The sequence below is a fragment of the Perognathus longimembris genome, chromosome 24, assembly GCF_023159225.1.
Source record: "Perognathus longimembris pacificus isolate PPM17 chromosome 24, ASM2315922v1, whole genome shotgun sequence".
NCBI classification, from domain to species: Eukaryota; Metazoa; Chordata; class Mammalia; order Rodentia; family Heteromyidae; genus Perognathus; species Perognathus longimembris.
In genome coordinates this window covers 23,119,242-24,272,674 of record NC_063184.1, presented here as the reverse complement: position 1 = coordinate 24,272,674, position 1,153,433 = coordinate 23,119,242, and the positions used below count along the sequence as shown (strand labels likewise).

At 36.4% G+C, this 1,153,433-nt stretch overlaps 4 protein-coding genes, 2 long non-coding RNA genes and 1 pseudogene across 7 annotated transcripts; 3 read left to right on the top strand and 4 right to left on the bottom strand.

Annotated features, from left to right (window-relative positions):
- Window positions 1–62,394: 62,394 nt before the first annotated feature.
- Window positions 62,395–127,209, bottom strand: Snca (synuclein alpha). Of its 2 annotated transcripts, none has more exons than XM_048333651.1 (6): window positions 127,142–127,209; window positions 125,504–125,653; window positions 118,535–118,576; window positions 116,701–116,843; window positions 64,510–64,593; window positions 62,395–62,930 (listed from the first exon to the last, which is right to left on the bottom strand). In XM_048333651.1, exons 2-6 carry the CDS (start codon window positions 125,622–125,624, stop codon window positions 62,898–62,900), a joined length of 423 nt encoding a protein of 140 aa, XP_048189608.1. In that variant the 5' UTR covers window positions 125,625–125,653; window positions 127,142–127,209; the 3' UTR covers window positions 62,395–62,897. The 2 variants fall into 2 exon arrangements, with proteins under 2 accessions (XP_048189608.1, XP_048189607.1); XM_048333650.1 differs by lacking the exon at window positions 127,142–127,209 and adding an exon at window positions 126,763–126,819.
- Window positions 127,210–151,860: 24,651 nt separating this feature from the next.
- Window positions 151,861–187,037, top strand: Mmrn1 (multimerin 1). Its single transcript, XM_048333605.1, has 8 exons — window positions 151,861–152,656; window positions 157,530–157,646; window positions 160,343–160,449; window positions 168,303–168,410; window positions 170,884–171,057; window positions 174,632–176,614; window positions 184,996–185,148; window positions 186,219–187,037. The coding sequence occupies exons 1-8, from the start codon at window positions 152,106–152,108 to the stop codon at window positions 186,638–186,640; spliced, it is 3,615 nt and encodes a 1,204-aa protein (XP_048189562.1). The 5' UTR covers window positions 151,861–152,105; the 3' UTR covers window positions 186,641–187,037.
- A 108,140-nt stretch (window positions 187,038–295,177) lies between these two features.
- On the top strand, window positions 295,178–966,853 carry Ccser1 (coiled-coil serine rich protein 1). The gene is made up of 12 exons (XM_048333671.1): window positions 295,178–295,256; window positions 295,688–295,925; window positions 378,054–379,418; window positions 383,005–383,189; window positions 410,226–410,319; window positions 435,989–436,112; window positions 523,482–523,689; window positions 556,633–556,710; window positions 591,673–591,756; window positions 650,286–650,363; window positions 739,519–739,563; window positions 965,435–966,853. The coding sequence occupies exons 3-12, from the start codon at window positions 378,095–378,097 to the stop codon at window positions 965,921–965,923; spliced, it is 2,709 nt and encodes a 902-aa protein (XP_048189628.1). The 5' UTR covers window positions 295,178–295,256; window positions 295,688–295,925; window positions 378,054–378,094; the 3' UTR covers window positions 965,924–966,853.
- On the bottom strand, window positions 301,158–302,358 carry LOC125341618. The gene is made up of 2 exons (XR_007209025.1): window positions 302,100–302,358; window positions 301,158–302,019 (listed from the first exon to the last, which is right to left on the bottom strand). It is a non-coding gene; the product is annotated as an uncharacterized LOC125341618 (long non-coding RNA).
- LOC125341616 (transcription initiation factor TFIID subunit 13) lies at window positions 354,950–356,332 on the bottom strand. Its single transcript, XM_048333672.1, has one exon. It carries the CDS (start codon window positions 356,314–356,316, stop codon window positions 355,942–355,944), a length of 375 nt encoding a protein of 124 aa, XP_048189629.1. The 5' UTR covers window positions 356,317–356,332; the 3' UTR covers window positions 354,950–355,941.
- On the bottom strand, window positions 364,086–379,439 carry LOC125341617. The gene is made up of 3 exons (XR_007209024.1): window positions 379,429–379,439; window positions 369,489–369,496; window positions 364,086–365,082 (listed from the first exon to the last, which is right to left on the bottom strand). It is a non-coding gene; the product is annotated as an uncharacterized LOC125341617 (long non-coding RNA).
- Window positions 592,134–592,225, top strand: LOC125341741 (annotated as a pseudogene).
- Window positions 966,854–1,153,433: the final 186,580 nt, after the last annotated feature.

The following is a 1,153,433-nucleotide window of genomic DNA, read 5'->3' as shown; positions in this document are numbered from 1 at the left end:
ATCTAGTACTGGCCAGCTTTCAGTCAGTAAATGGAGGACAAAAGGGAAGAATAGTCACATGGAGAAACATTTCAACTGCCTCATTGTAATCGGAAGAGGAGAATAGACAAATACACAGGTGAGCACCAAAGTATCCATGTATACATGGACAGCTAGGATGTTTCACAGACCAAGGGACAATGGTAAAGCTCTGTAATGGATCCTGCTGAAATTGGCCGTCTCAGTGTTGGTTTGATGAAAACTGTTTTATAGGACCATTTCCTTTTACTGTCTCAATAGGAAGGCTTAGTCAAGCCTCTTGTTTTGAATTTGTGTTTCCTTGTACACTAAGGAACATTTCTGGGAAACTATCTTCTGGCACCAAGGAAATCACATGGGAATAAAGAAATTTCTTTGACATCTTGACTTCCTAGTTTCTTTGGATATATATCTAGAGGTGGGATTGGTGAAGCATACATTAATTCTACTGTGAAATTTTTGAAGAAATACTCAAACATCAAATCCCTCTGGTAGTGGTTGCGAATTTAGTACACATTTATTGGGAGAAATACATATTGGTTAGGCACTAATATAGCTCAGATACTCATTAGATCACTTTGTCTTTTTTCTTTTTATTAATCATTAAAAAATAGTAGTAGTTCTCTATGTGAAGTGTAATAGTGTGTTGTCATGTTCCCTTTCTTAAAGTAACTCAACAATCCCTTCTTGCTTGTGGCTTAGGATATAGCACACACGAATGTCAATAAGAATAGCTTCTCATGAGCCCTGTTTACTCAAAACACCTGGGCAACGACGTCATATTACTTGATTTGATTAATAAGGACTGAGCCTCAGAGAATGATCTAGTTCTTCTTGTTTCCAAGTACATTCAATCTGAAGATCTGATTATCTGATATTTCAGACCTGAGGGATTGGGTTGGTCAAGAGCCCAGGGAACCAACATAAAGGATAAAATAGGTCCCATTAGAGATCAATATTATAATTGATATTTATAATAACGATACTGCTGATTCTACAAGAAAGGCTTATTAGTAGGCAGAAAACTTTGCCTAAAAATGTAAGAAAATGAATAATACAACCTTTTTAAAAAGATTACTTTTCACACAAATAGAATATTTTTAGGAGAGAGTTGATGGTTAAATAAGCTCAATCTTTAAGAACCACTCTCCTCTAGCACTTCCTTTCCCTTGTTAGGGAATCTATTTATTAGCTGTGAAATTTGTTTATTTGGTAAAGATTATGATAGCGGTTTGAAATTGTGAAGGGACTTTGTAGATGTGTGACTCCACTGGAATCCTAGATTTGCCTACATAACACAATGGCGTCTCCTCCTAAGGAGGAGAGACTAGACTTGCTTCAGGAATACAGGGGTGAGGATCTGTGTGGAATATTATTTCCTTTGGTTCCATTAGCAATCTACATTCCTCAGACTTACATCTACATCGAGGATTATTGGGAAAGGTCTGTTATATAAGTATCCATTCTCTCTGGTAAGATCTCAATGTGGTGTGTAGATATGATCGATTTCTGGAATGTAACATTTACCTGGAGCTGGAATAATTGGTATGTGTCCAAGGACTTTTTCCAGTTGGTTCTTTGCATAATAAGTAAAGTAGTTGCTTCAATAAATATGTTAAGCCAGACCTTTATAAATCCTCCATTACTCCAACTAAGTTCTAAATAAAATAAACATAAACTCATGAAACATTGGCAATGAAAATAGAATCCTAAATCCTCATGTCTGTGGTCTCCTCATGTCTTTCCAGGTCCTGTTATTTACATTCTGACAGTGAAAAAGAATCAAAATCAACAGCAATGAATGCCAAGGTAAAGGGCAGTACTCAACATTTCGAGTGTCTATAAAAGTATTCATGTAATGCTGATGCATATGGACACAGGCACACATTTTTCTTCCATATTTCTCCTTCTAAGAAAGGTTTAGACTCAGCCTGTAGCCACTGAACTATACTCATCTTACCCCTGGGCTTCTAGGATTCGCTGCAAAACTGTCAAAGACAGCATCTTCATTTAAATTGTTACCTCATAGTTTTATTTCTTGTTTTGAATCACTGAAAGCACAATAGTGGCAGACAGAATCTGACTTATCTCACTTGATGACCCTTACTAGTCGGCATATTTAATTATAACCTTCCTCTTTTTTGATTATAGTACTTGGCTAATCTGAATTTCCACCTAGTCCATTAATGTAGCTTGTGGCATCTCAAAAAATCAGGAATCCATGGTTACAATTTTAATTATAGCATCCATTTTACAGATCTCTGTTATCCATCTCCAACGACACTCTCCTTTGTGAGAAGTGTCATGAAATTGGAGTCCTTCCTTTGACTTAATGTTGCCTTCCTGAAACGTAATGAATACCTTTGCTGACAGCATCCCTTCCTTGTCATGCTGGTAAGAATCATGAACTGCACTAGGAGATATTTTGCTAAATGCAGGCACTGGAGCAAATGTGCCATTTATAAATGTCGCCGTGACATGTGGCAGTTTTTAAACAAGAAAAGACTTTACTGTCTAACTAGCTAACACAAAAAGCTTTCTAAAAAGAGAAAATACTAACAAGACGAGTGAAAAACGAAACTAGGTAATATGTATCAGTCATAAGTACATGCTGTTGCTTGTGGGTTTTCTTTAAATTTTACGTTCATAAGTATAGGCAGTTATTTCTTTGGATTTTACAACTTCAGAAATTTAAAAAATTTTTACCACTGACTTTGAGTCATTAAACAAAATGGCATTATTTGCCAAAGATGATAGAGTTCTGAGATTGTATAAATTTGAGTTTCATAGTATTATGATATAATAATCAAACAAGGTCATTTCTAGTGTCTGCTAAGCAGAACTAGGTGAATTGTCTATTTCCAAGTCTCATTTACTCTTATGTCTCTTTAAAAGATAGCTACTAGTCTCCAGCTTTGAGTAATTACAAAAACTGTAGCATATCAAGATTCTCAGTAAAAAGTTTTGACTGCAGGGATTCAGTATAGATAAAATAATTAGTTTATAAAGCTATAAATCAATAGGTGTGAGCCAGAGTCTCCATGGTCTAGCATGGGGATGAATATGTTGGCCATTGTAAAAGACATACATGTGATCCCATCTCTTTAAATCCCTCTACCCATTAATGTGCCCTGCCAGAAAGTTATAATTGTGTTACTTTTGGTAGCTCGGAATAACAGATATCATCTAGGAGTTTTTTCATATCATTTATAATATTCTATTAATCAGTCTCACCTGGAGTCTGACAGAACCACTTCAGGTCCCACAGCTTGTAGTTGTTGTTAGCTGTTTGAACTTGAGCAGTTTTGAAAAGATTTTCCATGATTTGGTTGTAAAATTATGGGTAATGATAACTTCTACCTGACAGGTTTGCAGTAGGAATTTAATAAATGAAACTAAGTAATACATACTAAGTGCTTACAACACTGTAAGTTCTCAGATGGTAGTTATTATCTGTAGTGGTATTACCCACAATGCAGGATGGAAACAGGGAGGTCATGATCGTCAAGGTTGGTGCTGATTCCTACTGTGTGCCAGCATTTATACTGTGAGTGCTTGAGGCACAGGGCAAAGGAGAAGGGATTAGAGGGAGCTGGAAGGCTGAGAACAGGGGAAGATGATGTTTCTGCTTCCGGTTTGACAAATCCTTCTGGCTATCTTCTATGGCAGATGTTCTCCTATGGCTCTATGTTAGTTCTCTCAGCTCTTGAATATGAATTTTTAGTTATCATTAGTCTATTTGGCTAATGTTCTGTCTTATCCATAGTAAAGCAGGAAAAAGCAAGAACTTGCTCTCATGTGCAGGGTTGTTTTCTTGGGTCGTGGTGAGCACATGAATGGCTTTCTCTGTAAAACCACTTGTGAGGATCTATTGCTTGTTTTCAAGGAGACCTCTCTGAGCAGGTTCTCACTTTCCCCAAACCTCCTTCTTCTCTCAGTCTCCTTAGAAACCCCATTTGTCATCATCTTTATTCTTATACAACTCTCACCTATTCTATTGCTCTATTTTTGAAAATAGAGGAGTTCAAAAACCACAGGGAAGACAAACTTTATTATATAGGAAAGGAGCTGTTAGTAGCATAGAATACAAAATAATCAAAACTATGAATCACAAATGGATATGCTTAAGACTGTAATGTGTGTGACCAAATTATTCATTCAGCAGGAACAGCGGGGTTTTTATGGATAAGTCATGAATTTCATTTTAGATTATGTTGAGTTTCATGGAAATGAGGGAGTTAATGGTTCTTTCTTTCCTTGGACACTGAAATGAACACAAGCTTTGCTGTATAGGTGTGCTGGTTCTCATTGCTCCTAAAGAGGCCATGTCAGGTCTTCTGCCCAGTGTTCTTGGTAAGTATTTTTACCATGGACAGTTGTTAGGTTCATCTACCAGGTTCTAGATTACCTGTCAGGGCTGTGTTAAGGTTCTATCTCCTTATTCAAGCCTTTCCCAGTACACTCAGCTTATTTTAAAATGCATTCCTTCCACATTGTTAAGATATTACAATATTTATTTTATTATACCATACATTTCTATTCATATGTGTGTTTCCCCCACTCTTAAATGGCCTGGAGTCTATTCTCTATCTCTTTATTCCAATGCTAGCCCAGAGCCAAGTAAATATAATATAAACACTCCATAAATGTTTGAGAAAGTAGTCAACAAATGTCGAATGTTTTCTTTATTGATTCTTGGTATCCACCAAATGATGAAATTTAACTTCTTAATCAGCCAGTTATTTCTAAATCAAGTATAAAACTATCAAACGGGGGAGATCATTTCATGGTTCATAGAATTATATCTACAATTGCAAGAATGAGTATCTACTGGGCAGGTTATAGAAGCTGAGACTTGGCAGTAAATCAATGGCTATGAACAGCCTAAAGCTAATATTGTCATTAAAAGGAACATGAAGATTACATTAATCATGTAAGTAAAGAGCACTTTATACCCTGAATACGTGGGCTTTTCTGTAAATTATTATACCAAAAGTCTGTGTGATCATGCCTCCTTTCTACCCAGCAACTGCCACTTCAGTGACTTTAGTATTAAATGTAGCTTGAGTCAAAGAAATCGTGCTTCGCCTTGGACCAGGATTGGTCTTTGATTGTGTGATTGTGAGTGATTTGGGAATCCTTATGAAGACACTTCTCAAACCTAAGACAGTACATCTTTGTATAGTGATGGACAGTCTCATTGAAATCGCCCTTCACACAGGTCTGTAGAAACTAAGGGTCTGACCCATTATCATTCCCGTTATCTTACATTGTTCTTTAAGTTCTGGCGACAGCAACAAACTATGAAATAGAAGCAACACATTGTAAATGTCACAATAAAGGTATGCAACTAACTTATGATAATAAACATTAAAAAAAAACTAGGAGTGAAACATCGTTAAAGAGGACAAGATTATCACTCTTTTGCAGTACTATGCTTTTATGAGAGGAAACTGAGCAATGAAGAGAAAAGTGCAGGTGTGATCGCTTCTTTTTTTTTTTTGGCCAGTCCTGGGCCTTGGACTCAGGGCCTGAGCACTGTCCCTGGCTTCTTCCCGCTCAAGGCTAGCACTCCGCCACTTGAGCCACAGCGCCGCTTCTGGCCGTTTTCTGTATATGTGGTGCTGGGGAATCGAACCTAGGGCCTCGTGTATCCGAGGCAGGCACTTCTTGCCACTAGGCTATATCCCCAGCCCTAGGTGTGATCGCTTTTGATAGACAGTGTTCCAGCGGATTTAAATTCCAGGTTAGAATATGGTATTAATAGATTATTTTGTGTGTATTGTATTTGTCAGCAGAAACAATCTCAGGGCGAGTAATGTCATTTGCTTAGGTTTCATGTAACAAATATTCCTTTCAATTCAGAATTGTGTAGTAGACACTATGCCCTCTGCCAGCGAGGGGGGAGAGCTCAGGCAACTGATCCTTTTTTCCTAATCTTACTTTTTTTTTTTACACTCTATAAAGGTTATTAAGGTTAACAAAGACTTTTTATATTGTGATAAATACCACTATAAAAGCAAAATAAGATGTGAAGAGCATCAAAGAAGGTGAATTCTGACTTTCTTCAATGAATTAAACCTTTTCTGTTCTTTTTTTTTTTTAAATCAAGAAACAATCCATTAACCATTGGGGGAATCCACAGCTTTTATTTGTTTTCTGTATCCTTTTAAAAATTAGCAAATAATACCATGCTGCATTTCCAAAAATGTTTTCAACTATATCTCTTTAAGCTATCTCTTGGTATAAAGCATGAGAGAAGATAATAGCCACCATTACAAGATATGTGCTTTTGAGGAAAAATGATGTTTAATATTTTTTTATTACCCGCTGAGTAATGCCTGAGTCACATGCCTTAAATCGCATGCAGACTTAGGGCTCCTGTCACCTTTGAATCTGCTATTACTGTACAAACCGCTGATGATAACACCTTGAGGCAGATCACACAGCACTGCACACAACACGAACCTCACACAGCACTGTACACAACACGAACCTCTACTCAGCTTGTTTCTAGGATGGTCCTTGGGCCAGATAGGACCTGGCTGAGAAACCAGATTCCAGCTGTTTGAACACTGAGGTCAGGTGATTAGATAATTGAGGAAAGACAAACTGGCTAAGTCTGAATATATCCAAACAAGTCTGTGTGTGCCCACCTCAGACAAAGCATCTTGTCTTCTACTGATGCAGAAAATGAAGAATGCTATTAACCCAGATCTCAAGATTTAGTTAAACTCCTTTGCCAAGTTTGCCATGAATACTGAAGAGGTATGGCAGTATTTATGCCAGCAGAGTTGCTAGTGGTGTGCTATTTTCCAAAGACCTTTGAATAGAAACTTTCTCACAAAAAAATTCTCTCCATGGAGCTGAGAGACAACTGTCCATTTCATAAAATTAAATATTCATGCATTTTAATTCTGTAGCATTAAAAGTTATGCAGCTGGCAGGTTGGTTTGTGTAAGTCACTAGATGGCAGTACCAACTAGCTAGTAGGATGTTACAGTTTTGATACAGATGCCTTTTAAACACTAGAGCCCAAAGATGGGCCGGGAACAAAATTCAGTGATGACTGGGTAAGGAAGGCGTTGGGTGTGGGGTGATGGTCTTCTAATAATCGTGGTACAGGGACAAGGACTTGGGGTAAAAGTGGTAGATATTGTCAAATGGGAAGCAAAGTCTTGGCTGGTAGAACAAGGTATTTTTCTTTGTTGTGTTATGGTTTATCAGGACTTTCAGAAGCATTTTTCTCATTTAATTTTTGCCCTTGTGTTGGGGATGGACAAAAGGTTTGTGTTCTCTTAATCTTTGCCAGGAGGTTCCAGAGTCTCTTCAGTTCTAAAATGCTGGGAAATTGAGGCAATTTTGATTATTATAAGGATGGAGTATCAGGTCCTGGATTTCCAACAGTTTGTAGGTAGATGTGAAGGACAGTTTATATGCCACATGGGAAAACTCCCACCTGAGGATCTTGCCATGACTTCTCACGATCACAGAGACACTGATGTTCATAATCTGTGAGCTTAACTCAATTAGAGTATTTATGAAGTTTTAATACTATGTTTTCAGGAATTGGACTACCATGTAAGTCCAAAATGCTATCATACAAATCTCTTTGTCATGTCCTAAGTTCTTGCACCTTTTCCCGTTCATTTTAAATTTCTGTTGCTTGATACCCTATCACCTTAATGAAATGGCTGGTCTAAGCCATCTACATGAGCCCACATGTGGTTGATGGGTTTATGACCCGCTTTATAGAGATAAACATCTGGCCATGTAATGTAATCTTCAGTATTTATATCCAAGTAGATATTATTTTTATTAGTTGACCAAATTTTGAATTTCTTCTTTTGGTTATTTATTTTTTGCCAGTGGTGGGGCTTGAACTCAGGGCCTGAGCACTGCCCCTGACTTCCTTCTACTTAAGGTTAGCACTCTACCACTTGAGCCACAGCGCCATTTCCAACTTTTTCTATATATGTGGTGCTGAGGAATTGAACCCAGGGCTTCATGTATACAAGGCAAGCACTCTTGCCACTAGATCATATTCCCAGCCCCTTCTTTTGGTTATAATTAAGGTAAAGCATTGATTTACTAAAATAATGGTTTTAAGCAGGTTATGCTACCTATGAATTTAATTCTAGGATAGTAAAAGGGCCTTGGAAAATAGTTGTTCTAATAGAAGATTTAGATTTAATGGAGCCGAAACCTGCTGGCTACGTTTAGGTAACACTATTGAATGAGTGTATATTACAGCTAGGTGATTTTATTGTGGAATTAGAGCCCCCTGAAGCCCTGGTATTTTATAAAGAGTTTAGGTACACTATCTCTGTAGCTTTTTCTAAAATATAAATACCACTGAAATATCTTTTCTCTCCCTATTACATTTTGTATGTGATTTGAATTTTATTGTAGGAACTATTTGAATACTTTGATGACCTAAGCATTATTTATTGTCAATTTGTAAAAAAAAAAAAATGTCTACCAAAAGAAGCTGCTATATCTATTTTCTTCTGAGCCAACTCAAGTCAACTTAGCAATTGGCCTGGCAAAAGCCAGGTAGCATTTTGAGTACTAACGGTGAAAGGTGTACCAGAGACCTTTGAGCAGTTCATGACTGTACTAACAAAACAGGCAGGATACTCTAACAGTAACACAATGTGATAACTGCAATATTAACAGCTTGAGCAAAATGCTAGGAAATGCAGAGGCCTAAGCGATTAATTCTGCCTTGGGGGAAAAGCTTCACAGAGCTGCAAACATAAAAGGGAAGGAAAAAAAAAATCAATGCTCTGATTTTTTTTTTCTTCTGAAGGTCTTTTAGTCTGCCTTCAAGAAATATAAGGAAAGCCAATGCTCAGAAAAAAATAAAAACACCACTATAAACATTAAAAGACATCAAGCAACCTTTGAAAAGAGAATCACCTCTTGTGGCAGTTGCCTTAAGGCAATTAACTACACATTGAAAATCATATTAACTATAAGTAGAACCTGGTGGCTTATACATCTTTTGTGGCTCTTCAAAGAGAGGCTGTGTGCATGATGTTCATTATACTGAACCGAATAGATACTATCTGTGCAATTGGATTTGAATATATAATCCCTAATTAGCCATGTACTGGTCAATGTTTGTTAACAGGCTCATTTACAGACAAAATCCTTGTTTAACAGCATTTGATCATTTCTGTGTGTGGATAGTCTTTCCATGATTGCTTTTAAGTATTAAATAATGTTAAATAACTGTTGGTGAAGTACTACTGCACAGAGCTGGCTCTCATCAACCAGGACAAGCTTCCCCATGTGATAAAAGCAATGATAAAATGATAAAAGTAATCAGTCATTCTAATTCACACATTGTCACCAACAAGCTGTGACACAAGCTTTTGTCACTACTGATCTGTTCTAAGGAAGTCATTAAGCAGTGGAATTCCACTTGCTTACAATTCTCTGGGCTTCTCCACAGGGTAGCATATCAGGTACTTTCTGTTGTTTTGCATCCTTTTCACAACTCTGCAAGGAAGCTTGCAGATATTAAGAGACTTTTGTTTCCTGATGCAATAATGAACATGAAAAATATGAAATGCTACACATGTTGGAATGACTTTCTGGTATAACTTAAGGATGTTGTTGCCATCCTGACTACGGGCACTTGGAGAGTGAGCCCAGTCTCAACTAGTGTACTGTTTATCACCCTGGGAAAAATGATTTAAATCATCACTACAGTCTGGGTATTCATAATATTCTGTGCGTTTAGTCACCCAACCCTCCCACTCATATTACAATGAAGGACTTGTTCCTCCAGAATAAAACTATTTCAAATGAATTTGCTATTGCTGGCCTCCTTAAGAATAGACACAGTCTAGCATTCTTTCTACTGTTGAAATAAAAGACCTGGTAAAGGGGCTGGGTACATGGCCTAGTGGTAAAGTGCTTGCCTTGCATACATGAAGCCCTGGGTTTGATTCCTCAGCACAGCATACATAGAAAAAGCCAGAAGTGGCGCTGTGGCTTAAGTGGTAGAGTGCTAGCCTTGAGCAAAATGAAGCCAGGGACAGTGCTCAAGCCTCGAGTTCAAGCCCCAGGAGTGTCAAAAAACAACAACAAAAGACCTGGTAGAGCAAACTTTCATAACAATCTAAATATATGTTTGTACTCTACTTAGATTCTCTCTCATGTGCCAAAACATGAATATATTTAAAAATCAGAAACCATTAAGTTTTGTTCCATATGATTCATAACATGTGATGATGAACAGTTAAATGACAAAATGAATGTGGTCTTCCATTTTTATTCATCTCATAGTTATCCACTCAAAAGAATGCATTTTTGAAAATGCTCCCTGTTTTTTTTTATTTCCATTTCCAACTTTGCCTTGGTGGTTTTTCTTTGAAGTAAGCTCCCTGGGAGATAGGGTGAAAGTATTTATAGTTTCCTATAATGGTTAACCTTTTCTTCTCTGCCTCACTGCAAGAGACATCCATCTCTGCTGCATTTGCTATAAATCAAAGGACTGTCTAAAGTTTCCTTCTAGTTATCTACTTATTGCCTATAGTATCAAATAGTCTAATTGTGTGTGTTTATATGTGTGTGCGTGAAAGTGTGAGAGAGATGTTTCATGTATGACACTTTATTTTTACAGTCATGTTAATGACTTTTTTAGCCATGAGGCATTCATTATATTATGGTAGCAAAAGTGTTCAAATTGAGAAATAATTTATACCCTACCATGCCCAGGCAGCATTCATTTTTGTACTATTATGGAAATAATGTAGAATTGGATGCTTTCTTGTGACATAGTGCTTAATAAATTATAAGTATTATCCTATCCGATCAGACAGTGGTACATAAATGACAAAATTAAGGATCATTTGCAATATCAGGTGGCTTGTGGTTCAGCATGAATATATATTATGATTTCATATGAATAGATAATACCCAGTATTAAAGATTGTTTATGCCATTATCAGCAAAATGAAAAGTGCGTTAGTGATTTCAACATTCAAAAGTCAGAGTTTAATAGCTGCATTAGATTCTTCATAGGCTACGTGATTGGTTTTAAAGCTTCATAGATTTTAAGAGGTGAGTAGCAGACTCATTTCAATCGCATTAAACCACAATGAAAATGGATCCTTAGACACCATTTGGCCACTTATCAAAGCATACAAATAAGAACATTTTCACACTTACAGATCCTAATGGAATGATTGCAGAGTAAAAATACTATGCTAATTATTTTTCTTTAACCTTAAAATTTGTACCTTTCCATTTAACCACAATGTGACTGGACAATTACTAATACCTTGCAAAGTAATCTCCAAGTAACTTTACTCACTCATTCTATTTTCTGGGTGAGAAAACATTGGTGCAGAGATGGGCTCAGTACCTTACCCAAGGTTATATAGCTAGCTGATGAGGGTGACTCACTTTTCTGGATTCCTTTCATACATGGGCTGTGCTTCCATAGTATTAAAAGAAGAAATACATTGTCATGATTACAAGTCCTTATATTTGGGACATATCTTTCCTAATATCTTCAGTGATCTGTAATGTTCACAAGTGACTTCACATAATAATAATAACAACAGCAGAAATGTACAAAGCCCTTTGTGAAAGATTTTGTGTGTTCAAGGTAGCCCTAAATTCTTGAAATTGCTCTGTAAACTAGATATCGATACTCTCATTTTACAGCTGGTAAAGTTTAACTTGGAGCAATTTAACAAATTGCTCCCATTCAGACAGCAAGTGAAGAGCAGAGCTCAGCCACAACACCTGTCTGCACATTTACCCCTGTAATCCAAGGCCGTGAATCAGCTCAGCATTTGATTTGCCTTTGGTGATGATAAAATGAGCGAATGCTCTTCCATTATTCTCTGGATTCTTGACTTACACTGGTTGATCAGGTGTTCTGTGGAGCACTTCTAGGGGAAGTACGAGTTGGAAGGGAGTATATATTTTGATAAAATGGGAGAAAAGGTAGAAAGGATCACAGGAAAGTGAAGTTCTTTAGCCTTTTGAATTCGGTTTCTTAAACTGAAAAAAGTACGTGAGGGCAGGAACTTTAATCAATAACACATCTAGACAAAGGCAGAGGTAGAGAGAGGGCAAGTGTGAAGATGTCTTCCCTGTGGCAGCCATGAAAGTATAAGATACAGAAAGCAATATTCTGTATTACATTATCACTCATTGAATTTTGCATGCTAAGAAGTCTTAGTTGGATCTTGAGTGGAGGGAGAGATAATTTGTGTGTGTGGGATGACAACTTTGTAATCTATTGTTGCACAACAAACCACCTTAAAGCCAGGCTCACATCTGTAATCCTAGCTATACAGGAGGCTGAGATCTGAGGATTGTAGTTTGATTTTTTTTTTTTTTTTTTTTGCCAATCCTAGGGCTTGGGACTCAGGGCCTGAGCACTATCCCTGGCTTCTTTTTGCTCAAGGCTAGCACTCTACCACTTGAGCCACAGCGCCACTTCTGGCCATTTTCTATATATGTGGTGCTGGGGAATCGAACCCAGGGCTTCATGTATACGAGGCAAGCACTCTTGCCACTAGGCCATATTCCCAGCCCCAGGATTGTAGTTTGAAACCAGCTCAGGCAGAAACATCCATGAGATTCTTATCTCTAACTAATCACAAGAAAGCTGCAAGTGGAGCTGTGGCTCAAGTGGTAGAGTGTGAGCTGTGAGCAAAAGAAACCCAACAACAGTGCCCAGGCCCTGAGATCAAGTCCTAGGACCAGCACACAAAAAAAGAAACAACCACACACACACACACACAAACCCAAAAACACCCGCTTTAAAGTTGCTATGAGTTAAGAATTCTAATGCAGGTTAGCTGAATGGGTTCTGGTCAGGGTCTCTAATGAGCCTTCAAATGTTGGCTGAATGTGGAGTCATGGTGAAGCTTTGCTGGGCAGAGGGTTTCCAAGATGGCATACTTACATGGCTGTTAGCTGTTTCCTCTTTTCACTGTCCATCCTTCTGTTCCAAGACCCGTGGCTTGCCTCTGACATGCCTTCTTCCCCTATCTCCTGGGACCCAAGATATACCTTACTTAGTCTTGTATTTTCAGTACTGGACACAGAGTCTTATTCATGAGACTCACAGGGGAAAAAAACCATAGTAACCATGATGTCACTATTTTACAGGATTATGAAGTGTATCTGTCATTTTTTTGAAAAATAACTGAGTTTAGTTTTGCAACCAACGTTTTAGGACCATTTACTATGTCAACATGGAGTCTATAACTTTTGAGCCAGACTAAATTTTTAAGGGTTTGAGAAATTGCTTCATTTAGAGATAAAACAACACTTTATTTATTAATTTACTATTCAGTCTCTGGTACCTTTTAGTCCCATTGAGAGTGACATGGATAGCAGACACCTGATGTCTTTGCCAGCCAATAGGAGATATAAGCCATGCATTATAGAAGAATCTTGCACTACTGGTCATTGCCACGAGGTGTCCTCTGTCAGTTATCCAATTCTATCTCCAGTAGTTTTGCTTGGTTTCGATCCTTTTGATCATCTTGGACTCAACAAATAGATCTTAATATCATTTATAATCAGTCTTCCAAGATACTGACAAATACACCATTGAAAGTATTGAGATACCTGGATTAAATAAGGACATGAGAGGTATTTAACTCTAAATATTGCGAGCTATTTTGGAGCTATTAATAATAACTTTTAATAGCATAGTTTTACCCAAGTAGTATAAAATCTTTATACCTGGTTTCTTTTCCCTCCATATTCATTTCTTTCTTTCTTTATAGAGATGAAGGGGATATGGCCATTAAAATGGGACTGTGTCTATTTTATGCTTTTGGCTTTGAAAATTGTCTTTTTTGCCATGTGCTTTCTAGAAATAGAAATAATTGGGTATTTCTCTCTAAGTCAAAGTACATCTAAGTAGTTCATAAGCACAAAGAATGGTAAATTGCAGCGAGACATGCCTGCTCAGGGTAGATAATACTCAACTGGTACTTCAAAGTTCTAAGTTCTGTATTCAACTGAAGATTAATTTCATTTGTGGAGTTAGGAAAAGACTGCTCACTTTTAACAAGTCTCATTAGATATATTTACCCTACACTCATAACCTCCTAGACTATCTTTAGCATAAATCATTGTGTAACTTTCTTAATATTTCAGTCCTAGGATTAAAGACTGTCAATTCGGTTTCAATAAGATTTCCAATGAGATTCTGTAAGATTCAACCTACCATGATTTTTTTTTTGTTCTTGCAAAGAATAGAAACCCACCCAGGTTAACACTGGCAGAATAGGAGAGAGAAACTCAAGGTCACTAGGAGTGTACTGGGAGAGAACACTCAACACTGAATTTGGTCTAGAAGAGACAGCCAGTATACACAATTCTTTTGTCTATTACACTTTATTTCAAATTTCTGTCCTCCTCAGCTCTGCAGGTCCTGGTAGCAGTGACTTACCTTGATATGGCGCCTTTGTATGCTGAAGGAGTTCATCCACCTGACCACCAACATTTTTCTTGGGTCTAGTGTTGCTAAGCTTGTTTACTTACTATCACAGCTAGATAAGGAAGTACCAGAAGGCAAGTCTGGTGACTTCCTGTTTTCTACAAGGTGAATTGCTCTTCTCTGCCTAATACTTGGACCATCATAGAGACCAGCTCAAGTCCTTAGCCAAGTGACTGTGGCTTGTGCCCTCTGAAACCATGTGCCAAAATAAACTTTTTCTCCTTCAAGTTGTCTCTCAGACTTTTTGTCACAAGAGTTGGCACTCTCACCGACTTCCTGTTGGTGCCCCTTCCTACTTAAGCTATGTATCTATTCTTAGAGTATGGCTCACAGATACGAATGGATTTAAGTGTTCATCTGCCAGAGGTACTCAGGACAGTATTGGATTGAGTATGACAGCTGGAATCTTTAACTAGTGGACAGAATTCTTAGATAAAGCATACTTACTTTCCCCCATTGGAAGCTATTCATTCGGACTAATCTGAGGCAGAAGAGACTGAGTTTAAAAGGCAGGTTACAGCCTCAGTCTATAGCTCCATCACTTTAGAACTATGTGACCTCATGCCAGTTAGCTGGATTTGCTTTGCTTCTTCATAGAAACGGCCTTATACATCTGTGGGAAGGATTAAATGAGGTATTGTGCACACAGCATTTCTATCACTGTCTAACTTCACAGTAAATGCTTACTAAAGATGAAGTGTTATTGTTCTCATTTATGCAGCATCACACACTTGGGAATAACAAGAATAGAACACAGCTCACTCTTGAAGTTCAACAATTACCTTTGTTGATCTGATTCATATAGTGAAAGGTTAAGTAATGACTAGATTTGAATGGCCTGCACTTGTGTTTTCTGGCCCGGTTGCCTGGGATTCGGCTGCAGGGCTCTCTTAGTGGCTGCAGATTGTGCCCTGCGTCATATGAAGGGACCAACTGTTGGTTTGGAGGCTCAATGTGTGCCTGTGAATGTGAGGAGAATACTATTATTCTGTGCATGATGAAAGGCAAAATCAGCTTTTATATTGAAGCTTGTGCATCATAATGAACAGAACAACTAACTATTCACCCAGCCTCTTATTCCTAGCTTATGTTAAGTGGCTGATTTAGTATCCCCTTTTCTAAAACCCAGTGTAGATTCTAATGTCTATTCTTTGCTTCGCACAGTTCACATACTTTTGCAAGAGTCTTACATTAACCTTAAGGTGTAAACAACGATGAATTATTTATAGGTAAATGCATGGCACTGATAAAAAATACAATAAATGCAAATACTATTAACTATTTTAGTGTTGTATACTTGCTTTATTCCTAATAAGTCAGACTTTGTTGATTGCCTTCATAGACCCATATGTAGTATTCCTGGAAAAATTCATACAAATAGTTTTCCACTTAATTTTCCTATAAATTTTGATGATGGCCCTCTGGAAACAAAAGGTTTAGAAACATATAAGAAACAAGAAAATTCTTCCATTTAAAAAATACTTTTCTTTAGGGGCTTTGTTATCAACATGAATGAGGAACAAAGAATGTTGTAATGACTAAGACCTTTTATAGCCCTGAGGCTATAAAATGTACTTTATTTTTTGTGATTCAAGTAAAAAATGCATTAATTCAATAACTACTTTCAAGTTGGTTGATCGATGTTGCTTTGACATTGATTAAATTCCTTAACAATAAGGCCCAGAGCCTGGTTTGAGTCTTTCTTGGAAGCTGTGGTTATGAAGAGTGGTGGTAACTCTTTTTGGTGCTAAATATGAAGTGGTTAAATATTGAAACTACTTCCAGAAAATTGGACTAAAACGCATTGTTCCTCAAGAAAAGGCACTCAGCAAGCCTTCAAGATGTCAAATCAATGTTGCTTTTCAGATAATGGAATGTCGGCGCTGGGGATATGGCCTAGTGGCAAGAGTGCCTGCTTCATATACATGAGGCCCTGGGTTCGATTCCCCTGCACCACATATACAGAAAATGGCCAGAAGTGGCGCTGTGGCTCAAGTGGCAGAGTGCTAGCCTTGAGCAAAAAGAAGCCAGGGACATTGCTCAGGCCCTGAGTCCAAGCCCCAGGACGTGCCAAAAAAACAAAAAACAAAAAACAAAAAAAAACAAAAAAACACACACACACAAAACCCAGATAATGGAATGTCAAAGGAAGATTATGATGTAATATATATGAAGTAGAAAGGGACACTTCTTTTATTTCTTCCTTAAATAAGAATAATATAAAAAGAGAATAAAATGCAAGAAAATCTATAAAAGTAAAATGATATCTTTCTCATACAATATTCTTAATTATATTCAGAATGGCTCCATCTATAATAAAATAAATACAGGGTGAGTAAAACACCTAAATGTGGCAAATAAAATGAGTTATATTTAGAACACCAAGTAGACATTGAAATTCATGTCAGATTTCCCCGCATTTATTCAGCAGGAAATGAGTGGAAGTTCTTTAGGCAGCTAGATTTCTTCTAGTGCTTGGTAGACATTATTGGTTTTTGTATTAAGGATGGTGTAGGTTAATTTGTTTTAGGAAGAAACAGGTATAGATAGATATGAAGATATTAGAAAACCCTCTCCACAAAATAATTTGCCTATGCTTCCATTTTTACTTGGAATTTCTTCAGTGAAATATTGTTCTGTCTTCACCAATAATCAAGACTCCTGAAGGTGAACTTCTATTGCCTAGCAAATTGTCCATTTATATTTCTAATATTTTTTTCTTTTTGATGATCTGGAGTACTTCTGTAAGGCAGAACGATGTTCTCTTGGTGTTGTTGCTGCTTGAAAAATACGAGTATTCCCTTTGCTTCTAACTTTGGGTTTATATAATATTTCTCATAAACAAAAGCATCACACTGCAAGTGGTAGAAACCATGTAGGAAGGTCTTTGAGCTGTATCGGAAGCCTTTTCTACAGCAGGCTTGGCTCAATCCTGCTAACATCAGGGAGTTCTTGGGTTCTAAGTGATTGATTTGTACTCCTTCAAGGGTCAAATACATGTCTCTTCTGGTCACAGGAACAAAGGTTTCTCTTCTGTGCTGGCTGCTTTCATTTCTCTGAAGCCCTTGTGTACTGTTACCACTTGACCAAAACCACAGGGAGTGTAATTTTCAAAGAATCACTCCTTTGTGGGAACTCTTAAGGAAAAATTCTCTCATTCTGAGATGAGATAGCAGATGCAATGAGCTCCCTATTCACTCCATAGGACACTAAACAACATTAAATTGAATTCTCTCTAGTGCAAGCTTAGGAATGGATTTTTTTTTCCAGCTACAAAATGAATAGGTCATATTCACATAACCACATCACATTAAGGGAAGAAATTTTGCTAATCCATTCTTCTGTCATCTTGGAAGAATTTTACATGTCACAATGACTTCTCTTGCTGCTCAACACACACCCTAGCCATTCCTATGGGCAACATTGGTGCACGTCAATGCTTTTTGTGGCCAGGGGTAATATATTCAGATGGTTTGGGGTGAGGATAGGATACATGTCATCATGTACCACAGTCATTTGCCAAGATTAATATTACTTGAAACAAATGTACTTTAGGATGGGAATCTTGGGCTAATATGGAGATTTATATACCAATAGATTTTTGGAAAATTGAGTCCAGTACACAGTGGGCATCTGTTGTCTCTTCTGATCATGATTGCAGTCATTTAAGTTAGATGATTGGGTTTCATAGTCAGAGAGGAGAAAAGGCCTTGGGTTAAGAGCTTTCCCAATATTACACACTGGAAAGCAAGAGTCAGTGCATGGCCTTTGGCTCACTTGATTCTTCCTTTTGGGTATATTCCAAGAAGATTTTCAACTTATATTAGTATAATGTCCATGATCATTTCAGCAGGTGAAAGATACAGCTGTATCTCAAAATTCAGACGTCATCAAACCAACTTCTTAATTGTGGTTTGAAACACTGAAAATATGAGAACACAGAATTCATTGGTGAGAGGACTGTGTCTATGGTTCTCAGAAGAAAAGAATTAACATTGATGACACAGACCAAGGGGTAAAGTTGACTTTGTTTTTAAGGCACAGACATTAGGTTGAATAATTGATGGGAATAACACTTTGATATTTTCTTAAGAAATATGACCATTGGTGTAATGTTCTAGTTTGGCAGTTAGGGTGATAAGTGTATACACACACACACACACACACACACACACACACACACACACACACACACACACACACATACGCCCCACATAGAATGTTGAATTCCACCATCTTCAAAGTCTTTTTCCCAGGGAGCTGTAATTGTGAGTATCCTGGTTTCATCATTTACTATATAAATGAGTCTGTGAAAATTATATATGATGTCTAACTCATAGGAACTATATTATAGAATATATGTGTTTTCAAGAAGTTAAAACACCAGCTAAAGAAAGTAAGTTTGGACTCATGAAATTGAATATTCCAAGAGTGGCTCTAGTTTGAGGTATGGCTAAAGAACTCATAGATCTTCAGAATCTAATGTTAGGGTCTAATTCCTTTATATTTTGGCTCCAAAATTAAGCACAGTAGCCCTCTGGAAGATATTTATTATAGTGGTTTTAAGACTCCCAAATTTACTGTCCAGTAGAGACCATGTGAGCTGATGCTCTAAAATTCCAAGATCAATTAGTAAAAGTCAATCTTGAACTAGCTTTCATTAGATGTTCATTTCAGAATCAATTACTGTGACCAGTTGATAAGATACCCAGATTAGTTTTAGCCATTACATTATTCAGAAAGCATTCAACTGTATAAACATCTTGACGTTATTAACATTTAGATTATATAAACTCATTGAATTGGATATAATCCAAAGAAAGAAAGATCAAGGAGGGACTGAGGCCAGAACTAGAGCACAATAATCCTTTAAAAGGAAGAGGCCTCCTTAAACCAGGATTCTCAGATTCAAGCCTCCTGAGTAGCTAGGATTACAGGTGTGAACCACTGGCCTCTGGCAGTACTCACATTTGGACCATTTCTTGATATTAAAGTGATTACAATTCTCTAGATCATTTACATCTTTGAAGCTGATAATTGAATCAGAGGATTTAAAAAACATAATGCAATAAAAAAAAGAACTGTAGATCAGGTGAAAATGCACCTGATGAAAGCATAGATAGGAGACAATGTAATTGTTACTTTCTACTAAATATAACTACCACTACTTGGAAATACTTTCTGTATCATGAGGTCAGTTTGTTCTGTGGTGATTAATGGCTAGGGCAATTTTTTTTCCATTATGCAGAAGCTAATATTAGATTGCCTCTACTCAAGAGTAGGCAGGCTACTTTGAGCTCTCCTTTCAGATCTGGGCCAGCTCTCTAGAGACCCTGGCTCCCATATATGGAGATAGATCTTTTCCTCAGGCTCCTCAGTAAAAGAAGGAAGCTCAGGTCTTATAAGATGTTGGGGGGGAAGAACCCAAGTGTTAGTTCACACCACATACGGACATTTCTTATATTTATATTATAATCGAGTGCAGAATCTTTCGATCCTTGCAGTATATTAGAGTGTCACTTGTGAATTTAGACTCAGGAATGATTTAGGGTTCTGCTGTTAGGATAGCCCTAAGCAAGACATTTTCTTTACAATATTTAAGGAATCATACAGATGTCCCTTATGTCTTAGACATAGAATGTCATGTCCTTTTTCTTTCCCTTTCCTTTGGCTAAAGGGAACCTAGAAAGTGCTATAGCCACTTAGGTGGTAATGATGGGGAATTAAAAAAAAAAAGATGAGAAATATTTTTAAAGCCTAAATGGTAGCTTGCCAAGACAAGCAAGAACCAAGCAGGCAGGAAATAGGAAAGTCAGTGTGAAACTTGTCCCTTTTGAAATATCATTGAGGCTCCTGCCTTAAGGCCTTAATAGTGTTAAGATAAGAATCTGTCAATCAGCTCAATGGGAAAATAGGATTACCCTTTGACCCACGGTTAGAGGAGTTACAGAATCTCTTTCAAGACAAGAAATTCAATCTTTAAAAATTCAATAAATTCAATTCTTTCTTGACATGAGGCATAAATATTCTCTAGCCCCTGCCCACCCCCTCTTTATTACATATAATATACTATTTCTCTATATGTACGCATATCTATATGTGCATATATGTATACATAGATACACATGTGGATATATGTATATAAAATATGCTACATTTTCTCTTCTCTTGCATCAGTGCCATTGTGCTTGTATGTCACACAACTCTCAAAATACTGCTTCTCTGTTGTCAGTGGATACAATCATCACACGATGCTCATGGAAACTATGAGGATGCTGAGCAGTGGAAATCTGTTTCCTACCAGTTGCAAGGAGGTAATGAGTCTCTCTAAAATGATTTTAAAAAAAAACAAAATTCTTCTCTCTAACTGCATGTTACAAGAGGCAAGCAGAAATACAGCTATACTCATGAGCAAAGGGAAAGGAAAGCCAATCCAAGGATTAATGAATACAAATATTCAGCAAGCAATTTGCAGAGCAGATGGTTGGGGGAAGCTCAGTCTTTGCCGGTATCATTTGCTAATGCTTAGCCTTTGAAACAAACTGAACAATAGTACGAACTCAACAATAAATGTCCTAGCATAGTAAAGTGAAACCCTATCACAAACAACATGCAATTTGGGCATTGACTTGCACTGGAAGAGATAGAACCCAGAGGGAAGAATTCTTACAAATACCTAATTACAGTGAGGTTTCAATTATTCTTTAAGAATTCTTGGTGTGTTTACAATATCCTTCTAGGTATTTTGAAGTATAAGTACTTATACTGGGTAGCTTACTCCTACTGATTTTAATAAGTGCTCTGAATTAGCAAAATTAAGCAACCAGAACCTTGATAGGCCAGAATCCCTTTAGAAGACCAGAAGTCTAGCAAAACTAGGTTCATTTGGGGAGTTCTTAGAAAAGCAAACATTTTTAGAAATATCAATAGGAGAGATCAGAAAGCAAGGTCTCCTGAGTTCTAACAGTGTGGTGTAATAAGAAATACATACTTATAGTGCAGATTCCTGTTCTGCGCTCTGAAAGTCATTCTGAGTCATAATAGCAATTATTCATACCAAGCCCCCTTTCTTTGTGTACAACACAAAAAAAATATGACTAAAGAGTGATCCAATCATGCCACATGTTTAGAAAAGGTTCCTCAAACAATTGGCTTTTCCAAAATCATTATCCAATTACATTTTCTCTTGGTGCAAGTATATCTGTGAGGCTGACATAAAGGTATATGACCAATTGTTCTAATAATCATCCATGTTTGCAAACAACACCAAACCCAGGATAGTAGGTAAATGAAGACTTGCTTTTTCAAATCCCCTGTCAGGGCTGGGAATATGGCCTAGTGGTAGAGTGCTTGCCTTGCATGCATGAAGCTCTGGGTTCAATTCCTCAGTACCATATACACAGAAAAAGCCAGAAGTGGTGATGTGGCTCAAGTGGTAGAGTGCCAACCTTGAGCAAAAAGAAGCTCAGGACCAGTGCTCAGGCCCTGAGTCCAAGGCCAAGGACGGGCAAACAAAAACAAATCAAGTCTCCTGTCAACTAAATGGGAAAGCTCCATCACCAATAGGAAATATGTCTTATTCCAATAGCATCAGGTCTTATTTGAAAATGGGTAACACAAATAAATGGCATTCCTGGTATCTGTTACTACTGGCTAGGATTTTTTGGTGTATTTTTTAATCAGACTTGCACTAAGTTGTAGGAAGTGCTATTTGAAGCACTCAGAGGCGTGAGAACTGATGCGTGTGCCTTTGTTCTTGAAGAAATAATTTCATGGCAGATTCAACTTCTTTTCTGAAGGTTGAGTTGTAGAGGATCATTTTAGAAGAGCTAACGTGGTTCATTAGTATCTTGACAGTGACTATTGTACTGGTAGGAATCACACAGAATGGACACTGTGACTCTACTCTGGGAAGTGGCTGAGATGTTGTCAATGACCTAAATGTTCTCATGCTGACTTTATTGAATGTTCTCATGCTGGCTCTTCCTCTCTCCATCCTCTCCCCTCCCCCAATTCTCATAATATGCCTCAATATATAATGCTTACTTATTATTTTATTCTATGGAGAAATAATATATAAATATAGCTTCCAGAAGAAAATAATTTGAGCTATCAGGAGAGGGCAAGGGAAATGAATATTTAGATATGTCAAACATCAATGTTAGTAGATAATGAGAATGGCAAAAAGAAGAAAGGAGGGAGGGAAAGAAAAGAAAGGAAAGAAAGAAGGCAGACTGGCTGAAAATGGATTCTAACTCTAACATTTGAACAAGAATATCTTTTATATTTGACAGACTGGTAAACTCTATTTTTGATGGTTTAACTGCTCAGTTTGGGTGTAAATGTTCATTAAAAAATTTAAATATGTGTCTCTCACCAGACCTTTCATAATCAACTTGAAGATAAATGTAACATAACTTCATTATGCTAAGTGATGTGATAGAATTGTGAAGAATTTTATTCAAATGTCAGAGACATAATGCATGTTACCCGTCCATTAAGTGTGAGGAAAAGAAATAGGAATAAAATCCCAACTACATTCTTTACTGCTTTTAGTGCCATAAAAGAAAATATATCTCTGCTATGATTCATACAGTGCTCTCAGGATGGCTTATAGACTGAATAAATTAGGCTTGATAATGCAGGAACATGCCACAGGTGTTCTAAAGAAGTACTCATCTAGGCTTAGACGTTAACTCCCGAAGGCATGAGCCCCAGGTTTGCTTTCATATGTCTTGGCAGAAATCAGCTAGAAACATTTTTCTCCGTCCTTGAAAAATGTTTTAAAATCGGCTTTCAAGTTTCATCTTGCAGATGGGCACCCGTGAGCAGGCCCTGCTGAGATGGCATAGTCAAGACTTAAATATGCCTACAGTCTGCACACGAAGCCCCCAGGTTGATAATAAATATTTAAAGACTTGCCGGTGTGCCATGAAAACAAAACTGCACCTTGTGTCTATGTGGGGTAAAATATGAGTAAATCTGTTTGACACTTTTTCTCAGCCTTTGTTAAAGAGGCTGAGCCAGTTGTATTGTCAAGGGCTCACCAGCACCTTGAGACAGAGAATCAAGTCACATGGCCTGTTAGAAGCCCCCAGGAGATTCCAGAAGGTTCTGTGGATGCTGCCATATATGCATTTGTGCTTCCTGTAGAAAGCATGGACATACGGCCATCATAGGCAAAAACGACTGCACTTCCATGCAGTAAGACTGTAACTTCATTTGCTCACTCATATGAAACACTGATGTAGCTCTTCCTGAATTCTGATGCTACAAAAATGAGCAGGACACTTACAATCCTCATAATATTTATACCAATATGGGAGGAGCCAATTTCACTCATTGAATAATCACTCTCTGTTTGGCATTTGTATTATTAAATCCTCTCCAAATTCTTTAAGATAGATGGAGATTAATTTCAAGGTTTTTATTATGACAAAATTTTCAAAGTTGAATTTTACTGTTTTTATAATTTCACTCCAGATCAATTACATTGACAATAGATACCTATAAAATTGACTATAAATGCCAGCATTGGAAGTGGATTTATGCCATATTGAATGATGTGTGCCGATGTAGGAAAGAATGGGTATTAGGTGCAAAAATGAGAAGAAAGTGGAAGAGAAAAGAAAGGCAGGACTCTGGGTTCAGCTCTTAAGTACATAACAAATGGTACAAAGGAATGGAGTTCTAGTTCTTTGTCACTTTTCTTGAAATTTTTGAGCTTCAGAATTGCCAAAGACATTCAGGACACACGCACGCACACACACACACGTACACACACATGCACACCAATGTTAATAAATGTAGATGGCCCAGCTTTCTAAGTAATAGTGACCAAAAAAAAGTAGTAAAATGAGTTCTCTTCTGAGTATAATTTTATTAAAATTTAGACTTTTTGAACATATTCTTATTCCTGGTCAGTGATCCAATTAGGTATTACAAAACAAAAAGCATGAAGGCAATAAAAATAATTTAAATTCTAATTTAGCTTAATGATTTGCATCCAATGTTTACTTTGGTACAGTAAGTAGAAGCAAATATGATAAGGCATTAATTCAAATTTGAAAATGATGTCAACTTTTAAAGTATACAGACGGGAAACACCTTACAATTTCCAAACAAGTCAGAAGTCTCAAGAGAAATTAACAAACAACATCATAGCCCTATCTTAACAAATAGCATCACAATCTATTTCTGTTATAATTTTTCTAATTTGATCAAATAATCTGCATTTCTCTGAGGTCATCCAGACATTAAAAATTAAAAAATTCATTCTTGTATTTTAAGATAAATTTTTATTGACAATTAGGAGTGCTACATTAACTCCTCAAATTTAGATATTGGCTGTTGAATTTAGATAGTATAATAAATCATTTTATTAAAGGCCAACAAATTATAAACCTGTGGTAAAAAAATAAATTCATCTTTTGTAAATAACTACATTACTAGTGTCTGTGAATAACATCTAACAATCTCTCTTGAAGTCTAACTATAGGTTCATCAGACTCCCTATTTTATTCATGTGTTATTATGAAAATTCTTTCATCATTAATAGGGTTATTAATCCCATTAACTTTTGCCTACTCAACAAGATGAGAAACTACCTTTAAAGTAAAATATAATCAAATTGTTAACATTCCTTTGGGTGCTGAACTTTGCAATTAATTACATTGCCTGCCATTCTAAATTCTAAAGAAAAGCTCCCCTCAAACAATCAAGATGTTGACTGCCAATTACAATTTCTTTAGATGTTCAGAGCATAAAGTATATGATGATCACAGATAGTATCAGAATGCGTACTGTTATTCTTTTTATTCTTTAGTCCTGTGATTCACTAACACAAAGCATACACATTTCTATGAGGTTTAAATTGCAGACAGATGAAATGCTTGTTTAAAGAATTACAGAAATTACCCAGTGTGATGGGGCACAACTGTAATCCTAGCATTCAGGAGACCTAAGAAGTAAGATTATGAGTTAGAGGCTAGCCTGGATTCTAAGTACACATACACACTCTCTCCCTCTGCTTCACATCAGAAGCTTGAATTACAGTTTACAGTCATGAAAAAATAAGCGATATATACAGTCTGTATCAATAGCAAAACTTCTTATGGATCCCAGAATTTTGCTGCATTTTGCACTGATTTTCATGAATAGCTGAAGTTACATGTATCTTCTAATTCTTCTTCTGTTCCCCAATTCCCTCATTCTATTGCTTGTATTGCTATTTATTTAACCCTTCACCCTTGAAAGGTAATGAAAGTCATCCTGATCTGTTTCTCTTTCATTAATCAAAATAACCAGTTCACAGTAGGCACACCATTTCTTCCAAATGGCTCTCAGGTGCAACTTCTTTTCCCTACATCAACACACTAAAAGAAAGGTTTCTGAGTTCTGACCATGTTATGAAATCCTGAAAGACACATGTTGAGTCATTGTTTAGGGGGCGTTTAGACATCTCCAGCCACACCAAGTCCTATACAATTTCTTAAGGAAAATCCTCCTTGAAAATGTCTCCTCATTACAGAGCAAAAAATGTGCTCCTTCTCCTTGGAGCAATCCTGGAGCGTTGATGCGACCAGTTTCATTTTCCTCCTAATACCTCGTATAGCCTGTCTGAGGAACCCAGAACAGGACTTCGTAATTACTTTCTGCAAGTTCTCTTCACTAAATTGTGCCCTGCTCTCTAAAGAACACAGGCTTTCAGCTTTACCTGGGAAATGGGAAATTCAATCCTTTTTCTTGATTCCAATGTTAACAGAAAGAATATGAGGCACATACCAAATAATGTTTTTATAACATTGTTTTTTTTTTTTTTGGCCAGTCCTGGGCCTTGGACTCAGGGCCTAAGCACTGTCCCTGGCTTCTTCCCACTCAAGGCTAGCACTCTGCCACTTGAGCCACAGCGCCGCTTCTGGCCGTTTTCTGTATATGTGGTTCTGGGGAATCGAACCTAGGGCCTCGGGTATACCGAGGCAGGCACTCTTGCCACTAGGCTATATCCCCAGCCCCATAACATTGTTTTAATGGTGGCTCTACTTCTAAATTTAAAGTGCAAATTTCTATTGCTTCATTGATAAATCTGTGTATTTCACAATAGCCATTGTTCTGATGACATTACAAATTTATACTGATACCATTTTAAAGTTAGAAAAGAAGCATCCTCCACTTTCAACTGAAATCTTTCTCTGTTCGATACCAGTATTATGCTAGAGAACTTATAGATTAAAATTTAATTTTTTCCTTACTACATGTCAAGCTGAACTCAATATTAAGATAACTTTGATAAGATCTCACAGTCAATGCAGTTTAGTGCTACAAAAGGAAGGGGACTACAGGTTTGGGTCAGCGACCCAACATTATGTAACTAAAACCAAACAACTACTCAACATATAAAGGTCAAAAATTGACCTCTCAGTGGATCACAATAGCTCAAAAGCTATGTATGTACATTCATATAAGACTATTGTCAGCATATTGTCTATTGTTGACATTACATTTAAAGCCCTAGGCGAATTTTCTTGGGCGTAGGCCACGTGGCTACTGTCTATGTTCTTGGTACATTGTGTATTGTATATATATCTACCTGACCTAGGGAAGGGAAAGAAAAACAGGGTGTAAGATATCACAAGAAATGTACACACTGCCCTACTATGTAACTGTACCCTTTTTCCCTTTTTGCAAACACCTTGTAAAAAAAAACTTTTCTTTAATTAACACATAAATTACAAAAAAAAAAAAAAAAAGGAAGGGGACTGGGGTCCCCTTGTGGCTCAGTGGTAAGTGCTGGCTGAACCTGTGCAAGACTGGGTTCAATCCCCAGCACTGCCCCAAACAAAACAAAACAAACAAACAAACAAGCAAGACAGCTACATGGAAGGAATTGAAGGTGGTTTGATGAAAAGCCAGCTAAGGTCAATGCCTCAACAGGACAATTTTTTATAATTGTTCAAATTTGTTTATGCACACTTAGCGCACCTGGTCATTTTCTGAGCTAGATCAGACATCCTTGGAAGAGCCAGAAATGATGGTAGTGCTAGAAAATTCTGATTACTTTTTAATGCTTATAGATAACATTTTTCAGCTAGACAATAAATTCTGATATGGTGTTGAATTTTATTATTTCCTTTGTTTGTCTTGACAAGATATTTTACAAGGTGTCTCAAAATCTCCTTAGAGATAATGTCCCCAGTACAGCTTGCCTGTTAATGTAATAAGGACAAAGCAAGTGCTTTTATTTTTCACATCAAGAAGTCATCCATAGGCTGATTCCAGTCTGTTACCATTGTGCCATTGCTTATAATAAGGAATTAGATCCCCTTCATTATGTCTCTTGACTTATTGCACTTGCAAGGAATTCCAGTACTGTATTGAAGAGGAGTGGAGAGAGTGGAGATGTTTATCTTGTTCCTGATTTTAGAGGAAACGGTTTTAACTTTTCACCATTAAGTAGAATGCTAGGTGTAGGTTTGTTATACGCAACCTTTATTCCTGGTTGTAGCTATATACTGCAGAAGAGATCAGAAGAGGAATAGACAAAGCTCTTAGAAAGTACATTTCAAATGAATTACAGTTTTGTCTTTTTCTTTTTCCCCAAAACCCTAGAAACAAATTGAAGAAAAAAAGGAATAAGCACAGGTGGATAAAGCAGAATAAATAAAAGATCTGTTTTATTCCTTTAAATGTCAGTTCAAGGTCAATCAATGGGGAAGGGTAGCTGCCTCATAGAAACAGAACCAACCCAGAAAAGGATAAGAAGGCATTCCTGACAAACTAAACATAATTTATGAAGCACGCAAGTGCAGAGTCTCCTAGGCTTTTGGGGCAGCCAGAGATCTTTCAAGGGAAGAAGGTCTATAATGAAACAAATTGTTGGTACTTTATTCCTGGTCCCTGGAACACAGCTGCTCAGAATACAGAGCTGTTAGGAGGTTCGATGTCCTGCACATTGCACCATGCTAATTCAAACAAGGACAAAGAAATGAAAAGGTGACAAATTGATGTACATGCATGTATATGACAGAGCATTATGTAACCAAAAAGAAAAAAAATGGAATTGTATTATTAGCAGGAAAATAGATGGACTAAGAACATCATGTCACTCCAGATAAGAGAAGCTCAGAAAGACAGATATGATACATTTTCAACATATGCTGAATCTAGAGCTTAAAGAAGATGAAAACATGATGTGGTTGTAATGGGGACTACTTTGGAGGGAGAAATCAGAAGGTGGGAAGAGAGTGATAGAGATGAATATTTTGGAAGTATATTATACATGTACGAAAATAACATGATGAAACCAATCAAAATCTGGTAAAAAAAAAAAAAAGAGGGCAGGGGCAGGGAGGGTATGTAAGAAAACAACATAGATGGAATGTATTTGATACAAGTCTATTATATACATGTTGTGCATATCACGATGAAACCTCCTTGGTGCAATTAGTTTATGCTAATAAGAGATAAAAACAAGACAGTTGGGTTTTTGGCAGCTCTAAGTTCAAGAAGGAGGCATTGGAGCAGCGGATTCTGTGGCAGCTTTCTATCGGGCTTGGGGATGGCCCCCTGTTCTTGGTGTCCTCGTGTTGTCTTTCTGTGGTGCACTAAGGACAGAATGCTGGTGTCTTTCTCGCTTCTTACAGCAACATCAGTCCTTATCTGTTCCCCTGTGACCTATCTAACCTTAATTGTCTCTTTAATGGCCCATTGGTTATATAGTGTATTTACACAGTGAAGTTATAATACAGCAAAGGTTATAAATGTGAACTTGAGGGGGAGTTCATCACAGGGGTAGTGAGAATTTACGTGCTGCAAAATCAAAGAAACTGCTCTCATACCAAAAATAGACAATTGCAAAGTACAATCATGATCCACTTCCGGTTCCCCAAAGGAGTGTTGTTTGAAGGCTTGTTCCATGTTGTTTTGCTTCATTAAAACATTTGCAAGAAATAGACCGTTAGCAACTTCCATTTTTAATTAAACTTGGGGAAAATTAGAATATCATCAAGTAAGAGTTTTTCTCATTGGATTTTCTTTTCTTCCCTGAGGGACAGAGGGATTCAAATAATAATTGAGAAAAGGCCTTTGGCTCTCCTGTTTCAAATGTCAATTTTCAGCAGTGTTTATGACAGAGCTGTGGTATAGCACATCCTGCCAGCCAAATGCTCTCCTGGCCATAGAGAAAATGTTTGATTTTTAATGAAAAGGCTGGACAATTGTTCTGCTGATTGCTTAGGTTGACTGGGGAGAGAAACAGCTTCTTGCTACTTGAGTGAATGCTTTTCTGGACCAACTGCCAATTTCAAGTGGCCCGTGGGGCTCCTTGGCCTGGATTGCAAATACCTATGCACGAAGCAAAGGTGTGTGAGGCTCGAGTCGATGGACTCTGAAGCACGCAGGGTTGTTGATTGTTGAGTGTCTCTGCTACTCGAATAAGAAAATGAGTCTTGAATGTTCCGACCTACATTTTCTATCTCTTCATGCCCTTAACAATTCGATAGAGATGTAGATTTTATATAAGTATATGACATTTTCCTTTTCGCAGGTTAGTGTCTTCCTCATATTTTATTCAACTTTATTTGAACAACTAAACTTTATGGTCATCTTAATTAGTCCCAAATCATATTTCCTTCCTCACAGACTCATGTGCGGTTAGAGATGAAAGGATCAGAATTTTCAGATTTTTCTCAAACAATTTGATATTTTTAATAGTTTGTTTCCCATGTATAATTTTCACCCTCAACCCTGATGATCCTAGATAGAACTGATTAAATTCAACACCGTATAACCTTTTTGTTCAATGAAATACTTTCTTAAAAGATGTAGAAAACCAGTACACTGTGAAAAATACCTTGTTCATCTACTCAAACATGACTAATTTTGTTTTCAGGTCCTCAGGCATTTACAGAGATGCTACTATTACTGAACTGCAACAGCTGTGTGTTTCCTATCCGGAGTTTGCTCCTAGCTTTCACCATCCTTGTATGTAAGCGTGGAAATCAGTGAACTGAATGAGGAGTGACACTATCATGCCCACCATTTCAATCTTGCACCACTTTGTCTTTGTAACAAAACACAACCAGTAGGTGGCGCTAATTATCTCCGTGAAAATAAGCACACTTTCAGTTTGCTATAAAATAAAGCTATTAATTTTAGAATGTGGAAACCAGCGGAATTTCTCACACCTTTTTGTTTGTGAAGAAGAGACTACAGAGGGCCTGTGAGGAAGGCGCCAAAGGTGTGAAGCCAGCAAGACCCACTTGCTACAAGAGTTTGGGAGAGGCACCCAGATCTAAACAGCCAAGGTTAGAGGCATCCATGTGCTTTAGATGCCAGGGCATCAGCAGCGGCGAGCCTCTGGCTTTCACAGCTTGGCACCACAAACCTCTACTTCTCAGGCCTTAGAGCCTAAAGCCAGTGGAGTTGGGAGGCCAGCCAGTGAGCCTCTGGAACTCAAGAGTGTCAATGCTAAGGGAGCAATCCCTCTGTCTAGCTGTCATTTCTATCTGGATAAGAAACAAAGTATGGCCAGCCAGTGATTTGTGACCAGCTGCGACACAGTTGCTATCACTCACTGAGGCCAGCAGGCAGAATACCCTGGCCCATTATTTCTCCCTCTGCCACAGAAAAACTCAGTTACCTTTCCTCCATTTCCCCAAAATGTATCCAGGGTATAAACCTAGGCTTTCTGGGATTCCCTGTGTCTGGGTCATTGGGCAGATCACGTGGGATCCAGTCAGTTCGACATTACTTGATTTGCAGAAGGCCTACAAGCAAAGATGGATTCTTCCTTCCATGGCCCTGGGGTCTTTCTTTAATAATGCATCTGCTCTGAGATCAGGTTTGAATTATTAATAACCCCATTCCTCTTGAGGACCTTGGAGCAGCTCTCGCTCTGTCTCTCTCTCTCTCTCTAATTATTATATCTCTTAATATATAACCTAATTTTAAGGCTATTTTCTATTTTCAGGAGCCAGATATTATATGATATGAGTCAGATATAATGGAAAGTTTAGAAAAGCTTCTTTTGGGGTCTCCTTTCTCAATTCATGAAACTTATTCTTAGACTCATTCCATCAAATGCCTAGAATGCACCTGCTAATTTTGTGGCTGTATTGAGTCTCTGAGATCACAATCTGTTCCATGTCCACCCCCTTGGTAATAACCATGCCAACAACTTACAGATATGTGAGGATGGAAAAGTCAATGAACTAAGCCTAATGGAGATATTTACATTTTAATTAAAGATATAGAAGACTGGAAGGTCTGATAATTTCAGAGTAAATCTTTAAGCCAGGCACTGGTGCTCATAGCTGTCATCCTAGCTACGCAGCAGGCTGAGATCTGAGGATCTCAGTTCAAAGCCAGCTTGGGCAGGAAAGTCCATGAAACTCTCATCTCTAATTAACCACCAGAAAACCAGAAGTGGAGCCGTGGCTCAACGTGGTAGTGAACTAGCATTGAGCAAAAAAATGCTCAGAGACAGTGCTTAGGCCCTGAGTTCAAGCCCCACTAGCAAAATAAAAACCTTTAAAAGTACAATTCAAGCACAGACAGGATCAAATAAAGAGACTTTTAAGGTTGAAATTGGTTGAATGCACTGAAAAAATGGGAAGTAACTGATTTTAATGTACAAATTGGAAATAAATGATTTCAAAAGCCCTATGATGACTCACATTATTTTGATGTCCAATATAGAATTATTGGGAAAATGTATTACTTCCTCATTCTCACGATCACTACAATATGGCATTCTACATGTGAACCCAAGGCTTCCTCGAGCAACTAGCATCTGCTATATAATGGAAACAAAACAAATAAACTGATTTTTATCACTTCTTGTAGGTCAAGGAAACAAACAAACATGTTTTTGCACAGTAGATTTACAGGAGAGACACAGAATACAATTCAATAGACCAGGGTGCTTACTTGTGTTCATTACATTGGAATAGTTTTCCTTTATTTTGGAAGAAATCCCAGGAAAGGAACGGCTGTGATTCTTTACCTGGTGAATTAAAACATCCATCTGTTTCCAAAAAATAAAAAGCAATTTCAGAGCATCCGGCAGAGATACAACAATTGCAGCCAAGGCTGGTATTTACAGCAATTGTAATTTTTATTGGAATGATTCCTTTCTGTCACCCTTCAAAGCACAGCACATTCTATTTTTCCCCATAAATGTAGTCATTTTTCTTTCTTTTTATTAGACCTTCTATAAAACAAGTATCATATTTCTATACAAATGTGTCCCTTACACATTTACAAACGAACCTCCAGTGACCCAATTACTAGAAACAATTTAAACATAATTCCCCAACTTACTTTCTCCTTACAGATGATATCTAGTCTAATAGCAATCTTCTGGTAAAAATTACTCTTCTTGCTCTTAGTTCTGGAGTCTGAATTCAGGGTTTTGTACTGAGGAGGCTTAGACACAATATCACTTGAGCCATACCTCCAGCCTGACTTTTGGCTGTTAATTGAAAAATGAAATCTTGTGGACTTTCCTGCTCATGCTGTCTTCAAAATAAAGCCCTCAGATCTCAGCTTATGAAGAGATAAGATTACAAGTGTGAGCTGTGAGACCTTAGCCAAATGTACTTTTCTTCTAACAAATACCAAGCCAGATCAACCAGTGACTGACTTCTAACATGTTTTCCTTGGTAGAACAAAACGTAAACTAGAAGAAATGAGTAATTTGTGTATGTCTATGCCAGTCTTAGCATGTAAATACCAGCAACCATAGTGAAGTCTGAGGAAAAGCAAGGCTTACCAACTACAATGCCTAGCTTTGAAGCATTAAGACTCAGAATTTGAAGTGAAACCTAAGAAAAGATGGCCAAGGTATTGCTGCCTTGAAGTGTGGGAAGATTTCTCAAAGTGTATAAAGCAAGGGGTAGGACATTAGTGCAAACCAAATGCCTTCGTAGCCACAAAATCTTCAAGTGAACACTAAAAGAAATAGGCTATTCACATTGCTAGGGGAATATGCTAGATCTTCTTCTTTAGAAGTGAGGAGCATTTCTTGTGCATTGAGGCACTTCCTGCCCTTCCTCTAGTTTGACATCCTGATGACTGAAACCCAAAGAGCTAGAAGAATGCTTTCAGTGCTGGACCACGAGGCACAGCTGGCATCAGACATAAGGCAAAAGTGACAAATACTGTCTGGTCTTTTGAATGCCCCTTGTCACTAGGAAGTGATGACGAGTCCACTGGGCATGAGAAGAGTCTGCCCTCCCAAGCATAGCAAGAGAGAGCTCAGGTGGTTGGTAGACATTAGCTAACCATCCCATTGCTTTTCAGATTCAGGGAGAAAGTGGATATAGGGAGGTATGCAAGTGAAAATTCTGCACCTGTGAAATGCTATAGCTAGCAGGTGCAGGCCTTGGATGGCAGTGAGCGAAGACCATAGCTCATGCTTACACTAGACTAGCCATGATAATACAATGATGTGTCAGCCATCCACCTCTGTTACCACAGACAAGAGAAGCAGGTAAGGAAATCTGCCTTCAAATGAAGAGCTGGTCAGATTGTCTACTCTTTTTCTGGTGAGTGGATCTAAGTAATAGACTCCTGTGTATTATTAAGGGATTGTAAGCAGATGAGAAAGATGGCTAAGACATCACGAGTATTGTTTGGAGACTCAGAGCCATTTGGTTTTTATATACTGAAGATGGCAGTCTGTAACCCAACCTGGTAATAGAACAAATTAGGTAAACAGGTCCCTTCCTATAGCATCAGTCTGTCTATTTTTTTTAAGTTCACATAGTGTACACAAATCTGTCTACACAGTAGGTTGCAAGTACAGCAGGTCTTAAACTTCAAAGTAAAAAATGTGTTTTACATTATGAAGCAGAAACAGAAATGGTAGCTTTGCAAATATTTCAGACCTTAAACTCCAAATAAAGAAAAACACATCTTACACTGTGGAGAAGAACTCACATATGCACCTATAAAACAGAAGCAAAACCTTCCCCAAGCAATACTTGCTTTGATCATATGCGTAATTTATGTTGGTGTTTTCTCTCTTATTTATTTAAAATATTGGCACCTAGGTTGTTAGCTAAAGTCTAAAGTTCACGTGTCTTTGATGAGCAGGTAGGAGTAGGTGTACATGCTGTAAAAGAAGAAATATCGGCTTCACAGAATCATCTGATTTACAAAGTGCTCCTTAAAAATCTTTATGATATACTGTTCTAGAATTCCCTTGTGATGAAATTAGTATGACTTACAAAATTTGCTCTTTTCTTTCATTAAACATGGAAACTTTAGCCTTCCCCTCCATTCTGTGCATTTCACACTTACTCATTTCTTCAAATTTCTCTAAGTCTGGTTGTTGACAATGACTACTTTCTTTGATACTTCATTTCCCCTACCTATTTTGTTTATGTATCTAGATCTCATTTCAGTCCAAAGGTATCAGCTACTCAACAATACTTTCTTTTCTAACCTCTAAAAAGCTATAGCTTCTTCTCCACTTTCCAGTTGAATTCATTACTACAGTCCTCTACAATAAAATACTTCATATTTAACCTAAAACAATGAACATTAAGGCATATGATCATTTGATGTTCTCATAATTCATACGACATTGTTTCCTTTGGAACTGTCATTCACATAACCCATTTGGTAATTACTGCTTTCCAACTATTTAATATGAGATGGAAAAATATTTAAATTGTGTCATTTAACATGTGAATGCCAATGGTGGTAACGTTCCCAAACTATTTTTTAATTTTTGGGAAGGATAAATTGGAGATAGATTTGTATCATGCTCTTTTGTAGAAAAAAATGGTGGTGGTGCATGTCATCTGAGTTATGCAACATAAACAGGAGGATCAAAGCACAGGGCTAGCCTGGGCAAGAATTGAGACCCTATTAAAAAAAAAAAAGATCGAACAAAAGCCAAACAGAAAGGCTCTGAGTTCAAACCCTAGTTAGTTGTGACTTTACTTATTTGCCCATGGGAAATGTAGAGATTCAGTGGGAGATGCTAAAGTAAGCAGTTTCCTTTGACCTTCCCCCTTTTCTCACCTGTATCATTATTTCACCAGTATTCCTTAAGCAAGGAAAGTCATTAGCTATAAAGACATCTTGTACTTCCACCTGAAGATATTTCTGCATCCTTCCCAAGGTTGTGGCCCCAGCACTGTATTCTAGCCTGAGGACTGTGCTCTCTCCTTACTGAGTTCCGCCATGTTAATGGAATCCCTGTTCTCATGTTTGATATATGAATTCTTCCTCCTCCAATTTCTATGGGCAGTAAGAACTTTAGCCTCTCTTTTCACAAAAGAAGGTAATTGAATTAAATTGAGCAGTGAGAGAAATACATATGTGTCACAATGATTAAATATGAGCTTGCTGCCCAAGGAGCTTGATTCATGCCACCTCCTATATTTCTCCTCTCTCTGGGGAATGGACTCAGTCACGTGACCATTGCTTGCCATGATGCATTTATATCTAGATCTGAGGCCTATTGATGAGATATTTGGGGACAAAGAATACATTTCTTTGTTTTTAAAGTGATGCACAGAGGGGTTATAGTTTCATAGGTAAGGCAATGAGTGCATTTTTTCCAACTTGTTACCTCTGCTGTCATTCCCCTCCCCCTCCCCATTTCGCTCTCCCCCCATGAGTTGTATAGTTGGTTTACACCACATAGTTTTGTGGGTATTGTTGTTGCATTAGTTTGTCTAAAAACTGTTATATTTCTAAAGGAACTCACTGCTTATTCCAGTTAAAACTCAAAACTGCAATTCAAACTAAAATCGGTAGCTGCTTCTACATTTATCTGCAAAGAAGCCACTTGACAAACTGTCATGTAACTATCAATCTAAAAGCAATATAAAATAGCAGGTATTCATTTAGCTCACATACCTCCAAACTGGAGATGTGGACTGAGCCCAGCTTTGTGTGTGTGTGTGTGTGTGTGTGTGTGTGTGTGTGTGTGTGTGTGTGTGGAGAGAGAGAGAGAAAGAGAGAGAGAGAAAAAGAGAGAGAGAGAATGTCTCTGTATTTTCAGGAATAATCACATGAGCAGGGTCTGACAGTGGTTTAGCTGGGAGCTGCCTGGTCCGGGATGGCTAAGCTCTTTTCTCCTTCATGTGGCGTCTCATTCCCCAGCAGGCTCCACAGGGCAGAGAGGTAGGGAATTCGATTCCAGGTATTGATGCTATGAATTGGAAATCAGTTGAAAAGGCATGAGAGGGGACTGTGGCCATTTTGGCAACGTGGCATGCTTGCCATTGGCCAGGGAGATGGGTTGTGTGTCAACACTGATAGCAATAACCAGTGACTATCCCATTCAGGTAAGTGATTACTTATGAGATGTGAAGCAGAGAAGAGCCTGCATGTTGGGTTCCATGTTAGCATATTTTACTGTAATTCGGGTGCTGTTTTACTGTTGCCTCATTATTGAGGACAAATTAGAACCATTTCTGAAACCTTACAACTCTGCACTTCAGTTAGCTTTTAATAAAAAATTCTCTGAAGCAAAGAAAGAGCAAGACAGAACAAAATTGTTCTACTAAATTACCTCTGTTATTTCAAACTCTGTCAAGTTTATGATTCATTTGGTTAGTGCTTGTTTTTGGCACAATAACTAAACTGTTGCTTTCATCTGCCATGTTCCCTTCTGTTATTCTGATTCCTCCTCTTTATTATTTTTATTCAAACTGTGCTGAATTGAAGCATGAAATGAATTGTCTTGAGCATCAACAACAACAGAAATGCTCTGGGTCGGTGTCATTTTGCATTTTTGATTTCTGGGTGTTCATTTCTTTTAGTGATCACGTTGGCAATAACCTGAATTTTTTATTAGATATCAAATTACGGAAGAGGCAAATGGAGACATATTAAGTTAGCACCTTTGCATGCCATGAAGGAATCACAGTCACCAGTAAAAGCAGTGCGTCTGGTGTAGATCTTCCAATACAGCTATCAAATTAACAATGCAGGATTTGTGAACGCTTCCAGGCACGTGGCTATGATGTCTGAGGTGCATCCTTCAGGTAGGAAGCAAGACATTGAAGCACACACATCGTGAAGTAGGTGAGAGGGTAATCCCAGTAGTTATCAGATCAGATCAAGAGGAAAAGAAAAACAGCCAGAAAACTCAAGTCACAGAGTTCCAGCATCCTCAAGAATAGCCAGCTGATGTGGCTGTAGAAAAAGTGAGGGAGAAAGAAGCAAAAGATTAAGACACAGGGGGAAGGAATCCTGTAGACAGTATAGGCCAACCACTGTGATGAGCCTTTCCCTGGGCAAGATAAGAAGTCAATTATTGGACGTGGGGTAGAAGAGTGAAAGGACTCGTGTTTGGCTATAAAAGGATCACTTATACCTACCCCACTGATGTGTATATTAGGGCCTGGTGTTGGATAAACATCTATAATAAAAGGACAAGCTAGGAAGGTTTCTTTTTCTTCCCCCAATTTTTTTTTCTTCTTCTTCAGATTAGATCTGTAGCTTAGAGATCTGATTCCCATGAGTCCATTTCCTGGACCCCCTCGCTGTCTTAGCTTTAAACTAAATTTGACCCAGGACAAGCACTATTGTAAAGTTAAAGTAAGAAGGCAAGGCAAGCCCAGGGATTTCCCCCTGTGTTGGTTTTGAACTGTTTTGCCTGCATGCTCATGATGATCAGACCTGATCCCTAGCATCCATTACAGAAAGGAAAACCAGCTCTGGTCCTTGCATTTTTTTTGTGTATAATTGCTGGAATACAGAGTAGAGCAAGAGTTGATTTTCCTTTGCGTGCTGGTTCATTGCACCGTGTGTTTCAGTCTGTTGGTCATGTGAGCTCCCACTTGCTGGATAGCTCTCTGCCTTTGTGTATGCCTTTTGTATTGGTGCACCACACACATGGGCTGTGCACACCATGTCCCACTAATGTGTCTAATCCTGGGGGAAACAGTGTACTGAGTTCTGCCCTACTGGCAGAAGAACTGAGGTACTCCAGTGCTGTGCCTTCAGGACTGAGTTCTTTTCGGCCCTGCCTAATAGCTCATCGCCCTGTCAGAAGGATGATGCTAGAGGACATTGTGTGAGGGCTAGGTGCTCAGTGCTTGAGATCTGTCTGTCTGACAGCAAGCCTGCAAACCCATCAGATAGTTCCTGAAGGCCAGGCACTCAGTGGCAGGCTTGTTGCTGATTCTGTGGTTATTCTTAGACACTAGGACTTGGCCTAGGCCAGGGGAGCGTGTGTGCGTGTGTGTGTCTTATCACTGTACCTTCACAGCGTCTGGTGTGGCTTTCATTTCCCCACTTGCCTATTTCGGATCCATTCTTCTCCACGGCCTGTTCTTGTGCTGCCTAAGTGATCCGGATCACAGAATGCCCTGGGCTGTATTTGCTCCTTGATTATTTTTTCAGGCCTTTGGGTGATGCTTAGAAATGGGAGTCATTCTTCTCAGTAGAGCTTTGACTTTATACTACATGCAGGGATCAAAAGATTTATGTTATTTAAAATTATTTTCCTTTCCCAGATGTCTTGGGGGGGGGGGGGTGGGACTGTCTCATCCTTCCCCATCTCTTTGTGATGCAAACATCAGTGTACTCCAATAAAGTTTGAAAGCTCATGTACTTTTTCATCTATCCCCCAAATTTTGTTTTCATTTTTATTCTTTCAAGAAATAAAGATATTCAGGGAAAGATATATCTTATATTATATATATATATATATTATGTATTAACTAACTCAGATCTTTAATGAAGTAAGACAATGGAGGAGGAAACAGTGAAAAATGAAAAAAGATAATGGTCCACAGGCATTTGCACAAAAGAGTGAAACACAACCAGATACTTGTTTACTGAAGAATTTGAGTATATCCTACAAAAATATCACATTTTTTGCAATAAAAAAGTAAAACAACAAGAAAAAGCTGTAAAAAGCAGAATAGAGGAATAATCCTGATATTAAGCAAAGTAAAATGTAACCTGACTTTGAGTGTTTCTTAGGCTATCCTAATGCATGTGTATTATATATCTATAGCTGTTACTCAAGTCATGGCATTGAGCTATTGGGAGACACAGTGGTGTTAGTCATAAATTCACAAATACTTTTGGGGTTTGAACATCATATTAACTATTTGACTCAGAACAGATAAATTAAAAAATAATGTTATTTTTTTTATCATTACCTCTAAGTAGTTGTACAACTGAATTATCATTTAACAAGAAATTTATGAATACAATATATCTTGATCGATGTCATCCCTTTTAACATTCTCATCCATCTCTCCCCTGCCAACCCCTATCCTTAGTCTTTGTAATTTTGTAGGATATAGATTGGATTCTTAACTGCATTCTCTCCATATTCTCCTCTTCATTCATCTACTCAACAAAGGCACCCAGATGGAGCTTTGGACAAAAGGGAAATGATATGACTAAATCAACATCTAATGTTGTAAGGAGGAAAAATGCCTTAGAAATGTTATTTAAAACTTCTAAAGGAACCACAGATGAGTTAAGAATACTCTATGCAGTATGAAAATGACAGTGTCAAACTGAAAGGGTGAGTTAGTATGATTAAATCCTCATAGTTGAAAAGACGAAGCAATGTACAATGCCTAAAATTGTTAATCCAGAAAATAGAACTGTAATTATTTTATTCAGCATTAAAGAGATAACGACAAGAACAGTGGAGAATAGAAATAGTATAAGTGAGTTGCCTCTGGGAAAGATGATTATGGATATTATATATATTGTACTGTCAAAATCTGCTTTTAAGAACGAGAAGTTACAATGGGAACAACTTTTTATTTGAAATTTACATCCTGAGGGAATGCCAAGAAATTACTGTACCCACAAAAGAACAATAACTGCTATTTGAAAGATGGCCTTTTATGAAAGTGAAAGCAGTCATGGCTGTCTAAGGGTTTTTTTTTTAAGCTTTGATTTCTTCTTTAATCTGAGTTATTTAGAAGAGTGATTATTTCAAATTTAGAAGTTTTATTATATTATTTTCTGTTTCCTCTATTAAAATGCTAGAGATTTACAGTACTCTGATGTTTTCCTGCAGTGAAAGTCTACTTTGGAAAAAAATATTTAAAGAGATTTATTTTCTTTATAGCTAAAGTGATTTTTCTAATTCTAACTCGGGGATTTTTTAAAATGTAAATTACTCTTTTGACAAGCACAAAGAGTTCTGAAATCTAGAATATTTGAGGCTGGTACAATGATTTCTTGGAGTAGTGCTTAAAAGTCTTGTATTTATTTGTTTATTTCTTCCTGTACCTCTGTTTCTTTCACGGGCATGATTTTTTGGAGCACCAAAATACAAGTGAGGCTATTTTTATTATTATAGAACAATTAAGAAATCTTGATAAAAATAGCTGGCTTTATGTTGTGCACCTACTTGAGGTTGGTTCCCCCCCCCCCACCACAAATTCAGCCCAACAAGAGTCTTGGAAACAACTGATTCATGACCAAGGAATCAAGAACCTGGCAGCCACTGGGAAGAGCTTGGAATCCTCCCATCCCCTTCCCACTTTGCCGTTACTCTGTGACCCGCGTGGATGCCCCTTGACCAGCTCATCCTCTCAGGGCTTTCTCTGTGAGGGCAAGCAACCATTGGTAATTGTGTAACATCTCAGATGTCTGAGCTGGACACACAACTTTAGGGATGGGAAGGGGTTGATTAAGAGACAGAAAAGGTTAAACTGAGACATGACAGGCATGTGGAGGGTTTTGAAAAGTTCTAAATATTCCTGGGACTGCGACCCAGTATAGGGAAACACGAGCAGGACATCTCTCACTTAGGTGGCCCTTGATGTGCTGCCTCTTCAGGAAGTAAGGGTTAAGGAAGAGCTGTAAACGGACTGAGTGTTGACTGAGCTACTACTTTGTGCATGGGAAAAATCTCATCCCTTCACTCATTGATGACAAAATTAGCCAAGTAATGATTTAAGTGGTAGAACAAGGCAGTGAACATAGGCTTTGGAAAAACTAGTCCAGAAAAGCCACAAATGTGAGGGAAAGTCATCAATTGAAAGAAGCAACAATGGAGAGTAGCAATAGCAATCATTCTTGGGGTGAAGAGAGTCTGATTTCTACTTCACAGTCCCAAGAGTATATTTTCTTTTCTTTTTGGTTCATCAAGTTTATGTCGTTTGAACTTGGACCGTATCGGCAGGGAGATGCTCTCCAATTTTACAACTTGATCCTGGCTCCTGATCTTTGCCTTTTTTTCTTCTTCTTCCTTTTGGTCACTTCTTAGGTATGGCTCTGTGTTTTTCCTGTACTTTCCTGGATCAGGATGTAACCACTTTTGCCATCCACCTAGCTGAAATCATGGGCTTAGATCACCATACCCAATTTGTTGATTTAGATGGGTCTCAATAACTTTGTGTCCAGGTTGGCCTCAAACCACAATCTTTCTGAACTCTACTTCCTGAGAATCTGAGACTGCAGGACTAAGTTCCCACATTGAGCTCAACAGGATACTTTAGATGCCTAATTTTCAACAAAACCCTATAAGACATAAAGAAATGAGAATAAAGTATGCATTGTATAGGATAGACTGCCCCCCCATCACACCCCAAAAGGCCATTGGGCTGCTAAAATATTGGAAGTACTAGGTAAAGAATTTAAGTTGGCTGTCATAAATATCTTCCACAGCTACAGAATCATCTAATATGGAGATTCATTCATATTCTAGGTATAACTATGCCTTTCAATATGACAAACGCTAGCCTCAAACAGCATTTAGATGAAAGAAAAGTTACCTCCAAATACCTTAAGTGTGCTAACAACTTGTCAAGTGCTCATACACAGCTGTGAGTGAATAGAGTGTGTGCGGATATGATGGTGTAACTTATTTAAACATAGATGACACAGGGCAATTACTCAAAAAGCCTCCTGAAGATATCAGGAGACAGGGTAGAAACTAGATAAGTCTGCTGCCAGCATGAAGCATGACACACTATTCTATAATAACTCATTTTTCCTAAGTAGGAGAGAACACTCTAAACTAGCAATGGAAAATAGAGCTAACCCCACAACATCATTGTTTTCTTTATCAAAAATTATGTCCTACATATAGTTACATAATAATATTATGCACAATAATTTTATTCAACTGGCAGTCTTGCAGGTTTGTCTATACCACCATCACCACAAAGCATGTGAGTTATGACGCTACTAAATCATACCAATTTTTCAACTCCATTATACTTTTATGGGACCAAGGTCATAGAGGTAATGTTTCAGTAACTGAAACAATATGCAAGTATAACTGTCAAATATAAAGTGATGTTGTGAAATGTTTATGTTCATATGAAGAATCACAACGGTTCAGCAGAAAATTACAAATTTCTGTCACAGGTATAGACACAAATATGAGCTTCCTCAAATTGTAACATTAAAGATATCTGGAAGACTTGTTAAAAATGCTTTTAAGTCTGTGTGTGCTACTTTTTTTAAACCACTGGGAATGGAAACAATGTTATAACTATGTAGTGTTCAAGGGACTTAACTTCCATGGGCATCTTCATATCATTGGTGTAGTAATAGGGACTGCATAGTTCAATTTCTAACGCTTTCTCAGGTATTCCACTATACAAACTGAGCCTCTTTTTCCCTCTACAGATTTTTCAAAGCTTTTATGGGGCACTTAGGGATTCACATGCAGTTGTACACATGCCACATACTCTACCCTGTTTCCTCTAATAGAAACATTTTGAAAAAAATATTTAGTCCAATATCACAACCACAATATCATTCAGTTAAGATGTAGAACAGCCCTCACAGAGTATTTGTTTGTTATCTATAAGTGGTTGTACAAAGGAGTTGTCATTTGACGAAGCAGTTGATGAATACAGTGCACCTTGATCAAGGTCACCCCTTTCAACCTTCTCACCCACCCCTCCTGGCCCACTCCTTCCCTTATTTATCATAATTATGGGTAATGTATTGAATTATTTTTTGGCCATTTAGCAAAGCACTTTGTATACTGTGCATCTTGATCAGGGTCATCACTTCAAAGCTTTCACCCCCTCCCCCACCCACCCAGTCCTTTTATTTCTCAATCCTGTCATACATACAATGAAATTTTATCTGCATTCTACCTCTTTCCCCTTTATTCCTCTTCCTCTCACCCATTGGCCTCACTCTTCTTTCTTGCAAGTGCCCATTTCCCAGTACTTACTTTGTTGGACTTTGACTTCATCTTTTAAAAGAATCACACTACTTGCACGCTCCCTAGACTCTATTACACTTCACTCAGTTCATTTGTAACCATTTGCTACCACCCAGTGTGTTTATTCATTGATGTATAGGCATATTCTAGCTACCACAAGTGAGGGAAACAACACAACCTACGTTTCTCTGGGTATGGCTTACTTTGCCTAACATAATTTTTTCCAAGTCTTTCCATTTCCCTTCAAATGGTAGGTACAATATCATTCTTCCAGATAGATGAGCAGAAGTCCATTGTGTATATATAGCACTTTTGTTGGTGAGAATTCTGCATGGTGTGGATTATATGTCTTATTTCATTTAGTTATGACCCCAGGACATTTTAAAGATAAGACTCAGCTAAAAGTAGAAAGTCAGGTTCTGTGGCTGACATCATGGCTCTTCTTTCTGCTCAGAGTGCTTCCCTTGAAACAAACCTAAAAGATCCTTATCCTTGCTTCCCATTGCATTAAATGGTGCTGCACATATCACTGGAAATACAGGTGCATTGTGTGCATCTATTTCCCTCAGCAGAACTGCTAACCCAGCTTTGCAGACTGCAGATTTAGGGAGATTTAAAACATAGCCAGGCCTAGGTCACCTAGCCTATCCACTGTGCCAGGATTGAATTTGTAGTGTCTATCTTAGAATACGCTCTTATCTGTCCACTCCTTTTTAGACATTAACTTCCTTCTCTGAATGACAAATGATAGCAAAACACAGCACAAGGAGAATCAGGGACTCACTGAAATTTATATGGTCCAAAGTGGGGAAAAATGTTCATGATACAATCAGCTCTGTAGGGATGAATTATTTATGTATTTAGATAGGAAAAAGAACGAAGAAACAAAACAAAAAGCATATACGGGTCCCACAGAATTGAGAATAATGCTGCCAGAACAATCTTTGACTCTTTCTGCCAGTCTCCAATGGTGTTCCTGAACCTTCTTAATATGTCTTGAGCCCACTGGACTTGCTAACTTGTCATGAGGAATGAAGGCATGTGGAGAGGACATGTAAGTGGACCAGCTGAGGTCCCCAGTTAAAGACTCAGTGGACAACCAGGACTAACCTCCAACACTGGAGTAACAATTACATAAACTACATTATAAATATGTATCGAGGGCTTACCATGTGCAAGAATTAGAACACTGGGGACATATGGTGAACCAAAATGACACGATTCTTTCATAATGAACGTGGAATAAAAATAGAGTTTGTCCCTCATATCCACAGGTTCTGCATCTATGGATGCAACCAACCTCAGAGAAAAAATATTCTGGGAAAAAAAGGAATTGTGTCTGTACTTGCCATATACACGTTTTTCTTGTCAGGATCGTCCAATGTGTTAAGTAACTATGCACAAATATTATACTAGATATTAGGAACAGTTAAAAGGTTATTTAAATTGTGCTCCTATGGATTTTCTACAGGGGGATTTCTGTATTTAGCTATTTGTACTTGGTTGACATATTTACCACTTCTTGCACATTTTGTCCTGTTGTAGGATATTGTCCACATAGCAAACCAGAGTGATGTTCTGTAAATAGTGAAGCTGCATGGATCACTTTAGAGTCTGCTAAGAATGATGCAACAGTTATCATTCCTATGCTGAAACTACAGAACCAGATCATTGTCTGTACAAAACCATTGCACACTGATTCTGCTCCCCTCACCCCAGCTTTACGATCTCACTGTTCTGATCTCACGTTATTTCACCTCCAACCCAACAAACAGACCTGATCTGGTTGATGAGTGAATTAATTTGGGACATTCGTAAGCCTCATAGATGGCACTAATCTCTGCCAGTCCCTGCAAAATGTAGTACTCTTTTGGGATTAAGTTGACCAATCAGGAAGGATGTTGGTGAAGCTCCAGCTTCGGTGTGGCCTTTTGGCCCTGTAACATGTGACCAACTAGGAATGTGTATAGGACTTCTCATGACAACCCAGGAGAACTCGACTGGTTGAACAGTCCACATCCAGGGCCAGAGAAATGACCACCAGGTGGTTCTTGGGACCCAGTTCACCTGCTACAATGACAAGTGAAGCAGTACTGCATCTGTTTTATGCTCCTTCAGCATTAATGCCAACTTGGACCCAGTATCCAAACATGCTTGAAATGTCTTTGTATACTCCTCTTTGCATTCTGTGGCTTACTTGAGAGACTGCAAACCTAGCTGGGTGCTGGTAGTGCACACTTGTAATCCTAGCCACTCTGGAGGTTGTGATCTGAGGACAGTGGTTTGAAGCCAGCCTGGGCAGGAAAGTCCATGAGACTCTTTATCTCCAATTAATCACCAGAAAACCAGAAGTGGCACTGTTGCTCAGATCAATAGAGTGCCAGCCTTGAGTGCAAAAGCTCAGGGACATCGCCCAGGTCCTGAGTTCAAGTGTCAAGACAGACTGGAAAAAAAAAAGACTGTAAGCTCTTTGAAGATGTACTCTGGGAATCAATTTTCTTATAGAGAGTCAAGTGGATCTTTCTTCCTGTGATGCCAGTTTGTGCTTTAGCTATCAAGTTTTAGATATAGAAACTATCAAGTACTTCAAGTACTGTATTGATCCTGATGCTACCCAGCCTCGATTTATTTTGCTTCTATGGGTTAAACAATCCATATAATTTGAAGGTTAGCAATCTTTCCTGTCCTTAGGAGAAATCCATTTTATTAACCATTCCTAAGGACAATAAAGATGACAGGATATATGGCAGTCATCTCTGATTTTCTCACTGATGCTGTGTGTTGCTCCTTACCAGGTCGTAACTTACAACTTATGCAAAGAATTGGCCTCTGCCTCTGGCCAGATGGCATGTTTTCAAAGGTCACATTAACATCCATATTAGCAGTCGTGTTTCTATTTCTATTGCAATTGCAATTGTTCTATTTCCTCTTTTCCCTTCTCCTCCTTCTCTCCCTCTTTCTCCTGCTTCTCTGTCTGTCTCTCTGTCTCTCTTTGTCTTGGCTGTACTAAGCTATTAGTACACTTAAGCTATTTAAGGTTTAGTTATTTTTCAGGTCAGGTCTCAGATTTGAGGTTCGGAGTAGCCTCGGACCACAGCCCTCCTCTGCATCTCACATGGCTGAGATCACAGGATATGTCCATCCCCAGTTGTTCCATTTCTTTGCCACTCACTGTAGGTCACTGGGGTTCCCCAACTTCTAAGCTCCATTCAGGCTTCATATTTGCATCCTCACCTTGAGTTCTTGCTGTAGTATTGGACCTTGTTTTGTAAGAGACCAACACCATATTGACACATACCCTATTATCCAGATTCATGCTGTATCCACTCCCTCATTCTTTCAGCCTAGTACCTTTAGAATTCATCAAGTCCCAGACACTGTTTTGAGATTCCTGCTGGGATGTATGGGCTGGATTATGAAGCTAGATTATGAAGTTGTGACCTGCTCATTTCCTGTCTTCTACTCCTGGAACTGCACTGGTCAGTTCATGGTGTGGTTTGAAGGTACGGGTCTGATGGTAGAGAAGGAAGTTGCGGTAACTTTCTAGGTGGGGTGGCAAGCTAGAGACCCTTGTCTTATCATCATGTAGAGAAAGGAATGGTGTTTACCAGGGAGTTGAGGGCCTCCCCCCATCTATCTAGAGGGTCCAAGAGAATCTGGGGCTTTGTCTTTTTCTGTCCCATAGTCCCATTTCACATTTAGAGTCTCACAGCTTTTCAACACAACTTTTTAGTGCGGTTGACATTTAGTGCAACTTCTCTGGAGGTCTACTCAGGTCCCTAGCCCTCTGCTTTTCTATCTAGAGCTCTAAAAGATAAAAGTTACTCTGTGTATTGCCAACCAGGACCTCTGACTTTCTTATTCTGCTTTTGATCTGTGATTAATTACCCTCAGTTCTACAGTGTCTTTCCCCAGTGCATCAATTATGCATAGCAAGAGCCATCTGACTCTATTGTCTTTGTAATTAGTACTTCCACTGAACCTCCCAAAAGCCTGATGCTGTACCAGCTTGTGCAATTCCATTTTCTGGTGTTTCATTCTATTGCAACTGAGAAAGTTTAATAAGCAACACTCACGTTGAACTCCATCCCATCTCCAGATTGTGTGATACCTTTTTTCTCTAGTAAGCAATATTGAAAATGAATTGCAAGTCTTTAGTTCACTGTCTGGTGCAAAGTCATTACTAGATTTATTGGATATGTAAATATTAGATCTTTATGCTCTGCACACTCATTTTTTATGAAGTCCAGTAATTGGTTGCTTGTTCATATAATTCAAGTACAATAAGTCTAATTCTGCCACGTTGACACTAGGTTCAGTCTGCTGAAATTAATCTTATTTACAATAAGTCATAGATTGCAGCTAAGCTGATGGGCATCATTTATCTACTATTGACCTCATCAGGCTAATCTGATAGGATGGAGTTCAATCTAGATGGTTCTAGAAGAGTCTACAATTATCTGTAATCATAGGAAGTAGACTTTTCATTCTTGGCTGAGGCCTTTGCACGTAGATAGTGAACCATTCCACAGTCAGAGCTCTGGGTTATTTTCAAAATCAGTGTGTAAACATGAGTGCATACATGGCTTTACTTGCATGAAGGAATCCTCTTTACACACCCACATACTCCCACATATATATGCGCATGCCGGTGAAAATCCTGTGACCAAGCTCACAACAAATCCCACTTCTTTTCTCCAGTACCATTCTATTTATGGCAGGCAGCATGGCCCTCTCTGTCAGAAGGAGTGTCACTGGAGCTTCTTTGCAAGGGCTCCAAATGTTTTCCATCTTCCAGACAGAAAGGACAAGAGAGATGGAGCTTTGTGTGGGCAAGCCTGTCCTCACGGACATTCACGCTTGCTCCCTGTCTTCTCTACATGGCCGAGAATCTGTCTGGCCTCAAATCTAAGCATGCCACGAATGCACAAAGAACTCTGTTGTATGTTTTGCCACTTTTGCTTTTGCTTGAGCCCTCTTGTTGTTAACTCCAGCTAGGCAGTCAGCTGTTCAGACAATGAGGGCTTGTCTCCTGAGCATGCTGTTTCCTGCCCTCCACTCTCCACTCCCAGGAGCTAACAAAAGGAATTCATTAAAGGCGTTAAGTGCTTGGTTATTATCAGAAGAGAAAAAGCTAGCATCTCTATGCTATTTTTGACCCAGAAGTCTTTTACATCAGTCACCTTTTAGTGAACTATAACCATGAGGAATCACCCACGATCTCTGCTGTTCACCTCACAAGGCCTCCATGTGCTGATCAGGATTTTGTTATTTTAAAATCAATAGCAGATAAACAATTATTTGAAGAATCTAGAGTTTTCTTTGTTCATGTATGCCAATCGAAGACACAAGTAGTGGGAAGGGTTAAAAATGAACAACAAAAAAAACCAAAACAAGAAACAAAAAGCAGATTAGAATCAATATGGCCATATTGGGAAAGAATAGTTAAAGGTCCAGTGTTCAGACTGACATATTCAGGAATCAGGACCAGGAATTTGGAGTTTTTATTTAAAATCAAGACCAAGAATGGGGCTGAGATATGCATAGATGAGCGAGTACAAGTCAGTTAGTCCAGCTTGCGGTCTGATTAAGCAGTATTTCAGCTCTGGTTCTCTAAGGACTTGTAGAGATGTTCTTATTACTGTTGCTAGATTATACTTGCTATCTCCCCCCCGCCCCTTTTCCCTCCAGTTCTCTACCCTTCCTCCCTTCCGAAGATAACATACATAAAGGAAAGAATAAAAAATCATCAAAAAATAAAAATCGCAAGAGAGAACTCGTGTTTCCATATCTTGGAGTTAGTTTTGATATATCTATACATCTTATTTTATATAACTATAGAAAGGCACGTAGGCATTGTTTCTTTGTGTTTCTCTCCTAAGAACTTTGGTCTTTTATGATCAAGGTGTATATCAATCATTCTCCTCCTTCCTGGAACCTAACGTGACTGCAGGAAAGACTCAGGAGAAAATAGTTAAAAGAGGTAAAAAGTCAGAGCTTGACAGGGAAAGATGGAGTGGTTTTTGTTTACTTGTTTAGGCTGTTTCTGTGAAATTCTCTGACATCATCCTAAAATAAGTTTATATTTGTTTAATGTGGCCCTAGTTGGTTGTCTTCAAAGAAAAGAAACTCAACTAATGTCTGAGTTCTATTTTTATCATACATTGATATTTGTTTTTACACAGTGAACATTAATTTCATTTTGTTTTTCTCCTGCATGGATGGAACAAATTCTTTTCTCTGAAAGTTCATACTCAGATTAAAATGTTTGTATCAACCACAATGAAACAAATAGTCAAGGATCACCGATCTAAAATAAAATTCATATTTGGTATTATAGTTCACTGAAACTACATTATTATATGTATGCCAACTCAAAGTAATATTTTTAGAATATGCTCATATGAATGTTAGAATATGTCTTTAACCTAAATGTAGAAAGCATTCTGTCAAAATAGAATGAGTTTAAACAAATTCAGTTATTATATTTTCAATATAGTAACTCATTTCTACTATTCAGTCATACCCCATTAAACTTAGATAATTCAGTGTTCTGGCTAATGACAATAGTGGAAAGACTAGTTTATCAAGGACACAGCATAAGAAAGATGAGCCTTGCATTTTAAACATTCTTAACTTTCTGACACAGAACATTTTGGCAGTACTGGAATTCTGAGCTCAGGGTCTCAGTCTTGCAAGGCAGGCACTCAGTCACCAAGCCACACCTCCGGCTTCGTGTGTGTGTATGTGTGTGTGTGTGTGTGTGTGTGTGTGTGTGTGTGTGTGTGTGTATACTGAGGTAGGGTCTTGCTTCCTGCCCATGTAGTTTTTATTTCATGCTTCCCATTGTAGCTGAGATGACAGGCCTATGCTTGATGGTGATTGTCCTACCTTTTCTATCAAAGCTGAGATGACAGATACATGATATCCTGTTTGACCAACTTCCCTCCACGGAGATGGAGTCTTAAGGGCCTTTCTGCACAGGCTGGTCTAGAACTACAGGCCTCCTAATCTCAGCCTCCCATGTAATTGAGCAAGGCAAGCATTCACAACCGCTCACAAGTATGTGTAGAAAAGGCATCTTGTGAATTTTTCCATTCTGGCTGGCCTTGAATTCATTATCCTCCCATTTTCAACTTTCCAAATCACAAGAACCAGAGGCACAAGACATCAGGCTTAACACGGGATTTTTTAAAACAATATAGATTTCCTAGAATGTTCATAATTCATAATTTATTTTAAATAGGCAATCTCTTGTCATCTTACAAATGAAGAGTAATATCTGCTTCCATGGCAACCCTCAGGTAATGTTTAAAACAGCATTTTACAGATGGAGAATAATCAAGTTAGAGAGGCCATATCTCATTTATTACAAAAGAAAAAAGAGATACTTACTGAAAAACTCATCTTATTATTGAGCAGTTACTTTTTGTCTTTCACTGTAACCCTTGCAAGATTTCCAGCTTCCTTGGGTCTTAGATAAAGTCTTCCCAGATGCATTATATTCCACGTCCTGATCATCATGAAGAGGCCATAGTTATATATTCTATGAAAATTTGCCTCTCTGGGAGGCTAACAAGAAACAAAGATAGACATAAACAGGATGCCCACACTGGAGCAGAAGATGGGAACGCAAATATCATTAGTGGTAGCTGAGGGAATAAAACAAAAATACCAGTTGCCAGCCTGGGTGGATAGAACTGAGCAGCTGATAAAATAGATAGGAAGGAAATGGATGACCTTCAGCCTTATCTTCTTTATTTAGGTCACAGCTGTGATTTTTAGTAGAAATACGTTGCGTTTCTTATTTATTGATAGGCACATAAGTCATAGAGGTTTTCATGGCATTAGAGAAACTGTTGTATAGTAAGCCCGAGGAAGCATGGTAGTGCAAATTCATTATTTGCTCATCCAAGCAGCAGCAAAAAAGTTTGGTTATTAATGATATTTCAATGTTTTACAAATATTATTTGGGTAGGATCTTGCATTTCTACAGGTTGCTGGCCTTGGGCTGTGCTCACCCTACTTACCCCTGACATGTAGCTGGAAGATAAGAACACTACACTTAGCTGGGTGACTGTGATCAGATCTGGCTAACCCAAATGCAATTGTCCTCAATAGTGGATATGAAAGATCCACCAGAAAATGCAGTAGTTCTAAACCATTGTCTTTCCAAGTATTTCTCTTGGATTATCAGACACTGGCATTGCAACCTTGCAACCTTGAGTTAGGATGTGTCCTCTTGAATGGGCGAGCATTTGACATTGTCTGTTGTCATCTATTGTGCAACACCATATGTTCATTGTGCTCCTGGAGGAGAATAATGCCCACGTATTGGTGATGGGTGGAAAATACTGATGTGTAGAAGCTTAGTTTTTTATGATTCTTTTATCTATTTAATTTCCTGGGAACTCATGTTTGAAGAAACAGATTATGGGAGAGGGATTTTTTTAAACTTTTTTCTTTATTGTCAAAGTGTAGTACAGAGGGGTTACAGATTCATATGTAAGGCAGTGAGTACATTTCTTGTTCAACTTGTCATTCCTTCTGATGGAGGCATAGAATTCCATTGTGTATATGTACCACATTTTCCTTATCCACTCGTCTGTTGAGGGGCATCTGGGTTGGTTCCATATTTTAGCAATAAGTTGTTCTGAGATGAACATATTGGTGCTGGTGTCTTTAGTATGGTCTTGCTTATAGTCTTTTGGGTAGATGCCCCAAAGTGGGGCTTCTGGGTTGTAGGGGAGCTCTATGTTTAGCCATCTTAGGAACCTCCACACTGCTTTCCAGAGGGGTTGAACACGTTTACATTCCCACCAACAATGCAGTAGGGTTCCCTTTTGGCCACATGGAAAAGGATATTTTATTTAGTGATTCTGAGACAGATCTAGTGATTAATTACACAATAACCTTAGCTACTTGGGAGGCTGAGATTGAGAGGATCAGGGTTCAAAGTCAGCCTGAGCAGTAAAGTTCTCTAGACCCTTTCTCAGTGGATTGGTGGTTGAGGTGCCCTGGGCCTATTTCCTTAGCTCCTAGGAAGCCTGACCTAGGAAGAAAGAAGTGACACTCTATTTCAAAAATAACCTGCAAGAAGCAGGACGGGAGCTGTTGTTTAGTAGTGAGCACCTGCCTAGCAAGTGAGAGACCTTGAGTTCCAATCCTAGGTTCATCAAAGGTAAACAAACAAAACAAAACAAAACAAAACACCTAGATAATGGACATTTAATTTGACATGAAATTCAAATTTCACATATTATTTAAAGTCATATATCTGAATCTTTTGGTTGACTTATAAATTAAGCTTCCTTCATGAAACCTTTATCACAAGGTGTGTTTAACCAGGATAACATAAGTTTGGCCATTTTACTTCTACTTGTATCTAATGAATGATATGCTTCCATCCTTTGCCCTAGCCCTTTCGAGTAACTCAAGAGTAATAACAAATGCAAGGACAGTTCAAAATAACTGGCAAGTATTCAGAGTGACTAATGGCAGCTGAACTGGGCGTCATGATGTGGAAGTATTGTGAGCAATCTGCCGCTAGTCAATTTCATCAAGGTGAAGATATCATCATGTGGACCAATATCATATGTGGACCCACCCACAACACGGCAGTCCAGTCCCTTGGTACAGAGTCTCCGTGCGATCAAGGAACATCATAAGCCACCAGGTTCCTCCCTTTGCTCTAGATTTCTTTTAGGATAAGTACATTACGCAATCACAGAAGTATGGTCGTCTAGACATGCACATTCCTACCAACAGGAGACTTGTAATAATGTAAGTAATGGGAATTTTTGAACTCTCTTATACCTTTCGGAACTACGGTTTAATGTATAGTCTCATTAACTACATTCAGAGCTGATATCTCTCTCTATATCTATATCTATCTATCTATCTCTAGAGAGAGAGAGAGAGTTGGTTGTCTCTTACCACTGCTTTCCCATGCTTACCAGCCTTGTCCTAGGATCTAGATCCATGGTTTTCCACATAAAAATACTCAGTGAATTTTACACACACACACACACACACACACACACACACACACACTTCAATATCTTTTAAAAATTAAGTCCATTTGCCAATCTCAACTGTGGAAGACAGTGTGTGGTCTTCCTAATTTGGAATCTTGTCTCTTGAATAGCTGCTGAATTCACACCTGCTGCTTCTCCATCTGCTGCAATTTTAGATCAGGAAGACCTTCTTGAAATACATGGAAAATGTCAAACATAATCTAAAAAAGAAAAGCACTGTCTTCTTTTAAGCTCCCAGTGTCCTGAGATGACTGAGTGTTTTCTTTTCCTAAAGATCAGTGACATCCTCTTTTTTCTCCCTCTACCACTGACCTGAAGTCTCTTTATTTAAAACTCAAGATAACTTGGTTATAGTGTAAAGAACAGAGACAATATTTCGAAAGTAAATGTCACAGTCCTTAATGGCCATCCCTTCAAAGGTCATCCATCTAAGGCGATATTAATCATATACTTGAACAATATAACCAGCTTATGGATGTTTTCTTTAAATTCAGCAAATGTGCAGATGAGGTTTTTTTCCTCTTTCAGTCTAAGTATATCCAATAGACAGAACAATTTCATTTTAGAGTATTATCTAATGGCTTCATTTATTTGTTCTAATATTTATTTTGGGCAAGATACTACAGTAACTGGAGTATGAAGGAATCTAGTGGAAGAAACTTTTCATTTTAAAATATATTCAGAAGAATATATTTATTATGGAAAATAATCTAATGGCTTGAGTTATTTAGCTTGATATTTACCCTGAATAAGATACTATGGGAGCTGCCAGTGCTCACTGTTTTGATATTGATGTATAGAACTACTTAGATTGATTTTTCTCCTTACATGATGTTAGAACTGATTCTTAACCTGGATTCACTCCTAATTTCTATCTGTCTTAACAAAATCTGTTCTAACTTAGTTGTCATTTGGGTAGCGCATTCCCAATTCCTGTCTGAATCAATAGAATACACACATTCATCACATATAAACAAACAAACAAAAGCTTATCTAGGTTTGCAAGTCCAACTGGAAACCTGACCTATTTTTATTTTATTTTATTTTTTGCCAGTCCTGGGCCTTGAACTCAGGGCCTGAGCACTGCCGTTGGCTTCTTTTTGCTCAAGGCTAGCACTCTACCACTTGAGCCATAGCACCACTTCAGCTTTTCTATATATGTGGTGCTGAGGAATCGAACCCAGGGCTTCATGTATTTGAGGCAAGTGCTTTACCACTAGGCCATATTCCCAGCCAACCTGACCTATTTCTAATGTGTGCTTTGAGGACAGTCAGAATGGACAACAGTGATTCGATTACTTCCTGGAATTTGCATATTGGACAAGGGACTTTGATTTTTCCCTGAAAGAAACAAAACAGAGCAGCCAGGTACGGAGATACAGAGCTATAATTCCAGCACTCGGGAGACTGAAGAAGAGAGGTTGGGAGTGCAAGGCCAGATTGAGCTACAGAGGAAGATTTTTTTTGTCAAACAAGACACCCTAAATCAATAAAAAGTCAACTCAACACCTGAGAGATCACAAGGCACCACCTACCTGGTTAAATAGTATTTTTCATGTTTCAGCTTCACTGTGGTTTGGTTCTAAACAAAATTCTCAACAGCAGCAACAGTCATTTTGGAAGGTTTTAATGTCTCTGGGTATCAAAGGCATGGGAAAGATTTGTTTTAGAGTTTTGCTGTATGCCCTGTGAGTCACCACTGACATGCTGGAGTATCATAGTTGACATGGCGACTAGGCATTTTTATGGAGTGCTGATGGCTGTTCTCTGCAGAACCACATCATTTGGTCTGTAACCTGATGATGGATGAAGTTACCCATTCACCAGGGCCACTGCTGAGCTCATGGCTCAGGATGGGCTGGGTGTAGCTGCCTGCTGTCAGTCACACTTCCCCCATTACCTGTGTCTAGTACTTGCATCTAGTACCTGTGTCTAGCACCTGCCTCCATGTGCACAGTGCTATTGTACCCGAACCCTTTGGACACTTCTTATTGGATCTCCAATGCTCTATCACTTGTCCCATACATTTTCTCTCTTTTGTCAATATCTGGATTCTTCTGAGATTTTCCTGCCATGTTTTCCCTCATAATATATATCTTAAAATGCACTTTGTTGCCTGGGCAGGCCTGGACTGCCATCCTATTTATGCTTCCTGCATAGCTGGGATAACAGCTGTACATTACTGTGCCCAGCTTTTCATTGGCAGGCATGGAGTCATGTGAACTTTCTGCTTAGACTGAGCTCGAACCATGAGCCTGGCTTAACCCTGGCTGCAGATATGTCATTGATTATAGGGCATTATGAATTGAGAGACTGCCAAAGGGAGCTGTCAAAGAGAGCTCTGTTTTAAAAGGACGCCTGGTAATAAGTTTCTATTAGATATTAAAAAGGGACTAAAAAGCGATGCTTATGCCCCTATGCAAAATAATAAGTACAAATAAGAAAATATCTTTTTCCTACATACACAGAAGCTATGTCATCTTTGTATTGCTCTTATAGATTGAGAAACCTTGATCTAAATGCAGAATTAATGTATTCTCACAAACAGTATTGTGTGTAGTCAGATTATTTTCTTATCTATAAATGTTTCCTTATCTTCAAATAATTCAACACAGTCCAAGATAATGTTTCTTGTAAAGTAGCTTGCTTGTTTGCTTTATTGTAGGGTAGGGTGTTATTTGGAGGTAAGGTGGATTCATATTAAAAAATAATTCAGAAATGAGAAACAATAGGTAGACTCTAAACCGAAGAGATTAAATACCAGCATATCCATATTTAATTCTTCCCATAATTAAATATGAAAATGACAGATTGTTCTACGTGAAGCTTGTGTGGGGGAGATTTAAGAAAGTGAAAGTTGTCAGTTAAGAAACCACTCAAGAAATTCAAGTTTATTACAAACTGTCAATAGGCGTTATCATGTATAAGAAGGATCTATTATGTGAAAGTGATTGTTATTCCAGACAGAATTACTTCGAACAAGCTGTTTCTGGCACACCCAGGAATTGCTGGCATGAGAATAACCAAATGCTACATCTAATGGCTTGGAATCAGGTCTGATAGTGAAATGCTGGCCAAGAGTGACATTTGAATGCTTATTCTTACCATGGACAGAAACAAAGCAGTCAGAATATCAATGTACTGACCTAGTCTTAGAGGTTGGTGGTGTTTAAATCCTTTTCAAATAGAACAAGTGACCACCAGTGCTTTGCCTCCAAACATTGCTGTTATAACTAAAGTTCAAAAATATACTATTACCATGGCATCATTAAGTTGTTTGTGTCTATGTTTGGGTTAGATTTGTTGAGGTTGTGGAAAGGTATTTATTTCTACATTTATTCTTTTTAGTTTTTTTTTTTCTTCTGGGCCTCATGATCTCACTAATTTGGTGATCTACAACTTGAACCACATCTCCAGTGTGGCTCTTTCCTGGTTGATTGTAGGTTGTATCTCTGCCTGGCTTGGCTTTGAACCTTATTCCTCTGGATCTTATCCTTCTTGAGTAGCTAGAATGACAGGCATGAGCTACCAACTCCTGGCTTGCAATTACCCTTCTGTTCATCACACTCTGGAAATGGCCTTACAAAAATCATGGCCTGAGTTGCCAAGGTTGCCCAAGGCTGATGGCCAGGGAAGTCTGCCAAGAAGACTTGCCAGATTTCTCAGCACTGGAGGCTGCACTCCATCTTCAGCAGCAGGCGTCAGTGCTGCTAAATTACAAAGATTTGGCAGCCTCTCAAGACTCGTCTTAACCATTTCCGCAGAGACTGAGGCCATATACAAGAATAGGATGTTCTGTATGCTCATCTCTGAATGATGAGGGTCTTTTTTCTTCAGTTCCTAGTTCTCATTGCTGGGATACAATGTCCAGAGGTTAAAGGGGCAAGTTCTCTCTGTCCGGATGATTGATGTCCAACATTGCTGCCAAAGATAATCTGACAGAGTGACACGACGGAAGGTATCTCAAGAGCTCATTACCTTTTCATGGTCTTCAGAAGCTCAATAAAGGCATAAAAGGAAACAAAACATACTTTCTCTAGAAGCAGAATCGCTGTTGCTTCTAAGGTAATGTAGAGCTTGTTTTGAAAACCTTTCAGCTCAAAATGATATTTCAAAGCTGAGTGTGGAGGGTCACGCCTGTAATTCAAGCAACCCAGGAGGTATACGTAAGTGGATCATAATCCAAGGACAGCCCTGAAAAAAAGTACCAGAAAAATATCTAAAAGCATAACAAGCACAAGCCCTTATCTCAAAATTCCATACTCTGACAGAGAGAGGGAGAGAGGTTGAGAGAGACAGATAGAGAGGAGAGGAGAGGAAACAAGAGAGGAGAAGAGAAAAGAGGGAAGGAGAAAAGAGAGAAGAGAGGCCAAGAGAGGAACGGAGAGGAAAGAGATTTAACCAGATGGGAGGGTCATGGGGAAAGGTAGTGGACAATCAATTTGACTTGGGAAATTAAATGCCATTCTAGTAGCTCATATTTTGATAGATCAATGAATTTGATACCAGCAAATTTTATAGTTATTTATCATTTCCCTCTCACTTTTTCTAATGACCAGAGCCATATTCAGTGAATGCATAAAACATTCTCATCTGTCTGTCTCTGGTTGTCTATCTACCTACCTACTTGGTTCACTTGGTTAAGAAGGTGAGTGTGTCCAAAAATACATGTGTTCCTTAAATAAAAAGTTTATAGATGCATCTACACCTCTTAGTAAGATCTTTTATTCTTTAGTGCTTAGTGATGGTCTGCTAATAAACACTAGTATAGGAATATTACTAATGAATCTGAGAATGATCTAGAAGCTACCTGTATGTAATCTCTGAACCAAGTCTCTCAAGTACCTCTACTTTCCTATCAACCTTGATTACTGTGTTCTACTAAGAGAAGACATATGTGTTATATATGAATGTTACTGGAAATTGCATCTTTTACCTTTCAAAATAAAGAGCATGACACTCCTAGCAATAGCATTGTTGATTCATTGATCTTTACCTATCAGCCAGACACTGTCTTCTAAGCATTTGACTTAACCCATTTATTCCCCATCCGAATGCTATGAGATACTGTCATTATCATCCTCAACTTCAGACAAGGAAACAGAGGTGAGCAAAGATTAAATAGTTTGATCCAAGACACATGAGTAGTGATTCCTAAAATCAGTCCTACGCCATCCAGATTCAGGGACCAAGCTCTTCACTTTTCCTCATGTTAGCCTTATTACACAACCATCATGGAGTAGTCTGAGCAGAGTGTTCAGTTCTTTCCTAAAATAAACACCTATTCTTATTACTATGTTTGTTTAGAAAATTGACCTTACTGGAGCCCAGCCTAGCTGTGACATTTACAGACATGGGTTGACTTTCATCTCAGTGCAAGACACAAAGCAACCTGGTATTTAGTCTACCTGCAAAAGGCTCTTAGGAAGCCCTAGAGGAAGCTAATTACAATGCAGCACATTTCCAAGGCACCCTATCTTGCTGTGTTGCCATGGTAACGATGGGAATTTCCGGTCTCTGACCTTTGAGGGGATCTGAGGATACATTTTCATAGGGCTCAGAAGAGAAGACAACTGAGTGGACTGCACTGACCTAAAGGTGCAGGCTCAACACGCAAAAAATCCCCTCGATAAGCCTACGTGATTTTAGAATTAAATTATATTAGCAAAACTGAGGGAGACTCAATCTAGAACTTTCTTTTTCTGTCAGAAATGTGTTTAATGTTTTCCAATATAAGGCTTAACATAATTAAAGATACAGCAGTATCAGTTTAAAAAAAAAGTAAAGGAAATATTAGAAAGTTGTTATTGGAAGTAAAGTCATGTTGAGCTACAATTTTAGTTTTTAGCATCTATTGTGTTTTGGATTCTTCAAACTTAGGCTTACTCAAAGGATAAAAATATGGCATTATTCATCAAAAATGTACTTAGAAAATAAAATCTTATGCAATATTAAAGTATGGTATTGTTTAAAAACACAACTTCTTAGGTCATGAACTTACAAACAGTCATTCCATTACTAAATAAATAAACATATAATTTTAAATCCTTATACTTATTTACCTTTTCCTTTGACCACTTGGCCAAAGTAATGAATCAACATGGGAAATGACACAGTTTGCCTTCCTATTGCTTGTGGTTATTATGACATCCATGTGTTAACTTTCTACTGAAGGGTGATAACTTAGCTCTACCATCATGATATGCATAATTTAATTGCAAGGAACTATCTATCTATTCAGGGCTGAGTAATTTCCCCTTAAATAAGTAACATATCATAGAAATATCACTTTCACATACACACACACTTCTGAAGAAAAATAAGAATGTACTAGTAATGGCACTTAGAGAAAGACACTGCTCCATTTCTTAGACTTCTGGAAGGTTCTCTTTTACAGCTGTATGTCTTTACTCTGAGACACCATGTGGTTTTACTGTGATGAGACTCCTGACTCTGACACTTACTAGCTGTGTGGCTTTAAGGAAGTTCCTGGGCCTGCACACATGCTATTTTCTCATGAGTAAAATGTGAAAAATAATGGTACCTTTTAGTCCTGTTCTGAGAATTAAATGACCTAATATGAACAAGTCACTCACATCTACATTTGACACAAAACATATATTTATATATATACTTTTTTTTTGGCCAGTCCTGGGGCTTGAACTCAGGGCACTGAGCACTGTCCCTGGCTTCTTTTTGCTCAAGGCTAGCACTCTGCCACTTGAGCCATAGCATAACTTCTGGCCATTTTCCATATATGTGGTGCTGGGGACTCGAACCCAGGGCTTCATGTATATGAGGCAAGCACTCTTGCCACTAGACCATATCCCCAGCCCCACAAAACATATTTTTAAGTATACTCAAATCCAAGGAGAGAGCCAGCATGAGAATGCCAGCCCTGCATACATATACATATATAGTGCAAGAATTCTATGCTTCCACTAGAAAGAATGACATTGCCCCATATGTAAGGAAATGGAAGGACCTGGGAAAAGTACATAATTAAGCGAAGTAAGCCAGATCCAAAGAAACATAGGTGACATGGTTTTCCTCATTTGTAATAATTAGAATGTGTATAAATCTATAAGTAAACCCAGTGGATAATAAAAAGCAAAGCATACACTTGGACGTGATAAATTAAACCGGACTCTAAACATTCACACAGTGAGAGCGAAGGAGGATAATCTTAGGAGAGGATCACAAAGGCCCAACACTATGTGCAAATGATCATATAATATGAGCTTTATTGCAATGAACTCCAAGAAGTGGAAATGAGAATTTTTTAAAAAATTTCCCTTTTTGAGGTTTTTTTCCCCTCTTACTTCCCCCCCACCCACCTTTTGTGGCCATCTTTGATTTCTGTACCTTTTGTCTTGTAGGTAAGTTTATTAGATTTGGGGAGGGGATGGGGAAGCACAGAAACAATAGGAAAAAAGGGTGAACTAATTGAGCAGTGATACTCACCAGACACTATTTTGGAAATGAAATATATAACTTGTAGGGTCAAGGGGTGAGGAGGGAGAAAAACTGGGAGAAAATGACAGAAGGGGTGGTACTGTTCAAAAGAAATGTACTCAGTACCTCACTTATGTAACTGTAACTCCTCTGTACAGCACCTTAACAATAAATCAATGAGAAAACAACAAATGCTTTATCTTCTGTACCTTTCCAACACTCAGTATTTCCACAATGCTTCACCTCTGCCACTGAACATGAGGTTTTGTTTTTTCTAGTGAAACATTCTCTAACTTTATGCAGAGATCAAATAAGTATCTTATAATTAGGATCAGAAATTTTCTACCTACAGTTGGCATGAACACACAAATTAAAGGCTAAGTCCTTACTGCCAAAAGAAAGGCCAATTTTTTTCTAAAGAATAATTTAGGGATTCTTTCGTTGTTTAAGGGAAGTCATGAGATTTTTTAAAAAATAAATCGAGGGCTGGGAATATGGCCTAGTGGCAAGAGTGCTTGCCTCCTACACATGAAGCTCTGGGTTCGATTCCCCAGCACCACATATATGGAAAAACGGCCAGAAGGGGCGCTGTGGCTCAGGTGACAGAGTGCTAGCCTTGAGCGGGAAGAAGCCAGGGATGGTGCTCAGGCCCTGAGTCCAAGGCCCAGGACTGGCCAAAAAAAAAAATAATAATAAAATAAAATAAATCGAGACTACTGATAGAGTTGAACACTACTTGATGTGTGGCACTGAACCCCAGTTTTCATGATGCATTCCACAGGGATGTGTGAAGTCATTTCCTGTGTGGGAATGGAGATTTCTGAGGATTACAAAAATATCGAGAGAAATGATGACTGAAGTCCCTTCTCTCAGAGGCGTTAATGCCCTCAGAAGGGGATGTAATCAGAATGGTTATCTCACCTTATTCCTTCACATTTGCCTTTGTTTTTGCAGTAAGGTCTCCCAAGGCCTGCATGGAGACCAGAGCCCCTTGCACTCTGTGGCTTCAGGGAATTCCCGTGTAGAGTTACTGTTTCAGCTCCCCTGACTCCTTTCCAACTACCCCCTTTCAAAAGTAGCTCTGAAGAATTTTAAATTGAAGCTCACTATGTCAGTCTTCCTTTCATACTATTTATAAGCATGGCTCTATTTATTCAAGAGAGATGAGACAGACATATTTTGTACTGAGATAATATTTTAATTTAATTTTCACCACTATATACAAACACAAGTTAATAAAACATCACGAAACAGTGAAATTTCATAGTTAATATTTATAGGTGCATAGTTTCATGCTCACATAGTTTCTTTTTAAATATTATGGTTATCAACAGATTTCACAAAACATCATTATTCTTAGAATAATCAAAGACACTTGAAAATATTCGACTATAGGATGGCAAATCACTCACAACTTTCTGACAACAGCGACACCAACAACAATCACAAAAATCAGTGAAGGTTTAGAAATAAGTGGTAGTCACTTAGGTGTTTTTAATGGTTTGAACATGATAAGATTTGAAGCTACAATGTCCACGGCACACAAAGACCCTGCTACCATATATTCATGTCAGTGAGGGGAGCACCGAAATGCAGAGTGAGGGCAGGGACAAATATTTCAATCACTGCTGATGGAAGACTTCAAAATACACTGTACAAACTTTGAGGGAATGTCACGACTGGGCATGTTGGAGCTGAGCACTTGCACAGGATGGAACATCTGTCGGCAGATCTCAAGAAACTGGGTGTGCCATGTGTCTTATGCTTCAGGTTCGTAGTCTTGATAGCCTTCCTAACATTGGGGAAATCACCAAGAGCATGCAGTGTTAATGGAAGGGACCAGCCATCAACATTTACAGCAAATGATCTAGGACATCATTCACCACTGAAGAGTAAAATTTGTACTTTTCACAGTTTCTTTTTAAACTATTTTGCAATGAGCAGTCCTATTTGCAATTGTTCTTGGCACACTTTTCATGTAACAATGGAATTACAGAAGTTATGGTTAGCCTATCTGGATTCTATTTCTAGATGGGTCATTTAACCATCATGGGACTTAGTCTTAAATGGACATGTGAGCTGGCCTTGGTTTTAGTTTCCTCTCTATGAACGTTGAGGGTCATGTCAAAGTCTTTTTTTTTGGGGGGTGGGCAGTCCTGGGGCTTGGACTCAGGGCCTGAGCACTGTCCCTGGCTTCTTTTTGCTCAAGGCTAGCACTCTGCCACTTGAGCCACAGCGCCACTTCTGGCCATTTTCTGCATATGTGGTGCTGGGGAATCGAACCCAGGGCCTCATGTATACGAGGCAAGCACTCTTGCCACTAGGCCATATCTCCAGCCCCATGTCAAAGTCTTATGAAGTCTCTTTCAGGACTAATTCTTGGGAGGAAATGAAGATATTTAAAGATAAGACACAGTATTTTTCTCCTTTCACTCAACTGAAAACTTCACCTTCATGTAAGGCTTCTATGATTATCCATGTTCTTTCTTCTTTTTCTTCTCCTTGTGTTGATACTATGGCTGCAACTCAGGGCCTGGGTGCTGTCTCTTTTTTGCTCAGCATGGAGCTCTACCATTTGAGCCATAGCTACACTTCCAGCTTTTTGGTGGCTAGTTGCAGATAAGGGTCTGACAAATTCTGTGGCCCTGGCTGCCTCTGAACCTCTATCCCCAGATCTCAGGCAACTGAGTAGTTAGGATCACTGACATGAGTTCTTGGCACCCTCTCATAATTGCGTTTATTTTTTTCTACTTGAAAGCCAAGCTACTAAATTTCGAATAACATCCACAAACAAAAATACTGATGGTTGTAACTAACCAGTTCAAGTCAGTTTGCCTAAAAAGTACATCTCTAATAAAATCAGGATTCTGCTAAAGATAAATGTACCTTCAAAAACTCAAGTTGTGTTTTGAAGAAAGTGCAGACAGAAACAGCAAGGTCGTTTTTGTGCTGTACAATTTGTAACCTCATTCATCTCTTAAACCTGTGTCTCACTATTCTCTATTTCTTTCTTATGTTTAACACATTACTCAATGGTTCCCAGACATAGCTATGAACACAGATATGTATGCCTTTGCTTCTAGTATTCCCATTGTCAATATTCTTAGGAAAACATTCTAGGATGACTGCATTCTAGAGCATTCTGGATTGTTTTAGAAAAGTATTCTTCTAGATTGTGCTACCAAACCAATGTGTGTGCTCATAGTCTCTCATACAGAGCAACACAGCCTCCACAGCAAAACTTCTGGTTGACTAATACAGTTTCTAGTATAAGTCAAATATGAGAGCAACCAAGTTCTGGATCTACCTATTAGGAAGATCCAACTAGAATCCTGAGGTTCATTTTGTCGCTTGTGTCTATAAACGTTTACCTCGGAAGGCATTTCATAGGCCTCGTTGTCAGGATGCACGGGCATGTCTTCTAGAATTCCTTCTTGTGGAGATCCCTCTTCACTCTGGTATTTAAAAGAGAGAGCATGAAACATGTGATGAAGTCTTATCTTCTCACTTTTGAAGTCAGTTGAAGAAAATCTTACATATGATACATATGATATGATATGTGGGATACAGCAAAGAAGATAGTCCTAAGCCATAAGCCAAAGCTTCAAAATTCACATGATCTGTGAACTATGAAACAATCGTGTGACTTTGCAAGGCATGGTGGCTCACACCTGTAATCCTAGCTACTTGACCTGACTAGATAGTAGTTTGAACTCAGTCCAAGTGAAAATTTGCAAGATCTTATTTCAACCAATGAAAACTATGGGGCATGGCAATGAAACTCTTATCTCAGCTATATGGGAGAAATAAATAGGAGGAGTATGCTCCAGGCTGGGACTATTTGAGAGAGCCTATTTGAAAAAGAACTAAAAAGCAAACAGGCCTGAGAGCATGACTCAAGTAGCAAAGTAAGTAAAAACCTATGTTGATTTCAGATGTGAAAGAAAATGGATGGGAAGAAAATCCAACCATATATTCAAAGCATTTCTTTGGGCAGTTGCTTTTGCTACTTTTATTCTTTTTGAATTTTTAAACAGAGATCTATGTGGAAAAATTTAGAATTAATTTTCAAGTGATAAAAAGGAAAGGAAACCCTTTCTAAAATTTACACTAGAGAGAACTGAGTCTGTATATAGTAGAAGAAAATCAAATACATGCTTAGATCAGTTTTCTAGGTCATCTACTAAGAAAAATAGGATACATAAAAACTTCAGCCCCCAAATACCCATGGATTTATTTATATTCTTTATCAGATACCAATTATAAACAGATGAAGTTCATTGATATTCTAAGAACAGAGATACAACAACAGCCTAAATGGGCTTGCTTGCAGAGATCTAATGGTCCCTTAGCTTATGTTCAAAATCATGTCAGATGTAAATAATATCTCCCACTGCTTTAATCAGGAAGGCGGAGGGATGTGGAAATGGCTGAGAGTGAGAGAAGTTCAAGCTGAGTAGATCAACCTACCCTGCCCAACTGTTTTCTACATTAAAAAGTTCCAACTCACTTATAATAAACCATGCCACACCACTTCACTTTCAAATGCACAGAGAGATCCTGCTTCCCCATCTTGATGCAAGAATAGAAGGTTCTGTGGTTATGTACGCTGAATGTGTCACAGGACTTGAGTTCAAATTCTAGCTTCTCCAGAATATTGATCTTTGGTAGTGTTGGTCTAGTTCTTTATGTTTCTTGTATGTTAACTTTAGTGATAAAATGGAGCACCAATGGCATATACATATGCATATATATATACACATACACATATATGTGTATATATACAAATACATGTATAGGCATACATGTATATATACATATGTGTGTATATATAGGCATATACATATGTGTGTGTCTTTGTGTGTGTGCGAAATCATTAAGCCCCTCACTGATGCTCAGATAAGTACTGGTGACAATCATATATGAGAAAAATATGCTAAATTTCTTGTTTATACACATTTTAAATTTGACAAGTAGAGGTTTCATTTCTTTTAGGGAAATTTGCTCAGGGCTTTTTTTTTTTTAATGTAGACTCAACTAGTCAATATTGGCAGGCCTGGCCTGGTTTTTGCTGACTAGCATTGGCAAAGTTGCTCCTGTGCAATTCCTACGGGTGAACACACCTAGTGTGAATGTGTATGCAGCTGGGGCCGTCAGTGTGTGCACTTCAGTGTTCTTTCAGGTGAGATCGAGTGTACCTTGCTCATTCTTTATCCAGATTGATCACATATTAGGACCAACTGAAGCTCATCTCGTTAATTGTAAATATTGCTTCCCTCAAGTTGCCAGTACAGAATGCTGACGGATACCCATGAGTGCAGCATGTATATTTCTGAGCACACAGTTTCCTAATCCTTTTAAAACTGAATTCTAAAGATCCACAGCCAAGGAAGTACCACTTGCTTGCTTTGAACCAAGAGCAAAGTATGAAAGTTGTTCTCTTGTGTTTTCCTATTTAAGTAATCACAGTTGTTCACATCTTCTTGAGAAATGAATCAAAGTTTTGGAGAGTTCAAATATTGACTTAATTGTGAGCAAATGTTTGAGAAAGCACGGTGGAACTGCAAGTAGAGTAGGAAAAAGTTTAAATCAGTGATATAAAAGATGGTTAATTATGAGAAAGATGGGACACAGATAATGAAGAAACAAGGAAAATCCAATTAAGAAGAAATCCAAATAACAAGAAGGGACAAATATGAACCTAGGATGAGTAATAATTATCGCAGCCATGCCAAGAGACCTATATTATCAGAAACATCTTACTTGTTCAAGAAATAGGTACGATTTTCTGATAACTGAGAGGGTTGTCTCCTTCGATACAAAATCTGCAGATGCTCAAATGAGGTCCCTTAAATATAATGAGATAGCATTTGTATACAATTTATGTCCATATTCTTTTACAGCTTAAATCATTTCTAGATTACCTGCAACACCTAATACAATGTCAATAATATCCAGGTAAATAAATAAATGAGAATTGTATTGTTTAGGAGACACTGGTCACGGAGTGTGGTCATGTGGTATTTCCCAAAGGCCCTTGCTTTAAAGACCCATTGATTGTTGTTTTGTAATAATACTGGGAGGTCAGTTTAGAGAAAGCAAAAATGAATCTTTATACTCAATCATAATTTATACACCTGAAAGTAGTGTAAAATCATTTCTTAGGAAAGGAATATTATTCTATTTGAAATCTTGACTCTCTTCTGTTAGCAGCTCATTGCCTGACATACCAATGGCAGAACCATGTAATTAGCTGAGTCACCTAATAAGGAACCATGGCACCTCAACAATTGCTAGCTCTTTTTCCCCTGTTACATGAATACAGATCTTGTCGTAAATACTAATTCACAGTGAGGAATCTGAGAGTAAATTGTCTTCGTTTTTGTGTGTGTGGCACTTAGGATCAAACTGCCTTTTCTCTTGGTGAAGAAATATTATTATGTATGTGCACATATACACTTGAGTTGGTTTATTATTTTATGCTTACATGGGAGGCTAGATTATTTTTTAAATTATCTTTAGTTGTGCAAATGAGTTACCACTTCATAAAGCAGTTTATGAATACAATGCATCTTGGTCAGTGTCATCCTTTTCAATATTCTCACACTTCCCTCCCAGCTCCAACCTTGCCTTACTTTTCTTTTTTTTTTTGGCCAGTCCTGGGCCTTGGACTCAGGGCCTGAGCACTGTCCCTGGCTTCTTCCCGCTCAAGGCTAGCACTCTGCCACTTGAGCCACAGCGCCGTTTCTGGCCGTTTTCTGTATATGTGGTACTGGGGAATCGAACCTAGGGCCTCGTGTATCCGAGGCAGGCACTCTTGCCACTAGGCTATATCCCCAGCCCCTTACTTTTCTTAATTTATAGGCTATGCACTGAAAATTTGAATGGATTTTTCTTCCTTTCTTCTCTTTATTAGTCCATCCCATCCTTTTCAAGTATCCCTTTCCTGGTGCTTATTTTGTTGACCTGTGATTTAGCCTTTCTAAGGAATTACAATGTTGCATTCTCCCCTGACTCTATTGATTTCTGTTAACACATCTGTATGCACTTATTTACACACCCCCAAAGTATGGACTTATATTTTTATAACCTGATTCTAGCTTCCTCAAATGACAGAAAACATGTAACCACTGTCTCTTTGGGCCTGCCTTACTTCATTTAACAATTTTATCCAGGTCTTTCCATTACTTTGCAAATGATGCAATACCAGTCTTCCTAATGGATGAGTAAAATTCCATTGTGTATAGATATTACATTTTCTTGATTCTTGAAGGTCAGTTTGTTGGGCAGAGATGAACATGGCACATCAAGGTAAAAGTAGGAAGGTCTATTTTGTGTTGGACTGAAGACTAGGGAGTCATTTTCCACTTTGCAACAGGGCAAAGAAACTGTTGATAGGGTAGATTTTACCAAGTATGTATTTTAGAGAGACCTAGGGAATGCTAAAAAGCTTTCAGGAAATGACAGGCACAGGCCAACTCTTAATTATTTGCTTTAAAAAATAACAGGAAATGGGTCTTACTTTCTACCTGGGAGAAAATACTTGAGGTGAAACTAACTGTTCCTATGTGAAAAGATGGGTCAGCCTTAAGGACTCTGAGGTTTCTGGGAAAGGAGAGCTTCAAGTCAACTGATACTAAACCAAGAAAAACCTGAAAGTATAAGAGAGAAAGATGTGGCTTCCTTACTAAGCATAGAACGTCTGTGCAGGGATACTGGCAGGTGATAGATCAGCCTTACCCCACAGGTGCCAAGAACCTCCATATTGTAGGAACAAACACTAAGAGAATTCTGAAAGACTCTCAAGATCTGGAAGGAATTTTCTTCAAACAGGCCTTGTGTCTTCAAGATAGAATTTGTCTATCTCGTTCAAATAGCTGAGGTATTTCTACTATTAATTAGTGTTCGTTAGCATTTAGTAGAAAAAAAAATCCGGAAGACTAGAGAAGCTGTGTGTGAGTGTGTGTGTGTGTGTGTGTGTGTGTGTGTGTGTGGTGTGAGATGTTTTGCAAAAGCAAAAAATAGACAGCATAGGCAGTCAGGCACTGGTGGCTCACGTCTGTCATCCTAGCTACTCAGGAGGCTGAGATCTGAGGATCTTGGTTTGAAGCCAGCACGGGTAAAAAAGTTTGTGAGACTCTTAGTGCCAATAAACTATTCAGAAAAGGACGGAAGTGGTGTTGTGACTCAAGTGGTAGAGCTCTAGCCTTGAGTGCAAAGAGGCTCAGGGACAGCGCCCAGGCCCAGAGTTCAAGCTCTAACTCCGTGGTAATTAAATCTGCAATCAGTAAGATGATCACCTGTTACTTGCCAAGAGAAAACAGTTCATTAGAAACCCAGAGTGACTATTACCTGAGTAAGTTAGAACTTGTTACTAGATGGTGCTCTACAGTTCTTAGATATGGTTTGAAATATCATCACTTGCATTTCCTACTTCACCCCCGATGATGACTGGTGAAGTTTTGCCTGAGCCACAGGCCGCATCTTTTCTAACTTTATACCGAGGACAATTATTCTTCCTCAGCCTTGGCCTCACATTGATGTTCCTTTCCGTTACCGATGTAAGGCACAATGATCTACCAAGTCCACAGGCAGAGGTTACATTTACATAGTCAGGATGTTTACTTATTTAATAGGTATCAGGGAGATGCCATAGCACAGAGAACCTGAGAGAAATCAGTGATCATTTCCTCATCGCAGTAGCATTTACTTCCTGTCTTTTCTGTTTGGTACTGAAGGTTTATTTGTATTCTGAATGGTACTGAACGATTTGGTACTGAATGATCATTTGTGTTCTTTTAATTATTTTGAAAACAGCCATTGTTTTGTGATTCAACTCCAAATACATCAATACAGTGTTGTGGTTTTCATCTCATCCACACATCTCCTTTCTTCAACTGGGTTTTATTTATTTATATCTCCTTTTGTTGTCTGTGGACTAGGAACTCCTGATTTCTGTTTCTAATGGAGAACAGGAGGCACACAGAATCCTCTGTTGTAAAGATCTTTAACTCGCTCTATGGTCTCTGTGCAGCTAGGTGCAATGGAAATGGATGGATTGGGGGGGGTGCTCTCTAAATACGACATTGTGGAGGAAGGAGACTAGTTACAACAATCGCTCTAAATATTTTCTAACACTGTTCCCTTCCACCAACAGTTGTACATACAATGTCTTCCGAAGACCGGGATACAATTCACTTTTAAGATCACGGAATTTGGTAGCAGACTGAAAAGTGCTTCTATGTCAACCCAAGTTAATGTAAATGTCTCACGTGGGAAGTGGTGATATTTCTCAGAAGGCTGTTGTGAGTACTAAATGAGATGGCACATATATAAAGCAGCATTGAATGACCAGCATGGAGTTACAGTAACCCAGAGATTCACTCAGCATCTATTATGTGTTAGGTTGTTTGAATCACTTTAACTATCCCAATAAATGCATATCATATATGACCTCATTAAAGATGAACCACTGAGCTTATTCATTCATGGATAATTTTTCTTTTTTGACAATGTATGTTTTCTTGGAATAGGTTGAAATAAAAAATCCCTGTTTGTCAAGGATGGAAACATTGTAGCTTATTTCTTCAGCTTGCTCAGCTCAAATCCCCAGTGGCATGCCATATCAGCCTTTCTTGGCTTTCTCCAAACCATTACATAGTTTCTATTCCAGCCCCTTCTTTAAGCTGCATGGGAATAGAGTGGTGAACATCCTGTTATCACAGGAGAGTAGTAACCAAACAGATGCAAGTGCAGGTCTCCAGTCTTCTGAATGCAATGCTTAGAATCAGAAGCAGGAAGCTAATATTGGCTATACTGAGAAGGGAAAGGAGAAATCAATACTTACAGGTGAATATACTTTTGTTGCATTGTTCCTTGGTGATACTGAGGTTTGAGATCAGGGCCTGAGGCTTGCTAGGTCAAGTGGTCAACCACTTGATACACAATCCCAGCCTTCGCCCCACTTTTTTTTTTTCTCTGTAGTTATTTTCAAGGAAAAGTCTTGAATTTTTTTTATCAGGGTTGATCTGGCTCAATATTCTCCTACCTAAGCCTCTTGTGTAACTGGTATGCTCTACCCCATAATGCGCTTAAAACAAAAGAATAAATTGACAGTTGTCTGACAATTTAAAACACTTTTATATGAGTTTTTTTATTTCTCTTTTCTTATGCATTTTATACCTTGTTCCCTTAGAAACCGTTTTGCTCACCTCCTAGTTTTGTTTAATGTTGATCACTCAGAATTTTAAGGAAAAGGAGTGACTCAATCTTTGCTAGCTCTATCTTTTCCTGACTTGGGTTTTCTGATCCTATCTTTCACACCTCAAACAATAACTGGGTGTTGAGTACCTATGCATCCCATCTCTATAGAAACCAAGTGAAGGAAGTAGAAAGATGGTTTCATTAGAAAGTCCAATAGAGTAGAAAAGCCATTGCACACCATTTACTCTCCTGGCAGACTCAAGCAGAGTTAACATGGGAAGACTGTCTCCTGAAGTTGAATTTTCTTAGGCAAATGAAATAACTGAAAACCATAAACGTTCCAAACCAAACAACAGCAAGGCTGCAGAACTATGCTGATGTTTTGCGTGTTTATGCCAAGACAATAAGCAGGGCAGAGCTCTTTATGATCAGGTGTCATTCCAGTTTGATAATTCTTGCTCATTATGATAACGTGATTATCTGAAATCATCACACAACCATCTTCATTTTCAAAATCATCCTCATCCTCATTATCATCATCACATAATTATTATTAAGTACCCCAAAAGACATATTTTTTTCAGAAGACATTTTCAAAGAAGGCTCTGTATAAGTATATTAAAGTGACTTTTTCTTTTCTTGGTTGGTCCTGAGGCTTGAACTCAGGACCTAGATGCTGTCTCTGAGCTCTTTCACTCAAGGCGAGTGCTGGACCACTTTGAGCTATAGCTCCATTTCCATGTTTCTGGTGGCTCATTGGAGATCAGAGTCTCACAAATTTTCCTGTCCTGGCTGGCTTCAAACCACAATCCTCAGATCTCAGCCTCCTGTGTAGATGGGATTACAGGCCCAGTTGTAGTGACTTTTTTCCCATCATTTTCTTCCCCTCTGGTGGGAGACTTAGATACAGCAAAGAAGTCTCTAGGGCTCATTGGAGAAGTGTGGAAACAACCCTGATGAGTTAAGTAAGCATCTATGTCAAAAAAGGAGCAAACTTATTACATCAGGCGACATCCAATATAATGGGGGAAATCATAAAACCTGAGGTCATTTTCTTCATCATGAGTAATTTGTTATAATTTGACAGAATATTCAATGGTATCTACATACTTGTCCAATGGAGATGTTCAAACCACATAGAACACTGGTGATGTAACCAAGCATTCAGTGAGTGTCCAAATGAGAAGGCTTAGAAATTTGTCTTCTCCATGGCCTAGCACAATACACCGTCAATGAGTTCATCACACCAGATCACATTCCCACCAGAAATCATTGCTATACCAGTTATTTAAAGGTGAATGTGCACCGATGTGTTATGTGACTATTTCACCACCAGTTCTTCACCTAAGTGCTAAGGAGTGTTCCTTTCTCCAGGCCTCTCTTTAAATGCCACAACTATTTCTAACAAGTGAGATGACTACCCTGTGAGGATGAATATTCACCATTGCAGAGAACAAGACATCTGCAAGGAAAGGCTGCATAAAGAAGAGAAATAACAGGGCTGGAAGTACAGTAGATGTGCCTCTGTCTACAGATAACCTAATCCATAAAAACAAATAAGAAGTGTTTAGAAAGCATAGTGTTATCTAACCTGCATGCTGTGAGCCTTTCATACGAAGCAGGGTTGTTCTTTCCCCCTCTCATGAAGGACGATTTGAAACCAAGAGCTCAGTCTCCAAGGACAGTTCATTGCTCAATCTTGAGGCACAAAGAGGTAACATTTACCACTTTCAGAAAGCAATGTCATAATTCAGGTCAGAGAGATGTCTTGTGGAAGATGTTTTACACTTTAAAAGATCACAGGGATAAGAAGCCTAAAATACTTCCACGCAGTTTCTGACTAACTGAATTTATAAAATCTAGGGGCTCACTGAAGTCTATGGCCCTTTTTGTTTAATTGCAATGGAGGAAAACTGGGTATAATTTACGGGATCAATTGTGAAGTTAAATCAAAAGGAAATCTAGCGAATGCAGAACTTTAATATTCATGAATATGAGAATTCAGCAAGGTTTTTTTTTTTACAGCATTTTTCACCAAGAGCCACTGATTAACAATCACATTTAGGGATGGAATAAATTGCTGTCTGTTATTAATTTTTTGGCTAGTAGTTAACACCTATACTTTGAATATTTTTAATTTGAATTCACATTTCTCTATTCATTTCTACCTGAATATTTCTCATTTATTTATTTACCTATCTATTAACTTGTTTGTTTGTTTTATGCCAATCTTGGGGATTTAATTCAGAGTCTGGACAGTGTCCCTGAGCTTTGTTGCACAAAGCTAGCACTCTACCACTTGAGATACGCCTTCACTAATGGCATTTTGGTGGTTCACTGGAGGTAAGAATCTCATTGACGTTCTTTCCCAGGCTGGCTCTGACTTTGAACCATGATCCTCAGACCTCAGCCTCCTGAGTAGTTAGGATTAGAGGTGGGGGCCACTGATGACCAGAGTGAATATTTCTTAATTTTGTTTTGATTCAGCCTTCTTACTTTCACCATTTAAAAAGTTTGCTTCTTTTCTATTGCAATACTTCACCTGAGATTTCAGTCAGGTTTTCAGTCCCAGGGATTTGTGTTGACTTTGTCAAGCAAAAAAATTAAAAATACAAAAAATAAATCCACAGGAAAGAATTTTTTTTAACAATAAATGGCCCAGAATTCACATAAAAGGTCAAGTTCTTCAGGATGTTCTGTGCCTTGAATGTCTTCCTACTGTAATTATTTGCAGCTCTGGGTTGGATAATTACTGTGGGACTTTGCCATCATCCATGTCCTCTACCCAGACCACCAAAGTAATTAAGATAGCCTCACTGGGGACAGATCACTGTTCTTCACCTTCGCATATTTTTAAATCCTTAAAGACAGACAAAACACATTCAGGAGCAGGATTGTCTCTTAGACATATTTTCTGAGGCACAGATATTCTTCAGTACAGAAAAAGAAAGAACAGAATCTTCTAGAATGTGCTCACACAGCCTTATTTCTGCACATTTTTAAAAAAGGAGGTCATTATGAAATTTGCACATCTTGTCTGACCTGCCACGTGCTTCTCAGATCCAATTTCATCTGAGGGAGTAGAGAAATGTGAATCAGGTGCTGGCTGTAAGCGAGAAGCTAAAGTTGTATTCACACAACATCACCATGGCCAGGCGTGAACTACAGTGAGGCAAAGACGCAAACTGATAATTGATCGGCTGGAGACTGGGACAGATTCACACAGGGGTGGAGTTCTTGGAGGCTTCTTGGGCCCAGGCCGTGGTGGGAGAAGTTGGCTTCTGGCCACAGAAATGGTAGATACAGCATCTCTACCCATAGTCTGCTTTACAATAACAATACAAGCAAGAATAAGCAAACGGAGTGATGAGAATTGCTTTTATTTCCTCACCAATTTCCTTATCTACCTTCATCCGAGGCCAGCTCCTAAGCTCACTAGAAGAAAAGGGACCTTAGATCTTGGAATAGGTAAGCACTTTATAAGTGCTGAACAATCAGTGAACAACTCTACATTTTTGATAAATTCTTCCTTGATTATCTTCCAGGTTATCTTTCCTTTGTGGCCCCTCAAGTGCTGTCTGTGGATCTACTAATTCAGTGTAAATGGTTATGGTTAGAGAATAATGGCTTCTACTGGGAGGTGAGGACCTAAGAATGATTAGGTACCTTCAGCAGGTGTTTGTTCAGCGACTGGCAAATAATGCTAGTTAGAACTAGAAAACAAAAGAATGTATGTATATATATATATATATATATATATATATATATATATATATATATATATATATATGATACCAATGCAGGAAACAAAAAATCCAGAGTCATGTGTTAACTTGTAGATTTCTATGCAGTAGGAAAAAAAAGCTCCATCTCACTGCCCAGTAAACTGGTAACCATTGTAGGTCTGTTCCTCAAATCAGTTTGGAATTCCTCCTGCTCATTCTTACTATCAATCCTCTGTGCTCAATGTTTCCCTCAAATCAGTTTTTCCATCTTAGCGTTCTAATGCTAGTCATTTAGCTGGATGAAATCTCTTGACGTGTATATTTTAGTATGGAAGTCCTGTTCTTAGTCAGGTATGGTGGCACCTGCTTGTAATCCCAGGATTTGGGAGGCTGATGTAGAAGGATTGTGAGTTTGTGGCCCATTTGGGATACAGAGAAAGTTCAAGATCTGCCTAGGCTGTAGAGAGAAATCTTTCCTGAATACAAAACAAACAAACAAAAAAGAAAACTCAGAAAGAATACTTTTTTCTTTTCACTTTTGTGCCAGTACGGGGGCTTGAACTCGGGCCTGTGTGTTCTATTCTGCTCTCTCACTCACAACTGAGACTCTACCACTCAAGCCATGCCTCCAGTCTGACATTTTGCTGGTTATTTAGAAATCAGGTCCCCAGGACTTTTCTACTTAGGCTGGCTTCAAACAATAATCCTCAGATCTCAGCCTTCTGAGTAGTTGGGGTTATAGGCATGAGTCACCCAACACACAACTGCTAGGTTGTATTGAGCCATCTTTCTGTTTCATCACGCTATACAATTTAAAGTTACTTTAAACACCAGCAAATATTTTAGGCTTGCTTATACTTAGCACCTTCCTAAATAGTATGATTTATTACCTAAATTGGGTAAATTTCCTTGCAATGTTCCATAAACAATGTTAAATACATAGAAAAGGAAGAAGCTATTTCCTAAGATCTCCAAGCTGTTCTCTCCATCATGAAGCTCAGTGAGATTATGTAGATTTAAAAACAAAATAAAACCCATATCCTAGGGGAGGATGCTGTAAGTAGTTTTTATAAATTATATCGTGCCTTTCATTTCTCTTTTAGTTTGCAATACATCATATTCTTTGGTGATTTTTACATAAAACACATGACTTACTCTAAGCCTCTGTTCTAAAAAAATCAGGTAAATGTCCAGTCAAGACAGAAGAAATCATCACTGTCCACCTGATCACGTGACGTCAGATGGACAAAGGCCAATGGGTTTCAAGCAACCATGGAGTCCCACCACTGTGGAAGCTCTTGGGAAAAGGCTACTCTATATCCCTTTGCAAAAGCCTTTTATGCTCAACACCCAACTGCTCTCCTGAAAACAAGAATTTACCTCCCAGGCAATTACCTTCCTGAATTCCTACTCCACTCTGTACACAAACCCAAAGAGATTAATTAACACTTGCTCCAGGAAGAAATAGAGACAATAGCATCCAATAGCAGACTATTCCTTTGTGAGTCAATATAAAACTTACAGAGAGGAAAGAAAATGTTTTGAGAGAGCTTGGGGGGGGGGGGCGGGCATTGGACTTTATTGCTTAGAGCCAAAAGAAATTGTTATTTGTGGTAAGACAATAAAATTTTATACAGAGTATCTGCTGGATTTATAGAAATGATCTGTTAAAAGGCTTACATAAAATACATCCTCTATCTTTTTTAAAGTTACGACAGCATATTTTGAAGATTTAAAGAAGTTCAAATACCTGTATAGCTCCAGAAGAAAAGCATGAATAGACTGAAATTTGTGTATTGTATAAATAACATTACACAATACAGTTACAGATACAGTTTGATTCTTGAAAGCAAACTATAGTTAGCTTTTAGCTCTCTCTATAACAGACAGTTGGTAATTTAAATTCAATATTGAAGAAATCTATCTATAAAGGCAAATACCTTGGAGAACTTGAGCTTATAACTACAGTCCATACTAACTGCCAAGTGATGATCTCAAAGCATTTGCAATTTATCAATTGCATCTGTTTATAGAATTGAAAGTATTTCAGGGCTTTTTCTAACAATTTCTTCTTAATTTTTTGTTGCTTGTGTATTATAGAAACCATGAATAAGCACTATAATTATGTCCCCAATAAGCTTTAATACTAATAAGCACATACTTATGCAAATATATTCTGTAAATATATTTACATAATGGTTTATATTATAACATTATATACTATATTATAACATAATATATAGTATATTATATATAAGTATATATAAATACAAATTTGACAATGCTTTTCAAATTATCAAAATGGATACTTACGTGTTCTGTGACCCACATTATCAGTCCCATTATTATTGTTGTTGCTGTTGTTGTTATTATTGTTGCTATTATTATGTGATTTCTTTCTGGCATACTTCTGGGTATAGGTTAAGTGTGATTTAAGAGGATGATGTGAATATCTTTGTTGCTAGAATTCACACACATACACACAAAGCCTAACGTCTCACCACATCCTAGTTATTATGACCTCTTTTGTGCCATTAAAAACACTGGATTCAGGGCTGGGAATATGGCCTAGTGCTAGAGTGCTTGCCTCATATACATGAAGCCCTGGGTTCGATTCCTCAGCACCACATATATAGAAAACGGCCAGAAGTGGCTCTGTGGCTCAAGAGGTAGAGTGCTAGCCTTGAGCAAAAAGAAGCCAGGGACAGTGCTCAGGCACAGAGTTCAAGGCCCAGGACTGGCAAAACAAACAAGCAAACAAAAACACTGGGTTCTCAGACCTTTATTTTACTTACTTCATATTAATTAACATTTACTAGGCAATACTAAGATTAGAACTCACAATCTTATGCTTGCTAGGCAGGTGGCTAAACTATTAAATCCATGCCCCCAGCCCTTTTGGCTTTAGTTATTATTGTTATTTTTTTTTGAGTAGGATCTTACATGTGTTTTTTCACAGACCAATCGGCTTCAGCTCTCCACTCTCCAATCTATGCCTCCTATGTAACTGGAATTACAGACAAGAGCAACCACATCCAGTTTATTTGTTCCGATGGAGTCTTTTTCATTCTTGTTGCTCAGGCTCATGTTGAAACAGGATCTTTCTGATCTCTGTCTCCCTAGTAGCCGAGATGACAAATGCGACACCTGTGCCAGCCAGATATTCCGATCTTCAAAGCCTTCTCGTGTAAGATGGTTTGGTCTTGGGTACTTCAATCTCACATTTTTAATAACCCCACCCCCCAATCCTTCTCTTTCCTATGACATAACAGGACTCTTCTCACCCTTCTGGTCTTAATTTAAATATAATCTTCCTGTATAAGCTTTGCAGAAGCTGGCTGACTCGATTCAAATGGGTAATTGATTTGCCTTCCTAGGACATGGTCACTATGCTCCTATTTTAAGATGGGTAGATTGGATACAGTGGAGGCGGGGACTGCAAAGAATGGTGCTATGGTGTAGAGAGCTGGGACACAGTGTCATTTCCCCTGCCTGGCTCTCCCGAGACAACACTGGTGTCCTCAGAGAGGAAGGGCAGCGGTAATTGCTGCAGCACTGTTTTGATTGGAGTGACTAGACCACTCCAGATGTAAGAAACAAGGTCACCCTCAAGGGTGGAAGTGGTGCAATTGACTCCTCTCTCTCGATTTGAAGGCAGCAGATTTTGAAATGGAAAGCCAAGACCATTCGAGTGAGCACATTTGGTTTTGGCCACATGGAGGCCTTAGATCTTCCAATATGTCACTTGGGATACTGGGGAGAAGCAGGCCAGCAGACAGAATTTTCCACAGAAAGAAATCATGTTTATCTCCAGGCCTGACAGCCTGGAGATGCCTGGGGTTAAGTCAGTGCCCTCTGGGATGGAGACAGTCAGTGATTGTTAGCAGTTTCAGATCTGTCTCCATGTCCAAACAGATACCAGTGTCCAGGAATTATCAAAAGCTACAAATCAATCTCAGTGTCTGGTCAGATGCTCATGTGCTGCTGTTCTCTCCTGTCCTTGCTACTTAATGGATGCGGTTTGAGCTGTCAAATAGACAAAAAAAAATGTGGATACATGTTGCTCCCCAATTTAGGATGACTCATTTGTCAGGCTTGATATTGTCAGGGAATTTAGTCTGCTTTTGAACTAGCTTTGTTTTTAGCACACCATAAATCTGCCTGTAAGTCTCTTTAACTTCAGTGGCTCAATACATTTATGCCTTTCATTTGACTTTCAGCTGTGAAAATTACAACTCATTTGATGGTAGGATGGCATGATTGTATGACTAGCATACATACAATGCAACCAAAAATGTGCCACTGTGTTCTTTTTCCTTGTGATATTCATGAGCTATCCTGAATCATCTTCTATTTTTATCATTCCCCCAATGGGTCCAGTATTTATGTTCAGAGATGTGGTAGATTTTGTGTTGACTGGCTAGCTAGATTTTATTTTTCCAATCATCAAGTGAATTAGCTTGTTTGGTAAGTAAGCAGAGTATAAATTCAATTACTGTTTAAAAAATAAATTTACCAGGCTGGGAATGTGGCCTAGTGGTAGAGTGCTTGCCTAGCATGCATGATTGCCCTGGGTTCGATTCCTCAGCACCACATGTATGGAAAAAGCCGGAAGTGACTCAAGTAGTAGAATGCTAGACTGATCAAAAAGAAGCCAGGGACAGTGCTCAGGCCCTGAGTTCAAGCCTCAGGACTGGCAAAAAAAAATTACCTATTTGGCATCATGTCAGTCAATAAAGAAAGCATACATGCTCTATAAAAGATAATAAAAATTAGTTTCAACTAAACTATAGGTTTAAAAAGATAGGCAGACATCCACTTCTGCATCTCAAAACAAGGTTTAGCACTAACTAGTGTACTTAAAAGATATTGAACATGTTCTTTCTTCACTACTACTTTTAAGCTTTAAAAATGCAAAAATATTTATTTGATTCCTTGTGTGTACTAAATTTTATCAAGATTTTATTTTTTTCTGGGAAATTTTATTTACTTACATAACCAAAACACCCAGGCTTTTAAGATCTCATCAGGTGCCAATTTAATGTCTACATTTTTATTAATTAACTCGTGAAGAAGATATTATGAGCTTCAAAGAAAGTGGCATCATCTGTGAATAGCTCTGTTTCCAGACTGCAACAAAACCACCAACCTATTTTCAGCCCTGTGACTGAGTCAGACAGGTTGTGCGTGTGCTCTGATGTGGCCATATTGTGTAGCAGTAGGGGTTCGCAATAATAAGGTTCAGTCATCCATTTAGGCTCCAAATGAAGCTACAGCAACGTCAATTTATGGTTATGATAAACCTCCAAACAAATGCACTGTTCGTAAACCCATGTTAAAAATTACACAATGGAACTAAACAGCTACACATTTCGAAAACACAAACGTGTAGAATATTAATTCGAAGGCTCCGGATGCTTGTTTCAAATCTGAGGATGATAAATACACATGCAAAATAGCAGAATATGTTTGTTATTGTTATAATTTCATTTAATCAATTCTACTAAGGCAAATATAGACAGCCCTCCACGTCTATGGGTTTCACAGCAGTGGATTCAGACCAACTGCAGGCCAAAATGTTTGGGAGAAAATTCATCTGTACTGAGCATCAACCCATAGTTTTTCCCCACTATGCATAGCAGTGTTACAACTAATTATATAGCATTCACCTCCTCTTACTTATTATCAGTCATATAGAAATGTGTTAAAGCATACAGGATGTGGGCGACATACAAATGTTACATTATTTAATATAAGGAACCTGAGCATCTGCAGAGTTCGGTATCTAAGGGATTGTGGAAACCAGTCCTCCACAGATGGATGACTTTACATGATGTTTTTGTGTGTTCAATTGATTTTTATCTCATTTGCTGGTGGTACTTCAGTTTGAGCTCAGGGCCGCATGCTTACTGGTCAGCAACTCTACCTCTTGATCCACATCCCAGCCCAATGTTTTATACAAAAGAAAAATCAAGAAGGTATAAATTTACTTTAAAAGATAATCGCTGGTAGCCAGGCTCTGATGGCTCACATCGGTAATCCTAGCAACTCGGGAGATTGAGATCTGAGGATCTAGGTTCCAGGTTCAAAGCCAGCTTGGCAGGAATGGCCATGAGACTCTTATCTCAAATTAACCACCAGAAAACTGGAAGTAGCACTGTGGCTCAAATGGTAGTGCTAGCCTTGAGCTGAAGAGCTCAGGGACAACATATAGGCCCAGAGTTCAAGCCCTACCGCAACCAAATACGTATCTGTCTGTCTGTTTATCTATCTATAGATTGACTGATAGACAGATAAAGAGAGAGAGAGATATAAAACTACTGGTTAAGATTTGTTGATTATTGGTATGAGAAACGTGAACATGTAAATATGTTAAGTATGAAAAGAATATTTCTACCTAAGATTATTGAACAAATAAATTAAAAACAGTTCAAAACTTGTTTTGTCAAATATTGTTGTAAATATTAAATATACATGAACTCAAAATCGACAATATTAACTTGTCCAGAATATCACAGTTTTCAAAGAATTTAAGCTTAAATATCTCCTTACATGCTTTGTAAGAATAATGACAACAATATAGAAACAATACTTTGCCGTCCTTGAAGGCGAGTAACAATTCTAAGTAGGAAAATACACCTAAATAAAGGGTACATGTGTAAACATTTGCTCCCATTATCAGTCATTTATTGTTCAAGTGTCTTCCAGGCACCAAATATAAGGACAACCAGAAACATGAAATCTGTGCACACAGTAGATCTTCCTAGTCAATCAATATTTGCACAGTAACAGAGGAAGGCCTGTTTGCTAAAACTAAGGCAATCTTAACTGCCCAAAGTTGCAACTATTTCAATCCAGTCCTTGAGAAAACCCCAGACATTTCCACTGGTGACTTAGATTATTACTTTTCTTCACCTCTCTATTTTAAGAACAAGTGTGCACACTTGCATTAATATCCTTACATAACACATTTCTGAAGGAATGAAAAAGTTTACAATACAAATGCTTGTTTCAAAGATGGTGAGGTGGCTTATAGAAATCCTGGCAGTAAAAGAGTCATGCAGCATGCAATTTATTTTAGGAAAGAACAATGTTATCTTTGAATCATAATAGCTGTGTGTTTTGAGTAGTTGGAATTTCTTTCATTGATACCTGACTCATAGATGACAGCTTTGACTTGAAATCACTTTTAAAAGAATGTCTACAATCATGTATTGATAGAAAGGGGTGTGTGGGAGCTGACCATGATACTTACATAATCAAAATGCTTATGGGAAAAATGGAAGATTTTAAGTTTAATTGTTAGAGTTGCTGTGTTATTTATTCTAAGCAATTGTTTTCCATGTCAATCTGTCAGCTGACATGGGGATAAGAAATAAAATAGAGAAGTAAATACATAAATAAATAAGCAAAATAATTTTAAAAAACTATGGGACTAAGAATTAAAAATAATGAGATAAAAACAAATATCAGGTGGTTTACAAATTACAATAAAACTTATTTGGGGAAACTTAATTTCCTAATATATGCATTGCCTGTAGTCACAAAATCTAATCAATAATCTTTTTGTGCATTTCTTATATTCTCATAAAGCATATTGTTTACTTGGTTCTTTTTATGAGAAGTACAAAATTTATATCCACATATAAAGAAAAATTGAAATTATTCCTGCTTCCAGACCTATGAAGGAATTAATTTTTAAACAAATGATTTTACTTAGAAATACTTTCATTTGTGACATAGCCTTTCTCTTCTAGTACAAAATATATGAGTACATGTGTACTAAAATCATTAATTATGTATTTATTGTTCCATACAGTTCCTATTTAATTTACCCTCTTATTTCCTCATTGATTTGCTAAAGTTTTAGTACAATTATATTTGTAATCAATAATTTTTAAAAATGGAAATGTTATCTATCATCATCTGGCAGGAAATATTTAAGTACTATGTAACTCTTGATTTCCTTATGCCAGGAAATATGCCAAGAAGCCCAGCCATAGGAACTTGACTGTCATGTGTGCTGGCTATTTTCCCAAGAGCTATGTGAAGTGAAGTGATGAAAAATGAATGGGTTGAGTGGTTGTCTCATGGGCTATTCTTCCTCATGGAACTGTCCTAGAATTTTTACTTCTCTTCACAAAGCTATATTCCAGCATGAAACTGGATAGACACAGCCTGTCACCGCCCAAGGTCCAGGTGGTATGAGGCAAAGGAATGAAAGACTTGATATTTCACCTGAATAGTACTGTTAAGGTAGCTAAGAGGGGCTGGGAATGTGGCCTAATGGCAAGAGTGCTTGCCTCATATACATGAAGCCCTGGGTTCAATTCCTCAGCACCCCATATATAGAAAATGGCCAGAAATGGCGCTGTGGCTCAAGTGGTAGAGTGCTAGCCTTGAGCAAAAAGAAGCCAGGGACAGTGCTCAGGCCCTAAGTTCAAGGCCCAGGACTGGCTTAAAAAAAAAAAAAAGGTAGCAAAGAAGAAGAGTGGAGAGTAGGCTGGACAAGTGTCTTGGTAGGGCTTGCATTGGAGCAAGGCCCAGACATTAGAAATACTAAGACAAACTGTTATTTGAAAACTGGGTCAGAGAAACCTATAATTACAGTTCAATTATAGTTACAAATAGCTCAAATATCGTTATAAAGCATTCATTCCTAAGAGCTCTATGAACAACAGTTCTTTCTCAGCTTCCAAATACATAAAATTTCCAGTGTTTTCCATCTAAGAAATAGTTAAATAGTCTTGTATTTCTCCCATATCTACTTGCTGCCTCAATGAAGACAGAAAAGCCATTCACATTTCATGTACATTTGTCCCAAGCCATTCTTTGCTTTTTTACTTAGATAAATAATGCTTGATAATGCTACAGGAAATCCGAAAGCTCAGAAAAATCAATAATGAGGATGGAAAGAGTTCACCATTTTAAAAGCTGGAGCTAGCAGCTACTTCTGCAACACCCCTCAGAATCTCTGGGGCTGTACAAACAGGGCACAACTGAGGAGAGAGCTTGATGGGGAGCAGAGTCTCACAGCCTAAGCCTGTAATAGCCATTCTTACAACAAACAAACAAACAAACAACAGATAAAGAGTGGTAACTGTATGCTTTGAAAAACAAAAATAGTCCTCAAATGTTCATTTTTAGCGACTTCACCTTAAACCCCTTTCTTATTTTTCTAAGTATCCTCACAAGGGTTTACAGACAATCTGGGCTGTAACTGCCACTGTTTTGGCTGAATTCAGTGTGCCATAGATTAGGCTCATGCCATAAACATTGGTTCAAGAAATGAGTGAGGGCTAATAGGAAATGTTGTGGCTGAACTTAAAGTGGGTTTAGTGATCATCTATACTCATTGAATTACTTAGGTTTAGCACCCTGACCTTTTCCACTTTCAAATTTCTTATCTCTTGTTCATAAGGAAAGATGGCATTGTCTATGGGTTTTTTTTTAAAACATGTAACTTTAAAGTTGACTTTAAATTATACAATGTGTAAGGCTGAACTACTCTATGTCCTCTTAAGGAGCTACAGGTCAATACACGTGTTCCATAAGCAAAAGCTTATTAATATGTATAACACCAATTTATTGCGATATAAATCATGTATATTGCTCCGAGAAGAAATCTATAAGGCTGCAATTATGCTTATAAAAACTAGGAGACATAAACAAATGAGTATACCTTTGAAAAAAGCTGATATTCAACTTTAAAAGAATGGTACCATGTAAAAATCAACCAAAAAATATAAAAAGGCCAAAGTTACAATATGCTTTTAATTTCTGGCTACTTACTCATATGCTGTAAGCTGTCCCCCAGGCAAACCCTCAGGCACTCAAGATCCAAGAACCCAGGCATGCCCCCAGGCTATACCCCTGTCATGACCCCAGGCTATACCACAGACACGCCCCCAGGCTATCCCCTCAGTCATGCCCCAGGCAATTCCCCCAGCCACACCCCAGGCTATACATCAGGCACACCCCGGGCTATCCCCTCAGGCAAGCCCCCAGGCCACACCCCGGGCTATCCCCACAGGCAAGGCCCCAGGCTATACATCAGGCATGCCCCCAGGCTATACATAAGGCATGGCCCAGGCTATCCCCAGGCGTGCCCCCAGGATATCCCCTAGTTATGCCCCCAGGCTATCTCCCCAAGTATGCCCCCAGGCAAGAACTCAGGGACGCCCCCAGGCTACCCCCCAGTCACGCCCCCAGGCCATACCTCCAGCCACACCCGCAGGCTATCCCTCCAGTCATGCCCCCAGGCTATTCCCCCAGGAATGCCCCAGGCAATCCCCTAGCTATGCCCCCATCTCCCCAGATATGGCCCCAGGCAAGAACTCAGGCACACCCCCAGGCTATCCCCCAGTCATGCCCTATACATCAGGTACGCCCCCAGGCTACCCCCTTCACAGCCCCAGGCTATCCCCTCAGTCATGCCCCCAGGCTATCCCTCAGTCACACCCCCAGGCTGTGCATCAGGTACGCCCCCAGGCTACATATAAGGCACGCCCCAGGCTATCCCCTCAGGCATGCCCCAGGCAATCCCCAGTCACACCCCAGGCTATCCCCCCAGGAACGCCCCAGGCAATCCCCTAGTTATGCCCCCAGGCTATCACCCCAGCTATGCCCCCAGGCTACCCCCAGTCACGCCCCCAGGCTATCCCTCCAGCCACGCCCCCAGGCTATCCCTCCAGCCACGCACCCAGGCTATCCCTCCAGTCACGCACCCAGGCTATACCTCAGGCACACCCCCAGGCTATACATCAGGTATGCCCCCAGGCAATCCCCTAATTATGCCCCCAGGCTATCCCCCCAGTTATGCCCCCAGGCTATCCCCCAGTCACACCTCCAGGCTGTGCATCAGGTATGCCCCAGGCTATACCTCATGCACTCCCCAGGCTATCCCCCAGGTGGGCCCCCAGGCTATCCCCTCAGTCATGCCCCCAGGCTATACCTTAGGCACCCCCAAGCTATCCCCCCAGTCACACCCCCAGGCTATACGTTAGGTACGCCCCCAGGCTATCCTCCCAGTCACACCCACAGGCATGATGATATACCATCAGGTATATCATGTGTGGGTCTGATTTCAGTGGTCTTTCGTAGAACCTCAGGGTTCTCTGAAGGGTGGACTCTCTTAGTGAGCTTGAAATAAAGCAGCAAATTAAAGAAGCCCCCAGCATGAAGACCTACACACAACCTCTGAAAGAACAGATGACCTCAGAGACAGGAGGGTAGACAGCGGGTGAAAACCAACATGTCTCCATACAGACATGCAAACACTGAGAAATGAAGCCTGCCAGGAATCTAAAGGAGCTTAGAAGTCAAGTCTCCAGAGGAGAACACACCCTGCTCAACACCCTGCTTTCAAGCCTTGAAAGACTCTTAAGCCGATGATCAAATTAAGCTACACAAGAACTACGAACCATAGATGGTGAGGTAAGATTATTCAAGCTGCTGTATTTACAGTAATTTGTTAGCAGCGGTGAAAAACGAATGCAACAACTCTGAGGTGAAAAAAAAATGTAATAAAAAGAATGTTCTAACTAGAAAAGAAAAGATTGACAGGATTTCATTAAGATTAACAGCATCTGTTCACAAAAGCCTCACCTATCAGAGTATCAAGCAAATGTGATCATTTATCTACAACCACGGATCCAAAGAAATGACTCAAATCCATAATACATACTAGTTATCCTTTATCCTTAGTTGTTTATGTTTGCTTTGGTTTGGGTTTGGGTGAGTTTTATTTTTTGTTTGTTTGTTTTGCCAGTCCTGGGGCTTGAACTCAGCCTCTTTGGGCTCAAGGTTATCACTCTATCTCTTGAGCCACAGTGCCACTTGGGCTTTTTCTGATTAGTCTCTGATTAGTTTAGTTTTTTTTTTTTTTTTTCAGATTAGTCTCACAGGGACTTTCTGCCCAGGCTGGCTTCAAACCACGATCCTTAGACCTCAGCCTCCTGAGTAGCTAGGATTACAGATGTGAGCCTCCAGCGCCCTGCTATCCTTAGTTTTTCTTTCCATGGTTTCAGCCTCTTTGTTCAACTACTTAATAATATTTTTAATAAGTCACATTCAAAAGAGGATTAACATAGGTAGAGTAAAATCTACTGAAGTTACTTTCAATGTAACTTGGCCTCAGGATGGACAAATAGAACAGAATACAGAATCTATTATGGGAAACACATTTATACAGCAACCTGATTTACCTTAATAGATTATAACTTGAATATGTCCAGAGGCCAAAGAAAGAGAAGACAGAAGACAGCACTAGCACTCTGCATGAAATGTTCTGAAAACACTTGAAACTTGAGAAGGAGTAGGTGTAAATCAGAGAGAATGGATATTCCCTCAAGAAAGAACTCTATAAAAAAGTTTCTTGAAAAGTCTGACTATGAATGCAGAAGGCAAGGCTAAATATATAGTTACGGAGCAGAGCCCATTCACGGAGGCAGAGAACACTTTCATAGGAGAACACTGCTCATAGAAGATAGTAAATGTATCAAGGAATAAAAGTTCTGTTTTTCTGGTAATGGGCCCTAGAGGAAATCTCCAGGGTACATACATTCTCAGAAGAAGGGAGACATCCTTATTGGCCTCATCACTCTTGAACTGATTCTACTTATCCTGTTCTTCTTTTCTTTTTATCTGATACTGGGGCATGAACTCAGGGTCTCATGCTCTCCCTTAGCTTTTTCACTCAATGATGGCTGGTGCTCTACCACTTGAACCATATACCCTACTTCCAGTTTTATGGTGGTTAATGATAAGAGTTTCATGGACTTTTCTGCCCAATTTAGCTCCCAATCAAGATCCTCAGATTTGGCATCCTGTAGCTGAGAGTATAGGCGTTAACCACTGGTGCCCAGCTGACAACATTTAATTTTAAAGTGACAATAGTTAGATTTTTGCCACAAGACAGAATGAATTGGGGAAGAAACTAATTTCATTGCAGGAAAATTATATCATATTGTTGAACTCCTAAGTCTATGGGAAATTAAATTCATGCATATACAATTGCTTTAAGATTTTGTTCCTTTTACTTTGGTCATCATAATTTTTTCATACCCTACAGTTCAGGAATAACTAACTTTGGTGAGCAATTTTTTCCCCTAATTATGTAGTTCCCTTTTCCTGAAATCTTCATATTCTCCTCATACTCTGATAGAAAAGAACAAACCTCTTTATTGTTTGCTTCAATTCCATAGTTTTGGTGACTTTTAAAATGCAATTTGTCTTAGACATAAAATATTTACTATTTTAAACACTTAGTTAATTTCTATTGACTCATTTTCTTCTAACTACTACCCTCCTGAGATTGTCTAGCCCATTATTTCTGAAACAGTCCCTACTAGAACACCTTCTCAGGCTCATTATTATTTGTTTTCTAAGGGGAAAAAAGAAGCTTTTTTGTCCTTGAGCAAAGTTATGATATTTCTTCGGAGACAGGTAGGTAAATAGGCACTAAGATAAACCACCAGACATAATTAAAGCAAGAAAAGATATTTTTGATGTACAGACAGAACATTTCAGAGTAGAATTTCAAAGGGCCCAAGATTAATTCACAATTGCAGATGTATTCACTGTGAACATGCAGAAATATTTATAGAACCAGTGAGCATGCACTGATATTACAGACAGACCCAAACACTATTCTCACAAAAGAACTCTCTTTTTTTGCCTTTCAAACTTTCCATCTATACACACCCAACGTTCTTGTACTTTGGAGCCACAAGGAAGAGTCTATTCATGCTCCAAGATTCCAATATATAAGAAAATCTAGCCATATCCTCCAAATATTCTCCAAGATGAAATACCAGCAACACACACACACACACACACACACACACACACACACACACACAGCAAGCCATCTAACAAGAAAAGAACCTTACTGCTGAAAATTCTTTTCTTTCTAATTAATTTTTCAGTAAACTCAGACACTGTGTAAGCCACATTCACTAACAATATGAACTAATGAACTGTGTTAAGTGTTCAGCACAGGAAAGGCACAACTACAGGCAATTCCCAAAGCTGGCACACAGGCAGGCCCCCAGGCAGGCAGGCAGGCATGTAGGCAGGCCAGCCCCCAGGCAGGCAGGCAGGACCCCAGGCAGGCAGGTAGGCAGGCAGCAAGGCAAGCAGATAAGCAGGCAGGCAGCAAAGCAAGCAGATAGGCAGTCAGGCCAGTAGGCTGGACAACCTGACCCCTTGCAGGCAGGCAGGACCCCAGGCAGGCAGGTAGGCAGGCAGGTAGGCAGGGAGGCAGGCAGACAGTCCAGCCCCAGGAAGGCACGCAAACAGGCAGGCTCCAGGGTGGCCCACAGGCTGGCCCACAAGCACGCCCCCAGTCGAGCTTCCAGGCACGCCCCGAGGCTGGCCTCCAGCCACTGCACCAGGCATTCCTGCAGGCAAGCCCCAGGCAGGCCCCCAGGTGCATCTCCAAGCATGCCTCAAGGCTCCGCCCCCTGGCAGGCCCCCAGTCTGGCTTCCAGGCACGCCCTCAGGCAGGACCCCAGGCATTCCCACAGGCATACCTCCAGGTGTGCCCCACACAGGCCCCCAGGCACGCCCCCAGGCATTACCCCAGGCAGGCCCCAGGCAAGCCCCCAGGCATATCCCCTGGTATACCTTCAGGCACGCCTCCGGGCATACCCGAGGTGCACCCCCCAGGCACACCCCAAGGCATGCCTTGGAGGCACGCCCCCAGGCAGGCCCCCACAGTCCAGAGAGTGTCCGAAGACATGAGTAACACTTGTAAATTGTCTTTCCATCAATTCCCAGGAGACCAGAGACTTCATTCTTCCTCCTACTGCAGATTTGTATTTTACAATCACATTTTATTTTACCTTCATCCTTAACCATCTTGTGACCAGTTCTTTCTTGTTCACTCTTTTGGTTATCAATTTTTAAAATGATCTTTAAGTTAGTTGTACAAAGGAAGTAACATTTAACAAAGCAGTTTATCAACGTAACACATCATGATCATTTCACCCCCTTCCGACCTTCGCCTTCCCTTCTATTTCTTAAGTTTTTGTGGTATATACAGTTGATTCTTACCTCATTCTCCTCCCCTTCCCCCTGCATTGTCCACCTTCTTGTTACGTCCCTCCCCTGCCTGTTTGCCGGTACCCATTTTCTGGTGCTGATTCTGTTGGACTTTGACCTATTCTATCTAATATATATATATATATATATATATATATATATATATATAATACTATTTGAGCTCTCCAGCTATACTTCAGATAACTTGTTTGTGACCACTTGCATCCCATGCATGTATTTATTTATAGATTTATAGATGCATTCTGTCTACTAAAAATGAAGGACTGTCTACTAAAAATGAAGGACACCATGCATTCTTTGTTTCTCTAGGTCTGGCTTACTACAGTAATATAATTTTAACCTGTAACTGAAATGTTTCCATCTATGCCTATCAGAATGTTACATGTGAAAATCAAGTCCATCACTTTTATTGTATAACAATAACTATCACCGAATTACTGTTGCCACGGGGTACAAACAATACTAAGTACTATATTAAGTTCTATGAAGTGGAGGCAGTTTTTATTCTCAACTCACTTGTGAAGAAATTGCATAAAAATGATAGTGCCTTTCCAAGGTCTCATAGCCAGCAAATCATCTGATCATTAAGCCTGAACTTTCACCACCTATAGTATAAAGCTTCTATTTTTTAAATTGCCAGAAACTGTTAATTGTGTGGTCTTGACATTCAGGCTCTTCATCTGCACATCTATTATGTATGTAGTCATGACACTAAAATTTGCATTAGAAAACTACTTTGCAGAAAAAAATTAGTGGTAGATGACAGAGTACCTGAATGTGATACTAAGATGTTAAGGCTTTATTTTTTCCATGAGTTGGGGGAATCAAAGGTTTTTAACCACAGATTGGCAGAATTGCATGTAGGGTGATCTAACCGGAGACCAGGGGGAAAGGTGAGGAGATTCTGAGTTGTGTTACTGATGGCAAGCTTGAGAGGAGACACCGAATCAGAAAAGACCTGGAGAGCAGGAAGTCTAGCCACCTGCGATTGACAGGACAGAGGGATAAGATAGATATAACTGCAGTTATGCAAAAAGTGTTTTGATTTCTGGAGCTTCTCTCTGTCCAGTGCTCCCAGTGATTCGTTCCTCAGGCAATAAAACCCCAATTTCTTAGTGAGCTAACATCAAAAGGGGAGAGAAAATGATGTGTTTGCCTGCATCCACTGATAAATTAGTCCTTGATAGGCTTACTTCAAATCATGTTATTGATGACAGAAATACAGTCAAAATAGGATTTAATGTTTTTTTTAAATATTTCCCCAGTAGAACTCCTTTTCATTTTAAAGCAGAATTCAGCATACTATGAATTTTATTAACCCAAGTGGAAATTTATCTTAACAATGCTTCCATAGCTTAAGGAGCTCGGGAACTTACTTAGACCTACATATAACTAAATGTTATGTAATTGAAATCATGTGATTTTTCAAGAGAGTTCAGGAGTTGCAGAAATAAAATAGGTGCCATGGCTCAACCTCCAGCACTTCAGTAGAAAGGCTAATTTTTAAAGACATTTTTCTTAGAGTTACTTATGAAATCCCATGGCAAGCTATATTTTATCAAAGAAAGGTTAGTCCAGGAGGGCATTTTCATTACATGCCCCATTAAATGCAAAGTGAAAATATGCCATGTGTTATTAATTGAACACAGACAGAAGAAATCTCAAAAAAAAATCAAATACTGGACAAGGATTTTTATTTAAAGTGTGTTTAGAATGTTGTTGTTTTTTTTTAAACAATGACTTTTTTATGAAGTTTGCCTTTTGGTTTGAAGAAATTTGATATCTGATATTGAGGATACAGTAGTGGAAAACCTAGGTTTGGTGTTGCAGTTGACTGAGAAGCTTAGGTTGAAGTACATAATTAATTACTACTAAGTGTTCCACAGAGCAAAGACCAATGTCTCGTGTCTATCATGTCGCTGACAGATTTGAACAAAAGGATATCAGATAGTGAGACTGACAAAGAAATAAGAGACACAAATTGGTAGTTACAAAAGTGACCTTAACCTCCTTTCCAATCTGTTGAGAATATATTTGATGTTTACATACAGAATTAATTGCTTTACTATAGAATAAAAATATGTAGGTATAAATGAATAAATGTTTAAGGATCAAAGGCTGAAGTATCTTTAACTCTTTCTACTTCATATATGCATATACATGCATACATATACATAACATTTGCTCAGAGGTGTACAAACTGATCATTAAGATTTATTTTTTCATATTGAATTGAAGCATTTTAGACAATGAATTAAAGGTGGCAGTAAGACTCAATGTAATAAAAAGGATTCATCTTTATCTGGGTGGGGTTATGGTTGCTATGGTAACAGCTATTCTCATCAAATGGATTGTTCCCAACAGAACATTTCAAAAGTGCAGATACTAAAGTAGGGCAATATAATGAAAGAAACTGCATTAGGGCCCCTTTCCCTCATGTCTATTTTAAATTGTAAGGTTGGTATTACTTTCAGAAACTTTCCAGTTTTTTAAAAAAAATACACAAACATACATCCATCGATCTAGAACACTTCTTTATGGAAGTAATCACTTTATTATGAAATGTTATGATGGACTCCAGAATAGGAAGCAAACCCTTTATTCTGCGAACAAGAAGGGTCCTACGACATAGCCATTCTGTGTCTTGCTTTCTGACACTTCTGAAGAGAATTCGGTAGCCAAGCCCCCAATATTTCTGCCATCTGGTCTGGACTTCATTTTGAAAGCTTGATACTAACTAAGCACAAACAATTTGGCACTTGGCTGCCAAAACAGGTTTGGAATTAATACTTCTTCCCTCAGCAACAGGATTCAAGTCAAACAATTTTTAACCAAATCTTTAGGCCCAATGTTCGTTTGTGCTACTGAGGATTTATTTAAAGTTGCTATAAAGACTCGGAAAAGAGTGAAATGTTGATACTTGTGAAATATCAAACCTTAAGCTCCAATTTACAATGTCTGTTTCTGAGTTAAAAAATAAAAAGACACAGAGGAAAGCAAGCAAACCACTCAAATTCTCTCTTCTACCTTTAAGTCCAAAAGGCTCTTTCATTGTTGTAATTTGTTTTGTTTTTAAAGTTGACCTGGTCTAAGACATTTTCTTTGTGGAAAGGGCTTTACCTGTGACAAAAAGCAATAAACGTTTCACAGAAGATTCTGAGGTTCAGCAGAATTTACTCATTTTGGATGATGTAGAATTGCAGTGTAAATGGGTACAAAGAAGCCAGATTCCTCTGTCAACGAAGACATATGCTACAAAGAAAGGATTTATATTTTCTGGTCCACAAATGAAGTGAGAAGTCACAAGAATTCTGCTTTGTTCCAAAGTAAATATTCAGCTTTATTTGCTCAATACTCAAATTTCCACCCTTTCTTTAAAAGTAGGCCTACACTTAGTCATTCTTCTCAACTCTCTCACACTTTTCTTACCCAAGTTGGTAACTTTCTTCTCCATTCTCACCAGAATTGTCTCAGACCTTCAGTGATCTCACTTATACCTGCATTTAAATTTCTTAAGTGGAATTCTTCTCTAATCTCTCCTCCTTTTTCTTTTTCTTTAAGCATTTGTTAATGGTTTAATGTAAGCGTTTTCATTACGACATTCCCATGTACTCATAAAATATACTTTGATCATAGTCACCTTCTGTATTTCTATTTCTTATAATCTCTTTCACTTCCTTTGTTGTTCTGAATCCCTACTAGTTCACCTCTTAGTTTCATGCTTTCTTTTGCCTTAGACTTTACAAAGGAGTGAAAGCAATACTTGCCTTTGTCAGATTGGCCTATCTCATGTCACATGAGATTTTTCAACCATTTCCCTGCAAATGAAATAGTTTCATTCTTCTTTATGACTGAATAAAAGTCCATAGTGTATGTATGCAATATTTTCTTCATCCTTTCACCCATCGATGAGTAGCTAGGCTGATTCTATTATTGAGCTATTATCCATAATTCCATGATAAATATGAACGTAAAGGTATATATCTAGTAAGCCAAGTTTAATTATTTGGGGTATATACCCAGAAGTTGTACAAGTGGATTATATGGGACCTCCATTTCGATTTCCACAGTGGCTCTGCTAATTTATGTTCTCATCAAATAGTGTATGAGTTCCTTTCTTCCCTCACCCATTCTCACCAACATTTGTTGCAGTTTGTTTCTTCTATGACAGTCCTTCTGACTGGAGTGAGATGGAAGCTTGGTGTAATGTTACACATGTTGGGAGTTTTCTTTATAAAACCCCAAATTGGTGTCACCAGGCCCTTGTTAAAAATCACCATCATCTACCTTGCACGCTGACTATGGAGCTCTGAGTAGCAAATAGAGAAACTTGATGTGAAGAGAAGCCTTCCGACAGGATGTCATCACTATCACACATCTTATGGATAACCAATGGAGAATAATCATAAATTTGAAGAAAACTCTTTCCTTCTACAATGAGCTTGGATTGGAATGTGTTATCGGTACATTTTAGTTGCTTAAAATGATACAGCAGACCCGACACTTGGACATCAGCAGCTGAGAGGGCCTTCAGTTATTCTAGAACATAGACTGCTTCATAGTAAGAATATCGCACTACGAAAATAGTATATATTCCAGTGTCTGTCCCATCATTATCCAGCTTTGGGACATTCAGTGAGTTATTCTGGGTCTGGGGATGAATTGAAAGATGAAGGACTTTTCATCAAGAGGAATGATAGTTCTGAAACTCCAGTTAGACCTGGAGTTACACACACACACACACACACGCTCACACATATAGTTAGACAGCACTTTCTATAAGTAACACTGCTGTGTATGTGCAGAGATATCTTTGTTGTAAAGTTCTCTTAAGATGGATGTCCCTCTAAAATAGTGGAACTCAGGAAATCTTAGAAAAAATTGTTTAGAACTGATGTCATTTATAAAACTTATGAAGCATGGCATTTTTCATCTTCAAAATATGTTTTCACTTAAAATATTTGTATGACTACTTAGTCATTTTCATCTACATATGTAAATATATCCTCACCTAGCGGTATTTTAGAAATACAGAATAAGATAATCGATATATTTCAAAAATGTTTATTCTTCTGAGTGCTTCCTCGAGTCCTGTAAGTTTGGGGGTGAGGTGGTAAAGTCTCACTAGTTCTAAAGCAACACACTATTCTTCAGAAGCAAGGGCACTTAATTCTCTGAATTTCTCCTTCTAGTTCCGTGATGTCCCTGGCATCAGATCACTGCTATCAATCAAATGCCTCCAGAAGATGGGATAAATGCCAAGTTATACTTTTGACAGGATTCCAAAGATTCTCTGATTTCCCCCTCACCCTCCTTTCTGCTTCAAAACTGTAACATATGAGCTCAATTTATTTTGGAGCATCCGTGAAAAACAAGTGAGGATTTTCTTGAAATTGGCTCTACTTAAGGGTAATTTTTATTTTGGAGACTTGTTCATGTATTTGTTCACTTTATTCCTTTTAACCTTTCTCATAAATGCACTTATTTTTATAAAGAGGGCTGGGAATATGGCCTAGTTGTAAAAGTGCTTGCCTCATATACATGAAGCCCTGGGTTCGATTCCTCATCACCACATATATAGAAAAAGCCGGAAGTGGCGCTGTGGCTCAAGTGGTAGAGTGCTAGCTTTGAGCAAAAAGAAGCCAGGGACAGTGCTCAGGCCCTGAGTCCAAACCCCAGGACTGGCAAAAAAACAAACAAACCAAACATATTTTTATAAAGAGCTTAGAATTTTACCGTGTGTTATATTACCACAAATTGTATACACTATGTTCAACTGAAAGTCAGTGGACAATACGTGCATTAGAAAAATAGTACTTTAGTCACTAATATCATGAACTATTAGAGCAAAACCATATTATTGAGTTATGAAACTGGATAATGAATGTAAACCAGTAAATTCTTCCTATCTGGGAGGAAAAAGATTCCTTATGCAGACACTAGACATTACAGTCGTCTGTCTCCAAATTAAGAGAGGAGAGACATGGAAAAAGGGAAATTGAAACCACTTCCTTCATAAAGAAATTAATAATAGTAATAAAATATATAGTGTCTACAATGCTTAGTGTGGTACTTTCAGACAGATCGACTGTCACAACAGTTTTGCTAGTATATCTAGACATGTATTCAGTTGTACATATTGCAATAACTGATATATGATTAGGTTCAGAGAGGGTATATGACACAAATAAGGTTCCAGAACTCTTAAGTTATGTGCTATCATATACTATTAATGTAACTGATAAATTATTTCTATAAAACCAACTGGCTTCATTGTCTTTAGAAGATTATATATGAAATATGATTTTACAAAAATTGGCTAACTGAATAGAGACCTTACATGTGTTTTCTCACACAAGAGTAAAATCAAGGAGGTGAATAAAATAAAAAATTTACTCAATATAATGAATTTATCATTATATGTCATATAATGTGATATTACACATATTTATTTACTAAGTACAATGTATTTATCATACATTCTGTTATCTTCATTATTCTGAGTGGCAGATATGGGTTGCCAATATTTACCTCAATCTTTTCTAAGCAGCAGATTTCCTAAGTAGCATCAGCAAAGATTTAATTGAAAGGATGGGCATCAAAACCTTATTTTTGGTCTATAAAACTCGAGAAAAAAATCGTTCATAAACAAAGGAGTGCCATACTATTTTTCAGTATACTGAGGCCAGATGGTCACATGATCTTATCCCAGGCACAGAAGCCATCAGAAACAGATTTAGACACAAATCTGCTTGCCGCCTCTAGATTTGGACACAAATCTACTAGTTGCCTCTCTCAACAGTTCCATACTAATAAGGGAATAAGTAAGCAAATCGATTAAGGCAGAGGCACAAATTAGGTTGGTATGCTGCCACATGCACTGAACAGTAGCTTATACGCTTGGTCTTCAGTACCTTCCCTAGGTCTTCATCTCTATCAGGAATCAGAGGGTTGTATGATATTCTGTTAAACCCCAAAACTGTGACTGCAAAGCGTCCCTGTCTGTATAACAACTGAAGAACTAAATTAAGTGGAGACTAAAATAGTTCATTGAAAGGTAAATTAAGTGGAGACTAAAATAGTTCATTGAAAGGTCTGGATAGATTAAAATCACGACTCCAATAAACAACCATTGGTTGCCTGAATATCTTGTGGTTGCTTTTGGGAAGCCGATGAGAAATGGCAGAGGAAACATAACTCCAGGGTAATAATTAAAAGAAATTCGAAGCTTACATTTACAGATAATTCCAATGCACTTCTGGCATTAGATAGTGCAAAGAATGGATTATTTCCAAGAAGCCAAGTTCAAGCTGGTACACAAGCTGTACATTAATCACTTGAAAAAATTCCCAGTAGGGCAATGTCTAAGTATACTTCAGTGAGAAAGTAGCATATAGATTTATTATATAGGCAACAGTCTAGCCAAGAGATTTTGTGACCTCCAAAATGTAGTCACTAATAAAACTCTAAGGGCAATTTGAATATAGTAGACACAGAACACAGCTCGGCCCTTGCGCATTTTAGCCGTGGCTGCATAGTTGGCTGGATTAACCTCAATGATCAATGCTAGCTAGGCAAAGCCATCAACAAGATTTATGGCTTGTGAAAAATGTAGCGAATGAAGTGTTCATGTGTTCTACTCTCTTTTTCATCTAATTGCCTCTTTTTGAAATTTTTTGTTGGCTAATACCAAATTGGACATGGTTAAGGGGTTTGTTTCATCATGACCTTTGTAAACATGCACATACTGTTCTTTGATTCTATTCACTCCCTCTATTGCTATTTATTTACTCAATCCCTCTCCTGTTGTGGTAGTAAAATGTTTAACTGGTAAATGTTTGTAGATGTAAATATATTTTAAAAAATCTAGATTTTACTATAGTTGTTCAATTCTACCACCAAAACATCTTCTGCACTCAAATCACATTTAAAGCCTGGCTTTAACTATTCCATGGAAACTCATTTATTTGTACACACATTCATCCTTTCTGAGATCACAGAAAGAACTATGTTTTTTGACAACATTTCTGTATCCTCATCTTCCACCTCATTTTCAACCAAAGGAAAAGTGTCCAATATATGTTGCTGAAAGGAAGATGACCTCGCCCCAGGTGTCTGGATATGGCGCTTAATAACAGGTCCATCAGAGTTGCCCAGTGGTCCAGTTCTCCCTTTGATGTCAGGGCATGTGGCTATGGACTACATCCTCCCAATATTTGCTATAACTGAGGAACATGTCCAGTATTACTTTGAAGTACGGGTGAATGAATGCCCTTGGAAGATGGTGAAGCTACAGTGTGATAGGAGTTGGGCCCCTCAGTCTAACTACAGAGGAAACTCACCCACCTGCCAGCAACACATACCATGGATTTACAGGAATGAGAAATAAATGTTTGATTGTGTTTCAGTATATTAATATAAGTTCATTTTGTGCTATTCAACAAGAGTAGATAGTTGAGGAATGAATGGGTTCTTTCTTTTTCTCTGACTTTTCTAAAAAAAATTAATGATGCATTCAAATCCACAGGAAAAAAAAGTCCACAGTTTTAATAACAGTACACAGCGTTTCCTATGTTTACTTTGCCCACAATCCCTAATTATAAGCATTTTACTGGATCTGTCACTCTGCTGTGGGTGTGTGTCTTATTTTTGCACAATGATGCATCGATTCTACATGCTTCAGTCTTTATCTCCTTAACCAAGGAGGCTCTGCTACACAGAAACAGCACAAGTCCCCAAACAACAATCCAATACAGATTCAACACAACCATTGATGCCAGGGAGGGCTGTAATTCTAGGTGGATGGTTGGTTCAATGATTTCTTTGGTATGGCAGGCAAATCTCAAAACCACTCTGGCCCCATCTCTGCATCCCTCTCTCCACTTCCTTATCTTTGGCTGTCGGACATGCTGCCCTGGTATGTGTGTCCCTCATTACCAGGCTTCCTCAGACACTGCACCCTGATGCTTAAATGTATCTACAGCAAGAGAAACAGAGAAAAAGGAGAACAGAAGAACAAGGGAAGATGGATCAACCGGATTCCTTTTCAATAGAATGCTACAGGAGACAACAGGACAGCCATTTCTCTTGAAAAATCCATAAGGACACCATGCCCAGATGCCTCCTACTGTGGACATGTAATTCACCAAGAAAGCTGGGCGCTGGTGGCTCATGCCTGTAATCCTAGCTACTCAGGAGAGTATGATTGGAGTATCATGGTTCAAAGTTAACCCGGGTGGGAAAGTCCATGAGACTCCTCCATCCAATTAACCACCAGAAAACCAGAAGTGGTGCTGTGGCTCAAAGTGGTAGAGTGTTAACTTTGAGCTGCAGATCTTAGGGACAGAGTCCAGGCCCAGAGTTCAAGCCCCACGACTAGGTCAAACCCTACCCCCCCCCCAAAAAAAAAGCCCAACCAAACAACAACAACAACAAAAAAAAAAAACAGAGTAGAAAGCTGATAAATTGGAGAGCTGCCTAAACTTCTAACTGGTCAGCATCCCTCTGCCACCTCCCTACATAGCAGAGTGAGGCCCACAAAGTTAACGGCAATAAGACTAAAATAAAAATCTTTCTTTTCATGTTGACTCTAGTAAAAAGTGTCTCCGCAGCTTGAGGCAGACTAAGGAACATCAAGTGCTCCTTTCAACTGTTTACTATCTTAAATTACGATGGTCTTATGTATGTGTGCCTAATACTTTTCATCTTTTATTACAAACCAAACACAGCTTACTTATGTAATGTATGGTTAGGCTACCATGATTTGTCAAAGCAAAGCTTCCTTTGAAATATAGTTACAGAAGAAAAGAGGTTTAGCTATACCACTTGGGGGATGGGTATTGGGAAGGACAAAATGGAGAAAATGAAGGAAAGGGGACACTGTTCAAAATGAAATGTGCTCACTACCTGACTTATGTAACTGTAACCCCTCTGTACATCACCTTTACAATAAATTTTTTGAAAAGAAAAAAGGTTTATGAGGAACATACAGCATGCATTCAGAAACATCAGGTCTCATGGATACTTCTGTATGTAGGAGGTTTAAGATTCTTGCTAAAAATACATCCCCTTCATTGAATATTCACAACAGCCTGCCAGAAGTTCTCACAAGTGAATAAAGACAGGACTGATTATTTCATACAATAATAGCTTAGATTTTTATATATTTCAACATCTATTCATTGCTCTAATGTGAAAAATCTCTTCATTAAGGTATTATGCATAACATTTATCAAGCACTTCATTGGATCAAGAAAGAAGGAAAGGTTTCCTTCAATATCTTTCATATTGGTATCAACTGGGGTGAAATACAATGAAAATGAAGATGTATAAAGAGCACATTATGAGTTAAATTGGTAACTTTATATTACTTAAAGGATTCTCAGATACTTTTGTGTTAGTGATTTCTAGTTTACTCTGTATTGATCAGAGCATATACTTTGTATGACTTAAGTCCTCTCCATTAAGTAGAGCATTATTGTGGTTCACAAGGAAAATACCAGTGGCAGTCATGCTAACTGATGTGGAAAGAACTTTTGTAGGCAAGATCGGGCAGTGTTAGTAGGTACCCAAGTACAAATTTGCAGTGCACAAAGAGAAGTACTTTAGAGGTCATTAGGCAAGGGTCTGGCTAGAATTGCCAAGAGGTTAAATATTGTTAAAATATATGCTGGGGGGCGGGGAGAAACCTTAAGGAGTGATGTGGGAATCTATACAGTGGATTAAAGGCTCAAATAGTGAAACTCAGAAAGAGCATCTGTGGAAACTGCTCTGGGAATAACTAGGGATGAATAAAATAGTGTAACATGAACTAGGCAGAAAGGTCAGATATGTTGGCATATGCAAACACATATGCCTACAAAAATGTCAAGTTTACCATGTTGCATGGCTGTATTACTATGCAAACCACAGCCTTTAAAAACTGAACAAATGGAAGCAAGAGATGATTATGCCTATGAAATCCTTTGTGCATACATCTCATTGTTTTAGGACATTCTTGCCCAGCTTCTGTGTAACAGACTGACTTTAATGTGATTATTCGATGTGTGTGGACTTCAAAACTAAATTCGTCTGTAAATCCCTCAAGGATTTCTCTAAAGACAAACCTGGCTTGCTAAATATTATGCACTCTGGGGTTGAGGTGAAGTAAGTACTATAGAGCAATATAAGATACATTTATGAAACTTTTAAATTTCCAGGCCATCTTCTGTCTCTCTTTTTGTCAAAAGCAGAGATGCAACCTAAGATTTCTCTGTATGTGCCCTACCATTTGAACCACACCTCCAGCCCTTTTGTTTTCAATTTGTTTCCCAATTGCCCTTGAACTCTGCACACCTGTTTGTGCCTCCAGAACAGCTGGGATTATAGGCATACACCTGGTTCCATCTTCTCTGTGTGTGTGTCTGTGTCTCTGTGTGTATCTCTGTCTGTCTGTCTCTCTCTCACACACCTTACATTACACACAGAAACTCTCTCTTCTCTCTTCATTGGGCCTGTTTTGGAAGGCCTTAATCCATGATCTCCTATTTTTGACTCAAAAATAATTCAGATTACAGGCATAAGCCACTGTGGATGACCTTGAGTGAAATCTTTTTGAATATGAAGATTTGTAGCACTCTTGAAATCAGTGTTTTTGTTTTAGACAAATTAGTACAAGCTATAAGAAAAAGAAGTTACAATGTCTTCCATGTGAATCTTGATCAATTTCAGAGTTGACTACTTTGCATCCCAAGATTCTTAATGGAATCTTTATTGCTGAAAAGTTGCAAAGAAATAAATAGAAGAGTCTTGGGTTTTAGCCAAACTCTCTCAGAGTTCCACATGGCTGAGGAGTCCAGGCAGTGACAAATGACATTATTCTTCAGTGTGCAGCCTCTCTCTCTCTCTCTTTCCCTCTCCCTCCTCCTCTCTTCCCACCTTCTTTCTCTCTCTCCCCTCTCCACTCCCCTCATCTTCTTGCAACTGAACACTATTACATGTCTGGAAGAGGAACTGACATTTGGTAACTGTCATCAAAGAAAAAAAAGGCAAATCATCTATCAATATGCCTAAACTTTCAATTTTGTATTTATATTCCAGTTACTGTGAGAAAGCATTGAATATGTTTGGATTAAAGAGATGTAAAGTTATTTTGGAAGGTAGTGCTTTTCAAAGGAAAGGAGAAACATACTGTACAGGGTTAAAAATGCTCAGATGCCATCTTTTCAAGAGCAATTGGAAGTGCCCTGCCTTAATATTCCTAATCTTCTTTCTGGCATCTTACGCTTACCAACTGCCTGGTACCGGATACATGTGGTCCTGCCCATCTGTCCAACAGTCATTCAAAGTTATGTGGTTTACTAAGACAATATTTCATGAAGAATAATGAATAAGATGTACTTTATAAGCATCTTCTAAATCTCCAAGATACAGCTCTTCTGCAAAATGGTTGCTTTGTTTTTGGAAGTTAACTAGATTATTTACAGGAATTTCACATATCCATGTATAAATAACTAGATTTGTAGTAATGGTGTGAGGAAAGTTAAGCTTTTGTGATCAATGTTAAAGAAAGTAAGATCAAGAATTGATAAGTAGGGCTGATTTAAACCCTTTTTGTACAGCAAACAATGAACAGAGTGAAGAGACAAGTATAGAACAAGAAAATCTTCGTCAGCTACTCATGTAACAGGGGACAATTGCCTAGATAAGTAATCTACAATACATAAGAATTATTATCTGGATTATTTATCTACATGTTCTAGTAATCTAGAATAACAATTCTAGATAACTATTATCCAGGTAACAACCTATATCATTATTAGATAATAACTTGGAATAAAATCTATACAAATAATCTAGAATCCAGAAGAAATATGAGCATCTTTTAATTTACAATTGTGGCAAAAGGAGTGGAACATTTAGCTCCATAAATTTTAAGTAATGTGGGATACTACAAGTGCCATACATTATGCTTTTGTTCTGAATTTAATATATACTTATTAAAGGAAATTGTAGAAATTGTACATGAGGAAAGGGAGATATAAAATGACAGTGATTCCTGATGCAGAATAGTCTGCCATTGACTGAATGGCAGAGCTTCCTAGAAGGCCTCGTGGGAGACCTCTGTGTGACTGTTGCAAAGCCTGGAGAGCATTCAAGGTATTTAACAAGTCAGGCCAGAGGCGTGTCCACATTCCATCATGCATGAGACAGTCTCCCATAGCAAAGAATTGTCTAACCTGAAGTGCAAAGATTGCTTCCTTGAGAAAAAAAAGTCTTGTGTAGTGCATTTATACGTACATATGTCACATACAGATTTTTTAAATGTTCATTTTTGTCTTGATCTGCATTACTTTCATTTCATGCAGCAAGAGTTCTCTGCTATTAAACTAATTCTTCTTGGCATGACATTTTAGTGTTCAATGTTGTGGCTAACCAGAGTATGGACATGGACGGATCCTAATGCATTGAATGATGTCACTATTGTCAAGCCTACAGACCTTTAAATTGCTTTTATTAAAACTATAGTCAATGCAGCAAAGAGCATCCTTCCATTTAAATTTATGATCCCTAAAATTCTTGCACATGAAATTGAGTCATTGAGCATGTAAGTGTATACAAGAAGGTCATAACAAAATCCATGATTTTGCCCAGCTAATATATATGCTTATAGGAAAAGAAAAAAAATGATTTTGGCGGTCCTGGGGTTTGTACTCAGGGCCTGGGGTCTGTCCCTGAGCCTCTCTGTTCTCAAGGATAGCGTTCTACCACTGAAGCCACACTGCCATTTCTGGCTTTTTCTAAGTAGGTTATTGAAGATAAGAGTCTCATGAACTTTTCCTAACCTGGCTGGCTTTGAACTGAGATCCTCAGCTCTCAGCCTCCTGAGTAGCTAGGATTACATGCATGAGCCACCAGCACCTAGCTAATTTAAATGTTTTCAGTGTAGGCTGGGAATATGGCCTAGTGGCAAGAGTGCTTGCCTCATATACATGAAGCCCTGGGTTCAATTCCCAAGCACCACATATATAGAAAACGGGCAGGAGTGGAGCTGTGGCTCAAGTGGCAGAGTGCTAGCCTTGAGCAAAAAGAAGCCAGGGACAGTCCTCAGGCCCTGAGTTCAAGGCCCAGGACTGGCAAAAAAAAAATGTTTCAGTGTAGATTTCCAATGAGGCCTCAAGGATGCTTTGCATCCACTTATTTTCCAATTGTATTGTTGGCAATGGATGGACATTCGCAACACACAGCTGCTGAAAAACATGACAATCCAGCATAAGGCACAGCGTCCCTTTCCCCTCTCCACTCTAAGTAGAAGCTGCAAGGATTAACATAGAACAAGCTTGAAACAGAAAACCCTATAACTCAGTGATAACTGTGCATGTGCCAGACATTTTCATGTTAATATAAAAAGAAAGAAGAAGTTTTCAGGGCAAAGAGATTTAAAGGAGTGCATAAGTGGAGTTTTAGAATTTGACTTTCTTTCCCCCAATTCTGGCCCTGTGGAGGCATATTTTGGTTTATGAAGTTTGCTGCTGCCTGAGCACCCAGATGACCTGCTTACCACCACCCTCCTCTCTCTCTCTTTCTCTGTAGTTGTTGCCTTAAGAGCAAGACCATGAGATCTCTCCCAGTGACAACGGAGTGTGAGCAGAAGGCCACCCAGAAGTGGGTGGCATGGATAGCATGGAAGTGCACCTGCTCTCACTCGCACCGTCCTTGGTGCCCGAGCCTCTGTTGCTGCATTCCAGGATGGAAATTCCATGCTTTCCCAAAGGCTTAGATCAGGCCTCAGGAAGAAGTGCAGTCCACGTCCTGCCAAGTGCAGGAGGACACGGCAGCGAGAGAAGGGCCTCATGGTTTCTTGGCTAAGCCCCTGACCTTGGAGGGGTCCAGGCAAGCACACTAGACCCTGTAATGTACTACATGGAAGAGACACCCGAGACAGGAGGAGTCATGAAAGTGAAAGTGTAGAATGAAAGCCAGACCTCTTGAAGAGCAAAGGTATTCCTATTCTTCTCCCATCTCCCTTTCCTCTTTGGCAGATAAACCATTCTGCTGTCATGCAAACTTAAGAGAAAGGGGGTTTTAAGCTTTTTCTTGGTGCTATTCTGGTTTTATGGTTTTTTTTTTTCAGTCTTTTCCAAAGTTTTGGCATGAAACATTAGCAGCAGAAACTCCCTGGTTGATGGCATTCCTGGTCCTGGTTGAGGGAAAGAAAAGGTCTAAGAAGCGACTCCAGCCCAGCATCACCACCATGATCTTGAGCCTGCCCCATCGAAGTCATCAGACATCTGCATCAGAATTTGGTACAAAATCTTACTTGAGGAGAGTCTTTTCATTCTTTTTGACTCAAGGAATTCGAGATGAGGATATGGTTAGACTGAGTGTCTTTAATCTACACCCAGCCATTATTAAGAAGAGAGGGGAAAGGGAGAGCCAGGGAGAGGTGTTAGTTGAAACCTGGTACTTCATGCCTGTGTGCCTCTGAATGCCAATCTAGCCTCATGATGTTACCATCAATGAAACCTTAGGAAAGACGACATCCCCAACATGCGCCACTAAGGACTCAGACTTTCTTCAGTTCGAAAGAGAGAAATTTTTAATTGGAGCCCAGAGCCCTTTCTAATTACACCATGTGTGTAATATCTAATGAAACTTCATGACTGGAGAAATAGAAGGAGATTAACACCACTGTGACTCATTTTATTCAGCTAAATCAAGAGGAATGTTCAATGGACTTGACTCTTCTTTACAAACATAATTTAATATAATAAAAACAAAATACCGCCAGGCACTGATGGCTCGTGCCGGTAATCCTAGCAATTCAGGAGGCTGAGATTTGAGGTGGTTCAAAGCCTGCCCAGGCAGGAAAGTCCATGAAACTTATCTCCAATGAACCACCAGAAAACTGAAAGAGAGCTGTGGCTCAAAGTGGTAGAGCTCTAGCTTTAACCAAAAGGGCTGAAGGACAGTGCCCAGGCCCCAAGTTCAATCCCCACAACTGACCAAAAAGGAGAAAGAAAACAAGTACAGAAAACCCCTTTTGTAATCATGTATCTAACATACCTACTAGAGACAAAGCAAGCTCCCCACAGAAAAATGCTATTAACTACAGTGCATTTTACTTTTTCCAATACACATTGCAGTCTGTTGTTTCTCTTTTGATTGTGTTACCTCATTGCACTCACGCTCTAGTCCTGTGCAGTTGGCTGGTCTGTTACAGATCAACAGCTTTGGTTTCAAATGGTTCAATGAGTTGCCACAGGTCTGGCAGTGCATAATTGAATAAGCAGACTGAAAATTCAAGCCATTAAACACCGATTCAAACGTTTTGAGCTCATTTAATTCAACATTTTATTTTACAGAGGAGAAAATTCAAGCTCAAAAAAGTGAAATGATCTCATTCAGCCAAGTGAGAGATGAGACCGATTCTATAGTTCCTGACTTAAAATCCCTGCCCTCCACAACCAGCCTACACTTGCTTTCCTTAGGCAGAACTAAACTATCCCCCGACTCTGGTATGAGGAAAAAGGTCTGTTGGGCACCACAGCTGGGTCAAGCAGTACAGATAAAGCAGCTTCAGTTAGAGCTCTTGTGAACTGCCTTTGTTTCAAACCCACAAAGCCTGGTTTCTATTTGCAAAAACACCGTGGTGGAAGGATTGCTGCTGTAAGTGAATATATTGGTATTTTAGTGGCATTTGCCTATGTTATAATATTAGGCATTAGGATGAAATCTTTTTAAATGACACCCATCCTTTGCATGACAATCATATCCAGCTCAAATTCAGTGACAGAAGCTGCAATCATGTGGCCTCTGTGTCAGAGAGAGCTAATAATACACCACCCAACTGAGCAAAATACAGGAGCATCAAGGCTAAGCGGTGTGGACATTCTTAGAAATTCTGTGTGGCCTGAAATTGTATACTATGTATAAAAAGAGAAAATATTCATTATTGGGTGAATTCTTAGAATTCAAATAGGGGGAAAGTATGCATGCAAGTGAGCAGGGGATAATTTGGCTTTATGGATTTGCAGGTTTATGTCACTGCTTTATAAGGATCAATAGCTAAGAGGGTTTTGAGAAGTCTCTTTTTAAGTCTTTAGCCCACTTGTTGAGGGGGCTGTTGGTTCTTTGTGGTTTTGTTTGGGAGGAAAGTAATTTTTTTAGTTCTGCATATATTTTAGATATGAGGCCTTTGTCCATTGAATGGCCGGTAAAGCTCTTCTCCCAGTCTGTGGGCTTTCTGTTTATCTTGCGAGCTATGTCCTTTGCTGTGCAGAAGCTCTGCAGTTTGATTCAGTCCCATTTGTCCAACCTTTCTTTGATTTGTAGCCTTTCTGGGTCTTTGTTAAGGAAGTTTCGTCCTGTGTCAAGGAGCCCAAGTGTTTCTCCTACTCCTTCCTTTAGTGTTTTCAGGGTATTTGTTTTAATTTTGAGGTCTCTGATCCAAATGGCCAAGAGACATATGAAAAAGTGCTCTACATCACTGGCCATAAAAGAAATGCAAAACAAAACAACATTGAGATTCCATCTCACCCCAGTAAGAATGTCCTGTATCAAGAAAACTAACAATGACAAATGTTGGAGGGGATGTGGCCAAAAGGGAACCCTACTTCATTGTTGGTGGGAATGTAAACTGGTTCAGCCACTCTGACAAGTGGTATGGAGAAGGCTAAACATAGAGTTCCCCTATGACCCAGCAGCCCCACTTTTGGGCATCTGTCCAAAAGACCACAAACAAGAACACACTAAAGCCACCAGCACAACAATGTTCATTGCAGCACAATTTGTCATAGCTAAAATATGGAACCAACCCAGATGCCCCTCAGTAGACAAATGGATCAGGAAAATGTGGTACATATACACAATGGAATTGTATGCCTCTATCAGAAAGAATGACACTGCCCTATTCGTAAGGAAATGGAAGGACTTGGAAAAAATTATGCTAAGTGAAGTGAGCTAGACCCAAAGAAACATGGACTCTATAGTCTCTCTCATAGGGAATAATTAGCACAGGTTTAGGCTAGTCACAGCAGAGGATCACAAGAGCCCAATCGCTATACCCTTATGAACACATAAGATGATGCTAAGTGAAATGAACTCCGTGTTATGGAAACGAGTGATACATCACAGTTGTAATTACTTTCAACATGCATGTGAAACCATAGCTTCTATTGTTGATGATCCTCTTGTATCTCCTTCCTGTGGTTGTACCTGCACTATCACTGTATCTTATCTGAGTACATTGGAAACTGTGTATACTGGTACTAGAACTAGGAAAGTGAAAGGGAATACCAAAATCGAGAGACTCTGGATAAAAAGACAAACGACTACAAAAGCAATACTTGCAAAACTGTTTGGTGTAAATCAACTGAACAACTAATGGAGGGAGAGGGAAAGGGGGAGGGAGAGGGGAGAATGAGGGAAGAGGTAACAAACAGTACAAGAAATGTATCCAATGCCTAATGTATGAAACTGTAGACTCTCTGTACGTCAGTTTGACAATGAAAAGTTTATTTAAAAAAGAGGGTTTTGATTTCCTTAAGGTTCACATTATTCCTTCCAATCCAAAAAACCAGAAGTAGACTCATTCATGCGATCCAAATTCCAAACATATGTCACACCAAGTTAGTGTGAAAAATATATTCAGAAAAGTAAGAGTATTCCCATCTCTTATCAGAGAGATAAAATATATGTGACTTTTTCCCATTTTGCATTTACTTAATCATTATTAATTCAGCTCTTTCTGGTTCTGTTCTCTGTTCTAATATATATATATGTATATATATATATATATATATATAAACAGCTGTAACAAAAATTAAATGTTACTTTTGTATTTTTTATATAAATATGTATATTGATGCCAGAGTCACTGGGGAGAGAGGGTCACATAAATTATAACTTAAAAATCCAAATATAATTAATAGTTTTGAGATAGGTTTCTGACAAAAGAATTATATATCTGCATTAACAAGTTTCATTTCTTTCTTGTAGAGGAACAGTTAGGCTGATAGAGATGTATTGTCCAACTCTGGTTATAATCATGGAAAACCAAAGTGTTAACTTATTTATCTTATGCCTGTAAATAGGAACATCAAGTAATTGTCCCATTTCCTAGGCTTCTAAACACCTTGAATATTTTGAAAAGAACAGGACCTCTGTTGACATTTTCCTTTAAGAAAGCAAACAATACAGTCAATGTCTCCTTGAAATTAGAACATCAAAAGTCTATGTTTGAAAGGTAAAGAATCAATTGTTTCTGTCTGGAGAGAAACAAGTGAATTACCATTGAACTTTGACATAAAACTATTTTTTTTCATAATATATAAACACATCTTATTCCATTTATGCCTGGTTCCTAAACATACACATGCTATGTAGGTTTATCATTTTATTCCATAGATGAAAAAGAGACAGAAAAATATTTGCCTTTTAGTTGAGTAAATCTAGAATTGTCATGTATAAAATAACTATAGATAAAAATATTGTGCACAGATATTTTGTCAAAAAGTAAATGCTAACAATTCTTAGTGAAAGAGAAAATGATGTAGGATAACAAGTACATTAGCTCATTTAAGTTGTAGGAATCATTCATTACGTATATATGTACCAAGAGAATATAAAATATATAATAATAAATAAATAGTCATAGTAAAAATATTTTTTAAATTTCCATAGTTTGAAATCATCTTAATGATAGGGTATCAAAAATACTATATCATTTTTGCAGAGACATTGTCTCTTCCAACTTATGTGAAGGAACATTAGTCATAGTTACGAGCACATCACAATGAAGATGGGTTGAACTATGGTCCTTGTTCTCATGTGGAATTCAGGAGAATTACATTCGATGTGAAGTCCTATGAAGAAATAAGCCAATTGCCTTGATATAATAGGTCTGCCCACTGGTGTGCTTTAAAGATGCTTCTAACCCAAACCTCAATGCAACTTTTAAAACAATTCTGTAGTAAACAGGACCATCATCACCATCAATTGAAGACTGAAATTGCAATATACCTGTCAATGGATATACATGCATATATGTGCTCATAACCATTTATAAGCCACTGATTCCAGTAGATGAGGGTAGAAATTTTATGTCCCCATGTCTAATCAGCTAAAATGTTATGGCTATCATCTTCATACATGTGAGATAATTTCGCATTCTTCTGATGTAACTTAACACAATTAAAAATATACTATTTGAATATGATAGTTGAGTGTGTATAATATTTATTGAGAGAATAAGTCTGTCTCTTTTTGAACCATCCCTTTTCAAATTTGCCTGGTGGCTGGTACATACTTGCTCCAAATGCATGTAGTCCTCAGTATTGAATTCAGTAATACTGAACCATAACAGTAAGTTTATTTTCCTTATCATGTTACACATAATTATACTGTATTCCCCTGTAAAACCTTAATACATGAAGAGTCATTAAGACTCATTGTTCTTCCTATCAGCCCTGTGAAATACTGCCAGCTACCAAGAGAGGCCATGATAAATGTGTTTCTAAATGAGGACCATTTATGTACCATTAGGAGACTCTCACATGAGCTGAAAATACTGACTTGAGCATACCACAATGAAAAACAATACTGACTATATATCTTGTGAAACAAATCAATTAGGTCAGTTATGGTTTTTTAGTCTCTTTAATTACCACATTTTGCTTAAGCTAAGATGAAAATGCGGTTCACATACACTGCTCTCACCACAAATACAATTTAATTTGTCACAAAGCTTTTATGTTAGATTTAAGTATACCAGATAGTCATGTTGCTTATCTTGGGACGGCAGCACAGAGACAACCAAACTCCTAATGAGTTGAGGTAATGCTTTATATCAGTTCTTATTAGGCATGTAAGTAGAAAACATACCATCAATGAAAATAGCTCATTAATTTTAGTGTTTGTTATTCCTATCTTCATATAAAGGTTACTATGATTCCTCTCACACTCTGTATGTGTTTCTTCAAGGAAGTATGAAAACTTATCTTTGCCTTGTGGCTTGTTATATAAGGATAAAAGGATTCACTAATGGCTGCATATGTCATATGATTATTAATCATTTAATCAGTCTCTGTGACATTCAAGTGTTTAAAAATTAATTACATGAAGTTCAAATATGACAAGCCTGATAAGGTAAAGGAAATAAATAGAAGGATGTTATAAATGTTATAGATCACAATGTCAACCCTGGTATTGCTTTTCATTCTGCCTTTGCTTTTTTCCCCTAGCACCTTTGTGGTTATCTGCCCTCTGGTGAATTAAGGCAAGATTACAGAGTACACATGATTTAACTCACTTGAAATCAAGGGGTTTAAAAATTGTTTTTGTCTATTGGGGGCAAAGGAGCTAAAGAGAGACTTCACAAGAGAAGAAATAAAAATGGCAAAGAAACATATGAGGAAATGGCTAACATCCCTGGTAGTAAAGGAAATGCAAATAAAAACAACCCTGAGATACCACCTCACCCCAGTTAGAATGGCCTATACTCTGAACTCAGGCAACAACAAATGCTGGAGGGGGTGCGGGGAAAGAGGAACCCTTCTCCATTGTTGGTGGGAGTGCAAATTAGTACAACCACTTTGGAGACCAGTATGGAGGTTTCTCAAAAAGCTCAATATATCGGGCTGGGGATATAGCCTAGTGGCAAGAGTGCCTGCCTCGGATACACGAGGCCCTAGGTTCGATTCCCCAGCACCACATATACAGAAAACGGCCAGAAGCGGCGCTGTGGCTCAAGTGGCAGAGTGCTAGCCTTGAGCGGGAAGAAGCCAGGGACAGTGCTCAGGCCCTGAGTCCAAGGCCCAGGACTGGCCAAAAAAAAATAAAATAAAAAATAAAATAAAATAAAATAAAAAGCTCAATATAGACCTACCCTATGACCCAGCCATACCACTCCTAGGCATCTATCCTGAACAGCAGGTCCCAATATATCAAAAAGACATTTGTACTTCCATGTTTATTGTGGCACAATTCATAATAGCCAAAATATGGAAACAACCCAGAAGCCCCTCCACAGATGAATGGATCCAAAAAATATGGTACCTATACAGAATGGAATACTACATAGCAATTAGGAATGGTGAAATATTGTTATTCGCAGGGAAATGGTCAGAACTCGAACAAATAATGTTGAGCGAGACAAGCCTAGAACACAGAAAACAAAGGGGCATGATCTCCCTGACATATGACTGTTAAGAAAGGGAGACGGAGAGACAGTAGAGACCAGGTCTGTGAAACCAAACACTGCTTGTCAAATGGTATTTCCCACAGGATTGGGGCAGCGACCCAACAGTATGTAACTAAAACCAAACAACTACTCAACATATAAAGGTCAAAAATCGACCTCTCAGTGGAATACAATAGCTCAAAAGCTATATATGTACGTTCATGTAAGACTACTGTTGACATAGTGTCTAATATCGACATTACATTTAAAGCCCTAGCCCTAGCTTGGCCACGTGGCTACTGTATATGTTCTTGATACATTGTATATTGTATATATGTCTACCTGAACTAGAGAAGGGAAAGAAAAACAGGGGCATAAGATAACACAAGAAATGTACACACTGCCCTAGTATGTAACTGTACCCTTTTTGCACAACACCTTGTCAAAAAAAATTGTGTTCAATTAATAAATAAATTAAATTTAAAAAATTGTTTTTGTCCATTGGGTCTATTGAACTATTACTTTTGTTTAATAACTTCATCTGGTGCTGAAGAAAAATAAACTGGATGTTTTAATGGTGGTGGGCTACAAAACTTACTGCCTGCAGGAGAACTGGTAATCATATGTTGGTAGTTCAGGGTCTTGAATGAGATATAATAATGAAACTGACCAGTATATTACAGGTCAGTCAATGACTTCACAGTTGTTCAGGCTTTTCACACCCTAAAAATTCAGAAAATTATAACTATTTTAAAATGTCAGAATTTAATTCCTTTAGATTCCTCCAAATAACATGAAAGAGGTACTTATATATTCCCAGCGGGTTATTTGAGCACTAGCCACAGGACAAACTTGATTGGAAGGACAGACTGAAATCAAATTTTCTAATGATTAGCTTGAAACATAGTGATACCTCAGAACAACATTGATTCTGGCAATCAGGTCTCCTCTTTCCCATTTATGTATGAAATACCACCGTCTCAATTAAAACAAAACGTTGCCAGCACATTTTTGTCATCTATTAAATGAATAGTTAAACTACTGCTAATCAAATGAAATGGGAAAACAAAACACTGATAAACTAGCTTAGTATCTGAGCTCATATCTGTCTACTATTATCGATGAAAAGTAGGTAGGCTACACCTAAGTCAGCATATACCAGATAGATAAATTTGCCAAACAGATAAATAAAAAAGTAAAAAAATGGAGTATTAGGGATTTAGGTTCCTATGAGAACTGAAAAAGAAAACAAAGGAAGGGGAGAGAGGAAATGAAGGAAGAGAAAAAGAGAGAGAAAAGAAGTCTTATCAGCTGTCCTCTTTTCAGCCAAGGATAAGCCACCAAAACCCTCAAAAGTATAAAGGGATAATCCAAAGCCATCTTGTCTTCCTGACTCTAAACACAGACACCAACCACCAATAGGTTGGCAGAGTCCCAAATCCATGTGTATAAGCCATATTTCTTAGAGCCCTACTTGTGAAATCCCTCATTTTCCAGTTTCTATCACACTGTGAGCAATCATTTCTTGAAGACAAATGAGTTTCTCAGTGGGGGTGGGAGGCCATTAGCAGTAGAGAAAGATAAAGGGAACAAATTCTTATTTCCAGTCATTAGGATCATTTTGATCAGGTCAGAAGATGAAATTATTTCTAACTTCATGGTGTGTGAATTCAGTGATTTTACTAAAAACTCTTTTAGCACCCCATACCTGTGACTTTAGCTATATGTACTTTAATTAGTGTATTCCTGAATTATTGTAGAAATTCAGAACTTTATTGGCAAATTGGGTTTTAACAATTTTCTAGTAGAGTTCCTTCATTATATAAGAAAAGGTCTTAAGAGATCTGCAAATGGTCATACTGACAATGACCCAGCAGGGAATGAAGATGCGTGATTTTTACTCCAGGCCATTGAATATTGTTCCATATTATGCAGCAATTTCTAGGCCCCATGGCTTTGGGTTTATATTAGGATTTTAAAGAACATTTATTACCCAAAGGAGAACTATCTCTTAATGGTTGAGTTTTGGCTCCTAATTAGATTTCTGTATTAAAACAGTAACATAGGTAAGTAGGGTTTCACGAAGGGTGGAAAACAAGCTTAAGTTTGCACCATTTACGATTTATACTAGCTATTTTAGATGCAGGTGGAAAGGGCATACACATCCCGGTCTCCTTACGTTGTGAAAGAGTAAAGCTTTCTAGTTCAATCTAGAATTTGACTTAGAAAGACCCAATGGAAGGTAAATATTGAGGATGTGGTTAGGGAAGTGGTATAGGGAATGGAGGAACTCTTACAGGTGACTGGTAAGCTCCAAGTGTTTGTGTAAACTTGACTGTCTATTCCCTCTGTGGACTACATTTTATTTTTCATCTATAGGGTCAGGACATTGCGCTAAATCATGTGGTCTATTGATGGATATCCCATTAACCCTTTTGATGCGTACACAAGAGCAAGCATCTTCCTAGGAGGAGATTCTATTGTTTCTGTGAAGACTGGCAAAATAACCTGGGGCATTCTTACAGTCACCTTTAAGAGTATCTGAGGTCCCTCCTATCTGTTTAAATGTGATAAAGCTACAATATAATTTTCACGGGAGGCATCAAGTAGTACAGTTATTATTATAAATAATGTTCTCTGAAAAGATTATTTTGCCCAAAGGATTTGTTGCTGACCTGGAGAACCACCTGAGAAGCCCAGGCTAGATTTTCCATCAGTTGCCCCACAGCAATTAAACTATACATGTAAAACCTAATAAAGCCCAGGTTTCTAGCTCACTCTTTGTAAACATCAGTGTTTTAATGAGCCAGCAAGGTAGTCCTATCACTTAGGATGAAACAAGGTAGAGAAAATCCAGAACATTCTGCTCACAAATATTGCTCTTTCCCAGTTCCTAGGAAATCCATCTCAAAGCCACTTTTGATGACTTTTGAATGACTGAATAGTCAAAGTTCATAATGCATGAATATAACATGCAGATGATTTTATAAAAGACACAGAAATGGACATTTCCTTCCTTTCTCCCTTCCTTAATTTAATAAATATCCATTAATTGTCTAACATGTTCTGAGAATTCTCCTAGACATGTAAATGAATCAATGAACAAAGTAAGTATATCCCATCCTTATGATATTTACATTCCAGAAGAGGAAAAAAACAACACTTAAAATTTAAGAGTAAGTAAATTATTATGGTTGTTGTAATTATTATTGCTGTCATTGTTATTATTAATGTCAATTGTGGAGCTTGAACTCCAGCCCAGGGCGCTGTCCTTGAGTTTTTCTGCTCAAAGCTTTAGAATTTGACTTAGAAAGACCCAAAGCTTTTTTTTTTTTTCATTAGCTTTTCTGCTAATGCTCTGCCACTTTGAGCCCCAACTCCACTTCTGGTTTTCTGGTAGTTAATTGGAGGTAAGATTCGCATGAATCACTTTGTACTATGATCTTCAGATCTCATCCTCCTGAGTGGCTAAGATTACAGGTGTGAGCCACTAGCATCTGGCTTATAAATTATTATTTTTAAAGGCAATAAATATTTGATCCAGAAAAAGAAGGGGAAGACTAAGAAGACTGAAATTAGGTGAGAAGAATAATTGCAACTTTAAGTAGATCAGGGCAGACCTCACCAAGAACACCTCATTTTACAAAGTCCAAAGAAGATGAGAGTTGTGCCAGAAAACGCTCTTTGGATAGATCATTGTAGGTATGAGACACAGAGCAAGCAAGGATATGCTTTGTTTGTTCTAGGGATATAAGGACGCCAATGTGACATGAAAAAAGCAAAATCATTCTACTGTTGCAGACAATTGGCAGCTCAATTGTCTCTCATTTCCACTTTGGGTGTGAAATCAGGAGCTTTAGTATAAATTCACTGGAGTCCCTTATTTATCAAGAAATGCAAACAGCTTCTGCTTGGTATGTATGCTAATTCTCAGGTCGCACGAACATTATTTAGTAATGAGTTATTAGATAATGCAGAAGTATTCAGAGAGGATGGCATCACCTAGAAACCAAGTAAAAGATCTTTATCTTAGACCTTTAGCGATTTGGCACCAAGACATCAGTTTTCTCTGACCAAAAGAAATTCCATAATCCTTAGTTAACATGAAAGCACCCATTCTTTCTGAAATGTCACTGTTCCTTTTGGCCTTTCCTTCATTGTTCATTTCCTTCCCTTCCAGAAGTTGAAATAATCAGGACGATTGTACAACTTGCATGGCATTTGACTGGGTGAATAGCATATAAAAAAATAAAAAGAAGAGCCCAATAAAAGCAGTACTTTTTTTTTTTAATCTGGGGGAGGGTCAGGCATCCTTCTCCCACAGTAAGCATCTTGTGTGTTTGTCTTGATTCACAAGAAACAAACCATGATCTGCGGCGTTGGTAAATATAGGATGCACACAGTCCTACCTTGCCCAGCTGGTCCTTTTTCACAAAGCCTGTAGCAGCTGCGATGTTCCCGGCTCCCTCCACTGTCTTCTGGGCCACGGTGGTCACGCCTGTCACCACTGCCCCTCCCACATTTGTCACCTGCTCCTTGGTCTTCTCAGCCACTGGAACAAGTCAAGAGTGACCACAGATGGAAGGACAGTAGAAGGAAAATGCACTTTGTCCATCTCTGCACATTTACATTTACAACCACCACATTCACTATAGGCAATGGAAGGGACCGGTGAAATAAAACCACCAAGGTTTCTAAGGGAGACTTTGGCTCTTGCTAGGATATTCTATTATAACTACACAGATATTAGAGGTGATTCAGGTTTAATTTTCACGTACATAGAGCCATGAGCCACTGGGGTTAGGTTTAATGAAGGTAAGTGTACGGAAAGCAATGCTCACAGGTGCAAGGACCCGTGAATATGTCTCAGGATAAAATTTATTTCTATTTCAATGTCAAATCTTTGATCTCATTCAGAAGCTCATTTCCATAATGCCTTCCAAGTAATATAGCACATATTACTTACAGGCTAAACTACCCTAATCCCAAAATGTCCAGAATTTGTATGTTCCAATATCTGTAAATTCTGAGCACAAAAACTTACTTTATCCAGTTCTTTTATATAATTTAGCAATAAGAACAGGTCGTTTGTTATGAGGCACTGTCATGGTTAATGCTTTCTGATCCTATGAATTGTATTTCTTTTTAACTTACTTACCTTTTGTTATTTTTCTAATAGTCTCTTTACATTTTTGCCCAGGCTGCCTGGACCTTAAATCTCTTTTTATAGCTGGAAGGCCAATTCCTGCCCTCAGCCTTTTTTTCACTTTGGTTTAGGTGAAGTCTGTTGAACATTTTACCTAGTTTGGCTCTTATGTTTCCTGTATAACTAGAAGGATAGGCGAATCCCTGCGATCAGCTGTAGTAAACGCTTTACCCAAGCTGGCTTCCAACCACAGTCCTCTGAATCTCAGCTTCCCAGGTGGCTAGGAAATGCAAGCAAGAGCCACCACTATCAACTATGAAGTATATTTGTGGTATCGCTCTCTTATTTTACCACACTTGCCAGCCACTGACAGTCTGTAGCCTACTTTGTTAAACTCTTCATGCCCTTTGGTTTTTCTGTGTTCATTTCTGTACCTTATCATCACACCTGTCATTTTTATTATTTTTGTCATTTACTTACTGTTAACTCTTAGAGAACTATGAAAATGCTTAGTAAAATTAGGCTAAGTAGAGATAAACACAGTAAATAATTTACAAGGGGATTTTCTAAGATGTTCCGTGAGTAAAGGAAATATTATCATTAGTTTAGTTTATGGTCAAGAGTATTTTAAAAAATCCTACAGAATGTTTTACTTCAATTCCTTGAAAAATAGCATTCTATGGAGGTGAGGCTATGGCTCAAGTTGTAGAGTGCTAGCCTTGAGCAGAAATGCTCAAGGACAGCACCCAGGTTCTGAGTTTGAGCCCATCCTACAAAAAAGAAACAAAAATAGCAATCTTTTCATTCCATTTATATAGCAGTCTCTTAATTTTTGTCCAAATACTCAAAGCCCAACTATTACAAAAGAACCACTGGTCAGTTCAGTCATCATTCTTGGAATTAAATATGATGTCCTTTGCTATCTATATATTTATCTATCTAAAACACCTCACAAATAGTCAACTTTACAGAGGCTCAGTATTCCTCTATGGGTACAGTGGGTGTTGACAATTTCATTCTGAATGCTCCATCTCAGGTCAAGACTTTTCCTCAGTGTTCTGTAAAACACCCCTGAATAGGGGGCTCTTCAAACTTACCTGTTGTCACTCCATGAACCACCCCTTCCTTAGTTTTGGAGCCTAAAAATCAGAAAGAAATTCAAGATATAAGTCTCAGCCTGTCCTTAGATTTTTCTGCTTATCCAGTTTAAAATACAAAAACCTCAGTCTCCAGAAGCCACAAATAATATTTTCAGAGAACATTATTTAAAAGTTAATGTTTAGTAAACCTAGTAGAATGATATTGTTCCATTCTTAAGGAAATAGAAAGACTTGGAAAAATTACATTAAGCCAAGGAAACACAGGTTGTACACTTTCCCTCATTTGTAGTAATTAGAATGTGCCTGTAAATCTACAAATAAATACAATGGATGATAAAAGACCAAAAATTACACTTAGACCTGACAAATTAAACAGGATGAAACATTCACACAGTGAGAACAAAGGAACATATTCTTAGGAGAGGATCACAAAGGCTCAATAGCTATGTGCATATGATTGTATTAAATTATCTTTATTGAAATGAACTCCAAGATATGGAAACGAGGTGTTTTTTTTAAATTTTTCTTTTTGTGTTTTTCTTTCACCCTTTTGTTGCTGTTTTTGATTTGTGTACTTTTTGTCTTGTATATAAGTTTATCTGATTTGGGGAGGGGAAGGGGAAGCACAGAAACGGTGAGACAAAGGGTGAACTAATTCAGTAGTGGCACTCACTGGACATTATTTTGAAAATGAACTATACAACTTGTGAGGGAAGAGAGTCTGGAGGGAAATATGGGAGAAAATGAGGGAAGAGGTGACACTATTCAAATAAAAATGAGCTCATTAGTGGACTTATGTAACTGTAACCCTTGTGTACATCACATTTACAATATAAATAAATATAAAAAATTTTAAAAACCCACTAAATTGAAGATGCCTAGTAAACCACAGCATCAGAAGAAAATGAAGCTGTCCATATGGTCTCTCTAAGTAGAGGAAGGATGGAAGGGAGGAAGGAAGGAAGGGAGAGAGAGAGGGAAGAAAGGAAGGAGCGAGGGAAGGAGGGAAGGAAGGAGAGAGGAAGGGAGAAATGGAGGGAGGGAGTGGCTAAGGAGAAGGAAGAGGTAGGGAGGAAATGTTGAACAATGAACGGTTGGATAGCAGTCAGCCATTGCATTATTACTGCTGCACAGCAGGGCAACTGTGTGCTGTGCATCTCAAAGATGCTAGGAGAAGAGATTTTGAATGTTCTGCTTAAAGGAGTGATATGTGTTTGAGGAGACAGTATAGGTAACGAATTCAACGCCGTGTACCTGTCCTGAAACAACACACAGCACCTATTCATACGTCCGAGTTTTGCGTTTTAGGTAGAGGTTAAAAATATTGTAACTTTTGTTTTGTTTTTTGCCAGTCCTGGAGCTTGAACTCATGGCCTGAGCACTGTCCCTGGCTTCTTCTGTTGTTGTTGTTCAGGGCTAGCCCTCTACCACTTGAGCCACAGCGCCACTTTTGGCTTTTTCGATATATGTGGTGTTGAAGGAATCGAACCCAGGGCTTCATGTATACTAGGTCATATTCCCAGCTCCAAATTACTGTAACTTTTGAAAAGGAAAAAGGGAGATGTCAGCCCAAGATGATGACTTTTCATCCACTTTCCTCTCACTCCTTCTAACACCTTCCACAGGGGGAAAAGTGGAGCTTTCACTGGAGCTGAGTGAGGAGACGGGGATGAAGAACTGTAGAAGCTGTAAGTGCACAGTGCACTGGGGTTATGCTGTCAACAAACAGGAAAGGAAGGAAGGCATACACACCTGCCCACTCCTAGTAAGCAAAAGGCAGACTAGCCCTCATCCATAAGCTCGATAATGTCTATTTAATACAGCTGTTCATGCTTAGCTCGCATAAGGCAATTAAAAATCACACTCGAATTGCCTGATATTATACATGTACTAATGGGTTATGAGCATATTCAAAGTAGGGTTCTCTGTAAAACCATTTCACACAAATCTTGACCATTACTAAGCTTGTACAACTAGGCATTACATATGATTAAAGATATGCTTTTTGATCATTTTAATCATGACTTCTGGAATGCTGAATTTGTCAGTATAATTCACAAATTTATTTAAATCAAAAGGTGTTGGGAAAATAATTTCACAGTACATTTGAGATTCAGCAAAAATAAAATTAAAACCATAGAATGAGCTAAAGAAAGAAGAATATAAGGGCATGATGATATAAAACTCAAGAATGACTTTTAACTATATATGGAAAAGAGGTATTAATTTACATCTCATTTAATTTTTACAGCATCCATTTACTAGAATGTAATATGCCACCTCATAAATGAGGAACTTAAAAATCATAGTTAAGGTAGTTAGCAATCCATAGGAATAGTTACTAACCTATAATACTTATCAATCTGTAGATTAGTTATTAACCTAAAAGAAAGCCTCTGGTTACTTTTCATAAATTGACATAAAATCAATTACTCTCAAAAGACTTTAAAAATGTCGATCATTAGCCAGGCTCTGGTGGCTCATGCCTGTAATCCTAGCTATTCAGGAGGCTGAGATCAAAGGATCATGGTTCAAAGCCAGCCTCAGCAGGAAAGTTCTTGAGACTTTTATCTCTAAGAAATCACCAAAAAAAAAAAAAAAAAAAAGGAAGTGGAGCTGTGGCAACTAGCCTTGGGCAAAAGCACTCAGGGACAGCATATAAGCCCTGAGTTCAAGACTCAGGACCGGAACAATAGCAACAGAAAGTATCAAGAACAGTTTAAACAGTTTAAACCTTCTGCGGCATAATACAGACAAGAATGGCATCAATTTATTTTTATGTCTAATGGCACTGCCATACTGCAAAGTTTGGCCACTATCACCCACTGTACTTTCAATGTCATATCTTGTCCCTAATTGTCTCTATAATATGTGGTGTTTTTGTGGACCACTTCCTCTGACACTCTTTCAACCCATCTATCCACAGTCTCCATCTTAGTTGACATATTTATCTTCAATAAGTTGGGCTGATGGGCTATTTTCTCTTGACGAATAGCAGTGACCATGTCTCCATAGTCAACTACTTCGATGAAGGAATTTGTGTCTGATTCAGATTTTGATTCTAGCATTTCCATTTCGTTTCATTACCCCATTTTCATCTTTGCTGTTGAGTTTCCCCTCTCTATTATGCATTCCTTTAACTTGTTGTCTGGGCCTACCGCAGGCTATGAGAATGCCACACAGCTGTAGATGTCACTGTCTGTATGAGCAGAGGTAAGTGACAAATGACCAACAAACTCTGAACCAAGTGTGAACAGTTGGTCACTGATTAGAACAGACTTCTGTTATTTATGTCAGAATCTGTGGGCTGCAAAGCTAGCAGTAAAACTTGTACTTTATGTAATTCTCTCAATTTATGGACCACAATAATGGAGATTTATATTGTGGTGCTCAAGACTAGTGTTTTGTTTTGTTTTACTAGAATCTGCACATACTAGGATTATATATGACAAGAACAGCCTATACTTAAAAATTATTTCTAATCTCTATTCTTTACCTCTGCTTCTTGTACTTCATATGTTTTTTTTTTTTTTTAAAAAATAACTCTTGAAAAAAATAGCGAATGGCTAGTCTGTGGTCTTTCTTCTCTACCTCTCTAGTACCTGAAAATTTGAACTTAGGTAAAATTATGGACCCAAGGAAAATGGGAATCTTGAAAAAGTTGTTATGTATCTCATCAATCTCTGCCACCATCATTAGCAGAAATTATCTGAAACTGATCATTAATCTTCTATTTCTGGGTAATCTCTAATTGTTAAGACATAGCTCCAAAACAGATGCCAAATGTCTATGAGCAAGCAAGAAAGCAGAGCTGAGGGACACTGGAAAGGAAGAGGGCTGGGAGCTGAGTTAGTCCACAGTCTTGTTTCTAGAGACCTGACTGGGGTGCAGAGCAAAGAAAGTCACAGGCAACACCTGTGAGCAGTGAGAACTCAGCTACACTGGGTAAGCTGAAGCATGCTGGGCCTTGTGGGTTAAGTACCAATCCCCTACAGCCATGGCGGCTTATTGATGCTAATTGAGCAGAGTGACATTGGAAGAGTTTTGAAGATCATTACTCATTTGAACGTGTCATACAATTTGGCACAATATAAAAAAGACCACCTTTTTCTGCTTTGAGATATGAATCTCAATGTATAATTTCTGTGTCATGTGACAAAGGATTTTGTCTATTAACACGAAGTATGTCCATATGTACGTATCAGAAAGGAAAGTACACGTAACAAATGAATTCATTATTAGGGGATTTCTCCAGTTGGCAAAGAGGGATACACAAAAGGGTGTTATCATAAAGGCATGAGCTATCTTTTCTCATTTGTTTTCTGCCAATCTTCTTCAGCCACAAGTGAAATTACAAAATATGCCTTGATCACTACTCATCTTTCAAACTAATTATTGATAATAGGTTTTGTAATGAAGGCTGAAAAAGATAAGAAGAAAACATATTAGCCAAGAAATTGCTCTGTTGGAGAGTTTATCTGATAATAACTATGGTTGTGATACATCCAGGCAAGCTCAATAAGTTCTGCATTAGGGCAACTTCTTACAAAAATTCTGCAAGGCAGCTGCATGTCTGTGATTCATATGTTTCCAAATTAAGAAAAGGATGCCCAAAGATGTTACATCACATCTTACAGAAAAGGTAAGAAATGATGCAGCATGGACTTAAACTTGGGCTTATATGACATCATGTTCTTTCTACTATAATATAGCCTATAGATCAGTGCAAGGCCTCCATCTGTTTTGATAACTAAAGTTTTATTGAAACAGAGGTATACTAGTAATTGTCTCTGATGTTTTCATACTTTAACAGGAGAGCTGCTAATCTCTAAAATCGTTTCATTTGGTCAATCTTCAATTAATAATGAACACAAGTGTTCCCAGGAGTGGTTGGGAAAGAGATTTTTGTGGCTCAAAGTGTTTTTCATGTATTCCCCCTTAATAAAAAGTTTACAGATACCTTGATTGTACATACTACTGTCTTTACATGGTTATTTTTCACCTTAAATCTATACATGCTTCCAGCTTTTAATAAGACCTCCAAAAAAACCCAATACATAATTTGTTAGTGTATTATATGATAGATACCATGGTAGAACATTGAAAATGATTTTTAAAATATTAGGCCTGTGAACAAATTACAATTTTAAAGAATTGCCTCACAGCAAATAGCAGAAGTAATCTTTCAATTGTTTCATTTGCTCCAATGTCAGTTAATAATGAACATAAACCAGTGTTCCAGATTATAAAATCAGTTCATTATCTGGTAAAAAGGTATTACATTCATATTTAACATTTTCTAGAGTTTTCTAAAAACTGATGGAATGAATACTGGCATCCTAAAAGTTCTTTAAAGTCACCAAATCCTTTGGTATCTGAAATAAAAGAAAAAATAGTTTCAAGTCTGCAATTGGGGAACTTGGAAAACTAAGGACAGAGAGAAAAACAATGAACATCTGCAGGCCACTGGCTCTGAATTCTGAATCCTATCTACAGAAATATAATTCCCATTTTGCACACTCAAAAATAACTGGCTATGAACTCATTCTTCCTCTGGTAACATTCACTATTTCCTAAAACTATGTTTTGAGGGAAAGAAAGAGTAATTTAACTGTAGATAGAGGGGAAGAGTAAGTCAACATGAAAAGAGCCAGTGAAGAATGAGAAAAAAGTAATCTGCTGTAAATTCAATGAGAGGCATTCATGACAAACCAATCTGGGTGTAAAATGTCCCCTGTTGATCTCTGTGAGACAGCACAGCTTTCCTTCACTCCAGACCTTACATTTCATTACCCTATGATGTCTGCCATCCAAATGCTCACTTTCCTCAAGGCTCACTCTGTGACCCCTGCTGCTACAGTAGTCTCTAGAGAAGTTGGAAGAGCTCAGGGGATCTCTCTCTCTCTCTCTCTCTCTCTCTCTCTCTCTCTCTCTCTCTTTCTGTGTGTGTGTGTGTATGCAGATAGATGAGTATATATACATATGCGTGTTTATTTCTTTCCCCAAAGAAATACTCGATTTAATACGGTTCAAGAAACAGAAGAGTTGTAGAGACCAAGTCTGTGAACACTGTATATGTTCTTGATACATTGTATATTGCATATGTGTCTACCTGACCTAGACAAGGGATGGAAAAACAGGTTGTAAGATATCACAAGAAATGTACACACTGCCCTACTATGTAACTCTGCACCCTCTTTGCACAACACCTTGTAAAAAAATTTATGTTCAATTAATAAAAAAAAAAGAAACAGAAGAGTTGAGAGTTATTGGTAGACTCTTAGGGGGAAAATGGGGGATGCTAAGTAGCAATCTCTCCATTATTTATCAAGTGTATCATTTGATAAATGAAATATATAGACATTTCTGAGACTTCTGTAGCAACCTGCACTTTGTTGATCACTTAGTCATGTGATCACAACGAGGTGCTTCTCTAGACTATTCTGTCCTTCCCACTTTAGGATGGTCTCTTTTTTCATCTTGCCTTACCATATATCAAAATCGTACTCCAAACCCAGAATACATTAGAATGAACAAATAATATCCACGACGAAAAAAGAAACCAAAACTCCCATGAACTCATCCTACATATAAAAAGCCATATTATGTCAAAACTATTTAAAGATAATCACAATGACTTAAAAAGTAATGTTCTTGATTACTTTAATAGACTTTCAGTTTTAGAAGCCATCCTCTAAAATATAGGCACTCATATCCAGAAACAGTAAAGAAATAAAAAATTAAATAATATGGAGAAATACAGAAAAGATTAGTTCTATTTTCTTTTTTTTACTATTAGCCAAACTATACACATTCACATTCACCCACCGACGACACATACACACGACAGTCCATCCTGTGTACAAGGGCTGATGATAGAAAACTGAATCAAACATGTCACACCAGTACTTAGAGCATCCTCAATCCCAACCCATGAACCTGGAATAAATACCCCAATTCACCTACCTACGTAGAGAACCCCCTCTTTTGTCTTCCCTGCAGCTTCTGCCACACCCTGTTTGGTTTTCTCCGCAGCAGCCACAACCCCCTCCTTGGCCTTTGAAAGTCCTTTCATGAATACATCCATGGCTAATGAGTTCTTTCACAGCAACCACACTGGAGAAGACAAAATAGGCTTTGAGGCTACGTCAAGAAAACAAGGTCCAAACCCCCAAGGGTGTTGTGTTGGTGTTTTCAAAGAGCATTCAAGGGGTTAGCCTCATTTCAACCATTAGATATTGGCCCCCCTCCACACCTCTTTTTCGGCTTTTGGCATTAAAATTTAACATCTCTCTCCCATCCATCTTGGTTGGTAAAAATCTGGCTGTCTACACCGGGGCTAGGATGAATCATCTGTGCAGTTCTCACTGCCTCTCACAAGTGGAGTTGCATGAAAACACGAACCCTCCTTTTTTTTTTAAACTTTCCAGGGCCCAAGATGACCACATAAGTAAGAAGAGCACTGCCACTTCCGAGAAAGAACACCACAGGTAGCTTAGGTGAGGGGCATCCTTTAAAGGAATCCCAGAAGTGGGCCACAGGGCTGATGGTGGAGAAGAAAGGGAGAGATCTATCCACTCTCGACGTGTGGCTTGTTAGGAGGTCCCCATAGACCATCCACCCCACGCTGGGCTATCTACCCAGAACACACATCCGTCCACACTGGCAGGCAATCTTTAGACCCGAGCCGCCTGCCCGTGGGGGTGAGGGTGGGGCGCTCTCTTCAGAGGAACCCACTGGAACCCTCTAGACTGAATCCCCCGGACTGCACACTTGTTAACCCCTTCCCACCTGTTGCCTTGCATTCCATCTCTCCCTCTCCCTCTGCGCTACCATTTAATTGTTTGTAAAGGCAGCTAGCTCCCTCACTGAGCGAAAAATCAAGGGGGTGTTCGGCGAGGAAACCGGGTTCCATCCGAGTCATGGAAGTTGGATGTTTACATTCAAGATCGTGTAGGGAAGCCTCCTGTTGGGGGGGGGGGGGGGGGCTTGGCGGGCCTGCCCGCGCGCCTCCGAGGAAGCGTGGGAACGCTGGACGCAGGGGGGCCAAGTCAGGTCATCCACTTCCCTGACTCGGATCAACCCAAGGTTCCCACGGTGGGCATGCCGCCTGGACGCCGCCGGTTCGAGCCAGACCTCCAACCCCAAACCCAAGCCGCGCAGGGCGGTTCCTCTCCCCAGTAGGTTCCCCAGCGCGGCTGATATTTAAATCTACAGGTACTTACCTGTGTCCCTCTGCCTTGCCAGCACTCCGAGCCCTCCTCCTCGGCCTCTAGTTTGTGGGGTTTTGATTTTGGTGTGTTATTATTATTTTTTTTAATTTAAACGATTCCCAAATAGGATTTAAGCGGGTAGAGGGAGGGCGCGCAGGAAGGGCGGAGGCGCACGGGAGGGAAGGATGCTCCCCCCGAGGGAGAAGGAGGCAGCTGTCAGCCCAACCAGAGGCTGGGGGGGGGGATTGGGGGGACGTGGGAGGCAACCCTCTCGTCGAATCCTCCCCCCCTCCCCAACCCCGATCGGGGTGTGGGGGGGAGGGGGCAGGCCGGAAGGGAAGGGGCCAAAGGCGGGGCGGGGTCCCGGGGCCACTCCAAGGCCAGCACGCACCTGTCACTCGGCGTCGCCGCGCTGGCTCGCTCGCCCCCCTCTCCGCCGGGCCCTTCTGGTGGTGGTGGTGGTGGTGGTGGTGGTGATGGGAGTCCTCCCGCTCTCGCTCCTCTCCCCCCCTCCTTCTCCACACCCCCCCCACCCCGCTCGCCGCCCCCACCGCTGATTTGTCAGCGCCTCTCCCCGCCCCTCTCCTTGCGCTCCGCGCCGCGTGCGCCCCGCTCCTGCTCTCGGGTGAGGGCGGGAGTGTGGGGGGGGCAGGCGGTACCCCCCTCCAGTCCGATCCCCCCCTTATTGGTCTTGGGAGGCGCCTTGGGTGCAAGTTTGGGGTCCTGGGGTGGGGGGGCTCCTGGGGACGATCTATGGGGGTCCTGGAGCTTGGGGTTGATGCCTCTCGCCGGTTCCCTCCCTGCCTGCCTCTGCCTTTCCGGGGGCTTGCTCACGGGGACCCCGGGTCAGGGTCACACGGAGAGCGGGGGAATGGGGAGATGGACCCCTAGGAGCAGATCCCATCCCCGGGCAGTTCGGGAAGGGTGCTGGCCCACGGCGGCTGGGGCGAGAGCACGCTTGGCCAGGGTTCCTGGAAGGGACCTGGAAGGTCTCCAGGGATGGCAGGACGTCGCGCGGGGGGTGGCTTTTGTTCGGATCTCCACGGGATGGGCGTTTGGTTTCAGGGTCGCAAGCGCCCGCCAAGGGTCCTGCGGGTGAAGAGGAGCCCACGGGGGGCGGGGAAGAGTTACAGGTCCGGGCGGCGGGAGAAGGCGCCCAGGTCCTCCGCCATCTTCCTTTCCACCAATCAGACGCTGCCAGGCGCTGAGAGCCCGCCCCCCCCCGCACCCCCCCCACCCCCCCACCCCCCACCCCCCCCCCACGCCTCCGTCTGTGGATCAAGGAATAAATATTCCCCAGCCGTCGAAAACAAGCGCCCTTGCAGTCCCTTCCGAAAGGCAGGTTCTGCACACTGCGCACCTGGTGCAGTCCGCTTCTCCTGGGGTGGGGGCGCGGGTGGGCCCCCCCTCTCCCCTCCTCTCCTCGGGCATTATTCTGCATGGGTTCACACACATGTGTACCGTGTCAGAGCTGGGTGGAAACCAACTGTTCCCGTACTCCAGCATGGAGAAGCAAGCGCCGCCTCCAAGCCCAAAGCTGGGCTTTCCGTGCCTGCGTTCTGAACGAGTGGTGGGCACCGAAGGGGAAGGAAGCAGGCGTTGTGTCTTCTTGATGGCTTTTTATTTTTTAAGTTTTCGCTGATCCTTGTACTCGTTTGACTTCTGAGATTTGAATCCAGTCCAGGTGGAGTCCTCAAAACAGCCTTTTGTTGGAAATCAGCAGGGACGAAAGGCAGCTGCTTGTATTTATGTAAAATATATACAGAAGACACGGTCCACATGTTCAGGAGAAAATAAAGGAAGAGTGGGAGAGGGTTGTATTGTTCAAGCACAGCCCTGTGCCCTCTGCCTTCTTCAGAAATCAGCCAGCCTTTCTGTAATGCAGGAGCTCATCCACTTGAGATAAGGAGAAAGTAGAAGTTGCAGCTGCTTCTCTGTCTGGTTTCAGGATCTTGAACGAGCTATAGTGTTCTTCTTCCCCTGTCTGAACTTTTGGAGAATAGGAAAAGATAGCAGGGCTTGGGTGATTCCTGCCTGTTATCTTAGCTACAGAGAAAGCTAAGATCTGAGAGGCTTGAAGCCAGCCCAGAAAGAGGGAGACTCTGAGTTGCAGTTAATCCCCCAAAGCAGGAAGTGGAGCTGTGGCTCAAGTGGTAGAACACTAGCCATCAGTGAAAAAGCCAAGGGACAACAACCAGGCTCTGAGTTCAAGTCCTGATACCAGCAAGAAAAAAAAAAGCAAAAGAAATGAATCAAGGTGATCCTGTCCCCCCAACTTTCTATTCTGTAAAATATTCAAACATAGCAAAATAGAATAAAGGAATGTCATGTGTGTATCACCCAACTTCCATCGGCTTACAGTGCATGGTTTTGTCTTATCTATCTGCCCACCTGCTATATCGCTACTCAAGTCTGCTGTACTTTCAGTAAACTCTAAGCTTTACATATATCTTTTTATCTGTAAACATTGCAGCATACAATCATAAAATACACAAAATGTTAAAGTAACTGTGGTCATCAGCTGCTTTTAAATTGCTGTGTGCTTTATATTAGTGAAAAGCTCAAATCTTAACGGTCCCTTTTTGTCAACTTTGGAGACCTGCATATGTGATAGTGCAGCCCATAACATTCTGAAGACACAGGACATTTCATCACCGGAATGTTCCCCTAGACTGTTGTTAATTGTGCATATGCTAGAAGTTCGTAAAGATAGGATCCCATAATGTGATCATTGCTTTCATCTGAATGACTTCTGTCATCTGGTGTAACGTTTCCGACTTTCATTCAGGTTGTTGCATGAATCCACAGTTTGTTTCTCTTTATTGCATTTTATTGTTTCTTTTTATTACTGCCAATGATACATGTTTCCCACTGTGACCCATCACATCTGCAGAGTTGGGTAGACTATGGTGACAATTATTTAATATATCGTTTTATCGGACATATTTATAGTTTCAGGGGGCCCTACTTAAAACCTGGTGCTTTATCCTAAGAGTGAGTAAAAAAGGAGAAACGTTTTAGGATTACCAGCAGACCAATGAGAAAATTGTCTCGGGATGTCTGTGGTTTTTATAACACAGCACAGTCCCACATTTTTGTTTGGCAGAGGAGTAATATACCAGATCATTTAATAATCAGAAGTGGGCAAGTTAAATTTTATGGAACTTTTTAGTGGGGTGCTAGTGGCTCACGTCTGTAATCCTAGTTAGTCAGGAGGCTGAGAGTTGAGGATCAAAATTGAAAGTTTGCCCAGGCAGGAAAGTCTGTGAGACTCTTATCTCCAGTTATCCACCAGAAAACCAGAAGTGGCGCTGTGGCTCAAATGGTAGAGCGCTAGCCTTAAGCTGAAGAGCTCAGGGACAGTGCCCAGGAGCAGAGTTCAAGCCCCACCACCGACCACAAAAATTATGGAACTTTTAAAGACAGGGAGAATCCTTGGCCACCACAGGCTGGAGTGGCTGGGCTGACATGACTTGGCTCCTAAAGGCAGAGCTGAGATCATGTAACAGACACAGTTCCAGAAAACACAATTGAGCCTCACATTGTCAGTTTCTGCATTGAAGACTCACACTCTGGGAGTGGTAAAGCTTGGGAAGAAATAAAGTGAGTGCTAGCTATGTTAGGAACAGCCTTTGGATGTGAATGTGATGCCGAGAATCAAAGATATCTTTTCTTCCAGAGCATTCATAGATTGCCTTTTCCACTTTAGTACTACTCCATAATAGGAGGGAGACAACCTCTCTCTATCTACACAAAGAAGGAAAAAATTTCTAAAATATTTTTGTCATTCTGAATGATAACTAGCTGTGATTTATTCTTTTCACTCCTCAAAGTGCTAAGAAGCATTCAAGGAAGTGTTAATTACAGACAATATCAATTCTATCTGTTTTGGTTTTGTTTTATTTTTGTGGTTCCTGGGGCTTGAACTCTGGTCCTGGGCACTGTCTCTGAGCTCTTCAGCTCAAGGTTAGCGCTCTGCCACTTGAGCCATAGCACCACTTCCGGTTTTCTGGTAGTCAGTAGGAGATAAGAGTCTTAGGAACTTTCCTGCCTGGGGTTCAACCATGATCTTCAGATCTGTCTCCTGAGTAGCTAGGATTATAACTGTGAGCCACCAGCACCTGGCTTACCTGTTTGTTGGTTTGTTTTTACTCTACACTCAGTGGGACTTGCTACTTGAGGACAAAGAAGAAATTAACAAAGAAATTAACAAAGGTTACTTTTTCTTTTTTTTCATCTTTGAGTGACAGCATAGTGTTGAGTAACTCATTAGCTCTCTCTCTGAATTCATTATAAGTGCATTGAATGGCCTATAGACCATAAGAAACATGAAGAATAAACTAGTCCCAATTCATTATTAATCTGCACAGTTGTTAATAACCGCCACATATATGTTTGGCCTCTCTTTGAGAAATGAAGTAATATTTCTGAGGTTAATGGGGTAATTTAAATACTGATTAACATTGAACTAAATGCATGCTTGGCCTAGACGTCCTTTGTTTTCCCCACAAAACAGCGAAAGGTGTAGGTATGCCACGTGCTAACCATGTGCTACATCAAAGAAGAAAATATGATTAAAAATGAGGCAAAACATTGATTTCAACCTTTGAGAGAGTGCTTTAGATCCTGCAGAGATATCTTTGGATTACAGTCCACATTTGTGGTGAACACAGGGGTTATATTAATGACCTTTAGGCCTTTTGCTTCTCTGTGTGCACCTTCTCTTCATTTTGGGAATTGGATGAGAGACTTGAGCTAGTGAGATCTCCACAGACATCATCTACCTTCCCATAGAGAATACAGGAGGTAAAGCCTAAGGTAGACTGTTTAAGGTGGTCCGAGTTTGGGAAAGCAGTAGGGTTCTTCCAAACAAATATAAAGAGCAGTGTTTTAAAGAGCAATGAAGAGGTGGTGTCGTGTTCAAAGATGACTCTGTATTCGAATCTGCTTTCTTGAGAGGGTAGAGTTCATTGGCACATTCATAGTGTTTCTTTAATGCCGTGGGCAGCAAAGAATAATACACTATCATATAAGCTGTGACTGCAGGAAATGAGAATGCTAGGTATGAAAGTATCAGGGGGTTATCACTGTAAAAAACCTCTGTGGATTTTGTAGGCCTGAGAATATGAGGACATATGAGGTTCCACGATGGAAGATGTTCACATCAGATAGAAGAGTCAGGATCTAAAAGCTGAACTGAATTTCATCAGAGTAGATTTCCACCTTGTTCTGGAATAGGTTTCAATCTTATTCTGCAACCTCCTGGCCCATTGGCAACACACCTCAGTTTTCAGGTACTCCCAGCAACACCTTTGCCCTTGGCCTTTGTTTTTCAGGTCTTGGAGGAAACACCTACTTCCTACATTTACTAATGTATGTGTCTTATAGTAAGTCCTTATGTAGATTAGTGCACAGATTTCTGAATTAAAGTCTTCCTATTGAAAACCTAGTATTATTCCATATGGCTAAGACCTTACTAATACAGTCAACAATTATTTATAAATATGTGCACACACATATACATGTGTATAGATATACATATGTGAATAAATGTATCAATACACATATATGGATATAAATATATGTGTACATATGTACATATATGTATAAAATTGTGCATATATATATGTATGTGTGTATTTATGATTAGTTCATTGATCTGTAGAAATAACAAATCATAATTTTTATTATCTGTATTTATTCCTAAATGGCCAGTCTTAGAGTAGTTTCATGGTTTATATATAATACTTTGTGAAGTATGGCTTTAATTAAGGATCCCAATTAAATTCTCATTTATGTGTAAACAAACCTTTTGTTTAATATCAGTTCTTGAGAAAAGTTTTAGCTGATGCTTTTCAGAAACAGTCATGCATATCAATATATGATATGATCATATGTTTCTTTAAACTCATTTTAGGAATTTCAGGGGTTGTTTGTTGAATGACTCAGTTTGGCCACATTATTTGTTCTTGCTCCTCTCTCTTAAAATAACAAATTATTCTTTATTACTTGCTAACAATGCACTGAACATTTTGATCTTGAAATATCTCATGAGTATTCTGTGACTAAGATTTTAATGCATTGCAGTATTTTACACCTGATTGAACCTCAAAGCAAGCAAATTGCAATAGTCTCAGAAAGCCATGAGGAGAGTTGACTTGCATTAACACTCTCTGTTTGCTTAAAATATGAGGAATTCCCACAGGACAAAGTGCCAGACAGAGGTTATTCAGGGAATAGGTGGAATTCAGAGGAACTAGCAGTAATGGTGTTGGATGCATAATGGTAGGTTTAAAACTAGATTTTTTTTCCTTTTAGAACTATTTATTTCTTCTTTTTTAATGGGCAAAAAACAAACAAACTCATTAACAGCAAAAGGACAAAGGAAGACATTTCAAATTAGCTGTCAATAGACTCCCTTTTGTAATTCTCAACCAGTTTTTTAAAATGGATTTTCAAATTTGCATCTACAACCAATCTTAACTTGGTCTAGTTTCAGAACATGAAAAACGACAGTACAGTTGATAAGTGTTGTTCGCTGAATCTGATATTTTTTGGGTAGGAGGTCCATCTCCAAAGTAGTTCTAACATTCTTTCCCTAGTCCCTCGACTCTACCTCCAAAAAGCAGGTTCGAAGCAGTCCTAAGAACTCCTGAAAGTCCTGAACTATTCTGATGTGTGTTTGTTGTTTTTTTTTTTTTTTCCACTAATGAGCGTAGCAGGCATTTCCTGCACCTTGGACAAAGGTGTCTTTGCCTTAGTTGGGAGGGTGGGCTGGGATAATTAAATGCCAGGGGTCTTCTCCATTCTCTGTGGAAACTTGCTCTACTAAGAGGTATCACTTACGGTGTGTTGCAATCTTTGCTTTTTATTGTTCTATAGAAGGCTGGTTGGTGGTAGAGTTAAAACTAGATTTTGAGTAACCAAAATGATAAAGGACATCTCTAACAATGCTCTCTGTAAACACAGAATGTTCACAGGAAACAGCAATAATATTTACAGTAGTTATGTTTACAGTTTACAGTAGGATGGTTATCAGCTAAAATAAGAATTCCTTGTGAAACTACTCAGGAACCTCTTTTATCCTGGCTGGTCTGTCATGGAAATGTCATCACGACATGGGGTCAGAGTCAAGAAGTATCTCTTTCTGTCTCTGTGTTCCTTCCCAGCTCATAATCACTTGACACTTAACCTTATTGTAAAATATCCTTTTGTGAATAGGACCAGTGCAGACCATTTTATGAACCACCTTTAAAAACATGAGAAGTATTGGATGGAGTGGTTAAGCTTTAAATAATATATTTGCATATTTAGAATAGCTAAGCTGCCACCATTGGTTTAATTCAACATTATCACCATCTATAGCTGTCAGAATTTTATACAGGAGAGCGTGCAAATTCTAAATATCACTAAAAATGTTATAAACCCTGAGTCTAATAAAGGCTAATGGTAGTTTACCAAACATCTTAGGCCCATTGGAATTAACTATTTAAGAAGAGTGTTTATTAAGAAAATACAGAACTTAGAATGTAGTATTATTTTCTAGTTTATGAAGCAACCCAATTCACAGGAGTCTTTTCAAAGACCCAGAGCCATTGAAAAAAAGGAGCAGGCACTCATATTGTAAAGAGATTTGCCAATACTTGGGATATATGCCTTGCCTTGTAACTTACCTAAATATTTAGACATTTCTTTTACCTTAAGTTCTTACCTTTCACATAGGAGAGTTCTCAAATAGCTAAACTGAAATGTGCTCCAAGAAAATCTCCCATAGTCAGGTCCAAAAAGGAAAAAGGCTATGATCTATTGTCCTGGCTCTCCTGTTTGCCTGTCTGGTAAACAGAATTGAATTTTGATGTGGATTTGCTAAAGTTGAATGAAGTACGTAAAAATAGTGAGTAGGATTCAGAGATTTCTCTCCTTCTCCATCCCTCTCTCCCTCCCTTCCTTCTTTCTCTCTTTCATTCCCTACCTTCCTTCCTTCCTTTTTTTCTTTCTTTCTGGAGCAAGGGCATGAACTGGAGCTTCAGGATTTTACTCATGATTAGTCCTTTACTACTTGAACCTTCAGCCCCAACAGAGATTTCTAAAGGCAAAAGAAACCCATTACAGAAGCTTCTGTAGGGTCTGTGCTGCTGTATGACTGTGAAGATAAAAAGACCATCTTCCCATTACAGTTCCCAGCAGTCAGGGAGCATGTGAAATAAGGCCTGACCATGTTTCCTGCTTTGGAGAAGAATAGAGGTCAGAGGAGGGCCTATAGGGCTCTGCGGTCACTGGCATGGGAGAAGTATTAACCCCATGGTAAGGATGACACCATTTTCCAGTGAGGAACAAGAGACAGGAGGAAAGTCTGACTCTACATAGAGAGCCGTGGGTCAGCCAGAGCTATTGGAAGCTGATGGAATGACAATTAAGTAAACTGAAACCAAAGATGTTCTCAGACCACTGTGTGGTCAGCCAATCGATACATTTCATGTCTGATTACTCCCAATGAAGGGTAGAGTGTCCAGTGGAGCTATGCATGAGGGATGCAGTGACAGAGAGGAGAAAGCTTTGAGTTGGTTCCCAGAGTGAAGATTTAACATTGCAATGTTAAATAATTGAAAATTGGCAGAGAGCTGTTGTTTCTACCCAGATTCTGTTAAAGGATGTTTAAGAGAAAGAGGAGGGGGGCGAGAGTAAATACACTATTATGAAGGCAACAAAGAAAATTACAAATCTTCATATTCATTTTCATCAGTCAAGTGTTCACTTGAGTTTGTATCTGAATTCTTGTTCTACACTTGGAGATATTGAGTCCAAGATCGTTCTGTCTGTGTGGAAGTCCTAGATCCCAGTGGAGAACCCAAAATTGTAAAAACAGACTAATAAATGTGGGGTATGGATGAATAACATTTCACACATTTTCCCATGATTTTAGAAAAAGCATCAAATTTAGATGCCCCTAACTAAATAGACATTTTATTCTTTTCACTCGCTGCAATTCTTGACTCATTCATAGTGTATTTTACTGTTGACAGTACTCTATAGTTTGAGACCCTCTGGATCTAGGTCTATAAAACATGCTTCTTTTCTGATTGTTTTCTACACCTCTATTTTGGGGTCTTTTTATTGGCATTTCAGTCTATGACTATTCATTGCCATCCCCCAATTTTTCTTCCTCATGTCCTTATTTGGGAAATGGCAGCCAGACATTCATTCTTCTTAAACATGAAATGTATAGTCATGTTTATTCACTATTTAATTGGTCAAAAAGTCAATCAAATTTACTTACTTGAGTAATATTTTGCCCTTCATTGAACTTCTCTTATTTCTCCCAGTGTACTATATAATTGCATCCTTTTTTGCTTTTCTGGCATTGCACCTACCTGGTCCCTCTTTCCTGATGCTATTCTTTCACTTCCCTTCTGTGAAGGTTTAATAGTTCCTCTTTTTGTGCCTTGGCAATATCTTAAATTCAATTCATCATCTTCTTTTGGGACTTTTGCCTATATTGGGTTATCTTGTTGTTTGGTTACTTTCTCAGCCTCCATGAATTGTCACGACACTGCCTCAGTTTTATTTTTTTGGAGTCCACGGCTACATTTAGTAAGTGAACATGTTGAAGAGAATGTCAAAACAATACAGCTATATGCAACAATTTGAGGATGAGTCACATAGAAAATGATTAATAAGAAAAACCAACTATTCAGAAATCATCATCAAGTGCCTATTCAACTGCCAATCACGGTGGTAAATAGCAGCTATGTGAAAACTCCACTCCAGGCATTCAAACCATACCGAGGTAATGCAACATGAGAACAACTTGATCTTGGCCACAGACTCATGTTATGAATAAAGACTCTGGCTGTAGGATTCTGGCATGCAGCAAGAGTAAGGAGAGAAAATGGACAGTCAACCACATTAGCTTACTATTAAGACAAGGACTTAAAGTGGAAGGGGATTTTACAAGTCATTAAATTAGGTCAGTAGGAGCAAAACTGGGCAATGTATTTGGAAAAGTGGGATGTATGATTATTCTGCACAAGTCTGATGAGGATGTAGTTTTAAAAAGTGTGACCAGATTATTGATTTTTTTTTTTCAGTCATGGGGCTTGACCTTGGGGCCTGGGTGCTGTCGCTGAGCTATTTTGCTCAAGGTTAGCACTCTACTTCATTTGAACCACAGTGCCACTTCTGGTTTTCTGGGGGTTAAATGGAGATAAGAGTCTCATGGACTTTCCTGCAAGGGCCGCCAGTGCCTGGTTGTGTGACCAGACTTGTTTTGCTTAAAAAACACTCTAATATTACCTCGTAGATGATTAGACAAGATAAAAACTAGAGTCAGGGTAAACAGATGCGGCAGATCCTCGGTATCTGTGAACATATGGTCACAAGGAGTCTGCTGCTAGGGAAAATTCACAAACGTTCAGCAAGCAGAGATAAAACCCCAGGGACAATAACTCAGGACTCCAGTGAGAGCAGAAGAGCTTCATTATGTCAGCTGAGCTGCAGAATTCATACGAGTTTGTTTGTTTTTTGTTGTTACTGTTGCCTGATTGTGTCTGATCAAAACCATATAGTAAAGAAGGAAAAGATGTGAATAAGTCAGGCTTACTATGGCATATTATATGTATCTTAAAAGAAATTATGACAGGTAGAGACAGTGGGAATGTAAAGAAAAATGGATTTGAGAACCACTAGAGGCACAGGCATCCTTTTATAGAATAGCTGAGGTAAGAGAAGTGAAGGGAGAGGAAACAGAAACATCCAATTGATTTGCTGACTTTTAGTGTTAAGCTTCTCTAAAACACATTGGGTCACATTTTTAACCTGATGGGCTTTTTATTTGAATTGAAGAATAGATTAGACAAATCTATTCATATTTTAACCTGATGGGCATTTATGTGAAGTGAAGAATAGATTAGACAAATCTATTTTGCTTCTGGAAAGATATCCTGAACTGATTTGAATAAAGCATGCTATTTATACAATCTGTGCAACACATGAGTATTCTCTGTTTGAAAACCTATTTTGCCGTCTTTAGACTCAGCTCTTCAGTGTTTTCCTTAAAAATGTTTTTTGATCTCACAAGTTGGCCTTAATATTCACAGCTGCCTCTATACTCTTCAACTGCTATGCCTGTGACATTTTATGCAGTGAATTTCATACAGACATCTTTCTGTGTGTATAATATTTGGGTGGATACTTTTTCAATATGCAAACAATATTGCTATATGTGCAGTGGTCATATTAAATTAATTATATATGTATATAATATAAAAAGAAGTCAAGCTAGGAACATACTGAAAAGAGACTCTAAGGAAAGGGAAATGGCTATTTCCCATGGAATGGCCAAAGAAGGCCTCCTGAGAAATAGTAGTTCAGCACAGAACATACCAAAGAGACTGAGTGAAGATGAATAAGTAAGGAGAAATGACTGTTTTAGACAGGAGGACCACTATTAGTGTATTAATTCACTTCCTGTTGCTATGACCAAGTACCTGAGGCAGAGTAGTTGATAAATGGAAGAGTCTTATTTTACTCACAGTTCTGGAGGGTCCAGAGCAGTGTAGTAGTAACTGCTCATCTTTGATGAAGGCCTATGGATAGGTCACAAAGTAACTGAGGGAGTTTGGAGTTTGTGTGTGAGAGGGAGAGATTCCATGGAGCAGTAGAGAAGGGCCAGACTTTCTCTCTAATGATCTTCATCAATACTAGCACTGATGCCTTCTGAGGACACCCCACCATCTCCTCACATACAAAGACACAATGACCTCCTACTTTGTCCCACGTTTTAAAGGTTCGGTGCCTCCCAATATCACATTTCCAACACAGAACCATGGAAGGCAGACCACACAATTTTCTGCCCCAGTTCTTACTGAGAATTCATCTTTGGGATAATGTTTTCAGAGATGGCCTGTAATCAAGAGTCACAAAGGAGTGTCCAGACAGTGTCAACTTGGAAAGAGAAGAAGGCTGTGAGGTAAGTGTGTTTGGATGGAAGGACAAAGCAGAGCAGGCCACACAGACTCCAGAGAAAGAGTTTTGAGAAGGAAGTGGGCAGGATTCTGTGACCCACAGGAAAGGGATATGGAATGGATTTCAGCTGATCCCAGAGTGGAATTTGTATTCAGGCTTGAGTATATCTTTAAACATAGAACGCAATACAGGAAAATGCTCTGTGAAAACATCCACACCTATATTTTTAGCAATTTAATCAGATCTGGTTTTTATAAGAAACATTTAAAGGTAAAAAAAGAATCTACTTATGAATATCACATTTATTTTTTCCCCCCTAAACTATGTGAAGTGTTTGGGTTGGATTTTCCTGAAATGTTCTAAATTAGTGATTCTTAGTGGGCTGGGGTTGGGGGAAAAGAAAGGGTTGAGAATTTGATTTTCTAACTCTCATGCCAGGTGATATACTGAGATTCTTGATCCAAGGACTAGATCTGCTGCTGTATTGCACTAACTGTTAGAAATATCTGTGTGGGGCTGGGGATATAGCCTAGCGGCAAGAGTGCCTGCCTCGGATACATGAGGCCCTAGGTTCGATTCCCCAGCACCACATATACAGAAAACGGCCAGAAGCGGCGCTGTGGCTCAAGTGGCAGAGTGCTAGCCTTGAGCAAAAAGAAGCCAGGGACAGTGCTCAGGCCCTGAGTCCAAGGCCCAGGACTGGCAAAAAAAAAAAAAAAAAAAGAAATATCTGTGTGGTTGGTGTCAAAAGCACATTAGAACAGTGGTCATTTTACTATGTAAATTTCTATTAATTTTAACACTTTAGGTGGCTATAAAAATTAAGTTTCCTTATATTAATGCTATAAATATGTAAGTTATGTTTCCACTGACTGGATGAAAACATGATTAATAACACCAATAGTAAGCATTCATCTATTGATCTCCTATTATGGTCCAGCCTGTGAACTAAGTACTTTAAATTAATTAGCCTCACTCAATCCTCTGAATTATGCTGGGGATGAATAATGATATTTGCTTTTCAGATGGGGAAACAATCCCAGAGGCCATAGGTGAAATCAGAGAATGAAGGCTTGCCTGACCTGAAGTCTCGTTCTCTTCCACCCACTTCTTTGCTCTGCCTTAGCTGAGGAAGTAGAAAACATATTGTCTTGTTTGGCAGCAGCACCATGAAACTCTGCATTGTTAATCCAACAAAAAGCACACTGAGCTGCGCGTTTAGATATTTAAATGGCACTGAGAATTGTGTATTTCATTTTTATGGCTCATGGTGTATTCCCTGAGCCATCGCAGAGCCTTGTGTAAATTCCTGCTTATGGGTTCTAGGGCACAGATTCCACTCTGGCTAGGTGCAATTCCTCAGGAATGTGTGGTAGAACTGTAAACTTCATGCTGCAGGCAACTCTGCCCTTTCAAGTCAGGGGGAGAGGGGTGGCTGAAAACAGCCATAAAACAAGTCTCTTAAACCAGGAAAGAACTAAGATTCAGCCTCTTCCACAGGGTTTGAAATCGGTGTCTTTAGAACATGCCGGACTACATTGTTAACACGACAGGCAGACACACACAACTGAGATATTTTATACCTTCATGTGGGTGTGTGAAGAGCTAAACATTATAATGTAAAAATAAATAGTTCCCTAAGTACTATTTTTAATAAGATGGCCAAACAGAAGGATAGAAAAGTGAGGTGGAAGGAAAACAAAAACTTTCTCTTACACAGATATACTTGGGAAAAGAGGGACAAAGATGTTTGCAGGTGAGTGGCAGAAATTAAAGTCCTGGTGACTATGAATTTACCCTGAATACACTTGAATATACCCTATGACTCCCAGGTTAAAAGATAGCAAATTAAACCACTAGACAATAAACAGCAAAATAACAGATGGTTTTTCTCGCTCCCTGAACAAGAGTGAGAAGAGCAAGAACTGAAAACAAGCAAGAAACTTCAAACCTATTAACTGGACAAAAAAAAGACCTCTTTTCTATTCTAAGTGTTCGTTGATAAAGCACTACACTCCCAGGGATCTATGCATTCTGGAATGTATTTATAAACTAGCTGTATGTATGGATAGGATGCCATTATTCTTGGCAATTATTCTTGCTTTGTTTTGTTTTGTACCATGGCTTGAACTCAGGGCTTCATTCTTGCTCAGTTTTCTTGTTCACAGTTGGTGCTTTACCATTTGAGCCAGATCTTCAATTTGGCTTTTGCTGGTTAATTTGAGAGGTAGTCTCTTGGACTTTTCTACTCAGGTTGGCTTCAAGACCCTGCCCTATACCTTACATGTGGATCTTACCAGTGGTGGGAGGCTCATTTCAGTTCAGTGCTGTGTAACTTTAACTCAGCAACAAGATAATACATTTCTGAGTAAGCTTTTCCTCTTGGGCATCTGAAAAAAATAGAGGCAGATAAACAAGGGAAGAGAGGCAGATAAACAAGGGAAGTCAACTCTCTTTGTCTTTTCTTCCATATTTTAATGTATCTCTGAGATACACTTCTTCCAGTTGACTAGCTTTGAAACCCACAAGCCACCATATTGTGTATTTTTTCTAAGACAGCCTAGGTAGGAACTAAGAGGTGTAGGGAACCTCATCATTGTCTGACACATAGTGAATCCTTGCTACCTCATGCTCCCGTAAACCTTAGCAGCTAGGTGGGACCATGTGCTCAAGTTGAGATGGGCTAAGGACTTCATTGAGGCAAAATAGAGAACACGGGAGGTGAGTGACAGGAAGTGACAGCTACAATCAAACTCAGTTTACTTTGACTCGTCTCCCTGCCTGGTTGTAATGTAATGCCACACCTCTAGGAGTACAGATATGAATTCTAGAACTAGGTATCTAATTTTCATGGATCTGTCACCAGTGAACATTTGAGTTGCCACTCCTGCTACTGCTCTTATGATGTGTGCACAGGAAGCACCAGTGATTCTGTGCTTCAGCCCCGCCCCTTCCTGACTGCCATAAGAACTCTCACTTTAGCTTGGACTCTCTTGGTTTTGTCCTAGTATAGTGTTTGTTTTGGTTTGGCCACACCTTTTCTTTTATTGTCTTTTGTTTTTTCATTTGCTTTGTTTTGTTTTATATCATGGCTTGAACTCAGGGCTTCATTCTTGCTCAGTTTTCTTGTTCACAGTTGGTGCTTTACCACTTGAGCCAGATCTTCAGTTTGGCTTTGTACTGGTTAATTTGAGAGGGAGTCTCTTGCACTTTTCTACCCAGGTTGGCTTCAAACTGCAATCTTCCAGATCTCAGCTTCCCGAGCAACTAGAATTACAAGCAAGAGCCAGCTCCTAGCTCTAGTTTGTTTTATCTGAGACAGAGACCCATACTGGCCTATGACTCACTTATTAGCCTAAGCTAATCTTAGACTCTCTTAATCCTCCTGCCGAAGGTTCCCAAGTGCTGGGATTATAGGTGTGTGCTACCATATCCGGATTGTTGGATTGCTTTTGAGAACATTATGGCATTCAAAAATAATTAATAAACCCCTGGGATTTTATAAAACTGGGAATGGTAATTAACTTGGAACAGATTTTGCTTTCCAGTTTTAGGAAAATACATGAGATAGTTTATAATATTTGAGAATATATACTCTTAATTTTATTCTCAGTGTTACTGCTCATAGAACACATGCATGCTACACATATAATTTACATATGTATATTATTCACAATACATGCCAAACAACTGAACAATTGTGTATAACTTCATCATACAAGTAGAAAGCAGAAATATATACACTGAAGTAGGATTTCTTCTAAGGTATCCTGGATGAGATATTCCAATATGGAAAAAACACACATTAAGTAGGATAAAACATTTTAGTTACATTCCAAATCTATTTTGCCAAGTAAAAATAGATTTCTAAAAGTACAAGTGGTTAAATGGGATAAATTATTAATAGTCTGCGAAGTGACAAGGACATGGATAGGTGGCAATTATTCTTTTTTTGGCAATTATTCTTGAATAATAAAGAAAATATGTGCACCTACACAAGAGCAACAGGATAATGAAATATATTTGAGATTAAATTCCAGACTGCTTCTCCATGGAAAAGATACTTCACACACTACTGAGGACTACACTATACTATATTACTGTCATAAAACACAAAAGCAGACGAGTAATCAAACTTGGTAATGTCAAAATCAGGATGTAGAGTAGATCAAAGCAGGGAAGCCATCAATATAAAGCCACTGATGCTAAATACTCACGGCAAAGAAAGCTGTGTTTGATGGCAAAACTCTGTAGTCCATGACTTTGATCTTCTGACATCAGACTAGGGAATCTAGCTTCTGGGAGATGATAAGATTGTTTCATCTTTCTTCCTTTGTCTCAGGACTTACCTGTATTTCTACCTTCGACTATATTTGTTGTGGAAGGAAAGCACACAAACATGTTGAGAGATTGGAAAAAGTGAAAAGTAAAATGGCACACAGAGGGCATAATATGTTTTCAGTTATGAAAGACAGTAGACCTTAATTTGTATTTCTAAGTTAAACACAGTAGTGACTTTTAGTTTTGAGTAATGAAGAACTGGACCTTAGTGTGAACACGAGACTACAGACACACCTAAGGACATGTTTTAGACTTGAACCTATATGATTGGTATGTTAAATATTGACTTATTTTGAAACTATGAATCATTGTAATTTTCTCTTTACCCAAAATTTCTTCAAATTCTTCAAATAGACATCTTGTGTATGCAGACAAAACTAAAGAAGACTGCTATTAATTCATTAAAATATTTACTCAGCATTTTTCATGTAAAATAATTCTTACAAAATCTAATATATATGTAATCTACTTAATTGCAACAGATTTTATTGTTACCCTTGAACAGTTTAAAATTTGTTAATAACAAAATCAACTTATATGAAAATTGCTATGTTGACAGGAAAAAGAAATTCATGCTGGGCACTGGTAGTTCATGCCTGTAATCCAGCTAATTAGTCTGTGGACAGATACTGGGGCTTGTACTCAGGGCCAGGGATCTGTCCCTTAGCAGTTTTGCTCATGCCTAAGCTACACTCTAGCTTTTGGCTGGTTACTTGGAGATAAGCAGCTCACAAAATTTCCTGCCTGGGTTGGCTTGGAACCATGTTTTCAAGCTCAGCCTCCTTAGTAACTATAGATGTGAGCCTCTGGCACCTGGATCTCTGTGGCTTGTCTTAATGCATTCCACAGGTGCTTGACATTTCATAATCAGCCATTTCAACTTAGCCTGAGGCACAGGTTCTTTTCATTAGGTTTTTAAATTTTCAAGTGCAATTATAAAACTACTTTTTTTTAAACTTAGATTCTTTGTATAGTTATTCTGAGTGCTCCTAAATGGTTAAAAAAAAAAAGAGGAAGCTTACCATTTTCTTTCATTAATGGAGAAATGTTCATCTTCCTGACATTATTTGTAACTTTCATAGGAAAAGATATCACATGACTATCCTTTTCTTCTCTTAATTTTATCTCTACAACAGATTCATCAGTGATTGAATTCAGAGGAATGAATTTACTTTAGAGTATTTGAAGAACAACCTGGTAAATCACTAAATGGATCTGAATGTTTAAGCAAATCTTCAGTGTGACATCTCTACAAGCGATAAAACCCCCAAAGGAAATTAAGCTAACACTCTTTCACTTCTAAGCTGCAATAACAGAGGATACATTTATTCGACTGTTTTATATTAGACTGAAAAGTCAGAAAAATGAATGACGCAAAAGGCTTTCTGGGTATTAAGTGTTAGTTGAGATTTCTGACACTCAGGACATGAATGAAATGCAGTCTGCTGGTTGATTCGGGTTATTATCTGGAGAAATGCTCGATGTGCAGGTAGAAAACAAAGAGATAGGGTTCTTTTGGGCTCAAAGGATAGAACTGGGAACCTGGAGAAGCCAATGTGGCTAGAATCTACTGGGAAACTACATTCTGGTGAGACAGCTTCACTGACCTGTGGAGGGCTACGCTCACACATGTAGTTGAGTCCTAATGAGAAAGTTCATGTGAATAAAGAATCTGAAGCCACTGATAGTCACACAGAAGATGCAGAGGAAACAAAATTCTAGGATCATGGAGGGCCATGAAGAGTGTCTGCTTCTATCCCACAATGCATCAGAGCGTCAGGATTTACTTTTAACTCAGGATGAAGGGAAACTAGGTTTTTCCAATTAAATGTTGCTCTAGTTATGCCAAAAAAAAAAAATACTGAATCAAGAACTGAAATCAACAGTTTAAAAATGAGTTAACCACAACCCAGAATGAAGCTGAGGAATCTTTAAAAAATATAAAAATATAGAGCAGTGAACAAGTACTTCAAAATGTCTTACACACATTATAAATATACTAGGCAAGCAAAGTTCAAGGAAAAAAAAAGAAAAAAAGGAGAACAAGGAATCAATTAAAAGTGATTCTGAGATGTTATTTAGTAGACAAAGGTAAATAAGCACGTTCAAGTTGTATTCTGTGTGATCAATGTAAGTATAGAGAAAGAAAAGAGAATGATGACCCAAGTCGAGCAACGTGTCAGATGAAAAATACATAATTGGGATTAATGTGCAGTAAGACATTACCAAAGAAAAGTTCAGTCAGTTTGAAGACTTAGTAGTAGAAATTGTCCAGAATGTAACAGAAGAAAAAGAATTGTAAGGGGGGAAAAAAAAACCCAAGTAAGAGCATCAATGAACTTCTAGCAGTCAGAGATGTGTGCATTTGGAACTTCAAAGATGGAGGAAGAAAAATGTATTTGATGAAATGATGCTTGCCATTTTCCCAAAATTGACATAAACTTTAACTACAAAGATGCAAGAACCAGAAGTGTTTTGTATGTTTTATATACAAATACAACAGCGGACTGGAGAGCATCTTAGTGTTACAGGCCTTCCTAGCATGCATAGGGCTGCACCATTTTCATTAAAAACAACCAAAGAAACACACACACACACACACACACACACACACACACACACACACACACTGGTGCACGTTTTATCAACCCTCTTGAAACTAGAAATAAAAAAAAATTCTTATAAGCAGCTAAGGAAAATATATATTATCTATTGAAGACCAAAAATAAGGATGTCAGTAGAGTTAATTAGTGTCACAATACAAGTTCAAAGGTGCTGGAGCATTATCTATAGTAATAAAGAAGAATATTAACTTGAGTTTGTTCATCCAGCCAAAATATCTTTCACAGAATTTGAAAATAAATCTTTAAGCCAGGAGCCTGTGGCTTACTTCTATAATCCTAGCTACTCAGGAAGCTGAGAATTGAGGATTGCAGTTCAAAGCCAGCCCAAATGGGAAAGTCTGCGAGACTCTTATTTTCAATACACCACTAGAAAACTACAAGTGGGCTGTAGCTCACAGTGGTAGAGGCCTTGCCTGGAGCGAAGAAGGTCAGGGACCATGCCCAGGCCCTGAATTCAAGCCCTGCAACCAACAATAAATAAATATCTATGAAACTCACTCTAAGAGCAAAATCTTTGTCTAATCTACATGCTTTGGAGTGTCAGTGTGGCACTTTGGCAAAATGCATAGATTATTTATAAATGGATCCAGAGTAAAGAGCCTATTAGAATACATATATTTTATTCCATTGTACATATAATTTATTCCATTGTACTTTCAAATACCACTTCATCTTTTACCTAGAGTATGAGATCACTTCCAGCTGTGTAATTCTGCCTACTCCTTCCTGCATCCCCCCTCCTTCTCTAGCTGTAGGAACTCTGATTATCCTGCAGTTTTACTTACACATGCTATTAAGACCAGCAAAAATGCTGTGTTTTTTTTAAATTACAACATATTTTTAAAGAATATTTTATTCATATGACCTGTTACTTAAACATAATAATGCAGTTTTGCCCGCATATTCAACTTTTCTTCTTTCTTGTATAATTTGTTTAGTTTGATGAACTTCTAAGTCTTATATAATGGGTCTTTTCAAAACAATGTTTCTCACGTTTTATGTTGTGATGTCTTATTTCCACCTTGTTTTGAAAAGATAATTTTATTATACACTAATTTTAAATGGATACATTATTTTTTTCCTTTGATGTCTTCAAAGCTGTAAATTCTTTGTTCTGTTTCTTGTATTTGATTTAATGAAGTCAGGTGCAATTATAATGTAATTAGATTTTCCGTATTGCTTTCAGCATTTTCTTTTTATCTTTTGTTTTTCAAAATTTTTCTCACAAAAATATGTTGAACTACTTGGGTGTTTGGGTGGATGAGTATTACCAATTCTGAAAAATCCTTATTATTTCTAAACATTTTCCTGTTGTATTGCCATATATGCATATATATATATAAAACATATATATACATGCATGTGAAAATGTGAAAATGTATAAAATTTATCCATACACACATATGTTAAGATGTATAAAATTTATTAATAGGTCTCAGACATTAAAAAAATTTTTTTGATCACACACATTTTCATGTTTCAGTTTAGGTTATTGCTTCTTGATCTACATTCATGTCAGCTGATTATTTCTGTAGTGTTGTGTGCTATTAAGCTATGAAATAAATTCTTCTTATGATGTCATGTTTTTTATTCCTAGCATTTATATGTATTTTCTTGAAATATCTTTGTCTCTGGTGAAGTTCTCTTTTTGTTCAGACGTGTTGTCCCCTGTTCTGCTGTAGTCTGGCACAGCCGTTTTAAATTCTCTGACACTTTTTATCTGGATCCTTCGAATGAGAAGCATTACATATAAAGAGAACAGCATGGAGTTTAGGAAGTATTTGCCACATAACCTTATCTTGCCTCCTCTCATGTTGAAGATGAGTAAGGACATTTTAATCAATGTTGTTAGAGTTTCAATTAGTCTAAACTCATCATAGTTTCCAAATACAAGGTCTCCATTAGGATTTTTCTTTCAACTAACTACCTTAGAGCTTGAAGTAAAGCATTGGTGAAAATCCTCCATGAGTTACGTGTGATAAGGCCCCCAAATGAAGAAGCCGTATTCTGTGCTGCCTTAGCATTCTCAAACTGGAGGCACAGAGATGTGGGGAACCACAAGTTCCTTTCCCTTCTCTGCTCCTGGGGATAAGGTTCTGAAGCCAAATGAGTCCCCTTATCTGGCAACCAGGCACAGTTCCTGTTTATCCTTGTGCAGTAGCCTCCAGCTCCCTGGCAGCATGAAGAATGATTACAGCAGGCCAGTCTCACCCTTCCCTGGGAGCTAGGAGACTTCACACTCCTGGTATTGCTAAGCCTGCATTCTGTAGTCCTTCCTTAACTCCTCCTGAGTGTGGCCTTGCGTGGGGTGTCTGACCTCCTCCACAGAGCTGTGAGTACCTGCATGATCTGCTGCCAGTCCCATCCACCCCACCCAGGCTTGGGTGTGAGTGCATTCTGCCACGTCCAGAACCCTAGTTTGGGATCCCCTTATGATGGAGTAAAGAGGAGGTGATCTAGATACGGTGATGGGGGAAGCTCATCTACTTTTCAGCAGAAAATCAGTCTCTGTAAATGTATTTGCTCTTTCCAAATTCATATGTGGATTTCTACATTCTAAGGGATCCTTCTCCATCAAGCCTTTGGAGACAAGGGCTTGCCATCCAGTCTGTCCCTGATGGCCCAGTGGGCCTCACGGCTACTTCAGACAGCTGGTTCTTGAACCAGCCTTCAGGAGTCAGTGGTGGTCCATTCAGAGACACTTCCTTCGGTTTGTTTGGCTTTTGGTTGTTGACTCTATGTAGCCTAGGTTGATCTGGAACTCTTGATCTTCCAACCTCAGCCTAGAGAGGGCTATAATCACAGGTGTGCACCTCTGTGCCAGACAAGTGGGACCTTCTTGACAATGCAATTTCTGGTTCCTGAGTTAGCCAATTCTGTCATGACAGCATAGGAGGACAAGGTTTGTGACACCTTGGTACAACCTTCTGAGATCTAGAAATCTAACTCGCTAGTCAGCCTTTCTGATAGGAGTGGGGTTCTTGTAATGTTTAGTTGAAGTAGACGCCTTCGTAATTAAAAATATTCCTACATTTTTTAGCATTAAAATTTACATTTTGTTTCAGGATCAAAACCTTGGACTGTTTTGCTTAGACATGAGTCATTTTGGAGGAGTTTATCTTTTGTGCTCATTTGTGTTTTCAAATTACCCCAGTATGAAAACCCCCTAGTACGCAGGCCTAGACTTGTGAGGCATAAAGAACACTAAACATTGTTCCTACAGCTACTTATATATTCAGCTTTCATTCTTCTAGAACATTTAGAAGAAAGAATTAACTTATTCTTTTTAAATTTATTTTTATTTTTATTTTTTAGAATTAACTGATTCTTCAGGCGGCCATCCTGGGTGTATTATTTTTCTCAAATGTTATCTAATGACTATTAATAACAGAAAATGAAATTCAAGGTTAGGCCTCTGACCATTTCTGTGGCACAAATATTTTATCTTTCCAATTAGTGGTTAATCCACACCGCTAGATTCATCAGATGAACTGGGGATCCTCCAAGGAGTTCTTAGACAAAATGGCTTAGAAATCAATAACGAGATACAGAGCATCCAGCCTTTGGATCACAAGGTCATGTGTAAGCTTAGATAGGGTCAAGCAAAAGACATCTTTGGTCAATACCTTGAAAGAGGTGAAATGAGTGATTTATTTCTATTCAGTTTTATTACCATTTGCTAGCTACTTGGTATTAGTAATAGAGCCAGTGAGTGACCTTTTCCTACTAAAGTTCTCTATTTTGAACAGGATCAAAGTGGTATTTAAACCATACAAGCAAGGAGAAAAATCAAGAAGGAAGGAAGGAAGAAAATGGAAGAGGATGGGGAGGGAGAGGAGGAATAGTGGAAGAGTAAAAGAAAAGAAGGAAAAGATAGGAGAGGAAAAGAAAAGATAGCAAGACAAGACAGAAAGGGGAAGGGAAGGGAAAGAAAGGGAAGAGAAAAGAAAGGAAAGAAAAGGAAAAAAGAAAGAGAATGGGAGGGGAGGGGAAGGGGAAAAATCTTGCAGTGCCATTATTCTGGTTGTTTTTCAAACATTTGAGATAGTCCCTTTAGCTACTATATATATTGACTACAGACCTACTATATATTGACAAGAGTCAATATAAGGAGCTGGATTTAAAATTGTACCCCAAATAGAAATACTTTAATACTTTACTTGGCGTTTTCTTAATAATTATTCTGCTATAAACAGAAAAACTAGTCGTGTCTATACTTTCTAGGAACAGAAACTACACTTTCTCGTTATATCAATTGTATGACAAACACTATACAGGTTCGTTCTTCTTTAATATCAAATTGCTGTGTGAATTTTATGTGCTGGATTTTTTGTTTTTATAGAGAGGAAGATTTGTGCCCCCCCCCCGCCTTTTTTTGTAGGTGCAGGGGCTTGAAATCAGGGGCTTGGGTCTGTTCCTGAGCCTTTCTGCTCAAGGCTAGTGCTCTACCACTTTGAGCCACAGCCCTACTTCCTGGGCTTTTCTTTCTACTCTCCATTAAGGTAGGGTTACTGATTATTGTGTGTTTAGCTTAAATCACTCTGCATCATCTACTCTCTAATAGGTCAAGGATATGTTCATAGAAATGAATGGCAGGAAGTGGAGCTGTGGCTCAAAAATGATAGAGCACTAGCCCTGAGTGAAAAAGTTCAGGGACAAGAGGCCCTGAGTTCAAGAACCATGACTGACAAAACAAAAATAAATAAAAGACTTTAGAAAAAAAGAAAGGAATGGTAAAGATAGAGAGAGGAAAATGTAGTACAGTATACTAACGGCATTAGTAAGTCCTAGATAGATCATATTTCAAATCCTGGCAATCTGAGTCCAGAATTAGGGTTGAGAGGCTTTTTCTACAGTAATGCATAATGAGACAGGCAAGAAGGTTTGAGTGTCATGTCTGGCAGAAAAACTGGCGGAAAGATTAATTACACATAGACCTCAGCTTCAAATAACATGTCATAGATCATGCACAGATTGACATCCAGAATATTCTTTTTTTCCCCCAAGCATATTCTTGATTTCCTTTAGAATCAGTGCCTAAAACAGAATACGTCATACAATTGGGAATTTGAAAGAATGAACACATGAATGAATGTAAAGGATAATAAACGAATATGTATCTGCCCAAAATATCTGGCAGGGAAAATTTCAAATTAGAGAGGTTAATTGAAGGTTAAAAATCAGAGATTTGCTAGGGCAATGAAACCAAATCATACATCCTATGAGGATTCTCTACCAGAAAAACAACCCTGGAAAGTGAATTGATGGCATTTGTTCTCAGTTATCTGCAATTAATAGGATGTTGTACCATAGTAAAGTATAAAATATTATGTACAATCATTTTAATATATTTTCATGTGGCTTTATTGTTTATTAATCTATTCATCAGAGGACACATTACTAACATCCTTTCTTAGAAAATGAGGGTTGAAAACAGAGAAAGCGAAATTCTATTCTATTGATTGTTATCACTGATGGACGTTCTAAGGGTCAATTTTTTAATTATTTAATTTTCATTATATTTAAGTAGTTGTACCAATGGGTTTTAATTCAACCCCAACCCCACCCATCTCCTCACATTGCTTGGTTTGGTTTTCACATATGCATATTGAATATTATGACTGTATTCGCCCAACCTTCCTTTGTCCATCATTGCACCTCCCTCCCCTGAAATCAAATACTGAAGTGAGTTTCTTGTATACCTTTGTAGTTTAATTATTGATCATTTCTTTTGTTATGACTTGTAATCATTGAAGTTAATATTAAGTAATGACACAACTGTGCTTATAAAAATAGTGATAGATGATAGATAATATAGAGATCAATTGATGAAGGACAGATAGATACAGATTAGTGTGTGTGTGTGTGTGTGTATAATGTTTCTGTTTATGTGTGTACATGTGACTATGCCTGTGAGTAAAATACAGTTGTCTGGATATGGCCCAGTACAAAAGAAGTCCAACAGATGTTCTCACTTCCTATGTACTGTACCAAAACTTTTGAACTCCTTCGCGTAAGCCTGTACAAACACAATTCCACACTCCCCATTGTCAAAGGGAAGTGTCTCTTCAAAGTCTGTGAAACACGACCCAGGAGCACACCTGGGAAGAGGAAAGTTACTTGCTGGTTTTCTCCTGTGTTTTTCCTGTGGATAATTATGTGTTTTCCCGTTTGCCTTTGGCTGCATCCTCGGCCCTGCAACATCTCCACAGATCCATCCTAGGTAAGGTCAGAGGCCACAAAGAACTACAGAAACAGGAAACCGAACTTCCCGAGTCAATTACCAAACACAGAAACCTGTTTCCTCTGTGAATCTCAAACTGGCAACGCTCTGTCTTTGCACCTTCAGTGTCCAAGTGGCTTTCCAACAGACGAGGACTTTGTCTTCCATTTCCACATGAACGGTTTGTGCTTGGAACTACCGAGATGAAAGGAGCCAAGTTATTTGTCCTGCTCTCCAGTTTGTGGAGTGCAGGTATTGGACTTAATGACACTACACATTCTTGGACCACACCTGAAGATGAAAACTCTCAAGAGAATGTGACCTCCCTAACCCAGATGCAAAGTCTCCAGAGGTTTTCAGCCATTCAGAACACCCTAACTGAAGAAACCACAGCTCCTGAGGTTCAGCCTTCAGCACGGCCTCCCTCTGAGGCAAGCACTCCAGAGGCGGTGAGAAATCCCACTCTCACCCCCACTGGGAAGACAGGAGAAGTGGTAAAGCTGCAAAGTCTTGCTGTCCCTAGCAAACCTAGCATCAAGCTCAGCCCTGGGGCGGAGAGCGTGGTCCTTTCCAATGCTACCCTGACATTTCTTCAGAGCTTTGCCAGAAAGCCAGATCCACAGGCAATCTCTCCAAAATCAGAAGAAGGTGTGGGAAATCGGTCTCCAAGAGAAACATACCTGAGCCGAGGTGACAGCAATGGCAGCCAAAGACCCAGCTATCAAAAATCAAGTTTTGAAACAACTAGAGGAAAGTAAGAAATGTTCTTATTTTTGTCTTCTCTAACTCTGAGGGCTTTTCTTCCCTGTTTGTGTCTCTGGATAGCAAGGTCTTTGGCATCAGGTGACAATAATACCTCTAAATGACCTTCTCAGCCTATGGGTTTCTGATTCTTCTGCATTCATAGCATTGCCTAATAATTATAATGAATGAGTGATCTACTTGCATATTGTGACAAATTTCCAGTGATAGCAAAATCTTGGGTTTGCGTTAGATCACAGAAAGTATTTAATTAAGCCAAATGTCAAATATGAGGGTCAATATGTGAATAGAAAGAATGCTCCCCAAAGATATACCATTTCTTAATTTAAAAATTTAGTTGGGGGGCGGGGCTGGGGATTTAACTCAGTGGAAGAGCCCCTGCCCGGCAGCGCAGCGAGCGCAAGGCCCGGAGTTCGGTCCTCAGCTCTGGAAAAAAAAAATCTATAAAAGACAAAAAAAAATTAGTTGTCAATTCCTCTTACTACTACTCCTCATAATAATTCTTGGTAAGCAAGAATACTTCTGTCTATGTTAGTTATTTTTTTTGCAACAAGATTTTCCTAGCATGATTGTTATCTCATCTTGTATTTTCTACCACTTTTTCAGATCAGGAACACTTAGCTACAGCAGAATTTTGATTTCCCGTCAATTATCAAGCCCTAGTACCAGGCAAAATAGGTAGTTAGTTAAATAGATAGATGATGATAGTCACAGGTTCCCGAGGACTGCCTAAAGGGAAATAAAAGTTGATTATAGTGAATATGACTATTACTTTTAGAATTTCATTTGTTATATTCTCTTGAAACGTATGTGCAAAGAAGTGTCCTCAATAATTTATGACTTCTGATTTAATGTCATCCAGAGTTAAGTTCTAGTTATCTCTTGTAAGCTATTTTTGAATTAAAATGTTAAACATTTCATTTCAAATTAGTTAAAAATTATAAAACCAAATAATTATATTAATCTTCCTGTCAATCAAAATATAATTTATGTGAATATTGAGTAGGTTTTTGATATAAAGAATCTGAGTATATGCTGTTTTGAATTAAGATCATGCACAGTTTGGAAAGTTACTATTGGACCTATTGTCATCCAAAGAGGTTATTCTCACATGTCATAAAATCCTAAATAGAAACATGTGCTTTGTATCTCTTTGGCAAATATATACACCTGTTCAATTATAGCCAGTGAGAACAAGAACTATACAATGGATTTTCCATCCCTCAATGTTTTCCCTCATTCATCATTTACTTTATTACTTTTGCTATGTTATTGTCCTAATATATGATATAATGTATACATATGTAATATCATAAAATATGATATAAATGTGTGTATATGTACATAATATAGTCATTTAGTATAAATATGTGTTATAAATATGAATAGTTGTATGCATATTATATATACATAAATAGTATACTGTATATTAAAATTCTATTATTATACTTACTTGTTGTATGTAATATAATTTCATACATGTGTATATATAAAAGTATACAAATAAGTATAAACATATGCAATTACATATAATTATGCTGTTTATACAATATATAAATACAATAATGTAAAGCATACAATATATGTGTGTGTATGTATAAATACAAATATGTTAAGTGCTAGAATTTAACAAATGCTTTTACAGCTCAGGTATTTGGAATTTTTCTGTCTTCCTATACCTTTTACTGTTCCAATTATGAAACTTCTTTAAGAAAGAGATGCTAAATGTTCTCAGAAACAAGTAGATTAATCGTAAAACCAAAGCCTCCCACCTCAGCTTGCATGCTGTCATGATTTGCACGGTGGTGAAGCCTGACACCTACTGGTATCAAAGCAGCTTGCAGTTTTCCAAATGTGAGTCGTCTGAAACGCGTAACACTGATCAAGATGCATTGTATTCATAAACTGCTTTCTCAAATGGCAACTCTTTTGTTTAACTACTTAAAAATAGTAAAATTAGGCACATATAAAATAAGAAGTGAAAAGGGATATATAAAAGTTTGACCTTAAAATCATTATTTATAAAAGTTATACTTGTATATTATTGATATGGCCATTTTATCTTACATTCATGGCATAGAGGCATAGATGGATATTAGTGGATGATATTAGTGGATACATATTAGTGGGAGGTGGTTATAATATTTGTTTCTTTGAGAGAGCTAATTTTCAGAAACAACCCTATTTGTCTTGTTTTGTGTTATTTTTTCTTGCTCCCCTTAGAATGTCTGAGTTTATCTTAACTCTTATTAAAATAAATAAGGTGGAAATTGAAGATTTTTAAAATTTTTCCAGTCTCCCCCAAACATAAAATCTCTAACATCTGAGAAGCAATAGTGTCACCGAGGCTTGGTGTATGCCGAAGACTTTTGCTGATGTATCTTGATGAGTGGGAATCCTGAAGACTTGGCACTGGTTCTCCTATTGTGTCCATTCTAGTCACAGGTTATCATTATGAGAGCTTTCAGTAAACAGTAATTGTATAGTGCGTGCTTTATTCATCTGAGTTCTATAGACTAGTATAACAGGACACTGCTAATTCTCAGATTGTTGCCCTCTGTTAGGGAGAGCAGCCTGGGCAGGTGTTCTTTCAAGGTAGCCTGGTTGCTTTCATCCATTTTCATTCAGGTCCAGATAGGAATAAATACGTATGACTTGCACATGAATTTTGCCAATGAATAGAACATTTTCTTCATTTGGTTTTTTTTCATGAGCAATATAGCTGGTGAGATTCTGCAATGTCAAAAGCATAGTAGATCATTTACAATGCCTCTTCTTAGTCCATCCTGAGAGTTTTATAAGGAAGAGTTAGAATCCTTGTCTACCTGCTGTTTTATGTATTCACCAAACTAGACTTTAACTCCCATCCAGAGATATCTGCCTTTCCCTAGACTAACCTTTTATCTAGTGACTTGGAAAATCCAAAGAATCAATATGAGCCGTTTTTTCAGTACATGCTGTAGCACAAAAGCAAGAGAATTATTACCTTTAAAGAGAATTGCAAACGCAGTGGACTGGGAGGAGGGTTATGACCCCATGAAAAGCTAAACACTTCAAAGTCACTGCTTCATCTAGCATCATCAGTTTGGAAAGGTACAAAGAGTTTCCAGGTTGGAACAAAATGCTTGTCAAGTATTTGCCTTTCAACTGTCTGTCACCATTTTGCCATGCTTACCTTTGTATTGTTAATCCTACATTTTCAGATAATTTGGTTTTAAAATGTATTGGTTTTTTTATGTTGTCTCTTAGTTGTTTATTTCATCAGCAGCAACACTTAATTATGAGTCACACCAGGGCCTCTTTTGTTGTGGCTGTTTCTCTAAATTTGCATGGACTAAAAATTGTTGGGCCATCAACAATCAATCTATTAATCTCATACTTTGCCTCCACCATGACTTTGGCCATGGGATCCTTTTACAAATTTAGGATTTTCAAAGGTCTGCGCAGGTGATGCAACCATTTCATCTTACAAAGAAAATATAGGGCCTAGAAAATATGTCCTACTCTATAAAAATGGCCATACTCCTTTTGTTATTTTCCTGCCCTCCATAATCACTTGGTCAGTGCTCTTGTGGACATCTTGCGGGAGTTCTGCTGAAGTTAGTCATTTTCATTGATCTATCACTGGATTTGCACAGGAATCTGGACCCTTTACCATAGACAGGGACATTTCATAGACTGCTATGGCAATAGGCACAGCTTTCTAAAGCTCATATTCTTAGTGTATTAGTAAAAAAAAATATTAGAATAAGGTGGCTAAAAATTCTAAGGTTTGAATGGCTTTTAAAGATTCCTTGATTTATAGATGAAAGTCACACTTACATTGGATTATCACAACTTGCTGGATTTTTCTCTCATCTTGCAATAAAGCTTACCGTTTTATAATTTAAATCTAATATTGCTTTCTGTTGGATTCTTTTCTAAAATATATTAGCCTTGTTACTTTTTGCAATTGCAAATTGTATTGTTAATGAATTTGTTGGTATATATAATGTGATTGATCATAACCTGTGGTCAAATAAATTTAATTTTCTCTCAATTATAAAATATTTTGTACTAAAAATATATTGCTAAATTCTTACAATAATTTATGTCAAGGACATTGTTGTTTTATTTATTTTTAGTCATATTATGTGTTGTTGCTGTTGCAAAATGGAGGCTTATTTCTCCATTTTGATCTTTACACCATTATTTCTTTATTATCATTCATTCATTTATTATTTATAGCTTTCTAATCATTATTCAACTTACTTTTTTCTTATTGTACATTAGCCAAAGTAATTGACATGTAGCTGAGTATCTGATCTCAGTGGTTAATGCTGGCTAATAAGAACAACATTAGATTTGAGCCTATGCTACATCTAAATGATGGAACTTCTGGTTTACCTTTGATTTTTAAAATCTGGCTATCTGTCTGTCACCTTTTTATTTAGCGCCTCTACTGGGTCTTAAACTCAGGGCCTGTTGCTTAGCTTTTTCAGCTCAACCCTACCACTTGAGCCACACTTCCATTTCCAGATTTCTGGTGGTTAATTGGCTGCAAGAGTCGCATAGACTTTCCTGCCCAGATTAGCATTGAAACCACAGAGCTCAATCTCTTGACTAGTTCGTTATAGGCATGTGACACCTGGGTCTGGCTAAACCTCTTAATTTTGTTCTTGTCATGTTGCTTTTCTTTCTTTCTCTGAGTGAGGTAATGTTTGATTTTGCTTTATATATAGGTATTTTAAATCTAGGCCTAATTCTTTCAGGGTATTTCATCTACAGTATTGGCAGAAGTAGGGATAGAGTTTCTGAAAATAAGATTGATGAAAATAATACTGCTGACAATGATTTTCTTCTCACAATAATGGCTTCTCCCTCAGGAACTGGTGTGCTTATGTACATACCAGGTTATCCCCCACAGCGATTCTGGACAACCAGGTGAATTACATTCCAAGTGGGAGAGAGCCCTGTGGATGGATCAGTGGCTGTCCTCAAAGGTATGTACTATTTATTGAAAATAGCCACGTTTTGCACTAAGATCATTTATGTCTGAATACACACAAAGTTGGCCATTCCAGGCACACAGGTGGAGTAGGGGTAGGAATGGGACCACACCTTAGACATACAGCCTTCAGGAAGGCAAAGTGTAAACACTGATAATATTTGTGCCACGTTGTGTTTTAAGTAGCATGGAATAATCCTGTCATATCCTTATCCTGGTGTCTGGAGCATCCGAAAACATTAACTTGTGCTGTTTGTCTCTGTTTCTTTTGACCTGACCAAACAGTCCTATCATTAGGATCCTTATGAAATATAGGGTTTATAATACTCTAAAATTTGTGAAGATGTGAATCACAACTGTACATAGAAAGCATCTGAGTGGGCCCTTTCTTTTCATGTGGGTTCTTTTCAATGGATACCCTGGTCCTAAGATGGGGCTTGAGTGCTTGATAATTCCTCTGAATTCTAGTATTCACAGTAGCTCAGCTGGTGATGTTTCTGAAGAGCCTGCAATAAAAACTAAAATTGCTCTTGGAGCCACAATGGCTGCTAATGTTATGCAAATTGTCATACAAATAACTCAGGAAATGAATCTGACACACCAGCAATCTGGAACAATGCACAGTAAGGATACATAAAATCAAGGTGTTCGTAGTCCCTTGAGTGAGCGCTCTAGTTCATGGTCCAGAGAACTAAGTACATCTTAGGGATTTAGGGGAGCTGAGCTCCAGTTGGCTTTCAGCAATTACACCCTTAGTGACAATTTTCACGTTGACAGATGACAAAACTAACACACTGTTAATTCTTTAATAGTGAAAACTACCACAGAATCCCCTTTCATGCTGTCCTTCTGAGTCCAAGGTGAACTTTCTTTACATTCTTACTAAACAAACTAGAAATATTTATCTTGATTCTCCTGTTTTTTGTATACGTTTGAATAAATTTCTCCCTTTATTCACTATTTCAGTACTTAGACAATATTTGTCTTACTATTCTCTTATTATGTCAGAGCTATGTGTGATGGATATTCAGTTTGACAAAACAGGCATATTTACCCCAACAATCATTCTGACAATGAAGCTGACCCCATACACTCCAAAGAAAGTTCTTTTTCTTATTTGCTATGAATTTTAACTATTGGACTTGAAAATGATACTTCATTGCTTGAAAAAAAAATGTAGGGAGGTGGCTTAGCATGGTTTTTGAAATGGGAAGAGTCCGGTCATTCATTTTACAATGGAGGAATCACTTCTGATACGCTTAGTTACCTCTGTTAGGCATTTCCTCCTTAGTTTCAAGCAGGAACAAAGTAGATAGACAAGCCCTAGGACTGTAAGACTCAGCCACAAGACTGGTTAAAATTCCAGTTTTATTGCTTTTGGGACATAGAGCTATGAATATATTATTTCATCTTGCTTTTCTTCAGATTCCTTGTTGGAAAATCGGGGCAATAATAGTTTCATTATAGAAAGAATGCAAGGAGGGCTGAAAATAGGGCCTAGTGGCAGAGTGCTTGCCTCGTATACATGAAGCCCTAGGTTCTTCAGCACCACATACATAGAAAAGTCCAGAAGTGGTGCTGTGGCTCAAGTTGGCAGAGTGCTAGCCTTGAGCAAAATAAGCCAGGAACAGGACTCAGGCCCTGAGTTCAAGCCTCAAGACTGGAAAATTTTTTTTAAAAAGGGAAGAATGCAAGGATTAAGCAAGAGAACATATAGAACATATGCTAGTTTCATAGACCCATTTGAGAACTATCATTCAGAACTTGAAGTCATATGGTAACTAATTTGGACAAATTGCCTTTATGGCATACATTTCTATATACAGAGCCCATAATTTTTACACCAGTCACTGATGATACTGATTATGATTTATTTATCTTGCATGACTTTTTAATCTATCTTGTATGATTTCACTTTCATTTATCTTGTATGATTTCATTTCAGAAACAGCCTTTTCTCACATTTTATCTTCTCTCTCTGACACATTGTTTGATAAAAAAAAATAGAGCATATACCTTTAAGACTTGGGAAATGAGTTGAAATGCTTATGATTATCTTAATTTCAGCTAGATCACTAATATTTATTTCAAGATGTTTGATAGTGATCTGGAGGAAATAAAGGTGTTGTAACTATAACTAGGAAATAGGGATTGAAATTGACTACATAATCACATTGTAACTTTTAAATTGGAATTAAAATAAGTTCTAACACTGGATTAGCTATAGTATCCTTAGGAAATGTAAAAACTGTCATCCATTTAAAATACCACATCAGTAATATTTTTGAGTATATTCAAAGAAGTCTAGGTTTGGAAGTTTTGAATACAATGTTGATGATCAACATTAAGATCATAATTATATCAGTAAACATTTACTAATGCTGACTTTATTTGCGGCATTATTCCAAAATTTTTTTTGCCAGTCCTGGGACTTGAACTCAGGGCCCGGGCACTGTCTCTGAGCTTCTTTTGCTCAAGGGTAGCACTCTACCACTTGAGCCACAGCACTATTTCCAGCACTTTCTGTTTATGTGGTACTAGGAATTGAACCCAGGGCTTCATGCACGGCAGTCTAACACTCTACCACTAACCCACCTTCCCAGTCCCTCCAAATTCCTTAGATATATAATTCCAACTGATTACTTAGCATGAAGCAAAAAATGTATTTTGCCCCATATGCTTTCTTTCCAGATCTCAGAAGATCCTCAGCCCTGTGTACAGGATGCAACATAAAATTGTCACTTCATTAGAATGGAGGTGCTGTCCGGGGTACAGTGGACCCAAATGTCAGTCAAAAGGTAGGTTCAAAGCCTAAATTCAAAACCAGAATTAGGAGAATAAAACTGACAGAGAAGCAACTGCTTCTGCTTAAGAAAATAATTATATTTTCTCCTTGTCCTGGTAAATTAACACATCGTCCAAATATTGAGTGTGTGTGTGTGTGTTGGTTGGTACTGGGGCTTGAATTCTGGGCCTGGGTGCTGTCCCTTAGCTTTTGCAATCAAGATTGGAGCTCTATCACTTGAACCACAAGACTCCTTTCATCTTTTTGGTGGTTAATTGGAGATAAGAGTCTCATGGAGGTAACTGCCAAGGATAGCTTTGAACTACAATCCTTAGATCCCAGCCTTCTGAGTAGCTAAGATTGCAGAGATGAGTCACTGGCACCCAGCAAGACTGTAACATTTAAAACGCTTCACTTGTTAGATAGCTACTATAGCACCCTAAAATATCCTAAGCTCTCCTTTACTTCCCCGCCCCCCGCCCCACCTTGCAAAGTTGATATTTTTAGTTTAACAATTGTTACCATGTTCCCCTAATATCAACTAAGGAAGCATGAGCAGACTAAAACAATCCAGTAATCAATCATAAATGGACCAACCTGACAGTCGCCATGGCATTTCTGTAACTACCACTATGGTTATTTCTAGAATCTATTACTATGATCATTTTTACAATCTTTTACTATGGTTGCTACCTAGATACAGAGAGGAACAATGGCTCCATATATTTTTAAATGTCAAACTACAAGGAACTAGTCTCACGGGTGGGGGTGCAGCCCTCTAGCATGGAGTCACCAAAAATGGAGTTATAGAAGCTAAGAGTAAACTGTAAGACAGTGAAATTTTACAAGCCCTATTGTTTCTAGGAGCTTAGGGGGCTACACTTTTCCTTGGTTTTCACAACTTGTACTTAACTAAATGCTACCGAGACCTGCCTGATTAAACATCAGGCAGGAATACTAGCTTTCTATATCACATAAATTGTTATTAGACCCTGCGTAAACATAAGAAGACCTTCTTGTTTTGTTCCAGCTGCATTATTTGAAAGAAATCTATATTAAACAATATCTCAAGTAGGCCATGAATAAGACTTTAAAAAATCCCAAAGAAGATTTTTTTTTTCAACTGAAATTTTAAGAATTTTCTGGTGGTATTCAGATCAAGCAAATGGCACCCCACTGTGGCCTTACATCCATGTAGCAATTACTTTGCTTTGGGCTTTAAACAGGTTTCCTTTGAAAAATAAGATATGGCATCAGTATACATATTTTGGGTGCATGAACATTATGGGGAAGGCCATTAGCAGTGTTGAGGAATTCAATCAAGAGTATAAGAGACTCTGATTAAAAATTAATGTAAGTGTGGAGAGACCATTATCATTCTCATTAAGAAAAAAAATAATACGAGAGCTCTAGGACTCTTGTGGTTTAGTTAGGAATATTATGCATGGTTTTGCTAGACTGTGCAATAAGCCCAATTTTGTAATATGTTATTCCAGGCAATTTCTGAACTACCAGTAGTTACATACCACTTAAAAAAGCTATTTCATAAAATTTGCAATCATGTGCCTTTCCAGCAGATGTCTCTCAAATATTCTGAAGTAGAGCAGGAAAATGATGGCTCGCTGTCAGGTCACAAAGGCAAGAGAAATTTATATTCAACCAGTGTCAAATTAGAGAAGATGAAGAGAAATTTCTTACCCATATGTTAAAAATATGCTCTTTCTTACTCCAATTATTTATACAAGTAAAATACAATAATAATATTTATTGAAATATGTCACAGATATTATGGATACTGAAAAAGATAGGAGCATATACATGTTTGGAAATAACCCCACTGTATGTTATATTCAACACATTTTTTTTTAATTTTGAAAATGCTGTGACATAATTCAATGTATTACGAAGCAACTATTCTAACATATTTTTATGGGAATCTGCTTTGTTCTCATAACTCCATGTTGCTCCCCTCTCAGTCTATTCTTTTTATGTATCCAAAGATCCTACTTAAAGGACTTGCCTCTCCCCGCTAGGCCCATTCTTGCTAAGTAGCCAGAAATGGAATATGAAGGGTTGTCCCCATCCTATTATCACAGGCACCAGGGAAAACCTCAGATATGCATAGACCTGCTTTGATGTGCAGACAGTGGGCCCAACAAAAAGGCCCCAACTTCCTAGACCTGAGGGCTTTCTCATTAACCTCTGCCACCTTGCTTAGACCCCGTAGAACCCCCATGCCAAACTCACCCTTTGCACAGTCTCCCTAGGGAATGTCTACTCTCACCCCCTGCTCTATCTCAATAAACAGTCCTTGCCTATGGAAGATGGAGTCCAGCCTGTTTCTTCCTTCCTTTCTCCTCCATTTTCCTAACATTTTTAATAGAAGCCTTCTGCAATATCATTATGGAAGGAATTGCAACCAACAGGAGCTGAAAATGATCAGTTTTAAAAGGAAAAAACATCTATATATTTTTTTTGCATTTTTGAAAAGCTATCTTCCCAGCAGTGTGGCAATGCTTTTCAAAAAATTATTTTAGTTTTTAAATTTAAATTTTATTGTAAATGTGATATACAGAGGGCTCAAAGTTCCATAAGTCAGGTGATGAGTGCGTTTCTCTTTGAATAGTGTTACCCCCTCCCTCATTTTCTCCTACTTTATCTTTTCCCGACTCCCCTCCCCCTCAGGTTGTAAAGTTCATTTAATGATTAAAAATTTTTTTTAAAATAAAGAGCATTTCTTCTGATAAGCATCTTGCTAGGTGAGACTGTGATGCACTTAATGAAAGAACAGGGAGGATCTGCCTTTGTTCTGTATCAAGGTATCACCTCAATATAACCAGTAAATCTTGGAAGGTATCCTGAGCACTCATCAAGCCAGTAAGTATTCACTGGATATTGCAAGATCAGCTGGAAACCTGTCTCATCAAGCCACACAGAAAGGCTTTCTGGCAGCTGAGGGAGAGAGAGAGGGAGAGAGAGAAAACATCCTTATTACCGAGCTGCCCTTAATGACTTCCTCCTATGGCTCAAAGGCCTGGAAGGGGTGTGGGGGGGGGGAGTTGGTGGGGAGAGACATAGAGATAAAACCTGTCTAATTAAAGAGGGGGGGGGGGAAATCACCTAATCAGGAAGTTGTTCTTGTTGACCTTGTTGACCTTGCCCCTTTAGTCCTTGATCCATGAAAGTCAGCATTGCAGGAGAGAGGAAAAAACAAACTAGTAGTATGTTAGAAGACAAAAAGAGTCCTACTTAAAACAAATTCATATTGCATTTAAAATATCTGCAGGATACAAATCTCTTAAAAAGCCTGCTGATTTAAAGAAATGCTCCTCTTTGGTTCATTTATCACTTAGAAATAAACCGGAAAGGGAGACAGAAATCTGCACCTTAAGGAACAAACCGAAAGCGCATGCGCGGATGAAAGGAGGCTAGACTGCTTGGGAACCAGATAGAGTGCATCAGACCTTGTGGTAGAGACTGCATTGAAGGGTGGGGGAGGGGACATAAAGATTGCTAACGGAAAAGAAACAACATTGATCAACCAGGCTTTTCATCACAGGACAGTCACTGCTGACTACCCTGTCAGAGATCCTATCTCCTCCCAGCCTCTGGTTAAACTCCAGGCAATAAATTGGGATGAATGCATGAATTGAACTCCAGTTGTCAAGCAGAGCTAAGAAAAGATAACGTGAACTATTGAATTTATAAAACAGGCATTTCAAGTTTTGAACAACCTTGGCAGGGAGATGCAATGACTCCAGAGCAGAGAGAATCACGTGGAAACTGGATCCCAGGGATCTTTGTGCCATGTTTAAGACATAGTTGTTTCTTTTATTTGGAGTACAGTTTTTCTCACCAAGTTCACATTTACACCTATGCATACAAACACAATTATATTCACTTTTTAAAAATCATTCAGTACTTTAATGTCCAATTACATTTTTTTTCAAGTCAGTCTTTTAAACACCTCAAGAAACTGAAAAGGTTTCCCCCCCCACACCATATATAAAACATATATTACACATACATATCCATGGAAAGAAGAATCTACCATTAGAACAAAATGTGTAATAAAACTAAAGACTTTCACTTGATAACGTTGAGTATTACTTTTTATTCTTTTCAATTTTCTTTCTTTCTTTCTTCTGCTATTGCTTATTTACTCCACCCTTGCCTGCTAAATCATTGACTTCAAGGACTTTTCTTACACTTTCAGATTCTATGTGAAGCTACTGGTTTTTTTCCTAGTATACTTATAGTTTATACTACAGTAGCATTTTTCTAGATTGCATAAGTGGCTTTTGTATTATTAATTTTCATTAGACTAATAGAAAAATAGACTAAAAGAAAAATTAATTCTGATAGCCTTCGCTTACCTCATTGCTATTCCTGACACTTTTTATGTCTTTGCTGAACTGCTTCTTACTTCCTGATGATTTAGCTTTTGATTCTGAGTGAAAGCAAGACTTGAATAAAATATATAGTATGTAATGAGCACAATTATATTAAGTAAAACATTATCATTTATACCAAAGCTTTAGCAAAGTATTTCACATTTCTGAAAACAATATCCATGGAAAGAGGAAGGGATAATGTTCAAACCTTAGTCCACTAACTCAGTAACATCAATGAGTTGATAAATCCAAGCATAAGAATACATTATTCGCACCAGGTGCTGGTTTCTCATGTCTGACATGTTAGCAATTTAGGAGACCGAGATCTGAGGACCCCAGTTTGAAGCCAGCTGGGGCAGAAAAGTTTGTGAGACTCTTAATCTCTAATTAACCACCAAAAATCTGGAAGTGGAGCTGGAAGTGGTCGAGCACTAGACTTGAGGAAAAAAGTCCAGAAGCAGTGCCCAGGTCCTGAGTTCAAGCCACAGGACTGTCATACACACACAGAAAGAACACATTATTTCCTCAACACATGTTATTTATGATAAATATAATATGAAACAATACTATATATCTGGAAATGATACAAGTCATTTCTTCTTGAATAATTTCCAAGGATTTTTTGTGATTTTTTAAAAAATTACTGGCATAAATTTTCTTTGGGTAAGAATGAAATGATTTATCTAGTGAACTACTAGAAGACTTCTCTATAAGATTTAGAACAAGGGGATGCTTGCCATTGCTACAAATTGATCATTTCTGCTATCATCAGTGATGAGAAATACAATACTCTAAAGGAATGATGAAAGCAAATAAGTTAAAAAAATTTATGTATTACTGGGGGCCAGTGGCTCATGCCTGTTAATTATAGCTACTCAGGAGGCTGAGATCTGAGGATTGAGGTTTAAAGCCAGCCTGGGCAAGAAAGTTCATGAGATTTATTTCCAATAAACTACTCAAAAGAAGCCAGAAGTGGCACTGTAGTTCAAGTGGCAAAGTGCTAGCCTTGAGAACAAAGAGGCTCAGAGACAGTGCTCAGGCCCGGAGTTCAAGCTCCAGGACCAGCAAAACAAAACACAAAACAAGTTGTTATGAAAAGAGTCTTTGAATAGTAAACTTGTTGGTATACACAAAAATAATAGAGACTTTGTTTCCACTCTTATTATATTTTTCTTTCCACTGCCTCCTAATCTATGGTACTGTTTTAAAATACACCAGCTCCTTTAGCATCTATGAGCTGGATCAAAAAAAAAAAGAAAAACGGAAAGAGCATTTGTTCATCTTATTAATGCCACCTGTTCCTATTGCTATTTACGGGTACTTGAACCCTAAGAGCTCAGAGAGCCCTAATGGCTCAGAGTCCATAGGCAGGATAGTAAAGAGGAAAGTAGTTAAAAAAAATGTATCTTGACATCTTATCCAGTGGCTCCCAAACTTCAGCAGGTAATAGAATCACTTGGAAAATTCGTCAAAAGACAGGTTGCTGTCTCATACCTAGAGTTTCTTAAATGAACAGGTATAGAAGCCTAGAAATTGTAGGTCCAAAAATCCCCAGGGGATATGATTTTGCCATTCCAGGCACTGTGGCCTGACAAGCACTATTTTATTCTCTAGCTACACTTTGGAGTAGACATAGATGTAAATGTCCACAACCAGTCTTTATTGTACCATTTAAGGAGGACCTGTGATAGAAAGCATGCAATTATTTAATTGATGTATATGAATTATTATTATTATTATTTTTTTTTTTTTTTGGCCAGTCCTGGGCCTTGGACTCAGGGCCTGAGCACTGTCCCTGGCTTCTTTTTGCTCAAGGCTAGCACTCTGCCACCTGAGCCACAGCGCCCCTTCTGGCCATTTTCCATATATGTGGTGCTGGGGAATCAAACCGAGAGCTTCATGTGTAGGAGGCAAGCACTCTTGCCGCTAGGCCATATTCCCAGCTATATGAATTAATTTGAACGTAAGCTATAAGAACTCTATTGCTAAGATTTAGTTAAAAAAAGTAATGCTTTTCCATACAAGCCCAGCTCCCAAATGCTTGTTTATCTTTCCAATTTGCACATGCTGTTCTTCCACTAAATACTTCAACAATGAAACAGAAGGTTCTATAATACAGCAGAAGAAAGGAGAGTAAAAAACAGCACCAAAATAAAAGCTATGGACATGAATGGAAATTCATTAATTTAGTTCAATTCCTTGAAGAAAAGCAATGCAAAATTCAATCTAACAATAGAGACTAACACAAATTAGTGCCAAGCCCATTATACATTTGAAGGCGTTTGGTCTCACAATCACACATGCCCCAGGGAGCAGGGAGTAAGGAGTTTCACTGGTACATAATTTCACATGTGAAGTAGCTTACTGGGATAACACTCACTAGTTTGCATATGTCTAATATGCAGACTTTAATAAGCAAATTTGTTCACACAAAACCTGTCTACTACAGACCTACATTACTTGACATGTTCCATATCTATAAGAAACCTTTTCTTGAGACTGGTTTTCCTAGAAAAACATTGTATTGCCATTGAAGGTATTACTAGATTTAGCTGGACACCGGTGGCTCACACTTGAAATCCAACTACTCAGGAAACTGAGATCTGAGGATTGACATTTGAACTCCATGAGATGTTTATTTCCAGTTATTCAGCAAGTGAAGGTGTGGCTCAAATGGTAGAGCACCAATCTGGAGCAATAAAGCCAAGGGACAGCACCCTGGACTTGAGTTTAAGCCCCAGTACTAACACATAAAATATACTCTGATATATGTATGTATCACACAGTGTGTGTGTGTGTGTGTGTGTGTGTGTGTGTGTGAATAAGCAGATTCATTAGGCTCCTGAAGAGTAGATTCAAGAATTCCACTTCTGAAATTTCACTCATTTTATAGTTTCCTTTCCTAGAGAGGTGCCCTTAATCTAGAACCAACCTATGTAAGTGACTGTATTCATGAAATAAATCCCTGTTTTGTCTTTAAGATGTAACCTGGTACTTTCCTCACATGTCCGGTAGTCATCAAATAGAAATTCCATTATTAAGCAAGCACTGTTTATTTCAGTTCCTCTATTGCTTTGAACATGGTGAATTTGAAAAGCCACTCCATTATGCAGGCAGTTTATATCTGCTAGTTGACACAGCCCATTCCTCCCATCCCTCCCCCCTCCTACTCTAAAAAGAAATTCACCAACAACCCTACCATCCATTTTCACCTAAAGGAATTCTGAATAATTGATTTTTTTTTCCAGGCAGAATTATAGTGGGGCGCTTCCCAACGGGTGCAGATCCCCATTGCCCTTTGCCCAGGGGCGGCGCTGCAATCATCTGACCACCACGCCTCAGTACACAGGAACATGAATGTCAACCACCACGTTACTGCTTGGGAGGTGGGGGGGGGGGGAGAAAACTGAGATGGTTCCAGTGCATAACACACTCTCTCTCCCTCTTTCTTTCTGTGTTTGCTTTCCTCTAGCCCAGGAACAGCAGCAAGTGATACACAGCAGCCAGTCTGAGAGCCACACAGCTCTGGACAGAGGGAACGCTGAGAGGCTCCAGCAGCAGCCAGACTGTGGCGACCCAGGTCACGGATTGTAATTACTATCATCTCCAACCCAATTATTGTCAACACCGTGCGTTTTAACTCCCAAACAAGCAATCTCGCCACTGTCAAATGTGTGCTGGGGACACAGTCACCTATTTGTCAATCCTTTTCTATTTATTTTCTGCTAGTTGCTGGGAGAACTAGCTTCTTCCCCCCCCCTCCACCCCCCCCCCCACCCCGTGAAAGGGCCGCATGTCATAATCACCTTGCGAAAACACAGGGAATTGAAGTCACTGTTGTAAGAGAAAGAGCAAGTTTCCAAAATCAAAGTAAACTTCTGGCTTCCCAAAAGTGCAGTGGGGGAAGACTCATGTGAGGTGAAATGGGTCCCTTTTTTTACTGGCTGATTTGAGATCCTTGAAGAGTGTTGATTATTGATGGAGGAAAATGACTACAGCACCAACAATGAGGACCAGAATGGAAAATGGATTAGGAAATCCAGGTGCTGGTGACTCCCACCTATAATTGTGATTCCTTGGGAGGCTGAGATAGGAAGGGTGAAGTTTAAAGCCAACCTGGACAGGAAAGTTTGTGAGATTCTTATCTCCAGTTCATCACCAAAAAAGACAAAAGTGGAGGTTTGGCTCAAATACTAGAACATCCACCTTGAACAAAATTAGTGAAGGAACAGCATTCAGAACCCGAGCTTAAGTCCTAGTACCAGTACAATAGATAGGCAGACAGACAGACAGACAGACTAGAGGTTGTCATGTACGTGCTTTTCCATTTTACCAATAACAATGTTTTGCCATTTCTTTTAGACTTAACGTTTAGCCTGTAGAAATGTAAAATAAGCTATTGCCAACATCTCTTCACTGTGTTTGACATAGATCTATGTAAGCAAGACAAGGCTCTCAAATTAAGAAATGTACCTTAATAGGATATCTTTTTAAATGCAGGTACATGTGTCTTAGAATCTCTCCTCTAATTCTTTATTTAGGGTATTGGGCCTCAGCATCTTTACGATTTTTCAAATCTTGAATTATTAATGTGTTATGTTCAAGGAGACAGTGACATTGCTATATAAAATGATTGAATCCAAATTCCCTCTATTTAGTTCTCATTAAAGAAATTCCCCAGTAAACACCACACTCAGAACACAGGAGGCCTGTGTGCAGCTGCACCTACCTAATGCGGGGCCACTGGCTTTAGAAGCAGTGGACCCATTAGCTCTGTGGCTGCAGGCAGCTTATGCTGGTTTTCTTATCTTCAGTATTTCTGTTTACTCACAATGCGACCATAACTCCTGGAGAAACTTGCAACATTTCAGAAATCAAACATTGTAATACTATTTATAAGTATCTACCTTTAAGTAACCTTAACATTTAGGTTGCCTGTTAGTAAATGAATGTGTCTCTATTCTCAAATATATTAATAAAAATATGGTTTATTTATATTTTCATTAAACCTATCAATTGAGTGTTTCTAAGCACATAACTCTCTTTTTTCCTTCCCTTCTTTGCTTTCCCTTTCCCTTCTTTCCTATCCCATCTTCTCCCCTCCCCCTCCCCTCTTCTTCCCTATCCTTCTTCTTCTTCTTTTTTTTTTTTTGGCCAGTCCTGGGCCTTGGACTCAGGGCCTGAGCACTGTCCCTGGCTTCTTCCCGCTCAAGGCTAGCACTCTGCCACTTGAGCCACAGCGCCGCTTCTGGCCGTTTTCTGTATATGTGGTGCTGGGGAATCGAACCTAGGGCCTCGTGTATCCGAGGCAGGCACTCTTGCCACTAGGCTATATCCCCAGCCCCTTCTTTTTGTTTTTGGCAGTACTTTGCTTTGAACTCAGGACTTCGTGCTTTCTGCAGATGTTCTACCAATTGACCCACAGCTCTATTTCTTTTTGCTCTTGTTGTTTTTGAGGTAGTGATTTATTTTTTTTTTGCCTAAACTGTCCATAGCCATGATCATCTTATTTATTCTGTCATAGAATGTCAGATTCACACTATCACAATGAGCATTTTCATGGTAAGATGTGTTTTGCAAGCTTTTTGCACTCCCAGGCTGGGCTGGAGTCCTGTTCCTCTTCATCTAAGCCTACCACATAGCTGGGATGAAAGATGCATCTCACTGTGTTCAACTATTGGTTAAGATGGGAATCATGCCTGTAATCCTAGCTACTCAGAAAGCTGAGATCTGAGAACTAAGGTTTGAAGCCAGCCCAGACAAACAAATATGGGAAACTCTGATCTCCAATTGGCCAGAAAAAAGCCACAAGTGGAAATGTGACTCAAATGATGGAGTGCCAGTCTTGAGCAGAAAAAGCCAAGCAAGAATACAAGGCCCTGGATTCAAGCCCCATTACTAGTGTGCACATGCATGTACACACACACTAGCCTCAACCATCAGTCTTCCTAATCTCAGCTTCCCCAATAGGTAGGGTTACAGCATGAACCAACCATTGGCAATTGATTAACATACACTTTATTGTTGCCAATCTTCTCCTCTTCTACATCCAGCTGTGATACAGAAATTGACTGACCAGGTGACCCAGGAGGCTACAAAACTGACTCTTCTGCAGAAGAAAGTAGACAATATCTCTTCGACTATAAATAATGTCAAGAGCACATATTCCTCCTTAGAAGAGAAAATCAGTGAAGATAAAGGGAGGGAATTTCAATCTTTTCTAAAAGGTAAGAATGAAACAAAAGAAATGAATGACTCATTTGACTAAAACAAAAGGCAAATGACCCATTTCTCTCTTCACAAGTCACTTTGGGATCTTTGCCTTATGTTGGTAAGGAAGTCTAAGGCATGTTGTAAATGAGATGTTTTCAATATTACCCAACTTGAAATATTTACACATTGTGTTGAAAAAATTTTTTCACTCTATACTTAAATCCTTGATTACATATTCCGTTGCACTGATTGATATTGTATACTTAGATACAATCTAACATGTATGAATTTTTAGTTAAACTGAATTCTCAAATCCATCCTGTTTTATATTCAGTTTGAGGATAAAGATTGTTGTGAAGGGCTGATTATCAAGTAAACTAGACACAAGGTTGTCTCAGTGTTATTGACAGAGAGATCAAGGACAATTCAGAAGTCTTTATCTCAGAAGGGATCTAAATTGTTGTACTTAATCAATAAAATATATCCTAAAACATCCTGGTTCACAGAAAGAACAGTTTTTAAAAAAATAATCTGCATTCAGTCTTGTATGAGTTATGTACTATTAAAACAATAAGCTTAAAAGCAAGCTGCATTCCTTTGTGAACATGATGGGATAATTAATTTCTGACTATTTTGATTTATTCAAAGAATAAAGCTCTTGCTTTCTTGATAGCTGTAAGCTGAGGCCTCCCTAGCTTCTAGAGGCTACCATACTACTCTTAACTCAAGATTTTCCTTCCCCATGTTTAAAGTTAATTACAGCTTTTGGAGTCATTTCAACTCTCTGACCTATCCTCCTCTTTCACTTTTAAGAACTAATGTCATTAGCACTGTCTGGATAATCAGATCAGTCTTCTGGTCTAAATGTCTGTCTGTCTATGTAGGGAGTGGTTTGTATTGACTGTGTTATGCAATTGATTTGCATCAATTCCAATATAAGAAGCCCAGGATGATGGTTAGGAAAATAAATTATGAGAGAAAGACTAGGAGTTAAGCAGGCAAAAGGGTTTTAGGTAAGGACTGGCTGTTGAAGAGAGTTTGTTTTCTTCCTACGATTATCTTTCTTCATTGGGCTTATTGTGTGTTTCCAAGTCTCAGGATTGCTGGTTTCTTTAGCATCATTTTATTCATTTAAAAATGGCTCATGATCCATTTGCATTTCTATCTACTAGTGATCTTTTTCCTCCAGCAGTATGTTTCACAGTTCAAAAGACAAATAGAGAGAGTTTTGGCATAGTATCTACTAGTATAGATATTTTGCAGTTCCACAGAAACTAATATTTTTTTAATTATCTAAATAAGCAGTGTTTGTTAAATTCTAAATCATAGAGCCTGTCCTCCATATCTGGTACCACCAAGTTTACCAATTACAAGTGATGAACAATTGTCCTCTGGGATAACAACATTAGAAAGAAGTGAAATAGAAACAGCATATAACTGACTATAACCATTTGAATGAAATTTGTTCAGCAGTTTGGTCATCATGACCTAAGAGAATTAGGGATGTAAACTACATTTTGTGACCTACTAACATACTAAAAATATCTAGCATTGACACAGTAAAAAGCAAAACAAAACAAAACAAAAAAAAATCAAAACAGAAAAAACAGTCCCAACAGCAGCTGAAACAATGAAATTTCCCAAAGCAGTAGAAAGGATTAATTGTGCTATAAACATAATCATTAATTATGAGAACAAGAGGACTTGTAGTTAATGGATATTCCTACAGGAAAATAAATGAATTAGTAAGCCCATCCTAAAGATGTTGCTGTCCTTGGCTCACAAAACCACAGCTTCCTCCATGTTTATTATTTACTTGCAATCAAAGGGAAGAAAGCTGCTCACAGCCATTGTTAGAAATTCAATGTTGGCTCCTCGCAAGACATTTGAATGTCAGTGACAGGGCCTATGCACACAACTGCATTATAGGCATGCACTTGTGTCTAAAAGCAAATATGTTGAAGTCAGCAAATGCAATATTATCTTTTTAGGAAAGTAGAAGGGTTATAGTTTCGTGCAAAAGAATCAAGAACAGTTTAGAACAATCTACCCACACAGATATTCCCAGAAGATATTTTGGCAAATTTTGGCAAAGTCAGAGTCATATGCAAGTATTTCTCTGGTAGCAAATTGTACACACTTATATCAAAAATTTTAGTTAATAAATTGTTTGGTATCCTTTTAGAATCTACTGTGATTTTGACCTTTCTCCATCTATTATTTTTATAAATATTTTGTACAAGTACAGCTGAAGTACCTATATTTTTCATTGTTTTCTAATTGCCCTGATGAAGATTTGATGCTGGGTCTTATCTGTTCTTAGAGAACAGAGACAGTGGTGTGTGTATTCATTTTTTTTTTGTCCTGTATTTCTTGCATCGTTACCTAGTAGCATTAACACATGTGGCCATATGCTATCCTACAAACCTTCCTCTTGAAAATCCTTTCTATGATGTTGCCGGTATGTTACATTATGCTCATTAGCTTTTTAAAAGTTTAAATAGATTTACCTTTCACTTGGGATGATTCTTAACTAGATACTCAGGTGTATGCTTTACGTGGGTGTTGGTTTTTTTCCTCCCTCTGGTGTTGCTCCTAAGAACAATGTTTTTATTTTTTACGTTTTCAAATATTGATTTTTATTTAAATAATTTAGAATATTCCAGTGCTGTTTTCCTCTCCTTTCTTTTCCATGATTTTTTATGTTGAAGACACAAGTAGGAGCTCTTCTCCATCTGATAAAACTAGTGGCACATTAAGATAATCAAGCATATGGTGAATTCCTGTTTTAATTGAGATTGACTTGTTCTGTGATTCTCCAACCTCTTACTTCATTATTTTATTGTTACAATAAGCCATTAGTTAAATCTAGTGAATATTCATATTTTTCTTCAACTCAAGAAGTCTGTTTATTAGCTTTTGTGAGCTTAAAACAAACTTCTATGAGCTCTGAACTTAATTACTAGAAATCTAATAAAACAGTCATGGGCCAACAACCAGTGTCATTTATTTACTAAGGCAACATGCTCAAAGTCATTTATTTTAATTGAATATTAGACCTAGAATTTTTTTCATAGAAGAATCTATTTCTTTTTTTTTTTTTTTTTTTTTTTGGCCAGTCCTGGGCCTTGGACTCAGGGCCTGAGCACTGCCCCTGGCTTCTTCCCGCTCAAGGCTAGCACTCTGCCACTTGAGCCACAGCGCCGCTTCTGGCCGTTTTCTGTATATGTGGTGCTGGGGAATCGAACCTAGGGCCTCGCGTATCCGAGGCAGGCACTCTTGCCACTAGGCTATATCCCCAGCCCAGAAGAATCTATTTCTGAAGTGAGTTTCTTCCTGTCTTCTGTCCATAGAATATTAGGTTTATAGTTCTAGTATTTTCTTTTTTCTGATTAATTTCTCCACTCAGATATATCGGTTCAGAAGATGAAAACCTTCTAGTAAATATACCACCAATCAATACACTGGGGAATTCTTTTTATTAGTACATTGTTTAGTCTCTAGCTGAAAAAAATTCTTCCTAGAGATATCTAAGTTTTTATACTTAAAATTATGTATTTTATTAGTACTTATTATCTCTTTCTTTAGGTCTAAAATCCAAAAGCATCACTGATCTGGTAAGGGACATAGTACGTGAACAGTTGAAAGTCTTTAAAAATGACATGCAAGAGACTGTTGCTCAACTTTTTAAGACTGTATCAAGCCTATCAGAGGATCTGGAAAACACCAGACACGTCATTCAACAAGTGAACGAATCTGTGGTTTCACTGGCAATCCAGCAAAAGTCGGTTTTAATGCAAGATGATAGGCCCACTTGGACTGATATAGTTGACCTAAAGAACCGCATGGTGAATGTAAGGCAAGAAATGACTTTCGTGTGTGAGAAGCCTATTAAAGAATTAGAAGCAAAGCAGACTCATTTAGAAGAGGCCTTGACACAGGAACACTCCAGGAGCATTTTGTATTATGAATCACTCAAAAACACCCTTTCTAAAGTGAAGGAAGCACAGGAGCAGTTCTTATCAACTAAAGAAGGATCAGAACAGAAGAACGTGGCAGCAGCTGAATCTGTGAGCAGTAATGTCACCACACATATGACTGGTCTACATGAGAAGATAAACAAACAGGCTTTGATGATGCTACAAATGTCTGATGATTTGCACATCCAAGAGAGCAAGATTAACAACCTCACCCTCAGTTTGGAGCTGCAGAAAATCTCTGTGAAAGGTGCATGTGAAGAAATGCTGGCTACGTGCAGACATGATTTTAAGTTTCAACTTAGAGACACGGAAGAGAATTTGCAAGTGTTAAACCAAACCCTAGCCGAGGTTGTCTTCCCAATGGACAGCAAGATAGAGCAAATGAATGAGCAGGTGAACGATTTGACGCGCGACATGGAGATGCTACAACCTTTGCTTGAGCAGGAAGCGTTGCTCCAACGGGTAGCCACACCTGAACAACCGAAGGAAGCAGTACTCATGAGGAAAAAAGTGGAAAGTCTCGTTAGCGCTATCAACAGTCTAAATTCTCTCCTCAAAGAACTTACTAAAAGACACAACTTACTTCGAAATGAAGTACAGACTCGTGGAGCTTCCTTTGAAAGACGCCTGGGTGAATTTGCCATGGAAATGGAAGATGGCCTAAATAAGACCATGACGATTATAAATAATGCCATTGATTCTGTTCAAGATAACTATGTGCGCAAAGAGACTTTACATACAGAATATAATCTGAAAGTCCATCATTCATGTGGCGAAAACATGGAAACCATTTTGGCATTTATTTCTCAGTTCCAACGCTTGAATGATTCTATCCAGATTTTGATCAATGATGATCAGAGATACAATTTTGTTTTGCAAGTTGCTAAGGCCCTTGCAGATATGCCTAAAGACCAGGATGACAATCAGTCCAGCTTTCAAAAGATTTATCACATGTTCAACGAAATCATCTCCCAAGTGAAAAAATACCAGCAAAACATAACTCATTTGGAAGAAAACTTCATCTCAGCCACTAATATTTCTAAAAAATTTGAAACTCGGCTGCAAAGCATGGAATCTAAAGTGACTCAGACACTCATACCTTATTACATTTCACTTAAGAAAAGTGGTAGTATGGCTACAGACGAGAGAGATCAAGCTCTTCAACTGCAGGTATTGAATTCCAGGTTTAAGGCACTGGAAGCAAAATCCATTCGTCTTTCAGTTGGTTTCTCTTTGCTTAACAAAACTGTCCAGGAGTTTTTGACAATGTGCCGTAATGCTTCTGCTGATGTATCTGAACTGAATGCTACCCTTCCTAAGTGGATGAAAGGTTTATTACCGGATAGTCAGCTTTCTCAGAAAGGTCTCATGGAACTCGTGGATTCAATCATTGAAATAAAAACTCAAGCTGCCCTATCAAACTTAACTTGGTATGTTGATCGGTTGTGGTCTGATGGTCTGGCAAATGTCAAGTCTCAGAAGCAAGTAAAATTGCAGAAGAAACCTAATGTGCTTAAGAAACCAGCAGTGAATCTGACGACCATCGTAATAGGCCGGACTCAAAGAAATACTGACAGCCTCATATATCCTGGTAAGCTATATCTGAACAATAACATGTAACCTCTCTGTTTTGTTCCAGTGACATTTAGCAATGAGAATAAAAGGTGTTTTCTGAGACCTAACTAAGTCAAGGAATGCAAAGGTCACTGACAAAGCACTGCAATCTGATTCTATGAAGGTTAGTCTTCAGTATACAGAAAAATACACTGTAATCCTATTGTACATATTTTTCACTATTTATGACCAGATCATTAAAGATAATTAATTTTTTCTTAAAGAAGACATTTCTCCATGAGTCCATAGTAGTCACCTCATAATAAGACAAGAAATTTATTTTGACATTACTGGCAAAAATATCAAATATATGAAAAGAACTCAATAAATGTTGCTGATCAACTTCCTTACAGTAAATGTCCAAGAATTCTGTGGACCATAGAAGTCTTGCCATGAATGTCAAACTAAGGCACTTACATACAATTAGATCAAGAATAGGATACCTGAACAATATCTGGAGCAATAGATGGAGTGCAATAAGAAGCATGATTCAACTGGACATCCATAGCTCCTGATTGTAATTACAGCTATCCAGCAGGCTGAGATCCAGAAAATAATGCTTTGAAGCCAGCTCAGGCAGAAAAGTTCATAAGACTATTTCCAATGAACCAGCAAAATGCTGCACTGTAGGCATGGCTCAAGTGGAAGGGCATCAGTCAAGCAATCTGGAAGCCTTGAGTTTAAATACTGATACAGGCACAAAAAATAAAGAAAAGAAAAAGGAATCATGATTCAGAAGTGTGAAACTAGCAGTGGTGTGTGTGCAGAATGTGACAATTGACTACTAGTTAGGACATCCATGAGTGTATGGTAGCAAAAGTATGTAAGAAAGAAAAGAGAGCTTGAGAAATGTGAGGGCATAAACGCCAGAGAAAGAGTGGAAAAAGTACTGACACGGGTATTAAACCATGATTCTAGTCTAAGTTGTGTGAACTCCCATTTTAGTAGAAAGTTTACTGTAACGATATATAGTAAAAAGTTGCCCTCTCACTCAAATCGAATCTTCATTCATTCCTTTGAAGGGATGGAATCATGGGTAACTTAATGAGGTGGTTGGAAGAAGTTATAGTCTACATCTTCCTAAAAGAGATACTACCAGCTGTTCAGAGCCAGGTCATGTGACTCTGGGACAAGAGGGAAAGGAAAGTTCTGAAGGTGAGCAGTGGGCAGACTGTGTTGGCACTTGCACAGATCTGTTAGCTACACGGGAGCCGCAGCATGCATTCTGGAGAAGGAACAAGTCAGTGGGATGCATATAAAAGACTTCATAGTCCCCCTGTGCGAAAGCTGTGGGTTTTTTTTTTGTTTAATGTTTCTCATATAAGTAATATCAATTAATATCCTACTGAAGCTATAACTGCTTGCTCTCACTGTGTTTCTCTCTATGCTCTGCTGGTAACTTATGTGCCCATGTGGATGTTTATTTTTTTTAAAAATTATGTTTCCTCCTAATTAGAGAAGGGTACTTATTGTCCCAATGCAAAATGACTCATATTTAAACTCCATATGGTTTATTTTTGGTAATATTAAAATTACAGACTGATCCAAGGATGCATTTTCTTGATGGTTGAGTATATTTTTGTATGGCTCCCACAAATTAGTCAGATCTAGTAGGATGGATCCTTACTCCCATAAGAACATGGATCAACCTGACTAGTGTATTTCCCAGGGAATTGTAATCTCTCGGTACAAGGTATTCTTTCAAGAACAATTATAGGGAAAGTAATGAATATATATTTCCATACTATAATACCTACCATGGATCTGTCTTCTTTGTGTATTCTCTGTAACATTAACTACCATGAAAATCTATGACACATGTGACCTTATACCAGGTAGTGCCATTTCTTTGGTTGAAAACCAGAAACTATCTGTATCTATCCAGTAAGTCTAAGACTTAACGTTTCTCAAAATTAACTAAAGTAAAAGAAATTCATACCTCACTAGAACTTATATACTTTGATAGTATACAGAATAAGCATTAAGAATTCAAATAAATTAGGTTTGATAAATAATGATTTACATAGTGTTAGATTTCATGGCTAATAGGAAATAAACCAGTTCTGATTCTCATTTTCCAGAGAAGCCATGATAAACTTTCTTCTTGGACCATTATTCACTCTGAGTAGAATGTCTATCAAAATTAATAAAATAAAGATTTCTCTTGTTTATATGAGTAAAGAGATGAATAACAATGTCAGGACAATAAAGATGTATTGGACTAGTTCTACGTGCAGGGGGAAAATTTACTTAATACCGATACCGTAGACATGGGCCAGCAGGCATGTAGGTTTTTGTATCTTTGAACCGGACCTGCTTCTATGAGCTGTCATCTAAGTCAGGTGGCATTCTCTAGACAGCTGAGTAAGTCTATGCAAGGTAATGAAACTAGTAAACTAAGCCTAATTTCTTCTGTAAGAATAAAAAGATTAAAAAGTACCTCCTGCTGGCCACCGGTGACTCACACCTAGCTAATCCTAGCTTCTCAGGAGGCTGAGATCTGAGGATTGCCCTTTGTAGGAAAGTCTGTGAGATTCTTATCTCTAATTAAAACACCAGAAAAAAAACAACCCAGAAGTGGACCTGTGGCTCAGAGTGATAGAGAACTAGCTTTGAGCAAAATAGCTCAGGGACCACACCATGACCTGAGTTCAAGACCAAGGATCAAGGGGAAAAAAGGTACCTGCTTTGACACTGGCTAAACTTGACTCTATCCTTTGACCTTTGTGGGATAGATAGCAAAACCACAGCACTCCCAAAGTTCATGACAACCAGAAGGCAATTGATCATCATGCTATTACTCTCATAGTTATATTTAGATTATAGCTACTATTATTTACAAAACAAATAGGAGGAATTGAGCGTGGCACATAAAAACTTCACAGTCTCTCTGCATGAAAAAGCAGTGTTCTTCAAATGTTTGTCATATGAGTAACATTAAATAACATTTTCACACTGAATAGAGAACATGTTCTCACAGTGTTTTTTTGCATATGACTATACAGGTAATTTAGGTGCCTCTTTGTATGATTTTAAAACTTTTAATTTCTATAAAATCTTCCAAATGTCTGATATTCAGCCTGGATCCTATTTTTTGCATAGAATCTGGGCCCAATGAATGAGGTTTATAGTCAAGGGTGGAAGGGAGTCAAGTTCTTATAAGCCACCCAAAGGTAAAACCTTGTAAGCGGGCCTTTCTAAACAACAGCAGTCCTTGGCCTGCTCTGTTGGTGTTTCTGAGCATCATTGGAAGGATATTCTTCCGGTCAGAGGCTTGTGCACCACGAGTGGCTTCCCCAATTTGTGTGTCAAGAAGACATATCCACGTTGAAGAGAATATAAAATGAACACTGCTTCCCCTCCCCCCCCATTGCTTCCTGGGAGAAGAAAAGATGCTTATCTTTCTGTATTATTCTCTTCATATGGAAGGATGACGACAGCTGAAAGGAGTAGGCAGACTAGATTGACAATCCATTTCTGTACCTTTCCTACAATAAGAGTTGCCAGGCCATCTGAGGTGAGCAGCCAGAAGCCTATGCAGTAGATGGACATTTTCTTTGAACCCAAATATCTAATCATTGGGCCAATATCAAACACGAAATGGGACAGAACAGCAAGTTCCATTTACATCACCACTGCCTCTCCTAAGCTCTTCCTCAATGAGTTATTTCTAGCCAAGATTTAATGTCCATGACTCAAAACTAAGTTTGATTATTAAGTACTCTACATTGATGGAGTCAATGTCTTCCTTATTGGTTGTTAATTACATCCACATTGCTGAATGCATTGTTTTAAAAGTACTGATTAGTGGTCTATTGTATCCATATACTACAGTTTGCTTATCTATTTACTAGTAAGAAGATATCTTGGTTGTTTCTAGTTTGGTGTGATTATGGATAAAGCTGTCATAAGCATTCACATATAGCAATTTGTAAGAGCATATGTTTTTATTTCTCTTGACTTAATAAATAGGAGTAACATCGTTTGCTTATAAGGTAAATCTTTCTTGGACTTTATAAGGAAGGGCCAACAGCCTAGCATTCCCATGAAAAATGAAGCAGAAGTTGTTTAAATGTTGATTGTCAATAGCTCTTATCTTATCATTTGAATCACTGTGTAGTTGCATCTCATTGTGACTATTTTGCGTTTTCTTAGTGCTTGAATGTTTTGAACAATGCTTCAGTGCATTTTACTGACAGTGCTTTTCATTCTCCCTTTTATTGAGGATTATGACTCTGAAGGAAGAGAAGGAGAAAACAGTTGATAATATCAAATAAAAATTTTTAATTTTCTAGTTCATGGTTTAAAATAACTAAATAATAATCTCATGGCAAAGGTCAGAATCGGCCTTCTGGGAGAGGGCTAATATGTTCGGTAAAGATTGCTGAGGTGATTAAATGTGCTTCAACATGGCATTTGAAGGGTCGAAAAGAAAAGGTCCCAGAAAATATTAACAAGAATGACAGATGTGACAGAAAAAGAACAAATAAAGAAAACACTGCTTTCAAAGAAAAGCAATAAAGATGATCACAAACAATATTTCCAGCCATCCATTTAGATGACAGTGGGCCAACTATGAGAAATTAGAATGTTAAACTTGAACATTTTATGTAAGCATACATATTGACATTTCTGGGAGTTGTTGGAAAACAGACGATGAAATATTTTGAAATATTATGAGAGGAATGGAAGGTTAGACCTTAGTTGATAGAAATAATCATGATAAATAGGAAGGCAGAAAAGGCACTGAGAGCTGAGACTCTATCCATAAACATGAGAGCACAAGTATTTTAGAGTGCATAGGAATCAAGATAAAACAGAAAGAAAAGTGCAAACGTTAGAGGAGTGTATTACCTAGGAGTACAACTCATGTTTACTACTGTGCATTAAAAACTCACCCAGAACTGAAATGACAGGTCCCCTTCCTAGCCTATTAGAAATCACATTACACTATAGGCAAGGATCACAGTTATCTGCCTTTGGCAATAGTATTTCTCTTCTATTTTTAGATACTTAGTACAAATTGATTACTTTCTCTTAATAACATTGCAATGGTATCTTTCAATGAAGGAAGTAATATAAATAAAAAGACCAATGAGTTGATATTATTAAAATATCGTCTAACAGAGTAGCCTATTGCTCACATAAAAATTACACAAATTTTATGTAACATGATATAAAAATAAATTAAGAACAAAGTATAAAACCACCACACAGTGTTGTTTCATTTATTTGTGAAATTCTTCCTGAGGAAGTTCTGAAAAAGATTAAATGGATAGTCAAAATTCAACCCAGGCCCCCTCCCCCCCCCCGCCCAATAGAGCTCTTATTATAATAAAGAATGGCAAATGTCAGCAAAGGCAGGGTGCTTTTGAAAACATAAGGAGCTCTGTCACCAGTTCAAATTTAACATGAACACTGATGGCATTTGATAGTAGGATTAAGAGAAATGTGTAACTGGCTTACATATTAGGATCCAGAAAGCAAAAGCCAGAACTAATTGAGATTTATGAAATATTCCATGACAATGGAAAAAGGAATTTTAGTCATGCTCAGGGCAGGGAAATTAATGTTGAAAGATTAGTCATGCTACTTGCACAGGATAGTAGAACACTGAGTTGGTAGAACTGTCCGACTAATTGCACAGATCTCTGTCAAAGAAAATTAATGGACTGTTACGGGCTTAAGGGGTTATCGAAACCCAAGGTAGGGAAAAGATTGTGGCAGGTTTGCTCGAAATAATTCCATGCCTCTAGAAATAATATGTGGACTCTGTAGCTTCATAATCTGTGTAAGTTTGAGAAACTCCAAAGAAGGGTCAAAGAGAATAAGAATGTGGCCATCCATTCACTGTTTATTGGCTCTCAGAAACACATCAGCACTTTCTTCAAACCACACACTGTGTCAGTCAATAGTAACCCAAAGTGTGAGAAATAAATGTTGAGTATGGGCCTCAGCAAAGCTCACATTCTACTTGGGAAGACACACTCACTGCTATGATGTTGTATGACTTTCAGCTCAATGACAGAATTTAGGTGGAGCATCAGACACTAACCAAAGGAAGTAACATAATTAACTCAAGCCTTTTGGATAAGGGAGGATGCCAAATGGTGATGTTTTATTGGAGTTTGATATTTGTTGTTAGTGTAGGAACACATAATTTATTGAGCCTTATTATCAGCAGATATTGATAAGATCACCTAATCGATTTTTAAAGTATGTAAATAAAGTAGAAAACAAGTCAGCATATATAAAAGCAGGCTGATAACTGTATAACAAATTGTAAACAACTTCAGTTGGCACATTGATACCAAGCAAGCTCTCTTGTCCAGTCTAAGGCTATGTACTTGACAGCTACCCATGAAGTATTTGTTTAAATAAATGAGTTGGATGAAAATGTGCAGTGTTAACTTGGACATGCTATTTGAGCTAAGAGGGATAGCTAAAGGATTTCATAGAAAACAGTGATAAAAGATTTCTATAGACAGAAATGGCAACTCAACTACAATGAGAGGCACTTAAATATTATCAATAATATGTATAGATATGTTTTAATTGAGATACACTTAATTAGCATTAATAATGTTGATATATGTATTAATTACTTTGATTTAAATTGAATTCCATTAAGATGGAGTTTTGGAGTCCTTCAACAGTATCAACATATAGTTGACTGTTAGAACAAAGTTTCATATGGACTGAAACCTAGAAAATGAGCACCTAGTACTTAGGTTACAGTAGTAGATGGCATAAATTATTACCTGTAACTGCTTTCCATAAGAAGAGATTGACATACTATCCCCAGTACTGAATGGCCACCGCATGACTAAAATGCAAACACTTGATCACCAGAGATACTTGTATAGCCAGAAAGGCTCTTCTCTCCAATTTACTATTAAGAATTTTCTTACCTAGTAACAAAAGTGAATACTTCAAAACAATCTTCGGTGAGCTATTCTGATTCTTGTTCAGTGAATGGCCTGTTCATACTATTTGCTTTTCTGTTTTTGTGGTACTGGGATTTGAACTCAGGGCCTTTATACTTTTAGTTTATTTAAAATTCATACAGGGACATACTAACTTTGCAGATCTGATCTCAGACTTGTAATCTTATCTCCAACTCCAATGTAGCTGGGATTGTAGATATGTACTACCCTGCAAGACAATTTTCCTTTCTCATTTGGATTTATCAGAGCCTAAGGATATTCACTGTTTGGTTATATCCATTAAAACTGATATCTCTTGATTTGTCATATACTGAACTTTTGATTTAGCTGCATTCATTTCAAATATGGTTTCATTTTTAGATGATCACATGTGAATTTATTTTCCTTGTACAGATTCTTTTTTTTTGCTTTGCAAAATTTTATAAAAATTTTAAAGTTTTACAAAAATTTTTCCTCTTTTACTTGGTAGTAATATACTTGGACTGTTTTCTGTACATTTGGAGTTTATGTTTTTATAGACATTCAAATAGTTAACACAGATAGAGATTGAAAGGACATTTTTCATGAGTTATGATTTGAAACAGTAACTTGATCATATTTCAGTTCAAAATTACATGTTTCTGCCTTTGGATAATTATGTTCCATTCTATAGTTGATCAAAATCTAGCATATGCTTGTAAACAAATGCTGTGAATCATGGAGTTAACCCCCAAATAGGGGAGAAGAATTCAGAACTAAGAAGTACCATGAATATATCAATCAGAAGATGACTTGAGCCCAGGGATTCATTTTCTTTCTTAAAAAAATTATTTTACAAGTACAAATGGCCATACAAGGGGATTATAGTTGCCATTTAACATGTTCATTTATGCAGAGGACGCATCTTGATTAGACTCCTTGCCTCCATCTTTTCCCTTCTTTTTCCCACCAACCCCATCTCCCATTAATCACAGTCTCCCACTTCCTTTTACACACAGGTACGTGGAACGTTATGACTAAATTCATTTATTGTTCCCTTGTCTATTCATCGTCCTTCTCCCACTCACCCCTTTCTCATTCAAGTCATGTCTCAGCTTCCAGATACTCATTCTTTTAAACTCTTGTTAGTCAAAGGGCTTACACTTTGGAATTTCACCCCTTGATGTATTATACTTTAGGGAGGTTGGTGGTATATATATGTATGTGAACTTGTGTGTGCTTACCTGGGGGGTGGGTGGTGTGTGTGGAAAATGTGTCTTTATCTTTCTAGGCTTGCTAACTTCACCCAGTATGATATTCCCAGATCCATCGATTCTAGGGATCCATTCTTCTTACTTCACAATGGGCATTTTACCTATTCTGCTGCAAACAATGGTTTGGAGTGATCAGAAGAGAGTGTTGTTTTAGTCTCTGTATCTTGATTGTCTTGCAGTCACCCAAGAATCTTCAGGCTGTAGCAGATTCCCATGCCTCAATGGGGGCACCTGCATAAGTGGGGTGTCGAGCTTCACCTGTGCGTGTCGACATCCTTTCACTGGAGAAAACTGCACTGTCAAGGTGGAGGACAAAAACGCTCTAGCCCCAGGTAAAAGATGGCAATGCTTGGGCTTGCTCAATAGCCTGGAGAGAACATTGTTCTGGAAATCCTTGCAAATGAACATTTAAGCCTATTTTAATCTGAATCCACATGATAAACTCATTTTTAATTCCAAGATGGGTTGGAGAACAAACCTGATTTACAAGTAGAAATGTCTTTGGGTCAGGGAAATTTAGATTTGAAGGTACTTGCTGAGATTATTTTCATATGTGTATAACAGAGAAAATTTATCAAAAGTTCCATCATCCTTACATTTTATGCAGAGTAAAAAGAAAAAAAATATATATATATGACTGGCAAAAACCTTCTTCAAACAAGCTAGTAAAGAAAGATATCCTTGATTCAGATATGGCATTTAAATGAAAATTTGTATTAAAATGCTTGATGATGTTGTTTTAATCATGCAGTCATTAGAAGATGCTCAGATATATTGAATAGACAAGATCCCTTTTTCTTTCTCTGCCTTATTTCATGGTCATTTGTTCTTTATTGCTTTAAATGTACTTTAGGAATGTGGTGCTTCTGAATTTTATACAGCATTTAAAACACATATTATCTTTGATGACAGCCTAAACCATAGTTCAAATTGGACTTTTCCTCAATATTTCAGTCTGTTTTAAAATCTGTTTTTAAGTGCATTGGCATTAATTGTAGCCTCAGTTCCTTCACGGGGTTATAAAACACATTGGCACACTGTAATAACCATTTGGGGCTTTAAATTCTTTTATCTCTGGGAAGAATAAAACAACATGCAAATGCATCTTTGAGATATTCCAGAAGGGATTTATCAAGCCTTACTTCATTCTATCCTGTTTGAAAGGGCAAAACTGAGACTTCAAGAAACTTAAGTGGTTTAGCAAATTTCAGCCAAGAAGGTAGGCCGGCAGGCATCTAGGCATTTTAGCTTTAACTAAACAGTTTTGCAACTGACACAGAAGGACAACAACAAACAAACAAACAAACAATAACAAACAAACAAAACAAACAAAACAAACAAAACAAACAAACAAAACAAGATTCAACCTGTGAAAACTAACTCAATATTTTTCCTTTAACAGATTTCTCCAAAGGATCTTATAGATACGCACCAATGGTGGCATTTTTTGCATCTCGTCGGAATGAAATGACCACACCTGGCCCTATTCTGTTTAATGAGCTGGATGTCAACTACGGAGCTTCATATAATCCAAGAACTGGGAAATTTATAATTCCCTATCTTGGAGTGTATGTTTTCAGATACACCATTGAGTCATCTAGTGCTCATATCTCTGGATTTTTAGTAGTTGATGGAGTAGACAAGCTCACATTTGAGTCTGAAAATATTAACAGTGAGATCCACTGTGATCGAGTTTTGACAGGAGATGCACTATTAGAACTAAATTATGGGCAGGAGGTTTGGTTGCGTCTTGTAAAGGGAACAATTCCAGCCAAATTTCCCCCAGTTACTACATTTAGTGGTTATTTGTTATATCGTACATAGTTAGCATTAAAGACAGAATACTGCCTTTCCTGAGAACTAGCCTATCTTCAGTTAGCTTTGCATGCACAACTGTTTGCAGTTTCCTACACTAAATGAAAAAAAAAACTAGCTTTCAAAATGATCTGCACGAAACTCTGTTTATTTTATGTATTCTTAAAGAAATTTACAGGCACAGAAAACCAAGCACATTTGTTAACATGAATATTTCTACCGTTGTTTTCATTTTATCTCATTTCAGTATACAATATCATTTAAAAAAATTTCCTCACATTATGTTGTTGGTCACAGTCTTTCTAATGAAACATTTAACTTTTGTTAAAATCTATAGATATAAATATGTAGCAAATATTTCCTAGAATAATACACTCAAATTAAAAAAATCAGACACAATAAGGTACTTTTTGGACTTTGATTTTTACTTTACTTTTCACTTTTACACAACACATTTTCATTTGTAATAAAAGTGAGATAGATAGAAATAGAAATGTGAAATACGTGTATTCTCCTATAATTGGAGGATGAAGTAACCAATGACATATATTCTGATGTTTATTCCTAAGTCTTCTAAGCTTACATATAGATAATCAGAATGTCAATTATGGGACATCCTATAACCCAGCAATGGAGAATTTATAATTCCATATCTTGGGATATATGTTTTCAAATATACCATTGGGTCATTTAGTGTTCTTGTGTACTGAAAGAAAAAAATAAACCTGTATATTATAAGAATTCTATTTCAGTACATGAAAATCTACTCCCTTTCTTATAAAGGTTGACTAAGAATTATGGAGTGCTTGCTATGCTGGGGTTACCTGTCAAACAACTCACATCTCATAGACTTTTCACACTAACTCATTGTTGTCATTAATTTTATAATTGAGAAAATGAAGGCATGGTGAGACTGGGAAGTAGATTGATGTCCACAGTCCCTACGGACTGACCTCGCCTTTGAATCAGGCCTTGTCTTGTCCAGAAATACCACCAGAAATACCACCTATCTTTCTTCTCTATCTTTTGCTTCTCAGAGAAGGACTAAAAATCTTTTAACAGCTCTTTATCTTTGAGCATGTAGACTTTTCCAAATTTTTATTATGAAAATATCATTGTAGTAAACATTTTTATAAAAGTATCCTTTCACTTGGACTGAAGGTTTCTGAAGAATAGATTCTTATAAGTAGTAGAAGTAGTAGTAGAAAAATAATAATAAATGAAATTCCGTATCATCAATGTTTTGCATGGGTTAGTTGACTTAATGCTCATTGTAGCCCTGTGTAATGTAGTGGCCTGTGCCAATACATATTGTTCCTTACATATTGCTACCCTCTTTCTGCCCAAGTAGAGGCTAAGGCAATTTCTTAACATTATAGCAAATAGAGACTGTCTAGAATACGATAAACATTACTTTCAATTTCATTAAGTACCATCCAACTGCCCTTAAAAATACTTCTACCAACTTGTTCTCTCATTAACATGAAAAAGAATATTTTCTGTGTGATACATAGTTTTCACAAGAACTCTTCTTCAAAGTATTTTTTTTTTTTTTGCCAGTCTCGGGGCTTGAACACAGGGCCTATGGGGTGTGTCTGAGCTTCTTGGTGCTAGCCTATTACCATAGTGCCACTCCCAGCTTTTGCTGAATAATTTATTGGAGATGAGAGTCTCGTGAACTTTTCTGCCCAGGCTGGCTTTGAACTGCGATCATCAGATCTTAGACTCCTGAGTAGCTAGGACTATAGGAGTGAGTCACCTGAGCCCAGCTCTTTATTACCTATTTTTTAAGATGAAACTTATATTTCTGTATAAATAGAACTTGGATTTTTTTTCAGATTTTCCAAAGTACAAAAGAATATGCCCATTACAAAAATTGTACATGAATGTTCACAGTATTAGTTCATAATATTGGCAAAATCTGGGAACCCTTACCTAACCAACAATGAACGAGCAGTTAGTTATCACTCATGTTATCTACCAAGTAAGAAAAAAGAATGACTACAGCATCTATGAGTCTCACAATTATGCAAGAAAGCCCTAGCTAAATCTAGAGACTAGACATCCAGTAATTTCCTCTTGTTACCTCTTGGCATCTGTAAATGCATCATTTAAAAAACAAAAACAAAAACACCACATTGGATGGGCTGGGAATATGGGAATATGGCCTGGTGTCAAGAGTGCTTGCCTCAATACATGAAGCCCCTAGATTTGATTCCTCAGCACCATATATATATATATATATATATATATATATATATATATATATATATATATATATATATAGAAAAGGCCAGAAGTGGCACTATGACTCAAGTTGGCAGAGTGCTAGCCTTGAACAAAAACAAGCAAGGGACAGTGCTCAGGCCCTGAGTTCAAGCCCAGCACTGGCCAAAAAACAAAACAAAACAAGAAATTATGTTTGAAAAGCTTTGATTCTTTCTTCAGTGCTTGCCTCAAAACTTATGATAATTAAAAAGTTTTTCATCTCTATTTCTTCACATAGTCATAGATTACTACAATATTTTTCTTTGCAGATATACTGTTCCATACCTATATATCTTAGTGTTTTTGATGAACTGCTTTATTTTAATCGTATCTGAAGGAAGTAAACCATAGCATTCATCATAGTCATGCTCAATACAATTCATTGACTTTATAATTAGATAATTAACATTTAGTGTTAAATGATGCTTCTGTGTTTGAGATCCTAATGATTAATATTGCTCTTTTTATGCATTTATAGAACATATTATTAAATAGCAAATTGCTCCCAATAGCCAAGAGGCAATGTAGCAACTTTAAGTTGCTATGAACTTGTGTGACTCTATTTTATAAACAGAACAAATATAATTTAAGGTAATTTAGCAATGCATTGCTAGTTGTCATTATCCAGCTTTTTCAGTGGAAAACAATACAGCACTGGACTATTTTTTGTTTGCTTCTGTGGTGATAGTTGACTACTGTCTTAGACACTAGTGTGTAGATTGGGTTTCAGAGATCTTTCTCTGAAGAAAGCCCTGCAAGTTCCCAAAGTGTGTTAAGAACCTAACTATGGGGCTGGGGATATAGCCTAGTGGCAAGAGTGCCTGCCTCAGATACACGAGGCCCTAGGTTCGATTCCCCAGCACCACATATACAGAAAACGGCCAGAAGCGGCGCTGTGGCTCAAGTGGCAGAGTGCTAGCCTTGAGCGGGAAGAAGCCAGGGACAGTGCTCAGGCCCTGAGTCCAAGGCCCACGACTGGCAAAAAAAAAAAAAAAAAAGAACCTAACTATGGCCTAACCACTGAAAACAATTTCTATTCATTCATGTATAGATGCTTCTGTTGTGATAGGCATAATAAAGTGTATATGACATACAATATGAAGCTCAATATCAAGTAGGTCAGCTCAAACACATGTTGAAATTAAAACACATACTTTAGCATGATACTTCCTAGATACTTTGCTAGAGGATGGAAATTTATTTTTCACAGCTAGTCTCCCCTCTTTTTCTGCACCTTCACCAAAATGGTACCATATTTTGTGTCCAGAGATTGAGCCTTTATTTTTTCTAAATTTGTTCTTTCTTTTATTATTTTGCCAATCAAAACTCTTACGTTGAAAGAATGAGCTAATATTCATGAGGCAATAAGAAATGGAAGTCATACTGGTTTTTGACTGGCTTGCCTATTTTCATCCTTTCAGAGAATATTGTCCTGTTATTTATTTCAATTGTAAATTATTAACCCAAGTGAGTCTAATTTGCCTAAGATCAGCTAAATTATCTATGTCTATATATCTCTATATTCACATACATATATTTTACTTATAATTGATGTTTATGTAATATATGAGGCCTATTTGAATATTGTGAATAATTCACACACATATTCTAGAAATAATCACGTATATATTTTTGCCTATTTAAGAATTGGGGTAAAATTATGTACCTAAAAGGATTTTATCGTGCACATTTCATTCAGTCTGAAGAAAAACATGGACAAGTTGGGACCCTATTGTTGTTTTACTAAGATCATCTTTTCACAATAGAAAAAATGTGTTCTTTGTCTTCATCAAAGGCAATTTGAAAGGCAGCAAAATTTTCATCATTAATCAAAAGTATTTGTCACAATCCGTTATGACCAGGTTCACATAGGACACGATTAAGCCAAACGCCAACCTGCCTTTGCTGGAGTTACTGTCCCGGTTGCAGGAAGAGGTATTTGCTGGCCCAGTCTTCTTGGGCCAACCAAGGTCCCACAACAAGCTGGGAACCGTTACCAAAAACGCTCCCTCGAGTGCTCTTGCACAGCTCAGTGAGAATCCTCCAATTGTGTTAGAGGAAATAAAAATAAAACAACAACAAAATAGTATTCCTTTCTCATCCTAATTGGACAATCCAAAACTCTGGGAAAAAGTCCAGTTTTTGCAGTTTTTATTACTTACACATGAATTGCTTCCTGAGCCATCAATGCCAAGTGGTCCTGTAGTTGCAGCGTGCCTTGGTCCGCTAAGTGCTAGGATTATAACAGCAGGCCACCAAGCATGGGCTATCCTCAGTCAGAAAGCCCAAGTGATCACTCAAACATATTCCAGATACCAATTCTCTTAGTTAGGCCACCATAATAATAGAATCACTGACTGCATGACTGCAACAAGAGACATTTTTTTTTTCCTGGCTGGTGGAAAGCTTTCTTCAGTTTCTTCCCATGGAGCTCTGGGCTTTAGGCTCTTCCTCTTTTAAGTGAAATCAGCCCATTATGAGGACTCAGATCTTATCTCAACCTAGTCCCCATCCCAAGACCTGACCTTCAAATCACATCACATTTTGAGTTAAGACATAAGAAGTTTCAAGGGGACACAAATTTGCATGCTAGATTACCAAGTATTACATGAAGTAATACTTAGAATGATGTTTTCAAACCTTATGTTCATAAGTTTTAAAGTATTAATCTTATTAGCATATTAATATGGTGGTCTAGATATATAGAAGATCTTGTAGAGAAAATGTAACAAGAAAGTATTGCTATCTACTCTAGTTGCCATTTTTTAAAACCAGTAAGATTTTTTTTCTTGTAAAAAAGTTATCTATTGTGAAATTTTTGTGAAATTGTTATTCTCTGAGAAAATATATTGTAGGATTTCAAGCTAGGGAGGATGAAGATAAATGTAGGTATTGACAAAATTTTAGATGCTGGTATATTCTCATTTTCTTCCTCTTCTTTCTTGAGACTTGGCAATTTTTCTAACAAGAGAAATACTTACCATTCCTATAAATATTCTCTTAATAGAGTCCTAAGTTAATTTCCTAGAATAATGAGATATCCAGTGTGTTTGTTCAGCATACTTGGTTAAATCACACCAGACAGCCCTCCCTGCATCTGAAAGCAAAAAGCACAAAGGGGTCAAGTGGTCTTGATTTTAATAAATAGAGCCCAAACCCCAGAAAGGGAATTGTTGGCATAGCTGCTAAATAAATGTTGGAGGCTAGCAAATGCACTTAAGCCTCTTCTGTGTGAATTTTTAAAATAGTTCTTAGAGTTGTGGTTTTAAAGCAAGTCTGCATTGAATTTAGTGTGCCCTGAATACAAAGTATGGTGTTTATAAATATTGATCAGCAGCTAATCTACAACATGGGTGCCTTGCTCTCCTCTCCAAACCCAGCTCTTAAAAGATGAGAGAAAAAAAAATGTTCACTACAGGAAAATGTATTGATTTCAGCCTACATTTGTTTTTCAAAATATGAGAACATGCATAAGAAAATGATTTAAGGAGACAAACTTGGGAATGGGATGGGGAATGGAGCCTGTAAGGCCTCAGAGAAGACACTATAGAGATATACTCATATCTTCCCTTCCCACTCCCTTTCTTTATTTCTTTTTCTTTTGTTTTCTTTTTTGTTGGTCATGGGGCTTGAACTCTGGGCCTGGGCACTGCTCTCTGAGCTCTTCAGCTCAAGACTAGTGCTCTACCACTTGAACCGCAATACCACTTCTGGTTTTCTGGCGGTTCATTGGCAATAAGGGACTCTGGAGATTTTTTCATCCCAGGCTGGCTTTGAACCACTTTCCTCAGATCTCAGCCTCCTGAGTAGCTAGGATTACAGGCATAAGCCACAGGGACTCGGCTCCTACTCCCTTTAATGCCCTCCTGGCCAGGTTATAATGACAGTTTTCATGTAGTGAACATTTAGCTGAGGCATCTAATCACAGCATGTGCCTTCTTTTGCTTTCTCACTTCTATTAGAAAAGGCAAAAGAAATACTTCGTTTCTTTCCTTGTTTCCATTTTTTACTATCCAGTGTTTCTGGACAACTCCTAACTGTTCTGGCTGTTTGTTTGTTTGAATGCTTCTCAGATTGTTTTCATGTATTTCACGAATGAGACCGTTCTGGGCCCAGTCAAGTGACCACGGCTGTACCTAAGAACCACCGAGCCCTCACTAGCTCTGGCCAAGTCCCAGTGGCAGGAACATGTACTCATTTTACATCGCATCCATTCCTCTTCCACCGAGGCAAGGCCTAAGGCTGATATCCTCTTCTCATTCCTCTGCGGCCGGGGGCTCTACCCCATCCCTAAAATGTCAGCAGAAGACTGTTATAAGTAGAAAGAAAAAACTTTGGTCTTTACATGAACAATCCTGTTTGTCCTTTTTCTATCTCCCTCCTCCTTTCTCTTTCCCCTTCCCTTTCTCCCCCTTTCTTCCTCCCTATCTTTCTTCTCATCTTTTCTCTTTTCTTCTTTTTGTTTTGTGTTTATATCTGTATTTTTCTCCTTTCACCTTCAACCTCTTGCTTCTGTTTCCCTCTTTCTCCTTCCCTTACACACAGTTTCATAAATCATCCGCCCCACAATCAATGTGTAGCTTATTTAAACTGGCTCTTCTTGCTCCTCTTTGTGTTAGCTCCCCATCAGGCATGATAATTATCCAAGAGGCATTCTAGAAATCGTTGCAGCAATTGTGAGATTTGTTGTCATTGAGTATATAGCATGAAACCATATTTTCTTTCTGAAAGTACTACTGTGCATGTGCTCTTCCCATAGGAATCTGTAAGCAGCAAAACAAATTAATTAAATAGCCAATGAGGTAGCTTATTTTTTATTTCAAATAAGAAAAACATCAGTATTTTAAAATGTGGTTTGAAAAGGAATTCAAGCAAAATATTTGTCCTTTGCAAAGAAAAGTGTAGTGACCAATCACAAACAGAATCCATACAAAGATAGACATTTTTATTACCATGTAATATGAGATCAAATTACCTATAATCAGGTCCAAAGAAATCTATAGAATAAACTAATCACTCTACCAAAAAAAAAAACAAAACAAAAAAACAAAAATGGTTTGGTCAAAAGAATCCTTCCTAAGTATCAGAAGCCTTTTAAATGTATAGAATTCATAGTAATGAAAACCAGTCCACTTCAGCTGATGCAGATTAAGCATGATGAATGCGTGATTGTCTCAGAAGAAATCACATGTGCTGACGGAACATCTGTTCCAGCCTCCCTCTTGTTATTTTATTGCAAATTTACAACCTATTGCAATTAAAATAACATGATTAAAATTGTAGACATTTGAATAAAGGGTAATTTACAGACATCCCTAAATAATCAACCTATTTTGCAAATGACTGAAATTTTGAAAAGCAAGATTTCTGAGTCTTATAGAGTGTTTTTCATTACAAGGAAATGAAAGAGGAATGTAACAATGAAAATGCAATATTACTACACTTAGGCATCGTGGCAACAGAAAAAAAGACCTGCAGAATATGTTATGTAGCAACCACAATGCTCACTTACAAGTGGCAATTATTAGATGTATTCCACTGGACTTAGTATTATTTTGTAATTTGTTGTTATGGTTATTTCCAAGATCAACATAGACATTTATTTGGTGTGTTTTTTTATATTGAATGCTTGACTTAAAAAGTATCAATGAAATATACAAATATATCATGCTACAGGGAGGGGGGACTAGTTAAAATAAATATGCCAGAAATTGCTATAGCGTGTGTGTGTGAGTATATATATACATACGTACATATATGTATATGTATTGCTATTTTTCTAACTTATAATTACACACTTATAGATAATAGCTTCAACCTAATGACCCTAGTTAGACTAGTGAAGACCTGTGTTTGAATCTTCTCATAACATGAAAGCTATCTCTTTTTAATTTAATTTTATTGTCAAAGTGGTGAATAGAGGGGTTACAGTTACATACATAAAGTAGTGATGACTATCTTTTTCAGAGTATTGTACCAACCATAGACACTGATAACAGGATGCTGTCCACAGTCAGACTGTTAGAGCTGCTTATTGTATTTTGTATTTGGCATGCTTGATCATAGGTCCTCATATTTTTAAAGGACATATATTATTGCCTTAAATAGGTTCTAGTGTTTTCTTGTGAGTATCTATCTATCTATCTATCTATCTATCTATCTATCTACCTACCTTTTATCTATTTGTCTCTCTATCATCTATTTCTTTACCATTCATAATATTGCTTAACACTTTTCCATCTGCCATAAATGACAATTAGATATAATTTTTGAATAAATGTGGCTCTGGAATTATTAAATCAAATTTATTTTTTCCCTCCCAAGACTCTCATTCAAAAGTACAGTTTCAGTTGACTTTATGTTGATGATATATGAGTTTATTTTTCATCTCTCAAAAAAAGCAGTTTAAAAATTGATTAAGTACCTGAGTGTCATTTGTAAAATAAAATTATGAGCATCCATCCATCATTTGAATGGTGCTTTATAGCTTTTGCTTTCCTATGAGTTATATTTATTCCACATCCATAGGGATACATTGATTCTTACATCTAGTTTTACAACAGGAAACTAACCTCACTGGAATTTGTGTGGAAATAGTTTGGTGCTTTACTTCTTTTAAATGCTTACAAAAGTAACATCTGAGAATAGCATCTTACTAAACTATTCTATAAACATTGACAATTTAAGAATCTACAAGGTAACCATTATTACCCTTATTTCAGAGGTGAATTTACTATCAGATATGAAAGTTAAATTATCAGCTCACTGAATTTAATGTCAGAGAAGACTAGGCAGCATCTTTGATGTCAAAATCCATTCTTACTCTATGGCAGTAACATGTAACAATCACTAAAATCATTCTAGTGGATTTGAATTCTCTGACTCATTTTGGTGAGGTTGATGCTCTTTAGTAAACCAGATGTTTTGAGTAGTTCTCCAGACTAACAGGTGGACTTGATGTAGGCATATATCCAAATGAACAGTGCATGTTCAAAGGGGCCCACTGCATTGCCAAAGGCAAATTCGAAGTAGAATATTTAACCACACTCACAGAATTGCTAACAAGTATTGACAAGGATGTAGAGGAATGTAATTCACCATGTTGCTGAGCACCACACATGTCCTAACTCACCTAGAAGATGTGATGGTTCTGATGTCAGCAATATTTGGAAATTATTCTTCAACACAGGCTCATATTTGAGAGTTCCAAACAGTATTGGGGATGTCCTAATTACTTTCCAATTATGCCAGTGTTATCCTTCATCCTTCCCGGTGATAGCATTGGGGGAGGAAAAGACACTAACTTGGCTGGATGTTGGTCGCTCACATCTAGAAACCTAGCTAATCAGGAGGCTGAGACCTGAGGATCATGGTTTAAAGCCAGCCAGGGCAAAAAAAGTCCATGAGACTCTTATTGCCAATAAAGTACTCAGGAAAAGCCAGAAGTGGTGCTTTGGCTCAAAGAGTAGAGTGTTGGGCTCCGGCTATACCTTTAAGGGGCAGTCCCGAGAGACCTGCCTCTTCTCCCACCCTGGGCTGCATGGCTGTTATCCACTCCTACCCTCTTCCAGGAATGGAACTGGAAAGGGTGGCTCTAACCAGCCCCGCCTCCCTCCTGAGGCTGCCTGCGCCAAGATGGCGGTGGGCGGAACCCAGAGGGCGGTCCTGTGGGATGTGAGGACCGCCTATAGAGGAAGTCCCCTGACGTCACTGTGATGGACAGCTCATAATCAGCCTATCGCCGCGCCTAGTTAGCCACTCCAAATCCCGCCCCTTCCTGCCACCATTACTGTTATATAAACTCCACCCCGGATTAAAGCCTTTGGAATTCCGAGAAGCTTTCCCAGAGGTAGCCTGTGTGTCCTGAGTCCTTGTTGAATGTAAGAGGGCGGCGGGGTGGGCGTCATCGCTTCTACACACATCCAAGGCTTTCACAGTAGGCCGCGCCCCAGCTTCTCCATCCGCGGGATGGGAGAGCCGCGCGAGGGCTAAAGGGCCCTACAGTAGAGTACAAAGAGGCACAGGGACAGTGCCCTGAGTTCAAACCCCAGGACCCCCACAAAAAACATCACTGACTTGAATTTAAATATTTTTTGTCCTGTGTTGTGGGTTCATTTGGCATATCATTGTCTACTGTCGTTTGATTTGATCACAGTGTTGTTCTTTAACTTTTTAAAACTATTTTCCCCTTTGGCTTGGAATCATAAAACAAATGGAAGATATGTTCATTTGGTTGCAAAATAAATTGGCAAGGGTGAATCCCTTGCCGGACTTCTCTGCTGCCTAAACAAGGAGGAACTGGACCATGTATGACTTAATTATTTCCTCCAGGTACTTGAGGAGAAATATATTTTGTTATTTGAACACTACTCTATACCAGAGGGGTACTATTTTTTTTTTCTCTTTCATTTTAAACACTTTCCTCCAAAAATGAAGTCCTCCCAAACCCTAGTTTTCCTCGCTTGGCTGAATAAGGAAACTTACCAGTTCTTGTTGTATTTTGTGGGTGTGTGTGTGTGTGTGTGTGTGTGTGTGTGTGTGTGTGTTTGTGTTTCTAGCTTTTTGTGCTGGCTAATTGGAGGTAAGGGTCTCTTTTTGTCTTCTAAGCATGATTCCAAACTGTGAGCCTCAGATCTCAGCCTCTTGAGTGGCTAGGATTATAGGTGTGAGTCCTCTGTGCCAGACTGCTTTCCATTTTTTAAATATGACAGTCATACAAACTTTTAAAAGATAAGTAAACGATTCCCAAATGCATATTTATATACTTATTTCTTGATATTTTAGCCATAGGCAATATGATTTTCAGTTGCTACTATGAAAGATGAGCCATTTACATTTCTGACCTAAGTCCTACTGACAGGCACCCCTTCCCCCAGTCTCCCCCCTCCCCCCAGCCAGGCAGACTTAACCACTGTAGCTAGATGATTTGTTTGATTAAATTGATACTTCATGTTTATATTACAATTATTATGCAAATGTTAATCACAGATGACTTTTCTCTGGAGTTAATAATCCTCTTGTTTTTGTTTGTTTGTTTTCTTAGTTTCCCCTGTATGAACCACTAATTCAATCCCAAGTCTTTTGTTAATTGTGTAAATCTCCTAAATGATCAGACTCATCAGTCATTCCATTGATTTCTTTCTTTTTTCTTTTTTGAAAATATCCCTCTTCAGCTTGATTGCCCTCCAGGCTGGTACACTGCTAGGAGCCAGGAACACTGTTTGTTTTATGGTGGGAGTCCTTCTCTGTCTTTCTGAATTAAATCTTCTGTCTTATGTTCCTAGTTTTAATGAAGATATAATAACTCTTTTCCCTCTGCATTACTAAAGAAAACCTTAATACCATCCCCATGCTTGACTGAGTCAAATGAATTCAAATTCTCAATTCAAAGCCATTTTCCTCCAGTAATATTAGGGTTCACTCCCTGACTTTCCTAACTTCCTGTGTGGCTATGAAAAATTCAAAATCATTTTTGCCTTTTGAGATTTATTATTACCCCTCTTGTCCCTGCCCTGCCCCGCCCCCCATGGAAGCTTTTTTTTTTTTTTTTTTTTAATATTTTGGCTTCACACTATGTACTTGGAGATGGATTTCTTTTTATTCATTAATCTGGACATTCAATGAAAAACAGGAGTAAGGGAGAGTACAAGAAGATATATTTGAATCTGGAATGGCAAAATGGAGGTAATTAGTTTTAGATTTTGTTTTCTAATTAGGTAAAATCTTCTACTAATGATTACAAAAATATTTGGAAAGTTACGAAGGTCTCTTGTGGGGGGACAAGGAAAGAGTACCTATTGGGAAAGTGTATTCTTATTCTTATGTAAGAAAATGCCATTCTGAGTCTTGAAGTTACCTGAGGGCTTCATAGTTTAGAATCAATAAACAAGTTGTAATTATGCTCATAAAAAATGTGCTAGACATGGATATACAATTGTAAATCTGTCAAACAGCATTTTTGCACACTTAGTGCAATAGCTTCGCCGTTGTTAGAACCTCTGTGAGTTTTTAAGGTGTGCAGATGGGAAAGAGAAGAAAGCATTTCTTGCAGGAGAGCCTCCCAGGACAGGCTACACCCACATAAGGACCCCACCCACCCTGGCGCAGGAGGAGCATTTACTCCTGGGTAGCAGATTGCTGTCTTCAGATCATGATGGCAATAACAAATGTTCCTGAAATCTTGTACAGCTAGGACTGAGATACATTGACCAGCTTATGTTTGTGTTCTAAAGATGAGCTGGAAATGTTTGCTTTGCTTCTTGCCATGGATTGTCAGTGCACTACATAATAAATATTCCTCTGCCTTTTGTGATTACTTAGCTGGTTTTCTGTTGTTCAGGGAGAGGCAAGGGGCCTGAACTGCCCTATCAGGTTGGGTTTCTGGCCCATCACTGCACTTACATTGGGCCCCTGGTCTCTTCCTCTTGTTTTTTTTTTTTTCTTGTGGCCATATAATAAGCAGCCTTCAATGCCCTGCTACTGTCATGACACATTGTGCTACTGTAATTCCACGGCCACGTGGCTGACTGTGGGTTGTAACCTCTCAAGTGGTGAGCCACAATAAATCTTTCCCTTTTCATTATCTCACGAATTTTATTACAGCAATGGAAAGCTAGCACACACAGATTGGCACTATTGCAATTTCACATTGTCCAGCCCTGCTCTGCTGTTCCTTCTTTTGAGGGTAATTTCAGTCCTTTGTCATAAAGATGTTATTGAGGAGTAGTCCTGTCCTTCCTGGAATACAAAGTGATTACAAAAGAGAGAAACCTAGAGTAATGGAGACAGAGGTAAGATGGAAGCCAAGATGTCAAGTTTTCATTGTTCTTCCAGTTCACTGGTGGACCTAAGTAAGGATTTGGTGTTTTTAGCAAAAGCAGTTTCTAAATTCCCATCATAGTAATATTCTCTTCAAGAGCACACTCCTAAAGGCTGGGTATCTTTATACTTGACCCTACTTCCCAAACATTCACACCTCCCCAAAGTAACACAGGCTGTCAAGTATGACTTTAACACATGAATCTTTGAAAGGCATTGAACACCCCAATCATAATACAATCTATTCAACCATGAGATGTCAGCATCTCCTATGTGGGAGTTTTATTATGTACTATGTTCATTGTGCTATATGGCTACAATAGAAAGATCATGGGGTAAAGTGATGAGGAATAATGCATGAATAAAAGCTGAACATCCGAAGACAAGTAGGTACAGCATAGAGAGTAATGTGGGTATATGTCTTCAAGAATTATCATTTAAAGCAACATTCTGTTCTGTTGGTGGGGTTGGAGGTGGGGCTGGTGGGGGTGAGGAAGAAATAATGGGAAGGCAGATGGATTTGGACCTCACCGAATGCATACTTTTTTTATTGAATGATTTATGACTAAACCATAGCACACATGGGTATCAGCTAATGTCATTTGCAATTTCCTGTCCTCTGCTAAGTTTTTATAAAAGGTACTGGTCCCTGGATGTGTAGTAGATAAAATTCCTTGAAAGAAACCAGCATTCAGCAGCACATGAATTTGTTATCAGTAAGCTCATAGTTGTCTTCGTATGATCACTTCATATGCTAGTAACCAAGTTACTGAACAGAGTTCAATCCTATATTTCTTCACCTTTGATAGAAATGCACCCTGTTGGGGTGAATTCCTCCTGGTTTCTATAATTGAATCAGTAAACAGAGTCTATGCCTCTTCCTGATGTAATTACCTATTTTTGGACTTGGGCTGTTTCCCCCAAATGAATTTTGAAGTCGCATGGACTTAGATGAAAGTATAGCTGGAGATGATTTATGAGGTTAATAGCAAAGCGGGCTGGAGAAATAGAGCGGGATCAGGAATGTAGTTCTTGACATATCTTGTTGGAATTAAAACAAGAAAATGCTTTAAAACACACAAACCGTATAAAAATGACCAGAATCTAGTAGAAAGAACTAAAGGAGACATAGTTGGATTGTTTTCCTTTTGAATGTCCTCTTTCAAGACATCAAAGTCCAATTTACTTCACTAGGAGTAATTTGTCGTATCTATTCTGAAAGAATCCCCAAGTCCATGGATCACTGAAAATGAGCAATTTGTTTCTTGCTTGTAGTGTCAGGACCAACAAATTATACAGAAATAGGAAAAACAAGAAATGTCATTAAGTATATTGAACTGGCTAAAAGGATGTTTTTCAAACTATGTTTCAAGGTCAGAAGCCACTTGCAGAAGGTCAAAGTGGAGGCAGCATCAAATAGATTAGCCCCAGTTTTATTTGTTTGATATATTAAGCTGGCATACAAGGTTAACCTTCCAAACAGGCTCTGAACAAATCAGAAAAACACTAGTCTTCTGAGGATGCAAAAAAAAGTGGAGCATTTTGAAAATCTACAGTCTTGTTTAGATATATAACAATAAAAATTTTACTGGGAAATACAATATAGTATATAAAAGTAGTCATTTTGAAATAAAAAAGGACAAGTTGGGGAAAAGGAATTTGGTTCCAACTTCTTTTTAAAGTAAATTATTTATCGCCAATTTTCCTTTAAGTCTATGATTACATGAACTAGGAAGAGCTTAATTATTCAAAAGCTAGTAAAACATTGTGTTAAAAATAAATATTTTAAGTAGAATAAAGACAGAAATTTGCAATTTGAAATTCTAAATTTTCAAATAGCAGCTAAGGGGTACAAGGATTTTAGGAGAACACAGCAGGTGAAATGAATATATTATGGGGTGTATAAGTACAATTTCATCCATTCTTTCAAATAAGAAATGGAGAAACATAGTTTATACATTGACAAACAATGTTTACCTTTCTTCCTCCCCCCCCCCCCATTGGTGCCAGTTCTCGTGCTTGAACTCAGCTTTTTCAAAACTCATGGCTGGCACTCAACTATTTGAGCCACAGCTCTGCTTGCAGCTTTTGGTGGTTCTAAGAGTTTTATTTACACATATGCCATGTTATGTAAAATTTTTTATCTCAAGTTTATATTTCTTTTAATAGAGAGAGTGATAGGACCAAATCACAGTTAATGCACACATGGAAATGTCAAAATAAAACCCCTCAGTTCATATAGTTAGTATATGCAAATCTTAAAAAATACAAAAGAGGGTAGCAAAAGGAGAAAATTACATCATTTATGCAAGATACATACATGAATAGATCTAATCAAAGATAGCAACAAAAGTTATACAACTAAGCAAGACTTACATAGACACAACACCAACTAACTTTCAATTGCGTGTCTACAACTCATGTTTAAAATCTTTTTTGGCTGCCTGACATGGGGGCTTCTCCTCAGTACATCCTTCTGTAGAGTGCTTGTACTTGAACCCAATCATTCAGTCCTTCTCATTTCCACCCTTCTCTCCATTCTTCCTTCCCAGTAACTCAGTCGTTGAGTTGCTTTGTTTTGATAAAGAAGTTTGTCCTGCCTTCTATTATAGGGTCTTTAGATCTTACGTTGTATTGTGGCCTTAGGCATCTAAGAAGTATTGATGAGGCCTTCTTTGCAAAGAGGCACATACCAGCTAGTTTAATCTTTGCAGTTGGCATTCTGATGTACCACCAACATCCCCATTGGCAGTGGATGGACCTCTTTCTCAGGTGGTCAGTGTTGCTATGTGTGCTCCATGGTGAGCTTTCCTCATCTTTGTCTTTGAGCATGCTTAAGGTTATGCCATCATTCTGGGTCCTAAAGATTTGTTGGGTCAATGGAGACTCCCTGTGGAGTCAACTGAGAGAACTGAATGAAGGCTTTCTTGCAGCTTAACTTTTCCTGGTGTTGAATCCAGCTTTCCTTCTCTAGAGACAGAATTGTGTAACCCACAAGACGGTAGGGTATCATTAGACAGCGTTTTTGGTAGGTAAGAGGCTGTTGTAAGAGGCTGCAGAGCTCTTCTACCATGTGATCACGTGATAGGGTATCATTTATGAATCAGAAGGCAAGCTCTCACCAAAATCTCACCAGGCTGACAGTGATTTTGGATTTCCAGCCTCTAGAACCTTAAGGGAATAAATGCCTGTTATTTATAATCTATCCAGTTTATTCTGTTCCAGTCCCCTAGATGGAATCAAATACTTTTTTTTCTCTCAGTTACGATCCAGACTTTTAGTAAATTTTCCAATTTTCTTCTCAGAGCATGCTTTTCAGGCAATTCAACCTACCATAACCTGCTATAGTCATTTTTTCCCTCAAGAATACTTAATTAGTAATATAGGGAAATGGTGTTTGAAGAAAAAGGAGAAAATAACTACTGTGCAGAGCCAAGGAAACATTATGGTACAAAAATATGGAGGGATGTGACAGTACTAGCATGCAAGAATGAAAATTTTATTTGGACCATCTTGGTAACATCAGTCTGGAAATGGGTGATTGAGTAGCAACCAATGAAGAAAGATGTCTTCAGAGGGAAATTGTATAAATACAGAAATTTCCTCACACTGCAGAAATATTTCTTTACAGAGTCACAATGGCATAGTGAAACTTATGCCATAGAGTAAAATTCATGCCATTTGTGTTCATGGTAGTTATCTATGTGTTCAAAGCAGTTTTGAGATTGACAATGTTGCATTTTCATGAGACATACTTTTGATGGTTCAGTGATTAAAAACTCCAAAGATTCTATTTCTCATCCAACTACACAGCAGAGTATAAATGCCTGAGAATGAAAACTCAGAATATTCTAAAAACCTATTAGAGAAATGATTCCCAAAAGGCATTGGCTGTGAAAACCATTGAAACATATTTCCTTGGTTTTGGTCATGGCAGGTTCACATCTGGCAGTTGGTCAATCATTCATTAAATATTAATTAGCATTATTTATGCAATTTCAGTGCTCTTTCACCCTTTAAATGGAAAAAAAATCACTGAAGCTAGAAGACCTTCAAAGGGTAGGTTCTTTCTCGGTGATCTGCAGATTGCTTATTTAATTTGAATAAGTTTATTTTCTTCTTATTTCTTTTTACTTTAAGCCTAAAATACAAACAGCACTTTTAGTACAAAGCATGTGATTCCCTTTAAATAAACTGTGCCATTAATTTCTAATGATATACAAAGAAACAACTGTTCTGTTTAACCTTTTCTATGTTAGTAATTTTGTTTTGTAATATGTTAGTAATTTTGTTTTTTAAATATATAAAAGTATCTCTTTTCTTCTAAATTAAAGGCATGTGTAGTAACTTTAGTTTGAAAAGTGTATTGTTTCATTATGACTTTAAAATTTCTTATTAGCATAAATTAGTTATATAAAGAAGTTTCGTTGTTATACCTACGAGTTGCATCTAAAGCACTTTGACTACTTCACCCTACCGATATTTCTTTTTCATAACTACCTTTCTTCTTCCTTTCTCATTTTTAACATTATTTGGTGGTTTCCATCATGCTGTTTCCATGCATATATATATGTATATGTAGTGTGTGTATGTATGTATGTATGTATGTGTCTATTTATCTATGCTTTTCACACACTTCTTTCCCCTTTCTCCTATCTATTGCATTCCCAAATAATCTCCCTTTTATAACCATATATTGTTATTATATTAGATATATATTTCAAATATGTTTAACACTATATGATATTTGTCTTTATGATATTAGTTTATAACACAATTCTAAAACTAAGGTGTTTCATAAAAAGAAAGATATAAATATGTCTAATGATAACCAAGACACATTACATAAACACAGCTTTTAAATGCACCAAAGGTTAGAATGTAATCTGTGGTATTTAGAAATACCAAATATTTTTAGAAGTTTAACATGCTTCAGTGACATCGTAACACTATTTTTTCATTAGATATGTGGAACTCTTCGCAATAGAGTTTCAAAGGATAACATGGTCTTCTGCCACTTAGCAAGAGGTCACCTGCCAACAAGGTGACAAGGGACAAGAAGCAATTATTATACAAGGAGGAAAATATGGTATCGTCATACTCTTTAGAGAGTAGAGAAAAAGCCGGGCCTGATTCGTGCTGAGAAATAGGGAATGATAAAGAAGCACTAACTAATGAAACCTAAAAGGGTGAGGAAGGCATGCGCAGGTTGGAGATGAAGTGAGTGAATAAGGTCAGAATAGGGAGTAGGAAGAAGACAAGCAACACTGGAGGAGGGTCTGGCCCATGACAGAGGTGCAGGTGAGCCGGTCATCACAGGGCCCTGGGTTCAAGGAGGCCTATGTTCATGACAGATGCAGAAGGAAAAGGACTTTTTGTTTCAATGTTTTGTTTCTGTAACAAAAGGCAGATTAACAAGAGCAAATCCACCAGGTTTATTAATAGGTGTGCATCACATGTATGTGCGAGCCATAGGGGCAATGAATGATTCACTAAAGATAGGTCTTTAAATTTCAGCTTAGCATCTTCAAGTTTGGCAAGAAATGTACACAGTACCTTAGGTATGTAACTGTAACCCCTCTGTACATCATCTTGACAAAAATGTAAATTAAAAAGAAAAGAACAGCAAAAATTTAAAGATGTGAAAGACAAAGGGTTAGGACTTTGAATAAATAGGTGCTATATAACTTCAAGGGAAGGAGCAAATAACTGGCCACTAAGGCTAGTTCATAAGCTTGGTAATGCAGATTCTCCAGTCATCATCTTTACATCTAAAAGAATAGAAAGTGATCTACAATACGTAACTTTTCTCTCCTTGGCAGGAGACCTTCTATATTTTGACCTCCCACAGTCGCAGATGAGTACAGGTATATGTTTCATCAGTTCCTAACAAAGGTTCTGGTATATTCATTATTTTTCCTTATGTCCATGGCACCCAATAAAAGATGTTACAGGAATTAGCTACTGTGGGAACATAGTAGTTCAGACTATGTAAGAGATTATCTGAAGTTAATTTGTTGGATATTTGTGACTCTGAGTGGGTCTAGAGCTCTGTCCTATTGATTCTCTCTCACATTTGGGTTATGTACATCACAGGTGACCACAGCTCCTTAGACAGCTCATGCCAGAGATTCTTCATGCAAGACTCCCCCACCTATCTACTTAAATAAAAATGAACACCAAAAGTCTTCAGGTGAAATTGACTAGCAATGCAGACGTAGGGCCTACAACTGTAAGTTATAGAAGTTGAATAAATAAATATATGTTTATTTATATATGAATGTATTTATATATTTATGTGTGATAGGCTATATAGTTATATATTTATTCATATATTATGTATAATATATAATGTATATATAATATATAATTTTAAAATGAAAGAAAACTGGATTTTCATATTCAGATGTTTGAATGTGGTTTTCCTAGATGAGTCTAGATCTTATTGGATATTGAGCAAAAAGAAGCCAGGGACAGTGCTCGGGCCCTGAGTCCAAGCCCTGGGATTGGCAAAAAAAAAAAAGAAAAGAAAAGAAGCACAAGCCATCGACTCTTGGCTTCACTCTCTGTGTTTTGACATGTGTGTATCTTTGATATCCAGAATAATGTTTTTTAACTAATCACATGGAGATGTTCTAACCAGACTTTGGAGCTGCTTTGCTGGGTTTTCCTAGAGGACTGGCTTCACTTCCAGGAAAGACTGGAGTATTGCTTCCTTTTCTCAGCGTCTCTCTTCACGCTTGTTCTATGGCTCTGAGGAAGCACTAGCCACACAGCTTCCTGCAGTGCTGGCTGGACAAGAACTCCCACGGGGCCTGACCACAGATGTCTATTGGATAGTATCCAGTGTGGAAAAGCAGAAAGAAAAGCTGCAAGTTATACATTAAACACTTTGCTGTGGAAAGAAAGAAGGATGCGCAGAGAGCAAGGGGGCAGCAAGGCACTATAAAAAGTATTTTGTGTGGCTGCAAAAGGCATAGGAAGGCAACATTGTTGCATCATATTGATTTGGAGGGAAAGCACAAGCTTCTCTGTGCTGCACACTTGGACTGATTTTGGACTATTTGGGAAAGGATCATGCCCTATGCTCATTTGCATAAAGGCTGTGTGGAGATCTGGGTTAAAGCCTCCTTGGGGAAATTCCTACACCTATTTTGGATCTAAACAATTATTTGGAATTCAAAATGACTCCAGCACTGATATTCTCTATTTTGTAACATCTACCTGGTCATGAGTTTTCTTTCTTTCTTTCTTTCTTTTTTCTTTCTATTTGACTTGAGTGAGACTTGTAGGTCAAGAGAGGGGAGAATTCACATATTACTTTGGATAGGAATAAAAAAGAATAAACAAGTATTTAAACAAACTATGGGTGATGTATTGTGTCACTTACATGCCTAAAAACATATGTTCAGACTCAGTCTCTGATCATAGCAGTGGAAATAGGACACATTATTTTACCCACTAACTGCATTGATAATTTAAATAAGCTTGGATTGGGCATTCTTTCCATTTTCTTTGTCACTTATTAAGATTGTAAATATTACCTCTATTCTTTTTCATTTTGAGTATGTATTTGGGTCAAATTGGTCATGAAATAAGAATATTCCATCCTTTTTAGATACCAACATCTTCACAGTTTGAAGATTATTTGTTTTTGGAGTAATACAAAATCTGAGCCCTGTAGTGTGCTAGAGATGAATACATTACTAATACTTTTCTAATATTTTCTCAAAAGGAAGAAGCCAGTTCAGATGTTTGAGATTCAAATACACAGTTTAACTGTGTAGGGTATAATTAAACCTAAGTCTTCAGATTTTGTTCTTCCCAAAGTCACTGTAAGAAAATTTCTTATGAAATAAGATCAAGTAACACCCAATAAAGGGGAAGCATTTTATTTTATTCCCCTTTTGGGAAAATGAAGATGTCAAAAGCCACTATTGACATCATATGGAATTTGATTGGATTCTGCTATCTCTACACTATAGTCCTGGAATGCCTTCTAAATCCTTTGAAATTCATGTTTCCTATGTTGAAAGGGACTTTCTGATAAGGTTAATATGATCATGTCTGTAGAGTATTTTAAGCCCTTTTATTCTCAAGATAATAAGCAAATGTGAGGTTTTACTATCATTATTATTATCATTGACTTCAAGGGGAATTTGGGTTTTATAGCTCAGTAGGGTGAATAAAAGATAAGAATATGGCTGGTGATGTTCAAATAAATGTCAGAACTAAAATTTCAAGGAGGAATTGAAGAGACGGGTAGGAAAACCTTGGTTCATTGATACATCAGCAGTGAGAAACAGCTGGAGCAGGAGGGAATGCTAAATAATCTGTCAGGGCAAGATGTGCATTCTGCCTCTCTCTGTCTCTCTCCCTCCCTCTCTCTCTCTCTCTCTCTCTCATTCTCTCTCTCCCTCATGCACACAGGCATATGTGCCTGAACACACACACACACACACACACACACACACACACACACACACACACACTGGTCTTTTAAATGCATTCTTCTGTTACATATATTACTCATTCCCCTGTGTTACATTCAAAAGACAAGTAAAATCACTCTAATTGTATTTCTGACTGCTTTACTTAATGGATGTGTTAATGGAGTTTCCCTACATGTTTAATGTTGCATATGTTAATGAAAAATATAACAAGCTACTTTTGTTCCATTAGTCTGAAACACATCTAACTCAGTCCTACGAAGCAACATCTGAATATCTCTCAGTTTGAAGTCGGTGGTGACATTTTGAGGGAAATCTTTTAACATTTTATCGCGGTTGTACTCCTCTTGTGAAATCACAAGTGACAACCTTTTTAACATGGTTTAACATTTGCATTTACTTGAATTCGGCCAAAAGCCAAAAAATAAAAATAAATAAATAAAATCCAAATCCTGCTCACTGAAATGGAAATGGACACGACAGTGACAGGCTTAGAGGTCAATGGACAAGCAACTGGAAGAATAACCGCTTTACCTCAGCCTAGCCATTTGCCTTTCCCACAGCAGGTGTAAAACTTCCATCACATACAATTAAACGGACCAAGGTTTCCCCAGTGACTTTTGAACTGCTCAAATTAGCAGAATCAATCCTTACAAATGGAGCTATCAATGACCTATGATACAAGGAAGTTCCATAATTTAAAAAGAAAATTCGACTGCTTGTTGTGTCACACTTGTGTTGTCTCTGACACTGAATTTCAACCACTGTTGGCTCACACTTCCTGCCGGGGTTGTGTAAAGCTCCATCTGGCACTGGACACAGTCAATGTGAGGATACATGCCATTTCTTCTCTATTCTTCAATTTAGGCTGACATCTGGTGGACCACGGGAAGGAAGAGCTGCGCTTCTGAATGTAAACCAATTCACCAATGTGGCACTTTTCAATTTCCCCTTTGTCTTCCTGAAGTGCTTGAAATTGCGACCAAACCAGTTAATTACATGGAATTCCACTTAGAATAACAATTTAAACAGCAGAACAATAGGGGTGGAACCAGTGACCTTCACATGATGAATTATACAAGCCTCAGTATATGGAACTCTGCAGTGCCCACAAAAAAAAAAAAAACATCAGTAGAAAGCACCATATATTGTCTAATTAGACCCACTCAGAAAGGGGACCATTTAATGGCACCACACTGGGATTATAATAGGAATGTGGTAGATGGAAGATTTGTTTTTTCTTTTTTTCCTTGTCAGGTTAGTTGAAGGGAGGGAAATGGAGAGAATGAGGAGGAAGGGTAGAGGGACTACAGGGCAGTAAGTGATGCTTAAATAGGCATAAGGGTGTGTTCAAAAGCATTTATGTTTTGTCTTTCCAAAGAACAGGGCTCTTCCAGCCATTAGCAGCAGGCCAGATGGTAAAACACACTGGGCTAGAGCAGGAGCTATTCAACACTCTCTTGTCTGAGATATTGAGTAGAAAAGCAAATCTCCAGATCTTTCCAGTGAAATTACTACAGCATATCCCACTAGATACAAAATCATGAAGAGGATGGTATTCCGTCAGCCTTATGAATTTCATACAACCTGGACAAATTACATATAGTACTTAAGAGAATAAATTGACTTTCATTTGTTTAGACTTTAAAAAAAATAATCCTATATACAGTTATTACATATAGCCTAGGAAATAAATGCCATACTTGAATTCATTTTGGTCTACCTCCATATTTGTGAATGGTGTTAGATTGACAGAAATATGGGAAAAACTCCTTTTTATGATAAACAAAGGCAAGCAAAACAAACAAAGAAACAAGAGTGAAAAAGCTTTGAGTCTGAGAATGAGTTCTAAATGTCTGGTTGGGTCTCTATTTCCACCTGACCTTGTGACTCTAAAAAGGTTACTGGAAGGAATGCCAATTATGTGGGTGATTTGGAAATCCAGCCAGTCATCTAGGAAGTAGATTCCAGCTGCCAATGACTAATCTTGTAAAGGTCATTGGAAAAGTTCAAGGGAAATTGCTTTCAGTTACTCTAAAACTCCACTCGAAATGGGTAATCACAGGTAAACCTGCACTTACTATTCTTAGAAGTCTAAGAGTGAACTTTAGTTTTCATTAGTAGCTAGAATTTTTCTGTTTGCAGAGAGAAGAATGCTACCTGTAAACTCAGTTCTCTGGAATCAGGAGGATAAGGAACTTCAAGATCAGCATGGGTGATGTAGCAACACCCTGTCTCTAACTTCCTCCCTCCAGAAAGTATTTCATTTTAATGAACCTAGGGGTATTATACACATTTCTAAAGGAGATGAATTACATGTTTTATGTTACGGTTTCTGTGTGTTGAAGATTTTTTTTTTTTTTTTTTGGCCAGTCCTGGGCCTTGGACTCAGGGCCTGAGCACTGTCCCTGGCTTCTTCCCGCTCAAGGCTAGCACTCTGCCACTTGAGCCACAGCGCCGCTTCTGGCCGTTTTCTGTATATGTGGTGCTGGGGAATCGAACCTAGTGCCTCGTGTATCCGAGGCAGGCACTCTTGCCACTAGGCTATATCCCCAGCCCCTGTGTGTTGAAGATTTTGTCACTAGCTTTTAGCATTACTAGGACGTCACAGGAGCTGTTAGAGGTGAGTATAAAGGTCACTGGCAGCAGGTCCTGGAAGGGAATATTGGAATTCTTGCACCTTCCTTGCCTCCTTTGCTTTCCAGCTACCACTTGGGAACTACTATGCTCTGGCACGAGCACCCAGCATGATAATAATGTGTATGCTGTGTGTGTTTCACTTGGATTTGAACTCAGAACCTCATGTAAGTGTTATTTCACTTGACCCATGCCCCTAGTCTAAAAGTAAGTCTCCTCTTCCACCTTCTCCTTCTCTTCCTGTTCCCCTTTCTTCCTCTCCTCCTCCTCCTTCCTTCTTCCTTCTTTCTCCTCCTCCTTCTTCCAGTGTAATTTGTTATCCTTAAGTAGTGATACAAAGCCATTACCATTCAACAAAGCAGTTTGTGAATACATTGTGTCCTGATTAATGTGACCCCCTTCAGTATTCTCATCCATCCTTCTCCTACCCACCCCTTACTTCACTTTTCATAATTCTGCTGGCTATACATTGAATTCGTGACAGCATTCTCCCCGCCCCTTCCCCTCTCCTTGGCCCCTTGCCTCCCTTTCCAAGGATCTACTTCCTAGGGTTTATTTTGGTGACTTTTTTTTTTACTTTGCTTTTCTAAGTAATTATACTATCTGAATTCTTCTTATTACCAACCTTACTGTGTCACTTTGCAAGTACAATGCATCTTGGTCACTACCACCCCTTTAAGTCATTTCTACCCATATTGAATATATAGCTCTGTGTTGGGTTTTTTGGTGTTTTTTTTCCCAGCCAGTTCCCATACCCAAATAGGCATTCTTTGGGAGACCATGTTCACTTCTTTTCTTTTCCTTTACACTTCACTGGACTGGGAATATAAGCAAGGGTCCCAGGCTAGGCAGACACGTTACCACAGAGCTATGCTTTGGTCCCTTATGGGTCCCCGAGGTTTTAGAAATGTATTCTTTCTAAGCAGTTCATGAGAAATAAAAGTGAGTTCAGTTATACTTGTGATGATTTTACATATTTATAATGAACTGACTCAAAAGTGAAGTTGAACTAAACAATAATCCCCTACTTGGAATTTTATAAGGCATCTTTAATTTAAATAATTCAATCTGATCTTATAAACATCTCTGGAAATTGAAGATATTGCAGCATTCAAATTTGTTCAAGTGTGTGTGAGTGTGTGTGTGTGTGTGTTTATGAGAGAGAGAGAGAGAGAGAGAGAGAGAGAGAGATTTGCTCCTATGGCTTGAATTCAGGGCCTGGGCACTGCCCCTGAACTATTTTGTTCAAGAGTAATGCTCTGTCACTTGACCCACAGCTCTATTTCTGGCTTTTTGGTGGTTAATTGGAGATAAGAGTCTCATGGACTTTCCTACCCTGGTTGGCTTCAAACCACAATCCACACATCTTGGTCTCCTGAATAGCTAGAATTATAGCATGAACCACTCGCCCCTGGCTGAAAGCTATTCCTTTAAAACAATTCTTTTCCTTGATATTTTTATCTTAAAATAATAGATTCTATGAGCTATTTTAGGCTCTTTAATAACTATAGTTCTTTTAAAGGTATACATCACCCACAGATTATTATGAGTAAATTCAAGTTTTTATTTACATTGAATGTGTGTAGAAATTGATTTCATTTGGAAATAGAACAAAATCATTCCCTTTCTTAAAAACATAATATATGGGGCTGGGAATATGGCCTAGTGGCAAGAGTGCTTGCCTCATATACAGGAAGCCCTGGGTTCAATTCCCCAGCACCACATATATAGAAAATGGCCAGAAGTGGTGCTATGGCTCAAGTGGTAGAGTGCTAGCCTTGAGCAAGAAGAAGCCAGAGTGCCCAGACCCTGAGTCCAAGGCCCAGGACTGGCCAAAAAACACACAAAAAAACCAAACCCATAGTATATTAATACTTCCTATGCATCTAAATACAGGCCTTATTGCCCTATATGTTATGAAAATTATAGCTTTTACTCACTTCATTAATGATTAGCATATTAATAAGTCTTAATTTAAAAGGAAATAGCCACTTTTGTTTTAGCTCTCTGAGGGGATTTGTAATGTCTTTGGGCTGTCTTTCCTGACAGTCACAGGAGAAATTTGCTAACCTGTACCTGATTATTCCATAAATGTATTGTTTCTCATTTCTAGCATTTATTAGAGTCGTTGGTCAGTGTGTAAATTGATGCTCAGATTACACTTCATGATGAGTTATGATAAATTTTTAATCTTATTTTCATTTTACTGATAATGAAGTTCCTGCTGTTTATAATATGCTTAAACATTTTACTGAACATACTTTAAACACATTTTATTTTCATTGCTCTCTCTGTATAACATAACAGGAAATGTCAAAAAGTACATTTGTCTCATTTTTATGTTTAATTGTAATTACTAAAAAATACTTAGATGGAAGATTAATTTCACCCATTGAAATTTGTTCTTTCTACACTTATTACAGGTTGGTATGTCTTTAAAGCAAGAATTTATATTCAAAACAATTATGACTCTAGCTTACACACTGGTCTTGAGGGAAGAAATGTATTTTTCATCTTTTTCTTGGCGTGTTTTACATAATTTTTTGCTTTGTGATTTGCTTTCAAAATTACTTGTGTTAGTATATATTAATTGCACAAAGCTAGGGGTTTCATTGTGGCATTTCCATATATGCATATCATATAGTTAGATTACATTCACCCTGCCTGTTACTTTCTCATCCTCCTTTTCCCTCACTCTCATCCTTTCCATTCTATTAATCCCCTTTATGCTATTTGATCCAAGGTATCCTTGAGATATATTTATTCTTTGCTATTTAGAGAAGTCTTTGATGACATCCAAGTCTTTTGGCACAAAGAAAAGGTGATAAAATTCACAGTGAACCAACTGAAAGATAATGAGGTTGGGAGAGAATGTTTTAAACCATCCCAGAGGCAAAGGGATAATAATGAACAGATTGATTCAAGTTTGTCAGACAGAAGCTGAAGGTATAGAAATTTTTGCAGATCTTTCCAACAGTACTTCCCAATGCTAGATTTTTTTTAAAGTCAAAATACATTTTAGAGAATTGGTACAAACCTACTGTGTGTGTTCTTGGTAACTATTTTCATCAAGGCAGCCCTAGGTACTTAATCCAAATATGTGAATCAGACTCTTCGTTATGAAAGCCTTAGAATAAATAAGTAAGTACAATCTTTAAGTGCAGCCATGTAAACAGATGTAAAATAACAGGTTGGTGAACTCTAATTATATTTTTATAATTCATTACATACCTGCTTCAAGTAATATTTGGGGGGGAGGGGGAGAGTACAGCCCCATACAAAGTTCATTCTATTATTTCTGAAGGGGGTGAAGGTTTTCTTAAATTGTTGAGTAAAAATCCTCCAAGTATTTGCTGGGGGTTTGGGCCCAGATCGGCAGTGTACCACAGTGTTCGTTCCATTGTCTCGATTCCATTCTCTTAGCTAGAAGTCTACAGTCAACTGGGAGATGACAGGGCAGGGGAAGTTTGGACCAAGACAAAGCTAGGCTAGATGGAGAGTGTGGTGGAGTTGGCATTAAAATGCAATCACTTAATTATGGTGGAAGAATGTCATTTTATTATGATAGAACTGACTCACAGGATCATTTCAGAAACATTCTCCTTTTCCAGGAATATGACACCTGCTATTATTAAGCAATGTCTACACAACAGCGACGAAAAGTCTATACTTCTCCAATATTTCGGACACTTTATATGCTGAACGGAGTTATGCTCTAAAACTACAGCTGCCCAAGTTAAAGGGACCACAGATTTCTCGTTTTTGCATATGCCTTCCTGATAAAGCTAATTTAATGTTTAAAAAACTGAATGTGGTTTCTGGTTATGGAATCTTACCTTATTTGAGTAGTGTACTCTATTTTTAGGAGCTATGAGAACCACTGACAGTCAGTAATAAAACTAGCAACTATATACCAATGGATTTCATAGGGAAACCAAAGGAACTTGGATAATAATTTTTAAATGCAAAAAACCCCCATAGTCTTTAATCCATAATCTTAATCTAGGACATTGTCTGCATGCAGCAAACTACAAAGGTGCTATGGTAGTGGCTGCTAGAAGAATTTATAATGTTTTCTATTTCTAGAAGTACAAATGGAATAGGGGTTACATGTTCTTGTTAAATCCCTTTATCTGTACTTAGAAAGCAAGGGTAAGAATGATTCTGCACATCTCATATATTGTGGATATTTTTCTGGGCACTGTCCCTGATCTCTTCAGGTCAAGGCTAGTGCTCTACCACTTGAGACACAGAACCATTTGCAGTTTTCTGGTAGTTAATTGGAGATAAGAGTCTCACAGACTTTCCTGCTTGGGCTGGCTTTGAACTGAGATCCTCAGATCTCAGCCTCCTGAGTAGCTAGGATTACAGGCATGAGCCACCAGCACCTGGCTTATTCTGGAACTTTTAGCCCTGTGTAAAAGAGAAAAACATTTTAAATTTTCATTCCCTTGTAATAGCCATTAATTCCCCTCACTTAAGTAATATTTGAAATTTACTATGGATGATGTAAGGCTCAACATAAACAGCACCAGTGGCCTACAGTTGTGATGATTTGATTATGCTTTGGTTTGAGATTCTGTCTGCTAGTAGATTTAGAACATTGTTTTAAATTTGGCTTTTAATCTTTCCAACATCTCCACCAAACATGTAGAAATTATTAGTTATACATGCACCTTTATTTTCCTATATGCATTTTTCACCTGATACTAAACATTCATTTCCTCTATTTGATAAATAAATGTGGTTATGGTCGTCACTGTTTAAACTTCTCCAAGGTGCTTCTTCCTGCTTCAGCTGTGTCCTTTCCCTTACAGTAGCACCAAGACATGATGCACAGACATCACTTACAATGGGATTAGGTCCAGAAAAGCTGAAGATGCATCGAATACACTCAACCTACTGAACATCATAGTTTGGCAATACAGCACATCTCATTAGCGTGCCAGTGCTTTTCTACAGATGTCCTGGTTGGTGTGGAATTGTACCTTATTCCAGAAGAGATCACTAGTCTACAAAAAGATCAAAACACAAAATTTAAAGTACAGCTTCTACTAACTGTGTGTTGTTTTCACACAACAATACAGTGTGGTGCTAAAAGTAGAACAATCCTATTTCAGGGACCATGTGTGTTTAGAAAGCAAGTGCAAGAGCAATTAAGTGCCTGACCATATTCACTAGGGGCAGCATAAGAAATATGTCCCTGACCCTTGTATTTATCAATGTTTTATTTGTTTGTTTGCTTGTAGATTGAACCTGGAGCCGTAAGTATGCACGTACTCTACCACTTGAATCATGCCTCTAGTCCTTTTGTTTGTATTCTGGTTCTGAGACAAGATCTCCCTACCTTTGTCCAAGCTGGCCTTAAACTTGTGAAGCTCATTCTTCAGTGTCTGAAATAACTAAGATTATAGGCAGGCACACACCTAGCTTTACCTGTATTATTTTTCATAAATACTTTCTCTTTTATTTTCCGAATTTCCTTCAAACTGTTAATAATTATTTACTTAAGTGAAGTGATAGGGAAATTTGTTAAGAAAGAAATACACTTTCAGTAGATTGAACTCTCCTTAATGCCACTTGCAGATTTAAAGACTGTATTCTTTACCTGGCCATCCAAGTAAGACAGTCCAGCAATGGCCCTGGTCACACCTGATGTCTCCTGGGAACCATTTGTGTCATTCTCCAGAGCGGACACTGTGCACTGGCCACATGGCTGCCACTCATTTATATTTTCTGCAAATGTTTTTAGTTTTCAGAACCTTTGTTGATGTTTTAGAGGATTTGGGGGGTAGATTCATTTCATTGTCTTTATTTTTTAATGTCTTGTTTTGTTAAAATGGATGTGGGTATACAAACACATTTGAGATAGTGTTTCCCAAGACTGAGAAAAGGAATACTTAATTACTGCAGTTCAGTTATAAAGACCAGTATATTAAGAATGCTAGAAAAAATGAATTTGCCTAGTATTTAAGATTAAGAGAAGTATAGTTACTTTCAACAATTTACAGAGGGTGTCCCAACATCATCATGTAACCCAGCTTTATTCTGCCTTGTCAAATCTTCATGGGATGGGAAAAAAACAGGGCCTCCAGCTTCACTGTTTGATCACAAATTAACATAAAATGTGATCAGTGAAATAGAGCACTGTTATTTCCCAACAACTTCATGTAACCTCCATCATACTGAATATGTCTGTTCAGTCTCTTCAAGACATTCTCTTTATAAATTCCAACCTGTTTTGTGCTTTCTCAGAAATGGCTGTGAATATAATTCACTGTGCTGTCTTCCTACTGCATTTCTATTGTCTCTAGAAAAGACTCTCATCTTCACTTTGCCAGCAGAGGGCATATATGCATATGCTTCTTTGTTCCTGATCAGCTACCAAAAGGAAAAAAATAGACATATATTTTAAAGGCCATATTACAGGCACTCATAGATTCCACCTTATTGAACTGAATGTAAATGAAAAGAAGAAATCACCACCCTTAAATCTAATTTTGCTTTTTAAAACTTTTAAGTCTGAGTGACAGTCATGCTACAATCATGCTACTATCACTAAAGTAGAAATCAATTTAATGTTGCAAAATTTCAGTGGCAGTTTAACTGTTTGCTTTGTTCTCTTTTTCTTTTTTGCTCTGCTTTTTCTTTCATTTGTATTTTAACCTTTGATCTAGATTTAGCAATGGGAGGGTCAACTATAATTTATTTATTTATATAGCCAAATAACATTCATAAATAAGATTGAATTGCTATTCTCTTTTAGCAACAAATTCACATAAACACCACTGTAAAATTTTGAAGCTAATTGGAAACATATTTAAACTTTTTTGGGTGAACTTTTAAAATTTGGATTGGAGAAAAAATTGATCGGTGGATCATTCTGGTTAGGGACTTGGAACACATGTGAACATTTTATCTCTGGCTCTTTCCAGTGGGCTTGAAGAATCATGATGCTGTCAGCTCACTGAGCCCAGAGGAGTGTCTATAATTTCAATATTCATATGCATCAGGCAGTTATATAATGACAGATATGTTGTGGCTGTAATCATCAAAAAGTAAAAGTAATGCTACAAAAGTAAGAGGCTAAAGTATCTGTAACAACATTCACTGTGCAGCCTGACTTGCACCAAAATTACTACAAAAGATCCACAAGTACAAGTTCAAATGCTACATCTGCTTTTAAAAAGTTCTGAAGAACTAGAGAAAAACAGTTGAGGGGCTGGGATGTAGCTCAGTGACAAAGCACTTGCCTAGCAAGTGCAACGTTGTGGGTTTGATCCCCAGTACCAAAAAAAAAAAAAAAAAAAAAAGACAAAACAGTTGATATTCTTGTTGGATTATTCTACATTTTAGAATATATGAAAAAAAAACCCACTATATTTTATTACTGTGCTACATCAACCAGGACACTTTGGGCTTCAGTTTCAAAAATAATTTATTTGAAGTTTCAACACACAAACAGTAATAAGAATAAAGTATAAAGTTCAAGACTTAGATTCTGGTATTTTAAAAATATCCAAGCAAATATAATGAAATATCATTAAAGTAAATGGAGAGATGGTTTCCAGATGAATGATTCTAGTTTGTCTTATTTATTTATTTATTAATTTATTTATTTTGCCAGTCCTGGGGCTTGAACTCAGGGCTTGAGCACTGTCCCTGGCTTCCTTTTGCTCAAGGCTAGCACTCTACCACTTGAGCCACAGCGCCACTTCTGGCCTCTTTGTATATATGTGGTGTCGAGGAATTGAACCCAGAGCTTCATGCATGCTAGGCAAGCACTCTACTGCTAAGCCACATTCCTGTTCCCCTCTCATTTTTTTCTAAAGCAATGTCCTACTTGGAATCCCAAATTGAATGCCTCTAACATTATTAACAAAAAGACTCTAGCTGGCTATTAATGATACAAAACATATTGCCAGGGCTAAAATATTAAGCAATGGAAAAGTTTTATGTTTTGAAATTCAGATAGCTATCTAGCTTTAGTGAACTTCTAAGTATATGTCATAACAATACAATTTTTAAAAGAAATAGTTCCATGATGTTTTGTTTAATGATTCCCTCTCTTTTTAGGAACTATAGAACATAATCAGGCTTAATACACTGAGTCTGTCTGAATTCCAAGAGCTAGACTAACAAAAAGAGAAGAAACTGTGGAAAGTAGGTAATTAGGAAGGCTGAGTACCTCACACTACAAAAGAACAGACTAACAGTACCAAAGTCTGCCATGGTTTTCTACTTAGCTGACAAACATCAGGCTGGAAGCAGCTCTCCTCTGGGAACACAGCTTGTTTCTCTCTCTCTCTCTCTCTCTCTCTCTCTCTCTCTCTCTCTCCTTTCAATTTATCCTTTCCCCATATTCTAAATTGGGTTGTAGTCTTACAGCTTGTTAAATTCACAGCTTACACTTCAGTTATATTTCATTTTACTCCAAACCTGACCAGCAGAATTGCAAATTAATGTATTAATGGCATGACACTTTGTGAGCAAGCAACAATACCTGAAGGTAAGAGACACAAGCTAAAATGCAGTGCTCTAAAAATGCTTAAATTTGTATGACAGAACTAAACTTCTTAAAGTCTCAATTTGCCTGCTTTCCTCAAACAAAAGAACAAAGCAGACAATAACAACAAGAAGATATGGTTCATGTTTTTATGGCCTACTTTAAATGGTTATAGAACGTTACATATGTGTTTAAATTTGTATTATTCCAGCTTTAAAAACAGACATTCTGAAATATGCTACAACTGACTTCTCTTTTAATAATAAGGAAATGAAAAGCGACTTGTGGTCTGCAAGGTATGGACTTCCTGAAATAAAGAATTAAAGTGAAAACATTCATCATGTACCCATGAAGTGATAAAGTGCCGTGAGCACGTTATTTTTAAAAATTGTTTCTGTTCATGTTTCCTTTCTGATCTCTCTGTCAACAGGAACCGAAGCAACGAAAAAAATGGATACCTTTGAGGGAGAGAGAGGCCTCCTCAGGTAGATAGGGAGAAAAATGGTGGACATAACAGATAACATGTGGCCCATCATGATGCTACTTCTTCCCATAATGCCCTGGGCTCCAGCTGAAATATTTCTTCTTCCCATAATGCCTTGTGTTCCCATTCAACCAACAAAGCAAAACAAACAAACAACAAAAACCCAAGGTGGGACAAACACAGGCCTTGAACCATCAGCCCAAAGCCCAGGAGATATGGGAGAATCCCATACTATGAAAAGGGCCCTCAGAGAGAACTCCATGGAAGTCCAGGCTTGGAGCCCTTGGCTGTGGGAAGTCTGGGCTCAGCTCTCACTTTCAATGAAAGGGCTGTTTTACTATACTGTACTTCACTACTCCTCTACCTCTTGCTCCTGTACCTCACAGTGAAGGGAATCTGTACCCCCAGATGCATTACCTTTGCCTGTAAGGGCTAAAATCAAAAATTACTATTTCCTTAGTTACCTGGGGAGTTTTTATATCCTTATGAATAGCTCCAATAACATGAATTCTCATCAACCTTCACTACTCCCTTCACAAGTCATGTGGACATGTATTTATTTCTCTGCCCTTTCAAGTCTGCTTTTGTGCAGACTAAACCTGATATTCTGAGATAATTATTTGGCTGCCTCAATTGGATTGAATCAGTGTCGATGATTGCACAGTACAAGGACAATGGGATGAAAATCTTTGCAAGAAATGACAAAGAAGAGCAGTGTATTCATTTCCTTTCTAAGCAGTGGTCAAGTAAGCAAAATAAGGTGAGAATGGGTTTTGTGATAAATATGTGACTATATCTTCAGTCCTGAGTAGACTGCTTACATAAATGAAAGAGGAAGTGCTACACCCATAAGCCAGGATGGATGATTTTTAAAAATCGAATACAGTTTATGGTTAAGGAAACAGAGCTGGCTGAAGGCAGGGAAAGGCAGTGTAAGGCCTTAGGCAGTGGTAAGGGCTGCGGAATTACGGAAATCTGTGATTGAAAAGGTGGGGAACATATTCTTAGGTTCACAGAAGGGCCTTATTGATAGTGGTGTTAGCCCAGTAGTATGATAGAACCTAATTAGGTGGTTGTTAGCAGGTTGGAAACAAAAGGATGGTCATAGGCATTCAGCAGCTAAAATGTGCTAACACCAAATTAGATGCTTAGTCAACCCAACCACCTCTGCATGTGGTAAGTGCTTAAACCTCAGAGAATCAGTTAATTATGCCTCCTCAATTTGCCAGCCTCTACTTGAAACCTAACCATAGCCATATAGTTAATGCCATATTTGTGGGGAAAGACATTTCTCCCCTGTATGAAACAGAATCAATCTCTTTCTTCCCCTAGAGAGTGACATTTAATCACCTCTGTATTATTAGGTTTGTGATTGGGATTATGATTATTATTTTCATTTGCCTTGGAGGCTTTGTGCTTTCAAGGCTTTTACTGCAAATAATCTAAGGACTGTGTACAATAGTCTACCTGCAATCTTTTCCTCCAGTGCTCTTTCTTCAATAGATTCAGGAAAAATTGGGGGTATTTCTTATCAATGATTGATCTGAAGTTTATTCTTATACAATATGAAGTAAGATGCAGACCCCCACAAATACATCTTAATCTGTGATTACACATCTCAATTTTAAGTTCTAAAACAAACTTACGTCAATATAGTGGGTTATTATTTTTTATAAGCATAAGTGGAAATTATTAAAATACCATGAATATAATTATCTGAAGTCTATAAAATTTTATGTATATATTTTTGGGGAAATCCAAAGGTATCAGTAGTCAAATGTCCCTGCTTACTAATTCGCTGTGAAAGAAACATGTATTAAACACAGTACGTTGGCTTTCTTTATCCAGGTTCTGGTTCTGTAGATTCAACCAAGCATGAATTACGTAGTACACAGTTAAGATTAGGATGGTTGTGACTGTCCTAAACAAGTCCACATGATGTTTACCTACCTAGACTGCACATTGTATTAGGCTCTTTGCCTAAACTGGAGATTATTTAAAGCATGTAGGTAGGTATGCATTAGTTATATGTAATAATTATGCCATCCTTGAACATCTCTTGCTTTTCTGTTCAGGTTCTGGAAGCAGTTTCCCATCCACACCAATGAAAAATAACATTTAAGAAGATGTTTTAAGTCAAAGGCTTGTACTTCTGTAATCCCAGCTACTAAGAGGGCTGAGATCCAGTGTACGGAAGTTTGAAGTTATCCCAGGTGGAAACAATACAAAAGACTCTGTCTCCAAAATAACCAGCAAAATGCTGGACTGTGGGCATGGCTCAAAGTGGTGTGGAGTTCCAGCCTCGGCACCAGAGAAAAAGGAATATGTTTTATGGAATTTTAACAAGAAGAAAGGCTTCCTTCACATGAACTCTGGTATCTTTTCAGTTATTTTTATTTTAGTGATTTAATATATCTTTTACCCTTTCCTACATACATGGACCTATACACGAGGCACTTAGAAATGTTCACATTACAAAGTGTTAAGTGTGTCACTTTTGCTAAGCATTGTGCCACATGCTTTGCCTACTATAGCTTGTTATTCTCCAAACAACACAGTCATATAATTATGACTATTATCTGTATTGTGAGGAAAATTCACACAGTGAGGAATCTACTCTATTTGAAGTCACACATAACATTTCCTTCACTTAGTAAAAATCCAGAGTTTTTATATTTTAGTTTTGAATCTACTCTCTATTCAGATATATGTATATGTATGTATATATATATATATATATATATATATTCAGTGGGAAAGGTTATTTTTGTATTCCTGCTTTTAAAAAAAGTATTCATCCAAAACTGAATAAAATAAACACCTGCCAAATCACAGTCATTGTCCATGTAATTTAATTTTTTTTCTGCTATACTTTCTTCAGTAAGCAGTAAAAAGCAAACAAAATGAAGCACACAGAAACGTATTTTGTGGCATTTGAGAAATGTAGACTAGAGCAGAAGACTATATTAGTGAGAGGTGGGATGAATTGAATTAAATTTTGTTCTAGGTACAAAATGAAAATATGTAGCTTGAAGGAATCTAGACCTGGCAAAACATCAGAGCAGGACATTTTCACACTATTTCTATACCAGACTGCCTACGACAGAATCTCATCTGAGACCTTAATGATTTGTCACAGACACAAAGAAAATATGAGAAGAGGCTTAAAGTTTTATCACTCTAAGTAGCCTCTTCTCTCTCTTTGAGTCTCCCTCTATCTCTGTCTTCCTCCCTCCCACCCTCCTTCCCTCCCTCCCTCCCTCCCTCCCTCCCTCCCTCCCTCCCTCCCTCCCTCCCTCTTTCTCTCTCTCAGTATCAGCACAGGTGGCTCACACCACCTGTAGTCCTAGGTACTCAGGAGGTTGCAACCTGAGGGTGGAGATTTGAAAACAGTCCAGGCTGAAAAATCGCTAACTCTTGTATCTCAGATTAACCAGCAAAAAGCCCAAGTGGAGGTAGGAGAGCTTGAGTGGCTCAAGTAGTTGAGCACTAGTCTCAAGTGAAAAAGCTAAACGAGAGTGAGACCTTGGCCTCAGGGCTCACCCATGCACAGACATAGTAAACATATTGCTAATACAGTGATGGAAATATTGATGAGACAGATGGACACACAGACAGATGACAGTATGTCAGTCATAACAAAATGTCCTGCAATGAAGAAAGACAAAATTACAGATTCAAGTCTGAACAAAATGATGTTTCTATATTGGCTTTTTGTTTCTTGTTGATGGCCTATAAAGCAAATATATATCTATGCAAGATCTGTAGGAAGGAAAATATTAATTTATAGCAGATGTGAAGTGGCGATATTAATTATAAGACCATTTGACTAGAATGAATAAGCCTCTGCTTCTCTCTTTGATTTGGAACAATGAACAAATTACAAAGACTTTTCTCATACAGGTGCCTCATTACGGATGTTGTTAATATTGACTTTCTTGAAGCCACTGTGAAAATTAATGAGATAATAATCCTGACTCTAATGTGGAGATAGAAGTTAGAAAAATGCCACCTTACCTACTCTAATGAGAAAGGAAACAAAATTGCTTTTGCTCAGCTTAAATGCAAAACCATTGACCTGTCATGAGAAAACTCCCCAAATCTCATACGCCTATGGGATTATTATGTTTCAACAGAAGTTTCCTCTATAATTTATTACACTTTCTTATGAGATAAGCTAAATTAGAAGCTAAGCACATGCAAAGCCATTTAATAACTAATAACCAAATACTTTCAAGTAAGCGGTTCTTATCACAAAGGAGATGTTATTACTTGTATTCTCCCATGTGCATGATTGCACTAACACTGTTTAATACACTTCTGTCAGGGGTTTTTGACAAGTAAATGACCACAATGTCATCAATTTCTTTCGAATAAATAATAACAGTTAGCATTGAAGTGCCCACTGCTTAGCCAGCACTCAAAGCCAGGCACTGTTTTCTTTTACATGTCTCTTATTGAATGGTCCAACAACCCTGTAGAGGAAGTGTCTTATTACTACTTACAGAGCTCAACTTAGACCAAGGTCACCTAAGTAATGATCAGAGCCCAAATCAGAGCCCATGGCTACTGGATACAGGCTCTGACCCTCAACTTCTACTGCGTTTGTCCAATACAGCATATCATTTGATGTAGCATCTTCATGCAATCTGTTATATTCTAAACAAGACTTATCGACTGCTGAATGTGCACATTTAGAAACATTCATAATTCATGAACCTAGGTAACATTTTCAGAAATATGAGGCTCTGTTTGGATGTTCATAAAATATTACCAAAATGTTATTAAATATATTAAATATTCACAAACTGAATAATTCAAATGATCTTTCTACCAACAAGAGAATTATAATTTATTAAATATTTAAGAAGGTATGAGTAATGTTTTTATGAAAAATAAACCTCCAGAGTTGGATTCAAATAATAGCAAGAAGGCTTTTCTAGTTGTTCATTTATTTGGAGTATTTTTGTTTACGTGTGTGTGTGTGTGTGTGTGTGTGTATGTATGTATGAGAGAGAGAAACAGACAGACAGACAGAGAGACAGAGACAGAGACAGAGACAGAGACAGACACAGAGAAAGAGATTTTCTAGGGATCAATCTCAGAGCCTTGCACACACTAATCAAAGGTGTTACCACTGAGTTACATCTCCAGCTCTTAGCTTTATTATGTAAGTCAGGCTGTTTTTGAACTCAAAATATATCTTTTTTCATCTTGGATGTTGGGGTAACAGGCATTTGCCACTGTACTCAAAATCATTTCTGTAAACTTTTATCTTTGTGGGGTAGGGATAAATTCAGATAGATAGATAGATAGATAGATAGATAGATAGATAGATAGATGATACATATACAGCTTTGAAAACTGGATTATATAACTGGATGTCACCCTCCCAAAGTGACTTCTTTCTAGATCTCAGGACACTGAAGAATAGTTTTTGGGGAAAAAAAACAACCAGACAAACAATAAATGAAACCAGTCATGTTAATATAAAGTTAGAATTGCAAAACAAAACAAAAATCACATAAGTATTTACAAGAGCTGTTTGCCTTGGGCCTAGTGGCTTGGTGTGTGCCTGTGATCTCATGTACTTGAGAGAGGGAGGTGGGAAGATCTCAGTCCAACTCTAAGTTAGACTCTATCTGAAAGACACGCAAAATACAGAGGAACTGGGGCTGTGTCTCAAGTAGTTGAGCACGAAGACCCTGATCTTCAAACCTGGTATTACCACATAAAACACTCTGTGCTTTTAAATTTAAAAAGTTTGTTCCTTTTAGAGGCTGATATATATAAATGTTCTCTGTTTCGGACAACTATATGCTGTTTTGATGAGATTTCACAAAATACAACCTCCAAATTTTATGTTGTACTTTTCTTATATATTCACTTCCTTTCCCTCACAATTTTTTTCTTTCTACCTCCACCTCTTCCTCCTCCTCCTCCTCTTCTTCTTCTGTGTGGACAATGCTCAAAGACTAATGCAACCCATTTTTCTTTAACGTATTTGTTGGAATGCCTAGGAAAAAGAGGGTCTTTACCATGTTGAGTGGCTTCATTTTCCCCATGTCTTGCATCTGGTTGGATTGGGGCATCTCTAATCTATAAGGCACTCTGCAAATATGTCCTGAACATCTACACTGAGCCTGGCACTGAAGAGAAGTCATGCCAACACATGATAGTCCACTTCTAAAGACAGCCAGCATGAGGTTCTGGGACTGCAGCTACTTTGGAGATCTGGATGACAATCCACTCCTAAGAAGGTGCTGATATGGAGACTCTAAAGTTACTGGTGGGTCTGGGCAGGCAATAAGTGTCTAAATGACACATCACACAAAAAATAATGGCACCGTTTAATACAAGTAACATAACTAAATATAGTAAGGTTAAAGTTTTTATAAGCCTATTTATGAAAGTGCCTTTTATCGCAGCAAGTGGTAGGAAGTATCTACCAAGTGCGTGCTGCTTTGTTGTGAAATGGTTTTATTTCATACAAGTCATCCTGACAACGGGTTTGAATCGAAATTCGTAAACAAACCTGACCGTATTTCCATAATAACTTCATTGGTCCCAAATCCCTATCTAGCTATTAAGTTCCTTATAATAAAATGTTTACAGAAATTGTAGTCTAAATGTTAGCATCCTCTCATATGCCTGGTTGTTCTGACACTGTCTAATATGCTCTGCTAGTGGTTATTGACAAGAATGGCAGGAAGTCTTCTCATTTACTTTGGAATAAATAAGTAAGAAAATAACAGTGAATGCTGAAGTGTCTGGCATATAGCAATGTGACCTTCCGTGAGTGAAATAACCCTTATGTCAAAAATACAGCTGACAATCTATAACAAAGATGACAACCTAGAACACTTGGTTGGTAGAATGAATAACAACAGACGAATGGAGCCCATCTACTATCTGCCCTCTCCCCTACCTTACCAAAGAATTCTACAGAATGCACGATATGTAGATGCAGATTGTGCATATTTTCACATAAAAAGTATTTCCTTCTGGCAGAAGACCAAGGAATAAAAGATTGAAGGAAAGCTCAGAGTAAGAAGCAGAGCAATGTGCAACCAGTTAACTTGCCATTCAGGGATCAGGGAGTTCGTTGGACATTTAAGATTCTTCCACACCATGTTTTAATTTACATAGTTATTCATTTTTCCTGGAGAAATGCTTAGCATAAAAATTGTCAGGATGAAGGCTTCCTTTAAGGCCTTCTCTGGGGCAGAACTATTGGCTGGGAGTGGGAGGCCTTGAATGCTCAGCAGATTAAGGAAGCAAAACAACTGAGCTTGGGTCTTCTTATCACTTTGTATCCAGTGGGTCAAATGGTAATGCCCGTCATACAATTTCTGATGACATTCCCTCTTTCCAGGTTTCCTTGAAATTGACTAAAGTCACAAGGTGATCATTATGGGGATGAGCCAAAGGATCTTCCTGTCTAGAAAAATGCTGAAGCTTCTCCATAGCAGATGCTGGGCCTGGGGATTTATGGAAAAGCAGGGTGTAAGGAGGGCTTGCTTGGTGTGACAAGTAGGAATGCAAACTCCTCTAACATGGGGAGGCTCTGACTATCTCTGAGAGACACTAGTAAACTCCAGAGAACTTCTATTTCTTTATCTTTCACATTTAAATCTTCCTTAAGGAAGAAGGGGGGGAATCTGTTTACCCCTCACCATCTGCTATTGTTTTTGCCTAAAGGCCTGACTGCCTTTCCCACTTTCTAATAAACAAATGAGGATTTTATTGACCAATTCATTTTCAAAGAGACTTTAAAAGGCATTAAGCAATCAATTCTCACTTACTGTCCAATTTGAGCCTCTCATTTACTGTCTTGCAGAGCAAAGAACCTGCAAACCACATTCACATAAAACATTCATCTAGGAAGCAGACAGCCTTGCTGTGTTTGTTTCCGTACCAAGATAGAGGACTCTTAAACACTCCATGCACGTTTTCTTCCCCTCTTCCCCCCACTTTTCCTTTGTTTCAATATTTCATATTTAAACTGGTGAATGATTATTTACTCATGTGAGTATTACTATGATTCTTTGGAGACAACTTAGTTAGAATCATACAAAGAAATTCAGATAGAGTGGAGATGATAAAAACAGGAGATAACTTGTTCAAATGTGATTGTTTCTTTTGACTGATATCTCCCTTTTTAGGAAAGTGTTATTTTTGACAGTCAAGGTCTTTCATTGTAAGCACCCGAGATGAGTCTGTATTGTTAATCTCATTCCCTTCTGATGTGAAATATTTTGTGTGAGGAAAAACAATGACTTCTCTTTTCCATTACGTTTCTGGGCTAGATAGAATACAAATTACCACAAGGCATTTGTGTAATGAAAGATCATCAAGTCTAAAGATTTTCCTCAAATTCTACATGATATGGGTCCCTTAAAAATCCACTTTAGTTCTAAATTTTCTCACATTATCATTTAGTACAAATTTTTAATAAAAAAATCAATTATACATAGAAAATGCATCATTAACTCATTTTATGTTTTATTTTATTTTGGTGCTGTCCTGGGGCTTGAACTCAGGGCCTGGATACTGTCAAGACTAGTATTAGTTCATTTTGAAATGCCATTTTAGTCAGGTGCCAGTGGCTCATATATATGATCCCAGCTACTAAGGAGGCTGAGATCTAAGAATCATGGTTCAAAGCCAGCCCACGTCGATAAATCTAAGATATGTTTATGTCTGACTAACAAAAAGCCTGAAGTGGAGATGTGGCTCAAAAGTTCAAGGTCCTTCCACCCCACCCACAGTAAACAAACAAATAAATAATATACCATTTCAGATTGAGGTGCCAGACTTTGAAGTCAGGCCCCACCACGTGAACCCCATTTTAGAATCGAACCCTGAGCCAATCAGATTTGTACCTGTGTTCTAATCTCGCTTGCACAGCTGATTGTTGTAACCTTGTTCTTTGCCTTTATAAGCCCTGTGTAATCACAGCTCGGGGCTCCCTCCTAACCTCCGCTGTGTCGGTGGGTAGGACGAGGCCCGAGTTGGCAGCTCGTTAAATAAAGCCTTGCCTTGCTTTTGCATTTCGGAGTGTCTGAATCTCGGTGGTCTTCTTGGGGGTGGTCTTGCAACTTGGCACAACATTTGGGGGCTCGTCCGGGATAGCCCCAGAGACCCCGAGATCCCAGACTCCGAAGGTAAGAAAACAGCCCTGTTTATTTGTCTTGTCCTGTAATTTGTCTGTTTGTCTGTTTTGCTTTTGCTTATGCTTGTAGGGCACGAGTCAGTTTGGTTTTTGGCTGGAGGGCCTCCTAAACGAGACTCAACCCGCCCACCTTGTACTTGGGTCTGCTCCTTCTGCTTATCTGGCAGGAGGTTGTGGGCCAACTTGGGTCCACTCCTCCTGTACCCTGGCAGGAGGTTGTGGGCCAACTTGGGAGATCTCCAACTCGTAACTCGGGTCCACTCCTTCTGCACCCTTGCAGGAGGTTGTGGGCCAACTTGGGTCCATTCCTTCTTGAAGGAGGTTGTGGGCCAACTCGGGTCCATTCCTTCTGCATCCTTGTAGGAGGTTGTGGGCCAGCTTGGGAGATCTCCAACTCATAGCTTTTCTTAGGCCTGTGTGTTTTCCTCCTTTTGTACTAATTGTTTTGTTTTTGTAGCCTTTTGGAAGAAATTTGGAAGTAAAATTGTCCTAAATAATTATTGCAAAGTGAGAAAAGGAGAATTATGGCTACCAAAATGTTTAATTGCCATTCTAGCTTCTTTGTAGTTTTTTTTTGTAACAGTTTCCAGCAGGCCCACAGAGAAGCACAGGTGATTCCTACAAGTTTGTCAAGATCTAATAATGGCCCTTAATAAGTTCCAGGTAAGAGAGCATGCTTAAAAACTACTTCTGTGTGGACCACCTTGTTGCTTATAATTGGAGTAAAGTGGCCCCTTATAAGACTCATTGATCTGAATCTGCAGTTCGAAGCCAGCCCTGGCAAAGAAAGGTCCCTGTGAGAGACTTGTCTCTAATCAGCCAGCAGAGTGCTGGGAACAGAGTGGTGTGGAGCTCAAAAGTGGTACGATGCTAGTCTTGAGCTGGAGAGCTGAGGGACAGCACTCAGGCCCTGAGTCCAAGTCGAGTGGAAAGTCACTCCTCCTGGGACAAAAGTGATGGAGCATTCAGAGGCATTAAGCCACTGCTTGGATGGCAGAGATGGTGTTAGATCCTAGAGTCACTACTGTTGGCCTTTCAAAAGTTAAAGCCGGGAAGAATAGTTCGTAAGCATGCCTTTCCAATGCCCATGTCTGTCTACTGGGCAGGAATTTGCCAGTCATCTGTGATAGTGGTTAGTAAGGGTAAGTTTGTCAAATGAGAAGATAGATTAAAATCTCACCCCCCGCATTTACTCAAAGCCCTGACTGGCAGTAAGAATTTTAAGCTGATACATCTGTTTAGGAAAGAAAGCTTGTAGACCTGAGATTGTGTTGTGTCCTTATTGAGATCTGTTAAAGGCCTGTCAGCTTGCCAATGCCCCCAATCAACAGATTAACCACGGTGGAAGGGACCCTAGACGGCATCGCCACTTGGGTTCATTGCTTCCACGCCAGGCCAGCTGACCCCTTTGTCCTGGATGACAACTACCGTGATGGAACATGGGAGGTCTCCAAGCACCCAACTCAGCCGCTTCACCTTCGCCTCATGAAAAGAAAGTTAGACTGAGACTAAGGTTATAGGTTCCTGGCTAGGTAAGGTCAACGCCCCTGAGTCAGCCTGAAGAAATTACAGAAGATGGATGATTTTCACCCATCAGCCCCCCTTTAAAATCAAGGGACCAGAGTTGTTTTTGGGAAGATGAGGCAGGATAAACTAGAGACATGCAGAACAGAGGTACAGAGAATATTCTTGTAAGAAATGGTGACAGGCCCTTTGGTTACTACATTGGGTCCTACTGGCCCATGCCTTACCTCTATATCATCCCCTAGACATGCAAGCCATTGAAATGGACAGAATGGAGCCATGATTGGCTCCCAAGGTACCAAAAAGAAAAAGGGGGAAATGAGGTGCCAGACTTTGAAGTCAGGCCCCACCACGTGAACCCCATTTTAGAATCGAACCCTGAGCCAATCAGATTTGTACCTGTGTTCTAATCTCGCTTGCACAGCTGATTGTTGTAACCTTGTTCTTTGCCTTTATAAGCCCTGTGTAATCACAGCTCGGGGCTCCCTCCTAACCTCCGCTGTGTCGGTGGGTAGGACGAGGCCCGAGTTGGCAGCTCGTTAAATAAAGCCTTGCCTTGCTTTTGCATTTCGGAGTGTCTGAATCTCGGTGGTCTTCTTGGGGGTGGTCTTGCAACTTGGCACAACAGATACTACTGACAATGAAAAGTTGTCTCACCAGCTTCCTTACCCTTATCTCCTTTTTGAGGAGATATGTTCTATATCTATCCCATTTTTTATTTAATCAGAGTAAATTGGAATATTTTATTTACAGTTCCCCCCAAAGCCAGTAGATATTATATTACAATTTTATCTGCAAGGAAACTACACCCACAGAAGCATGAATAACTTTACTGTTACATGGCTGAAGAGTAACCAGTATGTTGCTCTTATGAAAAGAACCAAGTACCTATCACCAACATCCTTTTCATGTTCCAGTTGACCTTCAAAATGTAATTTCTTGTTTTCTAGACAATCTTCTAGACCAAAGAGAGAGAAATGCTAAAAGAAAATGCTAAAGTAAATAGTTTTTATTGACTATTTCCAGTCACAAATACATTGGATTTTAGAATGTTTTTCAGAGTATGGTTAAAAAAAATGAGGAAAATCTGACAGGTTTTGAATAAATTAATCTTAAAGTCAAGTATAAAGAAAGTGGAAGTTGATGGAAATTACTTTAAGTTCACATACTAGGGCTGGGGGGGTAGGTTTAGCATGTAGGATGTAAAGTCACAGGAGAAAACACTGAATTCATACTTAAGCCTCTGACTCTAGCCAATATATGTCTTTGGAAAATTATTCAACTTCAGTGGAATGTCTAGTTCTTCATATGTAAACCTTTATCAGAACTGGAATGTTTTTGCTAAATTCTAAGGAAAACTAAACAAAAAATAAAAAGCTTTGAAAAGTTTAATACCTCTAGAGAGAAATGATTAATTTATTTACATCACAATAATGTTTTATCTTTATTTCTTTTTTAAATAAGTACAGCCAAAATTTTAGTATGGTAGGCTGACAAGTCCACTTTTCTTAAAATAATGGATGAACTCATATTGTTGTTTTATCTGCTGTCATTCTGGAATTTTTCTCTACAATATTTTATTCTGTTACTGCTATCTAATGTTTCTACCATATCAGCATAAACTTCATTAATGCTTAATCACCTTTATCCTCCATAGTTTTTTTTTCTAGAAAATGACATAAAATTGTAGTTCATTAATTATGCCATCATAAAAATTTTTCTTATTTATTGCTTCATGAATTGATCTAGGAATCTCCGTTTTTTTGACTTTTTTCTCCTGATTTAGTTATGTTTAATTTATAATTGCTTCATCTTTTAACGTCATGGTTTTTATGCAACAGATATTTTCTTTGCAAAAGAACTAGGTGTGCTTGTGCTTGAATCATAAAATCGGATATATTGCTTGATAGGGTCCGTCTCTGACTGGATTCCATGTTGCTTGATAGGGTCCATCTCTCTCCAACTGGCTTCTGTGTTACTTGAGAGGGTCCATCTCTTTCCGACTGGATTTCATGGCACAGTCCTCTCATCTCAAACTACAGGGGAAGCACAATGGCTGAGTAGAGTAGCATGCACCGTCATCCTACTGACAAATAGAGTGCAAACAGGAGGATCAAAGTCCACTTCAGTCTGGGTATAAAGCAACCCCTTATCTCAAAAGTAATTAATGCATAAAGGGGCTGATGGAATGCCTCAAATGGTGGAGTTCTTGTTTAGTACACACAAAGCCCTGATTTCAACCCCCCTGGACCACCACTTATGACAACAACAATGAAAGTAGTCATATCAAATATCCCAAAGTGAATTTAAGAGCTCTGTGAAGTTAGGAATGGAGAAAGGAAGGAAGGAAAGGAGGGAGGGAGGAAGGAGAGAGAGAGAGAGACAGAGAGAGAGAGAGAGACAGAGAGAGAGAGAGATGGAGAGAGACAGAGACAGAGACAGAATATGCAAACTTTAGGGAATTACATGTACCCAAAAAGACTGAAGCTCAAGCAATGCTGACAAAACAAGCAGCAAAATTATACAGAGAGAAAATGAAGAAACAACAAAAACAGAAACATATAGAAATGTAATAGCTAGGGTATTGAGTAGGCATTTTCCTTAAAACCAGTGTTTTGATTTTTTTTTTACATTTCTTTGCACTGTTTATAGGATTTAGCATTACTTTTTCCCATCTTCCTTACAAAAGACCTGCCTAGAAAATAAATGAATTCTGTAATGCTCCAAACAGATGACAATAAGAGTCAAAAAGAAAAACCACACAAAGCAAAAACATTAGGGTATCTCCCAAACAGTAAACTGATCAGTGTTTACATATATATATATGTATACACACATATATACATCTATGTGTGTATATACATAGATACATATGCATACATATACATATATATGTGTAGACACACACATCTTAGGAAGACGTTTGTTTGTTTTAGGAAAACAAGACGAGATGAGGGAGACCCTTGTTGAGCACTGTATCATGGCCCTGGGCCAGACACTTTGGCTGTGGGATTTCCTTGCAGATGGATGACTGGGGCATGTCTTGGCACCTTGCGTTCCCAACACTTGCCTTTCTTGGCAAACTTGCACCCCCAAACCTTCTGTCATTCCTCCTCACCCCCTGCTGATGAGTGTGTCAGATAGTTATGCCTAAGTTCAGATAAAAAGTCAAATTTCTAAGTAAATACTTGCTCCCTTTTCACATTCATTTATTTACTTTTTCCCGTCTGCCTTGTTTTATAGATATTATATGGTTTTTCTTCCTGTAAATGTAATAAAATCCACACGTGTCTGTCACATGAAATGACTCGATGTAAATGAATCAGTGTATCTAGCTCTTTAATATTTCTGAAGTGAATATTCTCTTTGTTTAAATTCTCAAGGGGCAAATATGAGTTTTGAGATGTACATCTTTATATATAGGAAATATATCCCGTTCAAGAAAATCCTTCCAAATGATTTTCATGTATAGACACTTTTCTAATATACTTATCCATCAAAATAAGGCTCTAATTAGGCTACTTCCTCACTGGTCTATCAAACAAAAATCATAGTTTGTGGTATTTATGGCATGAATAATTTCTGAAGGGTAGGATACAGGGAGAGTGTTGTGATGAAAGTGACTTTTAGTGTTATTATTACTGTAAATAATAACCAGCATCTACATATCATTTTACCATTCCGAATGTACTGGCATATGAATTACCTCATTAAATAAGGCAAATGAGGAAATTCACAGTTAATAATTTCAACTCATGAATGAGATACTTTAATTTTTCTTTCTCATTACTATACTTGAGGAGCATGTCTATTAGGTTCATATTCATTATCAGTGAGGATTCCGGGTGCAGCTGGAATGGGGGGTAAGGAAGGGTGACATCCCATCAGGCTGTGACTAGGAAATGGAAAATGATTTTGGCAATAATGTCAGTCGTGAAAGATTGCAGGACGCTGATGGTATGCTGGGTTAAGAAGGTAGAAAGCAACTAAGCCTCAGCAAGTGAACAAGTAACATTGGAGCACTAGACTAACAAAGTATTGATAGCCCTCTAGAAACTGCTTGCTATGAAAACACATGTTGGCGACATTTGCATAGATAATGGAGGGTTTGATGTGAGCTGCTTATAAAAAGATGCATGGTGAGAGAAAGCATTCTTTGTCTAGCAAGCCAACTAAGTTGATTTTTCTGTTTCTCATAGCATAAAGCCTATGCTTATATATATTCTCCCCAACTCCCTAATTTGAAATCTGTTATCTCAACAGATATTTGATATATTTATATATAATAATGTATATAGTACTGATATATTAGTATATGTCTGTTATATACAATTAAATTTTTTCCAATAAATCTTTACATAACTGGAGAATATGTCATTCTCCTTAAATTCATCCAACTCACCTCTGGAGTTTCCCCAATCTTTGCCTTCACAGTTCTCCAACTCAAGTTATCAAGGAATACAAGATAGCTGTCTCAGCCACTGTTTTCTCAGCAATGTGATGTGTTTAAAACCCTTTACATTATATTATCATAAGTCATGAGGACATGATCCAAGGTTATGAGAGGTTGCTGATCATCCACAGACATGGGTATCTATATGTAGGAATTCTGGAGTCAATTCCCCCATGGATATTGATCAGTGACTGTTATAAGAAATTGGAGTATTGGTTGTTTGCTTTTCCCCTTTGCAAGGCAGAAAAAATAAAATAGAACAAGAATGTCATGTGAGTGAGGAAAGGAGGAATCATCAGAATGGACCAGGAAGAGATTATTGGAGGGAGGACCTGAAGACAACAAAGGCCCTGAAGACAATGATAGGAGACTTCAGTATGAGTTCCAGAAGCATCTAGAGAGATTCTAGGAAGGAGACGTTCATCATGGAGCACTTGTGAGCCTTAGTCTTCTAGTGATCCAAGAGTTCCCATGAGGCATCTGTGCAGTGTGCTCTCCTCTGTGTGTTTGTGGGGTACAAGCCTATGAAATCAGAAAAAGGGACAGCTGGAGACAGAGAAATAGGTCTATCCTAACAGAATAGTTTAGAACATTAGTCAAAATAAACATCAGTATAGATGTTGAAAACACAATAGAATTGAGCATCCAATGATGCTTCCTGGTGCTGACCCTTGCTATGGTGAAGCCAGCATTAGATTCTGGCTTTGGGTTTATAAAGGAAAACCTGGGGTCATCACAATGTGACCTTGACCTTTAGCCACTAGATAATATTGGCAAGAAAACCAGTGTTAAAAATGTCTACTATGTTCAATAAACTTACCTCACATTCTCTGAATGGAGAAGGGCTAGGGATGGTGGATATATGTCTGTTTTAGGCCTGAGACAAGCAGGTGGATCTGGCTGAGTTGTTCTGATCATCTCTGTGACTAATTAATTTTAATGATTTAGCTCAGTGTACTCATCGATCCAGACATGGACTCTAGCTCTTTCTTCCATGTTTTGAAATACTACTGAAGGGCACTCATTAAAAGTGGTCAGTTCCATCTGAATGGTTTTAAATTGTAGTTAGAAATACATTTTGTCTGAAAAGTCTGAAAGGATATATTATAGCATTCTGCCATTCACGTGGACAATTAGAAAAAGAAATTTACTCTATTGTCTGTTTATAAACCCAACTCTGTATAGACACTGTCTCTTACTATGACTCTATGTCAGAGGCTAGGTATTTTACTAAAGAGGTTATTTACCTCACAGTTAGAGATTGACAGTGTATGGCACTGGCTCCAGTGAGGGTGCTCTGGTGTTCATACCATAATGAAATGTCCCATGGAAGGCCACACGTGTGAGGAACAGATCACAGGATGATAAGGAAAACAGAGAGCTAGGCTGGGACTCCCTGGGGTCCAACAGACAGAAATTAATTTCCACTGAGGGCATAACTGCAATGATCTAAGCCCTTCCCACCATGCCAGGCCTATCGCTGAATGGTTCGATCATTTCTCGCATTGCCATGGTGGGTCAACTTTCCAGCACACAATCCCTAAGGAAAAAGCTCAAATCATACCCAAACCATAACAAACTGATGGCCTCTTTGTTGTTTGTTGTTGTTTGCCTGTATAACTTGTCACTAGAGTTCTCCGGGGTCTGTTGGCTCCTGAGTCAGAAAAGGGTAGGAAAGTCTGGAAGAGGAAGTTGGCTAGCAAATTAGGAAGCCATTGTTACAATTTCTAGCTCCCAACCCAGAAACAATTACACAGAAACTATTGTGTGTAATACACACACATAAAAGGAAACTCTTTGCTGCTTAGTTCCTCTTCATACATATCTGCCTTCCAATTGTAGGCCCTCATAGGACCTGCGAATGGTGGGACTTAAATCATACAGGGACCCAGGAGGCTGGCAGATGTGGCCTTTGCTTGGTACACTCAGCCCACTTGAAAGAGGATGGAATGCATTTATTGAGTGAGCCAATTCCTGGTGGCAGCTACATATTCTTCTTGATTATGGCCTCAGGGAGTTAATTCAGTAATATATTCTATTAATTAAAATGTTTAGAATAACTATTACCTATGAATAAAACATGAGAACAGAATTTGAAAACCCTTCGTAATATAGGGAAGAATGGCATGGAAACTTGAATAACAGAGATTTATAGTTCTCAATTAGTGTTGCAAACCCTCCCAACAACTATCTGGAAATGTGTGAGGGCATGGGTGGTTATCACATAGACCAGGGAATTCTCCAAGCATTTCTGAACAAGAGCCAGAGGTAGTAAATTTTTCAGTATGTGGAGGGAACAATAAAATGTAACACAATGAAGAATTGTGTCGCTACAAATACCAACAGCCTCCCTGTGGAGAAATATTAGCATATGTGATCTCCAAATAACTTCAACAACCTACAATATCATCAGAAGAAAGACACTGAAATATCACTTATTTTGACTTTTTTTTTTTGGTACTCTGCATGGGAGGGCATGTGCCCAGATGAATATTAATGTCAAAATAGGTTAAAAAGGAACAGGAAATCAATAGATTAATATTTTATGTACAAAAGAATCATTTGACTTCACTAAATAGAAATTCTCAAGGTATGCCCACTCCTCTAACATGAAGAATGAGAGTCAAAACTGGGAACTTGTTAGAAATGCAAAAATCCCTGACCTACAGGAGACTTCCTGTCAGGTTGTGGTAATAAAATGCTCAAAAGTGCATACATTATAAAGGAAAGAGGTGTATTTAACTCAGAATTGGAGACTGAGCGGCTATACAGGATGGCACCAGCTCAGGTGAGGTAAGGAACACAATACTCGTGTTCCATTATGGCAGAAGGCCTAATGGTGGAAGGGGCCCATCACAGGAAGCCAGAGAAAGGGGAGGGGCAGGCCTTTCTGTTCCTCCCTGTTTCTCTCTGTTTCACCAGCACTGATCTAAGATGTCTTAGTACTACCTTAAACATGGCAGCGTTTCTCAGTGACAAATAGTCACTTCATTCTTACAAATTCCATCATCCCCCCCATCTTGTCACACTGGAGGCCATTTGTGGAACACACTCAACTCAAGCCAACTCTAAGCCATTGCAGCTACTGCGGCTAGAGCTTTAGGTGGATCCTCTGATGTGTTTGTTCAGTACGAATTCTCCAGGACTGTTAGAGGCAGGACTTTTAATTCTGACAATAGCTCAAAGAGGGAGTGTTATTAAAAAGAAAAAAAAGAAAACTGGTGTAATTAGGAAATTAAAGGTTGTTTGTGGAGAGTGTGTTCAAAAGAGAAAGAAGTATTGGGAAAATCTTTCTTCTTTTTAGAGGATCTCCTTTTGCTCCTATCACCTGGGACAGTACCAGTTTGTTGAATTCAGATTTCTTAAATTGATTTGGGCTGAACATCTTAATCTCTTTCCTAGCATTAAATACTGGACTGAGATTTGTTACAATATAACATTGGAGGGAAAAAAATAACCAACAACTATCTTTAAATGTTATGTTTAAATGTTAATTTTAGTGAATGAAACACATGATTATCAGTCTGCTACACATCTTTTAAATAGGACATAAGATAGGAAAACAAATAAATATTATGTCATATTAAAAAGAATTATTTTCAGTAAGAAAAACACACAATGCCAGTGTATGATCCTTTGTCTCCAAATCTTTTCTCACTGAAGCAAAAACAGGAAAAAGATAAAGGACTTATCAAATAGATCTATCTGTTTGTCTGTCTGTCTATCTATCTATCTATCATGTATTTTTTTTTTTTTTTTTTTGGCCAGTCCTGGGGCCTTGGACTCAGGGCCTGAGCACTGTCCCTGGCTTCTTTTTGCTCAAGGCTAGCACTCTGCCACTTGAGCCACAGCGCCACTCCTGGCCATTTTCTGTATATGTGGTGCTGGAGAATTGAACCCAGAGCCTCATGTATACGAGGCAGGCACTCTTGCCACTAGGCCATATCCCCAGCCCCTATCATGTATTTATCTATGCATAGATGATATACATATATGAATCTATCTATATAGATAGATCCATCTATAGATAGATGATGGATGGTTAGATGGCAATTTTTTTTTTTTACTATTTACAGAAAATAAGGGAAAAACAGAGAGCTAAAGCAGGTATTTGGGGAGTGCCTGGGATGCAGAGAATATTTATCATTCAGATACTTGTGAAAAATACACATAAACGATGGGAGAGACTATATTATGTGGAAGATCGCATTTATCACACTTTTAAGGCTTTTTAAAAATGAGAGTAACTTTTAAATAACCCTTGGCATTTATTACATTGATTATTATTTCTATTTTGAACTTATGTTTAAAATGCTACCAGAGAAAAATAACAAATAGCTCTGGAAATCCAACCTGACTCAGGTAAGGAAGCTGAAATAAGTCCCCTATAGGATATCAGCTAGTCCTGGAATTGGGGCCTAATTTCCTTGGAGATTAGAGAGTCACTTTCAATTGTCTTCCTGGCTATCATGCACTGTACAAAGACAGTACTATCTTGCTGCTCTATTACTATGGATAACTATTCGTACCTATTAACTATGACATAGTTAATAGTATATGCTCATATCATGGTTTTGCCAATTGGATTCTGAGCCTTTATGATATGGGAATGTAGGGGAGAAAGACCACGGAAAGGGTAGGCTTCTATGCATGAGGTTTTGGCTCTCTCTAGCTGACTGCATAAATTAATCACCTCTTCTTCCATTGAGTTAGAATTGCAATCTGGATTGACAGTGGCAAAGCTAACTGTAGGTGATTTTAACATGTAAGGTAGGAGTCATATAATTGGCTACAACTTTCTGCCAATAGATTGATATTTTTACCTTATTAGATCATATAGAAGATAAACTAAAAATCATCAAGCACTCATGTTAAAATGTACATCATGTTACAGTGATGATAAATGTAGGAATGATAATAATTGAGAGATTAAGTGCAGCCCAGCATGTTCTTTTAGTTGTGCTAATATTATACGGACGATGTAAGCAAAAAATTAAGATGATAATGTTTTATTCAACAGCCTCAGTGACATTATTCTGCGGGGTCCTCTCTTTTGAGATTCTCTGCTAATTGCTTTAATGTTTTCCAACAAGTGAGTGATTAAGCCAAGAATGCCCAGCCTCCAAAGCTCTCATGGGCAGGTGGGTCACAGCTGCAAGACATGTAAAAATACAGCTGGAAAGATGATTTTCTTTGTCTAACTGTGTGCTCCACAGTACAGTGCTTAAATCTGAAAGGATGACCTTACCAATCTACAGGAAAACCACTCATCATTGCCAGTTGTTTAGTCTTCTATACTTTCAGAATTTCTATTTCACTTTTGCCACTCTTGTTCATCATACAATGAACAAATCACAGGGTTTTAGCTCCCTGTTCATTCCTTTTAATTTAGTGGTTCACAATCATATATATATATATAGATAAATCACACAAATATACATTATATATACACTATGAATTTGTAATATTGGTGAAGCAAAATGAGGGGTCATCATGCATTATCTTTAGTATAGCAAAACCACACTTGAATATGACTTACCATGAATTTGGAAAAATCTGTGGAAATTGTACTAAATGTACATTAATAAAGAAATGTACAATTTCTTTGGGATTATAAATGTTTTTACATAGGCATGCTAAAGTCATTAACATATATCATTAAGCAATAGCTTGATTTCTCATAAATTTTGCCAAAGACTCTATACTGGAGATTTATTTGGACCTCCACGTTCTGAAGAATGAAAGCACAGAATCCTGGCTGACAAGGTGCTTTTAACTCGTTTTAGACAAAAAGGAGGGTTTAATCTACAGGAAAGTTTCCTCTTGGCTAGTTTGTTCTTTTGTTTACTTACACTGCTCTTTTTTCCTAAGGCTCATTTTCACTGTCCTATTTTTTTCCACTTCTTAAACAAAGGAAAGGCTCTTGGAATGGAAAAATTCACATTTTTTTGAGTGAACATAAAGCACAAATGTCTTGTTATTTCTTATTGTAAACAAAGGAATTCAAGTTGCCACAACCCTTCGAGTGAATGCTGTTAGGTTTATCTCCTCTAAGGCAGGGGTAGGAAGACCACAATGACCTGTTAAAAATAATTTCTGGGGGCTGGGTATATGGCCTAGTGGCAAGAGAGCTTGCCTCGTATACGTGAGGCCCTAGGTTCGATTCCCCAGCACCACATATACAGAAAACGGCCAGAAGTGGCGCTGTGGCTCAAGTGGCAGAGAGCTAGCCTTGAGCAAAAAGAAGCCAGGGACAGTGTTCAGGCCCTGAGTCCAAGGCCCAGGACTGGCAATAATAATAATAATAATAATAATAATAATAATAATAATAATAATAATAATAATTTCTGCTAATATCTATATAGTAGATCATACAAGTAGGTGTAAGGCTTACAAATATTTGTAAGGCAATTTTAAAGTATTAATGAATGCCATTTACAGGGTATAGCTGATGCCAATGCGTACATTTATTTACTGAATCTCCCACTCTCGCCTCCCATACACTGCACCTTCTCTGCTCTAACCTGACGTTCCACTGATGCTGGTGAGAGATGACAGGTGTCTTCGAATAGCATCTTACACCACTGAATAAAGCTAAGGCCACTCCTTCTCTTCCTCCTCCTTCTCTTTCTCCTTTTTCTCCCCCCATACACTTCATGCTTAATGACATGTGCATATTGGTTAATGGACTTCCTTGGACTGTACCATTCATTGTGAGGGCTGAACGTTTATGTTCTCCAAAATACACGTGTTGAGTTTAATGTGCTGTTATTTGGAGACTGATTTGGGGAAATGATGGGGACTGGATGAGATTGTAGGGAGCTCCTCACGAGAGGATGAGTGCACGTACCAGGAGGCAACCCAAAACCTTGTCTCTGGAAGTCATCTGAAGACACAGAGGGAAGGCATCAGTTAGCAAGGTGGGACAAGAGCACATGACCACCCTTTACCCTGCTCTTGGAATACCCAACCTCCCGAATTCTGACACAGTAAGTTTTTATTGTACCTGCTCCATGATATTACAGTGGCCTTGGCTGAGAAATTCAATCAGTATGACACCTCTGTGTGTGTGTGTGTGTTGTATGTGTGTGTGTGTTTTGATCTGAGATCAGAACTTGAACTTGGTACCTAATGCTTTTACTCATTGGCTACTGCTCTACCAAATGAGCTGTGCTTTCAACGCCAGCACTGATGTTTTATCATGAGCCTTGCAAACAGCAAATGTTCTCTCTCCTAAAACGTGACCCAACAAGAGGCAGAAACTTGCAAATGAACTTTTAAAGGGGAAAAAGTCTCTAAGGAGTGGATTATATGATTTTCTGGAACTGGAAACTGCTTTGTATTTCTAGATAAAGGATATGATAAAAAACAACAACTCCATTTAGAAACTGTCTATCTCCTTTTCATTAGTATTACAAAATTGTTCATTATTTTGCAAATTGACTGTAGTATTCATTGCTAAGTGAAAGAACAAATGGAAACAATAGAAAGAACAAGTTGCCTAATAAGGATACTTCATTTGCATCCAGAACATTTATTATCCGTTGAAGCACTACTATTCTTGAATGGAACAGAATTTACCTCCCGGCAGAGGAGACAAGCTTACAATTGTTTAATCAGAGAGACCTAATAATTTTACTATTTCTACTAGATTATAATATGTGGTTCTTTTATTTTACTTTTTTTGCCATAAAGCTCTAGCTTCTCATCTCTAATATCTAATCATTAGCATGATCATGATTGGGGGGAGGGGAAATACAGTTCCTGTGTATAATTTTGTTTGTACTTTTAGAACATTTCAGTGAATTTTGTGTTATTATCCATAAGAAATTTGATGAGACTAATTGACTGTGGAACAGGTTAGAGTGTACTTTATTAATTGAATAAAGTCAGGAAAATTAAAAAAAATCTTTTTTAGTTTTCCAATGAAGATGCGATATGTAACTCATTTTAGTTAAAATTAGACCAATATAGTATCTATGCATTCTATATACAAGCACATATTAAAAATAAAAAAATGGCTAACAAGTGCTATGAATATAGCTATGCTCATTGTAATTCTACATAAGTAGTTCAATTATAAAATTTGATTTTTTGGGTTTTATGTTGCCACAGAAATTTCCTTATCAAGCTTATAGATTAATAAATGCAAAATTTTTCAATCATTTCATAGTGGGAAATAAAATTCTTTGTTCACAATTTCCTTAATGGTAATATGAGATAATATAGAAACAAAATAATCTTCACCAATAATAACTAGTAAGTACTCATTTTTTTCTCTCATTAATGGTAAAATTATTAAAAATGTCACTTACACTTGTGAAAGAGGATGAATAATAAATTGTTGGAATACTGAATCCTAAGAAATGTTTTTTTTTAAGTCATAGGCTTTTCGGGGCTGGGGATATAGCCTAGTGGCAAGAGTGCCTGCCTCGGATACACGAGGCCCTAGGTTCGATTCCCCAGCACCACATATACAGAAAACGGCCAGAAGCGGCGCTGTGGCTCAAGTGGCGGAGTGCTAGCCTTGAGCGGGAAGAAGCCAGGAACAGTGCTCAGGCCCTGGGTCCAAGGCCCAGGACTGGCCCCCCCCCCCCCAAAAAAAAGTCATAGGCTTTTTATGTTCACAAAGATACCAGAAGCAGTTTAACAAAGCGATGCCAAATAAATGAACCCCAAAGCAATAAATTAATATATAAAAAAGAATGATTTATGCACTTTTCCATATATCACTGATTGCTCATTATTAATAATGTCTTCATATTTTATTTTCTTCTTAAACAGTTTAGATATGCTTCTTGGAAACGCTATCATCATGACTTTTCTTTCTTTCCTTCTTTCTTTTATAAGCTAGCTGTATTTCCAGGGGTTAGAAGTAAGTTCTAAGAGATGAAAAATAAGACTCTTTAAATTCTGCCCTCAAAACCAGTTCCTCTGACAGCATAAATGAGTTCATATTATTCCTGTTCTCCTCAAATAAAAGAAGTTTCTTGGTTATTGAAGCATCTGTGTGATTTAGGTAAAAAGCTATAATTTAAGGAATGTGAGTAATTTAAAAAACTAGGACATTTACTGTGGCTAATTGCTAACCTAAATACTGTCTAGGAGAGTGAAGTGGCATCTAACTTTATGTACTATCTTTTATCTTTCCTTATAATTTGAAATTTGATACAAGGAGACCTGAGTAAAGCTTAACACAGACTCCTATGCATAGTTTTCCTAAGACATAGGTGAAAGATATCTCATTCATTACATAATAAAGGCTCAATAAAAGCCAGCTATGTGCCAGGTATTGAACCAGATGTAGTATCTTGTCATTACTTACATGTATAGAAATGTCATGTTGATTCCCCTTGTATGACATGGCTTAGTAAAATATTAACTGTGATGAGAATCAAAAAAAAAAAAAAAGAAATGTCATGTTGAAGAACTAATGTATGCTAAAATAATTGTAAATGAAAGAAAATGTGTTCTTTTCAAAAACACTTAATATTTGCATGTGTACTTCATTAAATACACCCAGCCAAATGATTGATTATAGGTGAAGCTATGACTCGTAAACCAAGTTAGAAATGGATTGGTGTAGTCAGAATCTTTTTGTTGTTTTTGACCCAAGGTCTTTGCATGTAGCCCAGAGAGTCTTGAATTCACTTTGTAACCCAGGCTGCCTCAAACTCATGTTCCTCCTGCCTTCCTCCTTCCTACAGTTGAAATCATGGGTGTGCACCACAGCACCAAGTTACAGTCTAGATCCTTAGGTCCTTGGACAATCTACAGACTAATGGTTTGGTTACTAACTCATGACATTGTCACAAGGGAGGTGGAATCTAGAGAAAGGGAGTTCAGTCCTTGGAGTTGTATCCTTACAGGGAAATTTAAGACATTGCTTTCTCACTCTCTGCTTCCTTCCCACCATGAGATGACCAGCTTTGAGCCAATATGTGCTCTGGGACATGACATGGTGTCCTGTCCAATGGCCAAAAGCCATTAGGAAAAGCAACCAAAGGCGAAACCTCCAAAACTGTGCTGTAAAATTAAGCTTTACTACTTTTAACTTGTTTGTCTCAATGTTCTGGCATAGAGACAGCAAACTGATTCACACACAGACACTTACAAATTTGACAAGTAGGAACAGAGAAGCATCCCCTTGTTATAGGTTCTGTGTCTTTGTCCTGTATTTTTGTTGTAATTATTACATCTACTCAGACAGATGGATAGTTCTGTACATGTAATATGTCATTATAAATGTTTGGTTAAATCTTTTCCTTCCATTTCACTAATGTTTTGAGACATTCTGTAGAACTCTTATGTTATCCTATGTTATGTTTGAAAGACTGAGATTCCTGAGATGTGAGTACCAATCTTCTGCCACTACTTTCATGGGAATAAGGAGATTTTTCTGTTTTACATTCCTGGGAGAAAAAAATAGCCCCTCCTTGTCTCAGACAATTTTCAGCAAATGTTATCTTTATTTGGCTTGTTTCGCTTTATGCTGGCATTGAGAAATTACAATACTTTAAAAGGGAACTTACAATGTGTGGAACAAATTGTGGTTTTATGTTTGTCTCTTTGGGCAAATAAAACATAGCATCAAATGAATAACACTTGTAGAGAAAATAATAAAAGGCAAGAGCAAGAGTTTATTTTAAACTAGAAATACTTTACAAAAGCCATCTGGTGAGACAATAGCTAGAACAATAATAGGGAAATGAAAGTAATAACTTTGCTCCATTTTATCTTCTTGTATTGTTACCTTGTGTTGTTAGTACTTGGGTTGACTGTCGCTTGCACAGTTCCTTCTGTACCTTATGCTCATAGCATGGTCCTGGTCCATCCTTCTACATAATGACAAGTGAACACACCTATTCTTCATGGTTCATCATACAGAACCAATTCCTTGTTGTTAACTGGAAGTGTGAACAGCAGATTCACTTGCTTACAAATATTTCTCTCTGTGCGAAGCTCACTAAATCCCAAGACTCTGGAAAGTACAGAACAAGGATTCATTCTCTGGATTTCTGAAGGTCTGCTGTTATTAATAGTTTTTCACTAAAATAAAGTTGCCCTTAATGCACTAAAATGTTTTAATCCTCTATCATCCTGGATATGTGTGTGTCATTGTGTGTCTGTGTGTGTGTGTGTGTGTGTGTGTGTGTGTGATTATTTACGATGCCAAATTTCTTTATCAAATCCTTAGTTCCTCCAGAATCTATAGATTAAACATTCTAAGGAAAGAAGGTCTCAGAGAAGGATATGGAATATTGTGTCTATAAGGTGGTGATTGTACAGAGCTTTAATGAGGTCATCATTTGAGTTAGCTACTTCCTGCTCTCCACTTCCTGGGTTGCAGGTGGCCCTCACAGGTGGGGGAAATGCATTATGGGGAAGGAATGTGAATGGAAACAAAGGGCACTACTTCTGTGCCAGAGCATAAAAGGCTCTCTGTTGCTTCTTTTCTTTCTGATATGATAACAGAACACTCACACAAGGTACCTCCTGTTCCCACTCAGCTGAGGACTCCTGAATAATTCCCAAACAATTCTTCATTTATCTGGAAAGAAAAATAAACATCCGTTAAGTTACTGTTGAGTTTTGAGTTTATGGTAGAGCATTAACAACCTAGTTCAACATGTATAAGACATTTAAGCCCACTCCAATTTTGCATAGTCTGATTTATGTACAAGAATGTAATTAGTAAAAATAAAGCAGTAAAAGTATATATATGTATACTATATACACATGTATATATTAAATATGTGCATGAACCTATATACACATGCATATGTATAAGCATATATATTTTATATGTATATATACATACATGTGTACATATAGTCTTCAATTATATGGAAAAATTATGAGGAACACATCAATAATATTCAAATGTTCCTTAAAAGTTGAGCTGTATATTTTTTTATCAGTGAGGGCTATGAAAATCAATCTATCAAAGTAAAAGATATTTTATAATTTTATTGGGAGTCATTGAAAGAATTGATATTCACAAAATTATTTCTATTTCTATGAATCTTAAGAAACTTGAAAACTGATAAATTATTGAAATATAGTAAATTATGGTTTGCTCGAGTGGAATTAAGAGAAAAGTAGCAATAGCACAAAAATAATGTATTTTTTTAAAAAGAGTTTTCAAAGCTAGGACACACTTATAATGCCTTGGTTATTTAGTACCATGTCTTGTATTACCAAGATTGTACAAGTTTGGTCTCCATAGAATATTCTTCTCGTGTATGAAGGAAAATATTCTTTTGTCTTATAAAGAACCCATTAAATGTTTGAGGAAATACAGCTACACATCTGCAACCTCTGTCTATCTTCACATGTAGCAAGGTGTGAATCACAAGGCCAGGATGTGTGAGACCATCCTAATGGAACAGCGGAATGCCTGAGTTTATGAAATGCAAACTCTCTAAAATCCATTGCTTTAGCATTTTCATCTTCAGCAATTTTATTTATTTTTTTGGTCAGGGCCCAGTGTATTTAAAAAAGAAAGATACCTCTTTAAATATTTCCACTTGAATCTCATTGAAGATTCAAGATAAACTAGTATGCCATTCATCATACTTTGCAGTTAGTAAGAATTATGCATGTGGACCATTTAAATCCATGTGTCTACTCACAGCTTTTCAAATGCAGTCTTCTGGCAAATGAGTCACTCAAAAGTCTCTTCCATGTAATTGCTCCATGCCTTCACCTGCCAAGACCTTCCCTGAATAGAGTGAGAAGCCTTTTCATCTGAAGGGATTTACACGTGTTTATTAATACTAGAATTCTATATGATTTGAACGGAGGGCGTCTTACTCCTTTACCTGCCTCTGTTTCTGAAGGATCAGGAAAGAAGTAGCGAATACTTTCAAGTTTTAAAGGATAACGAATAGGATTTTCTCTTCCTTGGCAGAAATAAACTGCAAGAAATCTGTAACTCTTCTATTAGCCTTTTGTTCTGTTTCCCATCTGTTAGGAACTCTTTCAGTACAGTTGAGCAACTACATTTTTTTTTAAAGTCAGGTGATGGATCAAGCCCCCTCTGAGATGGATAGGACTGAGGTCCCTAAGGTGTTTATGTCACCTGCTGTCAACAATCAGAGACGCAGCCATGGGAGGAGACCCATGAAGATGGGAAAAATACTGAGCAAAATGGAAGTATCTTGTGAGCTGAATAGAACTGTTTTCTTTCTAATTTTTTTATGCTATTTATTTATTTTGCCAGTCCTGGGGCTTGGACTCAGCGCCTGAGCACTGTCCCTGGCTTCTTTTTGATCAAGGCTAGCACTCTACCTTTTGAGCCACAGCACCACTTCTGGCCTTTTCTGTGGTGCTGAGGAATTGAACGTAGGGCTTTATGTATGCGAGGCAAGGACTCTACCACTAGGCCATATTCCCAGCCCTCTAAATGTTTTTTAAAAGTAACTTTACAAGCAAGAACTAATCTACTTGACTCTAGGAAGGCAATATCCACATTCATTTTACTATAACAGATCTATGACAGTTAATGTTTACTGTTATGCATGAATTAGAGGATGTGAGAGAGAACTTAAAAAAAAGCTGCATTTCAGGAGCTGCTGGGGTTCACAGGCACACAGAGATAAAATTTGCAAGAGAAAAAAAGAATTAGTCATTCTTCCCAGAAAGTGATGTTGTCTTAGTAATGGGAATCCTAGATTTACTCTTTGTTTCACAATTGACATGGGTTTTCTTTTCCTTACAGAGTTACTAAAAGAAAATCATATACCATCATCATTCAAACCATCCCCAGCCTAAATATTGACAAGTGCTTGTAAACTTAATCTTAATAAAAATAATTTTAAAAAACTTAACCTTAATTAAACAAGAAGCATTAGGTAGGCTCTGGTGGCTCATGCCTCTAATCCTGGCTATTCAAGAAGCTGAGATCTGAGGATTGCAGTTTGAGGCCAGCATGGACAGGAAATCTGTGAAACCCTTATCTCCAAAAAACTACTCAGAAAAAGCCAGAAGTGGCCCTGTGGCTGAAGTGGCAGAGTGCTAGCATTGAGTAAAATGAAGCTCAGGGACAGTGCTTAGACCTTGAGTTCAAACCCCAGGACCAACAAAACAAAAACAAAACAAAAAAAGCTTGTTTTCAATTTTCTCTATCAAGAACACTGAGACAATAAGACTTATGCTTCACCAATCCCTTTAAATCAGATGCTGTCTCATTCCTAAGGGAAGCAAAGACCTTTGGATGAGAAATACAAAATCTGGGTTTCAGTTTTTTACTTCTACTTCTACTACAACTGAGAAGGTCTGGGAAATGTGAGGTTATAAATCTTTTTTTCCTAACATTACAACCAATATGTGTTGTGTAAACCACAAAGTCCTGTGAACTATGAATGCTATGGAGTACTCTAGAACTCCCCAATGTAACTTTAATCAGCAAATTCACCTTCCCACGCATTTTATTTGATTCATTTGACAGAATATCATTTGCACCGAGTGGGAAATAACTGAAGGAATGGCAGCTTTCAGACGTTCTGCTAAGAGTTTTCCTCCCTCGTTTTATGGCATATGAATATATGTGTAGAGCAAAACTCAATTTCATCTAAAAAAACACCCTGAGGGTAAATTTGTTCATTTATTAACTTAGCCCATTATTAAACTAATATTTATCAAGTAACAATTGTTTATGTGGTGATGTTCTGCACAGTCTACATTTAAGACAATATTTCTTGTTTTCACAGGGTTCTTATCCTGTTAAGCGCTATTGTACTTCATTGTAGGATCTCGGGGCCAGCATAAAGGATCTTGGATGCCTCCCAGTAAGAACTCGTGTGTGTGTGTGTGTGTGTGTGTGTGTGTGTATTATTGGTGTATGAATTCAGGGCCTTTCACTTTGCAGGGCAAGTACTCTACAGTTTGAGTCCCAACTCTAGTACATTGTTTTCTACTTTCTGGTGATTATATTTTTTATGCTTCTCTCATCCTTTTCCAAGATACCAATTCCCCATTATCAGGAAAATGTAGTGAGAAGTGCACTCTAAGTGAGATGACAAGGGGTTGCTTTAAACACATTAAAAATGTGAATTTGAGGAAGTAAGTAGAAGAAAGAATGTATACAAAAATGAAACCTTGTTAAATGTGGACTCTTCTCTTTCAAAGGAAAGAAAAGGAATCAAATTTGTTTCTGATGTGCTTAGGGGAAATGATATTCTTGGTTCCTCAATAATGATGGCCTTAATTCATGACAGAAATTTTTATCCAACATGACTTATGCAATGGTTATTTGCTCTTCTCCTGAAGACATTCATAAGGGTACACACACACACACACACACACACACACACACACACTCCTCATGGAGTATAAAATTAGGTCTGGAATTGCTTTTGTTTGACAGTCCTCTCTTCCTATCACCACTTATCTACCTGTAGTCCAGAATAAGCCAATCAAATCCAATCATAGTGCCATCCTTCATAGTGAACTGCTATCATTAGTAGTCTAATGAAGGCTAAAGGAGAGGTGGGCCCAGGACTTTAAGAAATTATTTGAAACCCAATCACTTTCTGCTAGTGCCTCCAGGGAGACAGGTGCCTTGGCCAGTGTTCTCCATAACTCTCCTGGAGCAGCTTCTCCCGGAGGCTTCATTTATCAGCTCTTCTCTCCATCTGTGGATAAATTCTGGTCTCTTGAATGAACACGGTTTTATAGTTTCAACCGAACAGCTTGAGTTTTAGCAGGGTGCGTAAAACTTACGAGTATTCCAATATGTGCAATGGAAGAGAAATGACAGAGAATTATGAGTCCTTATTAAAAGGGTAGATAACCATCTGGATCATTACCAGGAGGTCTTTTTAAGAAAATGATATCGTGTGTGTGTGTGTGCGTGTGTGTGTGTGTGTGTGCATGTGATGTCCCAGTGCATTCCAGGTAGATGAATACAGGGAGCTAAAAATTGCCCATCCTCTTGTTTCTTGATTCATGTAGAATTTGAACTGAAACTTCATCATATAGATTTCGTGCTACCCTTGAAACAAATCACAAAACTGAAGTCCCCTGAGATCCCAGTATTTGGCGACTTAGTGCCTCAGAGTATGGGGATCAGAGAAAATAAAACATATTATATGATAGTAGCCTTAGTTCTACCCTGTTAACCTTTGTCTTGTGCTTAATTGTAAAACCACACGGTGATGGGTGGTAGCCTACAGTCCACTCCCTGTCTCTCCTGTTGCTTGCCATTCAGTCAGCAATACAACATAACTGCTAGAGTGTTCTTACAGGTGCAGGATGTGTTGAGCTTTTCCACAGTAAATTAGCTCTGATTTCCCACTGGGTTCTATTTACTCTCATTAGAGTGAAAAATTATATACACAGATATACATGCAAGAATGCTTCCTTGTGAAACCCTGGAGAGAAATAAAATAAAAAGAGACATAGAAAGAAGGATAGCACTTAAGAGCAAAACAAAACAAAACAAGAAAGCAGAAGTATCAGTTCTACCAAGCAAAATATGCAAGAGGCAGGAAAGTCTTTTATTTCAGAATTAAAGCCATGGAGTCAACTACCCTGGCGGCTTGCTGAGGAAAAAAGGAAGTGATTCAAAATGTGTCTGACTTTGAGTAAAACAGAGTTCTAGGGCTGAGAGAACATGGAAGTCAGGAAATTCCTTGCTAGTGAATACCTCATCCTTTCCCTACACTTTCTTTCCTCGGAAGGCCTGTTTGAATTAATTGCATAAGTAATTCTATATTTAAAAATAAAAGATATATATATATATATCTTATAGCAAGTTATTGGTAAAAACCAAAGAGACACAGGAAGTAACTATCAAAAGCAAAAAGGGTTTTGCACTTTTTCTACGTGGCATCAGAATGTAGTTACTACAATACACTGAAGAGCACCTGTACTTTGCAGCAGTTCTAACTTGATAGAAAATGCAGATGTGGTTTTTGAGTTGTCCACCCTTCCCTGTTTTGTTTTCATGATTGTGACACCACATCTGACTCTTTGTGTCTAATTCAAGAAGCCACGCAATATCTGATATTAAAAAGAGAGACAGGCAGGTGTCAGTGGCTCACACCTGGAAATCCTAGCTACTCAGAAGGCTGAGATCTGAGGACTGTGCTTGAAAGTCAGCCAGGTAAGAAAGTCAGTGAGGTTCTGGTCTCCAATTAAATATCAAAAAGCCAGAAGCAGAGCTGCACCTCAAGTGCTAGAGTACCAGCCTTGAGAGAACTAGGTAAGGGGCGGCACCCAGGCCCTGAGATTAAACCCCAGAAGCAGTGCATACTCGTGCACAGGAAGTTTACAAAGTAATTTAGATACATTTTAAATCCCAATTAAATGTTACATTTCAGAGCTGTTATACAGAAAAGAAAAGCATTCCTGAATTACATCTTTCAAATATATTTTTTAAATTTCATTTTATTCTCACAATCACAGCCTTTATTATTTATTTGGGTACATAAAACCTACATAGGAAAATAAAGTAGCCTGGTTGTTTTCACAAGCCTACTCAGTAGCTGAGCAGAGAGCTCCCCACCAACAAAAAAATCTCCAAACACCACAAAACCTTCACCATATGCAAGGTCCTATTTTTTTTTCTTTTTGTCTCCCTTGGATATAGAAAATAATGCGATCCTGGCAGCTGATCATAACAGTGAAGGACCTAAGTTAATATGAGATGTTTTCTCAGTAAACAGAACTGTGTGCTCACTCCACTGAAGACAAGGCTTTTCACCAAGAATGAAAAGTCTAAGTCTTTTAATGCCACCCAGAGGTTCAGATTAATTACCCTTTCAGTCAAGGTCACCAGTAGTGTAAAGAATTTCCAGGCCCCCTAGAGCCTAGTGTTATCTTTCTCATACAGCCACCACGGCTGCTTAAGTAAATCAATACATGGCAATTAGCAGGTAATAGGCATGATTCTGAAGTAGCAAGAAGATATGATGATCTTGTCTGTGGTACACATCTGGCTAGCCATGAGCGAACACTGCTAGTAGCTTATTGTTGTCATAAAATATCCACTTTAGTAGAGAGAGCAAAGGACTCTTGTACATGGACATTCCACCTTTTGCTACCCTAAAAATAATCGACGAAGGATTTTATGTATTCATCCAACCCCAAGTATCTAGATAAAACTAGTTCCACAGTACTCTGTTTAATGATTTTATAAAAGTTATTATAGAGCAGTTATACATTAAAAAATATAAAGCTGCCCAGATTCACCTTTCCTCCTCCCTTACACACACACACATTTGTACTTGCACATGCATGCATGCCTACATATACATGTGTAAACACATGTGCATCTGTATGCTCACACACTCACACGCATATGCAATCATATATACACAATGGGTGTTTGTCTATTATTAACATTTTGTGTAACATTCTATTATTCCATTATCATAACATTCTATTATTTAACTAAGTCTATAGTTTGCTCACATTGGACAAACTCTGCCACGTAGTTTTATGGAATTTGACAAATGCCTAATGACCCCTAAGTCCCTTACACTAGCATACAGAGTTTATTCGGTACCCTAAAATACCCTATGCTCTAGGCCTCTAGTTGAATGCATCTATAACACTTTATTTCCATATTGTATTTTATATGGTATAAAAGTGATTCCATAGCATTGTCTCCTTGCATTATATTTTATCTTGTTTTTATGTATGAAGCATTAATACAATTAATTGTATTTGAGCCATAAAATGCTATTTTATGGGTATGTGGAGACTGATTTAGGAAGTAAAACAAACACGATTCTTCTTAGACATCTGTTGTCATTTTTTTTTTTTTTTTTTTGGCCAGTCCTGGGCCTTGGACTCAGGGCCCGAGCACCGTCCCTGGCTTCTTCCCTCTCAAGGCTAGCACTCTGCCACTTGAGCCACAGCGCCGCTTCTGGCCGTTTTCTGTATATGTGGTGCTGGGGAATCGAACCTAGGGCCTGGTGTATCCGAGGCAGGCACTCTTGCCACTAGGCTATATCCCCAGCCCCTGTTGTAATTTTTTTTTAATTTAATTTTACTGTCAAGGTGATGTAGAGAGGGGTTACAGTTACATAGTTAAGATAGTGAGTACATTTCTTGTCAAACTTGTTACCCCTCCCTCATTTTTCTACCACTCTGGTCGTCTTTCTTCATATATCATTCCTACAAATGGTGGGTCTAGCACTGCAACAGGAAAAGAATTTCAGGCCTTGTGCTTAATGTTTTACATAAGCTAAGTTAATAAGCTGACGGATATAAGTTAATAAGCTGACGGATATAACGGTAAATACTCAGGCACTGGAGAGCAGGCTAGAGCACAGCAGGTTTGTGTACTGAACATGTGGCATGCACAAAACTGAGGAGGTGATCCATGCATCCAACATGCCAGAGGAGCTGAGGTGAAAGAGGAGGCTCTCGGAACTTAGGGGAGGGGAGGATTGGCAGGAGGGGCTTACAAAGGCTGGGAGAAAGTGGGGAGCCTACAAGGCAGATGATAGCATTGGTCATAGGCTGAGGAAAAGGACAATGTACATGCTGCACCTTGATGTTGTCCCCAGAGCAGAATGCAAGGCTGCCTTTGCTTCTACTGCTAACAACCTTGGCCCTCAGGCCTCTCTGGGAATCGTTCATTTCTCCCAGGGCACAGGAAACAAGACTCAGCCTCTCTATCCCCAGGATTTATGGCCTTTGCCTCTCAGCTGCCTTTATTTAAGCTCTGGAAAAATCTCTTTTCAATTTGCACAAAATCTTTTCATTTCCTATCATTATGTTCCAGAATTCCAGTAAGGACTTAAGCTTTCAGAGAAGATAAAGTAAACTTCACAATTCCTCTACCTGCTTCAAATGGCCTATCAGGCAAAGAAATGTAGGTGTTTCCATGTTGATGAACCAAGGGAAGAAAGGAGAAAATAAAAGCAGAACTGATGGGGCTGGGGATATGGCCTAGTGGCTAGAGTGCTTGCCTCGTGTACATGAGGCCCTAGGTTCGATTTCCCAGCACCACATATACAGAAAATGGCCAGAAGTGGCGCTGTGGCTCAAGTGGCAGAGTGCTAGCCTTGAGCAAGAAGAAGCCAGGGACAGTGCTCAGGCCCTGAGTCCAAGCCCCAGGACGGCCAAAAAAAAAAAAAAAAAAAAAAGCAGAACTGAAGTTCCTGTCTCAAAATTCTCATCATAGAAGTGGCTGGGCCTAAATATCTCCTATGATCCAGCAGCCCCACTTTTGAGCATCTACCATAAAAGACCACACTAAAGCTACCAGCACAACTATGTTCATTGCAGCACAACTTATCATTGCTAAAACATAGAACCTACTGAGATTCCACTCAGTAGATGAGTGGATCAGGAAAATGTGGCACATAAACACAATGGAATTCTATGCCTCCATCAGAAGGAACAACACTGCCCCATTCGTAAGGAAATGGAAGGACTTGGAAAAAAAATCATACTAAGTGAAGTGACCCAGACCCAAAGAAACATAAACCCTATGGTGTCCCTCATAGGGAATAGCTAGTACGTGAATAGGCTAGTCATGGTAGAAGATCAAAATACCCCAATAGCTACACTCATATGACCACATAAGATGATACCAAGTGAAATGAACTTCACGTTACGAAAACAAGAGTTATACCACTGTTGTAATCATTTTCAACATGCCATGTGAACTCTTACTTTTTTTTCTTTTTTTCCTTGTCTGTTTGTTTGTTTGATTGGTTTGTTTAGTTTTGTTTCTCCTGTACTTCCTTCCTGTAGTTGTACCCCCACTACCACTCTATCACATCTGAGTACCCTGGATACTGTTTATACAGGTAATAGAACTAGGGAAGGGAGAGGGAATCCCAAAATAAAGAGATAAAGAACAAAAAGACAAACCAAAAGCAACACTTACAAAACCATTGGTGTAAACCAACTGCACAACTCTTGGGGAGAGGGGGAAGGGGAGGGAGGAGGTGGGGGAAAAATGAGGGAGGAGGTAACAAGTAGAACAAGAAATGTACTCACTGCCTTCCATATGAATCTGTAACCCCTTTGTACCACACTTTGACAATAAAGAAAAAAAATCATAAAAAATAAATATCCCAAACTTGGCTCCAAATTAAATTTAGAGATAAAACTGTCTCATGTTGCAAAAATACAGCTAGTCCTCTTCAATCACAGAGATGTGAAGAGAAATTTCTAATCACAAGGAATGAAAGACTAAAGTAAGAACGAATCATACTCATCTTTGCTATTTATTAACAGCAGCTAACTGTGAGGCCATGGAAGTAGTAAAGCAGGCTTAACCAGAGGCCCCAGAAATGAGCAGGTGGCTTTTCTGGTATTCATTCTGTGACACTGGCAAAGCAATAGAGAGAACCTACTTTAGTTGGAAGTTTGAGACCATTAGTACACACACACACACACACACACAGACACACACACACACACACACACACACCTGTCTTGAAAATAATGCAGGATAAAAAAAAAATAGGGGAACCTGCATCCACACAGGCAGTTTGTAACACAGAAAACTTTTAAGGTGTTAGTTGAGAAAAAAGCTAAATTCCACCACCAAAGCTGCACATACTGTAGTTTATTAAAAATGTATTTCTGCCAGCTCATACTCCTAGGTACTTAGGAGACTGAGATCTGTGGTTCAAAGCCCTGGACAAGGAAGTTGGGGAGACTCTTAATTCCAATTAACCACCAAAAAGCTAAAAGTGGAATGTGGCCCAAGCGGTAGAGTGTTAGCTTTGAGGAAAAAAAATGGCAGCTTAGGGACAGCACTCAGGCCTTGAGTTCAAATTACAGTGAAGGGGAAGAGAGACTTTCTCTTCCTGGATTGACATCCATTAACTCAGGGAAGAGAGGTTAAGAGTGTTAGGGGTGAAGTTTGCACAGTGTAACAGATCATGTAAAGACACTGTATCTGTGCTATGTCTGAACCAGAGTGGGAAGTGCTATAACTACTACTGTATCCACTTCCCCCCATAAATGGGACCTTCCATACCTACCACTGGTCCTAGCTCACTGATGAAAACACAGTAGCCAATTAGTATGTGGTAATTAAATCCAGGACATTATAGGTACCTTTCCTGGGGTATGTTAGGTTATCATAGAATGATCAAACCCCCAGAACATTGGAGAATAAATTAGAACCATGTTAGCCCTATTTTTATCTACCAATGCAATTTATTCACAAGGAGAATGTCCACCTATTTTTCAGTAATATAAGCATTCAGTATGGAAATGTGTATGTGTGATGGCTATTTATTAAATTAACTTTGTCTTTATTTGTTGAATGCACAGCTCCTAGAGCAAGGATCTTACTGAGAAAATCAGGTCAGCTAAAAATTTTTACTTGTCTTCCAGCCACTTCCTCCTTAGATAGAGAGAGAATATAATATATGTGGTATATCATTCATGTCATGCAACTTCAGCTACTTTTCGTCAGATACCACTTGAGTGGACACCTTGATCGGTGAAAATACAAGGTGAGCTCTTTTCTTGATTGTCTTTCTTGTTTATTTATTTTTGAAGGTGTAGTACATTTGCTGGAAATATTTTTCAAACCACTTGTGAAGCAGGTTATATCGCTTTCTGTGGAATAAGGGAGTGATTTAGAGAAGTTTCTACCCTGTCTCTTTAAAATTATTATTCTCTCAACCTGCAGAAGAAAGAACCTTCAGCAAATAAAAGTATGTCAGTGGGAAAGCGCACAGCGATTGTTCTCTGCTGGGAGGATTAAATAAATGCAAAGTTTCAGACAGGCTCAGGCAGTGAATTGTAAAAGAATAAGAAAATGTGAAGGTAAAAAAAAAAATTCTTCCATTACCAACTGACCGTGGTGTCAGTGCTTGCACCGGAGGTAGTGAGGATACACTATAGTTTCTTGGCCTCTCTGGAGTTGAGTTGGAACTTTCTGCACCAACACCTGCTCAGAAAGCCAGGCACTGCTTGCTGTTGGTAAAAGGATATGGCTTGTAACCTAAGAGCTTAGTCTCACCTGCTTGTTAGCATTGCCAGTGTTTGTCTTCCTTGCAACTGGAAATACCTGTCTTGTGAGTTGCTTATTGAGGATCTAGTAAAGTTTACTTCAATAGATGTCCTGTATATGATATGAAAATATTAGTCATGTATAATATTCTCAGGAAATAGTTAGAAATGTATGGCATGGATGACTCAAAGTTCTGCTGTAAATCCTGATAAGATAGATGCCCATGATACCTGTATCTTCTTTTTCTTCATAGCAAAATCATTTCCAAGATGGCCATTGAATGATAATGTTGTGAATTTGTCTAGTACTTTTAAAAATCTAACGTGGTTAAAATGAAGTTTTGGGTTGTTAACATCCAGAAACTAAATTAACCTCTTGAATCGACTAATGCCTCATCCATGTTTTAAGTTATTGTGTGACACGAAGCATCATTATTTTAATTAAGGAATGAGCAAACTAAGCAACTTATGTTTTTATTAAACTTGAAAATATTATCTTCATTGATTCAGACACAAGAAACATCAAATTAAGCACATATGCCTTTGGATATATGATAGTTTAAGTCATAAACTGATAAAGTGACCATACACTAAGAACCTAATTAAACAATTGAAGTTTGGTACTTTCAATCATTTGAACAAGTCAAAGCTGACAGCCAAGAATTGAGTTTAGATATGAGTCAGCTAAAATTTGTGATGTTTTCCTTCACTTATTAACTCAAAATTATATCTAGAGGACTTTCTAAAAGACAGAAATTCAGAGAAAATGCCATACTGTTATGCTAGTGCTTATACTTGAGAAGGAAAAGCTGATGGAAATATAAATGACTTCTCATTTAAGTCTCAGCAAGAAATCTCCCTAGAACAGCCCTGTCCAACTCCATTCACAAAGTGGGCACCCACCTAGAGGAGTCCCTCTGTAGGCTCTACTCTACAGCTCTCTTTTAGCTTCCTCCTAGCACTCTGGTTCATTGACTTGCTTACTCTTGACCTTGCTTGTATCCCGCAAGCACAGAAGCTCCTAAGAACAGGGAGCTCTCTTTTCAAATTGACTGTTGCTTCCCAGTGCCCACAATCATTTTTGCCATCCCGTGAACGCAATGTCTATTACAAGAAGTGAAGGAAGGTCACTTCTGAGAGGAAATGCAAGAAGAGTGTGAAGAGAATATGTAGCACCTCGGTGAGAAATCAGGAATACTGAGGAAGATTTAAGTTGCAAGTATGGACGATGAATATATTTTCTAAGTGAGTAAAGGGGGCTGGTGCACAGGAGTACTAAGCTTTGGGGTTCAGATAACAGAGGAGAGAGCATGCAGAGGCCCCTGGCGGGACCCGAGAAGGACACGAAGTAATAAGAAGGCCCACACAGGGCCGCAGGGAGCAACATGGTGCAGAAGTTGAGGCTAGACGCTTGGGAGAAGGAATTCTAACTTCAGATAAACAAGAAGCCACTGGAACATCTTAACCAAGAATGAAGTATGATGATGTTTGTAGTTTTGGCGAGATTCCCCAGTTGATGTCACAGAAGAGCAAACAAAGGACGGAGCAGATGCAGAGGTCACAGTAGTCCCGAAACGAAGCAGAAGGAGACGGAACGACCTCTTGCTGAAGTCAAGAGCGCTGGAGAAGAGGAAACTACCCAGAGTGTGTGACTGAGGCGGAACAAAGAATAGAGGAGAAAATGAGAGGAGAGGATGGTGAGGTTTCTAGCCTGTTCAGTAAAACGAATGATGGCTTTACTACCTCTGATAGGAAACAGGATGAAGGACTGGGAGGGGAAGGATGCAGGGTAGGGAGCTCTCCGCCTGTTTTCTGTATGGAACTTCTTGCTGGTTTTGGTAGGTTTTATAGAGTACGAATATTACATCTGTGTACAAGAACCTGAGGCTTTTCAGTGGGTTCTAGGACAGAACCTAAACTACTTTGGATTCCGTCCTCTCTGCCCACGACCTATAATACTGTTTATTTAAAATTAATTAGTGCATTTCAAAGAAGAAAAGGTTACATCCACAAGGCTATAGATCTTCAACTAATTTCTGAAAATCTTTATGCTACTTAATAAATTCCTTTGTAGATCTCGAATTCTGGATCGGGTTTCTAATTAGGCAAATTGTAATAATGAGCAGATGTCAGGATCAAGAACAGTATCCTGAAAAACAGTATGCAATTGTTTTGATACAAGTATCTGAGCATTTCCAGAAGTTTCAGTGAATGAAAACTGAAAACTAGGTAAATATTGGAATAAGAAACCTCCAGTGCCTACCTTACGAAAGTAGAATCAGATCTCATTATACAGTATAAAAGAAGGATTAGAAAACCCATGGCAGAAAGGAGGTCTGTTCCTTTCCTTTTGATGTGAGCAACTGCAATTAGTGGGAAGCAGAAGTTGCCTGTGTAGCTCAAAGGGACTGGACGCGAGACTGCAGCAGGGGACAAAAATGAGACAAGCAAAACCCTATTCTCATTACCAACATATCATTTTACTGCATCCTTAGATAGCATAGTTTTCCTTTATCTGAATTTCTCCAACCCATTATGATATCACAAATGCAATTATAAAAGCATTATTAATTCACCAAAGCTGAGAAAAAAAATCAAACGTAGCAAATTGATTTGAAGTAGAGCAAGGCGTTAGAACACAAATGGTGGTCCAGTTGTCAGTGGAAAGCGGCTCACTGCTATGGTGCCAAAGAAAATATGCTGACGCTTGCAACACAAAGGTTCTTTGCTGAGACACAAAGGTACCTTGAAGAGTAAGTTCTGGTTCAGAGATGCTAGATTCCTCTTGATGAATGAACACACCATAGAGTCATTTCTGCATTCTTTCCATATAGCCATTTTGGCAGCAATTTCTTAGAAATAATTTGCTTATCAAATGATTGAGTTTGGTTAGATCTGTGTAGAAACTTCATGCATGGGGAATATCCTTTAAAATTTAAAGATGCATAGCCATCTCAGCTGCTATGCATATTATCCATGTATGTAGTAGACCTATCATATCCTAGGTGCTTATAATAGATGTATGTATTCATATGCACATGGTACTATGGTACACAGAAATGCTTTTTAGTGATTAGCACCTTGGTTAATGTATCACAGCATTTATGTTATGTATTTTCCTTTGAAAGTAGTTGACCATTTCACATGGAAAGTCAGATTTCCCAGACTGATTCATTTTCTATTTTCCATAATTTAAAAAAAATCATCCTACACAGAATCTTTGGATTAAGCAATCACCCTGTAGGCTTGGCATTGCCATTTTATATTCTATATCTTTGGATTTACCTATTTTAGGTACCCCATGCAAACAGAATATGCAATGGGCTTATTAAGTTGCCATGTTTTCAAGGTTCATTCACTATGTGGCATATATTAGAATTTCATTGTCATTTAAAATATATTTATATATCGACACAAATTATTTCTACTTTCTGGCTAGTCTGAATAATGCTACTGTGTGTATTGGTATAAAATGTCTGGGTCTTTGTTTTCAATTATTTGAGGCAAATAGTGTATACTACTGTATATTATTACTGCATATAAAATTACACTCAAGGGGCTGGGGATATAGCCTAGTGGCAAGAGTGCCTGCCTTGGATACATGAGGCCCTAGGTTCGATTCCCCAGCACCACATATACAGAAAACGGCCAGAAGCGGCGCTGTGGCTCAAGTGGCAGAGTGCTAGCCTTGAGCGGGAAGAAGCTAGGGACAGTGCTTAGGCCCTGAGTCCAAGGCCCAGGACTGGCCAAAAAAAAAAAAAAAATTACACTCAAAATGTTTTATTTTTTACATTGAATATGTGACACTCTGCTAAGCAGTTTGCATTCCTGATGTCTTAGATAACTACCAGAAGAAGCTAAATGGTTGTGATTGATATTTACTATTATTAGCTCATTGAATTCTTAGGGTAACTCTGGAAGACAGAATATAAATATTTCATACTAAACATATTAAATGGAAAATTGAGGCTTGGAGAGGTTAATAACTTGCCTAAGGTTATTTTATTCAGATTGACAGTAACAAGCCAGGCTTAGCAACTAGGGCTGTTTTCCTCAAAGGACACGCTCTGAATTGTTGCTCTTTCATATAGTTGGAGCACTATCAGACCTTTGGCCATATGTTTAGGGACTTCATACATACCTTTAAAATGTACTTAATTACTTCAAGTATAAAATTCCCTCAAGGAAATTTTGTGAGGTTTAAAACACTTCTATTTTTTATTTCTTTTTGTTACAGCATACTCACATACATATCTAATGAAAGAATCAATCAAATACATTACTTTAGAGTAAGTGGTTGACAGTCATTGTTCATTTCTCCCATTTGTTCTTTATTTCCATAAGAGAATATGAGTTATTTAGGACTGACCTAAGATTTGTACATTGTTAATTTGCATATATTTGGGTACTAAAAGCCGAGTAATTTTTCTACCCAAGATTCTTTTCCTCATTAGATACAACAATTTAGGGTTTTAGACTATTTCTCCAGAGTATGATTTTTTTTAAGATGTTAATTTTTTTCCATTTTTAAATTATGTGGTACCAAAGAATGGAACCCAGGGCCTCATGCAAGCTAGGCAAGCACTCTGCCACTAAGCTATATTCCCAGCCCTAGGGTATTAATTTTTTTAAGTACTTGTATGATGGAGTTGCCATTCAATAAAGCAGTTGATTGTTTTTTACAGCAGCGAAAGCTATTTGAATATACTCTATCTTTTTTCATAAATATCAAGTATAATTTCCAGATGTTTAATCTTTTTATGCATTAGACATTTTTAAGTCAAAATAAATAGAAGCCTCATCTAATTTTGATTTTAGTACAATTATTTTAAAATCATCTTTTGCTATCATTTTATGATTAAATGTACCATATAGTGAATGGAAATAAGCAAGGCTTTTTGTCTAACCTGATATTAATTAGTAGATAAACAATGACATACAAATAGACAGTTTGAGAAGAATATTTTTGTTTAAAAATTTATTCTCCAATAACTAAAATACATTGAGAAAAATGTGTGAAATAGTCAAGTGATAATCACAATGTGTGCTATCAGATTTTATATTTCATAAGACTACTGTAAGCTATGGCATACATACCAGTCTGAAGAAAGCCAGTTAAAATGGGGACATGATTTCTAGGTCAAAGAGCTTTCATATTATGCTCAATTTGAACCTTTAATCAAGATGGAACCATTGGCTATCAGTTTTTCTTAATGGATTCTTGCTAAACTATTTATGTTTTGTTGAAAGTCATGACACTTCTACCAGATTGTAGGTTGGCTATAGGCAAACTAGAATAAAGATCCTTCGGATATAGTGGACATTCTCTAAGACTTTATTAAAGCCTTCAGGCCATGAGTAGCAAATGTTTTGTTTGTGTTTTATGGTGTCAGACCCATGGAATCCTTGCTCATCTGCCTGTTCTCAAACAAGAAAATAATAACACAAGTAAATAGAGAAATGTCATTTATACTTATTCTAATTTTTCACTTTATTAAGAACAATTTTAAAATGTAACACTACAGTCTTACCGAGATTTGAATCAATACATTTTTCCTTCATGAATATAGAGTTGTTACTAAACCATTTTTAAGGCAATAATAAAAAAGAAAGCATTCTAATGTTGACAGTCTACTGACTGAAATACTGAAGATAATCTTTGTATTCCCATTTGAAACTTAAAATAATTGTTTTCCTGAGATTCATGGTTTGTTTGTTGTGATACATGAAAGGGACTGATTTTATTACCAATGGGAAATACTGACAGGTCTTTGTCTTCTCAGATCTAACTAATTTACAGGTTAATTGTGCGCCACATACACACACACAAAATATGTAGAGTGAAGGATTGCTTTTTATTACTATTGATCTAAATTCACAGGAAGAAAAAATCATTAATATGAAGGCATAGAAGTGTCAGAAATGATTCACAGATTTCAGGTGTATCAGAAAATGGACATCACGATTTGGTAGCTTTTATGAATACCAAGGATACAATTGTAAAGGAACGAGGTGAGAAAATAACCACCTCACAAAAGCAAAAGATTGACATAAAACCACTATACCTTGTTTACAAGTAAATCATGGAGATGAATTGTGGAGATTATTCACTATCATTGTTATGAACAAGGTGCCCTAACCAAAATTATTTTCTAAGGATACTAAAGTCTCCTCTCTGTTCTGAAAGAATTCTGAATTCCAGAACCAAGGACCTGAAATAAGCTGGCGTCATCCTCATGATCTGACTGCAGAAGTCACCCATGTTACAGATGAATGACCTCTGTATTTAAATATGCAAAATTACCTGCCTGGAATGCCATCTGGATAATGGTACATTGTCCTCTTTGCCAGTCCTTGTATAAAAAGGGCAGGATGCCACTGACAGAAAGAAAAATCAGTGGAAAATAGGAGGCTGGGAGAAAACTACAAATTCATATGGTCTTACTAAAAAACCAGAGCACATGGCAAAGATGAATGACTCAGGATGAAAGAAAATTTCCCTTGTAGCAATCAGTCATTACAATACTAGTAGGAAACACATAATGTAACAAGATAGCAGATAATAATGTTGGATGTGTGGTTTGGATGCTAGGGTAAGCCTGTATCTGTACATACATGTGTTGTGTGCACCTATATGAATATGTATGTATATATATAGTATACTTATATTCCTGAATGCATATATATACATAAATACACATATGTATGTATATATAATCACATATAATTTGCAGTTATATATATTCACACATGGTCATATACATGTATGTACACATGTATTCATGCACATATACGTATTTATTTATAACATTTAAAAATTTACATTTTAAAAATATCAATTAGGTGCTAATATATCTAAAATATTTATTTTAATTTATACAGAGAGTTCAATAAAAATTGTTCTGGGTTCTCCTAGTTTTGATTTATGAATGTATGTGATCTTAACAAAATAAACCTGATTAAAGCCAAATGTTTGGGAATCTGTATTTCATTCTTTAATCATATAGAATTGCCTATTGTCTCTCCAAAAGATATTTCCTTCCTATTTCAGGAACAGGAATCCAGAAATGAACCTCTTCTAGTTTCTTCAGATATATCTGGGAATTCATTAAAATAATAAGCATATTTTCCCCCTGAAAGCATCAACTACCAGCCACATATATCCTGCAGGGTTTTAATTGAGAGAATATTTTTCAGGCACCTAATTGTGGTTGTGTTTTTATTTTATTCAAATTGACATCTGTTCCCTGTCACAAATCTAAAATGGTGGTAGAGAAGAGTAGGAAAAGATGACCCAGAGGAATGCTGATTATTCCTAAGGGATGTCTTGTGGAAGACAATAAAGAAATGCTTTGCACTAGCACTCAAAATGTAGCACATTCCTAACTAAAAGAGATTTGGTTTTAATTTTTGAATTTGTTTCCTCTATATAAATGTAAGTTTTCTGGTAGCTAATCACAATTTCAGTTTCTATAGCATGTCTGAAATTCAGTTAGATTCTGAACAATAAAAAGTAAAAAAAAAAAAAAAGAAAGATAAGCAAATGAAATGATAGTTACATAAAATGATTCAGGAGGTATAAATAAAAGAGTTGGACATAAAATAACCAGTAATCAATTAATAAATGAAGAAGTACAAATGACCAATAACTGTATGAAAAGATGCTGGACATACATAATCATCCTGAGACATCAGGAAAATGTAAAGCAAAAACCACATCGAGATTCCATCTTGCCCCAGTTAGAATGGCGTCGCCATGAAAACAACAAATGTTGGTGAAGATGTGGGGTCAAAGGAACTCTTCACGGTTGGTGGGAATCTTAATGACTACAGCCATTATGGAAAACAGTATAGAGATTTCTCAGAAAGTTAAAAGAAGACACATTGCATTCATAAACTGTTTTGCTGAATGGCAATCCCTTTGTATAATTTTGAAGTTAATTTTTTTAAGTAGAACTCCTATCGGATCCACCCATATGCTACTTGTGGGTATATACTCAGAATCAAAGTCAGTTTATTATAGAGATACCTATTTATGGATGTGCATTATGGCTCTATTCTCAATAGCTCAATTATGTTACTAGCCTAGGTGTCCATAAATAGATAAATGGATAAAGACAATGTGATTTGTATGTATATATGTGTATACATATATGTATGCATACATATACATGTACGTAAAATCACACACATATGACTTTTAATCAGCTATTAAGACAAATGAAATTGTAACCTTGCTGAAAAATTGAGGGAACTGAAAATCACCCTGTTATAGAAAATAAGTCCATTTCCCAAAATACATATCACATTTTTCCCCCTCAGGAGGAAAGAAAACACAGTGCAATGAAACAAAACAAAATTACCAAGGCCATGAAAGTCAAAGGGAGATATTAGGAAGGTGGGTGGAGAAGCAAAAAAGGATGGAAGGATCAACTGATGGGTGAACATGGTCATAACACATTATAGCACATATGGAAATGTCATGATAAAAATCCCTTACTGTGAACAACTTAATGTATGCCAATAAGAATAGAAAATGTGCAACCATAAAAATAAATAAAAACTAGGAATAGATTTGAGAACAATGAAATTCCCCTTTGTAGCTGGTGAAATAAATAGCCTTTGTAGCTGGTGAAATAATCTAAAAATAATTTATGTATCTATAGCTACATCTATCTAGACAGATTTTTGGCCAGTCCTGGGCCTTGGACTCAGGGCCTGAGCACTGTCCCTGGCTTCTTCCCGCTCAAGGCTAGCTCTCTGCCACTTGAGCCACAGCGCCGCTTCTGGCCGTTTTCTGTATATGTGGTGCTGGGGAATCGAACCTAGGGCCTCGTGTATCCGAGGCAGGCACTCTTGCCACTAGGCTATATCCCCAGCCCATCTAGACAGATTTTTTGAGTGTGATATATACATACACAGACACAGACACACACACACACACACACACACATATATATATATACACATATATATGCCACACTCATAAAAGTTCAGAGAAGCTACGTACACTATTGGACACACTGTCCCATTTGCCCATTTATAGGCCTGGAAAATAAGTCCAGGATTAATCATATTCCAGTGTTCTGAGCAATGTTTTGGCCATCTGTGGGTGGAGAGGGGTGATCTACACCAAGAATTTTATCAACATGGTGCAACAAATGACTTCAACAGTGCTGTTATCTGAGAGAGTAGGATAAGGGTTAATCTATGGCATGATGACTAATCTTTAGCTGTGCAGATGTCAAACAGCTCTTCAGTATTGTCTGTGATCTTCCTGGGTCAAAGGCTTATTTCTTCAGAAAGTGCTTGTATTTATTTGATTGAGGGTAAAGAGTTTGACTGTTGACCAGATTGAGATCTCAGAATAAGATAACCCACAGTAGAATGTTTGATTGTTGACCAGATTGAGATCTCAGAATAAGATAATCTGCATGGATGGAATGCACATCTTGGTTTCATTATTACAAGGTGGTTTGTTTTTCTTCTTCTTTTTTTTTAAAGCATTACACAGGAATCAGAGTTAGTTAGCCTAACTCCAATACCTGGTCTTCATTTGTTTTCCTTTATCCATTCCTACCTAAAAGAAAACAAGATTTTTTTGCTATTTTAGGAAGGGCAATCATCCTTTATTCAGTGCAATCTTTTCCTCTTTCTTTTGCCCAAAGTAATGGTGAGACCAGTGTGTGGAGCTGTCTATCGTCCTCCAGTCTTTGGAAGTCTTCCAAATTTGTTTGTTGGCTGCCAGTTGATGTCTCTTTATCTAATAATGGGATAGTCACAGCAGATTGTCCTGGCACACATGAAATCCACGATAACAGGAAAATCAGTGTCTTGGGAAATAGATGAAATTTGCGAAGGCATTTATTGCTGCCTTGACATTGCCTTACAGTTTAGTATTTAGCATGACACACTGTCAAACAATTAAAATATTTTTTTTTAGAAGGAACATTTCTTTCTCTCTGGCTGACCAGTTTACTTTTGTGCTCTTGCCACAATGTGCTGCAATTCCACAGACCAACATGCACTGAGACCAATCCATTGTGGACTGAAACCTCCAAAACGATGAGCTCAAAGGTACCTTTTCTCTTGATCAATTGTTTAATCTTGGGCATCTGTGGTAGTGATAGGAAGCTGAGTAGCCCAAGCCCTGTGAAGTATGACTCACATTTTTTCAGCTCTGGTAACAGGGAGCCATACTCTAACTACATTTACATTAGTTTTCTGTTACCAGAGTTCTCTACAAAGGAGAAGGTACCCCACAATGCTCAAGTGAACCAGCTGTGTGGCTCCAATATTCTACTGTTTCTAAATGGACACGCTATCATAGTAGTCTTTGAAATGGTAATGTGTTATTTGAACTTACTGGGAATGATGGTCATGAGGATATCACTAAGTAAAAGTTAAGTGACTAGAATCTGGCAGACAATGGTGAAGAGAGAATCTAGGGATTCCAGGGGATTTCTAAGACAGAAGGCAGCAGTATCAAAAAGCACAAGGAGTTCTGCACAAAGGAGATGCTAAATCATCTCTCAAGCATGCTGTGACTGAAGAAGTGAATGAGATGACTTCCACTTCCGGCACTGAAGTTTGTAGAGCAGTATTAGTGGAGAGTGTGTTCTCAAGATTGGATGAGTTATTGTCTGGGTGCTGGTATCTCACACCGATGAGCCTATCTACTCAGGAGGCTGAAGTCCAGAGGATCGTATTTTGAGGTCAGCTAAATGGGAAAATCCACTCAACTCTATTTCCAAAATAGCCAACAAAAATCAGGGCTAGAGGCATTGCTCAAGTAGTAGGGCACCCAATGAGCAAGCACAAGGCCCTGAATTCAAACTCTTGTATAATTAAGAAAAATAGGACTTTGGGTTTAAAAGCAGGAGCAAAATAATGCTATCAATACAGAAGAGAGAGGGATTTTCTTACTTTGGAAAAAAATGAACGGCACACAAGTGGGTGGACAGTGGATTACAGAAAGAGAAGTACATCAAGAGGACAAATGAGGATTACAAAGAATTGGGCCATATGGGGTTGAAATGAGAAGATGGGTAGCTGTGGGGGGGTGGGGAGCGGAGAAGAGAAATTCACACCTGCCACTTAGGGAATAGATGCTTGTGACTCCTACGGTGAAGATGATGAAGTGGATCGTTGAAATACCACTGGCCTGGACCGAACCTACCTTGAGGATATCATCAAAAATGTCTGTAGACATCATCAAGAGTCTCTTGGGAAACAACAATGTCTCTGTTGAAAACACTATCCTGGAGTCAAGTTAGCCTTAGAATCCTAGTTGTTGTTGTTTTAAAAAATAGATCTATCAAATATTCATGCATAGTTTATTCTTGTCACTTACCTAATGACTCCAGATATTAGATGGCATATACAAGTTAGATGTAGCCTTTGGTATTTTCTGGAATAATGATAAGATATTGTCGCACTGAGAACTTGTGTGGCTGGCTCTATTAAAGGGTTGCATCAAAAATTCACAAAGTCGGGGCTGGGGATATGGCCTAGTGGCAAGAGTGCTTTCCTCGTATACATGAAGCCCTGGGTTCAATTCCCAGCACCACATCATATAGAAAATGGCCAGAAGTGGCGCTGTGGCTCAAGTAGCAGAGTGCTAGCCTTGAGCAAAAAGAAGCCAGGGACAGTGCTCAGGCCCTGAGTCCAAGGCCCAGGACTGGCAAAAAAATAAATAAAAAAATAAAAAAATTCACAAAGTCTTTTAGACATACTTGCATATAACCTTTCCTCAAATCAGAATAGCAGTAGTAATTCCAGGAATTAGGATTTCATGAAATCATTTGGGAAAGTTCAGGTTCATTCTAATAATTACAGATTCTTCTCAATATTCAATATTTCATATATTTGTATTTTTAAGAGAAAATTTTCCTCTAACTTCTACCTCATTGGCAGCTTACCATCTTAAACTTGCCAGGTATTGGTAAGCTTATAATAAAGCAACCTGATTCACTGAAAGAATTCTTTTTAAAAATTAATACATTTTCAATTGATTCTGTAAACATTTAAAACATTTTGAAACAATCGACCACTAACATAAAAAGGGTTTTGTTTGCTTGCTGTTTTGTTTTGTTTTTCTGGAGTACTGGGGTTTGAACTCAGTGCTTTTCGCTTGGTAGGCTTGTGTTCAACATCTTGGGCCATGCCTCCATTCTTGTTTTTTGCTGGTTATTTAGAGAAAGAGTCTTAAAAAGTGGTTTTTCCCAGTCTGGCCTCAAACCATGATCTTTCTGCTTTCAACCCCTCTGTACATAGGGATATTGGCATGAACCAGAGGCTGGGGAACAAAAAATGTTCTGGAAAATTTGCATTTATGAGGAGAGAGAAGAGGGTATGTTAAAAAATGATCACAAAGTAACTGATCACACCATGAAATTACTAAAGCATGAATAATGCCCTCTAGCTGATTGAATATTTTCTGTGAAAGTATGGGTTTATTATATAGTGTGGTAAGGTTTCCAGGGTTGCAGTGATTTATTCAGCTTACGGAGTAATTTATTAAGAGGGATAAGATGAAAATTGGTTGATTTGGGACTAGATTCTACACTAGGCAGATATTTTTTTTCCAAAATACTTAGAAGATACTCTTTTTAAAAATATTAGTATTTGTGAAAACTTCATTTTGCAGATATTAAAACATAGAATATTTATATTCAAGAAGGAATTTTTATGTCATGCCTATAGTTTCATTTCAGTGTAATTGGCTGTTGCTAGGAAAGAAAATAGCATTCTTCATAATAATCTCTTCTATTTTTCCATGTAACGTAGTATATTGACTTTACGGCTCATAATGAGGATTCTATTACATTAATTATATCTTTCTCACATCTCTTCCAAGTCAAAGTAATTTTACCTTCCACTGTAGATTTTACTAAATCAATATAATTATTGTTTTATTTATATATTAAATTTATTATCATGGCATCACAAATTATCTACAGAGCACTTATAACTATGAAATACTTGCTTTTACATAAAAATAACTTATTACCTCCCTTTTCATTTATTCATTAGCTTAAGCAAAGATGGGATTCAGGAAAATTGAGAAAAATGTATCCTATTTGAAACTTTTAACAGGGTCAGGGCAAAGTAAAGACAGAGGTGATTTCACAGCTGGGAGTATGAATAATTCTGAGAGGCTAATCTGAGCTAACTCATCCTTTATTTTACCAGTAAAAGTTCCCCAACTTGGAAACTGAGGTGAATAAAAGAGTAAATTGAACCTATTCACCAAGTATATTTTCATGATATCCACTGCACAGTTCTTATGCTTGTTTCTTATAGGCATTAATACAACTGATTCTTAAATAATTATAAACACAGATAATATCTACCAAGTGCTTACTCTTTGACAGATACTGTGGCAAAGAATTTCCATGTGTTTCTTCTTTTATCAGAACAGAAATGTATGAACTACACACAGTACCACAGTATATCTATTATATTGATCAGAAAGCAGTTTTCGTAACTTGGTCAAATCCCACAGCTAGTAAATGAAACTGAATATAAATAAGCCCAGAGTCCAAACTTTGTTCTTTTAACCACTACATTGGTATTCCCTATTTGGGAAAATCACTAAATCCAATACATTTCTTTTCATTGAGGGATTTAATTATTAAAATCAATTTGATTCTAAAATCAACTGAAGCTCTGTGACTTACCAAGTCCCAATTTCAATGGCATTATTCCAGTAATGGCTACCACTGAGTCAATAGTGGGAACAAAAGAAATGTGTTCTACAATCTCTTAACTTCCTCTTCTTTCTGCCCTTAGTACAAGCAGGAAAGTCCAGACTCTTATTTCCAATCCAGGCCAGAGGTCAAGCCCCATGACTTAAAAAAGACCAGCCAGCAGAGTGATGCCCATCCCAAGTCAGCCGGCAAGATTGTTGTTCCTGTCTGTGTATCTCTCAGCTGTTTCCTATTTCTTTCCAACAGGTCTTTTTTGGGGGAGGGTTTTTGTGCATCAGCTATTATACAAAAGCCAGAAGAAACAAAAAAGGACACTGAAAACAGCAAAACAGAGGAAACTGTGATGTATTATTATAGGAGCCTATAAAACTAGATGTGATCAATAATGATTAAAAGAGGAAGGAAAAGAGAGCAAAGAAGACCAAAAAAATAAATCAAAGAACGATGGTGAGATAGGGAATCATCCTTGACAGTGAGACAGAACTTGAGGAAAGAGAAGGGGCTGATTGACATGTGACAAAGTACATTTATCTGCTTCAAATTCTTTAATTTCTCCATTCAGTGTGCACCGCTTTACCATTTGCAAAAAAAAAAAAAAAAAATCTGTTGAGTTTGGCAAGTATTCCAAGCAAGGATCAGCAGATACAGTGTTCAAGGTCACCTTTCCCATACTCTCTTCTTACAACTGAAATTAGCCGGAATGCTGATGATAGAAGAGCACGAGTGGCAGAGGGCTCTACAACTACCCTTCTTAAGAACAAAGCCCCACTTCGCTGCTGTTCAGATGGGTGGGGAAAAGAAAAGAAGTGATCTTTAACTGTATCCTTTTCTAATTTGAAATAAGATGGGGCCATCCAATGGTTTTAGAAGAAATGTTTGTTTAAAAGAAATGATTGAATCTTTGGGCTATGCATAGTATCTTTCCTAAAGCAAATCCCTAAAGAATCGAAAGACTGTCGACCTTTGTTTCCTCTTACTATTTATTAAACTAGAAAGCAATACAAATGAGATTATAAATAATCAATTCTTCAGATAAAAGACTTGATGGCCAACAGTCTTTTCGTAGCCTTCTGAAATTTCTAGACTTTGCATTTCCAAGTAACTTTTCATTGGCAAGATTCAAGTGATAAGTATTAACAACTGACAGCACTAATAACCAGCTCAAGGTTAACAGTGTAACTTTAACCTTGCTTGATCCCATTCAAGAATTTGAATCGTGTGTGTGTGTGTGTGTGTGTGTGTGTGTGTGTGTGTACTGATACTGGGCCTTGGCACTGTCATTTAGCTTTTCAGCTCATTGATGGCATTCTACCTCATAAACCACAACTACACGTTTGGCTTTTTAGTGAGTCATTGTAGATAAGGGTCTTATGGACTTTTCCTCCTTATGCTAGCTTGGAACAGCAATTCTCATCTCAGCCTTCTGATTAGCTAAGGTTACAGACATGAAACACCAGCTTGAGCCTCACTTTTCCAATCTTTGTTTCTGCAAATAGTAATGGAAAGATGAACACTAACCCAGTTTTTGAACTTGTTTAATAAAAACTTATACTTCAAAGACTATTTCCTAGTTTCTAACTTTTCTTAATTTACATGAGGTTTCTGTTTGGGGAAAAAATGACAAAGGCTTTTAAAATGATTTATTATTTTCCTCTAGAATATTTATGTTAGATCATCAATGCGATAAAAACTGTAGTGAAATAAAACAGAAAAATGTTTATACTATTTAGAGAGAAACAAATGTAGAAATAAGCATTTATAGAATCAATATAACAGTAAGGCAATCATTATGGAACCCTGTAATCATAATTCTGAAACAAAAAAATGAGTCCAATGCAAATAGTTGTCTTCTACTTCATAGGCCTATAACTAAACACAAACTCTCTCTCTCTCTCTCTCTCTATATATATATATATACACACACATACAGACATCTATATCTTTATATGTATCTATATGTATATCTATTATATCTATAGATATATCTATATGTATATCTATCTATATATGTATATAGATATAGATATCTGTATGTGTGTATATATGTATATATACACACATACATATATATATATATATATATATATATATATATATATATATCAGAGCCATTCCACAGGGTGATTCCACTTTAGCTTTTACACATTTCTTTAAGGAACCAAACATAATATGATTGAAGGTTAAACTGGTTTGATTTAACTTCAGCCTGACTTAGCATTAATGCAAAATATCTGCTTTTTAAAAATGAGCACATGTTTATACCTGATGAACTGACATTGTCTATGTACTGGAAAAAAGAATAGCAGAGCCACTTAAAATTCCTCTATTATGCTCAGGAATATAATTTGTTCTAGCATGATTCAATGCTACTCATTTATTGTAATAGCCACAAATTCATTCTATTTTTTAAATCATGAATGTATCTTCTTTAAATCTTTATATTTTAAACATGTTTTAATACTTTACTTTTAGTTATGATGGAATTTCAAACGAATGTGATATTAACTCCAAAAGATTTCCAGTCTAGAGCCTTTTAAAACCTACAGACATCTGCTTTGAAATATACAAGTATAAAGGTTTGAAGTTACTCACAATAATCATAGTTTTATCTTGTGCCTCATAAATGACTATTCTAGCAGTCAAAGTACATCAGAAGTATTATTGGGAGTGAATTTCAAAAACCACCATTGCTTATCTCCTTTTTTACATTAGTACTGTCATGCTATACATCACACAAATTATTTTTCCCCCTGAAGGCTAGTCTTTAAATTCAACAGCTAGTACTGTTAAAAGGCTGTTGAGAGCTAGGAGATGTCTGGATATATGTAGAGAATATAGGACTAAACACAAACCCTGGCAGAGAGGAAAGCACGTCCTTGTGCCACAAATAAACAGATTTCCTCCAGACAAATCCATTACAACTTCCATGGAGTAAACAGTGTAGGACTTACGTATAATACTATAGGATTTGACTATGGCTATTTTGCCATTAATGGCACTTTCATTTGGATCAATGTATGCATAGGTGTATATATTTAAAAGCTTTCCTAGGTGTGTTAATGTAAATGGTGGTAAGGCAGCTGTTTTTTAAAGATAGGGGCCTTCAAAAACAGAGTGACAGGTGTAGAACAAATTACTTTTCTTCCCTTGGCTTCAAGTAAAGTCAGCAGACCTTATCTCTGGTATGCTGTGTTTTTCATCAAACGGTTATTAATGTGAAGGTCTATGTAGGAGGCTTTTTCTTTTAGATCTTTTCCCACTGTTTCGAATTGGCTTTTATTTCCCTCTCTTTTCTGTGATATTTACATTGAGGTAGCTGAGTCAGCAGAGGGCTTATTAGAATGGGCTGGTAATGGAAATGGTTTGCACAGGGACTGCTGGCAGAGCAAGCTGCAGCCCTGCAGTGCGCTGTAAAATGACGTGCTTGGTAGAAGGGCCAGAGTACCACAGTCTGTGTCTCCGTTTCCCCACCTCCCACTTCTTTTCTTGCAGGTAGTAACAGACTCCCAGAAATTTACTACAGAGACAGATAATTAACAGTTGTCATCCATAAGCTTTAAGCTCCCAGGAGAACTCAAAAACCCAGGAATAGTACCCTCCTTGCCTCTGATATGTTCTTCTTGAATTTTTCACATTGTCAAAAAATGTCAGAATACACTGGGAGCACAATCTGGGTCATTACAGGTAATGTAAATGAAAATGAAATGGTCTGGTCTCACCTTAAGAACAAGCTTATCTATTAAATAGAAAGGAATTGCTGGGCTGGAAATACGGCCTAGTGGTAGAATGCTTGCTTCATATATATGAAGCCCTGGGTTCGATTCCTCAGCACCACATATATAGAAAAAGCTGCAAGTGGCTCTGTGACTTAAGGTCTAGAGTGCTATCCATGAGCAAAAAGAAGCCAGGGATAATGCTCAGGCCCTGAGTTCAAGCCCCAAGACTAGCAAAAATAAATAAATAAATAAATAAAAGAAAAGAAAAGAAAGAAATTGCTGAGGCATTGACTTTTACACACTTTCTGTTCCTCTTATGGAAGAATATGGTAGAGGTGTTTCCAGGTAGCGTCTTTGCACCTAGTGGGCTCCTCCTTTATCCTTGAGACATGAAGTGAAATGCACTGGCAAAGAATGTCCTCTTCTGACATACTCAAACCAACAGAGCCCCACAATCAACAGAGTACCATAATGATTTCTTGCCTACATGACATTTATCATTTCATGAGTTTCTATTATGTGTTTACCTGTCCATGTATTATCTGTTTCCCTACTTCCTCCTGTTCTTGAGTGGCTATAATAAAATCTCTGCGATACCTCTAGGTCAGAGTTAGAATAACCATTCACAGGTATTCAGTAAGTACTTGCTGAATAATTGGAAGTATAGTATGTCTTTAAAAATACTATACTTAGCCAATAAGTCTAGTTATATTCTTGTAAATTATAAAAAAGTCCAAATTCAATTAACATTTCTGTCACCTACTACTATGAGAGTGAAAGATACATGTGTATACACACATACATTATACACACACATATATGTATTTCCTATATTTCCCAGTAGGAAAGAGGAATTTATATCTTTATCAATTTAGCAATTTTTCTATATATGGTATATTAATATTCATAGATAAACATTTACTGAATATTTGTTCCATATTTGTGCTAAATAGTCCCATGCCATCTCTGTGAATTCCTCCACTAATGGTAAACATTAGTACTATTATCACTGGTGTATTTGGAAACTGAAGATTAAATTGGTTAAGTCATTTACTCAAAGTTGCTCTGCCAATTAAATGTGGAGCAGTGTTTAGAATCTGTGCCTTGTGACCTACAAAGCTGATCATTTTTTTTTTCAGGCAGGAACTTGCTAAGGAGGTCAGGCTAGCCTCAAACTCACAGTCCTGCCTGGGCCTCCCAAGAACAGGGATTACAGGCATGGACTCACAAGTGATCGTAACCACTTCATTCTACAACCTCTTAATGGAAGAAATATTCTGCTCGTGTTCTTCCTTATTTACATGGTAGAGTCATATTTTTATTTTCCCCTAGGCCCTATATTTAAGCCACTATGAAGCAGATGCCTTTCTTCCCAGGTTTTTGTGTGTTTGCTTATTTTTTGAGGTAGAGATGTATACCTTGTAATCGCATTTCTTTGTAACCAGTGTGCATAGTTTTTTGTAGACATTTTGTAACTGGGTTGGAAAGGGTGATGCTAGGGGAGGATGTGAAGGGCAAGCATTCAAACCGTGATTCTGCTTCTATGACATTAGTGCATAACCAGCCAGAGTACATTCCTGGGGAAACGCAGGTCTGTTAAAATATCCTATGGGAAAGCTGGTCTATAATTTTTAAAGCAGTGTCACAAACACTGGTGTCTATGTGGTAACCAAAGTGGAGTTATCTTGTGTTAGGCTTCATTTCTGAATTCACTTATTATACCTTCTGGAAGCAGGATAGACATTCTGAAAAATAAAAATAGAACTACTCTATGGTTCAGCAAGCCTATTCCTGGGCATACATGCACCAAGACGAAATTACTATGCTGAAGAGACACCTGCACTGCCACGTGGAGTGCAGCCCCATGCATAACAACCAAGAAAAGGAAACAATCTAAGAGTCTATCTAGTGGTGCATATGCTCCATGGAACATTGTCCACCCATAAAATGATTGTTTTCTGAAAATTCACTCTTTGCTGCAACATCAGTGCAAAGTGAAATGTGAAATACATCAGTCACAGAAAGAGAAACACCTAATGATCTCAGTCACTTGAGGGATGTGAATGTTTGATATTACAGAAGTTGAGTAGAAGAGTAGTGAGCAGACCCTTGAGAGAGCAGGATAAAGGCAAAGATCCAGAAAAGTTGGTTGACCGGAACTAAGTTCCAGATAGAAGAAACAAGTTCTGGAGTTCTATTGTGTAGTGGGGTGACTATAGATATGTAGTTCTACATATTGCCAAACAACTGGAAGAAAGCATGTGCTTTTTATTTGCATTTTTTAGGTATGAGAATGTTTGAGGTGATAGAAAGACATAGTTAATAATCTAGGCTCTAAGCATCCTTTCCCTGTGATGTGAACATTACATAATCACATGGTATCTCATAAATAGATATGTTTTTTATGTCAATTAGAAATACTTCAAAAAAGTTCACTGTGTTTAAGACATTTGAAGAAATAGCACAGTAATGACTGTGTGGGAAAGATGTTCATTGAAGGCAGGCATTCAGGCTATGATAAGAAGAGAAAGAAGTAAGAAGAAGAGGAATAAAGGCAAGAAGTAAAACAGGAGTAGCAAGAGGAGGAAAAGAAAGGAAACTATAGAACATCTAGGAAACAAAACAGAGATATTTTTGCCTTCAAAATATTTGCTAAACATTTTTTATATCAAGTAATCATTTCCTTAAAGAAGTATTATTTGTCAGCTGCTAGTGCTTCACGTCTATAATCTTAGCTTCCTTAGCAAGCTGAGATATGAGAATTGATGTTCAAAGCCAGCCCTGGCAGAGAGATTCTCCAGACTCTTCTCTCTCTGTCTTTCTCTCTGTGTCTCTCTTTATGTATGTATATATATGTATATATATTATACACACACAGACACACACACACACACACATATATATATATAATAGCTGGAAGAAGGGATGTGGCTCAAGTGGCAGAGCACCAGACTGGAGCAAAATAAAACAAAACAGACAACAGAAAAATAAACAAACAAACAAACAAAACAATCAGCAAGAGTATCAGGTTCTAGTTCAAGCTCCAACACACAAACACAGTATAAATGTATTTATGTAGTGCAATCGATTCTGCAAGCAAATTTTGCATTTCTGTTATTGCTTGAATTAATCACCTGCAAAGACCTGGAATTCAAAAAAAATAATTACTTTATTGTTGTTTTAGAAGATATGTACAGTGGGGTTACCTTTACATATATTAAGTAATAAGTACATTTCCTTTCTTTTGCATGGTTTCATTTATTCTCTCATTGTCTCCCACCTCCCTCCCATCTCTGCCCAAGAGTTGCTTGGTTCACTTTCATCAATGTCCAGTGCAACTGGTGAGCTCCATTGCTGCACTTTTTCACTGGTTTTTCACGGATTCTGCGCCCTCCCCCCACCTTCCCTCATATGTGCAAGTGCATAAACCATGTATGAGATAAGGAATACAGATTCATCTGAGAACAAAAAGACAAATTAAGAAGGGGTCTTTTGTTTCCTTATCGTGTTTCAGAATATGTATTATTTTATGTACATATGAAGAGGTGCTTGGGTATTACATCTTGGTAATTTTTCCCTAAGACTATTCTCTTTCCATCTCACTGTATATGGGTGTCTAGAATCCTGTATAAATCTTCATATCCCATTGCATTTTAAATCTGACTTCCTGCAAATCTTAAGTTTAAGAAAAATACAACCACTCAGCCGGCTCCTCAAAGTGTATGTAGGCTGCAATGATTACATCCTTTTTGTGTTGTTTTTGATTTTGTTGGTCATAGGGCTTGAATCAGAGCCTGGTCTCTATCCCTGGGCTTTTCACACTCAAGGCTAGTGCTCTACCACTTTGAGCCACAGTGACACTTCCTGTTTTCTGGTGCTTAATTGGAAATAAGAGTCTCATAGGCTTTCCTGTCTGAGCTGGCTTTGAACTGAGATCCTCAGATCTCAGTCTCCTGAGTAGCTAGAATTACAGACATGAGCCACCGGTGCCTGGCTCAATATGCTTTATGGAATACAAAGCGGAAGAATATTTGTTGAGTCCCAAGTTGCTCTTGCCCTGATGATGTAAGAGTATACTCACCTTGAATTTACTTTTGTTAAAGAATGAATGAATGCCTATTTACATGATAGCATATGCTACAAACTTCAGCACTTGTATCATCTTGAAAAAGTGTTTTCCAAGAAGTAATTAATAATCTAGAACCTAAGCATCCTTTCCCTGCTCGAGTATTTAACATGAACATGAACAGAACACAGGTGTCTTCACTAGAACAGTGGATAGGAAAGTGAATGGCTAACACTGGAAATACAGTAGCATGCCCTGAACTGGAACAGGAGGTGAACAGTGTTATTACACCTCTCATACAATTACAAAGAAAGAAGTTACAATTGGTAGTAGTCAAGTGTTACAGAAGGATAATCTGATCCTACCAAGTTGTAATATTTCCAATAGATGCAAGTTAGGTATGTAAACCTTGACATTCATTTTAGATATGAGTTGCTCTTAAGTAGATCATCACTGCTCCTATTCAAAGTTTCCATGTGTCCACACATTAAAAACTATAGACTTTCACCAATTACTTCAACTTGGCATCTAAATAACACAAAGTCCAAACACCTATGTCTCCTTATAAAAGACTTGAGGAAAAGAAATTTTCCCAGTGTGCTTTTGCTCTCTTCAGTCAGTAACACCCTGACCTATATTTTGAGCCTGGATATGGGTAAAAATAGAACAGCTTTAAAAAATTCATGGTATGTAAGAATACTGGGTGGAATACGCATATGGGCAAAACCATTAGAATTCAGGAAGAACTGTGATTCAATTTAAACACATCCATTCATTGTTCTCCTAATTAGTGTCTCCCCTGAATAGTGGCCCCAGAGGTTACAACAGCAGGAATTAAATGCTTTCTCTAAAATTCAAGGATTCTATAAAAAAATATTACAGCACCTTCTTTATTTCGGTATTTAACTTGAAAGTTAGATTTAAAAAACAAAAACTTTCATGTTTCTAATGTCAACATCTAAGTAAAAAATTAAATATGCAATTGAAAAAGTTATATGCCTTTAAAAATTTTTGTCTATTGTATCTCAAGAACAAAATATGCAACTATCATGTCACTTTTATGATTCTTAGGAAATATATCCATGGTATTAGTTTCCCTGAGCAGAGATTTTTAAATATATGAGTGGCATAAATATTTTCTATTATGTCCACATGAATCTGGGGAATATTTAGGGCTTCTATGTGATCAGTTGCATTTTATATTAGATTAGTAAGAAAAGTGGAAAATCACGTTTGTAGATTAAAGATTATTCCTTCATAATCTTGGTGTCTATTGAAATAACACTCCTGGTGAGATGGCAGATTCAAAGCTTCCTCTCTTTGACTATGAATGAGAACAGCCATGGAAACAAGGGGAGAGAGCTTTATCTGAAGATAGGAAGAGCCCGGAAGCCTGGAGAACCAGGAGAGCTATGACAAGACTGTTGTCCAGCCTGGACAAACACAAAGGTACTTTTTAAAAAGACCAACGTGTCTGAAGCTCTGGATCCCAGCTCCTTTTGTGAGAATGTGGGAGAAGGAAAAGCTGAAGCCAGAAGCACAAGGTAAGCCAGGGAGCCCTGGGGACAGAGCTAAGCCCACAGGTCCCAAAGCCTAAACCTCAGTGCAGAAGCTTGGTGTGACGCAGATGCTATGGACTGCTGCATGGCCAGCTGCCTTTGCAGAAGAATGACATCTAGTCACTCCCTGCACCTCCCTGTGTTATAACCAGGTGTACACTTGAGGGGGGGTGGTGCTAATTTTTTTTTTGAGAGTGAGCTATTCCAGGGTCTTGAAAACAAGGAATCATTATGATTTAATGAGCCCAGAAACACCCTACCACAATATCTGGGTGAGAGAGAAACTAGAAGAGGGGGTAGTGGAGAGATGGAAAAGATCTGATGAGGTTTAAACAGCAAGAAGGGTGGGCAGTGACTGGTGGTGTAATCGGTGGTCCCACTCTTTGCCTAGAAGTGCACCTCATAGGCCTGAGGATCACTGTGACACAGAGCTTTGTGTGGTAGGACTGGGAGGCCAGAGCTCAGGTCATTATGAATTTCCTGTCATTCACAGTCAATGAGACAATTCCCATAATAATACCCCCTCTCTTGTTTATATATATATATGTATATATATAATATATGCTATTCACATCTTACATCCTGTATATAACATATATTATTGGATCATATATGATATATACACTGTATATTATATAGTCATACATACATGTATTTATTTTTACGTCTGTTTCTTTTCCTGGAGTACCTTGACAAGTGCAGATTTTGCTACTGAAAGAAGCAACAAAGGCACAGAATTTCAATGATGAGTTTTCTGGAGTTTCTGGCATCAACTTTCTCATGTAATTAGATTAAAAATGTGAATGACTAATTTTAAGCCATAAAGGGAATAGTGATATTTCATTGTGTGAATGGCTTATAGATAGGCAAACTATCTGTAGTAGATAGTCCTAATCAACCACCTCTAGAAAACTATGGGCTAAGTGAATCTGTAGCTAATACTTTTGAAGAATTTTTAATGAAAATTAATGAATACAGAGCCATTGGCTGGCTGTATCCCTGAATAAAGCAGAGGAAGAAAAGCATGAGCCCAGGATTTCCCAGCTGGAGAACTGCATACATAAATGAAGACCTTCCAGGTGTGCCAGGAAGGAAAACCTGATTTCCTGTAACTGCAGGGTAAAATTGCTGAACATAAATCAGACACCCTCAACCTATAATTGTCTGAGTGACAGTACAAATTAAACTTTCAACTGCATAGTGTGTCATCTGATAACATCATGGCATTGATTGGGAAGGAATGAAATCCTATGACTCTGACAACTTTTGGACATTGAACATCTAAATTCAAAGGCATCTTCCTTGCCAGTGGAACTGAGCAAATTTGCCAGTTAAGTGATTTCTCCAGTCCTGGTGGAACTGACCTTCCTTGGCCAAGCTTCCCCAATGCACTAGAAGTGGGATTCCCAAGTCCAGGTGCAATAGCAATTTTCTACCTCTTCCTGAATGGATTCTCCTAGTGGTGACTGAGGAAGTGGTAATGGCCATGTTTTCTGCGGAAGGTAGTAGATATTTCTCTTGCACTCAGCCTACACCCTTCTTAGAGTCTAGTTCTAGAACCTGGAGTGGTGCAAAGTGTGACCCGTGGAGAGATCACATCATACTCAATAAGGTCAATGTTAGTGCTTCAATTTGTCCATCTAAAGTATGAAGCGCATGTGTGGAGCTACATACTGAAGGTGCTGAATGATGGCAGAAGAAACAAATGTGTAGACTCACCGAACAGGAAACCCTGAGATTAATGTGACAGCCTGAGGATTTAGCAAGGACTCCCTACATTTTTGGTTGTTTGGCTGAAACTTGGATCAAGATGGCCTCCTGCTGTGATTCGTATAGAGTTTGACAATGTTCTTAAAGGTTCATATATTAGAATTAGTGAGATGGGGTTTACATGCTAGTTTTGAGAGGTAGGGCCTAGTGGCAAATAATTAAGCTATAGCATCATTGATGGAAGAAGAGCATCATTGATTGTTGGGGTCAGCTGCACCTTTAAGGGGCCACAGCTGACCTCAGCCTGTCCCTCCCCTTCCTGTCTTTAACAGGAAGAGAAGGAAGTCTGACATCACTTGAGGGACAGCTCCTTGGGACCAATCAGGGGCCCCTCTCTTGTGCCCGCCTTTGGGGTATATCTGGGAGGCTCCTCATTTGAATAGACAGAAGCCCTAGAGGTTTTCTCCAGGGACCCACACGTCCATGTTGTTCTTGGCGGCTTTGGGGCACCCTGCGACCACACGCCACCGAGGCTACCCGTGGCCATCGCTCCCACGTGAGAGCGATAAAGGGCCACCCAGGAAGGGGTGGACAAGCCCCTTCCCCCCCCAAGCGAGGGGAAGTCGAGAGAGAGAGCCCACAATTGATGGTCTCACAGCTTGGGATGGGGTTTGGGAAAAAGGAGTTAGCTCAAGAATGGGTAGTTTCAAGGCAACTTGGCATTCCTCTTGAATCTTCCTTGCTTTGTTGGATGCTGTATGCCCCAGTCTCTTTGTAGGTGGGACCTTATGGTTAGCACTGTGTGGCAGGGCAATTGAATTCTATGATGGTAGAAAAAAAAAGTGGCAGAACTCAAGTGCTGAACAGGTAAACATTGACTGAGTGTGGGGATCACACCTGCAATTTGAGCTACTAAGGAGGCTGAGACCTGGAGGATCTTAGTTCAAAAACCAACGTGAACAGGAAAAGCTTTAGACTTAATGTCCAATTAACCAGAAAAATGCCAGCATGGAAGCATGGCTCAATAGCAGAATACTAGTCATGAGTAAGAAATCTGAGCAAGAGAATCAGGCCCTGAGTTTAGGCCCTGATCTTGGTGCATGCGTGTGTTTGGTCCACGTGCATGCACCCATGCCCACACACAAAAGAGCAAAAAACAGGCAAATAGTGTTACTGTCGTAGACAGCAAAGTCAAAGTAGCCATCAGAAGAGTCTGATTCATGAAGACTTACTATGTTGATCACAGTGTTCTTAGATGTTAAATACAAAGTTTACTAATATCTTACCTGATATTACTTAATATCTTATTTAATATCTTAAGCAGAATCCTAACTAAAATCATAAAATAAGAGATTTAAGACCCCTCAGTCAATTCCCGGTCTTGAGCTTGTTTGCAAACCCAAAAAGCTCGCATAGAAGTGAGACTTAAATCCTTCATGAAGGAACTCTGGTTTACTACCAAAATTTTATACAGTTAGCTTGCTCTTGGCTTTTCTCCAAAGTGAGATATTGCATTTTCTGAGAGTAAATGTGTATTTGGAAAAGAAACAAGCAGTTCAGTGGGGGACCACTGGACTCTGATTATTCTCAGGGACCTGAAGTGTTACTAGGACCTTCCAATCAGAGAAGCTACAGAGATAAGGTGAGTTATAGAGTTTTAATCTGCATCCCTATTAGAGTTGGTCCAGTGGGTTCACATAGCAATCTAGTGGTTATTTCCACAGATCCAGAATGCCTAACTGGAGCAAACATACTTAACAGCAAGAAGAACTCCCACTTTAGTTCTATCGCTGGGAAAGCCAGGGTTTATATTGGCCAGTGGAAACGACCAGAACTGCCTCTGCCTTGGAAATCAGGAAAGAAAAAAGCAATGTTACATCCCTTTAGTGTTTGCAGAGATTAAACTACCGTAAAACTCTTGAAAGATGTCACAGGTGTTGTTTTTCACCATTCAGCTCTCTTATTGGTCCTGTGCAGATGACTGATGGACCTTGGAGAGGCCATAGTACATTACCATAAGCTTAACCAAACAGTGACTCCAATGGAAGCTACTGCACCAGATGTAGTTTGATTGTGAGAGCAAATTAACATATCCCCAGGTTCCTGGTAGGCAATTATTGCTCTAGCGAACTCTCCACCCCTGTTCATAAGGTATACCTGAAACCAGCTTGCATTTAGCTGACTGTTTTAGTGCTCAAATGGAAAGAAAGGGCAGAAGGGTAAGGTCATCCATCGGTGCATAGAGACATCAGCCTTCCTGCCCTCCCACATCCGTGCTCCTGGGCTTCAGGACCCCAGCTTTGGACTGAATGACATCATCAGTTTGTTCAGACCTCCAGTTTGCAAACCCCTCTCTCTCTATAATCCCTCAAGACAATTCTCAAATTGAGTCTTTGCCTATGTGTGTCTGTGTACTGTATACGCTTTCCTATGTAAATGAATGTACATATGTCTCCTGAGTTGTTTCTCTGGAGGACTCGAATACATGATTTGAGCAAATAAATGAATTATTTGCATTTGGCAACTTTGTAAAGTTGCATTTCTGTTACTACATGACTTAGAAATACTCAGACTTACTAGAAAAAAAAATCCATGTGAGAAAAATCTCTTTAAAAAGTGTTCAATATGATGAGAATCCGAATTTGATTTTGTTAAATGTCAATAAATATAATATAGAAACTGTCTCCATTCCCCTGTGATGCTTCATAACTATGTTCTTATTCAATGACCATATACTTTTCTGCTTTCATCAGTGGATTGTTATGTATTGAAAAAATATGTATTCAAGGACTGTACGTACAAAATACTCTTCTAGGCATAGATAGAAATATCTCATGGCCTCAGTAGGTCTGGTTTTCTCTTTCTCTTTTTACAGTTTTATTAGCACCCATTAATTGTAACATTTTTATATATGCATACTACATACCCCATCCAAATTCAGCCCTGCTATCAGTCTCCCTTAGCCCTCTCTCCACTTCCAAGACAATTTAACTGGTTTCATTATTCTATTTTCAAATATACAAATAAATTATTCCAAGCATAGCCATCTTCATTCCCTCTTGTCCTTCGACATCCCTTTCCCAGTGACACCTCCCCATCCCCCTCAATAGAGCCTGCTTTAGTTTCTTGACATTCATATTTTCAGTGTGTATTAATTGTACCAAGAGGTTTTACCATGGTATTTTTGATACACATATATTTTAATCTGAATAACCTTCTCTTTTGTTTTCTTTTTCCTCCTCCCCAACACGGAATTGATCAGGAAATTTCAAGATTCCTTATACAGTCTTCATACAGAGTTGAAACGTGCAGATATAAACAAGAATAAATATACTCAGTGTACAATGTTGAGACTGTGCCAACCACTAAGGAAAATAAAGCAGTCGTTAGATATCTACGTGGTGAAGTTATCATTTTAGATGCAGTGGCCAGAACAATTCTCAAGGAAGTGACATCTGAGCAGTCAGAAATAAAGTATATCTTCTTGTACCTGAATAAATAATTCACAGAGAGAATTCCAGCAATAAATAGTAGTAGTGGTTTCTGTAGGATTGTCTTGTCACGTTAGGCCCACATATCATTCTGGTGATCAAGAGGATGCCTTTGGAAGATTTTGAAAACTCTACTATGATGTGGCTTAGATATTTTTAAGAGAGTAATTCTGCCAGCTGTGCTGAGAATGTACAGTAAAGGAGCAAAGGTAGAAGCTGAAATGAGCTGTGAATCTATTGCATTAATCTTGGTGAATCGTGAGAATGACTCGGGTCTGCTCATAGTAGAATTATTGAGCTCAAACAATGTGAAGATGAATACAAAAGGGTTGGTGACACTGGATATGAATATTAAGAGAAAAAGAAAAGCTAAGAGAGACAAAGAAAGAATGAGAGAGAAAGTGAGGGAGTCAGAAGAGAGAGAGGGAGAGCGAGTGTGTGTGTGTGAGAGAGAGACCCAAGGAATTGAAGTTTCCAAGAAGCCAAGACAATGGAAGAAATGTTTCAAATAGGAATTGATCCAAGTAGCGATCATGTTTGTTTAATTCACTTTTAGCTCCTATTGTCTCCATGCAAACCTTACTTAGTATTCCTTTGGTGCTTTCTGCTAAATATATCAGTGTTAAGTACGTGTTTCATAGAGAAGCAGAACTAACATGTGTGATATGGAATGAAGAGCTTTATTACAGGGATTATAATAGTACAACTGGAGGACTGAGCAGACTTGTATGGAATGCAGTCATCAGTCCATCCAGTGGTGGGCAAAAGCTGCTGATGTCAGTGAATTTGAAAGCTAGGAAGAAGAGGTGTGTGTGGACTGATAGCTGTGACAAACTTAGTTCAATCTACCCAAAACATTATCTACCTATACGAGTCTCTTAACTTCTTGACATTGTAAGTGGTAAGAAGAAAGGCAAGCGTGAGAATATAGGGAGTTTTAGGAAATAGCTCCAGTTGAGCTAAATCAATACAGCCATGTCAGTTGATGTGGCCATGTGAATATAGAATTTACCAACATAAAATGAGGACTGAAAGTGGGAGTATGTATTATTGGATGGTAGTTTTCTAAAAACAATCTGAAATGTCTTACATACTTTGGGGTGCATTGCATTTTACATTGTATTCTAATGGTTCTTGGTGTCATTTCCATGACAATACTATTGAGTTTCTTCGCTGATTTATACTTAGTCTCTCACTTGCTTTGCTTACTCTCTACTACTTGAGTCAGGCTCTTAATCTAGCTTTATTTGGAGATAGACTCTTGTGAGATTTTTATTCTAGGATGGATTTGAGTTGTAATCTTCCAGATCTCTGCCTTCTGAATATCTACAGTTATAGTCATTGGATTTCAGCTAAATTTTCAAGGTAAGTTCAGAAGAAAAAAATCACTCATGAAAAAGACTGGCAGATAAAAAGTCATCAACAATTTAAAGGGAAACAGTCTCTCAACAACTATTACATGTCTACTAAATATAATTTTCAGGAATAATAATAAAAAGAGAAAACCAACAATGACATACTCCACTCCTTATCTCATTTAGCACTTATTATTTTTCTTCTGGGTTATGTCAATGAGCACATCAGTCATGAGTCCAACAGTGGCTTATGGTCTAGTGGTATAAACACGTAGCAAGGAACATGGTAGGCAGATTTGTTTGATAACATCTCATAAGTTTTATTTGGGGCAATTCTCCTTTTGAGTATTGTTAGATTATGTGAGTTCAACGGGCTTTACTCAGATGATTGTGTTGTTGTAAGGCCAGGGTCATCTTAAGTCAAGGACATTATTTAGGCAGGTTTGAGTACAATCATACAATCCCTTTGAAAGCAGATGAGTAAAGAGGAAATTAAATATCTGAAGCAGAAGAATTGAAGCTATAATTGTTAACTGGAAAACACAGAGAGCCATGTATTAAGGAAAACAAAGGTGTCAGTCATCTGACTGCCCGGAACAGAATTCTGGCAGGCAGAGTGAGCTTGCGTTGTTGTGTTGGAGTCTCTAGATAAGAGTTCAAACCTTTACTTCAGACTCGTGACACTGAGCAGAGATACAGGCATGGCTTACCATGATGCAATGAATGAGTGCTTATATTCAACCACTAGTTAGTGGTAAGTTGATATATTACAGGAAAAATAAAGCTAATATAGATCATCTCTGCTTCACGTGACAGGTTGGTGTGTGTACATGGTGGAGCTGAAAGGTCTACTTGGAAGATGTCTTGCCTCCATGGTTGACAAATCGGTACTGGCTGCACTGCATGTGGCTGTTGTTACACAGTGTCCAGGACTGGTGACATCATTTCCTTTCATGTGGTCCTTAGCATTGTTACTATGTTCCAAAAGCAAGTGTCCCAAGAAAACAATGGGCCAGTAGAGTGGTAATGATGCTACCAGTAGGGCTAGGAAATCACCTCACACCATCTTCACCATATCCTGTCAATTAATTCCATCACAAAGGTTGGCTCAGGTGCAAAAGGGAACAATGTAGTAAGCTTTACCATTCAGCTGTTACCTCATTATCTAAGTGGGTGGGAAATATGCAAAGCCAGATTTGGATCATGTATCACATGACAATTTAATTGTTGATTCTTATCTCTCTATACATCTTGTTTTGGGAAATGTTAACATTTGTTAGGGATTTGGAAATCACAACAGTTCACAAACTACATGGTGGCACCTCAGTGGTAGGTTACAGATATGCGTGGTTGAAACTCTACTCACATAAAATAAATCTTATCATTTACAATGTCAAGAATACCTCTGGTTTGTGATCCCAGCTACCAGGCTGTAGAGATGGGGAGTACTAATATTGGGAATCTGAGCAAAAAGTTAGCAAAACCCCATCTCAACCAAAGGCATCTCGCAGGGAAGCTAGGAGCTGGTAGTTCACACCTGTAATCTTTGCTGCTCAGGAGGCCGAGATCTGAGGATCACAGGGCATGGAAATAAGAGACGCTTGAACAACAGAGCCATGGGACAGCATCCAGGGCCTGAGTAAATAACAAACTTTAAAATTAACCTGAGTTTATAGGAAACATAAAACAAGTAGACATGCTTTAGTGTAATGTTCTAAATTTGGTTAGGACATTATTGCTTTGATAACTCTTGTTTTTAATGAATTCCTGAAATATATACAGCATACTTAGTAATGGCATGTCATGTGCTGTGTATTTTAGTTTGTTTGATATGTAAAGGCTGAAAAAATGAAAATAAGCCAGGTGTAGGTGACTCACGTCTGTAATCCTAACTATTCAGTCAAGCAACCCTACAATGACTGCATAAAATATATAAATTACTCCTCTTCATGTTCTGGAGTTAGATGATTAAAAACTAATTGAATCTCATTATTGAGTGAGCCAGACCTAAAGAACACACATTTTGGTTCATGTATTCATTACTGAAGTTAAAAATTTTGCACAAATTGTGTGTGGAACAGAAAAAAAAATGACTTGCATTTGGCATAATTTCATCAGTCTAGATTTTACAATGTAAATTTTATATAAATGACAAGTAGAAAGTGCTTTTTATCACACTTTAATTACAGTCCACATGTCTGTATCTCCTGCTGTGATGTTGTGTTAAAAAGAAGTCTCATATGTCAAGCTGCATTACCGAAACTGATGGATGTGAAAGCCAGTCTTCAGATTTCTGTTTAATCAGATTACTGGTTTAATATGGATTAGGCTGTTTTATTAGCATTGTTTACTATATCTTTACGTGATACAAGTCCACTTTACTATTTCCGCTTTATTTGATCTGTTTATAATCATATGATATATTTATAGGATTGAATCCCCTACTTAGTGTTAGTTTCAGATTTTTATCAATATACTAATTTTAGAACTGACTTTAAAATGCATCAAGTTCTATGTGTTTTAACGAAAGGCTTGTAACTAAATAGACAAACTTAAAATAGAACCCAAAAGCTCAGTTTATTCATTAAGCTATTTTGATAGGTATAAGCCACGGATAACGGAAATCAACCAATGAGCCAATTCATTGGATTGTTTTTCTAAATATAGCAGTGTGGAAAAAATAGTATTCCAACCATTGTATTCGGTGCACATTATATGAAAATTGAACTATACAACTCGAAGGTAATGATTAGGATGAGGAGAGATGGGAAAGAATAATGGAAAGCTTGACCATGATCAATATGCATTCTTTTCATAACCTGAATTGTAGAATTGAAAGCCCTTTGTACAATGACTTCAAAATTAATTTAAAAATACATAGTTTTCAAATGTAGAAATTACCTCATGGCAATGCAAGCTACCCGAAGTCATTTTCTCAAGTTCTTCATTAGTAACATTAGAAAATGTAATCGCATATAAGGAAATTTTATGAAACAGTCAATTTCTAGTGATAATTCCTGTAAGTATTTTTTGGCTTTATGTTGATGAACATTATTTGCATAGTTTTCTTACCTGAAGGAATGGAGAAGACTAAATTCACAGATTGTTAGTGCTATTGCCAGCTCTCCTCTTCCTTCGCCATGTTCAGTTTCAGCTTCCTCGACTATGTGGTATCTTCTGGAAGCTGGGGTTAACCTCAGTTGCTGGCTGAGGGATGTGTCTCAATGCCATTTACTTTTTAACCTTTTGGCTCATTATATGAGCTTAGAATTATGATGATCTGCAAACCTGGAAAGTGATCCCAGATACAGGCCACTTTGCTAGCCTGCTTTCCATGATGAACCCCAGATGTCTGCTGTTTCAGGAACCTGGGTTTAGCCTCTGCCTAGAGTTCGCCATGAATGGGTCTTGCTACACTTCCTCCACTGGGCATAATTTTTGCTGTTAAAACAAACAAACAAAATGAAACACAGCACAATAGATAGCAAGATGCAGGTGGCTCACACCTGGATTTCTAGCAACTCAACCGGCTAAGATCTGAGAATTGTGTTTGGACATCAGCCCTGGCTGAAAAGTTCCTGAGACTCTCACTGCCAATTAACCATTAAAAAGCCAAAAGTGGAGCTGTGGCTCAAGTAGTAAAGTACCAGGGTTGAGTGCAAAAAACAAAACAAAACAAAACAAAAAACCCCCAAACCACAAAACCCCAAAACAAAAACTAAAGGGAAATGCCCAGGCCCTGAGTTCAAGACCCACAAAAACATAAACAAAAACTAGATAATTTACCAAGTAGCAGTCACCACTCCCAAAGTTCTAGAAAGGAACTCTATCTCTGTGTGTACTATGCTTTATCTACCAGGCATATTTTTGACCCAATTAAGAGTCTTACCCAGTAATACTGAGTTTTTCGTGTCCTCTGGATCCCAAACTGCAGTTGAGTCAGTCTTATAACTTTGTTTCCCATCAGTCCTTGTCTTAATTGAAGCTGTGGTTTCAGCCCCAATCTGGATTAAGTGTTCCTGTCCTTTGAAGGTTCTCACAATGTGTCCTGTTCATCTTGCCACAGTCATCGTAAGAGGACAATTTACCTCTTAGTGAAATAGCAATCAATCCAGAAGGCTAATACAGGTTCACAATGTGCATTTCTTTTACAGTGTTTGTATCTCAGTGCATTTTTTTTTTGCTTCTACAAGAGAATACCACAGATCATATGGCTTGTAAAGAAAAGAAATGCATTTCGAGCCATTTGGGAAAGAGGGGATCTCAAAATGTCAGCATCTGCTGGGGTGACAAGGCCTCCCTGCTGTGCTGCACCGTGACAGGCAGAGAGCACTCAAGAACTTACAAGTTCAGGTCTCTTTTACTCTGCAAATAAAGCTACTAATCCTGCCTGCTCCTGCCACGACCTTATTTTACCTTAATTCCTTCCCAAATCCTACTTTCAAATACCATCAACATATGATTTTTGGAGATTAACTTTTCAATACCAGAAAAGAAGGACTATGAGAAACACACAGCAATGAGAAACCGTAGCAATTAAGCCACAGCAAAGGAAGGAAATAGCCTTCATCTAATTTTCCTCAGAGCTCCTGGGTAATTGTAATGGCATAAGAAATAAAGTAAAGGATAAACCGAGCAAAGGAGAAAGGGAACCATTTTGAATGAAATTTCGTCTATTTTGTTTTGCAAATGTGTTCACGTTAATTCCCCGTCTAACCTTTCTTATGACTTTTCATCAGACTGGGAAGAAAAATTATCTCCCCTACCTCTCCTGAGCTCTCAGTCTGCTTTTTTAGGTACCACTACTGAGGAATTTCTCATTTGGCTCATCTCTTCAATGGGAATTTAGCACACATAAGAGGCACATATGTAATTGGCAACCTAATTTTTCTGCTTTCATCGGATGGTGCTATGCCAAATCTTCATTGAACTTGCCAGTGAAATGCACTTGGGAACCAAACAGCAGCAAATCTACCAGCAATAAAAATGAACAAATTGGAAAGAGTCATTAGCTTTCTGTTTTCCTATCACAACAAAAATTTTATCATTAAATGTGTTGCAAGTGGGAAATTCTACTTGAAACATTAAGCAATCTTGAAAGAGAATAATTCATTTACTAAACTTTTCAAATGTTACTCATTAAAATTTATAAACAACATTCCATGTGCAGATACATATTTTAAGCCAAAGTCCAAAACAGTAAAAACGAATGAACTTTTTAGACGTATGTTTTAAGCTATACACTTTCCCTTGTCTTTCTCATCTAGTGCATACCAATTCTAATCTTTATTTGGGAAAAAACCCTCCAGAAAATAAGCAAGAAGTATCAGCTTTATTTAATATCTTAATGGGGGAAAAAGGCTATTGACAGATTGTCATGGTTCTCACTTATTATAAACACAATTTGAGAGTGTGAAAATTACAATCAGTCGTGGTTACCAAAAATGCCCTTGAAATATCTGGACTAATTCATGATTTTGAAGTATGAATTATAGAGTCATAATATAATTATCATTATTGATGATAATTAAATAGAGAAGCAAGACTGTAAAAGCACCAAAACTTGCCCTTCAAGAATAGAACCAAAGTGTTAAACATGTATAATAAACTACATATTTATTCACTACATGAAAATGTTCAGAAATAACTCTTCTACAAGATTTTCCTTTGCAATGACATTTTTTTTTGTTACTACGACTATAGAGAAAAGTTTCTTAACTTTTCCTTCTCTAAGTCCAACTACATTAAGGCCTTTTAAAATCCTAAATTTTTTTTAACATTTTAAACTCTCTTCTGCATAATAAAAGGAAGGGGGAGCTAGAAGGAAAATGTCAAAGGATTGTAGACCATTTTATTTCATAATTATTCAAAGCTCTAAGGAAACACTTGACTGACCTATGAATTCTGAATGGGAAGCCATGTGGATGGCAGTGGAAAGCAGAGTTCTAGCTACATCACTTAACTTTTGCATGATTTTGGGTTAACTAGTTACCTCCCAAATTCTTATCTGTAAAACTGAGGGAATAACAATGTGTTTTGTAGAGAACATATTAAATGCACACTACATCCTTTGTTAGTACATATCCATTTACCACATTTACCATGCTTAATCCAAGAAGGTATAGTGTTCCATATTTACTTACATTTGTCTACTGGGCCCTTGCTATTCATTTTGGTATTGTTTCTTTCCAATATCACGTTGTTGATTTTGTGTGTGTATGTGTGTTTGCTTCATTTTTTCATACTTCTATTACTATGGTAGGTCTTGATCATATGCTTAAAGCATTCTTAATGAGCTCTACACTCATTGAAACAGATGTGGAAGAATCATAGGTGGTCACAGCAGTGTGCAAAGGGTCAACTGTAATGGTGGCATGATTGAATTTTAAAGATCTAACAATGGTCATAAACCATGGAAGAAGACGTGACAAATGAAACACCAGTCTTGCCACGAATTCTTTGGCTTCCTAAATGTTACCTTCCAACATGTCTATGAGAAAAATGTTGCCTGCCATTGACAGTAGAGTTGTTCCCATGCCAGAAAACACATCACAAAGGTTGATCTTTACAAAGCACACCTTGTTCTTACCCCACCATAGCCACATTTCAAAAGTCAGAGAGCAGAGAACCTGAGATGTGGCTCAAATGATAGGGCACCAACCATAAGCAAGCAAGCCCAGCAAACAGGAGGCTCTAAGTTCAGGTTATCACACTGAGAAAAAAAATGTCGAGGTCAGATTGTGACCAATTATACTACACACACACACACACACACCCTTCTCAAAGAAGTTTAGCTTGATTCCTGGGAGCTGTTTCCCAATAAAGCAATGCATCAGATGACAAAGATCCTTGTAACCTTGGAAGGAAGCTAATAAAGAGCCTAAATGATGCTTGTCAGATAGATGAACATCTCTAAACACAGAGATTCATTATCTACCTGGAGACGGTACTACATTCTCCTACTGTGGCACGTGCACGTGCACGTGCACACACACAAACACACACACAGTTAAATGCACCAGTTCAGCTTCTTGCCCACTAAAGATATAATGGTATAGGAGAAGAGATAAAGAAAGGGACTGATGGGAAAGTGTTCAGGACCTGAGGTAAACCTGACAGGAAACAGGGCCATGCAAGGAAGGGGAGATGGAGGGAAAATAAATCAGGTAGGCCACAGCACCACACATCTGAAATCAAATGACATCAAGTGTGTAGCCAGTTCTGTGTGTCATGCATATGCGCCAGTGGAGGACCTGACTAGGGAAACTCAATTTTAGTAACAGTCACCATGCTTCCATTATCTTACAGAAGTACCTATCACTACAACTGGTTCCTGGGAGGCCGGGTCTGCTTAGAGGGAAAGGTTTTTTTCCTTGATACCATGTGGCCAGACACTTGTCAGGATGTGAATGGAAGGTGTGTCCAGGAAACAAACCACAACTAGAAAGAACCTCAGAATCCTCTCCTTTAGAGGAGGGAGGGAAAGAGGACCTAGGCGGCTTGGAGCAGGGAATGACACTAGCCCTTCCCTTCTGCCCCTCTGTCCCTCCAGCTTCCCTCTCCACTCCTAGTTTATCCTTCCATCTTGGCCTGTCTAGGCAACTTGAACTTGAGGTACAGTGTACCAGCAGCAGGGGCTTGAAAGCGGGGAGGGACAGGAAGCTAAGTCAGCCCAGTTAAGTTTAAGCTTCCACTACATGGAAAAGTCAGCAGCAGCGGGGCCGGGCTTTGCAGAAAGGTGTGGGGAGTGTGTCAAGGTATGGTGGCTGGCGCTGCCCCCATCCCCCACCCTGCCCTGGTCCCTGCCCCCGTCCACGGGGGGGAGGGGAGGGGGAGGGGATGAACTATCTCTCTCGGGTCTGGAAAAGGCCGCGATGGTCACGTCGTCGCCGCCCTCCCAGCCCGGCTTGCAGCCCCAGAGCGCGGCCTGCCGGGGGAGGAGGAGGTGGCTCGGGCCCTGCACACGCGCTCACACTCGGCGCACTCGCGCACACTTGGAAGCGCCTCCCCACGTCCCTCCCCTGCCCTCCTCTGCCTCGGCTCCCCTCTCCCTCCCCGCAAAGAGTCGCCGATCGAGCGACTGCCAACCCGCCTCTCTCTCTCTCTCTCTCTCTCTCTCTCTCTCTCTCTCTCTCTCTCTCTCTCTCTCGCTCGCTCGCTCTCTCGCTCTCTCTCAACAACATGACAGACTGGGAAGCCGTGGTTCAGGCGCAGCGGCTGAGCTGGCGCAGGCAGCAGGAGCTGGAGGATTATTATTAAATCACGCAGCTCGACTCCTGGCCCCTGGGAGTGGACAGAGGGACCCCCACAGCCGAGCAGGGGCGGGAGGACACAGGAAAGGGGGGGTCCTGGAAGGACACCCCGAAGACACCCACCGATCCCTAAGTGCCGGGGAGGAGCCCTCACCGGCGGCGCCAGCCCTCCAGGTAGTAGCGGCCCCCGCGTCCCCCCACCCCCCTGCGCTCCCCGCGGGTCGCGCGTCCACTCGCAGCCGCGCCCCGCCGGCCCCGGGCGGACGCGGGAATGACCGCCCCGCAGGTGACCGCGCCGTGCCCAGGCCGCTCCCGAGCCGCCCCTACCCAGGCCCCGGGCTCGGGCCGTGGGCTCCGCTGCGGAGATCTGGCCTGGTGGACCCGTGGGAGCGAGGCGGATGGGCTCCATCGTGCCTGGCCGGAGTCTCCCCGGGCTCCCCGTCGCCCCGGGTGGCAGCTCCTGGGCGATGTGGGGCGCGCAGGGTCACCCCGGCAAGAGTTGGCACAGGCTCTGGGCAGCTCCCCCTCTCCCTGATCGCTCGCACCCTGCAGGTTAGGGGCTGCGGGGCAGCTCCGGAGCGGTGCACACCCGGCTGTGGGTGGCAGGGCGGGGACGGCGATGAGGAGGGGGGGGGGGGGAAGGGGAGAAGGGGGGCGGGGAGCCTGGGGCTCCCGGCGGAGCCGCAGTGCCCACTCGGGGACCGCCTCTCGCCTCCGCCCGCTGGGTCCTGGGGCTCCCAGCTTCCTGGATCGGAGGCAGGACTCTCTCTTGCGGGGGGGGGGGGGGGCAGGAGCAGCAGAGGGGACTGCGCGTGGACAGATTGCTTTGTGGTGGCGCGTCCAGGGCTCGAGTGTGTGTGTGTGTGTGTATGTGTGTGTGTGTGTGTGTGTGTGTGTGTGTGTGCGCGCGCTCGCGCGCTGTGTCCCCGGACTCAGGCATGCCTTGGGTCACCTGAGCAGAAAGTCCGGATCGGATACTGCAGGTGGTTCCCAGGCTGCCCCTCACCTTTGGGCTTGGGACTCTTTAAGGCTGGCGAGGTGATGGAGGGATTTGTGAATGGTGTCTCTCTTGCTCTTGGAGGAGGCTGAGCGGTGCTGATGTAAACCCGGAGGTATCCAGAGTGAGAAGAAAGGCTATTTATGGCAAAGAAAAAGAAAAAAAGAGTTGTGATATTTCTCGGGGTTTCCTTCCGACTAGACCGAGCTTCTCCAGCTCTCTCCCTCTTCTCTCTCAGGATTAGAAGCGATAATGCTTCTTTCTCTCTGTTGTGCCCTTCCCCCCCCCCCCCCCATATGAAACGTAGGGGGACTGCAGACCTTCCTGCTATTCAGGTAGCAAAAAGTGCATTCCTAAAAGTCTGTCAGAAGGCTGGCCTGGTCCTGTGTTTATGTCCCTGGGTCATCAACGGCTCTCATCTCTCCAGACCTTCAGGAAGGGCCCACAAGACAGGAAATACCTGCCTGGACTCAACAGCTTGCATTTCTGTCACCTTCACAGTTGAATAGTTTCCCAGTGAGATGTGAACATATCCTCTATCCTCCCCTCCTTCTATTAAAATAATCTACACACAGTTTACACGAAATTGGTTTCTATTAAAAGCCTTGGGGAGGATGGTGAAGCAGACACTAAAGTGAGTTTTTGTGGCTATTATTACTGTTTCTTGAAACAACAACAACAACAACAAACTAGTTATTAAGGGAATCCTTGAACACGTTTAATCTAGGCTACCCCGTGGTGATCCGTTTGTTTTGGTTTCTCTTTCTATTCATTTTACAACAGGGACATGGCACAAGGGTACAACGTGAGGCTTAGAAAGGACTTGAAAATTGTCATTAGTCCTCAAAACTAGCAGGCTATGCTTTTGTAGAACTGTTTCTGATTGTAGAAGGGTGCCTTTGATGAGTGGTCACACATGGAAATTGCATGCTCCACCCACTACCCTTCAGTAACTTCATAAAGAAAGAGAACCAGTCTGTCGGTTATTAGAATGTTTGTCTTCATGTGAGCTAGTTAAAGAATTTGATTACAACCATTTTTTTTTAAAGTATGGCTTGCTTTCCCTCCTTTGTGAAGATGTTTTTCCTTCACATCCCAGTTCAACTGAAAGACAAACAGGGCAAGATGTTTGATAGTTTGATTTGGCTAGACTTATAATAAGGTGCCTTTCCCACACCTAAGCATGTACAGTTTTATAAATCAGGTGGTAAGCATCACTCTAGTGGTAAGAGGTGGAGACATTATCTTAACTTTGCCATGCCTTTAGAACATAGAGATAACTGGCAGTTCGTTAAAACATGAAATTGATCACCTGTGTTACTGAAACCATTGAAAGTCATGTTTATGAATACTTTGTTTATAATGATCAAAATAAGTAACTTTTTAAAGTTATGTATACCTTCAAATGATAATCTATGTCAAACTCATTTATTATATTTTTACAGTGCTATTCAGTTGTTGTGTTTTTTTTGGTACTTTATTATTCTTGGTTATAGTCAAAGTAAAGGGCCTGTTACATGCAAGGTAGTGTGTAGGCCTTGGGGGAAATATGGGGAGGGGGTGTTCCTTACTCCTGTCCACCAGGAAATTTTTAGCCAATCAGAAGGAATCTGTCTCTTACTCTGGAATACAGAGTTAACAGCCCATGACAGGAAGAGATTCCAAGTCTAATGAGGACTCTAGGCTCTCAGCACAGACAATAGCATTTATACAGGATTTTGTCTGAAAAGGCTTTAGAGGGTAGGTAAGATTTTCTTGGTCGTGATCTTAAAGGATAAGGAGGATTCATAGGTTGCATATGAGAAGAAATATAAAGTCTAAGATGAAAGGCTCCTGAAGAAGAAAATGAGAAATAAGGAAAGTAAAGTTTGTTTCCAAGTTGCATTAGATACTGTCTTAGATATTGTTACATAAAGTACAGGGTCTGTGTCTGAAGCACAGCATTCTGCAAATCCTACTCGTGTCATGTATTATTAATATTTCTGCACCTGGGGAGGCAAACTTTTATATAGCCTTCTATTAAAATATGTAACTAGTTGCATTGTAGTAAGATTCTACGTTGTAGTACAATTAATTGGATCATTACAGAGGTACAATGGAGTACTTTTGAAGGAAATGTGCTTTAAATGTTTAAGTACATCCAAATGACATGGAAGTGCTGAGACAGGAGTGAATGACAAAGTTGTACGTGTGTATTCTGTCTACAAAGGGGTACGTTAAGTTGCTCATGATCCAAATTTCCTTAGTCTTGTACCAAATAAGAGTGATAATGTCTAAGACAACAGTTTTAGTGAGCATTCATTGAGTGCTTAACATTATATTATCACATAAATGTATAGCCACTTAAAATCCATTTTTATATGACTTTTGTTTTAAAGTCATTAGTCTTCTTGGACAGATTTAATCTCATTAAAGTTATGATATGCACCCACACAATATAATTCACTCTTACATTTCTTGCTATGAATATTGAATTATGGTACCAGACATATTGTGAGGTTTTTATATTTGTAGCAACAATTTTAATGATCTTTTAGCTATCTATTTCCTTATAATTTGTTGTAATAATTAGATTATATTGTATCTCTTATCTAAATGTAGTTACTCATTCTTCGTATATATATATATGCCTAAATATATATATACACACATGCATGCATATGTACATATAGTTTTTAGACAAGTGAAAAACCACTGAAATATATTTCAACAACAACAAAACTCCCATCAGAAGAGGCTTTGAACCTATCTATAACATGACAGCCCAAAAGTATGTTATAGTGACAGCAAAGAAACTGTACAAACAATAAATATAACTTTCAATTGCAAAATGGAGTTACTTTCAGATTAGTTGAATTAAAAGATTTTCCTGTGTATTTCCTTGACAGTGTATAGATAAGGTTTATGACAGAAGTGAAAATCTATAGAATCACCAATTTCACATTCGTGTAAGAATGGAATGATTTCTAACATGGGTTCCAAATCAGCCTGTACAAATGACCCTACCTGTTAATTGGTCGCTGGTGAGTTTCTTGTTGGACTTGATGGCACAGGTGTATCATCTTGTTAATGTAATCTTGCCTACTGTCTGAATGACAGCTTCTGCATGATTTCCCTACTGGGAAGTGGCAGAATCAGCTTGCTTTATGTTGAGGACATAGGTTTCTATCAGCAATATTATTTTCACCATGCGAGAGTGTCAGGTCACAATAAAATATAAAACCTGGGGTTGGAGAAGCAGTGGGGAAAGAGAGCTGCGAGAAAACACTGTAACGAAAGAAATATGTTCCACTACGAAGCTTAAGGTAAGGGTCAAAATGTGCAGCTGACTATCCTGAACTGCAGTCAATAGAGTATCAAGACACTCTTAGCATTTATAGTTGAAACAATCACGATGGCATTTTAGCTGATTTCATATCAATTTTTTTAAAAAAGAGATAAGGAGTCTGAAGTCTTTGCTAAGTTCTTCAGTACATTACAAATTGTTAAAAGAGCCAGGCACCAGTGGCTCACATCTTTGATCCTAGGTACTCAGGATGCTGAGATCTGAGGATCACATTTTGAAACCACCGGGAAGGAAACTCTGTGAGAATCTTATCTACTCAAAAAAGTGGGAAGTGGTGATGTGGCTCAAGTGGTAGAGTACTCTCTTTGAGCACAGAGAAACTCAGGGACAGGGCTCAGGCCCAGAGTTCAAGCCCCAGGATCAGCAAATAATAATCATAATAATAGTTAAAAATACTGCTGTGATCATTGACAGAGAAGTTGATTGGCCAATTCCTTGGCCTACCTAGATAAACTTAAAGCATGGTCTTTAATTTGTATTATTTACATTGTATCCACAAATTTTACACTTTTTAGTTAAACTGATGAAAAATTTATGATTCCTTAGTGGAGTGCTCTGTTACTAAATAACTTGCCAAAAATCTTTCATAAATAAACTATAATGGCTAATTTCTAATCTAGTACAGTGATGCTCAAAAATGTGTTGCCTGAGCAGGCACAAAACAGCAGTGCCTGTTGCATTGGTAAAATGCCAGGTCTGGAGATCAGAGTGAGTTAATCAGAAACTCTGGTGTGGGGTCCTCTAAATTCTTATGCATTCCACAGGTAGGCCAAATGGAACCTTTTAGAGCATTTTAGAGTGAAATTTGAATTTGTTTCTGAGAATATAACTGCCTGATAATGACCCCGGCCTATATCTTGTTGGTAGTCACTTAGAAAGCAAATGTTATGCATAGTGTACAAAGGTCAACAATTTTCTGTTTAATACTGTTTATTCTTATGTGCTATTTTTGGTTTGAGCAAGTCGTAGTCATCTTTCTCTGTATACGATTACAGTTGTTGTAACTGTACAATGTATTTTAGTAGGAAGGCCAAGGCCTTCCTATTCCAATATCTTTTTTTTAGCTCAGTGATGACTTCCGTATAAGTACAGTACTTTCCTTGATTTCCAAGTGCATGTCTCCTAAAAAATATTCACATTCTTTCTTATAATTAGAAGGCATTTCTTAAATAATACTTTACCCAGTGTCTTTTCAAATCAACCAATCTGCCCATCTCTCCTTGCATTGGAATAAGGCCTTTAAGACAGGGCCTCTTGCTTCTGAAATCTGTGTGCTTCCTGAGCCCTTTGGCCTGCCAACAGACTCCTGAAACCACAATCATTTTCCTGGATCTGTAAACATTGCCAGCTATGAGAGTTGTGGGCTTCTTTTCAAGCTCATCCTTCGACTTTGTGATGACAATTTCTTCTGGCATTTAGCCACCCCACCAGAATCTCAGACTGGCTGGATTTCTTGGAACAATTTATGTCTGAGTCTCTATGGTGCTTTCCAGACTATGGCACAAATCATCACCAGTTTATAACCATCACCAAACAGGTTTATTTTACTACATGTAACCTTCCCTTACTGTGTCCTAATAGAGAGCTATTCACTCATCATCATTAATTACAACACTTTATAAATGTTAGGTAATCTGTTCCAAGAGAACCACACCTCCTGTGGTATGATCTTAAAGTCACCCATAATTTATGGTGGTTGTAGAGCCAATTTGCCCACCATAAATGAAAGGAAAATTATTCTGTGCTTTGTGTGATGTCAGGATATAATATGTGCAGTGGCTTGTTTGTCTTTTTCTAGTCACTTGTTAATGTCAAGTGAACTTGCCTTTTCTACTTTCTCCTTCACAGAATTCTTTTGAATATGATTTGTTTAGAATTTGTAGAAGACATAAACTATTATGCTCCTGAGGTCTGTTGCCTTCTCTCTTTTTTCTTATTTATTGTCAAAGTGATGTACAGAGAGGTTACTGTTTCATACATTAGGCCTTGGGTACATCTCTTGTACTGTTTGTTCCTTACCCATTAACAAAAGTTGGCATGTTTCTAAGCCCCAGAAAGTTGTATTAAACCAGAACTGCTATGGTAATTCAGCCTTCTAAGAATCTCAGTGTTCTTCTTCTCTTATTAATACCATTCAGAAAAGTCTGTCATAGTTATGTACCTACTCTGTGAAATGAGCTCTCTTATAAATAGTTAAATATAGATATTTTGTTAGTGAGTTTTTATTATTGTTGTTCTTACTGTTGCTGGGGTGATGTGTGTGTGTGTGTTACTTACTTTGCCATAGTGGAAACAGTATAATACACACCTATGTGAAGTTTACAAATCAAACCAACCAGCATGAATAGCAGAAATAAACAAAAATGTAGGCCTTATACTTTAAAACTCTGGGAAATTATCTCTTTAGAACATAATTTCTATGTTTGCCCCTTTAGTTTTGTTCCTATTATGGATTTACAAACTACTAGAGCAGTACATCTGAATCTATGGAGTGTGGAGTATACAAAGCTTCCATCAATACTGGTGGGAATGAAGGAGAAGGCACATCTGTCTCCCAAGGATGTCATACAAACAGATTAGAGAAAGGAAGAAAACACCTTTAAATCAGGCCCAAAGCCAGCCTTAGAAACATAAGTATAACTTATTTCAGGCAATGTTTCAATACATTTGATATAATACAAACCAATGTGTTCATATGGGATTCTCAATTTTTCAAAGGAATGTTACTTATTAGAGAACTAACTGAGGACAATGTATGCTAAAAAGTAACATTGTATTTACATGCAAATGCTAAAGTTAATGCCTTAATACTAAGATAATCTGTTAAATGGCTTTCTTAAAAAGAATGTACCTCCTACAAAGTAAATCTTAGCACACAGATTTACAAAATGGATCACTAAAGAAAGATTAACAAAGGTGAATACAATATTTCAGCAATATTCACAAACATCAGCAATATTAAGACTGAATATTGACTTCGGTGTGCTTTACAGTGTGTTCCAAGGTATAAATATGATCGGGCTAGGGAAATAACTTCATCGACAACAGTCCAGTTTCTGGAAGGATGGTGGGCCTAATTGGATAATAGGCACAGGACAATATGAAGTCCAAGCCCTATTAACAGTTCTAATGAAGGGAAAAAAAACCCAAACTCTAGCTATCCAGTGAAGACAGACAAAATTGCCTTTTGGGGGATTTCAGAGGAGCCTCAGGTCCCAGGCTCAGAGATGTAATGCAGGAAAAAGTAGATGAGAAGTTGTAAAGGCAAGAGTAAGAGTCATCTTTTGAATGTCGGATAGATTTGTAGAGCTGAACTTTGGCAGATGCTCCAACCCCTCTTCTGGTTGGTACCTTCCTATCTTTTCCAGTCATCTTTCTTGCCAGGGAGCTATCCAGGGTACTGGGACCCTGCTGGCTGAGTTTATGAAAAAGACAATATGTGTTGCTTTTGTTTGTCAATTCTAGAAGCTACTGCTGTGAATGCTTCATTCCTCACTGGGAGGACTGTCTCTCATTTGGATCATTTTATTCTGGAGAGTCTTTCAAATTCAAATGTAAATTCAGCAAAGCATGTCTTATTCCTTGGTGGAAGTCTAGCCCTCGTTTCTGCAATAGTTTGAGTAATTGCTATTAAATCTCCACTTACAAGCATTATAACTCGGCGCTTGCTTTAGCTTCACCTTCTGTGAGGGGACAGGTTTTTGATATTATGCTTTTCCCCCAGTAGTTGGAAATAAAAGAGGGACCTGAAGATTTGTAATGAGGACTGAAGGAATAAATGCATTGTGACTTGACTGCTTGTATCTTAAGTGAACTACTCTCAGTTCAAGACACTGTCCTGTCTCGTGTGTAGGTTTGTGTTGAATTAAAAACATCTTCTTAGTTGAGGAGTCATTAAGTTAACATGACTAAAACTCTGGAATAAAATGAAAGACATGGATGGGGCAGCTATGATGACATCGGTACCATAGGCATGCCAGATAGGAACCAAAAGTGGCAGTTCAGGATATGTGTCAAAAGCAGGTCACAGGGGAGAGCCTGCATAGTCACTTCCTCCACCCAGAATCCCTCCCCAGTCACTATCTGAAGGCGTCTGGAATGTGGCATTTCCTGCTACTTCCCATATGAGATTCCCATTAGGAAATATCCACAAACCTGAAACTGCATAGGCCTTGCAGAATGCTTTCATCCAGCCAGTACCTCTGAGTCCTGTGAAGAGGTGAGTTAAATGAACAGGTGTGTTGACTGTCTTTTGGAAGCTATTTAGTTCCTAGTTGTAGAACCTGTTTTATTCATTGATGCATGGTAGAATGGGGGGGTGGCTGACTGCTTTCCTGCCACTTTGAGTCTTGTTTCTAGAACTCCAGCCCCCCACAGACATCATTGCCCTGAAAGTCCAATGTGACAAGAGGACTAGCTGCTAGTGAAAAACTTTGATGAGTTCTATGACACTGATGTGATGTGGTATCGATCTACTGATTGCTTTTGTATAATAGTGCTAAACCTGATTAGAAGTGGCCCACTCATATTAGTGACAGTAATTGCTCTACTTAAGGTCAAGTGATTACAAACAATAAATATGTCTACAAAGTAACTTCACAGCAATATCTAAGATAGTGTTTGATTAGCCAAATTGAATCATGAAATTAACCATCATAAATGGTGAGTGGCAATAGTTTAAGAAGATCTTTCTCATTTATACACTAAGTTTATGTGTGCATAGTTTTTTTTCTTTAGAGATGTTTAAGTATTGTTTAGTTGTTGGCATATTTTGAGAGCATTATCATTTATTTATTTATCACTCATTAAATTATCACTCCTTGTAAATATACCCTGTTCAAGAAATAATGCTATAGGGCTGAATAAAAGAACAACAAGAATGCTATAGGACTAAATAAAGAGTATAGCAATAGACTGTAATTTTCCAAGTTTGATAATTCTAAAGGAAGTGCTACAAATGCATTAGATGTCTGTATCATATGTACATTTTAGGTGTAAAATAAGGGACATCTTTCAGGTTTGCAAATGAGTACTTATTTTTCCCATGGGAAGAAAAACAACAAAATTCATACCCATTGCTAATATAGCAAGTTATTATGCTTACTAGTTTAAAGATGATTCATGTGTATGAAAATTATGCTTGCTATTGCAAGTCTACTTCATTTGGACAATATTGGCAGTGCATATATGCCTTTTCATACCTAGCAGGGTTTATATCTGTATTCAGTATATTCAAGGACAACTCAATATACCACATACTCACAAGAGATTTAACAAGTAGACTCTCATGTGCTTTGTATATTAGTTCTGTATGTGAACAGGTACTGGGTCTTGAGTTCTTGCTTGGCTCTTTCCATTTGAGGCTGGTGTTCTACCATTTGAGCCACACCTACAGTTCTGGCCTTTTTTTTTTTTTTTTGCTGTTTAATTATCGTTAAGAGTCTTACAGACCTTTCTGCCAGGACTGGCTTGAAGCTGAGATGGGGTAGATCTCAGACCTCCTGAGGAGTTACAATTAAGGGTGTGAATCACCAGTGTTGGGCCTAATTATAATAGTTGATTGATAGTCTTGCTCTTCATATACCATAGGGAAGTAAATGTATATATATATATGTATATATATTTATTTATTTTTACTGGCTCTGAATGTGTATTCTCTAATGTGACATACTTATAAAACTTACCTATTAAGCTACATTTGGTTTGTTTCCTTATTGATTGAAATTAGACTTGTCTGCCGGGTGCTAGAGGCTTTTTATATACCCATCACACTTTGTTAATTCAGACATACACCTCCTACCTTGTTAAGGTCTCGTCACTTAGATTGCCCTCATACATAGAGCATGGCATATAATCCTTTCTGTGTATGCAAATCTCAGCTGTCATGACAGGCCCAGTGCCAGGAAAGCTTCCAGGAGGACTTCAGCCTGCCTGGGGAGTTTCCTTGGTGGCAGTCTAAGTTGTGAGCAATACCTGGTTGGCACCAGACAATGAAGTGCAGTCTGTTCTGCCACAAATGGGCTTTCCTGTAATGTGAATTTGTTCCTTCATGATGGGTAAATTGGGGACAAATGTGAGTAAAATATGGAAGCTAGTTCTTGTGTGATCCTCACCCTCCAGCGTATGTTAATATTCAGCTTCACCAAATAACTACAGCTGGATGCAAAGCATACTAACACAGGCAAATCTAAAAACACAACAGAGGAATGGAGTACCATTTATTTATTCTTTTATTGGTTTATGAATGGGCCACAGTGGTATTACCTCTGGAAGTGCTTATTTTGTGGTTTCCCAAATAACTTCTTTCTCTCTGTCTCTCTCTCTCTCTATATATATGTATGTATGTATGTATTATATATATACTCACTTTTAGTAAGATAACCTTGCTCTTTTTAATAAGAGGGGAAGGACTTGATATATTTCATTTGTATGTGTGGCACACATGGGCATGTTACTAGGGACTGAACCCAGATACTAGGGATTGAACCCAGAGTCTTGCACTTGCTCCTCGCTTTTGTGTCATTTCATTTTGTTTTTGAGTTTGTCAAGACAAGCCTCAAACTTCCATTTTACCTATATATCTGCATCTCAAATAGCTGGGATTATAAGCATGTGTCACCAGTCTGGTCCCTGGATGACTACTTTTCTTTACTAAGAATCATGCATGCCTTTCTAGGCAAAGAGTATGTTTAGAAAAGTTGCTGTGATTGTGGTTAAAACTTTGTGTTATAAGTTGCATAGGTTTTGTGTGCTTCTGCCACAACTCTGATTTTTAAAAATTAAATCATTTTTATTTTTATCATTCTGGTTTTCTAAATGAAAGAATATATGAATTAAAATAGCAAGAATTAAGCAAATTTACTTCAAATCACATTTTATTTATTCAAGCTTTACAATGTGTTGTTCACAATTGTTAATATTGGAGGCATGAAAAGCTATCAGGGCTTATTCTTAGAAGCACCTCATTCAGATGTAGTTCTATGTCTGACCTTGGTGGAAAAGGAGAGACAGTGAATAGCAACTGTAGAAAAGAATACTTTGCCCATACTTTAACATCGAAAAATGTAAAAGGTTTTCAGAGCATCTTTCTTCCTCCATAAAATCAGAACATATTTCCTCTGAAGTAGCCAGGAAAAGTCATGTAATCCTTATTACGGGCAAGTTTCATCCAGCAGCTTGTATTTGGTTTAAGAATTAGTTCGTAATAAAAATGTGAATTATATATAAAAATGGGAGTTGTCATTGAAGGATTTAGTTGAGTTGTGATAATTTTGTTAATTTTTAATTACAGGTTATACATGTGTAATTTTATATCAGCCAGTTTTGATATGGTCAGATGCTGTTCATAAATGTAAAATGTTCATTATTTATCCAAAGGATAATACATCTATTCGAATAGCGGAGCTTAGACACAATTTCACTACATGATGACTGAATGCTCTCAACTTGAGGAGCTAGAACTGTTTGGACTAAACTCTTATGGTGTTGTAATTCGTTTCTGAATATGATGGTATCTTACAGAATTAACTAACATAGGATTAAATGTTCATTTTGATGATTGCAATAATTTATAAAATTCTCCATCACTTTTCTTTTTATTATCTTCAGACTCTTATTTTATTTACTTACTTGGTTTTACCTTATTCATGAGGTGATTTATTTATTTTTTGAAATTCTAAATTATCTAGCATTTTCTGTATGAAGGTGATTGTAAAGAACATTCAGATTTATCTCATTTTGTTTTCTATGCTAGTTTCTTTTAGTCCCTATATCATAAAGATGGATCCATATGTATTGATTTGTCAATTATTATGAAATATGTACATGGTAGAATCAGTTTTGGGGGAACCTATCTTATACAATTTGAGTTCTACCTCATGCAATTCCTTATTATGGCAAATAAAATGTTCCCTTATAAGTGGCCTCACAAGCTGGGCACCACTGGCTCACACCTGTAATCTGGCTACTTAAGAGGTTTGAACCTGGAGGATCTGGGTTCAAAGCCAGCCTTGACAGAAATGTCCACAAGCCTTTTCTCAAATTAACTAACAAAACGCTGACCTGGAAGTATGACTCAAGTGATTGAGGGTCAGCTATGAGCAAGCAAGACAGGCAGAGTGTTTGAGGTCCTTGATCAAGCCCTAGTATCAGCACACATGCACATGCACACACACACACACACACACACACACACACACACACACACACACAAAGAAAAAGAAAACAATTAAGATGTTACAAACCAAGAATGATTTTCTAGGCTATCAGGCAGCTAGAACCTGTAAATATAAAGATAATATCGGTAATGGTCAAGTGCCTGACAAGCTACTAGGAATTATCCTAAAAATTTCTTTATGAAATATACATATAATCTCATAATCATTGGTATTTAAACAAATTAATGCACTAGAAGCTTAAAATCCTAGCAAATATTGATAAACACATTTATTTCAGCAAAGATTTTGACCAAAAAATTCATTTGAGGTTTACAAATGAGATAAGTTCATCAGTAAATAAGACATTTAAAATAGCACACGCATTCATAATCAAATTGGAAACATTATTCCTTTGGCTGTGCTAATGTGTCTTTATTAAAAGTAATGTTACTTAAGATTGTCAAGTTTATAACATGTCATTTACGATGTGGCTAGTTTCTAGCAAGATACTATATTTGAAGAATGTGATTTAATTTTGAGTTTACAGGTAACTTTTAGGAGTTAAGGAAATTAGTCTTTCTTTCTCCTCCCCGAGAGGCATGGTTGTATAAGCAAAATAATAGTTTTATAAGTCTTGATATTTGTGGATCCCTTAGAATATTCAATGATTTAATTTCAAAAGCTTGGGGTACTACTCTTTCAAAAATAGGTAATGGCCAAAATGTATAAATCTCTGGCTTTAAGTGAATACATCATGATTGACAATGTTATACACAAGGGTGTACAATGGAATGATGTACAGAGGGGTTACAGTTTCACACATAAGGCGGTGAGTACATTTCTTATCAAACTTTATCTCTTCCATCATTTTTCTCCCACTTTGCTCCTTCCCCAATTCTTTCCCCCTATCCAGAGTTATACAGCTGGTTTACAGCATATTGTCTTATAAGTAGTGCTGTTGCATTGGTTTTCATTTTACCCCTTGTCTCTCCATTTTGATGTTCCCCTTCCCTTCCTTAGTTCCGATAACCGCATATACAATACCCAGGGTACTGAGATCAGCAACAGTGACATCAGGGATAAAACCCTGGGGAAGAAAGACATAAGAAAATGGCATAATTTCACATGGTATGTTGAAAATAACAAGGATAAAACACTTATTTCCATAACCTAGAGTTCATTTCGATTAGCATCATAGTGCAGAGTTGATACACAAGCTCAGTTTCTGGAGTAAAGGCCGTGAATGAAAGAGAAAGGTCAAAGACAGAAAATTGTCTATAACTATAGTAACAAAGAAAACCACAGCATTCCTCCTGAGAGGCCCTAGGGTCTGTAAACTGCTTTCCTAAACTTATCTCACTTGAATCTTATGGCATCATTATTTTGATTGCAGTTTTATGATGGGCAAGCCTGAGAATTGGAAGTTAAATATTTTTCTTATGAACTCACTGATTATTAGTGCCTAGCTCTACCTAAACTCTTTTCCTGGCACATTCTCCGGTGCTGTCAGGGTGAACCTTGAACCTGCTTTATGTATCAGCTTTTCTGCTATAAAACATTGGAATAGAAACACTTCCTTTGGCTTTCTTGAGTAGTTTTTCTTTGCTTCCTTTCCTGCTTTCGCGGAGGGAAGGGCTAGGGTTTCACCTTGTAATTTAGGTTGGAATAAATTTGCAATTCTCCTGCCTCAGCCTCAAAGCACTGGTATTTCCTACGTGGACCATCACATCCAGCTTTTGAGTCATTTTCCTTGATATTTTGTTTGACAAGTATATCACACCCTTTAGAAAAGATGACAGTCAGAGTGTGGATTTTAGGAAGTTAGTTGGGCTTTGTTGGAATATTATACATTCTTTTTTCTTATGACAACAGCCATTTCAAAGACACAATATTAGTGATCACAGGTAATAGCTAAAACTGATATATCTTTGATCAAGACCCATTTGATTTGCAAAAGAACTGAATGAAGCTGGTGATATTTTTGTTATTTGGCAAATGGAGGATGTTGAGGGAGTAGACAGGCTAAGTAAATAGACCAGACCACACAGATAGAAAGCATTCAATGACTTAATTTCAAAAGCTCACTACTATTCTCGCAAAAACAGGTAATGGGGAAAATACACAAAACTTACAGAAGGAACTCCAACAAGCAGAGTGTCCATGCTTGTAGCCACTGTGCCACATTGATGTGGATACTAACCCAGGTTTTCTGCATAAACATCTGTTTATTTTGTTGTTTTTGTGACTTTCCTCTTATAATAGGAGCATGATATTAATATTGGGGAAATTGTCCCCTTGGAATTCACTGACAGTTCTGAAAAATAATAATGCTTGGCCTTCATGTTAAAGGTAGCCGGTTAATTACTGTTAGCCCAGCATTAAGTAGGAAATAATGGCAAACACTTAGAATAACCTAAACTTCTTTGTAGTCAACCCTTACATTCAATTATTCCTTACAAATGCATTCAGCCTCTGGAAAATAGAAAGTGACTAGTTGGAATTAGACAATATACTTCTTAGTATTCTTGGCCCCAATATGACAATTTTGGATAAAAACTTAATATCTGTATGGTCATTTTTGAAAATCAGGAAAAAAAACTTGTTGATGTTAGAATTATTTTGAATTTTACTTAAACTATTCAGTGATGCAGGAAAAAATAGAATCATCAGTAAAGGGGGAACAAAAAACCTCTCATAGTTGAGTTAAGTCTGCATTGTGCTTAAAAGAAATCATTTTATGTTTTTCAGAATAACTGTACGGACAGAACTGTAGGGCAGTCAGAGGTCACCAGTGTTTATTCTGACTTCCTAAGCTGCAATCAGTTTTCCAGAAGACTAAATGCCAACATAAATTAATCTGAGTTTTACATATTTTTACTCTCTTTTGAAAAAGAACCCAGTAGTAATGTCAATGACAGTTGCAGATGTAGAGGGGCGGGGGAAAAGCAACTTAGATTTAAATTAAGTCTTTGCTTTTCCATTAGTGGAGACACATACCATTAATTCTGACTCTTGCCACTTTGAATGAAAGTGTCACTTGCTTTGTGACCACTGGTGTATGTGATTTTTATACCTTAGTGGGTTTTTGTTTTAATGTTATTACCAGCTCATGACACATTTGGAGCATAACATTTACGTTTCTTGTAAGCCATTCATCTTCATCACCCTTGTCAGTGTTCCAAGTGTAATCATCAGTATGTTGTTCAAACCAGTACTGGCCACTGTGACCTTCCCATGTACAAGACATCCTGTTACTAAAAGGAAAGGCCATTTCTTTCCTGAGCAAGCTGGCTTTCCATAATTTAAATATCTTTATAGAAAAGGCCCGAGGTAGTACACTGGATTTAGTATTTATTGATAAATGACTTTGATAATCAATATAAAGATCTAAATAGCTCCGATCAGTTGAGAGAATACATACACAGAGTCATCACTTCGCAATTTTGTGGTTGCAGTTTATTTAAAGTAACATTGTTCAAGGCTTTTTGGATAGATTTTTGTTCCACTTTACTAAGGTAAAGCAATTGATTCAATAAATGATTCAACAACCAAGTTGGCTTGAAGACTTGCTTGGTTGATTAGCCTGAATGAAAATATGAAAGATTTAAAACGAAACTGTTAAAGCAGTTAGAGCCAAAGTTCTTCCATAGCTGAATAATGAAAATTTCATGCCTGGAATATTTTCAAATATACCTAAAAAGTCCTACCTATGCAAAATAAAGTGACAGTGAATGAATGAATGGAGTACTAAAACAAAGCAGAGATAAAATTGCCCACAGCTTTCAAAGTGTTCTGACCACTCAACAATACAAGGATTCTTATAACTTCCCTATTTATAACTTTCAATTTAACCAATTTTTGTTTAAGTATGTTTTGTCCAATACCCAATTGTTTGAAGGTGTTCAAAATTAATTTCTATAAAATCAAATATTAACGATTTTCAACATTTATTTTTAGACTAACATTGGATACAAATACTGAAGTTACAAAAGAGTTTATTGGCATTTGATATTTAATATACACTTTCCTTATTAATATCTTTAAGTGTCAAATATCTAGAATACATTCATTCAGTGTCAGGATATTTTGTGACTGCAAAGAACCAAGGTACAAAGAAGATCCCTAGATGGAAAAAGCCAGGTAATCACTTTACATTTTTGTAAAAATATAATTGACTCTAGGAGATCATTACACATGTAGACTTTTCTACTTTCACTTAGTAGTTATTTGGCATTCAACAATGATTTATTCAGTTTTTGTAATGCACATGTTTGCTCATGCTTACGTTATGAGAGCTACCAGATGGATCAGACAGGAATGTGGCATTAATGGGCTTGCAGTCCAAAGAAACAGCTATAAAATATACTTTATATTATAATGCATTAAGTAGCAAGAGTGTAAGTGCTATAAAAATGTTTATAAAAGGCTGCGATTTTAAAGGACACATTTATCTCTAGCAGTATTAAGTAGAGGAATCACCATTAAAGAAGTTATATTCAAATTTGCTTCTGAAGTATGTTTATACCTATGAGCTTAAAATGATTTGAACCGCATATAACCCAAATGGAAAGAAACAACACAGGTTCACGTGGAGAGCAAGCAACAGGTGCTGTCTGTTTCCAGCTTCTGCCCCATCTCTCCCGGGCGCCAGCTCTGTTTCTTTGCTTGATGGGTAGAAGGGGGACCGGAATGAATTCTAAGACCACAACAGTGCTTTAACTGTCTTTGGGAGGAGAAGCAATGCCCCAAGAAAACCTATTCTAAAACCAGATTGGATTGGAGGCGCCTTAGGCAGCAGCTTGGACCTTGAACGTGCATGTGGGCATATGTGAATCCAGGTTAATCCCTGGAGCTGATTTTTCCGGAGTGCTCAGCTGTGTGGATGAAGATTTGGCATACTGCAGTGGGCATGCACGGGGACGTACGCATCCCGGCCACCAGCTTGCAGTGTCCCTAGCAGTGTGAATCACACGTTCAGATATTAGGAAGACACCGAAGTGGATTGTACACACATGAGAAAGGCAAATAATGTGCATGTAGAAGTCCCCGGCTTTGGAGGTGGGCAAGGCAATCATCAGAAAGAATAGGAAGAGGGGAAATTGGGACTGGATAGAAAGAATGCCTTGAAAGCTAGTGAACTTGGGGTTATTCTGAAATGCAGGGAGGTTGATGGGGTTCAGAGCAATAGACAAAACACCCTCGGAGTTGCTCCTGGTGTATGAAACTGTCGGTGACAAGTTTTATAAAAACAAGTATTTCAAGAGAATTGTGTGTATTGTTTTAACTTTAACACCTGGTTGTTGAGGTGGATGCAAAGTTTGTGACCCATCTTGTGTGGGTCTCTAGGATAATTGTTTGTTTGCTTTGCCAGAAGGAGTAAATACACTAGGGGAAGTTTTGGGGTAGGAAGAGATGAATAGTTACTATGCGGGTGCTATGAAGGCTTCATCCATGCATTGGTGGGAATTCCCACTGATCTCCTAGCAAGCTGTCTCTTCCCTTTTCTTCCTGAGTGCAGAGCAGAAAGTTGTCTTCCTTCACTAACGGCTCTCTCTTACAGTATTTCCATATGGAAAGATGGATACTTCATGTGTTTAACGCGATGTCTCCATTGGTGATTAAGTTTCATTCATTACTTGGCAACAATGCCAACATGTATACTGTGATTAATGATACTTCCTAGAAATAGTCTCTAGACATGAAGACTTTAAACTTTATATCCCATTGCTCAATAGATAAGCTAACAGAAATAGAAAAAAATGCAGAATAGAACCAACAACCCATAAAATGTTTGATAAAAATGTACAACCTATAATGCTACATCTTAAGCAAATGTAAAAAGCTGGTGGAATGATAGTATAGCAGTTTCCAAGGTTTTTATATTTCCTCTCATGTGTGATTGCTCCATGTGTTTGTTTCTTGTGAACATTATGTACCTCATTTTTATTCTTCCTCTATGCAAACTAAGAACAGACATATTCACTGAGTCCTAGGCACTGTTATAATATCTTATGCATGGTGAATGATTATTTACTCCCACATATAGCATGAGTTAGACATTCTTATCTATAACAAGGAAACACAAAACATATACTTATTAATATATTAAGAGTTTATATTTTGCTATAGTTACAATAGATGAATCACTTAAAATGTTGAACTATGAAAATTAAGAGTGAACTTTTATAAAACAGTTTTTTTCTAAGTAAATAGAGAAATAAAAATGCTGTGTTGGAAAGAAAGCCTGGCTATACATATCTAGGCGTGTTTATATATCACATATTATTATATAATTGTGTAAGCAATGTAATATATAACATAATTACATTATATTTTATAGTATATAACATATAAATAATTATTTATTGATATAACGTGAGTATATTATATAATATGTTATATATACTATATGCATATATTATATATACATATAATATATTATCTATAATGTACACATATTACATATGATATATACTATATTATATATGGCATATATAATATATAGCTGCATATAGATAGGTTCATATACATCCATCTGTCTGGCTCCATCCATCCGTCCTTCCATCCATCCATCTGTCTGGCTCTATTCTCTTGGCTCAGAGGATAAAAGTAATAAAAACTCAGTTATTGTGAGGGGGAGAGTAGCAAGGCAGAAAAGGGTAGGTTGGTGAGAGGGGTAGGTACAGAACGTGTAAGCCAGGTTCTCTAAGAATTATCCTCTTTCGACCTCGGAAGCTCATTTCAACTTTTTTTTTTTTTTGGCCAGTCCTGTGGCTTAGACTCAGGGCCTGAGCACTGTCCCTGGCTTCTTTTTTTGCTCAAGGCTAGCACTGTGCCACTTGAGCCACAGCGCCACTTCTGGCCGTTTTCTGTATATGTGGTGCTGGGGAATGGAACCCAGGGCCTCATGTATACGAGGCAAGCACTCTTGCTGCTAGGCCATATCCCCAGCCCCTCATTTCAACTTTTTGTGTCTCAGGCAACTGCTTGAGAAATGATTTCCCATTTCCTCTGGTGTACAAAACACAAGGCCTTCCCCCTTATTAACTGACTCTTTGTTAATGCATTTAAATTTTGAGATTTTTATGTGCTCCTCATCCTTTCTCTCAATAGAAACCAAATGCATCAGCAAATAACAAGTATAACAACAAAATTCCTATATACACATTGCTCCGCTATCATTTCTACAACTGTTAAGCACATTCTGACATGTTAAAAACCAGTAATTAAAATTAGCCTGTTGGTAGTTATCCTTCCATGTGTAAAAGTTAACAGCAATGGGTTAAATATATTTCAGTTAGGAAGAATTTCTACTCTTTGCCCTTTATTTAAATGAGACTTCCACAGCCCTGTACATCCAGGATTCTAGAAGTCTGGAAAATAAAGAAAAGTAAAGACATCAAAAATCTCCCAGTGGTAGGAAGTGACTGGAGTAGTGACAAGAAGAGAAGCTCAGTGAGTCATAAATAAACTAAATTAATTCAGGAGCTGCAGGGTGCAACAGAGATGTAGTTGCTACCTTTTGATCTCTTACAAAAAATAATTCCTTTTGTTCTTCTCTGGTATGTAGAAGTAGTCTCATGAGACTTTTTTATTAATTGAATTTATAATATTTAGCATTTGAAAATAAAAGTAAGGAGAGCCATGATCTTAAAATGTTGATAGATTAAACTGTATTAGAAACAGTGGCTTAGTAAAGTGCTTTACTATTTTAGGTCACTAGAGAGCCACTTAATTGAATAATTGAAAGTAATTTGGGTCTTTGTTCAACCATGAAAATTATTCAGCTATTTCATGGTTCTAGGATTTTTTTCTATTCATGTTTTCCTTTGGGTTTAATCGCAACTTTGTATATTTCAAACAAAAGGATGCGTGTATATTACTTTTTTCAGATTTATTGCCATTTTGTTTGGTCCTGGTTTGTTTATAACATTCACCCCAAACCATCTTTAAGTTTATTTGTGTTTCATCCAACAGTAATATTTATATTCTTTTCATGATATTTTTGGTTTATGATACAAAATTTAAGGATTGCATTGTTAAAGGCAGTCTAAATCCAATGAGCATTGGTTGGACTGAAGGCAGTGATTTGTAAGTAGTGAGCATATATTGGTCCTAATGATCTGGGGTTGGGATGTCCAGGGGTGGGGCCCTAACCTCTGTGAGGGTCTCTTGTGATGCAGGGTAGAAGGACAAGAGGAGAAGACAACCAGGGCAAGAGTCCCTGGATTCACTTTTACAACAGCATAACTTTGTAACAACTCACCCACCTCCAAGAAAGTAAGGGATTCAGTCTTTAACATATGGATTTGAAGAGTACACAGTCAACCTACAGACACAGTGCAATAAAGTAGCTTTAAACCATGAAGAAGTTAAGAAAGTATTTCTTTGTAATTGTATTTGTCAGAAGAGTGGAAAGACTTTGTAGGAAGAGAATGCTATCATTCTAAATATGAGCGTTAAATATATGTTGAAAAATTTAGATAGCAACTTAAGTATATACTTAATTATAGCACTTTATTAACCTACTTATTACTGCAATTAATTAAACAGTTTAGGATGATGATCTCTTGGACTGAGTCCATATCACTTTTCAGGCAGATTTTTAAAAACACTTTTAGACAAATATGTGATAGAAATATCAATTTAGTGACATGTTGGCTTTAATCAAACACAACCATATGTAGTATTATCTTGTTACATGCCATTCTTTTATAATTGATGTCTTGTAAATGACCTTGCTTTACAAAACAAGGTAAAATAAAGTTCATCAATTAAATTAGGAATTATATGTTTCTATGTTAAAAATATTTAAGCACTGAGTTCAGCTAAATGTTAAAGTATCACCAAGTGAATTATTTAAGTATAGTCACTTCCTAAATGCCTACTTTTAATTACAGTATTTGGGAACTTCCTAAATACATATTGTTAATCACAGCATTTAGGGATGAGTTGTATCTCTTCCTTGTCCTCTTTCTCCTTCTCCTTCTCCTCCTCCTCTTCTTTCTCTTTCTCCCTGTCTCTTCCTCTTCTTCCTCTTTTTCCTCTAACTCTTTTTTTTTTTTTTCTCTTCATAAGATTGAACACAGGGCTTTGTGCATGTTGGGTAAGCCCTCTACCACTGAATTACATATCCAGCCTAGGAAAGAATTCATTTTAAACTCAGTATTATAAGGGAAAAAACCCCACAAAAAATTTCAAAACTATTCTCAATAATGTCAATTGACATCTAATCCATGGCTAAAGGAAGATTATTCACGTGAGAGCAAGTAGTCTCTAACGAAACTAGATCAGGAAAAAATGATTTGGGACAATTGTCATGTAAGATGTGAGAAAGCCAAGTTACATTCAGAAAGCAAAAGGCTTCTCATTTGAAAAAAGTTGTCGAGTTACTAGAAACTATTCTATTGCCAAGTTACATGAATTGTGGAAGTCTCTCCATACAACGAGAGCAGTACTGCAGAACGTGAGAACAGTTTCTTTCATTTTGGTAGGCACTCAGTATTTTTTCCTTTGTGTTCCTTTAGTTGTTAGTTTCTATGTACATGAATCACCGGGTTACTTTGTATTTATTTAGTGTCCACCTCATAATTCATTATTACTTCTGAGCACCAACAACTTTCTTATGTAATTTTCCATGCTGAGGCTCAAGTGATAAGCCACAAACCTTGAGTCCCCATTCCCTTTGTACCCTCTTTCTCTGTCCTCAGGATGTTTTATGACCTTGAGAAGAATACTGCTCCAGTTCTGCCTTTGATTTATTCCATCCAAGATTTCCTACAGCTCTCATTTATTTCCTGGTGCCTCTGAAAGTTTCCAGACTTCCTTACAGTGCCAACATTTTTGCACCTACTCAAGTATCTCTCTACCTCTCTCTATTGAAATATGTCTACTTCTAGGGAAATGTAGCCAGATCTTCTTCTCTTGGTGACAGGCAGTCTATCTGCATTTTTCCTTAATGCTTTCACTTCAAGCTCACAAATTAAAATTCTGGAGGAACAGTATTTGGGCATCAGAACAGATTCAATACATTCTAGTATATGACAGATAAGACATTATTTTTGCCATTTTCCTCTCACAGATAACTGATCGTATGTAGATATACACCATCTTAAAATGCATCTCTGTTCCTGATGTTCATACAATAACTGACTTAATAGCTAGCATTTTTACTTTCTACCATATTTACCATCTGTCTACAAATGAAGTTAATAATATGAAAAAAAATTTTTTTTTTTTTTGGCCAGTCTTGGGGCTTGGACTCTGGGCCTAAGCACTGTCCCTGGCTTCTTTTTGCTCAAGGCTAGCACTCTGCCACTTGAGCCACAGCGCCGCTTCTGGCCGTTTTCTGTATATGTGGTGCTGGGGAATCGAACCTAGGGCCTCGTGTATCCGAGGCAGGCACTCTTGCCACTAGGCTATATCCCCAGCCCCTGAAAATATTTTTAAAATATTTAGAGGAAACAGTTTCCTAGCTTCCTCTGTTTATTTAGCTGAATCCTGAACAACTTTGTTATTAGCATGGTATCTACTAAAAAACCAACCTCAATGCTCCTTTTGTCAATATGCCCAAATAAAAACAAAATAATTAACATAATGTGTTCCTTTAGTTCTATGAAATACCCTCTACAGCTTCCTTCCATCGATATCATTTTCTTACAACTCTTTTACATCACACCCTTATTAATTGGGATTACTTTTTGTAATGTCAGCATAACTTCCAAAGATGAAAGATGCTCAATGTTAAAAACCTTCAGAAGTTTTTCTTCACTTAGAAACAGATTCTACTGCACAATTCCCTTGAAGCCAGCTTTAATTATTACAGTCTGAAGGGATTAGTATACTGTAAGGAGATTATTGGGCTGCTTAGCAGCATGAGGAGCGAGTGGTATTTTGAGAATACAGAGAAGGGAGAAGACTTCTGGATAAATGTGTTATGTGCATCTCTTCCCTCTTTCTCTAAATCATCAAATTAACAAATTTATAGTGAGCCTTATGCTATTTATGCTGTTTGATATGAAACATTTTTCTATTCTCAAGAATTTTACAGTGTGATAGGTGTGTGTGTGTGTGTGTGTGTGTGTGTGTGTGTGTGTGGTGCTGGCATAGCAATTGAGAATCATACAAGTTAAAGGCAAGAGAAGAAAGCCAGAGCTACATCCAGTGGGTGCGTGTCAGATCTGGGGATGTCCTTAGGCATTCAGCAGAGTGCTCAGTACCACACAGGAATGAAAGCTATGTAAACAGTTGCATTTACTAACTTCAAGGAACAGTGACTGATATTCACACAGGAATGTCATACAGGCCTGTTTCCACCAGCCACACACCTGTTCGTATAATTGCAATGAAAAACATTGAAACTATCAAAAGTGGAGAAGATGCAGCACCTGGCCTTCTTATATTTTGCCCATGGGAACTTAAGATGTGCAACCATATCTTAGGACCATTGGTCTCCTTTCAACCTGGAGGCTTGCTGCTCCAAACAGAGGTATCTATGTTTTCATGTATTGGTATGGAAGCATTGTGGGGCACACCTGGAAGTCAACTAGCTGGCCCCGCCTGTTTCTCAGTCTTGGGGCCACATGTGGCTAAGATGGCAGCGCCTAACAACAACGCTTATAACCTGGAGGTGGTTCTGTGGGCTGCAACGCCCTGGCTCTTCCGCCCTTGACTGATAGCTCACTCTCCCCTTCCTGCCGATCTTAGACCTGACTGGTTCCTGTGCCTTATGTTAGTGGCACATACTTCCCCAATAAACGAGATCTTGCACCGACCTGACTCCCAGATGCATCTGATTGTCCTCCAGTGAGGGAGGGCTGGGTGCGGGGTGTGTGTGTGGGGGGGGGGGGGGGCGGGGCCTGCGGACCCTTTCCTTGCTTGGCTCGACTGGTTGGGGCATGCCTTCCCCATCTCTCCCTGGAAAGACCCAGACAAAGCATGTGTTCATTCATAAGAAGGAGAAATTAGGAACACATTGAATGGCCAGCAGTACATTAAGGGATATCTGTGCCATGGCCAAAAAATATGTCAAGAGTGAACTACTGATGTATTCTTTAAAAGCTTGTGTGTATGTAGGAGATAGATACTTTAAGTGAAAGGAGTAATTTAAAAGATTGGTTTAGGATATGTGGTTCAACTTTTGTAAACCTGTAGAAAATGAATCTATTATTGTTCAATATTTATGAAAGTGAGTGTTTTTTGGGGAAGGGCTGGAGTGGTGCTGAACAAGAGTGTTGGAAAAGAGAATATAAAGAATAAGGAACATTTTATATTTGTCCATTTTCTTGATCATGGTGATAGTTTCACAAATGTGTATGTAAATACTTACCGATTGCTACTTGTAATTTTAAAATGTGTGATTTATGGATGTAAAGCATCTTGAAAAAGCTTTTAAAAATAAGCAAATGATGTTTTGCTAAGGTAAAGGGTATATACATTAAGTGCAATGGTTATTTAGAAGGAAGAGTCAGAGAAATAGAGAATATGAACTATTTCCAGTTAAGGAAAGCGATGTGTTAGAAATTAAACACACACCTTCAGGAATTAAGGTATATAGCTTAAATATAAGTGATATGGGTATAATACAGTAACGAATGCAAATTTTCTTGAAGGAATGAGACAATTCCGATGAGATAATATACCAAATGTAGTTTAGACCACTGTGTTATTTTCTGGGTATTTAGTTAGGGTGCTATATCATTGATTTACGCCCACACTGGAGCTTTACCTCAGGGCTTAGGTACTGTCCCTTAGTCTTTTCACTCAAGACAGGTGCTCTACCACTTGAGCCACACCTCTCCTACCGGCTTTTTGGTGATTAACTAGAGACATGAATTTCGTGTACTGTTCTGTCTGGGCTGTCTTCAAACTGCAATCCTCAGATCTCTGTCCCCAGAGTAGCTAGGATTCCAAGCATGGCCACTGGCACCCAGCCTCACGTTCTCCCCCTTAAGAGAAGGGGCATCTACTGCCCTTGCGGAATGAGTAGCATGATTGTAGGAGCAAAATATGAGCAGAGGAGTCACACGATTGTACCACTGTATGAAGCAGTGACACAGAGCCAAAGTGACAGACGTCACCCCCGTGGTTTCTAGAAGGTACCCTCTGGCAAAATTTACCATGGCATTTTCAGATAATCTGTGCACTGGAGACACATGTCTGATGACAACTAGCCAATACCATTTCCGAATGTGAAAGTTATGATACATGCAGTGCCATGAAAAAGCAGTTCATTTCAAAATAAGCCATATTTTTCTGTAGTTGCAGGGCAAGAGAAGAGAAAATAGTATAGAAGGGGTATGGCAAGGCTGATCTCTGACAGCCCATCTTTTTAATCGATGAGAAAATACCAGTGACAGCAGCAATAGTCACAAACATACTGACTTCCCTTTTCATTTGAAATGCTCCTTAGACATTGAAAGGGCTTTAACCATAGGGCGAATGGATGGGGTTTTCAGCTCCATCTCCAAGCTCATGTTCAACATGTCAGCAGTCATCATGGGAAGTATGAATGCAGTTGTAGAGACGACTTAGAAATTGTCCTTCAAATACATTTGATGGTCTTGCCAAAATGGCCCCTGCTATTCATGTACTTCCTTATTCTTATGACTCTGCATCAACTCCTTCAAATGTCAGCCCCTACCTTCTCCAGGATGAGTCAACCTAGGGCTGTAGCTCAAATCCACAATTGAAGTTGAAAGGCTAGCATCAAAAGAATTATTGCTTTCTCTCCTAAGGCTAGCTATTTGGAATTTTTTTTTCATTCTAACTGTAAAATATCCTACGTACGTCATAAAATAAGTTGCTTTTCTAAGATGATATGTAGCCCTGGCTACTCTTGGTCAAGCTTCATTTGCATGGCCATTTACAGGGCTGGGAAATAGCACTGATTGCCTAAAGAGAATTGGAGAACCATTGAACTTTTGTAATATATTATTCTACTTTGAAAATAAAAGCTGTTGTAGTGACTTTGCCCAAATGCAGCAATTCGATATAACAAAAAATAGATTTTGGGATGTTGGTTGTTTTAAATATGAACCTTTTTATCTTTAAGTAGTTGTACAGAAGGGTTTCAACTTGTTAGTTTATGAGGACAAAACATCTTGTTCAATGTCACCCTTTTCTTAAAATGATAATATAAATATAGTAAGATAAGGAAAAATATCACTAGTAAATGGAAGCAATTTGTCTCTAATAGAAACCCTTTCTTCTTATCCCATTTCTTTATGCCTTTCAATTTTTAGGACAGTGTTTTTTTTTTTTTTTTTTTTTGTGTGTGTGTGTTTTGTTTGTTTTGTTTTACCAGTCCAGGGGCTTGGACTCAGGGCCTGAGCACTGTCCCTGGCTTCTTTTTGCTCAAGGCTAGCACTCTGCCACTTGAGCCACAGCGCCACTTCTGGCTGTTTTCTATATATGTGGTGCTGGGGAATTGAACGTGGGGCTTCATATATACAAGGCGAGCCCTCTTGCCATTAGGCCATATTTCTAGCCCCTTAGGGCAGTGTTTTAATCAAGCACTTCACATTGGCTTTATTTTTTATTTTTTGGAGGATCAAGTATTTGCTAAAAGTTTATTTGAAATGGTGAAGGATTTGCTGGAAACTATGAGTTAAATGTGACCTTCATTATAGTATTATGTGTTCTTACTGAGGAAAATTAAAAATTAGTGTTAATGAGTTTCCTGATTGCTCCACAAAGAATATTTCATTTTGCTCAATAAACAAGAAGAGGAGGAGAGGGAAAATGATGGACCATTCTAGTTGATCCTGCTGAGCTTATAAAATGACTTCAGTAATCAAACAGTAAGACATCCGTGAAAGACAATTGTCATTTCTTGGAGATTCAGAGAATGGCAAATTCGCTTCTGAGAAGTCTGGGGTGTTCAATTATTGTCTTTCTAAAATAGGTTTATATTTTTCAGTGAAATTCTGTATGGTATATGTTACCCACATATGATGTTGTCTTAATGTTTGGAGCTGACTGAAACTCACATTATTATTTTCTTTCTCACCATTTAGTCTTGAAAGAGAAACTTCCATTTATGTACTAACATGTACAGAGCTAATAGTTTCATGAACTGTTTTCTTTGTCATAAACAGTGACATGCCAAAACAAACAGATCAAGTAACCCATAGTGCATCTTTGAAGAAAATCTTTCAGTGAAAGGCCTTGTCTTAATGTATTTAAGGAGGAAAACATAAAGTTAAAATAAAAAAAGAGTATCACCTAGAGATTAACATGAGCTCAGATCCTGTAGTAAATAGGTAATGTGGAACAAATGGAAAATTATCTAACTCCTTGGCTTGAACATTTCCAAGATATTGTCCAGAGTAGGACTGAAGGTATTTTAGCCACTTCCTCTGTGTGATTCTACCCCGGGATATCCAGTAACTTTGATTGAATGGCTCATTGTTCTTACATGGTCTCATGTTTTTAGTTTAAACTATTTCCTGGTGTTTAACCTAATTTTCCTTTACCCAATTAAATGCTATTATTTCTAGCTGATATAATTGGAAACATACTAAAGAGTCCTTCATGGTTTTGTTTGTTACTTTGTGCCTATGGTAGTTTTTTCTTTTCTTTTCTAAAAGCAGGCATATCTTGAATTTATATACATGAAATTAGAAAAGTTGGAACATTCTTAAAGTATGAAAAGAAGGAAAAGATAGGCATTTAAAAAATAGACTTTATTTTCATATGCCATGAAACATTTTTCCCATGAACATATTTGATTTCCCCAGACAGGAAAGTTGGTGTTATAGAAATGTAATTATAGTTTACTTTTGTTACATAAAATAATTTTTATATGTTTTACATGTTCTTTAATTGTGGGTGTTTTCTTTTTCCTTATCAGTGGGGTGTAAACCCTTCTTAAAAACGATTTTTTGAATCAAAGTTAGCATTTCCCCTCTCCTCCCCCCTTCCCTTTTGCATTCCCTCTCCCCCCCCCCTTTTTTTTTACTTCACTACACTTTAAAGTAGGAAAATAGAGGAAGAGATGCAGATTCAGGAATGGCTAGCTGTACTTTTTCCAATTGAACCAATGAACTCTTCAAATTCATTGCCCTTGATGGAAACTTCAAAGAGTGATTCCTTGATTAAAAAGCCTAAATTGCCCAGTAATTGCAAGTTTCAGCAGTATGTGAATTTGCAAGCACTCTGATAGCTTCCAGACTTCCTGAGGAGGAAAGAAGGGTCCTGTCACTGTGCGCTAGACACAGGGAACTGGGAGGCAGCTAACCCTGTGTCTTTTTTTTTTTTTTTTTAACCTGTTTCTCTCTGCTTCACCCAGTACTCTGAGAATGCAAAACAAAAGAAACAATCCTTAAAAGATGAAGGTTTAGACTTACAAAACAAGGATGAAGTAGTCACAGAAATTGAGATGATAGAGCATGTGAAAATACATGGTTGAGTGTATGTGTGTGTTTGTAGTAAACAAATATGTTAATTTGCATAGAGGAAAAGAATGATGGTTTAGTGCTTGAATATTTTTGAGATAAAGCCTCTTTTTATATTGGTGTTGGAGAAACCTCTTGAAACTTCCACTACCACTTACATGGCCTAACTTTTCTAAATTTTTCCTTAAATTTGAGGTCAAATTGAATTGTTTTTTTGTAATGATTAGAAAATATGAGTTGTGCTTTGGAAAAATAATGATTGTGAGATCAAAATGCAGAGACCAGAATGCATTTTCCTTTTATCTGATTCACTTTACATACCCTAAAAGAGCTTCAAAAAAGAGATTAGGATAAACAGAATTTTCTAGGAGACAAAATTTGTTTAATCAAAGCAATTATTGTTTTTTACTGTGTACCAGCCTGGAAGAAGTAGGGCCAGTCCTTCTGCTATTGTTTACTGATATATCTCAGGACATTACAGTCCATTTGCTTTACCACCAGTGGTGTAATGTAAGGTAACTTGTATTGTCAGAGTATGCATGAGTCTTTGATTTAAAAAATCATGGTATAAGTGGCTAATATTTTTAGGAAAATGGCTAAAAATTTCGGCTTCTTATTTGGAACTCTTGTAGATAATTGAATGCTTTGGGGTAACTTCTAGGAAAAGGTCTTCACATCTATTTTGAAAAGGAGAATGCAAAAAACACAATATAAGCTTGGAGGAAAAACTGACTTTAGAAAAGTAAATATATAGCTAACATCTTGATGAAGTGTACACTGGCTACCTTAATACTGGAAGGAAAATGGTATTCATCACTCAAAAGGAAGGAAGAACATGTTTTAAGAAAGAGTTTCATAAAAAAATGTATTAACTTCCTTTGATGTGATGTGATGTTTGCTTTAATAGAAACTGTATTTAATTACATTCTATTTGCTTTCAAGCAAATGATTGCTGGAATAAAGTAAATCCATTTAAAATTAAGCAGTGAAAGTAATTTATCCTTCTTGCTTCTTTGCTCCATGTTCTATATCTCCAGTTTTGTTAATCATGGATTGTATGGATTGAATGTTCCCTATTCAAAATACTTGGGACCAGAAATATTTTGGATTTGGGTATTTCTTAAAAAGTTTAGAATATTTGAGTGCATAATGGGAAATCTCAAGGATAGGACCCAAGTCTAAAGAAAACAAATGCACCTGTACATATAGCCGATTTATAATTTGATGTTGTATTTTAGTGTCCCTGGGTTTGACTGTAATCTGTTACATACATCAGATATTGAGAAAATGTTTCACTTATGGTTTTTAAGGTGATTCTCAATTTAATAAAAATTATGAAAAATGTATTCATTGCTTTCATTAAATTTCTTTTCCTTTGTGCAATTCTTGTGATTCTTTGCCTTCCAACACTTAGATACACACAGACACATACAGCCCATAGACATGCTACCCAGTGACTGGTTATAACTACTTAGTAGGAATAATAGTCTCTTACTTTATTAGACCAAATCTGATAAAGGATTAGATGCAAAATAAATTTATATCTTTTGGGTGCCATCACTGTAGCTTGAATTTAGGGACTGGCTTTTGCTCAATTGGCACTAGCACTGGAGTCATGCCATCAGCCCGGTAATTTGCTGGTTAATTGGAGATGGAACAGGGATTCTCTTTGCTACTTATACTCCAGGCTGACTTCAAACTTTCATCTCCTGCATCTGGAGTTTCTGAGTAGATAGGAATTTGTGAGTAAGTCACCACACCCTGCTTTATTCACATTTTGTAAAAAGAAAGGGTCTGGAGGTGGAAGGTGAGATTGGGTGGTAACTTCATAGTGCAGTTTATCTCTGGGTCGAGATCTTTCGTGTTACTAACTGAAATAAAACAGCCATTCTCTCTTAACACATGTGAGTGAACTTACCCATGTTTGTGATGCTAAAATGAAAAATGAACTTCTATTATTGTACCTGTGATATCGTACCTCATACCTGCAGATCCAAGAGTAGAGCCTCTCCCCTGAAAACATTTGCCACCTTCAATGGCAGTCACAGATTAGGTCCTCTCTTACGGTCACAAAGGGTGGTATTAAGGAGAATTTCATGTCACTAATAACACATATATATGTGTATGCATGTATATGTGTGTATATATGCATATATGTGTATTTATATGTATATATGTATATGTTTGTGTATGTACATAGTGTATAGTTATATATGTATAACTATGTATACTGTATATACATATATAATATAGTTGTTTATTATCATACATTATAATACATTATATTATAATATGTAATATATTATAATATATTTATATTTGGAGGATATTGTCATAAATATTTGAATTAAATTTACATGTCAGGGGAATTGTTAATTTGAGAAACTTCCTTTAGATTTTTGTCTGTTCAAACTGTCAAAGACATATGGAAAAATCAATATATATATATAATTGTGGACACATGTTGCTTGCACTTCTTTTCTACAAAAAGAAAACAGTATTTTGAGATGCATCATAAAACCCATTGGAATGAAGCATTTTTCTGTTGGCTATTGTGTCCTTGAACTATCTAGTTTTAGACTAGAAATTATGGGTTGGAGGAAAGAATTTATTACATTGTTCCCTTATTCCTGTTTCCTTTTTTTTTTTTTTTTTTTTTTTTTTTTGCCAGTCCTGGGCCTTGGACTCAGGGCCTGAGCACTGTCCCTGGCTTCTTCCCGCTCAAGGCTAGCACTCCGCCACTTGAGCCACAGCGCCGCTTCTGGCCGTTTTCTGTATATGTGGTGCTGGGGAATCGAACCTAGGGCCTCGGGTATCCGAGGCAGGCACTCTTGCCACTAGGCCATATACGCAGCCCCCTGTTTCCTTTTTTAACCTAATGAAATATCTGTGGCTTGCAACTTAGGAGAACAAGAAGTTTATTAAATGGATGGCGTTGGAAGTTATGCAGGCTCTGGTGATGTCCTTCATGTCTGGCAACATGATAATGTTGACTTCCTCACAAAGCCATGATCCACCCATGCCGTTATATGTCAGGGCATACACACTTGACAACCGGGAAACTCAGGATAATGCTGTATCATGTATTCATGGGAAGGATGGAGTAGGGGGAGGGGGAGCAAGGGAACAAAGGGCGTGCAAATGAGATGACTCAAAGAACCAGGTCATTTGCCCACTAGACTGAGCATTGCTACTGCACTTGTGAATTTTCCCTGTGGTTTGGGGCAATGTAGAATGACAGCTCCTATCTGCGCTGTACACCCTTGGCTCTGCCAGTCAGAGGGATTGAGTTAGGGCATGGCTACAGCCCGCCTGGGATGGCGGTCCCCAAGTCAACCAGTTTTTACACATGAATGTGATAGATAAACCTTCCTATAGAAAATGTGATTTCTGACAAATGGCGGTGTGCACAAATTCCCCTGCTTTGTACAACAAGAATTTCAAGGAAGCAAGGCACTGTTCACTGATGGAATAAACGTTGTTCTCTCCCAGGATTTGTGGCCTTCTTCATGGGGAGACCAACTTAACTCAGATGCCAGCTTTGTTCCTTCCTTGATGGCAGGTGCTCCATGAGTTTGCTGAGTTGAATTGCGGTTCATAATGGGTCATGTTAAGATCCTCACAATTAAGCATTTCCACATGGAGTTACAAAATTACCGCCTCTCAGGGAATTTAAGCATTTCACGGTCCACTGGCTCTCATGCCTAAGAGAACACACCAATGTTCTTAGATCTTGATCCCTAAGAAATCATCTGGTTATGACACTGGCTTAAGGAAGGGTTCATTAGCCCCACTTTGGAACTGACGGAGCTGAAAGGTGAAGAGCCTTGTTTCGGGTCCTCGGATACATTTCAGTTTTTTTTTGTTTTTGTTTTTTTTTTTCCAGTCCTGGGGCTTGGACTCAGGGCCTGAGCACTGTCCCTGGCTTCTTTTTGCTCAAGGCTAGCACTCTGCCACTTGAGCCACAGCACCACTTCTGGCCATTTTCTGTATATGTGGTGCTGGGGAATCGAACCCAGGGCCTCATGTATATGAGGCAGGCACTCTTGCCACTAGGCCATATCCCCAGCCCCACATTTCAGTTTTGATATGGCCTTTTTCTCCTAAACAGAAAGTGCTTCCTGGACGCTTCCGTGCTTGTCCTGCGGTTCTGCGCCTGTGTGGTGAGGTGAAATCACATTTGCTATGTCCTGCAGGAAGTCAGTGGCACAGCTGTGTGTAAATCCTGAGATGTTTGATCCCGATGACTTTTTGAACCTTTCTTAGGACCAAAAGCAAACACTGTGACTCATGTTAGCATAAACCAGTGTCTTTCTGAAGCCTTGGAGAGGAAAGGAGTCACAGATGATAAAATGTGCGTTAGCAACCTTGCCTGAGTAAGTGGTTTCTTTGTCTTGAGAAGAGTCATGAACATTGAGACGTGTTCATCATTTAGCAGTATGGTGATATTGTGCCATCAAGTGCATAGCTATAATTTTTATTAGGAAGTCTCTGTTTAAAAACGCCTGGCAGCTTTCTTAGGAATCTGGTTTCTTTAGGGGTATGTCCTGTTTTGAATTTGATATTCGATAAGAAGATAGAAGCCGGTGCTGGTGGCTCATGCCTGAATTTCTAGGCACTCGGGAGCCTGAGATCTGAGAATCTCACTTCAAAATTGGCCTTGATAGGGCAGTCTAGGCTCTTAGTCTCAAATTAACCACTGAAAATCCAGAAGTGGGGGTGTGCTTCAAGTGGTAGTGCAACAAGAAAGCTCAGAGAGAGCACCTAGGTTATGAGTTCAAGTCCCAATACCACATAGAATATTAATAATGATACAGAAAAAAAAAAACAGCCAAGTTCCTGCTCCTATTTCTGCTTCTCTTATTCTCTGTACTTTGTGTCCTTAAAGCACAACGTGGCTGCCAAGACTCCCAGGGGTTTTCCTTCAAATGTCCCCACAGACTTGTCGGTGTGCGTAAAGACAGTGCAGTGCATAGGTGACTACCTAACTTTGCTTTGTGTTGCCTTCTGAGTGTTTTCCTTTCTGCTTTGCCTGGATAATCTGCCACATTCATATTTCTTACACTTTTAATGACTGCTAATAAATGAATGTGTCTTAATCACTGTTAATGGCTTCATTTGCTACCCTTCCTGGGTAGTAACATGTTTGCATTTTAAAGAACTTTTTAGAATTGAAACCTTGTTTAAGGAAATGGCTAAGTATGCTCACCTAAAACCTGTTGGCAAATCATTTGGGAGAAACACCATATTAGATTTTTTTTTCTTTTGTGCTTTAACATCTCTGAGAACATGCCTGCCGTTTGGTGACAAGGAAACACTGTACAGATTGATTGGAAGCACTCATTTTTCATTCTCAGTGATGCATAAAATAACAGTGTGCCTTAAAAAATCAATGACATCTGAGAACTAGCAATATATGGTATTTTTTTGCCACCTTTCAAATGATCCTTGTAGTAGATGTCAATTATTTCTTTATGTTACACACACACACACACACACACACACACACACCATTTTCTAATAAGTAAGTATATATTCAAACACCAACTCATTGGCAGTTTTTAATTGGCTGTGGGAAAACATCAATGACAAATTTGTTTTTAAGCAGGGCTGTGCATTGAAGAATGCTTTTTAAACTTGGCTAAGACATTTGTAAGAAATTGATACTAAAATGACACTCTATCAATAACATGTATGGGTGTACATTATGAGGTGTGTGTGTGTGTGTGTGTGTGTGTGTTAATAGTAGGGCTTGAACTAAGGGCTTGAGTGTTGAGTTTTTTTTCAGTGAAGGCTACCATTCTACCACTTGAGTCACAGCTCTACTTCTGACATTTTAGCTACTCCTTGAATGAAGGACGAGGTAACAAACAGCACAAGAAATGTACCCAAGGCCTAACATATGAAACTGTAACCTCTCTGTACATCACTTTGACAATAAATAAGAAAGAAAAAAAAAGAGTCTCATGGGCTGTTCCTGCCGGGGCTAATTTTGAACTGTGATCCTCAGATCTAGCCTCCTAAGTGGACAGGATTACAGGCATGAGCCACTGGCACCCAGTTTCTATTTTTTAATGATATTTTTAATATTATGTTTCTTCTCCCTCCATCTCTTCTTCCGCTCTGACCTCCACCTCATTTTACTTTGAGGGAAAAGCAATCGCTATGAATAAATGCTCTATATGAATTTAGTGTCTTGAAGCACTAGATATCTGTTTTTAAAGATGCTTAAAAGGCTTTGTGAGCTGGGATTATAGCCTAGTGATAGTGTGCTTGCCTTGTATACATGAAGCCCTGGGTTTGATTCCTCAGCACCATGCATACATAGAAAAAGTCAGAAGTGGCACTGTGGTTCAAGTGGTAGAGTGCTAGCCTTGAGCAAAAAGAAGCCAGGGACAATGCCCAGGCCCTGAGTTCAAGGCCCAGTACTGGCAAAAAATAAAATAGATAGAAGGCTTTGTATCTGTAACTACCCATCATGAGAGACACAAATTCAATTGCCGAATATAAAGTAAACTCATCAACAACAACAAAAATAATCGGTCAGAAGGATGGCTATAGCTCAGCTCTTTGTGGTCATGAGACTGAACATTGCCTCTGAAAGAAAGCCCTTCAGTTTTCCACAACACAAACCCATTGCCTCCTTTGAGGTTGTCTTACCCTTTTGAAGCAGTTCTGTCCCAGTATTTCTTGTCAAGAGGACCATTTATTTAAAGAATTCTTTGCAAATATTGTCTATATATCATCCCACCTTCCAACCCACTCACTCTTTACCACAGACTGCACAGCCCACTTTGACTGTGAAGTGTGAATGCTAATTCCTCTAGGATAAGTTTTTTTATTTGTGTATAAGTCTACAATTGAGATAGTAGAATTGAAGTTCTTTTTTGGGCTCTAATGCCAGATTTCTTTTCCCAGTTTGATCCTATTATTTCAGTCATCAGATTTTCATTTAACTTCGAGTATTATCCATTCTATTTTGTGCTATATACAATTTTCCAAAAAGTTTGAATGTAGGGTTGGATATTCATTTTTGTAAACTAGTAGAATTTAGAGTAAATGGCCAAATTTGCAATTATCAAGAACTCTTATTTTCATGTAATTCTTAGTGTGTATATATTTCTTACCTGAAACTAAAGACGGTAATCCTGTGAGATGTTGCTTTTAATCATTTGGTTGCTCTTAATATCTTAGTCTAGGTAAGTGTTTTACAGATTAGCAATTGTCAAAGAAAATTGACTTGCGTGAATGAGAAATAGGATGGGATACTGTTGTTATGGAAACAGAAAAAAAAATCCGATGATCCCTAGGAAGTACAGATAACTAATGACAAGAGAAAGTTGCTATTCACAATAAGGATTTGAGGAGTACAGAAACAGAAAATAAAATCTGCCTTTACTGCGTACTGTTGTCTAGGGCTAGCCCAAGGGTCTTAGAAATGAATGGCTGGATTATGGTTGACAGCAGTGTTGGAAACACTAATATCACTTTTACATATACATCTGTACCTTTTGAACTCTGCGTTTTCCTGCAAAACTACATCCTTTAACTGCTTTGCTGTCAACCATCAGGAAGATGGTGCATTTTTAGAAGCCACTCACAAAAACCTGTCAGGCCAGTGATCGGTGAAAGGTGGCTTTGTCAAGAAGGGGGAGTGAGAGTCTATTACATGTACAATGCAATGTGGTCCACAATGAATCTCCATCCCAAGGGAGGCCTAAATATAGAACAGAGGGCTAGGTCTTTGGATGATTTAAGCACTACACTGCCTAAAGGAAAGAATCTTGTCAGATGACCTCTCCATGCCCCTTCGTGGCTCTGTAATGCCAATCTGAAATACTTGGCTAATGCAGTGCTCTGAGCTCTATACATCTGTGGCAGTACAGTGTGTTTCTATATGTACAGCTGCACCTGCTTACACATGTTTATACTTAAATACATTCATGTGTGTTTACACACATGTATACACATGTAGTTACTAACATCTATTTTTAAGGTTTTTAAATTTTCTTTCAGGTTTCCTTTCCTATATGGAATGTATTTTCTACAACTGTTTGCTTTTTGTACAAGAGTGTAAATATATATGTGTGTGTGTGTGTATACATATCTACACTCACCCATACAATCACTTTTGCAAATGATGACATTTATATATATGCATATATATGTTTCTTAAAGTTATATTTTACTCATTTGTTCTTATAATTTTATCAGTGATATTTCCTTAGTAGAGAATTACCTGGGTTTGTGTTATTTTAAATATTGTGGGGGGTACAATGAAGTATGAGTTCTGTTTTTGACTAGGAGGAAGAAATGTAAAGTATGCAGTTTCCTATGATAATAATGAAATTTGCATATACCAGTTGGAAGCATGGTATGGGAAATGAGCAACATTTACTTACATTTTTTCCTTTTTTTTGGAATAACACTAAAAGGTTTTCTGGCAAAGTGTGCAGAGGGAAGATTAAATATGCATGTACTGTGAATTGGCTCTAGTGTTTAATAGCTACACTTTGTCAAGAAATTGCAGTATACAAATGCTATCTGATTTAGCAACCACTTCCAGAATAATGGCTGAACCCCTGCAGCTCTGGGTTAGACACTCACTAGTAACCTCTTGAAATGTAAAAATGAGTATTGGTGCCCGCATCTGCATTCAGATTGTAAGGAACTCAGCCCCTGCTCTAAGTCCACCCAATCTTCATGGAGAAGTTCAAAGCACCACTGTGGTTTAGAACGACTTAATAATGTAGTCATCTACATGAGCCATTGCTCATGGCCAGCACATGGTGATTTGCCATCAGAAGTGTTCACACACTGCTCACAAGCGTTTACCACCTTTTAATTATACTAAAGGAAAAAAAAAGCCATTTTCATTCTTCAGTTCCCAAATATTACTGATTATATTTGAACACCATAGAGGTTACTCATGGGTTACATATTTGAGTGTCTGTGACTTGAATAGCAAATATAAATGTCTAAATTCTAAGGGATGCGCAGATCTTAACCATTTACTCCCAGACAATAGTGAGTGATCTTACTTTTTTTTTTTTTTTTGTAAAACATAGATTGGGCCAGAATTTGTTGGCTTTGCCAATGTGCCATCTGGCTACTCTGTCGTCCCTAGTTAACTTTGTCATGTGATTAGGAAGGAATATTTCTTTGGGCAAGATGCTGGGTGCAGCTGTTAATTTGCACCAATGATTTCTTCCTGGGACATGGAACAAAATGGTTATCTGAAGCAAGAAATGTGAAAATACAAAATCTGAAGCGCTGTTCCTGAAAGGTAAAAATGTTACTGGAAAATATGCTTATGTAGCTAATACAAATAGAAAAGGGCATTTAAGTTTATGCTACATTCTAGAATAAAATTTAAGAATTTAAAGATAATTGGGTGTCACAGTGAAACATACATAAGGAAGTCTGCCTTGCCTCTTGATTTCTGGTTATTTTTGGAGTAGCTCAATTGAAGGGCTTCAAAGTGTTCATAATGAAATAAGTTTTTATAAAGTTTATAGCAAGAATGGAAGACATGGCTGAGCAAACCATCCCAATGGCTTTGTTCCTTTTTTTTTTTTTTTTTTTTTTTTGCCAATCCTGGGCCTTGTACTCAGGGGCTGAGCACTGTCCCTGGCTTCTTTTTGCTCAAGGCTAGCACTCTGCCACTTGAGCCACAGCACCCCTTCTGGCTATTTTCTGTATATGTGGTGCTGGGGAATTGAACCCAGGGCCTCATGTATACGAGGCAAGCACTCTTGCCACTAGGGCATATCCCCAGCCCCTCTTTCTCTTTTTCAGTTGTGGGGCTTGAAATCAGCGCTTGAGCACTGTCTCTGAGCTCTTTTACTCAAGGCTAGAACTTTACCACTTAAGCCACAGTGCCACTTCTGGGTTTTTCTGTGATTAACTGAAGATAAAAGTTTCATGGACTTTCTTGTCCCTGCTGGCTTCAAACTGTGATCCTCAGACCTCAGCCTCCTCAGCAGTTAGGATTACAGGCGTGAGCCCCTTACACTCAGCACCCAATGGGCTTTTTCTAGGGTGATTACCAGATGCCCTGGGACTGAAGAATTGATGAGGTCTCTGCCTGTTTTGTAACAGCATGGTATAGTTCGAGTGTGAGTGAGTGTGCACAAAGTCTGGTGTAAAGTTCACCACCAATTTATGGTAAGCTACTCACATACAAGGTTTTTTCCCCTGTTGCCTAAAGTTGAGGTGGCCTGGATTGCATGGGCCTTTGGCTTGAGCCATGGAGTTTGTGAATAATAGAAAAGTCTAGTCACCAAGAGAATTAGAGAAACTAAAGGCCTGGGCAGTGTCACGCCTGCAGTATGGGATCCGGAGATGCTGGGAGAAAGACGGAGGTTGCCAGCAACTTCTCTCATTCTGCATACTCTAGCACCTCCAATTAGAAGGATCTGTGAGGAGATAAGAAGAGGAACTGGGAATTTTCCTTCAGCAGTCATGTACAGTGAGATGCTGCCTTTACTGTGGAAAGTAGAAACAGGAGGCCAATATAGATTACTACAGTCATTGTCCCTTCCTTTAGCAATGAAACAGGGGCTACACTGGGGTTTTCAGAAGGCGTATCTTTGTGGATGTGCATGCACTAAGGACATTGCGTGGAGTTTAGTCATATAAAAATGTTCCCTGATCTAGTACTTTCCAAATGCAACAGAGTACAAAGATCCAAACACACCACTGAAAAAGTATAAACATGACAGAACAGAGAGAAGTTGAAATAAAAAATCAACAAGAGGCACACCTTTTCATCTAATCACTTAATATTTTCAGAAACAGTATTGCAGGGATGACTCTGAGTCTCAGTTCTGGTGCCTTGAAGTTGTGGGTTTGAGTCTCACCATGGTTACACAGTGTTTATATGGCACTGTAACAGGGACTCAGCCTCCTTGAGCCTATAATTCATAATGGTACTTATTTATTAAGATTATTGTGCACACAAGTTTTCACAGCATTTAGTGCAGAGTTTCTGGGCCTATGACTTTCAGTGATAAAGATTATTTATATTGCATATCTTGCAAAGAGATGCAAGACAATAAGTAAAATAAGATGTGCTTTTGAATAGGAAGTACTGTGCTAAGAATAAAGTTAATAGGAAAATTCTTATTGGTCATGACTTCAGAAGATTTTAGAAAAGTAGAAAGCAGTAGGAATGATTCAGTAAAGTACTCTACCAGTGTTTTCCATTGTGTCCTGCAAATGTGGTGACATACGATGACAAGAATATGAATTGAAATGAATTTTCTTTCCTGAAAACAGCTTGTACATCACACATTACTAAATCTTAAAAAATAATTTTTCTTAGGGTGCCTATTATCACCTCAGCATGCCAGTGGCTCCCCACTGAGAATCTCAGACACAATCCTTGGGTATTGAGGGCAGCAATACCTTACATCATTTCCTACTATCCACACGGAGTTTATTCTTGAGAAAGTAGAATCTGTTGTGATTAAGCTCCATGGACAGAAGCCATGGATATGAAACTTTGAACACTGAGACGTCATCTAGGAATCTCATGAGACCTAGCTTCCTACAGCCACACTGAAAGCAGAACCAGAGCCCGCCTGTTCACAGACAAGCTTTGAGTGCCACACACACGAGTGTGTGCTCATTACACATGTAGAGTTGTTCAATAGAGTGGAAGTTAGGTTCCTATTTTGTATATTGTACTATCTAGAGAACAGTTTCCTAGCAGCAAAAGGTAAGGATGTTAGAGTAGATACTGAACAGCTAAGAATATGAACACAAGAGAGTTAGGGTAAGTGAAGACAAGTTCATAGATTTTTCTGTTTATGAAGTTGTTTTGAAGATTAAGGAAATAATGCAAATACAATCATTTGGGGAGCTGCAAAGTTGCATTATGCATTCTTGAGAGTTATTCCTTACTTGAGCACCTAATTGCAATCCTTTAATCTCTTTTCCTGTACTCCCTTGGTTGCAATAACACTAATATTCCAGTTCGTTTTAAAGAAACAACTAGATCATTAAAACTCTTAGAATACTATTGCTTGTAAGAAGTCATTTGTGTATTTGCATGTATCACATTAGATAGGAAAAGTGAGAAGAAAATATGAAGAAAGTAAATTCTCTATATATGTATCTCTAGAGCAGGAAAGCTGAAGTTAAAAAAGTATAGGTGCTGAAAATTGAGGATCCTAAATTATTAATTAAAACTCAACAATTGATTAGTTTCTTTGAAGCAAAAGTGACAGAGAATGCAGCACAAAAATTTATGTGCACGTTTTCTGCTTAGAAAAACATGAATTTATGGGGCTGGAATGTAGCTCAGTGGCAAAGCGCTTGCCTGCCAAGTGCAGCGTCCTGGGTTCGAGCCCCAGTACCAAAACATTAAAAAAAAAATAAAAATGCTTTTATGGAACCCAAACATCTCTCAAGATATAAATTAATACTCCCTTCCAATCAACCCTGTGTAGCTCTTCACTTTGCCTCTCCCAGAAGTAAATTCTCACTATATCACTATCATTCTTTCCATCGTGGTTTCTTGTTTCTCTCCCTCCCTCCATCCCTCCTCCCCTCACTCATTCCTTCCTTCCTTCTTTTTTTTCTGCCTACCTCTCTTCCTCCCTTCCTCCTCCTCATCTGTCTCTTCCTCTCTTCTTTTCTCCCTTTCTGTCTCCCTCCCTTCCTTCCTCCATCTCTATTTTTCTTTATAAGACCCAGGGCACATTAAGGAAGATCACAATCTCAAAGCTACAACCTCAAACTTCCCTCCTGGATTTCCCATCCCCATCCCGTCTCACCGTGTATTAAGTGCATGCTCCTTGTATCTTGCTGATTTCATCCAGCTTGATAGTTTTCAATTCATTCATGTTGTCTGTATTAGCGAGTCATTCTGGTTTTGTTAGGGAACCATAGTCCACTGAAATTTTTTTCCCCTATAGATTGTTACCTAGACTCTTTCTGAGATCTGGCAGTTATAAATCAACAGCTAAGAATATGAGTAAATAAACAATAACTGGAAAAAGTCAGGTTAGAAGAGTGGCTCACGTGGGAGAGTTCCATCCAAACAAGCAAACCGGGCAAGTGTGAAGACTTGAGTTGAAACCACATTACTTCTAGATAAAAAAGAAAAACAGCAAAGCAAAGCAAAACAAAACAGTAATATCAGAGATCACCAATCATAAGTCACTATAACAAATAATAATAAAAAAAACTTTAAATATTTTACATATTTCAAAAATTACCAAAATGTGGGCTGGGAATATGGCCTAGTGAGAGAGTGCTTGCCTCGTATACATGAAGCCCTGGGTTCGATTCCTCAGCACCATGTATATAGGAAAATCCAGAAGGGACACTGTGGCTCAAGGGGTAGAACGCTAGCTTTGAGCAAAAAGAAGCCAGGGACAGTGCTCAGGCCCTGAGTCCAAGCCCCAGCACTGGCAAAAAAAAAAAAAAATTTACCAAAATGTGACACTGAGACAGGAAGTGAACACATTTATTTTTGTAAAATGGTGCCAACAGCAGACCTGCTGGAGACAAGGTTCTCACATATCTTTAACTTATATGAAATGCAATATTGGCATAGGTTAATAATGCAAAGCACATAATAAAAACAGGCAAGCCCATAGTCTTTATCCACAGCCTTATACATTCAATTGTTCAAGCCATAATATAGAAAGTCTTAGAAGAAATGATGACATTTTTCCGAAGTCAAAAAGGAATAGAAGGGGCTGGGAATATGGCCTAGTGGCAAGAGTGCTGAAACCCTGGGTTCGATTCCTCAGCACCACATATATAGAAAATGGCGATAGGTGGCACTGTGGCTCAAGTGGCAGAGTGCTAGCCTTGAGCAAAGAGAAGCCAGGGACAGTGCTCAGGCCCTGAGTTCAAGCCCTAGGACAGGCCAAAAAAAAAAAAAAAAAGAAATAGAAAAAGCCAACAGACCTGACAATTAGACCACAGAACACATGCCAGACATGTGTGTTTGCGTGTGTGGATGTATGCGTGGGGGGAGTTGACCCTTCATGAAGCAATCTGTGCTCTACTGGACCCCAGCCACCAATCCCATCATTCAGTTGCTGTGGACTAACCCTGCAGCGGGCATCGGCTCCTGCAGCTTTGGATCTCAGAGTCTCACAAGCTTCCTCTTTGGCTGCTAATTGTCAGCCTTAGGTTATGTGTGACTTGTGCTTTGCTCACCTGGCTCTAACTTCGAGTCCCCATCACCCTTTGCATTGGACAAGTTTACTAGAGAATCTCCAGAACTCAGGGTAACATTACTTCCTTCAACCCATGTATTACAAAAGTTATTGCAAAGGGCATAGAGGAAGTAGCCAGCTGAAAGAGAAGTGGGGGGGGGGGGGGTGTCAGGGAGGGGGTGGGGTTGAGGGGCTTCCATGACTCACAATGTTACCCCCTCCAAGTCGCAGCAGGTATGCAGCAACTGAAAAGTGAGAAGCTCACTGAACCTTGTCTTTGTGGGTTTTATTAGAGACATTATTATTTGAGAATTGTGGAATCAATCAACCATTAGTGACCAGCTCAACCTTTGGATCTCTTTCTCTCTATTGATGTTTAAAGAGAACTGAGGATTCTCTCCCAAATTCTAACCCCCTCCATTTTATGGTTGGTTCCCCTGACATCCAGCTTTGTGTTGTGAGCTATCCTGGGGTCCCCACCAAGATTTATCTTTTTAATTATACAAAAAGACATACCACTTTGGAAATGTCAAGGGGTTTTAGAAGCTGTTTGCCAGGAACCAAGGGTATAGACCTAATATGTACAATAGATATATTTATTATTCTATCACAATAATGTAAAGATTTTGTGTGAGGTTGGAACAAGAATAAAAATAGATTCTTATAAGGATGTCAATAGCGTGGTGCGATGTGCTTTGACCCTCGCGATTGTAGGTTGAGATCGTAGGTGGGTTGAATATGATATTTCAGGAGCACTTCATCTTGGTGAATTTCAACTGTGGAAAGGTTCAGCTTTTGCAGCAAACTTCAATTTGCCATCTGCCGTGAGCACTAAAAAGGATGCTTATTGACCTTTCAATTTCAAAAGAACTATTTCAAATCAATCATGTAAGAGACCTTTTTGATGGTAATATACAAACCCATCAATTCAAACAGAGCTCCTTTGAAGAAGTCATGAAGAATCAATAATTTTCTTTCTTACTTTTTTCCCCCATAGCCTTCAATCCACAAGGCCTCTCACGGCCAGAAAATACTTTTGCTGGCATAAAGGCTTAACAACCTTTTCAGTTATTCAAATCTATCCACTTCTTATGACTATATTTGTGCTAAGCATCCTCTTTTGGTACAATTTGAAATCCATATTTCCAAAGATTTATCCTTCACTTAGGACAAGTTGTTCATTGATTTACTAACCTACTTACGGGTCTCATAATTTTTTAAAGTGTGTGATACACAGATACTGAGATATTGCCCTGATCTTTTGAAAGGAACCCATTTTTGATAACTGAAGTCAATAAGTCTTCAGGTTTACAAATATGGACTTTGAAAGAATTGTAACTTGAACCTTTTTATCTATATTTTCCTGTGATTTCTACCCACAAACAACCCTTAAATGTGCATTTGTAATAGAAAATGTAACATCTAAAATTGGATTATTATATTTGTAAGAGGAAAAAATGCACAACTAACATACATACATATGTGTAAATATAAACACACACATGCATATATAAATATGAACACAAAAACACACACGTGTGTGCCTGTGTGTATGGTGTGTGCCAATACTAGAGTTTAGACTCTGGGCTTAGGTGCTGTCCCTGAGCTAATTTGCTCAAGGTTTGTACTCTACTACTTGAGCCACAGCTCTGCTTTTAAGTTTTCACTTAGTAATTGGAAAGAAAGAGTTTCACTATGGCTGAGAATGTGGCTTAGTGGTAGAGTGCTTGCCTAGCATGCATGAAGCTCTAGATTTGATTCCTCAGTATCACATAAACAGAAAACAAAAAAACAAAAAACAGAAGTGGTGCTGTGGCTCAAGTGGCAGAATGCTAGCTAGCCTTGAGCAAAAAGAAGCTCAGGGACAGTGCCCAGTCCCTGAGTACAAGCCCCAGGACTGGCCAAAAAAATAAAAAGAAATAAAAATAAAAGAAAGAGTCTCCTGGAATTACCTGGCCTGGGCTGGCTTCAAATGGTGATTCTCAGATCTCAGCCTCCTGAGTGGTTAGAATTACACATGTGAGCCACCAGTGCCTGGCTTGCATCTTGTATTTTTACAATCACATGAGATGTATTTAAAAAAAGTGTTTTATCATTATTTCCAGAATATAGGAATACTTTTTAATTACATCTTTCTAATTACAGTCTGTCACATTTGCTTAGATGATGACATTTACTCATTTATTCATGGAAATTACCACCTATCTTTTTTCATCTAAAGAGATGTATTTTCTGATCCACAGCTGCTTATGTATTTCTAATCACTCACAGAAATTGATAAATGATGGGCAGTACACTGTGTTTGTACCTCATTAACTATTCCTCAGTTGAAAGGCCCAAGAATGTCTGCAGTCTGTGTCTGATTAGCCACTGATTTTCAAAACATTAGAGGAGACCTCACATTTTTCATCATTAGTTTTTCTTTAACATGTAATTACTTAACATTCACTAGGTGTTTTCCAGAAATGTGTCTGCGGTAACAGCTGTGATTTTTACAGACATTTCTAAGGTGAATCCAGATTGTAATAGCTCATCACGTGACGGCTTTTATATAGTTCGTTGTTGATCATGTAGTTGTAGGTTGTTGTTTTTTTTTTAATGATATAGTACTAGATTGGTTTTTGTTTTTCTATTTTATTTTATTTTTTTGGTGTCTATACTGGAGCTTGAATTCAGGGCCTTGCAGCTTTGTTTGACTTTTCACTTTTCAAGTCTGGAGTTTGAGCCACACCTTCACTTCCTGCTCTTTGATAGTTATTTGGAGATAAGTGTCAGTTTTATCTGCTCAGGCTGGCTTTGAACAGAGATCCTCAGCTCTCCTATGAATGGCTAGAATTACAGGTGTGAGCTACCCATGCCAGGCTCTAAGATATTGTTGTTAAGGTCTGTGCTTGCTTGCAACAACATTGGCTTGAAGTCAGTCTCAGGGCTCTGTGTTTACCCTTCCAGGTGCTTAGAGGCTTGCTGTGAACAAGAAATGGGGCCTAGGAGAGTGGCCACTTGCCCAGAATCCTCTAGTCCTTCTGTTTTGAAAGAGATCTTCACTTATAGAAGAAGACTGTAAAAAAATGTCCCACCTAAAAAGGTAGCTGGGCTGACATAGAAAGGATTAGCCCCTCGATGTCCCGGTAGCCTGCTGGGCACACTCCCAGCCCAGCCTTCCTACTCTTCAGAGGATTAACTTTGCCCTTGGAGCATGCGCTCTCAGTGGAACGGAAGTATAGCACTGAGCAGAAGGGAAGGGCACAGATGGACAGGCAGATGACCGACAGGCAGATTCCGGAAGCATCCAGCTCTCAGGTGGAGGAAGAGCCATGGCAGCCTGATCATACCAGACTTACTGGCTACTTTCCTCTTCTGAATTGCCTGTGGCTGGACTACCAGAAGGGTCCATGAAGCAACACGGTCACCTAGAGGGCCATGCTGGACATTCATGGTCTCATAAGTGAAGGTGTAAGGCAGCTCTAATTTCATTGGCGAATGGGGGAATGTATGGTCTCACGTTTTCCCTATGTGATGGTATCACCCTTCAAAGTCAAATTTGCCTTTATGTGGTTCCAGATTAAATCACAAAAACTACTCCAAATGAAATTTTTCTGTATAACTAAAGTCATCGTGTTTGATTAGTGTTTAATTTCTTAATTTAAAATTATTTGATGTAGTAGTACTTAAAAATGTCAGTCATATTAAGGATTTATCTTAAGGTCTGCACTATTTTATGACAGGTATTTTTTTTTTCGTGTGTGTGTGTGTGTGTGTGTGTGTGTGTGTGTGTGTGTAATGTATATGTGCTGGTCCTGGGGCTTGAACTCAGGGCCCAAGCACTGTCGATAAGTGTTTGTACTCAAGGCTAGTGCTTTACAACTTGAGCTGTAGCTCTGCTCCCAGCTTTGTAGTGCTTAATTGTAGATAAAAGGCACTGAATTTCCTGCCCAGACTGCCTTTGAACCTAGATCCTCTGATCTCAGCCTCCTGAGCAGCTAGGATTACAGGTGTGAGCCACTAGTGTCCAGCTTGCAGTACTTTTGTTCAGTTGTAATTCCTCCTCCTAACTTCAGTCTCTAAGAGAAATCACAGCAGGTTTGGTCAGTTTCTTGCTATTGTTCTTTGCCTCAGTTTCCACAGAGTAAGGGATTGGATTTTCTGCCACCGCCTCAATGTTCTAAGACTCAGCTGTGTAGGTGAAAGTTCTTTCATTAGTAACAAGGAAACTGAGCAGACATTTCCTTTTTCTGCCCTGGTCTTGAATCTGTATATGAATGATATATGCCTCAATTTTTATTCCTGCTTACATTATTCTAAAAGCATCAGTGATTATTTCATAGAACTTAATTCTGAGAAACCTACAGAAAAAAATAAGAATCAATGCTTAAAAATTGATGGGGTGCATGAGAGGCTATTCCTTACATTGATTTTGAAGTTCAAATGCATGCTTATGCCTTATCTTGCATTGATTATAATTAATATCTTCTTTGAGGTTTGTATTTGTATTCTAGAATCCCTAATGAAATTAAATAGAGACAGTGAAGATTCAAAATGATAGTATGATGTTGTAAGGTAGTGATTGTGTAAAGCAGAATAATTTCTGGAAAACATTTGACCATTTACATTAAGCTCTAGTTATTGATGTTAGGAAATTATGACAGGTAGTTGTTTGGGACTAGGCTCTCTCATTGATCCCCAACAAATCAGACTGACAAATCAAAATTGAGTCACCCACGCACAAGTTCCATGTCACTAAACTGATAATGGACCATTGTCTTTTGCCTTCTGGGAAATAAGGGGCCGTTTTAATTGGCTTGCTGAACTTTATTGCTTTAACCTGAAATAACTTAATGTAAACCAGGTGCTTGGCTGTTGTTCCGTTTTCCTTTTCTGGCTTTATTAGGAAAAGTTACATTGAAGTGATTGATTTGCTCTTCTGTTGTGGCTTATTTTTTGTTGGACTCTGCTTTCTCTCTAACTCCTATTGAGATCATTGGAGTTCTGGGACGCTTTGGGGAATGACATGTTACTTGGCTGTAGTCACACAAGATAAAATCCATTAGGAGCTTTAAAACTAGATCTGGCATGGTAGCTCACATTTGTAGTCCCGGCTTGTTGGAAAGGCAGATACTGAGAGGACTGCATTTCCAGGCCAATGTTTCTGAGCTGCCCATCTCAGTAAACAAGCTGGGTATGGTGGTACACACTGTAATTGCCTCGAGTAAAAGGCTTAGATAAGAGGGTTTGTAGTTCAAGGCCAGCTTCAGGTACTAAGTGTGAGACCCACAAGTAACTAAAGCAAAGTAACTAAAGCACTGGGGATGTGGCTGAAGTGGTAAAGCTCTTTCTTAGCAAGTGGGAGGCTTTGGCTCTACCCAGGACAAAATTATGCTTTGAAAGAAAAAAAATCATTAAAACTAGACACTCCCATAATCCTAGCTACCTGTGAGGCAGAGATGGGAGGACAGTCCCAATAAAAATGAACAATAATAACAATTGTAAGTAGCTGGATACTTTCTCAAGAAAGATAGATAAGATTTTCTATCTTTAATAGGCTCATTAATTCTAAAGAAACACACTCTGAATTAATGCTTTGCGTGCTATATTTTTCTTTTTATGTTGTTTTTGGATGAATGGAAACATGTAAAAGAAATAGTTTATTTAAAAACGACTACATTCTTTAAAGTTATATGAAACATCTACGCGTGTCTCCCATTGCCTAGAAATCGATCAAGTATAATACTGAGCCAGTGAAGCTTTATGACCCACAATTCAAGATTATATCATCGCCCCTGTTTACAAAGCCAGCTTCAAAAAAGAGTTTGTTAATGTTTCTTTTCTCTGAGTGAACATATAGTAAATGAAAGTTTTTGTCACCCATGTATATATTTCTTAAGTATATTGTCTGGGAGGGTGGAGATGGCATTCACTTACTAGTTTATAAGAAAACAACCAACCTGCTCTCTCCCCTTGCCATTGTAGCTGGTTTTGATGAGTGAGTAAACTATTAATTGCCCACACATAATCATAAGTAGACATGCCTTTAGGAAAGAAACACAGTGAATCCCTACTGAACAGAAATATCCAGCAGTACTTGCTCATGCCCATTATTGTTAAACCAGTGTCCTGTCTACTTAGGTAGCGAAGGTACACTTAAAGAATATCAGACTGCCCTGACTACTGAATTTAAAGACATGCTCTGGGTCAGTTTAGGTGGTTAGAACATCTTGAAATTCTACACCCCTCCTTGCTGTGTTTGACAGAAGAAAGAGACACAGAGCCCTAAGAGCTAAATGGAGATGAGTGTATTGACTTCCGTCATAGGTCAGACAGTTCCCAGTAATTTTCTGAGGGTAGAACTTTCTGGCAAAGGTACAACAGAAAATATAGCTTAGGCCTAGGCTAACGGGAAATCTTGCCATTTCTGTGCTACTTTCAAACTTTGGGTTCCACAATAAGAACACATTCTTATTTTAGGCTTTCACATAGATTGTACTGCCACATTGAGCTTCTTCTATTGAGATAGTGGCTGGTGGACTTTTCTGCTGCATTGCCGTGGAATTGCAATCCTCTTGAGGTCAGCCCACATGTGGCTAGGATGACAGGCATGTCACCACATCCATTTGAGAAGAGGTCTTGTGAGCTTTTTGTGCCCAAGCTAGCCTCAAAGGGCGTTCCTCCCAATCTCTGCCTCCCAAGTAGCTAGTGTTACAGACAGGAGTCACTGGTGCTCAGTGAAAAACTTGCCATGAAACATTGGCATAAAGGGAACAGAAACATTTCTCCTAAGAAATACTCACGCTACTTACATATGTAGTTAGCGGTCCTCGAATCAGAAATGTTGGTATCATTCTGCACTCTGGAATTGAAGGCTTATCCCTGAATATACTGAATCAGAAGAAGCTATTTAAATTTAGATTCCTTTGCACTCCTGAGTGATTAATTTCTTCATTAATTTTGAGAATTACTTCTTTAGCAGCCAGGTGTGGGTTTTATATTTTCTCTGCATACATTTTCATGTACAGCACAGGAAAGGATCAAAGGATTTCTACCTACAGTTTGAGTTCATGAGTTTCCATTACTTCAGTGAAATGTTTAGTGTTTTTGAAAGACAAGGGAAGTACTTTTGAGGGTTCCCCCCCCCACTACAAAACCACAACAGTCAGAGTTTGCTATATTTCTGTGATGTGCTTCAGAATTCCACCTGAAGTTATCATTTGTAAGAGATTTCTTTTGTTAAGTAGAAGTGATTTGTAAAGCTGGGTGCTGTTGGGTCAGGCCTGTAATCCTAGCTACTCAGGAGGCTGAGATCTGAGGATTGCAGTTGGAAGCCAATTCTAGGCAGAAAAGTCCTCATGAGGATCTTATCTCTAATTAACCACTCAAAAACCAGAGGTGGGGGTTATGGCTCAAAGTGGTAGAGCACTACTATCCTTGAGCAAAAAGAAAAAGAAAAGAAGAAAGAGAAGAAAGAAAAAAAGGAAAAATCAACATAAGAAATAAAAATTACAATAGCAAACTTATTAAAAATGATAAAAAGCAAATGTACAAGGAAACATGCTGGCTTTAAGTAGCTCTATACAAGTAGCTATATGAAAAAGTGAAGTGATAGGTAATATTGCAAGGTTGTTGTGCTTTGATGGGTAGTTTATTATGCATAATAATAAGGCAATGCTCCAAAATAGAGGTGGAAAATATGCAAAGAAAGTAAGAAAAGAAAAGAATGCTTGAAGGTTCTGAATAAGAAAATAAAGATTAGTATGGGCCTGGACTATAAGCTGACTGAACACAGTTTGCAGAAGGGTCACAGTGTGGAGAGACTAGCTCTCATTAAGACACTTCATACTCTTTGTAGGGTTAGGAATCGGGCCCAGAGTCAAGGAGTCATTCATTATTTGCTGTTAGAAGATTTGCTGTTAGAAGATATTTGCTGTTAGAAGAGTGAGGGTGGTAATTCCAGAGGTTTATACAGACCTCAGTGCAAGAAATGGGAGTTGGACACAGGCAGAGACAAGCTGGACATGATTAGACTAATCTAGGTAAGAGTGGTTGGACCATGAATTACAGATGTAGACATGGGAATGAGCGGAAAAAGTGAATTATTTAGGAGGAAAAAAATGTATATTTTGTACGGATTGATGCTTGGGGTTGGTGGGAAAGAGGACAATGCCACGGGAAAGTCTTATGTTTGGGATTTTCCAAACATGTTATGGAGACAGGAGTGGGAGGAGGCTTCTGGTTGACTCTGCTGTACATGCACATATTTCCTATTTTCCTTTTGATTTTTTGAGGGAAGGGGAGAGAAGATATACAGATAACTATTAAGGATATTAAATGTGCTACATCCTTTTCAGTATCTTTAACTATCATTCTCAGAGTTATTTTAATAAAAATGACTTCTGATAAAATAACAAAACAAATTAAATTTAATAGACTTTCATCTATGTAGTGTATATTCTGGATAGAAAAAAATAACACCTATAAACATTTATTGCGTCTGGCACATTTTCTTCACTTTGTATCCATTTCTGCTCGCCAATCTTGTGCATTTGTGACAGCAAGGACATTGATGAATCACTTTAATTTACCAGGCTACTGACAATTTGCCGAGACTATCTGCAAGAAGCAGCTAGAGCTGGTCCTTATGATATCAGTTGCGTGTATTGTCCAAGAGAAATGGCAGGGATCAGAAGCAATTTGGATACATTTTGCACCACAGATATAAAGAAAAACACATTCATATTGTCTGTTCTCTTTATTTTTCTCTCATTCTTTTCTCTGTTTAGTATAGAAACATCAATGCCTGTAAGCATGCTCATTTCATTATTTGGTCAAATTAATCATAATATAATTTGGAACTTTTAGGGTTTTCATTTTTAAAGTTAAATTCATGCAAACAGAAATTAATAGTGAACTTAATATAAAGCGTCAAAACAACCTATAGGAAACAATCCTATGCCACGTAATAAGCAAGGACTTACTATTTTGACAATAGCAAGCTATGATATCAATTTTTCACTGAAATAATTAATAGTCTGAGGATGACAGGATAGATAATACAATGCACAAACTCTCAAAGCTTTGTATAATGTTAGTGTAAAATGGTCAGTAGTGGTTTAAGAAAAGATAATTGTAGAAATGCCGGGGGTGGGGGGGCGGTGAGGGAGAATGACACAAAATATGGACACAATCCCTTAAGTGTGTGAGTGTTATGTAATTTTTGCAATGCATTCAAAGCTAACATAGTTAGGTAGAATGGATATCTTTTCCACTATAATGTAATACTATGACACATTAAAAAAAAAGTTTTACCACATACTTGCCATATACTAAGATCTGTAACAGGTATTTTCATAGTGGGCAATGTATTAGATAGCTAATTATAATAGGCAAACAGGGTCTATGGCCCACCAAATGCCTTCTCTCATCATCATTATTATTATTATTATTGCAGCACTGGGGTTTAAACTCAGGCAGGGCCTCATGTTCACTAGGCCTGGAATTCTAAAACTTTTATCATTACAATATAAGTTGCATGTATGTTTTGAAATTATGATCACATCTTCACTCCTATGAGGAGTTATTCTTCCAGTCTTCATAAATTTGTACCCTCAGATGTGAATTATTATAATCTCTTCTGTAGTGAACTCTTTTGCTCCCATGAGCAGTGCATGCATACCAAATCAACAGAATGAAAATTTAAAGTTAATAGAACAAAGGAACTTGGGGTATAAGGATGATTTCTGGGGTGGAGAAGGTCACAAGAAATATTTGCGAATTAACAGGGAAAAGTTAATAATGGCTTTGTGAAATTCCTTACATCAAAGATCTCTAGCTCTTACCAGTATATTTATATACTATCACATTTTCTGCCATAGCTCCATGTGTCATGGTAGAAACTAAAACAGGACACATGTGTATTTAATAAGTTTCTTATGGTTAAAACATATAGTTTTTTGTCTTTTTCTTTTTCAGTACTGTTGCTATAGGCAAGTAAGTGCTTTGACACTGATCTATATCCTAGACCCCCAAAATATACTTAACATAGCATGTATCAACCTTACATATAAAATCATTATCTTGAGTTTTGCTTTCAAGAAAACTTTCTCCATTTTTCAGGAAGATTTCTCCATCCACACGAGCTTGAATGCACATCACCTCTTTCATTATTTTATGTCCCTTGGTTTAAGTCCAGGGTAGATAGATGCCGGTGCTAAAAATTTATGGCACATTTTAACAAGTTTGATTTATTATGAGTTCATTTTATTTCAAAGTGAATTGGACATTCTGCTGTCTTCTTCATCTGATTTTGTTCATTGAATAGCTTTCCTTCAAATGAGTAAATACCAAGCTTGAATAATAGTGATCACATCGTTTCAACTTGACAGGGCTACAGGGAAAATACAACCCATATCCCTGACAGATAAGATGACTATACAATGGTCCACACAAACAGGTGGGGAGGGAGGAATTATGCTGTTAGTAATAGTGCTTGAGCAATGTGTGTAGAGTAGGAGTGTCTCAAATAAGCTAGGGTATATGGTTGTATTAATGGGAGAATTATGAGGCAGTGTTGAATGACTGAGTACTTATTTTGTTATGGCTGGTGGTCAGGTTAATAAGATTACTTATTATAAATATATAACATGATATGTTACATAATATTTAGAATGCATATTTATAATATGTTATATAACATTTTTATAATATAGTTATAGCATGTAATCTTACATATCATATAAACATCACACATATGTATGACATGTATCTCATATATATATATACTTCTTTCATATATATGTATAAATATATACTTTATAAAGGCTCAGGTTTAGGGGGTAATGTCTATGATTGAATAAAGATACAAACAATGGGTCTGCTCCTCAGACTTTCTTTCCCTAAGATAGATCTCTTGACATTAGCATATTAAAAGGAAAATCTAAATAAGAGTCTTAGAATTCAAAATATCCTTTGATCTACTGCATTCTTTTGTACTCTTGTAATTAATTTTTCTTCCTTCCCCGTCCCCTCATAATTCATGCCGCCACATTTAAACATTTTCTATTGGTGTTAATAGGAGTTCTTTTCATACTTCAGAGGATGAATCATTTTAATAGCATTGCTTCTGTTTTTAAAGGCAAGTTTAGACTTGGCTTGGTTTCGGAGCTGCTTTGAAAATTGGGCTCAGCATATTGTTTCCAAGTGAGACTTATGGGAATTAGAACATGGGAACCGATCATACGCTAACACAAGGCTATTTTATTTATATTGATTTTTCCCCCTTACTTAAATTTTAAAATGCTTTTTGTTCCTCAGTACTCCCTACATTATGTTGTCTTTAAATTCTCGTCTCCTTGTTTTCACTTTATTCTTTATTCATGCGTCCTTGACTGTGTTTTATTTCAGATTGGGGTTCTTGGGGAAACCTGCTCTCCATGTTGATTTTAATTTTTTATTGAGCTAATTGTAGGTTTATCTATTACAGAATGATCAAATGCAAGGATTTCAGGAACTCTCTCCCATTTTCCTCAGAGCTCACATCTTATGAAGTATAGTACAGCATTGCATCTGTGATATTTCTATGGCTATAGCCTACAAAACACATTCCGTTTTGACCAGCTGTTTTTATATGCCTTGTGTGCATTTAGTTCTTCTCAGCCTCTTACTTATGTGGGTTTGTGTACCTACAGTTCCATCCCCACAAGGGCTCCGCCTGTTCTTACATGGCTACACCCACTTTCCTTCTGTTCCTATCAGCTCTAATGCCATGCACTCACACATGCTTTCCCTTCCTACAACTGTGCAGTTTGAAACTGGCTCTATAAATTGAACAGTACAGTATCCAACCTTTATAGCTGACTTCTTATGTGTCTTAAACAATAGGGACTCTTTTCATTTGGGGTTCTCAGATTAAGGAAGGGGATGATAAAAGACCATGTGACCTCTGTTATTAGCTATTCAGATAAAGAAGAACTTCATGTTTTAGAATATATGGAAGCAACTTCATAATTTGTGTTAGTGGAGACTGAAAATGAATTACATAGTGGAAAAATGCTACAGAGGAGCACAGGACGTGCGTGATGTGGATCACAAAAACTCTGTGTCGGTTTATATCATGCATGAAGAGGTGGATGTTGAACGTTGGCAGGTAATATGCACTGGTTGTTCTACAGAATGTAGAGAAGTGGTGGATTTACAGTCCCCAAACCTAGAAATTTACATGGCCTCCAGCCTTCCTTATGAGCCTTTAGGACTTTTACAGAAAGAAATGAAGTACTAATGCAGTGATTTTAATGAAATGGTGTGTGTGTGTGTGTGTGTGTGTGTGTGTGTGTGTGTGTGTGTGTGTAGGATTTCTTTGCCCCTAGTGGGGCTTGAACTCAGGGCCTCGGTTCTGTCCCAGAGCCTCTCTGTGCTCGTGGCTAGTGCTCTATCACTTGAGACATGGAGTCACTTTTGGCTTTCTCCAAGTAGTTTTCATTGAAGGTAAGAGTCTCACAGACTTTCTTTCCCAGGCTGGCTTCAAACTGTGATCCTCAGATCTTAGCCTCCTAAATGGCTAGGATTACAGGTGTGATCCACTGGCATGCCCAGCTAGTAAAATGTTTTTGAATTGAGAAGAAATGATAACATTAAAAAAACCAAAAACCAAAAAACTATACTGTATTGAATATGACCTACTTTAAAGAAGTAACTTCGGTTGCAGGCCCAAATGCTAGTGTTTCTTTTAAGTAACTTCAAAGGTTTCTTTGCCCTTTGAGGAGGAAATAAAACAGAATTAATGTTGCTGATAATTATAGTCTGATAGCATAATCAAGATAGATAGTGTCTGTTATTGTGTCCTGGTCCAGGAGCTGTATTAACATTCTTAACAATACATATTGAGAGATGGAGGTTTATGAGCTTGGGATGTTGCTTAGGAAAGTGTTTATTAGAGCCATACCTCTTCTCTCCCAGTGCTGGGGATGGAGCCCACAGCTCTGCAAATCCTAGTCAAGTGCTCTACCCATGAACTACATCCCCACTTCTCTTATCATTTTTTATTTGTCAATCATGTCTTGAACTCTCGGCCTGGGCACTGTCCCTGCACTCCTCATCTCAAGGCTAGCACTCTACCACCTGAGCTACAGCACCACTTCCAGTTTTCTGGTGGTTAATTAGAACTAAGTCTCATAGACTTTCCTGCCTGGGCTGGCTTTGAATCACGATCCTCAGATCTCAGCCTCCTGAGTAGCTAGGATTATAGGTCATTAGTGCCTGACATGTCTCTTACTACCTTTTAGGAAGTACTTTAAAAAAAATCATACTGTGCCTCATCAAACTTCGTATTAAAACATTCAATGTAAAATAAAGCTCAATCTTTTTGTATCCTACTTTGTAAATAGATTCCATTCCAGTTCTATTAAAACTGTTACGTCTTGGGGCTGGGGATATGGCCTAGTGGCAAGAGTGCTTGCCTCGTATACACCAGGCCCTAGGTTCGATTCCCCAGCAACACATATACAGAAAATGGCCAGAAGTGGCGCTGTGGCTCAAGTGGCAGAGTGCTAGCCTTGAGCGGGAAGAAGCCAGGGACAGTGCTCAGGCCCTGAGTCCAAGCCCCAGGACTGGCCCCCAAAAAAACAAAAAAACAAAACAAAACAAAAAAACTGTTACGTCTGTTTTGCTTTCTTTCTTTCTTTTTTTTTTTTTTTGGCCAGTCCTGGGCCTTGGACTCAGGGCCTGAGCATTGTCTCTGGCTTCTTCCCGCTCAAGGCTAGCACTGTGCCACTTGAGCCACAGCGCCGCTTCTGGCCGTTTTCTGTATATGTGGTGCTGGGGAATCGAACCTAGGGTCTCGTGTATCCGAGGCAGGCACTCTTGCCACTAGGCTATATCCCCAGCCCTGTTTTGCTTTCTTTTAATATACATAACAGTATTTCTTATACTTACAACTTAAAAACTCCTTTACTTCTACATACCCTTTATTTTCCACTCTTAAATTAATAGATTAATGCGTCCTTAAGTGACTACCGAAAGACAGTTCTTAGGAGGTATCAATGTGCTCTTTGACCTTCCTATTGTCCCTATTTAATTTGATGTTGAATGAGGGTCTCTACATTGTGATAAGAAAAGAAAGAAAAAGAAATTCTTTTATAATCATGCTAGTAATGAATAAGAAAAGTTATTACATGTTGAAAATATGCTATGTAGTAGATCTGGTCGACTGAATTGTGTTCCCCAAAAAGATAATGTTCAAGTTTTAATCCCCTGTACCAAATATGTTATCTAATTTCTAACTAAGGACTTTAAAAATTTATTATTCAAAAAGATATACAGCTAGGTGCTGGTGGCTCACTCCTATAATCCTCAGGAGACTGAGATCTGAGGATCAAGGTTTCAAGCCAGCCCAGACAGGAAAGGCTGTGAGACTCTTATCCCCAATAAACTACTCAGAAAAAAAAATCATTAGTAAGAGAAAGGTTGATATTCGTCAAATCAGTCACACCTTACAGTATGACATTATATCTAGCCACGTAGAGAACTCCTATAATCAATCAAGTTCACAGTCAGCACACTAGCATTCTTTGGAATCAGAGAAAAGGCAGCTGCAGGTTGCCATATTACAAGAGTCCTGTAGGGCTTGCATTTTGTTAGGGGACATCATCATCATCATCATCATCATCATCATCATCATCATCATCGTCATCATCACATTTCTATTCTTCTTGCTTTGTGGGATAGATACCAGTATTCTTATCAGAAGTTGGCAAGGATTTAAAGGTTATGTAATAAAACGCCAGTTGTAAAGCATACTCTCACCCTTTTCATTCTTTTAAAATGACTGTTGGAGTCCTTGGGTTTATTGTAGAAGAGCTGATAGCAGGATATAGACTCCTAGGCACACAGAGGGGTATTTTTTGAATTTATTTTTCTATCATTTAAAGATGATCACTATGGAGCCTCTGATATCTGCTTGACATTATGCTAAGTTCCTTATGTAAATTACCTCATTAACTCAAAGAAACATATTAGGCAAGAACTATTCTAATTTGTTTCACATACAGTACATTGGAGGCTTTTGAGAGGTTAAATCATATGACCAGTACTGCTTTAGCTCAGGTAAAACGATTGCAAATATTTGACGGTTAGGTCTGCTGTTTAGCCCAGCTATGGGAGACGTGCGTGGTATAGGCCACCCTGATCATTGTGAGGCCATTGTGGATGCTTCCAGGGCAGGGTGCTGATGTGCAGGAGCGCAGGGACCTCTTGCTGCTGCCAGCTTCGGTGTTATCACCGACGGCACGACTGTGGTCATTAGTGCTGCTGCCAGTGCCGCCGGTGCCAATGCAACTGAAGCCCTGGGCGCCCAGGGTCCCTTGGCGATGCTGTAGAGAAACAGCTGCTGGCAGATTTCATTTCCTCATTACCTACAGACCCTTAGCCCTAGGACGCAGGCTCAAGTCCATGGAACCTTAATTGGAAGACCACCTGGGACTGGTTTATCATCCTGTGGCATCCGGGACAACTGGCCTTGAACCAGATACGTGTATCTCAATTCTCCTTTCCTCTCCTACCCGTGAGACTTCTTTTTTTTTCCCCCAAGGGCTCTTTGCTCTCTAGTGCAATGCTCGGCAAGCTCTGGAAAACACTTGGAACCCTAGAATGAACGTCCTTGGTTTAGTCTTCTTGTGGACTCCTCACCTCAAGGGATGTTTTACTTCTAAAGGAATCATGAGAAAGCACTTCCGTTTCCTAGTCGTGTATGTAGCACACATTTACAGGTATCTGTGCAAGAATGGAATCTTACTAATCATCAAAGATGTGAGCAACTGAAGTCTAACTGGGGTGTACAGTGTGGTTTTTGCATGGAGTAATTAAAAGAGCTCAAAAAGTCAAACCTTGCTTTGAAGCCTTATCAATAATTCATGGGCCTGCTATCAAAAGGCATACAGGGACAAGGTGATTTTGATGGTAAGGTGGGTTCTTTTTAACTTGTACTCCCGGCCCTTCCTCACAGGGAGGGCAATGTTGTGTCAAACCTGGAAAGTAAAAAAGTGGCCCGAACTTGTATGAATTTCTACTCATGTACGACATGCAAAATAGGAGTTTTTTCACTGGAGGGAAGGAATGTTTTATTATTTTTTTTTTTTTTTCAGTTTAATTTTTCAAACTTTATTCCTTACATCAATAGAAAAAAGTAAAATTTCTCAAATTACTGATTTTAAGATAGTTTACAATTGCCACCAAAAAGTTGTTTCACAAAAAATAACATTCAGTGATCTCTAAATGCAATTTTAATCCTTATTTTAAGCTAAGTACAATAACTTAATGCAATAAGCTGTAATCAAAAAGCTTGTATAATCTGAACTACAAAAGTGGTTTGTAGCTACATGTGGTTCTAATCAAGAAGACATTTCCACATCAAACATGTACTTACAGATATGCTAATAAAACTTTACCCCAATTCCTACCCTGCCATCAACTTTTTAAGCCCTGCCATTCTTACTGCTGAAACCATTTATTTTTAGATGCTTTATTCTGATCTGGGAAAATGAGATCTCCCAAAATTTAATAGTATGTTATAAGTTCAATAAGGTTTTAAAATTTAAACACAGAAGCATGATGTGAAACTTAAAAAAAACCTTGTTATCTTTACAAAAGAATATTAAAACAAATTATCTTAAGACAGATAAACATCCTTCCCCATGAGTTGTTTTCCCATGTCATCTCCTTAAAAGAAACACAAACCAATTCACTATTTTTAATAACCTCATGCCACTGTTGTCTAAAAATTTCAGAACACATGAAACACTGTCTCAGCTTAAGAGTCAAGAAAGGACATCTCCATTTCACATATTAAAAGCTACAGTTATAGCTTACAGTGGCCCAAATCTACCTAACACATAAATACAGCATGATTTACAACACTTTAAGATACATATAGTCATTAAAAGCCAATAAAGAATTAAAGTACATTCATATAGAGGCAGGAAATTAAAGGCTTAAGTGTAACTCTAAAATTAAGGACATGAAAATAAAGACTTTCTCAATCTTTCACTTACATGCTTAGATATCAGGATAACCCTGAAGAAAATACACAGTCATTATGTATGGTTTCCACAGAAGATAGTGAAATTTCAAAAGTGTCAAGATCCATAGTTTGCTTCATCAAATGCTTTTCTAGCTCGTTTCAATTCTTCATTCATAGTAAGTAAGTCTTTAACTCTAGCAAATTTTCTTGGATCTTTTCGAATCAAGAAGACAATATCTTCAACTTGCACTCGACCTTGTCTTCCGATTGACATTGCTTTGTGAGTCATTTCAGTGATGAACTCTATGACAAGGTCTTCAAGAATGTCCACTGATTCAGTATAAGGATTCTGGTCATCCCCAAATCCATACATCATACAACGTAATTCTTTTGAAAAAAGCCTCTTTCTTTTACCCTGTCCACCTTCTGCACCTCCTCCAATTTCTTCATTTTCCTCCTCAAAGGTGGGGTCTTCCTCCTCCTCGGCCATTCCCGGAGCCCGCCGAGCGCCCCACTCGGAATGTTTTATTATTGAATTCTTTATCATCATAAGTAAAAGCAAAAACATGCTTGAATTTTTTAATTCAGCCATATACTGGGAGGAAGAACTCTTAAGACTTATGCCAGAAATGTATTTTTCTTTTCTTTTGTTCTGCTCTTTTTATTGTTTCCCTGTAGACTGGTAAGAAAAAAGTGGCATACTAAGGCAGTGGGGTTTCATGGACAAGTTTCTTTCCTTTAAGGATAATGCAATCAATTTTCCTCTGTGAGTACCAGCAAAGTTCCTATTTCTACCCCTCTCTACAGTAATAGCAATAGAAAGTTTTGTAGGCTCTTTAAAATTAAAAATATAAGGATCAGCAAATGCATTTTTGTACATAGGATTTACTATCTTGATTTGTCAAAAAATTTTGTAGAGTGTTTTTCATCCAGGACTCATATCAGTAAGATGTGGAATATATATATATATATATATATGTTTTTGTGTTTTTTTTTTTGACCAGTCCTGGGGCTTGAACTCAGGGCCTGAGCACTGTCCCTGGCTTCTTTTTGCTCAAGGCTAGCACTCTACTGCTTGAGCCACAGGCCTCCTCTGGCTTTTTCTATATATGACATGCTAAGGAATTGAACCCAGGACTTCGTGTATACAAGGCAATCACTCTACCACTAGGCCATATTCCCAGCCACGAATATAATTTTTAAGAGATATAAATATGGAATTAAAATTTTGTATAAACGTATCCTAAAATATTACATGTGGTCTGTGTGTGTGCATGTGGCCATGTGTATATATTATATTCATTTTTATTATTAATTTACTTAAAATTTTTATTTTAACTCACTTTTAAGTTTATGTTTAATTTACTTTTTCTTAGTTCTTTCCTTATTTTTTCCTAGGTCTTGTGATTTCTTTTGTTCTTAAAAAATGTGTTAGCACAAGGTGTTTAAGAAGCACACAAAAATCACCACTGTGCTTTAATATCTATAGATAAAACTAGGGCGAGGGAACAGTCATAGAAGAATAAAGTTCAGTTGTCTGAGTATTTAATGTGAATCTTCACCTCCTACCTTTGCATGAACATGCCAGGGCTCTTGTTATGCAGTTAAAACTGCAGGGGAATAGCTTTTAAAGTTGTAGGATGACAAATAGCAAAGATGAATATTAGTTTTATGAGCATTTAACATCCAGTCCATTATCTGTGCTTTATAGTTCCATTTCATTTTAACAGTATGTATGAGAAATGTTTGTGTTCAGCTTAGAGTATTTTTTTTTCTCTTAACCTGTCCAGGAAGATGAGATTTGAAAGTAGGTGAATTGGGAGTTCCTGTTTCAGTAGACTTATTTCTTAGTAGCTTACTCAAGAAAATGTTAATAACTAAAAAATTTGAATCCATTTTAAGGGGTCCTTCTCCCCCTTTTCCATTTCTCCCTAGTTTAGACCTATTATACTGAAATAAATCCTTGTAATACTTAAAATATCTACTCTAATCTTCATTGTACATACTACAGAAAAATTTGGTTCATGATTTCCTGGAAAATATAAAGACAACAGCACAATAATTTTGAAATAAGAACTTAAGACTATGACATCTGTAAGAACTCTCAATAAATGGAAGGTTTATAGCTACCTAAAGTCGTGTGCCCATTCTAGACTGATTTCTACCACAGAATAGTGATTTTTTAAAAATGTTTGAAGTTATTATTATTAACCTGTGAAGAGGGAACTTTGCCTTGAAAATAATGACGACCCATTAATTATGGTGACTTCATTGCTACTGCAGTAAGAGATTCCTTCTAGGGTTCTAAAACTACCCTGGTAGTTTCCTTGGGAAAAAGTTTAGTATAAGGTGTTTTCCAAGGTCAAGTTGTTCAGCTATTGCTGAGCACTGCTAGTTAATATTCAACAGTTTCCTTAATCTGAGTGGTGTCTCTTCCTCCCTGGAGTGTTTCTTAAAGTGATGGTGTGTTTTTAAGTGATATAGACAGGATAAACAGTTTTTCTAGCCAAAGTACTGGTAATGAGAATCCTGTTATTCCAGAGTGCTGATAAGAAAAGGAAAATGCTGTCAAAATAAATTGTTCGTAAAAAAAAAAATAATTACTGTAGCTCAAGAAGTCAACTATTTCTTTTGAAGCCCTGTGCTATATATGACTCCAATTGTTTTTCTTAGATAATGAGGTGACAAGGCTGTAGTGATATTCTACTATAAACTCCATGATGGCATGCGGGTGATCAAGTAGTCTGGGGGTCCATTAATCATTGCTTCTGTCGGATGGCTGATTTGGAGTCTTTACAACATGTTTCCTTTAGATTGCAGAAAGTTCTTAGGCAGGGAAAGCTCTGTTTGGCATTGCAGAAATGGGATGCAGTGGGAGGGTCAGGTGAGAGAAATAAGCTTTGCCAACAGGAAAATAATGCAATCCCAGACACTTCCTAGGAAATACTGTGCTGAGCACACAGGTCTTGTTACTGATTTTGTTCTTAATCGCAGACTATTTTTCTATTTTTGCCACATGATACTGTCCTGGAGGTAAAACAGAGCTGTCATGTTTGGATGGCTAGATATGGCTTTTCCTGCAGTGGCTATTCATGACTTCTAGAGAAGCTTGTGCCTCTAATACTCAAAGAAATTTATGTTGAGATTTTGTTTTGATTGTGATAAAGCTTTTTGAAGAATGAGGAGCTTTTCAAAACGGTCCTTTATACTCATTATATTGATAGATTTCCTGTAGATTCAGAACATTCAACAGAAAACCTATTTGGGGCATTGTTTCCCCTAATAAAAAGCACACGTTGGTCATTAATTAGGAAACTACGGCCTTGCACCTTTATAAATAATAGCACTTTTAAAGGCTACAGCAAGAGCTATCCATCACTTCAGTGATGCTGAGATATGTATGGCACTACAAACATCCATCATTGACATAGAATCATGAGTACCTTATGCTGCCACCTACGGGCTCAGATTTGCTTCTCTGGTGATGAAAGAATTAAAAATTAGAAAAACTGTTGAATTCAGACAGAGTAAGTTTGTTTGGAAGTGATAGGAAGACAGCAACACAGACCCTCTGTGGATTGGCACCCCAGACCTTGGAGTCCAATTGAGTCCTCTTGGAGGCTGGTTATTGCAGAATGAGCGTTTCTCCCATACCTCTGCTCCTGAGCTTCATGCTGATTGCTTGATGGCCTGTGTATGTTCATTTTATTGGTTAAATGGAAACCCAGGGGATTATGGGAAGAAGAAGAGCCGCGATAGTCCATGTGCTGTCTGTCACATTCACATATTATGCTAGTTATCTTCTATCCCTATCTATCTAACAGTTCCTGTTCCTTTCCTTCAGCTAGTTTAAAAAAGACATGCTATAACATCTTTGAAATACAAACTATTCCCCTTGCTAATATTCACACTAACTCAGTTACTTCATATTATTATGTGTAATGTTTTAAATAAATCAGTGAAGATGGCATTTTTATTGTTAGCACATCATGCTTTCACAGGAATTGCAAACAGACTGCTGTGATTCCAGGTTTTTGGTACAGTTGTCTACCAGTTATTTGCTCTGAAGATGGAAATCACACAGTAGATTAGAAAACTGGGTTTAATATCAGTGTTATGATACCATGACAAAACAGTAGCTGTTAAGATAGAGGAAAATGTAAGTGGTACCTAGACCTGAGGGAATATATCAAATTACATTCAGACCTTCTAGAGAAGCTCACTAGAGAGCAGAACACCACCTGGGGATAGTGCCTTGTCACTGGGTATGCTAGTGAACAAAAGATTACGTGGATTTGAGCAATGAAACCTGTGATTGTGCAGCACAAAACACCTGCACACCCTTTATGGCCACTTAAAAGCTGCAGAGGCTTGTGGGATTTCTAGGTTAAGTGGGAGGTGTGGTGGATAACACACAGCCATCTGAAGGAATTCTGGCACTTGTGAGCATCTCCATGTAGACAGGGCACAGAAAGGTCATCACCAGGTGTTTCAAGACTGGCAAGGAACTTGGCAATTTGTTGTAGCTAGTGACAGAACTCCATTAAATGTGTTCAAACCCAATGTTGCCAGAGAGCAAAGGAGGGGCTCTTTTCCCCTCAGAGTCCCTTGGGCATCCTGCACTGGGAAAGATTATTGTAAAGGTATTGCATAGAGGAATTCCAGTCATTGCCTTAAGAAATCCATGAATGAATGCCATCCATTGCCACAGGTGTGTATTTCTTGAAGGCTGTGTTCAGAGCTGGGAAGCAATTCATTCATAAGTGGTACTGTTGCCTTATAATCAGATGCTGTTTGTAGCTAATCTTGGGGCATAGCTAACAATTATAAGAGCCTCAAAGTGTCAGCTGTTTACACGTGCCCGGATCTTAGTCCATTACATGTGTCTATCCTGATTGATTGTTTTATTATACCTGAGAACATGCCTAGACTTCTTTTATTGTGTCTTTCAATCACATCACCCATGTCACTCAGGAGAGAGACACACATACCTATCTATCCATGTTAATATATAATTGACATATTTATCTATTTATTTATGCACACATTATATGTATGCTCAAATACTTTAAAGTGTTTACACATCCTCAGTGGGAATATCTCATGAAGTGGTAATAGACTTTGTTGTAATTGAAACTATTTGATTTTGCTTGGGCACCTGTAGCTCATGCCTGTACGAAACCCAGGAGGCTAAGATCTGAGGATCCTCTTTCAAAGCCATCTTCAGCAGAAAAATCCATGAAACCCTTATTTCTAATCAACCACCAAAAAAGGGTGGAAGTTGAGCTATGGCTCAAGTGTTAGAGTGCTAGCCTTGAGCAAAAATGCTCAAGGACATTGCTCAGTCCCTGAGTTGAGGTCCCAGGACCTACACAAACAAAACAAAAAACAAGTGATAAAATTGCACATATAGTTTGAGCTAGATATAGTACACAGTTTGGAAGAGCTAAAGAGCAATATTAATTTGGAGCATGAAGGAATATGCAGATACATTGAATGGGTTTTACTACTCAGTCATTTTCTTCTAAGTCATTAGTATGGTCATTATTATAGTTTAGGTGAGAAAAAGTTAGTGACTGCTTTCACGGAACTGTAAAAGCTATCATTTATATTCACAGTTCTCTACTTTCCTAAACACATGTCAATAACTTGTCAACAATTATGTATATTTAGCAGACAGGTACACAGGTGTATAGATTTCAAGTGTGTATAGATGTCAAGTGTGGTGTTTAAAAAGATATATGCTAATTAATCATTCCTGAGTAAAGCAGCTCTATTATGTAGCAAAGTAACCGTAGGTGGTAAATCACTCTGGTTATTTATGTCTATTGTTGCTTTCAAATGATCATTGGCAAGCACATTTTTTTCTCTAGCATCTAGGACATTGAAAACTTTCACTATAAGTGGTTTATTCATTATTATGTTAAAGGGAAAATTCTTTGGTGGAAATACTATAATTGCTCTGGTGATTTGCTTTAGATTTGCAATCTTCTCTCAAGATGTTGCTTTGTTGAACCCCTTTAAGTGACAGGAGGGAGGGTGTGAATTGCTCATATGTGGTAACAAAAATTTCAGCCTGATTACATTCAACACATACATTGTTTGCAATTCCCTTTTCAAAGAATGTTGCTGGAACACAAATATTGAGAGCCAAATGCCTAAATTCATATGCTTTTTGTGTTCATTGTGAGTTTGGAAAATAGGTGATTCTGAAAAAGCCATTAGGATCCCTATGTACAAAATGAATAATGGAATGATTATAGAACAAGAAATGTGTCTTGGTGTGAAATATTTTTGTAAGAATCTTCCCACATAAAAGTAAAAGCTACTAAGCCTGTATTTAGGATACATGGAGGGATTCCTCTCCATCTGCCATGAAAAGAGCAGAACAGCAATGCTGTAGAGACTGAGGAGTAAGTGTTAATTCTAGAGGCTTTAGAAACAAGCCCGTACAAAATAAATACTACACTCACATGACCCAAGCTTAACCTGAGCTCCATCCTGAGCTCTAGGAGGAGAGCTAACCATCAGTAGTTCACTAAGCTTTCTTTGCCTGCAACACGAATTTTCTAATGCCAGCTCCTGATGACTTTTCTGAGGGTTAGCTCTGTTACGAATGACAACAAAGGTGTTTTTCACCAGTACAGCCTCCTTTTCTTGGGAAATACCCAAATGTTCTATTTGATGGAGATTATTTTACGTGCCCAAGTTGCCGTTATTTTTCTGAACTTTGTGGAAAGAAAATCAGAGGGACCTATATATTTTTTTTAATATCACAGGCTAATTTGTTGTGTAGTTTGACTATTGTAGCTTTGTCTTATTATGTTTTGAGAGAGGGTCTTACTATGTACTGCAGGCTGGCTTCAAAGTTACAATTGTTTTACCCCAGCATCTGCAGCTGTTGAGAACCACAATCCCCAGATCTCGTTCTCCTGAGTAGCTAGGATTATGGATTATAGGCCTGAGCCACCAGCACCATGCCTGGCTCAAATAACATTTTGTTTTAAAGATACTCACCCTAATTTTAGGGTGAAAATGTATAATGCCATGTAGTTTTCAAGAAAATTTGGCTTTTTTTTTTTTTTTTCCCCTTTCCTCTTGAGTGGCTAATTAGTTTCTTCATCTGGTGGCTGACCGTTTCTCTAATCTAGTGATTATGTCAGAGTCTTTATTCTCCTTCTGTTTTGATTGCATCTCATAAATTACAGAGTTCATGAAAGCAACATTCTTGTGGGCTTGAGGGTTTTTTTTCCTCTTATAACTATAGAGTTTTTATTTGTGTGCCTTGTAAAGTCCAGATCCTGTGTGTGAAAATGACCATTGTACATCAAAATCACACATATAATACCTTTCTAAGTGAGCCTATTGATCTGTTTGGGAAGCAGTTTTGTTTGACCCAGTTTAGTGTTTCTGATTTTTGACCATATTATGGAGTTCCTTTAGGTCAGCATCATACATTCTCTCCAAGTAAGCTAGGCAATGCAGTGATAATATTCTCTGAAATGCTAGGTTTCTCTAAGATATCCCAGAACACAGCGTGAAATCTTTGCAGCCATGAGAAAACTAATCGCCTAGGAAAATTGTGCCATGTATAGAACTTCCTTTCTTGCTCCCTCCCCCCTGTTGGGAATTAATATGAAAGGAAATTCTAGAGAAAATAATTAATATTATTCCCTAAATATTCAATCATCCCTCTTACAGGAGCAAACGTTATTATTTACTAGGACTACAAAACAATTGATCTGCACTGATTTGATGTTGGTGTAAAGGAAGAAGGCATTTTTTAAAGCATCTTGAATTTTATAGTTTCGTCTTATGTATTATCATTTAGACTTTCACCAAGTTTTATGATGGAAAATAATGTATGTTGTATATACATATGGACCTCCACTTTTCATGAGGATAAAGTCATTAAAAGGTATGGATAAGTCAAATATTCTTTGAGATTCCTTAGTTAAAAAAAAATTAAGTTTGACTTTGTTAATAAGATTGGTAAAAAAAAATGTCTTCACTTGCAGCATCTCCATTAATTAAATTGGACATGTGATGAAACTTCTTTCCTATATTGGGCATATACTATGACTTATTCCTGGCATGTGTGAAACTTCCATGAATATAAAGCTGTAAGGGGTGTTTGGATGCTGCTGCATGCTTTTATTCCACCACTCACTCTCTCCAAAGAAGCAGATAGCCTCTATGCAAATGACTTCCAATGCTGGAATTGGAAAAAGATGTAAGAAAAAGGATATGGCCATACAGCAACTTCCTATGGTACCTAACACATGGAGCTAAAGTTAAGGCTAATAATATCATCTATACTTTGGAAGAAATAGCCACAAAGCAAGGATGGCAGCTTTTCTTTAATGATACTAGGATCTCCAAAGAAAGGGAAAGAAATGGATCAAGAACTTAAGGAAAGTCTAACTCATACTTCTGGCATTTGTGTATGAAATCTAATCAGGCTGACTCTTTTCTGCTCATGGCTTCACTGTATCCCAGCTCAATTGTTTGTTTGTTTGGATTTCCATTGTGCCTAAGTTGCTTGAATATATTAGGACACTTCAGATAGAAGACATGTTTCTTTATTCAACTATCTAGAACTTCAAAAGCTGCACCTCTCTGTCTCCCTCCCTCACCGCTTTCCCCCTTCTCTCCTTCCCTCCCTTCTTTCCTCTCTCCCTATTAGATCAACTATGTCTAATAATTAGGGTAATTCCTAGGCTGGAATAGGACACACTGTTCTTAACAGCTACTCTACAGATGTGACTATTAACGTGTGCTATGAATACACATGGTTTAATAGTTTGAAATGTTAAGTATGTGGCTGTGGCTGCTAGTTGCATGTTAAGACTGGAATGAAAAATTAATCTTTGATAACTTTGTCTGCCATGATAGCCCCAGGAAAGAAACTAAATGACCCTATTTTTATAAAAGTAGAGTCAAAGGATCTCTTTCCAAGTTAATTTGTGTCAAAGGGAAGGGAAAATGTTCTTAGGAGCCCATACTAGTGAAATATAATGTTCAAAAGTTATTGTTAAATAACATAAAAAAGTAAATCCATGGTGCAAATAAGGGAAGAATTACAAACTAACCAGTCTTATTAAAATATTTTCCAACCATGTTGAGACTAAACGAGCAATAATGCTCCCCTCCCAAACCAAGTGGGAAAACAATAATGATGAAACATTTGTCCTCCAGAAAATATATTCTTGGGCTAATAATGGGATCCCATCACTCCTTATCTCTTCCTCTGTCCCTGTGCTCCTCTCTGCCCCACCTCCCTCCCTCCTTTCCTTCCCTTGATTTTGTTTTTGGACATCGTCATGATTCACTGAACCCATACTGAATGTTGTTACCTGTCTGGATAGATGGAAGGGAGGGGATTGGAGGAATATATTGTTTGTCGAGACTATCTGACAGGTGGGCACTGAGGAAATGGACCTGCATTTTAAGAGTTGATGTCTATCATTTTTAACTGATTAGACTCAGTGGAGTGAGAAAATAGAGTAGGCTATCAATCACAACTAACCTAGGCACTCAGTTAAATATGCATATAAATTCCTCAAGCCTTCCTCTTCTCTTCTACTAGGAGTTATCACAGGAGCCCCATTGCCAAGTCTGAAAAATTAGAATAAGAAAAGCCAGACTCTCCTGACAAAGGAGAATGTCTTCAGCCCATTAATCTCTAAATATTTTATCACACTGGTTGAAGAACAGTTGGAAAGCTTCCAGTCAGAGCTCCAGAGTCGTGTTTCAGCCTAGGTGAGTATCTCAGCCCTTCCATTCCGTTGCTTTGTGAATCTCCCGATCACATTGCACAGGCCACGGTTCATTCTAGCTAGAGTTATTTGAAATTGAATAGGCCAGAAACATTTGAAATCCAATTTACCTGCACAAATATGGCACTATGTTCCAACTTCAAATGTATTCCAAAAACAGTGCTCCTGTTTTGTTTACTACATGCAGTAATGTTATATGAAGGAATTTTTTTTGGTAGTTTATTGTCCTTTTAACTCGAACCTATTCAATTTATATAGTCCCCTCCCCTCCCCAGGGCTGGCACTCTATTTGCTCTTCATTGGAGAGAGTACAGATAAAATCCATTATCATATTTAGCAAATTAACCTACAGGATGTTTTCAAGTTGGTCGTTAATAGTTTTCTTGTCAACATGGGTAATGTAAGTATCTGTAGTTGGTAACTTAGCCCTTTCAAATTTTATGTCTAGACAGATCAATTTCTTTTAACAATTACTTCATAATCCTGAATTTCGAGATGTGAACATGAGAAGAATTGTGTAAGGGAGAAAACTAGTTTATTCAGTGAAAAACAATCCCCTGAGTCACTATAGGGACCCCCTTGATAGACTTGCCTACTTGGCTGTTGTTCACTCTCACACATTCTGATCAGATAAAAACACTGTAGTTTCCAAACAGATTTTTCCTCCCAGAAATGCAGTAAGGATGGCTGAGCAAGGAATTCAGCATTCAACAGTGCTGTAAAATACTCATTTCAGCAATGTATGAAATATTCATTTGTGTCTGCAGTTTTGAAAAACTAAGAGCCATGTGGTTGTTGGTTTCTGACTTCCCTGAATCAGCTTAATTACATCTGCATGCTAATTAAGATTTGAATAAATGTGTTTGAGCACTTCTAAGCTGTTGACAGTTTGTTATAAAAATGTTACTCCATTTTCACCAAAAGCATTTTAATTGTATTTGATTTATTAATGGTTACCATTTTATATAAATACTTATCATGTAGCATGTTATTTCTTTTTATGAAATAAGAACACTCTTTGGTGTATCTAGTTTTCTTGGTAATTATTAATAAAAATGATAAAACATTTCATCCCTTTTAAACTGGATTAGTTATATGTATGCATTTATATACTATAGATGTGTGTGCATGTCTATAATAACTGGTACATAATTGATTTTGCTGCTATTTATTTCTATAAAGCAGCCTAGAGTATTAATGGGCTATTTATGAAACATTCTAAGAGGAAAATAAGTTGTAGTCATTATGTTCAATGTACACTATGTAAAAGTCAACTAAGGATCTTGAGGGTAGAGACAGAAGAGGTGAAATGGAGGAGAAGGAAGCTAGGGGTGACTGACCACGAGGCATTGTACTCATAACCTGACTTATGGATTTGTGACCTTTTGTGCAACGACTTAATAGTAATTAAAAAGGAAAATAAAGTATTGTAACACTTTGTACAACTACTTAAATGATAGTAATTAAAAAGGAAAAAAAGCTGGGGCTGATTGATGGCTCACACCGATAATCCTCATTACTCAGAAGGCTGAGATCTGAGGATCACAATTAGAAGCCAGCCCAAGTAGGAACATCTGTGAGATTCTTGTCTCCAATTAACCACTAAAATGTTTCAAGTGGAGCCTTGGCTCAAGTGGTAGAGTGTTACCCTTGAGCAAAGGAAGCTCAAGGGCAGCACTTGGGCCCTAACTTTATGATCCAGGTCTGGGAAGAAGGAGAGAGAAAAAGGAAGGAAGGGAAGGAGGAAGGAGGGAAGGAAGGAAGGAAGGAAGGAAGGAAGGAAGGAAGGAAGGAAGGAAGGAAGGAAGGAAGGAAGGAAGGAAGGAAGGAAGGGAGGGAGGAAGAAAGGAAGAGAGGGAGAGGGAAAAAGGGAGGAGGGAGAGAGGAAGGGAAGAAGTGAAATAAGTGCAGAGATGAAGCACTGAAATATTTGATATTTCAGACACTCATTTCATCTTACACAGATGACCGTATCACCAGAGCTCCGTTACCAGTCTCAATGGTTGCCATTTTCAAAGCTATAGCATGTGCCCTGCTTAGGTCACTGAAGAAGGGGCTGAGCTCTTTTTGAGCTCCTTGGATATGACTTCTTAAAGGAGTTGCATAATTCATAAGGACCTTTCTGGGTCACTGCATTTCAGAAGAGTCAGATTAAGGTTCATTACTTGGCTTGTCCACTCTTAGGCCTTATTGATGTTGATAAGAGTTTCTATCCAGAATAAAGGGACAGGTGAGCATTAAGTGATCAAAGTTACATCAAAGCATTTGGTATGAGGAAATAAAATGACTGCCATATAGCATTACTATGGTAGCTTCTTCCTGCTTTGAAAGTAATGGCTTTGCTGTACCTGGATTCTTGGTTTTTGTGTATTTCTTCCTGCCTTCTACTCTGTGGAACAATAGCAGCCATTATAAAGAGATAACATGATTTTTTACTCATATTTTTTGAAGTTGTAGCAAGGCTTTATTTTAGTATAATAGGATAAAGTAGGGAGAAATAGAAAAATGAGAGACATTTTCTGCCTTTAACCAGAAATAGAGATAAAGAGCCATTCCATTATCTTTTAAGTAAACTTCTTAGTGAACCAGCTTTTTCCTTGTGACCCTAATAATACTAAATGGTATTTTCTGATTTAAAAGTATCTTATTTTGTGTAGTTTAAGAAGATATTACAGAGCACACTCTTTTGGATGTTTATGTGATGTTATGTAGTACTAAGTATTCTATTAAATAAAATATATACTGTTTATTTCACATTTCATTTGGAATTGCATTGTTTAGAAAAGGAAATGAAACAGACTTCATTATTTCACTTAGGTTATAATTAAATTTCAACAAAGCAGAATAATAATTAGTTTGGCTCATTAAAAATAATTTATAGATTTCTTTGAACAGGTGGCATTATTTATAGTATTTCTGTAACAGATGCTTTCTTTGTAAGTTTTCACCCCAGTGCTGAAAATTAACATTAAAAAGTAGCTAGTTTAATATATTTTTTAAATATGAATTCTCATGCATCGTAAATTTTTATGGCTTTAATAAATTTATATTCAGTAAACATTTATTTAATATAAGATATAATTGAAGAATCACACATAAAATACTACAGAGTTAAGTGTGAAAATGAACCCCCATGTATTTGAGAAAATAATAGGGAGAATTTTCTCAATTTTACTTCAGAAAGTGCAGAACTTGTCAGAGCATACAGCATTAAAATAATAGTAATAAGTAAAATTGCAATAAAATAATAGCTGAATGATATTTCAGATTACATCAAATGAAACACAAAGTATTTAATTATCCAAATGTCCTCTTTGTGTAAAGACAGGTAAGAAGTTGGGAAGGATAACAGGAGACTCTTGAAAAGTGGAGAGAAGAACAATAAAAGGTACTTTGGTATTTAAAAGTATCGCAATATTACTCTTAACTTACAATGTAACTAACCCTGGTACCTGTGGCACATGCCTGCATTCCTATCAACTCAGGAAACTGAGGATCACAATTTGAAGCCAACTCGGCCTAGCAAATCTGTTAGACTCTTACTTCCAATTAACCACCCAAAAGTTGGAAGTAGAGTTCTGGCTCAAGTAGTAGAGTGCCAGTCAAACAAGAGAGGTCAGAGACTGTGCCCAGGCCCTGAGTTCAAGCCCCAGGACTGATACAAGAGAAAAAATGTTTTAAGCAGTAAAAAGGTTGTAAAATTATTATGTCTAGATGCTGAGTTTCCTTAGTTCATCATGAAATGAAAAGGTAAATATGGTTTTTATAAATGAACTACAGCATCTAAATACCAAAATTCACCGAGGCTCATTTTGAAGGGGTTTACAAAACAAAACAAAACCAAACAAAAAACACCAAGAAGCTGGGAACCAGTGGCTCACACCTGTAATTCTAGCTACTCAGAAGGCTGAGATCTGAGGATCACAGTTTGAAGCCAGCCCTGGCAGGAAGGTCTGTGTACTCTTATCTCCAATTAACCACCAGGAAACCTGAAGTGGGGTAGAGCACTAGCCTTGAGGGGAAAAGCTCAGGGACAGCACCCAGTTCCAGAGTTCAAACCTGGTAACCAATGAAAAAGAAAAGAAAAGAAAAATCAGTGAAACCAAGAAAAAAAATACACATGCATTTTGTAAGAAAATGAAGTTCCCTCTTGTGAATTAGAAGTGGAGGGTCCAGTTCTTCTGTTGTTAACTAGCTGTTAATTCATGTTCACCCCCAGATCCTCAAAACTTGAGCTTGAATCCAAGTATCAGAATCCGTGGAGACAAAGAAAAGGTGATTCCTCCAGGCAGACTCCTTCAATAGCTCAAGTGGCAAAATCTCCACCTGGCGGTCAAGCAAGCCAAACACATCACCCTGCATGCTCAGTACTGCCTCCTCTACTCCTGAATGCTTCCTAACTAATCATTCTATCACCTTAACACTATAATACTCAGAAATGGTGAAATAATAGCTGGTCATCCCTTGTAGTTATACTTCATGTAGAGGTATCAAAGAATAAAAACCATCATGAGGAAGGTAATGTACTGAATATATTAACAGTATTAGAGGAAAGAAAAGAGGCAAACATATCTTTGGTCCCGTCTTGTAATCTAAGTTATGTAATTCCTCCACAAATAAATACATTTTACAGTCAAAGAAAAATACAGGCAGTATAATATCCTTGAATGTACCTATTAGAGTTTTCCTCAAAGTAAATTTTAGGTAACCTACTGTGCAGTTGTTCATCATTGGCATGAATGTAAACATTCTTGGACTAGGGCTCAAGTGTCAGCAAGTTCAAGGTCGTGAGTTGAAAATCTAGTCTTGCCAAAAATAAATAAGTAATTAAATAAATAGACATGTTTTCCATTTAAGATTTGTCCCTTCATAATCTGAAATCATTCAAATCGGATAGAATATCCAAACACTTTTATGATTAAAATTCCCTAAGTATTAGACAGGCCTAACTTCCTAGAGTGAAAATACTATTTCTATGGCAAATTGCAAAGTACAAATCATGCATACATTGTTTGATCCCCTTCATGAATTGTTAAGTAGCTACAGTATAAAGTAAAGAAAGGGATTTTCAAAGATAAACCTCTATTCTTCCACACACTTGTATCCTAGGTGCTTTTCTTATCCTAGGTGCTTTATAGTGTTATTTTTCCTTAGAAAAAAAGAGAAGCTTTTCTTAGAAAAAGGAAGTTTTTCTTAAAATGCTACAACTGTGTGCTTCTAGCAATAGCTTTACACAGAAGAAATTATTATTAAAAAATAAACAATGTACTTGAATTGATACCTGGGAAAGGTGAATTTCCATTCAAATAAAGTTCTACATGTATTTCTTTTTTTTCATTTTTAAAAAATTGTTATTGTAGAGCTGATATACAGAGGGGTTACAGGTATATGAATCCGGTAATGAGAAATGAGTACAATTCTTCTGGAAACATGTCTCCCCTTCCGTCGCTTTCTCCTGCCCTTTCCCACCCACAAGAAATCCAGTTTATTTTCCACATAGTGTCTAGTGAGTATCATTGTTGCATTTATTCATCCTTGCTCTATATTTTATCTACATATATTTCTAAATGAAAAACTAAGAGTCACTTGTGTTTTTACTGTTATAACAATTGTTTATAAAGTTCAAAGAGTTGTAATTTTCCTTTAAAACACAATCTTTATCAGCTGCTAATTGCTTGTGAAAATCACACAATTGTATTGCAAATGCATTTAAGTGCAGTTGACTTTTCACTTAAGGATAATTGCTTGTAAGTCTTTAAATTGATTTTGAACTTGTCCAAAAGGAAGATCTCTTTCACCCTCTGCTGATAGGTATTTGCAATTACAGTTTTTTTGTTTTAATTTGGTTCTCTTAGTTAAAAAAAATGTAAACCAAATTCAATTATTTTAATATATAGTAAATAAAAGGACTATTACAGATATATGCACATATAGGGAGAAATAGATAGCTAGATATGTCTATATATAAAGCATACCTTACAAGTGTACTTAAAAACAAGCAAAATATAAACTGACATAGCTCATTAGCTTATTTATGTTGCCATGGAATAAACACTTAACATGACATCAACTTATTTTAAGTCCTTTGAAAACTAACTCAATAGTTTAAAAAAATGAATGCATGTTTTATCAGTGGGGGAAGGTTAGAAGAGGATCAAGGGGAGAGGAAGGGTTAACAAATACAGTCATACTTGTCAATGGACATATGTGAAAATGGAACCAATCAAGGACCTGAGTTCAAGTAGCTCCAATACTGGTTCAAAGATAAAGATAATTTTCTAAAATGACTTTTTCAATTTGCACCCCTTTGGGAGTATTCGTAAGTGCTACTTTATTTACAAAACTTAATACAATTGTTAAGTTTTAAAAATAATGCATCCTGCTTTTCCTTGCTCTATAACAAGTAGGAAGTCTGTTGATGAGGTAAAAACTGACTTGTGTACATTTCTGTGCATTCTGTGCACTGTTTTGGCTCTCCTTAATTCCTTCCCTGATTTCTGTTCCTCTCTTCATAGAGACGTTTTTCTATATGCCTTGATGATGAACGTTTTTGGATATCTCGTCCTGTTTTCATAGGTAATTTATGTTTCTTCTGGATGATGTTTCTTCATATTCTTTGACCACCTGTTTTCCTTCGAAATCGTTTCATTTCTGACTGATGTTCAGGAATTCCTTCTATAACTCAGGTTTTAGTGCTTTGCTGGTTGTGTAGGTTTTTAATATACTTTTTTTTTTATTTACCAGTCCTAGGGCTTGAACTCAGGGCCTGAGCACTGTCCCTGGCTTCTTTTTGCTCAAGGCTAGCACTCTGCCACTTGAGCCACAGCGCCACTTCTGGCTTTTCCTGTACATGTGGTGCTGAGGAATTGAACGAGGGTTTCATGTATGTGAGGCAAGCACTTTACCATGAGGCCATATCCCCAACCCCACTTTCCTATTTCTTGAAGGTAAGCCTGCATATGACTGAATGGCTTGGGAGAAGCAGCAGCCAGCCCTATCTCCAGATGCCAATTAGTGCTCCAGACTTCCCTAGGGAATGGGTCTAAAACTCATCTCCAATCCTCCATCATGTCCTTGCTTAGCTGTTCCCTGCCTGGGTCCTCTCGCACACCCTGCTCTTACTCTGTTCTTTCTCAGCTTACATGAATAATCTTGAAATACATTGCTTAAACAAAGATGCCTTTCACGGACTATGTTTCTGAGAAACCCAGTTTGTAACACTGTGAAGACATTCTTAAATAAATATTTTAGACCTATGCGCATTCTCTAACATAAGGGATAAGGATAAAGAATAAAAAGCTATTTGAATTGGTAAACATATTTTCATATATATATATTATCTTCTCCAAAACTGTGGAATTATTTTATTACTCTCAACAGACTTTAACAGTCTTATGAAATTCACATTTTTACAATTGTCTTCTGAGTCAGACAGGTTTTGAATATTGAAAACATTGTCAGTTCCTTTCTCCTTGTCAGAAATATTGTGTTGACAGCAAACAAAGTGATTGACACTTATTCAATCATGTAGAGTTCAGAGAGAGAGAGAGAGAGAGAGAGAGAGAGATCCACATAGTCAAATATTTGGTGTCAAAGGCAAGGCATGGCTTAATGAAATTATAGGTTGAACATCCCTAATCTGAAAATCCCAGGTGCTCCAATACCTATAAATTTTTCATCACGGACTGACATGACATCATATTGGGAAATTCCACATGTCACGTCATGTGACCAACAGGTCACAATCAAAATGCAGGGACAATCAAAACACTGACTTGATTACCCCCAGGCTATATAACAGGTGCATATGAAGGGCAAGTGAATTTCATGCTGAGAATTGTGTGCCATCTTTAACTATTTTCTTGTGCACTGACACGGATTCAAAAATAGCTGAAATTAGAAATTTTTTCTAGTCCTGAGTATGTCAGATAAGGGAGGCTTTACCTGTTTGAGTAAGAAGCAAATTAAAAAAAATGTTTGTAATATTGGCATATATCACCATTGTTTTTCAGTGATATATAAGAAATGGTGTTAATCCAAGCCCCACTGACGAATGGATCCTTTGTGTTCTTTTGAGATTAGCCCAGAAAAATGTCAGGACTAGTCACTCTATCACTCTAGCGGTAGACAGAATAAGGATTTACAATGAAAGGATTGAACCATGTCATGAATTTGAAGAAAGTGAATCTGCTATGCAACAGCAGAGGAACAGTGAATAGCGATGAACAAGCACAAGCCTGGTTATTTGATCATGACTAACGACTTGCAATTACTGAGCTATATGTCATTTATTTATTTGTTCCTCACAAAATTTCTTCAAAGCAAATGCTGTTTTAAGACCAGGAAGAAATGTAGGCTCAGGGAAGATCAAAGTCTTATTAAAGCTACACTAAACTCACCTGACTCTTAAGTGTAGCACTGAACTCAAACCCATGTATCCTGCATCAGAGTCACATTCTTAACAATTCTCCACTCATGCATGTGAATCTTAGAACAGGGACTACAGCAGTCCTTAAACATAAACACTTTAAACTCAAACACTAGCAAAAGTACCCTTCCCTAGGCTTGTGGGAATGATTTGTCTTTATCTTATTCTTTACCTAAGCCTTTTTGTGTACATACAACTTTTACAATTCTTGCTTCTTTCACAAGTGATTTCTTTTTTTATCTCCAGCTAGAGTTCTTTTCTTTCTTTCTTCCCTCCCTCCCTCCCTTCCTCCCTTCATCCCTCCCTCCCTCCCTCTCTCCCTCCCTCCCTCCCTCCCTCCTTTGGTTCCTTTCTTCTTTCTATTTCCTCTTGTATTCTATTTATATTGTCTAATTGGAGCAAAAAGAATGAAGATCACATATGGCTAACATCTCATTTATTTCAAAATGTCTACCACAGCTCTATCCTCCATTAATTCAAATAAAAGAAATGTGATTGGAACAACTTCTTTCTGGTGTACTCCCCTTTTCTACCATAATTGTTCCTGTTGATTAAAAAAATAAGTTTGCCCTACTCTTTCACTGTAAGATTAATTTATGTAAATTGAATGGTGTCATCTGTCTTTGTTTTCATTTATTTTTAGGGTCAATCTAATTTTTATGGGGGCCACCCAAAAGCAGACACTTCTTATATAAGCAATTATTTGAATCTCAATGCCTATTTGTTGATAGTAGATGGATGTGTCTGGTATGGCTACGATTTACAAGGGTCTAATAATTCTACTAACAGATCTAGCCTGGGAGGTGTTTTCTGCTTCCTTCTCCCTTGGGCTGACTGTATAGCCTTCTTCCCCATTGATGGATCACCTGCTCGACCTTGCTCAGTCATCCCTTACCACACCACCCCCTGTCCTTACTGACCCCCACGGGCCCAAGCGACCCTCACCAGGCTTGTGGGAGTGATCTATCTTAAAAAAAAAATGCCACTATTATTTTCCCATCCATTCAAGGAGAAGGATAGAGCATCTTGGTACTGAATTTAAACGCACGTGATGAGGAAACTCTAAGTCAAAGAAATTCTAGCTATAAATGGTGTTTGTTTGGCCTGGACAGCTGTGACCCAGGCATTCGACATATGTAAACCTCATTTCCATCTGGTACTTGACATAATGAGCTAAAAGTTGATTGGGAAATTCTGAGATGATTTTATACTATTTAATTTTTTTCAAACTTGGTCCATGTCCCTTGTTACACTTGTGTGTGGTTCATGCCATCTACTCCTGATAATTGTTATGTAGAGAACATTTGCCTTCTGTGCATTGTCTTCAAGTATCATGGAAGATTTTCTTTGTAGTGGGTCATTTAGACTCACTGTGGTTATTTTCTGAAAACTTTTCGGGGGGAAAAAATCAAGCGGGGACCCGATTTAACTTATCCAACATTCCTTACCGAGACTTCAGCTCTCTATGGATCACTTGTTTTAAAATTCACTTGCTTTTTTAATTTGTGTTTAAATCCAAACAAAATATAAACTTAGAAGAACATAATAGTGAGCTCACTTTGCTCTTGCATCATTAAAGAATAAAGTGTGAAGAGGAAAATAATGCATCTGGAAACTTGTCTAGAGTTCTCTAGTCCCCAAAGAGCCTTCATAAGGATTAGAGAAAATGACAACCTGTAGATATTTTGTTTCTGTTGCTTACTCTTTTCCAATGGCAAGTAAGAGTTAGTAATTACAAGAACAATGAGATCCAAAAGGATTTTTGTCTTTAATAGATTTTATACCTACTTTAGCTCATTCCACTCGTCATGAACATGTCCTTTAGAATCTGTGATGCTTTTACTAAAAGAAATCAAGACAGCCAGGCACTGGTGGCTCATGCTTTCAATTCTTGCTACTTAGGAAACTGAGATCTGAGAATTGTGGTTCAAAGTCAGCCTGGGCATAAAAGTCCGTGAGATGTATATCTCTAATAAACTACCAAAAAGTGAAAAAAGCTAGACAGGGAGTTGTAGCTCAAGGGATAGAATGCTATCTTTGAGCAAAAGAAGGCCAGGAACAGCTCCTAGGTCCTGAGTTCAAGCCCTAGGATGGACACCAAAATAAAGTGAAGGAGAAGGAGAGGAAAAGGAAGGGGAAGAGGAGGGAGAAGAGGCCGATGGGAGGAGCGGACGGGGGGTCACTGGTTTCACTGCAATAAATGTTTCCAAAAGAGAATAAAAAATATTTCACTATGCCTAAGATTTGAAGATATTTCAGTAACAACAGTTAACATTTTATTATTAATGAACTGAACTCCACAGGTTTTCAACCAGCTGAAAGGTATGGTTGATAATATTCAATTTAGGGCAAATTCCTTCAGTAAGCATTAAATGTAACTAATATATGAAAGAAAATAAAGCCATAACTGAGAAGAATGTTAACTAAAACGCTTAGGACCAACTCATAAAAATGTATTATTCATTGTATCTACTTTGGAAAATCTAAGCTGTGAGTTCAATGATCCAAGAACTGCAATGTTTCTGTTTGCATTTCAAGTTTTCATCAATTACAGGTAGCCTTGTAAGCATTTTTAAATGTTTTGGAATTGGGATTGCCTGTAGTTTGATTTTGACTAAGTTTTATGTGGAGAAGAGTGAAGTCTTGTGAGTGTTGCTCCTCCAATGAGATGAATTAAAAGAAGTCCGACGGTAATATTTTCTGTAATTTGGAATGTGAGGCTGTAGGTTGGATGAATAGGCTCATTGTTATTAATAAGAACTGGGCCCAGATGTGAATTCGTACAGCCTTTATGGAGAATACTATGGAAACTCCTAAGAAAATTAAAAAAAAATAGAATTAGCACAGGTTTGGTATATTTACAAGGGAAGTGATGCCAAAGAAATATCGCCTCTTCGAGGTTCATCTTAGCATCCTTTGCAATTGCCAAGCTACAGAACCTAAAATTCCATCAGTGGTCAAGTGTGGCATATATACACAATGGATTGCTCTTCCATCTTAAAGTGGTGAAGGGATCTGCCCCTTCTCTCCCCTTCCCTGCTGGCTTCCTCTTCTCTTCCTCATCTGCAGCCTGGGCTAGACATTTGTAGGGTTCTTATACTTAATATGTTTCTGAGTCTCTGAGAGCCTATACTGACATCTCTCAAGATTACCACTTGGGCCAGATTTCACTGAAGTCATTTCCACACATAACTGTGGCTGACTTGTCGGTTTGTTTATAAACCTGCACTCTACCCTACGTGGTCCACTTTCTAAGTCACATCCAAGGACAAGAATTTGTCTCAATCGGTGTCTCTTTTTTTTTCTTTTGGCCAGCCTAAGCACCATCCCTGGCTTCTTCTTGCTCAAGGCTAGCACTCTGCCACCTGAGCCACAGCGCCCCTTCTGGCCATTTTCTGTATATGTGGTGCTGGGGAATCGAACCGAGAGCTTCATGTGTAGGAGGCAAGCACCCTTGCCACTAGGCCATATTCCCAGCCCCGTCAATCGGTGTTTGTTTTAAGTGGAGACTTCGGTTCCTGATCATGCTAGGCGTCTGGGCCGTGATTCTTCATCCGCTCACATGAACCTGTTGAGTCCCTCATCAGAAAGCAAGCCTGTGCTCCCTACCGAAGGCAGTGCTCGCTCACTTTCCCACGTGGTGACAGCTGCCATAGACCAGGTTCATCTGAACAAATACACGTGCACGTCGAGGCTAAGCCACTTAGCCAAGTGACACAAACAGCTCTGCAGGAGCAAGGCTTGCCATTCCGTAATGATCTCGTGTTTCGAATAGATGAAAGACTTGGGGGAAATGGAACTAAGCACAAGATTTTCTTTTTATTTGATGACCGAAATCGTTGGTTTTATTTCTGATGGACACATTCAAGGGATTCTTAGTGAGCCGAATCTTGTGACGTTCTCTTTCAGTATCCACCCCACTCTTGGCCAGGCCCTGTTCCACTTCACAGGGGCCGAGTCTCCCTGCTCCTTGCGTGCTACTGACGTGTGCTCTTGTGTGTGTGTGTGGACTTTCCGCAGGCTGCTAAGTTGGCTGTCCCCACGCAAGCTGGCGAGTCCCGATGGGGGACTCTGGATCCCGGCGCTCCACGCTGGTTTCCCGGTTGCCGATCTTCCGCAAGAGCATCAGCCGAAGACATGACTCCCTGCCTTCGTCTCCCTCCTCCGGCACCCCGGCGGGCGCGCACAGCTCGTCCCCGTCCAGCACCCACTCGAGCTCGGGCAGCACCGGCAAGCGCAGGAGCCTGTTCCGCACCCCGTCCATCAGCTTCCACCACAAGAAGGCCAGCGGGCCCAAGCCCGCCCCCGCCGCCGCCGCCGCCCCCACCCCGGGCCTCGCGGTCACCTCCAACGGGGCTGCCCCGCCGCCGGCCCCGGGCCCCCTGCAGACACTGAGCTGCTGCGAGGACCCCACGAAGGGCAGGGGCTCGCGAGGCGCGGGGGGCGCGGGGAGCTCCCGCCACAAGAAGATCAGCAGATCGCTCACCGAGGACTTCGACAGGGACAAAGAGCCGTCCAGCAATAAGAACGTCTTCATCAACTGTCTCAGCGCGGGCAAAAGCGAGGGCGAGGACTCGGGGTTCACGGAGGAGCACCCCCCCCGTCCTGCCAAGCAGCCCACCAGGAAGCTCCTTCCCAAGTCCTTTTCCTCCCACTACAAGTTCTCCAAGCCGGGCGCCCAGCATCCACCCCTGGCCTTGGCCCCGAGGTCGGATTTCTCCCTGGAAATCGCCCAGCCCCAGGAGCCCGGGCCGGGCTGGGCCAGGGCCCCGGGCAGCTCCCCGGCCTCCCCGCTGCTCTCGGCCGACCCCACCACCGCGCAGACGCCTTCCGAGTTCTGCACCTTCACCGAGGACTCGGTGTCCGAGGCCGATGCGTTCCCCCAGAGTGGCAGCGGGGCGGCCCACGGTGACCAGGGTGCTCCCCAGGATTCTACCTCTCCCCTCTCCTCCAGCCCTGCTGCTGCTGCTGCTGCTGCTCCGAGGACCGATGTAGCCCTGCAGGACGCGGGGCCCTGGGCAGCCCCGTCGCCAGGGAAACTCAGGTTAGAAGAAGAAGGTCGAGGGGGCCCGGACCCTCAGCCTTCGCCAGACACCTGTGCTGCTGCTATGGCGAAAGAAGCGCTCCTCATGCAGAAGGGGGGACGGTCCGAGTCCCCCCCACCTGCCCAGGGGCACAGGGAAGCAAAGGCGGTGGTGCAAAATGGGGAACCGCTGCTAAGGACCAGCTCCCCCAAGCCCCTGGGCTGGTGTGAGCCGCAGAAAGGGACAGCAGAACCGGGGGGGCGCTCCCATCCGGTGTCAGACTCCAAGGTCATTCCTGCTTCCAGGGACCAGCCAGCCCGGAACCGAACACCCAGTGGGAACGAAGCCCATCCTTCCAAAGGTAAGCTCACCTTCCTTCCCACTGCAGTACCTGCTGTGAATCAGTGTCCGGTGTGACTTTACATAGCCCTGCAAACGATGTCTTGTTTGTTCTTCAGTCTTCGTTTGCTATATTCTTTCTCTTTCTTCTATTTTTTTAAATTGTATTAAATGCTTCACTTGCTAGATTTCCAACTTAGCCTGAATTACATTATACTGGAAAGTGTTTTTCTGGAATATTCCTCAGTTCTCTTAGTTGTGTCCCCCAGTTCCTGACCTCAGAAGAAAGTGGAAGGAAACAGATTCTCTTTGTCTAAAATAGGAACTTTTTTAGAGTTTGTTATACAAGTATTGATAGTCCCTATTTTTGTACATGGACAAACTCTAGCCAAAACTTCTTTAAAAGAAATTTATGTAATTTAAGTTCTGTTGTCCATGTGAACAGAGCTCTTGGCTGTGCACTAGGCTTCATAATTCACCTAAAACATTGCTGTCTCTAGGTATAAAAGAATTTGCAAGCTTTAAAAACATAGTCCTTGGAGCCGGGAGAATCTAGCTCATTCCACACCTGGCTTTAGCGTTAAATAGCTCTGTAACCTTGGTAATATTCCCTTTGTTTTACAATATTGGCTCTCTCTCTTTCTCTCTGAAAGTGGGAGAAATGGAGAGAGACAGAAAGAAACACACACACACACACACACACACACACACATACTCTCTCACATACAGAGAGAAAGAGAGAGAAAGACTTCCTGAAAACTTTGTTTTTAATGTAAGATCCAGTGTAAGGAAGATATTGAATATATGCCAGCTACTGGACTTATTATAGAAAATATTTTTATATTTTCTGTTACTATTAAGGCTTCTACTACTGCTTCAAACTTCCTTACTATTGGGAAAGTGGCCACTATGTCCCAAGAATCAGTCTGTGTACTTTGGATACATTCATTAACAGTGATTGAAATTGGGATTGTAAGCTATTTAGCCAGACACCAGTGGCTGTTATCTTTTTCAGGAGACTCAGTTTACAGGATTAAGGTTTAAAATCAGCTTGGGCAAAAGAGTCCATGAGACTCTATCTCCCAATAACCAGCAAAAATGTTGGATTAGCAGACTGGAGGGGAGGGCAATGACTCAGCAGATGGAATGCCAGCTACAAGTAAAGAAGCTGAGGGAGGAGCATGAGGCCTGAGTTCAAGTCCCAGTACTGTCACACACACACACACACATACACCCATATGGTAAGTTATTTTATAGACAAGATAATTGAGGAGATTAAACTCATATGTCTGCAATCTTATACAAACTTAGTAATTGATGTGTCCATGATGTATCTGTGAGCTAGACTTGTGTTTCCCATTTTCCAAAATTGAAAACTGAGTCCAGTGAGGTATACAACTGGGGCCAAGTTAAAATTACCTAAACGGAATACTAACTTCTTAATAACTAGGCCATCCTATATGCATTACCTAAAATATGAACTCAAATGTACAATCTAAATTCTATTGAGTCATAAGATTATATAATTTCACTAATCTGTGTATCATTAATATGATGCTTTTGAAGTTTTTACATATATAAATTGGCTTTGTATCTTTCTTAATATACTTGGCACATTTGCTACAGAATCACTTCTATGAGCCTGGTTATATATATATATATATATATTTCTTCTTTTTTTTTTTTTTTGGCCAGTCCTGGGCCTTGGACTCAGGGCCTGCGCACTGTCCCTGGCTTCTTCCCGCTCAAGGCTAGCACTGGGGCTGGCTTTGAACCATGATCCTTCGATCTCAGCCTCCTGAGTAGCTAGGATGACAGACGTGACCCTCCAGCACCCAGTATAATTGAATACTAAACTGTTACATCTCATTCTGGAAACCAAGATAGTACTAACACTTTTGATAGAGATATTAGTCTGTTGACCAAAGTCCTAATTTTAAACTATTCATCCATTAAAATAATTTTGAACAAGAGTTTCCTGTCCCTGGATAAATAAATAAACAGATAATACCAAAAGGGAAACCCTCATTATATCTTCTCTTTTCTTTGTGCTTCTTCCTTATCAGGTTTTTATAATGTGGGAGATAAAAAATTTTAGATCAGCTAAGTGTATTTTACACAAGAAGGAGTTGCTCACTCACCAAGTTCCACAATGCTAATTTATTCAGCACTTTTCATAAAATATATATAAAGTAAAAATGTATAAATTAATAATAAAATGGCACTTTTATTTATTGGCTTTCATAGTTAGAAGAAAGACTATAGGTTGGCCTAATACATTCTACCCAAAAGTCTTAAGTCAGTAGTTTATCTTAAACAGAATAGCGGATCCATTTGTACACTCATTTATTCATTCTTTCGTTTATTCAACTAATACTGTTTTAGTGCTGATTTTTGTATTAGCAGTACAGCAAAGATAGATGAAAATATTGACATTCATGAAACTGCTCTTCTTCCAGGAATAATGAGACAATTCACTTGGAACTACAGAAGCATCAAATGCTGATCTCTGCTCAAGACCAGGGTACAGTAGAATGAAGTGTAGACAAACAGCTAGTGGAATCGTAGTTTGCATATTTATTTATTTATTTATTTATTTATTTATTTATTTATTTATTTATTTATTTAGTATTGGCCAGTCCTGGGGCTTGGACTCAGGGCCTGAGTACTGTCCCTGGCTTCTTTGGGCTCAAGGCTAGCACTCTGCCACCTAAGCCACAGCGCCAACTTCTGGCTGTTTTCTATATATGTGGTGCTGGGGAATCGAACCCAGGGCTTCATGTATAAGAGGCAAGCACTTTTGCCACTAGGCCATATTCCCAGCCCCTGTAGTTTGCATTTTAAATGCCATGCGCTGGGTGGTACCTAAAGCAACATGAACTAGCCAACATGTGAAAGAGCTTAGTGCATGAGCCCTGAAACTATCTGACTGAAGTAAACTAACGCAGGGATCCAAGGCTGTGGGCGAAGAGTCTGTCCCCAGCTATCCAGAATCATCTGGAAGCTTGGTGTGGCCTAAGAATGAGAAATCAGCTACAGCGGGTGATGAGGTGGGACCGGTGAACAGGGCGCCCCCTGGCGTGCGGATGGAAACAAGCCATATGCTGAAGAACTTGGCAGGCCATTTGAAAACTAAGTCCTTGTGCCAGTCCTTGTGCCTGGCCTTCCCTTCCCCTTCAGTGTGTGTTCTCCCGCTCCCATCTGCAGAGCAGGCGGTGGCAGAGGTTTGGAGAGGCAGGTGGCAGCAGAGGAGAGTCGTGGGGTATCTGGCAGCAGTCTGGGCAATCCTTCATGGAGTTTAGTCCAGAATGTTAGCCAAGGAAGGGGTGAGCTGTGATCAGATTCGAGACACGTTGAGGAACATAGGAACAAGGGTTGTATGTGCGATTGCGGAGCCAGGCAGAATCCAAGGACGACTCTACGCCCTTTGGGCTTCCAAGCGTGCACTTGCTTGAGCCAGCTCCACGACCCCCCCACATTTCCGAGCTCTTCCTCAGGGAGAGACTTTCTGAGTGTCTCCTAAAGAGAGTTTTCCACGATTTTCCAAGGGGGCAGTCACGAAAGCTCAGGGTACGCGCTGACACCAATCTTTGTGCCTCCTTGAACAGCTCTGGCCAGCAGCCTCAGTCCGCACCGCGAAGGGAGATTCATGGAGCGGAGGCTGCGGTCTTCGTCGGAAGGAACGGCCGGGGGGAGCAGGATGATTGTGAAGCCCAAAGATGGAAAGGCAGAGGAAGCCAGCAGCTTAAGAAAGCAGAGAGCGAGCTCCTCCTCCTCCAAAATGAACAGTCTGGTAAGGACACATCTGGGTCTGCCAATAATGAGAGAAGGCCTCTTACAGCGGCCAGCTTCCCTGAGTCTTCTGCAAGGCAAACCCCACTAAAGGAGAAATCCCTCCCATGTGGAGGACCGTGGACCCCCATGGTTGGGGGGGTCAGAGCTCAGGGAGGCTGAATTTCTCAGTGGATGGGCTGAGAAAGGAGGCCAGGCTTCCCTGGTCCTCTCTTTGTGGCTTCCATGGAAGTTTACTGGTCTCCATTTTAGAGTAAAAACCTCAAACACAAGGTAGAAGAATGCTCACCCCTAGCGCTCATCATTGCATGCAGGTTTTCCTTCCTGGAATCCCGTTGGAAACGTTCTCTTTGTAAGTTCCCGGATACCCCTGTCCCCCTCCCCAGGTCCCCCCCCTCCACCACTCACAAGGTGCCCACCCATGCAACGTTGCCACCTGGAGCTTGAACACATAGGAGCCACCCATGTCCCCGCTCCAAGCTGCAGAGCCCGCCTTGGGGAGGGTTGTGAGGTCTGTGTGCAGAGAGAGGCCAGGAACCGATTGCAGCCTAGGGTCCACCAGGCCTCAGCTGACACAAATAGGAAACAAGTTTCCCCCCCTCCACTCCCTCCACTGGTCCTAGGGCTTGAACTCAGGGCCTGTGGCCGCGCCCTGAGATTCTGTGTGGAGGCTAGTACTCTACCGCTCTAGCCATGGCTCTGCTTCCAGCCCTGTGGTGATTAATTGGAGGGAAGAGTCTCATGGACTTCTCTGCCCCGAGGGCTTTCAACTTCGATCCTCAGATCTCAGCTTCCTGAATAGATAGGATTACAGGCTTCTGCCTGGCTAGAGTCTCTCTCTCTCTCCCCTTCTAACTTCCTCCCTCCCTCTCTCCCTTCCTTCCTTCCTCTCAAAGTTGATCTTTGTTACTTGAAAGTGTCTGTTTTCAGCCATCTATTTAATTTCCATTATTTTATTATTATTATTATTTTTTTTTGGCCAGTCCTGGGCCTTGGACTCAGGGCCTGAGCACTGTCCCTGGCTTCTTCCCGCTCAAGGCTAGCACTCCGCCACCTGAGCCACAGTGCCGCTTCTGGCCGTTTTCTGTATATGTGGTGCTGGGGAATCGAACCTAGGGCCTCGTGTATCCGAGGCAGGCACTCTTGCCACTAGGCTATATCCCCAGCCCTAATTTCCATTATTTTAACAGCACTTGATTCTTTAACATCTGTCGTCTTCCATATTCTTTGGGTCTCTTAGATATTCTTTTGTATCTGAAATGCTTTTCTTACTTTTAAATTAAGTAATTTTCCTTGTAGCATCGCAACATCATTCTTTCTCAGATCCACTTTCAATTTTAGAACTTAAAATGTCAAAACACAGGAAGTTTATTTATTTATTTTTCGAGGCCTTTAAAACTTTTCAGTAAGTGTTCCTGCAGTGTGGCAGCGCGGCCACAAGGTGGCAGGGTAACCCCATCACTGTGGTGCTGGAATCTCAAGGTTGGAATGGGATCATGATAAAGGTATGGAACCTGTTTAATGGATTTACAGATGATTCTTGTGGACACAAACACCAGCCCTTTGGAGTTTTCCTTTCGCTATTGAGACTTGTATTTCATCCTTCAATTACTATACTATTTGTTGTTTAAAATGCACAAAGTGGATTTGCCAACTACAGCAGCACAAGGAAGGCTGCTTTGGGTGGTTTTAGTGGTATGTGAATGAACCAGGTGGCTTAATGTATTTAGGAAATTGTAGCTGTATGTGTGGAAAGTTGATGCATTTTCTGTAGCTCTCCTCCAGAATTCAGTCATTCCTACTAGTTTCAGAATGAATCTGTGATCTAAGTCTTTTGTTTTAGAATACCAGTAACAAGCATTATGGTTTATTTTTGTTCAATTTCTAGGGCTTGAACTCATGGGCACTGTCCCCAAGCTTTTTTCCTCAAGGCTAGCACTCTACCACTTGAGTTATAGCATCACCTCTCTCTCTCTCTCTCTCTCTCTGGTAGAGATAAGAGTCTCAAGGGCTGGATTTGAACAAAGATCCCCAGATCTCAGCCTTCAAAGAAGCTAGGATTACAGGCGTGAGCCATTGTCAACCAGCTGGCATTGTGCATTTTCAATGCTTATTTGAACCAAGGAGTCAAATGTGTATTTTTCCACTTAAAAATCTTACCATATGTAGGTATATTTTATTATGTTAAGAAGTTGGTGTTGAGATTTGTCTTTAGCTCACTCAACAGACATGGCCACCAACTGCCCAGTGGAGTGACTAGAGATTGGCCAGCTGCTTGCCTATGGCCCGCAACTCCTCACAGAGTGCTTTCCCTCCCTTGTGGTTTGAAACCCTGCTGTCTTTATGAAGAAACTGAGAATACTTCAGAAAACACAGGCTTCTTTGGAACACTAACAGACCACGATTGCATTTGGTCTTGGAAAATAGGACCCATGTGCCTATGCTTAGTCTCTCCCATCTCATTTTATTAATATTTATCTATTTTTGTTATGTTGCGCCACATATGTTAGATATTCTTGACACTTGTTGAATTATTGAAGACACAGCCCTCTTGGAGTGTATTTTTTACTCATTTCTCGGGGCCTATTCATTAGCTTATCTTTGTTTCTCATAATCCACACATCCATTTGTAAATTCCTTCCATTTTCTTCACCAGGGAAGTTCTCATTTCATTTGCTGTCAGCTTGTCACATTTCTATTCTTTGACATGAAAGTATCTGAAGTTCAAAAGTAAAAGCCTACAAAAGATGATGAGCAGAGAGTCTCATTAGGAAAATTTCTCTTCTTCACCATGAAATGTGAAGGAAAATGTCCAATATTTATGAGCACTACAATAATGATGGTAGCTTCTGGTGTTAAGTCATTTTCATGGAATTAAAGCAAACACCTCAGTGACAAGGAAGCCATGAATACTTTTGAGGAAATGAAGCTTCACAGATCATTTTTTTCCTCAGTCCTATTAATATATTTTGAGAAGAAAAATTACAAGCATTCATAATTAAATATTAAATTATATTGGGTGAGAACTGCCATATTAGTTTGAATTTATACCCCGAATTATTTAGATTCACTAGCCCTAAATCCTAATCCTAATTCATCATGCATTTATCTAGTCATTAATGATATTTTCTTCTCAATATCTTGCTAGGTTAGGTCACATGTACGAGACCAGACACAAAGTTATTTAAATATGTCTCATGTTAACGATCAGATTTCAGTCTTGCATATGGAAGAAACTCTATATGGATATGTTGCACTCCTAACAGCAAATCAGTTTTGCCTAACACATACATAAGCATGTGATAAATACTACTGAATAAAAGGTAACATTGTGTTGGTTAGGGAGTGATATTTTCCTATGACCAGGATCATGAAGTGTGGTACACTCATGCACATTTTGACATTTTAATGCAGCATTCCAATGTGAAAATGATTTTGTGAAGTATTGTTTGGTAGAGTTCTAACTTGCTCATGGTAAAGCCTTGATCAGAAAGACCATAGCAATTGTGACATTGTTCTTAAGTAGGATAATTCCTTTTAGGATTACCAGCTTTTTAGACTGGTTTCTAACACCATATCTCTACAAGAGCTGTGGCCTAAAAGATTCAATTATTGACCTGATTTACTGGGCCAGTAAAGAATTTATACATACAAGTTCATGGTTAAGTTTGTCTGGGATGAGATCCTACACCCTCCTCCTTGCTATCCACTACAGCCCTCTTCAATCCCCACAGGCTGATTATTAATGGTAGTGGCATGTGCGCACGTAATACTGGTTCCTAGCTGCCTTCGTTATTATGCTTTCCGTTCCTGCTTTTAGACTTAATACAGTTGTGTTATAACAATGGCAGGCAATGCACATCAGTACAGATGAAAACTATCATGAAAAGTTCAAGCCCCACAATCCAATCACACACACACACACACACACACACACACACACACACACACACACATACAGAAGAAATTTCATTCTGGTTACCCTACAACAAGTACTAAGCCTTATTAATTGTTTTATCTCCTAGAGAATGATTATAATACTCATTTAATTAATGATTGTGGAGCTTATCTGAGTTTATACTTTCAATTATTCAAAAATTAGCAAATATTATTAAATCACATGTGTGTACTATGAGTTTTTCAAATGAAAAATACTATGGTTATTATAGTTTGGATAAATGATCACAAAGTATCGTCAGCATATGCCTCTGTTTATTTGCTATACAGCTGTTTCACAAGTGGTATATATCTAGTATTGTCTTTTTTTTTCTTTTAAAAAAGTCAAAATGTTGGGCCGGGAACATGGCCTAGTGGTAAAGTGCTCGCCTTGAATACATGAAGCCTTGGGTTCAATTCCTCAGCACCACATATATAGAAAAAAGTCCAAATATGAGCCCCTTAAAGACCACACACAAAATCAGGTTAATGTTTTCAGTTTGGACAATGTGTGTTCACAATAGGCAAATTAGATTCTGCAGGGTCTCAAGTGAAAGCCATATGTAGCATAGAAAATCACATATTGTACCCACATGTTGCTCTCTGCCTTTCAATGTTTGTTATGATTTTCATAATGAATTATTCACATAATTGTGTAGTTTGTCATATGCGTGTTCAGGAAAAAAAGGCTCCTCTCTTATTTTTTCCCATAGAACTCTAGACTCTGACTTTCCCCTTCCTGTTATTAGTGTCAAGAACTAGAGCTCAGCCTTCCTTTCTTCCTTCTGAGAACTCGTACTACATTCATTCCTGGGTTCTCTATTTATTTATTTTATAAAGCATAATGAATCAGACCAACTTTCCGTGTGTGTGTGTGTGTGTGTGTGTGTGTGTGTGTGTGTGTGTGTGTGTTGGTACTGGACCTTGAGTGCAAGGCCTCATGTTTTCACCTGCCTTTTTGCTCAAGGCTGGTGTTTTCCCGTTCGAACCACAGCTCCACTTCTGGCTTTTTGCTGGTTTCATTGAGAGTAAAACTCTTATGGACGTTTCTGCCCAGGCTGGCTTCAAACCCAGACCCTCAGATCTCAGCATCTTGAGTAGCTAGGATTATAGGTGTGAGCCGTTAGCTCCTGCCCTGACGTGGAGCTCCTCTCTTACTAGCATGGTTCTGGCCTCCTCCTGCAGGTTTCTTGCAGTGAACTCCAGAGTGTTGTTCCTGCTCCTGTTTTGGCCTTGTTCTCCTCATTGATTCCTTTTAGAGCTGCTGGGGTGAGCACTTTCATATATAATTCAATCCTGTCCGTTTTTAGCACGTCTGGGTGGCTTTCCACACATCTGAAGAACAGGCTTCACCAGAGCCTGCCTTCATCCAGATGGGTTCGCTCGTCCGCTCACTCTTGGTGTCTACCAGTTGGTCCTCTGCCATGTTTTCCTGCCTCAGTTGCTTCAATGGACAAGTGGTTTCTCACCCCAGTGTCTGCACTTCCCCTGGCTGACACTTGCAGTCACTTCCCTTTGGACTCCTGCCTCTTTCCTCCTTCCTCCCTTTGGTTTTGGGCCCTGGTGTCATCTTCTCATCTTAGTCATCCATAGCGTTCCTCTAGGGGGCAGCAACCACTTTTCTTTTTCTTTCGGACTCACCATCACCATGTTCTTTTTCCCGATAGCTGTCGTAAACACTTTGTATTTTATTCGTGATATATTTATTTTTTTTTAAATTTTGTTATGTAGAAGTACTAGGACTTGAACTCAGGTTGAACTCTTGGGCCTTGTGATCTTGCTTGGCGTTTTGGTGCTTTACCACTTGAGCCACACTTGCACTTTTTGGTGGTTCACTGAAAGAAGAATCTCACAGACCCCCCCCCCCCCTTCCTGGGTTGGCTTCAGGCTGTATTTCTTAGAAGTCATTCCCCTGAGTAGCTAGGATTTACAGGCGTGAGTCACTGGCACCTGGCTGTTTATTGTTTGGTCCAGCCAGTACTGGGATATTTTGTTCCTTCCATTAGGGTTTTACATATACAAAGACAGCATTAATTAATGAACAAGTAGAAGAAACAGAAAAGCAAATAACTGACCTGAAATGTTGCCAGTTTTTAGTAAGCTTTTGTTATTTCATTGTTTCTCCTCAATGTCAATGTAAAAAGCCATGGGTGATTTCATTTTCTGTCCAACATTTCAAATAGATTTTTTTTCCCTTGGAATAGAACAGGGCTCCCCCAGGCTTTTTTTCAGATCACTCCATTGCATCTTAGTCTCTTTTGGCTACACAAAAGGAAACTCAATTACTGAAAGTGATGGAAAGATTTGTTTAATTAAAAAAATATCCAGTATAATTGTGAGGCACTGGCTCTATTTGTTCTAAACATAGATTTACATTCATCCAAACACTGAAAAGAAGGAGAGTTTACCTCCCTTTTATTTTATAGGGAATTTTATGGGGAATTTTCTTGTATAATGAATGAGACTTTTGATTTAAAAAAAGATTGTCCTCAGAGAAAGCTGTGCTATTACTCAAATTGTTTCTGTCAAATTCAATTTCTTTTCTGACTTTCTGCTAGTTTAAAACATTTAGGAAGTAGACATTTTGGCATACTTTATAGATTCAAATGAAATATAATCACGGCAGTTATAGAGCGATGAAAAAATTAAAACTATTGAATCAGTTATAGCGAATATTGCATAATTTGTAATTTTGGACTTTCCATTAATTCAATTAATTTAACATGACAACTTTCTGTTCTTTACAAGTTGGTAATTTAAGGCAATTTAATAGTCCTCTCCTTTTTTTTCTTTTGCTTCTAAGTATTTCCATAAAATTCCCAGAAGTCTTAGACATAAGAATATAATTCAGAGGAAAGATCTCATTAATTTAAAATTTCTTTGCTTTTTTTTTTTGACGTTAGGCATCTCTGGAAGTATTCCACTGTGCAACTCAGTGAGTTTTGTTGCGAGAGGATAATCAGTTTCTCTTAGCTTTCATGATCAAGCTGACTTCCTGAAAATTTGACATGACAATTGGGTATGATTAACAACAATATTTCTAAAAATGTCCACGGTAATGTATTTTTGAACACATTCCTTAAGAACGAAGCTGAAGCTAGGCGCACACTGCGAAGGCAGCTCTGAGGGAACGAAGGAGAAACAGAAATCCTTCACAAGAGAATACAATCTTAAGAGCTGTGCTGTCACTCCAGAGTTTATTATAATTTTGTGGTGTTTTACTGAAAGCAATCCCACTTTTAAAGACATCCATGGAAATAGATATTTCATCACATATAATTATTTTTCAAGAAATAGAACATTATGGGTTTTATTAAGGTATTGTAAAGAAGGGCTGCCATTTCGTAAGTCAGGTAATGAGTACAATTCTTTTTGGGTCATGTCACCACTTCTTCCATGTTCCCCTGGTTTCTTCTTCCCGTCCCTGACCACAAGTATAGGAGAACTTTTATCACAACAGCATCCTTACTTCTGCATCTTGAAGTCATTCTGTGAACGTGTTATTGGATAAAATGCTTCACTTTGCTGTATGACAAAGCTTTGCCATCTTATTCCCAGATGGAAGTCTCTTGTTAGTACTTACTAACATGAACTTGACAATGATTAGAAGATTAGAAAATATACACATAAGATTACGACACCCACCATTTTGTGGCACGATGTGTGCTTTTCTAGATTTGTGAAGATTATAAATACATAAGGAACATTTTTCCTGTAGAATATTATGTTTCCTCAAAACTAGAGGAAACAAATGTGTTTACACTTGATTCTTATGCTATCCAAACATCACATCTTTGGTTTTCACGATTTTTACCAGTTTACATTAGTCTAGGGCATTTAATTGCCTCTCCCATTCACATTTATATTACATTGCGTTTTATGGTCATTCATAAAAGCTTTAACTTGTTGCTATTACAACGAGGGTGTATATGCATTAAATTCTATTTATTTCCTAGCCAAATAAAAGTACGTTTCTCTTTCACTTAGAAATGATTGACCCTGACCTAAATCCGCTTTAGTTATGGAGTTTAAATGAGACTGAGAAATAATCAATAGGAAAGAACCTTAAGGTGTCTTGTAGCATGTCTTTTAAAAATAAATACTTAACTTTTCAAGCAGGGCTTTTTGGATCAGCTGTACGGGTCAATCTTGCTGGCCATGCCCTTGGAGGCATCAAAAATCTGAGTCTGTACTTCCAGAAGGAATTACCAGACACGTACTAGCCATGCGAAGACAGCCAGTTGTTTCCTTTCAAAGGAAGATGCTGTATACGATCCCAATTTGAGATGAAAGATTTGAAATTGAGGCAACTACCACAAGAACGTGATTATTATCTAGATTTTTTTTTCAGTTCAAGAAAGATCATGTTGAACTTCGAGTAGGTGAGAACATAGAAATAGATTTGGGCATCTAATAATTTTGGGGAAAATCCATTTGTTCCCATTGCATTATATAAATTGTATGAGACCACCATACTTTTTCTGTTCCTTTTGCTAACTTGCCAGGGAATTCATCCCTCTCCTCAGGTTTATTTAGCCAACCTGGGCTGTTTTTACCTATCCTCAACCCTCTGCTCTTCTCTACCTTTGTTTCCACAAAAGAAAGAGAAGACTGAACTCACTCCATTTCCCATATCACTTCTTACACAGAAAGGTTGATACGTTTGCATTCAGCATCAGTGTTTCAACTTAGAGCTGTGATGATCTAGCTCATACCTGTCTTTTTCATCTCAGTCTTCTCTCCTCTTTCTTCTCCTTGTCTAATTGATGTTCCCTTCCCAAGATTATTGGAATGTATTGCTTCCCCTCCTCTCCTAAGGCCTGTGCTCTCACTATATTTCTTATATGAAAATGCCCGTTCAATATTTAATTTGAAAAACAGCTCAAACAATGAATAACATTTAGGCCAGTTCTGGTAGGATCTGTTATAATAAAATCTGTTATACAAAGCATAGAAATGCTATGCTTTAACAAAGAAAAATTGTATATAAATATAGGTTCTTATAGTGTGATCATAAAGTATATTTATAATTATCCATATTTAAATTTTATTTCATGTGTTCATGTCAAGCACTTCTCACTATAAATGTGCCTTTTTAGTAAACTATGGGAATTTCTAATCACTTCATTTAGTGACATTTTGACAATTATGTGATATTTTAATAATAGCTAGTGGCTTGTACTTAGTATAATTCCACTTAATACACAAGATTTAATTTTAATGGCTGAAGTTCTGAAAGCTTTTTAACTTAGAACACTTTCCATTATCAAGTACTGTTTCAATTTTATTTTGCTCAGATTTGATGAGAGCTTTCAAGTACTTGATGAAATTTTATTTGCAAGTATCAGTGCAATCTGATTTATTATTATTCTACAGTAAATGTGTGAAAGTAGATGTCTGTTTTGTGTACCTTACACATAAGGTATTAGGATACCTTCACATGAATATGCGTTATATTTGAAAATATATTGTTTCTTAAGTAGCTTGACTTGGTAATGAGAAAATACTGTTGTAATTTTCATATCTATTACCTATCAAATTGCATTTCAACAAAAATAATAATCTAAATGGACAGCATCTCTGGAAACTGTTGCATACTTTCTTTCCAAATAGCCTTCAATTCGGTTTTTGTAAATAGTACAATTATATCTAACAGAAGAAACAATAAAACTTCTACCTTGTAAGGCCAATTCAATTTTAAAGGGGTTTTTCTATGTCTTATAAAGACTAATTTTAAGCTGTTATGGGCCTAATTTTTTTCTGAAAATTTTTATTTTAATTTAAAAGAAAGAGAGCCTGATTTGTTTAGCATTTTATGTTTCAAGATAGTTTCACATTTGTTCAGGCTTTCTACTAAACATAAAATATATCGACAAACAGTCAAGAAGATGTATGGAGCGAGAAAAATCACTAACAATAAGACAGATTTGTCTTTAACTTCTTGCTGTGTTTCAGGCTTTGGGGAAAGTGAATTGCACTTCAGAAGACTGAATATTTATTATTATAGTAGTTTATTATTTTTTTAGAAATCATATAGTTTTCTGCACTCTTCCAGAAAAGACTCAACTTGTTATTAAACTAAAGTATACAAAGAAAATTAAGCTATAGAAAAAGAGTATACAGCATTCCTTTGGGACTTCATTGCCATTTATTAAATAACTACCCTTTTTAGACGGGAGGAGCTAATGACCAGTTGTGGAAATGAAGACCAAATTGGTCCAGATAATGGTCTAATTTGAATGACTTAATTTGATGAGCATACTACCATATAGTTTGTACAGATTTTTAACTTATTTTCTGTCACGTCAATACACTGGTTTACATGCAGTGAATAATTATTTGATTTAATCCTCATAGTATTATAAGCAAGGGTTATTAAATATCCACAGAAGCACCATATATACACATCTATGCATGTATGTAGATATGTATGTATGTAAATACAAAAATTTCTGTAATTATTCTGAAGATCATCACCCAGTTCCTCAATATAATGAACCCTTTGCACAATTTACAGTGCACCAAAGACACTTAATACATACAAAAACTGTCTCTTTAGACTTTCATTATCTATCTAGTTTTGACTTTTATTATCTATGAAGCTACATCATTTTATAAATTCTACTTTGTTTTACAATTTTCTTACTGATAATTTATATACTTTATTAGTTTTCTTTTCAAATATATCCATTCATTAATTGATTGGGTTTTGGAGGCATTGGTCTTACTGTTAATGGAATACTTATAAATACTTAACACAAGTTTTAGTAAGTAAAAAATTAAATGCGATGATTGATTTAAAGCTTATGAGTGACAGTCATTTCTACTCACTATTTTTAGTTGGAGGTAAATATTATTAAATCATAGGTTTCTTCAGTACAAATACTATATGAAACTATGTAATAAATATGTATATTTTTGTCCCTTTATAACATTGCAACATTTCAGTAGAGAAGTTAATGTCTAATCTACTAGAAAAAAGCAAGTTACAATATTTCTCTAATAATTTTTATATTATTCTTTATATTACATGCTATAAATTATGTAAGTTCTTAAACTATATGCTTAAAAGATAAAGTGAGCTTGTCCAAATATTTTACACAGTACTAGACCTAAAGTTAACACTTCCAGGAACAAAATATACTTGAGTGAACTAGATATTATGCCATTGAAGATAATTTGCTGAGTCATGTTGAAAAACTCGCAAATACAGATCACATGTGAGATGATTTTGAAAATTGGGTATACTTTTATTAGTTTCCTTATCAGATATAACATTTATCAATTTAGACTTTCTAGCACTAGATGGCAGTATTGCTCTTGTTAAAAATCACAGTATTGTGAGTTGTTTAAAAAATATATGTATATTTACTTAAATCCGTGGTTTCCTGTGAAATAGGCTAAGTAAGCCTTTCAATTAAAACACAAATTATTTCTGGTTTTAAGTGGTTAGGATTCAAAAATGTTTTTGTTGGGGCACCAAACTGGAACACAGTAAATGACCATATGCTGGAAAAGAACTCAAAAATAAAAAAACCAGGGTTTTCTAGAACTTAAATAACATGTTTGCAACAAAAATATTTTAGCTATCAGCACACATATATTCATACTTTCACATATATATGTATATATATACACATACACACATGTATACCCACTTAAACCTATTGTACATACACACGCACGCACACACATTCTTACAAATGGCATCTGCCTCTAAAAGGACATGTGTTCCTTGGGTAATAGGTCAAGTTGCAAGGACAGAATGTGAAGATTCTTGTGCCACATAAAGAACTGACCTGCAACCTCAAGGTAGGCATTTCAGTATCAAGCTTCTTGAAGGTCAATATGAATGCAGGAGCAGCCCCTTTATTACCAGGGAAGAATAAAAGGACATTTTCAGTTTCCTCAAGTTTTATCACTTCTTTGCAAGGCAACTCATCACAATGCTGATGAAAATGGTTTACTATCCAAATCGATTATCCCAATAATGAAATCAAACATCTATTAAAGTCTTCCAATACCTTTGAGAAGTCACTGAATTTTAAATCCTAATCAGTAGAACCTTCTTGAGATAACTTTGGCCTCTTAGCTGAAGCTTAATGAAGTAGAAACAAAACACAACTTGTAAAATGGCCATATTTGGGTTGAGGATGTTGTGAAAATTGGATAAATAATTCATCTTAGGTGGAAAAAGATCCTTTATTTTCCCTTGCATATTTGATTACTTTATCTAGTATAAGGTTCACATTGTCTGAACTTGAACATTAGAGATTTAGATAAAAGGAGTTGGCAGTCTTCATTCCTCCTAGTCAGAGATAGAAATCAGAGGACAAGATTCCTGCTGGCTTTTAGATCTTCTCCTAATCAACTATTTGTATGGCTTACTCACATTTCCTTACCTAAAGGTTGAACTGATTGATATCAGTTACTACAGGAAAAGGACTTAGCATTTGGTACAAAATACCTCCCATCAAGCATTGATGATTTTAGTTTTCTATGCATACTCTAAACAGAGTCTATCTAATACTTGAGAATTATTTGCAGATGAGTACATTTAAAATCGACATCTCAGATGTTATTTTAGTAGGAAAAGAAGATTAAGTTGGCCTTTCATATCTATCATTGCCTCGTTTATCATGTTTGGAATGTAGCGTGTGGATTTCTTATTAAAATTGGGGACATTTTGGTGTTTTATGCACAAAATTAAGCTCCAGGGAGAAACCGCTTTGATTTTTTTGTAACAACAGAAATAACTATTTAGTAAAATGTCCATAATCAGAGTAAATAAATGATCCGCAGGTGACAGGAGCATTGCCCTTGGACCCTCTTGATTGCGGTGCAAATTATGAATGCTTCATCATAATTACCTACAAATATGTATTGATCACTTTCTGAGGTATTGAGGCCACGGTCCAGCTTGCCCAGGAGCTATAAACAACCAGTTCATAGCTAAAAGTACAGGAAACGGAGCCGCAGACCCAGCATAGAAGGCTGAGAAGAGGGGTAAGCGGCATGAGGCGGCATTGTGCGGTCAGCTGGCGCCGTCAGTATGCAAAGCGTGTCCTGAGTTGAGTGCCCCAGGTTTCCATGGCTGTGACAAGTGACCGTGAGGAACGATTTAAGGGGATTTTTTTTTTGACAAAGGTGTCAGTGCATGGTCATCTGTCTCCTTCGTTGCGGGACCTAAGAGCATTGCACCATGGAGAGCGCAAGTGGCGAAGGCTGCTCGCCTGCCCGGCGCCAGGGAGCAGAGAATGCCAGGGCAGTAGCAAAGCAGGATCGCACTTGCTGTGACCTTCTTCCTCGAGCTCAGCTGCTCTTCCTGACATCATCACCCTCTCATGGGGCCACCATCCCACTTTTCAGCTTTAAACCATATCAGGAGATGGGATAAACCGCCCATCAAAGACAGGTGACCAGTGTCAACGCGGCCCAAAGCGCGAAGGACAGAGGCGCCATTCTGGTGGAGATGGAAGAGCAAGGCGGAGTGAGAGAGGAGGAAGGGGGGGAAGAGAGTGAGAGAGAGAGCACTTTGCTGCCCGTGCCACACATGAGAATGACGGGTGTGAACACAGTATTCCTGAAGACAAATAGAGCCGTTGGGAACTCAAGCATTGCAGAGCGTTCGTGATCAGTGTGTGCTTTTGCATAGCATCCTGACATTCTGTGTATGGCTATTTCGTATTGCTAGAAGCAGTCGTTGACCTGTTTAGCATATACCCAGGGGGCCCTGAGAGCTTATGGATCTGCTGGGCATAAACTAGGCTCTGGGACAGTGCCCAAACCCTGAGTTCAAAGCCTGGGACCGGCAAAAGAAAAAGAAATGAAACAAATAACAAATTTACAACACATTTTCTTATACTTGTCCCATTTGTCTATTTCTCTGGAGGTTTTAGATTATCTTGTCCAAATGGGACAAAAGTCCAAATAACCCAGACAATATTTTGGGGTGGCCAGGGGGATGGTAGGAGCCAATTCTCCATGAAGCTCTGTGTGCCTGCAAATCTTGGGAGCAGAGGTACAGCTGCCTGTGATTTCACTCCCTTTTCAAGGAAGTCTGCATAGGAATCATCTATCTTGGAAGATAGGTATAGTTTCTCTCGAGCAGAAGCCAAGTTTGTTTACTCTGCTATAATAATGGCTCCCTCTGGGGCAGGCAGTGAGCTTAGTGTGAGCACTGTAGGAGACAAGATTCCTTTCATGATTCATGCCTCCCTATATCAGCATTTTACCCTATGTAACCCTAATGAAAATTACAGCTCAGCAAAGCCATGCGAATGAAGATGCTGGCTGTTGTTATTATTGCTGTTAGTAATAAAGCCTTTTGATTTGTTCTAGAATTTCATCTCCTATCACACTTTATGAAATGTAGTTTGGGATAGATAATGCTGGCTTGTACACTGAGCTCTCAAGCTCATTACAGCTCCTTACAAGCAGTAGAAGAGAAGGAGGGAGTTTGAGCAGAAAATAAGCCAGTGCAGAATCCCAAAATAGCATGAAGAAGATCTTCTTGGGTACAAACTCATCCAGCTAAAAATTGAGAATTGAAGAGAGTAAGATTTTTCAGGTATCCACAGAAAATGGAGGGTGGTAAAATGGTTTAGAAGTATTTGCTAGTGCATCAGTTGCTGGCTTTGGTGAGGTTAAAGGTTATTTGTAATCGAGGATTGCTTTCTAGTTCTGAGTTCAAAATCTTTTTACTCCCAGAAAAGAGGATATATTTTAGCATATTGGGGGTGAGAGACAGAAAAGAATTCCAGGTGCATTCTCCCTAACAACTCTTTTCTCTGTTAGTTTTTCCAGGATTTAGAATCATTGTGGTCAGCACAACCACAGGTACTTTTTTGGGGTGGGGGGGGCATGCGAGGTAGGTAGTAAGACTTGAACTCAGGTTTTGGGTGCTGTCCCTGAGCCTTTTTGTGGTCAAGGCTAGCACTGTACCCCTTGAGCCACAGCGACACTTTTGGTTTTCTGGTGGTTACTTGGAAATAAGAGTCTCATGGATTATCCTGCCTGGGCTGGCTTCTAACTGAGATCCTCAGATCTCAGCCTCCTGAGTGGCTAGGATTACAGGCGTGAGCCACCAGTGCTCAGCAAGAACTTACATTTATGATTCTCCCTCGGCCTTGTCCCCCATCTCCCCCTCCTGCCTCGTGAAGGGGCTTCTGACAGAGTTGACTAACACCATGTTTTGGTACAGTTGGATCCCAGTAAAGCAGGTTTTCCTCCTTAGAGAGCACCCTGTGGCTTCTGTCGTTGTAACAGAGTCCTGTGCTGTGTGATATGAGTAATGGACTGTCTTTATTTAGTGAATGCACCCAATGGCCTGTTGGACATTTGCAAATGGATGAAACACATACCGAAGGGAGCAAACATAGATATTAGATATTTACCAATTAAATTGTCTGAGACAGGCCATGACACTCACTTCTAACTTGTAAGCCATCAATACACACAACTTTGCTACCCTATTTTACATATGAGCATACCTGCCAAAGATAACAGCAAATAAATAGCAAAATGGAGATGTCGTATGAGCAAAGAAACCAAGTTGAAATGACTGCAATCTCTGATTTCCAGTTTTCTACTTCTTTCCTTGCCAGTTCTTTTTAAAAAAATATTTTATTTTTATATACATACACATAGTATATCTATATAATATATATATATATTATCTTTAAGTAGTCGTACAAAAGAGTTGCCACTTAACAAAGCAGTTTATGAGTACAATGCCTCTTGATCAATGTTACCACTTTGAACATCCATTTGTCACAGTACTTTTGACAGTAGTTTCATTTTGTGGTCTCTTTAATTAAGCAGTAAGCATCCTTGTAACAGAAGATCTTTAATTTGTCCATTAAACTGTTGTTTTGAAAATGTTGTACTGTTAATCCTACAGGAATACTAGTAAACCTTCTGACATAAAACATGTACTTTATAAATGCTTCTAAATGAAAATCTCTGCTCTCTCATGTACGTCAAAGCTGTTGGAAAGCAAAAGAAAGAACAAAATAGTAAATGACCTTGCTTTAACATATTATATTTATTTTTATCTTACATGATGGTGGAAGGAGGGTGATAAATGCACAACTAAAATAAATCTTCAGGTAGCACTCACATTTTCACCTTTAAAGAGACAAAAAAATACATCCCAAGGGGTTGGAGGAGTACCACAGGAATTGTTGATGCATCCTTTCATTTGTCTGTCTCTTTCCACAAAATTCAGATAATTCTCTATTCCCCATTAACATTTTTCATATAAAATCCATCTTTATTGCCAAACACAAATTCACTGTCCTATGTAGGAGAAAGGTAAAGAATGTTGGAATTTTTAAATGAAAAAAAAATTAGATTGTAAAACAACAAACCATAAAAGTGCTGTTCTGACCTAGGAAATTAAGAAAAGAATCTCAATTTAAAGGACATGGTGTTTGCCCTATCAATTCAGAAGAATATGTTATGGAATAAAATTCCATGTTAAATAGTATATATTTATCAAGCATGTTTAAACATTTTCTAGAGTTTCAACGGCAATGAACACTGAAGTTGTGGTATACATAAAAACACCTGGGTACCAGTGTCCTGATGGCTCAGTTCTGTAGTCCTATGCACTCAGGAGCTCTAATGAGCAAATCAAGGTTCAAAACCAGCTGTGAGACTCTTAGCTCCACTCAAAAGCCGAAGTAGAGCTGTGGCTCAAGTGGTACAATGTCAGGCTTGAGCAAAAGGCTAAGGGATAGCACCTAGGCCTGGAGTTGAAGCCCCAGTCCCAACACACACACACACACACACACACACACACACACACACACACACACACGCTAATTCTGCTTTACGTAGTATTTTTATGACTATGCACTCAGCCCTAACTGGTGAGCTGAAAAGCATTGAGGCTTTGTGTCTTGCTGCCAGTGCCTGCCACACTCAGTGTGAGTATGTAAAGATTAAATAAAGGACATACTGTGATGGAATGTGGAACATCTCCAACTTGGCTGTCACACAGAGAAGATCAGACATTCCTTTCTTAAAAGCTGAAATAAACTTTAAAACATATCCAACAGGAATAACAACAACAACAAAACATGGTTGTAAGTTAGGGACAACACATTCCACAGAGTGAATTCCAGAGGATATGAGAAAGGACTTAAGAGTGGATGCTTTGAAAATCTAATCTGTATGGAGCTTAGCCAGCAAATCCTGAGGACAGGACCTGTAGTCTGTGAAAGCCATGTAGTGATGAATGAATTTGTTAGTAATCCTCTCTCTGTGTTTGAAAAAAAATGGAGCAGACAATAGAAAGATACTATTTTTAAAAATTGAGGATAAAAATAAACTGAAGCAAGCAGTTAGTATTTATATATGAAATAAAATCAAGATTTTGCAAGACTAATTAATTTTTTTAGATTAATTACATATTTTCACAGGTTTCCATGTACTATCTAGTCTAGTTCTAGTCTTTTTGCTCCTCATTTTTTTCCTTCCTGCAGTCTCTCTTGTACTTTCAGCCCAACACTTATCTATCTATCTATCTATCTATCTATCTATCTATCTATCTATCTATCTATCTTGGTATCTGTTTATTTGTTAGTATGTTGCATATGAGAAAATATATGCAGAAGCTGTCATTGGCTTATTTTATTTAACATTGAAATCTCTAGACCTATCCATTTTTCCTGAAAAATGACATGATTTAATTTCTAATTACCAGCACAAAAGAAGGATTCATTCATTAAACCTAACAATAAACAAAAAAAGGTATGGATGAATACTTGAAATGGCAAGTTTCATAAAGTAGTCTGGTTGAAGGCAGAGGGCAATATTTTAAAGCATTAGAAAGGGCAAAGGAGGCCAATAATATTCCAAAGGAAAACATTTGGGGCCCTGAAGTGAAGAAGTAAGTACATTTGAATGTGTGTGGTAAAATAGAAAATTAAATAAAATAAAGAAAAACTAAATGTACGGATGAAAATGGTAGAATTCTGCTGTAACACAATGTGTTCCTACACTTTTTCTTGATGAGAGCCTTTTAATTACTGATTTAATCTTATTCATATTGATCTCTCCTGATATCTATTTTTTTGTCATTCACTCTATGTATATAATATGTCTATGGGAATTTCTCCATTTCATCTATATTGTCCAATTTATTGGAATATAATCACTCATGCGGCTCAAATGTCTGCTCTTCCATTTCTGGTTTTATTTATTAGAATCTTCTCTCATTTAATTTTTTTCTTTTAATCTAGCTAAGTGTTTTACAATTTTGCCTAGCTTTGCAAAAATTCAACTCAAATTCATTAGTCTTTCCTATTGTATTTCTAATGTCTATCTCATTTATTTTTGATCTCTGTTATTTCTTTCTTTCTATGAGCAATATCTCCAAACTTAATATTTACTTTGAAGATGGCCTACTATGATGAGAAAATGTCCAGTTTGTTTTCTTAGGTGGAAATAAAAAAAGAATGCAAGGTCATTTTCTTTTGTTTCATTTAACCTTTTGCATTTTAGTAACGATTATATTTTCAACCTCGATCAAGGAAACAAACCTAAAGTGTTTGTTTTCTTTTTGTTCTTGCTGATTTTTCCAAAATACAGGAGAAATTTTAAGTTGGGAAACATGTTGGTTATTTGGTGTCTGTGCACCTGGCGCAGACATCTGCTAGATCAACCTCCAGGTTTTCTTGGCTGCTTTGTCTGGCAACCCAGCACTTGTATCTGTCTGCACAACTCCATTCTCTCTCTCTCTCTCTCTCACTCTCTCTCTCTCTCTCTCTTTCTCTCTCTCTTTCTCTCCCACTTTCTATTATCTTTGATTTCAGTGAAAATATCCATCCTCACATATGGAGAAGTATATTTTAAAACAAATGGCCTAGGGAAAGGAAGGTAGCTTGCTGGAAGTTCTTACTATGATTTCCAGTGCAAAAAAAAAAAAATAATAAAAAAAGCAGCTTGTTTTGTAGCTTTCTGGAAGTTCTTACTATGATTTCCAGTGCAAAAAAAAAGCAGCTTGTTTTGTACTTACTAGAAAATTATTTACAAATAGTAGATTGTACTTTTACATTGACAAATTGTTCAAGAAGTTATAGTGATCTTTGATGAAAAGTAAATGGCATCACATATTTTGAATGCCATAGTTATCTATGTTTTTCCATTTTAAGATACAGTTGATCAATATTCAGAATTCAACTTATTTATTTTATCTGTTGTAGGAGATTTACTTGTAAAAAATTCACAAGGCTTGGTTTATATTTTCTTTTCCTTTGGCCTATGGCCCACTATCTTTCAAGAAAGCCCATCTTCAAGGATTCCTTTCAAGTAAAAGCTTTACAGAGTTTTAAAAGTTTTATTTTATCAAAGGCATTCAAAAGCTTTACCTTATGCCAGTAGCTTTTTAATAACCATGGCTGCAAAAGATACTACAGATTTAAAACTCCTACTGTTTTTTATTTTTACTTTTCATAATATTCATATTTTCCCTTTGAAGCATGTGAAATTGCAGGAGGTAGAGTATTTAATTTTGATTGTTAAGTGTTCAGATTTGCTTCTTAGAATTAACCTAGGTTTAAATTGCTTAACATTTTCCTTTAGTGATTCCTAGATTTCTCCAATACAGATCAAGAGGTTGGATGTCTTAGCTGCCTACAAAGCTTGACTGATTAGCCGCTACACCTTATTGCAAAACATATTTAGACCTTGCGTATAAATAACTGCCTAACTTTAATCATATTTTCTAGCCTCAGACAAAGTTTAGCTGCCTGCTTGAAATTTTATATGATAGATGGGGAGTTGGTGGGAAGTTAAGGAGTTCAACTGATCTCCTGGAGATATTCCTGCTTTAAGAAATCCTTCTACCTCCTAGAAAATACTGTCTATAATTCTTTTTTTTTCTTTCTTTCTTTTTTATTTGTAAGCACTTTTTGTTGCCAGTCCTGGGGCTTGGACTCAGGGCCTGAGTACTGTCCCTATCTTCTTTTTGCTCAAGGCTAGCACTTTACCACTTGAGCCACAGCGCCACTTCTGGCTTTTTCTATACATGTGGTGCTGAGGAATCGAACCCAGGGCTTCATGTATATGAGGCAAGCACTCTTGCCACTAAGCCATATTCCCAGCCCTATAATGCTTTTTTTATAAATCCAAAATTGTGAAATATGGAAACAATACACCCTGCAAAATGTACTCTTTTTATATATAACTATATGGATAGTGCTGTAATTAAACATGTAAATAAAAATTTACCTATTGATGTACTCAAGTACCTTAAATATCACACGTTTACACATTGCATTTAAGTGAACATTTAAAGAATGAAATGACCTCATTATCTGAAATGTGCATGGGAGTTCCTACTTATTGAAAACAAATAATAAGCTATTTGACGAGGACTAGTAATTAGCCAAAAGAAGAGCAAGGTGATGAAAGAAGTTAATGTAGCATCATGACAACCAAAAGACTATTGATATGTTTTCTTGTTAACATAATAATGAGGAGTATGGTCATTTAGTTTGAACTGTTCTTATTGTGACTGAACAGATCTGGTTACTACTACCTGCCAAGGCAGCCAGTGTTAGCACCAAGGTCATTTCAGAGGTCAAATGATAGCAGTGATGACCAGAATGTCCTGGTCTTGTGACAAATTGTCCTCTGGAGACTGCATGTATCAGTGTATCTTAAATTAATGTGATAGGAGAAAAATAAATGTGATTGGAATTTTATTTTTCTTTCTGGCAGTCCTGGAGTTTCATTAGTACCTTGTGCTTGCTGGGAGAGTGCTCTTCCACTTGACCCAAGTCCCCTTGTTTGTGTGCCTCTGCTATTTCCTCAAATAAGGTCTTGTTTTTGTTTGTTTGTTTTTTTTTTAACCCAGATCAATTTGGACTTTGATCCTCCTTTCTACTCTTGGAGAATATCTGAGATGATCGTTGTACACCATTTCATGTAAACTTTTAATGGTTGAAATGGGGGTCTCATGCACTTGTCCCCATTCTACCTTCCTATCCTGATTTACAACTTCAGCCCAAGTAGCTAGAATCACAGGTGTGAACCTCCACATTTGGCCCAAACTGTAGTTTAAATAGTAACGAATAAACTGCTCACTGTAAAAAATATATATCTAAAAAGAAAAAAAGTCAGAAAAATGCATTACAAAAGTTATTCTAAAAGGGTATTCATATAGAAGCCTATACATAGTTGTTTCTTCATCAACTAATCAATAACGGTTTAGGAACTCAAAGTCTCTCTGGGAAAAAGGTACTTTAATTTAATATTAAACCTTAGTTTTATATTAGATTTGAGTGTTTATATGATTTCATAATTCAATGATCAAGTCCACATAATTTGTCCACTAACAGCTTTAAAATGAAGTAATTCAACTTGAAAGGTGAAATTGAATGAGAAGGTTTAATATTGAGTTACAATGAAATAGTTGGTAAGGGGAAGAAAAGTGAGACTGGGAGGATATTACACATGAAGGAAGAGACAGGAAATGTATAACTGATTTGGTACATGGGGCAGAGTGTTTAATAGGTCACTTTTAGAAACTCAATTGATGCTGTTTTGCATCACTTTTAAAATGTGGTGTCAAAAGTCTTGGAATTAGTCCTTCATTTTATGACAAGCTGTGACTTTTCCTTTTGGGATAGAGTGATCTGATTACACAGACGTGGGATGCACTAAGAAAATGCGATAATAAAAAAAAAGGTGCACATTTTTGCATTCGCTAAGGTTTAAGATGAGAAGGATCCACACTTGGTTCAGCCACTGTACAAGTGAGACTCCCTTGCCTCTCTAGGTCCATTTAGGAATAAATTTGAGGCTTTACCAATTTTTAAGTGGCCTGCTAGATCAAATAGGACTCATATATCTCATCTGCAGCTCATCTTCAGTTTACTTGAGCATCGTGAGTGTGTGTGAATGTGTGTGTGAGAGAGATGTAAGCAACAGAGAGCGGACAAAAATAAGTTGACTATCAAATGTTGTAAATGGTGTGATTCAATTATATTTGAACATAAATAACCATAATTATCAACGTTAGGTAGGATCTTTTTAGAAATGCTGTTTGATGGGCACACACATGCACAAAGTTACTCTGATGGAAAGAATGGAAGCAGAGTGGACTCATCTGTACACAGTAGGATTCTGGAAAGTTCTGTCCTGGGGCAGAGGTGAAATGGTTGGATATGTTTGCAATTAAGTATATATTTTCTGATGCCATGTCAGGAAATGAGACAGTTGAAAGTATAAGTAATCACTTCATTGCTCTGCACTTTTTTTTTAAAAATCAGAAATGCTATTCCATTATGTTTCCTTTTATCCAGGTCATGTATTTTGTACTTAACGCAACTTAAATATGTAACTAGGCCTGCAGTGTTAAAATGTAAACTAATGGTACCAGAAGATGTTTATTTTGTTGAAGAATATTCTAGAACTTTGATCAGAAATAATCCTTTTTCAAAAATATACACTTTATTGCTATTGTAGAGGTGAGGTACAGAGGGGTAATAGTTACATAAGCCAGATAACAAGTGCATTTCTTTGTGACAATGTCACCCCTTCCCTCGCTCTCTCCCAGTTTTTTCCTCCCATCCCCACCCACAGATTGTATAGTTCATTTTCAACATATTGTCTAGTGAGCACCACTGCAGTTAAGGGCTCCTAGCAGAGGAAAGTCATTATTTTCCCCCCAAAGGGCATTGTAGAGGGAACAGCTTTCACGATACAGTCTCTGTTTGCTTTGATGGCCAGGCATATTTATATCCTGTATAATACATGTGTTGATAGCTCATGATGCCTCTCTAATGAAGCAAGCCACCCACTATGTGAGGATGTGATAGGAGTCATGGAAATTGGGACTCAAAACTGGCAATAAGATGTTGCTGATCTCCATGGTACTGCTACAGCTACAAGTAATGATAAAAGTCAAATATGTTCTACTTCATGAACTGTAGTGTTCATGATTGCAAATTTCAAGACTATACAATTCCATAACACCTAATAGTAAGTTCTTAATAAATAAATATTGATGGTACCAACTTGTAAAACTGTTCTAGACTTTTAGGATTTGCAAAAGGAAAATGATATGTCACATTTTACTTTCACAATGAGTAATACATACAAACCATAGTATAAGGTCACAAGGGAACTAATTAATATTGACCACAGCCAATAAAGAATTCTATATAAAAGAAACACACATTAGCTTAATCTTGGTAGATGTGTAAATGAGAAATTTGGTTAAATTTGCTGCTGGGAAAATGGATATAAATGTCAAGTGAAATCTGAAAGGTTAGATTAAAATAATTATCAAATAGCACAGTGAAGTATCATTTCTATGCAAGAAAGAATTATTGATAGGGAAAAGAGAGTATCAAGAGATACTATGATCAAATTTACTTTCACTGTACAGAAAATAGAATTACTGTCTCATAGGACAGTCTACATGTTTAGGGTCCATAGAAAACAATAAAAATAGAAGCACCCTTGTATAAGAAATTGTGAGAAAACTGATGAGGACCACTGTTTCAAAATTATGCGTGTTTACATACATTCAAACATCTAATGAAATACTCGTTTCATGTCTGAGATTATTTTAAATTCATCAAAGGGTACATATACATGCTTCTGCACATATATTTATGTGAAGCAAAGCTTAGTGGAGAAAATTTTATTCTTCAGGAAATATATGTTCAAATATTTGTTCTGCTTTCTCCTGACTCATGGTATTTGGCAAGCTGTATTCTTTTTCTTAGCTCTAAACTTTGAGGACCATAAAACCAAGTAAAAGTTCAACTAAATCAGCACCAGGAAGTAGGTACTCAGAAATGAGTTAGGTATGGGGTCAAGGGGGAAGTGGGAGACAGATGAAGAGGAGAAGAGAGGGAGAATGCAGTCAAGCTTGAAGCCACTATAACTGACTTTGGTACATGGCTGTTGTTTTTAGGTTCATCAGAACTAGGGAAGGGGAACACCAAAATGGAGAGACAAAGGATAAAAGGCGAACCAATGTGACAGCAATACAAGAAAATATGCTATAAACCAACTGTACAACTCGAGGGAGGGTGAGGAGGGAACCAGAGAGGGCGGAAGGTGGGAGAAAATGAAGGAAGAGGTAACAAGTTAGATTAGAAATGTACTCACAGCCTTATGTATGAAACTGTAACCCCTCTGTGCATTACTTTGACAATAAATAAATAAATATTTGTAAAAAGGAACTCAATATATTCTGGAGACAATACAGATATAATTATTGCAAGTATTATCCCTTCTGTAGCCTGAATAATTTTTGCAATGGTGACTTAAGCAGCATTTTTGAGATACATCTGACATTCAATAAACTATGTGTTTAAAAAGAAGAATTCAATATATATACCACAGAATTAAGAAGAGTGAAGGAAAGGGTGGTTAGGGATGGGTGAGAATTTTGAAAAGGATGACATTGATCAAGATGCATTATATTCACAAACTGCTTTGCTAACTCCTTTGTACAACTACTTAAGGATAAATTGAAAAAGAAACACAGATCTGGGCCCTGGTGGCTCATGCCTGTAATTCTAGCTACGCAGAAGGCCAAGATCTGAGGATTGCAGTTTGAAGCTAGTTTGGGCAGAAAAGTTCATGAAACTCTTATCTCCAATAATAGACAATCCATTGATTAAGCTATTCCAGTACAGAAATATTAAGCAATGATCATTTAATAATTCATAATAGAATTCCTTATTGTTTCTAAAGCAATGCTACCTTGTGTAGTGATGTGTCTCAGTTTCCTTTATTTCTGGCAAGCTCTTTATGGCCATCTGACGCAGTGTGGTGGTGGACAGGGGGACAGGCCTCACGGGGTGGTTGAAGGTTGCCCATGTGATCAGAGATTTCTTTCAACTTGGTTGTTTCTAAAAATCCATTTTAGTATTTCACCCCAAACAAAGTAGGCTCTGGAGGATTGACTCACACTAATCAAAAACAAGCGGCTGACTTATAAATAATAATCCTTTGTTTTAATGAGCAATTAGTATGTCTTGACTAAAATGAAGTTATCTCAAAGGTTTATGAGCAAAGAAACCATGCTTCTTATACTCATTAATATGTCCCTAGAGCTAGGAAAATTAATATTTGAATTATTTCATCAGTAATTATTTAGTTTATTCTCAACAACTTCTGATAACAAATCATTTGGGAGATTAATGATTACATGAGTGATCAGTATTACTACAAAATTTTTAATGCCTACTTAGAGAATTCTTAATATTTATGTTTGGCTTAATATCCAATTTAATTATCTTACAAATTAGTTTATAGTTAGCTTTACAGTTAAAATTTTGTGCTTGTCAAAATACCCACATAAATCTTACATGCCAAAAGATTGTATCAGACAGTAAATTTTCAATGACCGTAACATACTAGTTTGAATTTTGTCTAAGAATTTTTCCAATGTGCAATTTAACTGTCCAGTGTCATACATCAATTTACCTTAAATTTCTTAAGCACTCCTTTCTTTTTTCTGTTTTTCCCTTCCTTGGTATGATAATGTACAACTCACTTTACCTGGCCTATCCTAGCCACAGAATAAAACAAAGCTTCTGAAAAAAGTTGGTTTTCTTTAGCATTTAAATTAGTAATTACCTTTTTGGAAAAAGAAGCTCTTAGAAGAGAAGAAAGAAGGTCTTAGAAATGAAGAAATGTACTCACATACCGTAACTATGTAACTGTAACCTCCATACATGACTTTGACAATAAAATTAAATTAAAAATAGAAAGAAGCCCTTTATTACTTTAGTTCCAGATCACACTTTAATAAGGTTTAAGTCTGTTTGTTAAACTAAGAGCTTTTTGTTTAGACATACCTCTGTCCTTACTTTCAATTCTAAGCAGGAAGGGATTTTAGTGTCCATTTGAGAGTACAAAAGCTTATTTTAAGGCTGTCTGAAGTATGATTGTGTCATTTAACATTGAGGTTGCTTTTCTTTATATGCTACTTTTTGGTACTTTCAATTATTTTTATTTTAGACTTCAAAGATAATTTCTGACTTTTCTTAATACATCTATGGTACATCTACCTATAATTAAGACTTAATTCCTCTTTCAACATATATTTCTTTTTTTCTGTTCCTCTTGATATCCTAATCTAAAGCAAATAACATATTGTAACTAACTCTCCACTTTCAAATATATTTTAAGTTAATGTGTGATGGAGTTGTAAACAAAATCTGAGAAACAACTGACTAAATACATCAGAAGTTTACTGGATTTGTAAAAAAGCCATAAAAATAGAGACTAACATTTCGTTGACAGAATCTGATGTATTTGAAAATTGAAGTCCTCTGTATGTCATTTACCTATATAAGTTGTTACCTTTCTCATGGTGGTTTAAGCTTTCCCTAAAATAAACATGCATTGATTAAAACAAACATGCATTTCTAAGGCATAGAAATACTTTCCTGTACTGTAATTCCTTTATTTATACCTGCTCTTACGTAGGGTATATATTGTGCTCCTATATATTATGAGTATATATGTATGTATATACATATGTATACATATATATGGTCATAGGTTAACATACCTGGTAATATGATATATATACATATATACATATATGTATATATATCATGTGACATGATATGAGATATGTGATATATGGGATGTGATATATATCTATATGACATATAGATATATGGCATATACCTCTCTATATATGATACATAAGACATATAGTATATATTAGAAGTTAGAATACACAGAATCTGTTAAAAAAGACAAATGGAAAAGTTAAAGAACGGTGGAGGAGGGAAACGCGTTGATTCTGGTTAACTTACATTGGACTCATCCATTGACATGTCAACATGAAAAAAAAAATACGTGCAATTCATTGATACCAACAATGGTGGAGTGGAAAGTGCGAGTTTAGAAGAATTCTTAAAAGGTTTTATTGAACTGCTAATTTTAGGGATCGCGAGAGTGAAATGATTTCTATTATCTATTTAGGATGAATCGTTCGGGATTTTCAATTCTTTCTACTTCCTGGCTTCTACGTCCATAGAAAAGCTTCTTCTCAGTTTTCCAGTGATTTTTGTTTTAATGGCGGCTCTTTCTTTTTCTTTTTCTTCAGGATGTTTTAAATAACTTGGGGTCGTGTGAGCTCGATGAAGATGACCTGATGCTCGATTTAGAGTTTTTGGAGGAGCAGAATCTTCACCCCTCTGGTAAGTGCGGAACGGCCCGAGGGACCACACGTACTGGATGGGGCTCAGCCAGCTTTCAGTGGCAAGCTCAGGATGGCTGAGGCCGCAGTCAGCTTTCTATTACACATGCAAAAATCGCGTGAGGCCCCCCAGAGACCCCAGAGACGGTCGCCTTAAGTGATTTTATATTATAGAAAGGCAAATCCATCTGGAAGATAATTACAAAAGGAAAAATGCCATGAAAAAAGATTTTCAAGGAAGGAACTTTCAGCTGAAACATTTAGAAAAGATTAATATTTTCTCATTAGGGGAAGAAAAAATACGCACATTCTCATTTTCCTTAATACAAAAAAAAATGAAGTTGTTCGGCAGTTTACTATTCTAAATCTTCTCCACTAGCTCAATAAATTAATTACAGAGGGTAATGCTGGTATAGTAAGACTGACATGAAAATTGATAGTTACCAATAATGGTAAAACACGTGCTTATAGAGAGACATGCAAGTATAAATCCATGGTGAGTGAGTTGGAAAAAGAACCTAGTTCATTTGTAATACTTTCATATTTCACTATATCATAACATGTCATGTCTGAGACTTCCAAATTTGCTTAAGAGTAATCTATAAAAATTTAATTTTTAATTCAAGTTTAAATATCTAACTGCGAAGATAAATTTTTATATTTTCTTATTTTTAAGGATACCATCTGTACAGTCTAAGTTACAGAAAAATGATATTACAGTAGAACTTTGAAACAGGAGTTTTCACTGGATAAGTTTGAGAAAATCAATCTCCTGGATTTCAGTGACCTTATTTTTTTTTTTTTAACTTCTTAACGTAGGCAGTTTATTTATTTATTTTTGGCCAGTCCTGGGCCTTGAACTCAGGGCCTGAGCACTGTCCCTGGCTTCTTTTTGCTCAAGGCTGGCACTCTACTTCTTTTTTTTTTTTTTTAAGTTTTTATTATAAAACTGATGTACAGAGAGGTTACAGTTTCACACGTTAGGCATTGGATACATTTCTTGTACTGTTTGTTACCTTGTCCCTCATACCTCCCTCCCTCCTCCCCCTGTCCCACCCTGAGGTGTTCAGTTCACTTACACCAAACAGTTTTGCAAGTATTGCTTTTGTTATTGTTTCTCGTATTTTACCCTTTGTCTCTCAATTTTGGTATTCCCTTTCAATTTCCTAATTCTAATACCAGTACACACTGTTTCCCATACACTCAGATAAGATTACAGAGATAGTGTAGATACAATCACAAGAAGGTGATACACGAACATCATCAATAGTAGAAACTACAGATACACATGGGATGTTGAAAGTAGTTTTCATAAAATGGAGTTCATTTCACTTAACATCATCTTATGGGATCATAAGGGTATAGCTATTGGGCTCTTGTGATCCTCTGTTGTGACTTGCCTAAACCTGTGCTAATTATTCCCAATAAGGGAGACCATAGAGTCCATGTTTCTTTGGGTCTGGCTCACTTCACTTAGTATAATTTTTTTCCAAGTCCTTCCATTTCCTTACAAATGGGGCAATGTCATTCTTTCTGATAGAGGCATAAAATTCCATTGTGTATATGTACCACATTTTCCTGATCCATTCGTCTACGGAGGGGCATCTGGGTTGGTTCCAGATTCTCGCTATGACAAATTGCGCTGCAATGAACATTGTTGTGCTGGTGGCTTTACTTTGATTTTGTTTGTAGTTTGTTGGATAAATACCCAAAAGTGGGGTTGCTGGGTCATAGGGGAGTTCTACATTTAGCCTTCTGAGGAATCTCCATACTGCTCGCCAGAGTGGCTGAACCAGTTTACATTCCCACTAACAATGAAGTAGGGTTCCCTTTTGGTCACATCCCCTCCAACAATTGTTATTGTTAGTTTTCTTGATATATGACATTCTTACTGGGGTGAGATGGAATCTCAATGTTGTTTTGATTTGCATTTCTTTTATGGCCAGTGATGTAGAGCACTTTTTCATATGTCTCTTGGCCATTCTCATTTCCTCATCAGAGAAGTCTCTTTGTAGGCCCACTTTAGCCCACTTGATGAGGGGGCTATTAGTTCTTTTCGGTTGTGTTTTGGAGGAAAGTAATTTTTTTAGTTCTGCATATATTTTAGATATGAGGCCTTTGTCCGTTGAATGGCCGGTAAAGATTTTCTCCCAGTCTGTGGGCTTTCTGTTTATCTTGCAAGCTATGTCCTTTGCCGTGCAGAAGCTCTGCAGTTTGATGCAGTCCCATTTGTCCAACCTTTCTTTGATTTGTAGCCTTTCTGGGTCTTTGTTAAGGAAGTTCCGTCTTGCGCCAAGGAGCCCAAGTGTTTCTCCTACTTCTTCCTTTAGTGTTTTCAGGGTGTCTGTTTTGATTTCGAGGTCTTTAATCCATTTGGAATTGATTTTGGTGCAGGGTGATATATAAGGATCTAGTTTTAGTTTGTTGCATGTGTTGAGCCAGTTTTTCCAGCACAATTTGTTAAAGAGGTTATCTTTCTTCCATACTATTGTTTTAGCTCCTTTATCAAAGATTAAGTAGGCGTAGTTCTGTGGGTTCATTCCTGGGCAGTGACCTTATTTTTAACTTTTGGTTGTTAGAAAAATTCTAATTCAGTAAGTTAAAATAGAATAATGATAGGTTCTGGCTCATGAAGCATATTTATTTATACTATACCTAAGATCCCAATAATGATTAGCCAATACTGATATTGGTGTTTTCTTATACTGCTTTAGGTTCATAGAAATGGTTTCTTTTGAAACTGTTTAGTTGAATGCGGACTTAGGTGAAGATTCTTTCAGAAAATTTTTCCTGCAGTTGTTTTGACTGATACCCTCTTAAGCGATGCAGATTTTTTTGCCTTCACCTGTATGCTGATGACTGCTACAAGTTCACATTCCTGCGTCTTTGCCGTAACCCAGTTATGCCCTGTAAGAATTTACCTTTTGAAGGCAAATTTATCAATGCTATGCAAAACTATATGCTTCCCTGAGTTCCAGTTATCCAGATTCCACATATGTAATCCCATTGTTAAAATATGAAATAATGTGTGCATATCACTATTCATCAAAAATGTGTAATAGCAAAATATTGACGACCCTTCAAGCCAGTAGGAATATATTAAACAGATAATAGCACAGGTAGTAGTCATGAATGAAAATGAAGGTGTAGCCATGTCTTCTGTTACCTGATTATAACCATGGAGAACTTGATGGGTTACTTTGAATATGAAAACCCATGGAATAGTCTAAAGGTGGAATACAACTAAAGGTGTAATAACTAGACATTTTGTATTTCAATTACCACTTGTCAGGTGTTCTCTCTCTGTGTATGTGTGTTTGTGTGTGTGTGTGTGTGTGTGTGTGTGTTGGACCAAAGGCACACTCAGGGCTTGGGCACTGTCCCTGAGCTTTTTTGCTCAAGACTAGCACTCTACCCTTTGAACCACTTAAAGTTTTTTGCTGGTTAGTTGGAGATTCAAGTGTCACACAGACTTTTCTGCCCATACTGGCTTTGAACTTTGGTTCTCAGATCTCAGCTTCCTGAGTAGCTAGGATTACAGGCATGATCCATGAGTGCCCAGCTGAATTTTTATTTCAATATCTTACAATTATTAAGCAGAAGCACTAACTTTCCAAGAAAAATTGGGTTAGTTTGTATTTTACTTGACCTTCCTTCACAACTTGTAGTTGATTTACAGAATTGAAAATGGGTTTTACTTATTTAGCATTCTTTTAAAACAAGCTTAATGGTCAGTTGTATAACTGAGGGAGTAAGTTTGGGGTTGCCTTTTCAATTTGGGGGGATTGCTTTTTCAATTTGGGGGGATTGCTTTTTCAATTTGGGGGGATTTAGTATCTACAAACACCTAGGGCAACATCTCTTGGTGTAGGTCCAGATGCAAATGTGGAAGTAATGGCCCAGTAATATCAATTAGGAATTAATTAGGTAGTTGCTAAATTATTTGGAGTTTGATGAACAAGCATTATAAAAAATTCTTCAGTGAGTTAGGAGCTTCTCTTGTGCCTATTAATTAAGGAGGTAATTTTTGTTATTAATTTTTAATGGATAATAGCACAGCAGAGCTGAGATGAAGCCCTAGTGGCTTTGCTGATATGACTGGTGATGTACCAAGAATGTAACAACATTCATACAGGAACAAATTTACAGAAATCAACTGGCCATTCCTATAAGCTCTTATAGCTGTGAGTCAGGAAGGGTGTGTAGGCTTTCTTCACTCTGATCGTGGAAAGTTTACTCACATACTGGAGCAAAGTAGTCAAGTAAGTAAATTTTCCTTAGCTTCCCTGTCTTCAATGGAGGCCATGACTGTGTATACTTCCTAAGATGTTGTGAGTCAGTTAAAGCATAATAGAAGCAGGGTGCAGGAGGTTCACGCCTGTAATCCTAGCTACTCAGGAGGCTGAGATCTGAGGATTGAGGTTCGAAGCTAGCCAGGGCAGAAAAGTACCTGTGAGACTCTTAGCTCCAATAAGCCACTCACAAAACCAGAAGTGTCTCTGTGGCTCAAAGTGGTAGAATGCCAACTTTGAGCACAAATTGGCTCAGGGACAGTGCCCAGTGAGTCCAAGCCCCACAGCCGACAACAAACAAACAAACAAATAAGCCATAACAGCATACTCAGTGTGATGTCTCAAACAAAATATGTGTTTAGAATTATAGCTAGCATTGTTTTAAAAGACAATACATGATAAAAGGTATGTACCTGAGAATCATTAAGGAAACAACATTAGGGCCAAGGTGTACCAGCTTAGCAAGTACAATGCTCTGAGTTCGAATTCCAGTTCAACAAAAAGAAAAGATCCTAACAATTTTAGCTTTCTTTATATTTTCAGTTGAAAATCTCAAAACCACATTTCAAAACACAGTTTCTCTAATTTTAAGAATAAAATGACATAACAAATGCATTCAATTTTGGTTATTTCCAATAAGTAAAATTGTAGCATTAAAGATAATAGAACAGTAAAATAACATTATTTATTCTCAATGGTGATTCAAAAGAACAACTGTATCTTTTTGTCTTGTATTTGAGAGAATTGGAGCTTGAGTTTGGTAAATCATTAAAGGCAGCAGACAGCTCAGAAAGATTCAATCAAAGATTTTCTGATTCAGAGGCTCTGAGTTCATTCCTTATGTTTATCTTCACTAATAAAATTCATTCATATAAAGCCTTAAAGTCATATATGCATTGATATTTTTGTTTCAAATTGGCTCTTTGTCAAATTGGCTACTAAAATATGAGTATTATTTAATAAATGTTTACCTTTGACTTCAACCAAGAAGGTGAAATATAATTATATTTCTTTTTGTGAAGCATCTATACAATGCCAAGCACTGGCCCAAGGAGTTATTTGTCTTATTTAGGGACTTTATTTTTAAGTTACAGATTTTAAGCACGTTAGGCCCATCTCATTTAATGTTAAACAATTCTCTTTTTAAGTATTACTATTTTCTCATTATAAATGAATAAATGGAAACTCCAAAGATTATTCTATAATCTAAATTTACAGAGTTTGTTTGTGGCAGAAACAGGGCTTAAATTACCCCTTTGTAACTCTTGTAGCTACTTACTAGATATAGGTCTTCGGTGATAGTTAGCTATTGGAAGCAGCAGCTGTAATAGATATGCTAGATGTTCTCTTGTAATTGGTTGTTTTAGTGCCATTCTTTTTGGTAAGGATGCAGTTGTGAAATAAATTGTTACTTTGTAGCTTCATCAGCAGCAACACATGTATCCATTTATTTGTGCTCTAACCCGTTTGGAAATCCTGTTATCTGCCACGTTGCCATTAGATGGCGCACGAGACCTGATAATAAACAGTGCGCTCTGCTAATGAACATAGTAACCTGTAACATTGGTATTCATCCTTATAGTTTAGGAAGCATTTCAAATATGATATCTCATCGAATTATTCCAGCAACTTACTGAAGTAGGTGGTAATGCATTCAAAGTATAGTGGAGGAATAATATATTGTTTGGTTAAAATAGCCAATAAAAACCCTGATCTTAACATTACACCTTCAAGTTCTTTTCACTCCGTCCAGCCTAATTTTACATCCAATTCTAATAGATTGGCTTATACATGTTCCCAAAGCCACTGAAAATCATAGTTACATCGTAGGAAAAAAAAAGGAGAAGTTGTTTGGAATAATCATGCCCTACTGCAGTAAAAAATAAGGACCACTAGCCAAAATGTAAGGGAAAAGGCAAAAAGCTTTGAAAAGTTGACAAAGTCATAAAGTAGAAACAACGTGGGGTCATTTAATGCAGAAGCACACATCGGCAGGCCCGCCAGCAGGGAGCGAAGCTTTCCTGTATTGTGATAAATTATGAGGTTATTCTGTATTGCTGTTTTAGCATAGTATTGTGATAGCTCTGGATTAACAAGAAAAAAATAGCTTCTGCAAATGAATAAGATGGAGATCATAAAAGTCACTTAAAACATTTGTCTATCTAAACTCTTATTTACTCCTAAATGGATTAGATGGGAAATTTCCCTCATATCTTCACGGAGTGAACTATCTAGAAAACATATATTTATTAGGATTCCGCGTTGCAAAAATTCAAATATGCTTTAAACTACTTTTCACATGCTCTCTAGGCTCTCTCTCTATGACATAGTATTATATTCTACATTAATATATTCACAGATATTGATATATTATATTTATAATATTATATTTATATTTCATGTAATATATTTATATATTATAAATAATTATATATTATATATTTTTTCTATATTTCTTCCCCAAGTTCTCACAAAAAAAGTAGATGTGTGTAAAATTTTATTAGTCATCATCCTTGTAAAAACAAGAATAAGCTATACATTACTGAAGCAGAGTTTAAGTATCTTATTGGTGAAACTCAGGACTATAATTATTAGTAACATATACTTGTAGAATATATTTTAAAATTACAATCATTTATATTTACTTCCTTTTTTACTTGACTAAGTCTCTAAATAAAGAAGTAACTCATTCATTTGATACCTTGTTTCCAGTTCTGATTTTACATGTGTCAGGCTTGTTTAAAATGGCAACATACACATAGTTCAATGTTCACTTAACTGTGTATTAAGTGGAATACTTAAGTTACAGAATTATGTCCTAACAGGTTGAAAATTCTAGAAATTAAAGCCCTGTTGTTTGCTCTGTATAAATATTATCCCAACGTCTCCTTCAAAGTCATAGTTAGTTTATCGTAGAGAGATGCCTTCACTACGAAATTGACTAACTTCATTGAGGAAGCACTGTCACAATTAATTCTTGCATGTTCGTTTAATTATTCGTTGCCACTAGAGAAAACAATTTGTACAAGCTGATTTAAAAGAACCTCTGGCTATTTCTCCTTTCAGACTTTGCTATACTTCAAGAGAGTTGTATTAGTACAAAGAAAGCTTTAGATGGAAGAGTTTTCAAAATCTAATCAACTGGAGTTGAAAAATGCTTATAAATTCTGACCTGATTTAATATTAAGCGACAAAAAATTTAATGAAGTCGTACTATTTACTTATAACCTTTCAGGCCAGCTAACCATCATAAACTCTCTTCTGCTACACAAAAGGGCACTGGGTGGCTGGAGTTCATTAGCGAATAGAGTCAAAGGAAAAATCTCTCCTTCATTTGGCCTGGCTTTTCTTGAGCAATTAGAAAGAAAATATGTGTCTCAATATAAAATTTCATGGCCTCTCACAATTATGTGATGACATTTCCATACAATTGCTTGTACAATGCTGGTGATGTCAGCTGTCACTATCAAAATGGACAAGTCATTTGAGTAGCAAATGCTTCCATTTCTTCTGAGGGAATAGCATATTTAGGCTTTTTAGCTTGTTCACCAACAAGAGAAATAACGACTCTTATCAAATCTGCAGCGCCTCACATAGCAAAGAGAGAAATAATAATGAAAATGTACACACAATTAGAAAAAAAATATTAGTTGCCATTATCCACACCCCATATAATTAAGTAATTAGGTGATTTTCGTGTGTGTGTGTGTTAATATTGGGGCTTGAACTATGGCTTTGCACTTAGGCTTGACTTCCTTCTCTCCTGCACCCACTGCCGGCTGTTGTACTACAGCCACAGTAACAAGCCTTCTGTTCATTAGACTTCAATAGAATAATTAGACCTTAGTAGCAAAATTGTATCAGGTGGTGTAATGAAAAAAAAAATCTTAACCCTTTAGTGTTCACTGACACAAGAAGGAAATGCCCATTCATGGAGGGCCTGAATGTGCCTTAAGGGTGGTCTTTGGGTGTGGTATTACATCAAGATGTACCACCTCAGGCGGGAGAGGCAAGATGAGGATGCTGACTGGAGTTCGATAATTCTCTGGGCATTTGCAGTCTGTTGTCCTCTTCCTCTGAAGACATGATTACTGGGGGGATGTGTGTGTGTGTGTGTGTGTGGAAATTTCTGTCATGAAAAGCACCTCTTGGGCATAGTTATAGCATGGTAAAAGGACAATGAAACAAGTAATGTTCACAGATAAGCGATTATTTATGGTTTGGAGGATTTAGGTCTTCTTACTGAAGGAGACTGGAGGATAATTTGTTCCCCCATCCCCATTTATTGTTATTGTTATGAAAGGCACAATCAAGCCAGATTTTCCCTTACTGTTTGAAGTGTCACAATCACTTGTGAAGTGTCTCAGTGGTCACCTCAAGAATGCTTGAATGTTAGATTTCTTCTCTCCTTCTCTCCCTCCCTCCCCGCTCCCTCCCACCCTCCCTCCCTGTGGGCCAAATAAACTTTCTTGGCTGGTTGATGGGGCGGTAGCTGAATGACACCTTTTCTGACTCTGGAGATCTGTTTACCTAAACACTACAACACAAGCTAAAGGAGGATTATGTGATATCTTCAGAATAGCGTTCATTTTGTGTCCATATTTCTCAACCCATGAATTGTATCTTTTGTGCAAATCCATGTACAAGTGTATACATACTTGGCCCCTATCCCCCTCTCCATTATTTTCTTCCACCAAACTTAGAAAAAAAAATTCTGTTAATGGAATTACAGTATTGTTTTTGTTTTTGTCAGTCGTGGGGCTTGAACTTCCTGCCTGGGCATGTCCCCTGAGCTCTTCAGCTCAAGGCTAGCATTCTACCACTAGAGTCACCTTGCCACTTCTGGTTTTCTGGTAGACATGTTACATGGAATAGACTGAGACTTCATTCCACGTATGATTTCCTGTTTGCAGTAATCGTGCAAAAGTCCAGTGCAGACTGCAACATATAAGCATCGGTATCTGGAGCTTCGATGGACACGTGTTAGCTCTTCACTGTTGCTATTTCAGTGGTTCTCATGAAAGCCAGGTGACCCAGCTTGTGTAGGGCCTGTTTACATCAGGGCCATCTGATCTGTTTTCTTCTCTTCACCTGTTTTCTTCTCCAAGTCCTTCCTTGAGCTGGAACTCAATGTGTTCATCTGCAGTGCCCTGGGAAGATTGTCTGCCCCCGATCCACCCTCCACTTCGCTCATTGATGGATCTCACATACCATCTTGATGTTAGTTCCAGATGTCCACATGCTCTGTCATCTTGATTTTAAAATTCAAATGCATTAGCAGGCTTACAAAACTCCCAAGTTTCAGGGTTGAGGATGGTCTGGAAGACTGGAAGTCCTAGAGGAAAGGAAATATGAAACTTTGGAAAATATCAAGGGAATATCAGGGAAAGGAATCTATGGCACTGCATTTTATGCTCCATTTTATCTCTGGCTTACATTAAATAAATAATCTAGAGCTCTTTTTCACATCCAGAATGCCCTTTTCTCTTGTATTGAGTGTCAATGTTGAAATGCAAAAATAAATGAAAATTGCTAATCTTTTGGATAGTTAATATTTGCCCAATGGAATAAAATGTTAAGAATATACTAGGCAATACTTACAGAGATTAAATAAACACAAGGTATTATATTGAGGAGAAGAAACATTATTGTGGGATGCAGTATGTGGCAGAGGCATTGGAGAGTTTGTACGTGGACTGTATTTGAATAACATACAAAAAAAGACAAAACCCCACAAAATGCTGGGATAGCCAGGAGCTAATGGCTCACACCCTTAATCTTAGCTACGTAAGAGGCTGAGCTCTGAGGATTGCAGTTCCAAGCCAACCCAGGTAGAAAAGTCCCTGAGAGACTAATCTCCACTTAACCACTCAAAAACCGGAAGTGGTGTGGTGGCTCACGTGGTAGAGCACTAACTTTGAGCACAAAGAGGCTTAGACAGTGCCCGGGCCCTGAGTTCAAGCCCTGCAACCAACCAACCAGTCAACCAAACAATGCTGAGATGTAAGCACTACATGAACATGGATCAACAGAAGGAAAACATTGAAGAAAGAAATATCTAAGCACAGTTGAAAAGCAAGAACAAAAAGTCATACAAGCATTCCCTAGGCACTCTGTCTTTAATCTTTTAATTTTCTATTTGAACATTCCTAATCAGAAATTAAAAAGAAATTGAAATGCTGTGAAATCTAAATGGACCTTTTGGACTAAAGACATGTAATCAGTAGCCTTGTAAATATTCCAAGATTCAGATAACCCTGAAATCTGAAACACATGTAACCATCAAGAATTTGGGATTAAGAATATTTAGTATCTAATCTATTTCTGACTTTTTCTGTGAAGGGAAATCCGTAGTGTCATTGACTATATAAAGAGGACATTTGTTTTCAGATAATTTGACTGTAATACTATATATAAGAAATCACCATAATGTTGTTGGGCATTAACAACCCTAGGGGTCTATATCCTGGCAATATATTCATTTTCCCATATGTGGTGCACTTTCTTTTTTACCAGGATTGCCTTTCCAGATTTTTTTTCTAAATAATATTCTTGTTTAAAATGTCGAAAATAATACAATTACATAGGAGTTTTTATATATATTTGTGTGTGCGCAAGCGCGTATGTGCGTGCACATGCTGGTCCTGGGGCTTGAATTCAGGGTCTGAACATTATCCCTCAGTGTTTTGGTCAAGTCAAAGTTTTGCCGTGGTTCAATTTCTGGCATTTGGGTTGTTAATTTTTTTTTTTCTCAAATTTTTATTATCAAACTGATGTACAGAGAGGTTACAGTGTCATACGTTGAGCATTGGATACATTTCTTGTACTGTTTGTTGCCTTGTCCCCCTATGACCCAGCAGCCCCACTGTTGGGTATCTATGCAAAAGACCACAAACAAAATCACAGTAATGCCACCAGCACAACAATGTTCATCGCAGCACAGTTTGTCATAGCGAGAAGCTGGAACCAACCCAGATGCCCCTCCATAGATGAATGGATCAGGAAAATGTGGTACATTTACACAATGGAATTTTATGCCTCTATCAGAAAGAATGACATTGTTCCATTTGTAAGGAAATGGAAGGACTTGGAAAAAGTTATACTAAGTGAAGTGAGCCAGACCCAAAGAAACATGGACTCTATGGGTTGTTAATTAGAAATAGAGTCTCACAGATTTTTCTCCCTGGGCTTGCTTCAAAGTATGATCCTCAAATCAGAGGCTCCTGAGTAGCTAAGATTACAGGCTTGAGCCACAGGCACTTAGGTTGGATTCTCTATGATTCTTAAAAAAAATTCTTGTCAAAGACAGCTTTATTTTATGTTAGCTGGTTTGCAACATTAAGGATGATTTTTGCAGTCCAGTCTTCTGTTTATATTTTTCTTTGTCTTAATGAGAACCCGTGGAATACACATTTTATATTAGATTATATTAATTTATAGTAGATCCATCAATCTAATATTGATGAAAATGTCATTGTAAGGGTGCAGATCTGTGGTTTGCAGAAAGACCTATTTCTCTGACTTAAACTTGTTGCCAAAATATCAGAATGTAGACTTTTGAATGACCTACCTGCATCTATAAAATGTGAGAAATTTCCTCAGGTAATCTTTATAATCATGTGTAATATGAGATTGAAGGGATTAAGTGTTAAGTCTTCATACTTCAGAAAAATATGATAATGTTTTGGCTTCTTTCTTTTCATTCGCACTGTTGTAAGACAATTTTTCTGAAAGAGGGTACGAAATAGCATCAGGCATTTAGAAAATATTGTCAGGAAACTATTTGTAACATTTCCAAATTGCTCTTAGTCAAAGTGTTAGAGATTGGAATTAGCTCAGGTTTTGTTTTAAATAGCATAAGTGTATGAAAACTTGGATCTCAGTGGAATAGAATGTTATTTTGACAACAAAATAGTTTACGTTGATAAAGATTATGTGACTGTCAAAATGTAAGCAACAAGATTGTCCTTATTTTTGTTAAATACATGACTTGAGCGGTGTATATTTATTTTCAATTCTTTAGTTAGAACAAAGTTAGTAGAAATAAGAGAAAACAAACATCATTATTTTGGTTTATGAGTCACATCATTTTAACTGGTGTATGATTAGCAAAGATATATACATTTTCCCCCAAAATTGAACACAAAGCTTCATACTTAGCTTTATTTCTAGAGTTAATCCATCCCAGTTCTGATTTTTTTTTTTAAGATTTTGCTTTTAAGGGAGGGTTTGGCTAACTTTGCCTGGGCTATCTTCCAACACTCCATCTATTGCTTCTGCTTAGAGAATCTGTGATTATAAGCATGTACTACCCTGCTCATTTCATACGTAATTAGTCAAATGAAGCCAATCTGATATATGATAAGAGACCTAAGATGCAATCATTAGAGCAGAAGAGTGAATCAATCACTAAACAACAACCACAAAAAGACACAGAAGGCTGACATCCAAGCGTGGGTACTATCAGAGTCGTACTCACTCTTTATGAAAGGACAACAGTGCCAAGGAAGGAATCATTAAAGAAAAAAAACAAAAAGATATGTGCAGCAGATGCCAGCAAATGGATTTCAAGACAGGCCAGGCTCTCAAAATATGTGAGAAAAAAGTTTCAACACTAGCTGTACCAGTTAGCAATGCTTGCATCTGATATACTTTCAAAGATGGTCCCAGTTGCTACTTCCTTCTTTGTCCAAATTAATGACATTACAGTAACAATTTGGACCTCTTTCATTCAATACATGGTTTTTTAAATGATTTTCAGAAGTTTCTACTTACATATCAAATTATCTTTTAACATTTGGATTCATATTTCAGATGTATTTTCAGGGGTGAGGGAGAAAGTGATCTTAACTATACAAACGCAGGAAAAATATTAAAAATAGATATAAAATCACTTATGACAATGTCAAAATTGATTTTCAAGGAGATCGCTGCCTTTTTAAGTGAAGAATTGGTATGCATTTTAATCTTCAGTATGAACTGAGTGGAATTCAACAAAAGGGGAATCAATCCATAGTATCAGTACTCTTAAAAGTGTATGCAAATTAAAATACATCACACAGCCAGTTTGACTTTTATTGACAGTTTTTACTGCCTCGGAGGGACATAGGTTTTTAAATATTTTAGCAGTCACTCTGGTTAATGTTTCAGAAAATTCACTGCCTCATAAGTATAGCAAAACTAACCATCTGTGAGAGTGACGGAGTAAGCTTTTGGTCACATCAGAGTACATATTTTCTATTTGTTTATTTACACCCTAGCTTAACCTGCAATGAACTTAGCCAGCCCCTTTATTTATTTATTTTTGGGTGTATTTATTGTTGTGTGTTTATTTGTGATTAATTCATAAATAACAAGGCAATTTTTCATATGTGGCACTTTGGTTTTGGAGAAATGTCATTAGAAAAAAATATTTGTCTGACTTAGAGAAGGATTTGGAGACATTTCCAATACTTCTGTGAGAATGAATAATCAATATGTGAAACCCCCACATGAGCATTTCAAAGCATTAGAAATTGGAGTAATATTTGTGCATGGCTTAGTGAATGGATCTAAAGTTACCCAGAGTATAATTGGGTAAAGTATAAGAAATCGCTGTTTTGTAGATGGAAAATAGAGAAAAAAAATTGAAAGGACTTCAGAAGCAGAGATAATAAACCATTTTTCCTGGATTTAATATATTAATTATTATTATTATTATTACTTCAGTACAAGGGCCTCTACTCAGGGCCTACACACAGTTCCTAAGCATTGTAGCTTCAGGCTGCCTAGCACTCTACAACTTGAAACTTAGCTCCATTTCCAGATCTTTTTTTTCCAGTCCTGGGGCTTGAACTCAGGGCCTGAGCACTGTCCTGGCTTCTTTTTGCTCAAGGCTAGCACTCTGCCACTTGAGCCACAGCGCCACTTCTGGCTTTTTCTATATATGTGGTGCTGAGGAATTGAACCCAGGGCTTCATGTATGTGAGGCAAGCACTTTTACCACTAGTCCATATTCCCAGGCCCTATTTTTGATGGTTGACTGGAGATAAGATCCTCACAGACTTCCTTGCTGAGCTAGCTTCAAACCTCAATCCAACTAGCAGATCTCAGCTTCCTGCATGGCTAGGATTATAGGCATTAACTATTAGTGCCAGGCCTAATTTTAAGGAAGTATGTTTATGGAATTTTGACGTTGTGCCTACAATTCAGATTATTCATTGAATAACAGTTTACTTTGGAAGTTAGGACAAATCCATGGCACAATTCATTCTTGACCAGAGGGAACATTGGTCATTTTGTTATACTTGAATAAGATCTTATTGCCATTCTTTGCTCTTTGTTCATGTGTTCAACAAACAAGGAGATAAGTAAGGATGAGGCGGGAACCTTCCAGATGACTCCTTCATAAACAAATTACAGAGTGGACATTTTTTTCCCTCATAGCTGAGTAGACTTTTGCCAACTTATCAAAATGCTATTAGCTTTCATGTTCTTTGAAAATCTTCCTCATCCATCTCTTTAATAAGGGAATTGTCTTTGGATTCTGATTGCTAACTTTAGTATAATAAAAAAAAGAAAATGACAGGGTGGCCATTTCTGAGATATCATATTCTGAGACAAACATATATAGACAAGTATTATTAAAGGCATTTTGATGCCAATGTTTACCATGTTTGTTTTTTTGTTGTTGTTGTAGTGATGTGAAATATTGTTTGGGAAGGCTCATGGGACCTGTCAGGCTAAGATTAGGAGTTCCGTAATGCAGGACTTAGTCTTCAGAATTTAGAGATTTTTCACTAGCTGTGAAGTTAGTGACATTTCAAGTAACTAATTCCTTAGTTAAGTCAGACCGGATGCTGTTAGTGTTACTGTTCATCTGCTTTCCACTTCCCTTCGAGATTGCATGGTTATGTGAGAAGCTGAGTCTGCACGCATAGAATGTTACAGTATAACTTGCTGATCATAGTGAATATGTTTTTATAGGTTTTTATTTTTCCTTATTGAAATAGTAACATAAATTAGTAAAGACAAGCTTTGATGGAAATTTAATATTTGGTTATGAACTGAGATCTCTGGTGCATCAGAATGAAATCCCTACAGCTATTCCTGGTGTCTATAGCTCTGAATAGGTTGGCCCCATTAGCCTTTGCAATTCCCCTTTCAGACTTCTCCAGTTTCTTTTTATTTTAAAGAAATTTTTTTTAATATTTTGTTGTTACTGTAAGAGTTGACATACAGAGGAGTCAGAGTTATATGAGTCAGGTAATGAGCACAATTCTTTTTGGCTCATGTCTCTCTTCTCTCGTTCTTCCCCTGTTTCAAGAAGGCAGGAGAACTTATATTTATGGCAATCTGTTGTAATGATGGCAGAGGGTGAGCAAACTAAAACCATTAGATGCAATATATTTGAGTTCCCTTAAAGTGTTCCTTTTAGATTTGTAATTCATTTGTAAAATTCTGAGTGAGTGTTTTTTTAAGGAGATAAATGAATGATTTATTTAACTTTGGAAAAGTGAGGGTGAACATTATGTAGATTATATGACCTTCAGACTTTTATCTCTTAAGTAAATGTCAGTACTACAGAATTAAGGATTAATCAATTATAACTTATAACCTAGGCTTCTTGATATATCCAAGGTAATGTCTTCAATTAAAATTTATGATTTTTTTATACTCATTTTGCTCAGCCCAGAAAGTGGTGCAATAAAGAAGCAGACTTCAGGAAAGCCTAAGAGGAATATTTCTAAAAATAGAAGTTTTTAAACTTTAGCAAGAAAGAAAAAGGAAGTAAGAAAGAAAACAAAGAAAGATGCAAAGAAACAAAAGTGGAAAGGAAAAGAGTAATAGTAAGAGAGTTTTTTAAAATAAGATTTCTGTAAGATGATAATAATGTTCATATCTTAAAGATTTTCACTGCTTCCTTTCCAAACCCAGTATCATACATCTCTAATAATGTACAATTTTGCCAGACTTCTCCAGAAAGAATGACAGTAAGATGCATTTCAGTTAAACCACCTTTCCCTCAAAGATGTTGACTATGGCTCATCTGGTGTGCATTGCCAATTCTTTCTGTTCTGTTCATTTTTGTATGTTCAGATATCGGATTGTAAGGATCTTCGGTTAAACACTATTTAATATGGATCCGTCTTGTCATGAATATTTTCCCCAAATGGATAACAACCATGATTTTATCTTCTGTTTGGAAAATAGATAAAGCATTGTTTTGAGTGGTAGAGGAGATGCTTATTTTACCTGCTATTACAAAATTGCTCCAAGCATAGCTCCTGGGCTCTTTCTAAATTTGGAATGAGAAACATAAATGGGGAATCAGCACATTTACTATGTTTTTTCTCCTGTGTGAATTTAAACACACACACACAAACACACACATGACACACACAGCTACTCATATTATTTTGTGTTTCTGTAGCATTGGCTTGTAGAGAACTATTGAATGAAAATTTTAACTATCAGTCCTATGCAGTGTTCACTCATAAATTCCATATAGTTGTGAAATACAAAGCATGTAGAACTTGAGAATTAGATTTTAGGAAATCCTGTCCCTGTATAAGAGGGTCAAATAATTTGCTCTTTGAATACAATTGTATTCAATATGCGATCCCAACACTTCGTTGCTGGAAACACTCAATATCATTACTTTTTTAAACTTCTGTGAGCCAGGAGGATTAAATGTAGTACAGAGATATTTCCTCTGTTCTCTGGTATTCATGTGACTCAGAGCATTCATGAGGACATGGCTTCCTCCCAATATGGCGGCTAGATCCCTGTGTCCAGTGCTGAGAGAGCCAGCCAGCCAGAAGTAATAGTATCTTTTATGATATCACATGGTATCATGTCTATGACATTCTTTCAATTGAGGAAGCCACCAAGGGTCACATAATTTCAAAGGGAGGGAACTGAGACTCTGACACTCCAGGGCAATGGAACAGATAAGGAAGATGAGATGTTTATTGATGTGGCTGGCCTGAGACTTCTCTGTGTGCTACAGTCACTAAAGATAGCCCTGCCAGTGCTAAAAGGGAAAGTTTAGAAACAAGTTGCTTCCTTTTGTTTGAAGTAGCCCAGGGTAGACGAGATGTCATTCTAATATGACATCCGGCAGTCAGTGATGAAGGGCTGTCCCCAGGTGCTGCTACTGTTCTTAGGGTATTTTTCTATAGAAGATTGCAGAATGCTCAACCTTTCGTGGCTGTACAGTGACTGTGCTATACATTTAATATCGAAATCAGTGGCCTGGCAATAATAATTATTTGTAATTCAGTTCTTCCTGTTACTACATATTTTATGTGCATGTATAAAATGTATGTCTGTAAAATATATATGTATAGTGTCACATAAGACATAAAAAATATGTATGGAAGTATACTCATAGGTACTTATTTCTTTGTCATTATGGTTGTCTTCCTTCAAATCTAAGCTTTTAACATATTTGAAATTAAATTATAGACTATGTACAGTAAATGTTGCAGCATTAGCAGTATGGATGTATAAGCTGAGTGGCCTGGATAGACATTTATTGAAATACTTTGAATAGAGATAATAGAAGGAGGAATATAGCTTTAGTCATCAGGTGAAAGACTGTAATGAAACACTATGACTATGTACTTTAGTTATTAGTATTAATACAAACAATTTTTTTTTCTTTTGGTGGTGGGGCTTGAACTAAAGGCCTGCTTGCCATTCCTAATGTGTGTTTACTTGAGACTAGTGCTTTACCACTTGAGCCACAACTTCACTTCCAGCTATTTTTTTTTTTTTTTGCCAGTCCTGGGCCTTGGACTCAGGGCCTGAGCACTGTCCCTGGCTTCTTCCCGCTCAAGGCTAGCACTCTGCCACCTGAGCCACAGCGCCCCTTCTGGCCGTTTTCCATATACGTGGTGCTGGGGAATCTAGCTTCATGTGTAGGAGGCAAGTGCTCTTGCCATTAGGCCATATTCCCAGCCCACTTCCAGCTATTTTTGTGATTAGAGATAAGAGCCTTGTAGACTTTTCTGCTCATGCTGGCTACAAACTGTGACCCTTAGATCTCAGCCTCTTGAGTAGCTAAGATTATAGGCATAAGATACTGGTGCTGGCAGTACAAACAACTTTTAATCCTGTCCTTAAAAAAGGCCAATAATTGTGGCTTGATTACAAAGACTGGGTATCACAGATTGTTGTCTTAAACAATAAAAATGTAATTTCTCACAGTTCTGTGGCTAGATGTGTGAGTGTCTAACATAACTAGAGCTGGGTTTTTCTGTGGCCTCTCTCCTTTATGGAACTTCCTGTATTTTACTGAGTCTTCCCACTAGATGCTGTCTCTGTGTTAATTTCTTCTTTTTTTTCCTTTTTCTTTTTCAACTTTTTATTATCAAACTGATGTACAGAGAGGTTACAGTTTCATACATTAGGCTTTGGCTACATTAGGCTTTGTACTGTTTGTTACCTTGTCCCTCCTCCCACCTCCCGCCTCCCCCTTCCCTTTCCCCCCCTGAGGTGTTCAGTTCACTTTCACCAAACAGTTTGGCAAGTATTGCTTTTGTAGTTGTTTGTCTTTTTTAACCCTGTGTCTCTCAATTTTGGTATTCCCTTTCAATTTCCTAATTCTAATACCAGTATACACGGTTTCCAATATACTAAGATAAGATTACAGAGATAGTGTAGGTACAACCACTGGAAGGTGATACAAGAACATCATCAATAATAGAAGCTACAGATACACATGGGACGTTGAAAGTAGTTACAACTGTGATATAAAAAGGACATCCATTTCCAGGTGCCAGTGACAACCCTGTAATCTTAGATAGCTACTTGGGAGGCTGAGATCTGAGGAAGGTTGGTTTAAAGCCAGTGTAGAACTACAACAACAAAAAGGACATCAATCTTTTGAGTCAGGGTGCACACGAATGGCTTGTTTTAACTTTGTCACCTCTTTAAAGACCCTATCTCCAAATAATGTTAAATTATGAGGTACTAGGAGTTAGGATCTGGACATTAGGGGTAGAAAAGATTTTTGAGTGGTTATTTCATGTTAAATCTTCAAAAACCACCTCATGACTGTTTCATTTGGAGTTAGAAAAATATATATTTTTTGCCAGCTCAAGTATATTAATGGGTTTGTGTTATAATAATACAATAAATAGATAACTATACAAAAAGAAACCATCTGCCTTTTAACTTTTATGGATTATTGGTAAAGTTTCAGTTTTACTGGACAAAAATTTTGCACAATGAAATATTTGTGGAAGTATGATTCAAAAACAGATTAAAGCAGAAATGAGAATAAATAGATTACACATGTGTTATTTCTAAAAACAAATTTTGAAATCACCTAACAATAGTACAAGACTGTGCCATTAAGTTTATAGTAGGAAAAGTTCCATAATTTGGGTACTTTTAGATCAGCTAGACTAAACTTAATGCTGCCTCTTATATTTTATAATTTTTGCCCCTTTTCAGGATATAATTCTTTTCATGTGTACCTTTGTATTCTTTTCTTTATAATCAGTTACTTCACAATATTAATTGCTGTAGTTTCTTGACTTCTTTCATTAAAATCAATTCAAGATTATACCATTTTTCAACAACACGGTGGTACAAAATAGTTTTAAATTTTAAAAGGCTTCCTAATATACCTGAAGGACGTCATTTCCTTCCTTCAGCAGTTTTTCTTTCATCCTGATACATTTCTCTCTGCTTTCTGTGTTTCTAATATACTGAGCCATAGTTTTCATGCTAATAAAGAGAACAATAAGATGTATAATGAGACTATGAATTTGACATAGACGTGTGAACGTTTTCGAATGCTGTGTAAGCAGCTTTGCTCTCCTTTTCTCTGACCTGTCACGTTCAGTGTGTTGGGAAGCCCTCACTATGTCCTGCCTCTTTACTTTGGTAGTGTTGTCAGCTATCACCCAGTCTTGTTCCTGCACTCTTGCATTACCCAGGTTATTTGCTAAAAGAACAAAGCTAATCATGTTACTTCTTTGATAGCACTTCCTTTTATTATCTAGACCAAATAAACACTGAGGGTTTAGAGTTGCTCAGAAATTCTTACAGTACTGACACTACCCTATCTCCAAGCTCATTCCTTCCTCCTCATTTTTTGGATCACATGTAGACCCCAACCATATTCAATATAGGTATTTATCAAAATATATGGCAGGGCCCCACATCTCTTTGCCTTTTAGCACCCACTTTATTATGCCTGGCTAGCATCTTCTCTTCTCTCTGCTTCTCCACTTCCTTTTTCCTCAATTTCTCATTCAGTTTTATAAATGTAATTGGGTTCAGCTTTGTGTGTGGTACTTGTGATGAATAACAGGAATGAATATAGCAGTAGTCAACACTAGGGCTACTGGCAGTAGCCCTAGTGTTGACTACTGCTGACTTGTGAGGGCATTTTAAGGCACGGGCCCGCCATGCTTGAAGTTACCACATGGCAAATGATTTATCTTCATCAGTCATAGAGTAGTTCAATGACTGCTACCGCTGCATGAGTATTTGTGCCTGATTTTGTATGATAGGTGTTTGTGCATGTGTGTGCGTGTGTGTATGCAAGTGTGCATGCACATGCACCAGTACCGGAGCATTATGAAATTATGACCTTACTTTCTAACTTAGCTATTTTGCTCAAGGCTGGTGTTCTACCACTTGAACCACACCTCCACCTCCCGGTTTTTGTCTCATTAACTGGAGCAAAGAGTCTCTTGGATTTGTCTTCCCAGATTGGCTTCCAGCCTGGATGCTCAGATCTCAACCTCCTGAGGGGATTACAGGCATGAGCCACTGGTATCCAGCTACAATGTATTTTACCTTTATCAGAAATCCTTAACTGCTCTTGCGCTTTTCACCTGGTAACTTCAGGCCATCCAGACTGTCTATAATAATCTCCATTAAGTTTTTGGACATGAGTCAAACAGAGAAGATACCTCATTAGTGTTTATATTGCACTATATAAACTCTAAGATGATGTCTGCACCAAACAAAACCATCAAAGTCAGTTATAACTAATGGTCAGTTATAACTAAAAGCTCATTTTCCCTGATATTCTTTTAAACACTGTACACACATTAATTCATTTTATTTTAACAACAACCAAAGTTGAAAAGTTATTTATATTGTACTAATGGGAACACAACTATAGAGAATGATACATTTTATTTCAAAATCTGTTCCCATAGAAGATAAGTTTAAGGAACAATTTGTCTCTCAGCTATATTTAGTTGAAAATTTTGTCCCCAGATATTTATACTAAAAACACTAATACTCAAATATCATAGTAGTTAGCACAAAATTGTTCCGAATTGTACATGTATTACTTGATGGCCTTATTTCCAAATTGACCATGACTCATAAATTTGGCTAAATATGAATCAAATATTTCCCAACAAACTCTTGTCATGGTAATACATCTTGTTGTACATTTCTCATAATAGGTAATGTTTCTTTCTTTTTCAATTTTTCCTAATTCTATATGTAGCACAAAATTCCATGAAATGAAAATTAGTGTCATTAGTTTACCTCTGCCCTCAAGGAATCAAGAAGAGGTATTATTAAATACATAAATAAATTAATAAATATAATTATATAAAATACAGTGTAAATATAATGTATAAAATATATAAATATATATTACATAGCTATCTAATATATAAAATATAAATTTTAATAAATATTATGAAATATAACATCTGGATCAAAGAGAACAATAGAAGCAAACAAAAGTATGCCTCACAAAGTAGACAGCAAAGTTCCTGTTGGGCAATCACCATCAATAACGAAACCCACTTGGTGATGGGATGTATAGATGCTGGAAAACAACACTACCATTCTATTTCTAGGACTTTGGCCTACATGGCAGGGTGGAAGACTAAGTTGAAAATTTGGGTACAAAATGTTTAGTTGATACAGATTTATGCTCTACACAAATGTATTTTTGTCAGTTATGTTCATCAGCACATGGAACAGAAGGAAGAAAATCAGCAGCAACCAGTAACAACTACGTGCAAAGTTATGTATCTGTAACTATTACACTTGCCAGTCATTCTCTAGGGAAACCATAGGAAAACAATGCAAACTCATACTTCCTGAGAGAAAATTCTTGGTACTTGCCTGTCTATTCTCCGTTTTCCATTAAATCATTATCTTCAGAACTGAAGCCAAGTCACAGGTGTTTGCACACATCCTCCTTGAGATTATCACGTGTGGCCAGGGCTGGCTTTTCTGGCGCGAAGAGTTCCTTGTTGCTTTTGCTTGCACAATGTGGAAAATGTCTTCCAGAACAAGTGTTGATGATACATGTTTGATGAAAAGAGCAATGAATCTAAGATTTTCCAAACTGGAATTATTTTTTATTGTATATGTTACACCTTCCATGTGCTGTCTTCCTTCTCTTCCTTCCTCTTCCTTCTCCTCTTCATCCTCCACTTCCTTTAGTGCATGCCCTGGGGCTTGAACTCTGGTGCTGACAGTTCTAATTCTGGCTTTTAGGGGTTAATTGGTGATAGTTTCAAGACTTTCCCACAGGAGTGGATTTGAATAACAAAGCTCAGCTCTCAGCCTCCCAAATAGCTAGGATTATAGGTGCAAGCCTATCATTTTAGTTTATGTTTCAGTGAACACATTTTCCCTGGGCTATCCCCTCCCATTCCATCTCCCAAGAACTTGGGTCTACAGGAATGTCCCCATCACACCACATCTTAGATTAGAAAATTCTTGTCACTATTAGATACTTTTCTTCTCTTTTAAATTATTATTCGTATAATCCCATGATCAAATGCCATTTTGTTCAGATGGGAACTTTTTTTTGTTCTATGAACTAATAGTTGTTGACATCAGACTTCGTATCCATACAGATCCAGTCTGTGATCTCAAAGGTCCTATCTACCTAGAGTAAATGAGGGTGCTAATGTTTTCAGTCACCTTTGCTGTGGCCTTGCCTAGTAACACAGGCTTTTAGTAGAATTTTGTGTATTCCCCTCAATACGTTTACAGCACACATTCTTTCTGAAGAAGAGGAAATTTGGCATGTGAATTTATGAGGGGAAATAATAGTTTAAAAAAGTGTCAATTTTTAAATCCATAGGTGCTGCAAATGAGCTTGACTATGCCATGCCTGACACTGGTATTCTAAAACTATTTTTTTGTAAGTTTGTTAATTTTGTAAGTCTGTAAGATTGTTAATTGCTGCCCACCTATCTACTTAATTTTTTTAATTTTAGAAGTGAATGGAATTTTTCTATATATTTTTAAAACTATCTTTACAAATACAGTTAAATGATGGAGTAATCAGTAGTTGAAAGTTGCTACTTATTTCACTCTGCTTTCCCTAAAGGCAGAGGTTTTGCTGGCTTCAGTCAAAATAGTGAACCATTTTAGTTTGACATAATTAAGAAAACATAGAGGTCATTCTTGTCACAACCAGAGTTCCTTTATTTTTGGATGGGCCTAAACTTGCCATTCTTATCCAATCACAAAGGTTAAAAGTTAAGTGGTAAAAGCCCTCAGTAGTATGTAAATACATTGTATTTTGTGTGTGTGTGTGTGGGGGGGTCTTGTGCAATAAGTAGCATCACTTAAATCCTTTTACAAAACCCAATTGCATTACTCCCTTATAATTAATGCCCAGGCAAAAATGTATTTTGGTGGATGAAAGGGAAGAGCTTTCTGAAAACAAAGTGAAATTTAATTAGATTAAATCTACAAAATGATTTACCTGAAGGAATTCCAAGAAATTTCAAGGAATTCTACCAGTTGGGGACTAATGTCAGTACTGAATAAATCTATTCACCTCGTATGTTTCAATGGCTATATTTTGGTGTATATTTATTTAATTTTCTTGTTTTGTAAATCAAATGGCACCTGAATTAACCACATCTTTGGGTAAAAATGCTCTATTTGAATCACTCAACTCTTGCGGCAGAACATTGGGTAATGGGGCATTGTCACGTGTCTTTAGAACAACATATGGTTATGGAAAGTCATTTTCCATCACTGCTGCGCTCTCCTGAATGCTTCTTTCAAGACTCAGCATGACATGAGACGTAAAAATCCAAACACTAAGATTTTATTCTTGTCTTCCAGTTAGTGGCATCAAAGATATTTTATTTAGTTGCTGAACTTTTTGCTTTTTTTTGTCTCATGAATTCATTGTTAAAATAATGTAACAAGTATGTTTTGCATTTTCAAAGTGGTATGGAGGAAATAAGTCAGAAAGATGATACTAATAATGATAAAAAAAATTGACTCTCCTGTTGTCAAATAACCCAAGCTTCTAGCTCCTGTTGTAAGGTGTTGTGTCCCGATCAACTAGATACTACTTTCAGATACAGGTTTTTCTGATTTCCCCCTGGCACTCATCTTCTTCAGTTAAGTGCTCTGGAACAATGAAAAGTTAGATTCTTTCTTCATGTAGCACAATACCTTTTAGTTTTTATTTTTTAAATTTAAATTTTATTGTAAAAGTGATATATAGAGGGGGTTACAGTTACATAATTAAGGTAATGAGTACATTTCCTTTTGAACAGTGTTACCCCTTCCTCATTTTCTTCCATTCTTATCCTCTATGCCCCCCAACCCCGAAGTTGTAAAGTTTATTTCCAATGTAGTGTCTATTGAGTTTCAGTGTTGAACTGGTTTACCCTTTGTTCCCTCATTTCTGTAATACCCCTTCCCTTCCCCAAATAAAAAAAAACAACACAAAAAACCTTATATACAAGACAAAGGGGACAGAAAAAACAAACAAACAAAACAAAACAAAACAAAACAATGACAGCAGGGAATAAACCAAAGGAAACAAAAGGAAAGAAAAAAGAAATAACTGCAAGTAATTAAAAAAAAAACCTCTTGTTATAGTGAGCTTTCCCTTTGATCTACATTATGAAAGTTTATTTGAATGGAGAACACATTTTTCATTAATTAGGAAATTAGGAATAGTCACATTTTCTCAGAGTAATTTATACATCTGTGTGATAGAAAGGCACTAATAAACATCCAACTTATACACAGAGCAGATTATATCATGGCCATTGTAAAGTTTTGGTTTGTGTTTTAAGCATGAACACAGGTTTTAAAGTATATTGCCTCCCAGAATATGGTGAGAACATAAATATCTATCAGTATTTCCTTGTGTTTTATTTCACTGAACTTTGGCTTTTAAAATGCTGGCAACAACTTTTCCTTTATGGACTCCAGATGAAAGAAAAACTTCTCAAGGTCATGCAGCTAGTGAGTGGAAAGGGTGTTGGAAAATGATACTTAAGGATAGTTTAATGATAATGTTTTAGGTAAATTGTCTCTTTTTATTGGGCTGAAAATATCAAAAGGGGAAAAGGGAGAGACTAGTAAATGATAAATAATTTTGACATTTACAACTCTCTTTTTATAAAACAGTGTGCCAGGAGGATTCCTACCACTCTGTTCTTATGTCATGTGCTGCTGTGGGTCTCACACCAATGGAGCCCATGACGGAAGTGATGAAAAGAGAAGAACCAAAACTTCCTGAGCCTTCCAAACAGTAAGTTGCTCAGCAATGCTTCAGGCCTGGAAACCCTTGAGTTGATGGGTCATGGCATTGCTCAGAAACTGTGATTGATTATGAATGCTGTCAGATTGGAGGAAATGGGTAAAATAGAAAAGAATTGCATATACTAACTTATGAAAGCAAACTACTCCATAGTCTGAATAAATCACTGTATTCCTCTAACTTTGTGTATTTGAACCACATTTTATGTAAATTTCATTTTGTTATCTCACCTTAGGGATCTGGAGAAGTTACTTCTTCTACCCTATGACTGGGAGTCCATGTTTCTGGGTTTCTTATTTCATAGTTTGTAGGCTTCACAGTTCTAAAATAGCATTAGTTTATTTTAATATAAACATCTTAGCCTATGCCTTTTGCATTTAATAAAAGATGTAAGTTGTTGTTATTTGCTGGTCCTGAGGCTTGAACTCAGGTGTTGAGCAGTTATTGATTTTTTATGCTTAAGACTAGTACTCTACTACTTGAGCCACAGTTCCACTTTGGCTTTTTGGTATTGAATTGGAGATAAGAGGTTTAAGGGACTTTTCTGCCTGGGCTGTATTCAAACTGCAATCTTTAGATTTCAGCCTTTCTGGATAGTTAGGATTATAGGCATGAACGTAGTGCCCAACTTGAAATATTACTATTAAATTATAACAAACTAATACTTCACGCTATTTGAATACATGATAGCTTAAGTGTAGTTGCATGGAAATAACCACAAGAGAAATTTGTGATAGATGGCAATATATATATTTTTAAATTTAATTTATTTTTTGCCAGTCCTGAGGCTTAAACTCAGGGCCTGAGCACTGGCCCTGGCTTCTGTCTTGCTCAAGGCTAGCACTCTGCCAATTGAGCCACAACGTCACTTCTGGCTTTTTCTATATATGTGGTGTGGAGGAATCAAACCCAGAGTTTCATGTATATGAGTCAAGCACTCTACCACTGAGCCACATTCCCAGGCACCAATGTATTTCTTGTATCTCATTTATCAGCACAATAATAATTGCAGAAAAAAGTTTCATTGGAGTCTTTCTGTACATGCATATGACATACTTGGGGCAAGTTTACATCTTCCATTAGTCTTTCTAATTTCCAAAATTGCATTTCTTCCTCTGGTGCTGCTTGCTGGGAATGTGTTCATTTCGTGAAAATATAGCAAGTTGTAAACTTGGAAGACATCCCTGTGTTATTCTGTGTGTATACCTATGCTCAATAAAATGTTTTAAATCACAAAGGTACCTATTATATTTCTTTTAATCACTTAAATTCTATAGAGTCAAATTCAAACTTGACCTTAAGCAAGTCATAGATTCTTTTTCCTATAATGATTGATAAGAATTAAATTTGTGGTACCAACTGTCATATACATGGACACAAAATTTTAAGTAAACTGGAATTAACTGGATAGAAATGCAAAACCTGATACTAATTTTCCAGAGATAGTAGATAGCAAGGTGCATGTTCTTTGTGATGTTCCTTGTTATCTGACCACTACCTTAACTACCAGGACACATCTGGTGTTTTATTTATTGTTTTTATTACATTATGTTCTAAATTGTTTGCTCCTTGCATATTTTCCTACTGGATAATAATCTCATAAAAGGCAGTTTTACCCAGAATATGATCCGTGCTTGATATTCTTTCTGAAATCAATTAGAAAATCCATTAGTGTTATTTCTGTTCAATGATATTGAATCAAATGGAGCAATGTATATATTTGATTGCATGAAGATATTCAGTGTTAATATTCTCATTATAGAGGAAAGAAATTCTAAGTACTTTGTGAAGTAATGATTGTAATTCAGTTTTAATACGATGTAAGAAGTGAAAACAATTGAACTGCTTTTAATATAGTCTAAATTCTAGGTTCCAATAGCCTCTTTTGCCTAATAGGAAGAAAATTACATCTCATATTTGCTATTAGAGTGTACAAATGTATTTTCCTGCATTGTGCTTGTGATTTTACATGTTAGCTATGTATATATAACAGGGACCTTAAATTAATTATTTTAGATTATTTTGCAGTCACTTACTAAAACTGGTGGCTACTTACAGGTCTTTTCTTCCAGTTTTTAGACTCATCTATAAGTATTTTGTATTTTGACATGCATAGAGTGAACAGAATTTATTCTTCCTTCTGTTACCATAGTTAAGTTTGAGGCTTTTCTGTATTTAGATTTTACTCTCTCCCTTAAACGTTCTCCTTCTTACTTCATAGATAATTTCATAGATAGTCTTTGCTTTGAGGAGTTAGAGATTAAAGTTCCCAATATTGAAACCCATTACTTGGGTATTGTGGATGTTTCTTTAAGTTTTTTGTGCTTTATTTTTCTTGTATGTTAATTGACTTGGTGTTGCCAGGCTTATTGTCAGGGTTATGTGAAGTGTGTTGGTGATAAGCTGAAATGGAGTAAGTCATGAAGAGTCTGTGCTGTTGTTCCTGCTGTAGCTTCAACTATCAACATTATAGATGCATTTGGACACCCGTGTGAAGAGATGCAAGCCTAACCATGAAAGTAGTTATCAGACATATTGACCTAATCTTTCCACTAGAATCACCAAAAATATATCTAAAACCAAACTTACAGCCATCTCAATTTGTCTTAAAGTCTCTATTTTTAGATTTGAAATCTGAATTCTATCGGCAAGGGTAGGGAATGTCCGGCTGTGAGGGCCATAAAAGGCCTGAGAAATTGTCTCATCTGGACGTGCTAAGGCAACCACAGGTGGGCTTCCAAGGAGATTATTAAGATTATTAATATGCAGGAACCCTTGGCAGAAGAAAGACTTTTCACTTCTGAAGCTACCATAATTTAATGTTTTTCTTGATTTTTTTTTTCTCACATCTCACATTCAGTCAATCGAATGCAAATGAGCACCTCATAAAATGCACATCAACGTCAAACTCTGGAGGGAATGAAAGACTTTCCATGAGTAGTTTTTACATGCTCTGTTGTGGTTTCTTAGTAGAAAAAGTTTGTTGAAATCTATGTAAGTTCTTTGCCCGTATTGTGACTCTGTCTGACATGAAGGGTTTTTACGGCCATGGCAAACTTAGAAACAGAAAGGTGTACAGATAAATAGGTCATTATATTGCTTTTTCTATGGCTTTCCATATTTCTTTGTTAAAAAAATACTTGCACTTTACTTCACACATGGAAATTCAGGATGGCTGTGCGATTTGATTTATGGGTTCTGTTTGTGGAGATGAAGCCTTACCTAACCATGCTGGCATTCATTTCGGGTGCTACCACCTCCTTGTGGTGTTTCGTGTCGGCATGATGAAGGGGCAGGGAGCTTCTCCTGAAAGGTCACTGCAGCTATTATTTAGTACAAAAGTCTTATTTTTAACAAATCACTAACAGCAACCTAATTTACTCTTAAAAAGAACTTAAATCACACTGGCTAAAAGTCCAAACTACCCTTAAGTTTTATCTGGATAAATGATGTGTACACTAAATTTACAAAAGTTAAGTACTTTCTCCAATGCTGTACCATAAACTCAGTAGTTGCATTGGGGACATACTCAAGAATTATATGATTAGTGGTTTTCCAACTACCTTCTTACCAATTTCAGGGACACAAGTGTATTTATACTTTCAGGAAGATATCCAACTGTGAAAGGTAATCCACAAAAAATAGACAATTATAAAGTACTTGTGACTTTCACACTTGTGCTTCGAAATGAGAATTTTGTGTTGATCTGTGAGTGCTGACACTCAAGCCTTGAATGAGAGAGATGGCCGAACCAGTTAATTTTAACTAGACACACAACAATCGTAGCTATGAAAATGGCAGTAGTGTTTAGGTATGTCTGGTTGTGGGGCTGTATGGGAAGGAGTCTGAATATACCCATGAAGGTCAGGAAAATGTACCCATGTTTTTGTTCATTTCCTAGATGCCCCCTCTTACTCATGATAAAAGTTCAAATGGGACAAAGATTCATTTCTATTCCTCCACCAATCCCTGTGTCCAGAGCTTCCTGCTAAGCTACCCTGCATCCTCCCCTCTTCCTTGTACCATCTGCAGCCTATGGACTAAAGAGGAACAGATGGTCACTCTCGTGCTGGACAGAACCCAAAGAGGTAGCGGAAGAATTCACCTTTATGCCTTTGAGACCCTGAGTGCACAGGAAGAAATCTGAGGCAGGAAGGAAAAGGAAGCTGGTTAACTTTGGGTCAGTTAAGCTCTCTCAACTGATGTCACTTGTGAATGGATTAGTTATTAGCTTTCCACATTTTCTATCATCTCTGTCTCCTTATACTGAAAGATAGGTGTCATCATTTGCTGGTTTATAGAATTAAAAACATAAAGAAAGTTGGCTATTTTCAGATATTATATATTGCTTAGAAAACCAGTGGATCTTGAGACAAACAGGAAAAAAATATCATAGAAAAACTGCTGTCCTTGATTGATAGCATAGTTATTCTGCCTTTCTTCAGTTTATTGCTCCTCAGTGAATCATAATATCTGGTCCCTTGAGGAGTCAACCTGTCAAGTCAAGAAATCCTATTGTAAGATTTGCATCTGGTTTGACAATCTTTCTTTGTGCGCAGAACACAGAAGTGCTGCTTTTCAGACGAGTTGGGACAACCTGATAAGATGCCTGAAGTACTCCTGATAGTGTAATACAAATACAAATTTATCGTATCACTGTGAAAGATGGCAGGTGCATTCCCAAGACTGGAAAAGCAGCTTGAATGCATGAGCAAAGGCATGTGGACAATTATGTATATGTACATATATATATATATGCACACACATATCACATTATGCTATGGAGACATTCTCTTTTTATCTAACTGAGATATTTCATTTTAGTACAGTCTTCCATTTAGACAATAGCATGTCTTTGGACAATAGCTATATTGCCAAGTATTAATTTCCTATTTTTCTCCCCTGAAGGAAGAATGACTACCAGAAATCTGACATTTCATCTCTACTTAGCAAATAGAAGACATGGAACAGAGATAAATCTTATTGAAATCAATATGCTCCTGCATAAAATAAGGACAGTAGTGTGTGTGTGTGTGTGTGTGTGTGTGTGTGTGTGTGACTGCTTAAAGTCTACAGTTTTGGAATGTGAATTACAATAGTTCAGGGCACAAAAAGAAGGAACATTGCAATAATAACAGATTTAATATCCCTGTGCAATGAAGATGGATGAGACCGAGGTTAGGTCTGTCAAAATATATGTTGCTTATGGAATGTGGGGTTTTATTTATTTCTTCAAATATACCTAAACAAATACATGATTATTTGTTCTTTGTATGTGTGCCAGTATTGGAATGTGAACTCAGGGCCTTTCACTCTAGATAGTTTCTTCCATTCCATTTGTTTCTGTAGCTGTTTTGGCTTTACATACAATGATGATGTTGTTACTAAACACTATAATCATAGTGTTACTTTAATTCGAAGAGATCCAAGTACATTTCAACATTATCCTCTAGATATTGAAGGATTGATATTTGAAGATGTCCCATGGAGCTCCAAATTGTAAATATTATTGCATAGGGTTGAAAGTTCATTCTAGCAAGGAGGAGTCTGAAAACCAAACTAGACTTTAGATAGGACAAGGCCCTGTGTCTTTTTTTTTTTTTTTTGCCAGTCCTGGGGCTTGAACTCAGGGCCTGAGCACTGTCTCTGGCTTCTTTTTGCTCAAGGCTAGCACTCTACCACTTGAGTCACAGCACCACTTCCGGTTTCCCTTTATATATGTGGTGCTGAGGAATCGAACCCAAGGCTTCATGTATGCAAGGCGAGCACTTTACCACTAGGCCATATTCTCAGCCCCAAGGCCCTGTTTCTTTAACCTTAGTTCTAATGCTTGTAAACAAACACTATTAATACAAAGAAGCCACATGAATAAAAGCCTAAAAACTAACATTTAAAATGTGAAAGGGCTTACATATCTTCGTATGCTTTATTACAGGTGCAGTATTAAATATTAATATACTCAGAACTCTTTTGATTGAAGTATCTCTGTGATTGATAGCAAAATCAGGATTCTTGTAGCCTAATTGATTCCCAGTTATATTCATATAGCATTTGAACACTTCTATTTCAGAAACTACTGGACGGAATTACAATTGCCTACATTCTTCATGGTTGTTCACCAGACACTAAGTATAGGTTTTGTTTGTTTTGTGTCATTAATTAACTTATTTTGGGCAATACTGAGTTTTGCAATCAGGGCTTTGTACTTGTCTGGCAGGCAATCTCCCACTTGAGCTACATCTTCAGACCTTTTGGCTTTCATTATTTTTCCTATGGGGATCTCATTTTTATTGCCCAGGTCAGCTTGAACTGCAATCCTACTATTTATATTTTCATATAGCTGGATGGCAGTCATATGCCGCCGAGTCCAGTGTTTTATTGGTCGAGATGCGTTCTCATGTACATCTAGGTAAGGATAGGCGTCTTTTGAGAACAGATATTTTCTATCAATAGATAGAAAGATGTGTATTATAATTTATATTCTATGAAATTTTGTGCTCAATATAAATCGTGTACATTGCATGTGTTACATTATTCTTTGCTGAATAGAAACACGGTATTTTAAACTATTTGCTTTGCTCAGTAATACCTAGTGTGTATTAGGCGCCATGCTCTATCTGAACTTTTACACACATGAACTCACTTAGTCCTCCCTAAAATATTTTATCATCCCCAAGTTAAAACTCAGAAATCAAGGGCACACAGAGGCCAAATTGAGCAAAAGATCCTTAGTGAAAAGAATGAGTCACATTTTCTTTTCAGTTACTTTCATTACAGTATTTTGAATCTGACACAGTTAGGCAATGATTTATTTATTTATTTTTCACTTCTTAGGCTTTTACAACTGAAATTGTGGGTGTCATTATAAACCAATAATGCTCAAGATGATTAGTATTTGAAAATCAAAAGAATAGACAGAACTTAAGTAAGCAGTTCTTTTCTGTAAATCATGACATCTTAATCAGTAGCTTTTAACTCATGCATAAATTTCTATTCAAGTAAGCCAGGAAGAAAACTTGAGTTTTAATGCTTTGATCCTACTCAGTCAGTTATTTAGCTCGATATCTTTTTGAAGTTTTTTGGTTACTTTATCATTTTCTTTTATTCTCTTGTTTGGTAATAAATTTTTTTTATTCAGCTTATATCAAGAAGGCTTAAATTATACGTTCTGTAATGCATATGTGTATATATAGTGAGAAATATATGATAGAAAAATAACTAGCGTGCATCTCAATCTATCCATTTAAAATGTCATGGAGCTTTATTTGGTATCATAGTACAGTGAATAGAATATGCAAATAGAATATTATTAAAAGAATTTACATGTATCATTATAACTTTTTATTTTTTAGCAGAATTCAGTTAGTATTTTCCCTGTAATTTGGGACAGAAACTAATGACATAGTTTTGTGGAATTTAAGAATAATAATGAGGGCTTACAGGAAAGTTAAATACAAAGAGAACTGATACTATTTGGTATTTTTAATAACAATAACTTAATTAAAAATATCATGTGACTCTTGCAGGACTAACAGAATGATTTAAGCATTATAGAGGTTGTGGATCTCAGTGCTAATTCAAATTCCTTACAATCTAGAGAATCTCTTCAGAGCCAGATCAAGTGCATTGTAATATAATTATAACTAAGTTAATATATATTTTTCTTTAAAAGTTCTGTATTTAGTCTAAGATAATTAAGATATAATGCAATTTCATGTTCTTAGCTACAACAGCTATAGAGTATTTTCTAATCTTCTTAGATTAGATTAGATTGTTGTGTTTTATAGCTATTATTATTATTATTACTATGCATTACTCTGCATAGTTTATTCTACAGTTATTTTATTCTATTCCAGTTATGATTTCACCTTGGGGCTGACATTACTTAACTCTTGTTAGAGATTTTTATGTTCATTTTATTCCCTCAGTTTATATTAGGATGGTTGATTGTTCAAAAAAGAAACTATACTGCAGTTTGGGAATTTCTCATAAATATGGATTGCATAAGATGTAAAATAACTTGTACAAAAATATTTCAGAGTTAGCTAAGTAATGATACTTTATTGGAATAATCAATGATTTGTTCTTAAGTGAGATGTCAAGAAATTAGCCATGTTATAAACTGCTAGTACATAAAACATATGCATTAGAACCATGGTTCCAGCTCTTTCTTCATAGAGTATGTTTGACCCTTAATAAATCATTTGATCTCTATGTTCACTACAACTTCCTTTACAATGAAGACATAAATATTGGCATTTTCTTTTGCTCAAGGCTAGCACTCTACCACTTGAGCCACAGCCCCATGTCTAGCATTTTCTAAGATTTCATAATCTCTTACTTTGTTATTGTAGGTTGTTCTTTGGGCATTTCTTTGAATTATGAAAATAAAATAACCAATGAAAATTAAGTATTGGCAAATGCAATATATTTTCTTAATTTTAAATAGTCATTTGACAAAAAAAGACAAAAATACTACAAGACAGTGTTCAGGCCTCCTGAGTTTAAACCTCAACACCATACTGAAGAGATAAAAAGAGCAGCGCGCGCGCGCGAGAGAGAGACAGAGACAAAGAGAGAGAGAGAGAGAGAGAGAGAGAAAACAAAGGTAGAAGTGCTACTCACTAGACACTATGTCAAAAATGAACTATACAACACATGAGTGGAGACAGGAGGGAAAAACTGGGAGAGAGCAGAGAAGGGGTGACATTGTCCAATAAAAAATGTAGTGTATTCACTACTTACCTATGAAACAGTAACCTTTCTGTATATCACGTTTATAATAACAATAAAAAATAAAAACAGGAATTATAAAAACTCGAAAAATCGTTGATTTAGAAATATTCTGTTTATGACAACTTATTAGCCCTAATGTCTTTCAAGCTGAAATCTGTCACATTCAATGTGTAAATCTAAGTATTTTTTCTTGTGTTTTAACACGTTTTATTTTTCTTACTTCATTCCCCATAAATTGGTTTAACTGAATAATGTAATGACTAACTTACTCATGTGGATGGTAAGAGTCAATATTAGACAAATAAGATGCAATGAATTACATGTTTCTATTCCTTTTGTCTCCTAAGGGTATTATTTCTATTGCATAATAAACACTTAATTATGAAAATAATCTCACAGACAGGGTGAAAATCCTCTTCGAATGGAGTAGTGCAGGAACACCAAGCAAATAAGCTGCTTTTTTTTTCCATTTTGTCATTTTGTAAGTGATATGTTTTAAGAGGAATAACTTCTTTAGCTAAAACAATAAAATCAAACAGAAAATCGCTTCATTATATTTAGCTCTGTGCACATGTTTTTATTATCATTTCCTTGGAATAAGGGACAAGGTAAGAAGCATCTTAAAATGAATGGGATTTTACTTTCACAAAGTAGACAATATAAGAAACTCATAACAGGAAGCTGCTTGCTGATATTAGACAGCAAGTGGATGATTAAAATCTAATGAGGTTTTCCTATGTTTCACATCATTAATTACTGGCAGTTTAAAATTTCTCAAATGGCAAATGACTACCATATAAATTTAAAACTGAATACTTGATCAAGTTTTATGGCTATATGATTAATGTGCCACAAAGAACTATTTTTCCTCCTAATTTTAGAAAGGAAAAAAAAAACAACATTAAACTGGAATGATTTGTTAAATCTACTGTATACTCGTATCCCAGTTATTGATCTCATTTTCTTCCACACCTGTTAACATGGACAAACAAAAAAGAATTTATTAGAAAAATATTTTCGGGGCTGGGTATATGGCCTAGTGGCAAGAGTGCTTGTCTCGTATGTATGAGGCTCTGGGTTCGATTCCCCAGCACCACATATACAGAAAATGGCCAGAAGTGGCGCTGTGGCTCAAGTGGCAGAGTGCTAGCCTTGAGCAAGAAGAAGCCAGGGACAGTGCTCAGGTCCTGAGTCCAAGCCCCAGGACTGGCCAAAAAAAAAAAAAAAAAAAGAAAGAAAGAAAGAAAGAAAGAAAGAAAGAAAGAAAGAAAGAAAGAAAAGTACTTTCTTCTTCTCTTTGAAAGAAGGTGGACAAGGTTTGTTTCCCTCAATAACACTGGATAATAGAGCATAGAGAATAGAGCATGTCACAGCATCTTAATATGGCCAGAACACTTTACATGTCCTTTGCTGACCCAGGGTTTTGGAGAGAATTCTGTAAACATCAACCTGGGTACTGATGGCTCACACCTGTAATCCTAACTACTCAGGAGGCTGAGATCTGAGAATTGTTGTTTGAAACCAACCTAGGCAGGAAAGTTTGTGAGACTCTTAATCACAGAAAAAGCCAGAAGTGGCACTATTACTCAAGTGGTAGAGCACTAATCTTGAACAAAATGGAGCTCAGGGACAGTACCTAGGACCAGAGTTTAAGCCCCAGGACCTGGGGTGGGGGTGGGGGAGGAAGGAGGTAAAGAGCGGACTGCAGATTACTGGGCCACCTTTAACCATTTATTTTCAGAAACTTGTTTGAACTGGAGCACCCATTCATGGATTTTCATCTGTATTGCAATAGAAAGGAAAAAGTTTGGTTTTAGTTCTCCATTTAGTCAGTGTTAACTCAATTAATGACCTCTAGTGCTATAAAATCCTGAGGACAGACACTTTTACACGAATTTCTTCCCAGTGAATCATCATGTTGATTAGAAGTAAAGGCTACCCAACTCAAGCATATACTAAAGACCAAAAAAATCTAAAAATTAATCCAGATACAAGGAAGACAAAACCTGTTTAGAGCATTTTTTATGTTTTTTCTTCTGTGCCCATTTCCCATATCTATGACCCTTTGTATGAATTGTATATTTTTGTGTCTGTTTGTGTTTTTTTTTTTTTTTTTTTTTTTTTGCCAATCTTGGGCCTTGGACTCAGGGCCTGAGCACTGTCCCTGGCTTCTTTTTTGCTCAAGGCTAGCACTCTGCCACTTGAGCCACAGCGCCACTTCTGCCCATTTTCTATATATGTGGTGCTGGGGAATCAAACCCAGGGCTTCATGTATAGGAGGCAAGCACTCTTGCCACTAGACCATATTCCCAGCCCCTGAATTGTGTATTTTTAATGATAGCTGTTTTATATACTTATGGAGTATATGTTCCATTGACAACATAGTAACTCACCATTTTTATTTCAAAGTTTGGAATTCTGAGTTTGTTAAAGTCATAGATACTAAACATTATTTTTGCCAAAGACAAGTGTCAAATAAAGTGTATAAACACGATGACAAAGGAATCTCCAAGGAAAGAGGTTTTTCACATTAGGTTTTCTAGTTCCATATATTTAACAGTCTATGTCTCTTCTTTGAAGTCTTCTAAAACATCACAGATTTGCATAGTTACTTGTGAATTTTATACCCTGTGACCCTCTTACCAGATTAAAAAACACATTTTTTAGGTAAAACACATTTTTCAGGATTTACTCAAATATTAGCTATCTTAGAAAAGGCCCTGATCATCCAATTACATGTTCATTGTGAAACCAGTAGCTGTATTGAGATACTGAGTCTTCCATGTTTCTCTGCTGGATGGACTGCCCCATCATGAGATTCCATCAGCTGTCCTCAGTAGCCTCCAAAGTGACATTCTGCATGTATTCCTGTTCTGCCTTTGATCTCAGTTTCTCAACCCAGAGAGATTTCAAAACTTACAGTTCCAGGCATTATTCTTAGAAATCAAAACTAACTATATCCTTCAGGCCAGGAATTACCTTTCTATCCTCTTCCTTTGACCTCTCTCGCAGTCTGTCTCTTTCTGTCTCTCCTCACAATGAAAGAGGAGCTTTCAATACATCCTTTCTCCTTTTGTTCCTGGCTTGAATCTATATTGTTTGCTTTTTGGTGGAATTCTGATCTTTCATACTGGCTAACTTCTATTCTTCCTTTGTGTGAAAGGTCACTACTTCAACTAAGCGGGCTCCGATTTTTCCTTCACCATTCTCTAATTTTTTTACTTTTTTAAAAAAGAAATCCAACGGAAACAACAAAATCAAGCTTTAGTTTTTGTGAGCTATTGCTTTGCCCCCCCTGCCTTGTGTAAATTTCTGACCCAGGTGTCTTTGACCAGAGAGAGAGAGAGAGAGAGAGAGAGAGAGAGAGAGAGAGTTGAATTTGATCTGAGGAGATCTGCACCACTGACGTATCATTTCCTGTTTAAATTTAAGATGAGTGGTTGGATAGATAGATCACTTCAATTTTCTTATGTTTCCAGATTTTAAAATAAAGAATTATGGCACATCTAATGATAATAGGGATAAGAAACGAATTCTCTGACTATGAAATCAGTAAGAATGTTGACCAAAATTTTATAAGAAATAGTGATGAAAAGTCTGAACTGCTAAAATAATACAAGATGAAAAGAATGCACCACATCCCATTTCAAACACTGAGATTGTATTTACAGCTCTAGCAAAGCTATAATATTATGGGCAAAACAGAATGGTAGGTTTCAACTTTAGAGCCAGAATATGCCAGAATTTCTCAGATTTCTTTAAAGCCTTTTATAATTACCAATCAGTGTAAAAATACCACCTCTTACCATTTTGGGGTGTGTGTGTGTGTGTGTGTGTGTGTGTGTGTGTGTGTGTGTGTGTGTGTGTGTGTGTTGCCTGTGGGTTTGAATTCAGAGTCTGGTTGCTGTCCCTGAGCTCTTTTGCTAAAGGCTAGTTCTTCTACCCCTTGAGCCACAGCTCCACTTCCGGATTCCTGGTGGTTAATTGGAGTCTCATGAACTTTGCCTGCCTGGGCTGGCTTTGCACTGTGATCCTCAGATCTCAGCCTCCTGAATAGTTAGGATTTCAGGAATGAGCCACTGATACCTGACTAAAATACTCTTCTTTTAAAATACCGTGTTTGAGGTGTTTGGAGCTCAGCCTGATTCAAGAGTGCTTAAGGGAGAACTAATTTTACAAGCAGTCAGCTCACTGGAGAATATTTTATTGTATTGTGAATTTAGCTCTCTACAAAGAATCATAAATATAGCAACTTGGATAATAAATACTAAGATAATGAGAATGCCCTGCATTTTATTCAGTCATAGGATTAATAATTAATGACGTGGGTAGATGATTCTCCAAATTCATGACTTAAGTTTTCTCTGGTAACAAAAGCTATTTTTCAATTTCTATTTCTTTTTCAAGGAGCCCAAGCTCATGATTCATATTTCTGTATATTATATAGGATCATTAAGACCAGCAGAAATGCCTCCATACAGAGAGATGGAATAAAACCTCAACTGTTCAGAATGAATTCTGGAGCCTTAATCTTATTAGTGAGGGACATCTTTCTTTCAACTGCCATTAAGACTAGTTAACCATTTTAGTGTGTGAAAACTGGGGATTTAGACATTTGGAAATATTGGTTCAATTTATAGACTTGAAAGGATTGCAGTATAATGGTTTGTAGGTAGGGAGTTTGTCATTAGTGTGCCTTAAATAGTAACTAGACATTTTATTTAAAAGGTACCTTCTTTCTCAAATAACAACTAAAATTCTACCCAGTAAATTAACTGTCTTTCCTTATTCCAATGTATTTTCAAAATAATCTGGGCCAGAAGTAGAAAAATGGATTTCCTGGGTTAGGTGGACTTTTGTTGGAGTTAATAATCTTTTCCAGCTCCTAGCTTTACTTTCTTGATTCCTACAGTTCTTGTTTTAATTACAGATCCTAGTTCTTCTGGCCTGGTCACTTAATGTTTACAGTTTTTCTTCATACCTATTTGGTATTCTTTCTGTAAATGCTCATAATTTCTTGTTTGTTTGGTTTTTTTGTTTGCTGGTGAAAGTGTTTGAACTCAGAATCTCACTCTTGATGAGTTCTACCACTTGAGACATATTGTTATTACCCTATATATTCATTTGCTTTAGTTACTTATCAGACAGAATATTACATTTTGGTCTTGGCAGTCTGGATTTTGAGTCTCCTACCTCTGCTTCCTGCCTACCTAGGATGATGGGCCTGTGTTACTAGTTCCAGTTTTATTGTCGAAATTGGGAATCTCACTAACTAAACTAACCTAAATTTTGGCCCAGGATGCCTTTGAACCCTGATCTTCCAAGTCTTTACTTTCCAAATAGCTGGGTTCTTTTTTTTTTTGGTACAATGATTTTAAATCAGAAATCAGTCATCAGTCCATCTGAGAATACACACACAGGAGGTACACTGACTGTAATAAATGTAAAAAAAAATTAGCCAGAAGTCACATCTCTACAGGTACCAGATGCCTGGACACATGACAGAATCTCAAAGTCAACATTCGGCAAACATTAGAGCATTCACACAGGAAAGAAACCCAGGGTAGGAAAATCTTTATCAGAAATCTGTGTAAATTATACAGAGAAATCCTTCATGGCAGAGGGAAGCTAGGGGACACGGAGACCATTCTTACTCTTGGGATCTCACGGAGCCAACATTTCTCATCTTCTCATTATGTCGAGTAGGGATGAGGTTCCTGAATATTATCCAAAGGATTTGGACATAAGTGATAGGCACTAATTACATCCAGGCTTGACAAGTAATTAAAAGAATGAAGTTGTTGACTTGTGTCTTTTGTAATAGGAATGGGTTCTCAAGGTAATTTTATAAGTTCTTCTCAGGAGTGAGAGGTGTGGCCCTTTCAAACAGATCGTCTCCATGGTATTTTGGGAAGCCATAGATGGGAAAGGGCTATCATCATTTCAGCCAAGGACAGGAGGACATCAATTTCTCCACTGCTCTCCTAAAGTTTCCTACTGTAGTTGTGGTCCATAACTAGCTTGGTTTATAGGCATGAGCACTATGCCTAGCCCTTGGCTCCTGGTTTTAATCTTATTTCAACTTCATCTTGTGTGTACATTTACTAAATACTAAATGATTTGATGCTTCCCTGATGTCATAATCCTGGTCTACTTTTCTTCCTAAGTAATTGTTCATCCAGTGTGAAATAAAGTTGCCCTTCAATTTTTAGATTATTTTATTCTATATGCAAAAGCTGCTTTTTAAAAGTATTTTGTGTGGGTTTAATATGAGCCTTGTTTATTACCGGCTTGCAAGCTTATTGATACTTGCTGCTTTTGCATTACTTACTTTAAAAATTGACACTTAGCCATCTGGTAAGCAGTTACAATTCAACTCCAATGACACCTACATTGCTTCATTCTGAAGGGCAGCTGAGTACTTGATTTAGAATGTGGCATTGTATTTCATGCCAGCAAATATGTAAATTCTTTTTAACTTGCTAATAATCTAAAATATTATATAGTTAATTATATTGAGCTAAAGGAGGGCCACTAGTTTTCACATGGGTATTTAAAATAAATAGGAACAGTAAGGTATTACCAGTAACACAAATGGACAATGAAATATAGCTTTTATCATATTATCATTTACTTTCAGTGGGGATGATAAGATTATATAGGGCAGAAATGATCACTTTTAAGATACAGATATTAAATAAAGGGCCTACATGTATACACTGTGGAACCCTGGATTGTTACAACTATTCTAAAATTATGTGTCAGTAGAATTGAGTGACAGAGGAGAAGAATCAAAACACATTGCTTTCACTGCTTGAAAGACAGTGTTCTATTAAAATGAATTACAGTTAATTTACATTATTATTTTTCCCAGGAAAGTTATTCATTCAAATAATATTTTTTGCTCAATAAAATGCTATGGTTTTCTGCCCCATGATCAGAAATAAATAGAAAACTTTCAAAAGAAAAAAATGGGATCTATTTTATGACAAAACTATAGCATTGCTGGAACAGAATTTAGATAAGCTTGGTTCAACATGATCAATGAACACACAATAGACACCACTTGAAGTCTCAACAGTTAAAGAGGCTGAGTAAAATGGCTTCAGTCTCTTTGGTGACAGTTACAGAAATATTAATGGAGGGTGTGAAAGTGTCAAAAGGTTCATTGTGTTCTCTTCAAAAAATGGTCTGTGACACTGAAGAAAAAGCAGAAAATAGAAAATTTCACACTTGAAATAATAATGTCTGTATTCAAGACTCAGAATTTAATACAAATACATTTAATATGGAATGTCGACTTAAAGCAAATGGAATTCAAACCAATAGATTTATCATTGAATTAAAAAAATTTACTATGCATATAGGTAGATTCTGCGGTCTTAAATTTGTCATCATATGGTGAGGTGTGACTGATTACCGTGTTTCTACATTTTATGGAACCCTTAATTTCTTGTTTAAGTCTATACATTGGTAAAATAAATTTGTAAGAAAACCAACCAAAAAACAAAGAAGGAATCAACCAAATGAATTACTATGTTTATGTTTTCAATCATAACATATTTTGAAGAGGAATGTTACATGACTTCAAATGCATATGAAATTTAGCAAATTACTAGCAGACCTGCTCTGCCTGAGAGTTATATGAATTTATAAGCACGATATATGTGATGACAGAGATATTTGGCAACAAATAAAAATAAAATTCTTCCCCAAATCAAGCAAAGAAAAAATAAGATTGCTCCAGAAGTAGAGTATGGCAAATATAAGAAAATATATGAAGCAAATAGGATTATTCCAGAAGTTTGGGAGATAGAAAAAGAATGTACAAACCAAAGTATATCCTATCATGATGAACTATTTCTGTTTTTCAATTTCAAGGATGAAATAGTTCTTTTCCTACTACAGACTAAAGCAGAAAGAAGTCAAAATTGAAGAGGAATTTATTCTTTGTACCTGTCTTGGCCTTCGTTACAAATTCATTTTTAGATCATTTTCTACTTAGTGATGAATATATCTGATATTCATATTAATTTCACTAGGAAAAGATAAAAGCTTTCTTGGTAATGAAATATGAGCCAAGGAGCTTTTTACTATTGCGGACTTAAATTTCTGGTTTTGAAAAAAGATATACAAGTCTTTGATTCTGGCAATTAATGCTATGAATATCTATTCAAATGAATTGAGGCTATGCTAATCCAGTGGTCATAAACATAGTTATTTTTACAGGGTTATGTTTTAGCAAATGAATTGTGGCTAGTGCTCTATCAACTGAGCCATGCCTCCAACCCCCATTTGTTTGTTTGCTTGTTTGTTTATATTGTAAAGGTGATGTACAGAGCGATTACATTTAATATAAATCAGGTAATGAGTACATTTATTTTTGATCCATTCATCCACTGAAAGACTTCTAGGTTGATACCATATTTTGGCTTTTTCTTTCTTTTGAATTTTTACTTTGATTGTTGGTAAAAACCAGTCTGCCCCCCCTCCCCAGATTCATTTTACTTTATTTTTTATGACAATTGAAATAATATTTTCTATTAGCACAATGAGAAGCATTAATGGAAAATATCAGTGTCAACATGACTTTTCAAGATGCACATATGTCACAAGTATAAAAACATATTCCTACTTTGCATGCGTTTCTAAGATGAATATGTTGTTTCGGAAAACATTGCAAATCTATTTTTAAAAATGCCCTGGCAGATGGAGGAAACTCAATGAAAATTACACTTTTCTAAGTCTACTTCTGGCCCTTTGTGTGAGACACATATTCCCCCCTTTTACAGTTCTACCTGTGTATCCTAACAATAAGATTACTTTTTAATTTACCTAAACTTATTTAATTTTTTAAATTGTTATCATAAAAGGTGATGTTACAGAAGGTTTACAGTGACATACATTCGGAAATGAGTGCACTTTTTTTGTGTACAGTTACCCTTTCCCTCACTCCCAAATTTTCCCTCCCATCTCCACCCACAAGTTGTATAGTTCATTTTCAACATAGTGTCCAGTGAGTACCACTGTTGCATTTATTTACCTTTTGTTCCTCCATTTCTGTGCTACCCCTTACTCTTCCAAGGACAGATAAACAAACAAGATTCACTTAACATGATTTGTTCTAGGTAGGAACATTATTTTTAAAAAGATAACTTTTAGATGTTTAAATTCATCAACATTCCAATAGCTACTGATGGTGACTAATGAATAAACAAGTATATTTTAATCTTAAACAATTCTATAGGTTGGTTTGAACAACCTCAGACATAAAAAATGTATTACATTTATTAAATATATTATTTGATGCTACATTGAAAATTATAAAGCAGAATATATTTCATAAAGCTGAAGATTAGTTACTAAAAATCCATGATTTCTATGTACCATGACATGGTCCAGCTAAGAAGAGCTACATGAACACTCTACTAGCTTTATTTGAATTATTTTGTTTTCAGAAGGTGAATAAAACTTTATCAATTTTGTTCTTTTACTTAAAAATGCCATGTCCTTACTTATATAACTATAACACCTCTGTACATCCCTTTTACAATGAATAAAAGAGTTTAAAATTTGCCCTTCAGAAATAATGACTTTATAATAAATAAAACTTCAATATTGGTTTACATGCTTGATTAGTTTTACTATTTTATATAATTAGTTGCTTTCTATGGTTCATCTGCACAAAGATCTCATTCTGAGGCCTAACTCATTTAGAGGAATTGTTCACATCAAGTGATTATTTTTGTGGGCTCAAATTTCACAGTATTCCTACTTGCATGACTTCAACATGAAGCCAATGTTTCATGTGAAATGGAGGATGGTTTCACAGACAAGATACAACAGAAAAATCCTCACATTGACTTTAAAATTAGATTTAAGTCTGTCAAAGTTTCCACAAATATGCTTTAAAATTCTCTACTTAATCACACGGAACCTAAGGAAATCATACAATTTCTCTGTTTTACTATGAGAAGTCTTGGGTTTTCATTTTCAAATCCTATGTGTATTCATTCATAATAATATGTTACTTTTCCATCTGAAAATAAAAGTCTCCTGGAATCTAATTCCTTCTTGAAATAGCCACAGGTCGCAGTGGAGATGTGATGATTCTTTCTTGAGTAGCCACTGATGCTGTGGTTTAAGATGGATCTGTGTTTTATGTGTGTTGACCTTTGCAATCTTCGGTACAAGTCCTCTGCAGTATTTCATGAAGTGGCGCAGAGACTTTCCTAGTTTTACTAAAGCTGTGCTGCATTTTTAACTTTCTCATCTTTTCTTCATTCACTTTCTCCCTGGAGATTATTATCATTATTTACCTTGTCAGTTGTAGGTATTTTCTTATAAAATTCTTAATTTAATAATGTTTGAAATGAATGGTTATTTGAAAATATTTTTATATGTGAATATGTGTACAGATATATGTATATGTGTTTGTGTATGTGTAGACCCATGACATATACATAAAGATCCAAATACAAGTAAGACAAATTTTTCGACTACAAATTGAATGACAGATGCAAGTACAATTAGAGTTCTTATGCAAGGGTAGGAATAAAGGGAAGTGTAAGGTATATCCCATTCTTCTGTATGAAGCACCTCGCTTCTGCTTCCCTGAAACTTTGATCCACCTGTGGTAGCATTTAGGCTTTTTAGCATTTAGTACATCCCCAGTCTCAGGTCTCTTTAGGAAAAAAAAATAATGTTCATTCTGCTTCTGCCATCTGTGCCTTGGTGAACTTGCCACATGCAGATATGCAGCCAATATTTATTGAATTAGAATATAAATATAAGATGCCAAAGTTGAAATGTTCTTGTCCTTTCGATGACTCTACACATACGAAGTCACCATTCTTGAAGGGATAGCACCGATGTTGAACACACCACCAAGTCATCAGAAGATGGCATTTTCCAGGCTAGATATTTTCTTACTATGAGAAGAAAGAATAGTTCAGAAAACATATTTCTATGCTGCAAAGTTTCTGTGAAGCAACCTGAAGAACATGAAAGTTGCTTACATTTTTCTTATTTGTTTTTATTTGGAACTTCAAGTATCATTCTTTATTCAAGTACATTATAAAAGATGAATCTTGATATGAAATATTAGCATTAAATATTTGTACTAAATTAATATTTGTATTAAATATGAACCAGGGAAACAGTCAGAATTGGTTGTTTCAAAATGTTGTTAGTTAGATGCCAGTGGCTTATTCTTGTAATCATAGCTACTGAGGAGGTTGAGATCTGAGGATAACAGTTCAAAGCCATCCCAGATAGGAAAGTCCATGGGACACTTATTTCCAATTACCCACCAAAAAGCTAGAAATTGTGTTGTGGTAGAGCATTAGCCTTGAGCACAAAAGCTCAGGGACAGGCCTAGGCTCTAAATACTGTGAAATTAACGAATAGGTTATGCTCTGGATTCTATATTTCACTTGGTTTTTTGTTTGTTTTAGATTTAGGTATTCTTCTCTGACTTCTATAGCAAGAATTTGGTTCTGTTTCTAAGAGGGAGAAATATAGGATTCTTTGATATATACTCTCTAAGTCTTCTTGTCTCTTCAATAACATTTTAAACAGTTAATGCATGATTCTGCTGCCTATCTTTTATGCAGAATTTTGACGTTTAACAAGGAAAATTGAAGAACTAAATGAAGCATAAAGGAATGTGGCTTTGTACATTGATATAAAATGCAAGCCTGAAAGAACGCAGTAGTTTTGTTCTTTACACTGATTGCTATTTGCTAAAACAGCAGTGATTATCTCCTTTTTGTCTCCCAGGGCAATAAAAACATAATGGCTCAGAACTAAGCTGAAAAAAAAAAAAGAGTTATGGCATAAGTTGTACTAGTTTTCCTTTCTATCCTTCCTTTATTTTTTAAAAATGGAACAAAAAAGAAAGATAGTTTTTCAAGCAAGGAATGGGAAAATAAGAATGATAGAGGGCTTTATATTATCCAAATGTTATTTGGAGAAAAATGTACATCTATTGTTTCAATAGTTATACTTAATCTCACAACTGTTTCCTATTTGTTGAATCACTCCATGTTTCTCTTTCTGGAAAGCTGAAATAAAGATAGACTTAATATGGAAATATCTTTATAGGGTAGGAAGAAGATATGAATATAAGATGCAATGTACACATTTGGTATAAAATAGGATACTCCATTAAAATGGTACAAAATGGGACGCTCTATTAAATTTCCATGAGGAATATTGGAGAGAATAGAAATATATGTGAAAAAACTATGAATTGGAAATATATGTGAAAACATATGAAATATATGTTTTGTGTACCTCCATTTACCATTTATTTTTTTTTTTTGAGCCCATTTTATTTTTTTTTTTTGAGCCCATTCCTGTGCAGGATCTGCCATTGTAAAAGCCAGGGCCTTGTGCCAAAAGTGACTTGCATTGATTTCAACGATTCAGTGGTATCACTTTGCTTTTCACATAAAATTGCCTTTAATGATGGTTTCCCTTTTCACAAATATTTGACAACTCATTGAGGAAATCATAACCAATTTTATTTTGCTTAGATTTAAAGTATCACTTTTAAGTACAAATATATGAATTCTGAAATTAAACCTTGAGTAAATTTAATAGACAGTACCGTGTCTATATAAAACAAATCACTGCTTACATGTTAATTCATATGAAAATTTGATTTCTTCTTATTTTTCCCATTCAATTTATTTAACTCATTATCTTTGGGATGGGTAATTGGGACGGTAACGGATACACAAGGATTTTTGGAAAATATATTTTAGTAAGTGTCATAAACCTTTTCTTCTCAGAAAATCAGTTGGTAATTGAAATGATATATAGAATTCATATATTGAATTAATGCATTTCCTTTTCATGGAAGTTTCCAATTAAAACTAAGCTTCTATGCGGTTTTGTTTTGGAGGAAGGTAATTTTTTTAGTTCTGCATATATTTTAGATATGAGGCCTTTGTCCGTTGAATGGCTGGTAAAGATCGTCTCCCAGTCTGTGGGCTTTCTGTTTATCTTGCGAGTTATGTCCTTTGTCGTGCAGAAGCTCTGCAGTTTGATGCAGTCCCATTTGTCCAAACTTTCTTTGATTTGTAGACTTTCTGGGTCTTTGTTAAGGAAGTTCCATCCTGCGCCAAGGAGCCCAAGTGTTTCTCCTACTCCTTCCTTGAATGTTTTCAGGGTGTCTGTTTTGATTTCGAGGTCTCTAATCCATTTGGAATTGATTTTGGTGCAGGGTGATATATAAGGATCTAGTTTTAGTTTGTTGCATGTGTTGAGCCAGTTTTGCCAGCACCATTTGTTAAAGAGTCTATCTTTCTTCCAAACTATTGTTTTAGCTCCTTTATCGAAGATTAAGTAGGCGTAGTTCTGTGGGTTCATTTCTGGGTCTTCAATTCTGTTCCATTGGTCTTCAGGTCTGTTCCAGTGTCAATACCAAGCTGTCTTTATTACTATAGCTTTATAATACAGCTTGAAGTTGGGTATTGTAATTCCTCCAGCACTGTTCTTTCTGTTTAGGATTGTTTTTGCTATTCTAGGTCTTTTATTGTTCCATATGAATTTCTGGATTGCTTCCTCTATTTCATTAAAAAATGGTGTTGGGATATTAATGGGTATTGCATTGAATTTGTAGATAGCCGTTGGCAATATTGCCATTTTGATTATATTAATCCTCCCAATCCAGGAGCATGGGAGGTTTTTCCATTTCCTTAGTTCTGACTTAATTTCATTTTTCAAGCTTTTAAAGTTCTCCTCAAAGAGGTCTTTCACTTCTTTGGTTAAGGTTATTCCTAGGTATTTTATGTTTTTGGGGGCTATTGCAAAAGGAGTTGCTTTCCTGATTTCCGCCTCGGTCTTCGGGTCCTTAGCATAGAGAAAGGCCGTTGATTTTTGAGGGTTTATTTTATATCCTGCAACTTTGCCAAAGTTTTGGATCAGCTCTAGTAGCTTGGGAGTAGAGTCTATGGGATTCTTTTGGTATAGGATTATGTCATCTGCGAAGAGAGAAAGTTTAACTTCATCTTTTCCTATTTGGATCCCCTTTATGTTTTCTTCTTGCCTAATTGCTCTGGCTAGGAATGCTAGTACTATGTTGAAGAGCAGGGGAGAGAGTGGACATCCCTGCCTTGTTCCTGATTTTAAAGGGAATGGCTTTAGTTTTTCAGCATTTAGAGTTACTTGCTGTTGGTTTGTCATAAACTGCCTTGATTATATTCATGAATGTTCCCTGGAATCCCAATTTTTCCAGGGCTTTTAGCATAAATGGGTGCTGGATTTTGTCGAATGCTTTTTCCGCATCCAGAGATAAAACCATGTGGTTCTTTACTTTGCTCCGGTTGATGTGGTGGATTACATTAATTGACTTGCGTTATATTAAACCAACTTTGCATCCCTGGGATGAATCCAGTTTGATCGTGGTGTATGATTTTTTTGATGACCTGTTGAAGTCAAATGGCCAGAATTTTGTTGAGAATTTTTGCATCTATGTTCATCAAGGAAATCGGTCTATAGTCTTCTTTCCGTGATGAGTCCCTGCCTGGTTTTGGGATGAGGGTTATACTGGCTTCATAAAATGTGTCTGGTTGTGAACGTTCTCTTTCAATTTCCGTGAAGAGTTTGAGAAATATTGCTGTGAGTTCGGTTTTGAAGGCCTTGTAGAATTCTGCAGTGAATCCATCTGGACCTGGGCTTTTCTTGGATGGGAGATCATTTATTGCCGTTTCTATTTCAATACTGGATATGGGTCTGTTTAGACAAAACCACAAAGAACCAATAGCCCCCTTATCAAGTAGGCTAAAGACTTACAAAGAGACTTCTCTGATGAGGAAATGAGTATGGCCAAGAGACATATGAAAAAGTGCTCTACATCACTGGCCATAAAAGAAATGCAAATCAAAACAACATTGAGATTCCATCTCACCCCAGTAAGAATGTCATATATCAAGAAAACTAACAATAACAATTGTTGGAGGGGATGTGGCCAAAAGGGAACCCTACTTCATTGTTGGTGGGAATGTAAACTGGTTCAGCCACTCTGGCAAGCAGTATGGAGATTCCTCAGAAGGCTAAATATAGAACTCCCCTATGACCCAGCAGCCCCACATTTGCGTATCTATCCAAAAGACCACAAACAAAATCACAGTAAAGCCACCAGTACAACAGTGTTCATCGCAGTGCAATTTGTCATAGCGAGCATCTGGAAGCAACCCAGATGCCCCTCAGTAGACGAATGGATCAGGAAAATGTGGTACATATACACAATGGAATTTTATGCCTCTATCAGAAAGAATGACATTGCCCCATTTGTAAGGAAATGGAAGGACTTGGAAAAAATTATACTAAGTGAAGTGAGCCAGACCCAAAGAAACATGGACTCTGTGGTCTCCCTTATTGGGAATAATTAGTACAGGTTTAGGCAAGTCATAGCAGAGGGTCACAAGAGCCCAATAGCTATACCCTTAGGAACACATAAGATGATGCTAAGTGAAATGAACTCCATGTTATGGAAATGATTGTTATATCACAGTTGTAACTACTTTCAATGTCCCATGTGTATCTGTAGCTTCTATTATTGATGACGTTCTTGTATCACCTTCCTGTGATTGTATATACACTATCTCTGTAATCTTATCTGAGTATATTGGAAACCGTGTATACTGGTATTAGAAGTAGGAAATTGAAAGGGAATACCAAAATTGAGAGACACAGGATAAAAAAAGACAAACAACTACAAAAGCAATACTTGCAAAATTGTTTGGTGTAAGTGAACTGAACACCTCATGGGGGGAAAAGGAAAGGGGAAGGAGGGAGGAGGGTATGAGGGACAAGGTAACAAACAGTACAAGAAATGTATCCAATGCCTAACGTATGATACTGTAACCTCTCTGTACATCAGTTTGATAATAAAAATTTGAAAAAAAAATAACCACCACCAAAAATATGTATGTGTGTGTATAAATATAAATAGGAAGATACACACATATATACACACATACAATAAATTGAAGGAATTATATCTCTGGTGGGATTGTTGTTTAAAACCCCTCTGTAACTGTGCAAACATAGTTTGTTTCTTCATTACCCCTCCCATCCACATACAAAGTTTGACTTTCCTTCCTGCTAGGTCTTATGATCAACTGAAGGCCAGACCTATGAAAGAAAAATCCACATATAAACAATTTACAAGTTAAACTTCTGAGTAATTTGATGTAGCATCATGCCATTCTGCATTGTCCAGCCTGAAATAGAAATTGTCACTTTTTCTAGAATATTGACCCTATGTTCAGAGTGACATGTGAGGCACTCTGCAGTAGATTAACCCTCGCCTTTGTGGTCTGAGAGCGTGTTTTCAGGTGACCCCTGTTTTCCCTAAATTACCCCCAAAGTGCCAGTGTAGTCATGCTAGCAATTCAGACATGCCAAACAAATCATAGGGGATTTCCTTGAAATGCAAAGTTGACGTTCTCAAGTTAAAAGGAGGGACAAAATATGAATGCTTGTTTATTCTGTGATAAGATGTTTGCAAAATTGTAAAGAAGGAACAGTTCTGTTATTATTGTTATTTTTTGAGCTACTAGGGATTGAACTCAAGGCCTCTTGCTGGCTAGTCATGCAAGGTACTGCTTGAGCCATTCCTCTAGTTTTTCTTTAAGCTAATTTTCCTTTTTTTAAAATCTCACATGGCAAGATGCTATGGCCACTGTAGATAATAAGTATTTAGTTAAGACAGAAAAGCAATTAATTTTGTGCTTGGAGATAGGAATGTGAAACCTATTCTAAGTGATATAATTTGCTACTTAAAAAATAAAATGTAAGTCTTCTCTTAGTGTACCTAATTTGTAAGTTACATTTTATCATAAACGTGTATGCTTGGGAAATACCTATCATATATCTGTATCTATACCTATATCTATATCTATATCTATCTATCTATTGTCTATCTATCTAATGTTATCTATAATTTCAGGCATTAAGTAGGGTCTTAAGACACAGCCCTCAGAGAGTGTACTAAAATAGTGCATAATTTCAGGTGACTTGATTCAAAACAAGCACCATTTTTAACTTGAGTAAACAATAAACCATTGATTTTATTTTTATTTTTTTTACATTAGAGCATCTATTTATTTAAAGCAAGTATCTTTCACACACGACTCCAAGGTTTTTTTCTTTTCCAGTATACTCTAACCAGTCATTTGCATATTGGTCAGCTGTCTATAGTTATTTTAACATATCCTGTCCGACTAGACATTGGTAAACCATTGATTTTAGACATTAAACTCTTTATCTTACTTTTTCCTGTTTACTGTTTTCATGAGGATTATAGTTGAGCATCATTACCGAAAATATTTTTCTTTATTTTCCTCATTTATTCGTTTTAGCTCTCTTAATTAAATGCAGATACTGACCTGGGGTAACATGACTCATTATGACATTAATGACTAGTAGCTGAGTGGGTTAGCTTACCATTGATTAGCATAGGTAGATATGTAAAATATGTACTTTATAGAACCATTAATGTTACAAGTAATAATATGTGCATTGAATACAGAAACAATTTTGTCTTAGAAATTGTATTGCTATCTCAAAAATCATAACTATATTTTTATTGGAATTTGATATTAAGCCTGCATCTAAATGCAATTAATTCCTCGCACTTGTAGTAATGTCAGATTTTCATGGTTTATTAATTTCCCAGTATGTTAGAATTTATACAGTTCTCTTCTAGATGTGTTCCTTCACACTGAAAAGTAATATATCATATTGAATGACTTCTTAAAGGGCAAATGCAAGCAAAAGTAAATGAAATGGAATAAATACATCCTAGAATATGTAGCAAAATACTCCATTACCAATAATGTCATACATTTGTAATCTTTATGCTTACTCTATTCTTTTAGGATTTTATTGTTTTTTAACCTTCCCTGAAATGCAACTGGGATCAATAAAATTATTAAATGATTGTCTAAATAGCAAAAATATATGAAGGTATTTTTGTATTTTAGGATGAAATAGTTTTCTAAGACTAGTTATGGCCACATTAGCAAATAATTATGAGACGGCACTATAATTTTTACTCATCTTTTTGGTAAGATGTTTGAGTACACATTTCAGTGGACATGATCACATAAAAAAACAGAAAAAAAATTGCAGTTAGAACATAGCAAGTCCTGAGTAAATGCAGCATTCCTTTTCTTCCATGGGTGTATTTATGCAGCTGAACATGATGAAAAGAAAAACCCAAAGCCATGCTGAGTTGGATTTGAATAGGAAATCCTCAAGTGGAAATGTCAACAAATTGAATATACAGATTTGAACTAGTCTGGTCTCAAGGCATACATTTTGAAATCCTCTTCAAATAGATTCAAAGCTATGCAATCATAAAATCATCTAAAGAAAAAAAACCATATTGAGAGACCATAAGGAAATCTAGACTAAGCCTTATAAAACTTTGTCATGTAGAGGAAGCAGATTAGAAATTGAGTCAATGGAAGTCTTTACTGCTTACATTGTATAAGCTATTTTATGTAAGTTATTCCATTTAGATTGTAATAATAATATTATTAGCCAGGACCTGAGAATCGATTTAATTAATATGGCAATAATATAGCTTTGGTTTTGCCATCACTCCAAAACCAGTGCCTTTCCATGACGTCAGAAAGGCTATCATAAATTATATTTGTTAGAATGAAAGTGAAAGTAAACAAAAATATGAAAAGATAGTATGGATAATGAGAATAAAATTGTGTACAGAATAATCATCCATCATCTAGGACAAACCAGGTATGCAAGACTGGCTTCCTCACATTATAATGTAGTTGAAGATTTTCCATTTTCTAGTGACGTCACAGCTATCTTAACATTGTAGTGCAATATATTATGAATTTGTGGTGATTCTGGAATTAAAAATCCTATGCTTCTAGTCATATAAAAGTACAGCACACAACAAATTGTGTACAATACATAATATTTGCTAATATTATGTAGGCCTACAGTAACAGTGTATGCATCAACTATACTACACTTTTAAAATCATGATGTGTATTTTTTAGTGCTCCTAGGGTTTGATATCAGGGCCCAGCACATGCTCAGGTTGCTTGGTGCTCTACCATTTGAACCATACCTTCAGCCATGCTTTTTGTCAGCTAATTTGGAGATGGAGTCTTATGGACTTTTCTGCCAGGCTGACTTGGAACAGCAACCCTGTAATTTGAGGAGCCATTATTCTGCATATCCAGAATTGGAGGTGTGAGCTACCAGTGCCTGACTTAAATCATTGTCTCAATGTATATTATACATTAAAAATTAGGTAAGGCAGTATGTCACAATGGGCCAATTGAGGCCTCACATATCTCCTGTTTACCATGTCTTCTCAGGTTTTCTTCATATTTTTTTCTTGTATTTGATTTAATCTTGTGTCATCCTGTTCATCATGACTCTAGGAGAAATAAGCTATACTATCTGTATTTGTGTGGCATAGACCACCTCATTCACGTTTGAGCATAGTCGGTGATGTTTCCACAATGATAAAAGTGCTTAATTAGAGCTTCCTCAGGAATTATGTGGTTGTTAAATGACACAGCAGTGAAGTGTGCACCACCTCCTAATTTGTTCATTGCTCTACAATATATGAATTAAAGTATAATTAGCCAACTATGTTTTTCCTCCTGGCTTTCAATCTTATTAATGAAATGAACTCATGCGGCAAGGACATATTTTAAACTACATCTTGCCATGCAGTAGGCATCAATTTGGTGTTTCTTCCTAATGGGTGGAAAATGAATTTTATCTTTAATCTGGATTTATGAAGAACTTTACTTCCAATAACTTGTTCCTAATAACTGAGCATGTAATTTATTAATAGAGAATTGAGAGTGATTTGAAATGTACAATTGAAAACAAGTCTCGACATTTAGATTCATCACATAAAATAATGAAATCCATTATTTTCTACAGAGATACGAACAGTAGAGCTTTCAACATCTTTGGTAATGACTGCAGTTTTGTAATCAGTCCATTAAGCACAAGATAATGCTTATGAACTAGAATGAGTGTTGGTATAGGACCAAGGAGTATTTCTACCTAGTCTCCACAGACTTGAGGTAGAAGATCTTCTGATTTTTGATGACTGAATGGCTATAATAAAATTCAGTTCAATATCAAGGACCACTTGGCTTTGTTCTGATGTATACTTCTGGAGACAAAATTTGGTATTAAACTTTTCATAACTTGTAGCATTTCTAGATTATGTTTTGTCATGTAGAAATCATCTCAACATCTAGACATATCATATTTACATATTATATGTATAAAGCCGAGACACATTTATAAATGTGTAAATGATTGTTTACAATCGCCCATTTGGTGACAGAAAAATTCAAATGTATGTATATCACAGATAGTATTTGGCTTAAGGAAGGAGAAATTTATTCCCACTGAATGTCATATCTTTTCATTTAACTGAGGATGATTAGTAGAATTATTTTGTGAAATATGAGATTAGAGTCCTGACTGAATTTGTACTTTAATTTTGTGGTGAAACATAATTATCTATTCATTTGTCAAATTATAGTTAATTTTCCTTTTCTCAAACTGAAATTATACTCCTACAGTAATTCTACAGTATTTCCTCATTTTCCTTCTGGATACCAGATGCTCTTTTAACTCTCAATAGCATAGCTTCTTAAGAAACTGGCCAAGAACCACTCTGAGGATACTATCAGATATCAAGGATATGAAATAGTAGAAACAAATACATATACACTAATAATATAGTTACACATTTGTTGTGTAGGGAAATGAAATTATGTAAGTTGATTCATAATATTATAATAATCTCATAGCTTAAAACTTTGTAGAAATTAAAAAATAAACACATACCACTTAAACAATACAGGCAGGAATATGGCTATTGATAAAAATTTATTATAAATTAAGGATATAGCTTAACCTCTATCACAGATAATATATGAATTCTGAGCAAGCATTGGAGAGGAATGAGTAAAATCTTGTGTTGCACAAATTTTTTCCATTTACTCATGGAATATTTCCAAAATGGTTTAAATGTGCTACAAGAAAAAATATATATTTTCTATTTCTAAAATGGAAGTTTAACTTTACCTGATCATATTAAGAACATGGATATAACTCCACTAACTAAGTATGATGCTTGAGAACTATTAAGTATTTAGCTTTGCCAAAAGTAATCTTCAATATTGATTTTAATGCTGGAGTTATTTTGGTAAGTGCTTCCTCAAACTCTAGCAGATATTGAAGAATTGAAGCTCTTCACATAACACTTTTAGTTCTAAAGGGGTTTAAGTATGAATATCTGTGCAACCAGTGACACACACACATACACAAAGAAAAAGAGAGAGAATAAAAAAATATATTACATAGTTAATAGAGTTGTTATCATTAATAATTAAAAATAATTTAAGAACATTAGGAAGTAGATATCCATTTTTATAATGGATTTTTCATCAATAACTGTTTCAGATTATGTTATATATGTAGCTTGGAATTCACTGTTGTCTGAAATTGCGGATATTAATGTCATCCAAAACTTAGTCAGATCACAGTTGGCTTTATGATATTGTAATTAAGCATGTAGTCCATGGTTGATGATTTCATTCACCAACCTCAATTTATGGAACTTCTCTGGTTCTATATCTTCATGGTGGGGTCCCTAATATTCAGTATTTTTCTTACATATGCCTGCATTCGTTTAAAAATATCATTTTCTTAATATAAAGCCTTACTCCTAGGTACTCTGTCTTAAAAGAACAATTGGGAGGCCAGGTGCTAGTAGCTCACGCTTGTAATCCTAGCTACTCAGGAGGCTGAGATCTGGGGATTGTAGTTTAAACCAGCCCTGACAGGAAAGTCTGTGAGACTCTTCTCTAATTAATCACTAAAAAAAAAAAAAAAAAAAAGTAGCTACTGTGGTTCAAAGTCGTAGTGTGCTAGCCCTTAGGTGAGAAGCTCAAGGACAGTGCCCAGTCCCTGAGTTCAAGCCCCACAACTAACAGCAACACCAAAAGAACAATTGGGTACAATGAAGAAACAAATGGCCCAAAGGCAATGTTGATGAAAAGAAGTAAGAGAATGAAAGACACAAACTTTTCCACCTTGCCAAGTGAGGAGAAGTATGAAACACTACAACTAGACTTGGCATTATTTCTTAAAATCACATTTTTAGAACTCGAAAAGCACTCTCTGTTTGCATTTCACAGAGTATACTCAGGTTGCAAACAAAAGCATGGCTTCCTTTTTGATCCTCTTTGCTTCCTGTGAAAGAGAATTCTTGTATTTCCCCAATGGTATCCAGCATGCATCAAATGCATTCCTAGGCCACTAAGGGACTCAAACCAAATTATGATATAATCAGCTAGTAATAAAAAGCAAAACATGACCAAAGACCTACTGGCAAGAATATGGTTAGGGTAAGAAGTGTAGCAAAACGGCATTTGTCACAGCTCATGTGGTGGAATGCAACACCATTACCTGCGGTTGTAACCTTGTCATTCGCCACCCACAAGTTTTTTGCCCTCAACAACAAGAGAAGCTCTCTGAGACATAATTGTCCACTGGTGAGCATCTAGTATGCATGGTCTTATTGAAGCCATGGGAAGGCAGTGGTAACTCTAAAACTCAATTGTGGTCATGAAAGGCAAATGGATGAAAATCCATCGTCTCTGCAGGTTAGAGATAGAAACACTGCAGGATTCTTTTCTTTCAGGCTTTTTTTCTCTAGGATATAGTGAGAGGGGGAAAAGTAAAGAGACCGATTGGCTTGTATTCTTTCTCCTGTCTTTTGCAAGTGTTATTTTAATTTTGCGATTTCCTTTTAGGCCTAAAATGCTTGTTACTAATTTAAGCCTAAGAGAATGTGTACAAAGGTAATATTTACAATGGAAATGACTGCCTAGGTTTTGGAACTTTTTGCCATGCAGAAAGAACATCAGCAAAGTCAGCAGGTCACTCTAATCTCCACTGACCTGCTTCCCAGTTCAATTTCATAGATGTGGCGGTAGACTAACTTAATTAAGTCTTCCTCTGTTATCAAGTTGTCTAGTATTCCATAGTCTCCCTGGATGACCAAGCCAGATACATTGATGTACCCATTCTCAAGTGAAAACTCCAAAATCTTTTTCTAATTTCTCTCATTGGGCTTTAGATCTTTGTTCCTAGTTTTTCACAAATGTGAATCTGAATTGATTGTCGGCTCCATTCCATCCTTTCTCCTTCTTATATCATACTCAAACCAATCTCCCCAACTACAACCCTTTTCTTATTCAATGTAACTTCTTCGTTCAAGAATCACTCTTCTAATCTGAGTGGTTAATGTGCCTCGCTGTAATGGTTCTTCATATATTCTTCTCTTCTCAAGCCTTCCACAATTGTTTGGAAAGTTTCGTACTTACCATATTTATCACAATTTAGAAGTTAGGGAGATTTACTGTTTCGATAATAGAACTGATTGGTTCAAAGTTAGAAAGAAAACTAGACACCTTAACAGCTGGGAATATGTAATGTTCTAAGTCTGAAGAGTCAACCAGGTGATCAAAACTAAAAGATAAGAAAATAAAGAAGGATATCTTTATAAGAACTGAGTGCAGAATTTTCCAAAGTGGGGCAAAACTAAGGAAACATGCTATGCATGACTAAACACTGTGTGTTTTTATTCTGAATTTTTAAAGGAGATATTTCTTTAATTTATAAAGAGACTATATAGAATGAGGTTAGAATGAACTTTTGTAATGGGAAAGAGGATGTTCTTATGCCGATAAGGAAAACTTCAGGCCTATTATGAGGAGATAGGGCTTACGCAAGCTGTTGTTGGTAGCATCCAGTGGTTAAGCTTAGGGGCAAACAGCTGGAGAAAAGCTAGCAGTGAGATAGTGGGAGGCTTCTGGAACATACCGTCTTGTGTCTAATTTGCCCCTTCCTTGATGTGCAGATAAAAGTCTTAAAACCACGAAAGTCAGACAAATGAAAGTCAGTTCCCTTTTTGTCTTCCATTGATTTTTTAAAAAAAATTTCTTAAAGCTTCTTAGTTCTTTTTTTGTCAGTCTTCCACTGTTACTTTACAATCAAATGATCACTGCCAGTATTTCATGTCTGATTTGTGTGATGGGGTGATGAGACATTAACTTCAGTGTTTATAAAGCTGTGTGATGAATGGACGATTCCAATTGTAAATAATAAGTAGCTAATTGTTAGGATTTAGTTCCTCTGTGTCCACTTAAGTATTACACGTATTTTTAATCCTTGGTATTTTTGTAACTAGATAAGATGATCAGTAGTGAGTATAAACTACTTAGAATAAAATCAAATTCCTTAGAAAAACAAAGCTTAATGAGTCTGTTAATATATTTCTTCCAAAGGAAGAAGAGGAAAATAATAAGTTTGTGATTAAGTAATTTACTTTATTTTAAAAGTCAAAAGTAAAATAAATGCTTCATTTCATTAAACAAATATATGAGACCTAGTTTATGTGAGGGACAAGGCAACAAACAGTACAAGAAATGTATCCAATGCCCAACGTCTGATACTGTAACCTCTCTGTACGTCAGTTTGAGAATAAAAATTTGAGAAAAAAATAAATAAATAAATAAAAAATTAAAAAAAAAAGTTTTGCTTGTTTTTCTTTTTTTAAAAGAAATTTTGCTTAAAAAAGCAACTCTCATGAAAGACTGAAAAACAGTAGCTTCATGTTTTAATAAAACCAAAAGTAAAATTAGTGCATTATAATTATTTTGAAAAAAACTTAACATGGTCAATAATCTAATTGGTCAAATATCAAATCTCTTTTATGTTTCCTTGATGCTATGTAAAAAAATAAGCATTCTATGGAAATGTTTTTAATTGAATGTAAAAGATGGCTAAATGCTTTAGAGAATTTTTTTCATATGTAATTTTTATTTGTTTAAAAATTAAGCTGTAGGGCTGGGAATATGGCCTAGTGGTAGAGCACTTGCCTCGTATACATGAAGCCCTGTTTTCGATTCCTCAGTACCACATACATAGAAAACGGCCAGAAGTGGCGCTGTGGCTCAAGTGGTAGAGTGCTAGCCTTGAGCAAAAAGAAGCCAGGGACAGTGCTCAGGCTCTGAGTCCAAGGCCTAGGACTGGCAAAAAAAAAAAAAAAAATTAAGCTGTAAGTTTGAATTTTGGTAAGGTTTATTTTTAATTAGCACATATTAATAACAGGTAAAGATATCTTCATGATACTCTATATGAATACAGTGTACCTTTAACACCCTTTTGTTACGTTTCCATACATTTAATTTTTTATAAAATACGTAGTATAAACAATTGGTTTTAGCAATTTTGTGTAGCAATAATACCTTAAATTCATCATAACTTAATCCAAAAGGAAAAATAATGCTTTTAAGTCAAATTTAATACTTGAAGTATCATTATCTTACTTTTTTTTTTTTTACAATAACCTCACTTTCATATCTGAAATTCAATACCCCAAATTATTTTTAGAATTTTTTGTTTCTGGTCTCACAAAGCTTAAACCATATTAACAAGCAATATTTTATTTTACTCTTTATTATCTCTCTCTTCTCTGTTGTTTGCAATACTCTGATTTGAACTCAGCGCCCTGTGCTTGCCACAGAAAACTCTACTGCTGGGCCATACATTTGAACCCTTTTTGATTGTTGTTTATTTTTCAGTTAGTTTCCTCTTTTGCCTACTGATTCTCCTATTTAAGCCCCCTACATAGTTGAGGTTATGTAGCTCAAGGTACCTCACCCAATTAGTTTGTTGAAATGGGGATCTTTCTAATTTTGTCTCTAGGTTTCCTTTGAACTCTACCTGGAGAAACAGGCATGAGCCACAGGGCCCAAGTGCAATGTTTACTTTGCACACTCTTGACACCATCATTGGGTATTCCCATTGCCCACTTCTTCATTCTTTCTGTACTTAGAACTCACTCTGATTATCCATCCTAGCTTGAATTTGGTTTTCCAAGAAAAATGAATAACCCTTTTTTGTTATTTTGTTTCTCTTTAACAAACATACAAATAATCAATCAGTTTGGAAGTAACTTCTATTTAAATTCTACCTTTCACATTTAATAATAGCTCAAGGGAGTGAACTATCATGAACATCTGTTTCTCAATTGTAATATAGGGCTAACTTTATAAGCTTTGTAAGAATTAAATTGGAAAAGTAATATAAAGCATCCTTCTAGCACACATTTCATATAAGAATTCTTTGTAAGTATTAAGTGGCATTATTAATTATAATCATATTTATAAGTAAGCAAAATCTCTTGCCAGTATGATTTTTTTTTACTCCCTGAAGAAATCAAGGCTCATTAGACTTTGGAAATATTAAAATTTCTGTTTGTTAAAATGGATTCATTCAGTTTCCAGACGATGTTACTTCATCCCTTGTATGAAAGACTGATCTTTTAAAAATTTAGCTCTTATTTCTAAATTCCTTATGCTTTTACATACTAAAGCCTATGAAATTTCTGTAAATAAATGAATTCTAAGATGCTGTATAGTTACTGTAATTTAATAAGCTGATGATGTTATTTAAGTAGAAGTAAAGAAAATATGCACTAGCTTTAAAGTTTTATATAAAATACGTGCATATTTGAAGGAACACGTACTATTCCCCATTTATTTTTATCACCATATTAAATCTTTCTGCCGACAGCACAGAGAAAATTATAATGATTTAAAGAGTGAATCTTTATCAGTATTTGACAGAGAAGGAAAATGATGATAGCACACAAACAGTTATTTATAACAAAATTTAACTTGAATGTGGCAATTGCTCAGTACTTGATTTGTGCGTTCATTCTGGGTAGGAGAACAGATTTCTAGAGTTATTGGGTCTCCTTCTGAACAGGGATTTGAAATATGAAAATACAACTTTTGGGGTGGTTTTTCAATGATTACTTAGATTCCAATGAGAAGTTGTATAGTATGATGCTGAGATTTTTTTTCCTGGTACACCAGCTAAAAGTATCCTAAAGCTATTCTGTGATTTTTATGTTAAATTATATCCTCACCTTTTTATACAGTAATGTACACCAATCAGTTTCTCTTTATTCCTTCATCTCATACGAGAAAAAGTTTCCATTGTTAAAAATCTAAATCAAACATAAAGAAAACATGCCACACATATCTAATACGGAAGATTCTGAACTTCCCATATGTTAATAGAGTAGTATTTATAAATTTGTGTTTGCTTTGGCAGTTTTTAGAAATGTCATTTTACCCAGTTCCTCGTGGATATTTCAGATGTAAATTCTTAAATTCCAGCTGGGTGCCTGTGGCTCAAGCCACTAATCCTAGTTAGTTAGGGGACTGAGATCTGAAGATGATGGTTCAAAGCTAGCCTAAGCAGACAAAGTCTAGAGACATTTCTCCCTTATTTGTAATAACTAGAAGGTGTCTAGAAATCTATAAGTAATCCAAAGGATAGTAAAAGACAAATACTTACACTTGGACATGATTAATTAAACAACACTCTAAACATTCACACGATGAGAACAAAGGAGAATATTCTTGGGAGAGGATCACAATGACTCAATAGCTATGAGCATAAGACCACATAAAATGATGCTTATGCAAGAAAGAGAACCAGGAAAGAGAATAAGAGGTTTGCTATTGCACTGTTGAAGTTGTTAGTTTTCCTTTTTCCCCCTTTGATTTATTCCTTTTTGTCACTCTTTTTGACTTCTGTACCCTCTGACTTGAATATAAGTTTATATTATTTGGGGAAGGGAAGGGAAAACACAGAAAGGGAGAGACAAAGGTTGAACTCAGCAAAGATTCTTACTACACACTATGTTGAAAAGGACTTATACAGCATGGGCCTGTGGAGAGGGGTTGGGTGGGGAAAAACTTAGAGAAAATGAGAAATGACATACACTATTCAAAAAGAAATGACTTATGTAACTCTCACCCCACTGTACATCATTATTCCAATAAAATTTAAAGTAATTAAGCAAGAGAAAATCTAGAATTGGAGGTGTCATTCAAATGGTAGAGCAGCAACCTTCAGTGAATTTGCAGTGTCACTTTATTCATGATCTGTATGTACTTTTACTGAAGAGGTGCTGTTCTGTTACTTATTAGAAGGGTAAACTTATCTGGGAAACATAACCAGGAATGCTCTTTTCCCTGGTGATATTTGTTTTTATACCAGAGAAATTAAGTTTGCTTGAAATTTAATCTAGATCTTGTTTAAAGGAAGTCATTCATTCAAAATTGTACACAGGGAAATTTCAAATGCTGTTTGGCCACCTTGTCTGTTGATAAGCAGCTGATTTTGTTTGCATTCTTTTGTTAAATGAGTTGAAAGAATGAACTTTCTACATTTCTCTGGAGGACATATTTTAGTAGCTTGGCAATATGGTGAATAAAAAGATGTTTTAGTATACATTAAAGTGTTTTTTGTTTTGAGATTTAAAAGATGACATCTAAATATTCTCAGGAAGTATTTACTACATACTTTTTATTTACTTTTAGTCCATTATTCAAAAATTAAACAGCTGAATTCCCCCTCCTCTTCTACATACTTTTAAAACACTTTAAAATATCCCATTTACATTTATTTTTATTTTACTTTTCAAGATTTAGGTATCATTCACTTATATTACAATCAATAATGGTAATTTCTATTTGTATCAGGCATAATGTCACACTGGTATAGGTTCAGAAAGGAGTTTAGGTTTTGGGAGTATACTTTTGGTTTTTTCTTAATGATTTATACACTGAATAGTATAACATTATAAACACATGTTTGTGGTTGGCATCTACAACTTGTGGTAAAATGTCCTTATTGATTCAATTAATATGTAACAACCATCCTTTGTAAATCAGTCACAGGAATGACAAATACCGATAATCCTTTTTGTTTGACATCTTCACAGTCTAATAACTTCCGTATCTTAGGTTTTTCATTGCTGTACCTGCAGTTCCTGTTTCTGTAGCCATTTGACTTTGTAATCCCTATGTCTGAATGGATTAGTGCATGGAAATTGCTGTTTCCTTAAAACAACTATTATTCCCTTGTTATTTCTCTAGTACTTAATCACTTAAGCACAGTACACATAAACTAGCTCTTCTTGCTGATAAGAGTATGAATAGAAGACACATTTTTTTTTTTTTGGCATTAGCCAGTTATCAATGTTAAGCAAAATGTGCACTTCATTAAATTACATCTCATTTCTGAACAAACATAAATCTTATTTTCAGCTCTTCTCTTAAGAATTCTTCTGGTCCCATAATATTGATCTTAATGTATATTCCTATAATTTAGTAGGACTAAAGCTGGTAGATCTTTCAGTATCAGCAAAATATTACAAAGAATCTCAAGATGGCACACTTTTAAGGAATATGGCTCTTTCAAGGAATGGAAAATGTTATTTTTCCTCTTAAGACCTTTAAGAATGTACATATTAAGAAGTTCCCAGAAGCTATATTTAATTATACATAGCTATATTTATTATATATATATACATACATTAAAAGATCTTGATCTATTCTCGTGTAATTTTTACCCTTATTTTTTTTATTGGAGGTAATGGGGTTTGAATTTAGGGCCCTGTGTTTTCTAGGCAGGTATTCCACCACTTTAGTTAGGTCCCTACCCTTACTTCCTCTTTTATTATTTATTTGTTTGTTTGTTTGTTTATAGTTTTTTTTTGTGCCAATACTGGGTCAAGGCTGGTTCTCCACTCCGAGAGCCACTCCTCCAATTGTGGCTTTTTGCTCTCTAATTGAGGATGAGAACCTCTCTGATTTGTCAGGGCTGGCTGTAAAGGACCATGCTCATACGTCATTCTCTGAGAAGATGGGATTACGAGTACAGGAAGTACCTGGCTGGCATTTAACTCAGTTCCTCTTCAATACACATGAGAAAACTCTGTGTATTAAATTAAAAGCTCAGATCGGTTCAAGCAAATTAACTTTAGAGAAACCAGCAGATATTTAGTTAAGACCCAGTACCTGACCAGGAATGATCAAAGCTTTGGAGATTCACATATGAGTTAATTGAGATTAAAGTATGCTCCCTTAAAAATGTAGCTGAGGGTACAATGGGGAGTTTATAATAATTTTAATCAAGTCATATTTCATAGTCTTTTTTATATTTCTGCTACAAAGAATAACTATCTTAATACTTTTCATTGATTATCATAATAAATTGTTCAAATTTGTGTTCCTGGATACAAGTGAACTTTAAAATATTGTCAAAGAAAACGTTTAAGAAAAAAAATCGAGAGAAATAATTATCCATTAAAACAGATGTATAATTCCTTTTCATTAGTAATTAGAAGAAAATAACACCCACTTTAATTCAATTTGTTTATTAGTCACATAAGTGAGTTCATTTGTGTGTGAGTTGAAATCTTTTCAGAAAATAAATGTCATCATAGTCTGGCTTTTGTTTTTCTCTTAAACATGGAAACATAGTAGAAAATCAAAAACAGATCTACAAAGGAAGCGACATTTTCTGAATACACCCTTTCCTTGTATAAACACTTTCATGGTTTGTTTTTAAATTGCTTTACCTTATAAAGACCTTAACAACCTCAAAAATGAGTCTTTACCCTCCTGGAGATTTCTTCATTGAGTTTAATAAAAACCATCAGTGGGTTTCATATACTGCATGTTTCTATCTTTAAAAAAAAATCCAAACTTTTCTACTGTTAAAATTATAAGCTCTAACTCCCCAGGTGTCTTTTTATTAGTTTCTATGGTTCTGAGTCTGAATATTTATTTTACAGATCCATTTAAAAAACTGTTTAGTTTTTAAAGTCAGTACGAAAGGAAATACATTTGCACCTTTGAATGTCAATTATTTAAAGGGTAATTACACGCTTGAATTATATTTAGAGTCCGAATAGCATGGATACAGTAGCTTATTTGGAACTGAGAAGTTATCACAAAGCAGAGAGCCACTTAGTACAAGAAAGTATGCTATTTCTACAATAGAATCACTGAACATTTTATGAAAAACTAGTTGGAATATATACGTTCAAATACATACATATATATGTATCTATATACAAATATCCATTAGTACACACACACACACACACAGAGCTACATATATTTTTCCCAAACTGAATCGTTCACAAGTCAGCTACCTAGTTTTTTTTTTTTTTTTTTTGGCCAGTCCTGGGCCTTGGACTCAGGGCCTGAGCACTGTCCCTGGCTTCTTCCAGCTCAAGGCTAGCACTCTGTCACTTGAGCCACAGCGCCGCTTCTGGCCGTTTTCTGTATATGTGGTGCTGGGAAATCGAACCTAGGGCCTCGTGTATCCGAGGCAGGCACTCTTGCCACTAGGCTATAACCCCAGCCCAGCTACCTAGTTTTTGCATTACATTTTACTCATATCATACTAAAGAAAGAATCTGTCAGCATGACTTATTGTTTGTAAGTCATATGTAAATAGATGTGTTCAAAAAGTTCCAAACAGTACAAGAAATGTATCCAATGCCTAACGTATGAAACTGTAACCTCTCTGTACATCAGTTTGATAATAAAAAATTGAAAAACAAACAAACAAAAAGTTATTTGTGTAATATCATTCAAGATTTCCACTGCCACCATTGAAGACCTTTGCAATGAAGCAATGTAACACCAAAGAACCTGATTTTAAAAGAATATACATTCTTGTCTTATGTGAAGAAATGAAACATAATCCTGTAAGATTTTTCTGCTGTAGTTTATAATTCAGAGTAAGGAATAGTATGAGTGAAGGAAGCATGTGTATCTCTGTGTAAATCAGTCCTTAACTGTGTGAATCAATGGTTTATTTATCCTTAGCCCGCTTAGGCCTTGCTCTGTGTCTCTGAAGTCTGACAAAGTTAAGCTTGAGAGACTTCACATCTTGTATTTTCTTTCAAATTTTTATTATCAAACTGATGTACAGAGAGGTTACAGTTTCATACGTTAGGCATTGGATACATTTCTTGTACTGTTTGTTACCTTGTCCCTCATACCCCCCTCCCTCCTCCCCCTTTCCCTTTTCCCCCCATGAGGTGTTCAGTTCACTTACACCAAACAGTTTTGCAAGTATTGCTTTTGTAGTTGTTTGACTTTTTTTACCCTGTGTCTCTCAATTTTGGTATTCCCTTTCAATTTCCTACTTCTAATACCAGTATACACGGTTTCCAATATACTCAGATGAGATTACAGAGATAGAGTAGGTACAACCACAGGAAGGTGATACAAGAACATCATCAATAATAGAAGCTACAGATACACATGGGACGTTGAAAGTAGTTACAACTGTGATATAACAATCTTTTCCATAACATGGAGTTGATTTCACTTAGCATCATCTTATGTGATCATAAGGGTATAGCTATTGGGCCCTTGTGATGCTCTGCTATGACTTGCCTAAACCTGTACTAATTATTCCCAATAAGGGAGACCACAGAGTCCATGTTTCTTTGGGTCTGGCTCACTTCACTTAGTATAATTTTTTCCAAGTGCTTCCATTTCCTTACAAATGGGGCAATGTCATTATTTCTGATAGAGGCATAAAATTCCATTGTGTATATGTAACACATTTTCCTGATCCATTCGTCTACTGAGGGGCATCTGGGTTGGTTCCAGATTCTAGCTATGACAAATTGCGCTGCGATGAACATTGTTGTACTGGTGGCTTTACTGTGATTTTGTTTGTGGTCTTTTGGATAGATACCCAAAAGTGGGGCTGCTGGGTCTTAGGGGAGTTCTATATTTAGCCTTCTGAGGAATCTCCATACTGCTTGCCAGAGTGGCTGAACCAGTTTACATTCCCACCAACAATGAAGTAGGGTTCCCTTTTGGCCACATCCCCTCCAACAATTGTTATTGTTAATTTTCTCGATATATGACATTCTTACTGGGGTGAGATGGAATCTCAATGTTGTTTTGATTTGCATTTCTTTTATGGCCAGTGATGTAGAGCACTTTTTCATAGGTCTCTTGGCCATTCTCATTTCCTCATCAGAAAAGTCTCTTTGTAAGTCTTTAGCCCATTTGATGAGGGGGCTATTGGTTCTTTGCGTTTTTATTTGGAAGAAGGTAATTTTTTTAGTTCTGCATATATTTTAGATATGAGGCCTTTGTCCGTTGAATGGCCCGTAAAGATCTTCTCCCAGTCTGTGGGCTTTCTGTTTATCTTGCGAGCTATGTCCTTTGCCATGCAGAAGCTCTGCAGTTTGATGTAGTCCCATTTGTCCAACCTTTCTTTGATTTGTAGCCTTTCTGGGTCATTGTTAACGAAGTTCCGTCCTGCGCCAAGGAGCCCAAGTGCTTCTCCTACTCCTTCCTTTAGTGTTTTCAGGGTACAAATTCAATGCAATACCCATTAATATCCCACACCATTTTTTAATGAAATAGAGGAAGCAATCCAGAAATTCATATGGAACAATAAAAGACCTAGAATAGCAAAAACAATCCTAAGCAGAAAGAACAGTGCTGGAGGAATTACAATTCCCAACTTCAAGCTGTATTATAAAGCTATAGTAATAAAAACAGCTTGGTATTGGCACCAGAACAGGCCTGAAGACCAATGGAACAGAATTGAAGACCCGGAAATGAACCCACAGAACTACGCCTACTTAATCTTTGATAAAGGAGCTAAAACAATAGTTTGGAAGAAAGATAGACTCTTTAACAAATGGTGCTGGCAAAACTGGCTCAACACATGCAACAAACTAAAACTAGATCCTTATATATCACCCTGCACCAAAATCAATTCCAAATGGATTAAAGACCTTGAAATCAAAACATCTTGTATTTTCTCTCAACATTTACTACCCAATGAAATGGATTTCCTCCTGTAAATCCAGCAGGCACATTTCAATCCTCAACCTGAACTAGAATATGTATATCGCTCACAACTGTCTGCTTTCATCTTTCAAATTCTTCTTCCCCTCCCTCTCCTTTGTGACTATTATCATTTTACATTTATCCCTTTTTTCTGCTCTTTCACATCAATTTTCTTAATCTGCCTTTGTACTCTGGTTCTATTCTTCTAACCTCTGTACTCAACTCATCTCTTCTCTCTTCCGTTTCCTCTTTCTCTTGCTCTTCTTCTATTGTCCAATAACAACAAAAAAAATCTTTCATCTAGCTTTGCTTTTCTCCATTCTCATGAGTCATGTTTTTTGGAAGAATTTATCTGTAAATTTCATTCATTTCTTTTAGCCAGGTCTGCCTTTCAAGTTATGCCTGCTTCTCTTAATGACATTTGACCTCTTCAACTGTGCATACTTTCAGATTTTCCTAGACCTGCTCAGAACTGCAGGTATTGTCCCATTTCTTCAAACACAGGGTGAATTTTCTTCTTTGAATGATCCTGGGGAATCGCTCTGTTTTGTCTCCCTTGCTACTTCATAACAGTCTACATTAGTTTGTATATAAGAATGGAAGGAGCAGTAGCTGCATAACACAGATAATCGTGAGATACACTAAGATTTCTTTCTTTATCCACATTGCTTAATGGAGTTTTGACACCTGTATCTTTAGAGGACTGCTTGGATTTAACTACTATTTTTTTAAACACATAAATTAGTTTTCCTTTTCTCTTTCCTTATTCTCAGCATAACATATGAGACAAATAGCTTTGTTGTCATCATTATCTCCAACTACTCAGAAGTCATTTTAAAGAGTTTTTACTTGAGAAGTTTGACATATTGTTTTACTGCTTGACTACTTTTTTTTCAGATTTGCTTCTCTCATAAACTTTAGATTAAGTGCATTGTGCATCAGTTTGTAGCATGATATACTGTACTTTGTAACAGCCTAACCATTGGCTCATTTTTAATAATATTTTAGCATGCTTATAAAACAAGATTAATCCATTGATGGATTAGTTGCTTGCTCTCTAATTGAAATATTTGACATATTTATCTTACAAAGTCTCTGAAGTGTCTCCACAGAGAATTATTTTTTTTTCTCCAGTAATAATGAAATGATGTAATTATTATAATGTAAAATATAGTGGTAAGGTCCCTGTGGGATACCATGAATCATTCAACCACAAATTATTTTTCCAGTTTTTGCATGTTGCCAATTATTTTGCCTTTTTACATTGTTGTAGATATTAGTAAGATGAAAAAATTACTCACAAGAAGTTGCTACCTATATATTTTATTCACAATGATGTCAGTGTGACATTTATGACAAAAAGCACAAAAGCAATGCAATTTCTACCATCATATTCTTTTTCAATGATACATATTCACGTGATTTTTAGAAAAGCACCAACAAAGTGTGCACATTAATCCTTAAAATGCTTTTAGAACTTTCTTTAAAAATTATGTAATAGTAAGTCATTAATAAGTCATTAATACGGCCTGGTGCATTATTGGCTCAGTCTTTGCCCCAGTAGGAATTCCAGGGGGGTTAGTATCACGGCCTGGTGCATTATTGGCTCATTCTTTGCACCAGTAGGAATTCCAGGGGGGTTAGTATCACTTTATTACTAGAACAGAAGAGAAACAAGGTAGTCTCCTGAGTTTTTAGCTGGTTTCTTTACGAAGCCATTGTTTGGTTGAAGGGATGCCTGCCTTCAACACAGGATTGGTGTCTGTGAGTGTGCACTTTTAGGAGCTCATAGTGACTGTTAACTTGATTGCAGCCCAGAGTATTTCAGATCGGAGGGCACAGATTCAAAGTTGGGGGGCTTTTAGTTCATCCACAGGACTTAGCAAAATATCCTTTTATTTTATTTTTTTTTCAAATGTTTATTATCAAACTGATGTACAGAGAGGTTACAGTTTCATACGTTAGGCATTGGATACATTACTTGTACTGTTTGTTACCTTGTCCCTCGTATCCTTTTATTTTATAAAGTTACCCCTTAAAAGTTGTAACAATTGGTTTACTACATATTGTCTTGTAAGTATTGCTGTTGCACTGGGTTGCCTTTTACCCTTTGATGTTTCCCTTCCCTTCCCTGACTCAGCAAACATATATACAATACCCAGGGTAAGAAAATCAAATAAATGAGGGAGGAGATAACAAGCTCAACAAGCAATGTACTGACTACCTTACTTATGTAACTCTAACCCCTCTATACATCACCATGACAGTAAAAAGTAAACTTTAAAAAAATAGGGAAGAAGAGATGAAACAGTATAAAGTCTGGTTATATCCATGTTTTTTTTTTCACTCTTTAATAGACACGCATCTATTGAAGACACATCAACATCTTTGCATGGAACACATTGTCGGAATCCAGCTGGCTTGCAGAGCGCCATGTGGTCTTTCCTCTGACTTCCACGCTAGCCAGATTCACACAGTGTGGTCTATAGTCATGCCATCATTTTTCCTTTCCTGTGTCTTGCTTTTTCTGGCTACCCAACCTTTTGTAAGCCGTGTGTGTGTGTGTGTGTGTGTGTGTGTGTGTGTACACACGCGCGCAAACGTATGTAAAGGCTCTTCGCTCCTTTTTATTCACAGGTATAGCACATTACTCTGGTTCTACAGACTGCTATCCCACAGTATCTGGGGGCTCATGATTATAATCATATCATCTGTGAACTCATTTGGGGAAAAATAGACAACTCATCCATATTTTCATTAACCTTTAATTGAAACATGTCATTTCCCTCAAATACAAATTTAGGCAGCTATAGCAGTATTGACAGTGCCTGATTTTCTCACAAATACAAATTTTATGCACACACATATATGTATACATATATATACATATATACATACAGCTTTATTAGACTTACAAGAAATAGTTCCAAATATCAATGACTTTCTATCATTATTTTAAATTAGTATAGCTGTTAGGTATGGTATTACAACTTAGTACTTAATTTTTAGTAAGAATCAAAGGAAGCTGTCTCACAATTTTTTTTTTAATACTACGGACACTATTTTACAATGTGACAGTTTCTTTCATAATCCTAGGTACTTTACTTTAGAAATTTAGAAGATAATATGCAGTTCACATGGTTTTGAAAACTAACAAAGTGATTCAGGACACCAAAATGTTTAGGAACCTTTTCCTATATCGGTGAACCATTTTCTGGAACAACATAACATCCTAGTATACCCACTGTGGGTACACAGGGATCAAATCTCTATCGTCTATTTCTTGTTCATCACACCGTGATTCTCCGTTACAATTTATGTCAACAGTAGGGTCTATATACCCAATATCGGCATACAGAGTCTGGCAAATAAATAGTTGAATGAAGTACATATCAACTAAATCACAAAAATAATAAAGCTTACTATCTGCCTCAAACTTTTTAAAAAATAGTGAGTGTTACAAAATAATTATAATTATGGTTAAGAACTTTACCAACTATCTAACCAACAGATTGATTAAATACATACATAACACTCACTAGAACATACAAATATGTTGTTATGGGAATCAATGTTTGTTACTGCTGTTAAGGCTGCTATGTGATCTAAGTAGTGGTAATGTACCTGAATTTTGAAGAGGTTGGATTTCCAAGGCCTTTGTTAGCAGAGACATTCATGCAAAAGCATGAAAATAACAAGACGTAGGGCAATTTCTGATAATGACTCTCAGCTATGTGTAAAGCCTGCCACCACACATTCTGTGTACTTTATTATTCCATTCATAACCTAGGAGATTTGACTAATTTCAGGATCTGCTAAGCTGCTCATCTCAGATTTTGGGTTTAGTTGATTTGGTAAAACATGTGGTTTCACTGACAGATTTTTGAAAAGCAAAAATCCAATCATTAGGAAGATGTACCTTGAGATAATAATATTGTGAAAACGATTTTTCTGATATCATAAACATCAAATGTATTTAAAATTCATAAGGGTCCTTACCTTTAGTAAATTATATTTCACATACCATATAAAACAACTTAAGCAAATTTTGTACAAATATAGAAAAAGAACAATATTTATAAGGCCTATTTTTAAAAATTTATGTCCAAGAGGAAAGGTCTACATTTTTACTCATACTGCGAATAGATAAGGGGATTAATGCTCAATTTATCTTCAAAGAAAGGTCAGCATGCCTAGTCAATAGCATTATTGTAAAGGTTATAATAAATAAGAGAACTTATGCTTGCAAATTATTTCATTTTTCATAGTTAGAATTGTGATGATATGGGAAAGTTTCCCATGGAGAAGACCAAACTAAGGCATTCATGTACACATTCATTAGTCTGTTACTTTTCCTTCAAATTCCTCATAGGGACTCATTTATCACATTTCAGATCCTTAGAACTGAAGAAATCAAGAACACTCAAATTTTCTCTTATCTTATGAAAAGTGAGTAATAAGAATTCAGTATGAGGACACAATTCTCTTAGAATCTGTATTTCTTCATTCTATTATTATCTGGTTACAACCTCTCTCACCTCTTCCCCCTTTTAAAAGTTAAAACTTGCTGTGTTTGTATTCATTTCTGCCCTGATTTGTCTGTGTGATGAAAGTACAAGATAGCACCAGGAAATCACAAACTTTCAGACTGGAGTGTATATAGCCTTTGGCCTTTCTTGGTTTTTGCAACTCCTGCGTCCCCATCAAGTCACAAAACTAAGAAAAGCCTACATATATGAAAGAGACATAATATTGAAATTCTTGTGAGAATAAAATGATGTAATGATTTATAACAGATAAGCCACTGTGGCTAATATCTTAGTAACCAGAAATAACAATTGTTATTTTTTATGATTACAATTTTTTTTCTTTTTTCTTTTGCATGTTCAGGGTCCAAGGTATTTGAAATGCTCTACTTGAACTTTTCTAAGATCTTGTACCAGATTTCACTGTGTGATTTATGGGGCTAGAGAAAGTCTTTGCTTTGTACATATTGATCTTGATCTCAGTATGACAATGTGGTTGAGGAAAATCAAGGGAAAAATGGAGATGTAAAGAATTGGGGGAAGGGAGAAAAACTGTTGAAATTGTTGAGTATCAGAATAGAAATGCCAAATTCCAGAAAGGAATGATTCATAAGTAAAAACATGAAGCCCTGAGAAGGAAAGCTGTGTGTGTGTGTGTGTGTGTGTGTGTGTGTGTGTGTGTGTGTGTGTGGTGCGTGCGTGTGCGTGTGCGTGTGCATGCGTGCGTGAGAGAGAAGTGAGCCCTCTCAACTATTACTCTCCCTATTATTTTTTAAAATTATAAACTTAAATGAATTTTCTTTTCTCTAAAGTCAGCTTTTCTCTGACTTTACTGCAAGATACCATTACTTGGTTTTAAATTCTGTCTCCAATCAATAAGTAATGTTATTTGGAGAAAGGTACTGAATAACTAGCAAGCCAATTTAATAGTCTGTAAAATAGTGACTGTGAATGGTATTAACTTCAGAAAAGACACACAGCAAATTACATAGCATATATGGCCTTTCACAGATACTTGCTTCTATCTATCTGTCTACCGATCTATTTATCTATCTATCTGTGAGACCACATTTGCTTTTCCTCTACCATATCTTTTTGTATATTTAAATGTGTGTATAAGCGTATATGTGCACGTGAATATATACATATATATACTTGCATGCATATACTTATATATTACATATATGTATGTATATATAAACACACACATATATAACTCAAATCATGTGCATGCTCTGTAACTTTTTGCTTAACATTTCATTGCCTCCCATTTACTTAATAGAAATTGAGAATGAGAAGAATTTAATTATTTTCCTTTGAAAGATTTTATGAGATTGTCATATGCATGTTTTGTGTAATTTGCTTCATTAGTACTGTGGTCATATGTCTCAATATCTCAGTACTCATATTTTGCTACCAGTTGTTTGAAGCACTGGTTTGTATTGAAAGACTGTCTCAATGGAAAACCAGATTAAAAAGCACACAGTATCTGCAAACCTTTTAAGGGGAGTTCCAGCTATCTGTTCAATTTGAAGAAGAAAAAGGAAACAGTTATCAAAATGACCAAGGGTAATAAAGGCTCAGTTTTCTCTGTGTTACCTAATACTATTTAAGATGGACTGTCAGAGCCATTAGGTTCACTGATAGCTTTTGCAGTTTAGATGAACACAGTTTTCACTCAACAGGATGAAAGTAGGCAGTGCACTTAGTTGGTCAGGCTTGGAGATGTTATTCTTTCCCTGTGGTTGCTAGGCGATAACAATGGAATCAACAATAGGAAAGCATCCAGCCAAGTTTCCAAAACCACAATGAAATTGTTTTGATGCAAATAAAGGCTCAGTCCCTTTGGGTTCTCAGTTGGCACAAATTGGTAGCAAATCTAAATAAATCACATCAGAACTAAATTTCTATGAGGCATGCCACCTGAAAGTATACACACTTTTGTCTTTAGTAGGCTCACCATTAACTTTGAAAACTATCATGTCCTGTACAACATTTACTGCAAACATGAATTTTGCTTCCATTGTTTTACAAGATGTCTATTTTCAGAATTACAATCCTAATGCTGCTTTTGCTTAAATGGTTTTTTGAGAGAGGTGAGTCTGTGTTACTTTATTTTGGAGATACTGTGTTTTTCTAAGCAATGATAAAAAGATGGCTGAGAAGTATTTTTATCCTTTGTGTTTGGAGTTGGGACTGATAATCAGAATTAACTAAGATTATTTGATCTCCAAAAAAGATGCTTATGCATGATTTAAAATGATATATTTAATTTACAATTCTTAGTTTTCAATACTGGATTCACAGAAACAACAGCATTTTAGGAGCCTTATATTTTTCTGACTGACATTTCTGCGACTACCTGTAACTATAAAGAATAAGTGACTGAATGGTTTTCATACCAGAAGTTCAAACGCCATGGGCTCATGTTTCATATTACTCTGTCATTTGTCATGTTTCCCTCAGTAGCTATTGAATAAAGATTATAATAGCTATATGTAGACTGACTGTTCATGGAGCTGAATATAGAGATTCCAACTTAAAAACTTACCCAAGTCGCCGTAAAAATCTTAACCATGTGTATCTAAATTCCCCCTCTTCCCTGCTAGGTGTAATTTGAGAACAGGCCTTGCCTGTATGAAAAGAGATTGTAAAAATGCAGATGGACCCTGAAGGCTGCGTTTGTAAAGCAGTCATCCTGTGAAAACTTGCAGTCATAAATGTTTCTCGATAGGAATTAGATGTGGAAAATTTAGCAACCAATGAAAATAAGCATTTCAGAGCTCTGTGGGGGATTGTTGTGTCATTTGTATTTAATTATGTCTGAGGAGAGCATGTAGGCTAGGACGCCATGCAGTAGACAAGGGCTGCCTTCTCATAGTACCAGCTATTCCATGTCAGAGTCCATGGACGCAGGCTGTAGACCTTCACAGTGCAAAAGGAATTTGTTTAGCAGCCATGGAGTGAAGGATGTCTGCAGCTCACACACAACTGGGACATCTTGCTTTACCTTTGCAAACTTCTCCATCCCAGCTTAACAGGGAAGTTGTAGGTTACATAACTGCGGTCATGGGCAAACTGGGTCCTTGTACTTTTAGAATGAATATTCTAGTTAATGAACCTTCTGCAGAGGAGTGATGACTAATTGGGAAGGCCTGCTGAACTAGGGTTCACCCATCATCGAGTGGGAAGTTGTGATTTCACAAATGTGAGACTTCACTCTGCATTTATCCTAAATGAACTGGACTGTCACTGTTTCTCAGATATTGGCAGAAAGCTATGTTGCATCTGGGATGGAGACAAAAGAGTTGCTGACTACACAAGTAGCAACCACATTGTTTTGTGTCTTTCCAGACTCCAATTTTCCCTGGGGTTATCGGATGAGGGACAGGGGAAATCTGCATCCGTAGAAGGTTTTAATTACAGAGGAACCTTAAGGTCAAGAAATTGTCTTTGATAAGAACTCTTAAGACAACTCTCTGTCTTGGGAAATAAAACATTGTCTATATTTTGTTGTACAGAATTGAGCACATACCTAAAATAATCCTCACTTCTGATTCCAATTTTTGAGTCCTGGTGCCCTAAAGCTGCCTTGGACTTTGATAATTCACTGGATGGATTCACTCGAGGCACTGAAATGTTTATGCTCATAGTTATGGATTGTTGTACTGTGACAACAATGTGTATTAGAATAGGCTGAGGCAGGGAGGTGTATGTGTCAGTGTCTGGGAAATTTCCAAGAGCTGAGCTTCTAATTTCCCTGCCCATGGAAGTGGAGACACAGCTGGTTTTCCTGGCAATGCTGTAGGACAATGTGGATGGCATGTTGCAAAGCCTGAGAAGCACAGAGTTTGTAGGAATGCTTTTTTGCATGAGCATTGTAGTGGACATGGCCAGCCTTAGTAGCTCAGCTCTGTAGAGGGTGAGCTCTGTAGAGGGTGAGTTCTTGGCCCGTGATCTGCTCCTCCAATTACACTTGGGATGGCCAAACTCCCATCAAAAATCCTATTGTTAGCCTTTGTGTTTGACCCAATGCCAGGTAAAGCAATTCCCACAGGCTTAAAACTCCAAAGGTTTAGACACCTTGCAAAAGCCGAGGACCCAAGAGCAGATGTCTCTCAGCAAATTAGTCTTTGCTATGCAAGTAAATCTGTGTGGTGAGACAAAAGTGTTTTTTTTTTGGTTGTTGTTGTTGTTCTTTGGCCAGTCCTGGGGCTTGGAATCAGGGCCTGAGCACTGTCCCTGGCTTCTTTTTGCTCAAGGCTAGCACTCTGCCACTTGAACCACAGTGCCACTTCTGGCCATTTTCTATATATGTAGTACTGGGGAATCAAACCCAGGACTTCATGTATGTGAGGCGAGCACTCTTGCCACTAGGCCATATTCCCAGCCCTTTTTTTTTTTTTAAACTTTACTGTCTCCATCTTTCTGTAGCTGTCTGTTCATTCATGAATTTCTTAAAAACAAAACAAACAAGAAGTAGTCTTGGGCTTGTAAAGATATTTATGAATAACCAGATCTTGTTTTGCATTGATTAAAACCTGGGTTTGTTGTTGTTGTTTGTTTTGAGATCCGGACACTTCAGCATCTCACCTTTCAGCTGGAATAGTGGAAAGTAGCCCTTCTTTCTCAGTTTTATTAGCTAAACATAAATAAAATGGTCACCTGCTTTAAGTAGTATAATAGTATCCATGATGACAATAGAGAAAATTTCCATATTGAAAGGTTTTTTAAGCATGCCCCTCCCCTCACCCCCTGTGCAGATAATGTGCCTTGACCAAACTTTGTAAAGTTTTTGGTAGGAAATTTGGTCATAGATTACCAGGACATGAGAATAGCTTCAAGAGATCATATGATTGAAATGTATTTCTGTTGTTTTTCCTCTATTGTCTTATGGATATAGAATTAACAACTTCACTCATAATTTGACACATATTTACATAACTTTACACATATCCTAAAATTTTATCTCTGAGAGTGACATTCTTCCTCTGCCCAACTCTCAATACCAGGAAAGAGAAGAAAGGTAAATATTCCATCTTCAGAAAAACTTAGAGGTCAACCACTATTTCTGTGAATATGGTTGTAATTTTTTTTCTTTTCTTTTTGCCAGTCTTGGGGCTTGAACTCAGGGCCTAACCATTGTCACTGGCTTCTTTTTGCTCAAGGCTAGCACTCTACCACTGGAGCCACAGTGCCATTTCTGGCCTTTATATATGTAGTGCAGAGGAATCGAACCCAGGGCCTCATGTATGTGAGGCAAGCACTCTACCACTAGGCCATATTTCCAGCCCACCTGTAATTCTCAACAGCAACATTTACCTTTCTTGTCTTTGCCCCCTTTCCCTCTACACATTTCTATCCATCTGACAAAGGAAGTGCCATTAGGCTCAGAAAAAAGAGTATCATTTATTGGTTTGCCATAATAATAGTTAGAATATATTTTAAAGGTTTTTGTAAAAGTGATGGAAGTATTCCCAAACTATTTTCCCCCAAACATGACTCCTTAAAAACATGTCATTTGGGAAGTGTTATATACATCATTTATCTTGAGGGAAATTCAGAATACAACAAAAATCTAGCAGCAGAGTCTGACAGGGGAGGAACAGTCAGCAAATAAATACAGAATACAGTATGTAAATAACATGCTTTCTTACAGAACATAGTCTAACCTCCTACACATCTGATGTGAACTTTCCAGAGCTGCTTTTCCTGTGAATGTACTCCAGTCTTACCTAGAAGTATTTGTTGAGACATTTTGACAAGTTAAAGTCTCGACCCAAGAAAATAAAGCTCACAGGAGATTTGTGTTTCTCTCTAGCTTCCCTAATACTTTCCTCCTCAATGTGTCTTCCGATATGAATGCAGATGTGATCACATGGCAGGGGAAGAGCAAGTCCATGTTGAGCTCTGACTTTGCTCTCTGATTCCAAAGAGATGCACATGCAATGTAACTAATGAAGCTGGGATTCTTGTTTTTTTTTTTTTTTTGCCAGTCCTGGGCCTTGGACTCAGGGCCTGAGCACTGTCCCTGGCTTCCTTTTGCTCAAGGCTAGCACTCTGCCACTTGAGCCACAGCGCCACTTCTGGCCGTTTTCTGTATATGTGGTGCTGGGGAATCGAACCCAGGGCCTCATGTATACGAGGCAAGCTCTCTTGCCACTAGGCCATATCCCCAGCCAAAGCTGGGATTCTTATACGCACTGCTGAAACAAAAACAAGAAGAGGTGATGGAGGTGGGCATTCATGGGTAATGCTCACTAGTTCTCAGATACAACGAATGCAAGCTCAGTAAGTTCCAAGTGTTCTGCTGTGTTGAGTAATGTCTGGACCAATGATATTTTCTAGATAGGCTTGAAGAGGTTACGGTTATGCATATAGTAATACAAACTTAGGCAATAAAATTTATTGAAAAATAATTTTAATCCATTGTTTTCTATAACATGTAACTTATGTAGTTTATTTAGAAAAGTGAATGTCTTTAATATCAATATACTATCTGTAATAGGTATTATAAATATTGATCAGTAGCCGTATTTTCAACATTATTCCATTATTCTTTTTTTGACAACTTAGAATTCTTGAATTAGAATAATCATCTGCTTGGGGAATTTGAAAATTTTAGGAGGATTTAGTAAGGGATCTCTCTTTCTTTCTCTCTCTGTCTCTGTCTGTCTCTCTCTGTCTCTCTCTCTCTCCCTTATGTATATCCAAATATATCCATATATATATATCCATGCATGGATATATATGTATGTATATACATATACATACATATATATCATACATATATATCCAATAACCAACACACTTGTTTCAGGTTTGCCTCATTATTTTCATTCACCTTTGAAGCTACTTTTTAATCATTATTGAAATACACAGGGTTTATTTTTCAGTGTCTTTCCAAACATTATTTTATTCATCTTGTAACTCCTACAAGTAAATCACACACTTCAAACTATCAAATTTTGATTGGGCATGAACTTCCATAGATGTTCAGGAAGAATTATTAAGACATTTGATCTATATTTCATAATTGGAAGGCCAGAAAGATAAAACATGCAATTGTAGATAAATTCATATGATATGACATTTATTTTTAGAGAAATTAATCTGTGGTATTTATGGCTTGTTCGGCTAACATTCTGTCTATGCCTGTTATTAAATAATGTCAGTAGACTTTTACAATGCAACACTATGCAACATATTAGCAAAATATATTTTTCCTTAAAAATGCTGATATAGTTGTTTGAAAGCATTCCTACAAGAAATACTTACTTTTTAATTTTTAGGATGATGTAACTATTTCTTTATAATTTGTGTTTAGGAAAATGTTATTTCTGCTTGTCAATAACAGAGATAAATTGTACAAACAGGTTCATGGTATTTCACTTTTCTTTTTGTGATTTTATGTATTTTAATCTTGCACTCCAATTTCTTTTAGTTGAACTGATTTGTTAAAAACATGTCATTCATGAGAAATGATAAGCACAAAAACATATTTTGTATCTTAACCTATTACTGACTTTAAAAGGTGTACTTTGTGAATTAGAGAAAGCATTTATGAATTACAAACAAACCAGAAAAATGCCCTAAGTATTTCTTTAAGATAATACCTTTGCAAAGTATTATTAGAAAGAACTCCACTGATCTTAATATAGGGAATGATTTCAAATGATGGATGATTTGCTAGACAGAAGATTACTTAGATCCAAATTTTATGTGGCTTTACAAATTGACTTTAATTGAGAGGAAAACGATTTAGGAAAATCTGCCCTGTGTGATTGGATTTCTATAGGATAGAGGCAGAAAAGGCCTCCCTGTTAGGAAAGAGGTGTTTGCTCGGTCATTCTTTGTTAAACAATTCTCCAAGTTTAGCTCTTGGAAAACTTGTAATTGGGGTTTTAGCTAAAGTTTCACTCAAATGATCTAAGCAACAAGATGAAGGTGCCCAGGAGGCTTTAGTGTATGTTCTCCGGAATTGCGAGGACAGGGACAGCCATTGTTGGGAGGTGTTCGCACACAGTTTGGATTTTATGGTAGTTGTACAGAAGACTGAAAAGGCCAAGCCTGGATCTCTTAGAGAACATATCAGAACTCTCACCTGGATGCAGGCAAAGCAAGGTGAACTGCATTAGCAGACACGTGTCCACACTACTGTCAGTCATCTATGCTTCAGCCATCTTTCCTGTCAGCCCTCAGAAATGCCCCTCATCTCTTCGTGGTTGGGTCCTTTATATGCAACCTTCGTCTTCCTCACACTTGAGCGAACACACCTGTCTTCCTCCTGCTGCACACAAAAATATTGCTTTTGTCTGATAGTTTGTTTTGCAGGGCCTGGGTATAAGTATCCCATAGTTTAGATCTGGTGCTCTGCCACTTGAGCCACAGCTCTGCCTACAGGTTTGGGGTGGTTCATTGCAGAGAACTTTTACAGACTTTCCTGCCAAGCTGACTTTGAGCTATCACTGACAGGAGCCATCTGCAGCCAGCTAGGCCAAGGAAGACAAATATCAAATGATTTCTCTCATAGGTGGAATCTGGAACTGGCCACTCCTCGAAAAACTTGGGATTACAAGCATGAGCCAGCATGCATTGGCCCAAATGCCTTTATTGGTATAGTATGTTTATTAGTGCATTACCATCATTTTTCTGGTTATCATTGTGTCAGATCTTGTTCTTTCTCTGTTCTACCAAGAACTGTTCTTCTGCTGAGAAGTGCCCGAGTGACTCCACATATTGTGTATTGCATTAGTTACCAGTTAAGGAAAATTCTACACCATGACTTTATACAGTTTTCTATCATAGAATTTTCATGGCCTGCCATATATTTTTCTAACAATGAAAGTGAGCAGTCTGACAAAGAGTGTGACATAACACACAACACACAACACTTATGATACATCTTCTCCATTACTTCTGGCCTACACTTCACACCTGTTAACCTGTCTTTCTTTAAGAGCCAGTTAGATCTGGTTCCTGATTTTGACTTAAGCATCATTTTTTTTTGTCCTCTATCTATATTTTACCTTCCACATTTTAAACTTGTTTGCTCCCTGAATAGAATGTTTTGTCTTGCTTTTAGGCCTTAGCCATATCTGTAATCCACAATACTCATGTCTTTGCCCAATGGCCTTTTTTATCTTTTATATGGCATTGGATCATTTCTTAGGTCTTAAGTCATTAATACATCCTTTAGGTTTCAAATATGTGTGTGTGTGTGTATATATATATATATGGATATATATGTATATTCAGAAAATTATGTAGATTCAGAAATTATATATATCCAGAATAGATAGATAGATGATAGATCTTCCTGAAGGTTTGAACTGAGGGCATTTTTCTTAGTCTACTCATACTCAAGTAATTTATTCTTATTTTTGGTAGTTATCTTTTCAATAGAGTCTCCCACACTTTTCTAGTCAAATCCTCTGGATCTCAGGTTCCTGAGAAAGTAGTATTTCAGCCTGTCTAACCCCATGTTGCTTCTGTTACCCACTTCCTAACATGTAAAATTACCTATCTGCCATTCTTAATAGTCTCTAAAGTTCATAAGGATGAGCCTACATTGTGTTCACCCTCTACCTTAATCTATTTGTGGCTACTAATACCAGAAAGCATGACTGACTTATGAAAAAAGTGAATTTCCGTTCATAATAAGGTGACCACAGGAGCAGCAGGATTGGGGTCTAGACCGAGCTGTGGTCTCCTCTCAGGCTGGCTCCTTGTTCCATCTTCTAGGGGAAGCAACGTGGTGGAACACCATGTCCTCACATAGCAAAGGGAAAAGGCCAAGACTTCCAAAGGGTCCATGAAGTTTCTTTCCTATGGGCCTTAACCCAATTCATGAAGGAGGATCTTTCTAAAAAACAATCCTTTCTTTTGTTTATTTTCATCCTGGGTTTTGAATTCAGGGCTGTGTGCTTACTAGGTGGTTGACATGCCTCCATCTCTAGTTTTCCACTGATTATTTTTGAGATGAGATCTGTTGATCTTGTTCTCCTGGGGCTGGCCTTGAACTACTCTCCTCCAGATCACATCTTCCAGAGAAGCTAGGATTAGGATGTGACCCACTGGCTGTAATCTGTCTCCATCATTCAATCTAGCATTCTGTAGTCCTCAGTATCTGAGCTCAGTGCAGGTACATGCTTGCTTGAATATTACATGAATTAATTGATCAAATACTGTTTTTTAATTAGCTTTTTATGCAGTCATGAAGATTATTTCCAGGGCCTGTGCAGCTTCATAATTGATTGTGAAATTAAAGATGACCCTGGAAGCCTGGAGTCAAAAATAATGGATTTCCAATAGCTACCCTTCCTTTATAAGTGAAAGTAGAAGATGTAGGGGAACACATCGGTGGTAGAGAACTTGAATAGACTTGGCGAGTCCCAGGGTTGGATACACAGCAAATGAAGTTTAGAAAGTTTTGGGGTGTGAGTTTTGCCTATTTTCTGTGCACCCTCACTTTGAACTTTTGCAATAATTAACATGGATGACTTTGCAGTAAAGATTCAGTGGTCTTTATATATTAGAAAGATGTAATGAATTTAGAAATTATTGTAACAACTTGGGAATCTTAACTGTGTCTGGATGCCTCCCGTGTCTTCCTGGCTTCATACATGGTGACAGCACACATAGGAGAAAACATTGCTTTTGCATTCACAGGTACCAGCCAGCTCAAAGCTCTTCACAAGTGACGGCCACTAACATAAAGTGGAGAAGTTCCAAATTCCAAGAAGTCCTTGAAAGCATGACAGGGAAGTTTAGTTTTTGTGCGCAAATACATATTGCCCTCCCCTGGCTCCGTAGCTAAAGGATTTGACTTATCATATCCCATTACTAATAGACAGGAATTCACATCAATGCTGTTTATTCTACTGATCTCTTTAGCACTTGGGAGGAGGAGGAGGACGCCTCCTTCAAGTTAGCGAAGATGAGAAGAGAGCCAGTTTCTAATTAAATATTTTCTTGAATCTGGCAGTAAGTGGAGTGTTCTAAAAACTGATAAACACTTGGGTTACATCAAGGGCTTTTATATTCCCTTCTTTATTATGCCAGATGTGTCCTGCCAACTTAAGTAATTACTGTGTTCTCAGTGAGAACTTGGCTGATTTTTTTTTTTTTTGCTCAAAAAGGATAATAAAAAGTTCGTGTTTTTTTTTTTCCTTCTGAATATCTCCATTTTCAGAAAAGCAAAATACTTGGTGAATCTTTACTTCACAAAGAATCATTCATATGGAGAACATACCCAGAAAGGAGTTTTCTGAAGGACTATAGCTAACACAGAAGCAGAATAAAATTATCCAGAGACACATGCTACAATGCCTTCTCTTTTATATTCTATTTTATATTTTTATTTATTTTTAATTATGTTAATATTCTAAGAATGTTTATACATTGAACTGGTAGAGATCCACTTTTCTTGTTTTCAAATGAGTGTTAATAGCTCATTATTTTAATCAATGATTTTTGTTAATTGTAATAATTCTTATGAGAATTTTCTTGATGTATGCTTGTGGTCTTCCCAATTTTAATAGCCCTTTAATTTCACATTTGTAGATGTCAAAATTCTTTTAACATGAAAAAATTATGAAGGACATTCTAAGAAAGAATGTATGCAAATGTGGTTTTGTTCTTAAATACTGAATGTTAACCATTGCCTGAAGCAAATTAGTAGTCATCAAATTCACTCATTTTTAAACTTGAATTGACAATACTAACACTAGTCCAAGTAAGATACTGAAGGAAATAGGCAGAAATACAGGCAAATAGGAGGAATAGGGTTAATTTTCAAGATTGTGTGCATGGCATATTTTCTATTTTATTGTTTAATTTGTATTACAGTGAAATTAAACATTCAGATCCACTTAGAAATATTTTTCTTCTTGTACTTATAACCTTTAAATATTTATTAATATACATATAAATTTAAATTTAAATAGGAGAACTCCAACAAAAAATTCTAGAATATCAAGTAACCCTTAAGAAGGAAAAGAAAAATATGTTATTTTGCTATAAGTTGAACTTCTCACCTGGAGGTAGGCCTTATCCATTAAGGTAAGCTCCTCCTGTGAATGTAGCCAGAAGCTCACAGTGTGAAAACTTCTACATGTGAGTTAATTAAATTGATAGGAAACATTAACTTTTTAAGAAAAATTGGAAAGATTTTATTTCATTTCCACACAAACCATCTAGGTCCATATGTGAAGAATGAAGGTTTTACTAAATGCATACAGAGGAAAACAAAGACAATGTACAAGGTCACAAAAATGAAATATCACAAACAGAATAGTTTTACTAAAATTCTCAAGGGAAAATGACGTGTGTGTGTGTGTGTGTGTGTGTGTGTGTGTGTAGAGAGAAATATACACTGTACTGTGTGTGTGTAGAGAGAAATATACACTGTAGTGTGTGTGTGTGTGTGTGTGTATGTGTGTGTACAGAGAAATATACACTGTAGCCAAGCATTGGTGGCTCACATCTATAATCCTAGCTACTCTGGAGCCTGATACAAGAGGATTACTGTTCAAAGCCAGCCTGGGCAGAAAAGTCAGTGAGACTCTCATCTCCAGTAAACTACTAAGAAAAAGCTGGAAGTGGTGCTGTGGTTCAAGTGGTAGAGCACTAGCCTTGAACACAAAGAGGTTCTCGGGGTTAGAACCTGGGCCCTGAGTTCAAGCCCCAGGATTGGGGAGTGGGAGTGGGGGTTGAAATACACACTATTTTAGCATTTCAATGAAGTACTTACAGGAGATTAGATTACATGGCAAGAATCATTGGGAGAATGAGGAAACACACTTAATCATGGACAGATACTTGCACACTCTCCTAGGTGTTAGGCCTTGTAATACAGGTAAAGCCTTGATAGACCGTTGTGAGCTGTGGTGGGGAAAATATGCATCACACTGTCTCCATAACTTATAGGAAATTTATTAAGAAGTGATTTCAGGACCATCATGTATGGAATGGAAGAGCAAGGTCAGGAGTAAGTGGAGAGAGAGTTGTGCTTCAATGCCGTTTTATCCAAGACCCTGGTGGACAGGTGGAATTGTGTGAAACCCGGACAGGCCACGGAGGAGTGGGGAGCAAGAGCAGGGGAGTGGGGGTGTGGCTTGAGTGCACCTGCATCTCATGGTGCTGGGTTCTAGGTGCCCTGGTGTTGAGAACTCTGATCAGCTGCTGTGGCAAGTGATTTAGAGCAGAAAACTGTCAGCAGTATTCCTTAGCAACACTATCCTAATAGCCCATAATCAGAAACCTTGGCAGGATGAGAATTTGCATTTTGCATAATGTGTGATTTTCTTGACCTCTGTTTCTCACACAAGAGGTTCGTTAGATTTTGCATCTTTTTGGAAAGAGAGGAGGAATGGATAGACAAGGAAATGTAGGCCATCCTCTCTAGGAAAGCCAGAAGTCCAATAGGGACATCTTTGCATCCCAATATTCCACAGTCCAGAGCTCTGTATGCCCTATATCAGGCTACAAATAGTCATCCATTTCTGGATATGAAACCACCGTAACACAAGTTCAGGCAGACAAAGGAGTAGAATGGCCTTATCAATGGGAGTTTTCAAACTTTTATCATTTTTCTCTAAGTGACCCAGTGCACATAGGAACTTTAGGGTTGGCTGCTGGAATTATTGGTGGTTTTATTTTGTTTTACAGTGAATGTGATGTTTTACTTCCTGTTATAAAGACGATAATGCTTATTCTGCATCTGTGTCTTCTTCATGGGGCCCCAAGGAGCTATGCAGGGATTTTAAAATGTTAATTAAATGTATGATTTGCAGAAATTAGTCATCTATTATTCATTCTTATGATCTGAAATACCTTTCTCAAATAATCTTAAGCTACTTAACATCTTCACTTTTTATCTTGCTCATATTGGCAGTGTCTAGGTATGTTATCAAAATATCAGATAAATTACTTATTGCGTGGCACCACAATATTTATAAAAGGCTGAAAATGTTGCTTATTGGGTTTATTTCTGGCTGTATAAAATTAATTCTGCTTGTTTAAAAATCTCTAAGAAATAATCAAATGAAAGTTATCAAAACTCATCTGATAGGTACTTTAGAATTAACCAGGACTCAAGCCATTGGCTCAATGTAATGAAATGAGGTTAATTCAGTTAATGTTAAGATGTCTCTAATGAGTATTTGTTCTCACTTACAATTTTATCATATTGCAATAAACAATAGGAGGTCTATTTCAATAAGTGTACAATAGAATTTCATAAGTATTCAGTTTGTGCATGATGACTCATCTTTCCTTGATCTGTCCAGAAACCGAAAATACCTCTTATTTTCTTCTGATTATGGTCTATTTCTTGGCTCCAATCTTTTTTATCATTTCTCTTTTACATAACTTTTAGTGGCCTTCCTAAATTTTTAATTTAAGTGATTCAAGAGTATTCTTTCCAAGAAGGAAAAGCTCATTTGTGAAATCTTCCCTTGCTTTGTGGTTTATAGGGCCCCGGGGAGCGCACCAGATCTTTGTGATGATCTAAGAGTTTGTATCTTTAATTTACCCGAAAGATGTGTAAAGTCTCATATATTCCAATAGCTCCCGCTTGGCTGAACATATAAAATTGGGATTAAAACTTTCAGCACCAATTTATAGATCATCTATAACTTATGCTTAAAAACGTATGCTTGAGTCACAACGTGGAAGAGAAATTGATTTTTTTTTTCCCCATGAGGTTTATCTGCAGCTCAAAGCAAAGATTGCCCAAATATCCAGTCTTCTCCAGGCTTATCTTTGTCTGCAGTGATGTACCTGTGAAATAGGTTCATCTAAGAACTTTCTGCCAACAGAGAACAGGAGGGCAGTAATAAGTAACTCTAAAGATACTATCGTCATAGTGGCCTATCTCTTTGAAATTATTCATTTGGCTTTATTGTTCTGAAGATGGGAATTACATATTGATAATGGTCACTATACATAGATGCAAATTGACTGTGAGGATCACACTGTTTCGGTTCTGGTATTCTTGGCAATATCTTTTGCTGAAGTTGCTATTTGATAGTACTGATGGCTTTAATCATCCTTATTGGCTGTTCATTAGGATGTGTATATAATATCCAAACCTTCCATAAGTGTCATTCTGATTATTACATTTGTTAAATAGCACTAAACAACAAGGGGAGAAAATGCGAGTAAGCATGTTTCAATTCTACCAACATCTGTGAGAAATTGACTCATATAATATCTCAACTTTTAAATCTATTCTGATAAAAAAATCTTCTGATTAATACTATTTACAGCATTTTTTAGTTCTCAGCTATATGTAGTTATCTGTAGTAGATTTATTTTTTATTGTGCTTAACAGCTCCTATTTTCTTTTGTAGAGCTCATGTTAACCCTGTCTAATAAATGTCTCTTCATTCAATTTATTTATTTTTTTGTTTGTGATTCAATTAATGGTGTTACATCCTTCACATACAAAGCTTTACAGAGAGATTACTTGATGTAATGTTACTTTTGTGGATTCTGGACATGCTGAAAAAAATACTTTTTATAGATTTTAAAAAGTGAAAATATACTTTTTGTCAAGTGTAGTAAAAAGTTAGCCTATATCTCAGTGACGAGTGAACCTTTAAATTTTCTTTTCAAAGAAACATCTGGGTATTGATTTCCAGCAAAGCTTGTCTCTGTCTTAAAGGTCACAATTTTCAAACAAGAACACTTTTTCTGTGGTCTTATAACACATTTGCTTTTAGTTTCAGCTAAATATAAGAGGCTAAAAACTATTCACAGTGAAAATAGTTCAGAAAAAGATATGTTACTTTTATTATTATAAAAATAAAAGATAAATGAAAATTATATATATGTTACTTTTATTATTTTATATTATAATTATAGCCTTAGTAGATGTCTGAAATCATTGACCTGAAGCTATGGGTATTATATATAGTTTTGCTTGATCTAGTCCTGAGTGCGTTTAAACAGTTTAGAAGTCAGGCAAAGTTGGAAGAAGAGAGTCCAAGAGAAAAGAATTGGCATGCCTTTGCTGGCTTGAAGAAGAGGACCACAGGGCTGACGTGAGTTTGCAGCTTCTAGGTACTGAGAGTGATCAAGTATATGATGACTTTGATGGCTTCAAAACACAGAAGTTCACTCAGCCAACAAAGGAGGCTGAGAGAGCAAATATTTCCCCAGGAAGCCTAGAGGAGACTCCTGTCCAGCAGATACTTTGATTTCAGTCCTAGGAACTTTGGGTGAAGAACTCAGCCACTAGAGACTTTTGACTTCCAGATTCAAAGCCTTATTAGCTAAAATTTTAGTATCATTTTTAACAGGCTCAATTATGGTAATTTGTTTTTTCCACAATAGAAGCTAATAGGCTCACTATAAATTTATCCAAAGAGGTATAGCATATAACCTTGTACTTAATAGTACAATTTAATGTAAAATTAAATATAATTGCTTTATTGGAATTATATCCCAAGTAGTATATCAGACTATGAAGCATGTAATTAGCCATACTTTAGGCAGATTTGTGTGTAAATTCCAAATCAAAACCTAGAAGTGCCTATTGTAAAATACAAAACACTAATGATAACAAGAAAGGGCTCTGAATTATGTTCCTTTAATAGCCTACTTAAAAATAAATGCTGTGACATGTTCTAATTTTTTACTAATATTACATTCAGTTACTTTGTAGCATAAAATTTTAAAATATATTTTAACCTACATCATTAATATTGAATTTAGTTACTTTGTTGCAGGGCATTCTCCCTTCATTTGATGCTAACTATTAATGCTTTAGATGGCCGGATGCTGCTGGCTCATGCCTGCAATCCTAACTATTGAGGATGCTGAGATCTGAGGACTGTAGTTCAAAGCCAGCCCAGGCAGGAAAGTCCATGGGACTCTTATCTCCAATAAGCTACTCCCAAACTGGTAGTGGCGCTGTGGCTCAGAGTGGTAGAGAGTAAGCTTTGAGCCAAAAAAGCTCAGCAGCAATGCTCAGGCCCTGAGTTCAAGCCCCACATCTGACCAAAACAAACAAAAAAAAAACATTACATGTGTTCCCAAATGGCTTAAAGTGATTAGAGTGAAATCAATATGCTTGGCTTAAATTGTTAATGATTGTTAGTGGCTTAGCAATATCTTCTCTGCCCCAGTGTTTCTATGCTAACTTATATTCCAGCTGAATTTGCAATGACAATTATAAATATGCATTTATGGTCCATGTGAGATGCCAAGATGTGCATATTACCTCACTGATACATAATAATATGCAGTTTACTATCTCCTATTATTCTCCTGACATATATAAATAATCATTATATTTAGATGTCTTATATGCATGTGGAACACCAAGTACAAGATAAATGCTACTAAAAAAGAAGATTTGTGGTGGGGGAGAGTGGCATTATACCAGGATGGGACTCAGGGCTGCACCTTGCTCAGCTTGCTTGGCTGGCTTTTGCTCTACCCCTTGCACCATGCCACCAGCCCTGTTTATCTGCTGATGATTTTGGAGATGGAGTCAAGTACACATTTCTGTACAGGGCTGGTCTTACACAGTGATCTTCTTTATCTCAACCACCCCATTATCTATGATTACGGCTTGAGCCACTGGCACCTGGCTAAGAATAAATATTATCATAAGTCTCTTTTATTTTGGCATTGTTTATTCTTCAAAAACGTGAAATCATGACCTTCATAAACATACAGTGAACAATGTCAGTAATTCTTTTTTTTTTTTTTTTTTTTTTTTTTTTGCCAGTCCTGGGCCTTGGACTCAGGGCCTGAGCACTGTCCCTGGCTTCTTCCCGCTCAAGGCTAGCACTCTGCCACTTGAGCCACAGTGCCGCTTCTGGCCGTTTTCTGTATATGTGGTGCTGGGGAATCGAACCTAGGGCCTCGTGTATCCGAGGCAGGCACTCTTGCCGCTAGGCTATATCCCCAGCCCCAGTAATTCTTGATTACCTAATTAATTAGTGGGGGAATCAAGAGATTTGAAACTAGTTCAAAGGGTTATTCAAAGAACTGAGATTTATGTACCTAGCGAGGGCACATTGAGATTAATTTACTAATGAATTAAAAATTACCTGATATCTTAACAGGCAGTGAAATATTAGCATTTGTGATCATTCTTCATACCAGGTAAAAATTAATCATCTAGACTAAATAGTATTCCTTTAGATTGCTTAGGGACAGAAATTGTTTACATTGTTTTTAGACAGGAATATGTGCAAGACTAGCTCCTATCGCTGATCTACAAATTTGTGTCTTGAATGATTTACAGAAAATTAGGACATTTTTCAAGTGGCAAAAATTGTCCTAGGAAGCCTTATTGTTTCCTAGGATCCCAAACCTGTGACTCAAAAGATGTGACAAAAGGGGCTTTGATGATGGTGAGGACGATGATGGTGAGGAGGATGATGACGACGACCAAGTTGATGATTTTCCTGTTTCAAATGGGTCAGCCTTGTGTAATCACAAGCCTTCTTTTGTGTACATGGGCTGGTAATGACCCTAGAACTCAGGCCTTGCACTCCTCTTAGGCTTTGTCCCTCCTGACTGGCACTCTACTTCTTGAGCCATAACCCCAGTTCCAGCTTTTTGCCAATTAGTTGGAGGTAAGTGTCTCTCTGGTTTGTCGATCCTGGTTGACTTCAAATGGTGATACTCATATCTCAGACCACTGAATCACTAGGATAGTAGGCCCGAGTCACTGGTCTCTGTTACAATTTAAAATGAAATAAGGATGCAAGAAAGTCACTGGCACGCTGACTCAGTGGGAAGGGGTTTCAGTTCAAGGTTGACTGCTTTGAAATCGAACAGAAGCTTACAGCCTAGACATGTGAGAAGCGTTAGGAAGCTGGAAAAGCCAAGCAGATGAATTTTCCCCTTGGAAAGCAGATGCCTGATTTCACATCTGTGGGACTAGACCTCCGACCTGTGAATTGCAGCATAGTCTATTTGTGTTTCTTAAAACACACACCAAGTGTGTGTTCATTTGCTGCAGTAGGCATGTTATGATGTCCCTTTTGTCTATACTTCTGGCCCACTAAATTCCTCTGTTTCTTGTGTATTTACCATAATATTCTTTAAATTATTTTCTTAGACTGTTTTCTGAAAGATAAAACAAAAATATGTAGGAAGATCTTTATTATTAAACATTCATTTTAATAAGAAAATTGTTTACAATGATGGCTAGTTTAGTTTCAATGAAGTGGAAAAGAATTGATCATTACTTAACATAGTTTATTATGACTTCAACTGTTGGGTTACATGTGTGTGCGTGCGCACACGCACGTGTGCACGCATGCTTGCTGTGTGCGTGTGTCAGTCCTGGGGCTTGCACTCAAAGCATGGATGCTATCCCTGAGCTTTTTTGCTTAAGGGTAGCACTCTACCACTGGATCGACAGCAACATTTCTGACATTTTGGAAGTTCATTGGAGATAGGAGTCTCTCCCTCTCTTTCTCTCCCATTAGAATGTATTCTCTCCTTTGCTACCCTGACTTCTCACTCATGGAGTGGAAGGTGTTGTTATTCTGCCATATTACCTTGTCCTCAACTTCCGCTTTGAAGTGTTATAATTGTTTCATTTGTGACTGGGCCCCAATTCTCCTCTATCTGTCCATATAACTGCTTATCAATATGAAATAAATGTCCTTATACCTAGCAATATACACTGAAATCTATATTGGCTATCATTAACATAGAATTTTCTGCTTTCTTGTGGTTTGTATTTGTATGGTAGATATTTTTGCATCGTTATTTTCAAACTATGATTATATGTGAAGACATGTTTTAGGGGGCTTTTAGAGTTGGGTCTTGCTGTTGGACTCGATATCACATTCGTGGTCTTATACATGCGTTATCTCTGCAGCCCAATTTTGACCTTATTAACACTAATGCATGCATTGTGTTCCAATATTTTTCCAAGTGACCAAGTATTTTCGAAGTAATAAAAACTGCCCACTACCCCACTACAATTGCTTTAATCTGATCAACAAGGAAGCAATAAGCTCAAGTGTATAGAGGCCACTCATTTCTATCGTGACAAAGAAAATGATAGGATATTCATGCCTTCATTCCTTTTCCTGCTCTCTTCTGCTGAAGTACAATGGGAACGGGGCGTGTCACACAGACAGAGGGTGTATCATAGGCTCTTTTCCCTTCCTTTCTCTTCCTTCTTTGCTTCTTCTTTCTTTGTTTCTCTTTCTCTTTTTCTTTCTCTTATTCCCTCCCTTCCTCCCTCCTTCCCTCCTTCCTACCTTGTTTTGTCCCTCCTCCCTTCCTACATGATTCTCTCTCTCTCGCTCTCTCTTGCTTGCTTTCCTCTTAGGATTCAATATCAAGATTTACCGCTTCTTATACAGGAATACTACTGCTGAAACCAATGTCCCATGTTGTTCTTTGTTTTAGTTATTTTTTTTTTCCGGTTCTCTCCCCTCCACCCCCGTGTGAGCCTCAGACCACGCTGCTTTTCCTTACACTAAGTATGTATGTTAAGTTATGTAAGTTCCGCTATACCGGCCTCATTGTTTGAGATAGGAGACCTCATAGAGTTTTGTTCAGGCAGGACTGCTGGCTTCTGCCACCCAAGTAGCTGAGATTACAGGTGTGAGCTCTGTGCCTGAAAATACCTCTAATCTTTTAAGGAGACTGTTAGCAACCTCTCAATTTATATAAAATGAGTAGATTTGAAAAGTTATGTTGGAAAATCAAAAGCCATTCTTTGGCATTTATTTATATAATATATATACATTTGTATTATATATATGTATATATATACATATACATATATATATACATATATCCAGAATACAGTCTTGTATAATGGTTAGAAGGATGGAGGCTAGGAAATGTTACAGAGGCTCATTTCCTGTGATTTGGCTATCTGGAAATGCAGACAAAGCAGGTAGCTGATAGCCTGTGATGCCCATGGAATATAAGTGTCTCATTCTCAGAAAGATGCCTGAATGCTGTTGGCAAAATTCCAGTTCTTCAGCTTCTTGTCCGCCAGTGCCCTTATGCCTGTCCTCATCAGTGCCAGAGAATAATGGCTTATCTTACTCTCTGGCATCCCAGATCTCATGCAAGTGATTTTCTTGGCATGATCTGCTGGCACTCTGGGAATCTGGGAAGGAACTTGGAGGCCCTTCTGCTGGATTTCAGGACAGCGTGCAGATGAGGAAGGAAAATGCTGAATTGACAGCAGACAATGGTGAAAGTCTTCATTAATATAATTTCTAATACCTTTTCTCTTACACACAATGCATAGTCCCTCTCCCTTTTGGCACATGTGAAAGGATTTCCATTGGAGAGATTCCTGGAAATGAAGTGGCTCACACTGTGTGCCTAGGGTAGGTAGGTTTTGATTGATGATACAAAATGATACTCCAAAAGCATTTACCTTCCAAGGAGTAACCACAGGGGGACAGAGCAAGCAAATCTGCTTGCAGATGATTTAAGAGTATGTGTTAGTGCTCAGGTCTTTCTTTTGACTCAGTGGCTTTGAGTGATGACTGTGAGGTCATGGGACAGACGAAGAAAACACACTGGGCTCTTAATATTTGATCATAAGATCTAATTCCTCGCTTCAATCTCTTAATCATTTACAAAGAACAAACAACACATCCCCACTCAAAAACCCCTCCCCCAGACATTAGGCATACACCTCCATGTTCTTGTTTGCTGTTATACACATTTTCGGATTTAATTGTCAGTGAAAGTCTACGAAACAGGTGCGTTGCATCTTCCTCCATGAACTTTAGAAGATTAGGTGCCACGTAATTTGTCAGAGATCATATATCTAATAAATTGTAGGGATATGATTGAAAACATCGGTGAAAAGTCACAAAAGCCCACATGTAGAGATTTGTCATGAAAGATTTCACTCAGAATAAATATCCTTGAGCCTCCTATCTTGTTGTAATGACTATGTTATTCATTTCAAGGCTCCCATGTAGGTTAGAGATAACTCAGATTCTGGAAGTGTAAAGACTAGAGTTTGAATTACAGTGTGAGTGCCATACTCACCATTTGTAGTCTTTGGGGTGTTTGAGATATTCAGTGAAGCCCCCTGAAGTTTGGTCCCACTATCTACAGAACAGATATAAGAATACATAACTTGCCGGGCTATTATGATAATTACCAATATTATTCAGTGTTGTTTAGCAAATTATTACATTACTAATGCATAGTTCTTTCATAAGTCAGTAGAATGAAAAAATACAGATGTCAGAATTAGCACACAGAGAGTCATATTTAGTATAAGTTTCAGTCATAAAATAGTTACTTCTCTCATAGGCCAAATACATGTTTATCTTCTTCAGTAATGAAAACATGCTGATATAAAGACAGGAAAATGTTTAAAAACAGAATATTAGATTGGACAATTACACACATCCAAGACCATTTCCTCTAAAATACACTTAATTTACCTTCATACTTTGTTCATTGTGGCATGTGATCACTGTGCCTTTTACTTACTGACTCTATTGGGAATGAGATAGAAATGGGGAACAGCTTGAAATCTTGGTTGATGTGGTAGTTGTTTTCTGTATTAGAATAAATTGTAAAAGCAGTAAAACCTAAGAAGGAAAGTATATCAACATGTCAGAGGTGGTATAATAATTGATAGTTGATAGTTGACAGTTGAAGCAACAAGAATCTTTTGTCTCATGATTCTAGACACTAGAAGTCTGAAGTCAAGTTACTGACTGAACTGTTTCCACATAGGTCTATGATAGAGAATCTATCCATTCCTCTCCCTACCCCTTGTGATTCTTGGTGATTCCCAGCAATGGTTGGCTTTCCTTGGCTTGTAGCGTCATCACTGTGAACTGTGTCTTCATGTTCGTGTGGAATTCTCCCTGCATTTTGTCTGTCCCACGTTCTCCTTTTATAACATTAAGTGTATCTGTCTTGGTCTTCTCTTCACTAGCTGCATCTGAAACTATCCAGGATGGTTCAAGGTCAACTGCATTTTAATCTCTCTAGGCTCCAGCTCCTGAATAGTCAATATGACAGGTGGATACCAGCACAGCCAGCTCAATCTTCAGAGCCTTGAGGATGCTGAATAGTGTCTTCACTAATTTACATTCCATGAACTTATTATCCGAGATTATTTTTCTCTATATCCTCATCAGCATTTGCTGGGTATTTTTTATAGTAGCCATTCTGGTTGTGTCTGGAGTGGGAGAAGAGTTTGAGAATCCGGAGCCTTGCTGTCCACCAACTTTCTGTGCTACTGTTCATGTGGCACACATGCCTTTGAGCTCTAGCAAATTTGCCTGTATGGCTAAGGAACTGAATATTAACTTTTTTTTTTACTTTTAATTCATTTAAACTTCTATAGCCCTTAGTGTTACTAAATGTGTTATTAAAACAGTCACAAAACGTGAGATATTTATCTCTCTAATGGTTTGTTTTCCATACAAGTTGTGATCACTTGGTTATTTTCATTACAGTGCAGTCCATGTCACGTTCATTTTTATAAACCCATACTATAATATGCACAGTGATTGAAACATAAAGAAGGAGAAGGGGTGGTTTAGTAGAAAGAGTGATGGTGGACAAATATATAGAGTCCTATTACCCATTGTACATAAATGAAAATAGGTCCTGGTAACATGAAAATACAAGTAGAAGTCAAGATAGATAGAAGAAAGAGAGAAAAATGGGAAGGATACAAACTAATTGAGATGCATTGTACACATTAATGGACATGTCAAATTGAAATCCCATTGTACAACTACTTGAAAATATTAGAAATAATAATCAAAAATATTGGTTGTCAGGGCATGATTGTTTAAAGTTTGTAATGCATCGGAACTCTAAATATTATTGTCACACACTCAGAAACAATAGACTTTTAAAATCCTACATCCTTATTTATAAAGTGAAATGTATCTTGAATGCAAATTGACTTACTTTGTCCTTTTGGTATTTAAATGTTCTGAGAAGATTTGTTTGTTGTGATGATTTTTAGACTTAAGAGTAAAGTCTGGCATAATTGCAACAAATTTGACATAAGCACTTAAAATAGTTGGTAACTGAAAGAACAAGTAGGAGTCTAGAAAGCATGGCACATGTTTTATTGGTTATATTAACCTCTCTTTCGAGGTAATAGAGGACTTATAATGAAACTTCCATTTTCCACTGGATAGTGTTTTAGTTGGTTATACGAGTACCAATATCTTACAAAATTCAACTTGGACATTTGCTCACAGTTGTAAAATGGCTTTTCAAATGTATCAACCAAAATTCACTAGTTTATTACTCTTTAAGAATTTCTTTTTATTTTATGGGGACAATAACAAAACTGCACTCTTTGCTCTTACTAATAGGAAGAACCTTTTTTTTTTTTGGCCAGTCCTGAGGCTTGGACTCAGGGCCTGAGCACTGTCCCTGGCTTCTTTTTTGCTCAAGGCTAGCACTCTGCCACTTGAGCCACAGCGCCACTTCTGGCCATTTTCTGTATATATGGTGCTGGAGAATCGAACCCAGGGCCTCATGTATATGAGGCAGGCACTCTTGCCACTAGGCCATATCCCCAGCCCCCAGGAAGAAACTTTTGTATAGCTGTCATTTCCCTTCCAAATGTAAAGTAAGGGAATCCCTTCTCCCCCTGTAATATTTATTCATTGCAGAACTTCTCCAACGCAATACGCCTCAGCCAAAGCAGAGCCCACAGCTGTTCCTCCTGGAATTCATCAGTGGAAAATGCTAACAAATAAATGTTGAAATGGGCATCTTAAAATGAACTGGAACAGGGAAGCTGATGTGGAGCCCTGCTTGTGTATTTTTTGATTAATTTATTTATTGATTGTCAAAATGATGTACAGAGGGGTTACAGTTTCATACATAAGGCAGTGCATACATTTCTTAACCAATTTGTTACCTCCTCCCTCATTCCCTCCCACCTGCCCCTTCCCATTTACCTCCCCCCCATGAGTTGTACAATTGGTTTATAGCATATAGTTTTGTAAGTATTGCTGTTGCATTGGTTTCTCTTTTATCCTTTGTCTTTCCATTTAGATATTCCCTTTCCTTTCTCTAGTTCCAATATATATATCACAGTATCCAGCGTATCAAAGTCAGTTACAGTGACATCAACGGTAAAACCATGGGGAAGAGAGTCAAAGAAAAAAGCATGTTTTCACATGGTATGTTGAAAATAACAGCAACAATGATAAACCACTTGTTTCTATAACTTGGAGTTCATTTCACTTAGCATCATCCTATGTGTTCATATGTACATAGCTATTCAGTTATTGTGATCTTATGCTAGGATTATGCTAGACATGTACTAATTATTCCCCATGAGGGAAACCATAGAGTCTGTGTTTCTTTGGGTTTGGCTCACTTCACTTGGTATGATTTTTTCCCCCAAGTTCTTCCATTTCCTTACAGATGGGGCAATGTCATTCTTTCTTTTCCTTTGTGTATATATATCACATATTCTTGATCCATTCATTTAATCAGGGACATCTGGGTTAGTTACTATTTTAGTGATGACAAATTTTGCCACGATGAACATAGTTTGCTGGTGGCTTTACTATGGTCTTGCTTGTAATCTTTTGGGTAGTGCCCCAAAGTGGGGCTGCTGGATCATAGGGGAGTTCTATGTTTAGCCTTTGAGGAGCCTCCATGCTGCTTTCCAGAGTGGTTGAACAAGTTTACATTGCCACCAACAATGAAGTAGGGTTCCCTTTGTGCCACACCCCCTCCAACATTTGTACTTATTAGTTTTCTTGATAAGGACATTCTTACTGGGGTGAGGTGGAATCTCAATGTTGTTTTGATTTGCATTTCTTTTATGGCATTCATCTTAAAATTGCTATCCAAATTTAGAGGCTATAAGCAATATCAAAAACAAATCCATAAGGCAAGAAACTTACTACTGGGGATGTCTGTTTCCTAAGCAATGGAAGACTTGGTTTCTCCTCCTTTTCTTCCTTAAACAGGGAAGATGTGAGGATTTGAGGCATCTGCAACTCATAGACTTTGAGAGACAAGTTCCCATGGGTGGCTGGCATCTCCATAGGGTTCATGGGCAAATGATACCCACCTTTCTTCTTGAATAGCTTTCCACTCTTGCTTGATTGTGTAGAAATCAGCCATTATAAATGCTTCAAAGTCAGTTTGGCTTACTGCCTCAGACACTTGTGCTGTGTCACCCTTTGCAACCAAGGACAGATCTGGTTACTCTCCATTACCAAAGACTCAGTTTCCCTGTGGTCAGGTTTTGATAATAATCCGCAGTGGTTGTAAATGTCTCCTGGCTGCTTTGCATTATCCTGGACTTTGGGATTTCGGGACAAGCTCAAAAAATGCTGATCCACTGGATACTGCTGTCATTGTGAATAATCTGTCCCAAAGGGCTCAAGATTCAGAAATCTTATGTCTTCTGCCTCAGTGACAAGTTGCTATTTTACAATCACCTTAAAAACCTCAGATGTTGCCAACTTCTTGGAACATTTTGTTTTCACTGTGTGTGTGTGTGTGTGTGTGTGAGCGCGCGCGAAGGCAAGTGTGTGCCAGTATTGAGGCTTAAATTAAGGCTTCATATTCTCAGGCTTTATGCTTATGCTCTTTTTTTTTTTTTTTTACTTTTTGCATTCTGTCATTTGAGCCATACCTCCACTCCCAGTGTTTTGCTAGTTAATTGGAATTAAGAGCCTCATGGATTTGTCTGCCTGGGCTGGCTTCGAACAGCAATCTTAGTCTCCTGAGTTGTGAAGATTACATGTGTGAGCCAAAGGAGCCTGGATTTGGCTTCATTTTCATCAACATTTTTTTTAACATCTCAAATGTTGGATTAATGTTTGTATAGTATTCTAGTTGTATAGATTTAACCAGAAGGCACATAATATACAGTTATAACCGACAGTCAAAACCTATATACAGAAAGTACTTGTCTATGAAAATAGTAATATTTATAATTGTCTAACAAACATGTTTACCTATGAAGACACGCACATTTTTAATATTCTTTATTACAGAGTTACCATCCCTAATACAAGTCAGAAATTAAAACTACAGTTTTGTTATGCACGTATGAAAATTTGGAAGTAAAATGTTTCATAATAGAAATAAGATAATAGTCTTTTCAGCCATTTTTGAAAGGAGACCTGCTTCATTTCTAAAACTGAAGTGCTGGGCTGGGATGTAGCTCAGTGGCAAAGCGCCTGCCTAGCAAGTGCAAAGTCCTGGGTTTGATCCCCAGTACCAAGAAAGAAAAGACAAAAATAAATAAATAAATGAAACCGAAGTGCTACTAAGAAAACTCACCTTTTAAGAATATTAGCAACACTGCATATAGGTTTGCAACATTACTAGTGTGTTGAAAACATAGTGTATTTGTCTCAGAGAATTAGACATTGGTAAGGATCTCAGAATCTGGGGGTATCTAGGTCTATCTGGGGGTTGTGTCAGTGTCCCACAAGGCTACAGAGAAGATGATGTCTGTTCTGAGGCCCTTCATCCGAGCTCAGGGGGCTGAGGTCTGAATTCTTTCCCTTCTGTCTACAGAATACAAGGCATTTTCAACACTGTACTAACACATCTGTGGCGTTTTTGTTTCTTTTAAAACAGCATCTGAATTAAGAAGTCCTTTTATAAGCTTCAGTTTATTTATTACAACTACTGACTCAAAGGTAACTGACTGTCATATTCATACAATACATATTACATGATACCATATCATATTTGCAATTATTCCACACACTAAAAAGAAGCAGAATAAGTGATAAATTAATGCAGTGTTAATTATTATTTAATACATAGTGTTAAAGTTAGTCTTGTTACAGTTACTAACATATACATTGCTGCAAAAAATCTACAGAATTAATAGGTGACATCACTGAAAATAATATATATGAAGTTATATAAATATATATAACTACAGAAATGTTTGTTTCCATTTTACTTGTATATAATATCTAATCTAGAAAACAGTATAGCCTTACTTATTAGTTATCCATTCCAAATTCCTTCATTCCTTATTTTATTTCACTTGATCTCTGATGTTTCCAATTTTGTAGAATGGCTTTGATTATGAGCATTTTACACAACCTGTGGTTTAGGAAATCCAGTCTCCTTTATCATAAAGAAAATAAGCTGATTTCCCAGCCTTATCTGCCTATTTGGATATCTTCTCTCTGGGATTTGGCTCATTTTCTCCTCTCTTTATGGGATGTGCTCTCCATTCTATCCCATTTGCTCTGATAGCATTGTATTAAAATCCAATAGTTGTACCAAATGCTACTGTTTCCAAAATAGAATCTTGAATCCCTATAGTTATCTATAATAACTACATCTTTTGTTCATTTACTGCACTTGGCCATAAAAGAGGCAAGAACAGGATATATTTTTTTTCTGAACGTCCTTATACTTAGATATTTGGTTTTACTGCAGCCTTTAGTAGATAACGAGAAAGTTGAGGTTACTAAGCATGCTACATGACATCCAATTTTTTCTGGCAGGCTTACTGAGAGGCTGTATTTTTTTTGCTTTTCTCTTTATTATATTTTATATTGACTTGCTGGTGTATTTGTTTTTATAAGTGAATGCAAGTGATGATGGTATGCTGTTCAAAAGCTTCATATGCCAATTTTATTTAACTAGTGTTGTGACATTATCTAGTCTGTTAAACAAAGATAATACCAGCACTTTTATGTTGAAAAATCTAGTCTGGTATAATGTTCTTTTTGATAGAGGGAAAAAGGTTCTGAGAGAAGAAACAAAAATACTCTATTTACAGACATGAACCTCACCCTCAAATTACAGGAAGAATACTTTGACACAACAAATTTTGAAGGAAAATTGTAGATGATTACATCATTATGTGACATTTGATGCCATCTAGATTTATGAGGATATATGTGTGTATTTATTTATTTATTAGGATGTATATATTATGATATATGTATGTAATCTAGGTAATTGTCTTAGAGATAATTTATATGGATACTCAGAAAGCATTCTAAAACACAAGCTGATGATCCTATTAGATCTAGTAGCTGAAAAAACAAAAATCAATTAGCTGGGTTGTTTAGCACCAGTGGTTCACTGCCATAAGCCTGGATTCTCAGGAAGTATGGCTCAAATAGTAGAGAACTAATGTAGCAAGAGTGAGTACGTGTGTTTAAACACTGTACAATGTTTTAAATTATCTTACATTTCACTTAAATGACACCTGAAATATACTACATGGTGGTGGGCTGTTTTGTTACTAAATAGAAGATATTTACTTATCAAGACTATCTGTTTAGGACTGGGAATATGGCCTAGTGGCATACATGAAGCCCTGAGTTCGATTCCCCAGCACCACATATATAGAAAATGGCCAGAAGTGGCGCTGTGGCTGAAGTGGCAGAGTGCTAGCCTTGAGCAAAAAAAGAAGCCAGGGACAGTGCTCAGGCCCTGAGTCCAAGCCCAGGACTGGCCAAAAAAAAAAAGACTATCTGTTTAAATATTTGATTTCAGGAAACTAATCACACAACAAAGATTCCTCTTCTTTTCTAATGATTAATATTCTTATCTCAAACATCATGATATTTGTAAACTCTTCCCAACTACTTTATAATAATTTCATATGTATATAAATTGATATGTTTAATATAAAATATGTAGTTTAAAGGCTTTTTATTTCTTGATCTGACATTTTAATGCTGAAGCTATTGATGTACTTCATTTATAAAAATATAAAATAGTTTTATGTTACTTATTGTATCATTTGAAAAAAATGCTTCTAAGTCTATGAGATTACCTGGAAGTCAAAACAGTCCTTCTGGGGAGCAACAGAAAGATACATTTCTGCTGTTAATATTATGATATGATTTGCAGATAAAATACACCTGCTTATGCAGGAAAATATCATCAAACTAATTTCTATGAATTGAACTCATGGAGCTAGAATCTATGAAGAGAGATAGTAGACCAATCCACGTATCATTGCAGTAAGAAACTAAGGGAACATTGAATTTAAAACAACGGCAGCAGTCAATATTCTTAATAAACCCAAAAGGAAAAGCTAGTCAATGATAAAATATAGAAAAAAAAAAAAGAGCCGTATGACCTTTCCACCTGTGTTTAGTAAGTGGACTATTTTGGTGGCTTGTATTTCATGCTTATCTTTTTTTGTGTGATATCTGAGTGCTAAGTAGTAAATTCACTAGATCTTTTTAGTATGTGACCTAGGGTGAAAGGCATGGTCTTCAGTACTTTCATGCCTTAACATCCTATAATATCAATGGGATTTACTCAAATCTCAGTTGGTTTTACAGGAAAACACCAAGAACCTGATTCCAGGAGCCGAAGATAGTCATTTTCTATTTCCTAAGCTTCCTGGTGTCCAAAACCAAAAATATGCCTTCTCTGAAATATAAGTTCAGTTCTTCTACATTTGGCATATCTCATATTTGTGTGTGTTCCTTAGTAAATAGACTCATAGAAATATTTCTATAAAGTTAATCCATATGAAGAAAACAATCATTTCTTACCTTAATATGTATCAATTATATGTCCTATATTTAGTATGTATACTAAAATATTATGTGTGGACTATTGATACACAAAATAAAACCACCCACAAAGCATGTAAAAGCATCATTAACATCTGAAAGAGAACAGGGACCCAGCTTTCTAAATATAATTAGTACAATTATTGTGGAAACTTTTCAATAGACATGTGTACAGGTTCTTGCTGACTTCCTATAGTCTTTCTCAATAACTGTCTTTATTCTCCTCCTTTGTTGTCCTTTCTCCTTCCTTCCTCTCCCCTCCCCTCATTTCTCCTCCCTTTCCACTTTCCTTCCTTTTCCTTTCTTCTCACTTCACTCCACTTTACTTTCTCTTATTTATTTTAAATGATATCTATAGAAAATTTAAAACAGCATATATTTCGACTGCAATCTCAGTGAAGTGTGATTTTAAAATTACCGAGTTCATTTACAATTGGAAATGTGAGAGATCTTAAAAACAAATATTTGGAACCACATGCAATTTTTATCCTAGGGTAAGATTTCGGTTGATAGAATAAAAATGCTTAGCAGGAACCTACATTTTTTAAAACGTAGAATATTTACTTATTATTATATTGAAGATGTTGGAAAGCACATCCTAAAGTTCCTGTTGATTTAGTAGGACAATATACTTGGAGACTAGAGGCTAATCCATTGTCACTGAGACAAGGTAATCACAAAAAGCGGCCATGAATATATTTTTCTAATGAACAAAGAGAGAAAATGAACTGAAGTCAATTTATGAGTGCTACCACGGAAAAGAAACTTAGACAGTGCAACATAAAACTTTCCAAATTTATGCCACATCTAATGCCATTTTAAAGCAGAGTAATTCTACATTAAAGCAAAGCTCATATAATTTTCTGGCACTGACCTCTAAAGCCTCTGTTTTCCCTGGTAGAAAGAGGTCAGCTTTAGAAGAACTTATGTATTTTTTTTCCTTCTAAATGAAAGACAAACTCACAGACACAATATATAGCTCCCTCCTTAGTAAGACTAGATAAAATAAATGCTGCTAGATGTTTTGAGCTGGCACCATATTCCCATTACTGTCTGTGTAGTGGTCATTCCTCTGAGTAAGAAGTAACCTATTGATTTAAAATATGTTGTAACATTTCCTTATTGGCTAACAACCTTTTAGTTGGATTGGCAAAGGTCAGAGTGGTGAGGGCAGGAAACAGCACTGGTATGTTTTTACAAAAGAGTTACAAAACGTAAGTGACCTGTGACTTAGAATAAAATGAAAGACAGCAGCCGATAATGAATTCTGAATATCCATGAAGCAAAAATACTCTAAAGCAAAGCTGAAGATGACAGGGAAGGGCCATGGCAGGAATACACCAAAGCGGACAAGGCCCTGAAAAAACTTGACCCTACATTTTACATTTCGGTCTTCAACCTGTTTAAATGTGTAGTATAGAGCTCTTTGACGCTAGTCCTAGAGAAATAGTTTTGCTCTTCTCATTTAAAAAAAATGTGTTTATTGGAAGGATATGCAGTAAATCACAAGCATAAAGAAAACTCAGAGCCTCAAATTGGATAATAACAATAGAAATCTCAAACGACTTAATGAGGAGAGCCAAGTATGTAATTGTAGGGTCTAGTGCAACATCAAACATCAAATGCAATGCTTCTTGTTAAGAAGTTATTAAGAATTTATGATGGTACCAGCAGAAGATTAAAGAGAGTCTGAGACCCTTGTAAAAGTGGGCCCTGTTTGAACACATAGCCAATAAGCCTGTGAAGTAGCAAGAATAAATAGGATGGCCCATCCAAGATACACCATGAGGATAATTCAGCAAGATCCACATTTCTGGTATCTTCAGATCAAACTCAAGTCACATGACCACCCAGGGCAGGAGAGGATGGGACCTGGTTTAGCAATGTCATCAAGACCACAGTCAAGGAGGAGAGGAGGGGCCCACTCAAAAGATAAAGCCAACATTAGCAAAGAAACTGGAGAATTTCTTCATGTTGCAAGAAAGCAAAACAATAGGCATATAAGGAGAAAAACAAATTTAATGTTGCCATTTGGGGAAGAATTCCTTGGAATAGAACTTGATTTCTTTTTGAAGTGTTTTTTTTTTTTTTCCCCCTTCTTCTCTTATCCCCTTCTAAAAGAAGGAAATGCCGATGCTATTTTATCAGCTCTTCTTTGCTTATGTTAAGAAAAGACTGGCTATGTTTCTTTCCATTCTCATCTCTGTTTCAAAGACAATTGGACACCGATAGCAATCTGTGTTTCTGCTTATGTGTCAAAGAGCAACCTTCCTATGCCACCAACAACCACTGTTATCTGGTTTGAAATGTCAAGTACAAGTCAGCTCAAAAAGAAAGAAAGTGAGATAGCATTCACAAAGGACTGCATTGAAGGCACTGATAGAGTCCAATGTCTAAAGATCTGTGTTAAAGACAGGAGTTAGGAAGCGATTCATCAACAGAACTGAACACATCTTGGGCCTTCTAACTTATCTAATGTTTTGATTCATAGACATGTATCATCCTTATACTTATGACTGGAGTATCTGTCTGTTTGTGCTATACTGATGAATAACAGAACATAGTTCAGCTATTTTAGACTGTGGCATTGAAATCAGCTCAGCTATGTGACACTCGGCATGTATGCCATCCCATTCAAGGACTCGCTGCAGATTTTCTCACTAAACTCAAGGACTTCTTGTTTGTTTCTTGCAATCGCCGTTTATACTTTGACAGTTCTATGGTGAACAATTCTGCATAAACCATGCTGTATGCTTTTCATGTCTACCAATTGCTGCTCCTTGATTTGATACAGATGTCCAATAGTGTCTCTGTTTCAGAGTAAGGACCAATATTATTTCAGAAAGAAGGTAGACATTTTTTATGTGTTTCTTCTCCATTCATAGTTAAACTTGGAATTACTTATAAAAATAACTATATTCTTACAAACAGCCTCCTTGAATGTTCCTACCATAAGGTTTGTTCTTGACATTGGGATTTAAAGTGTCCTTGTGAAGTAATTCCATAATCAGCTGCCTACACAGTTTCTTAAGGGATTATTTACAATAATACTTGAAAATGTACTTTATTGAGATATTGATAACACATTTTGACACAAAGTTATTATGAATAAGTGAATGGTCAAAGAAACTGAGAATTTTGTTCTATTTATTGTATTCCTCTTGAAATAGTTTTGATTTGATTATTAATCCAACCACAGCATGTTAAAAGCATACAGGACCTGCAATTAAGTAATTATTTACAATGAATGTTTAAATATATGTGTATATGGATTTCATGTGTATCTCCCTGTGCCCAAAGTATTATTTAACCTTTATTTTGGGTTATTAATTTGTGTATCTTTTTAACTGTAGTTTTATCTCTAAGTTCTATAATTCTAACTCTTTCTATAGTGTAATGCTCTTTAAATTCTCAAATCATGTGTAAAACAAAATTAAAGAGAGAAATGCTCAGGAAATAAAGGGCATGGGGAAAAAGTACTCAATTTAGAACCAAAGACCTTTTCATAACAAGAAAGAAAATTTGTAGGAGATACAAAATCAGGTTTTTCTAAAATTTAGGGGAGACTGAGTATTTACTATTACTGGTGCATACTGAGAATCATTATTATAAATTTTAAGACTTCTTTTAAGGGCTGGGGATATAGCCTAGTGGCAAGAGTGCCTGCCTCGGATACACGAGGCCCTAGGTTTGATTCCCCAGCACCACATATACAGAAAACGGCCAGAAGCGGCGCTGTGGCTCAAGTGGCAGAGTGCTGGCCTTGAGCGGGAAGAGGCCAGTGACAGTGCTCAGGCCCTGAGTCCAAGGCCCAAGACTGGCCAAAAAAAAAAAAAAAGACTTCTTTTAACACTATAAATTATTTATAAATAATTATACATGGACTATTCATAATTATATAAAATTATTCATAGTTATTCATATTTGTAAATGTAACACTATTTTAACCTCAATCAAAGTAGCACTGAGGTTTTGAACTCAGGATACCCATGATTGCTAAGCAGGTCCTCTGCCACTTGAATTACATGCGCAAGCCTTTTTGCTTTAGTCCTGTTTTGGATACGGTTTTGTTTCCTGCCCCAGCTGGCAGAAAACTATACTTCCAGTATCATATGGTATAATATAGTATAGTACAATATAGTACAGTACAGTATAACATAGTGGGGACCACCTACCACCCCGGCTTTGGCTTGGGCAAAACTGGGATCTTGAACTGTGTCTCTCAGTTAGCTGAGGTTACAGGCATAATTACAGCAGGATTACTGGTTAAATCTTATTAAGAGAATAAAATGGAAAAATAAAGGGTACTGGGATTTATAGGTCAGGAAAGCAGAATGGTATTTCATTGATCTACGTAATACTTTGCACATAAATTCCAACTTGAAGTTTCCTACATATTAAGTCCAGATGATAAATCTTGTGGAATATCATGTTTTTCCACACGCCTCTTGAGTGGTCTACTCACCTAGCATTGTATAAGGACCTGAGTACTGCTCTTGGGCTTTTTCTCTCACGGCTAGCACTCTACCACTTGAGCCATACCTCCACCCTCAGCTTTTTGGTAGTTACTTGAAGGTAAGGATTCCACAGACTTTCCTTCGCAGGCTGGTTTTAAACTGGGACTCTCAGATCTCAGCCTCCTGAGTAGCTAGAATTGCAGACATGATCCATTGGTGCCTGGCTTTTAACCAACACAATGACAATTTTCACAAGTATTTTTTTTTTAATTTCCATTTTCAGCACTTCAGAATCTTTCCCTATTGCAATGCAATATTTTTAAATATAAATGTGTTGGTAACTTATATACCACTTCTTTGTATTAGTCCAATGTATACCACAAGACCTCCCTAAATGAATGCTTTAACTGCACATTTGACAAAAGCTATAAGGAAAGCCTTATCATAAGAAAAGAGGAACAGGATGACTGGTATATTAGATGCAAAGGTTTCCTTGGAGATGTGATACATTTTAAAGGGAAACCTGAAGCAAGCAAGGATGGGGCTTTTTTCAGACACACACACACACACCCTTACTCACACACACACCCTCAAACACACTCAGAACAAAGGCAAAGGCTCTCCCTTTGCATAGTTCAGGGCTAAAAGGAAGAGCCTTGTGTTTGGAAATCAGAGCAGGGAGATGGGTGTTACGGGATGTGAGCATAGGAGGAAGATAGTTTTTAGATCATGTCAGATGGTGTTTGCTATGCTAAGATATTTGGATTCTGCGTTCCCTTTCACCTTATCACAGGTGCTGGTAAAATAACATGTATGTGTAATTTTTAATCTAAATGTAAATTGTTAAATTTTTATAACACCATACACTCTGACAGAAGAAAATTCTAGTTCCTCTTTCACATACATCACCAAATATCCAATTAGGAAATAATGTATCAATATTGTCTTAAAATAACACTTTTGGACCAGCAATTTATTTTTAAAGTAAATATGGGCTGTTTATTATCATTGAGGGTTTTTTTTGTTTTGTGAGTAATTTCTTGAACATATAATTTTTGTTTGTTTTTTAGAAGATTGGTTTACTAGCATAGACTTATTTATATCGTTGTACCTGTCTTAGATTTATACAAGCTATGATTAAACACGCAATTGCTTTTTGAAATGGAATTTAAATAATAGTAACGTTCCAAAATTAAAGTACTTTTTAAAAAAATATCATTCTCTGACAATCTACTTATTGAAGTTTTGGAATGCTGTCTAAGGTACACATATGTTTGTTGTGTTGGACAAGAAGTTACTCTTCGATTTCTAACCCCTAGGAATTTGCTCAGGAAATGGCAATGTCACTACAAAGTGAAGGTCATTGCTATGACATTGCCATAGACAGTTCCTGGAATGAGGTACCAATATACTATTTGGGGAATGGCTCACCTGAAAGGGAACAATGTCAATGATACACAGGTGACACAACCTGTATTCCCTTAGGCATTCTAGTCACGGTAGACTGGCGCCTTCAAATCATTACACAAGTTCTTGTGAGTGGTAAGCATTTTTCTTTAAATGATTAAAGTAACATTGCTAGTTTTAACTAGCCAAAACAAAAATATGAACACGTTTTTCTTGTGATCAAGTCTTTAATCACTTTACAGTTTGTGTTGAGATGTAGTTCTTATTAAATGTATCTGTCATATGAAAATAAGATTACTATAGAGCTATAGGAGAATATACAATATAGTATATATAATATACTAATTTAGGAGAATCCTATCATAGTAAAGATCCCAATGACAAAAGTACAAGGTCAATTTGCCATGATACTTCAAAGTTAAATTTTTTTATGTATCAGCTGCAACTCTCAAATCCTTTAATCTGTCAAGAAGAAATTAAATCGCATATTGATTAGTTTTGCTGTTGTTCTTACTCACCCCTTTTTATTTAGCAACTTACAGACTGAGAAAGGTTCCTAAGTTTCAATTCAGCTTTATCTAAGTCTCCCCCCGCCCCATTGAAATGATAAAGACTTGGTCAGCCTTCAAAAGCATTGTAAGGAAGTCATAAGTACCTTGGTGTAATTGTACGGAAGATTCATGGGGTTGGCACAGAGTAGGAAAGCGGCATATAAATGTGCTCAGTGGAGAGATTACATCGTCTTTGGTTTTTGTTTGAAATAGTTATGGTGATGAATGAACCACTTGGCCCAGCTTCATGATCATACTTTTTGACACGTTAAGGTACTATCTTTTCTTTATAAATAAAGCACATTTGTTCTGCTTCCTGAAACCCTAATAACGTCAAGGGTTTGGATGAGAGCGAGGCAAGCAACTCAAGTGTATGCATTTTCTCATCCGGAGAGCCTTGGTAATGTGGGACAGAAGAGCAGGGGAATTTGCTTTTGTCTCTCCAGACTTATTATGGGTTGTCTGTTTTGGAGGAAATGGTGGTTTTGTGTTAGGGATTTTTTTTTTTCTTATCTTGACAACCAAAGGACATTTTTTCTTTTAAAGATTGTAGTTACCTTGAGATCCTTGAGCATTTGGATCCTCATAATATTCTATTATTAAAGACATTAATATTTAAATTACTGACATGTTATTGAAGAAGGCTAACTATCAACCATGGACAAAACTACAAAGGCTGGTTGTATCTGCTAATGCCATCAAACCTTGATCCATCTTGCTGTTTGAACCTAATTAAAGAATGCTTTTATTTAGTATGGTGCCACAGTGCATCTGTTTTTCATTTTTTAATTGTGAAGTAAAATATTCCACAGTTAATATTGCCCAAGTAAGAGAATATCAGTTATTGCTTTTAGCTATCATTACTATGAAATAAATGTGAAGAGCTCCTTGGGATCAGTGATGGGATTCTGTTTAACTAGTAACAGATATCCTCTTGTATAGGATGAGCCTCTTCAATAATCATGGAAAAAAAACACTGCTGGCCAATTTCCTCTCACAAATGCCTTTCGGTATATGGCTCATCTTAATGCTTTAAAAATGGGAGAGATATCCTTAGATGTGCATCTATGCATGTGTTTGTTTTTCTGAATTACAAGAGAAGATCCCTGAGCAACTTGAGTTGAGATAAAGCAAAGAGATTTTTTTTTTCTGATGCTGGCTATTAAGCTCATGTAAATATACAAATAAAATAACATCCTCATTTCTATGCACATCTGATCAGTTGTCGTTGACATGGTTTAAATTCTAAATTATTGGATAATAAACAAGGGAAACAAATATTTTGATCACCAGTATTTATTTCTACATGTGTATTTATACATTTTGATTATCCATGCACATAATAAGACATATACTACAACCCCTATTTTATATTTGTAACTAAATAGTAAATAACTAGACACAGCTAGCATTTTTTTGTTTCTTTCTTTTTATTTATTTATTTATTTATTTATTTTTATGATTTAACATCTTATTGATGTCTGAATTCTATTAATGTATGCTTTATAGCTAGAATCTTACGTTCCATTTTCAGCTAGGAAAAGCAGACCCTGTGTCTCACAAGTTCCGAAGGAAATCAAAACTCAAGGAAGTGAGAAGTGGAGAAACAGCCCATTCTTCCCTTAGTTCTTTGTCAAATGTGGCCTATGAAGATGATGATGATGATTTGAATACTTTACAGGATAGAGGAGACACGGAACTAAAGAAATTTTCTCTCAGTTCAGAACTTTTGGATTCAAAGTCTCTCACTGAGCTGCCTTTGGTTGAGAAACTCTCAAATTGCAGCCTGTCTGCACCTTCTTTGTTTGCTGATAACAACATGGAGATTTTTCACCCTCCTCCTCCATCTATTACAGCCTCAGTTGCCAAGGAACTCTCTGTAGTTTCTTCTTTGTTGGAAGAAACTACTGAGTGCTTGCATTCAGGTCTTATGAAAGTCTGTAGCATTTTTTAAGAGCAGTCTATTGACCAACTATAGTGCTGATTGTTCTGTGTGTGATAGTTTAGTCAGATTAAGTAAATCCAGGAGTAGACGGAATGAGTGTCTTTATTTTACATAGGAGGAAGCTGAGGCAGAGCAAAGTCACTCCCCAGGGTTCAGTGGCTGCTGAGAAATGGACCTGAACTTTTCCAGAATAAGATATTTTCCCATGCTCACCATGTAATACACACACACACACACACACACACACACACACACACACACACACACACACACATATATGCATATATATGGTACTTGTTATCCTCAGAAGATGTTGCAAGGACTTTATATGTTGTTAGACTTGTTTGTATGCTGTCATTCATCCACTCTAGTTAAACTCTTTTTTGTCAGTCTAGAAGCAGCTTCTCATGGGTGAGCTCTTTGTTTCTCTGTTTCCTTCTCTTTCAGGCATCCTGTAGATTGGATCACCAAAAGAGAGATCAAGAAGGGAAACAGAAACACACTTATGGACATATGCACCTTCTGTATACACAGGAATTTGACAGATTAGTAGTTCATGTAGAAATGACCACTGGGACTTACATGATGTCCTAACAAACAACAACAAAAATCCCAGTAAATTTTAGAGAATTGACAAAGCAAAGAGAAGGGCTTGGAGTTTCTGGGGCAGAATAGAGCGGGAAGGTAAATGCAAAACCTAGCTAAGAACATTGCTTGTGTCTTGCCTTCTCAGTGCTAACAAGGGATAGCTATATTCTCAGAATTAACTAATGTCTGTTCAGGAAGAGTGGCATCTTTTCAAATGCAAATCTGATTTTAGGAACATAGATGGAGGGCAGGGAGACTTTTTTTTTTTTTTGTATCTGCTTCTTGGTGGTTTCGTTGCTCAAAATGATTCTTATACTAAAATAGCATATTGGGGCCATTGGTTTATTTTTTTTCCTTTATAAATCATTAAGTCCATACATCTCATACTTATTTCGGTCTTTCTTACATAAAGTCCTATGTATGGTTCCAAGCTAAGTCACTAAAAAGTTTATTAATTTCCTTAGTCATTTAAGCTAATAAGTACTAGTTTTCTCTTCATTTTTACTCCTTAAACTTTTCATTAGAGTTCATTTGAAGTGTATATAGTGAGAAACATTGGGTATAAAAATGGTATTCCAGTGACTTTTTTGTTTGTCTTCCAAGTGAATTAACTAAATAACATACATCAGTGAAATCTTAATTATGGAAAGATCATCTTCTAAGATAGTAATTGTCTTTGAATCTCAACCACGAAATGTATAACCTGATAATTTCTGCAGAAGGCACGGATCTATAAGGAATTTTTGCCTCGTATACCTAATGACCTTGATCAACTTGGAGAGCAGTACTCCTCCCCAAATCCCTCCCTGATTGTAATTTCTGTTTCTGTTTTCCACCTTAGGAGCCTTTCCCTGAAATTAACAAAGGACGTGGATCAGGAGTTGAGGTGTTCTCACATGGGTCGGATACCAAGCAGTCCTTCTGTGGACCGGCCTGTACCAAGCGTGGAAGAGAATGGAGGCATAGACTCTTTGCCATTCAGGCTGATGCTGCAGGACTGCACCGCAGTGAAGACCTTATTACTAAAGATGAAGAGAGTTCTTCAAGAGGTAACGCATTAAGGAAAGATGAATGTCTTTCAGTGCTGGGTAACAGTGAGGGCCGCAGACCTGGTCAGACCCTGGATGTGGCTGTCATTAACTGCATGACATTGGGCCGAGGTCAGGTGCCCTCCTGGGCTTTCTGATAGATCAAACGAATGGTTCAGAGATCTGGTTTATAAATAGTCCCTCACAAATTCAGCTCTAGGATATTAAGGCTCAGTGAAAGAGCACATGGGTGCCAAGCCTTTTCTATTTGTCAGGTAAGGAGAACTGAGCCTTCCAAGCTATGGAGAGATGGATTTGACCTGCTTCATTTCATGATATAGGACTTTGTTTTTATGAAACTATAGAGTTTTTAGTTTTCAAGTGTATTCTGCTCTAATAATAATTCATCTAGTGAAAGTCTGAAGTTTTGAACAATTTAGCCCTGTAAATTTACCTGTAATCAGTCAAGAAACTTCATCATAAGAATTTCATTTTTTTTAAATTTCCAGTTGAGTTTAAGTTCAAGAATGTACAATCTTCTTGTAATTGCAAAGTTATGCTGTGATCATTCTAGGAAAAAATATATATGATATTATTCGTGTGTGTGTGTGTGTGTGTGTGTGTGTGTGTGTGACTAATATGAGGGTCAGAAATTGTCCCTTGTAAGTGGGAAAGTAGAAAAATAGCCTGATATTTGTGAGTTTGAATTCAGTAACTTATATCCAACCATTAACTTCAATTTATTTCTCCTTATTCAATAATATCTTGTATCATACAAGATATTAATAGCATGAGAACAGGAATACTTATTACTTAGGATTAATAATATTCTGGCTTCCTGCCACTAATGCCTGCCAATATTTGCTTTTCTAACACTCTGGTGGCAATAATTCTATCGTCTGCTACTTGTGAGCAGAACTGAATCTAGAGGAAGGAAGAGAGTGGAAGGAAAATGATGGCCCCAGACTTTTGAGACTACCAGTCAGTCTTCCTATTTCTTGTGCTTGTTATAAACAAAGAGAAACATATTCTGTATTCCACACCCATTCACATTGCTGGAGTGGCCGTTGTACCTACAGTCTATGAAGTATTGTATGTTTTCCCCAACCACTATTAGAATATCAGTGATTGTGTGAGCAGGCAGTGAAGAAAATACATTAAAGTGAGTTACCTATAATTGAACATATGATTTCAAAGGGGGAGTCAGCATTCAAAACTCATTTCTACTTTATTTTAGTTTTATCAACACTTAGGATGTAGTTTGCACCTATTGGATTTATATGGTGAAAGTCCTTCCTAACGGCTCTTCTGCATCTTTTCCAATTTTAGATTCGTTTATGTCATTTTAATGGCTCAAAATCAGCCATGTGGGAGTATTTATGCCACAGAAATTGGCAAACATTGCAAATTAGGGCTTTTATTTTTGGCAAGCCTGCTGTTAAATATTTACCAGCATCCTACTTTATGTGTGATTTTATGGTTTCTATACTGACAGTGTAAGTGTTTTTCTGTAGATGAAGCGATAAATTAGAATCTTCCCCAATCTTTGGCATAACATAGTCAGAACATCTTTGAACAGGGCAAACTTAATAACATCTGTTATATTAAAAGATATTAATCTCAAAGTCTATAACATGATGCTATTCAGCCTCCTACCTTGCTGGTGTGGATTTAATAACAAATCAATAGAAGAAAAAGGGAAATAAGAAGGTCCAACAGGATGTGTGAAGAGGCTTTCTTAGGGTAATTCATTTTGTAATTGCAAAATATTCAGTGATGTACACTATAGAGAAAATACTCAAAACTTATCTATGACATTTTCATATTCCCATCTGTTTCCCTTCATTAAACAAAGACTAAAGAGATTTCATTTTTAAACTGATGCAGATTGAGCACTAGTTACAAAGGTGTATGGCATCCCGCCACAGAACATTCTTTATTAAGTTATAACAATGTTACTGCATGATTAGCACAAACAAATATTCTAGAATAAGCTATCCATCCTAGATGCCTTTAATGAAAATCACCTACCGAAGTGTTCTCTATGCCAGCCAAAAGTTTTCAAACTACAACCCACATTTTGATTTTAATAACAACTATTCAGCTTAGATGAACAATAGCTGATAAAAAAAACTGGACTCTAACTGTACATAGATTATTTTATTTTAACTTTGGGGATTCATATTATCTAATTTTTCAACTAAAATAAAGAATTTTACTATGCCACTGTAGAATATATTCTTATTTGATAGATTCATTTTTTGGTGCATAAATTCAACAAAGCTTTGCTTTTAAGATATACAGACATTTGGTTATTATCTGTAGTAACATTTGCAATAAATTTTATATCAATACTCATTGATTTTGATCTCATATTTAATGTTCTCCCTTTATATATTTTATTATAATTTATTGGGTAAATTTTACAGTTAGGACTTAATCTAGGTTATAAACCAAGAACAACTTTAAGAGAAAAAACAAAAATTCCAAATCTTGACTAATCATGGCCTTAAAATTAAATTTGGTCTTAAATTGAACATTATCTTAAATTTATGGGGAATTACTAACTAGTTATAAGAATGTCTACACAGTTTGTTGATCAATTAAATTTGTTGGGCATGAATAATTTCCTGAGAAAGCTCTGCACAGAATTTGTCTTTCAATTAAATTTCTCTATATAGTTAATATCACATGTTCTATCAAAGTTAACATTAGCAACAAGGTTAAGCTTTATTTGTAATAGTGCCTATTATAAATAATATTCAAAAATCACTGTTAGCAACAGAATGTTAAACAAAGCTAGCTTTTTGCAACACATTTGTCATGCAATTATATATAATTACATATATATTATATAATGTGGATTTTCAGCACAATATACTTCAGGTTTCAAAGTGAATATAGGGTTGTAATTGACAAGGTATATTGTATTCATAAACTGCTTTGTTAAGTGGTATCTCCTTTGTACAACAACTTAAAGATAATAAGAAAGTGAATCTAGTAGTTTATTTGGGCCTGAATTTCCTCGAGACAGGAAGCAGGTGTGGAGGTAGTCACTGACTGAGCACTACTCTAGAGCTGGTTTCACTGTCCAGCATTGGGTCTGAACATCACTGTGGCGCAAACTTTCCGTGCGTGTCTTTCATGCATCCTGCAATAGAAGCACTAGGGTTAGAACGCTGCAAAATACGCCGTTTACATTAAGCATAGAAAGCTTTGTCTACTTATGTGATATTTGCTTCCTTTCTAATCCATCTGTACTTCATTTGCAGATTTCTGCTACCTGCTTGATACCTTAGTTTCCCACAGTAACAGTAATTGATCTTTCTACTGAATTTTCCCACCTAGAAACCAGGTTTCTTGCTGAAGTTAAGACAAAAATGAATGTGTGTGCAGGCCATTCTCACTAAGTCTGTGAGCATTTCCTAACTCCTTATTATTCAAGAAGTTCCTTTGTAAATTCTATATCCACCAACATTTCCTGGTTACTTAGGGCATTTACCTCTTATTGTGATTGTCTTTTCTTTTTCAATGATTCTCTGAGAGAGTTCAGGAGGGTAAGTTTGTGAACTTGCTTCTTGTCCTTTTTGTTTGACTTACACTATATTTGCTGCTTAATATCAAAGTGAATGATAATGTATAAGATTCATTTCAAGCCAAACATCTAGTCATTGTTGATGGAATAAAAGAGATCAGCTTGAGTGTCAAATGAAATAACAATAAAAATAGCTTTATGTGGCAGGCTTTCCTCTTTAAAATAAGAGGAGAAAGTACTCATTCTCAGAATGTGAAGTAGAGAAGTCAGTATCATACTAGATTTAATTTAAACAAGGCCCTTTATATGTCAAAGACTGTACATGGATTTTTGATAGAGCATAATGTCTGTATCCTCATTAACTGTTTCCAAATTTGTCTTCTAAATCTGAAAGATTAGAGGCAAAGCCCACGGGTTTATTCATTATATATTTTTTCTTACACATACATACCCTTTCCAAATATACATAATTTTTGTATTTTGCAAGTCATTATTATAATTTCAGAGTAAAATAACAACTCATTCTAAACACACAAATCAGAGAATGTATTAATTCTTTAAATATAAAATTCTATGTACAAACGTCTGTCTTTTTGTGGCTATGTTTTCCATTTTCCTGAAGATGCTCTGCTGACCTATTAGATTTTAAAGTTTTCTTTTTTTTAATCAAGGTCTCACAATCCCAGGCTGGCTTGAACTTCCAGTTCAGTTCTGCTGCCTCAGCCTTCAGAGTTCTGGGCTTAGATTTTAATTATGACATGAACTAAGCATGGATCATTGGAGTGACATATCATACTGTAATTTTATCCTCCTCCTCTGAGATCAATTATTAATATGAAAATCTACTTTTATAGTCCCAGGAATTTCAAACAACAACCTTTTCTTAAATAAATGAATAGATTTAGGTCTTAAAATTTGTATTGTTGTGCTGAGCACCAATGGCTCATACCTGTAATCCTAGCTACTCAGGAGGCTGAGATCTCAGGGTCGAAATTTACAACCAGTCCAGACAAGAATGTCTCTAGGACTTCTCTTCAATTAATCACCCAAAATTCCAGTAGTGGACCTATGGCCCAAGGGAAAAAGGTCAGGTACAGTTCCCAGGCCCTGAATTCAAGCTCTAGGACTGGTGCTTGTCCGTGCACACACACACACACACACACACACACACACACACACACACACACACACAATCTATTATTATTACCTTTGTCCTCAATTTTGGCTATAAACAGGAAAAACTATATGAAGAAGAACCATATAATTTTTAATTCCTTACATGATTCTTTTCATTATTCTATAAAAATGTTTAATATCTATAGAGATGAGATATTTGTTGTCACTTTTCATCATAGTTTTCCCTGTTCTTTCTTTGATCTCCCTTATATAATTTCTTGGCACTGTTTGGAAAAGAACCAACACACCTGTCCCATTCACTGACTATATATATCTTTTAGTCAAACAGCAAGCCATATTATCAATGAATACCATCTTCCCTCTACCTCACTCCAGTGGAAATGATCTTATTTGCATTACAATCACGTTCAATAATTAATCAAGTAACCACTCTCAGGGCTCCTCTGTGCATGTCTAACTTTCAATATTCTTCTTGAATCTTGCTTTCCTACTCCTCTTGTAATAACAACTCCCGTACTTGTGTGAAGTTCAATAGGCTAAATGTGGCAGGAAGAATTCAAGCTGCAGCATAGCAAATACACAACAGATGGCACCCTCCTGAGTCTCCAGGGACTCCTCACTGTAATCAGCCCTCCTAGTGGGAGATGGGAAGTGGGTGGAGTGGGGAGAGGGAGAAAGACAAAGAGCCATTTAATGGACTGGCACTATGGAGAGGTCACAATTTTGTTCTTTCAAGACACATTTTTTTTTAAACTGAGATTTTGTTTTGCTTTCATTTGAATATAGAGTTAAGGACATGCTTAAATGGGCACTGAAATGTCTATTCCTAATCACAGTCTATAAATGATGGTATTATGAATTTAGAGTACCTAATGTAATCGCTAACTGAAGCACTCATGTTTACACTTGAGTGTTTTGTTCCCATCTAGTGACAAATTTAGATGAAGGACAGCTGACTTCTTAGCTATGTCATTTTAGCCTTGATGAAAACCAAATTAAGAGGAAATTAAATCTTGACTGCAGTTTACTTTAGATTTAATAATGGAGTTAGCTATTTGGGAAATTATCACCTTTTTTGTAGGTAACGTTGGGTTTTGCTTACTGGATTTTATGCTCGGTAGACAGGAGCTCTATCACTTGAGCCATACCCCCAAGCCTTTTTCACATGAGTTATTTTCTGGGTAAGGTCTTACATTTTTGGAGTTCCCTGGTGCCCACTTTGTAGCCTTTTGTCTATGCCTCCTGGTGAGATACTCGAGTTCGGATCCCCCGAAAGACCTCCAGAGACCAAGACCAATGCAAGCAGCAAAAAGGGCGTTTATTTCAGGCTAGCTTGGTCCTCCCTACACTCAGCACGCTGGTGACACAAGAGGCCCTGAGCCTAGGGCTCCCAGCTGTTTTATACCTTCTTTGGGGAAGGCAGGGACTTAGCATACATCATAGCATCTTCCAACAAATCAACACACACCACAGGAAAATTAAAAAATAATTCTTAAGCATGTTTGGTGCATTTGGTGGCAGGAAGGAATCTGGAAATGGTCAATGGTCAGATCAAGGGACTGATGCATTTGAAATTGATTGGTTAAGCCATAGGGGTGTAGCAAGGGGGGATGTGTGAACAGATGCAGGGTTTTGATTAGATATTGGAAGTTGCACTCACAATTGGATACTGGAAATCCCTCTCACAAATACGGGAAATCACACTCATGATTAGATACTGAAAATTCCACTCATAACTCACAGTTCGATATGGTCTTTACCAGGAAGTGAGGGGTGGGAAGTAGGACTTATGGTAAGTTCTGGTCCTTGTGGCTCTACACTGGTAATATGCATGCTGGTCTATGCTCAGTTACTATTACTCTATTACTAATATAGATGGGGTAATTGGTGAAAAATAATCTTGTAGTTGAGATATACATGTTTGTATTCAACAAATACAGACTTTTTGTTGTTGAAAGGTAATCATATAATGTAATTCAAATATCAGTTTGAAAAATATTGGTAATATTACAAATCTACAAATTTTGCTGCTGAACCATTCCTGGGCATGCTTATTGTAAGTGTTTACCTTCTTCCCTTCATTATGTTAACTTACTATTTCTCTCTTCATGTAGCCTCAGATTTTCACCTTTGTTTTCAGTTCTGATGTAATTTCTAGCTCTTAGCAGTGGAGCAATGAATAAATTCCTTTTTAATGTCTTGCCCCTCATGTCATTTGTATTAGCTCTGTGACATTTTATGTCTTTTTACCACCCTAAAGCAGTAAAATTCTTGTCTTTTTTGGCCAGACATAACAAAATTAGCCTGGGCTCTATCCTAAATCTCATAAACTGTCTTCTTACACAGGACATAAAATTTCTTAGTGCACTCCCTACCACAAACATCATAGACATCTTTTTCGCTTTAAATCACAGCCCAGAAGGAGTGATATGTTTTCATTAGTCCTCCAAATACTAATTTTTTGTTGTTGTTGTTTGCTTGTTTTTCTACTTGGACCATAGCCAGGTTCTTTGATGGTTTATTGGAGGTCAGTCTCAAAGACTTTCCTGCCTAGGCTAGCTTTGAACCATGATCTGATCTCAGCCTCCTGAGTCATACATATTACAGGTGTGGGTCACTGGTACCCAGATTTCTTTTTCAAAAACATTTTTATTATCTTTATGTAGTTGTACTCAGGAGACGCTATTCAACAAATATTTTTTCTTCATAATTTTTCTTGATTTTTCTGAGTGAGGCATGGATTTGGTTAAATCATGCGTGAAACCAACAACAAACAGCATTTTTTTTATTCCTCAGGCAGATGCATATGATGAGGTTAATTATCTTTAACAAGGCTTTATAGATCTTAAAACCTACTTGTCACTTTAGCAGCTCTGGCTTCTTTAACCCTTGTAGAAATGTTCTGCACACTGTGCAGATAAAATGGATATCTAAAAGCAGGGACACAAGATGTCATAGTTTTTCCTTCAAGGCATGTGGTATGTTTATAAGGAAAATAATAAGAATGCAATAGAGTGAATATTTAGTAATAAATCATTGGAAAATAAGATTCCATTTTGAAAAGTTAAACTGTATTTAAAAATACTGATATTGTTAATCTGTCTAAAATATTTTCTTCAAAGTAATAGTGGTGGTAGATGGATCATGGGCAAATCAAAAGCGGTGTCAAAATAAACTTAATTCTTTGTTAAAATAGATTTAAATTTGTGTTCTGAGATTTTTGTAAGTGAAAACAGTTCAAAATCGAGATAAATTCCATGAAAAATTATACATGAAAAATAAAACTACTCAAGTAATAAGGCTATATGATAAGTATTAATTTCATAAAATAAAGTGAAGTTTTACTTTTGGGTTTTGTGTAGAATTGAGGAAAGGCCAGGCTGATGAAGGAAAAGAGGGAAGGAAGGAGAGTGGAAGGTAGAAAGAGATGGAGGGAAGAAGAAAAGAAGGGCTTGTTTTTTCCTCCCAAGAAATAACTATGTAAGACATTGGTAGAAAATTAAGTCTACCTTAAGAGATAAATTTCTAAGAAAACCATGTGTTATACAATGGCTCTTACTGATCCTCAGCTCATATTTTGAACTCCTTAATCCCCCTGTGTGACTATATTTGTAGATAGGCACTTTACAGAGGTAATTGAAGTTAGGTCATAAAATTAGGACCTAATCCACTGTGATTAGTATTCTTACAGCAAGATTGAGAAACACAAGGTAGAGCCAGAAGCTGTCATCCACCAAGAAGAAATGGCCTCAGGAAAAATCCAACTTTCTCACACCTTACTCTTAGACCTCCAGCCTCTGAAATTATATGCATGTAGATTTCTGTTGTTTTAAGTCCTGTACACTGTAGCATACATAGAAACCAGTGTACCATGGAGTATGTGTGTGGAGATGAATGGTGAGGGGAATATGCAGGAGATACTGGAGTAAAGTTCATGGGACTTAGCGAAGTGCAGCTTGGGTCTACCAAAGACTGTGGGATGAAGACTACACTTTGGCCTAATGACTACCTATACCTAAGGAAAGAGAGTGAAGTGATAACTTTCTTAGCTTTGTAAAGAAGTGAAAAAGATTTGTCATTGCTGTGGATTTAATGTTCTGGTTTTCACAAAATTTGCAGTTTAAATGGCTAACCTTCTATCTTTGGAGATAGACCCAGTGAGAAAGTAGCTTGGGTGAATGACACTATTGAAATTGAAGCCTAATTTGATAAGGAGAGGGAGAAACAGCAGAGTTGTCCCTGGGTATTTGGGCGCATGCAAGGAGAGCACTCACCAACAGCCACTCTGGGACTGTGAACTTGAAGTTGCGTCTCTAGAACTGTATGGAAGTAATGACTGCTTTCTGAGACACCAGTCTGTGCCTCTGTTTTATTACCACCCAAATGGTCTATGTCACTCAATGGGTAATCTGAAGCTGTGCTTTTAACTAAAGTACTTTGAGCTCCAGAACTCATACTATGGGTCTCCTTTTAATGGCCAGACTATGCTGCCTTGTCAATTAAAATGCATTTATTGGATGACAATAATGAGTGTGAAGAATGAAAAAAGGGAGAAGATTTGTTTAAACAGAAAAGGATGGAGCTGTCATTTTCTTTTAGAAAGTAATGATTATGCATATGTTTTAATATAGGTGAATAAAGGAACCACTTGAGTTAGATTTAAAATGAGGTATTTGGTTTTAAAGATAGATTAGAAGCTAGGCCTATAAAGATGTTTGGCAAAATTTATCCTGAGAAAAGAAGGGAGATGAATCAAACAAGCCATCCTGAAAAACTAACAAAAATCCTCGTAGTGGAATGAGAAAGAAATGGGTGATTGGTGAATGAAAGCAAGAACCATCTTTACTCCAGCTATTCTTCCCAGCTGCTGAAACCTCTTTCCGGCTACCGCATATCACTCTCAAGGTGTTGACATGGTGCTTCGTAGAATAAACTTTTCCTTTCTCCAAACAATTGCCGTTTACTTCCACCACTATGCCAAAGACCCTATGTGAAACCGTATTTTGACAAGGGCTTCTGTTTTGCTAGTCTTTCGTGAAATCCTTTTCTTTCTCTTCATTATTTATTTTCTACTTGGATAATCAAAGCTCCAGTCCAAATTTTCATTACTTTAAATAAACAAAATATCACAACAGTTACAGAAGGGGGAAGCAGTATGGCAAACTGTCTAAGAGCCATGAGCAATGAAGACATACAGACTTTAGAGAGAATCTCATCTCTGACATCTGCATAACAAGTGCCCTTGGGGAAGCTATTTTATATCTTCAAATCTGTTTTGTCATCTGTATAAGAAGTTGAAAAGTAATATTTAGAAAGACTAAATACTTCCAAGAAACATGAGAGAGAATAATTCTTTCTTTTCCCCCTGTTCTCTATTAGTGAGTCCAGCTTTATTGTGTTATTTATACTTTTATAACATTCCTCGGGCTTAAACTCAGGGCTCTGTCCATGAGCTTTTGTCCTAAAAGCTCTACTCTATCAGTTGAGCCATAGATCTACTTCCAAGTCCTTGATGGTATTTAGGGGTAAGAGTCTCATGGACTTTCCTGCCCAGGCTGGCATTGAACCAGGATCATCAGATCTCAGCCTCCTGAGTAGCGAGTATTGCAGGCACGAACCACCAGCATCTGGTTATTTTCTTTCGTGTGTGTGTGTGTGTGTGTGTGTGTGTGTGTGTATGTGTGTACATATATATATACACACATATGTATATATATGAAAGAAATATATATATATATATCTGTGTGTATGTGTATATGTATGTCTTTATTATATACAGGGTTTTCCATTCAACAGGTCAATTCAGGAATACATGCACATTGACCAATCCCACTATATTGTTCTCCCTCATTCCTAAAAATATTTCTACCAACCTGTGTTTCCTGGAATATAAAGTCAAATCACTTAGCAATTATTCAAAGATCTCATAGTCTGGTTACTGGCCTTCTCTCTCCATTTATGTCTCTTCTCTGCTCTGGTCAGTGTATGCCTTTCTTTCTGGCTAGTGGCCTTTGTAGTTTCTTGTATATTTGTTTCCCTAAGGTTTGGAATGCCCTTCTCCCTTTATTTTGCATGTGTATGTGTATTTTGCATGTGTATACTCAACCCCAATATTATCATTTTTTGAAAAAACTTCCTCAGTGTTTCTATTGGTGCTTGGGTGCATTTAATTACCCATGCAGCTGTATTATTTATTAATTATTATTATTATTATTATTATTATTATTTTAAATAGTGCATGGTCTCCAGCTACAGACTGCAGGTTAGCTTGCTTTTTTTTCCTAGAGCACTTACCACAATAATAGGTAAAGGGGGCTCAGTAAAATATCCTTGGTGTATGAAGAGAGAAGACAATTGAATGGCTTAAGGTTATTTTATTTTTATAATTTTAGCTGAGATGATGACATAGGTGGCTACAGGGTACTTCCTGTTTAATATCAAGTTAATTTTGACAAAGTAACCATTGAACTTTTCGTTTTTATTTCTCATGTCAGATCTAGCAAGTTCACTAAGGAAATTTAATCATTCTCTTCTTATCTGAATTATATATAATCATAATAAAGTTTTACTGTACCCAACCTCATACCAGCTGCTCTTTAGCAAAGAATCCTTGCTTGATGAGGTGAGAGATGCATTTTATGGACAACTTTCAGTAGCACATTCTGGTTTATGGCATGACAATAACAGTCTTGTACTTTCACAACCTTTGAGAGCTATTGGTGGTATGATAAAGGAGAACTTTGGGAGGTTTTAAGTCTCCTTTTCTTTCACATTAAATGGAAAATATTCTATTTTTAACCTCATTCTTATGACTTCATCCCACAATGGCATTGTTTTCCTCTCTTACACTGTTTTTTTTTTTTTTTGCCATCTTTTCACTCTCTTTCTCTTTCATATGTGGAGTGAATTTGTGAAATTCTACGGATAACTAAGATCTCTTATTCTAGAACGTTTTGTTGGGATCTAATGTGATCTTGTATTCCTGGGACAATCCACTAAGTCTCAGATTCATCCTTATAATATGAGTTGCTTATGATTTTCAATTTAGTGTTTTCACATATCCTAGTTTGAATAGTAGTAGGGATTCCTTTAACATTTCAAATATTAACAAATCTACAATGTTAATAAATATATATTAGTTTATTTGCTCAGAAGTTAAATGCAAATGGCAGATATATAGGATAAAGCACTTGAGCATAAGCAGGGACATCATTAGTGTTACTTATATGAGAACGTTAATTAAAAGGTGGCCCTTAGATTCATGAGAATAAAAGGTATTGAAGAGTCAATATTATAAATTCCATATAAGAAAATATTGTAAGAAAGTAGGCATTATGATTTTGCTAGCATACTGCCTCTTTGAGTATAGAACAACTTGTTTAGTTTCTTTTATTTTCCACTACTCATCCCTTCGTTTTCATCTGTCTTCATAGGATGTCTTGAATATATGAATTATAATTATGCTAGGAATTGTCTCACAATGCCTTCTTGAGGCTTCTGTAAATCCATTTGAATTAACTGCTCTTTTATTTGGTATTGACTTGTTATATTCTATCTGCTGTTAATGATTAAATGAAGTGGGTAGCTTGGAGCTGTGTGTGTGTGTGTGTGTGTGTGTGTGTGTGTGTGTGTGTGTGTGTGCCAGTCCTGGGGCTTGAACTCAAGTTTTGAGCTCTGTCTCTGAACTTTTGTGTTCAAGGCTAGTATGCTGTACCATTTGAGCCACAACCTGACTTCTGGCTTTTGGGTGTTTAATTGGAGATAAAAATCTCTTGGATTTCCTGCCCCAACAGGCATTGAACTGCAATCCTTACATCTCAGCATCCTGAGTAGCTAAAATTTCGATCAATGTGAGCCACAGGCACCTGGCAGTAGCTCTGATATTATTTAGCTTCCTGCAGAAAAGCTTTGCTTTTACAAGCAAGTACTATCTAAACATCTCTCAGTCCACTTATAGTGGGGTGATTCCAGGATGGACAGTGGTCATGAAGAACCTAAATGAACCAGTGGACAAAAGTTCAGAATTTCTTCAGGAGCTCATTTTCTCAGAACACTGAAATCCTAGATTTGTTTGCTAAACTCAATGTTAGCTCTACTGAAGATGTGCCATTCTCAGGCACTGGCTTCTACTTAGCTTTTTTTTTCCTAATTGGCAAATGACCTCAAGGCCGTGATACCAAACATTACCCTTCTCTCTGTGGATTTCCATCCTGTCACTACCCAAACAATCCTGGCTTTGCAGGTCTTTGACTTCTGAAGGCTGTGTGGAAAGTCTAGAGAAGTCTTAAAAGATATGTATATTGAAGGGGAAGGGAAGGGACCAATTTTTCTGGTTTTTCTTAATAAACACATTGAAATCATCCAGGAACTGGAGAAGGTTCTATACATCAAATATATATCTCATTCATTGTTTATTGAAACATAGCCATATTTGTTTAGTCACATAGGGTCTAGGCCTACTTAGCTATTACAAAGACAGAATTAGGCAAAATTGGGTAGTTGTAACAAAGCCTGCGAAACCTAATGTCTTTATCACCCCGGCCCTTTCAAGAAAATTCTCAACTTTTGCTGTTATCTGCCACAATCTGGAAAACAAAATATAAAAAATGATATTCATTTTTAACGTATCAGCTTCTTCTCAAGAATAGATTCAGTTTAAGGGATTAATTTTTTCATAACCTATGTTTAAATATAATTATATTGCATATGCAATATAAAGTATCTATTTTTTTCTTTCTGGATTTCTTGTTATTATTCTGTAATGTAGTTGCTGCCTATTTTTTGCTATTTGTGCAAGTTTTCAACAAATTTTTCAGCAAATTTTTCAACACAGATGCTAAAATAACATAACATTTCAGCAATGAATGTGTGTTTTAATGAGAAATGATACTGCTTATTTATATAATATGCTTACTGAACTTACAAATATTTAAGACACTTGGATAACCAACAGTATTTTGTAGCCAGTTGCAGTTATTTGCATTTGGATAAACTCTTCATTGACTAGTGTATATATTACTGTCAAGCCGTTAGCATTTCTCTTTCTGAAATTCAGCATAATATGTTTGAATAAAAAACAAATTATATCTACTGTCAAACATACTTATGCAAATATTATTTCAATAACTCCCCTTTAGCAATATTTTTTAAAAGATAAGGTAGCTCAGATTAAAACTGTATGTAAGGATGTCAAAATAAACTTAAATATGTTCACAGCAGACATTTTCTCCATGAGAACTATAATTTAATATCGGTTCACTGAGTTTGATCATTCAGAGCACTTGGCAAAATAGAAATTTTAGACTACACTGGATTATGTATAATTACTGGTTTTAAATGATTTGAGACCAAGTAGCCATATTCCAATGTTTTCAAGGCATGTATTGTATTATATATGCCTATATTCTCACTTTTGTCCCCTTTTCAATAGTCACAGGAAAATAACTGAAGTTCTTTGTGCAAACTTTGCATGGTGAGGATGATACTCAATAATAAACAAAGATATGATAGATTATTTTTCAGATCCACCAGTAATAATGAAATTCTATTCTTAGCTTACTGTTACAGCCAGACAGGTTGAGTCCCAGTAGTTCTATAATGTAATCCTAAGGTAAAGAATTCCTGGGAGATCATTATTTTGGTGTGGCCTCCCTTGGTCAGCACAACCCCCTGGAGATGACAAGAGATATTAAGAAACCAATGAAGGTAATTCAATTCCTTGTTCTGCTGTTTCATTAAGACCTCCAGTTTTAGTGCTCTGATGCTTTCAGTGGGATTTTCAGAATACAAATCAGAGCTTCTTAACATACAGGTAACTCAATGCAAGTGACTTTCCTCAAGGGCAAGAGTAAAAACCACTTCACAACCAAGAGGACTAAGTTAAAAAATATATATGTGTAACTTGTGTCTGTCTATTTGTTTGCTTTTGCCAGTACTTGAGCTTGGACTCAGGCTTCATTTTGCTCAAAGCTAGCACTCTACCACTTGAGCCACAGCACCACTTCTGGCTTTTTCTCTTTATGTGGTGCTGAGGAATCGAACCCAGGGTTTCATGCATGCTAGGCAAGCACTCTACAGCTAAGCCTCATTCCCGGCCCTTGTTTCTGTTTTTTTACCTTCTATTTCCATCAATATAAATAATAATACCCTTACCAACAGAATAGTTCATATATATATATTTTTTATTATCAAACTGAATTACAGAGAGGTTACAGTTTCATACATTAGGCATTGGATACATTTCTTGTACTGTTTGTTACCTACTCGCTCATTCCCCCCTCCCCCTTCCCTCTTTCCCTTCCCCCTCCCTCCCTATGAGTTGTCCAGTTGTTCAGTTCATTTTCACCAGTTTGTAAGTATTGCTTTTGTAGTTGTCTTTTTTTTTACCCTGTGTCTCTCGATTTTGGTATTCCCTTCCAATTTCCTGGTTCTAATACCAGTATAGCCATTTATTATAGCTCTAAAAGTTGTTATGATATATTTTCATTTTGATTATGAGTTTCAGTTAACTAGACTTTATACAAACATTGTATGATGAATTTTATTGGAAAAATGATCCTCAGATGTCAACCTCTTGAGAAGTGGGATTATAGGTGTGCTTAACTAGAAACTGGCTCTTAAGAGTTGTTATCACTGAAACATATAACTTCATTATGTACTCTTATTATGATTTTTTTTAAAGAAAAAGGTATTTCAAAGGTATTTGGCAGACTTAATATATATATTATTGATTATAAATTTTACCTAAAATACTAGAAAGAGCAAACAAATATTGAATGGTAGCAAATGGAGGGTATTATGAAGAGTATAAGACTAGTATGTATTTATATCTGAGATTTTCTAGGACACAAAGCAGATGGAAAAGATGGATTGTTGAATGTAAGAAGGGATTTTCCAATATGATATACATTAATATTTGATAGAACAGAATCATAACTAAAACTGAATTAATTTGCAATTGAATTATGTACTTGAATAATTAAGAATTAACTTATAATTAGTTTTATACTTCAATTTTTATGGCTGAATATATTATTGAATTATAAATACAACTGAATTATATATATTCTTTCAGTCTTATGTTATTTCCATTATTAGTGTGAGAAATAAGTATTGACCATGCTTAAAGGCAAGTTCCAGTGCTTTTATGCAATAGAATTGCTGTGCCAAACCTCAAATATCTACCTAAATGGAATATTATATGTTCCAAGATAAGGAAAATGTGTTACATGTGATAAATGATATTCTCAAACTAATAAATGATATTCTTAAACCTAATGCGTTATGTTTCTATCAACATAGGGAAGGATGATCACGTTTTAATTTCAATTTATAGGACTCATAAGAAATTATATGTTTCTAGTCTCTGAAATAAACTTGAAAAAAATTAAATAGTCACAAAATTTTGAGTCCAAGTCGATATGGTGAAGGAAGGAGACACATTACATAGGTGGGTGACAAGTAAACCCCACCTTTTGCCAATGGAAAACTTTTGCAGACTTTTACAGCCTCATTATTCATCAGTTTTTGCATATGCAGTCACATATTAAAATTGAATTGTGAGGGTTTTGTTGTTGTTGTTTGACATTTGTGGGGCTTGAACTCAGGGCCTGGGTGCTGCCCCTGATGTCTTTCACTCAAGGCTAGTGCTCTACCACTTTCAGCCACAGCTCCACTTCTGGTTTTTGAGTAATTAGAGATAAGAATCTAACTAGGACTTTCCCACTCAGGCCTGCTTCCAATGACAATCCTCAGAACTCAGTGCTCCTAAGTAGCTAGGATTACAGGCATGAGCCACCAGTGCCAGGCGACTTGTGGTTTCAAAATGAGGACTCCAGACACAATATAGAACATATAGTGCCCAATAAAGTAAAAGGATGTTGGTAGTCTCTTAGAAGAAAGAAATATAGAGCTTCTAGCAGTGTGTACCACAGAGGAATTTGATTACAGCCTTATTTAACTGCTTCCCAGGATTCTGATGTCCTGTATGTTTTTCCATCATTCCTATTACAGAGATGGAGTGACACACTCTTTATTTTTACTCTAATTGCAATACAAATTATAACTTATCTACAGAAGCCCCTATGATGAAGTTCCTTTTCTTCTTTAAAGTTATTGTGTGATCTTTTTTTTCAAGGCTATTTTAACATTTAGAGTAATTGGCAGTCATGCAAATAGGGAATTGTAATTTTATTTTTATCATAATTATACCAATCTGAACAGTTTTGTGAATCTCTCTTTCCCCTTTTGACTTGAGGAATGCACAGTTGATTTCTACAACTCACAAGGGAAAATGGAATGCATCTATGTGTCAACAGAAATGTAATAAAAGAATAAGATAGAAGAAGCATGGTGTTCCTATGAGAAAGGATTAAACAAAGATTACCAAGCCTGAGAGAAGGCTTGTGTTCAAAATGCAATGAAGTGCCAGTGATGGTGGTTCATGCCTGCAGTCGTAGCTACCCAGGAGGCTGGATTCTGAGAATTGTGGTTTGGAGTCAGTCTAGATAGAAAAGTCTATGAAAAGTTTATCTCCAATTTACCACCAAAAAAAAAGCTAGAAGTGGGGTTGTGGCTCAGTACTGAATGCTAGCTTTGAGAGAAAAGCTCAAGGAAAATACCCAGGCCGTTACTTCAAGCTGTAGTACTTGCCACACCCCTTGCACTATCACCACAATGCAATGAAATGGATTTAAGTATAGCATGAGGTGATTCTTTTTTTTTTTTTTTTTGGCCAGTCCTGGGCCTTGGACTCAGGGCCTGAGCACTGTCCCTGGCTTCTTCCCGCTCAAGGCTAGCACTCCCACCTGAGCCACAGCGCCCCTTCTGGCCGTTTTCCATATATGTGGTGCTGGGGAATTGAACCGAGAGCTTCTTGTGTAGGAAGCAAGTGCTCTTGCCACTAGGCCATATTCCCAGCCCCATGAGGTAATTCTTGTGATCATGAGAGAGATCCTCCCTTGCTGGTTGAAGATGCCTGGCTGACACACCAGTTAAAGAAATAGGTTGAGGGAAAACACCAATACTCCCTAAACTGTCCTGTATAAAATCACTTTTGATTTGAGATTTTATACACGTGTCTTCCAGTCTTTAAAAAAATGCAAACTTTGGGCTGGGGATATAGCCTAGTGGCAAGAGTGCCTGCCTCGGTATACCCGAGGCCCTAGGTTCGATTCCCCAGCACCACATATACAGAAAACGGCCAGAAGCGGCGCTGTGGCTCAAGTGGCAGAGTGCTAGCCTTGAGCGGGAAGAAGCCAGGGACAGTGCTCAGGCCCTGAGTCCAAGGCCCGGGACTGGCCAAAAAAAAAAAAAAAAAAAAAAAAAAAAAATGCAAACTTTAGTAACATAGAATCTGAAATGCTGTTAAATGAACACAGGGCATAAAATATCAGGCTATATGCTGCTTTGTTGAATAAATGAAAAAGTTATGCTTTGACCCAATTCTGATTGGTTTTTTTAAAGATTACTTTTAAAAGGAGGTTGTACTGGATTGCCCTATCTAGAGCAAAGAGACAAGTAACTGCTCCTGAGAATGCTCAGGGAAAGCCAATTGAGTGGGGAAGGGCCAGGTTTCAGATCATTCCCAAATGATCTCTCAGGAGCTCATGATGTGGAGGAATTTGTTTCAAAGGCAAGAGCATATCTAGCCATAAAGTGGAAAATTGAAGAGAGGAAAGATCAATTTTATACAAAGAGTAATAGACATGGGAGCATCCGAAAGAGGTGACAGAATCGGACTAAAGGAGGCTAGGGGCATAGCAAGAAGCTGAAATATAATAATAGTTTGAAGCGGATCAATTTCAGTAGCTATCACTTGCTCTGCAGAGGGAGTCCAGTAACTGAGTTTTGCATGGGCTTCAGTGAAAGGTGGTAGCATTGGTGCTGAGTACTGAGGACCTTGGTCACATTGAGGTCTGGGGCATTCGTGGTCAGAGTCAAGTACTTGTTTCCTTAAATGCCTGCTATGTCTTGTAAGGATCAGTATGAGTCAGACCTGAAGAATCCCACTTCTTGTAAAAAGCATTTGGGTAGGGATTAAACACAGACAAGTACTTGTAAGAATTTTCAGTGTCTGGATAGCTCTTTCTTAATTATATTTTTGGCATCCTTAAGTTGTTATCCAAAGTAATTGCCATTTAACCAATCAGTTGATAGATACAACACATGTTTTGTAAGCACCCAATAATAACTTCTCAGAGGCCAGTTATTAGACTACAGAATCTCCCCAAATCTTTTTCCCTAGGTTTTGTGCTGATAGCTTAAGGGTTTGAACAAGTTACTTTTTTAAAACTTGCTCAGTGCCATCGTGGAAGTAATGATGGAAGTGCCTCTTCACTCAGTAGTTGTAAAAAATAAATTTGTTTACAGCTCATTTGGAATGATTTAGTAACTGCAGGTGTTAGCAGTCCCTATTGCATTTTTTTCCACTTATATAGGGTTTAAATATTATCGGCAGTAAGCAATTTTGTGATTTTAGGTAAAAATACTCAACAATTCCATGTATAGCCTTTTGATCCAATTGCACTACTTAAGAAACCCAGTATGACTCTTAGAGAGCTAGGTATTATTGTTTGTGTGTTAGTTACAGCCATGTTAACGTCATTGGTAGCAAAGTATGTGAGAGTTTAAGTGATTTGGGTATATGTGAAGATGCCCACTCTGGTAGTGTAAACTTTCCTGATGGATTGTGCTTCCTTTAATAGAAAGAGCCATGATCTGCTGGATGTAGTACTCTTGAGAAATGTATTTGTCACTAAAAACAAAGGAGGTCAAATGATTTTTCTAGATGTAGTGGTGACAATAAATATCTACTGTCACCTAGAGTGAAGCAGAAGAAAATATACTGTCACTTCTGTTATTGGAAAACTGTCCATCTCTTCCTTAGCTGTCTCCTCCAAGCACCCTTCAATGGGGAATTACCCTTGTATGACTCAATCTGAGGCACAGTAAAAACATTTTAAGATATAAGGCCATCCCCTAAAACGCTAGCCTATTGTTACTGAGTTCAAACGATAGGACTGATGGTTTAAAGCCACTTAAATGCTCATTTCTGCACTTTGTAAGGTGGAATATCTCACAGTTCACTCTCTTTATTGTTATTTTTGAAAAATGAATTCAAATGCCTTTGGAATTACATAAGCTGTGATTAAAAAGAAGAAAAGAATAATTTAATAAGAATATAAAATAACCATTTACATAGAGGACTGTGAAATTACACATGTTTTCAAGTATATCTTAATTAAAATAAATTCAGAGATTATAAAAGCTTCCAAAGTATATTGCTTTCAGATATTAAGCAATTATTTGGTAATTGTTACTGTTTTTTAGATCAGCTCTCCCTAATGATAAGTGGTAAGTTAATACCATCACTTTAGCGTAATTTAATTAGACTGAAATTTAAAATCATATATATATATACACACACACACATACACACACATATACACACATAAATATATGTGCACCTTGTTAGTAATAATTTCTAAGTCATGCTTTAAGGTCAGTATTAATACAAACAGGAGTGCAGTTACACAAAAACAAACCCAATCTACTACATAAAGTAAGGAATGGTAAGAACCATCATGGGCATTCAAAACAGAACGAAGAAGGGAAACATAACCAGAAGTTTGATCATCAAAGCTCTCTTTCTATATATTGCAGATAGTCAATGGATATTTTCAATAGGAAAATAGTGCATGAAATACATAATTACATTAAAAACAACCCCGATGATGCATCTCTGTCAACACAAGTGTGCAAACAACAATAAGGAAGGAACATGGTGGGACATTTTAATTTTCTGTCTCCTTCTTCCTTTTCCTTATCCGTTTCTGACTTGGAAGTATTGTCCTTTTGCTCCCCTTCTTCCCTTTTCCTCTCCCTCCTTCCTCTGCTACCTAATCTCCATCCTCTTCCCTTTCTCTATTTCTTTATTTCTATTCTTCCTTCAGCTTCTCCACCTTCTCCTTCATTTGCCTTTTCTCTTTCGGTGGCTAGAGGGACTGCATTAAAAATGTCCTCTGCTTTTTGGAGACAACATCATCTAATGGCATAACCTATTTCTACTTACAGCCCTCTGTCCCAAACTAGTATCATCACCGTGCCTAACCATGTGATCTGCAAAGACAGAATTCATCATGCTTCAACAGCAAGGGGTTATACCTGAGCACTGAGAATGGCCACTGTGATCCATGGCTCATTTTGTCTTGAATGGTGGAACAACTTATGTAAATTCCCAGAATTTGGTGATGGAGTTTACAGTTCCTTGTTGTATTAGTCACTATACAGATCTTAGGTGATTGTATTTGTTACATTTTGGAAGTATTTTTTTTTTAGCAATTTTTAACAATTTTGACAGAAAAAGTATAATCTTTGCAGGCTATTTTGAATATGAAATTGCAATGGATGACAGTCAAATTTCTTAGTTCTCCCATATATTCCACAACCCCTGTATTCCAAAGATTAGTTAAATGCATAGCAGTAACATGAATTGGTCTTCATTCATTATTTTTTGAGTCATCTTAAAGTCATAATTTAAAAAAAATCTGACCAGTTGCTAGTGAACCTTAGTACATAAAGAGTCTTGCAGATGAAATGATAATTTATGCATTGAAAAGAGTTGTAAAATAGATAAGCCCTAATTAAGTTGTTTTGGACTCCATCTCTTTTTATCCACCAAACATATGTATTACTTTTTAATTATTAAAAAAATTTCTGGAGCCAGGCACTGATGGCTTCACTCCTGTAATTCTAGCTATTCGAGAGGCTGAGATCTGAGGGTTGGAGTTCAATGCCAGCTTGGATAGGAAAGTCCCTGAGATTCTTGTCTTCAATTAACCATCAGATCTGGAAGTGGAGCTGTGGCTCAAAGTGGTAGAGTACTAGCCTTGAGCAAAGGTCAAAGTTAGATCATGGACAGGTCAATGATAGCATCCGGTCAAGCCCTGTGACTAACAACAACAAAAATCTTCTAAAATGATTAATTATACTCTCATTTTTGATCTGTGTAAAAGAAAGTTGCTTTCTCATTTGAGTCAAGAGAAAAGTAGTACATTCCTAAAATGAAGAATTATTATTTTTAGAGTAGTAAATAGTAAAAACAAACAAAAAACAAAATTATGTCTTAAATGGAAGCTTTATGAAGGATTGCATGTCTGATAATCACTAGAAACTGTGTTTGTAATCTGTTTCTTTGACTCACATAAGAAGGAAGCAAAATAATTGCCATCTTCTTTCAGTCTTTTCCTCTAATGCATTCTTCTTCAGCCTTCAGAGGTTAATAGCAATTACACAAAAGATTCTTTTTATTAGCCTCAAGCCTGTCATGTTTTGTTTTGTATATACTCAAGAGAATGAGGAGTTTGATTGATTCTATTATTATAGTTTGAATTAACAGCTTCACATCATCTTCCAAAATTTGAAGTAATGTCTTATAACATTTTCAGAATTAGGAAAGTAGTGATCATTGCTATAATTTTCATGCAACAAGGGACTATATCTATGCTCTTCCACTTCTTTTTGGCAATAAAATCATTTTCTTCAGGAAAATGTTATTATATCGGGAAAGAACAGTGGGCAATGAAATCAGAAAGACTTAAGTTTGAAATATAAGCTTTCTCTGATTTCTATGAGCTTTATTTAATTTTCTCCTAAAATGAAATTATGCATACCTATTTCTTTCGTGGATCAATTGGTATAGGAGCAAAGGTTCTACCATACAACACCTGCTTTAAGAATAATGTCTTAGCTGGGTACACGTGGCTCAAGCCTGTAATCCTAGCAACTCAGGATGCTGAGATTAGAAGATTGCGGTTTGAGGCCAACCCAAGCAGGAAGTCTGTGAAACTCCCATCTCCAATTAACTACACAAAAAACCAGAAGTAGAGTTGTGGCTCAATTGATAGAGTGGTCTCCTTGAGCCCAAAAGCATTGAAATAGTACCCAGGCCCTGAATTCAAACCCTAGGACCAGAACAGTTGAAAATTGAGAAAAATGAGCAACAAAAATCCTGCCAGTTCTTACTGTTTTCCTACCTCACTTTTGTAGTTCTCTCAGTCTAAAATTTCCTCAGCAAAGCGCTCAAGGTTCTAGTACATTTTATATTTTATTTTTAAAATTGTATTAGATTTTGTGTGTGTATGTGTATGTGTGTGAGTGTGAGAGAGTATGTGTATGTGTGTGAGAGAGAGTGTATGTGTGTATATAAGAGAGAGAGTGTGTGTGTGTGTGTGTGAATGTGTGTGCTGGTGATTGAAATTAGGGCCTTGTGCGTTATTTTATTCTCAAGGCTCATTCTCCATTTTTTTTCTGATTAACTGGACTAACAATATCCAAGTGGCTTTGAACTAGATCCTCATATCTCAGCCTTCTGAGTAGCTAGGGAATTACAGTTATGAGCCACCAGAGCCCAGCATACATTTTATATTTTAAATTATGTTTTTACATTATTTGAATAAATGAATGTTTATTAGTTTGTAATTGCAGAAACCAAAGGAAAATTCAGTGTCACAAAAAGCAATAGGCTAAAGTGATCCACTCATATTGTTTGTGTAGACAGAAATAAGCAGTTATAATCGTATTTGAAATGTAGCCACAGTGCAACCCACTGATAAATCCACTATGCGGTATAAGATATTTTCACATGCATGTCCCTGGAACTCTCAGCCATAGCTTGCTAAACAAATATTCACAATTGTAGTCTCTCCCTCAAGCACAGTCATTTCAGCTCAGACCCAGACTGGTCCCAAAGTCTGTATTGAAATTTGCTGATAATGACATCAGTTTTGGGCCAGATCAAAATGGCATATCCTGCGAAGACATCTATGTTTAAAGACAAAGAGTTGCAGTTACTTTTTGTGCTTTCTTTCAAAAGAGCAAATTTTCTCAGGAGATTTCAGTGAAGTTTTCAAAATGATCCATTCCTACAAAAGCATGGGCCCCCAATAAAATGGTTACACATTTAGGAATGTATTGTGTGTCAGGGCAATAACTAAAGATACTAATAGACCACACTTGGATAGGACCAAGTATGGTAACACACATTCCTCCCATACACAGATCATTTCCAAAATTGTCCATGCTTATCAAATGTATTTATACATGTCTGGAATGAGTCAACACAAAAGACTCATATAGTTACTAAGGCCAGTTCAAGTTCATAGTCTTCATATTAAGAGCAGTCTTTTCATTGTAACAACTTATGATGTACCAATTGAAGGTTGTGTTTGTTTCTTTTTCCTATTTCTTCACAAGATGGACAACTTCAGAGAGGAATATATGAACGCTAAGTACGATAACAAATCTCATTCATAAAATTAGTAAGAAAAAAAACCAATGGTACTGATTTATAGCAACTTTAAGAATCTTCTGGAAAGTGAATACTTTGGGCTATGGTAGTTTGTAATCTTACCTGCAAATCACTTTGGCTCCATTTGCCCTGGATATGTGGAAAAGCAACAGATTTTCTTTTCACATTATTATAGGAACCTAGAGAAATGTCTTCCCTCAGGATAGCACAGCTTGATTACCCCTTTCCTCCAAAGTCTCCAAAGTAGCATTGGTGTACTTGAGATTGCCTTAATTACACATATTCACTCTCGATGGCTCTTTGCCTCACCAGCTCCATTTAAAAAGTGAGATCTGCCTCCTTTACTAGATGAGACATGTTTAACTGAAGGTTCCTATGGAAATTCAGAGTTACAGGATTTCTTTTTGCTTTAATCACATACTCTTCTTGGTCCATATTCTTCCCATGTTTGTCTACATTTTTGTATGGTTTAGTGTAGAAAAGTTGCCTTCTTTAGTCCCTTCCCCCTGCTAAAGTTTCAAACATTTGGACTCTAAGTCAATTTAGATTACAGCCCAGAAACAGGAAGAGCCTCTTCATGCAGAATCATACTTGATCTTTTTTTTTTCTGATTTCCAGTTGAACAAGCATAACCTAAGCATGACTCTTTCTTGAAGAACCTGAGACATGCACATAGTCAAAACACCAGTGTTCTCACCTTGCCACCCATGCCAGTGTTTCAAATGGGCAAACATTTTGCCACATGCTTTGAAACTACTCAAGCTTTAATGGCTAGAACGTGTCTTCATTTCCTTGTTTTATTTTCTTTCTCTTTCTTCCCCTGTTTCTCCTTTTTGTTTCAATACATTAAATCCATTACTTGGAGTCATTTCTGTTGTTAGAACTCTATCTAATCAGTAACAGGAACAGTCAAACAAACCACTTCACCAAAATTAAATACATTTCTCCACATAGCTAGATATAGTGAGGTGTCCATGTGTCTTATTTCAAGGTTTAATTCTACTGGAATATTCCGGGCTATTGTCTTTCAATGGGACTGGTAGCAAAGTAGTTTTCAACTCCTTCAAGCAAGATACTTAGAAGAACTAGAAGAGAAGGGAGAATAATTTTTTCAGCTGTCTGAGATATGAGTACATTATTCACAGAAGCACTTCAAAATTTGTGTCTCAATGTTCAGTGTCCCTTCTGTAGAATTCTTGAGAACATATACTTCATTTGGCAGATGACCAGCAGGAAGTAGGTACTTCATACTTCAGGGAAACATTGTTCTGGAAAGAAAGAGACGGATGGTTTTACAGAAATACCTGGGCTCTGACTCTGACAAAATCCCCTGGCCTGGCGCAGCCCCATTCACTCTGGTTAAGGTGACCTTAGTCATGATTAGCTTTGTTCAAATAGAAATCAAGTGAACTGGGAAGGTGGCCTAGTGGCAAGAGTTCTTGCCTCATATACATGAAGCCCTAGGTTCGGTTCCTCAGTACACAGAAAAAGCCAGAAGTGGGCGCTGTAGCTCAAGTTGGCAGAGTGCTAGCCTTGAGCTAAACAAAGCCGGGGACAGTGCTCAGGCCCTGAGTTTAAGCCCCAGGACTGACAAACAAACAAACAAACAAGCTGACAAATAGAAAGAAAGCTGGATGTTCTTGGAGACTTTTAGTTGAAAGAGAAATCATAGACTGTTAATGCACCTTTTTCTGGGTTGGTGGTTTAAGCCAAAACATGAAATGGCAATGGAGAACACAGGGTAATGTCTCAACTCTAGTTGAGACTACTGGAGGAGACATGAAAGACATTTGTATAACTCCTCACTGTGGACCACCAGTCAGGACCAGTAAACCAGGGATGGCTATATCTGCTTCCACCCTGAGCACATTTTACACCCATTTGTGATCTGGAGCCTTGGCTAATTACTCTCTGATTCTGCAAGTATGTGTGTTTAGGTGAGTATATTCTCTTTCAAAAATTCATAATTCTCAAAAATACAGTACATGAAGCTTCTGTAAAATCATATAATAACATGTACTATGGAATGGCCACAAGTATTCTTTTACGAACTTCCTTCCTAAGGTTATAATTTTAGTGGTTGTCATATAAGTTTACACTCACTGTACTATTAAATCCTACTGTCATTATAAACAAATACCAATTTTAAAAATTGCAATTAAATTTTAGCCTGTAGAAAGAATAAAAAAGACCAAGCAAACTTTCTAGGTAAATAACTTTCACAATTCCCTTTCTGGATGTTTTTGGGGGCATGTAGGTGTCTCTTGTGAACCTTTTTTTCATAATAGTCAAATAATTTTATTCATTTGGAAACCAGTTGCCCATGCCTTGAATCCTAACTACATAGGAAGCTGAGATCTGAAGGTTGTGGATCAAATCCAGGCTAGGCAGACAAATCTAAGAGGTTCTTTTCTCAACTTAACCAGCAAAAAGCTCAACTTAGAGGTATGTATCAAGTGGTAGAGTACCATCCTTTAGCAAAATAGCTACTCAAATGCATGAATCCCAGGATACCCTGGGGCATCAAGCCCCAGGACCAGTAAACACAGAAAAAAATACCATTCTATTCATATGTTGAGACAATGAAATATATGAGAAACCCACCTAATGGATGCATCTTTGGAACACTGAAGTGCTTCACATGAAATCTCTATCAATAACAAATCAATATTTATGAAAAGATCAAATAACAAATCAATTGTGCTTGTGAAGCAAAAATAACATAAGCTTCGTTGAAGGATTGCTGACCAAGTGTCACAATCATTGTCGGAACCTTCCACGGAAGCCGTGAATACTGAGCGTCAGCAGGGATTTAGTCCACAGATTCATTTGGTGGAATGGAGATTAATCTTTAAGAATGTTATAGTGAGATACCTACAGTAATAGCTTGACACTTGATGTCACAAAACTTTGACAGCTGGCCCTGTACAGTAGCAATGAAGGACATATTGATGCATTTTCTGCTTTTGGAATGAAATGCCTGAAGCTGGCAGTTTATAAAATCAAAACTGAATGTAATCCATAGTTGTGAAGGCTGAAAGTTCAGTGGTGTGGGCTATGGAAAGAACCATGGCTGTATCTTAGCATAGTGGATGGTATTATGGAGGAAACCTATACACAAAATCATGTGGCTAGACAAAAGGTCAGAGTTCAGGGAGTGGCCTAGCTCGCTATTTTATAGCCACTGGAGAAGCCTGAACTAACTCAGCTAACTCAGAACTATGTGACTCCTGCCGCACAGGAACCCACAATAGCCTACTAACTTACACTATTTAAAGGTCCTGGGGGCAGAAGTGACTATTGGAAAATGGTTTTACATTGGTTTAGTGTGGTTTTCCCTTTAAGATAATTTCCAGAGCTGGAACTTGCAAAATCTTTATTTTTTAATTAATTAATTTTAGTTTTACAAAACCTCAGAATCACAGCACTTGAAAACTGTACCGATCCCTGCCAGATATTCCCTTCAATATAAACAGCTCTATTAAGCCAGTCTATACGGCTCATGCTGCACGATGTGTGTGTCTGTGTATATTTTAATCTGTGAAATGAATTTAAATAGAGCATTCTTTAAAAGCTGGCAACCCTCCTGGGTTTTACAGAAAAGAAGAGCTATTTGGAAATCATTTCTTTTTATCCTACCAAATCTGAATGGCAATGAGCTAATGTCTACCAATAACTTCATCCTTTACTCTTGTTTTCTTCTTTTGTATTCTGATGGTAAATAAGAAGTGCAGCATCAGAAAAAAATGCTTTGTTTCTTTTGTGTGTGCTCACGCACACACACACACACACACACACACGCACATGCTTGTACTAGTAGTGGGGCTTGAACTCAGAGCCTGGGTACTGTCCCTGAGCTTCTTTTGCTCAACACTAGTGATCTACCACATGAGCCAGAGCTCCACTTGGAGCATTTTTTAGTAATTTATTGGAGACAGGAGTCTCAAAACCTTTCCTGCCCAGGTTGGCTTCAAAATATGATCCTCAGATCTCAGCCTCCTCAGTAGCCAGGATAGCTGGCCACCACACCTGGCAGAAAATACAAGTTTATATGTGTTAATAAGCAAAGTGATTTTTATCTTCATTTAGTTTGGTGAAACACAAGATTGGTACTTAACTGATAATTCGCTTGAATCAAAGATACAGTGCTTTGAATAAAAATATCGTATAATGTGAACTTGCTGAATTCAACAATTATAGAAAGCTCTAGCCCAAGATATGGACTCTGTAAAAAGCTATTAAAGAATTTCTCTAAATGCATCTAATACAGTGTAGTATTGCAAATAACTAATGAATGAACCCAATCACTGGCTTGTAGAAATTAGGTAATAACATCTCACTTTTGTTGCACATTTTCAATTTCCAAAATATCACACGGGAATGCTAGAAACTGGAACTGCAACAGATTTTTTTTTTTTTTTTTATCAGTTGTGGGTCTTGAATGTGGCGTCTGGGAACTGTTCCTGAGCTATTGAGCTCAAGACTAGTGCTCTATCCCTTGAACCACAGCTCCACTCTGGCAGTTGGAGATAAGAGGCCCAAAGACTTTCCTCCTGGGGATGGCTTTGGACCTTGATCCTCAGATCTCAGCTCCTGAGTAGCTAGGAACCTGGTTTGCAATAGAGCTTAAAAGCCCTCTCTATTAGTTTGCTTTTGGGGTAGATATATGCCATATGCCATAGTGGTCCCTTAGGATTCTGTCGCCAAGTGATGCTTTTACCATCTTTCTTTGTGTAAATGTACTCAATGCTGCATGAAAACACAGAATGGTCTATACTGCCATTTTTAAAGTGATCCACACAACCCCTGCACCACCTGGAATGTTGGAGCCTTAAAGGAGTAAGGAATGCAACTCTGGTTCACGTAGTTGACCATGGAAAGGTGAAGCCATTGTGACTGTCGTTAAGCTCTTGTGCGATTTGTCTGAAACCACATGATTTTCCTTAGCTTCTTTAGATAATGCCTTTAATGAATGCCAAGGGACATTCATTTGTCTCTTTGTTTCTTCCATTTCCTGATAATAAACCAAATATGTATATGTAGTATCCTAGAAATAATACTTCTATTTCAAAGGAATTCTCTTGACATGATAGCAATAGATTTTCATCACAATTAAGACAAGAACTAGTATATGTGCATATTCATATTAAGGTTGATTATTTAAAAGTAGACATGAGTGGCTAGGAATATGGCTTAGCGGTAGAGTTCTTTCCTTGCATGCATGAAGCGCTGGGTTCCATTCCTCAGCATCACACAAACAGAAAAAGCCAGAAGTGGCACTATGGCTCAAGTGGTAGAGTGCTAGCTTTGAGCAAAAAGGAAGCCAGGGGCAGTGCTCAGGCCCTGAGTTCAAGCTCCAGGACTGGCAAAAAATAAAATAAAGCACCACCCCCCGAAAAAAATAGACATGAAAATGGTCTAGGTAACTTACATCAATAAATCAATTCCTCATACTTGAATCCATTAAATTATAAATTTTGAAGCATAGTTTATAAATGTAAAATTCTGTGATTTTTCCCTTGAAATAAATATATTCCACTACTAAAACCCATTAGTACATTCCTCAAGTATTACAGCTTCAACTGATTCCTTCTCCCAAATATATGTCAAATATGAATAGCACAATCTTAACTTACAGGAAGTAAATATTAAAGTTGAATGAGCATCATGTTGATTTTATGTGTTCATTTCATTTTAATGGAAAATAAATTATGGTTCTAGTAAGGTGAATAATTTCTGGAGGTAAATGCACCTGTATTTTGTGACTAAATTTAGTTACATTCACATTAACTGATTAGCCTCAGACAAGCTCTTCTACATTTGACAATCATTTTTTAAAGCCTCTTATTTATCATGAATTTATTAGACGAAATGGATATTCTAATATGATAATATTTTTGCTATAATTAAAATTAATGAGAAATCATTGGTTTTTGTAAAGTTATAAACTCAAGACTACTCATATCTCTTTGAATTGAATGTGCCAAAATTAAAGCTTTCCAAAAATAAATAATTGGTTTTCTTCATATCCAGATTATCTAAATTCAATTGTAGAACAGACAGTAATTGAATTATGATAGCAGATTCTGCATTGTAAACCTAAAAAGCACAATCATCTGTTCTCAAGTTTGCTTACAGTCTTCACAGACAGACATGGAAACAGTTTCATTATGGCATGCTAATCACTAAAACATAGCACTTGGCACATTTTGTGTACCAGCTCTGTTCTTTTTTTTTTTTTTTTTTTTTTTTGCCAGTTTTCCCTCATTAACTCCTCCCCCAACAACCAATTAGAGTAGACTCTATTATGATCTTACAGGACAGAAAATAGCTGCTCAGAGTGGAGTGTCACTTACCTAAATTCACACAAATATTAAATCATTACCTAAATGGCCTCTTCCTAGTTCAAGGTCCAACATCTCATAGCAAATATGCACATTCATTTTATAATGTATTTCTGCTATAAAGACGGAGAGTGTTACTCCTGATAAGATACATAGGGTTGGTTTTGACTTCTCTAGTACCAATGAGCCATTTTCTTTAGTGTTTTCTTTTTCTGAGACATGAAATTTTATTTGTTCATGCACTCATTCAACAATCATTAAGTACACATTAGATTTCCCTATGTTTAGAATTTAAGTGGCAAACCACAATTTTCCCAGCAAGATGTCTTCAAGCTTGTTGTTGTTTCCAGGACTGAGTAAGAAAGAGAATACTGAGAAGAAAGGATTCAACAAGTCTACAGTTTTCAACTCCAGGGTGCTTATGCTGAATACAGAGTTTCCTTTGTAAAAAATTAAGATATCCAAGGGGAAGCAGACTTCGTTCACTCATTCCAAGTGTGCCTAATGTTTATTTCAAGCCTCATTATCTGCTGCTTTAACAGGAAGTCAAATGGAAGGATCAGGAAATTGATTTCAGACTCTAATTCAGATGCGGTGGATTTCTTTGTACTCAGCCTGGTTCAAGCAACTTGACTAATCTAGTCACATTTTCTACTTACCCTATTCTCCTCAAACAAAAATTCAGGCTTTTTTCTTTCTTGATATTGACTTATTCTTGCTATCTCCTAGTCTACCTCCACAGCATCCAGTTTATTTTTTATTTGACATCTATGTGTATCTGAAACACCAGTGTGAAGTGGTAAAATTAACTCAGACTTTAAAAAGAAATGGATGATGTGGAAGTAAAACCTGATCTGCTGGGGAGGTGGGTTCCAGCAGGAGCAGGGAAGGGCATACAGAGCGTGAATGAGGATGAAGAAAACAAAAGCAGTTTATTTGCAGAGAGGAAAATAGGACATGGAACTTGCTGAAATCACTTTGGTAGGGGGAAGTGAAATACAGAGCAGTAAGGGAGGTTTAGAGAGAGCCAAGGTGATGCGGAGAGTTCAGTTGGATAAATTATGTGCATTCATGAAAATTTCTCACTCAAACTCACCTTTTGTACAACCTGCATATAGTGATAAAAATGTGTAAAAAATCTGTTTGGTTTTTTTTCTTTGATGGGGCGAGAGGTCATAGTGATGACAGCAGATGTGATTGTTTGGAATACAATATAAACATATGTAAACAATGAAATCTCCTGGTATATTAACAATATAACCTAATAAAAATCTGAAAAAAAGAAAATTATAAGCACATACATTGCCCAATTTTAATAATATAAATAATAATGTGACTAGAATGTAAATTCATTCATCCTTTGATAATTATTTTTATCACTATTGCTCTTTGAATGAAAGGGAAAATGGCTTAAATTTGAAATGTGAATAAGACTTACATCCAAAGGGCTTACCATAATGTTATTTGAAAGAGTAAATATATTGGAATGACATCTAAATTATAGCTCACCATAAAAGAAAATGAAATAAAACAATGAAATAAAATGCGAAGATACTTTTACTTGATTTTTTGGTATGTTTTTCCCAACTTGATAATTAAGTGCAGTTTATCAGATGCTGTCATGTAAGATTGATTTGTTTTTTAAAAACATTTATATCTGGATTTCCTAAGAGCCCTAGAATTAAAGTGTCACACTGTAAGATGGATTTGAATGTTAAAGCCAGAAGAATGTTTTGGCATAGAATGACATTCAAAGAATCAATGTTACATGAGGCACAAGTTGTAGTTTGCTTTCTAAGTTTCTGAAAGCTTTGAAAGACACCACCCCTTCATAAAGGGTTGCTATGAAGATTGACTTCGAGTTCATTTTCTTGGGGGAGTTCAATAAACTTTCATCTGCAAAGATGCGATGTGGGATTTTAAATGTTCACAGCTATATATTAACTCTGTCTCCTGAACATAGGATTGGCAAGGGCAAGATACTTCACTAAACTGCAGGCTATCAGTGTAAAGGTAACTATCAGTACTCAATGCTACGCTGTGGTCTGCACCTGTTTAAATGCTCGTGTGGAATCTAACATTGAGAAAAGCAGCTCAGAGGACAGTGCTTTCCGTTCTCTGCAAAACATTTCACTCATTTCTCATCTAAGAATCCTGCAGTAAATTAGTTGGTAAGAAAAGCTTTGTTCCTCTGTTATGCCACATAATCTGATTATAAAATTCGTAATGTTATCCAACCTATTATCAAAAATGCAGACTAGAAACTACCTAAATGCTTGCAGATTCACCTAAAATTGTAATGTCCACATAATGAACCATACGGTTGAATACTCAAAGAAATAAACAAAAGAACCCATATAAATGAAGCACTGATAATGCTAGGTATCAACATAACCCCAAAGATCGCCATTATACTTAATGAACTGTACTTAAAATGTGCATGGAAACTAATAATTTCCTTTCCCAGCTAAGTACTCCTTTCAAAATAAGGGATGAGTCAATATATCTTCCTGGTGTGAATTTTGCTATGTCCATTTAGCTTCGTTTTATTTTTTTTTCACAAGAAATCCTGGGATCTGAATTAGGAATAAGGAAAATGGGTGCCAGCCCATTCTTCATGCAGTTTTGTTTCTTTGCAGAGTGCAGAGCTGAGCCCAGCGAGCAGCATGATGTCCCTTCCTGTCAGTCCTCTTACGGAAGAGCCAGTGCCTTTCAAGGTAAAAACTTAACGCACAGCAAGGAATTGCTTTCTAATGTTGTTCACAGACAGTTCAAGCTAGCTAGTGTATGTAGGGATGGCTAAGGTAAACTGGCTTATGCCTTTAACATGTGTTCTTGTTCCATTTTACCCTTCTGCTTCCTTAAGTTAAAAGTTTAGAATGCTGTGTGGAACAAGCATGTGTGTTATACATGTGACACTGGCATTTATACTACTATGACTCACACATAGACTTCATCACCCAGCCTTCATCAGTAGTTACATTTTATTTTCAATGCTACTTCACCAATAATAATATTACCATTAGCAAGTGAAAGTCAGTGGCAATGTGATGTTCTTTTTTTTTCCCTTCAAGCCTGGGGCTTGAACTCTAGGCCTAGGTGCTGTCCCTGAGCTTCTTTGTGCTATCACTTTGAGCCACAACACCATGTCTGGTTTTTATAGTGGTTAATTGGAGATGTGTCTCCTGGGGAATTTTCTGCCTGGACTTGCTCCCAACCACAATGCTCAGATCTCAGCCTCCTGAGTAGCTCAGATTACAGCCATAGGCCACCAGCACCCAGATTGTAACGTTCTTTTTATTGTGTTCATTCGCCCAAACACATTTTGTTTTGAAAAGCATGTAAATAAAGAGGAGACTATTCAAGTGATTGGTTTGTAACTTTCTCTAATTTGAAAGTTAGACTTTACAAATAAGGTGCCCTGCTAAAGATCACATGATTTACTTTAAAGCAAAGTCGTCTTTAAGACTTTCCTTTCAACCAAAATGTAAAAATCAGCTATTTTATATTTGGATGCCATTAGGAAGATTGGAAATAAAAAGCCATTTTAATAGTGTGAATAAAACTTATAACCTTGGGGTGATAGACCAAAATATAATAATAATCATGACTAAAAAATAATGCGGTTTGAAGACAGTAATACCCAACTTTGGGATGATTTCATGGCTTTTGTGTTTTTGTTATGAAATTTTTGTCCTGCTTTTTTCTTTTCCTTATAGAGATTATATATGATTTGGCAGTGTAGAGTTTGCATCTATTGTTCAGCTGGCAAGGACATCCCAACACTCAGGATTTTTATATTGCTAAAGTACAAATTATAGAAGTCTAGCAATTCCACTGAAAGTCATTAAACTTTACTTATGGATATTTTAATGATAGACAAATAATCGGCATTTTAAAATGTCATTTCTCTACTGAATGTTGTAAAATATTGAGCAGGATTCTGATTATATTATATATGGAGAAGAAAATAATTTGGCAAATTGAGATCATAATTCTATGATTCACATTTTAAAGTTATTGCTATTTCTGTCTTATGATATGAGGACAAAATTTATAGATGTCATATCATTAGCAAGATTTTAATTGAATCTTAAATTTTCAGTAGAAGCTATTTTTTCTTTTAATATATTGATAAGGACTGCAATCCTCAAAAGCGAATTTTTTAAGCAAAGGTTATAAAGAAGTTAGATACATTCTAGAATCTGCTGACATAAAGGTATTCATAATTATTCTTCTTAGAATCTTTGATCTAAGAAATCAATATTATTTTTGAATTAATGTAGGCTATTTTATAAGCAATTATAACCTTCAAGTACATATCATATGTAACATTGGCTTTCAAAGGCCAACACACTTATATTCCCTTTTAACTTAATTACTATGAGAAAAGAATATTAGTTAAAAATTTTATAGTAATACAGAAAAATCAACCCACTTGTATTTAAAAGTATCTAAATTCATTTTCAAATTATGAAGTGAAATCCAGCACTTGCTTATTTGATCTGTAATTTATAAATTAACCTTTTTATAAATAAGTAGTAGAATACTTGTTTTTTTCTTATAAGAAAAATAAGTAGTATCTTAGCAATACAGGGCATTGTTATCTCAAAAATCAGTCAAAAACTATTTATGGCATAGAGAACATTGCAGTTTGTTACAACTCTGTTGGAAAAATCATCTGATTTCAATAATTCCTATATGTCTAACTCTTTGTCTAAAAGAATGATTCTTTGTCAAGTATGACACTTGACTACCACTATAACTACAACAAAAGCTTAGTATATATTTTCTCTTTTCCCATGAACATGACATGGCTTTTCATATGAAAATAATTCCTTTGTTTCTGTTGGCCAGGGTTATTTAATTGCAGTGACAAATACCTGAGAGAAACCATAGGAAGGGAAAATGGTTCATGTCGGTTTATGATTTCAGTGACTTGGACCATCGTTAGGTGGCTCCATGCTTCCAGACCTGTGGTGAAGTAGAACATCATGGAAAAAGGCTAATCTGATTGAGCAGCACTGCTCCCCTCATAGCGGACAAGAAGCAGAAGGAATAAATACAAGAAGGGGCCAGGGTCAACTTGCATCCTTCCAGCACATTCCTCCATCAATCTTGCCCCTCATAGTTGCATCCCCTCCCTTTAGGCTCCTGCCATTTTGAATCCAGCAATGGATAAAATCACTGATTAGGTCAGATATCTCAATATTTACGCATCTTAGGAAATAACCCACAGACATACCCAGAGATGTACTTTGCTTATGTCTCAGGCACCTCTCAATCCATTTAAGACTAACCACCAGGGTTTCCTAAGATATAGTGATTCCAACACCCAACACAATCACACCCACCCTAATATTGGACAACAAAGCCAATCATCTGAAGATAAGCATTGGTAGCTGGTTGAGGGACTTCATTTTCCACTTGCTTTTGGGGGAGCAATTCGGTTAGTGAGAAAAAAAGGCGTTCTTCCCACTTCTCAGTTCTGTTTTGGAAGCACTGCTAGAGCAGTTGGAGGAAGATATGTTGGCTTGGCACGTACCATAGTGTTTTGCTTTCCAGTGATTTCTGATTTTAAATGAATGGGAGTAACATGGCATCATTTAGCCAAAATATTCACGAAAGTTCCACGTCATTCATTTGAGTAATATATTACTGATTAAAAAAAAGGGATTCAGATTTTATACCCATTTGATTTTCATGGCTCATTATATCTAATACTATGGGGCAATATTATCTGTCTTGATTTTGGTGTATTCATCCTCTTCTAGTCCTTCTACCCTTCTCTAATTTAATTCTCATTTGATCTCATGAGCTTCAGTCAGAGCTACTAGACTTCCTATGCCAATTGTCACTGTTTCTGTGACATTCCTGAAAGTCATTCGTAGCAAGTAGCAGGCATTAAGGAGATCCTACTGTGTGAAACACCTTATGTAAGAGACTTGGAAATGGCTTCTTCTATTCTGATTGTAGACTCAGAAATTCAAAGCGCTGGCAAGAATTGAACAATTAGTAAGACAAGAAAGAAAAAGAAAGAAAGAAAGAAAAAAGAAAGAAAGAAAGAAAGAAAGAAAGAAAGAAGCATTAAAAAAGTTAACACTGAGAAGATAGACCTCTGTCACCTTGATTGCAAGGGGGGTGGTGATTATTAGGTATTATGGGCAGTCTCATTTTAACACTTGATAGTAAGTGGCCCTTCTCCATTTTTCTGCTTGTTTCTGCTGCCAAAGGCCCCATTTCTACAGACACTTAGGGAAGAAAGTGACCTTAAATTTTCTACACATAATTATACTTTGACAATTCTGGGCAGCTTTGTAAAACCTTTCACTCTGAAATACTACTGCCAAATTCTTTTCTTCCCAGGAAAGACCTAACTATGCCTTTGGTCAAAAGAAGTGTATGCATCATAATTTTAAGATAATAGGCTTAGCCTATATCATGAGTGTCTTTTCATGATGTCTATTAAATTTTGTTTCCATTACCTACTTTTGAAAATTTTAGAAATAGACTCAATTCACCCAATAGGAAATTCTGAAATGTTTTTGCTTCTTGAGGTATTAATTTTCAATACAGAAGGTAATCATCTGTTTTTACAAATACAGGAATGGAAACTGAATACTCAAACTGATGGAAGGAAACGCTGGTGAATGGAAGAGCTAGAATTCTATCTCATGTGTTTAAGATTCTAAAAACTGATACATTAAGTTCTGTAATGCAGACAATCTTTAGTATGTTGATTTCAGTTATAATTTGATGGTTCATTTGTTTTGTGTGACTGAGGTTAGTCAAGAGAATCGGTGGCAAGATTTAGACAAGAGAAAAAGTATGACAAAGAAACCCTCTACTAGACTGGACATCTATTGTAATCCTAATAGAAATGTTTTCTTTTATTAACACACCAAACAATTTTAAGCCATTTTTCCAATCTTGGAATAGGAGTTACCTGGAATGTAAATGGCCTCAGATAATTTAAGCAATGGGGATTTTTTTTTTTGTAGATTATTTGATAGTTACAAAATTTCTTGGAAAAAGTACATGGGTGGCAAACCATGTTTGGATATACAGAGACAAATGGGAAGGGACTGGGCTGTGGAGTCGTGGTGAGAGCCCAACATGGAGAATGGATGGAACTGGAAGGTTTCTTCTAAGAGTGCTCAGCATGTGGAATTTGATTCATTTTATTTGCTTTCAATAGGGCATCCTTCCTTTTTTTTTTTTTTTTTTTTTTTTTTTGCCTGATTATTCTTTGGTCCAGAATCATGTAATTTTCTTCTGAAGGGAATAAACGTTTAGTCTTGGAAGTGGAGAAGTCTCCTGGATGCAAGAGATAGTTTAATCTTGCCTCATCTTGTCCTGTGGTCTTCGGCTCCATCCTTCCTCCCTTGTGTATGTCCCTGCCTTCCATCTTCACAAAGTAAAATTAGGATTGTTTGGTAGTGGGCAGCTAGGCTCTGGCTTAGAATAGAGATTTCCTATCTGTCTTCCTTTTCCAGTTGCTCTTTACTCTCAAAATGCTTTTACAACGAACTTATTCTAAAGTGTTTATTTCCTATTTTCTGTAGAATGAAAAGGGATCGACCTATTTATACAGAGAGTAAAAATATTTTGAGCATTGCTGGGTGTCGGGGTCCTTGGCCCCCAGCACTCTCCTGGCCAGCGGGAGAGGCAGGGGGGAAGCGCACCCCAACCGAGGTGAGCCAACAAAAGGTGAAAGGTCGACAAACAGCCTGCACCCAGCCCCCCTTCACGGAGGACAATCAGACAGCTTGGGAGTTGGTCTCACATCTCAGTTTATTGGGGAGGAGTCACGCTCTTAAAAGGGTCAGAGAGCCACAGGAAGTGGAGGGGTGTAGCACACCTAGCTAGGGGCTATGAGGGGCGGCCCAAGCTGTCTGGCAAGGGTGGACGCCTAATTCTATGTCACAGCCCACAGACCGCCTCAGGGTTCACCGCCAGGCGCCATCTTGGCTACACGTGGTCCCAAGGCTGGGAGGCGGGGCCAGCTAGAACCCTTTCCGGTTCCAGGGAACTGGAAGGCAGGCGGGGCTATCTAGGACCACCCCTTCCGGTTCTGGCCTAAAAGCCAGGCTGCCCCAGGGCTGGGAAAACAGGGGGAGTCAGCTAATTGCCTCTTAATGATGCAAGGTGTGCCCCACAGCTGGGGATTGAACTAAGGGCCTCATATTTACTAAACAAGCATTTTAGAGCTTTAGCCACACCTCTACCTGGTCCTTTTGGTTTTAATTTATTTTTTAGATTAGATCTCCTGCCATTTTGTCTGGAACTAGCCTTAAACTGAGATTTTTCTACCTCTGCCCCCCACTGGCTAGGATTCTATATGTGGACCATGTAGACTGGCTTACTTTGTGAGGTAGAATCTCACTAACAGTCCCTTTAACAACAATACTCCCATCCTGAAGCTCATAAGGATAACAATCAATCATGAGCTACCATGTGGATATGCTGCTTTAGAGACAATTTTTATTTTAATTTTTAGATTTTTGAAGAGCAAGTCTATGTTAAGACAAAGCTGAATAATCATAAAAATAAAAATATATCATTTTATAAAAATGGTTGTAAAAATAATAGATAGAAAATATTTATTTTTCTATGAAAATGTATCTACTTAGATAGGCACTGGAAAATGGGAATTAGCTTTCTGAATATTATTATATTTTTTTCTTTTCACATTAAGGTGTGTAAGAAAAGATTAGATTAAGCAACTGTTTTGAAAATGTCTGATGCATATTAGAAAGTTATTGGGTATTTATTAATAATTTTGTCTATCTTAGAGGAAAAAATTCAGGAACTTGTTTTAATGCCATTTCATATATATATATATATATATATATATATATATATATATATATATATAACAATTGAGTGAAAAATTCAGATTGGATGAAAAGTTTTGAAAACCTTGGCAAATAAAATCAGATATGTGAACAGATTCACATATTGCTATAAAGTTGTCTTTCAGAGATATACATATATAAAGAAATCCCATAAGGAGGATGTTTTAGTAATATTACTATACAGTTAGTTTAAAGCTTCAGTCAAAAATTGCAGAGTGAGATTTATTAATATTCTCAATATTCAGTTTTAAATGTATTCACATTGTATAATTAGGTTATTAGCTACATAATTTAGTAGATTTTTATATGGTAAGAGCAGCTTAACTGGTAGCAGCTGCCTCTAAAATAGCTTCACACTTACTCAGATTTAAATTACCTGTTGACTTTAATAATTATAGTCTTGTCCTAACACAGCAACATATGGTGTTTACATTATAGTCAAACGCTCCTGGAGGGAATAAAAAAGTCTACAAAAACGTCCAGAAAAGTAATTGAAATAATGAGGGAATACTACCTACAATGGCCAGTGGAAGTTAACAAAACTTAAGTGATTGTAAAAGTATTTAAATTTGTCTGATTGAATCATTGATTTATAAGAAAATTATTTGCTTGTGGTTGGCATTGTGATGTAACATTCATTCATTTTTAGCAATGTATTTTTGCGTTGGTATGGTTTTCATGTTGAATTTTTATTAGTATCAATTAGTTACATCAGTTAGGAGGGTTCATTTTAACATCTCCATTTATGTATACAATGCATATATAGAGAGAGGTGTGTATGAATATATGTGTGTGTTGTCCTTTCATTCTTTAGTCTCTTATTCTCCCCTTCAAAAACCAACATTTTCAAGATTGTAAACTTGTTTCATTTACACACAAACACACACACACTCCCCCCTCCTACGCAATATTTTGAGCATATTTGCCCTCCTTTACCCTCTCTGTTTGCCTCCCTCCAAAACACAACAGGACATTTATCAACTTTCTAATTTCTTTTTTTCATGATATTGCACACATGTATACACTGTATTTTATAAACAGACACACACAAATATATATGAATACATACACATGCACACACATCTAGCTATAATCTCTTTTAGGTCTAGCATCCACATATGAAAGAAAACGTGACTTTTATTCATGCAATATTTAATGTGATGGTCTCTTGTTCCATCCATTTCTCTGCAAATGACATAGTTTCATCTTCTTTATGGTGGGATAATGTGTGTGTGTGTGTGTGTGTGTGTGTGTGTGTGTGTGTATGTGTCCATTCATTCATTAATTTGCCATGTTTTCTGATAATAGAGCTCAAGCTTGAATTTACAGAGCACTGGCCATGGGCTGGACACACTTAATGCAGTGTCTCAGGAAACTTGACCACAACCCCACATCTTAGGCTAGACATATTATGTCAAACTTTCCATAAAACACTGACATTAGAGACTTTGATGTACCTAGTACATTCCTCCTAAGTGCCAGATCCAGGCTGATTTCAGAAGTCTTGCCTTTAACTACTGTGATGATACACTTGTAACAACCTATGGTTCTTTATCAATTGCCATCAACTCTTGTTTCTGTGGGATATTCCATTGCACATTTACTTGGAATTTAAGAAATGATGTGTTCTGAATTCACAGCACACCTTGGTCATGTCTATGTAAATGCCACGCGTGAATAGCCTATGTTTCATTGAATAGAGGTAAGAGGTATGATCTTATGTTAAGTTTTGAAGCTCTCATTTTTAATAAGTCATTTTCCAAATACGAGGTTTGTTTTCCTCCTGGGAGGGTAATATATAAAGACTGGGGTATACAGCCTCTTCTCTGGCATACTCATTTCCTTGGGGATTTCATACCATGGATGGGCAGGTGCGTTTACATTAGTGGACATCCTTCCCAGATTTCTCCTTGTTTAAGATTCATACACAAATGCCTTCCCAGGATTTTGATTCTTATCACCTCACACCTACCTCATTGGCTCAAATCCACTGCCTCCCAATTTTTCTAATGTCCTCCTCCAACCCAGGAAGTGGTTTAACTGGCCACTTCATTTGATGGGTGATTAAGTATTGTTTTCTTCCACCGTTATTAGGTTCTAAATTAGGCTGGATACCTGTAACCAAAAAATTTAATAACAGGAGAAAGACTATTTATTAGCAACATGCAGCACACCTCATACTGGGAGAACCCAAACATGCAGTTGTTTAGGAGCCGCCTTACAAAGAAAACATCTTCAACAGAGAACAATAAATCTGTAGAGGAGGGGCAGTTCAGTGTAAGGAAGACAGTTTTAAGCTTTCATGCATAAGAAACTGTGGGAAGATACATAAAGGGGAGGAAACTAATGGAATAAGATTCCCCTGTTGCTTCTATAGACTACTAAAAGTCTAATGCTGCCTCTGGTAAAAAAGAATTTGTAACCTTCTTCTAGACAGTAAAGGGAGATGATGAATAGAAAAAAAGAGAAGGAAAATAAAGAACAAATTTATCCTTCATTTCTTCTCACTCCTCCCCATTCTATTTCCCAAACAGTTCTGTGACCCTTGCCTTGAAAATACAGAAATATATTTTGAATTTGCCTTTTCGTTATTACATAATTCCCTATCTCTCTCTCTCTCTGTTACTACACTGTTTTCTTACTGGGTTTGTTTCTATACTGTGCCCTCTGGAATCTACTTTCTACCTGGGATCTACAGTGATGGTTTTTAGAAAATAATTTAAAGTCACAATTATACATCAGCTTCAAGAGAAACTTCTTGTCAAGACCCTTCGGCTTCTGGTGCATGAGGATTCCCAACTTCATCTCAGCTTTTCCTGGAAAATTTTCCAGGAAATGGCAGGGCTAGCATTTATATTTATATTCCTCCAACCTATTATTCTGTTCTTCTGTTGTCTTTTGTTGAATCCAAGTCAGAAAATGATGTACTTTACTTAATCCCTAACATTTCTGAACAATACACTAGATGGGTTTCTAACAATTTAGGCAGTTGAATGATATTCATGTATGTGTCTGTGAAGAGACTATAGTCAAGCTAAGAACATGAGTTAAAAATGATCAAAAATACTTTTAAAAATAAAATATGGTAGAGAAAGAGCACGTGGCATTGCCAAGCCATTGCATGTTATGCTAGCAGCCCATCTCACAGACCTTGTGTTAAATAGTGAGAATTGGAGTCCTTGAAGATGGCTTTCTGGTTGGTGGGTCTCCATTTTGTTTCCTATAAGGTCTTGATGGTAAGGGTTTAGTGCATGTCCTTATATCCTCACTCTTTTGTTCTTTTGTTACCCCCTGCCTCCATTTCATTGACTGACAGATTTTGGTTTATTAGCTTGTTCTGCCATCAGCAAGTCCTGTGGGCCAGATTCCCTGATTGGTTGCTTTTCTACGAACTCATAACACTTGTTCTGCATTTGTCTGCATCTTCTCTTTGTCAGATGACAATAGAGCTCATTTTACCCACTGGGTAGACTCCACTTGGTAGACTTATCTACTCAGATGACATAGAGTCCATTCATCTAATTAAAGGGGACTTTCCAAACTCTACCTCTAGAATAGCTGTCCTATGCAGCTCTGCCTCTTTATTTTTGTCATGGCAAGTATTTTCTTAGCACAGAACTTTGAGAAAACATTATTCTTAGAATGAAAGTGTTATGTGGGCAGATTTCTTTTGGTCATCATCTTTATAACTTGTACAACTATGGCTGCCATAGAACACTATTCAGTAAATAAACATTTGCCGAGTAAAAAAGACACTTTCACATTATATTTTACATATGTTTACATGTATAAAAAGATTTCCTTTATACATATTTCATATATATGTATGTTTTTGCAGAGGAGATATAATAATTTTATAATTATTTATGTCAAGATCAAAGGGCTTACTTTCTTCCTTCATGTCAAATATTATTTCAGAGGATTTTTATAACTCAGTAGTACTTTTCATAAGCACAGGTTGGGTATTCAACACCTATTCACAAAACTGTGAACAACGTTCTCATCATTTTAGGGATATTTCACAAGGAATAAACCTTTTAAATTGAATATAGCTAGTTAGAAATTTCCATTGCTGTCTTGATTTCTAAAATCTCTACAAATTTATATTTTAAAATAGTGTGCAACAAATCCAATTATTATTGACAAGTTTATGCTAGGTGTCAAATAAATTTTTATTTCAATTTTGAAATACTTGTGATACAAAAGCAAATTAGTTTCCTTATAGTTTTCTTTTAAGGCTTGAAAAGGCATAACATTTTTTGCCTAGTTTTAGTTATGTCTAATATATACATATATATTTATAGTATATATATTCTTTCTTTCTTCCTTCCTTCCTTCCTTCCTTCCTTCCTTCCTTCCTTCCTTCCTTCCTTCCTTCCTTCCTTCTTTTCTTTCTTTGTAGTTTGTAAAAGATCTAGCAAGGTGCCATGCTTATTTTAGGCTTTCATTAAGCACTTATTGAATGAAAGTAATTCTTGAGTTTCTTCAAATACATCTTGAAAGTGAATCAGAATATGAGGTTAAAGTCATCATGCAAAGAATAACAGAGATATGGTACTTATATGTACTTTTCTCACTGATAGGAATACATTGCTCAAAGTGAAAATGGATTTATTAATACTCAGATTAATGCTCTTAATAGTTTCAAGGTAACATTTGTTTTCTCTTTTATAAAACAATATATTGTTATTTTATGTCAGAACATTGGCCTTGGTTTCTTATTATGTTACCCTACTTTAAAAGTAAAAGTTGGTAAGTGTAATGCACAAGTGGTAGTTGGTTTTGTCATTTGGGGAGCCAGCTGCAAGGAAGGCATTAGAGTGCACAAGCAGATATAGGCAGCATTAAACAGAGCTTTGTTTCTCTTCTTTATCTAAATATGATCTAGTTGTTAAGTAAGCAAAACTCAAAATGGCAGAGATGCCCACCTACCCCAGGATGGTCTCATCAAAATCCACCCCTTTTGCTTCCATTAAGAAGAAAAGAGCTTAGTTATATTTGTACAGTCCAAATAATAGAAATATGAAATGAAAAATATGATAGAGCTTTATAGCTTAGATATGATAATGAGGAAATTGCTTATTAAGACCTTATTTATAGAGCTAGAAACTTAAAAGCTTTTATATTTGGGGGAAAAAGAAGTGCTTCCCATACGCAAATATCTAATATACAAATGTCCAAATACATTGGCTAGTAAGAAGCAATCATTTCTTCCCAAAAAGTAGTAGCTTGATTTCCATTAATACAACTTAGCAATCAGGGAATGGACTTTATTTCTCAAGTGTAATTTTATTAGTTTTAATAAGTAATTTTACTTTCACTATGAAGTAAAAATCAAGAGACTTTAAAAATATATTTACTTTTGCTTTTGGTCTGCTGCTTTGTTTTGTTGACATTTTGGTGGGCAGGGGGGGGTGGGATTCCTTACTATATTTTCATATATTCCTACCAGAAGAATTGAACAGCTCCTTTTATTTCCTTTCCTCCTCCCTAGAGTCCCATCCCCTTCAAAATAGTCTCCATCATTTTAAGTGCTTGTTTTTATTTCCCCCCTATATGTGCTCAGTGGTACTACATGATTTTGTTCAAGTTAACAGAAATATACCAGGGCCCTTCATCCAGAGACATTGTGTGATGTTCTGCTGAGAGTCTACCAACCCAACAGAGACACAGATCCTGTTCTCTTATCACTTGTGGTGATGGCAAAAACATGCAGTAGGGAAGGGATATCTTATTAACTCCCTGTTTTCCTGTGAGTGTGTGTGTGTGTGTGTGTGTGTGTGTGTGTGTGTGCTTGTGCATGCACTAGTTCCAGGGTTTGAACTCAGGGCTTCACCCTTTTCCTTGGCGTTACCATTTGAGCCGCACCTCTACTTCCTTTAGGGTACCCTTCAAAAGAAATCTAGTTTCTGTACAGGAGAGTTTCACATCGCTAAAACATGCTTCAAATATGACACAAAATAAGCCAAGCCACTAGGCACTGCTGGATCCTGCCTGCATTTCTGGCTACTCAGGAGGTATAGATTTGGGGATCATGTTTAAAGACAACCCATGTAGACAAATTTGACGGACACTTATCTTTAGTTATCCAGCAAATGGCTGGAAGTGGTGCTGTGTTTCAAATGATAGAGCACCTGCATGGAGTGAAAAAGCCAATCCAAGAGTTCAAGGTTCTGAGTTTAAACCCTGGTACCTGCACAAGAAAACAAATTATAAGCAAATAATAATTATAATTATATAATTATAATAATTATAACAAATAATAAGCAAAGTCATGAGACCAATGCTGTTTAAACTGATTAATTACCAAACACTAGGTGGAACTTGATAATGGCTAGGTTTTTTGTAAACTTTAAGGACATTTGCAAACTCTTGAAGTGACGATCCAGTAATGACTGAATTTATGTTTGTTATCATCACTGACAGATGCTATTGGAGCACATTTAGTAAATTGAAGAACCATTGGTACAATGGAAGTCATTGCAGTTGTCGTTCTGGGAGATCTGTTTTTTTCATTGATGCCTGTAATTCATGGCTCAAGAACCAACTCTTCTATGTTCATGACCTAAGTCATTTTATATCCTTTTAAAAACACTACAAATTCTTAGTAATATTCTATCCATTTCTCAAATGTATTTTCACCACTTTACTATATCCTCAGCATTGTTGCTTTAAAGTGTTTAGAGTTTTATAAAGTCAGAGGATTTCATGAAGAGCCTGTGAAATAAGAAGAAAATCCATGTGATACTTTGACTCCCCTGATTGTGTTCTCCTGTAATGTGCTTTTCTTACCATCTCATTCTTTTTCATAGCATCCAACAACTTCTAGAATATATATATATATATATATATATATATATATGTATGTATGTATTCAGTCATCTGAGAGCAGACTTGTAGCTCTGTACATATTTAGTAAAGAAATAAGTATTTTAGACGGTGACATCTCCTAACAGAGTAATATCGGTATTGGTTCTTTTTAATATCATTAATTTTGAACAGGAGAGGATAAGATGAGGTAGGCCCATTAGCCAGTTTGTTTGCAATAGACAAAAAGCAAGTTGGTCTTTAAATGTAAACAACATTATCACTAAGGCTGAACTTAATGGAACATGTTCATAATGTTAAATTTCCTAGTTGTCTTAAGGCTACAGGAAATTCATCTGTCAATTCATCACTTGTCAGTGGTGTCAAATTCACCCCTATTCTTCTTCTGTATTTCCCTTTCCCCTCTTACTAGTACCGGCCATATATATATTTATATTTATATTTGTATATACATGTACATATATTATAAATTATATTATATTATATATATTATATTATATTATATTATATATGCTTTCTACTTCTCCTTCTTTCCCCATTTCCTCTGGCTTTTTAAGGTTTAGTAACTTTTAATGAGATTCCTTATGCAATCTGGTTTAATGCATACATAGTGCAGATTTTACAAAGAGTGAGAGGTATTTTTTTCTGCTGTTTAAGGGACAAACCTAAGTTATTTCATGACTTGTGAATACTTGATAGATAATGTAATTTACACAAGCTCCCCTCTGAACATGGGCAAATTAGAAACAATCTGTCTGGGATTGCTCTGTAATCTTTTTAGGATCTGGTATGCAGAAATTTTAAGGATAGAAATCTTTTCTTTCAACATTTTCATACATACATACTTTTTCTTTTCTCTGCCACCCAAGTAGCCACGACTACATGCATGGGTCACTGTGCCATATATATAAATATATAATGATTTTGATAAATAATTAAGATAAAAAGTATAGTATAAATTATTAGAAATATGGGGATTTGTAGAATGCCAAACTCTTAAATAAAACAAAAATCTCAATCAACAACCTACTTATATTTGCATATACCATCTGAGACTACAATATAGGGAGAAATATTTTCTACTTAGGAAAAATAACTTTCTCAATGTTCTAACTGTATAGTTTTCCCAGTTCATGTAGAAAATATTATGTACAGAAATTTTGGTACCTTTGTTTTTTTCTGGATAGAACTACTAAGTAACACCAGGTACGAGAATTAAACAAATAAGAGAAGTGAAAAATATCTAAATGGTCACACCAAAAAAAATTCTATTTGAATACACTACTTACAATTAATACATATGCAAAAATGTGTCATACATCATAAACAAAATGACCTTGCCATTGTGTAAAAATTGTGCATGATATTAAAATTTAATTTTAGGCACATGCATATAATTTAGGAGAACTTTTTAATTCTTTTCTGGGTACCTTCTGTTTATTCACACATTTAGGCAGGAGCTAATGTTTATTTACAGTGTTTTAGAAGCAAAGCTAACACAATGATACAAGATGAATAAATGGCCTAAGAACTTTAGTATTATAGCTCATCTGAGATGTGATCTATACTCTTCAGATTAGGAGACTGACAGGAATATTGCTACTTTAGATCTCAGTTCAATTTAAGATGAATTGCCTATCTAGTGTGATTGTACTATCCAGAAAGTTGAATCTCATTTAGCTCTTGCCCAGTTATGTCTCATATGCTTTCTGTATTATTCAAATTTGAAAAAATACATAGGATAGTCATTTTGTTAACATCATAGTATTTGCTCAGCAGAGCCTTGTGAATTAATTCCACAAGTGGTCATTTAAAGAACACATATGTATACCCATTAAATAACAACTACATATAAATGACAACCTTTGTTATATTAAAACTGTAGGGGTAAAAGAACCTCTCTTGCCCAGTACTTCACTAGAAATCTAAATTGAACTAGTCATTTGACAGTACTGAGAATGAAATCTACCTTTTACGTTGAAGAGCAGTTTTGATGTTATTCATTTATTTCAAAAGTGAAAAGAACACTCGAGACAGATCATTTTTCAATGCAATCAAAACTCACGTTTATTCTACAAGTTCACAATATCATTTTGCTGGGGGCTGCTTTTGCTACCAAAATTAAAAAAAAAAACTATAACATTTTAATGTATTATTGGCTGTCCAACCTTTTATAGAGCTTTTCTAGTATTTAAATTGCTAATATTTTATGTACTTATAAAATATTAGTTAATATTTATGTAAATTAAGGTAATTAACCTCCGATTGGTTTTATCTTTGTGGTGAACTCTGCCTTCATTGGAAACAAAGTGTGAAATATTTTTCATTCCTGATAGTACTTTTGTCTATTAAACACAGTCCTCTAAGACTAACTTATTAAATTTATCACCTACATGTTTAAAGAAGTAAAATGAATTTTTCGTTAATTGTTATATAATAAGTGTTATTTGTCTTATTAGTGATTTATAATCATGGGTGTTTCTCTGGGTAATATTACTGAGTGAGCATATACTTGTTATTATTGTCCTTTAAATGTTTCCATTGACTCATTTTTTTTTTTTTACCACTTAATGGGATTCTGTTTTGTTGTTATTATTGTCCTAGGGCTTGAAGCTAGGATCTGGAAATTGCTGAGAAAGCACTTTACCACTTGAGATACGCTTTCAACACTTTAATTTAATTTATTTACTTATGTATGTATGTATGTATATACTTCTGAGACAGAATCAAGATCCTCCTGCTTATTCCTTCGTAATAGCTGGGATTACAGGTAGAGGTAATACTTGCTTGACTATAGTGTTATATTTGAGTTACTATTGTGAATTTTATAACTATGTCCCCTTTTTTAGATAAAGTTATAAAATATTAGGTAGTAAAAGTGAAAAAAAAGTACCATAAGACTGATATTTCATCTAAAAAATGATTATTTTGATTATAATGAGATTCCGAAAGTGTTGTACTGAGCCAAACTCTATGCTACTTAACTTGAAGGTTTTCCGTTTCGTGGCAGTTTCATGGTGCCTGATACTGGCATGGGGAATTGGCTTTCTCATCAACCACCAGCAGGCACTTTTTGCTATTCTCCTCACACACAGCATTCTCCTGGTGTCCTGGTATTTCCACCTTGTTGAAACTAAAATTGGTGTCATGATGTTTCTGAAGTGCCATTACCCTTCGAAGTTGGTAACTAAAAGCCTATAAGTGTATGGTTTATTTATATAGGCCCTCAAGTTTGTTCTTTGTCTTGTCTTGTTTCCAGAGCAATACAAGAAGTTATACAACCTTACAACTTGTGTGTGCTATACGGTGGCTTTGTCACTCAGAGTAAATCTAAAAGAATTATCCACCCCCTAAAAAAAACCAAACTATATGTTTTGTCATACAAAATAAAAAGTTGCTTCTTCTAAGAGTATATAACACGTAAAGAAAATACCAACTTAGCAACACAGTTGTATTTACACATGATTTCTTAGCATTTTTATTTAAAGATAATCTTTCATGGGACAGAAAATATTGCAGGTAATTTTGATTTTCAAATCTATGTTATTTAGTAAAGTTTCCCATGGTGTCCTGGAAACAGGAGAGAAAACATAATGGCTGACTTCATGTCATATGATAAAAATTGTGACTAGTTTTTGATAGAGACAAGCTTAGTATGTTTATTATTTATTGATGATTATTCTTTATATGGGAAATAGGTAAAAGTTCTCACCAGATTTGTTAGGTAAAAAAATATACTTACTGTTAGGAAAAATGCAAATATTTCAATCACTGGAAAAACTAACGATCAATCAATTCCCCAATGAAATCGTTTCTATGCATGGGCTTAGGTTATTATGGTATTCAGACTTGAATACCATGAGTTGTTGTGTAGCAGATAAAAATGAATCCTCAAATCATTCTCTACTCTCAGGAACATCCTGGCAGAATTACTGACCTGTCTGTTAAGTTGATTTCCTCTTAAAGAAAACTAGAACTTTCTTATTTTGTTAACAATGATCTTGTCTATTAGGTGTCTTTTCTCCTGACGAAACTCTTTTTATGACCTAAAGGGAAATATACTTTCTTTCAAGTTTTTTGTTGTTGTTGTTTTTGTTTTTGCCAGTCCCAGGGCTTGAACTCAGGCCTGAACACTGTCCCTGGCTTCTTTTTTTAAATTTATTTTTATTTTTCTCAAGGTTAGCACTCTACCACTTGAGCCACAGCACTACTTTTGACCTTTCCTATTTATGTGGTACTGAGGAATTGAACCAGGGCTTCATGTATGCGAGGCAAGTACTCTACCACTAGGCTATATTCCCAGCCCCTCCTTCCAAGTGTTTACATTCTATTTCACCAATAACCAATGATTTGTATTGCCAACTAAGTGAAATCTAATCCAGAGAGACTACAGTAAAAAAAAAAAAATGTACGTAACGTAGATAATTTCCAATACTATTTCATCACAGGCATTGTTTGATTTTACAGTGCTCTTTTTTTTTTTTGCCTTTAACAAGAGTGGTAGAAAGAATTCTAATATTTGCAGTGTAATTGGGATTTTGGTTTATCTGAGATAAGATCTCACTATGTTTCCCAAGATGACCTCAAGCTTGCAATCCTGCAGTCCTTCATCCTGGATGTGGAGATTATTGCCAAGCAATGCAATTTTGTAATGAGCAACCTCATGATTAACTTTTTACCTCAGGATAAAAAAAATCATTAAGAGCACTAAAATGTTGTTTTCATAACTTACCAAAAGTATCCACTCCATTTCTATGAAACAAATATAAGTTCTTTGTCTAGCTTTAAACTGAAACATTTTTATATTTATATGTACTTCCCTAAGGTTGTAGTGATTTCTATTTCTGACCAGTATCCCATATGAACATCTATTTCTTTGAGATGGTAATATAAAAGAGCAGGACCTGAAGGACTACATTGTTGAGTGATTTAGTGCCATTTTATGATAATATTATGCATCACTGAAAAGTTGCATTGGGGTTTATAGGATAAACTTGACACATTTGAACCTTTTACAATAATTATGAGTCTTATACCTGCATGTCCAAGCAGTATTTGAAAGCACTCTGCCCTTTTCTTCACAGAAGTGGTTGATCTGGTGAAGTTCTTCCTTCTGGATGCTGTCATGTCCCTCTTTTTATTACCCTCCTTGATCATAAGTGCTGTTAGCCATTCTGCGTAATGAAAGGCACCTCACATCAACTCTCATCCCTGCTCTAATGTTTTCCAGGCATGCTTGCTGATGAGCCTGGCATATGAAACAATTTCCTACAGTTATAAAACTAATTAAAGTAGGCAGCCATCCACATACCACTTTCTAATGAATTATAATAAGCTCATTAATCTCACCTCCTCTTATTCCAGAAAGCCCATTGATAGGATCTGTAAGAGTAAAATTCTAAGCTTTAGAAAAGTAGACTATCACTGAGTCAAAAAAGACTTTGTGGATTGAAGCTAAAAATTACAAATTGCTGTTCAATGCTTTAAATGCAATGTGTAGCTTCTGTATATTCTGTCCTGATTATTTATCGACGAGACTCTTCTATTTCAGTTCTCTTGTAATTGATTTAACAAAGAAAAAGATGATTCATTCCAAGGTAATAACTCTTCAGTAGCTGGGAGACTAAAATGGAGTGAATCCACTCACATTCCTTCCAGAGATCATATGAGAGTGATAAATTGAATGCTTGAGATGAAATGATAAAAACACAGCTCGATTCCTCTCTACAGAGAGCTGGCATATCTTCTCCAAATAATCAAAATATGATAATAATATATTTGTCAACTTTTCCACAGCTTTTTGAGGTGTATGATCAAACAATACAAGAGCTATTATTTTGTTCAGTTACAAATAGATTGACGATGTTGGCCTGTGTTCTAGAGATAATTTTACAGTCAAACTGATAAGGTTGTTGAACGTCGTACAGTGTATAATACTGAAAGAAATTTCCAAATGCCAAGTTTAGCAAAGCTTATTTTGAATGATTGCAATGTTATAATTTGATGTTTTTCAACCATAGAAGATTTTGTTTAGAAACTCATTTGTACCATGACACAAATATGAACGTCTCGTTCTAACAGTGAATTACAAATGTGGAGATTCAAAAAAAGAATACAGACTGTGTGCCCATGGCTCACAAATGTAATCTTTGTTATTCAGGAGGCTGAGATCTGAGGATTGCAATTTGAAGCCAGCCCAGACAGAAAAGTCCCCATGGAACTCTTATCTCCAATTAACTTCTCAAAAATCAGAAGTGGAGCTGTTGCTCAAAGTGGTCAAGTGCTACCCTTGTACAAAAGAGCTCAGGGACAGGGCCCAGGCCCTGAGTTCAAGCCCCACAACCAACAACAACCACAGAAAGAAAATAATAATAGTGATAATGATAACAATACAGAATGATGGTAATGAATTAACTACAAAACAGACATGTCTGAATTCAATTTGCCCTGACCACAACCTTCTTAAATCATAACTGCTATGATTGCCTCTGAATAACCATGTTAGGATTTCCCTGCTTAGTTTTTCCAACTATTATACATAAAAACAAAGCATTAGAGTGGAATGTGGTGCTTTATGACCAGACTTCCTTAATATTAACTTAAGATAACCCATTACATTACAACTTGAGTGTGTCACTTCTGTCTACTGTTTAAACCCTTTCCCTTTGAGTCAGAGCTTCAGTATCTGCCATTTTCAGCTTCAGATGCTTCCCTTGGTCATGCTTCTGTTCCTAGGTCCTGAATACATCCCACTCTGAAATTCTAAATCTTTCTTCTGTGTTAGAACACGTTGTAGTCATGCAAAGGATTACATATAAACACAGTAGGTGACTCACCTGTCAAGGTGAGTCAAACTCAGTGCTATGACAATTTATAGGACCCAGCATTATTACATGTCTCTTCATTAATTAGCTGTATGGCCTTGGGAAAGTAATTTACACAGAGTCTATCTACTTCATTGTCATTCATTTGTAAAATGAAGGCTTCAGCTCCATTAGTGTCTTCCCAAAGCAGAAAATTACTACTGATAGTAGATTTGGTATTTTTAAATAATTTGAATGCAAATTAAAATATTACACAAAATGAAACAATTTGCCTTCGTAACTTTAGTTCAATTCTGAAATCAAAGGGGTAATTTTTCTACTATAAACCAATATTACTTATCCAACACAGGCTAATGTTATTTTTCTGTCAGTGTTTAAAGATCATCTTTTAATTACTAAGAAAACACTAGTGACAAGTTGTGGAACAGAAGAATCTGGACTATAACTTCTTATTAAAAGAAGCACATTTCTGGAAAGATGTCTGAAACATGGTAGCAATTTAAACAAAAGCCTTAGGAAAAATTGTCAGACCTCCAATTAACCTTATTTTGTTTTGTTTTGTTTTGTTTTTGCCAGTCCTGGGGTGTGGACTCAGGGCCTGAGCACTGTCCCTGGCTTCTTTCTGCTCAAGGCTAGCACTCTACCACTTGAGTCAAAGCACCACTTCCAGCTTTTTTTATATATATATATATATATATATATATATATATATATATATATATATATATGTGGTGCTGAGGAATTGAACCCAGGGCTTCATGTATATGAGGTGAGCACTTTACCACCAGGCCATATTCCCAGCCCCCTTAACCTTATTTTGAATATTAATCTTTGAAAAATATACTTTGCTCCAATTAGTAGATCCAACTCATAGTAACAAGTAAAATATAGTATGTGTTAATTGAATAAATATTGGCTATAACTATAGACATTATTGTTAAAGAAAAACATAAGCCATTATCATAGTATCTAGCATTCATGTAATGCTTAGTTATTAAAAAGTATTGAAGTACTGTGAGACCAGGCACTCCTAAGTTCCTGACATATGTTAACACATTAGTGTTTAGCATACAGGTAAACAGTTAGAACAACCACATAAAATAAGCACTATTATGTCACCCAAATTACCAAGGGGGGCTTAATAACAAAGCTATTAAAGAATTTAAAAGGAATAAGATATCTAGAAGATGATCAATTTTTAATTCTGTAAGGGTCCATATCATTTCCATTCTGTACTACAATCTATCTGACCATTTCTAGTTAATTTGTGGTTAAATTAGTCTTCTTAGTTCCCAACTGTAAAATTGAGTTCCATCAATATTCTCTATCTGTCAATATAGGCATGCAGAAAGTATTTGGAATCTATGTATGAATTAATCTATGAATTAATTCAGATAAAATAATGTGCTATAATATATTTAAATATGCCTCTAAGCATTGCTTGTTCAACTCAAAGATACACATTCAGCATTTCCTATTCCCTGCCCTCACTTAGTTTAACTCTGACCATCTATAACCACTCATTAAGAAACATGAATAATTTGAACACTATGTTTTGGTATCAGCACATATACATTTAAATGAATGGGCATTAATTATCGGCATTCACATAATTCAACCATTTAACTTTGGAAAGGATCTTTTAAGTCCTTAGAGTTTCAGTTTTCACGTCTGTATATGTAAATGTTAATAGCTAACAGCTGCCTAGCAGATTTGTTGTATTAACTAAATTAAAATATTATTAAAGTTCCTAAGATTATTTTGTATATTATATACTATATATTTGCATATTATATTATACTGCAATAGCCACAGATGTAGCTAAGAAAGCTAATATTATTAATGGGTAGCTCTATAAAATTTGGTCTAATATTTACATATTTTAAAACTTTGCATTGTCAGTGCTTAATCAAAAAATATACTTCCTTAACTCAGGAAAATTCTAAGTCTTAAATAAGACAATGTATAGAATGTCTGATATGCGGCATCTCACTAAAAAGTCCTCATCTCATTAAAAATTCTTTTTTGTTTTTGTTTTTTTTTTGGCCAGTCCTGGGGCTTGGATTCAGGGCCTGAGCACTGTCCCTGGCTTCCTTTTGCTCAAGGCTAGCACTCTGCCACTTGAGCCACAGCGCCCCTTCTGGCCGTTTTCTGTATATGTGGTGCTGGGGAATCGAACCCAGGGCCTCATGTATATGAGGCAAGCTCTCTTGCCACTAGGCCATATCCCCAGCCCCATTAAAAATTCTTTTATATACTTAGTTTAATATTTGGGAGTTTGAAAGAAGACAATTAATTGTCTCATGTCTGAATATATATAATAAACTATTTTATTATATACTTACCTCAAAAAATATAATCACTATTTTTATATTACCATGTAATTCAAATTATATTATCTTGAACACCATTCTTCTTAGTTAGTACTGCAAAAGCTCAGAGTTTAAATCTGAATTTTATAGACCAAGAGCATTTTAAAAACTGTGACAGGGAGGACATTTATATTTTATTGCTGTCTTCTCAAATCCCTTAATGGAACCCCCCCCCCCAATTTACACATTTGAAAATGGCACTGAAGAAGATTAATTTGAAAGGAAGATGTGCATAAGTGCATAGAGAGGTGTGTCTCTTGTTGGATGGACACATGTAAGGTTGGCTGTGAAAGTATCGATGAGGCAAAACTCATGATAACCGAGTTGATCATTAAATGGCAATGCATGATTGGAAATGCCTTCTTAGAGAAGATTAAACACAGCCAGTATAGAAACTTATTAACAACCAAATCTGTCATTTCCAAACCTACTCTGTAGAGATTATATATGTGTGTATACATTCATTAGATGTTATATATGTATATATACATATGAGACATATAGTAGATAAGGAAGATTATTTAAGCTAGAGGGAAGTACACTTTCTTTCCTTAAAGAGGTTGGTGGACATGTTAAAACTATTTTTCTTAACTAATTTTAAATTGATTGACTATCCCAAAGTCCATTGTGTGCAAGACAGGGTTCCCAGTCTGCAAAACAATTGGGAAGTAATGGAACCATCCCGAGATGGGGTATAGTGGGAAATTGGGGGCTCATTGAGAGTGGTTTTTACATTGGTAAGTGCATCATAAACATTACTACTCTCTCTCACACATTCCTGTCTTTCATGAATAAATTAAAACAGAAAATAGAAACAGAAAGAATAAATCACTTGCTCAAAGCAAACACAAACAACAAAACAGTTTAAACACCCAATATTAAAAAAACCACAAAACTTTTTACTTTCTGGCTATGGGGCTATGGGGTTTGCATTACCATACGCTCCTGCTATGATGTACAGTGATTCCACAGGTCTAAAAGCAAGAAGGAAATGATGAGGGATTAGAACCTCTGAATCCATGAGCCAGAATCAATTTTCTCTTTTGAATCTGCATTTAAATTTCTAAGACTATGAAGGTTCAAACCAATGTTAATCCTTTGACAAAGAGTGACAAAAACAGATTCTATCTGGGTCCTTCCTGATGTGATTGTGTTATTGAATTAGCTGAGTTTATAATTACTTTTATTTGGCTCTGTTTTTCAGTGAGATAGTATCTCTTCAGTTTAAGCCACTTTAATTATGTATCTTTTGACTTACAGTCAAGGTTTTCCTTATTGATCCAGGTAAACGTAGAACTTGACTTTCCCAGTATCTCCATGGTGTAGTTAGGCATTAACATCTGTTAAAGGAGGAAGTGTAATTGGCCTGCTTCTAAGCAAGGACAAATCCTGTCTCTAGCAAAGATGGACTAGAAACCTAGGAAAGTGTATGCAAGCAGTGGTCTTCTTTTAACCTTCCAATTGCAATTACCTTTATGAATATTTCAGCTTTGTTTTTCCTCATACGAGAATAATTCAAATAAAAGGTTTAGATGATACAAGTTCACATGTTAAAGGACATTTATTTGTAGGCCATTTGCCCTGGGGAATTCTGAATATCCTTGTCAAACAGAGAGAAACTGTAAAATATTATCCGCCATGCCTTCCTCAAATGTGAAGTGTGAGGTAATGCAAAAAAAAAAAATATGTTGTCCTCTTCAGTTGACTATGTCTGAAAGAAAGGACAATGACCAACTCCATAATAGTGGACAGCTCCAAATGAGTGTAACCACTTACATGGACCTCTTATAATACTCATATACTACAGAGGTCCTGTAAGGAAGATAGATGGTGAAGAAGGACATTGCTTTAGGAATACTATCTTTTTTTGCATCTTATACTTTGTTAACACAGCTGTAAAGGTAATCTACATTAACAGAAGTATCAATACCTTTATGTGTCTGCTATCTTTAAGGCCCAGAACCTGTGGAATACAGACTAGAAATGGCCTATAAAACTTTTATGCTCTTCAGGACCAGATACTCTGCCAAGGAATTCACCAGGTGTGAATATAAGTTCTTTCATAATTCAGGTGTAACATAAACACTGGTTACTGACCCTTCTCTCAATCATTGACCTACAAAACATTAGTGATAAAATCTCATCAGAGGTTTTCCTGTAAAATAACATTTGATTAATTGAGTGAGCTATCTTTTCCTTTACTAGAAGCTTCATTTGAGAGAAAAGAGATTTTTCTGAAAACAAAAAGAAATATATATGTATATATGAGTTACATTGTTTTCATTATAAAGCTAAATAGATGAGGTATTTTAAATACTCTTCTGTGTTCTTTTAAATCATAACTTTATAACTATAATGCAATGTTGGCTTTACCTATTAGGGAAAACGAAGCTTTCTTCAATCTTCTCTTTTCTGTTCTAATTACAAATGAGATCTTATTTTTTTGTTGTTTTTTTTAATATTGGGTGTTTAAACCGTTTTGTTGTTCGTGTTTGTTTTGAGCAAGTGATTTATTCTTTCTGTTTCTATTTTCTGTTGTAATTTATTCATGAAAGACAGGAATGTGAGAGAGTAGTAATGTTTATGATGCACTTACCAAAAAGCAAAATCCTATTGTATGTTGAAATCCAAAACAATATGCTAATTGCAAAATAGGGCAATAATAAAGGGAAGAGCATTTCTAGGATAATGTATTCTAAATAATTTTAATACTATGAAAAGAAGTAAAATTATTGTCTGCTCAATAGTGAATTGAGTGAATTCAGCCATGGATTGTTCAGAATTATTTATTTATTTATTCTTGGTGCCAGTCCTGGGGCTCTCAGGACCCAGGTACTGTCCCTGAGCTTTTCTGCTCAAGATTAGGTCCCTACCACTTGAGCTACAGTTCCACTTTCAGCTTTTCCTGGTAGTTAATTGGAGATAAGTGTCTGATGGCCTTCCCTCCCCAGACCTGCTTCAAATGGCAATTCTCAGATCTCTGCCTCCTGGGTAGCTAGGATTAAAACCTTGAGCCACCTGTGTCCCACATCGGAATTTAAAAAAAAAAAATCAGTCTTTATTATGCTGGATACTTCCTGCTCTGTCCTTATTGAATTGTTAATTAGAATGCCACCAGGAAGCAGCTACTGGCATCATCCTTGGAATATTTTTGCGGGCAAATACTTTCCCTTACGGAATTTCTGAATTAATGTAAGAAAATCAAATCTATTTTAAACTCAAATTTTAGCCTAATTTTCAGCAGGCATTACCAAGGGCACAGAGGAGAGATGATTCAGGCACTTTCCCATGTACTCGTTCATCATTGAACTTCCTATCTGTCAGTGTCACTGAGGTAGATGATTTGGGACGTACAAACATCAAGTACAACTCCCATCCTCAAAGAGTTTGAAGTTAACTGAGAAATAAGACATCTGCACATGTCTAGTAAAGCTTTGTTAGTGACTGAAAAGAAAGGCAAAGGAAACACTTATGAGATGTTTGAAACATACTAACTACATGTAAAGGTACAAATGATGGTAATAGCTATAGTAATAGAAAGATAAGAATGGGTTAAAAGTGTGTCATCTGTGAGTGAAATGTGAGGAAAAGTTAAGAAGGAATGGATTTCTGGTTTGAGCTGTTACAAGTCATCACCCTTGTCCTTACAAGAGGGAAAAAAAGCTGAACTGAAAATCAACCATTTGTCTTGGGGCGGGGGGCGGAGAATGAAGCAACTGAGTTGAGTACCACCCCACTCTAGATGGCAGCAGAGTTCAGAGAATCATTACTGGGGACAAATTTTCCTAGAACAGAAGCCACTGAAACTTTATTTTGGTGATTTGGTTTGGGACATTCAAATGCTCATTTTAACCAGGATGGGTATAGAGTACCTTAAGAGAATCTCCAGGAAACCATATTCTTAGGGAACGTCAAACACTTTTATGAGTTACTCCTCTCAACATTCCAACAGCTTCTCACAGAGAAGAGAAATCTCCTCTATCTTTGACATGGAAAAGGACACGCAACCACTTGAAATATACTCAATTCCATAAGAAGGCTTGCTTCACAGCAGGAAAGACTCATTTACATAGCCTTACATCCCTTACAAGAAAGGATACTTAATCCGATCTTGCTGTGCCATTAATGGAGGAAGCAAAACCAACTGTGAGGATACACTAAAAAAGAGTACTGGTATTAGGTAGTGGATATCCATGCCTCATGTCTTAATTATAGCTGCTCAGGAGGCTGAGATCAGAGAATCATGGTTTGAAGCCAGTCCTGCATACAAATCTACAAATCACACACAGACACACACAGACACACACAGACACACACAGATACACACAGACACACACACACAAACATTAAACTAAAACGTCACACTATTGATTAATCAGACTTGTTGGAAAGGTTATAGGAGAAATGATATTAGCTACATCTAGAAGTAAAGAGGCCATAATATGTTGGAGATTTACTTTTGGAAGTTTAAATCTGACAGATATGGAAGATAATATTATAGTACTTCAAAAAGCAGTTAGATTTTTGACCCAAGATTTCAGCAGATGGAAGGCACTGATAATGATCATTATTTAACTATTAATTGACAGAGAGTTAATAATAAATTGATAAGGTAAGGATTGAAGAGGAGTTGGTCAAAGGATTCAGATGGAGACTTAGGATATACTCATGGCTAAACAACAGAAAAGGGGAAATATTGTGCCACTCAGAGAATTCCATAAAGCAAAGTTATTTGATGGGGATTTTGTGATGCCCAAATGCCTATCTCAAGCTGAACTCTGAAAAACACCTTCTACAATTACTTTTATGAGAGTACTTTCCATTTGCTGACTCACCTTGGACCGAGCCTTCAGTGAGAGAATAATTGAACAATTTTTAATTATTTATGGTAAGCTAAATTGCAAAAGAAGATGTACATCCTGTGAATGTGGTTCCTTTTCTAAAAATCTCATATTAAACGAAAGAGAGTCAGGAATAGAAGTTGCAATCAAGGTTTCCTTGTCTCTATAGTTGTGATGGTTTTCTCATGAAAGGCAGAAACAGAAAATGCTACTTTAAAGACTGAAATAACTCGTCGAGAAAACTTAACTGAACGTTAGTGGATTCTAGAGTTCTTTGTCATATACTTCTGTTGCAAGTATTTGTGGGCAAGTGTTTTATATCAGTTCTTCTCCATACTTGATCAAGCAACTAACTCTGAATAATTCTTGCAATATCTATTTTTCATCTCAGATAAAGAAAAATTCTTTCCTCCTGAGAAAAAGAAATCATGAAACATTTTAGTTACGATCAGCAAACCTTGTGCCAGGGCAGATGTTAATGTATGTAGTCTAGTAATATACCCAGCTGTTGAAAATAAAATCAGTGGTGGTCCATTTTCAAGAGAAGGAAATGGGCTTTGAGTAAAAAATTATTTACATAATAATTTAACAGTTTACTGACATGACAATCATAAAATCCATGCACTTGGAAATCCCTAGATAAACATAGTAGGCAAATAGAGTATCAGAGGAGTGCCAACTATTAGAAGGAAGGATGGACAGTAACAAAATGAGAAAGTAAGCGAAAACTGTGTATATGTCAGAAAGCATATACCCATAAGAGCCATCCATCCACAACAGAACACATGACAGTAGAGACCAAATTGTCTTCCAAAATCCAATCAACCCCAAAAGATGCACAGAGTGACTATAGAAGGTAATGAAACATGGGGGACGTCCATCCAGGATGACTGTACATCCAATAATATTCAACGAATGTGGAACAACAAAAAAGACCTGTACTTGAGTGAAAACATTGCTTGTTGGAATTTCTTGGGGGCATACCTGCCCATAATACACCTGATTTGTGGCGACCTTCATAGAAGTTTCATTTCTGCTTCACTTTGTGTCTTTGAGCCTATTTTTTAAAGCTTGGACAGATGATATTTTTCTCGAGCAACCGATATTCCTGATGTAAGTGTGTTTCCCAAATGTGAAGTTGCAATGATGCAAATAATGAATTCCAATGTATATAGTCAGTGGTGCTCATATACTGCAAAGGAGGAGAAGGACTGTGAATCTTTGAAATGTCTCCCAGGTGCTTTAGGTAATTTTTGCACCAACAAGACCACCACTCCCATTGCAAAGTGTGCATCCAGTTTATTATGTATCCACTTCAGAACCGACTTCCATCACAGTTTTATGTTCCTTTTTATTTTGTTATAACGCTATGACTTGATTGGCTCCCTATTTATGATGTGAGATGTTGCACAGCTGGACCAAATTAAAGTGACTCTAGAAAATTTGTATTTAAATTCATAGTCCAAGACAGCAGAAAAATCTATTACTTTCAAGATAACATAATACTATTAAAATGCAAATTTCCCAATGTGGCAGATTCAGAATAAAGAGTTAAAATTATAAATTTTGTGTCAATGCAAAAAATACTGGTCAATTATTGACAGAAATAAGGTACCATTCATCTTTATAGCATGCTACTTTCTAAATAAGTCTCAGCCTGAGGCCAGTTAATAGTGTGTGTTAAATTTGTACATTTGCATAAGTCGCCATCTATTTTCTTTACAATCTTAACATGTTAGTACATTTACAATCAGCCTTGTGAGTGATGCATATTTTCTCCAGCTTAATTAACAAAATACTGAATGCTTTCCAACTAGTAAAGAGCTTTTAGAATCAAAAGGATTGAACAGCGTCATTCTTTCCTTGCAACTGCATATAATTTATGCCATTTTAACTTCTAGAACTAGGTGGGTATTTTTGAAAAGTTGTTTCTGAGCTTTATGATTTTTTTTTTTACAGACTTATAAAAACACGGTCTGGGGTCTTCCTCCTAGGCTTTTATTCCTTCCTCATCTCTGATAAGAAGATTCTTCCTTGTCAGATGACAAAAGGGGTTTTCTTCAGTAGAAGGAGAAGGGGAGGTGTGCATAGAAATGCAATGGTCCTTAAGCAACTTCAGTAGGCATTTAGAAGAGCGACTAAATTGAGAAATTGGGAAACTAATGTCAGATGACACAAGGGGTTTTCTATGGTAGAAGGAAAGGGGGAGGTGTGCATAGAAATGCAATGGTTCTTAAGCAACTTCAGTAGGCATTTAGAAGAGCTACTAATTTGAGAAATTGGGAAACTAACAGAGGAGGAAGACTTAACAGTAGCAATTGCTGAATGAATTACCTGAATGAATATAGCATAGAACTATATGTTCTAATAATAATGCCTATGATACACTAATAAATTTTTGGTTGCTGTAAAATTATTTAGCCTTGGAACATTTTCTTTGAAACACAATATTACATGAGAATATACAATTCTACCATGAATTCAGTGCATTGCATTGTTGCTAAATATCTTTGAAGTGAATATTGAATAGGGTAAACATTAATATTATAAGGATATTACTAAAATTTGAAATTAAGTACTTCACAGATAAACACGTGTATCATAAAATATTCACATAATTTCCCATGTTTTCCTATTTGTTGTAAGTCTATATTTCTGTTAGAATTTCATTAGCCAAAAGTTCGTTTTCCATTTTTGCCACATTGACTTTTATTTTCTTCCATCCCAAGAGATACTATTTCTCTCATCATAAATTGATTGCATATGAAAGGAAATTTGAACAACTGCATGCTTCTTATTAACTTTACCATATACCTATGAGAGGTCAAAGTGACTTTGGCTTTGGAACAATTGACTTGTTCAGATCTTTTAAACAGGGCCATGTTTGAAGAAAGTGTTCATGCTTCTACCATGTTGTGGTTGCTGTACTAGGGTTTGTATGAATTCATAGTCTAGCACACCAAGTCATGTAATTCATATAAATAGCAGGGTGACTTTGACCTGCAGGTGAAAATTCTGTAACAGAAGCACACTTAAGGAGATAGAAATATTGGAAACAACAACATGGATACATTTTTAAATAAAAGGTTCTTCATTACTTCATTTTCCATTCATTTTTGACACTATGTTCTTGATTCTCAAATCTCTGTTTTGTAATTATATTTTTCATTAACCTGAGATCAGACTCATGTCACCAATGTATCTGATGCTAGCATAGACTGCCAACCAATTATAGATTATTGCTCATCACTGATTTATTAAAATCACATAGAACCTCAATGATAAAACAGACTCAAATGTCAGTCTTCCCTGCCCAGAAGTGGAACAATGGTAATGTATAAGACACTTGCTAGATTTGTAGTTTATCCTCTGTTTCAGATGATAATGGAAATATATGTTTTAATGACCAGATACTCTCAGTACTCTTTTTAATTCATAGAATACATTACTAATTCTCATTTTGTAATGAAAGTTAATTCTATAGTTGAGCAAAGTTTCCCAAGTAATTGTTCAAAGTGTATCTACTTAAGAAGCTTAAAAAGTTATTCCTCATAAATTCATTTATATGCTTCCTTGAAAGGCTTCCCCCGTACAATGATGTTGATAATGAGCATTTGAAGATGATAGTATTTGAAGATATTGAAGATAGCATGCTGCTGCTTTCCATTAGAGCCTCTGAAAAAAAGAAGAAAGCATGACCTTTACTTCTTTCCATATTACATTATACAGGTTTATGTTTTGTAGCTGTAATTCATAACTTCAGCTAATATTCATGGCCTTTTTGCAGTTTAGTGTGCTGACTTCTCAAGCTGCTTGAAACCACTGCTTACATTCAGTTAAATCATCTGCAATTCCTGTACATCACAGCATTGAGCTCCTTGCTTTCCTCTGCTCCACTTCTCCAAACTTATGTCAGAAGCCTTCAAACATTTTTCTAAGGCATTACTCTTTTTGTATTCTACATCAGAGTCACACTTCATCATTCTATAAAATCTTTCTTATTTATTTAAAGATCTGCTAGGAAAGTCTCTCCTCTCTGATTTACATTTTACTCTTTTATTAACAGATAAAATAAGAGGGCAGCACTCTCCTCCCACCCTTATTTTTCTTTCATTTAAAACAGAGAAATCATAAATTACCACACAGAGCCCAGTGTCATTCATGGAATATATCCTTGTGGCTGAACACTGAATAATTTTACAAGAGTGGGCTCACTTCAAGAAACAGTTCCTGCCAACAGAATATACTATGAGATTCATGAGTCCTTCAGTGGAAAGACAACACCCAGGCGTAGCCCATTATGAAAGGCAGATCTGTATTTTATACCTTGAGGGAAGAAGGCTGTCCTACAGACTGCCCAGGGAAAGTGTGGAACCAAACAGAACCTAGAGACGGCAGCCTCTGTCTCTTTCTGAGGCACTCTACAGCCACTGCAGACAAGGAGGCCACCTGCTTTCTTTCAGCTTGGCATCCCTTGAGTAGGTAACAGGTTTCTGGTGCTGCTTGTTTATCTAGCAGAGATTTCATCAAGAATAGAACATGGTCTTATTCTCCCTGCCCTAGCTCAGGCATTATTCGTCCACTTTTACTTTCATATTTTCTTCTCCTACAATACATATCTTTGGAGCCCTTATCTCTATCTCAGTATTCAATTCCTGGAGAACTAGCATGTTTTATTTTATGAAAAGATCTGGGAATATGGCCTAGAGGCAAGAGTGCTTGCCTCGTATACATGAAGCCCTGGGTTCGATTCCTCAGTACCACATATATAGAAAACGGCCAGAAGTGGTGCTGTGGCTCAAGTGGTAGCGTGCTAGCCTTGAGCAAAAGAAGCCAGAGACAGTGAGTGCTCAGGCCCTGAGTTCAAGGCCCAGGACTGGCCAAAAAAAAAAAAAAAAAAAAAAAAGAATTGAACTATTTTATGAAAAGAATGAACTTAAGTGAAGTATTTACAAGGCTTCATGGCTGTGAGCACTAGTAAAATAGAGGGTTTGTCCGAGTTTTAGTCTGGTGGTGTCATCAATCTCCATGGACATTTTCAGAGCTGAAAGAAATTAAGTAATTAGTAAAGAGCCACAAAGCAAGTAGTTTACAGGATCAAGTATCTGACATAGATCTCACTGGTACTAGGAAGCATGATTATTTTCTTACCTCCTGCTAAGAAAGCAGATTTTCTCTGTGCAAAATAGATCAAGGTGCACACCTTTTTTTTTTTTTTTTAAAAATAGTAATACGTAGCAGCTATACACATTCATTTTTTAAAGAAAAATAATGGTTACAAACTTTCCATGAAAAACCTATTATGTAGGAAGGAAACAGAACTTAATTACAAAAGACAAAATTCACACAAAGATGACTAGAACTCTCCTATTTAAACTGGTCATCAGAAAAGGCAAACAGATAGTAACAAGGTAGAAATATGCATTGTCTGTTTCTGTGGAGAAGATGCAAAATTACTAACACCAAGGGAAGTAGAATAAATATTTGATTTTCTCCAACTAATCATAAGTTTTCATCCTTATCAGCCCAGATAGAGTAAGCTGAAAAGAAAATGAGTGCTCCCTCCTATAATGTTTATAATGTTGATTTGGCAATTTGAGGGAAGGAAATATGAATTTCAGCATCTTATTTGTGGCAACTAACTATGCTTTGTGTTAATTAAGCACCATCTATATACTCAAGTAGAGAGAAAAAATAAAGATAATCCAATGAGGCTGAGTAACAAGCAAAGAGCACTTGAACTTTTGTATGTCCCCTTGAATTTCTTTTGTTATTGTAAAGGTGATATACAGAGGAGTTACTGTTACATTAAGTCTGGTAATGAATACATTTCTTTTTGAACAGTGACACCTCTTCCCTTGTTTTCTCCCAGTGTTTCTTCTCCCAAGACCCTGACCTGTTATTTATGTAGTTCATTTTCAACAGTGTCTAGTGACTTTAACTGCTGCATTTGTTCACCCTTTGTCCCACCATTTTCGTGCTCCCTCTTCCTCTCCCCATAACAGTTAAACTGACAAATAAGATGAAATGTACAGGAATCAGGGGGAGGGGGAGGGGGGTTAAAATGAGGGAGGAGTTAGCAAGTTGAACAAGAAATGTACTCACTGCTTTACATATGAATCTGTAACCCCTCTCTACCACACTTTGACAATAAAGAAAAAAGTTTAATAAAGAAAGAATAGTTTACCTCCAAATGTAAAAACAGATAAACAATCAAAAGAAACAAAAAAACAACAGTGAGATAGGAGACAAAGTAAAGCAAACTAACAAAAACCTCTTGTTTCCATTTCTTGGAGGTCATTTCAATAAACATCATTTTGTATGATCATATATGCACTTTGCTTTCACTGTGTCAATGTCTAGCATCTGTGTAATTGATCATGTCCAGTGTATTTTTTGATTTTTATTTTTGGCCAGTCCTGGGGCTTGGACTCAGGGCCTGAGCACTGTCCCTGGCTTCTTTTAGCTCAAAGCTAGCACTCTGCCACTTGAGCCACAGTGCCACTTCTGGCCATTTTCTGTATATGTGGAGCTGGGGAATCAAACCCAGGGCCTCATGTATAGGAGGCAAGCACTGTTGCCACTAGGCCATATCCCCAGCCCCCCAGTGTATTTTTTGGTCTTGAATTTTTGTGTGCCACTTTTGTATACCATGTCACCTAATTCACAAAAGAATGTCTAATTCATTCAATAACGGATAGTGATTCTAGGAATTTTCCTTAGAATATGTGATACTGTGGGAGACAAGAAGTTATGATGAGAGAAGGTGGTAAAATCTAGCCATTTGCATGTGCATAAGAACAATACTGCATTTTAGCATTGCTTCTAGAAAGGAAAGATTGATTGGAAATAAACTCTGAAGCTGAAAAAATAAACAAGTAACAGAAGATGAAGGGCATACTACACTATGCCAAAGAGTTTTGACTTTTCATGAAAAAATGAATTGGTTAGCTGTTGTATTAGGAAAGAATGAGATTAATTCTGCTTTAAAAAGAAATCATTCCACTGATATGGGAAGTGATAGAATTAGGCAAAACAAATTTAGAAACTACTGTAGAATATTGGGTAGGAAGCGATGAATTCCCCCATAATTTAATACAGAATAGAGCACATCAGTTCTAAGAAACACTAAGGAAGTAGAGGACAAAGACTTGATGTCAGATTTGTTTCAGAGTGAATAGGAGCTGAGAATATCGGCTAATTCCTGGTGATAAAAGAATCATTTTGAAAATGAGTGGAAGTCAAGCCTCAGGGCAGAGGGGAGGATTCCAGAAATCTGTGGGAAAGTGTTGGGTAAATGAGCAGGGAGTATTGGTTTGTGAGATGGAGCTTAGAATGCAGGATTCTGGATGAAGTCCATGTATCTGACTCACCGGCATGGAGGGATGGAGGTGGGCAGACTGTGTATGTAGAAACCATGAGTCACTGTACCTTACAGAGTAAAATCATTAAAGGCCAAGGGTTGTGTTGAAAGGACCAAATATTACCAGCATTACCAATATTACATCATTGGTGATGGGACTGCAGCATAGCCATTTGTTTGAGAACTCATAGCTACATATAGCTGGCAGATAACTGCTAAAATCTCTCTCCTAGAATACAATTACTGTTATCCCATTGCTTATATATGCACAAAAATAAGAGGAAAGAATTGAAAGTAACTTGTTTGGTTTTTGTCTGAAGAAATGTAAGAAAAAAATAAATTATGTAAAATACAACATAGGTACATGAATATATAGACATAAACATATAATCAAGTGCAACATCGTAACATTTTTGGACACCTTTGTTTTCTATTGAAACTTAGAAATACTATGGTAACTACCACATCATAGAAGGAATCTGAGACTCCTTAGTCAGTTGCAATTATTTCCCTTGGTGGGAAGCTGGCTTTGTTTGTCAAGAACAAAGTGAAAGAGTGCAGTCTATTATGCTGTCTCTTTGATGTTTTTATAGGATATCATGAAAGATGAATGCTCCGTGCTCAAGTTACAGCTGAAAGAGAGGGATGAACTCATTTCCCAACTTCAAGAAGAGCTGGTAAGTGAGAATATTTGGCTCACATTGTATGCTTTGTTTACAGGTTATTTACTATGATCTTTTACCTGTTAACACCGATATTAATTATATATGAGTACTGTAAGTGATTCAATCTGATTATTAATTTTATAACATAAAAGTAATAAAATTGTTATCTCTGACAAGTTGAAGGACAGAGAGACTTTTATATGTGTGGAAATTTATATAATTATGGAAATAGATTACTGAGCCAGGGTTAAATGTTTCAGTTATAGTTATTAAAATGCCTGATGGTTAAACATACATTAAACTTGTTAAGTGCAAGATTTTCTCAGTAATCTTGCAAAAACTCATATTTTACTTTTTATTTTCACAAAGTTACAAAAAATGTATCTTTAGTGCTCATTTTGGGAACACATTTACTAAAATTGGAATGATACAGCAAAGATTAGCATGACTCCTGCAAATTTGTGAAGCTTACCATATTTTAAAAAATGTGGGCTGGGGATATAGCCTAGTGGCAAGAGTGCCTGCCTCGGATACACGAGGCCCTAGGTTCGATTCCCCAGCACCACATATACAGAAAACGGCCAGAAGCGGCGCTGTGGCTCAAGTGGCGGAGTGCTAGCCTTGAGCGGAAGAAGCCAGGGACAGTGCTCAGGCCCTGAGTCCAAGGCCCAGGACTGGCCAAAAAAAAAAAAAAAAAATGTATCTTTGTTTTAATACATTATATGAGCTGGGCACCAGTGGCTCACACTTGTAATCCTAGCTGCTCAAGAGGCTGAGATCTGTGGATCTTGGTTCAAAGCCAGCCCAGGAAGGAAAGTCCATGTGACTCTTATCTCCAATTAATCACAGAAAAGGCCAAAAGTGGTGCTATGGCTCAAGAGGTAGAGCAGTAAACAAGCAAAAAGGAGCACACAGACAGTACCCAGGCCCAGAATTCAAGCCAAAACAAAACCAAAAAAGCATTATATGATTTTCAAAGAGTGTAAAATAATACAAAATACAAAATATATATCGTTTATGTTTTCAAGTTAGTCATTTTATATGGTAATTTAAAAGACTACAAGGAATCAGAACATTTTCTAGGTAAAAGAAGAGCAGTAGTTTTGTGGGTATGTGTTTTCAATACATATGCATATCAATAGCAGGTTACATTTAACATGTTTGTTCTGGATATAAATAAAAATGCTACCAATATTAATCAAGAATTAAGAGGAACAAAATAGAATTTTTAATTCATGAAGAATTCATACAAGACCACTAAAAGAGTCCCTGACATATTATTAGTAGCAAAAAACTCCCAGTCAAAATATCTTTATGGTTTTTCTCATATTTGACTATATCAGTAATAGCATTTCATAGTAAGCAAATACAATTAAATGAAAAAGAGACAGATATTGAGAGGTCCTTAGTGGTTGAGATACAACAGAAATTGAGAGTATATTTTAATGATGCTGAATCACTATACTTTTCTGAAACATGCCCACATGTCAAGTTTAAGTTTTGAGATTGGTTTCATGGTAATATTTTGCTTCCAGAAGCAAGTAAATGGGACTTCATAAGACTTTAAACTGTAATACTATTACAGGTACAAAACATGTTTTACATTACTAGAAATAACTTTTCATAAATATGAGTAGATTGTAATACAACTTTAAGGTTTTACCCAATAAAGAAAACATATTTATTTCTTTAATATAGATTTCTAGGTATATATTATGTCATCAAACTTTATTCAAATGGAGTAGAAAAATACCTTTGCATTAAATAAATGTCAAGTATAGCTATTTATTAAATAATTGAGTTGTCTATTTTAATATAGCAAAGTATCTATTCATTCACTTTGCCAGAGAGTGCTTATTTTGGATAATTAACTCAGAGAAAGAAGTTCAGCCTTCTTCTCAACAGTAGTTGTGAGCAGATTTAAAATAAGAAATGAGACCTTCGTTTGTTGAGTGAAATCAGAGAGAAAATTATTACTTCCACTGCCAGTGCTACATAGCTATAATTAAAGTAATTCAGCACCCCTCCTTCCAAAAAAAAATCTTATACTGTCTGACACACTAAAATGAAGCAGAAGATTCTTTTTTTCCCCTTTTCTTTAAACTGGAATTACCCAAATTGGATACTTCGCTTCTAAAAATGCTCATGTAATAACCAAGTTACCATATTCATGTTACACTATGTAGTTTGAGTAATCATCTTGACATTTACAACAAAGGGAAAATCTTACCTTTTAAAAATATAGTTTGATCTGCTACAGAGAACTGTCACCAAAAAGAAAACATCAGCAATGATTTACATATGTAAGAAAAAAAAGCATTGTTCAAAGGAGAAACTTAAACTATCACTGGATTGAGAGTACCCATGTGAGCTGGTAATCACCCAGGGCAACAAACCATTATGATCTATGAAAATGGTGGTTCAAAATACTTCTAATCCTGCTCACAAATGAGTTGTGACATTTCATCATGATGTGGCAGTTAAACATTACATTTTGACTGTATCTAAATTTGAAACACGTAAATAATTTTGGAACCTAGTTTTGCTGTTATTTATTATAATATACATTCATAACCTGAAATTATTTACAACTATTTATCATGGACTTTTCATTTCTTGACCGTTGCTATTATCACAAGCAGTATGGCCTTCATCTATTTCTATAGTGTACAAAGTATTTGCATGGAATCATAAGGAAAGATGTACACTCAGTAATCTGAATTTTTTTCCATCTTTTTATAATTATTTGTCTTGATGTAGCTTCAATATGCTTCTCAGACTTTTCTGTCACCATGACAAAATAACTGACAAAAGCAATTTCAGGGAGGAAAGATTAACTTGGCCACATATATTCAGTGGTTTCAGTTAATAGTTCAGATGGATCTAAATGCTTTTAGGCCAGGCAGGTTGCATGGAGGAAGAACCTGACTGAACAAAATTGTTCAGCTCATGCCAGCCAGGAAACAAAGAACAAAGAAGGGACAGAAGGGGACCATGGTAAAGATCCATTCTTGAAGGGCTCGTTCTTAACCCACCCACTTCCTCCAGCTAGACCCTGGCACTCACAGTTCTACCATTCCCATTTTTATTTTCTGTGGCTTTGATTTTCCTTTGTTGTTTTATTTATTGGTCATGGGGCTTGAACTCAGGACCTGGGTGCTTTCCCTTGTCACTCAAGGCTAGCACTCTAACACTTTGAGTTTCTGGTGAGACTCTTAAACCTGGATCCTCAGATCTCAGCCTCCAGAGTAGCTAGGATTACAGGTGTGATTCACCAGTGCCTGGCCTTTTATTCCAGGCCTGATTAAACTATTGATTGGTTCAGAGCCCTAAGGATCTAATGCTCTCTGGAAATCCCTCACAGACACACCCAGAGGGAGGCTTTACGGAATCCCTGCTGCATCTTTCAATCTAATAAAATCCCCAATCAAGATCAATCCATACCTGGATCTTGATAGTTCTGAAGAGTTAATCAGTGATCCACTGGGTTTGGAGCAAAAGAGAAAGTGTCAAATGAAACTTTCCCAGCTATTTTTGTGGCAACGCTGAAGGCTGTTGACATGTGGCATGAGTGTCTGTGCTCAGTTATGCAGGTGTTCAGTAGCCCCGGTGACACTGGACGCCTAATGTCTTCTGGAGATAAAATGGCCTCCCATTCAGGACAATTGCTTTAGGTTCAGTTACAGTCCCTCAGTGAAATGGCATGTTGTGAGGTGAATCTACTTGTAGACACCCAGAGGGGTGGAAATCAAAGCTCTGTAGAAGGAATAGTTGTAGCATTTAATACTTATTTGTTCTATTGGGGCTGCCATAACAAAATATTATGTACTGGACTGCTTAAATACCAAGAGGTAATTTTTCCCAGTCCTGAAGTTTGGAAGGCTGAGATGAAGGTGCTGGGGTGTAGGATTCAGGGGAGGGAGGTACCTTCCAGCCCATAGCACATTCTCTTAGTGTTTGTGTCTTTTTCATATTATATAGTAGAGTTGGGGCCAGAAAATTCTGCTGTTTTTCTAGCACTAAGTGCACATTTCAAAAATTACTGTCTTTCTAGTGCATGGATTCAGAATGATTATCTTAGTTCAGTGCAACTTGATTTCTGGGTTGATAGATTACACAAAGCATAAATACACTACAAAACTCAAAATAACAAATGTGATTTTATATTATATCCTGTCTGGGCAAAGTATCCACATTAGGTACTGCATTTCTAATTTGAATGTATTTTATAGTCAGACTTTCAATGTATCTCTTTTCCATTTCCTTTAAAAGAAGACACTAAGCAGTTTTGTTGCCTTAGAGATAATGTGAAGAATTGTGAAATTAGTATCTATGAAAATTTTATGCATCAGTTACCTTGGTGAGCTTTATTGGTTTTCAACAGATTAAAAGCAATAATTTGCAATTATTTTATGATGTCCAAGGGAAACATGAAATGTTAGACTATCAGTGTCCTGGAGTTGTATATGTGATCATGCAACTAATTGGAGAAAAGAAGAAATATCTTGCACAGCCAAGAGGATGTTACTGTAAACAGACAGGTTCTGCCTCATAGCGTGTGACAGCTCCTCCTCACTGTTTTACTCTAGGACAGAATCTCCTCTGCACTGCTACAGGGTACAAACAAGGACAATGCTGGCATAGGCTACCTAAGTAGCATTCTTTGATGTCGATAGCAAGGGGTGATGGCCTTATCAAAAGAGGCCAATTTTCTCTTTCTCTGCTTTGTGTAGATCTCCTTCTGTGTCTGCCTGCCTGCCTGTGACTCTCTGATTCCCTCTGAATTGAATATGATATGAAACTCTGAATACTATATATGCATGTATATTTATATATGAGAAGTCTAGAATAATTAACATTATTTATTTGGGAATGAGAATGCCTTTGTTGGTTTTCTGGATGGTTGGTCTTATTTTGGTTCTGAGAGAGGGCCTCACTTATCTTACCCAGGTTGGCCTTGTGTTCCTCCTGCTGCAGCCTCCTAAGTCCTCGGGTTACGGAAGGGCTTGGTCATCCGCAGAGTGGGGTTGCACCTCTTACTTGTATAGTCAGGGGAAAAGAAAAAGGCAGACATACACCCCTGAAAAATCAACTCAGAATTTGGAAACCGTAATAGCTTTCATTCCTGTGATTCCTGTATGCATGGGAAAAATGGGACCTTGCAGAGCTTGACAGGTTTGCATAGCTCCACGTCCCCAACAACATTCTTGCTTTCTTATTTTTTGCCAGTTGTTATTGCCTGAAAAATTTAACCTGATGAAAACCAAAGAAAAATATTAGAGGAAAAAAACTGAACAAAATGATTGTCAAGAACTGCTATGACTTTTTCGAACCCAGATGAGGAGCTGAGAGTTTGACCTCTGATGAGATATTCAATAGCACCTTGATTAGAAAGGATGTTTGCTACCTGAAGGCAGGGGAGAGAGCCAACGGTAGGCTTTGAAATGATAGGAAATATGTCTCTTTTTTATTAAGTCTACCAATTTCATTTAGAAGTATCTATATCCTTTGCAGGATTTGTTGGTCTTTTTGAAGGATATGTTGGAAATATACATCCTAACTGGCACAGGGATTTGAAGACTTTACTAATTCACTTTATTACAAAACTTAACTGAGGTAAAGATGGCCCAATAGTGTAGACATAATGACTAAATATATGAATATTTAACTAAAATCAGGTATGGTACTATAAATTTTTTAAATATATGTGTAACATTAGCTTTATTACATTTATAATATAAATTGGAAGAATATTTTTCTGAGTTATGAGAAAGTTTTCATCTTTTTTCTCAGCTATTTAGTGAAGGTCATGTTAAAAAAATGTCATGGGATTTTTATTACTAGTTTGAAACTGAGGGACACTGTAAACATTATCTTCATGTGGCTAAAATAAATCTGAAATATTTGGCATGCACCTAAGTGGTAAACTGTAACCTTGTGTTTTGGGGGGATGGATATTTACCTGTCAATGGTGATTAATCTTGTAAGTGGTCTCAGCAATCTTATAAATGGTCTTACGTTTTTAGCTTAAAAATATACCTACATGATACTAGAAATAAGGAAAGTATTTTTGGAATTCACTGATGGACTGACTCAAAATATTTTAAGAAGTTTGAAGATAACTTACAACTGGACAAAGTAATTTACTTTTGCCTTTCAACTATGAGGGATGAAATGTAATTATGCTAATTTGCGTAAGTCTCACAGGCTTGGAATTTTTGCTGTTGTTTTACTAGTATTATTGAGGCTTCCTCTTCAAACTCCATCAAAAATCTCAAAAAAATGTATGGAAGATTACATTAGCAAAAATGAATTAACAGCAGATATGATTCTGAATTTTAAAAAAATGCTTCCATCGTTTTCTTCCCTTTGGGTGTTTTGATCATTGTCTAGTTGATTTTGAAAGTAAAAGTACCAAGTTCAGCTTTTATAATATATTTATTTCCAAAGCATATCTTCCTATTTAAAAAGAAATTTGATGGAATCCCTCTGAAGTGACTTGGGATTTGAATTCAAATTACTAATGAGGCTGGCTTTGGAAGATTGCAGCTAGGCTTACAAATGTGAGCTTCCATTGCCTCATTTGTTTGTTGAGGTGGAGTTTTGCTTTTTTCCCAGGCCAGCTTCAAACTGTGATCCTCCCAATTCCCACCTCCAGAGTTTCTGGGATTTCAGGCATGTATTTTTGTGTCTGCCCAGCTAAATAAAGCATGCTTCAACATCATGCATGGAAAATATGTTGACCATACATACACATTAATCATCATACTGGGCCAGAGTATAAAATGTTAGTGCCAAGGTTCTTTCCTGAGAAGATTTTTTTTGCCAGTCCTGGGCCTTGGACTCAGGGCCTGAGCACTGTCCCTGGCTTTTCTTTGCTCAAGGCTAGCACTCTGCCACTTGAGTCACAGCGCCACTTCTGGCCATTTTCTGTATATGTGATGCTGGGGAATCGAACCCAGGGCTTCAAGTATACGAGGCAAGCACTTTTGCCACTAGGCCATATCTCCAGCCCATTCTGAGAAGATTTTTGTAGATCTGAATTCTCACTAACTCTGGGTTACGATTGAGCTTTAAACTGTGTACATCTCATGACTTTTAAACATTTCAGTAATCATGTTTTTATTACTGATTTATAACTAAATGATACATTTTTAAATGAGATCCAGCTAGGAGAATTTTTAGCTATAAGGACAAAACAATCCCAGAGATTTAGCTACAAATTTTCTTTGTGGAGAGTTAGGTGTTTAGCTGTATAGAATCTTCCAGATAGTATTTAAAAGCATTGTATGTTTCCAAACATCACTGTATTCTACAGTAATTTAAAATCAGTTAGGAGATCATAGTTATTATTTTGAAGGACTGGAACTAGAGTTACTAAATTGTATTACTCACAGTAGCCATTTAGAGTACTGAATTGAATATTTCAGCAGAAGGAATGAGTACGGCCTGTGAAATTCATACTTTAAGTAAGATTCCTGAAAATTTAAATTCAAATCTTAAAGGCTTCATTGAATTTTATCCAGTCACTGGTGCTTGATATCTATAATCCTAGCTACTCAGGAGATGAAGAAAGGAGCACAGAGTTTAAGAATAGCTGGGGAAGAAAAATCTGAGACATTCCATCTCCAATAGACCCCACAAGAGACTAGACTGGAGGCCTGGCTCAAATGGAAACATGCCCTGGAACTGAAAGAATAGCAAAAAAAAAAAAATCAAAACAACAGCAACAAAAATAAAACAAAAAAGCGCCAACAAAAGCAAAAGAATCTAAACAAAGAAAAAAAATGAACACATTGACAGAAAGTGTATTTTATACTCTTTTCCAAGCAACTTATGACTATTAAAATTCACTTAATACTTTTTGATGTTCTCATATTTACAACTTTCAACAGGTTAGATTACTAGCCAGCTACATTCCATTTATTAGCCATTACTAATATATATATTGGCCAGTCCTGGGGCTTGGACTCAGGGCCTGAGCACTGTCCCTGGCTTCTTTTTGCTCAAGGCTAGCACTCTACCACTTGAGCCACAGCGCCACTTCTGGCCATTTTCTGTATATGTGGTGCTGAGGAATCGAACCCAGGGCCGCATGTATACAAGGCAAGCACTCTTGCCACTAGGCCATATCCCCAGCCCGAACCAATATTTATTTAATGGAATAAGTATTTACTAATTTTTACCTTCTTTTTTTCTTTTCAATACAAGAGGAAAATCTCTGGTCTCTCAGATTAACTCAAGAAACCCAGGCCATGTGAAAGAAGTAAAAACCTTTTATTCATTTCAGCATTATTGAACCTGCTTTGAGACAGAGTTTGACAATTACATTCTTATGTCAGAGGAAAGTAAATATAGAAACATTCATTCCTCCCCAACCCTTTAAAGTGCCATTTACCTAATGTGAATACAAGCCAAAATCTCTGCTCATTTGCTAATATTTGAATAGCAAAGCATAGGAGTATAATAAAAAGGCTTGTAGAATTAATGATTTTCAACAAATTGGAACACTGAAAATACATTATGTGTTATCACGTTACTATGCATAACACAAAGAGGGAACTAATAATAAAAGTTCTACTAAAAATACACATGGCTACGAAGCACTCCATCAAGAATCTGACGAGTAATTTTTACTCAGAATTCAAACTGAATAAAATTGTACGCCCTTCAAGCATTAATAACAGAATAATTCCAACTTGATAAGAGACACATTCTTTTTACATGAAAATCATATCCGGAATTCATCTTAAAAAGTAATTCCTTACTTGCTCTACATTCTATTATAATTTATGGCATTATTTCAAGGCAGTCATTTTAAGATAGACTATTACAGCCTCCTGGATGATTTACATAAGAACAGACAACTGTAAGTACTTTCAAATCCTCTTTCCTTCTCATATTTAGGAAATATTAGGAACAGAAAAGAAATAGATTAGGTATACTTAAACATTATGAAAGTGTCAGGCTACTTTTTGTTGTTTTTTTTTTCCCAGGAGAATTAATTGCACAGATTGTAGAAAGGGCTTATCTCAGCAGTAATTACTCTCCCAGTCAGTTCTATAAAGTGTGGACGTGACAATGCCCTGCGATACATGATGAGGATTAATCGCCCGTTCCTTGGTCACCTCACATCCCTGATGAAGAACTGCCAGAAGATACCATCTTTAATATTCCTAAGCATCCACTGTAGAAATCCCACATGTTTGTTTAAGACTTTATCACAATATGGTGGCAGGTTGCAGTGTATCATGGACTTAGAGAAGGAATTGTTGCATAACTTAAATGCCAGTAGGAAGATACTTTGCAAGCAAGGATGTGGCTATGCTGGAGCCAAATTAGATGGAGTGCTGAAGTGAACTTGTACACAAAGTTAAATAGTTCAACATAGTGGAGTTACTTTTCTTTCATTTAATTAGATTTGTTTTGCAATTTACAGACAATGGTCTCCTCGTTATTTTGTCATATCAGTTCTGATTCCACTTAATAGGACAAAATTGACCAAATGCAACTATTTAACTAGTCAGTGGGATAAAATGCTAGCCAAAGACATGGAAGTAGATGAAAGACTTGGAATGTTTTTCTGAATTATTGAGGGGTTAATAACATGCAAAATTAAACATATGTATGCATGTGAATGTACACATGTTTGCCTAGACATGTGTTGTTAAATAAAACAAAATTATAATAACTTTAATGTAAAGCTCTAATTACCTTTGGGATAAACATGAATGTCATCTAAAGATGTATAAAAGGATGTTCTCTGGGTTATGGTAACTCAGTGATATTTTATCACCTTGAACAAGTACAAGGAAATAATGTAATACAAAAAGTGGATTGGCTAATATCAGGTACTTTACATTACTTTCCTTGTAAGGATTAAATGAGAATGCACTTCATTCTTTTTTTTTTTTTGCCAGTCCTGGTCTGCACTTCATTCTTATCCTGGCTAAAATGGTGTCATTTGGGAAACTTGTTATCATTTCTCTTTCTGAATTGTTTTATTTAACATTATACATAGCCACACATAATTCTGTACTTCAACACAGATTGCTGTTTTTTTTTTTTTTTTTTTTTTTGGCCAGTCCTGGGCCTTGGACTCAGGGCCTGAGCACTGTCCCTGGCTTCCTTTTGCTCAAGGCTAGCACTCTGCCACTTGAGCCACAGCGCCACTTCTGGCCGTTTTCTGTATATGTGGTGCTGGGGAATCGAACCCAGGGCCTCATGTATATGAGGCAAGCTCTCTTGCCACTAGGCCATAGCCCCAGCCCCCACAGATTGCTTTTTTAAATTTGGAAGTCATGTTGAGTTAGAAACATGTAGACAGGGTTAAAATGTGAAAAGATGATGGTCTCCTTAAGAACCAACCATCAAATGAGGAAGATAGGGAGAAACAGATCATTACCTATTAGCTATTAATCACTGAGTACCTCCCTTTTGATAAGGGCTTTCCTGAATGCTCTGGCTTGGCTCTTGCTTTTAGTTTTTGTATGAGGATGAGGATGTGGTATTATGGCCGCTTCATAATAAAACTGAAAATAAGAAAGATGGGGTCACAGTTCCTCCATGCAGTATTACAAGTGATGGAGTCACGATCTGAAGCAAAGTTTGACTCTTACCATGTGTTTTCTCCCAACACGAAACTGATTTGCGAATTACAAAGCAGTGAGAGTAGGGTTGTAAAATCAGAGAGCAGAATTCAGCTTTGCTACCTAAAAGCTCTATAATAAAAATAATAGCTTCTGTTTATAGATTGTTTACCAAGTCCCTGTTAGTAATAGGCCTGAGTGGTCAGGGTGACAACTCTGGTAATGATGAAACAGAAAGACTTATGTCAGAGAAATTCCAAAAAGGAACTTCCCACAGCTTTGCAAGTCATGTGATACCTTGTATTAGAAAGCTTGGATGTGTTCACATCAGACTAAATGTTATTGCTGCTACCATGTCCTAGTCCATGGAAAACTCCTTCCATCTGAGTTAAACAATAAATGCTGACCATTTAAAAAATGTACTTATTACAATGATTGCTTAGTACAATCAGAGCTATGAAGAAGATATAATTTAAGTTGGAATGAAAGGGAGGGACCAATAATTGGATCAGTGAAATCTTTGAAGGATCAATAATTGGATCTGTGAAATAAACGTACAGTAGCCCCATTAGTAGAGGTAAAGATAAAAATTTACATGATGGGGCTTCACATGAAAGAACAGTGAGGTTTAGAATTTCCCACAAGGTAGGAGGCAGAGGTTGAACATGGTTCTGATCCAATGCGAGCTCTTGACAGAAGCTTATGACCCAGCTGAAAAATAGAACAGGAATAGCAAGGGTCATAGGGGCATGTGGCACAAGTGGAATAGCTCTTGCTTTGCAAGAACAAATCCCTCAGCTGGAACTCTAGTACTATCAAAAAGAATTAATGATGTGAATGTTAATAATTAATAATAGAGCATAAAGCACATTTATCACCAAAGTCTAGGCTATTGTATGTTCACTCCCACTGTTCTTTGTTCCTTTCAGTCTTTAGTTATTTTTTTAGTCTGTGTTCCAACATTTGTTCTTAAAGTCATTGTCCATCATGTCACTAAATGACAGTGGCTCCTGCCTGTAGCACTCGCTACTCAGGAAACTGAGATGTGAGGATGATTCTTCAAAATGAACCCAGGCAAGAAAGTGTATGAGACGCTTCCGTGAAGACCTGGAACTGGAGCTGTGGTTGACGTGGTAGAGCACTAGCCTGGAGGTTCAAGCTAAGAGGCAGTGTAAAGATTCTGAGTTCAAGCCCTACAAGTGTCACAAAATGCATATGCATATATTCTCATTGTTTCTCACCTCTTAGATAATGTGACCTTTATAGTTGAAAACAGTAGGCACTGTATTCATAATTCCTTGTCATTTTCAAGTATTTCAGATAGTGAAACCTATTTTGTTATAATGTTAGTGAAGAAAACTATCACGATATGGATTACCATGGATGAGAGTCTATTCATTTTTTAACTCCACTGAACTTTGCCACAATAGACATATTTGTTTAACAGAAATAGATAAGCTGCTAGGAATATGACAATGTACCGGCTCTGCTGCTCAGGATTGCCTCCATAATTTGTCTGAGTGATCTCCAATACGTTGCAAAAGGCAGACATTTGGCAAGTTTCATGTCATCCATCTGATATAATTGAACTTCAGTTTGGAAGAATATCACTTTATTTCATCCTTGAAACTTTATGAACATCACTGTCATTATAGTACCAACAAATCCTGTTTAAGGCTGCTTGCAATCTTTAGTTTTATAACAGTAATCTTGACTAAATAATACTAGGTAAAATTTATCAGACTATATTTTAATTGTACTTTTTGAAGTAAGTTTCTTTAGTCATAGAAAAGAGGAAAGTGTGCATTTTCTCAGTTTGCCAACATAACTTTTTGGAAATGTTTAGTATCCCCTTCTTTTTTAATGTAGTTAAAGTAATGATGACTAAGACCTTTATACTTTTTCTGATACCTTAAATGCTGAGTGGTTCTCTTACAATAAAGTCTCACACATGAGATTACTGAGTATAAGAAAGTTAAGTGTTGTCCATCACAAATATCAACTTTCTGAAACTTCTACAAACCCTGATTTGCTGGCAAAATGTTACTAATATATATTAGTAGTATGTTCTTCTCCAATTAGCCACACAATTTTTGTATGAATCATTTAAATAAACCAAAATCAAATTTCATTGACTTGTTTTAAAGTTCCCTACTTCTAGAAATCACGAAAAATGTGTGTGTTTGTTTAGTTGCATATGTTCAGTTAGAGCAATAAATATTAGGAAAAGGTAGAACATTTGCTAACCTAACCGAAGCTATGATAGTTCCTTTTTTTCTATGTCACAAAAAATAGGCAGTAAACCTACTTACAAAACAACAAGCTTGAATGTTTACTAAGATGTACAAGTTGTCTGCTTCATTAAAAACTACAGAATACAAACTGAGCCCTGGTGGGTCATAGCTTGTAATCCTAGCTTCTTAGCAGATTAGAGTTAGAGGACCATGGCTCTAGGCTAGATGAGCTAGAACAGTCTCTATCTCAGTGGAAGGCAGCTGGTTGTGGTGGCACACCTGTCATCCCACCCGCAATGGGAAGCCTAATATTGACAGATGATGGTGCATGTATACATCTGGTAGGAAAAGAAACCCTGTCATAAAATTAACAAGCAAAAAGCATTCTGGAGCATCTGCCTATCAAGTAAGAAGGCTGAGAACAAACTCCAATACCAGTACAAGTAAACATGCAAACAGATGAGAACTATTGATATAAAAATGTTATTTACTTTGAAGTGAATATATATTTTTATGGGAGAATATGCTTCTCATTAAATGCATGAAACTATACTTATTACAATGCACCATCTTTGATGCATATAACCAAAAGGAGTAATGCTTTATGGAAAAAAAAAGATATCTGTCATTAGATAAATGCTCACAATTCCTTTGGTCAGTTCCAAAATCTACAGAATTTATACTTAATTTCATGTAGCATTTACTGATTCCAGCCTCATGCCAAAAGACTGATATTTCACAGATTTATCTTTCTAGTAACAAATGATATAGTCTGTTCTTAAGAGAAACATGGTGGAACAATGGACTTGCTACCTGATTCATGCCACTCTTTCACAGATGAAATAATAAATGCACCTAGGTAAAGAATACATTTGCTATAGTTGAATGAGAAGACACAAACGCACTGATAAGCTAACTGCATTTTACTTTATCTATACTCCATCTGAATGGGAGTAGAAAGAGATTCAATTGATGTAATTTTTAAGGCAATGAATCTTTCATTACTCAATGCCTTTCTGATAACCTTAGGGGCTAGTCCTTCTAATACAAGGACAGTGTCAAATAATCACAGAGACTCTCGGTAACTCTCTTATTATGCCTATTCCTCTGCTCTTTTTCCTAGAAATATAAGAAAGACTTAGATGTTTGTGCAATCCTAAAAGACTTTTCATTCCTATTCAGCCTTCCAGTGCCCAATATTCAAAGCCAATACACAAGCAAGCATGGCCTGTCAGCACTCTCATATTTATTTAAGCAATACAGTAGTTTTATTAAGCAAAATACAATCCTAATCCCATAGATGAAATAACAAATACTTCCTTTAAACTGTTGTGGATAAAATTCTACATGAATTTCTTCATGTTTTCACAGTGAAAGTCTCATATGTATTTTCTTTCTTCAAATTCACAAGGTGATTATTATTGATTAAGGAAAACCCCAAAGTGAATAGTTTATGTCTCACTAAGAACTAACTTTCGGGCACCATTATGATTCTACATGATCTTCCAGAGTCACTGTAGTATTAGTATCTCAGTAAACGGAATAAATAATTGATACTAACATTGTAGTGACCTAAGCTACCATTTGAATAAATAGTTTAACTATAACCTTCCCTTCTCCTGTTAAAATTCATTGGCTACTTACAGTGGAGATAAGCAAAAAGTTCTTCCTTTATTGCGCATTCAAAGGTGTGTATGGCTAATATAGGAATCGTGTCTAAAATAAATAAAATATGCCATTTCAACTGCTCTAGAACATTGTCATGATATCCTAGGTTGTTTTGTTTTCAAAATTAGTTCAAGCCTGGTGCTATTCAGGAGGCTGAGATCTGAGGATCATGGTTATAAACTACCTTGGACAGGAAAGTCAGTGAGACTCTTATCTGCAATTAACCAGGCAGTTGGTGCAAGTGCTATGACACCAACTTTGATTGAAAATGTCAGGTGAGAGCATGAGGCGGTGAATGAAAGCCCCAGTACTAGCACAGGAACAGGCATATAAACATGCTCACACATGAACACACACAAATGCATGCATGCTCACACACACACGCACACACACACACATATAAGCGATGCAGTTGATTATAGCTTCATTTCTGAATGTAATGCAATGATATTGGATACATTTGTTCTTTACATTAGGTCCTCTTTTTAAAGTATTCACTATTTATTACTTTAGAGCTACGAGACCAATTTATACAGCTACAATCCCAGTCAAATTATATGCCCTGGATTGCTAGATTTTTGATACATGGGAATTAGGTCTTGAACATATTTTGGTTAAATCTAGTTTCAAGATATTTTCTTCCATATAACATGTCTCCACTAATGCTTTCTTTTACTGGCAGCTGGAACTCTCAACAAAGATAATAGGTTAAGAAAATTCAATTTTCCTAGAGAGATAGATCCAAGTAGAATATAGCTTTAGTTTTACCAAGATGAAATAGATTATACAAAATTGTTTTAATTTTGTGAAAGACATCTGGGAGTCTTTTACTACAGTCTAGAGAGTGTTACACCATGGTTAACTGTTTGCCTTGTTATAGATATCACAAGATCTGACACATGAGAGTACGTGTTTTCTAATTCTAGTAACTCACTCTATTGGAATGAGAATAGAATGAAATAACAGAAACTCCTGTTCCTTAAAACTGATACTCTCACATATAACTTACATTTGTGTAGGATTTGGAGGGAAACTTTCATTGCTCTCTTTCCAAATACTATGAAGTAAGGCATATTTCTGTTCTGGTCCAATATAAGATTTCAGATGTTCTCATAAATGTTAATTGTATGGCACTCACTCTTGGTTAGAAAGACTTACTAAAGTGTACAAGAAGGGCATCTATATCTGCATACTCCTATCTCTCATCACCTTGACTTTCTGATTTCGGAGGATGAGAAAGCTGATCAGTATGTTCACATATCAAACAGTCAGACCAACCTCACTTTGGATTTGACATTCTGATGAATAGGTATGTCACATACTGTAGAGAAGCTTTTGTGAAAAACTTGATGTTCTTGAGGAACTGATGCTTATTCTTGCTGAGAGAGACTGTACTCACCGCCTTGCTGTGATCCAGTTGCTGTGTTCCTGGTAGATACTTAGGACACATGGGCAAATACATAACTCAAAGGTTAAAAATAGCCCGAAGGAAATTTACTATTCACCTGAAGTATTATACCCAGTTAAATAGTTTCCATATTTCCCAAGATTTGGTCATGTCCCTATCCTTAGGTTGGTTTTGGGCTTGAACTCAGGGCCGGGGCATTGTCCCTGAGCCTCTTTGTGCTGAAGGCTAGCACTACACCACTTGAGCCACAGTGCTACTTCCTTCTTTGGTCTTTTTAAATTTATTTTTCAGATAGAGGCTCATGTGTTGTCCAAATCAGCCTCAAACAACAATCCTCTTGCCTTCGCTTTCTGTGTAGGTGGGTTTACAAAGTTTGAAGATTCAAAGTTCATAGATTAGAAACCTCATATTCAAAGTAACAGGGTTAAGATAGAACAAGTTATGAGGTTCTGCCCTTCAGAGGAAATTTGTGTGTTTATGATTTTGTGAGAAATGATCACATCTCATGGAATTCTGTTCAATCTGTCACACGAGTGAAAGGATTAGATCATCAGACCCATGTATCAACTAGGTTTAAGTAAGGAAGCATATTTACTTATATAGTAAACAAATATGGGGATTCTTCATACAGCAAATGGGTCTTGAAGCAATTGAAACCTAAATAAGGTTGAAGGTTTGATGTGCACCAAGCTTACACCTCACATCTGTTGAGTGCTCACTGCTACATCACACCCATGAAGACTCCAAACTGGCACACAAAAAAAGATGAATTTTGTTTTAGGAGTCGACCACTAACCATGGTCCAAGAATGTTGACAGGAAAGATGTCACAGGAGCAGAAAGCCTACATCTTCAGATGTAGTTGTTGTGAAATAACTGTATTGAGAATGTTTTTTTCTTTTTCTTTTCTGAAGACGTTTTTTCTTATTTATTGTCAAAGTGATGTACAGAGAAGTTACGGTTTCACATGTTAGGCCTTGGGTACATTTCTTGTACTGTTTGTTACCTCCTCCCTCATTCCTCCTCCCCCCTCCCCCTTTCCCTCTCCCCTCATGAGTTTTTCAGTTGGTTTACACCAAATGGTGGCCTCTGGGGCTGGGGATATGGCCTAGTGGCAAGAGAGCTTACCTCGTATACATGAGGCCCTGGGTTCAATTCCCCAGCACCACATATATAGAAAATGGCCAGAAGTGGCGCTGTGGCTCAAGTGGCAGAGTGCTAGCCTTGAGCAAAAAGAAGCCAGGGACAGTGCTCAGGCCCTGAGTCCAAGGCCCAGGACTGGCCAAACACACACATACACACACACACACACACACACACACACACACACACACACACAAATGGTGGCTTCTGTATTTCAGGGTCCTGAGCAAACTCACAAAGTAGATAAGAAATTTCTCTGCTGCTAAGGCATAAGCATAGAGCGGCTAGACACACGTTGAAGGCCTCCCTTTATTCTGCAAAAGATGCAAGCCCATTAAGCTCCTTAAAATGGGAATATTGAAAGAACATGGTGCCACAGAGGGAAGTGTTAAGAGTAAACTTAACTTGTAAGAATCAACTCCTTTTTCTCTGGTCTTATAGTCACTAGTCAATACTCTGTCTCTGACAGAGTGGATTGAATTTAAATAGATTATAGTACATTGATAAAAATCATATAATTATAAAATATTGTAATTATGGTGTCATCCATATGACAGATATAATGCAATATGTGTTTCATATATGTTAAACGTTTTGCTTGGATACCAGCTGCTTGCCTACTCAATTTCCTATGTTATTAAGGATGCTGTTAAAATGAGCATCATTTTCTTGATGGCATTATCCATTATTTTATTAGAGGGGAAAATTTCAAATCCGTTCCACCACCATCTGACATTAAATGTATGTAGGTAGAGAAAAAGAGAGTAGAATGCATGGTTATATCTTAAGTTAAAATTAGATTGGAGGCAAAATAGCTGTTTTCTATTACAAAAGAGGTTGATTCTATAATATCAGTTTCACTGTGGGAAAACTGTAATCTTTATTTTAGGGAAATTAGTTGCTGGCAGTTCCATTTTGGAAGTGCTGTGTGCTCAGATCCTTGAAGAACCTTTCTATATTCTGATTAGCCTAAGGTGTCTAGTCGGGACCATTTCACATTTTTCTGGCTTTGTGATTATATCCTCCCACCAAGTATCTGATGAACTGAAGCAGACAGCCCTGAATTTTAACAGACTCAGGAGTAAGGTATTTAGGAGTATTACAAAAATAATTTAAAATATCTCAAAATGCTTCATAGTTCATATATTTTATGTCTTCCCTAACCATAGTGCTGTGTGTATAGTTAGAAGCAGATCAACTAAAGTACAACATTGTATCTCAAAAACAAATCTTCCCCTTCCAAGAAAGATGTATGTAACGCTACTCACTTTTTTATTTTTATTTTTTAAGAGTCATGACCCAGTTTGCAAATCCTTGGATGCTCTCTGGCAGTGATGACATTTCTAAACAACAGTAACTTCTTTTCCAGATTGGAAAGCAGGACACAAAAAGCCATTATCACCTCAGAAATCACCTAAAATAACAAATAAGTGAGTGTACTGTACCACTGCGAAATAGTTTACAAAGACAGGCAAGATTCTGTAAGCTTTGATCACTGCTCTACGGTATTTGTGTCTGACATGCTGTGTAATATCTCACCCCTGTGTCCTACAGATATTGATTAGCCACTGTAGTAAGTTATCACAAAATGGTGCTTTTCTCTCTCCTTGGGAAGATCAGGCAGGTGTCAAATATTTATGTGGCTAGCAGCCAAACTTGGCAATAATGTATCTTCAGGAATATGTTTGAGGTCAAGGGTTCCAACAGACATTAAATCAGGGCTTAATCAACAAGAAAACATTTTGCATACGTGGCCTGACATAATCTACTTCAGGAAGAACTATTAGAATGTATTATTCTTGTCTTTCTGATGACCACTTGTCATTGCAACCTTCTCTTTTGCCGGAAATTTCTGACTATAGAAAAGATTCAATTTTATTATGTTATATATCACGGCAAAGCTATATTTTCCCCATTTTGAAGGTTATCCTGGTATTCTGAGAGTGTACCTGGCTGTCAAAAGCACTAACAATGCTGTGAAGACTTAACAAGAAATATGAGATACTCTTGACAGTTTCTCTCAGTTGCACGATGATGAGAAGTTGTGCACCAGTCACAAATAGCAACTTCTTCTCTTCAGTTCTACATGTCTGCTGGGACTTTGTCTTCTCTCTGGAATGCTGGCCTATTTAAGGATTTCTCTGTCTCCCCCCACCCCCCATTAAAAACCAGTGCTTTACAGGAGTGATGTTCACCTTTCATTAGGCTAATTTCGTAACACAGCTTTATAACATCTTTATGTAAACTTAGTTTGAAAGCAAAAATTTACTTCTTCTATTTTTCAGAATAATTATTATGTATTAAATTAATAATCTATTGTAATCTTTGGGCACTTTTTCTGTGCAAGAGACATATTAGGCAGGAAATAGGTTCAAGCTCTTAATTTCTTGATTGACTTGTTGGTTTGACCATATTGTTGCTACGGTGTGATGATAAGCCTGAAACACAGTGGGCCTTTTGGATTTGGTTTTACTGTACTTCCTATAAGTACATTTGCTGGAGATAAAATAAATCATATTAAACACAAGACTAGATGCTCAAAAGGAAGGCGTGATCCAAGACGTGAGGACTGCAACTCAAAGACTGTCTGGACAGGAAAGTCATGACACTTTGATCTACTGTTACAAATAATACTTATTAGCTGGGCACCAGTGGATAACACCTGTAATCCTAGCTACTCAGGAGGCTGAGATCTAAGGACTGCAATTCAAAGACTATCTGGAGAGGAAAGTCATGACAATTTTATCTCCAGTTAACTACTCAAAATATCTGGCAGTGGAGCTGTAGCTCAAGTGGTACAGTGCTACCCTTGGGCAAAATAAAAACAAACTCATGTATACCACTCAGCATCTTTAGTTCAAGCCCCATGACTTTCACAAAAATAAGCAAAAGGAGAGAGAGAGAGAGAGAGAGAGAGAGAGAGAGAGAGAGAGAGAGAGAGAGAGAGAGAGAGAGAGAGAGAGAGAACTAGTACTTCTTTCTTCCCAGCACTGAAGTGTATTCTTCAGGCTCATGAATTTAATATTGTGTTGTGGGACTTTTCTCATGTGTTGTTAGTAGATGAGAATGTAACATATTGGAATATTGCAATATTTACCCTGTCTTTCATGTTTTGCTGGGTTTTAAAAATTATGTGCTTTTTTATATCTGGATAATTCATTTGTTACACAACATAAAAACATTAACAGAATCTTACTGCTGGAGGATGAAGCTCAGTGGTATGACACTTGCCCAGAATGTGCAAAGCCCAGAGCTTGAGCCCCAGCCTCACAGGAAAAAAATTAAATTTCTTAATAATACAAATTTATTTCGTGAGAGTACATGTTATACTTCTCTGTTGGTATAGAGTATGTTTTATCAATTTCTTTCTCTATAATTATTACTATAATCCTTCCAGAAAGTTTTAACTACCTGCCAAGTCTAGGGCCTAATAACATGGCTTAGTATCTTGAAGCTTAAGGGAACAATATAAAATATATTCTCTTTATGTTTTCAGTGCTCATGAAGCTTAGCAAAACCTTTCAAGCACTTTGTGAACTTTTCAAGCTCCCTAGGACATCATGTATTATTACTACATTTCATGTTCTCTAAGGTATTATTATAAATCAGGCAACCATTCCAATCTCCTTTCCAGTATTATTTATATAACTGTGTAACTATATACATACATATATGCATTATATATGTATTATATATACATACAAACTTGGTATTTCTAAACTAAGACTATACTTACTATGCTTTAAAGTTCTGAAATTATAGTAGTTTAACTATGAAAGATAAAACTAATTTCTAAGTTCAAAAATTGATTCATTTTCATGCACTTACTGGCAGTAAAATAATATTGCTTCCATTGAAGAATGAGGACAGTTGTCACCATATTCCCTTCACTCCTGCCATTCATTTTCTTCTTTAAGATCTTTGCCCTGGCTTGTCTCCTCAGAATAGAACAATCCCCTCCCTACATTTCTGTGTGATCATGACCTCTTGTTTTCAAACATTTGCTCAATTGTGGCTTTCTCAAATTTCTGTGTGTTACTAGATTTAAAATTGCAAAGTTCTCCACCTTTTCTGCTCTGTGCCAGTACCGTGATGTCTTTTATTCTCCATGTGATGTTTATTGCTTTCCAAATGTGATATTATGCATTGCATGAAAACTGTGTTGTATACAGAGATGTTCAGAATAAAGCTGGATTTTATCTACCTTAAGAAGTGAATTGATACATGTTTCTAATAAATACAAAACATTTACATATGTCATCAAACTTCATACAAATCTACATTTTGCTATATCTGGAGCAAAATAATTTTCTTGATAGGAAGGTATTTCACATTCATAGGGATATTCCATTAGAGAATTAGGTTTTTGTTATCAATGCTTCTTCTAGGTTTCTTAGGTTTGCACCTCTACATTTGTTCTGTTTTAGTGTTGTTTTGCTGTGTGTGTGTGTGTGTGCGTGTGTGTGTGTGTGTGTGTGTGTGTGTGTGTGCTTGTTTGAGGCAGGATCACACTATATAGCCCAGGCTGACCTCCTTTCCTGACTCAGTTCCCACTCACTATCCTCCTACCTCAGCCTCCACGATGTTTGGCTTATAAGCATGAGCCTCCATTACAGGTGACATATTGACCTATGTTAAACATGAACTTACATATACTTCATTCTTCCCTTCACATTCCTTCCCTTCCTTTCCCTTCTCTATTATAGCTTATTGTCATCATAGATAAATGACATATGTATAGACAAATGCCACACATATGCTAACCGTTCAGGATTTTAAAAACTTTTATTAGTAATACTCCTATTATAATTAGATAAGACTGATAGATACCATTTCAATTAGGAGATTTTGCAAGAAGATTGTTACAGGTTGTGTTGTGTGTTTGCTTAATAAGATTTTATTGCATGTATATAATCTCTCATTTTTATTAATGAACACTTACATATTTGGTAAATATAAAACCTTGTTTGATAGTCGAAATTGTTAATCAGCAGGTAATTACATGGTTAAATGGGACTAATGCAGTTTACTTATATCCACATTTTAATGAAAAAAGTGGAGAGAGAGGAAAGCCATTAATTGCCTGCAAAAATGGCAGTGAAATATTCTTCTCTTCACAATTATAGCAAGAATCTAAAAGCAGTTGATTTAGATAGCTCTACAATACAGATCTTAGTAGCATTAGTGTTAAAAAGGTGCCAAAATGGAAATCTAAGTATATTACTGGTAAATTGTTTTCTAGTCCCCAGAGGAAAACACAGTCAATGAAATTGCCTTTCTAAAGTTCACCAGTCTCCAAAGTTCTAGAATAATCTAATGTCCTCTTTTACTTTTACTTATTACTGCAATATATGAGATAATTTAAAATGACTTTGATTTCCCAGGAATTCATTCTTGTTACAGAGAATGAACTCCCTAATTAAAAATGGTTGATTAATGATCTATCAGTAGATCTATTTTATGGTCACAAGCATAACCTTTCATTGATGTATTAAATACTTTCATAAACTATATTAAAAGAATGAGCTCTGAAGTAACAAAGGTGAAACACAAAGGGTGTCCTTGGTGCATAGGTAGAACCTCAACTGCTTGCTCTATTTGGGAACAGAAGATCAGACTTTTACTTACTCACTGATGTCTGCCAATCATGGCACAAAGTACGTGTATGCAGACTTGCCCAAACATGGGCACCCTTATTAGGTTCACTGAATGGGCTGCTTTTACTCATGAGCCAGTTTGACTCACTGTAGTCTTGCAATATACTATACTGCACTGTTTTGCCTATGTAAACAGCACAATTCTGGGCAGGCCATCTAATTGTTGGTCACCATAAATCTTAAGGTTGAGTGTGTCTGTTTTAAAATTTGAATCACAAGCTCAATCATGCTGCCAGATGTACATAAATATTTTGCCTATTGTCCTATATGTTAATATTATCTCTCACCTTTTGATTTACCCACCTATCACTACCTCTTTCTAAGACATTCATGTTATTTTATGATGTAATATGCATCATTATTTTTGTGTTTGTTGTTGGTCGAGGTCTTTACTATGAAGTCCCTACTAGCCTGGGATTTGCTGCCATCTTGCCTCAGTTTCCCAGATGCTGGGATTATAATTATATGCCACCAAATCTGTCTATTTTATCTTTTAACTTATTTTCAAATCATTTGAGAAGACTTAGTATTCATGGTGGAACCAGGAATTAAATATCACACACTAGACAGAAAAAGTCTAATATAAAAAACAATTGTTGGATATGTGAATACATTTGATAGGATGGCAATAGCCAATACATAATAAAGAAAATTCTAAGGAATAGAAACAACCAAGCCCAGTGGCCCATGCCTGTATTTCTAGCTACTCAGGGTGCTGAGATCTGAGGATTGCAATTTGAAGCCATCATAGGCAAGAAACTCCATGAGATTCTTATCTATAATTAGCCACTAAAAAGCCAGATGTGGAGCTGTAGATCAAGTGGTAGATTGTTAGACGTGAGCACAGAAGCTCAGGTACAATGCCCAGCCCCTGAATTCAAACCCCAATACCAGTACAATAAACAAATCAATAGAAACAGCACTGTTAGGGCAGCTCTTGCTTAATGATTGAAGCAGAACAACCATAGACGAATGGATCAGGAAAATGTGGTACATATACACAATGGAATTTTATGCCTCTATCAGAAAGAATGACATTGCCCCATTTGTAAGGAAATGGAAGGACTTGGAAAAAGTTATACTAAGTGAAGTGAGCCAGACCCAAAGAAACATGGACTCTATGGCCTCCCTTATTGGGAATAATTAGTACAGGTTTAGGCAAGCCATAGCACAGCATCACAAGGCCCAATAGCTATACCCTTATGATCACATAAGATGATGCTAAGTGAAATTAACTCCATGTTATGGAAACAATTGTTATATCACAGTTGTAACTACTTTCAACGTCCTATGTGTATGTGTAGTTTCTATTATTGATGATGTTCTTGTATCACCTTCCTGTGGTTGTACCTACACTATCTCTGTAATCTTATCTGAGTATATTGGAAACCGTGTTTACTGGTATTGGAAGTAGGAAATTCAAAGGGAATACCAAATTTGAGAGACACAGGGTAAAAAAAGAGAAACAACTACAAAAGCAATACTTGCAAAACTGTTTGGTGTAAATGAACTGAACACCTGGGGGGGGAGAGAAAAGGGGGGAGGGAGGGGGGCATGAGGGACAAGGTAACAAACAGTACAAGAAATGTATCCAATGCCTAACGTATGAAACTGTAACCTCTCTGTACATCAGTTTGATAATAAAAATTTGAAAAAAAATGAAAACACTGAAAGAAATCATGTTTGAAAACTCAGTTAAATGAAATAAACCTGGATACTTTTTAAAAATTAAAAAAAAAAAGAAGAGCCCTTTCCACCCAAGACTCCCATGTACACTCTGCTCGAGAGAACGCAGTTGGAATAGCAAAGAAGTCACTAAGGTACTATTCTGGCAGGGTTTCCTGGAATCACTTGCTGGAAGTCTCCTTTGCACAGCAATGGGGGATGCTTTGTTTGTGGATGTATCTTGGTAGAGGCATTCTCCTACAAGACTACCTGTTCAGGTTTCTGTGGAGGATGTTTCTGGCCAGTCATTGCTACTGATGACCCTGCACAGTAGCAACCGAGCACCTGGAAAGCTGGATGCTCCAAGAGCCCGGAGCTGGGGAAGCTGCTCAGGAAGCAGAAGCCAGATTCGTGTGAAAGCGGAAAGGAAAATGCCTTTCCTGTGCAAACTCCCCACGGCTCCATCGGCTTATAAAGCTAACATCATGCTATTGGACATGGAAAGAATAATGCTCCCAGACCCACCTTGGCAGAAAGGTACAAATGAAGTCACCAAAGAGTTGACACAAAACCTGTGCTGCTAAGGAATAACTGAGCCTCTTTGCTTTCCATTGATCATATGTGATTGGCTGGAGAAAACCTTACAACGATGTTAGGTACAAAATTGATGCTAATAACATTTTGGTAAAGCAAATTTATGTTTTGTTTGTCTTTGCATTCTGGTAGATGAAGCTATTTGCTTATTTGAGGCTCCTCCTTCAACTGAGTTCTAAGAGCAAAACAGCTGTGGGTTGGGATGGCTTTGGGAAGGAGAGAGAGACAAAAGTATGAAATAAAGAACTCCAACTTTTTCTCCTGTATAGGCATAAAAATTCAGCAATAACCAGAAACACTAACACCGGAGTTTCCTGGGGTCACTCTCCTACCTCCAGATAAAGCCTGTCAACTTACTGGCTGAAGCATCTCTTTAAGGTTCTTGTCCCTCTCACAGATGAAGCAAAGGATGAAAGGAATGACTGAATTGCTTGGCGCAGTACCGCTCAGATATACTCATGTTTCTTTCTAAGTTAGTCTTCAGGAATTTAAAAATAACAACAAAAATTTCTTAGGAAGGAAGGAAGTCAATGAACAAAAGAATCACTGATGTAATTAGTTTTACTAATTAATAAAAATACAAGGAAATCAATCAAGATGTAAGTGTAAATAAAATTGTAATTAAAATTCCAATTTAACCTTTAGGCTAAGAATGAGTTGTTATTGCTGATCAATGTTATGGATTCATTTTACAGAGTCACTTTGTGCTTTGACTTAACCATTTTTACCTGGAAAGTATATTTAAATCTATATAATCCAATCCATATATGGATCATGTTTTGTTAAATCACTTAGTATGAAAATGAAAATAGCTGAAAATGAACAGAATGACTCCCACTCAAAAACTCAGGAAAACAGGTCTAGCTGTACTATGGAAAGTTTTAGAGTTTCAACCTCTTCTTCTTTTCTTCTTCCTGTTGGTGCTGCTTGTATGACTGTGAAGAAATCAAACTAATTCAAAAGCTTTATGCAAATTACATCTGCTCATGAAATTCAAGGAAAGGTACAATAAAGAATAAATTATGTGAAGAGTTACTAGCCAATAACCCCATTTATCTTAGATGCTGTGTTAGCTCATACTATCTATTGTGCCAAAATAGAGAATTCAGAAAGTACTCGATGATCATCGCTGAACTCACTGAGTTTGTATATTTATTTATTTCAACTTACCAAATGCATACTGAGCCCCTGGTATATTTTTTAACTCTAGGGATCTAGGAAGAGGTATGGAAATGATTAAGAGATGGCCTAAATTTACACTAAAATGTCAGTTTGTTTTCAGACAGGATGGCAATTCAATACTTTGTGGAAGTGTTGAGGTCTATGTTTGGATCATGGGTAAAAGATAATCTTTAATTAGATAATTAGAAGAAAAACCAGTTAGTAGGGTTAATAGTGTTAACTGCTATGCAAGTTCAAAGTTAAAATAAGACAATGTGTCTTGCCTGCAAGCCAGAAGGGTCAGATGGGGATTTTTCTTTGTGGGAATTAATTTAAATTTACTTGAAGTACATGATTCACTTAAAGGCTTTACTTCCCTTGGGTATACATAATATTTATTAACTAATATCTTCTGTTCTAACTTTACAATTGACTCAATGTTCACTGGTCACATTTAGATCTTGATATGATAAGAAACAGTTGTTTGAGAGTATTATGTAAAGGTAAAAGTAGTGTTTTAGAATTAGGGTGTTTTCATAATTATCTGCTGTGATACATTAAGGATTTGTCTACATTTTTGCCAGTAGTATTCCGTGTGTTATGTGAATTTATTCACCATTCATTTAGCAACACTTTCTCAGAAACTTGAGTTCAACAATAGCCAATGAAGAAGAGAAAAGAATGATTACTAAAACCTTGCAGTCACTTACAATTCTAATTAGATCACATATTTTATTAAATGTTAATTCACTGAACATGCAACTACATTGATTAATCCTCTTTCTCTCACTCTCTTACTCTCTCTCTTTTTGCCATGCTAATTCTAAATTTTAGTTCCTCAATAGACTACAACACATGGGGGAGAAGGGCATTGTTGTGTTTTATTTCTGTGATCTAATGTTGGTTTCTAAAACTGGTAATGCCTTGGCTTACTTAGGAAATGTTGATAGGTTTATGATTTTATAACATGGTTACACATGGTAACTCAATAGCTAAACATTAGCTTAAATATTAATTTTTAGATTTCAAAGTTCTTGTGCAAATTATCTTTTATTTAAAAATATTTACCTTTCCTCTGCTTAAAAAATGATTTTGAAATTTCAGACAAGCATTGCAATTAAGATGGGTGTTGTTGAGAAGGAGGATTTGTGATTAGCTTACACATTCCTCTGAGATAACACGCCATATTTGGTCACTTAGAATAATTATGGAAATTATTGTGTTCCCAGATGTAAATGCAGCCTGATGGAGTACAGAATTCTGTATTAGGAACTGAACAAGAACCATTCCCATTTATAACTCATATCAACATCTTCACTTGTTACTCTAAGGAATTCAGCTGTTTCTGCTCAATTTTCATTATGAGCTAGTAAAAAGAATAGCAAGTATTGTTGTAGCAATTATATAAAATTATACATAAATATTTATACACACACACACACACACATAAATTTGCCAGTGCCAGCCTTCAAATCTGTATGTGGAGAGGTGGCTTAGAAATGCTAATCTGTTTCTAGTAAGAAGTAGGCCCTAGGGGGTTCATTCAGAGTTTGATTTTACTTTTTAAGAGCACAGTGGGGGCTGGGCATATGGCCTAGTGGCAAGAGTGCTTGCCTCATACACATGAAGCCCTGGGTTCGATTCCTCAGCACCACATATATAGAACATGGCCAGAAGTGGTGCTGTGGCTCAAGTTGTAGAGTGCGAGCCTTGAGGAAAAAGAAGCCAGGGACAGTGCTCAGGCCCTAAGTCCAAGGCCCAGGATTGGCAAAAAGGGAAATAAATAAATAAATAAGAGAGAGCACAGTGGTTTTGGTGTTAGACTTTGTTCTATTTTCTCTTGGTTTTTTTTTTTTTTTTTTTTTTTTATCTACTTGAAGGTTTATTTTCAAAGTACCATAATAAGCATTGTGATTTTTACTTACATTATATGCTTTTTTTTTTAATTTTGCTCAGTTTAGGGCGAGGATAAAATTCTAATCTAATCTAATATCTAATATCTAATCTTTGTAAAAAAAAAAAGTGTATCATAATTTTAATGGCTTTATCACGACACATTTATCATCTCGCAGTTGTTCTGAATCAGGAACCTGGAATGAGCTTGGCCCAGTGCCGTAGTTCAGGGTTTTTTTCTAATGTCACTCAAGCAAGGCCTGCATTCATCCCTGGGCTTGCCTTGGGAATGGCACATTTCCACACTCAGTCCTGTGGCCTTGGGCACAATAGAGATTCTTGATGGTCGTGGACTGAGGCCACATTTCCTTTCTCACCGTTTGACCTCTTTGCCAGGCTCCTTTCTGCATGGAGCATCTGATCAAGTGGCAGCTTGTTGCTATCAGTGAGAATGTGGCAGGAATTTAGGGAGTACCGGCAACACATTATTTCCAGATGTGGCACCCGCTCATTTGACTGTGTACCGTACTCTGTTCCATAGAAGCAAGTCACTAAATCCAAGACACTTGTAAGAAAGGTAAATTGTGTAAGGTGTGTGAATATGAGGAAGTCCTTTCAGTAGCTACTCCACAGATGTGGGTCATGGCGTGCATTGCTATTTTTCAAGCCTAGGCCATGTTTCCAATAGTGAATTTTATTTTCTCCTTATATTCATGTACAGAGTCTAGCTTCTAAAGCAACAGAGAAAATGACCATTTTCCACATTTAAATGCAGTAAGATATTGAAACAATTGAGGAGCAGACATAGTGTCAAGTCTTAGCCCAATTTCTAATATATATTAGCTTGTTGCTCTCAAGAAATTACTTCATTTATTGTTGTTCTTAATTTTTATCTGTAAATAGAAGTGGCACTTCTGATTTCTTGGAAAGGTTTGAGGTATTTTGGACATATTTCTCCACATGACAATTTGAACAAAACTGAAAGAAATAGTCACTTCCAAGTTCCTGCACAGTTTAAGTGAAAATGGATACCTTCAATTGAAGACCATATTAGCATCTACTAATTTCTCACATGCTAATTGTTATTTCAAATTCCAATAATGCCAAAAAAAGGAATAGGCATTGGAACAAATAATTTGAATAAATACTTCCTAATAGAAGATACACAGATGAGATACAAATAAGCAGATCTGAAAAAAATGGTCATCAATCAATAGGAAGATTAAAAAGGAAACCACAATGAGCAAATTAATTCCCAATGGGGTGGCCTCAATCATAAAAGAAAATATTACAAATGTTGTCAAGCATAATGAAATATTAGATCACCCACACATTGGTGTGGGGACTGTATCTTTGTTATTTCAATGATAGGCAGTTTCTATGCGTATGTAGGCACTCAAAATAAATTAAAATATATGTCTAATAAAAACCTTTACACCATGCCAATAGCAATGTTATTTATTATAGGCCTAAAGTAGGAATAACTCAACTACATTGATAGATGAGTAAAAAAGAAAAGCAATACCATATTTAGAATATTAGAATATTGTATCTCTAATAAAAGCAATTCAACTATTATATATCTACAATTACTGATTCTTAGATGAAACTTGAAAATGTGCTAAAGTGAAGGAAAGAGAAGACCAGGCATTATATTATCTCATTCATATAAAGAATCCTGCAAAGCAAGTTCATAGAGACAGAAAGTCGACTACTACTCTGCAGAAGGGAAACTATGGTTAGTAAATAAGGATTTTTTTTCTATCATGAAGAAAATGTGGAATTACATGGTGATGGTTGCACCCTTCTGTAGTTATAGTAAAAAAAAGCACTAAATTGCACATTTTGAAGGGTAAATTTTATAGTTATGAATTATAGCTCTATAAAACTACCATAACACAGTAATAAAATCAACAAGTAAGTGTTTAGTAATTGGGATATGAGCCATTCAGGGAACAAGCAAGATGCAAAAATGAATAGCAATTCACAAGAATTTAAATTAGAGAGTAATGCAGGTTGACAATTTCTAAAGAAAACTGAGAGAAACCTTTTCGTATTCAGATTTAGAAATAAATACAGATCTTTCTGCTCCTGTTCTGAGACAGTTTAAAAGGAAGTAAGGTAAAGGTACTTAAGTATCTTTCATTAAGGCAATACTAGGAACTGGGCGAAGAGGTTGTAAAGTAAACTTAACACACATCCAGAAGGTTTGTGGCTATTTTCTAATGAATGAATGGTTTTCAAAAGTATTAATTTACTATGTAAACATATAACCATTAATAATCCAGTGCGACAGAGATATTGCTATAGAAATATACTTAGTCCACTCATTTAAATAATGAATCAATGATATTTTAAATTAAATCACCTATACATACACATATAGCATATTTTAGTTAGTATATTTTAAAAAGTAACTATTCTAACCCAACAGGCTATGGGTTGCTTGCTTTGAATGAATTAGTACAGTACCTTTTGCTTGAAAAAGTTAGAGAAGGTCCAACAATCAGCCATTTAATGAGAGTAAAAGGCTATTTAATGAGAACCAACGGCAATAAGTATCCCCCAAACCTCTCCCCCTCCCCGCAGTTATCACAATGTAGAACTTTTAAAAAGTTGTTTTTATAAAGACGATCTACAGAGGGATTAGAGTTACAAAATTCAGGTAAAGAGTACATTTCCTTTTGGACAATGTCACCCCTTCCCTCCCTCTCTCTCTGTTTTGCCCTCCTGTCCCCAAACTTATGCAGGTCTCTGGGCATTACACATGGTGAGACGGAAAAGAGGATACTCTTAGAGAAGGAACACAAAGGCACCCTACTTATGTGCATCTGCTCATATAAAATAATGTTTATCAAAATGACCTCCAGGAAATTGAAATGAGAGTTTTTTTCTTTGTTGCTGTTTTGTTTTCTTATCCTTTTTTTCTCTTGTTTGTTCATTTGTCTTTGGGAGTGGAAGGGAGGGATAGAAATGGAGGGACAAAGAGTGAAGAAATGCAGAAGTGGTACCCACTACACACTATATTGAAAACAACGTAGAATTCCTGTGAAGCCATTTTAAATTTCATGATGACATTGAACTTTTAATGCATTTTGCAAAACACCTGCTTCATTGAATAACACCCCTCCCCCACCAACCAAATGTGTGAAGTGGGGCATGCACCTACCATTATTCCACGTGTAAAGATAAAGGAATAGAACGAAAGGAAAGCAAATGGGTAGATATCTTAGAAAGCCAGTATATAAAGGACATATCTCTTGATTTCCCGAGGACAGTGTTTGACTCTTCAGTATGCTTTCCCTCATTTGATTAAGGGATTTTAGAATTATAAAATAGAGACATGACATCTAATTCCTAAACCTCAGTATAATGGGGACATGATATTTCCTCTTACTAGGGAAATAACCAATCTAGTAGTCCAGGTTATATTTTTTGAAATTATTATTCCTTTCTGCCAGTTCTGGAGTTTGGACTCAGGGCCTGAGCACTGTCCCTGACTTCCTTTGGCTCAAGGCTAACATTCTACCTCTTAAGCCACAGAGCCAAGTGTGGCTTTTTCTGTTTCTGTGGTGCTGAGGAATAAAACCTAGGGCTTCATGCATGCTAGGCAAGCACTGTACCACTAAGCCACATTCCCAGCCCTCAAAATTATTTTATTAATATTACTCTTGTGAGGTACAGATAGTAAGCTCCTAGAATGTTGTGTTGTGTATTATTTCCACAAGAAATAATTATTTTCTTCTGCCTAAATAGTTCAATAACCTATTTTCTTCTTCAGTCAAATGGTATAGTTACTCATCTCATCCCATTAACCATTGAAGTAAGAGTAAATGTGGGGCTGGGGATATGGCCTAGTGGCAAGAGTGCCTGCCTCAGATACATGAGGCCCTAGGTTCGATTCCCCAGCACCACATATACGGAAAACGGCCAGAAGCGGCGCTGTGGCTCAAGTGGCAGAGTGCTAGCCTTGAGCGGGAAGAAGCCAGGGACAGTGCTCAGGCCCTGAGTCCAAGGCCCAGGACTGGCGAAAAAAAAAATTAAAAAAAAAAAAAGAGTAAATGTGATCATATAACTTTCTATTACACGTGCCTTTTGCTTTTCTTATCTTATTATTCTTTGCATTTTTTTCTATATAGCAAGTAAGTAGTTACTTTTAATAATGTAGCATAATTGTACTTGTTTTTCAATATTAACGGTTACAACTATCCTAATAATGTTATATATCTAAAGACTGTCATCTAACCAGTTTAAAAAAGGAAGAAAGAAAAAGAAAAGGAGAAGCTGATGAACGAGAGGAAAAATATTTTGTTGAATCTTCATTTCTTTTCTTTTCTTTTTTTTTTTTTTTTTTTTTTTGCCAGTCCTGAGGCTTGAAATCAGGGCCTTGGCACACTGTCCCTGAAGTTCTTTTTCTCAAAGGCTAGTGTTTAACTACTTGACCCACAGCTCCACATCAGGCTTTTACTGAGTAGTTTGTTGGAGGAAAGAGTCTCACATTTTCCTGCCCTGGCTATCTTCGAACCACAATCCTCAGAGCAGCATGCGCCACTGACACCAGCTTAAATCTTCATTTCTTTTTTTTTTTTTTTTTTTTTTGCCAGTCCTGGGCCTTGGACTCAGGGCCTGAGCACTGTCCCTGGCTTCTTCCAGTTCAAGGCTGTTGCACTCCGCCACTTGAGCCACAGTGCCACTTCTGGCCGTTTTCTGTATATGTGGTGCTGGGGAATCGAACCTAGGGCCTCGTGTATCCGAGGCAGGCACTCTTGCCACTAGGCTATATCCCCAGCCCAAATCTTCATTTCTTAAAACTTAAGTCATGTATTTTGACTAGAGGAGTTGTAATTCTAAACAACAACTAAAAGCACCAACAAAATGTCTTTATCACTTGTTGCCAACAGAATCTCTTCTGGACCTTTTAGGTGTTTTTTCTCCCACAGAGATTCAACTGTCATTTCCTGTAGTTACACTTCTGAGGTTCCTTTATCTCTTTGTGAACTTCTTAGAGCTCTGCCCAGTAATTTGTCACTAGCTTGCATCCTCCTCAATTTACCAAAAAAAAAAAATCTATTCCTTGCTTACTTCTACAAGCTTTCTTACTGTTGCTGTTCTCTCTCAATGGAATGCTGTGTCCTTGCTTTCTGTCTGCTTCTCTGATAAATATACTTTGTGTCAGAAAAAAAATATTGAATTTAGATCCCAAGTGAACAACAGATGTATAGATGCAATAACATTTCCTGCAAACCTAAGGAGTGGTCTTTTCTTTCATGGTCATTGCTGGGCCTGGACACACACACCATCTCTGAGTGAATGGCTTAGATCTAGTGTATGATGGAATACTGTGTTACAGCATTATGTTCAAGATTCTTTGACATTGAAAATATCATCAGTATCATCACACCATTTTACAAAAGACTTGCCATTTATAACATTGTTTTGTGCTTTTAAGAAGTGTGAAGTATTAAATATTACATATTAAGAGATAACTTTTATATATCCCTATACATTTCAGTTATAAGATCCCTTAGGCTTTTTGATTTCTAAAATAAATTTAACCCAACTAGCAATTTCTCATTTTAATAAATCCAATATATTCTTTTCTTTGTCAGTTTCTTATTTAGCTTTAAGAAATTTTGAAATCATGTAAAATAGATGTTACTGTGTAGACAGAGTAATTGTAATATGCAATAGCCAGTTGCCCAAGGATACAAAAGTATCTATAGAGGAACAAGCTAGACTCTCTTTTGATGATTATTCAAACACCAAATGACTTTGCCATAGGCATGAATATGGACTAAGAATGAAGAAGATAATAGCAAAAATTATCTTGAGCATTTTTTTCCGTTAGTTCTATTTAGTCAGAGTGGCTCTTGTGAGCAATGAGAAAATATTTCATTCAGTCCCATGTTAATTCACATTCAATAGAATTTAGGAAGTCATGTGATTATGAAAGCCAGGAGATATGACATTTGTAGAAATTTTTAAATTGAAGACCTGTTTGTAATATATTAGCCTTTGTTCATTGTAATTTCTGTTGGTTAAACAAACTGTTGTTAAGATGTAAAATATCAGTCACTAGTCAACATGGCCTGCTAGACACGTTATATGAACAGATGATCCATATTGTCAATTTAAGATCATACTCAATTTTTACCTAATTCCACAGCTTTCATAATTGTTTTGGCATGAATGACACTGTAAGCCCTATGTTTAAATTACTAGATTACAGTGAAAGGAAGATAATTTAATTTACTGGGTTTTCTCTATTTCCTTTTTCCTCTCCATGTAGACATTTTTATTTTTACTCTTCTATTCTTCACCCTGTTTCCTTCTCTTCTCTTTGCCAATGCTCAGTATGGCTAACCTCATGACACCACTCAAAATTAGAAATCATTTGCTAAGATGACTGATTTGCTTTGAGGAAATATTTGAGCATGTTATAAATGAATTAGTAGTTGAAGTAATGAAGCAAATTACACAGGCAAAGAAGCATTAATCTTCTTTTACAAAGGGTCTTTATAGTCACTTCCCAGAACAGGATGTCTGCAAATGAAAGAAAATTAGCACAGAAGAGCAATGAAGTTGCTTGTACAGGCATTAGCCAAAAATATCTGTGCTTACAATTTGGAATCTAATTACAGATGCCCTCCCACTTTTTTCAAATATCATTTATTTGTCTTGAGGTCACCCAAGAAGCAGATTTAAATTTTAGGCTGTAATGTGAATTTATAGCTTAGGGAAATTTCTAGTGGGTGCTAGGCAATGTACAGGCAATTTCTAAAGGAGTCATGAAGCTAATCATAGTTTACATAAGATAAATGCCACATTTTTCTCATCTAGATCTTTGAATTCAGTGAGTTTCTTCTGGCCACACACTCTTTCTTCGCTGGTAGTATCTTCTCTCCATAGTGCTTTATTCTATTCAGAAGATTTTGATAGCTCATTATTACCCGTGTTTGAGAGGATTAAGAGCACTTTTATTCTATCTCTGAATACCATAGCAGCATTAGTTCCTGCCTCTTACCATTTAAATTATATGTTCTAGAACTCTAGCCTTCCTCTGTAAGTCATGCAGTATTAAAGCTGATCATCTTTGAAATATTTATAAATAAGTAGCCTATTTTTTCTATTTATTTATTTATTTGTTTATTTATTTGGGATTGAACTCGCGTCCTCATGTTCTTGCTTAGCTTCATCACTCAATGCCACTTTAGCCACAGTTTGAGAGAGAGAGAGAAAAAGAGACACATGGAGAGAGACGCAAAGAGATCAAGAAAGAGAGAAGGAGGGAAAGAGGGATGGAGGGAGAGAAGACTAATAAAATAATAATCAGAAAGAAATAGGTAGAAAGGTATATATATATATATATATTATATTATATATATATATATATATTTCTTTTTTTTTTTTTTTTTTTTTTTTTTTGGCCAGTTCTGGGCCTTGGACTCAGAGCCTGAGCACTGTCCCTGGCTTCTTCCAGCTCAAGGCTAGCACTCTGCCACTTGAGCCACAGCGCCGCTTCTGGCCATTTTCTGTATATGTGGTGCTGGGGAATCGAACCTAGGGCATCGTGTATCCGAGCCAGGCACTCTTGCCACTAGGCTATATCCCCAGCCCCGGTAGAAAGGTATATTAACAAAAGCAAGTGTTGAAAATACAGTTTATAATAGCAGATTCCTAGTTGGTCCTATTTCCACAACACAGGGATTGATATTACCTAAGTATATGTATGTGTTTGTGTGTGTTTGTGAAAAGTACATCTGCACAGATGCATTTAGGAAAATATCCATTGAACTATTAGGACCCCAGCGCCAATTTGGGTCCAGTGATCAAAAGAATGAGTCTGATAAAATGCAAAAGTCAAGCAAAGCTTTATTTTGCACCAAGCATGGAGAATGAAAACTCACCCAGCCAGGGCTGCCTCTGAGACCTCGCCTAGTCTTACAGGCTAACTTTTAAAGGCAAAACCACAAACCAGGAGACTTGGTTGCTAGGGGCTGATCTTAATTGTTATTGGCTTGAGTTAGGGGGATTTCAGCGTGGGTCTTTACAATTGGCTGTTACCTCTTTCTGCTGTCTATTTTAGTCCTGTTATGGGTGGGGGGGAGTGGTGGCCACAAGTCACTTAGCTTTCAGGAACTGCCCCTTATCACCCTTAGTTGGGGCAAAAGATCACACTGTTGTTTGGGTGCCTCCACCTGGTCTGGCTTCTCAGACTTAACTATCTACACTTAGCTATCGTGAAGTTGCAGATTTGTTTTAGACAAATTACAACACTTACTGAGTCCGTTCCGTGGGACAACAGTTAGCAAAAATTCACTACATAAACAACAAAATGCTAAGCTAAAATAAAGCTGTTTTAAATTACAATGCCTCTCTCAGAACTATCCTTTGAAATGTACTGTAGATACACAAGAGTTGTCCAAAGTGCCTGTGTGAAACAATATTGCAATGTTTTTGCAAGACACTTAATCAGAGAAAGAATGTCCTCATTTAAGTTGTTATTTCCTTCTAAGAGCCCCTGTAAACACCTTGGACAAAAGCAATCAACAGTAATGGTAGGGTTAGTTGTGTTAGGCAGCTTTGCTTTATCATAAAATAAGCTACCATAAGCCAAATTTAAAACAACAATGGATTTGACCTCAGCATTGGAGTTTTAGGTCCTCAGTCAGTAGGGTTATTGCTTTAGATTCTGGGAGGAGGTAAAGCATTGTGGCAGGAATGGAAGGTACAGGAAGCTGCTTGTGTCATGGAGACAGGGTAGTGACAGGAGAGAAAAGACAGGTTGGGGTCCTGATCTCTTCTTCTAGGTTCACACCGCAAGTGATGTAATTTCTTCCGAAGTCAGCTCTTCCTTTTGAAAGTTCCTACACCTCTGAAGATTGTCATAGGCTACTGACAAAAACTTGGAACACAGCAGTAGATGATATTTATTGGGCATTTCTAAGCCAAGAAAAACCCTAAATCTCTAGTAAAAATGTAGTTTTGTGGTCATCTTATTTTGTAAAGTATAAACTATTGCTGTCACAATATGGAGGAGAAAAGTAAGGCTAAATCTGCCTAAGAAATGATGTACATACAGAAACCCCATAATTTTCTTCCCTGAAAACCTACCTTAAATTTGTAAAACACTTCGTTGATCCACAGTTTCTGTCAAGTAAGTTCTTATTATCTTCTAGGTGGAAGAAGCAAGACCTTTGTAAATGATAGAATTCAAAGTATTTTTCTGAGACTCAAAGAGGCCTGTTTAACTCAACCTTCCTAAAAGCAAAGAAATAATTGCCACGTAATTAAAAATGAGCATATATATAGTTTAAGTGATCAGAGAAAAACATGAAACTTCATATGCTGATTTAATGATAGATAAAAATGTTGACTTAGCAATGTTTTACCCTGAGATTTTCGTATCAAGAGTGAGTGGGTGAAGGTAGTTGAGCATGTCTTTTGGAAATGACTAAAACTTGATAGCAACAAGGCAACACATATTTGTATTTTCAGATGACATATTGAGAATTATCTTCATTAAGAAAATGAATTTGATTTTGTGGCTTTGGATTGGTGTGATCCTCACTCTATGAAGTGTTAAATAATGATTACAGCCTTCATTGATTTTTCTCCTTTATGATTTAGCAACTCATTTTATGGTTTTATAATTCTACTAATCATTGTTATGTCACTTGTGTTATTTTTGCTTCTTCATATTGACTGCTGCTAAGGTACACTGACTATATATTAATGATGTTTTGCTTTTTTTCTGGTGACTTACGTAAGTCTGCACACTTATAAATTGTTCAACCATTTCTTCTTGATTAATTCAAGCTCTACACACGAGTTCTTGATTCTAAGTCTCTGTGGCTAGACTCTTGCTGTAGTTATTCAGTACAGTACTATTAGCAATAGCTAAAATTTTAAAAGATTTCAAAACAAGGTTAAATATTTCCTGTAATTTTTCTATCTCCTAATTAATACTCAAAGTCTCTTGAAGGATCTTATCCATCTTATTTCAGATTTTCATGTGGATATCCAATAGTTGCCAATATCAAGCCAAAACTTTAAAAATTATATTTCCTTTAAATTCCTGTGTACAACCCTAGTATTTTCATCATTATTTTATCTAATTAGTCCCTGAATGACTTGCTATACTTTTTGAATAGTAATCTTGTTGAATATATCTACATCATGATAAGTCCTCAGAATCTCAATGCCAATAAGCAATACTTCCTGAGATGTGTGTTATGAGCATATACATTTTAATAGATAAAAAGGCAGTGGAATTCTTGTGATGAATATTTGCAGAAAAGAAACTAATAAGCTAAATATTGGGAATATCTTGATCTGAAATATCTTTGTATTACTCTCTTTGCCCCAGTGGTAACAGAGGGCATTTATATTCTTAGGAAGCTATTCCCCTATTTCATGCCTAACAAGATGCCTTATTTAACAATCTGGCATTATTTTTAATTCTACATTCCAAGATGTAAGCAAATAATTACAAATAGTATGAGGATTCTAGATGTGTTCATAATTTGGCTTTCAGCTTTTCCTTCTTTAATCTGTTTTGAAGGTAAAAGAGAATGCTGCTCTAGTCAGAAGTGAATGATTTCATTACATTTCAATTTCCTTCCATCTTCAACTTATAAAGTTATCTATGCACCTGGTCAGAGCCACTGAATGATGTTTTCTTCTACTTAAAATTGCTGCTGAAGCATTTCTTTCCTCTCTGCTTCCACTTATCTTTGGGCACAGCTTTAGGTCATATTTTAAAAGTTACAAAAAATTTTCTTATGATATGATTTCATAAATCCTTTATCTACAAATACCAATCATTCAAGGGTTAGTATAAAGCCAGTAGCTACACAGTGAAGTTGGGAACTTATTTGACATGTTCTATTCTTTTTATATGCTTGTAAAAATATATTGTCTTTTGAACCTAGAAGAAGTTTTTCCTTCATATGAAGAAATTTCACCCTAGAGTTTCTAGTTTGATGCTAGTTTTGTGGATAGGATATCTGGTTCTCAAATGATCCGCACTTACAAGTATTGTAATGTTCTGTTTTCCTATTGAGCTCCAACCCCACCAAAAGAAAGTATCTTAACTTTCCTAAGTATCAATTTCTATCTTTATCTAATGATGTAAAAAATATATAAAAAGAAATCCAACAAATGCTCATAGATGACTACTATTCCCACATTAATTTTATTTAGAAGAAACACATGTCTTGGCTTCTACTTTAACATTTCAAGCCAGTTAGGAAACTTAATGCCATCCTCAATAGCAATCCATTATTATGTGTATATGTCTGTCTCTATTCACCCACTGGCCTGCATGGCTACCCTCTTATTTACATCTTTTGTTCGTAAGTTCTTGGGTTCCCTAGTGATCCTTGCTGTGGAACAGTCAGTATCACAGGGACCTTTAGCAATTACGTGTTGTGCATCCTACTGAACAAAGAGAAAAGTGTATGATAAATGAGTATCAACTTACTGTGGCAATTATTAAGTGCCTTCACTTTCCAGGATGAGAAATATGATAAATACAGTTGATCCTCATGGTGGATGGTATTTCCAAATTTTAGAATGCCCATAAATAATGGAGAAACTTCATTATTATAAACAATGCAGGATAAAACAAAGAACTTCATTTCTGACACATGAGAACAAATGACTTCACATCTCATCTATATTTAGAGAATGATGTTTAAGTCTATTCATTTATCCTCTGGCACTCATTTTTTGGGATAAATGATGGTGCTCTTTTTAAACCTGAAGTCCAAATGGCTTAAGACGATAAAATATGTGACATTTTATAGGCATTTTGTAACAAGTCTTGCATGTCACTGTAGTGCAGTAACATACAATATCAATTATTCCCTAAGGTATTATATAGTTGTAGATCATAAACTTTTAGCTGAAATTAAACATCACAGCTGGTTGCCTTAATTTGATGCATTATCCCACAAATGTTTCAACAGCTTGACTAAAATGAACCATACTGCAGATTGAAAAGCAGAGCTAAGGTCACTGCACATGCAGCCTAGTCATTTGCAAATTTTCTTTTGGGCATATTAAAAAGCATTCTGTGAAATATAGTTTAATGGATTGTAACCAAACTAAATAAAAGAAAACTGAGGAAACTCTTGTTGTGGAGATTTTCTTAATGCAAAACAAAACAATAAGTTTTTAATCTCATCACAGTGTTTTTGTTAGTACATTTTAAAAATTGGGAATTTTATGCTTTGAGCTTATTGTTTACTTCTTCCTTTGTGACAACATTGCCTGCCTTCTTTAAAACTCAAAAAACATCATCAAATCTGCAAAGGTAGACCATTGGATGAAAGAATACCCAACCAATTGCCCCTTTCTCATTCTGGAAGATTTTACTCACCCTAACTAGAAAATAAGAAAAGCTACTTTTTCACTTGAAGATATGAAACTTGATAGGTGTCCTAGACTATGGCCATTAACCCTAAATATTTTTTTATTAAGGCCATTCATAAGCTAAAACAACTATATCACATCAGATCAGCAAATGATCTCCCCAATCACATGCAAGCAGTACATCAGAGATAGATGAAAGTAGCATTGCATCAATACTGTGATACAGTAGCTCAAGATTTAAAAATTGTAAGAACAGTCATTTCCTTATACATGATAAAAAAAAAACCACAGAATTTCAAAACTAAATGAGAACGAAAAGATGTCTGGGGGATTTCTGTGGATTTCGTCTCTTGTTTCAGAAGGAGTTCATTCCTCTAGTGAGAACCTCCCTAGCTCTGGCATTTGGAGCCCTGTGAAATCACACCTGCGTATCACTAAACCACACTCAGCTATGTGAAACATTAGCCTCTGTGTGTACGATTCAAAGATAAAGTTTGAGTAATGTCTTTTGTGACAGCAGGGAATTAGTAATGGCATTTGCGAATCATTCCCCTTTGTTGCCTGGTAGAGATGATTTTTATCCTTAATGATAAATCACCAACTTTGTATTTCAAAAAAATACATACCCTTTTAGGTCTGGAGTATTACTAAAGATAGAATACTTAAATTCAGTCACTTGTCACTGATTTTTTTTAGGCATCCTGATGGACTAGGATACATGAAAAATAGTGTAAAGGGCTGAATAGCATTGTGAACCCTCTAAAAGTAGAGGCTCCCAGAAGGCTGAAGAAAAGGTAGACAAGAGAACAGAGTCTGAGGATTTTTTTTTCAAGAGGAGTGAATAGCAAACAAATCTACACAGTTCTAAAATAGCTGAATATACATGGAGAACTAAAAATATTCCAGTGTTAATCAGGAACAGTGTGAAGGGGAGAGTGGCAGAAATGAAACTGGAGAAGAGGCAGGTGCTGGTGAGAAGAGAGCCTTCTGCTATTCCCTGGTGGTGACAAGTCTTGGTGTCCTGCTATGTGGCGTTTTTGAAGCTATTTTTTCTTTCCTAATAATTCAATGGGAAAGCCAAAGTGTGAGATTAAACCTAATACAGGGGGAAGAACTACTAGAAACGGACACATACCTTAAAGGTAAAACTGGCCAAAGGAAAGGACAAGTAAGAGAGATGCATTGAATAAATGAGTAAATTTTAAAAGTTTAAAATAGTCATTTTGGTGACTAACTAGAGAGGAACTGAATGTGAAGTCTAGTATAAGGTGACAAAGTAACATGAGAAATTAATTTCTTTTTTCCTAATTTAATTTTATTGTCATGGTGATGTACAGAGGAGTTACAGTTACGTACTTAAGGTAATGAGTACATTTTATGCCAAACACTGTCACCGCCTCCCTAGTTTTTCTCACACTTTCCTTGCCCCAACATCTCCCCTCCTGAAGTTGTAAGGTTCATTTACAATGTATTGTCTTGTGTGTATTGCTGTGGCATTAGTTCACCCTTTGTCCTTTGTCTCACCACTTCTGATATTCAGAAGGAACAAGAACCCAGAAGAAGATAGAAGAAGCTGATGAGATAATTACATTTGATTTGCAGTTTGTAAGGGAGTTCAGTGAGTGCACAGATGAGGCACAGATGAACAGCCTCTGCTAAAGATGGATTGGGGAGTGTAAACCCACAGAGCAAAACCATGCAAAGATGAGTAAAAAAGATTTATGTAGTACAGTGTTTGGCACAAAGTTCTACAAAAGTATACGTTGAAAATCAAATCAAGACAAAATATGCAAGAATAGCACCATTTAGGATTAACAGAAAGTACCCACGAAGAGAGATACATATAACAATATATGACAAAATTAATATAAATATTTTCTTTGTTCTGGCCTGTATGTGCTGGGGTCCTTCGCCCCCAGGGCTCTCCCGGGCAGCGGGAGAGGCAGGGAAGCGCGCCCCGGCCGAGGTGAGTCCAGAAAAGGCAAAGAGTCAGCGTACCGCCCGCACCCAGCCCCCCTTTGCCGGAGGACAATCGCACAGCTCGGGAGAAAGTTCTCGCAGTCCAGCTTTATTGAAAAGGCTTCGCTCTTAAATAGGTCAGAGAGAGGCAGGAAGGGGAGGGGTGTAGCGCACCTAGCTAGGGGCTATGAGAGGCGGCCTGAGCTGTCCATCAAGGGTGGAAGGCCGAGGGACCACCCTAAGGGGCGGCCTAACTCTACGTCACAGCCCACAGGACCGCCTCCGGGTTCACCACCAGCCGCCATCTTGGCTACATGTGGTCCCAAGGCTGGGAGGCGGGGCCAGTTAGAACGGCCTTTCCTATTCTGGACCAAAAGCAGGCGGGGCCAACAGCTGTAGGGCCAATAGCCACATCCGCCCCAGGGCTGGGAAAACAGGTGGGGCCCTCTGATTGCCTCTTAATGATGCAAGGAGTGTCCCACATGTATGTAGTAAAACTACAGGAGAGATTAATATCAAAAGGAATATAGTGATTAACTGTAGCTAGATAGGGAGATTAAATGTGTGTGTGTATATACACAGAATTAACACTAATAAGTATTTCTGTTACAAAGTGAGACAGCTTGGAATTAGTGAGTCCTGCCTATAATATAGTTATCAGAAAGTTGAGATCTGGAATATCATAGTTTGAAGCCACCCTGTGAACATAACTCCATGAGATTCTATCTCCAAAGCACCCATCAAAAAGCAGGACTAGAGGCATGTCTCAAGTAGTTGGGCACCAACTGAACAGGCACATAGGCCTGAATTCAAACCATAGTACCAGGCAAACAAATTAAAAGCAAACTAACAGCAACAACCAAATGGCAACAAAGGCTATCACATAAAGAAAACTGTTAAAATTTGACAAATGTGGTGAAACCATAATCGTATGATACATAAATAATCTGCTTTCAATATCCTTGAAATTCCCCCAGTAATATATACTAAAGGATGACAAGAAAATGTAACACAAATTCAGTGTGAATGAAGTACTGTAAAACATTAGAATGAAGGTAAGGAAGAGGAACAAGAATTAAAGTGGACTCAAAAAAAAGACACCTTAAAGAAATTGTTTTAATGACCTAAAAGATTTCAGTATTTTATGCATTGATGTTTTTGTAACACAGTCAATAGGGACTATGTCAGCAGTATGGTTGCAAATCAAAAATTAGAAAATTCTTATCTGATGATCGTCCTTCACATCCTATTACAATAGATGTAGAACTTTCTTATTTTTAATGTATGCCTTCTACTAAAAGCATAAACTCATTTTGCCCACTTCTGCATTATAATAAAGGAGATAATTTTAGATGACATCATTCAAGAAATTAAATGATGACAAAGTCAAATAGTTTTTCTTTCTCCGAGAAAATCAGTGATCAAGACTTTCAAATACTATAATACATGTATATATTGTAAAGCGCCTATTACATGGTTGCTGTGGTCTAGCTAATAGCATATCATTACCACCACCCCCCCAGAAAAAAACAAACCAATAACTGCCAAGAAAACACATGTGGGAAGAAAAGGAAAGGCAAATGTGTTGTTCAACATGTAATTTTTACAATTTTAAATAGAGAAAACTGCAGAAAAGATGATATAATGGAAGTTATAGAAGTGCTCCTACAGTAGCACCATGGGTTCATATCTTGCCCTTCACCTTTGAGATACTTAGACATGGCTTTAATTGGTAGAATTATGAAACCTACAACATCTCCCATCTTGAAGGTGTGAGCTTTTCTTAAATGTCCTGTCAGTTCCTCCTGCTCTCATTCTCTTTCCAATTCCATCACTCAAGCATCAGTTTTCCAATTCAGCCCTGGGCTTCACATTTCATGGAGGAAAACCAAATAACCTCACTGATCTCCGATGTAATAATTATAGATTTAAGTGAGATACTAGAAATACTTGTGACAGTTCTAAGAAACAATTTTAAATACTGTTGGAACAGAAATTTCTTTGGGGAAGGCCTTTAGATACTCTGATATGATACAGACAGTTGTTGATTTCAAGATAAATATCTTATTAGGACTAATGTGGAGATATTTTAAAAACTACAATTATTCAAGATTGATAATAATTAGTCATCGCAAATGTGAATGATAATAACATATATTGAATATTGGGAACCAAAACTCAATTTTCAGAACAATTCTATGCTGAAATTTTAGATTAGTTCATTGTAATGATCAGAAAACTGAGGTGCAAAATTTCTAGATGCTTATCCGATGTCCCTTCATGAAGAAATGATAGCTCTGCAAGTCTCTCTCTCTCTCTCTCTCTCTCTCTCTCACTCTCTTTCTCTCTCATTTGTTATGGGGCTTGAAGTCTGGGTCTGGGTGCTCTTCCTGTACACTTCAGCTCAATGTTAGCGCTGTATCACTTTAGCCACAGTGCACTTCCTCTTTCAAAAAAAATTATAAGGAAGAACGACCTTTAAAAATGCCATTTCCAACTTATGAGTGGGGACAGGAGGTAAAAACTGGGAGGGAATGAGGGAAGGGGTGACATTGTCTAAAAAGATATGTACTCATTACCCGACTCATGCAACTGTATCCCCTCTGTACATCACCACTGTAATAACCATTAAGAAAAAAATACTATGTCTAAAGAGCTGAGAAAAGGAAAATTTAGATGTGTATTGAACTCATCATAGCTCAGTAGTCATAAATTTACAGGCAATCTCTAGCTGAATTATTCCTCCTGCCTTTGGCTACTCAACTAGTGTCACACCCTGAACTTCTTTAAAATAAATGAGAACAATAGAATTAGCAAATGAAAACATTTAAATGACAAGATGAAAACGGAAACGTTGTGAACCCACAGACATAAACATTTTTAATGATGAGGATATGAAGCCTCAAGGAATGGTTGTAGATAGAACGAAGGTGGCCCCAAGTGCAGGTAGAGTTTTATGATACAGGACTCTTAAAAGGCTTACATTGCATGAGGATATTGCCCGTGGAAATCAAAGATTCCCAAAGAAGAAAAAACTCTTCTGTTCTATTCTCAAGATGGATTAGTGGGGGAGAAGCGTTTTATATCCTTTTCTGTGACTCCTACCTCATCTCTACCATCCCTTGATCTCTTGCTCACCATCTTACTGTGCTCAGTAATTCATGCAAAATATCTCTAATATCTTTTTGAAATTGAGTACTCGAAAGGCTAATTTGGGTGTGTTCTACAGATTGGACCCTTTTAAAAATCCATTTTTGAAGAATATCTCTCCAATGTTACGATATTAACAATTTACACCTTCAGGAATGTCTTAGAATGTTCTGTATTTCTGTGGTATCGAGTAGAAAAATCAGTTAAGAATCATGAATCATAGGGAGGGCAACACAACCCCTAAATAAACCCTTGAAGCTGAGGTAAAGGAGAAGTGTAGTGTGAGCAGTGGTCAGATGGTTGCCATTGTTCGTGTTGTGTTGGTGGTGGTGGTGGAATTAGGGTTTTTGCCTCAGAGCCTCATGCTTGCTAGGCAGGTGCTATGGTATTAAACCATGCCGCTAGCCCTGTAGAATATCTTGTAAATGGCCAATGTGTAAAACTAATAAAAGAAAATTAAATTAAGAAGAAAGTACGAGGGTTGGGAATATGGCCTAGTGGCAAGAGTGCTTGGCCTGGTATACATGAAGCCCTGGGTTTGAGTATTCAGCACCACATATATAGAAAATGGCCAGAAGTAGTGCTGTGGCTCAAGTGGCAGAGCACTAGCCTTGAGCAAAAAGAAGCCAGGGACAGTGCTCAGGCCCTGAGTTCAAGGCCCAGGACTGGCAAAAAAAAAAAAAAAAGAATAAAGTAAGATCATGTACTTACAAGTTCTAGAAGGATACACAATGCATAATTACTTTCACAATAGTAAATGTACAGCGGGTATAAAAGTTTGTTCATTTTTGTTCTGAAAAGAATTCAGTTCTGCTCCCATTACATTTATGTTTTAAAAGTTCAGTTGTGATTCCAAGGAAACATAGTACATAGTGAGAAAAACAAACAAACCTGTAGATTAGGGAGTAGTGCAAATTCTACATCCCTAATTCATCACAATTTTATTATTGATTTGTTCTAGTGTTATATTAATATCCTTTCTGGTAGTAACAAGATTTTGTATGTGTTAAGTAGAACATGGGCTTTCAGATAGAAAGTCAAGAACAGTGCACTACCAGGCAGTAATAATTGTATTTTGCGTCTCTGGTCAAGATTACCCAGCTAAATCCTTTCTATGGTAGAATATAAGGGCAAGGTAGTTTTGCAAGGTGACAAAGACACAAACTTTGGTGTTTAGAGTCAAGAAGTAGAGGACTGAATGCCCAAATCATATTAGTCTCTAATAACTAACACTTTACCTAGCAACTCTAGCTCAACGAAATACCTGTAACAGTGGTTTGAAAAAAAGTGGATAGGCAATGAACGTACACAGGCATGGGGAGGGCAGCAAGGAAGAGACACAAAAACAGATTACACACAGTTTTCCATTGTCTCCTAGTTTCTGGCCAAATCTGGAGTCACAACTTCTTAACAGAGTGGTTTAAAGAGAAAAGACTTACTAGCCAGGTACTGGTGGCTTCTACTTGTATTCCTAGTTGCTCAGGAGGCTGAGATCTGAGGATCACTGAAGCCAACCCAGGGTGGAAAGTCCACAAGACTCCTAACTGCAATGAATCATCGGAAAACTGGAAGTGGCGCTGTAACTCAAAGTGGTAGAGGGTTAGCCTTGAACAAAAGAACTCTGGGACAGAACCTGAGTCCAGGGTCCAAGCCCCACAATTTTACTTTTTTAGTGATGGTTGCAGTGAGTTCAGCATCTTGTTGAACACCTAAATTTGTGTGTGTATGTGTGTGCTGGTGTGTATGTGTTGATGTGTGTGGTGAACTTACATCTATGTTCAATATATACTTACTTGTGGAAACAATTCCCACTTGGTGGTTTATATCCTTTCATGTTCTTTTGGAAATTTTATGATTCTTACATATAATCACATTATATCTAGAAAATAGTGTAAAAACAGAAAAATCTGTGCCTCTTTTATAAAGAAAAAGTTCTGATTTAAGTAGATGTTCTAAAACCTGACCTTATAAATATTCTTTTGAAAGGACACTTTGAGAATTGTGAAAATGCCAAGCATCCAATAATAAATCTTTGTGGAACTTTGTTTATGTGTGGTTTTAAAAGAAATCTCCAAATTTAAAACACAGGTTCAATAGGTCACATGTGGTAAGACTTTTGAAATCTCATTCAAAAATTGTTACAATTGAGCATTTCTAATATTGCATGTCTTATGGCCTAAGCAATAGAAGCGATGCCTCCACACATTATTTTAATAGATTAAACCACTTTACCTTTTGTAGCTGTTGCTGGAGAGGATTCAACTCAGAGCTAAGTACTTGCAAAGTACTTTGCACTGGCAAGTATTTGCATGCAAAGTACTTGCTCTGAATCTGAATCTCATTCCCTCCTCCTTGTGTCTTTAAAGCCTCACAGCCATCCAAAGACCAGTTGTTTATACAATGCACATATTTATGTAAAAATGGAAACACGAGGTCTGGAGATGTGGCTGAGTGGCAGAGTTTTTACCTAGCAAGTAGGAAGTCTTGAGTTCAAACCCTAGTATTGCTAAAAATAAAGAGAGGAGAAGGAAAATGAAAACATATTAACCTGGGCATTTAGCCTTATATAAGATTTGCCAGTGACGCCAATGCTAAATGGTAATTGATACTTGCTAGATTCAGTTCCTTTCATTAGTTTATCCTACCCTCCCTAACCTTTTTTGCTTGTTTGTGTATCCTATCTCTTACTATTAGAATTCAGAAGAGAGAAGAGATACACCTTGAAGGGACAGAAATGATGTTGGACCTTATTTGCAGAAGACAGAATAATTTTATTGATAGGTTTTATGGTGATGACTGGCACTACCAATGAACATTTCCACAAGTTAAATGACCTTAGTCTATAGATTCAAGTATTTGACAAAACAATGTTTTTAAAGTACAGATGTGATGGAAAAAACATTACCAGAATTTTGTCCACTGAAATTTTGAGTTGTACATGTGGACCAATATCTCACTTGTCTCAAGAAACATTAATTATGCTGTTTTGTAGGTACAAGTCTCCTTAGCATTTCTCCACCCTGCCTCCCTTTATCCTCCTCTTGCTTCTCATCCTGCTTCTAGTTTTCATTTTTTCCTTAGCACCACTTCTTACTTCTCCCTTTCTCATACTTAGAAATTTTCTTTCACTTCTTCCTTCTTTGTCAGATGCTGATGGCCCTCTTTCTCATGCCAGAAGTACTAAGAATGGTTCTTTCCATAACCCACATTGCTTTTTAGGTGCTGAACTGAGCTCAACCTATTACCCGCTGAAGTACTACTTGGTAATATTTGAGACTCCAGGGACCTGGACAGTTCTTTTCAATTTCTGTGTGTTTGTGTTAAAATTCTCTAATAGTTTTGAAATTCAATTAAAATTAATAGATCAATAGATCTAGATTCTTAATCATAGAATCGGAAGCTCAACTTGTATGGGCATACTTTTTTTAAAAAAAGTATACACACCACTTCATGTTAATTTAAAAGTGAAGCAACATTACAGTAACCTCAGGAGCATTTAATAGAACTGAAACTAAGATAACACTGAAATTAAATTTAATTTCCTATGCATATCTTTTATAAAATTGTCACTCTTTAAAATATGCCAGCTTTATTCATTCCTTTGCTGTACATAACAATAAACTTAGTAGCTGTTGTCACAAATAGGAAGAGTTAGGGGTGCTAGAAAAGATTTCTTGGAGAAAATTTGTCAATAATATGAACAAATCTAAAGCTAGCTCAATTTAGGCAGGTATTTCCTCCTGGAATATATTGGTTGATTGGCTCTGAAAGATAAATTTATGACGAAATTCTGTATACAAATTGTCTTACGAGAAATTGGTAATGTTAGACTAGACCTAAATTAGATTTTCCAAAGAATAATGGATGTCCTAAGGTTTGCTTCACTTGGCTCTTTTAAAAAGAATAAAAAGACAGACCATCTGCACTGTCATGGCAGGAATTATTCTAATTTCTCTTTCATTGGGGCAACAAGAAATTAAATGAATTAAAGTGTTTACATGTTAAATCACACACACACACACACACACGATTCTAAGCTACGTGAAAAATTAGGCAAACACTGTTTAGGTGTGATTAATATGTAGCAACTTAGAATGAAATATTCCAAAGCACTTGAGCATTCTCCAGTACTGTTTTATTTATTTCTGTATTCATTCATTCAGTCAGTCATTTGTCATTGACAGGCTTGGGCACTGTCCTTGAGCTCTTTGGCTCTCTACCACTGTTTTGAGCCACAGCTCCATTTCAGGTTTTCTGTGGTTCATTGGAGATAATATACACAATGGAATTTTATGCCTCAATCAGAAAGAATGACATTGCCCCATTGGTAAGGAAATGGAAGGAGTTGGAAAAAATTATACTAAGTGAAGTGAGCCAGACCCAAAGAAACATGGACTCTATGGTCTCCCTCCTAGGGAATAATTAGCACAGGTTTAGGCAAGTCACAGCAGAGGATCACAAGAGCCCAATAGCTATGCTCCTATGAACACAAAAGATGATGCTAAGTGAAATGAACTCCATGTTATGGAAACGACTGTTATATCACTGTTGTAATTACTTTCAACATGCGATGTGAAACCGTAGCTTCTATTGTTGATGATCCTCTTGTATCTCCCTCCTGTGGATGTACCTGCACTATTTCTGTATCTTATCTGGGTACATTGGAAACCGTGTACACAGGTATTAGAACTAGAAAAATGAAAGGGAATACTAAAATCGAGAGACACAGGGTAAAAAAGACAAACGATTACAAAAGCAATACTTGCAAAACTGTTTAGTGTAAATCTACTGAACAACTCATGGGGGGAAAGGGAAAGGAGGAGCGGGGAGGGGGGAATGAGGGAGGAGGTAACAAACAGTACAAAAAATGTATCCAATGCCTAACGTATGAAACTGTAACCGCTCTGTATATCAGTTTGACAATAAAAATAAAAAATTAAATTAAATTAAAAAAAAGAGTCTTATGGAACTTTCCTGCCCAGCTGGCTTCCAACTGTTATCCTCAGATGTCTGCCTCCTGAGTAGCTGGGATTACAGTTGTGTGCCAACAGTGCCCATTGGAAGTAGTATTTTTTGAGCAAGTGTGTTGTATACTGTCCTGGGAAGAGATAGACCATTCCTCTAGTCTCAAGTTTGTAAGGAATCTGTCGAGCATGAGCTCATTTTATTTTGGAAAGATGTGTTGTGCCGCAACACAATATATACATTAAGCCACAGGAAGCTGGAGGAAGGCATAGACTTGAAAGGATATTGCAGTGATTTTGGAGAACACTCATTCAGTTGACTGAGGACCTGAGTAACCTCTGGTTGTGAGCACAGAGGGAAAGATGTATCTGGGGTTTCTGAAGATGTCTTAGAACTTGGAAGAGAGGATCATGGCATGAGAATTGCCCAGCCCCACTCATGGTGTCTTTTATTTTTGCCAGTACTGGGGCTTGAACTCAGGGCCTGAGCACTATCCATGGCTACTTTTTGCTCAAGGCTAGCACTCTACCAATTGAGCCACAGTGCCACTTCTGGCTTTTTCTATATATGTGGTGCTGAGGAATCGAACCCAGGGCTTCATGTATACAAGGCGAACACTTTATCCCTACGCCATATTCCCAGTCCCACTCATGGTGTCTTTACTGGGAAATACTTCCATGTCTGTCAGGGACAAAGGGGACCTAAAACATAATAAAAGGTGACACATTGTGTTTAGAATATGCTTTGATTTGGGCTCAGGGAGGATATGGCAGTGTGTATGTCCGGTAGGTCGTATGACTTATGGTATAAACTATCTAAAGTTGGAAAGCTTTTAGTTGTAATATGAACAAGAATGGTAAGTGTCATGTTATGTTTCATAATCTGGGCTTGCTGAGCTGTAGCTGACTAATGAATTCTTGTTATGAGGAGTCAACTTTGGTTCATAAGCCTCTGACATCACTAGATCTATACAGAGTCAATTCTGTTTAAGGTTGGGTAAAGCAGAAAGAGATAAAGGATGTTAATTTTTTTTCACAAGTATCTAAGTATAACAAGTCACCAGACAGGAAATTATATCTACAGTTGTTCTAATCTCAAAAACAAATAAAAGTTGAAACAGGGAAGAATGTAAATCAGTGAAACTACAGTGGTGGAGAAGGAAATTATATTTTTAATTTTAGGTATCTTTAAGTGACTGTGTGGGAATATTGTGTGTATAATAAATAGAGCTTTAGTTAGACATATCTCACCCATACCTATAAACTTAGCTACTTAGGAGGCAGAGATTTGAGAATCAGGGTTGGAAGCCAGACTGGGATAGACAAATGTAGAGACTCATCTCTAAGCAACCAGAAAAAAAAAGAGAGAGAGAGAGAACTGGAGGTGTGGCTCAAGTGGTAGACCTTTGTCTCTGAGCAAAAAGCTAAGCAAGCATATGAGGCTCCAGAACTCCAGCAAACGTATTGGCACAATCGTAAACAAAATAATAAAAATTCAAAAAACAAACAATTTTACATTTTCAACATATTGTCTGGTTTTAAGAGTAGTGTGCTTTAATATTATTTTATATTTAAGTATTATTCATTAGGAAAAAGAGCCTGAGTAAAAAAAATACTCTCCAGTGATCTGAATGAAAGTAATTAAGAATAATTGCCAAGGTATTATAATAAATTCACACAGATTATCATCACACATATAATTTATATTCAAAATTTCAGTTTTTTAAAGTTAAAATGACTTTCTAACAGGAAACAACTCTGGTCTTAAAGACTTGTATTTAGTACCTAACCACTAGGTACTTAGCCTTTGCAAACTCCTAATTTCTTTGTAATATTTGCCCTTCCATTGAATAGGTCTCTTTCGATTGCAAATTTCTCTCTTCCTGAGGAGTAGAGAGTTCAATTCTCCTTATGGACATGAGCATTGGAACCACCTGCGCTGTTTAGTACATAGGAAGGCTACATATGAGGTTATCTGGAGTGTACAAGTCACAGTCTTTTGCACAGAGCCTCTTGTGCAAACTGCAAGGTGGAATTACGTTACTGTCAAGACTTGAGCTCTGCATAAACAAGGCTCACTGGCTCCAGTGAGACAGAAGTGTCCTAGAAATTGTTATTTGGAAAATCAAAATGCAGGTTGCCTTTACTGAAGATCAGTTTCATTGATGGGTGTATTTGAGTTTTCAGTGGTGCAAGAATGACAGTCATCAAATAGAAAACAACCTGAATCTTGATGTTCCTTGGCTCGAGGGACACATGGTGATGGTGCTGGCATTCTGGGCAGTGTGAGCGGGCTAGCTGCCATCACGTTCAGTCATGTGATCTCCAGGGAGGTAGAAACAATCCAAAGGCGATGTGTGCCTAAACTGTGCTGTTCAGCAGTTAGTCATATTACATGTGTTTTTGACTCATTATATTTACAGCTCACAACAGATTTATTGGGATGTAATCCTATCATAAGAGAAGCTTCTGGGCTCAGAATAGTGTACTATTACAGCACAATAATGGTTTATTCTATTTCTAATTGCAAATCTAATTCCTATAGTTCAATGTTACATAATTACTAATAAATGAATGGATACATTTTGGATACTCATGAAACATTTCAGAATTGAGAAATTCCAGCTTTCAGGGTCTTTGCCCACCATCTCTATTTAATAAATAAATACACAGGCATCTGGAGCAACCCAGTAATTCCTCTAGTCACATCTAATCTTCTTCAGGCTTATGACCATGTTAGATTTGGGGTTGTATGTCATTTTGTACTTGTTCTGTTTTTGCTTATGAATGTGCTGAAGGAAAATTGAAGGATAATGTATTTTACAGCATTCAAGGTTTCTTGAGCTGGTCAGTGAAGTTTGATCAGTGTGTTCAAGTTGTCTGGTGAAGTGTGATTCATGCTGTCCTTTGTTTACTAGTTGATTGTCAGCCTGTCATACTATGCTGACTCTGCAAGCGTTCCTGCATCTTCTTGTCTGCATTATGCTTGTAGAGAATGTTGTCATCAGCACATTACTAGAAATGAATGGCTGCCTTGAAGAATTCTGTGGTACTTCACACTTTATTATAAGAAAAAATTAATATATATATACTGAAATTGTATCAATACCATAAAATAAAATGCTCACAGCCCCTACAATGAATTTTCTTTAAAATACCTTTTACTTTGAAACCAGTGATTAATTGAAGAGGCTGTTACATCCCAGTCTTCCTCTATAAATGTTCAATCAATCAATCAATCAATCAAAAGCTTGAAGAATCTCTAACATAATTTCAAACTTTCATGGCAGCTCAGTTTTTGGTTTTCATGATACAAGATTTCTGTTGTTGTTGTTGGTTTTTCCATTCCTAGAGCTTGCACTCAGAGCAAAATTGAAGGGTAAAGTCGGCTCTGCTGTCCCTTAGCTTTTTTGTTCAAGGCTATCATTCTAGTCTTATGGTTCAACAGTTTTCCTGTTCAGTAGTACTGACTGTCAGAAGACCCAGCTGGGGCTGCCTCATGTCAAGCCTCTGTTTATACTAAGGATATACTAAGTAATGCACCAAATCTCCCTTTTCTGACTGCTCCCTACAGATCTGAAATGCTGGCATCTGCTACCAGCTCACAGTATGTCTAGGTAAGTCCGGAGAGTCATCCATTTGAGCCACAGCTCCACTTCTGGCTTTCCCGTCATTACTTGGAGCTCAGAATCTCATGGACTTTTCTTCCCCCTTTGGCTCTGGACCATGATTCTCACAACTCAGTCTCTGCAGTAGCTAAAATGACAGGTGTGAGAGACTGGTGATTAGCACATTTTCTTAAAAGAGAAATAACTTACAAAGTTGAATTGAGGATTTATGCCTTTTCTATTGGTCAACACTGATGGAACTCTGCTTGATCTTCCTAATAACAATATCTGTACTTTGTTATTTCAAATTGATCCAACATGTTTGAGTGTGCCATGTAGTATAAAAGGGAACAAAATCATTCTTTGTCCTCCTAGTTGCACAACCAACCACAAAGTAGAAAATTTAGGTTGCAATACAGGCATATGAGGTCCCCGTCATTGCTGTTTGAATCAAAGTGACCCACTGGAGTTATTGTGGCCACAGGAAAGTGGCCATCCTCCCACCCAGTGCAAGAGCCCATGAGCTTCTTCCTGGACCATCCTGGTTATAACTGCAAAGATCTTGACTGAAAATAAGATCATATTCTCAGGTTCTGAGTAGGCATACTCTTGGAAGGAGATCTCTGTAACCCAGTGCAGATGCTACTGCAATAAGCTGGTGCTCTATTGAACACAACCAACACCCATACACAATCATGATTCTCAGCCCCTGCTTGCAGGAGTGAGCTAGAACACGACAGGCAGTACATAGAATGTGAAGATGTTTCTGTGAAATATATTTCACAGATGGAATTACTTGATGTCTTCAAGATGGAAGGACAAATGCCATAAAATCGACATGCTGTTCTTAACTTCTAAGAAGCTTCCTAATATCTAATATATCTCACTCAAGGTTCTTGTCTTCATTTCCCCCATTAAAAGTATTTTCTTAATTGGATGCACTTTATGGGTAAAAGCCCTGTGCTATAAGAAATGTATCATTAGCCAGCCAAATTCAGTGGGGAAATAAATAAATATTTGCTTAATGCACTATTATTAAAACTTCTCTGGTAAGTGCAAATAGTGCAATGTGTTGTTTGAACAAACCTAGCAACTACAATAATGATATTAGAATAAAAGTGTAGATCCTGATAAAATTCTTATTTAATAGGAAAAAAAACAAATCAAAACTCCATATGCTTTGCCTCTAGATTGTCATATGTAACCATCTGGTATGACTATTCATAATAATTTCAATCTGTAATGATATTTACTCCTTATACATATTCTTGACTGATTTCTTTCTTAAATCTATTCATTTTCAGCTTATATAACCTAGCTAGGTAATCTAGAACAATATAAAGGGTCCTGGGTTATAAATGTAGCCACATTTCTTATTTAAAAAAAATCACGTACACGTAATTCAAAAAGTGGTGGAGAAAAGCTGTTGGGAAATTTCCTAGTTCAGGAATCCTGAGGTCCAACAAAAACAAGTCATTTTCTACGTGTTTGCTTTATTGATTACTGACATTTCTTCTCTCTGTTTGCCTGTACTCTTCTGACTCATTTTTAAATATACACACATAAAATGAATCTCCAGTTTCTGCTCATTTCTGCCATTTAAAAAAACCAACTCCTAGTGTTTTTCCTGAGGTGTGGGGAGCATCACAGTGGAAGTGTCTCAGTAAACAAGCCAGCTGCTGACATTTGTGAGTCTCAGGCCAAAATCACGAGCGGAGACTCACTAAGCAATTACACTCTGCTCATGACTTGGAAAAGGATGTTCAAATTACAGATTGCGTTTGGACATTCTGTGCAGTCACTGAGCAATATAGAGGGAGCCAGCCTTGGCTCAAGTCCAGCCTAGCTTATATCTACCCAAGTTCTATTCCTCAGCCACTGAACCCATATGTAATCAACTCAAGGAATATTCAAGCTTATGTTTTCCAGCAGCCAGCTACCCAGGGCCATTGCTTGGATGACTCTGTGGACTTACCTGGACATATTGTGAACTGGTAGCAGATGCCAGCATTTCAGATCTCTAGGGAACAGTTACAAAAGGGAGATGTGGTGCACTGCCTAGTGTATCCTTAGTATAAGCAGTGGCTTGACATGAGGCAGCCCCAGCTGGGTCTTCTGACAGTCAGTACTGCACAGGGAAAATATTGAACCATATGGCTAGTAGTGATGCGTTTAATTTAAATTGTTATCTATTGTTGAACCTGAGGGAGGGTTACAAAGGCATTCTTTTTATTATTCCTTACTTTTATGTTATGTAAGCAATGTTCTATCACACACACACACACACCCCAATATTTCTGACAAGGGCTTCCTGTTCCATCCACACAAAATGTCTCCCCTTCCCTCCTCTCCCCTCCACCACTGATTCCCTTCCTTACCCTTAATAGAAGCCTCAGTAAATATTTAAATATATAAGTGTGTTATAGTTCAAACAATAAGTTGTTTTTTTCCTTTCCCTTTTTCTTTGTTGCTTGCTTGCTTGCATTCTTGCTTTCTTTCTGTCCTGAGGCTAAACCTCAGGGCCTCGTTGTGTCCCTGAACTCTTTTGCTTCTGGCTAGTGCTCCACCGATTTTGAGGCACAGCTTCACTTCCAGTTTACTGGTGGTTAATTGGAGATAAGAGTCTCAAGGACTTTCCTGCTCAGCCTAGTTTTGAAAGTAGGGAGGATTATAGGTATGAGCCACCAGTGCCTGGCTGTTTATTTGTTTTGACTGTCAACTACTATCCTGAAAATTCGTTCCTGGGGAGAGTAAAGAAATTTTAAAATGTTACACCCAAATATTTTTTTCCCCCAATCACGTATGGCTTCTTTGACCCTCATCAAATAACTTTAGTCACACAAAAGTCCCTTAATTTACAAAGCCTCAGTCATTCACACATTAGGGGATCCAATGTTCAAGGAACTTAAATATAATGTATTATATCAACCCAAGTAAACCACGTACAAAAAAAATTCATATAAAGTTGTTCACATGTAGGTCCTACATTACCAGCTTCTCTGCAAAAAAAAAGAAAATAAAGAGAAAATCAGTTAACTAGTATTTTAAACTAACCTTTGCCTAGCTTAAAACCTCCCTCACAACCAAATCTGCCCCACTCAAGTCAGGAGGCCACTGGAATGCCCTCCCCCGCTGAGGGCAAGAAGCTCCCGGGCACAAGATTTCTCTAAAATGCCCCCAAATCAGCTTCTTTCCTCGTATGGTCTTGACTGGGAAAAACAATGTGTGTGTGTGTGTGTGTGTGTGTGTGTGTGTGTGTGTGTGTGTGTGTAACTTCAGGTACCCTGTGCGGCCCTAGGAAGGGGGGCCTCAGGCAACTGAGGTGGGTTCATTCCTAAATGGGAGCTGTGGATCCTCTCTCTCCCTCCCTCTCCCCTCCAGGCTTCTGGCCAAGAGCATTCTCCAGACAGGAGTCCCTGACCTCAAAGCTGGGGTGAGGCAGGTGAGGGTCAGAGGCAGTATCTCTGGGCCTCCACCTCCCAAATCTGCTGGCCTAGGCAGTTGAGTAACAAAGCTTCACTGTTCTGAGCTTGCTAGACCTTGGACTCCCAGTGGCTAAGTCTGGGGCTAACCAGACAGATTTGGCGGGAGGGTGGGGGGGCGGGGGTGAGGGGAAGAGCTAGTCAAAGGGAGGAATAACCAAGAGATCCACCTAGGACAAGAGCCAGCAGTACCCGGGAGGGAAGGACAGGCTGGAGGTACTCGGGGAAAGAGGGCTAGAACCCTGGTTGGGAACAAGGCAAGGGTAGTTAGGGTCCCCTCCTTAGCAGGCTCCCAAGCTCCCAAGCAAAAATAAAAATATTATTGCTCCTAACACTGGTTTTCTAGGATAGGGACAAGTGATATGTTGAGTAGCTGAGACTCCTGGAAGGGAATGATGGAGGTGGGGAGAGGTCCTAGCACCACAGGGCCAGGGAGCAGAGAGAATGAAGGGCTCACCACCATGTCTGCCTACATTCACTCTGTGGCTACCACTGGCAGTGCCGTAAAGGAGGCCAGGCCCAGTCCCCAGTGAAATCCCCACCCTAGAATGGGCACACTTCTCCAGCTGTAAACAGGGCTATTTCTTAAGTAAACATTTAACACACTCCAAATGCTTTTAATTCCCTTCCTAAATCATTTATTGAAAATGCATTTGGTTTTAAATAAACATGTTCTGAAATGATTGGCAACATATTGCTAGTTTACTAATGATAAGACAACAAGGCATTAAGCATTGAATGTCGGCTTTCAGTAAAGCACGTCTTTCATATTTGACTATGCGTCAGACTCAGTAGTTCTCGTCAGAAGAAAAGTTGTGTAAATTGGCACATTTATGACCTGGAAAATGAATATCTAAGTTTTGAGCTCAGTTGAGAAGCATCAACAACAGGAAGAAGTTCATGAATCCCACACTAATTTAATTTTAAACAGGTGGGGACTATGAGTGTAGGCATTCATGACTCACCCATGATGTGATTCTTTTTTTCAGGAAAAAGTCCAGCATTTACAGAAGGCATTTGCTTCAAGGGTGGATAAATCCACACAGACTGAACTTCTAGGCTGTGATGTAAGTAGCCATGTAACGCCATTTTTCTCTTCGTTATTGGTATTCAGACCTCAACAGTCCATTTACTTTAGCAGCTGTTGAGCCCCTGTATTGACTTAAATAGAGATTAGTGGCTCATTATTCATCTTTTGCTCTTAAACAATCCACAGAAATACCTTCTAGAACTGAAAAAGATAATCACAGGCACCAACTAGCCTACCAATGCCTTATTAATATTTTTTAAACCAATATTTGTAATGCATTCTTTTGAACTGGCACATTTTCAGATATGTGGAAGATACATAGGAGAATACCAAGACAATTTATTGTTTAGAAATAGTAATTTATTTGTTAACAATTCAATAAAGTGATTATTTTTGCAGTCACCAAGGGCCAAACCCATTATTTTTACTTGCAGGCACACAAGAGGAAACACAGCATTGCAGATGAATTTACAATATTTACAATAATATTTTAGCTCTTAGGCTTGAGTGCAGGCATTAGAAAGTAATTTAATTGGAAGTTAGTATTTTTCTTCCTGTGAAATACTCACTGAACTGTCAAAATATGGTAGTAAACATGTTTTAGTACAATTATTGCTTCTAGTAATACTAGTTTTTTAAAAACTGACATACTCTGCTTTTCTTTTATTTAAATTTTGATATCTACTGTTTAATCTAGGCAAAAGTTTCAAAAAAGATTCTTTTTATGATTTCTTACTTTTATGTTATATAAACATTGTATGTGTCTGTGCCAGTCCTGGGGTTTGAAATCAGGGCCGAGGCTCTGTACTTGGTTTTTTGCTCAAAGCTCATGCTCTGACATTTGAGACACAACTCCATTTCTGTCTTACCTGTTACTGAATTAGAGACAAGACTCTCAGAGACTTTCTCCTTTAGGCTGGCTCTGAAGCAAGAGCGTCAGATAGCAGCCTTCTGAGTAAGTAGCTAGGATGACAGGCATGAACAACCAGGGTCTGCTCAGCCATAACCATCTTTCCTTAAAGAGCTATGAAATTTACACGTCCTTAGGCTTATGACTTTAAACTTCCTCCTGGGTAGGAAAGGTACTATCTTCATTCCGAATCTAACTCAGTGATTATTCCTTCTATGTAAACATTTAATCGTTGTCATTGCTAGCACTTTATTGACCAGAGGAACAGAATACAGATAATGTCAAGTGTTTTGAAGCCACATAGTGTAATGATAAGGCATGCTTATCTGCAAATCCTTAATAGATTAAGTAATATAAAAGAGGATGTCATTTTTTCTGTTGCTTAGCAAACTGTATTGACATATTTAATGTAGAACTACTTGCCTTTCATTGAGAATTTTAAAAAGTTTTGGATTTTAGCAGAAATATTTTTAAATATTTCTGTGTCTTCTCTCTTTCCTTCCCTCCCTCCCTCCCTCCCTCCCTCCCTCCCTCCCTCCCTCCCTCCCTCCCTCCCTTCCTTCTTTCCTTCCTTCCTTCCTTCCTTCCTTCCTTCCTTCCTTCCTTCCTTCCTTCCTTCCTTCCTTCCTTCCTTCCTTCCTTCCTTCCTTCCTTCCTTCCTTCCTTCCTTCCTTCCTTCCTTCCTTCCTTCCTTCCTTCCTTCCTTCCTTCCTTCCTTCCTTGCTTCTTTCCTTCTCCCGCCTCTTTTTCTTTCCTTTGTTAATCCTGAAGCTTGAACTCAGGGCCTGAGCATTGCCCCTGAGCTCTTTTGCTCAAAGCTGGTACTCTACCACTTTGGGCCACAGCATGACTTCTACTTTTTGGTGGTTAATTGAAGATAAGAATCTCAAGAACTTTCCTGCCCAGGCTGGCTTCAAACTGTGATCCTTCAATCTCAGGCTCCCAGGAGATTAAAATTACAAGCAAGTGCCACCAGCACCTGACCTTTTTTGCTATTTTTGTTTTGTTTTGTTTTTGATGGTACAGAGATTCACTTTAGAGGGGCACTACATATACAAAGCTGGAAATTTACTACTTGAGCCACCCATTTTTGCACAGATTATTTTCCAGTTGGGGTGTCATTCTGTATTTGTGCAGGCCAGCCTGTAGTACCACCTTTCTCTTTGCACTTCCCTTCCGTGCTTGAAGTGACATACACACATGCCACTGTGCCTTGCCATTGTGTTTTCCCCTCGGTCATTGACTGAGATAGTTGAGATATCTCAAGAACTTTAATGTCCCATCTGCCCTCAACCACTATCTGTACCTACCAACGAGTGGAACCACTATGCCTGGCTTACCTAATTAAAAAAATTACTAAGATCTATGCAACACTTTAAAATTTTTCTATCCTATTTGTTTTTTTTCTAAATAATTATTTATTGTCAAAGTGATTTGTTTTAATGTATATTCCAGATAGATAAATATCCTAAATATCAATGTTCTATATATCTTGAATTTCAGTTATATATTAAACAATGTCAACATTTATTTTTGAAAGAAAATAATTTTTATAATGCTATCAAAGAATTTACCACAAGAGATTCAGTATTTATCTCTTTTCAAGTTGTTGGGCTGGGAATGTGGCTTAATGGTAGAGTGCTTGTCTGGCATGCATGAAGCCCTGGGTTCGATTCCTTAGTACCACATAAACAGAAAAGGCCACAAGTGGTGCTGTGGCTCAAGTGGTTGAGTGCTAGCCTTACGCAAGAAGAGGCTTAGTGCCCAGGTTCTGAGTTCAAGCCCCAGGACTGGCAAAAAAAGAAAAAAAAATCAACTTGCTTTTCCCTTGTTTAATTTTTTCAAAACATATCTATGTATTATTGGTTTGAATATATGCCCAATATATATTCTACAAGTAAGAACCTCTGAATTTCTAAATATGCAAGTCAGACATATTTTCAATAAGATTGAATCTCGACCAGATTGTATTTCACTCTTATAGCTTCATACCACCCAGGGGTAATAGGTGAATTAGAATTCCTGTATTTCAGAGTCCTCCATTTTAAGTAAATTAACTGAATTCATGAAGTTAAAGCTATTTGTTTACAATCACATGACCTTTATGAGAGTCTGGGCTTTCATTTACAGTAATCTTTTCTTAATACAAAGATGGGGGCAAACACTTATACATTTAGACTCAAATATTCCATTTCACTCCTTTTAAGGAAATGTTACTTGGGAGCCTGAATTTTAACTTGTTGAATGACTAAACATAAATTAAAATGCCTGGATCTCATATAGTGCTGTCAGATTTACGTCAGGCTATCAGTAGCTGCTTGTAAGAATTGGTTACTGAGGAATGAATGGTACCTCTGGGGAAATAACCACATAGTGAACAGTTTGGTTTACAAACAAAGTTGTCTTTAGCCTCCTTGATAGTTGCCTTTACATACTTCACAGTGTTCTTAATTTCTTACACCAAAAGTATTTCATTTTGTCAACACAGAAATTAAAAAAAATATCTTTTAGGGGCTGGGGATATGGCCTAGTGGCAAGAGTGCTTGCCTCGTATACATAAAGCCCTGGGTTCGATTCCCTAGCACCACATATATAGAAAACGGCCAGAAGTGGCACTGTAGCTCAAGTGGCAGAGTGCTAGCCTTGAGCAAAGAGAAGCCAGAGACAGTGCTTAGCCCCTGAGTCCAAGGCCCAGGACTGCCCCCCGCCCCCAAAAAAATACCTTTTAGATGAAGCCATCAACATAATCTTCCTCATAGAAATCTTTATTTCTAGCTTGTGCACACATGTGGCACTCAATAATAGAGTCTCCAGGACTGAATTAAGGTGAAGGAGTGAAGCCTTCTTAGTAAAGGGTCCTTGAACAATCCTATTAAGGAAGTGTTTGTTATGATTTGGGTCCTTAAGACTGAAAAGTAATCTGTCACGAAGATTCCATAGTTCCTAAGTATATTCTAAGATATAACCATCATAAGTAACTAATAACTTAATTACTGACTACATGTCTGGAAACTTATTAGGGAAAATAGCCATAACTGTAGTTACAAATGTTTGGCTATTCTCCATGTGAAAAATGCAGGAGAAAAATACATTAAACAAACAAATTAGAAATAAGTAAAGCATTTTAAGGGTGTTGAGCTATATATCTATTTGGAAGAATGTGATTCATCTGTAGTGTAATTTTCCCCAGAACCTAGAAACATTGTCTATTATTTTCACTTGATATTATACATAAGTTAATACTTATGAATTAGAAGAGTTTATCCTTGACTAGAAAATATGTTTTTAGGTCCTAGGTTGCAGTTTTAGCTTATATAAACAGTGTTCACACATACAGAATGGATGTTTGTGATTTGCAGATAATATTTTTTGGAAGGAAAAAATATCTTGCAGAAATTGTGTAGTTCATGAATAGTTCTTATATCTGCTTGTGTTTTCACAAAGCTGTCAATATTTGCCATAAATTGTTCTTTACAAATAAATCAATATCAGGTTTCAGATACATGAATGTCAGAATATTTGAGATTATAAATCACCATCAATATAAATTTTGTGAAGACATTGCTACATATTTTGAACTCATTAGAAATTAGAATCCTCAGAAAATACTGGCATGAAATATATGAAACTGTAAATAAGTTTTGAAGATTTGTGAAATATGCTACTTCTACCCTGAATAGATTTATTAGGAGAACTTAAAAAAATTCAGAGATTATCGGTACAGGCCTATAATCATAATAGTTCTTGCAATGAGCATCAAAGAATCATTTTTTAGGTATCACCTGTGTTAGTAAGACAGAAGATGAATGGATATAGACAAGTAGCAATGTTGCCCATTGCAAAATTACATTAAGAGGAGAAAAATGTCTGTTCACACCAGTTATATAAATAAATGCTTCTTCATAGCACATATGGAAGAGCTTGAATTACTGCATTATAATTTGATTAAAATATTTGAAAGCAAAGAGCCAAAGTATTACAGTGAAGTTCTTGTATACTGACAGTGAGAAAATTAAAGTATTTTCATTCAGTTAATTCCCAAAGACAATCTTTATACTTATTTATTATGTTGTATAGAAGAGTTTTTTAAAAAATAAATGTGAAAGATTTTTAAATATGAATTTTCCTTCCAGTCATTGTGTGAACTTACTCAGGCCATACATATAAGCTCTAAATTTCTCTTAGAGGCAAATATATTTAAAGTTTTAAAAGCATCCTACTTTCATTAGCATGTACTTTATATTTATATTTAATAACATAGTCTTGAATTTGTAAGGGCTTGGCTCACATTTTCTTTAGGAGTTTTGAAGTTGTATACTTCATTAAGTTTAATTTGTTAATTACTATTAGTATTAATCTCATTGGTGGTTTTCCTATGATTATATAAAATTGCTCTAAATTTTTTGTCTATTTTTCTCTTTGTTTTGTTTTTGTTTTCTGTGTACCTGTCCTGGGGTCTGAGGTCACTGCCTGAACTCTGATCTTTGGGTTCTTTGTTTGTTTGTTTTGCCAAAAGTGGGAACTTTATTATGTGAAGCACCATTCCATGTTTGGCTTGCTGATGGTTAATTAAGTGATAATTCTGACAAACTTTTTGACAGGACTAGGACTGTCCTCAAATCATAGTCCTTAGACTGCAGCCACCTGAGTGACTAGGATAACAGATGGGAGCCATCAGTGTTAGGCTAAATTGCTCTAATACATGTAACATTTTGTCTCAGTTTGTAATAAATAATGGGTGAATCAGTTTGGCAATGGTTACTGTCCCACTGTATGCTTTTAAAAATGTTTCAACATACTTTCCAAGTGATGAGATTTGCTGTATAAATGCAATTTTCTACCTCCTTGCTAGGAACTTCATAGACACATGTGCATTGTGAACATACCGATTGACCAACTTCTCAGTGTAATTTCTGTGTATTTTGAGATCTCTGCCACTTCATTAAATTTTGGCATAGTTAGTGTGCAGAGAGTTCTTCAAAATATGATATTAGCTCATCATGTCTGATTTAGGCAAGAATAAGAATGATTAGTCTTTACTGTAATTGTTTTATTAGCTATTAGAACAAGAGCGATTTGGTGTTATGTTAATATGTCAGCCTATGGCATAAGCCCAATTTTAAGAACTGAGTAACTATCAATTAGACATTCTCATCTAGCTGCTAAGAACCTGCAGTGCATTAAATCAATCTGTCTAGAATTCATTGATTCCTGTCAACTTTCTTAAAGTCAGCACTTCTGATTGTGTCTGAATGTATCTTGGCCTTTATTTGAAAACCTCACTTTCTTCCATATGTTTCATGCATTGATATCACAGACAATTCTATTGAGTTTTTAAAATAAAAAACCTGCAGTTTGTAAACAGAGTGAGATATTCTGAATTTTCTTTTGGGTCACCTTTTTTAATATTACATTAAAGATAACTTTTAGATAAGCACATTGATTAGAAACCTTAAAATGACAGAACACAAACGCTTCTGTACGTGATGTCCTAAGGGTATGGCTTGAACATTTATCCGTGCATGAAATCAATCAATATTGCTAGCTTTCTTCTAGTATGTCACCCCTGTGCTAGGGAGTTGATATATGTCTATAACTGAATATGGAGCAAGCTTTGCAGCTGGTCAAGACTTCCTGACAACAATGATAAGCATAAATAGAGAGCAAATTATAAAATACATATAAATATGACAAATGCAGTACAAAATAAAAACAGCAGAGGGGATGCTTACTTCAGAGTATATGGGAAGGGGTCAAGGTTATGATCAAAAACTTTAAACAGAGTGATCTGTGGGGATCTGAAGTTAAGATGTAAGACATGAAGGAAATGAGGTAAATATCAGGTTCAATTTCCTTCCCTCCCTCCCTTCCTCTCTCCCTCCCTCCCTCCCTCCCTTCTTTCGTTCGTTCGTTCGTTCCTTTCTTCCTTTCTTTCTTCCTTCCTTTGTTCCCTCCTTCCTTTTTTCACTCCTTCCTTTCCTCCCTCCCTCCCTCCCTTTCTCCCTCCCTCCCTCCCTTTCTCCCTCCCTCTCTCACTCCCTCCTTCCCTTCCTTCCTTCCTTCCTTCTTTCCTTCCTTCCTTCCTTCCTTCCTTCCTTCCTTCCTTCCTTCCTTCCTTCCTTCCTTCCTTCCTTCCTTCCTTCCTTCCTTCCTTCCTTCCTTCCTTCCTTCCTTCCTTCCTTTCTTCTCCCTCTCTCCCTCCCTTCTCTCCTCCCTGGCTTCCTTCCTTATTCTTTTAATTATGCCAGTACTAGGGCTTGAACTCAGTACCTGAGCATTGGTTCTTTAGGTTTGTGGGGTTGTTTTTTTTTTTGGCCTAAGGCTAAAACTCCACCACTTGAACCCCTGCACCACTTTTGGCTTTTTTGTTGTTAATAGAAAATAAAGAGTTTCAAAGGCTTTCCTTCCCATGCCAGCTTTGAACCAACATCCTCAGGTTTTAGCCTCCTGAGTAGCTGGAATTACAGGTGTGAATGATTAGCACTGGGCTCATTTTTCAGATTATATCTTTACAGTCTGTTTCCTACAATTGGACCTGGGCCTCCTGTGTTGTGTTCACATGGCTCGTTGCCTAACGAGCAGAAAGCTGAGCAAAATGAATTACAACATATAGATTACACTTACCTTTAATTATTTATTTTCTTGTTTGCATTCAGCTCTCTTTCTTCTATGGTTACAGTTTAGCAGAGAAGATAAGTTGATTTATACATATACTTTGGTATAGATGGGGGATTGATTTTAGGACCCCATGGATATCAAAACTCTAAGATGCGTGTCTGTTATCATGTTTTCTGTTTGCATCTAACTTCCTGTATGCTTTATCCCTGATAATATGTAACAAAATGCAAATACTCTGTAAATAGTTGTAAATTTATACCACATTATTATGCATTCTTGTACTTTATTTAGAAAAGAAAACACACAGGTATTTGTAGAGATTGCTGAGTTATGTTACTACTCTGTTACTTTTTATAAGCTAACCATTACATCAAAATTACTACTTTGTTCCTGCTAGAACAAAGTACAAAATGCAAATCAGCATGAACAACCAGCGATTTTAAGATGTTGAGTCAATTTAGGGCTTAAATAATACCTTTAAATATTGAATTGACTAATTTATTCTAAAATCCTGACTATTTACCTAGAAGCCAATCTTCCCTAGGCAGCTCCCCTATTCTGTAATTCAGTAATGACCACCTAGAATTAGTATCAAAGAACTGATAACTTTTCTTAAAGTAATTTGTGGTTAAAATCCTTTTGGGAACATTAGCAAAGCCAGATGTTAACTAGGAAAGCGCTTCTAATTATTAAAATAGTCATTAAGATGAGACAATAAAAGACCACATGGCAAGGACCATGGAGACTTTCAGGTTACAGTGTAGCACATTTCAGTGAGATAGGAGAAATACATTTTGAAATCTGTGGCACAGAAGGTAACTATAATCAAGAGTAATGCGATTTTTTTTTCATAGTCATGGAGTTTTAATTTAAGGCCCTGGGCACTGTCCCTGGGCTTTTTTGTTCAAGGGTTCACACTCTACCACTTTGAGCCACAGCACCACTTCCAGTTTCCTGGTGTTTAATTAGAGATACAAGGTTCACAGACTTTCTTGCCTGGGCTGGCTTTGAACCATGGTCCTCAGATCTCAGCATTCTGAGTAGCTTGAATTGGTTACAGGAGTGAGCCACGAGCATCCAAATGAGTAATATAAATTTTATGAGACTGGCACACTACCTTCTGTGCTAATGAGACATCTAGTTGTGTAAATGGTTTTTTTTGTATTTTTAGTTGTGTAAATTTTAAATTAGCAATGAAACAATTTAAAGTGTGTCCCTCCACAAAAAAGAATAAATCATGATGTGATGGATAGGCTAATATTTAATTAGCTAAGTTTAAGCATTGCACATGGTATTTTTCTGTTGGAATATTACATTCTACCCCATACGTGCATACAATTATAAATTCAATAAAAATTCATAGTAGCAATAGAATTTTTAAATCTTCAAATGATTGTACAAGGGTGTTACATTTAGCATACCCATTTATGTGTACAATGCATCTTAATCAGTCACTCCTTCCATGTTTCACATTGTAGGAGAATTATATTTTCAACAGGCCAAAATTGTAAGAGTATAAATACATTCTAATTTTGGGTGCCAGCTTGTTACTCAAGACTAGTGCTCACCTACTTGAGCCTCATGTCTACTTTCGGCTCTAATTCTATATGTTCTTAATCAGCAATGGTAACAATTTGGTCATAGAAAATATGACTGTGTTTCATCCCTCACACACCAGATTATGGTGTGTCTCTATTTTGTCATGACTGGGCCTTTGTTTCACTCAGCTAGCCGATTAAATTGGTAAATTGACTCATTTTCCCCTTCAGTTTTCTTATTTAATCTGCTATTCTCTTTGATAACTCTAATTTGATTGAGATACAGAAAAGGCAGTAATTAATCTTATTAGTGTTTTTGGTCCATCAAAAAGTTTTGAAGCCACTTGTTCATGCTATGGGCTTGAATATTACTAGCTTACCCTCTGCTAGTGGAAACATCGAGAGTTTTAGAGGCATCCTACTAGGTAGCTTGATACTTTTTCACGATTTTAAATAAGTGTAGCCACAGAGAGCAAAAGTATAAGCATCTTTATACCAAACCAGCAAATGACATTGATTTTGAGAATATTATATTCAAAAGTTTTCTAAACGTGAGCTGTGTGTATCCCTAACTTCATGCTTTATAAAATAAGACTACCAGGAAATTATACTCTTTAGTCATGCCATATTGTCAGTATGCTAATTCGAATTTCAAATTTGCAAAGCTGAATTAATAGAGAGGAAATTTATAACAAAAGTATGTCATTTGCAATTCATAGTACTTAAGGAGGCAACGTTCTATATATGTTAAAATTGCTTCAGATTTAGCATTATTTTCTGAGTTTTGTTTATAAATGAATTTATTAGCCTGGGTTGAATACATCAAATGTAAGGTCTAGTCTACTAAAGTTATTTCTTGAAAAAAGATGCAGCTTTTTCTTCAATTAGAAAATATAACGGGAACATGGATGGAATTGTTCCTTTTTTGAATCTAGGAAAGTTATGTCAAACTAGAGCAATCATTTTTTCTACTTTTTGTATTATAAGAAATGCATTAGGTTCAAATAATGCTACTTAGAAATCTGTTTTTAATTAATGAGATCATTATAAACACTTATTGAGTCTGAAAGGATTAACTGTTCTTTGTGGGCATATTAGTAACATTACTCACCACTGTGCCTTGTGAAACATTGAAACTAAAAAGGATTTATGTAAATTATGAAAATATGCAAAAATTAGTTGGTGTGAATGTGTGTATTATTTTCTATACTTTTGTTGGACATGTTTCCTTCCCCTTATTGTTTGCCCATCTATCTTAAATGTAGGAGCACTGAGTTTTTTTTTTTTTATAAATCATGAAGCTATGTGTTTAGCATTTCAGAGATAATGAATATTGTTTCCAGAAATATTGGAAAATGTGCTTTTACTTCAGAGTAGAAATGCCTGGATATCACAGACACTGTCTCTTTAAAAATGGCTACTCAATGTCATGAGATATTCCTTTTTTTCTTTTTTCTTTGCCTGCCTTAGGGCTTGAACTCATAGACTGGGCACTGTTCCTGAGCTTCTTTTGCTCAAGACTAGCAGTCTACCACTTGAACCACAGCACCACTTCTGGCTTTTTCTGTCTATATGGTGCTGAGGAATTGTACCCAGAGTTTTGTGTGTGCTAGGCAAGTACTCTACCACTAAGCCATGATCCCAGCCCTCATGTGTTTTTCTTGATTCAAGAGACAGAGTGACATCTTCTAGAACTAAGCCCTGTATTATGCATTCTAGCAATGGCATGTATTTGAGAAAGCTTGAACAGGAATTTCTGTTAGATGAAGTGAAAATGTTTTAACATGGATAAAGATCATTCTACACAGAGAGAAAAAGAGAGACAGAGAAAGACAGACAGACAAAAAGCAGTAGTCAAAAAATCCCAAAATGTATTATCTATTCTTAATGTAGTTTATATACTCGTTTGGGCAAAACTACACCTATAAAAATACACACAAAAATTACTAAGGTGATCATCAAAATTGAAGTACATTATTTTTAAAGTTATAGTGGATAGAGTGAATTTGAAGTCATATTTGTAAACAGTATTGATTTTCTCCTGCAGAATTATCTCAGTACATAATGAACAAACTTGGAAATTTTGGAGGAAATAAAAATATTTTACACTTTAAAAACAATTATTGGGGCTGGGGATATGGCTTAGTGGCAAGAGTGCTTGCCTCGTATACATGAAGCCTTGTGTTCAATTCCCTAGCACCACATATGCAGAAAACGGCCAGAAGTGGTGCTGTGGCTCAAGTGGTAGAGTGCTAGCCTTGAGCAAAATGAAGCCAGGGACAGTGCTCAGGCTCTGAGTCCAAGGCCCAGGACTGACAAAATAAAATAAAATGAAATAAACAGAAGAATGGAAAACCCCCACAATTATTACAAATAGATGTTAAACTTCAGAGAGCTTTCTCCTAAAGTGACAATATATTGAATGCATTACACTTTATAACTCAAGACTATTTATTTATTTTATGTCTGATTTTCTTAATGGTTACCATCCCCAAAGTGGCCGATTGTGTTATTGAAGTTATCATCATCATGTGAAATGGTCAGGTTGAGCCATTTGTGCTCATTAACTCAGCTTTTCTTGCAGTGTATGTTCTGTGCTCTTAAGCTAACATGACACATAAGTACTGAGTTTTTACATCTTTCTTTTACACAATTGATAGTATAATATTACTGACTTTAATAGAGATAGAAATGTTACTGTTATATATCTAGCGACATCCATGTTTCTAAACATGTTTTCAACCTAGTTTAGTATTTTTACCAACTTTTTTCTAAAATATTTTTAAGAAGAAAATAATAACATATTCACATCAACTAATTTTCACATATTTTCATCTGTCTCTTACTCTCTTAGATGAGGATGATCAATTAGAAATCAAAGAAATAAACAAGGTAATTGTGCACATTAATAGGGACCATGACAGCTGTAAGCAGAATAGAAGATTAGCAGAAACAAGGGGAAGAGAAGTTGTTTGAGGATAGAGTTCAAGAGCACCAGATATTACCTGGCAGTCTTGTGTGAGAGAAGGCAGGTCAGCTGTTAGCAGAACCAACTGCCTCTCCCAGCATCTAGACAGGGGAAAGCATCTGACCAACAACAGGTGCCTTCCAGGCTGCTTAGTCCTTCACAGTGGAATCTCGTTAATGTGAGTCTTATCTTCTCACATATAAACTCTACAAGGTCCAATGTGGTAACATTGCACAAAACATCTGCAAAAATGAAATATGAACACAAACACACAGTTGCCATTTTTGTTACTTCTAATTACATATACCCACAGCCCAACACACAGTGCCTTAGTAAATGTTATCAGATAAATTTCACACTCTCTTAACCAACATGAGTAACTGTTAAAAGTGTACCCTTTCCTTGTTTAATGTTAAATTTAGCTTTTAGTGTTCTCAAACAAAACTGCTCCTATCTTAACGAGCTCTATTACAAATTGTAATTTTGCCTTGGTTCATAGGTTTTACTTTGCTGGCTAATGAAAAAAATGTTACATTTGTCTCATCTTTTCCTTATACTTCTTTCTGTTAGGACCAAGTTCCAGTCCCATAACCTTGTCTCCACCACTCAAACCAGGAGTGTAAAATTCCCTCTGCCCTTAGCAGTCCTAACTTCCTGTATATCCAAGTCTATATGTTGTTGCCAGTTTTATATTTTGGCATCAATTGTTCTGTATATGGGCACAAAATCTACCATATTGTATGTATTGTGGCTCATATGTTCATTTATTAATTTATATATTTCCAACAGAAATTCCACATTTCTGAGGAGCAGATCACATTTTCTATACTTCTTAGGTGTTTATTTCTGTTTATGTACATTTACAAAGCATAGTTCCTTGGCTTTAAAAAGCATAGAAAGTTCTGAAATATTTTTAAGTAACTATCACTTAGAGTTACAACTAAGTTTATAGATTTAAAGATTGTAACAACCATTGCTATAGATTTTGCTATGTTTAGGGCGTTGATGATGACCATGGCTCATAATAGAGCTTCAGAAGAAGCATATGTCTTTATTTATTATTTAAATTTCTTATAGTTTTCCACTGAAGAAAAAAACCTAAAGTGTTGTATTAAAGCAATATTATTGGGCTGGGCATGTGGCTTAGTGGTAAAGTGCTTGCCTAGCATGCATGAAGCCTTGGGCTCTATTACTCAATACCACATAAACAGGAAAAGCTGGAGTGGCACTGTGGCTCAAGTGGTAGAACACTAGCCTTGAGCAAAGAGAGGCTCAGGGACAGAGCCCAGGCCTTGAGTTCAAGCCCCAGGACCAGCCAAAAAATAAAAAACAAAGCATTATTATTGTGCCTTTATATGAAAACAAAGATATGATAAAGGTTTCTAATTAATTTCCTTTTATTATTTTCAGGAATTTAGAATATTTAACTAGATGCAGGGAATCTGTAAGCATTACCATAATGAATATACTTCACAAGTATTAATAGCAAGTTTGACTTAGAGAAATCATAAATAGAACAGTTCTATTTCTGTCTGAGTGTTTTAATTGTGTAAACATTTAAAATCTTCATTTGACTTTTCATTTCATTTTATTAATTTGTCATTCATTTTTTTCTTCTTTTCAAGGCCCTGTGGAATTCTACATGCACTGAAGGTTTATTTAAACCAGTATATATTTCAAGCTAGGTCAAATCATTATTTGATCCTAAGAAATGCACCTCTGAGCTGTGACATGTAAAATACTGAGTAAAGTAAATTCTATCATTCCACACGTGAACAATTTCTCAGAATATGTAATAAAAAATGTTCTCATTCCAAATGCCCATACATTTTGAATCCGTAAACAATTATGCATTATTGATGAACATTCAATTAACATATATCTGTTTTATTCTTATTATATTTAAACATATACTTTTCTTTAAAATTTATCTTTATATGCAAATATTCTAAAATGTAATATTCCACGTGGCAGCAAGTGTTATTTGTTCAAAATTTTCATCCATTTCATTTGTATTTCTAGTAAGAGTCTTCATTTTTTTCATGTCATTTTTATGTAAGTTTGCGAACAATAATTTCTTCCATCTTAGTTGGACAATTTGTAGAAACTGAAGTGGTTATCCATAATTTCTTTTCTCTTACACTAAAGCCCAGAAATGAATAGAGTATGCTTCCAAATGAAATAAATATTGAAATATTTTTCTAACTGCAGAATGTAAAGAAAAATATCCCAATATTCCTAACTAGTTGAAAAATGTTTATCGACGATGAACCTCATATTAAAGAAAGTTTATTGAATGTGTCACGGAAGGGGGCTATTCTAGACTTGACAGCTCCTTATTTCCTGTGCGTCTTCTGTTTATTACCTTTCTATCATAGCTCAGTTTAATCATCAAACAGTCAGGTGGCTACCAGTTACGTCCAAAGGCTGGAGTTTATTGCAAGGAGAAATGATAGAGACAGAAAACACAAAAGAATAATTTAGTGTTGTGGGCAGGTACAGGGCAAGAGAGAAGCCACAGAGCTAAGAAGAGGAACACAAGCCTTGTGGGGTTTTGCTATTGTTTTTGTCCTAATACTGGGTCTTGAACTCAGAGCCTCACTCTCTTGCTTAGACTTTTCATTCAACAATGGTGCTCTACCACTTGAGTCATACCTCCAATCTGAATGCCGTGCTAAAATGCAAGTTATGCTGTTTCTTTATTTTAAAGTAGCCAGTAAAATAATCATAAATTATGATAGTAACCTTCAGAAACAATACAATTCAATAAGTTATTTTAATTTTATGTAACTTATTATATGAATAATCAGATGCTATGTGTAATCCATGTTATTAGACAAATAGTATATTTATTTACAGAAATGCACTGTAAATACTATTGTTGATTTTACCTTTTTAAGACCCAATACAGACAACCAGTTTTGGTTTGCCTTACCTCATTTTTAATCTCTTTCCTTTTATTGTCATGTTTTGTATTTAAAATCTTTGCATGTAGATAACACAAGACTCCATCCTCTTAAATAAAACATTTCTTTCATCAATTTGAGTGGTCAATAGTATTTGAAGAAGTAAAAATTCGACTAATGACATTTTAAAGAGGCTACAAGATACAAATGTTTTTAGCAAATGAAATGAATAAACAAAGTCAAAGAGTTTTTCCTCGAAAGTAATGTTATGATAAACTATCAATGCAGACAAAGCAAATACTGGACTCCCAAGGCTCTTTCTCTCTCTCTTTCCCCCCTTTCTCTCCTCTCTCTCTCTCTCTCTCTCTCTCTCTCTCTCTCTCTCTCTCTGTTTATGCTCTCCCTCCCTCTCTCCCTTCTCTGCTTTCTCACAGTTTCCTTCCTTCTCCCATTCCTGTCTCTTTTTCTCTGTGTCTCTCTTGCTCCTTTCAGATCCAACATTGAACATGTATTAATGAGTATGCTGCAGGGTAATATTTTAATTTCCAATTGAACTGTCTTCAGACTTCATCACAATATTTAATATACATTATATGTTCTTTTGTTATTATTATATATTTGTTTCATTATTATAATTGTGTTTTTCAAGTACTTATTTGATTCTATAAATGTGTGGATATAAATAATGAACATGTTAATGGAAATGTTATTATTGTTTCCAGAAAATTATGTAGTAAGTATTATCATCATTATGCACCATTCATGATATAACTAGGCAAAGGCTGATAATTCCCACATAGAGCAAGGGGATTGCAGGTTTGCACCAATATTATTTACTGAAGAAAGAAAGCATTCTCTTTCATTAGTATGTTTGCCTGTTCATGGAAAATGCCATCATGGGTGATAAAGTTTGATGATCAAGAGGTCTAGTTGCATTCAAGTTCATGTGACTTTTCTAACAAGAGACAAAGAAATTGAGTCCATAAAATATTAAAGTTTTACTTTGCTTTCCTGATTACAAAATGCTGAGGAGTCCTATGCTTGCAAAACTCAAATGAGAATAATTGATGTAAATCTTCTTTCAAAGAGAACCATTGTTCTTGGCACTAGTGAACATTAGGAACTGATGGGATGTTTCATGTCTCCTAAATAACATCTGTTGGAGATCTAAAATGGCATAATGGTGAAAAGTAAGAGAGATTGTGAAAGGGAGAGGTTCTGATAAAGGAACTCATAAACATCTTTCTTACTTTGTAGTCTGCTGCTTTTTCTAATCTTAAAATGTTTCTTTTAAATAAGAATTTCAGATAAGATGGAGATAGGCCTCAGTTAATGAGAACAGTTCCATAAAACCTTTTATTCTTCCTTGGATTTCCACTCTTTAGTCTTTAGAGTAACAGCCATTCCCAGGATCGCTTTTGATGGAATTATCTCACACAACAAAGAGGTTTCATTTATATAGTATCATTTTTTTACACTGTCAGTGCGGCATTTCCCAGGAACCCAAGATCTCTTATCCATCGATTTGAAGTTCATTTTTTCAAATCAGTTCTTAACCATGAAACAGTATTAAAATTCTCATAGATAAGAATATTATTGGTTTGTTTGCATGAAGAGCTAGTTTTTGGATTCACAAAGGGATTAGAAAATAACGTTCATTGCTTTTCCCTAAAGAAAACCAAGTGCTTTAATTCTTTCCTCTCTGCCTACTTCAGATTTACTGTTCACTCTGAGAATTCACATCGCATAATAACAGAGTGCTAAAGCTAGCATCAACAATTTGTCACTTCTCTGTAATTGTACTATAGAGAAATAATGTGTATAGTAACAGTTTACTTCAATTAATTTTTTATTTTCTCCAGTTTTTGAATACCTTATCATTTGAAGCAAGAGAGTAAACGTTGCCTTACTTGATGTTTTTCTATTTATTTTCTTTTGTTTTTTGCTTATGGTAAATTTTAAACAATTAGTGATTTATTGGGGGGAAATAGGTAAAACTCCATTGCTATCCTGGGGATATATGATAATGTTGTACAGAAAACAAAGAGCAAATTATTTAAACTTATGTAATAACCATTGCAATTTATACAGTTACTTTTTCATTTTCCCATTGTGTAAAATTATTCCTACTAGAGCAATAATGTCTTCAGTTCATTGGGATACATCATGTGCCTTCTTACTTTTGCTCAGTTTTTAATATTATATATCTGGGCATGTGTTTTCTTTATTATCAACTGACTTTTATACTAAATATTTCAGATAAAGTATAGTTTTAAGTAATTAGTTATCCTCTCTCTGTCTCTTTTTTTTGTGGGGGAGAGGGGTCTGTCGTGGGGCTTGTACTCAAGGCCTGGGTGCTGTCCCTGAGCCTTTTCACTCAGGATTGTACTTTGGCCACAGTGCCACTTCCGGTTTTTTGGTAGTTAATTGGAGATAACAGTTTCATGGACTTTCATGCCTGGGCTTTTTTTGAATGGAGAGCTCAGATCTCAGCCTCTTGAGTAGCTAGGTTTACAGGCGTGAGCCACTGGCACCTGGCTATCATGTCTCTTATAGTTTGTTTGTTTTTCTTTCTTTTTGGCCAGTCCTGGGGCTTGAACTCAGGGCCTGAGCACTGTCCCTGGCTTCTTTTTGCTCAAGGCTAGTACTCTACCACTTGAGCCACAGCGCCACTTCTGGCCATTTTTTGTATATGTGGTGCTGGGGAATTGAACCCAGGACTTCATGTATACGAGGAAAGCACTCTTGCCACTAGGCCATATCCCCAGTCCTTGTTTTTTTTTTATTTTATGAACCCAATGTATAGAAGAATAATTACCATAGGGTAAAACACATATAGGAAAACTGAAATCAGTCTTTGCAACCTGATTTATCTATTTTGTTTTCTACAAAACAAATTTATGTTATTTCTACCTTTAAGTCTCAAAGCTTTCAGTTTGCATCAGCCTTTTATCTTATGATTTTCTTTTCTTTATGTAATAAGCAATGTTCGTACTATATGCCCCATCCTCAAAAATTTTTTGTTTTTTTCCAAGCATAACTGATCCATATCCTCTAAATTATTTGGCAGTACAATCATGGCTAACAGGCTTGATTTTTACTAGATATCTGGAAAAGTCCTAAAACATGCATATGGTTTAACTAATGATAACAAAAGCTCCTAAGGTAATGGCTGTATTACACAATGCCCTTTCACAAGCAAGCAAACCGAAGGTAGGAAGTAGACAATGTTCATACTTACTCTGCTACTACTACTGTAAATCCACTATTCTATGCAGTAGAGCTGTCATCCCGAGTGACTACTAACATTCTAAAATTTGACCACTTTTGCCTCTGGTTTTTATACTTAGGAATAATACTAATACTAATATTTAAACATGATTAAACAAGGTGCTTTCATTTTTCTTGGCAGAGGAAAGGATAGTTAATATTAACTCGGTGCTTATGTGTGCAAAGTACGCTAGAGCTTTGTGTCTGTTAACTCATGGTATTGTAAGAACAGCAGTGATACCACAACTGGCCCTAGTTTTCTCATTGGCAAGTGAGAGGCTGCCACAGAAGGGTGGAGAAAGAATAGGAATCCAAATGGTGTCTCAGAATTCTCATGATTTTTCACTCCACTGCGAACCTGGCTCCCCAGACGATCAACGGAGTCCATAGGCGGCAGAATAATCTAGACTGTTCTGTAGAAATACCCATTCTCATGCATTAGTGACTATCAAAAGCTTATTTCTTGGCTATGTACCATGTACTTTACTGGTCCACAAATAACTCTCTGTGTTAGCTCAATCTTAAGACTTATGGGGAGAGAGCAATCTTTGCCTATTTCAACACAGTTTCTGTACAATCAAATGGATTGTACAATGGGTTTCAAACTTCCATCTAGAAATTGCACATATTTCTTCTACTTGTACCTCCTTGGCCTAAACAAAGCAAGCCACATGGATACAGTTAACCATGGAGGAGCAAATTATTCTTTTTTATAATAACTTATTTATTGTCAAAGTGATGTATAGAGGGGTTACAGTTTCATATGTATGGCAGTGGGCACATTTCTTGTACAATTTGTTACCACCTCAAATTACTTGTATGCCAGGAGCCTGAAAAATCAAATAGAAAACCACACCAGTGCCTAAAATTGCATCTTTTCCTATGTATTCATCTTGTTTTAATTAAAATGAGAAAGCATTCATTTAGGAATTAAATTGTACTGTTGACATGAAAACACTTTGATTCTGTATTAGATTTTCAAAAAAAATCCATTTTCTGGTGTATAGGTTTCTGCCCCTTCTTACTATGTAGTGTGCATATGAATTTTTCTTAAGTTTTTAATATATAATCTAACTAAATTTTAAACCATATTTTCCAGATATGTTTCTTGCCTCCTTTACATTTTCAAATATTTAAGTTAAAATTAGTTTGATTTCTACTTAATCTACTGAGTTTCTTACCTGTTCTGACTGCTTTAAAATAACTGATCATATGTGACAGCATTTGATCTAAGTCTGGTTATCTTTCATCCCAGATTAATTCATTAAGACAGGGTTACTTCAACAACACCTTTAGTCATTTGCCTTTTTTTGTTTTTACAACCTTGTCATTCAGGACAGTTTTCTTTGGTGAATGTCTCTAGAGATTTTATATGACAAGTGTAATATCTAAAATGTGTGAACACAAATGACTTTCTTGTTCTCAAATAATACACTTTGTTTAGTGTAGAAAAAAGACAATTTGCAACAACTGTGAAAAATAGGTGTCATCAGCTTTTATTCTCCTTGCTAGTTTAATGACAAAATATCCCTACATTATCTCTGAGCTCACTTATTGCATTTTTACTCTTTATGATGAAATCATCCAATCACCTCCAGCTCTCACTTCATCTTTGTACTTTGTACTTTGCTGGAATTCTATTTTTTAAGCAATGTGAACTATGTCATTGCACAAGCCTTTTTTTTTTGTATGTTGCTTGTAAAATGAAATCCTTTCATATCTACTCCAAGTTTTTATATACCCTCAAATCTGTTTGCCAGTTTGTCAATTCTTACTATACTAATTGATTGAAATATTTTGGTTATAAATAAAATATGTAAGTACATATTTATTATATTATAACCAATATTTTAAATTATATAACCAATATATTGGTTATCATTGAACTAAACCTATCGTTAGAGTTTATCTTCAGTGTGTATGTTACATGTACACAAACATGTAATACATATGTATATGAGTCTGTATATACACATACACAAATATATATGAAATTACAGTTCTCACTTTTTATTGGTCTTTTCTAAATTTATGTTCAGAAAGTAGAAAATAATTGTGTTAAGTTGGAAGACAAATTTAATCAACATGTTAGAAATATGTTATATTTTGTTCTCAATGTTTTGTTGTGCTTATACTTTTTAATATTTATGTCAAACGGCAAAATGTTTGAATGAAAGAAATTGTGTGCTTCCGTATTATTTTCTCGACTTCAGATATTTTCAATGGAATATTAAATAAATACAAATTATGAAATGTTTATTTTTCTGTCTTTGGCAGTAATCACTGTATAATTTTGAAAGTGTAGATTTCAAAATTTGTAACAATTTTGTGCATTACAAAGAAGATGGTGAAAGAAGATAGCTTTGTTGTGAATTAATTTCTTAACAGTACTTTTCTAGAAATTGTGACTTATATGACTTGTATTATTTTGTATGCAGACTTAAGTTCCTGACATTGTAATGCCACACAACACTGTATGCATTATACATCCAATTCCAGCATATCAGTATACACAGACATAACCATAATGTCATTTACGATGAAGAAAATGTGTCCAATGAGATAATTTGGGGATTGTAATGTTTTTAGCACAATGCCGGATAACCTTTCGGTATATCAATTTTTAGGAGTATATTGTACATTTGCACCAAGGAAGGCAAGAGATGCTAATATAACATATGAATACCCATGATGATCGCAGTGTTATTTTTCAGTGTTCTCTGCTTTCTTTTCTATTTTAATTAATTGAATTTTTAATGAGGACTCATAAATATCCATATATGTGAGCAATCCTGCTACCTACCCACACAACTCCATCATGTTAGTTCCCTCAAATATTTAATAATTCATTCAACTTTAACATGTTTAAAACAGTTATATCCAGCATGATGCAAAATCACTTTAAAGTTTAAGTATGCAATAATTTCATAGCTCCAGACTTGCCAAATGTATTCATTTCTAGGTAATGAGAACGCAATGTGGTAAACAGTGGGTTAGACATGATAATATTCGTTGTCGTTTTAGTACTTAAATATCTATCTACATTCATACATTTTAGTTTTGTGCAACACATAAGAATTAAAACATAATAAAGTAAAGCAAACAGTTTTCATTTATATGTTATGTATTCATTTAACAGACTGTACTGAAAAGTGGTTACCAAGCACTTGTCTGGGTACTGCGCATGCACCATAAACAGTAACTAGAAACCTCACTGTATGCATTTACCTCTTATTTCATATATAGCAGCTCCAAGTAGTTGGTTCTGTCATTAGCTCTACTATATGGAAGAAGATATGAGGGTTTAGGAAGGATGAGAAACTCTCCTGGTATTACTATATGCAAGGGGAGTGTTCAGTTCAGTGGACATTTAGAGTTGAAGCAATTCGTTATCATCTCACACCTCTCCTCGCAAAGCGATGGTAGGAGATCAGTGATTAAGGTGGACAGGGTGAATGATGGAGAGAAGTGACTAAGGTATGCAAAGATGAAGGAGGGGGCGGATGCTTTTGTTGCATTGCCTTGCCAAAGTCCTGTGGCAAGAACCACAGAGTTGATTCTCTGACCTGAAATACTAGCCAAAATTCTAATTAGCATTATATTAAGAAGAGAAAAATCTAACGAAGAAGACGACAGACAATGCTGATAACAATTTGGTTGCTGTGTTGTAGATTCATGTATGTAGAGTAGGAATGACTTTTGATTTTCATTTTATCACATACCCTTATAGATCTCAACAATCTGAGGTTATTTAAGCAAATTAAATTATTTCTTCCCAGAATCTAACAACATTTGACAGAGACTGACATGAACTTTTATTAGTGACTACCTGTGCTGTTGATGAACTAAATAAACAAAGAACAAAACTAAATTACAGCAGTGCATCATAATATGATCACCTACTAGTCAAATAGACATTCTTATTTTTTTTAAATATCAAATTGAATTAACACAGCTGAAGACATTTGATTCAAAAAGGTAGGCAGAAAGTCATGTCTGTCTTCCCTGTAGGTCATTGATAAAGAGACAGGGTGTGTGTCTGTGTGTTCCCATACATATATATTTATACACACATATACATATATAAGTGTGTACATGTGTATGTATATACAATGTACATGTATAGATGGGTAAGCATACATGGTAATTACAGTTAGTTTTATTTAATAACATAACTGATAAGTGTTGTTTCCTATATGGATATATGCGTATATTTCCATTTAAGTAGATGCTTCTCATCTTACAAAGAGGTTAGACCCTGACCTAACATCACAGGTGAAATACTCGAAGTGACTTGTGTGTTAATGTGCACTCTGCAAGTCACAGGTCAGCTCCCTCGTCTCCTGTGGGTCCAGCTGTTTCCTCCAGTTCCTATGGCTGAGTGGGAGCTGTCACTGTGAGTTTGCCACCTGCTGTGAGAGTTTAGTTCCAAGTATCACTAGTCCAGGAAAATAAAAAGTCAGAATTTGAAATGTGGTTTCTGCAGAAGACGTACTACTTTTGTAGCATTTTACAATAACAAATCATAAGCCTAACTATTGTGATTCAACAACTGTATTGTACAGAGAAATGTGTTTATGTACATAGAGAATTCTGTCTTGACTCAGAGAAGTTGGATCTGTAATGGATAATTTAATTTTTTGTATAGCTTCCAGTGAGTTCTTTTTAACTTAGAAAAAAACCTTCCAGCAAAAAGCAAAAGGCTATTTTAGAAACATCTCACATTGTAATCTGCAAGATTTTATTTTAGCAATAGAGAAAACATGCAAAGGTTAGTAGAGCTGTCAAAGTGATTGTCAAAAGTGGTACTTATATTTGTTTTTAATTACACTCTATGATGTTTCTCAGAAAAGTAGCATTTGACCTCTCTAACATTAGCCATTTTGGAAAAATGTCTAGTTTTAATTACTAAATATTTCTACTAAATATGTAATGATTTATACTTCTTTCCTTCATTTCTTCCTCTTTTCCTTACCATACTTTAAATAGGATGTGACATATGTACTGGAATGTAGTAGAAAAGTATGCTCTCATCACAGAATTTTGTCCTTTCATTCCAATATTCTATTCAAATATTGTTATTATCTAATAGTATTACCTATGCAAATATTATTATTATACTCAAATGTGAAATGGGTGGGAAAAATTATAAAGATTTTTCACTACTAGGGCTTTTATTTTATGTTGCCTGTTATAGGATGTTTATACTTGCGGGGTTAACTTCCTTTAGTTAATTGACCTTTTTCTCCAAATTATTGTTTGCCTACTATAGTCTTCTAGGACTGATTTCTCTGAACTGGTACAATGATTAAAACCAGTGCAAGAAAAATACACTGGAAATGTAATATAAACCGGGTACATGCAGGTGTCTGTTATCCTTCATTCACAGGATATTTATTCATTGTCTTTCTGTGACCAACTACTTTTCTAAGTGCAGGATACAAAAAATATAAATTAAAATTCCTGCCTTCTTTGAAATTATATTCAAATGAGGAAACAGGGAACAAATACATCTAATATAATCCATACAATGTGGATACACTGAAGAGTGACAGGTGTCTGTGAGATACTTTTAACAAGGGAAAAGAAAGCAGAATATGAAATACATATATTTGAAAGCTAGAAGAGTCTAAAAGAAGAATGAAGGCTTTGAAGGTGTCTTGTGGAGAAAAGATTCCAAGCAGAGGGAGGGAAAGCCCCAGGGTTTGGCCTGAGTACATATACAAGGAACCAAACCACTGTGGAGGTGCCTTTAAGGGATCAGAGGTCATGGAAATAAATGAGAGTCAGGGCTGGTGGATCGAGCTGCACTAAACTTCTCCCACAATTCACCTGGAAGTAACTATAAAGGTTGGAGCAGCAGCTTTGTAGCCAGTCTGAGGCAAATAGAGGAGGGGGTGTGTGAGGCGTAGAGGGAGGAAAATCAGATACATTATGGTTGTCAAGGCTACAAAATATTTAACTCCATGTGTTATCAAACTTATTCCTCATGACTTGACAAGCAAAGTTTACTGCAGCTCACAAAGCCTATGGGTTGATTTATAGACAAAATCCAGTATCCATATTTAAAATGGGTAGGATTTGCATAATCCCAACATAAACAGATATTCACAGTTAATGTATTGGTTTACTGGTATAAAATATTGAAGACTTCTGGTCATTTGTCTCTATCCTACTCCTCTCTCTCTCTCTTTCTCTCTCTCTCTCTCTCTCTCTCTCTGTCTCATTAAAAAAATATCTGACCGGGAATATGGCCTAGTGGCAAGAGTGCTTGCCTTGAATACATGAAGCCCTGGGTTCGATTCCCCAGCACCACATATACAGAAAATGGCCAGAAGTGGCGCTGTGGCTCAAGTGGCAGAGTGCTAGCCTTGAGCATAAAAGAAGCCAGGGACAGTGCTCAGGCCCTGAGTCCAAGGCCCAGGACTGGCAAAAAATAAAATAAAATAAATTAAAAAAATATATATATATATATATGCACTCACATTGAGTATGCCTTCAGAGGAGTGTTTCTTCTAAGTATTAATTACTTCTATCAATGTGAAAATGTTGTTTAACCCACATCAGCCAATTTATCACGTAGCAATCTTCATTATTTTAATAAATTGACTACTTGCCCTCTATATTTAAGAACAAAACTTAAAATATCATGGTAAAATATTGTTTCACATTTCACTGGTGTAACTAATATCCTTAAGATATTTATAAAGTATTCAAATACAAAAGGAGACTTCTATGCAGTGCCTGCATCCAGCAAATGCTTTCATTCAATTCTATTGCAAATAGAGATTGAAAGCACTTCATATGAAATAAACATAAAAAATAATTTGGATAATTTAACATATTTCATCAACTTCATGGTATGAGAACTATGTTAAAAATTCCTTTAGCTTATTGTGATATACTAACAAACCATCTTTCATAAGATAAATATCCATTGAAATCTGGAGTAAACTGCATTTTAATGTAAATAAATGGGATAAATTGAATTATAAAATTGGCTAATTCATTGTTAAAATTTAATGCAAATGAAAATGTTAACTACTAAAATATTCTTCTCTCATAAAATATGGCTCCTGGAGAAAATAAATACAAAAGGCTTATTACTAGTTCTTTAAAATCTGTTCACGGAAGCATGCAGAGCATTTTATGCCAGAACCTAGCACAAAATATGTTTTATATAGTGGCACAATAAATAAGGGAATAATCAATAAAAAGTAACATTCATTAAATGTTTAACATGGAAGAGGGTACCTACCACTTTTTGTGAGAGACATCATAGAGGACAAAGGCAAATTTAAGAACCACTTATCACAACATCTTTGGACAACTCTACTGACCTTTAAAATTTTCTCCTATTGTTAACCGCTTGTTACTGGCACAAAAACTAACCAGAGACCAATGGTACAGACTAGAAGACCCAGAAATACACCTTTATACCTGAAGCCATATAATATTTTATGAGAGAGCCAAAAATATATGTTTTGTAAGACAGCTTTTTATAAACAAATGGTGTCATCCAACAGGACAGCCTAATGTAGAAGACTGAAGGTGGAGCCTTGCCTTTAACTTTTAATAATGTCATTTAAAAATAGATCAAAGTCTTCGACGTAAAACAAAGCACTTGAAAACTACTACAGGAAGGAATAGAGGAAACATTAGAATTTATTGGCAAAGGGAGGAACTTCCTGAGTAGAATTCCATGGCCACCATTAATAGGGTATTGACAGATGATAGGGCTACGTCAAGCTAAAAAACAGTTTCTGCTCATTGAAGGACATAGTTCTTAAGCCAAAATCAGAGCCTATACCATGGGAGAAGGTATTTGCTGCCTATTCATCGCACAGGATGTTCAAGGAACTCAAGAAACTAAATCCTTCAGGGAATAAATAACCTCATTAATAAATGAACTCAGGAGTTAAGTAAAGACTTTTCACAATAAAAATGGCCAATAGACACCTGAAGAAACTCTCAACTTCTCTAGCCACAAAGGAAATGCAAACCAAAATAACACAGAGGTTCCATTCCAGCCCAGTAGGACTGCCCACTGTCAACAACATGAACAAGAACAAATGCTGGTGGAAATGCAGGAAAAGGAACCTTACCACAATAATGAAGGGAATATAAACTAATGTGATCAGTATAGAAAGCAGTTTGGAGATTCCTCCAAATAGGAAGCATAGAATGACACTATGATCCAGCCATACAAATTTTAACATAAAAATTATGTTAAATGATACAACTCAGGCTCAGAGAGACAAAGGGAACATGTATTCTTAGTCTCATGTGAAAGAATTTAATTAGAAGCATATGTAAAACATACACAATGTCATAGGCATATGTACAAAAACAATCTGACAAAAGCATAGTATGGGCAGGTAAGGAATCCAATGACATAAATCCCTTGAAAATTAACATAGAGCTTAACAAGTGAATAGCAGGAATCTGGAATATGTGTTATTAGGAAAGGGAAGTAGGCTAAGGGAAAGTGAGGCAGGCAAATGGAGAAAAAGAGTAGGCAAAACCAGTTGTAATATGCATTTGTACATGTCAAAATGAAACAATGGAAGGGAACTTTGTAAGTGCATAATGGGAGTTCAGAGACAGAATGAAAGAAAGGATGTTCACCAAGATGGACATGTTGAATCAAAACCATTTTTTGCTACTTACATATAATAACAGAGAAGGGGGGGGAGGAAGAAGGAAGAGAGGGAGGAAGTGGGGAAGAAAGGAAGGCAAGGAGCCACAGAATCTTTCTCATTTCCTACCAGAAGTGCAATATTGAGTCCCTGGTTCTAGGGCACACAGACCTAGACCATAAAAGTTCAGTAAATATTTGTTTCAAACAATCAAATGTATATACTTTAAAGTGTGTAATGCTATTTCCATGTGTTTTTGGAGTTAATTTACATCTAGAACATAAATTCTTTTATATTGTCAAACCAATAATTTTACAGAATAATTTTGATCAGAATTTTGATTTAAAGAAGACCCACTAATCATCATCTGAGACAGTTTGTTAAATTTTCCAGAGGATATAATATCTTGTTTGTCAGATTTTTCTCATAATGAAGTTAAGCATTTTATATTAAGTACAATAGCCATGGTAAGAGCAACTATGGAAATCACTTGGCCCTGTCCCAAGTGATAGAGAAAGAATATTTGTGCCAGGAATCTATAGTAATTTATGCTTTATTTTTTACCCATTTACCAAGTCATTCAGTCAAACTTGAGACACTTTGGTTTCCTAGAATGATGCTGAATGTGAGAAAAGCATGTACACCAAGTTTCAAGTTAAATTGCATGTGGAGACAATGTCTGAAGTAGGGGAAAGGCTAAACGGAGCACATAAATGGAGAGAGGACAGGTGAGCAAACAGAACTTGAGGGTAGGGATGGATAGAGCAAATGGAAGAGAACAAAGGAACAGGTAAAACTAATCAAGAAGCATTGTACTCAAAATCTGACTAATGGAATTGTATCCCCTTTGTACAACTAAATAAGAATAACAATAAGTTCCAAAAAAAGGTGGAAAAAAGAAGTGCTGTGGAATTGTTTTATGAAAGCAGATCCTAGTCAGATGGAACTCCATCTGATGTTTCTAATTAAAGAAAATCTAAAGACAAGAAATGATGGTAGCAAATAACAAAGAGAGAGAATGGGGACTGGTTAACATATTTGAGAAAGCTAGAGAGGTCACTGGAATATGTGAATGAAGAGATGAGGCCTAGATTTTAGACAGGTAATGTGTCCTAGTAGAGAGCCTTGTCCATGCCCATTCGTAGAAGTAAACAACTAGCAGCATTTTAATTTGCCAAATGATAGAGCACCAGGCCTTCTACTTTGGCTCCTTAAAATTGTATTTTAATTTAAATTTATACGTTTGTAGGGCTTGAAATTTATATTCAATAAATTGTTAAAAAAATGGAGAACAATGTCTCTTATTTTGGTGGGTACTGAATGCCTGGGGAGAGCTTTCAGTTTAAGTAGGAAAACTCTTAACGCCTAATTAAGAGAACCTTCATTGACATGCTTGGGAAACCCATTGGAGATGTGCTGAAAATCCTAAGTTTTATTTAATGTTTGAAACTCATGAACATTCTCTGAAGTAGAAATAACCTTTTTATTAGAAAATGGTAATCAACAAATAAATGGTCAAAAAGAAAGGATTACACATTAAAATAACTTAGTATATATCGTACCAACATCTTCTGATTGGATTTTTATATTAATCAGGTCTACATTACTGTAAGAAAAAAAAATACCTGAGGTAAGTAATGTTATGAAGAAAAAATGTTTTGTTTATTGGACAGTTTGGAATTTCCAGTTCAAGATCTGGGGGGCTCATGGCCTTGAGCTTCCGGTGGGGTTACTGAATGGTAAACTACTTGTGCCACAAGTCAGGGAACAAAACTAAGAAGGGCCTGGTTCCACAATTCATAACATACCCACAGTATTTTACGAATCTACTACCAGGCCCAATCTTCTAATAATTCCACCATTACCTGTAATGCTACCTGGGGGACCAAACCTTTGGGGGGTTACTCATTCAAACCAGAGCAGATTTATAGCAACTAATCAGCAACCTCTTGGTTTTCCTGACCTTTTATGTACATTCTTTAAGGGGCTGTAATAGGTCTTGTCATTTGAAATATTGTGACTATTAGCTACAACCCATGATGTCTTTCTACCTTCTTCCTGGATAAGATCTTTCAACAGCCATTTGCTGGCACACCTCCATTTTAATTTTTTGATGACCGTCTCACTGTTTCTGTCTGGAATAGCACCCTGGGAAAAGTTGTATGTTGTGGACTCGTAAAGGATGAACTGCTGGTCAGTCAGGGGTTACAGAACATGTGTCAGACTTAGACACTGGATTTTTAAATGCTTAAAAAGTTTGATATTATTACAGTGTCCCTAATGGGATGGTATGAGTAGATAGGTCTTGAGTAGGTAATTACCAATTGGGTGAGGTCAGGAGGTGGAGCCTTTAACTATGAGATTCATGACCTTATGTGTCCCAAGAGGGCTTGCTTCATTTCTTCATTATGTGGAGACTGACCTTATGAACCAGGAAAAAGCCATCTTGTTTCTTCTGGTTTCCAGAACTTTGAGAAATAAGTGGCACTTAACATGTGCAGTTTTTAGCTTTCTGTTCTAGCAGTCCCACATGATTAATAAAGGTCTCCATCCTTCCTCTGTACCAATGTGAGTTTAGATGATTAAAGGATACTTTTCAAACTTAAAGGCATTCCCCTAAAAATTTAAAATGAATCACAAAGGTTTTATGCAACCCAATATTTAATTACGCTATCTGTAAAGTGTAAAACTTGTTTAAGGTTCATTTGAGGAGCTAGATATTCTTAAGCAATGTAAAACATTAAAATAAAATTTCATAGGTTACCTGCTCACTAGTGAGAAGTTATATGCAGCTCCATTATAAAATCTGCAAATTTTCATCTGCTCCAATAGGATTATAAAAATCTTTTCATTAAAGCATGGTACATAAGATTGTAACCCAGGAGTCTTTTTTGCCTATTTCTAAAATATATGTTGTCTTTCTACAATACAAGGTCTTAAAAATGGCTCCCTAAAATTGTGGTTGAATAATATGAACTGTCAGACTTTTAGAATCTTGTTTTGGTCTTGAGTTAGTTCTTTGCTCGTACCTATCAGGGTAACAGTCCAAGTCATAAACATGTCACACTTCCAAACCAAATGGCCAGGCCTGCTGTTCTCAAGCAGATACAGGGTGAGCTCTCAAAGAGACCCTGAAAGACCCTGAAAGCTACAAGGCACTGGCCTTGTAGCTTCCCCATTGTGAACACCCATTAGTCTCTTTTCCAGATGACTTATTCATCTGCTTCCTACAGTAGTGCTGCATAGCAAACATTTCCCAATTCTAATGACAATACAATAAGCACTGTTATTTGTTCAGGACAATGGCTATGTCTGTGCCAATTTTGATTATAATTGACTGGGTTTGATTGCAGATTGTAGGTTGGCTCCTAGCTGGATCACATCTCCTAGGGCTCTTCAGCATGTGTTGGCAGTGGGTTGCCTCCACAATGATACAGGGCCATGGCAAAGTGCAGAGACCTTGGTTCGCATTTGATATGCCCTTGGCAGAGGCAAGTGTCATTGGAAAACCTAGTGCACACTGGCCAGAACTGCTGCTCTGTAGATACTGGAAGGAGGAAATAACTGAGACTGTAGTGAATAATAATTCCAACTATTATATTGATGTTTATCTATTGACCACATATTCTTAACATACCAGTTCCTAGATGCTACAATAATCCCTTCCTGGGGTGAATAGTGCATAAGAGAAACAGCACTGCTGGAAATATCTATCTGTACCTATATCTATTTAATCTGTCTGTGTCTATCTACCTATCTATCTGTCTATCATCTCTCTACCTCCCTATTTATATGATAGTAGTATATATTGTTCTATTTCTACAACAACAACTCTATACCAGACAGTTAAATGTGAGGACCCATTTCCCTAAATGCACATAATAACTACCATGTAAATTCTTATAGATAGACAGGGAATGTATTTTCTACAGTTCACCCCATTAGTAAGTGGTAACCCTGAATTTTTCCCTTTTAACTTAAAATCTACTATATGATATACATGGCAATAAATCAAATAGGATTATATAATATACCGGAGATAAATTAGATCCCATTACTGGGGTCTTCATGATACCAGAATAAGAAAGAGAACTCCTAATCCATTTGAAGGCCTGGGTATTTTCCCTGCTTGCTTGTTTGTGTATTTTTCTCGGATACTCATTGGTCTGATTTGCTTACCTGAATCAATCCACATCTCAACTGGAATCATATGATATCTCATTTTTGCCATGCCCTCTGAGGTCTTGATTTTAATGTTGCTATTTAATAAAGACACTTTATACTCTGAAACTCATTTTCATTGTCTGGGTGTGATTCAGGCCAATAACCCAACCCAGATGATTTTACTTCAATTTGCTTGTGACTCATCTCTGAATATGCATGACAGTGCAGTCCATGACAGCACAGCAAGAATGGCCTAAATCCCATCCCTCTAAGATAAGGAAATAGCTTTCCTTATGGAATAATTAGACATTTAATGCTGTGCATTAAAATGGAAAGATACCTGAAATTGTATTTCACGGTGCAAGTCTATTCATATTGTTTCCATTAATTCTTCGTTCTTTTCCTAAATTTTTCATTTAATGCTTTTGTATGCAAAACACTGAGATGCGGAGGTCAAGAATGCAGACATGAAAATTAGAAATGACTCTGGAATGGATTCATCCATTGAGAAAATTATAATTACTCCAGAAATCACACAGAAAATTAAAACCTTTATTTTTGTACACTTTTGCTTATTTCTCCATCATCAAGGCCCTTCATCCTTCACCTCTATTCTACTATGTTGAGTCTTTGTTCATTGCCTCTAATTCTGTTTATCCCAAGGCTCAGCAATCACTCCTCCCTGCCTCTCTATTGCTTCTCTGAGCTTGAAGACAGATGGGCAGACTGAAGTGGAGAGTATAGGGGCCTTACTAGCACCGTCCTCAGCTACCATACAGATCAATTTGCTCATGTATTCCTTCCTTGTCTTCCTGTGAACAAAGGCTACCCTGGTGTCCGGGGCTGGTTGTTCATTTTGATTCAGTGTCAAAGCCCCACTTGCCTTTACCCCCAAGCCATTAGCAACTCAACTCACATGTATTGTAAGTTATGTTTCTGTCCTCAATTAATTGGTAGATTCTGGACTGGGTGCAGGTATTTCTATAACTTACATTAGGCACTGCTCTCAATGCTTAAAAAGTACCATAAGGCAGGCGTTTTCCTTACATTCTTGGCAAGGGAAAGAAGGAATAGATAGGCGAAGGAATAGATAGGCAGCCCATCTCTGATTCCAGGTTTTAAAATGGCCATATAGCCTACTTTATATTTTGCACTTACATCTCCCTTTTCATTGCCATTCACTGTATTCCTAACACCATTCCTACGACCAGTGTTCAGTAGAAGGTTGACTCATTGCACACTTCCATTGCTACATGAGAGAATGTGAGATTTCCCAAGGAGACATGCTCCTGTAGGCTATTTTGACCTATTTTAGTTATATTCACAGACTTCTTAGGTTCAAATTATTGCTCACCATTCTCTCCTAACCTAGAGTTCACTTTCCAGGTGCTTACTTTTATTTTTTATTTATTAATAGAATATATGCAGAAGATGGAAAATGTGAAAGGAAATAAAACTGCAACAAATGACTTTTTGAATATTTAGTATAAAGTCTAGTTCTTATGTACTGACAACATAAAATTAGAGCTCATTAGTGTGCTAGATAAATTGGACTTGAAAATGGAAATATACATTACAATAGCCCTTTATGTTGTGAGATATTGATATCTCTGAATATAAAAATCAAATGTGCACACAATTTTGCAATTATGACCCAGCATCAGTAGAATATTTCAACTATAAAAGACTAGAATAAGTTATGCATAAGACTTTGTGTCAGCATAATATAGAAATATTTTGAAGAGTTCATTTAACAGATTTAATAGCGGTCAATTGATTCCTGATGTTTATTCATCTGGATTGATCCTTTTTCCATTACCTTATGGCACAAAGAAAAATAAATAAATGAAACCAAATGAATATTGTTTACTCATAATACCCAGTAATCTAATATCAGGGGGAAAGGTATTATTTGAAGTCCTTGTATACCATGCACTCTTGATACTAATGAGAATGATCCCTCAATTCTCATAACACTTTGAGAAATAATTTATCCCATGTGTGAATAGGCTGGAATTTAGAGCTTCACAGTAATTGTCCACGGGAACACAATTGATAAGAACTGGAGCCAAGAACACACTCAGGACTTTCTATATTATCATGCATTCAGTAACATTCAATATTTACAATTATGAAGGCAGTGTAAAATATTTTTCATTCTGATCAAAGATAAAAATTAATAACATCCAAACGAATGTGAGAAATGCAGGAGGGAAAAAAGATTAATTTCTCCTTTGTTACAAAATTGAAATGATAACTTTACTAAACTAGCTAAAACTGAATACGAACTTATTCCTTCTGTATTTAATATACTATTTAAGCATAGCAATAAAAGGATATCATTTTGCATGCATTAGCTTAATTTTAATAGGAATATATTTAATCTAAATTTAATTTGACAGTAAAATAAAAGAGTAGTTAAATACTGAATATTTATATTCCCTCTAAGCCTGCTTCTCAAAATTTATCTCAGTGGCTCAGAGAACTAAATTTTTTAACTGATTAGAACTGCATTACATCTGAGAAAGTGTAATAGACTTTTGAGATATGTAATGTTTAAGCAAACAGTACTTCGTAGAGTAATGCTCATTGCAGATGACAATGCTAATTAATGTTGAAAGACAAGATATATCTTAGGGTCTTACCTTTCACCTTCCAGCTAGTGTTACAGGCACAACAGAATTAGATTTCTTTTCACCATGATACCAGGGTGTGCATATTTTTAGTATAGGGCTATTTTAATATTCATTTATTCATTTGTGGATAATGAAAAATTCTACTAGTTACTGAAGGCAATTTATTAGCATTAATGATAACACAGCAGAATAGCATGAAAGGAGCAAATTATAACATGCATTTAGGTAATTACATATTGTTCAATATTTTAGCAAAAGAGAAATCATGTTTTAAATCTGAATGCATTGTTCTTTTAAAAAATAAGTTATATTGAGTCTTAATCCATAATTACTTATTTGGGGGAATTTTTAAGGTATGTTTTTAAATAATTGGATATTTATTATTGTTCTTAAATGGTTGTTGCAAACATATCCCCCCATATTGCTCAATGAAGACATTTGTAGAAACTAAGATGAAAACTTTGACCCATTAATGTATTGACATAGCATCTATAGCTTTACTTCTAGATATCCAATTGGAACTGTATTCTACATGGTCATTTGACTGTTCATTCTGAAAATACTTATTGTCAAACATGAGCAAAATACTGCTGATAGTAAGTAAGGCTGTGTACAGGGACAGTTGTGAAAATTCCCCTTTTCCATGTTACTTGCCAAGTAATATGGATGGGAATCTGTTATTTCTGAATGGATTCAAACATTGAAGTGGTCAGTAGGCATAGGGCAAAAAATTGTCCTTTAGTCTGTGTGATTAAGTGATGTTGAGGAATAATTTTCCATTCTAAATTTATGTGGACAGAGTAGGCAGACATAAAAGGTACTACCATTGTGTTGAGCTGTTAACTGTTATAATTCTTTTGCTTACGAGGCATAAGCAAAGCTACAATGACTAATATAGCACCATTATTAATACTGAGCATATAATTCTGAGCAAAGCAGAAAAACAATACTTTTCCATATGGAACTTGCATTCAAATGATGACATAAAAAGTTAGAAATACTAGTAAAGACAAATTATATAATGCAAACTGCACATCATTATGTGCTGTAAAATCCAAGTTCCCTAAGTTAATAAAGAATGACAGTTTACATATCAATGCATTAACTACAGCTAAAGAAGTATTGTAACTTAGTCCCAGTTTTCAAAAGTAACTGGATATGAGCCCAGCCTTCTTCCATCTTTATCCTTCATGTTAGCATAATTGTGATTTTTTTTCCTGGAAACTTCAAGAGTACATCTAAATTCAAATATTCCTTAGAAATGAATGAGTCAATGTGGTCTGCTATGAAATACCACAAACTAAATGAGTTAAATAGCATATTTATTTCTCAACAACTCTAGAGGTTGAGAACTCCCAAACCAAGGAGACAGCAAAATCAGTATTACATGAGGCTTCCTTTCCTGGTTCACAGTTGCATCCTTACATGCTGGAAAGGAGGAAATTCTCATTTTTTTTCGTTTAGGTCCAGCCTCCTGAGTTCACTGAGCCAATTCACCTCCCTCAGATCCCATTTCCAACAACATTACATCGTGGCTGAAAACTTCAACCTAGGGATTTGATGGGGGAGATGTGCTGGGAAGCAAGGGAAAAAAATAGACATTCAGTTCATAGCAATGATCATAAATTTAAAGTTATAACTGATGTCACAATTCAGAGCTTTTATCTTTAAGTCCTTAACCAATGACTAGAAAAAGAAATAAATGGTAGATTGTTGAACTAGATTCAATGGGGAAGGAAAGGGAAATTCTGGCATTTCCTTTTTATACATTTCAACAAGTAAATGGTAATACAACAACAATAACAAAGAAAAAAATGAAACTCCTGAAAAATGTGATACATTACTACACACACTGAACTAAAGTGCCTGAAATAAACGAATTGCTCTCATGAAAGAAGAGCTAAAATTCAATGAACAGGTGTTCCCACTAAGGAAAAAAAGAGGTTTTATTCCTTGAAAACTAAGAGGCAGAAAACTGTGAGGAAAGATCTTCTTTAATAATCTTGCTAGAATAGGTTCCTGAGGCATGAGACCCTGGAGCCAAAACAAAACAAACGAAAACAAAAATACAAAAAATTAAAAAAAAATGAAACCCTTAGAAATAGACCAATGGGCCCACGTGCTCTTGGCCCTGCAGGCTGTGAACACGATTGATAGTTACAGAACTGCATCTAAGTGCATCTCCTCAGGTTTTCCAAGACCTTAATCCATCTCCCTCTCCTTAGAACCCCCCTCATTTCTGTCAGTGGCATGACTAATGTTGTGCATATTTGCTCTACCCTGCCTCTAGCACAGAGACTGAAGCACATTCTTTCATGAATCACTATCATAACCTTTTAACAGTTGGGAGTATATTAAAATAAAAGCCAAGAAGTAGAATTTCTTGAGGTCTACTTTTTGTTTTCCTCGGATAAAACAGAATCCATTAGTAAAGTATCAAATTTTTATAGAGATATCGCGTGTTGTTTTCAATGACTATTTATAAATGTTTCGAAACATTTCTGGTACCTGTATTTCCCATAATCTTTTATCTTTGTACTAGGTGGTATTTTCATACAAATTCTGTTATTTTATAACATTCAGTATAGATAACTTGAATAGAGGCTATCTGGTGGCCAAAATCTCTTCAATCACTGCCATTCTGTGATCTCCTACTTAAGGCTTCGTGAATTCTGTCCTGAGTATTTATTGGGAATGCCTGAAGAGGCCTGTTTTCATACTGCTTACTGATAATACACAGCCCCAAGGAAGCTAGTATAGAACGATTTTGCTGAATTGAAGCAAGACTAACAACCCAAAATAATTTCACAAAAGAAATCACTTACGAATTTTAAAAATAGGACATAAAAGCATTGAAGAGAAAAGAACAGAAATGGTTTATTTGGACTAGTAGGCATTTTTTCTCTGATACTTACTCTTTAGTATATTAGTTAATAAAATTGAATACCCAGGCATTTTCTCTAGAGAATATCTTGTCTGACTGTTCACTATTTTTTTCCAGTAGATCATCTATAATGTTCATTTTCCTTTGTACTGTTTCATTTGGCACAAAAACCACAAATTGTTTATACAATTCTTTAAATGCTTTTCTCCTTGGGACACTACAAGCGATTCATTTCACTAAATTCCAGACTTCTCTCTTTTAGTATCAACAATGATAATGAAGTAACTAACCATTGTTAAACTCCTTAGAGTAGTTTCTATCTTGGGCACCATGCCTTGTTCATAATAAATTCCAATGTGGTTTGGATTAACAAATAAATGAATAACTACTGTGAGTGATTTGAAATTGAATAAGATGAGCCACAGAGTATTCGTTCTTCCATGTGCATTTTGAGACAATGCTGGTTACCAAGGAATGTCTTAAATTCCTGATTTGTATCAACTCATTTAATCTTAACACTAATCCTAAGGAAAATTTACTCATGGTTACTTTATTTTCAAGTTATATCTGCAAGCTAGATCTATTACACTTGGTAAGTAAGAGCAGGCACCCACTTAAAGAAGGAAGAGTGCATACAGGTTCCTGTAGGGTTTGTGAAACTAGAAGTAGTTACAGGAGGTTTCAGGGAAGAACATAGTAGAGGAGTTCAAAAAAAATAGATGAGAAGTTTTTACTTATATATGTTACTGAAAAATCCACAAGATTATGTTTAGGACACATGTGCACATTCATTCTATGGTGTTACTCTGTTAAATCTGAATGCGATTAAATCTAACAAAATACATATGTGAATTAGTGCTATGAAATTTCTATGTGGAAGTCATAGGTCTTATACTCTGATTTTCACCATAGTAGAATTTTGTGGTTTGTCTCTCCTTTCTTATCTAATATTCAGAAGAAAAGATATATATATATATATATATATATTTTTTTTTTTTTTAGAAGTTTTGGGTTTTTTTTTGGCCAGTCCTGGGCCTTGGACTCAGGGCCTGAGCACTGTCCCTGGCTTCTTCCCGCTCAAGGCTAGCACTCTGCCACCTGAGCCACAGCGCCGCTTCTGGCCGTTTTCCATATATGTGGTGCTGGGGAATCGAACCGAGAGCTTCATGTGTACGAGGCAAGCACTCTTGCCACTAGGCCATATTCCCAGCCCAGAAAAGATATATTTTTATTCATCAAGTATTTTATATTTGACCAGAAACTTAAGCTAAACTATTATGTTTTTAAATTATATTTATTTAGTGACTACTTTGTATTGTGCTAGTCTTGTCTTTTCCCATAAGTTCAAACTTCAAACATGGTTTGATCTGGTTCAAAATATACCATTGTAGGCCAGGGCATGGGGGTTCAGTCCTGTGGCTCTAGTTAATAAGTTGTCTAAGACTCTAATCTCCAACTTACCAAGTGAAACTAGAAGTATATCCCAAGTACAGAATATATATATAAATATATGCATATATACACACATATATACTGATGATATGTATATCATATGTATATAAATGTGTATATATACATCATATATATCATCAGTTCAGGATTCAGTACCAACATGCATGTTTGATAAATTATTGGGTGAAAATCTTGTCATTTTTATTGCATTTATTTTCACACTTTTGTGGGTCACAATTAGAAATTTGCCTAAGCAAGCTCATCTGCTTAGGGTCTCAGAAAGCCAAGATCAACATGATCATGAAAACTGTGGTCTATTCTGAGTTTTGACTATGAAAGTGTTTACTAATAACCTTGCTGAAGTTATTGAGAGAATTCAATTTTCTGTGGTTGTAGGGTAAGTTCTTTATTTCCTTTCTAGCTATGTTCCCATTGCCTGAAAGATACCATCAGCTCCTGTAAAACACTTGTAGTTCATTACTATACAAAGTTCTCCAATGTGACTATATCAGAGGAGGAGGGGGGCTAAAATGGATGGATGCAACAATCTTCCTAAGCATCAAGTGATGGTCACATGATAATGTCTGTTCTGTTTGCTGATTGGAAGTCACTGATCCCTTCAATGCTCAACCAACATCATTAAGACTACTTTAAATGTCTTCTGTCCACCACAGTCTTCCCACTGTGATTATTCTGCTTAGAAAATTTAACCTTCCCATATGAGTTCCACAAACGTGTAGGAACTGTTGCTTCCAATGTTTGTATTCTAGCTCAAATAACTATCCTAATATCTCAATCCGTATTATCAATTCCACATATTCCCATCCAAATGTAGTCATTTCTATGTGACATTGATCTAACCACTATTCTTTTCATGTTTTCAAAGTATTATTTTATGGTAAAGGTAATGTAAAGAGGTGTTACAGTTACATAAGTAAGGTAATGAACACTTTTCCCCCTCCCTCCTATGTCCAGCTTTCCCTCCCCACCCTCGACTTTTTTACCCCCAAGTTGTAAGGCTTATTTCCAACATAGTGTCTAGTGAGTATTGCTGTTGCCCTAGTTAACCCAGTACTATTCTTTTCTCCCTATAATTCTCTGTCTCTTTTTGTCCATTTTTCAAATATGAAGTGTTCTTTTCCCAAAGTGCGCATGTGTGTTGAAGGCTTACTTCCGTCTAGTGGCATTTTTGAGAAGTGATTCGGTCATTAGATTGCCACTTTCACCAATAGATTAATTCACAGATGAGTTCATAGCTGAATGGATACTTAGGAAGTGAGGGTTAGTTGTAGCTGGAAAGAACACTGGGAACTTATCCCTGAGTATAATATTCTCTCTCTCTCTCTCTCTCTCTCTCTCCTCTCCTCTCCTCTCCTCTCTCTCCGCTCTCTCTCCTCTCTCTCTCTGTCTCTCTCTCTCTCCCCCCCCCTCTTTTCTGGATGGCATTAGATGAACCATCTTCCTCTGCCTCAAGCCACGATTATGTTTCTTTCTTGCCACAGGTTTAAAAGCCAACCAGGGACTGAAGCCTCTGAAATTCTGAGCCAAAAGTAAACCTTTCCCTCCTTGAAATTGATTTGCTTAGCTATTTTTGTCACAGCAACAGAAAGTGACTAACATGAAATTAGATGGCGATGCATATATTCTTTACATGTTGTCCACAAAGATGAGATGGAAATTTACTTATTCCTGCATAGAACACAGGCATCTACACTGAAATTAAAAGATGTACAGATAATTCTAATTTGCTACTAGTATTGATAACCAATAATTTATGGCATGACTGTGTTTTGTGGTTTACCTGAACATAGCTCATCCTCTAAAATTATGTTTTGTTTATTTATTCTGTCTCTGTTTGAAAATATACTGCTTGAAAAAAATACACTGTCTTAGTGTGTTTGAGTTATAGTGACAGGTATGGGAAGCTATTTTTCATAGTTCAAGATCAAGCAAGGAACTGGTCAATTTAGTTCCTCCAGAACCTCATTCTGGTTTGCACAAGGCTGTCTTGTTTTACCCTAATAGGGAAGAGAGATTTAATTTAACTGGAGACTTATTATCTCTAGAAGCCTCATATCTAACTACTATTATATTAGAGATTGATACTCAATGTACAACTTTATAAGAAACCAAATAATCATATAAGTGTATTTAACATATATTAGAATTTGATAGCTTACTTATTGAATTATTCAATGATAATATTATGTCAATGTCAGTATTGTATACTCCATACATTTCATGATTTCTCACAAAAGTCTTGGGTCTATATTCAGTTTTATTAATTTTCTTATGTTGATTAGGTAAGTATAGTAAACTAAGGTACCAAAGGTCCCCTAAAGAAAGCTTACAATTGAAAAAGTCTGCCTAACTCAAAGCTCATGGTTTAGATCAAGATGCTACACATGCAAATTCCTTTATTTTTATGACACAAGTTCTTTTGCTTTGAATATGATGTTCATTGGATCAGCCGCCTTTCTTTGATAACTTATTAGTCTAGAGTAGTAAGGTTATAAGTCAGCTCTTATATCTTTCACCAGTATGTACTTTCCTGTTCAACAACCGAATATACTCAGACTTCTGCTTCAGGTGAGTATTCTAAATTGTTTGGTATTGACCAATAATGACACAGAACAAAGCAAAACATCAGATATACAATCCATTCTATGCTTAGATTAGTACACTTCATGCACAAATCTCTTTGTATTTTACAATCATGAGTTCCAAAAAATCCCATGAGGTAAATGAATAGTTATTCTTTCATTTTGTGTGGGCTTAAAGTTAGACACAGTCTAATTCACTGAATTCCTTAAGGGCACACAGCCAGTTGATTGGATAATCAAGTGGTTGTTGGACGTTCTATATTCAATCTTGTGAGAAAAATAGATGGATGATGTCTTCATTTCACTATACATAGTTTAAAGTATTTATTTTAAGCTTTTATGAACTGTCCTCCATTAGTTTTTGGACATTTCCCAGAAGAATTCATAGTAAATTGATATTCAGCCTTACATATGCAATTTGTGTCTATTGGCTTCTGTGGGAGATACAAAAATGAAGCTGAAGAAAGAATTTAGTCCATAGTAATTATGTCTTCCTGTAGAGTTTCTGGTAATTATGTTTGGAGATTTTTTTCACTGTATAATTTAACGGTTTTTATTTTATAATGTAGCTCTAATTTAGCATATAGAAGTAAGCATCTAATTAAAATGAGATTACTTTCTACTATGGCCAACATTTAGAGTATCATCAGCATTATTATTTCAAAATTGTTTAAAGTTATTATGTAACTATTCATGAATATGAACTCAACCCCAAAATGCATAGCATAACAAAATTAAGAAGTGCTGCATTATTTCAGTGGGTTGTCATTCAAAGAATTAAATTTAAACTATATGCTCCAATTTCACCAATATTACATTGTTTTAGATGGATAAAAGATCCTTAGGTGCTTATAAAAGATTAGATATAAGGTTTGACAAGAAGTTGAAACATGTTTTTTTCCTGAATCTTTTTCTCATTCATGTTTTGTTTGTTTGTTTGTTTGTTTGCCAGTTCTGGGCCTTAGACTCAGGGCCTGAGCACTGTCCCTGGCTTCTTTTTGCTCAAGGCTAGCACTCTGCCACTTGAGCCACAGCGCCACTTCTGGCCGTTTTCTATATACGTGGTGCTAGGGAATCGAACCCAGGGCTTCATGTATACGAGGCAAGCACTCTTGCCACTAGGCCATATTCCCAGGCCCCTCATTCATGTTTTAAATATTAAATTGATTTAAGAAAAATACATTAATATTTAATTGTGGGTATTTTGATTTATTTCTTACTTCTAAAGGTTTTCTATTTAAACGTAGCATAGGAACCTGATTGGTTTGTTACAACTGGCTGTATGAAAGTTTTAGGTCATAATCAAATATCCAAAGAAGAATGGTAGAACTTTGAGCATCTGGATTAAACCTAAATTATTCTACTTAGTAAAATGTTTTTAATGGTCTACCCAAGTTCTCACCCTTAAGATTTCACATTAAATATCCTCCACTTTCTCACCATCTCAAACCACTGAACAACACCCAGTGTATTCCCCACTCTAAAATTAATGTAACTTCCAAAAAGTTTTCAGAAGTGGAACCATACTTCATGGAGCCTGTAGAAAATCACTTTTACAATCAGTATAAACTCATGAAGAGTTTTCCGGGTCCATTGTGAAATATGGACATAGTTTCCTCCTTGTAATTAGTGTGTAGTACATGTAGCCTGTAAATCCCATGTTTATCTAGCCATCTACCTATAGAAGGTTGTTCAAGCTGCCTCTAGTTGTTAGGTATTAATAATGTTACTGTATAATTCCTGTTCAGGTTTGTATGTATGCATTGCTTTGGAAAACAATTACCCAACAATACAAGGGGCAGGTGGCATGATGTATTAATTAACTATTGGTACTAGAATAAATTGCCTTGTTGGACAAAATAATATAAACTGTATTATGTTACAGTTTTTGAGGTTAGAAATCACATTGTTCTGAAGTCAAAGCGTGGGCAGGTCATCTACCTTTCAGATGATCATAGGGGAAAATGGACTTCCTGCCCTTTGCTAGTTTCTAGACACTGTCCATAGTCCTTGGTCATGGCCCCATGCTTCCATCTTCAAGGCCAACATCCTGGCAACCTCCAGTCTGTGATTCTTCCCATCTCTCCCCTGCCCTACACGGTCAGGCCTCCCTCTTGTTCACTTGAAGGCACTGGCTCCATATAGATACTCCAAGTTAATCTTCCCATCTCAAGTTCCTTAATTTAATCAGCCATCCCTATACAGTAGTATATTCACAGGAACTAAGGTGTTCACATCTGGTTTGTGTGTGTATGTGTGTGTGTGTGCGTGAATGTTCTTTTTTCTTTATCTTTTGGTGGGGTGACCCTCAAAGTGGTATAATTCTCTCTATCACAAATGGTAAGTCATGCTTAGTTTTATGAGACGTGCCAAATTGTTTTCTCCAATGACCACTATCATTTTGCCTTTCTCTCACCACCAATATGTTTATGATTTAGTTTCTCTGCATTCTTACTAGCTTGGATTGTTGCTGATATATTGCTTTTAAATGTATTCACTGTGGTATGCTTATAATGATGGTGCATTGTGATTTTAGTTCACATTTCTCTGATAGCTAATGATATTAAACTATCCTATGTTAGCGTGCTTTTGTAACATTCCATTGTAGTAAAGTACGTGTTCATAAATTTAACCTACCTCTAATTGGGTGCTGTAATTTGCTGAGATTGTTTATTTGAAACACTTGTTTTTCTGGTTGTTGTACAAGTTTTGAACTCAGGGTCTTCTAGTTCTGGGAATTGCTCACTCAGCTGGTGCTCTAATACTTGAGCCATGCCTCTGGACGTGACTGAATTCTGAGTGGCTAATTTTTTTTGGTTTTGTGGTTTACTTTTAATATTCTACCAAATAGTCTCTCATCAGCTCTGTTGTTTATAAATCCACTTTTTGTAGTCTGGAGTCTTTTTGCCCCTTCACATGGTCTCACATAAGTACAAGTTATTTATTCTCATATGCCATATGGCTTTTGATTTAACAAATTAAGCTTTCTGTTTCTTAGATCGGTTGAAATTTTCTGGGAATGCATTAAAGGAATTATAGGATAATTAGGAAATCATATTCATAAATAGTTACAGTTGAACAAATAGGATCCCACCTAAAAGATTTCCTCCTGGGTGTTCTCACATGCTCTGTGTCGTGATGCTGGAAATTTCCCCAAACCTCTTGCCACGTATTAGAATGAGTAGGTAATTCCTCTTTATTAAAGTCCAAACATGACACCTTAGTACATTTCCTCATGGCATACAAAAGAGAATTTTACTAACCAGCTGCTTAAATTGATTCATTTGCTGAAAATTATGGAGCGCCTAAAATATGCTGGGCAGGTCCTTGTCAATCAAATCATGGCTGCCATAAGAAGCCACACAAATAGTTCTGTGAGGAGCTCATGAGCGGTATTGCATCAAACATTCGTTTTATACAAGGATAGGCCTGTGCATATACTTTCTTGTATGAATATGTCAGTGATTTGCTGCAGAGAAAGTGCACAAAATTGAAAATAGAAAACAGGGAAGGATCATGAGGTGAGTTAACATGATTGTGTGTCCTTTATGACCTCTCTCTCTCTCTCTCTACACACACACACACACACGCACGCATGCACACACTTCTTGCTGAATTAGTAAGAAAGTGTCTTTCTTGGAAATTATAGAAAGGATACATTGAGAGAAAATAAGTTGTACTTTTATAATGAACAAAAATTGACTTTACATTTGACTGATTCATACAATGACATCTGACAGAAATTGAGAGCATAATATTCAGTCCAGCTTAGAGGCATTTCTGCTAAGTGTGCAATCTTAGTATCATGATGAAGAGTATGAAACATATTCCCTACAGCCAATTAGCTATTTGTTTAGAATGAAAGAAATTAATTACTATTCAAAGGCTTGCTTCTCTTTAGCTTTTGGAATCATTCATTTTCTTGAGGTAGATTTTGGATGAATATTATACATTTCAGTTGTATTGGATTAAGTGTATTAGATTTCTTCGGTATACTCTGAAGATCAAAGTTATTTCACTACATTACATCTGGAAGTATATAAAATGATTAATATCCTCTAGACAGTAAAATTTTATGTAATAAGATATAGAAATAATTTTAATAATTCTATTTAAGATAAAAATTATATATAATCATAAGTCTAAATGCACATGATATCTATAATATTACATTGTATATATTATACATATTATAATATTCACAGCATATATATACATCATAATAATGCATACGTGTATTATATATAATGCATATTATATATAGTGTCCACGATAATGAATGCATATGCAATATATATCCTATATAATATTAATTATATATAATATACAGTATGTGTATATACAAAGGGATATACACCATGTGTATGTGTTAGATTGGCTTCTTCAATAAATGCTGGATTAGGAAATTCCTTTGTAAGTATTAATAGTATTTAATGGAAATTCTCATAAACCTCTTTCCCATTTAACCCAGTTGGCTTTGTTCTAATTCTGTCAAACTTGTGCAGTTTAAAGACCTTTTAGAAGTTTACATAGGCTTTATAAACATAAATAATTTGAGTGGATAATTACTAAAAGGATTAAACTCAAGATGGTTTCCCATGAAAAATCCAGTTTACTTTTTTCCTTACTTCTGATGAGAGAGAATAAACTTAATGCAATTTACATTTGTGCACTTGGATCCCAAATTCACTTTTATATTTCAGATGGACTAAAATCAAATATATTGTTTTGATTCCAAGAATTCCACTTACCCAAAGTATTTATTCCAGCATCGGAATCTATCATATTGAATAAGAAGGCATATGAGGTAATGTTTTTAATGTTCATTTGCTCTACTTTACATAGACATTTCTGCTCTCCAAAAACTGAGAAAAATTACATTTTCTTATTTTTCTCAAATAATGAACAAAAAATGTAAGGCTAATTTCTCTTATATTGCATACTGTCGGAAGGGACCTCATGCCCAATTCTGTACCTTAATTTGCAAAGGTAAAAATGATGACTTGCTGGGCAGGGGTTTACTTCTGTTATCTTGGCTACTTGGGAAGTGAAAGTTGGGAGGATGCCAGTTGAAAACAAGCAGAAAACAAGCTCAAGCAGAAATGTCACACGATCCCTTATCTAACAGCAGCTGTTTGTCATCCCAACTACTTGGGAAGATAATTAAGAGCTTCATGGTAGCTCAACCATGGCATAAATATGAGAGCGCATATGAAAAATAACTAAAAATGAAAAAGGAGGCTCAAGGGTTGGCTCAAGGGGTTGAACACCAACCTTGCAAGCACAAGGCCCTGATCTCAAACCCATACACTGCCAAAAATTTTAGCGTAAAATATAAAATACTGTATGAGTAATTACACTAACATTAACTTCAACATTTTTGAAGCAAAGTTATTATTTGGACATCATACCCTAATAGTTTAAATCATGTTTGGCATATATTTGCATCCAAAAGATATAATTTGTTTTTCCACAAAATATATTTTCCCTTCCTTTCCTTTGCTTGTTTTCTACATTCCCTGTAGACTCCATGTAGAATATCTCTTTGCATCTATCATTAAAGCTCGGTGGAGTAGCATTTCAAAATATCTTCAATTTTCTATCTCTGGCTTTAGACACAGAGGCCGTTAAGCGATATGAGATAAAGATTACTTGAATGCACATATTGATAAAATTATGACTGACAAGAATATTTAGGACTAATACCATTAGTATATAATAGCAAAAAAGCGAGAGGCTTATAAATTGAACATCAACCCAAGCAAAATTAGAGAAACTTTATTTTACAAACAAATTCTAAACCTAAAAGCTGGAAGTGTGGCACAAGTGGTAGTAAACAGGCCCAGCATGTGCAAGAATAAGATAAAAATCTCTGTCCTTAAGTTGGCTATTTCTAAATTTCCAACATAATATTCGTGGCTGGTTCATAAAATTCTGTAGAATTCGTTTTAACTATGGTGTAGCTCTTCGCTATTAAAGACACAATTGTCTCCAATTGATTCTATGAAACACAATAGTTTTGCTTTCTCTGAGAGAGAATTCTCCATCAGGATTTTCCTTTTGACTATGAACTTTATTTATGGTGATTATAGGAAGGCAGGGTTATCAGCTTGGTGCTGCGTTTTTTTTAAATGGGCGTGGTGATTTAATGAACACGTCATGGGAAACCTCTACCTCCACTTCAGTTTTGCTCTGTACATTCACAGCCGTTCTTCTCTCCCATCCGCAGATTTGCATGTGTTGCTTACCACTGGGAAGAGTAATCAATAATGATGAATAGTAATGGGGGTGTCTCATTCAGAGGAGGCTTATTACATGGATGTTAGAAGTGAATTACATGAAAATCCCACCCAAAATGCCACAGGAGTCATTTGATAAATGGGATGCTTACAGCACAGGACATGCCAGGCTAACTTGAGACAGCAGAATGCTTTTGCCCATAAGTAAATAAGTACATCATTGTCATCTCATGCCACTATGAGTTTAGTCTTGTTCTGCAATTATGGCAACTATGTATAAATATAACATATCCACCTCAAAGAACCTAAAGAAATGTGTTTGTATGTATGTATGTATGTGTACACACACAAACATATATGTATGCATTTATGTCTGTAAATTTTCAATCTGCTAAGATCTTTTGAAGTTAGATATGGTCATGAACATCACTAAAAAGAAAGTTAAAAGTACTTATTGAGACAATATTTATTGAGGTAAAAATAGGTAGTGAGAAGCCAAGATAAATCATTACCTAAAGAACTTCATTTTGAAAAGAAACGCTCACTTAGAATAGAATTTTTGTTTTAAATTGGAGCTCAAATTTAATCTTTCCTGTAAAGCTTAAAGAGATAGTAACTAAATGTTATGAATATTGCTACAGATCCACATTTCTTGTAAAGTAATTCAAACTGCCAGCTGCATTTCTTTACATCTTTTGGAATGAATTACTTCAAAGGTAGTGTCTTAAAGCCTCTTATAAGGGATGTTTTTCCATTAAGAGATTATGCCAATAAGAAAACTGACTTAAAAAATGAAATCCTTATGTGGATGAGAGGACTAACTGGCAAGTTTAGACTTTAACCTCATAATGCAATTTAAAATTTTCTCATCATAGATGTAAGCAAACACCAAGCTTCTGCTTTTCTTCCTTTTCTCCCTCCTTCCTTTCCTCCCTTCCTCCCTTTCTTGTCTCCTCTCTTCATCTCTTCCTCCCTTCCAAAGCCTACGATGTTACTTTCCAAGACAGAGCACATGTGCTAAAAGAAGAGGTATTTCTGGCAACTGTTTTTATATGTGCAATATCAGAAATCAGACAGTATTAGAAATAACGGGACTGGGAGTTAGAATCACGTAATGAGATGAGGCCAAATTCAAATCCCAATACACACACACAAACAAAATTACAGACATAAAAATTAGATACGTTTTCATAATTTTGGTTTTTATAATTGTCTCTCAAATTGAATGGTGCCTAGTCTACAAAATTGAAGAAGATGAGTAGCTTCAGGAGCATTACGGTGGCTGTCTTTTCAACTTGCATGGCAACTTTAGCTCCTTGAAGTCATGCTGTTTTTTTCTTCTTCTTCTGAGTCTTCAGGGACTCTCCTATGTTCCTAGAAACTCATGTAGAGCCTTGCATTTCTGCTTCATTCAGTCCTTCTCTGATTTCTTTTCTGGGATTCTGAGATGGGGCTTGGAGGCGGATTCTGGCACCACAGCATCCCTGACACATCACAGATTCCTGTAAGGGACATTTTATTGTTCCAACCTTGCTGCTTGCACTGCAAACATTGCCAGAAGAATATCCTGTTGCTATAGGCTTAAGTCATTTTCTGGCAATGTGAAGCCTCTTTAAAACTTCTGAGCCCTGAGAGTACCTGAACACTTTGCCAAAGACAGCGGGGCAACCTACAGATGTGAAGGCTGCAACGGAGACCCCAGTTCTCTGAGCAAAGAAGCAGGGATGTCGTTCTCCGAGTCACACTGTTGTCAAGGGCTAAAAAGCTTTTCTGTTTCTACTAGCCAATTGTTTCGGTTAAAGAGACTCCTTTCATGTTGAGTTTGGTTCTTTTTGTATATGTTTGTTTGGGTGTCATTGTGTTTTTGCCTATCAGTTTATTTTTAACCCACTTTCTTAGAAGCCATGTCCTGACTCCCTAAGGACAAGCCGAGAAGAGGTATGAGTGGTTTGAGTAACAAACATGGTTGGGTTCTTCGCAACTTTGGCCCATGCTAAGGGCTTTGAATTTCCAGGTATGTCCTTGTAACCTTCAAGTCAATGGCCCCTGGAAGGTCAAATGTATCTTGGGGTGTTCACAGATTAAGTGCAAAATGCAACTGTTACTCAAGCAAGATTTCTGCAAACCACCATTCATGAATAGACTCTACATACACCCAGACTGACTGCATACCGCCTGCTTGTAAAATTATATTCCTGACATATTCTATGGTTTCTTTCTAAGTTCTATTTCACTGTAACTTTGGATATGGTTGTTTATATCACCTACCATGATTTCTCTTTACTAAAGAGTGAAAATCTAAATTATTTTCTCCTAATGAACTAAAGTTTTAAAAAGAGCTAGTTTAGGAAATCAGATTTTATGCCCCCCCTACAAATAATCATCAACAAAAACTTGCCTGTATAGCTTTCCTAGTTTCAGAGAATCAGTGAATATTTAACATGACATGATGATGTATTTTCTTGGGCTCTGGTCAATATTCATGATCTTGTGGCTCATGATGACACCAAAGGACTTTGTAATATAAGTTTAGAAAAGCACCATATGTTCAAAATCCATGGGAATATTTTCTTTGAGCTGAAAAAAAGAACATTTGGTTTTGCATGCATGGAACAGTAGGTTGAACCTATTCAATCTTTCTTCAATTAAACCTCATTATGTGCCATTTTAACACATACTCCGTGAGTACTTTCTGAGCTAACAGCTTAGTATAAAGTATAAAAAGCTATTAAGTGGGTATAAACAATCTTTTTTAAAGGAAGAAGCCATATTTTTGCACGCTATTAGCTGAAATGTATTAATAAAAGTTATGTCATTTAGGCACTAAAGGTGAAAATTGAAGGTGCTCACTGGCATGATGCCATGAAAATATTGCATTTTAAAATTAAACTTACATTCCTTTAGTACTCTATTAATTTAAATATAAGGGTTGTAGAAGGGTAGTATTTAAATAAATGTTAATTGCAACCATTCCTAGAAATCTGCAGAAACAGTAGGCTAAATCAGAGTAGATAAAATACACACTATCCCAGTTGAATTAGAAGTTCCGATAAAATATGGTGGGGCAGGGGCTGTTTGAGGAGGTCACTGAGGCTTGAACTCAAGGCTTGGCATTGTCCCTGAGCTAGTTTGCTCAAGGTTAACTTTCTAACACTGAGACACAACTCCAACTCGTGGCTTTGTGGTGGATAATTGGAGAGGAATCTCATGAATGTCCTGCCCAGATTGCCTTCAAACAGGGATCCTCAGCTCTCAACATTTTGAGTAGCCTGGATTACAGGTATGACCCTTGGTGCCAGCTTAAAAGACAAATTTTACTGTAATCCTAACTACTCAGGAGGCTGAGATCTGAGGATTACAGTTGAAGGCCAGCCCAGACAGGAAACTCCATAAGAGTCTTCTCTCCAATTAACCACCAGCCAACCAATAGTGGTGCTATGGTTCAAAGTGGTAGAGTGCTAGCCTTGAGCTGAAGAATGTTGGGACTGTGCCCAGCCACAGAGTTCAAGCCCCATGAATGCCAAAAATAAAGGACAAATTTTAAGTACAGATGACACCAATAATATATCGGGTATTTTTTTCTTAAAAACCCCATACTGTTTTTACTACCTACCTCTACCAGCTACCTACCTCTTATTAGTTTGTTGGTTTAAGTATTTTTAATTTGGACTTGGTTTCTGTAAAGTGCCCCTCTGAAAACATTCAGCATCATCTATAAAAGTAGTATTAGCTATAAAAGTGGTATTTTCAACTCTCTTCTTTTCATTTTAACTAAAAATCAAAGAAAAATGCAGATTTTTTTTCTGCAAAAGTTGCATCATTTTGATAGTTCTGAGTCGAAGTATATTAAATAACACAACCTTCCAGATTTAGAGCTTACCTTAGCCTACAGTACCTTATTGTTGGAGGAATCTAACCCAAAGTTTGTTTTATAACATATTATTGAATCTTCCATATAATTCACTGACAAGAAAATAGCACTAACAACACAGTCCAGTGTAAAGTATCAGTTGTTTGTTCTCATTTTGCCAACCGTATAGATAACACTCACTTCTGTTGCTGAGCCTCTCAGGAGAGGACCAGGCTACACATTATTAGCCCAGGAAAAGATCCACATGCACATTTCCAAGGAACCTTTCAACTGCATTCATACCACAGTTGTACCATCTTAAAATTGTCTGCTGCTTTCCATGGTTGTTATCGGCCTATAGTGTGGCACGTGTGGCAGATGAAACAGAGACTGCTTCCCTTGGAGGACAGCAGACTTCAGGTTGAACTTCTCAAGCTACCACCCCTAAGGCAGTTTTGACTAGCTGACAAGAAAGTCATTGTATTTGCATAGATTTTGACATTCAATACTTCCCTCATGTGCCAAGGAATAAGAATTTGAACAAAGGAGAGCATGACATGGGCCTTTTAGCCAGATAATGTTACTGAGGCACACAATGCTCTATGAACACATGACCAAGATCTACTTGTTTCTATTTTAGCACTTTTTAACAGTTGCTGGATTATGCATGTGTCCAGAAAAAAATAAAGATGCTTGAAGCCCTAAAATCATGAGACTAAGCCCCTCTCCCACATAGATCTTAAGAATTTAAGATCGTTGATTTAGGAGAGATAGAGAAGTGTAGAGGCTACATTTGCACCCGCATTGAAAAACTGGTTCAATCTTATATTAGAAGCATAAGCAAATTTAAAAAATAAAGATCTGGAAAGGGAATGAATTTTCTCACAATTAAAATCTCCACTAAATTTTCACATAATAAATCATATCTGTTGGGGGGGGGGGGAGGAGGGCACAGACAGGGTGAGGCAAATGGTGAACAAATGCAGCAGTGATATCCACTAGACACTAGGTTGAAAATGAGCTACACAAGAAGTACGTGTTAATGTTATGAAATGGGGAAGTGTGTCTAGTTTAGTATGTAAATGTTAGATGCCAGACATCATCCAAATCGATTTGCTGAGAAGAAAGAAAAGGATCTCTATTCAATGAATGGTATTACAAGCTTACATTCTGATCTAAGGTTCTTATAATAACCCCTACCACTTAAGCCACAATACTATTTCTAATTTTGGTTAATTGGAAATAAGTCTCACATGGACTTTTCTGCTCAGGCTGTCTTTGAACTACAGTCCTCAAATCTCAGCTTCCTGAGTAGCTAGGATTACAGGCATGAGCCTCTGGTGCCTGGCATTAGAAATGTAGATTTATTGATATGATTTTTGACCACTTCTCTTTTGTTGTGTATAATTTAAGTCCCCCTCTTTTTTTGTCTTTTACCTTAATTTGCCTGGTTTTCTGACATTTAAATATTCATTTGGAGTCCCATAAATTCCATGGAATTTTGAATACCACAGATTGTTTATAGCATTATATTTAAATAGTTACATTACAACGTAGATACATTTTTGGTAATGTACAGTATCAAGTAAATGAAATGAAACATTAAAACATAAAAATCTGTGCTGTAAAAAATTATCTTTTACTGCAAATTTATTCTGTTTCTCAGAGGATCTTTTCTTCTTTATACAATTTAATCTTGATAAATGTTGCATTCTAAGTAATGCTGATTATTTCTGAGCCATAAATAATTTAGAGCCTAAGTAACTTTGTCACCTCAATCAGTTCAAACTTTATACTCGTACATTTATTCATTATATTCTGGAACAGTATTGGGTGCAAGGCAATTGGCCAGAAATGGAGAAAAAGAAAATGTGTGTTATGCTTGCATCATTCTTTGTTGTTTTTGTAAGATACTTTTATTCATTCTCTACTCTTTATTTATATTTTTTGCATATGATAGATTTATTCAATCAAATTTGCCCTCTGAATGAATATTTGATGTGAATTTTGGTATATTAACAATTTGATGGGTCGACAATATTGGAATAACATCTAACCTATTTACACTTTGCATTGCTAGAATACAAGGGACAGTCAGATTGTCTTTACACTCTCAAGAGACATCAGTAACCATCTCGTGGAGATGAAGAAGGCTAAGTGAATGCAATGGACAACGGAGAGAAAGAGAGAGAGAGAGAACTACACTATGGTGTCTTAAGGCAGCACATGCAGTATGTAAAATTGCAAAGCACAGAAATGTTCACTTTGTTTTGAAAAGCAGGACAGGTTTTGATGGCAAAGTGGCATTTATAATGCCCCTGAAGACCAATAAGGTAGTAAGTCAACCTTCTCATAATGACAGGGCCATATTGAAGGAAATGGGCAGATGTTTGTGTAGTTTCCACATATGGAAAGCAGAGATTTTCTTTCTGTTTTGTCAGGAGCTAGAGTAGCTGAGGTCCTCAGATTTTAGCATGCCACACCAGGCTTTTGAAATCACAGATGAGTTAGCTTCATCCTCTGTCATTCTGACTTAGTGAAGGTGGGAAGGAGGCCTGAGAATTTTGTTTATTTAATTATTTCCCAGAGGATCTCAAGGCCTGGCACCTGGCAAAGTGCCTTTTACAGAAAGTCTGCTCTGGTGCTTGGTAGGGTCTCTGTATTCCAAGTGAAGGAGTGAACTAATATTAAATTTCTTTCAGCAGTCTTGGAGTTGAAACTCAGCGTCCTCTGCTAGGCAGGTTTGTGCTGGCAAACATTCAATCACTTGCCAAGTGACATGTGTTATTGTTTTGGTTTGTTTATCAGATAAGGTTTCATGGTTTACATGTTTGTTTTAAACTGTTTGTTTGTTTTGAACTAGGATAGTCTGGGAACCTTATCTTCCTGTATATGACTCTATCTAGTTGAGTTTATTACCGTTATGCTCCAGCACTTCTTGCCTAGGCTGAAGTGGAACCATGATTCTTCTATCTCAGCCTCCCAAATAGCAAGGTTCAGTGGCGTGAGCCATTATGGCCGACTCTCCTTTTGCCTTTTTGTTCTCTGCTTGGCTGAGACCACTTAAAGTTGGTGTGCAAGTCTGTAATATTTAATTTAAGTTATTGTTATTATAAAGGCGATGTACAGAGGGATTACAATGATTCAGGTAATGGGTACATTTCCTTTCATACAGTCTCCCCTTCCCTCACTCATTTCCGGCCCCTGTCTCCAGGCTCTGCCAAGAGCTGTAGTGTTCACTTCCATCAGTGTCCAGGGAGCTACACTGATGCACTTTTTCACCCCTTTTTCCCCTTGGAGTTCTGTTAGGATGTACACATGAGTATACCATATATAAGGAAAAGAAGACAGAATTATCCGCAAGAAAAAAACAAAAACCAAACAAACAAGAAAGAGATCTTTCATTGACATTTCTTGAAGTTCCTTTTAACCTATATATTATTTATGTAAATAATATAAAGAGACTGAATGTTGTGAGAGGGAAGATCTGATTCTATTTTCCCTTTCTGTTCACTGAAGATCTTGCACTCCGTTTCCTACTCAAGTTTCCCTACTATTTCTGTTCTGTGTCTTTTCATTTGGAAGAGCAACAGTCTGAGCATTGTACAGCAGTCTACTTGCTTTCTTAATGGGCTCGGGGGCGTTTTAGAGTCTCTTTTCAATGGGGAAAAAGTTCAACTACTCCGGCTACAGCAGGATCTTAAGCAGAAGTTCTCATAACTCAGAAATGCACTTAAAAGCCCGTTGTTTGCTCTGCCTATAAGGAGAGAAATGATTGCCCAAGTGGAGCTGCACGGGGAGGCTTTGCTCTTTCTCTCTGAGTTGATTTCTAAGGCCCTGAGGCTGTTGTCTAAATACCAAGAAGGCAATAAGAGCTTAGTTGTCCCGACCAAGGAAGAAGCACCCTTTAGAATTGGTTTTAAATACCTGAGGGTCGTTCATGGTGATAAATACAAGCACTACTCCACAATTTTCAGTCACAAACCTAGGATAGCCTTTATTCCATCAAACATTTTAGGACCTCTACTGATAATCTCTCCGGAATTCCTGAAGCTATGGGAGAGGCAGAATTCATTGCCCGGTGATCTTAATAGGGTGACATCTGACATTCAAGCACATAGCAGGGTCTCAGCTGCCTTCTTAGATTTAAGTCCTTTGACTTTTCCATTGGCATCTTCAATACCACACAGGCCTGCACATGCGCACACACGCGCACGCACACACACACACACACACACACACACACACAGGGAGTCATTTTTCACCTAAAAATGCCAAGATTTAACTCACTCCACATTTAGTTCTTGAAAGGTGTTTTCCTGAAATTTTCTAATTCTCTAACTGGTGGTTAAAGTGTTTGAAGTTTCTTCTCAATACTAGTCTTCCCATGAATTCTCCCATGATTCTTGGAACATGAAGCTTGAAATACCCAGCATTGGTATTCTTTAAGCTACTTCATATTGTCTGAGATAATTATTAAAAATAACTAAAATATTTAGGCCCTTGATTTGGTTCACTTTACCACTAATTATAGTGAGTAATTGAGGAATGTTAGCCTAGGGCTTATTCATGGAATAGCTGAATAGCCCTTCATTTCCATAGGTTATTTTGTTTAGGTTCATTTTTATCTCTCCTGTCTCATCTGCAAAATGATCACTATTGTTTACAGCAAGGTTGTGATATATGAAGGGTGATGGGAAATAACATAAATATATTAAAGGGGACTATAAACTAGGAATGAAAGCTCATAGTGGCAATCTTAGCTACCCAAGAGGCTAAGATTGGAAGGATTCTGAGTATGAGGACAGACCAGGCAGAAGTTCACAAGACCTGCTATTTATTTCTGTCATGGCACACACCTGTCATTACAGCTATGTTGAAAAAGAAAACAGTTGGATCACAGTCAAAACCAACCCAGGCAAAACCCAAGACCCTACATGAAGAATCACAAAATTTTAAGAGCTGAGGGTAAATGGGCCGAGTTCAAGCCACACTATTGCCAAAGGAAAACAAAATAGCAGACTGTTAATATTAGTTCCAATTCTTTAGCCTTTTAGTGTCTTTTATTTGTTAAAAAATACAAAGTTTGCTACCTGACTTATGTACTCTTTTGTACAGCACCTTAATAATAACGAAAATCATACTTAAAGAAGAAAAAAAGGCTTGTATCATGATGAACTAAATTAGAAGTTCATAGAAATCTTATTGGAATGAACACCTTTACTTCTGAATGCACAATGAGAAAAACAGAGAAGTTTCTGGACATTTTCTCCAAGAGTATAAAGCCAGGAGGAACCACATGAGCATGTATATATATTTATAGGTGTATGTGAGGCTTGAATAAAAACTTGATCTTAAAGTAGTTTGTAAAAAATGTATAAAAATTGCAAGGTTTACTAGTGCAAGTGCAAGTCAAAAAGGTGACCCCCTGAGCTTAAAAAAATTCTGGGAAGGAAAATAATACAAAATGAGGAAACCAATTAATGTGTAGTTAGCATGCCTGAAGATTTCGTGAATTTCAGGTATTAGACTACAAGAATAGTTCTAAATATGCTAGAATATAAAGCCTTATTTTATTAAGTAGAGAACTCATTAAATGTAAGCGAATCACATATAAAAGGGAAAAAAGAATGAATTCTTTAAAAAAAAATAAAAATACAACTATTTCTGAAACCTAGTCCAGGAAAAAAGGAACTCTCGTTGCTCCTGTTGTCTCTTACAGAAGAGGATGTGTCTCCATGTGGAGAATGACATTCTTAGGGTAAGTGCATAATGCAATTGGATTTTCACACATCTACTGGTAGGGCACCAGGCTTTTATGTCTGGGAGCCTGCACCACATGGGCTCATTATCATCAGACCACGTGGTTTTATCAAGGTGTCTGAATCCAAAGACACACTCTAAAATATCCAAGAAGAAAAGTATGTTGTTATTCTTTTCTGAAAACCCACCATTAACATCCTTGCTCTAAACTGTGCTTGTGACAACTACTGTCAAGTGGCTAATACGATAGCAAGTGCCCTTTCTGTGAACTGAGGCCATTTGCTTTAATGGTCAGTGGAGCAGGGGCTGAGATGAAGGCGTTTGACAGACAGACGCCCGCACTAAAGTCCACAGGCAGCTCTTCCAAGTCACGCTGGAAGGCAGATCTCAGAACAGGTGAAGAATAATCTGTGCAGATACCTAGAAAACATCACATCAGACACTAGACAGTATTGGCTGTGTGGTGTGGGAGTATTGGGACAGAGGGTTTAGAGAGTTATTTTCAGTTCCTATTTACATATTTCATTCTCTAAGTTTGTGACTGAAGAATGCATTGCACTAATGGTATTTTTTTTTTTGGTCTTAGAAGACATACCAAATCAAAACAACAAAGTAGCATGTCCTATTTGTGTTATGTGGACAGAGTGTGTGATGATGGCAGATGTGATGTCACGACTCACTTCTAGAATGCCACAGAAATCGGTGTTTTAAAGCACACTTTGAAAATGCAATGTATGTCATCATCTCCTTGGTAACTACCAATGCATATGACTCTATTAAATCTTCAGAGTGTTACAGGAATGAGTGATTTTTCCTTTTTTGGACTTGCTTTTACCCACAAGAGTTGAGAGGCAGCATATGAAAATGTGAGTGGAAGACAGATAGGTGCCTGTGGCTCACGCCCATAATCCTAGCTACTCACGAGGCAGAGATCTGAGGATTCATGGTTCAAAGCCAGCCCAGGAAGTAAAGTCTGTGAGACTCTCATCTCCACTTAAATAACAAAAAGCTAGACTGTAGACAAGACTCAAGTGTTTGAGCTCTAGCCATGAACAACCAATAAAAAATAAAGAGAATGAAGCCTTGAGTTCAAGGCCTAATAGGCCTCACAAAAACCAAACCAAACCAAGCACTAGTGTGTGGAGTGGGTGTTCGATTGTCACAGGGTAGAAAGATACAGCTCATAGTTAATGAGCTGCTCAAAAGCACTTCAGTATTTACAGATTTTACAAAAAAGTACACAAGGTGTTCGTGTATGTACCAGAAGTTTCTTTCCTTAAAAATATTGCTTTTAGCAAGCTTACGTGATGAAGGGAGTATTTTGTACTGTTCAAAGTTATATAACATAGACATAGAATAGTGCTTGTTCCAAAATTAGTATTTTTCTTTAAATTCTTTATTTCAAGGTACACCTCCCTTGTGATTTCGCTCTGTATGCTAATGATAGGGAGAAATTAATGAATGAAAAACAGCAGTCCAGCTTTCTATTCTGTCCTAACTGCTACTTCCCTAAATTAAGATTTTTTTCGTTTTAATCTAGGTAAACAGACCCACAGGGACCTTCATTTACTCAAGGCAAAAATCCAGCGGTAAAACAGATTTCCTTTATTTTACTTTACTTTCTAAACCACCGAAGGTAAAAACACCAAAGTAAGGCCTTGTTTAAGACAAAAAAAAAAAAAAAAAAAAAACAGAAAGATTAAAAAAAAAGACACTTTCCTTTTAACAACAACAACAACAAAAATCAGAAGACAATTAAAAATAATTAGAAAAATAGAGACCACAATGCAAAGAAATGGAAGGCTAACTGAAGTTGGGAAGTGCTGCATTCCAAGCATAGCGAAGCCATTGGCAACATAAGGGCTTCCTCCTTGCCCAGGGACTTCTCCCACCTATCTCAGCGCATGCTCCCTCCCACAGCCTCTCATTGCACTGAGCCAGGCTGCAGGCCTCACTTGGGTGTCCGCGCTCTGCAGACCAAGGGGCTGGATGAGGGTGGTCTCCTTCCACTGTCCCTGTAGGACATCTTTCTGGTGAACCTGGAGTCAAGAACGCTACTTTTTAGGATCAGAGGCAAACTTAGTCTCTCCACTAAAATATATGGTTTTCTGCCATCCTTTGAAACATGTCCACTCACTTTTGACCAATCCCATCTCATCAGATTCCTGTCTCAGTCTCATCTTTCTTCCTTCTTCTCTTCTGCTTTCCATTTCCCCTTTCCTTTTAATCAGTACTAACACTCTCGTGGTGCTTTGCGTTTCTCAGGCACATGGAAGGAAGGTCATTTCTAGTCCATAGTGAAAGATTGGCATGCATATTTTGAAACACATACCTTTAAAGATCCCTTAATCTATTCGTTTGTTTCTAAACATAATATCAAATACAAAATGAACATGTCATTTTACTTCAGAATTTTAAAATACCTATATTTAGGAGAAAATAATTTTAAAATATCTGAATATTATTTTTTACCATGAGTTCATTTTTGTGAAGTATGTATACATATAAAACAAAAATGTATGTGGCTAGTGGAAACATAAAATATTTTATTTTTAAGCTGTTTTTACACACAGCATATTTATAATGAATATGTGGTATGTTTATAATTAGAAAAAAATAACTGTATGTGTTTTGGGGTTTGGCTTCTTCATTTTGAACCCTGACAACCATATTGCAAAGACATTGCAGTTGAAAAGTTTTCTGTCCCTAAGAGCTTCATTGCCAGCCAGGACCAGAGAAAGGAAATTCATTACCCCTAGGCATGAGTAGTACAGGCTGCCCTTGCTCAATGTTTGATGTTTATTGCGAGTACAATAAATTTTCATTTCATCTGCCATAAAGAAATATACAATCAATAATGAAACATTGCTATTTGAATCTTCTATAGATGGTGAAAGATACAATGTTTCCTGAAGTGCTTGAAAAGAAGACAATTAAAAAGACTTTTCAGTGTGAAACTCAAACCTCTTACAAATGTTCCTCATCTTAGCCTACAAATATCCAATTAGCAGCATGTTTTTTCTTTTTGAAATCAAAGGTCAAAACCTAAAGAATCTCATGTGAATAGAATAAAATTCTCAAAAATATATCTTTGATACCAATAACAGTTGATGTAATTTATCACCCTCCTTAAGTGAAACAAGTTAAGAATAAAATTGAGTCAACAATAATTAATTGCAGTTGGAAAAAAAAATATCATGAATCTTGGGATTTAATTTAACCACTGAAGTATTTCTTTTAACCATGGACCAGCATTTGATTCAGTACTAATTGTTGGATTTGATCACATTAAATAAAATAAATATATTTGCACATTTTCCTGCTATTATTTTTCAAATTTATTGTATATGTTCTATCTGCTCGAATAATAGTGTGGAATGAAAATGTTAATGAAGCCAAGTGTGTTAGTGCATGGCTGTAATTTCAGTCCTGGAGAGGCTAAGTCAGCAGTGTCAGGATTCCCAGTCCTGGGTAACAGGAAAAATCTATATTGAAAAAAAAAAAAAAAAAAGAAGGCAAAAAAAAAAAAAAGAAAGGCTCTTATGTACTCCTATTTCTCCTTACATTTCTAGTGGTTTCTAGTGGTTTCACTATTTGATTCTCTTCTATACACATCATGTTCTTTCATCATACCCTGTCACTCTGTCCTTTTCTTTGTTTCTTCTTGCTGGCTAGATTTCCAAATAGTATCCTTTTTAAATTCAAGTTATGTATGACATATAATGAGAGTTGTGATAGTTATGTGTGTTTATCTAGGTCTAGATCTAAATATGAGCGAAAACATGTGGCATACTGTTTGCATACAGATACATGCCATGCTTTATTTATCCATTCATTGATGGATGGCAGAATATACCCTGATTCTATATCGTGACTAAGGTGGCTAATGCTGCTAAGAACATGTGCACGTCAGTGTCTTGAATGCTTGCTTAAATCCTTCCATATCTATACCCAGGATATGGTAGTTCTCTTTTTGTGGTTTAGTTATTCCAATACTGAGTTCCATAGTGGCTGCACTAATTTATATCCCCACCAACAGTGTGTGAGTCCTATATTCAAGCATCCTTATCATCATTTGTTCTTGGTTATGCCATTCAGACAGAAATAAAATAGAGCAGGATTATTTTTTCTTTAAATTAGGAGACAAAATATGTTCAGAAGAAGCCAATATAGCATGCTGGGCAAAACTGAGTTCTCATTAGGAGTCCTGGGTGGAGCTGATTCCCGAGCAATTTCATGACTGATTTGTTACTATCTACTGTGGAGTTTCTGAAAGCATTTGAAGAGATGAGCAACATACTTGGAACATATTACAGGTGGCAAATTTTATATGGAAATAGACTATTAGAATGACAGGAGGGGGCTGGGGATATGGCCTAGTGGCAAGAGTGCTTGCCTCGTATACATGAGGCCCTGGGTTCAATTCCCCAGCACCACATATACAGAAAATGGCCAGAAGTGGCGCTGTGGCTCAAGTGGCAGAGTGCTAGCCTTGAGCAAAAAGAAGCCAGGGACAGTGCTCAGGCCCTGAGTCCAAGCCCCAGGACTGGCAAAAAAAAAAAAAAAAAAAAAAAATAGAATGACAGGAGGAAAAGCAATGGACTTAACCATACAATTCATCTTTTGTAAAATGTGATCAAACCATGCTACAAGTCCAAAGCTCTCCCCTTTACCTGGGAGAAGTTCTTATGTTTATCATTTGAATTGCATTTAATGAGGCACTTGATTCTTCATATTGTCCTCCTACACATCACTCATTTGGGTCAGTGACCGTTCAACAGCTTTAGAGATAGTAAATTATGTAATCAAACCTCATTCTATATTCTTCTAGATTACTTTGTCACCCACCCCCACCCCAAACCCAACCCTGTTAACCAGCATTGCTTTATGAGTTACAGAACTTTTGAAAAACATCTTATTTCTGATGCTCAATTTGAAATATCAAAGAGGCAAGCATCACTCAGAGATAATTATAAGTGAAGTCTTCCCCAAAAATATTCATAACAGAATTCCCCATATGGATCATGCCATCATGTGTAGTTGCTTGAGTTTGACATGGCAGCTACCAGGTGTTACAGGCTTGTGTTTTTAAAAGAAAAAGCAAAAAGAAAAAAACTGTAAGCGCCTTCACAAATGAAGCAGAACTGATTCTGCCAACATAAAATGCCTGGCTTACATTTCAACAAAGTGAATTCCAGCTGTTTCAACTAAGGACCAAACAAACTGCTTCAGTCCACATGAATTATAATGTTCCCCAATCTTCTGTTCTCAGAAATCACTCCCAGGCACCTCAGGTACTGGAGCAGCAGTGTGGTTTCCTTGCAAGCTCCTGAGGATGAACCGACAGGGTTTGATTGATTGAAATAGTCACATTGGAGATCTATTTCTGAGTCCCTTGTCTATCAGAAAACAGGCTTCTGTCATTTTTAGGACCTTCCCCCCACATGTGTCAGCTGGTCTCCTGTGGCCTATGCCTGTAATAATAGCTACTGGGGGGCTGAAATCTGGAGAATCAAGGCTCCAAGCCAGCCCCCACAGAAAACTTTTGCCGACTCCATCAGCAAAAGAGCCAGCAAAAAGCAAGGAGAGCAGTGTGCCTCAAATTGGTGAGTGCCAGTCCAGAGAGTACAAGATTCTGAGTATCAACGTCAGTACCATTAAAAAAAAAAAAAAAGGATATTTCTCATTTTTACTCTTTTTTTTTTTGAGTCCTGGATTTGAACTCAGGGCCTGGGTACTGTCCAGGCCTTGGGGTTCTTTGTGCTCAAGACTAGCACTCTATCACTTGAGCCACAGGGCCACTTCCAGCTTTTTCTGAGTGGTTTATTGGAGATACGTGTGTCATGGACATTCCAGCGTGGCCTGGCAACGAAGCAAGATCCTCAGATCTCAGTCTCCTGAGTAGTTTTCCTTTTAAAGTAGGATGAACCAATCTCCACATTGTAGCTGTGACATTGGGTCAGAAAGCTTGCAAAAGAAAATGGTGTGATAGAGGCATTCATAAGGAAATGGAAGGACTTGGAAAAAATTATACTAAGTTAAATGAGCCAGACCCAAAGAAACATGGACTCTATGGTTTCTCTCATAGGGAATAATTAGCACAGGTTTAGGCTAGTCACAGCAGAGGATCACAAGAGCCTAATAGCTATGAAACTATGAATGCATAAGATGATGCTAAGTGAAATGAACTCCATGTTATGGAAACGACTGTTATATCACTGCTGTAATTACTGTCAACATGCCATGTGAAACCGTAGCTTTTATTGTTGATGATCCTCTTGTATCCTCTTCCTGTGGTTATACCTGCACTATCACTGTATCTTATCTGAGTATATTGGAAACTGTATATACTGGTATTAGAATTAGGAAAGTGAAAGGGAATACCAAAATTGAGAGACACAGGATAAAAAGACAAACGACTACAAAAGCAATGCTTGCAAAACTGCATTGTGTGTAGGGACCATTCTTTTGGCTTGCATGGAGGAGGTAGTAATGCTTTTATTTAAACCATACACAAATATTACCCAGAACTAAGCTAAAACCCTCAAGTATTTTAAAGTGATATTTATCAATTGTTAATCTCGTCAGTTCATTTAAGTGAAATGTTGAACAAGAAAAGTGTTATGTGTTAATTTTCATTAGTAAGCAGTAGGCTATCATGTTTTTACCGTTAAAGGACAAATAAATTAATTCCCTAAAAATTACATTCATAGTGATAATTGTATTATTCACTGAACTCTGGTTAAAAATTCAAAGGTGTGTATGGAGTTGGGTGGGGGTACATATAAAGTTAGTTCTCCATATCGGCAGTGTCCTCATTTGCAACCAACCACTGACCAGAAATATTTTTATTGTACTGTCTTGAATATGTATACATGCTTTTCTACCACTGTTTCCTAAACAATAAGTTAAAACAAGTATTTGCATAACATTTACATTCTTGAAGTATAATAAATCATTTGGGGCTGATAACACCTGATTACCACTACTTAAAGATAGCAATCCATCCCCCCCGACCACATGCGATGATTGATTCTAAATATTTATTCCTATGATTCTATCTATATCATATACATACATCTCACCCATAACAAAAGACATATCCTGCACCACTTAATAATCTGCTACTATTTATTTGTGTTCATTGGTTGACTCTGTTTAAAATAGTACTTACAAGGAATTAGTGCCTGTCATTGCCATGCACCCACTGGTCTGGTAGTATACATTTTGTATTATGTAAATTAAGATTGCAAAGGAACCCAGACACATGCTTAGCAAAGTCACTTTGCCAATCTAATTAGCTTGCTTTGTCGTGACTAGTAGAACACTACTTTCTTTGGAAAGCAGCCCAAAGCACTACTGCAGGAAGCTGAAATGGAAGACAGAGCACTACAGCCTGACTGGTGATTTATCTTCTGAGTCTCTTGTGAATCCCACTGAGTTTCACGGCACCAGTGACCCAGGAGCCTCTTCTTTCAGGGTTCAGTGTCTCCCCTCCTCAATACCTATCTCCAAACAAACAACAAATTTAAAAAAAAATGCCACCTGCATTGTTATCAGTTCATCCTTTTTTATTGAAAAGGAATAAAAAATAGAAGGAAAACTCATGGGCCTTTTTACAATTTTCTGATAATATTCCCTACCTCTGTAGTATCATGGGGGTGGGCAGGAGTCAGGTATGTGCCTTATTAAAGGTATTTCCTCTAAGTTACCCATTGGCCTCTGGATTCTTAAACTAGATTTCAAAACAATATTGCACAAAGGCCTGTTTCCAGATTAGCGATGCTTGGACAAAATATTTGAACCAGAGTGGACGGAGATTGGAATGCATATCTCCAGAAGGCAAAGAGTGCTTACCAAATATCTAAAAGGATGCAAAGCAGCGTAGGGAGGCCATTTCAGTACTTTGGTATCTCAAGGCATTATTAGAGTTGGGAAAAATGAAATACACACAGAGATGCTCTCTATAGACCAGAGGATACTGATTAAATTATTTATTTTTTTCAAGAAAAGCTACTTATGCAGACATATAACTAACTTTGCATATGAACATTCTCCTGTGGAAAGGATGGAAAATCATCCATTGATGGAGAATTCTTCCTTCAGCGGTAATAATGGATTTAATATATGATAGATACAAAATGACATTTGTTACTTTATAGATGCAGTGGTTTCATTTTTGCTTAGTGATAACAAATCACATCATTAAAATCCTTTCAACATTAAAAAAAATCCAATGAAACACATTCAAATGGCGGATAAATATAGAAGGATATTGACACTTAAGCCAGCTAACTTTTCACATTGCTGTAGTTTTCACATTGTATGTATTAAACATCTGTGATTTAAAAAAATAAGTAAGTAAGAAAGGGAGGGAATGTGGTTTAGCGGTAGAGTGCTTGACTAGCATGCGTGAAATCCTGGGTTAGATTCCTCATTAGTATATAAACACAAAAAAGTCAGAAGTGGTTCTATGGCTCAAATTTTAGAGCTCTAGCCTTGAGCAAAAGAAGCTTAGTGACAGAGCCAAGGCCCTGAGATCAGTCCCCAGGATTGGCAAAAAAAAATCAGGAAAAAAAATCAGGAAAATTCAAGATTCCTATGTAGAAAAAAGATGTTATAGTGCCAGATAGTATCGAACTTTTATAAACCAGCTTTAGAAATATTCTTTTAATGCATATATTCAAAAAGACACATCATGCCTCTAAGTCTTCCCTTTTTTAGTGACTATTTTGATTTGTGCATTCTAGTCACAAACATTACTTTTTCACAAGTAGTAAAATCTTAATTTTTTATAAATGTAATTCTGAACAAAGCAATTGTTAATTTTGTAATATTTTAAAGATATTATCTTATTGATACTATTGTTGAGAAATCACATTTAAATGTCTGCCACAGAAAGAGCCCCATTTTCAAAGAAAAGACCTATATCCCATGCCTTCATGGGTCATTAAAAACACAACACCTTTTACATAAGAATATGTGTCTGTGAAAAATATAGAGAATTATTTGAAATGAATTCTTGATGTAAATATGGTGCAATGTAGAATATCTGTATTTTAAATAACTTTAATTCTGAAAGCTACCTGTGTTGAATAGGGCAGGAATATAATCTTCCTTTAAACCATTTATATGCTGTTATTAGTGTGAATCAAACTTCTATAGAGATTTACATGGTAGATTTATTTTTAAAGATTTTTATTATTCTCCACTCACACTTTTGGATTATAGCTAAAGCTCAGTGACATGGGTATCAAGACAGATACTATAACCCGATGAAGAAAAATTACTTTCTGATAATAGAAATGCCTAAGTTATTGATATTTTCCAGTGGGAAAACCCTTTTATTCTGGTGTTCTAGGCATAAAAGTTTGAGATGAAGAAATGCTTAAAGAATGTTAAAATAAAAGAAGAGTAAAGAAAAACCAAAAGACGTTCTTTTAAAAATTACTTCAGTACTTGAGGCAAACATGTATATTTAATGCTGCAGCTTTGATTTCACAATGTTTGACTCTTATATAACCGTAAGCTTTCTAAAAGTCATTATCATAGCGCATGCATTTTTATATACCCCAAAAGCAAAGTTTAAAAATGGATGTATTATCTCTATATACTTACATTTTTGTCTGTCCTTGTTTAATATTTGAATTCCACTTATAATCCATAATTTTCTACTTCCTATTTTTAATGGCTTATACTAATATAATGTATATTTGTGTTTTTATATTGTCAAGATAATGTACAGAGGGGTTACAATTACATTGTCAAGGTAGTGAATACATAGACATTTCTTGGCTTGTTACCCCTTTCCTCATTGTTCTCCAGCCTTCACTCCCCTATCCCCCTGGCCTCTTGCTTTCATAATTATTTTTTAACCTTCACCATGATGGACATTGTCATTCTATACTACAATGCTTACAAACTCTATGATTATTAACAATAAAACAATTCTTTCCAGGTAGTGATATGCACATTTCTTTCCTTTTACTTTGTGTCATCTATTCCTTCTTTTTCTCTCATTTCTTCCCTCCTCCCCACTACCCTTGAGTTGCTTAGTTTGCTCTTATCAATGTCCATTGCAGCTGTTAGCCCCCCTCTTCATTCTGTGTCCTGCTCCCAGCTTCCCTCAGATGTGCATGTGGATACACCATATGTGAGGTAAAGAATACAATATAGGGGCCTCTAAATACTATAAGACCAATTAAGAAGGCATTTGCTTCCTTGTCTTTGGAATTCTTTTTAGCCTGGATATTAATAATAATGCATGTTTGTAATAATACTTGCTAAAACTTGTCAGTTGCAAGTGTAGAAGTGTAGTGAGCAAAATAGCCCTCAATGGCAAATTACGCATACTCCAGCTGTTCTCCAAATTAAGGTGGTCTAAGATAGAATTGTTTGGGGCAGAAGTGACAGACTTTCATTAGAAATCATACTTCGCATTTTGGTCTATTCCTGGGGTTGTGATGTGAAGTGCAATATTCTCTTGGGATGTTGGATATCTATTGTATTGGGAGAGGTAGATAGCCAATATGCTTAATTATCCTGTCACCATTATTTTTGGATATTGTAATTCAATAAAAGACATAGATATTCAACATCTTATTTATAAAATGGGCTCTGTGTTGAATGCTATTATTTTTTTCTTATCTCCTGACTCAGGAACAGTTGTCTGGGTACATTTGAGGTAGACTGGGCTGTTTTTAAAGTCAGCAGGTTACGTGTCCAAGGTGAACTCTTGGCCTATAAGGTACTCAAATTATGATGAATTTATTCAGATTACACTACTGTCCTATGATGAATATCTGTCGGTTTTCAACTGCTTTAACTATACATGATCAAGTAGCATAGATGATAAGTATTAGAAAACGAGTGGAAAAAAAAACACACTCATTGCACCCCAATCAGTGGAAGTTTCCCAAACCTAGGAAACTTTCAGGCTTAGTTTTCTAAGCATCTCTTAGATGACTGCTAATTTTGAAGGGTTCCCACTAAAGTTAAGTTTGATAAACATATTTTTTTCAGGGTCTGCTTCTAGAGTCTAAATATGCAATGCTTAAATAGTTTGGTTTTAATAGAAAATTTATTGTTGAAAGAATAACTACAAAACCTATTCTGTAGGGCTGGGGATATGGCCTAGTGGCAAGAGTGCTTGCCTCGTATACATGAGGCCCTGAGTTCAATTCTCCAGCACCACATATACAGAAAATGGCCAGAAGTGGCGCTGTGGCTCAAGTGTCAGAGTGCTAGCCTTGAGCAAAAAGAAGCCAGGGACAGTGCTCAGGCCCTGAGTAAAAGCCCCAGGACTGGCCAAAACAAAACAAAAAAAAACATATTCTGTAGGATATATTTCTTCATATAGGTTCTTTCAGCCAGAAACATAAAATGAGTTATGGAAAACTCTTACAATTCATATTTTATGTTGGTTGGATAGGACAGACCCAAGTATTAGGGAGGAGAAAGCTGTATTTGTGTTCTAACCCAAGAAGAAAGGTCTACAAGCCACTTGCTCATTATCCACTTAGTCTTTTTGCTCTAATATAGGAATATGTTAAATTCTTAACCACACAGTGATCATTTACTTTTCTTTTTTTTTTTTCCAAATTTTTATTATCAAATTGATGTACAGAGCGGTTACAGTTTCATACGTTAGGCATTGGATTACTTGTACTGTTTGTTACCTCGTCCCTCAAACCCCCCCTCTCTTCCCCCTTTCCCTTTCCCCCCATGAGGTGTTCAGTTCACTTACACTAAACAGTTTTGCACGAATTGCTTTTGTAGTTGTTTTTCTTTTTTTACCCTGTGTCTCTCAATTTTGGTATTCCCTTTCAATTTCCTAGTTCTAATACCAGTATACATGGTTTCCAATATACTCAGATAAGATTACAGAGATAGTGTAGGTACAACCACAAGAAGGTGATACAAGAACATCATCAATAATAGAAGCTACAGATACACATGGGACGTTGAAAGTAGTTACAACTGTGATATAACAATTGTTTCCATAACATGGAGTTCATTTCACTTAGCATCATCTTTTGTGCTCATAAGGGTATAGCTATTGGGTTCTTGTGGTCCTCTGCTGTGACTTGCCTAAATCTGTACTAATTATTCCCAATAAGGGAGACCATACAGTCCATGTTTCTGTGGGTCTGGCTCACTTCACTTAGTATAATTTTTTCCAAGTGCTTCCATTTCCTTACAAATGGGGCAATGTCATACTTTCTGATAGAGGCATAAAATTCCATTGTGCATATGTAACACATTTTCCTGATCCATTCGACTACTGAGGGGCATCTGGGTTGGTTCCAGATTCTAGCTATGACAAATTGCGCTGTGATGAACATTGTTGTGCTGGTGGCTTTACTGTGATTTTGTTTGTGGTCTTTTGGATAGATACCCAAAAGTGGGGTTGCTGGGTCATAGGGGAGTTCTATATTTAGCTTTCTGAGGAATCTCCATACTGCTTGCCAGAGTGGCTGAACCAGTTTACATTCCCACCAACAAAGGAGTAGGGTTCCCTTTTGACCACATCCCCTCCAACAATTGTTATTGTTAGTTTTCTTGATATATGACATTCTTACTGGGGTGAGATGGAATCTCAATGTTGTTTTGATTTGCATTGCTTTTATGGCCAGTGATGTAGAGCACTTTTTCATATGTCTCTTGGCCATTCTCATTTCCTCATCAGAGAAGTCTCTTTGTAAGTCTTTAGCCCACTTGATGAGGGGGCTATTGGGTCTTTGAGGTTTTGTTTTGGTGGAAGGTAATTTTTTTAGTTCTGCATATATTTTAGATATGAGGCCTTTGTCCGTTGAATGGCCGGTAAAGATCTTCTCCCAGTCTGTAGGCTTTCTGTTTATCTTGCGAGCTATGTCCTTTGCCCTGCAGAAGCTCTGTAGTTTGATGTAGTCCCATTTGTCTAACCTTTCTTTGATTTGTAGCCTTACTGGGTCTTTGTTAAGGAAGTTCCATCCTGCGTCAAGGAGCCCAAGTGTTTCTCCTACTCCTCCCTTTAGTGTTTTCATGGTGTCTGTTTTGATTTCGAGGTCTTTAATCCATTTGGAATTGATTTTGGTGCAGGGTGATATATAAGGATCTAGTTTTAGTTTGTTGCATGTGTTGAACCAGTTTTTCCAGCACAATTTGTTAAAGAGGCTATCTTGCTTCCAAACTATTTTTTTAGCTCCTTTATCAAAGATTAAGTAGGCATAGTTCTGTGGGTCCATTTCTGGGTCTTCAATTCTGTTCCATTGGTCTTCAGGACTGTTCCAGTGCCAATACCAAGCTGTTTTTATTACTATAGCTTTATAATACAGCTTGAAGTTGGGTATTGTAATTCCTCCAGCACTGTTCTTTCTGTTTAGGATTGTTTTTGCTATTCTAGGTCTTTTATTGTTCCATATGAATTTCTGGATTGCTTCCTCTATTTCATTAAAGAATGGTGTTGGGATATTAATGTGTATCGCATTGAATTTGTAGATAGACGTTGGCAGTATTGCCATTTTGATTATATTAATCCTCCCAATCCAGGAGCATGGGAGGTTTTTCCATTTCCTTAGTTCTGACTTAATTTCATTTTTCAAGCTTTTAAAGTTCTCACCAAAGAGGTCTTTCACTTCTTTGGTTAAGGTTATTACTAGGTATTTAATGTTTTTTGAGGCTATTGCAAAAGGAGTTGCTTTCCTGATTTCAGCCTTGGTCTTTGGGTCATTAGCATAGAAAAAGGCCGTTGATTTTTGAGGGTTTATTTTATATCCTGCACCTTTGCCAAAGTTTTGGAACAGCTCTAGTAGCTTGGGAGTAGAGTCAATTGGGTTCTTTAGGTATAGGATCATGTCATCTGTGAAGAGAGAAAGTTTAACTTCATCTTTTCCTATTTGGATCCCTTTTATATTTTCTTCTTGCCTAATTGCTCTGGCTAGGAATTCTAGTACTATGTTGAAGAGCAGGGGAGAGAGTGGACATCCCTGCCTTGTTCCTGATTTTAAAGGGAATGGCTTTAGTTTTTCACCATTTAGAGTTGTGCTTGCTGTTGGTTTGTCATAAACTGCCTTGATTATATTCATGAATGTTCCCTGGAATCCCAGTTTTTCCAGGGCTTTTAGCATAAATGGGTGCTGGATTTTGTCGAACGCTTTTTCCGCATCCAGAGATAAAACCATGTGGTTCTTTACCTTGCTCTTGTTGAAGTGTTGGATTACATTAATTGACTTGCGTATATTAAACCAACTTTGCATCCCTGGGATGAATCCAGTTTGATCGTGGTGTATGATTTTTTTGATGATCTGTTGAAGTCGATTGGCCAGAATTTTGTTGAGAATTTTTGTGTCTATGTTCAACAGGGAAATCGGTCTATAGTCCTCTTTCCGTGATGAGTCCCTGCCTGGTTTTGGGCTGAGGGTTATGCTAGCTTCATACAATTGTCTGGTAATGAACGTTCTCTTTCAATTTCATTGAAGAGTGTGATCATTTTATTTTCATGACACACCCACATAAGCTCTTTAACTATCCCCAAATACATATTTTAGCTACAGACATGGTGTTGTTTTTTTGTTTGTTTGTTTTTTGCCAGTCCTGGGGCTTGGACTCAGGATCTGAGCACTATCCCTGGCTTCTTCTTCTTTTTTTTTTTTGCTCAAGGCTAGTACTCTGCCACTTGAACCACAGCACCACTTCTGGCAATTTTCTGTATATGTGGTGCTGGGGAATTGAACCCAGGGCTTCATGTATATGAGGCAAGCACTGTTGCCACTAGGCCATATCCCCAGCCCCACACAGACATGGTTTTACCATCAGATAAACTTGAAAAACATTGTCTCAGGAAGATTGTTGGGAAATATGTAGTTATTCTTTACTGGAGCCAGATGCAGAATCCTCCATTTGGTCATATATGTGGGATCTGAATAGTAAAACCAAGTAATCATGATTTAAACTTCATTTCCTGTTTGGACGACTTGAGAACCTTGAATGCTGTGTCCTAAATACATTGATACAAGACATTGAATGTGAAGAAACTTCTGTGCCATTTCATGCCAACATCTTTTTTGTAAAGATGGAGAATTATAATTCACATGATATTACAAGAATATATTTCTCTTTTTCATGTAAATAAAATATCTAATAATTTTGATTTAATATATTGACTATCAAAGCAGTACTAAAAATGTAATTTTATCAAGACTCAATAGCTCTTTTAAATGCCTGAGTTTCCATCTTTACGTATGGCAGGATTTTTTAAGCTCTTTCAAACTTAATAAGATGGGAAGAGCCTGTTTACATAAGTTAATGTATTTACAATATATTAAATTCATGGTTGAGCTATGTAGGCATTCTCCCTTGGCAAGGTTGTTTAGCATACATAAATCATTAAAATCACAGAAAACAACCCAAGCTGAAGTAGACTCATAATGAGTATTTAAGCAAAATAAATTAGATTTTTGTAATAACATTGGACTAAAAGTAGTTTGAGAATACATCTAGGAGCAAAATGCCCTTGAAGAATCCATAGTCTCTTGGAACATTTTTCCTGATAGTTCACATCACTAAGAAATATGGAGTCTCATAATTCAATGGAACAAAATTCTAGCCAGCAGCAGCAAACTCTATCCAGCATAATTTTCTTTGATGTAGACTTGTAGAAACAAAATGAGTGGTATCTTCGTGAAACAGAGTATCTTCTTTGAAATGAGAAGTCCACAAGATGATTGTGTACTTGAAGTAGACAGGAAGCAATAGTACAGACATATTTGTTCCATAAACCCAGGTTGCTTAGTGTGTGTGTGTGTGTGTGTGTGTGTGCCATGATTATTTTGTAGGTGTGTAAATACCCTTTGTAAATTGCTGCAAGTGCCATTGCTGGATCATAGGGAGTATTCATGCAAATTGGTCTGATTTTAAGATCCACATCCTCTTTCTCAATATTCCATTTCTTTTTACACTCATGCCAATCTAATGCTGAGATACGTTCTTTCTAATGATCTGTAAATTCTTAATAAAGCAATCATAATGTTATTTGTTTTAGACCAGATTTCCAATATTGTATTATCAACTATAACTTAAGTCACTCTTGTGGATGTGTTATACTACTCTTATCCTATTTTCTGACTCTCTAGCTTCAGTGAATGCACATTTTATCTCTATCTCTTCTATGTGTCTGCTTTGTTCCAGTCTGGAGATTTCCTAAACTTAACATATTAGTTAATAAGTAACACTTGTGTGCAACTCCTTTTCTTTCTTGTAGATGAGAGTACTGAAGCTTATCTAAGTCTCATGCTCATGGTTTTAAGTGGAGCATAAAAGAATTGCACTATATTTATGCAGAATGAAATACTGTCCCCAATCTAATAAGCATCTTTGTTGTGAGAATTTTGGAAAGTTGCTATTTCATAATTTGTACTTTATCTATTCCTGCAGTCTTGTTTTTTTGCTCCCAACATACTGAATGCCAAAAGTATCCCCTATGTAAAACTAAGCAGTATTTTCTTGGTGGTGGAAAGCAATTCATATTTTTTAAGGGATAAGTGGAAGATGACATGGAATTCACAACAATATTCACTTAGTCTCGTATTTTAAGCTCCTCAAACAATGATTTCTGGTATCATTTATACTTTATGTAATTGGGTTTATATTCCTTCTATGGTATTCATAGTACTCTAGTACTCTTCACCAATACTTGCTTGGCTTTGCTTATGAACAATGAATAAAAGTGTTGTTTATTTGTTTATAATAGCCAAGTTATTTGACATGGAATTTGTATGTGTGCATTGTTTATAATGAAATATTTTCTTGGGGTATTTCATTGTGATTATATATAGAATATATATATATAAATTTATCTCTATATGGTTAATAATACCAATGTTGTATATCGAATGTATTTATGACAGTCATTAAGTGGGAGCTTCTAGCAGTCTGGATTAAAAACTTTACGAAATATGATTGGTATGATATAAGTATGTTCTTGGTTTATGAAATGAAAATGGTGAACCAGTAATTCTATTAGAAAGATAAAGAAGAGAACGAAATCAGAAGCCAATAGCTAATTTAAAAGAATCACAAACATTAACCATGGATAATTTCATCACAAGCTAATGAGTCATGATATGACTTCATGTGACTTTTTTCCAGCTTTCAGTAAAGCGACTGCCCTTTAGCATGAATTCATATTTGGCAAAATTTTCCCTCAGACATGTATACAAGATATGACCAGGGTCATTGAAATGTGGATGCATTAGGAAAGTCACAATTTTCCAAAAAGCCTGTGTATCAGGCTTCTTAAAAACACTTCATTAGTCTTCATAGTGGCAGGTTCACACAGACCTCCCTTCACTGCTGAAAAGCTAATAAAAGCAGTAATTTCCCTTTTTTTCCCCTCTAGTATCACTTTTCTTGCCATAGTTTAGGCAATCAGCTGAGCAATCATTCAATCACCTTTGAGGCATGTGAGGTATGGTCTTTGAATGAACTTTTCTCCCTCCTGCTATGGGCATTAGAAGCAAGAGAATTTACTAATATTTTCTTGTATTCAATATCTTTGAAATTCCTCATGAACTATACTAATATTAATAGAGAACGATCATCTATCATTACAATGTGAAAACAGCTATCCTTTCCTGCAATTTGGTTGATGAATACCAGACATTATCAAGGGCAGATAATAAATGACAAATTGAGAAATGTTTAGACTTACTAAAGGATAACATTTGTCTAGTTGTTTTTCAAAACAACTGTAGTTTTACCATGGGCCAAACTGGGATAATTTAACAAGCAATCTAAATAAGATGTTTAAAAGAAGAATGCATTTTCAAAGCTATAGAGATAAAATGCAAAGTTGACATTCGAATTTATATTATCCACTGGGAAATTCTCTGAAGTAAGTTCTTTCAAAATGTCATTGAGTAAGTTCTTCGCCTCTTCAGAGTTCCCCACTACTGAGCTGCTTTACTTAGTTTAGTTATACCTCTTATACCTCACACAAACTATAGTTCTTCAGAGCTGCCTTCTGCTTTCGTTCTCTAAAGTTTGATTTTCTGTCACCAACACAAATGTAAGACTATTTTTAACCAAATGCGTATAATGTGTTTCCTATAGAAAAAAAAGTAAGAAATCTCTGCGATGGTGTAAATATTTACATAGGAGATGGTACAATATAAGAAGAAAATGTTCACCTTTATTTGTTGACTTTTTTTTTTAAAACATGGTCTTCTTCAGTGACTTTGCTGCTTACAAAGTAAATGATGGGATTTGTTGAAAAGTCCAGTTTTCATAAGAGGTCCCGTAACATTGTTGCTATTGACCATTAAAAGTACAATGTTTCTTCTGTATGTAGAATTCTTGCATATATTTTTGTTTGTACATACGTGGTTAGTAGAGAGGACAAACTTAATCTAATTGGCTATATTCTCTATCGCAAAACATTTATATGGTGGTTTAAAATGTAGCTTATAGATGACAAACCACTGTGACAAACATCATATTATTTGTAATAATCCACTAATATCCTTAGGGCTGACAAAGTTAAAGGAAAAATACAATAGTAAATGACTTTGTGAGTGATTGTATCAATTCAAATGCTTCCAACTGCAAATGACAAAAACCTAATTGCAACATAAGATAAATATTGAGGAAATGTATTAACTCATCTGAAAGAGAGGGAAATCTTCAAAACGGACTAAATTCTTTACTTCCAGCTCTGCAATATTTTTGGACCTATCTATTGTGTTTCAGATGATGTCATTGGGCTAGAAGTGGAATAAGTCTTGGCGATGCTAATATTAGATTTCTTGGAATTAAATGACCACTTAGGAGAGAGACTGTCTCTTACTATGATGAACTTAGAATAATTAAACTCAAAATTTCCCAGGAGCTATAATAAGCTTCATTTCACTCTTATTGCTTAAATTTGGTCTCGTTTTCATGTCTGATCTAATTCATGTTGACAGAGATGTGTCATTCTTTGATGGTGATGATTCTGGAATATCTACTAGTGGTCTCTGTGGTAAAGCCTTGCTCAGTAGGAAGACATTGTGGGAAGCTGGGTGAGCCTTTCAGAAGTATGGTCTTAAAGTGTGGAGCATGCTCTAGGAGAGGAATGGGGAATTTCTTCCTCTTCCTCTTTCTCTATTTACCTCCTGATCCTGAGTCAATCAGTATTGCTTTACTATGTACTTGTGTCAAGATGTGGTGCCTCACCTTGATCCCCAGAGCCAATAGTGCCAGTGGGACCCAGATTGAAAACCTCTGAAACTGTACGGCAATCGCAGTTGTATTTTTTAGAATTGATTTACTCGTGCATTTAATAAAGTATCAGGGAGTTGATTCCCAGCAGTTTTTTTTCTATTCTCTTCCATAGAGATGGTTATATGTGTAATTTGTAAAAGAACAAATATTTAGATGTGATTTAGTGTTCCATTGATTTGACTTTTGCTTCCATGTAGGGCACTTTGCCTAGTTTGTTTCTTAATGTAGCAGGGCATAGGCAAATTCTATAAACATAGAAGGCACTTGATACATATTAGGTCAGTAGGTTCATTAGTGGAGAGAAGCTCATGTAATGTGTTTAATTTTTGTTCTGTGCCAGTATTGAGTGTGAACTCAAGGTTTTGGTTTCTTGTTCTTGTTTCTTCCTCCCAGCTGGAGCTCTCTACTACTTGAGCCATGCCTCAAGCCAAGAATTTTGCTTGTTAATTAAAGATGGACTCTTGGAGATGTTTCAGCCCTTGCCTAATAACCCAAATGAGATGTAGAATGACAGACACGAGCCACGAGCCCTTGGTTTCCTATTACTTGTTTTAGATGGAAGCTGACTGATTTAGATGTAGTGGCCACCTCACGTACCCTACTCTTGTGAAGGAAGAATTTGCTGTGGGAAATATTCAAGCTATTCACCTTGTCATTCAATATCTTAGTTCATTTCTGTATGCTGCTTCTCTCTTTTCTTTTCTGTTTTTGTACCAATATACAGACATAAATAAGCCCTATTTACCCATTTACAGAACAGAACTACAAAATCATCTGGTGTTTTTCTTCAGTTATCTGTATATAATAGGAAGTTCAATATCTTCCTGTTAAGCTTTCTCTTCCAATTAATTATTCAATCCACTCTAGAATTTATAACCCCCAAAGGATCAATTGATTTCTTATGGACAGAAGGAAAACTGGATATTCTCCACTCCTCCCTGCTAATGTTGCAGGCTGTCTTCAAATTAATCACAGATGCTCTGTTGCTCATAATACCACAGATCTTGATGCTAGCTTATTGATCTTTGTCCATCAAGGACTAGTATACTTGATTCTGGAACAAGTCTCAAGTGAAGATTCCTGGGACTTTGTCATCTAAAAAACATTCTTCATGTTCCTCAGCTTTGCTGCATCTACTGCAGTCTTTCAATTTCACATGGTTCCCAGAGTTCTGGTTTGGAATAGTTTCCAAGTCTCTCATATGAAAGAGGTTTTTTTGTGGGTGGTTTTTTTTTTTTTTGACTCCTCTCTTGAGGTGGCTTACACTTTGGAATAAAACAGGTGATTCGTATAATCACATTAGTTCTTTTTTGTGGTGTGTGATACTGTTGGGCTTGAACTTAGAGCTTTGAGCTTTCACTTAGATTTTCTACACATATGAAAATAAAGGTGAGGTCCTTCTATAGCTACTTTCAATTAAAAAAAAAGAATTAGATATTTTCTGACAAGGTCTTCTGATGTAATTTAGTATCTTACTCTTGAGCAGGTATTATTTCTCTTGACTCCCTTTCTATTTCTGAACATAACAATGTTCAGCTATATTTCACACAAATTCACTTATTTTATATTCTCAGCATCCCTGTAAGAGTGATCATCATGATTTATTTTTCTATAGCATTCTTAGTTTTCTTCTCTGCCTTTCCCCCACAAGTGAGGTTGATTTCATGAAGACTACATGGGAAGGCGGTAAGATGACAGTATATTGATAATAAAATCTAATAATTACATTTTCTACTGTGTTGTATGTATGTATGTATGTATGTATGTATGTATGTATGTATTTGGCCAGTATCAGTGCTTGAACTCAGGACTTCAAGCTCTTGCTCAGCTTCTCATTATTTTTCAAAACACAAATTATTTTAAGTGCAGTTTTGTTCTCTCTCTCTCTCTCTCTCTCTCTCTCTCTTTGCTTTCACTCTCTCACCTCTCAAGCAAACAAAGTCAGGTGTGTGCCACTATTTGTGAACAACCAGGAATTTGCCGATTGAAGAATGTAATGGTATATGGTATAGAAGACACTCAAAGGGTCAGTGAGGGAAATGACTCATTGGCAAAAATTGCAGGAATCTGTGTACAGACTATCTTCCTTAACAGGAGTGGTAAACAGAATGGCTTCCTACCTAGACCTAAATCCAACAATCATTAAGAATCATTTCTATGGAGGGGCCTTTGTTGTAGATTTAGAGTCCAAGTGTTTAGATGGGATTTTTAATTTCAGCACCATCCAATCCCAGAAATCTGACTCCCTGAAGGAAAACGTATATTTATAATAGAGCAGGTGTTTTCCATGAAATGAATACAGCTAATTTGGTGCTTCAGGGAAAGCAAAGTAAGACACTTGATGAGTTTTGGGAATGTCAAGGCCCACTTTTCTTCACTTCAGTGGAGGTCTTCCTTTGCATTCTGACTCTACCTTAGACTTGGTAGGTTAATTCTCTCTCTACACACTTTCAAGGATCAATGAATGACATAATGTAAGATGGTGGTAAGCAAAATGAGCTCTGAGATATGGAAACAAGAGGTTTTTCATTGGGCTGGGAATATGGCCTAGTGGCAAGAGTGCTTGTCTCGTATACATGAAGCCCTGGGTTCGATTCCCCAGTACCACATAGTATAGAAAATGGCCAGAAGTGGCGCTGTGGCTCAAGTGGTAGAGTGCTAGCTTTGAGTAAAAAGAAGCCAGGGACAGTGCTCAGGCCCTGAGTCCAAGGCCCAGGACTGGCCAAAAAAAAAAAAAGAGGTTTTTCATTGTTGTAGTTATTTTTAATGTATATGTAAAATCATTTCTTTCTTTAATTTCATTTGTCTTTTTTATGGTTTATCCCCTGTTGTCACTGTATTTGATTTTCTTACACTGGATATAGTGTATACATTTATCTGAATTAGGGAAGGGAAGGGGAACATCAAAATGGCGAGACAAAGGACAAAGGGTGAACCAATGCAACAGTGATATTCACAAGACAATATGTTGCAAACTAACTGTACAACCTGGAGGGGGAGGTTGGGAGGTAAAGGAAGTAGGAGAAACATGAGAGAGGGGGTAACAAGTTTGATAAGAAATGTCCTCATTACCTTATACATATAACTGCAACCCCTCTGTACATAACTTTGACAATAAGATTAAATTTAGAAAAAAGAAATTAGTGAAGGAGCACAAATTAGAAAATGAGCTTACTGTTAGCCTCAATCTAACTGTAAGCCTGACTTTCAATTTTTTCTTCAATAATTTTCTTACATTGTGAAGGAAATAAAATTCAAGTTGGGTAACCCTGACTTCCATACACACATTTTTATGGTCTTTTCTTCACTTTCTGTGCAGTGCTTTTATAAATATAAGGCCACAGTAGCCGAGAAGGATGCACAGGATGTTCAACTCAGAAGAGAATCACGTTTCATGGTTTAGTGAGTGCCCAAAGGAGTAAGAAATGGAAGGAAAGGGAAGTTGAATTTTTTGAAGAACACTTCAGAGAGCTCTGGGAAGAAGTGTCATTGAACTCTATCAGGCTTAAAGGTGGTCAATGATATATTTTTTTTTTTGTTAGTTGGAAAGAAAGCTGTAGATATATAAGATACAGGGGAATATTACATATTTGAGTGTGATGTAATGATAAACATTGTAATGTAATGAATGCAACATTAATGATATGGAATAAGCAAGCTGTACTATCAATATTAATTGAGAAAGAGATTACAAGTGAGACCTGACCCACATTTTTATATAAGGGTTTTGCATTCCATGTTAAAGAATCAGTGTTTCTATTAAGATGGAGAAAGCATTTGATTGGTTGTCAAATCATAAGGTAGTTCCTCCAGTGTTGGAAATTATGTGATATCCTTGTTCTGATTTTAAACATCCCTATAGACTTAGGTTTTGCCTTATACATTGAATAAATAAAGATTAAAAAATCAGCAGAGCATGATCTGATTTTTCTTATTTGAACAGACTCCTTTAGGAATTTTCTTCTAGTAACTGGTAAATACATTTCAAATTCATTGAGTTGGAAATGAGATTGTTATCTGATACCTATATGTGTATAGAAATTGTAAGTAATTCTTCATCCTGTCATCCTGAAGATTTTATGGGCATCACTATAGAACTCATTCGCGTGTCTTTTACATTAATAAAACTGAATTAAAATGCTAGGGAAACACTGGTATATTCACTGTGTAGTAATGTATTCTAAATGCTAAGTGCTAAGTATACTTATTTCTATGAAAATAAAATTATATGAAGTGTGCAATTACAGTATTAAAGAGTATTCATCCACTTTAATTAAAATTTGCTTTGCATTTTATACCCCAATTTGTAGTATCGTATTCCATCAGCATTTCAGGTTCCCTTCTGTTGGAACAAGAGGTGCTTGGGATGATACTAAACATAATTCAGAAAGCAAATACAAGGAGATCACTTGATCGAGGGCATTTTTTTTTCATGCAAACTATCTTCGAGAATATGAAAAAGTCACCAAAATGGGTCACATTCTCCAAATGATATCATTAGGTTTTGAAACAAATGTTTTATACTTTATTCCTGAAAAAAACAAAATCCATGCCATTCTTGAGGCAAAGCTAATTATCTTAAGGCTTTGAGTCAACAGTTGCCAAATGGTCTCACAGTTAGCAACTGAAGAGAAATGAAGCACGGATTCATAAACCTTGGAGATTCACCTGGCCTCCTTTGCAGACAAGATTGTTCCCATGGCGTCAGACGAACAATTAAAAATCCTGAAAGTGAAGGTGACTCAGAAGTAAAAAAAAGAGTGAACTGAAAAGTGTAACTTCCTCAAATAGGTCTTCCACATTTCAGTAAAGGAATAACCAGAGCGTCGTGAAGGAAGAAGAGAGGGATTTGTTGAAAAACAAGTGTTGGTAGACAAGCATCATTCCACTGAGGTAGAGCAGTAGAACAAATATTGGGTCATCTCTTCAGTAACTATCTGGGAAATCTTCAGACCTCTTGCTCCTATTTTTGAGCCCCAATTCCCTGAAACAAAATTAGAGACATGGGCTAGATGATTTCTGAATCTGTTTATTCACTTGTAAAGGCTCACATGATATAAGTGTTATAGAATATATTTATAAAATCTTTGAATGTAAATAGCATAAGGAAGCCCTTGTCTGTTTTGATTCAGTACATAGAGGACATCTTTTCTCATAGTAGGCTAGGATGACAAGCATCATCCTAGCTACTCAGGAGGCTGAGATCTGAGGATCGAGGTTCTATTCCAGTCCAGGCAGGAATGTCTGTGAGACTCTTACCTCTAATTTCCCAGCAAAAAAACGTAAATGGAGATGTGGCTCAAATGAAAGAGTGGCAGACTTGAGAAATAAAGATAAGGGACAGAGACCAGGCTCTGAATTCAAGCCATAATGCCAAGCTTATCCAAATGTGTATTTCCAAGTTGGATAAATCAAAGAATCAAGTAATTATAGTTACAGTCCAAAAATTAATTTCAAAATCTATTTTCCAGATGCTATGTCCTGATTAAACCTTACCAAATGTAACTATGGAATTTACTGAATGAGCCCCTTGTCACTAGAGCAAATGAAAGTAACAGTCTAAATGGTAATTGAATGACAGCCAATTATGTATTTAAAGTATCATCTGTCTTTTAAAAGATGTTATGCTATTTAAAGATTGGGAGAATTAAAATATCCTCAATTATTTTCAATCTCAATGTACTGGACTTTTTAGAGGATCCATTTTCTAGAAGTTCATAGAATAAATGAAATGAAATTTCAGTAGATGCTATAGGGAAATGAAAGTGGTCATTTTGTTTTCACTTTATTTTCACATAAGCCTTCGAGCTTTAAAGGATACTAAATTACATCCCAGAACATTGATCTGTCAAATATGTGGACTATTGATCTGTGAGAAAAAAAAATTAACCTTTGTGCATTTTCTGACATCCAGTCTCTTACAACACATTTTTCTTTTCTTTTTTGTTGTTCATAGAAATTAATAATGGCAGAAATAAACATGTTTAATAAAATAAGATCTCCTGCAGTGGATTTTGACACACTCTGATTTATTTGTTTAATATTGAGTTCAGTAGAATGGCTCAGAAAATGTAGAGTTGCACGTTATGGCACATTTAAAGTCGAGACTTTAAATGGATACACTGAAACTAATGCATATTGTCCAACATGATAAGTTGTTTTTTTATTACAAAAAAGCATATTGAACAAAGGAAAAGTTCTTTAATCTTATAATGGTATGAGTTGTTTACTTAAAATTTTGGAGACCTCTTGAGAGTGATCAAGGGAGAAAATAGGCTGTTTTTCTAAAAAAAAAAAGTTGTCAGTTGTGCCATCTAATATACCTTTTGTGGAAAGGTAGCACTTGAAATAAAAAGTCAGTACTCAAGTACTGGTTTGCCTTAGGGCAAATTATTTTAAATGTTAGGGTCATATATTTCTCATTTCACAATGATGGTCATTTCCATTCTTAGCTCTAATCTGTGAATGAGTTTTTCATACTTGACTGGCCTTAATTTGTGGATTGACTCAAGTCTCTGTATAGAATGATGGGTAAACCAGTGTATTTGGTATTTATAATATTGGCATTTATAATTAATTAAATAAAGATGATATTTATAATATTGGTATTTATCAAGTTGTTAGTGATGAGGAATTTGTGCTAGCTCTTCTAGAAAGTTCCTTTTACTAAAGAATGACTACAGAAAGTGATAGCAGTAATGAAAGACAGAAAAGCCATCTGGATCTGTGTGTTTGCCTTGGTGATCACAAAATGGGAAAGCAAAGAGGCCAGTGCTCATCTTTTGAAATCTCAGGGTTGGGCTCTCCACTGCCTGGGTCTCCAGTGAAGACTGGTGGTACACTGTATCACATGAAAAAAACAGCTGAGTTCACAAGGTGAGGATGGAAATTGACTTGGACAACTTGTCCTCAAGAGAGTCACCTCACTCTGAAAATAGCATTCATCTCTTTGAGGGCACTCCCCATCCATGTCCTGTGAACTAGTCACCTCCCCCTAGTCACCCAGGGACAAAGCTTTCAAAATATGGATGTTCATGTGCCATACACACAACACACAGTATCCAAACCATTGCACTACTCATTAAAAACATGGCAACCTCAGACTCTATAGTTTGTAGACATCACTGTACTTGAGTTTTCAAATTCTCATCAAAGAAAATTGTGCTTTTTTGTTCTTGTATCAATGGTGAAGAAATAAATTACCTGTGTTACTGGAGAATAAAGGGGTGCTGGTTGGTTTGGTTTGGAGTGATCATAACAACCAAACATTCTATTTGTAGGACTGAACATGCACACTAAGGCAAATGTATCTATAAGATTCAAGAGTTAGTGTTCATGGGTTCTACTTTCTAAAAATGTGTTTGCTTAGATAAAACCTAAATATATTTATTCAATTTCAATTAAAGAACCTACTTTATATAATACATATGCAAGCCATAGGACTTCCTGCTTTGTGAAATTATCCAGTTTCTGGGCAAAATTCACTGTAGCAAACTCATAAAATATGAGGACTGAAGTCCCTGGAGCAGAAGAAATTTAACTTATGCAGCATGCCAACATGAGAGCTGGTAGAACTGGGGGCATGGAAGCACTCGTTTAATATTTTAGATTGCCTAGAGCAACGATAACCACAAACCCCAGGAAATGTTATTTGTGCCCATACAGTAACATTAATTTTCTTTTAATCTTTGTCAGCCCCAGGTAATATTTCAATTGAATTTCACATCCTTCCTCCCCGCCCCCCAAGGAATCAGAGATTCTGGAATTGAATGTCATTTACCTTAACTTTCTGTTTTTCCCCCAGTTATTTTGAAATCTTAAATGAATCTGAATCCAATAACTTATTATCTTACATTTACTTCTTCTTCTTCATATATATATACACACATATACACTCTGGAATTTAGCTTTCTCATTTATTGAGTTATTCATATTTTCATAATATGTATTCACATTTATTTCATATTTCTGTAATGCACATTGAGATTCCTCTGAACACATGTAAAGCTGTCACATGAGCTTTTGGAAGCAGTACTCATAGAGGTTGTGCAATTGTTCTGTAATCAAATACTCTGGGTTGAATATTCGAACCCACTTCATTTGAGCTCCCTCTCCTTAGGCAAGTTAATGCACTATTTTTGCCTCAATTTTTCTGTTGCACAAAGGGGACTAAGGATGTCACTTGCATCTCAATACTAGCAGAAGGCATAAACTATTTGTGTTAGGTACTGTATAGCATGCCTGCTATCTAGTTCAAACTTTTGTACATACACTTACTCTACCTGTAGAAATATCCTAGGTTATGGATACTTTAAGAAATATTTGAGAAGTTTTCTCTCTCTCTCTCATTATTTTTTTGCCAGTCATTGGGCTTGAATTCTGGTCCTGAGCACTGTCCCTGGCTTCTTTTTGCTCAAGGCTAGCACTCTACCACTTGAGCCATGGTGCCACTTCGGGCTTTTCTGTATATTTGATGCTGAGGAATCAAACCCAGGGCTTCATGCATGCAAGGAAAGCATTCCCAGCCCCTCTTTTTTTTTTTTTTTTTTAAGGCAAAACTTTAGCACAGAAGAGTAGTGAAGTACTTAAACATAATGACGTCTCCATTTTTTTGTACAGGGAAATGGAGAGCAATAAAACAGGATGGATTACAGATATTATGGTATAATCTTTCAAAAGTGACCAAAATAACTTACAGAAAAATTTTTAAAAGAAAGAAAATTTTAAAAGTGTGTTTTTTTGGCCTTATTGAAACTCCTCTGTACAGCTACTTGAAGGTAAAATAAAAAGATAGAAGTTTGATAAGAAATGTACTTACTGCCTCATGCATGAAACTCTAATCGCTCTACACATCATTTTGACAATAAATTAAAAATAAAGAGACCTCCGCAAAAAACAATAGAAAATTAATTTCCGACTGTTTGACCCTCCAAATCCTTTAACCCAAATTTTGATAAATACAATAAAAATTAAATATATGCTTTCAAGATTGTCTATGATATACAATTTCAACATTAAAGTAAAAAGTTGAATGTAATAACCTATGGACAAGCAAGGAAATCACTAAGCTATTTTAACCATGTTTATTAATTTTAACATAGTACTAAAATTATAAGTAATAGTGAATTCTTGCATATTTCAAGTATGTTGAGCAGCCATGGGAAACTCTGAATTTCTAAATTCAGTAAACCTATGAATATCTTCACACTTCACCACTACCACTAGCTGTTAGGTTAATGTAAATATTTATATACAAAGGCAGAGTTTCTTTAGCAGCAAATGAATTGAACATTAAATATAAAGTCTATATTGAAAGCTGACAGAAGAAATGTAAATGTCTAAATTTCAACAAAAATTAAATTAGTCTTACAGTAGGCAGATCCAGCTTTCCACCTTGCTGGAATTTCCTGACTTCTTGAGTAGGTATTTGCTTCAACTTCACTAAGAAGGAGAGATAGGAGAGAGTGCAAAACAAGCATCAATAGGCAAACCAAAGTTCTTATTGTAAAAATACAACAGCACAGAGATTGGATATTGAAACTCTACTGAGATGTTTATTACAGTTCTCTGTTTCTTCCCCTTCCTCACCATTTTCATCATACAGTATGTGATACCCACAGATCACCAGATTATTCTCACTCGAGAGTCTATTTCTACCCCAAATATTTTCACTGTTTAAGAAGAAACGTTGTGACATCAAAAAGCAAGGTATAGACATTCCTATGATTATTTTGGGCTACAAGCCCTAGGAGAAACGTGGAGCTAACTGCAAAAATGGATAAGATAATGTGTCTTAAAGTCTTAAAGAAATGAGATCAAATACTTTACAGATCAACTGGAAGGCCATTTTCAACTCATCCCCTTGTGAGAACTGTAGTGTCATAACACATAGTAAGGTGATTGCAACCACAGATTTTATCCAGGTGAGAGGAAGCAGTTGGATCAGTACTTGCTTCATAGAGAAAATAGCCAAGTTACTGAAAAAGAAAACTGAAGTAAGTATGAGTCTTCCATTTCTGTTAGGCCAACAATAGCAAATGTTAAACCAGAAAAGATACTCGGTGCATCCAGTCCTTGTCTGTAGGCCAGACCCTGAACCATGCTTCATAAATATTCTCTCAATCCCCACTAAATGTCATCTTAATCTGAAAGCAGTGAAATTTCCCAGGTGAAATTGTTCAAGATTGTCTCCAAGTCACACAGCGTGGAAGACAAAGTTGGAACTACTGACACAATTAGACTAAAGCAAAGATAGTCCTGGATTGGTTGCCCAGTGTCCAGAGTTTGAATTTCAAAACTGCCACTTAATGCACACCATGATCATTCGCTACAAGTTTCCTTTTCGGGACCACATCATTTAAAGTTCCTTCTAGCACTTTCCTGTACCTCCATAGCTTAGGCTAAGTGATAAAATGACACACTGTTATTGGAAGCCCTTTAATAACTATGATTTTTTATAGAGTCAAATCATAAGTACTTTCTATATTTTAAGAAAAATATGTTCAAAATTAAATTTCTGCAGTGGTAGAGAGAGAGAGAGAGAGAGAGTGTGTGTGTGTGTATTCCATCTGTTCATTTCAGTTTCTCTTGTCAGTCAAATAAACCAAATATATCTCATGATAATGGTTAGTATAGTTCTGATTTTCATTTCTAGTGAAACTGGGGAAATCTGTACGAGAGGATAGTAATTGAGGAAAAATTTTTAATCATTATGAAGGAATATTTCTTCTTCCTCTATGCTTTTTTGATAGAGACACTCCCCCCACCTCCCAGCTACTGGGATGTTCAATCATATGTCTGAAAGCAGGAGAGATTTTGGTAAGAAATTCTATTTTTTGAGTTAATAGGTTTTCCTTCTTTAATGCCTTACTAAACCATCTTAATTTAGCATGCTGTAGAACATTTGCTCCAGGGTAATTTTTTCCCCTACTGACAATTTATAACATTTTGGTTTGGTCTCAGGTGATTAATTTTGATCAATGCAAAGCATTTGGACTCTCTAACGAGAAAATATGTATAGTGAAGGAAATATATTTTTTCAACCATATCCGCTAGAGTATTTTAAAATATAATTTGCTCCCAACCTGTTGAAAAAATGTTATGTATGTATTGTTGAAGAATAATGAAGTAGACCTTACATCAATTAAGAATTTTGTGATTCTTGCATTACATTTAGAATTTTTTTTAGGAATTCTTCCATGCATATGTATATATATATATATATATATATAATCAGTATAAGTCTTCTATAAATTTTAATTAAATATTATACAAAATTTGCAATGTATTTTATATCATATGTATTGTATACATATATTATATCTATACTAATAATTTGAATGCCCTTGATTTTACTTTATTTTTCTAAGAGCAAGATTGTCTCATAAAACTTTTTTTCTGAAATATTGTAACATGCTTTAGTGGGAATTATACAAAATATAAAAATGAGTATCCATTGCATAATACATATGTAAATGGTACAGAAAAATGCTTTCACTTCCTTGGTATTTATATGATTTTTTTAAAAAATCCCTGTCCTAAGTGTTACTGTTTGGCTAATTGGAGCCATTTTATAGTCTCTGGCCCTAGAATCTTCTTTGAATCATAATCTTCACATAAGTTGTGTGAAATTTACACATGGCTGGGAAAAGAAAAACTTGTAGGAAACAACAAAAGCTATGTTTGCCTTTGTAACAAAGATGAATTAACTCTAAAGACAACTACAGGGTAATATACTCCAAAATGTTGAAACAGTGTATCCAAGGACGCAGATTCTAGATAACATATAAGACTGATACAACTTGATAGGATGTGACGCCATGTTTTGATGCAGTCCTGTACTGTGTGCTGCCTAAATCAGGGTAACAAATATACCTATCACCTCAAATACCATCTGTAATGAAGTCTCAAAAATCTATTTATGATACAGGTGAATAATGGCATTAACCTGCATATTTTTTCACATTGTCCATGGTAATATTTCCTTTAAAAGGAGAAAATGAAATGTAGATAAATGACTTTTGTTACTATGTGAGCCCTTATTCTTTCTATTCATATCTTAGCTCTTTATCCCCCTCCCCGCATTCCCCAAATGTTATAAAAGTAATTTATACCTAAAGAGTCCAAACTCCTTTGAAAAACTTCAAAAGTTCGCCAGGTTTTCAACCTAATCCTTTCATCTCTCCTTTGCCCAGCACACAGTATTTGCCAAGTAAACCCCTCGTTTTTCCTAGACACTTCCAAATAGAACAGTTCTCAATCTTCTATGTGCACAGAACCACTTGGAAATTTTTTGAAATGTCTATTGCCCTTCCGGGTATCTGGGGTCAAGCTAAGGTTCTGTGTTTCTAAGGAGCTTTGAGAGATGCGGTTTACTTTTCCAAGCTACGAGGAGCCCCTCTAGTAATTAAAGAGAAAGTTCCTCTCATCTTCTTGTCTTGATGCTTCCTTTACATAATCATCTTCTCAACATTGGCCACTTTTGATTGGTTATTTTGGTATTCCCAATGTCATGCCTGGCTCACAGAAAACATTTAGTTGATGTGTACTTTAAGATAATTTAAGGAGGAGGGGGAAGAAAGAATGAGATGGAGGAGAGAGGGTAGGGTGAAATAATAGAAGGTGAGGAAAAAGAATAAATGTTTACATGAAGAATCAAGGTCTGTAAAATCATAGATTTTTTTCTTTTGCTATTTTCACATTGTTCTCTCAGTACAAGAGATTGCCATGTAGGATTGAAGATGTCATCGAGATTAGAGAAGATTCAATCATTGTTCCAGAACATTGCCTTCTTAAATAAAGTAAATCAATAAAGATAGGTGAAGGCGACAGGTAGTCAGACAGACAGATAGATAGCTGAATAGATTACCCCTTGGTTTTATATATTGTGACCTCAAGGACATTTACAATTACTTTGCTGTGAAAATATGCAAGTTTCTTGTTTTAATCAATCATAATTTATATTAGGGACTTCAAGTATATCCCTTCTTGTTGTGGAAGGCAGATATAGATAGGAGGAAAGTATTTTGTCAGTCCTAAATCACAATTCTTATTAAATAGAAAAAAGATTTTTAAAGTCAAAATCCTAAATATTTTCTGGACCTCACTCCAGCGCAGTGCTCTTTTTCATTAGTCCTAGTTTAAGTATGGAACGGACTGTACAAGGGGAGGGAAGGATTGGGGGCTTACTGCACCTCACCTGCATACTGCCTGCACAATTTCCAGTTTAAATAGCACCACTGAAGCCGTGATGTCACCGGAGAACCCTCATTACTTAGAACAAATAAATCATTGAATTTTATAAATGGCCTTGAGGCTTAGCCAGAAATGTATTTGTGTCACTTTTCTTCAAAAGTGCTACTTCTCTCTCACACATCCATGCTCATGGTTGAGATAACAACTCTACAAGTGTTTCTTGTTACATGATTTTTTTTCCATCAATGGTCTTGAATCAGTAGTAATTATTAGTTTCTTCTTTGTCAACAATAATATATACTTTTTCCCCCCCTTTCAGGGTTTAAACTTGAAAAGACTGGAGGCCGTACAAGGAGGCAGAGAGGTAAGAATGCTTAAAGGAAGAGGGAGGGGGAAGAAGAAAGAACATGGTTTTAGTGATGTGGTGATGGTGATTAATATTGATTTGGTGATTGGGCAAATGTTGAGAAAAAATTTGTGTACATGTACTTCCATTCATTCTGGTAAAGGTATGTTTCTCACACATTTATCTGAGTGTGTGATTTGTGCTTGATCCTCTGAAGCTGAAACAAATGCAAAGTTTCTGTGAGACTGGATTTCTGCTTCCGAGGAGGCATTGTAAATGAACTTTGTAGTGCAATATTTATAATGACCTATTGAGAAATCTGCAAAATTTCTCACAATGTAACTATCGTACAACTTCTGGGATTTTTCTTTCTCCTGTCAGAGGTTAAGGTGCATTATTAGACAGTGTGAAGTTGTTCTGGATATATTAGAAGTGTTAAAACTTCATTATTGCTGATTATCACAGGTGCTCTTAACATCGCTGAATATATCATACACATTATGTATATATAGTGTTCTAATTTTAACAAGTAAAGGCAAGATTAATTAAAATTCTTTCCACGCCGAAAGTATAAATGCTTTATTCTATAAACCAAGCTGGTAAGAGTGCTAAGAGGAATAGGAAGCGAAAAATATGTATCAGAAAATCAATAGTTTTTTTTTTTTTTTTGCAGAAAACGTAAGTTCATTTTTGTTGATGCTCATGTAACAAATTATGGGCAAAACTGGACATCTTTTCTCTTACAAAATGAGCAAATAAATCTTACTTGGCTGAACATTTGTGGGTTCTTTTTCCTTGTAACCCATCTCTCCTCTATTGAATGCATAGCATTCACTTTGCTCCTTGCCATTTTATTTTCTAGTTATGGGTTTATTTTTATTTTGGAATTTGGCATCGTAGTCACTGGTAAACCTGTCATTTAGCACTTCTTTCCCTTTCCTCTGCTCATTTCCTTCCAGAAGAATCTATTAAGTTGGCAGGGAGTGTAATAGTTGGCTCGCATCAGCAAAAGAGCTGCAGAAGGTGAAATATTGACAAACCCTTCGATATTTTTCATGTGGTAGGAGAGGGAGGTAATAAGGATGTAGGCATCGGGACGATTGGGGTGAAATAACACTCTATCAGGAAGACCTCAGAGCTGTTTACTGTTTGGTGTGTGAGGGTTAATGTTTTTCCTCAGACAGGAGACCAAAATGATCTACTTAGAGAAAGAAGTAAACCCATCACCTCCTAAATGAAAGTTCATAGTGTGCTGTCCAGCCACCATTTATCAGAGCTGATCTCATGCCTTCCGGACTCACAGGCGGAGTGAGCCTCTCACAACCACTTCCTCCTCCAACAGGAGCTCCAGCATACAGAAGAGCACTTAAGTCACATACACACACACACACACCCATGGCATCCCCTCAGATGTGGGGAATTTTTATCATTCATTTTGTTAGTTTTTCCTGTTACTTTGGGTTGTTATTTTGGTATTAATTATGGTTGGTCTTAGTCAAAAAAGAGAAATACCGTGTGTTGAATTTTATTACAAAGGATCTTATTTCCTCTGATTTTATTTTTATTAGAAATTCGGTGGTGAGTAATGAATATAATAACAATATGCTTTAGATTTTACAAAGTCCCATAACGTGTATCTTGTCGGAAGTTCAAATTTTGTAGTGATTTATCACTATATATGTACATGTACATGTTGATCGATATGGATTTATAGCCCTATATAAATATAGATCTATCTATCATCTATGCATCTATATCTTTATAGACAAGATAGCCTTGATTGGGTTATTTTTTTCTAAGATTCTTGAAGCTAATTGTGAAGACGGTAAGTTCAGCACATTTATTGTGGTCGAATGAAGTCTCCTGTATCTTCCAATCCATGCATCGAAAACAAATATGCCTTATTAACATTCAAATCCCCTTTATTCTAGCTTGTAGAAGCTCTGGTTTACTAGGGTATTTGTCTCTTCAATGTAAACACTCACCAGCTTTTCCCATGACTGTGAAATCTAGAATGTTTTATGGTAAGAAGCATGAGGAGGAACAAGATAATGAGGGGAAGTGTGTTGTGAAAACATTGCTGTCAAGTCTCAGCAGCAGATGATCTGTAGACAAAGAATGCAATTGCTCTCTTAAGTGCCTTGTGGTCTCTCTTGCCTAGGAAAGGTGACATTTATCTCCTGGGCTCCATTTGGCTTAAGTCTATTGTATGCATGCTTTACAAAAAAATAGTGGGCTTCTGAAGACATTAAATTTAAGTGTGCAAATCTGAAGAAATTCTTACTGCAACCTCTTAGAATTTCTCATGATAATGCTGACATGATTGATCAAGATTCAATGACAATGATTGTCTCTTAAAATGAATTACTTTGTTTTAGTTCAAGTGACAGATATTCCCAATAGGTGTTGATGGATGTAATACGAAGGACCTATTTCCAAATATTTATACAAAGGCTTTAGAAGTGTCTTTTGAAATATTCTATTTACTTATTGAAGCAATGAAGCAGAGCATGCTTGGAAATAGAAGCCAGACTTAACTCTATTTAGCTAAGAAGTAAATATGATTAAACAGCTAATTGCTAGACCTGAAAGCCAGATTGGAACACTATATGCTGTACAAAAAAATGTAAATTGACAAGTGGTTAACTTGTAAGTGATTTTTCTGAGGAAGTTACATAAATTGTTTGTATTCATCTGCATTGGTTGATCATAGATCTTATTATGAAAATTATAAAAGTTATATTAATATAGTTGCACATTTGTATGTATAAATTTTCTATCAAGTGAGGGGATTAATCTTTATAGATAATCAGCTTTTTTAGAAAAAGGAGATTATGAGAGTACAAAATGTGACAATTCAACACAAACTCTAAGTAATGTACCATTGATTCTTCTAGCAATCTTGCAGTTCATAGAAAATCCTCCGTGAAATTTCATTGGGTTAAAACCCAAAGAAGGCATTCTCAAAAAGTTTTTCTCGGGCTGGGGATATAGCCTAGTGGCAAGAGTGCCTGCCTCAGATACACGAGGCCCTAGGTTCGATTCCCCAGCACCACATATACAGAAAACGGCCAGAAGCTGCGCTGTGGCTCAAGTGGCAGAGTGCTAGCCTTGAGCGGGAAGAAGCCAGGGACAGTGCTCAGGCCCTGAGTCCAAGGCCCAGGACTGGCCAAAAAAAAAAAAAAAAAAAAAAAAAAGTTTTTCTCTTTCTGTGGTTCTTTTATTGTTGATAACTAAGGTGCTCTTAATTTTCTTAAAAGGCTATATACACCATTGTCATTTTGAAGAGTGGTATACTTTAAAAATGAAGTCTGTTAATGCATTAAATATTTATCTGTATATGAGTGTGTATGCACTATGTTTGCAAGACAGATTCAAAATTAATACATGGTAGATTTTCTTTACTTCCATTTTACCTCTGGAATCTCCAGACATCAGTATTTTGAAGTACCTCTTAAGTCTAAAAATACGTGCTGTATGAATGAAGAGAAGTGGTATGATTGGATTGGATTGATTTTGCCTAAAAAATTCAGCATAGTGTGATAAACTAATGTGAGCAACAATGGAGACTGTGGCTGTCCTAGTAGAATTTATAGAGATCCTAGAACTCTTGTGATTGTTCACATAGAGTAAAAGTATATAAAAATCCATGGTCACTCGTTTATATCTTCAGAATATAGATTCCCAAAATGATGAAAAACAGAAGCAGAGATTGTATTTGTATTCTGGATATCTGAAGGCAAGAGTAGTTGCATACTTGAATATAAGATTTTATTTAAATTGCTTTATACGTATAAACATAGTCATTTATAGTTTTCTAAACATAGAAATAGACATTTCTTATCATCTTTGGAACCACTGTATAGAAAAATATTTCAAAAATATTATAGATATACTCCTTCTTACTACAAAAATTCCTGGTTGTTTTAGAAATTATTCAATTGCCAATATTTGGCAGGCATTATTACAACCAGGATCTCAGTTTTATCTATGGGATTCAAGTGCAGTTGGAATTCACCATTTTCAAGAAAATCATGAGTGTGTATTATTGTGTATTGGGGTGCTGGATATTTTATAGTCTTGAATATTTCACTAACTTTCCCTTTTGACTTAGTGTTCTGATCTTTTCACTCACTTCTGAAAATCGTAAATGGGAAATTTATAGATGATACCTAGAAGATTTAGAAACATAACTAGTATATGGGACATTAGAATGAAAGTCAATATTTTGTCAAATTCATTTCCAGCCATAATATACCTTTATGTGCATTAATTATTTCAGGAATTTTAAGGTTTTATATGTTAAATAATACATAAATGTCCCAGTAAGATCATTTTTGTTTGGATCATAGATATCATGTCTTTGGTAATAGACCTGGATAATTTATGCATTCTTTGTACCTTGATAAGATGCGTATTTCTGCTTAAAAGCCACTTCTAAATCCGGACTCTAAAATGGAGGAACTTTATAGACTATGATACTTTTCTTCTGAGCTTCAAAATAATTTGTCTGCCTGGAATATTATCAGAAGAATGATTTCAAGTGGAAAAGAAATTAGAAAAACACTCTTGATGTTTATTTCCATTTGTACCTTAACGAAAATTATTAAGCAGACAATTTTATGACTAGCTTATTGCTGGAGTTAAGGAAACTGACTGGATGTTTTCCATGTCTAACAGACCCCCTGGAGGGAATCATTTTTAAAAGAAAAAAAATTTTTTTGAGTTGGAGAGCTTGAACTCAAGCCCCAGGCACTATACCTAGGCTCTTTTGCTCCTGACCAGTGATCTACCACTTTGCACAACAGCGCCACTTCCGGGTTTTTGGAGGTTAACTGGAGATAAACGTCTCATGGAGACTTTCCTGTCCAGGTTGGCTTTGAACTGTGATCCTCCGATCTCGACTTCTTGAGTGGCTAGGATTACAGGCATGAACCATCAGCATTTAGCCAAGGGAATCACTTTCAATAACAAAAAGAAAAATATGTGGCTACTAAGCAGAGAGCTAAAATGGAAGCTAGTGAACAGTTCTTGGAAATAAGGGCTTGCAAAAGTGTTGAAGTGCTACTGTTCCCTTAAGGGCTAATAATGAGTGTAATTTCGAAATACAGAAAGTAATTATACTTCTTTGTACTATTTTTTTTTAATTTTTATTGTCAAACTGATATACAGAGCGGTTACAGTTTCATATGTTAGGCATTGAATACATTTCTTGTATTTCTTGTATTTCTTGTTACCTCCTCCCTCATTCCCCCTTCCCCCCCTCTTTTCATCCCCCCCCCCAAGTATTGCTTTTGTAATCGTTTGTCTTTTTTACCCTGTGTCTCTCGATTTTAGTATTCCCTTTCAGTTTCCTAGTTCTAATACCACTATACACCATTTCCAGTGTACTCAGATAGGATACAGAGATAGTGCAGGTACAACCACAGGAAGGGGATACAACAGGATCATCAATAATAGAAGCTACGGTTTCACATCGCATGTTGAAAGTAATTACAACAGTGATATAACAGTTGCTTCCATAACATGGGGTTCATTTCACTTAGCATCATCTTTTGTGTTCATAAGGGTATAGCTATTGAGCTCTTGTGATCCTCTGCTGTGACTAGCCTAAACCTATGCTAATTATTCCCTACGAGGGAGACCATAGAGTCCATGTTTCTTTGGGTTTGGCTTACTTCACTTAGTATAATTTTTTCCAAGTCCTTCTATTTCCTTACAAATGAGGCAATGTCATTCTTTCTGATAGAGGTTCTTTGTACTATTATGTAGTAAATAAAAGGCTTCCATAAGATAAAGATCAGAGTTGCCAATTATCTTTAATAATTTTCTATAAAAGCTGCTTCCATTTGCACATTTTCTTTATGACTCAATATTCTTTGTACAGTGTGTAAAATTTCCAATCTTGTTCCAAGTTTAAATAGTCCATTTTTGGTTTCTATATATGAGATAGTTCCATAACCACATTGATTGTAATATTTTTTAAAAATACATGCTGGCTAATAGTATTCTCTTACTTAAGTTATAAAAACTAGACAAAATATATTTAAATAGAATTTATAAATGATTCAGTGCTCATGCTTTGACACTTAGGTATATGTGATTTGATAAGAAATCAGATATCCTCCCTTTTTTATTCTTTATCAAATTGGCAGGCAATAAAAAAGTAAAGTTTGTATTTACTTATGAATCAAGATTTAGTAGAAAGAAGTATGCTTAACAAGCCCATAAGAATTGTTCCTATTTCAAAGGGAAGATGAGAGAATTAAACACATTAAGATAGGTAAAGCTGTTTAGGCACCTTGCACATGGAAATCACCCAATAACTGCCAGAAGTTGCTACTGTTGTTGGGTGTATCCTGTGTGTGATTCTTCTTTCCTCATCTTTGCTTCTAATGGAGCAGTTTGTGTGTCATGTTGTTTACTATATGTATGGTATCTATACCACAAAATCACGAGACACTTAAGTTAACCTCTTAACGTGATTTCACATTCTATCTGAATATAATTTGTTCTGGTGGGAGAAAAAAATAAAGATATGCTGGATGCTAGTGGCTCAGGCCTGTAATCCTATTTATGTTGGAGGCTGAGATCTGAAGTTTTTGGTTCAAAGCCATTTACCGGACATTCAACAGACAAAGGCCTCATCTCTAAATTATATGCAGAACTAAAAAAATTACCTTCTTCCAAAACAAAACCGCAAATAACCAATAGCCCCCTCATCAAGTGGGCTAAAGACTTACAAAGAAACTTCTCTGATGAGGAAATGAGAATGGCCAAGAGACATATGAAAAAATGCTCTACATCACTGGCCATAAAGGAAATGCAAATCAAAACAACATTGAGATTCCATCTCACCCCAGTAAGAATGTCATATATCAAGAAAACTAATAATAACAACTGTTGGAGGGGATGTGGCCAAAAGGGAACCCTACTTCATTGTTGGTGGGAATGTAAACTGGTTCAGCCACTCTGGCAAGCAGTATGGAGATTCCTCAGAAGGCTCAATATAGAACTCCCCTATGACCCAGCAGCCCCACTTTTGGGTATCTATCCAAAAGCCCACAACAAAATCTGTGAAACTCCTATTCTAATTAACTAACACAACCCAAGAAAGAAAGAAAGAAAGAAAGAAAGAAAGAAAGAAAGAAAGAAAGAAAGAAAGAAAGAAAGAAAGAAAGAAAGAAAGAAAGAAAGAAAGAAAGAAAGAAAAAAAAAGAAATAAAGAAAGAGAGGGAGGAAGGAAGGAAGGAAGGAAGGAAGGAAGGAAGAAAGGAAGGAAGGAAAAGAGAGAGAGAGAGAGAGACTCGGAAGTGGAAGTGGGGCTATAGTGGTAGAACACTAGCCTTGTGTAAACGAAGCTTAAGGACAAGGCCTAGGCCCTGAGTAAAAGGCCCAAACCCCAACTAAGTAGGTAGGTAGGTAGGTAGGTAGGTAGATAGATAGATACATAGGTAGATAGATAGATAGATTTAACATTCTAACTTGGTTTTAATAAATTCAAAATGGAGAAAAAAATCTACCTGGAATTTCTAACTTAAGCTCAGCAGCCACCAGTTCCATACTTTCTATTATAGTTGGGAGAACATGACTGCACTTCTAACTGAATGCAGTTTTCAGAAGTAGTGACCTGTACATGGTTAGTCAGCTGCTTTATATAAGTTCTGTATCTGATCTTCAGATTCAATTTTGAAGTGTTTTTTCTGTGCTTGGAACCATTGGCATTCTAAGGATCCATAAATTAAAAAAAACAGATTAAAACCAAGTTTATTATATCTACTTCCATACAAAAAACACATCACAGGTAGTCTTGATCACAGTCCAATTAGAAGATAAAATCTAAAGTGTACTCAAATTAGTGATTTTAGTTTTTCGTTTGGAAATGGTGGCCCAATCACAAAAAATAGGTACATAGAGACAGAAGATGTCACAAGAGAAGCAAAGACAATGAGAGTGGAAAGGAAAGAGTGATAATTGAGGCAGCAAATAGATTGAAGTATAGAAAACCTATCACACAGAAGATGGTTGACTACAGGTTGAAACCAACCTCAGAATTCTAATCTGTTCACTTATTGAACATTCCAACTAGGTCTTTTATTATTATTATTATTAATTATTATTATTATTATTATTGTCAAGGTGAAGAAGAGAGGGGTTACAGCTACATATAGTAGGTAGTGAGTACATTGGTTGTCCAACTTGTTACCTTCTCCCTCATTTTTCTCCCACCTTCCCTCCTCCCCAATCTCCGGCTCTCCCTCCTGCCCCCTCTCTCCCTGAATTGTGTGGTGAGTTTACAACATATTGTCTAGGTCTTTTCACACAGAAACTTCAGATTGTAGTGAATGAAATTACTGCTAGTTGGTGATAGGGACAGATGAGTTAGCACATAAGGAAAGCAGAGGCTTACCATAGATAAGCAAACCCACTTGCTCACTAAGACAATTTCCCAATCACCTTAGCCTCTGTAGGGCCCCTTTCAAGCCAGCCATTTTCTTCCAAACAAAATGAAACTAAATAGGACAAAGAGAAGATGGAAGCAAGTCCCTGTACAGTTTTTAGAAGTGAACTTTGCCTAAAGGACATTATTTCGGGACAGCCTGTTGAATTCATGATTTCTTAGCATTAGGCTTGACTTGTATTGGTAGTAAGAATCACAGACACGTGGTATAAAAAAGTAGGCTTTTCATCAAATATAAGAATTTTCAAAATTGAATTGATAGACAAATATTGTAGGAAAGCACTCAATTTTATACAGGCAGAAATTTTGCACTTAAAAATAGTATGTTTAGAGCACCAGCTGCATTTGCAAGCAGAGGCGTCAGAATACAGCACTTGACAACTAAAAGAAAGGTGTGCTTCAAGTAGAATGATTTCAATCAGGCGGTAAAGGATTTCCAATTGGACTTCCAGCTGTCTCCTTTACATTTTCTCTGCCATCTCTGAAAAGACCATAGAGAGACAAAATCTGTTGACCAAAAAAAAGTTCAATAACCTCGATGAGATTAAAAGAAACACCTCAGTAATAAAGCTTTTGCAGGTCTCCTAATGCAGATCTTGCAAGATGGTCTTATAGAAGCAATCAGGAAAATTTTCTGGCATGATAGATTTTCACAGCAAGGTAAAAATTAATGGAAATTTCAACTTCTGGGTTCTAGAATACAACACATTTCCCCCATTTATATGTGTTTTTTTTAAACTTCTGGATGTAAGTAAGAACTTAAGAGTTTTAGAACGGATTTTGCAAGGAGTTGAAGATCAAGAAAAATTGCAGTAGAATGATTTTGATTTTCAAGCAGCATATGTTATAGTATCTAAAATATATTAAGCCATTTTATTTTTAAAAGGCAAAAAGGTGTCCATTTCCTCCCCTATATCACTATTTTTTTTTTGTCAGTCCTGGGGCTTGAACTCAGGGCCTGGGAACTATCTTTGAGTTTCTTTTGCTCAAGGCTAGCACTCTAACACTTGACTCACAGTGCCACTACTGATCTCAGCCTTCTGAGTAGCTAGAATTATAGGCATAAGCCACCAGCACTTGGCTATATTTAATACTTAAATTTTCTTCTTAAAGTATAAAGGTTTATTTTTTACTCTTGTTTTTATTTGTATATACCACTGATTATATATTTGTTTCTTGCCCTTTAACTATGCCAATTAATGGAAAAGGAAAATACTAATCCAGATGGTTGAACCAATTCAAGCTTCTTTCATCAGACAAGTATTTATTCATATACTAATGAAAGGAACACTGATGATTCCATTCTTAATTACAAATAGAAGCTAATTGCCACATCAAAGATATACAGAAAGAAATGTGTTCATTGTTTTGGTACTTATCAATAACTTAATGCGAGAATTTCTTTTCTTTTTGGATTTATCTTTCCATGTAGAAGAAACAATCTCTGTAAACTATCTAAAATTTTAATAACTGTCTATCCTGATTAAAGTACTCAATTCCCATAAATCTACAGAAGGAGTCACTCTTCTCTAAAGATCTTTGCTGCTCGTTCTTCTCAGCTTGGACAAATCTTTCCCCATTCCTGACTTATCCCTTTCCTGAAAGACAGTTATTTGATGTTATTCTCTGTCCTTATACCACCTAACCAGTTCTTTGACCTCAGCCCTAAGTCTGCTCAATGGAGAATAAGAGCTCTGATTAGTCCTGTGATGACGTTTGATCACAAACTAAGGGATTGAGGTACAGTCTCTTCTGCATGATCATGAACATATTAACTTTTTGTAATCAAGATTGTAAATAAGATTGCCTATGAATAAAAAAAACTGATTCCTTAGCTTCTAAGAAACACCATGCTTTCAAATTTTCATATGAAGTTATGCAAATTTCATTGAAAGTTCAAAGATGAAAAACATTTAGTTGTATACAATTTAATACCCTTAAGGATATTTGTTATTGTGTGTTATGTTGGTTTCGAGGGTTGCCGTAAGAAAACACTTTGGAGTGCATGGAAATCACAACAGTGTTGTCTCACAGATCTGGAGGCTAGATGTCTGTTCTGACAGCATGGGTATGATGCGTCGGCAGGCTAGCCTTCTCTCATCTCACCTGAGTGTATAGATGAGTGCATTCTCATTGTGTCCTCAGAACCAGCATTCCTGTTATCTATGTGTTCAAAGTTCCTCTGATAAGGTCACCAGACAGGTAAAATTAGGGCTCACCTAATAGCCTTGTTTAATCTTTATCACTTTTTACAGGTTGATTTATTCCCACAGAAACACATGAAGTTGCTGTAGTTTGGGTCATCAATCTCCTCCAAAGGTGTCTGTGGTTGAGGGCTCTGTCTTCCTTGTGGTACTATTGAGTGACCATGAAAACTTAGAGACCAGAAGGAGGGTTTACGTAATTAGGTCCATGCATTGAATGGGATTGTAAAACCTGTTTCTCCTTTTTCTCTCTTTTATTTTTCTATCCTGGAACTGGCTTTAAAAAAAAATTATTGTCAAACGGATTTACAGAGAGGTTACAGTTTCATACGTTAGGCACTGGATACATTTTTTGTACTGTTTGTTACCTCCTCCCTCATTCCCCCCTCCCCCTCCCCCTTTCCCTTCCCCCCCCATGAGTTGTTCAGTTGGTTTACACCAAACAGTTTTGCAAGTATTGCTTTTGTAGTCGTTTGTCTTTTTACCCTGTGTCTCTCGATTTTGGATTCCCTCTCAGTTTCCTAGTTTTGACACCAGTTTACATGGTTTCTAATGTACTCAGATAAAATACAGAGATAGTACAGGTACAACCACAAGAAGGAGGTTCAAGAGGATCATCAATAATAGATGAGGAAATAAGAATGGCCAAGAGACATATGAAAAAGTGCTCTACATCACTGGCCATAAAAGAAATGCAAATCAAACAGGGTAAAAAAAAAGAGAAACAACTACAAAAGCAATACTTGCAAAACTGTTTGGTGTACGTGAACTGAACACCTCCGGGGGGGAGGGGGGAAGAGAAAGGGGGGAAGGGAAGGGGGTATGAGGGACAAGGTAACAAACAGTACAAGAAATGTATCCAATGCCTAACGTATGAAACTGTAACCTCTCTGTACATCAGTTTGATAATAAAAATTTGAATTAAAAAAAAAGAAATGCAAATCAAAACAACATTGAGATTCAATCTCACCCCAGTAAGAATGTCCTATATCAAGAAAACTAACAATGACAAATGTTGGAGGGGCTGTGGCCCAAAGGGAACCCTACTTCATTGTTAGTGGGAATGTAAACTGGTTCAGCCACTCTGGAAAGCTGTATGGAGATTCCTCAGAAGGCTAAGCATAAACCGACCCTATGATCCAGCAGCCCCACTTTTGGGCATCTTCCCAAAAGACCACAAACAAGAACATACTAAAGCTACCAGCACTACAATGTTCATTGCAGCACAATTTGTCATAGCTAGAATATGGAACCAACCCAGATGCCCCTCAGTAGACGAATGGATCAGGAAAATGTGGTACATATACACAATGTAATTTTATGCCTCTATCAGAAAGAATGACATTGCCCCATTCATAAGGAAATGGAAGGACTTGAAAAAATTATACTAAGTGAAGTGAGCCAGACCCAAAGAAACATGGACTCTATGGTTTCCCTCATAGGGAATAATTAACACAGGTTTAGGCTAGTCACAGCAGAGGATCACAAGAGGCCAATAGCTATACCCTTATGAACACATAAGATGATGCTAAGTGAAATTAACTCCTTGTTATGGAAACGACTGTTATATCAGTGTTGTAATTACTTTCCAAATGCGATATGAAACCGTAGCTGTTTTTTTTTTTTTATTGTCTTTTTTGGTACTGGAGATGATACTTGATAGACAAGCACTTTGTTACTGAGCTACATCCAGTTCTTGTTTTTCCTTCTTGGACATATGGTGAATATGTTACTCTACCATGAACTCTCTCCTTCTACAGGCCCAATGTAACAGAAAAAGCAATCACTAGTGGTAGAAATTTCTGAACAGGTGAGCAGACAAACCTTTCCTCTTGATAAGTTGATTATCTCTGATATTTTTGTTACAATAGTTGGAAAACTGATTAACACACAGATTCTGGGGCATAGGTTCTCAATATAGGTCTTTATCAAAGATATTGTTAACTCCAGCAATGATGTAACTATTTCCTCTCAAAGTAGAAGTGTCCTCTTTCCCTTTTGTCCATTTGCTTGGAGCTTCTTGCTTTCTTCAAAAAGAGACTGATTGGTTTCATCCAAATATGATTACCTCCTAACTTCAGCTATCATCCAGAATTCCTTATCTGTAAGTCCAGAATTCCTTACCTGTAATTCTTATATCTCCAGGATTCAGAAGACTGATTGTATTTTTCTCAAATGAAGGCTGAACGTTTTTTCACTGTACAACTTGACTTGGACTAAGAAACCTATTTATAGGGTGCCTTCTCTTTTTTACCCCCCACATCACATGATCACTGAAGAGTTTCTACATAAATATGAAACCTAGTTCTACATAATTGGAAATATTGAAAAAGTCATGGAATCTATTACTGTATTATTACTTCAAATTTGAAGCAGTTCTGAATTGCTAGGTACTTGGACCATAAGAATTTGTGGATAATGGGATGCCTTTCACTCTACAAAACTAGGAAAACAAGGTCTGATTAGCTGTATAGCATAAAGTTTGAGTTAAAACTTGATAAGTTTCGGACTCTGTTATAAGCACAGAGCATGCATGCATTCATTAAAAACTTTACAACAAACATTTGAAATAGCCACTATTATCTTTCATTTCAGAGAAGTTGAAGCAAAACCAGGAAGAATGTAAATAACCAGCCCCAAATCTCAGTTAGGAAGTAGTAAAGCTGAATGCAAATGCAAAGCAAAATGTACATAGTACCCTATGACCTAGAAGGAACAAATGAAATGACAGAACACCACTTGAGAATATGAATTCTTGACATTTCCCAAGAGAAGTTACCATTTCCACTTAGTACACATTCATAGGTCCTGTTGTGCATCATTTCATAGAGCTGTTACCTTATTGGAGGTGATTATTGCTATGGCTTTCTTTTGGCTAGTAATCAGTTCTGAGAATAGAAAGCTACTTAAAATTTAGGCAAAAAAATTGTCAAATGCATTCATCTGTGGAAACAAAATCTGCTCAGTCTTTTGGAAACTGGAAAGTAATTTTCTCCTCTTTCTCTCTTGTAGAATGCAGACGTTTTAGTTTGTGGAAGGTAGCCTTTACACTGGCTAACACTGTTCCCTATGGCCACCTCCAGTTGTTTGTCTCAACTATCTAACTCTATAGTTAGACAAATCACTTCCAACTTTAGACAGTATGGTATAATTTCCCCTGGTTATTCTTCAAGATTCAATTAAATTATCCTGTTTGGCCAGAGGAAATATAATGTTTAAAACACATTTTATTTGGTTCTTCCTTCTCAATTTTTGAATTGTTTTTTTGAAGGAAGAATAGATTCATGATATATCATGATTAGGATAGACATTAAGACACATGTGGTTAGAGAAGGTACACAATTAGTGCTTCTTTTAGAATAAAGTGTAGTTGTTGCAGGAGTAACAAATTCTATTTTCTTGCTTCTTCTTTTGTTCTTTAGTTATTTACTGGTTTGTTTCTTTTTGTGGGACTGAGGTTTTAAACTCAGGGCTTTGTACCTCTGAGACAAGTGTCCCACCACGTAAGCCACCTCTCCAGCCCTCTGTGTTACTCTTCAATTAATAGAAGTTAAGTTGAAAAACTATAAAGATTTTTTGAGAGAAGTGGTTTGTACCATGCCACAGCTTGACCTCTGTATTTCTTCTTAAGTTCCTAAGTTTTGGTCTCAAATCTAGACCATCACTGCTACACGGCCTTCTGCACTGTCCCTCTGTTCTATGTTGTAGAATAGTTATTTATCTGCCATTTACCACAAATGAACCATGCAAAAAAAAACAGACATTGATAATGTAGCAAATTAAATGTCCAGGGAACAGAGATCAGACATATATCATTAAAATTACCAATATATGAGTCATAAGTATGGTTTATTCTGCTATTTCATGAGTGAAAAGGAAGGAGACAGGCAGTGTTTTGCATGGGAAAATTCTTTTTTTTAATTAATTAAATTTTGTTGACAAAGTGTTTTGCAAAAGGGGTACAGTTACATAATAAGGCAGTGAGTACATTCCTTGTGATATCTTACACCCTCGTTTATCTATATCACACTTACTTTTCCCCTTGAAGCATATCAGGGTTAAACAATCCAAGGACGATTTCATAGATCATCCTGAAAAACAAATGAGACAAAAATCTCCTGTTAAGTTTATTTGTTAATTCTTTTCTATAAGAATAATATTAATGAGGGCTGGGGATATGGCCTAGTGGCAAGAGTGCCTGCCTCATATACATGAGGCCCTGGGTTCAATTCCCCAGCACCACATATACAGAAAATGGCCAGAAGTGGCGCTGTGGCTCAAGTGGCAGAGTGCTAGCCTTGAGCAAAAAGAAGCCAGGGACAGTGCTCAGGCCCTGAGTCCAAGCCCCAGGACTGGCCAAAAGAAAAAAAAAAAGAATAATATTAATGATACTGTAAAGTGATACAAAGGCATCAAATCTAGAGCATTTCTCTGTGTGTTTATATAAAACGTAATCAAAATATGGATTTGTGTTAGGACCTAACAATATGGAAGTTGACAAATTTAACATGTGAAACTGGTGGGATGAATTTTAAAATTTAGAGCCCAATGTGTATACAATGTACGCACCACCTCCTAAAAATAGAGAAATGGTTCATGACCCATTTCTGGCTTTCAATTACAGCCTGTCATAGACTTCGTTGCTTTGTCTTTTGACATTACACTTATTAGCCCTTGTATACTTCCTGAGAATAAAGGTCACTCAGAATATTGAGAGTGAGGAGTACCTAGTTTAAAAAGTATCAAGAGTACATGCAGAGATATAAAGACATCAAAGAAACCAAATGATCTTGCAATTATTTTTCGTAACAGCAAAATACAATGAGTGAAAATAGCATGTGAAATACCTGAGAAGTGAAAAAATAATAAGAAAAGCAATGAATACCCTGGTTGCTAGTGGCTCACACCTGGATTCTTAGCTAATCAAGAGGCATAGATCAAGAAGATTACTGTTTGAGGACAATTTGGGCAAAAAGATTCTAAGACCTAGTCTCATAAAAAGGAGGAGGAAGAGGAAGAAAGAAGAAAAAGGAGGAAGAGGAAGTGGAGGAGAACAAGAACAACAAGAACAAAAACAACAAGAAGAAGACAAAGCAGCAGCAGCAGCAGCAGCTCATTTGCTGGTGAACATGTCATTCCAACTAGGATGGGATGCCTAAAATAGGAATGCAGGCTAGCCCAGGCAAAACTGAAGACTCTATCTTAAAAATGATCCGAGTAAAAGGGGTTGGATGTGTAGAAAAAGTGATGCATCCTTTGCATAATAAGTAATAAAATCGGTGTTCAAACCCCAGTACTGCTGACAAAACAATAAAAAATTCAAACATGGATGCTACCTGAAGAACATATTAATTCAAGTACTCATTTTTAAAATGAGTAATTCATAGACACTTTATGATGAACTCAGAACATACAGATGAAAAATACCGACAATAATTTATGCATCAACAAAGCCAATGGTTTCAATAAGCTTATGAGATAATTTGTGATGAATATGTATTTTATCGACATACATATTGTAATACAAAAAGATCATTGAGTGAATCCTTATTAAGGAGTCATCCCATACTAAGAGTCGATGTAGCTATGCCAACTTGTTATACTGGTCAGGTTGCCCTGAGCCATTTGTAGTTAAGTATCTATGTTAAAAACAAGACTGGTTGCATCTTCATTCTTAGGATTGCTATAAAGAAAACAAAGTTGCACATGGAAAAACTAATCATCTCATTGTCTTCTGGGAATAACACTTCTCAGTAAGAAAGCTTTCAAATAGTTTACATCTGTTGTTGTTCCTATTAGGGTAAATTATAAAAAGGGCAACAGAAACCCCTAAGTATAATAGCATTCACCCAGCAAAGCATCTTAGGTTGAATGTTGCCAATTCAAGAGAAAATATCCAGGGATTCCTAGGTGCAAAAAAAGTGCAAGTGGTGGGCTGGGGATATAGCCTAGTGGCAAGAGTGCCTGCCTCGGATACACGAGGCCCTAGGTTCGATTCCCCAGCACCACATATACAGAAAACGGCCAGAAGCGGCGCTGTGGCTCAAGTGGCAGAGTGCTAGCCTTGAGCGGGAAGAAGCCAGGGACAGTGCTCAGGCCCTGAGTCCAAGGCCCAGGACTGGCCAAAAAAAAAAAAAAAAAAAGTGCAAGTGGGGCATACACTTATTACATTTGTTTCACTGCATTGTGAGTATTTCTATCAACCTGTCATAAAGAGTCAGTTCCCAGAAAACAGGGTTTTGTCCATACACCCACCAAACCTTGTATGCTTTCTAGTACCTGCTATGTATCATCCCTCTTCCCTCTATTTGATAGCGGAATCTTGTTCTTTTCTGGATGATTGAGATAGACATTAGGAACACCCTGCACTAGTTCCTCTCACATAATAAGTTTGTTATTCCACTTGCCTTTCCTGTATTTAACTGGTATATTTTGGGTTCCTTATAATCAAATATAAAAGTAAACAAATGTGTTTATTATCCCTCATTCGCAGTAGATTCTATTTGAGAAAGAGGGTATTGATTCATGACCAGTTTTAGGTGAATTTAAATTGTAAAAAAATTGAAATAGAAAAATAGTTTTAGGCATAATTTCTTGGGAGATTGTTTTTCATGTGGTTGGGTTATTTTTAAAGTGCCAAGTTTCATGGTTTCAAATCTGTTGATCTAAGTGAATTTTAAATTGTGTAGGCTATTGCTTATTGGAGCTAGTTTAACTGGTTAAATTGCCCATTTTCCTTCATCACGATTAAATTATGGGAGGTCTTCAGGTACTCATCACTTTCCTCTAATGTGAACTCCCTGAGCTGGAATCCCCTTTGGAATAAATACAGTTGATTCAGGTGCAGAGAAGTTTAATAGATTGCTCAAAGTTATATAATGCATGAAGTTACAGTACATGGATTTTGAAATGACACCATTAAATGCTATTTAAAGTAATCTGTGATAATTAAGAAAGGTCACTTTTTAAAATGACACAAAAATGATATATGAATATAAAAGCCAAGAGTTGAAATATTAGCATATAGAAAGTGTTAGTCATGAGGCGATATAACTAATTGATAGAACAAATTTCTCCTAATGTGCTTAGAGGTGAAAATGAAGTGAATAGATTGAATTTTAAAAATAAAAAGGAGAGCTGGTTCCTGGTGGCTCATTCCTGTAATCCTTAGGATGCTGAGATATGACAATCATGGTTTAAAGCCAGCCTGGGAAGGAAAGGCCATGAGATACTTATCTCTGAATAACTGTCTAAAAGATGAACATGGAGCTCTGGCTCAGGTGATAGAATACAACCTTAAGGAAACAAAAAATTTCAAGTACAGTGCCCAGGACATATTTATCTAGTTTAATTATTTAAATAATTATTTTTATTTATTTATTTTTTTGGCCAGTCCTGGGCCTTGAACTCAGGGCCTGACCACTGTCCCTGGCTTCTTTTTGCTCAAGGCTAGCACTCTACCACTTGAGCCACAGTGCCACTTCTGGCTGTTTTCTGTATATGTGGTGCTGAGGAATCAAACCCAGGGCCTCATGTATACAAGGCAAGCACTCTTGCCACTAGGCCATATCGCCAGCACAATTATTTGTTTTTTTAATTTTAGTTATAATTATGTAATATTAATTAGTAGCAGTATTTAAAAATGATTATATACTTAATCCATAATCATGCAGGAATGAAGAAGTATCATGACTCTTCTTTCTATCTTGATGCCACCACTGAGAGCTAATGTCCCCAACTCGTGTGGCAGTCTGTAATAATACAAAGTTAAGCCAACTGGGCTGTTTTCCCAGACAATCAGTGAAGCAAGAAATACACACCTCAGGAAAGAGGAAACTTGGAAGAGAAAAGAAAATATAATAAAATGAATAGATGGAAAGAAAAGTAGGTGGCCATATTTAAAAAACTATGTAGAAAAGTTGTGCCTTTTATAAGCGGTTGATGAATGTTTCCTGTTGACCTAAGGAAAGGCAATGCCTGAACCACAAACTAGAATCTTAGGCTACTAGAGGAAAACTCAACAACATCCTGTGATAAGAAGGTATGCTAAAAGCAATTTATAACTCTTTAAACCGTAAAGTCATTTAAAATTTATTTGTGAAAGTTATGTTCTGAAACCATGCAGCGGCTCACACCTGTAATCCTAGCTACTCAGGAGGCTGAGATCTGAGGATTGCCGTTCTAAGCCAACCAAGGCAGGAAAGTGCATTAGATTCTTGTCTCCAATTAAGTACCAAAATGGCTTCATGTGTGGAGCTGTGGCTCATGTGGCAGGGCACTAGTCTTGAGCAAAATTGCTCAAGGTACAGAGCCCAGTTTAAGCCTCGGGTCCTATACACACACACACGCACGCATGCATGCACGCGCACACACACACTCACACACACACACACACACACCTTGCACACACATTTACATTCTGACATCCCTGGGATATTTCTGTCACCACGCTTCTTCAAAAGCCATTTTGTGTTCTAATCATATGTCTACAACTTTTTAATGGGATGCTTTGAACAAATCAAGTGTGAGTCCAGTGCTGATTTGGTTCATACTCATAAAATAGTGACACTTCCCCACGTCCCAGCCCTTCTTCTTTTGGCAGATTCATTTAGCTTTTCTGGGTAATCAGTCTCATTTACTGCAGTATTTTTTTCTAGTATTTGCCTTTATATTAATGGCTCTTAAGTTCCAATTCCCAATCAGGTCCAGACCTATGTGCTTAAATACTGATTGAAATTTTAAGATATTCTGTAAGATTTGACAATGTGTACCAAGACAAAGCACTCATAATCTTTATTTTCTTTGCTCTTTCCATTCTCCCCCATCAAGGTCATGACATAGTCTGGGTTTCAGGAAATTTCCCCATTACCTTTCCTCCCGTCTCTCCCAGTCATCGTTCAGTGAGTTTGGGTCCTTAACATTTCATACTTGTAATCATCCCTTAATTTATTTGCCACCCTTTTATCTGTCCCATATCTAATCTGGGCTCTAGGATGCTGAGGAATGTTACGTCCTTCCTGATACAGGAAGATAAAGGCTAACCTGTCTGGCATATCAACCAAGATGTTAAGACTAAGACTTACTTTAGCATTTTAGAAAACCTCCAAATTTCTTTTCTACCTAAACCCTAGAAGAGGGAGGTTATTCTTCCTCTAAGGCTCAGAACAAAATTTAACTTCTTCAGTAGGGTGAGTGCCCATTCTATAACCCATTAGTACTTATTTTTTCTAATAGCTGGTAAAGAAATTATCGTAATTGTGTAGCAATTGGCATACATATATCTTTTCTACTAAATGCAGAGATTTTATAGGGTTATTTAATTGCCTTCAGCATCCTTGTCATCATGAAAACTTATTCTGAAACTCTAGAACTTAGAAGATGCTTAACAGGCATTTCCTTTTGGGATGGATGTGTGTGACTTTTGGGAGGCTGAGTTTGAAGGATAACCTTCTTGAGGTATGTAAGTGTGACCACTAGATGTCACTAGCATATTTCTGATAGCAATTTCCAGGCAAGAGGACTAGCCTTTACTGAGGACCTACTGTGTGACAGGACCATGGTACTCATTCTACATAGTTGATATTATTATCACCAACCAACACTAGGCTAGAATAATATGTCCATCATTCAAGTAGTGTGGTGGAGAAATGCAAAAGATGTGCTATTATAAATCATGATTAACTTAAGGCCACAGCCATTTTCTTATTTTTTTTTTATTTTATTTTTGTGATGATTGAGCTCTGGATAAAAGTGATAAACAATATATGTCACTTTTTCAAACAAATGAACTATTTATTGGCAAAATGAGCTAGTATTTGATTTTGTTTTCTTTTCCTAAATTTGAAATAAATGGCTGCAGGTAAATCGTTAATTTAAACATAAAAATACAATATTTTTGCAACTACACTGTGGGAATGCAAATTGATTCAACTACTCTGCAAAGCAGTATAGAGGTTCCCCCAAAGACTAAACGTAGACTTCTCCTATGACCCAGAAATTCCACTCTTGGACATTGACCCAAATGATCACAGACAAAGCCACACTATAGCTACCAGCACAACTATGTTCACTGCAGCATTATTTACCATAGCTAAGATATGGAACCGACCTAGATGCCCCTAAGTGAATGGATGGATCAAGAAAATGTGGTGTATATATACATAATTGAATTCTATGCATCTATCAGAAAGATTGACATTGCCCCATTCGTAAGGAAATGAAAAGACTCAGAAAAATCACATCAAGTGAATAAGCCAGACCCAAAGAAACAGAGGCTCCAAGGTTTCCCTCCTTTTTAATAATTAGTATATTTCTAGGATAGTCCTAGCAGAGGATCACAATAGCTCAATAGCTATGTACATATGAGGTTTTATTATTGTTGTTGTTGTTAAGGTACTAGGTGAAATTATTTTTTTTTCTCCCATTTTCCCCCTTTGGCTTATTCCCTGTTGTCAGTGTGTTTCATTTTGGTACCCTTTGTCTTGTATATACATTTACTTGAATTAGGGAAGGGAAGGGGCACATCAAAATGGCGAGACAAAGGACAAAGGGTGAACCAATGCAACAGCGATACTCACAAGACACTATGTTGGAAATGAACTTTACAACTTTGTGTTGGGGAGTCAAGGGGAAGGAAAGTGGGAGAAAATGAGGGAGGGGGTAACACTGTTGCACAAGAAATGTACTTGTTACCTCATTCATGTAACTAACCTTTCTGTACATTTCTTCTATAATAAAATATTATTTTGAAACATAAAAATATAGCATTTTAAAATCAAGACTAGATACATTTCATTGTATTCTCAGTGAGTCTTTTAAGAAACAAATTTAGCATTTGACATACACTGTCAGACATTTGGCTTGGTGAGTTGAACAGGACACAGGAAGAAAGAATAATTCCTGTGTTTAATTTGTCAACCTCAGCTATCCTGCTGACCCACAGTGAGGAATATCATGCCTTCTTACTGTAGGGTACCTTTACTCTGAGACTTGCAATTCCAAAACTAACCGTAAATATTAATCATTTTGGGAAGCTTGACTCCTCTGTTCTTGGACCTTACATTCTTAGGCGCAACCTCCCTAAAATGGCGGAATAGCTGCTATTTCCGTTCCCATTCACTCTCCATGTCTTCTGTTGTGAGAAGTGACTCTGCCTTTGGAAAGGCCTAAAGCAAGGCCAGGGTCTCCAGGAGAAGCGTCTCTGTAGACACGCATTACAGTCAAGAACTTTAAGAAAGAAGCTTAGCTCTCTGTGCTGATTAGGATGGAGCCAACTCTGATTTCCAGCCTGTGCAGATGGTGGCACAGACGCAGCCAGCCATTATGCAAACAAAAGGAAGATGAAAGGCAGACAGTTCCTGGCACTCCTAAACTTTATAGCTTCCTCTAATTTAGCCAATTTCAGTATTATTGTACCCTGCTTAAACTTCCTGCCTCACTCAGTGCTTGTTAGCATTTTTGCTTCTGCTGTTAGTAATTATTTGGAGAAGTTAAAACTCATCAAATTTTAAAATTATGCCTTTTTATACAGCATGGTACCTTGCTCCACAGATGTTGCAAGGTTAGGGATTAATATCATTATAAAAACAGTGTATCTCCCTTTCTTAAAATTCTATAAGGAAGGTGACATTCTATTTTGAAAATTAGCAATGAAATATGGCATATAAATTCTTTTATAAGCTGGGAATATGTCCTAGTGGCATGAGCACTTGCCTCGTATACATGAAGCCCTGGGTTCGATTCCCCAGCATCACATACATAGAAAAGGCCAAAAGCGGTGCTGTGGCTCAAGTGGTAGAGTGCTAGTCTTGAGCAAAAAGAAGCCAGGGACAGTGCTCAGGCCCTGAGTGCAAGCCCCAGGACTGGCAAAAAAAAGAAAAATTGTTTTATAATAGGAATAGCTTAACTCCATGTATCTGAAGACAATGCGTTGTAAAAGATGAAGGGCTAAATAATGTTAAGTTTTTTCTACTGAGGGTTATCACTTGAGGAAGTAAGCCAGAATCTCAATTAACTTTGTCAATATTAGTATTGAATTATGAGAGCTTTAAAGTAAAGGAAATCATTAATCATATGTTTCACAAATAAGTATGCTTAGTTCATACTTTTTCCTGATCAGAAAGTATCAGTTTTTGGTTCGTGTCTAGAAGAAATGTTCATATAAGTATCATAAAGGTATAGGACTTGTCCATCTTTTTTGGCTTAATCTAGCATAGGAGACATAGTAAAAACAACAACAACAAAACAGTGGAATGAGTAAATAAATAATTTTTTAAAAGGTAAATAACTTACAAACATGGGATAAGAATAAATGAGTAAATGGTGCAATGAGTGAATAGTAAGAAAAATCAAGAAACTGAAGAGGAAGATTGGGGGATGATTTCCTGCTTGCTCCGCCCATCTTGGCATTCAGGAATCTCAGCAGACTCTCCAGGAATGTAGATTGCAAAGCTTGCATTAGTTCCTTATCACAGACCAGCCTACTGAAGAGAGAATGGTGTCTGTGGCACCTGAATAACCCAACCAGGTCACCTAGAGGTCCTCATAGCAGGGCTGAGACAAACATTAGCAAGAGCCATGTGTTCCACTTCTTTCCCTCTTACAATGTGGACCAAGAGCAGTACATGCCTCGTAGCATTATCATGCAACCTTGAACTGAGAAGGACATAATATAACATGGAACAGAAATCATGATAAAGATCTTCAGATTTGTGGTGACATGCACAAGGTAAAAACAAAACAAAACAAAATCCTGGCTTTGCAATGATTCAGGAATATAGATTTGAATAAGTGACTGCAATTGTCCAAGTCTATTTCTTTAGTTCAGTGCACAGGATTGAAAAAAATATATATATATATGATTTATAATTTGTATCATCTCTATTTAATTTCTAGTAAAATCCAATGTCTTCTCTAACTCCTCAAATAATTCAGTCTTCCAAGAGTGATACTTTAAAATACATTTGCAGAATTTGTTTTAAATTGCTTTATGTGGCTCTCAACTTTATTCTGTATCAGACACCAGAAGCATTAGCATTATGTATGTACAATACATATTTTGTTTGCTGGCTACTTTACTAGATTCAATATTTCCATTTTAGCATGGACATTACGTTAAAGAAAGATGGATATAATTTTATGTATCATGAGTACCATTAAAATAAAATACAAGTTTGGGAAAATGTTAATCAACAGTACCTAACTTTCTCATTTTCTACCTGTGGATGGTTATTTTTTCACTTTTTAGGAAGTTGCTGTACACTCTCTGTTCTTTTTAGTTTAGTTGTTTTTCAGGTAGGGCTTTCCATTTATGCTTGGGTAGGCATGGACCAAAATGGTCCTATTTATGCTTCTGCCTAGCTGAGCTGACAGGTGTACCATCATTGCATGGCAATCTTTTTATGGAAGAAGTAACAGCTGAAGTTGTAGAGACTTTTCCTAAAGTGTTTTTTTTTTAAATTTAGGCTAAAAAATAACTTCATGGGAAACAAAAGTACTGTGTGCAAATCAACTTTTATGGATAAACATGTTTTTATACACTCTCAAAGAATGCCTGCTGTTTCTATGAGTGAAGGTTTTATTCATAATTATACTCTAGTGTACTTCCTGGCAGGCTGCATAATCTCTTGCTTCAACTTTCTCATTGGCATGTTAAATGTATCATTTCGGAGATGAGTATAATGATCAAGGATGTTCAATAGTTTCTGTAGAAGATGTTTTCAGTAGTAAAATTTAGGTAAATTGTTCGAATTTGGAAACCATGATAATATTACTTCATTTCCTTCCCAGGCAGTCTAGGTAAGGAATACTTACTTTAAGATCCTCTACAAATGTGCCAGATAGTGTTGAAAGAATAACTTCAGCAACCTTTTTGAAAAGATACACCAAGGCATGAGTTATTGAAGCTGCAGTCTGCAGTTTTGATATCCAGTGTAAATAAAAGAGGGGCAGATGTTTGCTTCTGCTAAATCATACCAATAAAAACATTTGCCCTGCATTCCAAAATGCATATGCTTACTGCTAAGTCTTGGCAGAAGATTTCAGGAAACATTGATTAAACTCCATTATTGAACAAAGGACAGAAACATTAGCCACGCAGAAGGAAGTGCTATTCTTTCCATTCCTCTCTTCTTACAAACTATAGTTCATAGTACTAATATGAAATGAGCTATCATTTTTCAAGTTTTTTTTCAGATGATTAGGATTCTATCTAAATTATGTATATGCATAAATGTTCTCAAAGAGTGATCATAATTTTAACATTACTATTGTCCATGAAATTCTCAGTTATATATATATGTACATATATTACTTTGAGATTATTAGTAGAGCATAAAAATGACAGTTTATTATCAGATTCAAAATGTTTTTTATAATGAAAACACATGCTTAAGGAAATATGCAAAAAGGAGTTAACTCTAGATGCTAAGAAGTTATTTATAATGATTAACTGTGTATAAATTTAAAAACTTGAAATATAAGAAGCTCTACCATGAAACTTTAACCAAACTGCATTCTAAGGCTGTAGATGGTATGTTAATCAATGAGATGACAAACAATACACAGATGCATAAACAGATATGTACAAGGATGCACACTGGTTATTTTGTAAATTGTGGATTTTATAGTTAAAAACTGGTGCTTGTGGCTTCATTTAAAAGTCTTCAGCATAAGATCAAAACAGTTGGGAGAATATACAATGGAATAGAAAAGTAGAGAACATCAATATTTGGGGTCAGCTTTGTAGATAATTAATTATATACTCGTAATTTCAAAGAGAATCAAACGGAGTTGTACACTCTAGGTGTACACAAAGAAAATAGCTTTAAGCTTAGTTTTAATGTCTCTAATGCTAATAATCTTTATAGGGTGGGAAGAGGATGTTTATATTACTTAATAAAAATGACTTGATGGTGATTTGTGTTGTATAAAAATGCCAGTGATTGCATCAGTTTTCATTCACAGATTTAGTGTGATAATTTTGCTCTGATAAGGAACTCTGAGAGATAGATTTGGGAACACAATACCTGTGGAGAAATATTACAGCAAGTTATAAAAGTATTTCAGGGGACATCGAGATCTTCCCGGAAGAGAATTCTGCTGAAGAGTAGTTTGTGCCATGAAAGTGCATGTGATAAAACTGGAAAAGGAAAGATGGAAAATACAGAGTTGAGATGGCAGATGGCTGGACATATTTTAGAGATACAATCAATGTTACTTGAGAGGAGTAAAGAGAAAGAAACTGTGGTGCTCTAGGAGAGAGAGAGCTACCTACATGACAAATACAAGGAAACTCAGAGGAAATCTGAACTGCTGTCCCATCTTAAATCCTCCTAAAAGACAGCAGTATGACCACTTGTGGAAATCTCTTCAGTGTAGAAAGTAAGGATTTTATGCCAGGAGACAGAATCCTTTGGTTCTTTGGAGGACAATGGGAAGTCAACTATAAGTAAGAGCCTAGTTCTCAAAAGGAAATCCTGAAAGTGTTAAAATTTACTATGTGTTGGTTTGGACTCTATTTAGAAGTCCAGGATGAGCAAGAAGAGGAACGTAAGTTTTGAGAATGACTAAAATTAATCTAGTAGCAATCAGAATGTTTCAAGAAAGTAGTAGTGCCTATCTATCATTTTCTTTTTTGTGTGGTGGTTACTAGAGTTTGAACTCAGGGTTTCATTCTTGTTAGGCAGGTGCTCTACCAGCTAAACCACACTGCAGCCTGTTTATGTGTGGTTGTTTTGCAGACAGGGTCTTGAGATTCTACTGAGGCAGTATTCAGGTGGTGACCTTTCTACCTATGACCGTCAGGTAGTTGGGAATACTCTCAGGTACTTGTACTAGCATTCCCTCCTTATTGGTTGAGATGGGGTCTCCCTGGATTTTTGTCCCAACTTCTGGCTCTCACCAGGGTCCTCCAGATCTCTGACTCATAAATAGGTGGGATTACAGACATGTGCCATCCTGCCTTCATGATAAGAAAGCTATAAGAAGCAAAGATTGTCTGAGAACTTCTGCTGTGATTTCCATATTCTGTAGACATAAAACTCTAGATACTCTGCCTTTCTAGTCTATCCAGAATATTAAACAGGTGTAGATTGAAAACATTGCCATTATCGTAGTAGGAAGAGTTGAGCTATTCCAATGAACTTAGTGTATGTACAGTACATCTTTATATTAAATTTCTCTACTGTATTCCTTCTCCACTTGAGATTTATCCTATCAACTGTATTAATGCAAATTACTCAGATGACTTCTTGCACTTTCTCTACTGTTAACAACTTGATGTTTGTTTTCATAATGGAAAAATGATGATGATACGTGACTTGTTTCTGTTTCTCCTTCACTTTCCTGAATCTTACTAATAACATGGTGCTGACATAGCTCAGAATATTTGTCAGAACTCTCCCAGTTGCACAGCCTCTCAGTAAGAATCTGTCTGCCATGTCAGCTAAAGGAGTTAGCTAAGATTAAAAGTTCCACATTCTCTCCCTTTTCTAGGAGAAAAGTATGACTACTAATTCATTTCAGCATTTAAAAAATCTATGTAACACCATATATAAATGAAAAGGAAGAACTTAGGCTATATGCTATGCATCTATTAATTAAATAAAAAGCAATTTGATTTGACTTTGAATATGTCATGTTAGTTTTAGTGGCTAATTATAAGATGTGTGTGTGTGTGTGTGTGTGTGTGTGTGTGTGTGTGTGTGTGCATTCTCAGGTATTGAATCCAGTCTCTGACATTAGTATTCTATGACTAAGCTATGTTACCTGCCTCTAATTATGAATTTTGAGACAAATGTATATATTTAAGCTTCTAGATGAAGCTTCACTAAGTAAACTGTTTAAATGAATAAACATTTTTTAAAAAGGAAATTACTACACAAATGATTAGTACTAGCCTTCAAGTAACTTTACTTCTATTTATTCAAATTATTTTATTTATATTTTATGATTTGTTTTAAGAAGTCATATAAAAGAGCTACCACTTAACAAAGCAGTTTATAAAATATACAATTTATATAATATATCTTAATCAATGTTACCCCCTTTTTGTTTGTACTTTATACTCTTATAATACCTGTTTGACATTTTTTTTGACATTCACAAATAGATGATTTTGAACTCAATTGTGTGCTTTCCTATCTATGTAAAACACAGGTCATAATACTCTACTTTGCATACACAGAATTTTTTATGGTAAAGGATTCTCACTGATTTCATTAAATAATGAAGAAATTACTTGTTCCTGTTGCTTTTCCTCAAAACACTGAATAATTTTGAAGTTATTTTATAACTTTTTTGAAATATCTACCTTTACAACTTGGAATAGAATTTGGATTTTGAGGAACTTGATTGAGGAAATAATTATCTTTTTGAATTATTATTTATTTATTTTTGTCAGTCTTGGGGCATGAACTTTTGGCCTCGGTTATGTCCCTGGGCTCTTCACTTCAAGGCTAGTGCTCTACCACTTGAGCCACAATGCCACATCTGGTTTTCTGGTGGTTAATTGGACATAAGAGTCTCATGTACTTTTCTGCCCGAGTTGGCTTTGAACCTCGGTCCTCAGATCTCAGCTTTCTGAGTAACTAGGATTACAAGCATGAGACACTGGTAACTGACTGCAAATAAATTATCTTTAAAGTTGGCACAAGCCAGGAATGTTTGTTCACATGTATAATATCAGCTACAAGGAATGTGGAAATTGGGCCGAATCTATTTCAATCCCAGGCAGAATGTTTCCAAGACTCTCTCAACCAATAAAAAGCTGACATTCCAGATAGGCAGGAAGTGTAAACTGTATTGTGGTACAGGCTGGTTTGAGCAACAAAGGTGAGACCCTATTCAAACAAGAAACTAACAAAGAAAGGACTAGGGGGTGACTAGGGGGTATTCACCTGATGTGCACTTGCTTGGCAATTGTCAGATTCTGGGTTCAGAAAACAGTACACCAAAAACATTACTGCAACAAGTAAGTTCTGATCAGTCAATATTTGGGTATAAAGAGTCGAGTAAGTATTAATGGGTCCCTTAATTCTATTAATGAATGGATGTTAGCCTGAGCTCTATGTAAGTGTATATAGGCTTATAGAAATAAGTAATGCTGAAACTAGTACTAGTAACATCCATGCATTTGCCTTATGGTAAACAGGTCTTTGAAGGTGCATGATTCATTCCTATGCATAGTATACTGCAGCAGTGTGATTTTCGTTTTCTGATTCTTCATTCCACATATTGTGTTGCCTTGGTAACGTAGAGCTTGTAAAACAATATGCCAATAACAAACATATTTTCTTCTAGTTAAACATGATGCTCAAAAGATTACTGTTTTTAAGACACAAACAGCAAAAAGGAAAAGAAAGGAAAACCTATCAAATATTGATTTAAGTGAAAACTGTACCCTGTCAATAGAAATAAGGATGGCATTCCTTTACAAGATGTTTTGTGTTTTCTCAACTCAAAGATGTAACAACATATTTAACTCCTTATCAAAAATGTCAGACAAAGGATATTTTTCTGTGTGCCTGTCTTCTTAGTATACACAAGAAGAATGAGGTACTGATTGTAAACCCGTCTTTTCCAGAAAGATTCTAGCCACCAAGGTATGACCTGCACATATAAGACAACCAATTTTACTTTGAAGGAAGACCTGCTAATTAACAGGTTAGAGTAGACAATTTTAATTTCTGGATCAAGGATATTTCACATGACTTTGTCCAACCGTGAGCATAAAATCTATGGGACTTGGCCAATTTCTCATAAAGGACAGAACACTTCTATTCCATTGAATAAATATTAGATGAACCCTGGGATACAATTTTAAGTGAGCCTTTATTGTGCTCAGATTATGCTTTCTCTTGGCCTAGTTATTAAAAGCAAGAATATTTCATTCAGCTATTATATCTTGTCCAAGAAACATACCCATGAAGTTTATGAACAAATTGATTTTCTTTCAAATACCCCAGTTTTCATTAAATATTTCGCATTGTATCTCACTACTCTCACTGCATCTTGATCAGTTAAACTCATTCCAATACTCCCACTCAGAAACATCTTTCACTTGAAGAACTGATTGTGATTTGAAAAAAAAAAACAAAGAGAAGAATCAATACAATATTTAGCAAAACATTTTAATAAGTTTTTCAACTTAAGTGCTTCTCAAAGAATTAAAACTTTGTCGAAATTTTACTAGTACTTTTGGAAGTTAATATAACATAAGGGCATTGTTGCTGTGGTTTAGATATTCAATGTCAGATGTCCCTGTATTAAGATTGCATTGCCCACGGTGATGCTGTTGGAAGGTGCTGTGGAAATAGGGGGTGGCACTTTGGGTAAGGTCTTCAGATCACAGGCTGTTTCTTTGAAGAGATTTTATGATCCCACAATTCTGCCTTCCCCTTCCTGTGTCTTTCCTTCATGGCTGAGGAAGTGATGGATCTACTCTTTCATTTGCTTTGCCCATAGTGGATCAACTTACCCCCTGCCCAAAACAGTAGAATTACTCAATCAGTGGACTGAAGCCTACAAAATAACCCTCTCTTCTTTATAATTTCCTCTGCAAGTATTTCATTAATCTTATAGAAAGCTGACCAATATGACCAAGTAAGATATCAGTTGTTATATTACTGAAAGTCTGAGTCAGTATGTCAGGTCTGATACTAATTCTATGAACTGCCTACTTATCCTCTATATATCTCTTAATTTTCTAAAGCCTGACTTGGCTTCTGAGCAACATCCCATAAACTAAATTTTCTTATCATATCACTAAATGGATCAATGGGACTAGTGGCTGACTTTCAGACAACTACATTATATTCTGGACCATTTCCTTCCAATTTTTTTTATATTAGTTGAAGGGCTTTTGAAATTAGAAACTTAATTGAGTCCCTATAACAATTTACAAAAGGAGATATCTTAGAATTTTCTGTGTGTAGCTAAGAAAGATTTATGAAATCAGAGTCAGTGTTAGGGAACGAACATTGATAGAATGTCAACTTAATTTAATTAAGCTTAGAACTAGCATACTGGCATTGCCTGAGTGCTTTCTGCTATGTACTCTTTTGTTTATCTAATTATGTGACATTGTTTTTTGTTTTTTTTTTTTTCCTTCTCAAATTTTTATTATCAAACTGACGTACAGAGTGGTTACAGTATCATACGTTGGGCATTGGATACATTTCTTGTACTCTTTGTTGCCTTGTCCCTCATGCCTCCCTCCCTCCCCCCTTTCCCTCCCCCCCAGGTGTTCAGTTCACTTACGCCAAAGAGTTTTGCAAAAATTGCTTTTGTAGTTATTTCTCTTTTTTTTACCCTGTGTCTCTCGAATATGGTATTCCCTTTGAATTTCCTACTTCCAATACCAGTAAACACGGTTTCCAATATACTCAGATAAGATTACAGAGATAGTGTAGGTACAAACATAGTTAGGTGATACAAAACATCATCAATAATAGAAACTACACATACACATAGGACGTTGAAAGTAGTTACAACTGTGATATATCACTTGTTTCCATAACATGGAGTTCATTTCACTTAGCATCATCTTATGTGTTTTAAGGGTATAGCTATTGGGCCTTGTGATGCTCTGCTATGGCTTAAAGGACATAGCTCTCAAGATAAACAGAAAGCCCACAGACTGGGAGAAGATCTTTACCGGACATTCAACAGACAAAGGCCTCATCTCTAAAATATATGCAGAACTAAAAAAAATTACCTTCTTCCAAAACAAAACTGCAAAGAACCAATAGCCCCCTCATCAAGTGGGCTAAAGACTTACAAAGAAACATCTCTGATGAAGAAATGAGAATGGCCAATAGACATATGAAAAAGTGCTCTACATCACTGGCCATAAAGGAAATGCAAATCAAAACAACATTGAGATTCCATCTCACCCCAGCAAGAATGTCATATATCAAGAAAACTAATAATAACAATTGTTGGAGGGGATGTGGCCAAAAGGGAACCCTACTTCATTGTTGGTGGGAATGTAAACTGGTTCAGCCACTCTGGCAAGCAGTATGGAGATTCCTCAGAAGGCTCAATATAGAACTCCCCTATGACCCAGCAGCCCCACTGTTGGGTATCTATCCAAAAGCCCACAAACAAAATCACAGTAATGCCACCAGCACAACAATGTTCATCGCAGCACAATTTGTCATAGCGAGAAGCTGGAACCAACCCAGATGCCCCTCCATAGATGAATGGATCAGGAAAATGTGGTACATTTACACAATGGAATTTTATGCCTCTATCAGAAAGAATGACATTGTTCCATTTGTAAGGAAATGGAAGGACTTGGAAAAAGTTATACTAAGTGAAGTGAGCCAGACCCAAAGAAACGTGGACTCTATGGCCTCCCTTATTGGGAATAATTAGTACAGGTTTAGGTAATTATGTGACATTGTATAGCAGTCATATTCACTATGAACAGAAGCCACAAACACAAATTAATTTCAAGGATAGAATTGATTTGCAAGATTATCTATCTTTTTTCACGTTCCTTATGTATTTCATTGCTGGAATATGCGGATAAATATGTATGTTATTCTAAAAGAAAATGAATACATCTTTTCCTGATGGTCCAGTTGCTCACTAACTCATCTCCCTTTCTAAATGTTATTACAGTACATGGATTATTACTATCTTAAATTTTGTCAGATAGTCTCATTAATGCTTCAGAAATAAGATCTATTTAAACAAGCTAAACTAGGCTAAATATGGCGAAAAGGAAGCTTGCATTGTTTATTTCACAAAATGATGTCTGGTTTAATAAATTAAGGATTCATATTTTCCTTTTGAAACTCATGTTCTGAATATGTGATTTCCTCATATCTACATATGTTCATATGTTGCTGTAATCTCTGTTCAAGAGCCATGGATTGTTCAATATTTGTTCCTTTTCATTATTATTTTTATGCAGTTGTACAAAGAGTTGCCATTTACCAATTCAGTTTATGAATACAATGCAACTTTATCAAGGACATCCTTTTCGACATTCTCACCCATCACTCTCCATACCTACCTTCTTCCTTAGTTTTGTAGGAGATACAATGGATTGCTCACTGAATTTCCTCTCTTCTGGACTGTTCAATTATATATCCAAGCTCCTAGAACAATATTTTCCAAAGTCATTGTCATTGATGAAAGAATGTGAAACAGCCAATTTGTATGTGACTATCCATTTGCTTGCAAAATATATTTTTCTCTAGAAAATATTTTTAAATTTGCCTTGACAAAACACCTACATTAAAGAAAAATATGCACAACACTCTGGAAATTTGTCTTTTCTGGCACATATAGGTATGTGCAAACATAGCTAGTAGTTTGATCCAAAATGGAGCTTGTTTATAGGTTGCAAAATAAATATGAATTATAACAGAAGTATGAATTTTCAAGTTTAGCCAGAAATTTTCCACTTAATTATAAAACTAAAGAAGAGCTATCTCCATAGATCATAAAAAGAAGCCTTTTCTACCCAAGCCTAAGAATTAGCTCTTATTTCTATTTCTGAGGCCCAATAAATCAAAGGAGCTCAATGAATGTCTGAGTTTAAGCCCAGAATATATTAATTATAACTTCACCTTTAAGAACTTTTGCTTTCATGGACATTTTAGATCATGAATACATTGAAAGTATATTTCTGAGCATAATTTATTGATACATACTAATTTATTTTGTTCTATAGTAGATTATAGAAGTTAGAGGTAAATTAGTGTGAAAGAATGTTTATTTTCCTACTTAAAAATAACCTAGTAATATATAATAATTAAGTAATTCCATTTTCTAATTATAAGAGTAATGCAAATTTACTGTCATAAGTTTAGGAAATGCATATAAGAAAAATAAGTCAGAACTACTAGTGTCAGTTCATATATAAAAGAAGTTTCTGGTAAGGAGCTACTTTCTACTTACTTGTTTTGTTTACATGAGCAAATATATGAATTTAGAAATGCAAACATAGTCTTAGCTCACAAGGCTAACTTAATCATTGTCAACTTTTTATTTATTAATTTACATAGGCATAATTTGGGATCGTAGAGTGTGGTTTATTCAAAGATGAATCATATATTCTTCTAGATAGCTGACAAGACAAAACTGCATATTTTCAGCCAAGCACTGATAGCTGACACCTGTAATTCTAGCTACTGAGGAGAATGATATCTGAGGGTTGTGTTTGGAAGCCAGCCCTGGTTAGAAATGTCCGTGAGACTCTTAACTCCATTTAACCACCAAAAAGCCATAAGTGGAACTGTGGCTCAAGCAGTAGATCACCAGCCTTGATAAAAAGTTAAGGGACTATGCCCAGGCTTAACACTACATGTACACAATGACAGATGATAAAGGAAGAGAAGAATTATCCATATTCAGAAAGGTGAAGAGAACCAGGTAATTTCATTTCATTAGGATGCATAGTTGTCACTATGAAAGCAGATCAAGTAAGAAAAACAACAGTATCTGGGAAGTTACCTTAGGACTGAGGGCATTTATCCTTAGTTTGGAATGAGCTCTTTTTATTTGACTCAGTCCGTGCTTCTTTCATCATCTCCTGGACATCCATAGGCTGAATTGTATATCGTCTCGAACCAAGTACAATCAGGGATTAAGTTGGCTTAAGAGCTATGGTGCTTCAAAATCGAAATCTGCAAATAATTTGCCCATCTCCACTTCCTCTCACATGTTCCCAAAGGCATGCCATATGGATAAAATAAGCCGAGGCAACATATACGATACAATTGAGATCCTACAGAAAGTAAAATAAAATTTAACCAATTGTACTGTTGGGGAGGTGTGTCACTTTTACTTCCAGTCAAGATCCCATAACCAGAGAGACCATATGCCAAATAATTGCTTCCTCTCATCTGTCATGCTCTGCCCCTGTGTTTCATCAGAGAGGCTAGGAGAGCAAGGATTATCGTTCATGCGAAGATCAATTTCTTTGGACAGCAAAATGTTGCAGGCACAAATTTGCATTTGCAGTACGGTAATTTTTTATAAGTTCAACAAATGGGAGGTTTTAATTGTCCTGGTTATCGGACTTGCTTTAAACTAGGTGCTTCTGAAAATACAATAAAAAAAATCCAACCATTTCTCACTTCTCTTGTAAACATTATGCAGTCCCCTATATTTGACAAATGTGCTATAAGTTTAATAAAAATATTTCCCAGATCAGTTTATTTCTGCCTCTTGATACCTTTGAACCATCTGGCCCAATTCATCTACCCCTATGCCAGGTAAACCTGGGACAGCAAATTGCACTGAATACCTAGAAGTTCATTAAAGCATTCTCCTCACAAATCACACACTCAGTACTTTTCTCTATACTTACAATGTTCTCTCCTGACTGGTCCTCACCTTACCTTCTTTTACTGTCTTTTACTTTATGGAAGTGTGCATCTAAAACCAGTATTCTGGGCTTGCCTCTTCTGGCATCTGTAGTCATGCGTTCCTTAACTACTTTCTTGTTCCCAGACTGTGATCTTGTTCAGTCTTTTATCACTGTATTTGTATTAAACTATCATGTCCTACCCTAACCCACATTAGATCCTCTAAAAGAAAAATCTTTGTTTTAACTAAATCAATTTACTTATAAGTAGGTATAGAAAGGATTGTGTTTGACATTTAAAAAAATTCTAGTCTGTCTGTATTTTTCTGATCATCATGCAGGTTTTATAATTTATTTTATATTTAAACTCCATGGCTGCATTGCAAAATCATACATAGGAAAAAGAAATGCATGCATTTATTCAAAATCTTTCCAACACAAGATACCACAGGGAATATAGATTTTTATCTATTCAAAAACTACTTGCTCATTTTGAATGCTGAGCTATGTTTTGGTTATACTATTTGTCAATTTTGTATCTTAGTTTTGGTCATTGTGCATATAAAATTACACAGGTGTGGTGACAACAGAGACTGTTTTCCCTTTTTACCTGACCAAGACCATAGGTTTATGTTAAAATATTTTAATTAAATGAAGATTTGAAATTTTGGAAGTTCTCTCAACCCAAAACTTTGACTTAATAGGTGATTTTTGTAGGGTTGTTTTTTTTGTTTTGTTTTGTTTTTTTGTTTTTGTTTTTCTTGCTTCAAATAGTGGTGGAGAAAAGAGCTGAGAGAAGTTCTTTTTGGGGGCAGATTGTCTTATGTTCATTCCTGTAAGGACATAATAACTTTCTCTAGATCCTTCATGTGACGTATCATTGTCACTCGAATGCACTTAGAAATGATTTCAACGTCTACTTAGCACTTGGAGAGCAGGGAGTGAGACATTGCTGGGTGAGTCTTGTGGAGCGTTCTGCTGGAAATTTACAACAGTTATACACAATCATTTCCATTGGGGAAAATTATCTTTTACTTTATCCTAAACAGTTCTGTAAGTGATTGTTTTTCCACTCAAGAACGCATGCCTCATTGAGTGCAAAGTCTATTAAAACAAAATATTTTTTGGCTTATAATACCATCTAATATGTTGATTTCCTCTCATAGCGTACTAAAATTCTTATGAGATTACTTGTAAATATTTCTTATCTTCTTCATGGAGGGATGTGCAACAACTATTAAATTACAGGAAAAGACCTGTTTTTCTTTTCAAATTATTAATATTTTTAAATAGTTCCTCATGAGTCAATTCCTTCCCACTGAGTATGGGGAAAGACCTTAATAAGTAAGGCCAGCAAAGCAGATCAATCTGACTTGTGTTGAGATTAAATAAAATTCTGAAAGGACAATGTCCCAGGCACCATTTGTTGTCCATTTTGCGCTGAGCATTGTGCTGCTTTCTTCTTAGGAACAGCCATTTGAAGATTTATTTCTCTCAATTTGTGGAAAAGCAAATTGGAACAAGAGTCTTTATCAGCTTTAAGTGCCCTGTTTGAGATTTGCATTTTTCTTTCTTGCATATATTGAACAAAAAAAGGAAAAGATAAAAGATAGCAGAATGTGGGGAAAGGTACAAACATATTCATTATAGTGCTATCTTGGTGAGAGTGGAATCCCAAAGTGTCTTAAAGAATAAAAGCTATTTCAGAACACCTCTGTCCAAACATACAGGAAAAGATCACAAATATCTGAGGTGATCGAGTTAACAATTGCATGTAGATTTTTACATTTAGGAAATGGCAACTAGACACCGACCTAATGTCTAGTATAGATTTGTTGTCTGGAAATGAACAATGATGAAAATTAAGGACAGCCAATTGAACCTCTGCAACTCTTGCGGATTAATATGTCAGTCACTATTTTTTCTGCCAGCCCATTGAGACTAGTTTTCTTTATAGTTTCCTGTTTTGAAAAAGGAAGAGATTACTTCTGCTCTAGAGAAAATTAACTAGGGAGAAATTACAAGTGTCTGCAAAAGGAGGAAAACATTTCTTACTGAATTTTTGCTAAAATGAGATGATTCTGGATGATTCCTAAATGCACAGACAAATGGGAGGAAATCTTACTGATTATTTTATTTGTAATTGCAGTAATTTGATGAAGATGAATATGATTGTGTTGTAGGGGTATGTGTGTGTGTGTGTGGTGTGTGTGTATGTGTGCATGTGTGTGTGTGCCTGTTAACTTGAACTCAGGACTTGAGAACGGTACCTGAGGTTTTGTTCTTGTTGTTTTCACGAGAATAGAACTATTCTACCTCTTGAGCCACAGCTCCACTTCTAGCCTGTTGGTGATTAATTGGAGATCAGAGGCTCATGGGACTTCTGTGCTTAGGTTGGTGGCTTTAAACTCTCAGATTTCAATCTTCTGAGTAGTTAGGATGAAAGTGGCCATTCTTGAATTTTTTTTTAATGTTAAACATCAGGTTCATTTTTCACATTATAGACATATTGCGCTTTTCCTTTTCCAAAATTATTTGCTATTTTAGATTTTAGTTTGTTTTTGCTTTGCTATGGAATGAACTCATGCAAGGCAGGCATTCTACCACTTACCTCATCTGCTAATTGAGAATACAGTAGAGTGGTCAGGTAAAAAGTAACAGGAAAGCAGAACATTACATTATTTTCATCTTTTGAGTCAATTTAGAAAAAATAAACGACTTGATTCATTTTTATTGTAGATGTACAAACTATACTTAAAATGTCAAGTCATGATCCACTTATTAGTATTTTTCATTAATAGTTCTTAAGAGCTCTAGAGGTAAAACTATTTTTAAGTCTTAGTCTTTCAAACCTAGAATGACTTTAGATGCTCTTATAAATTATCTTGTTCTTTTAGGATTGGAAGCTGTTTTCATTTGCCTTGTTTAAGTGTATATAAAACACAGTCTTTGCCCAGAGCCTGTGGCTCACCAGTTACACAGGAGGCTGACATCTAAGGATCACAGTTCAAAACCTTCCCAGACAGGAAAGTCCCTAAAACTCTTTAACCAGCAAAAAGCTAGAGGTAGATTAGTGACTCAACTAGTAGAGCCACAGCCTGAGTGAAGAAAGCTAAAAAATAGTGGCTGAGCCCTGAGATCAAGCTCTAGCTCGTCTAAAATACTAAAGATGTTTATTAAAGGGATATTTTAAGTGCCAATTACAATAACTTCTTAAATAGGACAGTTTCTTATACAATCACTTCTTTGAAGCACAAAATTTACTAAAAATTCCCCACATAATTCCCATAGCAGATACAGATTTTATTTTTTGGATGATACAAAGAAATGTGTATCTACCTAGAAATCAGGGTTGTTTTAATTGAACAGTTTATTCTTTTATTTATTTATTTATTTATTTATTTATTGCCATTTCTGTGGCTTGAACTCAGGACTTGAGCACTGTCCCTGGCTTCTTTTTGCTCAAGGCTAGCACTCTGTCACTTGAGCCACAGTGCCACCTCTGGCCCTTTCTATGCTTGTGGTACTGAGGAATTGAACCTAGGGCTTCTTGTATACGCGGCAAGCACTCTTGCCACTAGGCCATATTCCCTGCCCTGAAGAGTTTACTCTTAAGGTAACAATATACATCATACAACAGAAAAGGTTCCTCTAATGTTGTGTGTAAATTAAGTAATTTTGTGGTAGTATGGTACACAATGGAAAAAATCTTTACTATAACAATCGTTAACCATAATTCTTTTATCTGTGATAGGATGTTACATCTCACCAGGCAGTCCAATCCATTTTTATATACCTTTAATTGCTCTACACCCCTGGCTTCAATAGAGATGCATTTATTCATTGAACAAAAGCTTATTGAGCTCTTGAAATACACCAAGCTGGAATCCTATCAATGAGCCACACAAAGCAAATTTTTGTCACTAAATCCTTTACCAAGCACTTGTTGAAAGCCTATGGTGTCAAGCATTACAAAAAATATAGTAAAAAAGAAGATACAGGAATACACCTATACTATCAATAGCAAATAATGATAATGGAAAATTCAAATCAGTTTCTATACAAGTATTGATGCCTGGTTGTTTTTATGTCCTTTGTCATTGTCATTTTGTGTTAGGAAAAATCTAAGGGCCCCTTTTGTCTTGAAAAGTGCCATTAGCACTATAGTTAACATTATTCTAAATATACAGATGAGAAAATAGGAACACATAGCCAACTATAACCTACCTAAATTCACATAGCTACCAAATGGCTAGGCCAGAATTTGATCCAAAGCAATCAACCCCATCCCAGAGCACAGGTATATTACTAAAACAGTATATGGCTTTATGATCTGTGTGTGCATGTGTATGTGTGTGCACGCGTGCATGCTCGCGTGTGTGTGCATGCGCTTGTATGTGTGTGTGTGTGTGTCTCATTCCTGGGCACTGTTCCTGAACTTTTGTGCTCTACGCTAGCACATTACCACTTGAGCTACAATGTTAATACTTGTGGTCACTTTGAGAAAATATGAAGAAAATAATACTCAATATTCTAAGTAGAAATGAAAAGTAGTCCAAATTCTACTGGTTTGAGCAACATGTATAGTCCTGTAACAGTTCTTAGAGTTCTTCTCTTTAGAACAGTGATTTTCTTTTATTTTTTTCCCCTCTCCAGATTTAAATGTGCTCCCTGCTTTCAGGAATAAGTAGATACTTCCATTTTGTGCTTCGATCCTCACTATGCAGAAATGCTAAACTGCCTGGATATCAAATACAATTTGATTCAACAAGTGATAGCATGCTTCATTTATATTTATATCTCCATCTATATGATAATGTGAGAGGCAGCACTTAGAGGATCTACTCCCATTTGGCTCTGTCTTGTCTTCCTAGCATTTGTAACTTTCATTGCAAATGAAAAGTCAAACCTCATGGCCCTTATATGAACAGCACCAGGTTTGAGGACACTAACTCCTTAGAATATACCTGCACTGCTTTACAAGTAGCAGAATCACCAGTCAAAGCCATCTTTTTTTTTTTTTTTGCTTTTTTGATTGTCCCTGTCATTTTTTCAAAGTCTTCGCACATTCATCAGAGAGTAGGTAAAAGTAATCTCCAACAGTTATCAGATTAAATTATTTTTTCCAGATAATAAGAGGATCATATTTTTTATTTCTACTTCAATGTGTATGAAATGTCTGAGCAGAGGATAGACGCACTGTCTTTCCTATTTCAGCAAGCCCCATTTGGTACGATATGGTATTGATTCTACCATTTACATCTGCACAGATGATTGTCCTGGTAAAATAAAAGAAAACAAAGGCTTGTTTTATATGAGAGGAAAGTCCAAATTTTACCTTTTGGTGCATCAGTCCTGAATGCTTTTCACTGAAAGAAGAGAGTACAGAACTTTCACAGTGTGAGTGTATTGATTACATATGCAATTTGATTATTAAAATGCACCAGGTAAAGTGTTTCATGATCTTGCCTTGCCTTATATTTTTACTCAGAGGGCTACGTGCATTAGCATAGGTCATTCTGCTGGGTAGTTTTCTCTGGATGGTCAAGAAAAAGAAAGAATGCTGGAGGTTTCCTTTGCTGTAATCTATAATCTATATCATATACATGCTATGTTATAACTTTTACTGCGTTATAATTATCTTCAAATTTACTTATAGTCTTTTTACTTATTTTATAAGCCCTACTTATTTTTTCATCATTAAAATATTCTACTCGTCTAAGCACTAGTGGCTCATGACTTTAATACTAGTTATTCAGGAGGCTTAGAACCAGGATCACAGTTCAAAGCTATCCTGGGCCAGGAAAGTTTGTGAGACTCTTACCTCTGACTAACCACCAAAAAGCTGGAAGTAGAGGTGTGGCTCATGTGGTAAAGGGCCAGCTTTGACTCCAAAAACTAAAGGACAATGCCAAGGCTCTGAGCTAAAGTCCCAGGATCAGCACACAAACAAAATTCTGATAGAATATATCATACACTCTATCTTGTATTATGATGCCACTTATAAATTTCGTGGGTAGTTTACCAAAACTTGTCTATAATGTATGATGAGAAATGTTTGAGAATTTAGTAATTTCTGTCTGTCTGTCTCTTTTCCTTTCAGCTTTTCAAGCCTTGACTTTGCCCAGTAACTGGTCCAGTAATTCCTATAATTGAATAGAAAATAGGTCCTTTATTTCTGGCTCAAGCTTGTGAGTTTTGTGAGGTGTTAAATGCTATCAAACTAATTAATGAATGAGTCACAAAGCAATAGGACCGACCCATGAACAGTATGACCAGGCATAAATATACTTTGTTTTGTTAAAATATCCCTCTCAGCTTTAAAGGTACCTGAGGAAAAGTCTAGAAGGATGCTACAATTTTATCATCTCCCTCAAGTAAAGACGTTTTTCTCTTTTTCAGGAGCTCCCTACTTTTCTTCCTATCCCAGCAACATGTTTCACAGCTAGATTTTCTCATGTTTTGGGGGTGTGAGATATATATATATATATATATATATATATATATATATATATATGTGTGTGTGTGTGTGTGTGTGTGTGTGTGCGTGTGTGTGTGTGTGTGTGTACACACACACATATATCTCACAAATGTGAATTATCTCCCTTTGTCGTGTTTAGGCAAAACCATCAACACACCACACACAGAGTCCAGAGCCCTGTGTTTTTGTGCTGTCACTTTTACTTTAGAATTTCTAGTCCGGTTGTCTGATTTCACCCGGGGAATTTTCTTGAGTACTGTAGAAGTTGCTTCAAGACAACGCAAGGGTTTTGCCCCTTTTATCAAGTTTGTCTAACTTGCTATTTTGGAGTTTATTATGAATGATTTTTTGTAACCTAAGAAGTAAGACGACACACCCGTACTAAGTTAAAGAAATCTATACTACTGATTTCACAGAGACTGAACCTACACTACCTACCTGCAGTCAGCCTACCCTTTTGTATCCCAAGAAATGAAGGAACCATTTCTGTGGCTGCGGTTTACCACATATGATGAATTATATGATCTCGCTAGGTGCTCCTCAGCCCTTGCACTTTGAGTGCTTTGCTTTAGCAATTTGAGAAACTCCAGGTCATGCAGTCCTTCTGATTCCTGCAAGTACATTCTGTAGTCTTTGAAATAATGGCTCTTAAATGTGTGTAAATCTAGGATGAACTCTCTTTTTTTATTTTCCAAATATAATAGGACACCTTAGTTGTAATTAGCATAATCAATTATCACACTCAAAACAGGACTCCAAAAATGACAACTAGAAAGGAACCTTGAATGTGGATATGCAAACTGTGATACACTTTTTTCCATGCCTGATCGTTTGTCTTTGTTCAATACAAAAGGAGAAAAAAGCATATAGCTGGGTGTTTCAGCTATAAAATTATGCCTAGAGCTTTAAAAATCTAAGTTATTGTTTACACAGTCCAACTAATTGTTTAGGATAAATAATTACTGAGCAAATAATATCAGCAGACATCTGTTTGCTTAACGTTAGGTTTCTCTTGCGTAGGGTAACTTCTTCAATTAATGCTGAAATGCGGGTGAGTCACAGAGTAATCCAAACAAATGTTGGTTATAGTCTGAAGTCAGAGAAATATTTCTGAATAGTTTCATTTTCCACCCACACAATTTCTAACCATATGCTGTAAGAATGCTAGGAATTTTGATTTTAGAGTTCTGTGTAAACTATCACAGTACCCAAAGCCTCACCTAATTCAATTCCTCTGAGCTCCATTTTTCATCAAAAGAATATGACATTTCTCTGTATTAGCTTTTTTAACCTAAATTATGTACCTCATGTAAAAGATTAGAATATCTAGGAAAAATTCGAACATGATATTCACCTGACGATTGGATGTAAGAAAATAACCTAATGTATGTAAATATTTTGTTAACCTCTGAATCATCACTGTCAGTGTGAAAAATAATTTTCGATAAGGCAGGTTTAATGCACTTTAATATTGTTTTCCATTATTTAAATTCATGTAAATTTTGTGTATTCTTCATCTTGATATTCAAAGCTATTCTTTATTTCTTGATTCATGTTTTCTCCCCTAAAGGTATTACCGTATTGTTTGTATTCAATAAAATAAAAATTACAAAGCCCTGTAACATTTTATATTTAAAAGAACCTTGCATTTTTATCTTCCTTTTGTACATGTACATCAAATATGAGCTGGTTATTTTTAAAATGTTGTTAAAAAAAGTAGCAATGCAAGAATATCAATTACCCTCAAAATTCATATTCCATATTACTCTGATGGATTTGAATTTGGAAATAACTGAAGTTTCCTTCATAGGAATTCACTGGGTTAGGCAATGAAAGGGTCAAACTAATCTAGAACATTAGGAATGTTCTTGATATTAAAACCAAATTTTGTGCAACCAGAATTATGAGAAATGGATAAAGGAAATCTCAACATTCAAGCTTGGGCCTGCTGGGTATTCCTGTAGGCACTAATACATGGAATGAGATTCGAGAAGGGAACAAGATGAGATACCTCAAGAAGTCAGAAACTTCTGAGGTATGCTACTAAGTGCAGGTGACTTGTCCAGAGTGTGGTAGGCAGGAAAGTCAAAACAGGAGGCTCTGCAGGCCAACTTTAGCTAGCTTTCCAGAGACTTTGCAAGGCAGTAATTGTTATCAATAAACCTCATTTCATCTGCTAAATACCTTGTTGAGCATTCCATACAAAATACTTCAGTTATTCATCACCTCATCTCAATCAGACATTACTGTTTATGACATGCATATTATGCGGAAGCAACATTTCTCTATGTAAAATCTACTATTGTGAGTTGATATTTTTGTATGTGTCTTTAGTTATTTATTTCAAGCATATTTTTAGCATCTTCCTGAAGGTGGGTCTAAGACACTTTTTTGTGACTTTTTTGTCACATATTAATTCTTACCTGTATAATGTTAACCATTTACTTTTAAATACTGTGGGAAATTTCAAAATTACAGAAAAATCTCGTATGTCTGAAAATAGTTTCACAGGGAGTTTATGTTGAAATATAAACTATGAAATTGTAAGAAATTTTGAACATCGGTTTCAAGAAACCGACTTTTTATAAAATCAAAATAATATTTCTCGGGCTGGGGATATGGCCTAGTGGCAAGAGAGCTTGCCTCGTATACATGAGGCCCTGGGTTCGATTCCCCAGCACCACATATACAGAAAATGGCCAGAAGTGGCGCTGTGGCTCAAGTGGCAGAGTGCTAGCCTTGAGCAAAAGGAAGCCAGGGACAGTGCTCAGGCCCTGAGTCCAAGGCCCAGGACTGGCCAAAAAAAAAAAAATAAAAAAAAAAATAATATTTCTCCAGCATGAAAAAGAGGGAAATTGCATATCATACAGTTTGAGGTTTTTGAACTAAAGAAGAGAAGAACATTTTACTTAATTTGTTTGAAATCACCATGTTTACCTTCATAATTTCCTGTTAGAAATTTCTTAATGTTACTACAGCTTTCCAAGTGTTAAACTTACAAAAGAAACAAATACATGCTTATAAATATATTCATAAAATAAAAGTTTTCCACTGTTAATCATCAGTAGCTATCAATCTTATAAAATTTGCATGAAACTTTATGTCCCTGTCTCTTATTTAAAGTGCAGCACATAATTTAAAATGCTCTTGTTTTAATATGTCAGTGACACGTGGCTGGGAATGTGGCCTAGTGGTTGAGTACTTGTCTAGCATTCATGAAGACCTGGGTTCGATTCTTCAGTACCACATATACAGAAACAGCTGGAAGTGGTGGTGTGGCTCAATTGGTAGAGTGCTGGCCTTGAGAAAAAAGAAGCCTGGGACAGTGCTCAGGCCCTGAATTTAAGCCCCAGGTCTGACGTGTGTGTCTGTGTGTGTGTGTGTGTGTGTGTGTGTGTGTGTGTGTGTGTGTGTGTGCGCGCGCGTTTGTCAGTGATGACACTTAACAGTATTGATTCTCATCTCAGTTTTCAGATATCACTTTCTCTTAACACTATGAGTTTTACAAGTGATAGACATTTTTCACTGTTGATATTGCAAGGTTTTGATTTTCTTGGACAAACTGCCCCTACCTGTATTTAATCTCAGTTATGGAAAAGCTAGCATGTTGTTGATTATATCATGCTGTGCAATATCTCATAAATGGAAAAAAGACCTTCTGTAGAAATCCTGTAGCCAAATATGATGAGTAAATTGTTGCAGCATTGCACATTTATAGGAATGGTTAATGCACAGAAAATTATTATTATGGTTTTCAAAATTTATTTTATATATATTTAATCTACTAGTTTAGAGCATAGATTTAGTATATCTTAAGAAAAAAAATCACTTGATCTTCAGTAGAAATTCTAGAGCTATTCAATAAGTATCATTTGACCATTGCACACTTACTACATTTGTGATTCAACGTTATGCACGTATTGAGATAAAGTAGAATTTGCTAAATATTAAGAGAATGAGCACCTTTCAGAACAATCATAATATGTCTATAGTTGTAAAAGTGGTGGTAGTTGGAGCTAGTATGCTTAACTAGTTGTGCTCCAGAAACAAAGCTCTGTACCTCAAAATATGACAAAAAATTAAATAACTACTCTGGTAGTGTCATAAAAGAACTATATATAGCATTGACTTTAAACTGTAAGAATTTTAATAGAAGTTCACTTTTCTAAAATGGCCCTATGAACCTCACAATTTCATGCTTAAATATGATATCTGCAGTATAACTGAAATATTAATGGATTGTAAAAAGAAAATGAACAATTTCATGATTTTCAGATGTCTACTAACTTACCACAGATTTAGCTTAATAGTCTGTTTATCAACAATCTTAGTTTTTAATCAACAAAATTATTTATAACAGCCTATTTATGCCTTTGGTTTAGACAGAACTCAAGACTTCCAAGAGGTATTTTGACCTGGATTTAAAAAATCAGGTTTAGAGCACATAGGTGTACTTATTTTGATGGCTCAGTTTTTATTCTTAATTAGGACAGGAGATGCTGAAAATTTACTTAGTGATCAGGCTAATAATTCTCTTGTAGCAGCTGGTCCCCAGTGGCCTCTAGTCATTGCCTAACCTGAATTTGGGAGTAGTTGAGAAAGTTTCTCTGAATGACCTCATTTGAATTATAGTCATTGATGTAGCAGGTCTCTGTAAATTCATCTGGAAATTGCCTCAATATCCCTGTACCCTTGGCCCAGTATTTCTATGAATCTAAATGAAGGATGCAGGGACCACAGAGAAACACTACTTGGTAGTTCTGGTTATTTATGTATTCATTTCAATTTATAATTTGTATCTTCCCCAAGGATCACATGTACATCCAAAATACACTTTCAATTTATTGGTAGGTTTTTAGAAATTAATATGAAACACAAATTGTACATTCATTATTTGAATGTAAAGGCTTTGATTAATAATTGATTAACGTTCAGTTTAAATAGATGGCTTTAGTGATTTAATGTAAACTTACGTTTGTTATTAAAACTGTTAGTTTTCCTTATACTAGAAAAGAAGTCTGGTAGTGTAAAGATTTCCTTCCTCTATCCTGTAGGCTGATCACTGAACACCTTTTGGAGCTGAATGTTTGCTCCTATTCAATCTTGTGAACATCTAGGATTCCATTACGGTGACTGTTAACAGCCTCACTTACTTCTCTATGCCTTGATTTCCTTGTTCTAAGCCAAAATATTCGTCATTCTCATGGGTCTACAAAGGGATTCTATGTAGGAGGAGGAATATGCGGATTCTTTTCTTTTGACATCAATTACCTGTTTCTCTTGAGAGTTCCCATTCTGTTACCATAGAGATTCTAGCATTTTCTTATTCCTGTCTTGATCTCTTCTAATTTTCTGTGCGTTCTTTGAGACATCAAGGTGCAAAGAACGCACTCCTCATCTTCGTATATGTCGTATGCTTGATCTTTCTATGCTGTGTTTCATAGCAAAACTGCAAAAGCAGACATCTGAAGCCTTGCTCTTGAGATGTAAGAGGAAGTTTTGAGCTTAAGAATTCTTTTTTTTCTTCCTCCCACAAATCCTGACTTTCAAGGTATCTTTTAAAGAGGTAGAAATAGAATCTAAATGGAAACTTAGAGCTGAGCAATGACCTTTCTTTTTGAATCTATTCACTTACCTTCCTTACAAGAAGGAATGGCAGTTAGTAAAAGGAGAGGATACTCTAGGCCAACATGATTTATAATGAGCAAAACAATCTGTTTCACAGTTTTAAATTATTTCTGCATCTAAAGGCATGTGACTTATCCTCAACCAAAGTCTTGATATAAGGTTAATCTGAGTGAGATCCTAATTACATGGGATACTTTGTACTGGTCCATAAGATGTCAGTAGCTGTTCACGCTGTTGTAAACAAAAGTAGATGAGCTCACAAGAATACTGTCCAGCACATAAAAAATGTTTAAGAACATGGTATTCACATTAATCTCAGGAGAGTTTTTAAAAATATCTAGTTCTTGATAGTGATTTTTAATGAGTAAAATAAAAATGTACATAAATCCCAAGCATCTTTGCTAGCATTCATGAAGTTGTTCACAGGTTAATTTCACTCCCTATGTCATCTCTCTCTCTCTCTCTCTCTCTCTCTCTCTCTCTCTCTCTCTCTCTCTCTCTCTCTCTCTCTCTCTGTTTTCAAATCAACTTTCTTATCTCTGCTGGGCAGCATAGTTTTCTCATTTCCTCTTGGGCTAGGCATCATTAAATGTTAATTCTGTAGTGTCTTCAGTTTCTATCCTTCAATTTACTTTTTTAAAGTATTTGTTTTCTCTACTGATCTGAAGAAATAACTAATTTTTGTGTCATGTGTTTGTCTTTCTATTACCAAATGTTGTGGGTCTACGTACTGGGGACACATATTTTCACCCAATGACCTAGTCTCTGGCTCTGCATAGAAGCTGCATATTACCTTGCTCTCAACAGAGGAAACAGAAAAAGCAGATATGTATGTACCCCACTTTGTTTACCACTAGGGAAGGAGGACAGGACACAGATTTCATTATCATCATGTTAGCAGACTAGAGACGGCATCCTAGGGAATGGACCTCAAGGCGACAGTCTCAGTGTAATGGAGGACTTCCAGCAGTCGTGATACCAATTAATAGTGATAACACTTACACAACACTTCATCTACTCCAATGCCTGTTGTTATTGCTGCATTTTCCATAATAGGTCTTCCCAAAGCAGAAAGCTTACCATTGTGTTTTAGTTTGAGACAGTTCTTCCTAGACTCAACATCAAACTGAATTATGTAGTACTTCTTCTTATTTTAAAAGAATTATGATTCTAATGCAATTGTATGTATATTATATATATACATACACATGTGTATATATAAGGCAATATTTGTGAAGATAAACAGTTAATCAAATATATATTGCATACATGTAATATATATAAAGGAAATGTTTAATAAACTATATATATATATATACACACATGTTCAAATTGCTTTAGAATAGTATATGCATATAGTATACATATATAAACTTATATATAAAGCAACTATAATATTATGTATATGTGTAAGGTAATATATGTTATATATGTAAGATAACATATATGTAAAATAATCAGTTAATAATTATATATATGCACATATGCAACATACATTGGCTTAAATTGCTTTAGAATCAACATGCTTTAAAAATAAGCACAAGTACTACACCTATCTATCATTCATCTGTCTATCTATCTAATTGCATGTACATACATCTTGGATAAAATATGCTAGATAAATCAAGCCAAAATGGAGTTGTAGTGCAAAGAGAAATGTAGTAAGTGTCTGTATCATGTAAAAATAAATTCTAACTATCTGTTCAGAATAGGAGAAGATCAAATCTGAGATAATAATATAAACACTTAATATAAGTGTTGTTTGGAATGAATGGCAAAACTTGAAAAAAAAAAGATTGTCCTCAGCAGTGAGTCATGTCACTTGAATGTGAAACCAGAATAACTTTCAACAGCATTCCATTTCCTTTATTTCATTTTAACAAATGCATCTTATGAAAACCACACACATACACATAAATCCTTGTTAGCAAATGGACTGGCTGTCATTGCTAAAAGTAATTTGTGGTGCAGTATATGAAGAGATTTCATCATACTTGTCAGTTTAGGGTCAAATGTGCACTCCCTACCTTGTGTAAAAACATGGCTTACTCTTAGGTGTCTAATTCACTGGAATCTTTACCAGAGAAACATCTTGGAGTGTTTTTGTTGCCTTAAATACATAACTGACCTGCCCTGTCTATAAGAAATAATTGGATTATCTGACAGTGTACACTTGGATATCTCTCAATATAACAAGGAATTGACCTACAATAACCATGATTTTTCACTAATAGAAACAGGTTACCTATTTCTCTGCCGATGGCGTTATTAATACTGGACCCAGAGCAACTGACATCAGCAGTTGGGAACATTTCAGTGCAATTAGTGAAAATAGTTTTTAAAAATGTGTTTGTGGGAAGATGACTCTCATTGAACGTACCCTTTCAAGTGTAGGGTAACCAGTAGTAAAAATGTTTTTGAAACGTGTGAAAGCTCCCTGAGGTTATGGCTCAAATTTTCACTTGCATTAGAGGCAACTCAATGAAGTGCTGGTGTTCTAGAAACCACAGCACTATCGCAATGATGAGCGGGGAGAAAAGAGATAAGGAGCCTTTACTAACTCCATCGGGGAATTTTTAGAGACTTGTCACAACATCTCAGAATCTTCTGTGGGTTCTACTGAAGAACATTAATGAAAATGCACCATTCACTCGTGGCTTACACCTATAATCCTTGTTACTCAGAGAGCTGGGATCCAGAGGGCCTTGATACAACGATAGCTAGGAACGAAAGTCCACAAAACAACCAAAATAATATGAAAAAAAGAATCCATCTGCAAAATAAATAGCACCAATCCAGGCTGGTGACATGGCTCAAGTCATGGAGTATTAGCTGAACAAGTGAAGTTAAATGACTGTGAGGCTCTGAGTTCACATCAATCCTGGTCAAATAAAAATATTTATTTAAGAGACTGGGTTTCATAAGATGCTATGTTCTAAGTCTACAGAATTCTTAACATTACTTAGAGTTACTGTTACTAGGTATTTGAATGCTCAAGATTTTTGCAGTGTTTCAAGTTCAGTTTGCTAAGAAGAGAGTTGATAGATAACTTCTGTTTTATGTCTCAAATCTACCAATGTGGATTACAAGAGGTCACATCTTGGGTGAACAATCTTCAGACACCTCATTGTTCCATACCACTGTCTTTCCATTCTGCAAGATTCACACTATTCTTCCTAAGACTTTTCCATGACTCAAACTTACACTAAAAAGGCAAATGCCCTGTCCTTGAAGTGAGCCATCATTCAGCCTTTCTCTTCTATTTTATGTCTAGCTCAAAGCCATTGTAGTTGCCAGAATGGTTTATCAATTTTCTAAATTTCAAGGTTTTCCCATTTCGTTTAACCTTACAAATATTCTTCATGATTGAAGTTGGTAATGCATTAAAAGCAGAAAAATGAAAAAGAAATCCAACTTTTAAAACAAGCATTATAAGTTGAATTTGTTTCTTTCAAAAATTCATTCTTTTATGAGCCTATTATTTGTAAAAATAAAAGGAAAACTGAGAATGGTAATTATATTTTGCTGAGAAAAATATGAAGGATATGAGCACCTATATGCAAACACTCTGTGAATGTGTCTACCAGCCATTTCAATGAATGTTGTAAGAAGAAACAAGATATTGGTAAATAAATGAATTTGATGAATTATTTAGATATTATTCTTTACAATGATTTTCTCATTTGGGAAACTGGCTTTTCAGTGCATGCATTTTAAGTCTATTCCATCTTTTTTTTCTATCATCTTCAACTTCTTGGCTCCTTTAACTGGCATTCACTCTTGCTACACATTTCTAAATGTATCATTTTGGCTAAAATCTATTTCCTCTCACTGTTTCACAGACTAAACTCTGTTACTCTTCAGGTATAAGCTTAAAAGTTGGCTCTCTGAAAAGTCTCCTTTAGCTTTCCTATTTGTCAGGGATCTCAATCACCAAATAGAAATCTACTTTAACAATTTCACACATAAATGGATTTATTAAAGTTATGATAGCCTTGGAAAATCTGGGATTAACTAAGCTGCTGACTCCAGACTGACCTTTGAAGAACAACTCCCGGGACCAATTTTGCTGCCAAAGGAGGTGGGTCCTTTGTCAAGGTCAAGACATTTCATGATCAGGAAATACTAACAAAGCTGCTGATCCTAGAATCACACCACTTCCACCTTGAACCATGCCAGTCAGCTACCAATTGCCCTTGCTTTATCTCCACATAATTCACTTCTGGACGAAAGCTGTCTGTGATTGGAAGGACACATGCTAGCATCTGCGGAGCTGTGAAAATCATTAGATTTTTCCAAGCTCTACTTTACAGAAAGGCTTTCAAGAGGGTCTACTAGATTTGGGTCAAAGAAATCACCTAAACCTACCACAGAACAATCTTATGTCATGTGTGGAATATAGTGTGAATGACTGAGAAACTGCATATCTTTCTTTATTTTAATGTGGTTAATTTTTTTAAACAAAGCAGTAAATTAATTTTCTGTTCAATGTAGCTTTATAGCTTTGGAAAGAGTATAATTCACTTTAGTTATTGTAATGTACTGTTTTCTGTTATGTATTTACGTTTTATCTCAGCCTGTATGCTGTAAAACTTCTGAGGGTCTTATTTACATATATTGTTTTAGAACAATCCGACACCTTCAAATATGCTTTTATTTTGGTGCCAGTCCTGGAGCTTGAACTCAGTGAGCTTATTAGCTCAAGGCTAACCCTCTACCATAGTGGAGCCATAACTCAACTGCTTGATTTTTGGTGATTAATTGGAGAGAATCTCACAAAATTTCCTTCCCTGGATGCTTTTGAACTATGATTCTCAGATTTTATCCTCCTGAATAGCTGGGATTATAGTCATCAAACACCTGTGCCCAGCTCAAAAACATTCTTTACTACTGTCTTTTATCTCTTTGTGCTTGTGACCAAAACAGTTTCTAGTAAGTAAAACATCTACTTTAAATTTTTACAATCCACTGGTTAATATTTTCCATCTAGATATGATTGTTTTGTAGTAGAGTTCTATGCAGTTAAATCAACTGAAGAAATGCAGCTATTTTAGTCCTGGACTGGCTTCCATTAAATCAATACTTTTCTTCCATAGAATTTACCTTTTTTCTACATTATTAATATCATGAACAACATGTATTCTAAAATATTTGTAATTAATAGTTGTCAGAAATATTTTCTTGACCAAAAATTAACTTGTTTTTCAACACAAATTAGAACTAAGGCAAAATATCAAAATTACATTATCTTTAATATTTTTTAAAATAAATTTTAAAATAAAATAAGACATCTTTTTAAAAAATCAGAACTAAGGCAAAATACTAAAATTATCCTTAATATTTTTGAAAATAAATTTTAAAATAAAATAAGACCTTTTCATGACCTTCAAATAAAAAGAAAGCTAATACTTAAAAATAAGGATGAAATATTTCTACAAATTACTTAAACAAACACTTTTACTTTATTAAATTATCAAAAAATAAATGAAAATATTACTCATCATATACCTAAGATATTTGAAAAACATCTACAGGATGATTTATTTGGAATTCAAATGTGAAAATATTTTCCAATAATAAAATATGAAGATATGCTTAAATAGGCTATCCATGTTTTCCAAATATACTGGAGATGAGTAAGTAATTAAAATTTCCTTTAAATATCAAATTGAAATTGAGATTAAAGCCATCAGCTGGAAGTTTTACTTATTAAAAAACATTGAGCCTTCATATTGTGTAAAGGGCATATAGACACATTGTTTCAGCTGGAAATACATGACCTCAATTATTAGTAGCATTACCTTTTTTATTTCGTGTATTTCAAGCATCACTAAAATACTTATAAACATTATCTTTGATTGGACACATTTCATGCCTCTTCAATCTGAGGTCAGTAAAAATTAAGTACATTTCACATGAGTAATATTGAAAACAAAAATCCTCATCATATCTGTAAATTGATGACATGGAAGGCAGTCTTAATTTTATCCTAAAATATACTGGCATTCTTATTATACCAAAATCTGCACCCTTATTTTCTTCCTTTATTACCTTACTTCCTTCTTTACTATTTTTATTTCATTTCTCCCCCTTTCTATTTTCCTCTCCTTTCCTCTTCTTCAATTCCACTGAAGTTCACTACTTCTCACTAAGCTAAGCAAATGTGAGTGGTGGGGGTTGAACTCAGGGCCTGGCGCTAGCTCTGTGCTCTTTACTCAAGGCAAGTATCTCTCCACTCTGAGTCCGGTTTACTGGTGGATAATTGGAGATAAAAGTCTCATGGGGGCTGGCTTCAAACAGTGATCATCATACCTCAGCCTCTTGAGTAGTGAGGATTACAGATGTGAGCAACCAGCCTCTGGCTTGATGTATCATTTTATAAAGCTCTGCATTCTTTTGTGGCTCCATGGCTGCATGATTTGAGGATTATTTTAGACCTTCTAGTGCTCACTTTTAAGTTCGAAGCAAACAGACTTTCCAGTAAGGAAGTCCCTTAAATCAAGCCTCTGTTCGCAAACATTAAATAGGTTCGTGAATACTTGACTATAACAAACACAGATAAAGCAGGGAGGGGCATTCTAAGGAAAAAATCAGAGGGATAGCATGGAATAATGATAAGTACAAGAAATATGAATTATTGGATGCAAGCAGTGGAGAACGCATTGTTTATATTATCTAGAGGAGAGAATACTACTAATCATCTCAGTCATGGCTAAATGGGAAAATCTGAGAAGGAGATTACTAAGAAAGAAATACATAATATTATGGTTAAATAGCTTATTTTAAACTACCGCAATGATGTTTATCAATAATGTTAAATGTGAGAAATATCTGGAGGCTACAAGTAAAATGTGACAATTTATTTCATTAAATTATATGCAAATAAGAAGACATGAATAACACTGTAGATAATTCTTATGTAAGCATTTTACTCAGAAAATATGAATTTCCCATATATCATTGCTTGACTTTCCCTAAACTCTAGTGACATTGGTAAGTAAAAGAGGTATGGTCACTTCCTTATGTAAATTCACAAAGCTGTGTTATAAAAATTTTATTTTATTTTTCTTATCTTGAATAACTATTCAACTTAATTACCAACATAATTACTATACTTCAAAAGACTGACAACACTAATATATAGGGGAATGAATTCAGATGTGGTATGTAGGAATGTAAATTGTCATAATCGCTTTTGAAAAAAATACCTTTTTTTCTGATTAACAAAACCTGATTTTAAATTTACCATACCTACCTTATGAAAAGCTTATGTTTTCAAATAAATTTGTTCAAGAATATTTATGGCAGTTTATTTTTTTTACAACAGCTCTGTGTTGAGAGTAGGCTAAATGTCTATCAATATGACAATGGAAAGTAAATAAACCATGGCATATTCATAAAAGATATTTCTCAGCAATAAAAGGCAATCAGACCTTGATAAAAGCAGTAGCAAAGATGAATTACAAACCATTACTTGGAATAAAAGAAGCCTTACACAGAAGATTGTATGCAATATTATTCCATTTTTTTATTAAATTTGAGAACAAGTAAAGCTAGTCAATTGGGACAAAAATATTTCTAAACCACAGTGATCTCTGGGGTGGCAGAGGAGCACTGCCTGAAGAGTCATGAAGAACACTTCAGGATAATAATACATTTCTATCATCTAACATCCTGCGAGTTACACACACTTAGATATTCCATTTTACATATATTTTACCTCATAAAAGGAACTATAAACACAAAGCAAAATAATTTGAAATGATAGTGTGCTTTCTTGATACAACATTTTGATGAAAATATAATTACTGTATATCATTTTAAGTCAAACCAATTTGCTTTCCTTCTGGTTAGTACAAACAACTTCTTAGGTGGACTTGCAAAGTTCTTTCCAATCCTGAAGATCATGATGCCAGGACTGACAGAGTTCACATGCTACTTATAAAGGGAGAGAAAGTTCTTGTTTCCACAGATTTAAAATATTTATTTGGGGTTACTGTATTGCTCTGAAGTCTCGTTCTGCATTTTCATTTGGATGTCATAGCTTTGGGGATTTTGGAAGAAGTCAGGGTATATGTAACTGTAGGAATTCCCCTCCCCTCTGCCCCCCGCAAGGATTCACCCTCTGCTTCTTTGGCTCGGATCTCAAGACAAAGTGGGAACCAATGCCAGGGATGGCGTAGCATATACATAATCTCAAATACTTCAGAAGTTGAGAAGGAGGGTCTTTTGAGACTAATAGTTTAATATCAGGTTGAGCATCATAATGAGATTGTTCTTCTCAAGTACAAACAAACAAGCAAAGAAAAACCCCAAAGTAGCCCATGTGATATAATCTTTAATCACTATCATCATGCTCTTCCTGGTAAAAAAGAAAAATTCACTTTCTACCTCTGAGACCGGCCACTGGGGGCACCTGTTGTTACAGTGGCAGAACTTTAGCCCACACCATCAACTGTGTAATAACTTAATTTTCAATCTTTGAAAGGCGCAAAGGGAAAGTAGAGTTATTAGAAAGCTCTGTGTGTGTGTGTGTGTGTGTGTGTGTGTGTGTGTGTGTGTATGTGTGAGAAATGTGCCAGTTCCAAGGCTTGAACTCAGAGTCTCACTCTCTTACTCAGCACTGGTACTCAAACACTTGACCCATACCTTCTTCAAGTGTGACTTTTTGCTGTTTAATTGGAGGTGGACTCTCACAAACTATGCTGTCGGTGCTGGCTTCAAATGTGTATCCTTCAGCACTCAGCCTGATGAGTCCCTAGGATGGTAGACGGAGCCACTGGCACTCAACTGCTATGAGAAATTTTTCAAAAAAATTCTTGCGTACAAAGAGCAAGAAGTAGTCATCTTTGTGGCACTATGGAACAAAAAATAGTTCTTATTCTTTCAAACTCATTAAATTACAGAGATTAAAATATAAGCAAATATTCCTGATAAAAAATATATTTTCAAATACAGAAGAAACATATTCAATATATATATATACCTGAAAAAATGACCATATTTAAAGAGTTTTTCTAATTTAATCTACTTTGTAGTGTGTGTGTGTGTGTGTGTGTGTGTGTGTGTGTGTATTCTGGGGCTTGAAATTGTGACTTTGGCACTGTCTCTGAGCATTTTTTCTTCAGGCAATCACTCTACCACTTGAACCACATCTCTACTTCTGCCTTTGGTGATTTATTGATGATAAGAATCTCATGGATTTCCCTGCCTTGTCTGACTTCCAACCATGATTCTCAGATCTTAGCCTTCTGCATAGGTATGGCTATATAAATGTGGGCCACTGGCATCTGGCTCTGAGTCATTATCACAATTTCATTTTCGAACTAAGAATCTAATTATTTCTACTAGAAGCATAAAAGTTCATGGCCAAGTTCCCAGGGCTAGGTATAAACAATATGAGATACATGAATAAGAAAGGTAAGCGAGCCAGAATATGACCTTTTTAATCACTAAGAAAGGCCTTCCAAACACTGACCCTTAAAATTCATTTAAAATAACTACCCAGTACGTGGTGAACTTGGGTCAGAGGAAACATTCCCTCCATGAGTGGTTTGTATTGCTTTACTTTTCCTAAATTTATAACTCAGGTAATCCATCTACTTTCTCTTGGTGGAAGCGTGCCAGGAATTACACTAATGGATGTTCCTGTAGAAAGATAGAAATTCAACACTGGTGAAGAAGCATTTCCTCAGAATCATTGTGATGATGTCTTAAGTAAATGCAATCCGATTGTACTCCAGGAATTGAGCCAAGAATGACCATCTGGAAGGAAAATGAAGCCATCCTTAATGTATGGAGAGTATGAGATGTTCAATGGGTTAACCTTGGAATCCCTAACAAATATTTCAATTGTGTGCAAAAAGAAGCACTAGGCAGGTTTTTCAAAAAAAAAATATGAGATTGACTAATGGAATCCTGGAAAGAAAATGGAGGTACAAAAACCTTTGTAGAATTGATTGGGTAATATCTTTTCTAAGACAAAGGCAGTAGGTGCACTTGTTTAACCCTTGCTGATGAAAAGGAGAAAAGGTTGTGAAAGATGACTACGTACATACTTTGAATTCTGGAGTCTGAAAGCCAGAATCAGCTTATTCAACTAAAGAATATGCAAACATAAAAGCAGAATAGAAGAAAAAATTTTCACAGCCATAAATTAAAAAGAAAAATAGGATGGATAAACAGAAACACAGATGGGGTCAAAAACACAAATTTTGAGGAACAGACTCAATATCAGAAAACTCATCCAACACTTCTTAATTTGTTGTATGAGTGAGCTCTATATTTTGTGCCAGAACACTTCTAGGTTCCAATAACACAGAATTAAGCATATATATAAGCACATATAGTAAGCATATATATATATATATATATATATATATATATATATATATTCATATAGCTTACTCACATGGTAGTTCAAAAGAGGAAATTCAGGGCAAGGAACTGAAAGGCCTATAGTGATTTTCTATTCACAGTGATGGACCAGTGTGGAAATTACAGAGCCCAAATTGATATGGAGGGAACCGTAGAAGCCCAGGCATAGGAACATTTGCAAAGTATGCAAATATGTTCAGGATAAAGGCAGATTTCTCCCTGTTACAATTAGAGACAATAAGTGTGGGTTCACTGGCATAGTCAATGCAGGTATATGGCAAAAGGAACACATATATATCTACGTGTACATACCCTGCCCACTTGCATATTTTTTTAATTAAATTAAGTATTTAAGTGTAGTCTTTTGCTTTCTCTTTCCTATGTTCAACTTTCCTATTCATTAATAATGCTGCTTCTGTCCTCAGAGAATGGGAAAGGCTATAATATGTCAATAGAAAGAGGATCTCTATTCCCCACATCTCAGGTGGAAATATTTTTCTTTAGTTAAACAAGTGGCAAAGAATTGTTAGAGACTTGTTTAACTCTAGAGATGGGGAACAGAAAATACAAGATGAGTCTGAAGCATCTTGTGCCATGACAGAAGGTGCTCAGTGATGAGGACTTACAAAGGACATGGAAACCCACTCAAGGACTGCCCAACCTACCAAATAGGGACCCAATGAATTAGCCAATAAGGTATATCTGTGTATTATGGCCTAGTTGAAAAAATGAGGAATCATGAATCTCTACTGCTATAAACAAAAGCATAACTTAAAAGTTTGATGTAAGATTCCATATTTGCAAAATATCAGCCATGAAGCTTGTATTTGTTTAGTGCAAGGATAAAAGACTAATGCTTCTATGAAGAAGTTAATCACACCATCACTGTGATATCATTAGCAATGGCACAAATCAGGTTAAAACCTAATTGTAGGCGATAACACATTTTCAATTCTGTAATGTTCCCTCAAAATGAATTTACTATGCATATGAGGAAATATTCAAGTAAGAAGAAAGAGGAATTGCAAAAATAACATCAAAATCTTCAAAAATCTCAAGGCATAGAAAATCAATAACAGGAACAAACACAATTGTGATTAGGTGTTATTGGTAATGTTGATGGAAGGATTCAGGGATTTAACATGTGTTGGAAAAGACACTTGTGGGCTGCTGTGTAGAAAAGACAGGGAGAGAGGATTAGAGTCCAGAAAAAAGAGACGTGTGAAGTGGCACTGCAATAATTCAGAGGAACATGGTAATACCTCCTGCTAGGAATGTAACAGAGGAAGTGTTGGGGACTGGCTGGTGTGAGTAAGTCTGTTGATAAGATAACTTAGAATTTTGCTGGCTCAAGAGCTGTAGGGAGGACAATACATTCTCTTGAATAAGGTTAAGATTTGACAAAGATTCTGAAGCCCAGAGACATACATAAATTTATTTATTCACTACTTAATTATTCACATATTTTAGTTGTCAAAGCAAAGTACAGAGGGGTTACAGTTACATACATGAGGTAGTGAGTACATTTCTTGTTCAACTTGTTCCCCTCTCCCTCACTTTTTTCCTATCTTCCCTCTTCCCCAATCTCCCCTCTAGTTATACAGTTAGTTTATTACATATTGTCTTGTAAGTATTGCTGCTGCATTGGTTTGCCTTTTACCCTTTGTCTCACCATTTTAATACCCCCTTTCCCTTCCCCAATCCAGAGAGACACATATGAAATACCCAGCATACCAGAATTCAATACAGTGACAATAGGGGCTAAATCATAGGGAAGATGAACAGAAGGAAAAAGAAATACTTACACATAATACAATGAAAGTAACAACATAAATGATAAAACACTCGTTTCCATGTTTTGGAGATCCTTTCTCTTAGTGCAATCTTTTGTAATCATATGTACATAGCTATTGATCTATTGCAATCATCTGCTAGGACTATCATAAACACATACTAATTACCACCAATAAGGGAAACCACAGAGTCTATGTTTCTTTGGGTCTGGCTCACTTCACTTAGCATGATTTTTTTTCCAAGTATTTCCATTTTCTTATTAATGGGACAATGTCATTCTCTCTGATAGAAGCATAGAATTCCATTGTGTATATATACCACAATTTCTTGATCCATTCATCTACTGAAGGGCATCTGGGTTGGTTCCATAGTTTAGCTATGGCAAATAATGCTGCTATGAACATGGTTGTGCTGGTAGCTTTAGTATGGCCTTGTTTGTGATCCTTTGTGTAAATGCCCAGAAATGAGGACAATACAACACTGTTGGTGGGAGTGTAAACTTGTCCAACCAATCTGGAAAGCAGTGTAGAAGTTCCTCAAAAGTCTAAACATAGAGCTCCCCTATGACCCAGCAATCCTATTTCTGAGCATTTACCAAAGGATCACAGACAAGGCCATATTTATTTTTCAATTTGTTCTGGACTCATTCTAAAATCCTCCCAAGCTCTTCCTCCCCAATACTGTAGCTGCCATTACAAGAATAAGATACTCCAGCCCATTACCAAGGACATCACCATAATCCCTTGGTTAACTTTTTCATGGCTATGCCACTGTTGTATCCTTGCAATTAATTGTCCTTGAAAGTCAAATTCTTCATTTTCTTTCCTATTCTGGTGTGCTGCTCCCATTTATTAACAGTGTGATCCTACTGCAACAATATCTGGAAGGAATTTAAATTACTTGGAAACATGCTACCCATAAGTTACAGGACTCTGTCTTATAAAAGCCTGACAGTGGCTTCACAGTTTTCAGTCCATCAATAAAAGGGTGCAAAGCCGAGAGCCTTGGTGATTAGAGAAAGTATGGCATTGGACAGAAATGATGTTATGATCAGCTAGACAAGTTACAATCTTGGACAAGGTGCTTATGCTCTAGAAATTCAGTGTGCTCAATGAATTATGGTATCTGTACTATACCGTTGCATAAGCAAGAAATGTAAAAGAATATTGAACGAAATAGTCATTTTTGTAGTTATAATTAGCAGTGGTACTAGTAAGAGAAGCAGAATGGTGTGACAATTTCAAAGACTTACGAATGAATTGTTCAAGTCTAAGCAATTATTTAAGGTATAATATAATTACGTGATTTTAAAAATGCATCAAAGTCCAATGGTAGAAAGATATAAAAATTTTATCAAAAACTACTTTTGATATTTGTAATAATAGCTGACAGGTTTTCTTCCACTTCAAATCCCACAAATTATGCACATTTGTCTAGTTGGCTTGTATTCAGAAGATAGAAGGTTTTTTTTTAACTTTTAATACTACATCGGTCTAGGGAAATTGTCATAAATTCTATGAATGTTTCTCTAATTTTGGATACAGCCTCTTGGTACAATATTCACTCCAGAGAGGTAAATGTTCTTGCTCAGAACAGAACAGAACATACTTTTTTGTTGTTGTTGAATGCCTTCCTTCCTAATCCAATTTTCTATTCTCTATTTAGTATGCCTAATCATTATGCTTGGGCTCGCTTGGAAACAGTTGTTCTTAATTGTAAAATTGAACTGTGCCCCATTAAGCTCTTGCCTAGCTTCTTTCGAGATCCTTGGTGGTTAGGGATGTGGAGTTGCATCCACATTTTCTCTCTGCCAGTCCTTTTTATCTTTCCTCTCTGATGCTGTCCCTTCAGTGCTCCGCCGCTAAGTGGTTCCAGCGTATGTCTAATATAATTTTCTAATGACGGAGGCATTGTTCTCACTGCTGATATGTCAGCAGGAATGCCACCTGTGCCTGAGAATTCAGAACCATCACAACTGTACATTTTAATGGAGCAAGAGGGAACACGCAGAATTAAATGGAAAGCATCACTCCAGTATATCCATTAACTTCTGATTTTTAATTTTGCAGCAACTGTAATTGTAAGATGAGATAGAGTGGAAAGTTGCACAATTTTTTTTGAAAATTAACCGACACTGAGTTTGAAATATTGTTATGAATGAGTTTTTAAGCACTTGTGACATCTCAATCTCCATTTATTTAAATGCAAACTACTTGTGAATACTTACATTTTGGGGGGTAGTGGCTTAGAAACTGAGAGAAGATAAGTGAATTTTGTACCTTTGTAGTATCTGGAGTCTACTTCATATCACATTTTTAAGATATTCAGTCCTCCAGCTTCAAGAATTTAGTTATTTTGTATGTGTGTGTATATGGTAGGAAGAATAAGTGTTACATCCATTCATATTAAAATTAAATTGGATAATTTTTATAAATTATTCTGAGATCAGTGAATTGTAGTGACCAATACAGATATAAGGGAATTATAGCATACTTTTTTAATGGGTTGCCTATTGAAGATAGATAATAAAAAAAAAACTCTAGGAGGAAGAGGAAAAATGGTGGAGGAGCAGGAGATCCCTATCTAAGCTCCCTCCAAGAACCCAGTTTTACTACTCCAGAGAAACTTTCACTCCTAGGAAAGCAACCCAAGTTAGTTATAACAGTATAGAGATTCTGGCCAGAAAGGAAAAATCAAGGCAGCTGGCTTGAGAAAACAGATTTGAACTCTGGGTGGTATTCTGCCTGCACATTGGTGCCAGTGGTGCCCGGCACTCCACACACCTCCAGCACATAGCAGTGACCAGGAGGAAATCCTCCAGACGGGGAAGACAGACGCAGATCGCAGGCTGAGCACTGACCAGCCAAAATTCCAAAGAAAGCCTGAGTACCCCACGAAAGACATTCTCACTTGTCCCCACATAGCAGCATCTATGCAGCATCTCCACCAGTGTGGAGAGCCATAGTTGACGCTGGCTTAGACTGAGCCTGAGTAGAGCAGAACTAAAGCAGACCAGGGAAAAGCATGGAAAACGGGACCATCTGTGAAAAGGGCAAGAGTAACTGAACGGCCAGAGCCAGCTCTCTCTTGTTCTCTTCAACATAGTACTAGAATTCCTAGCCAGAGCAATAAGGCAAGTTCTAGCCATTAAGGGGAATCCAAGTAGGAAAAGATGAAGTTAAACTCTCTCTCTTTGCAGATGGCATGATCCTGTATCTAAAGAACTCAGTAGACTCTAGTCCCAAGTTACTTGAGCTGATCCAAAACTTTGGTAAAGTAGCAGGATATAAAATAAATCCTCAACAATCAATGGCTTTTATATATGCCAATAACCTGAAGAGCAAGGCTGAAATCAGGAAAAGAACTCCTTTTGCAACAGCCTAAAGAAACATAAAATACTTAGGAATAACCTTAACCAAAGAAGTGAAAGATCTCTATGATGAGAACTTTAAATACCTGAAAAAGGAAATTAAGGCAGGACTTAGGAAAAGGAAAAACCTCCTATGCTCCTGTATTGGGAGGATTAACATTGTCAAAATGGCAGTATTGCCAAAGGCTATCTACAAATTCGATTCAATACACATCAACATCCCAACACCATTCTTTAATGAAACAGAGAAAGCAATTCAGAAATTCGTATAGAACAATAAAAGACCCTGAAGAGCAAAAACAATCCTAAGTATAAAGAACAGTGCTGGAGGAATTTCAATACCAAACTTCAAGCTGTATTACAAAGCTATAGTAATAAAAACAGCTTGGTATTGGCACAAGAACAGGCCTGAGGACCAATGGGACAGAACTGAAGACCCAGAAATAAATCTGTAGCACTATGCCTACTTAATCTTTGATAAAGGAGCTAAAAAAAAAATAGGATGGAAGACAGACAGCCTTTTCAACAAATGGTGCTGGCAAAACTGGTTCAACACCTGCAACAAATTAAAACTAGATCCTTATAAATCAACTTGCACCAAAATCAATTCCAAATGGATCAAAGACCTTGAAGTAAAATCAGATACCCTGAAAACACTACTAGAAGGAATAGGAGAAACACTTGGGCTCCTTGGCACAGGACTAAACTTCCTTAATAAAGGCCCAGAAACTCCAAATCAAAGAAAGTTTGGACGAATGGGACTGCATCAAACTTCAGGGCAAAGGACATAGCTTGCAAGATAAACAGAAAGTCCACAGAATTGGAAAGCTTTACTGGCCATACAACAGACAAAGGCCTCATATCTAAAATATATGTAGAACTCAAAAATTAAATTCCTCTAAAACAAATCATCAAGGAACCAATGGCCCCCTCAACAAATGGGCTAAAGACCTAAAAAGAGACTTCTCTGAAGAGAAAATGAGAATGGCCAAGAGACACATGAAGAAATGCTCAACATCACTGGCCATAAAAGAAATGCAAATCAAAACAACACTGAAATTCCACCTCACCCCAATAAGAATGTCCATTATCAGGAAAACTAATCATAACAAATGCTGGAGGGGATGTGGCCAAAAAGGGAACCCTACTTCATTGTTGGTGGGAATGTAAACTGGTTCAGCCACTCTGGAAAGTGGTGTGGAGGTTCCTCAGAAGGCTAAACATAGAGCTCCCCTATGACCCAGCAACACCACTTTTGGATATCTACCCAAAATACTATAAGCAAGACCACACTAAACTACCAGAACAACTATGTTCACAGCAGCTCAATTTGTAATTGCTAAAATATGGAACCTACCCAGATGTCCCTCAGTAGACGAGTGAATCAGGAAAATGTGGTACATATACACAATGGAATTCTAGGCCTCTATCAGAAAGAATGACATTGCCCCATTCATAAGGAAATGGAAGGACTTGAAAGAAATAATACTAAGTGAAATGAGCCAGACCCAAAGAAGCATGGACGCTATGCTTTCCCCCATAGGGAATAATTAGTGCATGTTTAGGTTAGTCATAGCAGAAGGTCACAATAGCCCAACAGCTATACCCATATGAACATATAAGGTGGATGCTATGTGAAATGAACTCCACCTTAGGGAAACAAGTGATATATCATTGTAATTATTTTCAACATACCATGTGAAACCTTACCCTTTTTATTTTATTTTTCTTTTTATTTTCTTTCATATTCCCTTTCTGTGGTTTTACCCCTGCTATTACTGTATTTGATATTAGTACCCTGGATACTGTATATATGTGTACTAGAACTGGGGAAGGGAAAGGGAATACCAAAATCAAGAGACAAAGGATAAAAAGACAAATGATTCCAAAAGCAATACTTACAAAACCATTTGGTATAAACAACTGTACAACTCATGGGGTGGGGAGGGAGAGGGGGAGGGGAGAGGGAGGGGAAAGGAGGGAAGAGGTATCAAGTTGGATAAAAAAATAATGCTAAGTGAAATGAACTCCATGTTTGGAAATGATTGTTATATCACAGTTGTAACTACTTTCGACATGCCATATGTAACTGTAGCCTCTATTATTGATGATCTTCTTGTAACACCTTCCTGTGGTTGTACCTACACTTTCTCTGTACCTTATCTGAGTATATTGGAACCGTGTATACTGGTATTAGAACTAGGAAATTGGAAGCGAATACCAAAATCGAGAGACACAGGGTAAAAAAAAGACAAACAACTACAAAAGCAATATTTGCGAAACTGCTTGGTGTAAATGAACTGAACAACTCATGGAGGGGGGGAGGGAAAGGGGGAGGGGGGAGGGGGAATGAGGGACGAGGTAACAAACAGTATAAGAAATGTATACAATGCCTAATGTATGAAACTGTAACCACTTTGTAATTCAGTTTGATAATATAAAATATATATATAAAGAAATGTACTCACTGCCTTATAGTAACTGTAACCCCTGAAACTGTAACCCCTCTGTATTTCACTTTGAAAAGAAAGAAAAAAAATAACAAAAATACAATACTCTAACTCCACACCCTAGATCCAAACAACTAATTTTAATTTCACTATGAAGAGATGATCAGCTGGTTAAAGGAGATCTTATACTATTCTTATTTTCTCTAGTTATGTCTGTTTTTTACACCCCCTCATAATAGCTGATAGTTTTTTTCTCTGCTATTTTCTGTTTAGTTAGTGGGATAGGCTTGAGACATCAGTGGTAATCTTTTAAATTTGTGTATGTGTCAGTATTATGGTTTAAACTCGGGTCCTTGAGTTCTGGCTGTACTTGTTTGCTCACAGCTGGTGATTTACCACTGGGCTCATGCCTCCACCATTGGTTTTGGATAGTTAATTAGAGATGGAATGATGTTGGCTTTGAACCATGGTCCTCTGATCTGAGCCTTTTGAGTAGCTAGGATTACACAAACAGTTTTTTTTTTAATTCACATTATTTACAATATGAAGGCGTTTTGTGATATTTACATACATTCACAGAAAGCACTCTGAACAAATTCACCATTCTACTGTAATCCCAGAGAGCCTGATTAATACGTATTTTTCTGGTTGACATGATATGAGAGATCCACAATTAGACCTTTGAATCCTTCACTCTGGAGTCGCTTTGGGGGAAAACCCAGGGTTTAATAAAGCTCTCTGATATATACTGGTATTTAAAAGAAGACCAGAAAAGTGACAGATTGCACCCAGATGCTATATTTTGCCATCTGCACATTGTGTGTTGATATTGTCTTCTTCAATGTCATAAGTTGACAAGCAAGTTTTCGTTGGGTTTGGTTTTTCTAGTAGTAATTGCCTGTAGAAATGCAAGCTAGCTCTCTGCATTCTTCTCTGCTCGGTGACCTGACAGGTATGACAAGGAATTTATTTTGCCTGAACGATCATCTAGCTAATGGGACAGTTAAAAATTGATTTTTGTGATTAGGTGATAAATGAGAATAACTCTTTAAAAGTACCATCAACAAAGAGCTGGAGCACAACAGACCTTTAGACTTATTACTTTCTTTGTCAAAAGTGGAGTGACACCTCAGAATCATCTTAAATAAATGGAGTGAGGTAGAGGGAAGTGGCTTGTATAAGTTACTTTTTAATATTTTTGCTTTGCTGTACAATATGCAAACTAACTATCCCAGATCTGCAACACTTCTCTTTTCTTTTCCTTAAAAAAAATATGTTGGCTTATTTCACACAACCTAACAAGAAATCTCATGGAGATCATGTCTCAAACAATTTGCCAATTTTTAGATGTATTGAACACATACACACATACAAACACAGATACAAAGACAGAGAGAGATGAAGGAAAAAAATAGCAAAGGAGATAATTCCATGGAAGTATTAATCATCATGCCATACCACCTAAACATAAAGCAATTAAGAAGTAGGTAAAAACAACAAAGTAACAAAAAGATGCTGAGAAAATGATGTTAGGTCAGACTCTTGGCTGTGCATTTTGCCCATTGGTAACCAGACTGCTCTTTCAGAAAGAATCGTTGTCATCTTCCCTCTTTGGCTTCAATCTTCTCTGTGCAATACCACATCTACTTAAGATTTCCTCCTGCTAGTTCTCTACTTTCACCATTTCCATTCTTTCCAAAGAAGCGGCCCTTTAATGATTAGAGCATGGGGCTGCTGAGTATTACACATGCTAATTGAAGAACTATTGCTCCCTCAACACCTACCTAGCTTTCTCATTTGTCTAGTTCTCTTTCTGTACTTGCTATTACATCATTCATCACTCTGCACATTCCAACAAGTATTGCATAGTATTTGAGTGTGATAGTTAGGGAAGCACACTGCCGTTCAAATACATTTAAACAATATACAGAACACTGTTACATACTATTTATAAAGAACTGTGTGAGTTAATCGTGTTGCACACACTTGTAAGTCTAGCTACTTAGGAAGCGGAGGTTCCAAAAATAAAATTGTGGTCAACACCCACCTAGGTATGAGGTTAGTAAAATCAAATTGTCCACAACCTGACTATGGTTGTCACACCTTATTCCTAGCCAAGTACCAGGCACAAAGCCTAAGATCCTATGTGAAAAAAATAACCTAAAGAGAAAATTTTAAAGAGGTGGTGGAATGAGAGGTGTAGCTCAAATGGCGGAATTCATACTCAACATAGATCCTCAGTTCAGACCCCTGTCTTATCCTGAAAACAATGAAATGTGCAAATAATGAAAGTATAGGTTGTTAAACTAATGAGACATCCTTTTCCTAACTACATAGCTTTTCTACATCAGCTTTTTCCCCTATGATTTCACTAGAACTAGTTTGATATGTGTTTGTTTCTTCAGAAAAAATACTGTTTATGATCACACCATGATTCTATTCCTTTATTTTAAATCACCTAATATATTTCCTCATAATTTCCAAATGGTAACTAAAGATTTACATTATTATCATGACCTAAAACTCATGACTCTTTGGAGTTTAAAGTGTGTATTGTTGTAGCTGAAACAGGAAGGTTTAGAAATGTCAAGTTCAAGGGTAATAAGCACATTTCTGGCAATGTTATGACCTTGTGACCTTGAGCAATGTATTTTTTCTCAGATGCATCACTTGTAAAACCATCAGAATAATGCTTTGATTTCACAGGCTCATATGGAGTAAATACAATGACGTACATGAAGCCTTTAACAGTATCTCACAAATCTGCACATGCAATACATTTTTCTGTTGTTATCTTATGACACATAGTAACTCATTTAATGTGTGTTCATCAATATTAAAGTAAAATAAATTTTACTTGCTAAGTTTTCTCTAACTTGTGTTAGCTATCTAAAACATATAATACATAACTATTAGTTTACTACAACATTTTATATTTTTGTGCCCTAAAGAATTTGAAAAACGTGTACAGCTGGCATTTTTTTTTAAATAAAGGAAGCCAGCAAGTAGAAAATAAAGCATGGAAGTAGTATTCGAATTCTTTTGACTTAGCCTGTATATTAACCACCAAATTCATTAATATATCTGTTAAATTTGTATCCTCATTTTTATAACATTCAGTTGTATGCATGTGTATATCAGAGGGTTTTTAAGAATAATATCTTAGAAATGAAAAGTTTCATGAATTATTTAAACTACAGATGCTCAAAATAGGGATTATGAATTTCAGTTGTTTTGCTTACTGAAAATTTGTCAGTTTTGAGAAAAATAATAACTCAAATTGACTAATTCTCCAATTTGTTAAGTTGAAGATTCTGCATTATAAAAATAAGATCAGTATGAATAAAAACAAGCTATATTCTTTCTCTTTCCCCGTCTTTCTTTTTCTTTTTTCTTTCTCTCTCCCTGTCTTTTTTTCTTCCTTCCTTCCTTCCTTCCTTCCTTCCTTCCTTCCTTCCTTCCTTCCTTCCTTCCTTCCTTCCTTCCTTTCTTTCTTTCTTTCTTTCTTTCTTTCTTTCTTTCTTTCTTTCTTTCTTTCTTTCTTTCTTTCTTTCTTTCTTTCCTCTCTCTCTCTCTTTTATGCTCAAGGCTATCACTCTACTACTTGAGTCACAGCACCACTTCTGGCTTTTTCTATTTATGTGGTACTGAGGAATTGAACCCAGGGCTTCATACATGCTAGGCAAGCACTCTATCACTAAGCCACATTCACAGCCCACAATCTATATTCTTAAGCAAAGAGAATTAAACAAAAGCAAAATTTGTAGATTCATCATGGGTGGTTAAGTTTAGCATTGTTTTCATATATATTATATTATATTATATTATATTATATTATATATATTATTGTTGTTCCAGAGGCAATGCACAGAAGGGTTAAAGTTATATATGGCAAGTAATGAGTATATTTATATTTGGTCAACGTCACCCATTCCCTCATACTTTCCCAAGTTTTTTTTCTCCCAACCTCCTCCCCAAGTTGTATAGTTTGTTTTCAACACATTGTCTAGTACCAACGCTGTATTTGTTTACCCTTTTTCACACCATTTCTGTGGCCCCCCACTCCTCCCAATGACAAACAAACACACAAGACAAAAGAAAAAGATAACAAAAGGGTGTTCTGATACAGTCAGGAGACATTTTGGCCATTCCTGTGTCCTGCTTGAACTTTCCTGATTCCACTTCAGTAATGAAAACAAAACACAAACCACGGGCGGGTCAAAGGGTAAACTAATACAGCAGTTATCATCACTAGACACCATGTTGCTAATGAACTATACACCTTGTGGGGCAGAAGAGTTTGGAGGGAAAAAATGTCGGAGAAAAAGAGGGAAGAGGTGACACTGTTCAAAAAGAAATGTACTCATTACCTGACTTACCCAAATCTAAGCCCTCTGTATGCTAACTGTACAACAAATTTTACTGTAAAATGAAAGAGAAGAAAAACCTAGGTTGAGCAATAGAAGAAACAAAATATATTTTGAGATGAATGCATTGTTGTAATTTGAGTAAACACATGCCAAGGAATACTGCTACTTGATTTTGAAAAGGAAGATATAATTTTAAATACAATAATTATCCAATATTCTAGAAAAATAGCAAATGGGGTTTATGAATGAATATATTGTCTATATTTTAGAAGCAAACAACTGTTTCTTGTTTTATCACAGCATTTTCAAGTTTGTTTATAGTGAAAACAAATACATGAACACTAAAAAAAGATAATACTCAACCCCTTGCATAAATTACACCAAAGTTAAATTTACAAAAACATAATGTATGCAGATGAGTCAAATATACCAATCTCAAAAAAATACAAAAGTAAAATTTAAAGAAAAATTCTTGTGAAAAGATTTCATTAGCTTTATATACCCAGCATATATACATGTATATATAGGAACTATATATAGTTTCTATACAGTAGTTTATTTTATTATTATAACATTTATATTGATATGCAGTAAACATGTTTATTTATACATACAATATATAAATACTTATATCCTCTATATTTTATTATATTATTAGATTTGTTAATATTACTATTATTGTTATAGCTTATTTATTAAAAATCTATCTATCATCTGTACATCTTTTTTAACCCTTTCTGTGCCAGTCCTACAGCTTGAACTCAGGGCCTGGCACTGTCCTAGAGCTTCTTTTCATTTGCATAAGGCTAGCTGTCTATCACTTGAGCCACTGCTCCACTTCCTGTCTTTGGTCACTAATTAAAGAGGAGAGCCTTATGAACTTTCCCACCTCAAAATGTGGTTCTCAGGTCTCAGCCTCCTGAGGGGCTGGGATTCTAGGCATGAGCCAACAATGCCTTCTGTGTTGTTTACATTTTTGATAATGGCCATTATTGAGTAAAATGGAATCCCAGTGTTGTTTTGATTTGCATTTCCTTTTATGTCCAGAGATGTGGAGCATGTTTTAATGTATGTAGTGAAGAATTCCTGTAGTGAAACTCTTGGGAACAACTAACAGTTCAACAAAATGAATACTGGAAAGTTGGTACATGAGATGAAGTAGGTGAAGTTGAGCAAAGAATGTAGATGAAATCAGGATAACTGAGAAAGGGGTTGGTTGGGTTGAGGGAGATAAGGGAGAACTATTCAGGGAACATCATTAATCTACATGCATTGTACGTATAAATTCAAATGTTGAATTGAAACTCCTTTTGAAACTACATATGGAAACTAATGTTAAAAATATAAAATTCTTTGGTGAAAATTCTAATCTAAGTATGTTCCAGCAGTTAGTTGGATGTTTTTCAGAACTGACTCTGAAGCAGACATTATTTTCACAGTGGACTTTATTTCCACTTAGAAAATTGAGGTTAGACTTGATTAGCTGGTAGGGCTCCTCCATTCTATGTAACAAGATGAAGACATACAAAGAGACTACAAATATTAAAATTTTGAGTTACGTACTCAAGGTTGTTTTTAAAAATTGAAATCTCTGAAAAGAACTCGTAGCCACTTGAGATGAAGGGGATCAGAGAAAGACTTCTTTTCTCAAATTTTATATCATATTACTTTGAAATTCTAATATATAAATAATTTAGTGTTATGAAAGAAAATTACAGAGGAAGTGAAGAAGTGTTTGTAAGAGAGAGGAACAGTAAATATTCTGCTCCAAAAAACAAACAATGTGAGTACTTTTCTCTACAAGACCAAACTTCAAAGAGTGACTAACTTGTAGATAAGGGTTTCTGGATAGATTCTGTTACAATGTAATTCTTTTCTTTTAATAAATATGTGTCATAATGATAGGAGTTTGGAAACCTGTGAGTAAAAGCCTTGGTTTGTTAGTACCTTGGGATTCAAGAAGAGTTGCTGAGCACGGACTTTATTTAACTTACTGAATAGAATAATTCCTCAATCTCTCAAGCACAACACTTAATGCCTAATTTAAAAGGACAAGTTTGTCTAAAATCCTAATTAGATCATTACCAAAATACACCATTATAATGCTATTAAAGTTTTTTTTTGTTTGCTAACTTTCCCTTTCACTAATTTGAAACATTGAATAGTTAGTTGTATCTTACAGAAAGGTTGATAATTTGAGCCCAGACTTTTTAACTATTGAAAGAAAAGTGTGGTCTATAAGCTAAACAAAATAAGTTACTAACCATCGATGCCTGGTTTCAGCAGATGATCTTTATAGTATGTATATTCAATTTAACCACCGACATGTAATATTGAAAGTAAATTTCAAAGTGTTGTTTTTAAAAATCGTATATTTATTTTAAATAAGTATTTACGCACAGGCTTACTATTTGAGAAGTGAGGGTCAGTACCATTCCTTTCATCCTTCTAGCCCACATTTCCCAACCCAACCCTTCCCTTCAGTGTTTCTAATTTCATAGGATATGCATTGTATATTATGACTGCATTCTCCCTCCTATGTCTCTTCTTTTATCCATTCCCTTCCTTTACAATATGTTACTTTTAAAAAGCCTTCTTTTACATATATAACACTTGGAATTTCTAATTGAATAGAAATCTATAAGATTCTCCCAAATATTTTTAATTTCTTGAGTTATCAGAAACATTTAGAAAACACACAGTTCCAGTTTGAATGTGATATTTTCTTTGGTCAGGCACTTGGTGAATTCTTCCATACATACTTCATGTTGCCCCTCATTGTATATTTTCGAACAATAATTCACATCAACAGACAAGTAGTTACACTGGAGGGATTAGCTAAGAAAAGCAATGACAGAATGAAAATCCAGAATGAAGTAGGAAGTTGAATTTTCAGTTATGTAAAAGCCACCTGTCAGATATGCCCAAAGAAACCAAGCTGAGCAACATTAACTTCCTGGTCAGGCCTCCTTGTGAACTCCAGCCACATCCTTCTTCTTTCATTAGCGTTGATAAACAAGAATTGTAAATCTTTTAAATTCAATCTCACCATTCAACATTTACTCTGATTCTAATTTATTTCTTTGAAGATTTTCATCAATTTGCTTTTTTTCTTTTACTCTGCCGTGGCTCTAATAGATGTTTTCATTAAAAAGAATTCCTCGACTTGAAATCAGATTGCTTAATGAGAGGTTAATGACGAACCTGAACATGCTCAACCCCAGGACAAATATTACACAATGACTCAAAAGCTAGAAAGTTGTAATTTTCAGAATGCAAGATTGACCTTTCCATATTAGAAAATATAAACAAAGTTTATACAGCATAAAATAATGGGATGTAATAGTGTATAGTTCTGAAGGCATGCCTTGTAATTTTTGCCAAATCCATGTATAATTCTGAGAATTTGTAGTGAAAGAATTAAAGTACTTAATTTAGTGACATTATATTTTTAAATAAATCAAATCTTTTCAACTTTGCATAAGTAATAACTTTCAATTTTTTTCTCTAGTGTCCTATTTTAAAAAAAAATGATGTGCATAGTTCTCCAATATTCAGTCAGTGATGTTTCTAGATACTAACCATGCATTTCTGAAAGAATTTCTGCATACAGGTCATCTATTAGATGTGGCATGTGGAATTTATTAATCATCTGAAGACTGAATCTACAATTTCCTGGAATTTGTTCCTTGTAGAGGCAACAAGCCCAAAGGCTAAGAGCACACATTCTCAATTCACTTTTTGATCTTATTTATATTCTTTATAATACTACTTCCTTAGTCTATAAATGGTAACAACGTTCATGTGTCAAACTAAGCCAGTCACTTTGAACCATATCAAATATATTCAAATTATTTTAGTTTTTTCTGCCTTGCTTAATCTGGGGTACCCTATCCTAAAATCTAAGTTAAAATTATGGTAACCTTTTCTCCTACTGGAAGGAAGATATAAGAAGAATTTATATTTACCCATGTTTTAACTGTAGTAAATAAGCTAAATATTCCTAGCTTCTTTTTGTTTTCATAAGTTCCCCTTATAATTTGTTAACTGTAAACATGTCTTGAAAACACATTGAAGTTATATTTCTTGATGATCTTGGAAGGAAAAAAAGACTTCTAGTCTGTGTTCACTTAAAGTCTTTGATGTGTTCTTTTTTTTCAATGTGGGTTTTATAATTATGCATTCTTGAATTTAGGTAAAACTGTGTGCAGAGTATGTTTTATTTTATTTGATCTTGTTTGTCTAGTTCTGTTCTACCTTTGTGATAGATTGGACTTAAATTGGAACAAAAAGAGCCTTTCTTTTTATAGTTAAAGGTTCATGTCCTGTGCTTGTTCAAAGTGGGGCAGCCTCATTTTTTAAATAGGAGACACACCTGTTGTTAAACGGACAGGTCATTTGGGAATAATCAGGTCAATTAGAAAACATTCTTCTGAATTCTGTATGAATATTATAGTTAAACAGAGGGCATGCATATAATTGTGACTCCTCTAAGTACAGTATGATCACAATTATGTGAAACATTATTCTAGATACTGCTGGATTAAAATAAAATTTTATTGTATAGACAGTAAATCATAATACTATTGATAAAGTGATACTTTTGTTGACATGACAGTGATTGTCCTCTTAATTGACTTAGACATGTTTTCAATGGCATTATTCAACCCCAGAATTAAAATTATAAAAATGGGCTCAGTGCTTTTGTCTTCTTTGCCCTGAATCCATAAACAAAGGTGAAACAAATAGATGCAGCAGATAAGAAGCACACCTCTTACAAATCCCTCACAGGCAGAATAAGTAGATCTGGTGCTAAATTCATTTTTGTCCATTTGCTTAACATCATCCATTCCAGCTTCATTCCCTACACAAAGAAATCCTCTTTCCTAGTAACTGTTGGTAAGTGTTAGCATGGCTCCTCCCATGATTTTTTTTCTGCCTTTGATTCTCCTCTTATTTTCCATGCTGTTGTTTTTTCCTCCCACCCTATCCCATCACTTCCTGTCTCATCAGTTCTACCAAGACAGTTTAGAACAAAAATCCTACTCCAGGGGATATCCTGTGCTTTTGTCTTCCTCTTGAAGTAGATCATGGCATGAACATATGGGTTGTTCTCCATGGAAAACATAAAGTGACATCATTGTTGAAAAATGGAAATGCCAGACTCTGGCATTCCGTGGGGAACCTATTTTAAACATGGTGATATGCACAGGGAGGATTGAGAGAGCACATGGTGATGAAGATACGATGGAATCTACCTTAAGTAACTTCCGTGCTGTGAATTTGGGAGGAGTTGGCAATCTTCATTTATTCTATTTTTTCTTTATGTAGTTGTACACGGAATTGCCATTTAACAAGGTAGGTGTGTTTGAGTCCGATGCTTCTTGAACCATGGCACCTCTTTCCTCATTCTCCCCCACCATGCTCACTCTTACTCCTTCCCTCACTTTTCTTAATTTTGTAGAGTGGGCATTGAGTTTTATGAGTGTACCCCCTCTCTTCATTTCAAACTATATCTCTAGTTTCATGGGAACTAGTCCTTTCTGAGAAAAGTGGTTTAAAGGCACAAAACACCAATGTTTCTCTGGCTTAATGAACTACTGCTGCATAGCTTAGCAACCAGAGAGAACTACTTAATGACTATGCAAGAGCAGGGCGTCGGAGGCCATGATGATCATTTTCTCCAATCCTTTTACTCGTTGGCTTTTATTGAGAAGGAATATTCAGCGGTTAAGTCAGAAGGTTGAAAACAGAGGTCATCATAGACCTGGAAATTGCTTTATAGATGTCACGGACATTAATTTGTCTCTTTAAATACAGAAAGTGCTGAGCAATTTCTAAGCAATGAGGCCAAAGGGATTCAATTCATCCTTAGTACTCCATACATATTTCATCCCTAATAGAAGGATTGGTATGCAATAATGCAATGAAATATATGAAGATCATACTCCACTTGATGAGTTCAGTAAAATCCCAAACATTTTCATTAAGTGAATCTTGGCACGAAGCCTGGGTGACTTTTCAGCCATGCACACCACTGTGCCTCTCCTCAGCCAGTTCTGCACCATGTAGCAATAGGAACTCCACTATGTGTGATGAATCCACAATGAGTAGCAGGCCAATAATGAATTCAAAACATTTGTAATTGAGCCTAAGAATAAAACCTTGCTCTAAACTTTTCCTCTCATTCCTGAGGCTTGAGCTCAGGGCCTGGGCACTGTCCCTGAGCTTCCTTGTACTCTCCTACTTGATCCTCAGAACCCCTTCCTGATTTTTCTGAATAGTTTATTGGAAATAAGAGTCTCACAGAATTTTCTTCCCCAGTCTGGCTTTGAACAGGAGTCTTCTGATCTCAGCCTCCTGAGTAGCTAGGATTATAGGCATGAGCTATCAGCACTTGGCTCACTCAAAGATATTTTTTTAAATGTGTTGCTCTCATTAAGAACTGATTTGTTTGTTTCTTTAATTTTGTTTTATTTTTGAGGTGTGTTGGTTTGATCTGAAGATAATTCAGTTAAGAATGGGGATTATGGGGCTGGGGATATAGCCTAGTGGCAAGAGTGCCTGCCTCGGATACACGAGGCCCTAGGTTCGATTCCCCAGCACCACATATACAGAAAACGGCCAGAAGCGGCGCTGTGGCTCAAGTGGCAGAGTGCTAGCCTTGAGCGGGAAGAAGCCAGGGACAGTGCTCAGGCCCTGAGTCCAAGGCCCAGGACTGTCCAAAAAAAAAAAAAAAAAAAAAGAATGGGGATTAAGAAGCATTTGTAGTAGGTAGTAAAAGGCTAATAGTTGAGATTTTTCTATGTCTATGTTCATCAAACATTAAAAGGAAACTTACTTCTATCAGATCATTTCAAACTAGAGCTAATATCAAGTGCATGAAAGCAAAATAAAAGAAAATCCTACATTACAAAGTCAGGTTGTCATTGCAAATTCAGCAATTAGAATACAGAAAGGAAATTCATTCCAATATATGTTGTCTCAGATTTCTCATGAGCTTTCTTCCACGTTGATGGACTTTTGAACAAGTGTGCTTGCTCATTTCTGGTCTCTCAGATGAAGGAAAGGGAATTAAAAGGTGTTTTTTCAGCATAAAAAGGACAGTGCTAGTAACTGTGCTTTTACTCTCAGCCAAGGCAAAGAGGAAAACAATTTGGGAACAGTTTCTCCATAGTGTTTAGAGACATTGATTAGATATGCCAAGTTATAACAGGAGAATTTTCTTTCTGTGGCCTCAGAATCACAGTTCAAAGTGTCCAATTTATAAGTATCCAATGTGTTTTTTTTTCATTTTGGTGGATAATTCATGATAATCCAACTCACAAAGAATTCTCAATTAGAACTATAACTTACTAACCTGGAAAGGTTATCTCTGGCTAGAAAGGAAAGCGCATGAACAAAATGTGTTGCCATAATCATAGCTACGTGAATCGTCTAAAGGGACATTTGGTGATAACTGTGTTAACAGAAAGAAAATTAATTGGGTCAAAACTAGGTGAATTCTGTTAAACTTAGGATTCCATCTGCACTATAGGTGTACAACAAAAACAAAGCAGAAATCCGTGTCAGCTACCCATTGAGCTCTCCTCTGTCACCATTCTTATAATATGCAGTTAGATAATTGTTGAACTGAAATTTTCCGACATGGCCATGTAATTGAGGTTTGTTTTGTTAACTTCAGATAGGATGAGATGGGACATACTAAATACATCTTGATCTGTGTCATTGCTTGAAAGGAAACCTTTCTCCTGCCACTTGGCTTTAAAACTTCAAGTTAGAGTTACTATAGGGTGGTTTGGCCCAGATTTTTTTCTTCAGTGAAAGGGGCTACTGACAACATTCTGAGAAATGATGCCCTAAGGAAATCTGTTGATGATTAATTTCACCCACAATATGTGATTTTATCACTTGAAGTCTAGGGTTTGTCAACATTCCTCTGAAGGCAGCCTTGTTGGAAAATTTGGTTAAATGGCATTTACTCGTGGATCAGAATGAATTAAATGAACCCAGATCTGCAAAGCTTAAACAAGTTGCATGATTATTTTGTCTCTAGAAAGGCAAAATTTCCAAGTCAATCAAAAAACTGTCTTTTTCTTTTTCTTTTAACCATAGACACAGGCTTGTATTTAAGTCTTCATCTTGGAACTACTTTAATATCATTAAATCAACTGTACATTTGAATTATGTATCTCTTACATACAAGAAAGATAAGTGTTTTCCCATAGTAATATCCACACAGCTGTGTTTAAATTGAAATCTTACGTTTAGTCATTGCTCAAAAGTAGCATAGTAAGGAGTCACAGGGAAAATATAGGAACAAGTACATTTCAAAGCTCAGTTTTTGTGTTGATCCATTTCATAAGAAAATTTTAAAATAAAAAACTAAGCATGTCCATGTTTTAGAAACTTGTCTATAAACAACTATAATTCATTTTATTTCAAGGCAGAGGTATTTTCATAAAAGTGAAGAAATGATAAAAATGGATTATGGATTCTATAAAGTTGTTTTATACTAGATTGAGTTATGTGAATTTTATAGGAATGCATAGATTTCCTGCAGTTTTACTTAAATTCATTAGAAAAACTATTATAAAATAATTTATCTACATGTCTTTTTTATTCAATACTTGTTCAGTTAATCAAAAATATTTATCATGTGCAGAATACTATAGAGCATACATTGACCATAAATAAGTTGGACTTTGAAGCCAAGGAATCGGGGTACCATATCTTAAATTTTATTTCCTACTTAACAAATGATGACTCTGCAGTATGCATTTATTCAATGACTACACAAATAAAATGTCAAGATATCCTACTTAGGTTTGAAGGGATAAGTAACATATACTTTAATTTTGAATTTTAAGCTTTCATTAAAAATTGTATATGGTACAGTAGTTCTACTTTTTCTTACATTTTAATCAGCATATGTTTCTGGTAGCTGTAGTTAACTCCAGTCCAAAAATGTTTAATGAAATTAAAATCAAACAAACTCTTCAATGTATTCTATACCAGGAGTGTTCTGGGAATGGGGAAGTGATTAAAATGTATTTCTTCTACTTGTGGTGGAAGGAAAGCAGAATTCCTTAGAAACCAGATTTACTATTTTTCCCTCCTACTGAGTGTGGAGGTGGTGTGAAGTCAAAACTTGATTGGGTTACTGATCAGCTGACTCTGAGGTAATGAAAGACAGAGGATTATGGGTAGCATGAGCCAATCAGAAGAGAGCTTCAAAAGGATGAGTTTCTTCTGATTGGGAATCAAAATATAGGACAGCAGAAGGGCAGAGAAGAGGCAATGTGAACCTGAGGGCTCTCTGGGGGAGGTGAAGATGTCAGCAACACAACAGACAGGAAGAAACAGGGACCTGGCAAAAGCCTGGCAAAAGGACCTTTTCCAGTGTAAGGATATGGATGGAGATGCTCCTGACCCTGATTTTTCAGACTTATGAGGTCCTGTGCCAAGAATTCAGATATGCCAGGCTTGTGGAAATTGAGATAAGTTTTCCTTTCTAGCCAATAAGATTGTGTTAATTCGTTACACAGAAATAAAATTTAAAAAAAAAATCTAAGCAAAATGCTCAGTCTTCTCAGAGTGTCTTTCTCAGAATTCCTTACTATTATTATTTTAATTTAAAAGCAAAGATGACAACACTGGGTTGTTAGGCTGCTAGTTAGTTAGTACCTTCATATACTTTCTTAGCAAGACCATTTCAAAATCCCATTCTCGAATTTGGCTGATCAGTAAATAATAAATAATAATAGTTGAGAATTGCCTACTACTAAGAGGTAGATACTATTATAGCTTTTCATAAATCAACTTGTTAAGTCACCACAGTCACCAATCTCACCCTATGGATGGAGTCACTAGAACACAGAGAGTTTAACTAGTTTGCGCAAGACTGCAAAATTTATAGGCAGCAAAATGAGGGTCTGAAAATCCAGGATGTCTGATTTTTGCAGTGTAGAAGAATAAACATGCACATGCTGCATCTCCTGACACAGCTTTGCAGAATATTATCTGAATAAGTCAGCCCTAGCCCCGTTTAGATGTGCCATATTGTGAAGTCAGCTGCTTTAATTGTCTGATAAGTTGCAGAGTTACCCTGTTTGGAATTTTCTCCCCATTAATGGCACATTTTATATGTCTCACAAGATTAATAATTTGAGGAAGCTGTGCCTGTGCCCAAAATGACAGCTCTCAGCAAAGTTTCAGAAATATGATGGATAAATGTGCTACTGAAGGTGAATATTTACACAGGAGTATTATTAAAAATTTCAAGGCTTTATAACCAGGATGGCTATCATCAACTATACTTAAATATATACATATATTAACAAGGAGAAAGCTATTAAAAGTTCATATGGACAACGTAAGTTTTTCAGTATTGGAGGGTTTTGTTTTAAAGTAAAATATAATGCTAATACATATATGATTTATTATTGTGCCTTTTTGAGAACTTTCTAATCTGTCATTATTAGATATGGCTATCTGTCTTAACCCCATGGATTTTTATGCATTTTACTGACTGTAAAATAATGAGCACACACAAAAAAATCAATTTGTATGGAGAGTTGGGATACACACAAAATAATTTTGATTAATGTTGTCTCCAATATAACATACTAGCTTGTTTTGTTGTTGTTGTTGTTGTTGTTGTTGTTGTTGTGTGTGTGTGTGTGTGTGTGTGTGTGTGTGTGTGTGTCAGTTTGGGGGAAAATAATCCACTCCTGCTGGAACACTGTTTCTTTAGATGTGTTCATCTACTCAATTATGTTACTTTCCTGGTGACTTAGATGTCTTCATGTTATGTCACATTGTGAAGATCTGCATAGCTCAGTCTAGGTTAAGAGAGAATGTTTCTTTCATTGTATCCAAGTTCACATATGGGTACAAGTATCATGGTGTAATCCAAACACTAATACCATTTATTTTAAATAGAGCTAAGAGTGACCTCATTATTAAAAGCATACAGCAAAAGAGATTGATTGCCAAAGACTTAGAAATGTAATTCATAACCTGACACTGGTGGCTCACTTCTGTAATGCTAGCTACTCAGGAGGCTGAGATCTGAGGACCACAGTTCATAGTCAGCTGTGGCAGGAAAGTCCGTGAGACTCCAATAAACTACTCAGAAAAAGCTAGAATAGAGTGCAAAGAGGCTCAGAGACAGTGTATAGGCCTTGAATTCAAACGCCAGGACTCGGGGTAAAAAGAACAAGGAATGTAATGCTAGAGAAAAATAATTAAATTTCACTCATTTAACAGTATCCTAAAATAATTTGACATGTACCTAATTCATTCAACAGATACAGTGGCGTTCACAAAGTAGAATTATATGTTTACTCCAGTTTTCAAAAAGAAATTGCCCTAACAATTAATCCTAAAGTTTTGGGCAGTACTGGGGTTTGAACTCAGCATCTTGCATACGCAAGGTACTCTTATCTGACCTAAAATTCATCCACCTGAAATATTTCTTTTAATAGCCATGGGTCCACTTGTCTACTGTGGTCAGTGAGGATTGAATGTGCACATGAAGGGACACACTACAAACACATGCCTGCAGGTACAATCATGTCTTCTTGTAAAGCAAGTAGTTTACCCATGGTTGTTACAAAATCATTGAAAGTTTATGTAAAATTAAACAAAAACCCAAAGGTCCCAAAATTTTTATTGTATCGCAGGAATAAAAAATATATTGGACAATACAGTGTTTGTGTTAACTGCGCAGCATATTTAAATTTTAGTCTGGGCTTTTGTACAGAAGACACTGAATTTATTCTGAATCCAAATCAGAGCAGTCCATCTTAGTATTAAATGAATACCGAGGGAAAGCCTATGCAAATGTCTTCAATATGAGCCACAAATGTTCCAGGGGACCATGAGAAAAATATTTAGAGTGAACTTTAAGATGGAAATATGTCTTCCTTATTGAGCTATAACTTTACTCTGAGAAATATTTGTGAGAGGAAAAGATTTACTTTAATATTTAAGCATTTAACTGCAGGCTGCTCACGATTAATGACTTCACTTTACTACAGCATAGTTCTTCCAAAGAGAAAAAGGGAAAAAAATAGTATAGATTTTCACTAAGAGTTGAGACATAATATCAAATATTCTACTGATATGAATTTCAATGACCATTTTATCTATTTCATGCTGGTCAATTGTCACTAGGATTTAACTCATTTTATTACCTTAAATTTTCTTAATTCAAAATTTATCATTACTTAGAGGCACCAATGATACAAATTAATTTTTCTGACACACAAGAAAACATTATTAGATAAATTACACTAATTTCAATTCTTAGTTTATAATTGTAGACCATTTCAGTTTTCCTAGACCAAGTAAAGGGAGAGCTGAAAATGGAAGGAGGTTAGGCCATCAAAATCAGTCATTATATTCAATGTAGATTATATAACTGCTAAATTACATAACATAAGCTCTAGAAGCTCTTAGGAAAGATGTGGAAGAATGAAGGAGGGTGACATCGTTCCAAATGCATGTGCTCATAATCTGACTTATTGAATTGAAAACCTTCCTGGACTACTTGAAGAAAAAAAAACACTGCTGTAGTTAATACTAGTTGATTATTCATAACAACAATGTGACAAAGTAGGTACCCTCTTCATGGTTTTTTCGGAGGAACTGAAGCTCAAAGAGACTGCTATCCATTAAGTAATCAACACAGAAGTAATCAACTGTGTATGAAAGGGATTAACCTCAGAGTTACTGACCCTTATGAGTCAGGCATAGGCTGATACATAGAAATACAATTTTATCTAAGATCAATCACCACACTGTTGAAGGTAGAACCAGCAGAAGGAGTCATACAATATTAAACACAATATCACATCTTTCATTTCATAAGACATGAATTAAGAATCTTATTCAAAGCATTATGTAAACATGGCGTTCACCGAGAGCAGTGAGTCACGCCTGCCAGCCCAACTACATAGGTCAAGATGCCATCAGAAAATGCCACAAAAATCTCAATAGACAAGAGCTAGGAAATGTGGTATATGGTTGTCATTGCAATTAAAACTCAGAAATCTAAAATAGACTGATTGTGGTCTGTGCACGTACATCACTATATGTGAGTGAGAATATAGACAGATACAGATAGATTCAGATATAGTACTTAGACTATATCTGTATTTGTATATGTACACACACACACACACACACACACACACACACACACACACACTCAGCCAAGCAAGTATTAGGTCCTGAATTTAAATCACATCACTGCCCAAAATTTAAAAAAAAAAGAAAAATACTAATTGAAAAATAGCCTGATGTTATTAAATGTTAGATAGTTTGAAGCAAGATCCCAAAGCATAATGAAGAAACTCTGTGTCCTTTGTTATTTTTAATCTTAAAAAATGTATTTTTGAGATTTGGTAAATTCATTGCCATCTCCTGTTCACCACAATGTTGCTTTAATTAAATAGCTTCTATGGAACAAGACACATGTTTGTTCTCGAAGTGTTTATGAGAGCCTGTGTTCTGAAAATTATTTTCCTTATAGTCCTGAAAGAAGCTATGATGTTCATGAAAGGACATGAGCTTATAAAAGATGAATGACACCTTGGTGTGCTTACAAACAAGAGGGTGCTCAGCTTAGAAGCATTGGAAGATAGAAGCAGTTGCAATAACCCCCCCCCCAAATAAAACAAAATAACAAAAAACACACCATAAAACATAAAGAACAAGGATAGCAGAATGTTCAAATATGCTTATAATTTTAAAAAGTGTGCTTTTTTGGTCACATTTTTAGGGCCACAAACTTGAGAATGAATTTAACTCATAGTTAGATAAACTTCTAGGTTGCTGGATTTCCAGCTGTATGTCTATGACTTTAAATTCTATGTGCTATTAATTTAATCCTCCAGGTGAGCTTATATTACTATTAAAAAAAATAATAGACCACTGTCAGGCACTGGTGGCTTAGGCCTGTAAGCCTAGCTACTCAGAAGGCAAAAGTCTGAGGATCATAGTTCAAAGCCAGTTTGGGCAGGAAAACCCGTAAGTCATTTCTCTCCAATTAAACACCAAAAAGCTGGAAGTGGAGTTTTGATTCAAGTGGTAGAATGCTTTAGCTTTGAGGAAACAATTTCAGGGACAGTGGCCAGGTGAAAGAGAATATAATAGCCCAATGTATAGGCTTGTGAGGTGTGGAAATATATAATCCAGAGCCCAGGAACAACAAAAGTCTATAATTACCCAACAGCAACACAGATTAGAAACACCCATCCTATCCCCCAGGTAGATGTGTACCCCATATATGTGGGCAGGATGACGCAGTTAGTTGCAGATGTAGTGAGCACTGTTTTGTAGCTGTGCTGTAGATCTTGCCTCACTCCACCTAACCAGACCAGGAAAGGAAGGAAGCTAGTGTCCCTCTGTAGATACTTGAAGGTGGTTGGCAGAACTCTGCTGTTTCCATTCTGCCATGGGAATTGTGCTTTGGAAGGAGATATTCCCAGGTAAAAAAATTTTTTCAAAACGGCTATTGCTCCTTTTTCTACGTGTGTTTGAATTGTCAAAAGCAAAGGACTCCCTAGAGTCAGACGCTTTACAGGTCTTCCAGTGGTCATCATCTTTTGCTTAATGTTAGCACTGATCGCTTGGGAGATTCTTAAAACTCTCCATGCCTATCCTATACCCCATACCAGTCCCATCAGAATCACAGGAGGTGGTCCTCGGGCAAGTCAGTCACTTGTTGATACAGTGCCAGTACTTGAGGGAAAATATTGAGAGGAAAGATTTATTTTTATGTGTAATCTCAGAGGTCTCAGTCTCTGGACAGTCAGCTTTATTGCCTCTGGAAAAATATCGGGGCCATGCAGGACAGGATGATGGAGAGCTTTCTACAGTTTGCAGAGGTAAAAGTGTGAGTACATTATTTATTTATTTTCAATCTGCTCCTTTATTTGAAAATGGGATACATAAACAACCTACCTAGTCAGTTTCCTAGTAGTTTAAAGTAATTAATGCTCTTAATTCAAACTAGGTTCCCAGTACACATTAACAACTGTCATCATTAAAACAATGCAAATGTTACTAGCTATGCAAAATTCTGGCATCTAGTTGGTATTGAAGTTATAGCAGCATAACTGTTGTTGTTTTTTTGTCTGTCTTGGAACTTGAACGCTGGGTGTGGCCGCTGTCCCTGAGCAATTTTGCTCAAGGCTAGCACTCTACCACTTTGAGCCACAGCCCCTCTTCTAGTTTGCTCATGGTTAGTTGGAGATGAAAATCTCACAGACTTTCCTTCTTGGGCTGGCTTTGAACCATAATCCTCACATTTTGGCATCCTGAGTAGCTAGGGTTATAAGCATGAGCCACTGGTGCCTGGCTGCATTTTTTTTCCTGAGTTGAAAATAGTTGAACAATTTACTAAAATATAAGCAGTGCCAATCAAGGCAAGTTTAATAAAATTATGTAGACAAAATATATGAAAGGACTATAAATTTATATGATTCTTCAGTTATAAAGGTTTCTTTACCTTTCTTTATCAGGAAAGTTTTATAATTCTAAATTGACTAACCTAAAAACACATTTGTATTCCATTTACACAGAATAACAAAAGTTCTAATTAAATTTTAATTGTTTTTAAAAAATTACACAGCCCCTTAACTACTTTTTATGAGTTTCTAGCCATAATTTTACAGCATTCTTCTTATACCTGAATAGGACTATATAGGACAAACCTTCCCAAAACATTTTGAATCTAACATAAAATTACATCAGTATAATGATTAAATTTTATTCCTTGTGGTTTAAAATTAAAGTTCTACCTAACATAAGGTAAAAAATAAAGATTCAAGGATGATTATTACTCAGCCTAGCTCAGACAAGGCATGAATGCCTTTATCTTCAAATTCACTCACTATTTTACTGTTGACAGCTAATCCTTCTTCAAGTCATTGAGCCCTTCTCAGGCTTATCATCATCTTGGGCAAGCAAGAATAATAGCCCATCACTCCAGAATTTTGTTAGACCCAAAAGAGATGCTATATATGAAAATGTCCTGCGATACACAAGCATAAATAACAACAGTACATGTAGTGAGATTTATTGCTTGCTCAAGGATATTCCAGACAAAAGGCAATTAAAATAGTTAATGCTTATGATTCGGAGATTTACCTAAGTAAATTTGACTGAACATTCTGAAAGCAACTATTTTAGAACGATTATTTGGCTACACAACACATTTGATACTAGAGTTGCCTGTCTCTTCTACTAATTATGAATCCAAAGAGGCAAATTTTAATTCTATTTGCTACTTAAAATTTGTATTGCTTACTGCCCAATTTTAAAATTCAAATTTTGCTTCATATACATACAGTAACACCTCAAAGTATTGATTTTCCTAAGTATATGACACTTGGAAATTATGTTATAAAATAAGCACACAGAGTACCAATTTAGAGGACACTGAGTTCTGTAAGATGTCTGACCCACATTTTCACAGATATTACCTGAGCACACATCCTTGAGGATCCGTTAGATATCTAAGTCTGAATTTATTTGCACTTTTCTACTTTATAAGTGCATGATAACACTTTGTATATTAAGTGGAACAGTTTTAAATATTAGGCATTAGGAAACTCACAGGCTCATATTCATAAAAATAATGTAGAAGTGCCAAGATAGTGTAGTCTGAAAAGCAAAATTGGACAGAAATGTAATGATGATAATCATCAAGCTTGGAAAGCTTTTTGAAAATAAATACTGGAAGAATTCTGGGGGTTTAGTCTTAGGAAAATTGCAGACATAAACATACTTTCGTTCTATGATTTCATATTATACATAAGTTGGCTTATCATAGAACATAGAAGCATAATGACACATTGTTTTTAAAAAAAATCTGTGTTAGGACAACTTGAAGACCATTACAATGGCAAGCCACCATGTCAGAAGCATAGTGTTTATTTCTAATGTAGACTCTGCAGAAGCATATTTAACATCAACAGATGAAGGAAACAGGAAAAACATTACATGATGTTCCCAAACCACAAATATCCTCCCCTGATGACTTTTTAACATATCACCAGGATGAAAACTAATGATGGTTGAAAATAAAGGATGTGGTGATTTTCCTAAAGAACATTTTTATTGAGTGCTTTGAATGCCTTCATCAGGAATGCACAATTATTCTTATTACCAAAGAACTGTTAAAGAAAAACAAATGCTAATTTCTGTTGTTTATTGCTTTATTGAGAGTTTAGAGAGTTTAAATATTTTCCACCGTTTTATCATTTTAAAACATAATGAGAAAAGAATAGTTTCTTACACAATAAATAAATGGATGTACCTAACACTAGGTAAGTTAATTCCTAATCTTTGGATTTTTATATTTCTAAGTTATAGGGAAATCTTCTGTATGTGAACAGTTTTATCTTTCTGTTTAGTAATAGTTACTCTAAACTATCCTATTCTTTAACAAATAGAGCCTTGTCTGAAAACAATCAACTTTCTATGATGCATAAAGTTTTCTTTCCTCTTTTATTTTGTAAAAGCAATCCTGAATGTTTTTCCACAATTAAAAAAAGCCTCACTGAAATTGTGAGAACTACATTTTGTAAACGTAATAGGCCCCAGCTTATGCTTACAATCCTTGCTACTTGGAGGCTGAGAACTGAGGACTGAAGCTCAAAGCCATCTAGAGCAAAATGTACGGGGAGTTACCCAATTAATCACCAAAAAGCTGCCTTTGAAGGTGTGGCTCAAGTGGTACAACACCAGCCTTGAGTAAAAATTTCAAGTTCAAGACCCGCTGCTAACACCCAAGCAAGCTAACAAAGCAACCAAAACTCAAAATGAGTTTTTAAGACATTATAGTATCATTATTTAAAAAATCTCCATTAATTTGAGCATTATCCGCATGATTGTGACTAAACAAAATAAAATACCGATCATAGTATGATAAATAAACACAAAAAGTAAATAATGACACACTAATGCAAATTGTGACTAAGACTATGGCTAAAATTGTGCATTGATTTATATATAAAATATGTAATTGTTTTAGAAAGAGAAATGGAGTAAGGGAGAGAGAAATAGAAGGGGTTGAATTTGATCTAAATGCATCATATGCATAAGTGGAATATCACAAGCAAACCCCTTCTATAACTAATACTTGATTACAAAAATTATAGGTTAGTGTAACTGATATGCCTACATCAAATGAGAATTTTTTCTCTATTTCTACTTTAAAGAATCTCAATATACTATTCTCATTATTAACTATTTACCCTGTTTTTTGTACTGTGATGAAGACTGAGAGCGTGATAGTTTAACTTCTATTGATAAGGAATGGACTCTTAGAGAACAGAATTCTAAAGTAATTAGGGAGATGCTTGTTGAGTCATTCTGGTCCTTGTATTTATACACAGTGCATGTTGCTTCTTATTGTTGCAAAGAACAACCTTCTTTTTGATAAGTGCCTTTTGGGAAATGGTTCACTCTATTTCAAAGTGATATAATGAAAGAGAAAGGCTTAGGGCAATATTTAAGCAATGTGAGGAACACTAGACATTTATGACTACCTAGAAAAAAACCGATTGCCTAAGGCTGTGCCTTGGGAAATCCCCAGGAAATACAATAAGTTGTGATTACTGTTGTAAGTTAAAAATGACATAATGTATTCAGAGGAATCCCATTTTTCCTTATGGATGATGTTGCATTTTACGTTCTCATTGTACTGTCAGAATCCCTCCCTCCCTCCCTCATCACTAACTGAAGAAATATTAATGAGAAGATGTGTTGTTGAAAACTGCAGAAAATGTTGCAATAAGTCTTAACTTCTCTGAGAAAAGGAAAAATAATTTAAAGTGAAACCATGTCAGAAACTTAGATTTTCCACATGCCTCAACTGCACATGCTTTATACAAATAATAATATTTTAAAATTAGTAATATGTAAATCTGTACTGAGAATACTTATTGAAATAAGTATATTAAATTTTTCTATATGCAAATAGTCTATAAGGCAGATGAAAAAGAGTAGGTATTACATTCTATCAATTTTACAGTGCTTTTTTTCCTTAATAGACATAGTAGTTAAACTATTCAAGATTACCTGGGTGATATAAAGATATACCTGCCCCTCTTGGACTTTTTTTTTTAATTTCTGAGTTTCTATGAAGATATTAGGAAGTAAAGAAAAGTAGTTCAAACATTCATACCACTTTTTCTGTATCTCATTTCTTTACCTTCTCGTAGTGAAGCGATTCAATACCAAATATACTCAACTTATCATCTCAGATTTCTCTGCACATCCTTTACATATAAAGAAATATTCTTGAAATGAGGTCTGAGATGTTCACAATAGAGCCTCAGCCTGATTATCACTATTTTAGGTCATGACAAAATGTGCTGAGCGGAAAAGGTGCAGTCTATCTAAAATTATTTTCCTGGTCAGGTCGGCATAAATCCTGACTTGATTAATGAGTGAGTGATTTTATCTCTATACCTCCACCAAGGATCCAAGCCTAGGGCAAGCTTTATGTTCCAAAGGACCTTCAAGAGAGAGAGTATTTTCATAAGTCTTATTTGAGGAGTTAAATATCAGAGCAAGTGCTGAAGTAAGAACAATATAAACAGTCATTTCTTCTGTAATCTAGGTAAATGCACACATCTGAGCAGATTCCAATTTTAAGGAGCTGCCAACTCTTATACACATTAAATGCATCCTAAAATATTAATCCAGGAATCTTAATTAGACTTTGCATTTATAAGTTTATAGGTTGCATGTATAAGTATGCAACATATATTCTTTTCAATTTAAATGACAATTGTGCTAAATTGCATAGAGGGGCATAAGTATATTGATGTTCATCAGAAATGTTTTGTTATTTTAAGTCATACCAATTCTGTAACGTTTAAACTACTATACTATCCAAGTAAAGGTTATTATTTTCTTTTGTGAATAATTATTTCAGAATGTGGCTATTCTTTCTCAGAAGAGTTCTTATTTTATTTTATTTTTATTTTATTTTATTTTTTTGCCAGTCCCGGGCCTTGAACTCAGCACCTGTGCGCTGTTCCTGGCTTCTTTTTGCTCAAGGCTAGCACTCTGCCACTTGAGCCACAGCGCCACTTCTGGCCATTTTCTATAAATGTGGTGCTTGGGAATTGAACCCAGGGCCTCATGTATGTGAGGCAGACACTCTTGCCACTAGGCCATATTCCCAGCCCAGAGTTCTTATTTTAGAAGTTTAGTTCTGGGGCTGGGAGTATGGCCTAGTGGCACGAGTGCTTGCCTCGTATACATGAGGCCCTGGATTCAATTCTTCAGCACCACAAATATAGAAAATGGCCAGAAGAGGCACTGTGGCTCAAGTAGTAGAGTGCTAGCCTTGAGCAAAAAGAAGCCAGGGACAGTGCACAGGCCCTGAGTCCAAACCCCAGGACTGGCAAAAAAAATAAGTAGAAGTTTAGTTCTTAAAGGACTAAATAGTTAAGCTATTTTGATACCAAAATAATTTTAACTCTATTAGGCTAAAGTTAATGCAACTAATCTCCTATTTTTCTAACCATTTCACATCACCTTTGTTAATAACTATGTAATATTTAATATTCTGACAGCACTCTAATCTTTTATCTATATTCTGATATCCAAAACAAAAATAGACAAAATGCCCTGAAAAGAGGAAAATCTTCAAGGAATTGTTAAGTGGCCAAGTCTGACCTCACCCGAATTGGCGTTGATATATTTATAGTTTTTAAAACCACAATGGGTTTATATTTTTGCCAGAGAAATAGTAATATATTTGATTGTTTCAGTTTAATTAGTGGTTGTTTTAAACTGGGCAGAATTCTGAATTCTGAGAACAATTTATCTCAGTGGCTATTAGGAAACACATTACTTAATAATTCTTTTATATTCATATTTCCATTCTGTATTGTAGCATTGTTCTTTGTCCTTTGTCTATCACAGTTGAGATAGTATTTCACTATTTTTTCCAGGTAAAATGATGGTTGCTTTCAGTCCAAAGAGATGGGATATTCTTTTCTATTTCAGCATTTTGAGCTTCATCTAAAATTTAGTTTTGCTCCATGCTTTCAGAGGAGTAAGAGAATAATATTAAGGAGCTCATCATCGTGTGTGTATTCGCACACATGCGCACTTCTATTGTGTGTATTTGCACACATGCATCCTTTTATTGCCCAGTTTGCTGGCTTTTTAATTTTGTATCTGTTCCCTGTTAGAGAATCTTATACTAATTACTGGGTTTTTTTTTTTTTGTTATTGTTTTTTGGCCAGTCCTAGGCCGTGAACTCAGGGCTTGAGCACTGTCCTGGCTTCTTTTTTGCTCAAGGCTAGCACTCTGCCACTTGAGCCACAGCGCCACTTCTGGCCATTTTCTGTATATGTGGTGCTGAGGAATTGAACCCAGGGCCTCATGTATATGAGGCAAGCACTCTTGCCAGTAGGCCATATCCCCAGCCCCTCATTACTGGTTTTATTTACAACAAGATAATATATAAAGAAAGTCATCCTATCTACCTAAATCCCAGTACTGCTTCTCATTTGTGCGGCTCTGCACTCCTGGTAACCTTGACCATAAAGGCTCAGCCTCTGGTGGGGAACCTCCAAGAAACTAGAGGCCAAAGGAATTCAGTGTGTGTTGATCAATGCCATGTACGACTTTTGTAGATAATTTTGCTACTTCCTCTTTCGCACTTGCAAGAACTGGAAAGATCCCATATCCTACTGAGAAAACGACATAGCAAGTTGATGGCATACACACCATAAAAAGTTATCATTGCTAATAGAGTTGCTTGGGATGAGCACATTGGTGATTTAAACCCTAAGAAAGGTGACCAGGTAGAGAAAGCTAATGACACCCATGAACTAAACTACCTGTGTAAATAAAGTCTGTAGAATGGAGGACTTCCCTGCTCTGTGGATTAGGGTCCTGTAATTAAATGGACTCCAGGCTTCTCCTTCTCATGCTTCCATCAGATCTATGCCTTGATTTGGAAAACCTGCATTAAATGTTGTGTGGCACACCTGGAAGTCAACTAGCTGGCCCCACCTGTTTCTCAGTCTTGGGGCCACATGTGGCTAAGATGGCAGCGCCTAACAACAACTCGCAGCTGCTACACATGTCTTTGGTTATAACCCGGAGGCAGTTCTGTTGGCTGTGATGCCCCAGCTGTTCCGCCCTTGATGGACAGCTCATCCCTCCCCTTCCTGCTGATCTTAGACCTGATTGGCTCCTGTGCCTTATATTAGTGGCACATACTTCCCCAATAAACGAGATCTTGCTTTGACTTGACTCCCAGGTCGTCTGATTGTCCTCCGGTGAGGGAGGGCTGGGTACAGCGACCTGCCAACCCTTTCCTTGCTTGGCTCCTCCAGTCAGGGCGCGCCTTCCCCATCTCTCCCCCGGGTCGGGGGAGCATGGGGGCTAAAAACCCCGACAAAAAGTGATTAGAGTTAAATGGTGTTAATTTCCTTTTAATTGATGGTCTTAAAGTACAGATGGACTTTTAAACATTAACATTTTAGAAAGAATGTCATTTAGAAGAGAGTGATGTGCAAATTCTGTGAAGTTGAAGATTATTCATTACACACACCTAAATGATTCTGTTGCTCTGGTTTTATGTTGTTTATGGTAAGCAGTTTTTGTAAGCACAGTGATTTTTCTAGCAATGATCATTCTCTTTATGGAAATATTCAACTGTTTATGGTTCCAATTCACGTATTATATATTAGAAAAACACATTTGAAAACAGAATCATATGTTCTTTCTTTTATTCTTAAGTGACATACATGCATTAATTTATAAAATAGGTCCAAGAAGAGAACATTTAGAAATGTACACTTTGTTCTTTAGTTAGAAATAACAGCTTTAATTGTAAAGATAGCATTGTGCATAAAACTATAAATAAAACCATTCTGAAAGTATAAGGAAAAATGTGATTATAAAGCAGTTATCTATGTAAAGGACCATCAAAAGAAACAGGAGAGAGAGATGGAATGCATTCTACTTGTAAACTGACATGTTGAATTGAAAACTTTGTACAGCTACCAAAAGAAAACTAATTTTACCTTAAAGAAACTTAATTGATGTAAAAATAGGAAACTGGAGGAACAATACTCATCCAACGAGACAACCCAGAAGAAAGAGGCCTTGAGAAATGGAGTTTTCACAAGCATGAAAGGAGTGTCATGCATTAAATTGGAGGCATAAAAATTTCAGGCCAATTCTTCATCATAATTCTATTGAGATCTGTTTTGATTTACCTAATTATGCCTTTCTATGAATTATCTCAGGTACTTGAGGTTTGAAAAGTTGAGAGACAAGAAAATTCATATGACTCTTTTTCTTATTCTAAAACATAATAATAGTGCTTTGTAGAAAAAAATTCTAGCTTTTGTTATTGTGTTCAAATTCTATTACTTGGTTTTGAAGCAATGAATTAAAACCTATAAAGGTAAAAGAAAAGTTTATTAATTTGTCACAAATAGTGACAAATCTACAAATAATAATAAACTTTAAAAATAGTAAACTTTCATACTAAATTTTATGAAGGAAACTATGTCTCCATCTCGAATATGCTTCCTAAATAGTCCTTAGATGACATTGCCCCATTCGTAAGGAAATGGAAGGACTTGGAAAAAATTATACTAAGTGAAGTGAGCCAGACCCAAAGAAACATGGACTCTATGGTCTCCCTCATAGGGAATAATTAGCACAGGTTTAGACTAGTCACAGCAGAGGATCACAAGAGCCTAATATCTATGCCCTTATGAGTGCATAAGAAAATGCTAAGATTCTTTACTAGATTTAAAGGATAATTGTCCTACCTCAATTGCAATTCCAGAATGATACATACAGAGTAACTGGTTTGATTTCTGCCCTAACCAAAAATTTACTTGTCATTCCTCCATGCATTATCTCAACAAACTGAAGTTTTAGAAATTAGATTACGTTCTCCCATCAGAACATTATAATTATATTACTTTCCCATATTTTATGTTTGTTTCAATGTCTATGTGTTTCCCCACCCCTTGGGACACTTTATTATTTGGGTTTAGTGTTCATCTTTCTCTAGCGAAATATTAAAAATTGAATTCTCACATAATTCAGGTGCTGGGAATACTTTTCTAAAAATGATCCCTGTAAGGTTTAGTATTGATATGTAAAAGCAACAAATAAGAGTGCCATAAAAATTCTATATTTGAGTCTCTGTAGCAAGTTTCTGCCCTCACTTTATGTAGGTGTAATCTTTTGATCTAATTGACTTGCAAGTCACTATAGAGGTTAAAATGTACTTATACTCACTACAGGCAACTCCCAATTGACTGTAGTCAAAAGAATATGATTAGTCTTAAATAGATTAAAGATGCAAACATATTCTTGGACAAAGAAAGCATAAGCAAGTGAATTGTAGGTTGCGTGTATGTGTATTATCTTTCAATGTAAGCTTGCCAATACTTTAGGTGATGAGTTTTTTTAATGTACCTTTATACGTACACGGTTGTAATGTAAGCACTTGCTATTTATTAGAAAACAAATTTATTAAGTTTTATAATGAGGCTCTTTTATTTGAACAACTTACCTAGCCTTGAAAACTTGGATAACTGCTTAAATAATTCTAAACTGAATCTAAAATTATCAGGTCAATTCTAAAAGAGTTTTCTCATCAACAAAATGGAAATACTAAATAACAAACCCAGTACCTCAGAGCCTGCAGTGGTAACTAAAGGAGACAATGTTTTACATGTTCTAAGTGTTAAGATAATCACTGACAAAACAATTACAAATATCAGTTAATCCTTTAAAATATTGTCATTTGTGAAATATATTTATAATGAACCATTGATTTTTACAGAGTTTTATTTCCTTCATATTTCAAAACAGTCCTTCATGTATACAATAAGATTTTATATAAATACCAATGCCAGCCATTGAATACATATAGCTTAAATTGTAATATGTTTTTGTAAAGGAGGAATACAGCAAGTATTCAGAATGTAGTTACTCTAATGTGTTGCCTAACACATAACTCATTCCTCATTTCAGTGATCAATTATTTGTTGATGCACGAAGTAGGCAATGTTGTTGGTGCTTTTTGTTTTATTTCCGTCTGTATAGCAATTGAGATAGGGATAGAAAAGAGCAACTGTGAATGCATTGCTTATTTTCAAAAGCTTTGAGGGAAAAAAAGCTTGCAGCAGCTAAGGAACTGGTGCAAGGAAACCTACTTTTTAAAGAGGCCACTTCATAAGTAACATGTGTGTTCTACTTTTCACAAATTTCCTTCTTGTCAAATTTAAATGTTTCCCCTTTTTGCTGTATTTTTCTTTGTTTTCTTATTTGATGTATCTTTTACTTAATTTCTTTCTATTATTGGTTTAATATCTATACATCTGCCAACTACAATAACTCATCGCCTTATTTCATGAACACTGTCTCTTAAGCCATCTTCATTTATTTTGAATTTTTAATCATTTTTTGTTCTTATCTCTGCCATTTTCTACTGTGACTTATGCTGACATCACTTGCTCCAAAAAAAAAAATGTGTTTTATTTACAGGGCACAGCTTATGGAAGTGCTCCTGTACCTTCTCGCAGGCAACTATGTGAGTCTCTTAAATTCAGCTCTGTGTTGTGAACATGGCCCTGTGTTCCTGTGCTGTATGTAGCATGGCATGCCGATGAAGACCCAGTTCCCACAGGTCAATATGCAATCCTCCATGTTGTGTATGACCTACAGTGTCTGCAGTAAGCGGTTCCCTTTGCCTCCTTAGCTTCTCCTCATTATCCAGCTCATTTCAGGGAAACCCATTGCAATAGGACCAAGTCAACTGCAAGTCTGGTAATGGCTCAAAGTCTGGGGCAAAGAAGGAAGTGGCTCTCCAATTGAAGTTTTCTATTAGCAACAATGGCCGTGCTTTCTCAGTCAATGGAGTCATTGAGCCTTCTCAAATTCTAACCTCTTTCACTTACATTCAGCTGTGGTTTCATCACCGCTAATGAAGCCTTTTCTAGTAAATTTATTCCAAGAAGTCCTCTTTCTAGAGAATGTAAACCCAACCTGCCTCTTTAAGCACTTTGTTTTATTTCTAAGTCATTCAATTTATGAAACTAAAAATAATCAATGGATTGTTGGGTAGATTTCCCAGACTTGGCAACATTGTTCAGCTGCATTATAAATAAATGTATGTACTTTGGCAGAGCAAGATACCTGCATTTCAGTTTAGGAGTTTTCTGTGTGACAACTTGTCTGGTTTAACTTGGACATATTCTCAGTGAGAAATGTATAGGTAAATTTCATTTATGGACTCTCCTATGAGCCATCAGACTTTGAGAAAGAGCTGTTTTCATTGTCCATACATTCCATATCTCTTCTCTTTCCCACACCCGCTTCGGCCAGTTTGTCATGGCTATTTGCCTCCATTATCCACTACTATAGCAGTGTGTACACATAATAAATAATGGTGCTAAGATTCTAATAAATGATACATAAATTCATTTTAATATGGTGTGAGAAGTACAGTTCTACTAGGTGCATAATGATATTTTTAAACGATTGACAAAGGAAACCTATAATTTGATCACTAGTGCTGAGGAAGATGAGTGAATCAATAATAATTGATTATAATAATTGTAGCACTTTGTAGTAACATTACAAAGCTGTCCAAACAAGCATTCCTTTCTCACAAGAGAGTGTTGAAGGTCCAGAGTCTTGGAGATAATGTTGTGGTCGAAAGGACTGTTAAGATGAATAGAAGAGGTGATTTTGATACATTTTAAATGGTTTCTGAAGTTAAATAGACATCACAGGTTTCAAGAGTGTTTTATTATTTTTCTTTTTATTGAACTGTTATTTAAATTTCTAATGTACACTGAAGAACTTTCTATTATTTAGGAATCAGTGCAGTATTAATTGATTAAAATTGAAAAATATCACAAGAAATTCAATGTGAAGGGTAATTCTTTTGCTTTTAAATTTATCTCTTTTAGGAGAAACAAATTGTTTTGCCTGGAAGTCATGTTACGTTAGGTAGATGAATGTCATGATGGAAATAGGTAACATTACTAGAAGTTTGGGAGTTATGACTTTGTTATATGTACATGAAATCATAAATGGAAGCTATGAAAGCGTTACCATAAAGGTGAATTACATTTCTTACCAACATTAAGGACATAAAGTGGAAAAAAATGTTTCCTTCACATTGATTACATGGGCTATCTGGTTATTGATTCAAGTTAAATGAGAGTCAATCCCACCAGAATCAGGAAAGGAAATCAATGATAGATTGCTTCTCTAGGTCTGAGGGTATAAAATTGATTGTATATCAATATGTAACACTGTGAAGGAGATAGCCTGTCCTGGAAAATGCAGACTTGGAAATCATTTGAAAGTCCTGACTTTAAAGTGTTAATCAGCACATTCTCTTTCAGTCACATGAAAGTCTTAAGGTCTGTAAATACACATTAATGGAGTCTTCCTCAGTGTTGGCAATTGCAGTATTTACCATCGGTATTATCTAGAAGGAATACATGTTCTCTTCTACACATGAGCATCAGAGGGTTGGCAGTGAATCTCTCTCCTTCCACATTCCCTATGTCAGAGTCTATCTTGGCACCATACAGTAAAACTTTGATTCTGGTCTTTTACTTTCTTAACTAGGAAAGAATTTGTGACCAACAGTTTCTTGAATATATAAGTAGTAAAAGCTGACTCTTGTTTCCTTCTTGTTTTCAGCATTAAGGACTTTCTTGTTTAATGGTTACCACATAATCCAAAAAGTGTATCTTTTCTTTTGTCTCCATTGTGTTGCACAATTTCTCTGCTTTATTTACCATCCAATTTTAGATAGAGTTTTGATTCTTTGTCATGCTTCGACTCAGAATAAAACAAGTTGCAACGCTAGTGAGAGTAAAACTTGCTCTCGAACTATCTTTGAAATACACGTACAGAAAACCTGTTGGGTAAGGACTCTCTGTACATTACCTGAGCAACATTTGCCTGTGCTCTTAAGAGAGAAAGACACGTGCACTGAATTTATAAACTCATATATAAGTTCATGCATATTTCTGTGATTAGGAAGTCCCTAATCTGCAAAAGAGTTTTCCGTAAGGAGGAGAATGGCAAAGAAGAGCTTTAATTTGCAGGATGAAGTCAGCAATCTACCAGCAGAATCCACACTAATGCAATAGAGTGATACAAGGAGCAAAAGGCATACAAGAAAATGCAATTTATGTTATAATCCTGTGTAGGCAAATTCTGAATATTACTTTTGAGACCAAAGTAATAGATTTGCATGTAATTGAGCTTACAATTTTGAGCAACTAAAAAGTAATAGCTGTACTCAGAAAAAATAAAAAGCATATCCTCTGAAATGCAAATAATAATTGTTATTCTACAAGTTTGAGTTGATTTAGGATATATGTGTATATATATACATAAATAGGTGTATTTATGCAAATTAATGTACATATTCATGCATTTTATAGATAATATATAATACCTATTAAGCATGTTTTATATATATACAAATATACATATACACACACACACACACACACACACACAAACACTGGCTTCAGCATGAGTTGTAGCAAGTTGGAGAGTCCACTGTATACTTTTAATAATAATGCAATTCAGGAGAACATGCAAATTCACAACTTTCTTTCAGCTAAAGTCACCTTACTGCCAGCAAACATGAGTATAAGTCGACTGGCAATTGAGAGGGCACACAAGTCATAGAAAATACCGCAGGTAATAATAAGAATTCAGCTAAATGGTTAACAAGTTGAGAAGACTTAAGCTTGAGTTAGCAAAGGAATAAAAATAGAATAAAATTTGTACTCCTTAAAGCTCTGCCTGAACCTCACATATAAATATTAACAAGATTTCTGAGAAGGTTTCTCTTGGGCTACAAGCTTGAAGAAGTGCAAAACTGCTTCAGGGAAGGCAGAAAACTCTCTATCCTTATTACTATTATCCACACAGAACAAAGCCTTAAACACAGGAAGAAGAGCAATGCACACTGGCACCCTTAGAACCTGGGTGTAGCTCATTGCCACTGGGAGAAGGAACAGTAAAAGATCATTTGTTCTTGGGATAAGGAAAAGAATATTTAATGGGCCCCAACCCCCAGCTGAGCAAAGGCTGAAACATTGAGAAGACCCATCTGTGTGAGGCCGGTCGTAGTGCCATCCGCAAGACAGATTTTATCCTAGCAAAAGAGAATACCTTTCTCTTCATTGCACAGACTAAGGTGCTTTGAGTAATGAGAGATTTTGGAATTTAACAGGCAAACACATGGAGGGAAAATCTCTGAGACCCATTGCAAAGGAGAGACCTAGACCTAAAGGAGAGACATATATTATGAAAAAAAAAAACAAAACCAAGGAAAATCATTTCCTACTGGAAACAACAAGGTATTGTCAGAGAAAATGCAGAAAATACAGAAATCATAACAAATTTTACTCTTGTCTAGATTAATTCAGGTTCTCACAGAAAGATTCCAGTGCTACTCTTTACTCAACTAAATGTATACTGGTCTACATATGATGTCTGGCTTCCCACAAAATTCCTGCATCATTATGGAAAAGTAAGAAAGGCAATACACCACCAAATAAGAAAGGGTTTAACAGAATCAGGCATGTAAATTTGTAACTTTTCAAGGACATAGTTAATATATTAATGCTCTCATAGAAACGTGGGGAAGTATGTAGAAATGATGTCCAGTTTCAGCAGAGAGCACATGCTTTGAGAAAAAAAGAGGAAATTAGGCCCTTAAAATATACAATTTCTTTTTGATAGGGAGCATGGTTTAAGGTCATCACAAGCAAAATATTAACATGACTTCATCTCAACAAACAAGTTGTGCCTCATGTCATGGGGGTATATCTGTAATCAGAGGTCTGAGAGAATTGTCCAATGCTAGCACAGACAGAAAGCATAAAATGCTATTTTAGTAAACTAGAGCTCCAAAGGCTAGAGGTGTGGCTCAAGTGGTAGAACACTTGCCTAGCAATTTCAAGTACCCATGTCTAAATACCAGTACTGCCAAATGCGTATAATTCTAAAGATTATATTTCTACCTTCATTTCAATTACTCAGTATGCCAAATTTCCTAAGCCTGTCCCTTACCTAACTCTCCACTTGCATAGTACAGTGATTCTGATTTTGAGGATGGAACTCAAGAAATATCAAGTCAAAGACTTCATCCATTAAAAAAAATTCTTAGAATCTTCCTAGGTTTTCTTATTTTTAGAGTATTAAAAACAAATTGATCTAGCCAAAAATTGGTGGTTAGTTTACAGAATAAGTAGATAAAAGGGAAATCAATGCTAATTTTAGTGTGTGCTTAATAGGGGAACAAAATGACTATTTGCTCCCTTTGATATTTCCCTTCTGCAGCAATACAGCAATAAGGATGTGGGCTGGTCAGAGTCATTGTGATTAGCTCCTTTGTTTAGTCATGGAATATTTGCTGATGCACCTGGAAAATCTCCTGGCCCACTGGAGGTAGAAAATCAAGACATTTGTAATCATTGTCCTGAATTTGAAGATGCAATATACATCCATAAATGACCTGTATCTTCAGCCAACTGGAAGGTTAGCTCATACACCTGAGGGCATCTGATTAGCTTTAAAAAGGAATAATGGAGGAGCTTCAAAAATGGCGAAAATGACTCTTTTTATCTATCCCCAATTGTTGGTAATTTTCTCACAACAAGTGCTGTGAGAGAGAATCCAGATTTCTTTGACTCACTCTTCAGCAAACTTTGAATGGAAAGCTCAAAATGTTACTGGCCTGTTAAAATAAGGAACTAAGATTTAATTTTGGTATTTGACTTGATAAGCTATTTACTACCACAGTATGAACTATTATATATTACAGTAATAGAAAAATTGTAAATAATATAATTACATGTTGATATCTGCTTTAAAAATTCTTACAAGCCAACTTTTTAAATTTTTAATTGATTTGAATTAAAAATGTTACTAGTGTAAACAGACAAGGTTAACATTGAATATATTTACATATTTTGTATGAATTATTTATAAATTTAGTTACATATCTAAGTATAGTTTATATTTATGTACTGGATAAGTAAATGAATACGTATGATTATTTATATGTTTGTAATTAAATAATTGGGAGATTTTATTGTAAGTATGGGAAACTTAAAAATATATCCAATGAAAACAAATGCATAAAAATATTAACATAAAGTTGAATTTTACTACAACAATCCTTTCATTACTGTTGGTAAAGCCTTTTTATCTGGCTCTTTTATGCAAGTTATAGTAATTTAATATGTTATAATCTGGAGTTAAGGTAGGATACCAGACTAGCTATCTCCAACGTTCCTTAAAAAATGCCCTCATGATGAAGAGGGCATTCTCAAGCTGAAGACCAAATTTAAAAAATGAATGCAAACCCATATTGAGTATGAGATGAAATTGGGAGGTAGGTTTCTTTTAGGCCAAAGTCGTTTGGCTACTTTCATCTAGAATTTCCTAAACATCTTACTTTATTTTTCTTCCCTGCTATTCACATATGTTCTATGTGTAATAGTGATTAAGTAGATTAAAAAAATTAAGAATGAAGAGATAGTTACAAGAAGTGGGAAGCTAAGATGATTTGCTTAGCAGTTTTTCCTAGGGAAAAAGTGCAAAAACATTTCTGGACAGAGGAGAGGGAGAAAGATAGAGTGGTGTGAATAGAAAGATGCAAATCTTTAATGTGCTTACAAAGCTTTCAATAGATAAAGTAGTTGTATAGAAGCAAGCGATTGGGATCTCTGAGTTTAGCGTTTCCTAAAACAACCAATTCTAGCTTATGTCAAGTAGTACCCATGAGACAGGAAGAGAAACGGAAGGGAAGTGGTCATGGTTGAAGTAAAGAAAGCCAGCTATAACTCACTCCATAGCGTTTTTTTGGTCAAAGCTCTGAAAACGGGCTCGTTCAGTCACACTCTCAATGGAAACAGGTACTTGAGCAAGTAACAGATGAGGAAAAACTGGGTCAAAGATTTCAAAGGAAAAAGAGGTATTGGAGGGAATATGGTAAGAACAATACTTCAGAATGCACAACTTGTAATAACAGTGATACTTAATCCAGACTCTGATCCTGAGGGAGTAACGTGGGAGTTGCATGAACTTTGATGCAGTGGCAAGATGCTACTCACATATTTTGGAAGTTAAAGAATTTCAGAAGGAATAATTGGGAGTGTTAATGGGGGAAAGAGAATGTCATAAAAAGCATAGCTTTCCTGCAAAAACAGAAAAATGGGAATTGGGGAAAACATAGGCAATACAAAATTTCTATTTTTAAATGAAACTAATTGACAACCTATTTTTCTGTTGATTATGCAAATGTCTGATTTGAGTCCATACCCTATTCTATGGACCCTTTATCCTATGTCCAGTACAAGGGCCTAAAGAAGTGGAGAAATCATAGACAGGTCCTTCATACCACAAATCTCCAAAGAATTGCTAAGGGAAAGATCACAGTGTCACTCAGTACTAAGAATGCTGGAGACAGAATTTCTATACACCAAGATGGAGGAAATCAATAACGCATCCTGTCCACTAAACACAATGCCTAGAACAAAGCAAGAGTTTAACACCTGGTTCGAGAAGCAATCACTTAGAAACTAAACAGGATCTACAAAATCAAAGTTTTGTATCTGAGGCTAGGATCCTCTATTTTAAGGAGAACCTTTGGTAATTCTGATTCATAATAGACTTTGGGTGAAAAATAATGTATAGTTTATACTTACATTACAATGTTCAGCCTTCAAACAGACCTTATTGGAGCACATATGAACTGAGTTTAGTGCACATACACAGAACTGAAGTGTATTTCTTAATATATGGTATGTACATATGTCACATTTATAGATGTTTTGGGGTAAATTTTTTTTAAAAAAAACATAATTTTATTATTGTAAGTAATGTGTTGTAAAGAGGGGCTACTACTTCATAAGTCAGATAATGAGGACATTTCTGTTACCCCTTCCTTTACTTTCTCTTAGTTCCACCCTCCCATTTTTGCCCAAAAGTTATATAGTCATATTCAACACAGTGTATACCGACTGATGTGATTCCATTTTCTCGCCCTTTCCTCCTCCCTTTCTGCATCACCTCTTTATCAGCCTCCCCCCAGAAAAGAACAAAAATATGATTAAACATTTTAAGAAGCACCATGACATTTGAGAAATTACAGCTTGATTTCACTTAATGAAGGCCTAAGTGGACATTTTTAGAGCACAAGTAAAAAAAGCTGATATTCCTCATCTAACTAAAGATAGTTGATATCTTCTTACTAACTAATTATAGATGAGCCAATGGAACAGCTATCGTGATTACTGTCAGCCTGTTTTTCATGGAGAAAAAGTGGAGAACAGATACATAGCAATGACTTCAATGGTAACTACTTTAATTTAGAACCTGCTATTTGACATGAGCCATCCTATACCAGAAGCCATCACTATGCATACATCTCCTTACTTTGTATAATACTTCTAAAAACACAATGTGCTTTATTCTCTTACACACATGCAGTCATTTGGAGAAACATCACTGTCTGTAAAAACAATAAAATAATTTAACGAGGACTCTTCTGTAAAAGTTAAAGAAGTACAGATGTTAATCTTTATAATGTTTATGAATTGTGATGCTAGTTTACAATTGGCTTTAAAATCATAGGACAATAAATGTTACATGCTTTCCATGAAACATTTCCTTTTCTATAATCTACTGACTTGCTGAAAATATTGACGAAACAGAAAAGAAACTAAATACAGCATTGCCAAGTTAGCTCAGTGTCAGCCAATGTTTTTCCTAAGTTTAGCTCTTCTTTTCCCTGAAAGCTATGGGCCATTTTGTTGCCTTGAATTTGGAATAAAATTTTACGACTTAGGAAGCCAGTAATCCTTTAGAAAGAGAGAATTAATGAGTCTTTCATTGTAACCAATTTCAGTGGTATCACTTGGTCCTACTGTATAATTATTACCAGCAATATTTATATGACCATGCATCTATGCTACAAGAATTTATAATTTTATATTTTTTGTTATCAGCTTTCTGATAGTAGGGATTTTATAAAAATGGTTTATTAAAATGTCTACTTTTGGTGTCTTCTCATTATATTAGATAAATTACAACTCTGAATAAGACTTGAAGGCACCATTTTTTAGTGCCAAGCAACTAATGTAATGTATGTTCTTGGCAATGAAAATGAAGCCACCATTAGTTCTGTTAGGGAGATAATATATAAAAGAATTAATTGCTTTCAAAGACAGAGACATCTGTGTCTCAGGTATATTCATTTAATGTTGTTACTTAAAATAAAGTTAATTATTCAAACACAAAAATAAATTACTTCAATATCTTTATAATGCTTCTCTTCTATGTTCAGAGAGGTATAGTTTTTTAAAAATTGAGTTTATATATCACTGAAAATTGTAATATTTCCAAGGCTTCTCTAAAACATTTTAACTAAGTGCTAGTAACAAAGAAACAGGAATGAAAAAGTCACATTCAGTGTTAAGAAGTAATTTATTATAAAAAATGCTTATCACTGAAGTGAATTTTTCATCATACATTACAAATTAGATGTATTTACTAACTAAGTCATCATTAAGTATCTTTGATTTAAGTCATACGTAAGCTAGTGTTGAGGATATTTTCCAGAATTTTGTTTTTATCTTTGCTTACACAAATAATCTTAAAGGGTTAGATTTTTGCATAGGGTGCAAAAGGGCTAGAAGCATATAGTTCCTGCTCTTCATCCTATAAGAATAAAGGAATTAGATTTAGTTCAGAGTAAGTATTTCCATATCGCATTCTCAGTAATAGTAGAGAATGATGGCTTTGTATATTGGTTATATTAGACATATAAAATGTACATATATGCATATATACAATTTAAAGATGGATGGTGATAAGTACACTGTGAACTTATAATGCAGCAATATGTTTATACAGAGTATGGTAGAAAGTCAAATTGATTTCTAACAACTGCATGAGTTCTTTATCGGTCCTTTTCTTTAACATAAATAGTATATGTGTGGAAATGGCTACATTGCCTATTGAAATCATAGGAAGGTGCTTTTCCTTATGAATCTGTAATTAAAACAGATTTAAAAGTGAAATGTTAACAAAAAGGAATTAATACATGAATTCTCTACTTATTGAGCAATTCACATAAATGCCAGGTACACGAAACTATATTAATTTAAGAAGCAGGTTGATAATGAACTTATAAAAGGATATATTTCTCTTTGGTGTTGTTACTTGTCTACAGAATTAAAATATTTTCATAAAATACAACTGAAGGATGGATTAAGTCCTTGGACTTCTCTCACTGATAAGAAATACAATGCGTTTGTTTGGATGTAAATTAATCCCCTGCATTGGTACTTGTCTAAGCATCCAGATTGGTGTGGCATATTTAAGAAAGAATCACATCCACTGATAATGAGCTCAGAGCAGACCATGAGGACAGTTGTTTTTTTTTTTTTTTTGGCAACTCACAAAAACAAAACAAAAAAGAATAGAAAGCAAATGAAGCAGCCAAAAATGATGGAACAAAAAGGGCACTGTGAACTCTGAAAATCAATGAAGTACAAAAGGGGCATTCACTTCCCATTGGTTTCTTTATATTTCTTCTGTCTTGAAGTGGATTCAATTACTCTGTGAAAGTCTTTCCCTTCTTTCCTTCATCTTTACCTTCTTTCTTCTCTTTCTTTCTTTCCCTTCCTTCCTTCCTTCCTTCCTTCACCTTTACTCTTTTTCCTTGCCTCTATCCCTTCCTTCCTTCTTCCTTTTTCCTTCCTTCCTTCTGTGCCTGCTTCCTTATGTCTTTTCCTCTCATTTATTTCTCGTATGACTTTATGAAACACACTGCCAATTGAAAGAAAAACGTTATATTGTCCCCGTGAAAAGCATTTTAATCAACAGTGAAGAACATTCTCCAAACCCTGAGTGTAAGTTGAACTCCCTGGCTGATGTCTTCCTTGGCATAACCATCTCTAATTTGTGCTTACTAAAATAAAAAAGCTCACTATTAACTATTAAACACATTCTTTTCCCATAATCCAGCTCAGTAAAGAATGACCAATTTAAGCCAAAAAAAAATCTGGGAAAGTTTTGACTCCTCTTTGGTGTTTTCTTTAGCATCATTTAAATAATAAATTCTGTCAACTTTACCGTCACAAAAAAAAACAACACAAAAAAACATTTAAATCCTTCCACTTAAGTTTATTTCTTACTGTGATCATCTTAATCTAAAACAATACCAGTTCTTATTTCTAGAACTTTCTTCCTGCCTGATCATATATTTCTGACTCTTGTTTCCCTCAAAATAATATCTTCACAGGACAGAGGATTCATTTTTTTTTTTTTTTTTTGCCAGTCCTGGGCCTTGGACTCAGGGCCTGAGCACTGTCCCTGGCTTCTTTTTGCTCAAGGCTAGCACTCTGCCACTTGAGCCGCAGCTCCACTTCTGGCCATTTTCTGTATATGTGGGTGCTGGGGAATCGAACCGAGGGCTTCATGCATAAGAGGCAGGCGCTCTTGCCACTAGGCCATATCCTCAGCCCGAGGATTCATTATTTTAAATCGTAAATCACAGCAGATAAATCATCTCTATAAACTCTATGTGAACTACTTGTATGGTTTATTTATTGTGATATAAATCCAGCCTTGTTAGGATAATGATATAAATTCTATGTTGTTATTATACTCTAAAAAATAAATAAGAACAAAAATCTACATGTTTATACTTGTTAACATGTCATTATTGGCATATTACTTGTAGTAGCTACACCATAAGATACACAGATTTATATGTGGAAAAGTACACCCTAGTCTATCTTACACATATAGCAATTTAACCGTATTCTGAAAATAAACACTATCAATCAAATCTATTGGTCATTTTTTTGAAAGTAGCATTAAACAAAAAAATTAAATGTTGTGAGAGGAGCAATTCTTAGTTAACTTAATTCTCTATTAAAATGTATGTTCTATTTTAAATGAAATAAAATTTTACTAATGATACTGCCAATTAAATAGTATGCTTCAGTTGTTTAATGCTCCAAAAAATAGTGACACTTACGTGGCTGTCTGAAAATAGTTAAATTAATAAATTGAAAATACCAATGAAGCCAAGAGCTTTCTGCAAAGCTGTGGAACATGAATACATTTCATCCTAAGACAGTATTATGCAGTATTATGTTATTAGTACCTATTGTTTTTCTCAAAACATGTTTTAGCTACATTAGTATATCAAATAAAGATGAAAACATAAAAATAGATACATAAGTTCAGGGAAAGCAGAATATTTTCTTATAAGAAGATTTTTCTAAAATGACATATTTTGGGAGCTAAATATGAGTATTTTTTAGGCTTTCATACTGAGTGATAAGATAGAACTTTTGAATGATAAAAATTACAAAAATAATCTCTAATGTTGCTATTATTTATATATATATAAATATCTAAGTGAAAGGAAGAATTCAATTGGATTAACATTTTACCTACTAGACTGGCAAAACATTTTCCTTTGTCATTGATTATTTTTGGCGTATAGGCTAAATTTGACTTTATCATGATAATTAAAATCCACTTGTAACACAGGCCTATCCACACTCTGTAAACTTTCTCCCCTGATTGATGACCTTTTGTCCCCTAAATAATCAACAATATCTTCTCTTCTACAATCTCATAGTTGTTCAAGGACTTAGCTCCCAAGTTTAATTTGCACGTTTTCACACTTCACCTATTGTCTTCTCCATAATGGAGGGCAGCCAAAATTTAATTAGATCACGAAGTTCACACCACAGGATATACTGTCTTTTAATTAGAAGCATATATTTTTTTCAGTTGTTTACCTATGTACACACTTATCACTAAGGAAAAGAGTCACACAAAAGCTCAGCATGTTACTGAAAACATATTCTTTTAGTTTTTTCTTTTATTTGTAAAAGTACTTCTGCTTTCTGGGATATATAAAGAACAATATTCATATTAAGTGTGTCTTAGAGCTAATATACTAAAGGAGAAAATCCAGTTAGGTCTTGAAACAGGTTTTCTACCACTTTCTTCTTATGAAGGTGGTTTATTTATTACAACAAGGTGTCATATGTTACTTAGGCTTATTGCCATATCAAACATCTGAAACCTCAAATGTATAGGAGTAATTACTCTCTCTTTATTCTTCTATCCAAAGGAAATGTAACAGGTAACTCTTGACTTTCTTGCTTTCTTTAAAGGATAAAGGGGTTTTCTTTATTTTAGGTTCATTGTGAAGAGATCGTTTGGAAGTAGGTAGAGATGTCAAAGTGACAACTATTTTAATATATGCCATGTTTTCCATAATATTTCTTCTTTTCAGTCATCAAGGAATTTAGTGGTTTAATCAGAATTATGACTTACATAAATATCAAGGTTATCATGAGTTCACATTCTGCTAAACGTTTAATGAAAATGAACAGCCAACCCCAAGGATTAAAATCCCTAAAAATCTGTGTGTCAAAAAGAAATTAATAGGTCTGGGAATATGGCCTAGTGACAAGAGTGCTTGCCTCCTACACATGAAGCTCTCGGTTCGATTCCCCAGCACCATATATATGGAAAATGGCCAGAATGGGGCGCTCAGAATGGGGCTCAGGTGGCAGAGTGCTAGCCTTGAACGGGAAGAAGGCAGGGATGGTGCTCAGGCCCTGAGTCCAAGGCCCAGGACTGGCCAAAAAAAAAAAAAAAATGAAATTAATATAGCAGTAGAAAAAACTTACTTGATATACAAAATATACTTTTCAGTTTAAGATGCAGAAATTTCTGTTGAAAACTTTCTGTCTTTGAATGTATCCTCTTGGAATTTTAATGGTAAAACAGGAATATACAAATTATTTGTGACAGTATTACACAAATAACAATGCAGCCAGAAGTTCAGATATTCTGTAATTTTTTTCACACTGCAATCAATAGTACATTTGTATGTTTTGTTTAGTTTTGGTGTTCTAGTCATAAATCACTTGAAATTAGATGAATTGTATTGATTTTTTTTCTGTTTCTTTCAGTGTGTGTTAGTGAGTGTATGCACATAAAACAAGAAAACAATTCATAATAACGTTTTTATGGTAGAAGTGCTGCCCACCATTTATATAGTATTATTATTACTATCTTTTTTGATAGAGAACTATTTAAGAGGTATCAGTTCGAGTTACTACTCCCTTTCTGAATAGACAGGAAAAAATGAAGATATTGAAAGAAACCTTATGTATTTATGTATTTCAACTACTTGGAGAAGATGTTGGAGAGTTTTAAAGTCTTTACTTGTTATTGCTGGTTTAGTTTTCCACAAAGCAAATTGAAGGGAAAATAAAGAATGACCCCATGCTACATGTTTTCTAAATATTTGCTTTCATTTAGCATAATTTGGTATTTATCAGCCTAGCAAACCACAGAAAATTTTTTCAATGATTCGTCTAGGCCTCTAATTTGTCAACTTTCCACTTCCTGAAAGGTAACCATGATAAAATCTTCCATTTGGAGTTGGAACCCCCCTCCCATATAAGTATCTAAATCCATCCATAATTTGCTCCTGAAAATATTCTGCTTCCAAACAGATTTGAGACAGAATTCACATTTACCTTTTTTACCCATTTGAAGTGGACAAACCAATAGCGTTCACGATAACCACAGTTGTGTTGTCCTTGCAACAACAAAGTTTGGAACATAAAAGAACCTTTTTAACTATTACCAGTATTGCATCATTTCTTGCTTCTCTCCACAGACCTGTCTTTGCATCTCCCCTGTCCAGTAGCATTTACATACATATCCTCTCATTTAATACACTTACCTGATGTAGGCACATAAACCTACCCTGCTAAACTAGTCACCAATGGCTCATCCCTATAACCTTAGCTATGTAGGAGGCTGACATCTGTAGGATGGAGTTTCAAAGCCAGTCTGGGCTGACTGATCTTCAATTAACCATATGGGCTAGATGACTGGCTCAAGTGGGGGAGCACCTGTCATGAATAAGCCAGCTACATAAGCAGGAGAGCCTGAGTTCAAACACTGAAACTTATGTCTGGGTACTTGGTAATGCTTTTCTTTGCCATGCCAATGCTTATATTTGTCAATATATCTGTTTGAAAGAAAAGAAACAATAGTAACAAACATTTTTAAGAAAGTTCAGGGGTGAATCTCTAATTAAAAAATGTGTGGTGTGTGTGTGTGTATGTGTGTGTGTGATTACATGTGAGCACAAGTGAGTTTCTAGACAGCTTTCATTAAAAAGAAAGAAGAAGAAAAAAACACCTTGCAATACATATCTTTTTGGTAGTATATTGATGTTTGCAGAAAATACTTATCAAAATTTAATGACCCTAAAGGTGGATATCGATTTTCCTTTCTCCTCAGACAATATTTCATTTGTGATATTGACTTGCCACAAATGAATGTTTGCTTAAGGTACAGCATTACACGTTGCAGGGCAATCCTGCATGAAAAGGCTTGAGCCTTGCGTGCTACAAGAGGCCAGTTTCTCCTAGCTTGCAAAGTAATGTGAAATCAAAGCCATCTCTCTTTTGCACTCTCTCTCTCTCTATGTCTTTATCTCTCTGCGATATGTTGTATATTTTTGTTTGTTAGGCTGGGAGTGCACATCAGCTAGGTCAAAATTAAGACATGTTACTGGGAGGGGTTGATGTGCTCATTTGATAAACCTGCCATCAGAAAAGGCACACACTGGTTGGATTTACCAACACTTTTTTCCCTGACAGTGCTGGAGAATTCAAGTTTTAAGATCAAGGCATTGGCAGGGCTGTATTCCCTCCAGAGACTCTAGTCCAGGCCTCTCTTTTTGGCTTCTCATTGTTCCTTAACTTCAGTCACTATCAGGATATTCTCCTGATGCAGTTGCTTGTCTCCACACCAACGGATGTGCGATTGGTAAGGTCTACTCTACTACAGCTCCACAGTTGAGTTTCAGCTATGTTCAGCTTGGCTTGCTCTATATTGTGAGGGCTACACTCTGGCTTTATGATGTAAGTACTTTTGAAGCAAAATAACCTGTTCTATTGTCATTGTTTGAAATTATCTTCAACACCAAGTTCAGTTACCGTACTGGGTGGGCTTCCATGCTTTACCAGTAGGGAGATGATCTCGACAAATATGGCCATCCATTGAGTATGACTAGCCTTGGTCTCTCATTTCTAGCTATGGTCTACCTCACTTGCCCTAATTTCAAAGGGCTAACGCTGGTTAAGCTAAGAAAGTTTTATTTTCATGTTGTTTTAAAAAATGCAATCAAACTAGTGAAATAAGCAGGTCATTTCACACAATGTAATGGTGCTCCTAGTTTTTTTCCTAGTTAGCTGCCAGAGAATGCCAATTGCAATAAAATAGGAATCTATTGCTATCTATAAGAAATAAATGTGGATATCAACAAACTTTTTACATGAACAACTGACTGACTATGTACCATAAAATGTAATTCACTTGTAGGAAAAAAGGAAAATTTGATATGTTTAAAACTAAAAATAAATAAATTAAAAGATATCTAGCATATGAAAACTTGCAAGACTGAATGAACTGTGTTGTAAGTAGTGTCATAGTATAAATCAAGTGAACCAATTATATTGTAGAATATTTTTTAGGTAGACACTAAATCATCTTGAAAATGGTAGCTTATCAGTTAATTGTAACAAAAGTATTTTACAACAGTTGTATAGTGCAAAATAAATACTAGTTATGGGATGGGAATATGGTCTAGTGGCAAGAGTGCTTGCCTCATATACATGAAACCCTGGGTTCAATCCCTCAGCACCACATATATAGGAAAGGCCAGAAGTGGCGCTGTGGCTCAAGTGGCAGAGTACTAGCCTTGAGCAAAAAGAAGCCAGAGACAGTGCTCAGACCTTGAGTCCAAGACCCTGTATGAGCAAAATAAATAAATAAATAAATAGATAAATAAATAAATAAATAAATAAATGTCACTGGCAGCACTAATTTGCCTAGCAGGAAGTACAAGTAGAAAAGGATATAAAGTAGAAATAAGAAGATTTAATATACCTGGGCCATATACATTTTGGTATTCCAATCCTATTGTGCCTCGTGGGATATTAAAACATAAGTGAAGTAGCTAACAGTTAAGTAAACAAATGGCTCTCGAGAAAATATCCAAGGTACATACATAGGGATACCAGGCAACTAATCAGGGAAGAGAGCATCAAGATAGGATTTCATAGATCAATATTTTTTACACACTGATCCTATTTAACTATTGCTCCCTTACAATAACTTTCCTCTATTTCTTCTCATGGAAAACTAACGTTTTCTCATATTTTAGCCATATTCTTATCCATGAACATGATCCATGATGGAATGTCTAAGTCGCATTGTCAGGTGCATTAGGTGTGGCTATACTTTCTTACAGAATGAGCACTGTCATTAAACAGGGCACATGTATACTGACAATAAACTTGATTGCCACAAATATCTCCATGAATGAATTGTGCTTCCAATACGGGAACTCTGTAGTTCATTATGCTACTGGAAATGGACATGTCATTCCCTTGGGAACATGGCCAAATTGCAGCTTATGTGAGAGCAATGATATAATTTGAAAGAAATGACTAAAGAAAGCAGGTTTCATTTTGTGTTTCACTTCTGTGCCTCCAAGGTAATATTGTATTCTCTCAAGCATGCTTCATGTAACCATATGCATTATCTCATTTTATTTTTCCCACTTTAGGTGACTTTTCCAGAGCCAATATCTTCTATGTTAATGTGTTTCATAACAAAAACAAGTCCAGGAGATGATTAAAAATGTGACATTAGAGGAATCCTAAAGTTCCTCTTCCTGATCATGGTGACATTTCTGAAAAGCTTCTGCTATCTACCTAGCATATTACCTCTGGCCAAGACTGTGCAAGATAGCAGCTCACCTTTCTCTCTGTGAATTTTTTTAATGAAAAGAAAATATCTAAGGAATCATATGTACCATCTGAAGGTTAATAAGGGAATTATACATTCCAGATGTATTAGAGTCCAAAAGATGGTGAGCCTAAAAGAACCTAGTGCATGAATAACTTAAATATTCTGTATACTTGGAGATTTTAAGCAGAAACTACACTCCAACTGTGAAGTCATATGTAACAACAGAGTTTCATGGCCTCAGTTGCTCTTTTGTTTCCCTATTCTCTAGAGATTTCACATGAAATTCTAAGAAAGAGCATAATGAACATCCACAAGATATAGGATTATTTATATTGATTTCCAGTCTCTGAATTTTCTGCTCGGACTGGCTTCCAATGTTCACAGATCTTAGTCTCTTGAATAGCTAAGAGTAGAGCTATGATGCAATGAGATATTGAATTTGAGGGGGGAAAAAGAAGATGTTCTCTGATTCTGCTTATAATCTTTAAACCTACCCAGTACCCTCAAAAATCTAGATATTTTCGATAGCTCATTATCTTCCCAGATTCAGTGCATAATTAGAAAATAAACTCATGCTGATCTTTGGAAAAATTGTAACAGAAATAAAATCATTTAAATGACAGCAAATATTAGAGAGCTATATAAATGATTCCCTTTTATCCAGAGAATAGACTATAAAATTTAAATATTCTCAACCCTCTAAAAATCTTCTGCCATGTTGAGGACAAAGAGATTTGCCTCTGAAATAAGAAGATGTTGGTTGTCTGGATGTATTCCAACTCTGATTCTGCATCTGACATCAGCCTATAAGGATTATCCTTCACACAGCAGCAAATGTCCATGCAAGGGAGGTGGCCTGGTCTCTGAGCAGCAAGGGTGGACTTTGAAGGCCTCCGTAGGAGTACTAAATGCCTGACTTTCTGTCTACACAAACTTCTCCAAAAATCAAGCTAAACCTTCTCCTTTGAAGTGCAGAGCATCTGATTCAGTGTAAAGAACACCTGTGCCCATTCACATAGAGCAAGGCCCTGCAGATACATAGCTGCTGCCACTAGCAGCTCTTTCTGCCTTCACTGTACACTATCATCTTTGACAACTGTCCAACTGTTTCACTTGTGAGAGTGAAATTACCTTCTCAAGGCCATTATTAAATTATTCTGCCCTGGGGGAAGTTTGAGAGTCCTTCAAAGTCTTACTAATTACTAAGGCCAGCCTTCCTCCCCTCCCAACATTCTCATATAGATTGGTTTCCATTGTATGGCGTGCTTCTGAGAGAGCTAGAGCTCAGATTATCCTTGCTCTCACATATAAATTTGTGCACATTTGGGCCAGCAGTGTTTTGAGTCTCAGAGGATTTTCTCAGCATATTTCTGAGTATACATGGGACATTTTAGTAGTTGTAACACAGAGAGCCACCTTTCTAAACTTGATAAGAGTGGGGGGAAATGAACAGAAAAATAAACATCAGGCATAACAGATGAAGAGTTCACAATAACAGTAAAAGAAACTCTGGAGGTTGCAACTTCTAACTTTAACCAAGACATTTTTCTTCTCAATAAGAAAGTATCTTCTAAAAATGATAATAACGCTCCTAGCAGATTTTATTTTGAAGCAGGCTGTCTTTGTAACCCAGGTTGATCTGGAACTGGAGATTCTCTTCCTGAGACTCTGGAGTGTTAGGTTACAGGTGTGTGCTAATATATCTAGCTCAGTAATTGTTTGAACATTTGAACCAATATTTCAAAGAGGCGATAATGCTGTCCTCTATGTCCCTGGAGAAAAAGTGCCAAAGCAGGCTGTGTTGCCCTTGTCTGACATATTGGGCTGACTGAAGGTCTGTTCTAAGGCAGGTAATCCTCAGTACTTTATTAATATGGGCCCAATGTTGTATAATAGATAACTAGAACTTATCATTCTTGTTGAACTGCAGCTTTGTGCTCTTTGGCCAATGCCTTCCTGGGGACTCCAGCTTTTTACTCCCATCCTCTGCTAAACCTCCATTCTTCGCTGAACTTTGTTGAGCTTGACTCATGCTGAGGGACATGGAAGGGGTTTGAAGGCTTGTGCAGCAACTTAGGATATGGCTTAGGCTTAAAAAGGATCCATCTGCCTATTGTGTTGAGGAAGCATTACAGGAAGACAGGAATAAAAAAAAATCAGTTCACTGATGGAAAGATGGTGATGACTTTTTACCATGGAGCAGCAATGGAGAAAGAACCTTGATATTTCCTGAAAGATGGGATGGTTGAAAAAATCAAGAAGCCAAGAATAACCTCAAAATGTTGATCTGACCAACTGGAAGGCTGCTATTAATAGGGACCCTTGGGACCAGTTTGAGGTATGAGATTAGCTCAGTGTTGGACATGTTAGTACAAGATGTCCATTGGTGGTTCTAGTGGTTAGTCTTTTGTGTCAACAAGGCAATTGGATATCAGGATCTAGAGCTCTGGATAGACATCTGTCTTGTGATATGTACTTGAAGGTATCACCATGTCATAATTCAAGTCAATTCTATTGTATGCTTAGCTTAAATTTCTCCTTTATCACTTATTACTATTATAATGCAATACTATGTTGGTGAAGAGCAGCTAAAATATTATGCATTTAAGTGGTTTTTCTTGCAGTTTCATTGTACTCCTACCCATAGTATCTCCAGAAGTCATTTTATTTTGTTCAGTTTCATTCTATCCTATTTCCTTGGTTCTTAGAAAAGTGTGTGGTACAGTGATGTTTTCTTTTCTCCAGGGAGACTATTCTTTTAGACTTTTTCTTTGAGTGGTTAATTGGAGATAAGAGTCTCATGGGGGCTTTTCTGCCTAGGCTGGCTTTGAACTGCAATCCTCACATCTCAGCTTCCTGAGTAGCTATGATTACAGGTGTGAGCCACTGGTGTCCAGCTTCTTTTAGACTTTTAAGACTGGAATTCTCCCCAGGCCTTCCTTCTACTTGAAACTTTCCTTCCCACATGTCTTCATTTGGATCCCCTAGATATGTTCTGGGATCCTAAGAAATGAAGTTTCTATTGGTTCATTTTTCTACATTTACCCTTATCATTTATAAATGCGAAGCATTGCTACCACTTTGATTTTCTTTTTTGCCTTTCAGTTATGTAGTTGCATCTTCTGGAAAACAAAATACATTTCTACATACTATTATGGTTAGATCTTCTAGACTTAATTAAATTATCAGGAATGAAGAAAGACTTCATTGCCGAGGTAAAGAGGTGGGAAAAGATTTCCCTGATTACCATCATTTTCTTTCAGACAAGCTTATTATAAAGCCTGTCCTCATCCTTGGCTGGCCAAGTTATTTAGTGTTTAAATGCACAGCAAATGAACATTGTTGGTACACTACCTGGCAATTGATGACTTATAAATGTGGAGTAGCTTTCACATTTACAAATGAATAACCTATTTAAATAAAGCAAGAACACACAGTTTTCTATTCCTACCTGGAGCCCATCTTTCCATTTCAATTGACTTCTGCTGCTTAGTGAATTTGTCTTTGTAGGAACAATCTATTTCTGCTATTAATAGGCAAAAAGTAAAAAGACTTGTTAGGTAGTCATAGTTTCTCACAATTTGTTATACTGGGAGAAAAAATAAATGAATGAAATGTGGAAATTTGAAATAAGATTTGAGGGTCGTGATTTTTTAAAATCTTGTCTTGTAATTCAGACTTTGTTTCAATCTAGACCTTGTCCATTTTTTATTTTAGTTCAGTTATGTAGATATTAATTAATTTTCTCTCATATTCAAACCCTTTAAATCTTTACTAACACTTTTCCTTACGAGTGACATAACTCATTCTGATTGCCCCTATTCTAAAAATTATTTGTTCTTAGAGGTCTACATAGGCAATGCCAAGATAGGGCTAATGTAACACTTTTTCTTAGTAATTTTATTCTGATTTCTATTTTTGTGAGTTATGTCATTTGTAATGGCAGTCATTAATAAGACAGGGTATATAATTTTTAAGAGCATATGACTAGAGAAACCAAAATTAATTCCATTTGATCTGAGGTTTAGCACCCAACACAATGGGGACGGAGAGAATACACAGAAGGTACTGATTTCAGCATGACCTAAGCAATCATGGATTTCTTAATGTTCTCAAGGTATTTGTACTTAGCCAATTTCACTTATTTTCTTAACTATTCATGAAATTTTGTCTTTGAAATGACATTGTTTCTCTCATAATAGCCCCATGGGAACCTTCCAGGATATCACAAGTTAAACATGTCCATGCATGTTACAATCTCATCACACTAAGTATAAGTTCTCATTATACCTGAACGTACAGTTGTATTATTGTGTGATTAACAGCAAGCTTCCTCTCAAAAAATAGAATTTCTTTAAGGATAGGAAATGTCAATTTTTGAGAATACTTTAACCTTAAAATTATGGACTAGTCAGGGAGGATTCAAAAGAGGCAATGAATGAAGACTAAATGAATGAATGAATGAATGGTTGAAAATGATGTTGAATACACAATCATTTTTAGATATCTTAAGAATTTTAGACACATGTCTTTGTAGGTTCATTCGTTTTCCATTCTTTCTATAAGCTGCTGTCCATATGATTGTTTCAAAATCATTTGAAAGCAATTTTGAAGACATTCATCAATATTTAGGTAGAATACATAAATAAAAAATTACTTTCAAAGCCTGGGCCAAGAACTGTGTTTTATTTTATCTACTACTGTGTTCCTCTGAGCTATTTCAGAAGATCAAGGATATTGTAATTCTTCAATAAGCATTGCTCAATAGTATACCAAAAGCAAGTTATATGAATAGAATGACAGGGAAGCATGTGTGTTTATGAGTTTTCATATTAAATATACATTTTTCATAATGCATAGTATTTCTCAGTATTTTCTTTCTGTTCTGATTTAAAAACAGATGTTGAAGCTGAATGCTGTAATTCTAGCTACTGAGGTAGGATTATAAGCATGCCCAAGAAAGATTCTGAGACTGTTGTCTCCAATTAACTAGCAAAATAAAATGCAGCTCAAGGTGGAATGCCAACCTTGAATGAATGAAAAAGCAAAGAAGTGCTTTTGTAAAGCTGTTCAAAGCCCACTACTAGAATATACACACATTTACACACACACACACAAATGGATTTGTGCAAACATTCTTGGTAGTTTAAGAGGAAAGAAGGACTCATAAGGATGCCAAATTAATTAAAGAAAACTAGGAAAAGATATTTAGATGGAAAACTGTATTATATACGAGAAAAGGCTCTATGATCAAGGAAATTAGAGGAATTAAAGTACAAGTAGAAATAATTGAGAGGTTTGAATTCAAAATGGACTTTCTGCATTCCACAGAATAGAAAAATATAATTAACAGAAAATTAAGTTCTGTTTTCTCTTTTAACATATGCAATGACACTGAAGTGAGGGCAATAAGAATTTTCTTAGAAAACAGAGTTTAAATACCAAGAATGAAAAGATAAACCTTTAAAGAAGAATATTTATTAGACTTGAGAAGACACTTGGAGACTGCACTTGGGTGTAGTCAATAGGAAGGAATCCAGCCGGGATGAAAGGGCAAGGTACCTGGCAGCCATGAGAGCAGGTGTTTGGTGCCAATCCAGGGCGCCTTTTCAGTGCAGATAAACAGATGGCTTCCATTATGAACAGGTGAGTTGAAGCAGACTGCATCGCCCAGCAAGCTGACTTAAGTTTAGAGGCCTCTGATTTAGCCTTCACATTTCTGATTCTGCAGGCTCAGGGAGTGCCTTGGATTCTGCATTGTGAGCTTACAACCAAAAGAAGAAAAAAAACCCACAATTCTAATAATCTGAATAGTGTATTCAAAAACACGGAAGACATGAGTAGCACTTCGCTTTAAAAAATAAATTGAATTGTTAACAATGCGCTTGTGGGTTAGGTATTTTAGAATATTTAGATGACTTCGAACTTTGAGTCATTTCTCTTAAACAAAAAGCACACCCAGATTGCCCTTTACTAACACTTCCACCCATCAAAAGATCAAATTTGAAATGTATGGCTAACTATGGCTTACTTGGCAGTATTTTCTGGACATGAAAAGCACAACATTTTGTTGAAGTGGTCTGTTGAATGTAAAGTTCTATGTACCATTCATTGCCTGAAATTTTTATTTCCTAAGACTGAAACTCTTTTTTTTTTTTTTAAAGCGGAGGGATTATACCTTTTCTGTTTCTATAGCTTTAAAATCGGCACTAAATTTAACACAGCCTGGATTGCAAACTACTTTGTGTTCTTTGAAATTCTCATCATTTTCCTATAGGCTCAGTTAATGGCATTTGACATAAATGAATGGAACTTTCCCCTAAGGTCACTGTAATTCAGTGCAACTTTTTTTTTTCTAGTTAAATCATAGAGACTTTACTTCCCAGGCCAGCTTTTGCTTCAAAGCTTGTCCTCAGATCTCAACCTCGAGAGTAACTGAGATTGCAGATGTTAGCCCAGCATCTTTCATTAATTTGTAAGATCTTTAAGTATATCTGTATTCTTTCTTTGCATTCACCAAACCACAAGTTTATGGCTATGTTTTCTTTTTTTAGGAGAGGGATAGAATGGGCACTTGAGACTGCTTTACTCACTGAAGGCCCAGGTGTGACTTTGAACCAGTCATCCTCCTGCCTCATCCTGATTGCTATGATATAAGCATTTGCCACCACTCCTAGCTCACTAACCCAGTTTCACTACCATCTATAGTCAGATAATTTACTTTCTTTGTAAGACAGTTACTCATTTGGCAGTATACTTAACATTGTTTTCTATTATGTATCACTTTTGTTTGGTGAAGTCTAGGCAGTAGTATAAAATCTGGGGCTGAAATTATATAGATAGCTGAATATTGGAGACAAAGCTTGTGGATAACACAGAGTTGAGTGTTAAACCCTGAAGTAGGTACATAGATCACTACGACAATTGTGAAGGGAGATAAGAGCCAAGGAAAACATATACTCTATATCTTTGTATTTTTTCCTATTTCTAGATTTTTTTTCTAATAACTTATGAAAGCATTGAGAACCCTTTAGCTGAGCTAACAGAGTGCTTATTTATCATCCCCTTGGGGAAGCCATGATCACTTGATGAAAAGGATAACTTAATCTCTAAATAAAGAAATAACTCTTCATTATCTTTTCAGCTTTCTAATTTGAAATATCTTCCTTGTAATAAAATCAAGGAGAACCATAAAATCAAGGGGTTTGATTCTAAAGTAACTCTCCTTTCCATAATGGGTACAATAGCCTGCTCATTGAGCCAAGATTTCATTTTCAAATTACAGGATTCCCATGCTAGAAAATGGAATGGATTTACAATGTTTAGTCTTGCCCCCTTTCATTTCATGTTTTAGAGAAAATGATATGCAAAATTATACAACTTAAATTTCTTTTAAAACTCTTTCTACAATAACCCTTTCTGGTCTCCTTTCCTGCCTGCAGTGTTATATCCAGCCCCTTCAACTTTGTTTTCTTCCTGATTGTCCTTTGGATTTTTTGTCCTCGTTACTGCCAACACAATTTTAAATGCTAATCTGATCTTAACATTGTAATTTAGAAGTCATCCCTGACGTTATAATTGATGGAAATCTATATATAAGGATCTGTGGAAACTAGCCTATCCATGCTCTATCTTGGTTCAGGTTTTTCTTGGCTTTCTGCTCTGTCTTCTTCTTACCCAGTTAATTTCTATTTTTTTCCTCACATCTCAGTCCTATGTCAGTTAAGAGAATCTATCTTTAATACCTGGACTCTCAACTACCCTTGTGAATCTATTGAATAAAATAATGGAAACTGATTGTCTACTTAGCAAATTTTGCATGTTTATTTTAATACTTAAGAAGATTTGTGTGCCTTACCAATGAAGCTAAGAAACATGCCAATACTGGATAATGTGTATAAGACAAGAACTAATGTTGGATATCCATTTACTAGTGTTTACAGGTTTGTCTTGAGATGACATAGGCCAATGAAAAGTACCATCCTAAATATATCAATTTTTTTCAATAGAAATTGTTTGCAATATAATGTGTGTGTGTGTGTGTGTGTGTGTGTGTGTGTGTGTGTGTGCACGCTAATACTGGAGTTTGGACTCGTGGCCTGGGGACTAAACCTTAGCTTTTTCATTCAAGGTTAGCACTATACAACTTGAATTACAGCTCCACTTTTGACATTTTTGGGGAGATCAGAGTCTCATGTACTTTTTTGTCCTGGCTAGATTTGAACTGTGATCCTCAGGTTTCAGCCTCCTGAGTAGCTAAGATTACAAACAGGCATGAGCCACCAGCACCCAGCTTGTAATATATTTCTAGGATAAAGTTAAATTTCAGCATCATAATTAGGTTGACATGTGTGAATATTAAATTTTAACAAACTAATAATCAAAATAAATGACAATAAATCATTAGCTTCCAATTTAACTTATTAGATGATTGCTCATTTCTAAAAAAAATACTCTATGTTGGCTTATTTGACATCATGTTCTTAGTTCTAAAACCAGCCAGATCACTCATTAAAAAGATTACTCAGGTTATAATTAATCTTATTTTCTGATTGTGTTATATTAAACACAACACAATTACTTGTAACATAATTGAAAATATTCTTAAAACAAATTGGTATTTTCCTTTGTAATCAGATATAATTTTCTTTCCACTTTTAGTCTGGAAAGCAGATATGAACACCCTTATTATCAACATTATTGAGTGATGACAAAACCCATGGGAAAAACATAACAAGGTAGAAAAAATTAATGTAAATAATAATTATGTTTCTTAGGAGATTCTAAAGTAAATACACTTGAGTAAAGGGAAATTTCCATCAGCATCTAACTATTCTGTAAGTCTCTAGGTACTCAATCTCTGTGTTTAGATACATATAAGAGATCCCATATATTTCCATTAAAAAAGGGACATATAGTTCATCTCACTTGTGAATATGTATTAAAATACTACAGAAGGAAATAGGTCAGAGTAATAGAAGTATAGAAGGCATAGGAAACAACAACAGTTCCACTATGCCTGATACAGTTCTGTGGAACAATAAGAACATTCTGTAATGCTAATTCAGCTTATAGTTCTACTCTCTGCAGCTAAATAAACAAGTAGACTCTGAACCTGTCTTCTGTATAATGATGCCAATATTTCCCTTTAAAAGCATAATTAAGGCTTTATTTCTTGGAGGAGATGATGATATAATTTACATTAATCCATACTGTGTCCTATCGCTTTTTAAGCTTAGTATTGTACATTGAAACTTCAATCTCAAAACTACTTGAAAGGACCAAACTTAACTCCTATGGTGGAATGTTTCCCGTTGTTCTTATGTTAGATTTTTATGCTGATAAGCATCTAAGTATCCATTCTTGGCACAAAGGCAATCTTTGCCAAACATCTGCAGAAACATTTGGGATGCTATTGTTACAAGAGGAATTGTCCAAGTGTGCATGTTTTATAACATACCATTATGGTTGAATTGATAGCTCTGGAAAAAAAGAATTCTGAATACAGTATAATGCATTGTCTTACTCTTCCTACACTGTACATCAGATGGAATCAGATGGAATGGTTTATCATAGAATTCTTCAGAAACGAAATATGAGTTGTCATCTGGACTTGTAAATGTTATGTCACCTGAAAACTTACTCATTTGATATTAGCTTATTCTCTGAGAACAGCATCATAAACTCCAGAACGGTCCAAGCTAACTGTTAAACACTTTGATTTGTATTATTAAGGCAACAGTTTATTATCACTCCCTCTCCCAATAATGAAGTGGCTAAAACATAATATTAGAGTACCGTTTTTAGACTTATCTTCTTATGGTTTGCCATATTCTACTTCCTGCCCTCTTGGTTCTCAATACTGCAGGCTGAACAAATCAGAATGTCTCTTTTGGGTACAACAGGCAACCATGCTTACTTTATTAACTATGATGTGGGAATGTTAATCAGTATATACAATTGTTCTTAGAAATAAAAAATATAGTCTATATATACAGATTTAAAGTTTAGAAGCCTTATTAAAGGTACCTGTTAGCTATGAGATGAGATTTGGTGTAGAAGCAGGACATGTGAACATTACTTTTCAGATTGACTTAGGTTTGATATTCACATAAAATATTGATTTAGAAAAGAAATCAACTAAAGAGCATTCTTCCTGTATCTCAAGCTATTTTTCCTTGCAAAAGAAGTAAAATAATTACTGAGAAACTATCATTGTTTTGGAAAAATCAGATTACTTAAACATTGTGCTATAAAACAACCACTCATGTCAATTCAGAAATCTGAATTTTACATTACATGTGTGAATTTTATGTGCTCTTTGAATATGTGTGTCTAGGTCTTGGTTTATATCTTTACCATTTTACCTACAGGTGTTCCTGAATTTATCAAACATATTGAAATATTTCATCAATACCTATCTGTGTCATATTTTGCAGTATGAGTGGTATGAGGAGAGCAGTTCATTTTAAGATACCAAAGTGGAACATGTGCACATGCACACACACACACACACACACACACACACACACACACACACACACACACACACACCAGAAAACCTGAGAAATAAAGTATTAGGGAAGACATAGCTGATTGTAGAAACCCAAATGTCGATGCATTCTTGATCACAGTTGTGCACTATGCGGTATTTTTGCATTGGGCTCTTCCTCTAAGTGAACAAATATATATGTCCGTGCATCTATAAGATGGTGTGTGGACATTGACTTTCCAATTAGGTGCTTGTATATGCCTTTCATTTTGTATCAAAGCTACACCTGCTATGTGCTTCCTCAGTCTATAAAACTCATGGCGTGATGATGCAATACTAATCAGTAGGTAAACAGTAGGGTGATCTGCAACTTAGAAATATAAAATAAAGAAAAAATCATTTAGTCGTTTGCATGCCTTGGCTTCTGCTCAACGGTTTTAACAAACAGAACGACTGCTGCTATTCTGCGAACAATTAACCACTGCTCATTACAATATTCCATGAATGAAAATAAACATTTCAATGCGATCTTTATTCAGCATGGGAAAAAGAAGCTCTGTTTCCAGTTCTATCGACTCCACCCCTTCTGAGCCAATAGAAAACACAGTCTCTAGAGTGAATGAGGACAAGACTAGGCCAGGCCATACAGGAATCACAGCATGGACCGAGGCTACAATATACTCGGCTTTTCCATCCAGTTCCATGAGAACTCGTCCATCTCATTACAAAGTGAGTGTCTCAGCTGTTCAATGGCTGCTGCCTTCTCTGTCTCCACTCCTTGTGATATGCTAAGCCATCATTGAGTTGTTTAAGGAAAGAAAGAAAGGGGGGGGGGAACAAATAACACAGGGTATTTTGTCTAGTAGTTTCTCAATGGCATAAATCTAATATTCCACTCATTCTACAATTTCTATATGAAAGAACATAGACAATGCTTTGTGAAGCATTTACCTGACTGGGATGCGATAAGATATTCTAATAATTATTCCCCTGGTAGATAAAGAGAGACCACATGAGGGTTTCCTTCAGAGGAGCTGATTTCCTCCCTCAAATAAGTCCAGAAAAAGCCTGACATGAAATTACACAGTAGGCAGTCAGGCTGAAGGCCATGGCAGAAATTCCTTTGAGGTCATGAAGAAATCCATCCACAGCTTGTTTAAATCCTGTTGGCTAGGAGTTGGTTCAGGATGAAAGAGGATAAGAATGATGACCTGTGTGTTTTGAGTTGTGTGTACATTTACATTCAATCAACTTGCCTTACCTAGAGAAACACGCGTTAAAAAACGAAAAAAGAAAGCATCTCAAAAAAAATAACTTTGCAGTCTTATTTTATTTGCTACTTGCTATATTTTGATTTACTTTTTTCTACTTTTCTTATTCATAACTTTGATTAAGAACTGAGAAAGAGAAACTCAGCCAAATCCTTAGAATGAAGAAGGAGGGAGTATATACATTGTAATGGATTTCAAAGCAGACTTGAGAGGTATGTGTGTGTGTATGTGTGTTTAGACTCATTCATTAACTGTTGTTAGAACAAACTCTATTTCATCAAGCTATGTACCACAATATATAAAGCCAGTGTAATGTCTGTAGATTGTTTCAATACATCTTGCACATGTAGCAATATATATTCCATTTTAATTTGGGACTATATATTTGAAAATTAGAATCTATCTTTTTTGAAGACATTTTATGAGATGCAATAATTCACATTCTCTAAAGCTATAATTTAGGTAGAAATAGTAAATAAAGTAGCTTGTCTTTAGTACTCACCTATTAATTCACAAGAACAAATAAGCTTATTTGCTATGCAATATCTTCTCTCTAATACATTGCTGTAACTGGAGGCATAATGTTTGCAGGAATCATTTTTAATAAAGTATCATTTATACACAGTGAAGATTCAGAACACTCTTTGTAGGCAGTGTAGAAAGACTAACTTTTACAAAGAAAAAAATATATGTAATGGTTATGAATATGTTACACAAACACAGAGATTTGTGATAGTTGAAAATAAGTGGGACATTTATCATATTTACTGTTTAATTGACTTAGTGTGAATGTTTAGCAATATATTTTATGGTAAATATTTTACGTAATTATAAATGATTAATATGACCTTCCCATTTGTACCCTCAAAGTGTACCTCTATTAATGGTCAACCAATATAGTTCATTGTCATTGATTCATCCAATCATAAGGTAATATTTTGGAGTGCATCCCTCTATTAAATGTGTAAAGGCATTCTCTTGTTAAAGGTGTAAATAACTTCATATTTATATATAATTAAGCTTAAAAGAGAGGCAGTTTCCAGTCTTCATAATAGAAATTGCTGCTGATTATGCCAAAGTCTGCCTATGCTCATGAACTTGAAATTACTGATGCAATTTAGTTATAATTTCAGACATAGAAGTTAGTCTATATCGAATAAGTTAATCTGAACGAATTGGTTGTTACTGAATAGAAGTATAAAGAAAAATTCTATATTTGGGGATGGGTTTAGGGTTTGAATGCAGGGTCTGACACTTACTAGGCAGGCATTCTACCCTTTGCACTTTTGTTATTTTTTCAGGTAGAGACTCTATTTTGCTCAATCTAGGCTGGACTATAATCCTCCTATTTATTTACCCTGAGTCCACCATGCCCCATTATTTGTTGCATTGGAATGTGGCTTTTTGCCTGTGACGGGGTTAAGCCACAATCATGATCAATACCTCTTCGGTAGCTGAGATTACAAGCACGACCACTGTGCCTGTCTCTAATAACACATTTAATGTATGCATAGACATCGTACAGTTTTCTAATTGTCTGCCCACCCTTTCAGGCAAAAATTATACGAAGGAAGCCTACTTTTCTTACTATGAAATCATTTCTGTGTGTTTCCTCAATTGAACTGGAAATATATCAAAAGTCCACTAGAAAAGATGGACCTGAATCTTGTCCGGCTCTCTCCGTGTGGGGCCTGATGCTCTGGGTTGTCCCATCAACCTTGAACTTCGGTGCAGCTCTTTTCTAATTTGTGATGACAGAGATCAGTGTGCCAGCTGGGACTTGGAACTTGTTCTTTCCCTAGTTATTTTTCTAGGTCATTCCTTACCTGGATCTGAATTCAGAGCTCCATATACATGCGGATGGATATGACACTTTTCTCCTTTCCTTAAAGGCCTTTACCTCACACCTGTGGTTCACATTCCAAAGAATTAGGCGAAATTTCTAGACACTGTCTGGATAAAGATTCGGTATTGCTGAAATGATAAATGACAAAGATGATGGTATGGCAGTATTGGTGATGGAGAAAGACAGCTGCAGGCGAGCTGCCCCAGCCCTTGAAGAACAGAACTAGACCGCTGTCCTCTTCCTACACAATCCCTCGGGTGCAGCCCTGAGCAGGGTCACGATTACTTTCTTGGATTTGAACTCTGGCTCTTTCTGGTTGATGGATAATCTCATTTCCCAGGCGAGCTTTGAGAGGTCGGTTTCCTTTTCTCCAGCCTACACACTGCATGCTGTGTCACAGCAGGACTCAGCCATTTGCCACAGCATTAAGACATGAATTTAAGAAAGTGTGGGAGGGGTGCACACCGTTCGAAAAGAAATGTACCTTATATATGTCACCTTTCCACATATCACCTTTACAGCGAAAAATGAAATTAAAAAATAGAAAGCTAATATAAGAGTTTGTGCTCATGATAACACCAACAAATACAAAGTGGATCATCTCTAGGCAGCCTTATGAGAACTTAAAAATATGGGTTGACATCTTTTTATTCTTATACATGCTTAATTAATACAAATTTACCCTTGAGGCGTGACCACAAGGGTTAAGAACTTGGTTACTGATGAAGAATTACAGCAAACTAAACTAAAGTCCACACATGTTTTCTTCAGGTTAAATTTAGGTTATTAATCTACTTAGTAGCCACTATGGAGATAGAAACTAGCCTGTATTTCTTGAATAACATGAACTCTCTTTTGATGAACTTTGTGTGCCAGGCCAGTGAGAGGTTTTTGTTATATTTGATAAGGTAAGAGTAAAAAAGAATGTAACATGATAAACGAATTATATAACGTAGTCCTGGATATATTATAATGCATATACAACTAAGAAAATTACAGATCTTTAAATTTCTTGTAGTACTCTAAAATAGGAGAGCAAGAACACAACTATATGTAAACTAATGTATACATTTAAGTGTAGATTTATATATAATTTTTATATAATTCCTCATTTACAATTAAGAATAAGGAAAAAATTCTGCACATTAACTTATTCAAAAATAAATGACAATGATGTGATGTGGAGACCATATTTTTACTTCAGTATCTGTCTGCTTAAAAGTTAATAGCATATTTCTAAAAGTAAAGATTAGCATAATGGAATACAAAAAAGTTGTTAGTGGTGCATGAATTGTCATGTATTTCCCTTTTAATATATTTTATCTGTCCTAAGCAAGTACAAACTTTTTTAATGTACCACTTAGAAGTCTTTTAAAAATCCACTTGGACCGTAATACTGCATTAAATTTGAAGAGTACCATTTACTATTTTTCTTCATTCCCTTCATACGGCATAATGAAACATAAGAAAAAAAGTGAGAAAAATAATTTTATTTTTGATTCTTGGCTTTATCAGTAATTTACAGCACAAATAACATAGTTCCTTGCATGAAATGAAGAGGGAAAAAATCTGTTGCGAGTTAATTATTTTGGTTCAGTTGAACTTTCTCAATTTTATATGTAGCTTTACATCATTATTTTTGAATAGTGATGAATTATTAGCTCTCTATCTTTGAAGGAAAACAAATAAAGTTCCATGTTAAAAATGTTTGTGTTCTTTTCTCTCAAAGATTCCAGATTGCTCTATCATATTCTCCTGCTATCTTAGTTGGATGATACATTTTAAAAGTAGTAGCTTTTACATACTGAGGTACATGTCAGGTCATGTATGTCATGCTTCACATTTCTCATCATTTAGAAACTTAGAAAACCCTACTATTTTTTTTTCATTTTACAGAAAGGAGACATGAATGCACAAAAGAGTAAATAATTTGGCAAGGTGAAACACCATGTAACTGTTGAAAGCTAAAAATAAAACTCAGATATTAACCTAGTATACTTTTTCTTCTTGTGACTTAAGCTACTGTTCTCATGTGTGTGTGTGTGTGTGTGTGTGTGTGTGTGTGTGTGTGTGTGTGTGTGTTTTGTTTTTGTTTTTGGCCAGTCCTGGGGCTTGGACCCAGGGCCTGAGCACTGTCCCTGGCTTCTTTTTGCTCAAGGCTAGCACTCTGCCACTTGAGCCACAGCGCCACTTCTGGCCATTTTCTGTATATGTGGTGCTGGGGAATCGAACAACCCAGGGCCTCATGTATATGAGGCAGGCACTGTTGCCACTAGGCCATATCCCCAGCCCTACTGTTCTCAGTTTTTAAAGGAATCTATCCAGTGGTCAAACTGGTAATTTCTAAAAGGAATTAATTCTATATTAAGATTGTGATGTAAGTTTGTAAAACAGGCTTCCAAGTAATAAGACTTTTTAAAGAGGTGATATGTCATGTGATGTCAGTTTATTAAACATTGACTGTTGACTAAGAGTGGGTCCAGTGTTTATCTACTTGATATCTGTAAATAGTCTGCCATATAGAACTTTGCTTCAGTGTTAAAATTATTTTGATTCGGGAGACTTCAGATTTCATTAAATAAATACATCTTGCTTTAAAAAGCCTGGATGTCTTAAGAAGGGACAAAGTAAATGAAAACTAAAACTTCTATGAATGGACTGTAAATCAGATTTTAGCACTTGCCTTATTGCCAGACTTTTAATGGATCTGTAATGAATGCTACCCTAAGTAAATGAATTTGTTTATTCATTGATTTAAAATGATTCCTTTGTAGTCTTCTCCTGATCACAGATGAATGCCTGATTATATAAACATATATGTACATACATATATGTTTATATATACATATGTATGTACATACACATATATACATAGTTACACATATATAAGTGAAAGAAAACAAACCCATATTTGCTTAATCAGAGTGAACTTGAGGATCTTGCTTGGCTTCAAGGAGCTGCTGTATTTAGTCCTGAGATATCTCAGGGGGCATCTTCTTAGAGCAAGCCTTTACTTTCTACAGCAGAACAGCTAGGCTAATATTCTTCATTCTCCCAGATTTCAATTCAGAGTCAAATACAACTTTTACCTTCTCCCAACTCTTCAACAGAAACCTCACCATGTGCTGAAGATTTTCATAGGGAAAACATATGTAAGAAAATATATACGAATGAAATACGAGTGACTTCCTGCAAATATATCAAAATAGAATGTGAAGAATGTTTTCATTCAAGGAAAATTTGAATACGGTTCCATGAAGAGAAACTCATTGTAGTTAGGAAACAATGTGTTTTTCTACAAACTTTTAAGAGTATGCCTGCTTTGATTCCTTAAGAGAATATGCATCACGAATGACCCAGTCTTATTGATGTTTGTAAGTTATGTGTTTATATGAAAAATTATACATTCATAGTCATCTTAAGGTATGACTGACTTTGGATGGTATAACTCCTTAAAGGACTAGCCCTAACTAAATTAATAGCAGGACATTTACTTGAGGTGGATGAGGGAGGAGGTCAAGGGCAGGGAGGAGAAACAAATGAAGAGAGGAAGGAGGAAGGATACAGTCATAGTATTTTATGCATATTCTGTGAAACTAGGAAATTTAAGGGTGTAGTTGGGTTTGGGAAGGATAGGGGAGAATAATGAAAGGGGTGACATTGATTAAGATTCATTATACTCATAAACTGACATGTTGAGTGGTAATCTCTTTGTACAAACTCCTTAAGGAAAATAAAAAGTACAATGAACCAAAAATAAATAAAGTAATGGCACATTAAACACTAAAGTTTGACAGATCAGGTAATTTTCAAGTTATACATCCTTTCTTCTTCCATTACTTTGATTATGTTTCCTAGAGAAATATAAATTAATTTGTTGCCTGATTTAGTGAAATTGATACCGTGTATGTGTCTGGTTAATTGTTAATTTGCCCATTTATGATTCTTTTTTGAATTTTTACTATCTTTGAGTAGTTGTAAAAAAGAGCTGCCATTCATCAAAGCAATTTATGTATACAATACTTATTGATCACTGTCATCTGTTTCAACATTGTCTTTCAACATTCTTGTTCAATTCCCCAACCCAACCCTTTCCCTCCTTATCTTAATTTTAGGTTATTTATTGGATTTTTGTGCCATTTCACAAAGCATTTTGTGTATAAAATGCATCTTGATTAATGTCATCACATCAATATCTTGGCATTCTATCTTCTACACAGGAATTTCTGTATCAATTCACAGTGAGTGTTACAATATGAAATTGTTGGAACTTGGTGAAATAGAGCCAGGGCAGCTTAAATTTCTTTAAGCATTTCTGCTTGGTTTTACTATCATAAAATTAATATAAAAATCTATTTAGCTTTTATCAGTTAGTCAGGATCTCTTGGCCTAGTTTCAAAAGTTGGTCTCCTGAGCATAATGGACATAATTGAAACTCCAGTTAAGTCTTTCCATTTTAATGAGAATATGAAATGGCTTTTGGAGTAGCATAGTGAATTTGCTGCTCAGACCTCAGAGGGTTAGGGCTGTGATTCCATTCTACTGTCTTTTATTTTATCTTTAACAGTTGTGAAGTTTATTAAAATAATTTTGATCCTTTGATTCTTTTCTTTTCTTCGTCAGATCATTGCTTTCTAGGGTGACTTAGGTTTTTATTTTATTTTCACAATTTTCTTCTTATAAATGAAAGCTACAAAAGGGTACCACAGAGAAAGAAGTGCACTGATTAGTTCTGTAGCTTTGCTTTGTGAATTACAGAATGGATTAAGCAATTGTAGGAATAAACCCTTGGAAAGACAAGCTTTAGTTGTAAGAACTCTAATCATTAATGTCAGAAGGTAAATAGCTGCAGTTAAATTTAAAAGTAGTTTCATGACTCCTGTTGGAGAAAAGGAGTCAGAAACTATGAAAAATACCTTTTAGTATTATAATATGTCCATTTAGAATAAAATGATAGTGAGAACATTTCTATTACTTGGAAATTATACAGCCTTTCACTAAGTATTTGGTACTATATATCTTTATAAAATTACTTAATGTACTTTGTTCTTTTGCATTAATTTTTATCATCTGTAAAATGAATGCAAATCACAAAATAAGAAAGTCTGCAATTAATTATAATCATAGGGAAAATATATTCTTTAAATATTCTCATTTACCTCTTTCACCAAATAAAAATGAATAGGCCAAAAATCCAAAATTAAGAAACTGTACTAAGTGTATTAACTGTACTAATAATGTACACATTATTCTTGCGGGTAATATATTCAATTTGGGAGGGGTGGAATAAAAATACTGGGATATGAACTCAGGGCCTCATATTTACAAGGTCATTACTCAACTATTACAGCCCCCAAGCTCTATTCTTCTTTTCCAAAAAAATACATTATGCTATCTCTTTTGATGGAAATCTTAAATAGTATCTCAAGTTTCTGATATAAAATACTATTTGGTGTTCAGAAATTCCTCAAAAGGTCAGTAATAATGCCTTCTTTTTATAGATAGGTAACTAAGTCTCACAGTAAGTAGCACATAAAAGTTACACAGAACTGACATTCGAATTTACATTTATATTGTACACTAAAGCCTGCTCTTTAATGTATATTGACCCATATTAGCCAGAAGTGTCTCTGAAATCTACATCCCCATACCAGTTAATTGTTTTTAGAAAGGAAAACTAAGGAGTGCAATTATTCATCAACTTAGAATTTTAGGCACTATACACATTTGTAGGAAGAAACATTATGACTTAAAATGAATAGAGCGTCTAGCACAAAATCTTAAGTCAGTTGAAAAGAAAAAAAGGCAAATGTTGATTTTATAGCTTAAGTATAATATAACCATTTACGTATAATATAACAACACCCATTGAAAATAATTTAGTGAAAAAAACCTACGCAATAGCAAGATTATATTATTTTCTCAATATGAATTATTAAATTTTTATTATCTTTAAGAAGTACAATTAAATATGTTGGTTTATAAATATGTGCTTACTAAAATATTATTATTACAAATAAAACAATAATAATGACACAAAGAAAAACTCAAAAGAAATAAGTAAAAATTATAAAGTTTAACTATTAGCCACACATTTCCTGGAGCAATTTGTATGGAGTATATATTTTTTTTCTGTGCCAGTCCTTGGACTTGAACTCAGAGCCAGGGCACAATCCTTAAACTATTTTGCTCAAGGCTAAGCTGTATTTCTTGAGGCCACAGCTCTACTTACAGGTTTTTGGTGGTTAAGCAGAGTTAAAGAGTCTCTTTTCTGCCCCAGCTAACTTTGATTTCAGCCTCTTGAATAGCTAGGAATACAGGTGTTGGCCACTGGCACCCAGATTCATTTACATATTTTTATTCATGCAAATAGTCTGAGATAGCTAATATCATCATGTTCACTTAAAAGGGAAGCAACTCTAGTCCATCAATGCTTATTAGCTTGCATGATCCTATGGCTGTGCAGCAGAGCTCGAATTTAAATCCAGACAGCCCAATATATATCTAAACCTATTAACTACTTCATCCATCCGACCCAGGGAATAAATCTTGACATGTTGAAAATTTACAAGTATAAAGCACTTTGAAGTATGATTTCTATTAAAATGTTGCTCATGTGGAAGTTTCTCAGGCCACTCCTTCCGTATGATATCGTTGATGCTTTTACCCCTGAGGTATTATGATACCTCTTTTTTTCCTCAGTAATGATAAAATGAAATGGAAGCTAGATCATTTATTGTCCCATTTTGTGTAGGTGACCCGGTTATGTGATGATGAGCATCTGATATTCTTCACTCAGGGTGGAGTTTCACAAGCATAAAATTGACGACTTTGTATTTCTTTCTTGAAATGTATGCATCACATGTCCACCTTATTTTCCTGCATAACGACATGCACTACTTTTTAAGACTTATGAACATGTCTTTCATCTCATATCTATGACTTAATTTCTATACAGAAGAAATACATAACCGTTTTTCATGTTGGGAATATTTATGCTGTCATTCAACTATATTGGTTCATGACTTGTTCATTAGAGTCAAACTATACATTTCCTCCTAAATGTAAACTAAGAATTGTTATCCTGAGATAACAATTCAGATAACAAACCTGAGAAGGTTTACAACCAACAAGGCTACTGAATTTTAATTAACATCTATGTCAAATAATGTTTTGGGCTTGGGTTTTTTTTTTGGCCAGTCCTGGGCTTGGACTCAGGGCCTGAGCACTGTCACTGGCTTCTTTTTGCTCCGCCACTTGAGCCACAGTGCCACTTCTGGCCATTTTCTATATATGTGGTACTGGGGGATCGAACACAGGGCTTCATGTATATGAGGCAAGCACTCTTGCCACTAGGCCATATCCCCAGTTCTGTGTCAAATAATGTGTCTTTAACTACATTTAAAAATTTTTCAGTAATGTAGTTTCTATAACCTACCAAGTAGTAGCAAAGAACACTTACAAAGATCAACTTTCTTGTGCCTGCCACATTGTTCTCAAATTTTTCTTATCTTCCTTCCACCACCTGGGAGAAAACTTGGCATATAATACAGGCTCAAGTAAAAACTTGATTTGCAAATATCTATAATGTGGTAACCTGTGCTCATTAACCTTAAATTAAATTCCATGTTATGCGCTTAGAAGCTATTTCTACTTTTGATAAATCTTTCCTGAAACTCAGCAAATTAATATGAATTGATTCTTATATAAGAAAAGCCTTTATGTAGGAATAAATCAGTTAGAGAATGATTTGCTGTTTTACAAAACACACTTTTGGGAGCAAAACATAAACTTATTTCTTTTATAAAAATTAAAAAGAAGGATTCTCACCTAAACTAAACAACATCTAGTTTCTTCAACTATGTGATTGATGTTGTGCATCAAGAGTAACATGCATGATGCTATATTGTAAGATATATAACATGAAGAGAATTATTAAATGCTGTAGGGACAATTCATCTAAGCTGAGAAAATATGTTGATAAACTACCAGGTCCCAGAACTCTTCTAGCCAAGGAGCACAGAGAAGGGAGTGAAGCTATGTCCTCCCAGTACTCTCACAGGTATGTCTGGTAGGAGGATGAAAGGGTAGGCCTAGAGATAGAAAAATCAATCCTCACTTAAGATCATTATTTAAATGATTTTTGAAACCCAAAGCAATAGGAGGGAAGGGAGTGAGAGAAAGCTCAGGAATGCTCAGGAGGTCTTCTTGAGAGGCAGGAATGGAGAAAAGTAGTGAGTATTAGTATCTAGGCATTCTTTCAAAAGCAAAAACGAATTCAAAGAAGAGGTTACAATCTAACAAAAACACTGAATTGTAACGTTGTGGTTTCAGGAGCTGCTAGTCAATTAAAATTGCATGCACTCGGGAACTCACACTTCCTAGGCCCTCAGCATATCCCGCATCCCTGCATGCCACCAGCCTCATTACTTATGGGCTATCTTAAGAATAGGATTATATTTTATAAGCATGGCATGTACCCAACTCACTACTCACATCGTTCAGACTTTGTGTCATTGCTGGGATTATAGCATCTACCACAGAATCCAGTTTACACCTGTAGAGATGGATTCTTGAGGGCTTTTCTGTCAAGGATAGTCTGCTACATTTCCCTCAGTCTCCGTTTCCCTACATAGCTCTGAATGACAGTTGTACAACACTATATGCAGGTATGGGTTACGAACAGGTTACAAGCCAGTCAGCAGTGACTCACGCCAATAATCCTACCTATTCAGGAGGCTGATCTGGGGATTGTGTTTTAAAGCCAGCTCAGGGAAGGAAAATTTTTGACTCTTCTCTCCAATTAAGCAGAAAAAAAACAAAACTCTGGAGTGCATATGTGGCCCAAGCCAAGTGGTAAAGTGCTACCACTGGAGCATAAAAAGTGCTCAGGGACAGTACTCAAACAAGCAAGTGGAAGAGGAGAAAGAAGAGCAGGAGTAGGAAGAAGAAAAGGAAGGAAGGAAGGAAGGAAGGAAGGAAGGAAGGAAGGAAGGGAGGGAGGGAGGGAGGGAGGGAGGGAGGGAGGGAGGGAGGGAGGGAGGGAGGGAGGGGAGGGAGGGAGGGGAAGAAGGGAGGGAGGGAGGGAAGGAAAGAGGGAAGGAAGGAGGGAAGGAAGGAAAGAAAGAAGGAAGTTTCATTTACTTTTAGGCCAGGTTGGCCTTGAACTTCAATCCTCCTGTTGGAAGCTTCCTAAGAAACTAGTCTTACAGTTGTGAACCACTGTGCGTAGTTTAGTTTTGTTTTTTCCTGTAAGTAAATTCAAAAGACCTTGTAACATATTGTGTGTTATTAGTAATAGAAAATCTAAAGCAGAACTCAGAGTCAAAAGAAGGCTTTGAGGAGAAGAAAGGATCTTACTTTGCTATGATACAGCAAAGGCCAATATGCATTTTCTTTTACATGAAGAAATCACATGTTGTGGACTATTGCTGCACAGTTCCTGGCCAGTAGCCATCATCAACAATGGTAGTTCTCTAAGTAGAACTAGCACTGTTGAGAGCAGCAGTGTTTATGGTGAATTTCTTGCTGGTAAAGAGCCTTGAAGGAATTCTATCCTTGTGCCAGAAACAGTGCTACCTATGACTTGCTTTACATCTTATTTCTCTAAATATATTTTAAAGTCAGTGCCAATATTCTCCCTGCTGTGCAGATGAAAATAATGAAGTCAGAAATTATTATGTAACTCTCTTAAGATCATATTAGAAAAATACCAGAGTAGGTGTTTAGGCAGAGGTAGGTCATTCTCCATGTCCATGCTATTTTAAGGAGAAGCTTATTTACTGTGATCAATCATAGAGTGACACCACAAAGTTTAAGATTTAGAACAGAAAGTGTGTTTGCTGAGAGTCTTCAAGCTTAGAGACGATGGCAGTATACATTTGGTGTGTGAAGAAGAAACATCTGTCCCAAGTTGGTGATTTGAACCTTCCCTTGCCATTTTCCTTCCAAATTGTTCTGATAAACATATGAAGGATTTTTACATAAAGGTAATAGGGTAAATGCTGAATAACTTTAAACTTTGTGGACATAAGACTTTCCTGCCTATTTACATGAGCCAGTAAAGTGCTGAATATTGAAAACTAGGTTAAGCTGGTTTTCTACTACCTGTGCTTGAGACCCTGACTAGATGAGCTAGCATGATATAGGAATTTTGGTTATGACAAAAAGACTGATTTAGATAGTGTGAAAATATGAATTCCTTAATATGAGAAGCTAAGCTTGGAGTTGTTGAGGTATTTCAAATTCTCATATATACTTAAGGAAGGCCACGGTGAGCAATATCGACATGGAAAAGATTAATCTTGTTTCAGAGGAAGGATATGGGAGATATAGTATTTATTAAGTCCACCAGATACTAGAAAGGAAACAACTATTTTACACATACTTTGCATTAACTTAAGGAGAAGATTTATTATATTGTTCTCCGTTTTCTTAAAAGAGACATGTTCATACATTCATCAAATCTCAAATGCTTAGGATGTTTTTTATATCTCTTAGAACCTAATTAAACCCAAGAAAGAGATATAATGTCAATTTTCCTTTGGATTAAAAATTAGGCATAATTAAAAGAACTATTGAGCAGAAGTATTTAATGAGAAGAAATTAAGGTGGACTAGAGACATAGGAGATTATAACAAACAACAACTGTTAGGAACATTTTAATTTAGTCAAAGTTTTGGAGAAAACTGATTTCAGACTTAAGGGATGATTTGATCCAACAGCATTGGATAAAAGCAATAAATTCTGGAAAATACTGTAAAATAAAAATTGCTAACAATTAAAGCCTTTAGGTAGTAGTACAAAGGAGTTGCCATTTACCAAAACAATTTATGAATCTGTGACAGAGGTAGCTTCAGACCATTATTCTCCTACCTTCACAAAGATGGTGTTACCAGCATGTGACCATACTCAGATTTTCTTTTCTTTCATTCTTTTTCCTCCCTCCTGCCCTCATTCCCTCCTTCCCTTCCTTCCTTCCTTCCTGCCTTCCTTCCTTCCTTCCTTCCTTCCTTCCTTCCTTCCTTCCTTCCTTCCTTCCTTCCTTCCTTTCCTTCTTCCTTTTCATCTTATTTGTTGGTTGTGGAGCTTGAATTCAGAACCTGGGCACTGTTCCTGAATGATTTTTGCTCAAGGATAATCCTCTACCACTTTGAGCCACAGCCCATTCCAGTTTGGGGATGATTAATTGAAGATAAGAGTGTCACAGACTTTCTTGCCTGGTTTGATTTCAAACTGCAATCCTCAAATCACAGCCTTCTGAGCAGCTAGGATGATAGTCATGATCCACCAACGACCAGCACTACTCTATTGTTAAGACAGAGTTTCTCTAAAGTTTTGCCTACACTGGACTCACACTGTAATACTCTCGGTTCACACACACAGCGCTTCGATTATAGGCCTGCCCTTCCATATCCAGCAGAGTCATTCATATTTTAGCTGCTCATACAGTCACCTATAATAAAGATTATCTTTATGTTGTGTATGCATATGTGAGTATCAGAATTAAAATCAAAAGCAATCAAGACTTTGATGGATTTACTCACAGTGATGGACTTGGTCCCTTGCTCTTCATTACAGTCTTCTCTATTACATTCTCTTGCATGCAGATGGGCATCAGTTTAGACAAGGAAAACAAGGAACTCAACTTGACAGACTATAAAAACAGGGATGGCTGAGCACAGACGCTTGAACATCTTTGAGCATGGCTGCCCTTTCTGTGGTGTTAGTGAGAGAAATGTGTTCTTTAAAGCTGTAGAGATTTTTGTGTTTTATTCCTGATTCACTAACTGCTAATTGATGCTGGAATTAAGGTTGAAAGGGCCACAGGGGCTCAGGCTCTATGAAGTTGTGTGATTCCTCAATTTGTTTAAGGAGACAGGATCTAGGACAAATGCTAATGGTGCCCTTATCCTCAGTGCATTTGCCTTTATTTCCTCCCCTTGTTGAGAAAAATCTCACAGATTCTCTGAAAACCCAGCTCAAAAATAACTTGTTTTGTGAAAGTACAAGTAGTGAAATCTCAAAATGTTTCCCATCAACAATTAGAGCGATTCCCTTTACCAGGATTTCGCCATACCCTAGTTATTATTTAATTTTGTCTTAGGTTGCTTCTATTTGATTTCATGTGCCACAGTGGTGTACTTACTTTCAAGTGCACAAACAATGTGTACTTCGGACACAGTTTGTCATTCTTGTCATTTAAATGAACAACCTGAGCTTGGTTTCAGGTCTTCACTATGTCTTTCCTCGACGGCTGCCTTTGCTTCAGCAGGCTTAGGAGAGAGCCTGGCCCACTCCCATGCTGTCCTCTGCTAGAAACAAGATCTTCCGCCTTGCCTCCTCATGTCTATTCATGGATTCCTTTCTTTCAGAAACCAGCAAGGATAAAATTCTCTCTGCTAGCCTCAAGACCTATTTCTAGAGTATTCTTAAGTTCGGATTCTGGAAAATCATTGAAAACACAACCTGTGTAGTAAACCTCCTGCAGAGTGACTTTTAATAATGCTTTTTGTTGTTTTGTTGTTGTTGAATTGAGTTAGAAATAGAAGTAATCTAGATTGACTGAAGCACAGAGAAGATATATGGATAGGTAGGTAAGGTAGACAGACAGACAGACAGATAGGGATGTATGTATTTATCTATTCATATATATGTCAAAAATAGGAGGAAGAGAAGACATAAAATATGTAGGTGCCAAAAATAACTGAGGAGAAGAATGCTGAAACTGCTGATTCGGTAACTAAATTGACTTGTCAAGGACTGAATCAAATAGAAGAAGGCAGCTGTTTCTGTTACACTGTCCTCCATTTTCTCCCCTTTCTGTCTACCTATCTCTAATTAAATACAGGAGTATAAATATAGTATATAGCAGTATGTCTGACAGAGAATTGAGGGCTCAGTATTGTCTCTAGGGTGAGCTTCGAAAGAATAACCCTTGAAAAAACATTTGCCTCATTCTCTTTGATTAAAGGAGCCAATGATTATGTTAAATGGATTAATTTAGAGATAAGCCCTTGTGTATTCTCTGATTGAAATCCTTGTGGTGCACTTGATTTAAATGACAGGAAGCTTGTTTTTTACATGTCACCAACAATCAAGTTACCCTCTTTAACTCAGGAAACTGACATGTTTGCTTGAGATTCACATGGTTTTTGGATGGACACAGTACTGTTGCAAACGAGATTCTTACTGTAGCCCATTGATTTGAGACCTTTGTCTATTGTATTGATTGTATTTTCAAGTTTCCTTGATATCTCAGCACATTTTGGAAGGATATTGACATAATTTAACTACCTACAATGCAGGAAACACATGACCTTTACAGAATGGATATATTATTATGAAAATTTAAAAGAACTAAAATAGTCTTCTTACAGAGATAATAAATACTGTAATCAACTGTGAAATAGCTATTGGTATTGAGTTTTTAATCATGCTTTTGCTTGTGCTTCAAACCTTGTTTGGAATAGTTCAGTTGTATACTTAATTTTTTCAAGTTGAAATGCACTTAGACTCAATTTTCTTTGAAGTCTTGAAGACCTTTCTATAAATATATTAAAAATAAATTGGTAAAGAGCTGGACACCAGTGGCACCCATCTCTAATTTTAGCTACTCAGGAGGCTTAGATCTAAGAATTCCAATTAAAAGCCATCCAGGGCAGGAAAGTTGGTGAGTCTCTTATCCCATATTAACCAACAAAAAGCTGGAAGTGAAGGTAATAAATTTACCTAATGTGGTCCTCTCTGGTATAATATGGAAAGTTCATTGTTATCGTTAGTCAAGAATTTTAAAGAGCAGTTTCGAGTTAATTATTAAAAAATATTTTATTAGGCTTTCTAGTACACAGGACCCATAATTCAGGTTATTAATCTGTGATTCTATGTCCTCTAAGAATTACTTATCTCCTCTTATTCATTATGTTTCCCTAAAATGTTGGAGATATTTATCATAAAGTTCTAAATCTGGTTTATGTTTAAAGGAGTCAAATGTATAAGGCTTAATTTGTTCCTACTTTTTTTTTTTTTTTTTTTTTTTTTTTTTTGGCCAGTCCTGGGGCTTGGACTCAGGGCCTGAGCACTGTCCCTGGCTTCTTCCTGCTCAAGGCTAGCACTCTGCCACTTGAGCCACAGCGCCGCTTCTGGCCGTTTTCTGTATATGTGGTGCTGGGGAATTGAACCTAGGGCCTCGTGTATCCGAGGCAGGCACTCTTGCCACTAGGATATATCCCCAGCCCCTGTTCCTACTTTTTTTATCTTATTTCAGAAAAGAGATTATGTATAGTGATAGAGAGGATCATTAACATAATTTCTATTTTACAGGAATAATTTTTCAGTTACCATGAAGTTAATCTGATATTCCTACATAGGAGACAAATGGCAGAAGGTATCTTTTGGGTAGAGAGTGCAGTCAACCATTTCAACTAAGCTGCATTTATAATTTAATATTTAAAGTAGAAATTGCATTTCTAACACACCAACTTAAAAAGATACTGGTATTTTAAGTGAAAGAGTCCTTGTTTTTCCATGCTTATTTTGAGAGTCTTTATTAACTTGTCTCCTGGTGCATAAATAGGCTTTCCTGAGGTGAGCAGTACCTACCCCCATGCAAGGATACATGTATGTATGCAAGTTACTAACACGTTTACTGTCTCAGTGGAAGAGAAAATACATTGTTAAGACTTTCCTGTGCATGTCTACAATGCAATTGCAATAAAAATAATTAGTCTTCATTTTACTTAACATGGTCAACTTTTCAGCCACAGTTCCTATTTCACAAGTAGTCTTATTGTTTTAAGAGTTTGACTTAGGTTCCTAAGTTACCTGTGATTGGTTGATACATTTCTTTCATGTCCTTCAGTAGACACTCTCCCCTGCCCCCTGGATTCATGATCTTTTAAGGCAGTACAAGTAGCAGATACATATGTTCTCTCTCTCTCTCTCTCTCTCTCTCTCACACACACACACACACACATGCACGCTCACACACCACGAATTTATAGTGATGCATTCCTCTCAAAATTGGAAATGCAGAACTTTTCCATAATGTCATTGAACTTGCATCCATGTATTGTTTCATGCTGAAAATATTGGTTTTAAACAGTTATTAAGTTGTAAGGGAAGATATTCATAAAGTTTCCTAGAAAAAAAAATGATTCTTTTTGAAGCATTCGGGCAATGAGTTAAAACCTTGGCTGGTCTTTTGGTCTGTTCTCTTTTTGCCATTGGCTGTTTGGGCCTAGCCAGTTTTTGGTTTTCTTATAATGTTGTCTTTTTTTTTTCTTTTCATTTCTTAAAGTGATGTACAGAGGGGTTACAGTTTCAGACATAAGGCAGTGAGTACATTTCTTATCCAACTTTTTACCTCCTCCCTCATTTCCCCCTCTGCCCTCCCCCCATGAGTTGTACAGAATATAGTACACCATATAGTTTTGTAAGTATTGTTGTTGCATTGGTTTGTCTTTTTATCCTTTGTCTCTCGATTTGGGTATTCTCTTCCCCTTCCCTAATTCCAGTACACGTATAAACAATATCCATAGTACTAAATTCAGTTATAGTGATGTCAAGGGTAAAACCAAGGGAAAGAAAGACAAAAGAAAAAGGGCATAATTTCCCATGGTAGGTTGAAAATAACAACGATAAACCACTTGTTTCCATTGTAATTCTTTATTATACAAAGAAAAACCATGGCCATGCACAGCACATTACTGTATCGCAGGTTTCCATCTTTATTTTGTCGTACCAATTCCCTATGCAGTGCTACCTGGTATCTTCATCCGCATCCTCCTGTATTGGAATGGTCACATGGTTAACTCCATCTCATCTATTTCCCTGAGAAGTATCTTGCATTTCAATAGATACATGAATTTTTTACAGACATACCTATGGTAGATGATTTAAAGGAAGATTAGTAATTTTAAATACATTTAAGAAATGTGTTGAATAACAAAATAAGTCTATCTTCTTAATTGTCTTGGATAGTGGTTTGTGTTTTTGTTGTTGTTAGCATTTGATGATGTATAAAGTACCTTGGAATAACAGTATGTTTTATTTTCTAACCACATACTTAATTTTTGCTATGTTACCTTTAGACATTTGGTAATCATCCATAAGGTATTTTTCTCCTCATTGTTGCCATTCCTTTCTGTGTTCTCCCTTAGATTCCAAAAAGAGATAACTAAAGCTCACATGACAAATGTGTTGAGGTCCATAATTTACACTGAGCTTTGCTTCTCATAAATAGGAGTAAATATGTTCTCAAATATTTATGCACGATAATATGCTCCATTTTGTCTGCTCTGGTGATTTTTGGCTCCTACTTAGTAAGAATTCTATGCCTTTTAGCAAATATAGCAGCAGGAAGCCCTCAATGCTTGTTAAATGTGTAATATATTATTTTTTTTCTTCTATTCTCCTTTACCAGTTTAATATTACTTGTAAAATTCCTGGCAGAAATATACATATACATACATATAAATAAATATATATATATGTGTGAGTATATATACACTCACAGAATTACATATCTTTCATTAATTTTTCTCCCTTGAAGATAACTAAATTTTCTTTTTTCTTTTCCTTACCTTCTGTTCTTCTTTCTCTCTTTTTTTTCCTTTTCCTTTCTTTCTTCCAAATTTCATTGACCTAATTAATAGTCTGTTCAATTAAAAGTTGCTTTACATTTTTTTAACCAAAGAAGTATCTAGTCAAAACAGTTTAGTTTGTTAGTAATTGTATCTACTTTAGTTGAGGTTATCCTTGAGAAAATAAAAGAGAATATGCCAGAAAATTTTCTTAATTTGGAGATGATTGGGGTTTGAAACCAGTGCCTTTGTTTGCTAGGAATGTGCTGTGTTCTTTGAGCCATGACTTAGGCTCTTTTGGCTTTAGTACTTTTTTTTTTTTTTTAATGAAAGGTCTAGTGTTTGTTGTGCTGGAATGACCTGGGCAAAAACTCCACCTTCTTAGAACTCTAATTGCCTGGCACTATGATCCTTCCTATCTTCACCTCTTGACCAGATGGAATTACAGATGGCAACCACTGCACTTAGGTTCTATTCTCTACTTGGAGATTGATTATTTTATACTCCACTTTAAAAATCAGATTTTACTGGTGTTTTCCTGCCTGACTTATTTCACTTAGCACTATGCCATCTTGTTGCACACACACAATCACAAATGATGAAATTTCATCTTTTGGTTTTGTATTGAATTCCATTTCCTCTGTGCCCCATTTTCTTTTCCATTCACAGGTTGATGGACTGTTAGGTTGCCTCCATTTCTTGGTTACTTGGGAATAGTGCTGCAGTGAACATGGAAATACATACTCATTTACCACGTATTGATTTCATTTCTTTTGAATGCATACCTAGGCATGAGATTCCAGGGCCCTGCAATGCAGTAATTATGTTAGTAGTGTTTATTTAAGTCACTCTATATACACTCTTTTCTACAATGGCTATACTAATTTATATTCCTGCCACCAGTGAGCAAGTATTCCCTTTCTCTACATCTGAATCATCCATTGTTACCATTATTAAAGGTAAAATACATTCTAGTAGGTAAAAGGTGGGAGGTTATATTGGAGAATTTTTTTTTTCCTCAGCATTGATACTATGTGAGGCCAGTTAATCTAGGTTATTAGATGTGATAGATAGATAGATAGACTCTGAATATTCAGTTATAGCATTATAATTTCCCTAGATTATATAATAATGTCCCTTCTTTCACTGATACTTATCATTTGTGCCATTGTTTGTTTTATCTATTGTTCTAGATAGAAGGATTTTTTTTTTTTTTGGCCAGTCCTGGGCCTTGGACTCAGGGCCTGAGCACTGTCCCTGGCTTCTTCCAGCTCAAGGCTAGCACTCTGCCACTTGAGCCACAGCGCCGCTTCTGGCCGTTTTCTGTATATGTGGTGCTGGGGAATCGAACCTAGGGCCTCGTGTATCCGAGGCAGCCACTCTTGCCACTAGGCTATATCCCCAGCCCCTAGATAGAAGGATTTTTAATACCTCATTAATCAGCTTTTGTCCCTTGATTTTATTATTTTTATTCTTTTAACTGTTTTATGATCCTAAATTCAATCTGTCTTAAGAAATGTTTTGTGGGGCTTCAGAACCATGTAAAATGATTTTTTTGTTAGTTTGTTTTTGCTGTTTTGCTTTGTTTTTGGATTTTTGTTTTGTTTTGTTTCTTGGTGGTGCGGCTTTAACACTGGGTCTGGACACTGTCCCTGAGTTCTTCAGCTCAAGCTAACAGTCTACTACTTGAGCCAAAGTGCCACTTACAGTTTTCTGGTGGTTCATTGGATATAAGGGTCTCACGGGCTTTCCTGCCTGTGCTGGATTTGAACTATGATCCTCAGATATCAGTCTTCTGAGTAGCTAGGATTACAGGCGTGAGTCACCAGTGCCAAGCTTACAATGATGTTTTTGACAAATAATTTTCACTGAATTTTTCTCAATTTCATCTTTATACATTTGAAGTTTCAAAATTATTACTCATTTACACACACTCACCTGCATGTGCCTGTCAATATAGCAGTTGTACTCTATTTGTAGCATTGGAAACATATATTATAATTTGAAGTTCATAAATATTATAAAATTACAAATGAGACACAATTTTAGAATTTGGATCATTTTACTTAAAAATAAAAATAGTTTAAAACATAATCTCTCTCACAAGAGATCTACTATTAGAAAAATAGTGGAATATTTCTTTGTAAATGTATCTGGTAGTTTAATAATCTAAGAATTAAATATTACTACTTATATGTTCTGCATGTAGAAAACCCACTTCATTTTATGATTCTTTGTAGAACAAGGACATAAGGAGTAACTTCAAATATCATAGAATTAATTTAATAAAGCCTTCTATTAATTGTATGACTTAGCTCAAGATGAAATTATGAGAATGATATAAATAATTCATGTATCACTTAATAACTGTGATGTTTTAAGTAACAATTATACTCTGAGTTTCACATACTAATTGTCTCTGAGATTTTCTCCAAGAGTTGAATTAGCCCAGTTGTGTCATCAGTTTTTTTTTTTATAATTTTAGCTATTTTAATAGTAGTTAAAATTCAGAAATATGGAAATGAAAACTTTACATTTCAGCATGTATATGGAGTTGGAAAATGGTAATACTCTGATTTGTTATAATTCATTCCACAGGTCACTTGGTATAAATGGGGTGCTGTTTGCCCTATTTTTGTATTGTATCAAGAGAGAGAAATAGAGTAGAACAATGCCCACCCAAAGTGTATCAGAATCACTTTCAGAATTTGCTTAAAGTGATTTTTATAGGCCCTCATGTCTAGAGTTTTTGATGAAACAAATGAGGCTGCACATTTCTAGCAATCTTGATATGTAGATGCTATGGCTCAATTCGGCCTTACACTTTGCAAACAAATGAATTCATAAGAAAGGTATAATTTTCTATTAAAGTAAGCTCAAGATTACTTCTGCTTATCAATTCTGAATCAAAGATAGGGCTGACAGCTTTGCATAGTGACATTAAATAAATCAACTACTGTGACTAGGTATTGATATCATTATTATTTAATAGACTGCTACTCAACAAATGCTATCAGCATATCTAATAGTTCTTTCTAATATCTTGTTTTGATTTTAAAATAACTGACAAAAATTGGGAAAAGTCCTTCAAATAGTTAGATCATTTTGCTACAAGGGAGTAGTAGTTTCTGCATCCTAAATGAAATTCAAAGAGTCTAAATATAAATTAAAACCTATATTGAATATCTCTGAGGACCTAAAACAGGTATCAAAAATGTTAGGGTACCATACTGGAATATCCAGATAAGAATTTGTACTTACTATCGCTATATTACACTTTACAATGAAAAATTCTTTGAAGGAATTGAATTTAAGAAACTCTTGTCTTCAAGTAACCTCAAGACAAATAGGTATTCATCATCAATCTTTAAGATATGTTAGAGTGAACGTTGATTTGTGTTGTTCCAATTTTGATTGTGCTCTAGCAAGCACCTGAGTGCTATTTTGCTTAATTGGGTTATAGCTCATGCTGATTGTGTTTTTCCCCTGCTGTATCTAATTTCTTTTTTCCCCCTAAATTTTATTGTTTGGTTTTGGTTTTGAAGGTGTATGGAAATTAAAGAACTCTAATTTTTTTAAGAGCCCTAAAGGGAAGTATGCTTTTGTGTTAGTCATTCCTGTGAACACCTGTGCACTGTTGAATTTAATTGGGTTACAGCTGGTGCCATGAGAGTCAACTGAATGAGAATATACACACAGACTAGAAATTTGACATTGCATGTCATTGTTTATTTTGTTTTCCAAGTCTTTTCTTTTTCTCTCCATGCATTTGAAAAATCCCTAGGTCTAAAGACAAGTTGGATGGAATATTGATGACACATTCTTCTTCATAGGTGATTGCCTAAAAATAACAGTAGACAGCCCTTATAAGATTTGTGCAGGGGCTGGGGTATGGCCTAGTGGCAAGAGTGCTCACCTTGTATACATGAGGCACTGGGTTCAATTCCCCAGCACCACGTATACAGAAAACGACCAGAAGGGGCGTTGTGGCTCAAGTGGCAGAGTGCTAGCCTTGAGCAAAAAGAAGCGAGAGACAGTGCTCAGGCCCTGAGTCCAAGGCCCAGGACTGGCCAAAAATAAATAAATAAATAAATAAATAAATAAATAAATAAATAAATAAAAAGATTTGTGCAGTTCCTCAGATTAAGGTAATCTTCATCTCAGAAGCCACCTGGCCTGCTGTTTCCAGGGTTTCATAGTTTGATTTTTGACAGGCTAGTCACATGACTGAAATGAGATTTTGAGAATTGTTCTGTTATAGGTGCTACCAGCAAAGTAAAAGAAGGCAGAATTACTGAGGGGTAATTTTCTTTAGATTTTTCAATACCATCATGAGAATCAATTCCTCAATATGATCAATGACCATAATTCATTTTAAGTAATCGACTAAACACTAGCAGGTCACTTTGGCCATTTCTTCAGAAAGGTTAAAACAGGCTGCATATTTTTCTGTTGATCTCTATCACAGGTAACAGGAAATCAGTTCAACAGTTAAAAACTGAATATGTATAGATCATTTTGGAACTGGACCAGTGACAGTAGTTCAGTAATTAATAGCACTAAACTTTAAAAATCACTAATTAGGTCACATGTACTGAACACAACATTCCTTCTTATTTCAAAGAAGATTCCAAATTTTATTGGATTGAAAGTTTCTTTTGAGTTTACTATATATCAGAAACAAAAGCAACACCAGCTAGAATTAATAAAGTACAAAAATGTATCTTAATATTCAATCAGTAGTCGTTTCTAACACGTCAACCCAAAAGTAAGTAGATGTATTGCTCTGGTACCATAAATCTATAATATAAAAATGAGAAATAGGATTTGTTATTCTACTGATATGGCACTTGCAAATTAATCTCTGATGAGTGACCTATATTTCTTTGTGTCCTCTGTGATAAATTAAGTAGTGTGTAGTCATTAAGACAAAATAGCTTTAAATTCAATGGAGCTGTCAATAGTTGCTCTTATGAAAGAATCTATGGAAGTATGATTTGAATGTCTCTTCCATGATATTCTTGATCATGATTAAGCCAATATTACTTTTGTTGTTGTCTAAGAGAAATCTTTCAGAACCTACACAGGCATAATAATGCAAGCCATTGTGCCTGTGGATGCACTTTACACTACACCTTTTAACACCACCAAATAGGGAATTGAGTATTCTAAAATAAGATAGCCACCAGGAGATTTAAAACCCAGTGAATGTGGTGTTTGCTAAATATGGAAGACATCTATGTTTACCTGCTCTCCAGTGAGCCCATGGAAGCAGGCAAAGATAATGTGCCAACTCTCTTTCATTGTAAAATTAAGATGCATTGGTGGTCTGAGGTGGGTCAAACCTATCCTTATCAGTATATGACCAACTGGAGTGTTTTGGGGCCATATGATGAACTGTATACATGGTTACCCATCTAACTTGTCATGTAATCTCTCAGATTACAGCAAGTTTATAGAAACTTGGGGGGGGGGTGAGAAAATGAAAATACAGTGCTGTGTGTATTACAAGTCTCATTCATGTGCTTAAAGCAAAGTTAGAAGCTTTAGTGAATGCCAGAGAAATAATGCAAAAATGATAGAGACAGAATTTCTCTGCTTGACTAGTTTCTCTCCTCCAAAAGAATTTAACTTGGTTTCATGAGGCCCAAGAATCTGCCTCAAGTCTCGTCTTTTGTAAAACTCAACTTGTTCTCAGCTCAACGTTATAGGTCTTATGTCTTTCCACAATGTCATAAAAAGTTATTTAACGTAGTTACTTTTTGCATAAGATAAAGGAAAAATAAGATGTTCTCATGGCTACTTGATCGCCCATTAGGTTTGCCATGTCTATGGTGAAATTTCTAGAGTGATTAGAACTGTGACTGAGAGGAGCCACTTGAAATAGATATGGATGATTTACAAAGTTCTTAGTCTTTTAACGCATTTCTGATGGCACTGAGTGTACTTTATGAAGGCATTGTTGACCTGTTTCTATTAATCTAAAATGTGTATGATTATTATGTGAAGATAACAGTATGGACAAATGTAGCTCTTGAACATATTTAAGAAATGAAGAAACTGCTGTTCCAACACAGAGTAGTAGTACATATATTGTAGCCATGGCCGACATTCTGAAATTATCTTGGCAGGAATCTTCAAGTCTGGTGGCAATGTCTAAAATGTTAAATTTACAACCACAACCTTGTAGGCTATTAACTATGTATATATAAGATCGGCTATGATAATAACAGCTGGATGTAAAGTGTGTTTAATGCAAGGAGGGATTTCAATGCTGCTACAAAAAATAATTTTAAGTGTTCTCCCACAAAGCAAGAGCAAATGAGTAAGGTGAACATTACGATTTGGTCATGAGACAATCTATGTTTTATAAAACATTTCACATCATAAAATTGTATGATTATGTATCATTTAAAACTAAAATTGTGCAAAAGCAATTTATATGCCCACTTCATTAAAACACACATGAATTCCATAAATTGGAAACATTATGTTACCAACTAAAATTAAAAGTGTTAAAATGAAGAAAAAAGAACTTCCTTTTTAAACAGCTATTACAGCGATATATGGATAATCTCAGAAAACTGGTGAAATGTCATTTGTGAATTTGGCCTAGCAATGTATTAACTATCTCTATACACTAACGGTGCTGCGAGTTTGGTACCTTGGGCCTCAAGGACACACTCTCATTTGAAATTTCAAGTGATCATTTACCAATTCTGAGATCTTGGTTGAGAAGGTAGGCTTCTTTAACTGCTCCAAGAAAAACAAAGTGTTATAAAGATTATTTATTTTGACATCCAATCATTTCTATATCAAAAACATTTAATGCTAATTGTGAATCAAAAACTACTAGGCGACAGCGGTGGTGACAAGATAAAAGCTTAATAAAGTAGAAATCATCCTTTCTAAAGCACATACTACTCTAAAGCCCATTAATATTCACCTGAAAAAGATCTCACAGATACACTTTGAGAGTCAGACAGGATTTGCTTCTAGTTGCATTTCCTTCTGCTGTGTCATGAAGAAGGGTGAAGCATTTCTGATCTCTGAAATTTTAGCTTCTAAGTTCAAACCTACCTAAAATTTCAAATGTTTAGACATGACTTAGAATTCCTATCTTTTTGTTCTATTTGTCACTCATTTCTTCTTAGGCCCTCTGGAGAGTATTTCTATTTGCATTTAACAAAGGCAAACTGTATATTGCTGTGTATAAATTGGTACACTCCAACTTATAAGTTTATTCAAGAATGTATTTAAGAGCTCCACTGTTGCATTTTACATCTGCTTTTCCTGATACGCTGTATATTCCCCCCAACTATCGCTAAGATATACACATGAATACACTACATATAAGAAAAATAAGACAGAATCATCATATAATAACAAAAGGAAAAGGAAAAAAAAAGAAGATTCAGGACAGTTTTATTACTAAAACTGTTCTAGGCTTCAGTTTCCTTATGTGAAAAACTATAAGGACAATAGCTTTGAGAATTTAATGTGTATATACTAATACCCAGCACAATATGAGGCCTCTAATAAGTCTGACCAGGCACTATTGGTCCATTCCTGTAGTCCTAGCTACTCAGGAGACTGAGATCTGAGGATCGAGGTTCAAAGCCAGCCTAGGCAGGAAAGTTCATGACACTCTTGTCTCCAATTAACCACCAGAAAACGGGAAGTGCTGCTTTTGCTCACCAGAGAGAGCACTAGCCTTGAGCTGAATTGCTCAGGAACAGCACCCAGGCCCAAAGTTCAACTCCCCTGACTGACACCCCCCAACCCCCCAAAAAATGTTTTTGGGGTTTTGTTTTGGTCATTGTGCTTCTTATTTTCTTTATCATTATTAAATGCTCAACAGCTATAGGAAAAGAATGTGTTTGCCTTCCTCTCTGGTCTGGAGTCTCAAGTGGTAATATATAGCTAACATTCACTCAAGAAATGAAAACCCTGCTTTTGTGGTTCTTCACCAATTCTTGTCAATTCCTAACTTCTATGATAAAGCATATTGTAAATCTTCTTTCCATTTATAACAAATATCAAGAACCCACACAGAATAGTTCCAAAATTTTATAAAGTTTACATGTTTCTGTTTCTGAAACTGCGTGGAATAGTTTGATCAAGATAAATTAATACATTAAACAAAACATGGAATTAAACCACTTCTATTTTATACTCTGATAGCACAGCATCGAACTTCTGATTCACAAAATCTCAACTAGACAATCGCTTGCTTTTATGAGCTGTGAAACTATTTTCACTCTTTCAGCAACTAGATTTCTTACATATGATGATTACTTTTTATCTTCTCTATTATAGACTAAAGACATTTAGCATTAAACTTTTATATACACACTTCTCCTATTCTATAAATCCTCTAAATTCTGTAATTTATATATAGACACACACATATATATATCTTTTCTTTAAAAAGTGGTGTTAAGTAGACATGTTAAGAGACCCAATATATGCATGAGATATCCTTCCATAACTCTCTTTCTGAAAGCGTAATGAATTACCTAATAGATTTTTAAGCCATTTCTACTTTGAATTGCCTTCATACTGTTGCTTTCTTGCTATGTCTTATGAACTACCTAATGTTCTGTATATTCGGTAAATTTATTATATAGAAGGTATCATTTTATCCTTACAAGACAAAACAGCCATTCATTTGTATTTTATGCCATGGATGAGAGTAATGATCCTACTAACTGTAAGTTTAATTATTCATTTCAGTCATCTTTGATTCAATATCTATACAATAAATACCCTTGTATTGTAGAAATTAGAGGCATTACCTGGTTGTAAAATGTTTGTTATTGATGCTTTTCTATTCATCCAATTATACACTTAATTCCAAGCAGATCTAGAATTGTACTTTCATATCTGTAGAGCTTTTCTTCTTTCTTTTTTGTTTTATGAAAAAAAGGAAAATGACATGCGAATCATTGACTAGGAATTTGATATTCATACTAATTTACAATACTAGTTGATACATTAATACATAGTTAACTAGTAATTAGTTAACAACTGCTATAATAGCATATTGTAAATTATGTGTGCAAGTATGCTACAATATATGTATGTTTGTGCTTAGCCACAGAATAAACCTATAGAAAGTAGATGGAATTATTAACTTGGTAATAAGTAAAAAAAAAAACCTCTAAATCACAAATACTTAGTAATTAATGTAAATTAATTTTATAATCTAAATAACTGAATCTCTCAGACTCTGAAGGTCATATTTCTTCTAGCATATCATATTTTTTCAATATTTTGGTTGTCTTAAATTTTTAAGAAACATTTTGACATATTTGTTAATAGCCATGTTTCAAACTATGTAAGAATATTGTCTACTTTTAAAAGTTGCTAAATATCTATTTAGCACCATTGTGAATGACTTTTTTATTAACAAACAATTCCACAAATACATTTGAGTAAACTCTACTGAGAACTGACAGCATCAGCTATTGAGCATTATATAAGAATGTGTCATATATATTGTCTTAAAGATAGCATAGAATATATTAGTCACTTTTTCCAGGTACAGGAGTAAATGACATTGGATGTCTTGTTACAGTGATAACTTCACCATTGCATACCATTCTGCCAAAATATGCTGTTTTTATTATATCCTGACCCATGTTTCAACTCATTTGAACTATGCAGATCGATTTTTGAAGAAGTGCACAGAACAACTTAAATTTCCCAGTTCTGAATATTTGTATTCATAAATTTCTTATCTCCATTATTATCCACATTATTCATGTTATCTTTTTTAATAAAAATGAATGAAACATTGTTTATTTGACTACTTTCACAACATGGCACCTTAAAGATGGCATTTTATACTCACATTGCATACCTAATGTTGCAAAGCTGACATTGCTCACTCTAAGAGTTATTTATTGATGCTTAAAGGTTCAATGAATTATTCAGCCCCTTTACCCTTCTTGCTTAGCTGCACACCTATTGAGTTTTTAGAGCAGTTTCATATCAATAAATGTGTTCTTGCTTTGCAGCTCCAATTTCATGCTTGGCCTTTTCTAAATGACATACAAGAAAAATAAATAACAGAAGAAATAAAATAAGTATACAAATTGCTTTAAATAACTCAATATCCACATTATTAAATCTCTCAAGGGTTGTACAAATTAAGACGTGAATGCAAGGCTGCAGGAGCAGGCTCTATGCAAATAGAATGGCCAGAAAACCATGTCTTGTTAACATTCAATCTACCAAGAGCGGCTTGTGCTTATAGGCAGGTTGAACCCTAAGTTGCAATGAATGCTTGACAAAATAAAAGCACCCAAGAGTTCAAGGATTCATGGCTCCTTTTTATCCTGTGTTGTCATAAGTGCACGGAGAAGTAAGCAACAAATCAAAGGACTGCTGGTCTGATTGGACTTATCAGATAATTTTGGTAACATGGCAGCCAGGGTGAAGTAGGAAATTAGCAGCCTCAGCGTCTCTGATCCTTGTGAAAAGATCACTAGTCATTCTTGTTAAACCAAGTTCAGATAGTTGGCTGTGAAGTCTGGAATCTACTGTAGTTAGAAATGATAACATATCCCTTCCAGCATAAAAAATACACTCATTTCAATATGAGACAATCATCATGCCTTTCAATAAATGCACATGTCTTAGGCTCTGTCATGTGTCATAGTTTTTGCTGCACAGAAGCAGACTCTGGGATAGACTTCGGTTTCAAGTAGCTCAGCGGGGTGGGAGACTCAAGAAATGGCAATATGGGATGGGAAGTAACCTAAGCCAAGAAAGCATTTGTGAAGAGTGGCTTATTAAGCCATGTAGTGTTGTGGCTAATTAGAGTCTAGGCCTATTAAGGAAGGTTGGGTAAGAGCAATTGAGTCAGGAGTGACCACTGTAAGGATCAGGAGCTCTGTGTGACCCCTTTTAAGGGGTCAGAAGGGTCACTGGTCTATTCCTGATTGGTGGTTGGTGCTCTAGCATTACCCGTTTACCCCATCTTCAAAACTTCTCCTTGAAAACCTTTCTTCTTTCATGGCATATTTTGCCAATATGTTCCTGTGTATAGGCATACTAAAATAGAACTGAAGATATTTTTCATGCAGTAGTGAAATTTCACATAATTCTATAACTATCATTTATACTCAGATACTGCATTTCATCAGGACTGAATGGACTGCAACAAGGCAAAAGATTGGCTGATATCACCAAGAGGTTCCATTCAGTTATATAAGCCAAACTTTTGCCTTTTTCTGATAGTAACTTACCCATAGGCAATGAATTACATTTGTAATACAAAATACAAATGCATTTGTATTACAAATGTATTACATTCAACCTCTTAAAGCATTTTCCCTGTTTTCTACATTGGATACTCATTCCTTGGACTTAGATGCTCAAAAGCTAATTCAAGCCTAGTATCCAGTGGGTCCTACTGCCAATCCTAGACCTGGTGGATGACTGTTTTAAGCCAGCCTGGACTAAAAGGCCTTGGAGACTCTGTCTCAAATTAACCAAAAAAAAAAAAAAAATGCTGGACTAGAGTTGTGGCATAAGTGGTAGAACACTTGTGAGAAAGCAAGAATGACAAGGTCTGAGTTCAAGTCTCAGAACTTGCAAGAAAATGACTAATGGGGAAAAAATGGTTTAGATTTTATTTGCCTACCATCAAAGAAGTAGATCCTCTTTGTTGTCTGAATCTTTTCTCTTGCTGCTTTTACATTTGCAGCATTCCATAATTCTTGGTTGTCTCCTCGGTCTTTTGTAATTTCTCTTTTCTGTATTTAACATTTAGATGGAAACTGGGAAGGATATATGGCAGGTAATACAGCTGTTTGGATCAGTAATTATTTAACTTCACTGGAGTTTGGAAGTTATTGCATTGAGATTAGACATGGAAACTTTCAGAGGTGTAAGGCCAACCATACTGGATTCCTATATTTTATCTAGAAAAGAAGTAATCATGAATCTTCTCAGAACAGCTCACAAACTCTGTCTTTTCCTTGCAATTTATTTATATTGTAGGATAATAATTTCTTCCTTGCATAACATGATCCATTTTGTCAAAGTCTCCAAAACATAGACAAGTGTCATTTATTTAGCCTCATCTGAATTTGAGGTAAAACACTCCAATGGATTGGCCATGATAAGAAATAAAATAATCTGGAACAGTGAATGAGTGCAAACCTGTCTCCACCCTCAATAAAGATCAGACAATCTTCCTAATGAGCTCTTTATTAAGAACAACTAAATGGTTGATTATTGACACAGACATTTATTTGAATGATTTTAATGACCATTTAACATGTCTTCGGGTTGTTCAATTTATTCTTCTGAGTACCTTTTAACCTTGATTTACATAATTTTTGCTATTCTATTTACCTTCATTCATTGCAGGTCATTAATGAGATTTAATTTATAACAACATTCCCAATGGCGTCAAAGTTTATTTATTTTTTTCCCTAAATTGAGAAGTTTCTGTAGTAATCCAATTATTTTTCAGCCAAATAAGTTCTCTTCCTTTCTCTATTTTTTTCTACTATGAAAGGCTTTCAAAGTCATTTCAAAAATCCTTCATTCCGGTTACAAACATCGCATTTTATTCTGCATATATAATATTACTTACACATTCAGTTCAAAGTAAAAAAAAGTCAATAATTTTTTCTCAATGCACATAACTATAACTAAAAGTCTTTGTATATTATTGAGCTGTGTGTAAAATGAATGCATTTACAGTAAAATTATTCTTTTAAAAATCTCCATTACCTTGTCAGGATCAGCATAACTATCACTATCACTAGGGAAAAAAAGACAATATAGAAAATAACTCTCTATTTTTCACTCAGGTGTTGTCCTTCATTTTCTTTGAACCTAAAAAATATATCAATATATCTCTTCCACACAATAATTTTCCTCACCAAAGCTTTGTATAAGATCTCACAGTGACTGTTAGCAAATAATTGTATTAAATTATCGAAGAGGAAGGCATTTTATATTTCATTTCTCAAGTCATATTCAAACCTGAAAAATTTCCCCAGTAAAATAGCAATTATTCTTTCTCCTATTTTATAAATATAAAAATCACTTGAAGTATAGTATCAGCTACAAAGGAATACAGAATGACATTTATTTATATCATGGTCTGATCTTCTGAAAAAAAGAAAGTGAACACCTTTTCTGTGTTTGCTTCCTTGAAACAGTTGAATGAATTTTGAGAGAGAAATACAAAGCATGTGTCATTTATGCTCTGCTTGCTTTAGTCTTTCACATGCTGCAGAACTGATTGCTATAGAATAAATTTCTCAGTGACCAAGTACCCAACCATTTCAATGATACTAAATGGAATTTCCCTAGAAATCTTAAATATTTCTGCCTTCTTTTATTATGGCAAAATATGTCTATGACTCCATAAATAAAGCTAAGCACTAGAAGGGGGAAAGGTAGGACTGTGTAGTTTCATCATTGCCTTCGTGTAATTTAGCCTTTTATTCCTCCTTGCAGCTCAATAGCACATCAGTTCACAAATTCTTGATCTATTTCAATTTGCCTTCCTGCTCTAAGTCTTACAAGCACATATGATATAAGGTAATCTTTAATTACAAAGTAAAAGCAATGGTGCTTAATTTAGAAAACAGTATACATGCAGTTTTTTGTTTGTTTCTTTGTTAGTTGTATTGGGGTTTGAACTCGGGATTTTGCAGTTGCTAGGCTGGCACTCTATTACTTGAGCCAAGCCTCTAGCTTTTTGTTTGTTTGTTTGCTTTTTTTTTGGCTCACAGACTTGTTTATAAAAGATGGCTTCAAATGGCAGGGCCACCCAAGAAAAGGAAGGAAGGTGTTTGTGGAAGAGGAATTCAAGGACAAAGGCCAGTGTCCTTTATCACAGCTCATTTCCCAACAGTGATTCCCGCCCAGGATGGAACCTGCATATTATTAGTTTCTTTTAGGCCTCATCCTCTGAGGGTTCCTGCTCTTCAACACTACCACACTGGGGATCTGTGGAGTCCACAGTCAAACACTATCCCTACCACAGCAATGCTCTACCCACACCTTTACCCTAGAAACTCAACTATTTCACAGTAACAAATATTCCATTGGGGGAATAAAATAACTTTCTGAAGTATCTTTTCTTTTTTCCCTAAAATAACCCCCAAATAGGTCTGCATAATTATGTTGAAAATGTCAGCATCCTTTGGAGCCTGATAATCTAATGTTCGTTTAGCAAAAATGAATATAAAAGACCTGTAATATTTATTATTACCCAACAGTTTGTAACTAATTTCTTAAACAAAGCATATCGAACCAAGAAATCTGTCTCATACATAATACAGATGCTGAGACTCTAGATAAGTCTGGTACTTGCTATTTTTTCAGAATGCTTCTGTCCTATTCACTTCCCTTACCAGCATTTTAAAATAAAAACTCAGGGCTGGGAATATGGCCTAGTGGCAAGAGTGCTTGCCTTGTATACATAAAGCCCAGGGTTCAATTCCCCAGCACCACATATATAGAAAACGGCCAGAAGTGGCGCTGTGGCTCAAGTGGCAGAGTGCTAGCCTAGAGCAAAAAGAAGCCAGGGACAGTGCTCAGGTTCTGAGTCCAAGGCCCAGGACTGGCCAAAATAAATAAATAAATAAATAAAATAATAATAAAAATAAAAACTCTATCCTATAGAAAGCACTCATGAATACTTGGAATTTTTTTATTTCAATCCAAGAAAACTAAAGGAAATGTGTGTAATTCAATGAAACAGTGCCCACTGTCTGTCATTTCTGGATCGTCCTTGTTAGATTCAGAGAAGAGAAGTGGCATAGCTTGGTCATGTACAAGAGAATAGTAGTATGGTATAACCAGATATTAATATGATCAATATGAGTACCTTATATTCAATTTAATTTGATTTTGTTCAGAAATGCATAATTTAAAACATACCCATTTATATATAGTTCTGAAGCATATTTAATATATAATAATAACTATAATAATTATAGATTTGAGAAAGTTATTTCTTTGTAAAGGATACAGTTTAGGATAGAAACAGTAGAAAACACTGTATGTTTTAAATACTCTGACTTAAGAGAAAGAAGACAGTCAATATATTTAGGTGAAATGGTCTACCTCACATTTTTGTTTTTTGTAGTTTAGTTCCAGTGGTAATCTTAAGCATATTTATTTTGAAAGACAAAATTGAAATCAATATTTTTGAGAAAGGAAGTTTTCAGGAAAGTTTTTCCCCCCATAGGAATAATACATCTGTTACACAAATAAATTCTTTCCATCTTTGAAACATATATAATAATTACATACTATTGTAGCTAGGTCCTTAGATACTTACGAAATACTAGATACTCAGGGGGCTAGGATTCAGTATTATGTTTCAAAGCCAGCCCTACCAGAAAAGCTGTCAAGACTGTATCTTCAAAATTGCCAGCAAAGATCACCTAGTAATGTGAAGGACTTGAGTTCAAATTCTGATACTTTTAAAAAAGAAAAAAAATTGTACTTTTATGCATTTGGGGGGAATTATGTCGACTAGCAAAGAATTGCAGACATTGTATAGGATGCATTTTAGTCATTTTAGTTCAATCTATGGTAGTAACACAGTGTTCCAGTTAAATAACAATAATTGAGATATTATCTTCTCCAGAACAAAATGATCTCTAAGAAAAATGGGCCTAATCCAACTGCTTTTTCTAAACTAAATTCTCATCAACGTCAAAATTTTTAATGTGGTTTCTAAAACTCAGAGAAACAGAGCAGGAAAAAAAATGGAATAAAATTGAGAGTTGTACTTCAGTAGATGGATTTCCTTGTTCAATAATATCTACAACAGATATTAGGAATCAGAAATGCTATGAGTCATTTAGCTGACTTTAAGCCTTACTTCATCTCAACAAACAGATATTCTTATTATCTTATTATCCCCATTTCCTGGTGGTCAAAGAATAACAACACATTTATTTAATAAAATTACACAGTAAAGTAGTGGGGTGTGTGTGTGTGTGTGTGTGTGTGTGTGTGTGTGTGTGTGTGTGTGTATGTGTGGAGGGGTAGCTTGGGCTCAGGGACTGGGCAATGTCTCTGAACTTTTTTGTTTAAGATGAGCAGTGTAATCCTTGAGCTGCAACTCTACTGCCAACTTTTTGGTGGTTAATTGGAGATAAGAGATAAGAGGCTCATAGACTTTCCTGCCTGGACAGGCTTCAAACCACAATTCTGGAGTAAGTTTATCACACCAAGGAAACAGGCACAAATAATACAATTTTCTCTCCACCCTTCTTGCTATGGTAGTTGAAAATATTCACCAGTCTTTCTTGGTATTGTCATTAGATAGCACATAACATCAAGTAGAGTACTTGTTCCAGAAGCTTAGGCTTGAGAATTCTTACTTTATGATTAAGTGAAATCTCAAATCTGAATGCCACTCTGCATGGAGAAATGTTAATCTCTTTATTAAACTACTTGATCATTTGCAGACTCAATTTTCCTGTCTGTACAATGCCCCATTAAACTAACGTCATAAATGAATTTGCAATAGTCACATTAAGTTATACAGTGGAGGAAAACCAGAATGGTAGAAACATATGCAAGCTTCAATGGGGGAACTGCATATTCTGACTTTTATTTTGGTGTAGAAAAGTGACAAAGTTACCCATCTCCAGAACTTCAGGTTTGATTGATATTATTCTTTTTTTTATATTATTTTTCACAGAATGACTTTAAAGATCAACTCAATTACACAGTGAATGTTCAGTAAAAGTTGTCAGTCACTCTTATAAAAATGCAACTACTTTATTAGTGTATACATATGTATATGTACACATATATGAATATATGTCATACGTGTAGGTGTAACACAAATTCTTTGAGCCAGTTGTGAATGAGTACTTGCTATTGGAGTTTATTATCCATTTTAGAATAACTAGGAATTTTAAGTGATCTTGTGAGCAAACTAGATTTCCAACATTTTTGTAGATGAACAAAATAAATTATTTATTTAGATAAATAAATAACTAAATATAAATACCATACTTAGTATTATACTTAATATTGGCCCCAGTGCAGCGTCCCAGCTTCTTTGCTGGTGATTTATGTCTGGAAGGGTGGAAAGGTGGTTCTCTTCTCATTTTCAATCCAACCTGAATTTCTGTTTCATTATTTTCTAATGAAATTGGATTTGGTGATACTTGACACCTGATAAGAGGTTGTTTATTTTACTACAAAAATGGACTCATAAAGTAGATGTTCACAGAACTTATATTCTTGACTACAGCATTTTAAAGGAACTAAAAATTTCACAGCCATTTGCAATATTCTTGTCCTTTATTGCTTTTCATAAGCAATATTGCATTCTGTTCAGTATTGGATTTTTAGAAACTAATGTAATTTTGCACACTGTGCTTCTCTGTAATGAAATATGGTTAAAAACAGTAGTCTACATTGCTTTTACCATTTTTAGGGACAATGTTCACATTAACAAAAACATACTGGACTAGTGAACACATTTGAACTGTCATAATATGGCAAATATAGATAAGTGACTACCTATTGGTAAGTCAGACAGTCTAGAGTTGAGGTCCTTCAGTTGAATTCCAGAGTTCAAAAGAATGTTATCATCGCCGTGGATTATCGAACTGCTTGAATTTAAGACATTGTCACAATTGGTGAAGGTATATAGCTCCTACTTAACTTTCCATCTTTGTTAACTCTTGTTTTCAGATACATATCAACTCTTGATTTCCAACCCCTCCTCGGGGTCTTTTTGTGTCTACAAGTAGGACTAGATATCACTTCCTTACTTTCCTATTATTTTCCATTTTAAAATTTATTTTTTATTTACTGTGTTTTATTGTTTATAATTCCTTCTTATTAGAAAAAAATACTGGGGCTGGGGATATGGCCTAGTGGCAAGAGTGCTTGCCTTGTATACATGAGGCCCTGGGTTCAATTCCCCAGCACCACATATACAGAAAACGGCCAGAAGTGGCGCTGTGGCTCAAGTGGCAGAGTGCTAGCCTTGAGCAAAATGAAGCCAGGGACAGTGCTCAGGCCCTGAGTTCAAGGCCCAGGACTGGCCAAAAAAAAAAAAAAATACTTACTTGATCATCACCATATTGACCCTTTGCTACTTTTCAAAATATTTTCAATATTGTAATCAACATCATTCTTAGATAATGTAATTATACATCAACTTTTCTAGTATTATATGAGCACTTTTTTCATACTTTTAAATTTGAAAATGATAAACAGTCAAAAGAACATTTTAGTGGAAACATTACCATGTGAAGATGTGCATAAACAAAATGTACTTGTCTTAATTCAAAAGTGTTATTGCTAATATTTACCTGACTAATACTGTAAGGCTTTTCTATATCAAGCTACCATATCACTTATACATGACAATCTAAAGTAATATGCTTGTGTTTTTCTTTTTAATTTTGTTGTGAAGAAGTTTAGATTCCAGGTAATCATTGAAGACACAAGTTTAGATATTGTAGAGGCTAGTTTACAATATTCATATGTATATCACTTTTTAGTTTGTGCATATTTAAATGAACCCTACAAAATTACAACTATAATGATGAGGAGATAATATTACTTAATGATATTATTTACTATATTATGATTATTTAATGATAGCTATTCTTACACAGCTGAGGTTATTTTAGCTTACTCAAAGAGAATATAAACACATTAGAGCTGGGAGAGTGCTGAAGTAAAAATGCTATTTGTCTCCCTAGTGACTCATCTTTGAAATATGATTATTTTGCATGAAAATGGAACATGGTGAGACAAAAACCACCATTTTACCAAGGTAGCAGAGAATATGGGAAAATTAGGAGGGCAACAGATTTTGGTTGCAATTGTGTTGTTTGAAGATACAAATGAAAATATGTTTTGGAAGCAAAACAAATTGACAAACACATACTGAGGTCAATGCTGATAATGCTGTAGAGAGGGAAAAAGAAAGTGGAACCTAGAAGAGTCACATTATTAATTTCAGTGCATAGAACTAGTGACAGAGGCTATATTAATTCTTGGACATCCTACACAAAAAAATATTGTAGTATATCAGGTACTCAGTTTTAATGATTAGATGAGGAAGCAGACAGATGGTCACTGGTGAACCTAGATATAGATATAATAATCAGAATAGCCAAGAAAGCCCTCTTGGATAGATTAGGAGAATCAGAAAAGGGTAGTAGCCCAAATATTCAGGAAAACATTTCTAAAGGTATGTGTGTGGAAATAACCAGATAAACCAATTTACCTTTAGCCATAAAAATAAATATTTTTCTTTATAGATGTAGAAGGCCATTTGGGTGTCTAGTTTCTTCCTGCCCATTCAATTGTGGTACCTTCTTGCTGGCCTTCTTTGCATAGAAGAACAGAAGGAAGTCCTGTTCATCCAGGTTGGTCACACATAAATTTGAAAATCACCAGATATTTACTCTGATGGTTCTCAAAGGATAGGTTAAAAGCTGAAAGAAAACATAAACAAACAAACAACAAACCCGAAGAGGACATGCTGAGTGTCCTCAACTGTGTATTCAAGTTCGGATTCCAACTTGGAAAGATAAAGTTATGAGGAATAAATGTCTGATGATATTAACTGGGCCAAACATAGAGCTTGTATTCATGGTCCATTGTAAAAGATATTTACATATTGGGTCACTGAAGGTTTCTTAAGTGTAACCTACTCTGAGGAAGAAGTGTATCAATTCAAGACTTGCTGATTTCACTAAAGAGGAGGAGGAGGAGGGGGAGAGGGAGGGGGAAGGGGAGGGGGAGGGGGGGGGGAAGAGGAGGAGGAGGAGGAGGAGGAATAATTTCAATTGTGTAAGATAAACTCACGTAAAACAGAATCCCATTGGAAAAGGTGATGGGATAGAATGAGGCAGATTTTGAAGAGTTATTCCATACTTTACAAAGAATTGATTGTAACTTAAAATAGCTCTAATCAACTTCTACAGCATGACAATTTCAGAGCTGTTGCTTAAAACCATAGCAACCAATAACAATTAGGATGTAAGGTAGTGAGTACATCATTTAACTGTAACCCTGTGTTCATCACCTTGACAATAAAATTAAATTAAAAATAAGATGTATATAAAATTCATTTTGGATAAAACTCTGAAATCTGAGATTCCCAGTTTCAAAGGATTAGGCAAATTTTTAATCATCTGAATGCACAATTAACACACATATAAAATAATGCAGCTAGCTGTATCTAAATGGCACAAAACTTGCTATGATGTGCACATCCCTAGGTTAAATCCCAGAAACACAAGAATTTAAAAAAAAATAAAATAAAAGGAACAACAACAGAAAAAACATGGAAAGAAGAATGAAAACTTAATTCTAAAAGGACCAGAACAGATAGGGACTAGTGTTTTCCCTAGAATTAGTAATAATAAATTTAGTTATACTCTTACTGAGCCTGAGGAAATATGCTTCGTTAATCTATGTGCCCCAGATTTAGAGGGGTATCTAAGGAAAAAGTAAGATGAGAGAGTATCTTGTGATATATGATTCCCTCATTCCATTTCTCATTACTTTTCATCAATTAGTGTATACTTCTAAAACAGAAGAACATTCCATAAGGGCGAGTTTTACAGATGGAGTGCGATCACTTTGCTTAAATATTTTCTTTAGTCTCCGAATGGCATCTGTTCTGTTCCTAGAGGTAAAATGAGAGCTCCACCACATGTGAGAATCTGAGCTTGCCACCATGTGTGCAGCTTGGTAGCCACTTCAAAACCCTAGCAGAAGTGAAATTATTCACTTCTTCAGTAGAACAGATTCTTCAATATAAACCTATCACTGAATAACTTATATAGGAGTTCTGGGATATGTAAAGTATCTAATGATGTCATCACAAATAGCAGTAAAGCAAATTGATATAACGTTTTGAGCAAACAGCACCATCTCCAAGCACCAACCGACTGTATTGCTTTTCCAAGTGAGCGGGCCACTGTTAGTCAAATGCCATGCATGGAGAATGACCTTATTTGTTACCTGCTCTTGCTTTTTTTTTTTTTTTTTTTTTTTTAGTATTAGTTCATAATTCATCTAACTGTCAAGACAGGTACAAAAGCCCAGTGACGCTCCTCACACTGTGGCTAAATATTCAGTCTCAAATGTCATGCACCACAATCCTGTCTGGTTCAAAGTCTATTATCATAGGAAAGATGTGTTGTCAGATGCCAAGAGAAATTAGAAATTTGCACGAGGTCACTGGAGAGGGCTTTCTGCATGCAGAAAGCTCACTTGGGAGAGTCGGTTCTTGGGTTCAACTGTCTAGGAATTCATAAACCTGAAGCCAGAGGCCCAGAGAGCTCAGATATTGCTCAAATTGTTGGTAAATTGTGGGATTATCCATACAATGCTAGATTGAAGATATGCAGACTGCAAGAGTTGGGGGATTGTGGAAGCTTCCACCATGTTTTCAAAAGAAAGTTGGGAAAGCCAGGTAATGTCGGGGTCAGGGTCCTTGTGGGAGCCTCTGAGTGGGGGGCGGGGGGGGGTAGGTGAGGTCATGGAGGGAAATCGGAAGCTGAAATGGAGATGAAAGAGGGGGGAGACATTAAGGATATGGAGCAGGTGCTATGGACAGCCAGGGGCAGCAAGTGCAGCCAGCTCAGGAAAGAGGCTGTGCGCTGCAAACAGCTATAGAGGTGACACTTGCAGGATGGGGATAGTTGACTTATGTCATTGATCTGAAGAAAACAAGCTCCAAGAATGAGAACCGGAAGTATCAAGCCCTGAGCAAGCAGCATGCGTCCTTTTATATGCCTCATTCCTGCTGTGGGACAGAGTGTAAAACCCACAACAGAAATTCTAGTTAGTTCATAAGATGTCTTACTTAAATTCTTTCATCACTGTCTTTAAGTAGTACAAAGGGGTTGCCATTTAACAAGGCAGTTTATGAATACAATGTTTCTTGATCAATGTCAGCCCTTTTTACATTCTCATTTATCCCTCCTCTACCTACCCCGTCCCTCCCTCCCTCTTAATTTTGTACAATGTACATTGGATTCTTCTTTGCATATTCCCTCTCTTCTCTTAATTTGTCTCCCCCTTACCCCTTGGTCTTAGCCCACCCCTTTCAAGTACCTGCTTTCTGATGTTTTATTTAGCTGAATTTTGAATGACAAAAGCACTAGTAAGAATCAATTTTAATTTTAAAATTATTAATTTCAGTTTTGGAATTAAAATGTGATTTCCAGTTAGGTATCAATTAGTTGACATTGTAAGGTATCATCAGTCTATAAAAGTATCACTTCATTAGTGGTAAGTAGATACCTATGTATAACCATTGTAAAATAAGAATTAATTATTTGTACATTTACAGCTTATTAGATATGGAAGTGAGGCTCTTAATTTGGCTTGAAATTTATTCAATCTGGCCTTGTAAAATTTTTACTACTTTTTAAAAAATAAAGATAGAAATGATCATTGTAAATCTAAAAAATAAAAGTTGTTCATGCTCTTAGACCTTTCAATTTTGAGAAAGTGAAATAAAGAGTCACCTATTGCAGTGTTCCATGTATAAGTGAGATAGCTGCTGTATTTTATTTTTTATATACTTTATTTTTACGTATGTGTATCCATTGGGTTTGAACTCAGAGCTTGGGTGCTGTCTTTGAGTTCCGCCCGCCCCCCACCCCGTCCACCCTTCCCCAACAACCCCCCCTCCACAGGCTAGTATTCTAACACAAGCCTCAGCTCCATTTCCAGGTATTGGTAATTAATTACAGATAATAATACCACAGACATTTCTGCTTAGGCTTGCTTCTCACTTCAATTTTCATATCTCATCATCAAAGCATCATTCTTTCATGGGAAAAATAGATAACTTTTGTTTATAAAACCTGGAGAAAGGCTTCCATTTATATCCAATGTAGAATAGCAGGAATTAAATTTACTCTGTGATCTTAAACAAGTAAATATCCAGATAAAAATCTATTAATCTACAGCTTTCAATCATTAGACAATGGTGATCTTGGAGTCGACTTTCCAAGTTAAAATGGAGAGAGAAGGAACCCAGCATGTAGCAAACTCAGGATTGAGGAGAGAGAATACATTGGGAGGCAAGGCGAATAGAATGACCAGGTCACAAGCTAAATGGGAGGGGACTGTACATGAGAGTTCAATTCTACAGAAGGTTTCCCCACAGTACTCAAGTCAGTACTAATCACAGTGCCTCTGTGATCACTCTGAAGTTAGAAATAAGGCAAATTGGAATGGAAGAGGTAAAAAAAAAATACTTCCCACAGCTCACACAGAAGAAGAGTTTGCATCCTACAAGCCACAGTGGGGAAAATATAATCCTTGAGGGTCTGGAAGTATAGTATTACCTCAGCACTGAAACTTTCAATACACATTAATTTGTAGCTGCGTTCTTGTATGGCAGGAGAGGTAGAGAAGCTCATTTGTGCCTACTTCTTAACAGAGAGAAATCCTAAGAGGCCTAAGGACCTCTTAACACCATCAATTAATGGGTGAGGATTTCAATGGACAAGTTGTAGGGGAGCAGTATTAGGACTATTTCATAAGGCCAAATTTTACCTACCTTAATAGTTGCTCTAGGTCAATCTACAGAAGTATATTTATTTTTGCTAGTATTTATTGGATACTAAGTTTTGGTCTAAGGTCTTTCAATTGGTGGGTAGGTGTTCTATATTTAAAGGATACACTGGGACTTTTTTGGGGGGAAGGGGAAATCCTGGGCTTAGAATCCAAGGCCTGAGCACTGTCCCTGCCCTCTTTTTGCTCAAGGCTAGCACTCTCCCCCTTGAGCCACAGCGACACGTCAAGCTGAGGAATCGAACCCAGGACTTCATGCATTCTAGGCAAGCACTTTACTACTAAGCCCCATTCCCAGGCACACTTTGGGACTTTAAAAAATGTATTTAGTTACTTCCTGAATTTTTGCTGTGGGCCAGACGATGATACTTCTGCTTATGTCTCTTTCTGTATTCCTGGGTCAACAGGCATGCCCCACTGCGCTGGTTAGATAGTTTCTAACTTTTTGCCTAGGCTGGCCTTGAATCTTCCTGATATTTGCCTTCTAAAGAGGAAGGACTACAGGCCTGTACCAAACACCCAAAACCTCCAGTGAAATTTAATACCTGGTGAGCAATGGAACCTACTGTGTGTCCAAGTGACTTAGGTGCTAAATGAAGTAAGAGTGAAATACATATTTAAAAGATTATTCCCTCCAGCAAATGAAATCAGCACCCAGCAATATTTCAATAAAAAATTACTAGTCATGAAAAGAAGGAGATAAAGAAGACCGGTAAAGAGAAAAAAAATCAATCAGCAGAAACATCTCTACATGTAGCATTAAAAAAAAGAGAAACAAAGACATTAAAAGAGCCAAGAAAGTGAAGGAAACGATCAACATAAGGAACATTAAATAGACCAAAGTTGCACTTGTGAAGATGAAAAATACAGTATTTGGGAGGTGAAAAACATATTGAATAGAACTTACAGCTGATCATATAGTACAAAATAAACCATTACAGAGTTTGAGTATACAACTTTAATATTAAGTACTTGAAGTAAATTAGCAAAATGTTGGGTTTGTATTAAGCAATAATAATGAGCATTAGCAAGAGGCAGACATTCTAACTAGCCTGGATGAAAGTGGCACAATATGATCTTTAAAAGAAAATCTGGCCTGCTAGAATACTAATTTCTGAATTGCATTCATGAGGGCTTCTTATGTCATTAATAAATATTTACATTTTTTTTTTTTTTTTTGCCAGTCCTGGGCCTTGGACTCAAGGCCTGAGCACTGTCCCTGGCTTCTTCCCGCTCAAGGCTAGCACTCTGCCACTTGAGCCACAGCGCCACTTCTGGCCATTTTCTGTATATATGGTGCTGGGGAATCGAACCCAGGGCCTCATGTATATGAGGCAGGCACTCTTGCCATTAGGCCATATCCCCAGCCCCAAATATTTACATTTTAACATTTTATATATGATATTTTTAATATGTATTTATATCTTGTAGAGTATAGACTTACACTTATCAACAAATTCTGAAAATTATTTCCATGATAAGAATACCAAACTATTTCATAGACACAGAACAAAATGGAGACCTAGACACCCTTTTTTTTTTGCCAGCACAATTAAAATTGAATTTGAATGCCTCAAGTGAGGATTGTCTACACAATCTTGTTGCAGAAGTCATAATATTCAGAATTTGAACTTATGACTCCAGCCTTGCAAGCTAACAAATTTTAAGAGTCTAAGAGTCAAAGGCAATAGCAGGTAAGCATTGCCTTTTATGTGATTCTACCCTCACAAGGCTTATTTTTAACAGATACATTGCACGTTAGCTGTAGAGTACTAGAAATCCTCAGAAATACTGGTCTATCTACTCTCTGCTAAAACAAATTGGTCCAGCAAATCTAAGCGGATATCTTTGTCACTGTTCTGAAGGCAATTCAAGAAGTTTTACTGACATAACAATAACAATAAAAAAGAAAGAAAATTAAAAAAGGTAAACCATTGCAAATTTTCTTACAAATGTGCTGAGCTATTGTACATGCAGAACTCAGGGAATGAAATCCATGCTTCTTAAAGCAACTGAATGAATTCCTTCATTTTCTACTCACAGCAGGTTCCTTGTTTGACCTGTAAAGCTAATAAAGACTGGAGACTTCACTTTGTTCTCGACAAGCACTGTTAGGTCCTCTGGTTGCAGTTCAAGCTGAAGAGCATTCCTAATCAGATTTTTTTTTCTAGCTCATTTTCTTGCAAATGAAATCTCGGCCTTACCTTGTCCTTAGTTGTGGAAAATAAGATCACTCACCTTAGGTCACTATGGCTGAATAAAGTAAAGACTTAATTGATCTGATAATGCTGGAGACTTCATATTTCAATGTTCTTGGTGTTTTGAATTTTAGCATCTTTTAGCTGATTTACATGAAGTTGCTTTATTTCATTATTGGTCACTGCACTGGGTTTCATGTTTCATCATTTATTTGAATAAAGAAAATCTGCTTAATAACAAAGTACTTGAGACCTCTATGGAATATTTCTACATCATCATTTGATCATTTAGAGTTGTATTTGATAATATTTCAGAATGATTCTCCAAATTTTGTCAATGACTGCGTCTATATTTCTAGCATTGGGGAGTTTATGGCATAAATGTTCCCCCAATTAGCAGAGCCAGGGATATGTCCTCCCTCAAACCAGGTTAGCACTGCTACTTGAGAAAGTCATCCGGTCATTTTAGGTGATTTGTTTTTGCTCCATTATATTTTGAATTCTCCTTCCACTCGGGTCATTTATATGTCAGGTCACTGCAGTTCTCTCAAGATTGCTTCCTGTGAAATGAAGTGGCTCTTCTTATTCCTTTGTTGGTAATTGTTTACACTTTTCAGAGGCCTTATTTTCTTCTAAAGAGTGTTTTACATCCATCCAAATGTCTTGCTGTATCTCCCTTGCCAGGCATACTGACTTTTAAACCTAAGCATTTGGAGCACATAAAAATCAATGATGGGTGCTCAGGTTTCTACTTATTCCATATAAATTGTATCTACCACTTCACCTGTAACTACTTGCCAAGATCTATCTTCCCAAGACTTCAAACACTGCTTCCAGGTGTTTTGCATCTTGGCTGAATCTGTACTGACTTTTCAGCTTAGTAGGGTGTGTGTAAAAGAGGGTGCTGAGAAATTGGAGAAACCCTATGGAAGGAACTGTATGTGGACTTAGCATGACAGCGTATATTTTAGACATATTACAGGTTATTTGTAAAAGCAGTACTTCCTGAACACATAGGGGTATATAAATAGAAGAAAAGAACTCATCAGTTAAGGAGCCGGAACTCCAGTATTATAGAAACATATTGACTGTGTCTCCAAGAAGTAGATGGGGAAAAGTAATACTAAAGTAGTCAGCTCTATTCTGTCATATGATGTCTGTGGACTGCATAAAATTTCATAGTTGTGGTTAAGAATTCAGAGTTTTCAAGAATGAGAAGCATTAAAAAAAAGTCCTATATTTTTTGCAATGAATGATCACAAACTTGATAGCTTAAAAGAGATTATATTTACTGTCTTAATTTTCTGGAGGTTGAAGGACTAAAGTCAATGGCAAAAGACCAAAACAAAGTATTTACAGGGATATGTTCCCAGTAAGGCTCTGAGGGAACAAAGTGGGTTTCTTGGCATTGTTCAGCTTCTAGGGCTGCATTCCTTGGCTCACTGGTCCTTCCTCCTTCTTTACAGAGTGCAGGCTTGTGTCTTGCTTTAAGTGTCTCATTGCCTCCTGTATGCTGACCTATACCTTTGCCTCTCTCTAGTAAAAGCACTCATTTATGAACATAGAAAATCCAGGACTATCTGCTCAAGTCAAAAGAGATTTGGTAAAGATCTTTTAAGATGTTACATTGGCAAAAAAGATGGATTAGGATCTGGGTCTCTTTGGAGGTCATTACTTAGCCTTCTACAAGATCAAAGGAAGTTCTTAATACTCAACAGGCTCCTACACTGTGGTATAATGACTACACAGTTGCTATTGTTTGCTGGCATTTTTTCCCACCCCAGTTTAATTGTTAGAATCAAGTAGATGGGAGTTTTGGGGAAAAGACCAAGTCCCAAAGAATCCATTCTCATGAATGACTTAGTGTTCTTATAAAGAAGATGGAAGGAAACATCCTTGCTCTTAATCTATGTGAAGACACAGCAACAATGAACAAACTGGGAAGCAGAAAACGAGTCTTCATTAGATCTTGAATCTGCTAGTGCCTTCATCTTGGACATCCCAAATCTAGAATTGTAAGCAACAATAACTTACTTCTAAGGTAATTTGTAATAGCATATGCCAATTCTAACCAGATTAAAACATAATTGCTCCTCTTCTTTGTGTTGCAAACTTTTAGTACCGTGTCTGACATATGACAGAAAAAACTGTTTAAAGTCAATGGAAATGAGTTGTGTTTATTGTATATTTGGATGTGATACACACACACTCACACACACACACACATTATTAGTTTGAATTCCTGTGAGAAGGGGAATCACGGAAAGCAAGAGAAGAAGCACACCTGCCTTTATTAAGATTCTTTATAGCCAATAGAAAAAATGATATCTGCAAAGTTTATTAATAATGAACAGTAAGGGAGAGGGTACAGACATGGAAATAAACTAGAAAAACTACCTGAGTAATTCTGAATAAGATAATGAGAACATGAATCCCGTTTGCTTAGGCAGTCTGGGTGATTATAACAGAATTTCATGAACCGAGTAGCTTATAAACAAGAGAAATTTATTTCTTAGCACTGCAGTCTTGGTGTCTGAGGTCAGAATGGCAGCAAGTTGAAGTTATGTTAAGAAAACTTGCAAGTTTTGGACTACTGACTTCATCTCCATTTATAATTTGGAAATCCTAGTCATGAGTTCTTTGCCATCAGGGCCTAGTCCTCTCCTGAAGGCCGTAGACCAAAATAATGTAACCTAGAGACCAAAATTTCAATATTTTAATTAGAGAGAGAAACCATTCAGGCTATTATAATGCTTAAATCAATCAATGGAAGTGAGAAAATCAACCATGTATGCAAAATTAGAGAAGAGAAAAATTGAAAGAAAAACACCCATTGATGCTGTCTAGGGGAAGGGATCCTAGTTCCCCATTTATTAGAGAATGAAAAGGCAGGAGAGTAAGTTTATTTGAAACTGACATGAAAGGTAGGAAAGGAAAGAAGAGGGGAGTGGAGGGGAGGGCAGTTGAGGGAAGGAAGGGGAGTGGAGAGGAGGGAAAGGAAGAAGACTCATGAACTAGAGGATCTGCAAAGAGGAGTGCTCTCAGATAGAAGTTTTTCTAGTCTAGGGCACTTTTCACATCCCCTCTTCTATCCTTTGCAGTGATTTGTTGAAAGCTAATTCATGATCAGCTCTGTCTCTTCGCATTGGTTGAATAGGCACCCAGAGTAGTATGGAAAGAAGAATTTGAGTGTAAACTTTGGAGTGTTATGGGAAGCAGCATTTGAACAGGAGCCCAAAGCACCATGTGAACAGGAATTGTCCAAAAGAGCCACATATTATCTGTCACAAGTTATGCTTGCCATATTTACCAATATACTCACCAATTACCCTTTCTCTCTCAAGTAGCATTACATTGCCAATCGTATCTTTAATATACATGTCTCTGACCTTGTTATGCATTTCTATCCTTATTTATTATCTATCTTAGAAGCAATGATTATAATTTTATTTTCTTCCTTTGAAGTTTTTCAATATCTTGAAGCACTGAACTGAGAACTAGATTTTTAAAATAATATTCCACCACTTCAATAAGTATGTTTATCATTTTATTTATTCCTAGTCAGATGATTCCAAGTCATTGGATCCAAGTCATCATTCAGTCATACTCTCTGTATTTATAAATTGTAACTCTCATATTGTTTCCCTCTGTTGTGTCAGGAATATATTTAATTTGTTCAGAAATTAGATCTGGACTCAAATAGAAATCCTGACATTTTTATTTCAACCAATAAATATTATCTTGCCTGTTAGTCTGGATAAATTAAACTTTCTATTGCTACCAGCTTCACTCTGTAATAATGCTTGTTTGTTAATTTAGACCAAGTCATTCTTTCTTGTCACATATTAAGATCATAAGCCTTATATGAAAATTAAAGATGAGTTTTTAAATTATTTAATTCAAGAAGTATTTGATGGGTACACACTTTCTACATAGTGATGGAAAGCATACACAATCCACATGTCTTCAATTTTTATCATCATTTGACTTCTGTGGTGTCCTGAATTCATGTTTTCTCTCTGATACTGCATCTAATTATCTGTTGTAAACAATATTTATTTTACATAGATTTTATCTTAATTATATAAATATACATAATTAACTGTTAAGTATATTTTAATGCAAATAATATTTTCTCCTATTATGTATTCAATTTGCTAAAATATGACATATAACTCTTCAACCCTATTCAAGCTCACTGAAACAAAAGTCTGATAAAGATAAAAAGATAGAGAGGTAAGCTGACATTTACTTCAGAGATAATGTAAATGTAAACTTCAATGTAGGCATTAACCTAATTGTCATGAATTGTGAAGTAATAAAAATCCTGAATAAATTAGATTTTTCATCCTGAGATTAAAAGTGAATTTTTTCAACTGACCCAGTTTCCTCCATATTAGACAATTTGGATCTCCTTTTATTTATAATCCTTTATTCAAGTAAATGCCAGTATCTTTTATATACATTTTAGATATTGAAACTTTTTTCTGCACCTTTACCTTTTATAACTTTCTGGTCATTCTCTTTCCTTTTCTCACTCCTTCTCTTCTTGTTCCTTCTCTGTTCCTTTCTTTTTCTTTTCAAAAATCCAGGTAAAATCCAGGATCTCACTCATGCTAAGTGGATGCTCTAGCACTTGAACAATGCTTCTAGCCTTTTTAAATTTTATGTTTGTTTTTGAGATATGGTCTCATTAATTTTGTCTGGGATGGTCTAAACGACTTTCATTGTGTAACAGGCATTACAGGCAAGGGCCACTATGGCTGGCTTTTGATGAGCATTTCCACACAGTGAAGGAAAATATAACGGTACTAAACCAGTGCTTCTGACTGCAGGAATAGTTCATTTGAAAAAGGAGAAAAGCAACCACAGTGATAAATATGAATACAGATAGAGATATCCTCATTATATATCAAAATTTGAGCACTAACTTTAATTAAAATAACTTAGATTTCTTTTCTTTTATTTTTTGTGGGAAAATCCATATATATTTACAAACATGTACAGTAACATACATCTAGAAAACACCCTATCACTCAATACCTAAGAAATGGAGAGCCAGCTAGTAAATTCAATTATTTTATATCAATGTAAAAAATAAAATCATTTTGTGTGCCAAAGATTTCTAATGTTACTGAACAGACACAAAAATTTTAATCATGCAATGGTAAAGCTAAAGTAGAAGGAAATAGAAGTAAAAAATATATATATATATATATATATATATATATATATATATATATCTGACAGAGAAGAATCTCTTTTAAGGCACTGAGTTCAAAACAGATAACCCTAAAGCCAAGTTCTTTCATGATTCAATCAGGATACCTTAACTCTGGCATTATAACTTAAAGGTCCCACAAAGTTAGGAAGGGAATATATATTTATACATTTACAATTAATTTCCCTGAAACCAGGAATAAGAACAGACTATTAAAATTCTTTTTTTCCCCATCTTTCTACAACAAAGTCTTGAGACCAAAATTCAAATACAGGGTCAAAATCCCTGACTTTAATACTTATATTGCTAAAGCAGCATTATTTTAAAGCAGGTGCCACCTGAAACTCCAAGTTCCTGTGATTCAAGCACCAGTGCTCGACAGATTTCTTTTATTTTAAATAAGAGACAATATTCTTGAGCTGAAAGGGAATCACTGATTTAGAGGAGTAAATCAGTTACATGGAGAAGATACAACTATGTTATAAGTACAAGAAGCATTAGACAAGAGTTGTGTGGAAATACTCATCCATTTTATCTATAATTGCTTCATAACTCAGTGGTAATACTAAAACCCTTAAACCAAAATGCACACATAAAATTCTAAAGGGGTACCAGATTAAATTCAATCCATGATCTAAATAAAAATTTCATTTGCAGAAATTTCGTTTTACAAATCTCGAGGTTCACTGTTCAACGTAGTTTATATTATATTTTGACAAAAGTCAGAAAGAAAAAAAATAATTACTATTAAATTGATTTATAATGTTAAAAGTTCAGTAATTATTTTTTAAGTGTCAGAGCACAGATTTCAAGTCTTTGAAAAGCACCCCATGTCTTTAAGCAAAATAATCTTTATGTCATGGGAATCCTAATTATAAACTTGACATTTCAGGAAAAAAAAAATCCCTCTTATTACTATAAAATCAAGTAACAATTATATATGCTGTACTTTAAAAATCACTTCAAAGTAATATTGCTTTTGAAAATGTTATTACTTGAGACAAAGGTTGATTGAATATGTATAACATACTAATATACATTCAATTAAGCATACATAATTGTATGTAATACATTTAATAAAATATTTTGGTTTCGTTAAATTTGCCAATCAGTTGAGTTGTGTCCATTTGCTTCTTCTTTTGAGGTACTCATAAATTGTCCCATGCTTTTCTTTGTTTTCCTTCACTTCTATTTGAATGTCTCCATTCAGTGGAGGAGCGATAGGACAATCTAGGTCAGGGCCTAGAAAACTTCTGTAAGTTGACTGAGGTCATATACACTACACGGTGTACAAACGTTTATCCAGCTTGGAACAACTTCCCTGAAGGATGAGCTCCATCCTTGCTACTTGCCGATTCCCTTCTACCATGAATCTGCAGATGCAAGGAATGTAGCGTGTAAACAGACAAGCAAACTAAGCACTTCTCCGTCTATACACTGCACCATTGTTCCAGTGCCCCATGGAAGCACATACATAGTATAGTGACCCACGATGGGAAAAGTACTAGAAATATGGGTACGCTGCAACACAGCACAAGAAAACGTCGTGTCGTCTCATCCATTTCATTTGAGGCATAATCCCATCGTTAAGAACCAAGTCTGTGTTGTGAGAGCCCCACCCGAAGTCTCCAGCCATGGAGGTGGAATCCACCCAAATGCCATGCGCCAGTCTCGCTGGGCACAGACGGCTGGAACACCCAGAGCTCTCCACATCCAGGCGATGAGATCATTCGGGTTCAGCGTGACCCAGCCACAGCAAGGAGATCTGTGAAATCTGCGTGTGCAGAGCTCTCAGCTGTCAGGAGGAACTATGAATGGGCCATTAAGAAAGCCAAGATGTTGCCCTTCCCCAGAGCCACGGTCTGCTTGTTTTGCTGCAAGTGGTAAACAACTCTCTCAGCAGAACTGGCCCCTCTGGGTGATGGTATTCTTTTCCCCTTCAAGCTGATGTAGGAGGGAGGCTTTCAGAGGTAGCCCAGGCCTGGAGAAAGGCTTCCTTGAATGGCGTGTTATCTTTTGGGTGTGCCTGCCACCATTCCACATTTTCCAGTTAACAAACAAACAACCCTAAAGATTTTACTTATTTATTTAACTGAGTTCTTAGAAGTAATCCGGCTGTGTTTTAGGACCCAGGGCAGCAGTTAGCTTGCTTTTCGTGGTCCTTAAAAGACTAGAAGCTGTTGTTCACGAAGCAGAACACCCATTAATTTTCTACCATGTGAGTTTGTGACTTGGCCATTAGTGAGCTTTCTCCATCGTCATCCCAGTTCTTTGCTGAGACAGATGATCCAGACAGCCTGCGTATGTGCTGCAATCTGACAGGCCTCCCGAACACCTGCGCGCCAACTGAAACAGCCTAGGGCTTGTCTTTCCACGGGAGTCACTAGTGCTCCTTGGTAAAGTTTAATAAAGTTTCCCGTACATCAGCAGCAGGAACACCCCCCACCCCGACCCACCCACCGCGCCATGCTTCTGTTTGCATAGTTTGAGGCCGATGAGAGCAAGACGAGTGTATTGGTGTCATAAAATGTCAATGATTTGGGGTAGTAAATATGGTGGCTTCTTATTTGCTCGAGAATCTTTAAGGATAATCACTGACATCTCTGTACTATTTTTTTTTAATTAATCAAGTTATTTATTTTTGTGACTTTCATTAGAGCCCAGGCATTGTGTTGTGAGTTGTTTTGCTCAGGGCTAGCACTCTACCACCTGAGCCACAGATTCATTTCTGACATTTTTAGTGCTCAATTAGAAATCAGAGTCTCAAAAACTTTCTCTCCAGTGCAGGCTTTAAACCACAGTCCTCACATCTTAGCCTTCTGAAGAGCTTGGATTACAGGCTTGTATTTCCACTTTTGACTTGGTACCCAAGACACTTTTTAACATTCAATCTGCATATGTAGCTCAGCAGTAACTTTTGGGGGCCTTGAAATGAAATAAAAGTAGACATTGGTGTTCCGGATAGATGGAGCAATTTTACCGAATACTTCTTTTCTCAGTGTCACAGTGGCAGGTCATACACTGTGACAGACCTTGAGTAGAGCAGGAAACATTTCTCAGTGTTCAAATGATGGCTAGTTTCCCTGCCTTTTACTTCCCCTGAGAACCAAACTCTCTCCTTTGTCCATCATCTTAACAGTACATATCCCATAATGGGCAGCCAGAGCCATCAATACAGGAGGCCAACAGGTGGGTGATGACGAAGACCATTACTGACGCTTTATTTCCTTCTGGGATACTATTTGAAATGTGCCATCTTCAGTTACTATGAAATGAAAATTCCTTATGCAATTATTTTATATTCTTGTGTGTTCTGCCACCGGCCAATATTATCTGATGTATAATTCTTCAACAATGTCCAGACAGACAGATCTACCGAACTTCCTACAGAGACAAGCAAGCATACGGGATGTAAAGAATGTTATTCTCCATCGCAAATATTTTTAACTAGTGGGGAAAAAGATATCTTTAAAAGACCATATGAAAAAAAAATAAAATAAATAAAAGACCATATGCTTTGAGAAAAGACTTCATGATTGAAGCTTTTGGGAGGGGCATAGAAAGAAGAAGAAGAAAAATAACCTACAAATTCCAACGAAGCTCAGTGCCTGGCAGTGTTAAACCATTTATCATACAGTACTCTCTTTGAGTACTTCTCAATAGAAATGACACACAAAAAATGTATAAACAAAGGCTGTCTATTTTGTTTTAGTCAGATTGTAAATTTTACAGGAGTCAATAGACCTGGGTTAAATCCAAACCCTGCATATTAGTAGCTGCTATCCTGAACACTTTATTGTTTGGATTTTCAGTTTCCTAAATTTATAATATTGAAATAATGCTGTACACTTATAAGGCTTAATGTGAGAATAAAACAAGGAGTACTTGAAGTGCCTGATATACAGTAAGTGATTAGAAAATCAGGATATTGCTTTTATTAGCAGTATAAACCTCAGAAACAATGGATCCATTATCTTATCAGACTATCTGTTTGAATGTAACCTTCGAGGTATTCAGCAAAATGTTAGCCTTTGGACAAATATAGTTTCTGCCAATGAATTCCTTTAATATCTTTCCTTGAATATCAGGAGTTTGCTTTTAACAATCAAAGGTATAAATAATCCAAGTACATGTACTATAGAAAAATGTGATTTATTGTGACAGAAAATTGTTTAGAAAATGCATTCATAACTATAAGAATGAGTTGAAATATTTCAGTAATGTTTCAATAATGACTGGTTACTGAAAAAGAAGGAAGGCAACAAAATAATTTACAGATTCTGGATTTGAATTGTTATGTAAATGTCTGAAGTTTTAACTTCACTTAAGTGCCAAAAATAAATGTCACAAACAAGGAATTACATGGTGTACAGTGTGTTAGATGAAAGAAAGTGTTTGCTTTTCTTATAGTCAGATTTTGAAATGACATTGTACGCAATTTTTTAAAGATAGAAATGGTTGGGTTACACATATACATGTCATTGCTTGATGTGTTTCCTTACCTATTGTTTTATGTTAACCATATAGTCACATTTTAATAATACTTAGTGTAAAACTTTAAAAATTAAAAGAAGAATCCAAGAATTAAATCTTTGATGGTGCTGGTAGCTCTAGCCTATAATTCTAGCTACTCAGGAGGCTGAGATGTGAGTATCATCAGTATCATGTCTGGAGAGACAAATCTTCAGGACTCTTACCTCCCATTAACCAGCAAAAAGTCAGAAATGGAAGTGTGGCTTAAATGGTTGAGAGCCTGGAGCAAAAAGAAGCCAAATATGAAGTGAGATCAGAAGGGCTTGAATTGAAGCCCCAATACTGGAATACATATATATGGATGTAGACAGAAATAACTAAATTTTTAATATGCCACTGTTAATATTTTGTTTGTTATTTAAAAGTATATGATATGTTCATATAGACTGCTACTATTATCATTCCATATTTGCTTGAGAAACAAATACTTTTCTTTATTTTTGTGATTAAGCAAATATGAGCAAGTAGAGTAGATTTACACAATTGCACATAGAAAGCTTTACTATTACTATGTTACACTATGTTATGAGGTACAGGAATTCAGAAAACTAAAAATAGTACTACAAAATAAGGATATATTGTGTATTGATAAGTTTTATGCCAAAAAAGACAGACGATCTTGTGAAATGTTTTCTAATTCTGCCTACTACACTGTAGCAAACCTTCATGTCACCAAGAGTGACAGTTTGTTTTTGTCTGCCTCTGTTTTGTGTGCTCTGACAGAAACATTTCATGCTATGCACTTTGTGTGGCATGAATTCTTCCCAAAGCCAAGACCAGTTCCAAAGTAAGACAGCAGCTATAATTATATTTTGAGAGTTTCAGGAGACACTCTTTCCATGTTGGGAACTAATCTAGAGCAAAACTATTTTTAAATGCCATTGGTTTTTGTTTTCTTCTTTCTTTGAGAAATGCAATCAATAACTTTTAAGTTTTATAATCTTTCGTACCTGCACAAAGCAGTTCTGATTTAACAAAGCAGTTTGTGAATATAATGCATCTTGATCAATGTCATGCCCTTCTTAATTTTAAATGATAGAATCTGCAACTTCTTAGTCCTGAAGTAATTACTTATAAGCTACAAGTGTTTCCTCAATCATTATTGAATTCAAAAACAGCTAAGAAATCTCTAGGTTGTTGTCTTATGAGGAGTACATTTTTTACCAGATGAACTTGTTTTTCTTTTAGGTCTGATTTGTGTATTTTCATGTAAGTTAGGTGTGTGTGTGTGTGTGTGTGTGTGTGTGTGTGTGTGTGTGTGTCCAATGAGAGAAAGAGAAAGAGAGAGACTTAGCTATTATCTCTTCAATTTCATTTCTGTTTTAAACAGAAGATAGAATGGTATTCATTGGATTTTATTCAACTTTTCCACTTCACTCACGACCATTCTCTCTTATTGTCTTATTGACCCAAACTTTTATCAACCATTCTAATACACATAATTTTAGTGATAGATTTCACAGTAAAAAAAAAAAAAAGATAGGTTATATAAATGCTGTAGACACAACAAAGTTCAATGCACTGGGCAGCTTAACCAGAGATTGATTGATTGACTGATTTCCACAGTTCTGGAGAGTAGAAGTTCAAAATCAAGTTTGGATAGGACTGATTTCTCTAAGGCATCCTGCTTTGCCTAGTAGATAGTGGAATTCCCTTTGTACTTCACAAATCTTCTGAGGGCACATACATCAAGTCTGTCCAAACTCCCTGTTCTTATAATGATACAAATCAGTTTGATTTAAGGCCAACAGTAATAGCTACATATAAACTTAATCACAACTTTAGAGGTCTTATTGCCAGTTCTTAAAAGCTAGAAGTAAACTCCCCTCCCCCCCCCCCCCCGCCCTTTTCAAGGCTAGCACTCTGCCACTTGAGCCACAGCGCCACCTCTGGCTTTTTCTATACATGTGGTGCTGAGGAATCAAACCCAGGGCTTCATTTATGGGAGGGAAGCACTTTTACCACCAGGCAATATCCCCAGTTGTTTCGTTTTTTTTGGGGGGTGACACAATTCAGCATATAGCATGGAGATATTAGACAACCTGGAAAAATATGATTAAAACTGCTGCTGAAAAATTTAGTCATTACTATGAGCCACCACATCACAAGTGAGAGTTAAAAAATTTAAAAATTCCTCAAATCATATCATTGTGACCCATGAAGTCTTTGCAAATCTAAATCTCATGTCTAGAAAATTCTGTCATACACCATATAACTTGGAGAAAAAATGTTTTGGCAGAGGGTGCTGACAGTTTGTACAGAATCTAGAGAAATCAGCACACAGTATAAGAAATTTCCAGCATGAATAGGGTGAGGTCAGTGTGAGGGGTTATTCAACTCTATCTAGTTGAAAAATACGTCTTCGCTTGTGACTCTCTCTTGATTCATTAGGTCTCCTTGGAGTCAGCCGAATTGTAATATCATAGTTTCTTTTAGTTTACTACTTCCATTTTGTGACACAAGTAATTTATTCTGAAATTCCTCTTCCCATACTTCTTCACAATGAGCATTTCATAGAGAGGGAACATAAATACTGCAGTTACCGAGAAGGAAATTCCCTGGGAAGAGAAGAAAAGATCCTAAATGTGAAGAAATAGAGTGCCTTTCTCGTTTAACATTCTAGTATGAATCCACCATAGTCTTCCCTAACCGCTCAACCTCTCCTTGGAGTTTTCCTTGTTGATAATTTTAATATCATCAAGTTATAGAATAAGTATGATTGCTTGACTGTTTCTTTCTAATCTGGGAAAAATGTTTATCATCAAGTAAATACATTCTCATTAGCTGTTTCTTATTTCTTTTCCCTCAAAACCTCTTACTCAGGATTATTCTTTAATCAAAGAGCACTGTATATTGCATTTTTGACAAACTGAAAATACTCCAGTCTAAAGCTTGCTTTGACTTTAGAAATTTGAACTGTTTTTCCTTCTCTTTTCATGGCATACTAGACCCGAAAATAGAGATCTTTCCATAATCACTTCTTTATGTAATCCATGTTGAATGTCGGCTTCAGCATGAGTTATCCTAGTGGAAGTCACTGAAATAAGGGCCTGCTGCAATCTGCCAGTCATACTGTCTATCTAGAGAAGGACCTGACAGTATCTGGGGACAAGTGACGTGTGTTTGCCATAAAACAAAATCTAGGACTCAGTGAATCAGTCTTGAAGTCCATCGACTAAAAAATGAAAAGTGAAACTATATTTTAGTGGATGGCCCATCATTTTTTTCATGTTTTAATTAAACATTGTCTAAAAGTTGCAGAAAATATCCCTCACTAGAAGGTTTTCATAAAGTATATCAAATTGGTGGCTTTACATTGTCTTCTATTTGAAAACAAGTAATAACTAGTTTCCAAAGTATTCAGTAGTCAATGATTTGCTTTGTCAATCTCAAAGAATGGTTCTCAAAACAGAAACATGCAAGCTATTAGAAGTACAGACTTGAGGCCCCACCCTACAATCACAAAGAAGAAACTGAGACTGGGGTCCTCTTACCAATATGTAACCGAATCTTCTGCTGATTCTTGTCAATTAAGAGTCTTTGGATTAGGTAGAATCCTAAGTCTAAAGTAATACTTATTGAAATAGCAGTATTCCCATTTATAGGATTGAAAAATTATCTTATAAGTGATTGATATAGTACATGTAGAAAAATCAATTTCATTTCACTTCAGATTTATATTCTATTCAGAGGTTTGGCCTCACAGACTAATCCAAAAACCCTACACCTAAATTCTCAGCTAAAACTCAATGTAGACATAGGCTAATTTCCTACTACATGGGTGAAAAGCTGTTTCTCAATATATTTTTTAGGTATGCAACAAGAGAAAAATGATTAGGAAATGACAATAGCCCAGCACCAATTTATCAACCTTGATGTCATTACTTAAATATCATTTTCACAAATATGTTATTACCAGCTCTGGTAGAGGACAAAGCAATGATTTGGCAAGCTCAGGAAAGACTCTCAAATGTCAGGGAAAATATTTTGTTCCAGAATTATGATAGACTTATGCTATGAATAAATGTTTGAAACTCAGATAATATATGTCACCCTTCCTTTGTGGCACAAAGATAATAGAATTGTAAGAGATGAACTTCATTATTTTTACACTGTGACAAAAATATGAGCGTGTTCTTTAGAAAAGGGGAAAAGGTAGCATGTATTATTGAAGAAACAGGAATCAGTGATTGAAAACCCTCCTGCCTTTTATCTCCACCTGCACTGAACTTACTTGTATTCTCTGTGCCCTACAAACAGAACTGCAATCTAAGATGCAATTACTGCCTAACCTTTGCAAGCTGCTTATGTTGTCAAAACATTCCTGCTCAGTAAGATACTTTGCTTCGAGAACATAGTTACTACTCCATTCAGATACATCTTCCCAGTTCTGGAAGAAATTCTTGGTTCCAAACCAGTGTGTTAATGCTATTTCTTTATATACCTTGCCTACAGTTTATCTCCTACTGAGAAATGTTGAAGCAAAAATGAAATAAAAATAATAATTATTGAAGTCATTTGGTGAGAACAATGAGGAAAACTCATAAATAAAAAAAGTAAACAATTTCTTCTTAACATGAATATTGGTGAATATATACTTAGTAGTAGAATGTAGAATGTAAGAAGACAAGACTAATATTAAAATTGAGGATTGAGTCTATTTTATGTATTTTAGAAGTACGATCATCTCTGGAATCATTAGGCTTAAATTCTAGTCAGGAGGAGGGCAGGAAAAACAGCAAAACTAGACAACAAAATATAGAATCTATTAGGAAGTGCTGGCTTTAAACATCTACAGAGTTGACAGAGAGTGGTATGAAATAGAAGAAAAGGTTATTTAGTAATCAGAGAGAGTTTCTTTGAAATGGAAACTATATACTCCCAGACAGACTCTAGAAGGAGTCCTCCATTCTCTGGGTAGTCTTCTGAGCTATGGTCATTCTGCAGCATTTCCCTGGATAAGCACAATTCTTCAGGCCCTATGCTGTGCGACTCTAAATTACCTCTTTGGTGTAAAATGGGCTTTGAGATGATAGGATGGCCTTTACTAAAGATCCTTAAATCAGGAGCAGCCCATTATTAAACTTACAATAAAGGATGCTGTTCAAAATGTTTACTGATTTATGCTCTGAGGCTTTTCAGGAGCAATTTTTTTATGGCCTTAGGCTTTTCATGAACTTTTTTTTTTTTTCTGATTGAAGGAGGAGAAGGACAATCTTCACCGAGGTAGTGATCTTTGAACTCATCCATTTTCTGTCAGGTTATTTTATTGGATCATTCCAGAGAATCGGAATTTATAGATCTGAAAATGTGCATGGTGAACTAAGAGAAGAAGTGAGTTTGTGTTCTGGCTGCATAGAACCTCTGAAATAGCATGGCAAGAAATGATATTAGATACATGATTACAACTTTGAGGGATAAGCTCATAATGATACAAATCTCCAAAAACAGTTGAAAGTGCATAAGTACTGTGTGTATAATACATATGTACATATATATGTATGTATGTATATATATGGAACATAAAAAGTTTTATGTGGAAATAAATCTAACAGAATATTCTTAATTCTTATAAATGGCTCTATTTGAGAATTATTTTGTGTTTGTGTGTGTGCCAGTACTGTAGTTTGAACTCAAGGATTGGGCCTTATCACTTAGTCTTTTCTGCTCAAGGCTGGAGCTCTATCATTTGAGCAACAGCTCGACTTCTGGCTTTAATGGTTAATGGAGTCTCCTAAAATTTTTGCCTGGGCTGGCTTTGATCCATTATCCTCAAGTCTCAGTCCCTGAGTTTGAAGGTTATTTTCATATCTTTAAATATATTAAAATATCAAATATTTTCAAATGTATTTAAATATCTTCAAAGATAGTTTAAGAATTTTTTTTTTTTTTACTGGTAATCAAGTTTGAATTCACGGTGTCACCCTTGCTAAGTAGGCACTCTACTACTTGAGCCATATTTCTAGCCTTTTTGCTCTGAGATGTGAGATGTGGTCTCACTTTTGGCTGCTTTGAACCATGATCCTCCTCCATTTGAACATCCATTCCACAGTCACTAGGATGACAAGCACACACCACCACACCCAGATTTTTCTGTTAAGATGGAGTCTTGCACATTTTTCTATCCTGGCCTGGAATCATAATCTTCATCAGAATCTGTCATAAATGAGTTGATAAATATCTACCACCATATACTCAGCAGTTTGTTTAGAAGGGGAATTGTGATCTCTTTGCCTGGGCTGGCAACATTTTTACAATATTTTCTTCAGTTTACCTTTTTTCTACACAACCAAGCTAACAGAACTAAGTATAAGTGTACTTATTAACTCAATGTCATTCATGAAAGGCCCAATAAGAGTAAAAGAGTTGACATTAAATACTTTGCAGCATATTCATTGTGGGAAAACTATGTACATTTCCATTTAACTTCTAAAATTGTCTTCCTGTCCCACTCCTTCCCCCGAATATGTAGAAGAACATTGAGGTTTATGCTGCCGAAGTCTGCATCTCCAAGCAATGCATCACAGTCTAAATGCACCCAGCTCTGAGAAGTGAGAAATACAGTGAGACGGGATATGCAAATAGAAGGTCAGCCCAAGGGCAGAGTGAAAAGGAAAAATTAAGACTTTTGACAAATGTATCGCTCGTGAATTACAAAGCTACAGATCAGTAGAAGGAAATGTAGAGATTTCACCCTCTCTCTTTGCCTAGGTTAGGAAATAACTCAGTAAATAGTGCTACTACAAAGAGAAAAGAGAATTATTTACACTATATATTATCTCTCCAGGACAGCTTTCCACTTTTATTTCCTTATACCTTTTTTTTTTCCTCTTTTATTTACTCTAATGAGAAAAAATAGGATGTTGGTGGCAGAACCTGGCTCTCTAATTTGTCTGTGTGCTTTGTTCTTTCTATGGTTTCATTAATGCCTGGGTGACCTTGAGAAAATGTACTTTCTACTCTTTCTTTACCTCATAGGGGTATAATAATAAATAAACATCTGTATCTTGTGGATCTTCTGTTGGATAAAATTTTAATAACTTGTTAATGTTTTCTTATTAAGTAAGTCATTTTTATTGTATTTCTTGATCTTCTTGGGGGTGCTTCAAGTACACAGGAGCCACGCAATGCCATTCCTGAGTTCATCACTTGCGAACCTCATAACTAACCTTTCTCTCATTCCTTCCTCTCCTTAATCACTATGGATTGTTTTTCGAATGCACCTTTCTAAGGAATATATGCTTTGATAAGTATCATAAGAATTATATCTCATTTATATAGATTTAGTCCAGCATCATAATGAAATTGTTTATATCTTGCTATTGTATAAAAATAATATGTTTGCCTCGTACCTATCTAGTATAATTTACTTATGCATTTTCTTAATATCTTCTATTTCTCTAGATTGCTTCTATTTTGGTTACTTCTGCAAACAATACTAAGATAAAATATCCATTATAATTATCTTCCCATACCTCCATACTTGCAAGAATTTTTTTTAGGCTTAAACCAATAAGCACACTGACTGGGTAAACTCGGGGGTTGTATTTAAAATTTTTATAGAGACTTAATTTAGCAGGCTTAGTTGCATATGCTTGTAATCTAAGCATTGTAGAGGCTCAAGTAGGTAAAAGCCTTTTATGTTTGAGACCAGCTGGACTATTAGTAAGACTTTTTCACAATAATTAATTAAATATGTAAATAAATAAATAAATAGAAGAGAAAAGGTTTTAATTTTATCAGGTTTAGATAATTATGAAAAAAGATGCCGTAAAACCCAAATACAATTTCTGAGAGCAGATAAATTATCAATTTCTTTGCATAAATACCATGAATCAAAATTAATTGCTAGATCATCCAGTAACTAGGCTATATATTGTTTTGGAACAAACTTACACATATTCTTCCCAAGTGGCTTGGTTTTGTATTTACAGTGGCTCTGAATGGGGGGGAGGGGAGTTCCTGTACCTCTGCCTTCCTTTCAAGACTTCCAGTCATTTGTGATTAGGGTGGTAGCTCCTCTAATACAGTGCAGTAACATCTGATAGTTTTTAAATTTGCAAAACCCTCATGAAATAACATTTGCAAACACCTATGTGATACCCATATATTTCCTTTGGTGAGATGTCTACTCAGATCCTTTATACTTTCTTAAATTACTTTTGTATTTTATACATTATTGGAGACAGAACCCAGAGCCACCAACTTGCTATGTATTCATACCACTTGTATCTCACATACTTTCCCTTTTTAATTTTTTTATTATATCCACATCAATGCTTCTGTCATAATTTTTTTTTGAATTCTAGATTTTTGCAGCCATTTGCCTTCTGTTTTAGATAATAACACAACCAATTAATAAATTTGACAAAATGTTAGCATACAAAATCAGTTTGGAAATGTTCTAAATGATATGACAAATTTTAAGCATTTGAAAATAATACTTTTTATAGCTAAATAACTACAGGCCCTTACCTACATGCTGTAAAGGTAAATAACTGTCTTGAGAGGAAGAATATTTGCCAGTGCTCCACAGAATGTGGAAAAACTCAGTCACTTTCACCTTGAGAGGAGAGGTAATATATTTCAACACTTATAGAAAATAATAGGGTAGTTCACTAAAGTTTAAATTTAAACCTATCATAAACTTATCACTTCCCTTCTTATCTATCTACCTTAGATAACTGTAAATATATATATATATATATATGTATATAAATGTCCATAGATATTCTTACATAACTATTCATGGTGTTTTTTTCAAAATAGTAAAACCAGAAATGGATTTTTATCAGTAAAATGTAGCATTTTTGTATAGGACTGTTCAGTAATGTAAATGAATAAACCACTTGCCCCTAAATAGGTGAAATTAGAGGAATCCAATACAGAAGATTGTTTGTGTATGATTGAATTTCTACTAAAGTCTCTCAAAAGTCAGTTTTATAGAGACAGAAATCACTGCTGAGCTTGTGCTCAGAGAGGTTTGTGGAGGTTTTCAGAGAACAGGAAAAAGGAAATATTTGAGAAGGGAACATGGTAAAATTTCAAGTCATGGTACAAGAAATGCTTATAGTAATAATAATCATTAAACACTGCTTGTTATGACTTTCTATGTATGGGTGCTGAGTTGAAATCAGGGTCTCAACACTCTCACTATGATTTTTTTGCTCAAGGCTGCTGCTCTATCACTTGTAACACTTCATACATTAACAAAAATTAAGTAAAAGTATATCACACGTTTTCCTAAATGGTTAGCAACAATATCAAACTAGAATGGCAATAATAAACATTATTAAAAGCTTTTTAAGTACCAAGTAACTTAACTCATTCCATCTCACCACAAGCTATGAAGTAGCTACTATTAATATTCTCCTTTGACGGTATGGAAGGCTGAACCAAAAGGTAAATGAAATTAAGAGTCCTATAACCACAAAATGACTGAGGCAGGCTATTTATTAAGATAGTGCCGTTTAAAGAGACATTGTTCAGTAAAAAATCTCCATTGATCCCATACGTCATGTGCCTTACCATCATATGTCAGAGAGAATCACATGATAGGGCTGCAGTACTTTGCCATATATGTTTTTCAGTGTTGCAATCATAGAAATAACCTACTAAGTGTATTGCATGAATATTAGAATATATGACTATTTGTTGTGCTGACTCAGATCAAATTATTTATATATATATATATGTATGTCAAATATACATGAAACTTTAATACTGGTAACAGCTTGAATGATAATACATCTTTAATTATTATTACTATTATTAGATTTTTTTTTTTAGGTGCCCATCATTGGGCTTGAACTCAGGGCCTACCTGCCATCCCTGAGCTTCTTTTGCTCAAGGCTAGGGCTCTACCAGTTGAGCTACAGCTCCATTTCTGGTATTTTGGTGGTTAATTGGAGATAAGAGTCTCATGGATTTTTTTCAGCCTGCACTGGCTTAAAACTGCAATCCTCACACCTCAGCCTCTTGAGTAGGTAAGATTACAGACAAGAAGCACCACTTGGTATCTTAAATATTATTTTGATCTCAATAAGATTCATGGAAATTACTTCTGGAGTGTTGGAGTTATCTCTAATAGTTAATTTAAATTTAATGAAAATCCAAATTTTAACAGAAAAAAATTGATTTTCCTTCTATGATAAGTCCAAAAGAATGTTTAGCCTTGACAAATATGTTTTTATGGTGTTTTCAGTAGCTAAGGTACTTGTATGAACTTTAAAATGACTACACAATTATTAGTTCTTAATTTAGGTAAGTAGGAGAAAGGAAAAAGTGTGTTATCTTTGATATATAATTTCAAACCAAGCATTATTTCACTGCCTTTTAAAATATTGACAAAATAGGATGCTATGCATGTTCTCTTTCTTGCTTCAATATATAATGACAGTAAAAGATGCTCTTGGGTTTAGTATGGATGAATTATTGGAATTACCATAATAAAAGATATAGGAAAATAATAAGAAAAATCACCTGAGGTGGAATATTAAATTCAGTACCTCTAGCTTTGATAAAATATAGATTTGCTGCATCTGTCTGCTGAACAGTCTGTTTGGGCTCTTTGTAAATGCTACATGTAGATTAAAATAACAGAATACATCGATTATCTTCAGAAGTTCACTGAATGCTTGACATAGGCAAGATATTATCAGGGTTTAATGAGAAGCATGATTTTTTTATGTCAATGACATTACTATAGCTAACTCTTACAAGAGTTTTATATTACTATCCACTCTGAATATAAAAGTTCATTTTTACAGTTATTGAGCAAAACTGCATGTATGCCACATTGGAAGACTGAATCAACAATGTACAGGATTATACCAGATGAGTGACATGCCACAGGAAAAAATATTTGCTATGTTTTCTGTAAATACTACGGTGTGATAACAGCAGTTCTGTTGAACACAGTGATATTCACATTGAAAAGAGGCTAATGGATATTGGTTGCATATCAAAAATAATTACCTTTGTAAATAAAGAGTAAAAGTCTCTCAGTAAGGTTAAGCATGACAAGTCTGATCACATTTATGCTGGGCAAAAGAATATTGGTGTCAGTAGGTAATATAGCATCTGAAGGGAAGAAATCACTAGTAAACTACAATGATTGTCAAATAAGAAATAAAGTATTTTGGAAAATAATAGGCAGTAAAGAAGAGAAGGGAAAAACATGAGAGTATTTTGGAGACAGTAGCTATAAGATGTGGCATTTACACACACACACACATACATGCACACACACTTAAAATGAAATAGAATTTCAGGTTATTAACTGAGAATATGGCAAGAGGTCATCTAGAAATATTGACCTTGATATGTTGAACATTGGAGGATACTTTTTCCTCAGTTTAGAAGCAGTTTATTACACAAATGCTAAGATATTTGTCTTATTAACTCATAAGATATTTGCCAACAGTGATTATCTCTTTAATATCTAAATTATCAATTGATTATAAAGAAAATGTTGGCATGGAATGTGTTTATTACAGTTTTGATACTTCTAAAAATAGTCTTTAATCACATTTTTATGGCAGATGAAAGTGAATCTTTAAGTGTCATTAAAAAACACAGTGTGTGTTGTTGACTCCTGCCTCTAATCCTAAATACTGAGGATGCTGATATCTAAGGATTTCAGTCTGAAGCCAGATCAGACAGAAAAGTCTGCGAGACTCTTATCTCCAAAGAACCACCAACAATATAAAACCAGAGGTGAACCTATGACTTGAGTGGTAAAACTTTGGGCTAACACACTCAATGCATACACTCTGAGTTCAAACCCCTGGACTGGCACACACACACATATATGCATTCACACACAAACAGAAATAAAAATAAAGGAACGAAAAGAAAATACTTCTTTCAGATTCATTAGATGCCATTAGCTTTGCCCTGTCTTTGGTAAACATTGTAGCACAGAATCAATACCACCATTGCCATTTTACCCCTAATATGTCTCTTTTGGAAGAAAGTAGTTTTGCAAAATAATTGTGTTCATTTTCAGTAATGAAGTATTTATTTGTGTTTAAAGGGCCATCAACTATAGGTTCACAATTTATATTTTGATAGTAAGTTTTCACTAGTGGTCTACATGAAACCATTCGGCTTTCTGTATCCACTAAAAGTGAAGCTCCCGAATGTTTGAGAGAGAAAAATGTCAAGTTGAGAGACAGGATGGGGTCATTTTGGATTGTACTCACTGCTTTAGTTTAAATTGCATTCCTTCATTCAAAAAGGTTCAGTACTTACTGCATCATGAAAGAGCCATCAAATACTCTGAACTCTTTGATTAATTGAAATGCATTGACAGGATAAGCATTTGAAATCTGTGACAATGTTTAATTTTTAAAAACCTCCTCCTCTAACATTTGGTACAGTGGTGAAATGTCCTCTTGTTCAGATTGCTTCGTGGCAATGACTGTTTTGAAGATTTTTTTTTTTTTAATGCTAGGCCGTCCTGTAAAAACATACAGGCATCTCTCATGTTCTTGCACTTCCCAGGTACTATGTTTTTTGCAACTCATAGGTTTGTAGAATACTTGTAAGGAACAAGTTTATCTGTAATATTTATCTAACAGTACATGCTTTACTTGGTGTCTATCACATTTTGCTAATTCAGGAAACAATTCAGAAGAAATACTTCATGGTTGTACATGCTGTGGTGATCTCTGATGATGAATCTCTAATGTTACTCTGCTTTTTGGGGAATGCCAAAACAGCTATGGTGATATAAGAGGGTGAATCTAACCCAATAAATATTGTGTGTTCAGACTGGACCACCACCAACTAGCTATCCACCATCTCTCTTCCTATTCCTGAGAATTCTTATTCCCTGAGGCACAACAATACTGAAACTTTGTAATTAATAATCTGTTAATGTCTTCTAAACACTGAGAGGAAAGGTATCATAACACTCTTTTAACTTTACATCAAAATAAGAGGTGATTAAGCTTAATGAGAATATCATATAGAAAGCTGAAGTAGGCCATAAACAAGGTAGCTGGAATTTTAATTGTAAGCAAAACAACCTTGGATGAGATTGTATTACTCCAAAGAATTGCACCTATTGTAGGAGAGCCTACTAGAGCCAGCCAATTAATTGATATAAAAAATCCTTAGAAGTTCAGATAGAAAAATCAAGCCATTTTATCTGATCCTATGGGCATAGGGTTGTATGAAATAAGGTTTATGGAAATGAATTCCAAGAAGGGAAACAACAGATTTTATGTTATTTTGCTTCTTGGCTTTCTCTTTTCTTTCTCTTATTTTGCTAATTTTGATTTCTGTACTTTTCATCTTGTACATAAGTTTATCTGTTTGGGGGAGAGTAAGAGGGTGCACAGGAATGTTGGGGCAAAGAGTGAACAGAAGTGACAGTAAAACTTGCCTGATACTATGTTGAAAATGAACTATATAACTTTGGGGGGAGGGGTGTTGAGAAGGAAAAACTGAGAGAAAACGAGGGAAGAAGAGGCACAGTTCAAAAAGAAATGTGCTCATTACCTGACATATGTAACTGCAACCCAGCTTTACATCACCGTGATAAAAAAGGAAGAAAGAGAGAAGGAAAGAGAGAGGGGGGGAGGGAGGAAGGGAAGAAGGGAGGAAGGAAGAAAGGAAGGAAGGAAGGAAGGAAGGAAGGAAGGAAGGAAGGAAGGAAGGAAGGAAGGAAGGAAGGAAGGGAGGGAGAGGAGGGAGGGAGGGAGGGAGGGAGGGAGGGAGGGAGGGAGGGAGGGAGGGAGGCAGGGAGGGAGGGAGGGAGGCAGGGAGGGAGGCAGGGAGGGAGGGAGGGAGGCAGGGAGGGAGGGATAATCAAGATAGAAACTACATTCCAGAAGCCAAATCTAACCTACAGGAAGGCTCTAATTGGGTTCACTTGTAAGAAAGTTAAGAGACCTGAGGATTCTGCAGGAAAGAAGTTCAGCTGTAGAAGAGCTTGGCTTGTGAGGTTTCAACAACGAAGGCATCTGTAGTGGATAAAATCCCAAGGGGAAGGAACACAACCTAAAATACACATTGCCACAATTTATGTAGAAAACCCAGCAGGGCTGGCAGCCACACTAAACAACAGATTTTTCTTATAGACCAAAGTAGCCTTCCAATGGAAATGTCACCTAGAATTTCCACAACTAAACAGAAATCAATGGTAGGTTCAAAGGACAGGCTAGCCCTTTAATTAAGAATTAATGTAACTGGTAGGTTTAAACTGTAGCCAATGTCCAATGGCTATTTCTAGAGCCTTTGAAAATTATGCTTATTATCCTTAATCTACTCTTGCTATGCTCTATCAATGGAATAACAAAACACGGATGAAAGCACCTCTGTGGACATCAAGGTTTACTGAGTATTTTAAGCTCACTGTTGAGTCTCACTGCTGCACAAAATATGACTTTGCACTGACAACACACTCAGTCACACCAGAGCAGTGATGGAGATGGACAATGAAATTGATGTCTTCACGCAGGCTCAGGTAAATGCGTCCTGCTACCCAGGGATCCAGGAGCAATTTTAATGTTCAAGTCTTATTAGGTAGAAAATATATTTTGCAAGGCCCAAGCTGCCTTTGTCAGAGATTCATTTGATGGATCTGGCTAGAGTAAATTGAAAATCTTTGGGAAAGGATTCTCAACTGGAGGTGCTGCAATGAACATTTGTGATTAGTGGGAGGAGGTCAGAACACCAACCTGCAGAGGAATTTGGAGAAAGCTTTATCTGACCCGCAAGGAAATCTTGGAAGCATTCAATCCTTCTGAAGATGGACTATCAGGAAAACAGTAATTCAAATTGGAGGATAAAGATGTGATGGAACTATGGCAATCTCAAGAAAGTATTCAGTGCATTTATTCTTATGGTAAACCCAAAGATGCGTTTTCAAGAGCACCAATTCCTAGTGAAGGTGCTGTGAAACCTTCTCAAATTAACATCAAGGAAGTTAGCATATTAGGGCAAGTAAGTAATAACAAAGCAATAATATAGTCATACACCAGTGGCTTGCATTTGTATTCCTAGCTACTCAAGAGGCTGAGAAGAAACAGCATGGTTTGATGCCAGCCAGGAAAGTCTGAAAGGTTACTGTCCCCAATTTCCACCAAAAGGGCAGAAATGGAGCTATAGCTCAAAAGGTAAAGTACCAACCTTGAAAAACAAACAAACCAAAAAACTAAGGTTGATCACCTCAGTTCAGGCCCAAGTGCCAGCCCCAATTGAAAATAAATAAATAATAAACAAACAGACCAATACATAAAAATAAAATAAGCATAAGCCAATAGGGTTTGAGAAGATTGGCTCCAAGTTTGAAACATTTTACTGCAGGTAAAATGAGAAATTATTAGTAAAATGAGGAGCGAACCAGTGCAGCAGACGTCATCTTGTTTTAAGATATTGTCACATCTTCCCCCACTTCAGCATCAGGACCCCAGAGAATTGTCAGTGCCATCAACACTGAGGTCAGACCATCTCCCAGCTGAAATATTACAACCTGCATGAGGCCCAGGTATTCACTAGCATTTATGGCAATAAAGGTTTCGTGGGAAGCAATAGTAGTGTCTGAATGCAGGGCTTATGTGCTTGCTAGGCTGATACTCTTTCACTGAGCTATGCTCCATGTTCTTATATGAACTGTTTGTTGTTGTTGTTTAGACTAGGTCTTATTTTCCCCCAGATATGTGTCTAGGTTATTATCTTCTGTTAAAGTCCCTTTGGTAGTTGTGATTACATATATGTACTACCATGATCACCTTCCATTGAGATGTAGCCTCACTAACTTTATCCCTCCCCCATCTCGCACACACCATCCCTCTGTTTTCTGGAAGTGTGGGCTTCCCCATCTCAGCATATTACTTAGCTGGACTGACAGGCATGAACCACCATTACACCCAGTTAAGCAATAATATATTTTTTTTGTTTTTTTTTGTTTTTTTGGCCAGTCCTGGGCCTTGGACTCAGGGCCTGAGCACTGTCCCTGGCTTCTTTTTGCTCAAGGCTAGCACTCTGCCACGTGAGCCACAGCACCGCTTCTGGCCGTTTTCTCTGTATATGTGGTGCTGGGGAATCGAACCTAGGGCCTCGTGTATCCGAGGCAGGCACTCTTGCCACTAGGCTATTTCCCCAGCCCCAATAATATATTTTTAATTTCAAAATATACGCAGATTCTTAGACATGGAGTATGGTGTTAGTATAATTTATTTGCATAAGGAAACAGAAAATTTACATGATCCACTTCATTGTGTTACTAAAAATCTAGTCAGTTATAAACAAAACAAAGGACATGTCAACACTCAGTTATTAGCCAATGATTTAACACCATATTTAAATTAGTTATGTAATTCAATAATATGAAAATAATATTAATTTAGAAATGCACAACTGGTACTAGAAATTAAATTTTATTTTAGACTAATAGCTAATACATAATTTTAAATTTTATTGACAGTTTAATAAAGCCAATCAAAGTCTGCTATATTATTACAGACAATAAGAGTGACAAACAATAAACCAATCAATTGTCAGTTCTTATCCATTTTCTGATGGTACCTCTGTTCTTGGCCTTTTTATATAATATCAGTTTTTTAATACTTTGCATGTTTTCCCTATAAAAAATTCAGTGGGCTTAATTATAATCATATGTAGATATCTATTTGTTTGTGATTGATATTTCCTGGATTTTAAATTTTACATGAAAAATTATTTTACTACGAAGTAGTGCTACAAAAATCATATTAATCAATTTGTCCAAAGTTATATTGTATAACAAAAATAATAGCTATTTCTATGCTGACTAAATCTTCACTTATTCTTTAATTAAATTTCAATGCAGTCAGTTGAAGGGATTGTTCAACATTCTTTACTTAGCTCTTGTATTTAATTTAAACTTAGTTCCTATCATATCAGGCAAATTGTAATAGTATGTCATTACAAAATTAAAAATTATATGGAAGTGCTTTACTAATTTCCCAAACAAGCTAATTCTTAGATATTGAATGGTGACAATATTCCCTCACTTACAGATGACCTACCTGTGTGATCATGCTTCAGAATGAAAAAAAAAAAATGGAATTGCTGTGAAGAATTTGTAATTTTTGTTCAACACTTTTCTCCAAATCAGGAAAATATTAATTTCCTTTTGTGAAACATGTATTTGGTACTTTAAGATAAAAAAGTCATGCTATGTTAAAAATTTAGAAAAGTAATCATTCTCTAATTGAGAAGGAATTCATCGGAGCAAACCAGAATTAGTTGATAGTAGGAAAAGTGTGTGTATATGTGTTTTCTGTGTGTTTATGTGTTTCTATGTGTGTTTGTATGTATCCATGTGTCTGTATTTTTATATGAGTATGAGAGGAAAAGATTCATCAGGATTGAAAAGGGAGCCTTGTACATGTTCAATCAGCCCTAACAGTGGCTACAAAACCAGCCCTTTGTTTTCTGTTGTTACGGATTTTGTTGTTGCTGGTTTCCTTTGTATTTCTTTTGGTTTTGTGGGGTATTTTGTTTTGTTTTGAGATTAGGTCTTCCTGTGATAATCAGACAGGCTGGCCTCCAATTCAGTATCCAATTGCTACAGCTGTTTTGGTATGTGGAAATACAGTTTTGTATCACCATGCCTGTCTAAAAGTATGTTTTACATAAGTACACAGAAAAATTCCTTAGCAAAAAATTCAGTTAGTGTGACTATGACAGAACTGTATTTACTTGCATTCCTCTGGCAGATTATTTTGTAGTAATTTCGTGCTATGATTACATAAAAGTATCACTATCAGTTGGAAGTTGTATTTCTCTTTTTAAAAGAAAATATAGTTTTAAAATTGAAAATATATTTAAGGAAAACTATGTTATATAAGAAGTATGTCTTTGTAGATTCTGAAATTATGCAATAAACCTTTATTGTGCATATTATATGTAGGAGAATATATAAAATGTTTCACACATCAGATGTCTTTACCATGTTCACTACTTATAAATGCAGTCCCATGTTATATTGTGCATACTTTTTAAAAGACTTGTGAATTGTACTAACCAAGCATGTCATACTCCAGTGCGACCATTTTCTGAATTGGTGTACTGCTATGTTGTCATACAAAAGAAATTATAATGGATAGTGATTAATTATAAATCAGAAATTGTAAATAGGTTGGGAAACCCAAAGTAAAATTCAAACATGCTAAGTGTTTTGATAACAGAAGTGACAAGTTCCAAAAATTGTTGCTAAGGGCTTTCCTTCCTTCTTTCCTCCCTTTTCCCTTTGCCTACCTTTGCTTTCCTTTCCCTCTCTTTCTTTTCCCTCCCTTCCCTTCTATTCCCTTCCCTTTCCATGCCTTCCTTTCCCTTCCTCCCACCTTCCTTTCTTCCTTAAAAATGTCCACCTTTAAATATTTTTATATTTAATGAATAATTTTATATTTAATCAATAGTTAAAACACATTTATGCCCTCAAACAAAAAATATTAAACAAAATTATCAACAAAAGTTAATACCTGTATGAATATCACACAGGCCTTCTTTTGACAATTTTATGATGTATAATTGCATTATAGTCTATATGTAAATAATCACTTAGATGAAAAAAAGGGAATAAAAAATGTTAGGCCTTGTCAAAATAAACCAACCTATTTGTGAGAATGCTGCATAAGGCTTGATGACTTACTTATTTTGTACTTATAAAATTGAAAAAATAATCATAGATCAATTTAGTGAACAAGTATCTATGCTCATATAAGGAAGGCAGGATGTTCCTTGGTTCTACATTCTTTTAATTTTCCTTTTGGATGCAAGCATGAGAGGAAGCATTAATTCACAGTTAGGTTATGTTTAGCTGAATTGATTATATTCTGATAGATGCTGATTAGCTTTAAAAATAACTGTTCTTGAAGGGACTGGGCGTCCTCACATCAGGCATATTAATTAGTGCGGCTCCAATTCAATCATGTAGGGAGCATGATAGACTTTAGCAAATGTTGGAATTGTTTTGTTTACTCTAATGAGAGGAATTCTTCCCCTGTGAATGGCTTTCACTGACGTGCAGGATGAGAAGGAAGATGCACCTCATAAACTATCTAAATTAATTCTTTTCAACCTTAATTTTAAGTGTAGAATAATTGAAAACAAGAAAGGACATGCTCTCCTCAATTTTACAGATGAGCTAAAACAACAACAACAACAACAAACAAACCCAAAGCTTTTTCTTAATCATCCTTCACAAATTGGCTTTCCACCATTGCAAGCCTCAGTCATGAATCAGGGTGTTGCAAAGCAGTTCAAAATAAAACCTTTCATTCAAGGTAAAAATCAAAGCAAATGAACAACAAATGTCAGTAACAAAGGCCCTTCCCAAGGGGAGAAACTGCGGGAACTCTTACTGTCTCTAAGCCTTGGAGAATAAAAGTTCTGGGCCACATAAGAAAGGGTTTCCTGCCCTAAGCAGTAGGTTTCTTAATCCTCCTGGCTGCGCACGAACAGCTCACTCTGGCCCCGCACCAATCAATGCCATCTGAATTGTGCATTCCATCGTGGTTTCTCCGGGGAAACCATTGTGGAGTCAAATTAAAAATAAGCAATTGCATTACTCTGATTCTAGGTAGCTGCCATTTTTTTAAAAGTGAAGTCAAATAAGTCTTAGGTCAGTCTATTCTGGTAAGTTATCAACTTTCATTGTCATGACATTTTCTCCTAATTTTAAATTGGTCATATTGCACTTAGCCTCTGTCTCACAGGGAAGAGGTAGCCAATCACTACCTTCTGTCTAAAAGAAAAATGAGATTAAGTTACACTTAGAATTGATTTTTTTTTTCATTTTTGTCTTTTCCAGAATAAACATGCCAATTGCTTTAGTTGTTCTTTGGTATTTCAATTCTTTACTTATAGTTCTAACACTTCTCTCTCTTTTTTTTTTTTTCTTTTTTTTTGGCCAGTCCTGGGCCTTGGACTCAGGGCCTGAGCACTGTCCCTGGCTTCTTTTTGCTCAAGGCTAGCACTCTGCCACTTGAGCCACAGCGCCACTTCTGGCCATTTTCTATGTATGTGGTACTGGGGGATCAAACCCAGGGCTTCATGTATATGAGGCAAACACTCTACCACTAGGCCATATTCCCAGCCCCATGGTATGTATTTTAAACAAATGACATAGATGTTTTTAATAAATGACATAGATTAACAATAAAAAAGAGCTATTTAGGGGAAGAATAAGCTTTGTAAACTAAGACAAAACCTTATTTCATGGACTAATTCTATTGGGAATACATCTGTGTTATGAATCCTCATAGTTTAATCTACACACACACATATAATTTCTTGAAGTGTATATTATTTGGATCACAGTAAAATAGCATTTTGTATTATACAACATGTTTCATCAGAAAGGTCAATGTACTTTTCAAACTCATTAATCCTTACAACATCCCTAAGGATGTGTGATATATTATTCAGGTGAAGAAAGTTAAAGCTGAGATATATAAATATTGTATTCATCACACTCACATGAAATGATCCTACCTCAATTAACCCATTCAATAGCAAGAATTTGATGTGTAGATATTTAGCTCCAATAAAGAAAAAGTGTAAATAAGTTAAATAATGAAATGCTTTTCCTGCACATAGGAAATATATGATTTACCATGAAAAACACAATGTTGTCAGTCATTAAAATTTAATATTTTGAGAGAAATGAAAGCCAATCCCAAATATTTAGTAATGATAGTGATTGTTTTATATACTTTGAGAAGTTTAATGAAAGTAAATCCTTTAAGATTTTAACTACTTTGATTTACTAATGCATATTATCCAAATTGTTTGTGAAATTTCTATTGGATAACCTAGTCCATCCATAATAAATATATACCTAATAAATTCATCCAAGGTTGTACTAGTAGCAGGTATGTTACTGATAAACTTAAACTCCATAGTAGAAATTTAGACCAGAGCCTTCAGAGACAATAGAACTAATATAAAAGAATCAGTTGTGTGTAATTAAATTTAACCATAGAGTATATATATTCATAATTACTTGATGAAATATGCTAAGAGCAACTAGAGGAATTACAATACACATTAGTGTTACTATATCCAAGTTGATGACAGATTCTAAATACTGAAGAATTTTTTATGTGAAATAACATGCATGGAAAATAGGTCAGAATTGTTGAGCTAATTAGTTTGAATGCATGGTATTTATTATATGTTACCTTAAGTTGTTGATGCTTTCTTTGGATGGTAAAGCGATCACAAGGATCTTTACTGTCATTCCACATTTTCTGTACCGTAATTCTCATATTGTTGGAATTACCCAGATAGCAAAGACAAAGCTATAAAGACAAACTCCTGAATCTATCATAACTTTATGAAGAATTCTTTATAAATATTTTCATCCTTTGAAAGAAGTATTTTCTATTCTTTCTTGGAGGCTTCACTAAACAAGAAGTTTGCCTACGTTTTTAGAATGTTGGAGGATGTTAAATGACATGCAGAAAACCACTTCTTGGCTGTGTGCCTCACTGTGCACAAAGGGCTAAGCCCTGAGAATATTGTTCAAGGCTGCACTACAGCCCCAGAACCATTGCTGTCGTTAAGATGCATTTTTGTACTAGCAATTAACCTTTTTCTCTACAATTCCAAGAATTTTTTTTACATAATATTTCCAGGAATTACACACTTGCTAGGGCCTCCTTCCATACTCTTGAATCAAAACTCAGCCGTTTTGTTACACATCTCTGTCTGTGTGTGCTTGTGTATACACACACACACGTGCTTCCTTGCTACTATTGGGAGCTTGAAATCATAGCCTTAAGCTACCACTCGAGTCACTCCTCTGCATCCATCTTTTTGCTGGTTAACTAGTGATAAGAGTCTCATGGGCTTTTCTGCCTATGTAAGCTTCAAACTACCATCCTCAGATCTCAGGCTCCTTGCTTGCTGGGATTAAAGGCATGAGCCACCACTAACCAGCTTATTTTATTGCTTTTGAAAGCTGATAATATAGTAAGAAATTTTCTGATTTGTGCTTTTAAAAGCTGTCTTATTTCAAGAATATTATTATCTGCCCCAAATACAAAAGGTGAAATTTCATTTTGTTTTTAGCCACTTTAGAAGGAAATGGAAGCTGAAATGATTTCTCAAAGTAGACAATTTTTTTTTTTTTAATTTTGGCCAGTCCTGGGGCTTGGACTCAGGGCCTGAGCACTGTCCCTGGCTTCTTTTTGCTCAAGGCTAGCACTCTGCCACTTGAGCCACACTGCCACTTCTGGTCGTTTTCTATATATGTGGTGCTGGGGAATCGAACCCAGGGCTTCATGTATGTGAGGCAAGCACTCTTGCCACTAGGCCATATTCCCAGCCCCAAAGTAGACAATTTATTGTCGTTTTGGATCCATCTTATCAAATAGCAATTTTTAGTTATTTTTATTACTACTCTTAGGTTATTGTAAGATTCATTAAAGTAGGTAGCCAGTAAAGGAGAAGGTCATGCGGTATTCAGGCAGGAGAGAAAAGTTTGAACTGCTGGCCCATGGCCAAGATAATGCAATGACTGAAAGAAGGGGTGACCCCTGCCTGGTCCTGCCTTAAGGGCAGGGAGGTGTGGCCAGGTGATGGGAAGTGGTTGTCTCCAGGTAGGCAGGTTACCTAGGTAACACAGGTAATGGGAGGAGACTTTAGACAGGGACATTTACATGGCTCCCTCCCAGGGTGGACTTTACAGTTGCTACTTTAATTCGGGGTATCCTTCTTGTCTCTAGTCACAGGTCTGTTTAGATATTCATTCTGAGAGCAAAATGAATGTCACCTCTATGCTGTTTCCTGTTATTTGGGTCACTTTGGTGTATTTACGTATCACTTGTCCCCTTGGGCATGTCCTATGCTATCTTGTTTAAACTAACAAAATTTAGATGTGTACCCTGTCAATATTTGTAGAATGGTCCTTGAAAGACGGGGTAACACATTCTTTGCTCAAAATCCTTTGGGTACTCTCGAAGAGGACAATTGCAAAGAGATTAAGTGTTGGGCACCATTTTGAAAGAAAAATTTCCTTTTTAATTTTTAAGACAATATAGAAAGCATTCAAAAATCTTATATTTTCTTCTCTTCCAAAATTGGCTCAAATTAACCATCCTCCAGTTTTCCTAAGAAAAGCAAAGCCAATGCAATTACACTCACATTTGTCAGCAGTGCTCTGATATTGTGGAGTAGATCAAACCCTGATATCATTCAGTAGGTCTTCTTTTATGTGATTGGACACACGTTTTTCCCTCTGATGTTTTTTGAATCTTCTAGCACTGGACTTGATTCACAGGCTTAAAAAGTTTACTAAGTCAACATGCCATTTTTATGTCTGAATCCATGGGACTACAGGTCATGATTTTGGATGGCTTCATGTTTATGAATTTATATTTCCCACAGAACATTGAGACATAGGAAAATCAAATTCTAAATATTGGTAAGGGCAATCTTAGTTGCCTTAAGGAAATTTACAAAGCTTGGTCCTCTTAACAAACCAGAATGGTGTCTCAGATATCGTAGATAAAATGGATATTTCTTTTGCCTAAAATTTTTTTGAATAATTATTTATTGTCAAAGTGATGTACAGAGGGGTTACAGTTTCATATGTAAGGCAGTCGGTACTTTTCTTGTACTGTTTGTTGCCTCCTCCCTCATTTCCTCCCCTTCCCCCTCCTCCTTCCCATCTCCTCCCATGAGTTGTTCATTTGGTTTACACCAAATGGTTTTGTAAGTATTGCTTTTGAAGTTGTTTGTCTTTTTATCCTTTGTCTCTTGATTTTGAGATTCCCTTTCCCTTCCCTAGTTCTAATACCAGTATATATAGTAACCAGGGTACTCAGATGAGATACAGTGGTAGCTTGGGGGCATCCACAGGTAAGGGATATAAGAGAATCATCAACAAAAACTACGGTTTCACATTGCATGTTGAAAGTAATTACAACAGTGATATAACACTCGTTTCCATAACATGGAGTTCATTGCACTTAACATCATCTTATGTGTTCATAAGGGCATAGGTATTAGGCTCTTGTGATCCTCTGCTGTGAGTACCCTAAACTTGTGCTAATTATTCCCTGCAGGGAGACCACAGAGTCCATGTTTCTTTGGGTCTGGCTCACTTCACTTAGTATAATTTTTTCCAAGTCCTACCATTTCCTTACGAATGGGGCAATGTCATTCTTTCTGATAGAGGCATAAAATTCAGAACTAAAAAAATTGAGTTCCTCCAAAACAAAACTTCAAAGAACCAACAGCCCCCTCAACAAATGAGCTAAAGGCCTAAAAAGAGACTCCTTTGTAGATGAAACGCGAATGGCCAAGAGGCACATGAAGAAGTGCTCTACATCACTGGCCATAAAAGAAATGCAAATCAAAACAACATTGAGATTCCACCTCACCCCAGTAAGAATGTTCATTATAAGGAAAACTAACAATAACAAATGCCTGAAATTTTTTTAAAAAGCAAATTAAAAATGGGATTTAAATTCTAGACATGCAATGAAATGATTATTTATGTTATTCAGTGATTTTCCATTTGTTTATAGCTATCATTTATCTATTCATAAAATCTCAAAACTTGAATTTTGTTGAATATAGTATCCTGACAGATCTTTTATTTTCCGTGGGGTAGGCAGGGGTATAATTTAACTGTCTAGTATACTTAACTTTATGGCCATGTTTGTTCAGTTGTTCATTTATAATTCCATGTCTCATTTTATCTGACCCCATTAGAGTAATTTTACCACATTCAGGACTTGGATAAACTAGGTCTCATGTATATAAAGAATCTGGTAATTTCAGTGAGAATCTTACTGAACTGAGGATGCTCAAATCACTAGAAAACAGAGTTAATTAGCGTCAATCACATTTTATCTGAGGTCGCCTCTCTTTCATGTGTTCCAAAACCTTGTGGTTAATGCTTATTATTGGAAATTTTTAGGACGGTTAAAAGTTAATTCTTTTCCCTGAGACCTTTTTTATAGTATATAAAATTTTCAAAATTGTGAAATCTTTCATTTCCTTAAAATAAGATTATTGTAATGCTGCCCTTAAAGATTCTTAAAGTAGATCTTATGTAACTTTTTTTCTGGAGTCTGTATTAAATAGCATTGTTTTCAGAGTATTCCACTTCAAGCTGTTGTTTGCCTTCCATAATGAAGAAGAGTTTATCTTCTTTCTGTGCTCCACCTCTTGTAAAAACAGCATCTGCTGTCCTGTGCCAAATTTACATTCTAAGCATCCAGAGGCAAGCTGGGCCATGCTAAAGGCCTTTATTTCTAGAATTGTCTACCTAAATAGGGCTAAAGAAGACCTAGTTAATGTGAAGGGAGTCTTGAATCAAATTTATCCTACTTGGAGAGGGTATTCATTCTTTGTCAAAAGCATAAATATAGTAACTGGAACGCTCTGTAATTTCATTACCTTACTTATAAAATCTTACAGGAAGTTGATTTAGTGTTTTTAGGGAGACCAGAGTTCAGAACTTGACTGACATATTCAGTGCAGGAGCAGAAAGCACACAGCTATTGAAATCTCCATCTACTCTTCACACAAAAATGTGGAAATTTAAGGTCTACAATTAAAGAGTTTATTTTTTCACATATCGTATCATATATTATATTTTATATACTATTATTCGTTTATATATTAAATATTTTATATTTATTTTACTATATATTTATAAAGATGTTGAATATTATATTGATATAGTCATATCACGTATGATATATCAGTTATATATTGTATCATTTATATATAGTGTAATTATGTGTGCCAGTGTGTATTTCTTGCTTCTGGAACACCATCTTTCTGTGATAAATTACATTCTGAATACCTGAGTACAATACAAGTTTCTTTTTTTTTTTTTTTGCCAGTCCTGGGCCTTGGACTCAGGGCCTGAGCACTGTCCCTGGCTTCTTCTTGCTCAAGGCTAGCACTCTGCCACTTGAGCCACAGCGCCACTTCTGGCCATTTTCTGTATATGTGGTGCTGGGGAATCGAACCCAGGGCCTCATGTATATGGCCTCATGTATACGAGGCAAGCACTCTTGCTACTAGGCCATATCCCCAGCCCCCAATACAAGTTTCTTGAAAACAGAAATTGAATAATGTTTATTCTATGTAGTAAGCATTTTCACAATGGGCTTAATGCAATGCATTTTGCTTCCTTCATAATTAATTCTGATCATATCTGACATTTGGGGAAATAAAGACAGCCAATACTGCATAGGAGAAGAGAATCTCTGACATGTTTTAATGCAGCCATATTTACATAGTGAAATATATTCTACAGCCAAGGTGCTACTCCAGAAAAAAGTCTAATAACAAGTTTATTTTGTTTTTCGCATGTCAATATGCCTATCAGTAAGTTGAAGCCCAGTTGTTACCAACTATACAGTGTCTTGTCATTTCATAGAGGCTACAAATCCATCAATATTTCCGAGAATAGATCTCAATAAATCAGAACATCTCCTTCAAAGTAATGAAGTGTTATATTTCATGGTTCTTATGAATAAGTCTTTGATCACTTACCTTACAGTTACTTCATACAGTATATGAACACACACTGTATCATTACAAAATAAAGCCTATAAAAATAAGTGGACAATACATAGTGATGTGAAACTCTAAAAATATTTTAATAAAAAAATAGGGCTTAAGCCTTTGAAGTACAATCTACATTAGAATTCTCTCCAACAATAGTTTTCAGAAAGACACTAAAAATTTTAGATAAACTGAAGAAAAAATTCTGTGAAGGCTACAAATTTTAGTATTTATTGTATTGAAATTTTAGCAGTACTGCATTCACAGGTATTTTTGAATCAAATTTAATGACTTCAAAATGATGACACATTATTATGAAATATAAAGTGCTAGTCTAGAGCACATTTTCAATTAAAAACACATTTTTAAATAATATGCACACTCCGAGGATTGAAAACTTACTGAGTTTAATCCAATCTAAATATTATTAATTCACTTCCAAAATATTCTTTTTATTTAAATACAGAACTTGTTAAATATCATCCTCAGAGATGACTAATAAAGAGGAAGCAATTTGCTTCTACATAAAAATTATTTCAAAAGTGGTTCCTGTTATTCATATGCCTTCTTTGAAGAAAGAAAAACTGACAATTACAGTCTATCAGATATTTCAATGCACATGTTTTAAATTACACTTTGTAACTTATGAAGTTTACCGATTGTGTTCTTTAAGGCCTTTAATTTCTCTTCAACCGCTTTGTAAAAGTAGAAAACTAGAAGTATACCAACCTAAAACTGAATTTATTTCCATAACATTTCTCACATGGAGATAAAAAATTGAGCGATAATTCAAGACAATGAAAGTGCTGAAGAATTACAAGTATTTAGTTGTTCTGTTAACTATCATACATATGCTTAAGGAACAATTGTTGGTTTTTCTATGGGAAGAAACCCAGAAAGAATAAGATTAAATTAAAAAAGAAGAAATGATTCATGAAAATATTGTAAGTTATGCTCCTGAGTGGATTTCTCAAGTAAAAAGTCAACTCTGGATAGTTCACAATCAAAAATTCACTCCAGCAAAAGCTGCATCAGTATTAGCATTTCAGTGGCTAATGTAGTCTTACTGTACGATGCAAATCATTTTCATCTTCTTTAATTTGAAAGGGACAGCATCGAATTGTGTATGACTGGCGCTTTTTACACACCTATAAGGTTTTTAAAATATCATAAGAGAGTCAAATTTTCTTTCTTCTTTTCTAACTAACGGTTGTATTGGCTAGATCTCTTGGTGAACCCCTAAAACCCATGCACTAAATTCATGACTAACATCATCCTTGCTTCTTATTTTCCTATCTCATCAGGAAACTTCATTTACCACACTCTTATTTTCTCACTTCTTGCTATAACTTTGTATACCTGGTGTTATTCAAACCAGCCTTATAGTCTCTTGTTTGATTCTAAGCCTTTGGTCATAATTCCAGTAGTTTTCTATCAGATTCCTCAAATTTTTGTCACAGCCAAGAAGATTTCATAGGATACACTGTATAATGGGTTTTAGACCTCTCTCCCTGACCTGTTGAAAATACATTGCTATTTCTTCTCTGAAGTATTGTTAATATTTCTATTAAAGTAGTTAATATGTTTGAATAGTCATTTCATAAACAAAAGAATACCTATAGGGAATCAAAATGCTCAACATCATTAATCATTAGGAAAATGAAAACCAAAATCGCAAATGAGTTATCACCCTGTTCTTGTGAAAAATGACAATTATCAAACAAACAATAGATGTTGGTGTAAATGTGGAGACACAGAGAGCTCTAGACACTTCTGGAGATTTTAAATTGGTACAGCTACTGTGGAATATAGAATAGAGGTTTCTCAAAATATGAAAATAAGAGATACCACATGATCCAGACAAAGTATTTCTTAATAAATACACAAGGAAATAAAGATACTGCCAGTAAAAGATATATTCATTTCAGTGTTCATGGTAATATTAATTACAATAACCTAGACATTTGCACAAAGGGAATTTATTTATCTACCTACCCCCACCCACCCACCTATCAATCATCTATTTATCTACCTATCTATCTACCTACCTATCTATTGCCATACAGGCCTATCTATCTACTCTCTATCATGCTTGCATGAATTAGAATATTTACTTTCTTGTACCAATCCTGGGACTTGAATTCAGGGTGATATCCTTAGACATTTTTGTTCAAGATTAGTGCTCTACCATGTGAGCCATAGTTCTACTTCTGTTTTTTTTGACGATTAAATGGAGATAATAGTCTCACAGACTTTTATACTTGAATTGGTTTTGAACCATGATCCTCAGACCTCAGCTTCCTGTGTAGCTAGAATTATGAGCATAAACTCCTGGCACCCAGTTTAAAATAGTACTCTTGTAAGAAAGCTAGTGCTGCTCTTTGTAATATTACAGATTGCATTTGATGACATTGTACTAAGTGAAATACTATAGACATAGAAAAACAAATATTTTATAATTCCACTTTAAAAAGTCACTCTAATAATTTCAACCTAAAAATGACAACTTCATAAACACAGAGGGTAGAATAGCACTTACCAGAGATTAGTGAAGTGTGGAGATAAGGTACATAAGCTGTAAGATGCTCACATTCTGGAGTCCTGATGTACAGCATGGTTAAATATAATTCCTTGCAGGTATGCTAAGATAACAGATACAGGTACTTTTCCTCATACTTGAAAAAAAGGTGACTTTGTGACCTTGATTATGGTGATCATTTATCTATAAAGTATCCCATTTAACCCCTAGCACACAATCCTTTTTAATTTTTTAAAATGTATTTCAATAAAACTAATACAATGCAATCATTTAGCTATTTTGATTGGAATCTTACTAGAAAAATTGCACAATACACTTTCAGAGAATCAGAAAGTATTTTACAAGGTCTATAACAAGCTGATATTTATTTAAGGATTTTTTTATACCTTCTCTAAAAATGTGAGTCTCGCCAGACTATCTGTTTAGCTGGGTTTCAGTCAGCTATGGGTCTCCTCTTGGTGAGCGCCCAGTCACTGTGGCCATATTGCTGGTTCGATGTTGGAGGCACAAGTTTGATATTTGAAAGTACTTAGAAAGAAATGAAAAGATCTGTGTTTCCAGAGAGTCTCAGATAACAACCACGGAGTTTAAATAACGTTAAAATAACTTTGAGAAGAGATTTTATTTGAAATTCAATAACTTTTTCAACAAGACAAAGATAAAGGGCTTCTGAAGCCACAATTCACTTTGTTATATTATATTTTATCATCTAGGGACATATTAATTCTAATGAATACTATTAAATCAGGGAGATTATTAAATTGAACTAACCACAAGAAATATAGCATATCCTAGCAATCATTAAAGACCTTAGAGGAGCCCTGAAGAAGCATCTTCAGTGAATTGTGATCTGAATTTTTTGGGTTTTTTTAGTTTTTGTTGTTGTTGTTGATGGTGGTGGTGGTGGTTGTGAGCCTTGAACTTGGAGCATGGCACTGTCCCTGAGCTTTTCTTTCTTTCCTTCTTTCTTTCTTTCTTTCTTTCTTTCTTTCTTTCTTTCTTTCTTTCTTTCTTTCTTTCTTTCTTCCTTCTTTCCTTCCTTCCTTCCTTCCTTTCTTTCTTTCTTTCTTTCTTTCTTTTTCAAGGCTAGTGCTCTGCCACTTTGAGACACAGCACTACTTCCAGTTTTTGAGTGGTTAATTGCAGATAAGAGTCTCACTGTCACAGGGACTTTTCTGCCTCCACTGGCTTTGAACCACAATCCTCATAACTCAGCCTCCCAATTAGGATAACAGGGGTGAGCCACCAGTGCCTGGCGGTCTGACATTTTTTTAAAGTGACACTTGAGAATATTTGCACATTGCATTTCACTGAAAATACTAAATGACTCCCTCTCTAATTGTTGAGCCTGCAGAATCTGTTGCTATCAGAATGCATTGCTTTTTCTTTCTCTATCATGAGTAAAATGTGAAATGACTTACACAGCAATTCGTATTTTCTCTGGTATGGCGTTCATACAATTTGGAAACTCTGGATTTTGATTGTTATAGTTTTAATTTTTAAAACAGATGGAGAAAACCAAAAAGCAACAGCACCAAAGCTCTTGGATATTCTGATGTCTCAAACATCACTTTCACTGGAAATTAGGAAGAACTTGGGGGGAGGGAGTGCTCTTGGAAAGGCTGTGACTCCTCAACTATGATGCAAAGCCACTTGGTGGGTGGGCCTCAGCACCTGGGCTTCTCCTTATGGACGCCAAGACATTGGAGCAGGCAGACCTGACACCCACATAAAGCTTCTGCTGGCGGCTTTGCCATGCATAATAAAGGTTCTGTTCCTGAACTCAGGACCTCGTGTGTTAGGGCAATATCCACGAAGCTACAGTGGCCCCTGTCAGTTTGCAAGCAAAGTCGTCTCCATCTCTTCACATTTATTATTGTTAACGTCGTTTTTGGTTTTGTTTTTTATAAATCTAGGACTATATAAGTCACAAAAACAAAAAAGTATTTACCAAATGAATGCTTCCAAATGTGGAAAGATAACTTTGAAATGCAGAACGAACGCCTGGAAATCGCATTGGATGACTACAATTTTCCAAGCGTTAAAGGCTTTCATTTTAACTTACATTTTAGGTGATTCTCAAACCAACGAATGGGAAAACCACTGAAATCAAGAAATGGAAAGCAAGCCTGCTTCTTAGACTATCTTATAAACTTCATTTAGAAATCCTGTCAATTGAATCATGATAAGCATTAGTGTTACGAGAGAAAAATAACAGAGTTAAAATGAGGTTAATATAGCCCCAAATATTATATCCAATAAGTTTTGAAAATATTTCTTATTTCTTCATATTATCTATCCCAATACATAAAGAAAAAATGATTATTCTATAGCTAGCAGTAATTATGTAGAGTAATAGTACAGACTTAAAGACAATATAAAAATTGGCATTTAATAGTAATACTAGTAGAGACTTAAAGACAATCTGCAGGTATATGTGGTATATATCTGATATGCAAATGTGTTACATATGGAGAAGAAATGTACTCTACTGCTGATACCAGGTGTACATTGCAATTCATCTTTGTCTCCATTAATCTCTGTTATTTGAATAAGAACTATCATGGCTACAATCAGATTAGGAAAATATTCCTAAATTGTTTCCTAGTCTGCGTATGCACTTTGGTATATTTTATACTTTCAGCATCCTTTCCTTCAGAGCTTCGCATATTTAAAATAAAATATGAATCTTCTCCTTTGATAAATCATGAAATCAAATGGGAACTGTGTAATGAAGATATAAGAAAGAGGCAAATATTTTATTTTAGTATTAGAAATAAGTGATTAAAACAAATGGTTACAAATAAATGGTTTCAAGTCAATTAGCTGAGGTATAATAGATTCAATGAAGAGTTCAAATAGCATAACCTTTTAGAATGACTAGGTCAGAGCCCAACCAAATGAACACCAGGAAATGGGTACATCCAGGTTAGGGGTGTAGCCAAGGGGAGAATGGTAGACAAAAGAGGAGGGGAAGACAAGAGAGAAGGCAGTCATTATAGAAACCACAGAGTTAACAAAGTAAGGGGAGGGGCTGGGGATATAGCCTAGTGGCAAGAGTGCCTGCCTCGGATACACCAGGCCCTAGGTTTGATTCCCCAGCACCACATATACAGAAAACGGCCAGAAGCGGCGCTGTGGCTCAAGTGGCAGAGTGCTAGCCTTGAGCGGGAAGAAGCCAGGGACAGTGCTCAGGCCCTGAGTCCAAGGCCCAGGACTGGCCAAAAAAAAAAAAAAAAAGTAAGGGGAAAGGTGGCTCCCCTTATCGTTGAAGAGGGTTCAGAATGTTAAAAGGGGTGACAGTGATAAAGATGTATTGCATTCTGAAACTGCTTTGTTATAGGACACCTGTTGTGTACAACTACTTAAAGATAATAAAAAATAAAATGAACATGAACTGTAAAATGATGGTGTATTTTCAGGAAAAACGCTTTCTCATAAATGTGTTAGTAAAGACAGAATGGCTTCTGGGAAAAGGGTATAAACCACCATGGTATAGTAGAGAGCTACCCAGTAAACCTGGGGCAGTTAAATGATTTCCAATTTCATTCACCTTAAGTGACCTTGCTAAATGACAGAAAAATTGAAATGCCTTTTCCACAATGGCCAATATCACCATAAGTATGAACATGAAGAAATAGAGCATGCACAGACTTAACCATGATAAACTAATGTCATGGTCATGAGAAAGCTGAATTTCAGAAGTGACTTTCACTTTGCCTTTGTGAATTATAACAGCATTTTTTGAGATTTAACCTATAATAAACGTCAAGAAAAAATAATTTATGTTTCCGAATTCTCCATTTTAAAGAAAGAATGAACCTTTAACTCCAGTGTACTGTCATCAGTTCCAAGGCCAAATATGGATACAGTGATGAGGAATAAAATAATAACTTCCATTGAATGTACTGGAGGTACACTGCTGAGAGGGGAAATAATGAACAGCTTCTGATAAAGGAAGACAGCTGTCAACTTGAGGGTAGCAGTGATTCAGTTCATTTTTCTTCAGAGCAAGGTGAAATTTCTATGATATCCCATATATTACTGTGCACTTAAACTTTTGTATTTTTGAGAATGGTATACCTAAGAAATGACATGACTTACAATGTCGAGACAATAAACACCAGCTGAAGACAGTAAACAGTATGCCCACATTTGCTTTGTAACAACCACTATGCCCATCTCCTTACGTACCATGTTTAGCTTGCTTCTTTAATCACCAAGCCAGTGGAATTTGGTTGAATCATTTTGCATGCATGGAAGGGAGGGGCTAAAGAAAGTCTGATAATGTCTGATGTTGTGGCTGGAAAACTGATATATAAATTACATTGGATGGTTTAAAGAAACAAAGGAAGGTCTGGAGCATTTTGCATCAGTTTCCTTAGCCTGATACTAAAAATAACGAATTATGAGACTATCCAGCCATGGGATCATAGCAAAACCAAGGTCTAGTACTTCATGTCAGGAATTCAGGGACTAGAAACTTGCATTTCACTGTCAACTGTGTAGTCAACAGTGTTGTTACCTTTCTATATTTGCTTTTGCAATAATAGTTTCACAAGTCTACAACTTTAGCTTTCCATTACTGCAACTGAACACATGAGATAATTTACTTATAAAATAGAAAGGTTTGCTTTTGGCTCACCTCTTTATATTTCTGTCCAGGACCAATTGGTGCATTATTTTTTTTGTGTGTGGTTTAAAAATTGTCTGTATTATTGTAAAATGTACAGAGGGTTACAGTTAGTTATATAAATCTGGTAAAAAGTACAATTCTTTTTGGTGAGTGTCACCCCTTCCTTTGTTCTCTCCCAGTTTTTCCCTCCTGTTACCACCCACAAGTTGTATAGTTCATTTTCAGTATAGTGTCTAATGAGTATCATTGCTGTACTTGTCTACCATTTGTCCCACCATTTCTGTTTTTTGTTTTAAAATTAATTGCCTTGTCATGGTGATGTACAGACAAGTTACAGTTACATATGTAAGGTAGGGAGTACTTCTCTTGTCAAACTTATTACCTCCCCCTTCATTTCTCTTCCACTTTTCCTCCTCTCCAATCACCACCCCCAGAATTGTAAAGTTAATTTCTGACATACTCATAAGACAATATATCAGAAATTAACTGTACAATTGGGGCATTACTTTGAACCTGTGGCAAGCCATCACTTCATGGTAGGGTTGCATCATAAATCAAACTGTTCAAGTCTTGGCTCCCATACTTTGTGCCAAAGAAAGAAAGAGAGAGAAGTAGCTGGGCTCTCAACTCCTTCAAGAACACATGCTAATGACTATACTGTCTCCTACTAAGTGCCATATCTTCAATTTTCTATTCCTTCCCAATAATGTCAAACTGAGTAATCAAGGATTTAACACACTGGCCTTTGGGTGACATTCCAGATCCAGTGCTCACACATCCTTACCACTAGACATGTGTGGCTTTGCTTTCCTTACATATTTTCATCCATTATGCCATCATCCCTTTGTGACAACCACACATCCTCATTCTACAATGGAATAAAACATAGTTCAGAGATGGTGAAGCACTTACCACATTTACATAGGTGAAGTGAGAATAGAGAGCAATAACTGAGAATAAATTATTAGTATCCTTCATCACCTAAAATTTTACGTTATCAAGAGAGAATTGCTCTTCAGTACAGAGGAGTGTACAAACAGACGTTTTAGACAACAGTGTAAAAGCAAAAAGTATTTCTCTTTTAAAACAATATTTATTTTTTATTGTCAAATAATGTACAGAGGAGTGACATTTTCATACATAAGCAGTGAATATACTTGTTACCTCCTCCCTCATTTCCCCCCCAACTTCCCCCTTCCTCAGTTCCCTTTCTCTCCCTAAGTTGTACAGTTGGTTTACAGCATATTGTCTTCTAAGTATTGACATTGCATTGGTTCACCTTTTATCCTCTGTCTCTCCATTTTGGTGTTCCCTTTCCCTAGTTCAGATGAACGTACATATAATACTCAGGGTATCAAAATCAGTTGCAGTGACATTGGGGATAAAAACTATGGGAAAGAAAGACAAAAGGAAAAGATGTAATTTTATATGGTACTTTGAAAATAACAATAAAGATAAACCACTTATTTCTAAAACTTCGATTTCATTTCTCTTAGCATCATCTTATGTGATCATATATACATAGCTATAGAGCTTTTTTGATCTTCTACTAGGACTATCCTAGACAAGTACTAATTATTTCCAATGAGGGAAGCCAGAGTCCATGTTCCTTTGGGTTTAGCACACTTCACTTAGAATGATTTTTTCCAAGCCTTTCCATTTCCTCACAAATGGGGCCATGTCATTTTTTCTGATAGAAGCAGAGAATTCCATTGTGGCTATGTACCACATTTTCCTGATCCATTCATCTACTGAGGGGCATCTGGGTTGGTTCCTTATTTTAGCAATGGTAAATTGTGCTGTGATGAAAATAGTTGTGCTGGTAGCTTCAGTGTGATCTTGCTTGTAATTCTTTAGGTAAATGACAAAAAGTGGTTTTGATGGGTCATAGGGGGAGCTCTATGTTTGGTCTTTTGAGGAACCTCCACATTGCTTTCCAGAGTGGTTGATCAAGTTTACACTCCCACCAACAGTGTGGTAGAGTTTCTTTTTGGCCATATCCCCACCAGCATTGGTTGTTCTTAGTTTTCTTGATAATGGCCATTCTTACTAGGGTGGGGTGGAATCACAAAGTCGTTTTGAGTATTTCTCTTTAAATACATCCTGTCTCCTAATTTTATTGACATTAACTAATAAGAAGTGAATCAATGGAAAAAAGAATGGCAAGTCCTTCTAATTTGCTCCTTTCAATCTGTTCCCATCACTAGTGATATTAGATAAGCAAGCAGTGATGCCTGCCTCCTCCCTGCATCAGAAATTTACTTTCTATGCATGTCTTTCTTGCTGTGTGTCTTTGCTGTCTTTTGCCAGAAGGGCAGTATCAGCTGATCAATAGGTACACATTCAGATTGTTGGGGAGAAAATCGTAATGATGCTTCATGTGTAACCCAAAATCAATAAGGAAGAGTGCTTCTTAACAGAGGGAAATGAAGAGCAATTACTGACAGCCGCGAAGTGACATGGTGTGTTGGATCATTGTCGATGCTGGAGGCTGATGGGCACCAAACAGAGGGGCTGCAGGATAAGCAGTTGACATGGCAACAAATGGAGTAGGCCAACACGATGATTTAACCTGAATTAGTAAATTAGATCTCCAGTTATACACACTGTCAGAGTCAAGGAAAAAATGTTCCAAATTTGAGTTCTTGAGAAAATTCAAAAAAATGTTTGTGGGAATTGGAGTTTTAAATTGTGGCACTGTTTCTCAACTTCAACACCACTGATTCATTGACCCAGTTACTGTCTAGGCAGAGTTGCTTCCCTAGTTTCTGTCTCCTACTAAATCAAGGGGATAAGATGTCACAAGTACCAAGAAGTGGTGGTTTTTAAGACAGGAGGAGTTAATTTCAATTACATGTTTGCTTAATGCAAATCAAAGTGTAAATTGGCAAATTTAACAGCTGACAAAGTTTTTGGAGAAATAACAACCAAACCATAGTGGGATGAGAAAAAAGAGGGAGGTGAGAAATTAGAACAACCAAAAGTAATTATTCTGGGAGCTCCGTTCATGCTGAAAAATTATGTTGTATAGCTCATTCTTCATTAGTCTGACCTTGATTTGAGACATGGCCAGATTGTTTAGTAGTTTACTGAATTTACTTTTTTGTGTGTATTTTCACTTATTATACTTCAATTTCTTAAACAAAAGCCGAGTTTTTGAGGATGGGACTATATGTCTCACTCATTAGAATCTTCCTTCACATTTAGGGTAAGTGTATTTCACGATACACTACATGGGTGAGTGGATGAAGGAATAAGTAGTCAGGGGAGAAAGAAGCAAAGAGAATCTGAATTGTCACAAGGTTAGAATGGGACATGTGCTAACTCTTCTCTGAAAATGAGCAATAGATTTTTGACATTCCTTGGACATTGTTCCGTAGTGGATTTTACTTTTTGAGTGGGGAAGATTGCTCAAAGTATTCTGCACAGTACACATTGTGTCTATCAAGTTGGTTTGGAGGGAACTAATAACTACCTATGAGATTGATCAATCTGTATTCACTTTAAAGTGTAAGCTACTGCCTCTGTGGCTGTGATATGGACTTATCCTCAGCCACGTAATTCAAATATCCAACATGGATAACGTCCAGTGAAATGCAAACCAAACCTGTGTAGTCAGTGAGGGATAATGCCTGCTTCTCACCAGTGTACTCAAAGGAATGCTGGTGAGTCCATCTTAAGCCAACAACATTTAGTAGCGCATCTTCTCAATTAGAGCAAATTGTAACCCAACGAGCAAAGGTGAGTGCAAGACGCATGGAGATTTTACTGCCACATGCTGACTCTTTTACTTTCAATTTCAATGATTCAACAAAAAGTACCTGCTGTTTGCTACTTTTAGAAATTTTCTATTTATCAATCAATCTATTTTATTTCATACATATAGCAGATATAAGTCCATAAGTATATTATAGTATTACTAAAATATAGTGTAATATCTGATGTGTCTAAACTATTAGAAACCATTTGGCCCATGTGTATAGTACATCAAACACACCACAAATGCCTTGCACTGAAATGAAAGAGGATGGCTTCTAACTTTAAACATTCCTATGGGTAACTTTTTAAAACTTTTTGTTGGCATGTGTTAGTTGTTCAAAGTGGTTCCATTCGATATGTCCATCTTTGCTTACAATTTACTGTCAGTTTCATCTCTTCATTGCTCTTCCTCTATTCTAAAAAAAATCAATAAATTTCATCATTGTGTGTTCACACATGTGTATGGAAAACCAGGAATTGGTTAGGAATCTGTCATTAAAAATTACAATCCAGGCCAAGGTACTATATGTCATAAAATCAAAGAATTAAAACATAATCACTTTATAGCTACTATTGCAACTCCAATTATTATTAAACCCAAAGTGAAACTATCCATACTTCCAGTGAACAAGAAGTTAATATCTCAAATTTAATAAAATTTCAATAATGACAATAGTAAAAGAATATAATTGACAATAATTTTTTAGATCTTAGCAACTCGTAAGTTTCATCTGCCTCTCATTATATTTTAGGCTTTGTTGATCTTTTTTTCTATTTAAAAATCAATTTCAGATCATTTTAAGGATGACTAACCTTGAAGCTGTTGGCCCATCTGTTTTCTCTTTCTTAGGCAGACTTTTTGAGGTTACTATGAGTTTGTAAAGAAAATGATTTGCTTTGATAAAGCAAGTTTTCAAAAGAAAAAAAATAGCTTTAGAATTTCTTTTTACATTGTATAGTAAGTGTTTCAAACACCCATAAACTCATCCTAAGTAGGAAAAAAAAAGGTTGGTTATTTTAAAAATTGCTATTATTAAAGAAAGCTCTTATCTCAAAAACTCAACTCTATACAGTTTAAGAATGCATTGTTGAAATTCCAGTCTTCCTTAAAAATTACTTTAAACTTGTAGGTAATGATATCCTGACCATCACTTTTCATACCCAAATCACTTCTTGTTGTTTCTTTATTATTTCTACTATATAGAAATATTTCAGAAAATCAGGTCAGGTAGGAAAATGTGTACTACTTCATCACAAATCCCTAACCATCCTTCATACTTATTATTTACATACATATTTTGTATATATGTAAATTATTTTGATGTTGTAAATTTCTGAATGATTTTTAAAATAGTATTAAGCCACCGAACCATCAATTGACAAATTCTGTTCTTGTTGTTTATCACTGCCCCTAATATGTCCCCTGAATTCTTAAAAGATATCTGTTCCATATTCAACTTTGAATGCTTCTGAAAAACAATATAGAAACTGAAGACAATGTCATTGGATGGGTAACCAAAAAGGTGATTTATTTTTTTCTTGCTTTTCACTTGAATGTAACTGGACCCTTAAAAGATTAAAATTGAAATGAGAAAACAATAGTGTATGATCATGTTCTGTGAATGTAGGAAAATGTCTATAATGACTGATGCTTTTGGGCTTTCTTTGTTGTTGTATTAACACGATGACAGTCAACGGTTATTCTAGTGACTATTATTCCAGCCAGATGCAGTCACTCATAAGCTGAGGGACTTGTAGGGGCACTGGTTCGTATTTTCACTTCTGTTGTCAAGAGAGGGAGATTGTATGATCTTTCTCTGCTGACAGCCATGTCTTCGGCCAACCTTATTAGCATTCACCTTGTTTATTTCAAGCACATCCTCTATCTCTGGCTGAGTCCTCCGTGCTCTCCCAGCGCATTTAGTATCTTCTGTAGGATTTGCAGAATGAGGTGGAGCTGAACAAGTCCTTTCAGTCCGGACCATTTTCTGCAGCCCTCACCTCTTGGTAATAGGTGCAATTGAAATGAAACGGGTCTTACTTTTCAGCACCTGTGAAGGGTACTTTTTGGTATTACTTGAACTTATTACAGGGGTTTCCTGCTTGCAAAGCAGTAACTACTTCTATATATCATCTCTCTGGGGTAGAGCGTGTCCTAGACCTTTAACAAAATTCTTCTTTATCACAGAGAACAGATTTCACAGCTGAGGATTCCTGCGGTGGCAGCACTGGTGCCCAGAAACTTCGTCAGAAAGTTTCCCTGGTTTATGGGAACTGCTGGAGAGATGATATTGCACAATGCTGGAGGAAAAGGGACAGTCTGCTATTTTTACTAAATCTGGCTTTTCTACCCTAAATCTTTAATGGTGGTGACTGAGATGAGAAAATTGTAGTTTTGACTATCCATGCGGTGTCAAATTCTAAACAGCATTTTCTTTTTAAAGTCATTTATTTATAATTCTTTATAGCACCCCATTGCCCATTTCTGATATATGAATTGATATAAAAGCCTTGGTCAGAGCATGGAATGAGGGTTTGCCAAATAAACTCATTTGAACCCTGAAGCCCTAATGGAAAATTATTTGTAAACAAAATAAATTTCAACATACTCTAAATTATATACAGATTATATGATCGCAGAATAATTTAAAGCAATAACCAAGTATATGTTGCAGAAAGTGAATGCATATATAGATGTATGGGAGATATGGGTTTTAATATTTTACTCCAGGAATGATAATAATTGTATCAGGTGAACACAATGTATTATAAAATTATCTTATTCAGAGTACTTTTCTTTTTTGGAGAGATGATGTCTGTGCTGGTCTTTCACTCCTGATTCTTCGGCTTCAGTCTACTAAATTGCTGGGATTAAAAGCACGTACTGCCATGCCCAACTATTTAAATAATTTTCATAAATGCAATTACATCTAGCAATATATGCCTATGACTTCTTGTTATCATTGTAAATTTTTCTATGTGACATTTAGCATCATAATTTCATGTATTTGTGGTAAATTAAATCATCTTGGGTATCACAGCTTGTTTGACTATTTCATTTATATTGTACTGCATCATATTGAATCTTTACCATTTAATGTCTGAACTGGTAAAGTGAGCTATGATGCCCCATCAATCATCATACTAATCAGCTAGTGTCAAGTGGGTCAGTTATTTATTCTGTTACTGTTTTCAACTACTCTACTTCTACTAAATCACCAAAATTTTAATATAAACCAAGATTATATTCTGACCATTTTCATTTGAATTTTAAAAATAAAAACGTGCATTTGTAGTTATAGTGTAGTGGCAAATGTCACTGATATTAAAACTCATTATTGAGTTTAAGATATTTTAATGAGAGTCTTTTTATAGCTCCGTGTTTGGTAAAAAGAGAATGTCTCCATCTGTCATAGGTACATAGTGGGGAAAATAAAGTTTTAGGAGTTCCATTTTATAGTATAACTTGTTTGACTGAGTCTCTATAATACTGCCAAAATGTCCTTTAAAGAGAATTTTCGATGTTTCTTTGATATCTAATGTAAATGGTAGAACAATGTCATCTTGCTTTCAGGGTTATGAAAAGATTCTTGTTTCTTCTGTGTGTATGTAGTAGTTAAACATGTGTTGCGGCTTGGTTGGGGAAGGTACAAGTAGAGAAGACTCAGGTTGCAGACAACCCTGCAAGATTGACACATATCCTCAAAAAAGCCACTCCCACCTGCTTTCCAAAAATAACACGCTATATACATGCCAAGTGTTTGGTAGTTTAAGCCTTAAGTAGCTTTGATTAATAAACACATAAATAAGGAGAAGTTATCAATGGAATGAACATTCTAGTAGTGGATAAGATATTTCAATTATGAATCATTGTAGTAGATTCTTTCTTGGAGAAGTGGCCCCATGCTATATATTGTGCTTTCTTTCTTTGAGAAACATGCTATCATTTACCTGTTGAGTGTTCGCATAGTAGTTTTTATTTTTATTTTATTGTCTTTATTGAAAAGGTGGTGAGTAGGGGGCTCACTCCAAGCTGTAAAGTTCATATCCAACACAGTGTCAAGTGAGTATCAATGTTGCAATAGTTCATCTTTTGATCTGCTGTGTCTGCTATTCCCTTTCCTTCCCACAGATCAAATAATCACATAATAGTTTTTAAATCTTACCATGTCTTTACATTTTAACCTCACACAGAACTCATAAGATATGAAAAACAAATCAAGGGAGGAGAAATGAGGTATAACTTTAATGTTAGTGAAGTAATATAATTAGAATAGTTTCAATTCTTTGTGCTCTCCTAAAGTACAAACCAAGTGTTTTAAGAAATCAGAAGTGGAAATATACCTATGTGCAGTGAAAGGGATCACGAAGATAAACACAAAACGATTGTTTAGCAAAGGCATAGCTACTAAAGGCAAATTGCAGAGAGAGAGAGAGAGAGAGACAGATAGAGAGAAAAGGATTCTTACTAAGAGACCACACATGGCTTATTTACTTTGTCTGTATCATATGTTTTACTTGACTGTTTCAAAGTCAATGAGATCTTACATTTCCTGAAATGCAGGCTGTATTTCAGTACAGAAATTAGAGGAAGACAATTCTATCTAATGAAACAAATAACTAAGTGTGTTATAATGTGTACACTGGGCTGACTGATCACTAAGATTTTATTTTTCATCATTTTATTTTCTTTTAATAGTGTGGATATGTAAAAAGTCTAGGTGTTTCATAGTTAAATTATCAAAAGCTAACATAATAATGTGTTAGTGGAAAATTCATTCAGCTCCTTGAGGTGAATGTGGTTAAGCATATGCATTGAGAACTCATTTCAGTGATGTGATCTCTAGAGCTTTATAAGGAATTAAAATCAATTAACATTATGATAATGAAGTTATTATTTCCCCCTTGGTCAAAGCAATTAATTCCAAACACACAATTTAATATTGTATATACGTACATATGTGTGTGTATTGAGTTTTGAATCAAGAAAATCATTCCTATATCGACACAAAGCATGTACAACAAGACAAATTCTTTTAATGGGGTTTTAGCATTGAAAGACAAATCAATAATTATTATGGTTTCTTTGAGTTATATGTTATGTTGGTCTATTTCACTCATCTTATTTAATATGCTCTGAACCTGCAGCCGGGGGTGGTAAAGTATATATGATAAAAGTATGTTTATATATTATAAATATATATGATTATATATCACATGTATCCAAGTATGTGTGTGTGTTTGTATAAAAAATTGTCTAAAGTCATATAATTCCTTAGTGGCCTAGCCAAGAGAGAAGACATTTTGGCTCAAGGTTCATTATTCTTTCCATTAAGCCAACTTGCCCCATGATATATTAAATGTAAAAATAGAATAATTAAGGTGATAGATGCAGAGAATGGCTTCCTAGCTCTCCCTCCCTCTGCTTGAATCTGATGTACACTTTCAAGATTCAAACTTTCATTACATAATTGCTGGAAATGTTGCAAATGATAGCCCTTAATTGTCTTAAAAGACTGCTCAGACAAGGATGTAGCACTTCTCACAGCCTACCATTATAAAATACTGCCTTGAGATATTGCTAGAAGACTTCAAACACTTGCCCAAAGTAGAAATAGCTACAAAGATCCATCCCAAATTCAGACTGGCCTGGCTCATCAGTTCAGATAGGTTAATTGCTTTAGACATAACCTCTGTTTTCACCAGCCTCTTCATTTGGCATTCTTCTGTTGAGGCAGGCAATAACATATTTCCCAATAAGCTTGTTATAATTATGGGTCAAAGAGTCTGCACGTTCAGGAACCAAACTACCATAATAAATATTAAATTGCTAGAATATTAAAAAGAAAATTACTTTCAGTTTGAGATAGGTTTATTCAAAGTCTTAGATTCTTCGGGATGAAATGAGCACCCATCAGGGTAATTTCATGGTCTATTGCTCGTTTTATATAATTTTTGTGATTACTCTTGTTATTGTTATCAAGAACACATGTACAGCAACTATGTTCAAGTTATTATTTAGGAGTCTTGAAAGCCAGATCCAGTTTTGTATGTGTTTGTGTATCTCTCTGTGTGTGTAAAGTGTTTGATATCATGTATGTAGGTAGTACTTTGCCCTCATTTTATATTCAGTAAGTGTTTATCACCTGAGTTCATTAATACATAGACATCTGACTTCAAATCCATACTACACCTATACATAACCATCTTCCCCATTGTCCATGAGCCCTGCTGTTAATGGTGAATGAAATAAAAGTTTTAAAATGTCAAATATATTGAAAGCACATGAGACTGAAAAATTGGTAACAACGGGTTTAAGTACATTGTTTTGTTTAAATATTTAAAGTCTTAACTTTCTTTTATGTTAGATCTACATGCTTTATATAGGTATTGTACTACAGAAAGAGCACTATGGCTGGCTGAGGGATTTGAATGGTGTGATCTTTTTTAACATCTGTCTATTAAAATTTATATCCATATGAAATGCAATATCCAAGAGGGCTAAAATGATCATATAAGGAAAAGAATTAATTTATTTCCAAAAATGTAATGCTATAGTTATGGAATTGCAATCTCTATCTACCTTGTCTATTTTCCTAGGTAACCTGTGCCATAACTGAAGTAAAAATAAAGTCCAGTGAAATATAAGCAAGAGAGGTGACAGATATGTTGATCAGTTTGATTTACTTATTTGACACTGTATACCTATATCAACACAACCCATTGATCCCCCACAAATGTATAAATTAATGATGTGACCCATAAAAATACTATGAGCTGTAAACAGAAACATCACCCCTGATATTATCATTATGAAGTTACCATTGTTGCCTTTCTCTCATTTTGTCTCACAAGTCTTCCTAACAGAATGCATGACAATGTCTATCCTTTGATTGGCATTATTAAGATCAGAGTTAGCTAAAGGTCCATAGCTGAAGGTAGTAACTGCTTCACCCATGTAATAATCATCTTGCATCATATCACAATGATGGAAAACAAAACAAAGCACACATTTAAAATTCAACAAACCAGATCATTGTAAAGAGCCAAAGATAATAAAAGGAGGCTGGGAAGAGATCCTGAACAAGTAAAAATTGAATCAAAATACTTTTTCTTTTTTTAATTTTTATTGTCAAACGGATGTACAAAGAGGTTACAGTTTCATACGTTAGGCATTGGATACATTTATTGTACTGTTTGTTACCTCCTCCCTCATTCCCCCTCCCCCCTCCCCCTTTCCCTTTCCCCCCATGAATTGTTCAGTTGATTTACACCAAACAATTTTGCAAGTATTGCTTTTGTAGTCATTTGTCTTTTTACTCTGTGTCTCTCGATTTTGGTATTCCCTTTCAGTTTCCTACTTCTAATACCAGTATACACGGTTTCCAGTGTACTCAGATAAGATACAGAGATAGTGCAGGTACATCCACAGGAAGGGAATACAAGAGGGTCATCAATAATAGAAGCTACGGTTTCACATCACAAGTTGAAAGTAATTACAACAGTGATATGACAGTCATTTCCATAACATGGAGTTCATTTCACTTAGCATCATTTTATGAGACCATAAGGGTATAGCTATTAGGCTCTTGTGATCCTCTGCTTTGACTAGCCTAAACCTGTGCTAATTATTCCCTATGAGGGAGACCATAGAGTCCATGTTTCTTTGGGTCCAGCTCACTTCACTTAGTATAATTTTTTCCAAGTCCTTCCAATTCCTTACAAATGGGGCAATGCCATTCTTTCTGATAGAGGCATAAAATTCCGTTGTGTTTATGTACCACATTTTCCTGATCCATTCGTCTACGGAGGGGCATCTGGGTTGGTTCCATATTCTAGATATGACAAATTGTGCTGCAATGAACATTCTTGTGCTGGTGGCTTTAGTGTGTTCTTGTTTGTGGTCTTTTGGGTAGATGCCCAAAAGTGGGGCTGCTGGGTCATTAGGGGAGCTCTATGTTTAGCCTTAATGTTTAGTCTATGTTTAGCTCCCCTATGACTCAAAATACTTTTTCTTACTGCCAAAAAAGTAACTGAATCACCTCTCAAATACAGTGCCTGCTACACAACACCAGGTTACATATCTCACTATTGTGACTGTAAATCTTACTTTAAATGGAAAATTATTAGGCATTACATTAGCCTGCTGCAAATAAGAACACATTAAAAGAAAAAAGGAATGACTATATTTTTCAATATCAGTATAACTTTAAAAGTAAAAAGTATGAGGAGCCAAATTCTTTAATTTGAACCCATTCAATGTAAGACAACACTGAACAGACCATAGTTTTCACTTAGTATTTGATGATTAATATGTGCCAGGCAATTGAATCAAGAAATCAGGGTGGGTGAAAAGAAAGATGGATGACTTGGAGCTGTGTCTGGCAGTAGAACCTCAAGATTTTAAAAGATGTGAGGGAAAGAGGAAAATGTAATGCTTGGTAATTAAGGGGAAAGTGAGGCTTTGTAGAAAGGAGAATATTAACCCTAGGTAGAATGTTTCATAGTTAACTCTCTGTTTTCCTTGGTTTGGGCTGGCTGTGATGTAAACTATACAACAAAGGGATGATGACTATGTAGCAAATGGGTCTCTCTGTAGAGATTATGATTAAGGATCTGGTATTCCATGGATACTTAAACAGTATAACATTTCACTGTGTCAGAAATTTGTTTTGACTATGTCAATACAGTATTGTACCAGCTCACACCCTTTCCACATGGCTTTTTATTGACCCCACTTTCTGTTCACTTCCTGTTCTTTGTAGCAAAAGTATCATCTTTTCATTGTTCCTTTCTTCTTTTCTCCCTTCCCTTCCTTCCTTCCATCCTTTCTTTCCTTTCTATCTCTCCTTTCTTCTCTTCCTCCCTCCCTCCCTCCCCCTCTCCTTCCTTCCTTCCTTCCTTCCTTCCTTCCTTCCTTCCTTCCTTCCTTCTTTCCTCCCTTCCTTCCTTCCTTTCTTCTTTCCTCCCTTTGTTCCTTTTATTTGCCAGTAACATGGGGCTTGAACTCAGGGCTTAGGCACTATCCCTGACCATTTTTGCTAAAAGGTAGAACTTTACCCATTTGAGCCATAGGTCCACTTCAGTCTTTGTGTTGTGGATGTTGTTAGTTAATTGGAAATAAGAGTCTCACAAGCTTACCTGTCCAGGTTGGTTTTGAACTGAGATCCTCATATCCCAGACTACTGAGTAGACAGGATTACACGCATAAACCATTAGCTCAAAGCATGTTCTTCTTTATTCTTCCTAACACCCCTCCCCAAACAAGCTAGTTTCAGTTTCTCCCATAATATATTTTTCTAAGCCAAACAGTCTATTCAGTAGACTGACTTTGCATTCCAGTTTATAGTCTTGCCTTACCTGCAGCTTAATTCTGTGAACGTAATCTTATTATTTTTTTTTTTTTTGGCCAGTCCTGGGCCTTGAACTCAGGGCCTGAGCACTGTCCCTGGCTTCTTTTTTGCTCAAGGCTATCACTCTGCCACTTGAGCCACAGCGCCACTTCTGGCCGTTTTCTGTATATGTGGTGCTGGGGAATCGAACCCAGGGCCTCATGAATACGAGGCAAGCACTCTTGCCACTAGGCCATATCCCCAGCCCGTAATCTTATTTTTAATCATTAGAGTATAAGCTTTTGGTGAGTAGAAAGATGGTATACACATGTGAACATAAATTTGATCTATCACTTGCATTCAAATATCTTTCTAAATCACACATTAAAATTTCTTCTAAGTATTCTATTGGTCTCTTTGGTTTTTGAATATGACTTTAGTCGTTTTTTAATCTCTTGTAAATCTTCACTTAGGCAATACAAATCAGGGAACTGTTAATCCTATTATCTAAGTATATACTTAAGTAAATATCAAATTCTCAACCAAGACAATAGTGGGCTCATGTACTAACATTCCATACCTGTTATAATAATATATAGGCATATGTACATATAAATATCTTTAAATAACATAGTTAATAGAAGAAGAAAAACAGAGCAATGTTAAAATCATACATATATATACATATATATTCATATAAACCTATAGAATTCAATTCAGGAAATTAGATAAGCTAAGTTCAAAATGCCTTTTAGAGTGTGTTGCCTATTGACCTGCTAGAAGTATTTTCCTGGGTAAATGCTTCTTGAGGAGAATTCTGATGATGGTTTTCTAAACCTGGTTGAAAAATTAAAGGTTTACACTCTAAAGCATTGAACCCTGTCGACAGTCCTCGTATGCTATGGCTGTGCTTGTAAAGTCATCTCTTCCTTTCTCTCTCTTACCTTAGGCTACATACCGAAATCGAACTGTGAGCCAAAGTCTCAACACAAAGGACAGAAAAGCAGCGCATACTCCCACCGAGGACCGTTTTAGATACCCCACCACTGAGCAGCCCAGCCCCTGCAAAACGGCCTGCCAACTCTCAAGTCTGTATTTCAGTAATTTCTTGAAGGAAAAGGAACTAGCAGAAGTGATCAAACATTCGAGGGGAACTTATGAGACCCTGCCAGCTGAGGTCACACAGAACGTACGGGCCACTCTTGGACAGAGCTCAAACAGTCTCAAGCCAGCAGCAAAGCCAGAAGGGTTCTCCACATTCTCAGAGAAACCAAAGGACCAGGCTCCGCTGGTCCCCCAACATTCGACCTTTACCGGCAGATTTGGCCAGCCACCCCGAGGGCCCATCTCCTTACACATGTACAGCAGGAAGAATGTTTTTCTCCATCACAGTTTACACTCCACTGAGCTCCAGACTCTAGGCCAGCAGGATGGGTGAGGAAACCGATTACTGAGTCAAAAAAGAGATGGTTCCTGACTATTGTGCATAGTTCATACCCATGTTCATGTAGTTTTTCCTTCCTCCTGATTTTAGTCATCAGCAAAGACTTCTGAGCTTTTTCAAAGTTATTTATTTTAAGAAAGAGGGTTAGAGCATGTTAGTTGAAATAGGTTGAATTGCCTTGAAAAAATTATTACTCTCTCTATATATATATCTTAAGTGGGACCACCTTGCTGGCTTATATAGTTCATAAGTTATTTATCTTTTGTCTTTATCCATTATTGATAGGCATTGAAGTTTTGGAAGGTAATATCAAATAGCACTGTGTTTAACTCTGTCGATGGTGTTACTGTATAAAATTGGTATGAGAAACCCAAAGGTGAAGGGATTGTAAAGAACTTTAAATGGCATAGTTAATAGAAGGAGAAAAACAATGTTAAAATCGTCTGTTGGGGGGCATATTTAATAGAGGAATGAAGCTTGTGTGCATGTAACCTGGAGATGTGTCTGTCTCTCTATTACATACATCCAAGCTTGAAACACTGTTAAGAGAAGGAAGGCCTTTTCTTTTATCTTTTAAATGTTCAGTTTATACTAGCTCATAAAGGATTTCAGACAGAGTAATTGCTAACCAACAAGGGAATGACAGCTTTGATCTACTCAAACGTTTGCTTTTCGTCTTTGCTATTGACACAGAAATACTACAATATAACATGCTAGGAAGGAAGTTCGTCTGAGTTTTTTAAAAAACAAATGATTCCTAAATCATGACATACTATGCTTCTTAAGCATAGAAACACCAGTGCTTTTAAAAACTTGTTTTCAGGGATTTAATATTTTTAAAAAATCTATTCTTTTACTTCACTTTCTTTATATTTTTACATCTTGTTTAATTTCTTACATACATCTAATTTTACTTTACGTAAAACAGCCCATACAACTATGTAACTTTATGTGCAAGAAAAGGTCAGTATTGTTTGTTTGTTTTTTATTTTGAATCCTATATAAAATACACAGACTATGCAGACATCTATACTTAGAACTAAATGTAAAATATATGGGAATTTCAGCAGTTTTACCATAGGAAAAAAACATAACTATGTAATGGGAATATTCAAAGTTCATTTGTTGGCAAATGATTGTCTTTGGCAAGGAAGGCCTGCTATATTGTATACTTTAAAACACATGACATAGATCAATAAATCTAAACAAAATGAATTCATGCTTAATTAGAAATAGAGAAAAATCCAATGGAAGTCATAAATCCATACATAAATGATGTTAAAAGACACTGATATGTCAAGGCTCCTGTTTTCTTATACAAAGACTAGATCAGGTAATGATATACATATTAGAGATAATGTGTGCGAATTGAGACTACCATAAGTACTGCATGATCTGCTTCCTGGACACTATCTAACAGACAAAAATCTATCAGCATGCTCAGATGAGATGAATAAAGAGAAATTGAAATAGCAGTGTGAACATGGCATCTGACCAACCTGCTTAACTTAAAATAATAGGTGAGCAGCAGCTCCTAATTAAAAAAAAAAGTTTGGGCTTTCTGCTTTGGAAATGATACACTAGATTTCCCCTCTTTCAGCTTTACCTGATGAATTTCCAAACACGGATTACAACTGGTAGTAATGAATATAGTCACTATATAGTACTTGCAATCTTCCTTTTGCAAATGAAGACATGTGCATCCAGACAAACATTTGCCAAATATTTTCTTCTTTTCTGTTTGCAATACAGCCAAAAAAGAAAAAGAATAATTCACATTGTTATTTGCTTAATCTAATGAGGCCACTGTCTAAAATCACTACCATTACTTTAGAGGCTGTAATATTCATACAGATACATATTTTGAGCTGGAAAACATTTAAGAAATTATAGAAAGATAGAAAATTATGCTTATCGATTGTGAAATTCATCTTGGTGTGTACCAAAAATTGGTATGCATTACTACAGTTTTTTTAATCTATAAATTAAAAAGCATGAAAAAATAATCAAGTTTTTTTCCTCCCTAGGATGTATACGAACTATGTATCACAAATAAGGTCTTTGATTTGAACTTTTGGATTTTATAATTTTGTTTTCCTGGAAGATAGACATTTGAATTATACTTTGTAAGAAATAATCTATTTAAGAAATTCTGTCATTTAATAGACATTTAAGAGATGTTTTAAGTGCTAGTATTTTCTTGAAAAGCCTTTTTTAAAAGCTGAAACATTCAAAAAGTAAACCTGGATTTAACAGTTCAATTTTAAAAGGAGGGGTATTTTTTGGAACTATCATCTTAAAGCTGTTTTGTATCAGTATTTGAAGCATTGTTATAATATTATTTGTAATACTCAGTATAACTCAGGCCTGGAGAATGTTTAAGCCCACTGTGTTACTGTCAAACCGTAACTGTAATCCAGAGGTTATTTGTAAGTTCCTCTTGTGTAAATATCTGAAGTCTTAACAATGGCATGTGGGCATTCTTTCAGTGAATTGATTTCTTTGTACTAAAATCTCTAGTTTTCTAAGACAGCTCCATGTATAAAAATGATTTATACATTTCTCCAAGGCGATACATATCCAAAGACATGACACCAGGGGAAAATTGCTTGTTTTTCTAATGAAGCAATGGTCTGCTTTCCTTTCTCCTTCTTCTGTGCATGTACATGTGTAGCTGTGCCTAAGTAACATGTAAAACTTCTGTGGCAAATCAGACTCTTCTGAATGCAGAATGTGTTTTAAAGAACTTGAGACATTCCTTGAAGAAAAACTGTTTCTACCTGAAATAAATGATTCGCACTTTTGTAATCCATGTGAATATGAGACTTGTCTTTCTATGAACTCAGTGATTTTTTTCCCTCCAGGTTATTTTATATACATAGTCATTATAGACCCAGGGACTATTTTCCAAATGATATCTGATTCCTTCCAGCATGCCTAGTTTTTCCCAATGGAAACCATGAAACTGTCACATGATGTTAAAGAAATAAGTGTACCTGTCATTAACTGGCCCAGGGTAATAACCATTGAGTCCTAATTTTCCCAGTTAGCTTTGTTGTTTATTCATGGGTAGATAAGTCATGAAGTAGGCTGGCAGTTGATGCTAAAGAGTAGTAGGCACACATTGTTACCTCACTTAAAAGGTTTACAAAGCTTTTCATGATTAACCCACATTCTTGACTCACATCTTCCTCTTTGCATCAATTCCCAACTACTATTATTTCCATGGTGAACTCTTCTTGAAAGCAAAGTTCATATTTTGGTTTGACTTCTTTCTCTGTGTGTTCAGTAGAGATAATACTTATCCATCTAGCTCCTCAAGAAGAATTAATATGTTTCTCTTTGTTATTACTGTGTACTTCAGAATCCTGTCTCATTTCACTAGACTTCATAGAAACTTTCTTAGCAGTTGGCCGCTAGTGGCTCACGCTATTCAGGAGGCTGAGATCTGAGGATCATAGTTCAAATCCAGCCAGGCAGGAAAGCCATGAGACTCTGATCTCCAATTAACAACAAGAAAACTGAAAATGGTGCTTTAGTTCAAGTGGTAGAGCACTAGCCTTCAGTTGAGGAGCTCAGAGACAGCACCCAGCCCAGAATTCAAGCCCCACAGTTGACAAAGAAAAAAAAGAAAGAAATTTTCTTAGCAATTAGCAATTTAAAGACACAGAAGGAATGGGTTATTGGGTGATGAATCTTGTTTCTCCATATCACTGATTACAATCATCTTCCTCAATGTCAAGAAAGTATAGCCCATAACAATTGGTAATTTGGAATATTGAGCATAGCCTTATAATTCCATACCACAACGCTAATCTCATAATTGTAAACTTTGACCCAAGACAAAAGTCCAAAACTATCTATGGAAAAAAAATGAAGAGTAGTTGTCTATATTGAAGACTGGACAATTTCCCACAAAAGTAAAAAAGAGAAAAGATACTTAACTATAAAGTGTGAATTACTTTCATGTAGGTCAGTAATCCATAACGGTATGATAGTATTGTTGTTATTTAACTGCACCTTCCAAATTTTTAGGGAACTGGAAAACTGGAACATAACATGGTGGTTTGTGATGCAGCTGTAGCCCCTTTATGAGTTGAGCATAAGTACGGTACTCAGAGTGTCATAGCCTGCCCTTGGAGAGACTCTAAAGGAGCCACGAAACTCTGTCTGCCTCTTGGCTCCTTTGACAAGATACTACAGCATATGCATCTGCCATTGCCACCCTTGGCATGTTCTGAGACTCGACTCTTCCTAAAACTAATGCAGGGGCCGTGTCTTTAAGCCTTCACATCACAAGATTTGAAGGGTACACATTAGGTCTCTACCACTGCAATGCATTTCTCATCAGGCTTGCAAGGGGAGTCTTATAGATTGGGAGAGGGGAGCTTATGGGTAACTTTGCAATGCTACAAAGCACAGACTTCAAGTGATCTAGATCCCCTAGTATCCTCCCATTTCATTTAAATCATTACTAACTCCAGAGCATGTTCTATTTGAAGGAGGCAGAAGGGTTCAAGCAAACATATGCTGCCTCTATTAAAATTTCATTGCTATGCATAGGAAAGAAAATATGAAGTGTGTCCAAATGTAGAATGAATTGGTTCAAAAGTATTTATAGAAAAGTATTACTTTTTAGATCAATAAATACCAAACCCTGAATAGAATGCTCTTCTATTTCATGATGACTTTTGAGAAAAATCTGAGTTTCTTTGCTTGAGGACAATTTGGAAAAACAATAAGAAATGAGTTCCTGTTATATATTTTTAAAGGGTAATGGTCAATAAATTATCAAAAAAGGAAAATATTATACAGATAAAATCATATGCTAGTTATCTGACTAGCTCATTTTCCTCTTCAATTCTGAGGGAATTTAGAGTGATACCATTAAAATGGATAGGTCTGCAACCTTATATTTAACAAGATTTTTTCAGAAATATTTTGGATATGTGTATCCAGAGACAATAAATAAGATAATTTAAATTCTCTTGAATATTTAGAAAGAGTTGAAATTAAATGTGCACTACAAATGTAATTGCCCTGAACATCTAAATAAATATGTATTCTATTTTCTGCTCAGTCACATTTACATAAATCATCTCCAAATTCTCTTTTTCTAATAATCTTCATTTTCAGGAATGCAAGAAATTTTGAATATCAGACCTCATTTTGAGGATAACAAACCCCTTTATATTATGGGTTCTAAGTTAGGTGACTCTGAGGTTGTTAATATTTATAACAATGTTTCCTAGGCTTTATTACCTAAATTCTAAAAACAATGAGAAAGATAATGAATGGAAAATAACTTTGAATACTAAAAATTTCAAATTTAGTGGTGGGATTTCTTTTGTAACTCTTTGTTTTGTTTTGTTTTTTTTGGCCAGTCCTGGGGCTTGGACTCAGGGCCTGAGCACTGTCCCTGGCTTCTTCCCGCTCAAGGCTAGCACTCTGCCACTTGAGCCACAGCGCCGCTTCTGGCCATTTTCTGTATATGTGGTGCTGGGGAATCGAACCTAGGGCCTCGTGTATCTGAGGCAGGCACTCTTGCCACTAGGCTATATCCCCAGCCCTCTTTTGTAACTCTTATTAGGGTGTGTGTGTGTGTGTGTGTGTGTGTGTGTGTGTGTGTGTGTGTGTGTGTGTGTGTGTGTGTGCACGCATACTGGGTACTTGCACTGAGGGCCTCTGATACTTTTTTTTTTTTTTTTTTTTTGGCCAATCATAGGGCTTGAACTGGGTGTTGTCCCTGAAGTTTTTCACTGAAGGCTAGTGCTCTACCACTTTGAGCCACAGCACCATTTCGTTTTTCTGGGGGCTAATTGGAGATGATTCTCATGGACTTTCCTGTCTAGACTGGCTTTGAACCACAATCCTTAGATCTCGGCCTCCTGAGTATCTAGGATTACAGGAATAAGCCACAAACTCCCAGTTTTTTTTTTCCTTTTAAAAAATATACTATTTTAAATACATGAATAAAGGGGGTGCCATTCAACAAAGAAATTTATGAGTACAATGAGAGTTGATCACTCTCACCCCTCCTATCAGGTTACTGTTTAGCTTTATCATTCAAGTCTGAATTTCTATCACTTGAACCATACCTCTGTTTCTTATTTAACTCTTAACTTCCCAGGAAGGACAGTGCTTTTACTAAATGGAGTTTTCACCATTTGAACGAATGCTCTGAGAGATTGATACATATATGTATGGGGATTAAAAATATTCACAGAATAAAATTTTGAACCCAAATAAAATTTCTGGTATGTGATTACTTCCAATATAATATTGTTTCTCTTGAACCTATTTCATTAAAAATGTGGCCTCTTTGTATATGCACACTGAACATAAAGCACTGTGACTTGTACTCCACTTCACCCCCACAAATTATTTTTGGTGATGAGCTGTTTTAATGACTCTTGAAAGAAAACTTATGAGAATGCTTGCTGAAATGTCAAAAGCATATTAATTGAAGCTAATAGTAAGTGGCTCATGCCTGTACTCGTGGCTACTCAGGAGCCTGAGATCTGAGGATCACAATTCAAAGCCAGCATGAGCAGACAAATCTCTTTGTCTTTATCTCCAGTTAACAAGCAAAAAGTGAGACATAGAGCTGTGGCCAATTGGTAGAGTGTTAACTTTGATGAAAAAAGCTAATGAAAAATGCCAAGCCCAAGTACTATAAATAATAACAACAACAAACACATTGAAGCCTGTAATATACTATAGGGATGAACAAATGAAATTGGCCCATGAGTTTGGCAAGGCCAGAAAAATGCCACATCATTGACAAATATGTTATCTAAAAACAGCAATAAATATCAATGTCCAAAGTCTTTGCTTTGCTATATTATTATATTATATTATATTTTAAAGGAAGGGAGTTTCAATTCTATGTCTGCAATAAGTCCTCAACGAGACAGCAGTTTTACAAATTACCTCTTATAAAGCTTTCTTTCAATGCATGTGTGGAAGTCTTAAAGCTTTGATTAGTACTGATCAATTCTAAATTTTCCATTAAAAACGCTGATGTTTAAAACCCTTATAATCCATGCTTGGGGGCAGGTAAATAAAAATTGACTATAGGATTTAAAAATAATGAGATTGTGATAACCCAGAAGAATTATTTATGCTTTAAAGAAATTTCTTTTTATAAAACTGAGGACTAGTTCAGCATTCCAAATCAAACATTCTGTTAACTTTATTCCATTGATTTCACTACGTGACTCAACAGATTTGTTTATAAATTTATGTATCCTATATATAAATGTATGTAGAGATAGATAGGTAGATAGATAGATGATAGATAGATAGATAAATAGATAGATAGATAGATCAGTTACCATCTACTAAATCATCTGCTTTGAACTTAGGATGTGAAGATAAAATAATATTGTGCATAGTTAAGGATATATATGTATGTATACTTATATGTACACATATATGTGTGTATAATTTAGTCACATAATTGTAGAACATTAATCAATAGCCTGAATTGGATTCTTTTTTTTTTTTTTTGCCAGTCCTGGGCCTTGGACTCAGGGCCTGAGCACTGTCCCTGGCTTCTTCCCACTCAAGGCTAGCACTCTGCCACTTGAGCCACAGCGCCGCTTCTGGCCGTTTTCTGTATATGTGGTGCTGGGGAATCGAACCTAGGGCCTTGTGTATCCGAGGCAGGCACTCTTGCCACTAGGCTATATCCCCAGCCCCTGAATTGGATTCTTAATAAGGCTTAATAACTTGAGTAATGCTCAATATAAATAGGTACTTCATAAAATCTTTACATTTGTTTCCTTATTTAATCCTTATTTCAAGTCCAGGAGAGCTATTACTATTTTACCTTTGAGAACAATAGGATTTCAAGGGATTCAAGGTCAGGTGGGCAATGGTGGCTCCTGGCTATAATTCTGCTTACACATGAGACTGACTCACATTCAGTCAACACTGAACAACACTGAACACTGAACAGTTAACTTCCTCCTTTAACAATAACTACAAAAGCAGGCACTAGTGGTTTGATGGCTCACACCTGTGATCCTAGCAACTTAGAGCCTGAGATCGGAGGATTTAGATTCTAATCCAGGAAAGTCCATGATAGTCTATTCTCCAAATAACCACCAGAAAGAGGTTAAGTGGAAATATGGTTCCAGGAGTAGAGCACTGGCTTTGAGCATAAAAGCTCAAGGACCATGTTCAGGCCCCAAATTTAAGATAAAAAAACCAATTAAAAAAAAAAAACACTACCAAAATGCCAGGCTGGAGGTGTGGCTCAAGTGGTAGAGCAACAGCTAAGTGAGCATGAGGCTTTGAATTCAAACTCCAGTATCTGCATACAACAAAACCTGTTTGTTTGATTTTAAAATCCAATACTTTCTTAATAAAAGCACTCTTAGTTGTCATATATCTATTACTTGCTCTTAATTGCTGGTTCAAGTTTTTAAATTTAATTTTATTGTCAAGGTGATGTACAAAGGGGTTACAGTTATGTACATTAAGGTAGTGAGAACATTTCTTGTCATATTTATTTTTCACTTTCTCCAAGAAACCTTGCTTATCTGCAAAGAGAATGCTTGTAAGTATTATGAGGGAGAATTGATGTGAGAGGCCAGCTCGCCCCCTCCCCTTTGCTAGTTCAATGCCCACCTCTACCCTTCACCTACAATTACGCATGAATTACATCAGACCAAGATGGCTCTCTAGGGACCTACTCTCCCGGCAAGAGAGAACTAAAATTCCTTTAAAGACACTGAAGATATATTGCCTGCTCTCTGTCATTACCACAAAGGCCTAGCATACATAAGGCTAAAACAGAACTATTTTTCAATCATTCCTAATTGAAGGGATACAGGTACATCATGGAATTACACACATCAAAAACCTTTCTCAAACCCCAGGTAATGAATAAGCAATGTCAAATAAGCAGGAGATATGGTCTTCTCTACATAGATATGTTTTGAAGGTGCTGTCTACCATCCTCTCTTCCCAATTCATTTCCTCTACTCCCACTTTCCTCTCTATCAACAATCATAATTTGCTCCTCCACCTGCCAGTATTATAAAAATATACGAATACATTGATTGCTTAAACATGAGAAACAAATGCTATACTGTGGTATATCCTTTAGAATTTCTTGATGGCTAGTTACATAAACAGTATTGTGCATGCTTAAACATAGTCACCAGAAATGGTAGAGCTCTGACATTAATTGTCATATGAGGGTATGCTTTTAGCTCATAAGGATATCCTAATTGTTGCATTAAGAGGCTCTAAGTATTAATATTTAATACATTCACTTATTAGATGTTTAGAGATTGTCTGTATACTGTTAGGTTCTCATTTAAACTCTGAACAAATTGGGAAATTGAGCTCAAACTCCCTTTTCTCAAGCTGTCATTCTAGATATCCAGGAACATCCTCATGATACTTCCTCAAACCTTTCCCTTAGGCTTCAAATTTGGATCTTCATGTCTTCCCTTATTTCCTACAGTAGATCACATGTATTCATCTTGTTCTTCAATTCAGCCTAAATTGTCATAATCTTTCTAACACTAGGGGCTGGGGATATGGCCTAGTGGCAAGAACACTTACCTCGTATACATGAAGCCCTGGGTTCAATTCCCAAGCACCACATATATAGAAAACGGCCACAAGTGGCGCTATGGCTCAAGTGGTAGAGTGCTAGCCTTGAGCAAAAAGAAGCCAGGGACAGTGCTCAGGCCCTGAGTCCAAGGCCCAGGACTGGCAAAAAAAAAAAAAAACAAAAAAAAAACAAACAAAAAAAAAAACTTCCTAACACTTGCCATTCAACATAACTATAAGAAAAGATTTAATTTTTCTTCAGTACAGCCTTTCTCATGCATGGTTGTTAATAGTTTGGAATTTTTATCATATTTCTTACGCAGGAGTTAAGAGAACTTAGAAATGAAAGAGCACTGACCTCTTTCACAAATAAATTCAAAGATCTACTCATTTGTTACTTGCTCAAGTGAAGAACAGAATAGTAGCCCAGAAGCATAGGTGTCTTCACACCCAGGGCTGATTGAGAGACTCGCCTTTCCTGACATCGGAGCTGTACGTTCCAGAGCAGTGATTTCAATATCTTATACTACTGGCTGCAGCCTGGCAGGAAAAAATGAGTATGGAGTCAGCATTGCACAAGGGAGATTACAATGAATCAGCTTATAAAGTGATGCACATGATTTTGCTCACCATCTAGAACTTACTCTATGGCTACCCCACCATGATAGTTAATTTTATATTTCACTTTGATTGACCTGTGGTATTCAGATCAAGCATTATTTCCAGATGTATCTGTAAGGATATTGCTTGATGAAATTAAAATTTAACTAAATAAGTTTAGTATGGTTGATAGTTTTCTCAGATAATCCATTCAAGAACTAACATGTACATGGTAAAGGAATAATGAAACTTTCTTACTTTTCAGTTTCAATGATTGAAAGGGACATTTCATCTTCTCCTACCATCAAGATGATCATTCCTTTCTCAAATATCTAGACTGAATTATGCTATTGAGATTGCTAGGTCTTAAGCATTTGGACAGCAAATCCTGGAATTTCCAAGATTCTATAAACACAGAACCAATGTCTCATAATAAATTTTGCTTTCTCTCTCTCTCTCTCTCCATATATATATATGATTCTTTTTCCCTGCAGAACATTTATGAATATACATACCTGAAACTAGAAAATAGTTCAAATATTTTCTTAAATAAAAAGAGAAAAATTTGGCTAGTTAAGAATCTATCATCTTCTGTCATATATAATGACATTATTAAGACTCCAGATTGTGCCTGGTAATTGATTAATGACCAATGCTCATAAAACATTACAGCTGCAAATCTCCTTAATTAATGTGCATGAAGCCAATGATTTTATTTGCTTCTTTACACAATCTGGCACATATAGATGCTTAGTGAATGAATGCATCATTGAACAAAATAAAATGAACAAGAACTTGGTTGTGATTTGACACAAGTGAACTGACATTTTTGATATTTGACACTCAGATTATGACAAGTTTGAATCACACTAAGGTTTAAAAATGCTTTTTCTTATTCCAAGTAGTGACTAGCATAAATGGAAAATAATGAAATAAAACAAATTTACCTTAATTATATATTTGCTCATCAGTATCTACTAGTCATTGTACTTTCCTTAGCCTCCATCTAAGTATTAAAAGAGCAAGTGGCAAACCAAAGCAATAATTTTACAGAGATTTGATAAATACCAATATTAGCTTCAACACCTTGGAAACCTCCTATGTAAATTTTTTTCCTTTTTAGGAATTTATATCCAGGTTGGCTGAACTAGGTAGTAACTGTCAAAATTCTATGACTAAAGACCTTTGTATCTTTACTATTTCTGCTACCCTCAAACTGAAAACAGGTCTCGGATATAACTTTTCCTATCAGTGCCTTTCATTTCAATTAATTCACACATAGCAGTGTCAAGCTATTAGCTCTCTGGTATATATCTTACATGGCAGAATTCCTAAGCATTTCCTTTATACTAGATAAAAAGATAGTTATATATCCAAATAGAATTCTTCTCATTGCCAGGGATAAAGCAGTAGAATTTGGAATTTCCAATGTGACAGAGCTCCACTAACATACAGAGGATGATTTTACTTGTCAACATTTGAAAGACATTAAGCTTTATAGCCAAATAATGTGTGCATCCGCCATCACCGGCTTTACTGTCACTCTGAATTCTTTTCCCAAAGCATGTTAGAAATGCAATGAAGTGCATGGGTGGAATATGACAGAAGAGGCAGTGTTCAAGTGTGAGGAGGGAGGAAGGAAGTTTGGGGAAGGTAGAAAGATATCTGCATTGCACTTTGCTTATTTTAAATGAAATGCCAGAAGTCAAAATAATCGGATCCCCAGATGATGTAGACAATTTGGGTGAATTAAGGAAGGAAGACTGCAGAGGTCAGGTAGCAGTTTATCTAATTATTCCACTTTGAAAACCAAGCAGAACATGCACAAGATGATGGCACCCAGGCAGGATATGAAATAGCAGGGATGAGATTCAGTAGGGCATTTGAAAACAGACATGCATATGAAGTTAACAGTAGAAAATGAAATAATATGAGATTGGATAAGGAAACAAAAGAGAGAGGAAAGAAAAAAGAGTGACTACCAACTTTGCAATATGTATATTTAGGATTGAGAAGAAGGTGAGAAGTTGTTTAAAAGACAGAGAATAGAAGTCCTGACAGCTACTAGCATGAAGAAAAAAAATTGTACGTTCACATTGCCAGTTTGGGAGGCAAAGGACAAAAGTCGTGCGCTTGTAGACCACAATGGGAATACCCAGCAACTTACGTGAAGTTGAACATTTGAAAAAGGAGATACTAGAAGCCATACTCATCAATCTACAAAGTAGCATTGTCCTACAGCTCTGGATGTACAATTACTCTCATTGCAGTGAATGATCTGGGTGACAATTATAGGCTGTAGAGTTGTTAAGAGGAAAATTAATACCTCTTAAACTTGGAGGAGGGAGGACATTTGAAATCATCAACCCAAATGAAAACACAAGGAAAATTGATGTTCAATAGCCAAGATATTGAATGAACCCAGATACTCTAAGACAAATGAGTCAAGAAAATAAGAGAATTTAAGCTAGCTAGCTAGATGATAGACAGCAAGAGAGATGGATAGATAGATATGGGTAAATAGATCTGCCTATGTAGAGATAAATAGATATAGATATATAGATATGTGGAATTGAATTTTATTCAACCATCAGAAAAAGTTTTTAAAATTTAAAATGAACAATTCTGGTAAATATCATACTGAGTGAAATAATTCCAGCTTAGAAAGACAAAAGGGTGAATGTTCATAGGCTCAAAAAGAACCTCCAAGCTAGACATAAATAGAGGCACAAATATATAATCCTGGCCAACCTGTCTAAAGTACAGGCCATGCAAGACTGACACTCCATGTTGTAAACACTTTGAACAAAGATCAGACAGTCAAGCACAATCAATCACCTGGAAGTGGAAACATGTTTTGAATGTGGAAAATAATGAGAAGGGGATAATATTCGATACACAATCACAGTATTTGTAGTATCATGTATCATATCTGTGAAAAAGTAATTTAGGGACTTAATCCTCAAAGTGTGCTTAGTGAGAGAAGGTCTATCTATGTAGGATGCAGGAGGATGAGAGAAGAGTGACTCTTCAAACTTCACTGAACACTTAAAGGCATGTTAAGTTGTAACCTCCTTGTACAACCTTTTCTAGACAAAAATAATAATATTGGTTTTTTTAAAAAAGGATATGAATGCTGTTTTCTGCAACATCAACAGGAGCGTTAGCATTGTAGCTACAGAATATCCCAGAGGCATTTTTAAATAGAAAAAGAAATAAAGGCCTTGAATAATTGCCTTTGAGGAAACTTCAACTGTTTGATTTCAGTAAAGCAGAAGGTCACCTCATGACTGTGAGAGCTAGAGGTGAGGATCTGCAGAAAGCGCTTCAACCGCAGCTCTCAGCAATGGTATGAGAAATGGATAGGTTGTAAATGCAATACTAGTCAGGGAAGATCAAGATCTCAATTCCTTTTCTGACCTTTCACAATGATCAACAAATCCCCATAATAATAGCTAATCTCTGGTGGATATGCACTCCATAGGCTATTCATGAATCATCCAAGTTTAATGGGAAACAACCAAAGGAGATGACTGAATCTGTTTCTTCAAAATAAATGAGCGTGCTGACTCACATAGCACTTTCAATGGCTAGTGGTCACCAGCCCAATAAAGGTCACAAAGCAAGGTCATAGGATTTTGATCTAAACTTAGCCATCAGGGCTTTGAATATCAGAAGTCTTGACTGCTGAACTCATTGCTTATCAAGGTGAAAGTCAACTGTTTGATGCCAAGAGGCAGCCTTTAGGATGGCATTCTTTGTTAGAAACATGTGTCGTGGTTTCCCCAAAATGTAGACATTTTCAAGGAAAGTTAAATGGAAAGCACTACCCAGGCTAAGTGTCTCTCACTAACATTTTTTATGAGTCTTCTCCCAGGATCAGAAATGATGTTACCATTTGATGCCAAAGGAGATAGAGTCACTGTCACAGGAAAGTTTATTCTACATTGGCCTGCCATTCCATGGATGAAAAAATGATTTGAGTCTGTAGGCTATCATTTACTAGTGTGGTGATTTTGGTATTTCAAAAAATATCAATCAGGAATCCCTTGAAATCTAAAATGTGTTTTCCTGAAGTGAGCGAGGTGGTACAATAAGTCTTATATCCTTTGTTGTTGTGGAGGAAATTTCTGTGGGTTTCATCATAAAAAAAGTATTTTATTCTACAGCTGCCGAAAAACTCTATCAATCTAACATCTAACATTAGGGTTTTTTTTTTCCTTCTTTTATGGTTTGGTTGCTAGGTAATAAATGCACACTGACAAATGCCGTTTGAGAGGGAAAATGCCTCGATAAAGGAATTCTCCTGTGGTTTGGGATGACAATCTCAAGTAATATTTTACATTACAAAAATCAAGCATAAGACTTCTTTTAAAAATTACAAACTTCACCATTGAATTCTAAAAAGAAAGTAATATTTTTTTAAGCATCTTTGATTTTCTTTATTTCAGTTCTCTGGGCAGTACTTGGCCTAGAATAGGAGTCAAATTAATTATTGAGGAAATCATTTCATGATTAAATGAGTAAGACTGAGCTCTGCCTATTTTGTAAACTCTTAGCTAAATATAGAGTACTACACTATCTGTTTTGTTTTGTGGAGTGGTAATGGCATCTCTTTTCAGGAATATTTCTCTCTCTCTCTCTCTCTCTCTCTCTCTCTCTCTCTCTCACACACACACACACACACACACACACACACACACACACACACACACACACCGTACCAGGCTTATTGGTAGAAACCACACAGGCCATGTCCCCCCACCCCCCTTGCAGACAGTGGCCAGGGAGCCACAGCAGTCCACTGTCTCACGCTGGCAGACACAGGTCTTCATTGTGGGACCTTTACAGGACCCTGGGCACGTTTAGAAGCTGGGAAATCTTAGGGGCTGCAGCCTGGGTATCCATAGGGACTGCGGCCTGCACCTGAGCTGGAGTGGTAGCTGAAGCCTGGGCCTTGGCTTGTGCCTTGGCCTGGGCCCTGTTCCCTGACACAGCGAGCCTGCTACCCGTGGCAGTGTAGGTATGAATGCACTTCCTGAGCTTGGGGTGGGCAATGTAGGCGAGGCACTGCAGCCTGAGGGTTGGCTGTTCATAGAGTTTGCATTGTTGCTCAGTACTTTTGGCTTCACCAGGCACTTGATGGCCTCAGCCTGCAAATGCCTTGGCATTGTTCTCATGCATCTTGTTAAAACCTTCTCCTTGTGCTTCTTAGCAAAACGAATGTTCTTCAGGAACTTGGGGTCCACCTTCTTTAGAGATCCGTATCTTTGTTATCTGGGTTTCCTGATTCCATCTGTGTGCCATTACTGATACTGGTTGTACGTGGTAGGTCTTGGACTTGGCCATGTCTGAACCACCACCTGCCCCCAAGAGCCTGGAGCCAGAAGGGAAAGAGGGGAATCTTTCTCTTTATCCCTCTCTCACATTTTAATTTGATGCACAGTTGATGAGGTTATATGTATTTATTTGAGATTTAAATTTTAAAAGCAGCAGATTTCCCTTTGCCGACAGTGGTATCAGACACTAAATATCAGGTTTAGTCATATGTGTGTGTGTGTGTGTGTGTGTGTGTGTATATGTATATATGTTATATATATGAATTTACTCATATAATATTTATAATTTTGTAGACAAATAGCAACTCTAGGACAAATTTCCAATAAAAAATGTCATTTGGTGAATTGAAGAAGTCATTAATAGAATGCAGTATGAAGGCTAGGGAGGGCAAAAAAATATGCAGAGGGGCCTAGAGGTAACATAAAGAGTGCAAAGCGACAGGCAAGGGAGGGATGGAAACTAGAATTTCTCTGCCAAGTGCTGGGACAATGGAAGTGCAGGAATGGTTACTGCTTGCTGATGGGCATGCAAAACGCTGCAGCCACATTAGAAGCAATTTTATTGGCTCTTATCAAATTAAACATATTCTGACCACAGTCACTAACATTTATGCTCCTTGTTATGTAGTCAAACGGGTTTGAAACTTAACATCTGTAAAAATCCCTGCGCATGATAGTTTCATTTCTCATTGTCAAAAGTTGGGAGCACACAGGGTATCTTCCAGTGGGTTATTGGATAAATATAATATGGCACACCTGAATGCTACAGTGGAATGAAAATGAGCGTGCAAGGACCTTAAATACATACTGTTATATAAAAGAGACCAACATGAAATAGTATAATTGCTGTATGATTGCAACTGTGAAACATTGGGGAAAACCTAATGATGAAGACAATCGAAGGAACATGAGTTTAGGAAGAAGGACAGAGGGATGAATGAAGAGAATCTATGGCATTTTCTAAGGAAAATTAAACCTATCCTTTCTTCTCACTAGTCACAATTTTACATATGGCCATTATATGATGCTGTGGTAATAGTCCATAATCCTTATACACTTGCCCAGACATGAAAAATGTCAACTAAAGAATGAATCCCAATGTGAGCTACCAATTATAAGTAGAAATGATCTGGAAATTTTAACTAATCAATCGGAACAAATGTAACATGTCAATACAAGATGTTAGTAATTGGAAAATTTAAACAGATAGGGAAGTATAGGTTGTAGGTCGAGACTTGGTACTTTTTCCTGAAAATTTTACATTGCTTAAAATACAATGTCTATTTAAAAAGATGATAGTAAAACAAAACTGTTTATAACAAAACAAGAAACCTAGAAATACGTACAAAATGTTTACACTTTAAAGACAATTGCTCTAAAGTCAATGAAGAAAACATGTTTCATAAATTAAGCCTGTATATGTCTTTTCACAACTAAGAAGTGGTATCTATAATTTAAGTGTAACCTCGTATATAATTGCTGGAAAAAATGTATTATCCCACAACAAGTAAATATAAACATATAAATCATTTTATTTATTAAATTCCATTGTTCTTAAAAATTATATATTACAGTGTTTATGTTTAGGTTTCTAGTATGCACAAAAGACTCACTGAATTCTACCATTTAGGCAATAACTCCAGCTACCATTGTTTCTTTTAATTGTGTGTACTTTCTTTTTAAATAGTCTTGCATGCCAAGATTGAACTATCATATTATACTCCTACTTATGTTTCTGATATAGTTGAGAAATTAGGCATCTAAATCAAGCCAATCTTTTATGTCCAGGAGTGACTTGAAACAAAAATCCTTTTCATCTCAACTTCCATAATAGTTAGAATTATATACATGAGGCATCATATACAACAAATTTCCTTTTGAATTTGTACTTTTTCTCCAAAAATATTGGATAAAACATACATTGTTAGTATATTGACTTTTAACTTACAGTTAATAAAAAAGATGTAGATATTCTAAAATTAGTGCATAATGTTAAGTAATAGTTCATGTTACTCAGTGGGCAATAAAGAGGTATATATAAGTCAGATAAGAAATGTAAATATAGATATGTAGAATCCATTGTATTGTGTGCTGGTATGGTTGATCTTCAAAAACAGCAAATAAAATATATTTGTCATAAGCCTTATTTATTTCAGATTTTAAAGTCTCCCAAATTACACTGTATCTTAAAAGCAAAATAAGTTATGTGAATTTAGGCAAAGAAACTACTGAAAAAGTTGTGATATTTTGAGCTTGAGGATAGTTTGAATAATTTCAGTTTCAATTTCTATTTTATTTTATTTATTTATTTTTTTTTTGGCCAGTCCTGGGGCTTGGACTCAGGGCCTGAGCACTGTCCCTGGCTTCTTCCCGCTCAAGGCTAGTAGCACTCTGCCACTTGAGCCACAGCGCCGCTTCTGGCCGTTTTCTGTATATGTGGTGCTGGGGAATCGAACCTAGGGCCTCGTGTATCCGAGGCAGGCACTCTTGCCACTAGGCTATATCCCCAGCCCCAATTTCTATTTTAAAAGGTACAAGTTCAGTATTTTAAAATGACAGAATATTATAATTCACAACAACTGTAAAGTTTCCAGTACAAGAAAATTGAGATGGGAGCATGTAAATATGTGAAATATGTATGCCAACGTTTAAGTCTTCTGGAACCTACTTTTCCTCTAAGTGTAACTGATAGAAATAAACTGCTATACTACATTTGGGGTTAATTTGAAAAGGAAACAAGAGCCTAGAATCTTGTTTTTAACAAGTGAGAGGTATCTGGCAAAGGCAGAGCACATAGCATGTTACAAAATATGTCACCCTTACCTCAGAAACATGAAAGTATTTCCCATGGATATATATGTCAAGTTACATTTAAATAAACACAAACTATGCCAGTCATGTATATGATACACACATTGGTGCATGTGCATACGCACACACACACACACGTATATGCTCAGGAAATGTTATCATTCATCTCTAATATAAAGTTTATGTTTTGTTTTTAATTATTTTCCATGCATATGAAGTTTATATTCATTTCAATTAAAACTTTATAGTATTAATCTTGGGAAGTACATAAGAAGTAAAAAGAATATAAAAAAATTAAAGATTATGGAGACTTAATTTAAAAATTGAAGAAAATGGCCAGACCTCAGTACCTCAGGTCTGTAATCTTAGCCATCAGGAGGCTGAGCTCTGAGGATTATGGTTCAAAGAGTTCATGAGGTACGTATCTCCAAAAAACTACTCAGAAAAAGCCAGAGGTGGCACTGTGGTTTAAGTAATAGAGCTCTAACTTTGAATACCCAGGCTCAAGGACAGCACTCAAGCCTTGAGTTCAAGCTCCAGGACTGAAAAAATAAAATAAAATAAAAAAATAAAGAGAATGTAAATTGTTCTGGTTATCTAGTTAGAGATGCAGTAAATCAATCCTGTGTTTAAATGTGTGGTTTTCAAAACCAACTTCTGAAGAATAATACATTCTTAACTTGTCTGTTAGATTCTAACAAAATAGTAACTTTATGTAAATCTTACAAAATATTTGTATATTAGTAGGTGGTTTTAATAGGAAGCAATGATTTCCCCAGTATTTAAAAAGCCTCTAAATAGGTTCACATATTCAAAATGTTATACTGAAAAATTGTCAATGTAATACCTACCTCTTGTTCATTGGATACTAGCCAAAGCACATCACCAGGGTAAGTTGGTTTATTACTATTTTCATTCCTTATAAGACTTTGCTGATTCAAGGGCAACACTTAAAAAAAAAAGAAAGAAAGAAAAACTGAGTGACTGAGTATATACTCAAAATTTAAATTTCTTTCCTCAAAAATACCCTTTTTAAGAACATATATTATATATGGTCATGACTAATAGTCAAATCACTGAGTCAGCCTAGGAGCTGAATGAAGAATGAATAACAAGTATATACACTATGTAGCTTTACTCAGACAAGAAGAATGAAACTATGCTGGGGGAAGGATATTTAAATTATTGTTTTTTTTTGTTTTGTTTTGTGGGTTGTTTTTTTTTTTTGTTGTTGTTGTTGTTTTTGCCAGTCAGGCTTGGACTCGGGGCCTGAACATTGTCCCTGGCTTCTTTTTGCTTGAGGCTAGCACTCTGTCACTTGAGCCACAGTGCCACTTCTGGCCATTTTCTGTATATGTGGTGCTGGGGAATTGAACCCAAGACTTCAAGAGGCAAGCACTTTACCACTAGGCCATATCACCAGCCCAAAATCATTGTTAATATGTAAATATCATGTAGCTACCAAATGAACCCCAAAATATCCTATTGAAAAAATAGGAAATTACTTCCTATTGCATTGCATAATATCTTTATACCTGATTGCATTTGAAAAGAAATATCTTGTTTGTTACAAACTCTTGGACAAAGTTTCTTGGGTAAAATACTCAGTCCTTCACTAGTAGTTTTGAGGGAAAGAAAGTTCACCTTCTGTAAATGGTGATAATTTTATCAGGAAAAGTTCTGGTCAGGTGCTTAGGGCAAGTCAAATTATCAGAAACAAATGAATGTTTAAAAAAAATACAGAACCCAATACATGTTAACACAGATACCCCAAATGAGATTAGTTCTGCAATGGCATGTAAATGAAATAACATTAAAAAGTAAAGCTTAACTAGTGGCCCGGCATTATTTTACGTTTAAAACTCTGCTAACACACTTCGAAGGCATTATGTGTATTACTCTTAAAGCAACATTAGTTGAGAAAGAACTCAGTTATTAGTTGTTTGTAAAACACAAGATTCCATGCATTTCATAAGCTTTATGAGTTTTGGGTGTGCTGTGCCCCTTTGGCTATGAAGGGTTTTGAAACTTAGATTGAAAGGGGCCTCAAATTGAATGGAGTGTTTAAGTTTGTTTCAATCTGAGGATGAGAAGGTCAGTGACATGTGCATGAGATACATGAAAATTCAGATCTCAGGCTGACACTGTTACTTTAGTAACAGTTATGCTTCCATGACCACCCAGTGTCACCCACCTGTCCACTGGCATTTCCAGTGTCCAGTAAAGAAAATCTTATCCTAGCACTTCACATGGCGGTGAGTTGTAAAATAATCTGTGCACAAATCTTCACGCTTTTAAGCAAACCAACCAACCCGGTCTTCAGGAATCTAATTATACTTTTTAGAGAATAATCCATGTATTTCTTTCCACATGGTTCAACTGCGCTTTCCTTTCTTCCTTTGGAGATACAAACTTTCCTCCATAAGCTAATTAATGCAGATTGACAGGCTCTGCTCAGACTTTGAAGTAATCAATTTTCCTTGAATTAAACAAGAAGAAATGGTTTGAATAAAATCAGGGCGCCTCTTAACAACCAGCAGTCCACTATAAAGTGCATTTCAAGCCCTTAGAGTAGGATTCAGCTACAGACACCAGATACCACTCTGAAAACAAAAAAAAGCCAAAGGTTAATTTGCTTTCCCCAATGCTTTCCCAAATGGGCTGATTAACCATTTGGATTAAGTGGGGTTCAATGCGGATGTGTTGTCATCCATGTATGTTAGGGGATGCAGTCATGTATTTTATAGCTGCATAAAACAGTACATGGATTTCATGGTGAAGAAACACATTAGTCCATCCCCCATTTTTCATCAAGTAAATTTTTACTGAATGGACATTCATAAAGAGTCACCTGTTTTTAAAGTACAAATTTAAAAAAATCATCCTTATTCACTTTCCCCTTTTTATACCTCTCAGCACCTAAAGCAAATGTTAATAAAAGGAGAAAAGACAGATTGCATTAATTAGGGTAAAATATCCAGGTGGTTCTACCATGAATTTCAAATGCTGTGAAATAGGTTTGTAGCTAGAATGGAGCAAGCAAGTTGACTGTTGACTGTTTTCATTTAAAAATGAAGAAAGATATCCCTTCATTTTATGCATAAGCTACGGTATGACCAAAGCATATTTAGCTAATTATCAAATATAAAACCTCTTTAACTCAATTATCAACTCTAATTACTATCCCAAATTAATTAAATTGAATTATTTTTCCATTAATAGTAGTGTGTGAATGAATCTGTTTTTCATAAGGCTATGAGAATTTCATACATATTTCCTAGCAGAATGAAGACCTTGGAGTATAGGCAAAAAAAGCATTTAAAATTCTGTGAGATTGCTAAGTGTTTAGAATATATTAAAAATTAAAGTTAGGTACACAATAGCTGGACCTTTCTCTGTGAATATAGAACGCAATGAGTACCAAAGAAATCCAACATAAAAATGTCTGATCTTCAGTTGAAAAAGACAGAATAACCTCAATGCGTTGATTTTCCACCCACCATCATAAAATATTTCCATTCAACACTGAGAATATGTAACTTACCAAGTATAGAGGAAAAGAGGCTAGAAAAAGTAAGGCCAATGCTACAATCAAAGCTACTGGAGAGTTTCATAAATGTATCACTACTAGCAATTACAATGGTTAAACAAAGTATATTTTTAATGGGAGCACCCATTCTGTGAATGGCCTGCAGCTAGCTACATAGTTGTGTTCTATGAACAGGATACCACAAGTATTCTCCCATCTTGTCATGATTGCTAAATATGGCCCCTGAATACTGCCCCATTAAATTTGTGAGGCAGAAGGTGAGATTGCCACCGGATGAGAACTACAGCTCCATCGTGGGATGAAATTAGAAAACTAGTAGTGATGTACCAAGTTAAGATGTAACTTCAGAGACAAGACCATCAGGCTATTCAGTTTTCAAATTATAAGGAACTCTGAAAGTGTCTAAGTCACAGAAGTAATGCACTAGCAGCAAATGTTAAACTCCAAGATTATAAAGTCTGTGCCTTGTACATAGTGGCATATTGTGAAGATATCGGGGAAAGCAAGGAACAGTTCAGTACTGTTATTCAAATTAGGATGAAAATAATAGCATTACTCACCAGAAACCATGTTGGAAATACACTTTGTAACATGGAGGGGAGGGGGTCAGGAGGAGAAAAAGTGGAAGAAATGAAGGAAGAGATAACACTGTTCAAAAAGAAATGTATTTATTATCTGACTTATGTAACTGTAACCCCCCTGTCTATCACCTTTGCTATAAAATTTAAATTTAAAACATTACAAAAAGAAATTAATAATGTGGAAATAAATATTGAACAGGGAACTTGGAAAAACATCAGGAAAAGTGTTTCAGGATATAATTTAGACCTAATCAACATACATGGCCCCAAATCAGCATGCATGACAAGAATGGCAGGAATTATGATCTAAGTACACATTTGCACTAACCAGGCCATGTGAACGTCTCCAGATTTCTCATTGATTTCCCCCTCTTACCTATGAAGTCATGAGCATAACTGAGAAATTTTCTAAACGCTTATCTATCGTGTTCTAAAGCTCAGAAAATATCTTGTCTCAGGTTCAAGCTTTGCCATAGTAAATCTAATTTAGTATATTGAAAATGAAAGGCCATTTATCATGTTGGAGAGAAATATTTTTCATTTCCCTCATACTTTGAGATGACATTAAGAAGATTCATAATCTGTCTAAGAATCAACTGAGCAGAATTAGATTTTCTGGAAGTACCACAGTACAATGTTTCTGTATTAATCTCTGCTTTGGCAATTATAGCAAAACACCACAGAATGGTAACTACTATGGCTGAGGTATGATTTGTGTACATTCCCCTATCTGTTCATGTGGCTCAAGTTCTGTCTTTCATGTGTTGAAGTTAAAATATGATGGAATCTTTATGTGGCGTAGTCTAGTAGTCATGAGGTAATATTTGGGGTGATTGTCTTCAAAGGGGATTAATGGAGTTTTAGTTTGGACCTCAATTAGTTACCATGAGAGGAGGTGTTTGGTTTTTCTCTGAATTCTAGCATCCTATGCTATGTGCCATTCTGTCATACCACTGCCCTCATACTACCTGCAATGAGGTCTTTCTCAATGCAGAGCCAAGCCAACGCCAAGGTCATGATTTTGAACCTCTCATGCTGTAAGTTAAATAAAATTTCTTGTTGTTATTTTTAATAGTCTATGCTAAGTTATTTCTTTGTTCTCTTTTATCTCCCCTTTGGATTAGCCCCTGTTGTCACCGTGTTTGATTTTGGTGCCCTGGTTATTGTAGATATGTTTGTCTGAATTAGGAAAGGGAATGGGAACATCAAAATGGTGAGACAAAGGGTAAAAGGTAAACTCAATATTTACAAGACAATAGGTTGTAAACTAACTGTACAACTTGGGGGGGACAAGAAGTGGAGAGGAATGAAGGTGGGAAAATGAGGGAGGAGGTAACAAGTTTGACAAGAAATGTACTCACTACCTTACATATGTAAGTATGTAACTGTAATCCCTCTGTACATCACCCTGACAATAACAATTTTTAAAAATTAAATATTGCCTAACTTCAGATACTTTGTTAAAGCAATGGGAAATAGACAGAGAGTTATATGAGAAAACCAGAGTCTAGAAGGCGACTGTCACAGCTCTATACAGTTTAGTGTCTGGTGCGGTCCCTCTGATTGGTCCTGAGACAGCCAACTCCTCTCTGCCTCCTCACAGGGTTTCTCTCCAACTACAAGCCCACAGAAAGAAAAAATGAAGAATTATCATGTGACCCTTCCACGATGGCTGTCAACCACCTCAAAAACATGATTCCAATCTTCCAATCTAAATTAACCTTAATCACTTTCTGCCAGGCCTCATCTACAAATACAGCCACATCAGGCCTTAGGGCTTCAATACATGAATTGGATGTAAGGCATGTGAATGTTTAATTACTGTCCTTCCAGTAGAGTTCAATATATTTCAATTACTGAACAAGAAAAATGTATAACTAGTAATATGAAACAAATGTAAATGTAATTTTCACCAAACATAATCTGTTTTTATTGTATTGTTTATACAGGACATTGAAAAGTAAAAAACAAGCATCTTCTGATTCTTAACACATGATCCTATGTGAATCGGAAGTCAAATAATGCTATTTATCTAAAACCACTTAAGTACCAAACAACCTTTATAATAACCTCAGCTCTAGTATCTTATTCTCAGGAGGAGAAGTAGTGCATTCACCAAATGTTGAATTGACAGATGAAGGGAAAAGATCGAGACAAATTTAAGAGGAAGTTCCATGCCTGTAATCCTAGCTAGTAATCCTAGGAGGCTGAGATCTGAGGCTCACTATTCAAAGCCAACCCGGGCAGGAGTAAGTCTGTGAGACTCTTATTTCCAATTAATCACTCAGAAATTGGAAATGGTGCTGTGGCTCAAGTGGTGGAGTACTAGCCTTGAACACAAAGAAGTTCAGGGGAAAAGCTAAGGCCCTGAGTTCACGTGGCCCATGCCAAAGAAAAACAAGGAGGAGTTTCATAGTTTCATACAAGGTGTGTCATCAAAAAATGTAGATATATTTAACCCATTTACTAAATGTGAGCTTTAGGAAAAGATAAAACTATTGTATAAAGATCTATTAACTATAAAACCAAAAATGCATAAATTATTATTCTTGTTTTATTATGAGTCTCAGAAAAAATCAACAAAGTATTTATCAAAATAAGATCTGAGTATTGTTGGACCCATGAACAGAGGTAAGTTCTGAAGACTTTTGTTTGAATCCAAAGAACGTAAATTCACTCCATATTTTTACAATGCATGTATGTCTATACTGCAAGAAGACAATCCTCCAGTTTGCTGAGAGAGTACAAAATTATCAAAGAAGGGTTGGAGTTAACATGTATATTTGCATTACAGTATCTCTATGTTTTAGAAATGAAATGTAAATTTAATATCGCTTCATCTTTTCTCTTTATTTAAGCTCTCCGTGGATTGATCCACTGTATTGGTTGTTTCTAAGAGAGGGTTTCTTTCTCTGTTTAGTACGTGTTGGGTTGTCACAACAGGACAATATTAGGCTTGGCAGTAAAATAGACATGGTTAAGGAAGTAATGTTCCTTTAATGGTAAAAGAAATGGAAACTTGGGAAGATAATTACTTAAATAGGAGAAAACACAGCATGTTCACACATAGAGGTACTAACTTGCCAGTTTTAAAGTTTCCCTATAGAGACATACAACTGCTCAAAGGGAGAAAATATCCTTAAAGAAAGGTTCAATCTGCCACACTAAGAGTAAGTTTTAAATCATCCTAGACTCTTAACCTTCAGCGTGGAGCACAGAACTCTACTGCTCATTGAAGATGGCCGTGTGACTCCTGGTGATGAGGTTTGAAACATAGTTGTTGACACTTCCTGGGTGTTGATTATACAAATGCAGGAAGGGTTTGATTCCCAGTTTTCCTTATGACTATTTTATCATTTTCCTTTCCAACCCTAGATTCTAATCCTACTTGCTTTTCCTGTGTAGGAATATATTCTAAAATGTTCAATAAGTTTATCGTAGGGATAAAATCTCTCCCTATTTGAACAATTGGCCCTTTAGCTAACAAAACAGTACATCTGTAGCTTTGGCATAATCTATATGTATGTATAGGCATGTGTGGATATATATGCATATCAATGTATCCATCTATGTATACCTATATGCAGATATGTATACATATATCTGTAATACACATACATATACATACATACACATTCATATTTAGAGCTAGATAGGCATAAAATTCAATTCTTTCCCAGGAAATGAGAATTTAAATACTATATGCAAAAACATTCACCTCACTGACATAAAGGAAGCATTTCATCTTGGCTTCTACTGCTTCAATATTCCATGGGAAGAAATGTATTTGAGGTCCTGGAGGTGAAGGCAATGATGGTAATGAAGGTGAATTTGTCTACTGAGTAGGATAGCAACACCTATTCACCTGTTCTGGCTGCAAGAGAAATGCTCTTTTTTTATTTTTTCTAGCCCTCCATTGTCAAGCTACATACAGTAAAATTATTTAGAAAAAAATTAAAAGAAAAACAAAAAATATTTCTGTTATGTTCTGAGTCACTGTGTTTCAGGATTTACTTTTCATCATCACACAAGCTAGACAAAAGGTTTGCAAACTTGGTCTGCAAAGGACCAAGAAATATTTTCACTTCTGTGGGTGATGCAGACTCTACTGAATTTTCATGACTCAGATTTGGCTCTGCCCTTTCATTGTGAAAGGAGAATCATGAATGGATGAGCTCAGTAAGGATGGTTTCAATTAAGTTTTACTTACAAAAGAAAGAGTAATGACTAGCCCTGTTTTTCCTGTAAGCATAACATGATGGTTTATTTTCTGTTATAATTTATAGCTAATAAAATTTATATGTGTATATATTTAAATGACATAAATTATATTGTGCTGAAGGCATTTAATTTTTTGTGTAATATCATATCTCCAAGCATTTCAGTGTTTTAAGGTTATATTTTACATATACTATGGGTTATTTCTGCGTACTTCTTGTTTCTCAGCATAATATTCCATTAGGAGACAATGAATACACTACAACTTTGAGTCTCTGATATATAAAATTAGCTTACACATATTTTGGTCTCCTTTAGTTCCTTTACTTGTTTCCTATTTTTTTAAAAAGCCAATTTTTTCACATGTTTAAACGTATTTCTAAGATTCTTATGAGTTCTGACCTTACTGTCAATGGGATTTTATAATTGAATTCAATTGAATACTGGTGAAATAGATTCTTACTACAGAAATAGATCTATGAAGCTTCTTACAGATGTTATTTTTGTAGGGAAGTGGAAAAGGAGAGTGGTAAAAAGGGTGAGATCATTTGGAATGCAGTGTGAACATAAGCCAAGATGTAAAAAATCTAATATTTAATTTAAAAAATCTGAATGCATAGTTGTTCAAAGCTACTTGTAACAAAGTACAAGAAATGTACCCAAGGCCTAACATATGAAACTGTAACCTCTCTGTACATCACTTTGACAATAAATAAGAAAAAAATAAAAATAAAATGATAGTTTTGTTATTACACTAGCTTCTTTATACTGCAACTACTAAATTTACCTATATCTTCTAATAGTGTTCTTGTATATACCAGTGTATGTGTATTCGAAATAACCATGTTTACAGAAATACTAGAATTTCATTTCTTCCTTAAAGATCTACATGTTTTGTTCTTCTTTCTTGCCTTTATTTGACATACAAGGATTCTCAGTATAGATAAGAATCAAATTGGTAAATATCAAAATTTTTTTGGTCCTGACCCAGATGGGAGGAAATCAGTCTTTCTGCTCTGAAACTATGTCTTCAAGCAATTCAGTGTCACATACCATGTTGTATCTGTTTTCTGGGGAGGTTTGATGAAGACACCATTAGCCATTTTTACTTATGTTCTAATTTACCAGTTAGAAAACTACCATGACATGCTGAGAGAATTAATTTTTCTAGGTTACTAAACCATTTTGCCCATGTACACTATGGTGTTTATAGTATGCCATCTTTCACTAGTGCAATATGATATTTTGACTTTGTCTTTTTAGTATTTTAGAATGCATTTTTAAGATGATAGTAGGCAGAAATTGATTCATACTTCACAAAAGAGCCTTGTTCTTACTCCAACCCTAATACTTTCTGTTTGTTGACTACTTTCTACTATGTTGTCACTGTAACATATGAGGAAAACTGTGAAGGAATCTAAATTCAATTATTATTAATGAAAATAATCATTTTCCCTTTAGTCCCAATATTACAATCTCAAGGATAGAACTCAGATGAAATTCAAACAGGAACACTAAGCTCTCTGTGTATCAACTTCATTGAACCTTTATTGCTATCAATATATTGTCTTCATTAGTTACTCATAAAGACATGAAATAATATCTTGTTGAGCTATATTTGCAAGTGTTTCAAGTTAAACTCAAAGCCACCAAATCCACCTGCTACTTTTGTGCCAGATTAAAATGTAAACAAAAGCTATTTTCTCCAGATTGAAATAGTTCTACAGGTAGAAAGCTCAGCAAGCACTCAACATACTAGAACATATTAGAGAGCAAATTCACCTATGGTTCAGTTGTTTCCTCCTCGGACTATAGAGAACATAGCTGGATTTATGTGCACGCAGGAACCTTGGGTCAGACATACAGGTAGAATATAAAGTCCTCTCAAACCTTTTCTCGTCTTGGAACAAAGCAAAGCATGTGTGGCAGTAAATATAATTTTTGTAGTATAAAACAGCAAATAGCCTGAGCATAGATAAGAACATCAAAGAGAAAGAAGATAGGCCAATGTATAAATATTCTAGGACTTTTTTCCTTTTGGCATCCCTAAGTCTCTAGAGTCTCCTCAAATAGCACAGGACTCATCTTCTTGTGATCTTGTCCTGAAGATTAAATGTCGCTCTACCGTTCCCTTGCCCCCATTTCATTCAATTCATGAGAGTGTTCTCATTCCCTCTGGTACCATATTTATTCTTCACAGGTGAGAATGCAGGATATAATGATTCCATTGAGCTTTATTTATTTTTTAACATTAATTATGCCATTGAAATTGGATGAATTTAATTTTTAAGAGAAAGCTGTATACCATATGTGTCATAGATAGAAAAATATCATTTCCATGCACGTGTCACTTGTCTTTCCTCCCAATTTACATTCTATTCCTAATCCTATTCCTATGTTCCCCCAAGAGACCTTGGCAATTTAATTACACATCTAAAATCTTCAAAAATATATGTTGTGGGTTTAATCCACTAAATCTGACTGTGTGACTTGTCTATTCAACACAGCATGATGCATTGAACAGGAAAGTGACTATACATTAATCCAGCCCATCACTTTAAATGGAAGCAGAAACAAATACTGTGTGTTTTTATATAATGCATAGCACTTATCCAAAATCCTTTCCCTTATCTTCTCTTCCTGTATTAGATTTCCTGTGTGTCTCTACCCTGAGGTGTATGCTAATTCCCCATAGTTTTCTTCTCCCTTATAGCACTTTCTCTCCTGGGATAATCCTTTCTTAGCATGGTTAGTTTTCCCTCTCTAGAGATAGCACTTTTCAAACTGAGAAGGCATCTGTACAGAGATTCCCACAGGACAAATGCATGGGAAAATGAGAAAGCATGAATCCTCCATGATAAACCCCTCTCACCCAAGATAACGACCCCCAGAAACAATTGCTGTACCCAGTTAAAAATTTTTCATAATTAGACACCGAATTTTCTAATTAGACTCTTGAATCTTTTGTGTTAGAGTGATGCATTTCTAGAACTTTCAGTCTGTCTTACAAAATCAACTTTGTGCCACGGAGTTTAGCACCACTTGACCATATGGGTTCTCATTAAAAGAAAATTTTTCTTTGTCCTCTGCAGATTGTTCTTCCAATCTTTCCCTGTACCATCTCAATGCAGGTTATTATTAATGCTGATTTCTGTGCCCTTGCATGTGAATGACTGTGATCAAACTAAATATTTTTTAAAATCACATTTTCTTTACCATATTTTTCTTAATATCAGGTAGTAGGTGTCATTGCTGGAGACTATCTTGTATCCATTCATGGTGAGCATTTAGGTTTGAATGCTCTACCCTGTAGCCATTACTGTATCAGCTAGCACAAAGGGGATAGTCGAAAATAAATTCTACTCTCTGCATCTCCCTGATTTACCAATTGTGTGATAATAATGAAATCATGGACTCAGGTCAATGAAAAGAATGGTATAATAAAAAACCCATTTTAATTTTTTCAAGATATGTCCTTCTAATTTTAGAATAGACTGAGAAATATGCTTTACTGAAAGGCAGATGAAGATGTAAAAGCCTACCTGTTTAGTCTTTGACTTACACTTTGCAATATCAGAAGAGTAGACAAGGCATATACAGAACCAACAAGTAATTTAGCTCTTTCACTAGTTTCCATGGTAACTCCGCTATATAAACCCGAGTAAAAGATGCATTACAAGATTCAGATTTGGCCTTGGCTTTGACGATTGTCATTTTCATCATTCATTTCTACAATACAATGGGCAAAGCAACCAAATACATACACTAAATATAATTTGACATTAAACACGAAGAACTTCATACATCTTAATTCAGGATACTCAGTATATAGGGTGGGAATAGTGGAACTGTTTTAAGTCAGCTCAAAACATTACCAACTCTTCCACAGCTGACAATGACTGAACCGAACTTGTCCATAAATTCTAGTCTACAAGGGATTTTTCTGAGGCTTCTTTCCCATGATTCCCTGGGAGTTCTTTTTTGGTAACCCTGAGTCACTGAAGATGAATTGCTTCTCCAGGTCATCCCAACAGAGTCAGTAGCAGCCTTAAAAGCTTTCAGAATGGATCTTCTGGGACTCAGCCTTGAAAATAAAGATGCACTTTGCAATGGAGAGTCCTTGCAGTTCTGAAAGAGGAAGGAAATCCTGTATCACACGGAACTCCATTCTCAGACTGCAAAGCTCAGGTGTGCACACAAAAACATGCACATCTAAGTCATCTCCCACAGAAAGGAATCTGCTCCTCCTTCTGTGGCTTTTAGTTTCTTCTAAAGATGTCATTCTGCCGTGTGAATTTTATCAAATAGAAGTCCTAACCTGCCTCTGAACTTTCATTCCAGAAATGTGATAATGCTCAAATACAAAAAAGTACTTTAAAAGAATTATATGATTGCAAACAGTTCTCTACTTCCTGACACATTCTTATTAGTAATTATTATACTTGACTATTGCTATTTGGATTTATTCTCAATTTATATTTGATTAAAGCCTACAGAATTAGGCTTAGCACAAGTATTCATATGTAAGTACATATGAATGCAGACATACCCTACTATATAGTAATATAATTTATATTTGTAGATGAATGCTGGTGGCTCACACCTGTAATCGGGAAGATGAGGTCTTAGGATTATAGTTCTAAGACAGACTGGGTAGGAAAGCCCATGTGATTTATTTCCAGCTAAGCATTAAATGTTGGAAGTGAAGCTGTGGCTTAAATGGGTAAAATCCCATGTTTATATAGTCTTTTATTCAGCTTGATCTCTTATTATTACTTTCTTGTCCAGACTGACTCTGAACTACAGTTTTTAGATCTTAGCATCCTGAATATTTTAGGATTACACATGTGAGTCAATGGTGATCAAGTTTTCTTTATTTAAAAAAGTATTATTACTATTGATCGGCTGTACAATAGGATTTCATTTTATCATGTCCACGCATATGTGCAGTGTGCCTTGATCAGACTGACTATGGCTTTCTCCATGCCCACTACCCATGTGATTCAACAGCTTTCAGTGAGCTTCACTATGCCATCTTCATTCCAGTGCTATGCTTCTTAGTACCGCTCACCATCTAGCATTTCGTCTTACCCCATTCCTCTAGAATGGTCACCACACAAACTTGTTTTATATACGCACGCACATGTGTGGATGATCCTCTAGATGATTCCGTATATGCTTTTCTTTTAGCTGTAACATCTGCATCAGAGAGAAATAATAATTATAGCTCCATCCTCTTCTATAGGGCATTTCCAACATCACCTTGATCAATGAAGCACACAGGAAACACTTCTAGGGCATATTTCAGTGGGGGCAAACATTGATGTACATGACTGATATTTTGGCCCTCCAAAAGAAAGCAAGACTTAGTCACATACCTACTGTGATTTGACCTACCAGTACCTAAGAACAGGTGATGCAGCCTGGATAGGTATCCAGCAACCACTAGCTATGAATTTAGTAAACATATATTTAGTCTTTGCTGGTCAATGTGCATACCAATGAAAGGAAACATTTCAAAACCTTTTAAATTTACACTAATCCAACAAAAGTATTAATAAAATCTTTAAAGATCATTCCAAATCTTAAGGTTATGAGACAGAATTAGTTTAAAATAAAAGCACGTGTCTCAAAAGTCACCATAAAATACATGTTTTTTTAAACTATAAAATCTAAAACTGATATAATCATACTTAAGAATTAATATAGGCTCAGATAAGTAAGAGTCACATATTTTTAAATAGAATGTATTAGGGAAGCTATGGGTATATATGATTAATGTACTTAATTAAGTCAATCATTTAATTATTATATTTAGTTATTAATTTATTACATTGATATTACAAATATTTTAAATATATGTAAAATAGACAATGATGCCATCCTGTCACTGATAATATAGTGACAATTGATACTTTATTAAAAAGAAGAGCAGTAAATGAACCCCTGTTAGCACATGGACTGGATTAATTTGATATTTAAATGCATGATAGAATGACACTAATCCAATTACATGGGACAAAGTTTAAAAGAGAAGGTTGACTGTTAGGATTGCCACTGTGAACACAAGATAAGTCAGCCTAAAGTTGATTGTTTCTCTTTACAATGAGCAGATTCCACACACAAAAAGAAATATACTAACCAATATAATTTATTCTGAAAATGTGAAATGATTCACAATACTTGTGAAATTTGTATTGTAGTACAAACATACTAAAGCCAAACAGGCATTTTGACACTGCATTTAGAAATGAATTTAGAGTCTTTCCTCAGCACAGTAAGCATTTTAAACAGGACTTATCTCTTACTCTGAACCAGAATGAGGGAGGGTCTCTTTCAATTTCTGGTTACAGTTTTAACATTCACTTGGTAAAGCTACAGTAATCAGGTAGATGAAATAATACTGAGGTGTCAATATTTAAATAAAGTAAAGAAGTGAATTTTTCACCAATAAAGTTGGCCAATATCTGCTTTTCCATTGCATTGTGATATAATTCTCGAGCAGCAAATACAGTGTGAAGGAAATGGAATGAGCCCTCTATAGTGAACAGGACTGGAATTGTGTCATCAGCTACAATGTGCTGAAGTTTTTGAAGAATAGTATGTGCATTTGGACTACATCAGAAGATAATGAGTCAAGATTGGTTTAAGAAGCTGAGCAAGTTTCTTTAAATCAATGAATTAATACACTCGAGAGGCCAAATATCTTATGATTTAATTATTTCCCAAAATTTTGTAGCTAGAACAAGAAATGGACCACACTAGGATAAAACAAAGATGCCAAGCACAGCCATATTCCTTTTGGAAAGCTTCACATCATCTCACTTTTCTTGCCTTTTCCAGCTTGTAAGCTTAAATCTATGACAAGCTTCCAGACATATTCCATTTCCAAAGCTAGTAATCACAGGTAGAATCTTTCTGCAGTCACAAAAAGGTTCAGTGAATAAACCTGACACGGGGTTGCTTGTTTAAATTCATAATCATTAAGACCATACAATGCAGTGAGGTTTTTTGTCCCTTCCACTCAAATTTGTATGTTAAAATTCAAGCCTTAATATGACTCCAATAGTATTAAGCGATAGGACTGTTAGGAGATAATTAGGTCATGAAGATAGAATCTTCCTGAATGAGATTATCCTTGTAAGAAGGAAAGAAAACTTATTTTCACGTTTCCTGCTCTTCACTGTGCAACAACAAAACAGAGAGATGATGGTTTACCAATCAAAAACCCGATTCATCTCCCAAACAATGCATCCATAAGCACTAAGATCACCTCTGCCTGATCAGAGTCATATTGTTTCAGTCACTGGGTCCTGGGTAATTTTGTATAGTGCCTAAGAGAGACAAATTACAAATTCCCATCAACTTAAAGGAATATGTGGTAATTACTTGAACTCCTTCCTTGATTTCTTCATTCCTCCATGCTTTCTTCCCTTCCCCTTTCCTAAGCCAGTAATTCTTATTCAGGGTAATTTTGGCTTTTTCCTTCCATTGCTAATAGCTGGAAATTTTACTGAATTGTGTGAACGAGGACAGGGAAAGAATAAGATAATAGCACCTATCTACCAAATCCTGTTGTAAATTTTAGAATGTAAGAGTCATTTTAGAATTAGAGACAAGCAAGGCAACTCAATCTGCCAGTACATAGACAGATGCATCAGCACAGAATTGTCTGGCACAATGCTAGTAGTGACATATGTAAGAAAGTCTGCCTTGTCTCATTAGTATGACTTCTTATTATTAACATACCATATCTCCTAATGACATCATATTCCATAAAATTTTAGAAAGTAGCTAGACCATGTCTAAGCTTTTGAGGTAGATGGAATAGAGGAAAACATAATATCAGCTTTCTTTTATAAGCATAAAATATCAAGTAATAAAAAAGACAGAAAATGTAATGTAAATATTTACTTCATCTCTCACTGGGAAAGAAAGACAAAATGAACCACCTCATACCCCATGAAAACACTCAAAAATATTAAGCAATTATTAATGTAAATAAAATATTTATTTCAGGAAGGTAAAGACTGAATGGTCACTGTGCAAGGCCACGTAGGGAAAATAACAATAATAACTACTAATAATAAAATAGTGAGATCCTCCATGAAACAATAATATGTGCATTGTGGCATATTCTTATAAATGAAGTCATGTAGAAGGAAGAGGTAGGAGCACGAGGCCATGGGCAATGACCTTCTGACAACATAAAAGCACTATTTAAAAAATAAAAAGGATGTGCCAAGAATGTGGCAGACATAATAAATGTTACCTAGAGACTGCAAGGCCCTGAGCACAAATCCCAATTACCTCCCCAAACTCGCCCCCCCCCAAGAGAAAATTATTAATGGCCAAATTACTTAAGCCCAGTATACATACAGAATGGAACATAGAAGAAATCAGAAGAAACGAAGGCAGAGATCCGTGAAAAAGGGAAAACATACCATTAATAATAATATCCCAGGCTTGTGGCAACATCTAAATAGAATAAGGAAAGGAATCAAAGACTCAGTCACGAGAAATGCCCTATAATAGATCCCATATGCATTACTCCTCCCAATTAATTTTAATATTTTCATACTTTAAAGGGACAGTTGTAAATGCTAATAAAAACATTCCAGACACTTGAAAATATGGCTTGTGGAGTATTTTGCAGAGCCACATAGAACGAATGCATGATATAAGACTCCTGAGTGGCTTTCAGAAAAACCTGTTCTTCAGCATTATTTGTCATTTCTATTGGACTTCAGGGAGAATCACTTTTACATGACTTGGGAAGTTTTATAGGAAAATGTGAAATTATTTCTGAAACATTTTGAATGTAAGCTCATTTAAAAGTTAGAACTGATTAAATAATTTATCAAGGCAGAGTAACATTTCACAGAATTAGCTTTGTAATTGTTGGTATCTGAAGGCATGAACTCACATATTCACAATTCAAGCTTAAAACTGTTTTTAATAGTAAAATTTTTACATTCCCTACACTAATAGATACCATGAAAAATAAAATTCAAGGCTGTACCTATTATTATGTTTTAAAATATAACCTAGGTGATAAAAATTTATTCTCTTGAAAATTTCTTGAAAAATATTGTCTATTTTCTCCCAAGCTATCTAAAAATTAAACACCAAGAGCCCTACAGCAACTTTCTCTTAAGAATAGCATAAAGGTAAAATTTGTTGATGTTATACACTTTATACATGCCAAAGAGGAACATTGATACATTCACATGCAAGTTGGACCTCTTCAATTTAATCCTAATCTCCAATACCAAGGGATTTAAATAAGCTTGTAGCCTCGTTGACTAGGACCTTTGAGAATATTGTGTTTTCCTAGTTAAATTTTACATAATATTGGCCTGAAAGCAGTTCAAATTAAGAAATATTGCTGTTATAATTTTGTCCAATCGAGAAGACCAAACATAATCATTAAATTGTGCATACTAATCAGAAATTCAAATGTGACCTAAATTATCTCACTTTCATTGTAGAATTACTTTTCCCTAGATTTAGAATAACGGTGAACAGATTGTGCCATCCCCGTCACAACAAGTTTATGAACTCCTTGTTATATTACGGTCTGACGGTCTGGCTTTAGGAGCCAAGAAAAACAGGGAGGAAACAAGAAGCTTTGCCTTTCTGTACCACGTGAGTCTACCTCATTTATATAGGAGGTGTTCTTCACCATTTTTTAAGGCTAACCTGCTGATTATACCAACTTCCCTAAACTTGACGTGTGTGTGTGTGTGTGTGTGTGTGTGTGTGTGTGTGTGTGTGTTCAGTGGCTAGATCACTATTCTTTACAATTTGTAGACTTATTGTGACAGGAGAAATATAGGTTGTTGGAGCAGAGGAGAGTTAGGAATACAGAGAATGCACCCAGAGTGGTCAGTGAATAAGCCAGTCACAGCCAGATGACTGCAAGGTGACAGATACCCAAAAGAGTCAAGGTAGAGACAATGGATTTATTTTTGTTCATGTTTTCACAAACTTCGGTCTTGGGCCAATTGGCTCCATTACATATGGTAAGATTGGTCCTGGCCAAAGGGGTGGGGGGGCGGGGCGGGGAGAGGGAAGAAATCAGGACAATAACAACAGAAAACAAAACAGAAAATTGCCTGTGAAAGGGATGTAGTAATAGGGAGCCAAAGAGAAGTTAAAAAATAGTTTAGTAAAATTAAGTTAGGTTTTTGAAAGGAGAAACAAAATCAACCAGTCCTAATCTGTAGCTAGACTAAGAGAAGAAGAAAAAAAAAGAATCAGAATAACAAATGAAGGAGCTGCTATGACTGATAATAAATCCAAAGTGCTACAAACAACTATGCACCACTAATTAAGTAGATAACCTAGAAGAAATACACAAATTCATGGGCATATACAACCTAAGAGCTAGAAAGAACTAGAAATTTGAAATTATGTAATAAAGACAAACAACTACAAAAGCAATACTTGCAAAACTGTTTGGTGTAAGTGAACTGAACACCTCCGTGGGGGTGGGAGGGAAAGGGAGAGGAGGGAGGGGGGTATGAGGGACAAGGTAACAAACTGTACAAGAAATGTATCCAGTGCCTAACGTATGAAACTGTAACCTTTCTGTACATCAGTTTGATAATAAAAATTTCAAGAAAAAAAAGATAAGATTAACAAGAGATAAAAGTTTTCTCATCAAAGGAAATCCCAAAACTACAGGAGTTCACTGTTAACTTCCGTCAAACATTTGAGGAAAAAATAAATTCCAATCCAATCCCAAGGCCTTTCAACTACTTACGAGGACAAGTAGTTCCAAATTCCTTTTATCAGAGCAGCATTAGCAGTATAGAAAGTCAAAAAATTATGTTAAGAACTGTGTAGACAAATATCACTGATGAAAATTCCACAAAAATTATCTAAAAATACTAGAGAAAATTGAGCTGGACAGCATAGTAATTGCTCTGCTACTGTGATCATGTGGGATAGGCTGGAAAGCAAGAATGGTCCAAAATATGCATATCTAAAAATATTAGATTTCATGTTATCAGAATATAAAATAAAAAATATGGTCATCTCACTAGAAAAAAAAGTTTTTTTTTAATCAGTATAAAGCAGTATAGCTAAATTAGGTATAATGAAATACTGAAAAGAAATATTAGTGTCTCACAAGTAGCAAATATTTTCAGAAGACAAAGTAATCCAACAACAGTAGCTATGGACCAAACAAAAATGAGTCTTATGACCCCACAGGTGTCTGTAACAATAAGTAAAGTCTTATTCACTCCTCAGAGTGGTAGAAGTTGTAAGGGTAGGACCACATTCTCCCTCGCTAAGAAGTGAATCTGAAAGAGGAGAATAGAGGACTATTTTCTATGAAACTGTTCACGTCTAAAGAAAGGACATGGGAATAGTCTTCCAAAGAAAAGGCCATTTTGCTGTATCTCTGTCGATGTGGCTCATCCATTAATAATTGCTAGCCATGACCGCAGAACTTTGAACAATATTTGAACCATCACCAGTGCTATGCCTCACATTTAATTTTTCATGTAAGGTGAAAAATGCCCGGAGACAAAGCATCAAAAAATTGGGCAAGCAAAACTGGACTGCAAAACAAGTAGAAAAAAATAAACTACCTCTCAATAATGATGTAGGATCTAGAAAAAATAATTATCCTCAACAATAATGGTTGTTTTAAAAGAGAATTCTACATGAATGCTAAACTCAAATGGGTAGAATGGGATATTTCTGGCATTCAAGTTTTCAAACAACACCTCCCACATTCCTCTTTAGAACTTCCTAAGTGGAAAGTTTGCAGTAGTAATATATCTAGGAAAAAATAAAAATAAACAGAATTCCCAGACTTTTTCATGCTTGTAATTCTGTTCTTTTTTGCAAGCAACAATAGTTACTGAGTTGGTGAACATTTGGAGGAAATTTCTGGTAGGAAATTATTGATTCAAAAATGTAAAAAAAAAAAAAAAAGACACACCAGAAAGGAAGGAGGAAATATAAGCAATGTGAATTGTTTTGCTCAATAGCTACATTATTATATAGTCAAAATTATGCAACAATATATGCTATTGAGTATCAAAACGGTAATAAACTATTTAAACATTGAGGATGGAAAAAGGAAGGTAAATTGTGAACTACTATAATAGATCAAGGAAGAGCCACCTGTAACGCTAGCCATTTGAGAGGCTAAAGTTGAGAGGACTGTTTTTTTCAGGTCAGTCTGGGCCAAAAGTTTGCAAGATCTAATCTCACCTAATAAAAAGCATGGTGTGGTGTTGTGGCAAGCATCTCTCATCCCAGCTAAGTAGGAATTATAAGTAGGATTGGAATAGGAATACATGTGAGACCCTCTTCAAAAAATAATAAAAGCAAAAAGGGATGAAGGTGTGCCTAGAAGTGGTAGAGTGAAACACAAAGTCCTGAGTTCAAACACCCATACCTCCCTCCATTTGTATCAGTCACTATTATTTTTAAGGATCTTATTTTAAAGTTATGTGATTAGAGATAGATTGGGTCTAGGCTTAAAGTTAGATTTGAAGAATAAAAGTGATTGTCAATGAAACATAGATCACATTTGCCCTCCTTATTTATATATTTCCTGCAGATGGGTGCCTAGATGCAATGACTTGTTTAAAAATTGATATCTACTTTTGCTAGCACTTGCACAAGGGCAAAGATGACAAAACCTGTGCACTCGACAGGAAAAATAACAAAACATGATTTATTTCATGGCCCTACTGGGGATGTGATCTACATATATGCTTATTTACAATTCAAAACAAGTGTCAACTATTCCTTCTTCACTGAGAATCAGTGCATGTTCAATGATTAAATAACATATAGTAAGTGTGACTTCTAACTCTTAAAGTTGCAAGAGTATATCTGAGTAAGTCCTCATGGAGTACTAAAACTTTATCTTTTGATTAAAATAAACCATCAGGGAAATCTCTAAGTTGTAAGAAATGTATGTTAAGGATATTACAATACTCACAAAGTCTATCTTTGATTTAACAAAGCATTTTCTTGTTTCCTCTGGTGGTACGCTAATACAAAAAATAATTCTCTCAAGTATAGTGCATGTGAACATATAATAAAGGATGTCTATTTTATTGGTGTTAAAATTTTAGATACATTAAAGGAAAAGTACAGTTGGGAATACTGGTCTCTAAGCTGTAGCTCCTGAAATATTTCCTTGATCACAGTATTTTCTTCAAGGTAGCCATATGGAATGTGTGGGGGAGGTAATTTATTATCAGATACTTAAAATGGTGAGCCTTCAGTTAGTTGGCTTTATCTTAGTTGTTCTGTTTATTAATTGTGTAACCTTGCCAGCCATACTCACTTTTCATGTCTATACAACAGCAATGATTTTAATAATTGGAGATTTTATAAGAAATAAGTTTGAATTGAGATGAAACAACTGTTTATAAAGAAGAAATAGAGCATACAAACAGGTAATAATAAAATATGTAAATTACTTTGATGTTATAGATAGATGATAGATAGATGTGTTTATGTATGTATAAGCACTCAATAAGAGATTTATAATACAATTCTGGGAGTTTTCTTAAAGAAGGAGAAACCAAAGAAAGTTGCCTTAAATATCTAATTAAAGTGCTAAGAAAGTGTGACTAGCAAGTGAAAAATAGTAGACAGGAAGTGATCAATTGATGTACACAGACCAGAGCAGAGTAGAAGTATAAGCATATGATCACTAATTTATAAAATTATATTTTTATGAGAGCTACTTAAAAAATATTATCCATTTTGAAACATTTCCAATGTCATGTATATGTGTGTTCTTTCTTTGTCTTTCTTTCTTTGTCTTTCTTTCTCTCTTACTTTCTCTGTCTCTGTCTCTGTCTCTGTCTCTGTCTCTCTCTCGCTCTTTCTTTCTCTCTCTCTTTTTTTTTTTTTTTGCCAGTCTTGGGGCTTGAACTCAGGGCCTGAGCCCTGTCACTGGTTTCTTTTTGCTCAAAGCTACCACTCTACCACTTGAGCAACAGCATCAATTCCAGCTTTTTCTATGCAGTTGGTACTGATATTTGAACAATGAAACATGGCTTAATGGTGCATTTCTCAGAATGTAGCTACCTCATAAAACAATTTACGATGGATCTAATTTATTTTAAGTCAAGAAATTGACCTTGTTGGAATTAAATCTTTTTGTTTAGGTCAAATTAATTAAGTTTTCATTTGGAGTCTACAGTAAAGACGGTTCAACTGCAAATAATAGAGCACATTATGGTTGTGATTACACTAGAAAAAGACATAATACCGAAAATAAGGTGTTTACATATTTGCTGGACCCACAGATGTTCAGGTTCCAGGAAACTTTTCAGAACACCAATATACTTTCCCTCTGCCCAACTCAAAGGCAAATAATATCTCATGACACTGAAATTGATGAATCCTGAACTAGTGAGCTTCAGATGATTCAACCACTGCCAGGACCTGTGCTAGCAAAATGTATGACCTAAAGTTCTCTCTTTCTTCTGACTTCAGTAATTAATGAATATACCTAACTGCTATCAGCTAAGAACATTCAAAACTCGAGATACAAAGAGATCTTCAGGCTGTGCTGAAGGTACTGTAGGATTCAATATTGATAAGGCTAGTCCCTACTGTCAACAACTGTCTAATAACTACATAAACACCTTCTTCTAGTGCTGAAATTTCCAGCAATAATTACAATGATAGGCTATTGCTAACTAGCCTTAGGCAAATATTTTCTTTACATTCTTCCTCTTTCCCTCAGAGCAGACTCAAGAATCTTGTCTGCCACCTTCACACAACTGTTGATATTCCCACAGTGTCCTACAATCTATGAAATAATATTTCATTGTGCACCATTGGTCTATGGTATATAAAATAATACTCTCGCAGAAAATAGGAATGAAGATCAAATATGGATTGCACTCACAGCCTTGGTTTCCAGGAAAGGATGACATCAGAGTTTCTAAGCACAACCTTTAAATCTTCACAAGTTCTATGCATTTTGCCTCATTCAATGTTTTTATTAATTTCTGACAGGGTAACCTAAAATTCATTTATTGTTTCTTAATCCTTTGTATTATGGATTGATTTTGATGTTGTTGTTATAGGTTGTAACATTGGACATAGAAATAATGTTTACCTGTCCAAGCTCCAATTTGTTTATAGTACAAACTTCAGTATACTCTGATATTATGGATAAATCCCCCCACCAATATTAACTCTTTTGTTTCTCTGTCCATTTAATATCATTAGATGAGATCCTAATCTTCTCACCGCATGGTGCTGAATCGGGTTACTAATGTGGTCTGAGCTGTTAATTGAAAGATTAAATAATGGCTTTTTGTTATTATTAAGATCTACCTTAATGATGAAAGAATCTTGCAAGCCTCAAACATAAATATCCTCCAATGTTACTATGAATTCTTTCTGCCTGAGCACACTTTGTATACTGGGAAGGATAGAAAAGAACACAACTAATTCCTTTAGACATTTTCGCATTCACCTGTGAGCTTCCAGACACAGATTCCTTCACGTTCCCTGCTCATTAAGCAAGCTTTCTAGTCACCTCCAACCCTCCAATCACATTCCTTCCACACCTGTAGCCATACAACCAAGCTAAGTATATACACTAATGCATTACAGAAGATTGATAGTTTTACTCACTCTGTAGGAAAATTGACTAGTCTTAAATTCTGCCTACATTTTTGGCTTTTGGACAGACTCCTTTTTAGCATTACCACCAATGCTAGGAAAATGCTATAGGTCCACATATTATACTTTTCTTTCTTTTTTTTTTTTTTCAGGCAGGAAAGAAAGTTTATTACCGAACTGCTAGCCTGTGGCCAAGATGATCCATGGCCGGAGAGAAGGGAGAGAGAGAGAGAGCGGCCCCCACCCAGCCCTGCCTTATATCTAGGGCAGGGGCAAGGGTTGTGGCCAGGTGGATTAGGATGTGACCTCAGGGAAAGGGGAGGTAACTGCCTCCAGGTCTGCAGGTTGCCCAGGTAACTGGGTGGAGACTTAATGAGGTGGAGGCAGCTACATGGAGCCTTCAGGGAGAGGACCTAACATTCCAGCCTTTTAATAGTTATGAAAAAGGGTGAAGACTCTCTCTGGCTGCTTCCTGCTGGCAAGGGGCATTGGCATTAGGGGTAAAAGGCAGAAATGTGGCACCTCCTGGAGAAGGTGAGCAGCAGGGTCCCTTGATGGTAGATGCCTGTCCTTGAATGAAGCCTGGAAGAAGTCTCATGAGGCAGGGGCTGGACAAAAAAAAATATTAAGGCAAAAGGAAGGGCTTAGGGCACAAAATTAAAAATTGGGTGACTTGGCCAGCACTCATACTCAGGTATGGACATTAGATGGACAAGCTACTATCTCTTGATCCCCCGGCTCTGATTAATTTTGAAAGGGCGAGACAAAGTGACTCCATTTAGAATGTGACATCATTCTCCTCTTACTCCTCTCCATGATCCTTGTTCCCTGAACTGGCTGAGTCCCAGGGGTCTAAGTGCTTGTTGCTGGGATGGCTTGCCCCCTTTGGCATTCACAGGGTTTGAACTCAGGGCCTGGGCACTGTCCCTGAGCTCTTCTGCTCGAGGCTAGCACTCTACCACTTGAGCCACAGCTCCACTTCCAGCATTTGGCTGGTAAGAGATCAGTCTCTTCAGCTATGCTTCCAGCCTGGTTCTTCGCTGGTTAGTTGGGAGATGGAGTTCTAGAGAGATTTTCTACCCGGGCTGGCTTCGAACTGCAATCCAAGGAGTCTGCCACAAACGCCCTTTTTTATTTCCAATTAAAACAACAAGGAGACCAAGGGAGACCTGTACCTTGTCAAGAATTGACCAAATACTTGCCAGAATTCTGCAATGACAAAACTCAGTAGATGTGATGAGTTTTAGCACAGATATATAGCTATATGGACATATAAAGAATGGCATACTGGTTTTTACATCAGTGTTTAAGTCACAGCCAACAATTGTACACCAATTTAACAATCTTTGTTTTGTATGAATTTAAGACATACCCATACCATCTTCTTCCTACACTGTTTCTTCAATTCCCTTTTCTAATATTTCACTAACAAATGATGTTTACACAGACATACACATTTGGAACACACATACACACTGTGCACATAGGTTTTACAGCATGCAAAAATGAATTTCAGCGGTAGACTCTTTCGGAATTCCAATAGTAAATGACTATTTTTTCCCCAATATTTTAGAACCACATGGTAGGTTAGAAAAACAATTTTGCTAGCAAACAACAATTTTCAGATTATAAAATGGAGAAACCATATTTTGATAAACTCCAGTGGGATGCCATGTTGAGGGGGGTGGCAAGAGGACACAAACACACTAATAAGAGAACACGTGGCATGCCATAATGGCACCTGTGCTGATGCCTGTTAAACCCAATATCCACCACGTGGTCAATGCTAGAGAAAAGAACTTTTAGATATCCTGGCTGACAAAGCACATTGGTGGTCGAGCCTCAGTATTGGAGGTCTGTGAAAAGAGGCAGCTTTTTGAGCAAGGCACGTTATCAGGATGGTACGAGTTGGAGTTTTATAAAGTAAGCAAGTAAGCGGGCAGAGAGAGAGGGAGAAAAAGGAAGAGAGAGGAAAAGAGAGAAAGAGAGCCTGAATATAAGTGACTTCTGACCATTTACCATTGCCGTGGCAAAAACTGTACTGTTTGAATATTTCGAGCAGGCCTCATTGCACTGTCAAGAGGCATGCTAGCAGTGTCCCGGCTTGGTTGTGACTGTGATGCAAAACCCAAAAAGCACGGGAGGGAGGCGCCTGGTGAGTGGATGAGAGCTTGCCGTCAGAAGTGGCAGAAGTGGCGGATGGAGCGGCAGAGAACTGGAGCAGAAGCAGTTTCACTCACCAGGGTAGACAAGTGGTGTGGAGGTGGAGGTGGGTGTGGAGGCCAGCAATGGTATTAGTGAAAAGTGCCGCGTGGCGATTCGCAGCAGTTTGGTTCGCGGAAAAAGGGCTGTCAGGACTGGGGATACTCCCAGAAAAAGAAAAATAGATGGGAATTCTGCCTGTCCTGACTCTTAAGCCCCATCCGAGTCATGGCACCATATATGTTATGTTTTTAAAGTAGGTAGCCGGTAAAGGAGAACGCCACGCGGTATTCAGGCAGGAAAGAAAGTTTATTACTGAACTGCTGGCCTGTGGCCAAGATGATCCATGGCCGGAGAGAAGGGAGAGAGAGCCATATTATGCTTTTCTTATCTTGCATTACAGATTGAATTCTAGCTATAAAATTTTCTTCAATGAAGAATTCAGAATGCCTTTTTTACTCTCTTCTCACTAAGACAGTAGACTATAGTGCCTTTTTCCTTAGATTTGCCCGCGTGATTTTGGTCAATAGAAAGCTGATGAGTCAATGATGTGTCTGAGTTGATGCTTGAATTTCATGCAGCTTCGTACACCTTTGATCTACGTGGAAAGAGGAAGGCACAGAATATTCATTTCTCCCACTTGACCCCGACAGTGATAGAATTCTTATGAAGCCAGAAACTTCTCAATCCCTAGCTCACTTTGGTAATGCACAATTTTCTGTACAATTCTGAAAGTGTAGCAATTATTCCAGGACCCCAAATTTAAGGAGGTTCAAAAGGATGTTGAACAACTTTATATACTACATAGGAAAACATTACCCCTGCCATTTTTGCCATTCCTTTAAATCAATAGAAGACATTAATTTCATTTTTTAAAAAGTCTACCAAGGCAAATATTAAGACAGAATTTCATGAAAAATCAATCTCACTTTGAGACTGTTATTAGAAAATTAGGACACTGTACATATTGGGGTACAACTTTAACAATTTTGAATTTTCTTTCTCTTATGGGCAACATATTACAGATTTTGCTGGTTTGTTTGTGTTAACATGGTCACACCTATCTGCTTATATCATATCTATTCCCCAAAGTAATTAAAAATAGAAATAAATGCTACTCTCTAGTTAGGTTTCTAAACTATCATTGTTTTGAGTACTGTCTACAGTGTAGATTCCAACTGCCATTCAGAGAAAAACTTATGGAAGGCTAAATCCAAGTGTGTGATCTTTCTTTCTTATTCTCTTTTTGTTTTCTGAGCCTTATTTCTAAAGCATTGTGGTCTGCACAGTGCATTAGCACCAGGATCTAAGCACTAACATTCTTCCACCACTCCATCTCCATCATTCAGTCATTTTGTTTATTGTTATTTCAAACAAACTGGAATAGTCTTAAACCTATATTATTTTAATATAGAGATAAAAAGAATACTTGGAATTCAATGGCATCAATAAAATGACTTTCAGCTTCAATAATACAGGCAATATATTTATTAATAAATACAGTTCTTTCATAACTTCTGTTGAAGTACTTTAAATGTGTTTGTGGACATAACATGCTTCTATATTTTTTTCTGTGTGTAGGTGTGCATGTGCTAGTTGTTTTATACAAAATAATGTTATACAGGAGAGAAGAGACAGAACCCTCAAGAAGGAAAGGTGGATTGATATAATTGCTTCATGACTTTAAATAGGATTTTCTTATGTATTTATTTCTCTTTGTTTTGTTTACGTTATATTCTGCATTATTATTAAATGTTTAAGTTTTGATCTCCTGCTTGTAACCTGAAGCCAAAAGTAATAAAAAAACAAAACTAGGGAGCCCAGGGAAGACGGCAGAGGAGCAGCAGAGCCCTAGCTGAGCTCCCTCTGACATCGCAGTTTTCCCACTCCAGAGACACTTTTACTCCTAGAAAGACTGCCCAAGTAAGTTATAACAGTACAGCGATTCTGGCCAGGAAGGAAAAATCGACTTTGCTGGCATGAAAACACAGATTTGTGCTCCAGGCAGCGACCCGCCACCATGCCAGTGCAGGCGCTGGCACGGCGCCCTGCACTCTGGGCAGGTAAAGCACAGGAAGAAATCCTCCAGACAGCGGTAAACACACTCGGATTACAGGCTGAACATGGACGGACTGAAATCGCAGAGAAAGTGTGAGTACCCCAGGAAAGACATTTTCAGTCCTGCCCATAGAGCAGCATCTGGAATGTGGCCCTTCCCCCACTGCCAGAGCAAAGAGCCATCTTTGATACTGGCGTAGGGTCAGACCAGATTGGAACTAAAGCAGGCCTGGGGAAAGCGAGGACAAAGGAGCCATCTTTGAAAAGGGCAAGAGGGACCAATCAGTGAGAGCCAGCTCCGCCCAGGAGAAGGACCCCTGCCCAGGAGGGAGGCATGTCCTGGGCTGCAGCTCTTGCCAGAGGTACCCCACCCTGCCCACTGGAATTTTCTAAATTAAAAGCAAAAGGGCTGGGGATATGGCCTAGTAGCAAGAGTGCTTGCCTCATATACATGAGGCCCTGGGTTCGATTCCCCAGCACCACATATACAGAAAATTGCCAGAAGGGGTGCTGTGGCTCAAGTGGCAGAGTGCTAGCCTTGAGCAAGAAGAAGCCAGGGACAGTGCTCAGGCCCTGAGTCTAAGCCCAGGACTGGCCAAAATTAATTAATTAATTAATTAAAAGCAAAAGCGACAAGCAGCTGCCAGCAGCACAGAGCAACCAGATGGGAGAACAAACAGTTCCCGAGACAGATAAAAGGTCCCATCACAGAGTAAGCCCAATTCCCAGCCCCAAACAGAGCTGAGTCCCATAGCCAGCTCTGCCCAGGAAGCCGCCCTGCCCCGGAGGGAAGAACCTCTCCCAGGCAAGTGTCTCTCAGCAGGTAAACTAGGCCAGGTGCACCCCGCCCTGCTGAGTCCACAGCCTATTCAAAGCCAGGTGTTAAAGGCAGCCACCCCAGAGCAGATGAGAGGAGCAACGGTTCCCGAGACTGTTCATGTGCCCCATCTACAGTGGACGACCAAGCCTTATCTGCAAGCTGTGTGAACCACAGAGCCCCAGGATTTCACTAACGGGGGGTGGGTCAGAACAGATCCACCCACTGCAAACTGAAAGCAAGTCAAATCAGCCAAGCAGCAAAATAGACTGCAGGTCATTGCAAGGAAACCAGAAACTGTAGAAAGCCCACCCGAACAAGGAAGACTCCTTTTTTTTTTTTCAAACATTCGCTAAGCTTTTTTTTTTCTCTTTTTCATATCTGAAGCAACGTTGGTTTTTTGCTTTCCAGTTTTACCCGTTTGTTTTATCAAGTTGTTTTTATTTTTTTTTTGGGGGGGGTGTTCTTTTTTCTGGTTTTATTCCTTTTTTTTAAAAAAAATAATTTTTCTCTGTTTTGTGCATCTGTCTTCCAGTATTTTTTCTTTATTTCTCTATTTACATTCTCTTTCTTTAAAAATTACTTTTCTATGAATAACACCCCCACTCTTTTCAGCTAACTCTCCACTGTCTATTATTTTGACCTTGTTCTTTCTACTGTTTCTACTCTTCTCCACATTTCCACGTCACTGAAACTAAACCAAAATCATCACCACCCCCCCATATATTTTACTCTATTCTCTTTACTACCTATAACTAACCCTCCTGACTTACTTCCAGGACATCCAGATTCCAATGACTCCCGGTTATTGGATAGAGGGTATCCCTGCTTAATCCTAGTGAAGCAAAGGGGTTCATAGAGAAAGCCAGTCCAGAAAGAACTTAATATAAGAACAAGAATTGCTCATATGGTCATAACAGTAAATAAGTAACTACTGAATACAGGGCTCAGGATTGGTTGTCATACTGAAATTGTATTCTTTAGGAACACCAAATCTAATTTTATATACAGGTATACAAGGTATCTGTATATAATTGTGAACTTCTAAGATTTACACAACAGTGCTTGGTAAGGTCTGCCTTGGGTCTTAAATGGTGCTCACAGGTGCTTGTAGATTGGCATTCCCAATCCAAAAGGGCAGAAGGAACACAAGAAAGATGGCAAACAATGGAGTCTTATCTCCCACTCAAAATAAGCAGGAAGCAGAGCAGTCAATCAAAGACATAGAAGAGAACCCTCAAAATGCTCTACAAAGTCTGCTGATAAACATGATAAATGAAAAGTTTGAATCAATACAGCAATCCTTCCATAAAGTAATAGACGATTTCATGGCCTCAACAAATAGAAAGATAAATGAAATTCAAGACTCAAATGAAAAGATAGCTACCCAGGTAAAAGATTTGAGAGACAGCACTCAAAACCAAATTAATGAAATAAAGAAGTCCATGCAAGACCTAAGGGATTGCATGGAAATCATCAGGAAAGACCAGTCAGAAGGAAAAAAGATTTGAAATCAAGTAGATCGCCTACAGTCCCGACTAGCTGAAGCAGAGGATAGAATCTCAGGAGCTGGAGATTCCCTAGAATCTATGGAGACAGATCAAAAAACAATACAAACCCAATCCAATCGACAAAACTGATCACTCCAGGAGCTCCAAGACACCATCAGGAAACTCAATTTAAGGCTAATAGGTATTGAGGAAAACTTGGAGAAAGAAGTTAATGGAATAGGCAACCTATTTAACAGAATATTAGCCGAGACCTTCCCAAATATCCAGGATATACCTATACAGATACAAGAAGCATTTAGGACCCCAAACCGACCAGACCAGAGCAGGACATCCCACCGACACATTGTGATCAAAACAGAATCAATAGAGTCCAAGGAACAAATCCTTAAAGCTGTTAGGGAGAAGAAAACAATCACATATAAAGGAAAAGCAATCAATTTCCCCAGACTTCTCAGCAGAGACCATGAAAGCAAGGAGAGCCTGGAATGAGGTATGCCAAACCCTAAATAAAAATAACTACCAACCAAGAATACTGTACCCAGCTAAACTCTCATTCATAGCCGAAGGTCAAATAAAAGTCTTCCATAGTAAGGAAAAACTGAAACAATGTATCTCAACCAAACCAGCTTTACGAAAGTCCTCAAAGACCCCAATACAGACAGAGAAATGAACCCTAAATAGTAAACCAGAATATTAGATCAAGAAATGGGAAGACACACCTTTAAACAAGACAGCTATAATGAAAGGAACAAACGATCATCTCTGAATCCTAACTCTCAACATTAATGGACTTAATTCTCCAATCAAAAGACATAGGCTCATAAGTTAGATCAAAAATCAAGATCCATCTTTCTGATGTCTCCAAGAGACACATCTGTCCAGCAAAAGTAAACATCTTCTAAAAGTGAAAGGCTTGAATCAAATCTATCAAGCAAATGGCCCCCATAAGCAGGCTGGTGTTGCAATCCTAGTATCAGATAAAATTGACTTCAAATTAAAAACGGTAAGAAGAGATAAAGAAGGTTACTATATCCTAATAAAGGGATCTCTCCTACAGGAGGATATAACCATCCTAAATATCTACACACCAAATACAGGAGCACCTAACTTCATCAAACAAACACTACTGACTCGAACAACGCACAGAGACCCAAACACATTGATAGTTGAGGACTTTAACACTCCACTATCACCTCTGGACAGATCAATATGTCAAAAACTGAAAAAAGAAATCACAGAACTAAACAACTGCATAGACCAACTACATTTAACCAACATCTACAGAATATTCCATCCAGCAACAACAGAATACACATTCTTTTCAGCAGCACATGAAACATTCTCCAAAATAGATCACATCATAGGGCACAAAGGAAATCTGTACAAATTCAGAAGTATCAAAACCATTCCCTGCATTTTCTCAGGGAATAAAATTAGAGCTCAACTCAAACAGCCACCACAGAAAATTCTACAATACATGGAGACTAAACAACACACTGCTGAACCATCAGTGGGTCATTGAAGAAATTAGGACAGAAATTCAAATGTTTATGGAATCCAACCAAGATGAGTACACACAGTACCAGCTCCTTTGGGGCACAGCAAAGGGAGTACTCAGAGGGAAATTTATATCTCTGAGTGCCCAAATCAACGAACTGGAGAAACAGCAACTCAACAACTTAAGGAAGAACCCTAATCTCATCGAAAGAGAACAATAAGCCAAGTCAATCGACGGAAGCAAGCAATTAAAATCAAATCAGAATTAAATGAATTAGAGACAAGAAAAACCATCGAAAGAATCAACAAAACAAAGAGTTGGTTCTTTGAAAAAATTAACAAGATAGACAGACCCCTAGCAAACCTGACCAAAACATGGAAGAAGCAAACCTTAATAAACAAGATCAGAGATGAAATATCTCCATAGAAACAACTGAAATTCAGAACACAATAAGGGACTATTTTGCAAACCTTTTTTGCAGAATTCTACAAGGCCTTCAAAACAGAACTCACACCAATATTTCTCATACTCTTCAATGAAATTGAAAGAGAAAGTTCACTACCAGACTCATTCTATGAAGCCAGTATAACCCTCATCACAAAACCAGGCAGGGACTCATCACGGAAGGAGAACTATAGACCGGTTTCCCTGATGAACATAGATGCAAAAATTCTCAACAAAACTCTGGCCAATTGACTTCAACAGGTGATCAAAAAAATCATACACCATGGTCAAACTGAATTCATCCCAGGCATGCAAAGTTGGTTCAATATACACAAGTCAATTAATGTAATCCACCACATCAACCGGAACAAGCTAAAGAACCACATTGTTATATCCCTGGATGTGGAAAAGGCATTCGATAAAATCCAGCACCCATTTATGCTAAAAGTCCTGGAAAAACTGGGATTCCAGAGAACTCTCCTGAATATAATCAAGGCAGTTTATGACAAACCAACAGCAAGCATAACTCTAAATGGTGAAAAACTAAAGCCATTCCCTTTAAAATCAGGAGCAAGATAGGGATGGCCTCTCTCTCCCTTGCCCTTCAACATAGTACTAGAATTCCTAGCCAGAGCAATTAGGCAAGAAGAAAATATAAAGGGGATCCAAATAGGAAAAGATGAAGTTAAACTTTCTCTCTTCGCAGATGACATGATCCTATACCTAAAGAATCCCATAGACTCTACACCCAAGCTACTAGAGCTGATACAAAACTTTGGCAAAGTTGCAGGATATAAAATAAACTCTCAAAAATCACTGGCATTTTTATTTGCTAATGACCCAAAGTCCGAGGCTGAAATCAGGAAAGCAACACTTTTTGCAATAGCCTCAAAAAAACATAAAATACCTAGGAATTACCTTAACCAAAGAAGTGAAAGACCTCTATGATGAGAACTTTAAAAACATGAAAAATGAAGATAAGACAGAACTAAGGAAATGGGAAAACCTCCCATGCTCCTAGATTGGGAGGATTAATATAATCAAAATGGCAATATTGCCAAAGGCTATCTACAAATTCAATGCAATACCCATTAATATCCCAACACCATTTTTTAATGAAATAGAGGAAGAAATCCAGAAATTCATATGGAACAATAAAAGACCTAGAATAGCAAAAAACAATCCTAAGCAAAAAGAACAGTGCTGGAGGAATTACAATACTCAACTTCAAGCTGTATTATAAAGCTGTAGTAATAAATACAGCTTGGTACTGGCACCGGAACCAGCCTGAAGACCCATGGAACAGAATTGAAGACCCAGAAATGAACCCACAGAACTGTGCCTACTTAATCTTTGATAAAGGAGCTAAAACAATAGTTTGGAAGAAAGATAGCCTCTTTAACAAATGGTGCTGGCAAAACTGGTTCAACACATACAACAAACTAAAACTAGATCCTTATATATCACCCTGCACCAAAATCAATTCCAAATGGATCAGAGACCTCGAAATCAAAACAGATATCCTGAAAACTCTAAAGGAAGAGTAGGAGAAACACTTGGGCTCCTTGGCACAGGATGGAACTTCCTTAACAAAGACCCAGAAATGCAACAAATCAAAGAAAGGATGGACAAATGGGACTGCATCAAACTGGAGTGCCACTGCAGGGCAAAGGACATAGCTGGCAAGATAAACAGAAAGCCCACAGACTGGGAGAAGATCTTTACCGGCCATTCAACAGACAAAGGCCTCATATGTAAAATATATGCAGAACTAAAAAAATTGCATTCTTTCTAAACAAAACCCCAAAGAACGAATAGCCTTCTCAACAAGTGTGCTGAAGACTTAAAACGAGACTTCTCTGATGAGGGAATGAGAATGGTCAAGAGACATATGAAAAAGTGCTCTACATCACTGGCCATAAAAGAAATGCAAATCAAAACAACACTGAGATTCCATCACCCCAGTAAGAATGTCCTATATCAAGAAAACTAACAATGACAAATGTTGGAGGGGATGTGGACAAAAGGGAACCCTACTTCATTGTTGGTGGGAATGTAAACTGGTTCAGCCACTCTGGCAAGCGGTATGGAGATTCCTCAGAAGGCTAAACATAGAGCTCCCCTATGACCCCGCAGCCCCACTTTTGGGCATCTACCCTAAAGACCACAAACAACAACACACTAATGCCACCAGCACAACAATGTTCATCGCAGCACAATTTGTCATAGCTAGAATTTGGAACCAACCCAGATGCCCCTCAGTAGACGAATGGATCAGGAAAATGTGGCACATAAACACAATGAAATTTTATGCCTCTATCAGAAAGAATGACATTGCCCCATTCGTAAGGAAATGGAAGGACTTGGAAAAAATTATGCTAAGTGAAGTGAGCCAGACCCAAAGAAACATGGACGCTATGGTCTCCCTCATAGGGATAATTAGTACAGGTTTAGGCTAGTCACAGCAGAGGGTCACAACAGCCCAATAGCTATACCCTTATGACCACATAAGATGATGCTAAGTGAAATGAACTCCATGTTATGGAAACTGTTGTAATTACTATCAACATGCGATGTGAAACTGTAGCTTCTATTATTGATGATTCTCTTGTATTCACCTCTTATGGTTGTACCTGCACTCTCTGTGTACCTTATCTGAGTATACTGGAAACGTGTATATTGGTATTAGAACTAGGAAAGTAAAAATGAATACCAAAATCGAGAGACACAAGGTAGAAAAGACAAACGACGATAAAAGCAATACTTGCAAAACTGTTTGGTATAAATGAACTGAACAACTCATGGGGGGAAAGGAAAAGGGGAAGGGGGAGGGGGCAATTATGGAGGAGGTAACAAACAGTACAAGAAATGTATCCAATGCCTAATGTATGAAAGTGTACCTCTGTTTGACAATAAAAATTTAACAAATAAACAAACAAAACTATACAAGAGAACTAGCTTATACCACTTTATTCACATGGAATGGAGTTACTTTGTCATAAATTTCTCTTACCCAACAGGATGTGCTGTAGACAATTATTGAATGATAAGTCACTCTAAAGGTTCTAGGAAAAGAGGGACTGATATAAGCTTTTAGAAGACAATTTGTATCTTTGTGACTTGAAATACAAATTAGAAATTAAACTTAGAATAGAACAGATTGCCTTCAGTATATGTTAGCTTTAAGAGAAAACTAGAACGAAAAATAAACTTCTGATGGATTAAAGGAAAATGAGAAAGATAAACTTCAGAAGCTAGTAAAATAAAATTTAGGAGAATATTTTAGTGACGCAGAATGGGAAGTAAGTTCAAATGTTAAATTTGACAAATAAATAATAGGGCAACATAAACTTGATTTCAATTCCATAAAAATTGAAGTTTTATATTCAGCAGAGCAAACTGCAAATGACACTGCAGCATAGGTGATCTACTGGCAGAAGATATGTTGAATGTCTAAAACTGAGAACATGTGATGCTTTTATAGATCAACTATTAAAAATCAACTATGTCAGAAACAAAGTAAAGTTTAAATATTGGGTTCAACATGGTTATAAGAGATACTCAAATTCATTGCGAAGCAAACCTATAACTATAGATCTACATATGGATCTATATTGAACTTCATATACATTAGATAGGAAAAAAAGGAAAGTTGAAAAATGACAAGTACTAGTGTTTATACATGAGTTTAAGAGAACTATGTGTTTTCCCTAAAGATGGTAGATTAGTTCACCCATTCTGGAGAACTATAGAACAATGTGATACACACAGAGTAATTACTCACATACCACCTGAAGCAGAATCCTACAATCAGGTATATATTGCAAGAAATCATAGTGCAGAGCCACATGGGCAGAAACCAGATGCTCATTTTATATTAGCTGAGATGCAATCAACTGATGTGACCATCCTGGGGAGAGAGGCAAGATAAAACTCACAAAACTGAGAAATGTCAACATGGCTTCAATTATAAATATTAACTCATCTCTTTCAGTGGATCCAGCAAAATGCAATGAGAACCAACAGAAATTATATTTCCATGATCAAAAATGTATATGTACCAAGATATATATATATATATATATATATATATATATATATCAAACAACTCTATTCAATTTATGTGGATTTAAATGATGAATAACAAGTGGCTATTCATTAGCTTAGATGATGTTATCTATTCTGGTGAGCCTTACAACAGTTGAGTTAATGTTCACAAATTAATCATAAAATTTTGATTCCTGAAAGTCAGTAACTATAAGATTCTCTTTGTTCAAGACAAGTTTATTCTTTTTTGCTTTAATTTTATGTTTTCTATATATCAAATTTGTATATCCTGGAAGTTGTGGAGCATACATGGTAGAGACTTTTCTCTTATCCTCTGGAAAGTATTAAGATTTGTTACAGAAAGTAACTAACTTCATTAGGTCTATTCTTCATTTCTCCCAACAGTGGACAAGAATTGAAATTCTGTTGGACAACCAAATAAAGTAAACAACAGACCCTGTTGAAAAGTTTTGTGTAAAATATCAAATTTACCACTCAACTAAATATTTAAAAGGCAAATAAGAAAAGTTATTAGAAGAGAAATATGATAGAGAAAGTAAGAATGTGGCAAGTTTATGTCACATGGAACAATTGAGTCTTTAACTGAAATTTATAGTAAGTTATTTGTGATTACTCTTTTTGTAACTATCTTTTTTAGCACATTTTCCCCATCTCAGCTACCCAGGCAACATTAATTTCTATGCTCTATCTTCTAATCAATAATAATTTTGCTTTTGTGTGTGTGTGTTGTATCTATTCTGAGTCCTGAGTTAAAAGAAGTCTCTTAGACAAAGAGCTGTATAAATGCCAGTTTTTGTTCATTTAAAGATCCTTTTCTATATTTTATCTCATCTTTATTTTGTCCCTTTTATTTACTTTCAAGTGCCTGTAGATATTTAAAATATATAATCGCTTCATATGTTATAGTTTCTATCTAGGGCAAGATAATTTCAATATAAGCTACATGTTGTTTACTAAATAAATTACTACAGACATGATTAAATATGCCTGGAAAGCAATAGAAATAATTTTCCTGTTTAGAGAGTAAATACATGTGACTTCGAAAGTTTTCCTGCAGATTGAAAACTTCTGGTTTAAATCATTTTAGCAACTATGGTAAGAATCTAAATAGGTACAAAAAGACATTGCTAAATGTAAGGATACAGTCTTTAAACTTCTTAACATAGATAGGTACCTTTAAATACTGCAAAAGTGCTGATTTCTCCTAGCCTGAAATTCAATCTACCTTAAAGCCACACAGACTGAATAGCCTTAAAGATGTATTTCTGAAGGTACCAAGATCCCTGTTGCTCACAGTTCACCTGATAGCACATATCCAAGCCCCTCAATTTTTTACACATACAATTGTGTCCTGCTGTGGTCTGAGATTTCCTTAAGAAATGTTAAGGGAACAAATGCAATAATTTTTGCTTCATTTAGCAAAAAGACAGATTGATCTTCAGACTTCTTATATTTCACTTCTTAAGAAAAATCTCTTGTTTGGGTCAAGGTTCATGCTATTTCTTCCTTTTTGTTAGACTATATATACATATATATTATTGGAATTATTATGTAATCTTTAAATGGAGGACAAATGTAGCAAATAATACTTGTCCACTAACACTTGCTCAGTAATAATCTATGCAACTGGTCAGTAAATGTTTATTGAGAGTATGTATAAATGGATGACTGAGTAAATGAATGGTATTTTATGTCTCCCCAAATCAAACACTGCTTGACAAAGGAATTGTGTGGAGATTATAGGAGAAATGGAAATATTTATTAGGAGACATAAAATATTCCTCAAATTATCTTGCATAAGTAGCCATTTCTTCAAATTATTATCAGGCCTTGGTTTGAATGAGAGTACAAAAAATGAAATAAACTTTTATGCACTAATTATAAAAGACAAAGAACTAAATATTGGATTTGATCATTCAAAGTCTTTTAAGTCATATCAATCCAATGAGATACAAAGACTTAAATGGACTTTAATAGCCTCCAAATTCTATAGTAATGATTTCAAAGGTGATAAGCATCTTACTAAATTTTCTGAGCTATTATTTCATTAATTTATTTAATAATAAAGAGAACCAAATCTAAGAAACAAAGGATAAGGAAACTTTGAAGAGAAAACTGAAAGGATAGGAAATAGATTAAAATTTTCACAAACAGAAGAGATTATTTCTTTCAAAGCAAAATTCTTTTCACTCTACTTAATTTATAATTTTAACTTAATTCTCAAAAGAGTTTAAGGGCAGCACAGAAGTAATGTTAGAATTGTATGAACACATATTTCAAAGCACTATTCAGTGAACATAGCTCAAATTATTTTCTTACTCTAGAAAAACTAAAGTATTATTAAATTAGATATATTTATATTACATATGTTTGTATGTGTGTTAGAGTACATAAACAATATATATCACTAGGATTTTATATGAAAGTATTTTTATATTACAATTTTACATTAAAATATTTTAAATTTTAACGGCCACCTTACTTTTCTGAGTTTAGAGACAAGGTTGAGGACAGTTACAAAATTGTAATATCTAAACTTCCAAACCGAATTCTGTTCATTTGAGTCTGTAAACATTAAGGCTATGCATGAGACCAAAGATAGATGTTTTGTCTCACATGAATGAGGCTAAATGTTTGACGCTTGGCAAGACAATAACAACTAAGAAAAGATGAAGCCTAATATTGGATAGCCACCATTAACATATTGCTGACCTACCTTAGCATGACTATTGAAGCTGAATATCCTCATAGTTATGATCTAGTGACACTAGAAAAATGCTCATTAATTCAATCCTGAGGAAATTAAACAAAATGTTGACACTTCTGATGATTGCTTTTTACCTATCATAATTTCTAGGAATAATCAAAGGGTCAGCTCAGAATATCATTGCATTAATTATCTACCGTAGCAAGGCCATTGTCAAAAAGTTAGCAGCATTAGGCATAACCCAGTGTGGGGAAAAGTCAGGGCTGACTCAGATGGGATCTTCAATGATTTGAAAATGTTCAAACAAACAAAAAAACACAGTGCTGGCACTGTGCTTTCTCTTTTCCAAAGCTGATGTAAGTTATTTGCAGAATCTGGTTCTAGAGTGACTAGGAGGTTGTTCACTCTTCTTCCTGTGAGCTGACTCAACTCCTAGAGCTAGTAAGCCTCCAGTATGGCCAGTGCTAACATATAGTTGCACTAGCCATTAAGCTAACAGCAGCATGCTAACCTCAGCCTACCAGTGTCGGATCTCAACTTTTGTCGTTAGCCCTGTGAGTTTTGTTTGTTTTATTGTTTTAAGTTCTGGTTTTGGTTTTGGTGGTGTATGTGTATGTGTGTGCCTCTGTGTGTGTGTGTGTGTGTGTGTGTGTATACTAGTGTTGAAACTGAGGGCCTCGTGCTCTCACTCTGCCTTTCTGCATATGCCTGTTCCTCTACCACTTGAGTAATAGCTCCAATGAAGCTTTGGTTTTTTCTTTGTTTTTTGGTGGCTAATTGGACATGAGTTTTGTGGAGCTTTCAGACTGCACTGGCTTTGAATCTCAGATCTCAGCCTCTTTGGTCGCTAGAAAAACAAGCATAAGCCTTGGCACCCAAGAAAAAATTTAAAGTTTTGCACTTTTTTTTTGGCTAACCTGATGATAGAAAATGTCTCTCTGTAAAAGCCAATCAATAACGTTTGTGGTTGTGGTTGTGGTTGTTGTTGTTCCTCAAACTTGTATTTAGGGCCTGGGCAGTGTTCTTGAGCTTTTCTGCTTAAGGTTCTATCACTTGAGCAGCTCTTTGTTGGTTAATTAAAGATAAAAATCTCATGGATTTCCTTGCTTGGTCTGGCTTTGAGATGAAATTGTTAGATCTCATCCTCTGGAATAGGTAGTATTACAGGCACATCTTCCAAGCCTGTTTTGTCCTGGGATATAACACATTGCATGAAATTTGGAGAGCTTTGTGTCAGAGTTGAAAATATTGTAGAAACTTTTTGCAGTTATCTTTACCACACTAATTTATTTTGAAAATAAATAGTTTTAAACATGCTCAAACTATAAGGCTTATAAAAAGTTTCTCTTAAAAATTCTAAAAAAAAACCCACTTTCTTTTGGTTATATTGTCAGTTTTGAAGGCCTTCTTTTTACTCATATCCCCTTGTCATACTAAGGAGAATCATTTCAAACAACATTCAAATAAATGAAGTTCCTTGCCTAAATATAACAGCAGAACAGCAATGGTAAGGAACTGTTGAGCCAGTGTAGTTAGATCAACACTCGTCTGTGAATCAAGGGATGCCTCCTAAACAGATTACATTTTGTTTCTAGACATCAGAGAAATCAAGAGGACCCACAGCCGTGTCAGAGAACCCCATAGGGAGTTGTCGTGCAAGATGTTTCCTGACTGATTGCATCCTTGGGAACGCATTTCATTATGCTCCTCATATTTCAGTTGTAAACAAATACTTCTGTTGTTATCATTAATAAGCCTCTAAGAGAAATGGAAGCAATGTCTGCAAAGCTTTTCTTTAATTTTAATTTTTTTGCATAGCTTTTTTTTAATGGGCACAGCCTTCCTGCTAATTTCTTCCATTGATGAAGGAAGTTCCTTCCCTGTGTTATTTAGATGTTTAATTAACATAAAACATATAGAACAGTGTTTCAGGGTTCTAATGTAGTTGAAATAGTAGTGCTGAAAAGATCTTGTGACTTAGAAATCATTTCTGTTAATGTGCACTGCTAAGATGAGGAGACCTGTCTATATAGTGATATAAAATGCCTTAGGTAAATGAGATAGATAGATAGATAGATAGATAGATAGATAGATAGATAGATAGATAGATAGATAGATATCATAGGTATATTATCTATGTTGTCATATATGACATGTATGTATGATATGAAATACATGTGATGTTATTTATGGCATATATACATTTATATGCACACACATATGGCATCAGGTAGTACCTCTCACCCTTTCCAGCCCCCTAAACCTTTGAGAATCAACAGAGGGAAGAGACTGGGGTTTTGATCTAGTTCATCTGTGAAGCAAAGGAGAAAGGCACCATTAATTCTAAAGGAACTAGAGATTTTCAGGACCATATGGTCAAAGAATCTGAGGTCTCAACTTACTCAGCCTAATCTTTCGTCAATTTATTTGTAGAAGGCAGAGAATAGGACATCAGCTTGACTGAATTTCACATTGAGTTTGGCAAAGGAAAAAGTACGTAAAGGCCACCCAGTTAATATTAAGTATTGATTGACTGAAAACCAGGCCCTTTGTATAACAGAATAAACTATGGCAAGGTAAAATGATTGTATTACCCATATTCAACCAAACTGGAAATCTTTAAAAAGAAACTTACTGAGCCATCACTTAGAATAGAACTACTTGTGAGAAATGATAGCTACCACTTAAAATGACTATTTCTAAAACTTTAAAATCATATATCTGACTAGAATGAGAACAAGAAATTAATGGATCTGCCTATAAAATTTTATTCACTGTTATTGTGGAATGAGGAAGAGGGAGAATTTCTTTCAACTGTTACATAACTCCATTATCTTTAGTGATTTGATAACTTTTTAGACTCACAAAGTCACCATAAATAGTTGAACAATCAAAGTGTTTTCTGATTTGGTAGTTTTGTGTCTAACATTGTTGAGATGAGTCATTTCCTTTCTTTCTCTCATTTTCTTTAACTCAAGCAATAGTTGACCTAGAAGTGTTGTCCAAAAACATGACTAAAAGCACCAGTAGAACACACACTTTTTTATCCTGCTGGGTCTGATGGGTCTGAGATCTTAAAAGCTTGTGGCGATTTTTGGCCTGCCATGAAGCAGTAAAGGCCCTGAAGACATTTTAGAGACATTAGGAAAGGTAGATAGCTGGACTATCTTTTATTAGTTTCCATTTGTTGGATTCCCTCTTATCCATAAATGCTTTCTGTGACTGTCACATTTTAAGGAGACTGACTTTCAGACTACACGAGAATAGTTCAACTTTTTTCTTATAACTTAAGGTTATAGTTTAGCTTTTTGTTTTAATTTTTGTTTGGGCTATCAAGTTTAAACAATATTCACATTTTTGGCATATCAAATGGTTGTAGTGTAATAAAATACTTCAATTTATTGAAAAAAATTAAGCTGTGGGAGCTATTGAGTCCAATCTGATGTTACGACAAACTGTAAGAACCTGTTTATGACACAAAGAGCTCTTGGTTTACTAAAGGCAACCACAGTTACTACAGGTAATCAATAGGTCAGTCTTAAAGGTCCCATGTCAAGCCTCTGAATACAGTTTCCATAGAGAAACTATCCCCAATAATTCAACATGGGTAATATTTTGTATGTGTATTATGAATTGGTTTTTCCACAGTCATTTGAAATAGGCAAAGCAATGTGACCAGGAATGTGGTTATATAGGTTTGCTATTCTACATTGTCAGTGAGAATGGGAAACTAAACAAATTAATACAGAGAGCAAAGATGTGGGGTTGCTATAATAGAAAACAACCAAGGTAGGAAATATTGATTGAAAATGATGTGACTAATAATTTAAAATATACACAAAAGTTAAATAAATGATGGGAACTCTCACAGCATTTCAAAATGCTGAGAATATTTTTTTCACACAGAATTGTATGTTTTACACAAGTGAGAGTTTCTACACTAGATGCCAGTGGTTCACACCTGAAATCCTAGCTACTCATAAAGTTGAAATCTTAAAATTCTGTTTCAAAGCCAGCCCAGGTAGAAAAGTCCCCATGAGTTTCATATCTCTGATTAACCATTCAAAAAGTGCAAGTGGCACTGTGGCTCAAATGGTAGAGCTCTAGCCTTGAGCAAAAAGAGCCTCAGGGACAATGCTCTGGCCGTGAGTTCAAGTTCCAAACTATCTGCCTTTATGTAGAATGGGGAGATTTGACCTAGTTTATGACTTGGGGTTATTTTAATTATTCTACTTCCAGAATCAATGAATTAGATATAACATATTTATAAGAGCAAAATTTAAACAAATTATGTGATACTTATTTAAACAATGATTCTGTACCAGGGCTTAAAATCAATAGTAATATATTTACTGCTTAGAAGTTCTTACAGCTCTGTTTTCCCGTTATTTAGTACATAGATAGACTGGAGTATATTTTTGAAATAATAAAATAAATTTTTTCTGAAGTTCTGTTTTTATCTTGCGTGATTCACTGATATCCACATAATTTCTTTTCTTTTATATATTGCTAAGAGAGGTAGGCAGATGGTTAAATAAATGCTTCAAGCATGTTAAAATTAAACCTGACATTTCTGATTACCTTGGCAGACAGTGCCATTGATTTTCCATGATGTAATTTTAGGAGTATTTCTTTAAAGTTTCCTGAGTAAAATTTAGTTTTAAGAAAAAATGTTGTATGATAGTTCTATGATTACAGAGCTGATATATATATAAATATATACACATAAATATGTAAATATATATAAATATATACACATAAATATATTTAAATATATACACATGTATACTTCACTTACATTTCATGCAACTTAAATTATGTAACAATTTGAGGTATAACTCAAGGATGGAGGACATTAAGACATTTTTTGAAACTAGTATTGCTGTCAATTTATGATATCATTAGCAAAAACTCAAGTTCTTGCAGTGGGATTTCTGAAGTGTGAACTTTTCAATGGTCAAATCTAAGAATAGTGTCTTAGGAGTTTGATTCTGAAACAGTGAGTAAGACATGTTTGTTCATGCCAAGTGACTCATTAATCATGGGAAGAGTTTTTAGGATGCCTGTGGTGATGCATCGGAACAGGTGACCTAGAGAAAGAAGAAACGCGTTCATGTGTACCATGTCTGCTTGGACATTAGTGTTCTCTGTTTGCCTTCACAACCACACTGTCTTCCTGGGAAGAAGAAATGAGCAATCTCTTGTCTAGTCTAACAGGAAAAATATGACAGCCATTCTGAAATCTGAAATATTGCTGAGATTTAAGCAATCATACCAGGGAATATATTTAAAACCTGCTTTCTATAATCTGTTATATGTTATCCTTGGATGAATAGGAAGGCTGCAATTAACATTTCCAGCTTTATAAAAGTAAATCCCTAGGCTTGCATAGTGACAAATGAGTGCCTTTTTTTTTTTTTTTCTTTTTGCCAGTCCCAGGTGTGGGTGCTGTCCCTGAGCTCTACCACTTGAGCCACAGCACCAATTCTAGGTTTTTTTGAGAAGTTGATTGCAGATAAGTCCCACTCCTGCCTGGGCTGGCTTCAAGTCACAATCCTCAGAACTCAGTTTATTAAGTAGCTAGGATTACAAGCCTGACATCCAGTTTAATGAGTGCCTTTCTTACTCAGTAAAGATCATGGGAATTTCAAGTCAAGATGGCAGCAGTAACTCTACACCTCCTCAAACAGGAGAGACAAAATAACAAACATACAAGAAAATAAAATGAAAATAAAAACATATATGAAAATTTCAAGAGACATACATTTAAAAAATCTCAACTTCTATCTAAGTAGGTACAAAAGGCACAGGTCCTGGTAAGTGCCATTGGCGTAGGCTTAGATACATAGGATCTTAGATACATAGGATGCTAAAATGGGAGTGTTTTGAGGATTCAGGAAATAGAAAAAATTATTGTGGCTGCGTTAGTTATTTATCTTATTGTAACGAGTACTAAATAAAGATGAACTTCTTAAAGAGAAAGGGTTATTTTGGCTTACAGCTTTGGAAGTTGATGCTTTAGGGTCTGTTGTAAGATAACCCATAACTTAATGGCCATGAATGGCAAAAAGCTTTCCTGCATCCTTGTCGAAAAGAGAGAGGAGAACAGATCAGGGTTCTCCAACCCTTTGCAGTGGCATGGTCTCAGATAGCTAAATTTCCTCAAATCTGTGCTAGGCGCTACCTACTAAAGGGTCTACTGTCTTCCAATAGGGCAACACTAAGGAGTCTTTAATATACAGACCTTTGGGGAATGCCTCAAAATGGCAGAAGCCACTTATATCCTTAGAAAAAGCCAAGGGAACACATTACATACTATATGTAGCACCATGTTCTGACATGAAACTGTGGCCACAGACATTTTGAGGTATGAATGCTACGGACCTGGGGATGATCTTATTGATAAGATATTTTTAATGGAAAAGAACCTGTTCACACACAAATTCTCAGGTCATATGAAATTATAAAATTCATTAGGAGAAACGATACCTTGTAAACTCAAAATTGTAAAACAGGAAAAACATAGTTAAGAAATTTAAGATAGTATGATATCTGTAAAAGAGGGCTTTTAGAATTCAATTTTTATAAGTAAAAATAAAAAATTCTGTGGGTTTTGAATTAAATAGGAGTTAGATTTAAAAAAGAAGGCTATAATTAAAACTGATAAGTATGATAATGACTAAATTATGGTTTTAACAGAGTAAAGAGAGAATATTGAGTTAAGAGACAAAAATTTGCAAAGCTACAAGCAAAACAGAAAATATTGGAACAAATTCACAGACAGGAAAGCTATCTAAACACTACTTAATGACATGCAAGAATCTGCCAAAAATTATAGAGAATGGGAGAAATGAAAGAGTTAAGGAGAAATGACTAAAATATTTCTAAATGTAGAGAGCATGATTGTGAAAAAGGAAAATGAAAACATTCAGTGTTCAGAATGATACTTATTATATTTTTTGAAATTTCAAGGAAACCTTCTACAAAAGAAGGAAGAATAAGTAGGCAGAATAAAATGAATAAACTCTGGAGCATAAAAAATAATAATATTATAATAGACACTGAAAAGAATTACTCATACTAATCCAGTTCTATCAATCAAATGATAATAGGGTCAGCATCCATATGTAGAATGGAGATGGTCAGAAAGACTTTTAGATTCCCTGAAACCTGAGACCTTGTTCTAGGGTAAAACATGTTTTTCAAATATAGAACCCCCACTTAGCAATAGACCACACTATTTGACCTTCTTTGAAATATGGTCTTACAAAGCCAATCAAGCTAAAATAAGGGCATTAGGGTAATCTGTAATCCAGTATGACAAATGCCCTCAAAATAAGGGGACATTCATACACAAAGACAGTTGGAAATGGGTAAAATACTGTATGAATATGAACCCAGATGCCAGGTTATGCATTTATAAGCCAAGAAACACCAGATGGCAGAAAAATCAGAAGAAGCTAAGCGAGATACAGGACAGTTTCTGTCATGGTCCTCAGAAGAAACCCATCCTCGAGTCACCTTAATTGGAAAATTTGAATTTCCAGAGGAAGAAGGTAATAAATTCCTGCTGTGGAGACCATAAAGTTTGTGATACTTTTCTAAGTTAACAATAAAGGTATGAAGTTTCCAGATGGGATTTAGGCCAAAACTAAGGCCTTTCTCCTTTGTCAAGGGATGCTTACATACTCAGTCTTAGAACAGATTCTGAAAAGATGTGCCAAATGTAGCCTATGCCAAGCGCAAGGCTGTCTCTAGAATGGCATTGAAACCCAATACTTTCTGTCTCTATGGAAAAGATGAACACCAAGAGAAAATTTTGCCATAATGGTCACTCTCAATGTCTCCAGTATTATGTTTCTATTCTGAAATCATGCCAAAAGTTCGGATGACTTATCTGTCTGTCTTCTAGCAAGGTACCCACAATTTGGCAAGGGCTCCGGGGGAAACCAAGTGTAAATTTTCAAATCAATTCTGGAGTCTTCTCTCTCTGTCAGTGATATTGAACTCTTTTAGTTTTTGCTGAGTGAAGACTAACAGGATGTTTATAAACAAAGGATTTACTTCTAAATTACCAACTGCTCCAATTATTCACATTTCTTTATCGGGAGTTATCCTGTTTTAAAATAGAAATTCACATTGTGCTATATTGAAACAATGAGATACATTCCTCAATGTTTCAAGACTATCCATTCAATCTTTCACTAATTATAAGGTTATATAAATATGTTGCTTCTCATACATCTTGTTTGTCTGTTGTTTGAGTGTTAGGAAAGATCCCAAACTTGTTAGACATTCTACTACACAAACCAGTCCTGCAAAGATTTTCATAAATTGAGAAGCAACAATAAGAAATATAGCCTGAACATTTTATAAGGGTATCAATAGAGGACAATCAATAAAATAACGTTTCTAAAATATGGATACAATCTTTTTTGGCTAGTTCAAGGTGTTGCTTTTTTGTTTTTCCTCTCTCTCTTCCGTCTTTTTTTTTTTCAGCGTGGTTCTTTTTTTTTAATTTTTATCATCAAACTGATACACAGAGTGGTTATAGTTTCATATGTTAGGCATTGGATACATTTCTTGTACTGTTTGTTACCTCCTTCTTCATTCCCCCTCCCCCCTCCCCCGTTCCATTTTCCCCCGAGTTGTTCAGTAGATTTAAGCTAAACAGTTTTGCAAGTATTGCTTTTTAATCGTTTGTCTTTTTTACCCTGTGTCTCTCGATTTTGATATTCCCTTTCACTTTCCTAGGTCTGATACCAGTATACACGGTTTCCAATGTACTCAGATAAGATACAGAGATAGTGAAGGTATGACCACAGGAAGGGGATACAAGAGGATCATCAACAATAGAAGCTACGGTTTCACATCGCATGGTGAAAGTAAATACAACAGTGATATAACAGTCGTTTCCATAACATGGAGTTCATTTCACTTAGCATCATCTTATGTGGTCATAAGGGTATAGCTATTGGGCTGTTGTGACCCTCTGCTGTGACTAGCCTAAACCTGTGCTAATTATTCCCTATGAGGGAGACCATAGCGTCCATGTTTCTTTGGGTCTGGCTCACTTCACTTAGCATAATTTTTTCCAAGTCCTTCCATTTCCTTACGAATGGGGCAATGTCATTCTTTCTGATAAAGGCATAAAATTCCATTGTGTATATGTATCACATTTTCCTGATCCATTCGTCTACTGAGGGGCATCTGGGTTGGTTCCAAATTCTAGCTATGATAAATTGGGCTGCAATGAACATTGTTGTGCTGGTGGCTTTAGTGTGTTCTTGTTTGTGGTCTTTAGGGTATATGCCCAAAAGTGGGGCTGCTGGGTCATAGGAGAGCTCTATGCTTAGCCTTCTGATGAATCTCCATGCCACTTTCCAGAGTGGCTGAACCAGTTTACATTCCCACCAACAATGAAGTAGGGTTCCCTTTTGGCTACATCCCCTCCAACATTTGTCATTGTTAGTTTTCTTGATATAGGACATTTCTTACTGTGGTTAATCTTTGATAAAGGAGCTAAAAAAATAGAATGGAAAAAAGACAGCCTCTTTAACAAATGGTGCTGGCAAAACTGGTTCAACACATGCAACAAACTAAAACTAGATCCTTATATATCACCCTGCACCAAAATCAATTCCAAATGGATCAAAGACGTCAAAATTGAAATAGATACCCTGAAAACACTAAAGGAAGGAGTAGGAGAAACACTTGGGCCCCTTGGCACAGGACGGAATTTCCTTTACAAAGACCCAGAAATGCGACAAATCAAACAAAGGATGGACAAGTGGGACTGCATCAAACAGCAGAGCTTCTGCAGGGCAAAGGACATAGCTCACAAGATAAGCAGAAAGCCCACAGATTGGGAAAAGATCTTTACTGGCCATACAACAGACAAAGGCCTCATATCTAAAATATATGCAGAAGCAAAAAAAAAATCACATTCTTCCAAAACAAAACTGCCAATAACCAATAGTCCTCTCAACAAGTGTGCTGAAGACTTAGAAAGAGACTTCTCTGATGAGGAAATGAGAATGGCCAAGAGACATATGAAAAAGTGCTCTACATCATTGGCCATAAGAGAAATGCAAATCTCTTTTCCTTCTTTATTGTCAAGGGTTTTAATTCAGTGCCCTGTGATCTTCTTGGGATTTCTTTCTCATGGCCGACCCTCTACCTCTTGAAGCACCAATGTTATTTGGTATTATATTAATTAATTTTAGGCAGTCTTTTGGTTCCAGAAATTTTCTGTCATTAATAGCTTAATACTGTAATCCTCAGGTCTCAGTCTCCTGAGTAGCTAAGATTACAGGTGTGAACTAATGGTAGCTGGCTGAAAATTATTTTGGATAATATATTCTTAAAAGCTTTCACATCAGTTATGCAATTTAGAAAAATTGTTCGTCATCATTGTTCAGATAAATTTATTTAATGCATAATCCCATGTTTCCCTCAAGAATTTGCTTCTTCATAACATATATGTGTGTGTATGTTGAAAATGACAGCAACAATGATAAACCACTTATTTACTAATTTTGAGTTCATTTTGGTTACTACCATCATCTTATGTGATCATATGTCCATAGCTATTGAGCTATTTTGATCATCTGCTAAGACAATCCTAGACACATACTAATTATTACAAGTGAGAGAAACCATAGTCTATGTTACTTTAGGTCTAGCACACTTCACTTAGTATGATTTTTTTTCAAGTCTTTCCATTTCCTTATGAATGGGGCAATGTCATTTTTTCTGAAGCATAGAATTCCATTGTGTATATATACCACAATTTCTTGATCCATTCATCTACTGAGGAGCATCTGAGTTAGTTACATATTTTAGTTATGATAAATGGTTCTGCAATGAATATGGCTGTGCTGGTAGCCTTAGTATATATAGTCTTGCTTATGAACCTTTGGGTAAATGCCCAAAAGTAGGGTTGCTGGGTCATAGGGGAGATCTATGTTTAGTTGCTTGAGGAAACTCCATACTGCTTTTCAGAGTGGTTGAACAAGTTTACACTCCCACAACAGTGTTGTAGGGTTCCCTTTTGGCCACAACCCCTCCAGCATCTGTTGTTATTAGCATTCTTTATAATGGCCATTCTTACTGGAGTGAGACAATAGGTAAATGGCGAACCAATGCAATAGCAATGCTTACAAAACAATATGCTATAAACCCACTGTACAACTTGGGGGAGGGATTGGGAAGGAGGGAATGTGGGAGAGAAATGAGAGGGGAAGTAACAAATTTGACAATCAATGCACTTACTGCCCTACACATGTAACTGCAACCCCTCTGTACATCACTTTGACAATAAAAAATTAGTATATGTCTAGGATAGTCCTAGCATATGATCACAATAGTTATGTACATATGATTACATAAGATGATGCTAAGTAAAATGATCTCCAAGATATGGAACAAGCAGTTTATTATTTTGGGGGGTTTTTCTTTTAGCATTTAAAAATTTTTATTGTCAAGTTGATGTACGGAGATGTTGCAGTTACATACATAAGGCAGTGAGTACACTTCTTGTCAAACATGTTACCTCCTCCCTCATTTATTTTTCTCCCACCTCCCCAATTCTCCCCCCACCCACGAGTTGTTAGTTTACAATATATTGTCTTATAGATATTGCTGTTGCACTGGTTTGCCTTTTACTCTTTGTCTCACCATTTTGATTTTCCCTTCCCTTCCCTAGCTCAGATAAACATATATACAACACTCAAGGCTGTGTTTGTTATTTTTAACGTACTCCATGAAATTATTTCTTTTTTCTGCTGTTTATCTTCCCTGTATTTAGGCCCTGTTGTACCTGTATTTGATTTTGGTACCCTGGGTATTGTACATATGTTTATCTGAATTAGGGATGGGAAAGGGAACATCAAAATGGTGAGGCAAAGGGTAAGAGCTGAACAAATGCCCTTCATTGACGTTTACTAAATACAAAGAATCATAATAGCCATTCAGTTGAGTGTTTTATAAATTGTTTGGTTTTAAGGGAATTATTTTTCATATGTTGTATGAAGAGTTTTGTGCATAATAGGAACAAAAAAAGTAAGTTTGGTGACTAATTCTTTTTTTCTAGGAGTCTGGAAAATTTCCCATAAATTTTGTTTGTGTTCCTCTGTGACAACCATCTGCTTAGTCTTCACACCAATTTGTGTTCAACTAGAATGAAATTAAAATTAACAGAAGAATGTACTATTAAAAAGAAATCCGCTCTGATCATTGGAAGCAAAATGTAATGTCCAACCGTGCTTTTCATCTAGCATCTTCATTAGAACAAGTTCTCCAACATTAGGAATGCTAAGAGAACCAGGTTGTGAGAGTACTTATATATAATGAAGCAGAATATTAGAAATGCGTATTTATTTTACTAAATGGAAAGGTTAGTGCTTCATATTAAAGGCATTGCTCCTGGATTAAGAAAAGGGAATTTAATTCAAATTCAATATTATTTTTACTTATACAGGCCGAAGATTCCAAGCCATTGTGGTCATTTATTTGTTTCTATTTTTTATAGTCTTTCTGTGTGTGTGTGTGTGTGTGTGTGTGTGTGCGTGTGCAAATGCGCACACACTCCTGTGTCTTTTTTTTTTGTCTTTTTTGTTGTTGTTTGTTTGTTTGTTTTATTTTACTTCTCTGAAGAGGAAAGGAGAATGGCCAAGAGACACATGAAGAAGTGCTCTACATCACTGGCCATAAATGCAATGAAATCAAAACACCACTGAGATTGCAACTCACCCCAGTAAGAATGTCCACTAACAGGAAAACTAACACTTATAAATGCTGGAGCATATGTGGCCAAAAGGGAACCCTACTACTGTTGTCTGTTTTGAATGGTGAACTCAGAGCCGCTTGCTTACTTCCTTGGCTGAAACTCCACCCCTAGAATGTTGCAGGAATGTCACAGATTTTTAATGACTATGACAGTCCAGCTATAATTCTCCAGATCTCAGCCTCCTAAATAGCTAGGATTACAGGTGCAAACTATAGGCATCGTCCTTTGAATCAATATTTTACTTTAATAATAAGAAAGTCTTTCATATCAAGGTTATATCTATGTCAACAGATTTTTCTCTCTAGCTTATGGTAACATTTTTAAAAGGAAGTGCTTTAACAGTTCCTCTAGATTGATACTTTTAATACATTGGTTAGTTTTATAAAAAAAATTTTCATAAATTCTTTTAATTGTTACTAAGTTGAAAATAGTCACTGTACACGTTCTGTTCTTTCATCTCTTTGCTGTAAAACTTAACACCATCCACTCCTCACAACAATTGATAGGGAAAGATCTGAAAAGATGTATTATAAACACACACTTTAACATACAAAGGAAACAACTTTTAGTGTGTGTAATATGTAAAAAAAATAACATAATAATAAAGAACAAACCTTCTATCACAGAATCAAATGGAATTTTAGTTTTTTCAAATGTACATCTATTAATTTGCATAGTACTGGCATATAAACTTTTATTCTTAAAACCACTTTTCTGATGTACACTGGACAAGGAAAATGTTGTGCATATTTAATATATATATTTAATATATATTTTGATATATATACAGTGAATGTGGGAGTCAATAGCAGCCATCATTATCAAGGCTATAAACACATTTATCACCTCAAAAGTTTCCTTCTGTTCCTTTTATTCTGATAATTATTTTTCTCATTTTGTAAGGATTTTTCACTTAAGTTTTATTTCCTTGAAGTTAAAACTCACGGAGGCCTATACATGAAACTACACTGATAAAATTTGAGATTGTACTAGTGTCTTTCTTAAACAAATAGGAGCCTAACTCTGCTTAACTCTGTCTAGGTTGGTGGGAAAGTAAAAATTTTTTAAAAATGATTAAGATGAGCTTAACCTCTCCTATAAAAATAGGGATATAACAGCCAATATTTCTGTGACTTTCATAGCTAAAGTTTAGTGAACATAAAATCTCTTTGTGTGGGTAGCTATTATTTTTTATGGAGTACAATCTTTTCATACAGCATACTCTGTATTTTTTGGCAAAAGGGAAGGCTCTGAAAAGTGTCTCCCAATAAAAACAAATGTTAGCCAACATAATATTAAACTCTCATTCTCCTGGTTATTTTTACCTCTAAGATCATTTGAATACATGCCAGAAAACCTCATAATTAAACATTTGATATCAGTCCCTTAATGTTAACTTTAGTAAATTCAGAACGAGCCAAAGTGATATATTCTTTTCTGTGATTCACATATTAACCGGAAGTACCAGCACTTCTATGAGAAATAATAACTACCTCAGAAGGAATTCTTTCCAGTTAGTACAATTTTAGTGTCTAAATAGATCAGGGCTATTTCTTTCTCTTGCTAGCAAGAACTGTTACCAGAATTTGCAGTGAGTGAAAATTACTGCTTTATGACCTGGGATTAGTACAATTTCTAGGAAAACTAAAAATTCTGGGCAGCATGTATGAATTAAAGTAGCATTTCATTTTTCTTGATGCTAGGACATACTTTTCTTGCTTTGTCTGTGATCTACCACCTATAAATCATCATATTCAAATGATAGAGAATGAAATTTTATATTTCCTTTAGTACTTCTTTTACACTAGAGATTTGTCCATTACTATGATTCAGGCAAACTCTAAATGAAAATTTCTATCTCACAGGAGTCATAAAGAACAAAAGTCCTGAATTCAGTCTACATTTCATTTGTGTCTGAATATAAAAGCAATCTAAGAATATGTACATGCCAATTGTGTAATCACCAGGGAATTAAGGCAAAAATACCTTTTCATTGGGTATTCATTGAATATTTACTATTGTTTTCATGGGGTTATTAATTTGGGCTGATTTAAATTACATATTTTGATACATATATCTTAGGTTATAAAATTTTATAAAATATAAAATTACATACTGCATATTTATATTATAGCACATATCATTTCAGAGTTGATAAAATGCTGCTCAGTTCTCATGTTATATATTTTAATGTGTATATTTGTTCAGGAGATTCATATGTTTAATGTGCCCTCATAAGCATATAGTAGAACATTTACAGGTCATATGCTTTCTACATTTAATTTCATCTATTTCATTGTCCATTGCAATGGAGAAAGAGAGTTTTGTTTGTATATGTGAATCTACAGGTTAGACAATGAATAGAGCCACATGGATGAAGGCCGTAGAATACAATAACATGGCAGTGATAAGCCTCTCAACTCTATCTTATGGGTAAAATATTTTATTTTATTTTTATATGAAAATATTTTTGGTAGCCTTTATACAATTACAGGTAGTGCCTTAACATTTCAAATTGTGTAGCACTGATGTGTTTTCTTAAGTAATTTTTCCATCAAGGACTCTCTTCTTTCTCCTCAAATTATCCAGGAACAGCATAGTGTCTGTCAAGCTATGGTGTGCTAAGGGCTCATTTTGAGAGTACCATAATCAATACCTGCCCTAAACACTTGGTCAAATACTTCCTGGTTCAGAATTTGACCACCATATTGAGCCAGAATTATGACTGAAGAAGTTGAGTAAGAAGTAATGACTTACTTCCATTTTTACCCAAGTCTACAAAGGCACACACAGATGAAAAGATTTGAACATTTCCTGAACCACTGCATGAGACATACTTACACTTAATTTATGTCACCAATGGTACCAAAATATTTTACTATAAAATAAAATATATTCTAAATTGAAAGCCAGTCTTGAAGAAATTAGTTTGAAAATAGGTTTTACAACTAAAAATAAAGCACAAATCTGAACAATGCAGAGACTTGTATTTGGAGGAGTTATACATCTTTAGGACACAGAGATAGAAGGGAAAAGCTAGGGACTCGACTGAGCTTGGGAGACTTTAAATCTGACCAGAAAATGGTGCAATTAACAGACATGTAAGTGTGACTATGAGATGTCTCCTGTGTTTCTGATCCTGTGATCCAATCATATTTAACATACTTCCAAGACCCTGAGCACCAGATAAAAACATGGGAAAACACATCACCAACTATAAGAGTGCTACTACTCTATATTCTGTAAGAACGCATTATTTACCAAAAAGTAATACTTGAAATTCCAAGAGGCATACATAGATTGTCAGAACAAGCAATTTAAGCCCTTTGATCACGAATGACAACAAATGCAGTTTGGAGAGAAACACATTTCTCTTTAAAGGGCATCAGGCTTTAGGCTAGATTTACTTACTGTGTTCATTCATAACAGTTTCGCCATTCCCCAAAACAACATCTGACAGCTACTTGGGATGAAAACAACTAGAATGTGATGTAAAGACATTTGTGAATGTAAGAAAATGAACTCATAAATTTTTTAAATCCTGAAGATTATACCTCTGTATTCTGTATTGTAATGATTCTCTTAACTAATTCATATTTAGTGGCCTTCATAGTTGGCATATAATTATGTCCCTTAAAACCGTTATAATTATATTCCTATCTTTTTATATGTCTATGGTAATTTATCCTGGCTTTTAATGACAGTCTGTTTCAACAATTCTGAGGCCACTCCTTGGTACAGACTTTGGTCCCAGGATGGCTGGCCACTCTTTTGTCAACAAATCACACAAGTGGCTATGTATCATTCTTTCCATCTTTGTCCAGAAACTTTTCAAATTATAATAGAATATATTCTATCATTAGCTCATTATCTATTATTCTGGTATATCACCTATTTAGTACATTTGATATCCATGCCCTCATCACAACGAAAGATTATGACTCCTATGGGAAAATATATTGAGCCTTCTGTAAATATTTCAAAACTCATTAGCTTCTAAGCATGGTCTTTTCTTATGTGTTCCTTATTAATAATAAGCAACAAATGTGATACTTGATTTCCAACATTTATACCCCTTCTGAAATTGCTGAAATCAAAGCCTTCTTTGTTACAATTCTTAAAATTTGATGTTGTCTTTTACTTTTTTGCTACTGATTAAAAATATCAGGGGTGATTATAAAATACTGTAACTTGGTATCCAAGAACACTGGATCATTTTTAAATTGCTATGCTTTTAGCTCTCAAATTATTCTGTTAAATAAACTTGTAAACACTGTTGCTTAAAGGAACAATAAGATCTTCTTGCTGAACTGAATAATTTTTTCCAGGATAAATTAGCATTTTATTCCACTAAATTTACAAAACCTATATCATGATTTTTTCTCTTAGTTATCTGACTTTCTCCTTTCATTAGATGGCATTTGTGGGTCATTCTAACTACTCCAGGTTGCTCACAGTTGTGCTAAAATTATTTGCATAGAATTTGTGAAAAATATAAAACAGATGAGAAATGGTTTTTTCACACTTTAATATCTGAAGCTAATAATTCTTAGGTCATTTCATCTGTCCTTTTTAATCTTGGAATTTATATTGCTTTAGATAACATACTGCATAACACTAGACTATAGAAGTAAGCTAGGTAATAAGAAGCTTCCTAACCAATTTCTAATTTGCTGTAATATTTAGAGCAAATACTTAATAGTTGATTTACTCTGATACAGAGGTAAAAGAGACTAAAGTAGAGTATATTCATAGAAATTATCTACAATGATAAATATAATTAATGGTATTTATTTGTAATTATTTCAATATTTATAAGGAAAATAATAATATTTTTAAAATGTTATTGGCATATTAAGATGTTTTTTTATTACCAATACTTCATTTTCAAAATACACAAACTTCTTAATATACATGAAATAGAAAATAATAAAACATCACTAAGTTCTTTATCATTGCAATCTCCTGATAAGACAGTAGTCTTCAAAACCTTCTATTGTCTGACAAATACCTATTTTTAATCAATACTAATGGGATAACTAGCTTCAGTTTTGAAAGTCATCATATTTTGAAATATGATACATTTGAACTTCAGTCATTACAATTGATAGAATAATTTTCTAAATTTTTGTTGTCAAGGTGATGTACTGATGGTTTACAATTTCATATGTAAGGTAGTGATTATATTTCTTGTCAAACTTGTTACCTCCTTCCTCATTTTTCTCCCACCCTCTCTCCTCCCCCCAAACATTTCATACTTATTTTGTATGGGTCAATATTTTGCTTTCATATTCAGAATGAAAACATTGTGTTTCAAGTGATTTTGAGAGAATTGGCACAAAAGTCCCTGTATATTATGCAGAAAATAAATAAAAAAGATGTGTGACTAAAGAGATATTTTAAAATGCAGGAATTTTTAGAAGAGAACAAAATATGAGAGCAGGTAAAAACTAAGAAATGGCAATTTATTCTCTAGATAACATCTAATTAGAGATAAATGTTTTGTACTAAAAATGAGACTGCCATGTGTCAAAAATAATGTTTTCCCCCCTTAATTGCTTGTTTTCCCTTTTAATTATGTTTTAAAATTGTTTAAGGATAATACGCAGAACACTCAAAACCAGACTCAGACTGTATCTTGCACAACGACCAAACATGATAGGGACACAAGTTGGTCAAACCGGAGACAAAGTTATCCACTGCTGAGATCAGGTGGGCCATCATTTGAATCTATACTTGATTTTCATGAAGATACAATGAGATAAAACACAAAAGTGGGGCTGGGATCATGGCCTAGTGGCAAGAGTGCCTGACTCGTATACATGAAGCCCTGGGTTCGATTCCCCAGCACCACATATATAGAAAATGGCCAGAAGTGGCGCTGTGGCTCAAGTGGCAGAGTGCTAGCCTTGAGCAAAGAGAAGCCAGGGACAGTGCTCAGGCCCTGAGTTCAAGGCCCAGGACTGGCAAACACACACACACACACACACACACACACACACACACAAAAGTGCCTGCTAGTGTTAACAGACACATATCTGAATTTAGGGGAAAAAAGAGAATTATAAATGCAAATGTCATCATTGAATGAAATTTATAATAAAATGTATGTAAGATGCAGCATCCTACATTTAAGAAAAATCAGTAAGCCGATACTCCTTTGTTGAAGAGGTCAGTGGTCACTTGTCAGTATAAAAGATGCTTCTTATAAATGTGGGCCCTCCATGTTCCGTCTGTGGTTTATTCTCTTGTGTTTCCTCTCCGATGCCTTCTGTGTTCAGGATTTCCCATAATTCCTGTCTGGCTGGAGAATGCTGCTTTGCTCAGCGACAAGATAAGGCTTTGAGCCACAGGAAGTGGTTCCAGGTGACAAGAGCAGTTCCTTTCACATAGAAGAGCATGTATGGCCTGTGGTTCCTCAGGGAATGGAGGCTCTGCTGGAGGTCAGGATAAACTTGCCTAAATCCAGCTGCTTCCCTGAGTCATGCCCTTGCCCTATGAAGGGCACCTGTGACCCACTCTTCTAGGGAGTTGGCACTATCTGCCTAAGTGTCTGTGTTCAGGGTGATGTATGAATAGTTTTTTCCATATATATTCCGTAGGCTTTAAACCTAAGGGTGTAGTGGGTCAACGCTGACTGCTCAATTTACTCACTCCTAAACTTTGCCTTGGGTAGGAGACTGGAAGACAAGAGAAAGGCTTTCTGGCCTCTGTTTAGCCCTCCAGGTTTTATTCACTTTGCAGCGTGTAATTCAGGTAGGGTTGACCATCAGTGGTGAGTGATGGAATGGACCAGATCTTTCTCTGTAGAGTTGTGAGTCCCCATGGAGGTTGTATCCTATTTCATTGTGCTGATATGTGTAACTGGCACACCCATTTGATCACCTATTCAATAGGTGAACATGAATGAACCTACGCTGGTTTCACTTCATTGTGAAGTGAAAAATACTGAAAATACAAAGCATATACAACTATGAAACACAAAACCTGATCTAACACCCCTCTTAAAATCTCCAACCTTTCAAAAATAGTGAACTTCTGGATTGAATCATTATAACTCAACTTGACTTACATTCACTACTTTTACCAAGATGATTAACATTGCTAGAAGAAAATTACTCCTTAGTATAAATTGAACACAAAGCTACAAAAAGTTTTAATAGCATTTTTCAATATATGTTGTTTCCCTGCTTGAAATCCTTTCCATTCTATAGAATCTATCAATTCTTCAGGGATTTTTAACTCCTTTGTGAAGCTCCTTTGTGACCCTTTAAGCTAATACAGGTAACGACTGTTATATCACTGTTGTAATTACTTTCAACAAGCGTTGTGAAACTGTAGCTTGTATTATTGATGATCCTCTTGTATGCCCTTCCTGTGGTCGTACCTTCACTATCTCTGTATCTTATCTGAGTACATTGGAAACCGTGTGTACTGGTATTAGAACTAGGAAACTGAAAGGAAATACCAAAATCGAGAGACACAGGGTAAAAAAGACAAACGATTACAAAAGCAATACTTGCAAAACACTTTAGTGTAAATCTACTGAACAGCTCATGGGGGGGGGGAAGGGAAAGGGGGACAGGGGAAGGGGGGAATGAGGGAGGAGGTAACAAACAGTACAAGAAATGTTTCCAGTGCCTAATGTATGAAACTGTAACCGCCCTGTATACCAGTTTGACATTAAAAAAAAAAAAAAAAGAATTTCAGGCAAGCTACCACCTGAATTAAGGTGCAGTTGCCATATTGCTCTCTTTCCTGTTGGAGATATGGCTCCACTAATAAACATTCATATAAACTTTTTTAAAAAGCTAGTATAGATTTTATTTTCTATTCCTGAAAATAACATTACTTTCTTAATATATATTTTATGAGTAACATCTATATTGCTGGCACTGTATCAAACCTAAAGGATTGAAGTTTGAACCACTAATGAATGTGTTATTAAAGATGAAGGGCTCAGAAGAAAAAAAAGTACAAAAAATATATATACAAAATACTTAGCCTAGTCTAAAAAGCTTTTAGACTCTGTGAAATGACCTGGGATTGGTAAATGTATAATTTAGTAAATGAGAGTAGAGATAGACAAGGCTTTTCTATCTGATCTTGCCACTAAATTTATCAGACATCATGCTTTTTCTTAGGTTAAATTAATTATCTTGCTAGTGTAGCTCCTCCTATTCATTGACAGGTCTTTAAAAATTCTCTCTTAAATCTTTAATCATAATGAAATTTATTTTTAATATAGATATTTCCATTTTAATCTAAAGTCATTAATAATTCCAAGAGGGTCAGACACAAATTAGGTAATTGATAAATAATTTTAGAATCAAATTAAAACAACTATCTAATCATCTGTGCAATGTTGAGAGTGAATTCATTCTTACCTGGAACTTATGCTTTAGACAAAATCCTAACACTATTAACTAACACCTGAAGTGAAATAATGTGGTTGGTTTAAAGTAGAGAATACAACCGTTCACTCAATTATTCTATTTCTGATTCTGTATTTTCACAACCAAAACCTATAAAGTATACAGACTTGTCCACTATGAGCTTGACTGGAAAGTAATTTATAACAGATAAGAGAGATAAACAGATATGAAGCAGTAGAAATACAGTAATTATATTACATCAGGCTTGACAAACTATTATGTAGACATTATAATTAATAGTTATGCCACAAATTGCATCTCATTGAAAAGATATTTTCATAAAGAAAATATAAAATAATTCACTTTGAAATCTCTATAGAAACTGCACAGCTAGTCATATTAGAAGTATTTTGAGATCTAATGCTTTTAATATCTGGGAAGAAATATTTAAGAATAAGGAAATGACTTACATTTACATTGTATGGTATTAATTAGGGATCAAGATGTATATCTGCATATTTTGAAAATACTATATATAAACATATATCTCGCTACCCAGAAAAAATATTTGGAATTTAAATTCTCACATATAGTCTAAATCCAAATCCATCTCCTCACATTTTACATTTTTGCCTGTATCAGTAAGACTACATCTATTTCCAGGTTATCTAGTGCATTTCAACTACTCAGAGACTTATTATCTTTCTTTGAAATTGGGTTTTGGCATTTTCCCCAAGTCATATGCAAGTTTCACAAAATAGCTTACATAGTATCTGGTAAGCCCATTCTTTTCTACATTTCTAACAGATGTGAACATTTTTCCAACACAATTTTTCCTCTAACTGATTAAAATTATGTTATTTTGACAATTTTGTATACTTTGAGACTAACAATACGAAATTTTGTTTACAGAATATTTGTGAGGCATATCTGAAATCTCCATACCAGCTGCAATATATTGTTGAGCTCTCCAAAGAACACTTCCTATTATTATTTTTCCCTGTGTCATTTCCTTTCTTTTCCCTTGTGGACTTACATCAGACTCCAGTGTTCTACAGGGGAAATCATATTCATATCCACTGCAATTGAAGTTTCTTCAAATGATTAAGAACTTAAAAATCTTACATTGTCCCTAGTTCTATATTTATTCAGAACCAGTGTTACTGGATTAGCACTGAAAATAATTTTGAAACTATGCCTTTAGTCATTCGGAAACATTTCTTTAATTTAAAACTATGTCTCCTAATAATATTTTGCATTAGCTTCTAATCTGTGGAGAATTTAACTTGAAATGTATTTCATATGCTTTTTCAATATATTCAGGGTTTTCTAATTATTTTAGGATTTGAATCTTAATACATCATTCAAGTCTACCTTTGTTTGAACTATACAAGTTACTCTGTATGCTGTCTTTCTAGTTCATCCAACTATTTATTGATCTTCACAAAAACCTGCAACAATATATTGCATTTTATTTTTCAGTAAGATTTGTGGGCTCAGATTTTTGTAATCATAATGTTGTCTCAGCATATGAATTGTTCTCACTAATTTGTCGTGTAAGTAGTACATCTTTATGTCATTGATATTAGATACTTGAGGTTCAGTATGTAACAAGCACAATTTGAAGATACAAAAATGTCAAAAGTAATTTCTAAAGACTTCTCTTAAATTGGGGCTAGGAATATGGCCTAGTGGCAAGAGTTCTTGCCTCATATACATGAAGCCCTGGGTTCGATTCCTCAGCACTGCATATATAGAAAATGCCAAAAGTGGCACTGTGGCTCAAGTGGCAGAGTGCTAGCCTTGAGCAAAATGAAGCCAGGGAGAGTGCTCCCCCTTCAGTCCAGGACCCAGGACTGGCCAAAAAACAAACGAATATCAACAAAAAAAAAGACTTCTCTTAAATTATCCAGCAATGACTGGCTTAATCAACAGGAAGTCATTGACTTTTAACTATGCACTTGTATGCAAAACAATATTTCTGTTTTTGTAGTGTGTGCAAAATAAATTTTATTCACAGTGTATAAGTTCTCCAAAATCCTAATTTAATATTTGTAACTTTTTAGGATCGTCCCTTCCAGCCATTTCAAAATTAGCCCATTGCTATTTGTAGCTATAACTGATACAAAATTCATTGGTAGCCAGACTGCTTGACACACAACTTTGCTACCATGATCATAGTCACTTGCATTGAAAGAAATCACCATTCTTAATAAAAGATTATTTGCATGTTGATTGGAAGACATTTAAAAAGTTCCTTCCTATACTCTCTTGGGAATATTGAAGGGGAGATAACATACCATTATAAATGAGTAATTATATTTTCTCATCAAAAGAATTTCATGGCAAGCTAGCTTGGTTCTTACAGCAACCTTAGGCCCTGATTGCTCTGATCAATATCATCCTACTTTACAGCAGGAATGATGACTATGCTACATTTCTCAATTCTCCCAAGGTGCCCTTCATTCCTATGTGTCCTGGCTATAACAAGAATATGCCGTCTTTTTATTCTTGTATATTTTTCAGCCATTTACTTTACTGTTGTAAATAAAATTGTCTAGCATATTTAATCTGGAATTCAGCTACTCTAGGAGGGAGAATCAACGTACCTTTAAGTATTTGGTCATTCCTCAAACTAGAATTGCTAGGAATATGAAAAAGGAAAATATATTGAACCTGACTTCCAAGGAATAGGTATGACTTTAACTAAAGCATCTTCTCAGTTTATAAGGTGTTTGAGGCATACATAGTCTTCTTGCAAAGGGGTATGCCCTTGATTATGCTACTAAATTGAAGTAATCATTTTAAATCACAAAATATAGAGAATTTTTATTTCATAAAATTGAATTTTAAACCTCATACTAAGGCAATTTGTTTCAAGTGAAACATTTTATACAATCCATACAATTTTTAAAAATTGTTTTGGTATTTAACCTGTTTACTCATTAATTGCCTAAAGCCCTCTTTGATCCTTTAAAAGTTAGAGTATTAACTGATTGTAGGTCAGTTATCTTTGAATCTCAGTGGATTCTCCGGGAGCTCATACTTTCCTTCTTGGTTATTCATTCTCATATTTTCCTTTGATAGCCCTTTTAATTTTTTGAGTTCTTGCCAGACTTAAAATATCTTTATTAGGCTCTGAATTAACTAGCAGTTTGTAAAGAAATTCTCATTTGAATTCTCCCTCAATGAATTGAAGGACTTGCTCCACTGGGTTTTATATCTTCTATTACTCAGATGAAATATTTTTCTTCAGGAGATAGCAAGATGACTGCAGAGAGGTGAATGAGGGTGAATATGGTCAGAGTAGTTTATGCATGTATGAAAAATGCAATGAAACCAGTAGAAAGCATTTTAAGCATGGAGGAGGAAACATGGACAGTGATGGAATGAAGTTGATACAGAACATTACATGCATGTGTTTTATGATGAAACTCCTTCTATAACTTATGCATTAATATATGCTAATACAAAGCTTATAAAATAGTTCTTATAAAATAATTGCCACACAAACAATGGTAGTCCTTTTAAAGAGCACTTTATGGCCACACCTCCACAACAATAGGTTTAATGGAGAAAGTAGGTAGTCCCTTGTGCTATGGATAGCATCTTCACAATTGTGTGAAACTAGTTTATAAATGCTTTTGCATCGGGGAAGAAAATATTAATGTCACTATCTGGGTGGATATATTGGTAATGGGGAAAGCTGATTTCTTTTCTGGAAGAACAGCTACTTTTTAGACATATTTTTCCTTATGAATTTTTTAGAAATATATCAACTATCTCAACTTTACATCAGATATCGTTTGCTAAGGTGAACACATTATTTCACTCTCCTGTTGTTATCAGCATGTGAAAAATTATCTGTAATTAACATCCACAGTACATACCAGTTTATGTTTTTTCTCTTAGACATATTGTATCATATTACTATTAATGTCTCAAGAACTAATTAGGTTTCCTTATCCATAAAGATAAGTAACTGAGGTGGTTTAATAAGTTTAATTAGTCACATGCTACTGAAAGCACTTGAATCTTCTTCAACACCCAACTTTTCTGATACCAAAGACCATATTATGAAGAAGAAATATTGATCACAAGTAGATGATAGAAATAAGAAGACATACACTTATCACATATTTCATGAAATAAAAATCTTATAGTACAGTATTTTATCCAATACTATATCTTGTTTTTCACTAAACATACCACTTTCAAAATATGTGTTGATTTAGGGAATGTTGAAGCTTTGTTCTTTTTCTTTATTGTTCAACAGTTTTATTGTATCAGTAGTTTTCTATTGCATTAATTGAAAGCGGTAGTTAAATCCTAGAAAGAAGAATGTACGTATGTGTTGGGCTATGTGCGTGTGCTTAGAATTTGGAGTGCCCATGTTTAATTAAAAGTTTGCATACATTTGGATAGACAGAAAAGAAAAGACTCTTTCCATAAGGCAAAACAATAAACTACCTTTTCAATAAAAGTATAACCAAAATAGTAAACAGGGCAAAATTTTAGAGAAACAATTTGTTTCTTTGTATTCTCTCATATTGATGGAGGTAAGGAAAGAGTTTTCAATATTTAAAGACTTGGTTCCATAAGCAGTCATACTGTTTGTACATATAAATATAGACATATAGAGATAGTCTATAATATTCATTGAGATCCACAGTCAGATCTGTGCCCTAATGATGGGCATTGTGAAAGCCTCAGAAACGGCCTTCTCGGCAAAAAAAAAAAAAAAAAAAAAAAAAATGCTAACAAACTTTCCAAGAGAATATAATACGAAAACATTCTTCAGTTGGTAGTGGACCTAAAGGAAGAAAATTAATAACAGGCTTTCAACTCAAGGTTTCATGTTCAACTCAGTGTTCCTACATCTGAGATTAAATTGGGTCATCTAACACCATTTTTATCATCTATGCTATGGAGATGACAACTTTTTTCAAATACTATCTGGTTTGACCTAAGTGGACCAGTTAAAAGACTGCTATGAATTACAAAGTTTGACATGTTTAATATACTTCAGTATTTAATTTGTATTTTAAAATCAAGATGTATTTTGGGTGGAATTTTTAATGACTGCCTTAATATTATCCACTGTTTCAAACATACTGGTGTTCGATTTATAGACACTACCATCATTTTTTTTCTTAAATTAGAAACAGTAATTTTTCTTCATATGTCACATATTCTGTGGTATGTTCTCTGACATTTACATGCTTCCTTGCTAGGAGAAAAGGTTCTATATTTGGCACGTGTGAAATTAGTACCTCGGTAAACAAAGAATCTAAGCAATGCCTTCGTTGTCATTCTCCTCATTTAAAACAAAGCCATTATTTGAAAATACTATCTGCTTTCAAAGCTTTTGATTTTCTCTATCCACAAGCTTAGAACATATTTTATTCTTCTGCTTCAAAATAATTCTTCTAATCTGTGGATCTGCTCATTCAATTCAAGCTGAGTGTTTTTAAAAATAGGTGTCTCTTTTTTAATGGTATTTCCAAGCTTTTGTGTGTATGTCTTCTGCATTGTTCTCTGAATCCCAAAGTCCATTAATTTCCAATCTTTTTTAGTTGATATCTTCATGGTAATTTTGTGGATTTTCATACTTGCATTTGATCTTGAAAGTTTTTTGCGACTACTCTAATACTAACTATGAATAAAGAGGTATTATCTCTTCTGCATTTAAGGAAAATAACTATCACTTAGAGTTTAATCGTACTTAGCTAGACACAGAAAAGAATGATCGGTATATGTTACGAGAACAATTTCATGATGGAATTGAAAGTAGAATACTGTGTTGGCTTAACATATGAGCTTAAATAAATAAAAACTTTGTGTTGAATTAAAATGAGTCCTTTGTTCATTTTTTTAAATTGTTATAATTAAGGAGTTGCACAAAGCAGTCACTATTCCACAAATCAGGTAATGAGTAAAATGATTCATTAACAACTTCCTTCATTCTCTCTCTTTGTAAGATGTTTTTTAACATAAAAATTAAACGGAAAATGTTGGTGGGTTTTTTTTACTGAGTTGTCCATTAAATTTCCAACATGAACATGTAACTACACACAACAACATGAAATAAGATGTGTTGAAAAAACAGAATTTAGGTTTTCAGGGGCCTGGAAGTGAGAATTTCAGAATCAAAACGTTGGTGAGTTGAGAAGAATCACAATATTCACCGAATCTCTGTAATCAGAAGATATTCGCCATGAGGGTGTATCTGTCCTCTCCTGGTCATCACTGGTCATTCTCCTCACATGTCTACTCCATTCCGGCCAATGACCTTCTTCGTAAGCACACCATCATTCTATTTCAGTCCCACTGGGGTGCATCAGGACCTGATCATAACTCTTATATCTGCGAAGATTTAGTCTCCATATAAGCTTGCATCCTGAAATTCTCAGGACAAATGCATTTTGGACACTATTCAACCCACGACAAAACTAAAATCTAAAAGAAGTTTGAGGAGTATTTCAGGTACTAAATGCCTAGTTCTTAAAATTAATATCATATGAGATTAATAATAGCATGCAATGATGTCATTTTTTGCAATATATAAAATTTGATACAAGGTATGAGAGTTTGATACACTTGCAAATATATATGGCCAAATGCAAAGTTAATATATATAGAAATGTATATGTATGTACAGACATATGCACACAGAAATATGTATACCAATATACGTTTATAAATATATTTATATATATTTATGTACAAAGTTTTTATTTTCGAGAAATTTTTCTGGACTTAAATGCTATGGCTTAGAAAGTAAAATTTTAAAGCACAGACACACAATCTTTAAGAAATTTTGTTATGTATCTGGAATGAATAAGTAAACATTTTTCAGAATTGGATATTTCCCATGGGAAACCAAAAAAAGTATAGAATGTGCTTTTTACTCTGAGGAGAGTTTTCAACAACTTGCTAACAAATGCTAGACTGATAATGAAGAGATTCCTATCTCATATGACTCATCTGGACAGGGGCTATTATTTGCTTTGTATTCAACAACCCCATTACTACAACCTGAGCCCCAGAACTTACTAGAGTGTATCAGTACATTATCAAGGTCTTGTTTTTTCCCTATATCCTGCCACTTCCAGTCTATAGCCAGTAGTCTCTAGCTATAGAGCATGCAACAAACTAGGCTAATTAAAAAATGAATATCTCGGGGCTGGGGATATGGCCTAGTGGCAAGAGAGCCTGCCTCGTATACATGAGGCCCTGGGTTCGATTCCCCAGCACCACATATACAGAAAACGGCCAGAAGTGGCGCTGTGGCTCAAGTGGCAGAGTGCTAGCCTTGAGCAAAAGGAAGCCAGGGACAGTGCTCAGGCCCTGAGTCCAAGGCCCAGGACTGGCCAAAAAAAAAAAAAAAAAAAATGAATATCTCAAAGAGTGGTCTTTAACTGACATAGATTTAAAAAAACCTGTAATAATATTTTAAGAATCAGCTATAAATTCTTTATCATAGTTAATTATAAACATTTTCACCTTAAATTTATGTTTCTCTGTTAATGATTTCTTTTTTAGATGTCAATTTTTATGAGATGATTTTAATAGAGTCAGAGAAAAAATGTTGGTGATATTGTGGAATCCATGATCACAATTGTAATCATTGAACTTTTTTGAACATGGAAAATAGATAAATTTAGCAGTATTGACAAGAATTTTTATCTAGTCCTGTCCTGTACCTTTTCATTAACAAGTAAATATTCAACAAGTAATTAAGAAAAAGTGGAGTAACTTTTATCTATTAATGAGTCAGTCTAGAATTATTGTTGGAGAGAATCTTTGATTACATCATTGATTTGAACTTCATATTGTTCTTTATGTAATAAAGGATTTCTTTACCAAATTAGTATTGAGAATTATATATATTTTATATTAATTCTCAAAAATTATTGGAAGTATTAACTTCAGTCTCTTAGAAATTGACATTTCCAAAGCCTTATTGTTAACCTCAATAAAAACAATTATTATGATTCAATAACATTATATGTTTGGTAGAGCATTAAGCCACAAAATAATTCTTAATGGTTTATTTATAACTGAAATTTGAGCTAAATTAAATTCTCATTACAGAATTAATATTTTTATAATATACTATTTAGTTTACTAAGTACAGGACAATAATAAATATTAATTTATGAGATATTAGTATTTGTAGAAATAACATTTTCTAAGAGGTAAAAAATGAATCCAATGTCATATATATATTTCATTATATATATGTATGTACAAACATATATATGATACATTGCATTAGATGTGAGTACAATGTAACCCTCCTAACTTTATTGAGGTTACAAATACATAGGTTTCCGTAAATACTACATTTTTTATTTTTGACCTTATCAAGACCCAGATTTTAAAATCTCGGAGAACTGAATGGAATTAAATTAGTTTTTTTTTTCAAATTATTTAGTTATTGGACCACTTGTTTATATTTTCAATATAAAGGTTTTATTATGTGCACTCCAGCAATACTTGGATTAAATGTGATGAACAAGCAGGATATTACTTTCTCTAAAATGTTTTAACTTTAAGTAACAAAATAGAAGAAATGAGTACTAACCTTCTAAAGCTAAGTCTGTATGAAAAAAGAAGTCATTTGAAATTGTTAAAAGTACAGATATGTCCCATCACAAGTAATTGGAAACCTAAGATCTTTCTGTAGTACTGTCAGTCAATGATAATTGATTGCTCTATCTATATTCTCTGCTCTATTTTCAGTGTTATACCACAGATGGTATGCTTTAATGGTAGTAAGATGATTGGCTGTAGTGGTGGTGGCTTTTTGTTTCATTTATATTTCTTTTTTTTCATGAGTACATCTAAAAAAATCATGGAGAGAAAAATGTTGCCTCTAAATGGACTCTAAATTCTTCCTTTTGTTCTTGTCTGGTAACCGCAATCACTATACAATGTTTAGAGCAATCTAGTGCCTGTTACACAAATCTTCTTTCCATACTATAACAATCACTGAGATAAATCAATTTAAAAGGAAGAAAGTTTGATTTCTTTGCAGCTTGACCATATTCTGTCTGCCCTGTGATAGGGCAGAATACCATAGAGGAGCTCTTGTTTAGTTCCTGGCATGTGGGAAATGAAAATAGGGAGGATGGACTTACACTCTTTATATCTCATTCAAGAGAACACTCTGCCAACAATGTAACTTCATCCCAAGAAGACTTGTATCCCAGTAGTGCCACAGGCTGATAACACACCATCCAACACATGTTTGTTTTGTTGTTATTGTTGTTTGTTCTCTTTTAATTTTGTGTGCTGGTACATTTGAGATAAAACCTCAGCCCTTGATGAAAGATAGGAAATTTGGGGATTGGGAGAAATAAGTTGTATTTGCAAAAGCACATCCATTTTAGCATTCTTCTAATTTTGAGTTTCATTTAAAATTCTATCTTATTACTGTATGTAGTAGTCATCAAGCATGCCAGCAAATGTGCATACTGGAATGTACTTGAGATAAATATATTAAATTCTGATCAAAAGTATTTTGTATATTTTTGTTTTCTCACAATTAATCAAACCAGATAATTTCCAGTGTTTCTAAGATAATACCTTCCTTTGCCTTTTGTTAAGTCACAAATGTTAGGCTTATCATCATTTATAATCATTATTTTAAGAACATTGTAATAAGATTCGAACTCAGACTTATTCCATCCTATCACGTCTACTTCCTTCAGTTCCTCACTCATTGACATACAACTATACTGAGCTTTAATAATATTAAATTCAATATTCAAGACAGCAAATCTAGAGCTGGTGGTTCCCATTCATAATATTAGCTACTTCGGAAACCGAAATCTGAAATTCCTGGTTTGAAGACAGTTTGACAAATCTGAGACTCTTGTTTATAGCAAAAAGCCAGAAGTGCGGATGTGGTTCAAGTGGGAGAGCGAACACTGTTAACCAAGACTGCAAGACCCTGAGTTCAAACCCTAGTCTTGTGGAAAAAAAAGGCTTTAAAGGAATCTCATTTTATGTAAACAATACAGTCAACCAGTGTTCTACACTTCCAGAAGCCCTTCAATTTGTCATTCCAGGATAGCAAACAGATGAGCAAGAGATCTAGAGCAGGCAAGAGGGGACTGAACTTCATTTGATATAAACCCAGTATTGCAGCAACAGTATTAAGCTGTTCCATCGGAGCTTTTGTGACTTAATGATTTCTTAAATGTCCCTCTTCTCAACATTGCTACATTGGAGATCTCGAGCCTTGAGGACACATTCACATTATGGCATCCAGCAAAGGCCATCAAAATGTCCATTTTTATGTCAACCACATACCTTAATGTCACCCCCAATGCACCAGAGTTTAAACTTGTTCCAGTATCAACCTAAAAGTCTAAATTTCTAAATCTCATTTAATCAGATGTGGGTGAGATTTAAGATGTAGTTCATCCTCACATAAATAATGGTGAACCTGTAAAATGAGTAAATACTTACTTCCAAGTAAAATGGTGGGAGAACTACACGGGAATCCATCTCAATTCTCAAGGCAGGTAGGCAAAGAGAAAGTCATTCAGCTTAAGTCAAAAGCCCAGTGGGAAGTTTTCAAGTGGAAGGACAATCTTCATTCATTGAGTATGAATGGGCATGCAGGCATAGGAAATTGAACCACAAAGATGTCACCCTGTGGCTCAGTTGTGTGCAACTCCTCCATCCTGATGTGTCAGAATGCTGTTCCTAAAAAGCTCCCCTGACAGTAACGGGGTAGTGGGGAATCATGTTGGAATTCTGTGGTCTCTGAAGTTGCCTCACGGATAGTTCTGCCTGGAACACTATAGTAGGGACTCTCAGTGCTAGCTCTGACCCCACATACTTTCATTGGGCCTTGTTCTACCGTGGGAACTCTTCAGGCTCGCTGCCCTTGTGATGGGCCTCGGCCTAAGTCTCTAAGATCTCCGTGGCCCCATAGCTTGACAATATGTACATCAGCGCATGTGCCACCACGCAGTGGCCCCCATGGCTCATGGATTAGTCTCTGGTGAGGTATCAACGTTGAGCTATGATGGAGGCAAGCAAGGATTCCTGTACAGAGAAGAGAAATTTGAGTAACACTATAAAGCGAAGGTTGAGGCTCTTCCTGCGACTCTACCAAAAAAAAATTGCCTATAGGTCCAACCTTCATTCCAACGTCTCTGATATTCATTTAGTGTTACTGTGCCATGGCGCTGATGGAAAACACCACTCCGTATTGCTGTAGTTATGTCATCAGTGAATGTTCTGTGGATCACCCACTTAGCTTGCCCTTCTAAAGATACCATTTCCCATTTCAAATAGCGAGACTATCGTCCACATTTTTCAGCCCTGCTTCCCATTGGATTATAAATTCCATCTTTAAATTCCTCTGTACTCACATGCCACCGTAGGTGATAAAAGTTAGTTATCTAGAGATGGGCTTTTATTAGCACTTTAAATATTTTACATAGAAATTTCTTCCATGGAACAGTCTAGCAAAACTGACTTATTATCCAGAGTCTTTGAATAGGGACCAAATTCTGCTTAGTTCTTTGCAATCATATAACAAGGACCAATGATCTGTTAACAACTTGGGCCTCCTTCATTATCTCAGGCTCCATCAGGATGGCCTTTTCCCACATTTCTGCCATAATTCTGATTAAAAATGCTTATGCAATCTTAGAATTCTTAAACTTTCTCTATGTGTCCTTCTCAGCCCACCTTTGCATCTCCCTTTATGCCACATTCATAGTAATCCAGCTTTGTTCTAGTCAACTCTCCTAAATTATCCCCATTTTCATCAAGTATACAAGCAACGGTTATTAATATTCTGTCTTAGTATGTTAGGGGCAGTTGTAATAGAATACCTCTGATGAGATATCTATAAAAACAGATTACATTATTATACTGCTAGAGAGGTTTGCATTTTCTCTGTCACAGTGACTTATAATAACCAATTTTTGAAAGTTAGATATGGGATTTCTTTGATTTTTTTCTTTTCTTTTTAAAAAATTAAATATTTTCCTTAAGTAGTTGCACAAAGGAGCTGCTGCTTAACAAAGCAGTTTATCATGCAATTTGATCCATGCCACCCCTTTCAAACATTCTCAGGCACCTCTACTAATGCGCAGTTTCCCATACTTCTTTTAATTTTGTAGTGTATGCATTGAATTCTGGTCCCTCACTCCTCTTCTTCATTTGTCATCTACTCTCCCCTTGGCAAAATTCCCCATTTCTTGGTGCTTATTCCAGTTAACTTTTTGTAGCTCATCAGGAAATACTTTCCTAATAAACTATTTACTTAAATGTAGGCGAAAGTGACCACTACCACACTGTTGTTATGTAAACTTCTTCAACAGCTCTGGAAAGCAGTATGGAGGTTCCTCAAAAGGCTAAACCTAGAGCTCCCCTTCGACCCTGCAATCCCACTCCTGGGCGTATACTATTAATCATAAACCAGGTTATGCTAAAGTCAATGCGGCATTGTTTAGCATAGCCAAGATATGGACTCAATCAAGATGCCTCTCAATTAACAAATGGATGAAGAAAATGTGGTATATATAGGCAATGGAATTCTATGCTCCCATCACAAAGAATGGCATTGCCCCATTCAGAAGGAAATAGAAAGACTTGGGGGAAAATACATCAAGAGAAGTAAGCCTGGGGCTGGGGATATAGCCTAGTGGCAAGAGTGCCTGCCTCGGATACACGAGGCCCTAGGTTCGATTCCCAAGCACCACATATACAGAAAACGGCCAGAAGCGGCGCTGTGGCTCAAGTGGCAGAGTGCTAGCCTTGAGCGGGAAGAAGCCAGGGACAGTGCTCAGGCCCTGAGTCCAAGGCCCAGGACTGGCCAAAAAAAAAAAAAGAGAAGTAAGCCAGGCCTGAAGCAAAAGAGGCTGCATTGTTTCTCTCATTTGTAACAAATGTTTATATACAAGTAAACTCAATGGATAGTAAAAGACAAATAATTACATCTGGACATGATTAATTAAACAGCAGTCTAATCATTCACACAGAATAAAGAAGGATATTCTTAGGAGAGGATCACAAAGGCTTGATAGGTATGTGCGTATAAATTGATGTTTATCAACATGAACTCCGAAAAAATGAAACCAAAGTTTTTTTGTTGTTTTGTTTTGTTTTTCCTCCTTTGTCGCTGTTTTTTATTTCTGTACCTTTTGTTTTGTAAGTAAGTTTATCTTTCTGGGACTGGTAAAGAAAGGGGTACACAGAAAGGATGAGAAAACGCAGGTGAACAAACGCAGCAGTGATACTCACTCGACACTATGTTGAAAATTAACTGTACAACTTGTAGGAGAAGGAGATCGGGAGGGAAAAACTGGGAGAAAATGATGGAAGAGGAGACTGTTCAAAAGACATCTACTCATTGCCTGACTAACAGTAACTCCTTTGTCCATCACCTTTACAATACATACAGTTTTTTTAAAAAGACTTAATAATTCTTTTATCAAGAAGCATCCTCGATTCTGTCATGTAATTTTCTTGAGTTGACACAAATCACTACATTGCGTCTTTCTTTTTTTTGCTTTTTTCACGGTCATTAGTATCATGAATTGCATTGGTTAATTTGTAATAGAAAATCAACATGTCTTGCTACTTTTTTGGATAGACCCCATTACATTATAATTTATTATTATTTCGATTATCATTATATTTAATTTGGTAAAATTTTCCTCCTCAATTTTTCCATTTGTACTTCTAAGGTATATTGTTCTGTGGTTTTCTTTGCCTAATGTGTTTTACTTCATTTGTCACAAAAGGCTAATGTTAATCCCATTGAATTAATTACAACATTGTCTCTCCTCTCTAATTTTCAGGAAATGTTTTTCTAAAATTAGTATTATCTTTTCCTGGAATATTTTGTAAAATTCAACAGAGAAGACATCAGGTCTGGGACATTTTGGGAGGAATCATTTTTACTACAAATTTAATGTCTTGATAGATGTTAAGCTATTGAGGTTATCTTGTTTAGAGGGTACAGTACTACTTTGTAGGAATTTTTTATTTGATGTTTGGAAATTTATTATATTAAAGTAGTTCATACTATTCCTTCATTATCTTTCTAGCTGAAAAGCCTGTAGTGATGTAAACTGTCTCATGTTATTTGTAATTGACATTCATTTTTAGTCTTATAAAATATCCAAATTTATAAATCCCAAAGATGAAATTTTTAGTTTCCCCAATATTTCTCTATTTTAAAATTGAACTTAATAGATTTATTAGATCTATTTATTCTTTTTTTTTTTTTTTTTTTTTTTTTTTTTTTGCCAGTCCTGGGCCTTGGACTCAGAGCCTGAGCACTGTCCCTGGCTTCTTTTTTTTTTTTTTTTTGCTCAAGGCTAGCACTCTGCCACTTGAGCCTCAGAGCCACCTCTGGCCATTTTCTATATATGTGGTGCTGGGAAATTGGATCCAGGGCTTCATGTATACGAGGCAAGCACTCTTGCCACTAGGCCATATTCCCAGCCCTATTTATTCTCTTATTTATTATGTTTCCTCCTCTGCTAATTTTTATTAATGGATATGTGTATTTAAGGTATTAAGTGAAGCCAACAATTTTGAGATGTTCTTTTTCTGACAGTACTTATTGCATCCCACATTTACTTTATTCCATTTACATATCTTTCAATGTGAAATATCTTATAATTTTTTTATATCTTCAATGACTCATTCTGTTATTCATTTATTTATTTATGTATTGATTAGCATCAATACTTTGTGCAAAGGACTTTCATTTTAATCTGCTCATATATGCATAAAATGGTACCTTTTCAAATTCAACCCATTCATCACTTTCCTTCAACATTTCTTCCCACTTTCAAAATCAATCTAATCACCTGTATTGTTTTAATTTTCACCTGGCTATATAAATACTTTGACCATATCCACTCTCCTCCATCTTCCACATCTCCCTTTCCATTCCCACTAGCACACGTTCCCAATAAGCTACCTTTTGCTATGCTTATTCCTTCATTTGATAATGTGAATGTTAATTCTTCAAAGGAGATCCTCTATCAAATACCATATATACTATATGCTAAATACTCCATATATTATGTACTTTAATTAAATTGGCATCTTCAGCTATTCTCCTTCTCCTCAACTGCTACAATCTCTGGAGTATAAAGGACTAAATACAGTTGAAAAACTTTTCCTAGAGAAAGAGGCACCCTTATCCAATGTTGGTGGGAGTGTAAACTAGTACAACCACTATGGAGAATAGTAAGGAGGTTCCTCAAAAACTCAGCATAGACATAACCTATGACCCAGCCATACCACTCCTAGGTATCTATCCTGAACAACAGGATCCAAGATACCACAAAGACACCTGTACATCCATGTTTATTGCTGCACAATTCACAAAAGCCAAAATAGGGAAACAACCCAGATGCTCCACTGCAGATGAATGGATCCAAAAATTGTGGTACATGTACACAATGGAATTCTACACAGTGAATGGAAATTATACAATAATAGCTTTCACAGCAAAATAGTCAGATCTTGAATAAGTGATGTTGAGCAAGACAAACCTAGAACACAGAGAGCCAAGATACATGGTCTCCCTGATAAGTGGTTGTTGTGGGGAGGGAGAACAGTAGTGATTGTGTCTGTAAAATAACAAACATCTTTTCAAATGGTATTTCCACATGTTTTAGTCAGTGATTTTACATCATGTCTCTAAAACCAAACGAGTACTAAATAAACATTAAATGGTATATTATAGACCTATCAGAGGATCACAGTAGCTCAACAGCTATGAACATATGATTATATAAGATGAGGCTAAACAAAATGAACTCGAAGAGATGGAAAAAGGAAGATTTTATTGTTGGCATTATGTTTAATGTACTTGATGAATTTCTTTGGCATACCCCCCTCAGGTTACTGTATATAATTTTGGAACACTGGACATTGTATATATGCTTATCTGAACTAGAGAAGGGAAGGAAAAATGAGGGAGGGTGTAACAAATATGACAAGAAATGCACTCACTACCATATTATGTAATTTTAACCCCTCTGTACATCACCTTGTCAATGAAATTTAATTTGAAAAATGAAAAAGTTTGCCTAGGATAGAATATCAGAGCCACCAGCGAAGATGTTTTCCAAGGATTCTATTCATTATGGTCATCAGCCTTGGAATCCAGAAACAAATAAGTCTGTTATGGAAGGGACCCAAATATTGCTCATGTTGGCCGCTGACCTGGACGTCATCCTCATGTGTTTTCACGCATAGAGTACACAAGGGTTTCCAAGGTCATGCAGGCTTCAATCTTAATTTCAAAGGAGAAGCCTTTGAAGGAGGCTAGACAATGTGTGACCGAATCCAAGACCCTGCATGCATTCTCTTAGAGGGTGATGCATGAAGATTTAGAGTAAAAATTTGGCAGGTCTCCATCCTGCACTGAAGAATGTAGCATTAGAAGTTGTCAGGCATCTGGAATGTTTGTTATAGAAAGACCTAAAGTAAGAGAAGCCAGTCAAAGAGAGATGGCTTAAGGGCTACAACCACAAATCAAAAGATGCAGGGTACCCCCAAGCCCATTGGATCTCACATAATGGTTCTCCATATCCTGAATGCTGCATGTCAGCTTTTGAGTGTAATAGTTGTCCTAATGGATTCTTATTCTGCTTTGATCTGATCTTTCCATACTGTTGCCTTGTTCTTGTTATTTGCTATGATAATACTTTATTTGTACAATTGAACATTGGAAGTAAATGACATTTCATTTTATCAGGGTTGCAGCTAAGAGTGTTTGTTGAGTCCCAGAAGAGATTTTGGATTTGGCTTTTGAAACTATAAGACTACTGTGACTCTCAGAGGCAGAGGTGGATGAAACAGATTTGCATTTTGAGATAGTAATGAGTATCTTGTGGGCTGACGGTAGCTGTTGGTTTATATGAAGTATCTCACTTCTTTCTTTATTTGTTTTGTTTTTGTTGCCAGTCCTGGGGCGTGGACTCAGGGCCTGAGCACTGTCCCTGGCTTCTCTTTACTCAAGGCTAGCACTCTACCTCTTGAGTCACAGTGCCTCTTCTGGCTTTTTTCTCTATATGTGGTGCTGAGGAATCGAACCCAGGGCTTCATGTATACGAGGTGAGCACTTTACCTCTAGGCCATATTCCCGGCCCAGTATCTCACTTTTTTTTTTTTTTTTTTTTTTTTGACCAGTCCTGGGCCTTGGACTCAGGGCCTGAGCACCATCCCTGGCTTCTTCCCGCTCAAGGCCAGCACTCTGCCACCTGAGCCACAGCGCCCCTTCTGGCCGTTTTCCATATATGTGGTGCTGGGGAAACGAACCGAGAGCTTCATGTGTAGGAGGCAAGCACACTTGCCACTAGGCCATATGCCCAGTCTAGTATCTCACTTCTTTATGGCTGGTGGAAGTAGGTGACTAAATGCATTTATCTGAGGGTGGGTTTGGTCCCTGACACTTCTCCGCAGTGATTTTTCTACCAAGAGAGTAGAGGCTTCTGCTGCATGTTCCCAACACAAGGATGGTCTGCCTCACTGTTGATTCAGAACAAACAAAAGACAAGCACTTCCAATGAAAGCTTGCAGAAAGGTAAATCAAATAAATTCTTTGTTACATTTTTTTCAAATCAAGTATTTCATCTCACACAACGGCAAAGCTAATGTCATATGTCATCATTTTCCCCCAAACATTCAACAGTCCTTCCTTTCTTCTTTTCTTCAGAAATAATTTGTCCACTATAAAAGCCACTAAAAGTTGAAAGTTAGCAATTAAAACTTTATAGTCTACTGACAACATTAAATATCAAACAAAAAATAGACCCCCACAATCATTAGGGGTCTTTCTCTTTAATCTTCCCCTGAAAGTTGCTCATGAGAACAATCAATTTTGGATCTCTAAGGGGATATTGATTGAGATGTTTCATAGTAATGACAATCATACAGTATGTATCCACTTTTGGATATTTTTTAATTCTATTCAGGCTTCCTCACATATCAATATATCATTTTTGTATAGTCTCAGCCTTTTAGATGAGACATTACCATAATTAAAAATATTTTCTTGCTCCATCATTTTCTCTTCTCTCATGAACCTGTACATACTTTGCTTAATTCCATCTGACATTTCTCTGAGGTTGCTTCAGGGTTATTTTTTTGTTTCTTTCTTTTCTTCAGACTGCATATATCTATTAATTTATCTTCAAGTTCCTGTATTCTTCTCCAAGTCAAGTCCAATGTTCAGATTCTCTATAAGTACTGCATTTAACTTACTTTATATTCAATTATATATTACTATTTGTATTATTTCATAATTCCCATAATCTTAATATTTTTATATTTGAATTGAGAATGTCATTACACCTTTATTTTATTCGTTCTTTTGGTTGTGTAATAGGTATTTCAAAGTGATTTCTCTTTAAACTTTAAACTCAGGGCACTTATAACTATTACTCATATATTTCACAATAGAGTTCTTTGCCTGGTTATATTTAAAGCATGCTTTCAAGTTTTTACTTGCAGAAAATAATCCATAGCAAAGTTGGGGCAAATAGGATATTCCATTTCAAAACCTGCATGGTGGCTGTTTTGTTTGAGATTGAATCACAGGTTAATTCCTGCCTTTGCTCAATTCTTCAACCTTCTTTAAAAGCATTAATACCCAGAGCACTCCCTAGTAAATCTATTACATACTAATCTGCTCAAAGTCAGCTTTTCTTAGAAACCCATCCTGCATATGGTCGTTGTATAATTTTTAAAGCACAAGTGCATAGAGAACATAAAAATAGTACATATAAATCATAATTCTGAAAATCTATCCCTATTTAGGCATTAAATGTATCCTTAATACTTTGAGAACTTTAAATAAATTACTTTTACTACAAAAGTATTTTCATATTGCACCTTGTGTTTTGTAACTCAAAATCTTACTTAACAATAGAATGTAATTGGTACAGAATTCCATGCATACATAATAAATTTATTTTAGGAAAAATAAAAGACAATAATATGAAGAAACCTGGCCATTCCAATAATAGTTGCCAGAATAATTAGAAATCATATGCAATAGGCAATTGAACAAAATCCACATGTTTTTATATATAAAAACTATTTCAAAATGAGCCAGTGTTTATGTTAAAGCTTGCAGTATTCTGGAAGCCTGTGGCTCACATCTATAATCCCAGCTCTGATAGAGACTTTTCTTGGGAATATACTGTTGCAAGTTTAGCCTGAGAAGAAAAAAAAATGAGAGACTCCTTTCTAACCCATAGCTATAAAAAAAAATTGCAAGAAAAAAATATGTACGACAAAATCTGTATACTTTGAAATGGGAAATACTTTTAGACAACATAAACATGATCTAGGCAATAAAAAAAAGTTAGACCTGATACAAAACTAAACAGTGATACTCTAAGAAGGACACAAAATAAGTGAAAACACATTTAATTAATATAGAATAACCCCTAGCCTTAAAATACAAGCAAAATATTTGAAGCAGTACTTCTTGAAGGTGATGTATAGATTACAAACAAACATCATTAGTCATGACAGGAAAAAAAAAACACAGTGAGATACTATACATGCCATGTAAAATGCTTTATATAAAGAATGTCCTGGAGAAATTGTTTCACACCTGATAAAAAGATAAAGTGATCTAATAATCAAAACAATTTGGCAGTTTCTTAAAACTTTGACTTTAGGTTATGATACTCCAAGATATTTCTCCCAAAGTAAATGCAATCAGTTTAGGGAAGACTCTCAAATGCTCATCAAACATAGGCAGACAGGAAAAAAATTTACATTATTATTCCACTTATGTAATTTTACAATATACATGCTAATCTATGATGTGGAAAAGCAAGTTAATCTTCCCCTAGATATGAATAGTGGTTAGGGAGAATGAGAGAGGAAAGAAGCACAAAAGAATATTTTGGGTGGTAATGGATACATTAATTATCTTGGAGTGATTATTATAGGGATCATTTCAAGTCATATACATGTACCAACTTCAGCCAACATTACGTGATTTCAATAATAATAGTGTTTTTTGTATGAAATTTACCTCAAATTTTGCTTTGAATTATGAAATGTAATCTATGAAAGAAAGCCTGCTCATATGACTTTGGTCATGTAGATTTTAAAATATAGGTTTTTACATTAATTATTGTGGGATAAAGAAATGAATCTTTACAAATAAAACATGAACTGGTAATTGTCTCTGCTGACTAGCATAATGAAACAATAGGGGGTAGATGAAGTGATTTTGATTTGCAGGATTAAAAGATATTGAGACCTTTACTGCGTCATTTTCAGAAAGCCACATGCATAAAGCAAAAGTATACATTGTGTGATGCTAAGAGGGTGAATAATTTAGTGTATTTAAACTACATGTGCTGTTTGAAGTCACTAACTTCAATTTATAAATACATTTTATTAGAAACAAATGATCCATACATATATTTCTGATGCTCGAAGTGTATATTAAACCCAGAAAAGTTCCTGGCCCATGATAAGCACTCAGTAAATGTTTTTCAACTAAGTACTTTGTACTGTATCATTGAGTTTTAACAGTTTTACTTCAACCCTAATCAAATTAACATTTTTTGCATTTTTGCATAATTCAAAAGCTGCATCCAGACTTACCTATTATAGTTTATTTTGTGCATAAAATACGATTTTTTCTGTTCCCTCTAGAGCAGATCTTAATTTTCCCTTGAGTCTGAACAGTGTTTAGTAATGGTATGAAGACTACCTCCCTGGGAACTGTTTGATTGCCTCATTGACCTCAAGATGAAGAATTTCTTCATCTTATCTAGCTTAAGCATCCTCTCTTCATGTTTCAGGCCATTACTCCTTGTCTTACTATCTTTAACTATCTTGAGTAATTCATTCCCTCAGGAATTTCAACTTTCCATAAATGTAAAAGGAAAGAGGCATATCTCATTTTCTGACAGTTGGTGAAAATTGAGACAGCTATTTATAAAATTGAGATAATAATATTCTAGCCCTATAGAGCTCTGGTGCAAAACAAAAATCCAGGTTTTGTGGATTTGAGTCAGGGTCACTAACTTTTATGTGCATAAGTCCTGTGAAGCAATTGTTCACTTATCAAGGAAAGGATATTTTAATTTTTGTTCCTGGCTCTCATTTCATCTATTTCCCCCTTTAAACTTTCCTTATATGTATCCCTGTTTTCTTTCAGATGACGAAAAGAAAGAGAACAAGGGCTCCCAGAGAAATTTTCTTCTCTATTATCAAAATATTAACATTTTATGAATATTCATTATCAAAATATTGCCATTTTGTGACGGATGCATTGCCATTTTCTAATTTTTCAAAGGATATGTTTTGTTTGTCTTTGAAGATCTCAGTAGATTTAAGTATTTATCCTATCTGGAACAAATGACCCACTGGAAAATCTTTCAGCAGAAAGGTTTGTTGATTCAAGAGTTTTACTGGATACCTAACTCAGTTGTGGAGTTCCCAAGTATCAGTGCTTCAGAATATTAAGAATATGTGATGTGCATAAACCAACATAGTTCTTAGGAGAAAACACTTGGCCATGGGAAAGTAGACTATCTAGCCCCCTGCTTATCCAAGTTTACCTACAGACCTTCATCACATAGCAGAAATCAGCCCAGATCTATAATGTCAGAAGTTCTGTCTCATTTCAATCATCTCACTGACTTATAAAACCCATTTTCAAATGACTGAGCTCAGGTCCTAAAATGCAGAATACTGCTCTCCACACTGACAAACAAATATGAAAATGTACTCCAGGTCATATTCTATTAAGCAACTGAAAACTGAAAAGGATCACTATTTATCTATTATGACACAATATTTTAAATTAAAACACCCTCCTACCAAATGTAGGTGAGGATATATAACTACAGATGACCCTAAGTTTAGCAGTTGCTTTAATTAGAACTTGGACGACAATGGTTTCTTTTTATGCGAATCAATATTTTATGAGTGAAGATATTAAAATCACTCTTGACAATTAAAAGCAAACCAACTTGTTTAGGCTTTTTATTTGTTTCAAATTCTCTCCGAAAACGCAGCTCATTTGCTTTGGGATACTACTGTTTCATATGAGCATCAGAGCCACAAATTGTTCTCTGAGTGACAAAAATAACATTACTACAAGAACCAGTTGATTCTAGCACTAATAATAATAATAGAAAGATCTCCTAAGGCAGTTCAAAGAATTTTAAGACTTTTCTGTCTGGCCTACCTATCCAGTTTCATTACTCATTGGCAAAAAGCTAGAACTAATTGATAGATACAGCAATGTAAACTTCATCATCAAAGGCAGCTCTCTGGGAATACATGACTGTGTAAATAGAGTGCTTGATTAAGTTGTAGAGCCCCAGGGAGCAGCCGGGACTCTGGCTATGTAAATATAACAGATGGCTAAGCAAATGCTGTATTGTGCTAAGACTAGGGTTATTGTAGAAATCCATGTTTGCCTAGCAGATTTAAGAGGCAGACTATCCAAATTTTCAATGGCAAACAAGGAACTGACAATATTTTTTCTGTCGTGGAAATTATTTTAATATAGGTTGGATATTTTTTAAAACATTAACATCCTCTGGAGAAAACTACACTGTTTAGCTGTTCACAATAGTTTTACTGTTTTAAAGAAGTGTTATTTCCCAAAGGAAGTTGCAAAGTAGGGCTCTGAACAATTATTGCATGTAATTTATGCCACTTAGTACACAACAAAATTGGTAACTAATTCTCATCAGAAATAACTCATGAGTGAATAAACATTCATTCTGCTTAAATAGTAAGTGCACCCTTATTTGGTATTATTCCATTTTCCTCTCAGAGTTAGAGTTACTTTCACCTTTCACTTTCTAGCATCCATCACCATTGAGGAGCATAATGTAAAGAGTGCAAGGTGTAAAGACACCTTGGTAATCAAGATAAATTGGGACAGATGTTGAGTAAAGATGAGTAGACAGCAGAATGAATGACAGCAGAATGACAGGGCATCCTTCAATGATAACCTTATAAGCATAAAATACTGAATACATACTGATTGACCATTCAACTATACTATCCTTTATGTTTTTGATGTGTGATTATGAGGTTTGAACTCAGGTCTCACGCCTCCTAGGTAGGTTTTCTATCGTTTGAATCCGACCTCCAGCTGCTTGTTAGATTATTTTTCGGATAGATTATTTTTGCCAGCTCCAGCCTTGGGCTGTAATCCTCTTTCTGAACTGGAGTTATAGCATCCCAGATAGTTGAGATGGGGGATTGGGAGAAAGAGAATGTGATGAGGTGAAGAATAATGAGCGATATTACATCTGGGAATGAAGACAGCAATGTGAAACATACTTTTGGTAGAGAATGAGCAAGTGTTTATCTGGTCAAAGTAACGTATATGGGTGTGCAGGCATACCACAGTGAAACGGCTTTGAACAGATAATGTAAGCTTAAAAAATAGATGGGATTAGAACCAGGAAATTGGAAGGGAATACCAAAATCGAGAGACACAGGGTAAAAAAAAGACAAACAACTACAAAAGCAATGTTTACAAACTGTTTGGTGAAAATGAACTGAACAACTGAACAACTCATGGTGGGGAGGGGGAAAGGAAAGAGGGAGGGGGAGGGGGAATGAGGGATGAGGTAACAAACAGTACAAGAAATGTATCCAATGTCTAATGTATGAAACTGTAACCTCTCTGTAATTCGTTTTGATAATATATATATATATATATATATATATATATATATATATATATAATTTTAAAAATAGATGGGAATGATGTAAACCAGGTCCTACCCAGCCCTGTACTAGTGGAAGGGGGAAGAGAAAATAGAGAGGATGAGGGAAGATGAAAGTGGGTAGAAAACTTTAGGTGCACGTGTGCAATGAAGCTTGTTGAGAATGGTGAGAGATGAGGAAGAGTGAAGGAGTGGGGAGGTCGCTTTACTTGAACTTTATCTTTCACCATTATACTATGGGGCCAACTGACTGGATTAAAAGTTCTAATATTAAACTAAAATCATTCTTTCCTCCTTGTTAAAGAACAGTGAAGCTGGCAAAAACTTTTTAAATAAATAAACTAAAAATGAGAGGAATATTAAAATTTAAAGTAAGTTTCATTACACTGGGCATGATAATTTTTCACAAAACCCTGAGACCTTTCCAGCACAACACTTTGCGAACTGTAGCATAATTTTATACTATAATGTGTACAAATAAATGCAATTAAAGTGCAATTAAGTGGTGTTTAATCGACAAGTATAATTATAGGGCTAAAAAAAGTTCCTAATGGTTTTCTTTGATGTTCATACTTAAATTCCACATTCAATATAAGTAGACTTTTGTTAATTGTGCCATTTATGTAAATGTGTTGCTGTACTTGCTGTTAGAGCTATAATACTTTTGATATCTCATATTCACATACATAAGTTAACATATAAACTTCTGACTTGCTTTCCTCTATGTCTTCCATGTTTTAATTTTTGTCACTGTTTTGCCTGTAAGGAATTTAATATTTTCAATCAAAAAGATGAGAATATAAGTGGGAAATGAAATAAAGGAGGAAGAGGAAGGGACTAAGGTAGTGTGAAATATTTTTATTTATTTTATATTATTAATCTTACTACACCTGCTTCAGTTGAAATAATGCAAACTAAGACACAATAATAAAAGAAAATCTCTCTTCTAAAATAGGAGTCACCAAATCAATTTTCTGGGGAGTACATTTTGTGGAGCACCTTATTTAATGGTTATTAGGGAACAGTTCTTGTGATAAATTTATGTGAGTGCATAACACTATGATGAAATTTTGCAACTGTTATTGTGGCTTTTATGCTATTTTCTCGACATTGTTAACAGGTTTTTTATGAATATTGTTCACTGTTTGAGAATGCTTGTATGTGTTTTTCTTCACTTAAGTACATTGATATTATAGCTTTAGAAACAAACACATTTTCCTAAATTTGAATTTAAAGAAAGACTATTGGCTCTGTCACATATTATAACCTTGAATAAACTATTATGTGTCTTCATATGTATACCTTCACTTATGAAGTCAAATACTAGAACTCACAATTATTAAGGTTATTTAAGAAAAAAATTACCTGCTAAAATTAATGTGGATGTTTACCTGTACTATATACTCAGAAAAATGTCAATTACATACATGGCAGAAAATATTTATTAAGTAAAATATTTATTTTCAAATATCCAAAAATATAATATAACTCAGATATGTATAATATACATATGTGCAATATATGTAACATTTAAGTCATTATTCACATCATTATTGCCAGTTCCTATGAAACAATATCATTCTTGGGTAAATGAATGTGATTAATTCTTTGCCAGCTATCCTGGTTTTCCCAGTAACTTTCTCATGTGTGTTTGTGTGTGTGTGTGTGTGTGTGTGTGTGTGTGTATGTGTGTGTTGTATGTGAATGTGCATTTACTGGTATTGTGACTTGACTTCACGCTATCATGTTCTTAACTGTTTGTTTTCTCTCTCTCAAGACTGGTTTTCTACTACTTGACCCATGCCTCTATTTCTAACTTTTGCTGGTTTATTGGAGAAGATAGTCCCAAGGACATTTCTGTCTTGGTTTGTTTCAACCTTCTGAGAAGCTAAGTTTACAGGTGTGAGACACTAGTACCTTTCTTTCAACAGTTTTCTAAAGGCTGAACTCTGATGTATTTCTCCAAATCAACCCAGACTTGGTTAAAGAAACTATTCCACCATTATCAAAGGGTTCAAGCCTTTCTGAATGGTATACTTCTGTTTTGTAATTGTCAAGGGATCCCTTAGTAAAGACAGGGACAATTCATAGGTATTTATTCAGTAAAAACACACTATGGGAGTAAGGCTTTCTTTATTTCTGAATGGTCTCTTCATTTTAACCTTAGGTCAGCAGAAGTCAGACTGAGAGAAGTTATTTAAGGAGAACAGAACAATCTATTTGTGTGGTGTGCTTTAACTGCAGCCTGTGTTTTGGTGATTAAGTTGATAAAACTGCAGAATATAAGAGAAGAGCAAAATCCCAACTAGAAATATCTGCATATCATAATAGACATTGCATTCCATTCTGCAATCTTTATTTTTTTTTTATCATTTTCCTCTGTAACTACCACACCTATGAAGCAATCTGTCTGGAAGAAAGGAGTAGAAAAATTGCTACCCTCACATTTTCTTCTGCCTGTAGTGTATTATCGATCAGCTCCTATTCCACAGTATTTTAGCTCTCCAAAACTATGGCAGTCATAATCATGAAGGTTAGTATCGGTTATAAAGGGACACTGTATAAAAACTCACTCAAAAACTGTTTCCAGGATCATATATCTTTGGAGCAAGCACTTAACTCTATTTCATGTCAGTTGTAACCTTCTCTTCAGGGGCCTGGGTTAAGTTCTAAAAGCTATGATGATAAAACCGTAATCCCCTCAATTCTGTGGAAGGCTTCTGTTGTATTTATGTTTAATTTTTCTGACTCTAAAATGTGAAAATGTGTACAAAGAAACACCACCACTCACTACAAACCCCATTTGTCTAAACAACTCAACCCCACCAAAATATTTTGTGTTAGTTTATAAAGTCTAAAGAAGAACATCGTAAATAACAGCTTACTAAATTATTTCAGTTAGATCAAACAGCCACATGCTTTACGTAATTTGTATTTGGAATAAAATAATTCAGATTGAGTATATTTTAATCCTCTAAAAGAAAGCTTTTTTTATACCAATGTTCAAATTTTGTATTTGAATTTTTTTCTGAAAAATTACTTATTTATTGTCAAAGTGATGTACAGAGGGGTTACAGTTTCATACCTAAGGCAGTGGGTACATTTCTTGTACAATTTGTTACCTCCTCCCTCATTTTCTCCCTTCCCCTCCCCCTTTACTTTTCCCCCCATGAGTTGTTTATTTATTTATTTATTTTTTTTTTTGCCAGTCCTGGGCCTTGGACTCAGGGCCTGAGCACTGTCCCTGGCTTCTTTTTGCTCAAGGCTAGCACTCTGCCACTTGAGCCACAGCACCACTTCTGGCTGTTTTCTATATATGTGGTGCTGGGGAATGGAACCCAGGGCCTCATGTACACGAGGCAAGCACTCTTGCCACTAGGCCATATTCCCAGCCCCAGCCCCCCATGAGCTGTTGTTGGTCTACACCAAATGGTTTTGCAAGTATTGCTTTTGGAGTTGTTTGTCTTTGTATCCTTTATCTCTCGATTTTGCTATTCCCTTTCCCTTCCCTAGTTCTACTACCAGTATATATTGATTTGTGTTCTATCTTTTGTTTAGTTTTTAGAAACCCAGGAAGGTATGTTATATATTCTGAATTTTAAAGGTTGCACTAAACATGAAGAACATGTGTTCTTGAAAACATATTTCACATGACAATTCATCAGGCATCAAATTCAGTTCTGATGTGAATATTTAACTGGAAGGGGGGAAACATTGCTGTTGTAGTTCTGTAGCTGGTTAGAAACAAGTGTTTGACAAATTAAAAATATTACATGCAACCTATCAGGACCCAGTTTTAGACAGTTACCTTTAGCAAATATAGATTTGACAAATTCAATTACTTTCATTCTAGTACTGATTTGGATTTACTCTTGTGTGATATCACCTTTGGTGGAGAGCTCTGTTTCTCTGCAATCCTCATTCTTGCCCTTTACACCAACATATCATGACAACCTCTCCATGAGTTTTCCTTGTTCACTGTTACTTTCATCCTGATGAATGTTTCGTTATATTTACACCGTAAATTTATTTTGTTTGTTTATTTATTGTCAAAGTGATATGCAGTGGGGTTACAGTTTCATGCATAGGGCAGCATGTTTCTTATCAAAATTATCTCCTCTCTCATTTTTCTCACACCTTCCCTCCTCCCCAGTCACCCACCCCGAGTTTTTCAGTTGGTTTACAGTATGTATCTTGTAAGTACTGCTGTTGCATTGGCTCCCCTTTTACCCTTTGTCTCTCCATTTTGATGTTCCTCTTCCCTTCTCAGTTCCAATAAACATATATGTAATACCCAGGGTACCAAAAACAGTTACAGTTACATCAAAAGAAAAAGGCATAAAAGCAACATAGACTCTATGGTTTCCCTCATTGGTAATAATTAGTATATGTCTAGGATATTCCTAGCAGATGATCACAATAGCTCAGTAGCTCTGTACATATGATCACATAAGATGAGGCCAAGCAAAAGGAACTCTAAGTAATGGAAATAAGCGGTTTATCATTGTTGTTGTTTATGCAATGTTCTACATTGTAAATTTCTAACAGGTTAAACATTTTAAACAACTTTTGTACATCCTAAGTTTCAATAAACCTGTAGCAACAGAATATCCATTGGATATGGGCATCTTACTGACTTTAAAACTGTTAGATGGTGACTTTGTTTGTAATTCAAGCTACTCAGGAGGCTGAGAGCTGATGATCATGGGTTGAAGCGAGGAAAGTCCATGAGATTTATCTCCAATCAACCAGCAAAGAGATGAAGTGGCATTATGGCTCAAGTTGTAGAGTGCTGATCTTGAGTGAAAGAGTTAAGGGACATTGCCCAGGCTGTGGGTTCAAGCCCCATTACACACACACACACACACACACACACAGTTTGTCCTAAATCCTGGCCCTGGGTTCAAGCCTAGTGATGCTTACTCCCCTTAAAAGTTTTTGATAACTCTTTTAATTAATCTATCAAAAATATACTAGTACCTACATTTAAAATTTACTATTCATTGGTTGAGAGCTTTCATCTCTTTGGAAATGAGCCCACAAGAGCACTTCTTAAGAGAAGAATAATGAATAAGTATCTTCTTTTCATACTTGTAATTTTTGGCATGTCACTTGAATGATTGATCATATTAAGCTTTCGTGATACCAAGCCAAAATAGTTCATGTAGGTGAAGCAGAACTGAGCATGATAAGTAGCCATTAGTTTCCAATCAGGGCATCAGTTTTGGTTAATTTTGTTGCAGCGAACATACACATTGTTAAACTATCTTCCATTCACTACAACAATGAACTATGCCATCCACTGCTCATGTCTCTAGGTAAGAAATGTGATTTGGTACCAATCTGACACTCCAAAGAACTTATGGAGCCAGGAAACAAGTGAGCAGCCAAGGAAAATGTTTTATTCAAACAGTAAGAGGATGCTTGAAATGGGAGAAAAGAAGGTGGCAATTAATTTAGATGCCTTTATAGATTTAACATTATGCTATTAGAATTAAATCATCATTTTCTTGATGGATTTTCAATACCTCTCCTGTTTAGGGGTGTGTTAAAACATTAACATCTTCAAAGGCATCTTCTGAAATTTCCTAACTAGAAGAATAACAGAAATACAGACACACAAAGCTATTGTGTATGGTTACTACAGTCCATCAGTGTCAATTAAATATTCTTAAATAGATGAAAAAGCTGTACCTATGCATTTGTCTATTTCCTTATTATCAATAATCAATGTACATTCATGTGTGATTGTGCCCTATAAGTACTCTTGATGATAGTGTTAATGAGAATTTTAACTCCTATTGTGCTTTCTTATATGCACATTGCTCCTTAAAGAGTCAAGGCTGATTATATATTAAGGAATTATTGAATGTGTGTTAAGAACTGGCAATTAAAAAGTACAAGCTATTTTGAACTAATAGAAATCAATCACAAATTTTAATCATAGATTACAGAATATATTTTAATATTTTGGTTTTTATTAAATATGCCTTTAAATATTGGCACATGATTATAATTTTCTAAAACTCAAACTTACTCTCAACTTTGAAAAATCTGTGTATGAGATATTGTCACAAGAGATGGTATCTATGTACTAACAGTATTCACGTAATCTCTCTTCTGTATTTCAAAACACACGAAATTATGTTTTTCCATTTTATCTGCTCACTACTCCTTAAGATAGTGATTTAATTTTTTCTTGTTATTCAGAGAAGACAACTGAATTATTTCTTTTTGTCAGTCCTAGGGCTTGGACTCAGGTCATGGGCACTGTCCCTGGGCTTTTTCCCTGCAGGCTGGTGCTCTACCACTTTGAGCCACAGCTCTACTTCCAGAGAAAACTGAAATAACAGTAGGACATCTTGGTAGAATTAATGCTTGTGTCCAGCACAGTTTTACACTGCTTTGACCTCCTGTAGAAGAATCTTGCTGTAAGGAGTTAAGGGAGCTCAGATCCTCACCCGTTCAGCCATTTGGATTTGCCACAGAACTCATGACAAGGATTTGCTCTCCCTGTCTGGAGTGACTTGCATTGAGGGTTTCCATGAGCTGAGCCATCCCGTCTCCAGGCTAGTCTGCTATTCCAAGTTGCTTTTGCCCTGTGAGCCCCTGCAGGCCTTACTGAGACGCTCCAAGCTGCACTCCAGTCAGAGGCTCTTCCTTATTCAACCTTCCTCCTTCAAGTGTCAGACAGATCCACATTGCAGCCGCTGGCTCACCCTCCTTCTCGGGTGCTGCTCTTTTTCTTCTAGACCCTACACAAAGATTTTTTCAGATAAATATTTACAAAGTGAACCATATGCTTGTATCTGCTGCCTGGAAGACTAGAGATGATACAATGGTTTAATTATTTTCATTGATATTAAAAATAGGCTCATGCTGATAATTGAGAAATGGGATCTGGCTAAATCATTAAAACACATTTTTTGTTTCGTGAGTATCAGTACTCTGCAGTCAGGAGTAGAGAAGCATTGCCAACCAACATAATGATAGGCAACAGATAGAAAAACTGCAAAATTTGAAGAAAAAAGTTATTGTACTTATCAAAAATTATTTAAAAATCAAGGACTATATAAAGGCCAGAAACAGAAAGAAAAGAAAAAAGAAATCAGTTCAATATTCTGAATATTTTGTTTCTAACAGAAGCTTTTTATTTCTGTGGACAAAAGAACAACGTAGTACATGGGTTAGAATATACTCTTATAAATAAACCAATCAATTTTAAGCTAAATACTACTTTTATAAATAGCCTGAAAGTCAATCTTTTTATGTGGATGTGTGAAAATTGTGTTACTTTGGGCAAACTATGTAATGCAGCTTAATTTTCTCACAGCAAATGAGTATAAGAACATATTACTTCCTACACGTTCCTTTAGAATTTTTTGAGTTGGTATTTTAGTGCCATGAAAAGACTGTATAGGTCTGAGAAAGTGACTTTTTGCTAAAGTACTTGCCAAGCATTCATGAAGCCCTGTGTTCAATTCCTCAGTACCACATGAACACAAAAAAGCCAGAAGTAGCACTGTGGCTCAAGTGATAGGGTACTACTAGCCTTGGGACAGAGCCCAGACCCCGAGTTCAAGCCATAGGACTGACAAAAAGTTAAAAAGAAAACACTGTACAATGCAACTTATTCATGAAGAATTGACTTTAAGTAATATAAAATAAGGAGAAAACATATACCTCCTCACCCAATATTTCCAAGAATCTATTTTATTCAAAGTCTATCACTGTTTGCAAATATACAATAAATATTTCTGTCAAGAGATTCACCCAGAAAACATTATCAACATTTTCTCTTCAATAGAAAGTACAAAATATAGTCAGGCACAAGAGGCTCACACCTGTAATCTTGACTACTCAGTTGAGATATTTGTGGAGGATCATGATTTGAAGCCATCCTGGTCAGAAATATCTGTGAGATTCCAATGGTAAAATAACAAGCAAAAAGTAGGGTGGTAAATGTGGTTCAAGTGGAGAGCACTAGTCAAGCAAATAAGGCGAGAAAGCACAAGGCCCTGAGCTAAAGAAGTACTATTAAGTATCTATCAGACATTTTAACTAGAGGTATGTAATTTTAGAAAAAAGAAAACATTTGAAGTAACTTATTTGTGAGTTTGAATGTACAATTATCACAACACAATCAGCTGAGATTTTATTTTAATAAATTTGTTATTTGTTCGGAATTCTCATTTTCTGGTAAAATATTGGGCCTTGTAAATTTGGCACACTATATAGACTGGTTTTGCATAAAGTTTAGTAAAATCCACATTAAAATCTCTATGTCTTTAATGGCCTTTTCTACTGAGACACTTTTATTCCAGGATCACATTGAAAATGCATGATTTCTTAAAATTGTGCCAATTGAATAGCAGTGGAACAGAAGGTAGGTGGCATTTTTCAGTCTTCTAATATCATAAAATATTCATTATGTATTTTTTGCAATTATCCTAGTATGTCAATATTAATATCTCCATTACACAGATGATACATAAAGAAATTACATAATTAAAAATTCAAAAATGTCTGAACTATTAAACTTTAACGAGCAATTGTGGTGTTTGGTCTGTGGTCTACTGTGCTAAGCCGTGCTCTGCTGAGCAAAGATCTTGGATTGAAGTAAATGTTTTTTCTCCAAGATAAAAAGGATTTTTTGTGCCATTATTAATTGTTTGATCATTTTGGGGGCAGATGCTCCAGTTTATTCTGAAGCAAATTTTTTAAATATTTGCAGATTTTTCAGAAATCGTGGATTAGTTCTTCCTAAATGTTATGTCTGGTCATCTGGCTATTATTTCTTGCCCCCTTGGCACTTCCTTTCTAGCCTGCTGGATCCATTTGTACTTCAAATCACTCAGGCCCTTAATAGGTTATGAACGTTTACACTGGGGCCAAAATGGAGATGAAAACAATTTTTAAAGGGAAACATCAGTTTGTATAGCAGCTCTGGATAATATCCAGTAATGTTGGCTGTATTTTTTTATTGTTAATTTCACTCTGTATTCAAAGCCAGGTTCTCACTTTCTTACAACAGTCTAGTCATTTGCAACATCCTTTGTTGCCATGTGTGTTTGTAGGAGTAATACCAACTACTTAAATGTATACAATTACTTTGAGATGGGTACAGCTTGTCCATATCTTCTTGTTTCTCTGCCTTAACTAGTTGTCTCTCACATTGATTCTCAGCTTAGTCACAGAATTTGTTTTGGATAACAGAAAAACAGCAAAACTTCAGAAGCAGAAGCTTAAATTGTTGTTTTCTTTTTATTTTAAAATTTTATTTTATTTTCAAGGTAATGTACAGAGGGGTTACAGTTACATATGTAAGATAGTGAGAACATTTCTTGTTATATTTGTTACCCCCTCCCTCATTTTTTCCCACTTTCCCGTTGTGCATCATATTGTCTTGTGAGTATCGATTTTGCACTGGTTCACCCTTTCTCCTTTGTCTCATCATCTTGATGTTCCCTTTCCTTTCTCTAATTCAGACAAACATATATACAATACACAGAGTACCGAAATCAAATACAGTAACAACAGGGGATAAATTACCTGAAAGAAAAAGGAAAAAATTCCATCGTGCACTAAAAATAACAAAAATAAAAAAGTTCTTGTTTCTGTATCCTGGAGTTCATTTCACTTAGGATCATCTTATATGATCACATGTACATAGCTATTGAGCTGCTGTGATCATTGAGAATTGTCTCTACTTGCTACTATTGCAGCTTGTTCTAGAGAGTCAATTTTCAAAAAACGCAGTGATCTTGTCTCTGAAATGTTTGTAAGGTAAAAATATATTAAATAATTAATTTCAAATCAACTCTTTCAAAAGATTTGATAATTTCCATATGATTTTGTGTGTCTTTGGGTGAAAAACTACTTTCAGCATTAGCTTTTTTTATTCCATTGCAGATAAATCACAAATGAGCAAATAACCTATGTATATTCAAAAATATGACCTAAATTATCATAGTCTACTTTGTATAGTAGAATATATTGACATAAATGAAAAATTTACAGATTATGGCTATATCATAACATAGTCATGTGAAATTGCCCTCGATTATAATAGTTTATTAAAATACTCAAATTATTATATTTATTGATATTTATCAAATTTAGACTCATTAAAGCTCACAATGTACATGATGAACTTCTTGTAGATCCAAAGCAAATTCACTTCTACTTCTATTTTATGCTACTGAATCTTTGTGAACACTTTGACTTGCCTTTATTTGTTCCAAATAATGTCTTATTTGGTATAAAAATAGCATTGATTGCCACATACCTATTCGTTTATCTGAGCCAGTATGCTGAAAAAAGATCTTAATCAAGGACAAATCTGTTTTACTGAAAAGTAAGAAAGATAACTTTTTTTAAAACCTATGTTATACTTCCTCAGTTTTGTCAATCTGTGTTATGATTAATTTTAGTTGCTCTTTATTTCTCTGGTTCTGTACATTCTGCGCTTTGTGATACCTTCTTTTTTCCTAGGAAGAACAGTGGGAACATTTCTACATTTCTCACTCAATTTTCCCATAGTAGGAATGATAAATACTCCTCTCCCCCAAATGATGCCCCTTTTATCTTTGTTCTTAGTTATTGGGTCACATAAATTTAACGTCATTTTTAAAATTTATAAGCACAACCAAATTTAGTGCTAAATGAAACAGGTAAGTAAATTCAGTTCAATCCAATGAATATTTATGGAAGACCTACACTGGGCAAAGCATTTTTATCAGGTTCTGACTCTACAAAAATTTCTCTGATGTTTTGAAAATTCCTTTCTCAAGTATGGAAAATCATTTGCACATTTCCTTTTAAATGTGAAGTTGAAAAACTTGAATTTTAGATGATGAGTCAAATTTCAATGAATCTTGAGGAAAGTGGTTCATCCTTCAAAATAGATTGACGAAAAACATTTTGTCCTGACACATCATCTCAAAAGTGCTAAAAAGGAGAGGCTTAGCAGACTATAATGTGGATATACCAATAACAATGCTTTGAACTGTCAGCACCGGACTACTTGAGTTAAAGGCAAATGTCACCACTCATTCTGAATTCTGACATGAGCACTCTAATGCACACATTCCAGACTCATGTTCTTTCAGACAGAAACAATTGTTTTCCTGTCAAAATATTTCAAAAAGATTCAGTGTTTACTTTCCCGGGAAGTAGGAATCTTGACCTTGGGTTATCAGTTCCTAGACAGTTTTGCTGCAAGGTTGGTAAAATAAATTTCTCGGTAATTTCCACCAAGTTGTATGATCTAAGGCATCCCCTTCATTTTCATATCCATTTAAAAAAATGAACTCAATAACGCTGAACGCATTTCCAAGAGTGATCAAATGCTTACTTTGTAAAATATTCATTTAAACCATAGAAACCTCAAACCACAATTTCTGTTAAGCTTCTTCTTTCATTAACATCATGCATTTACTTTTCCTTTGGTGTTTTCCATGGCTGGATGAATTATGTTTTATCTGTGAATAATATGCCATATATCACATGTCATGGTATTTATCAGTTTACCCATTGAGGACAGGAGAGTATGGACAGTTTGATTACTTTCAATAAATATTGGTAAATGTTGGGAAGGAAATTTCTGGATAAAATGTTAAAACTAAATTTAACTTTGTAAGAAATTACAATGTGGTTCTTAGCGGTGGCTCATTATACCTATCAATACATGAGAGATCCTTTGCTCCAGCATTTGCTGATGTCAGTATTTGGGGGGTTAGCCATTGAATAGGAGAATGTTCACTGTGTTCTCTCCCAGTTTCTGTTGGTTCTTGTTTCCTTTCCTTCTCACCTCATTTCAATTAGAGAAACCTTCAATTTCTTCTTCACTCCTGACTGCTGTTTTCACTAGATATAAGATTTCTGACAAAATGGTTCTTTTCTTTCAGTGCTTACAAAATGTAGGATACTTTGTTCTGGTCACCATGATTCTGATGAAAAAAACTTCTGTTTCAAATTAGGGTCATGCATAGGAATAATATCATTTTTTATCTTATTTAGTTCATTTTTCCTTTTTTGGCTATATTTAGTTTTTAGAAGTTTAACTACTATGTGTCTCAGTACTGATTTTTGTGTATGTGTTTATACTCCCTGGAGTTTACTCCAAAGAATATTTAGGTTTGGTTTTCTTTTTGACAAATTTGGGAGGCCTCCGTCATCATTTCTGTGTCTAGAGAAGCTTTATGGACCCTGTTGTCTTCTCTCTTTCTGAAACCTGATATCATATGTGTTAGATTCCTGGTTGAAGTCTTTATTTTTTTATTAATATTATCCCTATTCAGTAGCTCTCACTGTGGTTAAAATCAAGCAATTTCAATAGGTCTTCCTGTTCATTGCCCGGGTGCTGGCCATTGTCGTGTTCAGTCCAAGTACTGAGCTTTATTTTCAGTTCTAATATTTCCATTTGAGAATGATTATGTCTGTGAGACCAGTTCATCTGCTTGTAAGCTTTTCAAAATAATTTCTCCTTGAATCAATTTGAGTACTTCAAAACCTTTGTCACAGAATTTTAACACCAAATGTGTTCGCACGATTGTCTCCTATTTTCCTTAATTAGAAATATTCCTGTTTCTTGGAATGTTGACTTTTTTACACTTCAAACTGAATCCTGAATATTTAAGCATTTATTGTAAGACTCCATGTTATGTTTAATCTTTCTCTTTTCACTAGCCTCCACTAACATTTCCCTACAACGTAGTATAGGAGGTTTTGCTTTGTTAGGTCTGAAGGTAGACAGAGGCTCAGAATTTCCACTGAGCCTCCATTGAGAACTAAAACTCCCCATTCTTGGTGACTTGAGGTAGGACAGAGACCCAGGATCCTCTCTAGATGCCCTCTACAGAGGAGAAGGAGTAATTCATTGATTCTCCCCTAGGACCTGATAAGACAGAGGGTGATGGGACTCATTTTTACTGGCTGAGGATACAAGTCTTCACTCGCAAGCTTTGTCTGGGGATGGGAAAGAGTTCATTGATACTGCTAACTAAAAGATGGACTTATAGACCAGGAGATAGCTGGTGCTTCATGTTCATCGGGAGGAGATGCATGTCCTGTTTCCATGCTAGTACATCTCCCATCTCACTCCAGCAGAGGTGGAAGCACAGTCTTACACTGAAAGGAGATTGGCATCTTGCATTCAACTTTCAACTTTTCTTGACCTGGTGAGTAAACATTTCTATGATAGTTCTTGGCTGCAATGGAATAAATACGTTCTTAATTTTGTTAAACTATTCTCTTTTTTGCCTGCAAAAACAGCTCTCTGTTGGAGTCTTTTATTTTAAAATGGGAAGAAAATAATAAAACAGGATCGGTGCCTATTGATGGTGGTGTTGTATTGTTAGCTTTTTTATTCAATCTGGAGGGACAAATGGCAGAAACATAAGAAAAAACAGGAACTGCCATTATATTTTCCTTTGGAGTTTGTGCTCCCCAAGTCTGCATTCTTGCCTATTTCTCTCACTAGTCTTTAGGCATGGTTTTTATTTATTCTTTCCAGAGAAAGTATCATAGTAATTTTGCTTGTGCTGGCCTTCAACTATGATCCCTCTACTTTGTCCCACAGAGTAGCTGGGATTACAGTAGGGATGACCAAACCTAAGGATTGGCTTTGAGTTGCCAATGTCTTCCAGATAATGCTTTACTTGGCCTGGTCCTCTCAGTGTTCTTATTCGTGATTTATTTTCAGTGATGATTGCTTCACTTTGTGCTTACTTCTCACCACAAAGCTTATATAAGCATTAGTGGTGGAAAAAAACACAACATATATATGCACACACACACACACACATACACATACATACACATACACATACATACACATAAACACACACACACACACACACTAGTGTTGATAAATGATATAGTTCCCTAAACATTCACACACTGAGGCCAAAGGACGATATACATATGAGTGAATGACAAAGGCTCAGTGGCGATGTGTATATGATCATATAAAACAATATTTCATGAAATAAACTGCAAGAAAAGGAAACAAGATATTTCTTTTAGTTGCTGTTGTTGCTGCTTTTGTTTTCTTTTCATTTTGTGTGTTGTTTGTATTTTGGAGGTAATGGGGGCACAGGAAAAGACAGAACAAAAAATGAACAAACATAACAGAATACAACAGTGGTACTCACTAGACCCTGTGGAAATTGAACTGTGCATCTTGCAGGTAGAGATGGGAGATAAAAACTGGGAGAGAACAAGGAAAGAGGCAAACAAAAGAAAATTGTACTCATTACATGACTTGTATGACTGTAAACCTCCTGGATATAACCTCTACAATGACAATAAAATGTAAAAAATGAATAAAACCCCAACTTCAAAGTGCATCACTATAAATGTGATTACTACTACTTCAAACAATCAATCTGTATGAGAAGTTTAATTTAACATAATAGGTTAAACTAATGTGTATATTATTTTTAAAGGGGGCATAATGATCCTGCTTTAATTTGTCATAAAGTGACTCTAGTAAGATATAATACATTAACTATAGGTAGATAGATATGTAGATAGATAGATGATAGATGGATGGATAGGTAGATGATAAGTAGGTAGATCGATAGATAAAGTATAAACAATTGATAGAAAGGCTATAGATAGATGATAGGTAGATATGTAGGTTTTTCTTAGGTACAAACGTTTTTTTTTTTATTAAACATTTTTCTTCATTGTCGAAGCGTGATACAGATTCATATGTAAGGCAGTGAGTACATTTCTTGTTCAACTTCTTACCTTCTCCCTCCTTTTTCCTCCCACCTCCCCCATCCCCCTTTCCCTCTCCCCTCAGGAATTGTGCAGTTGATTTATACTAAATGGTTTTGTAAGTGTTGCTTTTGGAATGGATTGTCTTTTTGTCCTTTGTCTGTCAATTTTGATATTCCCTCTCCCTTCCCAAGTTCTAATGCCCATATAAACAGTACCCAGGGTATTCGGGTGAGATATAGTAGTGGCAGGGGTACAACCACAGGCAGGGAATACAAGAGAAATAAAACTAAACAAAACAATCAAACAAACAAACAGACAAGAAAAATACATAAAAAATACAAAAGGTATGGTTTCATATGGCATGGTGGTAATTTATTTTATGATAGTAATCAAGGGGACTATCATATTGAAACCCACATATTATTTTTAAAACTAAACATAACAAACTTGTAAACCTCTATAGTAGCTATCCCTTTCCCTCACAACCTCGGTTCCTTAACCCAGGAAATGTTCTAAATTTTAAATCCCCCTGTATAATGTGAAGTTTTTTAATCTGTATAATAAATATTCACTGAACAAACATTTTCAGAATGCTTTCTATTTATACATTTTAACTTTTTTGTGGAGACTAACTCACACTTTGGTGTTAACTGTAAAAAAAAATACACTGTAAATCAACCTAAACAACATAAATTTCTGCAAACATTTATTTATAGTAATTTTTCTGTTCAGAGCACATTCTCAGTATTCGGAGATATTAATGGCATAAGACCCTGTTGAGAACCAGATCATAAATAGTTTTAGTTCAAAAAGGAAGCTAAGATAACAGTAAGGCTGATGTTTAAATGTTATGGTTGAACATATTGAGAAAAGAGTAATGGAGATAAAAAGTAATTAAGTCACATCTCTAGTACATTCTGCTCATGGGGTGACATAAGTTACCAAATGTATTATCAGACTATAGCACATTTGTAGGAATACCCGTGCAGTGTTTGTGATGAAATCCATACTGTGACTGCTTATGCACAACAAGATTAGAAACGAAAATGGAGCTTACAAAAAATAAACCTTTATTTGGGACCATGAAGGCATTAGTTTTTAAGAAAATTACCACAACATATGTATGTATGTATGTATGTATGTATGTATGTATGTATGTAGTATGTATGTATATATGCATATATGAATATATGTTTCCTTTTTTCTTGTAAGCTTTTGTTTATGTGTCTTACATCTGTGATCACAGTAAATGCTTTCCCATGTACTACCTCATCAAACATTTTAATTAACTTCCAAAATCTGTTTCTGGGATAAATACATTAATAATTCAAGTTATTAGAGAATAATACAGCCAATGTATTTGTTGCACTTACTATACCTTAACAAGTGTTCCCCAGGAAATGTATTGAAAATTAATTATCTTGCCAAAGTAATGCAAAAATGTCAACCAGAAGACTAATTGAGATCATTTTAACCTTTTTATATAAATACACACAAATTGGAAGATCATCTTGCAAATATGATTAATTATGTTAAGTATTTTTGACATTTAACTATGAATATCAAAAATAATATGTGAATTTCAAATCCTCACTACTATATATAAGGAATTAAATAAAATAAATGAATATATTAGGAATTAAATGAAGTTTTCTGAATACACAGAGTTCTATTCTAATGCATATTTTAGCTCATATTTTTGTGCATTCCTTTAGTATTCACTTACTTAGAAGGCTGAGTGAAGTAGAATTCCTTTTCAGCATCTTAACATTTGTGTTTGTTTGCAACATGTATCTATCTTAATCCTCAGTTACAGTATGTTCTTGACTTTCTTTGGTCCATCCAGAATAAAGAAAAATACATAGAGATAATATATTAAGATGTGTAAATCTGTATAATATACTCATGGCATCCCAAAATGTGAATTGCACATATGAGGATAGAGTTCAGTTACTGCTTTTGTTCTATTAATTCATACATAAAATTGAATACATTTCATTTCCAGATATTCTTTGAAAACCAATACTAAAACTGTGAGTCAGATACACTTGCATTTTCATGAAATAGATAACTCAAATGATGGTGTGAGGAAATGTTCTATAATAATCTTTTAAACTAAATTTTATTGGATATATATCTATATGGCAATCATTAAGATAAATACTGAGGACGAAAAATGAATTTATCTTCACATAAATCTTGTGGGACTGACCTGCTTACAAGTATTATTAAATGTGAATAGGATCTAAAATTTGATACATAATTAATAGGTTCAAACTTTCTAAGCAATTTACTGAAGATAACATAGTTAGCAATTTATAGATTTCTCATTTGAGCCCAAGTAGTAAGAATACAAATTCGACCTACCATCCCTAGTTCCCTAGTTCAAACTATTGAATGCTTCTTAGTTTGGTGGCCAAGAGATTAGTTGCTACTAAGAAAATGTGAGATATTAATCCATTTGTGGCTACTCATGTGCCATACTGAAATTTTTGGCTTCAGAGAATCTTTTAATTCTGATGTTTGTCTCCAATATATTGAAGAAGAACTTTCAAACTATACTAACACTGTAAATAGAAAGCTTGTGCCACATTACTTCAAGAGTATATTTAAGCAACAGTGGAGCCCTACAGAATGAACTCAGTAAGGAAAAGTATGATTACATTCACCAACTTATTCGTTGCCAGAAGCATTCTTCATAGCAGGTAAACCTGTCATTAAACAACACGTATACTGTGTAGTTTTGTCTCCTACAAAGAAATGCCTGTGTATCTCTGATACATGAGTTCACCTTTTAGATTTCCACATAAATCTTTTGCACCAGATGATTCAGTCTCCTTTTTGTTGAAATATTTATATCCTCATAGAAAGGAATATTTTAAGATAAAAAAGAACACACGAATGAATTTACTTGTGTGTAAATATATTCCTATGTACGTATCTACATAATATTAAAAATTGTACTGTGACCTTCAAGGCATATCTGTTGAAGTTTGTCTGACCATTTATTAGCAGTTTTTGGTTTTTGTTTGTTTGCTTATTCCGTAGGATTTTAGCTTTCTGAGCTGTCCATACATTCTGGCTGTATAAGCATCTCTTCTCAAAAGTATAGATCTTTTCTCAATCTGTAGGTTATGTTTTCAATATAGTGACTGACTCCTTTCTATAAAGTTGTTTTTTTTTTGTTTGTTTGTTTCATTTTGTTTTTAATTTGATGCAAACCCATTTGTCAATCCTTGCTCCTATTGGTTGATCTATTGGCACTCTACTCAGGAAGTCATTAAAATGCTAATAAACCTGGGATTTTCATTATTCTTTTTTTTATAATTTCTGTAATTTTTATTTATTTATTTTTAATTTTTTGTCCAGTCCTGGGCCTACAACTCAGGGCCTGAGCAGCCACAGAGCCATTTCTGGCCGTTTTCTATATATGTAGTGCTTGGGAATCGAACCCAGGGCTTCATGTATATGAGGCAAGCACTCTTGCCACTAGGCCATATTCCCAGCCCTTCATTATTCTTTTATGTTCAAACATTCAGGTTTTACATGAAGGTCCTTGATGCGCTTGAATTGTCATTGCACAGGATGAGTGGTAGTGGGTCTTGTTTTGCATGTAGTATTCTGTGTTTATTAACTTGATTTTACACTCATACATCTTTGGATATGTCTATTCAAGTGTCATATTTCATGTTTTGATCACTACCATGTCATAGTCCCTAATTCATAAATTTAATGTAAATACAAAGAAGCAATAATTGTTTATTATGTCTTTGCTCTCTGGAAATTGGAGCAAATAAATCTTTCGAGGTGTAATTCTATAACAAACAATAACAAAGATATTGGTACATTGTAAGAACAGTGAACAATTTTTCCCTTCATTTTAGGTTTCATGGTTCTTTTCTTTAGAAGCTGTAACTTTGGATTTCCTTTAGATACAAGCATTCTCCCTCTCTGTCTTTTCAATTCCCTTTGTGTTTCTTTGAGAGTAGTACTCTCTGATGTGACTTCAGTGCAGCCTCTCTGGTCTTCAACTCACAGATCTGGATTTCTGAATACTCAAGTCATGGTACTAAAGCCTGCATCATTTTGAGTCACCTAGACTTGGAACACTGTAGGCCCCATTCAAACTTAGTGGCCTGAAGTATCTTCCTTTTTCAGACCTCATTTCTTGTCCTCACCCCTCAAATATTATGCTCACTGACCTCACTGTTCATTCCTGCAGGTAAATCTTCTCCTCATTACAGAAGCCTGTATATTTCTTTGTATCTCAAAGTGTGACTTTAGCCCCATAGCTACAGGAACAGCTTTAGAGGCTGTCGCCCCTAGTTTTATTGAGTATCCTATTTTCCATATATATTTCCCTAAGGAGCAGTTCTTTACTATAACCATCCTAGCATTACTGATCAACCACAGGTTGCTTCTGCTTTTTTGATGAGAGCATTAGAAACCAGAGATTTGCCGTTATCATTGTCTTGAGCTTCTCTTCTGCTCTGTTAAACCACAATCTCAGATTTGTCCAGGGCTCCTCCTTTTACCTTAGATTTATTTCCTAAAGCAAACTCTTCTTTCTAGTATCAGTTGCCATTTATTTCTCCAAGGATAAATCTTCCTTTTTAAAATTGTAAGACACCAGTTCTATCTGATAAGTCCCTAATAAAGAATACACGTATCATGCTCTAACTTAGATTATATTAAAACTAAATTCCTGGGCTGAGAATAAGGCCTGGTGGTAAAGTGCTTGCCTCATATACATGAAGCCCTGGGTTCGATTCCTCAGCACCTCATATATAGAAAAAAACCGGAAGTGGCGCTGTGGCTCAAGTGGCAGAGTGCTAGCCTTGAGCAAAAAGAAGCCAGGGACAGTGCTTAGGCCCTGAGTTCAAGCCCCAGGACTGGCCAAAATCAAAACAAAAACCTAAATTCTTCAAATTATCAAGATCCTTCACTATCTAAAGTCATGTTACTTGAATGTTGTATTTTAATGAAGTGATGAAGATAATTAATCTGTTGCTATGCTAGCTTTCAACAAGAAAGTATTGCTAATACTGTCCTGTAGTGTTCCGTGTAAAACTTTTCGGAAGCTGGCCCCTGCTGTAAAGTTATGTAGTTGTATTTACCCAACTTGCTTTGAACTTGTTTTACTCTGTATTGATCACACTTGTAAACCCCTCCTGCAGAGTTCATCCTGTTTTGTCACCTGGTTGTTAGATGAGTTCCAATGAAGATCAAGACATACTGACCTATTTGTTGTGACTGACACCTCTCAGAAGCAATAAGCCCCTATAGTTACAAGCCCCTATACTTAAGCTAATGGGAAATTTCCCGTAGTTTTGGGGTTTTATGTAAGCAGGCTTCTGAGATGGCCCAGGACTGCACCTTGAGATCCTGACCTGCAGTTCTGGTGCGTAGTATTTTCTTGCTCAATAAAATCTTTTAAATTTGTTCTAATCTGATTGTCTCATTGCCTGTTGGACTCCACAACACTAATTCCGGTACCAATTACCTTCTTCAAACACACTCAGTCTTCACTGTACGCTTCCCATTGTACATTATCATTATGAAAACATACATATAAAAACAGTCTAGGCATGCTTACTTTGTGTATTATTTCTTAGAGAAATGTCTATCCTTTGAAGTTTACATTATAGTCAAATTCAGCGACTCTCTGATAACAAACAGGAAGTTGGTCTAACTAGCAGTTCAGTGAACAATGCATTTTTTTGAGATGTTAACTGACATTTCATAGTGTTTTCATAACTTTTCCTTTCATGCTGGTAGCATTTCAGTATTTGCCCTTCTTATTTCCTAATGTGACACATATTTATTATGCAATGATACAGCATAGAAGCAACATGTCAGACGTGTTTTAGCTGTTATGAGAACATATAGCTTAATTTTACATCATATAATATATGTGCTTTATGTCGACAGACTATGGTGTAATTGAAACCTAAGCATTGTAACTTTCTAAAACCGCTATTTTATTATATTATCTCTTGTACATGCATTGGTTAATTTCACCTCTGATTATGCCTTTCCACATGGGAAGATCTTGTCCAGGGCTTCTTGTTAACATTCTAATATCATTTGCAAGCACAGCATATGGGGGACCCCATCTAAATGCTTGCAGTTTTTAAAGCAGGATATGCATAGACTGTCTAGCATACTTATAAGCAAGCCTGGATGTATTGATTTACGGATGTATGACTGTATGGACAAAAATGAGGCAAAATATATTCTTCTATCTGAACTAGAGATAGAGGAGAAATCAACATGTTTATAAACAATCTTTCTTCCTACAATACGTGAATCTAAAGCCAAACTGTAAGGGGATTTTAAAAAGGTATATTTTTGTATTTTTTACATTTAATGGGTCGAGTCTCTTCAAGAAAAAATACAACTGAAATTGATTCTATGCTGGATCCTTTTGCCCTTGTCATTATTAGTAAAGTTTGGTATTGGATAACATATATAATTTGGTGATACACCATGAAAACTCAGCCTTTTTATTAACTTAATCTCACGGTGCATATGCAGTTTTCTCCAAAATAAATTCAAAAAATATTTCAATATTATAATAAAATAAGGAAGGACATTCACTTTCTGTTAATATCGTGAGTAAAACATGTTCACACACGTACACAGATGATAGTTAACCTTTAAAATTAACATATTTAATGTAAACTATTTTATATTATTGGGTTTCAAGTGATTAAAACTGGGTAATATTTTGCACCAGTACATCATATCAGGTATATAATATCATATAGAGCTTCACATATTTACCAAGGCTATAATTTTATAAATACAAAAACTTCCTACTTTAGAATTACTTCAAAAGTAGACAGTTTTCTATGGACAAACGACTCAACTCAGTCTTTCTATTGCACTTGGTTTCAACACTGTCTTTCTGTTGCACTTGGTTTAGTGGGTGAGGACCTCTTTGTTATCATTTTCCTTCCATGCCTTTTAATAGAAAGTTCTGATGTGTTGGATTCTAGGAATTTTGTGCCCATTTGGTTCAGTGCTATTCCAGATTCAGATACAGGAGTACGGACTCTGGTGCTATTTGAAGGAACTCAGGTTCATCTTATGTGATGCTTTGAAAATGAGAAGAAAGATCTCTCCTGTTTTGGGAAGTGTTGAGGCAACGAGCAGAGGGTGAAGAAAATCACCACAGAACCCTGTTGGTTCCATTCAAAAAGGCAGTCTGCTATTTTATAGGCCATTTTTATTCTTTGACCGGCTTCCCTGGAGTGTTTCAAATGAAGAGGTTAGAAATGCACCATGTTGGAGGGCTGAATATGTCAGCAATATGGATCACTGAAGCACGAACTTCATCTTGCAGTTTAATTTTCTGGCTGGAGCATGTTACAAATGAACAGAGACATTCACGGATGCTGCCGCTGCACCAGGCTCCAAGATCAACAAGGTGTCTCCAGGGCCTCCCAAATATTTCAGCACATTGAACATCAATGAGAAAGTCTCACCAGAATTGATGCTACTAACCTCACCAAACTTCCAGATTCTTGATTTCTCTCCAGTATGAACTAAGGCAGGCAAGTTTTAAATACAATTTTCCAAATATTTTTGGCAACAGGGAAGCTAGAAGTTTTAATGCAAAAAAATCATATTAATGTAAGCAACAATAAGCTGTGGATCCCTTGAGTATCTCTAATTATGTATTTTTAATGTCATCAATTCTCTTGTATTCCCATGAGGAGAACACACAGTGCTGAGATTCGTATTGCTGAGCATTCGAAGGGAATCAACACGTCGAAACAAGAGTTATTTGCAATGATCCAAATACTCCATATGCAAAATGTATTGGTTAAGTAAATTTTCCTACTCTATCTACCTAACATGGGAATGTAATCGTGAATGTAAAATTGAATGTAAGAAATTACAAAAAACTCATATTTCTAGTAGCATTCTTTTCTCCCCACCCACTAAAAATAATTACTCTGGAAAAATGTCATAAAGGTGTGTTTAAAATATAATTTTTGCATCTTACATACTAAAATGATATCCTTCTTGGAAAGACAAAAAATCAATATACTTTTGTCACATAAACAACCTTTGAATTTTCTTTTAAATAAGATACTTTAAAATTGATCTGCAGAATGAATATATTCACATGGATGATTGACAATGGAAGATAATCTCACAAGGGAAATGAAACTAATGACAAAACTTTCATAGTATTCTCATGAGAGTTTTGATAGAATGCTTACACACAAAAAAAATGAATACTGTGACTATCCAGAGTAATTTCCTCAAAAACTCACATATTAAAATAATGATGATGATGATGATGATGATACTAATAATGATGGTAATAATAGCAGCATGGGCAAATGTACAAGAGAGGACATAAAGAAAAACTGTATTTTTGACCAGGATCTGACATCATCTGACTGCTGCTTTTAGGTAAGATGCCTATGGGTTCTCTTGAAGTATTATATATGATTTAGTCATGTCTAGTTTCCTCTTGAATTACTTTGGATCAATTTTGTTTGTCTATCATATCTTAAAATATATATTGTTATGAAAATACATACATAAACTCAATTCCACAAGCAAAATGTTCACATGGTTATTAGTTATCAGCATATTTTCAACAAGACCTAATGATTTTAGTTAAGAATTAATGCAAAGGAAAGTAGAAGTTAGCTTTCTGCAAGCCTTGTGAAAATTCAGCACTTGATGCCCAGAAAGGATGGAATAACACTACCAAGCCACCCAGATTAGTAAGTTTTACTTAAGATAAAAAATGCATTTTTACAGTGCATCCTGGTGTATAATTAGATGTCGAGTGTGTAGTTCTAAGACACAAATCAGGATCAAAGATTAGATATTGTAGACGTGAGGATTTCGGCTAAATACTATTTCAAATATTTAATAAGTTTCTCAAAAATGGAATTGCCTTGCTTGGAAAAAGAAGTGAGAATTTGCCCTACATCTTATCCCCACATATAAAATTCATTTGCCTATACGATTTTCAACAAATAATCTCTCCATGATACAGTGCTCTCATTTATATAATTTGAAAAAATGAAGAAACTCATCTTATCATTTATGTTTTTTCACAGCTATAAACTAAATAAGTCTTTTAACATATGTTATTGCAATTGTTGATTTTTTTCAAATTCATCAGTAAAATGGCCAAATGATTTCATCAATTGGAGCCAGTAAACCAACTCCAGTTTACCTCCCCCTCCCCTCCCCCTCCCCTCCCTTCCCCCTCTCCCTCCCCCTCCTCCCCCTCCTCCTCCTCCTCCTTCCTCTTCTTTCCCTTCTTCTCCTTCTTCTCCTTCTCCTCCTTCTTCCCCTTCCCCTTCCCGTTTCCCTTCCCCTTCTTCTTCTTTTTCTTCTTTCCTTCTTCTTTTTCTTGACTCTGTATTCTTTACTTTATATACGGTGTATTCACCTCCACACCCATGGGAGGGTGGAGGGAGGGTGAAAAATGCAGCAGTGGAGCTCACTGGCTGCACTGCACTTTGATAAAATGGAACTTCTAGGTGGAGATGGGAGAGGGAATGGGAGAGAATGAGGGGACAGATGACGCTATGTGAAAGGGAATTTACTTATTTCCAGATGTATGCAAAGCGAACCCCACGGTATTTTCTTGGTTCTGCAAGTCTTTCACTTCCATTTCAATCACAACAATGTCAATTTTCCTGTCCTTCTAATTCTCTGAACTTTACTTTTGATTTACCGTTTCTATAGTCTTGACCAAGTTTAGTTTTGATTGGGACCATAATCAGCCCTTGGTGGCAGCAGTGCTGGGAATTCCGAACTCCGTTTCTGTTCATTTTGTGTGGAGTGAAAGCTAGGGTATGTGTTCTCTGTCAGATGATTGGGGGTGTGATTTGTTAGTGTCCAAATATGCCCCGTTCTGCATAATAGATGACTTCCATCCAAATGTGGTCGCCGCAGTTCCCTCATTCTTAGTCTCTTGAGTTAGAGTTACTTCCTTCTTCAAGACTTGATGCCCGTTAACCATCCTTCTAACAGTGAGCTGGCTTTCTCACATGCCTTAACAAATAACACATGGCAGATGGTTTATAGTCTGCTCTTTGTAACATTTGACAGCTTTCACTCTTTTAATTATAATCATACATATATATGACATATCAGATATATTCTATCATCTATCTATCGATCTATCGCCAGTCCTGAGGCTTGAACTCAAGGCCTGGGTACTGAACTTAAGCTTCTTTTGCTCAAGGCTAACACTCTTCCACTTAAGCCACAGTAGCACTTTCCATTTTTTCTGAGTATTTTATTAGAGATAAATATCTCATGAACTTTCCTGCCTAGGCTTTGAATTGTGACCCACAGATCTCACTCTCTTGACTAGCTAGGATCATAGGCCTGAATCATGAGTGCCTGGGTTAATCCAATTTTGAAGAGGTCTACTTACCCAGCTAGTAAACAAGATACCAAATCATTGCAGTTTAGGCACTGGACATAAAAGTGAAAAAACCTTGTTAATTCCAAACTGAGCCAAGATTCCAGACTACCACTGCCTTGTTGGCCTTTGTCAACAATGCAGAGAGCTATGCAAAAAGGCTTATGACAACCACTATTGATACTGATATACTAACATGAAAATACAGAAATGTATCAGTGTAAACATTATTTGCTTCTATTTTCTCATAAGGAGTTTCTTAACTTACGTACTCATGATTCCCATTAATTATTTTTCATTTGCATTTGAATATGTTAATTAAATTCAGTCTATGTATATGAAGTAAACGCAGGTACAATGCATTTTTGGTATGCATAGTAGCGATTTCTAAAAGCACTCAGGAGAATTTGACTTTTGTTCTTTAAGAAAGAGAAAACATATTTCCATAACTTCCTTTTTAACCATTATAATTGGTGCATTCTTTTGCGAATTCACTGACAGAACAATTAGATCCAAAGAAATTTTATCTAACAAATGTTCACTTTGGAAATTAAATAGTACTGTTCTTACAAAAGTAATTTTCACCTTAATTCACTATAAATATTAGTCATATCAAATGTCTCTGATGGACACAGTTTGGGCATAATGAAATTCTCAACTCTGCATGAGTCTGGGGCATAGATAATCTTCTTTGCTTATCTGTTTCTGGTAATATTATTAGCTACTTTTCCTGAGTTGTGACATACATATTTAATAGGGCAATTAATTTAAAAAGAAAGGTACTGGTTTCCCACTTGTAATGTATTTCTTTTCTAAACAATATACTAGAATTTCATTACACTATTTAATTCTCAATCTAGTTGATATGATATACACTTCTGTATGAAATGAGATGTTAGTTACAGGCCCTACTTCTAATCATTGAAACAGACAGGCATTTTTCTCTGTAGAACTCAATGAAATTTCCACAGGAAGGCATTAGTATTCTGAATTGCGCATTTGATTGCTTTAGACCTTAACCAGAAAACATCTGGCAGAAACCATTGCTGCAGCACTAAGCCTGAGAGTTTTCTTTTGCTTGTTTTGGTTTTTAAATTTCTTTCTGTTCTGATTTGAAAAATCATTAATTTCTATGGGAAGACAAAGCTATTTCTATTAGTGAAGCACAATTATACATTGAGAAAGTTAAGAACACTGACAACAGATCCCAACATGAATACGGACACTTTCACACTTAGAAGAGTTTCTCTAAAATATTTTATTATTTTCAACTATATATACATAATTATTAAATATTATATACAATAGTTTATATAATTTTATCATATATAATTACATACTTGAATATAATTATTCCAATTAACCTGTGAGATAGGATGAAAATCTTATTGGAGTATGTTTTATTTAATGAAGATTGAGATAACTAAAATAGCAAATGCATATTCACATATCTAAAGCAGTGTTTATATTTTGTATCTGTGTCAGCAAATTGGGGGCATTGTGTATATTTGTTTTTGCTCTGTATTTTTAGGTATTTGTCTATATGCATATTTTATGCTTGGGCAAAAATTTCAAGTATTTCTTCTATGTGTGTATTGAAATTACTAACTAAAGTTATTTTCAATTATATCAAATCATCTATGTGTCAGCATGCTAGGCACAAAAAGTTGCCTAAAATCATAGCTATACATAAAGAACTACTTTTCAGTTTTTTGGTAGCATATTCCCCAATGACTGTATTATTAGTTCCATTGGGGCCAATTTAAACCTATGCATCCATGTTCTCATGGATTATATACAGCAATGAATGAAACATTGTTTAAATATGTTATGGAAAACATGGGCCCAGTGAAAACACAGAAAGACTGAACAAATAAATCGTTTCTTCCTATTTGGATAATATTATTTTTTACAAAAATTTTAAAATAGTACTTTACTTCGAATTAATTTATAATTTTTAAGGTATTGAAAAGAAGTGTCAGAAAATCAATTTATACTCTTTACATTTTTTTCTCCAGGTAAAGGCTCAATATTTGCAATGTGTGAAATGTTCTATAAAAAAATCTAAGTAAAAGGGTAAAAAACAAATTTAGCAAGCAGCACATATACACATGTTATTTTGTACACTTCTATATTCATAAAAGGCTTGGCTCATAAAAGACTATATGGGGCTGGGGATATAGCCTAGTGGCAAGAGTGCTTGCCTCGTATACATGAAGCCCTGGGTTCGATTCCCCAGCACCACATATACAGAAAATGGCCAGAAGTGGCGCTGTGACTCAAGTGGCAGAGTGCTAGCCTTGAGCAAAAACAAGCCAGGGACAGTGCTCAGGCCCTGAGTCCAAGGCCCAGGACTGGCAAAAAAAAAAAAAAAAAAAAAAAAGACTATAAGGTTGATCACTATTTCTATGTTGTAGAAGTAGCTGAGATGTTCTTTCAATGTATTTGAAACTATTTCTATTAGATTCTGACGCTGAAAGATAGTCATGAACATAATTTGCTCGAACTTATCATTGCACAGTCTGTCTCAAGCAGTTTATATGTGCTTACTCCTTAATATAACTTTGCCATTATTTACTTGCTATGCAATGTCTGCTGAAATGTACCTTACTCAGAAATGCACAAGGCTGTCAATTCTGAATCAACTGCAGAAATATGATTCCAGTTTCATTCTCTGTGTCATGTAATTCATTTCCAGAACTTCCTGCTTTCTGTCGTCATCACTATGATGTTATTTATTCTTTTCATTTGATACTATGGTGTGTCCTCCACAATGAACTGGAATTTTCAATGTGATCATGGAAACTATATAATTGGCCATTTAGTGACAAATAACAGCTCTGGAACAGAGTAGTAATGGAACCAATACATGTGACTGGAAGGATGAATAGGTGGTGTCAATCAGATCTAGGAACTGTGATCAATAAAGTTAGATTGTCTGTTAAGCCTGCAATGGGGTCTCCCAACCATCTGTGAGACAGCAATCCTCAGCAGTTCAAACAGCATGAATCCAGGAAGCCTGAAACTAAAGGTCACCATCTGGAAAGAGACCCATAAGTTGCTCGTTCCCACACATTAGTTTAAGAGGAATTACGACATTCCAGAAGCTGTCATCGATTTTCAGAATTGTTTATTTTGTTTACCAAAAACTTGAAGTCATCAGAGACTAGTAAAAGGTCAATAGCTTCATCTCATCTCAACAATTCTTCCAACAAAGATTGTGCTGCATTAATAGCAAAATCATATCTAAACGCCAAGCATAGTCACAACAATTTTTAGAAATAGGAATGAAAAGTATATTCCAGGGGCTGGGGATATAGCCTAGTGGCAAGAGTGCCTGCCTCGGATACATGAGGCCCTAGGTTCGATTCCCCAGCACCACATATACAGAAAACGGCCAGAAGCGGCGCTGTGGCTCAAGTGGCAGAGTGGCTAGCCTTGAGCGGGAAGAAGCCAGGGACAGTGCTCAGGCCCTGAGTCCAAGGCCCAGGACTGGCCAAAAAAAAAAAAAAAAAAAAAGAAAAGTATATTCCAATCTAAGTTGCTAGATATTTAAAATAACAAATCAGTAAAACAAATCTTAATAAGATAAAGACCTATGCTACCTACTATTTGATATGCAACAAAACTAAATTTAGGATATTTAACTATGTAAATATTATCTCATATTCCTATATTGCATTATAATAGTAATAATATAAGAGTTATCAGAGTCAGTGAGAAACTTATCTCTCAAAAATCATCTTCCTTAAAAAAAATGGAAAAAAAGCCCGATTGGAGGTGTGGCTCAAATGGCAAAGCACTAGCCTTGATAAAAGGTTAAGGGATGGCACCAAGGACCAGCACGCATGTTCATGCACATGCACACACACACACACACACACACACAACACACACACACACACACACACACAGCATGTACAATGGACAGAAAGCAAAGCATGGCAATAATTAAACCATGAGACACTTATGTGCCACAGTTCATTGAAGGCTTTTGACTTGTTACTTCATCTATATACCTAGCATGTTGTACAAATAGCATTTTCTAACTGGGCCATACTTCACAAAGCAAAGTGGTGGTGTAAGCAAGAAATGGCTTCTTTTATCCCTTAAATAAAGGATCCGAGTAGTCAATCCAGGGATATTATTGAAAACCCATTACATCCCAGATTGCATCATTTCCTGTTGTCATACTGACTGACATTCATACAACCACCCAACCACCCACAGGAAGGGACTTAGATACACCTAAAATTGTAGAAAGCCTCCAAGTTTCTCCCTAACCGATAGCAGATGGTCAATGACTCAGGGAAATGCAGTCATTGTACAACAAGTATATACATAATATGTGACATTTCAATCATAATTTCTTTAAGGGAAATAAAATTCTAAAACCAAAAAAGCCAGTTTCCTCTTGCTACCTGTTCCTCTTTCAATAAAATATGGTAAAACTGAAATAGACTAACTATAGGAAACATTTTCATACTAAGCAGGAGATAACAGAAAAAAATATACCAGTTACTCATCTGAGCCAGTAATCTACCTGCACAGCACTAGAGATCAATCCTGGGGGGCCTCACAGCTATGGAAGACTCAATTATTCATCCTGTTCAGTGCTCATGACTCTGCTGAGGGAAATTTCTTTCTCACTTTTTCTTGTCTATTTCTGTATATGAGGGATCGGTCCACCTTACGGGACTAAATTGTTTTGTGAAATGATATGTGGAATAGAGCACCTACAGTATTCTTTTCCTTATGAAAGTCTTGAGCAAGTATCATATTTTTAATATGATATGCATATGACTTAAGATTTCAAAAAGGACTTTTTCTTTTAATAAGACTGAACAAAATCAGGCTTATCAAATGCCAGAGTGTTGTTTGTAGGGTATTTAGTTGAATTGGATGGATGCAACAGTGTATTGTTAATCCCCAAATAGCATTCTCTGTTTTAAAAACCTCAGAAGACTCTCATGATATATTAAAAATGTTATAACTCTCTGATATGCACTTTGCCGCACATATGACTATTAAGAGAATTTTCTATTTCTTTTAAAATATCAATCTTGTGGATACTTGATCAAATATATTTCAAAATTTCCTCCTACTGTTTCAATTCTCTCTTGGGTATTCAAAATTATATTAACAGCACTTAAAGGCTTTATTGAAATGCAAACAGTTGAACATTGTTTAATCCATCATGGCCTAAATCTATTTCACATAGACCTTCCTGAAATATATTTCAGTCACTAACACTGTCGATTACACTTCCAGTGATACTGTACAGGAATTTCTTTCTTAGTATTTATGCAAAGACATTCAATTAATTTAAAATGTAGGCTAATTCAGAAAATTGTTGTCTTTACCATTATCTTCCACTTGAAGAATTGAGCCAGTAAAATTAAATTGCATGACATTTATAAAAACAAGTATTATCAATTTAGAAACATAATGTATCTACTGAGTATTCTGTTTCACTGAGACATTTCTATATGAAATTAATCTGAATTCCCCATACCATAATTGTAGAAATTTTGCATTTCACCACTGTAAGAAGTAATTGAATCCTCTACAAATAGTATACACGGTAAACTTGTTTCAGTCCTAACATCTGACAGATAAACACCTAGGCTCATCAGATTGTGTGAGTAATTTGAAGATGCAAACTGTGTCAAACATTACATTAGCAAGTTCTTCCATATTCCTCCCTTTGCCAGGCATTATTAAAACACAAAATACCCTGAAATCGTTTTGCAAGGAGCAAGTCGTGGAACATAATTGAATTTGACTTCTCAATGTACCTAACTGTCCCAGAAAGAAAAATGTTTTTTTTCTTTCATTCCATTTAAATACTACCGCTGCTATGACTCTAGCTACTTAAGAGTACTTCTAATTTATACGCATGCACACACGCACACCACACATACACACACAAACACACACACAATGTTTTCTTTACCTTATTTCTACAATAATCTATTATTTAAATTATTCCTCTTTTTTCCCAGTTTATGTCATTGAATGCATGGATCTTAGTAAGTAAAAGTAATTATATTGAAAGATTTGCACACAAGCAGCTATAGTTGAAGGCCCATTTTCAAGAAACAACTTAAGAAGCCTCAGGACACTCATTCAGTTGCATTGAAATGTTTTGATACATATTTCCTTAGAGAATGAAATTCCAATAGAGTTGAATTCCACTACCCCCTTTGCCATAGAATTCTCCTCCAGCATCCTACACATATTGTCTGACTTTTTTATCTTATAGATAACACATACAATGAAAAATTCAGTTTCTCTCTACAACTGTCACTTGGCTACTTTCATCACCTTTGAAACATTGATTAATCTGGCTCCATCAATGTTTTCCCATGGTTTCTTGTCAAATTTGCATTAAAGATGTCAACCAAATATCCACTGCTGACAAAATATCTCTATGCAATATGTCATAAATTTTGTTTAATATTTCACTTAGATAATTGCATGCAACAACAAAACACGTTCTATAACATATCTGATGTGACCACTGTAAATTAAAAATGGGTACGTAGACAAGTAATGTTATTGCAGCAGCCAAAATGGAGGGAGGCAGACAAGTATTTATTGATAATTCAAATCACTTGGGACATATCAATACAGAAATTGTCTTTGGACCCATTACATATTTTTGTGCAGGTCCTAGGACTTGAACTCAGGGCCTGAGTGCTGTCCTTGAGCTATTTTTCCCAAGGTGAGAGCTCTGTACCACTTGAGCCACAATTCTACTTTCATCTTTCACATTTTCAGTTGAGAATAAAGTAGGGATGATGACCTGTGATGCTAACATGAAAAACTGACAAATCTCATGAGAAAAAAGTAAATGTAGATAGGACACAGTATAACACAGGGAATATTTACCTCTGATAACATTACAGAGGAATAACAGACACTGGATACAGAATGTAGATATAATCTGGGAAGAAAATTAGCAGTAGAGCTCAATGAATAAAGAAAGGAGAGATGAGGCGAGATGAGGCAGAGTTAAAGCCACATTTATGTCCCGAGAAGATGCTGGAAATTTTAGACCTTATCTGCATATTATTTAATTTTAGCTAAATACACATAATAAACATTTATGTTATTTTTAATTGGCCTTTTGATAATATGGCTTTTAAAAATATTCTCATTATCTTTAAGTACTTGTAGAAAGGAATTGCCATTGAACAAAGCAGTTTATGAACATGGTGTGTCTTAATCAATGACACCTCTGTCCGTATGCTCACCATCCTTCCCAAACTACCTCTTCCCTCACTTTTCTTAATTTTGTAGGACATGTATTGGGTGGGTTTTTTTTGCCATGTAACAAAGCAGTTTGTGTATGCAAATACATCATGATAATGTCATCCCCTTCAACATTTTTATCCCCCTTCTTAATTTTGTGGCAGATACAAAGAAATCTGGACTGCATTCTCCCCACTCCCCACTTCTGTAGACTACCCCTCTCCCCTTTGCCCCATAACACTTCTTGCTAGCACTCATTTCCTGGTGCTTACTTTCTTGGGCTTTGACTTAGTCTTTCGAAAGAATTATGCTATTTGAGTCTCCAAAGATTCCATTATATTTCACTTGGTTCATTTGTAACTGCTTGCAAATCACCCCATCTGTTTACCTATAGAAAAATTCCGTATGTGCTTCCATGTGATATTTCAATCTGTGTATACATTAGGTAATGTGCAACGCAAGATAAGCAGACCGATCACCTCAAATGTCCATCATGGGTAGGTGACACCATTTGCTTACTTCCAGCACTTTTGAAATGTAGAGTAAATTACCAAAACTAGAGTGACCTGGCTGTGCACACCTACCTTTAACATAGTACCATTGACCAACCATGAAAAGTTGCATTGAACACTGTCTTCAATGATAAAGAGAATGAAGGGAATCTAAGAAGTAGAACAAGGTTATTGATGAGCAGTTTGGGGGAATAAGATTTGCTTGTTAGTTTGGCTTGTATTCAGTTGTCAATATCTATTGGTCATAGAGATGCAATGTGTGAATGCGAAGATCAGAGGAACAGGGTAATGTGGAAAAATCTCAGTACTGACTAATTGCCTAGTAATATCAAGATCCTGAGCTCAAACTATTATACCAAAGAACAAGTCTCAATAATGCAATCATACTCAAATTTACAACCTTAAGTTAGAAGAAGGTTAAATGGTGTTGATCTTGAATGTGCTACCATTTAGACATGGAGCAAAACGAAAAAGGACAATGAAAATATATTGGTCATGATATAATATATACAAGATGAACCAGCAAGAAGTCTTCTGCTATTCAAATGTTCAGTGTTTGCAAGTGGAACAAACTATTGATGTGCCACAGATTGCTGACCTGTCTGGCTTATAATAATCTTGCACACTAAGGACACCACAGATACTATTTTCTGGAATGGAGGAGAAGGCCCAGGGAAGTAAGATTTTGTAAGAGATAAAGAGGTAAAATAAGAACTATAGAAGAGTTTCTCTACTATGGTTAAGCTTTACAAATAAACAATAGAATTAATTTACTAGTTTGGTTATATAATGCAAATTTAGTTGTTTCCTCACAGATACTTTAGATATTGTGGCTTTGCTTAATTACTGATGAGCATCCTTGTTTAAGGAAATTTGATTTTGACATGACACTTTTGTGCCAGGTGCATAAAACATCGTCATCTGTATCAGGTCAATGTAAATACCTTTCCTTCTGTGTCTGTCTCCATCATCATACTGAACCTTCAGTATAATGTCTCCCTTACCTTCCCTGTGAGTGCATTATCAACTCAGGATAGCTTATTAGTATCTTTAGCCATTTCTTTTCACCTACCCTAGTTTTATCTATATCTTTTTTGCTTTCAGGTTTGCTTACTGAATTTTTAACTCTCCTTATTTTCAAAGTATAACAGCTCCTTCTATTACTTTTACTAGCAAGGAAAGTATGCTGAATTAGTCTGAAATCTGTAGTTTGTCTTGATTAATATCACTCTATCTTTTCCTAGCTTGGTGGCGGGTTTTTGTTTGACAGTTAGCATTAATTTTTTTAAGTATTAGCTCACATTAGGGAGGTTGTTTATTAATACATTTCCACACAGTTATAATGCTTTTCAACCAATCTGGCCCTATTACTCTTAAGAACCATACATATTCTTGTTCATCTCTTTCTTTAGAGGAGTCTAAATTCATAACTGAAAAAGTAGGTAGATATAAAAATGATGAATATAACCATAGTAACAGAACAGACTCACATAGTTTTCATCCTACTTTAAGCTTCAATTTTATTAACTGTCAAGATCCTTAAATCTATAGACTGATGTTCTTAAATTTTTGTACTTATACATTGTTATTCATTTGATAATCTCAAATTTCTCTTCTCCATTTCCAGTACCTCTAGTGTTGGTACTGGACCACTAGAAAACCTCTAGTTTTCTAGCCTCATCTTTTGATTTTCTTAATATTTGCCTTCTATCTTTCTACAGATTTATTTTTATTTATTTATTTATTTATTTATTTATTTTTTGCCAGTCCTAGGCCGTGAACTCAGGGCCTGAGCACTGTCCCTGGCTTCTTTTTTGCTCAAGGCTAGCACTCTGCCACTTGAGCCACAGCGCCACTTCTGGCCATTTTCTGTATATGTGGTGCTGAGGAATCGAACCCAGGGCCTCATGTATACGAGGCAAGCACTCTTGCCACTAGGCCATATTCCCAGCCCTCTACAGATTTATTTTTTGTTATACTTCAGTGGAGCTTTCTTAACCTAAAGAATGTAAAATGTTCTATTGATTTTTGCTATTAATATTCAATTCCCAAGAACCTTTTCTTGATTATTTGATTGATCCTATTTTATGCTTGTATGTCATTTAATAAGATTTGAAATTAAAGTATAGGATACACAAAAAAGTACACAGATCAAGTGCATACAGTTCTATAAATAATCACAAATTGAATCAATCGTACTTAAAGCCTATTGATTCATCTGTTAACTAATATGTCATTGCAAAAAGCAGAAATGAGTTTGTATTTGCACAAAATGTTGATCATGGGCTCAGGACAGAAAATCCTAGCCCATGCCATTTGGAAGTGAATGAAAATGATGAATCATGTATGACAATATATTATATTGGTGTAAATGAAACAGGAATCTAGAGCAAAACAGAAGAAGTAGACAGCTCTGAAAAAGAGAGATCACATCACTGCGCTGATTATCAAAGAAAGGCCATGTTGTTAAACCATGGGAAAGAAACAGGAACAGAAGCAGACACATTAATAGAGTGTCTACTACATAATCAGCTTATAGAAGGAACAATGTGAACAGTGGCCTAAGCAGATATTGCTTAAATAGCTAAGAGAAAACAGCTATATTATTCTTAAAAAATGCTAACATTATTTCCTAGTATTATTTTTATGGGCTAAAGATATTTTCCCCTGATACTGATATGCAATTCAAAGGTAAAATCATTATAATTGAGACACAAAAGTCTGTGAATCCCTTAAAAGTTGCTTATTACTCAATTATTTTGGTAACTTTGCTTTCTATTTCATTTCTCCTATTAATTGTTTATATTTTAGGGTATATATGCAGTTTTATGTTCTTTATTTCCTATTTTAGTGTAAGGTCAGTATTTAGAATGTGCCATATTAAGCTGGCCTCCGGTGGCTCACGCCTGTAATCCTAGGTACTCAGGAGGCTGAGAGCTGAGGATCATGGTTCAAGGCCATCATTGTTAGTAAAGTCCATGAGACTCTCAACTCCAATTAACCACCAGAAAACCAGAATTGGGGCTTTGGTTCAAAGTGGTGGAGTACTAGCCTGTGCAAAAACTGCTCAGGGACAGCATCCAGGCCCTGAGTTCAAGTCCCATTACTGACAAAAAGAAATGTGCCTCATTGATTACTTGATAATAATAATCTCTTCTGTATCTAGAAAAAGAAAAGATGTTAATAATTTCACTAGAAAGAAATGAGAAGTAATTGAGGAGACATATATTTGAGTTAAGCATTGAACAATTTGCCACATATCAAAACCTTGCATGACCATTTCAAAAATTTAAAGAGAATACATTTTCAAGTCACTACACAAAATCAGAAACTCAGGTCTAACTATGGCAGAGTTAAATTTTGGAGAAAAACTATAGCAAATATATCAACATCACTATAATCATAAAACAGCAGTATATCACCTACTCATTTGTTTCCTCCTTTCGTTTTACTTCTTTTTCTACTTTAAATCACAGCTTTTGACAACCATATGTTGTTATGATTTTTTTTACATGCTGGGTATTACTAGATGCTGAACAATTCCTCTGCAACTAAAAATCTATAAATTGTTTGTATGTTACACAGAAAATAATCTTTAAAATATGTCTCCTGTGTGTACCTGTTCATTGATCCAATACCTTGCCTTATGGTCTTCCCCATATTCAATAATCATCATTATGGAAACAACAATGCTCGCTTGCTTCAGCCAGTGGCTTAGCAGATGCTGTGAACACAAGAAAACACACAGGCTTTCATGCATACATTTTCAAGTGACTGACTGCTTTTGACTGGGGAATATACTTAAGAGAATATTCCCATTCTTTCCCATCCATTTCAATCTTCAAAGAGCTCAAACTCTTCTTCCATAATTTCACTATCTCAACATAGTCTCCTTTATGTGTCTTTTATCTACTGCTCAGAAGAACTTGCCAAAACTTTATGTGAAGCATTAAAGCATTTTAAAAGCTCTAAAATACTTTACGATGATACCATCAAAGATGGAAGATCTGGAAAAATTGTTAAATATCAACATTATTTTTCAGATGATTTGACTTTCAAGGCTTCTCTGCTGCAGGCTGGATATACTTATAAATATGAAGTACGTTTTAAGTTATAGATGGATGTGGTAATATAATTTTTACATTTTTGAGAAGGCAAACAGTAAATATTCTGCCACTAATATGCAAACGTATATCATATTTTGTCTTTCTTTAAAATCAGATTGTGGGTTACATGTTCTGATATATCTCTAGGGATCAAAAACAAGGTTTTGCATATGCAAAGAAAATACTAGAACTTTATAAGATTTACATCAATGATATCATGCAACATGAATTTGAGGAGCAGCATGTCTCATTCAAAGTAATTAATTTCAAGTTGAAATATGTTTCATTGCTTGTCAATAGCTTCCATATCTTTATTGCTGATTACCAACATGTTTTGTATACATATTCATCTGTTAGTGGATATTCAGGTCTTTTTCCAGGTTTGAGATACCAGGAATATAAATATTATTTAATTTTTGTTATAAATTGTTTTTAAAACTATGTAAAGAGTCAGAATTACCTTTCATGATTTTTTTTGCCTCACTTTATCAACTCTGACACTAAAGTTGGTGCCAGTAGGTTCAGAAAGAAATGAAGAAAGAGTTTGGTTTCTGAGTCTCACAGTGGAGTTCCAGACAAACACTGAAGTTAAAATGGAAGCTGTTATTTTTGTTTTCTTGAGGAATTTCAATAGTTATTAAGAACTTATACTATTTCTTCAATCAAGATCGCAACACCTTAGTGACAAGAGTTCTCTAACTGTGAGAGCTTGAATATAAATTGCCTCTTCTCTTCTAGGCAATTAGGGGTGTGGAGGGGTGTGTGTGTGTGTGTGTGTACGTGCACACACACACACACAATACACACATTCACATGCTCAACTGTGCTATTCCTGTGCTTGAACTTAGAGCCTGGGTATTGTTTCCTATCTTTTATGTTCTTGGTTGATTGAGCCACAGCTCCACTTCCAGCTTTTCCGTTCTTAGTGGAAAATGAGTCACATGGACGTTTTTGTACTGACTGGCTTCAAACCACATCCTCTGATCTCAGCCTTATAAGGAGGTAAAACTACAGGTGTGAGTCACTGGCACTCTACCTCAATTAGTTCTTAACAGAACTAATAGAACATGCCAGTCAACTTAGCAGAATCTGTGTTTGAACCATATTGTACTAGTGTCCTCAAAATACCTTTCATTAGAGTAATCAAAGTGACACCAATATGAAACTGCAGTCTTTCCTTGAAAAGGTCGTGAGGAAAGATGAAGCAAGTGACCTTTATCAATCCATCACCAATTACCCGAAAAGAAAAATTCTTGTTAGAAAACATCAAAATCACACCATTATGACCCAAGTAGATATATCTCATTTCTACACATGGACTGTCAACTTCACCTATGTTAATTATCCAAATAAATCACCTTCTGAAAAAAATTTTAATTACCTAGTAGACAGATCAAACATTTGAATTAAGCTTAATCATGGAAGTGCCAAATTTTATACAGAACAATCAGAGGTTGAGAAATTTGGACTCTAAACTCATAAACTATCATTTACCCAGTATTTAGGTGGAAATTTTCTCATCGAGTGATTTACAAAAGCTACCTCAATTTTGTCCACAGTGAAAGCATTCTCTTTCTTAACCAATTTCTTTAACCACAGTCCCAGGTCATTCTGACCATAAAGTTGGTATACCTTCTTTTAGTTGCTCAACACCATAACTTTTAGATCCACATTGGATCATTCATCCTTACACCTGGAAGTTTATATCCAGCAATTCACGGTCCTTTTTCAAAACATAATTAACTTCATATTCATGCCTGTCTTTCAAAGCCACTTCTCATTAGCAAGACCTTTATGATTTTCCAGCAAAGTTGGCAACAATTTTATTTCTATCAAGCAAAAGACAATAGTACATTAGAAGTATTCAATGTAAAGTAAATAATAATGTTAAAGGTTTTATCTTGACTTGGTCTACCATGAAACTTCAAAAAATTAATTGGTCCCACAGGCTTTGAAGGATTTGAAATTTTTGAAGGGGGAAATTACATAGGAGGAAAGATTTTAAAATGATTACTTTTATCCCTAAGGCAACCCCTGATGGAAGGCTGTTCAGACTGAAAATTTTGTGCTGGAGGCTTTGCCCAGGCAGAACTAACAGGAACCACATCAAATTCACCTGTGACTCTTAGACCACATTTCTAAACAGTAAATCAACATCTAGGTGTGTGAAAAGGTATTGAAAAGTTAGGAAGTTTTACAACTTTGAACTTAGCTCACTGGGGAGAACAAGATAATCCAGCCTCAAAGACAATTTGCTTCTATTATAAGAACTTTCTTGCATGCTTATAATCTCTGAAGGTAAACCGAAGAGGGGAGAGATGGAATAGCACGAAGCTGAACAGGGTAAGTCAACCAAGAGATCAGTAAGTCTTTAAATAAAGGAAAACCTATCAAAATAGGGGGAAAATATTTCTATGAGTTCTTTGCATTTTTGTGGGTTTTTTCTAATCTTGTGAATGTATGTTCATGTGTACATAAGTGTGTGATTATAGTATAAAAAGTTAAATCTCATTATTTAGAGTAAGGTCTCTTTAAAAATACATATTAGGGCTGGGAATATGGCCTAGTGGTAGAGTACTTGCCTCATATACATGAAATCCTGGGTTCGATTCCTCAGCACCACATATATTTAAAAAAGCCAGAAGTGGTGCTTGGCTCAAGTGGTAGAGTGCTAGCCTTGAGCAAAAGGAAGCCTGGTACCGTGTTCAGGCCCTAAGTCCCAAGCTCCAACACTGGCAAAAAAAAAAAAAGCTGATGAAAAATACATATTAACAAGTATTTTTCCGAGCTATTTTTCTTGACCTTGCAAAAGTGAAAAAGCATGGTGTGGTTTGCCAAGAAGAACAGATGTTTCTGTGGTATATTTGTTTCTCCCTAGGTATACTTGAGAATTCTAAATATAAATGTTCAAACACACAAGAAGTTAGAGGGGTGTGCAGATTTGTTTAGACAATTCAATCAGATTCACAAATTTTCACATGAAGCAAAAATCATACAAATTGAAATTGATTTGTTTATATTAACATCATGCAAATTACATGTGTCTTACAAAGAAAGCAAACTCTGAAAGCTAGCCAACTTTAAAAATAATTCACTCCACCTACAATCTTTGTAAGAACACCTGTCAAAGGCATATCACTGTATTTACACGATAATTTCAATGCTCAAATTGGGACCATATACATATATATATATAAACTACATATTTCACATTATTTTAGCTTCTGAATAATAAAAATCACTCTGACAAGTGGTAAGGATATCTATTTATTCTAATACCTTACTTTGTAAATAGACAGTATAGTTTAATAATCTAGCCTTGAAAGTATTGTGACTACAACATACCTTCCATTTAGGTTGGTCTCCCTAATCTTGAGAATAAATTGTCCTTCACAGTTGTGATGAGTTAGTCATGGAGAGACTGTTTTTATAAATAGAAATGAAAACAGAAAGACCTTGAGCTTAACTTTTTGAAACTAGATGGCTTTTTTGAAAAATAAATGTGCCTCAAATGTATAACTCTAGTATTTGATAACAATCCTACAGTAAAATATTATTAAGCTACAAATGAAGTCTAATGCTGAAATGATAAACAAATTTATTTCTGTGGGTAAATCACTTTTTTATCCTGCTTAAAAACTCAATAAAGGTACAATATATGGTGTAGAAAAAGGGACACTTTGTTTCTATAATCTAAACAGCTTTGTTGGGAATCAGTGGCTCATGCCTCTAATACTAGCTACTCAGTAGAATGAAATCTGAGGATCTCAGTTCGAAGCCAGTTGGAGTCAAAAGTCTGTGAGACTCTTACCTCCAATAGTTATAAATGCAAAAGAAAGTCTGCAAGTGGAATTGTGTTCAAGTTATAGAACGCTAGGCTTGAGCACAAAAACTCAAGGACATTGCTCTGAATTTGAGCCCCAATATTGGCACCCCCCCAAAAAAAAGAAAGAAAAGAACAGACAATTATTATATGCTTAATCCCTTTCTCATTTGTTAAGAAACTATTTTAAACAAAGCTGATCAAGTTTAACTCATTTAAATCACAGTAGGATTTTAGGTATGCCTAAAAGTAGAAAACTAATATTCCAAATGACCAAACCGTTTTCAAGGATGAGCTTTTAAAACATTTTTGACTAGTATAATATTAATACACAGTTTTCCTGAGACTGTGGTTACCAATAAAACATCATATCTTATAAAGAAATATCCCTTTGTTGCTTTCTCTCAATATTTTTCTTCTGAAATACAGAAGAAAAAGTAGAATATTTCACAGACATGCCTCTAAGACAACTCAAAGGCAATAATACCAAGATGCTAAGCATGGGTAGAACAAAAATTTAGAAATTCTGGTGAAATGTTTGAACTCTGAGCATTTTACTATTCGAAAAAATGCATACTGTTCCAGCCACATTTCTGTTGTTGTTGTTCATGGGGCTTGAACTCAGGGCCTGAGTACTGTCCCTGAGCCCTTTTACTCAAGGGTAGTGCTTTATTATTTTCAGCCTTGGTGCCACTTTCGGTTTTCTGTTGATTAATTGCAGATATGAGCCTCATTGGCTTCCCTGCCCAGGCTGGCTTTCAATCACTATCCTCAGAGCTCAGCCTCCCGAGGTGCTGGGATTACAGGCATGAGCCACCATTGAACCACAATTTTTTTTTATTTTTTTGGCCAGTCCTGGGGCTTGGACTCAGGGCCTGAGCACTGTCCCTGGCCTCTTCTTGCTCAAGGCTAGCACTCTGCCACCTGAGCCACAGTGCCCCTTCTGGCCGTTTTCCATATATGTGGTGCTGGGGAATCTAACCAAAAGCTTCATGTGTAGGAGGCAAGCACTCTTGCCACTAGGCCATATTCCCAGCCCTGAACCAAAATTTTTGACTCACTCTTTCACTGTACTGATGCCTGTCCAATCATCTATTTGATCAATATGTTGATTTTTTTCCTCTTTTTCATAAGTTCATTCTACAAGGCCAATCCAGATTTTGTTTTCTTCTTAACTGTGGTGAAATCTCAATTACGGTTCTGACCAAAAAGACAGTTTTTTCATTTTGTTTTTGTTGGGTTTGTTTCGGTTGGTTGGTTGGCTTTTTTTTTTTAATACATAAATTGCCTTAAGGTGTTGATGGATTGCTTAGCTTGTTAGTATGCTGAACCTACTATCTTGCTAACTAGCTAAAGTATTTAAAGGCACATTATTTTGATTGTACAAATGAACAGATAATTATATGCAACTACAAAAAACCTCCATTGAACAAATGTGAATGGTATCACTAAGCATGTCAAATTTTGTTCTATCTCATGGCTGAATAACAATTTATTGAATACATACCTATACTTACTCCTGTTTTCTTGATGTATTTATTTGTTGACAGACACCTAGACTGAGTCTATGACCTGGCTACTATGAATTGTACAACAACAAAATAAAATTTCAGGAATTTTTATTGAATGCTGACTAATATAATTTTGAGCATATGTCCAGAGTTGTTTAGGAGTATTATTTGGCAGTTTGTTTTTTGTTTATTTGTTTGTTTGGTTTTATTTTTGAAGAACTTCATAGTTGCTGTAATAAATTGTTCTATTCTTCAATACATGACCCGTGAATTACATTTGTGGAAACATTTTGAATTTTCACAGGCTTTGCCTGCCTACTTCACATATATGTACCATGTTCCCTGGGGACTTCTTGATGAGGAGGTCATATATTAGCATAGCTCATCAAAATAATAACTTGGCATCAATCAATTTAAATATTATCTATTCATTTAAATCATTTTGATAAGAAAAAGTAGCTTCATGCTTGGACAAGAAATTCCTGTGTACCTTTATCCCCCACACAGAAGTAGACAAGTATGTAAGCTGAAATATTATAGAAATGATCACATCGGCCCATTTTGAGTTCCTGTTGATGAATTTATTCATTTATTTATTTATTTATTTTATCAGCTTGGTCTGTGATATTGATAAATTCTGGGACTTTTGCTTGGGCTAGTCTCAAACACAGGCATTCTGTAATATGTACTTATTTGATATAATAACCCCATACATATATTCTAGGATACAGAAATAACCGCATGAGTATACATTAGGCTCATTTTGTAAGAACAGGCCAGGATTTCTGGAATTCCATTAGTTTGTGTTTTCACTTGAGAACTTTAATAAGATGTATTCTTTTCTCATATCAGAATCTGATTAAACCTGTATTTAACATAGTCAGCTCATGAAGTAGTCTCTTTACCCAACAGTAGCTGATTTCTCTGAGGATAGCTTACAGTAAACAGGGTTATAAAGGCTTTTTTCCAATGAGATATAATATCTACTTTAATCCTTGTACTAAGAGACTAAGATATATAAATCAGGGTGAACAAAGAAGTGAATAATATCTATCTTACATTATGAGAGTTAACATCAGATTTTTTGCTTATGAGCTTATAGTTTTTTGATGTTTGCATTTGCCAGCATTGTATTCCTCATCCTAATTGTCCTAAAGGGTTTGGTATTTATTAACTGTCACCACAGTTCTCAATGGAAAAAGACACCTAGATATTGCTTTGAAAATGCTCTATGTTCAGATAATTACATTTATAAAAACAGGAATTCCACATTAAGAACTCTGTAAAAGCATGCCCTGCACACCATGGAAAATAATGCTGGGATTTTATACAGATGCATTTAATTGTGGCATAAGCATGCTCTCAAGGACGGTTAATTGTCCTGATATTCTGAGTCATTTCCTGTGTAAAGACGTCTTCACAATATCCAGAAGAAATGAAGCCAAGGAATAAAAGGAGCCTTCGGGTAAAGAGATGAGAGTACTCTTGGTTGGCAATGGCCTTGAATTCATTCAGGGATAAAATCTGGACATTAGTACCTGCTGTACTGCAACGGCATACCGCCCAATCTCCCAGCCCTCCCTGAGGTAGGGCAATGTTGAGTTATAAAGCTGAAGACAAGTTATATCTCTCCCTAGAGACCTAAGTGCAGATTCCAAAGTATGAAGTCCCAGGATCCTTCTCATTTTATTTCCCATGTGAGCACAAATTAGTTGATAAACATGATTTTTCAGCTCAGGTCTCAGTCAGGAATTTAGCACCATTTTCCCACCAGTCACAAAGACAAGAAGCCTTTAGATTTTTCTCATAGAAGCCTTCTTTTTCACCATGGACTCTTACTTGGGAGTTTGCTGGAGTGTACCTGTTATTTTCTTTTTTTTAATCAATGTACTCATTTAATTTACCAAGGCCATCCTATCTCTCAAAGACAGGCACGAGCATCGCTTCACTTCCTCACAGGTGGGATGATAGAGCACGTAAGGGATTATTGAGAAAGCATGTACCCTTGGATATTTGCTCATACTGCCAGGCTGCCTGAGAACATAATGCCTTTTCAAGTCCTATCCTGAGGATATGCCTTAGAATAGTGGTGGCAAATCCTAAGAAAGGACACATGGGCCACAGTTATTTTGGAAGAAGCCAGATACTTGGCTTTTGTAAGCCAGATACGCAAAACTTACAAAGAAGCAAAGAGAGCCAAGAAAAGATCCCAAACCCTTCAAACTATGTGTACCTGAAGTTTCATCCATATGGAAGTTCTGAAACTAAGAACACAGGCCTCGGAGCTGTTCTAATTTTGACATATGACAATCTCTGACATTTATGTAATTTCTGATCTCAGAAAAAAGTCTCAGCATTTACTACCAACTCCTAAGGCTTTTAATAATTTCTTTTCTTTCCAAAAAAGGTACTTATTTCATTAAGGTACTAATTTTGTTTTACTTTGCAACAAAGTGGATGTTGTTATTAACCAAATAGTGTTAAAAGGGATAACAATTTATGTTTATCAAAGGATACATACACTGTTAGAGAGTATAGAAAATGAAGTAAATATCATATACATTTATGAGGCTAGAGTGATTTTGATGCACATGCTATTCAAAAAGAAAAGGCTAAAAATAACAATTGTTTACAAATTTTACTTATTCAAACAGACAAAATTTCTAAACAAAACAAAGAAATAAAATGTGGCAGTATATTTAAATCATAATTATTAAGTTCAAATTGCATCATTCTAGGAAGATAATTTTAAAATAATACTTGCTACCTCTTGTGCTCTAGACAGTTCTACAATGTGAATTTCCTTTTCTCTAATAAATACATATTTATACTTATATTTAGAAACATATTCTGTGAATATTTACTAATATATGTATTCCAATCACTATCTATTCCATACTATCTATGCTTTTTCGTAGGCATTATTTTAAGTGTTTTGCATATATATTGATTCCAAAAATATTTTGTTTTCAAAAATAACTGTTTTGGTCACTGAGTTACCTATATATGAGAAAAGCATTTTCTAATGCTAAATAACAAATTAAACAAGATTTAAATGATATAAATGTGACTCTGGAGATTGGTAATTTCACTACTTTATACAGCCTTAGTAGAATGGTCCACTGTCAGAAAAACTCTTATGTGTTTCACCACATTAACTGCTTAAGGGGAGAGTCACAAAATTAATTCAATATATAGGGAAAGCATTTATGAAAATGGACGGAGCGAAATAGTAATGGAAAATAACATCCCTAAATCCCAAATACTCTCTATTAAAAAATCTCTCTGAATAGCTCACCTAATAGTGAGAGTGGAAGGAGAAAATAGTTACTTTTCCATTCACTCCTATTTTACTTTGCATTACAAGTTTTAGCCAATCCAAAAGGATAAAAAAATAAAACATCAGACGAGATCAGGCACATTCAGAATGGTATGGCCATTCCCTTGTTGGTAATAATTAGCGTACGTCTAGGAGAGTCCTAGCTGAGCATCACAACAGCTCAATAACTCTGTACATATGACCACATAAGATGGTGCTAATCGAATAAACTCCAAGATATGGAACCCAGAAGTTTTCTTTTGTTTCTTTGTTTGTGTTTTTGTTTCTTAAAGTATTGTTTGAAGTCGTTTCTTTTTTCTTTCTTTTTTTCTCTTTTGGTTGTCACCCTTTTTGATTTTGGTACCCCATGCCTTGTATATATGTTCATCTGACTTTGGGAAGAGAAGGGAAATAACAAAATGGTGAGAAAAAGGCAAAAGGTGAACCACTGCAACAGAGATACTCACAAGACACTTTGTTGGGAATGAAGTTTACAACTTTGGGGAGTGGAAATTTGGGGGGAGAGGAAACAGGAGAAAACAAGGGAGAGGGTAACAATGTCCTACAAGCAATGTAACCTCTCTGACCTCACCCTTACAATAAAACAAAACTAAAATAAAAATAAAACATCAGAAGAGAATCTGAAAAAAACTGCAGCAACTAACTCAAAATCCCAAGAGAGTAACAAGCAATTATCAAAAAATAACTTTAAAATATTCATAAAATAATGTTTTAGACTATTCTGGATGTTACAGCAAAACCCTGTACACTGAGGAATTTATAAACAACAGAATTATCTTCCACTTGATAAAGAAGTGGGTGTTTCCTTAGTTATAGTTAGGAAGACACCAATAAAATTTGTGGTGTTTCTACCATCTTAGACTAATTAGTATCTCAGGTATCCCATGTATTAGCATATCACGTTGAAATGCTGAGGGTAAAGATTTTTAAATATAATGTTAGGGGTATCACAACCATCAAAGCATAGTAGGAAGTGTGTATGTCTGTGTGTATACTATATATGAACATATACACTATATATGAATAGTAAATATTATTACCAACAACAATACAAATTAAAATATGAATAAAAGCAGATGTAGACTATCTGCAATATGACACAAGTGTAAATCACTTAGAGAAATATTTAAAATAAATATAACGTTCAGGTAAAAATAATGGAATTAAACAAGGCTATAGTATCTCCTTTAAAACAAAATAACAAAATTCTTACTGTGAAAAATGGTACATCTCTATCTTTGTAGAATGAATAAGTAAACATAATTTTATGTCATTTGAAATAAGGCTATAATCATTGAGTTTTTCACAATATTCAATACCCAGAACCATTATGAATAGTTTTTTTTTTTTTTCAAATGAAGGCTCACTGGTGTGTGCAAAATGTAAGATAAGGACTTTCACCACACTAAATGTCAAAAGAACATAATTAGATTATTGAGAATATTCCAAGATTGACAGAATAGAGACTTTAAATTTTTTCATAAACAATGTGTGTTCCTGTGCTAAATCTATACAAGCGAGGCAACAACAAAACTGGAAATAAAAAAGAAAAACATAATTCCACAAATAGACCTGAGGTGGAAACATTAAATGGCATTCTGACTTGACACGTGCTCTTGTAATAACTGCTATCTGAAACTTCTTTCTCATCATTGTTTTAATAACAATTATATTACTTTGGAAAAAATGAGTTTCCTCTTAAGGAATAGATTTCAAATTTTTCATGTACCTAACTGATCACAATGCTGTGCCAGTAACTATACTAATATGTGCTTATTCTAGGCTTCAAGGAAGAGTTATGAAATTTAGTGTCAATGTTAATGTTTACTGAGATAAGAAGAGACAGATTTCCTTGGATAGACTCTCACTTAAGAGAAAGCCAATGTGCAATGTGATTGACCTCGATTGATGAATGGGATAGCCATGTGAAGCTAGGCAGATAGAAGGAACGCACATGAAGGTACGACACAAACATACAACTTACCTTTGTACAGCTAAACCTCAGTCCTATAGACCTCTGGGTTTTTATTGGCTGTATATGAAGTCAGCATGAGGTCTGCTTAACTCAGAGCCTCAAGATTATTCATCAGGTGCTCTACCACTTGAGCCACACCTTGAGCCCTTTTTATTACCTTTAGTTACTTCTCAGGTAAGATCTCATTTTTTGTTGTTGTTGGTTTTTTTTGACCTGCTAAATTGCTAATTTCCCTATCAACGCCTTCTGCATAGATGGGAACATAGACAAATATGACCATGCCCAGCTTATTTGTTGAGATGAGGCTCAAATAAATTTTTGATCCAGCTGTCCCACAACCAATTCCTTCTGAGTCATACCTCCTGTTTAGGTGAGATTATAAGTACAGACACTGCACTTTGTATCATCTTGACTTATATGTGATATGATTAAAACCCTGTCTAGAGATGAAAAAGATTACAAGTGAATTTAAAAACAATTATTGTCAAAGTAATGTACGGAGGGGTTACAGTTACATGTCAGGCAGTGAGTATATTTCTTATCTTACTTGTTACCTCCTCCTTCGTTTTTTTCCCACCTCCCTCACTCCCTGGTTCCCTTCTCCCACCACTCCCCCCGAGTTGTACAGTTGGTTTACAACATATTGTCATGTAAGTATTGCTGTTTCATTGGTTGGCCTTTTATCCTTTGACTCTCCATTTTGGTGTTTCCCTATACTTGTTCCAATAAACTGACATACAATACCCAGTGTACCAAAGTCAGTTACAGTGACATCAGGGGTAAAACCATATGGAAGAAAGACAAAAGAAAAAGGCAAAATTTCTTATGGTACATTGGAAATAACAACAACAAAGACAACCCACTTGTTTCCAAGACTTTTTAAAGAACATAGTTACTTTTCAGTTCATTTGCTCATCCCTGTAAGTGTAGCCACTTCTTACTTGGGAGGTTTGGGAGGTGGAGATTAGAAAGATTGTTGGCTCAAGGCCAATCTAAGCAAGAATTCTATGTCAACAGTAAGCTTGATATGGTGGCTCTTGAATATAATTCAGTAAGTTAAGTGACCACTGTCCAGGACAGTGCAGGCAAAAACATCAGCCGTTATTCAAAAACAAATGAGAAAGCAAAAAGGGTGAAAGGAATGGCTGAAGTGGTAGAATGCCTACTCAGCAAGTATGGCACCCTTGGTTTGAACTCCAGCACTAAAAGAAAATCGAGTCTTAGATGGCATCTGTATATGACAGTGTAAGATTCAGAATCTCTGAAATAAAACAAAAATCAATCAAACTCTCCCTGTTCTATAAATTGACATCTGAAAGTTATCGAGCACAAATATACTTCTTAATTAGGACCACCTGATATATTTTTGAAATCAAAATAATATCAATAACTTACTACAAGAAAACTTTTATGCATTCAATGTGAAGCACATAGTATATCACACTATAATATAGTTTCTCTTTTATACATGCTTTCTCTTGTAGCAAATGTGATGAAAAATGAACAGTTGAATTGAAACCCCTTAGATGACTTTTTTTGGTCTTTATTGTTTTTCTTATTTATTGTCAAAGTGATGTACAGAGAGGTTTCAGTTTCATATGTTAGGCCTTGGGTACATTTCTTGTACTGTGTGTTAACTCCTCCCTCATCCCCCATCCCCCCTCCCCCTTTCCCTCTCCTCCTATGAGTTGTTCAGTTGGTTTATACCAAATGGTTTGCAAGTATTGCTTTTGGAGTCGTTTGTCTTTTTATCCTTTGTCCCTCGATTTTGATATTCCCTTTCACTTCCCTAGTTCTAATACCAATGTATACAGTATCCAGTGTACTCAGATGACATACAGTGATAGTGCGGGTACAACCACAGGAAGGGGATACAAGAGGATCATCAACAATAGTAGCTACGGTTTCACATGGCATGTTCAAAGTAATTACAACAGTGATATAACAGTCGTTTCCATAACATGGAGTTCATTTCACTTAGCATCATCTTATGAATTCATAAGGACATAGCTATTAGGTTCTTGTGATCCTCTGCTGTGACTAGCCTAAACCTGTGCTAATTATTCCCTGAGGGAGGCCATAGAGTACATGTTTCTTTGGGTATGCCTCACTTCACTTAGTATAATTTTTTCCAAGTCCTCCCATTTCCTTATGAATGGGGCAATGTCATTCTTTCTGATAGAGGCATAAAATTCCATTGTGAATATGTACCACATTTTCCTGATCCATTCGTCTACTGAGGGGCCTCTGGGTTGGTTCCATATTTTAGCTGTAACAAATTGTGCTGCTATGAACATTGTTGTGCTGGTGGCTTTAGTGTGTTCTTGTTTGTGGTCTTTAGGGTAGATGCCCAAAAGTGGGGCTGCTGGGTCTAGGGGAGCTCTATGTTTAGCCTTCTGAGAAATTGGAAAAAATAGTTAGCATTTTTTAACATGGATAGAATATGGATGGACTTTTCCCTTTAAAGATCTTGAAATTGCCATGTAGTAGGAATAAAGTAGTGAAGTTGTGGTTCAATAAATATATAAATTACATAAATGGGTAAACACATAAGAAAAAAAGATGAGGCTAAGAATTCATTCTATAGTCATTCATTCCCTAGGAATGGCAACACCTAGGTTTATCATTATGTAAAACTGGATGGTAACAGTGGTCCCCAAATATTCAGTTAATTATTTTTTACTCTATAAATAGATTAAATGAAACAATTTTTACCCTTCATAAACCATGTAGAACTCTTTTTCTAATTTTGGATAAGAAATAGAATAATATATATATATATATATATATATATATATACACATAGAGACATAGATACAGTGATGTGTGTATGTGTTATGTAACATTACAATTTCCTTATGGGATATTGTAAATGTTTGTTTTTATTGAGAGTATATAAGCCCTTTTTCCTGGATATAATTTAAGCAGATAATGTTTAGGTGCAGGCATTTTATAAGCAGAGCATCTGGACTTTCTATAATTTAGAAGTTATATTAAGAAAATGTGTAATCTTCATTGTTGAACATTGGCTTATATACACACAAGCATTGAGCTACAACGAGCATTTGCTTAACACAGCCAATATGTGTTTTTTTTTTAATCGAGGATAACAGAACTAAAATGATGACTAAATGTTCTGAACAATCCTTGCTCTGGAAAGAAATGTAAGGTACAATTCTGTCTAAAAAAATATGTCATTCATTTTCTTTTCACAAATTCTATATACATCTAATTCCAAAAGAGAAGTAAAATTAAGGACTTCCTGTTAGAAACACAATCAGTTCATCTTTGAATTTTATATGCCAGGAGAATCAGGCCTATTTGATTTGTGCTATTATTTCTTTAGATACTTATATTTGTAAAACCTGGAGCACCCATTATCTGATGCAAGCATTTATATAGGTAGCTTGAAAAATATTTGGAGAAGACCATCAGGGAGATAAAACGAACACTTGTCTCTAAATAGCTGCTTCTCCATTAAAAATAAAACACAAGAATGCTTGTTGAAAATGTCAAACTCCACCTTTGCAGAACTCTAAAAATGAACTCATACACAGTTGATTACTAAAAACATTATTCAAGGAAAGAAGAATAGCTCTGAATAAGAAGACCGAGGTTTGAGATGTTATAATGCCCATCACCTCTGACCATTTCCTTAACCTTAATGGCAAAGTAGCCTTGGAAAACATCAACCAAGCTAAAGGGTGCTTTGGAACTCAGCAGCCTAGAAGCTGCAGTGGAGAGAGGAATAGGTTTGGAAATCCCTATAAAGTTTCACACAAGAGAACTCATCACTTACCTGTTTGAATTATTCCCCAAGAGCTCAGTTCTCAGAAAATTGTCTTTATTTCATTACACTCAGAGCTTTTCCTGGGGAAATTGCTCTTATGCTGGACTTTGAAACATTCACTGGTGATTTTTCAAATCTCACTTTCCTGAAGTAATCATAATAAATGGGACTGAGAATAGACCAAATAAACAAAGGAAAAGGGGCTGAGTTACAAAAGTCATTGGAAGATCTAACACATTCCTGGAGATGAATACGATAGTTCCTATGTCCAAGGTTGCATACATGCTACCTATGAAAGGAGGCCAACTGCTCTACTGTGATCTTAAGACTTCAACTAGGAGGAAAACAAAGCTAAGGGACAAGTGTAAACTGCCAGTAAAGAAAGCACACTCCAGTACAAGCACAGAATCTTGCTATAATAGTGAACTTTCTGATTCAAGGCATTTAAGAAATTCACAAATGACAATAAACTTAACAAAATAAATATCATTTTCTGCATGAAACAATAAATATACTTTACAAAATGTTGTAAAGCAAAAATTATATTACAGATATAATATGTCAATAATAATATCAAAACTCTAGCCAAAGGAAAATCTCCCTTTCACAATTGTCATATCATATTTTTATCCTGTCTGCTTTGTGATACCATCTTTGTAAAGATCAAAGTCAAACTAAAACTAAAACTGCAAAACATGGTCAAGGAAATCAAGAAAAAACCTGAAAAAGTACAGACATTGTATTTTTTTTTTTTTTTTTTTTTTTTTTTTTTTTTTGGCCAGTCCTGGGCCTTGGACTCAGGGCCTGAGCACTGTCCCTGGCTTCTTCCCGCTCAAGGCTAGCACTCTGCCACTTGAGCCACAGCGCCGCTTCTGGCCGTTTTCTGTATATGTGGTGCTGGGGAATCGAACCTAGGGCCTCGTGTATCCGAGGCAGGCACTCTTGCCACTAGGCTATATCCCCAGCCCCCAGACATTGTATTTTATGGGGTTAAGGATAGTATTTTGAAGCAATATTACCTAAATGCATTCACAGATTAAAAAATGTAATCCTACTCAAAATTACACACCCCTATTGCAGACACTAATATTTTCTATATTTCATACCAATATATAAGCAACATACAATAGAAAGAGCAATCATAATAAAAGATTTATTCTGAAGGATTAATGCTTTCTGAGTTCAAATTTTCTAGAAGCCTACTTTGACCAAGATATCTTATAGGGGTACTATTAGGGACAAATAGGCTGATGAAACAAAACTGAAAATCTATAATGGTAGCTACTGTGTTATCCATTGGATGTTGACAAGATGACCAAATATTAGAAAATGAGGCTGGCCGAATTGGATTCATACTTACTACCATTTACAAACACAAGCACAAAATGAGCCTTAGACTTACATATAAGAATTGACTTAAAAATAATATATTTAGAGGAAATCATTGGCAATGGCTTCTTTATGTATCAAAGGCATGAGATAAAATCATAAAATAAAGTTCATTAATATGAAAACAATGAAATTATAGACAGCAGAAGAAAATGGAGAAATCTCAGTCATCAGTGCCTCTTGACAATCTGTTCCAAGAACACTGAAGGAGAAATGACATTGCTGGTTTCCTTGACGTTGGGCATGGTACATCTGGTATTTCTATTGATATAGTATACAATTTATTTGGTAGTTCATTTTGATGATGACTATGAGCAGTAAATGCTTTTCATTTTCTACTCTATCAACAGTTGCAAACCTGACAGTTCAACTTCATCTTAGAAGTGATCCCAAACTAAATTACTTGGGAAAAAAATGAGAACATCTCTGCTGTAGGTCTTTGAAGTTGTCATCAGTGTGTCTATAATTCAGTGTGTCTGTAATACAAGGTGTGATAGAAAATGCCCCAATTAACGATGTGTGGCAAGGCTGAACTGTTCTTTGTGTGTGCACCAGTGTCATAGACCAGGACCTGGTGCTTTTATATCTGTATTCTCCTCACAATGGACCCTGATCTCTGCCTCCTGAGCAGCTGTGTCCGGCTCACATCAGGTTTTTTTTCCAAAGGATTGTCCAAGATTTCAAGAAAAACCTTAAACTTCACCTTGATGAGCAGTGAAGGAATTACATATGAATTAAATACAAATTTATTGTCTTCAAAATTGAGAAAGACCTCAGAGAGAGAGAGAGAGAGAGAATGTTTTTTTATTGTGTCTTACAAGATTTTTGAATGCAGGATATCTAGAGGATTCTTAGAAATTAAATGAATTAAAGACTGGGAATACGGCCTAGTGGCAAGAGTGCTCGCCTCGTATACATGAAGCCCTGAGTTTGATTCCTCAGCACCATATATATAGAAAATGGCCAGAGGTGGTGCTGTGTCTCAAGTGGCAGAGTGCTAGCCTTTAGCAAAAAGAAGTCAGGGACAGTGCTCAGGCCCTGAATCCAGCCCCAGAACTGGCAAAAAAAAAAAAAAAAAAAAAATTGACAAGTCATTTATATAGAACTATTCTCCAAAGAAAAATACATATGGCTAATAAGTGCATTGAAAGCCACCAAATGTTCTTCATTGTTAGGAAAGTTCTAAGCAAATCCACAAGATAGCAGCATATCATACCTAGAAGTATGACTATAGTAAAAGAAAGATAATAACAAGTGTCACATAGGATTTGAGAACTCAGAAGACTCCAAATTACTGATGAAAGTGTAAAAATGTGGAAAAAAAAAAACTTCTGAAAACAGTTTTGGAGGCTCTCAAAAGGTAAAATATAAAGAAACCACATGACATAGCCCTTCCTCTCCTAGGGAAAATAAAATGGAGTGAAAATATCTATCCACATTTGGGAGCTTCTGTACACAAAAACATCTTCTTAATTGTCCCTAGCACCATTTTACTTAATAGCCAAAAACACAAAAGCCGGGCTGGGGATATAGCCTAGTGGCAAGAGTGCCTGCCTCGGATACACGAGGCCCTAGGTTCGATTCCCCAGCACCACATATACAGAAAACGGCCAGAAGCGGCGCTGTGGCTCAAGTGGCAGAGTGCTAGCCTTGAGTAGGAAGAAGCCAGGGACAGTGCTTAGGCCCTGAGTCCAAGGCCCAGGACTGGCCAAAAAAAAAAAAAAAAAAAAAAAAAACACAAAAGCCACCCATCCTCTATCAGCTGATGGATGAACAGGCAAAGATAATGTATACATACAAATGTATACATACAATAGAATAATATTTGGCTAGGAAACAAAAGAACAATATTCTGACTTACACTGTCGAATTTTTTAAATATTATGAAAAATAATAGAAACTTATTCCAAAGGCAAACTATTATATGGTCACATTTTATAAAGTGACCCCAATAGAAAAACCCATGCCAAAAAGGAGCAAAGTGGTAGTCACATAAGCTGCAGTAAAAAAAAAAAAAAAGGCAAAATAACTACTAATGTGAGTTCAGTGTCTTAAACATAGAATATTGCCCAGTGTTCACAAGTGTGCACCATTGAGTATTCTAAAAGGCTTATATATTTTGAAACTGACATATCTTATGTACATCATACCTTAATAAATCTGTTTTTAGTTGAGAAATCACATTTGTGAAAAAGAATTCCCCTGAAATGTAAGAAACTGACACTAGAATGAAAGGAATGGATGCAAAAATTGTACAGAATTGTGGTGTATCCTGTTTATAACCATGCAATAGAGGAAAAATGAAGGGTTTTGCCTTTTCAAGAAAATCATAAAATTGTCCCCTAAAATTACTCTCCAATGTATACAGAGGAGCCATTAACTCCCCTGTGCTTTGTACTACACCTACCTATGTCCAAGCAGGAAACCATGAAGAAACTGAAGAGCTATATATGACTATGCATGTCATGACTGCTTTCGGCCCCTGCCACCATGAAGAAACTAAGAAATGTTTTGATACACACTCCTACTTTACTATTCCATATTAAGATATCTCATTGGCCTATAAATCTGTCTTTTCTTTAAAAAGTAAATTACATTTTTCCCTGCAAGGCAGGTGGACTTTTACAACACACTCAATGGAAAAGTCAATCCTGATGCTAGGAGATGCACACAGTATGAAAATGTGTACATGTATACCTGTGTACATCAGTACATTGACCATAAGCTATCACCAAGCTGTGTGGGAGCCAGAGGAGTGTATTATCATGAGCATATCAGAGACATCTTCTCTAGTCATTGAAGTGCATAAATATTCCCACTCAAATCAAATATACCTTTTCATTTTATTTTATTTTATGCCAGTCATTGGGCTTGGACTCAGGGCCTGAGCACTGTCCCTGCCGTCCTTTTTGCTCAAGGCTAGCACTCTACCACTTGAGCCACAGCACCACTTGTGGCTTTTACTTTTTATGTGGTGCAGAGGAATCGAACCCAGGCCTTCAAGCATGCAAGGCGAACACTCTACACTAAGCCATATTCCCAGTCCTTGAATATCTTCTTATCCCATCTCCCACACAAATTCATTTATGAAACACTTGACGACAGTAAATTAATCTGCAATACAACTATGATGATACGGACTGCTACCTAGTTCTATTATGAGACAAAGTGATGCTTTATATTGCTTTTTCTGCCAACCTTGGTTTGCACTTGTCCTTGAAAATTGCATAGAAAGTCATTTTTTTTTCTGTCTCACAACATGAATCAATGCTATAAAAGTGTGCTATAACAATGCTGATGTCAGACGATACGGCAGCACCTCCCCTGTCGGCTCCTTTCATCGCATATTGAGAGGGATGCACAATTGTACACACCATGGTTGCAGTTTGACCCAAAATATAATCAGATCTGTGAAATAGTAAAGTGCTCTATAATGGAGTTTTACTGTAATTGCTCTGTCAGGTTATCAGTTCTGTAGCTTCGCCCTAATTTTTTTTTTAAAAAGGTTTTCCTGCTCCACTCAGGTAGAATGAGTTTGGGGAAAGCAAGTGTATGTTACCAAGGTGGCATTGACCCAAAAGGGGCTGGAATGCAGAGCAGATCAAAGAAGAATGCTTCTGATTGCAGGCTAGCACAGGCAGAATAAGAAATAATCAGGTGAGTGGTGTTGTTGACATGAAGACAAGGGTTAAAATGGAAAAAAAGAAAGAAAGAAAAGCAAACCTGCAGAAAGTTCAGCCAGTATTAGGAATTAGGGACTTTAGAGAAAGAAAGTTGTTTTGTTTTTTTTAATTTCAATGCTTTTGTTAAATTTTCCACCAGTTGCTATAAAATCACAAGAAGCCTGTGAGAGTAAGCGAGGTAACTAGAAGAAAGTATTTTTAGATTTAGAAAGAGAATAAGGTTAAGTTTCCTTGGAGACATAGTTCTTTCAGGCCAGATCTAGCTCATCTGAAGAAGCGTGAATATTAAGAGAATTTAACTGGTTGTGGTCTGCTTCTTTTTCCTAAATCAGATAAGATGATTAGAGGTTCAGGAATTTTTAAAGTTGAATGAGTTTTGAGAATGATGAGCCCTATCTCTCCGTGTCAGACATGTCCACTACAACATGCTGTTCATAATGTTATTACTATGATGATTATAATTTTCATTGTAAGTACAATAATTAAAGCATATCATCATGTACCATCAAAATAAAGGAGAGGGGTATTTTTGTAAATGTTGTAGCCACAGTATCATTAAATACCCATGGAAGACTTCTTGTTTCTTTGTGCTAGAAAGAATCACAATTTGCAGACTAAACAAGAAAAATTATTCTCACAAAATTGTCATTTTGGGATTTCATGTCAAAGCCAATGTTTAGTTATCTTTCTCATTTTTGTAAAGCAATTTTTCTGCTGCTATGAATCAGGTCAGCATATTATGTCCTATAGTTAACATGAAATTCTCAGGAATATATTTGTGAGAACATGCAGTAATGTATAAGGTTAAGTTTTAGTTCCCAGATTTTTATTTCCCGTTTACTTTTTCATGTCTCAAAACTCAGTGTGAATAAGATGATTTGGGTGATTGACAGTATGGATAGTTGGGGTGTTAGAGAATTAGATTGTAGAGGGGATCTACTAGGAAGTTGCATCCTAGCAATCATCTCAATTTCTTAATGCACAGAACAAAAGAAGTAAATCCCATACTATTAACTGTGCTGCTTGTGCTCAGCATTGAATTCAAATCTCTGTGCTGTCTCTGGATCTCTGGGGCAAGAAAGCAAAAATCACATTTTCCAGACTTCCTTGCTGAGTTCATGCTTACATTCTGGTAAAAGAAGTGACTAGAGATAGAGAAGTCGGAATTGTTTTGTACCACTCATGACAATCAACAGGAACAAGTAACATAGTTAAAAGCAAGGTAAGTCAGCCTTCCTTATGTTTTCCTATGCACTGAATGTGTATGGGTAGCTGAAATGAGCCGTGCTGCTGTTCTGAAATGTCGGAAGCATAAATGCCTTGATACCATGAACTTTCTCTCATCTGTGCTTCCCCATTCTTCTGAAAGTATTTAAGGCATCTGGTTAAATTTATTCCTGACAGAAATATTTCCCCAACAGGACTTGACATAAGTAGCCTGTGAATCAAATATTGACTCTAGTTCTAAAACCTGGTGATTCTCAGTCTCCAGTACATGTACGTAGGACCGCCCCCTCATTTCAAGTTCCCTGACTTTATTTATAGACTTCCCTAGGGAAATTAATATACTGCATTCTACGAGTATCTTGGCAGTCCTGCTGATTAGAATCTTTTTTCAAGCACAGGGTTATTCTTGTCACTGTACCAGAGGACACCGAGTGAAAGTATGGAGGACTTTCCTTGATCTCAATGTTATCATCTAAGATAAAGCATTGAAGTTTAAGAACATTGGTACTTTGTCTTGCTATCAACGAAACTGATTTCTCAGTCTCACAGGAAAGTGTGAACTACATTTTCATGCGTTCAAGGGAGGAAGTCAACAGTTTAGAGACCACAATAGTTCCATAATATTACTATTAAGCATAAAAGCCACCCATCATTTCTATTGGGAAGAAAGTTCCGCTGACTCACTGTTGATGATTTCTAAGTTCAGTTCAATATCATGGTGCCTCTTAGAAACATCAGAGATAATCCTGTTGATTATCTTCCTTGAGAGATATTTTCAGGAAACAAAAACAATAACTATCAAGTTCTCAGTGATTTCTTGAAAATATCTAAATGTTTTACAACTACATAGTTTGTGGATAGCCCACTGAGCAGAAAAGATGCAATATTGTAGACAAAGGATATCTCAACTTCACAACAGGGATTAGATGTTCTACTGAGTATTCATTTCCATGAGCCGGTACATGGTGATCACAGCTTCCAATAAATGCCTGTCCATATGATGCTCTACTCTCTTTCTTAAAAATTGTTATTAGTAAGTACTTGTACAAAGGGGTTTCAATTCCATAAGCCACGTTTTAAGTACAATGCTTCTTAGACAATGTCACTCTTCCTTTATTCTCCTGTAATTTCCCCCTGACATCCCTACCTACAAGCCTTCTCTTCTTACTGGTAGATGAAGACTGTTGCTTCACTTTCTCAATGTACACTTTCCCTCTTTCTTTCTTTGATCAACACAGTGTTTCTATTTTATAGACACAGAAGTAAAAGTGGTTTAATAATATTAAATGGAAAATAGGTGTAAAAGCGGCCATATAATCTCAAGCCAAATAATTCCAAAGATTTAATACATATTAGTACATTTTTATAACATGGTAAATTTAAAACTTAATCATATTGAGTGATTAGAGAAGCACATAAAACTCAGTGATAAAAAAAAATTGCAAGCAAGAAAGGTTTAGCTACGGATATACAGTATACCTTTTTTCAAGTCAAATTCAAACCTGTTGAAATATTATTATCTCTTACCCATGAAAACATGATTTTTTCAAAGATTTTTTTTTTTTTCCGCCAGGCATAGGGCTTGAACACTAGGCCTGGATGCTGTCCCTGAGCGATTCGGCTTTGGGCTAGCACTCTAACTCTTGAGCCATAGAGCCACTTCCATTTTTCAAAGACTTTTTTAATGTTTCCTATAGCAAGAAATTCCAGAGTGAATGAATGGAATGAAATATTGACAGTCAATTCAATAAAAATGAAGAGTTAACACAAAGCAGCCAAATGGCTTAAATATGAATAGAAATAATTGAAAACCACAGAGAAACAACTGGAGTAATCTTAGAATATGAAAATTGAAGCAAAAGACAGAGAAGACCCTATATAGAAATTGTTAATATTTTAAGTGTGAATAAATTTGGAGACAGAGACTTTTCTCAGTGAAAGTGTGAAATAATAATATGAAAAACATTATTCAAATATTTTCCCAAGAGCTATCTCCAGACATTAACCCTTGAAGTAAGTTTAAAAAGTAAATTAATATGAAAACATCACTCACTATTTCTTCAATTCCAGTAATTACTATATGCATGCTCATTCTAGGCAGGGTATAAAATTGGATTTCTGTTTTACAGAATCCTGGCAATAAAAAGCATTATCATAAATACCAAGAGGAAAATTTATATAGTATACAACTGTTTCTTAATTTATTGAAACATTTCCCCAAGTATCATGTAACTTCAATCTGTTTACCAATGGTAGTATACTTCTCTTTATAAGATCTTCGTAAAAAATATGCAGAAAATATGCTCAGTCTTTTTTTATTTTTGGCTTCCAATTTTTAATGGGAAGAAAGGTCAAGTTTCTAAATATTAACACAAATCTTTCAAGTGATTCAGAGCGTCATTAAGTTATACTCACAAATAACTCCTAAACATGCCTCCAAAGTTGTATGGTCTGGCCTTCTGGATAATTTTTTTGCAGCAATAATATCTGGACTGCAAACCCAGCAAATATTTCAGGTTGTTTTTCACTTGGTAAAAAACTCAGCACAGAATCAGAACACTCTTTACCCTGTACATGATATTTTTGTCTTTCCACTATTCTTTGCTTTGCTAAAAAGCAAAACTTGTGGTTAAGAATGCCTTGTAATCAAGCAAAAACAGCAAGTATTGACTTGTTTTTGAATGGCAACTAATTTGTTATTGAGCAACTAAGTTAGAAGATGTTGAATCGCTATGTCCTTCCCTCTCTTAAGAGTGTCATTTGGTATTAAGTGTCAACAATGATTAATATGGTATGATTTAGAAGGAAAAAAAAAACAAACCAAAAGAAAATTGACCAAAGATTAGGTGCTAAAGGCGATTTCTGATGAAGCGGCAAGTTCAATTCAATCACCAGTGAAAAATCAATGACGTGAAAATGGACTGCTAAGTCACAAGCTGACCATTTCAGAATGCCCTCAACCACACGTGGAATCATGCTGTATTATCTTCAAAAACCCAGGGATTCAATCCTTTTCCTTTTCAACAACCCCAGGCCACAGTGGAATACCTTAAGGAACTTAAAACACCTTCTGGCTTTTCAGGGCTTCCTACACTAGACCTGAACATGCTTTAGAACATTTGTACAAGGTTCCAGATATCTTCCTATCTATCTAAAAGGCAGAAAAGAAAGCTACAATCGCCTTTCTCATAGCATTTTGCTTCCTTACATTCTAAAATAGCCACAAAAAGAAAAAAATTTGTCTCAAAATTTAACCTGACAGTTCCCTTTTCGTTCCTTTTACTCTTCCTTTTTGCGTTTATTTGTGAATTTTTTATTTTTTGGTACAGAGGGGTTACAATTATATGTCAGATAAAGAGTACATTTCTTTTTGAACAATGTCACCCTTTCCCCCCCCTCTCTCTCAATATTTCTTTCCCCTCCCCAAATTCAAGTTATGTAGTTCTTTTTCAATATAGTATCTTAGTGAATACCACTGCTGCATTGGTTCATTCTTTTGTTCCTTTATTTCTTTTTCTTTTTTGTAACTGGAGATTGAACTCGGGGCTTCATGATCATGGAGCAAGTAGTTTCTCACTTGAGATACATCCCTAGCCATTTTTTGAGATAAATTTTGCAACCTTTGTTGAAGAACTGCCTTTGAAATCACAATCTTTCTGCTATTTGGCAAGTAGTTGAAATTTTCAGAAAATATCACCATGACACGCTCAGAGATCCTTTTATTTTTTTTTTTTTTAGTGATATTGATTCCAAGAGTCATATTAAGTGAAGCGTTTGGGCTTCCTTTCAATTTTTTTAATGAATAGTACATAGACTTAAATAAAAGCCAATTACATTGAAATGTAATTCAAATGAAGCTTTTCTTCTTAGTGTATAAGAAACTCTAGAAATATGCCTAATAGCTGCAACAATTTTGAAGTACTAACAAGCAAACCTTATATTTCAAAATATCTTTAATAAATGTTTTATAATATAATGATCTGTGTTTTCTCCTAGTGACACAGTCACCTGTACTGTTGATTACTATGGTTTGTTCTTGCATTTGTAATTTAAAATAAAATTTTTATTTAGACGTTTGTGCAGCATATGAATTTGATAGAAGTACATGTACATATATGTACATGCATAGATTTTCCCTCTCAGAATGTGTAGGCTTTTGTATGTGCACCTCAAATCCCCCATAAGCCATCAAAATTTCCTGGATCTCAAGTTAAGAACCTCTGCCCTGTTATACAGACAGAATATTACCAGAAGAAACATACTATGCATATTATGTTTTTGGAGAGATTGCATTTACTAGAACTTTATCCACTATTATTCTGATAATGGTGCCCAAATTCTTTCCCAAACTATCTTTGCACCATGCATGTTAATGTTATCCTCTATATTCACAATATTTATGAATAAGTCTGGGAAGTATCACTGTCAGATTTCAGAAACCGAATTGTTTGGAACATGGCTTATTAGACATTGTATTATGTTCTGATGTGATTAGAATAGGAATAATGTGTTTGTTTTTCTTCCCTCTCTCATAGGTCATATGCACAGAATTTGAGTGCTCTTGTGTTGCTCTGGCAAGGGAAACATAGTAGTTTTCCTAACCCTTACATTACACCTATTATGTAAAAAGCATTACTGTAATTGACACTTCGGAAGTTTGCTCCCATCTTGCATCCTAAAAAATGTGTATGTGGAAAAACATCACCTAAAGTACTTAAATGTGTGGGTTAGGAATACTACAAAATGTAGTCCTTTGGCTTCAAGTAAAAAACTGCATAATGTAATAATGATAGAATTATGCACACAAACTATTATATCCCTATGTGTAACACTATTATTCATGTTCATTTTCTTTTTGTAAAGTACTCAATACAACTTATTCATGGAAAATATCAGTACAAAGCATGGAAATAGGGTTAGATTTGAGGTTACAACCTTGCTCTGATCAGTGAAGTAGTCAAGAAAGATAATGCTTATTCTTAAGGAAGAATCAGGCATTATCTTCAAATGATCATTAAGTGATCATCTGATTATTGAAAAAAAATGATAAATAATTTGATTTCCATAACCAAATACATCTCTGTGGGGATTTTTATTCTTTCTTTATTCCTTGCTGGGAATAGAAAGTGTGACTAGGAGCAGATCTGGCTATTCATTTGTGGGTTTTTTTTTTGTTTGTGTTTTGTGGGGTTTTTTTTTGTTTTTGTTTTTTTTGCATCTCCTTACCACTCTCTTTTGATAAAAAAAAAATAAAATTTAAATATTTTCTGTATATTTTCAAATATTTTAATTCATTTTCCTTAGTGATCAATCACAGGAAAAAAGAAATGAACACATCCCTTCAATATATTTTTGCTTCATATGTTTCTGCATATGGCTAACATACATTTGATGTCATTGTTCTCTCATGTTTGAATACTGAATATAACATTTCCACAGCTGTAAGAATTCAATTTAGATTCCTCCTCCATATTTTATACCCATACTTAATACTTACCTGCATCATTCCTTCTGAATATAAAAGTTGTAAATGCACAAAAACATTTATTCAGGGTAAATATTGGTGTATCTGATGATTTAATATGCAATTCAGAAATTTCAATGGCTTTATAAATTTCAGTATTATTGGAACATTTAAGTCAGGGAGGGAGTGTGTGTTGTTTCATGTCACATTTTTCACAAATTGCCAATGAGAAAATGTAACTCCTTCCTATGTAAAGGTGTATGTGTTCACACACACACACACACACACACACACACACACACATTTTGCTTACATTTTCTACTTAGAGACTTATGCTCAGAATAAATTACCTACAATTCTAAAGCAGCTAGGCTAAGTGGGCATTGTTCAAAGGGGCTTCTTATCAATGATCATGGAATTTGTTTTCAAGCCTCAACTTTACCTAAAAGCTTCTTTTTATCTTCTATTTTCTGAATTCCATTATTATTATTTAGTCAACATTTTGTAGAGCTTATTCTTTAACTGGTTCTTGGGAAATCATGAACTCAGGTCAGTTCTAAAGATTTTCTCTTTCTGAAAATAGCATATTTCTTTTCCTTATCCTTTGACTATAAAATTCTTTATTAGAAAATTAAGGCTAGAAATACGAAAGCAGGCATCTTATACTAATCTTTCAAATTAATTCAAATCCTGCTTCTGATGAGATACTGATCCTCTACTGCTAACATAGGGAAATAATTCTTTAAATTTGAGACTTTATTAATATACTAAATGATTGACCCAGTTAAAGTGTGCAACTCTGGATATATGAGAATCTATGTCAGTATTATAAAGTAGAAATCACATGTTTAATATCCTAGATCCAATATCCAGCCCTGATTATCCAATAGGTTTTCATACATATCAGCAAAAATTGTGATATAGAGAAAGGAAGGAGAACATGCAAATGGAAAGAGAAATGGTAAAAGGTGAACAATGCAACAGCAGTACTTACAAAACTATATCCCGTAAACCAACTGTACAACTTGGGGCAGGGGCCCTTTGGGAAGGGGTCAAAGTAGGAGAAAAATGAGAGAGGAGGTTACAAGTTTAATAAGAAATGTACTCGCTACCTTACCTATGTACACCTCTGTACATCACTTTGACAATAAATAAATCAATTAAAAAATTGTGATGCCCTGAAAATACCTGAGGAAAACAACTTAAAGAGACAATGATTAATTTTGGTTTATCATTTTCAGAAAGTTAAATCTACAGTTCCTTGCTACTTGTGCAAAACATAATAATGGCTGGGAACACATAACAGGACGTGTCTTTATTGTGATTAGGAAGCAGAGAGAGACTGTAAAGACATGAAGACACATTTCAAATTCGTTTACCTAAACCCCTGTTTGCAGAGCTAACAGGAAGGAAATAATTCTGACCTGTTTTTCCTACTTAATTTAAAATATTCATTTGTTTATTTATTTATTTATTTATTTATATTCTTGTTTGCTTAATGGGACTCAAGCATACCAAATATGTATTTAACCACCAAGCAACAATGCTAGTTCTTTCCTAAGTCAGATATGGTTTCATATGTTTTAATGATGTTATCAATTATCAGAGTTAACTTGATTTTTTATGTAGTCTTACTTTTAAAATACTCACATTTCATCTATGCACATAAACTTCATAAATAGCATAAGCCACAGAAAAATATTTATTTTCCTCAATATTGAATGCTGAAACATCAGGGAGGAATTACTACATATATATTATTTTCAAGTGGGATTTATCTCTGGAATGCAAGGATGGTTAAATGTCATATATGTAAATCAATAAATAAGATACAACACTCTAGCACAACCAAGGACAATTTCATAAGGAAAAATAGAAACCTTTGAGTCATAGTCCCAAAGCATAGCTTTTTGTGTTACAGCTGATAGTCTGAACATTTGCTCCTCTCCTTTTCATACCATACTAATAAGCTTTTAACAATATTACAAAATTTGTATAGCTTTGATGGCAGTAAAATATGTGCTTTTTCTGAAATAAAGTAGAAAAAAAACCATGGGTGAAGCCAAGAACAGAAATTACTTAAGAGGAATATTATCTAATACAATAACAAATCCAAGTTTCAAAAAAGAAAATATAACAAAGGTAACAAATATTTAAAAAAAATACCAGATCTCATACAGATATGACACAGACATTGATATTAGCCTACTTAGAGTCTTTTAACTACCCATGGCTAGTATGTTATAAAATAAAATAAAGGTATCAATCAGACAGATAATTTCTGTATGAAGGTGAAGCCTCTAAGATATAACTGAACATATATACTAGGAAATAAAAACTACAGCAAGAGAAACCAAAAATACCTTTTTTTTTTTTTGGGGGGGGGGTCTGAGACTGAGACTGAAACTTTTTTTTTTTTTTGGCCAGTCCTGGGGCTTGGACTCAGGGCCTGAGCACTGTCCCTGGCTTCTTTTTGCTCAAGGTTAGCACTCTGCCACCTGAGCCACAGCGCCCCTTCTGGCCATTTTCTGTATATGTGGTGCTGGGGAATTGAACCCAGGGCCTCATGTATAAGAGGCAAGCACTCTTGCCACTAGGCCATATCCCCAGCCCCAGAGACTGAAACTTTTGCTCATTTCTTAGCACTCGACCACTAAAAACACCTTCAACTACTAAAAACACCTTTTGATGTTCTCAATAATAGAACCATGAAAAAAAGTTAACAGAAAAAGACCTATATCTCTATGTATCTATCTCTAACTATCTATCTCTCTATCTATCTAGCCCTCATATCTAAAACATATTGACAAGAAAAATTAAAAAGAAAAACAGAAAGGGCAAAAACGAGCTTTGGTATAATGTCAAATTATGTGGTAAATGCAGTTGAAATTCAGAAGGAAAAGAAAGAGAATGCATAGTTAAAGAAATACTTGAAAACAATAATCCTTCTAAAGTTTTCAAACTTCTGAACCAGGCATTTCAAGAGAAATTTCTAGAAAAAAAAATCCATACTAACAAACAAGAAACTCAAAGATACATTAATAAACATTCTGAGAAAATGAAATGTGTATCACTTTAAAGATACTTAGAATAATGGTTCAGCGTGAGTCATCAGGATAACAGAATAAGAGATGTCCAGATAATATTCCCAGGCACAATGATCTTCAAGCCACTGGTAGATAAATGTACTTTTATATGAAGGCCTTAAGAATCCAGGTAGTGTGTGTGTGGGGGGGGGGGGGTGCACACCTGGTAAAATTAAAGACCCAAAGTGATGCTTTGAGGACACAAGAAAAAGCTGTAGTAGGAAATGCACCAAACCAGGCCCCAGTTACAGACTGCTGACAAACGCACCCACTATACTCACAATTCTATGCTTCATTGTACTTCTGCTACTACAGCAAAGGCGAATGTGCTAGAGGGAATGCATGTCTGTATGTGCTCCAGAGATAGGTCCTTGAATTGATTTTAAACGATTCATGCTATTAGTTTCTCATGTTAACGTGTTCTTATTCCAATGAGGTCTTTCACAATATGCTTGCCCATGGGTGACTATTTTTGAAAGGACACATTTTCTGTAGCACAGTGTAAGCACTCTTCACTCACAATGAACAATGAACGGGCTTTTAAAGATATAACCCCCCTTAGGACAACGAGTGAAAGTGATTTGGTCACTTCTTTTAATAAAATAAGCATATCACTTTGGTTACATTTTAAAAGCGTCTAAATATGAAATTGTAAGTCGATTTTTCAACATATTTATTATATTGATCATTTAAAAACTGTTTCAACCCTTTTCATCAAACTAGCCTACAACTTGACTAATTTGTGCTTCATTGAGAAGATAATTATAAAGTAATTATGAAAACTTAAAATGTCATTAACTTTGCCCTCCATGGATTTAGCAGCCTAATAAGACTCATCCAAATTTTTCTAACTTCTTTTCAAAATCATGCAACACAAAACACAAAATAAAATTTTACGTACAATCAGGAGGTTCATTTTTCTTTTCTCCAAATGGTCATTTGTTTTCACTCCATGCTTCTCTAATCTCCATTTGCATTAGGCAAAACTTGACTTTTTCTTCACTATTTAGAAATTTGATATATATATCTTTTTTTCAATAAATATATAGAGAGATGTACACATATATGTATATACGCATATACATAAAGCAAAGTTGCTGTGCAAGTACTAAAGGGAATTGATATTTTGTGTCATTATTTCTTTGTGGTTTTTTTTTGTTTTTGTTGTTGTTTGTTTTGTAAAGCAGAATGGATTGAAGTCATTGTGTTGTGTCTATTATGCATATTTTCTACCATTTGAGTCACAAGCTTCAGTCCTGTTTAGTTGGTGTTATAATTTGTAAAAAGCCTAGATTAACAAAATTAACACATGGAAATATACCAGTTTATTGCACACACATATCATGCAACAAAATGGACTCACATCTACAACATTCATGCATTTTTTTTGGTGGAAATTTGGGCTGAAAGAAATGAAAGTTAAAAAATATGTACTTTAGCTAAATGAAGACATTTTGTTTGTTATTATGATTTATATTTGTTAAGGAAAATCTTTATAAAATAATTTATGCCTTTAAATTTCCTCTTAGCTTTACACTGAGGAGATTCATTTTTCTGAAGTAAGATCAATGTTACTTTTTCCCTGTATTGAAGAGAAGGAAATAATCACTACTGTCCTTCTTCACATATGGACCATTCATTATAGGTCTTTTCTCCCACTTTGGCACCTTCTTTACGGAGCTCCATGTCAGCATGTCATTAATATAATGATCATAATTTTGAATAGCTACAATATGCTATGTGCCATCTATTTTAACATGTCAATGCTCAAAGTGATATCGCAGATATATATTTTATCTCCAATTATAGGCAAATTAAGAGGAGAAAAAAGAGTCACTTATTTGTACTTAGTGTGTGCAGTAGCCTATTTTTGAGTGCTATATATTGGAAGACCATACTTATTTTTCTTTATGTTTATCTCCTGACTCTAGGTGATCAAATAGTAGGTGCCTTACCTCTTGTTTCATAGGACAACAAAACATGCAATTCACTTTAGAATGATATCTGAGTGGATAAAACAGAAAGCAGCTGTGGAACTTAAAACCTAGCCAGTGTAACTTATCTGACTAATTCATTCACTTAGAAGACAAAAACCAGATAAATGAAGTGCCCCTGTGTCTTACTGTCTTTATGAGTCTGCATCAATTTCTACTTTGATCTCTAGCTAACACCCCATTAGTCGATTCACTTTAATGTGGCAATAGAATGCTTAAGTTTTAAATGCTTGGTAGAAACGCTGGGTAATTTTGCTTCACCCTCATATAATTCCAAGTCTCCATTAAACAGTGCATCATTAAAGCGGTGGAGAGCAACACCTGCCTAGACAGAAATTAATTTTGGCAGAGGTGCTGCAAGGGCTTTGTTTCTGATTGATCTACAAAGGTAGATTGAGCTTGGCTTTACAGAATGCTTCTTGCCTACCTTTTGTCTTCTTAATATCATTCATGTCCTGCAAGTTCCCAGGCTACTTAAAAGCATTGGAGTACTTTTGCACCAATATTCACTTTAAACTATACTTTGCTTTCTTTTTATCAAGCTAAGCTCAGAATCAAATTTGGGGAATTTCCAAAAATGATTGTTTTTTCTATCAAAGTCATGTATTTCGTTTTGTTTGGTTTTGTTTATTGCCAGTCCTGGGGCTTAAACTCGAGGCCTGAGCATTGTCCCTGGCTTCTTTTTGCTCAAGGCTACTAGCACTCTACCACTTGAGCCACAGCGCCACTTCTGGATTTTTTCTATATATGTAGTGCTGAGGAATCAAACCCAGGGCTTCAGGTATACGAGGTGAGCACTTTACCACTAGGCCATATTCCCAGCCCAAAGTAATGTATTTCAGTCACTATTTTAAAAAGCTAGTTTTGTGAGAATGGTCAGATATAATGGTCCTGTTTTGAATTCAATGATTACCTTTGCATTTTATAAATTTGCCCTTTTTATACTGCAGTATTACAACCGTCATATACACTTGTACTTAATCCACCCATATCAATGATAGTAAGTTGAGAAAGTAATTTCTGCAGTTAAGTAAAGGTGATTTTAAAATATTGATTGGAAGCAGAGACTTAAGCTAAATAAATCTCCATACAGATTAATTTCTTACATGTATTTCAACATTTTCCTAGACTATTTTTATTACATTTTGATATCTACCCCTAAAGTACTTTACATGATAGCAAGGATATTAAAAACTGTGCAGCAAACACCATGAAAAAACTTTATCTACAAAAAACACACCATAATTCTTTTTGCAATATATGTGCTTATCCCAACTTATAACATTGTGTGCTGGTGCTATTAATTTTCCAGGTGATTGTCCATAGTCTCAAGATTAGTCTGGATGTAAGTAATAAACAACTGTCCCTACTTTTTGCCTCACGAGACAGCTATAAAAATTATAATGCTCATAAATTGAACATCACCAATTTCTATTTTTAACCCATACCTAGCCATTCAACTGATTTGACCTTTATAGACTATATCATCCTTAAATTCACACTTGTGCAATGACACAATATCAATTTTGAATAATCACTTAGTTTGTTTATGTGCTAAAATGTCTATTTTCAAGAAAAATCTTTCCTTTGATCCTGGTTAAGTAACTTCTTATTTTGAGCTTCTGTTTTCCAGGAGATTGAATCATGCCCATTGGAATTAAATCGGAGGTGGACCATAATGTTGAAGGTACAAGTGAATAAACTGGACTATGAAAAATATACCAAAATGCATAAAAGGACATTTAATATGACAGGAAAATGTACAAAGAGAAAATTTAATCCAAATCAGATTAAAAGATAAAGACAAACAATTATTAAAAAAGTCATCTTTGACAATCAATAATAATTATAAATAAATTAGAAGGGCATTTTCATTTCAGTGGTTTAGTGATTCCAACAATACTTTTTTTTTTTTTTTAACCTTGCATGGCTGGTAGGTATAAGATCTTGACACTATCACCCTTTCTCATAACTCATTGCTTCCATTTCCTATATAATTCATTTAAAATCCTCTTAGTCACAATCAAATATGACAAAAATCCCATCATACCTAATCACCTCTACCACCAGCACTCTTTCCATTCAGCATCATCTCTCATCTGAATTAATAACTCATGGTTCTTAGTATTTCTTCCTTTTTCTCTCCATGCTCCTTACAAGCTACTTTGAAAAGAACAACACAGCAACCTTTTAAACTGGTAAGCCAGTTCATGTGTTTCTGCTGTTCATATTCCTTAAATAACTACCTATCTCAGCGCGTCACTATTTCTGGCCCTTCGTCTGCACATTTCACCTTTGCTCACTGCAGCAATGTCTTTTGCCTGCTCCTGAAACACCTGCAAGCACATTGCTGCCTTTGAGGCTTTGTACTTAAATGTTGTTCTCGCTACCTTGACTATACATAGAGTGTGCAAAATTTGTTTTCCAAATCCTTCAATCCCTGAAAATTGTTGCCTTCTGCTTCCACTTCTATTCGTCAACTATCTTTCTTTTATTGTTCTGTTGTGTACAATTCTGCTTCACAAATATTGCTTACATTTTACCTCTCCTTTCTCCAATGTCTACAGTGGAGGGTAAGATCTAATGAAGCTAAAGGCTCCAATTAGTGAGTCCTTACTAGAACTCTGCAATGCTATTTTTCCCCTGGGATCAAGGCCTCACACATGCTAGGCAAAGTAGTCTGTATCTGTACCATTTCTGCATTCCAATATTTCTTAACAAACGGATGCCTCCCCCTTGAAGAGATTAAGAGTAACCTCAGATTCATATATTAAATCACAAGAAAGTCAGAGGAAACTTTCTTTTTATTTTTAAGTGCTTTATTGAACTGAACTACTTTATCCAAGTGCAAAGGAATTCTTCAATCAATGATCTCTTCCCTGTCTAATTTCAAGGATAGTTTTATTAACTATAGGAAATATCTTTTTAAATCACATGCATACACAGCTTCTTTCTCTCCTTCCTGCCCTGCTCCCAGCCCACACTCACAGATAGAATCACACAACACAGTAGAATAATACTTAAAAAGAATGACTAGAGAGAGGGCTGGGAATATGGCCTAGTGGCAAGAGTGCTTGACTTGTATACATAAAGCCCTGGATTCAATTCCCCAGCACCTCATATATAGAAAATGGCCAGAAGTGGCGCTGTGGCTCAAGTGGCAGAGTGCTAGCCTTGAGCAAAGAGAAGCCAGGGACAGTGCTCAAGCCCTGAGTTCAAGCCCCAGGACTGGCAAAAAAAAAAAAAGAATGACTAGAGAGAGCCAATAAATCACTGGGTGGGAGAAGGGGTTGGGGTAGCAACTGTGTCTAAGGCTATATTTTCTCTCCCAGGGTTTTTATTTAAAACTTCTAAAAAAAAATTAGGAGTGTATCACCTGCCATCTCCTTTCATATTAGCCTCAAAAGAATTTATGCATTAGGAATTTATTTTCCTGAAAAACAAGAGTTGAAAACCACTATGCTACATGCTATCTGATTCTCTCTAGTATTTTCTGGGGATGTTTTAGAGGGCTGCTGTTGCTGAGGAGGCCTCTTTACTAGAGTTCCATGCTAAAACTCTGTTTCTTGATGAAATGTGTGCTTTGCCACTTAAACATGTTTGAGTGATTGAAGCAGTAAAGGTAAAGCTATGGAGAAATATCCTGGTTTATACTACAATAGCATTTTATAGAGTCCAAGCGCTGAATTCAAATTCAACAGAATGGGACCCAGCACTGACCATCATCTGTGGGATGTGTTTGTATTGATGCAAAGGACTTTTTCTGCACGCCCAGTGCTCTTTGAGAGAGGGAAGTGGTATCTAGCTCAGTTAGTGGTGGCATTTTGAACTGTGAAGCCATGAGAATAAGCCCAGCCAGAATCAGCTCTTGCTCACTTGGTGCTCTGGAGAAGGTAAAGTAAGTGAATATTTAGCAGCACTATGCTTCCCTAGGTGAGGTACCTGGAGTTCATTGGTATTCCTGCCCACAAACCCTTTTGTGATGCTAACAGGGTTAGCTGGCATCAAACAACTGGGTAGAGAAAACAACATAGCAAAGTAATTGTTCCCTCTAACAGCTTGTTTTCTTCTCTATTTAGCTTATTAGGTACTTTATTCCACCTTTTCTTCTCCTACAAATTGATATATTCCACTTTGTCCTAGACAGATTATGAGGTCATTAAATTATTTTAAAGCTCAAAACTGTCAAATCCATAGTTACGGAGAAACATCTTTTACTTTTCTAAAATATAGCCCATAAAACTTATAATGACATAGAGAGAAGGAATTTGCCTGTATTTCTGAAAAGCAGCCATCACTGCTTGCATTGTGACTATGCCATTAAGAGAGAGAAATTTCTGAGTGCCTAATACTTTCTGCATAGTTATTTAAATGAGGCTCCTCAGTGATAAAATTAAGAAAATTCTATGTAAATATGTTGTGAAAACTCATGTTTTGTTAAGTTCCACTAGCTCAGTGTGCCTCCTTTGATGAAGGGGTAGCATATTAACATTCTCAGATGTGGATCCATTTAAATTTCCACAAGCTTTATAATATGGAGATAAAGGCAGATGCATATACTGAAAGCAAATGCATCTGAACACTGGACATCATTCTGACAGACACAAAGTGGTCAATGAATGTGATATTGAAATAGAAAAATTAGATTTTAACTTCTAATGTATTTTTAAACATAGCTAACAAACAAGAGACTAGCTGGGCTTGTAAAAGGTGGGGGACCTTCTAAATTAAACAGAGTATGCAACAAATATATATATATATGTTTGTGTGTATATATAAATATATATATGTATATTCGTGTGTATGTATGTGTATATATATATATATACACACACACATTTAATGGAAACACAAGTTTTCTTCCTTTAATCTTATCTATTATACGTTGGATAAGCTCTTTGTTAGCATTTATTTTCCTTTAGAAATTTTATTTCTTTTTTATTGTAAGGTGATGTACAGAGGGGTTACATTTACGTAAGGAAATGAGTGCAATTGTTGTTGAACACCGCCACTGCTGCATCCCAAATTACCTTGCCAGGGCAAGCTGACAAATTCCCTTGTGAAGTAACCTCAGTTACTACCTTGCAGAACACCCTCTAGAATCTCTGTCATTCTAGAACCTAGAACTCAGGGAACTAGAACTTGGAAACCTAGAAGTGGGAGAGTCACCCTCAATGTGTTCACTTGCTCTTCATCCTGAGCAAATATATGCCAGGAAACTTTGATACAAAAAGGGCAAGTTATGTTAAACATTTATTATCAGAGTTCAGGTCCACTTTGCCAAATCTCAACAATAGTAAAAATAATGTTATTATTATTAGTTAATTTCCTATTGGATTTTAAAACTACTGACTTGAGGATTGAAAATAATTACTATTTTTTATCTTAAACTAAAGAAAAGATGTTATGTATTGACCCTACGAATGTCTAAAGTAGCCTACTTTTGTTTTATTTGAGGTGGATTTACCATAACCAATATTTGTATTAAGTATCTCATAAGTTATTATTATCTTACTACAAATAATTGAGTCAACAGGAATAAGGGCCTACTTCTCCGAGTAGACAGTAACAACAAAAATCAGGAAGGAAAATGATATTAGATATGAATTTTCTCTGATATCTGTTATTGCTGAGAAATAATGGAATACAATGAACTGGACTTACACAGAAAACTAAAGGTTGTTAAGTGGCAAAAACACTAGTGAGCGCCTTAGTGGTAAAAATATGTTTGTTTGTTCCTTTTCCATATAGAATCTACAAAAAAATTAAACAGCATTTATCTAGTTAAGGAAGGGAACTTCAACAGGATAATGTAAGATTCAACAGGATAATTTAAGAGAGTGATAGTAAGAATTAGAAAAGTAAGGCATTTCAGAAAACAGCATTCATTCAGAACTCCTGGGAATGGTGTGAAATAAACAATGCACTTTATGCAGGCTGGTAAAACAGTCTTTGAATACTCTCATTTCTGTAGTGTTGATTGTGAAGTCACTGGGAAAGAAGTCCAAAGGACAAGGGATGGGGGCGGGGGGGGGGATTGAGCAATAATGAATGAGCCTCCGATGCACAATTTAGGACTTGTATGTTTCTTGCTGGAATTAAAGATTCTTTGTAACATATGTAAGGTCAAAATATATCACAGTTCTCTCTCCTACAGATCTTGAATTTCTCTCAGTTCGTAAGAATAACTGAAACTTCTAGCAAATTCATTTTCATTCCTTAAAAAAAATCCAGTAAAGTCTCCCTTTTGGGTCAGTAATTTTAGCAAAGCATCAATTTAGTTTGCTTCACTGATTGAACTTGCTTCTTTAACTTGTAGATATTTAAGCAAATAAAATAAATGCAGATTTGTCTCTGAAGGAAAAAAGAGTAGAAAGATAAATTTCCATTTTTCTTCTGTCTTCATGGCAGCTAAACACTTGGGGATATAACTGACAATGGCTCCACTGAGCAGTCTGTTCATGGCAAATGGACAGGACAGGATGACCCTGAGCTCGAGTTATGGCCAAATGGCTTTCTACCAAGATCTATTATGTGAGAGCCAAAATCCCTTCCAAGGTCACTTGATAGTATTGACATAGTTGGAAACAGAATTTGCAAGACTTAAACTCATTCAACAATACTTTGGGATTAGAGAGACAAAGCAGCAAAGGAAAGTTCACATCTGATAACAATTATAAATTTAATTCATAAGGAGGAATAAATATTCCCCTTCTGTCCTATGACAGAATTTAACACTTAAGTGGAAAATGCTGTAGATACTAGAATATTTGTCCAGCACCTTAACCCTCTTCCTTGCAAAGTATATGCTAATCTTATCCTAGATGTGTAGATGTGTATCCTAGATCATAAATGTGTAGACCATATGCAGACATTGCATGAGATTTAAATAACAATGTAAGTTTCCTAATTTTTTTGTTTTTAATCATTACATAAAGCTCTGTTATGTATAATGAAGAAATTGTGTTTCTTCTTACGAATAACTGATTGCAACAGAGAAATCTAGCAGTTGTTTTAAAGAAATAAATACATAATATTTTCACAAAAATGTAATTGTAAAAACTAACTCTTTAATGACAGTGTTACATTTGCATTAAGAAAGAAGCAAATTCTGATGAATTTTAAAGGCTCTAGTTTCATTTCCCACCAAAATTTTACTCATTTAAAATAGTCTAATTTTTTTCTGTATTTCTTTACTCTTTTATATGCTAATATTTTACCACGTTAGATGAATGGGTGAATTCTATATACATGTATACATAGAGATATATACATATATGGTATATATTTATGTATATATAGCATATATATGGTATATATGTTGTGTATGTGTTTATATATATATTGCAAATATACAATGCATTCTCTGTTTTAGAATATTTCAAGATCTGCTATTATATTATGTGACAATTCTCCTCCCCTCCTGTTCTCTATTTCTAACATATAAGACAACCATTCTGGCACAGTTATAAAATTAGTTTTACTCAATGGATGTCTTGTCATGCACATACACAAAGCTTCATTTACCTTCAATTTAGGTTTTTGTTTCCCTCTAGTGACTCATCTTGCTGCATCTGTGTTTATTCTATCACCTGTGGATAAAGCATGTTTCTCTGCAGGGAGCTGGGTGAGCGGATGAGCATTTGCTGTCGGCCATCCCATGCTGGCATTTCCAAATGTGGCACCATGCGCTGTGCTTCTCCATGTGACATATTAACTGCTCTTTACACAGTTCCTACACGACGATCAAATGAGATCCTCTTTCTCCCAAGGATGAGTTGTGATTGCTGCTGCTATTGATTCCTTTGATGTAACTACATGGCAGATGCATTTGTTAGACTTCGACTGGTAACTAAACATGTGTTACTGACTGTTGATATGTGTCAATATGTCCTTATGGTTGACATTTTTGTATTGAGTGGAATGCTAAGTGAGGCCCTGATGTGTTGGTACTTTTGTACTTTTGAATCCTTTCTTAAATACATTCTTAAGTGTTAGAGTCTTTTTCATACTACAAGACATATATACATTCTAGCCACGTTGGTTTTTTATCATGAACTCTTCACAGGTTACTTGTTCCAAGTGTCTATGTTGTTCATGAATTGCTACCCAGATGCATTTGAGATATTTGTCTTTCTGAATACACAGATTATACAATGAACATTATAAAGTATTAAACTTTGAGTACTTCTTAAGACATGGGCCTCACTTTCAGAGTATATTTATTAACATTTGAGGTTGAAGAGGAAGCCGTTCCTGCAATTAGAGTGGATAGGAGAAGTTTACTGACCATTTTCTTTCTTCCTTCCTTCCTTCCTTCCTTCCCTTTCTTTCTTTCTTTCTTTCTTTCTTTCTTTCTTTCTTTCTTTCTTTCTTTCTTTCTTTCTTTATTTCTTTCTTCTTTCCTTCCTTTCTTTCTTTCTTTCTTCCTTCCTTCCTTCCTTCCTTTCTCTCTCTCTCTCTCTTTCTCTCTCTTTCTTCCTTTTTTGAACTTGCTTAAAGCTTGGGTTTCTATTGTTTGAGACAGGAAAGACATTTCAAAGTAATTAGATTTAATTTCTATCTGTAAGTATAGATGATTCCTAAGTGTGACTTTTCACATGCAGGATTGCTATCCAGTTATACAGATTGATTAATAACTCCCTGATTGACAAGGTTATTTGGTTAGGAAAGAACACAATGAATTACAAATTATTGCTTGGAAATAAAACACATACATAAAATAAAATACACATACATAAAACACATACATAAGAAATAAAACACATACATAAGAAAGTAGAAATGTTCTAACTGTGAAACCGTGGAATTGATCTTGTCCCACTCATTGTTATTTCTGTTTCTAGACCATCATATTTCATGAATACTTTCTTTTTAAATTCCTCTGGGTCAGACTGTGGCCTACTCTTCTGTTAGAAGTGATGCTAACTATTTTACTGAATAGACCTACCCCTCAAAAGAAAAAGACCATGACAGCTTTTCTTATTTAGTAACAATATCATCCTAATCTCTTCCTCCAAATTCTCATGTTGTGCTTGTTTTTGCTCTGTGTTTCACCACATTTGCAATCTCTGTATGTGTCTGTACCCAAATTTCCACTTTTCATAAGTACGGTGTTCATATTAGAATAACTACAGTATTCAGTTCATTTCTGCTACTTAACTAATTACAACTAAAATATTTTAAATAAGTAATATTAGGGGATACTGGGGATTAGAATTTCATCCTATCATTTTGGGGAAATACATTTCAATCCATGAGAGGTTTGATGTCTGGGGTTTTTTGTTTGTTTGTTTTTCTTACTTAGGTGATTTGTAAGATATGAGCTAGGACCATTCTCCACACTTTTCTTCAGTACCAGACTGCAATAAGCTGTGCTTGACAAAACATGGTTTCCAAAGTCATTCCAGCAGAAATGGTCATGTCAGATACTAAGAAACACTAAAGAATGTGGAGAAGGACTCAAAGTTCTCAATAAGTCAGCTGTACTAATAAAACCTATAACTCTATCTCAAAACATTGGCTTGAGTTACATACATAAATAAGAAATATGTTCTAGCTGCATATACAAGAGAAAAAAATACATCTTTTGATTTTCCTAAATGGAAATAAATCATCCTCATTCTTTTGTAGAGTTGTACAGTTTTAGGAGAGAAGTTGTGTATTATCCTCTCCAATTAGGTAAGTATTCCTTCTGTTTTCCCTAGGACTATCTTGGCTTATGCAGTTTAACCCAGACAATTTTTGATAGTGATTCGTCTCTACTTCACAAGTGATTAGATTTGATTACTTGGATACCAATATATATTGGCCTTCTTACAACTAAGGATGAGTTCCCAAATAGAAGAAGTGAGTGAGGAGAACCCTTCCTTTTATAGAGAGTTCTATCCAATATACCTACTGAGAACAAGAATTCAACTTGCTGTGCCCTGCAAGGGAAAACAATTCATCTGTTTCCAAATTTAAGACAATGAGAGTTGGAAATACACTAGACTTTATGCATTTAGCCTTCTCTAAGCCAGAATGATTGATAAAGTACTTAAGACGTTTTAATAAAGGGAAAATATATCCCTGTCTGGAAAGCATGTCTTCTGAAATGAATTACTAAAAGATCTGAGAAATTTTGTTTTGATGAACCCATATGACATTCATATCTGCATTCAAAATAATATATCTCAGGTACCTAGTTAATTCAACTTTTTGATGAGTGAGCTTTCTATAAGATAATAAGACGAAAAAAAAGATTGCCTAACAGTAAGTTCCAACAAGGCTCCTGAATTTCTGTGATTGTGCATACCGACGTTAAATTTAACTTTTCATGGTTTATAAGAGAACAGGTTACTGCAGTATTAAGATTATCTGTATTACTCTATTTGAGCTGCTACAAGAAAATACCATTCATTGATGGTACATAACAAAAAAGCCATAAAATTATTTATGAAAGTAGAAGACTGGTAATCCCAGACCAGTGCAGGGGCAGATTTACTGTCCATTGAAGTCCAGCATGCAAGAGTGTTGTTTTTACAGTAAGCACACATAACAAAAGTTGTGAATTACTTGCACTTAAAATAAATACCTAAGAGCATGGAATCCATTCTTGAGAGCAAAGCCTTCATCTCCCAGAAGACCCTGCTACTAAAAGGAAAACAAACATTCATTGCATAGCATTGTTCATGGGCCCCTTCCTTCCTCCCAGAATTCCTCCTCCTACAATGTTGCCTTCCTTTCATGGACAAGATTTAAGAAACAAAGCATACCCTTCATTCTTAAAAAGAAGTCAAAATATAAAGAGAATTTAAAATAACAAAAGAGCTCATTTACCTTCTGCTACAACTCCATGGGGGGTTCCTGCAATTCCTAAATATAGAAGTCCTAGGAAATTTGGAATTTTAATTTTAATTCTCCCTCAAAGAACTCAGGGAAATATGCTAAAAATCTTTGAAATGATATATCAGTCTTTTTTGTGTCAACATAGCTGAGAAAATAGCTTAGGGAGGAAAAGAATTCATATGGGCTTCTAGTTTCACAGGATTTCAACTCCTGGTTACTTGGCTTGGGTGCTTTGGGTCCTATGCAGGGGGTGCAGAGCATCAGAGTGGGGGAAATGCCCTCCCTTCATTGTAGACAGGAAGAAACGGACCTCGGACAAGGTATCCTGTTCATATACACATCCATTGTGATCTACCTTCTCCAAAAAGCCATTCAACTCTTAGTTCACCACAGTGGGTTTCACCACTGATTCGGTTAGTTCTGTCATGAACTGGTCTGGGAACATGTTCCCTCTGAAACATTTCCTGTGACAACAATGCCTTTCTTTCATGTTGATCTTCTTTCTCAGAAGTTAATATTTACAGTCATTGCACATTCTTCCCAATGCCTTTCAACTAACAATGAAACATGACTGAAAAGGCATTGGATTATTCACTGGTCGCAGAGAGAAATTTTCTGTATCCTCTTGAGTCTTATACAAGTCTCCTCTATTATATATGCTTGAAAAGTGTCTTACTCCAATTCTTTTACTACTGCTTCACAATCCAAAATAGCTTGTTTGTCCTTGACAGCTAGCTAAGAATATAGACACTGTACTTCACAGGGTGACAGCAAAGCTACCGGTGGCTTCAAATGTATTAGATTCAAAGTAAGTGTCCCTATGTAATCGCCTTTGTAATGTCCATTAATCTTGTTTGGCTCACGAACATACATTGACAAACATGCCACAATATTTCCCTTATAAAGTTTTCAGACAAATCTCTAATAACAGAAGGGAGAATGGCATTGATCAAGAATCATTGTATTTATAAACTGCTCTGTTGAATAAATGAGAAATGCTTTGTACAAATGCTTTAAGAAAATAAAAATTTAAAAAAAAAATAAGGGGAGAGAGAGGAATAAGGAGGGAAGAATAGAAGAGATGGAAAGAGGGAGGAAAGCAGAGTGTAAGGAGAGGGAGAGATAGAAAGGGAAAAAGAAAAAAGAGAATAATTCATGGTAACACTAGGTTTTATGTTTTCGCTTTTAGTACTTTGAATATAGCTATAATATCCCACGAGGAAAAACTAAACTTAAATCCACAATTTCATTGGCATATGTTCCATAACTAGAGTAACAGCAATTAACATTTATTTCACTGATATGATTTTCAAGAGATTTGAAGTCACTGAGATGAATAATTAGCCCTTGGTGTTAATAGGTATATTTATAATCTAGGTATTAATCATTGAAACAGTCACTTACTTAATAATCACTTCATTCTGCACATCTCCAGATTTTCTGAGCACATATTTTGGAAGAGCACTTTTGAAAATAAATCTCTCATTTTTAGTAGCTTAAGTGACTCTCATAGAGGTGTGATTTTTTAAGGGTGTAAATAGAATCAATTAAAATATGTAGAAGAAGTAAAGTGTTTGATTTGAGTTCTAATGAAGCATGAGCTTTAAAAAAAAAACAACAATACTGGGCATTTGTTTGGTAAAGCTTTCAACAATGAACTTATATGCCAGATAGTTGCTTTTATTAAAAACTACAGCCGGGCTGGAAATGTGGCTTAGTGGTAGAGTGCATGTATAGCATGCATGAAGCACTGGGTTCTGTTCCTCAGTAACACACACACACACACACACACACACACACACACACACACACACACCAAAAAAACAGAAGTGGTGCTGTGGCTCACGTGGTAGTGTTAACCTTAAGCAAAAGAAGCTTGGGGCAGTGCCCAGGCCCTGAGTTCCAGCACCAGGACTGGAAAAACAAAAATGAAAAACCTACAGCTGCATTATAAACTAAAATAATAATGCTGTTTTATAAGCTTTTAAAGAAGAAAGTATCACCTTCAAAATCTTACTTTCAGGTACTCTTCGATGAATTTTGGGCTCTTAAGATTTCTTCAATAAAAGGTTACACATTTCAACATTTTTGTCTTTTAGTTCTTTCAGAAAATAGGTTCAAATGTTTCCCAACCTATTCTTATGAAAATCTACTATTCAGTCATATACATTCTCATAAAAATCATAAATATCGATGCAGTAGAATATATTTTGTTTTAACTCTAGATAATTACTGTAGCATTAGCACTACGAGGCTAATATGACTTCAACACTACCAGTGTCTAGGAACAGAGTTGGATACACAGGTATAAGGTAAAAAGACCCTTGAGTATTTTAGTGAGTAAGGCTTGGAGTCAAAAGTGAGAGGCTTTCTTTTCTAAGTGCACATTCTCCTGAGATGCCTAGAACCTCTACCTCCTCAAAGAAATAAGGTTAGTATATTTAAAATACCACTCAAAGCAGTCTGTTTAAAGAGCAGAGGGGCTGTCATACAGCACTTTGTGTAAACTTAGCCATCAAATGTGAATTCTAGTAACGTTCCACTTCCTTCTGAGGTCTATTTAATGCACTTTTACTTTCATGCATCCACTAGAGAGGTTTATAGATGTTCCTCAATTTCTACTCATTATATTTTTATAGGACCTAAAAGAAGTCTGAGGATGAGGGTGCTATTTCAAGAACTTTACTGCAAAAGAAATTCCTACATTTTTGTCTTGAAATGCCATAATTGTGTTCTGTCATCTACATTTCTTGTGTTTGGCTCTATTTTGTATTAATCTTGGCTCTTTCCAAAATTTCATGTGAAGCTTTGCACTGTGGGGTATTGTTTATTATTCCTATTTGTCGATTCTCTGGTTGTATTTTGAACATGGCAGTTTTGATTGTTATCTGCTACTTCCCATAAAGGTTTAGGTTTGAGTCACTGAACTGAACTGTATATTTCTGATTGAAAGAGAAAGTAGTGAGAAACCTAAGGCTTACATTTTAAAAATTACATGTTTAGGGGCTGGGAATGTGGCTTAGTGGTAGAATGCTTGCCTACCATGCATGAAACCCTGGCCTCAATACTTCAGAATCCCATAAACAGAAAAAGCCAGAAGTGGTACTGTGCCTCAAGTAGTAGAACACTAGCCTTGAGCAAAAGAAGCTCAGGGACTGAGCCCAGGCTCTGAGTTCAAGCTCCCAGAGTTGTAAAAAAAAAAATTACTATTTTTTAAAGAAGTAATCCCTTATCATTTCAAATATCTCTGTGTTCTATCAATTTCTGGAAAATATCTTGGGGTTTTGTGATGTTATCAATTGCTGGAGCCAGCCGGCAGCGAAAGGGAATCTTGATTGAGGGGGCGACGATTAAAGTAAAAGAAAAATACAAGACAAGAGAAAAAAGACAAGAGACAAAAGATGGGGTTCGGGAGGTCTGCAGCTCTAGACTGTCACTCAAGATTGCAGCCCCATTTATTCTTAACTTCCAACTTATATACAGTTTAGGAAACAGAGAATGGCATAGGATTAACTAAGGTTTAAGAAAACAGGAAGGCCCTGAAGTTGGTAAATGACATGGGGCAGTAAAACAAGATAAGGTTGAGTGGTTTACATAAAACAGACTCTTGTGGACATAATAAAACATCTCCCGATTAGTGCTGTCCTCCAAGTAAGCCCTGTCCTTGCATGTCCTTGAGATAACATAGCCAGAGGTCAGGATGACTGCTGTTGGTTCCCTATATCGACTAAGCCATGTCCTTGCACGTCCTTGAGAGCATAGCCAGAAGTCAGGATGAACTTCGCTGTTGGCTCCCTACAATCAATTGTTTTCCAATGTTCTATTTCTACATACATATGATCATATTAAAGAGTACTGTGGTTGCACAGCCTTTCTCATTTGTAAGAGTGGAGAATCTGGTGCAGATAGAAACAAAGAGAACTAGACAACATCTGGCCTGTTTCCTTGTTGGGATGTTATGGTGGCTTCTACACCCTGCTTCCTACCAGCCAGACTAAATAAATGCCTTTTTATTGTTATTTTGAAGGTGATATACAGAAGGATTACATTACATAAATCAAGAAAAGAGTATATTTCTTTCTTTCTTTCTTTTTTATTTTTGCCCATCCTGGGGCTTGAACTCAGGGCCTGGACTCTGTCCCTGAGCCTCTTTGTGCTCAAGCTACTGCTCTACCACTTGAGCCACAAACCACTTCTGGCTTTTTAAGTTTATGTAGTGCTTAGGAATCAAACCCAAGGCTTCATGCATGCTAGGCAAGCACTCTAACATTAAGCCACATTGCCATCCTACATTTCTCTTCTTTCTTTGTTGTGTTTTATTTTAAAGAGAGTACATTACTTTTCAGACAATGTAACCTCTTCCCTCACTCTCTCCAAGTTTCTAAATATCTTGCTCCTCAAGAACACCATACTTGTAATCCCCATGCTGTAAACCATACACACTGTAATCTCAGCACATGGCATGTGGAGCCAAAAATGGAGTTCAAATTCAGCTTGAGCTACATAGCAAGATCTTATTTCCAAACAATGAAACAAAATACCACACTTCCAATTTCCACCAGGCTTCTACATGACTATAGTTTCAGCTTTGCAGTGAATTCTTGGCAGGTGATGGTGATTTTCACTGGGACTTCTTGAGCCTTCCCAATCACATGCATGCAAAGGCCTCCATTTGATTAAACGCAAAGGGGGAAATATTTTGAATAATTTAAGTACCCCGGCCCTGCATTCAAGCCCCTTGATCAACAACAAAAAATAAATACAATTTAGTATATGTTGTCAAAAAAAGAGTACTATCATTTAAAAACCATCTTCAGTGTTGTAGGTGTTCTGTCTTCTTTCAGAATAATTTAAATTTTATGCATGCATGCTTATGACAATTTTATATACTGAATAATCTTGTGTCTTCTGCCTTTGAAAGACGTTTTCCATAGTGTACTAATAATCTACCTTAAATGGCTACTCAGCAGACTACACAGAAAAGTATTATCACATGCTCCATATTCTCTATGATAATTAAATGTATATGCTCCTTTCATTTGTATGAAAGATAATAGTAACAAATCTCTTTAGAATTTGCATCTAAAAATTTGACCTATGCCATGTCTACCTCTAAACCTATTTCTCCTAAAAACCTTGTGTCATACTTATTAGTCACCATATTACATAAGTAACTTCCCTAATTATTGGAATTAGTATTAGAACTTTAACTAAAAGCCAATTCCATTGGCCAGAAATGCCTAGAAATTAGAATAAAATTAGTAAAATTTAATATCAACAAATATATCACTAATAATACCATAAAATAAGTACGATTAGTAATAAAGCACAATCATTCTGTGTTATTTCCCAGACTGTTTATATACACCCCTGTATAGAAATAATTTCTGACATAAAAATGAATAATATATAGTATCTGTATATAGTATCTGTTAATTAGGTGGAAATTAAACTCAAAAAATTTAAATAAAAATAATTTGTCTGGAAAACAAAATATTGTCCACATGCTGGATGAACAACTTTAGTATAGGTCTTTATTTTTCACCTTAATTTTTTAAAAATTCTGTAAGTACATATAAGTCTACAATAAGTTTAAGAAGCAACTATTGAGACCTCATTTCCAATTTTATGATTCCTAAGAAAGTATCCTTCTTCAACAAAAAACATTCTTTTTTTCTAGTTTTGGAAAATTGCTGCAAAAGATATAATATTATATGACAACATTTTTATGATTTCAAAATGTGATGCTCTATGTAACTGGGAAGTTATGCATGGCAAGTAATCAACAAATAATCACAGTGATTTTTTTTCGCCAGTCCTGGGGCTTGAACTCTGGGCCTGGACTCTTTTTGCTCAAGGCTAT

What these genes read in the sequence shown, in the direction of transcription:
- Snca (XM_048333651.1), bottom strand. Translation starts at nt 125,624, where the DNA reads ATGGATGTATTCATGAAAGGACTTTCAAAGGCCAAGGAGGGGGTTGTG. An exon ending in AGAGGGGGTTCTCTACGTAG is followed by an intron (nt 118,577 to 125,503) that starts GTAGGTGAATTG and finishes TCTGATTTTTAG; the next exon opens with GCTCCAAAACTAAGGAAGGG. An exon ending in CCTATGAAATGCCTTCCGAG is followed by an intron (nt 62,931 to 64,509) that starts GTAAACGTTTAT and finishes CCCCAATGTTAG; the next exon opens with GAAGGCTATCAAGACTACGA.
- Mmrn1 (XM_048333605.1), top strand. Translation starts at nt 152,106, where the DNA reads ATGAAAGGAGCCAAGTTATTTGTCCTGCTCTCCAGTTTGTGGAGTGCA. An exon ending in GCCAGACTGTGGCGACCCAG is followed by an intron (nt 168,411 to 170,883) that starts GTCACGGATTGT and finishes TTCTACATCCAG; the next exon opens with CTGTGATACAGAAATTGACT. An exon ending in TGACAGCCTCATATATCCTG is followed by an intron (nt 176,615 to 184,995) that starts GTAAGCTATATC and finishes ATTGTCTTGCAG; the next exon opens with TCACCCAAGAATCTTCAGGC.
- LOC125341616 (XM_048333672.1), bottom strand. Translation starts at nt 356,316, where the DNA reads ATGGCCGAGGAGGAGGAAGACCCCACCTTTGAGGAGGAAAATGAAGAA.
- Ccser1 (XM_048333671.1), top strand. Translation starts at nt 378,095, where the DNA reads ATGGGGGACTCTGGATCCCGGCGCTCCACGCTGGTTTCCCGGTTGCCG. An exon ending in CGAAGCCCATCCTTCCAAAG is followed by an intron (nt 379,419 to 383,004) that starts GTAAGCTCACCT and finishes CTCCTTGAACAG; the next exon opens with CTCTGGCCAGCAGCCTCAGT. An exon ending in CCCAACTTCAAGAAGAGCTG is followed by an intron (nt 591,757 to 650,285) that starts GTAAGTGAGAAT and finishes TCTTTTTTTCAG; the next exon opens with GAAAAAGTCCAGCATTTACA.